The sequence below is a fragment of the Dendrobates tinctorius genome, unplaced genomic scaffold, assembly GCF_039654945.1.
Source record: "Dendrobates tinctorius isolate UK_male_01 unplaced genomic scaffold, ASM3965494v1 ptg000386l, whole genome shotgun sequence".
Lineage (NCBI taxonomy): Eukaryota > Metazoa > Chordata > Amphibia > Anura > Dendrobatidae > Dendrobates > Dendrobates tinctorius.
Window position 1 is genome coordinate 175,692 of NW_027362052.1, and position 1,153,433 is coordinate 1,329,124.

At 49.3% G+C, this 1,153,433-nt stretch overlaps 4 protein-coding genes and 1 pseudogene across 12 annotated transcripts; 4 read left to right on the forward strand and 1 right to left on the reverse strand.

Annotated features, from left to right (window-relative positions):
• Positions 1-609: 609 nt before the first annotated feature.
• Positions 610-137,059, forward strand: LOC141076072 (glutathione hydrolase 6-like; the record flags this gene model as incomplete). Its single annotated transcript, XM_073563310.1, is given in 4 exon segments — positions 610-727; positions 135,876-136,452; positions 136,454-136,776; positions 136,779-137,059. Coding segments are annotated over 4 exon segments (1,299 nt in total), but the record flags the coding sequence as incomplete, so codon positions are not given.
• A 132,994-nt stretch (positions 137,060-270,053) lies between these two features.
• Positions 270,054-478,171, reverse strand: TMEM8B (transmembrane protein 8B). Of its 4 annotated transcripts, none has more exons than XM_073563322.1 (13): positions 478,038-478,171; positions 399,634-399,823; positions 395,775-395,982; positions 344,976-345,109; positions 339,854-340,125; positions 339,445-339,785; positions 338,925-339,021; positions 330,778-330,901; positions 330,540-330,682; positions 329,399-329,577; positions 329,172-329,318; positions 279,736-279,852; positions 270,054-270,721 (listed from the first exon to the last, which is right to left on the reverse strand). In XM_073563322.1, exons 1-13 carry the CDS (start codon positions 478,045-478,047, stop codon positions 270,386-270,388), a joined length of 2,298 nt encoding a protein of 765 aa, XP_073419423.1. In that variant the 5' UTR covers positions 478,048-478,171; the 3' UTR covers positions 270,054-270,385. The 4 variants fall into 4 exon arrangements, 3 of the variants coding, with proteins under 3 accessions (XP_073419423.1, XP_073419422.1, XP_073419424.1); XM_073563321.1 differs by lacking the exon at positions 478,038-478,171 and adding an exon at positions 465,045-465,170; XR_012227403.1 differs by lacking the exons at positions 270,054-270,721; positions 478,038-478,171 and adding exons at positions 290,637-290,730; positions 465,045-465,170.
• Positions 477,957-842,535, forward strand: LOC141076078 (IgGFc-binding protein-like). 3 transcript variants are annotated; one of them, XR_012227404.1, is made up of 5 exons: positions 477,957-478,123; positions 627,134-628,342; positions 672,406-672,588; positions 840,926-841,802; positions 841,881-842,535. XR_012227404.1 is itself a non-coding variant. In XM_073563325.1 (4 exons), exons 1-4 carry the CDS (start codon positions 478,069-478,071, stop codon positions 840,946-840,948), a joined length of 1,470 nt encoding a protein of 489 aa, XP_073419426.1. In that variant the 5' UTR covers positions 477,957-478,068; the 3' UTR covers positions 840,949-842,535. The 3 variants fall into 3 exon arrangements, 2 of the variants coding, with proteins under 2 accessions (XP_073419426.1, XP_073419425.1); XM_073563325.1 differs by having other exon boundaries at positions 840,926-842,535; XM_073563324.1 differs by lacking the exons at positions 840,926-841,802; positions 841,881-842,535 and adding an exon at positions 690,766-691,144.
• LOC141076082 (U6 spliceosomal RNA) lies at positions 555,133-555,232 on the forward strand (annotated as a pseudogene).
• Positions 842,536-873,125: 30,590 nt separating the features above from the next.
• On the forward strand, positions 873,126-990,028 carry TAF1C (TATA-box binding protein associated factor, RNA polymerase I subunit C). 4 transcript variants are annotated; one of them, XM_073563317.1, is made up of 15 exons: positions 873,126-873,267; positions 877,120-877,254; positions 905,478-905,571; positions 948,656-948,765; positions 951,941-952,036; positions 952,971-953,041; positions 960,147-960,385; positions 960,618-960,737; positions 970,524-970,641; positions 970,740-970,811; positions 970,902-971,037; positions 971,114-971,242; positions 974,043-974,217; positions 974,298-974,435; positions 988,703-990,028. In XM_073563317.1, the coding sequence occupies exons 2-15, from the start codon at positions 877,120-877,122 to the stop codon at positions 989,737-989,739; spliced, it is 2,670 nt and encodes an 889-aa protein (XP_073419418.1). In that variant the 5' UTR covers positions 873,126-873,267; the 3' UTR covers positions 989,740-990,028. The 4 variants fall into 4 exon arrangements, with proteins under 4 accessions (XP_073419418.1, XP_073419419.1, XP_073419420.1 ...); XM_073563318.1 differs by having other exon boundaries at positions 873,170-873,305; XM_073563319.1 differs by lacking the exons at positions 873,126-873,267; positions 905,478-905,571 and having other exon boundaries at positions 877,117-877,254.
• Positions 990,029-1,153,433: the final 163,405 nt, after the last annotated feature.

The window sequence follows — 1,153,433 nt, forward strand, 5'->3', positions numbered from 1 at the left end:
GTCAGGACCCCTCCTCCTGTATCTATAGAGTGTAAGCTCCTGTGGTCAGGACTCCTCCTCCTCCTGTATCTATAGAGTGTAAGTTCCGGTGGTCAGGACTCCGGCTCCTCCTCTATCTATAGAGTGTAAGCTCCTGTGGTCTGGGCTCTTCCTGTATCAATAGAGTGTAAGCTCCTGTGGTCAGGACTCCTCCTCCTGTATCTATAGAGTGTAAGCTCCTGTGGTCAGGACTCCTCCTCCTCCTGTATCTATAGAGTGTAAGCTCCTGTGGTCAGGACTCCTCCTCCTCCTGTATCTATAGAGTGTAAGCTCCTGTGGTCAGGACTCCTCCTCCTCCTGTATCTATAGAGTGTAAGCTCCTGTGGTCAGGACTCCTCCTCCTCCTGTATCTATAGAGTGTAAGCTCCTGTGGTCAGGACTCCTCCTCCTCCTGTATCTATAGAGTGTAAGCTCCTGTGTTCAGGACTCCTCCTCCTCCTGTATCTATAGAGTGTAAGCTCCTGTGGTCAGGACTCCTCCTCCTCCTGTATCTATAGATCTTAAGCGCTAATAGTCAGGAATTTGATATAGCCTTGTATTGTATAGTGATATCTCCTCTTATGTTCCTTGGTCAGAGAGTCATGTTCCCGGGTGGCTCGAGATGTCTTAGAGTCTGGCTCATTGGTTGACGCTGGTGTTGCTGCCGTCCTGTGTCTTGCTCTTTTACATTCACACTCCGTAAGTTTAGGTAAGTTGTCTACAGAATCCCATTGTTAGATTACAGAAACCACAGTGCATGGTTACTATAAGTGTAAAGGATAGGTGTGTTCTGTGGAAATGTGATGGGTAGGTGTTGGTGACTGTACGGGCGGAGTCTAGAGGGCAGGGGAGATGACTGTGACATGATGAGCCAAGTCTAGAGGGCGGGTGTGTGTGTGTGGCATGATGGGCTGAGTCTAGAGGGCATGTAGATGACGGTGATGTGATGGGCCAAGTCTAGAGGGCGGGGGTGTGTGTGTGGCATGATGGGCTGAGTCTAGACGGCGTGTAGATGACTGTGATGTGATGAGCCAAGTCTAGAGGGCGTGTAGATGACTGTGATGTGATGGGCCAAGTCTAGAGGGCATGTAGATGACTGTGATGTGATGGGCCAAGTCTATAGAGCGGGGGGGGGTGTGACATGATAGGCAGAGTATAGAAGGCACTATGTGAAGGAACTGTCAAAGACTAATGCAACAGAGCCTTTAACGCACCTCCCCTCCGATGGGTCAGATAACAAGCTTGGACAACCACTTCCCACTAGAATTACCTGTTTCAAAAAACAAAATGGCAAAAGTAAAAAAAAAAATGGTGTATTTTAGAGAAGAGGCACAATGAGTGTGCATTCATTGGTTGCAGACCATTTACATGAGTCCAGGGAAAAATAGCGATATTTGTCCCTGATATCCTATTTTTTAAATAACAAACCAAAGGACAGTCATGGAAACAACAATTACGTCACTATAATGGGGGCCGTTTAATAGTAGATCTCGTCTGTTATTCCTGTACTGATGGTGATTGTGGTGAAATCTTAAAGTACTGATGGTGGTTTGTGTCCTGTATTCATGTACTATTGATGGTTCTGGTGATGAATACAGCACCAGAACCATCATAACTATGTGAATACATCACCAGAACCATCATCAGTACATGAATACATCACCAGAGCCAGCAACAGTACATAAAAACTATAAACGTGATAACGAATCACCGCGTTTAATCTCAGTATGGCGCGGTGATTCGTTATCACGTTTATAGTCCAAAACTTTTCACAGAAACTGGCACAGAGCCTGTCGTTTTCACCAGCTGCATCTGAGATCTATCAAACATCCATTTATGAGTGGTACGCGCCAGTGTGTATTACTTTATTTTAGTACATAAAAACTGCACCAGAGCCAGCATCTGTAAATTAATAGATCACTAGAACCACCAACAGTAGATAAATGTATCACCAGAACCTCTATCGATATCGCCTTTTTTTTTGGAAGTGCATTGAGCAGCAGGGTGGTGTGCTGGTAAAAGGGAAAAAAAGACAAAAAACTTTTAAATCTTGTGCCTGAGCGAGTGTGGACTGAGCGTAAGTGCGAACTGTGGTAAGTGTGTGACTTGTGATTCAGTGACTTTGGATTCAGGGAGTTTCCAAGGGAGGTATTACTGAATTGCTGTTATATTTTATTAATACTTTTTATTTATTTTTGCTTATCTTTTTGTCTGGTGCAATCCCCATTAGGATGTGCCCCACTATTCCCAATGCCATCCAGTGCACGTCTTGCCGCATGTATGAAATCCTTGAACAGCCGGTCGAGGGTGCATATTGCTGTGCGAGATGTGAGCACGTTGTGCATTTGGAAGCCCAGATACTGGATCTAAATGTGGAGCTGGCAACACTGAGATCCATAGACAATATGGAAAGGAGTCTTCTGCTCACTGAACAGACGCTCAATGGGATAAATGAGGAGGGGGATGCTAGGTTGGAGCTGCAGGACAGTGAAGCAGCTAGCTGGGTGACAGTTAGAAAGCGAGGTAGAGGGAAGAGCACCAGGGAGGCTAGTCCTGATCTGGCACACCTCAATAAGTTTGCTAAGTTGGCAGATGAGGGGAGTGTTAGTGCAGGAGTAGCACTGCTGCAGCAAGGCATGTCCTCTGAAAGCCGGAGGAGTGTCTGCTACAGTAAGGGGGGAAATAGGAGAGCAGGGCAGGCCAGACAGGTGCTGGTAGTGGGGGACTCAATTATTAGGGGAACAGATAGGGCAATCTGTCACAAAGACAGGGATACATCAGGATAAGACTTTGCCAACAAACACCAACCTTGTACGCCTTCAGAGTCCTCCTGGATGGAGAAAGAAAAATGTTGTGAAGAAGAAACGGAGAGTGGTGGTCATGGGGGATTCCCTGTTGAGAGGAACAGAGGCCGCAATCTGCAGACCGGATATAACTTCAAGAGAAATGTGCTGTCTTCCAGGTGCAAAAATTAAAGATGTGTCTGACAGGATATCAGGACTCTTCAGACCTACAGATGACTACCCATTCCTGCTACTACATGTGGGGACTAATGACACCGCAAGAAACGACCTGGAAACCATCTGCAGAGACTTTGAAGACTTAGGCAAGAAAGTGAAAGAACTGGGAGCGCAGGTGGTCTTCTCTTCCATCCTCCCAGTGGATGGCCATGGAACAAGGAGGTGGAATAAGATTCTGCAGGTGAACAACTGGCTACGTCGATGGTGCCGTCAGCAACGATTTGGATTTCTGGATCACGGAGTGAACTACTTATACGATGGACTACTTGCTAGAGATGGGGTGCACCTTACGAAGACTGGAAAGCATGTATTTGGAAGTCGCCTTGCTACACTTGTAAGGAGAGCTTTAAACTAGAACAACATGGGAAGGGAAGCAAAAGACCAGAAAAAGCCATACACCTGACAAATGCTATTGAGAACTCTGCTATTAGAAGTGGAAGGCAAGAACAAAGACAAAAGAATCTAATTAATAAAAATATTGGAGAAAGAGAAACCAATCACAATCTAAAATGTTTCTATACTAATGCACAAAACATGGGCAACAAACAAGGAGAATTGGAACTACTAACACAGGAAAAGAAATATGATGTCATTGGAATCACTGAAACTTGGTGGGACAATACACATGATTGGAATACAAGACTAGAAGGATACAACTTATTTGCAAAAAACAGACTTGATAAACGAGGAGGAGGTGTCACATTGTATGTTAGAAACGCGTATATCTGCACAGAGATTGAAGCTTCAGAGACTGGAAGTTCTGTGGAAACTGTTTGGGTAAGAATACAAGGACAGAACAATGGAAAGGACACCATTGTAGGCATTTACTACAGGCCGCCTGTGCAAGCTGAAGATATGGATGAACTCTTTATGCATCAAATGGCCAAGTTCTCCAAAAAATATGACATAGTTGTCATGGGAGATTTCAACTATCCAGACATTTGTTGGAAATCTCTCTCAGGCAAAACTAACAGGTCAAGGAAATTCTTATCCTCTCTTGCTGACAACTTTATCTTCCAAAAGGTAGGGGAGAAAACAAGGGGAACTGCTACCTTGGATCTAATCCTTATAAACAGGGAGGAAATGGTTGAGGAGGTAAAAGTGGCTGGGACCCTAGGAGGTAGCGACCATGCTATTTTAGAATTTTGGATAACTAGAGGCGGAAGACCTGTGAAGACTCAGACGTCAAGGTTAGATTTCAGAAAGGCAGATTTTAAGGGTTTCAGAAAGAGAATTGGAGGGATCCAATGGCTGGATATCCTTAAAGACAAAAATGTCCAGGAAGGATGGGAAATCTTGAAAAATGAAATTCTCAAAGCACAGTTGTTAACAATTCCAAAAAGAGGGAAGAATAGGAAGCATTTAAGGAAACCAGGATGGATGAACACAGAACTTAAGCACATGCTAAAAAGGAAGAAAAAATTTTTTATAAAATGGAAAGAGGGAGGCATATCTAAAGAAGAATATAATGCTGTTTGCAGAACTTGCAGGGCACAAATCAGATTAGCTAAAGCTGAAAATGAATTGAGGCTTGCAAGAGATGTCAAAAGCAATAATAAAGGATTTTGGGGATATGTCAAAAGTAAAAGAAAAGTCAAAGATGCTATAGGATTTTTACAGGATGAAAATGATGAAATGGTAAGACAGGATGTTGAGAAGGCTGAACTTTTAAATTCCTATTTTGCATCTGTTTTCTCTGAGAAAGGAAATGTAACATCAACTGTTATTCACTGTCCTATTAAGGGAATAGAAGAATCCAGGATATCTATAAACAGAAAGATAGTAAGGAAACACTTGGCTAACCTAAATGAATTCAGGTCTCCAGGACCAGATGAATTACACCCCAGAGTACTGAAGGAGATATCAGAAGAAATTTTTGAACCCCTCTCCATAATCTTTGAAAATTCTTGGAGAACAGGAGAAGTGCCAGAAGACTGGAGAAGAGCAAATGTTGTTCCTATCTTCAAAAAGGGGAAGAAGGTGGACCCAGGCAACTATAGGCCGGTGAGTCTGACTTCTATACCAGGAAGGATCTTTGAACAAATTATTAAACAACATGTATGTCAATACCTGGATAAGAATGAAGTGATTAAACAGAGTCAGCATGGGTTTGTAACTAATAAGTCATGTCAGACTAACTTAATTTCCTTTTATGACGGTATCACTGATTGGGTGGATCAAGGAAATGCTGTAGATATAGTATATCTTGACTTCAGCAAAGCATTTGACAAAGTCTCTCATAAAATCCTTATTGAAAAAATGACTAAGTATGGAATGGACAAGGCAACTGTTAGGTGGATTCATAACTGGCTTAGTGATCGGACCCAAAGAGTGGTCGTAAATGGCTGCACATCCAGTTGGAAGAATGTCTCAAGTGGGGTACCACAGGGCTCTGTCCTGGGCCCTGTATTGTTCAACATCTTTATCAACGATTTAGATGAAGGAATTGAGGGTAAACTGATTAAATTTGCTGATGACACAAAGCTAGGAGGGATAGCTAATACTAGAGAAGAGAGAGAGAGGATTCAAAAAGATTTAAATAAACTGGAGAAGTGGGCAGCAACTAACAGAATGATTTTTAACAGGGAGAAATGCAAAGTACTACATCTGGGCAATAAAAATGAAAAAAGCATATACAGAATGGGAGGAATAGGGCTAAGTGACAGCACATGTGAAAAAGACTTGGGTATACTAATAGATCACAGACTGAATATGAGTCAACAGTGTGATGCAGCAGCAAAAAAGGCAAATGCAATTCTAGGATGTATTAACAGAAGCATACAGTCTAGATCACGTGAAGTCATTATTTCCCTCTACTCCTCTTTGGTCAGACCTCATCTGGAATACTGTGTCCAGTTTTGGGCACCACATTTTAAAAAAGACATCAACAAACTGGAGCAAGTTCAGAAAAGAGCGACCAGAATGGTGACCGGTCTGCAAACCCTGTCTTATGAGGAAAGGTTGCAGGATTTGGGAATGTTTAGTTTGCAAAAGAGAAGACTGAGAGGAGACTTAATAGCTGTCTACAAATATCTAAAGGGCTGTCACATTGTAGAAGGATCAACTTTATTCTCATTTGCACAAGGAAAGACTAGAAGCAATGGGATGAAACTGAAGGGGAGGAGACACAGATTAGATATTAGAAAAAACTTTTTGACAGTTTGAGTGATCAATGAGTGGAACAGGCTGCCACGAGAAGTGGTGCGTTCTCCTTCAATGGAAGTCTTCAAACAGAGGCTGGACAGACATCTGACTGGGATGATTTAGCGAATCCTGCTTTGAGCAGGGGGTTGGACCAGATGGCCCAGGAGGTCCCTTCCAACTCTACGATTCTATGATTCTATGATTCTATGATTCTAACATGGGAAGGGAAGCAAAAGACCAGAAAAAGCCATACACCTGACAAATGCTGTTGAGAACTCTGCTATTAGAAGTGGAAAGGAAGAACAAAGACAAAAGAATCTAATTAATAAAAATATTGGAGAAAGAGAAACCAATCACAAACTAAAATGTTTCTATACTAATGCACAAAGCATGGGCAACAAACAAGGAGAATTGGAACTACTAACACAGGAAAAGAAATATGATGTCATTGGAATCACTGAAACTTGGTGGGACAATACACATGATTGGAATACAAGACTAGAAGGATACAACTTATTTGCAAGAAACAGACTTGATAAACGAGGAGGGGGTGTCGCATTGTATGTTAGAAACACGTATATCTGCACAGAGATTGAAGCTTCAGAGACTGGGAGTTCTGTGGAAACTGTTTGGGTAAGAATACAAGGACAGAACAATGGAAAGGACACCATTGTAGGCATTTACTACAGGCCGCCTGTGCAAGCTGAAGATATGGATGAACTCTTTATGCATCAAATGGCCAAGTTCTCCAAAAAATATGACATAGTTGTCATGGGAGATTTCAACTATCCAGACATTTGTTGGGAATCTCTCTCAGGCAAAACTAACAGGTCAAGGAGATTCTTATCCTCTCTTGCTGACAACTTTATCTTCCAAAAGGTAAGGGAGAAAACAAGGGGAACTGCTACCTTGGATCTAATCCTTATAAACAGGGAGGAAATGGTTGAGGAGGTAAAAGTGGCTGGGACCCTAGGAGGTAGCGACCATGCTATTTTAGAATTTTGGATAACTAGAGGCGGAAGACCTGTGAAGGCTCAGACGTCAAGGTTAGATTTCAGAAAGGCAGATTTTAAGGGATTCAGAAAGAGAATTGGAGGGATCCAATGGCTGGATATCCTTAAAGACAAAAATGTCCAGGAAGGATGGGAAATCTTGAAAAATAAAATTCTCAAAGCACAGTTGTTAACAATTCCGAAAAGAGGGAAGAATAGGAAGCATTTAAGGAAACCAGGATGGATGAACACAGAACTTAAGCACATGCTAAAAAGGAAGAAAAAAATGTTTATAAAATGGAAAGAGGGAGGCATATCTAAAGAAGAATATAATGCTGTCTGCAGAACCTGCAGGGCACAAATCAGATTAGCTAAAGCTGAAAATGAATTGAGGCTTGCAAGAGATGTCAAAAGCAATAATAAAGGATTTTGGGGATATGTCAAAAGTAAAAGAAAAGTCAAAGATGCTATAGGATTTTTACAGGATGAAAATGATGAAATGGTAAGACAGGATGTTGAGAAGGCTGAACTTTTAAATTCCTATTTTGCATCTGTTTTCTCTCAGAAAGGAAATGTAACATCAACTGTTCTTCACTGTCCTATTAAGGGAATAGAAGAATCCAGGATATCTATAAACAGAAAGATAGTGAGGAAACACTTAGCTAACCTAAATGAATTCAAGTCTCCAGGTCCAGATGAATTACACCCCAGAGTACTGAAGGAGATAGCAGAAGAAATTTTTGAACCCCTCTCCATAATCTTTGAAAATTCTTGGAGAACAGGAGAAGTCCCAGAAGACTGGAGAAGAGCAAATGTTGTTCCTATCTTCAAAAAGGGGAAGAAGGTGGACCCAGGCAACTATAGGCCAGTGAGTCTGACTTCTATACCAGGAAAGATCTTTGAACAAATTATTAAACAACATGTATGTCAATACCTGGATAAGAATGAAGTGATTAAACAGAGTCAGCATGGGTTTGTAACTAATAAGTCATGTCAGACTAACTTAATTTCCTTCTATGACGGTATCACTGATTGGGTGGATCAAGGAAATGCTGTAGATATAGTATATCTTGACTTCAGCAAAGCATTTGACAAAGTCTCTCATACAATCCTTATTGAAAAAATGACTAAGTATGGAATGGACAAGGCAACTGTTAGGTGGATTCATAACTGGCTTAGTGATCGGACCCAAAGAGTGGTCGTAAATGGCTGCACATCCAGTTGGAAGAATGTCTCAAGTGGGGTACCACAGGACTCTGTCCTGGGCCCTGTATTGTTCAACATCTTTATCAACGATTTAGATGAAGGAATTGAGGGTAAACTGATTAAATTTGCTGATGACACAAAGCTAGGAGGGATAGCTAATACTAGAGAAGAGAGAGAGAGGATTCAAAAAGATTTAAATAAACTGGAGAAGTGGGCAGCAACTAAGAGAATGGTTTTTAACAGGGAGAAATGCAAAGTACTACATCTGGGCAATAAAAATGAAAAAAGCATATATAGAATGGGAGGAATAGGGCTAAGTGACAGCACATGTGAAAAAGACTTGGGTATACTAATAGATCACAGACTGAATATGAGTCAACAGTGTGATGCAGCAGGAAAAAAAGACAAATGCAATTCTAGGATGTATTAACAGAAGCATACAGTCTAGATCACGTGAAGTCATTATTCCCTCTACTCCTCTTTGGTCAGACCTCATCTGGAATATTGTGTCCAGTTTTGGGCACCACATTTTAAAAAAGACATCAACAAACTGGAGCAAGTTCAGAAAAGAGCGACCAGAATGGTGACCAGTCTGCAAACCCTGTCTTATGAGGAAAGGTTGCAGGATTTGGGAATGTTTAGTTTGCAAAAGAGAAGACTGAGAGGAGACTTAATAGCTGTCTACAAATATCTAGAGGGCTGTCACATTGTAGAAGGATCAACTTTATTCTCATTTGCACAAGGGAAGACTAGAAGCAATGGGATGAAACTGAATGGGAGGAGACACAGATTAGATATTAGAAAAAACTTTTTGACAGTTAGAGTGATCAATGAGTGGAACAGGCTGCCACGAGAAGTGGTGAGTTCTCCTTCAATGGAAGTCTTCAAACAGAGGCTGGACAGACATCTGACTGGGATGATTTAGCGAATCCTGCTTTGAGCAGGGGGTTGGACCAGATGGCCCAGGAGGTCCCTTCCAACTCTACAATTCTATGATTCTATGATTCTATGATCATCGAACGGTGTGCTGCCTACCTGGCACTCGAGTCCGACACATCGCTGATCGGGTTGACAGATTACTGGGAGGGGCTGGTGAGGATCCAGCGGTCATGGTGCACATTGGCACAAATGACAAAGTTAGAGGTAGGTGGAAGGTCCTTAAAGATGATTTCAGGGAATTAGGCTGCAAGCTTAAAGCAAGGAACTCCAAGGTGGTATTTTCGGAAATACTTCCTGTACCACGTGCCACACCAGAGGCAACGGGAGATTAGGGAGGTTAATAAGTGGCTCAGGAATTGGTGTAGGAAGGAGGGTTTGGGTTCCTGCAGAACTGGGCCGACTTCTCTTGTGGCTACAGGTTCTACGCTAGGGACGGGCTGCACCTCAATGGGGAGGGTGCAAGCTGTACTGGGGGAGAAAATGGCTAGAAGGTTGGAGGAGTGTTTAAACTAGTGACGGGGGGAGGGTATTCCTTTTATAGGAGGGGAAGACAGTGCAGATGGAGACCTGGGCACAAATAATGACAGTGGGGGTGGCATGGAGGGTGGGGTTAGAGCAGTTAATAATTTCAGAAAGAATAGAGGTACAGAGAGATACATAAAGTGCATGTATACTAATGCCAGAAGCCTCGCCAACAACATGGAGGAATTGGAGTTAATTTTGTTGGAGCATAATTCTGCCATGGTGGGGATATCTGAGACATGGCTGGACGAGAGCCAGGACCGGGCGGATAATTTACAGGGCTATAGTCTGTTCAGAAATGACCGAACAAATAAGCAAGGGGGAGGCGTGTGTTTATATGTAAAATCATCCTTACAACCCATCCTGCGTGATAATACATATGAATCTAATGAGACTGTAGAGTGCCTGTGGGGGAAGATAAGGGGAGGGGGAAAAATAATAAATTACTGATAGGTGTTTGTTATAAGTCTCCAAAAATAATGGAAGCAACGGAGAATATCCTCATAAAGCAAATAGATGAAGCTACGACTCAAGGAGAAGTCATTATTATGGGGGACTTCAACTACCCTGAAATACATTGGGGAACTGAAACCTGCAGTTCAGCAAAGGTGATAGGTGTCTGACAACTATGTGAGACAGTTACCTTTCACAACTGGTTCAGGACCCAAAGAGAGGGGGCACTGCTAGACCTAATATTACCCAACAGGCCAGACCGCAGATCAGATATAAGGGTTGGGGGTCACTGGGGGAATAGTGGTCACAAGATAATAAGTTTTCAGGTGTCCTGTAATAAGATGTGTAGTAGAGGGGTTACAAGGACACGAAACTTCAAGAAAGCAAATTTCCAACGGATGAGAGATGATCTTGGTGCAATAACTGGGACGATATCCTGAGACATAAAAATACCCAAAGACAATGGGAGACGTTTATTATCCTCCTGAATAGGAGCTGTGCACAATATATACCGTATGGGAATAAACCTGCGAGAAATAGGAGGAGACCACTATGGCTAAATAGAGCTGTAAGGGGCGCAATAAGGGACAAAAAGAAAGCATGTAGAGAATTACAGCAAGTAGGTAGTGATGAGGCATTAAATAAATACAGAAGATTACATAAATTCTGTAAAAAGCAAATCAAGACGGCAAAGATTGAGACAGAGAGACTCATTGCCAGAGAAAGGAAAATAATCCCAAAATATTCTTTAACTACATAAATAGTAAGAAGTTAAGAAAATGATAGTGTTGGCCCCTTAATAATAGTCTGGGTGAAATGGTGGATGAGGAAAAAGCCAATAGGCTAAATGACTTTTTTTCAACAGTATTTACACAAGAAAATCCCATGACGGATAACATGATCAGGGATAAAAATTCTCCATTAAATGTCACCTGCTTAACCCAGCAGGAAGTACGGCGGCGTCTAAAAATCACTAAAGTGGACAAATCCCCGGGCCCGGATGGGATGCACCCCCGAGGAATTAAGCACAGTCATAGATAGACCATTATTCTTAATCTTTAAAGATTCCATAATAAAAGGGTCTGTACCACAGGACTGGCGTATAGCAAATGTGGGGCCAATATTCCAAAAGGGGACAAAAACTGAACTTGGAAATTATAGGCCAGTAAGTTTAACCTCCACTGTGGGTGAAATCCTGGAGGGTTTTCTAAGAGATGCTATACTGGAGTATCTGGAGAAGAATAACCTCATGACCCAATATCAACCTGGGTTTACGAGGGACCGTTCCTGTCAGACTAATCTGATAAGCTTTTATGAAGAGGTAAGTTCCGGACTGGACCAAGGGAATGCAGTGGACGTGGTGTACATGGACTTTTCAAAAGCTTTTGATACGGTGCCACACAAAAGGTTGATACATAAAATGAGAACAATGGGGATAGGGGAAAATATGTGTAGGTGGGTTAAGAGCTGGCTCAGGGATAGGAAACAAAGGGTGGTTATTAATGGAGCACACTCGTACTGGGTCACGGTTAGCAGTGGGGTACTGCAGGGGTCAGTTTTGGGCCCGCTTCTTTTTAACATATTAATTAATGACCTTGTAGGCGGCATAGAGAGTAGAATTTCAATATTTGCAAATGACACTAAACTCTGCAGGGTAATCAATACAGAGGAGGACAATTTTATATTACAGGAGGATTTATGTAAACTAGAAGTTTGGGCTGATAAATGGCAAATGTGCTTTAATGGGGATAAATGTAAGGTCATGCACTCCAGTGTATAAGAAAGACATAGCTGAACTGGAGCGGGTGCAGAGAAGAGCGACCAAGGTTATTAGGGAACTGGGAGGTCTGCAATACCAAGACAGGTTATTACACTTGGGGTTATTTAGTTTGGAGAATCGAAGGCTTAGGGGTGATCTTATTACAATGTATAAATATATGCGGGGACAGTACAAAGACCTTTCTAATGATCTTTTTACTCTTAGACCTGTGACGGGGACAAGGGGGCATCCTTTACGGCTGGAGGAAAGAAGGTTTAAGCATACTCACAGACGCGGATTCTTTAGTTTAAGAGTAGTGAGACTATGGAACTCTCTGCCATATGATGTTGTAATGAGTAGTGTTGAGCGATACCTTCCGATATCGGGAAATATCGGATCGGATTGGATCGGACTGATACCCCAAAAATATCGGGTATCGCCGATTCCGATACCGGAAACCCATGCAAGTCAATGGGACACAAATATCGGAATTAAAATAAACCCTTTCTTTCCATGCACATCCAGTTCGGGAGGGGGGAAGAGTGTGGGCAGTGCGTGGACGGAGACTGTGTGTGTGTGTGTGTGTGCGGGCGGGGTCTGTGTGGGCCTCTCGGGGGTCTGTGCGGGCCTGCCGGGGGTCTGTGCGGGCCTGCCGGGGGACTGTGCGGGCCTGCCGGGGGACTGTGCGGGCCTGCCGGGGGTCTGTGTGGGCTGCCGTGGGTCTGCCTGGGGTCTGTGCGGGCCTGCCGGGGGTCTGTGCGGGCCTGCCGGGGGACTGTGCGGGCCTGCCGGGGGACTGTGCGGGCCTGCCGGGGGTCTGTGTGGGCTGCCGCGGGTCTGCCTGGGGTCTGTGCGGGCTGCCGGGGGTCTGTGCGGGCCTGCCGGGGCTCTGTGCGGGCCTGCCGGGGGTCTGTGCGGGCTGCCGGGGGTCTGTGCGGGCCTGCCGGGGGTTGTGTGTGTGTGCAGGCATCGTCCGATGGGACTACAAGTCCCATTGGGCTATGCCTGCTACAATGACAGTGATTGACACATTAGCCAATGATGGGACAGTAGTAATCCCATCATCCGGCTAATGTGTTGAATGTAAAAAAGAAACAAAAAAAAAAACATGCATACTACATACATACTACATACATACTACATATATACAGCATTCATACAACATACATACTACATACATACTTCATATATACTACATTCATACAACATACATACATACGTACTACATACATACTATATATATACTACAAACATACATACATACTTCATAAATACTACATATATACTACATTCATACAACATACATACATACTGTACATACTACATATATACTACATTCATACAACATACATACATACTACATTCATACAACATACATACATACTACATATACACTATTCATACAACATACATACATACTACAGACTACATACTACATATATACTACATTCATACAACATACATACATACTACATATATACTACATTCATACAACATACATACATAGTACATACTACATATATACTACATACAACATACATAAAACATGCTACAGACATACAACATACATACTACATACATACTACATACTACACACAATGCATTCAAATAGACATACAGTACATATAACATAGAGTACATACTCACCATCACTTGTGACTTTGATCCCCGATGCCAGTGTCATCTGTAAAAAATATTAAAATAACAAACAACCAATATACTCCCTGATCCGCAGAAATCCCCGAGTGTCCCATGAGGATCTCCCATGGAGAACAGCAGCATCAGCTGATGCGACCGCTCTCTAGGGGCTTCAGGTATACAATGATGGGAGGTAGGTATCCTTCCGCACTGTATTCCTCTGCCACTGTAAAAAAATAGTCCCTAGTCTCACTTTTGGCATTGCTGTGTGAGAAAGTTCCCACGCAGGTTTTGTCATAAAGTGAGACCAGTGAACTATAGTAACCTCTCAGTGATGCACTGCAGGAGATCGTCGTGGGACACTCGTGGATTTCTGCGGATCAGGGAGTACATTGGTTGTTTGTTATTTTAACATTTTTTTACAGATGACACTGGCTTCGGGGATCAAAGTGACAAGTGATTATGTACTCTATGTTATATGTACTGTACGTCTATATGTATGTATTGTATGAATGTATTGTATGTAGTATGTATGTTGTATGTATGTTGTTTGTATGTAACATGTTGTATGTATGTTGTATGTATGTAGTAAGTATGTAGTATGTATTGTGGGGATGTGACTCACTCAGGTGCAGCAGGAGACAATCAGGAGACAGGTTCTTCCAAAGTTCATAAGGTTTATTTCTGTCATAAACCAAAAACCAGCGTGTCACCAAAAATAGCCTCTAGTTTAAGCAAACAAAACATAACCGTTCGTGGTTGCAGACTCAGACCGCGAGTCTCAGCACATGCTGGGAGGTGTAGTCCTCCCCACATACAGCTCCCTGGTTCAGGAGCAGGCCACATTTTAAGGCTGTAGCCACACCCACGAACTCAGCAGCTGACTGGTCACCTGACTGTGACCTCACCACAGGTCCTTCAAACAACAACAACAATAATATCTGGTACGCTTTACCTATGCCTTACATTATGGAGATAAGCCATTTATGAGACACATATCTCCCATCAATTACACGACCCTTAGCCCTGCCACATACCTCCCCCTTCTGCCTAAAGCCGTGGGGCTTGGCACTTTCACCTACCAGGCAAGGGATTCTGGAGAGGGCATCGGCATTCCCATGTAGCTTCCTGGCCCTATGCTCTACATGGAAGCTGAAGTCTTGTAGGGCTAAGAACCAGCGGGTGACCCTAGCATTCTTGCCCTTTGTTTCCCTCATCCACCTGAGTGGGGCATGGTCGGATATTAACCTAAACTTCCGTCCCACCAGGTAGTACCGTAATGTGTCCACTGCCCATTTTATGGCCAAACATTCCTTCTCTACAACTGAGTAATTTCTCTCACAAGAAGTCAACTTCCTACTCAAGTAGAGAACAGGATGCTCCTCCCCACGTATCTCTTGGGAGAGGACTGCTCCTACCCTGACATCTGAGGCATCTGTCTGGAGGGCAAATTCACGTTTAAAGTCTGGGGCCACCAAAACGGGTTGCTTACAAAGAGCTCTCTTCATTTCTTGGAAGGCTGACTCTGCTTCTTCGGACCAGCTGACCATCACTGACTTCGTCCCCTTAAGCAGATCAGTTAGAGGTGCAGCCATTGTGGCGAAGTTTGGGATGAACCTCCTGTAATATCCCACAATCCCCAGGAAAGCTTTAACTTGCTTCTTTGACAGAGGTCTCGGCCATGTCTGAATTGCTTCCACTTTATTGATTTGGGGTTTGATCTCGCCACGCCCCACTACATATCCAAGGTACTTGGCTTCTTCTCTCCCCAAGGCACACTTCTTCGGGTTTATTGTAAACCCCGCCTCTCTTAGAGCATCAAACACTGCTTGGACCTTCTCCAGGTGAGTCTCCCAGTCCGGGGTAAAGATGACGATATCATCTAGATATGCGGCAGCATATAGCTTATGAGGCGCAAGGATTCTATCCATCGGCCTCTGGAAGGTTGCTGGAGCTCCCTGTAGGCCAAACGGCATCCGGACATACTGGAAGCACCCGTCTGGTGTGGAGAATGCCGTCTTCTCCTTGGCTTCCTGTGCCATGGGAATCTGCCAATATCCCTTTGTCAGATCCAAAGTGGTTATGTATCTGGCCGGTCCAAGTCTCTCGATGAGCTCATCAACGTGTGGCATGGGATAAGCATCGAACTTGGAGACCTCATTCAGCTTTTGGTAATCGTTGCAGAACCTCCATTCACCATCAGGTTTTGGGACCAGGACAATCGGGCTCGACCAGCCGCTCTTGGATTCCTCAATGACCCCGAGCTTCAACATACGCTGCACCTCCTTGGAGATTACCTCTCGCCGGGCCTCAGGAATACGATAGGGTTTCACGTTCACCCGCACATGTGGCTTGGTCAGAATTTCGTGCTCCACCACCTTCGTGCACCCCGGCAACTCTGAGAACAGGTCGCGGTTTTTCTGGAGTAACTCCCGACACTGCTGTTTCTGGGCCTTCGACAGAGTCTCCGCTATGGTAACGGCTCCAACCTCCCCTTCTAGGTTGCCCAGCAAGCACGGAGTTACCGCTGGCTCTCTATCTTGCCATGGCTTGATAAGGTTAACATGGTAAACCTGGTATGGCTTCCGTCTTCCGGGTTGGTGGATCTTGTAGTTTACGTCTCCCAGCTTCTCCACCACCTCATATGGCCCTTGCCACTTGGCCAAGAACTTACTTTCCACCGTCGGGATTAGCACGAGAACTCGGTCACCCGGATTGAACTGCCTCACTCTGGCTGACCGGTTGTAGACCCTGGCCTGAGCCTCTTGTGCCTGGCGGAGATGTTCTTTAACAATGGGCATCACCTTCGCAACCCTCTGCTGCATCAGTGCCACATGCTCAATGACGCTTCTGTGGGGCATGACTTCGGCTTCCCAGGTTTCTTTGGCTATATCTAGGAGACCTCGCGGATGCCGGCCGTACAGAAGCTCGAAGGGGGAGAACCCCGTGGAGGCCTGGGGAACTTCACGGATAGAAAACAGTAAATACGGTAAGAGACAATCCCAGTCTCTACCATCTTCCTCTATGACTTTTCTCAGCATGCTCTTCAGTGTCTTGTTAAACCTCTCAACAAGGCCATCTGACTGCGGATGGTACACTGAAGTCCTTAACTGGGAAATTTGCAAGACTCTGCACAATTCTCTCATCACCTTGCTCATAAAAGGTGTCCCCTGGTCGGTCAGGATCTCCTTCGGCAAACCCGTCCGGGAAAACACATTGACCAGCTCGCGGGCTATACTCTTCGCGGAGGAGTTTCTCAGGGGAATGGCCTCAGGATAGCGTGTGTGGCATAGTCCAGGATGACTAATATATACTGATGGCCCCGAGCTGATTTAACTAAGGGACCGACCAAGTCCATGGCAATTCTCTCAAATGGCACCTCAATAATGGGCAGTGGCACAAGAGGGTTCCGAAAATAAGATGTGGGGGCAGTTAACTGACATGTCATGCAGGACCTGCAATAGTTTACTATTTCCCGGTGACACCCAGGCCAATAGAACCTCTGTACAATCCGTTCCTGGGTTTTTTCCACCCCCAGGTGTCCCCCCAAGATGTGTGAATGGGCCATGTCCAACACTTTTCGTCTATAGGGGGCTGGTACTATTAACTGCTCTGCCACCTCCTCCCTTATTTTCGTGACCCGGTACAACAATTCCCCACTCAACATAAAATGGGGAAACCTTGTGTCTGCTCCCGGCTCTTGTGCAACCCCATTAATGACGGTGACATTGTTAAAGGCTTCCCTTAGTGTGGGGTCCCTATGTTGGGCAGTCCCAAAATTCTCCCCGGCCACCCCTAACTCCAGGATGTCAGGTACAGGGGACCCTTCCTCTTCATCCCCAACAAGGACACATAAAGGAAACTCGTCTGCGTCTGGTGGTGGCGATACCTCAGTGGGGTGGACTGGTTCCTTGCTCTGGCTAGCATACTCAGAACCCACCCCCCACAGATCCCAAAACAGACAGAAATCCCGGCCAATAATTATAGGATGCAACAGGTCTCGAACAACGCCAACTTCATGCGACTCGGTGCCATTCGCCGTTTCAATATTCACCCTAGCCATAGGGTAGTCCTTGGCATCGCCATGTATGCACCGAACACCAATTTTTTTACCCGGGAGTATGTTTAGAGGAAAACTGGCCCTCACAAGGGTCACCAAGCTCCCGGAGTCCAGAAGCGCCATTACTGCTCGACCGTTCACCTTCACGGGACACGCTTGTGGCCCCTTGTTAGGTAGCGAGTTCACACTGCAGGCTGGATATGCGTAGTATGAACTACGGCGTCCCATGCTGCAGTCCATCTGCTCGGTGGTCTGGGAACAACAGGCCGCTATATGTCCTGGCTCATGACACTTCCAGCAAATAACACCCGAGGGGACCTTGGGCACCGCCTCCCCTGCCCCTTTTGACCTTGGACGCACCACCCCTTTTTGTGACTCCGCCCCCTGCTGGGACCCCCAATACGGAATGGGCTGCTTCCCCAAGGAACCTTCCATCCCCTGGTATCTCTCGACCAGCCCAACCAGTTCATCAGCATTTTGGGGATCACCCTGGGCAACCCAAGTCTGTAGAGGTCTCGGCAGAGAATGCACAAACCGATCCATCACAACTCGCTCTACCATCTGTGCCGGGGAAGCCGACTCTGGCTGCAGCCATTTCTGGACCAGGTGCAACAGGTCAAACATTTGGGAGCGCGGGGGTTTGTCCCGGTGATAGGCCCAACGATGCACTCTCTGTGCCCTGGTAGTCATTGTTACCCCCAAGCGGGCGAGAATTTCCGCTTTTAATTTGGGATACTCTCTGGCATCTTGTACCGTCAGGTCAAAGTACGCCTTCTGGGGCTCCCCCGTTAGGTATGGGGCCAGTACCTCCGCCCACCGCTCTGGCTGAAGTTTTTCCCTCTCAGCCACCCTTTCAAACACCATCAGGAAGGCCTCAACATCATCCTCAGGGGTCATTTTCTGTAATGCGCATCTTACCGCCTTCTTGACGTCTGTGGCATCAGCCCGACCTGGGGTTGGGGCGCTCGTCCTGCCCTCCTGGATGGCGGTTGCCAGAAGCTGCATCTGCTGCCGTTGTTCCTGCTGGCTCTGCTGGAACTGCCGCTGCTCCTGCTGGCCTTGCTGGATCTGCTGTAACAACAGCTTGTTGGTTTCCTGCTGCAGTGCCTGGGACTGGACCAGGTGTTTCAGCAGGTCCTCCATGATTCCCGGCAGTGCTTGTTGCCCCGCTGCAAACTTCACCCAGGACATGCAGCAACTGTCTCAAGTCTCTGCTGGGACCGCTGCCCGCATTCTCCACCAATTGTGGGGATGTGACTCACTCAGGTGCAGCGGGAGACAATCAGGAGACAGGTTCTTCCAAAGTTCATAAGGTTTATTTCTGTCATAAACCAAAAACCAATATACAAGGAGCTAAAGGAAAAAAGAAGGCGCAATAGGGTCTTATCCGGGTAGTACTGGGAGTAGAGGATAAGAAATTCACTCACCTTTTCCAGGGAAATAAAGGCACATAATCGACTGCCAGCTGCTGCACGCCCGAAGGTCCACTCCGTGACCGCCAGTGTAGATCCTTATGGATAAAATGTTTTTTTTCGGACTCACTGTGCGCTGCTAGACATAGTTCAGTCGTACAACATAAAGGGTAGTAACAATTTAATTCCCAACGCGTTTCGAAGTTTCTAATACTTCCTCAGGGGATGACATGAAGTCACTTCATGTCATCCCCTGAGGAAGAAGTATTAGAAACTTCGAAACGCGTTGGGAATTAAATTGTTAATACCCTTTATGTTGTACGACTGAACTATGTCTAGCAGCGCACAGTGAGTCCGAAAAAAAACATTTTATCCATAAGGACATAAACCAAAAACCATCGTGTCACCAAAAATAGCCTCTAGTTTAGGCAAACAAAACATAACCGTTCGTGGTTGCAGACTCAGACCGCGAGTCTCAGCACATGCTGGGAGGTGTAGTCCTCCCCACACACAGCTCCCTGGTTCAGGAGCAGGCCACATTATAAGGCTGTAGCCACACCCACGAACTCAGCAGCTAACTGGTCACCTGACTGTGACCTCACCACAGGTCCTTCAAACAACAACAACAATAATATCTGGTATGCTTTACCTATGCCTTACATTATGGAGATAAGCCATTTATGAGACACATATCTCCCATCAATTACACGACCCTTAGCCCTGCCACAGTATGTACAGTATGTATGTTGTATGTATGTAGTATGTATGTATGTTGTATGAATGTAGTATATATGTATGTATGTATGTATGTAGTATGTATGTAGTATGTATGTATGTTGTATGAATGTAGTATATATGTAGTATGTATGTATTATGTAGTATGTATGTATGTTGTATATATGTAGTATGTATGTAGTATGTATGTATTATGTAGTATGTATGTATTCTGCATGAATGTAGTATATATGTAGTATGTATGTATGTTGTATGAATGTAGTATATATGAAGTATGTATGTAGTATGTATGTATGTTGTATATATGTAGTATGTATGTAGCATGTATGTTTTTTTGTTTTTTTTTTTACATTCAACACATTAGCCGGATGATGGGACTACTACTGTCCCATCATTGGCTAATGTGTCAATCACTGTCATTGTAGCAGGCATAGCCCAATGGGACTTGTAGTCCCATCGGACGATGCCTGCACACACACACAACCCCCGGCAGGCCCGCACAGACCCCCGGTAGGCCCGTACAGACCCCCGGCAGGCCCGCACAGACCCCCGACAGCCCACACAGACCCCCGGCAGGCTCGTACAGACCTCCGCAGGCCCGCACAGACCCCCGGCAGCCCGCACAGACCCCCCGGCAGGCCCATACAGACCCCCGGCAGGCCCGTACAGACCGCGCATCCTGATGACAACATTTCAGCAGCCAATCACAGCCATGCCATTAGTTAACATGGCTAACACAACTGGCTCATTGCATTATGGGAACTTCCGATTCCGGTATTCGATATTGTAAAAATATCGGAACTCGGTATCGGAACTCCGATACAGCGAATATCGGCCGATACCTGATATTTGCAGTATCGGAATGCTCAACACTTGTAATGAGTGATTCCCTACTAAAATTTTAAGAAGGGACTAGATGCCTTTCTTGAAAAGTATAATATTACAAGGTATATACACTAGTTTCCTTATTATTGCGCTGATCCAGGGAGCTAGTCTGATTGCCGTATGTGGAGTCTGGAAGGAATTTTTTTTCCCAATGAGAAGCTTACTTGTGCGTGGTTACACCCCATTGTGAGGTCAGTCTGGTGCCTGGTTACACCCCATTGTGAGGACAGTCTGGTGCGTGGTTACAACCCATTGCGAGATCAGTCTGATGCGTGGTTACACCCCATTGTGAGGTCAGTCTGATGCGTGGTTACACCCCATTGCGTGGATCGTAATCCCAGCAAGCGCCTGAAGAGCGCACAATCACTCATTAGAGGAGGAAGACCTGTGAAGACTCAGACGTCAAGGTTAGATTTCAGAAAGGCAGATTTTTAGGGATTCAGAAAGAGAATTGGAGGGATCCAATGGCTGGATATCCTTAAAGACAAAAATGTCCAGGAAGGATGGGAAATCTTGAAAAATGAAATTCTCAAAGCACAATTATTAACAACTAGCTGAAGAGCCCGGCGCTGCCCGGGCATAGTAACTAACTGTGGTTAGTTATAACAAATCATAATTATCCTCCATCCCATAGTCCCGTGCCCATATACCCATCACACATCCTCCATCCCATAGGCCCGTGCCCATATACCCATCATACATCTCCTCCATCCCATAGTCGAGTGCCCATATACCCATCACACATCCTCCATCCCATAGTCCCATGCCCATATACCCATCACACATCCTCCATCCCATAGTCCCATGCCCATATACCCATCACACATCCTCCATCCCATAGTCCCATGCCCATATACCCATCACACATCCTCCATCCCATAGTCCCATGCCCATATACCCATCACACATCCTCCATCCCATAGTCCCATGCCCATATACCCATCATACATATTCACCATCCCATAGTCGAGTGCCAATATACCCATCACACATATCCGCCATCCCATACTCCCGTGACCATATACCCGTCATACATATCCTCCATCCCATAGTCCAGTGCCCATATACCCATCACACATCATCCATCCCATAGTCCCGTGCCCATATACCCGTCAAACATATCGTCCATCCCATAGTCCAGTGCCCATATACCCATCACACATCCTCCATCCCATAGTCCCGTGCCCATATACCCGTCATACATTATTAACAATTCCGAAAAGAGGGAAGAATAGGAAGCATTTAAGGAAGCCAGGATGGATGAACACAGAACTTAAGCACATGCTAAAAAGGAAGAAAAAAATGTTTATAAAATGGAAAGAGGGAGGCATATCTAAAGAAGAATATAATGCTGTCTGCAGAACCTGCAGGGCACAAATTAGATTATCTAAAGCTGAAAATGAATTGAGGCTTGCAAGAGATGTCAAAAGCAATAATAAAGGATTTTGGGGATATGTCAAAAGTAAAAGAAAAGTCAAAGATGCTATAGGATTTTTACAGGATGAAAATGATGAAATGGTAAGACAGGATGTTGAGAAGGCAGAACTTTTAATTTCCTATTTTGCATCTGTTTTCTCTCAGAATCAAATGTAACATCAACTGTTCTTCACTGTCCTATTAAGGGAATAGAAGAATCCAGGATATCTATAAACAGAAAGATAGTGAGGAAACACTTAACTAACCTAAATGAATTCAAGTCTCCAGGTCCAGATGAATTACACCCCAGAACACTGAAGGAGATAGCAGAATAAATTTTTGAACCCCTCTCCATAATCTTTGAAAATTCTTGGAGAACAGGAGAAGTCCCAGAAGACTGGAGAAGAACAATTGTTGTTCCTATCTTCAAAAAGGGGAAGAAGGTGGACCCAGGCAACTATAGGCCGGTGAGTCTGACTTCTATACCAGGAAAGATCTTTGAACAAATTATTAAACAACATGTATGTCAGTACCTGGATAAGAATGAAGTGATTAAACAGAGTCAGCATGGGTTTGTAACTAGTAAGTCATGTAAGACTAACTTAATTTCCTTCGATGATGGAATCACTTATTGGGTGGATCAAGGAAATGCTGTAGATATAGTATATCTTGACTTCAGAAAAGCATTTGACAAAGTCTCTCATACAATCCTTATTGAAAAAATGACTAAGTATGGAATGGACAAGGCAACTGTTAGGTGGATTCATAACTGGCTTAGTGAACGGACCCAAAGAGTGGTCGTAAATGGCTGCACATCCAGTTGGAAGAATGTCTCAAATGGGGTACCACAGGGCTCTGTCCTGGGCCCTGTATTGTTCAACATCTTTATCAACGATTTAGATGAAGGAATTGAGGGTAAACTGATTAAATTTGCTGATGACACAAAGCTAGGAGGGATAGCTAATACTAGAGAAGAGAGAGAGAGGATTCAAAAAGATATAAATAAACTGGAGAAGTGGGCAGCAACTAACAGAATGGTTTTTAACAGGGAAAAATGCAAAGTACTACATCTGGGCAATAAAAATGAAAAAAGCATATACAGAATGGGAGGAATAGGCCTAAGGCCTCTTTCACACTTCAGTTTTTTTGCATCAGTTATAATCCGGCAAAAAGGCGGACAAGCGGATCCGTTCTCAACTGATGTGAACGGATGGCACAGGATCCGTTTTCAGACGGATCCTGAAAATGAAGAAATTTAAAGGAATCGCTGGCCGGGAAGGGGGGAGAGAGAGAGAGAGAGAGAGAGAGAGAGAGAGAAAAAATTTGAGGATCCGTTTTTTTTCAAAACCTGGCGGATTGTGACTGATTGTAAAAAACGGAAGTGTGAAAGAGGCCTAAGCAACAGCACATGTGAAAAAGACTTGGGTATACTAATAGATCACAGACTGAATATGAGTCAACAGTGTGATGCAGCAGCAAAAAAGGCAAATGCAATTCTAGGATGTTGGACCATCTGGGGGTTGGACCAGATGGCCCAGGAGGTCCCTTCCAACTCTACGATTCTATGATTCTATGATTCTATTTGCCACATGGGTTTTTTACCTTTCTCTGGATCAACATGTTAGGGCAAGTTAGGATAGGATATGGGGTGAACTAGATGGATCTAAAGTCTTCCTTCAACCTTAATAACTATGTTACTATCATACATGAATATATCACAACCAGCACTGTCAGTAAAAAAAAACAACACTGTTACCATCATCAATACATGAATACGTGACCACAACCACGATCAGTACCTGAATCACCAATGCAGCAATTGTAATGTCCCTACCAGCATCACTGCATGGCTTACCATCTTCAAATTAGGCAGATACACAATCTTACTTACCACTCCGGGCCATGCTGTGAGTTCTGTCCCCTGCCTGCTCCATGCTGTGGGCCTCATGTCCTTGCTTGCTGCATACTTCCTGGCTGTATGCTTAGGGCGGCGGAACCGGTACTTCTTGAATCATAGAATCATAGAATCGTAGAGTTGGAAGGGACCTCCTGGGCCATCTGGTCCAACCCCCTGCTCAAAGCAGGATTCGCTAAATCATCCCAGTCAGATGTCTGTCCAGCCTCTGTTTGAAGACTTCCATTGAAGGAGAACTCACCACTTCTCGTGGCAGCCTGTTCCACTCATTGATCACTCTAACTGTCAAAAAGTTTTTTCTAATATCTAATCTGTGTCTCCTCCCATTCAGTTTCATCCCATTGCTTCTAGTCTTTCCTTGTGCAAATGAGAATAAAGTTGATCCTTCTACAATGTGACAGCCCTTTAGATATTTGTAGACAGCTATTAAGTCTCCTCTCAGTCTTCTCTTATGCAAACTAAACATTCCCAAATCCTGCAACCTTTCCTCATAAGACAGGGTTTGCAGACCGGTCACCATTCTGGTCGCTCTTTTCTGAACTTGCTCCAGTTTGTTGATGTCTTTTTTAAAATGTGGTGCCCAAAACTGGACACAATATTCCAGATGAGGTCTGACCAAAGAGGAGTAGAGGGAAATAATGACTTCACGTGATCTAGACTGTATGCTTCTGTTAATACATCCTAGAATTGCATTTGCCTTTTTTGCTGCTGCATCACACTGTTGACTCATATTCAGTCTGTGATCTATTAGTATACCCAAGTCTTTTTCACATGTGCTGTCACTTAGCCCTATTCCTCCCATTCTATATATGCTTTTTTCATTTTTATTGCCCAGATGTAGTACTTTGCATTTCTCCCTGTTAAAAACCATTCTGTTAGTTGCTGCCCACTTCTCCAGTTTATTTAAATCTTTTTGAATCCTCTCTCTCTCTTCTCTAGTATTAGCTATCCCTCCTAGCTTTGTGTCATCAGCAAATTTAATCAGTTTACCCTCAATTCCTTCATCTAAATCGTTGATAAAGATGTTGAACAATACAGGGCCCAGGACAGAGCCCTGTGGTACCCCACTTGAGACATTCTTCCAACTGGATGTGCAGCCATTTACGACCACTCTTTGGGTCCGATCACTAAGCCAGTTATGAATCCACCTAACAGTTGCCTTGTCCATTCCATACTTAGTCATTTTTTCAATAAGGATTGTATGAGAGACTTTGTCAAATGCTTTGCTGAAGTCAAGATATACTATATCTACAGCATTTCCTTGATCCACCCAATCAGTAATACCATCATAGAAGGAAATTAAATTAGTCTGACATGACTTATTAGTTACAAACCCATGCTGACTCTGTTTAATCACTTCATTCTTATCCAGGTATTGACATACATGTTGTTTAATAATTTGTTCAAAGATCTTTCCTGGTATAGAAGTCAGACTCACCGGCCTATAGTTGCCTGGGTCCACCTTCTTCCCCTTTTTGAAGATAGGAACAACATTTGCTCTTCTCCAGTCTTCTGGCACTTCTCCTGTTCTCCAAGAATTTTCAAAGATTATGGAGAGGGGTTCAAAAATTTCTTCTGCTATCTCCTTCAGTACTCTGGGGTGTAATTCATCTGGACCTGGAGACTTGAATTCATTTAGGTTAGCTAAGTGTTTCCTCACTATCTTTCTGTTTATAGATATCCTGGATTCTTCTATTCCCTTAATAGGACAGTGAATAACAGTTGATGTTACATTTCCTTTCTGAGAGAAAACAGATGCAAAATAGGAATTTAAAAGTTCAGCCTTCTCAACATCCTGTCTTACCATTTCATCATTTTCATCCTGTAAAAATCCTATAGCATCTTTGACTTTTCTTTTACTTTTGACATATCCCCAAAATCCTTTATTATTGCTTTTGACATCTCTTGCAAGCCTCAATTCATTTTCAGCTTTAGATAATCTGATTTGTGCCCTGCAGGTTCTGCAGACAGCATTATATTCTTCTTTAGATATGCCTCCCTCTTTCCATTTTATAAACATTTTTTTCTTCCTTTTTAGCATGTGCTTAAGTTCTGTGTTCATCCATCCTGGTTTCCTTAAATGCTTCCTATTCTTCCCTCTTTTCGGAATTGTTAACAACTGTGCTTTGAGAATTTCATTTTTCAAGATTTCCCATCCTTCCTGGACATTTTTGCTACCTCCTAGGGTCCCAGCCACTTTTACCTCCTCAACCATTTCCTCCCTGTTTATAAGAATTAGATCCAAGGTAGCAGTTCCCCTTGTTTTCACCCTTACCTTTTGGAAGATAAAGTTGTCAGCAAGAGAGGATAAGAATTTCCTTGACCTGTTAGTTTTGCCTGAGAGAGATTCCCAACAAATGTCTGGATAGTTGAAATCTCCCATGACAACTATGTCATATTTTTTGGAGAACTTGGCCATTTGATGCATAAAGAGTTCATCCATATCTTCAGCTTGCACAGGCGGCCTGTAGTAAATGCCTACAATGGTGTCCTTTCCATTGTTCTGTCCTTGTATTCTTACCCAAACAGTTTCCACAGAACTCCCAGTCTCTGAAGCTTCAATCTCTGTGCAGATATATGCGTTTCTAACATACAATGCGACACCCCCTCCTCGTTTATCAAGTCTGTTTCTTGCAAATAAGTTGTATCCTTCTAGTCTTGTATTCCAATCATGTGTATTGTCCCACCAAGTTTCAGTGATTCCAATGACATCATATTTCTTTTCCTGTGTTAGTAGTTCCAATTCTCCTTGTTTGTTGCCCATGCTTTTTGCATTAGTATAGAAACATTTTAGTTTGTGATTGGTTTCTCTTTCTCCAATATTTTTATTAATTAGATTCTTTCGTCTTTGTTCTTCCTTTCCACTTCTAATAGCAGAGTTCTCAATAGCATTTGTCAGGTGTATGGCTTTTTCTGGTCTTTTGCTTCCCTTCCCACGTTGTTCTAGTTTAAATCTCTCCTTACAAGTGTAGCAAGGCGACTTCCAAATACCTGCTTTCCAGTCTTCGTAAGGTGCACCCCATCTCTAGCAAGTAGTCCATCGTATAAGTAGTTCACTCCGTGATCCAGAAATCCAAATCGTTGCTGACGGCACCATCGACGTAGCCAGTTGTTCACCTGCAGAATCTTATTCCACCGCCTTGTTCCATGGCCATCCACTGGGAGGATGGAAGAGAAGACCACCTGCGCTCCCAGTTCTTTCACTTTCTTGCCTAAGTCTTCAAAGTCTCTGCAGATGGTTTCCAGGTCGTTTCTTGCGGTGTCATTTGTCCCCACATGTAGTAGCAGGAATGGGTAGTCATCTGTAGGTCTGAAGAGTCCTGATATCCTGTCAGACACATCTTTAATTTTTGCACCTGGAAGACAGCACATTTCTCTTGAAGTTATATCCGGTCTGCAGATAGCGGCCTCTGTTCCTCTCAACAGGGAATCCCCCATGACCACCACTCTCCGTTTCTTCTTCACAACATTTTTCTTTCTCCATCCAGGAGGACTCTGAAGGCATACAAGGTTGCTGTTTGTTGGCAAAGTCTTATCCTGATGTATTTCTTCATCGTTTTCCTGCGTGAGAGCCTGGTACTGGTTTCTGAGCAGTATGGGTGCTGACTGCCTCCTGATCCTCCTGCTTCTCTGGGTCACATGTCTCCATTCCTCTGTTTCTTCAGGTGCACTTCGAATTTCTTCTCTTTCTGTAACATGAAGAGATAATTCTGCTCTGTCCAAGAACTCTTCACCTTCCTTAATGATCTTCAATGTAGCTAACCTCTCTTCGAGATTTTGCAACTTTTCCTCCAACAGGGTCACAAGCTTGCATTTGTGGCATGTGAAGTTTGGCTTTTCCACTGGTAAATCTCTGAACATGTAGCAAGAAATGCAGCTCACCAAATGGCTCCTGGCCTCTTCCATCTTGAGATTTCTTAAAAACGATGAAAGATGAGCCAAAATCGGCGCGCGGTTTTTCCGATTTCCTCTTTTCAGCTGCAACGGCCAAAACCCAGTGATCGTTGAGCTCGCGGAGACTCTTCACTTATCCCAGAAGGCACTGGGAATATGCAAATGATCTCCTCAAGACTCTTCCCCTGGTTTTTGAGTCTTATAGAAACAGTGTGCGCGCTCCTAATTTGGCCCCAGCCTATTGCCAAGAGGTATCGGGTATCTCCACCCATAGGGAGATGCCTGAGCAACACACTCTGTCAGTCAGTACTTTACTGCTGAGTTGATAGGTCTTGTCCTGTTTTCCGCCTCTCTGGGGACTACATACCCAGACCCGTTTCTGTGCTCTATTTGTCTTGCGTTCCGCCTTCCTGAGGGCTGCATGCCCAGGCCTGAATCCTTTGTCCTTTGTCCTGTACTTGTCCCCGTGTACGTTCTTGTCTGTACTAAGTCCGTATCTTGTACCTGTTGGTGTCCTTGTCTGTTTCCTTCCCTACTCAGCTGTATGTAGCTCTGCTCTTCGCTCCGCATCCTGCGGCTCTGCTCTTCTCTCTGCCCCCTGCGGCTCTGCTCTTCGCTCTGCACCCTGCGGCTCTGCTCTTCGCTCCGCACCCTGAGGCTCTGCTCTTCGCTCCGCACCCTGCGGCTCTGCTCTTCGCTCCTCCCCCTGCGGCTCTGCTCTTCGCTCCTCCCCCTGCGGCTCTGCTCTTCTCCCGGCTTCGCACCTTGCGGTTCTGCTCTGTTCCTGTTCCACATTCTGCGGGTCCCTGTCCCTCCACTGGTTCCTAACAGTGAACAGGTAGCTGCTTAGTCACGCCCCTCCAGGGTAGTCTCATTTGTGGCACAGTGGGGCCACAGTCCTCGCTTGCGCCAACCAGTCAGGGAGCGAGCGTTACAGCAATCAATTGTAATGTTAAGTGAGGCCCATATACATGTCGTGACACATTTTGGAAACACAAGGAAATAGTGTGAGGACGAGTCACACACCGAGGGGAACACAAGTTTCCCATGTGGCAACCTCTCCCCGCAAGCCAGGCCTTTCATCTAACTTGTAGGTAACTGACTATATGTTCTGTTTATACCCTTTGTCCAACTGCCATTGTATTTGCATATGACCATTATATATGTATAACCATTGTGTGTGTATATAATGTATTGTCTAGTGTCCCCTTAAGGCGATTAAATACAGTGCTTTGCGAAAGTATTTGCCCCCCTGGAACTTTTCAACTTTTTCCCACATATCATGCTTCAAACATAAAGATACCAAATGTAAATTTTTGGTGAAGAATCAACAACAAGTGGGACACAATTGTGAAGTTGAACGAAATTTATTGGTTATTTTGAATTTTTGTGGAAATTCAAAAACTGAAAAGGGGGGCGTGCCCTTTAACTTAATACTTTGCTGCACCACCTTTTGCTGCAATTACAGCTGCAAGTCATTTGGGGTATGTCTCTATCAGTTTTGTACAACGAGAGACTGAAATTCTCGCCCATTCTTCCCTGGCAAACAACTCGAGCTCAGTGAGGTTTGATGAAGATCGTTTGGAAACAGCAGTTTTCAGCTCTTTCCACAGATTCTCGGTTGGATTCAGGTCTGGAGTTTGACTTGGCCATTCTAACACCTGGATACATTTATTTGTGAACCATTCCATTGTAGATTTGGCTTTATGTTTGGGATCATTGTCTTGTTGGAAGACAAATCTCTGTCCCAGTTGTAGGTCTTTTGCAGACTCCAACAGGTTTTCTTCAAGAATGGTCCTGTATTTGGCTCCATCATCTTCCCATCAATTTTAAACATCTTCCCTGTCCCTGCTGAAGAAAATCAGCCCCAAACAATGATGCTGCCACCACCATGTTTGACAGTGGAGATGGTGTGTTCAGGGTGATGAGCTGTGTTGCCTTTACGCCAAACATATCATTTGGCATTGTTGCCAAAAAGTTCGATTTTGGTTTCATCTGACCAGAGCACCTTCTTCCACATGTTTGGTGTGTTTCCCAGGTGGCTTGTTGCAAACTTTAAGCAACACTTTTTATGGATATCTTTGAGAAATGACTTTCTTCTTGCCACTCTTCCATAAAGGCCAGTGTTGTGAATTCGCTTTCTGGCCTACCTCTGGTTACTAGTGAAGGTAGTGGAGCTGTTTATATTGATAGAGGGGTCGCGAGTTCTCTTCCCAGGCTCCCTCTGGTGGTTACTGGAGGTGGATGCTTCTGAGATTGATGCAGGAGCCGTTTTGTCCCAAAAAGTCATAGAATCATAGAATCGTAGAGTTGGAAGGGACCTCCTGGGCCATCTGGTCCAACCCCCTGCTCAAAGCAGGATTCGATAAATCATCCCAGTCAGATGTCTGTCCAGCCTCTGTTTGAAGACATCCATTGAAGGAGAACTCACCACTTCTCGTGGCAGCTTGTTCCACTCATTGATCACTCTAACTGTCAAAAAGTTTTTTCTAATATCTAATCTGTGTCTCCTCCCATTCAGTTTCATCCCATTGCTTCTAGTCTTTCCTTGTGCAAATGAGAATAAAGTTGATCCTTCTACAATGTGACAGCCCTTTAGATATTTGTAGACAGCTATTAAGTCTCCTCTCAGTCTTCTCTTTTGCAAACTAAGCAATCCCAAATCCTGCAACCTTTCCTCATAAGACAGGGTTTTGCAGACTGGTCACCATTCTGGTTGCTCTTTTCTGAACTTGCTCCAGTTTGTTGATGTCTTTTTTAAAATGTGGTGCCCAAAACTGGACACAATAGTCCAGATGAGGTCTGACCAAAGAGGAGTAGAGGGAAATAATGACTTCAAGTGATCTAGACTGTATGCTTCTGTTAATACATCCTAGAATTGCATTTGCCTTTTTTGCTGCTGCATCACACTGTTGACTCATATTCAGTCTGTGATCTATTAGTATACCCAAGTCTTTTTCACATGTGCTGTTGCTTAGGCCTATTCCTCCCATTCTGTATATGCTTTTTTCATTTTTATTGCCCAGATGTAGTACTTTGCATTTTTCCCTGTTAAAAACCATCCTGTTAGTTGCTGCCCACTTCTCCAGTTTATTTATATCTTTTTGAATCCTCTCTCTCTTCTCTAGTATTAGCTATCCCTCCCAGCTTTGTGTCATCAGCAAATTTAATCAGTTTACCCTCAATTCCTTCATCTAAATAGTTGATAAAGATGTTGAACAATACAGGGCCCAGGACAGAGCCCTGTGGTACCCTACTTGAGACATTCTTCCAACTGGATGTGCAGCCATTTACGACCACTCTTTGGGTCCGATCACTAAGCCAGTTATGAATCCACCTAACAGTTGCCTTGTCCATTCCATACTTAGTCATTTTTTCAATAAGGATTGTATGAGATACTTTGTCAAATGCTTTGCTGAAGTCAAGATATACTATATCTACAGCATTTCCTTGATCCACCCAATCAGTGATTCCGTCATAGAAGGGAATTAAGTTAGTCTGACATGACTTACTAGTTACAAACCCATGCTGACTCTGTTTAATCACTTCATTCTTATCCAGGTACTGACATACATGTTGTTTAATAATTTGTTCAAATATCTTTCCTGGTATAGAAGACAGACTCACCGGCCTATAGTTGCCTGGGTCCACCTTCTTCCCCTTTTTGAAGATAGGAACAACATTTGCTTTTCTCCAGTCTTCTGGGACTTCTCCTGTTCTCCAAGAATTTTCAAAGATTATGGAGAGGGGTTCAAAAATTTCTTCTGCTATCTCCTTCAGTACTCTGGGGTGTAATTCATCTGGACCTGGAGACTTGAATTCATTTAGGTTGGCTAAGTGTTTCCTCACTATCTTTCTGTTTATAGATATCCTGGATTCTTCTATTCCCTTAATAGGACAGTGAAGAACAATTGATGTCACATTTCCTTTCTGAGAGAAAACAGATGCAAAATAGGAATTTAAAAGTTCAGCCTTCTCAACATCCTGTCTTACCTTTTCATCATTTTCATCCTGTAAAAATCCTATAGCATCTTTGACTTTTCTTTTACTTTTGACATATCCCCAAAATCCTTTATTATTGCTTTTGACATCTCTTGCAAGCCTCAATTCATTGTCAGCTTCAGCTAATCTGATTTGTGCCCTGCAGGTTCTGCAGACAGCATTATATTCTTCTATAGATATGCCTTCCTCTTTCCATTTTATAAACATTTTTTTCTTCCTTTTTAGCATGTGCTTAAGTTCTGTGTTCATCCATCCTGGCTTCCTTAAATGCTTCCTATTCTTCCCTCTTTTCGGAATTGTTAACAATTGTGCTTTGAGAATTTCATTTTTCAAGATTTCCCATCCTTCCTGGACATTTTTGTCTTTAAGGATATCCAGCCATTGGATCCCTCCAATTTCTTTCTGAATCCCTTAAAATCTGCCTTTCTGAAATCTAACCTTGACGTCTGAGTCTTCACAGGTCTTCCGCCTCTAGTTATCCAAAATTCTAAAATAGCATGGTCGCTACCTCCTAGGGTCCCAGCCACTTTTACCTCCTCAACCATTTCCTCCCTGTTTATAAGAATTAGATCCAAGGTAGCAGTTCCCCTTGTTTTCTCCCCTACCTTTTGGAAGATAAAGTTGTCAGCAAGAGAGGATAAGAATTTCCTTGACCTGTTAGTTTTGCCTGAGAGAGATTCCCAACAAATGTCTGGATAGTTGAAATCTCCCATGACAACTATATCATATTTTTGGGAGAACTTGGCCATTTGATGCATAAAGAGTTCATCCATATCTTCAGGTTGCACAGGCGGCCTGTAGTAAATGCCTACAATGGTGTCCTTTCCATTGTTCTGTCCTTGTATTCTTACCCAAACAGTTTCCACAGAACTCCCAGTCTCTGAAGCTTCAATCTCTGTGCAGATATACGCGTTTCTAACATACAATGCGACACCTCCTCCTCGTTTATCAAGTCTGTTTCTTGCAAATAAGTTGTATCCTTCTAGTCTTGTATTCCAATCATGTGTATTGTCCCACCAAGTTTCAGTGATTCCAATGACATCATATTTCTTTTCCTGTGTTAGTAGTTCCAATTCTCCTTGTTTGTTGCCCATGCTTTGTGCATTAGTATAGAAACATTTTAGTTTGTGATTGGTTTCTCTTTCTCCAATATTTTTATTAATTAGATTCTTCTGTCTTTGTTCTTCCTTTCCACTTCTAATAGCAGAGTTCTCAATAGCATTTGTTAGGTGTATGGCTTTTTCTGGTCTTTTGCTTCCCTTCCCATGTTGTTCTAGTTAAAAGCTCTCCTTACAAGTGTAGCAAGACGACTTCCAAATACATGTTTTCCAGTCTTCGTAAGGTGCACCCCATCTCTAGCAAGTAGTCCATCGTAAAGGTAACTCACTCCGTGATCCAGAAATCCAAATCGTTGCTGACGGCACCATCGACGTAGCCAGTTGTTCACCTGCAGAATCTTATTCCACCTCCTTGTTCCATGGCCATCCACTGGGAGGATGGAAGAGAAGACCGGTAACTTCTAAAATGAATCCATGTGCCTTCTTTTCTCGAAAATTCTCCCCATCTGAACGTAACTATGATGTGGGGAATCGGGAATTGTTGGCCATGAAATGGGCATTTGAAGAGTGGAGACATTGGTTGGAGGGAGCTAGACATCAAGTTGTGGTCCTCACCGACCACAAGAATTTGATTTATCTTGAATCAGCTAAACGCTTGAATCCTAGTCAGGCTAGGTGGGCATTGTTTTTCACGCGTTTTAATTTTGTGGTCTCTTTTCTTCCGGGCACTAAGAATGTTAAGGCGGATGCCCTTTCTAGGAGTTTCTTTGCGGATTCTCTTATTGTGACCGAGCCTACTACCATTCTAAATGGGGGTAGTTCTTTCCGCCATCTCACCTGATTTGAGACGTGCCCTGGAGGAATTTCAGGAGGACCAACCTGAACGTTGCCCTATGGGAAAATTGTATGTTCCGGATCAGTGGAGGAAGAGAGTAATGTCTGAAATTCATTGCTCCGCGATGGCTGGTCATCCAGGTATTTTTGGTACCAGAGATTTGGTGAGTCGGTCTTTTTGGTGGCCTGCCTTGTCTCGTGATGTCAGGAATTTTGTGCAGTCCTGTGGGACTTGTTCTCGGTCTAAACCCTGTTCTCGTTCTAGTGGGTTATTGATGCCCCTGCCAGTGCCCAAGAGGCCATGGACCCATATCTCAATATGTGATAGATTTTCTAAGATGATCCATCTTTTACCACTCCCAAAGTTGCCATCTTCTGCTGAGTTGGTGCCCTTGTTTTTACAACAGGTGGTTCGGTTGCATGGGATTCCTGAGAACATTGTGTCAGACAGAGGAGTCCAGTTTGTTTCCAGATTTTGGAGAACTTTTTGTTCCAAACTGGGAATTCAGTTATCTTTCTCCTCTGCGTTTCATCCTCAGACCAATGGGCAGACAGAGAAAAAACAGACTTTGGAGTCCTATTTGAGATGTTTTATATCTGCTGGGTCTCATTTTTGCCCTTGGCCAAATTTGCGCTAAACAATAAAGCTAGTTCTGCCACTTTGATGTCGCCCTTTTTCTGTAACTTTGGGTTTCATCCTCGATTTTCTTCAGGGCAAATGGAATCTTCGACCTGCCCAAGTGTGGACACTGTGGTAGAGAGAATGCAGCAGATTTGGGACCAAGTGGTGGATAAGTTGTCCCTCTCTCAGGAAAAAGCACACCGGTTTTCCAACCGGCATAGGACCATTGGTCCCCGGTTTAAAGTGGGTGATATGGTTTGGTTGTCGTCAAAGAATATTCCTATGAAGGTTGCGTCTCCAAAGTTCAAGCCAAGATTCAATGGACCTTATAAGATTTTGGAGATTGTTAATCCTGTTTCTTTTCGATTGGCTCTTCCAGTTACGTTTAATATCCATAATGTGTTTCATAAATCTCTGTTGAAGAGGTTTGTGAAGCCAGTAGTTACTATGGCGGCACCTCCTGACCCTGTATTGGTTAAAGGCAATGTGGAATATGAGGTAGAGAAAATATTGGATTCTTATTTGGCTAGACGGAGACTCCAGTACTTGGTCAAATGGAAGGGTTATTGCCAGGAGGATAATTATTGGGTCTCTGCTTCTGACATTCATGCCGATAGATTGGTTCGTGCTTTTCACCGGGCCCATCCTGATCGGCCTGGTGGCGTGGATGAGGGTTCAGTGACCCCTCCTCAAGGGGGGGGTACTGTTGTGAATTCGCTTTCTGTCCTACCTCTGGTTACTAGTGAAGGTGGTGGAGCTGGTTATATTGATAGAGGGGTCGCGAGTAGTGTTGAGCATTCCGATACCGCAAGTATCGGGTATCGGCCGATACTTGCTGTATCGGAATTCCGATACCGACTTCCGATATTTTTTCAATATCGGAATTCGGCATCGGAATCGGAAGTTCAGTTGATTGACGGCCTGACGTCATCATGATGCGCGGTGTGTGCGCATTATGATGCGCCGTCATTTCGGGCCTTCCGGGGGTCTCTGCCGGCCTGCCGGGGGGCTGTGCCGGCCTGCCGGGGGGCTGTGTGGACTGCCCGGGGTCTGTACCGGCCTGCCGGGGGGCTGTGCCAGCCTGCCGGTGGTCTGTGCACCCTGTGGGGGTCTGTACCGGCCTGCCGGGGGGCTGTGCCGGCCTGCCGGGGGGCTGTGCTGATGTCCGGGGGTCTGTGCAAGCATCGTCCGATGGGACTACAAGTCCCATCTGGCGATGCCTGCTACCATGACAGTGATTGACACATTAGCCAATGATGGGACAGTAGTAGTCCCATCATCCGGCTAATGTGTTAAATGTTAAAAAAAAAAAAAAAAAAAAAATACTACATACATACTACATGCATGCTACATACATACTACATGCTACATACATACTACATATATACTACATACATACTACATACATACTACATGCATGCTACATACATACTACATATATACTACATACATACTACATACATACTGCATGCTACATACATACTACATACATACTACATACATACTACATATATACTACATGCATGCTACATACATACTACATGCTACATACATACCACATACATACTACATACATGCTACATGCTACATACATACTACATATATACTACATGCATGCTACATACATACTGCATGCTACATACATACCACATACATACTACATACATACTACATGCTACATACATACCACATACATGCTACATATATACTACATGCATGCTACATACATACTACATATATACTACATGCATGCTACATACATACTGCATGCTACATGCATGCTACATACATACTACATACATACTACATGCTACATACATATCACATACATGCTACATATATACTACATGCATGCTACATACATACTACATATATACTACATGCATGCTACATACATACTGCATGCTACATGCATGCTACATACATACTACATACATACTACATGCTACATACATACCACATATATACTACATACATACAATACATACATAGACATACAGTACATATAACATAGAGTAACATACTTACCAATACTTGTCACATTGTTCCCCGAAGCCATTGTCGTCTACGGAATAAATATTAACATAACAAACCACAAAAATACTCACCCACGATCCGAAGCAGTCCACGAGTGTGTCCCACGACGATCTTGGGTAGAGAACTGCAGCATCAGATGATGCTGCCGTTCTCTACGGGCTGCAGGAATCCAATGACGGAAGGTAGGTATCCTTCCGCACTGTATTCCTCCGCCACTTAAAAAAAAAAAAGTCCCTAGTCTCACTTTATGCCATTGCTGCGTGGGAAATTCCCACACAGCAATTGCATAAAGTTGGACTAGGGACTTTTTTTTTTTAAGTGGCGGAGGAATACAGTGCGGAAGGATACCTACCTTCCGTCATTGGATTCCTGCAGCCCGTAGAGAACGGCAGCAACAGCTGATGCTGCAGTTCTCTACCCAAGATCGTCGTGGGACACACTCGTGGACTGCTTCGGATCGTGGGTGAGTATTTTTGTGGTTTGTTATGTTAATATTTATTCCGTAGACGACAATGGCTTCGGGGAACAATGTGACAAGTATTGGTAAGTATGTTACTCTATGTTATATGTACTGTATGTCTATGTATGTATTGTATGAATGTATTGTATGTATGTAGTATATATGTGGTATGTATGTAGCATGTAGTATGTATGTAGTATGTATGTAGCATGCATGTAGCATGCAGTATGTATGTAGCATGCATGTAGTATATATGTAGTATGTATGTAGCATGCATGTAGTATATATGTAGCATGTATGTGGTATGTATGTAGCATGTAGTATGTATGTAGTATGTATGTGGTATGTATGTAGCATGTAGTATGTATGTAGCATGCATGTAGTATATATGTAGTATGTATGTAGCATGTATGTAGTATGTAGTATGAATGTAGCATGTATGTAGTATGCATGTTGTATGTATGTAGCATGTAATTTTTTTTTTTTTTTTTTTTACATTTAACACATTAGCCGGATGATGGGACTACTACTGTCCCATCATTGGCTAATGTGTCAATCACTGTCATGGTAGCAGGCATCGCCCGATGGGACTTGTAGTCCCATCGGACGATGCCTGCACAGACCCCCGGAGCCTGCACAGACCACCGGCAGGCCGGCACAGCCCCCCGGCAGGCCGGCACAGCCCCCCGGAGCCTGCACAGCCCCCCGGCAGGCCGGCACAGCCCCCCGGCAGGCCGGCACAGCCCCCTGGCAGGCCGGCACAGCCCCCCGGCAGGCCGGCACAGCCCCCCGGAGCCTGCACAGACCACCGGCAGGCCGGCACAGACCACCGGAGCCTGCACAGAACCCCTGGCAGGCCGGCACAGCCCCCCGAAAGGCCCGTACAGACCCCAGAGAGGCTGTACAAGGGCAGGAATGGGTTTTTCTTATTCCGATACCGGAAGTCCCATAGACTTGAATGGGACTTCCGGTATCGGAATCGGCGATACCGATACTTTTTTTAAAGATCGGCCGATACCATCCGATACGATACTTTGAAGTATCGGACGGTATCGCTCAACTCTAGTCGCGAGTTCTCTTCCCGGGCTCCCTCTGGTGGTTACTGGAGGTAATGGAACTGATCTAATTAACAGAGGCCTGCCACCTGATAATGAGGAGGACGATTGGACATTGAAAGTTTCTGACTGGATTTAAGACAGCCGACTCCCTCTATCCCTGCTGGTGATATTTTCCTGCCTCCTGAGGTCTTAGTTTCCAGCTCAGTCGGTTATGAATGAGTCACCGAGGAGGAAAAAAACAAAAAGCAAGCTAAGCCCAGAAAACCGGAGAGGTTGGTAACTAGCGGATTGCAGACCCCTGATCCTATCCACAACAACTAGCAGTAGCCGTGGAGCGTGCCTACGGTGGTCCTAGACGCCTCGTCATGGCCGGAGAACTAAATAAGCCTAAAGAAAGGGAAAATCTAAACTGCCCCAGAGCAGACCCCAAAGCAATAGACAGCCCCCAACATGTATTGTCAGTGAAACAAGATGAAAACACAGACACAGGTAGAAAGATAGGCTGAGCAAACGATGGGGCCCTCGCTAACTAGAAAGGAAAGAAAAGCTGCTGTCTGCAATCATGCAAAAAACCCTGCCAAAAAGAACGTCCAACACGTCTGATAGAAAAAGGCCCTGAAGTCGCTAGACTTCAAATCACTATATCAGCACTCAGGTATATTCTGAAGACAGAGCAAAAGAGATCAACTGATCAGAGACAAAATGGGGATTCAGCCCAGTCCCAGCCAGGGCTGGCTGAACACAAAAACTAAGTAAACCAGACAAAAACTCATATGAACAATAGCAGAGAAAACTTAGCTGTAAGAAGGCAGGAACCAAACTGGAAACCAGAAGCCACAGTCAGGAAAAATCACCAGCAAGAAACTAGGGAGTCGGCTGCCTTAAATCCAATCAGAAACTCATGATGTCCAATTGCAGTCCTCTTCCTCAGGTGGCCGGTCTCTGCCATTTAGATCAGCTTCATTACCTCCCTTCACCAACAGAGGGAGTCCAGATAGAGAACTCACTACTCCTCTGTCAGCACAGTCAGCTCCATAACCCTCACCAGAAGCCAGAGGCAAACCCGAAAATAAGCTCACAACAGTACCCCCCACTTGAGGAGGGGTCACCGAACCCTCATCCACGCCACCGGGCCGATCAGGATGGGCCCGATGAAAATCACGAACCAATCTATCGGCATGAATATCAGAGGCAGAGACCCAAGAGCTGTCCTCCTGGCCATACAGTTGTGGCCAAAAGTATTGACACCCCTGCAATTCTGTCAGATAATACTCAGTTTCTTCCTGAAAATGATTGCAAACACAAATTCTTTGGTATTATTATTTTCATTTAATTTGTCTTAAATGAAAAAACACAAAAGAGAATGAATCAAAAAGCAAAACATTGATCATTTCAAACAAAACTCCAAAAATGGGCCAGACAAAAGTATTGGCAGCCTCAGCCTAATACTTGGTTGCACAACCTTTAGCCAAAATAACTGCGACCAACCGCTTCCGGTAACCATCAATGAGTTTCTTACAATGCTCTGCTGGAATTTTAGACCATTCTTCTTTGGCAAACTGCTCCAGGTCCCTGATATTTGAAGGGTGCCTTCTCCAAACTGCCATTTTTAGATCTCTCCACAGGTGTTCTATGGGATTCAGGTCTGGACTCATTGCTGGCCACCTTAGAAGTCTCCAGTGCTTTCTCTCAAGCCATTTTCTAGTGCTTTTTGAAGTGTGTTTTGGGTCATTGTCCTGCTGGAAGACCCATGACCTCTGAGGGAGACCCAGCTTTCTCACACTGGGCCCTACATTATGCTGCAAAATTTGTTGGTAGTCTTCTGACTTCATAATGCCATGCACACGGTCAAGCAGTCCAGTGCCAGAGGCAGCAAAGCAACCCCAAAACATCAGGGAACCTCCGCCATGTTTGACTGTAGGGACCATGTTCTTTTCTTTGAAAGCCTCTTTTTTTCTCCTGTAAATTCTATGTTGATGCCTTTTCCCAAAAAGCTCTACTTTTGTCTCATCTGACCAGAGAACATTCTTCCAAAACGTTTTAGGCTTTTTCAGGTAAGGTTTGACAAACTCCAGCCTGGCTTTTTTTTTATGTCTTGGGGTAAGAAGTGGGGTCTTCCTGGGTCTCCTACCATACAGTCCCTTTTCATTCAGATGCCGACGGATAGTACGGGTTGACACTGATGTACCCTCGGACTGCAGGGCAGCTTGAACTTGTTTGGATGTTAGTTGAGGTTCTTTATCCAACATCCGCACAATCTTGCGTTGAAATCTCTTGTCAATTTTTCTTTTCCGTCCACATCTAGGGAGGTTAGCCACAGTGCCATGGGCTTTAAACTTCTTGATGACACTGCGCACAGTAGACACAGGAACATTCAGGTCTTTGGAGATGGACTTGTAGCCTTGAGATTGCTCATGCTTCCTCACAATTTGGTTTCTCAAATCCTCAGACAGTTCTTTGGTCTTCTTTCATTTCTCCATGCTCAATGTGGTACACACAAGGACACAGGACAGAGGTTGAGTCAACTTTAATCCATGTCAACTGGCTGCAAGTGTGATTTAGTTATTGCCAACACCTGTTAGGTGCCACAGGTAAGTTACAGGTGCTGTTAATTACACAAATTAGAGAAGCATCACATGATTTTTTGAACAGTGCCAATACTTTTGTCCACCCTCTTTTTTATGTTTGGTGTGGAATTATATCCAATTTGGCTTTAGGACAATTCTTTTTGTGTTTTTTCATTTAAGACAAATTAAATGAAAATAATACCAAAGAATTTGTGTTTGCAATCATTTTCAGGAAGAAACTGAGTATTATCTGACAGAATTGCAGGGGTGTCAATACTTTTGGCCACAACTGTAACCCTTCCACTTGACCAAATACTGGAGTCTCTGTCTAGCCAGACAAGAATCCAGTATTTTCTCTACCTCATATTCCACATTACCTTCAACCAATACAGGGTCAGGAGGTGCAGCCATAGGAACTACTGGCTCAATATATCTCTTCAACAGCGACTTATGAAACACGTTATGGATCTTAAACGTAACAGGAAGAGCCAATCGAAAAGAAACCGGATTAAGAATCTCCAAAATCTTGTAAGGTCCAATAAATCTTGGCTTGAACGTTGGAGAAGCCACCTTCTTAGAGATATTCTTTGATGACAACCAAACCATATGACCGGCTGGGCCTTTTCCTGGGAGAGAGACAAAATGAAACCCAATCATCCTGATCAGCAGATATAAAACATCTCAAATAGGACTCCAAAGTCTGGTTTGTTCTTTCCGTCTGCCCATTGGTCTGAGGGTGAAACGCAGAGGAGGAGGACAACTGAATTCACAGCTTGGAACAAAAGGCTTTCCAGAATCTGGAAACAAACTGAACTCCTCTGTCCGATACAATGTTCTCAGGAATCCCATGCCACCAAACCACCTGTTGTAAAAACAAGGGTACCAACTCTGAGGAACATGGCAACTTTAGGAGTGGTACAAGATGGACCATCTTAGAGAATCTATCACAAATCACCCAGATAACAGTCATTCCCTGAGAGACAGGAAGATCAGAAATAAAATCCATTGAAATATGGGTCCATGGCCTCTTAGGCACCGGCAAGGGCATCAACAACCCACTAGAGCGAAAACAGGGTTTAGACCGGGAACAAGTCCCACAGGACTGCACAAAATTCCTGACATCACGAGATAAGGCGGGCCACCAAAAAGACTGACTCACCAAATCTCTGGTACCAAAAATACCTGGATGACCAGCCAATGCGGAGTAATGAACTTCAGACATCACTCTCTTCCTCCACTGGTCAAGAACATACAATTTTCCCATAGGACAACGCTCAGGTTTGTCCTCCTGGAATTCTTCCAGAGCACATCTCAAATCGGGCGAGATGGCAGAAAGAACTACCCCCTCACCTAGGATGGTAGTAGGCTTGGTCACAATAGGAGAATCAGCAAAGAAACTCCTAGAAAGAGCGTCTGCCTTAACCTTCTTAGTGCCTGGAAGAAAGGAGACCACAAAATCAAAACGTGTAAAAAACAAGGCCCACCTAGCATGTCTAGGATTCAAGCGTTTGGCCGACTCAAGGTAAATCAAATTCTTGTTGTCAGTGAGGACCACAACTTGATGTCTAGCTCCCTCCAACCAATGTCTCCACTCCTCAAATGCCCATTTCATGGCTAACAATCCCCGATTCCCCACATCATAGTTGCGTTCAGATGGGAAGAACTTTTGGGAAAAGAAGGCACAGGGATTCATTTTAGACGTCACTGGATCATTTTGGGACAAAGCAGCTCCTGCACCAATCTCTGAAGCGTCTACCTCCACCTGAAAAGGAAGTGAGACATCAGGTAGCCGCAAAACCGGAGCAGAAGTGAACCTCCGCTTCATCTCCTGAAAGGCTGAAACAGCCTCTGAAGACCAATTCAGCACATCAGCACCCTTCTTAGTTAAATCAGTCAGTGGTTTAGCAATACCAGAAAAATTAGCTATAAATTTACGATAAAAATTAGCAAAACCCAAAAACTTCTGGAGAGCCTTCAAAGAAGTGGGTTGAACCCAATCATAAATGGCCTGTACCTTGGCCGGGTCCATTTCAATAGTTGACGGAGACAAAATAAATCCCAAAAATGAAATCCTCTGTACACCAAAAAGGCACTTTGATCCCTTAACATACAAGGAATTCTCCCTCAAAATCCAGAGCACAGTCCGAACATGTTCCACATGAGAATCCCAATCCCTGGAAAAGATCAAAATATCATCCAGATAGATGATCAAAAACTTATCCACAAAGTCCCAGAAAATATGATTCATGAAGGATTGGAAGACAGAAGGGGCATTAGTGAGCCCAAAAGGCATCACCAGGTACTCAAAATGTCCCTCCGGAGTATTAAACGCCGTCTTCCATTCATCCCCATGCTTGATGAGAATAAGATTATACGCCCCCCTGAGGTCAAGCTTAGTAAACCAGCAAGCACCTTTAACTCTGGAGAATAAATCAGAAATCAGGGGTAACGGATACTGAAATTTAACCGTAATTTTGTTGAGGGAACGATAGTCAATACAAGGCCTTAATGAACCATCCTTCTTGGCCACGAAAAAAAACCCAGCACCTAAGGGCAAAGAGGATGGTCTAATATGACCATTCTCCAACGACTCATTAATATAAGATTGCATAGCCTCGTGTTCGGGTACAGATAAATTGAAAAGTCGACCCTTGGGAAATTTACACCCAGGTCTCAACTCAATTGCACAGTCATAACTCCTATGAGGAGGCAAAGACACAGACTTACGCTCACTAAATACATCATAAAAATCAGCCAAATAGTCAGGAACATCATGCGACTGGTGAGAGGTGGAGAAAACAGGAGTGTCAGCAAGAGCACACCAACAACCCCAACTCACCACAGACACAGATTTCCAATCCAAAACTGGATTATGGATTTGCAACCAGGGAAAACCCAGAACAATGGTATCATGTAGAGTATGCAACACCAAAAATCTGCAATTTTCTTGGTGGTCTGGGGCGACCCGCATTATCACCTGGGTCCAAAACTGAGGTTTATTCTTCGCCAAAGGAGTAGCATCAATACCCCTCAAAGGAATAGGTGTCCGCAGAGGTGTCATAGGAAAACCTCAATGTTTAGCAAAATCCAAGTCCATTAGATTCAAGGCCGCTCTTGAATCCACAAAAGCCTTCGCGGAAAATGTGGATAAGGAGCAGATCAGAGTAATTGCCAAAAGAAACTTAGGTTGTACACCACCCACAGCAAATGTGTGTGCAAAACGTTTCTCTCGTTTAGGGCAGACAGAAATAACATGCGAGGCATCTCCACAGAAAAAACACAGCTTATTACGCCTTCTAAACTCCTGATGTTGCGCCCTAGACAAAACTCCATCACATTGCATAGGTTCAGACATTTGTTCAAAATGTGGCAGCGCCTCCCGTGTAGTCTTGCGTTCACGTAGACGCCGATCAACTCGAATGGCTAATGACATAGAATCATCAAGACCAGAGGGAACAGGAAATCCCACCATAGTATCTTTTAAAGTCTCAGACAAACCCTTCCGAAAGAGAGCTGCCAATGCACTATCATTCCATGTAGTAAGGACCGCCCACTTTTGGAATTTCTGACAGTATAACTCTGCAGGATCCTGACCCTGGTTCAATGCCAATAGGGCTCTCTCAGCTTGATCAATAGCATTAGGTTCATCATATAACAACCCCAAGGCTTGAAAAAATGCATCCACATTAGTCAAAACAGGATCTTCAGGTGTCAAAGAAAATGCCCAATCCTGGGGATCGCCGCGCAGCAAGGAGATGACAATTTTAACCTGCTGCGCAGAGCTCCCTGATGAGTTAGGCTTCAAGGCAAGAAATAATTTACAATTATTCTTAAAATTCAAAAATTTAGACCGATCCCCAGAAAACACATCAGGAGCAGGGATCCTTGGTTCAACAGCATGTCAATGAGTGAGATAGGCGGAAATTCCCCGCACTTCAGCCGCAAGCTGCTCCACACGATCAGACAATTGCTTAATCTCCATCAAGGAGAAAAAGAAAAAAAAAGAATCCTCCTACGGCCCCAGAGAAAAAGAGGAGAAAATATACATATAAAATAAAAAAAATTGGACACTTTTTTTTTTCTACAATTCTCTCCTGCTTTTGCGTACCCTAGAATCTGCGGTATGGCTGGTGATTCTGTTATTAATGAGTCACCGAGGAGGAAAAAACAAAAAGCAAGCTAAGCCCAGAAAACCGGAGAGGTTGGTAACTAGCAGATTGCAGACCCCTGATCCTATCCACAACAACTAGCAGTAGCCGTGGAGCATGCCTACGGTGGTCCTTGACGCCTCGTCATGGCCGGAGAACTAAATAAGCCTAAAGAAAGAAAGGGAAAATCTAAACTGCCCCAGAGCAGACCCCAAAGCAATAGACAGCCCCCAACATGTATTGTCGGTGAAACAAGATGAAAACACAGACACAGGTAGAAAGATAGGCTGAGCAAACGATGGGGCCCTCGCTAACTAGAAAGGACAGGAAAGAAAAGCTGCTGTCTGCAATCATGCAAAAAACCCTGCCAAAAAGAACGTCCAACACGTCTGATAGATAAAGGCCCTGAAGTCGCTAGACTTCAAATCACTATATCAGCACTCAGGTATATTCTGAAGACAGAGCAAAAGAGATCAACTGATCAGAGACAAAATGGGGATTCAGTCCAGTCCCAGCCAGGGCTGGCTGAACACAAAAACTAAGTAAACCAGACAAAAACTCATATGAACAATAGCAGAGAAAACTTAGCTTTAGGAAGGCAGGAACCAAACTGGAAACCAGGAGCCACAGTCAGGAAAAATCACCAGCAAGAAACTAGAGGGAGTCGGCTGCCTTAAATCCAATCAGAAACTCCTGATGTCCAATCGCAGTCCTCTTCCTCAGGTGGCCGGTCTCTGCCATTTAGATCAGCTTCATTACCTCCCTTCACCAACAGAGGGAGTCCAGATAGAGAACTCACTACTCCTCTGTCAGCACAGCCAGCTCCATAACCCTCACCAGAAGCCAGAGGCAAACCCGAAAATGAGCTCACAACATCAGTCCCTGTATGCTCAAGCTGAGTGTTCTTTTGCTATTGTTCACATTTGATTTGGTTTTGTCTATTTCAGTTTTGTGTGGTCAGCCAGCCCCGGCTGGGGCTGTGCTGAATTTCCATCCTTATGTTACTGTTTGTGCCAGTTTGTTTTTGTCCCTTATTAGATCCGAAGTCTAGTGACGTCAGTATTTTTCTATCAGACGTGTTGGGCATTTTTTTGCAGGGTTTTTTGCGTGGTTGCAGACAGAGTCTTTCCTTTCCTGTCCTGTCTAGTTAGTGTGGGCCCCATCGTTTGCTCAGTCTATTTTCCTACCTGCATTTGTGTTTTCATCTTGTCTCACCGACAATATATGTTTGGGGGCTTCTGTTCCTTTGGGGTCTGCTCTGGGGCAGTTTAGATTTCCCCTTTCTTGCTTTAGGCTTATTTAGTTCTCCGGCTGTGTCGAGGCATCTAGGATCATCGTAGGTACGCTCCACGGCTACTGCTAGTTGTGTGGATAGGATCAGGGGTCTGCAATCCACTTAGCTACCAACCTCTCTGGTTTTCTGTGGCTTGCTTGGTCTTGCTTTCCTCCTCGGTGACCCAAGCATAACAGGCCAGATTTGTGCAGTATACAACTGATTGTTGTCCTATGGACAGACTGTCCCACCTCAGCTGTAGATCTCTGCAGTTCATCCAGAGTGATCATGGGCCTCTTGGCTGCATCTCTGATCAGTCTTCCCCTTGTTTGAGATGAAAGTTTAGAGCGACGGCCGGGTCTTGGTAGATTTGCAGTGGTATGATACGCCTTCCATTTCAATATGACCGCTTGCACAGTGCTCCTTGGGATGTTAAAAGTTTTGGAAATCATTTTGTATCCAAATCCGGCTTTAAACTTCTCCACATCTGTATCACGGACCTGCCTGTTGTGTTCCTTGGTCTTCATGATGCTCTCTGTGCTTCACACAGAACCCTGAGACTATAACAGAGCATGTGCATTTATATGGAGACTTGATTACACACAGGTGGATTATATCTATCATCATTAGTCATTTAGGACAACATTGGATCATTTAGAGATCCACAATGAACTTCTGGAGTGAGTTTGCTGCACTGAAAGTAAAGGGGCCGAATAATATTGCACGCCCCACTTTTCAGTTTTTAAATTTCCATAAAAATTTAAAATAACCAATAAATTTCGTTCAACTTCACAATTGTGTCCCACTTGTTGATTCTTCACCAAAAATTTACATTTGGTATCTTTATTTTTGAAGTATGATATGTGGGAAAAGGTTGAAAAGTTCCAGGGAGCCGAATACTTTCACAACGCACTGTATAAAATTTAACCTTGGGATGCTCTTTTATCTCGATCCACGAATCCACACGTCCGTTTCTCGGCCTAATCTCAAATGCTACTGGGGGCTGGTTCCTGGCCAGATATAACCCTGTTAGTGGATTAGACGTATATTGAACATGGAACTGGTGGCAGTCTTACCGGGCTGACAAGGGTCTGTTTCACTGTGGCTAGTGAAAAGAGCCTCTCAGCCTGTCAGTGATATGGGCGAGAGTGGTGCCATGTAAGTGACTGCAGGCCACCTCTCACTCTCCGTGCCTCCCTGGGAGCATGTGGACAGGGGGGCATCTGTGTAAAATTGTGCAAAGCTGACCTTACTTATCCCTAGGGGATGCGGAACGTCATGTTGGTACAAGTGGGGAGACCTTACCACGTGATCCCGCTGATGTAATATTGACTTCAGGTGAGGTGGCAAGGTGTTGCTCCAACACAAGTGGTGGCAGCATGGTGGGATTAAGATGATAGTGTGTGTGACCCATACTCCCAGAGGCTAAAGACTGCCAGCAGTAGCTTTTGCCTCTGGCGTCTTAAGGTCAGCTCAGCACTAGAAAGTCTGAGTGCAAATACTGTAAGGTGTGTGGGTGCATCAGGTTGCAGCTCTTTGTCAGTAACCAAAGTGTGCAAGGATGGCCAGTGGCACCAAGGTCAAAGCCAGGGAGATGGCCAATGCCAAGGACGGTTGGGAGGAGGTGGAAGTCGATGTTGCTCGAACAGAGGGGGAGTTCAGCCCAGGATCCCCAAGAAGCCTGTTGCCGAGGGTCGGTCCTGCAGTGGGCCACTCACCAACTGCCCATCCCCCCCGACAGGCAGGCTTGTATGACCTCCTGCAAGCAGCCCCGGCCGGTCTCCAGGCTGAAGACAAAGCCACCTATGATACTCGTGGCAGACTGTCAGCTGGAGTGTGAGCAGCAGCAACAAATGGTTCAGCTCCAACTCCAGCTGCAGGACCCCAGCCCGTCTCGAGTCCCCTGAGATCCGGATCCCGAAGCTACGGGCAAAGGACTTCACTCTGCTGGCAGTTCTTAACCCCTCGCCTCAGGGGTAAGGCACCTATAGCTATAAGGACATCAAGCGGCCTCTGGTCTGTCAGCACAATTGACCCCTGAGACGTACTGGAAAAAGCTCCGGAGTATGCAGCGGGGTCCTGTAGACAGCTGAGCCAATCACATGGGGGCCTTACTGAGAGCAGTTGACCAATGGACCATGGGGGCTGGAGTTCACCACCGTCCAGCAGCTGAAGGAGCTCATTACAACTGGGCAGTTTTTGTGGAACTGCCCGGAGGACCTCCAGTAGTACTTCCGTGACCAGAAGCCAAAGGAGGCCTCTGCAACAGTGACACATGCCGACAAGTACTCCAACAACAGGACTCCAGAGGCCAAGACACTTACTGGCTGGAGAAGGGAGTAAGATGAACACCGTGCCTGCTGTCCCTACCCCAAAATCCAAAGGGCCACCTGTCCATGCTTCCCTATCCACATCAGTGGGGGAACTTCGACTATGTCACCTCTGCAGACAGCCAGGACACTTCAAGGCTTGTTCCCAGTGCCAGAAGGGTCCATCCCCATCCCAGAAACTGTCCACTGTTTTGTGTGTGTATGGATGTGGGTTGTGGGAGGTCCCTTGACAACCTTCAGTCTGTCACCATAGGCCAGGCCATGGCCATGGGACTGCGAGACACCGGCACTGAGCTGTCTCTTGTGCGGCTTGAGCTGGTGTCCCTACAGAATTTGGTACCCGGGAAAACCCTTGTCTCCTGGTTTGGAGGCATTGAACAGGCGCTGCCCGTCCCCAAGGTTTATTTGGACTGGGCGCAGGGAGGACAATGCGGGAGGTGGGGGTAACCTGAAATATTCCCGCAAGTGTTTTGCTTAGGACAGATTTGGGGCGGCTAGTGTCCCATTATATGTGGCCACTGAACCCCCCCAAGGCCTGATCCTCCATACCAAAACGTAATGTCCACCCCTGTTGGTGTCAATTTGAATAATGTGCCTACCGATGGGGATGTGGGGGTGGGTGATGTACTGTGTCCCTCGCCCCTTGGGGGAGATTTATCAAGCCAGCTGTGATTATGCCTCTGAGTGTGGCCAGCAGGTTTCCTGGAACAGTTTATCCTGTGAGGTTGTCAGAGGTGACAAATGAGGCAGACAGCTGTGGAGGGGGAGCATGCAACTGAGGATGGGAGGTAGGGCTCCCAGGTAAGGCCTCATTTCAGGGTTCCTCCATGACCGGGATATCAGAGGGCCAGGTTAGTCAGACTGGACCAGCGATTTGGTTGGAAGAAGAGGGGGCCCTCAGGGTTCCGGCGGCTCCCTTCCCCCATTCCGATCAAGTGGCTGCTGGGTCAGATGTAAGCCAGGAGACAAGTCCTTGGGAACTGACCGAAGACGTGGCTGTCTCATCTATTCTGGTCACATCCAGTCAGGGGTTTCAGTTGCTGTTGGAAACCGACGACAGTCTAAAAGCTCTTAAGGAGCAAGTGGTACAGGCTTCCTTGGACTGAGACCTCTAATGGGTAGTGTGGGATGAAGGACCGTTGCATCGGGTAATGGTCCAGCGAGGTTCATCGGAGGTGTGGCCCAGGGACCAACAGTTGGTGGTGCCACCATCTGTTCAGGGCGGATTTGTTGCGGATGGCACATGATTCCAGTAGCCGGACACCTAGGGGGTCACCAATGTCAGGCTAGCTCATCATTTCTACTGGCCAAGGATGTGGGCCGACGTGGCTGCCTACTGCCGTTCGTGTGACACCTGTCAGAGTGTAGGGAAGGAGGGGCGGCACCTCAAAGCCCCACTGGTAACTCTGCCCATCATTGAAGAGCCTTTCAGAAAAGTAGCTTTAGATTTGGTTGGCCATTCTCAGCAGCACCGGGAAACGCTTCACACTGATGGTAGTAGACTATGCCACCTGGGACCTGGAAGCGGTAACCTTGTCGTCCATTCAGGCTGACAAGGTGGCCACTGCCTTACTGAAGATTTTCTCAAGCGGGTTTTCCCCAGGAAATGCTCACCGACCCAGTTCATGTTGCAGCTGATGGAGTCCCTATGTAAGCAGATACAGGTGCAACATCTGGTGACCAGCCTGTACCATCCACAGACCAATATGGATCTGAGCCGGGGAAATTAGCAGATTCCCCTGACCTAGAGCACACTCTGCCTTTATCACCCCATTTGGACTGTACGAGTACACAGTGGTAGGCGCCGAGATTTTTCTGCTGCATGGGATAGATCCCAGGCCTTGTGTGGTGCTGTGGTCTCCCATTCAGGCTCAGCCGCTGGGATGACTGCTCAGCACAGACTCCGGCCCCAGCGACTTGCCCAGGTTCATGCTACACGTGTAACGTGTAGTTGCTGCTGGCTCTCCAGCTAAGCCTATGGTGACTACTGGTTTACACACGCAGCGTTGTACTCTGGAGCCCAAGTCCAGATTTCATCCTACTGAGCATGTCCGAGTTGTGGCGCCTTCTCATTGGTGCTTGGACATCACCTGCTCTGGGAATGTGGCAGCTTCTGATTGGTCCACAGGCAAGTTCCTCTCTCTGACCTTGAGGTGTATGTATGAAAGGTCCTCTGGAGCTTACACCTGTGCGCTAGTATCATGTGTTTGGTGTGTTGGTGGCTACTGTACCACCCTGTGTGCACGTGTGCCGCTGGGATGACTGCTCAGCACAGACTCCGGCCCCAGCGACTTGCCCAGGTTCATGCTACACGTGTAACGTATAGTTACTGCTGGCTCTCCAGCTAAGCCTATGGTGACTACTGGTTTACACACGCAGCATTGTACTCTGGAGCCCAAGTCCAGATTTCATCCTACTGAGCATGTCCGAGTTGTGGCGCCTTCTCATTGGTGCTTGGACATCACCTGCTCTGGGAATGTGGCAGCTTCTGATTGGTCCACAGGTGAGTTCCTCTCTCTGACCTTGAGCTGTATGTATGAAAGGTCCTCTGGAGCTTACACCTGTGCGCTAGTATCATGTGTGTTTGGTGTGTTGGTGGCTACTGTACCACCCTGTGTGCACGTGTGCCGATAATAGTACTGCGAGTGTTGGTCTAGACAGGCAGTGTAGGGTGGAGACTCCCACTTGAACTTAGCATCTGCATCGGGCGTCCTCAGGCGCGCTTGCAGAAAGTACAACTGTGCAGGCTCAACCACCAGCTTAGTCTTCCCTGGGGGGTTAAGCTATAGGGACCACAATTAGTATTTTATTTTCTATAAGCCTGTGCAGTCTAACAGGGTATAGTCCTTTGTGCATTGCACATAGTACCGCTCTGTGGTGTAACACAGCTTGGTACTTTGCGCTCTGTGCACACTGACATTTAACTCCATGTGCTTAAAGTGTTTTCTCGCCGCCTTACTCTGCCATTGTGTTAGCTGCAGTTTCTCCATCACCGCACGGTGGAACCTGGGTTGTGAACACACCTTATTACTATTTCATATTTGGTGCGTTCCCCCAATCCTAACACGATGATGCCATTCGAGATGAAGAATGCCCCTGCCACTTTTCAGTGGATGGTCAACATGCTGCTAAAAGGACTTGAAGGGTACGCGGCCGCGTACCTGGGCGATAATGCCATCATCAGAGCCACCTTGGAGGATCACCTAGCGGGTATGGTGCTTGGGCAGATCCGCTGAGCAGACTTGACCATCAAGCTGGAGCAGTGCCAGCTGGGCATGAGTGAGATCTACAACCTGGGACACCGGACAGACGGGGGGCTCTAAAGCTGGAGCCTGGGAAGGTGGATGCTATCACAACCTGGCCCACCCCCAAGACCAAGAAACAGGTGATGTCCTTCTTGGGCACCGCTGGATTACTATAGGAGGTTCATCCCTCACTATAATAGCTTGGCAAAGTCCCTGACGGACCTCACAAAGAAGAAACTGCCCTCCATAGTTGATTGGACCAATGTCTGTGAGACGATCTTCCGAGAGCTGAAGACGGCACTTTCCAGCATCCCAGTAGCAGACTTCACATGGCCCATTTGTAGTACAGACAGCCTCAGTGCTGTGCTCAGCCAGGTCGACAATACGGGCCATGAACACCCCGTTTTGTACATGATCTGAAAGCTCCTTCTGAGGGAGGTGGCCTACTCCACGATGGAGACGGAATGTCTGGCAATTGTGTGGGCCCTGCAGACATACTTGTACGCAAGCCAATTCACAACCTCCTCAGCTGATTACACACCATATCCAGAACGAATGGGAGGTTGCTACGCCGGAGTTTTGCAATATCACTTCGCCATTCGCTAAAAGAAGGGCCATCGTATTGCCGACAGGTTATTCCACCGAGGATAGGCTGTGGATGGGGGCGACCTGAAAGTGCTGCCCCCTAGCGCCCTCTAAAGGAGAGAGGCATGAAATGAAGAATATTGGTGACATAATTCCATGTCAATCATCTGTATACTATTGGGCATGGAATTATATATATATAAAAAAAAAATTCTTCAACATATGCTGTGGCAACATGACACCTGGCCAGCTCAAGCAAAGGATTCACACCCCCACTAGCAGCTAGTGTGCAACCTTCAACAGGAAGACCCCTGTGGATCCAAGCCATGCAGCCTGATTCCTTTATTCAGCCAGCTAGGATTTCATTAAGGAGGTATGGAAATGCTATAGGTCCTAACTGTACATCGTATATATTTCCGAGATCCCCAGACCAGTGCAAGGTCCTGCCTGGATCTCGAGTCATTCTAGCATGCACTGGAAGGGAGATATATAGAACAGCCACTAGCAGCTAGGTAGCAAAATTGTGTTTAGTCTCTATGAGTAGCAGAGGCCCGGTCGGATTTGATGGCGTCAGAACTGCTGCTCCGCTCAGAAAAGTTATGATTTTTCATCGGTTTTGAGAGATTTATCTCCAAACCTCCAGGGGAGGAGATTTAGGTCCAGCACAGAGGGCAGGAGGGGAGTGACCCAGAGGGTTACATGCTTGTGTGCGGCTTTTTCTCTGGGAGATCGTGAGGACATAGTATGAGGACAAGTCGCACACTGATGGGAACACAAGCCTCCCATGTGGCAGCCCCTCCTCCGCAAGCCAGGCCTTTCATCTAACTGGTAACTGACCATATGTGCTGTTTATACCCTCTGTCATAATACCATTGTATTTGCATATCTGACCATTATATATATATATATAACCATTGTGCATATAGTGTATATAATTTAATCTTGCCTGCTCTGTTATTTCGATCCACGAATCGACAGATCAGTTTCTCGGCCTAATGTCGCATGCTCCTGGGGCTGGTCCCTTGCCTTGTATAACCCTGCTAATGGACCAGGCATATATCAAATGAGGAACTGGTGACATTCTTATCGGGTTGATAACGTTCTGTTTCACTGGGGCTAGTGAAAAGGGACTCTCAGCCTGTCAGGGTTGTGGGCGAGAGTGGTGTCACATCAGTGACTGCGTGGGCCACTTTCTCTCACTCCCTATGCCTCCCTGGGCCAATGTGGACAGGGGGATGTCTGTGTAAAACTTTGCTAAGCTGACCTTGTTCCTAAGGGGTGCGGAACGTCACGTTGAAACAAGTTGGTAGACCTTACCATGCGATCCCGCTGACGTAATATTGACGTCAGTCGGGGTGGCTCCTTTACATGTGTATATCGTAAACCTACAACTCCCAGCATCTCATTACTATTGTTATCGGTCTTGATCAGACTGTGGACAATACAGGAATCGTAGGACTGATGATTATGGGTGGACGACAAACTCACATTTAGTGTCCAGTGTCAGGCAGCTGCTGCAAAGGCAAATAAAACTAGATGGGCATTTCCTGAAGGAAATCCATGGTGCTTGAACAGCGCTGCCGGCTTTACAGCAGTGTATCAGGTGTCGACTGTAAGAATGTAAAGTTAGAATATGAATGCATTACACATCCCCGTTCTAGTGATTTGGGGCTGTTTTTAATTATTTTTTTTACACAGTCAGCCTTTGGGGGTGCCCTGATCCTAATGCACACACTTAAAATTAAATCTGTGACGAAAAAGTCACTCAGACCCCGTTTTTCGGGGTATTTTTTCATCGCAGTCGAATGTTCATGTGTACAGTAGCATCAGCTAAGGATTCCTCAGATTTTCCCGCAAAAAACGCATGCGGTTTTTAACCCCTTTCTGCCATGTGACATACTATCCCGTCCATGTGCCCTGGGACTTAATTCCCAGGGACGGGATAGTATGTCATGGCGATCAGCGGCGCTCACGTGGTGAGCGCCGCTGATCGCGGCCGGGTGTCAGCTGATTATCACAGCTGACACCCGGCACAATGTGTCAGGGGCGGTCACGGACCACCCCCGACACGTTAACCCCTTGTACACCGCGATCAAACACGATCGCGGTGTACCAGGGGTTAAAGGGAAGCATCGGCAGGGAGGGGGCTCCCTCCGTGCTTCCCTGAGCCCCCCCACGGCAGCGCAATGTGCAGCGTTGCTGCGGGGGGGCTCTTTCCCTACAGGCCCCCGGATCCAAGATGGCGACGGGGACCTTCGGGGGCCTGTAGGGAGCTGACTTCCTCACTGCCTGCAAAGCGCAGGCATGAGGAAGTCTGCAGAACTGCCTGTGACAGATTGCTGATCTGTTACAGTGATCTGTGATGTGACAGATCAGCGATCTGTCACAGGACAGTGATGTCCCACCTGGGACTATGTAATAAAGTTAAGAAAAAATAAAAAAAAGTTTAAAAATAATTTAAAAAAAATCGCTATATAAATTAGTAAAAAAAAAAAATAAATTCCCCAATAAGTTCATTTTTTGAAAATAAAAATAAAAACAATAAAAGTACACATATTTGGTATCACCGCGTCCGTAACGACCCTCCCTATAAAACTGTCCCATTAGTTAACCCCTTTAGCGAACCCCTTAAAAAATAAAAAACGAAGCAAAAAATAATGATTTATTATCATACCACCGAACAAAAAGTGCAATAACGCGCGATCAAAAAGACGCATATAAATATCCATGGTACCGCTGAAAACGTCAGCTTGTCCCGCAAAAAACGAGCCACCATACAGCATCATCCGCAAAAAAATAAAAAAGTTATAGCTCGCAGAATAAAGCGATGCAAAAATAATTAATTTTTATATAAAATAGTTTTCATTGCATAAAACAGACAAAACATAAAAAAAGACCTAAATGAGGTATCGCTGTAACCGTACTGACCCGTAGAATAAAACCGCTTTATCAATTTTACTGCACGCGGAACGGTGTAAACGCACCCCCCCCAAAAGAAATTCATGAAACGCTGGTTTTTGTTCATTTTGCATCCCAAAAATCGGAATAAAAAGCGATCAAAAAATGTCACATGCCCAAAAATGGTACCAATAAAAACGTCAACTCGTCCCGCAAAGAATAAGACCTCACATGACTCGGTGGGTCAAAATATGGAAAAATTATAGCTCTCAATATGTGGTGATGCAAAAACTATTTTTACAATAAAAAGCGTCTTTTAGCTTGTGACAGCCGCCAAACATAAAAACCGCCATAAATAGTAAATCAAACCCCCCCGTTATCACCCCCTTAGTTAGGGAAAAATAATAAAATAAAAAAAAGTATTTATTTCCATTTTCCCATTAGGGCTAGGGTTAGGGCTGAGATTAGGGTTAGGGCTAGGGTTAGGGTTAGGGCTAGGGTTAGGGCTGAGATTAGGGTTAGGGGTGTGTTGGGGTTCGGGTTGGAGTTAGAATCGGGGGTTTCCACTGTTTGGGCACATCAGGGGCTCTCCAAATGCAACATGGCGTCTCATCTCAATTCCAGCCAATTCTGCGTTGAAAAAGTCAAATGGTGAGCCTTCCCTTCCAAGCTCTGCCATGCGCCCAAACAGTGTTTTACCCCCACATATAGGGTGTCAGCCTACTCAGGACAAATTGCAAAACAAATTTTGGGGTCCAATTTCTCCTGTTACCCTTAGGAAAATAAAAAATTGGGGGCAAAAATATCATTTTTGTGGAAAAAAATGATTTTTTTATTTTCACGCCCAGGCGTTATAAACTTATGTGAAGCACTTGGGGGTTCAAAGTGCTCACCACACATCTAGATAAGTTCTGTGGGGGGTCTAGTTTCCAAAATGGGGTCACTTGTGGGGAGTTTCAATAGTTTAGGTACATCAGGGGCTCTCCAAATGCACATGACACCCGCAGACCAATCCATCAAAGTCTGCATTCCAAAACGTCACTACTTCCCTTCCGAGCCCCGACGTATCCCCATACAGTAGTTTTTTTCCCACATATGAGGTATCAGGGTACTCAGGACAAATTGGACAACAACTTTTGGGGTCCAATTTCTCCTGCTACCCTTGGGAAAATAAAAAAAATTGGAGACTAATTGATCATGCTTGTGGAAAAAATACGATTTTTTTATTTTCATGCCTGGGCATTATAAACTTCTGTGAAGCCCTTGGGGGTTCAAAGTGCTCACCACACATCTAGATAAGTTCCTTAGTGGGTCTAGTTTCCAAAATGGTGTCATTTGTGGGGGGGTTTCCACTATTTAGGTACATTAGGGGCTCTCCAAAGGCAACATGACACCCGCAGACCATTCCCTCAAAGTCTGCATTCCAAAACGTCACTACTTCCCTTCCGAGCCCCGACGTGTGTCCATACAGTAGTTTTCTCCCACATATGGGGCGTCAGCGTACTCAGGACAAATTGGACAACAACTTTTGGGGTCCAATTTCTCCTGTTACCCTTGGGAAAATAAAATAAATGGGGTCTAAAAGATGATGTTTGTTGAAAAAATACGATATTTTTATTTTCACGCCCGGGCGTTATAAACTTCTGTGAAGCACTGGGGGGTTCAAAGTGCTCACCACACATCTAGATAAGTTCCTTGGGGGGTCTAGTTTCCAAAATGGTGTCATTTGTGGGGGGTTTCTACTGTTTTGGTACATCAGGGGCTTTCAAAACGTGACATGGTGTCCGATCTCAATTCCAGCCAAAAACGTCAAATGGCGCTGCTTGCCTTCCGAGCTCTGCCATGCGCCCATATAGTCATTTACACCCACATGTGGGGTATCAGCGTACTCAGGATAAATTGCACAATAACTTTTAGGGTCCTGTTACCCTTGGAAAAATAAAAATTGGGGGTGAAAAGATCATTTTTGTGGAAAAAATATGATTTTTTAATTGTACCGCTGTACGTTATAAACATCTGTGAAGCCCTTGTGGGTTCAAAGTTCTCACCACATATCTAGATAAGTTCCTTGGGCGGTCTAGTTTCCAAAATGGGGTTACTTGTGGGGGGGTTTCCACTGTTTAGGTACATCAGGGCTCTCCAAACGCAACATGGCGTCCGATCTGAATTCCAGCCAATTTTGCATTGAAAAAGTCAAACGGCGCTCCTTCCCTTCTGAGGTCTGCCATGCGCCGAAACAGTGGTTCCCCCCACATATCAGATATCAGCGTACTCAGGACAAATTGCACAATAACTTTTCCAGTCCAATTTCTCCTGTTACCCTTGGTAAAATAAAAAAAAATTGAACCTGAAGTATTTTTTTTGTGAAAAAAAGTTAAATGTTCATTTTTTTAAAAATATTCAAAAAATTCCTTTGACGTACCTAAAGGGTTAATAAACTTCTTGAATGTGGTTTTGAGCACCTTAAGGGGTGCAGTTTTTAGAATGGTGTCACTTTTGGGTATTTTCTATCATATAGACCCCTCAAAGTGGCTTCAAATGTGATGTGGTCCGTAAAAATAAAATGGTGTTGCAAAAATGAGAAATCGCTGGTCAATATAACTTCCTAACTAAAAAAAAATTTTGGTTCCAAAATTGTGCTGATGTAAAGTAAACATGTGGGAAATGTTACTTATTAAGTTTTTTGTGTGCCGTATCTCTGTGATTTAAGGGCATAAAAATTCAAATTTGGAAAATTGCAAAATTTTCAACATTTTCGCCAAATTTCCGTTTTTTCACAAATAAACGCAAATTATATGAATGAAATTCTACCACTAACATGAAGTACAATATGTCACGAGAAAAAAAATGTCAGAATCACCGGGATCCATGGAAGCGTTTCAGCGTTATAACCTCATAAAGGGACAGTGGCCAGAATTGTAAAAATTGGCCCGGTCATGAACGTGCAAACCACCCTTGGGGTTTAAGGGGTTAAAAACCGCATATGCGTTTTTTGCGGGAAAATCTGAGGAATCCTTAGCTGATGCTACTGCACACATGAACATTGCACTGCGATGCCAAAATACCCTGAAAACCAGGGTCAGAGTGACCTTTTCTTCACAGATCGCCTCTGGCAACCTGCCCCAGGCACTTCCAGCCTCTGACAACCTGCCCCCAGCCTCTGACAACCTGCCCCAGGCTCTTCCAGCCTCTGGCAACCTGCCCCAGGCACTTCCAGCCTCTGACAACCTGCCCCCAGCCTCTGACAACCTGCACCAGGCTCTTCCAGCCTCTGGCAACCTGCCCCAGGTACTTCCAGCCTCTGTCAACCTGCCCCAGGCTCAGCAGCCTCTGACAACCTGCCCCCAGGCTCCGACAGCCTCTGACAACCTGCCCCCAGGCTCCGACAGCCTCTGACAACCTGCCTCCAGGCTCCGACAGCCTCTGACAACCTGCCCCCAGGCTCTTCCAGCCTCTGACAACCTGCCTCCAGGCTCTTCCAGCCTCTGACAACCTGCCTCCAGGCTCTGACAGCCTCTGACAACCTGCCTCCAGGCTCCGACAGCTTCTGACAACCTGCCGCCAGGCTCCGACAGCCTCTGACCACATGACCCAGGCACAGACAGCCTCTGACAACCTGCCCCAGGCGCTTCCAGCCTCTGGCAACCTGCCCCAGGCTCTTCCAGCCTCTGACAACCTGCCCCAGGCTCTTCCAGCCTCTGACAACCTGCCCCAGGCTCTTCCAGCCTCTGACAACCTGCCCCAGCTCTTCCAGCCTCTGACAACCTGCCCCAGGCTCTTCCAGCCTCTGAAAACCTGCCCCCAGGCTCTTCCAGCCTCTGAAAACCTGCCCCCAGGCTCTGACAACCTCCACCTAGGCTCCGAAAGCCTCTGACATCCTGTCACCAGGCTCCGACAGCCTCTGACAACCTGACTCCAGGCTCCGAAAGCCTCTGACAACCTGCCACCAGGCTCCGACAGCCTCTGACAACCTGACTCCAGGCTTCAACAGCCTATGACAATCTTCCCTCAGGCTCTTACAGCCTCTGACAACCTGACTCCAGGCTCCAACAGCCTCTGACAACCTGCCTCCAGCCTCTGACAGCCTCTGACAACCTGCCCCCAGCCTCTGACAACCTGCCCCAGGCTCCAACAGCCTCTGACAACCTGCCCCCAGGGTCTGACAACCTGCCCCCAGGCTCTTCCAGCCTCTGACAACCTGCCCAAGACTCCGACAGCCTCTGACAACCTGCCTCCAGCCTCTGACAACCTGCCCCCAGGCTCCGACAGCCTCTGACAACCTGCCCCAGACTCCGACAGACACTGACAACCTGCCCTAGGCTCTTCCAGCCTCTGACAACCTGCCCCCAGCCTCTGACAACCTGCCCCCAGACTCCAACAGCCTCTGACAACCTGCCCCAGGCTCCAACAGCCTGACAACCTGTCCCCAGCCTCTGACAACCTGCCCCCAGGCTCTTCCAGCCTCTGACAACCTGCCCCCAGCCTATGACAACCTGCCCCCAGGCTCCGACAGCCTCTGACATCCTGCCCCCAGGCTCTGACAGCCTCTGACAACCTGCCCCCAGGCTCCGACAGCCTCTGACAAACTGCCCCAGGCTCCGACATCCTCTAACAACCTGCCCCCAGCCTCTGACAACCTGCCCCCAGGCTCTTCCAGCCTCTGACAACCTGCCCCAGGTTCCGACAGCCTCTGACAATCTACCCCAGGCTCCGACAGCCTCTGACAACCTGCCCCAGGCTCTTCCAGCCTCTGACAACCTGCCCCAGGCTCCAGCAGCATCTGACAACCTGCCCCAGGCTCCGACAGCCTCTGACAACCTGCCCTCAGCCTTTGACAACCTGCCCCAGGCTCCAACAGCCTCTGACAACCTGCCCCCAGGCTCTTCCAGCCTCTGACAACCTGCCCCCAGGCTCCAGCAGCATCTGACAACCTGCCCCAGGCTCCGACAGCCTCTGACAACCTGCCCCAGGCACTTCCAGCCTCTGACAACCTGCCTCCAGGCTCTTCCAGCCTCTGACAACCTGCCTCCAGTCTCCGACAGCCTCTGACAACCTGCCTCCAGGCTCTGACAGCCTCTGACAACCTGCCGCCAGGCTCCGACAGCCTCTGACCACATGACCCAGGCACAGACAGCCTCTGACAACCTGCCTCCAGGCTCTGACAGCCTCTGACAACCTGCCGCCAGGCTCCGACAGCCTCTGACCACATGACCCAGGCACAGACAACCTCTGACAAACTGCCCCAGGCGCTTCCAGCCTCTGGCAACCTGCCCCAGGCTCTTCCAGCCTCTGGCAACCTGCCCCAGGCTCTTCCAGCCTCTGGCAACCTGCCCCAGGCTCTTCCAGCCTCTGGCAACCTGCCCCAGGCTCTTCCAGCCTCTGGCAACCTGCCCCAGGCTCTTCCAGCCTCTGGCAACCTGCCCCAGGCTCTTCCAGCCTCTGGCAACCTGCCCCAGGCTCTTCCAGCATCTGACAACCTGCCCCAGGCTCCGACAGCCTCTGACAACCTGCCCTCAGCCTCTGACAACCTGACTCCAGGCTTCAACAGCCTATGACAATCTTCCCTCAGGCTCTTACAGCCTCTGACAACCTGACTCCAGGCTCCAACAGCCTCTGACAACCTGCCTCCAGCCTCTGACAGCCTCTGACAACCTGCCCCCAGCCTCTGACAACCTGCCCCAGGCTCTGACAGCCTCTGACAACCTGCCTCCAGCCTCTGACAACCTGCCCCAGGCTCCAACAGCCTCTGACAACCTGTCCCCAGGCTCTTCCAGCCTCTGACAACCTGCCCCCAGCCTCTGACAACCTGCCCCAGGCTCCAACAGCCTCTGACAACCTGTCCCCAGGCTCTTTCAGCCTCTGACAACCTGCCCCCAGGCTCCGACAGTCTCTGACAACCTGTCTCCAACCTGTCAACCTGCCCCCAGGCTCTTCCAGCCTCTGACAACCTGCCCTAGGCTCTTCCAGCCTCTGACAACCTGCCCCCAGGTGCCAACAGCCTCTGACAACCTGCCCTAGGCTCTTCCAGCCTCTTGACAACCTGCCCCCAGCCTCTGACAACCTGCGCCAGGCTCCGACAGCCTCTGACAACCTGCCCCCAGGGTCTGTCAACCTGCCCCCAGGCTCTTCCAGCCTCTGAAAACCTGCCCCCGACTCCGACAGCCTCTGACAACCTGCCTCCAGCCTCTGACAACCTGCCCCCAGGTTCCGACAGCCTCTGACAACCTGTCCCAGGCTCTTCCAGCCTCTGACAACCTGCCCTAGGCTCTGACAACCTGTCCCCAGCCTCTGACAACCTGCCTCCAGCCTCTGACAACCTACCCCAGGCTCTTCCAGCCTCTGACAACCTGCCTCCAGCCTCTGACAACCTACCCCAGGCTCTTCCAGCCTCTGAAAACCTGCCCCCAGGCTCTGACAACCTGCACCTAGGCTCCGAAAGCCTCTGACATCCTGTCACCAGGCTCCGACAGCCTCTGACAACCTGACTCCAGGCTCCGAAAGCCTCTGACAACCTGCCACCAGGCTCCGACAGCCTCTGACAACCTGACTCCAGGCTTCAACAGCCTATGACAATCTTCCCTCAGGCTCTTACAGCCTCTGACAACCTGACTCCAGGCTCCAACAGCCTCTGACAACCTGCCTCCAGCCTCTGACAGCCTCTGACAACCTGCCCCCAGCCTCTGACAACCTGCCCCAGGCTCCAACAGCCTCTGACAACCTGCCCCCATGGTCTGACAACCTGCCCCCAGGCTCTTCCAGCCTCTGACAACCTGCCCAAGACTCCGACAGCCTCTGACAACCTGCCTCCAGCCTCTGACAACCTGCCCCCAGGCTCCGACAGCCTCTGACAACCTGCCCCAGACTCCGACAGACACTGACAACCTGCCCTAGGCTCTTCCAGCCTCTGACAACCTGCCCCCAGCCTCTGACAACCTGCCCCCAGACTCCAACAGCCTCTGACAACCTGCCCCAGGCTCCAACAGCCTGACAACCTGTCCCCAGCCTCTGACAACCTGCCCCCAGGCTCTTCCAGCCTCTGACAACCTGCCCCCAGCCTATGACAACCTGCCCCCAGGCTCCGACAGCCTCTGACATCCTGCCCCCAGGCTCTGACAGCCTCTGACAACCTGCCCCCAGGCTCCGACAGCCTCTGACATCCTGCCCCCAGGCTCTGACAGCCTCTGACAACCTGCCCCCAGGCTCCGACAGCCTCTGACAAACTGCCCCAGGCTCCGACATCCTCTAACAACCTGCCCCCAGCCTCTGACAACCTGCCCCCAGGCTCTTCCAGCCTCTGACAACCTGCCCCAGGTTCCGACAGCCTCTGACAATCTACCCCAGGCTCCGACAGCCTCTGACAACCTGCCCCAGGCTCTTCCAGCCTCTGACAACCTGCCCCAGGCTCCAGCAGCATCTGACAACCTGCCCCAGGCTCCGACAGCCTCTGACAACCTGCCCTCAGCCTTTGACAACCTGCCCCAGGCTCCAACAGCCTCTGACAACCTGCCCCAGGCTCTTCCAGCCTCTGACAACCTGCCCCCAGGCTCCAGCAGCATCTGACAACCTGCCCCAGGCTCCGACAGCCTCTGACAACCTGCCCCAGGCACTTCCAGCCTCTGACAACCTGCCTCCAGTCTCCGACAGCCTCTGACAACCTGCCTCCAGTCTCCGACAGCCTCTGACAACCTGCCTCCAGGCTCTGACAGCCTCTGACAACCTGCCGCCAGGCTCCGACAGCCTCTGACCACATGACCCAGGCACAGACAACCTCTGACAAACTGCCCCAGGCGCTTCCAGCCTCTGGCAACCTGCCCCAGGCTCTTCCAGCCTCTGGCAACCTGCCCCAGGCTCTTCCAGCCTCTGGCAACCTGCCCCAGGCTCTTCCAGCCTCTGGCAACCTGCCCCAGGCTCTTCCAGCCTCTGGCAACCTGCCCCAGGCTCTTCCAGCCTCTGGCAACCTGCCCCAGGCTCTTCCAGCATCTGACAACCTGCCCCAGGCTCCGACAGCCTCTGACAACCTGCCCTCAGCCTCTGACAACCTGACTCAAGGCTTCAACAGCCTATGACAATCTTCCCTCAGGCTCTTACAGCCTCTGACAACCTGACTCCAGGCTCCAACAGCCTCTGACAATCTGCCTCCAGCCTCTGACAGCCTCTGACAACCTGCCCCCAGCCTCTGACCTGACAACCTGCCCCAGGCTCCGACAGCCTCTGACAACCTGCCTCCAGCCTCTGACAACCTGCCCCAGGCTCCAACAGCCTCTGACAACCTGTCCCCAGGCTCTTCCAGCCTCTGACAACCTGCCCCCAGCCTCTGACAACCTGCCCCAGGCTCCAACAGCCTCTGACAACCTGTCCCCAGGCTCTTTCAGCCTCTGACAACCTGCCCACAGGCTCCGACAGTCTCTGACAACCTGTCTCCAACCTGTCAACCTGCCCCCAGGCTCTTCCAGCCTCTGACAACCTGCCCTAGGCTCTTCCAGCCTCTGACAACCTGCCCCCAGGTGCCAACAGCCTCTGACAACCTGCCCTAGGCTCTTCCAGCCTCTTGACAACCTGCCCCCAGCCTCTGACAACCTGCGCCAGGCTCCGACAGCCTCTGACAACCTGCCCCAGGGTCTGTCAACCTGTCCCCAGGCTCTTCCAGCTTCTGAAAACCTGCCCCCGACTCCGACAGCCTCTGACAACCTGCCTCCAGCCTCTGACAACCTGCCCCCAGGTTCCGACAGCCTCTGACAACCTGTCCCAGGCTCTTCCAGCCTCTGACAACATGCCCTAGGCTCTGACAACCTGTCCCCAGCCTCTGACAACCTGCCTCCAGCCTCTGACAACCTACCCCAGGCTCTTCCAGCCTCTGACAACCTGCCCCAGGCTCTTCCAGCCTCTGAGAACCTGCCCCAGGCTCCAGCAGCCTCTGACAACCTGCCCCAGGCTCCAGCAGCCTCTAACAACCTTCTCACAGGCTCCTCCTGCCTCTGACAACCTGCCCGAGGCTCCGACATCCTCTGACCACCTGCCTCCAGGCTCCAACAGCCTCTGACAACCTGCCCCCAGGGTCTGACAACCTGCCCCCAGGCTCTTCCACCCTCTGACAACCTGCCCCAGACACCGACAGCCTCTGACAACCTGCCTCCAGCGTCTGACAGCCTCTGAAACCTGTCCCAGACTCCGACAGCCTCTGACAACCTGCCCCAGACTCCGACAGCCTCTGACAACCTGCCCTAGGCTCTTCCAGCCTCTGACAACCTGCCCTAAGCTCTGACAACCTGCCCCCAGCCTCTGACAACCTGCCCCAGGCTCCGACAGCCTCTGACAACCTACCCCAGGCTCCGACAGCCTCTGACAACCTTCCCCAGGCTCTTCCAGGCGCCTCTGACAACCTGCCCCCAGGCTCTGACAGCCTCTGACAACCTGCCCCCAGGCTCTTCCAGCCTCTGACAACCTGCCCCCAGCCTCTGACAACCTGCCCCCAGGCTCCAACAGCCTCTGACAACCTGTCCTCAGCCTCTGACAACCTGCCCCAGGCTCCAACAGCCTCTGACAACCTGTCCCCAGCCTCTGACAACCTGCCCCCAGGCTCCGACAGCCTCTGACAACCTGCCCCCAGCCTATGACAACCTGCCCCCAGGCTCCGACAGCCTCTGACAACCTGCCCCCAGGCTCCGAGAGCCTCTGACAACCTGCCCCAGGCTCCGACAGCCTCTAACAACCTGCCCCCAGCCTCTGACAACCTGTCCCCAGGCTTTTCCAGCCTCTGACAACCTGCCCCAGGCTCCGACAGCCTCTGACAACCTGCCTCCAGCCTCTGACAACCTGCCCCAGGCTCCAACAGCCTCTGACAACCTGTCCCCAGGCTCTTTCAGCCTCTGACAACCTGCCCCCAGGCTACGACAGTCTCTGACAACCTGCCCCCAGGCTCTGACAGCCTCTGACAACCTACCCCAGGCTCCGACAGCCTCTGACAACCTTCCCCAGCCTCTGACAACCTGCCTCCAGCCTCTGACAACCTACCCCAGGCTCTTCCAGCCTCTGACAACCTGCCCCAGGCTCTTCCAGCCTCTGACAACCTGCCCCAGGCTCCAGCAGCCTCTGACAACCTGCCCCAGGCTCCAGCAGCCTCTAACAACCTTCTCACAGGCTCCTCCTGCCTCTGACAACCTGCCCGAGGCTCCGACATCCTCTGACAACCTGCCTCCAGGCTCCAACAGCCTCTGACAACCTGCCCCCAGGGTCTGACAACCTGCCCCCAGGCTCTTCCACCCTCTGACAACCTGCCCCAGACACCAACAGCCTCTGACAACCTGCCCCCAGGGTCTGACAACCTGCCCCCAGGCTCTTCCACCCTCTGACAACCTGCCCCAGGCTCCGACTGCCTCTGACAACCTGACTCCAGGCTCCGAAAGCCTCTGACAACCTGCCACCAGGCTCCGACAGCCTCTGACAACCTGACTCCAGGCTTCAACAGCCTATGACAATCTTCCCTCAGGCTCTTACAGCCTCTGACAACCTGACTCCAGGCTCCAACAGCCTCTGACAACCTGCCTCCAGCCTCTGACAGCCTCTGACAACCTGCCCCCAGCCTCTGACAACCTGCCCCAGGCTCCAACAGCCTCTGACAACCTGCCCCCAGGGTCTGACAACCTGCCCCCAGGCTCTTCCAGCCTCTGACAACCTGCCCAAGACTCCGACAGCCTCTGACAACCTGCCTCCAGCCTCTGACAACCTGCCCCCAGGCTCCGACAGCCTCTGACAACCTGCCCCAGACTCCGACAGACACTGACAACCTGCCCTAGGCTCTTCCAGCCTCTGACAACCTGCCCCCAGCCTCTGACAACCTGCCCCCAGACTCCAACAGCCTCTGACAACCTGCCCCAGGCTCCAACAGCCTGACAACCTGTCCCCAGCCTCTGACAACCTGCCCCCAGGCTCTTCCAGCCTCTGACAACCTGCCCCCAGCCTATGACAACCTGCCCCCAGGCTCCGACAGCCTCTGACATCCTGCCCCCAGGCTCTGACAGCCTCTGACAACCTGCCCCCAGGCTCCGACAGCCTCTGACAAACTGCCCCAGGCTCCGACATCCTCTAACAACCTGCCCCCAGCCTCTGACAACCTGCCCCCAGGCTCTTCCAGCCTCTGACAACCTGCCCCAGGTTCCGACAGCCTCTGACAATCTACCCCAGGCTCCGACAGCCTCTGACAACCTGCCCCAGGCTCTTCCAGCCTCTGACAACCTGCCCCAGGCTCCAGCAGCATCTGACAACCTGCCCCAGGCTCCGACAGCCTCTGACAACCTGCCCTCAGCCTTTGACAACCTGCCCCAGGCTCCAACAGCCTCTGACAACCTGCCCCAGGCTCTTCCAGCCTCTGACAACCTGCCCCCAGGCTCCAGCAGCATCTGACAACCTGCCCCAGGCTCCGACAGCCTCTGACAACCTGCCCCAGGCACTTCCAGCCTCTGACAACCTGCCTCCAGTCTCCGACAGCCTCTGACAACCTGCCTCCAGTCTCCGACAGCCTCTGACAACCTGCCTCCAGGCTCTGACAGCCTCTGACAACCTGCCGCCAGGCTCCGACAGCCTCTGACCACATGACCCAGGCACAGACAACCTCTGACAAACTGCCCCAGGCGCTTCCAGCCTCTGGCAACCTGCCCCAGGCTCTTCCAGCCTCTGGCAACCTGCCCCAGGCTCTTCCAGCCTCTGGCAACCTGCCCCAGGCTCTTCCAGCCTCTGGCAACCTGCCCCAGGCTCTTCCAGCCTCTGGCAACCTGCCCCAGGCTCTTCCAGCCTCTGGCAACCTGCCCCAGGCTCTTCCAGCATCTGACAACCTGCCCCAGGCTCCGACAGCCTCTGACAACCTGCCCTCAGCCTCTGACAACCTGACTCAAGGCTTCAACAGCCTATGACAATCTTCCCTCAGGCTCTTACAGCCTCTGACAACCTGACTCCAGGCTCCAACAGCCTCTGACAATCTGCCTCCAGCCTCTGACAGCCTCTGACAACCTGCCCCCAGCCTCTGACCTGACAACCTGCCCCAGGCTCCGACAGCCTCTGACAACCTGCCTCCAGCCTCTGACAACCTGCCCCAGGCTCCAACAGCCTCTGACAACCTGTCCCCAGGCTCTTCCAGCCTCTGACAACCTGCCCCCAGCCTCTGACAACCTGCCCCAGGCTCCAACAGCCTCTGACAACCTGTCCCCAGGCTCTTTCAGCCTCTGACAACCTGCCCACAGGCTCCGACAGTCTCTGACAACCTGTCTCCAACCTGTCAACCTGCCCCCAGGCTCTTCCAGCCTCTGACAACCTGCCCTAGGCTCTTCCAGCCTCTGACAACCTGCCCCCAGGTGCCAACAGCCTCTGACAACCTGCCCTAGGCTCTTCCAGCCTCTTGACAACCTGCCCCCAGCCTCTGACAACCTGCGCCAGGCTCCGACAGCCTCTGACAACCTGCCCCAGGGTCTGTCAACCTGTCCCCAGGCTCTTCCAGCTTCTGAAAACCTGCCCCCGACTCCGACAGCCTCTGACAACCTGCCTCCAGCCTCTGACAACCTGCCCCCAGGTTCCGACAGCCTCTGACAACCTGTCCCAGGCTCTTCCAGCCTCTGACAACATGCCCTAGGCTCTGACAACCTGTCCCCAGCCTCTGACAACCTGCCTCCAGCCTCTGACAACCTACCCCAGGCTCTTCCAGCCTCTGACAACCTGCCCCAGGCTCTTCCAGCCTCTGAGAACCTGCCCCAGGCTCCAGCAGCCTCTGACAACCTGCCCCAGGCTCCAGCAGCCTCTAACAACCTTCTCACAGGCTCCTCCTGCCTCTGACAACCTGCCCGAGGCTCCGACATCCTCTGACCACCTGCCTCCAGGCTCCAACAGCCTCTGACAACCTGCCCCCAGGGTCTGACAACCTGCCCCCAGGCTCTTCCACCCTCTGACAACCTGCCCCAGACACCGACAGCCTCTGACAACCTGCCTCCAGCGTCTGACAGCCTCTGAAACCTGTCCCAGACTCCGACAGCCTCTGACAACCTGCCCCAGACTCCGACAGCCTCTGACAACCTGCCCTAGGCTCTTCCAGCCTCTGACAACCTGCCCTAAGCTCTGACAACCTGCCCCCAGCCTCTGACAACCTGCCCCAGGCTCCGACAGCCTCTGACAACCTACCCCAGGCTCCGACAGCCTCTGACAACCTTCCCCAGGCTCTTCCAGGCGCCTCTGACAACCTGCCCCCAGGCTCTGACAGCCTCTGACAACCTGCCCCCAGGCTCTTCCAGCCTCTGACAACCTGCCCCCAGCCTCTGACAACCTGCCCCCAGGCTCCAACAGCCTCTGACAACCTGTCCTCAGCCTCTGACAACCTGCCCCAGGCTCCAACAGCCTCTGACAACCTGTCCCCAGCCTCTGACAACCTGCCCCCAGGCTCCGACAGCCTCTGACAACCTGCCCCCAGCCTATGACAACCTGCCCCCAGGCTCCGACAGCCTCTGACAACCTGCCCCCAGGCTCCGAGAGCCTCTGACAACCTGCCCCAGGCTCCGACAGCCTCTAACAACCTGCCCCCAGCCTCTGACAACCTGTCCCCAGGCTTTTCCAGCCTCTGACAACCTGCCCCAGGCTCCGACAGCCTCTGACAACCTGCCTCCAGCCTCTGACAACCTGCCCCAGGCTCCAACAGCCTCTGACAACCTGTCCCCAGGCTCTTTCAGCCTCTGACAACCTGCCCCCAGGCTCCGACAGTCTCTGACAACCTGCCCCCAGGCTCTGACAGCCTCTGACAACCTACCCCAGGCTCCGACAGCCTCTGACAACCTTCCCCAGCCTCTGACAACCTGCCTCCAGCCTCTGACAACCTACCCCAGGCTCTTCCAGCCTCTGACAACCTGCCCCAGGCTCTTCCAGCCTCTGACAACCTGCCCCAGGCTCCAGCAGCCTCTGACAACCTGCCCCAGGCTCCAGCAGCCTCTAACAACCTTCTCACAGGCTCCTCCTGCCTCTGACAACCTGCCCGAGGCTCCGACAGCCTCTGACAACCTGCCCCAGGCACTTCCAGCCTCTGACAACCTGCCTCCAGTCTCCGACAGCCTCTGACAACCTGCCTCCAGTCTCCGACAGCCTCTGACAACCTGCCTCCAGGCTCTGACAGCCTCTGACAACCTGCCGCCAGGCTCCGACAGCCTCTGACCACATGACCCAGGCACAGACAACCTCTGACAAACTGCCCCAGGCGCTTCCAGCCTCTGGCAACCTGCCCCAGGCTCTTCCAGCCTCTGGCAACCTGCCCCAGGCTCTTCCAGCCTCTGGCAACCTGCCCCAGGCTCTTCCAGCCTCTGGCAACCTGCCCCAGGCTCTTCCAGCCTCTGGCAACCTGCCCCAGGCTCTTCCAGCCTCTGGCAACCTGCCCCAGGCTCTTCCAGCATCTGACAACCTGCCCCAGGCTCCGACAGCCTCTGACAACCTGCCCTCAGCCTCTGACAACCTGACTCAAGGCTTCAACAGCCTATGACAATCTTCCCTCAGGCTCTTACAGCCTCTGACAACCTGACTCCAGGCTCCAACAGCCTCTGACAATCTGCCTCCAGCCTCTGACAGCCTCTGACAACCTGCCCCCAGCCTCTGACCTGACAACCTGCCCCAGGCTCCGACAGCCTCTGACAACCTGCCTCCAGCCTCTGACAACCTGCCCCAGGCTCCAACAGCCTCTGACAACCTGTCCCCAGGCTCTTCCAGCCTCTGACAACCTGCCCCCAGCCTCTGACAACCTGCCCCAGGCTCCAACAGCCTCTGACAACCTGTCCCCAGGCTCTTTCAGCCTCTGACAACCTGCCCACAGGCTCCGACAGTCTCTGACAACCTGTCTCCAACCTGTCAACCTGCCCCCAGGCTCTTCCAGCCTCTGACAACCTGCCCTAGGCTCTTCCAGCCTCTGACAACCTGCCCCCAGGTGCCAACAGCCTCTGACAACCTGCCCTAGGCTCTTCCAGCCTCTTGACAACCTGCCCCCAGCCTCTGACAACCTGCGCCAGGCTCCGACAGCCTCTGACAACCTGCCCCAGGGTCTGTCAACCTGTCCCCAGGCTCTTCCAGCTTCTGAAAACCTGCCCCCGACTCCGACAGCCTCTGACAACCTGCCTCCAGCCTCTGACAACCTGCCCCCAGGTTCCGACAGCCTCTGACAACCTGTCCCAGGCTCTTCCAGCCTCTGACAACATGCCCTAGGCTCTGACAACCTGTCCCCAGCCTCTGACAACCTGCCTCCAGCCTCTGACAACCTACCCCAGGCTCTTCCAGCCTCTGACAACCTGCCCCAGGCTCTTCCAGCCTCTGAGAACCTGCCCCAGGCTCCAGCAGCCTCTGACAACCTGCCCCAGGCTCCAGCAGCCTCTAACAACCTTCTCACAGGCTCCTCCTGCCTCTGACAACCTGCCCGAGGCTCCGACATCCTCTGACCACCTGCCTCCAGGCTCCAACAGCCTCTGACAACCTGCCCCCAGGGTCTGACAACCTGCCCCCAGGCTCTTCCACCCTCTGACAACCTGCCCCAGACACCGACAGCCTCTGACAACCTGCCTCCAGCGTCTGACAGCCTCTGAAACCTGTCCCAGACTCCGACAGCCTCTGACAACCTGCCCCAGACTCCGACAGCCTCTGACAACCTGCCCTAGGCTCTTCCAGCCTCTGACAACCTGCCCTAAGCTCTGACAACCTGCCCCCAGCCTCTGACAACCTGCCCCAGGCTCCGACAGCCTCTGACAACCTACCCCAGGCTCCGACAGCCTCTGACAACCTTCCCCAGGCTCTTCCAGGCGCCTCTGACAACCTGCCCCCAGGCTCTGACAGCCTCTGACAACCTGCCCCCAGGCTCTTCCAGCCTCTGACAACCTGCCCCCAGCCTCTGACAACCTGCCCCCAGGCTCCAACAGCCTCTGACAACCTGTCCTCAGCCTCTGACAACCTGCCCCAGGCTCCAACAGCCTCTGACAACCTGTCCCCAGCCTCTGACAACCTGCCCCCAGGCTCCGACAGCCTCTGACAACCTGCCCCCAGCCTATGACAACCTGCCCCCAGGCTCCGACAGCCTCTGACAACCTGCCCCCAGGCTCCGAGAGCCTCTGACAACCTGCCCCAGGCTCCGACAGCCTCTAACAACCTGCCCCCAGCCTCTGACAACCTGTCCCCAGGCTTTTCCAGCCTCTGACAACCTGCCCCAGGCTCCGACAGCCTCTGACAACCTGCCTCCAGCCTCTGACAACCTGCCCCAGGCTCCAACAGCCTCTGACAACCTGTCCCCAGGCTCTTTCAGCCTCTGACAACCTGCCCCCAGGCTCCGACAGTCTCTGACAACCTGCCCCCAGGCTCTGACAGCCTCTGACAACCTACCCCAGGCTCCGACAGCCTCTGACAACCTTCCCCAGCCTCTGACAACCTGCCTCCAGCCTCTGACAACCTACCCCAGGCTCTTCCAGCCTCTGACAACCTGCCCCAGGCTCCAGCAGCCTCTGACAACCTGCCCCAGGCTCCAGCAGCCTCTAACAACCTTCTCACAGGCTCCTCCTGCCTCTGACAACCTGCCCGAGGCTCCGACATCCTCTGACAACCTGCCTCCAGGCTCCAACAGCCTCTGACAACCTGCCCCCAGGGTCTGACAACCTGCCCCCAGGCTCTTCCACCCTCTGACAACCTGCCCCAGACACCGACAGCCTCTGACAACCTGCCTCCAGCGTCTGACAGCCTCTGAAACCTGTCCCAGACTCCGACAGCCTCTGACAACCTGCCCCAGACTCCGACAGCCTCTGACAACCTGCCCTAGGCTCTTCCAGCCTCTGACAACCTGCCCTAAGCTCTGACAACCTGCCCCCATCCTCTGACAACCTGCCCCAGGCTCCGACAGCCTCTGCCAACCTACCCCAGGCTCCGACAGCCTCTGACAACCTTCCCCAGGCTCTTCCAGGCGCCTCTGACAACCTGCCCCCAGGCTCTGACAGCCTCTGACAACCTGCCCCCAGGCTCTTCCAGCCTCTGACAACCTGCCCCCAGCCTCTGACAACCTGCCCCCAGGCTCCAACAGCCTCTGACAACCTGTCCTCAGCCTCTGACAACCTGCCCCAGGCTCCAACAGCCTCTGACAACCTGTCCCCAGCCTCTGACAACCTGCCCCCAGGCTCCGAGAGCCTCTGACAACCTGCCCCAGGCTCCGACAGCCTCTAACAACCTGCCCCCAGCCTCTGACAACCTGTCCCCAGGCTTTTCCAGCCTCTGACAACCTGCCCCAGGCTCCGACAGCCTCTGACAACCTGCCTCCAGCCTCTGACAACCTGCCCCAGGCTCCAACAGCCTCTGACAACCTGCCCCCAGGCTCTTCCAGCCTCTGACAACCTGCCCCCAGCCTCTGACAACCTGCCCCAGGCTCCAACAGCCTCTGACAACCTGTCCCCAGGCTCTTTCAGCCTCTGACAACCTGCCCCCAGGCTCCGACAGTCTCTGACAACCTGCCCCAGGCTCTGACAGCCTCTGACAACCTACCCCAGGCTCCGACAGCCTCTGACAACCTTCCCCAGGCTCTTCCAGGCGCCTCTGACAACCTGCCCCCAGGCTCTGACAGCCACCTGACAACCTGCCCCCAGGCTCTTCCAGCCTCTGATAACCTGCCCCCAGCCTCTGTCCTTGTGTGTACCACATTGAGCATGGAGAAAAGAAAGAAGACCAAAGAACTGTCTGAGGACTTGAGAAACCAAATTGTGAGGAAGCATGAGCAATCTCAAGGCTACTAGTCCATCTCCAAAGACCTGAATGTTCCTGTGTCTACCGTGTGCAGTGTCATCAACAAGTGTAAAGCCCATGGCACTGTGGCTAACCTCCCTAGATGTGGACGGAAAAGAAAAATTGTAAAGAGATTTCAACGCAAGATTGTGCGGATGTTGGATATAGAACCTCGACTAACATCCAAACAAGTTCAAGCTGCCCTGCAGTCCGAGGGTACAACAGTGTCAACCCGTACTATCCGTCAGCGTCTGAAGGAAAAGGGACTGTATGGTAGGAGACCCAGGAAGACCCCACTTCTTACCCCGAGACATAAAAAAGCCAGGCTGGAGTTTGCCAAAACTTACCTGAAAAAGCCTAAAACGTTTTGGAAGAATGTTCTCTGGTCAGAGGAGACAAAAGTAGAGCTTTTTGGGCAAAGGCATCAGCATAGAGTTTACAGGAGAAAAAAAGAGGCATTCAAAGAAAAAAACACGGTCCCTGAAGTCTGAATACTACCAACAAATTTTGCAGCATAATGTAGGGCCCAGTGTGAGAAAGTTGAGTCTCCCTCAGAGGTCATGGGTCTTCCAGCAGGGCAATGACCCAAAACACACTTCAAAAATCACTAGAAAATGGTTTGAGAGAAAGCACTGGAGACTTCTAAAGTGGCCAGCAATGAGAACACCTGTGGGGAGATCCAAAAATGGCAGTTTGGAGAAGGCACCCTTCAAATATGAGGGACCTGGAGCAGTTTGCCAAAGAACATAGTAACATAGTAACATAGTCATTAAGGTTGAAGGGAGACTTTAAGTCCATCTATTTCACCCCATATCCTGTCCTAACCTGCCCTAACATGTTGATCCAGTGGAAGGCAAAAAAAAACCATGTGGCCAACAGTAAGCTTCACATTGGGGAAAAAAAATTCCTTCCCGACTCCACATACGGCAATCAGACTAGCTCCCTGGATCAACGCAATATTAAGGAAACTAGTGTATATACCCTGTAATATTATACTTTTCAAGAAAGGCATCCAGTCCCTTCTTAAATTTTAGTAGGGAATCACTCATTACAACATCATATGGCAGAGAGTTCCATAGTCTCACTACTCTTACAGTAAAGAATCCGCGTCTGTGAGTATGCTTAAACCTTCTTTCCTCCAGACGTAGAGGATGCCCCCTTGTCTCCGTCACAGGTCTAAGAGTAAAAAGATCATTTGAAAGGTCTTTGTACTGTCCCCGCATATATTTATACATTGTAATAAGATCACCCCTAAGCCTTCGATTCTCCAAACTAAATAACCCCAAGTGTAATAACCTGTCTTGGTATTGCAGACCTCCTAGTTCCCTAATAACCTTGGTCGCTCTTCTCTGCACCCGCTCCAGTTCAGCTATGTCTTTCTTATACACTGGAGTGCATGACCTTACATTTATCCCCATTAAAGCACATTTGCCATTTATCAGCCCAAGCTTCTAGTTTACATAAATCCTCCTGTAATATTAAATTGTCCTCCTCTGTATTGATTACCCTGCAGAGTTTAGTGTCATCTGCAAATATTGAAATTCTACTCTCTATGCCCCCTACAAGGTCATTAATAAATATGTTAAAAAGAAGCGGGCCCAAAACTGACCCCTGCGGTACCCCACTGCTAACCGTGACCCAGTCCGAGTGTGCTCCATTAATAACCACCCTTTGTTTCCGATCCCTGAGCCAGGTCTTAACCCACTTACACATTTTCCCCTATCCCCATTGTTCTCATTTTATGTATCAACCTTTTGAGTGGCACCGTATCAAAAGCTTTTGAAAAGTCCATATACACCACGTCCATTGCATTCCCTTGGTCCAGTCCGGAACTTACCTCTTCATAAAAGCTTATCAGATTAGTCTGACAGGAACGGTCCCTTGTAAACCCAGGTTGATATTGGGTCATGAGGTTATTCTTCTCCAGATACTCCAGTATAGTATCTCTTAGAAAACCCTCCAGGATTTTACCCACAGTTGAGGTTAAACTTGCTGGCCTATAATTTCCAAGTTCAGTTTTTGTCCCTTTTTGAATATTGGCCCCACATTTGCTATACACCAGTCCCGTGGTACAGACCCTGTTATTATGGAATCTTTAAAGATTAAAAATAATGGTCTATCTATGACTGTGCTTAATTCTTGCAGTACTCGGGGGTGTATCCCATCCGGGCCCGGGGATTTGTCAATTTTAGTGATTTTTAGACGCTGCCGTACTTCCTGCTGGGTTAAGCAGGTGACATTTAAGCTGTGTGCCCACGTAGCGATTTTTAAGCGTTTTTGCCGCGATTTTCGGCGCGAAAACGCTGTGAAAACTTTTAAAAATCGTGTACAGAACGCCCCCCATGCATTCCTATGGCATTCCGCACATGCTGTGCTAATGCTGCGCTTTTTTCTGCGGCGGAATCGCATCGCTGAAAAAATCGCAGCATGCTCATTCTTTTGTGCGGAATCGCAAAGAATTGCCGCGATTCCGCACCCATAGGAATGCATGAGAATCGCTTACTTCCCGCATGTGGCTATGCCCACCATGCGGGAAGTTAAGCGTCTCATGTGCGGTTGGTACCCACGGTGTGGAGGAGAGGAGACTGTCCTCCAGGCCCTGGGTACCATACCCCTGTAAAAAAAGAATAAAAAATAAAAAATCGGGGTATATTTACCTTCCGGCGTCCCGCGCTGCATTCCCGGCCTAAGCGTTCCCAGTAATGCCTTGTGGCAAGGTCCTGTGAAGACGCAGTCTCGCGTGACTCTAGTGGTCTCGCGAGATCGCTATAGTAACGCGAGACCAACGTCATCACAGGTCTCGCAAGGAATTACTGGGAACGCTGAGGCCGGGAATGCAGCGCGTGACGCCGGAAGGTAAATATACCCCGATTTTTTTATTTTTTTCAGCATTTTAACATTCTATCTTTTACTATTGATGCCGCATAGGCCGCCTCAATAGTAGAAAGCTGGTCACACTTGTCAAACACTATGGCTGAGGCCGGGAATGCAGCGCGGGACGTCGGAAGGTAAATATACCCCGATTTTTTATTTTGTATTCTTTTTTTTTCAGGGGTATGGTACCCAGGGCCTGGAGGACAGTCTCCTCTCCTCCACACCGTGGGTACCAACCGCACATGAGACGCTTAACTTCCCGCATGGTAGGCATAGCCACATGCAGGAAGTAAGCGATTCTCATGCATTCCTATGGGTGCAGAATCGCGGCAATTCTTTGCAGTTCCGCACAAAAGAATGATCATGCTGCGATTTTTTCCGTGATGCGATTCCGCCGCGGAAAAAAGCGCAGCATTAGCACAGCATGTGCGGAATGCCATAGGAATGCATGGGGGGCGTTCTGTACATGATTTTTAAACGTTTTTGCACCGAAAATCACGGCAAAAACGCTTAAAAATCGCATTGTGGGCACACAGCCTAAGTGTCTGGAATAAAACGCTACGTGGGCACTTAGCCTTAATGGAGAATTTTTATCCCTGATCATGTTATCCGTCATGGGATTTTCTTGTGTAAATACTGTTGAAAAAAAGTCATTTAGCATATTGGCTTTTTCCTCAACCTCATCCATTTCACCCAGACTATTTTAAGGGGACCAACACTATAATTTTTTAGCTTCTTACTATTTATGTAGTTATAGAATATTTTGGGATTATTTTCCTTTCTCTGGCAATGAGTCTCTCTGTCTCAATCTTTGCTGTCTTGATTTGCTTCTTACAGAATGTATGTAATCTTCTGTATTTAGTTAATGCCTCATCACTACCTACTTGCTGTAAATCTCTGCTTTCTTTTTGTCCCTTATTTCGCCCCTTACAGCTCTATTTAGCCATAGTGGTCTCCTCCTATTTCTCGCATGTTTATTCCCATACGGTATATATTGTGCACAGCTCCTATTCAGGAGGATAATAAACGTCTCCCATTTTCTTTGTGTATTTTTATGTCTCAGGATATCGTCCCAGTTAATTGCACCAAGATCATCTCTCATCCATTAGAAATTTGCTTTCCTGAAGTTTAGTGTCCTTGTAACCCCTCTACTATACATCTTATTACAGGACACCTGAAAACTTATTAATTTGTGATCACTATTCCCCCAGTGACCCCCAACCCTTACATTTGATATGCGGTCTGGCCTGTGGGGTAATATTAGGTCTAGCAGTGCCCCCTCTTGTTGGGTCCTGAACCAGTTGTGAAAGGTAATTGTCTCTCATAGTGGTCAGGCACCTATCACCTTTGCTGGAGCTGCAGGTTTCAGTTCCCCAATGTATTTCAGGGTAGCTGAAGTCCCCCATAATAATGACTTCTCCTTGAGTCGCTGCTTCATCTATTTGCTTTATGAGGATAATCTCTGTTGCTTCCATTATTTTTGGAGACTTATAACAAACCCCTATCAGTAATTTATTATTTTTCCCCCTCCCCTTATCTCTACCCACAGGGACTCTACATTTTCAGAAGAAGAATGGTCTAAAATTCCAGCAGAGCATTGTAAGAAACTCATTGATGGTTACCGGAAGCGGTTGGTCGCAGTTATTTTGGCTAAAGGTTGTGCAACCAAGTATTAGGCTGAGGGTGCCAATACTTTTGTCTGGCCCATTTTTGGAGTTTTGTGTGAAATGATTAATGTTTTGCTTTTTGCCTCATTCTCTTTTGTGTTTTTTCATTTAAGACAAATTAAATGAAGATAATAATACCAAAGAATTTGTGATTGCAATCATTTTCAGGAAGAAACTGAGTATTATCTGACAGAATTGCAGGGGTGTCAATACTTTTGGCCACAACTGTAGATGTGTATTTCCTGAAGGAAGTACAGATAGTGCTTTGAAATGGTGCCCGGGCTGCTCCTTTAAGAGAGACTTGCCTGCTGCCCCTGCAAGACTTTCATCTCAGGATCCGTTTTAACTGTGGGTGCCTCTCTGGGGCCACTTTGGCCTGTGGGGCCCTCAGGTTCTGATTTGGTGGGTGGGGCTCCTCAGGATCCGATTCGGTGGCCTGGGATCCTCAGGGCTTGAATTGGTGGACGGGATCCCTTAGGGTTTGATTTTGTGGCCGGGACCCCTCAGGATCCGATTTTGTGAGTGGGGACCATTAGGGTCTGATTTTGTGGGCGGAGCCCCTCTGGGTCTAATTTGGTGGGCGGGGCCCCTCTGGGTCTGATTTGGTGGGCGGGGCCCCTCTGGGTCCGATTTGGTGGGTGGGGCCCCACAGAGTCCGATTTGGTGGGCGGGGCCCCACAGAGTCTGATTTGGTGGGCGGGGCCACTCTAGGTCCGATTTGTTGGGCAGGGCCCCCTAGTGTCCGATTTGGTGGGTGGGGCCACTCTGGGTCCGATTGGTGGACGGGGCCCCATAGGGTCCGATTTGGTGGGAGGAGGCCACTCTGGGTCCGAATTGGTGGGCGGGGCCACTCTGGGTCCGATGTGGTGGGGGGCTCCATAGGGTCCGATTTGTTGGGCGGGACAACTCTGGTTCCGATTTGTTGGGCGGGGCCACTCTGGGTCCGATTTGGTGGGCGGGGCCACTCTGGGTCCGATTTGGAGGCCAGGGTGGCTCAGCCTCCGATTTGGAGGCCGGGGTCAATCAGCCTCCGATTTGGAGCCTGGGGTCACTCAGCTTTTGATTTGGCGCGCCGGCCCTTTAAGACTCATTTTGGTGCGCCGGCTCTGGGCAGCACGGTGGCTCAGACATACTGATAGGGAATTCAGATTGTGAGCCCCATCGGGGACAGTGATGAAAATGTGTGCAAACTGTAAAGCGCTGCGGAATATGTTAGCACTATATAAAAATAAAGATTATTATTTATTATTTAAGAATTACTTTGGCGCGTTGGACCTTTAAGAGGCAGTTTGGCGCACTGGACTTCTAAATCCACTTTGGCGCACATTCCATCTCAGGGGCATGCGTCATGTGATGAAGCTAGATTTGCATTTGTGCTTTGGGTTTCGCTTTAAGAGCTGATATTATCTGGCAGAAACTGTGTCCTGCTGGGGTCTTGTAAAGTTCGTAGGCATTGGCATAGTAACTGGGTTTGCCTGCGCATATCAATGAGCTTAACTGCCATTTGAATCGCCTCATGTTTTCCCTATGGCAACATTTTCCCATTGAAAAGCATTGAGACAGTGCATTCCAATGACGGAAAACATTTTTTTCAAACGCAAATTGCGCAAAAACTACAAATCCGATCGACACGAAAAATACTTAGCACATCACTCGTGGACGCTGGCTTCGAAACGACGCCTCAACGGAGTCTGTGCGTGTAGCGGTTCGGGCCGCAAAATCAACTGAATAATAATAAGAAGAAGCAGAAGAACTAGATGTGTATTTCCTGAAGGAAGTACAGATAGTGCTTTGAAATGGTGCCCGGGCTGCCCCTTTAAGAGAGACTTGCCTGCTGCCCCTGCAAGACTTTCAACTCAGGATCCATTTTAACTGTGGGTGCCTCTAAGGGGCCACTTTGGCCTCAGGGTCTGATTTGGTGGGTGGAGCCCCTCAGGATCCGATTCGGTGGCCTGGGCTCCTCAGGGCTTGAATTGGTGGCCGGGATCCCTCAGGGTCCGATTTTGTGGGTGTGGCCCCTCAGGTTCCGATTTTGTGGGTGGGGCCCCACAGGGTCCGATTTTTTGGGTGGGCCCCTCAGGGTCCGATTTTGTGGGCGAGGCCAATCTGGGTCCAATTTGGTGGGCGGGGCCCCTCAGGGTCTGATTTGGTGGGTGGGGCCCCTCAGGTTCTGATTTGGTGGGCGGGGCCCCTCAGGGTCCGATTTGGTGGACGGGGCCCCTCAGGGTCCGATTTGGTGGGAGGGGCCCTTCTGGGTCCAATTTGGTGGGCGGGGCCCCTCTGGGCCCAATTTGGTGGGTGGGGCCCCTCTGGGTCTGATTTTGTGGGTGGGGCCCCTCAGGGTCCGATTTTGTGGGCGGAGCCCCTCTGGGTCCGATTTGGTGGGCGGGGCCACTCTGGGTCCGATTTGGTGGGCGGGGCCCCTCAGGGTCCGATTTGGTGGGCGGGGCCCCTCAGGGTCCGATTTGGTTGGCGGGGCCCCTAGGGTCCGATTTGGTGGGTGGGGCCCCTCAGGGTCTGATTTGGGGGCGGGGCCCCTTAGGGTCCGATTTGGTGGGCGGGGCCACTCTTGGTCCGATTTGGTGGGCGGAGCCACCCGGGGTCCGATTTGGTGGGCGGGGCCCCTCGGGGTCTGATTTGGTGGGCAAGGCCACTCTGGGTCCGATATGGTGGGCGGGGCCACTCTGGGTCCGATTTTGTGGGTGAGGCCCCTTAGGGTCCAATTTGGTGGGCGGGGCCACTCGGTCCGATTTGGTGGGCGGGGCCTCTCAGGGTCTGATTTGGTGGACGGGGCCCCTCAGGGTCTGATTTGGTGGGCGGGGAACCTCAGGGTCTGATTTGGTGGGCGGGGCCACTCTGGGTCCGAAATAAAAGGGCTAGGAGGAACAGGAGAACACCAATGTGGCTAAATAAGGATGTAAAAAGGGCAATAAATAACAAGAACAAGGCATTTAGGAAGCTAAAACAAGAAGGCAATGAAGCATTAAAAAGATATAGAGAAAAAAATAAAATGTGTAAAAAACAAATACATTTAGCAAAAGTGGAAACTGAGAGACTCATTGCTAAGGAAAGTAAAACAAACCCCAAACTATTCTTTAATTATATAAACAGTAAAATGATTAAAATTGATGGTGCCGGCCCTTTAAAGAACAATGAGGGTGAAATCATAGAGAGCGATGTGGGAAAAGCAAATGTTTTAAATACTTTTTTCTCCACAGTGTTCACACAGGAAAAGGATTTGCCAGGGGAAATGCAGAGTGATAATGTAAACTCCCCATTAAGTGTCACCTGCGTAACCCAGGAAGAAGTGCAGAACCGCCTTAGTAAGATGAAAACTGACAAATCACCAGGCCCTGATGGTATTCACTCTCGGGTATTAAGGGAGTTAAGTAATGTGATAGACAGGCCTCTATTCCTTATATTTAAAGACTATAGAAACAGGGTCTGTTCCTTTTGATTGGCGGCAAGCAAATGTGTACCAATATTCAAAAAGGGGTGTAAAAGGGAACCTGGAAACTATAGGCCGGTAAGCTTAACATCTGTTGTGGGTAAAATTTTTGAAGGGTTTCTAAGGGATACCATTATGGAATATCTCAATGCTAATAAATGTTTACCTCCATATCAACTTGGATTTATGAAGGATCGCTCCTGTCAGACTAACCTGATCAGCTTCTATGAGGATGTGAGATCTCAAATGGACCAAGGAGAATCATTGGATGTCATTTATCTCCACTTCTCTAAAGCATGTGACACTGTCCCACATAAAAGATTGGTAAGTAAGAGGAGAAAGCTTGGGCTAGGGGAAAATGTGTGTAGATGGTAGGTAGCTGGCTTAGTGATAGAAAGCAAAGAGTGGTTATTAATGGGGCATCCTCAGATTGGGCCAGGGTTACTAGTGGGGACCACAGGGGTCTGTATTGGGCCCCCTACTATGTAATATATTTATTAATGATCTAGTGGATGGCTTACACAGTAAAATATCAGTATTTGCAGATGATACAAAACTATGTAAGGTAGTTAACACAAAGGAGGACAGTTTGCAACTACAGACAGATTTGAGTAAATTGGAGAATTGGGCTGAAAAATGGCAAATGAGGTTTAACCCAGATAAGTGTAAGGTTATGCACATGGGAAGGAGAAACAGATGCTACAATTACTGACTAAATGGGAAACTGCTGGGGAAATCAGACATGGAAAAAGACTTAGGCATCTTAGGCTACTTTCACACATCAGGTTTTCGGCGTCAGGCGCGATCCGGCGTCGTGCCGGAACGCCGGATCCGGCAAATGTTTAGTAAAACCGGATGTGACGGATCCGGTTTTCTGCCGGATCCGTCTTGTTCTTGACAGACAAAACCGGATCCGTCTCATCCGGTTCATCCGTTTTTCTATCCGTTTTTCGACGGATTACGCCGGATCCGGTTTTTAAAATTGACCCTTGTGGCCTTCCGAACGGGATTGGCTACTGGAAAACTATATATAGCATGTTCCTACAGCCCTTCTTTGACAGGTTGTCGAGGAGAAAGTGCAGGTTGGAGAGAAGAGCAAGTTACTGGCGAAGATGGATGTTGTGATTGGAAATATTTTGAAGAATTTGGCGGATTTTATAGCGGAGGCGAATCGTTTGAGGGTGATTGTTCTGGAGAAGGAGAGAGCGAGACAGCAGCGCATCATTCATCGTAGACGACGTTTGTGGATCCACCCCATCACAGCCAAGAGAATGACGCGTGGGGTCTATTCTACACTCTGCATGGACCTTCGACGAAACCCGGATAAATTTTTTGGATATGTTCGGATGAAAATGGAGAATTTTGATTACTTGGTGGAGCGCATTGCACACCTCATAAGAAAAGCAGACACCTATTGCCGCTTCTCTGTTTCACCCGCAGAGCGTCTGATGGTGACTTTAAGGTAAGCCACATTTATTGGATGTGCTCGCATCAGAGCACACTTTCACTGCAATCTTGTTGGTGGTAGTTTGTATCTCCAAGTGTTATAGCTGAGTTTTGGTATGTAATGCTGTGATTTTAAACTAATTGATTGTTTTTTAATTCCCCACAGATTTCTTGCAACTGGAGAATCCCTTTCGTCACTGCATTTCCAGTACAGACTCGGGATTTCCACCATATCAGGAATAGTGAAGTACACATGCTGTGCACTGTGGGACTCCTTAGCTGAAGAGTTTTTACCAGAGCCCACAACAGAGAGGTGGATTGAAATTGCTGACAAGTTTCAACAGATATGTCAGTTTCCTAACTGCTTGGGCGCTGTGGACGGGAAACATATCCGCATTGTAAAGCCAGCCGGATCGGGATCGGAATATTTCAATTACAAGAAATATTTTTCAATTGTCCTCATGGCCATCGCTGACGCGGAATACAAATTTATTGCTGTGGATATTGGGGCCTATGGCCGCTTCAATGACTCTCAAGTTTTCAAACTGTCTGCCATGGGGCGTAAACTGTATGGAAACACCTTCCAGTTCCCACCCCCTAGACCGCTGCCGCAAACATCTGGTCCACCTATGCCATTTGTCTGTGTAGGGGATGAAGCCTTCCAGCTGTCAGAACACCTTTTGAAACCATACTCTAGCAGAGGATTGACAAGATCAAAACGCATTTTTAATTACCGCCTCACAAGAGCAAGAAGAATGGTTGAATGTACCTTTGGTATTCTGACAGCCAAATGGCGGGTCCTATTGACTGCGATCAACCTCAAGACAGAAACTGTTGACGAGGTGATCAAAGCTTGCGTGGTACTCCACAATTTTGTTATCTGCAAGGAACCCATTTCCATTGAGGACACCTCTGAAGAAACCACCTTGCAAGATTACCATGACATTACCACTAGAAGTTCTGTGACGGTTTCAGTAATGAGGGACAATTTTGCACTATACTTTATGTCACCTCAAGGCAGAGTACACTGGCAGGATGACAGAGTGTGAAAGATTTGTGCCCTAACCAAACTTGTGTACCTTCTGTACCAACAGTATATACCTTTGCCAACCAAAGTTGGCTATCTTGTCATGGTCTCTATTTTTAGCTTTAGGCCACAGGTGTGTACCTGGTTGTGTTTTATGCAAAGTATTTCACCTTTTAACAAAAGTTGTGTACATTGTTAGGAAATCACCAACAATAAACACAACTTTTCAGGTGAAATACTTTGCTTCAAACACAACCAGGAACACAACTGTGGCAAAAAGCTAAAATGTACCCACAGTTATATACCTGGTTTTGAATACCTTTTTACCTTTTAAATACCCTGTATTTAACCTTTTTTTTAAACATATTTCGCCGCAGAAAGAAATGACAGACAACCAGTGTAAACAATAATTTAACTTTTATTTAAAATATTTTTTTGTTTGTAAACTGTTTTTAAAGTTAAAAAAACTTTTTTAATAAAGGTTTGAAAAAAAAACTGGGCATTTTTATTACAAAACACATCATAAATCTGTGTAGTGTGGGGTGGAAATACTGCTGGAGGGGCTGCGGGACACTTCGACACTGGGAGTGTGGAGAGAGTATTGGGATCGTGGTGGGGAAGGAACAGTTAGAGGTGATGGTGTGGAAAAAGCTACAGAATGGGTGGACATGTGGGAGGCAGAAGAGGTGGTGGGCGGTGGAGTGGAGGGTTGGGCAGGGACTGTAGGAGCAGATGATGTTGATGGAAAGTTGTATGGGGAAGGAGTTTGGTACGGGGAAGGAGTTTGGTACGGGGAAGGAGTTTGGTACGGGGCAGGTTGCTGGAAGTGGGGAGATGTCTGGTACTGGGGAGGTTGCTGGTACTGGGGAGGTTGCTGGTATGTAATAGGAGGGGGAGGATGGAAAGTGGCTGGAGGGGGTGCAGATGTAATAGGAGGGGGAGGATGGAAAGTGGCTGGAGGGGATGCAGATGTAATAGGAGGGGGAGGATGGAAAGTGGCTAGAGGGGGTGCAGGTGGAGGAACTACAGTGGTGGGAGGTGGAGGTTGGGAGGTAACCTGCTGTAGAGCACCGTGGCACGAATGCATTACATGCATCTGCTGGGTAGGAGATAGTGTTGCCATGCGCTCCACAACAGACCTGAAAAAGGTGTGGTTTGGCGAAGATCTTGCTTCTGAATGCATGGTTTGCAGAAGTGTCTTCACCTCCAGAATGCTGGAGTTGATCTGCTGAAAGCCTGCGGAGATTTGCTCTGACAAGACTTTTAGACAGTTCTGGAAAGATGCATTCAGATGCAAGAACTCTGGCGCATAACTCTTTTCCTGACCCCTCTGCCGCTGCCGCCCAGTACCCGCAGGTGTACTAGAGGTGGCAGGGGCAGAAGGGTGGGGTAAAGGGAAAGCGATCTCCTCACCAGCAGCTTCATGTAATGTAGGCGGCCACAATGCTCCTGTGCTGGTGGATGGGACAGATGGGTCGAATGTGTGGGAAGGCTGGGAAGGTGCAGATGTACCGGGGCGGTCGAAGTGTCCCTCGGTGCCGGTCTCCTCAGGGATCGCCTCAGAAGGGTCCAATCGTGCAGGCTCCCGAGTGCTGCTCACCGTGCTGTGGAATAAAGAGAAAAAAAAAACAATTAAAATAGTGACATGGTATGGCCCTGGCTGAAAAAAAAAAGTTACATCTAAACATTTTTTTGTCACATGTGGTGTGTAATATTTACCTTCTGGTGAGCATTGTTTCCCGGAGGAACGACAGGGCTCGTGCGTACTTGTACTTGCTCCTGCGTCCTCCAGATCCACTCGGGGCCCGCATCTCTTTATTGAACTCCTTCTTGAAACGATCCCTCACAGACCGCCACCGCTTCACAATTCTCTCCCCTGAAACGAGAAAGGACAAAGTGGTTAGTATACAACATCAGTGTTTCCCAAACTCCAGTCCTCATGGTCCCCAGGGGTCATGTTTTCAGGATTTCCAAAGTAAATAGAAATCCTGAACACATGATCCGTGGGGACCACGAGGACTGGAGTTCGGGAAACACTGGTTTAAATCAAGCAACCGGTACTGTATATACTTACGCTCTTTAATCTGGGCCCGAGCATTGAGGTCCTCCCAGCGGTCCACAAGGAGCGAACAGATTTCCTCCCAGAGTCGTCGGGTAACGATCAGGTCAGCGTGGCGGCGGTCAGCCATATTCCAGAGCGGCTCCCTTTCTCTGACGAGATCGATGAGGTGGTCCACATCAATCCCTCCATCCTCACCGTCAGAGTCGGGAGCACGCTGTGAAGGCTGTTAAAGAAAAAGACAAAAATAACATAATTTGCCTCCACAAAAGAAATGAAATAAAAAGTGCAAAAAAAACAAAGCAAAAATATTTATACTTACACGCTGGTGACCGCCGCGTTGCTGTCGCCAACGACCCTGGGAGGCACTGCGAGGACCTCTTGGCCGAGCACCAGATTGGGAAGACTAGAGAAGAAAACAAAAAATGTTATGTCTTTGGATGTAGGCATTTGTTTGCTGTGTGTGGTCTGCAGAACATTGTTTTCTATGTGTTGTGTGTAGTGTGATGTTGTGTTTCTGCATTTGATGCAAAAAACTTACCAATTGTGAGCCCACTCCAAGTGTCTGTCCACCCCTTCCTTCTTCTTCTGGGAGCTCCTCTTCATCTTGTGATTCCTGTTTTGAAATAAAAGGCAATGAATAGACATATATTACAGAGATGATGGATTTTGGAAATAAAAACTTACCGTCAAACGCTGACGATGCGAGGGAGGCCTCCCAGAAGAAGATGTGCTGTCTTCCTCATGGCCAGACTCCATGGCTGTGGGTGGTGTTTCTGCTGCTGCCATTGCTGCTGCTGCTGCATCTATTGGGCGGCTGTTGAATAAAGAGAAACAAAGGGCCAATGAATATCTTGATATTCCATAGCCCTAGTTTGGAGGAATGGGGGATTTGATAATTACCGTCTCTCATCTGCTGCTGGACTCCCCTCCCGTTGTTCAGCATGCTGCTCCATTTGGGGTGGTGCTGATGGTGCTGCTGCTGCAGATGTCTGCTGCCTTCTCCTGCTCCTGGTTCTTGGCTTGGGTGGCATGTTGGGTGTGGCTGAGGGTCCCACTGTCTTGCTTTTATATATGTCTTGTGGGCAGAGCTACTGAGCATGCTCAGACCAAAGAAACCGGATCCGGCCGCCGGATCCGGCTGTCGCCGGATCAGGCGCATTGCGGCGCTCATAAGCTTTCATTGTATGAAAAAGCAGGACATGCCGGATCCGGCGTGTCCAGCTTTTTCGCCGGAGACAAAAAACGTTACAGTAGCCGTTTTTTCCAGACGCCGGATCGCGTCACATTGCCGGATCCGGCGAAAATCGGATGAAACGCATGGCCATCCGGCTCGATCCGGCTCTAATGCAAGTCAATGGGGGGGAAACCGGATCCGGCATTGCATTTCGCCGGATCCGGTTTTAGTCAAAAGCGCCGGATCGCGCCTGACGCCGAAAACCTGATGTGTGAAAGAGGCCTTAGTCAATAAGAAGCTAAATTAGAGTGCCCAGTGTCAGGCAGCTGCCACCAAAGCAAATAGGGTCATGGGATGCATTAGAAGAGGTCTGGGGACACGAGATGAAAACATAATTCTCCCTCTGTACAAATCACTCGTCAGACCACACTTGCAGGATTGTGTGCAATTATGGACGCCGGCGCTCAAGAAAGACATTACTGAACTTGAAAGGGTTCAAAGGCGGGCTACTAAAATGATAAATGGAGTTGGTTCACTACAATACCCAGAAAGGTTATCAAAATTAGGTCTATTTACTCTAGAAAAGAGAAGACTTAGGGGAGACCTAATATATATGTACAAGTATATCAGAGGGCAATACAGAGATCTCTCCAATGAACTGTTTGTATCAAGGACTGTGACAAGAACAAGGGGGCATTCTCTTCGTTTGGAGGAAAGACAATTTCTGCACCAGCATAGAAGAGGGTTCTTCACGGTAAGAGCAGTGAGGCTCTGGAATTCTCTTCCTGAGGAAGTGGTGATGGCCGACTCACTGAATGAATGTAAGAAAGGAATGGATGCTTTTCTTGTAACAGGATAGAAGGTTACGAATAAGAGAATATTATAGGTAGATGGTTGACCCAGCTTAGGGGAAGGAATTTTTTTCCCTATGGAGAAAATTGGCTTCCACTCTGTTTTTTTTGCCTTCCCCAGGATCAACAATGCAGAACAGCTGCACTAATAATAGGCTGAACTAGATGAACATAAGGTCTTCCTTCAGCCTTCAAAACTATGTTACTATGATTTGGTGGGCAGGGCCCCTCGGGGTCCAATTTGGTGGGCGGGGTCCAATTTGGTAGGCGGGGCCCCTTGGGGTCCGATTTGGTGGTCGGGGCCCCTCAGGGTCTGATTTGGTGGGCGGGACCCCTCAGGGTCCGATTTGGTGGGCGGGGCCACTCTGGGTCTAATTTGGTGGGCGGGGCCCTTCAGGGTCCGATTTGATGGGCGGGGCCACTGTGAGTCCAATTTGGTGGACAGGACCACTCTGGGTCCGATTTGGTGGGCGGAGCCACTCTGGGTCCGATTTGGTGGGCGGGTCCACGCTGGGTCCGATTTGGTGGGCAGGGCCACTCTGGGTCTGATTTGGTGGGCGGGGCCACTCTGGGTCCGATTTGGTGGGCGGGGCCACTCTGGGTCCGATTTTGTGGGCGGGGCCACTCTGGGTCTAATTTTGTGTGCGGGGCCCCTCTGGGTCCGATTTGGTGGGCGGAGCCCCTCTGCGTCCGATTTGGAGGCCAGGGTGGCTCAGCCTCCGATTTGTAGGCCAGGGTCAATCAGCCTCCGATTTGAAGGCAGGGTGGCTCAGCCTCCGATTTGGCGCACCAGCCCTTTAAGACGCATTTCGATGCACCGGACCTTTAAGAATCACTTTGGTGCGTCGGCCCTTTAAGAGCCAGTTTGGCTCACTGGGCTTCTAAATCCACTTTGGCGCACATTCTCTTGGGCATGCGACCTGTGATGAAGCTAGATTTGCATTAGTGCTGTGGGTTTCGCTTTAAGAGCTGATATTATCTGGCAGAAACTCTGTCCTGCTGGGGTCATGTAAAGTTTGTAGGCGATGGCATAGTAACTGGGTCTGCCTGCGCATATCAATGAGCTGCCCTTTGAATCGCCTCAGGGCATGTTTTCCCTGTGGCAACATTTTCCCATTAAAATGCATTGAGGAAAATGTTTTTTCAAACGCAAATTGCGCAAAAACTACAAATCCGATCGACATGAAAATTACTTAGCACACCACTCGTGGCCGCTGGCTTCGAAACAACACCTCAACGGAGTCTGTGCGTGTAGCGGTTCGGGCCGCATTAATTGTGGAAAATCAACTGAATAATAATAAGAAGAAGCAGAAGAACTAGATGTGTATTTCCTGAAGGAAGTACAGAACTATCTTGAAATGGTGCCCGGGCTGCCCTTTTAAGAGAGACTTGCCTGCTGCCCCTGCAAGACTTTCAACTAAGGATCTGTTTTAACTGTGGGTGCCTCTCAGGGGCCACTTTGGACTGTGGGGCCCCTCAGGGTTTGATTTGGTGTGTGGGGCTCCTCAGGGTCCGATTTTGTGGCCGGAGCCCCTCGGGGTCTGGTTTTGTGGGCGGGGCCGCTCAGAGTCCGATTTGGTGGGCGGGGCCCGACAGAGTCCGATTTGGTGGACGGGGCCACTCTAGGTCCGATTTGGTGGGCAGGGCCCCTTAGGGTCCGATTTGGTGGGCGGGGCCCCTCAGAGTCCGATTTGGTGGGGGGGCCCTCAGGGTCCGATTTGGTGGGCAGGGCCACTCTAGGTCCGATTTGGTGGGTGGGGCCCCTCAGGTTTTGATTTGGTGGGCGGGGCCCCTCAGGGTCCAATTTGGTGGGCGTGGCCCCTCAGAGTCCGATTTGGTGGGCGGGGCCACTCTGGGTCCGATTTGGTGGGCGGGGCCACTCTGGGTCCGATTTGGAGGCCAGGGTGGATCAGCCTCCGATTTGTAGGCCAGGGTCAATGAGCCTCCGATTTGGAGGCCGGGGCGGCTCAGCCTCCGGATTTGGAGCCTGGGGCCACTCAGCTTTCGTTTTGGCGCGCTGGCCCTTTAAGACTCATTTCGGTGCGCCAGCCCTTTAGGAATCACTTTGGCGCATCGGCCCTTTAAGAGCCAGTTTGGCTCACTGGGCTTCCAAATCCACTTTGGCGCACATTCTCTCTCAGGGGCATGCGTCATGTGATGAAGCTAGATTTGCATTTGTGCTGTGGGTTAGGGTTAGGGTTACGCAAATTGTGCAAAAATTACAAATTCGATCAACATGAAAATTACTCAGCACACCACTCGTGGACGCTGGCTTCGAAACGACACCTCAACGGAGTCTGTGCGTGTAGCGGTTCGGGACGCATTAATTGCGGAAATCAACTGAATAATAATAATAAGAAGTTAGGAGCGTTCGGATTACAATATAGTGCTTTTTTCAAAAGCACTATAAAAACACTTGATAAAAAACAATATAAACGAGATATGATAAAATGAATGATAAAATACATAAAATAAGGAAATTAACAATAAAAACTAGATGTGTATTTGCTGAAGGAAGTACAGATAGTGCTTTGAAATGGTGCCCGGGCTGCCCCTTTAAGAGAGACTTGCCTGCTGCCCCTGCAAGACTTTCAACTCAGGATCCATTTTAACTGTGGGTGCCTCTCAGGGGCCACTTTGGCCTCAGGATCCGATTCGGTGGCCTGGGCTCCTCAGGGCTTGAATTGGTGACCGGGATCCCTCAGGGTCTGATTTTGTGGGTGTGGCCCCTCAGGGTCCGATTTTGTGGGTGTGGCCCCTCAGGGTTCGATTTTGTGGGTGGGGCCCCTCAGGGTCAGATTTTGTGGGTGGGGCCACTCTGGGTCTGATTTGGAGGCCAGGGTGGCTCAGCCTCCGATTTGTAGGCCAGGGTCGATCAGCCTCCGATTTGGAGGCCGGGGTGGCTCAGCCTCCGATTTGGAGCCTGGGGTCACTCAGCTTTCGATTTGGCACGCCGACCCTTTAAGACTCTTTTCGGTGCGCCGGCCCTTTAAGAGCCATTTTGGCTCACTGGGTTTCTAAATCCACTTTGGCGCACACATTCTCTCTCAGGGGCATGCGTCATGTGATGAAGGTAGATTTGCATTTGTGCTGTGGGTTTCGCTTTAAGAGCTGATATTATGTGGCGGAAACTGTGTCCTGGTGGGGTCATGTAAAGTTCGTAGGCGTTGGCATAGTAACTGGGTCTGCCTGCGCATATCAATGAGCTTAAGGCTAAGTGCACACGTAGCAGAAAATTTCTGCTCAAAAACCTGACTCCCTTCCCAGAAACCGCGCCTTTTTTGTCATCGCGTTTTCCGCACGTTTTCGTCGCGGTTTTTGCGCGTTTTGATGCTTTTTTTCTGGCGCGTTTTCAAAACGCATTGAACAATCCAGAAACGCGGAAAAATCAGCAAAATTAATGAGCATGCTGCGTTTTTTACCGCGATACGTTTTTTTCATGGTAAAAAACGCATCAATATGCACAAAAAGTGCAAAATGCATAGAAATTAATGGGAAGCGGGGTGTGGCCTGTGCTCGGACGATGATGGACGTCTGAGCTGTGAGCTCCTGCAAAGACAACCACTAAGCGACTACAGAATACTTATAAAGAAGGCATTTATTATTAACTACTAATTCATTGACGACTGCCTCAGGATTTTTTTTTATAACCACCCAGGAAGAATTGGAGTCTTTGCTTCCCTGCGTGCCTGACCTGTGACCAGCGGTGAAAATGGCGGGAGCGGCTGGTAGAGTCCGGGAGTCCCTTCACTGAGCGGTGACATCACTGTGAAGAAGCGGGAACTGGACTGAATTGAAACCGCTGCTTCAGAAGTCCTGCTGCTTACTGTGGCTGCGGTGAGTTGAAAGACTGTGACACCAGTCTGCCTGGGGGAAAGCGAAGCCATAGCGCTGAGGTAGAAAAGCGGCGCGGGAAGCGGCTCTGAGGCGGCGCCATTGCAGCGCGCTGAAGAAAGAAGCACCAGCCTGACAAGCAAAGGGCGGGAAACAACCGCTGAAGACACAGCCGGAGGAATAGCCTAAGAAGGAGGTGGAGGAAGAGGCGCGACTAGCGGTGGGGAAGGGACATCATAGATGAAGACAAGCGCGGCATTATAGGTGAGCCGCTGAAGACAAAGGGGAGTCCAGTGCTCCTGAAGAGGATCCATTACAGAAAAAAAGGACTGGCTGCAAGAGCTGAAGATTGGAAAACGAACGAGAAGACAGAAGAAATCCTGAACTGTGGATTAGTAAAAGACGCTATTTTTCACCTGCAACAAAGCCCTATTAGGGCTAGGAAAAGCGAGAGTGCTTAAAACCTCTGTGCTGCGGGGAGTCTTTTCTTCTATCTACGGCCACTTTGAGGGGAGGTGTGTATGACTTCACTACAGTGGGTTTGGGGGATCTTTGAATGCCTTTTTCATATATTTCTTTTCTCTTAAGTCTCCATAGAAAAAATAACTGCCCAAAGCTCTAAAATTACTAACTAGGCCAGTGTGTGTGAATATCCTTATAAAGAGCAGGGTGCATTATTCTAGTATAGACAACACAGGTATTAGGAAGGTGGTATTACCAGACATTTACTGATAATTATTGTCGTATATTGCTTGAGCTGAGCAGATACCACATATATATCTCTCAAATTTTTAGCCATATAGTATTTCTACTGAACTCTTCTCTAATTACACAAACTTGATACAGCTATTGCTACAAGAATTGTTACCGTAACACTGAAGGGTGCAGATTTTGGCTCTCGCTGAGTATTTGGCAACGCAAAAGGCGCCATCTATCCCTGTTTGATAGCCCTATTGGGGCTGTGGATGCAGAAGGGCTTATAATTTTGTGCCGCTGGTATTATAATAAGTAGTAAAGCCGAATATCGTTTTATTTTACTTTAGACAACTAATTCTATATTACGCCTTTACAGTACTGGTATATTATTAAGTTAACAGGTGACTCTATTATCTTACTCTACCTTTCATTTAAACCCCTACGGTGACTTCATTATATAAAATATTAAGTCTCCAGCTATAGTATATACATACTATTATACCAGATCAGCGCTTAACAAACTGGTTACAGGGTCATATCCACAGCTCTGTATGTTAAAAACTCTTCTTTTCTTTTGAGCTGAATGCTATCAGCGGATTGGTAGACATAGCAATCCTGATAATATAGCATAACTTGACGTATATAGATTTAAGACTTTACTTGTTACCTTCATCTACATAGGAACTTGTTCACACATAACTGGTATTCTTCCTGTCAGACTACACACTAATTAACCTACCTAATTTTGTTAGCTAGAATGGCGTCTGGTAACCTGAGGTTTAAAGGGCAACCAAATAGCACCCAAAACAAATGGGGCACCACAAAAACGAGACAAAATAAAACTTCCTCTGATCCAATGAGTCCACACAAATCAAGATCCCCACGTGAGAGGTCTGAAGACAAATACAAATCCTCATTAAAAGACACAAAAACCTGTCACGGCAAATTAACACAAGAAAAAAAGTACTTACTCCCTGAGCTTCGTAACTTTATGAAACCTAGTGTGAATACTAAAACTGACGATCAATATGTTGAACCTATCAGTACATATGAAAACACTATGGACCTTTCTCAGTCTAACAAGCGTAAGAACATGGGAAAGGGAGACAAAGGCAGCGGTATTTCTGTCCTAGATTCAGACAGCACTTCAGAGGACCTTTCCCCTAATGGGAGTCCTAATAAACCTCTACAAAAAAAAGGGCGCCCGGTAGCCTCAACTCTGGAGGGACCCTCAATAGACATGATTAATTATGAAACCTTTTTTGCCTCAGAGAGACAAGTATCTGAAGGGGTCCTTGTCAACTTCTGTAAAGCTTTAAAAGACTCAATCACCCTGGGCTTCGAGGATCAGAGGAATCTCATACAAGAGGTTAGCGACAAGTTTACGCATAGGTTTGAGGTTAATGAAACCAAAATTACCAAGTTGGAAAATAAAATTGAGACATTAGTCCAAAAAAATCTGGACCTGGGAGAGGAAGTCAAATTCCTCCAGTCCAAAATGACGGATCTGGAAGACATAATCGAAATAATCTTAAACTTGGGGGTATACCAGAGACCATAATACAGGACGATCTCTCTAACTACGCTAAAACCCTGTTTAAAAAGGCACTTCCCTCATTGTCAGATATTCACTTGACAATTGATAGAATTCATAGGTTACCAAGACCAAAGGGCATACCTCCAGACAAGCCTAGGGATACCATTATGCGGTTACTATTTTTTGAGACCAAAGAAAAAATCTTAAAATTCTTAAGAGACAAATATACTTTCCCGGCCCCATATGATAAGATAAAAGTCTTTTCAGATTTTTCAAAAAACACTATGGACGCCAGAAGAGCATTTAGGGAAATTACTACCAAATTGAGAGATCTAGGCCTCACATATAGATGGGGATTTCCCACCAGGGTCCTAGTTTGGCATAACGGCAGGAATATCTCCCTGATTAATCCTGATGAAGGTCGAGATTTCTTAGCATATCTTCAAAAAGACCTTAAGGACAAAGGTTGAAGTGCAACATTAATAACTCTTGAGGTCCTTACTTCTGAAATACTACCATATTTAGGCTAAAAAAGTTCTTGTTATTATTGACTTTATAGTGGTTGGTCATGCGGGAACTTAGCCATCTTTTTTTCCCCGTTTTCAGGAGATAGCCACAATAGGTGGCTCCCTCCAGGAGATCTCCGTTAGGTTGTGTTTCAACTTTTCTAAAGTTTAGGGTTTACACTTTCTTTTGATATTTTTCTTTTCCTTTTCTAAGATACCAGACTCCAGGAGGCATCATTTTAAATGGATATTAAAATTCTATCTTATTATGTTAGAGGACTTAACAGCCCGTTTAAAAGACATGTGACATGGAAAGAAATTAAAAACTACCAGGCAGATGTAATTTGCTTACAAGAAGTAAGACTGGCCACAGACAACCCAACCACCCATTCTTTCAAAACAAAAACTACCCTAATATATTTAAGGCTCTAAAAATAAGCAAAAAAGCAGGAGTAATCACAATTATTAGTACTAAAATTTCTTTTAAATTACATTCAGAAGAGGTAGATCCGGAAGGAAGGTTCCACATCTTGGTATGCGATCTTAATGGCAGCACCTTCACGATAGTCAATATCTATGCCCCAAACAGTAAACAACTGACTTTTTTCAATAGACTAATCAAGAAAATTGAAAAAGCCAGAAGGGGAGAGCTGATGGTGGGAGACTTTCATTTGGTACCTAATAAAGACTTGGACGCATCTTCCCAAGCACGTAAATCACGCCCATCTTTAGACAACTGGCTATCCAGCAATGAATTATATGATGTTTTTCGCTGTCTTAATAAAACTTCCAGAGAGTATACTTATTTCTCTGAAGCCCACCAATCCTCCTCTAGAATAGATCTCTTCCTCACCAATGTCTTCTCTCTCTCTAAATTCAAAAAAGTTGAAATCCTTAATAAATCTTTCTCAGATCATTCACCAATAAGGGCAGAATTTGTCATAGGCCCTCCAACATCCAATACTTTTCTGTGGAGGACCAATCTTTCCTTACTTAAAATGCACAAATATAGGGAAATCATAGATAAGGCACTTAATAACTACTTTACAGATAATACCACAGAACAAATTGACCCATTCCTTTTATGGCAAGCTCACAAAGCTGTAATCAGAGGGTGCATCATGCAATTATCGGCTAGAAATAGGAGGGAAAAGAGGGAAAAAATCTCAAGCCTTCAATCACAAATTAAATTAAAAGAAGATCAGAAAAATAGTCTAGCAAGTCCATCACATACTACCCACATGGAAATATTAGACTTAAGGCAGCAATTGAAAGCATTACTTATTTCAGACTATGACGCAGCAATAAGAGCTTCTAGGGCCACTTATTATACCTCCACAAACAAACCCACATGTTATACGATGAGGAAAATGCCAAGAGATAGGATCACAAGATGGATTAACAAGATCCGAAACACAGCAGGACAATTGCAGGCACACCCGCAAGACATTGCTGATGTTTTTGTAAAGTTCTTTCAAAATCTACACAATTTGGATCAAGAACCTGGGTACCCTCTCCCTGACCAAACTACCATAAATACATTTTTGGCTGGTTTAAAACTTCCCCGTTTACATGAATCGGACCTAGATACACTGAACAAACCCATTTCCATAGAGGAAATTGAGAAAACAATCTCAAATCATTGAAATCACCAGGCCCAGATGGGTTTGCTAACGAGTATGACCAAATATTTGCCAAAACCCTTAGTCCCTTTTTAAAGGACCTTTACAATCAAGTAGCAATTATTGGTTCCTTTCCAAAAAGCATGTTGGAAGCCACAATAATTTTATTACCAAAAGAAAAGGGGGGAATTAGTGAATGTAAAAGATTTTAGGCCCATCTCCCTAATCAACGGGGATATTAAAATATTCTCCAAAATACTAGCTGAAAGGCTCAAGAATGTTCTCCCCAAGTTAATCAATATAGATCAGATGGGTTTTATTGTGGGTAGGCAAACAGCAGATGGCATGAGAAGAGTCATCAATCTACTCAATTTAATCAAGAAAACCAGTGTCCTATCCCTATTTTTAGCCTTAGAAGCTGAAAAGGCGTTTGACATAATCAATTGGCTATATCTTCAAAATGTCATGTCTAAATTTGGCTTCGACGATCACTTTGTTTCTAAAATATTCTCCCTTTACTCTAATCCAAATGCCAGAATCTATCTAAATAATTCGTTGTCTAAACCCTTCAACATAACAAATGGGACTAGACAAGTGTGCCCCCTCTCTCCCTTATTATTTGCAATGTCAATGGAACCACTAGCAGAAGCAATTAGGGCAAACCCATCATTTACCGGATACAATACTAAAAAACACACCCATAAATTAAGCCTATTTGCGGATGACCTATTTTTATCTCTGACTAATCCAATTAAATCAGTCAAAACCTTAATGGAAATATTAGAACAATTTTCCAGAATATCTTGTTTCAAAATTAATAAGGGGAAGTCTAAAGTAATGTCATTCAATATTCCGCAAGAAGAAATTAAAGAAGTTCTAGCTTTGACTAACTTTCAGTGGGAAAATCATACTGACATACCTAGGTATAAATGTTACTAAAAACATCGCATAAATTGTGTCTAACAACATTGAAGGCCTAATAAATACCCTTTCCAAAGACTTTAAACACTTTGAAAATCTGAACCTTACTCTTATGAGACATATACTGGTGGTAAAATCTATCATATTCCCTAAGATTCTTTATATTTTCCGCTCTATTCCTCTTAAAATTAATTTAAAACTCATAAATAAATTACAAGAATTAATTAAAATATTTGTTTGGGGCAATAAAAAACCAAGGGTAGCACATACTATCCTATTCAGAAGTAAGAAACATGGAGGCTTGGCTCTACCAAATATAGGGGCCTATTATCAGGCGACCTTAGTTAAAAATAGTCAGCAGTGGTTCAAGTCCGGAGAGCAACCGGCCTGGATGGATCTCGAATTAGCAAGTAGTAATTATAAACCTTTACACAGCATATTCTCTAGTCATATTTTAGAGCCTATAACTAGACGCCACTCTAATCTGATTTTACATGCCATATTGGATGCCTGGTCAAAATTTTCTAAATTAAAAAGGAAAGAGAATAGAATTAGCTTTCTAAAAAAATGTCCTCTTAAACTCTTGGATGTAATGTTCCAGTCACCTATACCTAGGATCTGGTTCGATTTAAAGGTTAGGAGAGTAGGAGATGTTTGGGAAGGTAGTAGGGTGTCTTCCTTTTCTGAGATCAAGGAGAAGTACCATATGCCATCTGGGGAGTTTCTCTCATATCAGATTCTGAAAGATAATCTCCTATGCCTGATACGCAGAAAATCTATAAACTTTGAGATTGTGGCTTCACTAGTCAATAATAGTAATTCTAAATTGAATTGGACCCTCAAAAACATATATAATCGCCTCAATGGTGACTACACTTTTACGAAACATGTATATATGGAAAGCTGGGAGACTGATTTAAGAAAGAATTTTAACCCAGAGCAATGGGAATTTGCCATAGAACACACCTGCAGGGCCATGGTCTCTATGTCTCTGCAGGAATCTTACTACAAGGTGACACCAACTAGACTAGCTCATATAGGTGACGGCATATCTCCCCTATGTTGGAGGGGTTGTTCTTTTCCAGGGAATCTATTTCATCTCTTTTGGAGCTGCCCCAAATTGCAAAATTTATGGGTAGAAACTAAAAAACATGTTAAATTGCTATCACCCAACTTGACCGAGATCTCTCCCAAGATGGTAATCCTATCCTCGGATATGGAGGGGGTAGATACCTCCATTAGATACGTAATGATTCACATATTTACTGTAATTAAGAACCAAATCGCTATGTGGTGGAAAAAGACAGAAGTACCATCATTTCCAATTATTCTTGACACTTTGCGTTCACATAGCTTGATAGAAGAGCGATTTGCATTCAATAACAATGTCTTACATAAGTACCATTTAAAAGGGGCTGTTTGGAACTCTATTTATATGTAAGTCAGTAGATTGTTGTATTATATATATGGAGTCTGGCTTGAAAGTTATGTACTCTGATTTCAATATTGAGTTCTCTATTTTTTAATTCTTCCCTTGTTTCCCCTGTTCTGTTATCCCCGCCTTCCCTACAATTTATGAAAAATTCAATAAATATATTTGAAAAAGAAATTAATGGGAAGCTTATTTTTAGCGATTTTATAGCGGTTTTACAGTCAAAACTGCTAAAAAAATGCTGTGTGTGAACACAGCCTAACTGCCATTTGAATCGCCTCAGGGCATATTTTCCCTGTGGCAAAATTTTCCCATTGAAATGCATTGAGACAGTGCATTCCAATGACGGGAAAAAAAAAATTTCAAATGCAAATTGTGCAAAAACTACAAATCCGATTGACACGAAAAATACTTAGCACACCACTCGTGGACGCTGGCTTCAAAACGACACCTCAACGTAGTCTGTGCGTGTAGCGGTTCGGGCCGCATTAATTGTGGAAATCAACTGAATAATAATAAGAAGAAGTTAGCAGTGTTCGGATTACAATATAGTGCTTTTCCAAGCACTATAATAATAATTAGCCCAAAACAATGCAGAACATAACAATTTTTATCCCAGTGGATCACAAAAGATCCCACTGGATCCCAGTGGATCCTATAAGTTAAAGTTTCCATGGAGATCCCAGTGGATCCCATAAGTTAAAGTATCAAGTGGATCCCATAAGTTAAAGTATCCCAGTGGATCCCATAAGTTAAATTTTCCCGGTGGATCCCAGAAGTTAACGTTTCCCTGGAGATCCCAGTGGATCCCATAAGTTAAAGTATCCCAGTGAATCCCATAACTTAGTTTCCCTGGAGATCCCAGTGGATCCCATAAGTTAATGTTTCCTGGGAGATCCCAGTGGATCCCATAAGTTAATGTTTCCCTGGAGATCCCAGTGGATCCCATAAGTTAGTTTCCCTGGAGATCCCAGTGGATCCCATAAGTTAAAGTATCCCAGTGGATCCCATAAGTTAAATTATCCCGGGGGATCCCAGTGGATCCCATAAGTTAAATTATCCCGTGGATCCCAGTGAATCCCATAAGTTAAAGTTTCCCTGGAGATCCCAGTGGATCCCATAAGTTAAAGTTTCCCTGGAGATCCCAGTGGATCCCATAAGTTACAGTTTCCCTGGAGATGCCAGTAGATCCCATAAGTTAAAGTATCCCAGTGGATCCCATAAGTTAAATTATCCTGGGGTATCCCAGTGGATCCCATAAGTTAGTTTCCATGGAGATCCCAGTGGATCCCATAAGTTAACGTTTCCATGGAGATCCCAGTGGATCCCAAGAGATCCCAGTGGATCCCTAACTCTTAACTAACCCTAACCCAAGAGATCCCAGTGGAACCCTAACCCTAAATGTGTATTTCCTGAAGGAAGTACAGATAGTGCTTTGAAATGGTGCCCGGGATGCCCCTTTAAGAGAGACTTGCTTGCTGCCCCTGCAAGACTTTCAACTCAGGATCCGTTTTAACTGTGGGTTCCACTCAGGGGCTGCTTTGGCCTGTGGGGCCCCTCAGGGTCTGATTTGGTGGGTGGGGCCCCTCAGGATCCGATTCGGTGGCCTGAGCTCCTCAGGGCTTGAATTGGTGGATGGGATCCCTCAGGGTCCAATTTTGTGGGCGGGGCCCTTCAGGGTCCAATTTTGTGGGCGGGGCCCCTCAGGATCCGATTTGGTGGGCGGGGCCCCTCAGGGTCCGATTTGGTGGGCGGGGCCCCTCAGGGTCTTATTTGTTGGGCGGGGCCCCTCAGGGTCCAATTTGGTGGGCGGGGCCCCTCAGGGTTCGATTTGTAGGCTGGGGTCAATCAGCCTCCGATTTGGAGTCTGGGGTCACTCAGCTTTCGATTTGTCGTGCCGGCCCTTTGACTCATTTCGGTGCGCCGGCCCTTTAAAAATCACTTTGGCACGTCGGCCCTTTAAGAGCCAGTTTGGCTCACTGGGCTTCTAATTCCACTTTGGCGGACATGCTCTCTCAGGGGCATGCGTCATGTGATGAAGATAGATTTGCATTTGTGCTGTGGGTTTCGCTTTAAGAGCTGATAATATCTGCCAGAATCTGTGTCTTGCGGCGTTGGCATAGTAACTGGGTCTGCCTGCGCATATCAATGAGCTTAACTGCCATTTGAATTGCCTCAGGGGATGTTTTCTCTGTGGCAACATTTCCCCATTGAAAAGCATTGAGACAATTCATTCCAATGGTGGGAAAATGTTTTTTCAAACGCAAATTGCGCAAAAACTACAAATCCGATCGACACGAAAAATACTTAGCACACCACTCGTGGACGCTGGCATCGAATGACACCTCAACGGAGTCTGTGCGTGTAGCGGTTCGGGCCGCATTAATTGCGGAAATCAACTGAATAATAAGAAGTAGTTAGCAGCGTTCGGATTACAATATGTTGCCTGAACCTAGAGGAGAAAGCACCATAGTAATGGGATGCATTAAAAGAGGCATAGATGCTCATGAGGAGAACATATTGTTACCTCTATACAAGTCACTAGTGCGACCACACTTAGAATACTGTGTACAGTTCTGGTCTCCGGTGTATAAGAAAGACACAGCTGAACTGGAGCGGGTGCAGAGAAGAGCGACCAAGGTTATTAGGGAACTGGGGGTTCCCTAAAACCAGGGTATTTTGTTGATACACGGGACATGCATAAAAAGCCATTTTGCCCAGCGAGCCCATACCGGGCAGCACCTTTCTGAACCCTGCTCATGAAGGTATTATTCACATGTTCAGGTTTTTAAATATATTAGATAGGACTGCTCCGAGAAGGGTATGCCTTGACGCGGCGGAGTGGCTTAGCGTACATTTTTTTGCAAAAAAAGTATCAACAAAATACCCTGGTTTTGTTAACATCTTTTACTAGCACTTGCTACTTAGTTACATATGTTTCACAGCAGAGTATTTATGCACGTTTGTCATACTGTGTTCTGTTTCTGTGTCTTAGTTCTTGGGTGGTGTGAACAGGGTCTTATTGACCCGTTCAGTTTTTGTGCATGTTTCATGTGTTCTGAATAAAATGTAAGAAGGGACTGGATGCCTTTCTTGAAAAGTATAATATTACAAGGTATATACACTAGTTTCCTTAATATTGCGTTGATCCAGGGAGCGAGTCTGATTGCCGTATGTGGAGTCGGGAAGGAATTTTTTCCCCAATGTGAAGCTTACTGTTTGCCACATGTTTTTTTTTGCCTTCCTCTGAATCAACATGTTAGGGCAGGTTAGGATAGGGTATGGGGTGAACTAGATGGACTTAAAGTCTCCCTTCACCCTTAAATACTGTCAGTATCAAGAAGCAAACATTACATTCAGGAACCTTGTATAGGTGACATCTTCTGTGAGTAGTTTCTTTCCTTTCGCCTCCATATTGTCTGGATGCTATGGATACGTTTCTCTTCCACAGATCTTCTCTGCAGACCTCCCTCTTGTCAGCTCTTCTGTAGTCCATCCTGACACAGTGCCCTTAAAAACAAGTGTTAAGATGCTTTCTGCATAAAATTCTCTGTCCATATTATGACCTAAATAAGCCTCCTATGGTATCCACACTATCCACCTTAATGAGGTATAATGGCCCCACTGTCTGCCATTATCAGTCACATCTGCCCCTATATGAGCATGGCCTATATATTGGTGTCCCCTCTCCACTGGTTTCCCTTAGGCTATGTGCACACGTAGCAGAAAATTTCTGCTCAAAAACCTGACTCCCTTCCCAGAAATCGCGCTTTTTTTCTGCGTTTTCCGTGCGGTTTTTGCGCGGTTTTGATGCATTTTTTTTCCACGCATTTTCTAAACGCATAGAAGTAGCCAAAAACGCGGAAAAAAACGCAAAATTAATGAGCATGCTGCGTTTTTTACCGCGATGCGTTTTTTTTCGCGGTAAAAAACGCATCAATATACACAAAAAGTGCAAAATGCATAGAATTGAATGGGAAGCTTATTTTTAGCGGTTTTATTGGAAAAAACACTAAAAATACCGCTAAAAAATGCTGTGTGTGAACACAGACTTACACTCTCTACAGTCATGGCCAAAAGTTTTGAGAATGACACAAATATTAATTTTTACAAGGTCTACTGCTTCATTTTTTCTAATGGCAATTTGCATATACTCCAGAATGTTATAAAGAGTGATCAGCTTAACAGCAATTACTTGCAAAGTCAATATTTGCCTAGAAAATTAACTTTATCCCCCAAAACACATTTCAACATCATTGCAGCCCTGCCTTAAAAGGACCAGCTAACATCGTTTCAGTGATTGCTCCATTAACACAGGTGTGGGTGTTGATGAGGACAGGGCTGGAGATCAATCTGTCATGATTAAGTAAGAATGACACCACTGGACACTTTAAAAGGAGGCTGGTGCTTGGCATCATTGTTTCTCTTCTGTTAACCATGGTTATCTCTAAAGAAACACGTGCAGTCATCATTGCACTGCACAAAAATGGCCTAACAGGGAAGAGTATCGCAGCTAGGAAGATTGCACCTCAGTCAACAATCTATCGCATCATCAAGAACTTCAAGGAGAGAGGTTCCCTTGTTGCCAAAAAGGCTTCAGGGCGCCCAAGAAAGACCAGCAAACACCAGGACCGTCTCTTAAAAGTGTTTCAGCTGCGGGATCGGGCTACCAGCAGTGCAGAGCTTGCTCAGGAATGGCAGCAGGCAGGTGTGAGTGCATTTGCACGCACTGTGAGGCGGAGACTCTTGGAGCAAGGCCTGGTCTCGAGGGCAGCAAAGAAGCCACTTCTCTCCAGAAAAAACATCATGGACAGACTGATATTCTGCAAGAGGTACAGGGAGTGGACTGCTGAGGACTGGGGTAAAGTCATTTTCTCTGATGAATCCCCTTTTCGATTGTTTGGGACATCTGGAAAACGGCTTATTCGGAGAAGACCAGGTGAGCGCTACCACCAGTCTTGTCTCTTGCCAACTGTCAAGCATCCTGAAACCATTCATGTGTGGGGTGGCTTCTCAGCCAAGGGAATGGGCTCTCTCTCAGTCTTGCCTAAAAACACAGCCATGAATAAAGAATGGTACCAGAATGTCCTCCGAGAGCAACTTCTCCCAACCGTCCAAGAGCAGTTTGGCGATCAACAATGCCTTTTTCAACATGATGGAGCACCTTGCCATAAAGCAAAGGTGATAACTAAATGGCTCAGGGAACAAAACATAGAGATTTTGGGACCATGGCCTGGAAATTCCCCAGATCTTAATCCCATTGAGAACTTGTGGTCAATCATCAAGAGACGGGTGGGCAAACAAAAACCGTCAAATTCAGACAAAATAAAAGCATTGATTTTGCAAGAATGGACTGCTATCAGTCAGGATTTGATCCAGAAGTTGATTGAGAGCATGCCAGGGAGAATTGCTGAGGTCCTGAAGAAGAAGGGTCAACACTGCGAATATTGACTTGCTGCATTAACTCATTCTGTCAATATAACCTTTTGTTACTCATAATATGATTGCAATTATATTTCTGTATGTGATAAAAACATCTGACAAACACACATAAAAACCAGAGGGCAGCAGATCATGTGAAAATATAATATTTGTGTCATTCTCTATACTTTTGGCCATGACTGTATAGCCACATTCTCCCCTGCCATGCTAACCTCTCTATACTGCGCCCCATTTCCCTCTGCCCTCTCTTCATATTGTGCCCCTATTTAAGGCTGTTCTCATCCTGCCCACCACGTTATCCTCTCCAAACTGTACCGCCTCCTCACACTGTCCTCCTACACAGTATGATAGTCACCACAGCCTCCCCCAATATACATGGGCTTCACCCTAAATGAGAATATCAGCAAAAAGTGAATTTATTTCAGTTCTTCAATGCAAAAAGTAAAACTCATATTCTATAGAGTCATTACACACAGAGTGATCTATGTCACGGGTTTATTTCTGGTAACGATGATGATTATGGCTTACAGCCAATGAGAACCCAAAAGTCATTATCTTAGTAAGTTAGAATAATTAACAATAAACTCCTGTACAGGCTCCTAAGCGTTTATAAAGGTCCCTTAGTCTGTTTCAGTAGCTCCACAATCATGGGGAAGACTGCTGACCTGACAGATGGCCAGATGGCAGTCACTGACACACTCCACAAGGAGGGGAAGCCACAAAAGGTCATTGCTAAAGAAGCCGGCTGTTCACAGAGTGCTGTATCCAAGAATATTAACCCCTTTCTGCCATGTGACGTACTATCCCGTCCATGTGCCCTGGGACTTAATTCCCAGGGACGGGATAGTACGTCACAGCGATCAGCGGCGCCCACGTGGTGAGCGCCGCTGATTGTGGCCGGGTGTCAGCTGATTATCACAGCTGACACCCGGCACAATGTGTCAGAGGCGGTCACGGACCGCCCCCGACACGTTGACCCCTTGCACACCACGATCAAACACGATCGCGGTGTACCGGGGGTTAAAGGGAAGCATCAGCAGGGAGGGGGCTCCCTCCGTGCTTCCCTGAGCCCCCCACAGCAGCGCAATGTGCAGCGCTGCTGCGGGGGGCTCCTTCCCTGCAGGTCCCCAGATCCAAGATGGCGACTGGGACCTTCGGGGGCCTGCAGGGAGCTGGCTTCCTCATGCCTGCAAAGCGCAAGCAAGGAGGAAGCCTCCAGCACTGCCTGTGACAGATTGCTAATCTGTCACAGCGATCTGTGATGTGACAGATCAGGCATCTGACACAGGACAGTGATGTCCCCCCTGGGACAACCTAATAAAGTTTAAAAAAAAAAAAAGTAAAAATAATTTAAAAAAAATAAATCGCTAAATAAATAAAAAAAAAAAATTCCCTAATAAGTTCATTTTTTGGAAATAAAAAGGCAAAAGTACACATATTTGGTATCGCCGCTTCCGTAACGACCTGCCCTATAAAACTGTACAATTAGTTAACCCCTTTAGCGAACCCCTTAAAAAATAAAAATAAAAAACGAAGCAAAAAATGTTTTATTATCATACCACCGAACAAAAAGTGCAATAACGTGCGATCAAAAAGACACATTTAAATATCCATGGTACCGATGAAAACGTCATCTTGTCCCGCAAAAAATGAGCCACCACACAGCATCATTAGAGAAAAAATAAAAAAGTTATAGCTCGCAGAATAAAGCGATGCAAAAATAATTATTTTTTATATAAAATTGTTTTTATTGCATAAAACCGACAAAACATAAAGAAAAGACCTAAATGAGGTATTGCTGTAACCATACTGACCCGAAGAATAAAACCGCTTTATCAATTTTAACGCACGCGGAATGGTGTAATCGCACCCCCCAAAAGAAATTCATGAAACGCTGGTTTTTGTTCATTCTGCGTCCAAAAAATCAGAATAAAAAGCAATCAAAAAATGTCACATGCCGAAAATGGTACCAATGAAAACGTCAACTCATCCCGCAAAAAATAAGACCTCAAATGACTCAGTGGGCCAAAATATGGAAAAATTATAGCTCTCAATATGTGGTGATGCAAAAACTATCTATTTTTACAATAAAAAGCGTCTTTTAGCGTGTGACAGCTGCCAAAAATAAAAACCGCCATAAATAGTAAATCAAACCCCCCGTTATCACCCCCTTAGTTAGGGAAAAATAATAAAATTAAAAAAATGTATTTATTTCCATTTTCCCATTAGGGTTAGGGCTAGGGTTAGGGCCAGGGCTAGGGCTGAGATTAGGGTTAGGGGTGTGTTGGGGTTAGGGTTGGAGTTAGAATTGGGGGTTTCCACTGTTTGGGCACATCAGGGGCTCTCCAAACGCAATATGGCGTCTGATCTCAATTCCAGCCAATTCTGCGTTGAAAATGTCAAACGGTGCTCCTTCCCTTCCAAGCTCTGCCATGCGCCCAAACAGTGGTTCCCCCCCACATATGGGGTATCAGCCTACTCAGGACAAATTGCAAAACAACTTTTGGGGTCCAATTTCTCCTGTTACCCTTAGGAAAATAAAAAATTGGGGGCAAAAATATCTTTTTTGTGGAAAAAAAATATGATTTTTTTATTTTCACGCCCAGGCGTTATAAACTTCTGTGAAGCACTGGAGGGGTCAAAGTGCTCACCACACATCTAGATAAGTTCCTTAGGGGGTCTAGTTTCCAAAATGGGGTCACTTGTGGGGGTTTTCCACTGTTTTGGTACATCAGGGGCTCTTCAAACGCGACATGGTGTCCGATCTCAATTCCAGACAAAAAAGTCAAATGGCGCTGCTTCCTTTCCGAGCTCTGCCATGCGCCCAAATAGTCGTTTACACCCACATATGGGGTATCAGCGTACTCAAGACAAATTGCACAATAACTTTGAGGGTCCTATTACCCTTGGGAAAATAAAAATTGGGGGTGAAAAGATCATTTTTGTGTAAAAAATATGATTTTTTAATTGTACCTCTGTACATTATAAACTTCTGTGAAGCCCTTGTTGGCTCAAAGTTCTCACCACATATCTAGATAAGTTCCTTGTGTGGTCTAGTTTCCAAAATGGGGTCACTTGTGGGGGGTTTCCACTGTTTAGGTACATCAGGGGCTCTCAAAACGTGACATGGCGTCCGATCTGAATTCCAGCCAATTTTGCATTGAAAAAGTCAAACGGCGCTCCTTCCCTTCTGAGCTCTGCCATGCGCCGAAACAGTGGTCCCCCCCACATATCAGGTATCAGCGTACTCAGGACAAATTGCACAATAATGTTTCCAGTCCAATTTCTCCTGTTACCCTTGGTAAAATAAAAAAAATTGAACCTGAAGTATTTTTTTTTGTGAAAAAAAAGTTAAATGTTCATTTTTTTTAAATATTCAAAAAATTCCTGTGAAGCACCTAAAGGGTTAATAAACCTCTTGAATGTGGTTTTGAGCATCTTAAGGGGTGCAGTTTTTAGAATGGTGTCACTTTTGGGTATTTTCTATCATATAGACCCCTCAAAGTGACTTCAAATGTGATGTGGTCTGTAAAAATAAAATGGTGCTGCAAAAATGAGAAATCGCTGGTCAATTTTTAACCCTTATAACTTCCTAACAAAAAAAACCTTTGGTTCTAAAATTGTGCCGATGTAAACATGTGGGAAATGTTACTTATTAAGTTTTTTGAGTGCCGTATCTCTGTGATTTAAGGGCATAAAAATTCAAAGTTGGAAAATTGCGACATTTTCAAAATTTTCGCCAAATTTCCGTTTTTTCACAAATAAACGCAAGTTATATGAATAAAATTTTACCACTAACATGAAGTACAATATGTCACAAGAAAACAACGTCAGAATCACCGGGATCCATGGAAGCGTTTCAGAGTTATTACCTCATAAAGGGACAGTGGTCAGAACTGTAAAAATTGGCCCGGGAGTTAACGTGCAAATCACCCTTGTGGGTTAAGGGGTTAATGGAAAGTGGAGTGGAAGGAAAAAGTGTGAAAGAAAAAGGTGCACAAGCCACCGGGATAACCGCAGCCTGGAAAGGATTGATAAGAAAAGACCATTCAGTAATATGGGGGAGATTCACAAGGAGTGAACTGCTGCTGGAGTCATTGCTTCACCCCACACACAGACGCATCCAGGAAATGGGCTACAAGTGTCACATTCCTTGTGTCACCTACTCATGAGCAATAGACAACGCCAGAAGCGTCTTACCTGGTTGTTGTGAATTCTCTCTCTGGCTTCCCTCTGGTGATTACTGAAGATAGTGGAGCTGGTCATATTGACAGAGGGGTTGCGAGTTCTCTTTCTGGGCTCCCACTGGTGGTTATTGGAGGTAGTGGAGCTGATCTGATTGACAGAGGCTTGCCACCTGATAATAAGGAAGACGATTGGAGATCTGGGGATTTAAGACAGCTGACTCCCTCTATCCCTGCTGGTGATTTTCTTCCTGTGCTTTCTGAGCTCTGATGTCTCCTGCTCTTTCCCTGCATGGTTCAGCTAAGTGGTTCATTTGCTATTCTGTTTGCATTTGATCTGGTTTTTGTCTATCTCTGATTTGTGCGGGTCCGCTAGCTCCGGCTGGGACTGTGCTGAATCACCGCCCATATGCTACTGCATGTGCCAGTTTGTTTTGTCCCATTATATTGGTCTCTTTTTGCTTTTCTTTCAGAATATACCAGAGTGGGGGCGAAGTCGTGCGACTTCATTGTTTTTGTGCATCAGACGTGTTGGACTTTTTGCAGGGTTTTTTGCGTGATTGCAGACAGTGTCTTACCTTTCCTTTCCTGTCCTGTCTAGTCAGTGTGGGCCCCATCGTTTGCTCAGTCTATTTTTCTGCCTGCGTTGGTGTTTTCATCTTGTCTCACCGACAATATATGTTTGGGGGCTATCTATTCCTTTAGGGTCTGCTCTGGGGTAGTTTAGATTTCCCCTTTCTCGCTTTAGGCTTAGTTAGCTCTCCGGCTGTGCCGAGGGGTCTAGGACCATCGTAGGAACGCTCCACGTCTACTGCTAGTTGTGTGGACAGGATCAGGGGTCTGCAATCCGCTTAGTTACCAACCTCTCTAGTTTTCTGTGGCTTAGCCTGGGCCTGCTATCCTCCTTGGTGACCCATTCATAACACCTGGGCCAAGGAGAAGACGACCTGGACTGTTGTTAGTGGTCCCAGAGTCTGGAGGAAGAGTGGAAAGGCCACAATCCAAGCTGCGGGAGGTCTAGTGTGAAGTCTCCACAATCAGTGATGGTTTGGGGAGCCATGTCATCTGCTGGTGTAGGTCCACTGTGTTTTATCGAGACAAAGTCAGCGCAGCCATCTACCAGGACATACAGTATAATGGCCCCCACACAGTATATCCACCACAGCACCCAAATGTATAGTATCTCTCACACAGCCCCTTTACAGTCTAGTTCCCACAGCCCACGATATAAGGTTAACAACAGCACCCAATACAGTACGGTCGCTCTCGTGTGTTCTTAGAGCCAGCCCTTTTTGTAATGTCCCCTCTTGTGATGTCCCTCCAGATCCTAGGAAAATGAATAAAAAGCTTATACGCACCTGACCCAAGCTCTGCGCAGCGCAGCTCCGTCTCCTCTTCCATCTGGTGCAGCAGTGGGCACTGGACGTCGCATTGACTTCACTGCATAGCAATGTCCAATATCCTCTGCATTTGTCAGAGCTCCCTCTGCTCCTGTCCAAGGCAAATACGAATGAGTGCAGGAAAGGAGACAGGGCGCAGGCAGAGACAGGGAAGAGGGGTGTCAGTGATGACACTGCTTCCCTGTGTGCCCATGTCTCGGCCATCACTGGACTGAATGCCTGCCGCCAGAGGAAGGTGACAGTCGGCCGCAGGCATCATTCAGCGATGTCAGGTTTGTTTTTCTTATCCAAAATGCCCCCTCCATGGGAAGCACCCTAAGCAATGCCTACCCCTCATCCTGGCCTTAGGGGGAGGTGATGGCGAAGAGATGGGTTGAGTTTATAGGGCGTTGGAGGTGATGGTGACGTGATGGGCCGAGTCCAGAGGGAGGTGACGTGATGGGCCGAGTCCAGAGGGAGGGGGAGTGGTGACGATGACGTGATGGGCAAAGTCCGGAGGGAAGGGGGAGGTGACGGTGACATCATGGGCAGAGTCCGGAGGGAGGTGACGATGACGTGATGGGCCGAGTCTGCAGGGAGGGGGAGGTGACGGTGATGTGATGGGCAGAGTCCGGAGGGAGGGGGGAGGTGACGGTGATGCGATGGGCAGAGTCCGGAGGGAGGTGACGGTGACGTGATGGGCAGAGTCCGGAGGGAGGTGACGATGATGTGATGGGCCGAGTCTGCAGGGAGGGGGAGGTGACGGTGATGTGATGGGCAGAGTCCGGAGGGAGGGGGGAGGTGACGGGGATGCGATGGGCAGAGTCCGGAGGGAGGGGGGAGGTGACGGTGACGTGATGGGCAGACTCCGGAGGGAGGGGGGAGGTAACGGTGATGTGATGGGCAGAGTCCGGAGGGAGGGGGGAGGTGACGGTGATGTGATGGGCAGACTACGGAGGGAGGGGGGAGGTGACGGGGATGCGATGGGCAGAGTCCGGAGGGAGGGGGGAGGTGACGGTGACGTGATGGGCAGAGTCCGGAGGGAAGAGGGAGGTGATGGTGAAGTGATGGGCAGAGTCATGAGGGAGGTGACGGTGATGTGATGGGCAGAGTCCGGAGGGAGGGGGGAGGTGACGGTGACGTGATGGGCAGAGTCCGGAGGGAAGAGGGAGGTGATGGTGAAGTGATGGGCAGAGTCATGAGGGAGGTGACGGTGATGTGATGGGCAGACTCCGGAGGGAGGGGGGAGGGGACGGTGACGTGATGGGCAGAGTCCGGAGGGAAGAGGGAGGTGATGGTGAAGTGATGGGCAGAGTCAAGAGGGAGGTGACAGTGATGTGATGGGCAGAGTCTGGAGGGAGGGGGGGAGGTGACAGTGATGTGATGGGCAGACTCTGGTGGGAAGGGAGAGGTGACGGTGACGTGATGGGCAGAGTCCGGAGGGAAGAGGGAATTGATGGTGAAGTGATGGGCAGGGTCATGAGGGAGGGGGGAGGTGATGGTGACGTGATGGGCAGACTCCGGAGGGAGGGGGGAGGTAACGGTGACGTGATGGGCAGAGTCTGGAGGGAAGAGGGAGGTGATGGTGAAGTGATGGGCAGAGTCTGGAGGGATGGGGAGTGGTGATGATGTGATGGGCAGAGTCCGGAGGGAAGGGGGAGGTGATGGTGAAGTGATGGGCAGAGTCATGAGGGAGGTGTCAGTGATGTGATGGGCAGAGTCCGGAGGGAGGGGGGAGGTGACGGTGACGTGATGGGCAGACTCCGGAGAGAGGAGGTGACGGTGATGTGATGATTGCCCTCCCCCGAATCATATGTAGGGGGGTCACATGGGAAAACAGACACTATTTTAACTTAGATTTCTAGCTATTTACTTCATATCCCCTTTTATCTTGATTTGGTTTATAAAAGGTTAATTTTCACTTTAAGCTGTGGGGTCACTCACGAGCTGTTGCTAGCCAGTTTTTCTTGTTTTATTGGTGCCTTTCTCCTCCCTTCTGATTGGAGGATTTCCTCCCCTTTATATTTCTTGTCGCAATGTATTATTTGAGGGGAAAGTTACCCAGGTGTCTGGGTGGACAGGTGGATTGGTGGTTCATATTTATTGGTACTGGGTATTTTTAAGTATTTGATTGGTATTTATTATGACCCTTTTATGTCACCCTAAATAAACATCGCGGCCATTATTAATCCATAATTCTGGTGTCTGAGTCATTTATTTATTTATCAATTAAAAATGTAATATTCATCGAATGTGTTTTGTTTTCCCGTGGGCAGACTCCGGAGGGAGGTGACGGTGATGCGATGGGCAGAGTCCGGAGGGAGGGGGGAGGTGATGGTGATGCGATGGGCAGAGTCCGGAGGGAGGTGACGGTGATGCGATGGGCAGACTCCAGAGGGAGGTGACGGTGATGTGATGGGCAGCGTCCAGAGGGAGGGGGGAGGTGACGGTGATGCGATGGGCAGAGTCCGGAGGGAGGGGGGAGGTGACGGTGATGCGATGGGCAGACTCTGGAGGGAGGTGATGGTGATGTGATGGGCAGAGTCCGGAGGGAGGTGACGGTGATGTAATGGGCAGAGTCCGGAGGGAGGTGACGGTGATGTGATGGGCAGACTCCTGAGGGAGGGGGGAGGTGATGGTGATGCGATGGGCAGAGTCCAGAGAGAGGTGACGGTGATGTGATGGGCAGACTCCGGAGGGAGGGGGGAGGTGACGGTGATGCGATGGGCAGAGTCCCGAGGGAGGTGACGGTGATGTGATGGGCAGACTCCGGAGGGAGGTGACGGTGATGTAATGGGCAGAGTCCGGAGGGAGGGGGAGGTGACGGTGATGCGAAGAGCAGAGTCCGGAGGGAGGGGGAGGTGACGGTGATGGGCAGAGTCCGGAGGGAGGGGGGAGGTGACGGTGATGCGATGGGCAGAGCCCGGAGGGAGGTGACGGTGATGTAATGGGCAGAGTCCGGAGGGAGGGGGAGGTGACGGTGATGCGAAGAGCAGAGTCCGGAGGGAGGGGGAGGTGACGGTGATGGGCAGAGTCCGGAGGGAGGGGGGAGGTGACGGTGATGTGATGGGCAGACTCCGGAGGGAGGTAACGGTGATGCGATGGGCAGAGTCCAGAGGGAGGTGACGGTGATGTAATGGGCAGACTCTGGAGGGAGGGGGGAGGTGACGGTGATGGGCAGAGTCTGGAGGGAGGGGGGAGGTGACGGTGATGTGATGGGCAGACTCCGGAGGGAGGGGGGAGGTGACGGTGATGCGATTGGCAGAGTCCTGAGGGAGGTGACGGTGATGTGATGGGCAGAGTCCGGAGGGAGGGGGAGGTGACGGTGATGGGCAGAGTCCGGAGGGAGGGGGAGGTGACGGTGATGTGCAGACTCCGGAGGGAGGGGGGAGGTGACGGTGATGCGATGGGCAGAGCCCGGAGGGAGGTGATGGTGATGTAATGGGCAGAGTCCGGAGGGAGGGGGAGGTGACGGTAATGTGATGTGCTGAGTCTGGTGATGTTTATATCATGTGGTGGAGTTGTAGAAATGTCTTTACAGCTTTCACCTCCAACTGCAGCACTTTTCTAAGGTAGTCAATGTAGATAGGATACTTTAAATATCAAGATGCGGTGGTTTACCGCTCACCTGACCAAGTTGTTGACAGTTAAGACCATTCCATTGAACACAGCTGGCGGCAGCTCCGACCCAGGGAATCCAGTCGTCACGTTTAACCCCGTAATGGCCAGAGATGTGGAACAGAGACTAAACTGAGGCCAATGGGCTCCACATCTGTTTACAGAGGAAGGTAATGAAGATGAAACTTATTAGGCGATGTGTTTCAGATGAGAAAAATGTGGTTATACAGAGAAAGTTCATATCCTAAAAAACTCATAATATAATAATAATAATATCGTTATTGGAAAGATATCCGCATCAAAGAAGTATTTGTATTAACCCCATAATGACGACCAATATGTCTTTTTACTGACCTGAGATGAGAGAATAGCTCCCCAGACGGGGGCGAATGCTGCAGCTGTCGGCTGTCTACTCTATCCGACACCTTGCTGCATCGGCCATGATGAGTGTTAGCACTGACCATGGCTGCTTAACCCCTTAGATTCTGCGGTCAGTAATGACTACGGCATTCATCAGCACCCTGAGATCATGACTGTCTGATCCTGATATAGTTATCATGGCAATTCCCGGCCAAATACCGGCCTTAGTCTGCCGGCCGCAGGGACCTGTTCAGAACTTAGCAACACTTAGGCGGTAAAAATAACATTTATCATTCCCTTTGCAATAATTCCTAAAAGCTCCTAAATGGTTAGTAAAATAGTCACATTGGGGGTTTTCCAGTATATAGGACCCCCATTGTTACTTCAAGGTGAAATGCTCCATAAAAAAATAAGTTTTGTAAATTTCCTTGAAAAAATGCTGCTACAATTTTCAAGCATTTGACATCCTAACAAAATGGAAAAGCGAAAGAGATGACCTTTTATATAAGTTGGTATACATGCAGAGTGTAGGCGCATGTTCACACTGGCAAATACACAGACAAAACCCAAGATAAAAACATAAGGCCAGGTTAGCGATGTGTTATGCTACACAGCTAGCGCTGATGATTCATCAGCGCTAGCGGTGACGGAGCCTCAGACGCTGCAGCCCGCGACCAAGGCTCCATCAGTGAATGACGGCACATCGCAAATGCGTGCAGCCACATAATGAGGGTCAATGGCAGCGTTAACGGACTGCAGTGTAACCCTGGCCTAATAAGCAATATCCTGCAGTAACTAAACCACAATAGTGCATGGAAATAATACAGGGGACTTAGTTAACAGAACTTATCCAAAAAATGTAAAAGCCATCCCACCATGTCATGGTGACTCTATTTAGGATGGTGTCACCTGCCTTTTTTTTGAGCTGGACATTCCATTCATTCATCTAGTTCCCTATGACTGTGTGTCCATTAGCAGAGTCTCAGTCCTGCTTGTCCCTTATTCACATGGACGTCACTTGACAAATAAGGTTTTAATACTTGAGATTAGGACCGCTCTGAGTAGGGTCACATTGATGTGGTGGGATGGCTTTTACATTTTTTCTATCATAATTGTGTTAACTAAGCCCCCTATGTTATTCTCATGCACTATTGCTGTTTATTTATTGCAGGGTATTGGCTTATTATGTTTTTCCAGATGGTGCTGATGTGAAGTCAACATGAGGGAAATGGGATTTATTAACTATTTTGTGTGGTCTGACTTTCTGGACTAAAGGGAAAATCATTCAAAGTAAAAAAAAAAAAGTGCTAATTTTTAGGAATAAATGCGAAACATATCAACCTAATACCATTAACATAAAATACAATGCGTCCTGAAACCTTCCCGAGTTATTGGTCATTATAATCTACGTTAATATGTGGAAGGTTCTATCATGTCACCATCCTGCTCTTCTGCTGGGTCCGACAAGTTACATCTTCAATCTCTAATACTTATTAGAGTGGATCACCGGATCAGTGTTCTGTGCAGTAAGGATCCAGCCACCAGATAGGATCATTCTGTCTCCATATTAACATCGGGATTCTGATCTAAACTCTATCACTCTAACAGCGAGGAGGTTTATGAAGATCGTTCCAGTACAAACCGAGGAGAGAGCGTCTCTGCCGGAAATCGCACCAATGTGATCTGATATAATGCATATTCCTTATGTCCCGACGCCTTCCCCCCTCCAAGAATCTCTGGGGTCATCCGAGGATTAATGAATAAAAAGAGAAGCGCTGTCCATAAGAATGTATTCTCCTATGGCTGCAAGGAGACAACGAAATGCTGCAGAAGTGATGTTCTTTCTGCAAGATCACCGAATGACAAATATACTTAATATGCTCTGGAACGGAGCGCGCGCTCCAAACAAGGTGCTCTGGAAAGCAGCACGCGCTCCAAACAAGGTGCTCTTGTGAACGAAGCGTGCGCTCCAAACAAGGTGCTCTGGAACGAAGCGTGCGCTCCAAACAAGGTGCTCTGGAATGAAGCGTGTGCTCCAAACAAGATGCTCTTGTGAACGTAGCGCGCACTCCCAACAAGGTGCTCTTGTGAACGAAGTGCGCGCACCAAACAAGGTGCTCTGGAACGCAGCGCACGCTCCAAACAAGGTGCTCTTGTGAACGCAGCACGTGCTCCAAACAAAGTGCTCTTGTGAACGAAGCTTGCGCTCCAAACAAGGTGCTCTTGTGAACGCAGCGCATGCTCCAAACAAGGTGCTCTTGTGAACGAAGTGCGCGCTCCAAACAAGGTGCTCTTGTGAATGCAGCGCACGCTCCAAACAAGGTGCTCTTGTGAACGCAGCGTGCGCTCCAAACAAGGTGCTCTTGTGAATGCAGCGCACGCTCCAAACAAGGTGCTCTTGTGAATGCAGCACGCGCTCCAAACAAGGTACTCTTGTGAACAAAGCGCAAACTCCAAACAAGGTGCTCTTGTGAATGCAGCGCGCTCTCCAAACAAGGTGCTCTTGTGAACGAAGCGCGCGCTCCAAACAAGGTACTCTTGTGAACGAAGCGCGCACTCCAAGCAAGGTGCTCTTGTGAACGAAGTGCGTGCTCCAAACAAGGTGCTCTTGTGAACACAGCGTGCGCTCCAAACAAGGTACTCTGGAACACAGCGCACGCTCCAAACAAGGTGCTCTTGTGAACGAAGTGTGCACTCCAAACAAGGTGCTCTGGAACGCAGCGCGCGCTCCAAACAAGGTGCTCTTGTGAACGAAGTATGCGCTCCAAACAAGGTGCTCTTGTGAACACAGTGCGCACTCCAAGCAAGGTGCTCTTGTGAACAAAGTGTGCGCTCCAAACAAAAGGTGCTCTCGTGAACGAAGCGTGCGCTCCAAACAAGGTGCTCTGGAACAAAGCGTGCGCTCCAAACAAGGTGCTCTGGAATGAAGCGTGCGCTCCAAACAAGGTGCTCTGGAACGCAGCACGCGCTCCAAACAAGGTGCTCTGGAACAAAGCGTGCGCTCCAAACAAGGTGCGCACTTGTCAGTATACACAGAACTACAATGAGAAGCATTTCCATATGTGTCAAATCGCTCAGATATTGGTTCAGACAGACAAAAAGAAAAAAAATGGTAAAAGGAGAATTCCATAGGTATAAGTATAAAACTGTGAATTGCAGGCGTCTCCAGTGTGAGCTCGCGAATAAGAGCTTACAATCCAGCAGCAAACAGTTACTGTATATACCACGTGCACAATCCAGATAGAATATAGGGAATTCCCCATATTCTAAGTACATCAAATATTAGATAAATCTACGCAGAAGAAAAATCCGACTAAACGTTGGACTATAGAAAACGACCTCAAAGAGGCCTGTACATAATGGCCAATCATCCATGAGAACAGGATGGTTCAGTCTATGGGAGACCCCAAAGGAGGCAACGTCCCCAAAGAGGAGAAAACTTGCAAAAATTTCTACATTTTTTTTTTTTCAATCAAGCTGGGGTGCAGAGTGTACAATAATGAGAAAAAATGAACTTTACTTCATTGCAGCCATTTATTGAATTTACCATTCAAAAAAGTGAAAAATTTAAAGGGGTCTGAATATTTTCCGTACCCACTGTATATATACACTGTGGAGAAACGGGGGGGTCGACAGCCGTCCATGCTAGCCAAAACCGCATGGACCAGGTATTGTCTCGCCTAATGCCTGCTCTCCCGTTAGACGTGGGCAATATACTACACAGACAACACAGGGTGAGGGTAAAACAGTGCGGCAATGCTTTATTGAACCACAACACCCTATAGCAAGCAGCACAATCCCAGCAATTACCCCCAAGATGGTGCACATTACAGGGTCTCACCCTTCCGCTGAATTGGCCGGGATAATGGTAGATGTTATGTCAGAGCTCCCAGGGTCGCCACCTGTGATACGCACACAGAGAGGAGGTAACGACAAGCGTAGGGAGAGAACTGAGAACAGTCCATAGAGTCCGTACAAGGTCCAAAGCCAGTTGACACGAAAGTCACCACCTGGCTTATCCGACCATCTCCATGGATCAGGCAACCAGCGGGTCCCATTCCTGGCTTTCTCCATACATATCCATGGTTCAGCGATGCTCAATGTATCAGATCTTTGTCCTTCCAACCGGAACCGAAAACCCCTAGGTTGTTTCCTATAGGATAATAGATCCATGTCCCTCGTGATGGTGCCATGATGAATTGGCTGCAGTCCTGTCTCTCGTCCTTTGGGTGTTTTGCAGAATGTCTGACTGGTAGCTCTCAGACATGAGATCTGCTCTTTGAGTCTTTTTATACCGGACCTCTCTGACCTTTCCCGGCGCTTGCGCACTGCAGTACTCTGCTCTGCCCTCAATAGGGCAGTTATAGTGTGCCTGCGTAGGAGCCACGGCAGAAATAAGGAGGAGGACTTCATCGCTAGAAGATGGGAGGCATCAGGCCGTGACACCCATCGGACCGGACCCCCGGGTGAGTATAATCTAACTCGTTTTTCTTATCTTTCAGGTTACATCGGGGGCTTATCTACAGCATTACAGAATGCATTACAGAATGCTGTAGATAAGCCCCTGATGGCGGTGGCTGCAGCTCATAGGGCAAAAATGAGGTGACAGATTCCCTTTATCCCCTTCCTGACATCCGACGTACTATCCCGTCCACGGTACCCAGGCCCGTATGACCGTGGACGGGATAGTACGTCGGGCCCTTTAATGCGATACCGCGACTTAAGTCGCGGTGATCGCATTAAAATTCCGACGCCATCTCACCTTACAGAAGATGGCGTCGGCATCCCGGGCTGCAATCCCGCCCCCCCGGCATCCGGAGCGCTGTGATTGGCTGTTCAATTCTGAACAGCCAATCGCAGCGTTTCTCATTGTTTCAGCCAATCAGCTTGGCTGAAACAATGATGTCCTAGGCTGGGATCGAGTACCGATGTACTCGATCCTAGAGCCGGTGCCTAGCAACGCCAGGCACCGGCAAAAAGCACCCGGATTGGCGCGATCGCCGATCTAATCGATCGCGCCAATCGCAGTGCACAGCGGCGCTATATCGCCACTGTGCCCTGCCAGTACCGGCCTGGATCGGTGCTTTATTAGCACCGATCCTAGGCTGGAGCCTGATGCAGGCCCAGCAGGAGATGGCTGGCGCGATCGATTAGATCGGCGATCGCGCCAACCACAGGGCACAGCTGCGGTCACCATGTGACCGCTCTGTACCCTGCTGGTGACCTGGGCATGACCTGCCTAGTAATCGGAGTTGTGCGCTCCGATTCTAGGCAGTTGCCATGGTCACCAGGCAGATCAGGGATTGGTGGATCGATGTAATCATTCGATCCCACCAATGACAGGTCACAGCAGCGATGTGACCGCTCTGACCTGCCCCTGACCTGCCTCTGACCTGTCTGACCTGTCTGCAGGGGTCCTCACTCTAGCTGAGGAGTCCTGCAGAGAGGTCGGACGCAGCAAGAGCTCCTGTGCTGGGTATTGTGGTGCCACAGCTTGTAGCGTCACAATCCCTGCAGAAAGAAGAAAAAAAAAGAATGAAAAACCGCCAACCGTAAGTGTTCCTGATTCCTGATCCCCTGCCCAATCTATCTTCATCCCCCATCTATCTTCATCCCCCCATCCCTTCAACCTAATCCCCCATCCCCCTATTTTTACCCCCCTCCACCCCACTTTTGCGCCACCTCCGTGCGCAGCTGCCGAGCATTGATTGGTGACGCAGTTCACCGATCAACACTCGAGCTCGCTTTTTTTTCCTTAGCCCCCTTTGCGCCACCTCCGTACACACATCCTGCAGCCGCAAAACTTGGATAAGTGACACACGTCACTTATCCAAGCTTGTGCCTGCCGTTTTTCATTTTTTTCACCCCCCTTTGTGCCACCTAACTACAACCCTAACTGATCCCTGCTCAATCTCTCTTCATCCACCCCAATCCCCACATCCCCCTTCCCCCTATTTTTACCCCCTCCACCCCACTTTTGCGTCACCTCCGTGCGCAGCCGCCGAGCGTTGATCAGTGACGCAGTTCACTTATCAGAGTTTGTGCCTGCCGTGTTCCTTTTTTTTTCCACACCCCCCCCTTTGCGCCACCCCGTGCGCACATCCAGCAGCCTAGTTTTGATAAGTGACACTTATCAGCTAGGGCCTGCTGTTTTAGACTTTTTTCCACAGCTTTTTCTTTACAGAAAGTTTACACCAATCACTCCCCCCCCCTCACGTACACATACAGTTTTCAATAAAGTGTACACCCAAGCACCATATTTACACAAAAATGTCATCAAATTCATCCCAACAGCGCTATTCAATGGAGGAGGCATATGCTATACTTGTCTCCGACACTGATAGCGATTTGGATGAGGATCCGCCTTTTCTTTATTTTTCGGATTCTTCATCCTCTTCTTCTTCCTCTTCCCCCTCCTCATCTTCCTCCTCGGGTCCTGCGGAACCGCCACGCAGACGCTCCAGGACAGAAGATGAGGCAGCGCCCACCATGCCCACAGCTGACCCAGTGCTCCGCGTATGGACCTCGCCCTCCAAAAATTATGAGCCACTGATTCCTGATTTTGTGGCAGAATCAGGAATCAAGTTTGACACCACCGGCCTCACAGAAATTGACTTTTTCAAAGTATTTTTCTCTGAGGATTTTGTTAACCTCATGGTGGAGCAAACTAATTTGTACGCTCGTCAATTTTTGGAGCAAAACCCGCGTTCTACATTTTCAAACTGGTCTCCTGTAAACGCAGTTGAAATGAAGAAGAAGCCGGAAATTCGGCAATATTGGAGTGTTGATATTTTATACAACACTCCAGTGTTCCGAATGGTCATGGCCCGGACGCATTTTGAGGCGATCCACATGTTTCTGCATTATACTGATAATGCACAGTGTCCCGCACGAGATGACCCCAACTTTGACCATCTTTTCAAAATTCGGCCGGTCATCGAACACTTCAACAAAAAGTTTGCTGAAGTCTACGTGCCCCAAAGGGACATCTGCGTGGATGAGTCCTTGGTTCACTTCAAGAGAAGACTGCGATTGTGTGAGAGTACCTCAGGGTACATCCACAAGTTTAGAGTTTACGAAGGGAAGGACACCCGGATTGAACCCCCTGAGTGTCCTCCTTTCCTGGGAGTGAGTGGGAAAATTGTGTGGGATTTGGTGCACCCACTGCTGGATAAAGGTTATCATCTCTACACTTATAACTTTTATACCAGCATCCCACTCTACAAATCCCTCTCTGAGCGACGTACCGCATTCTGCGGTACTGTCCGCAAAAATCAGAGAGACCTCCCGAAGAAGCTACTTGGGCAGATGCTCCGAAAAGGTGAGAGCAGAGCCCAATGTAGCGACCACCTGCTGGTGGTCAAGTACAAGGACAAGAGAGATGTCCATCTCTTGACCACCATACACGGTGATGGCAGTACCCTCTGCACTGTACGGGGTACCTCTACACAGGTCCGCAAACCGACATGTGTAGTGGGGTACAACAAAAACATGGGGGACGTTGATCTCTCCGATCAACTCCTCCAACCATACAATGCTTTGAGGAAGGCCAAGGTGTGGTATAAAAAGCTGGCCGTGCACATCGTCCAAATGGCAATGCTCAACGCATTCCTGCTGTCACAATGTGCATGCCCCAGCGATACGTCGTACCTTGAGTTCCAGGAGGTAGTGGTTAAGGCCCTGTTTGGCGCTCAGGAAGGAGCGGGCCCCAGTACTTCTGGAACTGAAGGTGCTCGAATTGTCCCAGGTCAGCATTTTCCGGGGGTGGTCCCGCCAACCCCAAGAAAAGGTAAGCCGCAAAAAAGGTGTCGAGTGTGTTACAAAAAAGGAATACGCAGGGGCACCACTTATCAATGCGACACCTGCCCCGAAAAACCTGGCCTGTGTATGAAGGATTGCTTCAAATTGTACCACACCTCCATGCACTACTAATTTACATTAGATAAGTTGGGGGCACATCTAGATTTGTTCTTTGGGGGTCTAGTATCCAAAATGATGTCACATGTGGGTTTTTTTTTTCCTGTTTAGGCACATCAGGGGCTCTGCAAACGGAACATGACGCCAGCAGACCATCAAAGTCTGCATTCCAAAACAACACTACTTCCCTTTCGAGCCCCGACGTGTGCCTAAACAGTTTTTTCCCACATGTGGGGTACCAGAGTACCCAGGACAAATTGGACAATGACTTTTGGGGTCCAATTTCTCCTGTTACTCTTGGGAAAATTAAAAATTGGGGACTAAATGATCATGTTTGTGGAAAAAATATGATTCTTTATTTTCACACCCGGGCATTATAAACTTCTGTGAAGCCCATGGGTGTTCAAAGTGCTCACCACACATCTAGATAAGTTCCTTAGGTGGTATAGTTTACAAAATGGGGTCACTTGTGGGGGGTTTCCACTGTTTAGGCACATCAGACGCTCGTCAAACGCGACATGGCGTCCGATCTCAATTCCAGCCAATTTTAGGTTGAAAAAGTCAAACGGGGCTCCTTCCCTTCTGAGCCCTGCCATGTGCCCAAACAGTGGTTCCCCCCACATATTGGGTATCAGCGTACTCAGGACAAATTTGACAACAACCTTTGGGGTCCAATTTCTCCTGTTACCCTTGGGAAAACAAAATATTGGGGACTAAATGATCATGTTTGTGGAAAAAATATGATTTTTTATTTTCACGCCCGAGTGTTATAAACTTCTGTGAAGTCCATGGGGGTTCAAAGTGCTCACCACACATCTAGATAAGTTCCTTAGGGGGTCTAGTTTCCAAAATGGGGTCACTTGTGGGGGGTTTCCACTGTTTAGGCACATCAGACGCTCGGCAAACGCGACATGGCGTCCGATCTCAATTCCAGCCAATTTTAGGTTGAAAAAGTCAAACGGGGCTCCTTCCCTTCTGAGCCCTGCCATGTGCCCAAACAGTGGTTCCCCCCACATATTGGGTATCAGCGTACTCAGGACAAATTTGACAACAACCTTTGGGGTCCAATTTCTCCTGTTACCCTTGGGAAAACAAAATATTGGGGACTAAATGATCATGTTTGTGGAAAAAATATGATTTTTTATTTTCACGCCCGGGCGTTATAAACTTCCGTGAAGCCCTTGGGGGTTCAAAGTGGTCACCACACATCTAGATAAGTTTCTTAGGGGTCTAGTTTCCAAAACGGGGTCACTTGTGGGGGGTTTCCACTGTTTTGGCACATCAGACGCTCGTCAAACGCGACATGGCGTCCGATCTCAATTCCAGCCAATTTTAGGTTGAAAAAGTCAAACGGGGCTCCTTCCCTTCTGAGCCCTGCCATGTGCCCAAACAGTGGTTCCCCCCACATATTGGGTATCAGCGTACTCAGGACAAATTTGACAACAACCTTTGGGGTCCAATTTCTCCTGTTACCCTTGGGAAAACAAAATATTGGGGACTAAATGATCATGTTTGTGGAAAAAATATGACTTTTTATTTTCACGCCCGGGCGTTATAAACTTCTGTGAAGCCCTTGGGGGTTCAAAGTGGTCACCACACATCTAGATAAGTTTCTTAGGGGTCTAGTTTCCAAAATGGGGTCACTTGTGGGGGGTTTCCACTGTTTTGGCACATCAGATGCTCGTCAAATGCGACATTGCGTCCGATCTCAATTCCAGCCAATTTTAGGTTGAAAAAGTCAAACGGGGCTCCTTCCCTTCTGAGCCCTGCCATGTGCCCAAACAGTGGTTCCCACCTACATATTGGGTATCAGCGTACTCAGGACAAATTTGACAACAACCTTTGGGGTCCAATTTCTCCTGTTACCCTTGGGAAAACAAAATATTGGGGACTAAATGATCATGTCTGTGGAAAAAATATGACTTTTTATTTTCACGCCCAGGCGTTATAAACTTCTGTAAAGCCCATGGGGGTTCAAAGTGCTCACCACACATCTAGATAAGTTCCTTAGGGGGTCTAGTTTCCAAAATGGGGTCACGTGTGGGGGGTTTCCACTGTTTAGGCACATCAGACGCTCGTCAAACGCGACATGGCGTCCGATCTCATTTCCAGCAAATTTTGGGTTGAAAAAGTCAAACGGGGCTCCTTCCCTTCTGAGCCCTGCCATGTGCCCAAACAGTGGTTACCCCCCACATATTGGGTATCAGCGTACTAAGGATAAATTGGACAACAACTTTTGGGGTCCAATTTCTCCTGTTACCCTTGGGAAAAAAAAAATTGTTGCTAAAATGTTTTTTTTGTGACTAAAAAGTTAAATGTTCATTTTTTCCTTCCACATTGCTTCTGCTCCTGTGAAGCACCTGAAGGGTTAATAATCTTCTTGAATGTAGTTTTGAGTAGCTTCAGGGGTGCAGTTTTTAGAATGGTGTCACTTTTGGGTATTTTCTGCCATTTAGACCCCTCAAAGTGACTTCAAATGTGAGGTGGTCCCTACAAAAAAAGGTTTTGTAAGTTTTGTTGTAAGGCTAAGTGCACACGTACCGGAACTCTCGCGGAAATTACCGCGAGAATTCCGGAATTCCATTCCGCGGGGAAAATCGCATTATAAATTCCCGCGATTTTTCAGCGGAAAAACTAGCATTTTGCAAATGTATTTAGCTTGCAAAATGCTAGCGTTTTCCAAGCGATCTGTAGCATCACTTGGAGAACTGATTGACAGGTTGGTCACACTCGTCAAACACAGTGTTTGACGAGTGTGACCAACTTTTTACTACTGAGGCCGCCTATGCAGCATCAGTAGTAAAAGATAGAATGTAAAAAAAAATAAAAAATAAAAAAATAGTGTTATTCTTACCTTCCGACGTCCCTCGCATCCGTTCCCAGTAATCCTTTGCGAAAATGCCTGCTATGACGTCCGTTCTTGCGGTCATTCGCGATGACGTCGCGCGAATGACCGCGAGACTTCGCGATCCCGCGAGAACGGACGCCATCGAGGGCATTTTCGCAAAGGATTACTGGGAACGGAAGCGTGGAGAGAGGCGGGAATGCTGCGCGGGACGCCGGAAGGTAAGAATAACAATATTTTTTATTTTAAATTCTATTTTTTACTGGGATATGGTACCCAAAGCCCGGAGGACAGTCTCCTCCCCTCCGGACCGTGGGTACCATCCGCAATTGTTCTGCTTACTTTCCGCATGGTGTGCACAGCCACATGCCGGAAGTAAGCGGAACAATGCATTCCTATGGGTGCGGGATCGCCGCGATTCCGCAAATTAATGAGCATGCTGCGTGTTATGATTGAGTCACCGTAGGAGGCAAAAACAAAAATGCTAGCTAAGTCCTGAAAACCAGAGAAGTTGGCAACTATCAGATTGCAGACCCCTGAACCTATCAACACAACTAGCAGTAGCCGTGGGGGGTTCCTACGATGACCTAGACCCCTCGATCACAGCCGGAGAGATACATAGGCCTAAAGAAGGAAAGGGGAAATCTAACTGCCCCAGAGCAGACCCCAAAGCAATAGGCAGCCCCCCACATATAATGACGGTGAAGCAAGATGAAAACACTTACACAGACAGAAAGACAGGCTGAGCAAAGACGGGGCCCAAAAACTACCTAGATAGGAACGGATAGGAAGGCTGCTGTCTGCAATCTGCAAAATCCCTATCAGAGACAAAAGCCAACAAGCTGATATAAAAATGGCCCTGAAGCAACTAAGCTTCAAAAACTAAATCAGCACTCAGGTACTTTCAGAAGACAGAGCTCAAGGAACACTGCACACTCCAGCAGGGAGTGGCAGAATCCAAAAAGCAAGAAAAGCAAAAAACAAATCTTAGATGCAAAAAGGCAAAACAGAAAACCCAGCTTTAGGAGAGCAGGAATCAGACTGGTGTCCAAGAGTCCACAGAGAAATCACCCGCAGGGCAGAAAGGGAGTAGGCTGCCTTAAATCCAGTCAGTGACTCCACTCAGCCAATCGTCTTCATTAGTCCCAGGTGCCTGATAATCAGGCTCACTACCTTCCTTCACTAGAATAGGGAGTTCACCAGGCCTCAGTGATAGAGGGGAAAATGAACTCACAACAGCTGCGTTTTTTTACCGCGAAGCGATTCCGCCGCGGTAAAAACTGCAGCATTAGCACAGCATTGCGGAATCCCATAGGAATGCATGGGATGCTTATTTTTTGCGTTTTCGTGGCAAAATCGCGCGGTTAAAACCGCCGCGGAAACGCAAAAATAAGCCACGTGTGAACTCAGCCTAAACATTAGAAATCGCTGGTCAACTTTTAACCCTTATAACTTCCTAACAAAAAAAAATGTTGTTTCCCAAATTGTGCTGATGTAAAGTAGACATGTGGGAAATGTTATTTAGTAACTATTTTGTGTCTCTGTTTAAAGAGCATAAAAATTCAAAGTTTGAAAATTGCCATATCTCTGTTTTTTCATAATTTAGCGCAAGTTATAGCGAAAAAATTTTACCATTAAAGTGAAGTACAATATGTCACGAGAAAACAATCTCAGAATCGCCTAGATCCGTTGAAGCGTTCCAGAGTTATAACCTCATAAAGGGACAGTGGTCAGAATTGTAAAAATTGGCTCGGTCATGAACGTGCAAACCACCCTTGGGGGTGAAGGGGTTAAATCCACAAGCCCATATACAGATAAAAAGTCAATTCTTCTTGGTTTGCCAAAAACATAGTCGTCTGGATAATTAAGATATACTTTGGTTTCTTCACATACACACTACTAAGAGATTATCTTCACACAGGCGTCTTCTAAGGCTGGGTTCACACGTAGCAGAACTCTCGCGGAAATTACCGCGAGAGTTCCGGAATTCCATTCCACGGGAAAATCGCATTTTAAATTCCCGCGATTTTCCCGTGGAAAAACTAGCATTTTGCAAGCGTAATTAGCTTGCAGAATTGCTAGCGTTTTCCAAGCGATCTGTAGCATGGCTTTGAGAACTGATTGACAGGTTGGTCACACTCATCAAACATAGTGTTTGACGAGTGTGACCAACTTTTTACTATTGAGGCCGCCTATGCGGCATCAATAGTAAAAGATAGAATGTAAATAATAATAATAAAAAAATATATTGTTATTCTCACCTTCCAACGTCCCGCCTCTCTCCGCGCTCCCGGTCCCAGTAATCCTTTGTGACAATTACCGCGATGACGTCCGTTCTCGCGGGATTGCGACGTCTCGCGGTCATTCGCGATGACGTCACGCAAATGAATGACCGCGAGATGTTGCGATCCCGCGAGAACAGACGTCATCGCTCGCAAAGGCTTACTGGGACCGGGAGCGTGGAGAGAGGCGGGAAGGCTGCGAGGGACGTCGGAAGGTGAGAATAACAATATTTTTTATTTAAATTCTATATTTTACAGAGATAGGATACCCAAACCCCAGAGGACAGTCTCCTCTCCTCCGGACCGTGGGTACCATCCGCAAATGTTCTGCTTACTTTTCGAATGGTGTGCACAGCCACATGCGGAAAGTAAGCAGAACAATGCATTCCTATGGGTGCGGGATCACTGCGATTCCGCGAAATTAATGAGCATGCTGCGTTTTTTACCGCGAAGCAATTCCGCCGCGGTAAAAACCGCAGCATTAGCACAGCATTGCGGAATCCCATAGGAATGTATGGGATGCCTATTTTTCGCGTTTTCGCGGCAAAATCGCGCGGTAAAAACCACCGCGGAAACGCGAAAAAAACCGCCACGTGTGAACCCAGCCTAAGTGTTGCAGTCCTCACAGGTAACTGGAGACTGTGATCATCCTGGAGCCGATCATTGGTAACGTGAGACTGTCTGTGATCTTCCTGGAGCCGATCATTGGCGGATCCTTTGCCATTCCAGCTATTCTTCCAGCCATTAGAATGGTCGTCTTCAGTTTTCTTCCACGTCTCCGGTTTGGCTTTCCATTATAAAGCATTGGAGATCATTTTAACTGAACAGCCCATCATTGTCTGCACTTCTTTATAAGTTTTACTCTCTCCAATAAACTTTTTAATCAAAGTCCGCTGTTCTTCTGAACAAGGTCTCGAAAGATGCCTATTTCTCAGGCTTTCAAGGAGAAATGCATGTACAGCATGTCCTGGCTTCACCCTTAGATAAGAACCACCGGATTCATACCTGTCTCTTCAAAGAATGACTGACCTCACTAATTGAGCTCCACACTGATATTATTGTGATCACCGCCTTACAATTAGTTATTCTAATACACAGACTCAGAAACCTGCAGATCATGAATGCGGAGTATGGGGGTTCCTTACAATCTACGGCACCGACTGATAAATTGTATGACACATGGTAATATAATTTATACCAAAAACGGGGATTAATCTGGTTAGTCATATTGAGCGGACAGCATTGAACACGACTGTATGTTGTGTGGAGGTTACATCCTGAATATTATCCTAAACCTCTACAGACGGACACTCTCTGCCCACTGGGAGATTCTAGACGGCCATTTTTCAAATTATATTTTGTCAAATCTCTATACATGTATTTGCTGATGTTTTTTCTATTTTACACTATTTGATGTTTTTTTTATCACTAGGGCAGTGGTTGATTAGGGAGAGTCTACATTTCAGGTGCCACCATAGCGTTATTTTTCGGGTGCTGCCATAGCGTTGCAATTGTTGGCACTGCCATATTGTCACATTTCCAGCACCGCCATATTGTTATATTTTCGGTGCCGCTATATTGTTACATTTCAGGTGCCACCATAGCGTTACATTTCTGGTGCCCCTAAATTGTTTAATTTCCAGTACCGCCATATTGTCACATTTCCAAAACCGCCATATTGTTACATTTCCAGCACAGCCATATTGTCACATTTCCGGCCCCCGCAATATTGTTACATTTCGGGTGCCGCCATAGCGTTACATTTTGGGTGCCAACCTTCACCACAAGGCAGGGCTAGACTCGTGATATGTAGGGGCTGTACATTCCCTTATCTTGGCCTATGACTTCCACTAGATACCTCTCGCGTTAGGGTCAATATACCCTTTTACTTGTTTTTTTTATATAGATTTGTAATGAAGTGAAGTTTACATGTTTAGACTCAGTAGGTAACAGAGTCCTCTCCTAGTTCTTGGCTTTCCCATACGTGCCCGTACAGTCTTCCCAGGGCGACCACTGTACGTCATCCACAGCGGCCATAAGTGGACTACACACTGCGATCCCACGTCCACAGCGGCCATAAGTGGACTACACACTGCGATCCCACGTCCACAGCGGCCATAAGTGGACTGCACACTGCGATCCGTCATCCACAGTGGCCATAAGTGGACTACACACTGCGATTGGACGTCCACAGCGGCCATAAGTGGACTGCACACTGCGATCCGTCGTCCACAGCGGCCATAAGTGGACTGCACACTGCGATCCGCCGTCCACAGCGGCCATAAGTGGACTACACACTGCGATCCGTCGTCCACAGCGGCCATAAGTGGACTGCACACTGCGATCCGTCGTCCACAGCGGCCATAAGTGGACTGCACACTGCGATCCGTCGTCCACAGCGGCCATAAGTGGACTGCACACTGCGATCTGTCGTCCACAGCGGCCATAAGTGGACTGCACACTGCGATCCGTCGTCCACAGCGGCCATAAGTGGACTGCACACTGCGATCCGCCGTCCACAGCGGCCATAAGTGGACTGCACACTGCGATCCGCCGTCCACAGCGGCCATAAGTGGACTGCACACTGCGATCCGCCGTCCACAGCGGCCATAAGTGGACTGCACACTGCGATCCGCCGTCCACAGCGGCCATAAGTGGACTACACACTGCGATCCGCCGTCCACAGCGGCCATAAGTGGACTACACACTGCGATCCGCCATTCACAGCGGCCATAAGTGGACTGCACACTGCGATTCGCCGTCCACAGCGGCCATAAGTGGACTACACACTGCGATCCGCCGTCCACAGCGGCCATAAGTGGACTACACACTGCGATCCGCCATCCACAGCGGCCATAAGTGGACTGCACACTGCGATCCGCCGTCCACAACGGCCATAAGTGGACTGCACACTTCGATCCGCCGTCCACAGTGGCCATAAGTGGACTACACACTGCGATCCGCCGTCCACAGCGGCCATAAGTGGACTACACACTGCGATCCGCCGTCCACAGCGGCCATAAGTGGACTACACACTGAGATCCGCCGTCCACAGCGGCCATAAGTGGATTGCACACTGCGATCCGCCGTCCACAGCGGCCATAAGTGGAGTACACACTGCGATCCGCCGTCCACAGCGGCCATAAGAGGACTACACACTGCGATCCGCCATCCACAGCGGCCATAAGTGGACTACACACTGCGATCCGCCATCCACAGCGGCCATAAGTGGACTGCACACTGCGATCCGTCGTCCACAGTGGCCATAAGTGGACTACACACTGCGTTCCGTCGTCCACAGCGGCCATAAGTGGACTACACACTGAGATCCGCCGTCCACAGCGGCCATAAGTGGATTGCACACTGAGATCTGTCGTCCACAGCGGCCATAAGTGGACTACACACTGCGTTCCGTCGTCCACAGCGGCCATAAGTGGACTACACACTGAGATCCGCCGTCCACAGCGGCCATAAGTGGACTACACACTGAGATCCGCCGTCCACAGCGGCCATAAGTGGATTGCACACTGCGATCCGCCGTCCACAGCGGCCATAAGTGGACTACACACTGCGATCCGCCGTCCACAGCGGCCATAAGTGGACTACACACTGCGATCCGCCATCCACAGCGGCCATAAGTGGACTGCACACTGCGATCCGTCGTCCACAGCGGCCATAAGTGGACTACACACTGCGTTCCGTCGTCCACAGCGGCCATAAGTGGACTGCACACTGCGATCCATCGTCCACAGCGGCCATAAGTGGACTGCACACTGCGATCCGTCGTCCACAGCGGCCATAAGTGGACTACACACTGCGATCCGTCGTCCACAGCGGCCATAAGTGGACTGCACACTGCGATCCGTCGTCCACAGCGGCCATAAGTGGACTGCACACTGCGATCCGTCGTCCACAGCGGCCATAAGTGGACTGCACACTGCGATCTGTCGTCCACAGCGGCCATAAGTGGACTGCACACTGCGATCCGTCGTCCACAGCGGCCATAAGTGGACTGCACACTGCGATCCGCCGTCCACAGCGGCCATAAGTGGACTGCACACTGCGATCCGCCGTCCACAGCGGCCATAAGTGGACTGCACACTGCGATCCGCCGTCCACAGCGGCCATAAGTGGACTGCACACTGCGATCCGCCGTCCACAGCGGCCATAAGTGGACTACACACTGCGATCCGCCGTCCACAGCAGCCATAAGTGGACTACACACTGCGATCCGCCATCCACAGCGGCCATAAGTGGACTGCACACTGCGATTCGCCGTCCACAGCGGCCATAAGTGGACTACACACTGCGATCCGCCGTCCACAGCGGCCATAAGTGGACTACACACTGCGATCCGCCATCCACAGCGGCCATAAGTGGACTGCACACTGCGATCCGCCGTCCACAACGGCCATAAGTGGACTGCACACTGCGATCCGCCGTCCACAGTGGCCATAAGTGGACTACACACTGCGATCCGCCGTCCACAGCGGCCATAAGTGGACTACACACTGCGATCCGCCATCCACAGCGGCCATAAGTGGACTGCACACTGCAATCCGCCGTCCACAGCGGCCATAAGTGGACTACACACTGCGATCCGTCGTCCACAGCGGCCATAAGTGGACTGCACACTGCGATCCGTCGTCCACAGCGGCCATAAGTGGACTACACACTGCGATCCGCCATCCACAGCGGCCATAAGTGGACTGCACACTGCAATCCGCCGTCCACAGTGGCCATAAGTGGACTACACACTGCGATCCGCCGTCCACAGCGGCCATAAGTGGACTACACACTGCGATCCGCCATCCACAGCGGCCATAAGTGGACTACACACTGCGATCCGCCGTCCACAGCGGCCATAAGTGGACTACACACTGAGATCCGCCGTCCACAGCGGCCATAAGTGGATTGCACACTGCGATCCGCCGTCCACAGCGGCCATAAGTGGACTACACACTGCGATCCGCCGTCCACAGCGGCCATAAGTGGACTACACACTGCGATCCGCCATCCACAGCGGCCATAAGTGGACTGCACACTGCAATCCGCCGTCCACAGCGGCCATAAGTGGACTACACACTGCGATCCGTCGTCCACAGCGGCCATAAGTGGACTGCACACTGCGATCCGTCGTCCACAGCGGCCATAAGTGGACTACACACTGAGATCCGCCGTCCACAGCGGCCATAAGTGGACTACACACTGAGATCCGCCGTCCACAGCGGCCATAAGTGGACTACACACTGCGATCCGCCGTCCACAGCGGCCATAAGTGGACTACACACTGCGATCCGCCGTCCACAGCGGCCATAAGTGGACTACACACTGAGATCCGCCGTCCACAGCGGCCATAAGTGGACTACACACTGAGATCCGCCGTCCACAGCGGCCATAAGTGGACTACACACTGCGATCCGCCGTCCACAGCGGCCATAAGTGGACTACACACTGCGATCCGCCGTCCACAGCGGCCATAAGTGGACTACACACTGCGATCCGCCATCCACAGCGGCCATAAGTGGACTGCACACTGCAATCCGCCATCCACAGCGGCCATAAGTGGACTACACACTGCGATCCGCCGTCCTTCTGGGGCTTCCAGGTCTATAATCTCGGTCAGGTTACCATCTACAGCCCATATTGGTGGCAGATGCTCTCGCAGCACTTACATTTCCCGAAATTACATCTAGAAGACCCTTTTCCTCGGTGTGAGATTATTTGGAAATCGCTTTAATCTCTGTAGCAGAAGAAAAAACCACAAAAAGAAAAAGGAATTTCACTTGTGCTGAGAAAAAAACAAATAAAAATGCTCCCTCAATGTTCAGATCTGCAGATAAAGCGGTGGAGTGATTGTTCTACAAGATCGGCGGGATTATCATATAACCATTACCGTATCTACCTTTCCAAAAGGGTCCGTCACATTTACATCAACATATATGATGATCCAGACAATGTGCATACTGCAGTATACTGACGGGGATCCGAGACCAGGATTCCTGCTAGGTCACTTATTGGACTTTTGTGGTGCAGATTTAACCCAATCCATTTTCTCTGCTATAGATGTAGCTGGTGTCCGAGTACTGAACTGTGTAAACCCCGCCCACACCCGTGATTGGCAGATTCCTGTGTACATTGTCTGCAAGCTGCCAATTGATGATGGGGGCGGGTTACACCGATTCCGTGGGCTGGTCTGCATGTAAGACCTGGTCCTCTAGTGATCATCTCTTGTTGATAATACAATGATTGTATTGAAACTACCACATGCAGCCTCTTAAGAGACTCATCCCTATATTATTCTGCCCTCAGATTACATAGCAAATATTGCTGACAGTTTCCCTTTAATAAGAATTAACTCAATCTAATATACAGTGGGGAAAAAAAGTATTTAGTCAGTCAGCAATAGTGCAAGTTCCACCACTTAAAAAGATGAGAGGCGTCTGTAATTTACATCATAGGTAGACCTCAACTATGGGAGACAAACTGAGAAAAAAAAATCCAGAAAATCACATTGTGTGTTTTTTTTTCATTTTATTTGCATATTATGGTGGAAAATAAGTATTTGGTCAGAAACAAAATTTCATCTCAATACTTTGTGATATATCCTTTGTTGGCAATGACAGAGGTCAAACGTTTTCTGTATGTCTTCACAAGGTTGCCACACACTGTTGTTGGTATGTTGGCCCATTCCTCCATGCAGATCTCCTCTAGAGCAGTGATGTTTTTGGCTTTTCGCTTGGCAACACGGACTTTCAACTCCCTCCAAAGGTTTTCTATAGGGTTGAGATCTGGAGACTGGCTAGGCCACTCCAGGACCTTGAAATGCTTCTTACGAAGCCACTCCTTCGTTGCCCTGGCGGTGTGCTTTGGATCATTGTCATGTTGAAAGACCCAGCCACGTTTCATCTTCAATGCCCTTGCTGATGGAAGGAGGTTTGCACTCAAAATCTCACGATACATGGCCCCATTCATTCTTTCATGTACCCGGATCAGTCGTCCTGGCCCCTTTGCAGAGAAACTGCCCCAAAGCATGATGTTTCCACCACCATGCTTTACAGTAGGTATGGTGTTTGATGGATGCAACTCAGTATTCTTTTTCCTCCAAACACGACAAGTTGTGTTTCTACCAAACAGTTCCAGTTTGGTTTCATCAGACCATAGGACATTCTCCCAAAACTCCTCTGGATCATCCAAATGCTCTCTAGCAAACTTCAGACGGGCCCGGACATGTACAGGCTTAAGCAGTGGGACACGTCTGGCACTGCAGGATCTGAGTCCATGGTGGCGTAGTGTGTTACTTATGGTAGGCCTTGTTACCTTGGTCCCAGCTCTCTGCAGTTCATTCACTAGGTCCCCCCGCGTGGTTCTGGGATTTTTGCTCACCGTTCTTGTGATCATTCTGACCCCACGGGGTGGGATTTTGCATGGAGCACCAGATCGAGGGAGATTATCAGTGGTCTTGTATGTCTTCCATTTTCTAATTATTGCTCCCACAGTTGATTTCTTCACTCCAAGCTGGTTGGCTATTGCAGATTCAGTCTTCCCAGCCTGGTGCAGGGCTACAATTTTGTTTCTGGTGTCCTTTGACAGCTCTTTGGTCTTCACCATAGTGGAGTTTGGAGTCAGACTGTTTGAGGGTGTGCACAGGTGTCTTTTTATACTGATAACAAGTTTAAACAGGTGCCATTACTACAGGTAATGAGTGGAGGAAAGAGGAGACTCTTAAAGAAGAAGTTACAGGTCTGTGAGAGCCAGAAATCTTGATAGCTTGTTTCTGACCAAATACTTATTTTCCACCATAATATGCAAATAAAATGAAAAAAAAACAGACAATGTGATTTTCTGGATTTTTTTTTCTCAGTTTGTCTCCCATAGTTGAGGTCTACCTATGATGTAAATTACAGACGCCTCTCATCTTTTTAAGTGGTGGAACTTGCACTATTGCTGACTGACTAAATACTTTTTTTCCCCACTGTATATCTTGGTCAGCAAATATTCCATGGTATCAAATCCTTTCTAAGACCCATTTAAAGGAGTTGGATGCAAACAGTGATAAGGAATTTACAAGTGCACATTATAAGCCTAGGATCAAGAATAAACTATTCCAGCAACTCCAGCAAGTCCGTAAGAATTCTTCCCGAGGGCAGGGTTTTGAAACTTGATTGAAAATCAAGGAATTAGATAAGGAGCAAAAGTGCCCTAAAAACTGGTAGGAGCCGATCATCAAGCCAAAGCATTATATGCATTTCATCTTAAGAGCCCACTTTCTTTACTGCTTGAGGGAAAGCTTCTAGACTAGGCATCTCACATCCAGGTAGTAGAATTCTTGGCCATCTAGCACTTTATATGGCCCGGTCTACGGGATGACTGGCTGGCAAAGAATACCTCTTATTGAGGATCAGTTTTTTATGGGCATTTTCTGAGACAATGTTTTCACCAAGTTCAGTGAGTCATACTATGGGCCACACCACCTCAGTTTAGGAGCTGGCGCTCGTCTCCTCGGACATATAACCTCTACTGGCTATTCAGCTGCTTTGTGTGTTTGTGGTTGGGTGGTGATAGGTTGGTTTTGCTTTCTGTAATATACTATTAACTGTCATCTCTGTAGCCCTCTATTGCAATAGGACTACTTCTATATATTTTTGTCAAATAAAAATATTGTTTCTATGGGTATTCAAGAGGGCTTATATCTGATATTCCCCTCTTTTTCTGAGATTATCTGTATCGTTTTTTCAAAACCTACCTTGTTCTAGGTGCTGTCAGTTATATATGTCTACATATATTCACTCTATTGTATCAAAAAAATTTTTTTTTTTTTAAAAAAGGCCTTGGGTTTTCTTTATGGTGGTTCAACTGAGAATACCCATATATTAGCTAATGCCTTAGGTGTTCTACCCACTGAGTGTAAACATGTCACGACTGATCACAATGAAGATTTTTCTAATATCACTGTAACTCCTATCGAGCAGATACAAGAACATGAGGCCATCACAACGCGATAAGATCCGAGAAGATTCTCCTCTTCTCAAGGTCTCATTCCCAATGGATTAAATGGTTGAGTCCGTTCATTGTTGGAGAAGGGACAGATTGTAACAGACCCATGGTCACAGTACTGCGACCTACGAGCGAGGGTCCAACCGATAGGTTCCAGATGAATCCATCCAAAAGGTGAAGTACTGTAGAGCCACATTCACATTGGTGTGATTTCTGGCTGAGATGGTCTCCACGGTTTGTACTGGAACGATGTTCATAAACCCCCTCGCTGTTTGAGTGATGAAGATTAAATCAGAATCCTGACGTTAATATGGACAAGTAACAGAATGATCCTATCTGGTGGCTGGATCCTTACTGCACAGAACACTGATCTATGGCAAATGTTGTGATCCACTTGGCTTATCCGAGTTTGAAAATGGAACCCATCTGTCCCAGTAGAATAGCAGCATGGTGACGGGACAGTTCAGCGGCAGACAAGCTTCTCTATATTAATAGAGATTTATTATATAAGGTATCTGATCGTCATCATTGGACAGATGAGTTTTTAGTGTCTTCACTTTCTGTAGGATCACATTTCCCTGTACAGATATGTGCATCGAATAGCTCTAGTTGTCGGTGGTCCACGGGTGTCCTCCACCCTAACCAGTCCTCTGAAATACGTTGCCCAATAAGTTTTATCTTCACTACCTTCCTTGGCAGCAAACCTCTCGTGCCGCCCAGAGGCATCAGTGTTTCTGATGTCTTTCAATCCTCCGGACTTTGGTTCTTAGACAGTGGCTCCTCATTAGATGAGGTTAGTACCTCGAATGTATATTAATGGTTTCACCACCTTCAAGTTTTTCTTTTGACTCCAAGTTTCTTCTTTTTCATTACAGGTGGTGTTTTCACCTCCATTTATTTTAATGGAAAAACCCAGAATGCATCAATATTGAATGCAATTCCCATTGATGCCTCCCCCATTCCATATGGGATTCCTACTGTGCTCCAGGGTTTGTGGTCGCTCCACCAGGCACATGGCAGGAAGCCGTGGTCCGAGCTGTTTAGTCCAGCAGTCCACCTGGCCAGTCAGGGATTTTTGATGGACAACAACCTACATGCAGCATTGGAGAAGAACCAGATGAAGACCATGTCATCCAAGGGTCTGCAGCATCTCTTCTATGATCATAATCGCCTCAAAAGTGTTGGTGCATCAGTAGCAAATGTTCAGCTGGGAAATGTACCTGAGATTGCCCGCACCATGGTTGATGGGGCCCTGCCTGACACACTCATCCAGAAATTACTGAGTGACATTGCTGCCGACAGAGAGACGTTCCGAGAGACTCTTTCCACGGTGCACCCGATGAGTTCAGATCCGATACGGCTTCATCTCGACGGGTTGACGCTATTCAGCTCCTCTGTGCCCACATCGGGGGGAATCCTCTCCAGTTCTGTCCAGGACGTGTACCAGACACAAGAATATGTCTTCTGCCACCATCTCCGAGATCCTCATCAGTACCTTGAAGACCATGTACAGGGTGGCCGGTGCGTGGCCTTCAGACACTACTGACAATGGCTCGGCGGGGATACGGAGGCAGCAGGACATGGCCCCTGTGGGAAGTAATGTCCTAGTAGCAGACTATAATGGAGACACGCTGGTGATTTCCCGCACATTGAACAGCACATTTGGTTCTGGATTTGTGTCTCCATCCACAGGAATCCTCCTCAGTGACTTTGTGCAGGGGGCGGCTTCTGTCGCGTCACCCACAGTCTCATTCTGGGGCTGTCCCACAGTGTTATTATTACGCGATATGAGGTGATGGGCCTGGCTGGGCGAGGGGGAAGTTCTCTGCCTTTCGCTTTGGCACAAGTCCTCTTAAGTCGGGTTCTGCTACAGACAGACCTTCCAAAATCCATCAACATGACAGTTCCGGTTGTTAACCCTGCGGAGTCTGACCCATGGCTGAGGTACTTTGGTCTGCAGGGTGGTGAACCCGAGGCACGTATGGCCATAGAGGTGCTGGCAGAGCATGTACACGTGGTGACAGCACCAAGCTGCTCCTGCCACTATGCTGGACTGTGAGAATGAGGGCTGGATGTGGCTGCTGACACAGAGGGCGTCTGGGTGCTGAACTCTACCACTCCCATCATCTCCTCAGGACTGAGAGAGGCTGTATGTGGCTGCTGGTACAGAGGGCATCTGGGTGCTGAACTGTACAAACACTCCCATCATCTCCTCAGGACTGTGAGAGGCTGTATGTAGCTGCTGGTACAGAGGGCATCTGGGTGCTGAACTCTACAACCACTCCCATCATCTCCTCAGGACAGTGAGAGGCTGTATGTGGCTGCTGGTACAGAGGGCGTCTGGGTGCTGAACTCTACAACCACTCCCATCATCTCTTCAGGACTGTGAGAGGCTGTATGTGGCTACTGGTACAGAGGGCGTCTGGGTGCTGAACTTTACAACCACTCCCATCATCTCTTCAGGACTGTGAGAGGCTGTATGTGGCTGCTGGTACAGAGGGCATCTGGGTGCTGAACTGTACAACCACTCCCATCATCTCCTCAGGACTGTGAGAGGCTGTATGTGGCTGCTGGTACAGAGGGCATCTGGGTGCTGAACTCTACAACCACTCCCATCATCTCCTCAGGACTGTGAGAGGCTGTATGTGGCTGCTGGTACAGAGGGCGTCTGGGTGCTGAACTCTACAACCACTCCCATCATCTCCTCAGGACTGTCAGAGGCTGTATGTGGCTGCTGGTACAGAGGGCATCTGGGTGCTGAACTCTACAACCTCTCCCATCATCTCCTCAGGACTGTGAGAGGCTGTATGTGGCTGCTGGTACAGAGGGCGTCTGGGTGCGGAACTCTACAACCACTCCCATCATCTCCTCAGGACTGTGAGAGGCTGTATGTGGCTGCTGACACAGAGGGAGTCTGGGTGCTGAACTCTACAACCACTCCCATCATCTCCTCAGGACTGTGAGAGGCAGTATGTGGCTGCTGGTACAGAGGGCGTCTGGGTGCTGAACTCTACAACCACTCCCATCATCTTCCCAGGACTGTGAGAGGCTGTATGTGGCTGCTGGTACAGAGGGCATCTGGGTGCTGAACTCTACAACCACTCCCATCATCTCCTCAGGACTGTGAGAGGCTGTATGTGGCTGCTGGTACAGAGGGTGTCTGGGTGCTGAACTCTACAACCACTCCCATCATCTCCTCAGGACTGTGAGAGGCTGTATGTGGCTGCTGGTACAGAGGGCATCTGGGTGCTGAACTGTACAACCACTCCCATCATCTCCTCAGGACTGTGAGAGGCTGTATGTGGCTGCCGACACAGAGGGCATCTGGGTGCTGAACTCTACAACCACTCCCATCATCTCCTCAGGACTGTGAGAGGCTGTATGTGGCTGCTGGTACAGTGGGCGTCGGGGAGCTGAACTCTACAACCACTCCCATCATCTCCTCAGGACTGTGAGAGGCTGTATGTGACTGCTGACACAGAGGGCATCTGGGTGCTGAACTCTACAACCACTCCCATCATCTCCTCAGGACTGTGAGAGGCTGTATGTGGCTGCTGGTACAGAGGGCATCTGGGTGCTGAACTCTACAACCACTCCAATCATCTCCTCAGGACTGTGAGAGGCTGTATGTGGCTGCAGACACAGAGGGCGTCTGGGTGCTGAACTCTACAACCACTCCCATCATCTCCTCAGGACTGTGAGAGGCTGTATGTGGCTGCTGGTACAGAGGGCATCTGGGTGCTGAACTCTACAACCACTCCCATCATCTCCTCAGGACTGTGAGAGGCTGTATGTGGCTGCTGGTACAGAGGGTGTCTGGGTGCTGAACTCTACAACCACTCCCATCATCTCCTCAGGACTGTGAGAGGCTGTATGTGGCTGCTGGTACAGAGGGCATCTGGGTGCTGAACTGTACAACCACTCCCATCATCTCCTCAGGACTGTGAGAGGCTGTATGTGGCTGCCGACACAGAGGGCATCTGGGTGCTGAACTCTACAACCACTCCCATCATCTCCTCAGGACTGTGAGAGGCTGTATGTGGCTGCTGGTACAGTGGGCGTCGGGGAGCTGAACTCTACAACCACTCCCATCATCTCCTCAGGACTGTGAGAGGCTGTATGTGACTGCTGGTAGAGGGCGTCTGGGTGCTGAACTCTACAACCACTCCCATCATCTCCTCAGGACTGTGAGAGGCTGTATGTGGCTGCTGGTACAGAGGGCATCTGGGTGCTGAACTCTACAACCACTCGCATCATCTCCTCAGGACTGTGAGAGGCTGTATGTGGCTGCTGGTACAGAGGGCATCTGGGTGCTGAACTCTACAACCACTCCCATCATCTCCTCAGGACTGTGAGAGGCTATATGCGGCTGCTGGTACAGAGGGCGTCTGGGTGCTGAACTCTACAACCACTCCCATCATCTCCTCAGGACTGTGAGAGGCTGTATGTGGCTAGTGGTACAGAGGGCGTCTGGGTGCTGAACTCTGCAACCACTCCCATCATCTCCTCAGTACTGTGAGAGGCTGTATGTGGCTGCTGGTACAGAGGGCATCTGGGTGATGAACTCTACAACCACTCCCATCATCTCCTCAGGACTGTGACAGGCTGTATGTGGCTGCTGGTACAGAGGGCGTCTGGGTGCTGAACTCTACAACCACTCCCATCATCTTCCCAGGACTGAGAGGCTGTATGTGGCTGCTGGTACAGAGGGCATCTGGGTGCTGAACTCTACAACCACTCCCATCATCTCCTCAGGACTGTGAGAGGCTGTATGTGGCTGCTGACACAGAGGGCGTCTGGGTGCTGAACTCTACAACCACTCCCATCATCTCCTCAGGACTGTGAGAGGCTGTATGTGGCTGCTGGTACAGAGGGCGTCTGGGTGCTGAACTCTACAACCACTCGCATCATCTCCTCAGGACTGTGAGAGGCTGTATGTGGCTGCTGGTACAGAGGGCATCTGGGTGCTGAACTCTACAACCACTCCCATCATCTCCTCAGGACTGTGAGAGGCTGTATGTGGCTGCTGGTACAGAGGGCGTCTGGGTGCTGAACTCTACAACCACTCCCATCATCTTCCCAGGACTGTGAGAGGCTGTATGTGGCTGCTGACACAGAAGGCATCTGGGTGCTGAACTCTACAACCACTCCCATCATCTCCTCAGGACTGTGAGAGGCTGTATGTGGCTGCTGGTACAGAGGGCGTCTGGGTGCTGAACTTTACAACCACTCCCATCATCTCTTCAGGACTGTGAGAGGCTGTATGTGGCTGCTGGTACAGAGGGCATCTGGGTGCTGAACTGTACAACCACTCCCATCATCTCCTCAGGACAGTGAGAGGCTGTATGTGGCTGCTGGTACAGAGGGCATCTGGGTGCTGAACTCTACAACCACTCCCATCATCTCCTCAGGACTGTGAGAGGCTGTATGTAGCTGCTGGTACAGAGGGCATCTGGGTGCTGAACTCTACAACCACTCCCATCATCTCCTCAGGACAGTGAGAGGCTGTATGTGGCTGCTGGTACAGAGGGCGTCTGGGTGCTGAACTCTACAACCACTCCCATCATCTCTTCAGGACTGTGAGAGGCTGTATGTGGCTGCTGGTACAGAGGGCATCTGGGTGCTGAACTTTACAACCACTCCCATCATCTCTTCAGGACTGTGAGAGGCTGTATGTGGCTGCTGGTACAGAGGGCATCTGGGTGCTGAACTGTACAACCACTCCCATCATCTCCTCAGGACTGTGAGAGGCTGTATGTGGCTGCTGGTACAGAGGGCATCTGGGTGCTGAACTCTACAACCACTCCCATCATCTCCTCAGGACTGTGAGAGGCTGTATGTGGCTGCTGGTACAGAGGGCGTCTGGGTGCTGAACTCTACAACCACTCCCATCATCTCCTCAGGACTGTCAGAGGCTGTATGTGGCTGCTGGTACAGAGGGCATCTGGGTGCTGAACTCTACAACCTCTCCCATCATCTCCTCAGGACTGTGAGAGGCTGTATGTGGCTGCTGGTACAGAGGGCGTCTGGGTGCGGAACTCTACAACCACTCCCATCATCTCCTCAGGACTGTGAGAGGCTGTATGTGGCTGCTGACACAGAGGGAGTCGGGTGCTGAACTCTACAACCACTCCCATCATCTCCTCAGGACTGTGAGAGGCAGTATGTGGCTGCTGGTACAGAGGGCGTCTGGGAGCTGAAATCTACAACCACTCCCATCATCTTCCCAGGACTGTGAGAGGCTGTATGTGGCTGCTGGTACAGAGGGCATCTGGGTGCTGAACTCTACAACCACTCCCATCATCTCCTCAGGACTGTGAGAGGCTGTATGTGGCTGCTGGTACAGAGGGTGTCTGGGTGCTGAACTCTACAACCACTCCCATCATCTCCTCAGGACTGTGAGAGGCTGTATGTGGCTGCTGGTACAGAGGGCATCTGGGTGCTGAACTGTACAACCACTCCCATCATCTCCTCAGGACTGTGAGAGGCTGTATGTGGCTGCCGACACAGAGGGCATCTGGGTGCTGAACTCTACAACCACTCCCATCATCTCCTCAGGACTGTGAGAGGCTGTATGTGGCTGCTGGTACAGTGGGCGTCGGGGAGCTGAACTCTACAACCACTCCCATCATCTCCTCAGGACTGTGAGAGGCTGTATGTGACTGCTGACACAGAGGGCATCTGGGTGCTGAACTCTACAACCACTCCCATCATCTCCTCAGGACTGTGAGAGGCTGTATGTGGCTGCTGGTACAGAGGGCATCTGGGTGCTGAACTCTACAACCACTCCCATCATCTCCTCAGGACTGTGAGAGGCTGTATGTGGCTGCAGACACAGAGGGCGTATGGGTGCTGAACTCTACAACCACTCCCATCATCTCCTCAGGACTGTGAGAGGCTATATGCGGCTGCTGGTACAGAGGGCGTCTGGGTGCTGAACTCTACAACCACTCCCATCATCTCCTCAGGACTGTGAGAGTCTGTATGTGGCTGCTGGTACAGAGGGCGTCTGGGTGCTGAACTCTGCAACCACTCCCATCATCTCCTCAGGACTGTGAGAGGCTGTATGTGGCTGCTGGTACAGAGGGCATCTGGGTGATGAACTCTACAACCACTCCCATCATCTCCTCAGGACTGTGACAGGCTGTATGTGACTGCTGGTACAGAGGGCATCTGGGTGCTGAACTCTACAACCACTCCCATCATCTCCTCAGGACTGTGAGAGGCTGTATGTGGCTGCTGGTACAGAGGGCGTCTGGGTGCTGAACTCTACAACCACTCCCATCATCTCCTCAGGACTGTGAGAGGCTGTATGTGGCTGCTGGTAGAGGGCGTCTGGGTGCTGAACTCTACAACCACTCCCATCATCTCCTCAGGACTGTGAGAGGCTGTATGTGGCTGCTGACACAGAGGGCGTCTGGGTGCTGAACTCTACAACCACTCGCATCATCTCCTCAGGACTGTGAGAGGCTGTATGTGGCTGCTGGTACAGAGGGCATCTGGGTGCTGAACTCTACAACCACTCCCATCATCTCCTCAGGACTGTGAGAGGCTGTATGTGGCTGCTGGTACAGAGGGCGTCTGGGTGCTGAACTCTACAACCACTCCCATCATCTTCCCAGGACTGTGAGAGGCTGTATGTGGCTGCTGACACAGAAGGCATCTGGGTGCTGAACTCTACAACCACTCCCATCATCTCCTCAGGACTGAGAGGCTGTATGTGGCTGCTGGTACAGAGGGCGTCTGGGTGCTGAACTCTACAACCACTCGCATCATCTCCTCAGGACTGTGAGAGGCTGTATGTGGCTGCTGGTACAGAGGGCATCTGGGTGCTGAACTCTACAACCACTCCCATCATCTCCTCAGGACTGTGAGAGGCTGTATGTGGCTGCTGGTACAGAGGGCGTCTGGGTGCTGAACTCTACAACCACTCCCATCATCTCCTCAGGACTGTGAGAGGCTGTATGTGGCTGCTGACACAGAGGGCGTCTGGGTGCTGAACTCTACAACCACTCCCATCATCTCCTCAGGACTGTGAGAGGCTGTATGTGGCTGCTGACACAGAGGGCGTCTGGGTGCTGAACTCTACAACCACTCCCATCATCTCAGGACTGTGAGAGGCTGTATGTGACTGCTGGTACAGAGGGCGTCTGGGTGCTGAACTCTACAACCACTCCCATCATCTCCTCAGGACTGTGAGAGGCTGTATGTGGCTGCTGGTACAGAGGGCGTCTGGGTGCTGAAATCTACAACCACTCCCATCATCTCCTCAGGACTGTGAGAGGCTGTATGTGGCTGCTGGTACAGAGGGCGTCTGGGTGCTGAACTCTACAACCACTCCCATCATCTCCTCAGGACTGTGAGAGGCTGTATGTGGCTGCTGGTACAGAGGGCGTCTGGGTGCTGAACTCTACAACCACTCCCATCATCTCTTCAGGACTGTGAGAGGCTGTATGTGGCTGCTGACACTGAGGGCGTCTGGGTGCTGAACTCTACAACCACTCCCATCATCTCCTCAGGACTGTGAGAGGCTGTATGTGGCTGCTGGTACAGAGGGCATCTGGGTGCTGAACCCTACAACCACTCGCATCATCTCCTCAGGACTGTGAGAGGCTGTATGTGGCTGCTGACACAGAGGGCATCTGGGTGCTGAACTCTACAACCACTCACATCATCTCCTCAGGACTGTGAGAGGCTGTATGTGGCTGCTGGTACAGAGGGCGTCTGGGTGCTGAACTCTACAACCACTCCCATCATCTCCTCAGGACTGTGAGAGGCTGTATGTGGCTGCTGACACAGAGGGCATCTGGGTGCTGAACTCTACAACCACTCCCATCATCTCCTCAGGACTGTGAGAGGCTGTATGTGGCTGCTGGTACAGAGGGCGTCTGGGTGCTGAACTATACAACCACTCCCATCATCTTCCCAGGACTGTGAGAGGCTGTATGTGGCTGCTGGTACAGAGGGCATCTGGGTGCTGAACTGTACAACCACTCCCATCATCTCCTCAGGACTGAGAGGCTGTATGTGACTGCTGGTACAGAGGGCGTCTGGGTGCTGAACTGTACAACCACTCCCATCATCTCCTCAGGACTGTGAGAGGCTGTATGTGGCTGCTGGTACAGAGGGCATCTGGGTGCTGAACTCTACAACCACTCCCTTCATCTTCCCAGGACTGTGAGAGGCTGTATGTGGCTGCTTTTACAGAGGGCATCTGGGTGCTGAACTCTACCACTCCCATCATCTCCTCAGGACTGAGAGGCTGTATGTGACTGCTGGTAAAGAGAGCGTCTGGGTGCTGAACTGTACAACCACTCCCATCATCTCCTCAGGACTGTGAGAGGCTGTATGTGGCTGCTGGTACAGAGGGCGTCTGGGTGCTGAACTCTACAACCACTCCCATCATCTCCTCAGGACTGTGAGAGGCTGTATGTGGCTGCTGGTACAGAGGGCGTCTGGGTGCTGAACTGTACAACCACTCCCATCATATCCTCAGGACTGTGAGAGGCTGTATGTGACTGCTGGTACAGAGGGCGTCTGGGTGATGAACTGTACAACCACTCCCATCATCTCCTCAGGACTGTGAGAGGCTGTATGTGGCTGCTGGTACAGAGGGCGTCTGGGTGCTGAACTCTACAACCACTCCCATCATTCTTCAGGACTGTGAGAGGCTGTATGTGACTGCTGGTACAGAGGGCGTCTGGGTGCTGAACTGTACAACCACTCCCATCATCTCCTCAGGACTGTGAGAGGCTGTATGTGGCTGCTGGTACAGAGGGCGTCTGGTTGCTGAACTCTACAACCACTCCCATCATCTTCCCAGGACTGTGAGAGGCTGTATGTGGCTGCTGGTACAGAGGGCATCTGGGTGCTGAACTCTACCTCTCCCATCATCTCCTCAGGACTGAGAGGCTGTATGTGACTGCTGGTACAGAGGGCGTCTGGGTGCTGAACTCTACAACCACTCCCATCATCTCCTCAGGACTGTGAGAGGCTGTATGTGGCTGCTGGTACAGAGGGCGTCTGGGTGCTGAACTGTACAACCACTCCCATCATCTCCTCAGGACTGTGAGAGGCTGTAAGTGACTGCTGGTACAGAGGGTGTCTGGGTGCTGAACTGTACAACCACTCCCATCATCTCCTCAGGACTGTGAGAGGCTGTATGTGGCTGGTGGTACAGAGGGCGTCTGGGTGCTGAACTCTACAACCACTCCCATCATCTCCTCAGGACTGTGAGAGGCTGTATGTGACTACTGGTACAGAGGGCATCTGGGTGCTGAACTGTACAACCACTCCCATCATCTCCTTAGGACTGTGAGAGGCTGTATGTGGCTGCTGGTACAGAGGGCATCTGGGTGCTGAACTCTACCACTCCCATCATCTCCTCAGGACTGTGAGAGACTGTATGTGACTGCTGGTACAGAGGGCGTCTGGGTGCTGAACTCTACAACCACTCCCATCATCTCCTCAGGACTGTGAGAGGCTGTATGTGGCTGCTGGTACAGAGGGCATCTGGGTGCTGAACTCTACAACCACTCCCATCATCTCCTCAGGACTGTGAGAGGCTGTATGTGGCTGCTGGTACAGAGGGCATCTGGGTGCTGAACTCTACAACCACTCCCATCATCTCCTCAGGACTGTGAGAGGCTGTATGTGGCTGCAGGTACAGAGGGCATCTGGGTGCTGAACTCTACCACTCCCATCATCTCCTCAGGACTGAGAGGCTGTATGTGACTGCTGGTACAGAGGGCGTCTGGGTGCTGAACTGTACAACCACTCCCATCATCTCCTCAGGACTGTGAGAGGCTGTATGTGGCTGCTGGTACAGAGGGCGTCTGGGTGCTGAACTGTACAACCACTCCCATCATCTCCTCAGGACTGTGAGAGGCTGTATGTGGCTGCTGGTACAGAGGGCGTCTGGGTGCTGAACTCTACAACCACTCCCATCATCTCCTCAGGACTGTGAGAGGCTGTATGTGACTGCTGGTACAGAGGGCATCTGGGTGCTGAACTGTACAACCACTCCCATCATCTCCTTAGGACTGTGAGAGGCTGTATGTGGCTGCTGGTACAGAGGGCATCTGGATGCTGAACTCTACCACTCCCATCATCTCCTCAGGACTGTGAGAGGCTGTATGTGGATGCTGGTACAGAGGGCATCTGGGTGCTGAACTCTACAACCACTCCCATCATCTCCTCAGGACTGTGAGAGGCTGTATGTGGCTGCTGGTACAGAGGGCATCTGGGTGCTGAACTCTACAACCACTCCCATCATCTCCTCAGGACTGTGAGAGGCTGTATGTGGCTGCAGGTACAGAGGGCGTCTGGGTGCTGAACTCTACAACCACTCCCATCATCTCCTTAGGACTGTGAGAGGCTGTATGTGGCTGCTGGTACAGAGGGCATCTGGGTGCTGAACTGTACAACCACTCCCATCATCTCCTTAGGACTGTGAGAGGCTGTATGTGGCTGCTGGTACAGAGGGCGTCTGGGTGCTGAACTCTACCACTCCCATCATCTCCTCAGGACTGTGAGAGTCTGTATGTGGCTGATGGTAGACAGGGCGTCTGGGTGCTGAACTCTACAACCACTCCCATCATCTCCTCAGGACTGTGAGAGGCTGTATGTGGCTGCTGGTACAGAGGGCATCTGGGTGCTGAACTCTACAACTACTCCCATCATCTCAGGACTGTGAGAGGCTGTGTGTGACTGCTGGTACAGAGGGCGTCTGGGTGCTGAACTCTACCACTCCCATCATCTCAGGACTGTGAGAGGCTGTATGTGACTGCTGGTACAGAGGGCGTCTGGGTGCTGAACTCTACCACTCCCATCATCTCCTCAGGACTGTGAGAGGCTGTATGTGGCTGCTGGTACAGAGGGCGTCTGGGTGCTGAACTGTACAACCACTCCCATCATCTCCTCAGGACTGTGAGAGTCTGTATGTGGCTGCAGGTACAGAGGGCGTCTGGGTGCTGAACTCTACCACTCCCATCATCTCCTCAGGACTGTGAGAGGCTGTATGTGGCTGCTGGTACAGAGGGCGTCTGGGTGCTGAACTCTACAACCACTCCCATCATCTCCTCAGGACTGTGAGAGGCTATATGTGGCTGCTGACACAGAGGGCGTCTGGGTGCTGAACTCTTCAACCACTCCCATCATCTCCTCAGGACTGTGAGAGGCTGTATGCGACTGCTGGTACAGAGGGCATCTGGGTGCTGAACTCTACAACCACTCCCATCATCTCCTCAGGACTGTGAGAGGCTGTATGTGGATGCTGGTACAGAGGGCATCTGGGTGCTGAACTCTACAACCACTCCCATCATCTCCTCAGGACTTTGAGAGGCTGTTTGCAGCTGCTGATAGAGAGGGCGTCTGGGTGCTGAACTCTACCACCACTCCCATCATCTCCTCAGGACTGAGAGGCTGTATGTGGCTGCTGGTACAGAGGGAATCTGGGTGCTGAACTCTACAACCACTCCCATCATCTCCTAAGGACTTTGAGAGGCTGTATGCGTCTGCTGGTACAGAGGGCATCTGGGTGCTGAACTCCACAACCACTCCCATCATCTCCTCAGGAATGAGAGGCTGTATGTGGCTGCTGGTACAGAGGGCATCTGGGTGCTGAACTCTACAACCACTCCCATCATCTCCTCAGGACTGTGAGAGGCTGTATGTGGCTGCTGGTACAGAGGGCGTCTGGGTGCTGAACTCTACAACCACTCCCATCATCTCCTCAGGACTGTCAGAGGCTGTATGTGGCTGCTGGTACAGAGGGCATCTGGGTGCTGAACTCTACAACCTCTCCCATCATCTCCTCAGGACTGTGAGAGGCTGTATGTGGCTGCTGGTACAGAGGGCGTCTGGGTGCTGAACTCTACAACCACTCCCATCATCTCCTCAGGACTGTGAGAGGCTGTATGTGGCTGCTGACACAGAGGGAGTCTGGGTGCTGAACTCTACAACCACTCCCATCATCTCCTCAGGACTGTGAGAGGCAGTATGTGGCTGCTGGTACAGAGGGCGTCTGGGTGCTGAACTCTACAACCACTCCCATCATCTTCCCAGGACTGTGAGAGGCTGTATGTGGCTGCTGGTACAGAGGGCATCTGGGTGCTGAACTCTACAACCACTCCCATCATCTCCTCAGGACTGTGAGAGGCTGTATGTGGCTGCTGGTACAGAGGGTGTCTGGGTGCTGAACTCTACAACCACTCCCATCATCTCCTCAGGACTGTGAGAGGCTGTATGTGGCTGCTGGTACAGAGGGCATCTGGGTGCTGAACTGTACAACCACTCCCATCATCTCCTCAGGACTGTGAGAGGCTGTATGTGGCTGCCGACACAGAGGGCATCTGGGTGCTGAACTCTACAACCACTCCCATCATCTCCTCAGGACTGTGAGAGGCTGTATGTGGCTGCTGGTACAGTGGGCGTCGGGGAGCTGAACTCTACAACCACTCCCATCATCTCCTCAGGACTGTGAGAGGCTGTATGTGACTGCTGACACAGAGGGCATCTGGGTGCTGAACTCTACAACCACTCCAATCATCTCCTCAGGACTGTGAGAGGCTGTATGTGGCTGCAGACACAGAGGGCGTCTGGGTGCTGAACTCTACAACCATTCCCATCATCTCCTCAGGACTGTGAGAGGCTATATGCAGCTGCTGGTACAGAGGGCGTCTGGGTGCTGAACTCTACAACCACTCCCATCATCTCCTCAGGACTGTGAGAGGCTGTATGTGACTGCTGGTACAGAGGGCATCTGGGTGATGAACTCTACAACCACTCCCATCATCTCCTCAGGACTGTAACAGGCTGTATGTGACTGCTGGTACAGAGGGCATCTGGGTGCTGAACTCTACAACCACTCCCATCATCTCCTCAGGACTGTGAGAGGCTGTATGTGGCTGCTGGTACAGAGGGCGTCTGGGTGCTGAACTCTACAACCACTCCCATCATCTCCTCAGGACTGTGAGAGGCTGTATGTGGCTGCTGGTAGAGGGCGTCTGGGTGCTGAACTCTACAACCACTCCCATCATCTCCTCAGGACTGTGAGAGGCTGTATGTGGCTGCTGACACAGAGGGCGTCTGGGTGCTGAACTCTACAACCACTCGCATTATCTCCTCAGGACTGTGAGAGGCTGTATGTGGCTGCTGGTACAGAGGGCATCTGGGTGCTGAACTCTACAACCACTCCCATCATCTCCTCAGGACTGTGAGAGGCTGTATGTGGCTGCTGGTACAGAGGGCGTCTGGGTGCTGAACTCTACAACCACTCCCATCATCTTCCCAGGACTGTGAGAGGCTGTATGTGGCTGCTGACACAGAAGGCATCTGGGTGCTGAACTCTACAACCACTCCCATCATCTCCTCAGGACTGAGAGGCTGTATGTGGCTGCTGGTACAGAGTGCATCTGGGTGCTGAACTCTACAACCACTCCCATCATCTCCTCAGGACTGTGAGAGGCTGTATGTGGCTGCTGGTACAGAGGGCATCTGGGTGCTGAACTCTACAACCACTCCCATCATCTCCTCAGGACAGTGAGAGGCTGTATGTGGCTGCTGGTACAGAGGGCGTCTGGGTGCTGAACTCTACAACCACTCCCATCATCTCTTCAGGACTGTGAGAGGCTGTATGTGGCTGCTGGTACAGAGGGCGTCTGGGTGCTGAACTTTACAACCACTCCCATCATCTCTTCAGGACTGTGAGAGGCTGTATGTGGCTGCTGGTACAGAGGGCATCTGGGTGCTGAACTGTACAACCACTCCCATCATCTCCTCAGGACTGTGAGAGGCTGTATGTGGCTGCTGGTACAGAGGGCATCTGGGTGCTGAACTCTACAACCACTCCCATCATCTCCTCAGGACTGTGAGAGGCTGTATGTGGCTGCTGGTACAGAGGGCGTCTGGGTGCTGAACTCTACAACCACTCCCATCATCTCCTCAGGACTGTCAGAGGCTGTATGTGGCTGCTGGTACAGAGGGCATCTGGGTTCTGTACTCTACAACCTCTCCCATCATCTCCTCAGGACTGTGAGAGGCTGTATGTGGCTGCTGGTACAGAGGGCGTCTGGGTGCTGAACTCTACAACCACTCCCATCATCTCCTCAGGACTGTGAGAGGCTGTATGTGGCTGCTGACACAGAGGGAGTCTGGGTGCTGAACTCTACAACCACTCCCATCATCTCCTCAGGACTGTGAGAGGCAGTATGTGGCTGCTGGTACAGAGGGCGTCTGGGTGCTGAACTCTACAACCACTCCCATCATCTTCCCAGGACTGTGAGAGGCTGTATGTGGCTGCTGGTACAGAGGGCATCTGGGTGCTGAACTCTACAACCACTCCCATCATCTCCTCAGGACTGTGAGAGGCTGTATGTGGCTGCTGGTACAGAGGGTGTCTGGGTGCTGAACTCTACAACCACTCCCATCATCTCCTCAGGACTGTGAGAGGCTGTATGTGGCTGCTGGTACAGAGGGCATCTGGGTGCTGAACTGTACAACCACTCCCATCATCTCCTCAGGACTGTGAGAGGCTGTATGTACCTGCTGGTACAGAGGGCATCTGGGTGCTGAACTCTACAACCACTCCCATCATCTCCTCAGGACTGTGAGAGGCTGTATGTGGCTGCTGGTACAGAGGGCGTCTGGGTGCTGAACTCTACAACCACTCCCATCATCTCCTCAGGACTGTCAGAGGCTGTATGTGGCTGCTGGTACAGAGGGCATCTGGGTTCTGTACTCTACAACCTCTCCCATCATCTCCTCAGGACTGTGAGAGGCTGTATGTGGCTGCTGGTACAGAGGGCGTCTGGGTGCTGAACTCTACAACCACTCCCATCATCTCCTCAGGACTGTGAGAGGCTGTATGTGGCTGCTGACACAGAGGGAGTCTGGGTGCTGAACTCTACAACCACTCCCATCATCTCCTCAGGACTGTGAGAGGCAGTATGTGGCTGCTGGTACAGAGGGCGTCTGGGTGCTGAACTCTACAACCACTCCCATCATCTTCCCAGGACTGTGAGAGGCTGTATGTGGCTGCTGGTACAGAGGGCATCTGGGTGCTGAACTCTACAACCACTCCCATCATCTCCTCAGGACTGTGAGAGGCTGTATGTGGCTGCTGGTACAGAGGGTGTCTGGGTGCTGAACTCTACAACCACTCCCATCATCTCCTCAGGACTGTGAGAGGCTGTATGTGGCTGCTGGTACAGAGGGCATCTGGGTGCTGAACTGTACAACCACTCCCATCATCTCCTCAGGACTGTGAGAGGCTGTATGTGGCTGCCGACACAGAGGGCATCTGGGTGCTGAACTCTACAACCACTCCCATCATCTCCTCAGGACTGTGAGAGGCTGTATGTGGCTGCTGGTACAGTGGGCGTCGGGGAGCTGAACTCTACAACCACTCCCATCATCTCCTCAGGACTGTGAGAGGCTGTATGTGACTGCTGACACAGAGGGCATCTGGGTGCTGAACTCTACAACCACTCCCATCATCTCCTCAGGACTGTGAGAGGCTGTATGTGGCTGCTGGTACAGAGGGCATCTGGGTGCTGAACTCTACAACCACTCCCATCATCTCCTCAGGACTGTGAGAGGCTGTATGTGGCTGCAGACACAGAGGGCGTCTGGGTGCTGAACTCTACAACCACTCCCATCATCTCCTCAGGACTGTGAGAGGCTATATGCGGCTGCTGGTACAGAGGGCGTCTGGGTGCTGAACTCTACAACCACTCCCATCATCTCCTCAGGACTGTGAGAGTCTGTATGTGGCTGCTGGTACAGAGGGCGTCTGGGTGCTGAACTCTGCAACCACTCCCATCATCTCCTCAGGACTGAGAGAGGCTGTATGTGGCTGCTGGTACAGAGGGCATCTGGGTGATGAACTCTACAACCACTCCCATCATCTCCTCAGGACTGTGACAGGCTGTATGTGACTGCTGGTACAGAGGGCATCTGGGTGCTGAACTCTACAACCACTCCCATCATCTCCTCAGGACTGTGAGAGGCTGTATGTGGCTGCTGGTACAGAGGGCGTCTGGGTGCTGAACTCTACAACCACTCCCATCATCTCCTCAGGACTGTGAGAGGCTGTATGTGGCTGCTGGTAGAGGGCGTCTGGGTGCTGAACTCTACAACCACTCCCATCATCTCCTCAGGACTGTGAGAGGCTGTATGTGGCTGCTGACACAGAGGGCGTCTGGGTGCTGAACTCTACAACCACTCGCATCATCTCCTCAGGACTGTGAGAGGCTGTATGTGGCTGCTGGTACAGAGGGCATCTGGGTGCTGAACTCTACAACCACTCCCATCATCTCCTCAGGACTGTGAGAGGCTGTATGTGGCTGCTGGTACAGAGGGCGTCTGGGTGCTGAACTCTACAACCACTCCCATCATCTTCCCAGGACTGTGAGAGGCTGTATGTGGCTGCTGACACAGAAGGCATCTGGGTGCTGAACTCTACAACCACTCCCATCATCTCCTCAGGACTGAGAGGCTGTATGTGGCTGCTGGTACAGAGTGCATCTGGGTGCTGAACTCTACAACCACTCCCATCATCTCCTCAGGACTGTGAGAGGCTGTATGTGGCTGCTGGTACAGAGGGCATCTGGGTGCTGAACTCTACAACCACTCCCATCATCTCCTCAGGACAGTGAGAGGCTGTATGTGGCTGCTGGTACAGAGGGCGTCTGGGTGCTGAACTCTACAACCACTCCCATCATCTCTTCAGGACTGTGAGAGGCTGTATGTGGCTGCTGGTACAGAGGGCGTCTGGGTGCTGAACTTTACAACCACTCCCATCATCTCTTCAGGACTGTGAGAGGCTGTATGTGGCTGCTGGTACAGAGGGCATCTGGGTGCTGAACTGTACAACCACTCCCATCATCTCCTCAGGACTGTGAGAGGCTGTATGTGGCTGCTGGTACAGAGGGCATCTGGGTGCTGAACTCTACAACCACTCCCATCATCTCCTCAGGACTGTGAGAGGCTGTATGTGGCTGCTGGTACAGAGGGCGTCTGGGTGCTGAACTCTACAACCACTCCCATCATCTCCTCAGGACTGTCAGAGGCTGTATGTGGCTGCTGGTACAGAGGGCATCTGGGTTCTGTACTCTACAACCTCTCCCATCATCTCCTCAGGACTGTGAGAGGCTGTATGTGGCTGCTGGTACAGAGGGCGTCTGGGTGCTGAACTCTACAACCACTCCCATCATCTCCTCAGGACTGTGAGAGGCTGTATGTGGCTGCTGACACAGAGGGAGTCTGGGTGCTGAACTCTACAACCACTCCCATCATCTCCTCAGGACTGTGAGAGGCAGTATGTGGCTGCTGGTACAGAGGGCGTCTGGGTGCTGAACTCTACAACCACTCCCATCATCTTCCCAGGACTGTGAGAGGCTGTATGTGGCTGCTGGTACAGAGGGCATCTGGGTGCTGAACTCTACAACCACTCCCATCATCTCCTCAGGACTGTGAGAGGCTGTATGTGGCTGCTGGTACAGAGGGTGTCTGGGTGCTGAACTCTACAACCACTCCCATCATCTCCTCATGACTGTGAGAGGCTGTATGTGGCTGCTGGTACAGAGGGCATCTGGGTGCTGAACTGTACAACCACTCCCATCATCTCCTCAGGACTGTGAGAGGCTGTATGTACCTGCTGGTACAGAGGGCATCTGGGTGCTGAACTCTACAACCACTCCCATCATCTCCTCAGGACTGTGAGAGGCTGTATGTGGCTGCTGGTACAGAGGGCGTCTGGGTGCTGAACTCTACAACCACTCCCATCATCTCCTCAGGACTGTCAGAGGCTGTATGTGGCTGCTGGTACAGAGGGCATCTGGGTTCTGTACTCTACAACCTCTCCCATCATCTCCTCAGGACTGTGAGAGGCTGTATGTGGCTGCTGGTACAGAGGGCGTCTGGGTGCTGAACTCTACAACCACTCCCATCATCTCCTCAGGACTGTGAGAGGCTGTATGTGGCTGCTGACACAGAGGGAGTCTGGGTGCTGAACTCTACAACCACTCCCATCATCTCCTCAGGACTGTGAGAGGCAGTATGTGGCTGCTGGTACAGAGGGCGTCTGGGTGCTGAACTCTACAACCACTCCCATCATCTTCCCAGGACTGTGAGAGGCTGTATGTGGCTGCTGGTACAGAGGGCATCTGGGTGCTGAACTCTACAACCACTCCCATCATCTCCTCAGGACTGTGAGAGGCTGTATGTGGCTGCTGGTACAGAGGGTGTCTGGGTGCTGAACTCTACAACCACTCCCATCATCTCCTCAGGACTGTGAGAGGCTGTATGTGGCTGCTGGTACAGAGGGCATCTGGGTGCTGAACTGTACAACCACTCCCATCATCTCCTCAGGACTGTGAGAGGCTGTATGTGGCTGCCGACACAGAGGGCATCTGGGTGCTGAACTCTACAACCACTCCCATCATCTCCTCAGGACTGTGAGAGGCTGTATGTGGCTGCTGGTACAGTGGGCGTCGGGGAGCTGAACTCTACAACCACTCCCATCATCTCCTCAGGACTGTGAGAGGCTGTATGTGACTGCTGACACAGAGGGCATCTGGGTGCTGAACTCTACAACCACTCCCATCATCTCCTCAGGACTGTGAGAGGCTGTATGTGGCTGCTGGTACAGAGGGCATCTGGGTGCTGAACTCTACAACCACTCCCATCATCTCCTCAGGACTGTGAGAGGCTGTATGTGGCTGCAGACACAGAGGGCGTCTGGGTGCTGAACTCTACAACCACTCCCATCATCTCCTCAGGACTGTGAGAGGCTATATGCGGCTGCTGGTACAGAGGGCGTCTGGGTGCTGAACTCTACAACCACTCCCATCATCTCCTCAGGACTGTGAGAGTCTGTATGTGGCTGCTGGTACAGAGGGCGTCTGGGTGCTGAACTCTGCAACCACTCCCATCATCTCCTCAGGACTGAGAGAGGCTGTATGTGGCTGCTGGTACAGAGGGCATCTGGGTGATGAACTCTACAACCACTCCCATCATCTCCTCAGGACTGTGACAGGCTGTATGTGACTGCTGGTACAGAGGGCATCTGGGTGCTGAACTCTACAACCACTCCCATCATCTCCTCAGGACTGTGAGAGGCTGTATGTGGCTGCTGGTACAGAGGGCGTCTGGGTGCTGAACTCTACAACCACTCCCATCATCTCCTCAGGACTGTGAGAGGCTGTATGTGGCTGCTGGTAGAGGGCGTCTGGGTGCTGAACTCTACAACCACTCCCATCATCTCCTCAGGACTGTGAGAGGCTGTATGTGGCTGCTGACACAGAGGGCGTCTGGGTGCTGAACTCTACAACCACTCGCATCATCTCCTCAGGACTGTGAGAGGCTGTATGTGGCTGCTGGTACAGAGGGCATCTGGGTGCTGAACTCTACAACCACTCCCATCATCTCCTCAGGACTGTGAGAGGCTGTATGTGGCTGCTGGTACAGAGGGCGTCTGGGTGCTGAACTCTACAACCACTCCCATCATCTTCCCAGGACTGTGAGAGGCTGTATGTGGCTGCTGACACAGAAGGCATCTGGGTGCTGAACTCTACAACCACTCCCATCATCTCCTCAGGACTGAGAGGCTGTATGTGGCTGCTGGTACAGAGGGCGTCTGGGTGCTGAACTCTACAACCACTCGCATCATCTCCTCAGGACTGTGAGAGGCTGTATGTGGCTGCTGGTACAGAGGGCATCTGGGTGCTGAACTCTACAACCACTCCCATCATCTCCTCAGGACTGTGAGAGGCTGTATGTGGCTGCTGGTACAGAGGGCGTCTGGGTGCTGAACTCTACAACCACTCCCATCATCTCCTCAGGACTGTGAGAGGCTGTATGTGGCTGCTGACACAGAGGGCGTCTGGGTGCTGAACTCTACAACCACTCCCATCATCTCCTCAGGACTGTGAGAGGCTGTATGTGGCTGCTGACACAGAGGGCGTCTGGGTGCTGAACTCTACAACCACTCCCATCATCTCAGGACTGTGAGAGGCTGTATGTGACTGCTGGTACAGAGGGCGTCTGGGTGCTGAACTCTACAACCACTCCCATCATCTCCTCAGGACTGTGAGAGGCTGTATGTGGCTGCTGGTACAGAGGGCGTCTGGGTGCTGAAATCTACAACCACTCCCATCATCTCCTCAGGACTGTGAGAGGCTGTATGTGGCTGCTGGTACAGAGGGCGTCTGGGTGCTGAACTCTACAACCACTCCCATCATCTCCTCAGGACTGTGAGAGGCTGTATGTGGCTGCTGGTACAGAGGGCGTCTGGGTGCTGAACTCTACAACCACTCCCATCATCTCTTCAGGACTGTGAGAGGCTGTATGTGGCTGCTGACACTGAGGGCGTCTGGGTGCTGAACTCTACAACCACTCCCATCATCTCCTCAGGACTGTGAGAAGCTGTATGTGGCTGCTGGTACAGAGGGCATCTGGGTGCTGAACTCTACAACCACTCGCATCATCTCCTCAGGACTGTGAGAGGCTGTATGTGGCTGCTGACACAGAGGGCATCTGGGTGCTGAACTCTACAACCACTCACATCATCTCCTCAGGACTGTGAGAGGCTGTATGTGGCTGCTGGTACAGAGGGCGTCTGGGTGCTGAACTCTACAACCACTCCCATCATCTCCTCAGGACTGTGAGAGGCTGTATGTGGCTGCTGACACAGAGGGCATCTGGGTGCTGAACTCTACAACCACTCCCATCATCTCCTCAGGACTGTGAGAGGCTGTATGTGGCTGCTGGTACAGAGGGCGTCTGGGTGCTGAACTCTACAACCACTCCCATCATCTTCCCAGGACTGTGAGAGGCTGTATGTGGCTGCTGGTACAGAGGGCATCTGGGTGCTGAACTGTACAACCACTCCCATCATCTCCTCAGGACTGAGAGGCTGTATGTGACTGCTGGTACAGAGGGCGTCTGGGTGCTGAACTGTACAACCACTCCCATCATCTCCTCAGGACTGTGAGAGGCTGTATGTGGCTGCTGGTACAGAGGGCATCTGGGTGCTGAACTCTACAACCACTCCCTTCATCTTCCCAGGACTGTGAGAGGCTGTATGTGGCTGCTGGTACAGAGGGCATCTGGGTGCTGAACTCTACCACTCCCATCATCTCCTCAGGACTGAGAGGCTGTATGTGACTGCTGGTAAAGAGAGCGTCTGGGTGCTGAACTGTACAACCACTCCCATCATCTCCTCAGGACTGTGAGAGGCTGTATGTGGCTGCTGGTACAGAGGGCGTCTGGGTGCTGAACTCTACAACCACTCCCATCATCTCCTCAGGACTGTCAGAGGCTGTATGTGGCTGCTGGTACAGAGGGCATCTGGGTTCTGAACTCTACAACCTCTCCCATCATCTCCTCAGGACTGTGAGAGGCTGTATGTGGCTGCTGGTACAGAGGGCGTCTGGGTGCTGAACTCTACAACCACTCCCATCATCTCCTCAGGACTGTGAGAGGCTGTATGTGGCTGCTGACACAGAGGGAGTCTGGGTGCTGAACTCTACAACCACTCCCATCATCTCCTCAGGACTGTGAGAGGCAGTATTTGGCTGCTGGTACAGAGGGCGTCTGGGTGCTGAACTCTACAACCACTCCCATCATCTTCCCAGGACTGTGAGAGGCTGTATGTGGCTGCTGGTACAGAGGGCATCTGGGTGCTGAACTCTACAACCACTCCCATCATCTCCTCAGGACTGTGAGAGGCTGTATGTGGCTGCTGGTACAGAGGGTGTCTGGGTGCTGAACTCTACAACCACTCCCATCATCTCCTCAGGACTGTGAGAGGCTGTATGTGGCTGCTGGTACAGAGGGCATCTGGGTGCTGAACTGTACAACCACTCCCATCATCTCCTCAGGACTGTGAGAGGCTGTATGTGGCTGCCGACACAGAGGGCATCTGGGTGCTGAACTCTACAACCACTCCCATCATCTCCTCAGGACTGTGAGAGGCTGTATGTGGCTGCTGGTACAGTGGGCGTCGGGGAGCTGAACTCTACAACCACTCCCATCATCTCCTCAGGACTGTGAGAGGCTGTATGTGACTGCTGACACAGAGGGCATCTGGGTGCTGAACTCTACAACCACTCCCATCATCTCCTCAGGACTGTGAGAGGCTGTATGTGGCTGCTGGTACAGAGGGCATCTGGGTGCTGAACTCTACAACCACTCCCATCATCTCCTCAGGACTGTGAGAGGCTGTATGTGGCTGCAGACACAGAGGGCGTCTGGGTGCTGAACTCTACAACCACTCCCATCATCTCCTCAGGACTGTGAGAGGCTATATGCGGCTGCTGGTACAGAGGGCGTCTGGGTGCTGAACTCTACAACCACTCCCATCATCTCCTCAGGACTGTGAGAGTCTGTATGTGGCTGCTGGTACAGAGGGCGTCTGGGTGCTGAACTCTGCAACCACTCCCATCATCTCCTCAGGACTGTGAGAGGCTGCATGTGGCTGCTGGTACAGAGGGCATCTGGGTGATGAACTCTACAACCACTCCCATCATCTCCTCAGGACTGTGACAGGCTGTATGTGACTGCTGGTACAGAGGGCATCTGGGTGCTGAACTCTACAACCACTCCCATCATCTCCTCAGGACTGTGAGAGGCTGTATGTGGCTGCTGGTACAGAGGGCATCTGGGTGCTGAACTCTACAACCACTCCCATCATCTCCTCAGGACTGTGAGAGGCTGTATGTGGCTGCAGACACAGAGGGCGTCTGGGTGCTGAACTCTACAACCACTCCCATCATCTCCTCAGGACTGTGAGAGGCTATATGCGGCTGCTGGTACAGAGGGCGTCTGGGTGCTGAACTCTACAACCACTCCCATCATCTCCTCAGGACTGTGAGAGTCTGTATGTGGCTGCTGGTACAGAGGGCGTCTGGGTGCTGAACTCTGCAACCACTCCCATCATCTCCTCAGGACTGAGAGAGGCTGTATGTGGCTGCTGGTACAGAGGGCATCTGGGTGATGAACTCTACAACCACTCCCATCATCTCCTCAGGACTGTGACAGGCTGTATGTGACTGCTGGTACAGAGGGCATCTGGGTGCTGAACTCTACAACCACTCCCATCATCTCCTCAGGACTGTGAGAGGCTGTATGTGGCTGCTGGTACAGAGGGCGTCTGGGTGCTGAACTCTACAACCACTCCCATCATCTCCTCAGGACTGTGAGAGGCTGTATGTGGCTGCTGGTAGAGGGCGTCTGGGTGCTGAACTCTACAACCACTCCCATCATCTCCTCAGGACTGTGAGAGGCTGTATGTGGCTGCTGACACAGAGGGCGTCTGGGTGCTGAACTCTACAACCACTCGCATCATCTCCTCAGGACTGTGAGAGGCTGTATGTGGCTGCTGGTACAGAGGGCATCTGGGTGCTGAACTCTACAACCACTCCCATCATCTCCTCAGGACTGTGAGAGGCTGTATGTGGCTGCTGGTACAGAGGGCGTCTGGGTGCTGAACTCTACAACCACTCCCATCATCTTCCCAGGACTGTGAGAGGCTGTATGTGGCTGCTGACACAGAAGGCATCTGGGTGCTGAACTCTACAACCACTCCCATCATCTCCTCAGGACTGAGAGGCTGTATGTGGCTGCTGGTACAGAGGGCGTCTGGGTGCTGAACTCTACAACCACTCGCATCATCTCCTCAGGACTGTGAGAGGCTGTATGTGGCTGCTGGTACAGAGGGCATCTGGGTGCTGAACTCTACAACCACTCCCATCATCTCCTCAGGACTGTGAGAGGCTGTATGTGGCTGCTGGTACAGAGGGCGTCTGGGTGCTGAACTCTACAACCACTCCCATCATCTCCTCAGGACTGTGAGAGGCTGTATGTGGCTGCTGACACAGAGGGCGTCTGGGTGCTGAACTCTACAACCACTCCCATCATCTCCTCAGGACTGTGAGAGGCTGTATGTGGCTGCTGACACAGAGGGCGTCTGGGTGCTGAACTCTACAACCACTCCCATCATCTCAGGACTGTGAGAGGCTGTATGTGACTGCTGGTACAGAGGGCGTCTGGGTGCTGAACTCTACAACCACTCCCATCATCTCCTCAGGACTGTGAGAGGCTGTATGTGGCTGCTGGTACAGAGGGCGTCTGGGTGCTGAAATCTACAACCACTCCCATCATCTCCTCAGGACTGTGAGAGGCTGTATGTGGCTGCTGGTACAGAGGGCGTCTGGGTGCTGAACTCTACAACCACTCCCATCATCTCCTCAGGACTGTGAGAGGCTGTATGTGGCTGCTGGTACAGAGGGCGTCTGGGTGCTGAACTCTACAACCACTCCCATCATCTCTTCAGGACTGTGAGAGGCTGTATGTGGCTGCTGACACTGAGGGCGTCTGGGTGCTGAACTCTACAACCACTCCCATCATCTCCTCAGGACTGTGAGAAGCTGTATGTGGCTGCTGGTACAGAGGGCGTCTGGGTGCTGAACTCTACAACCACTCCCATCATCTTCCCAGGACTGTGAGAGGCTGTATGTGGCTGCTGGTACAGAGGGCATCTGGGTGCTGAACTGTACAACCACTCCCATCATCTCCTCAGGACTGAGAGGCTGTATGTGACTGCTGGTACAGAGGGCGTCTGGGTGCTGAACTGTACAACCACTCCCATCATCTCCTCAGGACTGTGAGAGGCTGTATGTGGCTGCTGGTACAGAGGGCATCTGGGTGCTGAACTCTACAACCACTCCCTTCATCTTCCCAGGACTGTGAGAGGCTGTATGTGGCTGCTGGTACAGAGGGCATCTGGGTGCTGAACTCTACCACTCCCATCATCTCCTCAGGACTGAGAGGCTGTATGTGACTGCTGGTAAAGAGAGCGTCTGGGTGCTGAACTGTACAACCACTCCCATCATCTCCTCAGGACTGTGAGAGGCTGTATGTGGCTGCTGGTACAGAGGGCGTCTGGGTGCTGAACTCTACAACCACTCCCATCATCTCCTCAGGACTGTCAGAGGCTGTATGTGGCTGCTGGTACAGAGGGCATCTGGGTTCTGAACTCTACAACCTCTCCCATCATCTCCTCAGGACTGTGAGAGGCTGTATGTGGCTGCTGGTACAGAGGGCGTCTGGGTGCTGAACTCTACAACCACTCCCATCATCTCCTCAGGACTGTGAGAGGCTGTATGTGGCTGCTGACACAGAGGGAGTCTGGGTGCTGAACTCTACAACCACTCCCATCATCTCCTCAGGACTGTGAGAGGCAGTATTTGGCTGCTGGTACAGAGGGCGTCTGGGTGCTGAACTCTACAACCACTCCCATCATCTTCCCAGGACTGTGAGAGGCTGTATGTGGCTGCTGGTACAGAGGGCATCTGGGTGCTGAACTCTACAACCACTCCCATCATCTCCTCAGGACTGTGAGAGGCTGTATGTGGCTGCTGGTACAGAGGGTGTCTGGGTGCTGAACTCTACAACCACTCCCATCATCTCCTCAGGACTGTGAGAGGCTGTATGTGGCTGCTGGTACAGAGGGCATCTGGGTGCTGAACTGTACAACCACTCCCATCATCTCCTCAGGACTGTGAGAGGCTGTATGTGGCTGCCGACACAGAGGGCATCTGGGTGCTGAACTCTACAACCACTCCCATCATCTCCTCAGGACTGTGAGAGGCTGTATGTGGCTGCTGGTACAGTGGGCGTCGGGGAGCTGAACTCTACAACCACTCCCATCATCTCCTCAGGACTGTGAGAGGCTGTATGTGACTGCTGACACAGAGGGCATCTGGGTGCTGAACTCTACAACCACTCCCATCATCTCCTCAGGACTGTGAGAGGCTGTATGTGGCTGCTGGTACAGAGGGCATCTGGGTGCTGAACTCTACAACCACTCCCATCATCTCCTCAGGACTGTGAGAGGCTGTATGTGGCTGCAGACACAGAGGGCGTCTGGGTGCTGAACTCTACAACCACTCCCATCATCTCCTCAGGACTGTGAGAGGCTATATGCGGCTGCTGGTACAGAGGGCGTCTGGGTGCTGAACTCTACAACCACTCCCATCATCTCCTCAGGACTGTGAGAGTCTGTATGTGGCTGCTGGTACAGAGGGCGTCTGGGTGCTGAACTCTGCAACCACTCCCATCATCTCCTCAGGACTGTGAGAGGCTGCATGTGGCTGCTGGTACAGAGGGCATCTGGGTGATGAACTCTACAACCACTCCCATCATCTCCTCAGGACTGTGACAGGCTGTATGTGACTGCTGGTACAGAGGGCATCTGGGTGCTGAACTCTACAACCACTCCCATCATCTCCTCAGGACTGTGAGAGGCTGTATGTGGCTGCTGGTACAGAGGGCGTCTGGGTGCTGAACTCTACAACCACTCCCATCATCTCCTCAGGACTGTGAGAGGCTGTATGTGGCTGCTGGTAGAGGGCGTCTGGGTGCTGAACTCTACAACCACTCCCATCATCTCCTCAGGACTGTGAGAGGCTGTATGTGGCTGCTGACACAGAGGGCGTCTGGGTGCTGAACTCTACAACCACTCGCATCATCTCCTCAGGACTGTGAGAGGCTGTATGTGGCTGCTGGTACAGAGGGCATCTGGGTGCTGAACTCTACAACCACTCCCATCATCTCCTCAGGACTGTGAGAGGCTGTATGTGGCTGCTGGTACAGAGGGCGTCTGGGTGCTGAACTCTACAACCACTCCCATCATCTTCCCAGGACTGTGAGAGGCTGTATGTGGCTGCTGACACAGAAGGCATCTGGGTGCTGAACTCTACAACCACTCCCATCATCTCCTCAGGACTGAGAGGCTGTATGTGGCTGCTGGTACAGAGGGCGTCTGGGTGCTGAACTCTACAACCACTCGCATCATCTCCTCAGGACTGTGAGAGGCTGTATGTGGCTGCTGGTACAGAGGGCATCTGGGTGCTGAACTCTACAACCACTCCCATCATCTCCTCAGGACTGTGAGAGGCTGTATGTGGCTGCTGGTACAGAGGGCGTCTGGGTGCTGAACTCTACAACCACTCCCATCATCTCCTCAGGACTGTGAGAGGCTGTATGTGGCTGCTGACACAGAGGGCGTCTGGGTGCTGAACTCTACAACCACTCCCATCATCTCCTCAGGACTGTGAGAGGCTGTATGTGGCTGCTGACACAGAGGGCGTCTGAGTGCTGAACTCTACAACCACTCCCATCATCTCCTCAGGACTGTGAGAGGCTGTATGTGGCTGCTGGTACAGAGGGCGTCTGGGTGCTGAACTCTACAACCACTCCCATCATCTCCTCAGGACTGTGAGAGGCTGTATGTGACTGCTGGTACAGAGGGCGTCTGGGTGCTGAACTCTACAACCACTCCCATCATCTCCTCAGGACTGTGAGAGGCTGTATGTGGCTGCTGGTACAGAGGGCGTCTGGGTGCTGAAATCTACAACCACTCCCATCATCTCCTCAGGACTGTGAGAGGCTGTATGTGGCTGCTGGTACAGAGGGCGTCTGGGTGCTGAACTCTACAACCACTCCCATCATCTCCTCAGGACTGTGAGAGGCTGTATGTGGCTGCTGGTACAGAGGGCGTCTGGGTGCTGAACTCTACAACCACTCCCATCATGTCTTCAGGACTGTGAGAGGCTGTATGTGGCTGCTGACACTGAGGGCGTCTGGGTGCTGAACTCTACAACCACTCCCATCATCTCCTCAGGACTGTGAGAGGCTGTATGTGGCTGCTGGTACAGAGGGCATCTGGGTGCTGAACCCTACAACCACTCGCATCATCTCCTCAGGACTGTGAGAGGCTGTATGTGGCTGCTGACACAGAGGGCATCTGGGTGCTGAACTCTACAACCACTCCCATCATCTCCTCAGGACTGTGAGAGGCTGTATGTGGCTGCTGACACAGAGGGCATCTGGGTGCTGAACTCTACAACCACTCCCATCATCTCCTCAGGACTGTGAGAGGCTGTATGTGGCTGCTGGTACAGAGGGCGTCTGGGTGCTGAACTCTACAACCACTCCCATCATCTTCCCAGGACTGTGAGAGGCTGTATGTGGCTGCTGGTACAGAGGGCATCTGGGTGCTGAACTGTACAACCACTCCCATCATCTCCTCAGGACTGAGAGGCTGTATGTGACTGCTGGTACAGAGGGCGTCTGGGTGCTGAACTGTACAACCACTCCCATCATCTCCTCAGGACTGTGAGAGGCTGTATGTGGCTGCTGGTACAGAGGGCATCTGGGTGCTGAACTCTACAACCACTCCCTTCATCTTCCCAGGACTGTGAGAGGCTGTATGTGGCTGCTTTTACAGAGGGCATCTGGGTGCTGAACTCTACCACTCCCATCATCTCCTCAGGACTGAGAGGCTGTATGTGACTGCTGGTAAAGAGAGCGTCTGGGTGCTGAACTGTACAACCACTCCCATCATCTCCTCAGGACTGTGAGAGGCTGTATGTGGCTGCTGGTACAGAGGGCGTCTGGGTGCTGAACTCTACAACCACTCCCATCATCTCCTCAGGACTGTGAGAGGCTGTATGTGGCTGCTGGTACAGAGGGCGTCTGGGTGCTGAACTGTACAACCACTCCCATCACCTCCTCAGGACTGTGAGAGGCTGTATGTGACTGCTGGTACAGAGGGCGTCTGGGTGATGAACTGTACAACCACTCCCATCATCTCCTCAGGACTGTGAGAGGCTGTATGTGGCTGCTGGTACAGAGGGCGTCTGGGTGCTGAACTCTACAACCACACCCATCATTCTTCAGGACTGTGAGAGGCTGTATGTGACTGCTGGTACAGAGGGCGTCTGGGTGCTGAACTGTACAACCACTCCCATCATCTCCTCAGGACTGTGAGAGGCTGTATGTGGCTGCTGGTACAGAGGGCGTCTGGGTGCTGAACTCTACAACCACTCCCATCATCTTCCCAGGACTGTGAGAGGCTGTATGTGGCTGCTGGTACAGAGGGCATCTGGGTGCTGAACTCTACCTCTCCCATCATCTCCTCAGGACTGAGAGGCTGTATGTGACTGCTGGTACAGAGGGCGTCTGGGTGCTGAACTATACAACCACTCCCATCATCTCCTCAGGACTGTGAGAGGCTGTATGTGGCTGCTGGTACAGAGGGCGTCTGGGTGCTGAACTGTACAACCACTCCCATCATCTCCTCAGGACTGTGAGAGGCTGTATGTGACTGCTGGTACAGAGGGTGTCTGGGTGCTGAACTGTACAACCACTCCCATCATCTCCTCAGGACTGTGAGAGGCTGTATGTGGCTGGTGGTACAGAGGGCGTCTGGGTGCTGAACTCTACAACCACTCCCATCATCTCCTCAGGACTGTGAGAGGCTGTATGTGACTGCTGGTACAGAGGGCATCTGGGTGCTGAACTGTACAACCACTCCCATCATCTCCTTAGGACTGTGAGAGGCTGTATGTGGCTGCTGGTACAGAGGGCATCTGGGTGCTGAACTCTACCACTCCCATCATCTCCTCAGGACTGTGAGAGGCTGTATGTGGATGCTGGTACAGAGGGCATCTGGGTGCTGAACTCTACAACCACTCCCATCATCTCCTCAGGACTGTGAGAGGCTGTATGTGGCTGCTGGTACAGAGGGCATCTGGGTGCTGAACTCTACAACCACTCCCATCATCTCCTCAGGACTGTGAGAGGCTGTATGTGGCTGCTGGTACAGAGGGCGTCTGGGTGCTGAACTCTACAACCACTCCCATCATCTCCTTAGGACTGTGAGAGGCTGTATGTGGCTGCTGGTACAGAGGGCATCTGGGTGCTGAACTGTACAACCACTCCCATCATCTCCTTAGGACTGTGAGAGGCTGTATGTGGCTGCTGGTACAGAGGGCGTCTGGGTGCTGAACTCTACCACTCCCATCATCTCCTCAGGACTGTGAGAGTCTGTATGTGGCTGATGGTAGAGAGGGCGTCTGGGTGCTGAACTCTACAACCACTCCCATCATCTCCTCAGGACTGTGAGAGGCTGTATGTGGCTGCTGTTACAGAGGGCATCTGGGTGCTGAACTCTACAACTACTCCCATCATCTCAGGACTGTGAGAGGCTGTGTGTGACTGCTGGTACAGAGGGCGTCTGGGTGCTGAACTCTACCACTCCCATCATCTCAGGACTGTGAGAGGCTGTATGTGACTGCTGGTACAGAGGGCGTCTGGGTGCTGAACTCTACCACTCCCATCATCTCCTCAGGACTGTGAGAGGCTGTATGTGGCTGCTGGTACAGAGGGCGTCTGGGTGCTGAACTGTACAACCACTCCCATCATCTCCTCAGGACTGTGAGAGTCTGTATGTGGCTGCAGGTACAGAGGGCGTCTGGGTGCTGAACTCTACCACTCCCATCATCTCCTCAGGACTGTGAGAGGCTGTATGTGGCTGCTGGTACAGAGGGCGTCTGGGTGCTGAACTCTACAACCACTCCCATCATCTCCTCAGGACTGTGAGAGGCTATATGTGGCTGCTGACACAGAGGGCGTCTGGGTGCTGAACTCTACAACCACTCCCATCATCTCCTCAGGACTGTGAGAGGCTGTATGCGACTGCTGGTACAGAGGGCATCTGGGTGCTGAACTCTACAACCACTCCCATCATCTCCTCAGGACTGTGAGAGGCTGTATGTGGATGCTGGTACAGAGGGCATCTGGGTGCTGAACTCTACAACCACTCCCATCATCTCCTCAGGACTTTGAGAGGCTGTTTGCAGCTGCTGATAGAGAGGGCGTCTGGGTGCTGAACTCTACCACCACTCCCATCATCTACTCAGTACTGAGAGGCTGTATGTGGCTGCTGGTACAGAGGGAATCTGGGTGCTGAACTCTACAACCACTCCCATCATCTCCTAAGGACTTTGAGAGGCTGTATGCGTCTGCTGGTACAGAGGACATCTGGGTGCTGAACTCTACAACCACTCCCATCATCTCCTCAGGAATGAGAGGCTGTATGTGGCTGCTGGTACAGAGGGCATCTGGGTGCTGAACTCTACAACCACTCCCATCATCTCCTCAGGACTGTGAGAGGCTGTATGTGGCTGCTGGTACAGAGGGCGTCTGGGTGCTGAACTCTACAACCACTCCCATCATCTCCTCAGGACTGTCAGAGGCTGTATGTGGCTGCTGGTACAGAGGGCATCTGGGTGCTGAACTCTACAACCTCTCCCATCATCTCCTCAGGACTGTGAGAGGCTGTATGTGGCTGCTGGTACAGAGGGCGTCTGGGTGCTGAACTCTACAACCACTCCCATCATCTCCTCAGGACTGTGAGAGGCTGTATGTGGCTGATGACACAGAGGGAGTCTGGGTGCTGAACTCTACAACCACTCCCATCATCTCCTCAGGACTGTGAGAGGCAGTATGTGGCTGCTGGTACAGAGGGCGTCTGGGTGCTGAACTCTACAACCACTCCCATCATCTTCCCAGGACTGTGAGAGGCTGTATGTGGCTGCTGGTACAGAGGGCATCTGGGTGCTGAACTCAACAACCACTCCCATCATCTCCTCAGGACTGTGAGAGGCTGTATGTGGCTGCTGGTACAGAGGGTGTCTGGGTGCTGAACTCTACAACCACTCCCATCATCTCCTCAGGACTGTGAGAGGCTGTATGTGGCTGCTGGTACAGAGGGCATCTGGGTGCTGAACTGTACAACCACTCCCATCATCTCCTCAGGACTGTGAGAGGCTGTATGTGGCTGCCGACACAGAGGGCATCTGGGTGCTGAACTCTACAACCACTCCCATCATCTCCTCAGGACTGTGAGAGGCTGTATGTGGCTGCTGGTACAGTGGGCGTCGGGGAGCTGAACTCTACAACCACTCCCATCATCTCCTCAGGACTGTGAGAGGCTGTATGTGACTGCTGACACAGAGGGCATCTGGGTGCTGAACTCTACAACCACTCCCATCATCTCCTCAGGATTGTGAGAGGCTGTATGTGGCTGCTGGTACAGAGGGCATCTGGGTGCTGAACTCTACAACCACTCCAATCATCTCCTCAGGACTGTGAGAGGCTGTATGTGGCTGCAGACACAGAGGGCGTCTGGGTGCTGAACTCTACAACCACTCCCATCATCTCCTCAGGACTGTGAGAGGCTATATGCAGCTGCTGGTACAGAGGGCGTCTGGGTGCTGAACTCTACAACCACTCCCATCATCTCCTCAGGACTGTGAGAGGCTGTATGTGGCTGCTGGTACAGAGGGCGTCTGGGTGCTGAACTCTGCAACCACTCCCATCATCTCCTCAGGACTGTGAGAGGCTGTATGTGGCTGCTGGTACAGAGGGCATCTGGGTGATGAACTCTACAACCACTCCCATCATCTCCTCAGGACTGTGACAGGCTGTATGTGACTGCTGGTACAGAGGGCATCTGGGTGCTGAACTCTACAACCACTCCCATCATCTCCTCAGGACTGTGAGAGGCTGTATGTGGCTGCTGGTACAGAGGGCGTCTGGGTGCTGAACTCTACAACCACTCCCATCATCTCCTCAGGACTGTGAGAGGCTGTATGTGGCTGCTGGTAGAGGGCGTCTGGGTGCTGAACTCTACAACCACTCCCATCATCTCCTCAGGACTGTGAGAGGCTGTATGTGGCTGCTGACACAGAGGGCGTCTGGGTGCTGAACTCTACAACCACTCGCATCATCTCCTCAGGACTGTGAGAGGCTGTATGTGGCTGCTGGTACAGAGGGCATCTGGGTGCTGAACTCTACAACCACTCCCATCATCTCCTCAGGACTGTGAGAGGCTGTATGTGGCTGCTGGTACAGAGGGCGTCTGGGTGCTGAACTCTACAACCACTCCCATCGTCTTCCAAGGACTGTGAGAGGCTGTATGTGGCTGCTGACACAGAAGGCATCTGGTTGCTGAACTCTACAACCACTCCCATCATCTCCTCAGGACTGAGAGGCTGTATGTGGCTGCTGGTACAGAGGGCATCTGGGTGCTGAACTCTACAACCACTCCCATCATCTCCTCAGGACTGTGAGAGGCTGTATGTGGCTGCTGGTACAGAGGGCATCTGGGTGCTGAACTCTACAACCACTCCCATCATCTCCTCAGGACAGTGAGAGGCTGTATGTGGCTGCTGGTACAGAGGGCGTCTGGGTGCTGAACTCTACAACCACTCCCATCATCTCTTCAGGACTGTGAGAGGCTGTATGTGGCTGCTGGTACAGAGGGCGTCTGGGTGCTGAACTTTACAACCACTCCCATCATCTCTTCAGGACTGTGAGAGGCTGTATGTGGCTGCTGGTACAGAGGGCATCTGGGTGCTGAACTGTACAACCACTCCCATCATCTCCTCAGGACTGTGAGAGGCTGTATGTGGCTGCTGGTACAGAGGGCATCTGGGTGCTGAACTCTACAACCACTCCCATCATCTCCTCAGGACTGTGAGAGGCTGTATGTGGCTGCTGGTACAGAGGGCGTCTGGGTGCTGAACTCTACAACCACTCCCATCATCTCCTCAGGACTGTCAGAGGCTGTATGTGGCTGCTGGTACAGGGGGCATCTGGGTGCTGAACTCTACAACCTCTCCCATCATCTCCTCAGGACTGTGAGAGGCTGTATGTGGCTGCTGGTACAGAGGGCGTCTGGGTGCTGAACTCTACAACCACTCCCATCATCTCCTCAGGACTGTGAGAGGCTGTATGTGGCTGCTGACACAGAGGGAGTCTGGGTGCTGAACTCTACAACCACTCCCATCATCTCCTCAGGACTGTGAGAGGCAGTATGTGGCTGCTGGTACAAAGGGCGTCTGGGTGCAGAACTCTACAACCACTCCCATCATCTTCCCAGGACTGTGAGAGGCTGTATGTGGCTGCTGGTACAGAGGGCATCTGGGTGCTGAACTCTACAACCACTCCCATCATCTCCTCAGGACTGTGAGAGGCTGTATGTGGCTGCTGGTACAGAGGGTGTCTGGGTGCTGAACTCTACAACCACTCCCATCATCTCCTCAGGACTGTGAGAGGCTGTATGTGGCTGCTGGTACAGAGGGCATCTGGGTGCTGAACTGTGCAACCACTCCCATCATCTCCTCAGGACTGTGAGAGGCTGTATGTGGCTGCCGACACAGAGGGCATCTGGGTGCTGAACTCTACAACCACTCCCATCATCTCCTCAGGACTGTGAGAGACTGTATGTGGCTGCTGGTACAGTGGGCGTCGGGGAGCTGAACTCTACAACCACTCCCATCATCTCCTCAGGACTGTGAGAGGCTGTATGTGACTGCTGACACAGAGGGCATCTGGGTGCTGAACTCTACAACCGCTCCCATCATCTCCTCAGGACTGTGAGAGGCTGTATGTGGCTGCTGGTACAGAGGGCATCTGGGTGCTGAACTCTACAACCACTCCCATCATCTCCTCAGGACTGTGAGAGGCTGTATGTGGCTGCAGACACAGAGGGCGTCTGGGTGCTGAACTCTACAACCACTCCCATCATCTCCTCAGGACTGTGAGAGGCTATATGCGGCTGCTGGTACAGAGGGCGTCTGGGTGCTGAACTCTACAACCACTCCCATCATCTCCTCAGGACTGTGAGAGGCTGTATGTGGCTGCTGGTACAGAGGGCGTCTGGGTGCTGAACTCTGCAACCACTCCCATCATCTCCTCAGTACTGTGAGAGGCTGTATGTGGCTGCTGGTACAGAGGGCATCTGGGTGATGAACTCTACAACCACTCCCATCATCTCCTCAGGACTGTGACAGGCTGTATGTGACTGCTGGTACAGAGGGCATCTGGGTGCTGAACTCTACAACCACTCCCATCATCTCCTCAGGACTGTGAGAGGCTGTATGTGGCTGCTGGTACAGAGGGCGTCTGGGTGCTGAACTCTACAACCACTCCCATCATCTCCTCAGGACTGTGAGAGGCTGTATGTGGCTGCTGACACAGAGGGCGTCTGGGTGCTGAACTCTACAACCACTTGCATCATCTCCTCAGGACTGTGAGAGGCTGTATGTGGCTGCTGGTACAGAGGGCATCTGGGTGCTGAACTCTACAACCACTCCCATCATCTCCTCAGGACTGTGAGAGGCTGTATGTGGCTGCTGGTACAGAGGGCGTCTAGGTGCTGAACTCTACAACCACTCCCATCATCTTCCCAGGACTGTGAGAGGCTGTATGTGGCTGCTGACACAGAAGGCATCTGGGTGCTGAACTCTACAACCACTCCCATCATCTCCTCAGGACTGAGAGGCTGTATGTGGCTGCTGGTACAGAGGGCGTCTGGGTGCTGAACTCTACAACCACTCGCATCATGTCCTCAGGACTGTGAGAGGCTGTATGTGGCTGCTGGTACAGAGGGCGTCTGGGTGCTGAACTCTACAACCACTCCCATCATCTCCTCAGGACTGTGAGAGGCTGTATGTGGCTGCTGACACAGAGGGCGTCTGGGTGCTGAACTCTACAACCACTCCCATCATCTCCTCAGGACTGTGAGAGGCTGTATGTGGCTGCTGACACAGAGGGCGTCTGAGTGCTGAACTCTACAACCACTCCCATCATCTCAGGACTGTGAGAGGCTGTATGTGACTGCTGGTACAGAGGGCGTCTGGGTGCTGAACTCTACAACCACTCCCATCATCTCCTCAGGACTGTGAGAGGCTGTATGTGGCTGCTGGTACAGAGGGCGTCTGGGTGCTGAAATCTACAACCACTCCCATCATATCCTCAGGACTGTGAGAGGCTGTATGTGGCTGCTGGTACAGAGGGCGTCTGGGTGCTGAACTCTACAACCACTCCCATCATCTCCTCAGGACTGTGAGAGGCTGTATGTGGCTGCTGGTACAGAGGGCGTCTGGGTGCTGAACTCTACAACCACTCCCATCATCTCTTCAGGACTGTGAGAGGCTGTATGTGGCTGCTGACACTGAGGGCGTCTGGGTGCTGAACTCTACAACCACTCCCATCATCTCCTCAGGACTGTGAGAGGCTGTATGTGGCTGCTGGTACAGAGGGCATCTGGGTGCTGAACCCTACAACCACTCGCATCATCTCCTCAGGACTGTGAGAGGCTGTATGTGGCTGCTGACACAGAGGGCATCTGGGTGCTGAACTCTACAACCACTCACATCATCTCCTCAGGACTGTGAGAGGCTGTATGTGGCTGCTGGTACAGAGGGCGTCTGGGTGCTGAACTCTACAACCACTCCCATCATCTCCTCAGGACTGTGAGAGGCTGTATGTGGCTGCTGACACAGAGGGCATCTGGGTGCTGAACTCTACAACCACTCCCATCATCTCCTCAGGACTGTGAGAGGCTGTATGTGGCTGCTGGTACAGAGGGCGTCTGGGTGCTGAACTCTACAACCACTCCCATCATCTTCCCAGGACTGTGAGAGGCTGTATGTGGCTGCTGGTACAGAGGGCATCTGGGTGCTGAACTGTACAACCACTCCCATCATCTCCTCAGGACTGAGAGGCTGTATGTGACTGCTGGTACAGAGGGCGTCTGGGTGCTGAACTGTACAACCACTCCCATCATCTCCTCAGGACTGTGAGAGGCTGTATGTGGCTGCTGGTACAGAGGGCATCTGGGTGCTGAACTCTACAACCACTCCCTTCATCTTCCCAGGACTGTGAGAGGCTGTATGTGGCTGCTTTTACAGAGGGCATCTGGGTGCTGAACTCTACCACTCCCATCATCTCCTCAGGACTGAGAGGCTGTATGTGACTGCTGGTAAAGAGAGCGTCTGGGTGCTGAACTGTACAACCACTCCCATCATCTCCTCAGGACTGTGAGAGGCTGTATGTGGCTGCTGGTACAGAGGGCGTCTGGGTGCTGAACTCTACAACCACTCCCATCATCTCCTCAGGACTGTGAGAGGCTGTATGTGGCTGCTGGTACAGAGGGCGTCTGGGTGCTGAACTGTACAACCACTCCCATCACCTCCTCAGGACTGTGAGAGGCTGTATGTGACTGCTGGTACAGAGTGCGTCTGGGTGATGAACTGTACAACCACTCCCATCATCTCCTCAGGACTGTGAGAGGCTGTATGTGGCTGCTGGTACAGAGGGCGTCTGGGTGCTGAACTCTACAACCACTCCCATCATTCTTCAGGACTGTGAGAGGCTGTATGTGACTGCTGGTACAGAGGGCGTCTGGGTGCTGAACTGTACAACCACTCCCATCATCTCTTCAGGACTGTGAGAGGCTGTATGTGGCTGCTGGTACAGAGGGCGTCTGGGTGCTGAACTCTACAACCACTCCCATCATCTTCCCAGGACTGTGAGAGGCTGTATGTGGCTGCTGGCACAGAGGGCATCTGGGTGCTGAACTCTACCTCTCCCATCATCTCCTCAGGACTGAGAGGCTGTATGTGACTGCTGGTACAGAGGGCGTCTGGGTGCTGAACTATACAACCACTCCCATCATCTCCTCAGGACTGTGAGAGGCTGTATGTGGCTGCTGGTACAGAGGGCGTCTGGGTGCTGAACTGTACAACCACTCCCATCATCTCCTCAGGACTGTGAGAGGCTGTATGTGACTGCTGGTACAGAGGGTGTCTGGGTGCTGAACTGTACAACCACTCCCATCATCTCCTCAGGACTGTGAGAGGCTGTATGTGGCTGGTGGTACAGAGGGCGTCTGGGTGCTGAACTCTACAACCACTCCCATCATCTCCTCAGGACTGTGAGAGGCTGTATGTGACTGCTGGTACAGAGGGCATCTGGGTGCTGAACTGTACAACCACTCCCATCATCTCCATAGGACTGTGAGAGGCTGTATGTGGCTGCTGGTACAGAGGGCATCTGGGTGCTGAACTCTACCACTCCCATCATCTCCTCAGGACTGTGAGAGGCTGTATGTGGATGCTGGTACAGAGGGCATCTGGGTGCTGAACTCTACAACCACTCCCATCATCTCCTCAGGACTGTGAGAGGCTGTATGTGGCTGCTGGTACAGAGGGCATCTGGGTGCTTGACTCTACAACCACTCCCATCATCTCCTCAGGACTGTGAGAGGCTGTATGTGGCTGCTGGTACAGAGGGCGTCTGGGTGCTGAACTCTACAACCACTCCCATCATCTCCTTAGGACTGTGAGAGGCTGTATGTGGCTGCTGGTACAGAGGGCATCTGGGTGCTGAACTGTACAACCACTCCCATCATCTCCTTAGGACTGTGAGAGGCTGTATGTGGCTGCTGGTACAGAGGGCGTCTGGGTGCTGAACTCTACCACTCCCATCATCTCCTCAGGACTGTGAGAGTCTGTATGTGGCTGATGGTAGAGAGGGCGTCTGGGTGCTGAACTCTACAACCACTCCCATCATCTCCTCAGGACTGTGAGAGGCTGTATGTGGCTGCTGGTACAGAGGGCATCTGGGTGCTGAACTCTACAAATACTCCCATCATCTCAGGACTGTGAGAGGCTGTGTGTGACTGCTGGTACAGAGGGCGTCTGGGTGCTGAACTCTACCACTCCCATCATCTCAGGACTGTGAGAGGCTGTATGTGACTGCTGGTACAGAGGGCGTCTGGGTGCTGAACTCTACCACTCCCATCATCTCCTCAGGACTGTGAGAGGCTGTATGTGGCTGCTGGTACAGAGGGCGTCTGGGTGCTGAACTGTACAACCACTCCCATCATCTCCTCAGGACTGTGAGAGTCTGTATGTGGCTGCAGGTACAGAGGGCGTCTGGGTGCTGAACTCTACCACTCCCATCATCTCCTCAGGACTGTGAGAGGCTGTATGTGGCTGCTGGTACAGAGGGCGTCTGGGTGCTGAACTCTACAACCACTCCCATCATCTCCTCAGGACTGTGAGAGGCTATATGTGGCTGCTGACACAGAGGGCGTCTGGGTGCTGAACTCTACAACCACTCCCATCATCTCCTCAGGACTGTGAGAGGCTGTATGCGACTGCTGGTACAGAGGGCATCTGGGTGCTGAACTCTACAACCACTCCCATCATCTCCTCAGGACTGTGAGAGGCTGTATGTGGATGCTGGTACAGAGGGCATATGGGTGCTGAACTCTACAACCACTCCCATCATCTCCTCAGGACTTTGAGAGGCTGTTTGCAGCTGCTGATAGAGAGGGCGTCTGGGTGCTGAACTCTACCACCACTCCCATCATCTCCTCAGGACTGAGAGGCTGTATGTGGCTGCTGGTACAGAGGGAATCTGGGTGCTGAACTCTACAACCACTCCCATCATCTCCTAAGGACTTTGAGAGGCTGTATGCGTCTGCTGGTACAGAGGGCATCTGGGTGCTGAACTCTACAACCACTCCCATCATCTCCTCAGGAATGAGAGGCTGTATGTGGCTGCTGGTACAGAGGGCATCTGGGTGCTGAACTCTACAACCACTCCCATCATCTCCTCAGGACTGTGAGAGGCTGTATGTGGCTGCTGGTACAGAGGGCGTCTGGGTGCTGAACTCTACAACCACTCCCATCATCTCCTCAGGACTGTCAGAGGCTGTATGTGGCTGCTGGTACAGAGGGCATCTGGGTGCTGAACTCTACAACCTCTCCCATCATCTCCTCAGGAATGTGAGAGGCTGTATGTGGCTGCTGGTACAGAGGGCGTCTGGGTGCTGAACTCTACAACCACTCCCATCATCTCCTCAGGACTGTGAGAGGCTGTATGTGGCTGATGACACAGAGGGAGTCTGGGTGCTGAACTCTACAACCACTCCCATCATCTCCTCAGGACTGTGAGAGGCAGTATGTGGCTGCTGGTACAGAGGGCGTCTGGGTGCTGAACTCTACAACCACTCCCATCATCTTCCCAGGACTGTGAGAGGCTGTATGTGGCTGCTGGTACAGAGGGCATCTGGGTGCTGAACTCTACAACCACTCCCATCATCTCCTCAGGACTGTGAGAGGCTGTATGTGGCTGCTGGTACAGAGGGTGTCTGGGTGCTGAACTCTACAACCACTCCCATCATCTCCTCAGGACTGTGAGAGGCTGTATGTGGCTGCTGGTACAGAGGGCATCTGGGTGCTGAACTGTACAACCACTCCCATCATCTCCTCAGGACTGTGAGAGGCTGTATGTGACTGCTGACACAGAGGGCATCTGGGTGCTGAACTCTACAACCACTCCCATCATCTCCTCAGGATTGTGAGAGGTTGTATGTGGCTGCTGGTACAGAGGGCATCTGGGTGCTGAACTCTACAACCACTCCCATCATCTCCTCAGGATTGTGAGAGGCTGTATGTGGCTGCTGGTACAGAGGGCATCTGGGTGCTGAACTCTACAACCACTCCCATCATCTCCTCAGGACTGTGAGAGGCTGTATGTGGCTGCCGACACAGAGGGCATCTGGGTGCTGAACTCTACAACCACTCCCATCATCTCCTCAGGACTGTGAGAGGCTGTATGTGGCTGCTGGTACAGTGGGCGTCGGGGAGCTGAACTCTACAACCACTCCCATCATCTCCTCAGGACTGTGAGAGGCTGTATGTGACTGCTGACACAGAGGGCATCTGGGTGCTGAACTCTACAACCACTCCCATCATCTCCTCAGGATTGTGAGAGGCTGTATGTGGCTGCTGGTACAGAGGGCATCTGGGTGCTGAACTCTACAACCACTCCAATCATCTCCTCAGGACTGTGAGAGGCTGTATGTGGCTGCAGACACAGAGGGCGTCTGGGTGCTGAACTCTACAACCACTCCCATCATCTCCTCAGGACTGTGAGAGGCTATATGCAGCTGCTGGTACAGAGGGCGTCTGGGTGCTGAACTCTACAACCACTCCCATCATCTCCTCAGGACTGTGAGAGGCTGTATGTGGCTGCTGGTACAGAGGGCGTCTGGGTGCTGAACTCTGCAACCACTCCCATCATCTCCTCAGGACTGTGAGAGGCTGTATGTGGCTGCTGGTACAGAGGGCATCTGGGTGATGAACTCTACAACCACTCCCATCATCTCCTCAGGACTGTGACAGGCTGTATGTGACTGCTGGTACAGAGGGCATCTGGGTGCTGAACTCTACAACCACTCCCATCATCTCCTCAGGACTGTGAGAGGCTGTATGTGGCTGCTGGTACAGAGGGCGTCTGGGTGCTGAACTCTACAACCACTCCCATCATCTCCTCAGGACTGTGAGAGGCTGTATGTGGCTGCTGGTAGAGGGCGTCTGGGTGCTGAACTCTACAACCACTCCCATCATCTCCTCAGGACTGTGAGAGGCTGTATGTGGCTGCTGACACAGAGGGCGTCTGGGTGCTGAACTCTACAACCACTCGCATCATCTCCTCAGGACTGTGAGAGGCTGTATGTGGCTGCTGGTACAGAGGGCATCTGGGTGCTGAACTCTACAACCACTCCCATCATCTCCTCAGGACTGTGAGAGGCTGTATGTGGCTGCTGGTACAGAGGGCGTCTGGGTGCTGAACTCTACCACTCCCATCATCTCCTCAGGACTGTGAGAGGCTGTATGTGGCTGCTGGTACAGAGGGCGTCTGGGTGCTGAACTGTACAACCACTCCCATCATCTCCTCAGGACTGTGAGAGTCTGTATGTGGCTGCAGGTACAGAGGGCGTCTGGGTGCTGAACTCTACCACTCCCATCATCTCCTCAGGACTGTGAGAGGCTGTATGTGGCTGCTGGTACAGAGGGCGTCTGGGTGCTGAACTCTACAACCACTCCCATCATCTCCTCAGGACTGTGAGAGGCTATATGTGGCTGCTGACACAGAGGGCGTCTGGGTGCTGAACTCTACAACCACTCCCATCATCTCCTCAGGACTGTGAGAGGCTGTATGCGACTGCTGGTACAGAGGGCATCTGGGTGCTGAACTCTACAACCACTCCCATCATCTCCTCAGGACTGTGAGAGGCTGTATGTGGATGCTGGTACAGAGGGCATATGGGTGCTGAACTCTACAACCACTCCCATCATCTCCTCAGGACTTTGAGAGGCTGTTTGCAGCTGCTGATAGAGAGGGCGTCTGGGTGCTGAACTCTACCACCACTCCCATCATCTCCTCAGGACTGAGAGGCTGTATGTGGCTGCTGGTACAGAGGGAATCTGGGTGCTGAACTCTACAACCACTCCCATCATCTCCTAAGGACTTTGAGAGGCTGTATGCGTCTGCTGGTACAGAGGGCATCTGGGTGCTGAACTCTACAACCACTCCCATCATCTCCTCAGGAATGAGAGGCTGTATGTGGCTGCTGGTACAGAGGGCATCTGGGTGCTGAACTCTACAACCACTCCCATCATCTCCTCAGGACTGTGAGAGGCTGTATGTGGCTGCTGGTACAGAGGGCGTCTGGGTGCTGAACTCTACAACCACTCCCATCATCTCCTCAGGACTGTCAGAGGCTGTATGTGGCTGCTGGTACAGAGGGCATCTGGGTGCTGAACTCTACAACCTCTCCCATCATCTCCTCAGGACTGTGAGAGGCTGTATGTGGCTGCTGGTACAGAGGGCGTCTGGGTGCTGAACTCTACAACCACTCCCATCATCTCCTCAGGACTGTGAGAGGCTGTATGTGGCTGATGACACAGAGGGAGTCTGGGTGCTGAACTCTACAACCACTCCCATCATCTCCTCAGGACTGTGAGAGGCAGTATGTGGCTGCTGGTACAGAGGGCGTCTGGGTGCTGAACTCTACAACCACTCCCATCATCTTCCCAGGACTGTGAGAGGCTGTATGTGGCTGCTGGTACAGAGGGCATCTGGGTGCTGAACTCTACAACCACTCCCATCATCTCCTCAGGACTGTGAGAGGCTGTATGTGGCTGCTGGTACAGAGGGTGTCTGGGTGCTGAACTCTACAACCACTCCCATCATCTCCTCAGGACTGTGAGAGGCTGTATGTGGCTGCTGGTACAGAGGGCATCTGGGTGCTGAACTGTACAACCACTCCCATCATCTCCTCAGGACTGTGAGAGGCTGTATGTGACTGCTGACACAGAGGGCATCTGGGTGCTGAACTCTACAACCACTCCCATCATCTCCTCAGGATTGTGAGAGGCTGTATGTGGCTGCTGGTACAGAGGGCATCTGGGTGCTGAACTCTACAACCACTCCCATCATCTCCTCAGGATTGTGAGAGGCTGTATGTGGCTGCTGGTACAGAGGGCATCTGGGTGCTGAACTCTACAACCACTCCCATCATCTCCTCAGGACTGTGAGAGGCTGTATGTGGCTGCCGACACAGAGGGCATCTGGGTGCTGAACTCTACAACCACTCCCATCATCTCCTCAGGACTGTGAGAGGCTGTATGTGGCTGCTGGTACAGTGGGCGTCGGGGAGCTGAACTCTACAACCACTCCCATCATCTCCTCAGGACTGTGAGAGGCTGTATGTGACTGCTGACACAGAGGGCATCTGGGTGCTGAACTCTACAACCACTCCCATCATCTCCTCAGGATTGTGAGAGGCTGTATGTGGCTGCTGGTACAGAGGGCATCTGGGTGCTGAACTCTACAACCACTCCAATCATCTCCTCAGGACTGTGAGAGGCTGTATGTGGCTGCAGACACAGAGGGCGTCTGGGTGCTGAACTCTACAACCACTCCCATCATCTCCTCAGGACTGTGAGAGGCTATATGCAGCTGCTGGTACAGAGGGCGTCTGGGTGCTGAACTCTACAACCACTCCCATCATCTCCTCAGGACTGTGAGAGGCTGTATGTGGCTGCTGGTACAGAGGGCGTCTGGGTGCTGAACTCTGCAACCACTCCCATCATCTCCTCAGGACTGTGAGAGGCTGTATGTGGCTGCTGGTACAGAGGGCATCTGGGTGATGAACTCTACAACCACTCCCATCATCTCCTCAGGACTGTGACAGGCTGTATGTGACTGCTGGTACAGAGGGCATCTGGGTGCTGAACTCTACAACCACTCCCATCATCTCCTCAGGACTGTGAGAGGCTGTATGTGGCTGCTGGTACAGAGGGCGTCTGGGTGCTGAACTCTACAACCACTCCCATCATCTCCTCAGGACTGTGAGAGGCTGTATGTGGCTGCTGGTAGAGGGCGTCTGGGTGCTGAACTCTACAACCACTCCCATCATCTCCTCAGGACTGTGAGAGGCTGTATGTGGCTGCTGACACAGAGGGCGTCTGGGTGCTGAACTCTACAACCACTCGCATCATCTCCTCAGGACTGTGAGAGGCTGTATGTGGCTGCTGGTACAGAGGGAATCTGGGTGCTGAACTCTACAACCACTCCCATCATCTCCTCAGGACTGTGAGAGGCTGTATGTGGCTGCTGGTACAGAGGGCGTCTGGGTGCTGAACTCTACAACCACTCCCATCGTCTTCCAAGGACTGTGAGAGGCTGTATGTGGCTGCTGACACAGAAGGCATCTGGGTGCTGAACTCTACAACCACTCCCATCATCTCCTCAGGAATGAGAGGCTGTATGTGGCTGCTGGTACAGAGGGCATCTGGGTGCTGAACTCTACAACCACTCCCATCATCTCCTCAGGACTGTGAGAGGCTGTATGTGGCTGCTGGTACAGAGGGCGTCTGGGTGCTGAACTCTACAACCACTCCCATCATCTCCTCAGGACTGTCAGAGGCTGTATGTGGCTGCTGGTACAGAGGGCATCTGGGTGCTGAACTCTACAACCTCTCCCATCATCTCCTCAGGAATGTGAGAGGCTGTATGTGGCTGCTGGTACAGAGGGCGTCTGGGTGCTGAACTCTACAACCACTCCCATCATCTCCTCAGGACTGTGAGAGGCTGTATGTGGCTGATGACACAGAGGGAGTCTGGGTGCTGAACTCTACAACCACTCCCATCATCTCCTCAGGACTGTGAGAGGCAGTATGTGGCTGCTGGTACAGAGGGCGTCTGGGTGCTGAACTCTACAACCACTCCCATCATCTTCCCAGGACTGTGAGAGGCTGTATGTGGCTGCTGGTACAGAGGGCATCTGGGTGCTGAACTCTACAACCACTCCCATCATCTCCTCAGGACTGTGAGAGGCTGTATGTGGCTGCTGGTACAGAGGGTGTCTGGGTGCTGAACTCTACAACCACTCCCATCATCTCCTCAGGACTGTGAGAGGCTGTATGTGGCTGCTGGTACAGAGGGCATCTGGGTGCTGAACTGTACAACCACTCCCATCATCTCCTCAGGACTGTGAGAGGCTGTATGTGACTGCTGACACAGAGGGCATCTGGGTGCTGAACTCTACAACCACTCCCATCATCTCCTCAGGATTGTGAGAGGTTGTATGTGGCTGCTGGTACAGAGGGCATCTGGGTGCTGAACTCTACAACCACTCCCATCATCTCCTCAGGATTGTGAGAGGCTGTATGTGGCTGCTGGTACAGAGGGCATCTGGGTGCTGAACTCTACAACCACTCCCATCATCTCCTCAGGACTGTGAGAGGCTGTATGTGGCTGCCGACACAGAGGGCATCTGGGTGCTGAACTCTACAACCACTCCCATCATCTCCTCAGGACTGTGAGAGGCTGTATGTGGCTGCTGGTACAGTGGGCGTCGGGGAGCTGAACTCTACAACCACTCCCATCATCTCCTCAGGACTGTGAGAGGCTGTATGTGACTGCTGACACAGAGGGCATCTGGGTGCTGAACTCTACAACCACTCCCATCATCTCCTCAGGATTGTGAGAGGCTGTATGTGGCTGCTGGTACAGAGGGCATCTGGGTGCTGAACTCTACAACCACTCCAATCATCTCCTCAGGACTGTGAGAGGCTGTATGTGGCTGCAGACACAGAGGGCGTCTGGGTGCTGAACTCTACAACCACTCCCATCATCTCCTCAGGACTGTGAGAGGCTATATGCAGCTGCTGGTACAGAGGGCGTCTGGGTGCTGAACTCTACAACCACTCCCATCATCTCCTCAGGACTGTGAGAGGCTGTATGTGGCTGCTGGTACAGAGGGCGTCTGGGTGCTGAACTCTGCAACCACTCCCATCATCTCCTCAGGACTGTGAGAGGCTGTATGTGGCTGCTGGTACAGAGGGCATCTGGGTGATGAACTCTACAACCACTCCCATCATCTCCTCAGGACTGTGACAGGCTGTATGTGACTGCTGGTACAGAGGGCATCTGGGTGCTGAACTCTACAACCACTCCCATCATCTCCTCAGGACTGTGAGAGGCTGTATGTGGCTGCTGGTACAGAGGGCGTCTGGGTGCTGAACTCTACAACCACTCCCATCATCTCCTCAGGACTGTGAGAGGCTGTATGTGGCTGCTGGTAGAGGGCGTCTGGGTGCTGAACTCTACAACCACTCCCATCATCTCCTCAGGACTGTGAGAGGCTGTATGTGGCTGCTGACACAGAGGGCGTCTGGGTGCTGAACTCTACAACCACTCGCATCATCTCCTCAGGACTGTGAGAGGCTGTATGTGGCTGCTGGTACAGAGGGCATCTGGGTGCTGAACTCTACAACCACTCCCATCATCTCCTCAGGACTGTGAGAGGCTGTATGTGGCTGCTGGTACAGAGGGCGTCTGGGTGCTGAACTCTACCACTCCCATCATCTCCTCAGGACTGTGAGAGGCTGTATGTGGCTGCTGGTACAGAGGGCGTCTGGGTGCTGAACTGTACAACCACTCCCATCATCTCCTCAGGACTGTGAGAGTCTGTATGTGGCTGCAGGTACAGAGGGCGTCTGGGTGCTGAACTCTACCACTCCCATCATCTCCTCAGGACTGTGAGAGGCTGTATGTGGCTGCTGGTACAGAGGGCGTCTGGGTGCTGAACTCTACAACCACTCCCATCATCTCCTCAGGACTGTGAGAGGCTATATGTGGCTGCTGACACAGAGGGCGTCTGGGTGCTGAACTCTACAACCACTCCCATCATCTCCTCAGGACTGTGAGAGGCTGTATGCGACTGCTGGTACAGAGGGCATCTGGGTGCTGAACTCTACAACCACTCCCATCATCTCCTCAGGACTGTGAGAGGCTGTATGTGGATGCTGGTACAGAGGGCATATGGGTGCTGAACTCTACAACCACTCCCATCATCTCCTCAGGACTTTGAGAGGCTGTTTGCAGCTGCTGATAGAGAGGGCGTCTGGGTGCTGAACTCTACCACCACTCCCATCATCTCCTCAGGACTGAGAGGCTGTATGTGGCTGCTGGTACAGAGGGAATCTGGGTGCTGAACTCTACAACCACTCCCATCATCTCCTAAGGACTTTGAGAGGCTGTATGCGTCTGCTGGTACAGAGGGCATCTGGGTGCTGAACTCTACAACCACTCCCATCATCTCCTCAGGAATGAGAGGCTGTATGTGGCTGCTGGTACAGAGGGCATCTGGGTGCTGAACTCTACAACCACTCCCATCATCTCCTCAGGACTGTGAGAGGCTGTATGTGGCTGCTGGTACAGAGGGCGTCTGGGTGCTGAACTCTACAACCACTCCCATCATCTCCTCAGGACTGTCAGAGGCTGTATGTGGCTGCTGGTACAGAGGGCATCTGGGTGCTGAACTCTACAACCTCTCCCATCATCTCCTCAGGACTGTGAGAGGCTGTATGTGGCTGCTGGTACAGAGGGCGTCTGGGTGCTGAACTCTACAACCACTCCCATCATCTCCTCAGGACTGTGAGAGGCTGTATGTGGCTGATGACACAGAGGGAGTCTGGGTGCTGAACTCTACAACCACTCCCATCATCTCCTCAGGACTGTGAGAGGCAGTATGTGGCTGCTGGTACAGAGGGCGTCTGGGTGCTGAACTCTACAACCACTCCCATCATCTTCCCAGGACTGTGAGAGGCTGTATGTGGCTGCTGGTACAGAGGGCATCTGGGTGCTGAACTCTACAACCACTCCCATCATCTCCTCAGGACTGTGAGAGGCTGTATGTGGCTGCTGGTACAGAGGGTGTCTGGGTGCTGAACTCTACAACCACTCCCATCATCTCCTCAGGACTGTGAGAGGCTGTATGTGGCTGCTGGTACAGAGGGCATCTGGGTGCTGAACTGTACAACCACTCCCATCATCTCCTCAGGACTGTGAGAGGCTGTATGTGACTGCTGACACAGAGGGCATCTGGGTGCTGAACTCTACAACCACTCCCATCATCTCCTCAGGATTGTGAGAGGCTGTATGTGGCTGCTGGTACAGAGGGCATCTGGGTGCTGAACTCTACAACCACTCCCATCATCTCCTCAGGATTGTGAGAGGCTGTATGTGGCTGCTGGTACAGAGGGCATCTGGGTGCTGAACTCTACAACCACTCCCATCATCTCCTCAGGACTGTGAGAGGCTGTATGTGGCTGCCGACACAGAGGGCATCTGGGTGCTGAACTCTACAACCACTCCCATCATCTCCTCAGGACTGTGAGAGGCTGTATGTGGCTGCTGGTACAGTGGGCGTCGGGGAGCTGAACTCTACAACCACTCCCATCATCTCCTCAGGACTGTGAGAGGCTGTATGTGACTGCTGACACAGAGGGCATCTGGGTGCTGAACTCTACAACCACTCCCATCATCTCCTCAGGATTGTGAGAGGCTGTATGTGGCTGCTGGTACAGAGGGCATCTGGGTGCTGAACTCTACAACCACTCCAATCATCTCCTCAGGACTGTGAGAGGCTGTATGTGGCTGCAGACACAGAGGGCGTCTGGGTGCTGAACTCTACAACCACTCCCATCATCTCCTCAGGACTGTGAGAGGCTATATGCAGCTGCTGGTACAGAGGGCGTCTGGGTGCTGAACTCTACAACCACTCCCATCATCTCCTCAGGACTGTGAGAGGCTGTATGTGGCTGCTGGTACAGAGGGCGTCTGGGTGCTGAACTCTGCAACCACTCCCATCATCTCCTCAGGACTGTGAGAGGCTGTATGTGGCTGCTGGTACAGAGGGCATCTGGGTGATGAACTCTACAACCACTCCCATCATCTCCTCAGGACTGTGACAGGCTGTATGTGACTGCTGGTACAGAGGGCATCTGGGTGCTGAACTCTACAACCACTCCCATCATCTCCTCAGGACTGTGAGAGGCTGTATGTGGCTGCTGGTACAGAGGGCGTCTGGGTGCTGAACTCTACAACCACTCCCATCATCTCCTCAGGACTGTGAGAGGCTGTATGTGGCTGCTGGTAGAGGGCGTCTGGGTGCTGAACTCTACAACCACTCCCATCATCTCCTCAGGACTGTGAGAGGCTGTATGTGGCTGCTGACACAGAGGGCGTCTGGGTGCTGAACTCTACAACCACTCGCATCATCTCCTCAGGACTGTGAGAGGCTGTATGTGGCTGCTGGTACAGAGGGAATCTGGGTGCTGAACTCTACAACCACTCCCATCATCTCCTCAGGACTGTGAGAGGCTGTATGTGGCTGCTGGTACAGAGGGCGTCTGGGTGCTGAACTCTACAACCACTCCCATCGTCTTCCAAGGACTGTGAGAGGCTGTATGTGGCTGCTGACACAGAAGGCATCTGGGTGCTGAACTCTACAACCACTCCCATCATCTCCTCAGGACTGAGAGGCTGTATGTGGCTGCTGGTACAGAGGGCATCTGGGTGCTGAACTCTACAACCACTCCCATCATCTCCTCAGGACTGTGAGAGGCTGTATGTGGCTGCTGGTACAGAGGGCATCTGGGTGCTGAACTCTACAACCACTCCCATCATCTCCTCAGGACAGTGAGAGGCTGTATGTGGCTGCTGGTACAGAGGGCGTCTGGGTGCTGAACTCTACAACCACTCCCATCATCTCTTCAGGACTGTGAGAGGCTGTATGTGGCTGCTGGTACAGAGGGCGTCTGGGTGCTGAACTTTACAACCACTCCCATCATCTCTTCAGGACTGTGAGAGGCTGTATGTGGCTGCTGGTACAGAGGGCATCTGGGTGCTGAACTGTACAACCACTCCCATCATCTCCTCAGGACTGTGAGAGGCTGTATGTGGCTGCTGGTACAGAGGGCATCTGGGTGCTGAACTCTACAACCACTCCCATCATCTCCTCAGGACTGTGAGAGGCTGTATGTGGCTGCTGGTACAGAGGGCGTCTGGGTGCTGAACTCTACAACCACTCCCATCATCTCCTCAGGACTGTCAGAGGCTGTATGTGGCTGCTGGTACAGGGGGCATCTGGGTGCTGAACTCTACAACCTCTCCCATCATCTCCTCAGGACTGTGAGAGGCTGTATGTGGCTGCTGGTACAGAGGGCGTCTGGGTGCTGAACTCTACAACTACTCCCATCATCTCCTCAGGACTGTGAGAGGCTGTATGTGGCTGCTGACACAGAGGGAGTCTGGGTCCTGAACTCTACAACCACTCCCATCATCTCCTCAGGACTGTGAGAGGCAGTATGTGGCTGCTGGTACAGAGGGCGTCTGGGTGCAGAACTCTACAACCACTCCCATCATCTTCCCAGGACTGTGAGAGGCTGTATGTGGCTGCTGGTACAGAGGGCATCTGGGTGCTGAACTCTACAACCACTCCCATCATCTCCTCAGGACTGTGAGAGGCTGTATGTGGCTGCTGGTACAGAGGGTGTCTGGGTGCTGAACTCTACAACCACTCCCATCATCTCCTCAGGACTGTGAGAGGCTGTATGTGGCTGCTGGTACAGAGGGCATCTGGGTGCTGAACTGTGCAACCACTCCCATCATCTCCTCAGGACTGTGAGAGGCTGTATGTGGCTGCCGACACAGAGGGCATCTGGGTGCTGAACTCTACAACCACTCCCATCATCTCCTCAGGACTGTGAGAGGCTGTATGTGGCTGCTGGTACAGTGGGCGTCGGGGAGCTGAACTCTACAACCACTCCCATCATCTCCTCAGGACTGTGAGAGGCTGTATGTGACTGCTGACACAGAGGGCATCTGGGTGCTGAACTCTACAACCGCTCCCATCATCTCCTCAGGACTGTGAGAGGCTGTATGTGGCTGCTGGTACAGAGGGCATCTGGGTGCTGAACTCTACAACCACTCCCATCATCTCCTCAGGACTGTGAGAGGCTGTATGTGGCTGCAGACACAGAGGGCGTCTGGGTGCTGAACTCTACAACCACTCCCATCATCTCCTCAGGACTGTGAGAGGCTATATGCGGCTGCTGGTACAGAGAGCGTCTGGGTGCTGAACTCTACAACCACTCCCATCATCTCCTCAGGACTGTGAGAGGCTGTATGTGGCTGCTGGTACAGAGGGCGTCTGGGTGCTGAACTCTGCAACCACTCCCATCATCTCCTCAGTACTGTGAGAGGCTGTATGTGGCTGCTGGTACAGAGGGCATCTGGGTGATGAACTCTACAACCACTCCCATCATCTCCTCAGGACTGTGACAGGCTGTATGTGACTGCTGGTACAGAGGGCATCTGGGTGCTGAACTCTACAACCACTCCCATCATCTCCTCAGGACTGTGAGAGGCTGTATGTGGCTGCTGGTACAGAGGGCGTCTGGGTGCTGAACTCTACAACCACTCCCATCATCTCCTCAGGACTGTGAGAGGCTGTATGTGGCTGCTGGTAGAGGGCGTCTGGGTGCTGAACTCTACAACCACTCCCATCATCTCCTCAGGACTGTGAGAGGCTGTATGTGGCTGCTGACACAGAGGGCGTCTGGGTGCTGAACTCTACAACCACTCGCATCATCTCCTCAGGACTGTGAGAGGCTGTATGTGGCTGCTGGTACAGAGGGCATCTGGGTGCTGAACTCTACAACCACTCCCATCATCTCCTCAGGACTGTGAGAGGCTGTATGTGGCTGCTGGTACAGAGGGCGTCTGGGTGCTGAACTCTACAACCACTCCCATCATCTTCCCAGGACTGTGAGAGGCTGTATGTGGCTGCTGACACAGAAGGCATCTGGGTGCTGAACTCTACAACCACTCCCATCATCTCCTCAGGACTGAGAGGCTGTATGTGGCTGCTGGTACAGAGGGCATCTGGGTGCTGAACTCTACAACCACTCCCATCATCTCCTCAGGACTGTGAGAGGCTGTATGTGGCTGCTGGTACAGAGGGCATCTGGGTGCTGAACTCTACAACCACTCCCATCATCTCCTCAGGACAGTGAGAGGCTGTATGTGGCTGCTGGTACAGAGGGCGTCTGGCTGCTGAACTCTACAACCACTCCCATCATCTCTTCAGGACTGTGAGAGGCTGTATGTGGCTGCTGGTACAGAGGGCGTCTGGGTGCTGAACTTTACAACCACTCCCATCATCTCTTCAGGACTGTGAGAGGCTGTATGTGGCTGCTGGTACAGAGGGCATCTGGGTGCTGAACTGTACAACCACTCCCATCATCTCCTCAGGACTGTGAGAGGCTGTATGTGGCTGCTGGTACAGAGGGCATCTGGGTGCTGAACTCTACAACCACTCCCATCATCTCCTCAGGACTGTGAGAGGCTGTATGTGGCTGCTGGTACAGAGGGCGTCTGGGTGCTGAACTCTACAACCACTCCCATCATCTCCTCAGGACTGTCAGAGGCTGTATGTGGCTGCTGGTACAGAGGGCATCTGGGTTCTGAACTCTACAACCTCTCCCATCATCTCCTCAGGACTGTGAGAGGCTGTATGTGGCTGCTGGTACAGAGGGCGTCTGGGTGCTGAACTCTACAACCACTCCCATCATCTCCTCAGGACTGTGAGAGGCTGTATGTGGCTGCTGACACAGAGGGAGTCTGGGTGCTGAACTCTACAACCACTCCCATCATCTCCTCAGGACTGTGAGAGGCAGTATGTGGCTGCTGGTACAGAGGGCGTCTGGGTGCTGAACTCTACAACCACTCCCATCATCTTCCCAGGACTGTGAGAGGCTGTATGTGGCTGCTGGTACAGAGGGCATCTGGGTGCTGAACTCTACAACCACTCCCATCATCTCCTCAGGACTGTGAGAGGCTGTATGTGGCTGCTGGTACAGAGGGTGTCTGGGTGCTGAACTCTGCAACCACTCCCATCATCTCCTCAGGACTGTGAGAGGCTGTATGTGGCTGCTGGTACAGAGGGCATCTGGGTGCTGAACTGTACAACCACTCCCATCATCTACTCAGGACTGTGAGAGGCTGTATGTGGCTGCCGACACAGAGGGCATCTGGGTGATGAACTCTACAACCACTCCCATCATCTCCTCAGGACTGTGAGAGGCTGTATGTGACTGCTGGTACAGAGGGTGTCTGGGTGCTGAACTGTACAACCACTCCCATCATCTCCTCAGGACTGTGAGAGGCTGTATGTGGCTGGTGGTACAGAGGGCGTCTGGGTGCTGAACTCTACAACCACTCCCATCATCTCCTCAGGACTGTGAGAGGCTGTATGTGACTGCTGGTACAGAGGGCATCTGGGTGCTGAACTGTACAACCACTCCCATCATCTCCATAGGACTGTGAGAGGCTGTATGTGGCTGCTGGTACAGAGGGCATCTGGGTGCTGAACTCTACCACTCCCATCATCTCCTCAGGACTGTGAGAGGCTGTATGTGGATGCTGGTACAGAGGGCATCTGGGTGTTGAACTCTACAACCACTCCCATCATCTCCTCAGGACTGTGAGAGGCTGTATGTGGCTGCTGGTACAGAGGGCATCTGGGTGCTGAACTCTACAACCACTCCCATCATCTCCTCAGGACTGTGAGAGGCTGTATGTGGCTGCTGGTACAGAGGGCGTCTGGGTGCTGAACTCTACAACCACTCCCATCATCTCCTTAGGACTGTGAGAGGCTGTATGTGGCTGCTGGTACAGAGGGCATCTGGGTGCTGAACTGTACAACCACTCCCATCATCTCCTTAGGACTGTGAGAGGCTGTATGTGGCTGCTGGTACAGAGGGCGTCTGGGTGCTGAACTCTACCACTCCCATCATCTCCTCAGGACTGTGAGAGTCTGTATGTGGCTGATGGTAGAGAGGGCGTCTGGGTGCTGAACTCTACAACCACTCCCATCATCTCCTCAGGACTGTGAGAGGCTGTATGTGGCTGCTGGTACAGAGGGCATCTGGGTGCTGAACTCTACAAATACTCCCATCATCTCAGGACTGTGAGAGGCTGTGTGTGACTGCTGGTACAGAGGGCGTCTGGGTGCTGAACTCTACCACTCCCATCATCTCAGGACTGTGAGAGGCTGTATGTGACTGCTGGTACAGAGGGCGTCTGGGTGCTGAACTCTACCACTCCCATCATCTCCTCAGGACTGTGAGAGGCTGTATGTGGCTGCTGGTACAGAGGGCGTCTGGGTGCTGAACTGTACAACCACTCCCATCATCTCCTCAGGACTGTGAGAGTCTGTATGTGGCTGCAGGTACAGAGGGCGTCTGGGTGCTGAACTCTACCACTCCCATCATCTCCTCAGGACTGTGAGAGGCTGTATGTGGCTGCTGGTACAGAGGGCGTCTGGGTGCTGAACTCTACAACCACTCCCATCATCTCCTCAGGACTGTGAGAGGCTATATGTGGCTGCTGACACAGAGGGCGTCTGGGTGCTGAACTCTACAACCACTCCCATCATCTCCTCAGGACTGTGAGAGGCTGTATGCGACTGCTGGTACAGAGGGCATCTGGGTGCTGAACTCTACAACCACTCCCATCATCTCCTCAGGACTGTGAGAGGCTGTATGTGGATGCTGGTACAGAGGGCATATGGGTGCTGAACTCTACAACCACTCCCATCATCTCCTCAGGACTTTGAGAGGCTGTTTGCAGCTGCTGATAGAGAGGGCGTCTGGGTGCTGAACTCTACCACCACTCCCATCATCTCCTCAGGACTGAGAGGCTGTATGTGGCTGCTGGTACAGAGGGAATCTGGGTGCTGAACTCTACAACCACTCCCATCATCTCCTAAGGACTTTGAGAGGCTGTATGCGTCTGCTGGTACAGAGGGCATCTGGGTGCTGAACTCTACAACCACTCCCATCATCTCCTCAGGAATGAGAGGCTGTATGTGGCTGCTGGTACAGAGGGCATCTGGGTGCTGAACTCTACAACCACTCCCATCATCTCCTCAGGACTGTGAGAGGCTGTATGTGGCTGCTGGTACAGAGGGCGTCTGGGTGCTGAACTCTACAACCACTCCCATCATCTCCTCAGGACTGTCAGAGGCTGTATGTGGCTGCTGGTACAGAGGGCATCTGGGTGCTGAACTCTACAACCTCTCCCATCATCTCCTCAGGACTGTGAGAGGCTGTATGTGGCTGCTGGTACAGAGGGCGTCTGGGTGCTGAACTCTACAACCACTCCCATCATCTCCTCAGGACTGTGAGAGGCTGTATGTGGCTGATGACACAGAGGGAGTCTGGGTGCTGAACTCTACAACCACTCCCATCATCTCCTCAGGACTGTGAGAGGCAGTATGTGGCTGCTGGTACAGAGGGCGTCTGGGTGCTGAACTCTACAACCACTCCCATCATCTTCCCAGGACTGTGAGAGGCTGTATGTGGCTGCTGGTACAGAGGGCATCTGGGTGCTGAACTCTACAACCACTCCCATCATCTCCTCAGGACTGTGAGAGGCTGTATGTGGCTGCTGGTACAGAGGGTGTCTGGGTGCTGAACTCTACAACCACTCCCATCATCTCCTCAGGACTGTGAGAGGCTGTATGTGGCTGCTGGTACAGAGGGCATCTGGGTGCTGAACTGTACAACCACTCCCATCATCTCCTCAGGACTGTGAGAGGCTGTATGTGACTGCTGACACAGAGGGCATCTGGGTGCTGAACTCTACAACCACTCCCATCATCTCCTCAGGATTGTGAGAGGTTGTATGTGGCTGCTGGTACAGAGGGCATCTGGGTGCTGAACTCTACAACCACTCCCATCATCTCCTCAGGATTGTGAGAGGCTGTATGTGGCTGCTGGTACAGAGGGCATCTGGGTGCTGAACTCTACAACCACTCCCATCATCTCCTCAGGACTGTGAGAGGCTGTATGTGGCTGCCGACACAGAGGGCATCTGGGTGCTGAACTCTACAACCACTCCCATCATCTCCTCAGGACTGTGAGAGGCTGTATGTGGCTGCTGGTACAGTGGGCGTCGGGGAGCTGAACTCTACAACCACTCCCATCATCTCCTCAGGACTGTGAGAGGCTGTATGTGACTGCTGACACAGAGGGCATCTGGGTGCTGAACTCTACAACCACTCCCATCATCTCCTCAGGATTGTGAGAGGCTGTATGTGGCTGCTGGTACAGAGGGCATCTGGGTGCTGAACTCTACAACCACTCCAATCATCTCCTCAGGACTGTGAGAGGCTGTATGTGGCTGCAGACACAGAGGGCGTCTGGGTGCTGAACTCTACAACCACTCCCATCATCTCCTCAGGACTGTGAGAGGCTATATGCAGCTGCTGGTACAGAGGGCGTCTGGGTGCTGAACTCTACAACCACTCCCATCATCTCCTCAGGACTGTGAGAGGCTGTATGTGGCTGCTGGTACAGAGGGCGTCTGGGTGCTGAACTCTGCAACCACTCCCATCATCTCCTCAGGACTGTGAGAGGCTGTATGTGGCTGCTGGTACAGAGGGCATCTGGGTGATGAACTCTACAACCACTCCCATCATCTCCTCAGGACTGTGACAGGCTGTATGTGACTGCTGGTACAGAGGGCATCTGGGTGCTGAACTCTACAACCACTCCCATCATCTCCTCAGGACTGTGAGAGGCTGTATGTGGCTGCTGGTACAGAGGGCGTCTGGGTGCTGAACTCTACAACCACTCCCATCATCTCCTCAGGACTGTGAGAGGCTGTATGTGGCTGCTGGTAGAGGGCGTCTGGGTGCTGAACTCTACAACCACTCCCATCATCTCCTCAGGACTGTGAGAGGCTGTATGTGGCTGCTGACACAGAGGGCGTCTGGGTGCTGAACTCTACAACCACTCGCATCATCTCCTCAGGACTGTGAGAGGCTGTATGTGGCTGCTGGTACAGAGGGCATCTGGGTGCTGAACTCTACAACCACTCCCATCATCTCCTCAGGACTGTGAGAGGCTGTATGTGGCTGCTGGTACAGAGGGCGTCTGGGTGCTGAACTCTACCACTCCCATCATCTCCTCAGGACTGTGAGAGGCTGTATGTGGCTGCTGGTACAGAGGGCGTCTGGGTGCTGAACTGTACAACCACTCCCATCATCTCCTCAGGACTGTGAGAGTCTGTATGTGGCTGCAGGTACAGAGGGCGTCTGGGTGCTGAACTCTACCACTCCCATCATCTCCTCAGGACTGTGAGAGGCTGTATGTGGCTGCTGGTACAGAGGGCGTCTGGGTGCTGAACTCTACAACCACTCCCATCATCTCCTCAGGACTGTGAGAGGCTATATGTGGCTGCTGACACAGAGGGCGTCTGGGTGCTGAACTCTACAACCACTCCCATCATCTCCTCAGGACTGTGAGAGGCTGTATGCGACTGCTGGTACAGAGGGCATCTGGGTGCTGAACTCTACAACCACTCCCATCATCTCCTCAGGACTGTGAGAGGCTGTATGTGGATGCTGGTACAGAGGGCATATGGGTGCTGAACTCTACAACCACTCCCATCATCTCCTCAGGACTTTGAGAGGCTGTTTGCAGCTGCTGATAGAGAGGGCGTCTGGGTGCTGAACTCTACCACCACTCCCATCATCTCCTCAGGACTGAGAGGCTGTATGTGGCTGCTGGTACAGAGGGAATCTGGGTGCTGAACTCTACAACCACTCCCATCATCTCCTAAGGACTTTGAGAGGCTGTATGCGTCTGCTGGTACAGAGGGCATCTGGGTGCTGAACTCTACAACCACTCCCATCATCTCCTCAGGAATGAGAGGCTGTATGTGGCTGCTGGTACAGAGGGCATCTGGGTGCTGAACTCTACAACCACTCCCATCATCTCCTCAGGACTGTGAGAGGCTGTATGTGGCTGCTGGTACAGAGGGCGTCTGGGTGCTGAACTCTACAACCACTCCCATCATCTCCTCAGGACTGTCAGAGGCTGTATGTGGCTGCTGGTACAGAGGGCATCTGGGTGCTGAACTCTACAACCTCTCCCATCATCTCCTCAGGACTGTGAGAGGCTGTATGTGGCTGCTGGTACAGAGGGCGTCTGGGTGCTGAACTCTACAACCACTCCCATCATCTCCTCAGGACTGTGAGAGGCTGTATGTGGCTGATGACACAGAGGGAGTCTGGGTGCTGAACTCTACAACCACTCCCATCATCTCCTCAGGACTGTGAGAGGCAGTATGTGGCTGCTGGTACAGAGGGCGTCTGGGTGCTGAACTCTACAACCACTCCCATCATCTTCCCAGGACTGTGAGAGGCTGTATGTGGCTGCTGGTACAGAGGGCATCTGGGTGCTGAACTCTACAACCACTCCCATCATCTCCTCAGGACTGTGAGAGGCTGTATGTGGCTGCTGGTACAGAGGGTGTCTGGGTGCTGAACTCTACAACCACTCCCATCATCTCCTCAGGACTGTGAGAGGCTGTATGTGGCTGCTGGTACAGAGGGCATCTGGGTGCTGAACTGTACAACCACTCCCATCATCTCCTCAGGACTGTGAGAGGCTGTATGTGACTGCTGACACAGAGGGCATCTGGGTGCTGAACTCTACAACCACTCCCATCATCTCCTCAGGATTGTGAGAGGCTGTATGTGGCTGCTGGTACAGAGGGCATCTGGGTGCTGAACTCTACAACCACTCCCATCATCTCCTCAGGATTGTGAGAGGCTGTATGTGGCTGCTGGTACAGAGGGCATCTGGGTGCTGAACTCTACAACCACTCCCATCATCTCCTCAGGACTGTGAGAGGCTGTATGTGGCTGCCGACACAGAGGGCATCTGGGTGCTGAACTCTACAACCACTCCCATCATCTCCTCAGGACTGTGAGAGGCTGTATGTGGCTGCTGGTACAGTGGGCGTCGGGGAGCTGAACTCTACAACCACTCCCATCATCTCCTCAGGACTGTGAGAGGCTGTATGTGACTGCTGACACAGAGGGCATCTGGGTGCTGAACTCTACAACCACTCCCATCATCTCCTCAGGATTGTGAGAGGCTGTATGTGGCTGCTGGTACAGAGGGCATCTGGGTGCTGAACTCTACAACCACTCCAATCATCTCCTCAGGACTGTGAGAGGCTGTATGTGGCTGCAGACACAGAGGGCGTCTGGGTGCTGAACTCTACAACCACTCCCATCATCTCCTCAGGACTGTGAGAGGCTATATGCAGCTGCTGGTACAGAGGGCGTCTGGGTGCTGAACTCTACAACCACTCCCATCATCTCCTCAGGACTGTGAGAGGCTGTATGTGGCTGCTGGTACAGAGGGCGTCTGGGTGCTGAACTCTGCAACCACTCCCATCATCTCCTCAGGACTGTGAGAGGCTGTATGTGGCTGCTGGTACAGAGGGCATCTGGGTGATGAACTCTACAACCACTCCCATCATCTCCTCAGGACTGTGACAGGCTGTATGTGACTGCTGGTACAGAGGGCATCTGGGTGCTGAACTCTACAACCACTCCCATCATCTCCTCAGGACTGTGAGAGGCTGTATGTGGCTGCTGGTACAGAGGGCGTCTGGGTGCTGAACTCTACAACCACTCCCATCATCTCCTCAGGACTGTGAGAGGCTGTATGTGGCTGCTGGTAGAGGGCGTCTGGGTGCTGAACTCTACAACCACTCCCATCATCTCCTCAGGACTGTGAGAGGCTGTATGTGGCTGCTGACACAGAGGGCGTCTGGGTGCTGAACTCTACAACCACTCGCATCATCTCCTCAGGACTGTGAGAGGCTGTATGTGGCTGCTGGTACAGAGGGAATCTGGGTGCTGAACTCTACAACCACTCCCATCATCTCCTCAGGACTGTGAGAGGCTGTATGTGGCTGCTGGTACAGAGGGCGTCTGGGTGCTGAACTCTACAACCACTCCCATCGTCTTCCAAGGACTGTGAGAGGCTGTATGTGGCTGCTGACACAGAAGGCATCTGGGTGCTGAACTCTACAACCACTCCCATCATCTCCTCAGGACTGAGAGGCTGTATGTGGCTGCTGGTACAGAGGGCATCTGGGTGCTGAACTCTACAACCACTCCCATCATCTCCTCAGGACTGTGAGAGGCTGTATGTGGCTGCTGGTACAGAGGGCATCTGGGTGCTGAACTCTACAACCACTCCCATCATCTCCTCAGGACAGTGAGAGGCTGTATGTGGCTGCTGGTACAGAGGGCGTCTGGGTGCTGAACTCTACAACCACTCCCATCATCTCTTCAGGACTGTGAGAGGCTGTATGTGGCTGCTGGTACAGAGGGCGTCTGGGTGCTGAACTTTACAACCACTCCCATCATCTCTTCAGGACTGTGAGAGGCTGTATGTGGCTGCTGGTACAGAGGGCATCTGGGTGCTGAACTGTACAACCACTCCCATCATCTCCTCAGGACTGTGAGAGGCTGTATGTGGCTGCTGGTACAGAGGGCATCTGGGTGCTGAACTCTACAACCACTCCCATCATCTCCTCAGGACTGTGAGAGGCTGTATGTGGCTGCTGGTACAGAGGGCGTCTGGGTGCTGAACTCTACAACCACTCCCATCATCTCCTCAGGACTGTCAGAGGCTGTATGTGGCTGCTGGTACAGGGGGCATCTGGGTGCTGAACTCTACAACCTCTCCCATCATCTCCTCAGGACTGTGAGAGGCTGTATGTGGCTGCTGGTACAGAGGGCGTCTGGGTGCTGAACTCTACAACTACTCCCATCATCTCCTCAGGATTATGAGAGGCTGTATGTGGCTGCTGACACAGAGGGAGTCTGGGTCCTGAACTCTACAACCACTCCCATCATCTCCTCAGGACTGTGAGAGGCAGTATGTGGCTGCTGGTACAGAGGGCGTCTGGGTGCAGAACTCTACAACCACTCCCATCATCTTCCCAGGACTGTGAGAGGCTGTATGTGGCTGCTGGTACAGAGGGCATCTGGGTGCTGAACTCTACAACCACTCCCATCATCTCCTCAGGACTGTGAGAGGCTGTATGTGGCTGCTGGTACAGAGGGTGTCTGGGTGCTGAACTCTACAACCACTCCCATCATCTCCTCAGGACTGTGAGAGGCTGTATGTGGCTGCTGGTACAGAGGGCATCTGGGTGCTGAACTGTGCAACCACTCCCATCATCTCCTCAGGACTGTGAGAGGCTGTATGTGGCTGCCGACACAGAGGGCATCTGGGTGCTGAACTCTACAACCACTCCCATCATCTCCTCAGGACTGTGAGAGGCTGTATGTGGCTGCTGGTACAGTGGGCGTCGGGGAGCTGAACTCTACAACCACTCCCATCATCTCCTCAGGACTGTGAGAGGCTGTATGTGACTGCTGACACAGAGGGCATCTGGGTGCTGAACTCTACAACCGCTCCCATCATCTCCTCAGGACTGTGAGAGGCTGTATGTGGCTGCTGGTACAGAGGGCATCTGGGTGCTGAACTCTACAACCACTCCCATCATCTCCTCAGGACTGTGAGAGGCTGTATGTGGCTGCAGACACAGAGGGCGTCTGGGTGCTGAACTCTACAACCACTCCCATCATCTCCTCAGGACTGTGAGAGGCTATATGCGGCTGCTGGTACAGAGGGCGTCTGGGTGCTGAACTCTACAACCACTCCCATCATCTCCTCAGGACTGTGAGAGGCTGTATGTGGCTGCTGGTACAGAGGGCGTCTGGGTGCTGAACTCTGCAACCACTCCCATCATCTCCTCAGTACTGTGAGAGGCTGTATGTGGCTGCTGGTACAGAGGGCATCTGGGTGATGAACTCTACAACCACTCCCATCATCTCCTCAGGACTGTGACAGGCTGTATGTGACTGCTGGTACAGAGGGCATCTGGGTGCTGAACTCTACAACCACTCCCATCATCTCCTCAGGACTGTGAGAGGCTGTATGTGTCTGCTGGTACAGAGGGCGTCTGGGTGCTGAACTCTACAACCACTCCCATCATCTCCTCAGGACTGTGAGAGGCTGTATGTGGCTGCTGGTAGAGGGCGTCTGGGTGCTGAACTCTACAACCACTCCCATCATCTCCTCAGGACTGTGAGAGGCTGTATGTGGCTGCTGACACAGAGGGCGTCTGGGTGCTGAACTCTACAACCACTCGCATCATCTCCTCAGGACTGTGAGAGGCTGTATGTGGCTGCTGGTACAGAGGGCATCTGGGTGCTGAACTCTACAACCACTCCCATCATCTCCTCAGGACTGTGAGAGGCTGTATGTGGCTGCTGGTACAGAGGGCGTCTGGGTGCTGAACTCTACAACCACTCCCATCATCTTCCCAGGACTGTGAGAGGCTGTATGTGGCTGCTGACACAGAAGGCATCTGGGTGCTGAACTCTACAACCACTCCCATCATCTCCTCAGGACTGAGAGGCTGTATGTGGCTGCTGGTACAGAGGGCATCTGGGTGCTGAACTCTACAACCACTCCCATCATCTCCTCAGGACTGTGAGAGGCTGTATGTGGCTGCTGGTACAGAGGGCATCTGGGTGCTGAACTCTACAACCACTCCCATCATCTCCTCAGGACAGTGAGAGGCTGTATGTGGCTGCTGGTACAGAGGGCGTCTGGGTGCTGAACTCTACAACCACTCCCATCATCTCTTCAGGACTGTGAGAGGCTGTATGTGGCTGCTGGTACAGAGGGCGTCTGGGTGCTGAACTTTACAACCACTCCCATCATCTCTTCAGGACTGTGAGAGGCTGTATGTGGCTGCTGGTACAGAGGGCATCTGGGTGCTGAACTGTACAACCACTCCCATCATCTCCTCAGGACTGTGAGAGGCTGTATGTGGCTGCTGGTACAGAGGGCATCTGGGTGCTGAACTCTACAACCACTCCCATCATCTCCTCAGGACTGTGAGAGGCTGTATGTGGCTGCTGGTACAGAGGGCGTCTGGGTGCTGAACTCTACAACCACTCCCATCATCTCCTCAGGACTGTCAGAGGCTGTATGTGGCTGCTGGTACAGAGGGCATCTGGGTTCTGAACTCTACAACCTCTCCCATCATCTCCTCAGGACTGTGAGAGGCTGTATGTGGCTGCTGGTACAGAGGGCGTCTGGGTGCTGAACTCTACAACCACTCCCATCATCTCCTCAGGACTGTGAGAGGCTGTATGTGGCTGCTGACACAGAGGGAGTCTGGGTGCTGAACTCTACAACCACTCCCATCATCTCCTCAGGACTGTGAGAGGCAGTATGTGGCTGCTGGTACAGAGGGCGTCTGGGTGCTGAACTCTACAACCACTCCCATCATCTTCCCAGGACTGTGAGAGGCTGTATGTGGCTGCTGGTACAGAGGGCATCTGGGTGCTGAACTCTACAACCACTCCCATCATCTCCTCAGGACTGTGAGAGGCTGTATGTGGCTGCTGGTACAGAGGGTGTCTGGGTGCTGAACTCTGCAACCACTCCCATCATCTCCTCAGGACTGTGAGAGGCTGTATGTGGCTGCTGGTACAGAGGGCATCTGGGTGCTGAACTGTACAACCACTCCCATCATCTCCTCAGGACTGTGAGAGGCTGTATGTGGCTGCCGACACAGAGGGCATCTGGGTGATGAACTCTACAACCACTCCCATCATCTCCTCAGGACTGTGAGAGGCTGTATGTGGCTGCTGGTACAGTGGGCGTCGGGGAGCTGAACTCTACAACCACTCCCATCATCTCCTCAGGACTGTGAGAGGCTGTATGTGACTGCTGACACAGAGGGCATCTGGGTGCTGAACTCTACAACCACTCCCATCATCTCCTCAGGACTGTGAGAGGCTGTATGTGGCTGCTGGTACAGAGGGCATCTGGGTGCTGAACTCTACAACCACTCCCATCATCTCCTCAGGACTGTGAGAGGCTGTATGTGGCTGCAGACACAGAGGGCGTCTGGGTGCTGAACTCTACAACCACTCCCATCATCTCCTCAGGACTGTGAGAGGCTATATGCGGCTGCTGGTACAGAGGGCGTCTGGGTGCTGAACTCTACAACCACTCCCATCATCTCCTCAGGACTGTGAGAGTCTGTATGTGGCTGCTGGTACAGAGGGCATCTGGGTGCTGAACTCTGCAACCACTCCCATCATCTCCTCAGGACTGTGAGAGGCTGTATGTGGCTGCTGGTACAGAGGGCATCTGGGTGATGAACTCTACAACCACTCCCATCATCTCCTCAGGACTGTGACAGGCTGTATGTGACTGCTGGTACAGAGGGCATCTGGGTGCTGAACTCTACAACCACTCCCATCATCTCCTCAGGACTGTGAGAGGCTGTATGTGGCTGCTGGTACAGAGGGCGTCTGGGTGCTGAACTCTACAACCACTCCCATCATCTCCTCAGGACTGTGAGAGGCTGTATGTGGCTGCTGGTAGAGGGCGTCTGGGTGCTGAACTCTACAACCACTCCCATCATCTCCTCAGGACTGTGAGAGGCTGTATGTGGATGCTGACACAGAGGGCGTCTGGGTGCTGAACTCTACAACCACTCGCATCATCTCCTCAGGACTGTGAGAGGCTGTATGTGGCTGCTGGTACAGAGGGCATCTGGGTGCTGAACTCTACAACCACTCCCATCATCTCCTCAGGACTGTGAGAGGCTGTATGTGGCTGCTGGTACAGAGGGCGTCTGGGTGCTGAACTCTACAACCACTCCCATCATCTTCCCAGGACTGTGAGAGGCTGTATGTGGCTGCTGACACAGAAGGCATCTGGGTGCTGAACTCTACAACCACTCCCATCATCTCCTCAGGACTGAGAGGCTGTATGTGGCTGCTGGTACAGAGGGCGTCTGGGTGCTGAACTCTACAACCACTCGCATCATCTCCTCAGGACTGTGAGAGGCTGTATGTGGCTGCTGGTACAGAGGGCATCTGGGTGCTGAACTCTACAACCACTCCCATCATCTCCTCAGGACTGTGAGAGGCTGTATGTGGCTGCTGGTACAGAGGGCGTCTGGGTGCTGAACTCTACAACCACTCCCATCATCTCCTCAGGACTGTGAGAGGCTGTATGTGGCTGCTGACACAGAGGGCGTCTGGGTGCTGAACTCTACAACCACTCCCATCATCTCCTCAGGACTGTGAGAGGCTGTATGTGGCTGCTGACACAGAGGGCGTCTGGGTGCTGAACTCTACAACCACTCCCATCATGTCAGGACTGTGAGAGGCTGTATGTGACTGCTGGTACAGAGGGCGTCTGGGTGCTGAACTCTACAACCACTCCCATCATCTCCTCAGGACTGTGAGAGGCTGTATGTGGCTGCTGGTACAGAGGGCGTCTGGGTGCTGAAATCTACAACCACTCCCATCATCTCCTCAGGACTGTGAGAGGCTGTATGTGGCTGCTGGTACAGAGGGCGTCTGGGTGCTGAACTCTACAACCACTCCCATCATCTCCTCAGGACTGTGAGAGGCTGTATGTGGCTGCTGGTACAGAGGGCGTCTGGGTGCTGAACTCTACAACCACTCCCATCATCTCTTCAGGACTGTGAGAGGCTGTATGTGGCTGCTGACACTGAGGGCGTCTGGGTGCTGAACTCTACAACCACTCCCATCATCTCCTCAGGACTGTGAGAGGCTGTATGTGGCTGCTGGTACAGAGGGCATCTGGGTGCTGAACTCTACAACCACTCGCATCATCTCCTCAGGACTGTGAGAGGCTGTATGTGGCTGCTGACACAGAGGGCATCTGGGTGCTGAACTCTACAACCACTCACATCATCTCCTCAGGACTGTGAGAGGCTGTATGTGGCTGCTGGTACAGAGGGCGTCTGGGTGCTGAACTCTACAACCACTCCCATCATCTCCTCAGGACTGTGAGAGGCTGTATGTGGCTGCTGACACAGAGGGCATCTGGGTGCTGAACTCTACAACCACTCCCATCATCTCCTCAGGACTGTGAGAGGCTGTATGTGGCTGCTGGTACAGAGGGCGTCTGGGTGCTGAACTCTACAACCACTCCCATCATCTTCCCAGGACTGTGAGAGGCTGTATGTGGCTGCTGGTACAGAGGGCATCTGGGTGCTGAACTGTACAACCACTCCCATCATCTCCTCAGGACTGAGAGGCTGTATGTGACTGCTGGTACAGAGGGCGTCTGGGTGCTGAACTGTACAACCACTCCCATCATCTCCTCAGGACTGTGAGAGGCTGTATGTGGCTGCTGGTACAGAGGGCATCTGGGTGCTGAACTCTACAACCACTCCCTTCATCTTCCCAGGACTGTGAGAGGCTGTATGTGGCTGCTGGTACAGAGGGCATCTGGGTGCTGAACTCTACCACTCCCATCATCTCCTCAGGACTGAGAGGCTGTATGTGACTGCTGGTAAAGAGAGCGTCTGGGTGCTGAACTGTACAACCACTCCCATCATCTCCTCAGGACTGTGAGAGGCTGTATGTGGCTGCTGGTACAGAGGGCGTCTGGGTGCTGAACTCTACAACCACTCCCATCATCTCCTCAGGACTGTGAGAGGCTGTATGTGGCTGCTGGTACAGAGGGCGTCTGGGTGCTGAACTGTACAACCACTCCCATCACCTCCTCAGGACTGTGAGAGGCTGTATGTGACTGCTGGTACAGAGGGCGTCTGGGTGATGAACTGTACAACCACTCCCATCATCTCCTCAGGACTGTGAGAGGTTGTATGTGGCTGCTGGTACAGAGGGCATCTGGGTGCTGAACTCTACAACCACTCCCATCATTCTTCAGGACTGTGAGAGGCTGTATGTGACTGCTGGTACAGAGGGCGTCTGGGTGCTGAACTGTACAACCACTCCCATCATCTCCTCAGGACTGTGAGAGGCTGTATGTGGCTGCTGGTACAGAGGGCGTCTGGGTGCTGAACTCTACAACCACTCCCATCATCTTCCCAGGACTGTGAGAGGCTGTATGTGGCTGCTGGTACAGAGGGCATCTGGGTGCTGAACTCTACCTCTCCCATCATCTCCTCAGGACTGAGAGGCTGTATATGACTGCTGGTACAGAGGGCGTCTGGGTGCTGAACTATACAACCACTCCCATCATCTCCTCAGGACTGTGAGAGGCTGTATGTGGCTGCTGGTACAGAGGGCGTCTGGGTGCTGAACTGTACAACCACTCCCATCATCTCCTCAGGACTGTGAGAGGCTGTATGTGACTGCTGGTACAGAGGGTGTCTGGGTGCTGAACTGTACTACCACTCCCATCATCTCCTCAGGACTGTGAGAGGCTGTATGTGGCTGGTGGTACAGAGGGCGTCTGGGTGCTGAACTCTACAACCACTCCCATCATCTCCTCCGGACTGTGAGAGGCTGTATGTGACTACTGGTACAGAGGGCATCTGGGTGCTGAACTGTACAACCACTCCCATCATCTCCTTAGGACTGTGAGAGGCTGTATGTGGCTGCTGGTACAGAGGGCATCTGGGTGCTGAACTCTACCACTCCCATCATCTCCTCAGGACTGTGAGAGGCTGTATGTGACTGCTGGTACAGAGGGCGTCTGGGTGCTGAACTCTACAACCACTCCCATCATCTCCTCAGGACTGTGAGAGGCTGTATGTGGCTGCTGGTACAGAGGGCATCTGGGTGCTGAACTCTACAACCACTCCCATCATCTCCTCAGGACTGTGAGAGGCTGTATGTGGCTGCTGGTACAGAGGGCATCTGGGTGCTGAACTCTACAACCACTCCCATCATCTCCTCAGGACTGTGAGAGGCTGTATGTGGCTGCAGGTACAGAGGGCATCTGGGTGCTGAACTCTACCACTCCCATCATCTCCTCAGGACTGAGAGGCTGTATGTGACTGCTGGTACAGAGGGCGTCTGGGTGCTGAACTGTACAACCACTCCCATCATCTCCTCAGGACTGTGAGAGGCTGTATGTGGCTGCTGGTACAGAGGGCGTCTGGGTGCTGAACTGTACAACCACTCCCATCATCTCCTCAGGACTGTGAGAGGCTGTATGTGGCTGCTGGTACAGAGGGCGTCTGGGTGCTGAACTCTACAACCACTCCCATCATCTCCTCAGGACTGTGAGAGGCTGTATGTGACTGCTGGTACAGAGGGCATCTGGGTGCTGAACTGTACAACCACTCCCATCATCTCCTTAGGACTGTGAGAGGCTGTATGTGGCTGCTGGTACAGAGGGCATCTGGGTGCTGAACTCTACCACTCCCATCATCTCCTCAGGACTGTGAGAGGCTGTATGTGGATGCTGGTACAGAGGGCATCTGGGTGCTGAACTCTACAACCACTCCCATCATCTCCTCAGGACTGTGAGAGGCTGTATGTGGCTGCTGGTACAGAGGGCATCTGGGTGCTGAACTCTACAACCACTCCCATCATCTCCTCAGGACTGTGAGAGGCTGTATGTGGCTGCTGGTACAGAGGGCGTCTGGGTGCTGAACTCTACAACCACTCCCATCATCTCCTTAGGACTGTGAGAGGCTGTATGTGGCTGCTGGTACAGAGGGCATCTGGGTGCTGAACTGTACAACCACTCCCATCATCTCCTTAGGACTGTGAGAGGCTGTATGTGGCTGCTGGTACAGAGGGCGTCTGGGTGCTGAACTCTACCACTCCCATCATCTCCTCAGGACTGTGAGAGTCTGTATGTGGCTGATGGTAGAGAGGGCGTCTGGGTGCTGAACTCTACAACCACTCCCATCATCTCCTCAGGACTGTGAGAGGCTGTATGTGGCTGCTGGTACAGAGGGCATCTGGGTGCTGAACTCTACAACTACTCCCATCATCTCAGGACTGTGAGAGGCTGTGTGTGACTGCTGGTACAGAGGGCGTCTGGGTGCTGAACTCTACCACTCCCATCATCTCAGGACTGTGAGAGGCTGTATGTGACTGCTGGTACAGAGGGCGTCTGGGTGCTGAACTCTACCACTCCCATCATCTCCTCAGGACTGTGAGAGGCTGTATGTGGCTGCTGGTACAGAGGGCGTCTGGGTGCTGAACTGTACAACCACTCCCATCATCTCCTCAGGACTGTGAGAGGCTGTATGTGGCTGCAGGTACAGAGGGCGTCTGGGTGCTGAACTCTACCACTCCCATCATCTCCTCAGGACTGTGAGAGGCTGTATGTGGCTGCTGGTACAGAGGGCGTCTGGGTGCTGAACTCTACAACCACTCCCATCATCTCCTCAGGACTGTGAGAGGCTGTATGTGGCTGCTGACACAGAGGGCGTCTGGGTGCTGAACTCTACAACCACTCCCATCATCTCCTCAGGACTGTGAGAGGCTGTATGCGACTGCTGGTACAGAGGGCATCTGGGTGCTGAACTCTACAACCACTCCCATCATCTCCTCAGGACTGTGAGAGGCTGTATGTGGATGCTGGTACAGAGGGCATCTGGGTGCTGAACTCTACAACCACTCCCATCATCTCCTCAGGACTTTGAGAGGCTGTTTGCAGCTGCTGATAGAGAGGGCGTCTGGGTGCTGAACTCTACCACCACTCCCATCATCTCCTCAGGACTGAGAGGCTGTATGTGGCTGCTGGTACAGAGGGAATCTGGGTGCTGAACTCTACAACCACTCCCATCATCTCCTAAGGACTTTGAGAGGCTGTATGCGTCTGCTGGTACAGAGGGCATCTGGGTGCTGAACTCTACAACCACTCCCATCATCTCCTCAGGAATGAGATGCTGTATGTGGCTGCTGGTACAGAGGGCATCTGGGTGCTGAACTCTACAACCACTCCCATCATCTCCTCAGGACTGTGAGAGGCTGTATGTGGCTGCTGGTACAGAGGGCGTCTGGGTGCTGAACTCTACAACCACTCCCTTCATCTCCTCAGGACTGTGAGAGGCTGTATGTGGCTGCTGGTACAGAGGGCGTCTGGGTGCTGAACTGTACAACCACTCCGATTATCTCCTCAGGACTGTGAGAGGCTGTATGTGGCTGCAGGTACAGAGGGCGTCTGGGTGCTGAACTCTACCACTCCCATCATCTCCTCAGGACTGTGAGAGGCTGTATGCGGCTGCTGGTACAGAGGGCGTCTGGGTGCTGAACTCTACAACCACTCCCATCATCTCCTCAGGACTGTGAGAGGCTGTATTTGGCTGCTGACACAGAGGGCGTCTGGGTGCTGAACTATACAACCACTCCCATCATCTCCTCAGGACTGTGAGAGGCTGTATGTGACTGCTGGTACAGAGGGCATCTGGGTGCTGAACTCTACAACCACTCCCATCATCTCCTCAGGACTGTGAGAGGCTGTATGTGGATGCTGGTACAGAGGGCATCTGGGTGCTGAACTCTACAACCACTCCCATCATCTCCTCAGGACTGTGAGAGGCTGTTTGCAGCTGCTGGTACAGAGGGCGTCTGGGTGCTGAACTCTACCACCACTCCCATCATCTCCTCAGGACTGAGAGGCTGTATGTGGCTGCTGGTACAGAGGGCATCTGGGTGCTGAACTCTACAACCACTCCCATCATCTCCTAAGGACTTTGAGAGGCTGTATGCGTCTGCTGGTACAGAGGGCATCTGGGTGCTGAACTCTACAACCACTCCCATCATCTCCTCAGGACTGAGAGGCTGTATGTGGCTGCTGGTACAGAGGGCATCTGGGTGCTGAACTCTACAACCATTCCCATCATCTCCTCAGGACTGTGAGAGGCTGCATGTGGCTGCTGGTACAGAGGGCGTCTGGGTGCTGAACTCTACAACCACTCCCATCATCTCCTCAGGACTGTGAGAGGCTGTATGTGGCTGCTGGTACAGAGGGCGTCTGGGTGCTGAACTCTACAACCACTCCCATGATCTCCTCAGGACTGTGTGAGGCTGTATGTGACTGCTGGTACAGAGGGCATCTGGGTGCTGAACTCTACAACCACTCCCATCATTTCCTCAGGACTGCGAGAGGCTGTATGCGGCTGCTGGTACAGAGGGCGTCTGGGTGCTGAAATCTACAACCACTCCCATCATCTCCTCAGGACTGAGAGGCTGTATGTGGCTGCTGGTACAGAGGGCGTCTGGGTGCTGAACTCTACAATCACTCCCATCATCTCCTCAGGACTGTGAGAGGCTGTATGCGTCTGCTGGTACAGAGGGCATCTGGGTGATGAACTCTACAACCACTCCCATCATCTCCTCAGGACTGAGAGGCTGTATGTGGCTGCTGGCACAAAGGGCATCTGGGTGCTGAACTCTACAACCACTCCCATCATCTCCTCAGGACTGTGAGAGGCTGTATGCGGCTGCTGGTACAGAGGGCGTCTGGGTGCTGAACTCTACAACCACTCCCATCATCTCCTCAAGACTGTGAGAGGCTGTATGTGGCTGCTGGTACAGAGGGCGTCTGGGTGCTGAACTCTACAACCACTCCCATCATCTCCTCAGGACTGTGAGAGGCTGTATGCGGCTGCTGACACAGAGGGCGTATGGGTGCTGAACTCTACAACCACTCCCATCATCTCCTCAGGACTGTGAGAGGCTGTATGTGGCTGCTGGTACAGAGGGCGTCTGGGTGCTGAACTCTACAACCACTCCCATCATCTCCTCAGGACTTTGAGAGGCTGTATGCGGCTGCTGGTACAGAGGGCGTCTGGGTGCTGAAATCTACAACCACTCCCATCATCTCCTCAGGACTGAGAGGCTGTATGTGGCTGCTGGTACAGAGGGCATCTGGGTGCTGAACTCTACAACCACTCCCATCATCTCCTCAGGACTGTGAGAGGCTGTATGCGTCTGCTGGTACAGAGGGCATCTGGTTGCTGAACTCTACAACCACTCCCATCATCTCCTCAGGACTGAGAGGCTGTATGTGGCTGCTGGTACAAAGGGCATCTGGGTGCTGAACTCTACAACCACTCCCATCATCTCCTCAGGACTGTGAGAGGCTGTATGCGGCTGGTGGTACAGAGGGCGTCTGGGTGCTGAACTCTACAACCACTCCCATCATCTCCTCAGGACTGTGAGAGGCTGTATGTGGCTGCTGGTACAGAGGGCGTCTGGGTGCTGAACTCTACAACCACTCCCATCATCTCCTCAGGACTGTGAGAGGCTGTATGCGGCTGCTGACACAGAGGGCGTCTGGGAGCTGAACTCTACAACCACTCCCATCATCTCCTCAGGACTGTGAGAGGCTGTATGTGTCTGCTGGTACAGAGGGCGTCTGGGTGCTGAACTCTACAAACACTCCCATCATCTCCTCAGGACTGTGAGAGGCTGTATGCGGCTGCTGGTACAGAGGGCGTCTGGGTGCTGAACTCTACAACCACTCCCATCATCTCCTCAGGACTGTGAGAGGCTGTATGCGGCTGCTGGTACAGAGGGCGTCTGGGTGCTGAACTCTACAACCACTCCCATCATCTCCTCAGGACTGTGAGAGGCTGTATGCGGCTGCTGGTACAGAGGGCATCTGGGTGCTGAACTCTACAACCACTCCCATCATCTCCTTAGGACTGTGAGAGGCTGTATGTGGCTGCTGGTACAGAGGGCATCTGGGTGCTGAACTCTTCAACCACTCCCATCATCTCATTAGGACTGTGAGAGGCTGTATGTGGCTGCTGGTACAGAGGGCATCTGGGTGCTGAACTCTACAACCACTCCCATCATCTCCTTAGGACTGTGAGAGGCTGTATGTGGCTGCTGGTACAGAAGGCATCTGGTTGCTGAACTCTACAACCACTCCCATCATCTCCTTAGGACTGTGAGAGGCTGTATGTGGATGCTGGTACAGAGGGCATCTGGGTGCTGAACTCTACAACCACTCCCATCATCTCCTTAGGACTGTGAGAGGCTGTATGTGGCTGCTGGTACAGAGGGCCTCTGGGTGCTGAACTCTACAACCACTCCCATCATCTCCTAAGGACTGTGAGAGGCTGTATGTGGCTGCTGGTACAGAGGGCGTCTGGGTGCTGACCTCTACAACCACTCCCATCATCTCCTCAGGTCTGAGAGGCTGTATGTGGCTGCTGGTAGAGGGCATCTGGGTGCTGAACTCTACCACTCCCATCATCTCCTTAGGACTGTGAGAGGCTGTATGTGGCTGCTGGTACAGAGGGCCTCTGGGTGCTGAACTCTACAACCACTCCCATCATCTCCTTAGGACTGTGAGAGGCTGTATGTGGCTGCTGGTACAGAGGGCGTCTGGGTGCTGAACTCTACAACCACTCCCATCATCTCCTCAGGACTGAGAGGCTGTATGTGGCTGCTGGTACAGAGGGCGTCTGGGTGCTGAACTCTACAACTACTCCCATCATCTCCTCAGGACTGAGAGGCTGTATGTGGCTGCTGGTACAGAGGGCGTCTGGGTGCTGAACTCTACAACCACTCCCATCATCTCCTCAGGACTGTGAGAGGCTGTATGTGGCTGCTGACACAAGATGGCGTCTGGGTGCTGAACTCTACAACCACTCCCATCATCTCCTCAGGACTGTGAGAGGCTGCATGTGACTGCTGGTACAGAGGGCATCTGGGTGCTGAACTCTACAACCACTCCCATCATCTCCTCAGGACTGTGAGAGGCTGTATGTGGCTGCTGACACAGAGGGCGTCTGGGTGCTGAACTCTACAACCGCTCCCATCATCTCCTCAGGACTGTGAGAGGCTGTATGTGGCTGCTGGTACAGAGGGCATCTGGGTGCTGAATTCTACAACCACTCCCATCATCTCCTCAGGACTGTGAGAGCCTGTATGTGGCTGCTGACACAGAGGGCGTCTGGGTGCTGAACTCTACAACCGCTCCCATCATCTCCTCAGGACTGTGAGAGGCTATATGTGGCTGCTGGTACATAGGGTATCTGGGTGCTGAACTCTACAACCACTCCCATCATCTCCTCAGGACTGTGAGAGGCTGTATGTGGTTGCTGGTACAGAGGGCGTCTGGGTGCTGAACTCTACAACCACTCCCATCATCTCCTCAGGACTGTGAGAGGCTGTATGCGGCTGCTGGTACAGAGGGCGTCTGGGTGCTGAACTCTACCACCACTCCCATCATCTCCTCATGACTGAGAGGCTGTATGTGGCTGCTGGTACAGAGGGCATCTGGGTGCTGAACTCTACAACCACTCCCATCATCTCCTCAGGACTGTGAGAGGCTGTATGTGTCTGCTGGTACAGAGGGCATCTCGGTGCTGAACTCTACAACCACTCCCATCATCTCCTCAGGACTGAGAGGCTGTATGTGGCTGCTGGTACAGAGGGCATCTGGGTGCTGAACTCTACAACCACTCCCATCTTCTCCTCAGGACTGTGAGAGGCTGTATGTGGCTGCTGGTACAGAGGGCGTCTGGGTGCTGAACTCTACAACCACTCCCATCATCTCCTCAGGACTGTGAGAGGCTGTATGTGGCTGCTGGTACAGAGGGCGTCTGGCTGCTGAACTCTACAACCACTCCCATCATCTCCTCAGGACTGTGTGAGGCTGTATGTGACTGCTGGTACAGAGGGCACCTGGGTGCTGAACTCTACAACCACTCCCATCATCTCCTCAGGACTGTGAGAGGCTGTATGCGGCTGCTGGTACAGAGGGCGTCTGGGTGCAGAAATCTACAACCACTCCCATCATCTACTCAGGTCTGAGAGGCTGTATGTGGCTGCTGGTACAGAGGGCATCTCGGTGCTGAACTCTACAACCGCTCCCATCATCTCCTCAGGACTGTGAGAGGCTGTATGCGTCTGCTGGTACAGAGGGCATCTGGGTGCTGAACTCTACAACCCCTCCCATCATCTCCTCAGGACTGAGAGGCTGTATGTGGCTGCTGGCACAAAGGGCATCTGGGTGCTGAACTCTACAGCCACTCCCATCATCTCCTCAGGACTGTGAGAGGCTGTATGCGGCTGCTGGTACAGAGGGCGTCTGGGTGCTGAACTCTACAACCACTCCCATCATCTCCTCAGGACTGTGAGAGGCTGTATGTGACTGCTGGTACAGAGGGCGTCTGGGTGCTGAACTCTACAACCACTCCCATCATCTCCTCAGGACTGTGAGAGGCTGTATGCGTCTGCTGGTACAGAGGGCATCTGGGTGCTGAACTCTACAACCACTCCCATCATCTCCTCAGGACTGAGAGGCTGTATGTGGCTGCTGGTACAGAGGGCATCTGGGTGCTGAACTCTACAACCATTCCCATCATCTCCTCAGGACTGTGAGAGGCTGTATGTGGCTGCTGGTACAGAGGGCGTCTGGGTGCTGAACTCTACAACCACTCCCATCATCTCCTCAGGACCGTGAGAGGCTGTATGTGGCTGCTGGTACAGAGGGCGTCTGGGTGCTGACCTCTACAACCACTCACATGATCTCCTCAGGACTGTGTGAGGCTGTATGTGACTGCTGGTACAGAGGGCATCTGGGTGCTGAACTCTACAACCACTCCCATCATCTCCTCAGGACTGCGAGAGGCTGTATGCGGCTGCTGGTACAGAGGGCGTCTGGGTGCTGAAATCTACAACCACTCCCATCATCTCCTCAGGACTGAGAGGCTGTATGTGGCTGCTGGTACAGAGGGCGTCTGGGTGCTGAACTCTACAATCACTCCCATCATCTCCTCAGGACTGTGAGAGGCTGTATGCGTCTGCTGGTACAGAGGGCATCTGGGTGCTGAACTCTACAACCACTCCCATCATCTCCTCAGGACTGAGAGGCTGTATGTGGCTGCTGGCACAAAGGGCATCTGGGTGCTGAACTCTACAACCACTCCCATCATCTCCTCAGGACTGTGAGAGGCTGTATGCGGCTGCTGGTACAGAGGGCGTCTGGGTGCTGAACTCTACAACCACTCCCATCATCTCCTCAGGACTGTGAGAGGCTGTATGTGGCTGCTGGTACAGAGGGCGTCTGGGTGCTGAACTCTACAACCACTCCCATCATCTCCTCAGGACTGTGAGAGGCTGTATGCGGCTGCTGACACAGAGGGCGTCTGGGTGCTGAACTCTACAACCACTCCCATCATCTCCTCAGGACTGTGAGAGGCTGTATGTGGCTGCTGGTACAGAGGGCGTCTGGGTGCTGAACTCTACAACCACTCCCATCATCTCCTCAGGACTTTGAGAGGCTGTATGCGGCTGCTGGTACAGAGGGCGTCTGGGTGCTGAAATCTACAACCACTCCCATCATCTCCTCAGGACTGAGAGGCTGTATGTGGCTGCTGGTACAGAGGGCATCTGGGTGCTGAACTCTACAACCACTCCCATCATCTCCTCAGGACTGTGAGAGGCTGTATGCGTCTGCTGGTACAGAGGGCATCTGGTTGCTGAACTCTACAACCACTCCCATCATCTCCTCAGGACTGAGAGGCTGTATGTGGCTGCTGGTACAAAGGGCATCTGGGTGCTGAACTCTACAACCACTCCCATCATCTCCTCAGGACTGTGAGAGGCTGTATGCGGCTGGTGGTACAGAGGGCGTCTGGGTGCTGAACTCTACAACCACTCCCATCATCTCCTCAGGACTGTGAGAGGCTGTATGCGGCTGCTGGTACAGAGGGCGTTTGGGTGCTGAACTCTACAACCACTCCCATCATCTCCTCAGGACTGTGAGAGGCTGTATGTGGCTGCTGGTACAGAGGGCGTCTGGGTGCTGAACTCTACAACCACTCCCATCATCTCCTCAGGACTGTGAGAGGCTGTATGCGGCTGCTGACACAGAGGGCGTCTGGGTGCTGAACTCTACAACCACTCCCATCATCTCCTCAGGACTGTGAGAGGCTGTATGTGGCTGCTGGTACAGAGGGCGTCTGGGTGCTGAACTCTACAACCACTCCCATCATCTCCTCAGGACTGTGAGAGGCTGTATGTGGCTGCTGGTACAGAGGGCATCTGGGTGCTGAACTCTACAACCACTCCCATCATCTCCTCAGGACTGTGAGAGGCTGTATGTGGCTGCTGGTACAGAGGGCGTCTGGGTGCTGAACTCTACAACCACTCCCATCATCTCCTCAGGACTGTCAGAGGCTGTATGTGGCTGCTGGTACAGAGGGCATCTGGGTGCTGAACTCTACAACCTCTCCCATCATCTCCTCAGGACTGTGAGAGGCTGTATGTGGCTGCTGGTACAGAGGGCGTCTGGGTGCTGAACTCTACAACCACTCCCATCATCTCCTCAGGACTGTGAGAGGCTGTATGTGGCTGCTGACACAGAGGGAGTCTGGGTGCTGAACTCTACAACCACTCCCATCATCTCCTCAGGACTGTGAGAGGCAGTATGTGGCTGCTGGTACAGAGGGCGTCTGGGTGCTGAACTCTACAACCACTCCCATCATCTTCCCAGGACTGTGAGAGGCTGTATGTGGCTGCTGGTACAGAGGGCATCTGGGTGCTGAACTTTACAAACACTCCCATCATCTCCTCAGGACTGTGAGAGGCTGTATGTGGCTGCTGGTACAGAGAGTGTCTGGGTGCTGAACTCTACAACCACTCCCATCATCTCCTCAGGACTGTGAGAGGCTGTATGTGGCTGCTGGTACAGAGGGCATCTGGGTGCTGAACTGTACAACCACTCCCATCATCTCCTCAGGAATGTGAGAGGCTGTATGTGGCTGCCGACACAGAGGGCATCTGGGTGCTGAACTCTACAACCACTCCCATCATCTCCTCAGGACTGTGAGAGGCTGTATGTGGCTGCTGGTACAGTGGGCGTCGGGGAGCTGAACTCTACAACCACTCCCATCATCTCCTCAGGACTGTGAGAGGCTGTATGTGACTGCTGACACAGAGGGCATCTGGGTGCTGAACTCTACAACCACTCCCATCATCTCCTCAGGACTGTGAGAGGCTGTATGTGGCTGCTGGTACAGAGGGCATCTGGGTGCTGAACTCTACAACCACTCCCATCATCTCCTCAGGACTGTGAGAGGCTGTATGTGGCTGCAGACACAGAGGGCGTCTGGGTGCTGAACTCTACAACCACTCCCATCATCTCCTCAGGACTGTGAGAGGCTATATGCGGCTGCTGGTACAGAGGGCGTCTGGGTGCTGAACTCTACAACCACTCCCATCATCTCCTCAGGACTGTGAGAGTCTGTATGTGGCTGCTGGTACAGAGGGCGTCTGGGTGCTGAACTCTGCAACCACTCCCATCATCTCCTCAGGACTGTGAGAGGCTGTATGTGGCTGCTGGTACAGAGGGCATCTGGGTGATGAACTCTACAACCACTCCCATCATCTCCTCAGGACTGTGACAGGCTGTATGTGACTGCTGGTACAGAGGGCATCTGGGTGCTGAACTCTACAACCACTCCCATCATCTCCTCAGGACTGTGAGAGGCTGTATGTGGCTGCTGGTACAGAGGGCGTCTGGGTGCTGAACTCTACAACCACTCCCATCATCTCCTCAGGACTGTGAGAGGCTGTATGTGGCTGCTGGTAGAGGGCGTCTGGGTGCAGAACTCTACAACCACTCATATCATCTCCTCAGGACTGTGAGAGGCTGTATGTGGCTGCTGACACAGAGGGCGTCTGGGTGCTGAACTCTACAACCACTCGCATCATCTCCTCAGGACTGTGAGAGGCTGTATGTGGCTGCTGGTACAGAGGGCATCTGGGTGCTGAACTCTACAACCACTCCCATCATCTCCTCAGGACTGTGAGAGGCTGTATGTGGCTGCTGGTACAGAGGGCGTCTGGGTGCTGAACTCTACAACCACTCCCATCATCTTCCCAGGACTGTGAGAGGCTGTATGTGGCTGCTGACACAGAAGGCATCTGGGTGCTGAACTCTACAACCACTCCCATCATCTCCTCAGGACTGAGAGGCTGTATGTGGCTGCTGGTACAGAGGGCGTCTGGGTGCTGAACTCTACAACCACTCGCATCATCTCCTCAGGACTGTGAGAGGCTGTATGTGGCTGCTGGTACAGAGGGCATCTGGGTGCTGAACTCTACAACCACTCCCATCATCTCCTCAGGACTGTGAGAGGCTGTATGTGGCTGCTGGTACAGAGGGCGTCTGGGTGCTGAACTCTACAACCACTCCCATCATCTCCTCAGGACTGTGAGAGGCTGTATGTGGCTGCTGACACAGAGGGCGTCTGGGTGCTGAACTCTACAACCACTCCCATCATCTCCTCAGGACTGTGAGAGGCTGTATGTGGCTGCTGACACAGAGGGCGTCTGGGTGCTGAACTCTACAACCACTCCCATCATCTCAGGACTGTGAGAGGCTGTATGTGACTGCTGGTACAGAGGGCGTCTGAGTGCTGAACTCTACAACCACTCCCATCATCTCCTCAGGACTGTGAGAGGCTGTATGTGGCTGCTGGTACAGAGGGTGTCTGGGTGCTGAAATCTACAACCACTCCCATCATCTCCTCAGGACTGTGAGAGGCTGTATGTGGCTGCTGGTACAGAGGGCGTCTGGGTGCTGAACTCTACAACCACTCCCATCATCTCCTCAGGACTGTGAGAGGCTGTATGTGGCTGCTGGTACAGAGGGCGTCTGGGTGCTGAACTCTACAACCACTCCCATCATCTCTTCAGGACTGTGAGAGGCTGTATGTGGCTGCTGACACTGAGGGCGTCTGGGTGCTGAACTCTACAACCACTCCCATCATCTCCTCAGGACTGTGAGAGGCTGTATGTGGCTGCTGGTACAGAGGGCATCTGGGTGCTGAACTCTACAACCACTCGCATCATCTCCTCAGGACTGTGAGAGGCTGTATGTGGCTGCTGACACAGAGGGCATCTGGGTGCTGAACTCTACAACCACTCCCATCATCTCCTCAGGACTGTGAGAGGCTGTATGTGGCTGCTGGTACAGAGGGCGTCTGGGTGCTGAACTCTACAACCACTCCCATCATCTCCTCAGGACTGTGAGAGGCTGTATGTGGCTGCTGACACAGAGGGCATCTGGGTGCTGAACTCTACAACCACTCCCATCATCTCCTCAGGACTGTGAGAGGCTGTATGTGGCTGCTGGTACAGAGGGCGTCTGGGTGCTGAACTCTACAACCACTCCCATCATCTTCCCAGGACTGTGAGAGGCTGTATGTGGCTGCTGGTACAGAGGGCATCTGGGTGCTGAACTGTACAACCACTCCCATCATCTCCTCAGGACTGAGAGGCTGTATGTGACTGCTGGTACAGAGGGCGTCTGGGTGCTGAACTGTACAACCACTCCCATCATCTCCTCAGGACTGTGAGAGGCTGTATGTGGCTGCTGGTACAGAGGGCATCTGGGTGCTGAACTCTACAACCACTCCCTTCATCTTCCCAGGACTGTGAGAGGCTGTATGTGGCTGCTGGTACTGAGGGCATCTGGGTGCTGAACTCTACCACTCCCATCATCTCCTCAGGACTGAGAGGCTGTATGTGACTGCTGGTAAAGAGAGCGTCTGGGTGCTGAACTGTACAACCACTCCCATCATCTCCTCAGGACTGTGAGAGGCTGTATGTGGCTGCTGGTACAGAGGGCGTCTGGGTGCTGAACTCTACAACCACTCCCATCATCTCCTCAGGACTGTGAGAGGCTGTATGTGGCTGCTGGTACAGAGGGCGTCTGGGTGCTGAACTGTACAACCACTCCCATCACCTCCTCAGGACTGTGAGAGGCTGTATGTGACTGCTGGTACAGAGGGCGTCTGGGTGATGAACTGTACAACCACTCCCATCATCTCCTCAGGACTGTGAGAGGCTGTATGTGGCTGCTGGTACAGAGGGCGTCTGGGTGCTGAACTCTACAACCACTCCCATCATTCTTCAGGACTGTGAGAGGCTGTATGTGACTGCTGGTACAGAGGGCGTCTGGGTGCTGAACTGTACAACCACTCCCATCATCTCCTCAGGACTGTGAGAGGCTGTATGTGGCTGCTGGTACAGAGGGCGTCTGGGTGCTGAACTCTACAACCACTCCCATCATCTTCCCCGGACTGTGAGAGGCTGTATGTGGCTGCTGGTACAGAGGGCATCTGGGTGCTGAACTCTACCTCTCCCATCATCTCCTCAGGACTGAGAGGCTGTATGTGACTGCTGGTACAGAGGGCGTCTGGGTGCTGAACTATACAACCACTCCCATCATCTCCTCAGGACTGTGAGAGGCTGTATGTGGCTGCTGGTACAGAGGGCGTCTGGGTGCTGAACTGTACAACCACTCCCATCATCTCCTCAGGACTGTGAGAGGCTGTATGTGACTGCTGGTACAGAGGGTGTCTGGGTGCTGAACTGTACAACCACTCCCATCATCTCCTCAGGACTGTGAGAGGCTGTATGTGGCTGGTGGTACAGAGGGCGTCTGGGTGCTGAACTCTACAACCACTCCCATCATCTCCTCAGGACTGTGAGAGGCTGTATGTGACTACTGGTACAGAGGGCATCTGGGTGCTGAACTGTACAACCACTCCCATCATCTCCTTAGGACTGTGAGAGGCTGTATGTGGCTCCTGGTACAGAGGGCATCTGGGTGCTGAACTCTACCACTCCCATCATCTCCTCAGGACTGTGAGAGGCTGTATGTGACTGCTGGTACAGAGGGCGTCTGGGTGCTGAACTCTACAACCACTCCCATCATCTCCTCAGGACTGTGAGAGGCTGTATGTGGCTGCTGGTACAGAGGGCATCTGGGTGCTGAACTCTACAACCACTCCCATCATCTCCTCAGGACTGTGAGAGGCTGTATGTGGCTGCTGGTACAGAGGGCATCTGGGTGCTGAACTCTACAACCACTCCCATCATCTCCTCAGGACTGTGAGAGGCTGTATGTGGCTGCAGGTACAGAGGGCATCTGGGTGCTGAACTCTACCACTCCCATCATCTCCTCAGGACTGAGAGGCTGTATGTGACTGCTGGTACAGAGGGCGTCTGGGTGCTGAACTGTACAACCACTCCCATCATCTCCTCAGGACTGTGAGAGGCTGTATGTGGCTGCTGGTACAGAGGGCGTCTGGGTGCTGAACTGTACAACCACTCCCATCATCTCCTCAGGACTGTGAGAGGCTGTATGTGGCTGCTGGTACAGAGGGCGTCTGGGTGCTGAACTCTACAACCACTCCCATCATCTCCTCAGGACTGTGAGAGGCTGTATGTGACTGCTGGTACAGAGGGCATCTGGGTGCTGAACTGTACAACCACTCCCATCATCTCCTTAGGACTGTGAGAGGCTGTATGTGGCTGCTGGTGCAGAGGGCATCTGGGTGCTGAACTCTACCACTCCCATCATCTCCTCAGGACTGTGAGAGGCTGTATGTGGATGCTGGTACAGAGGGCATCTGGGTGCTGAACTCTACAACCACTCCCATCATCTCCTCAGGACTGTGAGAGGCTGTATATGGCTGCTGGTACAGAGGGCATCTGGGTGCTGAACTCTACAACCACTCCCATCATCTCCTCAGGACTGTGAGAGGCTGTATGTGGCTGCTGGTACAGAGGGCGTCTGGGTGCTGAACTCTACAACCACTCCCATCATCTCCTTAGGACTGTGAGAGGCTGTATGTGGCTGCTGGTACAGAGGGCATCTGGGTGCTGAACTGTACAACCACTCCCATCCTCTCCTTAGGACTGTGAGAGGCTGTATGTGGCTGCTGGTACAGAGGGCATCTGGGTGCTGAACTCTACCACTCCCATCATCTCCTCAGGACTGTGAGAGGCTGTATGTGGCTGCTGGTACAGAGGGCATCTGGGTGCTGAACTCTACAACTACTCCCATCATCTCAGGACTGTGAGAGGCTGTGTGTGACTGCTGGTACAGAGGGCGTCTGGGTGCTGAACTCTACCACTCCCATCATCTCAGGACTGTGAGAGGCTGTATGTGACTGCTGGTACAGAGGGCGTCTGGGTGCTGAACTCTACCACTCCCATCATCTCCTCAGGACTGTGAGAGGCTGTATGTGGCTGCTGGTACAGAGGGCGTCTGGGTGCTGAACTGTACAACCACTCCCATCATCTCCTCAGGACTGTGAGAGGCTGTATGTGGCTGCAGGTACAGAGGGCGTCTGGGTGCTGAACTCTACCACTCCCATCATCTCCTCAGGACTGTGAGAGGCTGTATGTGGCTGCTGGTACAGAGGGCGTCTGGGTGCTGAACTCTACAACCACTCCCATCATCTCCTCAGGACTGTGAGAGGCTGTATGTGGCTGCTGACACAGAGGGCGTCTGGGTGCTGAACTCTACAACCACTCCCATCATCTCCTCAGGACTGTGAGAGGCTGTATGCGACTGCTGGTACAGAGGGCATCTGGGTGCTGAACTCTACAACCACTCCCATCATCTCCTCAGGACTGTGAGAGGCTGTATGTGGATGCTGGTACAGAGGGCATCTGGGTGCTGAACTCTACAACCACTCCCATCATCTCCTCAGGACTTTGAGAGGCTGTTTGCAGCTGCTGATAGAGAGGGCGTCTGGGTGCTGAACTCTACCACCACTCCCATCATCTCCTCAGGACTGAGAGGCTGTATGTGGCTGCTGGTACAGAGGGAATCTGGGTGCTGAACTCTACAACCACTCCCATCATCTCCTAAGGACTTTGAGAGGCTGTATGCGTCTGCTGGTACAGAGGGCATCTGGGTGCTGAACTCTACAACCACTCCCATCATCTCCTCAGGACTGTGAGAGGCTGTATGTGGCTGCTGGTACAGAGGGCATCTGGGTGCTGAACTCTACAACCACTCCCATCATCTCCTCAGGACTGTGAGAGGCTGTATGTGGCTGCTGGTACAGAGGGCATCTGGGTGCTGAACTCTACAACCACTCCCATCATCTCCTCAGGACTGTGAGAGGCTGTATGTGGCTGCTGGTACAGAGGGCGTCTGGGTGCTGAACTGTACAACCACTCCCATCATCTCCTCAGGACTGTGAGAGGTTGTATGTGGCTGCAGGTACAGAGGGCGTCTGGGTGCTGAACTCTACCACTCCCATCATCTCCTCAGGACTGTGAGAGGCTGTATGCGGCTGCTGGTACAGAGGGCGTCTGGGTGCTGAACTCTACCACCACTCCCATCATCTCCTCAGGACTGAGAGGCTGTATGTGGCTGCTGGTACAGAGGGCATCTGGGTGCTGAACTCTACAACCACTCCCATCATCTCCTAAGGACTTTGAGAGGCTGTATGCATCTGCTGGTACAGAGGGCATCTGGGTGCTGAACTCTACAACCACTCCCATCATCTCCTCAGGACTGAGAGGCTGTATGTGGCTGCTGGTACAGAGGGCATCTGGGTGCTGAACTCTACAACCATTCCCATCATCTCCTCAGGACTGTGAGAGGCTGTATGTGGCTGCTGGTACAGAGGGCGTCTGGGTGCTGAACTCTACAACCACTCCCATCATCTCCTCAGGACTGTGAGAGGCTGTATGTGGCTGCTGGTACAGAGGGCGTCTGGGTGCTGAACTCTACAACCACTCCCATGATCTCCTCAGGACTGTGTGAGGCTGTATGTGACTGCTGGTACAGAGGGCATCTGGGTGCTGAACTCTACAACCACTCCCATCATCTCCTCAGGACTGCGAGAGGCTGTATGCGGCTGCTGGTACAGAGGGCGTCTGGGTGCTGAAATCTACAACCACTCCCATCATCTCCTCAGGACTGAGAGGCTGTATGTGGCTGCTGGTACAGAGGGCGTCTGGGTGCTGAACTCTACAATCACTCCCATCATCTCCTCAGGACTGTGAGAGGCTGTATGCGTCTGCTGGTACAGAGGGCATCTGGGTGCTGAACTCTACAACCACTCCCATCATCTCCTCAGGACTGAGAGGCTGTATGTGGCTGCTGGCACAAAGGGCATCTGGGTGCTGAACTCTACAACCACTCCCATCATCTCCTCAGGACTGTGAGAGGCTGTATGCGGCTGCTGGTACAGAGGGCGTCTGGGTGCTGAACTCTACAACCACTCCCATCATCTCCTCAGGACTGTGAGAGGCTGTATGTGGCTGCTGGTACAGAGGGCGTCTGGGTGCTGAACTCTACAACCACTCCCATCATCTCCTCAGGACTGTGAGAGGCTGTATGCGGCTGCTGACACAGAGGGCGTATGGGTGCTGAACTCTACAACCACTCCCATCATCTCCTCAGGACTGTGAGAGGCTGTATGTGGCTGCTGGTACAGAGGGCGTCTGGGTGCTGAACTCTACAACCACTCCCATCATCTCCTCAGGACTTTGAGAGGCTGTATGCGGCTGCTGGTACAGAGGGCGTCTGGGTGCTGAAATCTACAACCACTCCCATCATCTCCTCAGGACTGAGAGGCTGTATGTGGCTGCTGGTACAGAGGGCATCTGGGTGCTGAACTCTACAACCACTCCCATCATCTCCTCAGGACTGTGAGAGGCTGTATGCGTCTGCTGGTACAGAGGGCATCTGGTTGCTGAACTCTACAACCACTCCCATCATCTCCTCAGGACTGAGAGGCTGTATGTGGCTGCTGGTACAAAGGGCATCTGGGTGCTGAACTCTACAACCACTCCCATCATCTCCTCAGGACTGTGAGAGGCTGTATGCGGCTGGTGGTACAGAGGGCGTCTGGGTGCTGAACTCTACAACCACTCCCATCATCTCCTCAGGACTGTGAGAGGCTGTATGTGGCTGCTGGTACAGAGGGCGTCTGGGTGCTGAACTCTACAACCACTCCCATCATCTCCTCAGGACTGTGAGAGGCTGTATGTGTCTGCTGGTACAGAGGGCGTCTGGGTGCTGAACTCTACAACCACTCCCATCATCTCCTCAGGACTGTGAGAGGCTGTATGCGGCTGCTGGTACAGAGGGCGTCTGGGTGCTGAACTCTACAACCACTCCCATCATCTCCTCAGGACTGTGAGAGGCTGTATGCGGCTGCTGGTACAGAGGGCGTCTGGGTGCTGAACTCTACAACCACTCCCATCATCTCCTCAGGACTGTGAGAGGCTGTATGCGGCTGCTGGTACAGAGGGCGTCTGGGTGCTGAACTCTACAACCACTCCCATCATCTCCTTAGGACTGTGAGAGGCTGTATGTGGCTGCTGGTACAGAGGGCGTCTGGGTGCTGAACTCTACAACCACTCCCATCATCTCTTCAGGACTGTGAGAGGCTGTATGTGGCTGCTGACACAGAGGGCGTCTGGGTGCTGAACTCTAAAACCACTCCCATCATCTCCTCAGGACTGTGAGAGGCTGTATGTGGCTGCTTGTACAGAGGGCATCTGGGTGCTGAACTCTACAACCACTCGCATCATCTCCTCAGGACTGTGAGAGGCTGTATGTGGCTGCTGACACAGAGGACATCTGGGTGCTGAACTCTACAACCACTCCCATCATCTCCTCAGGACTGTGAGAGGCTGTATGTGGCTGCTGGTACAGAAGGCGTCTGGGTGCTGAACTCTACAACCACTCCCATCATCTCCTCAGGACTGTGAGAGGCTGTATGTGGCTGCTGACACAGAGGGCATCTGGGTGCTGAACTCTACAACCACTCCCATCATCTCCTCAGGACTGTGAGAGGCTGTATGTGGCTGCTGGTACAGAGGGCGTCTGGGTGCTGAACTCTACAACCACTCCCATCATCTTCCCAGGACTGTGAGAGGCTGTATGTGGCTGCTGGTACAGAGGGCATCTGGGTGCTGAACTCTACCACTCCCATCATCTCCTCAGGACTGAGAGGCTGTATGTGACTGCTGGTACAGAGGGCGTCTGGGTGCTGAACTGTACAACCACTCCCATCATCTCCTCAGGACTGTGAGAGGCTGTATTTGGCTGCTGGTACAGAGGGCGTCTGGGTGCTGAACTCTACAACCACTCCCATCATATTCCCAGGACTGTGAGAGGCTGTATGTGGCTGCTGGTACAGAGGGCATCTGGGTGCTGAACTCTACCACTCCCATCATCTCCTCAGGACTGAGAGGCTGTATGTGACTGCTGGTAAAGAGGGCATCTGGGTGCTGAACTGTACAACCACTCCCATCATCTCCTCAGGACTGTGAGAGGCTGTATGTGGCTGCTGGTACAGAGGGTGTCTGGGTGCTGAACTGTACAACCACTCCCATCATCTCCTCAGGACTGTGAGAGGCTGTATGTGACTGCTGGTACAGAGGGTGTCTGGGTGCTGAACTGTACAACCACTCCCATCATCTCCTCAGGACTGTGAGAGGCTGTATGTGACTGCTGGTACAGAGGGTGTCTGGGTGCTGAACTGTACAACCACTCCCATTGTGACGAACAGCCCACGGCCGTTCGTCCACTTACGGGCGACGACTAACGGGGGTCCCGCTGCCACCAAAATGCGACGGACAGCGGACCCTGTGTCACCACTATGTCATGATCCCACCACTGACACCGGTGTATCAGCGGACGGAGGGACGTGACACAATGCCGGCACACGGCTATCACAGGCGCAGTGGGACTTATCTTAGTTATCCCACCACTGGCACCATGTGACAAAAATATCCAGCAAGCTAATCTCGCTCTACAATTTGCCGCAGGGGGAGTTTAATTTGGATGCCCCACCACTGCTATCAATCTTCCAAGTTCTGCGGGGATTTGTGTATATCCCACTTTCTCAGTTCCACTTTGGAACTCGCAGCTCTCCGGCGCCCCCCTTACCCTCAGGTCAGTCAGGGAACTGCACCTAGGATAATTAGTCGCCGGACGGGCTGCCTGTTGTGAACCGGCAATTAGGCTTCTGCAGTAAGGGAATTATCAATGCTGTGGCTGAAGCCCCTTACTCAGCAATATAAGACCCTTCTAGACTGCCAGCCAGCCGTAATAGCCATACACAACGCGCTGCCACCAGTCACGGTTACTTAATTCACAGTGTTAAATTAAGAGGGTCCGTGGCAAACCCCTTGAATTAGTAGCGATTATCTATCAAAGGCGTATAGTTCGATTCTTAGAGCATGGAGACAGATCTAAATAATTTCATTTATTTTCCGAAAGAGGACAGTGATTACAGATAAAAGTTGCTATAAAATTGAGACATAAAATATGTACAGTACAGGTATAAAATAAAAGTGGAGAAAACAAAGAGATTACACTCACAGTTCCATATTGTTCCTTAGGCAGACCATGCGGCTTTAAGGGGGGAGGAGCCACACGTCTCCATTCATCTGGAGTTCTTGTCAGCACGGACTCTGCAGCTGTTCTGAGCTGGTTTGCCCAGGAAATGCCTTATAGACTTTCCTATGTGACATCACGGAGAGGTGCATTCTGGGTTGATCCCACCTCTCTTATCCAAGTTATGTTTTGGCTACAAAACTTAGATTAGCTATAACTTTATGGGAGAAGCTGGTATGGACTCATCAGTGGTATCATGTTTCCCAGCGTAATGAGCCCATCAAGAAAACATCAAACATCTATGCGATATGACCGTCCATTTGGGCGCAAATCATATCTCATGTTCTGGGCAGGGTGGAACTTCGAAAGAGACACGGTATCGAAGCTGGGACCGCTCAGGTTACAAAAATATGATTTTCATATCTCTACTGGGTATGGTTTTCGTAATATGACTTTTATGTTTCCCATATACCGGCATACAGCCTGTGTTTTTCCGAACAAAGGGATCCCTTCCCCCTGCTCTTCGAGAGGAAGTTGGTTTAAGGTTTCAGAGCTAGCCCAGGCAGGGGGGCACTGGTCAGTGTGTGAGTGAGCCATGGGCGAAAAGAGGAGGGGGGGAAGGTGCTGCCTGAGCTGACAGCCTGCATTGGCATAGAGGGCTGGATTTTTCTGGAAAGTTACAACAGAAAACATCATATTTTGTAGACAAAACCCCCATACCTCACAGACATTGTACATCACACCTCCCCCCTTAAGAGGGCGCTAAGGAGGCATTACCTCTCGGTAATCGGCCATGCGCACCTCAGCGGGTTCGCCCCGGCGGGACAACCCATCGGCATTGCCGTTTTCGCTGCCCTTCCTGTGTTTTACAGTGAAGTCGTACTGTTGAAGGGCAAGGCTCCAGCGGAGCAACCTTCCATTGGTTCCGGACACTGTGTGCAACCAGCTCAGAGGGTTGTGGTCGGTTACCACCGTGAAGGCGCGCCCATACAGGTAGGGCTGCAAACGCTGCAGTGCCCACACCATGGCCAGACACTCCTTCTCGATGGTCGAGTATGCCACTTCCCTCGGCAAAAGTTTCCGGCTCAGGTACAACACGGGGTGCTCTTGGTCCCCCGAGTCGACCTGGCTAAGCACAGCACCGAGGCCAAACTCGCTGGCGTCGGTCTGTACCAGAAACGGGCGACTGCTGTCGACTGCTCTCAACACTGGAGAGTTGCACAGGGCTGCTTTCAAAGCTTGGAAAGCCGCCTCACAGTCATCTGTCCAGTTGACTGTTTGGGGTAGCCTCTGCTTGGTGAGGTCAGTCAAGGGTTTGGCAAGGGCGCTATAGTCCTGTACGAACCGCCTATAGTACCCTGCAGTGCCCAAGAAGGACTTCACCTGTTTCTTGGTCCTGGGGGTGGGCCAGGACACGATTGCATCCACTTTTTCTGGCTCCGGACTCATGGAACCCCCGCCTACCCGGTGCCCCAGGTAGTGGACCTCGCGCATGCCTATCTGGCACTTCCCCGGCTTGATGGTCAGGCCTGCCCGGTGATGACGCTTGAGCACCTCCTGGAGGTGCTGAAGGTGTTCCTCCCAGGTGGAACTGAAGACGGCAATATCGTCTAAGTACGCCACTGCGTACTCCTCCAGTCCCCGAAGCAGGTGGTTGACCATCCGCTGGAAAGTGGCAGGGGCATTCTTCATGCCGAAGGGCATGACCGTGGACTCGTACAGTCCAAAGGGGGTGATAAAGGCGGATTTCTCCTGCGCCTCAGGGCTCAGGGGAATCTGCCAGTATCCCCGACTCAAATCCATGATGGATATGTAGTTGGCGTTTGTCAACCGCTCGAGCAGATCCTCGATGCGCGGCATTGGGTGGGCATCAGAGGTTGTGATGGCGTTGAGCCCCCTGTAGTCCACGCAGAACCGGGTGGTTCGATCCTTTTTAGGAACGAGGACTACAGGTGAAGCCCACGCACCTTTTGACCGTCGAATCACTCCCAGCCTTAACATCTCATCGACCTCTCGGCGCATGACTTGTTGCACCGTTTCAGAGATCCGATAAGGTGTTCGCCGTAATGGGGCATGATTCCCGGTGTCCACCTCATGAACCGCTAACTCCGTCCTCCCAGGACGGTTGGTGAACACGGGCCGGAAGAGTTCCAGGGTGGCCATCAACTGCAACCGCTGGGACACGGTGAGCGAACCACTTATCTCCATGTCCTCAATGGACCCATTGGCCTTGGCCTGGGCCAGCATGTCCAGGAGGGAATCTTCCTCCCCATCCTCTGGCAGATTGCAGACCGGTAGGACGCAAGCTTCACGTTCGTAGTGCGCCTTCAGCATGTTGACGTGAAAGGCCTTGCGCCTACCCCGAGCATGGTCAAGCGTGACCACGTAGGTGACCGGGTTGAGCTGTTGGTGGACGACGTATGGGCCTTCCCAGGCTGCCTGAAGCTTATCCGTTGGTACCGGGACCAACACCCACACCTTTTGACCCACCTGGTAGGTCCGCTCCCGGGCGTTCTGGTCGTACCAGCGCTTCTGGTCAGCCTGAGCCTGCGTCATGTTGTCATGCACCAACTGTGTCAAGGTCTGCATCTTGTCACGGAAGCGCATGACATAATCCACGATGGACACTTCTGTGGGGTTTGGCTCATCTTCCCAGGATTCTCTTATCAACCCAAGGGGTCCCCGGACTCGCCTGCCATACAGGAGCTCGAAGGGGGAGAACCCGGTCGAAGCCTGCGGAACTTCTCTGTAAGCGAACAGCAGGTGTGGGAGGTACCGCTCCCAGTCGCGCCCTTGGGTCTCAACCAGTATGCGGAGCATCTGTTTGAGGGTACCGTTGAAGCGTTCACACAAACCATTAGTCTGTGGGTGATACGGACTCGATACCAGGTGCGTCACCTGCATTTTCTCACAGAGAGCCTCCATTAGGCGAGACATGAATTGGGGCCCTTGATCGGTAAGCATCTCCCTGGGAAATCCTACCCTTGAAAAGATGGTCACCAGTGCGTCAGCCACCTTATCTGCCCTGGTTGAAGACAGAGCTACTGCCTCTGGGTACCGGGTAGCGTAGTCTACCACGGTGAGAATGTATCGCTTTCCGGAGCTGCTGGGGACGGACAGCGGTCCTACAAGGTCCACCGCGATTCTCTGGAAAGGCTCCTCTATCACCGGCAAAGGAATAAGGGGAGCCTTAAGAGCAGGCCCCGCCTTACCCACTTTTTGACAGGTGGCACAGGAGCGGCAGTAGTGTGTTACATCTGTCCCCATCTTGGGCCAATAGAAGTGTTGAGACAGCCGTGCCTTTGTTTTGCTGATCCCCAAGTGTCCAGCGAGTGGAATCTCATGGGCAATCCGCAACAACTCAGTTCTGAACTGATAGGGGACGACCAGCTGTCTTTCCCTCAACCACTCCTTTTTAGGATCTCCGGGTACTGTCTCCCGGTACAACCTTCCTCGTTCCCAGAACACCCTCTCCTTATCAGACTTGGAGGTGGGCGTCTCGGCGAGACCTCTCAATTTCTCCAGGCTGGCATCTGAGTGCAGAGCAGCCTGGAACTCCATGCTGGAGGCTGCCAGAAGTGACGTCAGGGTCCCCTCTTTACTGGGACCCTCTGGAACCGGCTCTGGGTTCACCTCTGGTTCAGTCTCTCCTGTAGCAGCAGAGGGTCCAGAAGACAGTGCGTTACCTGCGATCTGGGCACTCTGACTGCGTGTGACAGCTGCTATGTATGCTGTCTCCCTGGGGATTTCTGCAGACCCACCAGCTGGTGCTGCCCTGGGCTCTACCTCCCCATCCACCCCCAACACTTCAGGAGCAGTGCTACTTATGGGCCAGTTACCTTCCTCGGTGGCACTGGTCAGCTGCATGGCATTACCTTCCTCATGGTCCCCATGCACCCCCCCATTTCCTTGAGCACCGTTGCTTGCTCCTGCCAGGGGTTCCTCAGCCGTCTCACTCCGCAGAGTGACGGGGCTGAGCACCTCGGTACCTGTGGACACATCTACCGTTTCAAAGAAAGGGTTAACGGGTTCAGTCGGCACAGATACATCATCATTCCTAGGAAAAGAATGGTTATCAGTTTGCTTTGGTACATTCACATCAGCATCAGCATCGTACCTGGGGAAAGAATGGTTGTTAGTTGCATCATTACTCATCAAGGCATTAGCAGGTAACACATTCAGTTTCCCATCATCAACATCATCAGGGTTAACGTTACCCTTATTATCAGTTTGGGGAAGGGTGTCAGGGACATAGTATGCAACCATCCTCCCCAAGTCCGTCCCCAATAAAACATCAGTGGGCAAATTTTCAGACACTCCCACCTCCCTCAACCCGCTCCCGGCACCCCAATCAAGAAAAACTTGTGCCACTGGCAAGGGACAACGGGTGCCTCCAATCCCGGTGACAGTCAGGGTTTTCCCCTCAACAAACTCTTCAGGGGCCGCCAGTCCAGGACGGATGAGGGTTCGTTCAGCCCCGGTGTCCTTGAGGCCTGTAGCAAGACGGGCCCCCACCTGAACAGGTTGAACGTTTTCGTCAGCCCTCCCAACCACACCTCCCACCAAAAGAACAGAGGCGTTGGGCCCGGGGGCCTTGGCTGGGGGGTTCTTCGGCCTATCCGGACAGGTGTAAGAGAAGTGACCAGGCCGCTTGCAGTGGTGACACAGGCGACTGTCAGTAGCCGGCCTGTTGTTGGCAACAGGGACAGGGCCTCCGGAGGGACGGCTAGCTGGGGCATTGGGGTTGGTTGCTGGCTTACCCCCTTTCCAGCTGGTGGCGACTGGCCTCCGCGTCTCGGGCTTCCGGTTGGCCTCGTGGTTGTCGGCGATCTGCGCCGCTTTGTCCGCGTTCGTTGGTTCGCGGTCCAGGATGAACTGTCGGACCTCAGCTGGGCAGAGATGCAGGAACTGGTCTTTGATCATCAGGTCCCGTAGCTGCTCAAAGGTTTCAACGGACAGTCCATGGATCCACTGGTCAAAGTGGGTCCTGAGTCCTTGCACCACATCACTGTAGCTATCGTGTGGGCCACGTTGGAGGTGTCGGAACTTCTTTCGGTATACCTCAGGTGTCAGCCGGTATTTGGCGATCAGCGCCTGCTTTATGGCGTCATAGTCGTCATCGGCTTCTGGCGGAAGAGAAGCAAATGCCTCCAGGGCTTTGCCTTTTAGCCCTGGGGTCAAGTACCTTGCCCATTGGTCTCTAGGCAGCTGGTACTGTCTGCAGGCTTTCTCAAAGGCTCGCAGAAATGTGTCCAAGTCCCCATCCTTTTCCATCACGGGAAAATGCTCTGGCCGGGGTTTAGGAGTCTGGACGCTGCTGGGCTCACTGCTTCGGGCTGTGGGGGCATTCCCACCCCGCTGGAGTACCTCCAGTTCATGGGCCCTCTGCGCCTGGCGCTCGGCTCTCTCAGCCTCAGCTTGGCGCTCACGTTCGGCTTGGGCCTCCTGCCGATATTGCTGGATCAGCCTCACCCGCCCATCCCTGTCTTCGGCGGGGAGTTCGTCCAAGGCCATTTGCAGATAGGGGTCCACCCCGTTCTGGTTGTATGTGGGGCCAGCGCTCAGGAGTGGAGCCTCTGCTGCAGCCCCATGGCAACTTGGGCCAACTTCTGCGCTCGCTGGATTTTGGTCGTTGTCCAGCTGCACTAGAGCCGCGATCATTTGATCTTTGGTTCCGCCTGCGGCGTCTATGCCTCGGTACGTGCATAACCCAGCAAGGGTGTCCTTTTTCTGCTTCTGATACCACTCCACTGTCATCGCCGCCATGGTTGCCAAATAAAAGATAGAAAAAGAAAAACGAAGAAACGGGAGGGGGATACTTGCAAGTACACACTAATGACTCAGGACTAGTAACCACTGAGTCTGTTCTCCAAAACCTATGATGCAGGATTCCCGCAGGAACCGTGCAGGTCTTTAGTGAGAGGAATGATTGCTCAAACCAAATCACTAATGCTCTAGGATTATCCCACCGCTGCCACCAATATGTGACGAACAGCCCACGGCCGTTCGTCCACTTACGGGCGACGACTAACGGGGGTCCCGCTGCCACCAAAACGCGACGGACAGCGGACCCTGTGTCACCACTATGTCACGATCCCACCACTGACACCGGTGTATCAGCGGACGGAGGGACGTGACACAATGCCGGCACACGGCTATCACAGGCGCAGTGGGACTTATCTTAGTTATCCCACCACTGGCACCATGTGACAAAAATATCCAGCAAGCTAATCTCGCTCTACAATTTGCCGCAGGGGGAGTTTAATTTGGATGCCCCACCACTGCTATCAATCTTCCAAGTTCTGCGGGGATTTGTGTATATCCCACTTTCTCAGTTCCACTTTGGAACTCGCAGCTCTCCGGCGCCCCCCTTACCCTCAGGTCAGTCAGGGAACTGCACCTAGGATAATTAGTCGCCGGACGGGCTGCCTGTTGTGAACCGGCAATTAGGCTTCTGCAGTAAGGGAATTATCAATGCTGTGGCTGAAGCCCCTTACTCAGCAATATAAGACCCTTCTAGACTGCCAGCCAGCCGTAATAGCCATACACAACGTGCTGCCACCAGTCACGGTTACTTAATTCACAGTGTTAAATTAAGAGGGTCCGTGGCAAACCCCTTGAATTAGTAGCGATTATCTATCAAAGGCGTATAGTTCGATTCTTAGAGCATGGAGACAGATCTAAATAATTTCATTTATTTTCCGAAAGAGGACAGTGATTACAGATAAAAGTTGCTATAAAATTGAGACATAAAATATGTACAGTACAGGTATAAAATAAAAGTGGAGAAAACAAAGAGATTACACTCACAGTTCCATATTGTTCCTTAGGCAGACCATGCGGCTTTAAGGGGGGAGGAGCCACACGTCTCCATTCATCTGGAGTTCTTGTCAGCACGGACTCTGCAGCTGTTCTGAGCTGGTTTGCCCAGGAAATGCCTTATAGACTTTCCTATGTGACATCACGGAGAGGTGCATTCTGGGTTGATCCCACCTCTCTTATCCAAGTTATGTTTTGGCTACAAAACTTAGATTAGCTATAACTTTATGGGAGAAGCTGGTATGGACTCATCAGTGGTATCATGTTTCCCAGCGTAATGAGCCCATCAAGAAAACATCAAACATCTATGCGATATGACCGTCCATTTGGGCGCAAATCATATCTCATGTTCTGGGCAGGGTGGAACTTCGAAAGAGACACGGTATCGAAGCTGGGACCGCTCAGGTTACAAAAATATGATTTTCATATCTCTACTGGGTATGGTTTTCGTAATATGACTTTTATGTTTCCCATATACCGGCATACAGCCTGTGTTTTTCCGAACAAAGGGATCCCTTCCCCCTGCTCTTCGAGAGGAAGTTGGTTTAAGGTTTCAGAGCTAGCCCAGGCAGGGGGGCACTGGTCAGTGTGTGAGTGAGCCATGGGCGAAAAGAGGAGGGGGGGAAGGTGCTGCCTGAGCTGACAGCCTGCATTGGCATAGAGGGCTGGATTTTTCTGGAAAGTTACAACAGAAAACATCATATTTTGTAGACAAAACCCCCATACCTCACAGACATTGTACATCACACCCATCATCTCCTCAGGACTGTGAGAGGCTGTATGTGGCTGCTGGTACAGAGGGCGTCTGGGTGCTGAACTCTACAACCACTCCCATTATCTCCTCAGGACTGTGAGAGGCTGTATGTGACTGCTGGTACAGAGTGCATCTGGATGCTGAACTGTACAACCACTCCCATCATCTCCTTAGGACTGTGAGAGGCTGTATGTGGCTGCTGGTACAGAGGGCATCTGGGTGCTGAACTCTTCAACCACTCCCATCATCTCCTTAGGACTGTGAGAGGCTGTATGTGGCTGCTGGTACAGAGGGCATCTGGGTGCTGAACTCTACAACCACTCCCATCATCTCCTCAGGACTGAGAGGCAGTATGTGGCTGCTGGTACAGAGGGCATCTGGGTGCTGACCTCTACAACCACTCCCATCATCTCCTTAGGACTGTGAGAGGTTATATGTGGCTGCTGGTACAGAGGGCATCTGGTTGCTGAACTCTACAACCACTCCCATCATCTCCTTAGGACTTTGAGAGGCTGTATGTGGCTGCTGGTATAGAGGGCATCTGGGTGCTGAACTCTACCTCTCCCATCATCTCCTCAGGACTGAGAGGCTGTATGTGACTGCTGGTACAGAGGGCGTCTGGGTGCTGAACTGTACAACCACTCCCATCATCTCCTCAGGACTGTGAGAGGCTGTATGTGGCTGCTGGTACAGAGGGCGTCTGGGTGCTGAACTGTACAACCACTCCCATCATCTCCTCAGGACTGTGAGAGGCTGTATGTGACTGCTGGTACAGAGGGTGTCTGGGTGCTGAACTGTACAACCACTCCCATCATCTCCTCAGGACTGTGAGAGGCTGTATGTGGCTGCTGGTACAGAGGGCGTCTGGGTGCTGAACTCTACAACCACTCCCATCATCTCCTCAGGACTGTGAGAGGCTTTATGTGACTGCTGGTACAGAGGGCATCTGGGTGCTGAACTGTACAACCACTCCCATCATCTCCTTAGGACTGTGAGAGGCTGTATGTGGCTGCTGGTACAGAGGGCATCTGGGTGCTGAACTCTAGCACTCCCATCATCTCCTCAGGACTGTGAGAGGCTGTATGTGACTGCTGGTACAGAGGGCGTCTGGGTGCTGAACTCTACAACCACTCCCATCATCTCCTCAGGACTGTGAGAGGCTGTATGTGGCTGCTGGTACAGAGGGCATCTGGGTGCTGAACTCTACAACCACTCCCATCATCTCCTCAGGACTGTGAGAGGCTGTATGTAGCAGCTGGTACAGAGGGCATCTGGGTGCTGAACTCTACAACCACTCCCATCATCTCCTCAGGACTGTGAGAGGCTGTATGTGGCTGCTGGTACAGAGGGCATCTGGGTGCTGAACTCTTCCACTCCCATGATCTCCTCAGGACTGAGAGGCTGTATGTGACTGCTGGTACAGAGGGCGTCTGGGTGCTGAACTGTACAACCAATCCCATCATCTCCTCAGGACTGTGAGAGGCTGTATGTGGCTGCTGGTACAGAGGGCGTCTGGGTGCTGAACTGTACAACCACTCCCATCATCTCCTCAGGACTGTGAGAGGCTGTATGTGGCTCCTGGTACAGAGGGCGTCTGGGTGCTGAACTCTACAACCACTCCCATCATCTCCTCAGGACTGTGAGAGGCTGTATGTGACTGCTGGAACAGAGGGCATCTGGGTCCTGAACTGTACAACCACTCCCATCATCTCCTTAGGACTGTGAGAGGCTGTATGTGGCTGCTGGTACAGAGGGCATCTGGGTGCTGAACTCTGCCACTCCCATCATCTCCTCAGGACTGTGAGAGGCTGTATGTGGCTGCTGGTACAGAGGGCATCTGGGTGCTGAACTCTACAACCACTCCCATCATCTCCTCAGGACTGTGAGATGCTGTATGTGTCTGCTGGTACAGAGGGCATCTGGGTGCTGAACTCTACAACCACTACCATCATCTCCTCAGGACTGTGAGAGGCTGTATGTGGCTGCTGGTACAGAGGGTGTCTGGGTGCTGAACTCTACAACCACTCCCATCATCTCCTTAGGACTGTGAGAGGCTGTATGTGGCTGCTGGTACAGAGGGCATCTGGGTGCTGAACTGTACAACCACTCCCATCATCTCCTTAGGACTGTGAGAGGCTGTATGTGGCTGCTGGTACAGAGGGCGTCTGGGTGCTGAACTTTACCACTCCCATCATCTCCTCAGGACTGTGAGAGGCTGTATGTGGCTGATGGTAGAGAGGGCGTCTGGGTGCTGAACTCTACAACCACTCCCATCATCTCCTCAGGACTGTGAGAGGCTGTATGTGGCTGCTGGTACAGAGGGCATCTGGGTGCTGAAATCTACAACTACTCCCATAATCTCAGGACTGTGAGAGGCTGTGTGTGACTGCTGGTACAGAGGGCGTCTGGGTGCTGAACTCTACCACTCCCATCATCTCAGGACTGTGAGAGGCTGTATGTGACTGCTGGTACAGAGGGCGTCTGGGTGCTGAACTCTACCACTCCCATCATCTCCTCAGGACTGTGAGAGGCTGTATGAGGCTGCTGGTACAGAGGGCGTCTGGGTGCTGAACTGTACAACCACTACCATCATCTCCTCAGGACTGTGAGAGGCTGTATGTGGCTGCTGGTACAGAGGGCGTCTGGGTGCTGAACTCTACCACTCCCATCATCTCCTCAGGACTGTGAGAGGCTGTATGCGGCTGCTGGTACAGAGGGCGTCTGGGTGCAGAACTCTACAACCACTCCCATCATCTCCTCAGGAATGTGAGAGGCTGTATGTGGCTGCTGACACAGAGGGCGTCTGGGTGCTGAACTCTGCAACCACTCCCATCATCTCCTCAGGACTGTGAGAGGCTGTATGTGACTGCTGGTACAGAGGGCATCTGGGTGCTGAACTCTACAACCACTCCCATCATCTCCTCAGGACTGTGAGAGGCTGTATGTGGCTGCTGGTACAGAGGGCGTCTGGGTGCTGAACTCTACAACCACTCCCATCATATTCCCAGGACTGTGAGAGGCTGTATGTGGCTGCTGGTACAGAGGGCATCTGGGTGCTGAACTCTACCACTCCCATCATCTCCTCAGGACTGAGAGGCTGTATGTGACTGCTGGTAAAGAGGGCGTCTGGGTGCTGAACTGTACAACCACTCCCATCATCTCCTCAGGACTGTGAGAGGCTGTATGTGGCTGCTGGTACAGAGGGTGTCTGGGTGCTGAACTGTACAATCACTCCCATCATCTCCTCAGGACTGTGAGAGGCTGTATGTGACTGCTGGTACAGAGGGTGTCTGGGTGCTGAACTCTACAACCACTCCCATCATCTCCTCAGGACTGTGAGAGGCTGTATGTGGCTGCTGGTATAGAGGGCATCTGGGTGCTGAACTCTACCTCTCCCATCATCTCCTCAGGACTGAGAGGCTGTATGTGACTGCTGGTACAGAGGGCGTCTGGGTGCTGAACTCTACAACCACTCCCATCATCTCCTCAGGACTGTGAGAGGCTGTATGTGGCTGCTGGTACAGAGGGCATCTGGGTGCTGAACTCTACAACCACTCCCATCATCTCCTCATGACTGTGAGAGGCTGTATGTAGCAGCTGGTACAGAGGGCATCTGGGTGCTGAACTCTACAACCACTCCCATCATCTCCTCAGGACTGTGAGAGGCTGTATGTGGCTGCTGGTACAGAGGGCATCTGGGTGCTGAACTCTACCACTCCCATGATCTCCTCAGGACTGAGAGGCTGTATGTGACTGCTGGTACAGAGGGCGTCTGGGTGCTGAACTGTACAACCAATCCCATCATCTCCTCAGGACTGTGAGAGGCTGTATGTGGCTGCTGGTACAGAGGGCGTCTGGGTGCTGAACTGTACAACCACTCCCATCATCTCCTCAGGACTGTGAGAGGCTGTCTGTGGCTCCTGGTACAGAGGGCGTCTGGGTGCTGAACTCTACAACCACTCCCATCATCTCCTCAGGACTGTGAGAGGCTGTATGTGACTGCTGGAACAGAGGGCATCTGGGTACTGAACTGTACAACCACTCCCATCATCTCCTTAGGACTGTGAGAGGCTGTATGTGGCTGCTGGTACAGAGGGCATCTGGGTGCTGAACTCTGCCACTCCCATCATCTCCTCAGGACTGTGAGAGGCTGTATGTGGCTGCTGGTACAGAGGGCATCTGGGTGCTGAACTCTACAACCACTCCCATCATCTCCTCAGGACTGTGAGAGGCTGTATGTGGCTGCTGGTACAGAGGGCATCTGGGTGCTGAACTCTACAACCACTACCATCATCTCCTCAGGACTGTGAGAGGCTGTATGTGGCTGCTGGTACAGAGGGTGTCTGGGTGCTGAACTCTACAACCACTCCCATCATCTCCTTAGGACTGTGAGAGGCTGTATGTGGCTGCTGGTACAGAGGGCATCTGGGTGCTGAACTGTACAACCACTCCCATCATCTCCTTAGGACTGTGAGAGGCTGTATGTGGCTGCTGGTACAGAGGGCGCCTGGGTGCTGAACTTTACCACTCCCATCATCTCCTCAGGACTGTGAGAGGCTGTATGTGGCTGATGGTAGAGAGGGCGTCTGGGAGCTGAACTCTACAACCACTCCCATCATCTCCTCAGGACTGTGAGAGGCTGTATGTGGCTGCTGGTACAGAGGGCATCTGGGTGCTGAAATCTACAACTACTCCCATAATCTCAGGACTGTGAGAGGCTGTGTGTGACTGCTGGTACAGAGGGCGTCTGGGTGCTGAACTCTACCACTCCCATCATCTCAGGACTGTGAGAGGCTGTATGTGGCTGCTGGTACAGAGGGCGTCTGGGAGCTGAACTCTACAACCACTCCCATCATCTCCTCAGGACTGTGAGAGGCTGTATGTGGCTGCTGGTACAGAGGGCGTCTGGCTGCTGAACTCTACAACCACTCCCATCATCTCCTCAGGACTGTGTGAGGCTGTATGTGACTGCTGGTACAGAGGGCATCTGTGTGCTGAACTCTACAACCACTCCCATCATCTCCTCAGGACTGTGAGAGGCTGTATGCGGCTGCTGGTACAGAGGGCGTCTGGGTGCAGAAATCTACAACCACTCCCATCATCTCCTCAGGACTGAGAGGCTGTATGTGGCTGCTGGTACAGAGGGCATCTGGGTGCTGAACTCTACAACCCCTCCCATCATCTCCTCAGGACTGAGAGGCTGTATGTGGCTGCTGGCACAAAGGGCCTCTGGGTGCTGAACTCTACAACCACTCCCATCATCTCCTCAGGACTGTGAGAGGCTGTATGCGGCTGCTGGTACAGAAGGCGTCTGGGTGCTGAACTCTACAACCTCTCCCATCATCTCCTCAGGACTGTGAGAGGCTGTATGCATCTGCTGGTACAGAGGGCATCTGGGTGCTGAACTCTACAACCCCTCTCATCATCTCCTCAGGACTGAGAGGCTGTATGTGGCTGCTGGCACAAAGGGCATCTGGGTGCTGAACTCTACAACCACTCCCATCATCTCCTCAGGACTGTGAGAGGCTGTATGCGGCTGCTGGTACAGAGGGCGTCTGGGTGCTGAACTCTACAACCACTCCCATCATCTCCTCAGGACTGTGAGAGGCTGTATGTGGCTGCTGGTACAGAGGGCGTCTGGGTGCTGAACTCTACAACCACTCCCATCATCTCCTCAGGACTGTGAGAGGCTGTATGTGGCTGCTGGTACAGAGGGCGTCTGGGTGCTGAACTCTACAACCACTCCCATCATCTCCTTAGGACTGTGAGAGGCTGTATGTGGCTGCTGGTACAGAGGGCGTCTGGGTGCTGAACTCTACAACCACTCCCATCATCTCCTCAGGACTGAGAGGCTGTATGTGGCTGCTTGCACAGAGGGCATCTGGGTGCTGAACTCTACAACCACTCCCATCATCTCCTCAGGACTGTGAGAGGCTGTATGCGGCTGCTGGTACAGAGGGCGTCTGGGTGCTGAACTCTACAACCTCTCCCATCATCTCCTCAGGACTGTGAGAGGCTGTATGTGTCTGCTGGTACAGAGTGCATCTGGGTGCTGAACTCTACAACCCCTCCCATCATCTCCTCCGGACTGAGAGGCTGTATGTGGCTGCTGGCACAAAGGGCATCTGGGTGCTGAACTCTACAACCACTCCCATCATCTCCTCAGGACTGTGAGAGGCTGTATGCGGCTGCTGGTACAGAGGGCGTCTGGGTGCTGAACTCTACAACCACTCCCATCATCTCCTCAGGACTGTGAGAGGCTGTATGTGGCTGCTGGTACAGAGGGCGTCTGGGTGCTGAACTCTACAACCACTCCCATCATCTCCTCAGGACTGTGAGAGGCTGTATGCGGCTGCTGACACAGAGGGCGTCTGGGTGCTGAACTCTACAACCACTCCCATCATCTCCTCAGGACTGTGAGAGGCTGTATGTGGCTGCTGGTACAGAGGGCGTCTGGGTGCTGAACTCTACAACCACTCCCATCATCTCCTCAGGACTGTGAGAGGCTGTATGCGGCTGCTGGTACAGAGGGCGTCTGGGTGCTGAAATCTACAAGCACTCCCATCATCTCCTCAGGACTGAGAGGCTGTATGTGGCTGCTGGTACAGAGGGCATCTGGGTGCTGAACTCTACAACCACTCTCATCATCTCCTCAGGACTGTGAGAGGCTGTATGCGTCTGCTGGTACAGAGGGCATCTGGTTGTTGAACTCTACAACCACTCCCATCATCTCCTCAGGACTGAGAGGCTGTATGTGGCTGCTGGTACAAAGGGCATCTGGGTGCTGAACTCTACAACCACTCCCATCATCTCCTCAGGACTGTGAGAGGCTGTATGCGGCTGCTGGTACAGAGGGCGTCTGGGTGCTGAACTCCACAACCACTCCCATCATCTCCTCAGGACTGTGAGAGGCTGTATGTGGCTGCTGGTACAGAGGGCGTCTGGGTGCTGAACTCTACAACCACTCCCATCATCTCCTCAGGACTGTGAGAGGCTGTATGCGGCTGCTGACACAGAGGGCGTCTGGGAGCTGAACTTTACAACCACTCCCATCATCTCCTCAGGACTGTGAGAGGCTGTATGTGGCTGCTGGTACAGAGGGCGTCTGGGTGCTGAACTCTACAACCACTCCCATCATCTCCTCAGGACTGTGAGAGGCTGTATGCGGCTGCTGGTACAGAGGGCGTCTGGGTGCTGAACTCTACAACCACTCCCATCATCTCCTCAGGACTGTGAGAGGCTGTATGCGGCTGCTGGTACAGAGGGCGTCTGGGTGCTGAACTCTACAACCACTCCCATCATCTCCTCAGGACTGTGAGAGGCTGTATGCGGCTACTGGTACAGAGGGCGTCTGGGTGCTGAACTCTACAACCACTCCCATCATCTCCTTAGGACTGTGAGAGGCTGTATGTGGCTGCTGGTACAGGGGGCATCTGGGTGCTGAACTCTTCAACCACTCCCATCATCTCCTTAGGACTGTGAGAGGCTGTATGTGGCTGCTGGTACAGAGGGCATCTGGGTGCTGAACTCTACAACCACTCCCATCATCTCCTCAGGACTGAGAGGCTGTATGTGGCTGCTGGTACAGAGGGCATCTGGGTGCTGACCTCTACAACCACTCCCATCATCTCCTTAGGACTGTGAGAGGCTATATGTGGCTGCTGGTACAGAGGGCATCTGGTTGCTGAACTCTACAACCACTCCCATCATCTCCTTAGGACTGTGAGAGGCTGTATGTGGCTGCTGGTACAGAGGGCATCTGGGTGCTGAACTCTACAACCACTCCCATCATCTCCTTAGGACTGTGAGAGGCTGTATGTGGCTGCTGGTACAGAGGGCATCTGGGTGCTGAACTCTACAACCACTCCCATCATCTCCTTAGGACTGTGAGAGGCTGTATGTGGCTGCTGGTACAGAGGGCATCTGTGTGCTGAACTCTACAACCACTTCCATCATCTCCTTAGGACTGTGAGAGGCTGTATGTGGCTGCTGGTACAGAGGGCCTCTGGGTGCTGAACTCTACAACCACTCCCATCATCTCCTAAGGACTGTGAGAGGCTGTATGTGGCTGTTGGTACAGAGGGCGTCTGGGTGCTGAACTCTACAACCACTCCCATCATCTCCTCAGGACTGAGAGGCTGTATGTGGCTGCTGGTAGAGGGCATCTGGGTGCTGAACTCTACCACTCCCATCATCTCCTTAGGCCTGTGAGAGGCTGTATGTGGCTGCTGGTACAGAGGGCCTCTGGGTGCTGAACTCTACAACCACTCCCATCATCTCCTTAGGACTGTGAGAGGCTGTATGTGGCTGCTGGTACAGAGGGCGTCTGGGTGCTGAACTCTACAACCACTCCCATCATCTCCTCAGGACTGAGAGGCTGTATGTGGCTGCTGGTACAGAGGGCGTCTGGGTGCTGAACTCTACAACCACTCCCATCATCTCCTCAGGACTGAGAGGCTGTATGTGGCTGCTGGTACAGAGGGCGTCTGGGTGCTGAACTCTACAACCACTCCCATCATCTCTTCAGGACTGTGAAAGGCTGTATGTGGCTGCTGACACAAGAGGGCGTCTGGGTGCTGAACACTACAACCACTCCCATCATCTCCTCAGGACTGTGAGAGGCTGTATGTGACTGCTGGTACAGAGGGCATCTGGGTGCTGAACTCTACAACCACTCCCATCATCTCCTCAGGACTGTGAGAGGCTGTATGTGGCTGCTGACACAGAGGGCTTCTGGGTGCTGAACTCTACAACCGCTCCCATCATCTCCTCAGGACTGTGAGAGGCTGTATGTGGCTGCTGGTACAGAGGGCATCTGGGTGCTGAACTCTACAACCACTCCCATCATCTCCTCAGGACTGTGAGAGGCTGTATGCGGCTGCTGGTACAGAGGGCGTCTGGGTGCTAGAACTCTACAACCACTCCCATCATCTCCTCAGGACTGTGAGAGGCTGTATGTGGCTGCTGGTACAGAGGGCATCTGCGTGCTGAACTCTACAACCGTTCCCATCATCTCCTCAGGACTGAGAGAGGCTGTATGTGGCTGCTGGTACAGAGGGCATTTGGGTGCTGAACTCTACAACCACTCCCATCATCTCCTCAGGACTGTGACAGGCTGTATGTGGCTGCTGGTACAGAGGGCGTCTGGGTGCTGAACTCTACAACCACTCCCATCATCTCCTCAGGACTGTGAGAGGCTGTATGCGGCTGCTGGTACAGAGGGCGTCTGGGTGCTGAACTCTACAACCACTCCCATCTTCTCCTCAGGACTGTGAGAGGCTGTATGCGGCTGCTGGTACAGAGGGCGTCTGGGTGCTGAACTCTACAACCACTCCCATCATCTCCTTAGGACTGTAAGAGGCTGTATGTGGCTGCTGGTACAGAGGGCATCTGGGTGCTGAACTCTTCAACCACTCCCATCATCTCCTTAGGACTGTGAGAGGCTGTATGTGGCTGCTGGTACAGAGGGCATCTGGGTGCTGAACTCTACAACCACTCCCATCATCTCCTCAGGACTGAGAGGCTGTATGTGGCTGCTGGTACAGAGGGCATCTGGGTGCTGACCTCTACACCCACTCCCATTATCTCCTTAGGACTGTGAGAGGCTATATGTGGCTGCTGGTACAGAGGGCATCTGGGTGCTGAACTCTACAACCACTCCCATCATCTCCTTAGGACTGTGAGAGGCTGTATGTGGCTGCTGGTACAGAGGGCATCTGGGTGCTGGACTCTACAACCACTCCCATCATCTCCTCAGGACTGAGAGGCTGTATGTGGCTGCTGGTACAGAGGGCATCTGGGTGCTGACCTCTACAACCACTCCCATCATCTCCTTAGGACTGTGAGAGGCTATATGTGGCTGCTGGTACAGAGGGCATCTGGTTGCTGAACTCTACAACCACTCCCATCATCTCCTTAGAACTGTGAGAGGCTGTATGTGGCTGCTGGTACAGAGGGCATCTGGGTGCTGAACTCTACAACCACTCCCATCATCTCCTTAGGACTGTGAGAGGCTGTATGTGGCTGCTGGTACAGAGGGCATCTGGGTGCTGAACTCTACAACCACTCCCATCATCTCCTTAGGACTGTGAGAGGCTGTATGTGGCTGCTGGTACAGAGGGCATCTGGGTGCTGAACTCTACAACCACTCCCATCATCTCCTAAGGACTGTGAGAGGCTGTATGTGGCTGTTGGTACAGAGGGCGTCTGGGTGCTGAACTCTACAACCACTCCCATCATCTCCTCAGGACTGAGAGGCTGTATGTGGCTGCTGGTAGAGGGCATCTGGGTGCTGAACTCTACCACTCCCATCATCTCCTTAGGCCTGTGAGAGGCTGTATGTGGCTGCTGGTACAGAGGGCCTCTGGGTGCTGAACTCTACAACCACTCCCATCATCTCCTTAGGACTGTGAGAGGCTGTATGTGGCTGCTGGTAAAGAGGGCGTCTGGGTGCTGAACTCTACAACCACTCCCATCATCTCCTCAGGACTGAGAGGCTGTATGTGGCTGCTGGTACAGAGGGCGTCTGGGTGCTGAACTCTACAACCACTCCCATCATCTCCTCAGGACTGAGAGGCTGTATGTGGCTGCTGGTACAGAGGGCGTCTGGGTGCTGATCTCTACAACCACTCCCATCATCTCTTCAGGACTGTGAAAGGCTGTATGTGGCTGCTGACACAAGAGGGCGTCTGGGTGCTGAACACTACAACCACTCCCATCATCTCCTCAGGACTGTGAGAGGCTGTATGTGACTGCTGGTACAGAGGGCATCTGGGTGCTGAACTCTACAACCACTCCCATCATCTCCTCAGGACTGTGAGAGGCTGTATGTGGCTGCTGACACAGAGGGCTTCTGGGTGCTGAACTCTACAACCGCTCCCATCATCTCCTCAGGACTGTGAGAGGCTGTATGTGGCTGCTGGTACAGAGGGCATCTGGGTGCTGAACTCTACAACCACTCCCATCATCTCCTCAGGACTGTGAGAGGCTGTATGCGGCTGCTGGTACAGAGGGCGTCTGGGTGCTAGAACTCTACAACCACTCCCATCATCTCCTCAGGACTGTGAGAGGCTGTATGTGGCTGCTGGTACAGAGGGCATCTGCGTGCTGAACTCTACAACCGTTCCCATCATCTCCTCAGGACTGAGAGAGGCTGTATGTGGCTGCTGGTACAGAGGGCATCTGGGTACTGAACTCTACCACTCCCATCATCTCCTTAGGACTGAGAGGCTGTATGTGGCTGCTGGTACAGAGGGCCTCTGGGTGCTGAACTCTAGAACCACTCCCATCATCTCCTTAGGACTGTGAGAGGCTGTATGTGGCTGCTGGTACAGAGGGAGTCTGGGTGCTGAACTCTACAACCACTCCCATCATCTCCTCAGGACTGAGAGGCTGTATGTGGCTGCATGTACAGAGGGCATCTGGGTGCTGAACTCTACAACCACTCCCATCATCTCCTCAGGACTGTGAGAGGCTGTATGTGGCTGCTGACACAGAGGGCGTCTGGGTGCTGAACTCTACAACCACTCCCATCATCTCCTCAGGACTGTGACAGGCTGTATGTGGCTGCTGGTACAGAGGGCGTCTGGGTGCTGAACTCTACAACCACTCCCATCATCTCCTCAGGACTGTGAGAGGCTGTATGCGGCTGCTGGTACAGAGGGCGTCTGGGTGCTGAACTCTACAACCACTCCCATCTTCTCCTCAGGACTGTGAGAAACTGTATGCGGCTGCTGGTACAGAGGGCGTCTGTGTGCTGAACTCTACAACCACTCCCATCATCTCCTTAGGACTGTAAGAGGCTGTATGTGGCTGCTGGTACAGAGGGCATCTGGGTGCTGAACTCTTCAACCACTCCCATCATCTCCTTAGGACTGTAAGAGGCTGTATGTGGCTGCTGGTACAGAGGGCATCTGGGTGCTGAACTCTACAACCACTCCCATCATCTCCTCAGGACTGAGAGGCTGTATGTGGCTGCTGGTACAGAGGGCATCTGGGTGCTGACCTCTACACCCACTCCCATTATCTCCTTAGGACTGTGAGAGGCTATATGTGTCTGCTGGTACAGAGGGCATCTGGGTGCTGAACTCTACAACCACTCCCATCATCTCCTTAGGACTGTGAGAGGCTGTATGTGGCTGCTGGTACAGAGGGCATCTGGGTGCTGAACTCTACAACCACTCCCATCATCTCCTTAGGACTGTGAGAGGCTGTATGTGGCTACTGGTACAGAGGGCTTCTGGGTGCTGAACTCTACAACCACTCCCATCATCTCCTTAGGACTGTGAGAGGCTGTATGTGGCTGCTGGTACAGAGGGCCTCTGGGTGCTGAACTCTACAACCACTCTCATCATCTCCTAAGGACTGTGAGAGGCTGTATGTGGATGCTAGTACAGAGGGCATCTGGGTGCTGAACTCTACAACTACTCCCATCATCTCCTCAGGACTGAGAGGCTGTATGTGGCTGCTGGTACAGAGGGCATCTGGGTGCTGACCTCTACACCCACTCCCATTATCTCCTTAGGACTGTGAGAGGCTATATGTGGCTGCTGGTACAGAGGGCATCTGGGTGCTGAACTCTACACCCACTCCCATTATCTCCTTAGGACTGTGAGAGGCTATATGTGGCTGCTGGTACAGAGGGCATCTGGGTGCTGAACTCTACAACCACTCCCATCATCTCCTTAGGACTGTGAGAGGCTGTATGTGGCTGCTGGTACAGAGGGCATCTGGGTGCTGAACTCTACAACCACTCCCATCATCTCCTTAGGACTGTGAGAGGCTGTATGTGGCTACTGGTACAGAGGGCATCTGGGTGCTGAACTCTACAACCACTCCCATCATCTCCTTAGGACTGTGAGAGGCTGTATGTGGCTGCTGGTACAGAGGGCCTCTGGGTGCTGAACTCTACAACCACTCTCATCATCTCCTAAGGACTGTGAGAGGCTGTATGTGGATGCTAGTACAGAGGGCATCTGGGTGCTGAACTCTACCACTACTCCCATCATCTCCTCAGGACTGAGAGGCTGTATGTGGCTGCTGGTACAGAGGGCATCTGGGTACTGAACTCTACCACTCCCATCATCTCCTTAGGACTGAGAGGCTGTATGTGGCTGCTGGTACAGAGGGCCTCTGGGTGCTGAACTCTAGAACCACTCCCATCATCTCCTTAGGACTGTGAGAGGCTGTATGTGGCTGCTGGTACAGAGGGCGTCTGGGTGCTGAACTCTACAACCACTCCCATCATCTCCTCAGGACTGAGAGGCTGTATGTGGCTGCTTGTACAGAGGGCATCTGGGTGCTGAACTCTACAACCACTCCCATCATCTCCTCAGGACTGAGAGGCTGTATGTGGCTGCTGGTACAGAGGGCGTCTGGGTGCTGAACTCTACAACCACTCCCATCATCTCCTCAGGACTGTGAGAGGCTGTATGTGGCTGCTGACACAAGAGGGCGTCTGGGTGCTGAACTCTACAACCACTCCCATCATCTCCTCAGGACTGTGAGAGGCTGTATGTGACTGCTGGTACAGAGGGCATCTGGGTGCTGAACTGTACAACCACTCCCATCATCTCCTCAGGACTGTGAGAGGCTGTATGTGGCTGCTGGAACAGAGGGCGTCTGGGTGCTGAACTCTACAACCACTCCCATCATCTCCTCAGGACTGTGAGAGGCTGTATGTGACTGCTGGTACAGAGGGCATCTGGGTGCTGAACTGTACAACCACTCCCATCATCTCCTTAGGACTGTGAGAGGCTGTATGTGGCTGCTGGTACAGAGGGCATCTGGGTGCTGAACTCTACCACTCCCATCATCTCCTCAGGACTGTGAGAGGCTGTATGTGGATGCTGGTACAGAGGGCATCTGGGTGCTGAACTCTACAACCACTCCCATCATCTCCTCAGGACTGTGAGAGGCTGTATGTGGCTGCTGGTACAGAGGGCATCTGGGTGCTGAACTCTACAACCACTCCCATCATCTCCTCAGGACTGTGAGAGGCTGTATGTGGCTGCTGGTACAGAGGGCGTCTGGGTGCTGAACTCTACAACCACTCCCATCATCTCCTTAGGACTGTGAGAGGCTGTATGTGGCTGCTGGTACAGAGGGCATCTGGGTGCTGAACTCTACAACCTCTCCCATCATCTCCTTAGGACTGTGAGAGGCTGTATGTGGCTGCTGGTACAGATGGCATCTGGGTGCTGAACTCTACCACTCCCATCATCTCCTCAGAACTGTGAGAGGCTGTATGTGGCTGATGTTAGAGAGGGCGTCTGGGTGCTGAACTCTACAACCACTCCCATCATCTCCTCAGGACTGTGAGAGGCTGTATGTGGCTGCTGGTACAGATGGCATCTGGGTGCTGAACTCTACAACTACTCCCATCATCTCAGGACTGTGAGAGGCTGTGTGTGACTGCTGGTAAAGAGGGCGTCTGGGTGCTGAACTCTACCACTCCCATCATCTCAGGACTGTGAGAGGCTGTATGTGACTGCTGGTACAGAGGGTGTCTGGGTGCTAAACTCTACCACTCCCATCATCTCCTCAGGACTGTGAGAGGCTGTATGTGGCTGCTGGTACAGAGGGCGTCTGGGTGCTGAACTCTACAACCACTCCCATCATCTCCTCAGGACTGTGAGAGGCTGTATGTGGCTGCTGGTACAGAGGGCGTCTGGGTGCTGAACTCTACCACTCCCATCATCTCCTCAGGACTGTGAGAGGCTGTATGCGGCTGCTGGTACAGAGGGCGTCTGGGTGCTGAACTCTACAACCACTCCCATCATCTCCTCAGGACTGTGAGAGGCTGTATGTGACTGCTGGTACAGAGGGCATCTGGGTGCTGAACTCTACAACCACTCCCATCATCTCCTCAGGACTGTGAGAGGCTGTATGTGACTGCTAGTACAGAGGGCATCTGGGTGCTGAACTCTACAACCACTCCCATCATCTCCTCAGGACTGTGAGAGGCTGAATGTGGATGCTGGTACAGAGGGCATCTGGGTGCTGAACTCTACAACCACTCCCATCATCTCCTCAGGACTGTGAGAGGCTGTTTGCAGCTGCTGGTACAGAGGGCGTCTGGGTGCTGAACTCTACCACCACTCCCATCATCTCCTCAGGACTGAGAGGCTGTATGTGGCTACTGGTACAAAGGGCATCTGGGTGCTGAACTCTACAACCACTCCCATCATCTCCTCAGGACTGTGAGAGGCTGTATGCGTCTGCTGGTACAGAGGGCATCTGGGTGCTGAACTCTACAACCACTCCCATCATCTCCTAAGGACTGAGAGGCTGTATGTGGCTGCTGGGACAAAGGGCATCTGGTTGCTGAACTCTACAACCACTCCCATCATCTCCTCAGGACTGTGAGAGGCTGTATGCGGCTGCTGGTACAGAGGGCGTCTGGGTGCTGAACTCTACAACCACTCCCATCATCTCCTCAGGACTGTGAGAGGCTGTATGCGGCTGCTGGTACAGAGGGCGTCTGGGTGCTGAACTCTACAACCACTCCCATCATCTCCTCAGGACTGTGAGAGGCTGTTTGCGGCTGCTGGCACAGAGGGCGTCTGGGTGCTGAACTCTACAACCACTCCCATCATCTCCTCAGGACTGTGAGAGGCTGTATGCGGCTGCTGGTACAGAGGGCGTCTGGGTGCTGAACTCTACAACCACTCCCATCATCTCCTTAGGACTGTGAGAGGCTGTATGTGGCTGCTGGTACAGAGGGCATCTGGGTGCTGAACTCTTCAACCACTCCCATCATCTCCTTAGGACTGTGAGAGGCTGTATGTGGCTGCTGGTACAGAGGGCATCTGGGTGCTGAACTCTACAAAAACTCCCATCATCTCCTCAGGACTGTGAGAGGCTGAATGTGGATGCTGGTACAGAGGGCATCTGGGTGCTGAACTCTACAACCACTCCCATCATCTCCTCAGGACTGTGAGAGGCTGTTTGCAGCTGCTGGTACAGAGGGCGTCTGGGTGCTGAACTCTACCACCACTCCCATCATCTCCTCAGGACTGAGAGGCTGTATGTGGCTACTGGTACAGAGGGCATCTGGGTGCTGAACTCTACAACCACTCCCATCATCTCCTCAGGACTGTGAGAGGCTGTATGCGTCTGCTGGTACAGAGGGCATCTGGGTGCTGAACTCTACAACCACTCCCATCATCTCCTAAGGACTGAGAGGCTGTATGTGGCTGCTGGGACAAAGGGCATCTGGTTGCTGAACTCTACAACCACTCCCATCATCTCCTCAGGACTGTGAGAGGCTGTATGCGGCTGCTGGTACAGAGGGCGTCTGGGTGCTGAACTCTACAACCACTCCCATCATCTCCTCAGGACTGTGAGAGGCTGTATGCGGCTGCTGGTACAGAGGGCGTCTGGGTGCTGAACTCTACAACCACTCCCATCATCTCCTCAGGACTGTGAGAGGCTGTTTGCGGCTGCTGGCACAGAGGGCGTCTGGGTGCTGAACTCTACAACCACTCCCATCATCTCCTCAGGACTGTGAGAGGCTGTATGCGGCTGCTGGTACAGAGGGCGTCTGGGTGCTGAACTCTACAACCACTCCCATCATCTCCTTAGGACTGTGAGAGGCTGTATGTGGCTGCTGGTACAGAGGGCATCTGGGTGCTGAACTCTTCAACCACTCCCATCATCTCCTTAGGACTGTGAGAGGCTGTATGTGGCTGCTGGTACAGAGGGCATCTGGGTGCTGAACTCTACAAAAACTCCCATCATCTCCTCAGGACTGAGAGGCTGTATGTGGCTGCTGGTACAGAGGGCATCTGGGTGCTGACCTCTACAACCACTCCCATCATCTCCTTAGGACTGTGAGAGGCTATATGTGGCTGCTGGTACAGAGGGCATCTGGGTGCTGAACTCTACAACCACTCCCATCATCTCCTTAGGACTGTGAGAGGCTGTATGTGGCTGCTGGTACAGAGGGCATCTGGGTGCTGAACTCTACAACCACTCCCATCATCTCCTTAGGACTGTGAGAGGCTATATGTGGCTGCTGGTACAGAGGGCATCTGGGTGCTGAACTCTACAACCACTCCCATCATCTCCTTAGGACTGTGAGAGGCTGTATGTGGATGCTGGTAAAGAGGGCATCTGGGTGCTGAACTCTACAACCACTCCCATAATCTCCTTAGGACTGTGAGAGGCTGTATGTGGCTGCTTGTACAGAGGGCCTCTGGGTGCTGAACTCTACAACCACTCCCACCATCTCCTTAGGACTGTGAGAGGCTGTATGTGGCTGCTGGTACAGAGGGCTTCTGGGTGCTGAACTCTACAACCACTCCCATCATCTCCTCAGGACTGAGAGGCTGTATGTGGCTGCTGGTAGAGGGCATCTGGGTGCTGAACTCTACCACTCCCATCATCTCCTTAGGACTGTGAGAGGCTCTATGTGGCTACTGGTACAGTGGGCCTCTGGGTGCTGAACTCTACAACCACTCCCATCATCTCCTTAGGACTGTGAGAGGCTGTATGTGGCTGCTGGTACAGAGGGCGTCTGGGTGCTGAACTCTACAACCACTCCCATCATCTCCTCAGGACTGAGAGGCTATATGTGGCTGCTGGTACAGAGGGCGTCTGGGTGCTGAACTCTACAACCGCTCCCATCATCTCCTCAGGACTGAGAGGCTGTATGTGGCTGCTGGTACAGAGGGCGTCTGGGTGCTGAACTCTACAACCACTCCCATCATCTCCTCAGGACTGTGAGAGGCTGTATGTGGCTGCTGACACAAGAGGGCATCTGGGTGCTGAACTCTACAACCACTCCCATCATCTCCTCAGGACTGTGAGAAGCTGTATGTGACTGCTGGTACAGAGGGCATCTGGGTGCTGAACTCTACAACCACTCCCATCATCTCCTCAGGACTGTGAGAGGCTGTATGTGGCTGCTGACACAGAGGGCGTCTGGGTGCTGAACTCTACAACCGCTCCCATCATCTCCTCAGGACTGTGAGAGGCTGTATGTGGCTGCTGGTACAGAGGGCATCTGGGTGCTGAACTCTACAACCACTCCCATCATCTCCTCAGGACTGTGAGAGGCTGTATGTGGCTGCTGGTACAGAGGGCGTCTGGGTCCTGAACTCTACAACCACTCCCATCATCTTCTCAGGACTGTGAGAGGCTGTATGCGGCTGCTGGTACAGAGGGCGTCTGGGTGCTGAACTCTACAACCACTCCCATCATCTCCTCAGGACTGTGAGAGGCTGTATGTGGCTGCTGGTACAGAGGGCATCTGGGTGCTGAACTCTACAACCGCTCCCATCATCTCCTCAGGACTGAGAGGCTGTATGTGGCTGCTGGGACAAAGGGCATCTGGGTGCTGAACTCTACAACCACTCCCATCATCTCCTCAGGACTGTGAGAGGCTGTATGCGGCTGCTGGTACAGAGGGCGTCTGGGTGCTGAACTCTACAACCACTCCCATCATCTCCTCAGGACTGTGAGAGGCTGTATGCGGCTGCTGGTACAGAGGGCGTCTGGGTGCTGAACTCTACAACCACTCCCATCATCTCCTCAGGACTGTGAGAGGCTGTATGTGGCTGCTGGTACAGAGGGCGTCTGGGTGCTGAACTCTACAACCACTCCCATCATCTCCTCAGGACTGTGAGAGGCTGTATGCGGCTGCTGACACAGAGGGCGTCTGGGGGCTGAACTCTACAACCACTCCCATCATCTCCTCAGGACTGTGAGAGGCTGTATGCGGCTGCTGGTACAGAGGGCGTCTGGGTGCTGAACTCTACAACCACTCCCATAATCTCCTCTGGACTGTGAGAGGCTGTATGCGGCTGCTGGTACAGAGGGCGTCTGAGTGCTGAACTCTACAACCACTCCCATCATCTCCTCAGGACTGTGAGAGGCTGTATGCGGCTGCTGGTACAGAGGCCGTCTGGGTGCTGAACTCTACAACCACTCACATCATCTCCTCAGGACTGTGAGAGGCTGTATGCGGCTGCTGGTACAGAGGGCGTCTGGGTGCTGAACTCTACAACCACTCCCATCATCTCCTTAGGACTGTGAGAGGCTGTATGTGGCTGCTGGTACAGAGGGCATCTGGGTGCTGAACTCTTCAACCACTCCCATCATCTCCTTAGGACTGTGAGAGGCTGTATGTGGCTGCTGGTACAGAGGGCATCTGGGTGCTGAACTCTACAACCACTCCCATCATCTCCTCAGGACTGTGAGAGGCTGTTTGCAGCTGCTGGTACAGAGGGCGTCTGGGTGCTGAACTCTACCACCACTCCCATCATCTCCTCAGGACTGAGAGGCTGTATGTGGCTGCTGGTACAGAGGGCATCTGGGTGCTGACCTCTACAACCACTCCCATCATCTCCTTAGGACTGTGAGAGGCTATATGTGGCTGCTGGTACAGAGGGCATCTGGGTGCTGAACTCTACAACCACTCCCATCATCTCCTTAGGACTGTGAGAGGCTGTATGTGGCTGCTGGTACAGAGGGCATCTGGGTGCTGAACTCTACAACCACTCCCATCATCTCCTTAGGACTGTGAGAGGCTATATGTGGCTGCTGGTACAGAGGGCATCTGGGTGCTGAACTCTACAACCACTCCCATCATCTCCTTAGGACTGTGAGAGGCTGTATGTGGATGCTGGTAAAGAGGGCATCTGGGTGCTGAACTCTACAACCACTCCCATAATCTCCTTAGGACTGTGAGAGGCTGTATGTGGCTGCTTGTACAGAGGGCCTCTGGGTGCTGAACTCTACAACCACTCCCACCATCTCCTTAGGACTGTGAGAGGCTGTATGTGGCTGCTGGTACAGAGGGCTTCTGGGTGCTGAACTCTACAACCACTCCCATCATCTCCTCAGGACTGAGAGGCTGTATGTGGCTGCTGGTAGAGGGCATCTGGGTGCTGAACTCTACCACTCCCATCATCTCCTTAGGACTGTGAGAGGCTCTATGTGGCTACTGGTACAGTGGGCCTCTGGGTGCTGAACTCTACAACCACTCCCATCATCTCCTTAGGACTGTGAGAGGCTGTATGTGGCTGCTGGTACAGAGGGCGTCTGGGTGCTGAACTCTACAACCACTCCCATCATCTCCTCAGGACTGAGAGGCTATATGTGGCTGCTGGTACAGAGGGCGTCTGGGTGCTGAACTCTACAACCGCTCCCATCATCTCCTCAGGACTGAGAGGCTGTATGTGGCTGCTGGTACAGAGGGCGTCTGGGTGCTGAACTCTACAACCACTCCCATCATCTCCTCAGGACTGTGAGAGGCTGTATGTGGCTGCTGACACAAGAGGGCATCTGGGTGCTGAACTCTACAACCACTCCCATCATCTCCTCAGGACTGTGAGAAGCTGTATGTGACTGCTGGTACAGAGGGCATCTGGGTGCTGAACTCTACAACCACTCCCATCATCTCCTCAGGACTGTGAGAGGCTGTATGTGGCTGCTGACACAGAGGGCGTCTGGGTGCTGAACTCTACAACCGCTCCCATCATCTCCTCAGGACTGTGAGAGGCTGTATGTGGCTGCTGGTACAGAGGGCATCTGGGTGCTGAACTCTACAACCACTCCCATCATCTCCTCAGGACTGTGAGAGGCTGTATGTGGCTGCTGGTACAGAGGGCGTCTGGGTCCTGAACTCTACAACCACTCCCATCATCTTCTCAGGACTGTGAGAGGCTGTATGCGGCTGCTGGTACAGAGGGCGTCTGGGTGCTGAACTCTACAACCACTCCCATCATCTCCTCAGGACTGTGAGAGGCTGTATGTGGCTGCTGGTACAGAGGGCATCTGGGTGCTGAACTCTACAACCGCTCCCATCATCTCCTCAGGACTGAGAGGCTGTATGTGGCTGCTGGGACAAAGGGCATCTGGGTGCTGAACTCTACAACCACTCCCATCATCTCCTCAGGACTGTGAGAGGCTGTATGCGGCTGCTGGTACAGAGGGCGTCTGGGTGCTGAACTCTACAACCACTCCCATCATCTCCTCAGGACTGTGAGAGGCTGTATGCGGCTGCTGGTACAGAGGGCGTCTGGGTGCTGAACTCTACAACCACTCCCATCATCTCCTCAGGACTGTGAGAGGCTGTATGTGGCTGCTGGTACAGAGGGCGTCTGGGTGCTGAACTCTACAACCACTCCCATCATCTCCTCAGGACTGTGAGAGGCTGTATGCGGCTGCTGACACAGAGGGCGTCTGGGGGCTGAACTCTACAACCACTCCCATCATCTCCTCAGGACTGTGAGAGGCTGTATGCGGCTGCTGGTACAGAGGGCGTCTGGGTGCTGAACTCTACAACCACTCCCATAATCTCCTCTGGACTGTGAGAGGCTGTATGCGGCTGCTGGTACAGAGGGCGTCTGAGTGCTGAACTCTACAACCACTCCCATCATCTCCTCAGGACTGTGAGAGGCTGTATGCGGCTGCTGGTACAGAGGCCGTCTGGGTGCTGAACTCTACAACCACTCACATCATCTCCTCAGGACTGTGAGAGGCTGTATGCGGCTGCTGGTACAGAGGGCGTCTGGGTGCTGAACTCTACAACCACTCCCATCATCTCCTTAGGACTGTGAGAGGCTGTATGTGGCTGCTGGTACAGAGGGCATCTGGGTGCTGAACTCTTCAACCACTCCCATCATCTCCTTAGGACTGTGAGAGGCTGTATGTGGCTGCTGGTACAGAGGGCATCTGGGTGCTGAACTCTACAACCACTCCCATCATCTCCTCAGGACTGTGAGAGGCTGTTTGCAGCTGCTGGTACAGAGGGCGTCTGGGTGCTGAACTCTACCACCACTCCCATCATCTCCTCAGGACTGAGAGGCTGTATGTGGCTGCTGGTACAGAGGGCATCTGGGTGCTGAACTCTACAACCACTCCCATCATCTCCTCAGGACTGTGAGAGGCTGTATGCATCTGCTGGAACAGAGGGCATCTGGGTGCTGAACTCTACAACCACTCCCATCATCTCCTCAGGACTGAGAGGCTGTATGTGGCTGCTGGTACAGAGGGCATCTGGGTGCTGAACTCTACAACCACTCCCATCATCTACTCAGGACTGTGAGAGGCTGTATGTGGCTGCTGGTACAGAGGGCGTCTGGGTGCTGAACTCTACAACCACTCCCATCATCTCCTCAGGACTGTGAGAGGCTGTATGTGGCTGCTGGTACAGAGGGCGTCTGGGTGCTGAACTCTACAACCACTCCCATCATCTCCTCAGGACTGTGTGAGGCCGTATGTGACTGCTGGTACAGAGGGCATCTGGGTGCTGAACTCTACAACCACTCCCATCATCTCCTCAGGACTGTGAGAGGCTGTATGCCGCTGCTGGTACAGAGGGCGTCTGGGTGCTGAAATCTACAACCACTCCCATCATCTCCTCAGGACTGAGAGGCTGTATGTGGCTGCTGGTACAGAGGGCATCTGGGTGCTGAACTCTACAACCACTCCCATCATCTCATCAGGACTGTGAGAGACTGTATGCGTCTGCTGGTACAGAGGGCATCTGGGTGCTGAACTCTACAACCACTCCCATCATCTCCTCAGGACTGAGAGGCTGTATGTGGCTGCTGGGACAAAGGGCATCTGGGTGCTGAACTCTACAACCACTCCCATCATCTCCTCAGGACTGTGAGAGGCTGTATGCGGCTGCTGGTACAGAGGGCGTCTGGGTGCTGAACTCTACAACCACTCCCATCATCTCCTCAGGACTGTGAGAGGCTGTATGTGGCTGCTGGTACAGAGGGTGTCTGGGTGCTGAACTCTACAACCACTCCCATCATCTCCTCAGGTCTGTGAGAGGCTGTATGCGGCTGCTGACACAGAGGGCGTCTGGGAGCTGAACTCTACAACCACTCCCATCATCTCCTCAGGACTGTGAGAGGCTGTATGTGGCTGCTGGTACAGAGGGCGTCTGGGTGCTGAACTCTACAACCACTCCCATCATCTCCTCAGGACTGTGAGAGGCTGTATGCGGCTGCTGGTACAGAGGGCGTCTGGGTGCTGAACTCTACAACCACTCCCATCATCTCCTCAGGACTGTGAGAGGCTGTTTGCGGCTGCTGGTACAGAGGGCGTCTGGGTGCTGAACTCTACAACCACTCCCATCATCTCCTCAGGACTGTGAGAGGCTGTATGCGGCTGCTGGTACAGAGGGCGTCTGGGTGCTGAACTCTACAACCACTCCCATCATCTCCTTAGGACTGTGAGAGGCTGTATGTGGCTGCTGGTACAGAGGGCATCTGGGTGCTGAACTCTTCAACCACTCCCATCATCTCCTTAGGACTGTGAGAGGCTGTATGTGGCTGCTGGTACAGAGGGCATCTGGGTGCTGAACTCTACAACCACTCCCATCATCTCCTCAGGACTGAGAGGCTGTATGTGGCTGCTGGTACAGAGGGCATCTGGGTGCAGACCTCTACAACCACTCCCATCATCTCCTTAGGACTGTGAGAGGCTATATGTGGCTGCTGGTACAGAGGGCATCTGGGTGCTGAACTCTACAACCACTCCCATCATCTCCTTAGGACTGTGAGAGGCTGTTTGTGGCTGCTGGTACAGAGGGCATCTGGGTGCTGAACTCTGCAACCACTCCCATCATCTCCTTAGGACTGTGAGAGGCTATATGTGGTTGCTGGTACAGAGGGCATCTGGGTGCTGAACTCTACAACCACTCCCATCATCTCCTTAGGACTGTGAGAGGCTGTATGTGGATGCTGGTAAAGAGGGCATCTGGGTGCTGAACTCTACAACCACTCCCATCATCTCCTTAGGACTGTGAGAGGCTGTATGTGGCTGCTTGTACAGAGGGCCTCTGGGTGCTGAACTCTACAACCACTCCCATCATCTCCTAAGGACTGTGAGAGGCTGTATGTGGCTGCTGGAACAGAGGGCGTCTGGGTGCTGAACTCTACAACCACTCCCATCATCTCCTCAGGACTGAGAGGCTGTATGTGGCTGCTGGTAGAGGGCATCTGGGTGCTGAACTCTACCACTCCCATCATCTCCTTAGGACTGTGAGAGGCTCTATGTGGCTACTGGTACAGAGGGCCTCTGGGTGCTGAACTCTACAACCACTCCCATCATCTCCTCAGGACTGAGAGTCTGTATGTGGCTGCTGGTACAGAGGGCGTCTGGGTGCTGAACTCTACAACCACTCCCATCATCTCCTCAGGACTGAGAGGCTGTATGTGGCTGCTGGTACAGAGGGCGTCTGGGTGCTGAATTCTACAACCACTCCCATCATCTCCTCAGGACTGTGAGAGGCAGTATGTGGCTGCTGTCACAAGAGGGCGTCTGGGTGCTGAACTCTACAACCACTCCCATCATCTCCTCAGGACTGTGAGAGGCTGTATGTGACTGCTGGTACAGAGAGCATCTGGGTGCTGAACTCTACAACCACTCCCATCATCTCCTCAGGACTGTGAGAGGCTGTATGTGGCTGCTGACACAGAGGGCGTCTGGGTGCTGAACTCTACAACCGCTCCCATCATCTCCTCAGGACTGTGATAGGCTGTATGTGGCTGCTGGTACAGAGGGCGTCTGGGTGCTGAACTCTACAACCACTCCCATCATCTCCTCAGGACTGTGAGAGGCTGTATGCGGCTGCTGGTACAGAGGGCGTCTGGGTGCTGAACTCTACAACCACTCCCATCATCTCCTCAGGACTGTGAGAGGCTGTATGTGGCTGCTGGTACAGAGGGCATCTGGGTGCTGAACTCTACAACCGCTCCCATCATCTCCTCAGGACTGAGAGAGGCTGTATGTGGCTGCTTGTACAGAGGGCGTCTGGGTGCTGAACTCTACAACCACTCCCATCATCTCCTCAGGACTGTGAGAGGCTGTATGTGGCTGCTGGTACAGAGGGCATCTGGGTGCTGAACTCTACAACCACACCCATCATCTCCTCAGGACTGTGAGAGGCTGTATGTGGCTGCTGGTACAGAGGGCGTCTAGGTGCTGAACTCTACAACCACTCCCATCATCTCCTCAGGACTGTGAGAGGCTGTATGCGGCTGCTGGTACAGAGGGCGTCTGGGTGCTGAACTCTACAACCACTCCCATCATCTCCTCAGGACTGTGAGAGGCTGTATGCGGCTGCTGGTGCAGAGGGCGTCTGGGTGCTGAACTCTACAACCACTCCCATCATCTCCTCAGGACTGAGAGGCTGTATGTGGCTGCTGGTACAGAGGGCGTCTGGGTGCTGAACTCTACAACCACTCGCATCATCTCCTCAGGACTGTGAGAGGCTGTATGTGGCTGCTGGTACAGAGGGCATCTGGGTGCTGAACTCTACAACCACTCCCATCATCTCAGGACTGTGAGAGGCTGTATGTGACTGCTGGTACAGAGGGCGTCTGGGTGCTGAACTCTACAACCACTCCCATCATCTCCTCAGGACTGTGAGAGGCTGTATGTGGCTGCTGGTACAGAGGGCGTCTGGTTGCTGAACTCTACAACCACTCCCATCATCTCCTCAGGACTGTGAGAGGCTGTATGTGGCTGCTGGTACAGAGGGCGTCTGGGTGCTGAACTCTACAACCGCTCCCATCATCTCCTCAGGACTATGAGAGGCTGCATGTGGCTGCTGGTACAGAGGGCGTCTGGGTGCTGAACTCTACAACCACTCCCATCATCTCTTCAGGACTGTGAGAGGCTGTATGTGGCTGCTAACACAGAGGGCGTCTGGGTGCTGAACTCTACAACCACTCCCATCATCTCCTCAGGACTGTGAGAGGCTGTATGTGGCTGCTTGTACAGAGGGCATCTGGGTGCTGAACTCTACAACCACTCGCATCATCTCCTCAGGACTGTGAGAGGCTGTATGTGGCTGCTGACACAGAGGGCATCTGGGTGCTGAACTCTACAACCACTCCCATCATCTCCTCAGGACTGTGAGAGGCTGTATGTGGCTGCTGGTACATAGGGCGTCTGGGTGCTGAACTCTACAACCACTCCCATCATCTCCTCAGGACTGTGAGAGGCTGTATGTGGCTGCTGACACAGAGGGCATCTGGGTGCTGAACTCTACAACCACTCCCATCATCTCCTCAGGACTGTGAGAGGCTGTATGTGGCTGCTGGTACAGAGGGCGTCTGGGTGCTGAACTCTACAACCACTCCCATCATCTTCCCAGGACTGTGAGAGGCTGTATGTGGCTGCTGGTACAGAGGGCATCTGGGTGCTGAACTCTACCACTCCCATCATCTCCTCAGGACTGAGAGGCTGTATGTGACTGCTGGTACAGAGGGCTTCTGGGTGCTGAACTGTACAACCACTCCCATCATCTCCTCAGGACTGTGAGAGGCTGTATGTGGCTGCTGGTACAGAGGGCGTCTGGGTGCTGAACTCTACAACCACTCCCATCATCTTCCCAGGACTGTGAGAGGCTGTATGTGGCTGCTGGTGCAGAGGGCATCTGGGTGCTGAACTCTACCACTCCCATCATCTCCTCAGGACTGAGAGGCTGTATGTGACTGCTGGTAAAGAGGGCGTCTGGGTGCTGAACTGTACAACCACTCCCATCATCTCCTCAGGACTGTGAGAGGCTGTATGTGGCTGCTGGTACAGAGGGCGTCTGGGTGCTGAACTCTACAACCACTCCCATCATCTCCTCAGGACTGTGAGAGGCTGTATGTGGCTGCTGGTTCAGAGGGCGTCTGGGTGCTGAACTGTACAACCACTCCCATCATCTCCTCAGGACTGTGAGAGGCTGTATGTGACTGCTGGTACAGAGGGCGTCTGGGTGCTGAACTGTACAACCACTCCCATCATCTCCTCAGGACTGTGAGAGGCTGTATGTGGCTGCTGGTACAGAGGGCGTCTGGGTGCTGAACTCTACAACCACTCCCATCATTCTTCAGGACTGTGAGAGGCTGTATGTGACTGCTGGTACAGAGGGCGTCTGGGTGCTGAACTGTACAACCACTCCCATCATCTCCTCAGGACTGTGAGAGGCTGTATGTGGCTGCTGGTACAGAGGGCGTCTGGGTGCTGAACTCTACAACCACTCCCATCATCTTCCTAGGACTGTGAGAGGCTGTATGTGGCTGCTGGTACAGAGGGCATCTGGGTGCTGAACTCTACCTCTCCCATCATCTCCTCAGGACTGAGAGGCTGTATGTGACTGTTGGTACAGAGGGCGTCTGGGTGCTGAACTGTACAACCACTCCCATCATCTCCTCAGGACTGTGAGAGGCTGTATGTGGCTGCTGGTACAGAGGGCGTCTGGGTGCTGAACTGTACAACCACTCCCATCATCTCCTCAGGACTGTGAGAGGCTGTATGTGACTGCTGGTACAGAGGGTGTCTGGGTGCTGAACTGTACAACCACTCTCATCATCTCCTCAGGACTGTGAGAGGCTGTATGTGGCTGCTGGTACAGAGGGTGTCTGGGTGCTGAACTCTACAACCACTCCCATTATCTCCTCAGGACTGTGAGAGGCTGTATGTGACTGCTGGTACAGAGGGCATCTGGGTGCTGAACTGTACAACCACTCCCATCATCTCCTTAGGACTGTGAGAGGCTGTGTGTGGCTGCTGGTACAGAGGGCATCTGGGTGCTGAACTCTACCACTCCCATCATCTCCTTAGGACTGTGAGAGGCTGTATGTGACTGCTGGTACAGAGGGCGTCTGGGTGCTGAACTCTACAACCACTCCCATCATCTCCTCAGGACTGTGAGAGGCTGTATGTGGCTGCTGGTACAGAGGGCATCTGGGTGCTGAACTCTACCACAATTCCCATCATCTCCTCAGGACTGTGAGAGGCTGTATGTGGCTGCTGGTACAGAGGGTATCTGGGTGCTGAACTCTACAACCACTCCCATCATCTCCTCAGGACTGTGAGAGGCTGTATGTGGCTGCTGGTACAGAGGGCATCTGGGTGCTGAACTCTACCACTCCCATCATCTCCTCAGGACTGAGAGGCTGTATGTGACTGCTGGTACAGAGGGCGTCTGGGTGCTGAACTGTACAACCACTCCCATCATCTCCTCAGGACTGTGAGTGGCTGTATGTGGCTGCTGGTACAGAGGGCGTCTGGGTGCTGAACTGTACAACCACTCCCATCATGTCCTCAGGACTGTGAGAGGCTGTATGTGGCTGCTGGTACAGAGGGCGTCTGGGTGCTGAACTCTACAACCACTCCCATCATCTCCTCAGGACTGTGAGAGGCTGTATGTGACTGCTGGTACAGAGGGCATCTGGGTGCTGAACTGTACAACCACTCCCATCATCTCCTTAGGACTGTGAGAGGCTGTATGTGGCTGCTGGTACAGAGGGCATCTGGGTGCTGAACTCTACCACTCCCATCATCTCCTCAGGACTGTGAGAGGCTGTATGTGGCTGCTGGTACAGAGGGCATCTGGGTGCTGAACTCTACAACCACTCCCATCATCTCCTCAGGACTGTGAGAGGCTGTATGTGGCTGCTGGTACAGAGGGCATCTGGGTGCTGAACTCTACAACCATTCCCATCATCTCCTCAGGACTGTGAGAGGCTGTATGTGGCTGCTGGTACATAGGGCGTCTGGGTGCTTAACTCTACAACCACTCCCATCATCTCCTCAGGACTGTGAGAGGCTGTATGTGGCTGCTGGTACAGAGGGCGTCTGGGTGCTGAACTCTACAACCACTCCCATCATCTCCTCAGGACTGTGTGAGGCTGTATGTGACTGCTGGTACAGAGGGCATCTGGGTGCTGAACTCTACAACCACTCCCATCATCTTCTCAGGACTGTGAGAGGCTGTATGCAGCTGCTGGAAGAGAGGGCGTCTGGGTGCTGAAATCTACAACAACTCCCATCATCTCCTCAGGACTGAGAGGCTGTATGTGGCTGCTGGTACAGAGGGCATCTGGGTGCTGAACTCTACAACCACTCCCATCATCTCCTCAGGACTGAGAGGCTGTATGTGGCTGCTGGCACAAAGGGCATCTGGGTGCTGAACTCTACAACCACTCCCATCATCTCCTCAGGACTGAGAGGCTGTATGTGGCTGCTGGCACAAAGGGCATCTGGGTGCTGAACTCTACAACCACTCCCATCAACTCCTCAGGACTGTGAGAGGCTGTATGTGGCTGCTGGTACAGAGGGCGTCTGGGTGCTGAACTCTACAACCACTCCCATCATCTCCTCAGGACTGTGAGAGGCTGTATGCGGCTGCTGACACAGAGGGCGTCTGGGTGCTGAACTCTACAACCACTCCCATCATCTCCTCAGGACTGTGAGAGGCTGTATGTGGCTGCTGGTACAGAGGGCGTCTGGGTGCTGAACTCTACAACCACTCCCATCATCTCCTCAGGACTGTGAGAGGCTGTATGCGGCTGCTGGTACAGAGGGCGTCTGGGTGCTGAATCTACAACCACTCCCATCATCTCCTCAGGACTGAGAGGCTGTATGTGGCTGCTGGTACAGAGGGCATCTGGGTGCTGAACTCTACAACCACTCCCATCATCTCCTCAGGACTGTGAGAGGCTGTATGCGTCTGCTGGTACAGAGGGCATCTGGTTGCTGAACTCTACAACCACTCCCATCATCTCCTCAGGACTGAGAGGCTGTATGTGGCTGCTGGTACAAAGGGCATCTGGGTGCTGAACTCTACAACCACTCCCATCATCTCCTCAGGACTGTGAGAGGCTGTATGCGGCTGCTGGTACAGAGGGCGTCTGGGTGCTGAACTCTACAACCACTCCCATCATCTCCTCAGGACTGTGAGAGGCTGTATGTGGCTGCTGGTACAGAGGGCGTCTGGGTGCTGAACTCTACAACCACTCCCATCATCTCCTCAGGACTGTGAGAGGCTGTATGCGGCTGCTGACACAGAGGGTGTCTGGGTGCTGAACTCTACAACCACTCCCATCATCTCCTCAGGACTGTGAGAGGCTGTATGCGGCTGCTGGTACAGAGGGCGTCTGGGTGCTGAACTCTACAACCACTCCCATCATCTCCTCAGGACTGTGAGAGGCTGTATGCGGCTGCTGGTACAGAGGGCGTCTGGGTGCTGAACTCTACAACCACTCCCATCATCTCCTCAGGACTGTGAGAGGCTGTATGCGGCTGCTGGTACAGAGGGCGTCTGGGTGCTGAACTCTACAACCACTCCCATCATCTCCTCAGGACTGTGAGAGGCTGTATGCGGCTGCTGGTACAGAGGGCGTCTGGGTGCTGAACTCTACAACCACTCCCATCATCTCCTTAGGACTGTGAGAGGCTGTATGTGGCTGCTGGTAAAGAGGGCATCTGGGTGCTGAACTCTTCAACCACTCCCATCATCTCCTTAGGACTGTGAGAGGCTGTATGTGGCTGCTGGTACAGAGGGCATCTGGGTGCTGAACTCTACAACCACTCCCATCATCTCCTCAGGACTGAGAGGCTGTATGTGGCTGCTGGTACAGAGGGCATCTGGGTGCTGACCTCTACAACCACTCCCATCATCTCCTTAGGACTGTGAGAGGCTATATGTGGCTGCTGGTACAGAGGGCATCTGGTTGCTGAACTCTACAACCACTCCCATCATCTCCTTAGGACTGTGAGAGGCTGTATGTGGCTGCTGGTACAGAGGGCATCTGGGTGCTGAACTCTACAACCACTCCCATCATCTCCTTAGGACTGTGAGAGGCTGTATGTGGCTGCTGGTACAGAGGGCATCTGGGTGCTGAACTCTACAACCACTCCCATCATCTCCTTAGGACTGTGAGAGGCTGTATGTGGCTGCTGGTACAGAGGGCATCTGGGTGCTGAACTCTACAACCACTCCCATCATCTCCTTAGGACTGTGAGAGGCTGTATGTGGCTGCTGGTACAGAGGGCCTCTGGGTGCTGAACTCTACAACCACTCCCATCATCTCCTAAGGACTGTGAGAGGCTGTATGTGGCTGCTGGTACAGAGGGCGTCTGGGTGCTGAACTCTACAACCACTCCCATCATCTCCTCAGGACTGAGAGGCTGTATGTGGCTGCTGGTAGAGGGCATCTGGGTGCTGAACTCTACCACTCCCATCATCTCCTTAGGACTGTGAGAGGCTGTATGTGGCTGCTGGTACAGAGGGCCTCTGGGTGCTGAACTCTACAACCACTCCCATCATCTCCTTAGGACTGTGAGAGGCTGTATGTGGCTGCTGGTACAGAGGGCGTCTGGGTGCTGAACTCTACAACCACTCCCATCATCTCCTCAGGACTGAGAGGCTGTATGTGGCTGCTGGTACAGAGGGCGTCTGGGTGCTGAACTCTACAACCACTCCCATCATCTCCTCAGGACTGAGAGGCTGTATGTGGCTGCTGGTACAGAGGGCATCTGGGTGCTGAACTCTACAACCACTCCCATCATCTCCTCAGGACTGTGAGAGGCTGTATGTGGCTGCTGACACAAGAGGGCGTCTGGGTGCTGAACTCTACAACCACTCCCATCATCTCCTCAGGACTGTGAGAGGCTGTATGTGACTGCTGGTACAGAGGGCATCTGGGTGCTGAACTCTACAACCACTCCCATCATCTCCTCAGGACTGTGAGAGGCTGTATGTGGCTGCTGACACAGAGGGCGTCTGGGTGCTGAACTCTACAACCGCTCCCATCATCTCCTCAGGACTGTGAGAGGCTGTATGTGGCTGCTGGTACAGAGGGTGTCTGGGTGCTGAACTCTACAACCACTCCCATCATCTCCTCAGGACTGTGAGAGGCTGTATGCGGCTGCTGGTACAGAGGGCGTCTGGGTGCTGAACTCTACAACCACTCCCATCATCTCCTCAGGACTGTGAGAGGCTGTATGTGGCTGCTGGTACAGAGGGCATCTGGGTGCTGAACTCTACAACCGCTCCCATCATCTCCTCAGGACTGAGTGAGGCTGTATGTGGCTGCTGGTACAGAGGGCGTCTGGGTGCTGAACTCTACAACCACTCCCATCATCTCCTCAGGACTGTGAGAGGCTGTATGTGGCTGCTGGTACAGAGGGCATCTGGTGCTGAACTCTACAACCACTCCCATCATCTCCTCAGGACTGTGAGAGGCTGTATGTGGCTGCTGGTACAGAGGGCGTCTGGGTGCTGAACTCTACAACCACTCCCATCATCTCCTCAGGACTGTGAGAGGCTGTATGCGGCTGCTGGTACAGAGGGCGTCTGGGTGCTGAACTCTACAACCACTCCCATCATCTCCTCAGGACTGTGAGAGGCTGTATGTGGCTGCTGGTACAGAGGGCATCTGGGTGCTGAACTCTACAACCACTCCCATCATCTCCTCAGGACTGAGAGAGGCTGTATGTGGCTGCTGGTACAGAGGGCGTCTGGGTGCTGAACTCTACAACCACTCCCATCATCTCCTTAGGACTGTGAGAGGCTGTATGTGGCTGCTGGTACAGAGGGCGTCTGGGTGCTGAACTCTACAACCACTCCCATCATCTCCTCAGGACTGAGAGGCTGTATGTGGCTGCTGGTACAGAGGGCATCTGGGTGCTGACCTCTACAACCACTCCCATCATCTCCTTAGGACTGTGAGAGGCTATATGTGGCTGCTGGTACAGAGGGCATCTGGTTGCTTAACTCTACAACCACTCCCATCATCTCCTTAGGACTGTGAGAGGCTGTATGTGGCTGCTGGTACAGAGGGCATCTGGGTGCTGAACTCTACAACCACTCCCATCATCTCCTTAGGACTGTGAGAGGCTGTATGTGGCTGCTGGTACAGAGGGCATCTGGGTGCTGAACTCTACAACCACTCCCATCATCTCCTTAGGACTGTGAGAGGCTGTATGTGGCTGCTGGTACAGAGGGCATCTGGGTGCTGAACTCTACAACCACTCCCATCATCTCCTTAGGACTGTGAGAGGCTGTATGTGGCTGCTGGTACAGAGGGCCTCTGGGTGCTGAACTCTACAACCACTCCCATCATCTCCTAAGGACTGTGAGAGGCTGTATGTGGCTGCTGGTACAGAGGGCGTCTGGGTGCTGAACTCTACAACCACTCCCATCATCTCCTCAGGACTGAGAGGCTGTATGTGGCTGCTGGTAGAGGGCATCTGGGTGCTGAACTCTACCACTCCGATCATCTCCTTAGGACTGTGAGAGGCTGTATGTGGCTGCTGGTACAGAGGGCCTCTGGGTGCTGAACTCTACAACCACTCCCATCATCTCCTTAGGACTGTGAGAGGCTGTATGTGGCTGCTGGTACAGAGGGCGTCTGGGTGCTGAACTCTACAACCACTCCCATCATCTCCTCAGGACTGAGAGGCTGTATGTGGCTGCTGGTACAGAGGGCGTCTGGGTGCTGAACTCTACAACCACTCCCATCATCTCCTCAGGACTGAGAGGCTGTATGTGGCTGCTGGTACAGAGGGCATCTGGGTGCTGAACTCTACAACCACTCCCATCATCTCCTCAGGACTGTGAGAGGCTGTATGTGGCTGCTGACACAAGAGGGCGTCTGGGTGCTGAACTCTACAACCACTCCCATCATCTCCTCAGGACTGTGAGAGGCTGTATGTGACTGCTGGTACAGAGGGCATCTGGGTGCTGAACTCTACAACCACTCCCATCATCTCCTCAGGACTGTGAGAGGCTGTATGTGGCTGCTGACACAGAGGGCGTCTGGGTGCTGAACTCTACAACCGCTCCCATCATCTCCTCAGGACTGTGAGAGGCTGTATGTGGCTGCTGGTACAGAGGGTGTCTGGGTGCTGAACTCTACAACCACTCCCATCATCTCCTCAGGACTGTGAGAGGCTGTATGCGGCTGCTGGTACAGAGGGCGTCTGGGTGCTGAACTCTACAACCACTCCCATCATCTCCTCAGGACTGTGAGAGGCTGTATGTGGCTGCTGGTACAGAGGGCATCTGGGTGCTGAACTCTACAACCGCTCCCATCATCTCCTCAGGACTGAGAGAGGCTGTATGTGGCTGCTGGTACAGAGGGCGTCTGGGTGCTGAACTCTACAACCACTCCCATCATCTCCTCAGGACTGTGAGAGGCTGTATGTGGCTGCTGGTACAGAGGGCATCTGGTGCTGAACTCTACAACCACTCCCATCATCTCCTCAGGACTGTGAGAGGCTGTATGTGGCTGCTGACACAAGAGGGCGTCTGGGTGCTAAACTCTACAACCACTCCCATCATCTCCTCAGGACTGTGAGAGGCTGTATGTGACTGCTGGTACAGAGGGCATCTGGGTGCTGAACTCTACAACCACTCCCATCATCTCCTCAGGACTGTGAGAGGCTGTATGTGGCTGCTGACACAGAGGGCGTCTGGGTGCTGAACTCTACAACCGCTCCCATCATCTCCTCAGGACTGTGAGAGGCTGTATGTGGCTGCTGGTACAGAGGGTGTCTGGGTGCTGAACTCTACAACCACTCCCATCATCTCCTCAGGACTGTGAGAGGCTGTATGCGGCTGCTGGTACAGAGGGCGTCTGGGTGCTGAACTCTACAACCACTCCCATCATCTCCTCAGGACTGTGAGAGGCTGTATGCGGCTGCTGGTACAGAGGGCGTCTGGGTGCTGAACTCTACAACCACTCCCATCATCTCCTCAGGACTGTGAGAGGCTGTATGTGGCTGCTGGTACAGAGGGCATCTGGGTGCTGAACTCTACAACCACTCCCATCATCTCCTTAGGACTGTGAGAGGCTGTATGTGGCTGCTGGTACAGAGGGCATCTGGGTGCTGAACTCTACAACCACTCCCATCATCTCCTTAGGACTGTGAGAGGCTGTATGTGGCTGCTGGTACAGAGGGCATCTGGGTGCTGAACTCTACAACCACTCCCATCATCTCCTTAGGACTGTGAGAGGCTGTATGTGGCTGCTGGTACAGAGGGCCTCTGGGTGCTGAACTCTACAACCACTCCCATCATCTCCTAAGGACTGTGAGAGGCTGTATGTGGCTGCTGGTACAGAGGGCGTCTGGGTGCTGAACTCTACAACCACTCCCATCATCTCCTCAGGACTGAGAGGCTGTATGTGGCTGCTGGTAGAGGGCATCTGGGTGCTGAACTCTACCACTCCGATCATCTCCTTAGGACTGTGAGAGGCTGTATGTGGCTGCTGGTACAGAGGGCCTCTGGGTGCTGAACTCTACAACCACTCCCATCATCTCCTTAGGACTGTGAGAGGCTGTATGTGGCTGCTGGTACAGAGGGCGTCTGGGTGCTGAACTCTACAACCACTCCCATCATCTCCTCAGGACTGAGAGGCTGTATGTGGCTGCTGGTACAGAGGGCGTCTGGGTGCTGAACTCTACAACCACTCCCATCATCTCCTCAGGACTGAGAGGCTGTATGTGGCTGCTGGTACAGAGGGCATCTGGGTGCTGAACTCTACAACCACTCCCATCATCTCCTCAGGACTGTGAGAGGCTGTATGTGGCTGCTGACACAAGAGGGCGTCTGGGTGCTGAACTCTACAACCACTCCCATCATCTCCTCAGGACTGTGAGAGGCTGTATGTGACTGCTGGTACAGAGGGCATCTGGGTGCTGAACTCTACAACCACTCCCATCATCTCCTCAGGACTGTGAGAGGCTGTATGTGGCTGCTGACACAGAGGGCGTCTGGGTGCTGAACTCTACAACCGCTCCCATCATCTCCTCAGGACTGTGAGAGGCTGTATGTGGCTGCTGGTACAGAGGGTGTCTGGGTGCTGAACTCTACAACCACTCCCATCATCTCCTCAGGACTGTGAGAGGCTGTATGCGGCTGCTGGTACAGAGGGCGTCTGGGTGCTGAACTCTACAACCACTCCCATCATCTCCTCAGGACTGTGAGAGGCTGTATGTGGCTGCTGGTACAGAGGGCATCTGGGTGCTGAACTCTACAACCGCTCCCATCATCTCCTCAGGACTGAGAGAGGCTGTATGTGGCTGCTGGTACAGAGGGCGTCTGGGTGCTGAACTCTACAACCACTCCCATCATCTCCTCAGGACTGTGAGAGGCTGTATGTGGCTGCTGGTACAGAGGGCATCTGGTGCTGAACTCTACAACCACTCCCATCATCTCCTCAGGACTGTGAGAGGCTGTATGTGGCTGCTGGTACAGAGGGCGTCTGGGTGCTGAACTCTACAACCACTCCCATCATCTCCTCAGGACTGTGAGAGGCTGTATGCGGCTGCTGGTACAGAGGGCGTCTGGGTGCTGAACTCTACAACCACTCCCATCATCTCCTCAGGACTGTGAGAGGCTGTATGCGGCTGCTGGTACAGAGGGCATCTGGGTGCTGAACTCTACAACCACTCCCATCATCTCCTTAGGACTGTGAGAGGCTGTATGTGGCTGCTGGTACAGAGGGCATCTGGGTGCTGAACTCTTCAACCACTCCCATCATCTCCTTAGGACTGCGAGAGGCTGTATGTGGCTGCTGGTACAGAGGGCATCTGGGTGCTGAACTCTACAACCACTCCCATCATCTCCTCAGGACTGAGAGGCTGTATGTGGCTGCTGGTACAGAGGGCATCTGGGTGCTGACCTCTACAACCACTCCCATCAACTCCTTAGGACTGTGAGAGGCTATATGTGGCTGCTGGTACAGAGGGCATCTGGGTGCTGAACTCTACAACCACTCCCATCATCTCCTCAGGACTGTGAGAGGCTGTATGTGGCTGCTGGTACAGAGGGCATCTGGGTGCTGAACTCTACAACCACTCCCATCATCTCCTTAGGACTGTGAGAGGCTGTATGTGGCTGCTGGTACAGAGTGCATCTGGGTGCTGAACTCTACAACCACTCCCATCATCTCCTTAGGACTGTGAGAGGCTGTATGTGGCTGCTGGTACAGAGGGCATCTGGGTGCTGAACTCTACAACCACTCCCATCATCTCCTTAGGACTGTGAGAGGCTGTATGTGGCTGCTGGTACAGAGGGCCTCTGGGTGCTGAACTCTACAACCACTCCCATCATCTCCTAAGGACTGTGAGAGGCTGTATGTGGCTGCTGGTACAGAGGGCGTCTGGGTGCTGAACTCTACAACCACTCCCATCATCTCCTCAGGACTGAGAGGCTGTATGTGGCTGCTGGTACAGAGGGCATCTGGGTGCTGAACTCTACAACCACTCCCATCATCTCCTTAGGACTGTGAGAGGCTGTATGTGGCTGCTGGTACAGAGGGCATCTGGGTGCTGAACTCTACAACCAATCCCATCATCTCCTTAGGACTGTGAGAGGCTGTATGTGGCTGCTGGTACAGAGGGCGTCTGGGTGCTGAACTCTACAACCACTCCCATCATCTCCTCAGGACTGAGAGGCTGTATGTGGCTGCTGGTACAGAGGGCGTCTGGGTGCTGAACTCTACAACCACTCCCATCATCTCCTCAGGACTGAGAGGCTGTATGTGGCTGCTGGTACAGAGGGCGTCTGGGTGCTGAACTCTACAACCACTCCCATCATGTCCTCAGGACTGTGAGAGGCTGTATGTGGCTGCTGACACAAGAGGGCGTCTGGGTGCTGAACTCTACAACCACTCCCATCATCTCCTCAGGACTGAGAGGCTGTATGTGACTGCTGGTACAGAGGGCATCTGGGTGCTGAACTCTACAACCACTCCCTTCATCTCCTCAGGACTGTGAGAGGCTGTATGTGGCTGCTGACACAGAGGGCGTCTGGGTGCTGAACTCTACAACCGCTCCCATCATCTCCTCAGGACTGTGAGAGGCTGTATGTGGCTGCTGGTACAGAGGGCGTCTGGGTGCTGAACTCTACAACCACTCCCATCATCTCCTCAGGACTGTGAGAGGCTGTATGCGGCTGCTGGTACAGAGGGCGTCTGGGTGCTGAACTCTACAACCACTCCCATCATCTCCTTTGGACTGTGAGAGGCTGTATGTGGCTGCTGGTACAGAGGGCATCTGGGTGCTGAACTCTACAACCGCTCCCATCATCTCCTCAGGACTGAGAGAGGCTGTATGTGGCTGCTGGTACAGAGGGCGTCTGGGTGCTGAACTCTACAACCACTCCCATCATCTCCTCAGGACTGTGAGAGGCTGTATGTGGCTGCTGGTACAGAGGGCATCTGGGTGCTGAACTCTACAACCACTCCCATCATCTCCTCAGGACTGTGAGAGGCTGTATGTGGCTGCTGGTACAGAGGGCGTCTGGGTGCTGAACTCTACAACCACTCCCATCATCTCCTCAGGACTGTGAGAGGCTGTATGCGGCTGCCGGTATAGAGGGCATCTGGGTTCTGAACTCTACAACCACTCCCATCATCTCCTTAGGGCTGAAAGAGCAGAGATAAAAGACCATGACTCATTTATATGGTCACAAAAGTGCATAATAATACTAATCCCACCTGTGAGACTGCTGTCCCCCCTCTTCAGAGGTCAGCCACCGCCAGGTTTATTCACCTCCCCTCGCTGTTGTCAGCCACCTCCCGCCAGTCTCCTCCAAGGTTTATTCACCCTCTGCTCGCAGTTGTCAGCCACCTCCCTCCAGTCTCTACTCGATGGTGTCACCTACCCCCTTTTGCCCGACAACAAAGTCCCCCATTACTTAGCCTGCCCGACAGCACAGTCCCCCATTATTTACCCTGCCTGACAGCACAGTCCCCCATTACTTACCCTGCCCGACAGCACAGTCCCCCATTACTCACCCTGCCTGACAGCACAGTCCCCCATTACTCACCCTGACCGACAGCACAGTCCCCAATTACTCACCCTGCCTGACAGCACAGTCCCCCATTACTCACCCTGCCCGACAGCAGTCCTCCATTACTTACCCTGCCCGACAACACAATCCCCCATTTCTTACCCTGCAGTTGCTCTCCCCCTAGTGATGCCACAACGGGTGTGTACAGATGTGAGCAGAACACAATTAAAGGCGCTACCGCCATTTATTACACTGTCTGGTTTTATTGTAAAATGTAAACATTTGCCCCAACATGCGGCTCGTCCGAGTGTCCCATAAGACCATGTCTGGCACCGGGGGACCCCGACCACCAGCCGTGTGCAGGATATGAAGACCTGGAGTCCATGGCGCCTTCTATTCAAGTAAATGTGGAAGAGATGAAGCGATCAGGTCTGTCCCAGGAGCGGCGCATGCTCCGAGTGTCCTCCACCAGGCACAGCCGGAATGAGGTAATACTGATAGCGGAGCGCCACCTGTGGCACCAACATCACACATGTCCTCACTCAGCTCACGTCAGCTGGTGCAGATGCTGTTGATAGAGACGGTGCCGGGGTCCACCAGTCCCAGCTCCTCCTGCTCATTGACACACAGCTGGTACCCACAGCCCTTCCTGCGAGCCAAGGGGGCCACCCTCCCATCAGGCTTGGCCCGTGGGGGCAGAAGGAAGCCCACGCTGCCTGCGATCAGCATGTGCCAGATGCTGTGGATGTAGAAATAGTTCTCCTCCGTCTCCACAAAGGCATAGAGCGCAACAGCGGAGCTTGCAATGAGGGTCCCTGGGCACAGGTAGAAGAGCCAACGCTTCCAGGTGGGTGGGTAGCAGTGCCGTCTCCGGATGGTGCGGAAAGTCTGAAAGAGAAGAGCGTTAGTGGTCCCCGCTGCCTACTGACATGGCAATGAGACCCCCTCCCCCCCCCCCCCCCCGAGCTCTAAATGAAGGGTTAGGCTCATTATACTGCTGAGTGCGGGGATCTCGGCTCAGGAATCTACATCCCGGATTACACCCCCTTCTTAAGCTACGTATTCCCCACAGTAAATGATTAAAGAGCAGGTGCCCACTCCTCTGACATTGGGTGCAGGGGCTCCCAACACTGCAGACGATCAGCCACCTCTAACGGTCGGCAGCTCTCGCGCTGCACTGTTCACGTGTTATATCAATGTCACAGAATGCCAGGAAAGCCAGAGCCAACTTTCCTGGAGCAGCAATAATGGGGAGATGAGCACTCGCTTTTTAATGTTTGTCCACACACTGGAGAACCCCTTAGACAACTTTCTAGATTGTCTTCATTAAAAATGTTCTACTGTTTTGTGGATACAGTTTTGAAGTTGAATGCTAATCTGTCACAGCTCCTGCCCAGTCCTGACTGCTCTCTGTGATGAGATAGCGGAGAGGGGAGAAAGTATTGCAAGATGGATGAACCAAATTAGCAGTGGACAAGGAGAAAAGCACAGAAGGTAGGTACAGCGTAGAAGGTGTAGTGTTACATAAACTAACAAGGACAACAGTGCCCTGGATTTACACACCGTTTACATGACAGAAACGCAGGCCTCACCTCCATCATGTATTACCGCGAGATACGCGGGCCTCACATCCATCATGCATTACCAGAAGATACGCGGGCCTCACATCCATCCTGTATTACCGTGAGATACGCGGGTCTCTCATCCATCATGTATTAACGGGAGATACACAGGTCTCACATCCATCATGTATTAACGGGAGATACGCGGGTCTCACATCCATCCTGTATTATTACCGAGAGATACGTGGGCCTCACATCTATCATGAATTACCGTGACATATAAAGCACCATGGAATAAATGGCGCTATAACAATAAATAATAATAATAAAATATAGTGGCCTCACATCCATCTTGTATTACCGGGAGATACGCAGGCCTCACATCCATCATGTACTATTACTGGGGCATACACGCGCCTCACATCCATCATGTATCATCAGGAGATACATAGGCCTTACATCCATCATGTATTATCGGGAGATACGCGGGCCTCACATCCATCATGTATTACCGGGAGATCCAGTGGCCTCACATCCATCTTGTATTACCACGAGATATGCGGACCTCGCATCCATCATGCTTTACCGTGAGATACACAGGCCCCGCGTTTAACCTGTATTACTGGGAGATACGAGGACTTCACATTCATCATGTATTACTGCGAGATACGTGGGCCTCACATCCATAATGTATTACTGCTAGATTCGCGGGCCTCACATCCATCATGTAGTACCATGAGATACACGGGCCTCACATCCATCCTGTATTATCGGGAGATATGAGGTCCTCTCATCCATCATGATTTACCGGGGATACGCGGGCCTCACATCCATCATGTATTATCAGAGAGGCGCGGGCCTCACATCCATCCTGAATTATTAACGCAAGATACGTTGGCCTCACATCCATCCTTTATTATTAACACAAGATACGTGGGCCTCACATCCATCATGTATTACCGTGAGATCCAGTGGCCTCACATCCATCTTGTATTACCACGAGATATGCGGACCTCGCATCCATCATGCTTTACCATGAGATACACAGGCCCCGCATCCATCCTGTATAACTGGGAGATACAAGGACTTCACATTCATCATGTATTACTTCGAGATAAGTGGGCCTCACGTCCATCCTGTATTACCGAGAGATACATGGGTCTCACATCCATCATATATTATCGCGAGATACGCAGGTCTCACATCCATCCTGTATTACCACAAGATACGCGGGCCTCACATCCATCATGTATTACCGGGAGATATGCGGGCCTCACATCCATCATGTATTACTGCGAGATACGTGGGCCTCACATCCATCATGTATTACTGAGAGATACGTGGGCCTCACATCCATCCTATATTACCGCAAGATATGGGGGCCTAGTATCCATTATGTATTATCGGGAGATAAGCGGGTCTCACATCCATAATGTATTACTGCAAGATACACGGGCCTCACATCCATCATGTATTACCGAGCGATACGCGGGCCTCACATCCATCATGTATTACCACAAGATATGCGGGCCTCATATCCATAATGTATTACCGCGACATATGCGGGCCTTTTATTAGTCATGTATTACTGCGAGATACGCATGCCTCACATCCATCCTATACTGTATTACCGCAAGATTTGCGGGCCTAGCATCCATCCAGTGTTACCGGGAGATATGAGGTCTTCCCATCCATCATGATTTACCGAGAGATATGCGGTCCTTGCATCCATCATGTATTGCCACGAGATACGTTGGCCTCACATCCATCCTGTATTATTAACACAAGATACGTGGGCCTCACATCCATCATGTATTATCGGGAGATACGTGGGTCTCAAATCCATCATGTATTACAAGATACGCGGGCCTCACATCCATCCTTGCCTCTGCACCTAGCATTCACATGGTATGTTCATCCACCCAGCTCTCCTGCTCTCCTGCTGTCTGTCTATGAAGGGCACACAGTGCATCACCCAGCTTTGCACATAGACTTGCCTCTGCACCTAGCATTCACATGGTATGCCTTTCAGCTAAACCCAGCTTACCCCAGTGGTATTTATGACCTTGTTTACTCTGGCTTGATTGTATGCATCTGGTCCACCCTTACTTCTCTGACCAAGATGAGCAGAGACCACTCCTCTCTGCTTCACACCTGACTGCACTTAGTTGTACATATATTGCAGAGCACAAGTCTGCATAGACTTCAGTCTGCAGTGTGATTCCTTTAAGTGTGTTCTAGAAGTGTGAAGATTAATTTAAGAATTAAAACCAGAATTGAACCAGAAGGGAACTGAAGGTAACTGTACACAGTCACTGTAAACAATGTTTCTGTTTGTTTTCACTTTCACCCCTATAATCCTTCACTTTCTGCTAATTCCCCTAATCCATACTCCTAGTAAGGAACTGTTCATCTCTTCTTCAATCCTCCCCATCCACCTCACCTCCGTCTCAAAACTGTTCCTTACCATACAATCCTCTGTCTCCAAACACAGACAGCCCCCTCATTCCCTCTCCTGCTCCCACCTGCTAACACTTTCTCTGCTCCTTCTCACTGCTGGTGATATCTCTCCAAATCCTGGTCCTCCTCACCACATTCCCACAGTCATTTCTACCTCCCATCCACGCTCTATCACAACCTTCCGTAACCACTCCAACCTTATACCCATTCACCCAGCCCCCGCTTCCCCAGTCCCACTAACAGGATCTCTGTGGAACGCTCGCTCTGTCTGCAACAAGCTTTCCTACATCCACGATCTTTTTGTTACTACCAACCTTTCCTTCCTCGCCATCACCGAAACCTGGCTCACCCCTTCTGACACAGCCTCTCCTGCTGCACTTTCGTATGGCGGCTTCCACCTTTCTCACACCCCCCGCCCCAGCAGCAAACATGGCGGAGGAGTTGGTTTTCTCCTGTCAGATACCTGCTCCTTCACCCCAATCCCACTGCCACCCTCTGTTACCCTCCCTTCCTTTGAGGTGCGCTCTGTGCGCATCTACTCCCCCTCCAACATCCAACTGGCTGTCATCTACCACCCCCCAGGGCCAGCCACCACCTTCTTTGACCACTTCACCACCTGGTTACTTCATTTCCTTTCCGCGGACATCCCTACTGTCATCATGGGCGACTTCAACATCCCCATTGACACTTCCCTCTCAGCTGCCACTAAACTCCTATCTCTCACTTCCTCCTTCGGCCTCACTCAATGGTCTTCTACAGCCACCCACAAAGATGGCCACACACTGGACCTCATCTTCACCCGCTTCTGCTCCCTATCTAACCTCTCTAACTCACCTCTTCCTCTCTCTGACCATAACCTTCTCACATTCTCTTCCCTCTTCACTCCATGTCTACAATCCCCACCCCACAAACTTTCACACCCTCGCAGGAATCTTAAACACCTTGACCTACACTAATTCTCTGAATCCCTCCTCCCTCTTACAGATACAAGTTCCTTACACAATGCAGATGATGCTGCCGCTCTATATAACACCACAATAGCTGTAGCTTTGGAATCCGCTGCCCCACTTACACATACCAAAACTCGCAAAATCAACAGACAGCCCTGGCACACCAGCCTGACCAAAGAGCTGAGGCGAGCTTCCCGGGCTGCTGAGCGCAGATGGAAAAGATTCCACTCCAACGAGCACTTCATCGCATTCAAACAGTCCCTCACTACTTTCAAGACCACACTCGCCACAGCTAAACAAACCTACTTCTCATCTCTCATATCCTCCCTGTCTCACAACCCTAAACAGTTATTCAACACCTTCAATTCTCTCCTCCGCCCCCCAGCACCTCCTCCCTCCCCACTCATCTCAGCTGAAGACTTTGCCTCATTTTTCAAGCAGAGGATTGATAACATCAGAGACAGTTTTGGTCAACAACCCCCAGAGCCCTTCCTCCCGACTTCCCAGCCCTCCACCTCCAAAACCAACTTCTCCACCATCACAGAAGATCGACTCTCCACTCTACTCTCAAGATCACATCTCACCACCTGTGCACTTGACCCGATCCCATCCCACTTCATACCAAACCTCACCACAGTCTTCATCCCAACCCTAACCCATCTCTTCAACCTATCACTAACAACTGGTGTTTTCCCCTCAAGCTTTAAACAAGCCTCCATCACACCTATCCTCAAAAAGCCCTCTCTTGACCCATCCTCTGTATCTAGCTATCGCCCTATATCACTTCTCCCCTACGCCTCCAAGCTCCTGGAACAACACGTCTACCTTGAACTGTCCTCCCATCTCTCTTCTTGCTCCCTCTTCGACCGCTTACAATCTGGCTTCCGGTCACACCACTCCACTGAAACTGCCCTTACTAAGGTCACCAATGACCTCTTAACTGCCAAGAGCAAGCGACACTACTCTGTCCTCCTCCTCCTGGACCTGTCGGCTGCCTTTGACACAGTGGACCATTCCCTATTATTACAGACTCTCTCATCCCTCGGAATCACAGACTTGGCCCTATCCTGGATCTCATCATACCTAACAGACCGGACATTCGGCGTCTCCCACTCACACACCACCTCCTCACCTCGCCCCCTATCTGTCGGAGTCCCACAAGGTTCAGTCCTTGGGCCCCTGCTGTTCTCTATTTACACCTTTGGCCTGGGACAGCTCATAGAATCTCATGGCTTTCAGTATCATCTCTACGCTGATGACACACAGTTCTACATCTCTGGACCAGATATCACCTCCCTACTAACCAGAATCCCTCAATGTCTGTCCACTATTTCATCCTTCTTCTCCGCTAGATTTCCGAAACTCAACATGGACAAAACAGAATTCATCATCTTTCCCCCATCTCACGTGACCCCCCCTGCGAACCTATCAATTACAGTAAATGACTGCCCACTCTCCCCAGTCCCACAAGCTCGCTGCCTCGGAGTAATCCTTGACGCTGATCTCTCCTTCAAACCACATATCCAAGCCCTTTCCACTTCCTGCCGACTTCAACTCAAAAATATTTCACGAATCCGTTCATTCCTCACCCAAGAATCTGCAAAAACCCTAGTCCATGCCCTCATTATCTCTCGCCTTGACTACTGCAACCTCCTGCTCTGTGGCCTCCCCTCAAACACTCTCACACCCCTCCAATCTATTCTAAAATCTGCTGCCCGACTAATCCACCTGTCCCCCTGCTATTCCCCAGCTTCTCCCCTCTGTGAATCCCTTCACTGGCTCCCCATTGCCCAGAGACTCCATTACAAAACCCTAACCATGACATACAAAGCCATCCACAACCTGTCTCCTCCATACATCTGTGACCTCGTCTCCCGGTACTTTCCCGCACGCAACCTCCGATCCTCACAAGATCTCCTTCTCTACTCCCCTCTTATCTCCTCTTCCCACAATCGCATACAAGATTTCTCTCGCGCATCACCCCTACTCTGGAACTCTCTACCACAACATATCAGACTCTCACCTACCATTGAAACCTTCAAAAAGAGCCTGAAGACCCACCTCTTCCGACAAGCATATAACCTGCAGTAACCACCGATCGACCAAACCGCTGCACGACTAGCTCTACCCTCGCCTACTGTATTATCACCCATCCCTTGTAGATTGTGAGCCCTCGCGGGCAGGGTCCTCTCTCCTCCTGTACCAGTTATGACTTGTATTGTTTAAGATTATTATACTTGTTTTTATTATGTATACCCCTCCTTACATGTAAAGCGCCATGGAATAAATGGCGCTATAACAATAAATAATAATAATAATCCTGTATTACTGAGAGATATGAGGAATTCACATTCATCATGTATTACCGTGAGATATGGGGGCCTCACATCCATCATGTATTACCGGGAGATACGGGGGCATCACATCCTTCATGTATTACCGTGAGATGCGCGGGCCTCACATCCATCATGTATTACTGCAAGATACGCGGGCCTCGCATCCATCCTGTATTACTGCGAGATATGAGGACTTCACATTCATCATGCATTACCGTGAGATATGGGGGCCTCACATCCATAATGTATTACAGAGAGATACGCGGGCCTCACATCCATCATGTATTACCACAAGGATTGTGGGCCTAGTATCCATTATGTATTATCGGGAGATACACGGGTCTCACATCCATCATGTATTACCGCGAGATATGGTGGCCTCAAATCCATCATGTATTACAGGGAGATACACGGGTCTCACATCCATCATGTATTATCGTGAGATACGCGGGCCTCACATCCATCATGTATTACAGGGAGATACGAGGGCCTCACATCCATCTGTCAGCAGTCAGTCTTTTTAGGTCGGGAATTTATCATCGCGGCACATCTAGAATTGGTGATTTTCGCCGGCTCCTCCTTGCAGTAGCTCCACGTGTCAGATTACAGAGGCATCTGCCGTTTACAGCGCATTCTTCAGGTCACCACAGATTGTCTCATAAGTTCAGGCCCGGGCTTGGGCAGGGCCGTTCCAGAACTTCCATCTTCTTCTAGAGAACCCATTCTTTTGGTGATTTGGAGGTTGCTTTGGGTCATTGTTGCGCTGAAAGGTGAAATTCCTCCTCATCTTCAGCTTTCAGCATATGCCGGAAGGGTAAATTTGATATTTATTCAGTTCATAATTGCCACCCCCTTATACAATTCCCCAGTTCAAGCTGCTGAAAAACATCCACAGAGCACAATGGTGCCCCCACCATGCCTCACTGTGGGGATTGTGACCTTATGGTGATGCACAGTGTTGGCTTTGCACCTTTTGAAATTATGGCCAAATACAGCTCTGGCAAAAATTAAGAGACCACCACATCAAAACTCTGTCATGGGCAGCCCATTCTCCAGACCTGAACCCCATTGAAGACCTCTGGAATGTAATCAAGAGGAAGATGGATCGTCACAAGCCATCAAACAAAGAAGAACTGCTTAATTTGTTGCGTCAGAAGCAGTGTGAGAGACCGGTGGGAAGCAGCCAAGACACACGAAGCTGTGACTAAAAATCAGGGTTATTCCACACAATATTGATTTCTGATCTCTTCCTGAGGTAAAACATTAGTATTTTTGTTCCTAAATGATTATGAACCTGTTTTCTAAGCATTATTTGAGCTCTGAAAGCACTGTTGTTGTTTTTTTTTTTCAATTTTGACCATTTGTCCTTTTCAGAAAAAAAAATACAAAATTATTGCTTGGAAATTCGGAGACATGTTGTCAGTAGTTTATAGAATATAAGAGCAATTTACATTTTACTCAAAAATATAAAGAGAAAAATCAGACAAACTGAAAATTTGGAAGTGGTCTCTTAATGTTTGCCAGAGATGTAGTTCCTCCTCGGTCTCATCAAACACAACATGTTTCCCCAGATGCTTCCGGACGACTTTATGGAGGTTTTGGTAAAAGATTGTTGGGCTTGGATGTTTTTCCTTGTAAGTTAAGGCTTTTGTCTTGCCGCCCTGACCCCACAGACCGGACATTTGAATACGGGAGATTGTTGTCATATGTAGTCAGTAACTGACAGATATTCCTACAGTTCCTTTCATGTTGCCGTGACCTCTTGACAGCCTCTCGGACCAATTGTTTAGGGGTGTTTGGTTCTAGGTAATGTCGCTGTCGTACCAGATTTCAACCCCTTCTTGATAACCTCAGTGTCCATGGTAGATTTGATGTTTTTGTACCTGCTCCTGATAACTTTGCACAATGAGATCCTTTGCTGTGTTGTCAGCTGTTTATGGACCAGAAACTGTCAGGAAAATCCTCCTAGAGCAACGATACTTTCTCAGAATGGCTGTAAATGACGGCGGACGAGCACTGACTACCATGTACCCTGAGGGGAAATGTTATTGACTGATTCTGAACACAACCACATTTTCAATTATAAGAGGGTATTAAAACTTATGAAACCACATTATTGTAGTATTACCTTCCCCTTCCTCCCAAAATGATTTCAGTTTATCTCCCAATGGATTTGTACACAAGTTGGGCAACATTAATGGGAGAAAAAGTTGTGAAATGAGTCTTCTTGTAGGATTATACTTTACGTGACAAAATCCTGGAATTTTACCTGGGGCGTGTAGACTTTTTTTTATATCTACTGTGTATACTAATGAGCTCCAGTCTCACCTCTTTAACTAGCAGAAACACACAGGCCTCACATCCAACCTAAATTACTCGGACGAACTCTGCCGCAAGAGAGAAATCTTAAACTTGGGTCCGGTGCGATGACAATGAAGGAATAAAACCTGCTGGTTCCTACAGTTGTGGTGCACACTTTGTCATGATTCTGCCACGAACCAATGTGGATCCCTTCAATCATTCCAACTACAGGTAATCCCAGGAGACCCCCCTCACTCGCCCCAATGTCTGACCAGGAAAAGTGTTTCACTTACCCAAGCAATGGCCATGATGCCCACAGCAAACAAACTGGGCCCCAGGAGGTTCCACAAGCCATGTCGATCCAACTGGAGAGCCATGGACAACAACATGGCCCCAAGGAGGTAAAGAACCTGGAACACAAAGAGATGAGCGATCGGAATGTTATCAGAAATTGAGCGACAAATCACCAAACCAATCAACTGTCCAAAAACGACAAAGATGAGAACTCCCACACTGGCATCCGGTCACACAACTGCATGGCTCCTCCTGTACAACCACAGTGCCCCCACCCATAAACAATAAAAACCACAGTGCCCCCACCCATAGACATTGTGAACCACAGTGCCCCCACCCATAAACAATAACAACCAGTGTCCCCACCCATAAACAATAACAACCACAGTGCCCCCATCCATAAACATTGTGAACCACAGTACCCCCCATCCATAAACAATAACAACCACAGTACCCACCACCCATAAACAATAACAGTGCCCCCCACCCATAAACAATAACAACCACAGTGCCCCCACTCATAAACAATAACAACCACAGTGCCTCCACCCATAAACAATAACAACCACAGTGCCCCCACCCATAAACAATAACAACCACAGTGCCCCCACCCATAAACAATAACAACCACAGTGCCCCCACCCATAAACAATAACAACCACAGTGCCCCCACCCATAAACAACAACCACAGTGCCCCCTCCCATAAACAACCACAGTGCCCCCACCCATAAACAATAACAACCACAGTGCCTCCACCCATAAACAATAACAACCACAGTGCCTCCACCCATAAACAATATCAACCACAGTGCCTCCACTCATAAACAACAACTACAGTGCCCCCCTCCCATAAACAATAACAGTGCCCCCCACCCATAAACAATAACAACCACAGTGCCCCCACTCATAAACAATAACAACCACAGTGCCTCCACTCTTAAAAAATAACAACCACAGTGCCCACCACCCATAAACAATAACAGTGCCCCCCACCCATAAACAATAACAACCACAGTGCCCCCACTCATAAACAATAACAACCACAGTGCCTCCACCCATAAACAATAACAACCACAGTGCCCCCACCCATAAACAATAACAACCACAGTGCCCCCACCCATAAACAATAACAACCACAGTGCCCCCACCCATAAACAATAACAACCACAGTGCCCCCTCCCATAAACAACCACAGTGCCCCCACCCATAAACAATAACAACCACAGTGCCCCCACCCATAAACAATAACAACCACAGTGCCTCCACCCATAAACAATAACAACCACAGTGCCTCCACCCATAAACAATATCAACCACAGTGCCTCCACTCATAAAAAATAACAACCACAGTGCCTCCACTCATAAAAAATAACAACCACAGTGCCCCCACCCAAAACAATAACAACCACAGTGCCCCCCACCCATAAACAGTAACAACCACAGTGCCCCCACCCATAAACAATAACAACCACAGTGCCCCCCTCCAATAAACAACAACCACAGTGCCCCCCTCCAATAAACAATAACAACCACAGTGCCCCATCCATAAACAACAACAACCACAGTGCCCCCACCCATAAACAATAACAACCACAGTGCCTCCACCCATAAACAATAACAACCACAGTGCCCCCACCCATAAACAATAACAACCACAGTGCCTCCACCCATAAACAGTCACAACCACAGTGCCCCCTCCATTAATCAACAACCACAGTGCCCCATCCATAAACAATAACAACCACAGTGCCCCATCCATAAACAATAACAACCACAGTGCCTCCACCCGTAAACAATAACAACCACAGTGCCTCCACCCATAAACAATAACAACCACAGTGCCTCCACCCATAAACAACAACAACCACAGTGCCCCCCTCCCATAAACAACCACAGCGCCCCCACCCATAAAAAACAACAACCACAGTGCCCCCACCAATAAACAATAACAACCACAGTGCGCCCACCCATAAACAATAACAACCACAGTGCACTCCACCCATAAAAAATAACAACCACAGTGCCTCCCAGCCATAAACAATCACAACCACAGTGCCCCCCACCAATAAACATTGTGAACCACAGTGCCCCCTTCCATAAACAACAACAACCACAGTGCCCCCACACATAAACAATAACAACCACAGTGCCCCCACCCATAAACAATAACCACAGTGCACCCACCCATAAACAATAACAACCACAGTGCCTCCTCCCATAAACAATAACAACCACAGAGCCCCCACACATAAACAATAACAACCACAGTGCCTCCACCCATAAACAATAACAACCACAGTGCCTCCACCCATAAACAACAACCACAGTGCCCCCCTCCCATAAACAACAACCACAGTGCCCCCACCCATAAACAATAACAACCACAGTGCCCCCACCAATAAACAATAACAACCACAGTGCGCCCACCCATAAACAATAACAACCACAGTGCACTCCACCCATAAAAAATAACAACCACAGTGCCCCCTCCCATAAACAACAACCACAGTGCCTCCCAACCATAAACAATCACAACCACAGTGCCCCCTACCAATAAACATTGTGAACCACAGTGCCCCCCACCCATAAACAATAACAACCACAGTGCCCCCACCCATAAACAATGCCCCACCCATAAACAATAACAACCACAGTGCCCCCACCAATAAACAATAACAACCACAGTGCCCCCCCACCCATAAACAACTACAGTGCCCCCACCCATAAAAAACAACCACAGTGCCCCCACCCATAAACAACTACAGTGCCCTCACCCATAAACAATAACAACCACAGTGCCCCCACCCATAAACAATAACAAGCACAGTGCCCCCACCCATAAACAATGCCCCACCCATAAACAATAACAACCACAGTGCCCCCACCCATAAACAATAACAACCACAGAGCCCCCACCCATAAACAACAACCACAGTGCCCCCACCCATAAACAATAACAACCATAGTGCCTCCACCCATAAACAACAACTACAGTGCCCCCCACCCATAAACAACAACTACAGTGCCCCCACCCATAAACAACCACAGTGCCCCCACCCATAAACAATAGCAACCACAGTGCCCCCACCCAAAAACAATAACAACCACAGTGCGCCCACCCATAAACAATAACAACCACAGTGCACTCCACCCATAAAAAATAACAACCAGTGCCCCCTCCCATAAACAACAACCACAGTGCCTCCCAACCATAAACAATCACAACCACAGTGCCCCCTACCAATAAACATTGTGAACCACAGTGCCCCCCACCCATAAACAATAACAACCACAGTGCCCCCACCCATAAACAATAACAACCACAGTGCCCCCCCACCCATAAACAACTACAGTGCCCCACCCATAAAAAACAACCACAGTGCCCCCACCCATAAACAACTACAGTGCCCTCACCCATAAACAATAACAACCACAGTGCCCCCACCCATAAACAATAACAAGCACAGTGCCCCCACCCATAAACAATGCCCCACCCATAAACAATAACAACCACAGTGCCCCCACCCATAAACAATAACAACAGAGCCCCCACCCATAAACAACAACCACAGTGCCCCCACACATAAACAATAACAACCACAGTGCCTCCACCCATAAACAATAACAACCACAGTGCCCCCACCCATAAACAATAACAACCACAGTGCCCCCACCCATAAACAATAACAACCACAGTGCCCCCACCCATAAACAACTACAGTGCCCCCCACCCATAAACAACAACTACAGTGCCCCCACCCATAAACAGCCACAGTGCCCCAACCCATAAACAATAGCAACCACAGTGCCCCCACCCAAAAACAATAACAACCACAGTGCGCCCACCCATAAACAATAACAACCACAGTGCACTCCACCCATAAAAAATAACAACCACAGTGCCCCCTCCCATAAACAACAACCACAGTGCCTCCCAACCATAAACAATCACAACCACAGTGCCCCCTACCAATAAACATTGTGAACCACAGTGCCCCCCACCCATAAACAATAACAGCCACAGTGCCCCCACCCATAAACAATAACAACCACAGTGCCCCCACCCATAAACAATAACAACCACAGTGCCCCCCCACCCATAAACAACTACAGTGCCCCCACCCATAAAAAAACAACCACAGTGCCCCCACCCATAAACAACAACTACAGTGCCCTCACCCATAAACAATAACAACCACAGTGCCCCCACCCATAAACAATAACAAGCACAGTGCCCCCACCCATAAACAATGCCCCACCCATAAACAATAACAACCACAGTGCCCCCACCCATAAACAATAACAACCACAGAGCCCCCACCCATAAACAACAACCAGTGCCCCCACCCATAAACAATAACAACCACAGTGCCTCCACCCATAAACAATAACAACCACAGTGCCCCCACCCATAAACAATAACAACCACAGTGCCCCCACCCAAAACAATAACAACCACAGTGCCCCCCACCCATAAACAGTAACAACCACAGTGCCCCCACCCATAAACAATAACAACCACAGTGCCCCCCTCCAATAAACAACAACCACAGTGCCCCCCTCCAATAAACAATAACAACCACAGTGCCCCATCCATAAACAACAACAACCACAGTGCCCCCACCCATAAACAATAACAACCACAGTGCCTCCACCCATAAACAATAACAACCACAGTGCCCCCACCCATAAACAATAACAACCACAGTGCCTCCACCCATAAACAGTCACAACCACAGTGCCCCCTCCATTAATCAACAACCACAGTGCCCCATCCATAAACAATAACAACCACAGTGCCCCATCCATAAACAATAACAACCACAGTGCCTCCACCCGTAAACAATAACAACCACAGTGCCTCCACCCATAAACAATAACAACCACAGTGCCTCCACCCATAAACAACAACAACCACAGTGCCCCCCTCCCATAAACAACCACAGCGCCCCCACCCATAAAAAACAACAACCACAGTGCCCCCACCAATAAACAATAACAACCACAGTGCGCCCACCCATAAACAATAACAACCACAGTGCACTCCACCCATAAAAAATAACAACCACAGTGCCTCCCAGCCATAAACAATCACAACCACAGTGCCCCCCACCAATAAACATTGTGAACCACAGTGCCCCCTTCCATAAACAACAACAACCACAGTGCCCCCACACATAAACAATAACAACCACAGTGCCCCCACCCATAAACAATAACCACAGTGCACCCACCCATAAACAATAACAACCACAGTGCCTCCTCCCATAAACAATAACAACCACAGAGCCCCCACACATAAACAATAACAACCACAGTGCCTCCACCCATAAACAATAACAACCACAGTGCCTCCACCCATAAACAACAACCACAGTGCCCCCCTCCCATAAACAACAACCACAGTGCCCCCCACCCATAAACAATAACAACCACAGTGCCCCCACCAATAAACAATAACAACCACAGTGCGCCCACCCATAAACAATAACAACCACAGTGCACTCCACCCATAAAAAATAACAACCACAGTGCCCCCTCCCATAAACAACAACCACAGTGCCTCCCAACCATAAACAATCACAACCACAGTGCCCCCTACCAATAAACATTGTGAACCACAGTGCCCCCACCCATAAACAATAACAACCACAGTGCCCCCACCCATAAACAATGCCCCACCCATAAACAATAACAACCACAGTGCCCCCACCAATAAACAATAACAACCACAGTGCCCCCCCACCCATAAACAACTACAGTGCCCCCACCCATAAAAAACAACCACAGTGCCCCCACCCATAAACAACTACAGTGCCCTCACCCATAAACAATAACAACCACAGTGCCCCCACCCATAAACAATAACAAGCACAGTGCCCCCACCCATAAACAATGCCCCACCCATAAACAATAACAACCACAGTGCCCCCACCCATAAACAATAACAACCACAGAGCCCCCACCCATAAACAACAACCACAGTGCCCCCACCCATAAACAATAACAACCATAGTGCCTCCACCCATAAACAACAACTACAGTGCCCCCCACCCATAAACAACAACTACAGTGCCCCCACCCATAAACAACCACAGTGCCCCCACCCATAAACAATAGCAACCACAGTGCCCCCACCCAAAAACAATAACAAACACAGTGCGCCCACCCATAAACAATAACAACCACAGTGCACTCCACCCATAAAAAATAACAACCACAGTGCCCCCTCCCATAAACAACAACCACAGTGCCTCCCAACCATAAACAATCACAACCACAGTGCCCCCTACCAATAAACATTGTGAACCACAGTGCCCCCCACCCATAAACAATAACAACCACAGTGCCCCCACCCATAAACAATAACAACCACAGTGCCCCCCCACCCATAAACAACTACAGTGCCCCACCCATAAAAAACAACCACAGTGCCCCCACCCATAAACAACTACAGTGCCCTCACCCATAAACAATAACAACCACAGTGCCCCCACCCATAAACAATAACAAGCACAGTGCCCCCACCCATAAACAATGCCCCACCCATAAACAATAACAACCACAGTGCCCCCACCCATAAACAATAACAACAGAGCCCCCACCCATAAACAACAACCACAGTGCCCCCACACATAAACAATAACAACCACAGTGCCTCCACCCATAAACAATAACAACCACAGTGCCCCCACCCATAAACAATAACAACCACAGTGCCCCCACCCATAAACAATAACAACCACAGTGCCCCCACCCATAAACAACTACAGTGCCCCCCACCCATAAACAACAACTACAGTGCCCCCACCCATAAACAGCCACAGTGCCCCAACCCATAAACAATAGCAACCACAGTGCCCCCACCCAAAAACAATAACAACCACAGTGCGCCCACCCATAAACAATAACAACCACAGTGCACTCCACCCATAAAAAATAACAACCACAGTGCCCCCTCCCATAAACAACAACCACAGTGCCTCCCAACCATAAACAATCACAACCACAGTGCCCCCTACCAATAAACATTGTGAACCACAGTGCCCCCCACCCATAAACAATAACAGCCACAGTGCCCCCACCCATAAACAATAACAACCACAGTGCCCCCACCCATAAACAATAACAACCACAGTGCCCCCCCACCCATAAACAACTACAGTGCCCCCACCCATAAAAAAACAACCACAGTGCCCCCACCCATAAACAACAACTACAGTGCCCTCACCCATAAACAATAACAACCACAGTGCCCCCACCCATAAACAATAACAAGCACAGTGCCCCCACCCATAAACAATGCCCCACCCATAAACAATAACAACCACAGTGCCCCCACCCATAAACAATAACAACCACAGAGCCCCCACCCATAAACAACAACCAGTGCCCCCACCCATAAACAATAACAACCACAGTGCCTCCACCCATAAACAATAACAACCACAGTGCCCCCACCCATAAACAATAACAACCACAGTGCCCCCACCCATAAACAATAACAACCACAGTGCCCCCACCCATAAACAATAACAACCACAGTGCCCCCACCCATAAACAATAACAACCACAGTGCCCCCACCCATAAACAATAACAACCACAGTGCCCCCACCCATAAACAATAACAACCACAGTGCCCCCGCCCATAAACAATAACAACCACAGTGCACCCACCCATAAACAATAACAACCATAGTGCCCCCATCCATAAACAATAACAACCACAGTGCCCCCACCCATAAACAATAACAACCACAGTGCACCCACCCATAAACAATAACAACCATAGTGCCCCCATCCATAAACAATAACAACCACAGTGCCCCCACCCATAAACAATAACAACCACAGTGCCCCCCCACCCATAAACAACTACAGTGCCACCACCCATAAAAAAACAACCACAGTGCCCCCACCCATAAACAACAACTACAGTGCCCTCACCCATAAACAATAACAACCACAGTGCCCCCACCCATAAACAATAACAAGCACAGTGCCCCCACCCATAAACAATGCCCCACCCATAAACAATAACAACCACAGTGCCCCCACCCATAAACAATAACAACCACAGAGCCCCCACCCATAAACAACAACCACAGTGCCCCCACCCATAAACAATAACAAGCACAGTGCCCCCACCCATAAACAATGCCCCACCCATAAACAATAACAACCACAGTGCCCCCACCCATAAACAATAACAACCACAGAGCCCCCACCCATAAACAACAACCAGTGCCCCCACCCATAAACAATAACAACCACAGTGCCTCCACCCATAAACAATAACAACCACAGTGCCCCCACCCATAAACAATAACAACCACAGTGCCCCCACCCATAAACAATAACAACCACAGTGCCCCCACCCATAAACAATAACAACCACAGTGCCCCCACCCATAAACAATAACAACCACAGTGCCCCCACCCATAAACAATAACAACCACAGTGCCCCCACCCATAAACAATAACAACCACAGTGCCCCCGCCCATAAACAATAACAACCACAGTGCACCCACCCATAAACAATAACAACCATAGTGCCCCCATCCATAAACAATAACAACCACAGTGCCCCCACCCATAAACAATAACAACCACAGTGCACCCACCCATAAACAATAACAACCATAGTGCCCCCATCCATAAACAATAACAACCACAGTGCCCCCACCCATAAACAATAACAACCACAGTGCCCCCCCACCCATAAACAACTACAGTGCCCCCACCCATAAAAAAACAACCACAGTGCCCCCACCCATAAACAACAACTACAGTGCCCTCACCCATAAACAATAACAACCACAGTGCCCCCACCCATAAACAATAACAAGCACAGTGCCCCCACCCATAAACAATAACAACCACAGTGCCCCCACCCATAAACAATAACAACCACAGAGCCCCCACCCATAAACAACAACCACAGTGCCCCCACCCATAAACAATAACAACCACAGTGCCTCCACCCATAAACAATAACAACCACAGTGCCCCCACCCATAAACAATAACAACCACAGTGCCCCCACCCATAAACAATAACAACCACAGTGCCCCCACCCATAAACAATAACAACCACAGTGCCCCCACCCATAAACAATAACAACCACAGTGCCCCCACCCATAAACAATAACAACCACAGTGCCCCCACCCATAAACAATAACAACCACAGTGCCCCCACCCATAAACAATAACAACCACAGTGCACCCACCCATAAACAATAACAACCATAGTGCCCCCATCCATAAACAATAACAACCACAGTGCCCCCACCCATAAACAATAACAAGCACAGTGCCCCCACCCATAAACAATGCCCCACCCATAAACAATAACAACCACAGTGCCCCCACCCATAAACAATAACAACCACAGAGCCCCCACCCATAAACAACCACAGTGCCCCCACCCATAAACAATAACAACCACAGTGCCTCCACCCATAAACAATAACAACCACAGTGCCCCCACCCATAAACAATAACAACCACAGTGCCCCCACCCATAAACAATAACAACCACAGTGCCCCCACCCATAAACAATAACAACCACAGTGCCCCCACCCATAAACAATAACAACCACAGTGCCCCACCCATAAACAATAACAACCACAGTGCCCCCACCCATAAACAATAACAACCACAGTGCCCCCACCCATAAACAATAACAACCACAGTGCCCCCGCCCATAAACAATAACAACCACAGTGCACCCACCCATAAACAATAACAACCATAGTGCCCCCATCCATAAACAATAACAACCACAGTGCCCCCACCCATAAACAATAACAACCACAGTGCACCCACCCATAAACAATAACAACCATAGTGCCCCCATCCATAAACAATAACAACCACAGTGCCCCCACCCATAAACAATAACAACCACAGTGCCCCCCCACCCATAAACAACTACAGTGCCCCCACCCATAAAAAAACAACCACAGTGCCCCCACCCATAAACAACAACTACAGTGCCCTCACCCATAAACAATAACAACCACAGTGCCCCCACCCATAAACAATAACAAGCACAGTGCCCCCACCCATAAACAATGCCCCACCCATAAACAATAACAACCACAGTGCCCCCACCCATAAACAATAACAACCACAGAGCCCCCACCCATAAACAACAACCACAGTGCCCCCACCCATAAACAATAACAACCACAGTGCCTCCACCCATAAACAATAACAACCACAGTGCCCCCACCCATAAACAATAACAACCACAGTGCCCCCACCCATAAACAATAACAACCACAGTGCCCCCACCCATAAACAATAACAACCACAGTGCCCCCACCCATAAACAATAACAACCACAGTGCCCCCACCCATAAACAATAACAACCACAGTGCCCCCACCCATAAACAATAACAACCACAGTGCCCCCACCCATAAACAATAACAACCACAGTGCCCCCACCCATAAACAATAACAACCACAGTGCCCCCACCCATAAACAATAACAACCACAGTGCACCCACCCATAAACAATAACAACCACAGTGCCCCCACCCATAAACAATAACAACCACAGTGCCCCCACCCATAAACAATAACAACCACAGTGCCCCCACCCATAAACAATAACAACCACAGTGCCCCCACCCATAAACAATAACAACCACAGTGCCCCCACCCATAAACAATAACAACCACAGTGCCCCCATCCATAAACAATAACAACCACAGTGCCCCCCTCCCATAAACATTGTGAACCATAGTGCCCTCCCTGCTCTAATTTAACCTGGAAAGTGTTCAGTCTCTGGTATCCATGTTTCTGTTCAGTGACAGTAAGCAGAGGAAGACGTGCAAGCTGGATCTTATTTACACACAAAATAAAGCTAACAACAAGCATACCATTACTCTTGATCGTTTCTCAGAGGCCTCAACTGAGCCACTGGTTCATATGAGACGGTACGTTGACTCTTGTTGTATGTTAATTTGTGAATGCCTGCGTATACAATAACGGGTTGTAAAGCTTATTGAGACAGGACTAATTATTTGGATTTTACAGAATTAATCACCTCTTCACTTTTACCTTTAATGGAAAATCACCTGATGGATAATAAATGATCTCACTTGTAATAGACAGCTGAGATGCGCATAACTGGATGCTTCACTGTAATAAACAATTCCGCTTACTTGCAACAACATGTATTCACATGTGCATAGAACAGAGATTACATAACGTATACGCCCACTCAGAAGAGTATATAACAGCCCATCTGATTGAATAAACTTTATGGCTCTTGATATAGAGACTTGTGTCTGTGTCAATCCATCACTTGCTCGGGCAGTCCTAAGACTGCAGAGACCCGTGTGGCATAAGCAGTGCCTTCCCGCCTCCCACCAATCCCGTAATAACAAAAACACAGACAGGCCTGGATGGGTTGAACAGGTCGGTCACAGTTTATTAAATTTATAAGCAGAGAGAGGCAAGAACAATTTGCAACGGACTCATCGCTGAAAGCCCCGTCACTGACCATTGGGCAAGCAAGCAGATGAGAGGTTACGAACCTTTGCCCCCTTCTACACTACCGCCACGGAGGATCGTGTGTATGACCTACACAGGACTCCGACCCCCGCCAAGGAAGCCTGCGGCCTTGGCAGATCTACAGTTGGTCTGCGGCCTAGGAGGAGATGGAGTCCCGGAGGATGTAAATATAGGGGAGGCCTGCGGTAAAGTTAGGGGGTCATGAGAGGGCACAGGGAGGTGAGCACTCAGGCCGGACACAAGGGATTGAAAATATTGCTCACCTTCCTGTGCTGCTCTCTGCCGCAGGGCCTCGATCATGGCTTCGGACCTGGCTGAAGAGGAGACACAAAAGCTTTCAAGGGTCAGCCGGGGAGAAAGAGGAAGTCTCCGACCATAGCACGTGATTTTAACCCCTGAGGATGTGGCCGGACTCCCCTTCCTCTTTCTTCCCGTTGGTCAGTTGGGCGTCCTAATTATGGCATCACCTGAGGGAGTAATGGGCGGGGGAGGCACTGCACAGAGTTCCTTTCTACCTTATTATATATATATTCTACCCACCAAGTGAATGTCTTATGCAATGTGTTGTGATACAGACAAGGCGTGCACTCTGTGGATATGAGGTAGGTGCAAGCTGAACCTGACCACAGACGGCGCTTGCTGCCCCACGCTTCCAGCTCATCTTAGGACCTCTGCCTGGTCCCTGCCAAACCAGACTTCTACATATGGCACTTTAGCCCCTCCTGCACATTCATACTGCCGTGATTGCTTCTTTTTCTCTTGTGATTTAAGTGAGGTTTGAAAAAGACCCGACATAGGGTCAAAACGTTACATCAACGTACTATTCCCCTGTGTTGTCTTCAATAAAAAAATTTTTTTGCATTGAAAATCAAAATTTCCCAGAGTGCAGCTGTTATGCAATGTGTTGGCTTGTCAGTCTCCCAAATCTTCCTTTCAGGTGTGACTACATACCTCTTTAGTAATGCTATGCGAATGGTAGAGTAACATCTCTGATCCCCAGAAGACAAGTTATCAAAAGATTCTCTTGCTTTTCGGGTCAGGCCAACGCTGAAAAATCAGAACCAGCCAAAGACTGACATGTCATGCAGCAGGCAAAGGTTCTCAAGTAACCAGAGATGGTTTTCAATATCTCAGGTGTCTTCATTGAACTGTGGTATGTCCTGATAAATTAAAAGATGCGGGCCCCTCTCTCCTGTTATCCACTGTCATCTGTGCTGGGGCGGATGGGGGTACTGCTACATACACACCCAGATATTTGCTTACCACTGCCGTCTGCTCTATCTCCGTGGCCCACTCTCCTAGCGCGGCCAGCATCCGCCTCAACTGAGTTGGTCTATCCTCTGCCATCTGGATGACAGCTCCGGGGCTATTGGCCCTCCATGGAGCTGCCCTCCTCCACATCTAAACTAACCTATTCCTGTGGGTGTTTTCGGTTCCACTCGGCTAAGTGTTGAATTTAGGACAACCGGTTGACCTCCAGCAACCACTCTAGCTCTGTCCCAGAACAAATGGCTCTCAGCTCCACTTTCTTGAGCCTCTTGCAGATGGAGTCCGATATCTCTTCTGCCAAGTCACCACTCAGTAACTTTCTCCGGTAATCTGTCCAGAGATAGGTGATCCCACTGTTGCCACTGCTTGTGAAGATCTCAGGTTCTCTGTTGTATTAATCGGCTAGACAGGTTAATGATGCAATTAGTTTTATTTCTTCCGTACACAGTATTACAGTAACTCTGGGTAGATGGCCACAATTAGATACCCCCAGTCCACAAGATCCCATCCCTGAGGCCAGTAGTCCCAATGCCCCCGTACCAGGTGATACCCACTGTCATAGCCTATGCTCCTCCAAAGGATGCCACAACCGTAGCGTGTGTGTCCATCTCCAGCCTGCAACAACATATATATTACAGTCCCAACCGGGGTTCCCCAATCGTCTTCGTGGGGTCAGTGATGGGCAGTGGAGCAGATCTGCATTCCACCAGTTGGAGCGATTGTGACGGAGTATGCGACAGAGCAGGAAGAGACACCAGACCGATAAACAATCCAACGAGATTTATTGGAACAGGTAACTGGGCAGCACAAATGAAGGTAATTCCGCAGTGTCCGAAACAAGTCCACAATGAGTCCACAATGAGTCTACAATGAATCCACAATGAGTCCACACAAAGGGAGCAGATCCAGGGGTGCCACCCGGTAATCCGACGCCAGGGAAATATAGAAATAGTCCTTGGATAAGTTCAGTGGATCCAGCAGATGAGGGACACAACACAGTCCCACATGACAACTTCTAACAAGACACACGGTCATGGGGATCTCGCCTCAGCATAAGATCCCAGCCTTTTGCAGGTCACCACAAAAGTGACTCGGCCAAACACAAGTCTATTGTCCTGGGATCAGCCCATCGATGGAGGAGGTTCACACCAACTTTTAACATGTGGCTACATTGAGAAGCTTCCAGAAGCTACTGACTCCATTCTGTCTTACAGGTTTGTGTATTGGATAAATCCCATGCTGAGAAGAACAAAGACAGAATCCCCCACTAGATGCAGCACAAGCCAGATGGACCTAGGCCTGATTACATAACAGGCCGGGGGAGGGACACGCTATTACAGCGGTGATCTCTTGGGCTCATCCTGTAGAATATCTCTGGAGAGGATGTCAGACACAATTTTAAACCCACAGTTCCAATTCAAGGCATTCTTCCACAGGAATGGGGGCAGGTGGGAAGGAGGTAATCCCTCATTGTTCAATTAACTTGCATAATTGTCCTAAATTGTGCAGACTAGTAAACTACAGAGGCTGATATAATATGTAAATATGCAGGCATTCCACGAATTAACATACAGGCCAATATGAAACGATGGCTCATGTCCCTGGACCTACTGAACAAAAGAACAATACCTCTGACATAATGAAGAACGATTCCCCCATGCCAGAGGTCAGAATGACGATGTGTTGTTACACCCCCACCCATAATCGATAAGACCCACAGTACCCTCTGCCCATACACAGTGACTAGAAGAGTCAGTCATTGGATGTCTGAAGACAAACTCTTATAGTCACTTGATCTCACAGGTGTCAGCAGTTCTGTTTACATCCAGATAGTGCGAACAGAATCTATGAAGCCAGCGCCGACCTCCAGAGCAGAAGACTAGGCCACAGATTACTGCATTAAACACAATCCAAACAATGTACTCACTGTCGGGCAGGGTGGCAGCCACCACACGTTGTAGAACGCCTGTTACTCATTACTGGACAGTTGTCTCCTCCTCTGCATACAATGAGGCTGATACAAGCCAAAAGGTAGCCAAAAATAGACCGTGCACAAAACTCAACAGAGCGAAAAAAAATCTTAGTAAATATGCAATCCAACTACTAGGAAAACATGGGATAGTAGAAATCAAGAACATGAGACCACCAATCAATATTCTGCAACCACAAAATGGCAAAATACTAGCTCTACACAGCACAGAGGATTATAGGACGTGATACTCCTCCGACAGGTGTAGTAACATTACAGAAGAGAAAAGTCCTCCTACCGGTGTACTGACAAATTACATGATCAGACACTCCCTCTACAGGGGTAATGACATAATACAAGACAGGACACTCCCCATACAGGTGTACTGACACATTACAGGACAGGACATTCCCCATACAGGTGTACTGACAGATTACAGGACAGGACACTCCCCATACAGGTGTACTGACACATCACAGGACAGGACACTGCCCATACAGGTGTACTGACACATCACAGGACAGGACACTCCCCATACAGGTGTACTGACACATTACAGGACAGGACACTCCCCATACAGGTGTACTGACATCACAGGACAGGACACTCCCCATAGAGGTGTAATGACACATCACAGGACAGGACACTCCCCATACAGGTGTACTGACACATCACAGGACAGGACACTCCCCATACAGGTGTACTGACAGATTACAGGACAGGACACTCCCCATACAGGTGTACTGACACATCACAGGACAGGACACTGCCCATACAGGTGTACTGACAGATTACAGGACAGGACACTCCCCATACAGGTGTACTGACACATCACAGGACAGGACACTGCCCATACAGGTGTACTGACACATCACAGGACAGGACACTCCCCATACAGGTGTACTGACACATTACAGGACAGGACACTCCCCATACAGGTGTACTGACATCACAGGACAGGACACTCCCCATAGAGGTGTAATGACACATCACAGGACAGGACACTCCCCATACAGGTGTACTGACACATTACAGGACAGGACACTCCCCATACAGGTGTACTGACATCACAGGACAGGACACTCCCCATAGAGGTGTAATGACACATCACAGGACAGGACACTCCCCATACAGGTGTACTGACACATTACAGGACAGGACACTCCCCATACAGGTGTACTGACATCACAGGACAGGACACTCCCCATAGAGGTGTAATGACACATCACAGGACAGGACACTCCCCATACAGGTGTACTGACACATTACAGGACAGGACACTCCCCATACAGGTGTACTGACATCACAGGACAGGACACTCCCCATAGAGGTGTAATGACACATCACAGGACAGGACACTCCCCATACAGGTGTACTGACACATTACAGGACAGGACACTCCCCATACAGGTGTACTGACATCACAGGACAGGACACTCCCCATAGAGGTGTAATGACACATCACAGGACAGGACACTCCCCATACAGGTGTACTGACACATTACAGGACAGGACACTCCCCATACAGGTGTACTGACATCACAGGACAGGACACTCCCCATAGAGGTGTAATGACACATCACAGGACAGGACACTCCCCATACAGGTGTACTGACACATTACAGGACAGGACACTCCCCATACAGGTGTACTGACATCACAGGACAGGACACTCCCCATAGAGGTGTAATGACACATCACAGGACAGGACACTCCCCATACAGGTGTACTGACACATTACAGGACAGGACACTCCCCATACAGGTGTACTGACATCACAGGACAGGACACTCCCCATAGAGGTGTAATGACATATCACAGGACAGGACACTCCCCATACAGGTGTACTGACACATTACAGGACAGGACACTCCCCATACAGGTGTACTGACATCACAGGACAGGACACTCCCCATAGAGGTGTAATGACACATCACAGGACAGGACACTCCCCATACAGGTGTACTGACACATTACAGGACAGGACACTCCCCATACAGGTGTACTGACATCACAGGACAGGACACTCCCCATAGAGGTGTAATGACACATCACAGGACAGGACACTCCCCATACAGGTGTACTGACACATTACAGGACAGGACACTCCCCATACAGGTGTACTGACATCACAGGACAGGACACTCCCCATAGAGGTGTAATGACACATCACAGGACAGGACACTCCCCATACAGGTGTACTGACACATTACAGGACAGTGCGAACAGAATCTATGAAGCCAGCGCCGACCTCCAGAGCAGAAGACTAGGCCACAGATTACTGCATTAAACACAATCCAAACAATGTACTCACTGTCGGGCAGGGTGGCAGCCACCACACATTGTAGAACGCCTGTTACTCATTACTGGACAGTTGTCTCCTCCTCTGCATACAATGAGGCTGATACAAGCCAAAAGGTAGCCAAAAATAGACCGTGCACAAAACTCAACAGAGCGAAAAAAAATCTTAGTAAATATGCAATCCAACTACTAGGAAAACATGGGATAGTAGAAATCAAGAACATGAGACCACCAATCAATATTCTGCAACCACAAAATGGCAAAATACTAGCTCTACACAGCACAGAGGATTATAGGACGTGATACTCCTCCGACAGGTGTAGTAACATTACAGAAGAGAAAAGTCCTCCTATCGGTGTACTGACAAATTACATGATCAGACACTCCCTCTACAGGGGTAATGACATAATACAAGACAGGACACTCCCCATACAGGTGTACTGACACATTACAGGACAGGACATTCCCCATACAGGTGTACTGACACATTACAGGACAGGACACTCCCCATACAGGTGTACTGACACATGACAGGACACTCCCCATACAGATGTACTGACACATTACAGGACAGGACACTCCCCATACAGGTGTACTGACACATTACAGGACAGGACACTCCCCATACAGGTGTACTGACACATTACAGGACAGGACACTCCCCATACAGGTGTACTGACACATTACAGGACAGGACACTCCTCATACAGGTGTACTGACACATTACAGGACAGGACACTCCCCATACAGGTGTACTGACACATCACAGGACAGGACACTCCCCATACAGGTGTACTGACACATTACAGGACAGGACACTCCCCATACAGGTGTACTGACACATTACAGGACAGGACACTCCTCATACAGGTGTACTGACACATCACAGGACAGGACACTCCCCATACAGGTGTACTGACACATGACAGGACAGGACACTCCCCATACAGATGTACTGACACATTACAGGACAGGACACTCCCCATACAGGTGTACTGACACATTACAGGACAGGACACTCCTCATACAGGTGTACTGACACATCACAGGACAGGACACTCCCCATACAGGTGTACTGACACATTACAGGACAGGACACTCCCCATACAGGTGTACTGACACATTACAGGACAGGACACTCCTCATACAGGTGTACTGACACATGAAAGGACAGGACACTCCCCATACAGGGGTAATGACACATCACAGGAAAGGACACTCCCCATACAGGTGTACTGACACATTACAGGACAGGACACTCCCCATACAGGTGTACTGACACATCACAGAAGACACTCCTCATACAGGTGTACTGACACATTACAGGACAGGACACTCCTCATACAGGTGTACTGACACATTACAGGACAGGACACTCCCCATACAGGTGTACTGACAGATTACAGGACAGGACACTCCCCATACAGGTGTACTGACACATTACAGGACAGGACATTCCCCATACAGGTGTACTGACACATGACAGGACAGGACATTCCCCATACAGGTGTACTGACACATTACAGGACAGGACACTCCCCATACAGGTGTACTGACACATGACAGGACAGGACACTCCCCATACAGATGTACTGACACATTACAGGACAGGACACTCCCCATACAGGTGTACTGACACATTACAGGACAGGACACTCCCCATACAGGTGTACTGACACATTACAGGACAGGACACTCCCCATACAGGTGTACTGACACATTACAGGACAGGACATTCCCCATACAGGTGTACTGACACATGACAGGACAGGACACTCCCCATACAGGTGTACTGACACATGACAGGACAGGACATTCCCCATACAGGTGTACTGACACATGACAGGACAGGACACTCCCCATACAGGTGTACTGACACATGACAGGACAGGACACTCCCCATACAGATGTACTGACACATTACAGGACAGGACACTCCCCATACAGGTGTACTGACACATTACAGGACAGGACACTCCCCATACAGGTGTACTGACACATTACAGGACAGGACACTCCCCATACAGGTGTACTGACACATTACAGGACAGGACATTCCCCATACAGGTGTACTGACACATGACAGGACAGGACACTCCCCATACAGGTGTACTGACACATTACAGGACAGGACACTCCCCATACAGGTGTACTGACACATGACAGGACAGGACATTCCCCATACAGGTGTACTGACACATTACAGGACAGGACACTCCCCATACAGGTGTACTGACACATGACAGGACAGGACACTCCCCATACAGATGTACTGACACATTACAGGACAGGACACTCCCCATACAGGTGTACTGACACATTACAGGACAGGACACTCCCCATACAGGTGTACTGACAGATTACAGGACAGGACACTCCCCATACAGGTGTACTGACACATTACAGGACAGGACATTCCCCATACAGGTGTACTGACACATGACAGGACAGGACACTCCCCATACAGGTGTACTGACACATGACAGGACAGGACACTCCCCATACAGATGTACTGACACATTACAGGACAGGACACTCCCCATACAGGTGTACTGACACATTACAGGACAGGACACTCCTCATACAGGTGTACTGACACATCACAGGACAGGACACTCCCCATACAGGTGTACTGACACATTACAGGACAGGACACTCCCCATACAGGTGTACTGACACATTACAGGACAGGACACTCCTCATACAGGTGTACTGACACATGACAGGACAGGACACTCCCCATACAGGGGTAATGACACATCACAGGAAAGGACACTCCCCATACAGGTGTACTGACACATTACAGGACAGGACACTCCCCATACAGGTGTACTGACACATCACAGGAGAAGACACTCCTCATACAGGTGTACTGACACATTACAGGACAGGACACTCCTCATACAGGTGTACTGACACATTACAGGACAGGACACTCCCCATACAGGTGTACTGACAGATTACAGGACAGGACACTCCCCATACAGGTGTACTGACACATGACAGGACAGGACACTCCCCATACAGGGGTAATGACACATCACAGGAAAGGACACTCCCCATACAGGTGTACTGACACATTACAGGACAGGACACTCCCCATACAGGTGTACTGACACATCACAGGAGAAGACACTCCTCATACAGGTGTACTGACACATTACAGGACAGGACACTCCTCATACAGGTGTACTGACACATTACAGGACAGGACACTCCCCATACAGGTGTACTGACAGATTACAGGACAGGACACTCCCCATACAGGTGTACTGACACATGACAGGACAGGACACTCCCCATACAGATGTACTGACACATGACAGGACAGGACACTCCTCATACAGGTGTACTGACACATCACAGGACAGGACACTCCCCATACAGGTGTACTGACACATCACAGGACAGGACACTCCCCATACAGGTGTACTGACAGATTACAGGACAGGACACTCCCCATACAGGTGTACTGACACATCACAGGACAGGACACTGCCCATACAGGTGTACTGACACATCACAGGACAGGACACTCCCCATACAGGTGTACTGACACATTACAGGACAGGACACTCCCCATACAGGTGTACTGACACATCACAGGACAGGACACTCCTCATACAGATGTACTGACATCACAGGTGGACACACTATGCACGTTCCATCATATGGGTGCAAACACTATGCACATTCCCTACATACAGGTGCACACACTATGCACGTTCCATACATACAGGTGGACACACTATGCACATTCCCTACATACAGGTGGACACACTATGCACATTCCCTACATACAGGTGCACACACTATGCACGTTCCATACATACAGGTGCACACACTATGCACATTCCCTACATACAGGTGGACACACTATGCACATTCCCTACATACAGGTGGACACACTATGCACATTCCCTACATACAGGTGGACACACTATGCACATTCCCTACATACAGGTGGACACACTATGCACATTCCCTACATACAGGTGGACACACTATGCACCTTCCCTACATACAGGTGCACACACTGTGCACATCCCCTACATACACTGTGAGGCAGTGAGGGGAATTATATGCGAGGGTCGATATGTGTCCCCCAGGATGTGCAGAGAAGCGTATAAAGGCATTGCAGTCCCAGTCATAGCTGTGGTTGTAGTGCAGAATAAAAGTTTGGTCTTCGACAAGCTATTTGCCAAAGGCAGATTTTAGAAAACTCGGCATTGGCTTTTATTTTTGAGGTGAACTGGATTATGATAGTGGGGCGGTCCACTCCCCCCAGCCGGGTCCCATTTAAAAACCCTGCAGTAAAGGGTTGGGTGTGGCAGTGTTGGTTTGCAAATGGCAGAGCAGGTGGTTCTATGCACGTTCCTGGCACCCCTCAGCGTGACACGGTGGTGCAGTCGCCCAGGACAACCGGTCTCGGATACGGACTGTTTTGAAGCCCCGGCTGCCATCCAAAGGATACCGTTTGCTTTTCATTTAAGAGTTTTTGGACATTAAAGACATTTTGCTTTGAACTTTACTACCGCCGCACTACATATGGTTGGAAAATGCAGGCAGTGTGAACTGAGGCATACCTAAAGCCTGCTGCATGTCGGTTATTAGGCCTCCAACGCTGCAGCTCAAGCCTGCCGACAAAATAGAGGAAATTCTGAAACAGTTGGTCCTCACTCCGCGGCAGCAGCAGGAGCAGCAACATCAGCACAATCAGCAGCAGCAGAAGGCTAATGAGCTCATTCTGTAACAAACTGCGGCCCTGGGGGAGACATCCTCACCAGCGGCCCCAAGCCGTTCAGAGGCCCGGTATAAAGTTCGGTCAGCCTTGAGGAAGATGGGTCCTGAGGACGATATGGAGGCTTTCCTCACCGTGTTTGAACGCACAGCAGAGCAGAAGATCTTGCCAATGTCCCAGTGGGCTGAAGTGGTGTCCCCCTTCCTGATGGGAGATACCCAGAAGGCCTACTTGGACCTCAGTCAGGATGATACCCTAGACTAAGAGAAACGCAGGAGGTGAGATCCTTGCCCAACTGGGGGGTAATACATATGCTCGGGGCCAACGGGCGTTTCAGTGGTCCTTTGTGGAGTCTCGTCCCACCAGGTCTCAGGCATATCATTTGCTACAGCTGGTGAAAAAATGACTTCAGCATGAGACTTTAACCCCTTACCAGATGGTAGAGAGGGTGGTGGTCGATCGGCTAGTAAGAACTCTGCCAGCCGCTATTCAGCGTTGAGTGGAGCAAGGGATCCCAGCACCCTAGACCAGCTGGTCAGCATGATTGAACGGTATACGGCCACTCAGGAATTTATATGGGTCTCTGCTCCACTATGGTCATCACGTCGGGCCCAAGCAGCCCAGGAAAGTTCCATGACCCTCTGCTGGGTCCAATCAAGACCCAAGCCCGTACTGAGGGGGTACCCTGAAGTGAGAGTGACAAGAGACCTGTTTCCCCTAAACTGGTCCCGGGGTCCAGCCGTGCCACAGCTAAAAGGTGTTGGCGGTGCCAAGGGCCAGGACATGTGGCCGCCAACTGCCCCCTGACAGCTGAACCTATGTACTGTGGGTTTACTAGGCGTGTGTTGATGTACGCCCAGGCCGATTTCGCCTTGGAGCCGTTCATCTCAGTGGGTGAACCACATCTGTGCCAGGTGTGCGTAAGTGGTCACTTGGCCAAGGCCCACCTGGACTCAGGAAACCTAGTGACACTAGTACATGGGTCGTTAACCCTTCCATAAGGGATTGTGTTGGGAAAAGACTTGCCCCTGTTCTGGCCCCAGTGGGAGAACAGGTTTAACCCTCCCAGGGTAAATGTGATACTGGGGCAGAACCCGAAGATACCGAATCAGGGATAACTGGCCGTAGGGGTCTCCAACCTAAGGACAGAGTGTAACCCCAATAGGTTTCCCCTAGAGGTATTGGCAGGAGAAGTCGAGGAGACCCAGACGATCTCTGAGATGGAAGTATCCCCTGGTATGGTACGTTTGGGACAGCTTAGATCCAGGATCTCACCCTGGCCCGGGCACGAGAAAGGGTGATAGAAATAAATGGGGTAGCTCAGCAACTCGGTGCAGAGGCAGTCTTTCTCATATGCTGTCAACCAGGAGTTGTTATACAAGGTTGATAAAATCACGGATGAAGTAGTGGAACAGCTGGTAATGCCTCAGTCGGGCAGTGCTAGAGATGGCACACATCCACCTCCTGGGAGGACACTTAGGGGTAAAGAAAACCCAAGATTGTATACTACAGCTGTTCTTTTGGCCCGGGGTTTATGCTAAGTTGCAGAGGTATTGTGAGCCATGTCTCGAGTGTCAACTCACCACACCCACTGCGAATTTCCTGAGTGAGTGGGCTGGCCCCATTATACTGATTTCGAAGCCAGACAAGTCATTAAGTTCTTGTAATGACTCTTAGAAATTGAATGAGGTGTCAAAATTTTGCCTGTATTCAATGTCCCGGGTGGACAATCTAATTGAGAGACTGGGGGAGGACCAGAACTTCACCACGCTCCATCTTACCAAAGGTTACTGGCAGGTCCCACTGACAGAATTGGCAAAAGAAAAGACCACTTTTATAACACCAGGGGCTCTCTATCAATATGTCGTCTTGCCTTTTGGTTTACACGGGGCTCCTGCTACATTCCAGAGGATGATGGACATAGTGTTAGAGCCTCATCAGAAGAACGCGTCAGCATATTTAGACAACATAGTCTTCTTTAGTACCGACTGGAATACCCACCTAAACCAGGCACAAGCAGTGCTGAATTCTCTCAGAATCGTGGGTTTAACAGCAAAAATGTGTGATAGGACTCACAGAAGCCCGGTACTTAGGTCACGTGATCGGCCGCGGGGTTATCAAACCCCAAAGAAATAAGATTGAGGACATCCAAACCTGGCCCAGGCCTGTAAGTACAACACAGGTGAGGGCATTCCCCGGCATCATTGGGCACTACCGCCGGTTTATACCTAATTTTGCTGGGAGATCAGCACCCTTAACCGATCTGTTAAAAGGTAAGAAGTTGGTTATGGTCCGGTGGAATCCTCAAGCGGAGGAAGCATTCCAGTCCATGAAGTTGGAGTTGTGTTGTCAGCTGGTCCTCATCAGACCCAACTTCACTAAAACCTTTATCGCACAGACAAAAGCCTCAGAGGTAGGCCTAGGAGCGGTGTTGTCACAAGAGGTGAATGGAAATGAGCATCTTGTCACGTACTTGAACAGGAAACTGAACCCGGCCGAGAAAAATTATAGTGTAGTGGAGAAGGAGTGCTTGGTGATTAAGTGGGCCTTGGAATCCCTATGCTACTATTTGCTCGGGCCACAGTTATGTTTGGTAACAAACTATTCACCCCTTATCTGGATGAGAAATGTGAAGGACAGAAATGCTCGAGTCACCAGATGGTTCCTGGCGCTACAAAATTTTAGTTTTTCAATGGAACATCGGGCGGGGAAGTCGCAGGGAAATGAGAATGCCCTGCCACTGGCCCCCTATACGGTGACAAACGTTCATCCCCACAAGTTTGAATAGAGGGGGAGGATATGTGAGGCATTGAGGGAAATCATATTGCATGTAAGGGATGGTATGTATCTGCTAGGATGCGCATGGAAGCATATTAAGGCCTCTGGAGAGCATTGCACAGGCATAGCTGCGGTTAAAGTGCAAAACATGGATTTTTGTGAATCATAGAGTACTCACCATAAAATCCTTTTCTCCGAGACGCTCATTTGAGGACACAGATACTGTGGGTGTATGCTTCTGCCGCTTGGAGGCTGACACTAAGTGAAAAAAAGAGGTTAGTTCCTCCTCCGTAGTATACACCCTCGCCCCTATTGCGGGCGGAAATCAGTTTGGTGCCAAAGCAGTAGGAGGACAACAAATCAGCCTTAATACAGGTACAACATGTCAAAAAGCACCACCCTTATCTTAAACTAGTAAATGTACCTAAATTTTAACAAAACAAGAGCCAACTGGCTATTCGGGTGCGTGCTGTGTCCCCCAATGAGCGTCTCGGAGAAAAGGATTTTACGGTGAGTACTCACAAAAATCCATGTTTCTCCTTTGCCTCATTGGGGGACACAGATACTGTGGGACGTCCTAAAGCTGTCCCTGGGTGAGAGATTGACTCACCGGTCCAAGCTACATGCCTCTTTTGTTTAAAGGTGCGCCACCGCTGCTTGGAGAATCCTTCTACCCAGGCTCGCATCCGCCGAAGCCTGTGTATGACTATTATATTACAATGTCTGGCAAATGTGTGCAGGCTGGACCAGGTTGCTGCTTGCAAGCCTGTTCTGTCGAAGCCTGATGCCGAAGCGCCCAAGAGGCGCACACTGCCCAAGTAGAATACGCTCTGATCCCTGCTGGAATCGGCGTGCCTCTAATGCGGTAGGACTCCTAAAAAGTCAAACAAAAACATCTGGCTATGGTCGAATTTGAGGCAGCGAGTCCCCTTCCTGCGCCCTTCGGGGAGCACGAACAGCGTGTTCATCTGATGAAAGGGAGCCGTCCTCGACCCGTACCCCCGGAGGGCTCTTACCAGGTCTACTGTGAGACGAGCCTCTTCCACACGGTGCACCGGTGCTGGACAAAATGAAGGCAAGACAACATCTTCATTAACGTGAAAAGAGGACACAACCTTCGGCAGAAAAGGAGGGGTTGGTCTGAGCACTCCTTATCCTTATGGAAAGCGAGGAATGGAAGTCGGCCGGATAGTGCCGTCAGCTCTGAAAAAACCCGCCTGACAAAATTAATGGCCACTAGGAACGCCACTTTCCAGGAAGGGAACCTCAAAGAAACCTTCTGAAGCGGTCCCAAAAAGGAGCTTCCTGCAGAACCCTTAGGACCAGGTCAAGGTCCCAGGCATCCATAGGCGCCTTATAGAGAGGTACCAAGTGGGAGAGACCCTGGATGAAAGTCTTTACCTGTAACCTGGTAGCCATTCCGCACTGGACCAGGACGGATAAAGCTGATTGGTCTCCTGTGTGAACTTGGGCCAGGCCCAAGTCAAGGTTCGACTGGAGAAAAAACAAGATGTTGGGGATCGAGAATCTCAGCGGAGAAACACCGCATCCTTGATGCCAGGCGTGGTGGTAAATTCGTGCCGAGGTTGACTTCCGGGCGCTAACTATTGTAGCGAACACCTTGCTCCCAATCCCTGCCTTGGTTAGAATCCAAGATTAACTGGTCATGCCGTCAAACACAGGGCCACTGAGTGGCAAATCGGCCCTTGAAAAAGTAGCTCTGGGCGTTCTGGCAGTCGCCAAGGAACGTCGGCAAGCAGGAGCATTAGAACTGCGTACCACCCTCAATAGGACCAGTCTGGGGCCAGCCAAATCGCCGGAGCCCTTTCCCTCTTGATCTTTTTGATGACTCTCGGCAGTAGCGACAGCGGGGGAAATAGATATGGGCGGCGACACTGGTTCCATAACAGAACCAATCCGTCTACCGATTGCCTGCGGATCCCAGGCTCGAGCGACGCATGTGGGCACCTTGGCATTCACTCTGGAAGCCAACAGATCCACATCTGGTGTTCCCCGCAGCTAAAAAATCTGCTGGAAGACTTCGGGATGTAGAGATCACTCTCCCCCTGAGAAAGTCTGCCGCCCAATTTTCCACGCCCGGGATGAGAGCTGCCGAGATCACCGAGTGGTTTGTTTGACCCACTGAAGAACGTGCCCATGGTTGCTCTGCTGCGGGTGCACCCTTGATGATCTATATAGACCACCGCCGTAGCTTTGTCCGATTGAATTCGGACAAGGCGGCCTGCAGAAAGTGATGAAACTGTTGCAGAGCCAGCCGAATTGCCCGTATCTCCACTAGCTCGGTCAGGAGGAGAGTCTCCAGCGGGGACCACCACCCTTGGGTCGTGTGGTGGCGAAAACTCTGCTCCCCAGTCGAGGAGCCTGGCTTTGGTTGTCATCACCAACCAATGGTCTGGCAAAAAGGGCTTCCCCTGGGACAGAGAGGGACTGGTTATCCACCATTCGAGTGACTCCCTGACTTGACAGGATCACCGGCCCCACTGAACGAACGAGAACGGAATTCTTGTCCCAGGCTGACAAGAGGGCGCGCTGCAGGGGGCGAAGAAGGAACTGGCGAACGGTAACGCTTCTATTGCCGCCACCATTTCTCTTAGAATCCACATCCCGAACCAGCTGGAATGAGGGACTGGATGGCGAAGTGTCCAGACTCCCTCCGAAGAGTAAGCGCCTCTTCCTGAGGAGAATTACCAGCCCTCGGCAAGTGTCGAGGATCCTTCCTAAGAAGGAAAAACCTCTGAGCTGGCACAAGAGATGACTACCTCGCGCTGACCAACCACCCTAAGCGGCCAAGAGTAACCAGCGTGATGTCGACATTTTCCTCGCATGCCCGTGCTGAAGGGCCCTTAACTAAGAGGTCGTCCAAGTAAGGCAAAAATGACTATGCCTCAAGAATGTAGCATGACCATGACAACTGTCATAACCTTTGTGAACACTCTGGGAGCCTTGGCTAGCACGAAGGGTAGTGTTATGAACTGAAAAATGTCGACCATTGATGTCGAAGCGCAGAAACCTCTAATGAGCAGGAAAAATTGGGCTCGCCACCTGATGAATGCACTCATGCTCAGCCTAGAATGGCCGGTGGCCATGTGCAGATATGCGTTCTGGATATCTATTGAGGCCAAGTATTCTCCCCGCTCCATGGCCGATATAACTGATCGGAGAGACTCCATCCGAAAATGTCTGATGCTGACGAACCTGTTCAGAAGCCTCAGGTCCAAGACAGGTCTGACAGATACGTTCCCTTTTTGTGAACCGCAAACAGCCTGGAATCGCAACCCTGAGCTCTTTCGTGTTCTGGCACGGAAACGATGACTCCGTTGTACAGGAGCGATTCGATGGCCCCTAATAGAGCCCTTGCCTAGGTATCCACTCTGGGAAGACGAGAAAAGGAAAAACCGTCTTGGAGGGCATCTGACAAAATCTATTTTGCAAACCTGAGGCCACCAACTCCCTAAGGCTGGTTTCACATTTGCGTTTTTTAGCGCTGGAAAAAAACGCATATGTGCGCATGCGTTTTTTCCCCTATATTTAACATGGGTGCGCATACCTGCGTGCTTGTAAGCGCATGTATGCGATTTTCATGCGCTGCGTTTTTTTGGGGTGTGCGTTTGTATTTTCCAGACGCAGCATGTTGCATTTTTTGGCCCTGCAAAAAAGCGCATGCGCACATATGCGCACGTTTTGCGCTAAAAATGGCCATTATAGCCTATGGATGCGCATATGTGCGCACTGGCATGCTCATGTATGCGTTTTTTTGCATATGCGTTTTTTTTTTTTAACCATGGAATTTAGGGGTTTGGGTTAGAGTTAGGGTTAGTTAAGGGGGTTTAGGGTTAGGGTTAGGGTCAGGGTTAGGGTTGGGGTTTGGGTCAGGGTTAGGGTTAAGTATGGTTTGGTTAAGGGTTAGGGTCAGGGTTAGGGTCAGGATTAGGGTTAAGTATGGTTTGGTTAAGGGTTAGGGTCAGGGTTAGGGTTAGGGTCAGGGTTAGGGTTAGGGTCAGGGTTAGGGTTAGGGTTAGGGTCAGGGTTAGGGTTAAGTATGGTTTTGTTAAGGGTTAGGGTCAGGGTTAGGGTCAGGATTAGGGTTAAGTATGGTTTGGTTAAGGGTTAGGGTTAGGGTCAGGGTTAGGGTTAAGTATGGTTTTGTTAAGGGTTAGGGTCAGGGTTAGGGTCAGGATTAGGGTTAAGTATGGTTTGGTTAAGGGTTAGGGTTAGGGTCAGGGTTAGGGTTAAGTATGGTTTTGTTAAGGGTTAGGGTCAGGGTTAGGGTCAGGATTAGGGTTAAGTATGGTTTGGTTAAGGGTTAAGGTCAGGGTTAGGGTTAGGGTTATGGTCAGGGTTAGGGTTAGGGTTAAGTATGGTTTTGTTAAGGGTTAGGGTCAGGGTTAGGGTTAGGGTCAGGGTTAGGGTCAGGGTTAGTTAGGGTTTAAGGTTTGGGTTAGGGTTAAGTATGATTTGGTTAAGGGTTAGGGTCAGGGTTAGGGTTAGGGTCAGGGTTAGGGTTAGGGTCAGGGTTAGGGATAGTAAAGTCATGGTTTGGGTTAGTGTGAGGGGCCACCTAATGTTGGAAAAAAATGCAAACGCGGTAAAAACGCACTAAAAACGCATACAAACGCATAAAAACGCTGCGTTTTTTTCATGCATGCTCATAAAAATGCTTGAAAAAAACGCAGCAGTTGTATGCTTTTGTATGCGTTTTTTCAATGCGTTTTTTTGCGGGAAAAACGCGCTGCAAAAAAAAGCAAGTGTGAAACTAGCCTTACCCACGTGTCGCGTGCAACACTGAACCAGACGTGGCGGAATCAGAGTAGACGGCCGCCCACCTTGCCGGTGTCGTCTGGAAAACGCCTCGAGTCATTTCATAGAATCATAAGTTGGAAGGAACCTCCTGGGCCATCTGGTCCAACCCCCTGCTCAAAGCAGGATTCGCTAAATCATCCAAGTCAGATGTCTGTCCAGCCTCTGATTGAAGACTTCCATTGAAGGAGAACTCACCACTTCTCGTGGCAGCTTGTTCCACTCATTGATCACTCTAACTGTCAAAAAGTTTTTTCTAATATCTAATCTGTGTCTCCTCCCATTCAGTTTCATCCCATTGCTTCTAGTCTTTCCTTGTGCAAATGAGAATAAAGTTGATCCTTCTACAATGTGACAGCCCTTTAGATATTTGTAGACAGCTATTAAGTCTCCTCTCAGTCTTCTCTTTTGCAAACTAAACAATCCCAAATCCTGCAACCTTTCCTCATAAGACAGGGTTTGCAGACCGGTCACCATTCTGGTTGCTCTTTTCTGAACTTGCTCCAGTTTGTTGATGTCTTTTTTAAAATGTGGTGCCCAAAACTGGACACAATATTCCAGATGAGGTCTGAGTAGAGGGAAACAATGACTTCACGTGATCTAGACTGTATGCTTCTGTTAATAGATCCTAGAATTGCATTTGCCTTTTTTGCTGCTGCATCACACTGTTGACTCATATTCAGAATATGACTATCTTTGGGATCTGGATCCCATTGACCTGGGCTGCTGAGTTCGCATTCTCCCCAATGGGTTGGATCTATATGAGATCTGCCAGTCCCTATCCTGGTTGGGGCGCCTGAAGCGGCGGAATTGGCCGCTGTGGTCCACCCGGGGTTGCGAAAAAGATCGAAAACGTGCCTGAAAAGGGTGCGAAAAAGGCGGCTTGATCCTTTGTTGAGGGAGGAAAAAATGCTCTTTCCTCCTGTGGAGTCAGAGATAAGTCTATCCAACCTCTCTCCAATAAACGGACGCACTGATCATAAGGCAGAGAAGTCAAGGACTTCTTGAAAGCAGAATCTGCCCGCCATCCATAGAGCTCTTCTGGTAGAAATTGCGTTAGCGGCAGCAAGTGCCGAGCAATTAGCCGCATGCAAAGACGCATTGATTACATAGTCCCAGGTCCATCGCCATCTGCCTCGCGATCTCCGATATCTCGGCAGGTAGCTCTGCTTCTGCGCGACCCTGTTTAACGATTCTGACCATGAATTCATGGCCTTGGCTGCCCAAGTCGCTGCGATCGAGGGAAAGAGCGCTGATCCTGACACCTCACTTACTGAGCAAGAAGCTCTTTATGAGGCGATCCGTGGAATCCTTAATAGAGGAACCACTAGAAACGAAACAACAGGGTTTCAGTGGCTAGACGCGACACTGGTGGATCCACCATCGGAGATTTCATCCGTTTCTTACGGATGTCCGGCAAATGGATACCTTACTTCAAGTGCCTTTTGACCCGAGAAACCCCCGTCTGGTTGTTCCCTGAGTTGCTGCAATATGTCCTTATACTCAGGATAAGAGGAACCAATTCCGTGCGGCCGCTTCACTCGCTTAAATGCCACCTTATGGCCTAAAAGCCGCGGTGGAACCATCCTCAATCCTCAAGGTCTGACCGACAGCTTCTATGAGCCTATCCACTATTTCACATGACCCCGGAGCATCCAGGTCAAGGTGTCTGTCTGAGTCGACCTGAGGTCTGCTCGCAATCAACCCTGGTGACAGGGAGCGAGAAGCAGGACTTATGGATGCCACAGCACCGGATGGACTGGGCGACACCGCGAGGATTCCTTTCACCGGGTCTGCCTGAAGTAAGAGCGGCCCATGCAGGCCGAAGGCTCTAGTGAGGTGGAGGTCCCTCTAAGGCCGACCAGCCACTGTCCCTGCCCCTATCTGGGCCGTGACGGAATTCGATTGCCCACGTACTGTGACAGTGATATGGCCCACTGCGGGGGGCTTGCACATTGGTCGCCTCGCAGGGGAGGGCTCCTGGGCGCGATCGGGCTCGCAGGCTTCGCATAATTTTTGGCTCTGGCATGTGGCAAAAAATTAACTCCTCCAGAAATGCATGCGGCATAAGGGAACGCGATCTACTTTTCTCAATCATATTGCAGCCAGGTCTAATTCATATGAGGGTTGAAGGGAAGGGAGGAGGGGAAAAAAAAATGCCACCTTTAATCGCAGCGAGCCTCCAAGATCGGAGTCACACTTACTGTGTCCTGTGACCCACGTGCTCCTGCCGCTGCCTCTGCGCTGCCCCGCGCACCTGTCCTCCGGGTAGGGCGGGCCGTTCCTCTCCCGAAGCCGCGGACTAAATTTTGCCTGCACGCCCTCCCGCCGCGGGAGGGGGGGAGCGGACCGGCGGCCCGCAGGCCGAAGGCTCCAGTCCCTGCCGCCGAAACCCAGCGCCCACGCCTGGCGGAAGGAGGGAGGAGAGAGGAGTGGGAAGGAGGATTACTCTACACTTCCTAAGATGCCTGGAGCTTCCCGGAACGCTGCCGCAGGCCCTCCCCAGCCCTTCATACCTGACTCCGGCTCTAACCTGTTGCCACCAGGTAGAGGGGATGGGGTTAGTTTCTGGACGGTGCAGGCACCCTTGCTCCATCTAACCCCTTCAGGGGGTGAGGAGAGGGACCGTCCGCCGCCTTGCAGCACTGCCGTCTAGCATTGGTGGAGCAGTGGGGGCCGCACAGACTAGTCTTGTGCCTCTGTGCAAGTCCATGGTTTCAATACCTAGGGGTGGACAGGGCTAAGTCCGGTATCGTGTCCCACGTCGCGGGAGATGATACGTGGAGGGACACTCGCACGTGTTCGCCCGTTGTTGGTTTGGGGAAATCGGACCCTTTCAATAGGATCCGTTGCCCCTGTCTCTTCTTCATAAAATAACAAACAAAAATAGATGTCTGGGGAAAAAAACCCAGATATGCCCCTCGGTGCTGGAAAGGATACGTGGAGAAGATACTCAACACGTGCTCGCCTGTTGTTGGTTTGGGGAGATCGGACCCTTTCAATAGGATCCGTCGCCCCTGTCTTATCTTCATGGAAAAAAAGAGAGAAAAAATAAAAAGAAGTCTGGAGAAAACCAGACACGTGTGCCTCCAAAGACACTAAGCAAAAAACTGATTTCCGCCCGCAATAGGGGCGAGGGTGTATACTACGGCAGAGGAGCTAACCTCTTTTTTTCCACTTAGTGTCAGCCTCCAAGCGGCAGAAGCATACACCCACAGTATCTGTGTCCCCCAATGAGGCGAAGGAGAAATAAAAGTAAGTGTGGACCTGGTCAAGTTATTTGGCCAAGGCAATGTTTAGGAAAACCTGCAAAGGGCTTTTATTTTTGGAGTGAACTACAGGATGGTAGTGGGGTGGTTCACTCTCTTCAGCCAGGTCTTACAAGTGGTCCATAACCACAGATTCCATTTAAAAACCCTGCAGCAAGGTTTGGGTGTGTCAGTGTTGGTTTGCAAACTACAGAGCAAGTATCCCTCTTGTGAGAGGTAACACAGAGCCAAGAGAAGGGAACGCGTGGTGCCCCCCTCAGCATGACACAGTGATGCAGTCGCCCATTGTCAGGAAATATGATGTAAGTCTTATGGTTCAGTCACGCATACAGAGCTTTGCTACATCTCCTTGGTTTTATAAATGACAACACCTCCCCCCTCACAAGCTGCGGGCCCCCTCCTTCTCTGTCTGCCAGCACTGTGTAGTTCTGTCTCCCTCTTTCTTACCCCTCTCTCGGGAATGTGTTGTGAGCAGCTCACTCAGTCGTGTGCAAAAGCTCATGGCTCTTTGTGTAGCCCCATGTTCATTTAACAATCAAATATAATAGCACCGATTATTCATATATACAAGAAGCCTATATTTTTTAAATCTACTTCATTAGAGCGATTCACCACAGCGTTTTTGGATCTCCTCGCTCACTAGGAACTGAAAAACGGGTTAATTAACGGCGCTGTGGAAAAAGTGTATAGCGCCCCCCAGAGTCAGATTTTCTCCGGGGTCTCGAACCCAGAGAACATGATTCGGGTCGGTTTTTACCGACCCCGCTTTTGCGATCGCCGTTATTAACCGTATAGTGGTGACCGCAAAAAATAAGGCTGATGTGCCATTTAATTTCTCTCTCCTCTGATGTGATCGCTGTTATGATTGGGTCACCGAGGAGGAGAGCGAGACCAAGCTAAGCCACAGAAAACCCGAGAGGTTGGTAACTAAGCGGACTGCAAACCCCTGATCCTATCCACACAACTACCAGTAGCCGTGGAGCGTAACTACGATGATCCTAGACGCCTCGGCACAGCCAAAGAGCTAACTAAGCCTAATGCAAGGAAGGGGAAATATAAACTGCCCCAGAGCAGACCCCAAAGGAATAGATAGCCCCCAAACATATATTGTCGGTGAGACAAGATGAAAACACAAACGCAGGTAGGAAAATAGACTGAGCAAATGATAGGGCCCACAGTGACTAGACAGGTCTGAAAAGCAAAGACACTGTCTGCAATCACGCAAAAATCCTTGCAAAAAGTCCAACACGTCTGATACACAAAAACACTGAAGTCACATGACTTCGCCCACTATATCAGCACTCTGGTATATTCTAAAAGCAAAGCAAAAAGAGGCCAATCTAATAAGGGACAAAAACAAACTGGCACAAGCAGTAACATATGGACGGTGATTTAGCACAGCCGAAGCCGGAGCTGGCTGACCCGCACAAAACTGAGATAGACAAAACCAGATCAAATGCAAACAGAATAGCAAATGAACACTTAGCTGAACATGCAGGGACAAAGCTGGAAACATCAGACCTCAGGAGGCAAGAAGAAAATCACCAGCAGGGATAGAGGGAGTCGGCTGTCTTAAATCCCAATCTGAAACCCCAGATCTCCAATCGTCGTCCTCATTATCAGGTGGCAAGCCTCTGTTAATCAGATCAGCTCCATTACCTCCAGTAACCACTAGAGGGAGCCCAGAAAGAGAACTCGTAACCCCTGTGTCAATCTGACCAGCTTCCACCACCTTCAGTAATAACCAAAGGGAGGCCAGAAAGCAAATTCACAACAGTACCCCCCCTTGAGGAGGGGTCACCGAACCCTCATCCTCGCCACCAGGCCGATCAGGATGGGCCCGGTGAAAAGCATGAACCAATCTTTCGGCATGAATGTCAGAAGCAGAGACCCAAGAATTATCCTCCTGGCCATAACCCTTCCATTTGACCAAGTACTGGAGTCTCCGTCTAGCCAAACAAGAATCCAATATTTTCTCTACCTCATATTTCAAATTCCCTTTAACCAATACAGGGTCAGGAGGCACCACCATAGGAACTACTGGCTGCACAAACCTCTTCAACAAAGATTTATGAAACATGTTATGACTCTTAAACGTAACAGGAAGAGCCAATCGGAAAGAAACAGGATTAAGGATCTCCAAAATCTTATAAAGTCCAATGAATCTTGGCTTGAATTTTGGAGATGCAACCTTCATAGGAATATTCTTTGAAGACAACCAGGAGAAAGATAACTGAATTCCCAGTTTGGAACAAAAAGTTCTCCAAAATCTGGAAACAAACTGGACTCCTCTGTCCGACACAATGTTCTCAGTAATCCCGTGCAACCGAACCACCTGTTGTAAAAACAAGGGCACCAACTCAGAAGAAGATGGCAACTTTGGGAGTGGTACAAGATAGATCATCTTAGAAAATCTATCACAAATCACCCAGTTAACAGTCATTCTCTGAGAGACAGGAAGATCGGAAATAAAATCCATTGAGATATGGGTCCATGGCCTCCTGGGCACCGGCAAGGGCATCAACAACCCACTAGTACGAGAACAGGGCTTGGACCGAGAACAAGTCCCACAGGACTGCACAAAATTCCTGACATCACAAGATAAGGCAGACCACCAAAAAGACCGACTCACCAAATCTCTGGTACCAAAAATACCTGGATGACCAGCCAACGCGGAGCAATGAATTTCAGACATTACTCTCTTCCTCCACTGGTCAGGGACATATAATTTTCCCATAGGGCAACGTTTAGGTTTGTCCTCCTGAAATTCCTCCAGGGCACGTCTCAAATCAGGTGAGATGGCGGAAAGAACTACACCCTCATTTAGAATGGTAGTAGGCTCGGTCACATTAAGAGAATCCGCAAAGAAACTCCTAGAAAGGGCGTCCGCCTTAACATTCTTAGTGCCCGGAAGAAAAGAGACCACAAAATTAAAACGCGTGAAAAACAAGGCCCACCTAACCTGTCTAGGATTCAAGCGTTTGGCTGATTAAAGATAAATCAAATTCTTGTGGTCGGTGAGGACCACAACTAGATGTCTAGCTCCCTCCAACCAATGTCTCCACTCTTCAAATGCCCATTTCATGGCCAACAATTCCCGATTCCCCACGTCATAGTTACATTCAGATGGGGAGAATTTTCGAGAAAAGAAGGCACAGGGATTCATCTTAGAAGTCACCGGATCTTTTGGGGACAAAACGGATCCTGCACCAATCTCAGAGGCATTTACCTCCACCTGAAATGGGAGTGAGACATCAGGTTGCCGTAGAACCGGAGGAGAAGTGAATCTCCATCCCTGAAATGCCGAGACTGCCTCTGGAGACCAATTCACCACATCAGCGCCCTTTTTGGTCAGATCAGTCAGTGGTTTAACAATACAAGAAAAATTACTTATAAATTTACAGTAGAAATTAGCAAAACCCAAAAACTTCTGGAGAGCCTTTAAAGAAGTGGGCTGAACCCAATCGTATATGGCCTGTATCTTGGCCGGGTCCATTTCAATAGCAGACGGGGACAAAATGAATCCCAAAAATGAAAAATCATCTGTACACCAAAGAGGCACTTCGATCCTTTAACATACAGAGAATTTTCCCTCAAAGTCCGGAACACTGTCCGGACATGTTCCTCATGAGAATCTCAACCACTGGAAAAGATCAAAATATCATCCAGATAAATGATCAAAAACTTATCCACAATGTCCCGGAAAATATTGTTCATAAAAGATTGGAAGACAGAAGGGGCATTAGCGAGCCCAAAAGGCATCACCAGGTACTCAAAATGTCCCTCCGGGGTATTAAACGCCGTCTTCCATTCATCCTCGTGCTTGATGCGAATAAGATTATACGCCCCCCTGAGGTCAAGTTTGGTAAACCAACAGGCACTTTTATCTCTGGAAAATAAATCAGAAATCAGGGATAACAGGTACTGATATTTAACAGTGATTTTGTTAAGGGAGCGATAGTCAATACATGGCCTTAATGAGCCATCTTTCTTGGCCACAAAAAAAAAAAAAAAACAGCACCTAAAGGTGAAGAGGATGGTCTAATATGACCCTTCTCCAACGACTCCTTGATATAAGATCGCATAGCATCATGTTCGGGTACCAATAAGTTGAAAAGCCGACCCTTGGGAAATTTACACCCCGGCATTAACTCAATTGCACAGTCATAACTCCTATGAGGAGGCAAAGACGCAGACTTACTCTCACTAAATACATCAGAAAAATCAGCCAAATAATCAGGAATATCATGAGACTGAGGAGAGGTGGAGAAAACAGGAGTGTCACTAAGAACACACTGACAACCCCAACTCACCACAGACACAGATTTCCAATCCAAAACAGGATTATGAGTCTGCAACCAAGGAAAACCAATAACAATAATATCATGCAAATGGTGCAACACCAAAAATTTACAATTCTCTTGGTGGTCCAGGGCGACCAGCATTATCACCTGGGTCCAAAACTGGGGTTTATTCTCCGCCAAAGGAGTAGCATGAATACCCCTCAAAGGGATCGGAGTCCGCAGGGGTATCATGGGAAAACCACAACGTTTAGCAAGGTCAAAATCCATCAGATTCAAAGCTGCTCCTGAATCTACAAAAGCCTTAGCGGAAAATGTAGACAAGGAGCAGATCAGAGTAATTGCCAAAAGGAACTTAGGCTGTACACTGCCACGGCAAATGTGTGAGCAAAACACTTTTCTCGTTTAGGGCAGACAGAAATAGTATGAGAGGCGTCCCCACAGAAAAAACACAGCTTATTACGCCTTCTAAATTCCTGACGTTGCGCCCTAGACAAAACCCTATCGCATTGCATGGGTTCAGACGTTTGTTCAAAAGGCAGCAACACCTCTTGTGTAGTTTTACATTCACGTAAACGCCGATCAACTTGAATGGCCAATGACATAGAATCGTCAAGACCAGAGGAAACAGGAAATCCCACCATGACATCTTTTACGGTTTCTGCCAAACCCTTCCGAAAGAGAGCTGCTAGGGCATCATCATTCCATTTAGTAAGGACCGCCCACTTTCGGAATTTTTGACAATATAATTCTGCAGAATCCTGACCCTGGTTCAATGCCAATAAGGTTTTCTCAGCTTGATCAATAGCATTAGGTTCATGATACAACAACCCCAAGGCTTGAAAAAACACATCCACATTAGCCAGAATAGGATCTCCGGGTGTCAGAGAAAAAGCCCAATCCTGGGAATCGCCGCGCAGCAGGTAGATGACAATTTTAACCTGCTGCACAGAGCTCCCCGATGAGTTAGGCTTCAAAGCAAAAAATAGTTTACAATTATTCTTAAAATTCAAAAATTTAGACCGATCCCCAAAAAACAAATAAGGAGTAGGGATTTTTGGTTCAACAACAGATGATTGAGCGAGATAGGCAGAAATTCCCCGCACTTCAGCAGCGAGCTGCTCAACACGATCAGACAATTGCTTAGTCTCCATTTAGAAAAAAAAAAAATCTCCTCCTGCAGCCCCAGAAAAAAAAGAGGAAAAAATATACAAGAAAAAAAAAATTCTGACTTTTTTTTCCCCCTTTTTTTTTTTAAATTCTTTCCTAATTTAGAGTACTCTAGAGTCTACAGTAAGGCTGGTGTTATGATTGGGTCACCGAGGAGGAGAGCGAGACCAAGCTAAGCCACAGAAAACCAGAGAGGTTGGTAACTAACCGGATTGCAGACCCCTGATCCTATCCACACAACTAGCAGTAGCCGTGGAGCATACCTATGATATCCTAGACGCCTCGTCACAGCAGGAGAGCAAACTAAGCCTAAAGCAAGAAAGGGGAAATCTAAACTGCCCCGGAGCAGACCCCAAAGGAATAGATAGACCTCAAACATATATTGTCGGTGAGACAAGAAGAAAACACAAACGCAGGCAGGAAAATAGACTGAGCAAATGATGGGGCCCACACTGACTAGACAGGACAAGAAAGGAAAGACGCTGTCTGCAATCACGCAAAAAAACCTGCAAAAAGTCCAACACGTCTGATGCAAAAAACACTGAAGTCGCACGACTTTGCCCCCACTATATCAGTACTCTGGTATATTCTGAAAGCAGAGCAAAAAGAGGCCATTCTAATAAGGGACAAAAACAAACTGGCACAAGCAGTAACATATGGACGGTGATTCAGCACAGCCCCAGCCGGAGCTGGCTGACCCGCACAAAACTGAGATAGACAAAACCAGATCAAATGCAAACAGAATAGCAAATGAACACTTAGCTGAACATGCAGGGACAGAGCTGTTAACATCAGACCTCAGGTGGCAAAAAGAAAATCAACAGCAGGGATAGAGGGAGTCGGCTGTCTTAAATCCCAAACTGAAACCCCAGATCTCCATTCATCGTCCTCATTATCAGGTGGCAAGCCTCTGTTAATCAGATCAGCTCCATTACCTCCAGTAACCACCAGAGGGAGCCCAGAAAGAGAACTCGCTACCCCCTGTCAATCTGACCAGCTCCACCACCTTCAGTAATAACCAGAGGGAGGCCAGAAAGCGAATTCACAACAGATCGAACATCAGAGGAGAGAAAAATATGGTCCCCAATCCCCCCACAGTACCTCCCGGTGGTCCTCAGCCCACGTGCTTCCTCTCCATGGGCTCCGTCATCTTCTTCCGGGAAGAAAATGGCGGGCACATGCGCAGTGCGCCCGCCGAGATCTGCCAGCCAGCAGATTTCATTCATTCATTCATTCATTCAACGTACATTTTGATCATTGAGATAAACCCTATCACAGTGATAAAAAAATGTAAATAACTCCCTCCTTTAATCACCCCCTTAGTTAGAGAAATATAATTAAATAAAAAATATATATTTATTTTCATTTTTCCGTTAGGGTTAGGGTTAAGGTTAGAGTTGGAATTAGGGTTTAGGATTAGGGTTGGGATTAGGGTTAGGAGTATGTTGGCATTAGGATTGGAGCTAGAATTGAGGGGTTTCCACTATTTAGGCACATCAGGGGGTCTCCAAACGGGACATGGCACCACCATTGATTCCAGCCAATTTTGCTTTCAAAAAGTCAAACGGTTCTCCCTCCCTTCTGAGCCCCGATGTGTGCCCAAACAGTGGTTTACCCCACCACTTATATAAACTTCTGTGAAGCACTTGGGGGTTCAAAGTGCTCACCACACATCTAGATAAGCTCCTTGGGGGGGTCTAGTTTCTAAAATGGTGTCACTTGTTGGGGGTTTCTACTGTTTAGGCACATCAGGGCCTCTGTAAATGCAACATGATGCCCGCAGAACATTCCATCAAAGTCTACATTCCAAAATGGCACTCCTTTCCTTCCGAACGCTCCCATGTGCCCAAACAGTGGTTCTCCCCCACATATGGGGTATCACCGTACTCAGGACAAATTGCCCAACAACTTTTGTGGTCCAATTTCTCCTGTTACCCTTGGGAAAATAAAAAATAGCGGGCTATAAAATTATTTTTGAGGAAAAAAATGATTTTTTATTTTCATGGCTCTGCGTTTTAAACTTCTGTGAAACACTTAAGGGTTCAAAGTGCTCACCACACATCTAGATAAGCTCCTTGGGGGGGTCTAGTTTCTAAAATGGTGTCACTTGTTGAGGGTTTCTACTGTTTAGGCATAACAGGGACTCTGCAAACACAACATGGAGTCCGATCTCAATTTCAGCCAATTCTGCATTGAAAAAGTCAAACGGCGCTCCTTCCCTTCCAAGCCCTGCAGTGCGCCCAAACAGTGGTTTACCTCCACATATGGGGTGTCAGCGCACTCAGGAGAAATTGCACAACAAATTTTGTGGTTCATTTTCTCTTTTTACACTTGTGAAAATAAAAAAAAATTGATTCTGAAGTAAAATGTTTGTAAAAAAACATGGATTTTTGTGATAACTCACCGTAAAATCCTTTTCTCCGAGACGCTCATTGGGGGACACAGATACTGTGGGTGTATGCTTCTGCCGCTAGGAGGCTGACACTAAGTGAAAAAAAGAGGTTAGCTCCTCCTCCGTCGTATACACCCTCGCCCCTATTGCGGGCGGAACTCAGTTTGGTGCCAAAGCAGTAGGAGGACAACAAAATCAGCCTTAATACAGGTACATGTCCAGAAAAGGACCACCCTTATATCACATAAATAAATGCGTATTAACTAAACAAAAACAGAGCCAACTGGCTAATAGGGTGGGTGCTGTGTCCCCCAATGAGCGTCTCGGAGAAAAGGATTTTACGGTGAGTTATCACAAAAATCCATGTTTCTCCTTCGCCTCATTGGGGGACACAGATACTGTGGGACGTCCTAAAGCAGTCCCTGGGTGGGAGAAATGACTCACCGATCCAAGCTACATGCACCTCTTGTTAAAAAGGTGCGCCACCGCTGCTTGGAGAATCCTTCACCCAGGCTCGCATCCGCCGAGGCCTGAGCATGGATATTATAATGTTTGGCAAATGTGTGCAGGCTGGACCAGGTTGCTGCCTTGCAAACCTCTTCCGTTGAAGCCAGGTGCCGAAGCGCCCAAGAGGCGCCCACTGCCCGGGTAGAGTGTGCTCTGATCCCTGCTGGAATCGGCGTGCCTCTAATGCGGTAGGACTCCTGAATAGTTAAACGAATCCATCTGGCTATGGTCGAATTTGAGGCAGCGAGTCCCTTCCTGCGCCCTTCGGGGAGCACAAACAGCGTGTCCATCTGACGAAAGGGTGCCGTCCGCGACACGTACCTCCGGAGGGCTCTTACCAGGTCTAACGTGTGAAGAGCCTTTTCCACACGGTGCACCGGTGCTGGACAAAATGAAGGCAAAACAACATCTTCATTAATGTGAAAAGAGGACACGACTTTTGGCAGAAAAGGAGGGGCTGGTCTGAGGACCACCTTATCCTTATGGAAAGTGAGGAACGGAGCTCGGCAGGATAGGGCCGCCCGCTCTGAAGCCCGCCTGATGGAAGTGATGGCCACTAGGAACACCACTTTCCAGGAAAGGTACCTCAAAGAGATATCCTGAAGCGATTCAAATGGAGCTTCCTGCAGAACACTTAGGACCATGTTAAGGTTCCAGGCGTCCATAGGCGCCTTATAGGGAGGTGCCAAGTGGGAGACTCCCTGAATGAAAAGTCTTCACCTGCAAATTGGCAGCAATTCTGCGCTGGAACAGGACGGATAAGGCCGGTATTTGTCTCCTGAGGGAACTTGGGGCAAAGCCCGAGTCTAATGCTCTACCGACTGAGCTATCCGGGCTCTCTAACGCGTCCACCGCGAATGTCTGCGGGTCCCTGGCCTGAGCGACATATGTGAGCACCTTGGCATTCACTCTGGAAGCCATCAGGTCCACATCCGGAGCTCCCCACAGTTGACAAATCTGCTGAAAAACTTCGGGATGTAGAGACCACTCTCCGGATGCAAGACCCTGCCGGATGAGAAAGTCTGCCGCCCAATTTTCCACGACCTGGAATGTGGACAGCCGAAATCACCGAGTGGTTTGCTTCGGCCCACTGAAGAACGAGCCCCACCTTGCGCATGGTTGCTCTGCTGCGGGTGCCCCCTTGATGATTTATATAAGCCACCGCCATGGCGTTGTCCGATTGAATCCGGATGGGGTGGCCTGCTAGAAAGTGATGAAACTTCAGCAGAGCCAGCCGAATTGCTCGTATCTCCAATAAGTTGATCGGGAGGTGTGCCTCCTGTGGTGCCCACCGTTCCTGGGTTGTGTGGTGGCGAAACACTGTTCCGCCACCGAGGAGACTGGCATCGGTTGTCATTACCAGCCAAAGATCTGGGGGGAAAGGTTTCCCCTGGGCCAGAGAGGAACTGGTTATCCACCATCCGAGCGACTGCCTGACTTGAGAGTACAGTCGGCACCGCCGATCGAGCGTGAAAGGATTCTTGTCCCAGGCTGACAAGAGGGCATGCTGCAGGGGGAGAAGGTGGAACTGGGCGACAGGTATCGCTTCCATTGCTGCCACCATTTTCCCTAGAATCCTCATCCCGGATCGGATGGTATGAGGGACTGGTGGGCGAAGTGTCCGGACACCCTGCCGGAGAGCTAGCGCCTTTTCCTGAGGGAGAATTACCAACCCTCGGCAAGTGTCGAAGATCATTCCTATGAAGGCGATCCTCTGAGCTGGCACAAGGGATGACTTCTTTGCATTGCCAACCATCCTAAGCGGGCAAGAGTACCTAGCATGATGCTGACCTTTTCCTCGCATGCCCTTATTGACGGGCCCTTGACCAAGAGGTCGTCCAGATAAGGCAATATGACTATGCCTCGACAATGCAGTGTGGCCATGACAACTGCCATAACCTTTGTGAACTGTTATGAACGAGTCACCGTAGGAGGCAAAAACAGAAATACTAGCTAAGTCCAGAAAACCAGAGAAGTTGGCAGCTATCGGATTGCAGACCCCTGAACCTATCAACAACAACTAGCAGTAGCCGTGGGGGGTTCCTACGGTGCCCTAGACCCCTCGATCACAGCCGGAGAACTAAATAGCCTAAAGACAGAAAGGGAAATCTAAACTGCCCCAGAGCAAACCCCAAAGCAATAGGCAGCCCCCAACATATAATGACAGTGAAGCAAGATGAAAAAACACTCACACAGATAGAAAGATAGGCTGAGCAAATGATGGGGCCCAAGCTAACTAAATAGGACAGGATAGAAAAGCTGCTGTCTGCAATCCGCCAAAACCCTATCAAAACAAGAGCCAACAGACTGATAGGGAAAAAAGCCCTGAAGACGCTAGGCTTCAAAAAGACTATATCAGTACTCAGGTATTTTCTGAAGACAGAGCAAAAAGGAATTCAGCTCACCCCAGCAGGGAATGTCAGAAATCCAGAAAAACAAGGCAAAACAAAACCAAAACACAAATGCAAAAAGCAGAGCAGAAAACTAAGCTTTTGAGGAGCAGGAATCAGACTGGTCTCCTAGAATCCCTCTGAGAAATCACCAGCAAGGCAGAAAGGCGTCGGCTGCCTTATATCCAGTCAGCAATTCCAGTCACCCAGTCATCATCATCCTGCTCAGGTGCTTGGTAATCAGCCTCACTACCTTACTTCATCAGAAGAGCGAGTTCATCAGACCTCAATGGTGAAGGGGAAAATGAACTCACAACAGTGAACACTCTGGGAGCCATGGCTAGCCCGAAGGGTAGCGCTACGAACTGAAAATGTTGATCGCCGATAGTGAAGTGTAGAAACCTCTGATGAGGAGGAAAAATGGGAATATGCAGATATGCGTCCTGGATGTCTATTGAGGCCAAGTATTCTCACTGCTCCATGGCCGATATGATGGAACGGAGAGACTCCATCTGGAAATGTCTGATCTTGATTAATTTGTTCAGAAGCTTCAGGTCCAAAGCAGGCCTGACAGACCCGTCCTTTTTGGGAACCGCAAAAAGGTTGGAATAGAACCCCTGAGCTCTTTCGTGTTCCAGCACTGGAACAATGACTCCGTTGTGCTGGAGCGATTTGATGGCTCCCAATAGAGCCCTTGCCTGAGTATCCACCCTGGGAAGCCGGGAAAGAAAAATCCATCTTGGAGGATATCTGACAAATTCTATTTTGTAACCTAAGGCCACCAATTCCTTTCCCCATGCGTCGTGAGCGATATTGACCCAGACATGGTGAAACCAGAGTAGGCGGCCGCCCACCTTGCCGGTGTCGTCTGGTAAAGGCCTCGAATCATTTGGCCAACGATCTTTGGGATCTGGATCCCCTCGATCTGAGCTGCTGAGTATGCATTCTTCCCAATGGGTTAGCTCTATATGAGACCTTTCGCTCCCTATCCTGGTTGGGGCGGCCTGAGGCGGTGGAATTGGCCGCTGTAGTCCACCCGGGGTTGTGAAAGGCCCGATGTCATGTTTTGTAGTTTTGCCCTGTCCTGTATTTTGTATAATATGTCATTTAACTTTTCTCTGGTTGTATTTGCTGTAAATTAACCATGTCTCCTTCCCCCAATACTTTGCAATGTCTTGTGATGTACCTGAACCATAATCTAATTTAGGCTTGTGTCAACAGCTAGTGGTACTTTGGCTATTGTTTTCCTAAGCAGAAGATAGTCTACAGGATGTTTATTGTAGGTTAAGTGGAGCCCTTACATTTCTAGAATCTTCTGATGGACCAAACCATTGAATAGTAGGTGTGACCCCTACCCCCCTTCAGATGGGCTGATCCCAGGAGCCCTGACAATAGATTCTTGTTTTAAGATCAGTTGTGATTGGAGTGCGGACGTGGAAGGAGTCACGAACTGAGTTGAGGCCAGCTCGTGATGTCCGTGGGATTGTGTGGAATCCTGTGGACTATTGCAAGGATTATTGTTATCGTATCTGGCACAAGGACTATCGTGAGGTGCCCGGATTTGTTTCCATTGTGTGGACTTATTGTGGACTTCTCATGGACTCCAAGGATATTTTGGATATTTGATGTTGTATGCTCCCTGCCTTAATAAAACTCGTTGGATCGTCCCTCGGCCTGTTGTCCCTTCTTGCTCTGTCGTATACCCCATCACACCCGAAAACGGGTGACAAAAAAGCGTTTTGACCTTTTCTTGAGGGAGAAACCCGCTCTTTCCTCCTGTGGAGTCGGAGATAAGTTGATCCAACTTCTCCCCAAAAAGGTGGCCGCACTGATAAGGCAGGGAAGTCAAGGACTTCTTAGAAGTAGAATCTGCTCGCCATGTCCTTAACCATAGGGCTCTTCTGATAGAAATTGCATTAGCGGCAGCAAGTGCCGAGTCATTGTCCGCATCCAAAGACGCATTGATTACATAGTCTCCGGCCATCGCCATCTGACCTGCGACCTCTGAAATCTCTGCAGGTAGATCCTGCTCCTGCGCGACCTTGTTTAACGTTTCTGACCATGATATCCTAGCCTTGGCTACCCAAGTTTCTGCGAATGAGGGAGCAAGCGCTGACCCTGACGCCTCATATACTGAGCGAACTAAGATCTCTATAAGGTGATCCATGGGATCCTTAATTGAGGAAACACTAGGGGCGGATAGCAGGGTCTTAGTGGCTAGGTGCGAAACTGGAGGATCCACCATCGGGGATTCCATCCATTTTTCACGGAGGTCCGGAGCAAACGGATACCTTGTTTCAAGTGCCTTTTGACCCGAGAAACGCCTGTCTGGACGTTCTCTGTGCTTCTGCACTATGTCCTCAAACACCGGGTGAGAGGAAAAAATTCTGTGCGGGCGCTTCACTTGCTTACATGCCACTTCATGCCCCGTAGCCACTGCGAGATCATCCTCAATCCCCAAGGTCTGATTGACGGCTTCTATAAGGCTGTCCACTGTTTCACGTGACGCTGGAGTATCCAGGTCAAGGGGCTCGTCTGAGTCGAATTCTGAGGTCTGCTCGCTATCAACCACTGGTGACGGGGAGCGAGAATCAGAACTTACGGATGCCAAGGCACCGGATGGACTGGGCGACATCGTGTGGATTCGTTTCCCTCGGGTCTGCCTGAAGTGAGAGCGGCCCCTGCAGGCGAGAGGCTCTTGTGAGGTGGAGGTCCCCTCTAAGGCCGGCGAGCCACTGTCCCTGCCCCCATCTGAGGCCTGAAGGGACTCATTTGCATGAACTGTGACAGTGATAGGGCCCACTCTGGGGGGCTTGGCACATTGGTTGCGGTCGCAGGGGAGGACGGACACTGAGGTTCTGTTAGGCGTCGGGTTCCGGGCGCTGCACAGCGGGAATCCCGAGCCTTGTCCTCTGCGGTTTGCCCACACCAGCATTGTGGGTTCGGTCGCAGGGGAGAGCTCCTGGGCACGTTTGGAGCCGCCGGCTTTGCATAATCGCTTGCTCTGCGCCCGCGGAAACGCAGCCGGACAAGAGATGCATGCTGCTTCTTCGGACATGCTGTATCTGTCCACTGCTGGGGATAGGGGGAAGGAGGTAGCACCTTGTTTTCCCTGTGGTCTCCCGGGCAGCACTTACCCCAGTCCTGTGGCCCCCGTTCCTGGATGCCTCCGCACAAAAATCGCATGCCACCAGCTGTGGGGCGGACCGCCAGCATATAAACCGGTCCAGGGGCGGTACTTCCAGGTCTGCGGCTTAGCCGCGCTCCGAAGCCGGGGACTAAATTTATCCCCCGCCGCCCAGGCCTGGGGAGACGGGCCGCCGGAAGTGACGCGCAGCCTGGAGGCGGAACTTCCGGTCGCGGCCTAGCTTCGGCTAAAGCTGCGGCCTCAATTTATCGCCTGCCGGCGACGGGGGGCGACTCCATGGTGCCACAAAAAAATGGTGCTACTTACTGGCGCGGGCTTCTCCGCACCGCTCTGCAGCCACTGGCCGGTGGCATCTGACAGCTAAGGGCTCCAGCCCTGGATCTTCGCCGCAGGAGCCCTCCCAGGCCCTCTCCTCACTGACGATCCTCTTCAGCTTCCCAGCTCAGGTATGTGAGGGGGCCTTGACAAAATAGGATGGTGCAGGCACCCTAGCTCCATCTAACCCCTTCAGGGGGTGAGGAGAGGGACTGTCTGCCGCCTTTCAGCACCGCAGTCTAAGCATTGGTGGAGCAGTGGGGGCCGCACGGACTAGTCTTGTGCCTCTGTACAGCCCATGGTTTCAATACCTAGGGGTGGTCAGGGCTAAGTCCGGCATTGTGTCCCATGTCGCGGGAGAGGAAACATGGAGGGACACTCGCACGTGCTCGCCCGTTGATGGTTTGGGGAAATCGGACCCTTTCAATAGGATCCGTTGCCCCTGTCTCATCTTCATAGACGGTAAAAATAAAATAAAAAAGGTCTGGGGAAAACGGCCCAGATATGTCCCACGGTGCGGGAGAGGATACGTGGAGACGATACTCAACACGTGCTCGCCCGTTGATGGTTTGGGGAGATCGGACCCTTTCAATAGGGTCCGTTGCCCCTGTCTCATCTTCATGGGTAAAGATAAAAGAAAAAGTGTGGAGCAAAACCAGACGTGTGTGCCTCCATGGACACTAAGCAAAAAACTGAGTTCCGTGTTATGAATGAGTCACCGAAGGAGGAAAAAAACAAAAATACAAGCTAAGTCCAGAAAACCGGAGAGGTTGGTAGCTATCGGATTGCAGACCTCTGATACTATCCACAACAACTAACAGTAGCCGTGGGGGGTTCCTACGATGCCCTAGACCCCTCGATCACAGCCGGAGAACTAAATAGGCCTAAAGAAAGGAAGGGGAAATCTAAACTGCCCCAGAGCAGACCCCAAAGCAATAGGCAGCCCCCAACATATAATGACGTTGAAGCAAGATGAAAACACTAACACAGATAGAAAGATAGGTTGAGCAAACGATGGGGCCCAAGCTAACTAAAAAGGACAGGATAGAAAAGCTGCTGTCTGCAATCCGCAAAAAACCCTACCAAAAAATGTCCCAACCGTCTGATAGGAAAAACAGGCCCTGAAGTCGCTAGGACTTCAAAATGACTATATCAGCACTCAGGTAAATTCTGAAGACAGAGCAAAGAAACAAACTGATCAGAGACAAAAATGGAACTCAGCACACCCCCGACCGGGGATGGCTGAACTCCAAAAAACAAGGTAAACAAAACAAAACTAATAAGTTCAATAGAAGAGCAAAAACTTATCTTTGGGAAGCAGGGATCTGGTCTCCAAGAATCCAGCAGAGAAATCACCAGCGACTCAGAAGGGCATCGGCTGCCTTATATTCAGTCAGAAGTTCCTGTTACCCAGTCATCATCTACCAGATCAGGTGTTTGGTAATCAGCCTCACTCCCTTCCTTCACCAGAAGAGGGAGTTCATCAGACATCGACGGTGAAGGGGAAAATGAACTCACAACAGTTCCGCCCGCAATAGAGGCGAGGGTGTATACGACGGAGGAGGAGCTAACCTCTTTTTTTCACTTAGTATCTGTGTCCCCCATTGAGGCGAAGGAGAAAGTTAAATGTTAATTTTTTCCTTCCACATTGCTTCAGTTCCTGTGAAGCACATAAAGGGTTAATTAGCTTTTTGAATGGTGTCACTTTTGGGTATTTTCTGTCATATTGACATCTCACAGTGACTTCAAATATGATGTGGTCCCTAAAAAAATGGTTTTGCAAATTTTGTCTTTGTAACATCTTTTGTACTTTTGTAAACACTGCCTATTCTTTTTGGAGTAAAATCTATAAAACGTTACTAGTTTTGTTCTCCCTGCTCTAAACATACCCCCCACGACCTCCGTGCTAAAACTACGTTACTGGTGGGCTGGCTCCTGACCCGACATTAATTCTAATATCAGAACTAGGAGCTGATGGCAGAAAAGTCTGTTCTGGGGTATTTGGTAGATTCTGGCAGGGACGGAACAGAAGGTTTTACATGTGTATTTCCCGCCTGGGACTGGGAATATACACACCGCCCTCACTGCAGAGTGCCAATAGCCAGTACACAGAAAGGCAGCCTTTCTGGTGAATCCTTATCCTAGGTATAGTTCCCTGACTGACCTGAGGGCAAGGGGGCACCAGAGAGCTGCAAATTCCAAACCGAACTGGAAAGTGGGATATAATAAATCTCCTGACGAACTGGGGGCAACCAAACACCCCCGGTTCATGACATATTGGTGGCAGTGGCGGGATATATCAATATATCCCCCGAGTAATTTTCGACACCCATGGCAACCAGTCTCAGATACGAACTGTTTTGACGCCCTGGCTGCAATACGGAATATATCGTTTGCTTTCCATTTGTGAGTTTTTGGACACTAAAGACATTTTGCTTTCAAATATACTGGGTCACTGCCTCATTACCGAGTGAACACCACAGTACTAAAACACACATACGGGTGCACACACATATACACAGCTCATTACCTGTTTGATGACTGGTTGTAGCCGCGCCATGCTGATGACCGTCACCCACACAGACATGAGGGAGCCGAGGAAATCACAGAACTGCAGCACGTCGTACTCCATTATACAGAAGACAACGATGCCCGGCTGGTCACAAGCGTGATAGAACTGCAAGAGAGGAGGAGGATGATGGCGGTGACCCTACTGCTCAGGGGACACTGGAGATGTTGCTGTTGTCTAATACCCACTGTGGAAAAGAACATGGTGAAAATGTAGACAGAGGCCTCCAGAAGGTAACGACCACGCAGGGCGATGAGAACGGGCGGGAGGAACATCAGGTTACTGAGGCAGAGGAGCAACGTGGACAGAAGCTGGAAGCCATAAGTGAAGGCTTGAGCGTTATCCGTGCAACCCCAGCCACTCCAACCTGCGATACAAAATAAGGGAGTCACTGCTTGCACCCCCAATCCCTGCCCCCAGACCGCCTGCGTCCACCAGCCCCCAGACCGCCCACTTGCTCCCCTGAGCCCAGCCCACAGACTTACTGTGCCTGCGGTTCCACTGGACCCACAGGCTGCCCGCGGTCCCGAGGACCCACAGACTGCCTGTGGTCCCCCGGACTCACAGACTGCCCACAGTTACCCGGAACCCATAGACTGCCCGCGGTCCCCACAGACTGCTCGCGATTCCCTGGATCCACAGACTGCCCACAGTTCCCCGGACCCACAGGCCGCCCGCAGTCCCCCAGACCCAAAGACCGTCCGCAGTCCCCAGACCGCCCTCGTTCCCCCGGACCCACAGACCGCCTGCGTTCCCCTGGACCCACAGACTGCATGTGGTCCCCCGAACCCACAGAGCGCATGAGGTCCCCCAGACCGCATGCTATTCCCGGACCCACAGACCGCATGCGTTCCCTGGCGCACAGACCGCCTACGGTCCAAACAGACAGCTCGCGGTCCCCTGGACTCACAGACCAAACTCGGACCCACATACAGCCTGCGGTTCCCACAGACCGCCTGCAGACCCACATACCACCCGCGGTCCCTTGGACGCACAGACCACCCGTGGCCCCCCGGACCCACAGACCACCCACGGTCCCCCGGACCCACAGACCGCCCGCGGTCCCCCTGGACCCACAGACCGCCTGCGGTACCCCCGGACTCACAGGCCACCCGTGGTCACCCGGACCCACAGACCACCTGCGGTTCCCCTGCCCGCCTTCGTTCCCGGCCCACAGACCTCATGCGTTCCCCGGCCCACAGACCGCCCGAGTTCGCTGGCCTCCAGACAATGCGTTCCACAGAGTGCCTGCATCTCGCAACCCCACACACTAGTCTTGAAATCATTACTTCTCTGTGACATTAACCTTCTGGTTTAACCAAGTGTTACCTGCTCGACACTCGCAGGCAGCGTACAGGTAGTTGTTGGTGCGTAGCAGTTTGCACTGTCCGTAGGGGCCACATTCACTAATACACGGAGACAGGAAGGTGCGAAGGCTGAGCTCAGCACTGATGTTACCACACTGTCGCCACCTACCGACACAGGAAAGGTCCACAATGAGAGTTAGGATAACACAGGGGAGAAGTCCATGATGAGCGTTATAGTCATGAATGTCCGGAATCCTCACCCATGATCGGAGCTGCAGAGGGAGTGCAGGCTCAGGTACCAAGTGCCGGTCTGGGGGTACGGGATTCGCAAGCGGCTGATGCCATTTGTTGTATTTACAGACAAGGAAAAACCAGAGAGTGAAGCTGAAAAGAAAAATCACATGGACATGAGAGCAGCTCCTAGCACGAGCACAGTAGAAGGGCGAGGACCCGAGAACAAAGGGTGAGATCCAGCAGGGAACCGAGGAGAAGGGCGGGAACCAGCGAAGCGAAGAGAAGGAGGGTGAAAGCCAGCAGAGCTCTCATCAGGAGAGCTTTAAACTAGAACAATGTGGGAAGGGAAGCAAAAGGCAAGAAAAAGCCATACACCTGACAAATGCTATTGAGAACTCTGCTATTAGAAGTGGGAGGAAAGAACAAAGACAAAAAAAATCTAAATAAAAATATTGGAGGAAGAGAAACCAATCACAAACTAAAATGTTTCTATACTAATGCACAAAGCATGGGCAACAAACAAGGAGAATTGGAACTACTAACGCAGGAAAATAAATATGTCATTGGAATCACTGAAACTTGGTGGGACGATACACATGATTGGAATACAAGGCTAGAAGGATACAACTTATTTGCTAGAAACAGACTTGATAAACGAGGAGGAAGTCTCGCATTGTATGTTAGAAACGCGTATATCTGCACAGAGATCCAAGCTTCAGAGACTGGGAGTTCTGTGGAAACTGTTTGGGTAAGAATACAAGGAGAGAACAATGGAAAGGACACCATTGTATGCATCTACTACAGGCCACCTGTGCAAGCTGAAGATATGGATGAACTCTTTATGCATCAAATGGCCAAGTTCTCCAAGAAATATGACATAGTTGTCATGGGAGATTTCAACTATCCAGACATTTGTTGGGAATCTATCTCAGGCAAAACTAACAGGTCAAGGAAATTCTTATCCTCTCCTGCTGACAACTTTATCTTTCAAAAGGTAGGGGAGAAACCAAGGGGATCTGCTACCTTGGATCTAATGCTTATAAACAGGGAGGAAATGGTTGAGGAGGTAAGAGTCGCTGGGACCCTAGGAGGTAGCAACCTTGCTATTTTAGAATCTTGGATAACTAGAGGAGGAAGACCTGTGAAGACTCAGACGTCAAGGTTAGATTTCAGAAAGGCAGATTCTAAGGGACTCAGAAAGAGAATTGGAGGAATCCAATGGCTGGATATCCTTAAGGACAAAAATGTCCAGGAAGGATGGGAAATCTTGAAAAATGAAATTCTCAAAGCAGAGTTGTTAACAATTCCGAAAAGAGTGAAGAATAGGAAGCATTTAAGGAAACCAGGATGGATGAACACAGAACTTAAGCACATGCTAAAAAGAAAGAAAGAAATGTTTATAAAATGGAAAGAGGGAGGCATATCTAAAGAAGAATATAATGCTGTCTGCAGAACCTGCAGGGCACAAATCAGATTATCTAAAGCGGACAATGAATTGAGGCTTACAAGAGACGTCAAAAGCAATAATAAAGGATTTTGGGGATATGTCAAAAGTAAAAAAAAAAGTCAAAGATCCTATCGGATTTTTACAGGATGAAAATGATGAAATGGTATGACAGGATGTTGAGAAGGCAGAACTTTTAAATTCCTATTTTGAATCTGCTTTCTCTCAGAAAGGAAATGTAACATCAACTATTCTTCACTGTCCTATTAAGGGAATAGAAGAATCCAAGATATCTATATACAGAAAGATAGTGAGGAAACATTTAGCTGTTGCGTACTCCCTTGCTCGGATTTCTAAGCCGAAGCTCCCTCTGGTGGTTACTGAGAGTAGTGGAGCTGGCCAGGTGGATGGAGGTTCTCCACCTGATGATGATAATTGGGAATCTGGGATTGCTGGCTGGGAGCATACAATGGAGCAGGCTGTTCTTGAAGGTTGCTGGTGATTTTTTTCTGTGTGCTTTTGTCCCCTGCCTGCTCTGCGTGTTCAGCTAAGTGATTTTTTTGCTAATCCTCTGCATCTAATCTGGTTGTGTCTTTTTTTGCTTTCTGTTTTGCTGCCAGGGTTCAGCGTGCTCCCTGCCGGGGGCAGCACTGGGTGTTATGAATGGGAAACCGAGGAGGAAAAACAAGACAACAAGCTAAGTCTCAGAAAACCAGAGAAGTTGGTAACTATGCAGATTGCAGATCCCTGATCTTAACCGCACAACTAGAAGCAGTCGTGGAGCATTCCTACGTTTGTCGTAGACGCCTCGTCACAACCGGAGAACTACATAAGCCTAAAGCAGGAAAAGAGGAAAACTAACTGCCCCAGAGCAGACCCCAAAGGAAAGACAGCCCCCCACATGTATTGACGGTGAAGCAAGATGAAAATACAAACAAAGGCAGGAAAATAGGCTGAGCAAACGATGGGGCCCGGCTAACTAAAAAGGACAGAAAAGGAAAGACACTGTCTGCAATCTGCCAAAAACAACCTACAAAAATATTGTCCAACACTTCTGATAGCAAAATTAACCCTGAAGTCACTAGACTTCTAAACCTATATCAGCACTCTGAAATATTCTGAGACAGAGCAAAAAAGAGGCCAATCTAATAAGGGACAAAAAGCAGATTGGCAAATACTGATTAATAGGAGTGGAATTTCAGCATAGCCCCAGCAGGGGCAGGCTGATTACACAACAAACTGAAATGACCAACAAGCGCAAGTGTGAACATTAGCAAAAAACACACTTAACTTGAGAAGACTGGAAGAGAGCTGAAGTCAAGGACCTGAGAAGCAGACTGAATCACCAGCACCCGGATAGGGCGTTGGCTGTCTTATATCCAGTCTGATACTCCAGAGATCCAATTGTTATCTTCCTCATCAGGTGGCAGATCACTACCACTTAAACCAACAGCACTACCTCCTGTCACCACCAGAGGGAGAACGGAAGGGCAACTCTCAACTGGTGGAGCAGAAAATGAGTTCATGGCAGCTGGGCCCTGCTTCATATGTTGCAGTTTGTTCAGTCCCGTTATGTTAGTATTTTTTGCTTGCTGACAGTTTATACCAGAGTGCTGATCTAGCAGGGGTGAGATCGTGTGATCTCAGGTTTTTTTGTATATCAGAAGTGTTGGACTTTATCAGGGTTTTGTGCGTGATTGCAGACAGTATCTTTTTCTATCCTGTCCTGTCTAGACAGCTTGGGCTGTTGTGAGTTCATTCTCTGGTTCACCAGTTGAGAGTTCTCCTTCCTGACTCCCTCTGGTGGTAACAGGAGGAGATTTGATCGTTGGAGATCTGCCACCTGAGAATGAGGATGACGATTGGACCTCAGGAGTCTCAGATTGGATTTAACACAGCCGACGCCCTATTCAGTTGCTGGTGATTCCTTCTGGCTTGTCAGCTCTTGGTTTCCAGTCTTCTAAAGCTAAGTTTTTCTGCTAATGTTCACACTTGATTTTGTTGGTCTATTCAGTTTTTTGTGTGGTCAGCCAGCCCCGGCTGGGGGCTGTGCTGAATTTCCACTCTTATTTATCAGTATTTTGCCAATTTGCTTTTTGTCCCTTATTAGTTTGGTGTCTTTTTGCTCTGCCTCAGAATATTTCAGAGTGCTGATATAGTGGGAGAGGTCTAGTGACTTCAGGGTTAATTTTGCTATCAGAAGTGTTGGACATTATTTTTGTAGGGTTTTTTTTGCAGGTTGCAGACAGTGTCTTTCCTTTCCTTTCCTGTCTAGTTAGTTTGGGCCCCATCGTTTGCTCAGCCTATTTTCCTGCCTGTGTTTGTGCCTTCATCTTGTTTCACCATCAATACATGTGTGGGGGCTATCTATTCCTTTGGGGTCTGCTCTGGGGCAGTTAGTTTTCCCCTTTTTATGCTTCAGGCTTTGTTATGAATGAGTCACCGAGGAGGAAAAAACAAAAAGCAAGCTAAGCCCAGAAAACCGGAGAGGTTGGTAACTAGCAGATTGCAGACCCCTGATCCTATACACACAACTAGCAGTAGCCGTGGAACGTGCCTACGGTGGTCCTAGACGCCTCGTCAAGGTCGGAGAACTAAATAAGCCTAAAGAAAGAAAGGGAAAATCTAAACTGCCCCAGAGCAGACCCCAAAGCAATAAATAGACAGCCCCCAACATGTATTGTCGGTGAAACAAGATGAAAACACAAACACAGATAGAAAGATAGGCTGAGCAAACGATGGGGCCCTCACTAACTAGAAAGGACAGGAAAGAAAATCTGCTGTCTGCAATCACGCAAAAAACCCTGCCAAAAAATGTCCAACACGTCTGATAGAAAAAGGCCCTGAAGTCGCTAGACTTCAATACCCTATATCAGCACTCAGGTATATTCTCAAGACAGAGCAAAAGAGATCAACTGATCAGAGACAAAATGGGGATTCAGCCCAGTCCCAACCAGGGCTGGCTGAACACAAAAACTAAGTAAACCAGACAAAAACTCATATGAACAAAAGCAGAGAAAACTTAGCTTTAAGAAGGCAGGAACCAAAATGGAAACCAGAAGCCACAGTCGGGAGAAATCACCAGCAAGAAACTAGGGAGTCGGCTGCCTTAAATCCAACCAGAAATTCCTGATATCCAATCACAGTCCTCTTCCTCAGGTGGCCGGTCTCTGCCATTTAGATCAGCTTCATTGCCTCACTTCACCAACAGAGGGAGTCCAGATAGAGAACTCACTACTCCTCTGTCAGCACAGCCAGCTCCATAACCCTCACCAGAAGCCAGAGGCAAACCTGAAAATGAGCTCACAACAGGCTTATTTAGTCCTCAGGCTGTGACGGAACGTCTAGGAACATCGTAGGTACGCTCCACGGCTGCTGCTAGTTGTGTGGTAGGATCAGGGATCTGCAATCTGCATAGTTACCAACCTCTCTGGTTTTCTGTGACTTAGCTTGTTTTGCTTTTTTCTCCTCGGTGACCCATTCATAACATTGGGCCCACCGTTTGCTCAGTCTGTTCTCTGCCTGTGTTTATGTCTCATCTTTGGGGGCTATCTATTCCTTTGGGGATATGCTCCAGGGCAGTTTAGATTTCATCTTTCTGTCTTTACGCTTAGTTAGTCCTCCGGCTGTGACGAAGCGTCTAGGGCATCGTAGGAACGCTCCACGGCTACTGATAGTTGTGCGGATAGGATAAGGGGTCTGCAATCCGCTTAGTTACCAACCTCTCTGGTCTTCTGGTAGCTTAGCCTGTTCTTGCCATCCTCCTTGGCGACCCATTCATAAAACTTAGCTAACCTAAATGAATTCAAGTCTCCAGGTCCAGATGAATTACACCCCAGAGTACTGAAGGAGATAGCAGAAGAAATTTTTGAACCCCTCTCCATAATCTTTGAAAATTCTTGGAGAACAGGAGAAGTCCCAGAAGACTGGAGAAGAGCAAATGTTGTTCCTATCTTCAAAAAGGGGAAGAATGTAGACCCAGGCAACTATAGGCCGGTGAGTCTGACTTCTATACCAGGAAAGATCTTTGAACAAATTATTAAACAACATGTATGTCAGTACCTGGATAAGAATGAAGTGATTAAACAGAGTCAGCATTGGTTTGTAACTAATAAGTCATGTCAGACTAACTTAATTTCCTTCTATGACAGAATCACTGATTGAGTGGATCAGGGAAATGCTGTAGATATAGTATATCTTGACTTCAGCAAAGCATTTGACAAAGTATCTCACACAATCCTAATTGAAAAAATGGCTAAGTATGGAATGGACAAAGCAACTGTTAGGTGGATTCATAACTGGCTTAGTGATCGGACCCAAAGAGTGGTTGTAAATGGCTGCACATCCAGTTGGAGGAATGTCTCAAGTGGGGTACCACAGGGCTCTGTCCTGGGCCCTGTATTGTTCAACATCTTTATCAACGATTTAGATGAAGGAATTGAGGGTAAACTGACTAAATTTGCTGATGACACAAAGCTAGGAGGGATAGCTAATACTAGAGAAGAGAGAGAGAGGATTTATAAAGATATAAATAAACTGGAGCAGTGGGCAGCAACTAACAGAATGGTTTTTAACAGGGAAAAATGCAAAGTACTACATCTGGGCAATAAAAATGAAAAAAGCATATACAGAAATGGAAGAATAGGGCTAAGCAACAGCACATGTGAAAAGACTTGGGTATACTAATAGATCACAGACTGAATATGAGTCAACAGTGTGATGCAGCAGCAAAAAAGGCAAATACAATTCTAGGATGTATTAACAGAAGCATACAGTCTAGATCACAAGAAGCCATTATTGCCCTCTACTCCTCTTTGGTCAGACCTCATCTGGAATACTGTGTCCAGTTTTGGACACCATATTTTAAAAAAAGATATCAACACACTGGAGCAAGTTCAGAAAAGAGCGACCAGAATGGTGACCGGTCTGCAAACCATGTCTTATGAGGAAAGGTTGCAGGATTTGGGAATGTTTAGCTTGCAGAAGAGAAGACTGAGAGGAGACTTAATAGCTGTCTACAAATATCTCAAGGGCTGTCATATTGTAGAAGGATCATGTTTATTCTCATTTGCACAAGGAAAGACAAGAAGCAATGGGATGAAACTGAATGGGAGGAGACACATTAGATATTAGAAAAAACTTTTTGACAGTTAGAGTGATCAATGAGTGGAACAGGCTGCCATGAGTTCTCCTTCAATAGAAGTCTTCAAACAGAGGCTGGACAGACATCTGTCTGGGATGATTTAGCGAATTCTGCTTTGAGCAGGGGGTTGGACCAGATGGCCAAGGAGGTCCCTTCCAACTCTACGACTCTATGAAAGCCAGAGGAGCCTTATGTGAAAGGTGGGATCCCAATGAGGAAAGTAGGAACCCTATAACGAGGGTGAGTATCAAAGAGAACAGAGGAGGCAGTGAAAGCCAGTGGAGAGCAGAGGAGGGTGAAAGCCAATGGAGCACAGAGGAGGGGTGCTGAATCAGGGACCATAGGGAAAGGACATGAACAAGAGGAGGAGGAAGGGAACTAGCAGGGACGAAAGGAGGAGCAGGAAGGGAACCATTGGGTAAGAAGGGAACCAGCGGGGATGAAAGGTGGAGGAAGGGAACAGCAGGGACCAGAGGAGGAGAAAAGGAACCAGAGAAGGAGGATGTAGGGAACCAGCAGGGACCAGAGGAGGAGGAGGAAGAAGGGAACCAGTGGGGATGAAGGAAGGAAACCAGGGGAGGAAGAGGAAGGGAACAAGCGGAGACCAGAAGAGGAGGAGGAAGGGAACTAGAGGAAGAGGAGGAAGGGAACCAGTGGGGACCAGAGGAGGATGAGAGACAGCGCGGACCTGAGGTGAAAGATGGGAACCAGTAGGGGACCCCTGGAAGAAGATCAGAATCCCAGGAAGTGTAGGAACCAGCAGGGAACTGATCAGAGTATGGGAACCAGCAGGAACCTCAAGTAAAAAACCCCAGGAAGAGGGCAGGAATGAGCAGGAAACCCTGAAGGAAGAAAGGAACAAGTAGGGAATCCAAGATGAGAATGGGAAGTGGCGGGGACCAGAAAGGGAGGGCGGGAAACAGGAGGAAACCAATTAGAAGGGCAGAAAGCAGCAAAGAGCCAAGGTGGAGGGCAGAAACAAGAGGGGACCACAGAAGGAAGGTGGGAACAAGCAGAAACCAAGGAGGAGGGCAGGAACCAGCGGGGACGAAGAGTAGGACGAGAACCAGGAGAGATCTGAGAAGGAGGGCGGGAAACAGCGTGGACCGGGAAGGATGACAGGAACCAGCAGGGACAGAGGGCAGGAACCTTAAGTGAAAGGTGGTATCCCAATGAGGAAAGTAGGAACCCGATAACGATGGCAGGTATCAGAGAGAACAGAGGAAGCGAGTGAGAGCCAGTAGAGGGCAGAAACCACCGGGCTGAGAGCTGAGAGCTCTGGAAGAGGTCACAAACCAGAAGAGGGGCAGGTACTAGCGGAGACCCGAGGTGGGCAAGAACCAAAGGTGACAAGAAGAGGGGGGAGGGAACCCGAGTTGAAGGGTGAGAACCAGTGGAATACCCAGGAGGAGTACGGATACCATCAAAGACCCCAAGAGGAGGGCAGGAACTAGAGAATGAAAGCGGGAACCAGCATTAACGCTTGGGACAGCAGGAATCAGCAGTACAAACTTAGGGTTCCTATTTTAATTCCTCCTGTGGTCTTGATACTAGATAGAGGCTGTCTAGCCATTGTGGGGACTGACCTGATTGGCAGTTGATAGACAAGTAATCTCCAGAAATCAGTGGGACTCCATGGTTCAGACACCCAAAAATGGTCATATTCTCACCTTGAGCCGACGTCTACAAGACAAGAGAGTCAGAATCCACTAAACACAACAACCTTAAACAACCAGAGAAGAACCCCATAATCTCATCAATCCAGGCTCCATGTTCCCGCTATTCCCAGTCACAGTATGGCCCATTTATTTCCTCGCCCCGTCCATTCTCATGTCTCCCACATTCCCTCCATCTCCCCTCGCCTATAACTTTCATTGCCCCTTCCCCATTACTCGTCCCTCACCCATAACTACACCTACCCCTGTCTCTTCCCTATTTCTTTTCTCATCCCTCCCTTATTCCTTACACAAAACCCTATTCCTCTCCTCAGTATTTCTGTGCCCCTTCTGCATTCTGTTGGCTTCCTTTTTTTTTGTTGCCCTTCTCCCATTCTCACCCCATCTTGCCCCATTCCATACCCCTGCCCCTTTCCCATCCCTTACTCACGACATTGAGCCGCAGTTCCATATTCAGCACCCCACCACTGTCCAGTACCGGCAGAAGATTAATGCTAAACACTGCTGGCCGATCGGGTGGAACAGCCACATTAGGCCCAAAAAAGATGTAGAAGTGAACGGAGAAGGTGTCCAGCTCATTCCTCAAGGTGGGGCGCACTGGCCAGCAGGAGGGCAGAGGGACGGGGTCAGCCCATGACATGTTCACTGCAGAGAGAGAGAAGCCAGGGGCAGGGATGCCATCTAGTGAAGACAGCCCACCCACAGCACCAAAGGACTGCGGCATGTTCAGAGAAGAGCCGGAGGAACGAGACAGCCCGGGCCGAGAGCAGTCTAGAAAGAGACAACATGAATGTGAGACAGCCCAACACAACCCACATCATGCAGAATGCCGCACCCACCTTGTAACTGTGCAGTCAGTTGGAAGTAAACAGCAGCAGCAGAGAGAGCCGTCCGCTCCACCAGCACGTAATACCAGTGCTGCCACAAGGGCAAAGCCACCAGCAATTGACATGGCGCGAGGGCAGAGCACTCCTGGCTGGAGGAGTTATGCAAAGGGGGAGCCTTGGCGCGGAGTTTCAAGAGAAGGGGGCAGCTCTCATCAGATCGCTGACCAATGCGACAACCGAGAAGTTGGACCCGCAGCCCAGATGTAAACTGAGGAACGAAGACCCTGGAAAAAAAGCCACATAATATTACCCCACCATATAAATACTATATGTGCATGTTTGTATATATACAGCTCTGGCAAAAATTAAGAGACCATCACATCAAAACTCTGCCATGGCCAGCCCAATCTCCAGACCTGAACCCCACTGAAAACCTCTGGAATGTAATCAAGAGGGAGATGGATAGTCACAAGCCATCAAACAAAGAACTGCTTACATTTGTGTCCCAGGAGCGGCATAAGGTCACCCAAAAGCCGTGTGAGAAACTGGAGGAAAGCAGCCAAGACGCAGGAAAGCTGGGATTAACAATCATGGGGATTCCACAGAATATTGATTTCTGAACTCTTCCTGAGGTAAAACATTAGTATTGTTGTTTCTAAATGATTATGGACTTGTTTTCTTTGCATTAAGTGAGGTGTGAAAGCACAGTTTTCCTTTGTTTTTTTAATTTTGACCATTTCTCCTTTCCAGAAAAGAAAAATTTATTGCTTGGAAATTCGGAGACATGTTTATAGAATAAAAGAGCAATTTACATTTTACTCAAAAATATAAAGAGAAAAATCAGACAAACTGAAGATCTAGAAGTGGTCTCTTGATTTTTGCCAGAGCTAGAAAATATATATATATATATATATATATATATATAAATATATATATATATATATATACAGAGAGAGAGAGAGGAAGAGAGAGAGAGAGAAAGAGAGACAAAGAGAGGGCGAGAAAGAGAGAGACAGAAAGAGAGAGAGAGAAAGAGAGACGGAAAGAGAGGGAGGGGGAAGAGAGGGAGGGGAAAGAGAGGGAGGAGGAAAAGAGGGAGGGGAAGAGGGGGAGGGGGAAGAGAGGGAGGGGAAGAGAGGGAGGGGAAGAGGGGGAGGGGGAAGAGAGGGAGGGGGAAGAGAGGAAGAGAGGGAGGGGGAAAGGGAAAGGGAGGAAGAGAGGGAGGGGGAAAGGGAGGAAGAGAGGGAGGGGAAAAGGGAGGAAGAGAGGGAGGAGGAAAGGGAGGAAGAGAGGGAGTTGGAAGGGAGAAAGAGAGGGAGGAGGAAGGGAAGAAGAGAGGAAGGGGAAGGAGGAAGAGAGGGAGGGGGAAGAGAAAGAGGAGTAGGGAAGAGAAAGAGAAGCGGAGAAAGAGGGAGGAGAGATGGAAGAGGGAAATAGGAGAGAGGGAGGGAGGGAGGAAGAGGAGAGAGGGAGGGAGGAAGAGGAGAGAGGGAGGGAGGAAGAGGAGAGAGGGAGGGAGGAAGAGGAGAGAGGGAGGGAGGAAGAGGAGAGAGGGAGGGAGGAAGGAAGGAAGAAGAGAGAGGGGGAAGAGAAAGAGAAGGGGAGAAAGAGGGAGGAGAGAGGGAGGGAAATAGGAGAGAGGGAGGGAGGAAGAGGAGAGAGGGAGGGAGGAAGGGAGGAAGAGGAGAGAGGGAGGGAGGGAGGGAGGAAGAGGAGAGAGGGAGGGAGGAAGAGGAGAGAGGGAGGGAGGAAGAGGAGAGAGGGAGGGAGGGAGGAAGAGGAGAGAGGGAGGGAGGAAGAGGAGAGAGGGAGGGAGGAAGAGGAGAGAGAGAGGGAGGAAGGAAGGAAGAAGAGAGAGGGAGGGAGGAAGAAGAGAGAGGGAGGAAGGAAGGAAGAAGAGAGAGGGAGGGAGGAAGAAGAGAGGAGACAGGGAGAGGGATGAGAGGAGAGAGGAGATAAGTAGGGAGAAGGAGGGAAGGAGGAAGAAGGGAGGAAATAAGGAGGGAGTAAGTAAGGAAGAAGGGAGTAGGAAAAGGTTCCAAATAAGGAAGTTATTATATATTTAATCAATTAACAAAATTATTTAATTAAAAAGAAATGTACCTGATGACCACCTGTCGCCTCCATCACTTCTTCTTTGTACTTGTACATAAATTATGAAGAACCTCAGCAGGGAGGTTGTTCCAAATATCTTGGAGAACTAACTCCAGATCTTCTGTGTATGAGGTTTGTGCAGATCCTTCTGTTTCTTCATCCAGTCTGTCAGGGATGGTATGAAAAAACAGAAGGACCTATAGAAGCCTCGTACACAGAAGATAAGGGGTCAAGATTTTTGGAGCAACCTCCTGTTGGTGAACATTATGGGCGGTCACCAGATACTGATGATGGAGGCGACGGGCGGTGACCAGATACTGATGATGGAGGCGATGGGTGGTCACCAGATATTGATGATGGAGGCGATGCGCGGTCATCAGATACTGATGATTGAGGCAACAGGCGGTCACCAGATACTGATGATGGATGGTGGCGATGGGTGGTCATCAGATACTGATGATGAAGGCGACGGCGGTGACCAGATACTGATGATGGAGGCGACGGGCGGTGACCAGATACTGATGATGAAGGCGACGGGCAGTCACCAGATACTTCAGTCAGATGGAGATGTCAGATGGAGGAGACAATTTTTTTCCTGATCTTTACACAGTAAAGAGGCCACAAACACCTGTCACACACATCCATTATATATAAGGCCACCACATTGATCACACACCCATCACTGACCCTGACCCATCAAACACCCATCACTGACCCTGACCCATCAAACACCTTCACCACACCTATCACTGACCTTGACCCGACACACACCCATCACTGACCTTAACCCATCACACACCCATCACTGACCCTGACCCATCAAACACCTTCACCACACCTATCACTGACCTTGACCCATCACTGACCCATCATACACCTTCACCACATCCATCGCTGACCCTGACTTGTCACACACCCTTCCCACAGCCATTACGGACCTCTCTCACACACTTCCCACACCCATCACTGACCCTGACCCATAACACATCTGTCATTGACCCATCACACGCCCAACACAAACTCTTGCTACACCCTTCACTGACCCTAACCCATCACACACCTTTCCCATACCCATCACTGACCCTGACCCGTCACTGACTCTTTCCACACCCATAATTGACTCTGACCCATCACACACCCATCATTGACCCTGACCTGTCACACACCCACCACTGACCCTGACTCATCACACACATATCAATGACCCTATCTCGACACACACCCATTAATGACCCTAACCCTCACCACTGACTCTGAACTGTCACACACCCACCACTGACCCTTACCTGTCACAGACCCACAACTGACCAAGACCTGTCACACACCCACCACTGACTCTGACCTGTCACACACCCATCGCTGACACTGACATGTCATACACCCATCGCTGACCCTGACATGTCACACACCCATCGCTGACCCTGACCTGTCACACACCCATCACTGATCCTGACCTGTCACACACCCATCACTGATCCTGACCTGTCACACACCCATCACTGATCCTGACCTGTCACACACTCACCACTGACCATGACCTGTTACACACCCACCACTGACCCGGACTCATCACACACACAAATCAATGACCCTAACTTGTCACATACCCATCAATGACCCTGACCCGTCACACAACCATCACTAACCCAGTCCTGTCACACACCCACCATTGACCCTGGCCAGTCACACACCCACCATTGACCCAGTCCGGTCACACACCCATCAATGACCCTGACTCGTCCACACCCATCAATGACCCTGACCAGTTACACAACCATCAATGACCCTGACTCGTCACACACCCATCAATAACCCTGACTGGTCGCACACCAATCACTGACCCTGACCCGTCACACACCCATCAATGACCCAGACTCGTCACACACCCATCAATGACCGTGACCCGTCACACACCCATCAATGACCCTGACTGGTCACACACCCATCACTGCCCCTGACCTGTCACACACTCACCACTGACCCTGACCCGTCACACACCCATCACTGACCCTGACATGTCACACATTCACCACTGAATCTGACCTGTCACACACCCCATTACTGAACATGATCTGTCCTACACCCATCAATGACCTTGACCTGTCACAGATACACCACTGACACTAATCTGTCACACATTCACCACTGAATCTGACTTGTCACACACCCCCTTACTGAACATGATCCGTCCTACACCCATCAATAACCTTGACTCGTCACACACCCATCAATGACCCTGAGATTTTACACACTCATCACTTACCCTGACCCATCACACACCCACAAGTGACCCTGGCTTGTCACAAACCCAACCCTTACGCTGACCTGTCACGCACCCATCACTGACCCTGGCCCATCACACACCCATCACTGACCCTGAGCTATCACACACCCATAGTGACCCTGACCTATCACACACCCATCACTGATCTTGAACTTTCACACACTCACCACTGACCCATCACACATCCATTACTGACTCTGACCCGTCCTACACCCATCAATGACCCTAAGGCCTGTTTCACACTTACGTATTTTGACGTCAGTTGCAATCTGTGGAAAGTCAGAATTTTAAAGGAACCGCAGCAGAGAGAGAAAGAGACAGAGAGAGAGATTCAAAATAGCGGACCGCCAACCAAAAAAAACGTTGCAGAGACCGTCTCATCCGTCCGGGAGACGGTAAAATATTGGCGGATACGTCAAAAAACGGATGTGACGGACGACTGTCAGTCAAGATTCGCCACTAATGTTAGTCTATAGGGGGAAAAAACGGATCCGCCCCTTTTTTGGCGGATCCGTTTTTTCCGAAAATTGGCGGATATTGACTGACGTCAAAAAACTGAAGTGTGAAACAGGCCTTACTTATCACAAACCCATTACTGGCCCTGACCCGTCCTACACCCATCAATGACCCTAGCTCATCACACATCCATCACTGAAACTGACCCATGCCGCACCCATGTGATGCCTGCCACACATGCCATCACTCACCTGTTACACCCAAGCAGCGGTTCCCAGAGCCAAGCAACGTAGCACTTACTTGTAGAGCGCTGAGCGGTTGTGCGGTGGCAGCACCTGCTCGGTGACATATCCCGGGTACAGGACGGGCACCGCCACAGCCCGCTGCACAATGAGCTGCGGCTGGAAGAGATACTGACACTCATCGTGGAGCCCCTGAAAGAGAAGCACTGGTTGCTAGGGAACTGCCCCCACACTTGTGTCCATAGCAACGAGACTGTCAGACAGGATTCAACATAATAGGGAAGGCCAGGGGGTCTGACCGCCCAGCAGCACACACTGGGGGGGAGCAGCCATTACATGTAAGAGGGGTCTGACCACCCAGCACCTTCACAGGACAGCCACACACACTGGGGGGGAGCAGCCATTACATGTAAGAGGGGCCTGACCACCCAGCACCTTCACAGGACGGCCGCACACACTGGGGGGAGCAGCCATTACATGTAAGAGGGGTCTGACCACCCAGCACCTTCACAGGACAGCCACACACACTGGGGGGGAGCAGCCATTACATGTAAGAGGGGTCTGACCACCCAGCACCTTCACAGGACGGCCACACACACTGGAGGGAGCAGCCATTACATGTAAGAGGGGTCTGACCACCCAGCACCTTCACAGGACGGCCACACACACTGGAGGGGAGCAGCCATTACATGTAAGAGGGGTCTGACCACCCAGCACCTTCACAGGACAGCCACACACACTGGGGGGGAGCAGCCATTACATGTAAGAGGGGTCTGACCACCCAGCACCTTCACAGGACGGCCACACACACTGGGGGGGAGCAGCCATTACATGCAAGAGGGGTCTGACCACCCAGCACCTTCACAGGACGGCCACACACACTGGGGGGGAGCAGCCATTACATGCAAGAGGGGTCTGACCACCCAGCACCTTCACAGGACGGCCGCACACACTGGGGGGAGCAGCCATTACATGTAAGAGGGATCTGACCGCCCAGCACCTTCACAGGACGGCCGCACACACTGGGGGGAGCAGCCATTACATGTAAGAGGGATCTGACCGCCCAGCACCTTCACAGGACGGCCGCACACACTGCGGGGAGCAGCCATTACATGTAAGAGGGGTCTGACCACCCAGCACCTTCACAGGACAGCCACACACACTGGGGGGGAGCAGCCATTACATGTAAGAGGGGCCTGACCACCCAGCACCTTCACAGGACGGCCGCACACACTGGGGGGAGCAGCCATTACATGTAAGAGGGGTCTGACCACCCAGCACCTTCACAGGACAGCCACACACACTGGGGGGGAGCAGCCATTACATGTAAGAGGGGTCTGACCACCCAGCACCTTCACAGGACGGCCGCACACACTGGGGGGAGCAGCCATTACATGTAAGAGGGGTCTGACCACCCAGCACCTTCACAGGACGGCCACACACACTGGGGGGGAGCAGCCATTACATGCAAGAGGGGTCTGACCACCCAGCACCTTCACAGGACGGCCGCACACACTGGGGGGAGCAGCCATTACATGTAAGAGGGGTCTGACCACCCAGCACCTTCACAGGACGGCCACACACACTGGGGGGGAGCAGCCATTACATGCAAGAGGGGTCTGACCACCCAGCACCTTCACAGGACGGCCACACACACTGGGGGGAGCAGCCATTACATGTAAGAGGGATCTGACCGCCCAGCACCTTCACAGGACGGCCGCACACACTGGGGGGGAGCAGCCATTACATGTAAGAGGGATCTGACCGCCCAGCACCTTCACAGGACGGCCACACACACTGGGGGGAGCAGCCATTACATGTAAGAGGGGTCTGACCACCCAGCACCTTCACAGGACGGCCACACACACTGGGGGGAGCAGCCATTACATGTAAGAGGGATCTGACCGCCCAGCACCTTCACAGGACAGCCACACACACTGGGGGGAGCAGCCATTACATGTAAGAGGGGTCTGACCACCCAGCACCTTCACAGGACGGCCACACACACTGGGGGGAGCAGCCATTACATGTAAGAGGGGTCTGACCACCCAGCACCTTCACAGGACAGCCACACACACTGGGGGGAGCAGCCATTACATGTAAGAGGGATCTGACCGCCCAGCACCTTCACAGGACGGCCGCACACACTGGGGGGAGCAGCCATTACATGTAAGAGGGGTCTGACCACCCAGCACCTTCACAGGACGGCCGCACACACTGGGGGGAGCAGCCATTACATGTAAGAGGGGTCTGACCACCCAGCACCTTCACAGGACGGCCACACACACTGGGGGGGAGCAGGCATTACATGTAAGAGGGATCTGACCGCCCAGCACCTTCACAGGACGGCCACACACACTGGGGGGAGCAGCCATTACATGTAAGAGGGGTCTGACCGCCCAGCACCTTCACAGGACGGCCACACACACTGGGGGGAGCAGCCATTACATGTAAGAGGGGTCTGACCACCCAGCACCTTCACAGGACGGCCGCACACACTGGGGGGAGCAGCCATTACATGTAAGAGGGGTCTGACCACCCAGCACCTTCACAGGACGGCCACACACACTGGGGGGAGCAGCCATTACATGTAAGAGGGGTCTGACCGCCCAGCACCTTCACAGGACAGCCACACACACTGGGGGGAGCAGCCATTACATGTAAGAGGGATCTGACCGCCCAGCACCTTCACAGGACGGCCGCACACACTGGGGGGAGCAGCCATTACATGTAAGAGGGGTCTGACCACCCAGCACCTTCACAGGACGGCCGCACACACTGGGGGGAGCAGCCATTACATGTAAGAGGGGTCTGACCACCCAGCACCTTCACAGGACGGCCGCACACACTGGGGGGAGCAGCCATTACAAGTAAGAGGGGTCTGACCACCCAGCACCTTCACAGGACGGCCGCACACACTGGGGGGAGCAGCCATTACATGTAAGAGGGGTCTGACCACCCAGCACCTTCACAGGACGGCCGCACACACTGGGGGGAGCAGACATTACATGTAAGAGGGGTCTGACCACCCAGCACCTTCACAGGACGGCCGCACACACTGGGGGGAGCAGCCATTACATGTAAGAGGGGTCTGACCACCCAGCACCTTCACAGGACGGCCACACACACTGGAGGGAGCAGCCATTACATGTAAGAGGGGTCTGACCACCCAGCACCTTCACAGGACGGCCACACACACTGGAGGGGAGCAGCCATTACATGTAAGAGGGGTCTGACCACCCAGCACCTTCACAGGACGGCCGCACACACTGGGGGGAGCAGCCATTACATGTAAGAGGGGTCTGACCACCCAGCACCTTCACAGGACGGCCGCACACACTGGGGGGAGCAGCCATTACATGTAAGAGGGGTCTGACCACCCAGCACCTTCACAGGACGGCCACACACACTGGGGGGGAGCAGCCATTACATGCAAGAGGGGTCTGACCACCCAGCACCTTCACAGGATGGCCGCACACACTGGGGGGAGCAGCCATTACATGTAAGAGGGGTCTGACCGCCCAGCACCTTCACAGGACGGCCACACACACTGGGGGGAGCAGCCATTACATGTAAGAGGGATCTGACCGCCCAGCACCTTCACAGGACGGCCGCACACACTGGGGGGGAGCAGCCATTACATGTAAGAGGGATCTGACCGCCCAGCACCTTCACAGGACGGCCACACACACTGGGGGGAGCAGCCATTACATGTAAGAGGGGTCTGACCACCCAGCACCTTCACAGGACGGCCACACACACTGGGGGGAGCAGCCATTACATGTAAGAGGGATCTGACCGCCCAGCACCTTCACAGGACGGCCACACACACTGGGGGGAGCAGCCATTACATGTAAGAGGGATCTGACCGCCCAGCACCTTCACAGGACGGCCGCACACACTGGGGGGAGCAGCCATTACATGTAAGAGGGATCTGACCGCCCAGCACCTTCACAGGACGGCCACACACACTGGGGGGGAGCAGCCATTACATGTAAGAGGGATCTGACCGCCCAGCACCTTCACAGGACGGCCACACACACTGGGGGGAGCAGCCATTACATGTAAGAGGGATCTGACCGCCCAGCACCTTCACAGGACGGCCACACACACTGGGGGGAGCAGCCATTACATGTAAGAGGGATCTGACCGCCCAGCACCTTCACAGGACGGCCGCACACACTGGGGGGGAGCAGCCATTACATGTAAGAGGGATCTGACCGCCCAGCACCTTCACAGGACGGCCACACACACTGGGGGGAGCAGCCATTACATGTAAGAGGGATCTGACCGCCCAGCACCTTCACAGGACGGCCACACACACTGGGGGGAGCAGCCATTACATGTAAGAGGGATCTGACCGCCCAGCACCTTCACAGGACGGCCGCACACACTGGGGGGAGCAGCCATTACATGTAAGAGGGATCTGACCGCCCAGCACCTTCACAGGACGGCCACACACACTGGGGGGAGCAGCCATTACATGTAAGAGGGGTCTGACCACCCAGCACCTTCACAGGACGGCCACACACACTGGGGGGGAGCAGCCATTACATGCAAGAGGGGTCTGACCACCCAGCACCTTCACAGGACGGCCACACACACTGGGGGGAGCAGCCATTACATGTAAGAGGGATCTGACCGCCCAGCACCTTCACAGGACGGCCGCACACACTGGGGGGGAGCAGCCATTACATGTAAGAGGGATCTGACTGCCCAGCACCTTCACAGGACGGCCACACACACTGGGGGGAGCAGCCATTACATGTAAGAGGGGTCTGACCACCCAGCACCTTCACAGGACGGCCACACACACTGGGGGGAGCAGCCATTACATGTAAGAGGGATCTGACCGCCCAGCACCTTCACAGGACGGCCACACACACTGGGGGGAGCAGCCATTACATGTAAGAGGGATCTGACCGCCCAGCACCTTCACAGGACGGCCGCACACACTGGGGGGAGCAGCCATTACATGTAAGAGGGATCTGACCGCCCAGCACCTTCACAGGACGGCCACACACACTGGGGGGGAGCAGCCATTACATGTAAGAGGGATCTGACCGCCCAGCACCTTCAAAGGACGGCCACACACACTGGGGGGAGCAGCCATTACATGTAAGAGGGATCTGACCGCCCAGCACCTTCACAGGACGGCCACACACACTGGGGGGAGCAGCCATTACATGTAAGAGGGATCTGACCACCCAGCACCTTCACAGGACGGCCACACACACTGGGGGGAGCAGCCATTACATGTAAGAGGGATCTGACCGCCCAGCACCTTCACAGGACAGCCACACACACTGGGGGGAGCAGCCATTACATGTAAGAGGGGTCTGACCGCCCAGCACCTTCACAGGACGGCCACACACACTGGGGGGAGCAGCCATTACATGTAAGAGGGATCTGACCACCCAGCACCTTCACAGGACGGCCACACACACTGGGGGGAGCAGCCATTACATGTAAGAGGGATCTGACCGCCCAGCACCTTCACAGGACGGCCACACACACTGGGGGGAGCAGCCATTACATGTAAGAGGGATCTGACCGCCCAGCACCTTCACAGGACGGCCGCACACACTGGGGGGAGCAGCCATTACATGTAAGAGGGATCTGACCGCCCAGCACCTTCACAGGACGGCCACACACACTGGGGGGGAGCAGCCATTACATGTAAGAGGGGTCTGACCACCCAGCACCTTCACAGGACGGCCACACACACTGGGGGGAGCAGCCATTACATGCAAGAGGGGTCTGACCACCCAGCACCTTCACAGGACAGCCACACACACTGGGGGGAGCAGCCATTACATGTAAGAGGGGTCTGACCGCCCAGCACCTTCACAGGACGGCCGCACACACTGGGGGGAGCAGCCAATACATGTAAGAGGGATCTGACCGCCCAGCACCTTCACAGGACGGCCGCACACACTGGGGGGAGCAGCCATTACATGTAAGAGGGATCTGACCGCCCAGCACCTTCACAGGACGGCCACACACACTGGGGGGAGCAGCCATTACATGTAAGAGGGATCTGACCGCCCAGCACCTTCACAGGACGGCCACACACACTGGGGGGAGCAGCCATTACATGTAAGAGGGATCTGACCGCCCAGCACCTTCACAGGACGGCCGCACACACTGGGGGTGAGCAGCCATTACATGTAAGAGGGGTCTGACTGCCCAGCACCTTCACAGGACGGCCACACACACTGGGGGGAGCAGCCATTACATGTAAGAGGGATCTGACCACCCAGCACCTTCACAGGACGGCCGCACACACTGGGGGTGAGCAGCCATTACATGTAAGAGGGGTCTGACCGCCCAGCACCTTCACAGGACGGCCGCACACACTGGGGGGAGCAGCCATTACATGTAAGAGGGATCTGACCGCCCAGCACCTTCACAGGATGGCCACACACACTGGGGGGAGCAGCCATTACATGTAAGAGGGATCTGACCACCCAGCACCTTCACAGGACGGCCGCACACACTGGGGGTGAGCAGCCATTACATGTAAGAGGGGTCTGACCGCCCAGCACCTTCACAGGACGGCCGCACACACTGGGGGGAGCAGCCATTACATGTAAGAGGGATCTGACCGCCCAGCACCTTCACAGGACGGCCACACACACTGGGGGGAGCAGCCATTACATGTAAGAGGGATCTGACCGCCCAGCACCTTCACAGGACGGCCACACACACTGGAGGGAGCAGCCATTACATGTAAGAGGGATCTGACCGCCCAGCACCTTCACAGGACGGCCACACACACTGGAGGGAGCAGCCATTACATGTAAGAGGGATCTGACCGCCCAGCACCTTCACAGGACGGCCGCACACACTGGGGGGAGCAGCCATTACATGTAAGAGGGATCTGACCGCCCAGCACCTTCACAGGACAGCCACACACACTGGGGGGAGCAGCCATTACATGTAAGAGGGATCTGACCGCCCAGCACCTTCACAGGACGGCCGCACACACTGGGGGGAGCAGCCATTACATGTAAGAGGGATCTGACCGCCCAGCACCTTCACAGGACGGCCACACACACTGGGGGGAGCAGCCATTACATGTAAGAGGGGTCTGACCGCCCAGCACCTTCACAGGACAGCCACACACACTGGGGGGAGCAGCCATTACATGTAAGAGGGATCTGACCACCCAGCACCTTCACAGGACGGCCACACACACTGGGGGGAGCAGCCATTACATGTAAGAGGGATCTGACCGCCCAGCACCTTCACAGGACGGCCACACACACTGGGGGTGAGCAGCCATTACATGTAAGAGGGGTCTGACCGCCCAGCACCTTCACAGGACGGCCACACACACTGGGGGTGAGCAGCCATTACATGTAAGAGGGGTCTGACCGCCCAGCACCTTCACAGGACAGCCACACACACTGGGGGGAGCAGCCATTACATGTAAGAGGGATCTGACCACCCAGCACCTTCTCAGGACGGCCGCACACACTGGGGGGAGCAGCCATTACATGTAAGAGGGATCTGACCGCCCAGCACCTTCACAGGACGGCCACACACACTGGGGGTGAGCAGCCATTACATGTAAGAGGGGTCTGACCGCCCAGCACCTTCACAGGACGGCCACACACACTGGGGGGAGCAGCCATTACATGTAAGAGGGATCTGACCACCCAGCACCTTCACAGGACAGCCACACACACTGGGGGGAGCAGCCATTACATGTAAGAGGGGTCTGACCACCCAGCACCTTCACAGGACAGCCACACACACTGGGGGGAGCAGCCATTACATGTAAGAGGGGTCTGACCACCCAGCACCTTCACAGGACAGCCACACACACTGGGGGTGAGCAGCCATTACATGTAAGAGGGGTCTGACCACCCAGCACCTTCACAGGACAGCCACACACACTGGGGGGAGCAGCCATTACATGTAAGAGGGGTCTGACCACCCAGCACCTTCTCAGGACGGCCACACACACTGGGGGTGAGCAGCCATTACATGTAAGAGGGGTCTGACCACCCAGCACCTTCACAGGACAGCCACACACACTGGGGGGAGCAGCCATTACAAGTAAGAGGGGTCTGACCGCCCAGCACCTTCACAGGACGGCCACACACACTGGGGGTGAGCAGCCATTACATGTAAGAGGGGTCTGACCGCCCAGCACCTTCACAGGACGGCCACACACACTGGGGGTGAGCAGCCATTACATGTAAGAGGGGTCTGACCGCCCAGCACCTTCACAGGACAGCCACACACACTGGGGGGAGCAGCCATTACATGTAAGAGGGATCTGACCACCCAGCACCTTCTCAGGACGGCCGCACACACTGGGGGGAGCAGCCATTACATGTAAGAGGGATCTGACCGCCCAGCACCTTCACAGGACGGCCGCACACACTGGGGGGAGCAGCCATTACATGTAAGAGGGATCTGACCGCCCAGCACCTTCACAGGACGGCCACACACACTGGGGGTGAGCAGCCATTACATGTAAGAGGGGTCTGACCGCCCAGCACCTTCACAGGACGGCCACACACACTGGGGGGAGCAGCCATTACATGTAAGAGGGATCTGACCACCCAGCACCTTCACAGGACAGCCACACACACTGGGGGGAGCAGCCATTACATGTAAGAGGGGTCTGACCACCCAGCACCTTCACAGGACAGCCACACACACTGGGGGGAGCAGCCATTACATGTAAGAGGGGTCTGACCACCCAGCACCTTCTCAGGACGGCCACACACACTGGGGGTGAGCAGCCATTACATGTAAGAGGGGTCTGACCACCCAGCACCTTCACAGGACAGCCACACACACTGGGGGGAGCAGCCATTACATGTAAGAGGGGTCTGACCACCCAGCACCTTCACAGGACAGCCACACACACTGGGGGGAGCAGCCATTACATGTAAGAGGGATCTGACCGCCCAGCACCTTCACAGGACAGCCACACACACTGGGGGGAGCAGCCATTACATGTAAGAGGGGTCTGACCGCCCAGCACCTTCACAGGACGGCCACACACACTGGGGGTGAGCAGCCATTACATGTAAGAGGGGTCTGACCGCCCAGCACCTTCACAGGACAGCCACACACACTGGGGGGAGCAGCCATTACATGTAAGAGGGATCTGACCACCCAGCACCTTCTCAGGACGGCCGCACACACTGGGGGGAGCAGCCATTACATGTAAGAGGGATCTGACCGCCCAGCACCTTCACAGGACGGCCGCACACACTGGGGGGAGCAGCCATTACATGTAAGAGGGATCTGACCGCCCAGCACCTTCACAGGACGGCCACACACACTGGGGGTGAGCAGCCATTACATGTAAGAGGGGTCTGACCGCCCAGCACCTTCACAGGACGGCCACACACACTGGGGGGAGCAGCCATTACATGTAAGAGGGATCTGACCACCCAGCACCTTCTCAGGACGGCCGAACACACTGGGGGGAGCAGCCATTACATGTAAGAGGGATCTGACCACCCAGCACCTTCACAGGACAGCCACACACACTGGGGGGAGCAGCCATTACATGTAAGAGGGGTCTGACCACCCAGCACCTTCACAGGACAGCCACACACACTGGGGGGAGCAGCCATTACATGTAAGAGGGGTCTGACCACCCAGCACCTTCTCAGGACGGCCACACACACTGGGGGTGAGCAGCCATTACATGTAAGAGGGGTCTGACCACCCAGCACCTTCACAGGACAGCCACACACACTGGGGGGAGCAGCCATTACATGTAAGAGGGGTCTGACCACCCAGCACCTTCACAGGACAGCCACACACACTGGGGGGAGCAGCCATTACATGTAAGAGGGATCTGACCGCCCAGCACCTTCACAGGACAGCCACACACACTGGGGGGAGCAGCCATTACATGTAAGAGGGATCTGACCGCCCAGCACCTTCACAGGACGGCCGCACACACTGGGGGGAGCAGCCATTACATGTAAGAGGGGTCTGACCACCCAGCACCTTCACAGGACGGCCGCACACACAGGGGGGGAGCAGCCATTACATGTAAGAGGGGTCTGACCACCCAGCACCTTCACAGGACGGCCGCACACACTGGGGGGGAGCAGCCATTACATGTAAGAGGGGTCTGACCACCCAGCACCTTCACAGGACGGCCACACACACTGGGGGGAGCAGCCATTACATGTAAGAGGGGTCTGACCGCCCAGCACCTTCACAGAACGGCCACACACACTGGGGGGAGCAGCCATTACATGTAAGAGGGATCTGACCACCCAGCACCTTCACAGGACGGCCACACACACTGGGGGGAGCAGCCATTACATGTAAGAGGGGTCTGACCGCCCAGCACCTTCACAGGACGGCCACACACACTGGAGGGAGCAGCCATTACATGTAAGAGGGGTCTGACCACCCAGCACCTTCACAGGACAGCCACACACACTGGGGGGAGCAGCCATTACATGTAAGAGGGATCTGACCGCCCAGCACCTTCACAGGACGGCCACACACACTGGGGGGAGCAGCCATTACATGTAAGAGGGGTCTGACCGCCCAGCACCTTCACAGGACGGCCGCACACACTGGGGGGAGCAGCCATTACATGTAAGAGGGGTCTGACCGCCCAGCACCTTCACAGGACGGCCGCACACACTGGGGGGAGCAGCCATTACATGTAATAGGGGTCTGACCGCCCAGCACCTTCACAGGACAGCCACACACACTGGAGGGAGCAGCCATTACATGTAAGAGGGATCTGACCGCCCAGCACCTTCACAGGACGGCCGCACACACTGGGGGGAGCAGCCATTACATGTAAGAGGGGTCTGACCGCCCAGCACCTTCACAGGACGGCCACACACACTGGGGGGAGCAGCCATTACATGTAAGAGGGGTCTGACCACCCAGCACCTTCACAGGATGGCCACACACACTGGGGGGAGCAGCCATTACATGTAAGAGGGATCTGACCACCCAGCACCTTCACAGGACGGCCGCACACACTGGGGGGAGCAGCCATTACATGTAAGAGGGGGTATGACCACCCAGCACCTTCACAGGACGGCCGCACACACTGGAGGGAGCAGCCATTACATGTAAGAGGGGTCTGACCACCCAGCACCTTCACAGGACGGCCGCACACACTGGGGGGAGCAGCCATTACATGTAAGAGTGGTCTGACCACCCAGCACCTTCACAGGACAGCCACACACACTGGGGGGAGCAGCCATTACATGTAAGAGGGGTCTGACCACCCAGCACCTTCACAGGACGGCCGCACACACTGGGGGGAGCAGCCATTACATGTAAGAGGGGTCTGACCACCCAGCACCTTCACAGGACAGCCACACACACTGGGGGGAGCAGCCATTACATGTAAGAGGGGTCTGACCACCCAGCACCTTCACAGGACGGCCACACACACTGGGGGGAGCAGCCATTACATGTAAGAGGGGTCTGACCACCCAGCACCTTCACAGGACGGGCCGCACACACTGGGGGGGAGCAGCCATTACATGTAAGAGGGGTCTGACCACCCAGCACCTTCACAGGACGGCCGCACACACTGGGGGGAGCAGCCATTACATGTAAGAGGGGTCTGACCACCCAGCACCTTCACAGGACAGCCGCACACACTGGAGGGAGCAGCCATTACATGTAAGAGGGGTCTGACCACCCAGCACCTTCACAGGACAGCCACACACACTGGGGGGGAGCAGCCATTACATGTAAGAGGGATCTGACCACCCAGCACCTTCACAGGACGGCCGCACACACTGGGGGGAGCAGCCATTACATGTAAGAGGGGTCTGACTGCCCAGCACCTTCACAGGACAGCCACACACACTGGGGGGAGCAGCCATTACATGTAAGAGGGATCTGACCACCCAGCACCTTCACAGGACGGCCGCACACACTGGGGGGAGCAGCCATTACATGTAAGAGGGATCTGACCACCCAGCACCTTCAAAGGACAGCCACACACACTGGGGGGAGCAGCCATTACATGTAAAAGGGGTCTGACCACCCAGCACCTTCACAGGACAGCCACACACACTGGGGGGAGCAGCCATTACATGCAAGAGGGGTCTGACCACCCAGCACCTTCACAGGACAGAAACACACACTGGGGGGGGAGCAGCCATTACATGTAAGAGGGGTCTGACCACCCAGCACCTTCACAGGACAGCCACACACACTGGGGGGGAGCAGCCATTACATGTAAGAGGGGTCTGACCACCCAGCACCTTCACAGGACGGCCACACACACTGGGGGGGAGCAGCCATTACATGTAAGAGGGGTCTGACCACCCAGCACCTTCACAGGACGGCCACACACACTGGGGGGGAGCAGCCATTACATGTATGAGGGGTCTGACCACCCAGCACCTTCACAGGACAGCCACACACACTGGGGGGGAGCAGCCATTACATGTAAGAGGGGTCTGACTGCCCAGCACCTTCACAGGACAGCCACACACACTGGGGGGAGCAGCCATTACATGTAAGAGGGATCTGACCACCCAGCACCTTCACAGGACAGCCACACACACTGGGGGGAGCAGCCATTACATGTAAAAGGGGTCTGACCACCCAGCACCTTCACAGGACAGCCACACACACTGGGGGGAGCAGCCATTACATGCAAGAGGGGTCTGACCACCCAGCACCTTCACAGGACAGAAACACACACTGGGGGGGGAGCAGCCATTACATGTAAGAGGGGTCTGACCACCCAGCACCTTCACAGGACAGCCACACACACTGGGGGGGAGCAGCCATTACATGTAAGAGGGGTCTGACCACCCAGCACCTTCACAGGACGGCCACACACACTGGGGGGGAGCAGCCATTACATGTATGAGGGGTCTGACCACCCAGCACCTTCACAGGACAGCCACACACACTGGGGGGGAGCAGCCATTACATGTAAGAGGGGTCTGACCACCCAGCACCTTCACAGGACAGCCACACACACTGGGGGGGAGCAGCCATTACATGTAAGAGGGGACTGACCGCCCAGCACCTTCACAGGACGGCCGCACACACTGGGGGGAGCAGCCATTACATGTAAGAGGGGTCTGACCACCCAGCACCTTCACAGGACAGCCACACACACTGGGGGGGAGCAGCCATTACATGTAAGAGGGGTCTGACCACCCAGCACCTTCACAGGACGGCCACACACACTGGGGGGGAGCAGCCATTACATGTAAGAGGGGTCTGACCGCCCAGCACCTTCACAGGACGGCCACACACACTGGGGGGGAGCAGCCATTACATGTAAGAGGGGTCTGACCGCCCAGCACCTTCACAGGACGGCCACACACACTGGGGGGGAGCAGCCATTACATGTAAGAGGGGTCTGACCACCCAGCACCTTCACAGGACAGCCACACACACTGGGGGGGAGCAGCCATTACATGTAAGAGGGGTCTGACCACCCAGCACCTTCACAGGACAGCCACACACACTGGGGGGGAGCAGCCATTACATGTAAGAGGGGACTGACCGCCCAGCACCTTCACAGGACGGCCGCACACACTGGGGGGAGCAGCCATTACATGTAAGAGGGGTCTGACCACCCAGCACCTTCACAGGACGGCCGCACACACTGGGGGGAGCAGCCATTACATGTAAGAGGGGTCTGACCGCCCAGCACCTTCACAGGACAGCCGCACACACTGGGGGGAGCAGCCATTACATGTAAGAGGGGTCTGACCGCCCAGCACCTTCACAGGACAGCCGCACACACTGGGGGGAGCAGCCATTACATGTAAGAGGGGTCTGACCGCCCAGCACCTTCACAGGACAGCCACACACACTGGGGGGGAGCAGCCATTACATGTAAGAGGGATCTGACCACCCAGCACCTTCACAGGACGGCCGCACACACTGGGGGGAGCAGCCATTACATGTAAGAGGGGTCTGACCGCCCAGCACCATTACAGGACGGCCACACACACTGGGGGGAGCAGCCATTACATGTAAGAGGGGTCTGACCACCCAGCACCTTCACGGGACGGCCACACACACTGGGGGGAGCAGTCATTACATGTAAGAGGGGTCTGACCGCCCAGCACCTTCACAGGACGGCCACACACACTGGGGGGAGCAGCCATTACATGTAAGAGGGATCTGACCGCCCAGCACCTTCACAGGACGGCCACACACACTGGAGGGAGCAGCCATTACATGTAAGAGGGGTCTGACCGCCCAGCACCTTCACAGGACGGCCGCGCACACTAGGGGGAGCAGCCATTACATGTAAGAGGGGTCTGACAGCCCAGCACCTTCGTAGGACGGCCACACACACTGGAGGGAGCAGCCATTACATGTAAGAGGGGTCTGACCACCCAGCACCTTCACAGGATGGCCACACACACTGGGGGGAGCAGCCATTACATGTAAGAGGGATCTGACCGCCCAGCACCTTCACAGGACGGCCACACACACTGGAGGGAGCAGCCATTACATGTAAGAGGGGTCTGACCGCCCAGCACCTTCACAGGACGGCCGCACAAACTGGAGGGAGCAGCCATTACATGTAAGAGGGGTCTGACAGCCCAGCACCTTCACAGGACGGCCACACACACTGGGGGGAGCAGCCATTACATGTAAGAGGGGTCTGACCGCCCAGCACCTTCACAGGACGGCCGCACACACTGGGGGGAGCAGCCATTACATGTAAGAGGGGTCTGACTGCCCAGCACCTTCACAGGACGGCCACACACACTGGGGGGAGCAGCCATTACATGTAAGAGGGATCTGACCGCCCAGCACCTTCACAGGACGGCCGCACACACTGGGGGGAGCAGCCATTACATGTAAGAGGGGTCTGACCGCCCAGCACCTTCACAGGACGGCCGCACACACTGGGGGGAGCAGCCATTACATGTAAGAGGGGTCTGACCGCCCAGCACCTTCACAGGACGGCCGCACACACTGGGGGGAGCAGCCATTACATGTAAGAGGGGTCTGACCGCCCAGCACCTTCACAGGACGGCCGCACACACTGGGGGGAGCAGCCATTACATGTAAGAGGGGTCTGACCGCCCAGCACCTTCACAGGACGGCCGCACACACTGGGGGGAGCAGCCATTACATGTAAGAGGGGTCTGACCGCCCAGCACCTTCACAGGACGGCCGCACACACTGGGGGGAGCAGCCATTACATGTAAGAGGGGTCTGACTGCCCAGCACCTTCACAGGACGGCCACACACACTGGGGGGAGCAGCCATTACATGTAAGAGGGGTCTGACCGCCCAGCACCTTCACAGGACGGCCGCACACACTGGGGGGAGCAGCCATTACATGTAAGAGGGGGTCTGACCGCCCAGCACCTTCACAGGACGGCCGCACACACTGGGGGGAGCAGCCATTACATGTAAGAGGGGTCTGACCGCCCAGCACCTTCACAGGACGGCCACACACACTGGGGGGAGCAGCCATTACATGTAAGAGGGATCTGACCACCCAGCACCTTCACAGGACGGCCACACACACTGGGGGGAGCAGCCATTACATGTAAGAGGGATCTGACCGCCCAGCACCTTCACAGGACGGCCACACACACTGGGGGGAGCAGCCATTACATGTAAGAGGGGTCTGACCGCCCAGCACCTTCACAGGACGGCCACACACACTGGGGGGAGCAGCCATTACATGTAAGAGGGATCTGACCACCCAGCACCTTCACAGGACGGCCACACACACTGGGGGGAGCAGCCATTACATGTAAGAGGGATCTGACCGCCCAGCACCTTCACAGGACGGCCACACACACTGGGGGGAGCAGCCATTACATGTAAGAGGGATCTGACCGCCCAGCACCTTCACAGGACGGCCGCACACACTGGGGGGAGCAGCCATTACATGTAAGAGGGATCTGACCGCCCAGCACCTTCACAGGACGGCCACACACACTGGGGGGGAGCAGCCATTACATGTAAGAGGGGTCTGACCACCCAGCACCTTCACAGGACGGCCACACACACTGGGGGGAGCAGCCATTACATGCAAGAGGGGTCTGACCACCCAGCACCTTCACAGGACAGCCACACACACTGGGGGGAGCAGCCATTACATGTAAGAGGGGTCTGACCGCCCAGCACCTTCACAGGACGGCCGCACACACTGGGGGGAGCAGCCAATACATGTAAGAGGGATCTGACCGCCCAGCACCTTCACAGGACGGCCGCACACACTGGGGGGAGCAGCCATTACATGTAAGAGGGATCTGACCGCCCAGCACCTTCACAGGACGGCCACACACACTGGGGGGAGCAGCCATTACATGTAAGAGGGATCTGACCGCCCAGCACCTTCACAGGACGGCCACACACACTGGGGGGAGCAGCCATTACATGTAAGAGGGATCTGACCGCCCAGCACCTTCACAGGACGGCCGCACACACTGGGGGTGAGCAGCCATTACATGTAAGAGGGGTCTGACCGCCCAGCACCTTCACAGGACGGCCACACACACTGGGGGGAGCAGCCATTACATGTAAGAGGGATCTGACCACCCAGCACCTTCACAGGACGGCCGCACACACTGGGGGTGAGCAGCCATTACATGTAAGAGGGGTCTGACCGCCCAGCACCTTCACAGGACGGCCGCACACACTGGGGGGAGCAGCCATTACATGTAAGAGGGATCTGACCGCCCAGCACCTTCACAGGATGGCCACACACACTGGGGGGAGCAGCCATTACATGTAAGAGGGATCTGACCACCCAGCACCTTCACAGGACGGCCGCACACACTGGGGGTGAGCAGCCATTACATGTAAGAGGGGTCTGACCGCCCAGCACCTTCACAGGACGGCCGCACACACTGGGGGGAGCAGCCATTACATGTAAGAGGGATCTGACCGCCCAGCACCTTCACAGGACGGCCACACACACTGGGGGGAGCAGCCATTACATGTAAGAGGGATCTGACCGCCCAGCACCTTCACAGGACGGCCACACACACTGGAGGGAGCAGCCATTACATGTAAGAGGGATCTGACCGCCCAGCACCTTCACAGGACGGCCACACACACTGGAGGGAGCAGCCATTACATGTAAGAGGGATCTGACCGCCCAGCACCTTCACAGGACGGCCGCACACACTGGGGGGAGCAGCCATTACATGTAAGAGGGATCTGACCGCCCAGCACCTTCACAGGACAGCCACACACACTGGGGGGAGCAGCCATTACATGTAAGAGGGATCTGACCGCCCAGCACCTTCACAGGACGGCCGCACACACTGGGGGGAGCAGCCATTACATGTAAGAGGGATCTGACCGCCCAGCACCTTCACAGGACGGCCACACACACTGGGGGGAGCAGCCATTACATGTAAGAGGGGTCTGACCGCCCAGCACCTTCACAGGACAGCCACACACACTGGGGGGAGCAGCCATTACATGTAAGAGGGATCTGACCACCCAGCACCTTCACAGGACGGCCACACACACTGGGGGGAGCAGCCATTACATGTAAGAGGGATCTGACCGCCCAGCACCTTCACAGGACGGCCACACACACTGGGGGTGAGCAGCCATTACATGTAAGAGGGGTCTGACCGCCCAGCACCTTCACAGGACGGCCACACACACTGGGGGTGAGCAGCCATTACATGTAAGAGGGGTCTGACCGCCCAGCACCTTCACAGGACAGCCACACACACTGGGGGGAGCAGCCATTACATGTAAGAGGGATCTGACCACCCAGCACCTTCTCAGGACGGCCGCACACACTGGGGGGAGCAGCCATTACATGTAAGAGGGATCTGACCGCCCAGCACCTTCACAGGACGGCCACACACACTGGGGGTGAGCAGCCATTACATGTAAGAGGGGTCTGACCGCCCAGCACCTTCACAGGACGGCCACACACACTGGGGGGAGCAGCCATTACATGTAAGAGGGGTCTGACCGCCCAGCACCTTCACAGGACGGCCGCACACACTGGGGGGAGCAGCCATTACATGTAAGAGGGATCTGACCACCCAGCACCTTCACAGGACAGCCACACACACTGGGGGGAGCAGCCATTACATGTAAGAGGGGTCTGACCACCCAGCACCTTCACAGGACAGCCACACACACTGGGGGGAGCAGCCATTACATGTAAGAGGGGTCTGACCACCCAGCACCTTCACAGGACAGCCACACACACTGGGGGTGAGCAGCCATTACATGTAAGAGGGGTCTGACCACCCAGCACCTTCACAGGACAGCCACACACACTGGGGGGAGCAGCCATTACATGTAAGAGGGGTCTGACCACCCAGCACCTTCACAGGATAGCCACACACACTGGGGGGAGCAGCCATTACATGTAAGAGGGGTCTGACCACCCAGCACCTTCTCAGGACGGCCACACACACTGGGGGTGAGCAGCCATTACATGTAAGAGGGGTCTGACCACCCAGCACCTTCACAGGACAGCCACACACACTGGGGGGAGCAGCCATTACAAGTAAGAGGGGTCTGACCGCCCAGCACCTTCACAGGACGGCCACACACACTGGGGGTGAGCAGCCATTACATGTAAGAGGGGTCTGACCGCCCAGCACCTTCACAGGACAGCCACACACACTGGGGGGAGCAGCCATTACATGTAAGAGGGATCTGACCACCCAGCACCTTCTCAGGACGGCCGCACACACTGGGGGGAGCAGCCATTACATGTAAGAGGGATCTGACCGCCCAGCACCTTCACAGGACGGCCGCACACACTGGGGGGAGCAGCCATTACATGTAAGAGGGATCTGACCGCCCAGCACCTTCACAGGACGGCCACACACACTGGGGGTGAGCAGCCATTACATGTAAGAGGGGTCTGACCGCCCAGCACCTTCACAGGACGGCCACACACACTGGGGGGAGCAGCCATTACATGTAAGAGGGATCTGACCACCCAGCACCTTCTCAGGACGGCCGCACACACTGGGGGGAGCAGCCATTACATGTAAGAGGGATCTGACCACCCAGCACCTTCACAGGACAGCCACACACACTGGGGGGAGCAGCCATTACATGTAAGAGGGGTCTGACCACCCAGCACCTTCACAGGACAGCCACACACACTGGGGGGAGCAGCCATTACATGTAAGAGGGGTCTGACCACCCAGCACCTTCTCAGGACGGCCACACACACTGGGGGTGAGCAGCCATTACATGTAAGAGGGGTCTGACCACCCAGCACCTTCACAGGACAGCCACACACACTGGGGGGAGCAGCCATTACATGTAAGAGGGGTCTGACCACCCAGCACCTTCACAGGACAGCCACACACACTGGGGGGAGCAGCCATTACATGTAAGAGGGATCTGACCGCCCAGCACCTTCACAGGACAGCCACACACACTGGGGGGAGCAGCCATTACATGTAAGAGGGGTCTGACCGCCCAGCACCTTCACAGGACGGCCACACACACTGGGGGTGAGCAGCCATTACATGTAAGAGGGGTCTGACCGCCCAGCACCTTCACAGGACAGCCACACACACTGGGGGGAGCAGCCATTACATGTAAGAGGGATCTGACCACCCAGCACCTTCTCAGGACGGCCGCACACACTGGGGGGAGCAGCCATTACATGTAAGAGGGATCTGACCGCCCAGCACCTTCACAGGACGGCCGCACACACTGGGGGGAGCAGCCATTACATGTAAGAGGGATCTGACCGCCCAGCACCTTCACAGGACGGCCACACACACTGGGGGTGAGCAGCCATTACATGTAAGAGGGGTCTGACCGCCCAGCACCTTCACAGGACGGCCACACACACTGGGGGGAGCAGCCATTACATGTAAGAGGGATCTGACCACCCAGCACCTTCTCAGGACGGCCGCACACACTGGGGGGAGCAGCCATTACATGTAAGAGGGATCTGACCACCCAGCACCTTCACAGGACAGCCACACACACTGGGGGGAGCAGCCATTACATGTAAGAGGGGTCTGACCACCCAGCACCTTCACAGGACAGCCACACACACTGGGGGGAGCAGCCATTACATGTAAGAGGGGTCTGACCACCCAGCACCTTCTCAGGACGGCCACACACACTGGGGGTGAGCAGCCATTACATGTAAGAGGGGTCTGACCACCCAGCACCTTCACAGGACAGCCACACACACTGGGGGGAGCAGCCATTACATGTAAGAGGGGTCTGACCACCCAGCACCTTCACAGGACAGCCACACACACTGGGGGGAGCAGCCATTACATGTAAGAGGGATCTGACCGCCCAGCACCTTCACAGGACAGCCACACACACTGGGGGGAGCAGCCATTACATGTAAGAGGGATCTGACCGCCCAGCACCTTCACAGGACGGCCGCACACACTGGGGGGAGCAGCCATTACATGTAAGAGGGGTCTGACCACCCAGCACCTTCACAGGACGGCCGCACACACAGGGGGGGAGCAGCCATTACATGTAAGAGGGGTCTGACCACCCAGCACCTTCACAGGACGGCCGCACACACTGGGGGGGAGCAGCCATTACATGTAAGAGGGGTCTGACCGCCCAGCACCTTCACAGGACGGCCACACACACTGGGGGGAGCAGCCATTACATGTAAGAGGGATCTGACCGCCCAGCACCTTCACAGGACGGCCGCACACACTGGGGGGAGCAGCCATTACATGTAAGAGGGGTCTGACCACCCAGCACCTTCACAGGACGGCCGCACACACTGGGGGGAGCAGCCATTACATGTAAGAGGGGTCTGACCACCCAGCACCTTCACAGGACGGCCGCACACACAGGGGGGGAGCAGCCATTACATGTAAGAGGGGTCTGACCACCCAGCACCTTCACAGGACGGCCGCACACACTGGGGGGGAGCAGCCATTACATGTAAGAGGGGTCTGACCGCCCAGCACCTTCACAGGACGGCCACACACACTGGGGGGAGCAGCCATTACATGTAAGAGGGATCTGACCGCCCAGCACCTTCACAGGACGGCCGCACACACTGGGGGGAGCAGCCATTACATGTAAGAGGGATCTGACCGCCCAGCACCTTCACAGGACAGCCACACACACTGGGGGGAGCAGCCATTACATGTAAGAGGGATCTGACCGCCCAGCACCTTCACAGGACGGCCGCACACACTGGGGGGAGCAGCCATTACATGTAAGAGGGGTCTGACCACCCAGCACCTTCACAGGACGGCCGCACACACAGGGGGGGAGCAGCCATTACATGTAAGAGGGGTCTGACCACCCAGCACCTTCACAGGACGGCCACACACACTGGGGGGAGCAGCCATTACATGTAAGAGGGGTCTGACCGCCCAGCACCTTCACAGGACGGCCACACACACTGGGGGGAGCAGCCATTACATGTAAGAGGGATCTGACCACCCAGCACCTTCACAGGACGGCCACACACACTGGGGGGAGCAGCCATTACATGTAAGAGGGGTCTGACCGCCCAGCACCTTCACAGGACGGCCACACACACTGGAGGGAGCAGCCATTACATGTAAGAGGGGTCTGACCACCCAGCACCTTCACAGGACAGCCACACACACTGGGGGGAGCAGCCATTACATGTAAGAGGGATCTGACCGCCCAGCACCTTCACAGGACGGCCACACACACTGGGGGGAGCAGCCATTACATGTAAGAGGGGTCTGACCGCCCAGCACCTTCACAGGACGGCCGCACACACTGGGGGGAGCAGCCATTACATGTAAGAGGGGTCTGACCGCCCAGCACCTTCACAGGACGGCCGCACACACTGGGGGGAGCAGCCATTACATGTAATAGGGGTCTGACCGCCCAGCACCTTCACAGGACAGCCACACACACTGGAGGGAGCAGCCATTACATGTAAGAGGGATCTGACCGCCCAGCACCTTCACAGGACGGCCGCACACACTGGGGGGAGCAGCCATTACATGTAAGAGGGGTCTGACCGCCCAGCACCTTCACAGGACGGCCACACACACTGGGGGGAGCAGCCATTACATGTAAGAGGGGTCTGACCGCCCAGCACCTTCACAGGACGGCCGCACACACTGGGGGGAGCAGCCATTACATGTAAGAGGGGTCTGACCGCCCAGCACCTTCACAGGATGGCCGCACACACTGGAGGGAGCAGCCATTACATGTAAGAGGGGTCTGACCGCCCAGCACCTTCACAGGACGGCCACACACACTGGGGGGAGCAGCCATTACATGTAAGAGGGGTCTGACCACCCAGCACCTTCACAGGATGGCCACACACACTGGGGGGAGCAGCCATTACATGTAAGAGGGATCTGACCACCCAGCACCTTCACAGGACGGCCGCACACACTGGGGGGAGCAGCCATTACATGTAAGAGGGGGTATGACCACCCAGCACCTTCACAGGACGGCCGCACACACTGGAGGGAGCAGCCATTACATGTAAGAGGGGTCTGACCACCCAGCACCTTCACAGGACGGCCGCACACACTGGGGGGAGCAGCCATTACATGTAAGAGTGGTCTGACCACCCAGCACCTTCACAGGACAGCCACACACACTGGGGGGAGCAGCCATTACATGTAAGAGGGGTCTGACCACCCAGCACCTTCACAGGACGGCCGCACACACTGGGGGGAGCAGCCATTACATGTAAGAGGGGTCTGACCACCCAGCACCTTCACAGGACAGCCACACACACTGGGGGGAGCAGCCATTACATGTAAGAGGGGTCTGACCACCCAGCACCTTCACAGGACGGCCACACACACTGGGGGGAGCAGCCATTACATGTAAGAGGGGTCTGACCACCCAGCACCTTCACAGGACGGGCCGCACACACTGGGGGGGAGCAGCCATTACATGTAAGAGGGGTCTGACCACCCAGCACCTTCACAGGACGGCCGCACACACAGGGGGGAGCAGCCATTACATGTAAGAGGGGTCTGACCACCCAGCACCTTCACAGGACGGCCGCACACACTGGAGGGAGCAGCCATTACATGTAAGAGGGGTCTGACCACCCAGCACCTTCACAGGACAGCCACACACACTGGGGGGGAGCAGCCATTACATGTAAGAGGGATCTGACCACCCAGCACCTTCACAGGACGGCCGCACACACTGGGGGGAGCAGCCATTACATGTAAGAGGGGTCTGACTGCCCAGCACCTTCACAGGACAGCCACACACACTGGGGGGAGCAGCCATTACATGTAAGAGGGATCTGACCACCCAGCACCTTCACAGGACGGCCGCACACACTGGGGGGAGCAGCCATTACATGTAAGAGGGATCTGACCACCCAGCACCTTCACAGGACGGCCACACACACTGGGGGGAGCAGCCATTACATGTAAAAGGGGTCTGACCACCCAGCACCTTCACAGGACAGCCACACACACTGGGGGGAGCAGCCATTACATGCAAGAGGGGTCTGACCACCCAGCACCTTCACAGGACAGAAACACACACTGGGGGGGGAGCAGCCATTACATGTAAGAGGGGTCTGACCACCCAGCACCTTCACAGGACAGCCACACACACTGGGGGGGAGCAGCCATTACATGTAAGAGGGGTCTGACCACCCAGCACCTTCACAGGACGGCCACACACACTGGGGGGGAGCAGCCATTACATGTAAGAGGGGTCTGACCACCCAGCACCTTCACAGGACGGCCACACACACTGGGGGGGAGCAGCCATTACATGTATGAGGGGTCTGACCACCCAGCACCTTCACAGGACAGCCACACACACTGGGGGGGAGCAGCCATTACATGTAAGAGGGGTCTGACTGCCCAGCACCTTCACAGGACAGCCACACACACTGGGGGGAGCAGCCATTACATGTAAGAGGGATCTGACCACCCAGCACCTTCACAGGACAGCCACACACACTGGGGGGAGCAGCCATTACATGTAAAAGGGGTCTGACCACCCAGCACCTTCACAGGACAGCCACACACACTGGGGGGAGCAGCCATTACATGCAAGAGGGGTCTGACCACCCAGCACCTTCACAGGACAGAAACACACACTGGGGGGGGAGCAGCCATTACATGTAAGAGGGGTCTGACCACCCAGCACCTTCACAGGACAGCCACACACACTGGGGGGGAGCAGCCATTACATGTAAGAGGGGTCTGACCACCCAGCACCTTCACAGGACGGCCACACACACTGGGGGGGAGCAGCCATTACATGTATGAGGGGTCTGACCACCCAGCACCTTCACAGGACAGCCACACACACTGGGGGGGAGCAGCCATTACATGTAAGAGGGGTCTGACCACCCAGCACCTTCACAGGACAGCCACACACACTGGGGGGGAGCAGCCATTACATGTAAGAGGGGACTGACCGCCCAGCACCTTCACAGGACGGCCGCACACACTGGGGGGAGCAGCCATTACATGTAAGAGGGGTCTGACCACCCAGCACCTTCACAGGACAGCCACACACACTGGGGGGGAGCAGCCATTACATGTAAGAGGGGTCTGACCACCCAGCACCTTCACAGGACGGCCACACACACTGGGGGGGAGCAGCCATTACATGTAAGAGGGGTCTGACCGCCCAGCACCTTCACAGGACGGCCACACACACTGGGGGGGAGCAGCCATTACATGTAAGAGGGGTCTGACCGCCCAGCACCTTCACAGGACGGCCACACACACTGGGGGGGAGCAGCCATTACATGTAAGAGGGGTCTGACCACCCAGCACCTTCACAGGACAGCCACACACACTGGGGGGAGCAGCCATTACATGTAAGAGGGGTCTGACCGCCCAGCACCTTCACAGGACAGCCACACACACTGGGGGGGAGCAGCCATTACATGTAAGAGGGGACTGACCGCCCAGCACCTTCACAGGACGGCCACACACACTGGGGGGGAGCAGCCATTACATGTAAGAGGGGTCTGACCGCCCAGCACCTTCACAGGACGGCCACACACACTGGGGGGGAGCAGCCATTACATGTAAGAGGGGTCTGACCACCCAGCACCTTCACAGGACGGCCACACACACTGGGGGGAGCAGCCATTACATGTAAGAGGGGTCTGACCGCCCAGCACCTTCACAGGACGGCCACACACACTGGGGGGGAGCAGCCATTACATGTAAGAGGGGTCTGACCGCCCAGCACCTTCACAGGACGGCCACACACACTGGGGGGGAGCAGCCATTACATGTAAGAGGGGTCTGACCACCCAGCACCTTCACAGGACAGCCACACACACTGGGGGGAGCAGCCATTACATGTAAGAGGGGTCTGACCGCCCAGCACCTTCACAGGACAGCCACACACACTGGGGGGGATCAGCCATTACATGTAAGAGGGGACTGACCGCCCAGCACCTTCACAGGACGGCCACACACACTGGGGGGGAGCAGCCATTACATGTAAGAGGGGTCTGACCGCCCAGCACCTTCACAGGACGGCCACACACACTGGGGGGGAGCAGCCATTACATGTAAGAGGGGTCTGACCACCCAGCACCTTCACAGGACGGCCACACACACTGGGGGGGAGCAGCCATTACATGTAAGAGGGGTCTGACCGCCCAGCACCTTCACAGGACGGCCACACACACTGGGGGGGAGCAGCCATTACATGTAAGAGGGGTCTGACCGCCCAGCACCTTCACAGGACGGCCACACACACTGGGGGGGAGCAGCCATTACATGTAAGAGGGGTCTGACCACCCAGCACCTTCACAGGACAGCCACACACACTGGGGGGGAGCAGCCATTACATGTAAGAGGGGTCTGACCACCCAGCACCTTCACAGGACAGCCACACACACTGGGGGGGAGCAGCCATTACATGTAAGAGGGGACTGACCGCCCAGCACCTTCACAGGACGGCCGCACACACTGGGGGGAGCAGCCATTACATGTAAGAGGGGTCTGACCACCCAGCACCTTCACAGGACGGCCGCACACACTGGGGGGAGCAGCCATTACATGTAAGAGGGGTCTGACCGCCCAGCACCTTCACAGGACAGCCGCACACACTGGGGGGAGCAGCCATTACATGTAAGAGGGGTCTGACCGCCCAGCACCTTCACAGGACAGCCGCACACACTGGGGGGAGCAGCCATTACATGTAAGAGGGGTCTGACCGCCCAGCACCTTCACAGGACAGCCACACACACTGGGGGGGAGCAGCCATTACATGTAAGAGGGATCTGACCACCCAGCACCTTCACAGGACGGCCGCACACACTGGGGGGAGCAGCCATTACATGTAAGAGGGGTCTGACCGCCCAGCACCATTACAGGACGGCCACACACACTGGGGGGAGCAGCCATTACATGTAAGAGGGGTCTGACCACCCAGCACCTTCACGGGACGGCCACACACACTGGGGGGAGCAGTCATTACATGTAAGAGGGGTCTGACCGCCCAGCACCTTCACAGGACGGCCACACACACTGGGGGGAGCAGCCATTACATGTAAGAGGGATCTGACCGCCCAGCACCTTCACAGGACGGCCACACACACTGGAGGGAGCAGCCATTACATGTAAGAGGGGTCTGACCGCCCAGCACCTTCACAGGACGGCCGCGCACACTAGGGGGAGCAGCCATTACATGTAAGAGGGGTCTGACAGCCCAGCACCTTCGTAGGACGGCCACACACACTGGAGGGAGCAGCCATTACATGTAAGAGGGGTCTGACCACCCAGCACCTTCACAGGATGGCCACACACACTGGGGGGAGCAGCCATTACATGTAAGAGGGATCTGACCGCCCAGCACCTTCACAGGACGGCCACACACACTGGAGGGAGCAGCCATTACATGTAAGAGGGGTCTGACCGCCCAGCACCTTCACAGGACGGCCGCACAAACTGGAGGGAGCAGCCATTACATGTAAGAGGGGTCTGACAGCCCAGCACCTTCACAGGACGGCCACACACACTGGGGGGAGCAGCCATTACATGTAAGAGGGGTCTGACCGCCCAGCACCTTCACAGGACGGCCGCACACACTGGGGGGAGCAGCCATTACATGTAAGAGGGGTCTGACTGCCCAGCACCTTCACAGGACGGCCACACACACTGGGGGGAGCAGCCATTACATGTAAGAGGGATCTGACCGCCCAGCACCTTCACAGGACGGCCGCACACACTGGGGGGAGCAGCCATTACATGTAAGAGGGGTCTGACCGCCCAGCACCTTCACAGGACGGCCGCACACACTGGGGGGAGCAGCCATTACATGTAAGAGGGGTCTGACCGCCCAGCACCTTCACAGGACGGCCGCACACACTGGGGGGAGCAGCCATTACATGTAAGAGGGGTCTGACCGCCCAGCACCTTCACAGGACGGCCGCACACACTGGGGGGAGCAGCCATTACATGTAAGAGGGGTCTGACCGCCCAGCACCTTCACAGGACGGCCGCACACACTGGGGGGAGCAGCCATTACATGTAAGAGGGGTCTGACCGCCCAGCACCTTCACAGGACGGCCGCACACACTGGGGGGAGCAGCCATTACATGTAAGAGGGGTCTGACTGCCCAGCACCTTCACAGGACGGCCACACACACTGGGGGGAGCAGCCATTACATGTAAGAGGGGTCTGACCGCCCAGCACCTTCACAGGACGGCCGCACACACTGGGGGGAGCAGCCATTACATGTAAGAGGGGGTCTGACCGCCCAGCACCTTCACAGGACGGCCGCACACACTGGGGGGAGCAGCCATTACATGTAAGAGGGGTCTGACCGCCCAGCACCTTCACAGGACGGCCGCACACACTGGGGGGAGCAGCCATTACATGTAAGAGGGGTCTGACAGCCCAGCACCTTCACAGGACGGCCACACACACTGGGGGGAGCAGCCATTACATGTAAGAGGGATCTGACCGCCCAGCACCTTCACAGGACAGCCACACACACTGGGGGGGAGCAGCCATTACATGCAAGAGGGGTCTGACCACCCAGCACCTTCACAGGACGGCCGCACACACTGGGGGGAGCAGCCATTACAAGTAAGAGGGGACTGACCACCCAGCACCTTCACAGGACAGCCACACACACTGGGGGGGAGCAGCCATTACATGTAAGAGGGATCTGACCGCCCAGCACCTTCACAGGACAGCCACAGACACTGGGGGGGAGCAGCCATTACATGTAAGAGGGGTCTGACCGCCCAGCACCTTCACAGGACGGCCACACACACTGGGGGGAGCAGCCATTACAAGTAAGAGGGGTCTGACCGCCCAGCACCTTCACAGGACAGCCACAGACACTGGGGGGGAGCAGCCATTACATGTAAGAGGGGTCTGACCGCCCAGCACCTTCACAGGACGGCCGCACACACTAGGGGGAGCAGCCATTACATGTAAGAGGGGACTGACCACCCAGCACCTTCACAGGACGGCCGCACACACTGGGGGGAGCAGCCATTACATGTAAGAGGGGACTGACCACCCAGCACCTTCACAGGACGGCCGCACACACTGGGGGGAGCAGCCATTACATGTAAGAGGGGTCTGACCACCCAGCACCTTCACAGGACGGCCGCACACACTGGGGGGAGCAGCCATTACATGTAAGAGGGGTCTGACCACCCAGCACCTTCACAGGACAGCCACACACACTGGGGGGAGCAGCCATTACATGTAAGAGGGATCTGACCGCCCAGCACCTTCACAGGACAGCCACACACACTGGGGGGGAGCAGCCATTACATGTAAGAGGGGTCTGACCACCCAGCACCTTCACAGGACGGCCGCACACACTGGGGGGAGCAGCCATTACAAGTAAGAGGGGTCTGACCGCCCAGCACCTTCACAGGACGGCCACACACACTGGGAGGAGCAGCCATTACATGTAAGAGGGGTCTGACCGCCCAGCACCTTCACAGGACGGCCACACACACTGGGGGGAGCAGCCATTACATGTAAGAGGGGTCTGACCGCCCAGCACCTTCACAGGACAGCCACACACACTGGGGGGAGCAGCCATTACATGTAAGAGGGGTCTGACCACCCAGCACCTTCACAGGACAGCCACACACACTGGGGGGAGCAGCCATTACATGTAAGAGGGATCTGACCGCCCAGCACCTTCACAGGACGGCCACACACACTGGGGGGAGCAGCCATTACATGTAAGAGGGGTCTGACCGCCCAGCACCTTCACAGGACAGCCACACACACTGGGGGGAGCAGCCATTACATGTAAGAGGGGTCTGACCACCCAGCACCTTCACAGGACAGCCACACACACTGGGGGGAGCAGCCATTACATGTAAGAGGGATCTGACCGCCCAGCACCTTCACAGGACGGCCACACACACTGGGGGGAGCAGCCATTACATGTAAGAGGGGTCTGACCGCCCAGCACCTTCACAGGACAGCCACACACACTGGGGGGAGCAGCCATTACATGTAAGAGGGATCTGACCGCCCAGCACCTTCACAGGACAGCCACACACACTGGGGGGAGCAGCCATTACATGTAAGAGGGGTCTGACCACCCAGCACCTTCACAGGACGGCCACACACACTGGGGGGAGCAGCCATTACAAGTATGAGGGGTCTGACCGCCCAGCACCTTCACAGGACGGCCACACACACTGGGGGGAGCAGCCATTACATGTAAGAGGGGTCTGACCACCCAGCACCTTCACAGGACGGCCACACACACTGGGGGGAGCAGCCATTACATGTAAGAGGGGTCTGACCGCCCAGCACCTTCACAGGTCGGCCGCACACACTGGGGGGAGTAGCCATTACATGTAAGAGGGGTCTGACCGCCCAGCACCTTCACAGGACGGCCGCACACACTGGGGGGAGTAGCCATTACATGTAAGAGGGATCTGACCACCCAGCACCTTCACAGGACGGCCGCACACACTGGGGGGAGCAGCCATTACATGTAAGAGGGGGTCTGACCGCCCAGCACCTTCACAGGACGGCCACACACACTGGGGGGGAGCAGCCATTACATGTAAGAAGGGGTCTGACCGCCCAGCACCTTCACAGGACGGCCACACACACTGGAGGGAGCAGCCATTACATGTAAGAGGGGACTGACCGCCCAGCACCTTCACAGGACGGCCGCACACACTGGGGGGAGCAGCCATTACATGTAAGAGGGGTCTGACCACCCAGCACCTTCACAGGACGGCCACACACACTGGGGGGAGCAGCCATTACATGTAAGAGGGGGTCTGACCGCCCAGCACCTTCACAGGACGGCCACACACACTGGGGGGAGCAGCCATTACATGTAAGAGGGGGTCTGCCCGCCCAGCACCTTCACAGGACGGCCACACACACTGGAGGGAGCAGCCATTACATGTAAGAGGGGACTGACCGCCCAGCACCTTCACAGGACGGCCGCACACACTGGAGGGAGCAGCCATTACATGTAAGAGGGGACTGACCGCCCAGCACCTTCACAGGACGGCCGCACACACTGGGGGGAGCAGCCATTACATGTAAGAGGGGAATGACGGCCCAGCACCTTCACAGGACGGCCGCACACACTGGAGGGAGCAGCCATTACATGTAAGAGGGGTCTGACCACCCAGCACCTTCACAGGACGGCCGCACACACTGGGAGGAGCAGCCATTACATGTAAGAGGGGACTGACCGCCCAGCACCTTCACAGGACGGCCGCACACACTGGGGGGAGCAGCCATTACATGTAAGAGGGGTCTGACCGCCCAGCACCTTCACAGGACGGCCGCACACACTGGGGGGAGTAGCCATTACATGTAAGAGGGATCTGACCACCCAGCACCTTCACAGGACGGCCGCACACACTGGGGGGAGCAGCCATTACATGTAAGAGGGGGTCTGACCGCCCAGCACCTTCACAGGACGGCCGCACACACTGGAGGGAGCAGCCATTACATGTAAGAGGGGACTGACCGCCCAGCACCTTCACAGGACGGCCGCACACACTGGGGGGAGAAGCCATTACATGTAAGAGGGGAATGACGGCCCAGCACCTTCACAGGACGGCCGCACACACTGGAGGGAGCATCCATTACATGTAAGAGGGATCTGACCACCCAGCACCTTCACAGGACGGCCGCACACACTGGGGGGAGTAGCCATTACATGTAAGAGGGGACTGACCGCCCAGCACCTTCACAGGACGGCCGCACACACTGGGGGGAGCAGCCATTACATGTAAGAGGGGTCTGACCGCCCAGCACCTTCACAGGACGGCCACACACACTGGGGGGGAGCAGCCATTACATGTAAGAGGGGTCTGACCACCCAGCACCTTCACAGGACAGCCACACACACTGGGGGGAGCAGCCATTACATGTAAGAGGGGACTGACCGCCCAGCACCTTCACAGGACGGCCGCACACACTGGGGGGGAGCAGCCATTACATGTAAGAGGGGTCTGACCGCCCAGCACCTTCACAGGACAGCCACACACACTGGGGGGGAGCAGCCATTACATGTAAGAGGGGACTGACCGCCCAGCACCTTCACAGGACGGCCGCAAACACTGGGGGGAGCAGCCATTATATGTAAGAGGGGACTTACCGCCCAGCACCTTCACAGGACGGCCGCACACACTGGGGGGAGCAGCCATTACATGTAAGAGGGGTCTGACCACCCAGCACCTTCACAGGACGGCCGCACACACTGGGGGGAGCAGCCATTACATGTAAGAGGGGACTGACCGCCCAGCACCTTCACAGGACGGCCGCACACACTGGGGGGAGCAGCCATTACATGTAAGAGGGGTCTGACCACCCAGCACCTTCACAGGACGGCCGCACACACTGGGGGGAGCAGCCATTACATGTAAGAGGGGTCTGACCGCCCAGCACCTTCACAGGACGGCCGCACACACTGGGGGGAGCAGCCATTACATGTAAGAGGGGTCTGACCACCCAGCACCTTCACAGGACGGCCACATACACTGGGGGGAGCAGCCATTACATGTAAGAGGGGTCTGACCACCCAGCACCTTCACAGGACGGCCACACACACTGGGGGGAGCAGCCATTACATGTAAGAGGGGTCTGACCGCCCAGAATCTTCACAGGACGGCCACACACACTGGGGGGAGCAGCCATTACATGTAAGAGGGGTCTGACCACCCAGCACCTTCACAGGACGGCCGCACACACTGGGGGGAGCAGCCATTACATGTAAGAGGGGTCTGACGGCCCAGAATCTTCACAGGACGGCCGCACACACTGGGGGGAGCAGCCATTACATGTACGAGGGGTCTGACCACCCAGCACCTTCACAGGACAGCCACACACACTGGAGGGAGCAGCCATTACATGTAAGAGGGGTCTGACGGCCCAGAATCTTCACAGGACGGCCGCACACACTGGGGGGAGCAGCCATTACATGTAAGAGGGGTCTGACCACCCAGCACCTTCACAGGACGGCCACACACACTGGGGGGAGCAGCCATTACATGTAAGAGGGGTCTGACCGCCCAGCACCTTCACAGGACGGCCACACACACTGGGGGGAGCAGCCATTACATGTAAGAGGGGTCTGACCGCCCAGCACCTTCACAGGACGGCCACACACACTGGAGGGAGCAGCCATTACATGTAAGAGGGGTCTGACCGCCCAGCACCTTCACAGGACGGCCACACACACTGGAGGGAGCAGCCATTACATGTAAGAGGGGTCTGACCACCCAGCACCTTCACAGGACGGCTGCACACACTGGGGGGAGCAGCCATTACATGTAAGAGGGGTCTGACCACCCAGCACCTTCACAGGACGGCCACACACACTGGGGGGAGCAGCCATTACATGTAAGAGGGGTCTGACCACCCAGCACCTTCACAGGACGGCCACACACACTGGAGGGAGCAGCCATTACATGTAAGAGGGGTCTGACCACCCAGCACCTTCACAGGACAGCTGCACACACTGGGGGGAGCAGCCATTACATGTAAGAGGGGTCTGACCACCCAGCACCTTCACAGGACGGCCGCACACACTGGAGGGAGCAGCCATTACATGTAAGAGGGGTCTGACCACCCAGCACCTTCACAGGACGGCTGCACACACTGGGGGGAGCAGCCATTACATGTAAGAGGGGTCTGACCGCCCAGCACCTTCACAGGACAGCCACACACACTGGGGGGAGCAGCCATTACATGTAAGAGGGATCTGACCGCCCAGCACCTTCACAGGACAGCCACACACACTGGGGGTGAGCAGCCATTACATGTAAGAGGGGACTGACCGCCCAGCACCTTCACAGGACGGCCACACACACTGGAGGGAGCAGCCATTACATGTAAGAGGGGTCTGACCGCCCAGCACCTTCACAGGACAGCCACACACACTGGGGGGGAGCAGCCATTACATGTAAGAGGGGTCTGACCGCCCAGCACCTTCACAGGACAGCCACACACACTGGGGGTGAGCAGCCATTATATGTAAGAGGGGACTGACCGCCCAGCACCTTCACAGGACAGCCACACACACTGGGGGGGAGCAGCCATTACATCTAAGAGGGGTCTGACCGCCCAGCACCTTCACAGGACAGCCACACACACTGGGGGGAGCAGCCATTACATGTAAGAGGGGTCTGACCGCCCAGCACCTTCACAGGACAGCCACACACACTGGGGGTGAGCAGCCATTATATGTAAGAGGGGACTGACCGCCCAGCACCTTCACAGGACAGCCACACACACTGGGGGGGAGCAGCCATTACATGTAAGAGGGGTCTGACCGCCCAGCACCTTCACAGGACAGCCACACACACTGGAGGGAGCAGCCATTACATGTAAGAGGGGACTGACCGCCCAGCACCTTCACAGGACAGCCACACACACTGGAGGGAGCAGCCATTACATGTAAGAGGGGTCTGACCGCCCAGCACCTTCACAGGACGGCCGCACACACTGGAGGGAGCAGCCATTACATGTAAGAGGGGTCTGACCACCCAGCACCTTCACAGGACAGCCACACACACTGGGGGGGAGCAGCCATTACATGTAAGAGGGGTCTGCCCGCCCAGCACCTTCACAGGACGGCCGCACACACTGGGGGGAGCAGCCATTACATGTAAGAGGGATCTGACCGCCCAGCACCTTCACAGGACGGCCGCACACACTGGGGGGAGCAGCCATTACATGTAAGAGGGGTCTGACCGCCTAGCACCTTCACAGGACGGCCACACACACTGGAGGGAGCAGCCATTACATGTAAGAGGGGTCTGACCACCCAGCACCTTCACAGGACAGCCACACACACTGGGGGGGAGCAGCCATTACATGTAAGAGGGATCTGACCGCCCAGCACCTTCACAGGACGGCCGCACACACTGGGGGGGAGCAGCCATTACATGTAAGAGGGGTCTGACTGCCCAGCACCTTCACAGGACGGCCACACACACTGGGGGGGAGCAGCCATTACATGTAAGAGGGGTCTGACCGCCCAGCACCTTCACAGGACGGCCACACACACTGGGGGGAGCAGCCATTACATGCAAGAGGGGTCTGACAGCCCAGCACCTTCACAGGACGGCCACACACACTGGGGGGAGCAGCCATTACATGTAAGAGGGGTCTGACCGCCCAGCACCTTCACAGGACAGCCACACACACTGGGGGAGCAGCCATTACATGTAAGAGGGGTCTGACCGCCCAGCACCTTCACAGGACGGCCACACACACTGGGGGGAGCAGCCATTACATGCAAGAGGGGTCTGACCGCCCAGCACCTTCACAGGACGGCCACACACACTGGGGGGAGCAGCCATTACATGTAAGAGGGGTCTGACCGCCCAGCACCTTCACAGGACGGCCACACACACTGGAGGGAGCAGCCATTACATGCAAGAGGGGTCTGACCGCCCAGCACCTTCACAGGACGGCCACACACACTGGGGGGAGCAGCCATTACATGTAAGAGGGGTCTGACCGCCCAGCACCTTCACAGGACAGCCACACACACTGGGGGGGAGCAGCCATTACATGTAAGAGGGGTCTGACCGCCCAGCACCTTCACAGGACGGCCACACACACTGGGGGGAGCAGCCATTACATGCAAGAGGGGTCTGACCGCCCAGCACCTTCACAGGACGGCCACACACACTGGGGGGAGCAGCCATTACATGTAAGAGGGGTCTGACTGCCCAGCACCTTCACAGGACAGCTACACACACTGGGGGGAGCAGCCATTACATGCAAGAGGGGTCTGACCGCCCAGCACCTTCACAGGACAGCCACACACACTGGGGGGAGCAGCCATTACATGTAAGAGGGGTCTGACCGCCCAGCACCTTCACAGGACGGCCACACACACTGGGGGGAGCAGCCATTACAAGTAAGAGGGGTCTGACCGCCCAGCACCTTCACAGGACGGCCACACACACTGGGGGGAGCAGCCATTACATGTAAGAGGGGTCTGACCACCCAGCACCTTCACAGGACGGCCACACACACTGGGGGGAGCAGCCATTACAAGTAAGAGGGGTCTGACCGCCCAGCACCTTCACAGGACGGCCACACACACTGCGGGGAGAAGCCATTACATGTAAGAGGGGTCTGACCGCCCAGCACCTTCACAGGACGGCCGCACACACTGGGGGGAGCAGCCATTACATGTAAGAGGGGTCTGACCACCCAGCACCTTCACAGGACGGCCACACACACTGGGGGGAGCAGCCATTACATGCAAGAGGGGTCTGACCGCCCAGCACCTTCACAGGACAGCCACACACACTGGGGGGAGCAGCCATTACATGTAAGAGGGGTCTGACCACCCAGCACCTTCACAGGACGGCCACACACACTGGGGGGAGCAGCCATTACAAGTAAGAGGGGTCTGACCGCCCAGCACCTTCACAGGACGGCCACACACACTGGGGGGAGCAGCCATTACATGTAAGAGGGGTCTGACCACCCAGCACCTTCACAGGACGGCCACACACACTGGGGGGAGCAGCCATTACATGTAAGAGGGGTCTGACCGCCCAGCACCTTCACAGGACGGCCACACACACTGGGGGGGAGCAGCCATTACATGTAAGAGAGGTCTGACCGCCCAGCACCTTCACAGGACGGCCACACACACTGGGGGGAGCAGCCATTACATGTAAGAGGGGTCTGACCACCCAGCACCTTCACAGGACGGCCACACACACTGGGGGGAGCAGCCATTACATGTAAGAGGGGTCTGACCGCCCAGCACCTTCACAGGACGGCCGCACACACTGGGGGGAGCAGCCATTACATGATAGAGGGGTCTGACCGCCCAGCACCATCACAGGACGGCCACACACACTGGGGGGAGCAGCCATTACATGTAAGAGGGGGTCTGACCGCCCAGCACCTTCACAGGACGGCCGCGCACACTAGGGGGAGCAGCGATTACATGTAAGAGGGGTCTGACCGCCCAGCACCTTCACAGGACGGCCACGCACACTGGGGGGAGCAGCCATTACATGTAAGAGGGGTCTGACCACCCAGCACCTTCACAGGACGGCCGCACACACTGGGGGGAGCAGCCATTACAAGTAAGAGGGGTCTGACCGCCCAGCACCTTCACAGGACGGCCACACACACTGGGGGGGAGCAGCCATTACATGTAAGAGGGGTCTGACCACCCAGCACCTTCACAGGACGGCCACACACACTGGGGGGAGCAGCCATTACATGTAAGAGGGGTCTGACCACCCAGCACCTTCACAGGACGGCCGCACACACTGGGGGGGAGCAGCCATTACAAGTAAGAGGGGTCTGACCGCCCAGCACCTTCACAGGACGGCCACACACACTGGGGGGGAGCAGCCATTACATGTAAGAGGGGTCTGACCACCCAGCACCTTCACAGGACAGCCACACACACTGGGGGGGAGCAGCCATTACATGTAAGAGGGGTCTGACCACCCAGCACCTTCACAGGACGGCCACACACACTGGGGGGAGCAGCCATTACATGTAAGAGGGGTCTGACCACCCAGCACCTTCACAGGACGGCCGCACACACTGGAGGGAGCAGCCATTACATGTAAGAGGGGTCTGACCGCCCAGCACCTTCACAGGACGGCCACACACACTGGGAGGAGCAGCCATTACAAGTAAGAGGGGTCTGACCGCCCAGCACCTTCACAGGACGGCCACACACACTGGGGGGAGCAGCCATTACATGCAAGAGGGGTCTGACCGCCCAGCACCTTCACAGGACAGCCACACACACTGGGGGGAGCAGCCATTACATGTAAGAGGGGTCTGACCACCCAGCACCTTCACAGGACGGCCACACACACTGGGGGGAGCAGCCATTACAAGTAAGAGGGGTCTGACCGCCCAGCACCTTCACAGGACGGCCACACACACTGGGGGGAGCAGCCATTACATGTAAGAGGGGTCTGACCGCCCAGCACCTTCACAGGACGGCCACACACACTGGGGGGAGCAGCCATTACATGTAAGAGGGGTCTGACCACCCAGCACCTTCACAGGACGGCCACACACACTGGGGGGAGCAGCCATTACATGTAAGAGGGGTCTGACCGCCCAGCACCTTCACAGGACGGCCACACACACTGGGGGGAGCAGTCATTACATGTAAGAGGGGTCTGACCACCCAGCACCTTCACAGGACGGCCACACACACTGGGGGGAGCAGCCATTACATGTAAGAGGGATCTGACCACCCAGCACCTTCACAGGACGGCCACACACACTGGGGGGAGCAGCCATTACATGTAAGAGGGGTCTGACCACCCAGCACCTTCACAGGACGGCCACACACACTGGGGGGAGCAGCCATTACATGTAAGAGGGGTCTGACCGCCCAGCACCTTCACAGGACGGCCGCACACACTGGGGGGAGCAGCCATTACATGCAAGAGGGGTCTGACCGCCCAGCACCATCACAGGACGGCCACACACACTGGGGGGAGCAGCCATTACATGTAAGAGGGGTCTGACCGCCCAGCACCTTCACAGGACGGCCGCGCACACTGGGGGGAGCAGCCATTACATGTAAGAGGGGTCTGACCACCCAGCACCTTCACAGGATGGCCGCACACACTGGGGGGAGCAGCCATTACATGTAAGAGGGGTCTGACCGCCCAACACCTTCACAGGACGGCCACGCACACTGGGGGGAGCAGCCATTACATGTAAGAGGGGTCTGACCACCCAGCACCTTCATAGGACGGCCGCACACACTGGGGGGAGCAGCCATTACATGTAAGAGGGATCTGACCGCCCAGCACCTTCACAGGACGGCCACGCACACTGGGGGGAGCAGCGATTACATGTAAGAGGGGTCTGACCGCCCAACACCTTCACAGGACGGCCACACACACTGGGGGGAGTAGCCATTACATGTAAGAGGGGTCTGACCGCCCAACACCTTCACAGGACGGCCACGCACACTGGGGGGAGCAGCGATTACATGTAAGAGGGGTCTGACCGCCCAACACCTTCACAGGACGGCCACGCACACTGGGGGGAGCAGCCATTACATGTAAGAGGGGTCTGACCACCCAGCACCTTCACAGGATGGCCGCACACACTGGGGGGAGCAGCCATTACAAGTAAGAGGGGTCTGACCGCCCAGCACCTTCACAGGACGGCCACACACACTGGGGGGGAGCAGCCATTACATGTAAGAGGGGTCTGACCACCCAGCACCTTCACAGGACGGCCACACACACTGGGGGGAGCAGCCATTACATGTAAGAGGGGTCTGACCACCCAGCACCTTCACAGGACGGCCACACACACTGGGGGGAGCAGCCATTACATGTAAGAGGGATCTGACCGCCCAGCACCTTCACAGGACGGCCGCACACACTGGGGGGGAGCAGCCATTACAAGTAAGAGGGGTCTGACCGCCCAGCACCTTCACAGGACGGCCACACACACTGGGGGGGATCAGCCATTACATGTAAGAGGGGTCTGACCACCCAGCACCTTCACAGGACAGCCACACACACTGGGGGGGAGCAGCCATTACATGTAAGAGGGGTCTGACCACCCAGCACCTTCACAGGACGGCCACACACACTGGGGGGAGCAGCCATTACATGTAAGAGGGGTCTGACCACCCAGCACCTTCACAGGACGGCCGCACACACTGGAGGGAGCAGCCATTACATGTAAGAGGGGTCTGACCGCCCAGCACCTTCACAGGACGGCCGCACACACTGGAGGGAGCAGCCATTACATGTAAGAGGGGTCTGACCAACCAGCACCTTCACAGGACGGCCACACACACTGGGGGGAGCAGCCATTACAAGTAAGAGGGGTCTGACCGCCCAGCACCTTCACAGGACGGCCACACACACTGGGGGGGAGCAGCCATTACATGTAAGAGGGGTCTGACCACCCAGCACCTTCACAGGACAGCCACACACACTGGGGGGAGCAGCCATTACATGTAAGAGGGGTCTGACCGCCCAGCACCTTCACAGGACGGCCACACACACTGGGGGGAGCAGCCATTACATGTAAGAGGGGTCTGACCACCCAGCACCTTCACAGGACGGCCGCACACACTGGGGGGAGCAGCCATTACATGCAAGAGGGGTCTGACCGCCTAGCACCTTCACAGGACGGCCGCACACACTGGGGGGAGCAGCCATTACATGTAAGAGGGGTCTGACCGCCCAGCACCTTCACAGGACGGCCGCACACACTGGGGGGAGCAGCCATTACATGCAAGAGGGGTCTGACCGCCTAGCACCTTCACAGGACGGCCACGCACACTAGGGGGAGCAGCGATTACATGTAAGAGGGGTCTGACTGCCCAGCACCTTCACAGGACGGCCGCACACACTGGAGGGAGCAGCCATTACATGCAAGAGGGGTCTGACCGCCCAGCACCTTCACAGGACGGCTGCGCACACTGGGGGGAGCAGCCATTACATGTAAGAGGGGTCTGACCGCCCAGCACCTTCACAGGATGGCCACACACACTGGGGGATCAGCGATTACATGTAAGAGGGGTCTGACCGCCCAGCACCTTCACAGGACGGCCGCACACACTAGGGGGAGCAGCGATTACATGTAAGAGGGGTCTGACCGCCCAGCACCTTCACAGGACCGCCACACACACTGGAGGGAGCAGCCATTACATGCAAGAGGGGTCTGACCGCCCAGCACCTTCACAGGACGGCTGCGCACACTGGGGGGAGCAGCCATTACATGTAAGAGGGGTCTGACCACCCAGCACCTTCACAGGACGGCCGCACACACTGGGGGGAGCAGCCATTACATGTAAGAGGGGGTCTGACCGCCCAGCACCTTCACAGGACGGCTGCGCACACTGGGGGGAGCAGCCATTACATGTAAGAGGGGTCTGACCGCCCAGCACCTTCACAGGACGGCCGCACACACTGGGGGGGAGCAGCCATTACATGTAAGAGGGGTCTGACCGCCCAGCACCTTCACAGGATGGCCGCGCACACTGGGGGGAGCAGCCATTACATGCAAGAGGGGTCTGACCACCCAGCACCTTCACAGGATGGCCACACACACTGGGGGGAGCAGCCATTACATGTAAGAGGGGACTGACCGCCCAGCACCTTCACAGGACGGCCACACACACTGGGGGGAGCAGCCATTACATGTAAGAGGGGTCTGACCGCCCAGCACCTTCACAGGACGGCTGCGCACACTGGGGGGAGCAGCCATTACATGTAAGAGGGGTCTGACTGCCCAGCACCTTCACAGGACGGCTGCGCACACTGGGGGGAGCAGCCATTACATGTAAGAGGGGACTGACCGCCCAGCACCTTCACAGGACGGCCGCGCACACTGGGGGGAGCAGCCATTACATGTAAGAGGGGTCTGACCACCCAGCACCTTCACAGGACAGCCACACACACTGGGGGGAGCAGCCATTACATGTAAGAGGGGACTGACCGCCCAGCACCTTCACAGGACGGCCGCACACACTGGAGGGAGCAGACATTACATGTAAGAGGGATCTGACAGCCCAGCACCTTCACAGGACGGCCGCACACTGGGGGGAGCAGCCATTACATGTAAGAGGGGTCTGACTGCCCAGCACCTTCACAGGACGGCCGCGCACACTGGGGGGAGCAGCCATTACATGTAAGAGGGGTCTGACCGCCCAGCACCTTCACAGGACGGCCGCGCACACTGGGGGGAGCAGCCATTACATGTAAGAGGGGTCTGACTGCCCAGCACCTTCACAGGATGGCCGCACACACTGGAGGGAGCAGCCATTACATGTAAGAGGGGACTGACCGCCCAGCACCTTCACAGGACGGCCGCACACACTGGAGGGAGCAGACATTACATGTAAGAGGGATCTGACAGCCCAGCACCTTCACAGGACGGCCGCACACACTGGGGGGAGCAGCCATTACATGTAAGAGGGGTCTGACTGCCCAGCACCTTCACAGGACGGCCGCGCACACTGGGGGGAGCAGCCATTACATGTAAGAGGGGTCTGACTGCCCAGCACCTTCACAGGACGGCCGCGCACACTGGGGGGAGCAGCCATTACATGTAAGAGGGGTCTGACCGCCCAGCACCTTCACAGGACGGCCGCGCACACTGGGGGGAGCAGCCATTACATGTAAGAGGGGTCTGACTGCCCAGCACCTTCACAGGACGGCCGCACACACTGGGGGTGAGCAGCCATTACATGTAAGAGGGGTCTGACCGCCCAGCACCTTCAGAGGACGGCCGCACACACTGGGGGGAGCAGCCATTACATGTAAGAGGGGTCTGACCGCCCAGCACCTTCACAGGACGGCCGCGCACACAGGGGGGAGCAGCCATTACATGTAAGAGGGGTCTGACTGCCCAGCACCTTCAAAGGACGGCCGCACACACTGGGGGGAGCAGCCATTACATGTAAGAGGGGTCTGACTGCCCAGCACCTTCACAGGATGGCTGCACACACTGGAGGGAGCAGCCATTACTTGTAAGGGGGGGTGTTATGAATGAGTCACCGTAGGAGGCAAAAACAGAAATACTAGCTAAGTCCAGAAAACCAGAGAAGTTGGCAGCTATCGGATTGCAGACTCCCGAACCTAACAACAACTAGCAGTAGCCGTGGGGGGTTCCTACGGTGCCCTAGACCCCTCGATCACAGCCGGAGAACTAAATAGCCTAAAGACAGAAAGGGAAATCTAAACTGCCCCAGAGCAGACCCCAAAGCAATAGGCAGCACCCAACATATAATGATGGTGAAGCAAGATGAAAAAACACTCACACAGATAGAAAGATAGGCTGAGCAAATGATGGAGCCAAAGCTAACTAAATAGGACAGGATAGAAAAGCTGCTGTCTGCAATCCGCCAAAACCCTATCAAAACAAGAGCCAACAGACTGATAGGGAAAAAAGCCCTGAAGACGCTAGGCTTCAAAAAAGACTATATCAGTACTCAGGTATTTTCTGAAGACAGAGCAAAAAGGAATTCAGCTCACCCCAGCAGGGAATGGCAGAAATCCAGAAAAACAAGGCAAAACAAAACCAAAACACAAATGCAAAAAGTAGAGCAGAAAACTTAGCTTTTGAGGAGCAGGAATCAGACTGGTCTCCTAGAATCCCTCAGGGAAATCACCAGCAAGGCAGAAGGGCGTTGGCTGCCTTATATCCAGTCAGCAATTCCAGTCACCCAGTCATCATCATCCAGCTCAGGTGCTTGGTAATCAGCCTCACTACCTTCCTTCACCAGAAGAGGGAGTTCATCAGACCTCAATGGTGAAGGGGAAAATGAACTCACAACAGTACCTCCCCCTTGAGGAGGGGTCACCGAACCCTCATCCACGCCACCAGGGCGATCAGGGTGAGCCCGATGAAAGGCACGCACCAATCTTTTGGCATGAATATCAGAGGCAGAGACCCAAGGAATTATCCTCCTCACCATAACCCTTCCACTTAACCAAATACTGGAGTCTCCGTCTAGCCAGACGGGAATCCAGTATCTTCTCTACCTCATATTCCATGTTACCTTCAACCAATACAGGGTCCGGAGGTGCCACCCCAGGAACCACTGGTTCAACAAACCTCTTCAACAAGGACTTATGAAACACATTATGGATTTTAAATGTGACAGGAAGAGCCAAACGAAAAGAGACCGGATTAATAATCTCCAAAATCTTGTAAGGTCCAATAAATCTAGGCTTAAACTTAGGAGAAGCCACCTTCATAGCGATATTTTTTGATGATAACCAAACCATATCACCAACCTTAAACTGGGGACCAATGGTCCTATGTCGGTTGGAAAACCACTGGGCCTTTTCCTGGGAGAGAGATAACTTATCCACCACTTGGTCCCAGATCTGGTGCATTCTCTCCACCACAGTGTCAACACCTGGGCAGGCAGAAGGCTCCACCTGCCCTGAAGAAAATCGAGGATGAAACCCAAAGTTACAAAAAAAAGGTGACATCAAAGTGGCAGAACTAGCTCTGTTATTTAAAGCAAATTCGGCCAAGGGCAAAAATGAAACCCAATCATCCTGATCAGCGGAAATAAAACATCTCAAATACGACTCCAAGGTCTGGTTTGTTCTCTCCGTCTGCCCATTGGTCTGAGGGTGAAAAGCAGAGGAGAAGGACAACTGAATTCCCAGCTTGGAACAGAAAGTCCTCCAAAATCTAGACACAAACTGAACTCCTCTGTCAGATACAATGTTCTCAGGAATCACGTGCAAGCGAACCACCTGTTGCAAAAACAGGGGCACCAACTCAGCTGAAGATGGCAACTTAGGGAGTGGTACAAGATGAACCATCTTAGAGAACCTAATCACCCAAATAACAGTCATTCTCTGAGAGACAGGCATATCAGAGATGAAATCCATTGAAATATGGGTCCATGGCCTCCTGGGGACCGGCAAAGGCATCAACAACCCACTAGAGCGAGAACAAGGTTTAAACCGGGAGCAAGTCCCACAGGACTGCACAAAATTCCTGACATCACGAGACAAGGCGGGCCACCAAAAAGACTAACTCACCAGATCTCTAGTACCAAAAATACCTGGATGACCAGCCAATGCAGAGCAATGAACTTCAGACATCACTCTCTTCTTCCACTGGTCAGGAACATACAACTTTCCACTGGGACAATGCTCAGGTTTGTCCTCCTGGAACTCTTCCAGAGCACGTCTCAAATCGGGCGAGATGGCAGAAAGAACTACCCCTTCGCCTAAGATGGTAGCAGGCTTGGTCACCACAGGAGAATCAGCAAAGAAGCTCCTAGAGAGAGCGTCAGCCTTGACATTCTTAGTGCCAGGAAGAAAAGAGACCACAAAATCAAAACGTGTAAAAAACAAGGCCCACCTAGCCTGTCTAGGGTTCAAGCGTTTGGCCGACTCCAGGTAAATCAAATTCTTGTGGTCAGTGAGGACCACGCCTTGATGTTTAGCTCCCTCCAACCAATGTCTCCACTCCTCAAATGCCCATTTCATGGCTAAACAGTTCCCGATTCCCCACATCATAGTTACGTTCAGATGGAGAGAACTTTCGGGAAAAGAAAGCACAGGGATTCATTTTAGATGTTACATGATCCTTTTGGGACAAAACAGCTCCTGCACCAATCTCAGAAGCGTCCACCTCTACCTGGAACGGGAGTGAGACATCAGGTTCCCGCAAAACCGGGGCAGAAGAGAATCTTCGCTTCAGCTCCTGAAAGGAAGAAACAGCCTCCGGAGACCAATTCAACACATCAGCACCCTTCTTAGTCAGATCAGTCAATGGCTTGGCAATACTAGAAAATTTTGCTATAAATTTCCGATAAAAATTAGCAAATCCCAAAAACTTCTGGAGGGCCTTCAAAGAAGTGGGCTGAACCCAATCATAAATGGCCTGTACCTTGGCCGGGTCCATTTCAATAGTTGACGGAGACAAAATAAATCCCAAAAATGAAATCCTCTGTCCCCCAAAAAGGCGTTTCGATCCCTTGACATACAGGGAATTCTCACGCAAAATCCGGAACACAGTCCGAACATGTTCCACATGAGAATCCCAATCCTTGGAGAAGATCAAAATATCATCCAGATAGATAATGAAAAATGTATCCACAAAGTCTCGGAAAATGTCGTTCATGAAGCATTGGAAGACAGAAGGGGCATTAGTGAGCCCAAAAGGCATCACCAGGTACTCAAAATGTCCCTCCGGAGTATTAAACGCCGTCTTCCATTCATGCCCATGCTTAATGCGGATAAGATTATACGCCCCCCTGAGGTCAAGCTTGGTAAACCAGCAAGCACCTTCAACTCTAGAAAATAGGTCAGAAATCAGGGGTAACGGATACTGATATTTAACAGTAATTTTGTTGAGGGCACGATAATCAATACAAGGTCTTAATGAACCATCCTTTTTGGCCACGAAAAAAAAAACGGCACCTAAGGGTGAAGAGGATGGTCTAATATGACCCTTCTCCAACGCCTCCTTAATATAGGATCGCATAGCCTCGTGCTCGGGTACAGATAAATTGAAGAGCCGACCCTTAGGAAATTTACACCCTGGGCTCAGTTCAATTGCAGTCATAACTCCTATGAGGAGGCAAAGACGCAGACTCATTCTCACTAAATACATCATAAAAGTCCGCCAAATAGTCAGGAACATCATGCGACTGAGGAGAGGTGGAAAAAACCGGAGCCTCACTAAGGGCACACCGACAACCCCAACTCACCACAGACACCGATTTCCAATCCAAAACTGGATTATGAATTTGCAACCAGGGAAACCCCAGAACAATGGTATCATGCAAATCATGTAACACCAAAAATCTGCAATTTTCTTGATGGTCTGGGGCGACCCGCATTACCACCTGGGTCCAAAACTGAGGTTTATTTTTCGCCAAAGGAGTAGCATCAATCCCCCTCAAAGGGATAGGCGTCCGCAGAGGTGTCATCGGAAATCCACAACGTTTAGCAAAATCCAAGTCCATTAGGTTCAGGGCTGCTCCCGAATCCACAAAAGCCTTGGTGGAAAACGTGGACAGGGAGCAGATCAGAGTAATTGCCAGAAGAAACTTAGGTTGAACACCACCCACAGAAAACGTGTGTGCAAAACGTTTCTCTCCTTTAGGACAGACAGAAATAATATGCGAGGCATCTCCACAAAAAAAAACACAAAAACACAGCTTATTACGCCTTCTGAACTCCTGACGTTGCTCCCTGGACAAAACTCTATCACATTGCATAGGTTCAGACACTTGTTCAACAGGTGGCAACACCTCTCGTGCAGTCCTGCGTTCACGTAAACGCCGATCAACCTGAATGGCTATTGACATAGAATCGTCAAGACCAGAGGGAACAGGAAATCCCACCATAGTATCTTTTACGGCTTCTGACAAACCCTTCCGAAAGAGAGCTGCCAAGGCATTATCATTCCAGGTAGTAAGGACCGACCACTTTCGGAATTTTTGACAGTACAATTCTGCAGAATCTCGACCCTGGCTCAATGCCAACAGGGTCTTTTCAGCCTGATCAATAGCATTAGGTTCGTCATACAACAACCCCAAGGCTTGAAAAAATGCGTTCACATTAGTCAGAACAGGATCATTTGGTTTCAAAGAAAACGCCCAATCCTGGGGATCGCCACGCAGCAAAGAGATGACAATTTTAACCTGCTGCGCGGAGCTCCCTGACGTGTTAGGCTTCAAGGCAAAAAATAATTTACAATTATTTTTGAAATTCAAAAATTTAGACCGATCCCCAAAAAACACATCAGGAGTAGGGATCTTTGGTTCAGCAGCACGTGAATGAGCAAGGTAGGCAGAAATTCCCCGCACTTCCGCAGCGAGCTGCTCCACACGATCAGACAATTGCTTTATATCCATTGAGAGAAAAAAAAATTCCCCCTACGGCCTTCAGAGATATAGAGGAAAAAATATACACACTTTTTTTTTATTTATTTTTTTTTTTACAATTCTTTCCTGCTATTGAGTACCCTAGGATCGGCGGTATGGCTGGTGATTCTGTTATGAATGAGTCACCGTAGGAGGCAAAAACAGAAATACTAGCTAAGTCCAGAAAACCAGAGAAGTTGGCAGCTATCGGATTGCAGACTCCCGAACCTAACAACAACAACTAGCAGTAGCCGTGGGGGGTTCCTACGGTGCCCTAGACCCCTCGATCACAGCCGGAGAACTAAATAGCCTAAAGACAGAAAGGGAAATCTAAACTGCCCCAGAGCAGACCCCAAAGCAATAGGCAGCCCCCAACATATAATGATGGTGAAGCAAGATGAAAAAACACTCACACAGATAGAAAGATAGGCTGAGCAAATGATGGAGCCAAAGCTAACTAAATAGGACAGGATAGAAAAGCTGCTGTCTGCAATCCGCCAAAACCCTATCAAAACAAGAGCCAACAGACTGATAGGGAAAAAAGCCCTGAAGACGCTAGGCTTCAAAACAGACTATATCAGTATTCAGGTATTTTCTGAAGACAGAGCAAAAAGGAATTCAGCTCACCCCAGCAGGGAATGGCAGAAATCCAGAAAAACAAGGCAAAACAAAACCAAAACACAAATGCAAAAAGCAGAGCAGAAAACTTAGCTTTCGAGGAGCAGGAATCAGACTGGTCTCCTAGAATCCCTCAGGGAAATCACCAGCAAGGCAGAAGGGCGTTGGCTGCCTTATATCCAGTCAGCAATTCCAGTCACCCAGTCATCATCATCCAGCTCAGGTGCTTGGTAATCAGCCTCACTACCTTCCTTCACCAGAAGAGGGAGTTCATCAGACCTCAATGGTGAAGGGGAAAATGAACTCACAACAGGGGGGTCTGACTGCCCAGCACCTTCACAGGACGGCCGCTCACACTGGGAATAGCAGCCATTACATGTAAGAGGGGTCTGACTGACCAGCACCTTCACAGGACGGCCGCGCACACTGGGGGGGAGCAGCCATTACATGTAAGAGGGGTCTGACCGCCCAGCACCTTCACAGGACGGCCGCACACACTGGGAATAGCAGCCATTACATTTAAGAAGGATCTGAATGTCCAGCACCTTCACAGGACGGCCACACACAATGGAGGGAGCAGCCATTACAGGTAAGAGGGGTCTGACCACCCAGCACCTTCACAGGACGGCAACACACAATGGGGGGAGCAGCCATTACAGGTAAGAGGGGTCTGACCACCCAGCACCTTCACAGGACGGCCACACACAATGGGGGGAGCAGCCATTACATGTAAGAGGGGTCTTACCGCCCAGCACCTTCACAGGACGGCCGCGTACACTGGGGGGAGCAGCCATTACATGTAAGAGGGGGTCTGACCGCCCAGCACATTCGCAGGATGGCCACACGCAATGGAGGGAGCAGCCATTACATGTAAGAGGGGTCTGACTGCCCAGCACATTCACAGGACGGCCACACGCAATGGAGGGAGCAGCCATTACATGGAAGAGGGGTCTGACTGCCCAGCACCTTCACAGGACGGCCACACGCAATGGAGGGAGCAGCCACTACATGTAAGAAGGGGTCTGACCGCCCAGCACCTTCACAGGACGGGCCGCATAGAATCATAGAATCATACACTGGGGGGATCATCCTTTACATGTAAGAGGGGTCTGACCGCCGAGCGCCTTCACAGAACGGCCGCACACACTGGAGGGAGCAGCCATTACATGTAAGAAGGGTCTGACTGCCCAGCACCTTCACAGGACGGGCCGCACACACTGGGGGGAGCATCCTTTACAAGTAAGAAGGGGTCTGACCGCCCAGCTCCTTCACAGGACGGGCCACACACACTGGAGGGAGCAGCCTTTACATATAAGGGGGGGTCTGACCACCCAGCTCCTTCACAGGATGGGCCACACACATTACGGGGGCAGCCATTACATGTAAGAAGGGGTCTGACCGCCCAGCTCCTTCACAGGACGGCCACACACACTGGGGGGAGCAGCCATTACATGTAAGAGGGGTCTGACCGCCCAGCACCTTCACAGGACGGCCGCACACACTGGGGGGAGCAGCCATTGCATATAAGAGGGGTCTGACAGCCCAGAATCTTCACAGGACGGGCGCACACACTGGGGGGAGCAGCCTTTACATGTAAGAGGGGTCTAACCACCCAGAGCCTTCACAGGACGGCCACACACACTGGGGGGGGAGCAGCCATTACATGTAAGAGGGGTCTGACCACCCAGCACCTTCACAGGACGGCCGCACACACTGGGGGGAGCAGCCATTACATGTAAGAGGGGACTGACCGCCCAGCACCTTCACAGGACGGCCACACACACTGGGGGGAGCAGCCATTACATGTAAGAGGGGTCTGACCGCCCAGCACCTTCACAGGACGGCCGCACACACTGGGGGGAGCAGCCATTACATGTAAGAGGGGTCTGACGGCCCAGAATCTTCACAGGACAGGCGCACACACTGGGGGGGAGCAGCCATTACATGTAAGAGGGGTCTAACCACCCAGAGCCTTCACAGGACGGTCCGCGGTCAGTAAAACCTAATATTCTAGGTATCCATACAGAGCTCCTGCTGCCCTACCCCCATTTAGTTTGTGCGGTGTAACACAGAGCTTCACATGCAGCCACACAGCAGTGATCCCCCTTGCAGGTGCAGCCCCCCTGTCTCTGCCTCTGTGAAACACTATCCACTACCCTCTCCCTTCAGCAGATGGTCACTTTTATTACCCCTGGCCAGTTAAGTGCAGGTTTTTGCCGTCAAGATTTCCTCTGTCCATTCCATGTCGAATTTAATAATACACAATAATCCTAGAATTTAATAATACACAATAATCTTAGAGACAGGAAAAATAGATTTCCAGAATCAGTATGATTAAGGCTACGCCCGGCAATGTTTTGCAGCCGGTACGGCCATCAGAAACCGAGGAAACAGTTTCTGCCGCTCCAGTAAGACTCAGACGTGTCATGTTTGGTCTCAAAAGAATGGTCACGTCACAGGGGAAAGGCTAATGCCCCTGTCATCACCCTATGAGCCCCCCCACCCAATGATATGGAAAGAAAGGAGTTTTAATAACTTTTCAAAAGGGGCGTAAGTCCTCGTAACACAGCCCACCAAAAGAGGTCAGCAGGGGAGGAGTCCCTTGATTTTTGGGACAAAGCATAAAACTGAAACACTCAATTGGGAAGGTGTCAGATCCCCATATCTTTTGTATTTTTGTAAACACTACCTATATTTTCTGGAGTAAACTATTACTTTTTGCTCTATGAAGGAACCGACATGTACTCGGTGCCCAAATACGCTTTGTGGGTTCCTGACCCGATATAGGCTTTAGTATCAAACGAGGATCTGGTGACAGCATAGTGTCCTGGTGGTAATGGGGAACCTGACAGTGACGGATTGGAGGTTTATGGGTGTATTCCCTGCCTGAGTCTGGTGATATACATACCACCCTCACTGCAGAGTGCCTGATAACCAGTACGAAACAAGGCAGCCTTTCCGGCAACTACTTATCCTAGGTGCAGTTGGCTGACTGACCTGAGGATAAGGGGAACGCCAAAGAGCTAAAAGTTCCTGACTGGACTGGAGAATGGAAACAAAAGCCATGGGGTTATCCATCCCATGATATCGTCACATTTAAAATTTGTGACAGCCGCACACACTGATGGGGGGGAGACAGCCTTTACAGGTAAAAGGGGTCTGACCACCCAGCGCCTTCACAGGATGGGCTGCACACACTAGGGGGAAGCCATTATATGTAAGAGGGGTCTGACCCCCCCAGCACCTTCACAAGACGGGTTACACCCTCTGGGAGAGGCAGACTTTACATGCAAGAGGGGTCTGACCGCCCAGCGCCTTCACAGGACGGGTCGCACACACTGGGGGGGCAGCCTTTACATGTAAGAGGGGTCTGACCGCCCAGCAACTTCACAGGACGGGTTGCACACACTGGCGATTAGCTTAGGAGGCAAACACACAAATATATGGAACCCCTATGACATCATTGCTGTTGTGTATAGCCACCACCATGGCTAGAGAACGCACCTTGATTGTGATTTTCCCCTCATCCTTTGGCAGGTGGGCAGCCAGGAACCAGTCTCCGGGAAGGGGGCTGGTGATGTTAAAGACTCCGGTAGTTCGGTTGGGAAGAGTCCAGGTGAGCGTCAGCGTGAAAGACCCCGGAACGGCAGTGTCACGAGGGAAGTGGGCACCCAGGGGGTTAATCACAGGGGGCGCTCCGGGTCTGAAGTATCTACAAGAGGAGAAGAAAGAGATGGAACGGTTCATGTAAAAAAAAACATTCAGAAATGACAGAGCAGAGACATGCGCCAGGTATCCACGCCACAATGGCTGCCGGCGACCTAGTCTCCATCACTTCGATGACGACAAACGTGTCTGCACACCTACTCCCAACACAGTCGTATGGGTCCGCACCCTGGCAACGCTGCGCACTCACTTCCACAGAAACTACCGCATGGGTCCGTTCTTCCCGGGCACCATCATATGAGTCTGCGCAAACTACCCCAGAAACTATCACATGGGTCTATCCTTCTCGGGCATCATCATACGCGTCCGCGCACTCACTCCCCCAGAAACTACTGCATGGGTCCATCCTTCCAGGGCACCATCATACGATTCCGTGCATACTCCCCCAGAAACTTCCGCATAGGTCAGCCCTTCCCGGGCACCATCATACGAGAGTGGGCACCAAAAAATATTGCATGGGTCCATCCTTCCCGGGCTCCATTATACGAGTTCACGCACTCACTCCCCCAGAAACTACCACATGGCTCCGTCCTTCCCGGGCACCATCATGTGAGTCCATTCACACACCACCAGGAACTACCGCAGAGGTCCATCCTTCTCGGGCACCATCATACAAGTCCACGCACACTCCCCCAGAAACTACCGCATGGGTCCATATTTCCCAGGCACCATCACACAAGCCCACGCAAACTACTCCAGAAACTACCGCATGGGTCCATCCTTCTCGGGCACCATTATACGAGTCTGCACACTCACTACTCCAGAAACTACTGCATGGGTTAGTCCTTTCCGGGCACCATTATACGAGTCCGTGAACTCACTACTCCAGAAACTACCGCATGGGTCCGTCCTTTCTGGGCACCATCATGAGTCCGTGCACTTAGTCCCCCAGAAACTACAGCATGGGTACGTCCTTCCAGGGCACCATCATATGAATCTGAGCACACGACCCCAGAAAATAATGCATGAGTCAGTCCTACCTGGGCACCATCATACTAGTCCGCGCACTCACTCCACTAGAAACTACCGCATGGGTCCGGCCATCCGGGCCACTGTAATGATAAGTAAGATATGTCTGTAAGGTATGACTTCTGGAACCTTCCAGAATCTTCCATTCTCTGAGACGTTGCCTGTCACATAGCTGAAAAAAAAACCCTTCCTCACCCACAGCTCTGTGAAATCTGAGACTCTAGTGAGGATTCTTCTCCCTTCCCCCCTAGCCAGGAAAAGATCTCTTTTGTTTAAGCACCTTGCGGCTGAATAAAACTATGGGTGATATTGAAGAGACTGGATCGCGAAAACGATACGCGACAGAGATATAAAAATCACATCTCTGCGTAGGGCATGAAACCATTCTGGCCCATAATTTTCACGGTTCTAGCACCCCCGGAAACTGAGAAATGGATTCCTTCTAAACGGTGTGTCATAACTACTGCATGTTTGGTTTTGAATTATTGTATTCAACAAACTACAAAGAATGATACCATGTGCGAGTTTATACGAGGTGCCCTCTACGAGATAGAGTTATTATAAGGTTTGTAGTTAGATTATAACTCCAAGAGTAGGGGGCTGACCCGCTCCAGACTGCCCCTTTCGTGAGGTCACACAGCCAAAGCTTTAAGGCATCCCCTGCCAAAAATCATTCAGACGAGCTGGAGGTTTTCATGCCTAAAGGACACCCAGATGTAGGGCGACGTGTGGCTGCTGCCCCTCCCCCTCCCCACATGGTAGCCTACAGACCATCTAAGCAACTGTAAGTTTAATTTCTGCCGTTATCTAATGTCTCAACTTTGTAACAACTTTTATTTGTGTAATCACTGCCCCCCTTTTGGGGAATAAATCATAAACTTATTAGCTCTGTCTCCATGCTCTAAGAAACGAACTTATGCGCCTTTAAGATAATTGCTACTAATTTGGGGGTTTGCTACGGACCCTATTAATTAACTCACTGATTAAGTGAATCATAGCTGGTGGCAGCGAAATGTGATTTGGGCCCCAGGTATTGCTGTCGTGAGACCTCATGTTTTTGGCATATCAGAAGTTTTGGACTTTTTTAGGGTTTTGTGCGTGATTGCAGACAGTAACTTTTCTGTCCTGTCTAGACAGCTTTGGCCCCACCGTTTGCTCAGTCTGTTCTCTGCCTGTGTTTGTGTCTCATCTTGTCTCACCGAAAATATATGTTTGGGGGCTGTCTATTCCTTTGGGGATCTGCTCCGGGGCAGTTTAGATTTCACTTTTCTGTCTTTAGGCTTAAGGCCCTTTTACATTTAGCGATCGACCGGCGATCCGACCCGGTCAGGATCGCTGGTGCATTGCTAAATGGTCGCTAGTGAGCTTTCACACAGAAAGACCTCACAGCGATGCAGCAGCGACGCAGCGCACGATACTCACCTTTCACACACAGCGATCCTGACGTCCTCCCACCCGCATCCAGCGTCGCTCGTCTCACACAGCAGGAAGCCCAGCAGGAAGCAGACGACGAGAAATGGAGCCGCCCGATCTCGCGCGATCAGCGATGGACAGCGGGGGAGCCGGTCGGAGGTAAGTATTACACATAGCGATATCGCCAGCGATATCGCTAGAATGTCACAAAACCAGTGACGTTTTAGCGATATTGCTAGCGATATCGCTATGTGTAAAACCCCCTTTAGTTAGTTCTCTGGCTGTGAAGAAGCGTCTAGGGCATCTCCAGGAAAGCTCCACTGCTACTGCTAGTTGTGTTGATAGGACCAGGGGTCTGCAATCCGCTTAGTTACCAGCCTCTCTGGTCTTCTGGTGGCTTAGCCTGTTCCTGCCATCCTCCTCGGTGACCCATTCAAAACACACTCCCCCAAAAATTAATGCATGGCTCCATCCTTCTTGAGCACAATCATACGAGTCCGCACACTGACTCCCCCAGAAACTACCGCATATGTCAGTCCTTCCCGGGCACCATCATACGAGTCCACGTTCACTCCCCCAGAAAATAACACGTGGGTTTTTCCTTCGGGGGCACCATCATATGAGGCCGCACACACACTTCCCCAGAAACTACCGCATAGGTCCGTCATTTCCGGGTACCATCATACGAGTTCGCACACACTCCTCCAAAAACTACTGCATGGGTCCATCCTTCCCGGGCACCATCATACGAGTCCGCGCAAACTACCCCAGAAACTACCGCAAGGGTCCATCATTCCTGGGCACCATCATACAAGTCCACAGACTCACTACCTTAGAAACTACCGTATGGGTCCGTCCTTCCCGGGCACCATCATATGAGTCCGAGCACACTCCCCCAGAAACTATCGCATAGGTCTGTCCTTCCCGGGCACCATCATACGAGTCCGCTCAAACTACCACAGAAACTACCGCATGGGTCTGTCCTTCCCGGGCACCATCATACGAGTCCACGCACAATGCCCCAGAAACTACTACGAATCCACCCTTCAATAGACACCTTCTCACCCTCAGTATTTCTACTGGTAATGGTTGGCCGGGGCACACATCACAGACACAGAGCAGTTTATCTCCAACAACAAAAAGTCTGCAAAACTGACAGAGCTGACAACCTTGAGAGTTTTCGGTCTCTCTAAGGAAGCCATGGCTCTTAATGCCTCTTCCTGACACCATCCCTTCGTCCACTCCTGCCACTTACACCATCACGCTGCGGTCAGGACAGTGGTCACCAAATGTTCCTCCCTGCTCCTTGAAGGTAATGAGGTTCCACACAGCAATGACTGTGTCTTCCGGGATGTGGAAGTGAAAAAGTTCAACACTGCCCACGGAACGGAAAGGGTTCAGCTTCCGAGGAGTCCGAGTAAAGTAATCTGTGACAAACAGCCCATCTGCGGAGAAAGAGAGATGGACATTGATTCCTAGTGAAAAAGAAGATCTGACAACCCGACAACCAATGCAACAAGCTACAATTAGTGATGAGCGAGCATGTTCACCACTATTCGGTACTCGCACGAGTATCGCTATACTCGTGGTACTCGGTGAGCACCGAGCATTTCCAGGATTATTCAGCGGGAGCTCGGGTCTCCGCCCTGCAAGTTTGGCGCTCTTTCGAGCACCAATCAACATGCAGGGATTGTCTGCCATGCACTGAAATGCTGCAGCTATCTTTGCTGTGGTATTACAGTGATTGGCTGGCCGCACAGCATCATCGGGTCTATAAGAGACCTGCCGCCGCCCTGCTCGTCACAGTTACGTCCAGAATCAGACAAAGTAGGGAGAGCTGCTGCTGAGATAGGGAGAGATTTGTGCTTTTATTAGTTAGTGTGGATATACCATCGCTGACTCCACATATCCAGCTAAACCAACAGTCCTTCTAAGGACTAATTACGGGGTACATAGATTGCAGTGCTAGGTAGGCAGGGAGTGTATGTGGCTCTATACATATCAGTGCAAGGGATGCAGGCACTGTATGTGGGTATATAGATATCATTACATACATCAAAAGGGTCCATTCCATTACTGTCTGCTGCTGCTGTCTATTACATATATACGGTATATACTCGTGTATAAGCCGACCCGTGTAAAAGCCGACCCCCCCTAAGTTTGCCTCAAAAAACCTGGGAAAACTTATTGACTCGTGTATAAGCCGAGGGTGGAATCCATAAACTATGCCCCCATATGTTGCTCCATAGTTTATGCCCCCATATGCTGCTCCATAGACTATGCCCCCATATGCTGCCCCATAGACTATGCCCCCATATGCTGCTCCATAGTTTATGCCCCCATATGATGCTCCATAGAATATGCCCCCATATGCTGCTCCATAGAATATGTCCCCATATGCTGCTCCATAGATTATGCCCCCATATGCTGCCCCATAGACTATGCCCCCATATGCTGCCCCATAGAATATGCCCCATATGCTGCCCCATATACTATGCACCCATATGCTGCTCCATAGAATATGCACCATATGCTGCTCCATAGACTATGCCCCCATTTGCTGCCCCATAGACTATGCCCCTATATACTGCTCCATAGACTATGCCCCCATATGCTGCTCCATAGAATATGCCCCCATATGCTGCTCCATAGAATATGCCCCCATATGCTGCCCCATAGACTATGCCCTCATATGCTGCCCCATAGACTATGCCCCCATATGCTGCTCCATAGACTATGCCCCCATATGCTGCCCCATAGAATATGCCCCATATGCTGCTCCATAGACTAAGCCCCCATATGCTGCCCCATAGACTATGCCCCTATATACTGCTCCATAGACTATGCCCCCATATGCTGCTCCATAGAATATGCCCCCATATGCTGCCCCATAGACTATGTCCCTATATACTGCTCCATAGACTATGCCCCCATATGCTACCCCAAAGAATATGCCCTCATATGCTGCTCCATGGAATATGCCCCCATATGCTGCAAAAAAAATGCCATACTCTCCTCTCCTGTGTCCATCGCCGCTGTCTGCCGCTTCTTGTGTCAGTGACTGTTCAGCCAGCAGAGGGACGGCGCGCGCTAATCACGTCACCGCGCCCCCTGCTGCCTAAACATCACTGACACAGGATGCAGCAGAGACAGCGGTGAGCAGCGATGGACCGGGGGACAGGTGAATATCGCTATACTTACCTGTCCTGCGGCGTCTCTGCAGCCTCGCTTCTCCACTGTCTCCCTTCCCTTCCTGTCTTCAGCGGTCACGTGGTATCGCTCATTACACTCATGAATATGCGCATATTCATGAGCGGTAATGAGCGGCACCACGTGACCGCTGAAGACAGGAAGGGAGACAGTGGAGAAGCGATGCTGCAGAGAACGCGCCAGGACAGGTAAGTATGATCTCTGACACCCCCGCTCCCCCTTCCCCGCCGAACCCCAGGTATATGACCTGTGTATAAGCCGAGAGGGGGACTTTCAGCCCAAAAAAATGGGCTGAAAATCTCGGCTTATACACGAGTATATACGGTACCTAGTTACAGGTATAATTGGCTAGGAATAGCTTTTTTTTGCACCTTAAATCTGATTATTTTACTCCAAAGCCATCCAGAGCCCCTTTTTCTTTCTGCATTTGCTTGTTGACACTGCAGACTACAGCCAGATCCTTTTTGTACTACAGCATGAAAATCCAGCAATTTTAAACGGCTTTGCCCGTCCCAGCCATCACATCTGTGTGCACAGATAATTCTGGCATTTTTTGTGGTACTGTAGTATTTTTTGGAGTGTCTTATTAAATTTTTAACACCATTTAGCTGCCAAAAAATATTTAGCTACAGTTCATATATTTACCACTGTGTTTTGTCGGCCACACGCATCGCATATCATTGTGCTAAATATTTTACAATTTTAGTCCTCAACATTATTTTTTTTGCCGTGTCAAAGCCTACTAATTGACAAAATTTTGGTGAAAAAAAAAATACAGGGCACATATTTAACAGTGCGGTATCTCTGTCAAACGCCTGATCTACGCCTGGGCTACAAATGTGGGCATTTCAGGCTTACATTCACCTTTTTTTGCAGTGTCTTACTGTAAATCTATTCAGTATTTTTCTATAAAAATCCAACATACAGGCCACATATTGAACAGTGTGGTATCTCCGTCAGACACCTCATCTATCTGTGGGCTACAAAGTGTGGCATTTCAGGCCTCCATTCAATTTTTTTGCTGTGTTACCCTATTTCTATACACTATTTTTCTTCAAAAATTATACTTACAGGCCACATATTTGACAGTGCGGTATCTTTGTGACACGCCTCATGTATCTGTGGGCTACAAATTGTGGCATTTGAAGGCTCCACTGAACTGTTTTTGCTGTGTGTAACCCTAGTTCTAAACACTATTTTACAGTAAAAAACAAAAATACAGGCCACTAATTATCAGTTTAGTATCTCTGTAAAAATACTTCTGTTTCAAATTATTATGGCTGCTTCATGACTTTGTCTTAAATGCACCAACTACTACCACCATCATCATGTTATGCCTAGAGGCAGTTACTGTGCAGATAGAAAGTCTGATGAGCAGAGGGTAAACGCTTGGGCGGTGTTGTACTCTGTCTCTAGATTACGAAGGCAAAATCTTCTAGGTTAAATCATGACTGGAAGAGCCAGAGCAAGGGCACGTGGAAGAGCATGGGGCCAGGACTCGCAACTACCATAGCCTGGTGTTCCTAGGCTGGATTCTGACAATCCATCACCTAATACTGAACTGGTTGGATGAGGATGTCAAAAAGGAGCCCCTGCAGTTTCTACAACAGAAACTAGAGATTTTGACATTTCGGCTGGATTTAAAGATGTGTCAGTTGGAGAGCGTGGTGGTCGTAGATGTGACTTCTATGATATGGGTGTTTCCACTAGACAATCCATCCAACATGTTATTGAATGAAAATCTGTTTTTTCTAGCAACTGTATTCAGCTGTGCACAAACTATGTCAAATTGATAGCTAGACCCCAGTGGGTCTTGTCACAGTGCCATGTTGACTACAGGTCACAGATGTTATCTAGATCCCTAATCTCACCTCTACTTTACCAGCAATGATGAATTAATAGGAAAAGCATTGTTGTGAACTCATTTTCTGGTTTACCTCTGGCTTCTGGTGAGGGTGGTGGAGCTGGCTGTGTTGACAGAGGAGTCGTGAGTTCTCCATCCGGGCTCCTTCTGGTGGTGACAGTAGGTAATGAAGCTGATCTAAATGGCAGAGACCTGCCACCTGAGGAGGACTGTGAGTGGACATCAGGAGTCTCTGACTGGATTTAAGACAGCCAACTCCCTAATTTTGTGCTGGTGATTTTTTTCTGCCCTGAGGTTCTGGTGTTATGATTGAGTCACCGAGGAGGAAAAAAACAAAACACAAGCTCAGCCCAGAAAATCAGAGAGGTTGGAAACTAGCAAATTGCAGACCCCTAATCCTATCACACAACTAGCAGTAGCCGTAGAGTGTTCCTACGGTGATCCTAGACACCTCGTCACAGCCGGAGATCTAAATAAGCCTAAAGAGAGAAAAGAGAAAAACTGACTGCCCCAGAGCAGACCCCAAAGCAATAGGCAGCCCCCAACATATAATGCCGGTGAAACAAGATGAAAACACTAACACAGATAGAAAGATAGGTTGAGCAAACGAAGGGGCCCACGCTAACTAAAAAGGACAGGACAGAAAAGCTGCTGTCTGCAATCCGAGAAAACCCTGCTAAAAATATTACCAACACAACTGATAAGCAAAAAGGACCCTGAAGTCACTAGACTTCAAACCCTATATCAGCACTCAGAATATTCTGAAAGCAGAGCAAAAGAGAACACTGATCAAGGAATAAGAATCCAGCACCCCTCCGGCCGGGGATGGCTGAACTCAAAAAAACAAGGTAAACAAAACCAAAACTAATAAGTTCAATAGCAGAGCAAAAACTTATCTTTTGGAAGCAGGAATCAGACTGGTCTCCAAGAATCCAGCAGAGAACTCACCAGCCACTCAGAAGGGCGTCGGCTGCCTTATATCCAGTCTGAAGTTCCTGCTACCCAGTCACAATCCACCTGATCAGGTGTTTGGTTTCTTTCATCCAAATCAGCCTCACTACCTTCCTTCACCAGAAGAGGGAGATCCTCGGACACAAAAGGTGAATGAACAGATGAGCTCACAACAGTACCTCCCCCTTGAGGAGGGGTCACCAAACCCTCATCCAAGCCACCAGGCCTATCAGGATGAGCCCGATGAAAAGCACGCACCAATCTTTCGGCATGAATATCAGAGGCAGTGACCCAGGAATTATCCTCCTGACCATAACCCTTCCACTTAACCAAATACTGGAGTCTCCGTCTAGCCAGACGGGAATCCAGTATCTTCTCTACCTCATATTCCATGTTACCTTCAACCAACACAGGGTCAGGAGGTGCCACCATAGGAACCACTGGTTCAACAAACCTCTTCAACAAGGACTTATGAAACACATTATGAATCTTAAATGTGACAGGAAGAGCCACCACAGTGTCAACCCCTGGACAGGCAGAAGACTCCATCTGCCCTGAAGAAAATCGAGGATGATACCCAAAGTTACAGAAAAAGTGGCAGAATTAGCTCTATTATTTAAAGCAAATTCGGCCAAGGGTAAAAATGAGACCCAATCATCCTGATCAGCAGATATAAAACATCTCAAATAAGCCTACAAAGTCTGGTTTGTTCTCTCCGTCTGCCCATTGGTCTGAGGGTGAAATGCAGAGGAGAAGGACAACTGAATTCCCAACTTGGAACAAAAGGTCCTCCAGAATCTAGAGACAAACTGAACTCCTCTGTCCGATACAATGTTCTCAGGAATCCCGTGCAAGCGAACCACCTGTTGCAAAAACAAGGGCACCAACTCTGAGGAAGGTGGCAACTTAGGGAGTGGTACAAGATGGACCATCTTAGAGAATCTATCACAAATCACCCAGATAACAGTCATCCTCTGAGAGACAGGCAGATCAGAAATAAAATCCATTGAAATATGGGTCCATGGCCTCCTGGGCACCGGCAAAGGCATCAACAACCAACAACCCACTAGAACGAGAACAAGGCTTAGATCGGGAGCAAGTCCCACAGGACTGCACAAAATTTCTGACATCACGAGACAAGGCAGGCCACCAAAAAGACCGACTCACCAAATCTCTAGTACCAAAAATACCTGGATGACAAGCCAACGCAGAGCAATGAACCTCAGACATCACTTTCCTCCTCCACTGGTCAGGAACATACAACCTACCACTGGGACAACGCTCAGGCTTATCCTCCTGAAACTTGTCCAGAGCACGTCTCAAATCAGGCGAGATGGCAGAAAGAAACACCCCCTCACCTAAGATGGTAGCAGGCTTGGTCACAATAGGAGAATCAGCCAAAAAACTCAGAGAGAGGGCATCAGCCTTAACGTTCTTAGTGCCCAGGAGAAAGGAGACCACAAAATCAAAACATGTGAAAAACAAGGCCCACCTGGCCTGTCTCGGATTCAAGCTTTTAGCCGACTCAAGGTAGATCAAATTCTTGTGGTCAGTGAGGACCACAACTTGATGTCTAGCTCCCTCCAACCAATGTCTCCACTCCTCAAATGCCCACTTCATGGCCAACAGTTCTCGGATTCCCCACATCATAGTTGCGTTCCGAAGGAGAGAACTTTCGGGAAAAGGCACAGGGGTTCATTTTAGATGTTACAGGATCTTTTTGGGACAAAACAGCTCCTGCACCAGTCTCTGAAGCATCCACCTCCACCTGAAATGGAAGTGAGACATCGGGTTGTCGCAAAACCGGAGAAGTGAACCTCCGCTTCAGCTCCTGAAAAGAAGAAACAGCCTCTGGAGACGAATTCAGCAAATCAGCGCCCTTCTTAGTCAAATCAGTCAATGGTTTGGCAATAACAGAAAAATTGGCTATAAACTTCCTATAAAAATTAGCATAACCCAAAAACTTCTGGAGAGCCTTTAAAGAAGTGGGCTGCACCCAATCATAAATGGCTTGTACCTTGGCCGGGTCCATTTCAATAGTTGACGGAGACAAAATAAATCCCAAAAATGAAATCCACTGTACACCAAAAAGACATTTCAATCCCTTAACATACAGGGAGTTTACCCTCAAAATCCGGAACACAGTCCGAACATTTTCCACATTTGAGTCCCAATCCCTGGAAAAGATCAAAATATCATCCAAATAGATGATCAGAAACTTATCCACAAAGTCCCGGAAAATATTATTCATGAAGCACTGGAAGACAGAAGGGGCGTTAGTGAGCCCAAAGGGCATCACCAGGTACTCAAAATGTCCCTCCGGAGTATTAAACTCTGTCTTCCATTCATCCCCATGCTTAATGCAAATAAACAAATTATTAAACAACATGTATGTCAATACCTGGATAAGAATGAAGTGATTAAGCAGAGTCAGCATGGGTTTCTAACTAATAAGTCATGTCAGACTAACTTAATTTCCTTCTATGACGGTATCACTGATTGGGTGGATCAAGGAAATGCTGTAGATATAGTATATCTTGACTTCAGCAAAGCATTTGACAAAGTCTCTCATACAATCCCTATTGAAAAAATGACTAAGTATGGAATGGACAAGGCAACTGTTAGGTGGATTCATAACTGGCTTAGTGATCGGACCCAAAGAGTGGTCGTAAATGGCTGCACATCCAGTTGGAAGAATGTCTCAAGTGGGGTACCACAGGGCTCTGTCCTGGGCCCTGTATTGTTCAACATCTTTATCAACGATTTAGATGAAGGAATTGAGGGCAAACTGATTAAATTTGCTGATGACACAAAGCTAGGAGGGATAGCTAATACTAGAGAAGAGAGAGAGAGGATTCAAAAAGATTTAAATAAACTGGAGAAGTGGGCAGCAACTAACAGAATGGTTTTTAACAGGGAGAAATGCAAAGTACTACATCTGGGCAATAAAAATGAAAAAAGCATATATAGAATGGGAGGAATAGGGCTAAGTGACAGCACATGTGAAAAAGACTTGGGTATACTAATAGATCACAGACTGAATATGAGTCAACAGTGTGATGCAGCAGCAAAAAAGGCAAATGCAATTCTAGGATGTATTAACAGAAGCATACAGTCTAGATCACGTGAAGTCATTATTTCCCTCTACTCCTCTTTGGTCAGACCTCATCTGGAATATTGTGTCCAGTTTTGGGCACCACATTTTAAAAAAGACATCAACAAACTGGAGCAAGTTCAGAAAAGAGCGACCAGAATGGTGACCGGTCTGCAAACCCTGTCTTATGAGGAAAGGTTGCAGGATTTGGGAATGTTTAGTTTGCAAAAGAGAAGACTGAGAGGAGACTTAATAGCTGTCTACAAATATCTAAAGGGCTGTCACATTGTAGAAGGATCAACTTTATTCTCATTTGCACAAGGAAAGACTAGAAGCAATGGGATGAAACTGAATGGGAAGAGACACAGATTAGATATTAGAAAAAACTTTTTGACAGTTAGAGTGATCAATGAGTGGAACAGGCTGCCACGAGAAGTGGTGAGTTCTCCTTCAATGGAAGTCTTCAAACAGAGGCTGGACAGACATCTGACTGGGATGATTTAGCGAATCCTGCTTTGAGCAGGGGGTTGGACCAGATGGCCCAGGAGGTCCCTTCCAACTCTACGATTCTATGATTCTAAGATTATACGCCCCCCTGAGGTCAAGCTTGGTAAACCAGCAAGCACCTTCAACTCTAGAAAATAGGTCAGAAATCAGGGGTAACGGATACTGATATTTAACAGTAATTTTGTTAAGGGAGCGATAGTCAATACAGGGCCTTAATGAACCATCCTTCTTAGCCACAAAAAAAAACCCAGCACCCAAGGGTGAAGAGGATGGTCTAATATGACCCTTCTCCAACGACTCCTTAATTTAAGAACGCATAGCCTCATGTTCGGGTACAGATAAATTAAAAAGTTGACCCTTGGGAAATTTACACCCCGGACTCTGCTCAATTGCACAGTCATAACTCCGATGCGGAGGCAAAGACGCAGACTTACTCTCACTAAACACATCATAAAAATCAGCCAAATAGTCAGGAACCTCACGCGACTTGGGAGAGGTGGAGAAAACAGGTGTGTCACTAAGAGCACACCGGCAACCCCAACTGACCACAGACACAGATTTCCAATCCAAAACTGGATTATGGATTTGCAACCAGGGGAACCCCAGCACAATGGTATCATGCAAATTATGCAACACCAAAAATCTACAATTTTCTTGATGGTCTGAGGCGACCCGCATTACCACCTGGGTCCAAAACTGAGGTTTATTCTTCGCCAAAGGAGTAGCATCAATACCCCTCAAAGGAATAGGCGTCCGCAGGGGTGTCATAGGGAAACCACAACGTTTAGCAAAATACAAATCCATTAGGTTCAAGGCCGTTCCTGAATCCACAAAGGCTTTAGCAGAAAATGTGGACAGGGAGCAGATCAGAGTAATTGCCAGAAGAAACTTAGGTTGTACACCACCTACAGCAAATGTGTGTGCAAAACGTTTCTCTCGTTTAGGGCAGACAGAAATAATATGAGAGGTATCTCCACAGAAAAAACACAGCTTATTACGCCTTCTAAACTCCTGACGTTCCGCCCTAGACAAAACTCTATCACATTGCATAGGTTCAGACATTTGTTCAACAGGTGGCAGCATTTCCCGTGTAATTTTACGTTCACGTAAACGCCGATCAACCTGAATGGCTAATGACATAGAATCGTCAAGACCAGAGGGAACAGGAAATCCCACCATAGTATCTTTTACGGTTTCTGACAAACCCTTCCGAAAGAGAGCTGCCAAGGCACCATCATTCCAAGTGGTGAGGACCGCCCACTTCCGGAATTTTTGACAGTACAGTTCTGCAGAATCTTGACCCTGGCTCAATGCCAATAGGGTCTTTTCAGCTTGATCAATCGCATTAGGTTCATCATACAACAACCCCAAGGCCTGAAAAAATTCGTCCACATTAGTTAGAATAGGATCATCTGGTACTAAAGAAAACGCCCAATCCTGGGGATCGACGCACAGCAAGGAGATGACAATTTTTACCTGCTGCGCAGAGCTCCCCGATGAGTTAGGCTTCAAGGCAAGAAATAATTTACAATTATTCTTAAAATTCAAAAACATAGACCGATCCCCAAAAAACACATCAGGAGTGGGGATTTTTGGTTCAGCAGCGTGTGAATGAGCAAGATAGGCGGAAATTCCTCGCACTTCAGCAGCAAGCTGCTCCACACGATCAGACAATTGCTTAAACTCCATCAGAAAAAAAATATATATATTCCTCCTACGGCCTCAGAGAAAAAGAGGAAAAAATATACACGAAAAAAAAAATTCTGACACTTTTTTTTTTTTTTTAACAATTCCTTCCTGCTTTTGAGCACCCTAGAATCTGTGGTTTGGCTGGTGATTCTGTTATGATTGAGTCACTGAGGAGGAAAAAACAAAACACAAGCTCAGCCCAGAAAATCAGAGAGGTTGGAAACTAGCGGATTGCAGACCCCTAATCCTATCACACAACTAGCAGTAGCCGTGGAGTGTTCCTACGGTGATCCTACACACCTCGTCACAGCCGGAGATCTAAATAAGCCTAAAGAGAGAAAAGAGAAAAACTGACTGCCCCAGAGCAGACCCCAAAGCAATAGGCAGCCCCCAACATATAATGCCGGTGAAACAAGATGAAAACACTAACACAGATAGAAAGATAGGATGAGCAAACGATGGGGCCCAAGCTAACTAAAAAGGACAGGACAGAAAAGCTGCTGTCTGCAATACAAGAAAACCCTGCTAAAAATATTACCAACACAACTGATAAGCAAAAAGGACCCTGAAGTCACTAGACTTCAAACCCTATATCAGCACTCAGAATATTCTGAAAGCAGAGCAAACGAGAACACTGATCAAGGAATAAGAATCCAGCACACCCCCGGCCGGGGATGGCTGAACTCAAAAAAACAAGGTAAACAAAACCAAAACTAATAAGTTCAATAGCAGAGCAAAAACTTATCTTTGGGAAGCAGGAATCAGACTGGTCTCCAAAAATCCAGCAGAGAACTCACCAGCCACTCAGAAGGGCGTCGGCTGCCTTATATCCAGTCTGAAGTTCCTGTTACCCAGTCACAATCCACCTGATCAGGTGTTTGGTTTCTTTCATCCAAATCAGCCTCACTACCTTCCTTCACCAGAAGAGGGAGATCCTCGGACACAAAAGGTGAATGAACAGATGAGCTCACAACATTCTGGTTTCCAGTTCTGTTCCTGCCCTCTCAAGCTAAGTTTGCTTTGCTATTTTTTCACATGAGATTTGGTCTAGTTTACTCAGTTTTTGTGGTCAGCCAGCCCCTGCTGGGGCTGTGCTGAATTTCCATTCTTATGTCTCTGTTTATGCCAGTTTGCTTTTTGTCCCTGATCAGATTGGTCTCTTTTTGCTCTATCTTCAGAATATACAAGAGTGCTGATATAGGGAATTGAAGTCTAGCGACTTCTGGGTTTTTATTATCAGAAAGTGTTGGACATTTTTTGGCAGGGTTTTGTGCGTGATTGCAGACAGCATCTTTCCTTTCCGGTCCTTTCTAGTTAGTGTGGGCCCATCGTTTGCTCAGCCTATTTTTCTATCTGTGTTTGTGTTTTCATCTTGTCTCACCGACAATACATGTTTGGGGGCTGTCTATTGCTTTGGGGTTTGCTCTGGGGCAGTTTAGATTTCCCCTTTTCTTGCTTTAGGCTTATTTAGTTCTCCGGCTGTGACGAGGCATCTAGGATCATCGTAGTTGCGCTCCACGGCTACTGCTAGTTGTGTGGATAGGATCAGGGGTCTGCAATGCGCTTAGTTACCAACCTCTCTGGTTTTCTGGGGCTTAGCTTGTTTTTGTTTTTCCTCCTCGGTGACTCATTCATAACAAGCACGTTGTAAGGTAGCGCTGAGTGTATTGGGGGACACTCACTTGGTCGCAGATAAACCAGGTCCGGCACAGGCTTTTCCACAAAAACGTCCATATGGTTTATTATACACGGCATAAACCAATGCAGCATGAAGACACGATCACAGTCTTATAGCAGACCAACCGAATATTCACAATGGAGCGCCGCTCCCTTAGCCCTGTGTTCACACAGGCGGTGCTTAGTCCAGCAAGCAGGCTCTACAGTCTCTGGGTTAATTCCCCCTGTCCGGGTTACCTCTTGGTTGTTTCTCGCTGCGGACATCCATTCCCTGCTGGGGACTGTCCGATACACACAGGCCATTACACACAGCCCACACACGGTCAGCGGCCTCGGCATGTGCGCTTCAGGAAGGCACCAGACCTTCTAGCACGTTTGGCCTTCCGGGACCTTCCAAACAGACCAATCAGATCCAGGCACTCCCTCCATGTGACCTACCCTGGTCACCTTATATGGTCCGTAGCCATGCCCACTGGATCACATGGCTATGACCTCAATGCAGGTCCTATCTCAGACACCCAGCCATACACACACATATACATGCTTACTATGGGCGTTTAGCCACACGCCCCTGGGTGGGTTTGTAGGTAACTGGTCCCACCAATCTCACCAGCCACCTGGAAGCTCTCCCTAATACAGAGTAACAAACCCTCAGCTGAATATCTGCTGATTAATAGCAATTCCAGCTTCCATCACAAGGCCACCCACCTTGTGATACATAACGGCCATTTACCATCCTTTCTCCATTCGTCCTATTTACATTAACACAATGTACATGCCTGTATGCCTGTCCTGGGACACCCACACAGCGCTCCCTTACAGACACAGTGGTCACTGCACCACAACATGGTTTTGATGGAGCTCTTCTTTTCTTGCCAAAGAAATGAAATAAGATCAATGAGGTGGTTAGCCACACACGCAATGCAGAAATAGTAAAGATTACAATTACTTTAACCAATGAGTTACCACACACTTAACCAACTTCCTTTCACTTTTACATTATATTCCTAAGCATTGAAGATGAATATATTATGAAGCTAATAGCAATGAAAAATTATCATCCAAATGATGTTGCATAAGTCAGAACATACACAACCTGTATTTATCACCGAAATTTTGAAGTACGAGACTAGTGTCATCTTGTGGATTGATGTGAGCCACAAAGTCCTTCACAGTGAAACTGTTCTGGATGTAATGTACAATTTGCTCTAGGAAATTACAACACGCCTTCTATGACACTTGCATTAAAGAACTGAATGGCCAGATATGTACGGAGTCAGGATGACCGGGCTGCAGGTACCTGTGCTGCGCCGGGTCCAGAACTGTCAAAGCTGCGTCCCGTTTCCCTTGGGAAGGAATAGAGGAACGGACAGGCCCCATTACACAGGAAGAGGAGGCGAGTTTAGACAGGGAACCTGGCCGGAAGCTGAGGGAAAAAACACGCAAAGCAGGAGTGATTCCCCCGCTGTCAGCATGTGAGCAGCAAGGGGGGTAGTGCACTACACACCCGAAGCACTAGCGCTGTGACGGACTGCAGCACAGTCACAGACCCGGTGACCTAGAGGGGTGGGGGCAAGCCTAAGAGAAAGCACGCACGACAGCAGAGTTTTTTGGCGGGGACAAGCAGCGCGAAGGAGGCTGAGCAGCGTGCTTCGTCCTTAAAGCACTGGCGCCGTGTGAAGGACTGTTCCCGTCGGCTCCCGCCGCTAAAAGCGGTACTGCCAGAGAGCGAGACGCCATGTGCCCAGTGACCGCCAGAGAGCAAGGCACCGTGCGCTCCGTGAGCGTGAGTACAGCGCACGTGCGCAGTAGAGAGCCAGTTCATGCCACGTGTTCAGCATGGATAAGCAATAATTATAAGGCACAGAGGAATCACGGAGGACGTTGGTACGTCAGCAAGGTACTCCCTCAGCATCTTCCCAAACTTTGCACTCCTTATGAGAGTCCCCATGACCAGAACGATGGGAGGGTCTGAGAAAACTCTCCCAGAACTTTGCCGGTGTTGCCTCTGCTGGATTGGAGTTGTGTCTCTCTCGCCTGTACTCCTTGCTTGGCCAATGAACTGTGACCTCTGCTGCCAGCGTTTTCAGATGGGGATTTTTTTAATAATTCGGCAACAAGAGCCTTCTGGTACTGCAATATTTTAGTACACCTGTCTGCCTCTGGAAGAAGAGATATCAAGTTCTCCTATTAGCGTGGGTCTAGAAGTGTCACCAATCAGTACTGCCTGGCTGTCAGCCAAAATTTGGAGAAGAGAGAGAAACAGCCGCACTCAAAATAAGTCTCGTTTGGTCTTACAGATAGTGCTAGAGTTTATTCCAAATTCACCACAGGGTAATACAAATAGAGTGATAATAAGAGCGGCCTATCACGTTCACTATTCAACGTCATTTTATGTATACGTGTGTAGGCCACTCACTATCTCCATCAATCCCTCACTCCCTTCAAGATGGCTGGACCATCATTGTAAATACACACCTGTACTTTGTATCTCCCCACCTCATTGTAGATTGTAAGCTCTCACCAGCAGGGTCATCTTATTTCGTCTTATTTGGCTTTAATTATTGTATTGTTAATGTTGTTACTTATATGACTTGTGTTTTGGAACTGTTAAACTGTAAAGCGCTGCGGAATATGTTGGCGCTATATAAATAAAGATTATTATTATTAATAAGTGTGATAAAACACTCAGGGATCGGCTTTGCTGGGGTCAAAGGTCACGTGCGTTCAGCATGAAACTCAGGCGCAAAGCTGGGATTCGGGTGTAACTGACCCTGGGTCAGGTTTATTAATGGTGAAAGCAATGCAAAAGGAAATAAAACATAAAACAAATCCTTGCCTGTCCGGCACTAACTAAACAATGGACAACCTAACTACCAACTGGCGGGCTTCTCCCGTCCAGCCAAACCACAGTTGCAGTGGGCACTGCTTTCACTCACGTGTGTCTCTCACACAGACAGGCTCTCTGTGTTCCCAGGCTGAGACACTCACACAACCACCTGGCATCCTTTTATATCCACCTCCCATTATTCATTAGCAAGCAGGTGCGATACTGACCAGACTAGGCCACATAGGAAAGGTATCTGGGCGAGATATACCTGCCCTCATCCACTATTCCCACATGATTCTCACATATCCCCCCCCTCTGCTCAGACCACTCCGGTCGAGCAATGACACCCGCCAAACAGTGCACTCGGGACAGGGCATCTGCATTTCCCATCTGTACCCCTGGGCGGTGCTCCACCGTAAAAGTGTAGGCCTGCAGGGCAAGGAACCACCGGGTCACTCGGCTATTCCGTTCCTTGTTCAAGTGCATCCACTTGAGAGGGGCATGGTCAGTGATCAGCCTGAACTTTCGGCCCACCAGGTAATATTTGAGGGCCTCTAGAGCCCACTTAATGGCGAGGCATTCTTTTTCTACGACTGCATACCTTTGCTCGTGTTTATTCAGCTTCCTGCTGAGATAGAGGACTGGGTGTTCCACTCCGTCCCTCACTTGTGACACTACGGCCCCGATACCTGTATCAGAGGCATCCGTTTGTACCACAAACTCGCTGCGGAAGTCCGGAGTCACCAGTACGGGCTGAGAGCAAAGTGCCCGTTTTAGGCTATGGAAGGCTTCTTCAGCCGCTAAACTCCATTTAATCATGACGGAGTCTTTCCCTTTTGTAAGATCCGTCAGGGGGGTAGCGATGGCTACAAAATTGGGTACGAACCAGCGATAATAACCGGCGATCCCCAGGAAGGCTTGCACCTGCTTCTTGTTGACAGGTTGTGGCCAGTCCTGAACCGCCTGAATCTTATCAACCTGGGGTTTAACAACACCCCTCCCAATTACATACCCCAAATACCGGGCTTCTTCTAGCCCGATGTGACATTTCTTGGGGTTCGCGGTTAGACCTGCCTCCCACAGGTCGTCAATCACAGCTTGTACTTTCTGGAGATGAGTCTCCCAGTCCAAGCTGTAAATGACAATGTCGTCCAAATAGGCCGAAGCGTACTGCCTATGTGGCCTCAGGACTCGATCCATCAGTCTTTGGAAGGTCGCCGGTGCTCCGTGCAGTCCAAACGGCATATACACATACTGAAATAGACCTTCTGGGGTAGCAAATGCCGTCTTTTCTCTGGCAGCCTCTACCAGAGGGATCTGCCAATACCCCTTTGTTAGGTCTAGGGTCGTAATATACTGGGCTTTTCCTAACCGATCTATTAACCCGTCAACCCGGGGCATAGGGTAGGCATCAAATTTTGAGACCGCATTCAGTTTCCTGAAGTCATTGCAGAACCGGATGGTGCCGTCCGGTTTAGGAATTAGCACAATCGGGCTGGGCCAAGCACTGTGCGATTCCTCAATGACACCTAACTCTAACATTGCCTTCACTTCTCGGGAAACGGCTTCACGGCGCGCTACCGGGATTCGGTAGGGCTTTACGTGAACTGTGACACCAGGTTCCGTTACGATGTCATGTTTCATTAGCGTAGTCTGCCCGGGTTTTTCTGAGAAAAACTTTTGGTTGTGAAGTAGAAACTGCCTGACCTCAGTCTTTTGCCGCTCCGAGAGAATCTCTGCAACCCGTACCTCCGGTACGGTATGCGCGCAGACGGGACGGGCCAGCTCCGCTGACAAGGCAGACCAATCTTTCCAGGGTTTTATCAGATTTACATGATAAATCTGTTCAGGTTTCCGTTACCTGCCTGGTATACTTTGTAGTTTACTTCACCAACTCTTTCCTTAATCTCAAAGGGGCCCTGCCACTTTGCCAGGAACTTACTGTCCACCGTGGGGACCATGATCAACACCCTATCTCCAGGTGCAAACGTACGGATCTTGGCGCCCCTATCATAGATTCTATTTTGGGCTCCTTGAGCCTGTATCATGTGTTCTTTGACGATAGGCATAACAGCCGCATTACGGTCCTGCATTTGTGTGACGTGATCTATCACTGTTTTAAACGGAGTGACCTGACCCTACCAGGTTTCTTTTGCAACGTCTAACAGTCCGCGAGGACGTCGGGCGTACAATAACTCGAAAGGTGAGAATCCCATGGAAGACTGGGGTACTTCCCTGATGGCAAAAAGCAAATACGGAAGTAAATAGTCCCAGTTCTTCCCATCCTTGTCTATCACCTTTCTCAGCATCTGCTTCAGAGTTTTATTGAACCGTTCGACCAACCCGTCTGTTTGAGGGTGATACACGGATATGCGTAACGGTTCGATTTGTAACAATCGGCAGAGCTCCTTCATTACCCTGAACATAAAGGGGGTCCCCTGGTCGATGAGTATCTGTTTTGGTATACCGACCCGACTAAACACATGCACCAGATCCTTGGCAATCGTGTTGGTGGCTGTGTTACGCAAAGGGATGGCCTCCGGGTAACGAGTGACATAATCCAAGATGACCAGGATATGTTGGTGTCCACGTGCAGACCGTGGAAGGGGCCCAACTAAATCCATCCCAATCCTCTCAAACGGGACTTCAATAATAGGTAGGGGTACCAAAGGGCTACAGAACCGGGGCTTAGGTGCAGAGGCTTGGCAGTCAGGACTAGACTCACAATATACACGAATATCGTGATGCATGCCTGGCCAAACAAAACAGTGAAATATCCTTTCGGTGGTTTTCTGGACTCCCAGGTGACCTCCCATCACATGTCCATGGGCCAGGTCCAGCACCTGCCGCCGGTAGGGTTTTGGCACGACTAATAGTTGCACCGTACCTTCCCCCTTTTTCTCTATCTGATAGAGTAAATCATTCTCCAGAACCATGTAAGGATATGCCAGCCTAGAGCCAGGTTCTAAGGGTACCCCATTTATCACTTTTACATTTGTCCTAGCCTGAGAAAGGGTAGGATCCTTTATTTGCTCGCTTTGGAAGTCATCTTTCTGAACTTCTAAATCCGGCAAACGGGGAGGTGGACGGCTATGGCCTCCTCCTCTTCCCCGGTCTCCTCCGTATCACCCAACATGACTGAAAACGGGAACTGCAGGTTATTTCCCGCAGACTCTTCCAGGGGTTCGGGACCCACATACGCCCTGGGAGAAGAATCATGTACACTATTACCCGAGGGAATCAACTGATTCTCCCACAATTGCCAGAAGTGGGGAAAATCCCGGCCCAGGATAACATCATGCAATAACGCCGGGACGAGTCCCACTTTATGTTGCACAGACCCATAGGAAGTAGTAATGCATATGACCGTGGTGAGGTACGAACAGGTGTCTCCATGCACACACGTTACAGAAAATTTGTCTGATGGTCCAGTCGGGGCTGACACCAGACTGGCCTTCACCAGAGTCACCACACTTCCCGAGTCTAACAATGCCACCACATTTTTGCCATCAACAGTTAAATCACACAAGTGTTTTTCCACATCCTTTTGACCGGCATTCACACTCACTACCCGTGCAACCATAGACATGCGTTTTTTAGAGTCTGTGACGTCGCACTGCATGGGTTCAGTAGTGACCGGACAGTTCGCAGCAATATGTCCCATCTCTTGGCAGTGGAAACACCTAACGGGCCCCTTGCTTAGACCATAGTTCGTTACTCTCGGCCTCGCAGTGCGGGCAGTCCCGTTTTCCTCCCCCACTGTCTTAGGGATTTTTTCATCTCCCCTACTCCCTGGAACAGTCTTACCGGTTCCACGTGGAGATGATGAAGAACGAGGTGGGGTAGCGTCGTCTCGGAGTCCTTCCGCCACGGAGTAACGTTCAACCAGATCCACAAGTTGATCTGCCGTCGTAGGATTTCCATGGCTTACCCACTTCCTCAGGGCTGGCGGTAGAGCTCTCAGGTACTTGTCCATGACGACTCTCTGGATTATCTCTGGCGCTGTCAACACCTCGGGTTGTAGCCACTTCTTCGTCACGTGGATCAGGTCGAACATCTGTGACCGCGGTGGTTTATCCGGCTGATAAGTCCATTGATGCACTCTCTGTGCACGGACAGCGGTCGTCACTCCCAGCCGGGCCAAGATCTCGGCTTTCAGTTTGTCAAAGTCAGGCTCTAAGTCATAATATGCCTTTTGGGCCTCACCGGAAAGAAACGGGGCAATCAGGCCGGCCCATCGTGCCTTCGGCCATTTTTCTCGCACCGCCGTCCGTTCAAACGTGGTCAGGTATGCCTCGACGTCATCTTCGGTCGTCATCTTCTGCCAGTACTGACTCACGTGAATCACTCTCGACTCGACTTCCAGGTTAAGCTCAGGTAAGCTTGCCAAGCGCTGCGCCACCTGCTGGAGAAGCGAACGATCGGTAACTGTCATGTCCACCAACTCCTTCAGCTGGGCCATCATCACCCGATTAGCTTCTTGCTGGACGGCGGTGGACTGTACCAGCGCTTTCACCACGTCCTCCATGCTCATGCTTGCAACGTGATGCCCGCGTTCTCCACCACAATGTGATAAAACACTCAGGGATCGCTTTGCTGGGGTCAAAGGTCACGTGCGTTCAGCATGAAACTCAGGCGCAGAGCTGGGATTCGGGTGTAACTGACCCTGGGTCAGGTTTATTAATGGTGAAAGCAATGCAAAAGGAAATAAAACATAAAACAAATCCTTGCCTGTCCGGCACTAACTAAACAATGGACAACCTAACTACCAACTGGCGGGCTTCTCCCGTCCAGCCAAACCACAGTTGCAGTGGGCACTGCTTTCACTCACGTGTGTCTCTCACACAGACAGGCTCTCTGTGTTCCCAAGCTGAGACACTCACACAACCACCTGGCATCCTTTTATATCCACCTCCCATTATTCATTAGCAAGCAGGTGCGATACTGACCAGACTAGGCCACATAGGAAAGGAATCTGGGCGAGATATACCTGCCCTCATCCACTATTCCCACATGATTCTCACATAAGGTACGAGGTGTGAGGTGCCAAGGGGAGAGGTACTAGAAAACAGGTATATTTCTCCCCGTTTCATTTCATATGTCTCCCTGTACTGATGATGAAGCCAGTTTATTTCACTGTAATCCAGTCCTGGTTTCCTTAGTGATCAGCATGGAAAGGACTGGTAGTTCCCCCTCCACTTATTCAATCCAGGTTTTGTTTCCTGACTGGTCCAGCTGATATAATCAGGAGGAGCTGGGATCTCTCAGTCTATCTCGTCTGCTGAGCTGGGAGCTGACACAGTAAGATTACATGGACTTGTTTGCTGTTATATAGGTTTATTTTGTAGTTAGCCTGCTACTGTTAGTTAGTGGCCAGACGGCCTTAGATGTTTTATTTCATGTTTGGCATGTGTAACATTGAATAACAAGTGTGCACAATAAATATGCCGTGTCCATATTTATGTGGAAATTGCTAGTCTGCTGTAGTGACTTCATAGCCACACGCTTGTGCCAAAGCAAAGATCCCAGCTGAGCTATCTATCCCCACAAATGGTGTTTTGAATGCGGGCACTTGTGGCTGCTGGACTGTGACTGCAGAGAAAACGCTGTGTATGTCCTGGCTGAAAGCTTCTGCACTTTTGAAGAGCCAAGAGTCCAGTAATATGGAGGAACTAGTGAAGCAGTTATTGCAAGCAAATGTGCAACAACAGCAGACTAATACTTGCTTCCAGAAGGCTCTGGAGCAGCAACACCAGATGCAGCAAGAGCAGTTGGAGGCAATAAAACAGGCCTTGGTTCGGCAACCCCGAGATGAGGGAGACCGTGCACAAAGCGCTGCTAGTGCGCAGAAAGCCATACAGAAGACTTTGCTTAAAATGACCGCAGACGATGATGTGGAAGCATACCTCACCGTGTTTGAACGTATTGCAGAACGTGAACACTTACCACTGGACAGATGGGCTGAGGTAGTTTCTCCATTTCTAAGCGGAGATCCACAAAAGGCCTATTACGATCTGAGTGGAGCGGATGCTATGGACTATATCAAACTCAAAGGCGAAATCCTGGCAAGGCTGGGAGTAAACACGTATGTACGCGCACAGAGGGTGCATTTATGGAATTTTGTGGAGCATCAGCCAGCCCGCTCACAAATGCATGATCTCATCCATCTAGTAAAAAAATGGCTGCAACCAGAGGCTTTGACGTCCGCGCAGATGGTGGAGCGTGTTGTTCTAGACAAGTACCTGCGGTCCTTACCCGCTAAGATCCAGAGGTGGATTGGACAGGGTGACCCAACTACCGCTGACCAGTTGGTGAATATGGTCGAACGCTACAATGCTTCTGAAAGCCTACTCCAAGGGACGTTAGCACCCCACTGGCTCCCCAAGAAATCGCTGGAGAGTCCTGCGAAACCTACTTCATCTTCAAAAGAAGAGAACGTCACAATGAAGGGTAGCAGACCTACAAAGGACTATGGAGGTGGTACGGGCTCACATCAAGCCAGCAGACCTCGTCTGGGATCTCCCTCGAGGAGACAAGGGCCTATACAATGTTGGCGATGTCGCAGGCTTGGCCATGTAGCAGCTAACTGCCCAATGACTACAGAGCCAATGGACTGTAACGCTACGAGGCGTCTTTCGTTATATGTGCAGTCAGTCTGTGTGGCGGAGACCCTCACGGGAAATGAACAACACGTGTGCCACGTCGAAGTTGACGGTTATAGTGTGAATGCCGTCTTGGATTCCGGAAGTCAAGTAACTTTGGTACATGCCAGTTTGGTGGACTCTAGCGCCCTAACGAACTTAACCGTGGGCATTAGTTGCATCCATGGGGATACTAAGAACTACCCCACTGCCTGGGTTACTCTTGCCACGCCAGTAGGGACCAAAAGACATCAGGCGGCAGTCATAAAGTCTATGGGACACAGTGTAATCCTGGGGAGAGACTTTACCTTATTTTGGGACTTGTGGAACTTCAAAAGTGGCATGAACCCTCTAGTTGAAGACGGTACTCCGGAGCTAGCCCCTGAACCATTGCAGCAAGACGACGGAGAACCCATCTCAGAGGAAGTACTAGAATCTGCGGACTCTCCTCTGGCTGTGTATGCAGGCGAGGCAGACCAGCTAGAGGATGTTTTAGAAATGCCTGATCTTGAGGTGGCCCGTGGTAAGTTCGGGACCGCTCAGCACCAGGATCCTACTCTAGCAAGGGCGTGGGAAAACATAAAGGTCTCCGAGGGAAGACAATTGTACCCAGGGGCTCAAAACGAGTTCCCACACGTGGCGGTGCAGCAGGATATGTTGTATCACATAGACAAGGTGCGAGGGGTGGTGGTAGAACAACTAGTGGTACCTAAGTCCTTTCGCCAGGTAGTTTTGGAGTTGGCACATAAACATCCCTTGGGAGGCCACCTGGCGGTAGAAAAGACAAAACACCGTATTCTGCAACGTTTCTTTTGGCTGGGTCTAGTGGGAGACGTGACCCAGTACTGTCGGTCATGTCCTACGTGTCAATTGACCGCACCTATGTCACATTTTAGAAGCCCCTTAGTGCCCTTACCAATAATAGAGGTGCCCTTCGAGAGGATAGCAATGGATATAGTCGGTCCATTAGTTAAATCTGCCAGGGGTCATCAGTACATTTTGGTAGTATTGGATTACGCCACGCGTTATCCCGAAGCAGTGCCCTTGCGGAATGCCAATGCGAAATCAATTTCAAAAGAGCTGGTTAATATGTTTTCCCGCACCGGCATTCCGAAAGAGATACTTACGGATCAAGGGACCCCCTTTATGTCTCGTATACTTAAGGATTTATGTAAACTACTAAAAATCTCCCATTTGCGTACCTCAGTATATCACCCTCAGACTGACGGTTTGGTGGAGCGCTTTAACAAAACCTTAAAGGGAATGTTGATAAGGGTGGTGGATAAGGACGGGAGAGATTGGGATGCCCTACTACCATACCTCCTGTTCGCTATACGTGAGGTACCCCAATCCTCCACAGGCTTTTCACCTTTTGAGTTGGTTTATGGGCGGTGTCCTAGAGGCCTGTTAGATATTGCCAAGGAGACTTGGGAAAAAGAGGTGACTCCTTATCGCAGTGTAATTGAACACATAACACTTATGCAGGACCGAATTGCAGCAGTTATGCCAATAGTTAAAGAGTGTTTAGAGCGCGCACAACATGCCCAAAGCACGGTATACAACCGAGCAGCAAAAACACGAGTCTTTCAACCCGGAGACAGGGTGTTGGTATTGGTGCCTACCGTAGAGAATAAATTTCTTGCGAAATGGCAGGGACCATACGAAGTGCTGGAACGAATAGGTGAAGTAAATTATAAAATACACCAACCAGACAAGAGAAAGCCCGAACAAATATACCACATAAACTTGCTTAAGGCCTGGCGGGACAGGGAGAGTCTGGTGGCAGGAGCTGCCCTTGAGGATGGGCCTCGAGGGGCACCAACTTCTAAGGTGAAGGACCCCCAGGTAGCTCCGCCAGAAGTGGGTATTGCAGACACGCTATCCGAAAGCCAGAAATGAGAGACCAGGGAGTTCATACAGAGCAACGCAGATATTTTCTCGGAACTTCCAGGCCGGACTCACCTAATTAAACATGACATTGTTACTGATCCACAGGCGCGGGTACGGCTAAAACCATATCGAATTCCGGAGGCTCGGAGACAAGCCATTGCCCGGGAAGTGAAGAAGATGTTAGAGCTCGGGGTCATTGAGGAGTCCCGGAGTGATTGGGCTAGCCCTATCGTACTGGTGCCCAAACCCGATGGGACTATCCGATTTTGTAACGATTTTCGGAAAGTAAATGAAGTATCGAAATTCGATGCCTACCCGATGCCAAGAGTCGATTAACTAATAGAGAGAATGGGTTCGGCCAGGTACATATCCACTATTGACTTAACAAAAGGTTATTGGCAGATTCCCCTCACGGAATTAGCCAAAGAGAAAACTGCCTTTCTTACGCCCCAGGGATTATTCCAGTACCGAGATATGCCATTTGGGTTGCATGGTGCCGCAGCCACCTTCCAACATCTAATGGATATTGTCCTAAAACCCCATGGCCAGTATGCATCCGCGTACTTGGACGACATCATTATCTTTAGCGATGACTGGGACACGCATTTGTCAAAAGTACAAGCCGTCTTAGACTCCCTAAAAACAGCTGGGTTGACTGCCAATCCCAAGAAATGTACGTTGGGATTGGAAGAGGCTCGCTATCTGGGATATAGCATAGGGAGAGGCGTCGTGAAGCCTCAAGCCAATAAAGTGGACGCTATTCAAAATTGGCCACGACCGGTAACCAAAAAACAGGTTGGAGCTTTTTTAGGGATCGTTGGTTATTATAGGCGGTTCATCAAACATTTTGCGACCATCGCAGCTCCTCTCACAGATCTTACTAAGGGGTCGAAATCTGTCACAATAAAGTGGAACACAGAAGCAGAGGAGGCCTTTCAGCGATTGAAAACAGTCCTCTGTGACCAACCAGTGTTGGTTGCACCAGACTTTAAACGGGAGTTTATTGTCCAAACGGACGCCTCTGGGGTGGGCCTCGGCGCGGTTTTGTCTCAAGAAGTAAATGGCGAGGAACACCCAGTGGCCTATCTAAGCAGAAAGCTTACGAGAGCAGAAAAAAACTACAGTGTAGTTGAGCGGGAAGCCCTGGCTGTGAAATGGGCCCTGTGCACCTTGCGCTATTATTTACTAGGTCGCCAGTTTAGACTAGTGACGGACCATTCGCCCCTAACGTGGATGTCCCGGGCAAAAGAAGGCAATGCGCGGGTGACACGCTGGTTCTTAGCATTACAAGGGTTTAAATTTTCCGTTGAGCACAGGGCGGGCACAGCGCACAGAAATGCAGATGCGTTGTCTAGAACGCACTGCTTGGTAACTCGTCGTGTCCGACCCCACGGGCTCGAACAGAGGAGGGGGGTGTGTGAGGTGCCAAGGGGAGAGGTACTAGAAAACAGGTATATTTCTCCCCGTTTCATTTCATATATCTCCCTGTACTGATGATGAAGCCAGTTTATTTCACTGTAATCCAGTCCTGGTTTCCTTAGTGATCAGCATGGAAAGGACTGGTAGTTCCCCCTCCACTTATTCAATCCAGGTTTTGTTTCCTGACTGGTCCAGCTGATATAATCAGGAGGAGCTGGGATCTCTCAGTCTATCTCGTCTGCTGAGCTGGGAGCTGACACAGTAAGATTACATGGACTTGTTTGCTGTTATATAGGTTTATTTTGTAGTTAGCCTGCTACTGTTAGTTAGTGGCCAGACGGCCTTAGATGTTTTATTTCATGTTTGGCATGTGTAACATTGAATAACAAGTGTGCACAATAAATATGCCGTGTCCATGTTCATGTGGAAATTGCTAGTCTGCTGTAGTGACTTCATAGCCACACGCTTGTGCCAAAGCAAAGATCCTAGCTGAGCTATCTATCCCCACAGAGGTAACATTTCGACCCTGTTCCGAGTCTTTATCAAGCCTCACTTAAATGGTAGTGTCACGGGGTCCTTCTCCGGTATTACACAATCAACAGAGCGAGGGAAGTGTGAACAATCCCAAGACCTTTATTATAGGCAAAACTAAAAGGTCCATAAGCAATCCACCACACTGAAGATACAATAGTCTAGAACACAAATGCAGTTCAGTAACAGGAGGAATGTCCAAGGAGATGAGAGTCCAAAAATCCAGCAGATAGAGGATAAAATGGGTCCATATGCTTCCCCTTCTCTCTGACGTGCCGTCTTCACCCGATCATCACCACACAGGGGCTGACTTGAGCAGCTCCTGTCCTCCCCAGCCCCCTCCCCATGTCCAGGGGCAGCCAGACAGGCTGGGGCGGTTTTCAGGCCTCCCAGACCTAACAAAGATGCCTTGGGGTTTGAGGCACTAGAGGGGGTTCATCAAGAGGCATAGATACAGTCAGGCAGCAGACAGGCAGCAGACAGTAAGTGAGCTAATTCAATTATCAGACTTTTGGAAGGCAACTGAGACTCTAGACAATATGGCAGGCACGATACTGCATAAGGAACGTGCATCTGACTGTAGAGCCCCCATGGACTTAATTTAGAAGGGAACTCTGTGCAGTGTCTCCCCTCCCACTACTCCCCCCCAGGTGATGCCATAATTAGGACGCCCAACTGACCAACGGGAAGGAGGAAGGGGCGTCCGGCCACACCCTCAGGAGTTAAATTCAGGTGCTGGGGTGGGGGACTTCCTCTTCCTCTCCAGCTGATACCAAGAAGCTTTTGAGTACAGGACTTCCAGGAATCCCCTGCAGCCATGTCCGAGGCATTGATTGCGGCCCTGCGGCAGAGAGCAGCACAGGTGGGTGATCCATGTATTATAGACCTTTTATCTAAACTGGATGCTCACCCACCTGTGCCCTCTCCTGATCCCCTATTGCCTGCTGGCCTCCTCTTTATCTCCCGGGGCCCAATCCTCCCCCGGGCCCCAGGCTTCTCTGTCACCCCCTGCTCCAGTTCTGCCCTCTCTGCATGCCGCCTCCTCATCCCTCCATGCCCCGACCTCACCTGTCCTCCTCTGGCCCTTCGATGTCACCCCCCGTGCCGTCCTCTTCACAGCAGCCACCCGGCTTATCTGGGACTGCTCCGGCCTCCTCTGCAGACCCGGTGGCAATATCTGTCAGGGGCTCTTTACATTCATCGCGCCCACCAGATCGTCTTCATGTGGGAGGGGGCTCTGCCTTTTCTCACCGCCGCCCCCGGACTGATGCCGCTGCTGCTCCGGTCCCGGTACGTTCCACGCACGCCGCCCCTCGTAGGCTGCAGGCCCGGACGCCATTATTAGGCCTCGGGTGATTAACCAGGTCCGAAGCCTCGCCCACTTCCGCCGCGCGTCACATCACATCCAGCGCTCCGCCCATTGTCCCACCCACTCCCATTACAAAGCCTGCCTCATCACTGCAGGCGCAAGAGATGCGCAATCAGTCCCCAGCTCCTGCAGCAGGCATCACTGCAGGACATTTAAATAATACAACCGCCAATCATCGCCCATCAGTCCCGTTAGCCTCAGGTGTCCCAGACATCCGACCAGCCTCTAGGTCTCGGAACCGGGAGTCTCAGAACAGGCCCTCTGGACACACCCTCCCATCTCACCAGCAAAACCTGGTCACCAACATCTCCCCTGCGGGCACAGCATTGACGCCCGTGCGGGATGACGTGAGATCAGGACTCAGAAGAAACAATGCTGCTGCCGAGCGCGCTGTCCGGACCAACCCGACCGTTCAGCGCGCTCTGCTGCAAAACCAATGTGAAGCACGTAGAACAAGCACTGCACATTATACATCGCTAATCCCCCCAATCACTCTCGACGCACCCCACTTCATTGGTGGATATAACGCCACAACACCCGCTAAACACTACACAGACAGTAATAGCCCATAGCCCTCAAAATAACCCACTAATTCCAGAAACTACCCAACGGCAGACACCAAGCCAGCATAGAAGTGCTTACCATCGCGGTCGTAATTCCATACGCCGCAGATCTTTAACCCCCTCCTTGGGAGATTCCCACCGCCATTCTTGCTGTCCCTCTGTCTGCCGCTGTTCCCGCTACAGTCAAAGGCGCAGCTCCAACAGGAGCTGCCACAGGTCGCGGTCCTCCAGATGTCGGTCACCTTCCACTTCGGGACGGTCCGATGCATTCGAGGATCGTTGCAGCAGGTGTTCTTGAGCATCCAGAAGACGGCGCATGAGATCTCCATCCCAGTCTGCCAGCCGGAGGGTCACCTCAACACCACTTGGGACCTCCAGCCAGATCATCATTGGAGCCGGTGTGCCGCTACCATCATCAGCATATCCACCTTGGGCACACGACAGCCATCGGCTGCCACATGCCCCATCATTGACCACAAGCCGAGGAGAACCATCACATCGACCCAGTTCCTTCACAGAAACAGGAGTTTTGCAGCGTTCCACGGGTCAGGGGATCTCAGAGCCATCACAGGCCGCCAGCCATGAACGGGACATCGCCACCGCGGGAGCCGGGGCACCTCCATCACCAGGAGACACTCGATCAGCGACGGACAGCGGTGAGTTTTGTGTAACCAGCAACCTTAACAATGCACACAACGCAGAGGAAAGCAAACTGGCATCTGCCATCAGGGCGCTAGTCGACCACTTATATCAGCCTGGAGGTCAAACCGTCACCAGGAATATACCTCAATCAGCTAGCCTACACAAAGATGCTTTTTTCTGCGGGATTACACATAGACCTAGAAACAAAAGAAAACATTTGGAATAATGATTACTGTATGTAGACATATGGTCGCTGTTATCAGCAGACCAACAGTCAGTGGATAAGGAAAGGACTGGCGAATGGTCATATGATAGAAATAGAGGTAAAATAGCGCATACAATGAACAACTGGCTGCAGGCCTTCGCAGTCCTCGGCTGTATTATGGGTCAAAAACACCCAGAACACTGCTCTGAGTTATTCATATACCAGGATTTAATATACAACTCATATAAATCTCATGGCGGTTTAGCATGGAGGCGCTATGACGAGGAGTTCCGCAGGAGGCCAGCCCAGCAACCAGATCTAGGATGGGGAGTAAAAGCGACAGATGTTTGGCTATGACTAATGCTTACACAAAAACATCCTCCCTTTTCATCAACGGCCATTAGTTTGTCAGCAGCCGCAGGCCAGAACTCAGTGGTCGTACGGAGACCAGGGGCCTGCCTGTTATATAATGACGGAAACTGACGCTTCCAGGCGGCATGCAGATACAGACACGACTGCTTAGCTTGTGGAGGTGGACACCCCGCTTCCAGGTGAACCCGCCATGTAAGCGGAGTTGCTACGAGGCAAAACCCCATGAACGTAACCGCCATGGGCCCTTGGCTAGCCTTTATCCCAATAAAGTTGTTGCCCGGCAATTATATGACGGTTTTAAATACGGCTTTTTTATCCCCTTCAAATTTAACCGAATACCAACATCAGCAAAAAAACTAAAATCAGCTCGAGAGTTCCCAGAGATTTTACAGCAAAAAATCATAAAAGAGGTCGAAGTAGGCAGGAAGGCGGGCCCATTTCAATCATTACCATTCAAAAATTTCAGAATCTCGCCTTTAGGTATTGTGCCCAAAAAAGAACCCGGTAAATATCGGCTAATACATCACCTTTTCTACCCAAAAGGCGATTCGGTCAACGACGCAATACCCCCAGAAGACTCGTCTGTAACCTACGCTTCGTTTGACAGAGCAGTGGAACTCGTAACGGGAACAGCGACAGACAGAGGGGCACGGCGCCCTACTGGCAAAAATCGACATTGAGTCTGCTTTCCGTCTTTTACCGGTGCACCCTGAATGCTACCATTTGTTGGGTTGTAAGGTGGGCCAGCTTTTTTATTTCGACATGTGCTTACCAATGGGCTGCTCCATTTCATGTCACTATTTCGAGCTTTTCAGTACTTTCTTAGACTGGGTAGTGCGTCACGAAACAGGCAGCAATTCAACAATCCAATACCTCGATGATTTTTTGTTCATCGGACCTAGGGAAACTAAACTCTGTTCCTTCCTTCTTCAGAAGTTTAAATTTATTTCTAAGCGTTTCGGTGTTCCATTATCGCCGGAAAAAACAATCGGTCCGTGTAATGTGCTCCCTTTCCTCGGTATTGAAATAGACACAAATGAGATTATTTTTCGTTTACAGGCGGATAAATTAGAAAAAACACTCCAAATGGTTAAGAGTTTCCTTGTTGAAAAGAAAGTCACCCTTCAACAAATGCAGTCCTTACTAGGTTTACTCAACTTTGGTTGTCGAGTTATGCCAGTTGGCAGGGCTTTCTCATGCAGATTATCATTAGCAACAAAAGGCATCGCCCAGTTGAGCCACAGAATCAGACTTAATCGCTCAATGAAAGCGGATTTGGCTGTCTTGGAATCCTACAATGGGCAAACATGTGTCGTGTCTCAGGAAACGCTAAACAATGCCCTAGGTCTACTGGTGGGTGCAGATCTCACAAATGGTTTTATCGCAATCTACAAGAACCAATGGTGCAAAAGCAGCTGGCCGGACCTATGGACCTAAGCCACATGGGGCCGCAACCCCGTTTTATTGGAGATATTTGCTTTAGTTACATCAGTCGAACTTTGGGGTGACAAACTGAAAAATACAAACATCAGATTCTTAATCAAAAACCCGGGAAGCGCCAAGTGCTTGAACAGTATGTCTTCATCACCACCGATTCTTGCACTATTATGCCTTAGACACAACATCTGGTGCCGAGCCAGAGTGACGTCTACGGTGGGTGATAAGATGGTTAACTCTCTGTTGTCTTCCGATTGGCAGGCCTTCAAAGTATTCCTTCCCAGCGCAGAACCAGCGGGCCTACTGTGTCCTCCCTCCCTCTGGGACACGGTGGCCAATCACTGATGCCCTTGATCCGTGCCTCAGTGACACCAGCTACCTGGAAGGTTTATGGTAAGGCATAGGAAGAGTGGTGCTCGCTCGTTAAAGGGAGGCCAGTCGATACGTGTGATTGGGCGATATGAGATGTGGTGGTAGAAATCCTGAATCAGCTCAACAGTGGAGGCGCGTCGGGTACATTAGCACAGCGTCATTTATTGGGAATAGCCTTTTTCTTTCAGCTAGTGGGATGGGACGATGTAACTAAATATTTTTTCATTAAGCAAGCCGTAAAAGGCTGGAAAAGGCTTCAACCTAGTCAGGAATGTCATCGCCCCGTTTCTTTAAGTCTGTTACACGATATTATCACAATCTCTAAAACGTTATGCAGGTCACAATATGAGTCAACTCTAATTTCTACAGCGTTTGTTATCGCATTGTGCGGGGCGCTACGAATCAGCGAACTGGTGCTGCAGTCAAAAACAGCATCAATAGGCGGGTTAATTGAGGACCTTGTAATAAGTAGTGACGCTTTACGCATTAGAGTGCGGAAATCCAAATGTGACCCCACAGGTAGAGGGTCGTGGGTCCTGGTCAAGTCTTTAGACGGCCCTATATGCCCTGTCAAAATAGTCAGACACTACGCGGATATAAGACACGAAAGTAGATTTTTCTCTCTCACACCGACGGGTCCCCGCTTACTAAATATCAATTTCACACAATTTTTAAGCAATGTCTACAAGCTGTCGGTGTAGACCCTAAAGAATACGGAACGCATTCTTTTAGAATCGGAGCGGCCAATGAAGCAGCTAGGGCCGGTGTAGCTGAAGCTGAAGTACAGAGATTGGGTCGTTGGAAATCCACATGCTTTGCAAGATAAATAAGACCAGACCTGCTCTAACACATCTTGTTTCTTACAGGAGGTCATAAGCCCACAGTATGGGTTTTGGGACATTCTTTTACTTACTGGGTGTGCAAAAGAGCCAGAATACGCCATGGTGGAAAAAATGTTTACTTCCCACGAATACAGGTCAACTGGAGAGGCATCAGAGGGCTCCTGTGGGATTAAATCTTCCCGGAGGTGGTAAAAATTTCTAAAATGGCCAAAGGGCCGCTGATATTGGTTTTACATACTGGTGGTAGTGATCTGTGCAAGCAAACAAGACAATGAAAACGGACATAAAGCGGTTTGTTTGTTTTATACCAGATATGGTGGTGGTATGGTCCGATATAATATCACGAGGGGTATGGCACGAAGCTAAAGACTAGAGTTGAGCGAAACAGGTCGGTCAGATTCAAAAGTCGCCGACTTTCGCCAAAGTCGGTTTCATGAAACGAAACCCGACCACAGTGTGAAGTCTGCCATGCAGTCGGCGACCAAAGTGTCAAAGTGACTTTTTTCCGCCAATGAGAGAAGTGGAGCGTAGCATAGCTGGAGTGGGAGTGTGAGAGAGAGAGAAGAGAGATTTCGCCGCCTCTAGGGTTAAAATTCATGCCAGGTGTGTTTACAGTCCTCCACTCACTGCCGACTTTTCTCCCCATTGACTTGCATTGGGTTTCGTGTTTCACGACTTTTCCCTATAGTCGGCCGATTTCGTTCGACTCGACTTTTGAGAAAGTCGGGTTTCATGAAACCCGACTCGACCCTAAAAAAGGCAAAGTCGCTCATCTCTACTAAAGACCCTAAAGCCATCGACAAATCAAGGAGAAAGAAACTCGAAGATGGCAAAGTTTGTCAAGGAGAACTACGGCATAGTGGTTCACCACCACTATCTGGAAAAAGACATCTCACGTTTCCTGAGACCGGACGGCGTTCATCTAACAGATATCGGGCTAGATATAATTTTAACTAATTTGCAGGACGGGGTTGAACAGGCCTTAATGATGTTGTGTGGGGGTCGGAGTCCTTTGTAGGTCATACACATGATCCTCCGTGGCGGTAGTGTAGAGGGGGCAAGGTTCGTAATCTCTTATCAGCTTCCTTGCCTATCGGTCAGTGACGGGGCTTCCAGCTGTGAGACCGTTTATCTTGACATTGAGGATCAAAGGTTGGGTTTTTTTTTTCCTGAAGGCACAGACTCTGGTGTTTATCATGCTCGATGTGTTAAGGCCATGAACTTTTATGGACCTTGGAGTGATGTGTTAATATGGGCCATGGCCATTTATGGACCTGAGGTGTGGGTGGTGGGAGTAATAAAAAAAAAAAAAAAAATTTCAAAAAAAAAAATTTTTGGTAATGGTGTTAAGTTGGTATAGGGGTCTTGCCAAAGATATGGCTAGGTTTTGTTAAAGGCAGAATGGGCCAAGAATATTATTATTTGTCATTTCCTTGTATATATGTATTTAGGTATGGGTGGAAGTGGGAATGGGGAGTGAAAGGGAGTGAATGGGGTGAAAGATTAAGTTGTTCTCATTTTCTTTTTCTTCCCTGTCTAGTGAAAAGTTAGAGGAAAATCTGCTGGAAAGTTCCTGCTGGGGGTTCCCTGAGCAGGAAAGCTTGGGGACTTTACCAAAGTTGCGGCATTTGCACAAGTTTTCTGTAATATCTTTGTAGATATTTTCAGTTTGTGTATGTCGGATTATTTTCTGGAATGTTTTTTGATACAATACAATAAAATAGTGTTCCAGCTGTGAGACCATTGCGGATTGTACTTGCCTCTCTCTGCTTATTAATAAACTGTGACCGACCTGTTCAACCCATCCAGGCCTGTCTGTGTTTTTGTTATTAGGGGATTGGTGGGAGGCAGGAAGGCACTGCTTACGACACACAGGTCTCTGCAGTCTGGCAGGCACGGTACTGCATAAGGAACGTGCATCTGACTGTAAAGCCCCCATGGATTTAATTTAGAAGGGAACTCTGTGCAGTGCCTCCCCTCCCACTACTCCACCCCCCCCCCCAGGTGATGCCAAAATTAGGACGCCCCACTGACCAACGGGAAGAAAGAGGAAGGGGCATCCGGCCACACCCTTAGGGGTTAAATTCCGGTGCTGGGGTGGGGATCTTCCTCTCCGGCTGATACCTAGAAGCTTTTGACCCACCCTCCCTCCCTTATAGATTAGCGGATGTGCGGTGCGACTGTTGTTTAAAATAATATATATATTTGTTTTGTGCAAATTTATTATTCACGTTATCTTGATAATATGTCACAGCGGTAGTGTAGAGGGGAGCAAGGTTTGTAACCTCTCATCAACTTCCTTGCCCGGCGGTCAGTGATGGGACTTCCAGCTATGAGACCGTTGCAAATTGTACTTGCCTCTCTCAGCTTATTAAAAAACTGTGACCAACCTGTTCAACCCATTCATGCCTGTCAGTGTTTTTCGTTATTACGGGATTGGTGGGAGGTGGGAAGGCACTGCTTACGACACACAGGTCTCTGCAGTCTGGGGAATACACGGAATGATACAGGGCAACAAGAGAACACTATGGAAATACGTAAAATATAAATAGACACAATGATACCCACATAACGTATCACAGCATCATAACCTCTCCCCCTCATAATAAGTGAGCACGCTATGAGGTCTACACAGACTTCTGGCCTGCTCACTTTAGTCCACATTGCTCAACCATTTATAGTTCCTTGTACAGTGGCAGGGGTAGATCGGCCTGGGGAGCCTATGGTTCTTCTTGTTGAGACAGACCATCGGCGTTCTGGTGTTGGCTTCCCCGCTTGTATTGGATGGAGAAGCTGTAGGGTTGTGAGGACAAGCTCCACCGCAGCAATCTTCCATTGTCTCCTGATACGCGGTTCAGCCATGTGAGGGGGTTGTGGTCTGTAACAATTGTAAAGTCTCTGCCATAAAAGTATGGCTGCAATTTTTTTAGCACCCATACGATGGCAAGGCACTCCTTTTCAATAGTGGCATAGGCAACTTCCCAATCCAGTAGTTTCCGACCGACAAAAGCAACAGGATGTTCTTCTCCGGCGCCGTTCACTTGGCTAAGTTCTGCCCCAATCCCAAAGGTGGATGCATCTGTCTGCACGAGGAACCTGCACTTATAATCAGGGGCAGCCAAGACAGGAGCAGTGATGAGGGCGGTCTTTAATGCTGAAAAGGCATCCTCGCATGCTGTCGTCCACGTCATATTCCTAGGCATGTTCTTGTGGGTCAGGTCAGTTAGGGGCTTGGCCAAGGTGCTGAAATTAGCAACGAATTTTCGATAGTAACCCGCAGTTCCTAAAAATGCAAGTACCTGCTTTTTAGTCTGGGGTCTACACCAGTTGCTAATGGCTTTCACCTTGGCAGGCTCAGGCCTTAGGGTCCCACCCCCTACTCTATGCCCGAGGTACAGCACCTCAGCCATCCCTTTTTGGCATTCATCAGGGTGAATGGTCAGTCCTGCAGTAAGGATACAGTCTAGCACTATGCCCAAGTGTTTAAGATGTTCCTCCCAGGTGGTGCTAAAAATGGCAATGTCATCCAAGTAAGCACAGGCAAAGTCCTGACATTGTTGTAACAGTCGATCCACCAGTCTCTGGAAAGTAGCGGGGGCAGTTTTCATCCCAAAGGGCATTCCCAGGAATTCAAAAAGCCCAAACGGAGTAATGAAGGCCGAGCGCTCCCGAGCGTCCTCAGTTAGGGGTATCTGCCAGTACCCCTTGCTCAAGTCCAACGTGGTCACAAATTGGGCACTGGCCAGACGATCCAATAGGTCATCTATCCTGGGCATGGGGTAAGCATCACTCTTGGTGGCATCATTTAATCGTCTGTAATCAACACGGAATCATGTTGTACCATCCTTCTTGGGGACAGGACAACAGGAGAGGCCCAAGAACTGTGAGATGGCTGAACAACTCCCAGTCGTTTCATCTCCTCCAGTTCGATCTTTAACATACCTTGAACAGCGTCTGGAACCCGGTAGGCAGCCTGCTGGATGGGGTGTTGTACGGGGGTTTCCACATGGTGGCTGGTGAGAGTAGTCTTCCCCGGCTTTGTGGAGAAAGCAGCAGCCCTCGGCCTTAGTACGGCGAAAATATCGAACTTTTGTAAATCCGATAAATGGGAGCCCAGGGGCACTTGTTCCAGTGATCCTCCCGCTTGGGCAACCTGGAGGAGATCGGAGAGATACTCGTTGTCGTCGGTATCACTAGGGGGGTGGCTGGCAGCTAGAACAGGCAGAGATCGGTCGTGGCAGTCTTTCAGCATGTTAGCGTGGACGATTTTCTGTCGTCGACCACTAAAGTCAAGGGCAATAACATAGTGTCATTAATTTTCTTGACAAACTGATAAGGGCCTTCCCACAGTGCTTGAAGCTTGTTGGCAGGGGAAGCAGTAATCATGAGCACTTGTTGTCCTTCCATATATTACCGGGTCCTGGCATTACGGTCATGCCAGGTTTTTTTGACTGGACTGGGCCATTCGCTGATGTTCTTTAGCCAAGGTAGCTAGCTGGGTAAGACGGTCTCTAAGCTCTAGAATATAGGGAACAATGGGCATTCCGGTATCTGAGATGTCTCCCTCCAAATGTTCTTTCAGAAGAGTGAGAGGCCCACGGACCTTCCGGCTAAACAGCAATTCGAAGGGAAAGAACCCTGTGGACTCTTTGGGAACCTCCCAATAGGCAAAGAGGAAATGTGGCAGGTACTCTTTCCAGTCTTTTTTCAACAACAAAAGCCCTCAGCATATTTTTTAGGGTTCCATTAAAGCGTTCACATAATCCGTTGGTCAGCGGGTCGTATGGGGTGGTGCGAATGGCTCGAACACCACAGGTATGCCATAGGGACTGGACCAGATCTGACATGAACTGAGTGCCTTGATCCGATAATATTTCACTAGGAAACCATACCCATGTAAAGATGGTAACAAGGGCCTCAGCTACCTTTACTGCTGTAATACTGGACTGGGCCACAGCTTCAGGATATCGAGTGGCATAGACCACCACGATCAGGATATATTTTTTCCCCGACCGGCTGGGGTGGGCAAGAGGACCTATGATGTCGACAGCTATATGTTGAAATGGTTCTTCTATTATGGGCAGGGATACCTTATGTCGAGCTCCTGGATGCCGCATTCGCTGGCACACATCGCAAGTACGGCAATAATGAGCTACCGACTGCGAGACGCCAGGCCAGTAAAAACTTTGGGTGAGTCTCTTTTCAGTCCTTTTTCTTCCTTGATGCCCAGCCAAGGGGATGTCATGGGCCAGTTGGAGTAGCTGTGCCCTGTACTTCTGAGGGACAATGAGTTGCCTGATCGTTGCGTCAGGGTTGCCCTGGCCACTGACCTTTGTTACACGATAATACCGTCCGTTTTCTCGAGTGAAGCCATCCCCATTATCTCCCATGTGCCCAGTTTCTGCCTTTCGCCTAAGGGCTGCTAAGGTAGTGTCACCCTCTATTTCCCTCCTAAACTCTTCTCTGTCCCAAGACTCTCCCAATGTAGTAGCAACGACCGTATCGCTTACCGACTCTGATGCGGTTCGTGGTGGTTGCTCCCCGGTGAGGTCCGGATGACGTAGTGCTTGAAGGGCCTGTAGTCGGGTGACTGCTCCAACAAATTGGCACTATAACTCCCCAAAGTCGTTCCCAAGGAGGATATATGCAGGAAGTCCTCCCATAACTCCAATCCAACACAGTTTTTCTCCACAACCATAATCCAAACGCACAGAAGCTCGCTGTATATATTTGCAGGCACCCCCCACCAGGACAATGGGAATTCCCGGACCCTGGTAAATTGCCTTGGGTCGAACCACACGGGGGTCAGCGATAGTCAGGAATGCCCCCGTGTCTCTAAATCCTGACACTTTGTATCCATCAATTAAGACATCCTGCAGGTGGTGTTGCCGTTGCTCTGGATAGCTAAAGTACAAAGGCGGAATTCCGTACTCTCCAGGAGGGGTATCTATGGTGCCGTGGTCGGTGGTCCACTTTTGTGGGGGTGGTGATAGCTCTTCCTCAGGTGGGATGGAGTGTACAAGATGCACTGGACGAGGTGGGGCTGTGTGGGGCTCCCTCCGAATCCTGGAGGGACAGCCAGACTGCAAATGTCCAGGTTGCCCACACCCATAACATCTCCTCTCTGTGATACCCCCAGATCGTGGTCGGAACTGTTGGGGCCCAGGATTGTGAGGCGTGATTGTCATCGGCTTTCGACTAGGTGGAAGGGTAAATATAATCGGAGGGGGATGGGGCGCGGGAGCAGGCCGTGGTTCATTGTCCAGAAGCCTCCTTCATTACGGTCGGATAGTAAGGGCTTCATCTGCCAGGGCTGCAGCTCTATCCACGGTACACAGCGTGCGCTCCCGGACCCATTCCCGTACCTCTGCGGGGCATTTGGTAAGAAATTCTTCTATAAGGAACGCCTGTATAACATCTTTCACAGTAAAGGTGTTTTCTGCTTCCAGCCAGCTCCAACATGTCTGGGACATCTTATGTGCATACATCCTAAACGTTCCCCCCGTGGTGCATGGGAGGTCTCGGAACTTGGCCCTATATGAGTGTGGGGTGATAGCATGGTAATCCAGGATAGTCCGCTTTACAATGTTATAATCCTAATTCCACTGTGCGTCAATGGTTCGGTAAGCCTCCACCATGCTTCCGTTCAGGAGTCCCACTAACAAACGCATCCATCACAGCACACTGCTGCTCAAAGTTCTTGAAGAACCCCTCCACATCTCCGGAAGCCTCATCAAATGGCTTAAACGCTGTCTGGGTGATCCGTACAGGTTCCCGGATCGTTGGGGTTACACTCCACATTGGATTACTTCCTCTTTCAAGCTCCATTGCTTCTTGTCTCCGCTGTGCCAGGCGGGGAGCCTCCTCCTCGTACTCCTGAGAGATGCCTGGGACCAGAACCGCCATCTCTTCTTCGCACCACACCAACCACTGGCTTTTTTGGATGGGGATCCCTGACTCCAGTGCTCGTCCTTCAGACATCAGGGAGGAGGTGGCCGGTCTAGCACCCATCAGAAGGTCAATTAAGGCTTCTTTAGTCAGTCCCTGGTAGTTCAGGCCCAGGTCTCTGGCTCTCTCCTGTAAATTGGATACAGTCCACTTTCTGTACTCACTCTGTGGGTGGTTCTTCATTGGGTTACACTCTGTTGATCCCACTGCTGCCACCAGTTGTCACGGGGTCCTTCTCCGATACCACACAATCAACAGAGTGAGGGAAGTGTGAACAATCCCAAGACCTTTATTATAGACAAAACTAAAAGGTCCGTAAACAATCCACCACACTGAGGATATAATAGTCCAGAGCACGAATGCAGTTCAGTAACAGGATGAATGTCCAAGGAGATGAGAGTCTAATAATCCAGCAGCTAGAGGATAAAATGGGTCCATATGCTTCCACTCCTCTCTGACATGCTGTCTTCACATGATCATCACCACACAGGGTCTGGCTTGTCCAGCTCCTGTCTTCCCCAGCCCCCTCCTTATGTCCAGGGGTAGTGTGATGGTGTGGTGATATGCTATGTGGATATCATTTTGTGTATATTTATATTTCACTGATTTTCATAGTGTTTTTCTTGTTGCCTTGTATGCCTATAGCATGACTGTATCTGTCTGTTGATGACCCCCTGTGGTTCCTTAATCCCCAAGGCTCCATTGTCTCCTCAACCTGTCTGACTACCCCTGGACATAAGGAGGGGGCTGGGGAGGACAAAAGCTGTACACAAGGAAGGGGGTGGGGAGGAGAGGAGGTGGACAAGTCAGTTCCTGTGTGGAGAGCTTGGTGAAGACTACACCCCAGAGGGAAGGACCCATTTTATCCTCTGGTGCTAGAGTTTTGGAATCTCGTCTCCCTGGACATTTTATCCTGTTACTGGACTGCATTCTTGTTCTGGACTATTGCATCCTCAGTGTGGTGGATTGTTTATGGACCTTCTAGTTTTGCCTGTAATAAAGGTATTGGCATTGTTCAAACTTACCTCGCTCTGTTGATTGTGTGGTATCGGAGAAGGACCCCGTGACAACTGGTGGCAGCGGTGGGATCAACAGAGCGTAACCCAACGGAGAACCACCCACAGAGTGAGTACAGAAATTGGACTGTATCCAGTTTACAGGAGAGAGCCAGAGACCTGGGCCTGAACTACCAGGGACTGACTAAAGAGGCCCTAATCGATCTACTGGTGGGCGCTAGCCTGGCCACGTCCTCCCAGATGTCTGTAGGATGAGCACTGGAGACAGGGATCCCCATCCAGAAAAGACAGTGGATGGAGTGGTACGAAGAAGAGATGGCGGTTCTGGGCCCCGGCGTCTCTCAGGAGTACAAGGAGGAGGCTGCCCGCCGGGCAAAGCGGAGACAGGAAGCAATGGAGCTTGAAAGAGAGAGTAACGCAATCTGGAGGGTAACCCCAACGATCTGGGAGCCTGTATGGATCACCCAGACAGAGTTTAATCCATTTGATGAGGCTTCCGGAGATGTAGAGGGGTTCTTCAAGGACTTTGAGCAGCAGTGTGCTGTGATGGAGGTGCCCCACTCTAGCTGGATGCGTTTGTTAGTGGGGCTCCTGAACGGAAGTATGGCGGAGGCTTACCGAACCATTGACGCACCGCGGAATCGGGATTATAACATTGTAAAGCGGATTGTCCGGGATTACCATGCTATCACCCGACACTCATATAGGGCCAAGTTCCGAGACCTCCCATGCACCAAGGGGGATCGTTTAGGATGTATGCACATAAGATGTCCCAGGCATGTCGGAGATGGCTGGAAGCAGAAAACACCTTTACTGTGGAAGATGTTATACAGGCGTCCTTATAGAACAATTTCTTGCCAAGTGCCCTGCAGAGATACAGGACTGGGTCCGGGAGCGCACGCTGTGTACCGTGGAGAGAGCTGAAGCCCTGGTCGATGAAGCCCTTACTATCCGGCTGCAATGGAGGAGGCTTCTGGACAATGAACCACGGCCTACTCACGCGCCCCGTCCCCCTCCAATTATATCTGCCCTTCCACCTAGTCACAAGCAAGTGACAATCACGCCTCACAATCCTAGGCCCCAACAGTTACGACCACGACCTGGGGGTATCTGTTGTGAGCTCATTTTCAGGTTTGCCTCTGGCTTCTGGTGAGGGTTATGGAGCTGGCTGTGCTGACAGAGGAGTAGTGAGTTCTCTATCTGGCCTCCCTCTGTTGGTGAAGGGAGGTAATGAAGCTGATCTAAATGGCAGAGACCGGCCACCTGAGGAAGAGGACTGCGATTGGACATCAGGAGTTTCTGATTGGATTTAAGGCAGCCGACTCCCTAGTTTCTTGCTGGTGATTTTTCCTGACTGTGGCTTCTGGTTTCCAGTTTGGTTCCTGCCTTCCCAAAGCTAAGTTTTCTCTGCTATTGTTCATATGAGATTTGTCTGGTTTACTTAGTTTTTGTGTTCAGTCAGCCCTGGCTGGGACTGGGCTGAATCCCCATTTTGTCTCTGATCAGTTGATCTCTTTTGCTCTGTCTTCAGAATATACATGAGTGCTGATACAGTGATTTGAAGTCTAGTGACTTCAGGGCCTTTTTCTATCAGACGTGCTGGACATTTTTTTTGGCAGGGTTTTTTGCGTGATTGCAGACAGCAGCTTTTCTTTTCTGTCCTTTCTAGTTAGTGAGGGCCCCATCGTTTGCTCAGCCTATCTTTCTGTGTTTTCATCTTGTTTCACCGACAATATATATTGGGGGGCTGTCTATTGCTTTGGGGTCTGCTCTGGGGCAGTTTAGATTTTCCCTTTCTTTCTTTAGGCTTATTTAGTTCTCCGGCCGTGACGAAGCATCTAGGACCACTGTAGGCACGCTCCACGGCTACTGCTAGTTGTTGTGGATAGGATCAGGGGTCTGCAATCTGCTAGTTACCAACCTCTCCGGTTTTCTGGGTTTAGCTTGCTTTTTGTTTTTTCCTCCTCGGTGACTCATTCATAACAGGTATCACACAGAGGAGGTGTTATGGGTTTGGGCAACCTGGATATTTGCAGTCTGGCTGTCCCTCCAGGATTCGGAGGGAGACCCACGCAGCCCCACCTCGTCCAGTGCATCTTGTGCGCTCCACCCCGCCTGAGGAAGAGCTACCACCACCCCCACCAGAGTGGACCACCGACCACGGCACCATAGATACTCCTCCTGGAGTGTACGGACTCCGGCCTCTGTCCTATAGCTACTCAGAACAACGGCAACGCCACCTGCAGGATGTCTTAATTGATGGATACAAAGTGTCAGGATTTAGAGACACGGGGGCATTCTTGACTATCGCTGACCCCCGTATGGGTCGACCCGAGGCAATTTACCAGGGTCTGGGAATTTCCATTGTCCTGGCGGGGGGTGCCCGCAAATATATACAGCGAGCTTCTGTGCGTTTGGATTATGGTTGAGGAGAAAAACTGTGTTGGATTGGCGTTATGGGAGGACTTCCTGCAGATATCCTCCTTGGGAACGACACTGGGGAGTTACAGTGCCAATCTGTGGGAGCAGTCACCTGACTACAGGCCCTTCAAGCACTACGTCATCCGGACCTCACCGGGGAGCAACCACCACGAACCGCATCAGAGTCGGTAAACAATATGTTCGCTGCTACTACATTGGGAGAGTCTTGGGACAGAGAGGAGTTTAGGAGAGAAATAGAGGGTGACACTACCTTAGCAGCCCTTAGGCGAAAGGCAGAAACTGGGCACATGGGAGATAATGGGGATGGCTTCACTCGAGAAAACGGACAGTATTATTGTGTAACAAAGGGCAGTGACCAGGGCAACCCTGACGCAACGACCAGGCAACTCATTGTCCCTCAGAAGTACAGGGCACAGCTACTTCAACTGGCCCATGACATCCCCTTGGCTGGGCATCAAGGGAGAAAAAGGACTGAAAAGAGACTCACCCAAAGTTTTTACTGGCCGGGCGTCTCGCAGTCGGTAGCCCATTATTGCCGCACCTGCGATGTGTGCCAGCGAATGCGGCATCCAGGAGCTCGACATAAGGTACCCCTGCAATCCCTGCCCATAATTAAGGAACCATTTCAACGTGTAACTGTCGACATCATATGTCCTCTGGCCCACCCCAGCCGGTCGGGGAAAAAATATATCCTGACTGTGGTGGACTATGCCACTAGGTATCCTGAAGCTGTGGCCCTGTCCAGTATTACAGCAGTAAAGGTAGCCGAGGCCCTTGTTACCATCTTTACGTGGGTATGGTTTCCTAGTGAAATATTATCGGATCAAAGCACTCAGTTCATGTCAGATCTGGTCCAGTCCCTATGGCATACCTGTGGTGTTCGAGCCATTTGCACCACCCCATACGACCCGCAGACCAACGGACTATGTGAACGCTTTAATGGAACCCTAAAAAATATGCTGAGGGCTTTTGTTGATGTTGAAAAAGACTGGGAAAAGTACCTGCCACATCTCCTCTTCGCCTATCGGGAGGTTCCCCAAGAGTCCACAGGGTTCTTTCCCTTCGAACTACTGTTCAGCCGGAAGGTCCGTGGGCCTCTCACTCTTCTGAAAGAACATTTGGAGGGAGACATCTCAGATACCGGAATGCCCATCCTTCCCTATATTCTAGAGGTCAGAGACCGTCTCGCCCAGCTAGCTACCTTCGCTAAAGAACATCAGAGAATGGCCCAGTCCAGACAAAAAACCTGGTATGACCGTAATGCCAGGAACCGGGAATTTATGGAAGGACAAGTGCTAATGATTACTGCTTCCCCTGTCAACAAGCTTCAAGCAGTGTGGGAAGGCCCTTATCAGGTTGTCAAGAAAATTAATGACCCTATGTTATTGCCCTGGACTCTAGTGGTCGACGACAGAAAACCATCCACATTAACATGCTGAAAGACTACCACGATTGATCTCTGCCTGTTCTAGCTGTCTGCCACCCCCCTAGTGATACCGCCAATGACGAGTATCTCGCCTAAGGTTGCCCAAGCGGGAGGATCACAGGAACAAGTGCCCCTGGGCTCCCATTTATCTGATATACATTCTTGTTCTGGAATATTGTATCCTCAGTGTGGTGGATTGTTTATGGACCTTTTAATTTTGCTTGTAATAAAGGTCTTGGGATTGTTCACCCTTCCCTCGCTCTGTTGATTGTGTGGTATCGGAGAAGGACCCCGTAACAGGTAGTTAGATAGGTTGGGGACATATCAAACCATCACAGTGATTATAGAAAGAGTAGTCCTGTGTGATGTTATTATACAGAGGATATTACCCCCTATAATATACAGGGATGACCCCCAGCAGACCCCTATAGTGATGATGGGGGGAGTAGTCCTGTGTGATGTTATTATACAGAGGATATTACCCCCTATAATATACAGGGATGATCCCCAGAAGACCTCTATAGTGATGATGGGGGGAGTAGTCCTATGTGATGTTATTACACAGAGGATATTACCCTCTATAATATACAGTGATGACCCCCAACAGACCTCTATAGTGATGATGGGGGGAGTAGTCCTGTGTGATGTTATTATACAGAGGATATTACCCCCTATAATATACAGTGATGACCCCCAACAGACCTCTATAGTGATGATGGGGGGAGTAGTCCTGTGTGATGTTATTATACAGAGGATATTACCCCTATAATATACAGTGATGACCCCCAGCAGACCCCAATAGTGATGATGGGAGGAGTAGTCCTGTGTGATGTTATTATACAGAGGATATTACCCCCTATAATATACAGGGATGACCCCCAGCAGACCCCTATAGTGATGATGGGAGGAGTAGTCCTGTGTGATGTTAGTATACAGAGGATATTACCCCTATAATATACAGTGATGACCCCCAGCAGACCCCTATAGTGATGATGGGGGGAGTAGTCCTGTGTGATGTTATTATACAGAGGATATTACCCCCTATAATATACAGGGATAACCCCCAGCAGACCTCTATAGTGATGATGGGGGGAGTAGTCCTGTGTGATGTTATTATACAGAGGATATTACCCCCTATAATATACAGGGATGACCCCCAGCAGACCTCTATAGTGATGATGGGAGGAGTCGTCCTGTGTGATGTTATTATACAGAGGACATTACCCCTATAATATACACTGATGACCCCCAGCAGACCTCTATAGTGATGATGGGAGGAGTCGTCCTGGGTGATATTATTATACAGAGGACATTACCCCTATAATATACAGGGATGACCCCCAGCAGACCCCTATAGTGATGATGGGAGGAGTAGTCCTGTGTGATGTTATTATACAGAGGATATTACCACTATAATATACAGGGATGACCCCCAGCAGACCTCTATAGTGATGATGGGAGGAGTCGTCCTGGGTGATGTTAGTATACTGAGGATATTACCCCTATAATATACACTGATGACCCCCAGCAGACCTCTATAGTGATGATGGGAGTAGTCCTGTGTGATGTTATTATACAGAGGATATTACCCCTATAATATACACTGATGACCCCCAGCAGACCTCTATAGTGATGATGGGAGGAGTCGTCCTGGGTGATGTTAGTATACAGAGGATATTACCCCCTATAATATACAGGGATGACCCCCAGTAGACCCCTATAGTGATGATGGGGGGAGTCGTCCTGGGTGATGTTAGTATACAGAGGATATTACCCCCTATAATATACAGGGATGACCCCCAGCAGACCTCTATAGTGATGATGGGGGGAGTAGTCCTGTGTGATGTTATTATACAGAGGATATTACCCCTATAATATACAGGGATGACCCCAAGCAGACCCCTATAGTGATGATGGGGGGAGTAGTCCTGTGTGATGTTATTATACAGAGGATATTACCTCCTATAATATACAGGGATGACCCCCAGCAGACCCCTATAGTGATGATGGGGGGAGTAGTCCTGTGTGATGTTATTATACAGAGGATATTACCCCCTATAATATACAGGGATGACCCCCAGCAGACCCCTATAGTGATGATGGGGGGAGTAGTCCTGTGTGATGTTATTATACAGAGGATATTACCCCCTATAATATACAGGGATGACCCCCAGCAGACCTCTATAGTGATGATGGGGGGAGTAGTCCTGTGTGATGTTATTATACAGAGGATATTACCCCCTATAATATACAGGGATGACCCCCAGCAGACCCCTATAGTGATGATGGGGGGAGTAGTCCTGTGTGATGTTATTATACAGAGGACATTACCCCTATAATATACAGGGATGACCCCCAGCAGACCTCTATAGTGATGATGGGGGGAGTAGTCCTGTGTGATGTTATTATACAGAGGATATTACCCCTATAATATACAGGGATGATCCCCAGCAGACCTCTATAGTGATGATGGGGGGAGTAGTCCTGTGTGATGTTATTATACAGAGGATATTACCCCCTATAATATACAGGGATGACCCCCAGCAGACCCCTATAGTGATGATGGGGGGAGTAGTCCTGTGTGATGTTATTATACAGAGGACATTACCCCTATAATATACAGGGATGACCCCCAGCAGACCCCTATAGTGATGATGGGGGGAGTAGTCCTGTGTGATGTTATTATACAGAGGATATTACCCCCTATAATATACAGGGATGACCCCCAACAGACCTCTATAGTGATGATGGGGGGAGTAGTCCTGTGTGATGTTATTATACAGAGGATATTACTACTATAATATACAGGGATGACCCCCAGCAGACCCCTATAGTGATGATGGGAGGAGTAGTCCTGTGTGATGTTATTATACAGAGGATATTACCCCCTATAATATACAGGGATGACCCCCAGCAGACCCCTATAGTGATGATGGGGGGAGTAGTCCTGTGTGATGTTATTATACAGAGGACATTACCCCTATAATATACAGGGATGACCCCCAGCAGACCCCTATAGTGATGATGGGGGGAGTAGTCCTTTGTGATGTTATTATACAGAGGATATTACCCCCTATAATATACAGGGATGACCCCCAGCAGACCCCTATAGTGATGATGGGGGGAGTAGTCCTGTGTGATGTTATTATACAGAGGATATTACCCCCTATAATATACAGGGATGACCCCCAGCAGACCTCTATAGTGATGATGGGGGGAGTAGTCCTGTGTGATGTTATTATACAGAGGATATTACTACTATAATATACAGGGATGACCCCCAGCAGACCCCTATAGTGATGATGGGGGGAGTAGTCCTGTGTGATGTTATTATACAGAGGATATTACCCCCTATAATATACAGGGATGACCCCCAACAGACCCCTATAGTGATGATGGGGGGAGTAGTCCTGTGTGATGTTATTATACAGAGGATATTACCCCCTATAATATACAGGGATGACCCCCAGCAGACCTCTATAGTGATGATGGGGGGAGTAGTCCTGTGTGATGTTATTATACAGAGGATATTACTACTATAATATACAGGGATGACCCCCAGCAGACCCCTATAGTGATGATGGGAGGAGTAGTCCTGTGTGATGTTATTATACAGAGGACATTACCCCTATAATATACAGGGATGACCCCCAGCAGACCCCTATAGTGATGATGGGAGGAGTAGTCCTGTGTGATGTTATTATACAGAGGATATTACCCCCTATAATATACAGGGATGACCCCCAGCAGACCCCTATAGTGATGATGGGACGAGTAGTCCTGTGTGATGTTATTATACAGAGGATATTACCCCCTATAATATACAGGGATGACCCCCAGCAGACCCCTATAGTGATGATGGGAGGAGTAGTCCTGTGTGATGTTATTATACAGAGAATATTACTACAATAATATACAGGGATGACCCCAAGCAGACCTCTATAGTGATGATGGGAGGAGTAGTCCTGTGTGATGTTATTATACAGAGGATATTACCCCCTATAATATACAGGGATGACCCCCAGCATACCCCTATAGTGATGATGGGGGGAGTAGTCCTGTGTGATGTTATTATACAGAGGATATTACCCCTATAATATACAGGGATGACCCCCAGCAGACCTCTATAGTGATGATGGGGGGAGTAGTCCTGTGTGATGTTATTATACAGAGGATATTACTACTATAATATACAGGGATGACCCCAAGCAGACCTCTATAGTGATGATGGGAGGAGTAGTCCTGTGTGATGTTATTATACAGAGGATATTACCCCCTATAATATACAGTGATGACCCACAACAGACCTCTATAGTGATGATGGGGGGAGTAGTCCTGTGTGATGTTATTATACAGAGGATATTACCCCCTATAATATACAGTGATGACCCCCAACAGACCTCTATAGTGATGATGGGGGGAGTAGTCCAGTGTGATGTTATTATACAGAGGATATTACCCCCTATAATATACAGGGATGACCCCCAGCAGACCCCTATAGTGATGATGGGGGGAGTAGTCCTGTGTGATGTTATTATACAGAGGATATTACCCCTATAATATACAGTGATGACCCCCAACAGACCTCTATAGTGATGATGGGGGGAGTAGTCCTGTGTGATGTTATTATACAGAGGATATTACTCCTATATTATACAGGGATGACCCCCAACAGACCTCTATAGTGATGATGGGGGGAGTAGTCCTTTGTGATGTTATTATACAGAGGATATTACCCCCTATAATATACAGGGATGACCCCCAGCAGACCTCTATAGTGATGATGGGGGGAGTAGTCCTGTGTGATGTTATTATACAGAGGATATTACCCCCTATAATATACAGTGATGACCCCCAACAGACCTCTATAGTGATGATGGGGGGAGTAGTCCTGTGTGATGTTATTATACAGAGGATATTACCCCTATAATATACAGGGATGACCCCCAACAGACCTCTATAGTGATGATGGGGGGAGTAGTCCAGTGTGATGTTATTATACAGAGGATATTACCCCCTATAATATACAGTGATGACCCCCAACAGACCTCTATAGTGATGATGGGAGGAGTAGTCCTGTGTGATGTTATTATACAGAGGATATTACCCCTATAATATACAGTGATGACCCCCAACAGACCTCTATAGTGATGATGGGAGGAGTAGTCCTGTGTGATGTTATTATACAGAGGATATTACCCCCTATAATATACAGTGATGACCCCCAACAGACCTCTATAGTGATGATGGGAGGAGTAGTCCTCTGTGATGTTATTATACAGAGGATATTACCCCCTATAATATACAGTGATGACCCCCAACAGACCTCTATAGTGATGATGGGGGGAGTAGTCCAGTGTGATGTTATTATACAGAGGATATTACCCCCTATAATATACAGTGATGACCCCCAACAGACCTCTATAGTGATGATGGGAGGAGTAGTCCTGTGTGATGTTATTATACAGAGGATATTACCCCCTATAATATACAGGGATGACCCCCCAACAGACCTCTATAGTGATGATGGGAGGAGTAGTCCTGTGTGATGTTATTATACAGAGGATATTACCCCCTATAATATACAGTGATGACCCCCAACAGACCTCTATAGTGATGATGGGTGGAGTAGTCCTGTGTGATGTTATTATACAGAGGATATTACCCCCTATAATATACAGGGATGACCCCCAACAGACCTCTATAGTGATGATGGGGGGAGTAGTCCTGTGTGATGTTATTATACAGAGGATATTACCCCCTATAATATACAGTGATGACCCCCAACAGACCTCTATAGTGATGATGGGGGGAGTAGTCCTGTGTGATGTTATTATACAGAGGATATTACCCCCTATAATATACAGTGATGACCCCCAACAGACCCCTATAGTGATGATGGGGGGAGTAGTCCTGTGTGATGTTATTATACAGAGGATATTACCCCCTATAATATACAGTGATGACCCCCAACAGACCTCTATAGTGATGATGGGGGGAGTAGTCCTGTGTGATGTTATTATACAGAGGATATTACCCCCTATAATATACAGTGATGACCCCCAACAGACCTCTATAGTGATGATGGGTGGAGTAGTCCTGTGTGATGTTATTATACAGAGGATATTACCCCCTATAATATACAGTGATGACCACCAACAGACCCCTATAGTGATGATGGGGGGAGTAGTCCTGTGTGATGTTATTATACAGAGGATATTACCCCCTATAATATACAGTGATGACCCCAAACAGACCTCTATAGTGATGATGGGGGGAGTAGTCCTGTGTGATGTTATTATACAGAGGATATTACCCCCTATAATATACAGTGATGACCCCCAACAGACCTCTATAGTGAAGATGGGGGGAGTAGTCCAGTGTGATGTTATTATACAGAGGATATTACTCCTATAATATACAGGGATGACCCCCAGCAGACCTCTATAGTGATGATGGGGGGAGTAGTCCTGTGTGATGTTATTATACAGAGGATATTACCCCCTATAATATACAGTGATGACCCCCAGCAGACCTCTATAGTGATGATGGGAGGAGTAGTCCTGTGTGATGTTATTATACAGAGGATATTACTCCTATAATATACAGGGATGATCCCCAGCAGACCTCTATAGTGATGATGGGAGGAGTACTCCTGTGTGATGTTATTATACAGAGGATATTACTCTTATAATATACAGGGATGACCCCCAGCAGACCTCTATAGTGATGATGGGGGGAGTAGTCCTGTGTGATGTTATTACACAGAGGATATTACCCCCTATAATATACAGTGATGACCCCCAGCAGACCCCTATAGTGATGATGGGGGGAGTAGTCCAGTGTGAGGTTATTATACAGAGGATATTACTCCTATAATATACAGGGATGACCCCCAGCAGACCTCTATAGTGATGATGGGGGGAGTAGTCCTGTGTGATGTTATTACACAGAGGATATTACCCCCTATAATATACAGTGATGACCCCCAACAGACCTCTATAGTGATGATGGGGGGAGTAGTCCAGTGTGATGTTATTATACAGAGTATATTACTCCTATAATATACAGGGATGATCCCCAGCAGACCTCTATAGTGATGATGGGGGGAGTAGTCCTGTGTGATGTTATTATACAGAGGATATTACCCCTATAATATACAGGGATGATCCCCAGCAGACCTCTATAGTGATGATGGGGGGAGTAGTCCTGTGTGATGTTATTATACAGAGGATATTACCACTATAATAAACAGGGATAACCCTCAGCAGACCTCTATAGTGATGATGGGGGGAGTAGTCCTGTGTGATGTTAATATACAGAGGATATTACCCCCTATAATATACAGTGATGACCCCCAGCAGACCCATATAGTGATGATGGGAGGAGTAGTCCTGTGTGATGTTATTATACAGAGGATATTACCCCCTATAATATACAGTGATGACCCCCAGCAGACCCCTATAGTGATGATGGGGGGAGTAGTCCTGTGTGATGTTATTACACAGAGGATATTACCCCCTATAATATACAGTGATGACCCCCAGCAGACCCCTATAGTGATGATGGGGGGAGTAGTCCTGTGTGATGTTATTACACAGAGGATATTACCCCATATAATATACAGGGATGACCCCCAGCAGACCACTATAGTGATGATGGGAGGAGTAGTCCTGTGTGATGTTATTACACAGAGGATATTACCCCCTATAATATACAGTGATGACCCCCAGCAGACCCCTATAGTGATGATGGGGGGAGTAGTCCTGTGTGATGTTATTACACAGAGGATATTACCCCCTATAATATACAGGGATGACCCCCTGCAGACCTCTATAGTGATGATGGGGGGAGTAGTCCTGTGTGATGTTATTATACAAAGGATATTACCCCTATAATATACAGGGATGACCCCCAGCAGACCCCTATAGTGATGATGGGGGGAGTAGTCCTGTGTGATGTTATTATACAGAGGATATTACTCCCTATAATATACAGGGATGACCCCCAGCAGACCCCTATAGTGATGATGGGAGTAGTAGTCCTGTGTGATGTTATTATACAGAGGATATTACCCCCTATAATATACAGGGATGACCCCCAGCAGACCTCTATAGTGATGATGGGGAGAGTAGTCCTGTGTGATGTTATTATACAGAGGATATTACCCCCTATAATATACAGTGATGACCCCCAGCAGACCTCTATAGTGATGATGGGGGGAGTAGTCCTGTGTGATGTTATTATACAGAGGATATTACCCCCTATAATATACAGTGATGACCCCCAGCAGACCTCTATAGTGATGATGGGAGGAGTAGTCCTGTGTGATGTTATTATACAGAGGATATTACCCCCTATAATATACAGTGATGACCCCCAACAGACCTCTATAGTGATGATGGGGGAAGTAGTCCAGTGTGATGTTATTATACAGAGGATATTACTCCTATAATATACAGGGATGACCCCCAACAGACCCCTATAGTGATGATGGGGGGAGTAGTCCTGTGTGATGTTATTATACAGAGGATATTACTCCTATAATATACAGGGATGACCCCCAGCAGACCCCTATAGTGATGATGGGGGGAGTAGTCCTGTGTGATGTTATTATACAGAGGATATTACTCCTATAATATACAGGGATGACCCCCAGCAGACCCCTATAGTGATGATGGGGGGAGTAGTCCTGTGTGATGTTATTATACAGAGGATATTACTCCTATACTATACAGGGATGATCCCCAGCAGACCCCTATAGTGATGATGGGAGGAGTAGTCCTGTGTGATGTTATTATACAGAGGATATTACTCCTATAATATACAGGGATGATCCCCAGCAGACCTCTATAGTGATGATGGGAGGAGTAGTCCTGTGTGATGTTATTATACAGAGGATATTACTCCTATAATATACAGGGATGATCCCCAGCAGACCTCTATAGTGATGATGGGGGGAGTAGTCCTGTGTGATGTTATTATACAGAGGACATTACCCCTATAATATACAGGGATGACCCCCAGCAGACCCCTATACTGATGATGGGAGGAGTAGTCCTGTGTGCTGTTATTATACAGAGGATATTACCCCTATAATATACAGGGATGACCCCCAGCAGACCCCTATAGTGATGATGGGGGGAGTAGTCCTGTGTGATGTTATTATACAGAGGATATTACCCCTATAATATACAGGGATGACCCCCAGCAGACCCCTATAGTGATGATGGGAGGAGTAGTCCTGTGTGATGTTATTATACAGAGGATATTACTCCTATAATATACAGGGATGATCCCCAGCAGACCTCTATAGTGATGATGGGAGGAGTCGTCCTGTGTGATGTTATTATACAGAGGATATTACCCCCTATAATATACAGGGATGACCCCCAGCAGACCCCTATAGTGATGATGGGGGGAGTAGTCCTGTGTGATGTTATTATACAGAGGATATTACCCCCTATAATATACAGGGATGATCCCCAGCAGACCCCTATAGTGATGATGGGGGGAGTAGTCCTGTGTGATGTTATTATACAGAGGATATTACCCCCTATAATATACAGGGATGACCCCCAGCAGACCCCTATAGTGATGATGGGGGGAGTAGTCCTGTGTGATGTTATTATACAGAGGATATTACCCCCTATAATATACAGGGATGACCCCCAGCAGACCCCTATAGTGATGATGGGGGGAGTAGTCCTGTGTGATGTTATTATACAGAGGACATTACCCCTATAATATACAGGGATGACCCCCAGCAGACCCCTATAGTGATGATGGGAGGAGTAGTCCTGTGTGATGTTATTATACAGAGGATATTACCCCTATAATATACAGGGATGACCCCCAGCAGACCCCTATACTGATGATGGGAGGAGTAGTCCTGTGTGATGTTATTATACAGAGGATATTACTCCTATAATATACAGGGATGATCCCCAGCAGACCCCTATAGTGATGATGGGAGGAGTAGTCCTGTGTGATGTTATTATACAGAGGATATTACCCCTATAATATACAGGGATGACCCCCAGCAGACCCCTATAGTGATGATGGGAGGAGTAGTCCTGTGTGATGTTATTATACAGAGGATATTACCCCTATAATATACAGGGATGATCCCCAGCAGACCTCTATAGTGATGATGGGAGGAGTAGTCCAGTGTGATGTTATTATACAGAGGATATTACCCCCTATAATATACAGGGATGATCCCCAGCAGACCTCTATAGTGATGATGGGAGGAGTAGTCCAGTGTGATGTTATTATACAGAGGATATTACCCCCTATAATATACAGGGATGATCCCCAGCAGACCTCTATAGTGATGATGGGGGGAGTAGTCCTGTGTGATGTTATTATACAGAGGATATTACCCCTATAATATACAGGGATGATCCCCAGCAGACCTCTATAGTGATGATGGGAGGAGTAGTCCAGTGTGATGTTATTATACAGAGGATATTACCCCTATAATATACAGGGATGATCCCCAGCAGACCTCTATAGTGATGATGGGAGGAGTAGTCCAGTGTGATGTTATTATACAGAGGATATTACCCCCTATAATATACAGGGATGATCCCCAGCAGACCTCTATAGTGATGATGGGGGGAGTAGTCCTGTCTGATGTTATTATACAGAGGATATTACCCCTATAATATACAGGGATGATCCTCAGCAGACCTCTATAGTGATGATGGGAGGAGTAGTCCAGTGTGATGTTATTATACAGAGGATATTACCCCCTATAATATACAGGGATGATCCCCAGCAGACCTCTATAGTGATGATGGGGGGAGTAGTCCTGTGTGATGTTATTATACAGAGGACATTACCCCTATAATATACAGGGATGATCCCCAGCAGACCTCTATAGTGATGATGGGGGAGTAGTCCTGTGTGATGTTATTATACAGAGGATATTACCCCTATAATATACAGGGATGACCCCCAGCAGACCTCTATAGTGATGATGGGGGGAGTAGTCCAGTGTGATGTTATTATACAGAGGATATTACCCCCTATAATATACAGGGATGACCCCCAGCAGACCTCTATAGTGATGATGGGGGGAGTAGTCCTGTGTGATATTATTATACAGAGGATATTACCCCTATAATATACAGGGATGATCCCCAGCAGACCTCTATAGTGATGATGGGAGGAGTAGTCCTGTGTGATATTATTATACAGAGGATATTACCCCTATAATATACAGGGATGACCCCCAGCAGACCTCTATAGTGATGATGGGAGGAGTAGTCCTGTGTGATATTATTATACAGAGGATATTACCCCTATAATATACAGGGATGATCCCCAGCAGACCTCTATAGTGATGATGGGAGGAGTAGTCCTGTGTGATATTATTATACAGAGGATATTACCCCTATAATATACAGGGATGATCCCCAGCAGACCCCTATACTGATGATGGGAGGAGTAGTCCTGTGTGCTGTTATTATACAGAGGATATTACCCCTATAATATACAGTGATGACCCCCAGCAGACCCCTATAGTGATGATGGGGGGAGTAGTCCTGTGTGATGTTATTATACAGAGGATATTACCCCGTATAATATACAGTGATGACCCCCAGCAGACCCCTATAGTGATGATGGGGGGAGTAGTCCTGTGTGATGTTATTATACAGAGGATATTACCCCTATAATATACAGTGATGACCCCCAGCAGACCTCTATAGTGATGATGGGAGGAGTAGTCCTGTGTGATGTTATTATACAGAGGATATTACCCCCTATAATATACAGTGATGACCCCCAGCAGACCCCTATAGTGATGATGGGGGGAGTAGTCCTGTGTGATGTTATTATACAGAGGATATTACTCCTATAATATACAGGGATGATCCCCAGCAGACCCCTATACTGATGATGGGAGGAGTAGTCCTGTGTGATGTTATTATACAGAGGATATTACTCCTATAATATACAGGGATGATCCCCAGCAGACCCCTATAGTGATGATGGGGGGAGTAGTCCTGTGTGATGTTATTATACAGAGGATATTACCCCTATAATATACAGGGATGATCCCCAGCAGACCTCTATAGTGATGATGGGGGGAGTAGTCCTGTGTGATGTTATTATACAGAGGACATTACCCCTATAATATACAGGGATGATCCCCAGCAGACCTCTATAGTGATGATGGGGGGAGTAGTCCTGTGTGATGTTATTATACAGAGGATATTACTCCTATAATATACAGGGATGATCCCCAGCAGACCCCTATAGTGATGATGGGAGGAGTCGTCCTGTGTGATGTTATTATACAGAGGATATTACCCCCCATAATATACAGGGATGACCCCCAGCAGACCCCTATAGTGATGATGGGGGGAGTAGTCCTGTGTGATGTTATTATACAGAGGATATTACCCCCCATAATATACAGGGATGACCCCCAGCAGACCCCTATAGTGATGATGGGGGGAGTAGTCCTGTGTGATGTTATTATACAGAGGATATTCCCCCTATAATATACAGGGATGACCCCCAGCAGACCCCTATAGTGATGATGGGAGGAGTAGTCCTGTGTGATGTTATTATACAGAGGATATTACTCCTATAATATACAGGGATGACCCCCAGCAGACCCCTATAGTGATGATGGGAGGAGTAGTCCTGTGTGATGTTATTATACAGAGGATATTACCCCCTATAATATACAGGGATGACCCCCAGCAGACCCCTATAGCGATGATGGGAGGAGTAGTCCTGTGTGATGTTATTATACAGAGGATATTACTCCTATAATATACAGGGATGACCCCCAGCAGACCTCTATAGTGATGATGGGAGGAGTAGTCCTGTGTGATGTTATTATACAGAGGATATTACTCCTATAATATACAGGGATGACCCCCAGCAGACCCCTATAGTGATGATGGGAGGAGTAGTCCTGTGTGATGTTATTATACAGAGGATATTACCCCCTATAATATACAGGGATGACCCCCAGCAGACCCCTATAGCGATGATGGGAGGAGTAGTCCTGTGTGATGTTATTATACAGAGGATATTACTCCTATAATATACAGTGATGACCCCCAGCAGACCCCTATAGTGATGATGGGGGGAGTAGTCCTGTGTGATGTTATTATACAGAGGATATTACTCCTATAATATACAGTGATGACCCCCAGCAGACCTCTATAGTGATGATGGGAGGAGTAGTCCTGTGTGATGTTATTATACAGAGGATATTACTCCTATAATATACAGTGATGACCCCCAGCAGACCTCTATAGTGATGATGGGGGGAGTAGTCCTGTGTGATGTTATTATACAGAGGATATTACCCCTATAATATACAGTGATGATCCCCAGCAGATCCCTATAGTGATGATGGGAGGAGTAGTCCTGTGTGATGTTATTATACAGAGGATATTACTCCTATAATATACAGGGATGACCCCCAGCAGACCCCTATAGTGATGATGGGGGGAGTAGACCTGTGTGATGTTATTATACAGAGGATATTACCCCCTATAATATACAGGGATGACCCCCAGCAGACCCCTATAGTGATGATGGGAGGAGTAGTCCTGTGTGATGTTATTATACAGAGGATATTACTCCTATAATATACAGGGATGACCCCCAGCAGACCCCTATAGTGATGATGGGGGGAGTAGTCCTGTGTGATGTTATTATACAGAGGATATTACCCCTATAATATACAGGGATGACCCCCAGCAGACCCCTATAGTGATGATGGGGGAGTAGTCCTGTGTGATGTTATTATACAGAGGATATTACCCCCTATAATATACAGGGATGACCCCCAGCAGACCCCTATAGTGATGATGGGGGGATTAGTCCTGTGTGATGTTATTATACAGAGGATATTACCCCTATAATATACAGGGATGACCCCCAGCAGACCCCTATAGTGATGATGGGGGGAGTAGTCCTGTGTGATGTTATTATACAGAGGATATTACCCCCTATAATATACAGGGATGACCCCCAGCAGACCTCTATAGTGATGATGGGGGGAGTAGTCCTGTGTGATGTTATTATACAGAGGATATTACCCCCTATAATATACAGGGATGATCCCCAGCAGACCACTATAGTGATGATGGGGGGAGTAGTCCTGTGTGATGTTATTATACAGAGGATATTACTCCTATAATATACAGGGATGACCCCCAGCAGACCCCTATAGTGATGATGGGGGGAGTAGTCCTGTGTGATGTTATTATACAGAGGATATTACTCCTATAATATACAGGGATGACCCCCAGCAGACCCCTATAGTGATGATGGGAGGAGTAGTCCTGTGTGATGTTATTATACAGAGGATATTACTCCTATAATATACAGGGATGACCCCCAGCAGACCCCTATAGTGATGATGGGAGGAGTAGTCCAGTGTGATGTTATTATACAGAGGATATTACTCCTATAATATACAGGGATGACCTCCAGCAGACCCCTATAGTGATGATGGGAGGAGTAGTCCTGTGTGATGTTATTATACAGAGGATATTCCCCCTATAATATACAGGGATGACCCCCAGCAGACCCCTATAGTGATGATGGGAGGAGTAGTCCAGTGTGATGTTATTATACAGAGGATATTACCCCTATAATATACAGGGATGACCCCCAGCAGACCCCTATACTGATGATGGGAGGAGTAGTCCTGTGTGATGTTATTATACAGAGGATATTATTCCTATAATATACAGGGATGATCCCCAGCAGACCCCTATAGTGATGATGGGAGGAGTAGTCCTGTGTGATGTTATTATACAGAGGATATTACCCCTATAATATACAGGGATGATCCCCAGCAGACCTCTATAGTGATGATGGGAGGAGTAGTCCAGTGTGATGTTATTATACAGAGGATATTACCCCCTATAATATACAGGGATGATCCCCAGCAGACCTCTATAGTGATGATGGGGGGAGTAGTCCTGTGTGATGTTATTATACAGAGGACATTACCCCTATAATATACAGGGATGACCCCCAGCAGACCCCTATAGTGATGATGGGAGGAGTAGTCCTGTGTGATGTTATTATACAGAGGATATTACTCCCTATAATATACAGGGATGACCCCCAGCAGACCTCTATAGTGATGATGGGGGGAGTAGTCCTGTGTGATGTTATTATACAGAGGATATTACCCCCTATAATATACAGGGATGACCCCCAGCAGACCTCTATAGTGATGATGGGGGGAGTAGTCCTGTGTGATATTATTATACAGAGGATATTACCCCTATAATATACAGGGATGATCCCCAGCAGACCTCTATAGTGATGATGGGAGGAGTAGTCCTGTGTGATATTATTATACAGAGGATATTACCCCTATAATATACAGGGATGATCCCCAGCAGACCTCTATAGTGATGATGGGAGGAGTAGTCCTGTGTGATATTATTATACAGAGGATATTACCCCTATAATATACAGGGATGATCCCCAGCAGACCCTATAGTGATGATGGGAGGAGTAGTCCTGTGTGATGTTATTATACAGAGGATATTACTCCTATAATATACAGGGATGATCCCCAGCAGACCCCTATAGTGATGATGGGAGGAGTAGTCCTGTGTGATATTATTATACAGAGGATATTACCCCTATAATATACAGGGATGATCCCCAGCAGACCTCTATAGTGATGATGGGAGGAGTAGTCCTGTGTGATATTATTATACAGAGGATATTACCCCTATAATATAAAGGGATGAACCCCAGCAGACCCCTATAGTGATGATGGGAGGAGTAGTCCTGTGTGATATTATTATACAGAGGATATTACCCCTATAATATACAGGGATGATCCCCAGCAGACCCCTATAGTGATGATGGGAGGAGTAGTCCTGTGTGATATTATTATACAGAGGATATTACCCCTATAATATACAGGGATGATCCCCAGCAGACCCCTATAGTGATGATGGGAGGAGTAGTCCTCTGTGATATTATTATACAGAGGATATTACCCCTATAATATACAGGGATGATCCCCAGCAGACCTCTATAGTGATGATGGGGGGAGTAGTCCTGTGTGATGTTATTATACAGAGGATATTACTCATATAATATACAGGGATGATCCCCAGCAGACCCCTATAGTGATGATGGGAGGAGTAGTCCTGTGTGATGTTATTATACAGAGGATATTACCCCTATAATATACAGGGATGACCCCCAGCAGACCACTATAGTGATGATGGGAGGAGTAGTCCTGTGTGATGTTATTATACAGAGGATATTACTCCTATAATATACAGGGATGATCCCCAGCAGACCCCTATAGTGATGATGGGGGGAGTAGTCCTGTGTGATGTTATTATACAGAGGATATTACTCCTATAATATACAGGGATGACCCCCAGCAGACCCCTATAGTGATGATGGGGGGAGTAGTCCTGTGTGATGTTATTATACAGAGGATATTCCCCCTATAATATACAGGGATGACCCCCAGCAGACCCCTATAGTGATGATGGGGGGAGTAGTCCTGTGTGATGTTATTATACAGAGGATATTACTCCTATAATATACAGGGATGACCCCCAGCAGACCTCTATAGTGATGATGGGAGGAGTAGTCCTGTGTGATGTTATTATACAGAGGATATTACTCCTATAATATACAGGGATGACCCCCAGCAGACCCCTATAGTGATGATGGGAGGAGTAGTCCTGTGTGATGTTATTATACAGAGGATATTACCCCCTATAATATACAGGGATGACCCCCAGCAGACCACTATAGTGATGATGGGAGGAGTAGTCCTGTGTGATGTTATTATACAGAGGATATTACTCCTATAATATACAGTGATGACCCCCAGCAGACCCCTATAGTGATGATGGGGGGAGTAGTCCTGTGTGATGTTATTATACAGAGGATATTACTCCTATAATATACAGTGATGACCCCCAGCAGACCCCTATAGTGATGATGGGAGGAGTAGTCCTGTGTGATGTTATTATACAGAGGATATTACTCCTATAATATACAGGGATGACCCCCAGCAGACCCCTATAGTGATGATGGGGGGAGTAGACCTGTGTGATGTTATTATACAGAGGATATTACCCCCTATAATATACAGGGATGACCCCCAGCAGACCCCTATAGTGATGATGGGAGGAGTAGTCCTGTGTGATGTTATTATACAGAGGATATTACTCCTATAATATACAGGGATGACCCCCAGCAGACCCCTATAGTGATGATGGGGGGAGTAGTCCTGTGTGATGTTATTATACAGAGGATATTACCCCTATAATATACAGGGATGACCCCCAGCAGACCCCTATAGTGATGATGGGGGGAGTAGTCCTGTGTGATGTTATTATACAGAGGATATTACCCCCTATAATATACAGGGATGACCCCCAGCAGACCCCTATAGTGATGATGGGGGGAGTAGTCCTGTGTGATGTTATTATACAGAGGATATTACCCCTATAATATACAGGGATGACCCCCAGCAGACCCCTATAGTGATGATGGGGGGAGTAGTCCTGTGTGATGTTATTATACAGAGGATATTACCCCCTATAATATACAGGGATGACCCCCAGCAGACCTCTATAGTGATGATGGAGGGAGTAGTCCTGTGTGATGTTATTATACAGAGGATATTACCCCCTATAATATACAGGGATGATCCCCAGCAGACCACTATAGTGATGATGGGGGGAGTAGTCCTGTGTGATGTTATTATACAGAGGATATTACTCCTATAATATACAGGGATGACCCCCAGCAGACCTCTATAGTGATGATGGGGGGAGTAGTCCTGTGTGATGTTATTATACAGAGGATATTACCCCTATAATATACAGGGATGACCCCCAGCAGACCCCTATAGTGATGATGGGGGGAGTAGTCCTGTGTGATGTTATTATACAGAGGATATTACCCCTATAATATACAGGGATGACCCCCAGCAGACCCCTATAGTGATGATGGGGGGAGTAGTCCTTTGTGATGTTATTATACAGAGGATATTACCCCTATAATATACAGGGATGACCCCCAGCAGACCCCTATAGTGATGATGGGGGGAGTAGTCCTGTGTGATGTTATTATACAGAGGATATTACTCCTATAATATACAGGGATGATCCCCAGCAGACCCCTATAGTGATGATGGGGGGAGTAGTCCTGTGTGATGTTATTATACAGAGGATAATACTACTATAATATACAGGGATGACCCCCAGCAGACCCCTATAGTGATGATGGGGGGAGTAGTCCTGTGTGATGTTATTATACAGAGGATATTACCCCTATAATATACAGGGATGACCCCCAGAAGACCTCTATAGTGATGATGGGGGGAGTAGTCCTGTGTGATGTTATTATACAGAGGATATTACTACTATAATATACAGGGATGACCCCCAGCAGACCCCTATAGTGATGATGAGGGGAGTAGTCCTGTGTGATGTTATTATACAGAGGATATTACCCCCTATAATATACAGGGATGATCCCCAGCAGACCTCTATAGTGATGATGAGGGGAGTAGTCCTGTGTGATGTTATTATACAGAGGATATTACCCCTATAATATACAGGGATGACTCCCAGCAGACCCCTATAGTGATGATGGGAGGAGTAGTCCTGTGTGATGTTATTATACAGAGGATATTACCCCTATAATATACAGGGATGATCCCCAGCAGACCTCTATAGTGATGATGGGGGGAGTAGTCCTGTGTGATGTTATTATACAGAGGATATTACCCCTATAATATACAGGGATGACTCCCAGCAGACCCCTATAGTGATGATGGGAGGAGTAGTCCTGTGTGATGTTATTATACAGAGGATATTACCCCTATAATATACAGGGATGACCCCCAGCAGACCTCTATAGTGATGATGGGGGGAGTAGTCCTGTGTGATGTTATTATACAGAGGATATTACCCCTATAATATACAGGGATGATCCCCAGCAGACCCCTATAGTGATGATGGGGGGAGTAGTCCTGTGTGATGTTATTATACAGAGGATATTACCCCTATAATATACAGGGATGATCCCCAGCAGACCCCTATAGTGATGATGGGGGGAGTAGTCCTGTGTGATGTTATTATACAGAGGACATTACCCCTATAATATACAGGGATGACCCCCAGCAGACCACTATAGTGATGATGGGAGGAGTAGTCCTGTGTGATGTTATTATACAGAGGATATTACTCCCTATAATATACAGGGATGACCCCCAGCAGACCCCTATACTGATGATGGGAGGAGTAGTCCTGTGTGATGTTATTATACAGAGGATATTACCCCTATAATATACAGGGATGATCCCCAGCAGACCCCTATAGTGATGATGGGGGGAGTAGTCCTGTGTGATGTTATTATACAGAGGATATTACCCCTATAATATACAGGGATGATCCCCAGCAGACCCCTATAGTGATGATGGGGGGAGTAGTCCTGTGTGATGTTATTATACAGAGGATATTACCCCTATAATATACAGGGATGATCCCCAGCAGACCCCTATAGTGATGATGGGGGGAGTAGTCCTGTGTGATGTTATTATACAGAGGACATTACCCCTATAATATACAGGGATGACCCCCAGCAGACCACTATAGTGATGATGGGAGGAGTAGTCCTGTGTGATGTTATTATACAGAGGATATTACTCCCTATAATATACAGGGATGACCCCCAGCAGACCACTATAGTGATGATGGGGGGAGTAGTCCAGTGTGATGTTATTATACAGAGGATATTACTCCCTATAATATACAGGGATGACCCCCAGCAGACCTCTATAGTGATGATGGGAGGAGTAGTCCTGTGTGATGTTATTATACAGAGGATAATACCCCTATAATATACAGGGATGACCCCCAGCAGACCCCTATAGTGATGATGGGGGGGGAGTAGTCCTGTGTGATGTTATTATACAGAGGATATTACCCCCTATAATATACAGGTATGACCCCCAGCAGACCCCTATAGTGATGATGGGAGGAGTAGTCCTGTGTGATGTTATTATACAGAGGATATTACTCCCTATAATATACAGGGATGACCCCCAGCAGACCTCTATAGTGATGATGGGAGGAGTAGTCCTGTGTGATGTTATTATACAGAGGATATTACCCCTATAATATACAGGGATGACCCCCAGCAGACCTCTATAGTGATGATGGGAGGAGTAGTCCTGTGTGATGTTATTATACAGAGGATAATACCCCTATAATATACAGGGATGACCCCCAGCAGACCCCTATAGTGATCATGGGGGGAGTAGTCCTGTGTGATGTTATTATACAGAGGATATTACCCCTATAATATACAGGGATGACCCCCAGCAGACCCCTATAGTGATGATGGGAGGAGTAGTCCTGTGTGATGTTATTATACAGAGGATATTACCCCTATATTATACAGGGATGACCCCCAGCAGACCCCAATAGTGATGATGGGAGGAGTAGTCCTGTGTGATGTTATTATACAGAGGATATTACCCCCTATAATATACAGGGATGACCCCCAGCAGACCCCAATAGTGATGATGGGGGGAGTAGTCCTGTGTGATGTTATTATACAGAGGATATTACCCCCTATAATATACAGGGATGACCCCCAGCAGACCCCTATAGTGATGATGGGAGGAGTAGTCCTGTGTGATGTTATTATACAGAGGATATTACCCCCTATAATATACAGGGATGACCCCCAGCAGACCCCTATAGTGATCATGGGGGGAGTAGTCCTGTGTGATGTTATTATACAGAGGATATTACCCCCTATAATATACAGGGATGACCCCCAGCAGACCTCTATAGTGATGATGGGAGGAGTAGTCCTGTGTGATGTTATTATACAGAGGATATTACCCCTATAATATACAGGGATGACCCCCAGCAGACCCCTATAGTGATGATGGGAGGAGTAGTCCTGTGTGATGTTATTATACAGAGGATATTACCCCCTATAATATACAGGGATGACCCCCAGCAGACCTCTATAGTGATGATGGGAGGAGTAGTCCTGTGTGATGTTATTATACAGAGGATATTACCCCCTATAATATACAGGGATGACCCCCAGCAGACCCCTATAGTGATGATGGGAGGAGTAGTCCTGTGTGATGTTATTATACAGAGGATATTACCCCCTATAATATACAGGGATGACCCCCAGCAGACCCCTATAGTGATGATGGGGGGAGTAGTCCTGTGTGATGTTATTATACAGAGGATATTACCCCCTATAATATACAGGGATGACCCCCAGCAGACCTCTATAGTGATGATGGGAGGAGTAGTCCTGTGTGATGTTATTATACAGAGGATATTACCCCTATAATATACAGGGATGACCCCCAGCAGACCCCTATAGTGATGATGGGAGGAGTAGTCCTGTGTGATGTTATTATACAGAGGATATTACCCCCTATAATATACAGGGATGACCCCCAGCAGACCTCTATAGTGATGATGGGAGGAGTCCTGTGTGATGTTATTATACAGAGGATATTACCCCTATAATATACAGGGATGACCCCCAGCAGACCCCTATAGTGATGATGGGAGGAGTAGTCCTGTGTGATGTTATTATACAGAGGATATTACCCCCTATAATATACAGGGATGACCCCCAGCAGACCCCAATAGTGATGATGGGAGGAGTAGTCCTGTGTGATGTTATTATACAGAGGATATTACCCCCTATAATATACAGGGATGACCCCCAGCAGACCCCTATAGTGATGATGGGGGGAGTAGTCCTGTGTGATGTTATTATACAGAGGATATTACCCCTATAATATACAGGGATGACCCCCAGCAGACCCCTATAGTGATGATGGGAGGAGTAGTCCTGTGTGATGTTATTATACAGAGGATATTACCCCCTATAATATACAGGGATGACCCCCAGCAGACCTCTATAGTGATGATGGGAGGAGTCCTGTGTGATGTTATTATACAGAGGATATTACCCCTATAATATACAGGGATGACCCCCAGCAGACCCCTATAGTGATGATGGGAGGAGTAGTCCTGTGTGATGTTATTATACAGAGGATATTACCCCCTATAATATACAGGGATGACCCCCAGCAGACCCCTATAGTGATGATGGGAGGAGTAGTCCTGTGTGATGTTATTATACAGAGGATATTACCCCCTATAATATACAGGGATGACCCCCAGCAGACCTCTATAGTGATGATGGGAGGAGTAGTCCTGTGTGATGTTATTATACAGAGGATATTACCCCTATAATATACAGGGATGACCCCCAGCAGACCCCTATAGTGATGATGGGAGGAGTAGTCCTGTGTGATGTTATTATACAGAGGATATTACCCCTATAATATACAGGGATGACCCCCAGCAGACCCCTATAGTGATGATGGGAGGAGTAGTCCTGTGTGATGTTATTATACAGAGGATATTACCCCCTATAATATACAGGGATGACCCCCAGCAGACCCCTATAGTGATGATGGGAGGAGTAGTCCTGTGTGATGTTATTATACAGAGGATATTACCCCCTATAATATACAGGGATGACCCCCAGCAGACCCCTATAGTGATGATGGGGGGAGTAGTCCTGTGTGATGTTATTATACAGAGGATATTACCCCTCCTCCCTATAATAATCTGTTGCTCCGCCCACATGTCAGTATATAGCTGTATACATGCAGGCACATGACCTGTTGCAGCCAGGCAGGCGGCGGTGATGATCGGTAGTAGCGGTGACCGGAGACCGCAGCTTCTTCCTCCCGGCGGCCTCATTGTTCTACCGGGAGCACCGGAGCCCCGCCCACCTCTGCAGCCGAGTGACGTCACCGACGGGACAGCGTCTGATTGGCTGTGTATATAACACTGGGGGGCTGTGTATATAACACTGGGAGCTGTGTATATAACACTGGGGGGGTCTGTGTATATAACACTGGGGGGGCTGTGTATATATAACACTGGGGGGGTCTGTGTATATAACACTGGGGGGGCTGTGTATATAACACTGGGGGGGCTGTGTATATAACACTGGGGGCTGTGTATATAACACTGGGGGGCTGTGTATATTACACTGGGGGGCTGTGTATATAACACTGGGGGGGCTGTGTATATAACACTGGGGGGGTCTGTGTATATAACACTGGGGGGCTGTGTATATTACACTGGAGGGGGCTGTGTGTATAACACTGGGGGGGCTGTGTATATAACACTGGGGGGGGCTGTGTATATAACACTGGGGGGGCTGTGTATATAACACTGAGGGGGGCTGTGTATATAACACTGGGGGGGCTGTGTATATAACACTGGAGGGGGCTGTGTGTATAACACTGGGGGGGCTGTGTATATAACACTGGGGGGCTGTGTATATAACACTGGGGGGGCTGTGTATATAACACTGGGGGGGGCTGTGTATATAACACTGGGGGGGCTGTGTATATAACACTGGAGGGGGCTGTGTGTATAACACTGGGGGGGCTGTGTATATAACACTGGGGGGGCTGTGTATATAACACTGGGGGCTGTGTATATAACACTGGGGGGCTGTGTATATTACACTGGGGGGCTGTGTATATAACACTGGGGGGGCTGTGTATATAACACTGGGGGGGGCTGTGTATATAACACTGGGGGGGCTGTGTATATAACACTGGAGGGGGCTGTGTGTATAACACTGGGGGGGCTGTGTATATAACACTGGAGGGGGCTGTGTATATAACACTGGGGGGGTCTGTGTATATAACACTGGGGGGGCTGTGTATATAACACTGGGGGGGCTGTGTATATAACACTGGGGGGGCTGTGTATATAACACTGGGGGGGTCTGTGTATATAACACTGGGGGGGTCTGTGTATATAACACTGGGGGGGCTGTGTATATAACACTGGGGGGGTCTGTGTATATAACACTGGGGGGGTCTGTGTATATAACACTGTGGGGGCTGTGTATATAACACTGGAGGGGCTGTGTATATAACACTGGGGGGGCTGTGTATATAACACTAGGGGGTCTGTGTATATAACACTGGGGAGCTGTGTATATTACACTGGGGGGGCTGTGTATATTACACTGGGGGGGCTGTGTATATAACACTGGGGGGTCTGTGTATATAACACTGGTGGGGCTGTGTATATAACACTGGGGGGCTGTGTATATAACACTGGGGGGCTGTGTATATAACACTGGGGGGGGCTGTGTATATAACACTGAGGGGGCTGTGTATATAATATTGGGGGGCTGTGTATATAATATTGGGGGGCTGTGTATATAACACTGAGGGGGGCTGTGTATATAACACTGGGGGGGCTGTGTATATAACACTGGGGGGGCTGTGTATATAACACTGGGGAGCTGTGTATATAACACAGGGGGGGGCTGTGTATATAACACTGGGGGGTCTGTGTATATAACACTGGGGGGCTGTGTATATAACACTGGGGGGGTCTGTGTATATAACACTGGGGGGGTCTGTGTATATAACACTGTGGGGGCTGTGTATATAACACTGGAGGGGCTGTGTATATAACACTGGGGGGGCTGTGTATATAACACTAGGGGGTCTGTGTATATAACACTGGGGAGCTGTGTATATTACACTGGGGGGGCTGTGTATATTACACTGGGGGGGCTGTGTATATAACACTGGGGGGTCTGTGTATATAACACTGGTGGGGCTGTGTATATAACACTGGGGGGCTGTGTATATAACACTGGGGGGCTGTGTATATAACACTGGGGGGGGCTGTGTATATAACACTGAGGGGGCTGTGTATATAATATTGGGGGGCTGTGTATATAATATTGGGGGGCTGTGTATATAACACTGAGGGGGGCTGTGTATATAACACTGGGGGGGCTGTGTATATAACACTGGGGGGGCTGTGTATATAACACTGAGGGGGGCTGTGTATATAACACTGGGGGGTTGTGTATATAACACTGAGGGGGGCTGTGTATATAACACTGGGAGGCTGTGTATATAACACTGGGGGGTCTGTGTATATAACACTGGGGGGCTGTGTATATAACACTGGGGGGGCTGTGTATATAACACTGGGGGGGTCTGTGTATATAACACTGGGGGGCTGTGTATATAACACTGGGGGGCTGTGTATATAACACTGGGGGGGCTGCGTATATATCACTAGGGGGGCTGCGTATATAACACTAGGGGGGCTGCGTATATAACACTGGGGGGGCTGCGTATATAACACTGGGGGCTGCGTATATAACACTGGGGGGCTGCGTGTATAACACTGGGGGGCTGCGTATATAACACTGGGGGGGCTGTGTATATTACACGGGGGGCCTGTGTATATTACACGGGGGGGCCTGTGTATATAACACTGGGGGGGCTGTGTATATAACATTGGGGGGCTGTGTATATAACACTGGGGGGGTCTGTGTTTATAACACTGGGGGGGCTGTGTATATAACACGGGGGGCTGTGTATATAACACTAGGGGGGCTGTGTATATAACACTGGGGGGGCTGCGGGGGGGCTGTGTATATAACACTGGGGGGGTCTGTGTATATAGCACTGGGGGGCTGTGTATATAACACGGGGGGCTGTGTATATAACACTGAGGGGGCTGTGTATATAACACTGGGGGGTCTGTGTATATAACACTGGGGGGGCTGTGTATATAACTCTTGGGGGGGCTGTGTATATAACACTGGGGGGGCTGTGTATATATCACTGGGGGGGCTGTGTATATAACACTGGGGGGGCTGTGTATATAACACGGGGGGCTGTGTATATAACACTGGGGGGGCTGTGTTTATAACACTGGGGGGTGCTGTGTTTATAACACTGGGGGGCTGTGTATATAACACTGGGGGGGGGGCGTGTATATAACACTGGGGGGGCTGTGTATATAACTCCTGAGGGGGGCTGTGTATATAACACTGGAGGGAGCTGTGTATATAACACTGGGGGGCTGTTTATATAACTCTTGGGGGGGGGGCTGTGTATATAACACTGGGGGGGCTGTGTATATAACATTCGGGGGCTGTGTATATAACACTGGGGGGCTGTGTATATATCACTGGGGGAGCTGTGTATATAACACTGGGGGGGCTGTGTATATAACACTGGGGCGGCTGTGTATATAGCACTAGGGGGGCTGTGTATATAACTCTTGGGGGGCTGTGTATATAACGGGGGGGCTGCGTAAATAACACTGGGGGGGCTGCGTATATAACACTGGCGGGGCTGTGTATATAACACTAGGGCTGTGTATATAACTCTGGGGGGGCTGTGTATGTAACTGGGGGGGCTGTGTATGTAACAATGGGGGGTCTGTGTATATAACACTAGGGGGGCTGTGTATATTACACTGGGGGGGCTGTGTATATAACACTGGGGGGGCTGTGTATATAACACTGGGGGGGGCTGTGTATATAACACTGGGGGGGCTGTGTATATAACACTGGGGGGGTCTGTGTATATAACACTGGGGGGTCTGTGTATATAACACTGGGGGGGCTGTGTATATAACACGGGGGGCTGTGTATATAACACTGGGGGGGCTGCGTATATAACACTGGGGAGGCTGCGTATATAACACTGGGGAGGCTGCGTATATAACACTGGGGGGCTGCGTATATTACACTGGGGGGGCTGTGTATATAACACTGGGGGGGCTGTGTACATAACACTGGGGGGGCTGTGTATACAACACTGGGGGGGCTGTGTATATAACACTAGGGGGTCTGTGTATATAACACTGGGGGGTCTGTGTATATAGCACTGGGAGGCTGTGTATATAACACGGGGGGGCTGTGTATATAACACTAGGGGGGCTGTGTATATAACACTGGGGGGGCTGTGGGGGGGCTGTGTATATAACACTGGGGGGGCTGTGTATATAACACTGGGGGGACTGCGTATATAACACTGGGGGGGCTGCGTATATAACACTGGGGGGGCTGCGTATATAACACTGGGGGGCTGCGTATATAACATGGGGGGCTGTGTATATAACACTAGGGGGGCTGTGTATATAACACTGGGGGGGTCTGTGTATATAACACTGGGGGGCTGTGTATATAACACTGGGGGGCTGTGTATATAACACTGGGGGGTCTGTGTATATAACACTGGGGGGGCTGTGTATATAACACGGGGGGCTGTGTATATAACACTGAGGGGGCTGTGTTTATAACACTGGGGGTTCTGTGTATATAACACTGGGGGGGCTGTGTATATAACTCTTGGGGGGACTGTGTATATAACACTGGGGGGGCTGTGTATATAACTCTTGGGGGGGCTGTGTATATAACACTGGGGGGGCTGTGTATATAAAACTGGGGGGACTGTGTATATAACACGGGGGGCTGTGTATATAACACTGTGGGGGGCTGTGGATATAACACTGGGGGGGGCTGTGTATATAACACTGTGGCTGCTGTGTTTATAACACTGGGGGGGGCTGTGTATATAACACTGGGGGGCTGTGTATATAACACTGGAGGGGCTGTGTATATAACTCTTGGGGGAGCTGTGTATGTAACACTGGGGTGGGCTGTGTATATAACACTGGGGGGGCTGTGTATATAACATTCGGGGGCTGTGTATATAACACTGGGGGGGCTGTGTATATAACACTGGGGGGGCTGTGTATATAACACTGGGGGGGCTGTGTATATAACACTGGAGGGGGCTGTGTATATAACACTCGGGGGGGCTGTGTATATAACACTGGGGGGGCTGTGTATATAACACTGGGTGGGCTGTGTATATAACACTGGGTGGGCTGTGTATATAACACTGGGGGGCTGTGTATATAACACTGGGGGGCTGCGTATATAACACGGGGGGCTGCGTATATAACACTGAGGGGGCTGCGTATATAACACTGGGGGGGCTGCGTATATAACACTGGGGGGGCTGCGTATATAACACAGGGGGGTTGTGTATATAACACTGGGGGGGCCAGCGTATATTATACTAGGGGGGCTGCGTATATAACACTGGGGGGGCTGTGTATATTACATTGGGGGGGCTGTGTATATAACACTGGGGGGGCTGTGTATATAACACTGGGGGGGCCTGTGTATATAACACTGGGGGGGCTGTGTATATAACACTAGGGGGGCTGTGTATATAACACTGGGGGGGCTGTGTATATAACACTGGGGGGGTCTGTGTATATAACACTGGGGGGGCTGTGTATATAACACGGGGGGCTGTGTATTTAACACGGGGGGCTGTGTATATAACACTAGGGGGGCTGTGTATATAACACTGGGGGGGCTGCGGGGGGCTGTGTATATAACACTGGGGGGGTCTGTGTATATAACACTGGGGGGCTGTGTATATAACACGGGGGGCTGTGTATATAACACTGGGGGGGTCTGTGTATATAACACTGTGGGGGCTGCGTATGTAACACTGTGGGGGCTGCGTATATAACACTGGGGGGGCTGTGTATATAACACTGGGGGGGTCTGTGTGTATAAAACTGGGGGGGCTGTGTATATAACTCTTGGGGGGGCTGTGTATATAGCACTGGGGTGGCTGTTTATATAACACAGGGGGGGGCTGTGTATATAACACTGGAGGGGCTGTGTATATAACACTGGAGGGGCTGTGTATATAACACTGGGGGGGCTGTGTATATAACACTGGGGGGGCTGTGTATATAACACTAGTGGGGGCTGTGTATATAACTCCTGAGGGGGCTGTGTATATAACACTGGGTGAGCTATTTATATAACACTGGGGGGCTGTGTATATAACACTGGGGGGGCTGTGTATATAACACTGGGGGAGCTGTGTATATTACACTGGGGGGCTGTGTGTATAACTCTTTGGGGGACTGTGTATATAACACTGGGGGGGCTGCGTATATAACACTGGGGGGCTGCGTATGTAACACTGTGGGGGCTGCGTATGTAACACTGTGGGGGCTGCGTATATAACACTGTGGGGGCTGCGTATATAACACTGGGGGGGCTGTGTATATAACACTGGGGGGGTCTGTGTGTATAAAACTGGGGGGGCTGTGTATACAACTCTTTGGGGGGCTGTGTATATAACTCTTGGGGGGGCTGTGTATATAACACTGGGGTGGCTGTTTATATAACACAGGGGGGGCTGTGTATATAACACAGGGGGGGCTGTGTATATAACACTGGGGGGGCTGTGTATATAACACTGGGGGGGCTGTGTATATAACACTAGTGGGGGCTGTGTATATAACTCCTGAGGGGGCTGTGTATATAACACTGGGTGAGCTGTTTATATAACACTGGGGGGGCTGTGTATTTAACACTGGGGGGGCTGTGTATATAACACTGGGGGAGCTGTGTATATTACACTGGGGGGGCTGTGTGTATAACTCTTTGGGGGACTGTGTGTATAACACTGGGGGGGATGTGTATATAACACTAGGGGGGGCTGTGTATATAACTCTTGGGGGGGCTGTGTATATAACCGTAGGGGGGGATGTGTATATAACTCTTGGGGGGCTGTGTATGTAAAACTGGGGGGTCTGTGTATATAAAACTGGGGGGGCTGTGTATATAACACGGGGGGCTGTGTATATAAAACTGGGGAGAGCTGTGTAAATAACACTGGGGGGCTGTGTATATAACTCTTGGGGGGCTGTGTATATAACATTGGGGGGGCTGTGTATATAACACTAGGGGGGGCTGTGCATATAACTCTTGGGGGGGCTGTGTATATAACTCTTGGGGGGCTGTGTATATAACACGGGGGGCTGTGTATATAACACTGGGGGGGCTGTGTATATTACACTGGGGGGGCTGTGTATATAACACTGGGGGGCTGTGTATATAACACGGGGGCTGCGTATATAACACTGGGGGCTGTGTATATAACGGGGGGGCTGCGTATATAACACTTGGGGGGGCTGTGTATATATCAATAGGGGGGCTGTGTATATAACACTGGGGGTCTGTGTATATAACACTAGGGGGGCTGTGTATATAACTCTGGGGGGCTGTGTATATAACACTGGGGAGCTGTGTATATAACACTGGGGGGCTGTGTATATAACGCTAGGGGGGCTGTGTTTATAACTCTGGGGGGGCTGTGTATGTAACACTGGGGGGGCTCTGTATGTAACACTGGGGGGTCTGTGTATATAAAACGGGGGGCTGTGTATATAAAACTGGGGGGCTGTGTATGTAACACGGGGGCTGTGTATATAACATTGGGGGGGCTGTGCATATAACTCTTGGGGGGGCTGTGTATATAACACTGGGGGGGACTTTGTATATAACACTAGGGGGGCTGTGTATATAACACTTGGGGGGTGCTGTGTATGTAACACTGGGGGGGTCTGTGTATATAAAACTGGGGGGCTGTGTATGTAACACGGGGCTGTGTATATAAAACTGGGGGGAGCTGTATATATAACATTGGGGGGCTGTGTATATAACACTGGGGAGCTGTGTATATAACACTGGGGGGGTCTGTGTATATAACACTGGGGGGCTGTGTATATAACACTGGGGGGCTGTGTATATAACACTAGGGGGCTGTGTATATAACACTGGGGGGGCTGTGTATATAACACTGGGGGGCTGTGTATATAACACCTGGGGGGGCTGTGTATATAATATTGGGGGGCTGTGTATATAACACTGAGGGGGGGCTGTGTATATAACACTGGGGGGGCTGTGTATATAACACTGGGGGGCTGTGTATATAACACTGGGGGGGCTGTGTATATAACACTGGGGGGGTCTGTGTGTATAAAACTGGGGGGGCTGTGTATATAACTCTTGGGGGGGCTGTGTATATAGCACTGGGGTGGCTGTTTATATAACACAGGGGGGGGCTGTGTATATAACACTGGAGGGGCTGTGTATATAACACTGGAGGGGCTGTGTATATAACACTGGGGGGGCTGTGTATATAACACTGGGGGGGCTGTGTATATAACACTAGTGGGGGCTGTGTATATAACTCCTGAGGGGGCTGTGTATATAACACTGGGTGAGCTATTTATATAACACTGGGGGGCTGTGTATATAACACTGGGGGGGCTGTGTATATAACACTGGGGGAGCTGTGTATATTACACTGGGGGGCTGTGTGTATAACTCTTTGGGGGACTGTGTATATAACACTGGGGGGGCTGCGTATGTAACACTGTGGGGGCTGCGTATGTAACACTGTGGGGGCTGCGTATGTAACACTGTGGGGGCTGCGTATATAACACTGTGGGGGCTGCGTATATAACACTGGGGGGGCTGTGTATATAACACTGGGGGGGTCTGTGTGTATAAAACTGGGGGGGCTGTGTATACAACTCTTTGGGGGGCTGTGTATATAACTCTTGGGGGGGCTGTGTATATAACACTGGGGTGGCTGTTTATATAACACAGGGGGGGCTGTGTATATAACACAGGGGGGGCTGTGTATATAACACTGGGGGGGCTGTGTATATAACACTGGGGGGGCTGTGTATATAACACTAGTGGGGGCTGTGTATATAACTCCTGAGGGGGCTGTGTATATAACACTGGGTGAGCTGTTTATATAACACTGGGGGGGCTGTGTATTTAACACTGGGGGGGCTGTGTATATAACACTGGGGGAGCTGTGTATATTACACTGGGGGGGCTGTGTGTATAACTCTTTGGGGGACTGTGTGTATAACACTGGGGGGATGTGTATATAACACTAGGGGGGGCTGTGTATATAACTCTTGGGGGGGCTGTGTATATAACCGTAGGGGGGGATGTGTATATAACTCTTGGGGGGCTGTGTATGTAACACTGGGGGGTCTGTGTATATAAAACTGGGGGGGCTGTGTATATAACACGGGGGGCTGTGTATATAAAACTGGGGAGAGCTGTGTAAATAACACTGGGGGGCTGTGTATATAACTCTTGGGGGGCTGTGTATATAACATTGGGGGGGCTGTGTATATAACACTAGGGGGGGCTGTGCATATAACTCTTGGGGGGGCTGTGTATATAACTCTTGGGGGGCTGTGTATATAACACGGGGGGCTGTGTATATAACACTGGGGGGGCTGTGTATATTACACTGGGGGGGCTGTGTATATAACACTGGGGGGCTGTGTATATAACACGGGGGGCTGCGTATATAACACTGGGGGCTGTGTATATAACGGGGGGGCTGCGTATATAACACTTGGGGGGGCTGTGTATATATCAATAGGGGGGCTGTGTATATAACACTGGGGGTCTGTGTATATAACACTAGGGGGGCTGTGTATATAACTCTGGGGGGCTGTGTATATAACACTGGGGAGCTGTGTATATAACACTGGGGGGCTGTGTATATAACGCTAGGGGGGCTGTGTTTATAACTCTGGGGGGGCTGTGTATGTAACACTGGGGGGGCTCTGTATGTAACACTGGGGGGTCTGTGTATATAAAACGGGGGGCTGTGTATATAAAACTGGGGGGCTGTGTATGTAACACGGGGGCTGTGTATATAACATTGGGGGGGCTGTGCATATAACTCTTGGGGGGGCTGTGTATATAACACTGGGGGGGACTTTGTATATAACACTAGGGGGGCTGTGTATATAACACTTGGGGGGTGCTGTGTATGTAACACTGGGGGGGTCTGTGTATATAAAACTGGGGGGCTGTGTATGTAACACGGGGCTGTGTATATAAAACTGGGGGGAGCTGTATATATAACATTGGGGGGCTGTGTATATAACTCTTGGGGGGCTGTGTATATAACACTGGGGAGGCTGTGTATATAACACTAGGGGGGCTGTGTATATAACACTGGGGGGGCTGTGTATATAACACTGGGGGGCTGTGTATATAACACTGGGGGGGGCTGTGTATATAAAACTGGGGGGCTGTGTATATAACACGGGGGGCTGTGTATATAACACGTGGGGCTGTGTATATAACACGGGGGGCTGTGTATATAACACTGGGGGGGCTGTGTATATAACACTGCGGGGGCTGTGTACATAACACGGGGGGGCTGTGTACATAACACTGGGGGGGGCTGTGTACATAACACTGGCGGGGCTGTGTATATAACACTGGGGGGCTGTGTATATAACACTGGGGGGCTGTGTATATAACACTGGGGGGCTGTATATATAACACGTGGGGCTGTGTATATAACACCGGGGGGGGCTGTGTATATAACACTGGGGGACTGTGTATATAACTCTTGGGGGGGGCTGTGTATATATCATTGGGGGGGACTTTGTATATAACACTGGGGGTCTGTATATATAACACGTGGGGCTGTGTATATAACACGGGGGGCTGTGTATATAACACTGGGGGGGCTGTGTATATAACACTGGGGGGGGCTGTGTACATAACACTGGGGGGGCTGTGTACATAACTCTGGGGGGCTGTGTATATAACACTGGGGGGCTGTGTATATAACACTGGGGGTCTGTGTATATAACATTGGGGGGCTGTGTATATAACACTGGGGGGCTGTGTATATAACACCTGGGGGGCTGTGTATATAACACTGGGGGGGCTGTGTATATAACACTGGGGAGCTGTGTATATAACTCTTGAGGGGGCTGTGTATATAACACTGGGGGGGCTGTGTATATAACACTGGGTCGCTGTGTATATAACATTTGGGGGCTGTGTATATAACACCTGGGGGCTGTGTATATAACACCTGGGGGCTGTGTATATAACACTGGGGGGCTGTGTATATAACACCTGGGGGGGCTGTGTATATAATATTGGGGGGCTGTGTATATAACACTGAGGGGGGGCTGTGTATATAACACTGGGGGGGCTGTGTATATAACACTGGGGGGCTGTGTATATAACACTGGGGGGCTGTGTATATAACACTGGGGGGGTCTGTGTATATAACACTGGGAGTCTGTGTATATAACACTGGGGGGCTGTGTATATAACACTGGGGGGCTGTGTATATAACACTGGGGGGGCTGTGTATATAACACTGGGGGGGCTGTGTATATAACACTGGGGAGCTGTGTATATAACACTGGGGGGGTCTGTGTATATAACACTGGGGGGCTGTGTATATAACACTGGGGGGCTGTGTATATAACACTGGGGGGCTGTGTATATAACACTGGGGGGGCTGTGTATATAACACTGGGGGGGCTGTGTATATAACACTGGGGAGCTGTGTATATAACACTGGGGGGGTCTGTGTATATAACACTGGGGGGGCTGTGTATATAACACTGGGGGGGGCTGTGTACATAACACTGGGGGGGCTGTGTACATAACTCTGGGGGGCTGTGTATATAACACTGGGGGGCTGTGTATATAACACTGGGGGTCTGTGTATATAACACTGGGGGGCTGTGTATATAACACTGGGGGGCTGTGTATATAACACCTGGGGGGCTGTGTATATAACACTGGGGGGGCTGTGTATATAACACTGGGGGGCTGTGTATATAACACTGGGGAGCTGTGTATATAACTCTTGGGGGGGCTGTGTATATAACACTGGGGGGGCTGTGTATATAACACTGGGGGGGCTGTGTATATAATATTGGGGGGCTGTGTATATAACACTGAGGGGGGGCTGTGTATATAACACTGGGGGGGCTGTGTATATAACACCTGGGGGGGCTGTGTATATAATATTGGGGGGCTGTGTATATAACACTGAGGGGGGGCTGTGTATATAACACTGGGGGGGCTGTGTATATAACACTGGGGGGCTGTGTATATAACACTGGGGGGTCTGTGTATATAACACTGGGGGGGTCTGTGTATATAACACTGGGAGTCTGTGTATATAACACTGGGGGGCTGTGTATATAACACTGGGGGGCTGTGTATATAACACTGGGGGGGCTGTGTATATAACACTGGGGGGGCTGTGTATATAACACTGGGGAGCTGTGTATATAACACTGGGGGGGTCTGTGTATATAACACTGGGGGGCTGTGTATATAACACTGGGGGGCTGTGTATATAACACTAGGGGGCTGTGTATATAACACTGGGGGGGCTGTGTATATAACACTGGGGGGGCTGTGTATATAACACTGGAGGGCTGTGTATATTACACTGGGGAGCTGTGTATATAACACTGGGGGGGTCTGTGTATATAACACTGGGGGGGTCTGTGTATATAACACTGGGAGTCTGTGTATATAACACTGGGGGGCTGTGTATATAACACTGGGAGTCTGTGTATATAACACTGGGGGGCTGTGTATATAACACTGGGGGGCTGTGTATATAACACTGGGGGGGCTGTGTATATAACACTGGGGGGTCTGTGTATATAACACTGGGGAGCTGTGTATATAACACTGGGGGGCTGTGTATATAACACTGGGGGGCTGTGTATATAACACTGGGGGGCTGTGTATATAATATTGGGGGGCTGTGTATATAACACTGAGGGGGGCTGTGTATATAACACTGGGGGGCTGTGTATATAACACTGGGGGGCTGTGTATATAACACCTGGGGGGGCTGTGTATATAATATTGGGGGGCTGTGTATATTACACTGGGGGGGCTGTGTATATAACACTGGGAGCTGTGTATATAACACTGGGGGGGTCTGTGTATATAACACTGGGGGCTGTGTATATAACACTGGGGGGGCTGTGTATATAACACTGGGGGGCTGTGTATATAACATTTGGGGGCTGTGTATATAACACCTGGGGGCCGGCTCTGCAGGTGCGTGTCCCGTGCTGTGTACACACTGGGTGATTTGCTTGTAGTTTCGCACCTGTCTCCATTCTCTTCAGGACTCCAACACCATGAAGACCCTTATCCTGCTTCTGCTGCAGAGTCTGCTGAGCCCGACTCACCAAGGTACTAGCTGCAGAGCGTCGCCCTCCCCTCCCCACGAGGGTCTGCAGAGTGTCGCCCTCCCCTCAGCACGGGGGGGGGGCTGCAGAGCGTCGCCCTCCCTCCGCACTGGCGCTGCAGAGCATCGCCCTCCCCTCCGCACGGGGGGTCTGCAGAGCGTCGCCCTCCCGTCGGCACGGGGGGCTGCAGAGCGTCGCCCTCCCGTCGGCACGGGGGGCTGCAGAGCGTCGCCCTCCCGTCGTCACAGGGGGTGCAGAGCGTCGCCCTCCCGTCCGCACGAGGGTCTGCAGAGCGTCGCCCTCCCCTCCGCACATTGAAAAATGTGCAATTAAAAGAAGGTTGATTGTTCCCAGTAAAGAAAAAAAAAACTTGTAGATGAGAATGTTAAGGGTGTGTGCACACGCTGCGGAATCCGCTGCGGATTAATCTGCACGGATTTTGCAAAAACCGCAGATAATCCGCAGGTCAAAAGACCTGCGGATTATCTGCGGTTTTGCCTGCGGTTTGGTCCTGCGGATTCACTATCTCCACAATGGTGGAGATAGGAACCCGCTGCGGATTCCGCAGAAAGAATTGACATGCAATTCTTTCTGCGGATTCCAAACCGCAGCAAATCCGCGCGGATTTTTCCGCAGCGTCGGCACAGCAGTTTTTTTTTCCCATTCATTTGAATGGTACTGTACACCGCAGCTAAAGCTGCTGCGGGTCCGCAGCGGCCGAAACCGCTGCGGAAACTCAGCGGAATCCGCAGCGTGTGCACGTACCCTAAAGATCCACAGTGCGTGGGTCATATAGATTCCACCGCTGTCACCAGTCGTCAGAGAGCATACCCCCTGTGACGACGAAAGCGCTCACCCCGTGCAACCAAAACGTCACGATTCCACCACTGACACGGGTATGTCAGCGGACAGAGGGACGCGACACACTGCCGGCACACGGCTATCACAGGCACAGTGGGGGCTTATCTTAGTTATCCCACCACTGGCACCATGTGACAAACATATACAGCAAGCTAATCTCGCTCTAACAATTTATCGCAGGGGGTTATTTTGGATGCCCCACCACTGCTAACAACCTTCCAAGAACTGCGGGGATTTATGTATATCCCACTTTCTCCGTTCCACTTTGGAACTCGCAGCTCTCCGGCGCCCCCCTTACTCTCAGGTCAGTCAGGGAACTGCACTTAGGATAATTAGTTGCCGGATGGGCTGCTTGTTGTGCACGGGCAGTTAGACTATTGCAGTAAGGGAATTATCAATGCGTTGGCCTCAGCCCCTCATTCAGCAATATAAGACCCTTCCGGACTGCCAACTAGCCTAACCAACCGAACACACCATGCTGCCACCAGCTACAATTCACTTAATCAAAGAGTTAATTAAGAGGGTCCGTGGCAAACCCCCAAATTAGTAGCGATTATTTAAAAAAGGCGCAAAGTTCGTTTCTTAGAGCATGAAGGCAGACTGATAATTTTATCATTTATTCCCAAAAAAGGTGGGCAGTGATTACATAGATAAAGTTGCTATAAATTGAGACATTATTGAATCATTGAATCGTAGAGTTGGAAGGGACCTCCTGGGCCATCTGGTCCAACCCCCTGCTCAAAGCAGGATTCGCTAAATCATCTCAGTCAGATGATTAAATGATGATTAAATATGTACAATGCAAGTATAAAATAACATTTGTGAAAAGACAGAAATTACACTTATACTTGCTTATGCTTCTTTAGGCATCCCATGTGGCTCGGGGGATGGGCAGCAAACCGCACATCCCCGGACATCTGCAGATCTTTCTAGCATGGAATCTGCAGCTCAACTGAGGAGTCTTAAGGGAGGGGTACTTTATAGCCTAGGGTCGGTTACATCCAAAAGGGGCAGTCTGCAGAAATTCAGCCCCCCTTTCTCCAAGTTGCCATTTAACTAAAAACTTATAATAACCATATCTTAACGAGGGAAGCTCGTATAGTCACACCGAGGGTCTCATTGGTTGTAGTTTATCGAATACAATAAAAAAACATCAAACATGCCATAATTAAGACACTCCGTTTGGGAGCAATCCATATCTCAGTTTCGGGAGGGGTTAGAGCCGTGAAATTTAAAGGTTAGAAATCTGGTTTCGTGCCCTTCGCAGAAATGTAGTTATTATATCTCTGGCACGAGCGAAGTGCACGTTACAGCTTCTTTTAATATTTCCTATACCTTTATCCAGCCTCATGGCCAGGACAAAGGAATCCTTTCCCTTAACTAATTAACATTCCTTTCTCAACAGGAAATGGATGGTGTCCTTTTACCCAAATGCAGGCAGAGAGCTGTAAGTGAATAAGGAGGGAGAAACAAAAGGAGGGGGGCTGCAGCTGTATGGCAAGCAGTTTTATCATAGCCTGGATGATTCTGGAAGGTCCCAACAAAATCATGCCTTACAGTACATTACACCTTCCCCTTTTAGAGGGTGCTACGGAGGCATTACCTGACGGTAATCAGCCATGCGCACCTCAGCGGGTTCGCCCCGGTGGGACAACCCATCGGCATTACCATGTTCGCTGCCCTTTTTGTGTTGTACAGTAAAGTCATACTGTTGAAGGGCAAGGCTCCAGCGGAGCAACCTTCCATTGGTTCCGGACACTGTGTGCAACCAGCTCAGAGGGTTGTGGCCGGTTACCACCGTGAAGGTGCGCCCGTACAGGTAGGACTGTAAACGTTGCAGTGCCCACACCATGGCCAGACATTCCTTCTCGATGGTGGAGTATGTCACTTCCCTCGGCAAAAGGTTCTGGCTCAGGTACAACACGGGGTGCGCCTGGTTCCCCGAGTCAACCTGGCTGAGCACAGCACCGAGGCCAAACTCGCTGGCGTCGGTCTGTACCAGGAACGGGCGACTGCTGTCGACTGCTTTCAACACTGGAGAGTCGCACAGGGCTGTTTTCAAAGCTTGGAAGGCCGCCTCACCGTCATCTGTCCAGTTGACTGTTTGGGGTAGCCTCTGCCTGGTGAGGTCGGTCAAGGGTTTTGCAAGGGCGCTATAGTCCTGTACGAACCGCCTATAGTACCCTGCAGTGCCCAAGAAGGAATTCACCTGTTTCTTGGTCCTGGGGGTGGGCCAGGACATGATTGTGTCCACCTTTTCTGGCTCCGGACTCATGGAACCCCCGCCTACCCGGTGCCCCAGGTAGTGGACCTCGCTCATGCCCATCTAGCACTTTCCTGACTTGATAGTCAGGCCTGCCTGGTGAAGACGCTTGAGCACCTCCTTGAGATGCTGAAGGTGTTCCTCCCAGGTGGAACTGAAGATGGCGATGTCGTCCAAGTACGCCACCGCGTACTCCTCCAGTCCCCGGAGCAGGTGGTTGACCATCCGCTGGAAAGTGGGAGGGGCATTTTTCATGCCGAAGGGCATGACTGTGGACTTGTACAGGCCAAAGGGAGTGATAAAGGCGGATTTCTCCTGCGCCTCAGGGCTCAGGGGAATCTGCCAGTATCCCCAACTCAAATCCATGATGGATATGTACCGTGCTTTCGCCAATCGCTCAAGCAGATCCTCGATGCGCAGCATCGGGTGGGCATCAGAGGTTGTGATGGCGTTGAGCCCCCTGTAGTCCACGCAGAAACGAGTGGTTCGATCCTTTTTAGGCATGAGGACTAAAGGTGAGGACCACGCACTTTTTGACCGTCGAATCACCCCCAGCCTTAACATCTCATCGATCTGTTGGCGCATGACCTGTTGCACCTCCTCAGAGATCCAATAAAGTGGTCGCCGTAGTGGGGCGTGATTCCCGGTGTCCACCTCATGAACCGCTAACTCTGTCCTCCCAGGTCGCTTGGTGAACATGGCCCAGAAGGGTTCCAGGGTGGCCACCATGTCCAGGAGGGGATCTTCCTCCCCATCCTCGGGCAGGTTGCAGACCGGTAGGACGTAAGCTTCGTAGTGCGCCTTCAGCATGTTGACGTGAAAGGCCTTGCGCCTACCGCCGAGCATGGTGAAGCATGACTACGTAGGTGACCGGGTTGAGCTGTTGGTGGACGACGTATGGGCCTTCCCAGGATGCCTGAAGCTTATCCGTTGGTACAGGAACCAGCACCCACACCTTTTGACCCACCTGGTAGGTTTGCTCCTCGGCGTTCTGGTCGTACCAGTGCTTCTGGTCAGCCTGAGTCTGCGTCATGTTGTCATGCACCAACTGCATCAAGGTCTGCATCTTGTCATGGAAGCACATGACATAATCCGCGATGGACACTTCTGTGGGGTTTGGCTCATCTTCCCAGGATTCTCTTATCAACCCAAGAGGTCCCCGGACTCGCCTGCCATACTGGAGCTCGAAGGGGGAGAGCTGTTATGAATGGGAAACCGAGGAGGAAAAACAAGACAACAAGCTAAGTCTCAGAAAACCAGAGAAGTTGGTAACTATGCAGATTACAGATCCCTGATCTTAACCGCACAACTAGAAGCAGTCGTGGAGCGTTCCTACGTTGGTCCTAGACACCTCGTCACAACCGGAGAACTACATAAGCCTAAAGCAGGAAAAGAGGAAAAATAACTGCCCCAGAGCAGACCCCAAAGGAAAGACAGCCCCCCACATGTATTGATGGTGAAGCAAGATGAAAATACAAACAAAGGCAGGAAAATAGGCTGAGCAAACGATGGGGCCCGGCTAACTAAAAAGGACAGAAAAGGAAAGACACTGTCGGCAATCTGCCAAAAACAACCTACAAAAATATTGTCTAACACTTCTGATAGCAAAATTAACCCTGAAGTCACTAGACTTCTAAACCTATATCAGCACTCTGAAATATTCTGAGACAGAGTAAAAAAAGAGCCCAATCCAATAAGGGACAAAGAGCAGATTGGCAAATACTGATTAATAGGAATGGAATTTCAGCATAGCCCCAGCAGGGCAGGCTGATCACACAACAAACTGAATTGACCAACAAGCGCAAGTGTGAACATTAGCAAAAAACAAACTTAACTTGAGAAGACTGGAAGAGAGCAGAAGTCCAGGACCTGAGAAACAGACTGAATCACCAGCACCCGGATAGGGCGTCGGCTGTCTTATATCCAGTCTGATACTGCAGAGATCCAATCGTTATCTTCCTCATCAGGTGGCAGATCACTACCACTTAAACCAACCGCACTACCTCCTGTCACCACCAGAGGGAGAACGGAAGGGGAACTCTCAACTGGTGGAGCAGAAAATGAGTTCATGACAGTACCCCCCCCTTGAGGAGGGGTCACCGAACCCTCATCCATGCCACCAGGCCGATCAGGATGGGCCCGGTGAAAAGCACAAACCAATTTATTGGCATGAATATCAGAGGCAGAGACCCAAGAATTATCCTCCTGGCCATAACCCTTCCATTTGACCAAATACTGGAGTCTCCGTCTAACCAAACGAGAATCCAATATTTTCTCTACCTCATATTCCACATTGCCTTTAACCAATACAGGATCAGGAGGTGCTGCCACAGGAACTACTGGCTCAACAAACCTCTTCAACAGTGACTTGTGAAATACGTTATGGATTTTGAACGTAACTGGAAGAGCCAATCAAAAAGAAACAGGATTAAGAATCTCCAAAATCTTATAAGGTCCAATAAATCTTGGCTTAAATTTTGGAGATGCAGCCTTCATAGGAATATTCTTAGACGACAGCCAAACCATATCACCCACTTTAAACCGGGGACCAATGGTCCTACGCCAGTTGGAAAAACGCTGGGCCTTTTCCTGAGAGAGTGACAACTTATCCACCACTTGGTCCCATATCTGCTGCATTCTCACAACCACAGTGTCCACACCTGGGCAGGACGAAGATTCCACTTGCCCTGAAGAGAATCGAGGATGAAACCCAAAATTACAGAAAAAGGGTGACATCAGAGTGGCAGAACTAGCTCTATTGTTCAGCGCAAATTCGGCCAAGGGCGAAAATGAGACCCAATCATCTTGATCAGCAGATATAAAACATCTTAAATAAGACTCCAGGGTCTGGTTTGTTCTCTGTCTGCCCATTGGTCTGGGGATGAAACGCGGAAAAGGATAACTGAATTCCCAGATTGGAATAAAAGGCTTTCCAAAATCTGGAAACAAACTGGACACTCTATCGGACACAATGTTCTCAGGAATCCCGTGTAACCGAACCACCTGTTGTAAAAACAAGGGCACCAACTCAGCGGAAGATGGCAACTTTGGGAGTGGTACAAGATGGACCATCTTCGAAAATCTATCACAAATCACCCAGATAACAGTCATTCTCTGAGAGACCGGAAGATCAGAAATAAAATCCATTGAGATATGGGTCCATGGCCTCTTGGGCACCAGCAGGGGCATCAGCAACCCACTAGAACGAGAACAGGGTTTAGACAGAGAACAAGTCCCACAGGACTGTACAAAATTCCTGACATCACGAGATAAGGCAGGCCACCAAAACGACCGACTCACCAAATCTCTGGTACCAAAAATACCCGGATGACCAGCCAATGTGGAGCAATGGACTTCAGACATCACTCTCTTTCTCCACTGGTCAGGAACATACAATCTTCCCATAGGGCAACGCTCAGGTTTATCCTCCTGAAATTCCTCCAAGGCTCTTCTCAAATCGGGCGAAATGGCAGAAAGAACTACTCCCTCACCTAGGATAGTAGTAGGCTCGGTCACATTAAGAGAATCAGCAAAGAAACTCCTAGAAAGGGCGTCTGCCTTAACATTCTTAGTGCCCGGAAGAAAAGAGACCACAAAATTAAAACGCGTGAAAAACAAGGCCCATCTAGTCTGTCTAGGATTCAAGCGTTTGGCCGACTCCAGATAAATCGGATTCTTGTGATCGGTGAGGACCACAACTTGATGTCTAGCTCCCTCCAACCAATGTCTCCACTCCTCAAATGCCCATTTCATGGCCAACAATTCCCGATTCCCTACGTCATAGTTGCGTTCAGATGGGGAAAACTTTCAAGAAAAGAAGTCACAGGGATTCATCTTAAGGGCCTGTCACACTAAGAGATATCGCTGTGTCTGATACTTACCTACAACCCGCTCCCCCGCTGATTATCGCTGATCGCGCGAGAACAGGCTGGACTGTTTCTCGTCGTTAGCTACCTGCTGTGACAACGAGCGACGCATGGAGCCGAGCGGGTGGACGCAGGATCACCTGGTGTGACAGGTAAGTAGCGACCCCCGTCCCTGGCGATGTCGCTGGTGAGATCTGTCTGTGTGGCAGCTCACTAGCGACCACTTAGCGAAGTATCAGCGATCCTGACCGTGTCATATCGCTGGTCGGGATCGCTGGTGCATCGCTAAGTGTGACAGTACCTTTAGAAGTCACAGGGTCTTTTTGGGACAACACAGCTCCTGCACCAATCTCAGAAGCGTCCACCTCCACTTGAAATGGAAGTGAGACATCAGGTTGCCGTAAAACTGAAGCTGAAGTAAATCTCCGCTTAAGCTCCTGAAATGCTGAGACAGCCTCAGGAGACCAATTCAGCACATCAGCGCCCTTCTTGGTCAGATCAGTCAGTGGTTTGACAATACTAGAAAAATTACCTATAAATGTACGATAGAAATTAGAAAAACCCAAAAACTTCTGGAGAGCCTTCAAAGAAGTAGGCTGAACCCAATCATAAATGGCCTGTACCTTGGCCGGGTCCATTTCAATAGTCGATGGAGACAAGATAAATCCCAAAAATGAAATCCTCTGTACACCAAAGAGGCACTTCGATCCCTTAACAAACAGGGAATTCTCCCTCAAATTCCGGAACACAGTCCGGACATGTTCCACATGGGAATCCCAATCACTAGAAAAGATCAAAATATCATCCAGATAGATGATCAAAAACTTATCCACAAAGTCTCAGAAAATATAATTCATAAAGGATTGGAAGACAGAAGGGGCATTAGAGAGCCCAAAAGGCATCACCAAGTACTCAAAATGTCCCTCCGGAGTATTAAACGTCGTCTTCCATTCATCCTCGTGCTTGATGCGAATAAGATTATACGCCCCCCTGAGGTCAAGCTTAGTAAACCAGCAGGCACTCTTAACTCTGGAGAATAAATCAGACATCAGAGGTAACGGGTACTGATATTTAACCGTCATCTTGTTAAGGGAACGATAATCAATACACGGTCTTAATGAACCATCTTTCTTGGCCACAAAAAAAAACCCAGCGCCTAACGGTGACGAGGATGGTCTAATATGACCCTTCTCCAACGACTCCTTAATATAGGATCGCATAGCATCATGTTCGGGTACAGATAAGTTGAAAAGCCGACCCTTGGGAAATTTACACCCAGGCATCAACTCAATTGCACAGTCATAACTCCTATGAGGAGGCAAAGACGCAGACTTACTCTCACTAAAAACATCAGAGAAATCAGCCAGATAATCAGGAATATCATGAGACTGAGGAGAGGTGGAGAAAACAGGAGCATCCCTAAGAACACACCGACAACCCCAACTCACCACAGACACAGATTTCCAATCCAAAACTGGGTTATGAGTTTGCAACCAGGGGAACCCCAGAACAATAGTATAATGCAAATTATGCAGCACCAAAAATTTACAATTTTCTTGGTGGTCTGGGGCAACTCGCAATATCACCTAGGTCCAAAACTGAGGTTTATTCTCCGCCAAAGGAGTGGCATCATTACCCCTCAAAGGAATGGGCGTCTGCAGAGGCGTCATGGACAAACCGCAACGTTTAGCAAAGTCCAAATCCATCAGATTCAGAGCTGCTCCTGAATCCACGAAAAGAGTAATTGCCAAAAGGAACTTAGGTTGTATACTGCCCACAGCGTGTGTTCAAAATGTTTCTCTCGTTTAGGGCAGACAGAAATAGTATGAGAGGCGTCTCCACAGAAAAAACACAGCTTATTACGCCTTCTAAACTCCCGACATTGCGCCCTAGAAAAAACCCCATCACATTGCATAGGTTTAGACATTTGTTCAAAATGTGGCAGCGCCTCCCATGTAGTTTTACGTTCACGTAAACGCCGATCAACTTGAATGGCTAATGACATAGAGCCATCCAGACCAGAGGGAACAGGAAATCCCACCATAACATCTTTTACGGTCTCTGACAAACCTTTCCGAAAGAGAGCTGCCAATGCACTATCATTCCATGTAGTAAGGACCGCCCACTTTCGGAATTTTTGACAGTACAACTCTGCAGGATCCTGACCCTGGTTTAATGCCAACAGGGTTCTCTCAGCTTGATCAACAGCATTAGGTTCATCATACAACAACCCCAAGGCCTGAAAAAATGCATCCACATTAGTCAGAATAGGATTTTCAGGTGTCAGAGAAAAAGCCCAATCTTGGGGATCGCTGCGCAGCAAGGAGATGACAATTTAAAGCTGCTCCACAGAGCTCCCCGATGAGTTAGGCTTCAAAGCAAGAAATTATTTACAATTATTCTTAAAATTCAGAAATTTAGACCTATCCCCAGAAAACACATCAGGAGTAGGAATCTTGGGTTCAGCAGCATGTGACTGAATAAGGTAGGTGGAAATTCCCTGTACTTCAGCAGCAAGCTGCTCCACACGATCAGACAGTTGCTTAATCTCCATTAGGAAAAGAAAATCCTCCTACGGCCCCAGAAAAAAAAAAGAGGAAAAAATACATTTAAAAAAAAAATTCTGACACTTTTTTTTTTTTTTCCTAACAATTCCCTCCTGCTTTTGAGTACCCTAGAATCTGTGGTATGGCTGGTGATTCTGTTATGAATGGGAAACCGAGGAGGAAAAACAAGACAACAAGCTAAGTCTCAGAAAACCAGAGAAGTTGGTAACTATGCAGATTACAGATCCCTGATCTTAACCGCACAACTAGAAGCAGTCGTGGAGCGTTCCTACGTTGGTCCTAGACACCTCGTCACAACCGGAGAACTACATGAGCCTAAAGCAGGAAAAGAGGAAAAATAACTGCCCCAGAGCAGACCCCAAAGGAAAGACAGCCCCCCACATGTATTGACGGTGAAGCAAGATGAAAATACAATCAAAGGCAGGAAAATAGGCTGAGCAAACGATGGGGCCCGGTTAACTAAAAAGGACAGAAAAGGAAAGACACTGTCTGCAATCTGCCAAAAACAACCTACAAAAATATTGTCTAACACTTCTGATAGCAAAATTAACCCTGAAGTCACTAGACTTCTAAACCTATATCAGCACAAAAGAGGCCAATCCAATAAGGGACAAAAAGCAGATTGGCAAATACTGATTAATAGGAATGGAATTTCAGCATAGCCCCAGCAGGGGCAGGCTGATTACACAACAAACTGAATTGACCAACAAGCGCAAGTGTGAACATTAGCAAAAAAAAAACTAAACTTGAGAAGACTGGAAGAGAGCAGAAGTCCAGGACCTGAGATGCAGACTGAATCACCAGCACCTGGATAGGGCGTTGACTGTCTTATAGCCAGTCTGATACTCCAGAGATCTAATCGTTATCTTCCTCATCAGGTGGCAGATCACTACCACTTAAACCAACCGCACTACCTCCTGTCACCACCAGAGGGAGAACGGAAGGGGAACTCTCAACTGGTGGAGCAGAAAATGAGTTCATGAAAGAGAACCCGGTCGAGGCCTGCGGAACTTCTCTGTAAGCGAACAGCAGGTGTGGGAGGTACAGCTCCCAGTCACGCCCTTGGGACTCAACCAGCATGCGGAGCATCTGTTTGAGGGTACCGTTCACACAAACCATTAGTCTGTGGGTGATACGCACTCGATACCAGGTGCTTCACCTGAATTTTCTCACAGACAGCCTCCATTAGGCGAGACATGAATTGGGATCCTTGATCGGTAAGCATCTTCCTGGGAAATCCTACCCTTGAAAAGATGGTCACCAGTGCGTCAGCCACCTTATCTGCCCTGGTTGAAGACAGAGCTACTGCCTCTGGGCATCGGGTAGCGTAGTCTACCACGGTGAGAATGTATCGCTTTCCAGAGCTGCTGGGGACGGCCAGCGGGCCTACAATGTCCACCGCGATTCTCTAGAAATGCTCCTCTATCACCGGCAAAGGAATAAGGGGAGCCTTAAGAGCAGGCCCCGCCTTACCCACTTTTTGACAGGTGTTACAGGAGCAGCAGTATTAGGTTACATCTGTCCCCATCTTGAGCCAATAGAAGTGTTGAGACAGCCGTGCCTTTGTTGATTCTCAAGTGTCCAGCGAGTGGAATCTCATGGGCAATCCGCAACAACTCAGTTCTGAACTGGAGGGGGACGACCAGCTGTCTTTCCCTCAACCACTCCTTTTGGGAATCTCCGGGTACTGTCTCCCGGTACAACCTTCCTCGTTCCCAGAACACCTTCTCCTTATCAGACTGGGAGGTGGGCGTCTTGGCGAGATCTCTCAATTTCTCCAGGCTCGCATCTTAGTGCAGAGCAGCCTGGAACTCCTTGCTGGAGGCTTCCAGAAGTGACGTCAGGGTTCCTTCCTTTCTGGGACCCTCTGGAACCGGCTCTGGGGTCACCTCTGGTTCAGTCTCTCCTGTAGCCGAAGAGGGTCCAGAAGACAGGGCGCTACCTGCGATCTGGGCACTCTGACTGCGTGTGACAGCTGCTACGTATGCTACGTATGCGGTCTCCCTGGGGGTTTCTACAGACCCACCAGTCGGTGCTGCTATGGGCCCTACCTCCCCTTCCACCCCTAACACTTCAGAAGCAGTGCTACTTATGGGCCAGTTACCTTCCTCGGTGGCACTGGTCAGTTGCATGGCATTACCTTCCTCATGGTTCCCATGCACCTCCCCATTTCCTCGAGCACCGTTGGTTGCTCCTGCCAGGGGTTCCTCAGTCGTCTCACTCCGTAGAGTGAAGGGACTGAGCACTTCGGTACCTGTGGACACATCTACCGTTTCTTTTCCAAAGATTTTATTCTTTTAAACAATGGGGAGAGGGGAAGACAGGGGGGGGAGGGATGGGAATGGGAAGAGAAGGAAAGATAAGGGGAAGTAGGGAAATTACAAGTTGACATCATGTACAGAAAATGCAAAACATGCATTAATGATGTCATTTTACAAACGTATCTTGCCAACGCCTAAATACGTAGAATACAAGATTGTACAATAGAATGATAATAGCAATAAAGAACATAAAAACACACAAATGAGCATAATGAGTGTCATTACAGATCTAACCCTATGTCAAATAGTAGATACAAGATCAGTTATGTCAGAGGCAAAACTAAAACAGCTTTTCTTATATCGAGATTACTAAGTGTTAAAGGATTCATTCAAGTAATAGGAGTAGGGAAAGTTTGGTCCCATTTAGACCATTTCCTGTAGAAGTTACTGAATTGGTCATTAGCCAATGCGAAATGCAACTCATGGGATCTATGTTGTGCGATCAACTGTAAGATATCATCAACTTTGGGAAGGAAACGGTTCTTCCAATGGAATGCAATGGAATTTTTTACCACAAGACAAACATGGATGACTATATCTTTTAAGGCAGGGTCCAATTCCTCTAGATTAAGGGAAAGTAGGGCCGAGTGAGGTGTGAGGGTTGTGGTTTTGCCTGTAAGTTTGCTAATGATGCGGGAGGAGATCTGCGACCACAAGATATTAACCGTTGGGCAACTCCAGAAAACATGTAGGATGTCTCCCTTCTGACCGCAGTCCCTCCAGCATAGAGGCGAGTTCATAGTCCCAATATGGGCAAGTCTATTGGGGGTATAGTACCAACGTGATACAACCTTAAAATGGGTCTCCTGCAATGACATGGAGAGTACGGAGTGATATGATAAAGCGAGAGAGTCCTCCCAGTCTTCTACAGTGAAGGAAGAGTTTAAGACTTTCTCCCAACTCAGCATTAAAGGGCTTTTTGTCAAGGCCGTATCTTGGTTGTAGTTATCATAAACAAAGCCATGATATCCAGAAAATACGATGACCACAATTATTTAGTATTTTTATGGATGACTCAGTGAAGTTTAGTTTCTTGTCGAGAAATATTTTTAAATTATCCTTAAGAGTAAGGTATTCGAGAAATAGGGACGAGGAGATATTATATTTCGTTTTTAGTGTTTGAAAGGATAAAAATTCCGTCCCGTTAAAAATGTCTTCTAAGTTTGATATTTTTAAATCTGCCCAGATGGGGGATAATGAATGGTTAGTCATAGAGTAAATGAGTGTTAGGGGGAGTTTCTTAAGGCTGTGTGCACACGCTGCAGATTAGGTGCGGATTCATCCGCGCAGATTTTGTAAAATCCGCAGGTGAAACCGCAGGTTAAAAGACCTGCGGTTTTACCTGCGGATTGCTCTGCGGTTTTGCCCTGCGGTTTTTCATCTCCTCAATGGAGGAGATGGCAAACCGCAGGAGAATCCGCAGAAAGAATTGACATGTCAATTCTTTCTGCGGATTGAAAACCGCAGATAATCCGCGCGGAAAATTCCGCACCGTCTGCATTGCGGTTTTTTATTCCCATAGGGAATCATTGTACTGTACACCGCAGCAGAAACTGCTGCAGGTCCGCAGCGGCCAAAACCGCTGCGGAACCGCAGCAAAATCCGCAGCGTGTGCACACAGCCTTAGGATGGTCGTTTTATGGGATCCTCTCTTTGGTTTAGAGATCTTAAACCAGGTGAGTGCAACAGCTTGAAAGATTGGATGGACAACAGAGTTTGGAAGGTTGTTAGCTATGGCATTATAGATTATGGATCTAGGGTGCTTATTGTTATTAAGTGTAGACTCTAAGGCTAGTTTCACACTTGCTTTTTTTTGCAGCGCGTTTTTCCCGCAAAAAAACGCATTGAAAAAACGCATACAAAAGCATACAACTGCTGCGTTTTTTTCAAGCATTTTTATGAGCATGCATGAAAAAAACGCAGCGTTTTTATGCGTTTGTATGCGTTTTTAGTGCGTTTTTACCGCGTTTGCGTTTTTTTCCAACATTTTTAGGTGGCCCCTCACACTACCCAAACCATGACTTTACTAACCCTAACCCTGACCCTAACCCTAACCCTGACCCTAACCCTAACCCTAACCCTGACCCTAACCCTTAACCAAATCATACTTAACCCTAACCCAAACCCTAAACCCTAACTAACCCTAACCCTGACCCTAACCCTAACCCTAACCCTAACCCTGACCCTAACCCTAACCCTGACCCTAACCCTTAACCAAACCATACTTAACCCTAATCCTGACCCTAACCCTGACCCTAATCCTTAACAAAACCATACTTAACCCTAACCCTGACCCTAACCCTAACCCTGACCCTAACCCTAACCCTAACCCTGACCCTAACCCTTAACCAAACCATACTTAACCCTAATCCTGACCCTAACCCTGACCCTAATCCTTAACAAAACCATACTTAACCCTAACCCTGACCCTAACCCTAACCCTGACCCTAACCCTAACCCTGACCCTAACCCTAACCCTGACCCTAACCCTTAACAAAACCATACTTAACCCTAATCCTGACCCTAACCCTGACCCTAACCCTTAACCAAACCATACTTAACCCTAACCCTGACCCAAACCCCAACCCTAACCCTGACCCTAACCCTAACCCTAAACCCCCTTAACTAACCCTAACTCTAACCCAAACCCCTAAATTCCATGGTTAAAAAAAAAACGCATATGCAAAAAAACGCATACATGAGCATGCCAGTGCGCACATATGCGCATCCATAGGCTATAATGGCCATTTTTAGCGCAAAACGTGCGCATATGTGCGCATGCGCTTTTTTGTAGGGCCAAGGCTGGTTTCACATTTGCGTTTTTTAGCGCTGGAAAAAAACGCATATGTGCGCATGCGTTTTTTCCCCTATATTTAACATGGGTGCGCATACCTGCGCGCTTGTAAGCGCATGTATGCGATTTTCATGCGCTGCGTTTTTTTGGGGTGTGCGTTTGTATTTTCCAGACGCAGCATGTTGCATTTTTTGGCCCTGCAAAAAAGCGCATGCGCACATATGCGCACGTTTTGCGCTAAAAATGGCCATTATAGCCTATGGATGCGCATATGTGCGCACTGGCATGCTCATGTATGCGTTTTTTTGCATATGCGTTTTTTTTTTTAACCATGGAATTTAGGGGTTTGGGTTAGAGTTAGGGTTAGTTAAGGGGGTTTAGGGTTAGGGTTAGGGTCAGGGTCAGGGTTAGGGTTGGGGTTTGGGTCAGGGTTAGGGTTAAGTATGGTTTGGTTAAGGGTTAGGGTCAGGGTTAGGGTCAGGATTAGGGTTAAGTATGGTTTTGTTAAGGGTTAGGGTCAGCGTCCCCTTACCTGCGTCCCCCAGTCCAGCCCCTCAGCGCCGCCCACCGCTGGTGAGAGAGAGCGTGAGGGGGCGTGCGCGTGGAAGGGGGCGGGTGCCAGGAGCCGCAGTGAGGGCGAACGTGCGACGGGCGCGCGCCCGGACGGGGGCGCGCAGGTAAGGGGACGCTGCAGCGCGCGCTGCCGCTGGAGGGGCATCGGCGGGCATAGCCGCCGATGTCACAGGTAGCCTATGGGCTCTGTCGATGATAAGGTCAGATGGTGTTAGATCAGGGATGGCCTGCTTAAAGATATCCTGAATATGGCCCGAAAGTTCATCTTGGGAAATGCTCTCCGGGATTCCTCTAATCTTTACATTATTTCTGCGACCTCTATCTTCGAGATCCGCCATCTTGGTCCTGAGCTTATGTATTTCCGAAGATAGGTATTCCAGGTCCACTGAGTATTCTGACGATCTCTGCTCGAGCTTATGTATCCTCTCCTCCTGGTTTACTAATTTTTTCTCCACCGTCTCGCAGAATTCTTGAAACTGCAGGTCAAGTCTTTGACTTTGAATGTTGAGTTTTTTGTCAAGTAGGGCACTTATTGAATAGGACCTCCATGTTATCCGAGGTTTGTGATTTCGGAGGAGGAATGTCGAGATCCAAATTAGACCCAAGTGTTTCCATCTTGGACCTGCTTTTGGCTGGAGTTGTGTTTGGGGAGTAGTCACTAGATTCCTCCTCAGACTCAGATATCCCTGCTGTATTTGAGTATTTTTCACCATAGGTTCCCGGCATTCTCCGCTTGGCATTTATGGAGGAGTCCATGCATTCTTTTAATTGGACTTCTGGTACAAATGTAACTTTTCTACCACGATCCGCTTGGTGATAGAGGTCTCTCGGAGGAGATCTAGATCTAATGGGGCTCCAAGCATTGACTTGGTCCCTTGAATGATGTCGGTTGTTAAATGATTTGTTAGGTTTCAGAGGGTTTTGAGCTTTATTTAAGGGCGAGGTTAAATTTTTCCCCCTGGTTTTAATGCCGCTCATGATGCTGTAAGAGGATCCACTTAGATGCTGAACCGCAAAAACTTCACCAGCCATCTCAGAGGGATAATAAAGTTGGTCGAGATCTCTGTTGTGACTCCAAACGAGGATGCGCAGAGGGGTCGCAGTGGGCGATGTTATTATTTATCTCAGGATGCGTTCTGCCGGGATCACAGCTGCGATCCTAATGGAAGACGCTCAGGAGACGTCACAGGTGTGGTGGAATTGGAGACTGAGATGCGTTCTGAGACTTTGCAGCGTCACCGCTTATAACGCAGCTGCGATCTTGCGTCTCTGCTGATAAAGAGCGCCGACTCTAGGCAGAGTTATGGCTCTCCAGAAAGTCTATATAAGCTAAGGGGAGGAGGTCGGAGCGATCTGTCGTGTAATACTCACAGCCCCTACGATCTCCCGTGGTGAGCTTCTTTTTGCAGGCTGCAGCGTCTGGACCGGGGTCTCAAGGGAGACGCAGCTGCGTCCCTGATTATGGAACCAGAGGGGAAGGCTGGGTAAGCCTTACAATAAAATGCTGATTCCCACTTGCAGGTTGAGGGTCCTGACTAGCGTCGCTAGTGTGGGTGAGCTGGGAGCAGGTCCTGAAGGGTTGTGGAGTGTTGATTGAGGCTCTGGAAGCAGGAAGACTGCAGCCCTGGAAATCTGGGTGGCTGCACAGTGGTAATTTAGTCCGAGGCTTTGCGGCCCAGTGGTGTGGAAGGCCTCAGATGGTTTCTATGCTCCAGGAGGTCCAAAAACGTCGGTTTTGGTGTCAAAATGTTCCTTATAGGGTCAGGGGTCCTTCCATCCAGGCAGAATGGCATGAAATAGTTGAGTTGAGAGTCGGGTTGGGAGGTTTTTCTCAGGAGCTCCCTATTCCTAAGTCTCACATGCTAGTGAGCTAGGCCACGCCCCCACATCTACCGTTTCAAAGAAATGGTTAACAGGTTCAGTCGGCACAGATACATCATCATCATTCCTAGGAAAAGAATGGTTATCAGATTTCTTTGGTACATTTACATCACCATCAGCATCATTCCTGGGGAGAGAATGGTTATTAGTTGCATCATTGCTCATCAAGGCATTAGCAGGTAACACATTCAGTTTCCCATCATCATCATCATCATCAGAGTTAACGTTACCCTTGTTATCAGATTGGGGAGGGCTGTCAGGGACATAGTATGCAACCATCCTCCCTAAGTCAGTCTCCAATAAAACATCAGTGGGCAGGTTTTCAGACACTCCCACTTCCCTCACCCCGCTCCCAGCACCCCAATCAAGGAATACCCAGGCCACTGGCAAGGGACAGCAGGTACCCCCGATCCCTGTGACAGTCAGGGTTTTCCCCTCAACAAACTCTTCAGGGGCCGCCAGTCCAGGTCGGATGAGGGTTTGTTCAGCCCCGGTGTCCTTGAGGCCTGTAGCAAGACGGGCCCCCACCTGGATGGGTTGAACGTTGTCGTCAATCCTCTCAACCACACCTCCCACCAACAGAACAGAGGCGTTGGGCCCAGAGGCCTTGGCTGGGGGGTCTTCGGCTTTTCTGGACAGGTGAAACGGAGGTGACCAGTCCGATCACAGTTGTAACACTTGCGACTGTCAGTAGTAGGCCTGGTGTTGGCAACTGGGACAGGGCCTCTGGAGGGATGGCTAGCTGGGGCACTGGGGTTGGTTGCAGGCTTACCCCCTCTCCAGCAGGTGGTGACTGGCCTCCGCATCTCTGGCTTCCGGTTGGCCTCATAGTTGTCGGCGATCTGCGCCCCTTTGTCCACATTCGTTCGTTCGCGGTCCAGAATGAACTGTCGGACCTCAGCTGGGCAGAGATGCAGGAACTGGTCTTTGATCATCAGGTCCCGTAGCAGCTCAAAGGAATCAACGGACAGTCCATGGATCCATTGGTCAAAGTGGGTCCTGAGTCCTTGCACCACATCGCTATAGCTATCGTGTGGGGCACGTTGGAGGTTCCGGAACTTCTTTCGGTATACCTCAGGTGTCAGCCGGTATTTGGCGATCAGGGCCTGCTTTATGGCATCATAGTCGTCATCATCTTCTGGCGGAAGAGAAGCAAACGCCTCCAGAGCTTTGCCCTTTAGCCCTGGGGTCAAGTACCTGGCCCATTGGTTCTTATCCAGCTCGTACTGTCTGCAGGCTTTCTCAAAGGCTCGCAGAAACGTGTCCAAGTCCCCGTCCTTTTCCATTACGGGAAAATGCTCTGGCCGGGGTTTAGGCCTCTGGATGCTGCTGGGCTCACTGATTCGGGCTATGGAGGATGTTCCACCTTGTTGGAGCATCTCCAGCTCATGGACCCTCTGCGCTTGTCGCTCGGCTCTCTGGGCCTCCCGCTCGGCTTGGGCCTCCTGCCGGTATAGCTGGATCAGCCTCACCCGCCCTTCACTGTCTTCAGCGGGGAGTTCGTCCAAGTCCGCTTGCAATTAGGGGTCCAATCTGTCCGGATTGTATGTAGAACCAGCGCTCAGGAGTGGAGCCTCTGCTGCAGCACTATTGTTATTTGAGCCCGCTTCTGCGTTCGCTGGGCTCTGGTCGTTTTCCCGTTGCACCAGAGCCGTGATCACTTGGGCTTTTGTTTTTGTTCTTGGTGTCGATCCGCCACACCCCGCAGAGGGCAATAAGAGCATCTTTCCTTTGCTGCTTATACCACTCTGCTCCCATCCTAGCCATGGTTGCCAAATAAAAGATAGAAAAGAAAAACAAAGAGAGGGGAGGGGATACTCGCAAGTACACAAAATTGTCTCAAGGCTAGTAACCACTGAGTCTGTTCTCCAAAACCTATGATGCAGGATTCCCGCAGGAACCGTTCAGGTCTTTAGTGAGAGGAATGATTGCTCAAACCAAATCACTAATGCTCTATGATTATCCCACCGCTCTGCCACCAAATTGTGACGAAAGCATGCGCTCACCCCGTGCCACCAATACGTCACGATCCCACCACTGACACGGGTATGTCAGCGGACAGAGGGACGCGATGCAGTGCCGGCACACGGCTGTCACAGGCACAGTGGGGGCTTATTTTAGTTATCCCGCCACTGGTACTATGTGACAAAAATATACAGCAAGCTAATCTCGCTCTAACAACATACCACAGGAGGGTTATTTTGGATGCCCCACCACTGCTAACAACCTTCCAAGAACTGTGGGGATTTATGGATATCCCACTTTCTCAGTTCCACTTTGGAACTCACAGCTCTCCAGCACCCCCCTTACCCTCAGGTCAGTCAGGGAACTGCACCTAGGATAATTAGTCGCCGGATGGGCTGCTTGTTGTGCACGGGCAGTTAGACTACTGCAGTAAGGGAATTATCAATGCGTTGGCCTCAGCCCCTCATTCAGCAATATAAGACCCTTCCGGACTGCCAACTAACCAACCGAACACACCACACTGCCACCAGCCACACTTCACTTAATCAAAGAGTTAATTAAGAGGGTCTGTGGCAAGCCCCCCAAATTAGTAGCGATTATCTAAAAAAGGCGCATAGTTCGTTTCTTAGAGCATGAAGGCAGACTGATAATTTTATCATTTATTCCCAAAAAGGTGGGCAGTGATTACATAGATAAAGTTGCTATAAATTGAGACATTAAATATGTACAATGTGAGTATAAAATAACATGGATGAAAAGACAGAAATTACACCTACACTTGCTTATGGTTCTTTAGGCATCCCATGTGGCTCGGGGGATGGGCCGCCAACCACACATCCCCGGACATCTGCAGATCTTTCTAGCATGGCATCTGCAGCTCAACTGTGAAGTCTTAAGGGAGGGGTACCTTATAGCCTAGGGTCGGTTACATCACGAAAGGGGCAGTCTGCAGAAGTTCAGCCCCCCTTTCGCCAAGTTGCCATTTAACTAAAAACTTATAATAACCATATCTTAACGAGGGAAGCTCGTATAGACACACCGAGGGTCTCATTGGTTGTAGTTTATTGAATACAATAAAACAACATCAAACATGCCATAATTAAGACTCCATTTGGGAGCAATCCATATCTGAGTTTCGGGAGGGGTTAGAGCCGTGAAAGTTAGAGGTTAGAAAGCTGGTTTCGTGCCCTTTGCAGAAATGTAGTTATTATATCTCTGGCATGAGCGAAGTGCACATTAGAGCTTCTTTTAATATTTCCTATACCTGAATCCAGCCTCATGGCCAGGACAAAGGAATCCTTTCCCTTAACTTATCAACATTCCTTTCTCAACAGGAAATGGACGGTGTCCTGTTACGCAAATGCAGGCAGAGAGCTGTAAGTGAATAAGGAGGGAGAAACAAAAGGAGGGGGGCTGCAGCTGTATGGCAAGCAGTTTTCTCATAGCCTGGATGATTCTGGAAGGTTCCAACAAAATCATGCCTTACAGTACATTACACCCCTGCTGCCACCAATCGTCAGGGAGCATAACCCCCACTGCTACCAGTTATCAGGGAGCATAACCCCCGCTGCCACCAATCAACAGGATGAGTGATGGACGAGGGGGTAGGATATTTAGATTGTGAACCCCACTTGGGACTGTGCCTATCATGTCTGTGTAGCGATGACACAGGAAAGATATATATCTTTGTACTGTGTTATCCAGTAGATAAATATTGAGAATTGAGAGTCCTCAGTAGTTGATACCTATTAATGGCTAACTGAAAAGATGGTGACACATTGCAGCTTTTGAGACTGCTCAGGTCTCTTCATCAGGCACTGACTAATACAAAATCTGAAAAATCACATATTTATACAAAAGACAACACAGAAATAACCCAATAGATAAGACAAGTGATGTGAAGCAGAACTATCATTATGGGGAGTGATAGACAGTTATGGCCATAAATATTGGAACAGTTCATAGATAAGGAGTGTGAAAGTTTTATTGTCCTCTGATTGGGATCTGGTTCTGTGTTGTGTGATGACCCCACAACGTCTGAGGAGCAAATTCCTTAATTGATGTAAAAAGGCATAAATCCATGCGACACATTCATTCCTGCACTGAGAGTGTCACGGGTTGTCATAAGTTTATACTCCCAGACTTTTCTGAGATGTGAAGTTACCTTTCAATGCCAGTAATCTCATGTCCATGGTGCTGTGATCGGGCATACAAAAATGTTTGACCACAGGTAGATCCATTCTTTTTTCTCTTATTGTGTGACGATGAGAATTCATCCTTGTTCTCTGTTTTTGCCCGGTCTCCCCCACATACAGACCCCCAGTTGGACATTTAGTACAAATAATTAAGTACACCCCATTAGATGTGATGTCGCTGAAATTACCTGAGATCTTGTAGTCCTGATGTGAGTTGGGGATCTTATCTTGTCCGTGGTCATTATAACTGGACAGGTTTTACATTTTTTCTGGTTGCAAGGAAAGGTTCCTGCAGCTGTTGGGGAGGACAGGGGGCTTCTGACAATGATGCTTCTCAGATTTGGGGGCTGCCTAAAGCACAGCAGTGGGGGTCTGGAAATATGGATTGTAATCGTGCATCTTTTTGTAGTAAAGGTTGTAATTTCCGTGCAGCTCCCCTTAGCGCCTCCAGATTTGAGTTGTAGGTGACCACTAGAGGCACACTGTATTGTCTACATCCAAGCCATCAGATACAGTCGTACATGTTCCAACCCCATGGATAGAGATGATAGAGATGAACGCCTTGGTTGCTTCAGAAATACCTTTCTTGGAATCTGCGGGTCGGTGCTCCAGGGGTTAATACCTGGAGCCTCTCGTTGGCTCTGGGAGGGCTGTATATGACTGCTGTCTGGCTCCCCTCCTTGTTAGTTATACTTCTGCCCTTGGCTGAGTTAGTTGACCCCTGAGTGCCTGCTTTGTTGTCTGATCCCCTGCTTTTGACCCGGTTCGTTTACCGTTGTGCTCTTGTCTTCTGATTTGGTACTGTGTATGTGTTCTCCTGGTTTCCGACTTCAGCTACGTCCCTGACTAATCTCCTGTCTACACCCCTTGTGCTTTGATTGCTCGCACGGTTTTGACTCTTGGCCTGACTTTGACTTCCCTCCTGTTTAGCGCTCATCGGCGCCCCTAACCACCTTGCCTTCCGGCTTGTCCCCGCCGCGCTCAGCACTCCCTCCAGGAGTGTAGTGGCTGTCCCCGCCTCGGGTCCACCTCCGTCAGTGACATGCTGCAGGTCCTGCTGGCCGGCGGTCGCGTCTACCCTACAGCTCCCTGTAGGGTAGACGCTGTAGACCCACAGGGCATCAAGAAAAACACTATGAAAACAAGTGACATAGAAATATACACAAAATGACATCCACATAGCATATCATACCATCACAACCTCTCAACCCCCCCCATAATAAGTGAGCACGCCATGAGGTCTACACAGACCTCTGGCCTGCTCACTTTAGTCCACATTGCTCAGTTATTTATAATTCCTTGTACAATGGCAGGGGTAGGTCGGCCTGGGGAGCCTATGGTTCTTCTTGTTGAGATAGACCATCGGCGTTCTGGTGTTGGCTTCCCTGCTTGTATTGGATGGAGAAGCTGTAGGGTTCTAAGGACAAGCTCCACCGCAGCAATCTTCCATTGTCCCCTGATACGCGGTTTAACCATGTGAGGGGCTTGTGGTCTAGTCTCTGCCATACAAGTATGGCTGCAATTTTTTTAGCGCCCATACGATGGCAAGGCACTCCTTTTCAATAGTGGCATAGGCAACTTCCCGATCCAGTAGTTTCCGACTGGCAAAAGCAACAGGATGTTCTTCTCCGGCGGCGTTCACTTGGCTAAGTTCTGCCCCAATCCCAAAGGTGGATGCATCCGTCTGCACGAGGAACCTGCGCTTATAATTAGGAGCAGCCAAGACAGGAGCAGTGATGAGGGCGGTCTTTAATGCTGAAAAGGCATCCTCGCATGCAGGAATCCACGTCACATTCCTAGGCATGTTCTTGCGGGTCAGGTCGGTTAGGGGCTTGGCCAAGGTGCTGAAGTTAGAAACAAGTTTGCGATAGTATCCAGCAGTTCCTAAAAATGCAAGTACCTCCTTTTTAGTCTGGGGTCTACACCAGTTGCTAATGGCTTCTACATTGGCAGGCTCAGGCCTTAGGGTCCCACCCCCTACTCTATGCCCGAGGTACTGCACCTCAGCCATCCCTATTTGGCACTTATCAGGGCAAATGGTCAGTCCTGCAGTAAGGATACAGTCTAGCACTATGCCCAAGTGTTTAAGATGTTCCTCCCAGGTTGTGCTAAAAATGGCAATGTCGTCTAAGTAAGCACAGGCAAAGTCCTGACATTGTTGTAACAGTCGATCCACCAGTCTTTGGAAAGTAGTGGGGGCAGTTTTCATCCCAAAGGGCATTCCCAGGAACTCAAAAAGCCCAAATGGAGTAATGAAGGCCGAGCGCTCCCGAGCGTCCTCCATTAGAGGTATCTGCCAGTACCCCTTGCTCAAGTCTAACTTGGTCACAAATTGGGCACTGGCCACACGATCTAATAGCTCATCAATCCTGGGCATGGGATAAGCATCACTCTTGGTGGCATCATTTAATCATCTGTAATCAACGCAGAATTGTGTTGTACCATTTTTCTTGGGGACCAGGGCGACAGGAGAGGCCCAAGAACTGTGAGATGGCTGAATAACTCCCAGTCGTTTCATCTCCTCCAGTTCGTTCTTTATCATGCCTTGAACAGCCTCTGGAACCCGGTAGGCAGCCTGCTGGATGGGGCGCTGTCCGGGGGTTTCCACATGGTGGCTGGTGAGAGTAGTCTTCCCCGTCTTTGAGGAGAAAGCAGCAGCACTCGGCCTTAGTACTGCGACAACATTGTCCTTTTTGTATATCCGATAAATGGGAGCCCAGGGGCACTTGTTCCAGTAATCCTCCCACTTGGGCAACCTGGAGGAGATTGGGGAGATACTCGTCGGTGGTATCACTAGGGGGGTGGCAGACAGCTAGAACAGGCAGAGATCGGTCGTGGTAGTCTTTCAGCATGTTAATGTGGACGGTTTTCTGTCATCGACCATTAGAGTCCAGGGCAATAACATAGTTAGTGTCATTCATTTTCTTGACAACCTGACAAGGGCCTTCCCACACTGCTTGAAGCTTGTTGGCAGGGGAAGCAGTAATCATGAGCACTTGCTGTCCTTCCATAAATTCCCGGTGTTACGTGTTACAGAACCACTTAGCACCCAGAATATGTTGTACAGTTATATGTATGTATAATAGGTTCTATGTGAGATGCATGTCCCTAATGCATCAGCCCACAGGCTGCGCCCCTGGGCAGAGGGGACACGATATTCTCCTTTTGTCCGCCCTCCCCCCACCTTTGTAATTCCCACAGTAAACATCGGCAGGCTCCGGCCACCTCCGGCTTTTGTAATGCCTGTCTGGCCTGCCGCTTTTCTATTGGCCTGCCCTCTGTATCTGTGTGATATATTCTGTGTCCTGTGAGTAAAGTGTTGTCAGACTGGAAATACGTGGAGAAGCAGTGATCTTTTATATGCGCCCATGTAACCAAGGAATTCCAGGCAGCGTCATTCATTCAGACTCCAGCCAACGCAGAGCGGACCTCCGAAAACACAGGGTGGTACTGAAAGAGGTACCCCAGCCTGGGTAGACCACGTTACACCCGGTTCCTGGCATTACGGTCATACCACGTTTTTTGTCTGGACTGGGCCATTCACTGATGTTCTTTAGCGAAGATAGCTAGCTGGGCGAGACGGTCTCTGAGCTCTAGAACATAGGGAACGATGGGCATTCCTGTATCTGAGATGTCTCCCTCCAAATGTTCTTTCAGAAGAGTGAGAGGCCCACGGACCTTCCGGCTATACAGTAGTTCGAAGGGAGAGAACCCTGTGGACTCTTGGGGAACCTCCCGATAGGCGAAGAGGAGATGTGGCAGGTCCTTTTCCCAGTCTTTTTCAACGTCAACAAAAGCCCTCAGCATATTTTTTAGGGTTCCATTAAAGCATTCACATAGTCCGTTGGTCTGCGTGTCGTATGGGGTGGTGCGAATGGCTCGAACACCACAGGTATGCCATAGGGACTGGACCAGATCTGACATGAACTGAGTGCCTTGTTCCGATAATATTTCACTAGGAAACCATACCCACGTAAAGATGGTAACAAGGGCCTCGGCTACCTTTACTGCTGTAATACTGGACAGGGCCACAGCTTCAGGATACCTAGTGGCATAGTCCACCACGGTCAGAATATATTTTTTTCCCGACCGGCTGGGGTGGGCCAGAGGACCTATGATGTTGACAGCTACACGTTGAAATGGTTCCTCAATTATGGGCAGGGATTGCAGGGGTACCTTATGTCGAGCTCCTGGATGCCGCATTCGCTGGCACACATCGCAGGTGCGGCAATAATGGGCTACCGACTGCGAGACGCCCGGCCAGTAAAATTTTTGGGTGATTATCTTTTCAGTCCTTTTTCTCCCTTGATGCCCAGCCAAGGGGATGTCATGGGCCAGTTGGAGTAGCTGTGCCCTGTACTTATGAGGGACAATGAGTTGCCTGGTCATTGCGTCAGGGTTGCCCTGGTCACTGCCCTTTGTTACACGATAATACAGTCCGTTTTCTCGAGTGAAGCCATCATTATCTCCCATGTGCCCGGTTTCTGCCTTTCGCCTAAGGGCTGCTAAGCTAGTGTCACCCTTTATTTCTCTCCTAAACTCCTCTCTGTCCCAAGACTCTCCCAATGTAGTAGCAGCGAACGTATTGCTTACCACCTCTGATGCGGTTCGTGGTGGTTGCTCCCCGGTGAGGTCCGGATGATGTAGTGCTTGAAGGGCCTGTAGTCGGGTGACTGCTCCCACAGATTTGCACTGTAACTCCCCAATGTCGTTACCAAGGAGTATATCTTCAGGAAGTCCTCCCATAACTCCAATCCAACACAGTTTTTCTCCACAACCATAATCCAAACGCACAGAAGCTCACTGTATATATTTGCTGGCACCCCCCGCCAGGACAATGGGAATTCCCGGACCCTGGTAAATTGCCTCGGGTCGACTCACACGGGGGTCAAGAGATAGTCAAGAATGCCCCCGTGTCTCTAAATCCTGAAACTTTGTATCCATCAATTAAGACATCCTGCAGGTGGCGTTGTCGTTGCTCTGAGTAGCTAAAGGACAGAGGCCGGAGTCCGTACACTCCAGGAGGAGTATCTATGGTGCCGTGGTCGGTGGTCCACTCTGGTGGGGGTGGTGGTAGCTCTTCCTCAGGCGTGGTGGAGTGCACAAGATGCACTGGACGAGGTGGGGCTGCGTGGGGCTCCCTCCGAATCCTGGAGGGACAGCCAGACTGCAAATGTCCAGGTTGCCCACACCCATAACACCTCCTCTCTGCGATACCCCCAGGTCGTGGTCGGAACTGTTGGGGTCTAGGATTGTGAGGCGTGATTGTCATCAGCTTGCGACTAGGTGGAAGGGCAGATATAACTAGAGGGGGATGGGGCGCGGGAGCAGGCCTTGGTTCATTGTCCAGAAGTCTCCTCCATTGCGGCCGGATAGTAAGAGCTTCATTGGCCAGAGCTACAGCTCTATCCACGGTACACGGCGTGCGCTCCCGGACCCATTCCCGTACCTCTGCTGGGCACTTGGCAAGAAATTGTTCTGTAAGGAATGCCTGTATAACATCTTCCACAGTAAAGGCGTTTTCTGCTTCCAGCCATCTCCGACATGCTTGGGACATCTTATGTGCATACAGCCTAAACGATCCACCCATGGTGCATGGGAGGTCTCGGAACTTGGCCCTATATGAGTCTGGGGTGATAGCATGTTAATCCAGAATAGTCCGCTTTACAATGTTATAATCCCGATTCCGAGGTGCATCAGTGGTTCGGTAAGCCTCCGCCATGCTTCCGTTCAGGAACCCCACTAACAAACGCATCCAGCTAGAGTGGGGCACCTCCATCACAGCACACTGCTGCTCAAAGTCTTTGAAGAACCCCTCCACATCTCCGGAAGCCTCATCAAATGGCTTAAACTCTGTCCGGGTGAGCCGTACAGGCTCCCGGATCGTTGGGGTTACACTCCACATTGCGTTACTCCCTCTTTCAAGCTCCATTGCTTCTTGTCTCCGCTGTGCCCGGCGGGCAGCCTCCTCCTTGTACTCCTGAGAGACGCCGGGGTCCAGAACCGCCATCTCTTCTTCGTACCACACCAACCACTGGCTTTTCTGGATGGGGATCCCTGTCTCCAGTGCTCTCCCTTCAGACATCTGGAAGGAGGTGGCCGGGCTAGCGCCCACCAGTGGTTCAATTAAGGCCTCTTTAGTCAGTCCCTGGTAGTTCGGGCCCAGGTCTCTGGCTCTCTCCTGTAAACTGGATACAGTCAAATTTCTGTACTCACTCTGTGGGTGGTTCTCCATTGGGTTACACTCTGTTGATACCACTGCTGCCACCAGTTGTCACGGGGTCCATCTCCGATACCACACAATCAACAGAGCGAGGGAAGGGTGAACAATCCCAAGACCTTTATTACAGGCAAAATTAGAAGGTCCATAAAAAATCCACCACACTGAGGATACAATAGTCGAGAACAAGAATGTAGTCCAGTAACAGGATAAAATGTCCAGGGAGACGAGATTCCAAAACTAGCACCAGAGGATAAAAATGGGTCCTTCTCTCTGAAGTGGAGTCTTTACACAATCCACTCCAAACAGGAACTGACCTGACCAGCTCCTGTTCTCCCCACCCCCTTTCTTGTGTCCAGGGGTAGTCAAACAGGTTGGGGCGGTTTCCAGGCCTCCCAGAGCAGAACAAAGGAGCCTTGGGGATTAATGCACTACAGGGGGTCATCAAGAGACTGACACAGTCAGGCTGTAGACCCACAGGGCATCAAGAAAAACACTATGAAAACAAGTGAAAAAGAAATACACACAAAATGACATCCACATAGCATATCATACCATCACACACGTAATATCCCTTTTCTTATTTAACCCTTGCGGTGCTCCAGTATAAATCCCCGAGCTCCTCTCCTTCTGGGTGTTGGTTCAGTTTCTCCTCCTCTCAGAGGTTTGTATATTTTTTTCTATTACATAGATTTTTAGTGACTCCAAATGACTGTGATGATGATTTATAAAATGGGGTGACATTTGCGATGTATTCTCATCCACTTTTTGTGTCATTTATGCTCTCTGATCCTTGTTTCTAGTTGACGCTTGGTACTTCCGCCATGCTTCAGGTGACACGCTGTGCATTCCATCATGTAAACTACTTTATTTGAAGTATGTATTGTGATCACAAGAATCAGTAAAGTTCGAACATTTTTGAGAAAATGTTCAGGTTTTGCACCTAATTTCTATAATGGTATCTTGTATTCTATCTGATCTTGTTCCACCATGTTTTATATTATCTATTTAGCCAAAGTATTTGTTTGTAACCTCTTTGTTTTTCCCATGTTTTCACTTTGCTCAGTTAATTAGTCCCTGCACTGGTGTGTGTAAAGGCCCCGTCTCACGCAGCGAGATCGTTAGTGAGATAACTGAAGACTCACCGATTTTGTGACGCAACAGCGACCTCCCCAGCGATCTTGCTACATGTGACACATAGCGGCGACCATGCCCCGCTGCGATCTCACTGATCGTGCTCGAATGTCCTGAGCCATTTTTTGATCGCCGGGGTCCCGCTGGCCAGCACGCATCGCTGTGTTTGATGCTGACAAGCGATCTCGTTGGTGACTCAGAACTCGGGGATGCAGGTGTGAGTTGTCAGAATCGCTGCTGTGTGACAAGGTCCCAACGACCGCCGAGGTCGTTATACGGATCGCCGTATTGTTGCTGCGTCGTTGAGTAGATCTGTCTGACCGCTTACTAGCGACCATGTAGCGGCGCACCAGTGATCCTTACCGGGTCGTATCGTTGTCGGGATCGCTGCAGCGTCGCTATGTGTAACGGGACCCTAACCAGATCGGAGTATATAAGTGACATGGAGTTAGATGTTTCAATATCATGATTAAGGGTGCTTGTTCACCAGAAACGCCTCGATATTGCCTTTCTATTTAGTTGCTTACGCTGATGGTTTTACTCCTCTACTGAACGCCTTTTCGAGTGAATAAAAGATAAGTTTTTCACTACTTCGTTGAGCTGGATTTCCATGGTTAAATATCGGGCCCATTGGTTCTCAGGCATCCACATCTGATTATATGGAACAATCCAAAATTTTGGTTTCCCAATTTAACGACAAAAGATATCCTCCTTCCCTAATAAAAACAAAAAGCTTATCAGAAATATCTGGCCCTTTCACAAAGTGAGTATAAAAAGTCTACTACCAAAACCAATACAGCAGGGCAGACAAGGAAATGGAAATGTAGTTTTATCACAACCTACAACAGGAGTAACCAAGCTGTCCGGGGTAACCAAGTATTGGTAGCTCCTCAAAAAAGACCCAATATTAGACGAGTGTGTTCCCCCACAACCTACGATTGTGTTCCGAAGAGGTAAAAAAATTAAAATAATCTAGCTCCTAGGTTTGTATGAACCTCAGAGGAATTGGTAGAAATAAAAATAGAGAAAACAAGGAAAGACACTATAACAGGTGTGTACAGGTGTGGAAACAAGCGATGCTCATGCTGTAAGATCTTACACTGCGGGATGAAACAAGTTCTTACAAAAACCTCTACAACTTTGTTCACCCATATGCAAGAATTATCCGGAAACTCTGATTTAGTTGTGTATGTGGTCACTTGTGTATTCGAAATCCAATATGTTGGTCGTATGACACAAACATTGCGGAGCCGCCTGAATGGCCACAGACACAACGCTAAAAAAGGTTTTCTGAAACAAACTTTATCAAAACATCTTTCTATTGAGCATAATAGAAATGTCAATGTCATTACAGCGACCCCTTCAGAACAAATACCTATTACAGCAAGAAACAGAGAATCCACCCTAAGGCCGGGATCACACATGTGAGGAATACGGCCGAGTCTCGCATGTTAATACCCGGCACTGCCGCCGGCACTCAGGAGCGGAACCTGCGGCTCCAAGTATTACTATGCGGCCTCATACTCCGATCCGAGTGCCGGTGGCAGTGCCTTGTATTAACATGCGAGACTCGGCCATATTCCTCGCACGTGTGATCCCGGCCTAACAGTAAGGAGACCTTTTGGCCATACATGCTTGGTACCCTCCTTCCAGACGGATTGACTGAAACAATTGAAATGGTCTAATCTGAGCTTCACTCCCTTTGTATCTTTATTACTGACAATCCAAAATACTAATATAACCCACAAAGAGGATTCCAATGAAAAAGAACTACTCCACAGGAATGGGAAGCAAAGCTTAAACTGCCTGACCTTGAGGTCTCCTTACTGTGGGGTCTATTGGACGCCGTTTGTAATCTGCTCGGCGTCTGAGGACAGCTATGCAGTTGGACGAGGGCATTCCTCCCTTGTGGAGCGCGGAAAGTGAACAAGAGTGATTTATCTCCAAGTAGAAGTTTTAGGATAATGATCACAATTGCATGTGTTGAGTGTTTCACCCCAACAGCGCTCCTGCTACTGTTCATAGACCACAACATCGCTCATGCAGGGTCAACTTTGCAAGTAGAACAATGCACAAAATATTAACAGAAGGGAAAAGAGGAAAAACGAAAAAAAGGGAACTAAAAAACAAAATTTTTTTTTATTTATTTTTTTTTTTTTAGCAAAAACAATAAACCTAAAATTAACAACATAAAACCAGAAGAGACCGTTTGGAATTTATCATATTTTCAGATTATAAGACGCACTTTTTTCCCCCAAAATTTTGGGGGAAAATGGAGATGCGTCTTATAATGAGACGGGATCTCGGCACCCGAGATCTCAATCTGAGCGTGTGCTGCCCCGGGGGCCATTATCTCGGAAACCCCCACACATTCATTACTCAGATGCGTGGCCTCTGGGAAAATGGCCGCCGGGAGAAGGCGCATGCGCAGATGGGGTTCTCGGCACCAAGATCTCGGGTGCCGACATTTTGGGACGAGATCTTGTTGCCGAGTTCTAAATGTGAGCATGCGCTGCCCTGGCGGCCATTTTCCCAGAGGCCACGCATCTGAGTAATGGATGTGCGGGGGGCTTTCACAAAATGCTGGTGGAGCCACCCACACCACAGAGCACCGCAGTCTTTTTCACCCGCAGAGGCGCACATCGGAACACCCCCTCATCCCAGCCTGCAGCAATGCGCCACTCTTGCTTCCTCCTCCAGCAGCGACCCTGAGACCCCGCTTCACCGCAGCCACGACCCACGGTAAGCAATAAGAAGCATGCATTATAAGAGGCACCACCATTTTATTAAAAATGTTTTTTCCTATTTTTCTCCTCAAAATTTGGTGTGCGTCTTATAATCCACAATACGGTCTGTGAAGTAATGGATTTGTACATGGCGGGAGATCACCTTCTCTCTTTTTCCCATAGGTTGAATGTGAATATTTGAGCAGAAATGAATTCTCTTAGAATGCTACAGTGTAAATATATTGCTCTCTCTACATCTATTCATAACCAGTACAGGAAAGACGAGCGCTTTCAGGAATGTCACCGCTCCCGCATCTGACGGGGTTCTGTATAAAGCTCCCCATATGCCGTATTACTTCATATACCTGAGGAAGGCTCATTCACAGCAGAAACGTGTTGGGATTTTTTAAAAAGTTTTTTTAATTTCAAAATGTTTTTATTGAAATGTTTATAAATCAATAGAACAGAATATTGGAAAACATATTCCCTCGTAGGGGAAATTTAACTTGTCATGCCACACATATAATCTATGAGGGAAAGACAAGACGATTACAACAAGAGGGTAACGCAACAGGGAAAAGAGGCATTGGGTCCACAGTGTATATTACACCATCATCAGTACCCTCCTGATAGCCCAGTGTCATTGATCACTCCAGTCCCATCTCTTCTGTATTTCTGCCCTAGAGCAAATATACCGTAATTACATACTGCATTTCCAGGTCCAAAACTCGGCCCCCCCACAGTCCAGAGGCGTTATGGAGATATGTGCAAGATCTGTATATTTGATTCCACCTCCATCCATGGCCCCCAAATCTTAAAGAACTGATCCCACTTGTCGTTTCTGGCAGCCTCAATGCGTTCACAAAGCATAATATTTTTCATCCTTTCTTTAACAAGTAATAATGACAATGTTGGGGATTTCCATTGTGCTGCTATATGAATTTTGGTGGCCATGAAAAGATAATTTACCAATCTGTGCAGGTCTCTAAGGAGGGATGGGTGTCTCGCCCCAAGGAGGAAAACTGAAGGATCCAGAGGGATTTTCCTGCCTGTTAATTTGTCCCACCCTGTGCCAAAGGTCTGAGAGCCCTGGGCATGTCCACCAGATGTGTCTCATGTCCCCCAGTTGGCCACAACCCCTGTAACACATAGCTGATACATTTGGGTATATACTGTGGAGTTTGGGACCAGGTAGGTTCTGTGGAGAACCTTCAACAAAGTCTCCACAAGGGATGACTGGTGGCTCCCCCTGGACAACGTGTCACAGCAGAACCTCCAATCTTTCAGTGGTAAATCAAATCCCATCTCCTCTTCCCATTGTATCATAAATTTCAATTTTTTTTTCATCGTGAGGAGGGTAAATAATTGAGTATATTAGAGATATTGCTTCTCTGCCCATTGGATCATTAATACATTTTTGCTCAAAACTAGACATATGCAAGGGTTGTTTATTTGGGAGAAGACTATTGGCAAAGTGAAGGACCCGGTTAATATGCATGGTCTCTCTGACCGGGGGTTCATATTTTCGAATAAATTCCGGTCTATCTAATAAAATATTAGATGTAGAGCACAAAAGCTTCTGTTAGGAGTCAGATTTCTGCCTCTCCTTTGCTGAAATCTAGATCCTCACTTTCTGCAATCTCCTGCACTTTCCCTGCTGCAGAGGAGATTGCAGAGGAGATTGCCCTGCGGCAACTCTCTCCAGAGGCTGTCATTTGTTCCCTCATCTGAGCATGCTCATGGGACGAACTCCCATTGGAGTTCGGGAGTCAGGTGCTCAGGTCCTGTGTCGAATCCTATTGGCTCTTCCTGGAGCCTTGGAGATTTCCGGAAGGTCCCGTTCGGTATAAATAGCGTGCATGGCTGTTCCGCCATGCGCTAGTATATTCATACTTGCTGCTGTATGTTTGTTGATGGATGCTTGGACTGGTGAATGACTCATTTGAAACCCCCATTCCTCTGATACTACGTCTGTGTGAGTGTTTGAGTTCTGCCAGTAGCAGCGCTAGCGCCAGCGTGCATTTGCTCTATCTACCTCAGCAGCTTAGCGTCTGACATCGCGCCTGCGTTACCAGCGGTGTCACTAGGCGACACTATCCACGCCGCACTGCAGTAGCAGCTTAATAGTGCATTTGCGGTTGCAACGCTGTGCACACTTGTCTCCACGGTAGGTCTCTGCGGGTGTAGTGATGTCATATTTTAACTACACCAGTGACCATTTACCGTCTGTGTGCTGCTGAATTCCTGTGCACCTAACAGGTTCAGCATACTTATATTTATTATTTGTCTGTACGACTCTGTGAGTTCAACAGAGTCTGTGCTGTGCACTTTGGGTGTAGTTTAACCCCGTGCACACTACCGCCAGATTGCTGCGGTTTTCCATCCTCCGCACGGTGAACCCCGAGTGGCGAAGGCACTTTATTTATATTTTTATTTAGTGCCTTCTGCCACTCCTAACAGCTTCAATGTAATGATCCCCCGTAGGGTCCACCATGTGAACATGTTTTGGCTGAGACCCGGTAAGAACATTGGGTTGCATATAATGGAGGCCAGAGGGGAAGGTTCAGATTGTAGCTTGTATTCGAATCTAGCTTTCCTCCACAGGATAAGAGAATGGGCTGTAAAGGGAGCCGTTAATATTATACCCTTTGGAATTTTTTCCATGGTCCACATCAGCCCAGGTAGTGAGAATGGTTTAACGAGGTGGGACTCTAGGTGGACCCATCTTGGTTTATTATTTTGGGAACAGACATTAGTCAATTGTGCTATTTAGGTGGACCTAAAATAAAGTGCAAAATTTGGAAGTGATATACCGCCTAGTTTTCTATGGAAAAACATTATTTTCTGTGAAATTCTAGCTTTCTTTCCTTGCCATATGAATCTGGTAATAGCAGCATGAATTTTGGAAAATGTCCTGGCCGGAATAGCTATCCGTAGTGACCGCTAAAGGTATAAGAATCTTGACAAAGATACCATTTTTATTGTGTGTATTCTGCCCAGCCGAGATAAGTTTAATGAGGACCACCTAGTCAGGTCGGCTTGAATGCTCTGCATAAGTGGCGCATAATTCCACTTAAAGAGGGTCCACCTATTTATTGTTAAATTAACACCTTCTTTTCTTGTAAATTTGAAGTGGGAAGTAATATCCTCCTGTGTGCCTTTTGGGGTGTTTATAAAAAGAGCTTTGGATTTGTCAATGTTGATTTTAAGTCCCGAAATACTTTCAAATTCTTGGAGCAATGAGAATAGATTAGGGAGGGTGGTGTGGGGGTTGGTGTATACTATGAGTTATTTTTATATGGTTTCAATCAGTTTAATATAATATACACTGAGATGAGTAAGCAAAAGGTCACTGAAACTTACTTAAGATAAAGGAATGTAAATTACTGGTCATTTGTTTATCCATCAACAAAGGACCATTGATATTCAAGGCAACTACCCTAATTAGATTGGGTGTGTTAACTTTCCCCATGGATGTTATCATGTGCTCCTAAGCTCCAGCTTGCTGTATTTCTGCCATGTGGCACACATGAGGCCCCCTCCTCCAGCTTCCTGTATTATATACTGGTTAAAACAGGTATTGAGGGGATGTGTTTATAGCCAATGGACAATAGACTGGTGACATCATTCCCCATATGGTGGGGCTGGACACACCTTTTAGCTGGACATTTTAAAAGAACTAGGACACATGTTCTCTCGCTCTCTTGGCTCTTGGAGGATGACTGTTCGACATCTATCTGAATAATGTATCGTATGAATAATGCTTGTTTCTGATTAAATGCATATGTATTTATAGTTTTATACTGTTTATTATTTGATCTTATCACTTATTAAGTAAATCAGTTTAGTAAATTCAATTCTTGTGTGAGCATTTTCTTATTCATCACAATCCATTGGAACCCATACAATACAGTTGGTGATAGTCAAAAGTAGGTCGTCCGCCAAGAGACTAACTTTGTATTGGTCACCTAAATTTGCCAATCCCGTTATATTTGGATTAGTCCTAATGGCTTCAGCCAAGGGCTCCATAGCTAAAGCAAAGAGAGCCGGGGAGAGCGGGCAGCCCTGCCCGGTGCCACGTTGGATAATTATAGGTGTGGGACATGTTTTACGGAGTTTTAGATATGCTGTAGGACGATCATATAGCAATTTAGGACATGAAATGAGTTCAGGGGAGAAACCAGATTTGGAAAGGACTGTAAATAGATATGTCCATGATAACGAGTCGAAGGCCTTTTCAATGTCAAAGGCTAGGAGTAGTAGTTGCTCTTTACATAAGTTTGCTGTGTGAATGACATTCAGGTTACGTCGGATGTTGTCTGGGGCCTGTCTCGTAGGTATGAATCCCACCTGGTCTCAGTGGATAAGGGCAGGTAATAGATTAATTGGCTAGTGAGAATTTTTAAGTCTATGTTTAATAGGGAGATGGGCCTGTAATTTTTGGAGAGCAGATGATCTTTTTTGGGTTTGGGAGTGAGAGAAACATGGGTGACAAAAAATTCCAGGGGCATTTGTGAACCATGTAGAAAAGCATCACAAAATCTCTTGACATGAGGAGTGAGGATCTCATTACATTTTTTGTAATATGCAGCTGTGAGACCATCAGGTCTGAGGCCTTTTCCATTTTTTAGATTTTTAATAGCTAAAGTTATTTCCTCTACAGAGACATCCGAGTGTAATTATTGAGCCATTGATTCTGAAAGTTTGGATATTCTAAGATCATCCAAAAATCATGCAAATGGTGAGGTGGGGGAGACTGCGGTGTAGAGTATAAGTTCTGGTAGTATTCATGAAAAATGTTATAAATGGTTTCCGGATGTGCCGATACCTTGCCGGTAGAATCTTTTATGGAAAAAATTGTACGAAATGACTCTCTTGCGTGTAATTTATGTGTTACCATTCTGCTGGGTTTGTTGGCGTATTTATAAAAAGTGGCTTTAGTCCAGGTTAGAGCTCTCTCCGTCCTGGCAGTAAGTATAGCATCTAGTTGGAGCTTTGTTTCCTGGATTTGTTTGGTGAGATATAGAGAGGTGGACATTTGATTCGCTAATTGAAGTTTTGCTAGTTTATTCTCATGAGTGAATTGGCTCATGTTAACTGGAGATCAATTCTAGAACATGTTTTATGAGCTGGGGAAAAATATGTATATCCCCTGGTGTTCGCATTTATTTCCCTCCATATATCTACTAGGCGGTGCTCTTTTAGTAACTGGAGAATCTTTTTCCTCTCAGTTTTAGTGATGTCGGAGCGTCTTAAGCCCCCGTTACACACTGCGATATCGCTAGCAATATCGCTGTAAAGTCACCGATTTTGTGACGTTGCAGCGATATTGCTAGCGATATCGCTACATGTGATACTTACCTCCGACCGGCTCCCCCGCTGGTTATCGCTGATCGCGCGAGAAGCTGCTGGACCATTCCTCGTCGGTCACTTCCTGCGGCGCTTCCTGCTGTGACGACGAGCGACGCGTGGAGCCGGGCGGGAGGACGCAGGATCACCGCGTCTGACAGGTAAGTAGTGATCCCCGTCCTCGCTGGTGAGATCTGCCTGTGTGGCAGCTCACTAGCGACCACCCAGCGATTCACCAGCGATCCTGACCGCGTCATATCGCTGGTCGGGATCTCTGGTGAGTCACTAGGTGTAACGGTACCCTTAGAGCGCTGCTATCTAGTGTTGGGTTTATGGTAAAATTAATGTCTCCACACCAGAGTAAGTAGTGGAATGTGAGTAGATCAAGCTTAGATAGTATCAGCTTAAAAGTCAAGAACTGTGATGAGGCAGGGAGGTAGCTGTTTACTACACAAATGGTTTGCCCTGTAAGGAACCCGGTAAAATTATAAATCGTCCCCCTTCATCTATAATGGAGTTGGTAATTTGAAGTGGGAAGCCGTTCTTAAGGAAAATAGCCACCCCTTTCATTTTGTTCATCCCCGAAGATGTGAAAGCTCATGAGTAGGTAAAGTCGAAATATTTTGGGCATGAGGATTTAGAAAAGTGAGTCTCCTGGAGACAAATAATGTCTGGATTTTGTTTTTTAGAGTCTAAAAAGGCCTTTTTTTGTGTTTGATAGGGGATTTGAGATAGAACCTTACACATGAGGAGACCGGTTCCTTCAGGTATAACATGGCTCATCCTCAAATCTCCTCCTACAGGTACAAGCCACAAGAAATAGCCCGATAGGAGGCCCCAGACTATGGTCGGTAGAGATGGAAAAGATGTGTACTTTCCTGTGGGAAAGAGGGAGGGAGGGTAGACAAAGACAATTGACAGAACACATATAATTACATTCAAACGGGCAAACAACCCGGTAAACATAGTGAACTGGAGACCCTTATTAGAGGGGTGGTCCAGTAGTCACTATAGTTAGGCCACATAAATGAACCCTGAGAGCCAAACCCTATGCCAATAAGGGTGACCCTGAGATTTGTGACCAAATTAAACTATCATTTATAATATTTAAACATCATGGATAATTATATACTGACCGCGCTTGCGGAACTATGACTTAAATGTTCTGAAACTATAACTAGAACGCCCCGTAAACCTCCCCCTCCCAACACACCCATTCACTGTAGTGTGGATCTATATCGAATTTTGCATGTAGAATGGACCAGAGAAGGAAAATAGTCGAGTCCTCAAGTCCGACTCGGTTATCTAAGCCATCAGACGTAGGAGTTCTAAAACAATCAAATAGAATTTTCAGCCAGAAAACTGGACTCATTCAGGTGACATTCATGCGCTGGCTCCTTGTTCTGGGGACTTGTTTCCATTCACTGACTGGTCTCGACTTTCGTGGTGGTAACGTTTGAGCTGTGTCCAAGAATGGGATGCCCGCTAGTTCAAGGACATGTTTTCCTTCCTCCAGGGAGCGGCACAAATAAGATTTGTTGTTATAGGAAAAAGACAGAGAGAACGGGAAGCCCCATCGATATTTTATTTGTGTGGCTTGTAGGGCTGAAGTAGTTGGTCTGAGAGCCCTCCTTCTGTTGAGTGTAGCAGGGGCAATATCTGCATAGAGGTGAACTGAGTCGAGCAAACCGGGGAGAACTAGAAAGTCCCATGCCACAGCCAATATTAAGTCTCTGGACTCTTCATAGTGTAGCTTCAGCACCACATGCCTGGGGGCATCTCCCGGTCTCGGCCCTCCCAGAGCTCTGTGAATTCTGGTTATATGTAGCATAGCTGGATCGATTTGCGGGAGCAGAGCCTTAAATAGAACATGTGCTGTGTCTTTCAGTGCTAGAATGGTTTTGGGGAGACCACGGATACGCAGGTTACCTCTGCGTGATCTGTTTTCATAGTCTTCACATTTCAGCTCCAAATTATTAATGCGTTCCATATGTTGTTTTATGGTTTCCTGATCATCCTCCAAGGTCTCAGCTACAGAGTCCATTTTTTCCTCCAATGAGGTACGTTGCATGATATCTTGTAGCTGTGCTATGACATTTGTCAAGGCAGAGGAGAGTTCTGATCTAAAGGTTTCCTGAAGTGTTTTAATGAGCGTAGCAGTAGGTACTACAGTGTCCGACTCCCCCTGAAGTGAAATATCACCGCTATCCGCAGCAGTATTGCACTACACAGCAGAAGGGGAGATGGTAGAGGTTGTTGTAGTGGCAGCCATTTTGGAGTTGGTGCTATCAGTGAGGAGGTCAGCAATGGAGCAGGTTACAGGTTGAGCAGAGCTTCCTCTTTTTCGGCATTATGTAACGTAAAAGCTTCAGGAGGGTGGGGGAGTCACCTGTGTCAGTTGTAGTGCGGTCAGCGTGCTAGAAAGGGATACTGTAGTGAATTCTCTTCTGAGTCGGGGCTCCCTCTGGTGGTTACTGTGGGTAGTGGAGCTGGCCGGATTGACAGAGGTCTGCCACCTGATGATGATGATTGGAGATCTGGGGTTACTGACTGGGAGTGTTTAAGTGAGCAGGCTTCCCTCAATTGTTCCTGGTAATTAGTTCTTCATGTGCAACTTGAGGTCTGCTGTCTCCTGCCTGATCCTGCATTTTTCAGCTAAGTTGTTCATTTGCTAATCCTTTGCTTCTGATCTGGTTTTGCCTCTTTCTGCTTTGCTTTGTGGGTTCAGTGTCCTTCCTGCTGGGAATGTGCTGGACCCTGCTCCATATGTTACAGCTTGTGTCAGTTTGTTCAGTCCCCTGTTATATTAATCTCTTTTGCGTTGCTGCCAGTTTACACCAGAATACTGATATAGTGGGGGAGAGATTGTGAGACCTCAGTGTTTTTTCTACATCAGACGTGTTGGATTTTTTAGGATTTTGCGTGATTGCAGACATTGTCTTTCCTTTCCTATCCTATCTATACAGTTTGAGCCCCATCATTTGTTCAGTCTATTTTCTGTCTGCGTTTGTGTCTCATGTTGTCTCACCGACAATATATGTTTGGGGTTCTACTCCTGGGCAGTTTAGATTTCACCTTTCTTGCTTTAGGCTGAGGTAGTTCTCTGGCTGTGCCGAGGCATCTAGGGCATCGTAGGAACGCTCCACGGCTGCTGTTAGTTGTGTTGTTAGGATCAGGGGTCTGTGTTATGATTGAGTCACCGTAGGAGGCAAAAACATAAATGCTAGCTAAGTCCAGAAAACCAGAGAAGTTGGCAACTATCAGATTGCAGACCCCTGAACCTATCAACACAACTAGCAGTAGCCGTGGGGGGTTCCTACGATGACCTAGACCCCTCGATCACAGCCGGAGAGATGCATAGGCCTAAAGAAGGAAAGGGGAAATCTAACTGCCCCAGAGCAGACCCCAAAGCAATAGGCAGCCCCCCACATATAATGACGGTGAAGCAAGATGAAAACACTTACACAGACAGAAAGACAGGCTGAGCAAAGACGGGGCCCAAAAACTACCTAGATAGGAACGGATAGGAAGGCTGCTGTCTGCAATCTGCCAAAACCCTATCAGAGACAAAAGCCAACAAGCTGAAATAAAAATGGCCCTGAAGCAACTAAGCTTCAAAAACTAAATCAGCACTCAGGTACTTTCAGAAGACAGAGCTCACGGAACACTGCACACTCCAGCAGGGAGTGGCAGAATCCAAAAAGCAAGAAAAACAAAAACAAATCTTAAATGCAAAAAGGCAAAACAGAAAACTTAGCTTTAGGAGAGCAGGAATCAGACTGGTGTCCAAGAGTCCACAGAGAAATCACCCGCAGGGCAGAAAGGGCGTAGGCTGCCTTAAATCCAGTCAGTGACTCCACTCAGCCAATCGTCTTCATTAGTCCCAGGTGCCTGATAATCAGGCTCACTACCTTCCTTCACTAGAATAGGGAGTTCACCAGGCCTCAGAGACGGAGGGGAAAATGAACTCACAACAGGTCTGCAATCCGCTAAGTTACCAACCTTTTCTGGTTTCCTGGTGGCTTAGCCTATTCCTGCCATCCTCCTCGGTGACCTGTTCAGAACAGAATCACCAGCCATACTGTAGACTCTAAAGAAGGAAAGAATTGTGTAAATAAAGAAAAAAAGGTCAGAACTTTTTTACATATTTTTTTTCTCTGGGGCCGTAGGAGGATTTTTTCTTTAATGGAGACTAAGCAATTGTCTGATCGTGTGGAGCAGCTCACTGCTGAAGTGCGGGGAGTTTCTGCCTATCTCACTCAATCATCTGCTGTTGAACCAAAAATCCCTACTCCTGATGTGTTTTCTGGGGATGAGCTAAATTTTTGAATTTTAATAATAATTGTAAACTATTTCTTGCTTTGAAATCTAACTCATCGGGGAGCTCTGTGCAGCAGATTAAAATTGTCATTTCCCTGCTGCGCGGCAATCCCCAGGATTGGGCTTTTTCTCTGACACCTGGAGATCCTATTCTGGCTAATGTGGACGCATTTTTTCAGGCCCTGGGCTTGTTGTATTATGAACCTAATGCTATTGATCAAGCTGAGAAAACCTTATTGGCATTGAACCAGGGTCAGGATTCTGCAGAGTTATATTGTTAAAAATTCCAAAAGTGGGCGGTCCTTACTACATGGAATGACGATGCCCTAGCAGCTCTCTTTCAGAAGGGTTTGTCAGAAACCGTAAAAGATGTTATGGTGGGATTTCCTGTTCCCTCTGGTCTTGACGATTCTGTCATTAGCCATTCAAATTGATCGGCGTTTACGTTAGCGTAAAACTATATGAGAGGATTTGCTGCCTTTCAAACGAACGTCTGAACCCATGCAGTGCGATAGAGTTTTGTCTAGGGCGCAACGTCAGGAGTTTAGAAGGCGTAATAAGTTGTGTTTTTTCTGTGGGGACGCCTCTCATACTATTTCTGTCTGCCCTAAACAAGAAAAGCGTTTTGCTCACGCATTTGCGGTGGGCAGAGTACAGCCTAAGTTCCTTTTGGCAATTACCTTGATCTGCTCCTTGTCTACATTTTCCGCTAAGGCTTTTGTAGATTCAGGAGCAGCTCTGAATCTGATGGATTTGGACCTTGCTAAACGTTGTGGTTTTCCCACGATACCCCTGCGGACTGCTATCCCTTTGAGGGGTATGACGCTACTCCTTTGGCGGAGAATAAACCCCAGTTTTGGACCCAGATGATAATGCGGGTCGCCCCGGACCACCAAGAGAATTGTACATTTTTGGTGTTGCACAATTTGCATGATACTGTTGTTCTGGGTTTTCCTTGGTTGCAAACTCATAATTCAGTTTTGGATTGGAAATCTGTGTCTGTGGTGAGTTGGGGTTGTCAGTGTGTTCTTAGTGACACTCCTGTTTTCTCCACCTCTCCTCAGTCTCATGATATTCCTGATTATTTGGCTGATTTTTCTGATGTATTTAGTGAGAGTAAGTCTGCGTCTTTGCCTCCTCATAGGAGTTATGACTGTGCAATTGAGTTAATGCCCAGGTGTAAATTTCCCAATGGTCGGCTTTTCAACTTATCGGTACCCGAACGTTTTGCTATGCGATCTTATATCAAGGAGTCGTTGGAGAAGGGTCATATTAGACCATCCTCTTCACACTTAGGTGCTGTTTTTTTTTTTTGTGGCCAAGAAAGATGGTTCATTAAGGCCATGTATTGCCTATCGTTCCCTTAACAAAATCACTGTTAAATATCAGTACCCGTTACCCCTGATGTCTGATTTATTTTCCAGAGTTAAAAGTGCCTGCTGGTTTACTAAGCTTGACCTCAGGGGGGGGCGTATAATCTTATTCGCTTCAAGCACGGGGATGAATGGAAGACGGCGTTTAATACTCCGGAGTGACATTTTGAGTACCTGGTGATGCCTTTTGGGCTCACTAATGCCCCTTCTGTCTTCCAATCTTTTATGAACGATATTTTCCGGGACTTTGTGGATAAGTTTTTGATCATCTATCTGGATGATATTTTGATCTTTTCCAGTGATTGGGATTCTCATGTGGAACATGTCCGGACTGTGTTCTAGATTTTGAGGGAAAATACTCTGTATGTTAAGGGATCGAAGTGCCTCTTTGGTGTAGAGAGGATTTCATTTTTGTGATTCATTTTGTCCCCGTCTGCTATTGAAATGGACCCGGTCAAGGTACAGGCCATTTATGATTGGGTTCAGCCCACTTCTTTGAAGGCTCTCCAGAAGTTTTTGGGTTTTGCTAATTTCTAACATAAATTTATAAGCAATTTTTCTGTTATTGTTAAACCATTGAATGATTTGACCAAAAAGGGCGATGATGTGGGGAATTCGTCTCCAGAGGCAGCCTCGGCATTTCAGGAGCTCAAGCGGAGATTCACTTCTGTTCCAGTTCTACGGCAACCTGATGTCTTACTCCCATTTCAGGTGGAGGTAAATGCTTCTGAGATTGGTGCAGGAGCCGTTTTGTCTCAAAGAGATTCGGTGACCTCTAAGGCCTGTTTCACACATCAGTTTTTTTGGTCAGTCAAAATCCGCCAGAATGGCAGATAATGGATCCGTTCCTGTACTGACTACGTTTGTCACCGGACCGTTATTTTAACGGATCCGTCAAAGGAAGAATTTTAAAGGAACTGCTGCCTGGGGAAGGAGAGGGAGAGAGAGATTTTTCAGCCGCCAGAACAGAGTTTAGGGTTAAATTTGCGGCTGAGTGAAGTCTATCGGGCATGCGTAGTGAGAAATGCGGATCCGGCCGCCCGAAAAAACGTTGCATGGTCTGTTCGGGCATGTCGGCGGACGTCAAAATTTTGGCGGATCCGCAAAAAACGGATCCAACGGATGGCCTCCGTCAAGATCCGCCGGTAATGCAACTCAATGGGAAAAAAAACCGATCCGCCACGAAAAATGGCGGATCCGTTTTTTTTTTGTAAAACGGCGGATTTTGACTGATGGACACAAACGGATGTGTGAAACAGGCCTAAGGTGAATCCCTGTGCCTTCTTTTCTCAAAAATTTTCCCCATCTGAACTTAACTATGACGTGAGGAATCGGGAATTGTTGGCCATGAAGTGGGCATTTGAAGAGTGGAGACATTGGTTGGAGGAAGCTAGTCATCAAGTTGTGGTCCTCACCGACCACAAGAATTTGATTTATCTTGAATCAGCTAAACGCATGAATCCCAGACAGGCTGTCACCCTGGATACACCGCCTCCAGTTGGGCGAATTTAAATAATAAGACGTGCAGCTGGATACACCGCCTCCAACTGGCGAATTTAGGTATTACGAGTATTTATACAATAGTCTGGAAACCCCGCCTCCAGTAAGGCGAATGTAAATAATAAAGGGGAACCTGGGTAACATTAACAATGGTGGGCCCTGCGATAGGGAATAGGGACGTGGAGACCTCCTGCACTCCCCTGAGCCAGAGTCCCTGCACTCCTAACGTTCCCTATGCCCGTTCCGCACCGGGCGACGCACAGGAACCTTAAAACCCTGACTCGCCCTGACCCTAAACCCTCACTAGGGAATTGGTCGGTGCGGAAACTAATCCCAACACTGCACTAAATACACACAAGGGAAAATGACAATACAGCGGGAACCCCACTTAGCTTTGCTCTGTTGCGTACGCTCCTAGCAACAGAGCCCACCACCTGCGTGCATCTTCTCCTCCACCCGGATCCATCACCATAACCGGATCCATCACCATAGTGCAGCCTTGGAGCAGAGTCCACCACCAGTTGCAGCTGCCCAGTAAGCAGAGTCCCAAAGATAAGTCCAGCTTCTGCCAAAAAGTCCAGCATGCTTGAGTCCAGTTTTCAGCAACCCAGTCGAGCATGCTGAGTGCAACTCTCACCATCGTCACCACTCCACCAAGCCATGCAAGCACCTCCTGCTGACACCATAAACTGCGACTCCACCATGCCATGCCAGCCCTCCATGCAGACTCCATAGCTGACTCAACCCCTCTGGCTGGGCTGCCCAGGACTCTCATTCAGCTCCTTCTTTCACCCAGGCTACCTTGAGAATGACTAACTCACAATATCACTAACAGTGATTGAACACACCTGACTCCCCCATAGAGCCCCACACCTGATTTATAACTACGTGCACATTAAACCAAAGAAACCAAAGTGCACCACCGCCCACCACTACCGGGGCAACTTAGAATGAACGACACCACGTGTAATAATTCTAATGGCCACTGGGGGCAATCAACCCACTTTGGCACCAAGCCAAAGGAAAAAAAGTTCACTTTGTCCATTTACACTTTGGATCATGACACAGGCTAGGTGGGCCTTGTTTTTCACGCGTTTTAATTTTGTGGTCTCTTTTCTTCCGGGCACTAAGAATGTTAAGGCGGATGCCCTTTCTTGGAGTTTCTTTGCGGATTCTCTTGATGAGACCGAGCCTACTACCATTCTAAATGAGGGTGTAGTTCTTTCTGCCATCTCACCCGATTTGAGACGTGCCCTGGAGGAATTTCAGGAGGACAAACCTGAACGTCTATGGGAAAATTGTATGTCCCTGACCAGTGGAGGAAAGAGTAATGTCTGAAGTTAATTGCTCCACGATGGCTGGTCATCCAGGTATTTTTGGTACCAGAGATTTGGTGAGTCGGTCTTTTTGGTGGACTGCCTTATCTTGTAATGTCAGGAATTTTGTGCAGTTCTGTGGAACTTGTTCTCTGTCCAAGCCCTGTTCTCGTTCTAGTGATTTGTTGATGCCCCTGCCGGTGCCCAGGAGGCCATGGACCCATATCTCAATGGATTTTATTTCTGATCTTCCTGTCTCTCAGAGAATGACTGTTATCTGGGTGATCTGTGATAGATTTTCTAAGATGGTCCATCTTGTACCACTCCCAAAGTTGCCATCTTCTTCTGAGTTGGTGCCCTTGTTTTTACAACAGGTGGTTCGTTTGTACGGGATTCCTGAGAACACTGTGTCAGACAGAGCAGTCCAGTTTGTTTCCAGATTTTGGAGAGCTGTTTGTTCCAAACTGGGAATTCAGTTGTCTTTCTCCTCTGCATTTCATTCTCAGACCAAAGGGCAGACTGAGAGAACAAACCAGCCTTTGGAGTCCTATTTGAGATGTTTCATATCTGCTGATCTGTATGACTGGGTCTCATTTTTGCCCTTGGCCGAATTCGTGCTAAACAATAGGGATAGTTGGAAATCCTTAACCCCGTTTCTTTCCGTTTGGCTCTTCCAGTTACGTTTAAGATTCATAATGTTTTTCATAAATGTTTGTTGAAGAGGTTTATTGAGCCGCCTCCTGACCCTGTATTGGTTCAAGGTAATTTGGAGTATGAGGTAGAGAAGATATTGGATTCTCCTTTGGCTAGACGGAGACTCCAGTACTTGGTCAAGTGGAAGGGTTATGGCCAGGAGGGTAATTCTTGGGTCTCTGGAGGTAGTGAAGCTGGTCAGATTGACAGAGGCTTGCCACCTGTTAATGATGATGACGATTGGAGATCTGGGGTTTCTGACTGGTGTATTTAAGACAGCTGACTTCCTTTAATCCCTGCTGGTGATTTTCTTCCTGTGCCTTATGAGGTCTGATGTCTCCTGCTCTGTTCCTGCATGGTTCAGCTAAGTGGCTCATTTGCTAATCTTTTTGCATTTGATCTGGTTTTGTCTATCTCTGCTTTGTGCGGGTCAGCCAGCTCCTGCTGGGGCTGTGCTGGATCACCGCCCATATGTTGCTGCTTGTGTCAGTTTGTTTTGTCCCTTGTTATATATTGGTCTCTTTTGCCTTGCTTTCAGTATATACCAGAGTGCTGATATAGTGGGGGCGAAGTCGTGCGACTTCAGTGTTTTTTGTGCATCAGACGTGTTGGATTTTTCAGGGGTTTTTGCGTGATTGCAGACAGTGTCTTTCCTTTCCTGTCCTGTCTAGTCAGTTTGGGCCCCATCATTTGCTCAGTCTATTTTCCTGCCTGTGTTTGTGATTTCCTCTGGTCTCACCAACAATATATGTTTGAGGGCTGTCTATTCCTTTGGGGTCTGCTCTGGGGCAGATTAGATTTCACCTTTCTTACTTTAGGCTGAGTTAGTTCTCCGGCTGTGCCGAGGTGTCTAGGGCATCGTAAGTATGCTTCACGGCTACTGCTAGTTGTGTGGATAGGATCAGGGGTCTGCAATCCGCTTAGTTTCCAAACTCTCTGGTTTTCTGTGGCTTGGCCTGGTCCTGTTATCCTCCTCGGTGACCCGTTCATAACAGGCCTAGTTAGTTCTCCAGCTGTGTCAAGGCATCTAGGGCATCGTAGGAACGCTCCACGGCTACAGTTAGTTGTGTTGTTAGGATTAGGGGTCTGCAATACGCTAAGTTACCAACCTTTCTGGTTTCCTGGTGGCCTAGCCTATTGCTGCCATCCTCCTCGGTGACCTGTTCATAACAGGTTACTTTTAGCTCATTAGGGAGTGGAATTCAATGTCGCCCGACTGCCATCATCAGGTCCTTCGCCCGAGCCCCTTGTGTATAATGAAGTATAGTTAGGCGGAGGGTCAGAGCTTGTTAATGTCCCAAAAAATCTCCCCACCTCTCAGAAATAAGGGATATTGGTGCCACAGTGCCAAACACACCGCTGTGCTGAAGCCAGCAGGCACAGACAGTGAGACGGATACTATAACCCGCTCCCCACGTAGGTAAGATGTCGGGCTCATTTAATTTGATGGCGAGGGGAGGCAGGAAGCAGGGACGACAGGCCAGGCACACCGTCACAGGAATCGCCCTCCCTTCCCCGTCGGCCGGCAGCAGACGCTGCACATGGAGATGAATGAGGCTGCTGCTTCAGGAGCCACAGCAGCAGGCTAAGACCCCGGCGTACCTGGGGTTCCGGGTAAGGCTCCTCCGCCTCTGCAGGAGCAGGAGGCAAATGTTCCAGCTTAATAGCCGCACACGGGGGCCTGCTAGTATACCCGGCAGGAGCTGCTGGTCCCGGCGCCGACCACGGCGCCCCCCGCAGGGGTCCACCAGTCCTCGGTCTATCAGGGGCAGGTAGGTTATTTAGGCCGGAGTCACACTAGTGATTAAATCGGACGAATGCAATGCGATAAAAAATCGCATTGCATTCGTCCCAATGTTATTCTATGGTGCTGCTCCCATCATCCGGCTTTTGATTGGATCCGTTCCTCGGACCGAGACAATCACAGCATGCTGCGATTGTCACCGATTTTCGGATCGGAATCGCCAATGCAAGTCTATGGATGCGATTAAAAATCGCATTGAAAATGGACCACATATGTGACTTGCGATTAAATCGCAAGACTTCTCCTGGTCAACAGGAAAGAGCATCAGGCATTGGCATTGGATGTCAATTTGATGCTTAGTTGCGAATAAAATCGGTTCATCGCCGGAAAATGGGATGACAGACAGATCTCTGGACAAGAAACCTTTGTGCGATTTCGTACCGTTAAAATCGGACCGATTTTTAAAACGTGTGTGACTCCAGCCTTAAGCGTTCTTCCGGAGTGTGCAATGGGCACCGGTCTCTGATCTGACGGAGGTCGGGTGGTTACTGCCTAATAGCCGCTGACGCGGTGGGGGTGCCAGGAGGCAGGATGGCCTCAGCTTGCGGCCTTGTTGGACTCACGGATTTCGAGTGAGGATAACTCCTTGTAGAGGGGTCAGTCTAGTTGCTTCTTGTGGTCAAAATGAGTGCAGGGGAGGCCTCTAAGCCGTAGTGATGAAGAAAAAAGGCGATGCCTTAAATTTATAAGTTTTCTGTAAAGATAGTATTCTCTATATCAGGACCTCCTGGAATCTGCGTCCTTGCACATGTAGAGCTCAGGCCATGCCCCCTTTAAAAGTTTTTTTATAAAGTTTTTTTTTATGTTGCCAGTGCATGAGGAAAAAAATATATTTTTAGAATAAATTTTATTGTAAACGCAAGTGAAATATTGTTACTATGGAACACCATACGGAGGTTGCTCCAGAATCAAGGTATTTTTGGGAATCCAGCTACTAGAGGAAAACCTCCTCCGAAAAAGCTTTTTCCACAAGATCTACACACGGATATAACACATATGTAATGGTGATATCTACAGTTGTGCTCAAAAGTTTACATACCCAGGCAGAATTTTTGCTTTCTTGGCCTTTTTTCAGAGAACATGAATGATAGCACCAAAACTTTTTCTCCACTCATGGTTAGTGGTTGGGTGGAAGCCATTTCCTGTCAAACTACTGTGTTTTCTCTTTTTAAATCATATTGACAACCCAAAACATCCAAATAACTCTAATCAAAAGTTTACATACCCCATTTCTTAATACCATGTATTGCCCCCTCTAACATCCATGTCAGCTTGAATTCTTTTGTGGTAGTTGTGGATGAGGTTTTTTATTTTCTCAGATGGTAAAGCTGCCCACTCTTCTTGGCAGAAGCCTCCAGTTTCTTTAAATTCCTGGCCTGTCTAGCATGAACTGCGCACTTGAGATCTCCCCAGAGTGGCTCAATGATATTGCGGTCAGGAGACTGAGATCGCCACTCCAGAACCTTCACTTTGTTCTGCTGTAGCCAATGACAAGTCGACTTGGCCTTGTGTTTTGGATCGGTGTCATGTTGAAACGTCCATGTACGTCCCATGCGCAGCTTTTGGGATGAAATGACATAGTTGTCATGGGAGATTTCAACTATCCAGACATTTGTTGGGAATCTCTCTCAGGCAAAACTAACAGGTCAAGCAAATTCTCTCTTGCTGACAACTTTATCTTCCAAAAGGTAGTGGAGAAAACAAGTCGATCTGCTACCTTGGATCTAATCCTTATAAACAGGGATTAAATGGTTGAGGAGGTAAAAGTGGCTGGGACCCTAGGAGGTAGCGACCATGCTATTTTATAATTTTGGATAACTAGAGGAGGAAGACCTGTGAAGACTCAGACGTCAAGGTTAGATTTCAGAAAGGCAGATTTTAGGGGATTCAGAAAGAGAATTGGAGGGATCCAATGGCTGGATATCCTTAAGGACAAAAATGTCCAGGAGGGATGGGAAATCTTGAAAAATGAGATTCTCAAAGCACAATCATTAACAATTCCCAAAAGGGGGAAGAATAGGAAGCATTTAAGGAAACCAGGATGAATGAACACAGTGCTTAAATGCATACTAAAAAGGAAGAAAGAAATGTTTATCAAATGGAAAGAAATATATAAAGTGAGAGAAATAAAATAGGAATATTGTGGGTATGATACCTTTTAATCAATACCTTTAATTAATTAATACCTTTTTACCAAACCACTTTTTTCGTTTTATCAAATGGAAAGAGGGAGGTATACCTAAAGAAGAATATAATGCTGTCTGCAGAACCTGCAGGGCACAAATCAGATTATTAAAGCTGACAATGAATTGAGGCTTGCAAGAGATGTCAAAAGCAAAACTAGAGCAGTGGGCAGCAACTAACAGAATGGTTTTTAACCGGGAAAAATGCAAAGTGCTACATCTGGGCAATAAAAATGAAAAAGCATATACAGAATGGGAGAAATAGAGCTAAGCAACAGCACATGTGAAAAAGACTTAGGTATGCTAATTGATCACAGACTGAACATGTGTCAACAGTGTGATGCAGCAGCAAAAAAGGCAAATGCAATTCTAGGATGTATTAACAGAAGCATACAGTCTAGATCACGTGAAATCATTATTTCCCTCTACTCCTCTTTGGTCAGACCTCATCTGAAAGACTGTGTCCAGTTTTGAGCACCACATTTTAAAAAAGAGATCCACAAACTGGATCAAGTTCAGAAAAGGAAGGTGACTGGTCTGCAAACCATGTCCTATGAGGAACGGTTGCAGGATATGAGAATGTTTAGCTTGCAGAAGAGACGACTGAGAGGAGACTTAATAGCTGTCTACAAATATCTCAAGGGCTGTTACATTGTAGAAGGATCATCTTTATTCTCATTTGCACAAGGAAAGACTAGAAGCAATGGGATGAAACTGAATGGGAGGAGACACAGATTAGATATTAGAAAAAACTTTTTGACAGTTAGAGTGATCAATGAGTGGAACAGGCTGCCACGAGAAGTGGTGAGTTCTCCTTCAATGGAAGTCTTCAAACAGAGGCTGGACAGACATCAGTCTGGGATGATTTAGTGAATCCTGCTTTGATCAGGGGGTTGGACCAGATGACCGAGGAGGTCCCTTCCAACTCTACCATTCTATGATTCTATGATTGCAAATTTGCCTCCAGTATTTGCTGATAACGTGCTGCATTCATCTTTCCTTCAATTTTGACCAAGTTTTCTGTGCCTTTGCAGCTCCCACATCCCCAAAACATCAGCAATCCTCCTCCGTGCTTTATAATAGGAATGATGTTCCTTTCATCATAGGCCTTGTTGGCCTCTCTCCAAATGTAATGTTTATGGTTGTGGCCAAAAAGTTCAGTTTTGATCTCATCACTTCAAATTACCTTGTTCCAGAAGTTTTGAGGCTTGTCTCTGTGCTGTTTTACGTATTGTAGGCTAGATACTTTGTGGCATTTGCACAGTAATGTCTTTCTTTTGGCGACTCAACCATGCAGCCCATTTTTCTTCAAGTGCCTCCTTGTTGTGCATCTTGAAACAGCCACACTGCTAGTTTTCAGAGAGTCCAGTATTTGTTTTTTTGTGGATTTATCTTCGCATCCCAATTTTCCTGGCAGTTGTGAACAAAATTTTTGTTGGTCTACCTGACTGTGGTTTTGTTTTTACAGAGCCCCTGATTTTCCATTTGTTAATCACAGTTTGAACGCTGTGGACAGGCATTATCAATTCCTTTGATATCTTTTTGTACCATTTCCTGTTTTATACAGTTCAAATACCTTTTCCCATAGATCTGTTGACAATTCTTTTGCTTTCCCCATGACTCGCAATCCAGAAATATCAGTGGCTGGATGAAAGATGCAAGAGTCTATCTGGATCCTAGAAACTTACTCAGCTTTTATGCACACACTGATTACAAACAGACAGGTCACAGGTGAGGATGTTACCTTTAATAGCCATTCAAACCCATTTGTGTCAACTTCTGTGCATGTTATCAGGCCAAAATCACCAGGGTATGGAAAATTTTGATAAGGGTCATTAGGATATTTTGGGTTGACAATATGATTTAAAAAGAGAAAACACAGTAGTCTGACAATAAATGGCTTCACCCAACCACTAACCATGAGTGGAGAAAAAGGTTTGGTGTTGGCATTCATGTTGTCTGAAAAAAGAAAGCAAAAATTCTGCTGGGGTATGTAAACTTTTGAGCAAAACTGTACACACGGATATAACCTGTTTGAGACGGTGATATCTACTCACGGTTATAACACGTGATGGTGATCTCTACACACGGATGTAACATGTATATGTCTATGACGTGATATCTACACACGGACATAACACGTATGTGATGGTAATATCTACAGACTGACATAACACGTATGTGATAGTGATATCTACACACTGTAAGGAGGATAATGGACGCATAATCAATGGAAGGTATGTATCACAGGGATGGCTGCCCTCTGTGATGTAACCCGGAGTATTTTCTTTAGTGCACGCAAGTACTGAGATTTCGTTTGGTGCACCTGGGTTCGGGTTGCGGGTAGCTATGAGAGATGGGTGGGTCTGGCTACCCACATAACACATCTGGGTGTGGTTACAGCAGCCTATGTAATGGAGGCTGTTGTTTGTCACATGGTCTGTGTGTTGGGAGGGAGAAGGCCTCTTGTGCGTGTGTGACTCCAGGCCATAGTAACATAGTTAGCAAGGCCGAAAAAAGACATAGGTCCATCCAGTTCAGCCTATATTTTGTATATTCTATGTCCTGCATGCTGTACATCACCCAGCCTGTGTGCCCACAGGCCTTGCGGAGCAGAGCCCTGCTATGGACACTGATGCTTTGTTTGTCTGCTCTAAAGGCTGTTTACCTTTTGGTGCTTCCGGGTTTATGAAGCAAATAAACCCACATGAACTTTGAAAGGAACGTGCCTCCTGTTTTCCTCCTGTCGCACCTGAGTAAGTACAACCCTTACAGTTGGTGGAGAATGTGTGCATTGGTGCAGGAGGTACCTGGGAGGATTACAGCAGGTGACTGCTGTGGATTGACGGGTCCACGAAATCTACAGATTGGAGGCTTTTAGAGCCGTGCATAGAGGTGCGGAGCCTCGCTGTGGAGAGCCATGCAGAGCTGTCGGGAGGTATGCAGAGATATCTGAAGGTTCCCAGGAGCTGATGGGGTGTCCACGGAAAGATGCTCAAAAGGGGGCAGAGTCCCTAAAAGGCGGTATCCCAAAAGAGGGTAGTTGCCCAAAAGGGGGCGGTATCCCAAAAAAGGGTAGTTGCTGAAAAGGGGGTGGTATCCCTAAAGGGGATAATGATCCAATAGGGGGCAGAGTTCCATAAAGTGGGAGGTGTCAAAAAGGGGGCGGAGCATTTCAGATTAAAAGGGGTGGCACAGACAGACTGTTGCCGGGGACAACTGTTCTATTTGTGTCCAGTCTGCCAGATGAACTACCCACCTAGCCAGGGGCTACGTGAGTGTCCCCTGCCCCTGCAAATGGATGCAGAGAGCGTGTGCGGACTGGTTGACTGATAGCTCGGTCACCCTGGTTAAGGCTGTGCCCGAGGTCTTTGAGATACCAAAAAGGAAGATCGGGGTCATCTGCATCCATGGGGGCACAAAAGACTACCTTAGAGTAGTCCTCTAGGGTGATCCTTGAGACGGCCAGTGACATCTCGAGTCATGTGCAACAGTAACAGTTCCCACACCTGATGGTACAGATATAGGGTTGACCAGTGGAAGGTGTTACAGAACCCCCCAGCACACCAAATAGGAGATGTATGCCCTTAATGCAGCAACCAATCGGCTGCAACCCCCTGGGTAGAGATAAACGAGACATCCCACTTCTGACCTCCCCCCACCTTTGTAAATCCCACGGCTATTGTAACGTACGTCTGGCATCTGAATTGGAGCCTTGTTGTGAACTCATTTTCTGGTCTGCCTCTGGTTTCTGGTGAGGGAGCTGGTTGTGCTGACAGAGGAGTTGTGAGTTCTTTTTCCGGGCTCCCTCTGGTGGTGGCAGGAGGTAGTGAAGCTGATCTAATTAACAGAGACCTGCCACCTGATAATGAAGAGGATTGGACATCTGGAGTCTCAGACTGGATTTAAGACAGCCGACTCCCTATTCCCATGCTGGTGATTTTTTCCTGTCTCCTGAAGTCTTAGTTTTCAGCTCAGTTCCTGCCTTCTCAAGCTAAGTTGTCTTTGATAATGTTCACATTTGATTTGATTTGGTCTATTCAGTTTTTTGTGTGGTCAGCCAGCCCCGACTAGGACTGTGCTGAATTTCCACTCTTATGTCACTGTATGTGCCAGTTTGCTTTTTGTCCCTTATTAGATTGGCCTCTTTTTGCTCTGTTCTCAGAATATGCCAGAGCGCTGTTACAATGGGCGAAGTCTAGTGACTTCAGGGTATTTTTTACTATCAGAAGTGTTGGACATTTTTGCAGGGTTTTGTGGCGTGATTGTAGACAGTATCTTTCCTTTCCTGTCCTTTCTAGCTAGTGTGGGCCCCATCATTTGCTCAGGCTATTTTCCTACCTGTGTTCGTGTTTTCATCTTGTCTCACTGTCAACACATGTGGGGGCTGTCTTTTCCTTTGAGGTCTGCTCTGGGGCAGTTTTAGTTTTCTCCTTTTCTTGCTTTAGGCTTATTTAGTCCTCCGGCTGTGACGAGGCGTCTAGAATCATCGTAGGCACGCTCCACGGCTGCTGTTAGTTGTGTGGTTAGGATCAGGGGTCTGCAATCCGCATAGTTACCAACCTCTCTGGTTTTCTGTGACTTGGCTTGGTCTTGTTTTCCTCCTCGGTGACCCATTCATAACAGAGCCTGTTATCTACTGGCACAACACACATTGATTGTCCTGCCCTCTGTATGTATATATTCTGAGACCGATGAGTAAAATGTTGTTACACTGGAAATACACTGTGTGCAGAATTATTAGGCAAGTTGTATTTGAGAGGATTCTTTTTATTATTGAACAACAACTATGTTCTCAATCAACCCAAAAGACTCATAAATATCCAAGCTTAATATTTTTGGAAGTTGGAGCATTTTTTTTTTAGATTTGGCTATCTTAGGAGGATATCTGTTTTTTCAGGTAACTATTACTGTGCAGAATTATTAGGTAACTTAATAAAAACCAAATATATACCCATCTCACTTGTTTATTTTCACCAGGTAAACCAATATAACATAAAATTTAGAAATAAACAGTTCTGACATTCAAGAAAAAAAAAAATCAGTGACCAATATAGCCACCTTTCGTTACGATGACACTCAAAAGCCTTCCATCCATAGATTTTGTCAGTTGCTTGATCTCTTTACGATCAAAATTGCATGCAGCAGCCACCACAGCCTCCCAGACACTGTTCCGAGAGGTGTAATGTTTTCCCTCCCTGTAGATCTCACATTTTATGAGGGACCACAGGTTCTCTATGGGGTTCAGATCAGGTGAACAAGGGGGCCATGTCATTATTTTTTCTTCTTTTAGACCTTTACTGGGCAGCCATGCTGTGGAGTATTTGGATGCATGTGATGGTGCATTGTCCTGCATGAAAATCATGTTTTTCTTGAATGATACCGACTTCTTCCTGTGCCACTGCTTGTAGAAGGTGTCTTCCAGAAACTGGCAGTAGGTCTGGGAGTTGAGCTTCAATCCATCAACCTGAAAAGGTCCCACAAGTTCATCTTTGATGATACCAGCCCATACCAGTACCCCACCTCCACCTTGCTGGTGTCTGAGTCGGAGTGGAGCTCTCTGACCTTTACTGATCCAGCCTCGGGCCCATCCATCTGGCCCATCAAGAGTCACTCTCATTACATCAGTCCATAAAACCTTAGAAAAATCAGTCTTAAGATATTTCTTGGTCCAGTCTTGACGTTTTATCTTATGTTTCTTGTTCAAAGGTGGCCATTTTTCAGCCTTCCTTACCTTGGCCATGTCCCTGAGTGTGGCACACCTTGTGCTTTTTGATACTCCAGTAACATTGCAGTTCTGAAATATGGCAAAACTGGTGGCAAATGGCATCTTGGCAGCTTGACGCTTGATTTTCCTCAATTCATGGGCAGTTATTTTGCGCCTTTTTTTAATCAACACGCTTCTTGCGACCTTGTTGGCTATTTGCCATGAGCTGAGTTTAAAAGGGAGGTACTTGATCACACTTCAAAAGTTTGGCAATTTCAAGACTGCTGCATCCCTCTGCAAGACATCTCACAATTTATAACTTTTCAGAGTCCGTCAAATCTTTCTTCTGACCCATTTTGCCAAAGGAAAGGAAGATGCCTAATATTTAAGCACACCTTATATAGGGTGTTGATGTCATTAGACCACACCCCTCCTAATTACAGAGATGTAAATCACCTGATTTACGTAATTGGCATTTGGCTTTCAAGCCTATACAGCTTGCTGTAGGACAACATGTGTAAAAAGGATGATGTGATCAAAATACTCATTTGCCTAATAATTCTGCACACAGTGTACATGGAGTAGCAGTGATCTTATACATGTTCCCATGTTACAAAGCCTTTCGAGCCAGCACCCTTCATTCAGAAGTGATGAAAAGCAGAGTGAACCTCCTGAGAAATAGGGTGGTAATGTAAGAGGTATTACAGAACAGAAGACCCCGTTACACTGGCGCCAGACAGCGGGATATGATACCCCGTCTATAGGAGTAAAGGACTGAATGGAAAACAACTACCAGAAGTTAAAGAGGAATACATTAAAAGACCTGGTGGAAGCTCGAGGATTAATCGCCAGCAACAAAACAAAAGCGGATTTGATAGCAGCCATCATGGAACACTAAAGTGCAGCGCCTCCCAATGTGAACATGGAAGAGACTGAATTCCAGAGGGAGATAAAGAACAGACTGGTGTTCTATGGCCCAAACCCTGCAGTAGAGATCGTACGAGAGGTGATGGCTGATGTGCGTACTGATCTGAAGGAAAAGATGGCAGAGCGGACCAGGATAGAGCTAGCCAAGATGGAGATGGCCGAGTGGACCAGGATAGCGCTAGCCAAGATGGAGATGGCAGAGCGGAGAGAGGAGTCAGCGAGCAGGGGGAGCTCTGGCCTTCGCCCAGGTACCGTCAGCAGTAAGCCACAAAAAAATCCAGTATAATGCCTTCTCACAGTTGGGGGAGGCAGAGGAAGACATTGATGGCTTTCTGCAGGATTTTGAGTGGCAGTGTGCCCCTCATCAAGTGAAGCCGGAGGATTGCGTTCAGGTTCTGGCCAGCAAGCTGACAGGCCGGGCAGTGGACGCCTATCGCACGGTAGCTGATGAGAACTGTGTGGACAATGAGAGGGTCAAAGAAGTGATCTTGGTCCGGTATGCGCTGACACCAGAGGCATACCGCCAAAAGTTCCGCGGACTTATAAAACAGGTAACAGATACCCACGCTGAATGGGCCTGTAAACTACGGCAGTCACTGCTACAGTGGGTACAAGGGAGCCAAGCAACCACTAAGGAGGACGTCCTCCAACTTCTCTTGTTAGAGTGATTCTTTACTGGACTAAACCCCGAGACAAAAGAATGGCTTTGGGACAGACGCAAATGACTCTTGAGGAGGCCGCTCGTCTGGCCGATGAACATCATGATACCAGGAGGTCTTAGTTATCAGGATCAAAGACTGTCACTAGGGGCCCTCCCATGGGTCTGGAGGCCTCTAAACCACAGAAGATTGTCGGGGGACCAGCTAAAACCCTGGCTTACCAGAGTCCCCCTGGGGTGCGATGCCACACCTGCCATTACCTGGGCCACCTGCAAAGACAAAGTCCCAACCGGACTCAGCGTACCCAGTGGCCAAAGGCGGCAACTGCTACCGTCAACCGGGCCACTGTGCACTACTACCAGGGCGAAACTGACCCGGCATTGGGGGCTATGACTAATCCAGGGATGAAAGAGATGGAGGAAGTGCTGCATGAAGTAGACCCCGTGTAGGCAGCCCAGGCAGATAATCGACAACAGCATCGACAGGCGGTGTGGGTTAATGGGAAATGTATGCAGGGACTAAGAGATTCTGGAGCAACTTTGACCCTTGTGAAGCCTCATCTCGTCCAGGACCAAGAGTGGCCGTCCGTGTAGCAGGGGGAGCCATATATCAACTGCCCACTGCCAGGATTCACCTGAACTGGGGATGGCCTTGTTGAGGTCGGCCTGATGGAGGATTTGCTTGCGGACGTCTTGCTGGGAAATGACTTGGGGCCCATGTTGTCTGCATTCTCGGTCGCCCCTCTGGCTGAGACCTATCCTGTGACCACCCGGAGACAAGCTCGAGCTGCGGAGGCGGAATCACACTCAGAGGAGGCCCAGGTAAGACATCCCAGCCCTACACGTGTCCCCATAGCCAGTCACATTTCTTGGGCCACCCCAGCTGAGTTTAAAAGGGAGGTACTTGAGGATCCCTCATTACAGGGGTATCGTGGGAAGGCACAGGAGGGGAGAGGAGTACTGGAAGGGGAACAGTTTGTTTGGCATCAGGGAGTCCTCTACCGGGTTACAGAGCAGCGCCACACAGGGACAAGAGCCCCACTATAAAACGACAGCTGGTAGTTCCCAAGAAGTATAGGCAGGAGCTACTGCGAATCTCTCATGACAAACTCTTGGCCTGGCACCTCTGTGTCAGTCGCACCAGGCATCGTCTGACACAAAACTTCTTTTGGCTGGGGGTAACCTATGATGTTCGTCAGTACTGCCAGACCTGTGACAGTTGCCAGTGCATTGGCAAGGGGGGAGATCACTGCAAGGCCAAACTACACCCCCTCCCCATTGTGGAGGAGCCATTTAGCCAAGTAGCGGTCGATCTGATATGGCCGTTAGCCAAACCCAGTCCGTCAGGAAAAAAGTATATATTGACAGTGGTAGATTATGCCACACGGTATCCAGAGGCGGTTGCATTACCTAAAGTATTGGCAGAGACAGTGGCGGCTGACCTGCTCCAGGTTTTCTCATGGGTTGGATTTCCCAGGGAGTTTATCTCGGACCAGGGTACCCAGTTTACAGCAGAGGTGACCAACCAACTGTGGAAGCTGTGCGGCATAAAGTCCATTAGAAGCGCCCCTTACCACCCGCAAACCAATGGGTTGTGGGAACGTTTTAACAGAACATTAAAACAACTCATTGGGACTTTTACCAGGACCTACAGGGACTGGGAGAAATTCTTGCCACACCTCCTGTTTGCCTATCGGAAGGTGCCCGAAGAATCCATGGGGTTCTCCCCGTTCTAACTGTTATACGGGAGGTGGGTAAGGGGACCCCTAGACTTAGTGCGAGAACACTGGGAAGGGGAGGGAACCATAGAAGGGATACCTATTGTGCCCTATGTGCTGGAATTCCGGGACCGCCTACAGGAGCTGACTCAGGCTGTACGTGGGAACATGCAAGCTACCCAACGGTGACAGCGCGTATGGTACGATCGGAGAGCCAGAGAACGCACCTTTGAGATAGGACAGAAGGTCCTGGTGTTAGAACCAACTAGGCAGAACAAGTTCAAAGCTGCATGGCAGGGGCCTTACCAGGTAGTGGGGAAAATAGCCGACACCACCTACAATGTCTCCGATTGTGACGACCCCAGGGTTATCCGTATGTTCCACGTGAATATGCTGAAGCCCTACCGGGAGCACCCTGTATAGGTAGTGGCCATCTGTGCACCCGAAGCAGAGGATTTAGCAGGACTCCTCTTGCCTGATGTCTTAGGGGAGAGGACTCAGTCTAAAACATGGGACCAGGTACACTTGGGAGAAAACCTAGGGCCCCGGGAGAGACAGCAGGCGGAGGCGTTGTTGAGGCTGCGACAGAGGATGTTTTCAGAGAGACCGGGGTACACCCGCCTGGCACAACACAAGGTTGAGACCCAGGATCAGACAACTCCCCTTCCGCGTCCCTGAGTCTGTACGAGAGGGATGCGACAAGAGATGTTGTGTTTAGGGGTCATTGAAGAGTCAGATAGTCCCTGGGCATCGCCCGGTGTTAGTGGCCAAGAAGGATGGGACTACCCGGTTTTGTGTAGACTATCGCAAGCTAAATGAGAAAACGGTGACGGATGTGTATCCCATGCCGCATGTGGATGAATTGTTAGACCGGCTGGCGGGGGCAAATTATTTGACCACCATCGATCTATGCAAAGGCTATTGGCAGATCCCCCTAACCCTAAGTCCTGACGCTATTCCCAAGTCGGCATTTGTCACCTCGTTCGGCTTATTCCAGTTTCGAGTTATGCAATTCGGAATGAAGAATGCCCCTGCGACCTTCCAGAGGCTGGCTGACCGGCTTCTGGATGGTGTCCAGGACTATGCTTGTGCCTGCCTGGACAACATCGCCATCTACAGCGCGACATGGGATGAGCAGCTAAATCACCTAGAGACAGTATTGGACAGGATCCACAAGGCCGGAATCACCTTGAACCCAAACAAGTGTCACGTGGGCAAAGCAAAGGTTCAGTATTTAGGACATTGGGTGGGAGGTGGGAAACAGCGACCAGAACCAGCCAAGATTGAGGCCATAGCCAAATGGCTCACCCCACGCACTAAAACCCAGGTCATGGAGTTTCTAGGGACAGCAGGGTATTATAGGAAATTTGTCCCCAATTACACCAGCGTAGCCAAGCCCGTCACTGATCTGACCCATAAGAACCTCCCCTGCCAGGTAACCTGGACCCCCGAGTGTGAGGAAGCCTTCTGCCAGCTAAAGGACGCCCTCACAAATACCCCGGTATTGGCCGCACCCGATCCAACTAAACATTTCCTTATTCACACAGACGCTTCTATGTTTGGATTGGGGGCAGTGCTGAGCCAAGTCGGGCCGGACAGTCAAGACCACCCGGTAGCTTACCTGAGTCGGAAACTATTGCCCCGTGAAGTAAGCTATGCGGCCATCGAGAAGGAGTGCCTAGCAGTGGTATGGGCACTCAAGAAGTTACAACCATATTTGTATGGACGACAGTTTTCCATCCTAACGGACCATAATCCCCTAGTGTGGTTTAATCAGGTCTCTGAAGACAACGCCATATTATTGCGGTGGAGTTTAGCCCTACAACCTCTAGTCTTCACCATCCACTACAGACCCGGCAAACAAAATGGTAATGCCGATGGACTAAGTCAACAAACGGAACTTGTACTAACCTCATAGACTTCTGTCATCCCCAAGCCCATCCATTAAGGATCAGACTGTGTATGCCGATCGCGTCGCTGAAAAGGGGGAGCCGTGTTACAGAACCCCCCAGCACACCGAATAGGAGATGTATGCCCTTAATGCAGCAACCGACCGGCTGCGACCCCCTGGGCAGAGGTAAACGAGATATCCCACTTCTGACCTCCCCCCACCTTTGTAAATCCCACGGCTATTGTAATGTACGTCTGGCGTCTTAATTGGAGCCTGTTATCTAACGGCGCGACACACATTGATTGTCCTGCCCTCTGTATGTATATATATTCTGAGACTGATGAGTAAAATGTTGTTACACTGGAAATACATGGAGTAGCAGTGATCTTTTATATGTTCCCATGTTACAAAGCCTTTCGAACCAGCATCCTTCATTCAGATGTGAGGAGAAGCAGAGTGAACCTCCTGAGAAACGGGGTGGTAATGTAAGAGGTATTACAGCACAGAAGACCCCGTTACAGAAGGTATGCGTCCGCCCAATGTACTGACCTGAAGTAAACCACAGGATGACTGGGAGTGATGCGTGAGTTGACACCAGTTTAGAAAGCACATTGAGGGGTCACCTTACTGTGGGGTGTGACACATACTCTAGGGGTGACTGTAACTCTACGGACCAAAGGGGGTCCAGTAAGTGAGGGCTCAACAAGGTTGGCACATCTTCCCATCACCGAAGGAGCGAGGGCAACCCAGAAGTGCTCCAAGTGACGCTTGCTGATAATGGGCGGTCAGATGATAACACTATGGGAGAAGAAATCCTGGGAAGTCCTGGTTTAGCAGGAGTCCGTGATACTCAGGAGTAGCAGACCAAGGGTGGATCCACCAATAGTTAGGCTGGAGACCAGAACAGCGCCCTGGGTGAAGAAGGAAACTGTGATAAGGCGTGTGAACCCATGACAGTGGAGAGTCAGGACTCCAGAGAAGCCAAGGCTGGGGAGATAGTGTGTGGGAACGAGAACATGAAACATTCAGAGAACCCAGCAGAGATCCTGGCAGCAGTAAAAGACCATGTCGAGCAAGAAAAGGTCTTGAGACAAGCAACATAGAGTGAATGAGCTGGAGAAAGAAGTCTCTGAACTCGGATCACCTGTCAGCATGTCAAACAGTGAACAAGGCCATATTGGAAGATATGGAGGTGCTCAAAGAAGTACTAAGGGGACTTCTACAAGAGAAGCAGATGTTAGTTGCAGATTTACAGCGGCAGTTCCAGAGTGGTAAAGGGGCTGAGCTACAAATGCCCATCTTGGCGAGGTGTCTTGAAGATTGTGAAGCTCAGGGAGACATTGCGCTAAAGGCTGAACAAGACGATCACCCGGCGGTGGCAGATGACTTGATGGAAACTTCCCAGGCAAAGCAGGAACTGTCCGTCCCTGAAGAGATAGTCTTCGCTCTTCAAGTGTGTAGTGGAAGTACCCGAGGACTTGAGAAAAGCTTGTACCAGTGATTCTGTGCATGAAGTTTTTAGGAAGTTGGTGGAAGCATATAGTGTGAACTGGGCGCCAGAGACTAAGCAGTTGGTTATACTGTCAACTAGGGAAATCACAGTGAAGCGGGTGGCTATCCTGAGTGACATGCACCTACACTGTCTTTGCACGAAATGGATGATCCTGTTGAGGAATGAGGAAGCCGCTTGACGTCTGGAAGCTCAAATTCGGTTGGGATTTGTGGAAGACAACATTCAAGTGCCCAGGAATATGGTGAGGAAAGTTACTGGGAGACTTGGAAAAGTAATACAGGAAATTGTGAATAAGTCCGGTGTGGCAAGGGTTAGGATTCTGGCTGATGATGAAGCCCAGGTAGCTGGTGAAGATGGGATGGTTCCATTTGTTGTTGTCAGGTCAATGGAAAGTCTTAGAAATATCCGAATACTCCTTGAATATTGGATGGTGTACCTAAGAGAGGTAGAGCAGCTAAGACTTGACAGACTGGAGATTAATAAACAGCAACAGGAAATGGAAAGAAGATGGTGACCACCTTCAACCTGAGGTATAGAGAGGAGTTCTCTAAAGACTGGAAGTACTCAATCTGAAGCTAAAAGGGGAAGTAGAGATAAGTGGAATGACTGGTCTCTAGTTAATAAGGACAATAGGAGAAATTGCCAACAGAGAGACAACTGAAGGTGGCCTAATGGAAGAGGACACGGAAGGGTTAGAAGTAGGGACTTCTCTGTTAACTTCGTGCTGAGTAGCCTAGGTAGGAGACCCTGTAGCGGACGTGGTGACAAAGAGTCAGACCAGACAGTAGGTATGGAGGCAAGGAAATCGCAATACCGTACTGACCGCCGGGGATGGGGGTGATCTGGAAAAAGGGCAACTCTATCAGAGGAGGTGATGAGTCAGATGATATATTGTTTCAAAAGGGTTCAGTGACAGGGCCCGATATTGACAGATGGGTTTACTTTCAAAGGCGACCGAGAAGGGTCTCTGGTCGGGTAATGGAAGGTGCCAAGCCCCACAGCTTTAGGCAGAGGGGGAAGTATGTAAGGAGGCTAATGGCCGCGTAATCAATTGGAGGTATGTGTCACAGGAATGGCTGGTCTCTGATGTAACACGGAGTGTTTTCTTTAGTGCACGTAAGCACTGAGATGTCGTTTGTTGCACATGGGTCCGGCTTGTGGGTAGCTACCAGAGATGGGTGGGTCTGGCTACCCACATACCTTACACCTGGGTGTGGTTACACCCTTTGTAATGGAGGCTGTTGTTTGTCACATGGTCTGTGTGTTGGGAGAGTGAAGGCCTCCTGTGTGTGAGTGGCTCCAGACCTATCCTGCGTGCTGGACATCACCCAGCCTGTGTGCCCACAGCCCTGGCGGAGCAGAGCCCTGCTATGGACATTGATGCTTTGTTGTCTGCTCTAAAGGCTGTTTACTGTTATGAGCTCATTTTCTGCTCCACCAGTTGAGAGTTCCCCTTCCGTTCTCCCTCTGGTGGTGACAGGAGGTAGAGAGGTTGGTTTAAGTGGTAGTGATCTGCCACCTGGTGAGGAAGATAACAATTGGATCTCTGGAGTATCAGAATGGATATAAGACAGCCGACGCCCTATCCTAGTGCTGGTGATTCAGTCTGCTTCTCAGGTCTAGGACTCAGCTCTGTTCCAGTCTTCTCAAGATAAGTCTGTTTTTTGCTAATGTTCACACTTGCTCTTGTTGGTCATTTCAGTTTTTTGTGTGGTCAGCCAGCCCGGCTGGGCTGTGCTGAATTTCCACACTTATTTGTCAAATTATCTTTTTTTTGCCCCTTATTAGATTGGTCTCTTTTTGCTCTGTCTCAGAATATTTCAGAGTGCTGATATAGTGGGAGAAGTCTAGTGACTTCAGGGTTAATTTTGCTATCAGATGAGTTGGACATTTTTGTAGGGTTTTTTGGCAGATTGCAGACAGTTTCTTTCCTTTCCTGTCCTTTCTAGATAGTTTGGCCCCATCGTTTGCTCAGCCTATTTTCCTGCCTTTGTTTGTGTTTTCATCTGTTTTAACCGTCAATACATGTGGGGGGCTGTCTCTCCTTTGGGGTCTGCTCTGGGGCAGTTAGTTTTCCTCTTTTCCTGCTTTAGGCTTATTTAGTTCTCCGGTTGTGGCGAGGCGTCTAGGACCACCGTAGGAACGTTCCACGACTGCTGCTAGTTGCGTGTTAGGATCAGGGGTCTGCAGTCTGCATAGTTACCAACCTCTATAGCTTTCTGAGACTTAGCTTGTTTGTTTTTTATTTCCTCCTCGGCTACCCATTCATAACAGAATCACCAGCCATACCGCAGATTCTAGGGTACTCAAAAGCAGGAGAGAAGAGAAAAAAAAGTGTAAGAATTTTTTTTTTTATATGCATTTTTTCCTCTTTTTCTCTGGGGCCGTAGGAGGATTTTTTTTTTTCTTAATGGAGATTAAGCAATTGTCTGAAAGGTTTATCAGAGACCGTAAAAGATGTTATGGTGGGATTTCCTGTTCCCTCTGGTCTGGATGGCTCTATGGCATTAGCCATTCAAGTTGATCGGCGTTTATGTGAACGTAAAAATACACAGGAGGCGCTGCCACCTTTTGAACAAATGTCTGAACCTATGCAATGTGATGGGGTTTTGTCTAGGGCGCAACGTCGGGAGTTTAGAAGGCGTAATAAGCTGTGCTTTTTCTGTAGAGACGCCTCTCATACTATTTCTGTCTGCCCTAAACGAGAGAAACGTTTTGCACACACATTTGCTGTGGGCAGTATACAACCTAAGTTCCTTTTGGCAATTACTCTGATCTGCTCCTTGTCCACATTTTCCACTAAGGCTTTTGTGGATTCAGGAGCAGCTCTGAATCTGATGGATTTGGACTTTGCTAAACATTGTGGTTTGTCCATGACGCCTCTGCGGACGCCTATTCCTTTGAGGGGTAATGATGCCCCTACTTTGGCGGAGAATAAACCTCAGTTTTGGACCCAGGTAATATTGCAAGTTGCCCCAGACCACCAGGAAAATTGTAAATTTTTGGTGCTGCATAATTTGCATGATACTATTGTTCTGGGGTTCCCCTGGTTGCAAACTCATAACCCAGTTTTGGATTGGAAATCTGTGTCTGTGGTGAGTTGGGGTTGTCAGTGTGTTCTTAGGGACGCTCCTGTTTTCTCCACCTCTCCTCAGTCTCATGATATTCCTGATTATCTGGCTGAATTCTCTGATGTTTTTAGTGAGAGTAAGTCTGCGTCTTTGCCTCCTCATAGAAGTTATGACTGTGCAATTGAGTTGATGCCTGGGTGTAAATTTCCCAAGGGTCGGCTTTTTAACTTATCTGTACCCGAACATGATGCTATGCGATCCTATATTAGGGAGTCGTTGGAGAAGGATCATATTAGACCATCCTCGTCACTTTTAGGCTGTGTGCACACGATGCAGATTTGCTGCGGTTCCGCAGCGGATTTTACCGCGCAGAAACGTTGCATATCTGCATTGTGATGTACAGTAGCCTTAAAATCAATGGAAAAAAAACGCTGTGCAGACGCTGCGGATTTTTCCGCACGGTTTTCCCACGGTACAAAATCCGCAGCATGTTACTTCTTTTGTGCGGTTTTCCATCTCCCCTGTCACCAAATTCGCAGGGGGAAAATCACAGTGGAAAACCGCTAGAAAACCGCATGAAAAATGGAAGAAATCCGCAGGAAAAATGCAGGTCATTTGACCTGCGGATTACTTCCATTCTGCGCGGAAAAATCCGCAGGGCCAAAAGTACGTGTGCACTCAGCCTTAGGTGCTGGGTTTTTTTTTTGTGGCCAAGAAAGATGGTTCATTAAGACCGTGTATTGATTATCGTTCCCTTAACAAGATGACGGTTAAATATCAGTACCCGTTACCTCTGATGTCTGATTTATTCTCCAGAGGTAAGAGTGCCTGCTGGTTCACTAAGCTTGACCTCAGGGGGGCGTATAATCTTATTCGCATCAAGCACGGGGATGAATGGAAGACGGCGTTTAATACTCCGGAGGGACATTTTGAGTACCTGGTGATGCCTTTTGGGCTCTCTAATGCCCCTTCTGTCTTCCAGTCCTTTATGAATGATATTTTCCGAGACTTTGTGGATAAGTTTTTGATCATCTATCTGGATGATATTTTGATTTTTTCTAGTAATTGGGATTCCCATGTGGAGCATGTCCGGACTGTGGTTCGGATTTTGAGGGAGAATTCCCTGTTTGTTAACCCCTTCCTGACATCCGACGTACTATCCCGTCCACGGTACCCGGGCCCGTATGACCGTGGACAGGATAGTACGTCTACCGCGATCAACGTGGTGAGCGCCGCTGATCGCGGCCGGGTGTCAGCTGATTATCACAGCTGACACCTGGCACAATGTGTCAGGGGCGGTCACGGACCGCCCCCGACAGGTTAACCCCTTGCACACCGCGATCAAACATGATCGCGGTGTACCGGGGGTTAAAGGGAAGCATCGGCAGGGAGGGGGCTCCCTCCGTGCTTCCCTGAGCCCCCCACGGCAGCGCAATGTGCAGCGCTGCTGCAGGGGGCTCCTTTCCTCCAGGCCCCCGAATCCAAGATGGCGACGGGGGCCTTCGGGGGCTTCCTCAGTGCCTGCAAAGCCCAGGCATGAGGAAGCCTTTTGCAGTGCCTGTGTCAGATCGCTGATCTGTCACAGTGATCTGTGATGTGACAGATCAGCGATCTGTCACAGGACAGTGATGTCCCACCTGGGACTATTTAATAAAGTAAAAGAAAATAAAAAAAAGTGTTAAAATAATTAAAAAAAAATCGCCAAATAAATTAGGAAAAAAAAAAAAAATATTCCCCCAATAAATCCATATTTGGAAATAATTAAAAAAAAAAAACAATAAAAGTACACATATTAGGTATCGCCGCATCCGTAGCGACCCGCCCTATAAAACTGTCCCATTAGTTAACCCCTTTAGCGAACCCCTTAAAAAATAAAAATAAAAAACGAAGCAAAAAATAATGATTTATTATCATACCGCCAAACAAAAAGTGTAATAACGCGCGATCAAAAAGACGCATATAAATATCCATGGTACCGCTGAAAACGTCATCTTGTCCCGCAAAAAACGAGCTGCCACACAGCATCATCAGCGAAAAAATAAAAAAGTTATAGCTCGCAGAATAAAGCGATGCAAAAATAATTATTTTTTATATAAAATAGTTTTCATTGCATAAAACCGACAAAAACATAAAAAACGACCTAAATGAGGTATCGCTGTAACCGTACTGACCCGAAGAATAAAACCGCTTTATCAATTTTACCGCACGCGGAACGGTGTAAACGCACCCCCCCAAAAGAAATTCATGAAACGCTGGTTTTTGTTCATTCTGCGTCCCAAAAATAGGAATAAAAAGCGATCAAAAAATGTCACATGCCCGAAAATGGTACCAATAAAAACGTCAACTCGTCCCGCAAAAAATAAGATCTCACATGACTCGGTGGGTCAAATACGGAAAAATTATAGCTCTCAATATGTGGTGATGCAAAAACTATTTTTACAATAAAAAGCGTCTTTTAGCGTGTGACAGCCGCCAAACATAAAAACCGCCATAAATAGTAAATCAAACCCCCCGATATCACCCCCTTAGGTAGGGAAAAATAATAAAACTAAAAAAAAAGTATTTATCTCCATTTTCCCGTTAGGGTAAGGCTGTGTGCACACGCTGCGGATTAGGTGCGGATTCATCCGCGCGGATTTTGTAAAATCCGCAGGTGAAACCGCAGGTCAAAAGACCTGCGGTTTTACCTGCGGATTGCTCTGCGGTTTTGCCCTGCGGTTTTTCATCTCCTCAATAGAGGAGATGGCAAACCGCAGGAGAATCCACAGAAAGAATTGACATGTCAATTCTTTCTGCGGATTGAAAACCGCAGATAATCCGCGCGGAATATTCCGCACCGTCTGCACTGCGGTTTTTGATTCCCATAGGGAATCATGGTACTGTACACCGCAGCAGAAACTGCTGCGGGTCCGCAGCAGCCAAAACCGCTGCGGAACTGCAGCAAAATCCGCAGCGTGTGCACACAGCCTTAGGGCTAGGGCTAGGGTTAGGGCTAGGGTTAGGGTTAGGGTTAGGGCTAGGGTTAGGGTTAGGGCTAGGTTTAGGGCTAGGGCTAGGGTTAGGGCTCAGATTAGGGTTAGGGGTGTGTTGGGGTTAGGATTGGAGTTATTATTGGGGGTTTCCACTGTTTGGGCACATCAGGGGCTCTCCAAATGCAACATGGCGTCTGATCTCAATTCCAGCCAATTCTGAGTTGAAAAAGTCAAATGGTGCTCCTTCCCTTCCAAGCTCTGCCATGCGCCCAAACAGTGTTTTACCCCCACATGTAGGGTATCAGCCTACTCAGGACAAATTGCAAAACAATTTTTGGGGTCCAATTTCTCCTGTTACCCTTAGGAAAATAAAAAATTGGGGGCAAAAATATCATTTTTGTGGAAAAAAAATGATTTTTTTATTTTCACATCCGAGTGTTATAAACTTCTGTGAAGCACTTGGGGGTTCAAAGTGCTCACCACACATCTAGATAAGTTCCGTGGGGGGTCTAGTGTCCAAAATGGGGTCACTTGTGGGGAGTTTCAATAGTTTAGGTACATCAGGGGCTCTCCAAACGCACATGACACCCGCAGACCATTCCATCAAAGTCTGCATTCCAAAACGTCACTGCTTCCCTTCCGAGCCCCGACATGTGTCCATACAGTAGTTTTCTCCCACATATGGGGTGTCAGCGTACTCAGGCCAAATTGGACAACAACTTTTGGGGGTCCAATTTCTCCTGTTACCCTTGGGAAAATGAAAAAATTGGGGACTAATTGATCATGTTTCTGGAAAAAATACGATTTTTTTATTTTCATGCCCTGGCATTATAAACTTCAGTGAAGCCCTTGGGGGTTCAAAGTGCTCACCTCACATCTAGATAAGTTCCTTAGTGGGTCTAGTTTTCAAAATGGGGTCATTTGTGGGGGGTTTCCACTGTTTAGGTACATTAGGGGCTCTCCAAAGGCAACATGACCGGCAGACCATTCCATCAAAGTCTGCATTCCAAAACGTCACTACTTCCCTTCCGAGCCCCGACGTGTGCCCATACAGTAGTTTTCTCCCACATATGGGGTGTCAGCGTACTCAGGACAAATTTGACAACAACTTTTGGGGTTCAATTTCTCCTGTTACCCTTGGGAAAATAAAAAAATGGGGACTAAAAGATGATGTTTGTGGAAAAAATACGATTTTTTTATTTTCACGCCCGGACGTCATAAACTTCAGTGAAGCACTGGGGGGTTCAAAGTGCTCACTACACATCTAGATAAGTTCCTTGGGGGGTCTAGTTTCCAAAATGGGGTCATTTGTGGGGGGTTTCTACTGTTTTGGTACATCAGGGGCTTTCCTAACGCGACATGGTGTCCGATCTCAATTCCAGCCAAAAACGTCAAATGGCGCTGCTTCCCTTCCGAGCTCTGCCATGCGCCCAAATAGATGTTTACACCCACATGTGGGGTATCAGCGTACTCAGGATAAATTGCACAATATCTTTTAGGGTCCTGTTACTTTCAGAAAAATAAGAATTGAGGGTGAAAAGATCATTTTTGTGGAAAAAATATGATTTTTTAATTGTACCGCTGTACGTTATAAACTTCTGTAAAGCCCTTGTGGGTTCAAAGTTCTCACCACATATCTAGATAAGTTCCTTGGGGGGTCTAGTTTCCAAAATGGGTCACTTGTAGGGGGTTTCCACTGTTTAGGTACATCAGGGACTCTCCAAACGTGACATGGCGTCCAATCTGAATTCCAGCCAATTTTGCATTGAAAAAGTCAAACGGCGCTCCTTCCGTTCTGAGCTCTGCCATGCACCGAAACAGTGGTTCTCCCCCACATATCAGGTATCTGCGTACTCAGGACAAATTGCACAATAACTTTTGCAGTCCAATTTCTCCTGTTACCCTTGGTAAAATAAAAAAAATTGAACCTGAAGTATTTTTTTTATGAAAAAAAGTTAGATGTTCATTTTTTTTTAAATATTCAAAAAAATTCCTGTGACGCACCTAAAGGGTTAATAAACTTCTTGAATGTGGTTTTGAGCACTTTAAGGGGTGCAGTTTTTAGAGTGGTGTCACTTTTGGGTATTTTCTATCATATAGACCCCTCAAAGTGGCTTCAAATGTGATGTGGTCCTAAAAATAAAATGGTGTTGTAAAAATGAGAAATCGCTGGTCAACTTTTAACCCTTATAACTTCCTAACAAAAAAAATTTTTCGTTCCAAAATTGTGCTGATGTAAAGTAAACATGTGGGAAATGTTAGATATCAAATTTTTTGTGTGCCGTATCTCTGTGATTTAAGGGCATAAAAATTCAAAGTTGGAAAATTGCAACATTTTCAAAGTTTTCACCAAATTTCCGTTTTTCTCACAAATAAACGCAAGTTATTTGAATGAAATTTTACCACTAACATGAAGTACAATATGTCACGAGAAAACAACGTCAGAATCACCGGGATCCATGGAAGCGTTCCAGAGTTATCACCTCATAAAGGGACAGTGGTCAGAATTGTAAAAATTGGCCCGGTCATGAACGTGCAAACCACCCTTGGGGGTGAAGGGGTTAAGGGATCGAAATGCCTCTTTGGTGTACAGAGGATTTCATTTTTGGGATTTATCTTATCTCCATCGACTATTGAAATGGACCCATCCAAGGTACAGGCCATTTATGATTGGGTTCAGCCTACTTCTTTGAAGGCTCTTCAGAAGTTTTGGGGTTTTGCTAATTTCTATCGTAAATTTATAGGTAATTTTTCTAGTATTGTCAAACCACTGACTGATCTGACCAAGAAGGGCGCTGATGTGCTGAATTGGTCTCCTGAGGCTGTCTCAGCATTTCAGGAGCTTAAGCGGAGGTTTACTTCAGCTCCAGTTTTACGGCAACCTGATGTCTCACTTCCATTTCAAGTGGAGGTAGATGCTTCTGAGATTGGTGCAGGAGCTGTTTTGTCCCAAAAAGACCCTGTGACTTCTAAGATGAATCCCTGTGCCTTCTTTTCTCGAAAGTTCTCCCCATCTGAACGCAACTATGACGTGGGGAATCGGGAATTGTTGGCCATGAAATGGGCATTTGAGGAGTGGAGACATTGGTTGGAGGGAGCTAGACATCAATTTGTGGTCCTGACTGATCACAAGAATCTGACTTATCTGGAGTCGGCCAAACGCTTGAATCCTAGACAGGCTAGATGGGCCTTGTTTTTCACGCGTTTTAATTTTGTGGTCTCTTTTCTTCCAGGCACTAAGAATGTTAAGGCAGATGCCCTTTCTAGGAGTTTCTTTGCTGATTCTCTTAATGTGACCAAGCCTACTATTATCCTAGGTGAGGGGGTAGTTCTTTCTGCCATTTCGCCCAATTTGAGATGCGCCCTGGAGGAATTTCAGGAGGATAATCCTGAGCGTTGCCCTATGGGAAGATTGTATGTTCCGGACCAGTGGAGAAAGAGAGTGATGTCTGAAGTCCATTGCTCCGCATTGGCTGGTCATCCAGGTATTTTTGGTACCAGAGATTTGGTGAGTCGGTCGTTTTGGTGGCCTTCCTTATCTCGTGATGTCAGGAATTTTGTACCGTCCTGTGGGACTTGTTCTCGGTCTAAACCCTGTTCTCGTTCTAGTGGGTTGCTGATGCCCCTGCCGGTGCCCAAGAGGCCATGGACCCATATCTCAATGGATTTTATTTCTGATCTTCCTGTCTCTCAGAGAATGACTGTTATCTGCGTAATTTGTGAAACATTTTCGAAGATGATCCATCTTGTACCACTCCCAAAGTTGCCATCTTCCACTTAGTTGGTACCCTTGTGTTTACAACAGGTGGTTCGGTTATACGGGATTCCTGAGAACATTGTGTCCGATAGAGGGGTCCAGTTTGTTTCCAGATTTTGGAAAGCCTTTTGTTCCAATCTGGAAATTCAGTTATCCTTCTCCTCTGCGTTTCATCCCCAGACCAATGGGCAGACAGAGAACAAACCAGACCCTGGAGTCTTATTTAAGATGTTTTATATCTGCTGATCAAGATGATTGGGTCTCATTTTTGCCCTTGGCCGAATTTGTGCTGAACAATAGAGCTAGTTCTGCCACCTTGATGTCACCCTTTTTCTGTAATTTTGGGTTTCATCCCCGATTCTCTTCATGGCAAGTGGAATCTTCATCCTGCCCAGGTGTGGACACTGTGGTTGTTAGAATGCAGCAGATATGGGACCAAGTGGTGGATAAATTGTCACTCTCTCAGGAAAAGGCCCAGTGTTTTTCCAACCGGCATAGGACCATTGGTCCCCGATTTAAAGTGGGTGATATGGTTTGGTTGTCGTCTAAGAATATTCCTATGAAGGTTGCATCTCCAAAATTTAAGCCAAGATTTATTGGACCTTATAGGATTTTGGAGATTCTTAATCCTGTTTCTTTTCGACTGGCTCTTCCAGTTACGTTCAAAATCCATAACGTATTTCACAAATCACTGTTGAAGAGGTTTGTTGAGCCAGTAGTTCCTGTGGCGGCACCTCCTGACCCTGTGTTGGTTAAAGGCAATATGGAATATGAGAGAGAGAAAATATTGGATTCTCGTTTGGTTAGACGGAGACTCCAGTATTTGATCAAATGGAAGGGTTATGGCCAGGAGGATAATTCTTGGGTCTCTGCCTCTGATATTCATGCCAATAAATTGGTTCGTGCTTTTCACCGGGCCCATCCTGATCGGCCTGGTGGCATGGATGAGGATTCGGTGACCCCTCCTCAAGGGGGGGGTATTGTTATGAGCTCATTTTCTGCTCCACCAGTTGAGAGTTCCCCTTCCGTTCTCCCTCTGGTGGTGACAGGAGATAGAGAGGTTGGTTTAAGTGGTAGTGATCTGCCACCTGGTGAGGAAGATAACGATTGGATCTCTGGAGTATCAGAATGGATATAAGACAGCCGATGCCCTATCCTAGTGCTGGTGATTCAGTCTGCTTCTCAGGTCTAGGACTCAGCTCTGTTCCAGTCTTCTCAAGATAAGTTTGTTTTTTGCTAATGTTCACACTTGCTCTTGTTGGTCATTTCAGTTTTTTGTGTGGTCAGCCAGATGCCAATTTGTCTTCTTTTGCCCCTTATTAGATTGGTCTCTTTTTGCTCTGTCTCAGAATAATTCAGAGTGCTGATTGTGGTTAGTCTAGTGACTTCAGGGTTAATTTTGCTATCAGTTGTATTTGACATTTTTGTAGGTTTTTTTGACAGATTGCAGACAGTTCCTTTCCTTTCCTGTCCTTTCTAGTTAGTTTGGCCCCATCGTTTGCTCAGCCTATTTTCCTGCCTTTGTTTGTGTTTTCATCTGGTTTAACCGTCAATACATGTGGGGGGATGTCTCTCCTTTGGGGTCTGCTCTGGGGCAGTTAATTTTCCTCTTTTCCTGCTTTAGGCTTATTTAGTTCTCCGGTTGTGACGAGGCGTCTAGGACCACCGTAGGAACGCTCCACGACTGCTGCTAGTTGCGTGTTAGGATCAGGGGCTGCAGTCTGCATAGTTACCAACCTCTTTGGTTTTCTGAGACTTAGCTTGTTTGTTTTTTATTTCCTCCTCGGCTACTCATTCATAACAGTTTACGTTTTGTTGCTGCTTCTGGGATTATGAAGCAAATAAACCCACATGAACTTTGAAAGGAACGTGCCTCCTGTTTTCCTTCTGTCGCACCTGAGAGTACAATCCTTACAACACGAATATAACACGTATGTGACGGAGCAAGTTCAGAAAAGAGCAACCAGAATGGTGACCGGTCTGCAAACCCTGTCTTATGAGGAAAGGTTGCAGGATTTGGGAATGTTTAGTTTGCAAAACAGAAGTCTGAGAGGAGACTTAATAGCTGTCTACAAATATCTAAATGGCTGTCACATTGTAGAAGGATCATCTTTATTCTCATTTGCACAAGGAAAGACTAGAAGCAATGGGATGAAACTGAATGGGAGGAGACACAGATTAGATATTAGAAAAAACTTTTTGACAGTTAGAGTGATCAATGAGTGGAACAGGCTGCCACGAGAAGTGGTGAGTTCTCCTTCAATGGAAGTCTTCAAACAGAGGCTGGACAGACATCTGACTGGGATGATTTAGCGAATCCTGCTTTGAGCAGGGGGTTCGACCAGATGGCCCAGGAGGTCCCTTCCAACTCTACGATTCTATGATTCTATGATTCTATGATATAACACGTATGTAACAGAGATGCTGTGTAGTGGTCCACTAAAGGCCCCGTCTCACTAAGCGATCTCGGTAGCGAGATCGCTGCTGAGTCACAACTTTTGTGACGTAACAGCGATCTCACCAGCGAGATTGCTGTGTGTGACAGCGATCAGCGAGCGGCCCCCCTGCCGGTATCACTGATCACTGGAAGAAACCTCTGGACATTTCTTTGGTCGCTGGTCTCCCGCTGGCCAGCACGCATCGCTGTGTGTGACAGGCGGGAGACCAGCGATCAGGTGTAAAAAATAATAAAAAAAATAAAAAATATTGTTATTCTCACCTTCCGACGTCCCGTTCAGCCATCCTGCCTCTATCCACGCTCCGCGAGACTTTGTTATCCCTTGAGACCGTGACATCTTGCGGTCATTCGTGCAAAGGATTACTGGGACCGGAGCGTGGAGAGAGGCGGGATGGCTGAACGCGACGTCGGAAGGTGAGAATAACTATATTTTTTATTTTGATTCTATTTTTTACAGCGATGGCCAGCGATGAAGGGCACTCGGCATCGCTGTGCTGATCGCTGGTGAAGCTGTCTGTGTGACAGCTCACCAGCGATCACATAGCGACTTACTAGCGATACTGACACATTGATATCGGTGTCGGGATCGCTGGTAAGTCGCTTAGTGTGATGGGGCCTTTACACCTCAGAAGTGTTTGCATATTGATACATGGTTATGTAAACTATATGTCTGGCCCCTCATGCAATCGACCTACGCTCTTTACCCATCATTATGGTGTCATTAGCGATTCCTTATCATTTCCATAATGATGTTTTCTCTCCTGTCTCTTATCACCACTGAAAATTTGCATCAAATACTATAAATATTATCTGCAGAGATGAGGAGATGAGTGAGCCATATTGTACGTAACTGATGTCATACAGACCCCCATGGGAAGGCAGTAACATTATCCAGACCCTCGTAATTTGTAGAGTGATGGGTTGGCACTCTCCAGATCATTGGCACTGCAAAATGCATAGATTGCCTGTACGCATGCCACCACTGCATATGATGTGACTCCTATCTATTGCATCATACGTGTGGAGCCCATCTCTTGTCCTGATGTTCTATTCTGCTGCCAGGTACAGGTCGTAGGCTTTCCTTATAATGGTTGTCAAGTTTTGCCTGTGATGCAAAAATGACTTTGCATATTTAGTGAAGACTATGCACTTGCAAGAACGAGGCATATCTGAAAACCTATATAAACCTGTCAATATGCTAAGAAACTATACTAAGTCCTAAGGTTACACAGAGAGCATTTCTAACAGTAGGTGATGGCACTGTAGTTAGGATGACGTCATCGGGGCTGATGGGCGCTGTTTGGTCGCCCTAAGATGATAGAAGACTGAAGGCTCAGTTGACTAAATAGAGGATGTAATAGGCGAGCCACTGATAGCAATGTGATAACGAGGAGGAAATAATAAAGACACAATTATTCTATAAGCAGCATGAAAGGTGTCACAAGTGATGTGGAAACCTGTATGAGAAGTTTTAGGAGAAACTCAGAGAGTCGACCGATCAGCGATAACGGTGCGCAGCAGGTGGCTGTCAGTGTACGGGGCTCGTCTGATCTCAGATGCCCAGTCACAAGTTTTATTACAACCACAAAGATGAGAAAATAGGAATTGCTACATTACCTAAGAGAGAAGTCATGAATGATGAATTCTGCACAAGTCCTTCACTAGATCTGTCCAATAACTAAACTCTCAAAACCAGTGAAAGAAAGCGCACCACCCAGACAGCTCTATATCAGGGACAACACCTGTGTTATTGCTTTTATGGCTAACACTTAGAAAGCGAAGGATAAAATACTGAATTATCAGAGATATAGAGGGAGAGATAATTGCCTAATAATTAGTATAAATATTTCCCATATTAATTCCTCCTTTTTATTATTACACACATTTTTCCGTCACATACTTCCCCATGCTATGAGAGCCTGGAGAGGATGAATCCCATTCACTGACGGACATCTTGTCCGTAAATCTCGTCATATATGATTACTGGAAGAGCCCGGTGATATTCTGCAGATGTGATAACTGACGGTATATGATGTCTGATCTTACGTCTCTTTACATAGCGTTGTCATAACACATATACTATACACTAGTAATACCAACAATTATGTAATGAAAGGGTAAATGAGTATACTCTCATTCCTGGTCCCCATTTCCACTAAATGAGGTCCACAATTCGGTCTGGGGTGATTGTCTGCAGCTCGTTTATAAAGGGAATGTTATGGGACAGCATTTATATCTACAGGTGCTTCTCACAAAATTAGAATATCATCAAAAAGTGAATTTATTTCAGTTCTTCAATACAAAAAGTAAAACTCATTATATAGAGTCATTACACACAGAGTGATCTATGTCACGGGTTTATTTCTGGTAATTATGATGATTATGGCTTACAGTCAATGAAAACCCAAAAGTCATGATCTCAGCAAATAAGAATACTATATAACACCAACATATACTAAAATTGGAACGATACAGAGAAGATTAGCATGGCCCTGCGCAAGGATGACACACAAATTCGTGAAGCATTCCATATTCCTTCCTCAGCGGATTCCCTCCACCACCATTCTCGCTGTCCCTCTGTTTGTCGCTGTTCCCCTTACAGGCGAAGGCGTAGCTCCAACAGGAGCCACCACAGGTCACGCTCCTCCAGATGGAGGTCACCTTCCACATCTGGACGGTCCGATGCCTCCGAGGGGCACCGCAGCAGGCGTTCTTGGACAACCAGCAGAAGACGTCGCACGAAATCTCCACCCCACACCAGTAGCCGGAGGTGCATCGATGAACATCTTGCGACCTCCAGCCAGACCGTCATTCAGGAGGGAGTGCTGCCACGAGCTCACGACAGCCATCGGCTGCGACGTGCTCCATCGTCGTCATCAATCCGAGGAGATCCATCTGTATTTCAGGAGGGAGCGCTGCCACGAGCTCACGACAGCCATCGGCTGCGACGTGCTCCATCGTCGTCATCAATCCGAGGAGATCCATCTGTATTTCAGGAGGGAGCGCTGCCACGAGCTCACGACAGCCATCGGCTGCGACGTGCTCCATCGTCGTCATCAATCCGAGAAGATCCATCTGTATCCACCATGGCCACACATTATCAAAGTTCTATCACCGAGCAATATCGGGCCGCCAGCTGGGAGCAGGATATCTCCAGGGTACCTCCTTCAACTGGAGACACTCGATCGGCGACAGACAGCGGTGAGTCATGTATAAACAACACGCATAACAAAATACACAACACAGAAGAGAGCGACCTGGCATCTCACATCAGGGTGCTAGTCAACCACTTGAATCAGCCTGGAGGTCATCTCGTCACCGGGCGCATACCTCAATCAGCTAGTCTACACAAAGATGCCTTTTTCTGCGGAATTAGTCCGCTAGGTACGCACATAGACCTAGAGAAGAAAGAGAAGATCTGGAATAATGACTATGTAGACATATGGTCACTCTTATCAGCGGACCAACAGTCAGTGGATAAGGAGAGGAGGACAGGCGAGTGGTCATACGATAGAAATAGAGGTAAAATAGCGCATACAATGAACAACTGGCTGCAGGCCTTCTTCGCAGTCCTCGGCTGAATAATGGGACAAAAACATCCAGAACGCTGCTCTGAGTTATTCATATACCAGGATTTGATATATAACTCCTATAAGTCTCATGGCGGTGTTGCTTGGAAGCGCTATGACGAGGAGTTCCGCAGGAGGCTAGCCCTGCAACCAGATCTAGGATGGGGTGTAAAAGCGACAGATGTTTGGCTACGACTAATGCTTACACAAAATAAACCCCCCCCTTTTCATCAACGGCCACTAGTTTCTCAGCAGCCGCAGGCCAGAACTCAGTGGTCGTACAGAGACCAGGGCCTGCTTGTTATACGATAATGGAAACTGTCGCTTCCATGCGGCATGCAGATATAGACACGACTGCTCAGCCTGCGGTGGCGGACACCCTGCATCAAGGTGTACACGCCTCGCAAGCGGAACTGCTACAAGGCAAAGCCCCGGTGAGCGTAGCCGCAATGGGCCCCTGGCTAAGCCTTTATCCCAATAAAGAAGCTGCTCAGCAATTATACGACGGTTTTAAGTACGGTTTCTTCATCCCCTTTAAAGTTAACCGAACACCAACATCGGCAAAAAATCTAAAATCAGCTTGGGAATTTCCAGAGATTTTAAAGCAAAAAATCATAAAAGAGGTCGAACTCGGCAGGATGGCGGGCCCATTTCAATCATTACCATTTAAAAATTTCAGAATCTCGCCATTAGGTATTGTACCAAAAAAAGAACCCGGTAAATATCGGCTAATACATCACCTTTCCTACCCAAAAGGCGATTCGGTCAATGATGCAATTCCCCCAGAAGACTCGTCGGTGACCTACGCTTCGTTTGACAGAGCAGTTGAGCTTGTGTGGTGGCGGGGCCCGGCGCCCTACTGGCAAAAACCGACATAGAGTCAGCTTTCCGTCTTTTACCGGTGCACCCTGAATGCTTTCACTTGCTGGGTTGTAAGGTGGACCAGCTTTTTTATTTTGACATGTGCCTACCGATGGGCTGCTCCATTTCCTGTCACTATTTAGAGCTTTTCAGCACCTTCTTAGACTGGGTAGTGCGTCACGAAACAGGCAGCAATTCAACAATCCACTACATCGATGACTTTTTGTTCGTCTGACCTAGGGAATCTAAACTCTGTTCTTTTCTTCTTCAAAAGTTTAAATTTATTTCTAGGCGTTTCGGTGTCCCACTATCGCCGGAGAAAACGCTCGGTCCGTGTAATGTGCTCCCTTTCCTCGGTATTGAAATAGACACAAATGAGATGATTTTTCGGTTACCTGCAGATAAATTGGAAAAAACACTCCAAATGGTTAAAAATTTCCTCATTGTAAAGAAAGTCACCCTCCTGCAAATGCAGTCCTTACTAGGTTTACTCAACTTTGCCTGTCGCGTTATGCCAGTTGGCAGAGCTTTCTCACGCAGGTTATCATTAGCTACAAAGGGCATCGCCCAACTGGGCCACCGAATCAGAATTAATCGCTCAATGAAAGCGGATTTGTTCCTCTGGAGGACATTCTTGGAATCCTACAATGGCCATACATGTGTCATGTCTCAGGAAACGCTAAACAATGCCCTAGGTCTACTGGTGGGTGCAGATCTCACAAATGGTTTTATCGCAATCTACAAGAACCAATGGTGCAAAAGCAGCTGGCCGGACCTATGGACCTAAGCCACATGGGGCCGCAACCCCGTTTTGTGGGAGTTATTTGCCATAGTTACATCAGTCGAACTATGGGGTGACAAACTTAAAAATGCAAATATCAGATTTCTAATCAAAAACCCAGGAAGTACAAAATGTTTAAACAGCATGTCTTCCTTATCACCACCGATTCTTGCGCTGTTGCGCCGCCTTGCACTATTATGCCTTAGACACAACATCTGGTGCCGAGCCAGAGTGACGTCTACTGTGGACGATGAGATGGTTAACTCTCTGTTGTCTTCCGATTGGCAGGCCTTCAAAGTCTTCCTTCCCAGCGCAGAACCAGCGGGCCTACTGTGTCCTCCCTCCCTCTGGGACACAGTGGCCAATCACTGATGCCCTTGATCCGCGCCTCAGTGACACCGGCTACCTGGCAGGTTTATGGTAAGGCATAGGAAGAGTGGTGCTCGCTAATTAAAGGGAGGCCAGTCGATACATGTGATCAGGCGAGATGCGACGTGGTGGTAGAACTCCTGAATCAGCTCAAGAGTAGAGGCGCGTCGGGCACATTAGCCCAGCGTTATTTATCAGGAGTAGCCTTTTTCTTTCAGCTAGTGGGATGGGCTGATGTAACTAAATATTTTTTCATAAAACAAGCCGTTAAAGGCTGGAAAAGGCTTCAACTTAGTCAGGAATGTCGTCGCCCCGTTTCTTTAAGTCTGTTGCATGATATGATAACAATATCTAAAACGGTATGCAAGCCACAATACGAATCAGCCCTAATATCTGCAGCGTTTGCAATCGCATTCTTCGGGGCGCTGCGAATTAGTGAACTAGTGCCGCATTCTAAAACAGCATCGATAGGCGGGTTAATTAATGAGGATCTCGCAATATGCAGCGACGCTCTACGCATTAGAGTGCGGAAATCAAAATGTGACCCCACCGGTAGAGGGCCGTGGGTCCTGGTCAAGGCTCTAGACGGCCCCATATGCCCGGTCAAAATAGTCAGACACTACGCAGCTATTAGGCACGAAAGTAGATTTTTCCTTTCTCACACCGACGGGTCCCCGCTTACTAAATATCAATTTCACACAATTTTTAAGCAATGTCTACAAGCTGTCAGTGTAGACCCTAAAGGAACGCATTCTTTTAGAATCGGAGCGGCCACTGAAGCAGCTAGGGCCGGTGTAGCAGAAGCTGAAGTACAGAGATTGGGCCGTTGGAAATCCGCATGCTTAGCAAGATACATAAGACCAGACCTGCTATAACACATCTTGTTTCTTACAGGAGGTCATAAGTCCACAGTTTGGGTATTGGGACATTCTTTTATTTAATGGGCGTGCAAAAGAGCAGAGATACGCCTTGGTGGAATGAAATTTTACTTCCCACAAATAGAGGTCAACTGGCAAAAATGGCAAAAGGGCCGCTGATATTGGTGTTACATGCTGGTGGTAATGATTTGTGCAAGACAACAGGTGCGGAGCTCTTCACGACAATGAGAACTGACATCAAGCGGGCTGTTTGCTTGATACCAGATATGGTGGTGGTGTGGTCCGATATAATATCACGAACGGTCTGGCACAGACCTAAAGACCTTAAGGCCATCGACAAGTCAAGGAGAAGGATAAACGCAAAGATGGCAATGTTTGTCAAAGAGAACTACGGCATCGTGGTTCACCACCACAACCTGGAAGAAGACATCTCATCCCTCCTGAGACCCGACGGCGTTCATCTAACAGATATCGGGCTAGATATGTTTTTAACTAATTTGCAGGACGGGGTTGAACAGGCCTTAATGATGTTGTGTGGGGGTCGGAGTCCTGTGTAGGTCATACACATGATCCTCCATAGCAGAAGCGTAGAGGGGGGCAAGGTTCGTAATCTCTCATCAGCCGATGTGCCCAGCGGTCACAGGCTTACAGCTTTGAGTCCGTTGCGAATTGTACTTGCCTCTCTCTGCTTATTAATAAACTGTGAAAGACCTGTTCAACCCATCCATGCTTGTCGGTGTTTTGTTATTATGGGATTGATGGGAGGCGGGAAGGCACTGCTTACGACACACAGGTCTCTGCAGTCTGGCAGGCACTGTCCTGAATAAGGATAGTGCCTCTGACTGTAGAGCCCCCATGGATTTGATGATAAGCGAACTCATGCAGTGCCTCCCCCTTCCCACTACTCCCCCCAGGTGATGCCATAATTAGGACGCCCCACTGACCAACGGAAAGAGAGGAAGGGGCATCTGGCCACACCCTCAGGGGTTAAATTCAGGTGCTGGGGTGGGGTTCTTTCTATTTCCTCTCCGGCTGATATCTAGGAGCTTTTGTCCCACCCTCCCTCCCTTATAGAGTAGCAGATGTGCGGCGCTAATGTTGTTTAAAATTTATATATATAAAAAAAAAAAATTGTATATATTTGATTTTATGCAAATTCATTATTCATGTTATCTTTTTATTCTGTCACAGCGGTAGTGTATAGGGGGGCAAGGTTCGTAACCTCTCAGTTCTTGAGTCCGTTGCGAATTGTTCTTGCCTCTCTCTGCTTATTAATAAACTGTGACCGACCTGTTCAACCCATCCATGCTTGTCGGTGTTTTGTTATTATGGGATTGGTGGGAGGCGGGAAGGCACTGCTTACGACACACAGGTCTTTGCAGTCATTACACACAGAGTGATCTATGTCACGGGTTTATTTCTGGTAATTATGATGATTATGGCTTACAGTCAATGAAAACCCAAAAGTCATGATCTCAGTAAATTAGAATACTATATAACACCAACTTGAAAAATGATTGTAAAATCTGAAATGTCGTCCTCCTGCAATGTCTGATCAGTAAAAGCACTCAATACTTGGTGTCACGGGGTCCTTCTCTGGTATCACACAATCAACAGAGCAAGAGAAGAGTGAACAATTCCAAGACCTTTATTCAGGCAAAAATACGAAAAGGTCCATATTCAGTCCACCACACGAAGGATGAGATAGTCCAGAATAAGAATGCAGTCCAGTAACAGGATAAAATGTCCAGGGAAACGAGATTCCAAAACTCTAGCACCAGAGGATAAAATGGGTCCTTCTCTCTGAAATGCAGTCTTTACACGATCCTGTCCACACCGGAACTGACTTGCCCAGCTCCTGTTCTCTCTCCACCCCCTTCCTTGTCCAGGGAAAGTCAAACAAGTTGGGGCGGTTTCCAGGCCCCCCAGAGGAGAACAAAGGGCCTTAGGGATTAATGCACTACAGGGGGGTCATCAAGAGACAGATACAGTGAGGCTGTAGACTTACAATGTAATAAGAAAAACACTGTGAAAATAACTGAAATAGAAAAATAGGAATATACAAAAAATGACATCCACATATCATATCACACCATCCCAACCTCTCCCCCCCCATAATAAGTGAGCACGCCATGAGGTCTACACAGACCTCTGGCCTGCTCACTTTAGTCCACATTGCTCAGTAATTTATAGTTCCTTGTACAGTGGCAGGGGTAGGTCGGCCTGGGGAGCCTATGGTTCTTCCTGTCGAGACAGTCCATCGGCGTTCTGGTGTTGGCTTCCCCGCTTGTATTGGATGGAGAAGCTGTAGGGTTGTAAGGACAAGCTCCACCGCAGCAATCTTCCATTGTCCCCTGATACGCGATTCAGCCATGTGAGGGGGTTGTGGTCTGTAACGATTGTAAAGTCTCTGCCATACAAGTATGGCTGCAATTTTTGTAGCGCCCATACAATGGCAAGGCACTCCTTTTCAATAGTGGCATAGGCAACTTCCCGATCCAGTAGTTTCCGACTGGCAAAGGCAACAGGATGTTCTTCTCCGGCTAAGTACTGCCCCAATCCCAAAGGTGGATGCATCTGCCTGCACGAGGAACCTGCGTTTGTAATCCGGGGCAGACAAAACAGGAGCAGTGACGAGGGCGGTCTTTAACGCTGAAAAGGCATCCTCGCATGCCGTCGTCCACGTCAAATTCCTAGGCATGTTCTTGCGGGTCAGGTCGGTTAGGGGCTTGGCTAGGGTGCTGAAGTTAGAAACAAATTTGCGATAGTATCCAGCAGTTCCTAAAAATGCAAGTACCTGCTTTTTAGTCTGGGGTCTACACCAGTTGCTAATGGCTTCCACCTCGGCAGGCATAGGCCTTAGTGTCCCACCCCCTACTCTATGCCCGAGGTACTGCACCTCAGCCATCCCTATTTGGCACTTATCAGGGCAAATGGTCAGTCCTGCAGTAAGGATACAGTCCAGCACTATGCCCAAGTGTTTAAGATGTTCCTCCCAGGTTGTGCTAAAAATGGCAATGTCGTCTAAGTAAGCACAGGCAAAGTCCTGACATTGTTGTAACAGTCGATCCACCAGTCTCTGGAAAGTAGCGGGGGCAGTTTTCATCCCATAGGGCATTCCCAGGAACTCATAAAGCCCAAATGGAGTAATGAAGGCTGAGCGCTCCCGAGCGTCCTCCGTTAGGGGTATCTGCCAGTACCCTTTGCTCAAGTCTAACGTGGTCACAAATTGGGCACTGGCCAGATGATCCAATAGATCATCAATCCTGAGAATTGGATAAGCATCACTCTTGGTGGCATCATTTAGTCATCTGTAGTCAACGCATAATCGTGTTGTACCATCCTTCTTGGGGACCAGGATGACAGGAGAGGCCCAAGAACTGTGAGATGGCTGAATAACTCCCAGTTGTTTCATCTCCTCCAGTTCATTCTTTATCATGCCTTGAACAGCCTCTGGAACCCGGTAGGCAGCCTGCTGGATGGGGCGTTGTCCGGGGGTTTCCACATGGTGACTGGTGAGAGTAGTCTTCCCCGGCTTTGAGGAGAATGCAGCAGCCCTCGGCCTTAGTACGGCAACAATATCGTCCTTTTGTATATCCGATAAATGGGAGCCCAGGGGCACTTGTTCCAGTGATCCTCCCGCTTGGGCAACCTGGAGGAGATCTGGGAGATACTCGACGGCGGCGGTATCACTAGGGGGGTGGCAGGCAGCTAGAACAGGCAGAGATCGGTCATGGTAGTCTTTCAGCATGTTAATGTGGACGGTTTTCTGTCGTCGACCACTAGAGTCCAGGGCAATAACATAGTTAGTGTCATTAATTTTCTTGACAACCTGAAAAGGGGCTTCCTACACTGCTTGAAGCTTGTTGGCAGGGGAAGCAGTAATCATGAGCACTTGCTGTCCTTCCATAAATTCCCGGTTCCTGGCACTACGGTCATACCAGGTTTTTTGTCTGGACTGGGCCATTCGCTGATGTTCTTTAGCGAAGGTAGCTAGCTAGGCGAGACGGTCTCTGAGCTCTAGAACATAGGGAACGATGGGCATTCCGGTATCTGAGATGTCTCCCTCCAAATGTTATTTCAGAAGAGTGAGAGGCCCACGGACCTTCCGGCTAAACAGTAGTTCGAAGGGAGAGAACCCTGTGGACTCTTGGGGAACCTTCCGATAGGAGAAGAGGAGATGTGGCAGGTACTTTTCCCAGTCTTTCTCAACGTCAACAAAAGCCCTCAGCATATTTTTTAGGGTTCCATTAAAGCGTTCACATAGTCCGTTGGTCTGCGGGTGGTATGGGGTGGTGCGAATGGCTCGAACACCACAGGTATGCCATAGGGACTGGACCAGATCCGACATGAACTGAGTGCCTTGATCCGACAATATTTCACTAGGAAACCCTACCCGGGTAAAGATGGTAACAAGGGCCTTGGCTAACTTTACTGCTGTAATACTGACAGGGCCACAGCTTCAGGATACCTAGTGGTATAGTCCACCACGGTCAGGATATATTTTTTCCCTGACCTGCTGGGGTGGGCCAGAGGACCTATGATGTCGACGGCTACACTTTGAAATGGTTCCTCAATTATGGGCAGGGATTGCAGGGGTACCTTATGTCGAGCTCCTGGATGCCGCATTCGCTGGCACACATCGCAGGTGCGGCAATAATGGGCTACCGACTGCGAGACGCCCGGCCAGTAAAAACTTTGGGTGAGTCTCTTTTCAGTCCTTTTACTCCCTTGATGCCCAGCCAAGGGGATGTCATGGGCCAGTTGAATTAGCTGTGCCCTGTACTTCTGAGGGACAATGAGTTGCCTGGTCGATGCGTCAGGGTTGCCCTGGTCACTGCCCTTTGTTACACGATAATACAGTCCGTTTTCTCGAGTGAAGCCATCCCCATTATCTCCCAAGAGCCCAGTTTCTGCCTTTCGCCTAAGGGCTGCTAAGGTAGTGTCCCCCTCTATTTCTCTCCTAAACTCCTCTCTGTCCCAAGACTCTCCCAATGTAGTAGCAGCGAAAGTATTGCATACCGACTCTGATGCGGTTCGTGGTGGTTGCTCCCCGGTGTGGTCCGGATGACGTAGTGCTTGAAGGGCCTGTAGTCGGGTGACTGCTCCCACAAATTGGCACTGTAACTCCCCAATGTCGTTCCCAAGGAGGATATCTGCAGGAAGTCCTCCCATAACTCCAATCCAACACAGTTTTTCTCCACAACCATAATCCAAACGCACAGAAGCTCGCTGTATATATTTGCGGGCACCCCCCGCCAGGACAATGGGAATTCCCGGACCCTGGTAAATTGCCTCGGGTCGAACCACACGGGGGGTCAGCGATAGTCAAGAATGCCCCCGTGTCTCTAAATCCTGACACTTTGTATCCATCAATAAAGACATCCTGCAGGTGGCGTTGCTGTTGCTCTAAGTAGCTAAAGGACAGAGGCCGGAGTCCGTACACTCCAGGAGGAGTATCTATGGTGCCGTGGTCGGTGGTCCACTCTGGTGGGGGTGGTGGTACCTCTTCCTCAGGTGTGGTTTAGTGTACAAGATGCACTGGACGAGGTGGGGCTGCGTGGGGCTCCCTCCGAATCCTGGAGGGACAGCCAGACTGCAAATGTCCAGGTTGCCCACACCCATAACACCTCCTCTCTGTGATACCCCCAGGTCGTGGTCGGAACTGTTGGGGCCTAGGATTGTGAGGCGTGACTGTCATCGGCTTGCGACTAGGTGGAAGGGCAGATATAATTGGAGGGGGACGGGGAACGGGAGTAGGCCGTGGTTCATTGTCCAGAAGCCTCCTCCATTGCGGCCGGATAGTAAGGGCTTCATCGGCCAGGGCTGCAGCTCTATCCACGGTACACGGCGTGCGCTCCCGGACCCATTCCCGTACCTCTGCAGTGCACTTGGCAAGAAATTGTTCTATAAGGAATGCCTGTATAACATCTTCCACAGTAAAGGCGTTTTCTGCTTCCAGCCATCTCCGACATGCCTTGGACATCTTATGTGCATACATCCTAAATGATCACCCCGTGGTGCATGGGAGGTCTCGGAACTTGGCCGTATATGAGTGTGGGGTGATAGCATGGTAATCCAGGATAGTCCGCTTTACAATGTTATAATCCCGATTCCGCAGTGCATCAATGGTTCGGTAAGCCTCCGCCATGCTTCCGTTCAGGAGTCCCACTAACAAATGCATCCAGCTAGAGTGGGGCACCTCCATCACAGCACACTGCTGCTCAAAGTCCTTGAAGAACCCCTCCACATCTCCGGAAGCCTCATCAAATGGCTTAAACTCTGTCCGGGTGATCCGTACAGGCTCCCGGATTGTTGGGGTTACACTCCACATTGCGTTACTCCCTTTATCAAGCTCCATTGCTTCCTGTCTCCGCTGTGCCCGGCGGGCAGCCTCCTCCTTGTACTCCTGAGAGACACCGGGGCCCAGAACTGCCATCTCTTCTTTGTACCATACCAACCACTGGCTTTTCTGGAAGGGGATCCCTGTCTCCAGTGCTCGTCCTTCAGACATCTGGGAGGAGGTGACCGGGCTAGCGCCCACCAGTAGATCGATTAAGACCTCTTTAGTCAGTCCCTGGTAGTTCAGGCCCAGGTCTCTGGCTCTCTCCTGTAAACTGCATACAGTCCAATTTCTGTACTCACTCTGTGGGTGGTTCTCCATTGGGTTACGCTCTGTTGATCCCACCGCTGCCACCAGTTGTCACGGGGTCCTTCTCTTTTATCACACAATCAACAGAGCAAGAGAAGAGTGAACAATTCCAAGACCTTTATTCAGGCAAAAATACGAAAAGGTCCATATACAGTCCACCACACAAAGGATAAGATAGTCCAGAATAAGAATGCAGTCCAGTAACAGGATAAAATGTCCAGGGAAATGAGATTCCAAAACTCTAGCACCAGAGGATAAAATGGGTCCTTCTCTCTGAAATGCAGTCTTTGCACGATCCTGTCCACACCGGAACTGACTTGCCCAGCTCCTGTTCTCTCTCCACCCCCTTCCTTGTCCAGGGAAAGTCAAACAAGTTGGGTGGTTTCCAGGTCCCCCAGAGGAGAACAAAGGGCCTTAGGGATTAATGCACTACAGGGGGGTCATCAAGAGACAGATACAGTGAGGCTGTAGACTTACAATGTAATAAGAAAAACACTGTGAAAATAACTGAAATAGAAAAATAGGAATATACAAAAAATAACATCCACCATCACACTTGGTCGGGCTCCTTCTGCATCATTTACTGCATCAATGTGGCGTGGCATGGAGGCAATCAGCCTGTGGAACTGCTGAGGGGTTATGGAAGCCCAGGTTGCTTTGATAGCAGCCTTCAGCTTGTCTGCATTGTTGGGTCTGGTGTCTCTCATCTTCCTCCTGACAATACTCCATAGATTCTCTATGGGGTTAAGGTCAGGCGAGTTTGCTGCCAATCAAGCCCAGTGACACTGTTGTGTGTACACCGAGTATTGGTACTTTTGGCAGTGTGGACAGGGGCCAAGTCCTGCTGGAGAATGACATTTCCATCCCCATAAAGCTTGTCGGCAGAGGGAAGCATGAAGAGCTCTAACATGTCCTGGTAGACGGCTGTGCTGACTTTGGTCTTGATAAAACACTGTGGACCTACACCAGCATATGACATGGCTCCCCAAACCATCACTGATTGTGGAAACTTCACACTAGACCTCCAGCAGCTTGGATTGTGGCCTCTCCACTCATTCTCCAGACTCTGGAACCACTGACCACAGTCCAGGTCTTCTTCTCCTTGCCCCAGGTAAGACACTTCTGGCGTTGTCTATTGGTCATGAGTGGCTGACACAAGGATTGCGACACTTAAAGCCCATGTCCTGGACACTTCTGTGTGTGGTGTGAAGCAATGACTCCAGCAGCAGTCCACTCCTTGTGAATCTCCCCCACATTACTGAATGGTCTTTTCTTATCAATCCTTTCCAGGCTGCGGTTATCCCGGTGGCTTGTGCACCTTTTTCTACCACACTTTTTCCTTCCACTCCACTTTCCATTAATATTCTTGGATACAGCACTGTGTGAACAGCCGGCTTCTTTAGCAATGACCTTTTGTGGCTTCCCCTCCTTGTGGAGTGTGTCAGTGACTGCCTTCTGGACATCTGTCAGGTCAGCAGTCTTCCCCATGATTGTGGAGCTACTGACACAGACTAAGGGACCTTTATAAACACTTAGAAGCCTTTGCAGGTGTTTATTGTTAATTATTCTAATTTACTGAGATAATGACTTTTGGGTTTTCATTGGCTGTAAGCCATAATCATCAACATTAACAGAATCATAGAATCATAGAATCATAGAATTGTAGAGTTGGAAGGGACCTCCTGGGCCATCTGGTCCAACCCCCTGCTCAAAGCAGGATTCGCTAAATCATCCCAGTCAGATGTCTGTCCAGCCTCTGTTTGAAGACTTCCATTGAAGGAGAACTCACCACTTCTCGTGGCAGCTTGTTCCACTCATTGATCACTCTAACTGTCAAAAAGTTTTTTCTAATATCTAATCTGTGTCTCCTCCCATTCAGTTTCATCCCATTGCTTCTAGTCTTTCCTTGTGCAAATGAGAATAAAGTTGATCCTTCTACAATGTGACAGCCCTTTAGATATTTGTAGACAGCTATTAAGTCTCCTCTCAGTCTTCTCTTTTGCAAACTAAACATTCCCAAATCCTGCAACCTTTCCTCATAAGACAGGGTTTGCAGACCGGTCACCATTCTGGTCGCTCTTTTCTGAACTTGCTCCAGTTTGTTGATGTCTTTTTTAAAATGTGGTGCCCAAAATTGGACACAATATTCCAGATGAGGTCTGACCAAAGAGGAGTAGAGGGAAATAATGACTTCACGTGATCTAGACTGTATGCTTCTGTTAATACATCCTAGAATTGCATTTGCCTTTTTTGCTGCTGCATCACACTGTTGACTCATATTCAGTCTGTGATCTATTAGTATACCCAAGTCTTTTTCACATGTGCTGTCACTTAGCCCTATTCCTCCCATTCTATATATGCTTTTTCCATTTTTATTGCCCAGATGTAGTACTTTGCATTTCTCCCTGTTAAAAACCATTCTGTTAGTTGCTGCCCACTTCTCCAGTTTATTTAAATCTTTTTGAATCCTCTCTCTCTCTTCTCTAGTATTAGCTATCCCTCCTAGCTTTGTGTCATCAGCAAATTTAATCAGTTTACCCTTAATTCCTTCATCTAAATCGTTGATAAAGATGTTGAACAATACAGGGCCCAGGACAGAGCCCTGTGGTACCCCACTTGAGACATTCTTCCAACTGGATGTGCAGCCATTTACGACCACTCTTTGGGTCCGATCACTAAGCCAGTTATGAATCCACTTAACAGTTGCCTTGTCCATTCCATACTTAATCATTTTTTCAATAAGGATTGTATGAGAGACTTTGTCAAATGCTTTGCTGAAGTCAAGATATACTATATCTACAGCATTTCCTTGATCCACCCAATCAGTGATACCATCATAGAAGGAAATTAAGTTAGTCTGACATGACTTATTAGTTACAAACCCATGCTGACTCTGTTTAATCACTTCATTCTTATCCAGGTATTGACATACATGTTGTTTAATAATTTGTTCAAAGATCTTTCCTGGTATAGAAGTCAGACTCACCGGCCTATAGTTACCTGGGTCCACCTTCTTCCCCTTTTTGAAGATAGGAACAACATTTGCTCTTCTCCAGTCTTCTGGCACTTCTCCTGTTCTCCAAGAATTTTCAAAGATTATAGAGAGGGGTTCAAAAATTTCTTCTGCTATCTCCTTCAGTACTCTGGGGTGTAATTCATCTGGACCTGGAGACTTGAATTCATTTAGGCTAGCTAAGTGTTTCCTCACTATCTTTCTGTTTATAGATATCCTGGATTCTTCTATTCCCTTAATAGGACAGTGAATAACAGTTGATGTTACATTTCCTTTCTGAGAGAAAACAGATGCAAAATAGGAATTTAAAAGTTCAGCCTTCTCAACATCCTGTCTTACCATTTCATCATTTTCATCCTGTAAAAATCCTATAGCATCTTTGACTTTTCTTTTACTTTTGACATATCCCCAAAATCCTTTATTATTGCTTTTCACATCTCTTGCAAGCCTCAATTCATTTTCAGCTTTAGCTAATCTGATTTGTGCCCTGCAGGTTCTGCAGACAGCATTATATTCTTCTTTAGATATGCCTCCCTCTTTCCATTTTATAAACATTTTTTTCTTCCTTTTTAGCATGTGCTTAAGTTCTGTGTTCATCCATCCTGGTTTCCTTAACTGCTTCCTATTCTTCCCTCTTTTCGGAATTGTTAACAACTGTGCTTTGAGAATTTCATTTTTCAAGATTTCCCATCCTTCCTGGACATTTTTGTCTTTAAGGATATCCAGCCATTGGATCCCTCCAATTCTCTTTCTGAATCCCTTAAAATCTGCCTTTCTGAAATCTAACCTTGACGTCTGAGTCTTCACAGGTCTTCCGCCTCTAGTTATCCAAAATTCTAAAATAGCATGGTCGCTACCTCCTAGGGTCCCAGCCACTTTTACCTCCTCAACCATTTCCTCCCTGTTTATAAGGATTAGATCCAAGGTAGCAGTTCCCCTTGTTTTCTCCCTTACCTTTTGGAAGATAAAGTTGTCAGCAAGAGAGGATAAGAATTTCCTTGACCTGTTAGTTTTGCCTGAGAGAGATTCCCAACAAATGTCTGGATAGTTGAAATCTCCCATGACAACTATGTCATATTTTTTGGAGAACTTGGCCATTTGATGCATAAAGAGTTCATCCATATCTTCAGCTTGCACAGGCGGCCTGTAGTAAATGCCTACAATGGTGTCCTTTCCATTGTTCTGTCCTTGTATTCTTACCCAAACAGTTTCCACAGAACTCCCAGTCTCTGAAGCTTCAATCTCTGTGCAGATATACGCGTTTCTAACATACAATGCGACACCCCCTCCTCGTTTATCAAGTCTGTTTCTTGCAAATAAGTTGTATCCTTCTAGTCTTGTATTCCAATCATGTGTATCGTCCCACCAAGTTTCAGTGATTCCAATGACATCATATTTCTTTTCCTGTGTTAGTAGTTCCAATTCTCCTTGTTTGTTGCCCATGCTTTGTGCATTAGTATAGAAACATTTTAGTTTGTGATTGGTTTCTCTTTCTCCAATATTTTTATTAACTAGATTCTTTCGTCTTTGTTCTTCCTTTCCACTTCTAATAGCAGAGTTCTCAATAGCATTTGTCAGGTGTATGGCTTTTTCTGGTCTTTTGCTTCCCTTCCCATGTTGTTCTAGTTTAAAGCTCTCCTTACAAGTATAGCAAGGCGACTTCCAAATACATGCTTTCCAGTCTTCGTAAGGTGCACCCCATCTCTAGCAAGTAGTCCATCGTATAAGTAGTTCACTCCGTGATCCAGAAATCCAAATCGTTGCTGATGGCACCATCGACGTAGCCAGGTGTTCACCTGCAGAATCTTATTCCACCTCCTTGTTCCATGGCCATCCACTGGGAGGATGGAAGAGAAGACCACCTGCGCTCCCAGTTCTTTCACTTTCTTGCCTAAGTCTTCAAAGTCTCTGCAGATGGTTTCCAGGTCGTTTCTTGCGGTGTCATTTGTCCCCACATGTAGTAGCAGGAATGGGTAGTCATTAGTGTTGAGCTTTCCGATACCGCAAGTATCGGGTATCGGCCGATATTTGCCGTATCGGAATTCCGATACCGAGTACCGATACTTTTTTCGTATCGGATACCGGAATCGGAAGTCCAAAATGCAATGAGCCACTTTTGTGGCTCTGATTGTCTGCCGAAATGACGTCATCATGATGCGCTGTCTGTGCGCATCATGATGCGCCGTCAGTTTGGGCCTTCGGGGGGGCTGTGCCGACTGTCCGGGGGTGTGTACCGGCCTGCCGGTGGTCTGTGCAGGCTCCGGTGGTCTGTGCCGGCCTGCCGGGGGGCTGTGCCGGCCTGCCGGTGGTCTGTGCAGGCTCCGGTGGTCTGTGCCGGCCTGCCGGGGGGCTGTGCCGGCCTGCCGGTGGTCTGTGCAGGCTCCGGTGGTCTGTGCCGGCCTGCCGGGGGGCTGTGCCGGCCTGCCGGTGGTCTGTGCAGGCTCCGGTGGTCTGTGCCGGCCTGCCGGGGGGCTGTGCCGGCCTGCCGGGGGGCTGTGCCGGCCTGCCGGTGGTCTGTGCAGGCTCCGGGGGGCTGTGCTGGCCTGCCGGGGGGCTGTGCCGGCCTGCCGGTGGTCTGTTCAGGCTCCGGTAGTCTGTGCAGGCATCGTCCGATGGGACTACAAGTCCCATCGGGCGATGCCTGCTACCATGACAGTGATTGACACATTAGCCAATGATGGGACAGTAGTAGTCCCATCATCCGGCTAATGTGTTGAATGTAAAAAAAAAAAAAAATTTACATGCTACATACATGCTACATACATACAACATGCATACTACATATATACTACATGTAACATACATACTACATACATGTTACATACTACATGCATGCTACATACTACATACATGCTACATACATACTACATACATAATACATATATACTACATGCATGCAACATACATACAACATATATACTACATGCATGCAACATGCATACTACATATATACTATATATACTACATGTAACATACATACTACATATATACTACATGCATACTACACACATACTACATACATGCTACATACATACTACATACATACACTACATGCATGCAACATACATACTACATATATACCACATGCATGCAACATGCATACTACATATATACTACATGCATGCAACATACATATATACTACATACAATACATACATATTGACATACAGTACATGTAACATAGAGTACATACTCACCGTCACTTGTCACTTTGATCCCCAAAGCCATTGTCGCCTGAGGAATAAATATCAAAATAAAAAAACACCAATATACTTACCCCGATCCGCAGAAGTCCACGAGGGTCCCACGTCCATCTTGCGTGGAGAACAGCAGCATCAGCTGATGCTACCGTTCTCTACCAGCTCCAGGAATACAATGACGGAAGGTAGGTATCCTTCCGCACTGTATTCCTCCACCACTTTAAAAAAAAAAAGTCCCTAGTCTCACTTTATGCCATTGCTGCATGGGAAATTCCCACGCAGCAATGGCATAAAGTGAGACTAGGGACTTTTTTTTTACAGTGGTGGAGGAATACAGTGCGGAAGGATACCTACCTTCCGTCATTGTATTCCTGGAGCTGGTAGAGAACGGTAGCATCAGCTGATGCTGCTGTTCTCCACGCAAGATGGACGTGGGACCCTCGTGGACTTCTGCGGATCGCGGTAAGTATATTGGTGTTTTTTTATTTTGATATTTATTCCTCAGGCGACAATGGCTTCGGGGATCAAAGTGACAAGTGACAGAGTACATACTCACCATGTTATATGTACTGTATGTCTATATGTATGTATTGTATGTAGTATATATGTATGTTGCATGCATGTAGTATATATGCAGTATATATGTAGTATGCATGTTGCATGCATGTGGTATATATGTAGTATGTATGTTGCATGCATGTAGTGTATGTATGTAGTATGTATGTAGCATGTATGTAGTATGTATGTAGTATGCATGTAGTATATATGTAGTATGTATGTTACATGTAGTATATATAGTATATATGTAGTATGCATGTTGCATGCATGTAGTATATATGTTGTATGTATGTTGCATGCATGTAGTATATATGTATTATGTATGTAGTATGTATGTAGCATGTATGTAGTATGCATGTTGTATATATGTAGTATGTATGTTACATGTAGTATATATAGTATATATATAGAATGCATGTTGCATGCATGTAGTATATATGCTGTATGTATGTTGCATGCATGTAGTATATATGTACTATGTATGTAGTATTTATGTAGCATGCATGTAGTATGTAGCATGTATGTAGTATGTTACATGTAGTATATATGTAGTATGCATGTTGTATGTATGTAGCATGTATGTAGCATGTATGTAGTATGTTGCATGTATGTTACATGTAGTATATATAGTATATATGTAGTATGCATGTTGCATGCATGTAGTATATATGTTGTATGTATGTTGCATGCATGTAGTATATATGTATTATGTATGTAGTATGTATGTAGCATGTATGTAGTATGCATGTTGCATGTAGTATATATGTAGTATGTATGTTACATGTAGTATATATAGTATATATATAGTATGCATGTTGCATGCATGTAGTATATATGTAGTATGTATGTTACATGTAGTATATATAGTATATATGTAGTATGCATGTTGCATGCATGTAGTATATACACTCACTGGCCACTTTATTAGGTACACCATGCTAGTAAGGGGTTGGACCCCCTTTTGCCTTCAGAACTGCCTCAATTCTTCGTGGCAGAGATTCAACAAGGTGCTGGAAGCATTCCTCAGAGATTTTGGACCATATTGACATGATGGCATCACACAGTTGGCGCAGATTTGTCGGCTGCACATCCCTGATGCGAATCTCCCGTTCCACCACATCCCAAAGATGCTCTATTGGATTGAGATCTGGTGACTGAGGAGGCCATTTGAGTACAGTAAACTCATTGTCATGTTCAAGAAACCAATCTGAGATGATTCGAGCTTTATGACATGGCGCATTATCCTGCTGAAAGTAGCCATCAGATGTTGGGTACATTGTGGTCATAAAGGGATGGACATGGTCAGCAACAATACTCAGGTAGGCTGTGGCGTTGCAACGATGCTCAATTGGTACCAAGGGGCCCAAAGAGTGCCCAGAAAAAATTCCCCACACCATGACACCACCACCACCAGCCTGAACCGTTGATACAAGGCAGGATGGATCCATGCTTTCATGTTGTTTACGCCAAATTCTGACCCTACCATCCGAATGTCGCAGCAGAAATCGAGACTCATCAGACCAGGCAACGTTTTTCCAATCTTCTACTGTCCAATTTCGATGAGCTTGTGCAAATTGTAGCCTCAGTTTCCTGTTCTTAGCTGAGAGGAGTGGTACCCAGTGTGGTCTTCTGCTGCTGTAGCCCATCTGCCTCAAAGTTCGACGCACTGTGCGTTCAGAGATGCTCTTCTGCCTACCTTGGTTGTAACGGGTGGCAATTTGAGTCACTGTTGCCTTTCTATCAGCTCGAACCAGTATGCCCATTCTCCTCTGACCTCTGGCATCAACAAGGCATTTCCGGCCACAGAACTGCCGCTCACTGGATTTTTTTTCTTTTTCGGACCATTCTCTGTAAACCCTAGAGATGGTTGTGCGTGAAAATCCCAGTAGATCAGCAGTTTCTGAAATTCTCAGACCAGCCCTTCTGGCACCAACAATCATGCCACGTTCAAAGGCACTCAAATCACCTTTCTTCCCCATACTGATGCTCGGTTTGAACTGCAGGAGATTGTCTTGACCATGTCTACATGCCTAAATGCACTGAGTTGCCGCCATGTGATTGGCTGATTAGAAATTAAGTCTTAACACACAGTTGGACAGGTGTACCTAATAAAGTGGCCAGTGAGTGTATGTTGCATGCATGTAGTATATATGTATTATGTATGTATGTAGCATGTATGTAGTATGTAGCATGCATGTAGTATGTAGCATGTATGTAGTATGTATGTTACATGTAGCATATATGTAGTATGCATGTTGTATGTATGTAGCATGTATGTAGCATGTAAATTTTTTTTTTTTTTTACATTCAACACATTAGCCGGATGATGGGACTACTACTGTCCCATCATTGGCTAATGTGTCAATCACTGTCATGGTAGCAGGCATCGCCCGATGGGACTTGTAGTCCCATCGGACGATGCCTGCACAGACTACCGGAGCCTGCACAGACCACCGGCAGGCCGGCACAGCCCCCCGGCAGGCCAGCACAGCCCCCCGGAGCCTGCACAGACCACCGGCAGGCCGGCACAGCCCCCCGGCAGGCCGGCACAGACCACCGGCAGGCCGGCACAGCCCCCCGGCAGGCCGGCACAGACCACCGGAGCCTGCACAGACCCCCCGGCAGGCCGGCACAGCCCCACGGCAGGCCGGCACAGACCACCGGAGCCTGCACAGACCACCGGCAGGCCGGCACAGCCCCCCGGCAGGCCGGCACAGACCACCGGAGCCTGCACAGACCCCCTGGCTGGCCGGCACAGCCCCCCGAAAGGCCCGTACAGACCCCAGAGAGGCTGTACAAGGCAAAAATAGGGTTTTTCTTATTCCGATACCGGAAGTCCCATAGACTTGAATGGGACTTCCGGTATCGGAATCGGCGATACCCGATATTTTTTTAGATCGGCCGATACCATCCGATCCGATACTTTTAAGTATCGGACGGTATCGCTCAACACTAGTAGTCATCTGTAGGTCTGAAGAGTCCTGATATCCTGTCAGACACATCTTTAATTTTTGCACCTGGAAGACAGCACATTTCTCTTGAGGTTATATCCGGTCTGCAGATAGCGGCCTCAGTTCCTCTCAACAGGGAATCCCCCATGACCACCACTCTCCGTTTCTTCTTCACAACATTTTTCTTTCTCCATCCAGGAGGACTCTGAGGGCGTACAAGGCTGCTGTTTGTTGGCAAAGTCTTATCCTGATGTATTTCTTCATCGTTTTCCTGCGTGAGAGCCTGGTACTGGTTCCTGAGCAGTATGGGTGCTGACTGCCTCCTGATCCTCCTGCTTCTCTGGGTCACATGTCTCCATTCCTCTGTTTCTTCAGGTGCACTTCGAATTTCTTCTCTTTCTGTAACATGAAGAGATAATTCTGCTCTGTCTAAGAACTCTTCACCTTCCTTAATGATCTTCAATGTAGCTAACCTCTCTTCGAGATTTTGCAACTTTTCCTCCAACAGGGACACAAGCTTGCATTTGTGGCATGTGAAGTTTGGCTTTTCCATTGGTAAATCTGTGAACATGTAGCAAGAAATGCAGCTCACCAAATGGCTCCTGGCCTCTTCCATCTTGAGATTTCTTAAAAACGATGAAAGATGAGCCACGATGAGCCGCGATAGGCGCGCGGTTTTCCGATTTCCTCTTTTCAGCCGCAACGGCCAAAACCCAGTGATCGTTGAGCTTGCGGAGACTCTTCACTTATCCCAGAAGGCACTGGGAATATGCAAATGATCTCCTCAAGACTCTTCCCCTGGTTTTCCGATTTCCTCTTTTCTGCTGCAACGGCCAAAACCCTGTGATCGTTGAGCTTGCGGAGACTCTTCACTTATCCCAGAAGGCACTGGGAATATGCAAATTATCTCCTCAAGACTCTTCCCCTGGGTCAAGTTGTTCACAAGTCTGGGCAGAATCTGTACAACCAATCTCAGTATATATACACAAGGGTCTGAAATATAATCATAAACATTTATCCCCTAAAATGATACTTTATTTAGTTAAAAAGACCAAACAATTGGTCATACACCAAAATACCAAAGTGACTTTGGTATTTTGGTGTGTGACCAATTGCAGAATCTGTACACCACAACTCAATTTTGTCCAAATATCCATGGTTATTTCCTAAAAATATCATCATGGATCACCCCCCCAGGGCAGGTGTGGGGATCACTCGGTACCGGGATGTGTCACAGTGGCGGTGACCTGGTCCGTGGCCCTGGGTGTCCATGTAAAATAGGTGGAATGAAGCTGAATAAAGTTTATAGGTAGATGTTTCGTGACGCCACCTGTGGTGTTCGGCAATGAAGGTGTTAAGCCAACGCTGTGGTGCAGATCTTCTGGGACAGATGGTATAAGGCAGAAAAAAGTTAGGCGTTGGGTTCTTGCAACTGTAGAGTAGGAATCCAGAGCCTTGCATTCAGCGGTCTCCCATTCTCCGCCGACCGCTCAGGAGCCTGCACAGCAATCCCGGCGTGCCAGACGCCCTGCGGGTCTGGCTGTTGCTGCCACCTCTGGGCCCGCAATAGCAACGCAGGCTGCTCTGCAGCAAGCCATTCCAGAGGCTAAGTCCCTCTGTCACTACACTGAGCATGCTTACAAGATGATTTCCCATTGGAGATCGGGAGTCACATGCTCAGGTCCTTCTCCAGATCTGATTGGTCCATCTCAGAGATCTGGAAGATTCCGGCTATAAAAGGTTCGCATGGCCGCTCGGCCATGTGCTAGTATAGCCTCTAGTTGCCTACTGTGTGAATGATGATGGATGCATGTGCCTGTGAATGAATCATAGAATCATAGAATCATAGAATCGTAGAGTTGGAAGGGACCTCCTGGGTCATCTGGTCCAACCCCCTGCTCAAAGCAGGATTCGCTAAATCATCCCAGTCAGATGTCTGTCCAGCCTCTGTTTGAAGACTTCCATTGAAGGAGAACTCACCACTTCTCGTGGCAGCCTGTTCCACTCATTGATCACTCTAACTGTCAAAAAGTTTTTTCTAATATCTAATCTGTGTCTCCTCCCATGACTCATTAAGATCCCCTCCCTCTGATATTATGTGTGTGGATAGGGACTTAGTCATAGAGTCAGCGGCACGCTACAGGCCACACTGCATATCATCACCTAACTAGCATCCTACAGTGCGACCTTCCTGTGCACTGTCGCATAGCGGCTGTGTCAGTCGCCGTGCTGCAGTCTGCAACACTTGTGGGCGTCCGCGGTAGCGACGCCGCACGCACGGTAGGTCTAGACAGACTCTGACCCTCTGCCTTGGGCCCAGCTCCTGTGACCATACACCGTGCGTGCATTTCTCTGAGACCTGTGAGTCCAACAGGCTCAGCACTTATGTTTATGCCTTAGGCGACTCTGTGAAGCTAACAGAGTACTCCCAGTGCACACCAGGTGACGTTCATATATACTGCCATATTGTGCATCTGCCATTATATAGCAGCAGTTTAACACCTCTGCACGGTGGACCCCGGGCAGCGAACGCACTTTCTATTATTTTATATTTAGTGCGTTCTGCCATCCCTAACACAAAGAAGGAATAGCTCTCCAAAAATAGAGCTGTAGTCCCAGGGCAGAAATAGTAGGTGTTGAGGTAGATGGTGTAGTGTTAGGCACAGAGATGTAGCAGTGCTGAGTGAGTTGACACAGGAAGAAGGCAATGACACAACTGAGTGCAGTTCCAATTCTTTTACTCTCATTTCTGGCACAGACAGGTGCCCGCTTCAGTGCTGCAGCCTCCAGGTCAGGGACTCAGCCAACTCCTAGGCAGAAGGAATTAACCCTTCCAGCACTCCCTTTCATGTGCCTTTTCTGAACATCTCCTTTCTAGCACTAATCTGAAGTACTGTAGTTCTGAATTACACTCAATTTCCTCCTTCTTGATGTTACTTATAACTCCACTTATATGACAGGCAGCTGTAGCCTGCTTCAGGGACTCCATACAATCATGTCCCTGTTCACACATGTTGCTGCTGCGTCTTAGGTGGGAATAAAGTGGTCACCACTTCTATTCCTCCGGTTTCTGCTGCAGGATCTGTTAGGTATTGGATTTCTGTCGCTGCACAGCGAGAATCTCGAGCCTTACTTACAGACTGAATATGAGTCAACAGTGTGATGCAGCAGCAAAAAAGGCAAATGCAATTCTAGGATGTATTAACAGAAGCATACAGTCTAGATCACGTGAAGTAATTATTTCCCTCTACTCCTCTTTGGTCAGACCTCATCTGGAATATTGTGTCCAATTTTGGGCACCACATTTTAAAAAAGACATCAACAAACTGGAGCAAGTTCAGAAAAGAGCGACCAGAATGGTGACCGGTCTGCAAACCCTGTCTTATGAGGAAAGGTTGCAGGATTTGGGAATGTTTAGTTTGCAAAAGAGAAGACTGAGAGGAGACTTAATAGCTGTCTACAAATATCTAAAGGGCTGTCACATTGTAGAAGGATCAACTTTATTCTCATTTGCACAAGGAAAGACTAGAAGCAATGGGATGAAGCTGAATGGGAGGAGACACAGATTAGATATTAGAAAAAACTTTTTGACAGTTAGAGTGATCAATGAGTGGAACAGGCTGCCACGAGAAGTGGTGAGTTCTCCTTCAATGGAAGTCTTCAAACAGAGGCTGGACAGACATCTGACTGGGATGATTTAGCGAATCCTGCTTTGAGCAGGGGGTTGGACCAGATGGCCCAGGAGGTCCCTTCCAACTCTACGATTCTATGATTCTACTTCCGGCGCTCTCCCATTCCTCTCCAGCCGCAGAGGAAGGTTGCTCAGTAAACTCGTCGGTCCAGGCGCTCTGCCCAGACCAGATCCATGGGTTTGCTTGCTGCTGCTCTGGCACAGCTATGACAATACATGCTGCTCAGCAGCGAGATTCTCCAGGGACTAAGTCCCCATGTCGGGCCACTGAGCATGCCCGTGGAGTGATCTCCCATTGGAGATCGAAGGTCACGTGCTCAGGTCCTGCTCCTGTTCAGATTGGCCTATCCGAGAAGCCAGGAAGGTCCCGGACGCTCGCGGCTATAAAAGGTTCGCATGGCCGCTCAGCCATGCGCTAGGATAAGACTGTATTTACAGACTATGTGGAGTGAGTGATGTATGCACGCATGAATGTCTCTGGTGAATGACTCATTAAGAAACCCCTACCCTTGGTACGCATGTGTTGTGCAGCCTAGCCTGCTAGCGCCCAGGCTTAGGCGTAGGTAGGACAGAGGTTGAGTCAGGCATCAGTCCTCACCAGGGACTCTGCACGCCTCAGTGCACGTGCTCCATAGCCAGCGTCTATAGCGGCGTTCGCGGCAGCGACACCACGAGTTCAGTGGGCCTAGAAGGACTCTAACCCCGTGTCCTTGGGGTAGAGTTCTGTGGCCGTACACTGTGCGCTCTTTTGGCTGGGCTCTGTGAGCTTAACAGGCTCCGGCATCTACGTTCAGCGGTCGCGCGACTGTGCATTAACAGAGTTCGCCCCTGTTCACATTAGGTGACGTAACCCACGTGTGACTGGTTTCACACCGCTTAATTCTTCCGCCATTACTTAGCAGCAGTGTACCACCTCTGCACGGTGGACACCGGGCTGCGAACGCACCTACTATTATTTTATAATTTGGTGCGTTCCGCCAGCCCTAAGATTATCCTAGCGCCAGGGTCTGGCTAGTAATGGCAGATGAACAGCGACTGCTGCAGTACATCCGGCAGCTGCAGGGCATGTTGGAGGCTGTCTCCCGTGTGTCCACAGCCATCCCTGCCCCGACTTTGTCCTGCCTCCCGCTGCCCGAGAAGTTCTCGGGTTATAGTGTTTCTTGTAGGGGTTTCGTAAGCCAGTGCTCTATACAACTGGAGCTGCTGGTCGCACGAATCCCCTCTGAGCAGTCTAAAGTGGGATATATTATTTCCCTCTTCTCGGGCAGGGCTTTGGAGTGGGCCACACTGTTGTGGGAGCGTGGTGATCATGTGGTGCAGAGTGTCTCGTGGTTCTTGGACTCTCTGAAGCAGGTCTTCCTGGGACCATGAGTCACCCATGACACCGCGCTCCGGCTGCTGGCATTGTCACAGGGCTCATCCATGGTCAGCCACTTTGCCATCCAGTTCCGGACGCTGTCCTCAGAGTTAGAGTGGCCAGATAAGGTCCTCATTCCGGCATTCTGGAGAGGTTTGGCTGGCCATGTGAAGGACGTTCTGGCCACCAGGGAGATTCCCGCTACACTGGAGGAGCTTATCACTGTCTCCACCCGTATAGATCTTCGCTTCGCCGAGCGAAGGTTGAAGTGGGACCAGTGTAGGCAGAGGTTTAGGATGGCACCTAGTTTTACTAAACCTCTGGAATCTTCCGATCAGGCGTCCGAGCGTCAGGGGACTTCCCGTGAGGGACCCCGGTCCCGGTCTGCTCGAGCTCCTGTGAGCTGTCATGTTTGCCGGCAGTCCGGTCACCTTGCCAACCGGTGCCCACAGCAGCTGGGAGAACGCTTGCGCCTAGTGGCCGTAGGAGGCGGCGCACTAGAATCAGCGATGTTTTCCTCCAAGCTGTCCTTTAAGGGGACACTTGAGTTTGATTCTTCCACTCTGGGGGTGGAGGTTTGCATGGATTCTGAGGCAGAGGGCAATTTTATGTTGTCAACCTTCGCTCAACGGCACGCTATACCCCTGGTTATGATGTCTACAGCAAGTCAACGTCAGAGTGGTGAACGGCGCCACTCTCCCCTCACAGATAACCCACCAGACCGTCCCCTTGTTACTCTCAGTGGCTCCATCTCATCAGGAGACGATATCCCTCCTCGTCATGCCCGAGAGTATTGACCAGGTACTTCTAGGGGTCCCCTGGCTGAGGTACCACTCCCCCATATAGAGTGGTCCTCAGGGAGGATTATTGGGTGGAGTAAATGTAGATGTCTGAGGGAGTGCGTTCAGGTTGCCTCCACCGAGGTTCCCGCTGATTTCTCCTTGCTCCCCAAACACTATCGACAGTATGCGGACGTGTTCTCCAAAAAGGCGGCAGAGACCCTTCCACCGCATCATCCCTATGACTGTCCTATTGACCTCTTGCCTGGTGCTGAGCCTCCCCGGGGTCGAGTCTATCCCCTATCTCTCCCGGAGACAGAGGCCATGTCTCAACACATCAGGGAGAATCTGGCAAGAGGATTCATTAGGAAGTCAGTGTCACCAGCGGGGGCGGGATTCTTCTTCGTCCAGAAGAAGAGTGGGGAACTACGTCCTTGCATTGATTACAGGGGTCTTAACGCCATCACCGTTAAGAATAAGTATCCTCTACCCCTGATATTAGAGCTGTTTGATAGGCTACGGGGAGCAAGGGTGTTTTCCAAACTTGATCTGCGGGGGGCTTACAACCTGATTCGCATCCGTGATGGGGACGAATGGAAGATGGCATTTAACACCAGGGATGGGCACTATGAATACTGTGGCGAGCGTCAGCTTACGCTGAGTCATTTTTCTTGAATGAGTGGACCCTCTGGGCCGTGGCACCCACCCACCTAGGGCGAGCTAACCTAGTGAGAAGCCACCCCCTATACAGGGAGTGTCAGGGGCAGGTCCAAGGGGGAGAGCCACCACGGTAGCTGGACCAGACGGCCGGCTCAGGGAAACAAGACAAGGCGAGACAAGACGTTAGTTCAAAGTAACTTCATTAAGGAACACTTCAGGGTCAAACAGGAACCAAACATAAACACACTGGAAACACATAGCAAGGTGCATGCAAGGGCACGCCAAAGCCCAAGGCATGGTTTGAGCAAGATCATAGGCAGAGGCACGATGACGTCAGACTCCGGACAGCAAGCGAAGATCAACCGGGGCATCAGGTTCTGATGGTCGATCATCAGGATCCGGGCATCCGGTAATCAGACCAGGGTTCCATGCAAGGAGACAAGACAAAGTTAGAGACATGATGCATGTCAAGGAAAACGCCAGGGTCAGGTTCAAGGCAGCGTCCTGCGCATGCAGAGAGGCATGCCAGGGTCAGGTACAAGAACGGAGGCCTGCACGTGCAGAGGACAAGCCAGGGGCAGGTACAGGAACGGAGGCCTGCGCATACAGAGGGACACGCCAGGGACAGGTATGGAGGCCTGCGCGTGTAGAGGGACACGCCAGGGACAGGTACAGGGACGGAGGCCTGCGCGTGTAGAGGGACACGCCAGGGACAGGTACAGAGGCCTGCGTGTGTAGAGGGACACGCCAGGAACAGGTACAAGGACGGAGGCCTGCGCGGGCAGAGGACACGCCAGGAACAGGTACAGGGACGGAGGCCTGCGCACATAGAGGGACAAGCCAGGGACAGGTACAGGGACGGAGGCCTGCACGTGCAAAGGACACGCCAGGGACAGGTACAGGAACAGAGGCCTGCACGTGTAGAGGGACACGCCAGGAACAGGTACAGGGACAGAGGCCTGCGCGTGCAGAGGACACGCCAGGGACAGGTACAGGGATGGAGTCCTGCGCGTGCAGAGGACATGCCAGGGACAGGTACAGGGATGGAGGCCTGTGCGTGCAGAGGACACGCCAGGTACAGGGACGGAGGCCTGTGCGTGTAGAGGGACACACCAGGGACAGGTACAGGGACGGAGGCCTGCGCGTGTAAGGGGACACGCCAGGGACAGGTACAGGGACGAAGGCCTGCGCGTGTAAAGGGACACGCCAGGGGGAGGTACAGGGACGGAGGCCTGCATGTGTAGAGGACAAGCCAGGGAAAAGGATAGGACCTGTGTGTGCAGAGGGCACGACAGGTTACATGGCAAAACCTGCACGTACTATTATAGAAGCACGGGGAGGTATGCCTATGCCAAGGGGCAGGCGAGGACCTGCGCATGCTTTAGAGAGCTCAGTGCAGACACAGCGTGAGGTGCGAGGAAGCACAGAGAGCACGGCTGGGGCACTGGCTAGCTGATCGGGCTGCGACACTGACAGACGGGCAAGTCTCCAGCGAACCCGGCTGAGGCATGGCAGGCGACACAGCTGTCACTGACCGACGAGCACGGCTGAGGCACAAGCAGGCGGGCATGGCTAGGGCGGGCACGGCTGAGGCACAAACAGGAGGCTAGGAAGGCCAGGCGCATGCAAAGGGCACACGAAGCAACAAGGCAAGGCAAGACAAGAAACAAGGCAGAGCTTAAGCAGAGTACGGAACCAGGAACAGAAGCATAGACAGAAACACAGAACGGAATCAGAGCAAGGAAGGACTACAAGGTAAAGCAGAGCAGAGACAAAATATGGCATGAAGGACAAACACTAGACAAGGCACGGGACAAGAGACGGAGTACAAGCACAGAGCGTGTGCAGAGACGCACAACAGAGCAGAGTGCAGGGGCACAGAATAGAGGGAGCGACCAAGCAGCCATGCAGGGAAGCAACACAATACTCAGGCGCTGAGCATAGGGAGGGGCGGTCTGATATAGGGCATTAGCACCTCCACTTCCGGGTCAGGACCAGGGGAGAACTTCCAGTTCAGTCCTCCAGGATCACAGAGACCAGTCACATGACCAGGGATTCCAGACATGCAGAGATGATTGCAGAACCAGACAGTATGCACACTGCTCCAGGGGTCATGAGGCAAAACAGACATGGCGGACATAACAGACATGGCGAGCATGACAAATACCTGGTGATGCCCTTCAGCCTCTGTAATGCCCCGGCCGTCTTCCAAGACTTTGTGAACGATATCTTCCGGGATATGCTTACCACCTTGGTTGTAGTCTATCTGGATGATATTCTCATCTACTCACCAGATATTGACTCCCACCGGAGAGATGTTTGCAGAGTTTTCGATCGCCTGCGGGCAAACTCCCTCTATGCCAAGTTGGAGAAGTGTGTGTTTGAGCAGGAGTCCTTGCCTTTCCTGGGCTATATCATCTCCGCCCGGGGATTGGCCATGGATCCTGCCAAGCTACAGGCGGTGATGGATTGGCAGGAACCTCATTCTCTCAAAAAGGTGCAGTGCTTTATGGGGTTCATAAATTATTATCGCCAATTCATCCCCCACTTCTCGACTTTGGTAGCACCCTTGGTAGCCCTCACCAAGAAGGGTGCAAATCCCAAGTTGTGATCAGAACCGGTCTCCAAGGCTTTCTCCTCCATTAAGTCCCATTTCACTAGCGCTCCCATTCTACATCGCCCCTATGTAGATAAGCCCTTCATTCTGGAAGTGGATGCCTCTTCTGTCGGTGCTGGAGCGGTCCTGTTTCAGAAGGACACGCAAGGTCGGAAGCACCCATGCTTCTTTTTCTCCAACACCTTCACACCGGCGGAGAGGAATTATGCCATTGGGGACAGGGAGTTGCTAGCGATGAAGTTGGCCTTCTCGGAGTGGAGACAACTCATGGAGGGGGCTCGCCACCCTTTCCAGGTGTTCACCGACCACAAAAACTTGGTCTATTTGCAAACAGCCCAGCGGCTAAACTCTCGCCAGGCCAGATGGTCTTTGTTCTTTTCCCGGTTCCACTTCACCCTCCATTTTCCCTCTGGGGAGAAGAACGTCCAGACCGATGCTCTCTCCCGCTCCGTGGTGTCATTGAAGGAAGAGGTGGAGCCTCGGCTGATCGTCCCATCCGAGAGCCTGAGAACTGTGGCTCCGGTTGCCCTTGAGTCAGCACCTCCGGGCAAGACATTTGTCCCAGCCCGTCTATGATTGGAGATCCTCTCTTGGGCTCATTCGTCCAGGGTGGGTGGACATTTCGGGACAAAACGGACCTCTGAGCTTTTGGTGAGGACGTACTGGTGGCCGCATATGGCCTGTGACGTCAGGGATTATATTCAGGCGTGCGTCTCTTGCGCCCAGAATAGGTCCTCTCGGCAGCGGCCCGCTGGGCTTATTTTTCCTCTGCCGGTAGCGGTCAGGCCCTGGGAGATGGTCGGTATGGACTTTGTGGTGGGGCTACCCAAGTCCAGTGGCAGCACGGTCATTTGGGTTGTCACCGACCATTTCTCTAAGATGGTGCACTTGGTACCTCTCTCCCGGTTACCTTCTGCACGGGGCCTGGCAGTGTTGTTCATTAAGCATGTTTTCCGCCTGCATGGCATGCCGGACAAGATTGTCAGTGACCGGGGTCCTCAGTTTGTGTCCCGGTTTTGGAGAGAGCTTTGTTCCCTGCTCAGCATTGAGCTGAATCTCTCCTCGGCCTATCATCCCGAGACGAATGGGTTGGTAGAGAGAACCAACCAGACCTTGATCACATATCTTCGACATTTTGTCTTGGCCAGGCAGGACGACTGGGCATCCTTGCTGCCGTGGGCAGAGTTCGCTTTGAACAATGCTGTGGCCGACTCCACCGGTCAGACCCCATTCCTCCTAAATTACGGTCAGCATCCGCGCGTCCCTGTGCCCATGCCCGTGTCATCCACCGACTCCAGGGTGGCAGACTGGGCGGTGGAGGCACGTGACATTTGGGATCACACCCAGGATGCTATCCGGGCTTCCAAGGAGAGAATGAGGACATCCGCTGACGCACACCGGCGCCCTGCTCCGACTTTTGCCCCTGGCGACTTGGTGTGGCTCTCCACCCGAAACATCAGGCTGCGGGTAGAGTCCACTAAGTTCGCACCGCGCTACATTGGCCCCTTCAAGGCCCTCGAGCAGATCAGCTCTGTGGTCTACCATCTGGCCCTTCCACCACACTTGGCTATCTCTGATACATTCCACGTGTCCCTCCTTAAGCCTGTTCACTTGTCCCGGTTCTCCGAGTCATCTGCCGGGACATCAGACTTGTCTTCGGACGAGTTTGTGGTCAATGCCATCGTGGAATGCAAGGTGATGCGGGGCAAAAAGTTTTATTTGGTGGATTGGAAGGGTCATGGTCCAGAGGCTCGGACCTGGGAGCCAGTGGAGAACATCCACGCTCCTCTTCTCATTGCAGAGTTTGAGCGCAGCGAGGCTCAGAGGGGAGCGGGCCCTAGGAGGGGTGGTGATGTTAGGCGTCGGATTTCTGTCGCTGCACAGTGAGAATCCCGAGCTTTACGTCCAGCGGTCTCCCAATCCTCTACAGCCGCAGAGGAGGTTGCTTAGCAAACTCGTCAGTCCAGGCGCTTTGCCCAGACTAGCTCCGTGGGTTTGCTTGCTGCTGCCACCTCTGGCACAGCTATGACAATACATGCTGCTCAGCAGCGAGATTCTCCAGGGACTAAGTCCCCATGTCGGGCCACTGAGCATGCCCGTGGAGTGATCTCCCATTGGAGATCGAAGGTCATGTGCTCAGGTCCTGCTCCTGTTTGGATTGGCCCATCCGAGAAGCCAGGAAGGTCCCGGACGCTTGCGGCTATAAAAGGTTCGCATGGCCGCTTGGCCATGCGCTAGGATAAGACTGTATTTACAGACTATGTGGTGTGAGTGATGTATGCACGCATGAATGTCTCTGGTGAATGACTCATTAAGAAACCCCTACCCTTGGTACGCATGTGTTGTGCAGCCTAGCCTGCAAGCGCCCAGGCTTAGGCATAGGTAGGACCGAGGTTGAGTCAGGCATCAGTCCTCACCAGGGACTCGGCATGCCTCAGTGCATGTGCTCCATAGCCAGCGTCTATAGCGGCGTTCGCGGCAGCGACGCCGCGCGTTCAGTGGGCCTAGAAGGACTCTAACCCGGTGTCCTTGGGTTTAAAAACATATGTGACATGCACAAGTGTGAACAAGTCGGTCAGACAATGCTCACACCACCCAATGGCTGAAACACAACAAGAAAACACAAAATGACAAAATTGCAAAAATACTCTGCAGTAAAAAACATGACAGTAATCAGCAAGTGCTGTATAACAAATACAGCGTATTTAGTCGATACGTTTTTTGCAAAAAATGTATACCAAGCTGCTTCACCATGTCACGGTAACCCTTCACGAAGCAGTCCCTATCTAATGTATTTAAAACCTGGTTTGGGAGACCCCACCCCTCTCCTGTGTGATATGCACATAAATGAGCTGTCTTACACCACAAGCCCATATGCTAGGAGGCGCCTGTCTGTATCCTGTTCATTTTGACACTGTTCACATGTTCAGGTTTTAAATACATTAGATAGGGACTGCTTCGTGAAGGGTTTCCGTGACATAGTGAAGCGGCTTGGTATACATTTTTTCGACTAAATACCCTGGATTTGTTATATAGCACTTGCTGATTACTGTAATGTTTTTTACTGCAGAGTATTTTTGCAAATATGTCATTTTGTGTTTTCTTGTTGTGTTTCAGCCATTGGGTGGTGTGAGCATTGTCTGACCGACTTGTTCACACTTGTGCATGTCACATGTTTTTAAATCCGTTTTTTCCTTGCTCAGCATGGTTTGGGAGACCTCACCCCTCTCCTGTGTGACATGCACATAAATGAGCTGTCTTACACCACAAGCCCATATGCTAGGAGGCGCCTGTCTGTATCCTGTTCATTTAGACACTGTTCACATGTTCAGGTTTTAAATACATTAGATAGGGACTGCTTCGTGAAGGGTTGCCGTGACATGGTGAAGCGGCTTGGTATACATTTTTTGCAAAAAACGTATCGACTAAATACCCTGTATTATACAGCACTTGATGAATACTGTCATGTTTTTTACTGCAGCGTATTTGTGCAAATTTGTAATTTTGTGTTTTCTTGTTGTGTTTCACCCGTGTCCTTGGGGTAGAGTTCTGTGGCCGTACACTGTGCGCTCTTTTGGCCGGGCTCTGTGAGCTTAACAGGCTCCGGCATTTACGTTCAGCGGTTGTGCGGCTCTGTGCATTAACAGAGTTTGCCCCTGTTCACATTGGGTGACGTAACCCATGTGTGACTGGTTTCACACCGCTTAATTCTTCCGCCATTACTTAGCAGCAGTGTACCACCTCTGCACGGTGGACCCCGGGCTGTGAACGCACCTACTATTATTTTATAATTTGGTGCGTTCTGCCAGCCCTAACAGGATCATTAGTATCACACACAGCCTCGGATACCGGCGCCCGGCCTTTGCGCATTAAACTTAGGAAAGGGCTCCGCCCTAGTCTCCAGTCTCTCGCCTCACGTTCCGTTCTTATCTATCTTCGTTCTGAACAACTGATCCTTCTTTCTTTCTCTTTCCTTGCAAACAGCTCCAGCTCACAGGAGGCTGCTGCACTCGCGTCCTTTCCCTCCTTCCCCCGTAGGGGAGTCTCCGACTGCAGAGAGGTCTTCTCCCTGCTTCCCCCTGGGGGAACTTCTGACTAACTTCCTGTCAGCTTTCCTCTCTAGTGATTCTAAGCTACACCCACCACCCAGCACCCTTCATGAACCAAAGCAGCTGCCATAAAGGGTGTTCTGCTGTTCTAAGGTGTCTGTGCTGGATGTAGGTGTTGGAGGCTGGCCAGGTGTTACCATCTTACCTGGGAAGTGGGATACTACACCTCAGGAGGAGGTGCAGTACTTCTGTGGCGACTGAACCCTCAGGGGCGACACAATCACATCATAGACGTTGTGAAGACACAGCATTGTATCTTAATTACACAGACGACTATTTTTAGCAAACCAAGAATAATAGACTGTTATCTGTATGTTGGCGTTCAAATTTAAATGTTGATTTCTGGTTGGTCAAGAAAACAGACTTTCGTTTGTGTAAGCCATTAATATTGACTTGTACTGTGTGCTTTTCTTTGACTAGTGATATTTGCTGATATGCTATTTATGAATTGTATTATGGAGTCAGTTTATTGACTTCGAAAGCAGCGAGGGAAAAGCTATGCAAGCAGATTATATAATCAAGTAATGCTCCTTGATCTCATCACCATTCTTACCTTTTATGTAAATACTGAATGAGAGACACTTGTTGAATCTGCCTCTGTATAAAGAGACTGAGAGAGAGAGAAAGAGATTCTCAGAGAAGTCTCTTTGTGGAAACAGTTATACCTGAGAGGCTCATATGGGGTTACGGTCAATGCAAGATATTGCATAGTATTAGAGGATATTGGGCTATGGGTGCATATCCAGCAGTTCTTAGGATGGCCTTTAGAGTCCATGTCTCATAGTAGGACTTAGTGATACTTATCAGTTTGTTGTCCCAGTCCTCCTTTTGTACGTCGTTGAGAGCAAGGTCAAGGGATGCAATTGCCATCAGCATAGTACAGTGGGGCAGGGTCATCATCTTTGCTGCTGTCTTCAGCACCTTTTTCCGTGGCCGGCATGGATCCAAGTGTCTTTGCCTTGGAGCTTGACAGAGGTGGCAGTGGTCAGTAATATGTGAAATGTCTCTCTATATCTGGGTTTCAGTGGTCTCCTTATGTGACTCTTCGCCACGACCAGGTCTCCTGGTGCCACTGTCTGTGTGCCGCTTTTGCAGTTGAGGTCTGGGATGAAGGAAATGAAGGAAAGAACATGGTTATGCGTAACAGTCAGATGTTTGTGCAACTCTAAGACATATTCAATGAGGGAACTGTAGGAGACCTGCAGGTGCTGCGGGAAATACAACCCTGTCTTATGGACACTACCAACCAGTATGTCATATGGGGACAGCGTCTCTCTACCCCTCAGGGAGGTCCGTGCTTAATACAATGGCAAGCAATCTACCCAGCACCAGTGAGTTTACTTCATGCCCTTCTGGATTTTATTTCAGAGTACCATTAAGTTGTCCCACCTTCTCACTACTCTGTGGGCAATAGAGAACATGGAAAGCCAGCTCTATCCCTAGTGTTTTCCTGATTTATTTCTCCAGTAAAGTGGCTGCCTCTGTCACTCTCTATAGTTTGAACACCTCGTATCTACAACCACCTCACAGATCAATTTATTTATGAACTTTAATCACGGCCCAAGCTTGTCTTGGGAAGAGATCAATGCATAATAGGACATGAACATGTACCCACCTTATATCGCTGTATGCAGTACACCTGCAGTCTCTGAAATGGGTAATTTGGTTTTGGTGTGCATTTATTTGGGACTCGAATAGGTCTACCAGGGTTGTGTTCCGCACAAACGAGACATACTTTGTAGCCGCCTTTGGGAACCCTGGGGTGCACCAGTTTTGTAGCACCACTGCACTCATCACACGCTTTGAGTTGTGCATCAGGGAGATGTGCTAGGGCAGACGTCATGGGGAACAGGCAGCATGGGAGGCAAATCCTGGTGTTTACCTGCCATACCCCTGACAATTACCATACGGCACCCCCTTTAGACCCATGTGCTATGTCCGTGTGAGGTGCCTGGGTCTGAAAAATGTGCAGTAGGTCAGGATCAACAGCCACTGGGGTCAGCGCGGTGACAGTCTTCTCTGTCAAAAGGGAGCTTCCCACACTCTCATTCACAGCGTCCCCTGTGGAAGCCACGTCTGCTGTGGTCAGTATTCCAGTCAGAGATAGTCGTGCTGCTTCCTTAGCAACCAGGTCGGCCAAGGCAATCACTACTGCAAGGAGAGTTTGTTCCGGTGTGTGCCGATAGCTGCCCTTTCATGGAAGCTGTGACGAGTCAGCTTCAGCTGAGTCGACTTTTTCTTTAGAGTGGACCCTCTAGGTCGTGGCACCCACCCACCGAGGGCGAGCTGACCTTGTGAGGAACCACCCCCTATACAGGGAGTGTCAGGGGCAAGACCAAGGGGGTGAGCCACCATGACTGCTGGAACCAGACAGCTGGCTCAAGGAAGACACAATATGACGTGCAGGAAACAAGACAAGACGTGAGTTCAAGGTATCTTCATTAAGGCAAACTCAGGGTAGCATCAGGTGCAAGACATGATAACACAGGGAAACCACAGCAAGGTGCGTGCGAGGGCACGCCAAGGTCCATGGCATGGTACGTGCTAGATGGTGTTACACCGCTCCGACATGCTTACCCGGCCTCCGATCCCACACAGTCTCTGGATACTCACCCGGCCTCCGATCCCACGCCACAGCCTCTCGCCACCCGACGGCCACGGCGGTCACCTCTGACAGGCTCGCGGCCAACGCCATCTCTGCATGCAATGCGCATGCGCCATAGGCCGCGGACGTGCCTCCCTTCTGCTTCTTGTGCTCCGGCTGTGCCCTGACCCGGAAGCACCTTTGGACCAATGGCAGACCAGACGGGGCCATATTAGGCCGCTTCCCCCTGAGGGAGGCGCCTGATCATTGTGTTACCTTGCACACTGGGCCCTGCTTCCTCCTGTGATCTCTGCTGCCTCTCTGTTCCGTCCTCGGTGTTTCCTGCAGCAGTCTCGCAGCCCTGTCACCTGTGTTTCCTGCAGTCTTCTCCATTCTTCTCCAGTGTTCCTGTTCCCTCCTGCTCCTGCTCTGCTCCAGCATTCCTACAGTCCTACTCCAGTCCTGTTCCTGTGTTCCTGTTCCATCCTACTCCAGTCCTGCCTCCGGTGTTCCTGCTCCATCCAGCTATCCACATTCCTACAGTCCTACTCCAGTCCTGTTACTGTGTTCCTGTTCCATCCTACTACAGTCCTGCCTCTGGTGTTCCTGCTCCATCCAGCTATCCACACTCCTACAGTCCTACTCCAGTCCTGTCCCTGTGTTCCTGTTCCATCCTACTCCAGTCCTGCCTCCAGTGTTCCGCTCCAGCCATCTGTCCACGTTCCAGCCTTACAGTCTACACTTCAGTCCCGCACTCCTACTCCAGTCCATCCTGAGCCGCCCCTCTCGGTACCGGCTACCGTGGTACTTGAACCCCTGGGCCTGCTCCTAACGGTCCCTGTATAGGGGTCCGTTCCACCTGTCAGCTCGCCCGGGGCCCCTCGGTGCCACGGTCCAGAGGGGCACTCCTGGAGATTCTGGCTCCTGACCACCCACACTAACAGTACGATCAGGCCATGGACTCCGCCGGTACTACTGCTGTTACTCAGAAAGAGTTGCTCTTCCTGCGGGAGAATCAGGGACACATTATGTCGGTCATGAAGTCTATGGACACCCGTTTGTCGGCCCTGCAGGTGGCCGATTCTGGAAATGCCACTCAACTGGCCAGTCTCCAACAGGAGCTGGGTGAGCAACAAGATACTCAAGCCCACATTTTGTCTTACATGGCCTCCTTTGACAGTCGCTTGTCGGCCATCCAGGCTGCCACCGCAGCCCCGACTCCTCCCTTCGCGTCCACAGCTCTCCCAACGCCCCACCTTGCCAAACCGCCTCACTTCACCGGGGATGCCAAGCTCTGTAGGGGGTTCTTAAATCAGTGTAGCCTCCACTTTGAATGGTTGCCGCAGCAATATCCCTCTGACCGGGCCAATGTGGTCTTCATCATGTCTCATCTGGAGGGGTAGGCCCTGTCTTGGTTGAATCATCTCTGGGAACGTGACGACCCTATAGTCTCGAGTCTCCCAGTTTTCCTGGATACTTTTTGCAGTCTTCGATGAGCCGGGCCAGTTAGCCTCTCTCACTGAGTCACTCTTTAACTTTCATCAGGGTTCTCTCACGCTCGGACAGTACGCTATTCGCTTTCGCACTATCTCCTCCGAGCTCGGCTGGAATAACGTGGCTTTGGTAGGGGCATTCTGGCGCGGTCTTTCAGGCAGAATAAAAGATGAACTCGCAGGTCGAGATACCCCGCCAACCTTAGAGGACCTTATCTCACTGGCTACCCGCATTGACCTACGCTTACAGGAGCGCACTCGGGAGTCAGCGAGAGACAGGAGGTCCACCAGGCCAGTTCCCCTTTTCACCTGTTCTGCCAGTCCCCGCTCGGCCGGGTCCTCTTCTCCCTCCTCGGTCGAATTCATGCAGATAGATTGCGTAAAGTTGGCCGAGTTGCGTCAAAGAGAGAGGCGGGCACAAGGTCTGTGGCTCTATTGCGGTGATTCGTCACACTACGTCCGCACCTGTCCTAAGAGAAAGGGAAACTTCTCCACCTAGGTCAGGTAAGAGAGGCCTAACTAGGTGATGATGATCCCTCTCAACCTCTTATGATTTCTGTGCTTTTGGTTTCAGGGGAGAGACGTGGTTCCGAGGTGGCCTACGTGGATTCGGGCTTGGCAGGTAACTTCATTCGAACTGAAGAGGTGGACAAATACCAAATTCCCGTGGTTACTCTATCTAACCCTATCCAGATTGCCACAGTGGATGGCAAACCGCTACAGGTGACCGTCACCTTGGTCACTGAAGAGGTGGAGTTGCAAGTCGGAGCCTTACACCGAGAGAAGATAGCCTTTTACGTTTTGCCTAAGCTCTCTCACGCCATTCTACTCGGTCTTCCATGGTTAAGGACTCATCAGCCTGTTCTCGACTGGTCTTCTGGGGAGATACTCCGCTGGGGGCACCCGTGCCAAGCTCGCTGTCTGACTCCTGTCCGCCTGGCGGCCGCTCCTCGGTTGCCTCCAGGCCTTCCGGGTCTTCCTCCAGCCTACAGCTCCTATGCCGGTGTTTTTGATAAGAAGGAAGCGGAGGTCCTTCCTCCACACCGGCCGTTTGACTGCCCAATTGAACTTGTTCCTGGTTCAACCCCTCCAAGGGGAAGAATCTACCCCCTGTCTCCCGCAGAGACCACCGCCATGTCCGAGTACGTCCAAGAGAACCTCGCCAAAGGCTTTATATGGAAATCCTCTTCGCCCACGGGAGCCGGGTTCTTCTTCATCAAAAAAAAGGATGGAACTCTACGGCTGTGCATTGACTATAGGGGCTTGAATGAGATTACCATCAAGAACAGGTATCCTCTTCCACTCATTCTGGAGCTGTTTGACCGTTTCAGAGGGGCTCGGGTCTTCTCCAAGCTGGACCTCAGAGGAGCCTATAATCTAGTCCGTATCCGTGCAGGTGACGAGTGGAAGACCGCTTTCAACACTCGAGACGGCCATTACAAGTACCTGGTCATGCCCTTCGGCCTCTGCAATGCTCCTGCGGTGTTTGAAGAGTTCGTCAATGAGATCTTCTGGGATCTCTTTTACTCCTGTGTGGTCATGTACTTAGACGACATCCTCGTCTTCTCGCCGGACCTCTCGTCCCACAGAAAGAGTGTCCGCCTGGTGCTACAGTGTCTTCGGGAGAACCGCCTGTATGCAAAGATAGAGAAATGTCTCTTCGAACAGACCTCTCTGCCATTTCTGGGATACATTATCTCCGACGCTGGACTAAGGATGGATCCCGAGAAGATGTCTGCCATTCTCAAATGGCCTCGCCCCGTCTGAGTAAGGGCGATACAACGCTTTCTCGGATTCGCCAATTATTACCGTCAATTCGTCTCCCACTTCTCCGCGATCACAAGACCTATTTCTGCTCTCATCCGTAAAGGGACTACCCCCAAAGATTGGACTCCAGAGGCGGAAGAGGCCTTTCTGTCCCTTAAACAGGCTTTCTCCACGGCTCCGGTCCTGCATCGCCCTGAGAGCAATCGACCTTTTGTACTCGAGGTGGACGCTTCCTCGACAGGTGTCGGGGCAGTATTGTCTCAGAGATCCGCCTCCGGTCACCTGCACCCTTGTGGCTTCTTCTCAAAGGCCTTTTCTCCATCCGAGTGTAACTACTCGATCGGCGACCGGGAACTCCTGGCCATCAAGTTGGCCCTGGAGGAATGGCGTCACCTCCTGGAAGGAGCTGTCCATCCCTTTGTCATCTTCTCGGACCACAAGAATCTGGCCAATCTCCAGTCTGCCCAGAGACTCAACCCTCGTCAGGCCAGATGGTCCTTATTTTTCGCCCGATTTGACTTCGAGCTCCGTTTCCGTCCTGGCAACAAGAATACCAAAGCTGATGCCCTGTCGACTTACTCCCCTGAGCAGAGTTCGTTTATAACAACCATGCTGGCGAGTCCTCGGCCAAGTCCCCGTTCTTCATTGTCTTTGGCAGACATCCTGGTGTTCCTCTTCCGATAACCCCTGCCTCCGAGGTAACCGCAGCCAACGCCTTGTCCTCTGAATTTTCCAAGATTTGGGCCGAGACCAATACGTCACTCAAGAGGTCCGCTGATCAGACGAAGAATTATGCCGACAAAAGGAGATTGGATCCTCCACCGTATTGTGTCGGGGACAAAATCTGGCTCTCCTCCAAATTCATCCGGTTGAAACTGCCCTCCTACAAGTTGGGACCACGCTACATCGGCCCGTTTGAAATTCTTGGACGTATCAACGAGGTCGCCTACAAATTGAGGTTGCCTGCTTTGCTACGGGTCCTGAACACCTTCCACGTCTCTCTCCTGAAACCTGTGGTGCTGAATCGCTTCCATTCTTTGCCTGATCCTGGTCCTCAGCCGGTGGGTGCCGATGATGTCTTTGAAGTGCAGGACATTCTCGCTATGAAGAGGGTTAGAGGTAGGACATTCTTTCTTGTTGATTGGAAGGGCTTTGGTCCTGAGGAGAGATCCTGGGAACCTCGGCAGAATATCAATGCTCCCCGTATCGTCAAGAGCTTTCTTGCTAATCTCCGGGGAGGGCGGCTTAGGGGAGGGGTTACTGTTACACCGCTCCGACATACTCACCCGGCCTCCGATCCCACGCCATCTCTGCATACTCACTCGGCCTCCGATCCCACGCCACAGCCTCTCGCCACCCGATGGCCACGGCGGTCACGTCTGACAGGCTCGCGGCCGACGCCATCTCTGCATGCAATGTGCCATAGGCCGCGGCCGCGCCTCCCTTCTGCTTCTTTTGCTCCAGCTGTGCCCTGACCCAGAAGCACCTTCGGACCAATGGCAGACCAGACGGGGCCATATCAGGCAGCTTCCCCCTGAGGGAGGCGCCTGATCGTTGTGTTACCTTGCACACTGAGCCCTGCTTCCTCCTGTGCTCTCTGCAGCCTCTCAGTTCCATCTTCGGTGTTTCCTGCAGTCTTCTCCATCCTGCTCCAGCCCTGCTCCAGTGTTCATGTTCCCTCCTGCTTCTGCTCTGCTCCAGTGTTCCTACAGTCCTACTCCAGTCCTGTTCCTGTGTTCCTGTTCCATCCTACTCCAGTCCTGCCTCCGGTGTTCCTGCTCCATCCAGCTATCCACACTCCTACAGTCCTACTCCAGTCCTGTCCCTGTGTTCCTGTTCCTGTTCCTGTTCCATCCTACTCCAGTCCTGCCTCCGGTGTTCCGCTCCAGCCATCTCTCCACGTTCCAGCCTTACAGTCTACATTTCAGTCCCGCACTCCTACTTCAGTCCATCCTGAGCCGCCCCTCTCGGTACCGGCTACCGTGGTACTTGAACCCCTGGGCCTGCTCCTAACGGTCCCTGTATAGGGGTCGGTTCCACCCGGCAGCTCGCCCAGGGCCCCTCGGTGCCACGGTCCAGAGGTACCACTCCTGGAGATTCCGGCTCCTGACCACCCATGCTAACAGATGGCATGCCTGGGTACAGACAAGGGCATGATGATGTCGGACTGAGGACAGCAGGCAACAATCAACAGGGTCATCAGGCTGCGGACATCAGCTCCAGACATCAGGCCGCAGTCGTCATGCTTATGATCTCTGGCAGCGATCGGCAGGTTCCGGGCATCCGGCAGGCAAACCAGGGTTCAGGCAAGGAGGCACGACAGTGTTCAAAACATGGTGTAGGGAACACGCCAGGGTCCAAGGCAAAGTTCAAGGCAGGGTGTGTGCTAGGGACACGCCAGGGTCCAAGACAAGGTGCAAGGCAGGGTTCAACACACTAGACATGGAGCGTGTATAGGGGACACGCCAGGGTTCAAGGTCCAAGGTCCTGGGCACGCTAAGGAAGCCGCCAGGATTCAAGATTCAAGGTCCTGCGCATGCTAGGAGCACGCCAGGGGCACGGTACAAAGAATGGTCCTGGCCGTGCTAGGGGGCATGCCAGGGTACATGATTAACGGCAGGTCCCACATGTTGGGCTTTGAAGTTCAGGACAGATGTCCTGCGCGTGCAGAGGGGTACGCTAGGGTCAGGGTTCAAGACAAAAAGCAGAGCACAGAGCAAGGAAGCAAAAACCAGGGGAAGAGTCTTGAGGAGATCATTTGCATATTCCCAGTGCCTTCTGGGATAAGTGAAGAGTCTCCGCGAGAATTTTGGCTCATCTTTCAACGTTTTTAAGAAATCTCAAGATGGAAGAGGCCAGGAGCCATTTGGTGAGCTGCATTTCTTACTACATGTTCACAGATTTACCAGTGGAAAAGCCAAACTTCACATGTCACAAATGCAAGCTTGTGTCCCTGTTGGAGGAAAAGTTGCAAAATCTCGAAGAGAGGTTAGCTACGTTGAAGATCATTAAGGAAGGTGAAGAGTTCTTAGAGCAGAATTATCTCTTCATGTTACAGAAAGAGAAGAAATTCGAAGTGCACCTGAAGAAACAGAGGAATGGAGACATGTGACCCAGAGAAGCAGGAGGATCGGGAGGCAGTCAGCACCCATACTGCTCAGAAACCAGTACCAGGCTTTCACGCAGGAAAACGATGAAGAAATACATCAGGATAAGACTTTGCCAACAAACAGCAACCTTGTACGCCTTCAGAGTCCTCCTGGATGGAGAAAGAAAAATGTTGTGAAGAAGAAACGGAGAGTGGTGGTCATGGGGGATTCCCTGTTGAGAGGAACAGAGGCCGCTATCTGCAGACCGGATATAACTTCAAGAGAAATGTGCTGTCTTCCAGGTGCAAAAATTAAAGATGTGTCTGACAGGATATCAGGACTCTTCAGACCTACAGATGACTACCCATTCCTGCTACTACATGTGGGGACGAATGACACCGCAAGAAACGACCTGGAAACCATCTGCAGAGACTTTGAAGACTTAGGCAAGAAAGTGAAAGAACTGGGAGCGCAGGTGGTCTTCTCTTCCATCCTCCCAGTGGATGGCCATGGAACAAGGAGGTGGAATAAGATTCTGCAGGTGAACAACTGGCTACGTCGATGGTGCCGTCAGCAACGATTTGGATTTCTGGATCACGGAGTGAACTACTTATACGATGGACTACTTGCTAGAGATGGGGTGCACCTTTCAAAGGCTGGAAAGCATGTATTTGGAAGTCGCCTTGCTACACTTGTAAGGAGAGCTTTAAACTAGAACAACATGGGAAGGGAAGCAAAAGAGCAGAAAAAGCCATACACCTGACAAGTGCTATTGAGAACTCTGCTATTAGAATTGGAAAGGAAGAAAAAAGACGAAAGAATCTAATTAATAAAAATATTGGAGAAAGAGAAACCAATCACAAACTAAAATGTTTCTATACTAATGCACAAAGCATGGGCAACAAACAAGGAGAATTGGAACTACTAACACAGGAAAAGAAATATGATGTCATTGGAATCACTGAAACTTGGTGGGACAATACACATGATTGGAATACAAGACTAGAAGGATACAACTTATTTGCAAGAAACAGACTTGAGAAACGAGGGGGAGGTGTCGCATTGTATGTTAGAAATGCGTATATCTGCACAGAGATTGAAGCTTCAGAGACTGGGAGTTCTGTGGAAACTGTTTAGGTAAGAATACAAGGACAGAACAATGGAAAGGACACCATTGTTGGCATTTACTACAGGCCGCCTGTGCAAGCTGAAGATATGGATGAACTCTTTATGCATCAAATGGCCAAGTTCTCCAAAAAATATGACATAGTTGTCATGGGAGATTTCAACTATCCAGACATTTGTTGGGAATCTCTCTCAGGCAAAACTAACAGGTCAAGGAAATTCTTATCCTCTCTTGCTGACAACTTTATTTTCCAAAAGGTAAGGGAGAAAACAAGGGGAACTGCTACCTTGGATCTAATCCTTATAAACAGGGAAGAAATGGTTGAGGAGGTAAAAGTGGCTGGGACCCTAGGAGGTAGCGACCATGCTATTTTAGAATTTTGGATAACTAGAGGCGGAAGACCTGTGAAGACTCAGACGTCAAGGTTAGATTTCAGAAAGGCAGATTTTAAGGGATTCAGAAAGATAATTGGAGGGATCCAATGGCTGGATATCCTTAAAGACAAAAATGTCCAGGGAGGATGGGAAATCTTGAAAAATGAAATTCTCAAAGCACAGTTGTTAACAATTCCGAAAAGAGGGAAGAATAGGAAGCATTTAAGGAAACCAGGATGGATGAACACAGAACTTAAGCACATGCTAAAAAGGAAGAAAAAAATGTTTATAAAATGGAAAGAGGGAGGCATATCTAAAGAAGAATAAAATGTTGTCTGCAGAACCTGCAGGGCACAAATCAGATTACCTAAAGCTGAAAATGAATTGAGGCTTGCAAGAGATGTCAAAAGAAATAATAAAGGATTTTGGGGATATGTCAAAAGTAAAAGAAAAGTCAAAGATGCTATAGGATTTTTACAGGATGAAAATGATGAAATGGTAAGACAGGATGTTGAGAAGGCTGAACTTTTAAATTCCTATTTTGCATCTGTTTTCTCTCAGAAAGGAAATGTAACATCAACTGTTATTCACTGTCCTATTAAGGGAATAAAAGAATCCAGGATATCTATAAACAGAAAGATAGTGAGGAAACACTTAGCTAACCTAAATGAATTCAAGTCTCCAGGTCCAGATGAATTACACCCCAGAGTACTGAAGGAGATAGCAGAAGAAATTTTTGAACCCCTCTCCATAATCTTTGAAAATTCTTGGAGAACAGGAGAAGTGCCAGAAGACTGGAGAAGAGCAAATGTTGTTCCTATCTTCAAAAAGGGGAAGAAGGTGGACCCAGGCAACTATAGGCCGGTGAGTCTGACTTCTATACCAGGAAAGATCTTTGAACAAATTATTAAACAACATGTATGTCAATACCTGGATAAGAATGAAGTGATTAAACAGAGTCAGCATGGGTTTGTAACTAATAAGTCATGTCAGACTAACTTAATTTCCTTCTATGATGGTATCACTGATTGGGTGGATCAAGGAAATGCTGTAGATATAGTATATCTTGACTTCAGCAAAGCATTTGACAAAGTCTCTCATACAATCCTTATTGAAAAAATGACTAAGTATGGAATGGACAAGGCAACTGTTAGGTGGATTCATAACTGGCTTAGTGATCGGACCCAAAGAGTGGTCGTAAATGGCTGCACATCCAGTTGGAAGAATGTCTCAAGTGGGGTACCACAGGGCTCTGTCCTGGGCCCTGTATTGTTCAACATCTTTATCAACGATTTAGATGAAGGAATTGAGGGTAACTGATTAAATTTGCTGATGACACAAAGCTAGGAGGGATAGCTAATACTAGAGAAGAGAGAGAGAGGATTCAAAAAGATTTAAATAAACTGGAGAAGTGGGCAGCAACTAACAGAATGGTTTTTAACAGGGAGAAATGCAAAGTACTACATCTGGGCAATAAAAATGAAAAAAGCATATATAGAATGGGAGGAATAGGGCTAAGTGACAGCACATGTGAAAAAGACTTGGGTATACTAATAGATCACAGACTGAATATGAGTCAACAGTGTGATGCAGCAGCAAAAAAGGCAAATGCAATTCTAGGATGTATTAACAGAAGCATACAGTCTAGATCACGTGAAGTCATTATTTCCCTCTACTCCTCTTTGGTCAGACCTCATCTGGAATATTGTGTCCAGTTTTGGGCACCACATTTTAAAAAAGACATCAACAAACTGGAGCAAGTTCAGAAAAGAGCGACCAGAATGGTGACCGGTCTGCAAACCCTGTCTTATGAGGAAAGGTTGCAGGATTTGGGAATGTTTAGTTTGCAAAAGAGAAGACTGAGAGGAGACTTAATAGCTGTCTACAAATATCTAAAGGGCTGTCACATTGTAGAAGGATCAACTTTATTCTCATTTGCACAAGGAAAGACTAGAAGCAATGGGATGAAACTGAATGGGAGGAGACACAGATTAGATATTAGAAAAAACTTTTTGACAGTTAGAGTGATCAATGAGTGGAACAGGCTGCCACGAGAAGTGGTGAGTTCTCCTTCAATGGAAGTCTTCAAACAGAGGCTGGACAGACATCTGACTGGGATGATTTAGCAAATCCTGCTTTGAGCAGGGGGTTGGACCAGATGGCCCAGGAGGTCCCTTCCAACTCTACGATTCTATGATTCTATGATTCTAAGGTACAAGCAAGACAAAGATTCAAGACAGGTCATGGAACTCAGAACACGACAGAGAGACAAGGTTCAGAACAGAGCAAGGAAAGCGAAAGACTTGTGCAAGAGTAGAACGAAAACGCACAGTGCGAGAAACAGCGTGAGTGCAAGGGAGCATGGAAACCATGACTGGGGCACCGGCTGGAGGCACAGGCAGGCGGGCACGACTAGAGGCGGCACGGCTGAGGCACAGACAGGCGGAAACCACTATAGCACTGTCCGGCGAGCACGGCTGAGGCACAGGCAGGCGGGCACGACTAGAGGCGGCACGGCTGGGGCACAAACAGGCGAGCACGGGGCGACCAGGCGCGTGCAAGAGGGCACGCAGCCACAAGGCAGGGCTAGGCAAAGGTACAGGACAGAGACGCGTGCGACACAGCACGGCAAAGCCTGGTACGAAAGGTGCAGGAGCGTACGAAAAATGGAGACTAGACACAGAGTTCAAGACATGGTCCTGCGCATGCAGAGGGCATGCCAGGGACAGAGTTCAAGGCAAGGTCCTGCGCATGCAGAGGGTACGCCAGGGTCAGGGTTCAAGACAGAGAGCGGAACATAGGCAGTAGCACAGAGCTGGGTACAAGAGAAGAGAAGCGGAGCATATGCTAGAGCCCAGAGCCGGGTACAGAGACAGAACTAGCAGCGGAGCGTAGGCCGAAGCCCAGAGCCGGGTCAAGGCAGAGCCTTGAGACTAGTCAGGGAGTGTGCTAGAGAGCACCATAGCAGAGATATAGAACAGAGTACGGAGCTAGCAGCGAAGCGTAGGCCGAAGCCCAGAGCCGGGTCAAGGCAGACTAGACACAGAACATAGAACGAACAACAAGGCAAAGAAGAGCTTAGGCAAGACATGGCGAAATAGGCTAAGGCAGAGAACAGAGGAAGGACTACAAGTACAAGCATAACAAGGACAAACACAGCACGAAAGACAACACAAGACATGGCACGGAACAAGAGACAGAGTACAAGCACAGAGCGTGTGCAGAGAGGCACAACAGCGCAGAGTGCATGGGCACAGAATACAGGGAGCGACCAAGCAGACCAAGCAGCCATGCAGGGAAGCAACACGATACTCAGACCCCGACCATAGGAAGGGGCGGTCTGATATAGGGCATTAGCACCTGAACTTCCGGGTCAGGACCAGGAGAGGACTTCCGGTTCTGTCCTCCAGGATCATAGAGAGGGCCACATGGTCGAGTCCTCCAAGACCATAGAGAGGATTGCTGGATGAGACTGTGTTGGAACATAGGAAAGGTCACATGATCAGGGTCTCAAGGATCACAGAGAGGACAGCTGGATCAGACAGTGCTGGAACATAGGAAAGGTCACATCATCAGGGTCTCCAGGAACACAGAGAGGAATGCTGCAGGCAGAGTAGAGATGGTTGGTCACACAGCAACGGCTTGTAACCATAAGGTAAAACACACATGCGCACTGGCAATGGCAGGCAGCCGTGAGGCGAGCATGCACACTGCTCCAGGCATCTTGCAGCACAACAGTCACGAGGTGCATGTGCACACAGCTTCCAGGGATCTTGCAGCATAAGACATAACGTGCATGATAGTTCAGTGCACGTGCACACTGCTCCAGGAGTCATGCGGCATAACAGACATGGCGGGCATGATAGTTAAGTGCGTGTGCACACTGCTCCTGGGATCTTGCAGCATAACGGTCATGAGGTGCGTGTGCACACTGCTCTGGGGATCTTGCGGCATAACAGTCATGAGGTGCGCCTGTGCACACAAGCGAGACCCGCGGGGCGCCCGCAGGGACCCGGACCTGGGGACAATGAGGCATGACAGGCATGACAATGGGGATCATGCAGCGCAAGCAGCATGGCCGGCATGACGGACATGACAGAAGCTTTCGTGAATGGCAACGAAGGAGTGGTTTTGTAAGAAGCATATGAAGGTCCTGGAGTGGCCTAGACAGTCTCCATATCACAACCCCATAGAAAACCTTTGGAGGGAGTTGAAAGTCCGTGTTACCCAGCAACAGGCCCAAAACATCACTGCTCTAGAGAAGATCTGCATGGAGGAATGGGCCAACATACCACCAACAGTGTGTGCCAACCTTGTGAAGACTGTGACAGGGTCACTGGTGTCGTACATGAGGGGAGATATGTGTCACAAAGATTGCTTTCCTGTGTGATGTGAAAGCCATAATTGTTTTCTCCAGCATGATAATTGCTGAGATCAGTCCAGTTGCTATATGGGCCTGGCTTTCATGGTGGGTAGGTCAGAGATGGGAGGAACGCCTACCCACCATATCTCTACCTCCAGGATGTGGCTGGAGGGGAAGTAAGTGTCCAGTTTATTTTCTGTCGTCTGTGTTTTGTAAAGGTGAGCAAGCCTGAGGCTGACGCTCCAGAGAGTCCTGCCATATATGTTGGCCCAGAAGTGCTGGGCAGGATTGCTTGTGAACTGTTTGATTCCTTTTGAGCCAGAAAGACTGTTTTTCCATTACCATTTTGTGGTTTATGACACAATAAATGACACAAAGACTTTAACCCATGTGTGCCTGTGTCTACCTCGAGGAGCAGCTAAGTGAGCCGACCTGCCACAAGTGGTGGAGAATGCGGGCAAATGTTCCAGGAACACGTGTAGCAGCGGCGGACAAATTGTGTGTTCTGGGTTAAGGCAGCTCCAGAGATGGAGCAGCAGTCGGACAAAATGAATGAGCTACTCAAGCACCTGATACTGAGCCAGCAGCAACAGCACCAGGTACAGCAAGAGACAATTAAGCTCGTAATGCAACAGATACAGCAGCAGCAAAGTCAGATAGAACTCCTGATGGGAGAGGTCTGCAGCAGAGAAACTGCCCCTCCCCCACATTAAGGTGATGAATCGTGTCCGGAAAGCTGTAAGACGAGCCATGCAAAAGATGACCCCAGGGGATGATAGAGAGGCGTTCTTGACTGTTTTTGAGCGGGTTGCAGAGCGGGAGAGGCTGCCCCCAGAGCAGTGGGCGGAGGTGCTGGCCCCCTATCTGACAGGTGAACCCCAGAAGGATGCCCGGGAATATGCCAAGTTGAAAATGGAGATGTGAAGAATCACCGGGAATATGCCAAGTTGAAAATGGAGATGTGATGGTGTGATATGTTATGTGGGTATCATTTTGTGTCTATTTATATTTTACGGATTTCCATAGTGTTCTCTTGTTGCCCTGTATCATTCCGTGTATTCCTCATATTGTCTAGAGTCTCAGTTACCTTCCAAAAGTCTGATAATTGAATTAGCTCACTTATTGTCTGCAGCCTGACTGTATCTATGCCTCTTGATGAACCGCCTCTAGTGCCTTAATCCCTAAGGCACCTGTTAGGAATGAGTCACCGGAGGAGGAAAAAACAAAAAGGCAAGCTAAGTCCAGAAAACCGGAGAGGTTGGTAACTAGCAGATTGCAGACCCCTAATCCTATTCACAACAACTAGCAGTAGCCGTGGAGCGTGCCTATGATGGTCCTAGACGCCTCGTCACAGCCGGAGAGCTAAATAAGCCTAAAGAAAGAAAGGGGAAATCTAAACTTCCCCAGAGCAGACCCCAAAGCAATAGACAGCCCCCAACATGTATTGTCAGTGAAAAAAGATGAAAACACAAACACAGGCAGAAAGACAGGCATAGCAAACGATGGGGTCCAACTAACTAGACAAGACAGAACAGAAAAGATGCTGGCTGCAATCCGCAAAAACCCTGCCAAAAATGTCCCAACACGTCTGATAGGAAAAATGGCCCTGAAGTCACTAGACTTCAAAATCCCTATATCAGCACTCCGATATATTCTGAGGACAGAGCAAAAGAGATTAAACCGATCAGGGGCAAAAATGGAAATTCAGCACAGCCCCAGCCGGGACTGGCTGAACACAAAACTAAGTAAATCGGACAAAATCTCATGGAACAATAGCAGAGCAAAACTTAGCTTTAGAAGACAGGAACTGAACTGGAGGCCAGACCTCAGAGCAGAGAAATCACCAGCAACCCAACAGGGCGTCGGCTGTCTTATATCCACTCAGAAACTCCTGATGTCCAATCACAGTCCTCTTCCTCAGGTGGCCGGTCTCTGCCATCTAGATCAGCCTTATTACCTCCCTTCACGAACAGAGGGAGTCCAGATAGAGAACTCACTACTCCTCTGTCAGCACAGCCAGCTCCATAACCCTCACCAGAAGCCAGAGGCAAACCCGAAAATGAGCTCACAACAGCACCTTTGTCAGGTCGGGGAGGCCTGAAAAACACCCAAACCTGTCTGACTACCCCTGGACATAAGGAGGGGCTGGGGAAGACAGGAGCTGTACATGTCAGACCCTGTGTGGTGATTATCGTGTGAAGACAGCACATCAGAGAGAAGGCGAAGTGTTGTGAACTCATTTTCTGGTCTGCCTCTGGTTTCTGGTGAGGGAGCTGGTTGTGCTGACAGAGGAGTTGTGAGTTCTCTTTCCGGGCTCCCTCTGGTGGTGGCAGGAGGTAATGAAGGTGATCTAATTAACAGAGACCTGCCACCTGATAATGAGGATGAGGATTGGACATCTGGAGTCTCAGACTGGATTTAAGACAGCCGACTCCCTATTCCCATGCTGGTGATATTTTTCCTGCCTCCTGAGGTCTTTGTTTCCAGCTCAGTTCCTGTCTTCACAAGCTAAGTGTTCTCTGCTAATGTTCACATTTGTTTTTGGTTTGGTCTATTCAGTTTTTTGTGTGGTCAGCCAGCCCCGGCTGGGGCTGTGCTGAATTTCCATTCTTATGTCACTGTATGTGCCAGTTTGTTTTTTGTCCCTTATTAGATTGGCCTCTTTTTGCTCTGTTATCAGAATATGCCAGAGTGCTGATATAGTGGGAGAAGTCTAGTGACTTCAGGGGTTTTTGCTATCAGAAGTGTTGGACATTTTTGCAGGGTTTTTTTTGGCGTGATTGCAGACAGTATCTTTCCTTTCCTGTCCTTTCTAGTTATTGTGGGCCCCATCGTTTGCTCAGCCTATTTTCCTACCTGTGTTTGTGCTTTCATCTTATCTCACCGTCAATACATGTGTGGGGGCTATCTATTCCTTTGGGGTCTGCTCTGGGGCAGTTTAGATTTCCCCTTTTCTTGCTTTAGGCATATTTAGTCCTCCGGCTGTGACGAGGCGTCTAGAATCACCGTAGGTACGCTCCACGGCTGCTGTTAGTTGTGTGGCTAGGATCAGGGGTCTGCAATCCGCGTAGTTACCAACCTCCCCGGTTTTCTGTGACTTAGCTTGGTCTTGTTTTCCTCCTCGGTGACCCAGTCATAACAGGGAAGCATATGGACCCATTTTATCCTCTGTCTGCTGGATTATTGGACTCTCATCTCCTTGGACATTCATCCTGTTACGGAACTGCATTTGTGTTCTGGACTATTGTATCCTCAGTGTGGTGGATTGTTTATGAAACTTTTAGTTTTGCCTATAATAAAGGTCTTGGGATTGTTCACACTTCCCTCGCTCTGTTGATGGTGTGATATCGGAGAAGGACCCTGTGACAGGAGATATTGGCACACTCAGGACTGCTTATGAACTTTTTGTTTCCTTTTGAGCCAGAAAGGCTGTTTTTCCCTTTACCTTACCATTTTGTGGTTTAAAAGTCATTAAAAAAGTAATTACTCTGGAAAGGATGTTCATTAACTTATTTCCCTGGAAAATCCATTTTGGTTTAGTTTTTGCATGTTTTAGTGTGTGCCTGTAAAGGCGGCGTCACACTCTGGCATCATTGGTCACAACAATGATCTGGGAGTCAGAAATGCTTCCAGAGGTCTTCACCATGATGTTCACATGTCATTTGTGCACTGTTTCCATCATTTTCAGATGTTTTTAGACCTGAAAAGGACCCCCGAGGGAGTTGCGGTAAAAATACTCGGTTTTCCCATAGACTTACATTGGGCTTGTTGCTTGGGTCAAGTACCCGAGTATTACAATTTGCTAGACCCGAGCAATGAGCACCCGAGCATTTTAGTGCTCACCCATCACTATTAATTTGTTTTATAACCTCGAAGGGACCAATGAAGCGAAGTCCCAATTTGTAGGATGGCATCTTCATTTGGATGTACTTGGAAGAGAGCCACACTTTATCCCCAGGCCGAAAGGTCGGAGCATCCAGGCGTCTCTAGTCGGTTCATCTCTTCATACGCTGCGATGTTCTCTCTAGAGCGGTCTTGGTGTCTCTCCATTCTTTGGAGAATTCCTCAGTAAGGGTGTCAACAGCTGGAATGATCAACCCCCAAATCAAAATAATACAATAATATCAAAAGATACTAAGAAAACAATAATGGTAAATTTTATTAGCATATGAAAAAACACATTTTCAGGTGACAAATTCAATAAAAAGCCAAAAAGATGACCATGAAAGACACTCCAAAGGCAAAAAGATCCCATAATGGGGATCTATTGCTCACCTCCTCAAAAATGCTGGGCAAAAGTGACACAAAAAATATATATATAGAACTATATCATACAATACGTAAATACATGTAAACAGTAGGACCTAAATGAAACATGTGATGAACAAGATGTCACTTAGTATCATAACAAGGCATTATACACACATTAAGGGAATGCAATGAAATGAGCTTAGTATAAATAAACATGAGGCCTTAGGCCTTTGTGATAATACATGAAAAGTGGACCAGATGGTAGATACCACACAATAGTTCTCAATAAAGATTATATTGACAAGCTATGATAGCGAATAAGCTTGTTAACAAATATATGATAAAATATCATGATAAGTGAAAAACATCCCCCTATATACGGTATAGAAAGAATATAGCCCCTCAAAGGCAAAAGCACTTCAGATTGTAATGCAACCAGGAGTATAGCAAATTCCTATAAGCGCACCATTAGGGCAGCAGATAACAAGACAGAAAGTCTCCAGTAACTGGAGCAGAAAATGCCTGAATAACAAAACCCAATCTGGGCAAAGAGGTCCTAGCAAGGTCCTAATACCCGCATAGTGTATCGGGGGGGGGGGGGGGGGGGGTGGAAACCCCACGCGTATCGCCACCATAGCATAGCGTGGCTTCCTCAGGGGAAAATGGAGGTGAATCTAGATCACAGTAATGTGCCTTTTATATGCTACCAAATCCATGATGATTACTCACATGTGAAACTGGTTCAGCATAAAGCGGACCGGCGTCCGGAAGTGATGATGGCGCTTGTGTCGCAAAGCACTCAGTATAGGCTGGTAGTAGAAGTCAATCAAAGATCTCGCACATGCGCTGATTCAACATGCAGCGGACCGGCATCAAGATTGCATGCAGCGGACCGGCATCAAGATTGCTCAAATATCGAGCTGATTGAACATACAGCAGATCGGCATCCAGACTTGATGGCGGCACTTACGTCAAAAACACTCAATATAAGCTGATAACAGGGGTAGTCAGGGAGGCCTCGCGCATGCGCTGACTCGACATACATCGGACCAGTGTCTGGAAATAATAGCGGCGCCTACCTTACCAGACATTTAATATATGACCATCAAGGACCATCTGGCCTGGCATGGATTCAGCCAATGTGCAGACTGGTGGTAGGCTAGATTCTTATGGTCGGTGAATATAACGACCTGGTGGAATGCTCCCTCGAGATGACGCCACTCTTGCAGAGCCAACTTGATTGCCAGCAATTCCCGATCCCCAATAGAATAATTTCTCTCTGAAGTGGAAAAAATCTTCAAGAAGAAGCCGCAAGGGACCATTCGCCCGGTGGAAGACTTTTGGGTAAGAACCGCCCTTGAGCCTATGGAGGAGGCATCCACCTCGAGGAAGAATTGTTTATCCGTGACAGGTCAATGGAGCACCGGCGCAGAAGAGAAGGCTTTTCGAGTCAGAGCCGAGATGGGAGCTACTCGAGATGAGAAGTATGGAATAAATTGACGATAATAGTTAGCGAACCCCATGAACCATTGTATCGCCTTAACCCCGGTCGGGCAAGGCCATTTAAGGATAAAGGCTAGCTTTTCATGATCCATCATCGGTCCACTGGATGAGACAATATAGCCAAGGAAGGACAGAGAGGGTTGCTCAAAGACACACTTCTCAAACTTAGCATACAACCTGTTCTCCCTAAGTCTCTGCAGGACCTGGCGAACACTCCTATGATGTGTGGCCAAGTCTGGGGAGTAGGCCAAGATGTCATCCAGGTAGACAACAACATAAGAATAAAGGAGATCCCTATAAATGTCATTCATGAACTTTTGAAAGACTGCAGGAGCATTACTGAGCCCGAACGGCATCACATGGTATTCATAGTAGCCATCTCGGGTATTGAAGACCGTCTTCCACTCGTCTCCTTGGCGTATGCGGATCAGGTTGTAGGCCCCTCTGAGATCCAGCTTGGTAAAGATCTTGGCTCCCCTGAGACAGTCAAACAACTCCGAAATAAGTGGCAACGGATATTTGTTTTTTATAGTGATCTGGTTTAGACCCCTATAATCAATACAGGGCCATAGAGATCCATCTTTCTTCTTGACAGAAAAGAATCCCCCGCCCGCCGGAGAAGATGACTTCTGGATGAATCCTCTAGCTAGGTTTTCCTTGATGTCCTCCGACATAGCTTGGGTCTCTGCCTAGGATAGAGGATAGATACAACCCCGAGGAAGAGACGTCCCTAGGAGCAGATCAATCGGACAGTCATACGACCTGTGGGGAGGTAGCATCTCTGCCTTTTTCTTCACGTCAGAAAATGACCAGTAGGAGGGTGGTAAACCCAGCAGGGTAGATGGCACCATTGGAAGGCGAACAGGATGGATGGGAGCGAGACATCTGTTGAAACAGGAGTTTCCTCAGCGCAGGACTTCCCCAGTCCTCCAATTTAGCACAGGCTCGTGTGCTTGAAACCAGGGTAGACCTAAGAGCAAAGTGTGAGACAAACCAGGCAACACATGAAAACGGATACTCTATGAGTGTGTCAGACCTACCTGAAGTTCCATTGTCACAGTCTGGAAGTGAACGGGCTCGGTTAGGGCTCTGCCATCCATTGAGGTTACCAGTACAGGGTTCTGGAGGTGCTGGACAGGAATCCGGTAACGGTCCACTACGACTTGCTGAATGAAGTTCCCGGCAGAACCGCAGTCCAAGTAGCCTGACTCGGAAAAACTGACAGTCTCGAAGGACAACAACACGGTCATAAGCAGAGGAGAGGATCAGTCCTCACCTAGGGAAGCCTTTCCTACAGACCCTAGGCTCTGGAGTTTCCCAACCTCTCAGGACAAGAGCGGATCAAATGTTCGAAACTGCCACAGTAGAAACACTTCCCCTCCGAGCGGTGCATCTCTAGGTGCTGCTTTGCCAGGCTCATTTCGGTCGACATGCATAGGCTCAGGAGAAGAAGCAGAGTTCTGAGAAACAGTCGGCCCCTGGAAACTGGGAGCCAAGCAATAAGGTCTCTTCTCCCGCTTAGTCTCCTTGGAACGTTCATTAAATCGGAGATCAATCCGGGTCTCCAGGGATATCAGGTCATCTAGAGACGTAGGAACGTCCTGGTCCACCAGTTTGTCCTTTATTCTACCATACAGACCCTCCCAAAAGGTGGCCACCAACGCCTCATCATTCCAGGACGACTCAGAGGAAAGGGTGCAGAACCGAACAGCATACTGAGCCACTATGAGATCCTCCTGACTGTCATGGTTTTGAACAGGGTTCATGCCTTGTCCTCTCAGGGTTAATTTTATGTGGCCCCCTTTTGGTTCTGGGAGGGGTACATATACCCACACTGGACTAGGATTCTCTGTCAGTTATACTTTCGTTGTGTGTATGACTCCTGGTGTGCATGTGCATAATGCGTTGATTGTTTTCTGGTTTTGACCCTCTGGCCCGTCTGTCTTGACTCTGCTACTTCTCATCCCTTTTGGACATCACCGCTACGTTTGGCTTTCTGACCTCTGGCTTCTACTTGACTACTCTTTTGTCTCATTCCACGGTACCTCGTTTGACCTCCCAGTTTAGACCTTGGAACATTTAGACTTCTCTCCAACGCCTCACGCCGCCCTCGGCCATTCTCCCTGGGTCACGTGGGTTAGGTCCTGCTCTCAGCCTGGTGAGTTCTCCTCTGTACTCAGGCACCTCACGCCACCCTCGGCAACTCCCCCTGGGTCTCGTGGGTTAGGTCCTGCTTGTAGCCTAGTGAGTTCCCCGCTGCTCTGTGTTCACCTCCCTCGCAGCTGCGTGCAGCCTTCCCTGCAGCGGTCAGCACCGAGGGTCATGACATTATAACTGACCAGTCTTTTTCCCTGTGGTCGGGTGGTGACGGGTGTTAGTTTATTATGGACACAGTACAGGCACTTTTGGATCATGTGAAGGAGCTCACTCAGTTAATGCAGAAACTGTCCATGGAGTAGCAAGTTCTGGCTCACTCGTATGTACAGGTGCAAAGAGATGTGGTGGATACCCTACAGGGTTCTGTTCTGTCGGAGACTCGGGATGGGGGCCCCACTGATGTGACCTTAGTGGATCTGGAACCACCGGTAAAGCTACCTGACAATTTTTCCAGGTATAAAAAATTGTTTAGGGTTTTTAAAAAGGGATGCAAGTTGTTCTTTGAGTTATGTCCCCGCACTTCTGGGAATGAAAGGCAGAAGGTAGAGATCATTATATCTTTGTTAAGAGGGGCTCCACAGGCATGGGCTTTCTCTCTTTCACCCTCTGCACCTGAACGTATGTCTGTGGATTTGTTCTTTGAGGCCCTTGGGCACATTTATGACGAGCGTGTCTGGCTGAGGATATGGTGATAAGTGTGCGGCAGGGTAAGCACTCAGCAGAATGGTTTTGTTCAGAGTTTAGACACTGGGCCACTGAGGTTTCATGGAATAACGCTGCCCTGAGAGGATTGTTCCGCAAAGGCCTGTCCAACCATCTTCAGGATGCTCTGGCGTTACATCCTCCTCCCGATACTTTGGAGTACGCCTGACTCAGGCAGTTCGTATACATTGGAAAAAGGACTGTCCCGCTTGCCCTACTGTGACGAAGTGTCAGCTTACGCTGAGTCGTTCTTCTTAGAAAGAGTGGACCCTCTGGGCCGTGGCACCCACCCACCTAGGGCGAGCTGACCTAGTGAGAACCACCCCCTATACAGGGAGTGTCAGGGGCAAGACCAAGGGGGTGAGCCACCACGGCAGCTGGACCAGACGGCCGGCTCAGGGAAACAAGACAAGGCAAGACGAGTCATTAATTCAAAGAAACTTCATTAAGGAAGACTTCAGGTACAACAGGTGCAAAACGTGAACACACAGAACATAAGACAAGGTGCGTGCAAGAGCACGCCGGGGTCCAAGACTTGTGGAACTCTTCAGGGTGCAACAGGAGCAAACGTGAACACACAGAGTTCATGAAACAGGGTGCGTGCAATGGCACGCCGAGGTCCAGGCATGGAACGTGCAGATGGTACACGGACATCGGACTCCGGACAACAGTCCACGATCATCCAGGGCATCAGGGTCTGTAGCTCAGAGGGTGATCGGCAGGATCCAGACATCCAGAAGTTAGCCAGGGTTCCATGCAAGGAAACAAGAGAGTTAGTGACATGGTGCGTGTCAACGGACACGCCAGGATCAGGTTCACAGGACAGAGACCTGCACATGCCGAGGGGCATACCTGGGATGGGTCAGATTCACAGGACGGTGGCCTGCGCATGCCAAGGGGTATGCCAGGGAGAGGCACAGAGTACGGTGGCATCGGAATCCAAATGCTGGCATCGACCGACAGGGTCCAGGTATCTGGCTACGGACATCAGCTCCAGACATCAGGCCGCAGTCATCTAGGTCCGGACCTCTGGCAGCGGTCAGCAGGTTATGGAATCCGGCAGGCAAACTAGAGGTACAGAGAAGAGCAAAAGAGACAAAGGCTTTGTGCAAGAGTAGCACGAAAAGGCACAGTGCGAGAATCAGCGTGAGTGCAAGGAAGCACAGAGACCACGGCTGGGGGTCACCGGCAGGTGGTACTGACGATGGCAGTATGGCAGTTGCAAGCCGGCACGACTAGAGGCGGCACTGCTGCGGGGCCACGCAGCCAAACCACTATAGCACTGGACGGGGCACGGCTGGGGCACACAGGCGAGCACAGCTAGAGGCGGCACAGCTAAGGCACACCAGGTAGGCACAGGCGACCAGGCACGTGCACAGAGGCACGGAGCCACAAGGCAGGGCTAGGCAAAGGATACAGGACAGAGCCACATGCGAGACAGCATGGCAAAGCCTAGTACGAAATGTGCAAGGCGCACAAAACATCAGGGACAATACAAAGAACTAGGCAGACAGGTTCAGAGCGGAGGCCTGCACGTGTAGAGACACGCCAGGGACAGGTTCAGAGCGGAGGCCTGCACGTGTAGAGACACGCCAGAGACAGGTTCAGAGCGGAGGCCTGCACATGTAGAAACACGCCAGGGACAGGTTCAGAGCGGAGGCCTGCACGTGTAGGGACACGCCAGGGACAGGTTCAGAGCGGAGGCCTGCACATGTAGAAACACGCCAGGGACAGGTTCAGAGCGGAGGCCTACACGTGTAGAGACACGCCAGGGACAGGTTCAGAGCGGAGGCCTGCACGTGTAGAGACACGCCAGAGACAGGTTCAGAGCGGAGGCCTGCACATGTAGAAACACGCCAGAGACAGGTTCAGAGCGGAGGCCTGCACGTGTAGAGACACGCCAGAGACAGGTTCAGAGCGGAGGCCTGCACGTGTAGAAACACGCCAGGGACAGGTTCAGAGCGGAGGCCTGCACGTGTAGAGACACGCCAGGGACAGGTTCAGAGCGGAGGCCTGCACGTGTAGGGACACTCCAGAGACAGGTTCAGAGCGGAGGCCTGCACATGTAGAAACACGCCAGGGACAGGTTCAGAGCAGAGGCCTGCACGTGTAGAAACACGCCAGGGACAGGTTCAGAGCGGAGGCCTGCACATGTAGAAACACGCCAGGGACAGGTTCAGAGCGGAGGCCTGCATGTGTAGAGACACGCCAGAGACAGGTTCAGAGCGGAGGCCTGCACATGTAGAAACACGCCAGAGACAGGTTCAGAGCGGAGGCCTGCACATGTAGAAACACGCCAGGGAAAGGTTCAGAGCGGAGGCCTGCACGTGTAGAAACACGCCAGGGACAGGTTCAGAGCGGAGGCCTGCACATGTAGAAACACGCCAGGGACAGGTTCAGAGCGGAGGCCTGCATGTGTAGAGACACGCCAGAGACAGGTTCAGAGCGGAGGCCTGCACATGTAGAAACACGCCAGGGACAGGTTCAGAGCGGAGGCCTGCATGTGTAGAGACACGCCAGGGACAGGTTCAGAGCGAGGCCTGCACATGTAGAAACACGCCAGGGAAAGGTTCAGAGCGGAGGCCTGCACATGTAGAAACACGCCAGGGACAGGTTCAGAGCGGAGGCCTGCACATGTAGAAACACGCCAGGGACAGGTTCAGAGCGGAGGCCTGCACATGTAGAAACACGCCAGGGACAGGTTCAGAGCGGAGGCCTGCACGTGTAGAAACACGCCAGGGACAGGTTCAGAGCGGAGGCCTGCACATGTAGAAACACGCCAGGGACAGGTTCAGAGCGGAGGCCTGCATGTGTAGAGACACGCCAGAGACAGGTTCAGAGCGGAGGCCTGCACATGTAGAAACACGCCAGGGAAAGGTTCAGAGCGGAGGCCTGCACGTGTAGAGACACGCCAGAGACAGGTTCAGAGCGGAGGCCTGCATGTGTAGAGACACGCCAGGGACAGGTTCAGAGCGAGGCCTGCACTGGTAGAGACACGCCAGGGACAGGTTCAGAGCGGAGGCCTGCACATGTAGAAACACGCCAGGGACAGGTTCAGAGCGGAGGCCTGCATGTGTAGAGACACGCCAGAGACAGGTTCAGAGCGGAGGCCTGCACATGTAGAAACACGCCAGGGAAAGGTTCAGAGCGGAGGCCTGCACGTGTAGAGACACGCCAGAGACAGGTTCAGAGTGGAGGCCTGCATGTGTAGAGACACGCCAGGGACAGGTTCAGAGCGAGGCCTGCACTGGTAGAGACACGCCAGGGAGAGGTTCAGAGCGGAGGCCTACACGTGTAGAGACACGCCAGGGACAGAGACAGAGGCAGGGTACCTGAAACCACAAAGCAGAGCGAGACATGACACGAGGACAGAAACACGGAACAGAAACAGAGCAAACAAGGACTACAAGGCAAAGCAGAGCAGGGACAAAACATGGCATGAAGGACAAACACTAGACGAGACGGAATACGAGCACGGAGCGTGTGCAGAGACGCACGACTGAGCAGAGTGCAAGAGCACAGAATAAAGGGAGCGCCCCACAGACCAAGCAGCCATGCAGGGACACCACACAATACTCAGGCCCTGAGCATAGGAAGGGTTAGCCTGATATAGGGCATGGCACCTCCTCTTCCAGGTCAGGACCAGGGGAGCACTTCCGGGTTCAGATCCACAGGATAACAGAGCGTAGTCACATGATCAGAGTTCCAGACATGACGAGACGACTGCAGATCCAATGCTGAAACCTAGACAGGTCACATGATCATAGTTCTAGACATGACAAGATGATTACCAAACCAGACAGTGCAGGATCCCAGGAAAGGTCACATGATCAGCATTCCAGACATGATGAGATGATTGCAGAACCAGACAGTGCAGGATCCAGACAGGGACACCTGATCAGAGATTCTAGACATGACGAGAAGATCACAGAAGACAGAGCAGAAACGCAGGCATCCCGCAGCTCAGACACGAGGTGAGTGTGCACACCGCTCCAGGGAACGAGCAGGACAGCAGACAAGATATGTGCATGCACATAGCTCCAGGAATTCCTGAGAGAAAACAGACAGGGCAGACATGACAGACATGGCGGACATGACACCTACATCAGCAAAGACGTCGGGAAATGCCTAAGTCTGGGTAGTGATCGAGCAGGTTGCCCAGACTATCAGGTACATTTTTTCCTCTCTTGCTAAAATTCTTCTCAAAGTGGTCCCATTGTGACCACCGCGTTTGACTGTGGTACTACCATTAGCTTGATTGACGCTCGGGTGGTGACACTTAATAAGACATGGACAGTCAGGCTCAAATCCCAGTGAAAAACACGTGCCCTCTTCCCCTTATCCAGGATCTTTGCAACCAACTCACCGGGTCCAAATGGTTCTCCAAGCTCGACTTACGAGAGGTTTATAACCTCTGTTTTTGTTGCGGGACACTCACTTGGCACGGGATTAATGTAGACATGCACGGTTTTTCATATAAAACAGTCTGAGGTTTATTTTACACAGCATAAATTACACGGTAGGCCCTGTTGCACGTCACAAGCCTACCACCATCCATATTATTTCAACATATGGCTTTAACTTGCAGTCCCTAAGCCCGCTGGACCTCCCTGTCCAGTTACCAGGGTGACTGCACGCCAAACAGTTCCTTAACGTTCATGGAACCATACAAGCACCAACAGTCTGTGGAGGTACTGTACCTTACACGAGCTCCTACTCCAGATGCCGACTCCTTTCAGTTCTCTCTCTCCCCCAACGCAGGGCCGTCACAGACTCTGCTTACACATGGCTTCAGTGGTTTCTATTCAGGATGTCCGTCCCCTCCTGGGATCATCCAACACACAGGCCTCACCGGGTGCTATTCAGGGATTCGATCCAATGGCCAGAACCTCCCAACACACCGCCCTCTAGGTCCAAGGCCTCACCATGTGCTCTTCAGGAAGTTAGCAGCTCCCAACACACAGGCCTTCCAGGACCTTGCACTCTGACCACTCAGGTTCAAAACACACACCATGTGACCAGACCTCAGTCACATTATATATCCCAAGCCACCCCAATATGTGGGCGGTGTATGTGTGTCTAGTCGATCCCACCCAACTCTCTGACTAGCTCTATAAGCCCCCATAGGTCCCAGCACAGCATCATCATTTTTGGGCTTACAGCGTAGAGGACCTCTGCGGCACATACCGGCCATTTACAATCATGCCGGTCACTGTTTCACCATCACAATCATGGAAACGCCCACATGCATATCCTGAGGAGCACATACAATGCTGTTGTGAACACTCTTGACCTGACTTCTGAGTTTGGACTCCCTCTGGTGGTTGCTGCGGGTAGTGGAGCTGGTCGGGTTGACAGAGGTCAATCACCTGAAGACGATGATTGGAGGTCAGCTGTTACAGACTGGGAAGATTTAAGTGAGCAAGCTTCCCTCAGTTGCTGCTGGTGATTTGGTTTTCTTCCTTTGCATCTTGAAGGCCCCTGCTTGGTCCTGCATCGTTCAGATAAGTTATTTGTTTGCTGGAACCTTTTTGCATTTGATCCAGTTTTGCCTTTCTCTGCTTTCTGCTTTGCTGTGTGGGTTCAGCATTGTTCCCTGCTGGGACCGCTGCTGGACCCCATTCCATATGCCACAGCTTATGTCAGTCTGTCCAGTATTGCTAGTCCTCTGTTGTATCAGTATCTTTTGATTTGCTTCCAGTTCACACCAGAATGCTCATCTAGTGGGGGAGAGGTTGTGTGGCCTCAGTGTTTTTGCAGATTAGACGGGTTAGATTTTTTAGGGTTTTTTGCGTGATTGCAGACAGTATCTTTTCTGTCCTGTTCTATCTAGACAGTTTAGGCCCCATCATTTGCTCAGTCTATTTTCTGCCTGTGTTTGTGCCTCATCTTGTCTCACCAGCAATATATGTTTGGGGGCTCTGTCTATTCCTTTGGGGTTCTGCTCCGGGGCAGTTTAGCTTTCCCCTTTCTTGCTTTAGGCTTAGTTAACTCTTTGGCTGTGCCGAGGCGTCTAGGGCATCGTAGGCACGTCCCATGGCTAATTCTAGTTCTGTTGTTAGGTTTAGGGGTCTGCACTCCGCTAAGTTACAAACCTTTCTGGTTTTCTGGTTGCCTAGCTTATTTCCCGGCTATCCTCCTCGGTGACCTAATCATAACACAAGGCCTCCTAGCTGTAACTTGGGTCACTGCATCACACCTCATAAGGGTTCGGGAAGGGGATGAGCGGAAAACAGCGTTTCTTACGACTGAGCGGCTGTTTGAAAACCTAGTTATGCCTTTGGTCTCACTAACGTTCCTGCTGTTTTTCAGATTTTCATTAATGTCATTTTTGCTGATCTCATTGGGCGTTATGTGGTCTTCTACCTGGATGACATTCTAGTGTACTCCTTGTCAAGCTCACTTGCATCATCTGCTTATGGTTCTTATGAGACTCAGGGAAAATCATTTGTATGCCAAATTAGAGAAATGTTCATTTTTTGTGCAATATCCAAGAAGTATCATTTCTCCTTGCGGAGAATGACATGCTAAGCATGTTGAGATGAGGAGACTTAAAACCGCAATGCTCCTCTGGGAAATATGCTAATTATGCAAATTGTCTCTTCAGAGAGGAAGAGGACTAGAACTCTAGTGCCACCTATTGGAAGTAGCAATCCTAAAAGTCAATGTCGACCCTTTAACGAGCCTTGTTACATGACTTAGGATAAAAGCCAAGCCAGAATCTCAATTTGCAGACACTGTGTTTCGGGGTACTGCCCCTCGTCAGTGCAAAGTGTGCAAGAATTGTTCTTTCTGGATTTGATTGTGTCAAGGGAGGGATTCCGCATGGATCCTAAGAAGGTCAAGGCCATTACGGAATGGGTGCAGCCTCATGATTTGAAGGGGTTTAAGCGATTTTTGGGTTTTGCTAACTTTTACAGAAAGTTCATTAAGGGTTTTATGCAGGTGGTTAAGCCCTTGACAGATCTCACACTCAAGGGGGCTGATGTGAAGAATTGGTCGGTAGCTGCGAAAAATTCTTTCCTGACCTTGAAAAAATGTTTTTCTTCTGCCCCAGTGTTGGTCCAGCCAGACCTGTCAAGACCTTTTATCATGGAGGTCGACGCTTCTGAAGTGGAGGGTGGGGGCAGTTTTGTCTCAGGGTCCATCTACCCTTACTATCTTAAACCTTGCTCCTTCTTTTCCAGAAAATGTTCATCTGCTGAGAGAAATTATGACGTTGGCAATACTGAACTGGTGGTGAAGTTGGCCTTTGAAGAATGGAAGCATTTTTTGGAGGGGGCTGTTCATCCTATTACCGTAATCACTGATCACAAAAATTTAGTCTATATCGAGTCGGCCAAGAGATTGATCCCCAGACAGGCTCGGTGGGCGCAATTTTTTTCCTCGTTTTCATTTTACCATCATTTTCCTTCAGGATCTAAAAATGTTAAGGCTGATGCTTTATCCCAAAGTTTTGATTCTGTGTCCCTTCCAGAACCCCCTTCCTCCATTCTTCAGCCAGGGGTAGTGGTGGCCGAAATCTCATCTGACTTACAGAGAGAGATTTTTGAGGCACAAGCCCGGGCTCCCAGTAATAAACCCCCGGGAAATTGTTTGTACTGAAACATTTCTGTCTCAGACTCCTGCAGGAGTTTCATGATTCTGCGTTAAGTGCTCGCTCATCCTGGAATTGCGGCCACTCGGGGGGGGGGGGGGGGGCAGTCGCTATGGGTTTCTGGTGGTCCTCTATGGTAGCAGATATTAAAAAGTTTGTATCTGCGTGTGGGGTTTGCTCCCGTTCTAAGAGTCCTCATTGCCAGCTGGGGAATTGGTGCCTTTGCCAATTCCGGATAGACCATGGACACATTTGTCCATGGGCTTTATCATGAACCTTCCTTCTTCCAGGGGCAACTCTGTGGTATGGGTGGTGGTGGATAGGTTCTCCAAACAAGCACACTTTGTATCTCTGCCCGCCTTACCGTCTGCTGAAACCTTGGCCTGCTTATTTATACAGCATGTTGTTCGGTTGCATGGTGTGCCTGTGAATGTGGTGTCGGACAGAGGGTTACAGTTTGTGGCCAGGTTCTGGAGGGCTTTCTGTAAGAAGCTGGGGATTACATTAGCCTTTTCCTCTGCTTATCACCGGAAGTCTAAAGGACAGACTGAAAGCATGAACCAATCTTTGGAGCAAATTCTGAGATGTCTGGCCTCTTCTAGAGGACTAGTGTCAGGTATTGCCCGTGGCAGAATTTGCGTTCAACGGTCATGTTAGTCAATCTACGGGGAAGTCTCCCTTTCAGGTCAACTATGGGTTTAACCCACATTTTGGGGAGTTTTCTTGTATGGATTCAGGTTGTCCTGGAGCCGGATGTGTGGTACAATGTTTGAGAACTCTTTGGAGGGGGGCTCAGGGGAACATCGCCAAGGCGCAGAAAAGGTACAAACGGTTTGCAGACAAGAGGAGGGGGCCAGGTCCGGCATTTGTAGTAGGGGAGAAAGTGTGGCTATCCACTCGCAATATCAAGCTTAATATACCCTCTATGAAGATGGGCCCCAAGTTTATAGGTCCATACAAAGTTGTGGCGGTAGTCAATCCGGTGGCCTACAGACTTCAGCTGCCCACCTTAAAGCCGTTGGGGACAGTGGAGGAAGGTCCCTCGTCCGATACTCCGCCAGTATTGGTAGACGGGCAGCTAGAGTACGAGGTGGGGCACATCACTGACTCCTGGTGGGAGCGCCAGAAGCTCCAGTATTTGATACATTAGAAGGTATATTCTCTTGAGGATCGTTCATGGGTCCCGGACAGTTCGGTGCATGCCGATCGGCTGGTTTGAGCCTTTCATGCCAGACAACCAGAGAAGCTTGGGGGTCCAGTGGCCCTCCGCTAAGAGGGGGGTACTGTCATGGTTTTGGTTCATGCCCTGTCCTCTCAGGGTTAATGTTATGTGGCCTCTTTTTGGTTCTGGGAGGGGTACATATACCCAGGTTGGACTAGGATTCTCTGTCAGTTATACTTTCGTTCTGTGTGTCTGACCCCTGGTGTGCATACTGCGTTGTTTGATTGTTTTCTGGTTTTAACCCTCTGGCCCATCTGTCTTGACTCTGCTACTTCTCGTCCCTTTTGTACCTCACCACTACATTTGACTTTCTGACCTCTGGCTTCTACTTGATTACTCTTTCATCTCTTTCCACGGTACCTCAGTTGACCTCTCGGTTTAGACCTCGGAATGTTTAGATGTCTCTCCGGCGCCTCACGCTGCCCTCGGCCACTCCCCCTGAGTTACGTGGGTTAGGTCCTGCTCGTAGCCTATTGAGTTCTCCGCTGCTCTGTATTCACCTCCCTCGCAGCTGCGTGCAGCCTTCCCTGCAGAGGTCAGCACCGAGGGCCATGACACTGATGTTAGCAAAGAAGAGAGGAAGCTATCAAAGTAGTATGGCCTGGCTCGTTAAAGGTCCTGCGGAAAGCCCCAAGGAAAGACTGAAGGTCATTGACTAGTGGATTCTCTTTCTCCTACAACGGATTCAGCAAAGCGTGAGCTTATCCAGCGAGATGAGACATAATGAATGCTACCTTAGCCCGATCAGAAGCAAACAGATGACCCAGAAGTTCAAAGTGCAGCATGCACTGATTAATGAACCCTCGACATTGGGCGGGATCTCCGTCGATCCGGGTGGGAGACGCCAGACGAGATCCTTTACCTGACGCACAGCTGGGGCCCTGGAGACCAGCAGCGGAGGTAATTGCAGTCTGGACCGTAGCGAATGAAGCCGTAGATGACACCAAATCCACGGGAGCCGACAAGTTCCGTAGATAAGTCGTGATCTTCTCCTGCTGGTCCCTCAAACAGGTGACTTCCTGATATAACTCTGTGGCCGGAGGTGGTTGGGAGCCAGTGGGTTCCATGACCTCAGCAATCTGTAATGAATGGAAACAGAGGCACAGATGTTGTAGTGTACATTCGTTTATTGGAATTTTCGTGGAACCATGGGACCACTGCCCAGGGGGCTCCAAAAGGGGCGTAACTATGCGACCAAGACCCTCACCTTCTGTGAGGGTCTTGGTGATGTCACTCCTGTATGGAATTAGTTTGCGTCACCCAACCACTAACCATGAGTGGAGACAAAGGTTTCGTGTTATCATTCATATTCTCTGAAAAAAAAGGCCAGGAAAGCAAAACTTCTGCAGGGGTATGTAAACTTTTGAGCACCACTGTATGAGGGTCTGTTTGCATCACTGACCTTCTGTGAGGATCTGGCTGACGTCACAGTCATCATGTGATGAACTGGCTGACATCACTGACATCCTGTGAAGGTCGGTGTGACATCACTGACCTTCTAAAAATGAAGAAGACACAAAGCGCAATAGTGTCTTATCCAAGGGAGGTAAATAATGTTAGGTGAAAGAGGGAACAGCTCACCTGTCCGGGTTGTAATAGCGCACAACAAAGAGTCGAGCTGAATCAGCTGCTGCAGCACCCACATAATGGGATTGCCATTGTAATGAAATAGTGGTGGGAGAATGAGGGTGGTAGACCGTGCTGCAGATGTAAATGTCAAGAAACCAGTAAATGTGGTTTACGTTTTTATTCTGTACCTGTTTTGAAACTGTTTATGTGTACTGTGGTTTTCCTGAGGAAGAAGTAGTTCCAACTTCAAAACACGTACAGAATAAGAATGTAAACTTCATGAACTCATTTTGTTGTTTCCTGCCTTCTTGGCATCCATATCGGCAGCATGGTTTACCACCATCATTCTCCCACCACTAGGTCACTGACTTTCTGTGAGAGTCCGTGTGTCATCACTGTCCACCTGTGAGGATCTGGTTATTGTCACTTGTAAAAGATCATAGCCAGGGGGCCATGATAAACCCACCACGCTGTCACCTATTTGTCTTGACAATTACACAATTGACCGACTTTTAACGGAGGAGACTGCAGCTATTACCACTAATAGGCTGGTTATTGGAGAACTAATAGCGAGCATATTGTATATTCACCTCGATTCCAAGGCATGGAATATATGTATATACCCCTGGTACAGTCACTGCCAGCTCTGCAATAACAACACTAACTACTCGCTGCTCCGCCAATTGTTTACAGGCCAATTGGACACCTTGTTTCAGGTAGCATATGTCTTTTAGGACTGTGGTTTACAGAACAAAAGGAACAAAACTATTCAATTTTATATTTAATCCAGAAAAATAGGCAATTCTTATAAAAAAAAAATGTACCAAAGATTTTATTAAGGGGACAAAACAATACAGGATATACAATCACAGAAAATAAAAGGATAAACAAAAGAAAATGACTAAACCTGACGTCACTGCAATGGCTTCAGAGCAATCCAACTAGTCTGGTTAACATGGATGAAGCCTACATGGCAATGTATCTTCCGACATTAAACACAGATCATAAATTGCCTTGTCTTTTTATCAGCTCCTAAATTGCACCCACACATCTCCCCTTGATGACTTATACCAGGGCTAATTGAGGGATTTGACTTTAGTTTCAGAAAATTCCCAACATTCACTGTATCTTCACTCCTGAAACTCTCAAGACCTCGATATCGACGTCATTTTTTTTCTATTGTGATTTTACCTTTTCATAGATAGGAAACACGGCATGTCTGATGTCAGCGATCTAGCCACTATCGATTTGGGGCTGATTTGCATGTATTATGGTTATGAAAAAATATGCAAATTCCTCCCCTATTAGTCCTGAAATTGAAAATGTATGACATACAAATATCTGAACAATACTAACCCCACTATTCGTAACTGTACATTGGAGTCAAAAAGTCTGGGGAAGTTCTGTGATCACAGCAGTTCAACCTGGCGAAGAGCCTACTTCCCCGCCTTTGATCCATCAAACTCTAGACTTCAGGTCTCTTCCTATATACCAGTCCTAATTACCTGTCCACACCATGGAGTCTGGACTTCAAAGGGAATTTTAATTAGTTTTGTCACTTCTTACCACTAATTTTCTTTCCCTCATATTAAACATGTGGTTCTACTTCAATGATGGTTTTAGATTGTAAACTTCTTCTTCTTGGGATTTTGTGCCAGAGAGGAGGTGGTTAGTGCCCCATCCCTGGAGTGGCATTAGAGGACTTTAATTTTTCTATGACATCACTGACCCCCTTGGGACTGGCTGACGTCATTTTCCTCCTGTGAGGAATTAGCTGCTGTCACTGACATCTTGTCTGTGTATCTCACTGTCCTCCTATGAGGGTCTAGATCAGGAGTGTCAAGCTCAAATACACAAAATTAAAAACTTAGACAAACCGGCCAACTATGATATTTATTTAAAAAACTGTCTACAATTGAGGAAGTTTTGCCTTACCACTAAAAATAACCGTGAACTTTTCATATGGAAACAAAATTAAAGGTGTTGTTCCACGAACAAAGTCCATTGAAATGAAAAGATCTGAGAATAAAATATTGGAATAATACAATGTTTTTGTTGAAGCAGTAATAACCATATTGCCCATTGGACTAATATAAATATGTGATAATAAAGTATAAAAACTTGAATAATAAAGTATGATGTAAACAAAAGTGCCCCCAAACACAGTATGATAGCCCACAGTGAATTCCTCCAAAGTACCCCCACATTCACGATATGATGACGATGACCCTACTGTATCTCCCTCACTTAATCCCCCCAACAAAGAATGGTGACCCCATCACAGTATGCTGACACTCCCTCCTCCATCATTGCTTTCACCTGTATCGCTATATAATATGCTGATATAGTTGAAAGTGCAATGCAGAGCGGGAGGCTTGCCCGGCGTCGTTGGCCAAATATACTCGGGGAACCCGCTTTGGATCACGGGCAAAATATACTGCTGCCCAGAGTTTGACATATGTGGTCTAGATGATGTCACTGACCTTTCGTGAGGATCTGACTGCAGCAAAGGTCTGAATAGCGTCACTGTCCTTATGTGAGAGTCTGGGTTGCATTACTGACCTTTTTGGGGATGGTTATATGAGAATCTGGCTGACATCACTGACCTCCTGTAAGGGTCTAAGTAACGTCACTGACTTCCATTTAGTGTCAAGGTAGAGTTACTGACTTCCTGTGAGTGCTGGGTGACATCATTGACCTTCTAGGTGAGGATCTGGCTGATGTGACTGACCTCCTGTGAGTGCTGGGTGACATCATTGACCTTCTAGGTGAGGATGTGGCTGATGTGACTGACCTCCAGGGAGTCCTGAGTGACATCATTGACCTTCTAGGTGAGGATCTGGCTGATGTGACTGACCTCCAGGGAATGCTGGGTGACATCATTGACCTTCTAGGTGAGGATCTGGCTGATGTGACTGACCTCCAGGGAGTGCTGGGTGACATCGTTGACCTTCTAGGTGAGGATCTGGCTGATGTGACTGACCTCCAGGGAGTGCTGGGTGGCATCATTGACCTTCTAGGTGAGGATCTGGCTGATGTGACTGACCTCCTGTGAGTGCTGGGTGACATCATAGACCTTCTAGGTGAGGATCTGGCTGATGTGACTGACCTCCAGGGAGTGCTGGGTGACATCATTGACCTTCTAGGTGAGGATCTGGCTGATGTGACTGACCTCCAGTGAGTGTCTTGCTGGCATCACTGACATCCTGTGAGTGTTTGAGTGGGTTCATTGTCCTCCTTTGAGAGTCTGGGTGATGTCACTGACCTGTGAGAGTCTAGTGAGGTAAATTCACAGCACAATCTTCTGTCAAATGCAATGCATTTTTATTTCAAAATTCAAATGCAGGTAGACATAGGCTCAGATTCAGCATAAAAAGCAAATTATGAATGCGACAAAACATTTTGACCAGGTCCCGAGTTTTGTTCACAAAGTCGCTCTTGGTGTGCTGAGCTTGTCCAAAGATGCTGTTAGTCTCTGGATGGGTAAAGAAGAGAGGTTTCTCCTTGGTTAATCAATGGTGCTCTAGAAATGATAATAGGTCGGGTCGGGCCGGCCCCTGCACGTTCTGGTATGTTACCCCTTCTCATGTACAGACAATGGAATCAATGGTGCTCTATAAATAATAATAATAATATTAATAAAGTGACTGATCTCCTGTGAGGATGTGGCTGATGTTATTGACCTCCTGTGAGGATATGGCTGATGTTATTGACCGCCTGTGAGTATATGGATGATGCTACTGATCTCCTGTGAGGATATGGATGATGTTATTGACCTCCTGTGAAGATATGGCTGATGTTATTGACCTCCTGTGAGGATATGGCTGATGTTATTGACCTCCTGTGAGGATATGGATGATGCTACTGATCTCCTGTGAAGATATGTCTGATGTTATTGACCTCCTGTGAGGATATGGATGATGTTATTGACCTCCTGTGAGGATGTGGCTGATGTTATTGACCTCCTGTGAGGATGTGGCTGATGTTATTGACCTCCTGTGAGGATATGGCAGATGTTATTGACCTCCTGTGAGGATATGGCTGATGTTATTGACCTCCTGTGAAGATATTGCTGATGTTATTGACCTCCTGTGAGGATATGGCTGATGTTATTGACCTCCTGTGAGGATATGGATGATGCTACTGATCTCCTGTGAAGATATGGCTGATGTTATTGACCTCCTGTGAGGATATGGATGATGTTATTGACCTCCTGTGAGGATATGGATGATGCTACTGATCTCCTGTGAGGATATGGCTGATGTTATTGACCTCCTGTGAGGATATAGCTGATGTTATTGACCTCCTCTGAGGATGTGGCTGATGTTATTAACCTCCTGTTAGGATATTGCTGATGTTATTGACCTCCTGTTAGGATATGGCTGATGTTATTGACCTCCATGTCACTGTTCTCCTTTGAGGGTCTGAATAATGGTGATTAGTGCGATTGATAGGGGTCCCAGGGTTAGGTTCTCACTGCATAATGACAGTTACATTAATGATCAATGTGGTGATAGCAGATTCAATGAGGATTTGCTGGTGCTGATGATGATGGCATCCAGTTCACAGTTGTGTCTTTCTGCTTTCCCTTTTCAGATTCATCTTCATTCTTCATGGGGGAGCAGTTTGTTACCAGTTTCCTGGAAGTCCTACCAGCAGGAACCTACCACACCCAGTTTGATCTTGTCCTCCACAGTCTCAGTTGCTGTACATTGGTGCACATCACAGTGAAGGGCACCAGCTTCTACCAAAACTACACCCTCCAGCAGGGTGAGATGATGAATGTCACGCTGCCTAGCTCTGCCATGCTGGCTGGCAGTGATATTTCCCCATCTGGGATTGTTCTTATCTCTGCAAATGACAGTATTTGTGTTATCAGCGAGGTGTGGGCCACCAGTGGCTATGACTACTCCTACCTGTACCCAGTGGAGCTTCTAGATCTGCAGTACTATGTCATCACCCCTGATTCTGCGCTTCCCGGTAACTCCCAATTTGCCATATTGAGCCTGAACACAGAAACCTCGGTGACTGTCACTTTACAAGGTGGGCCAGTAACGTTCGCAGGACTGTCCCTGTCCTCTGGCAGCTCCATGACCTTAAAACTCCCAGCATTCCAGGCTGCTCAGTTCCAGATGTATGGGGGTGACCTTACAGGATCCTTCATCCAGGCCGACAAACCTATTGTGGTTTTAAGTGGACACCAAATATATCAGCGTTATCCCCGGTATAACTACGGCTACATATACGAGCAGCTGCTTCCAGTCTCCAGCTGGGATAAGTCCTATCTTGTTCCTCCACCCTCTGTTCCACTCCGAAAAGATGATATCATCTATGTGATCGCTGGTCAATCCACTAGTGTGAAGGTTTATAACAAGTCTGGTGTAGTGGCCAGCAAGAGCCTAGGACAGGGAGAGGTATTAATGCAGCCGATTAGCACCTCTGCTCTCTACATAGACAGTGACCATGACGTGATGGTTGTCATGATCTGTTCTGGAAGTGATAATTATGGAGGAACATTCCTTAAACCCTTCATGTCCATTGTGATGCCGACTTCCATGTTCCAATCAAGCCAGCTGGTGCACGCTCCTTCAGGTTTGACCACCTTGGTGCAGGTACTTTCTGTGTCTGGTCAAACACCCGGAGTGACAATGGACGGACTTTTATTCCCATCAAATGCCACCTGGGATGACACCACGTTCAAACCCTGGAAATATTCCTGGGTGCAAGTGACAGTTTCCATGGGATCTCACTACATCCAGCAGCTCTCGAAAAAAGAGGTTTGGGCGATGTCATACAGCTTTAGTGGTGAGCCTTGCTCTATCTTTCCACATTCAGTATACATCTAGGATCCATAATACACCCGTAGGGTCTACCATAGATTCTAGCAATCTCAGATTATCACTCTTAAAGGGATTCTGCTATTTAGGCTGATGGTAGCATAATATAGGGCAAGGGACCATGATTCCCCCAGGGTTGTGTCACTTAGTTTCCTGGAGGCAGCAGTTGTGATAATAGGTTGAAGCAGAGCTCAAAAGCTGCCCTCACCCGCACCACAGTTTACCCCGTCCACACCAAGCTCTGTATGTACATTGTCTGTAGATTGTGAGCTGTCCATCACAAGTGGTGACAGAGTCAGACTTAGGCTGGGATCACACTACCGTGTGTGATGTGAGAAACTCGCACAAGTCTCTCAGTCTACACCGGGCACTGCTGCCGGCACTCAGGACCGGAGCTGCGGCTGCATGTATTTCTAGGCATGTATTTTTATGCAGCTGCAGCTCTGGTCCTGAGTGCCGGCGGCAGTGCCCGGTGTAGATTGAGAAACTCGTGTGAGTGTCTCGCATCACACACGGTAGTGTGATCCCGGCCTAAGTCTTATGAACTGCTGCAGTCCAAGCAGTGATAAGGTCCTGGTGATAAAACCTTCACTGTTAGCAAATAACAGCACACAGCTTGATAAGTGACACATCGCTGAATTCAGTGTTTTATCACCTAGCTCATGCTGACCTCAGATCACACCAAAGACAGAAACATAATAATTAAATACCTTGCAGTAAGTAAACAGCATAAAAACATGTTAATTAAGTACCATATATTATTTTCATGCACAATGCTGTATATTTATTTACAGTGGCCAGCGTAATGCTGCTCATGCAAATCTCACGCACGTGCTCCTCTGCGTCACTGCGTCTCTGAAGCCGGGTGCATGCTTTCCTGCTTCAAAAGTGAGCACTGCACATGACTGCTGCATCTTGTAAACTTCCGGTCATGCGCAGTGCGCACCTCTGAAGCTAGGAATCGTACACCTGATGCTGCCGGAGTTAGTGGTGCACGAGCATGAAATTTCCATGAGCGGCTATAATGCCGCTGATGAAAATTGGGTTATCACACCTACAAGGGCGTGGTGACATGGAAAGAGGGATGACTAGTCTGGGGCAATTATCGTTGCATTGACTAGTCAAAGCCCTCAATAGCAAAGGAAAAGGGAACAATATACCATAAACGCTTTTTCAAAATCTAATTTGTACAGAAAAACATTATACAGGGCCGGTTAGGGAGGGAATTTACTGATAAATAAGTGAATGCTGCTGGGTTGGAGAAAATGGGGGACTTGACAGCTTCCCTTGATATTACATTTAAAGATGACAGTTGTATCATCTCAAAAGAAGGTCACACACTAGAATAAAGAAAAATCAAAGATGAGTTGTACTAGGTAAAATGCAAGAAAAGTGTGAACATTGCACAACATGAACAGCACCAGAATTGTATCCATGTGCGGCACAGGCATCTTATAGAGACCCAGAAGCGGGTAGTGCATTCCAAAAATTTGGCGCAGCATGTGGGAAGTCTTGGAGACGGGAGTGGGAGGTTCTGATTATTGAGGATGCTAATCTCAGGTCATTAACAGAACAGAGGGCACAGGTAGGGTGGTAGACTGAGATGAGGGAGGAGATGTCGGGTGGTTCCAAACTGTGTAGTGCTTTGTGGGTGAGGGTGATAAGTTTATATTGAATTCTGGAGTGGATGGGTAGCCATTGCAATGACTGGCACAAAGTACAGGCGTCAGTGTAGTGATTGGCGAGGAATACGATCCTAGCTGCAGCATTCAGGACAGATTGGAGAGGGGAAAGTTTGGTAAGAGGGAGACCGATTAGAAGAATCATAGAATCATAGAATCATAGAATCGTAGAGTTGGAAGGGACCTCCTGGGCCATCTGGTCCAACCCCCTGCTCAAAGCAGGATTCGCTAAATCATCCCAGTCAGATGTCTGTCCAGCCTCTGTTTGAAGACTTCCATTGAAGGAGAACTCACCACTTCTCGTGGCAGCTTGTTCCACTCATTGATCACTCTAACTGTCAAAAAGTTTTTTCTAATATCTAATCTGTGTCTCCTCCCATTCAGTTTCATCCCATTGCATCTAGTCTTTCCTTGTGCAAATGAGAATAAAGATGATCCTTCTACAATGTGACAGCCCTTGAGATATTTGTAGACAGCTATTAAGTCTCCTCTCAGTCTTCTCTTTTGCAAACTAAACAATCCCAAATCCTGCAACCTTTCCTCATAAGACAGGGTTTGCAGACCGGTCACCATTCTGGTTGCTCTTTTCTGAACTTGCTCCAGTTTGTTGATGTCTTTTTTAAAATGTGGTGCCCAAAACTGGACACAATATTCCAGATGAGGTCTGACCAAAGAGGAGTAGAGGGAAATAATTACTTCACGTGATCTAGACTGTATGCTTCTGTTAATACATCCTAGAATTGCATTTGCTTTTTTTGCTGCTGCATCACACTGTTGACTCATATTCAGTTTGTGATCTATTAGTATACCCAAGTCTTTTTCACATGTGCTGTTGCTTAGGCCTATTCCTCCCATTCTGTATATGCTTTTTTCATTTTTATTGCCCAGATGTAGTACTTTGCATTTGTCCCTGTTAAAAACCATTCTGTTAGTTGCTGCCCACTTCTCCAGTTTATTTATATCTTTTTGAATCCTCTCTCTCTCTTCTCTAGTATTAGCTATCCCTCCTAGCTTTGTGTCATCAGCAAATTTAATCAGTTTACCCTCAATTCCTTCATCTAAATCATTGATAAAGATGTTGAACAATACAGGGCCCAGGACAGAGCCCTGTGGTACCCCACTTGAGACATTCTTCCAACTGGATGTGCAGCCATTTACGGCCACTCTTTGGGTCCGATCACTAAGCCAGTTATGAATCCACCTAACAGTTGCCTTGTCCATTCCATACTTAGTCATTTTTTCAATAAGGATTGTATGAGATATTTTGTCAAATGCTTTGCTGAAGTCAAGATATACTATATCTACAGCATTTCCTTGATCCACCCAATCAGTGATTCCGTCATAGAAGGAAATTAAGTTAGTCTGACATGACTTATTAGTTACAAACCCATGCTGACTCTGTTTAATCAATTCATTCTTATCCAGGTACTGACATACATGTTGTTTAATAATTTGTTCAAAGATCTTTCCTGGTATAGAAGTCAGACTCACCGGCCTATAGTTGCCTGGGTCCACCTTCTTCCCCTTTTTGAAGATAGGAACAATATTTGCTCTTCTCCAGTCTTCTGGGACTTCTCCTGTTCTCCAAGAATTTTCAAATATTATGGAGAGGGGTTCAAAAATTTCTTCTGCTATCTCCTTCAGTACTCTGGGGTGTAATTCATCTGGACCTGGAGACTTGAATTCATTTAGGTTAGCTAAGTGTTTCCTCACTATCTTTCTGTTTATAGATATCCTGGATTCTTCTATACCCTTAATAGGACAGTGAAGAACAGTTGATGTCACATTTCCTTTCTGAGAGAAAACAGATGCAAAATAGGAATTTAAAAGTTCGGCCTTCTCAACATCCTGTCTTACCATTTCATCATTTTCATCCTGTAAAAATCCTATAGCATCTTTGACTTTTCTTTTACTTTTGACATATCCCCAAAATCCTTTATTATTGCTTTTGACATCTCTTGCAAGCCTCAATTCATTGTCAGCTTTAGATAATCTGATTTGTGCCCTGCAGGTTCTACAGACAGCATTATATTCTTCTTTAGATATGCCTCCCTCTTTCCATTTTATAAACATTTTTTTCTTCCTTTTTAGCATGTGCTTAAGTTCTGTGTTCATCCATCCTGGCTTCCTGAAATGCTTCCTATTCTTCCCTCTTTTCGGAATTGTTAACAATTGTGCTTTGAGAATTTCATTTTTCAAGATTTCCCATCCTTCCTGGACATTTTTGTCTTTAAGGATATCCAGCCATTGGATCCCTCCAATTCTCTTTCTGAATCCCTTAAAATCTGCCTTTCTGAAATCTAACCTTGACGTCTGAGTCTTCACAGGTCTTCCTCCTCTAGTTATCCAAAATTCTAAAATAGCATGGTCGCTACCTCCTAGGGTCCCAGCCACTTTTACCTCCTCAACCATTTCCTCCCTGTTTATAAGGATTAGATCCAAGGTAGCAGTTCCCCTTGTTTTCTCCTTTACCTTTTGGAAGATAAAGTTGTCAGCAAGAGAGGATAAGAATTTCCTTGACCTGTTAGTTTTGCCTGAGAGAGATTCCCAACAAATGTCTGGATAGTTGAAATCTCCCATGACAACTATGTCATATTTTTGGGAGAACTTGGCCATTTGATGCATAAAGAGTTCATCCATATCTTCAGCTTGCACAGGCGGCCTGTAGTAAATGCCTACAATGGTGTCCTTTCCATTGTTCTGTCCTTGTATTCTTACCCAGTTTCCACAGAACTCCCAGTCTCTGAAGCTTCAATCTCTGTGCAGATATACGCGTTTCTATCATACAGTGCGACACCTCCTCCTCGTTTCTCAAGTCTGTTTCTTGCAAATAAGTTGTATCCTTCTAGTCTTGTATTCCAATCATGTGTATCGTCCCACCAAGTTTCAGTGATTCCAATGACATCATATTTCTTTTCCTGTGTTAGTAGTTCCAATTCTCCTTGTTTGTTGCCCATGCTTTGTGCATTAGTATAGAAACATTTTAGTTTGTGATTGGTTTCTCTTTCTCCAATATTTTTATTAATTTGATTCTTTTGTCTTTGTTCTTCCTTTCCACTTCTAATAGCAGAGTTCTCAATAGCATTTGTCAGGTGTATGGCTTTTTCTGGTCTTTTGCTTCCCTTCCCACGTTGTTCTAGTTTAAAGCTCTTCTTACAAGTGTAGCAAGACGACTTCCAAATACCTGCTTTCCAGTCTTCGTAAGGTGCACCCCATCTCTAGCAAGTAGTCCATCGTAAAGGTACCTCACTCCGTGATCCAGAAAGAGAGAGTTACAATAATCCAGACGAGAATGAATAAAAGAAACAGTAAGGCTGTGTTCACACACAGCGTTTTTTTAGCGGTTTTTACCGCGGTTTTCACTATAAAACCGCTATAAAACCGCTAAAAATAAGGTGCACAGTCATTTCTATGCATTTTGCACTTTTTGTGCACATTGATGCGTTTTTTACCGCGAAAAAAACGCATCGCGGTAAAAACCGCAGCATGCACATTAATTTTGCATTTTTTTCCGCGGTTTAGGCTTCTCCCATGCTTTTAGAAACCGCTGCGGTAAAAAACGCATCAAAATCGCATCAAAACCGCGCAAAAAATGCGCAAAAACCGCCGCGGAAAAATAGGTGCGGTTTCTGGGAAGGGATTCAGGTTTTTGTGCAGAAATTTTCTGCAACGTGTGCACATACCCTACGAGTTTCTGCAGAATCGAATGTAAGAAAAGGTCGAATTCTAGAAATAGTACAATGTTTAGTACAATGTTAAAGTTAAAAAGTAAATGAAAGGCGTCCGTATATCATAGAGATACGTCGTCCTTTACCTGTCTGGTGTGGGGTCGCCAAGAGAGAGAGGGGAGGAGCGGTCCCTGGTGCTTCTGTGGTGAGCCGCATGTTTACGGTCTTTATGTGACCTGAAGAAAGTGAAAAAAATATTGTTTCCAGTGTTGTGCCAGCCGGCTCAGAGAAAACTGGTCTGCGCATGCGCGAGACGGAAATACCCGAAGGTGTATGAAAATGCCTGAGTGCGGGGTCGCGACTTTGCCTGCTCTGTGCAGGGGAATGACGCATGCGTCCTAAAGAAAAAGATGGATTAGAAGAGAAGATGATAATTGAGTTTATTGCCAGACTTACCACCTAATGCTATGACAAAGCCATTTCCTAGAGACAAATCTGAAGAATTCACAACCATTATGGGACTAACAGGCTAAGTAGTTGTTGAGTGGGGGTGTTGGAATAATGCTTATTATTGTATATATTGCATCAACTAGTATTTACTACTGGTTAGTAGTGCATGGGTTTCTGTCTCCAGCAATGCAGTTACACTGGCAGTAGCGCACTGATAAAAAAAGAAGAAGCTAGGAACTTCCTGCTCACTGTGTGTAGCTGGAGAACATTGCACTTTCACTTTGCACACTGGCAGACCAAATGCCAAGATCCTAAGCTATTAGAAATACCAGTTGTAAGCTGCGTCATCTTTGTTCCTTAATAAACATATGTTCACTGTAGAATGACTGGACAGTACAACAGTCTGTGTAGGACATGTGAGCGGAGATGAACATATGAGGTAGAGGAGCAGGAGATGATGTGTAGGGCAGGTAAGAGGTGATGAGGATAAAAAGGATAGGTAAGAGGAGGCGATGAGAATTTGCAGAAGGATAAGAGAAGGCGATTATGTCGAAGACAGTTAAAACAACTGAGACAAAAAAAATATAGGAAAAAAATGTGGGCAATGTCAGGATGAAGACAAGGATGAGAAGATGAAGAAAAACAACGAATAGTAAAAGACAGCAGCTCATTTCAGTATCGATGTGATTCCCTGTATCACGGCGACCGCTAAAGGTTGTTTTATATACTTCTTTGTATGAGGCGTGAGGAAGAAATTAGAACGATTCTGAAATCCGTTGCTGTCTTTTAATAAATATTTGCTGTTTTTATGCAACTTCTCATCCTTGTTTTCATTGTGACAATAACAACACAATTGGTTTCCTTACTTTCTGCCTCGTAATTCTTTGGTTGAGCAGCTCCATCGGCTTAAACAGGTGGAACAGCAGTCTGGATGAGTAATAACACCTCACTACTCTCATCAGAGTTGTACCTGACATGTACAACTCCACCACGTGAACATATTCAATGGAAGCTTCCAAGATTCATATCCCCAGGGCTTCACCATAGAGCTCTCCTACTTTGTCTTGTCGGACAGGTAAATTGCAGCAATTGGAATGTGTAGAACGTGTAAAAAGAAGAGATGAAAATGTGTAGGACAGGTAAGAGGAGGAGATGAAAATGTGTAGGACGGGTAAGAGGAAGAGATGAAAATGTGTAGGACGGGTAAGAGGAGGAGATGAAAATGTGTAGGACGGGTAAGAGGAAGAGATGAAAATGTGTAGGACAGGTAAGAGGAAGAGATGAAAATGTGTAGGACAGGTAAGAGGAGGAGATGAAAATGTGTAGGACAGGTAAGAGGAGGAGATGAAAATGTGTAGGACAGGTAAGAGGAGGAGATGAAAATGTGTAGGACAGGTAAGAGGAGGAGATAAAAATTTGTAGGACGGGTAAGAGGAGGAGATGAAAATGTGTAGGACAGGTAAGAGGAGGAGATAAAAATGTGTAGGACAGGTAAGAGGAAGAGATGAAAATGTGTAGGACGTGCAAGAGGAGGAGATGAAAATGTGTAGGACGGGTAAGAGGAGGAGATGAAAATGTGTAGGACGGGTAAGAGGAAGAGATGAAAATGTGTAGGACATGTAAGAGGAGGAGATGAAAATGTGTAGGACGGGTAAGAGGAGGAGATGAAAATGTGTAGGACATGTAAGAGGAGGAGATGAAAATGTGTAGGACATGTAAGAGGAGGAGATGAAAATGTGTAGGACGGGTAAGAGGAGGAGATGAAAATGTGTAGGACATGTAAGAGGAGGAGATAAAAATGTGTAGGACTTGTAAAAGGAGGAGATGAAAATGTGTAGGACGGGTAAGAGGAAGAGATGAAAATGTGTAGGACATGTAAGAGGAGGAGATAAAAATGTGTAGGACGGGTAAGAGGAGGAGATGAAAATGTGTAGGACATGTAAGAGGAGGAGATGAAAATGTGTAGGACATGTAAGAGGAGGAGATGAAAATGTGTAGGACGGGTAAGAGGAGGAGATGAAAATGTGTAGGACATGTAAGAGGAGGAGATAAAAATGTGTAGGACTTGTAAAAGGAGGAGATGAAAATGTGTAGGACGGGTAAGAGGAAGAGATGAAAATGTGTAGGACATGTAAGAGGAGGAGATAAAAATGTGTAGGACAGGTAAGAGGAGGAGATGAAAATGTGTAGGACATGTAAGAGGAGGAGATGAAAATGTGTAGGACATGTAAGAGGAGGAGATGAAAATGTGTATGACGGGTAAGAGGAGGAGATGAAAATGTGTAGGACGGGTAAGTGGAGGAGATGAAAATGTGTAGGACGGGTAAGAGGAAGAGATGAAAATGTGTAGGACGGATAAGAGGAGGAGATGAAAATGTGTAGGATGTGTAAGAGGAGGAGATGAAAATGTGTAGGACGTGTAAGAGGAGGAGATGAAAATGTGCAGGACGGGTAAGAGGAGGAGATGAAAATGTGCAGGACGGGTAAGAGGAGGAGATGAAAATTTGTAGGACGGGTAAGAGGAGGAGATGAAAATGTGTAGGACGGGTAAGAGGAGGAGATGAAAATGTGTAGGACAGGTAAGAGGAGGAGATAAAAATGTGTAGGACAGGAAAGAGGAAGAGATGAAAATGTGTAGGACATGTAAGAGGGGGAGATGAAAATGTGTAGGACATGTAAGAGGAGGAGATGAAAATGTGTAAGACGGGTAAGAGGAAGAGATGAAAATGTGTAGGATGGGTAAGAGGAAGAGATGAAAATGTGTAGGACGGGTAAGAGGAAGAGATGAAAATGTGTAAGACGGGTAAGAGGAAGAGATGAAAATGTTTAGGACGGGTAAGAAGAAGAGATGAAAATGTGTAGGATGGGTAAGAGGAGGAGATGAAAATGTGTAGGACGGGTAAGAGGAGGAGATGAAAATGTGTAGGACGGGTAAGAGGAGGAGATAAAAATGTGTAGGACGGGTAAGAGGAGGAGATGAAAATGTGTAGGACGTGTAAGAGGAGGACATGAAATTGTGTAGGACGGGTAAGAGGAGGACATGAAATTGTGTAGGACGTGTAAGAGGAGGACATGAAATTGTGTAGGACGGGTAAGAGGAGGACATGAAAATGTGTAGGACGTGTAAGAGGAGGACATGAAATTGTGTAGGACGTGTAAGAGGAGGAGATTAAAAAGTGTAGGACGGGTAAGAGGAGGAGATGAAAATGTACTGGACGGGTAAGAGGAAGAGATGAAAATGTGTAGGACGGGTAAGAGGAGGAGATGAAAATGTGTAGGACGGGTAAGAGGAAGAGATGAAAATGTGTAGGACGTGTAAGAGGAGGAGATGAAAATGTGTAGGACAGGTAAGAGGAGGAGATGAAAATGTGTAGGACAGGTAAGAGGAAGAGATGAAAATGTGTAGGACGGGTAAGAGGAGGAGATGAAAATGTGTAGGACGTGTAAGAGGAGGAGATGAAAATGTGTAGGACGGGTAAGAGGAGGAGATGAAAATGTGTAGGACAGGTAAGAGGAGGAGATGAAAATGTGTAGGACAGGTAAGAGGAGGAGATAAATATGTGTAGGACGGGTAAGAGGAGGACATGAAATTGTGTAGGACAGGTAAGAGGAGGAGATGAAAATGTGTAGGACGTGTAAGAGGAGGAGATGAAAATGTGTAGGACGGGTAAGAAGAAGAGATGAAAATGTGTAGGACGGGTAAGAGGAGGAGATGAAAATGTGTAGGACAGGTAAGAGGAGGAGATGAAAATGTGTAGGACATGTAAGAGGGGGATATGAAAATGTGTAGGACGGGTAAGAGGAGGAGATGAAAATGTGTAGGACAGGTAAGAGGAAGATATGAAAATGTGTAGGACATGTAAGAGGGGGAGATGAAAATGTGTAGGACGGGTAAGAGGAGGAGATGAAAATGTGTAGGACGTGTAAGAGGAGGAGATGAAAATGTGTAGGACGGGTAAGAAGAAGAGATGAAAATGTGTAGGACGGGTAAGAGGAGGAGATGAAAATGTGTAGGACAGGTAAGAGGAGGAGATGAAAATGTGTAGGACATGTAAGAAGGGGAGATGAAAATGTGTAGGACGGGTAAGAGGAGGGGATGAAAATGTGTAGGACGGGTAAGAGGGGGAGATGAAAATGTGTAGGACGGGTAAGAGGAGGAGAAGAAAATTTGTAGGACATGTAAGAGGAGGAGATGAAAATTTGTAGGACGGGTAAGAGGAAGAGATGAAAATGTGTAGGACGGGTAAGAGGAAGAGATGAAGATGTGTAGGACATGTAAGAGGAGGAGATGAAAATGTGTAGGACGGGTAAGAGGAGGAGATGAAAATGTGTAGGACGGGTAAGAGGAAGAGATGAAAATGTGTAGGACATGTAAGAGGAGGAGATGAAAATTTGTAGGACGGGTAAGAGGAAGATATGAAAATGTGTAGGACATGTAAGAGGGGGAGATGAAAATGTGTAGGACGGGTAAGAGGAGGAGATGAAAATCTGTAGGACATGTAAGAGGAGGAGATGAAAATTTGTAGGACGGGTAAGAGGAAGAGATGAAAATGTGTAGGACGGGTAAGAGGAAGAGATGAAAATGTGTAGGACATGTAAGAGGAGGAGATGAAAATGTGTAGGACGGGTAAGAGGAGGAGATGAAAATGTGTAGGACGGGTAAGAGGAAGAGATGAAAATGTGTAGGACATGTAAGAGGAGGAGATGAAAATTTGTAGGATGGGTAAGAGGAAGAGATGAAAATGTGTAGGACATGTAAGAGGAGGAGATGAAAATGTGTAGGATGGGTAAGAGGAGGAGATGAAAATGTGTAGGACATGTAAGAGGAGGAGATGAAAATGTGTAGGACGGGTAAGAGGAGGAGATGAAAATGTGTAGGACGTGTAAGAGGAGGACATGAAAATGTGTAGGACGGGTAAGAGGAGGAGATGAAAATGTGTAGGACGGGTAAGAGGAAGAGAAGTAAATGTGTAGGACGGATAAGAGGAGGAGATGAAAATGTGTAGGACAGGTAAGAGGAGGAGATGAAAATGTGTAGGACGAGTAAGAGGAGGATATAAAAATGTGTAGGACGGGTAAAAGGAGGAGTTGAAAATGTGTAGGATGGGTAAGAGGAGGAGATGAAAATGTGTAGGACGTGTAAGAGGGGGATATGAAAATGTGTAGGACGTGTAAGAGGAGGAGATGAAAATGTGCAGGACGGGTAAGAGGAGGAGGTGAAAATGTGTAGGACGGGTAAAAGGAGGAGATGAAAATGTGTAGGACATGTAAGAGGAGGAGATGAAAATGTGTAGGATGGCTAAGAGGAGAAGATGAAAATGTATAGGACGGGTAAGAGGAGGAGGTGAAAATGTGTAGGACGAGTAAGAGGAGGAGATGAAAATGTGTAGGACGGGTAAGAGGAAGAGATGAAAATGAGTAGGACAGGTAAGAGGTGGAGATGAAAATGTGTAGGATGGGTAAGAGGAGGAGATGAAAATGTGTAGGACGTGTAAGAGGAAGAGATGAAAATGTGTAGGACAGGTAAGAGGAGGAGATGAAAATGTGTAGGACATGTAAGAGGAGGAGATGAAAATGTGTATGACAGGTAAGAGGAGGAGATGAAAATGTGTAGGACATGTAAGAGGAGGAGATGAAAATGTGTATGACAGGTAAGAGGAGGAGATGAAAATGTGTGGACGGGTAAGAGGAGGAGATGAAAATGTGTAGGACGGGTAAGAGGAAGAGATAAAAATGTGTAGGACGGGTAAGAGGAGGAGATGAAAATGTGTAGGACGTGTAAGAGGAGGAGATGAAAATGTGTGGGACGGGTAAGAGGAGGAGATGAAAATGTGCAGGACGGGTAAGAGGAGGAGATGAAAATTTGTAGGACGGGTAAGAGGAGGAGATGAAAATGTGTAGGACGGGAAAGAGGAGGAGATGAAAATGTGTAGGACAGGTAAGAGGAGGAGATGAAAAGTGTAGGACAGGAAAGAGGAAGTGATGAAAATGTGTAGGACATGTAAGAGGGGGAGATGAAAATGTGTAGGACGGGTAAGAGGAGGAGATGAAAATGTGTAAGACGGGTAAGAGGAAGAGATGAAAATGTGTAGGATGGGTAAGAGGAAGAGATGAAAATGTGTAGGACGGGTAAGAGGAAGAGATGACAATGTGTAAGACGGGTAAGAGGAAGAGATGAAAATGTGTAGGACGGGTAAGAGGAGGAGATGAAAATGTGTAGGACATGTAAGAGGAGGAGATGAAAATGTGTAGGACGGGTAAGAGGAGGAGATGAAAATGTGTAGGACGGGTAAGAGGAGGAGATAAAAATGTGCAGGACGGGTAAGAGAAGGAGATGAAAATGTGTAGGACGTGTAAGAGGAGGACATGAAATTGTGTAGGACGGGTAAGAGGAGGACATGAAATTGTGTAGGACGTGTAAGAGGAGGAGATTAAAATGTGTAGGACAGGTAAGAGGAGGAGATGAAAATGTGCAGGACGGGTAAGAGGAAGAGATGAAAATGTGTAGGACGGTTAAGAGGAGGAGATGAAAATGTGTAGGACGGGTAAGAGGAAGAGATGAAAATGTGTAGGACGTGTAAGAGGAGGAGATGAAAATGTGTAGGACAGGTAAGAGGAGGAGATGAAAATGTGTAGGAAAGGTAAGAGGAGGAGATGAAAATGTGTAGGAAGGGTAAGAGGAGGAGATGAAAATATGTAGGACGGGTAAGAAGAAGAGATGAAAATGTGTAGGACGGTTAAGAGGAGGCGATGAAAATTTGTAGGACGGGTAAGAGGAAGAGATGAAAATGTGTAGGACAGGTAAGAGGAAGAGATGAAAATGTGTAGGACGTTCAAGAGGAGGAGATGAAAATGTGTAGGACGGGTAAGAGGAAGAGCTGAAAATGTGTAAGACGGGTAAGAGGAGGAGATGAAAATGTGTAGGACGGGTAAGAGGAAGAGCTGAAAATGTGTAAGACGGGTAAGAGGAGGAGATGAAAATGTGTAGGACGGGTAAGAGGAAGAGATGAAAATGTGTAGGACGTGAAAGAGGAGGAGATGAAAATGTGTAGGACAGGTAAGAGGAGGAGATGAAAATGTGTAGGACAGGTAAGAGGAGATGAAAATGTGTAGGAAGGGTAAGAGGAGGAGATTAAAATGTGTAGGACAGGTAAGAGGAGGAGATAAAAATGTGTAGGACAGGTAAGAGGAAGAGATGAAAATGTGTAGGACGTGTAAGAGGAGGAGATGAAAATGTGTAGGATGGGTAAGAAGAAGAGATGAAAATGTGTAGGACGGGCAAGAGGAGGAGATGAAAATATGTAGGACGGGTAAGAGGAGGAGATGAAAATGTGTAGGACAGGTAAGAGGAGGAGATAAAAATGTGTAGGACAGGTAAGAGGAAGAGATGAAAATGTGTAGGACGTGCAAGAGGAGGAGATGAAAATGTGTAGGACGGGTAAGGGGAGGAGATGAAAATGTGTAGGACGGGTAAGAGGAAGAGATGAAAATGTGTAGGACGTGCAAGAGGAGGAGATGAAAATGTGTAGGACGGGTAAGAGGAGGAGATAAAAATGTGTAGGACAGGTAAGAGGAAGAGATGAAAATGTGTAGGACGTGCAAGAGGAAGAGATGAAAATGTGTAGGACATGTAAGAGGAGGAGATGAAAATGTGTAGGACGGGTAAGAGGAAGAGATGAAAATGTGTAGGACGGGTAAGAGGAAGAGATGAAAATGTGTAGGACGGGTAAGAGGAGGAGATGAAAATTTGTAGGACGGGTAAGAGGAGGAGATGAAAATGTGTAGGACGGGTAAGAGGAGGAGATGAAAATGTGTAGGACAGGTAAGATTAGGAGATAAATATGTGTAGGACAGGTAAGAGGAAGAGATGAAAATGTGTAGGATGGGTAAGAGAAGGAGATGAAAATGTGTAGGACGGGTAAGAGGAGGAGATTAAAATGTGTAGGACGGGTAAGAGGAGGAGATGAAAATGTGTAGGACGTGTAAGAGGACATGAAATTGTGTAGGACGGGTAAGAGGAGGAGATAAAAATGTTTAGGACGGGTAAGAGGAGAAGATGAAAATGTGTAGGACGTGTAAGAGGACATGAAATTTTGTAGGACGGGTAAGAGGAGGAGATAAAAATGTGTAGGACGGGAAAGAGGAGGAGATGAAAATGTGTAGGATGTGTAAGAGGAGGACATGAAATTGTGTAGGACGGGTAAGAGGAGGAGATGAAAATGTGTAGGACGGGTAAGAGGAAGAGATGAAAATGTGTAGGACAGGTAAGAGGAGGAGATGAAAATGTGTAGGACAGGTAAGAGGAGATGAAAATGTGTAGGAAGGGTAAGAGGAGGAGATGAAAATGTGTAGGACGGGTAAGAGGAGGAGATAAAAATGTGTAGGACAGGTAAGAGGAAGAGATGAAAATGTGTAGGATGTGTAAGAGGAGGAGATGAAAATGTGTAGGACGGGTATGAAGAAGAGATGAAAATGTGTAGGACGGGTAAGAGGAGGAGGTGAAAATATGTAGGACGGGTAAGAGGAGGAGATGAAAATGTGTAGGACAGGTAAGAGGAGGAGATGAAAATGTGTAGGACGGGTAAGAAGAAGAGATGAAAATGTGTAGGACGGGTAAGAGGAGGAGGTGAAAATATGTAGGACGGGTAAGAGGAATAGATGAAAATGTGTAGGACAGGTAAGAGGAAGAGATGAAAATGTGTAGGATGTGCAAGAGGAGGAGATGAAAATGTGTAGGACGGGTAAGTGGAGGAGATGAAAATGTGTAGGACGGGTAAGAGGAATAGATGAAAATGTGTAGGACGGGTAAGAAGAAGAGATGAAAATGTGTAGGATGTGTAAGAGGAGGAGATGAAAATGTGTAGGACGGGTATGAAGAAGAGATGAAAATGTGTAGGACGGGTAAGAGGAGGAGGTGAAAATATGTAGGACGGGTAAGAGGAGGAGATGAAAATGTGTAGGACAGGTAAGAGGAAGAGATGAAAATGTGTAGGACGTGCAAGAGGAGGAGATGAAAATGTGTAGGACGGGTAAGTGGAGGAGATGAAAATGTGTAGGACGGGTAAGAGGAATAGATGAAAATGTGTAGGACGGGTAAGAGGAGGAAATGAAAATGTGTAGGACGGATAAGAGGAGGAGATGAAAATGTGTAGGACTGGTAAGAGGAGGAGATGAAAATGTGTAGGACAGGTAAGAGGAGGAGATAAAAATGTGTAGGACAGGTAAGAGGAAGAAATGAAAATGTGTAGGACGGGTAAGAGGAAGAGATGAGAATGAGTAGGACATGTAAGAGGAGGAGATGAAAATAAATAATAAAGGATTTTGGGTATATTTCAAAAGTGAGGAAACACTTAGCTAACCTAAATGAATTCAAGTCTCCAGGTCCAGATGAATTACACCCCAGAGTACTGAAGGAGATAGCAGAAGAAATTTTTGAACCCCTCTCCATAATCTCTGAAAATTCTTGGAGAACAGGAGAAGTCCCAGAAGACTGGAGAAGAGCAAATGTTGTTCCTATCTTCAAAAAGGGGAAGAAGGTGGACCCAGGCAACTATAGGCCGGTGAGTCTGACTTTTATACCAGGAAAGATCTTTGAACAAATTATTAAAAAACATGTATGTCAGTACCTGGAGAAGAATGAAGTGATTAAACACAGTCAGCATGGGTTTGTAACTAATAAGTCATGTCAGACTAACTTAATTTCCTTCTATGATGGAATCACTGATTGGGTGGATAAAGGAAATGCTGTAGATATAGTATATCTTGACTTCAGCAAAGCATTTGACAAAGTGTCTCATACAATCCTTATTGAAAAAATGACTAAGTATGGAATGGACAAGGCAACTGTTAGGTGGATTCATAACTGGCTTAGTGATCGGACCCAAAGAGTGGTCGTAAATGGCTGCACATCCAGTTGGAAGAATGTCTCAAGTGGGGTACCACAGGGCTCTGTCCTGGGCCCTGTATTGTTCAACATCTTTATCAACAATTTAGATGAAGGTATTGAGGGTAAACTGATTAAATTTGCTGATGACACAAAGCTAGGAGGGATAGCTAATACTAGAGAAGAGAGAGAGAGGATTCAAAAAGATATAAATAAACTGGAGAAGTGGGCAGCAACTAACAGAATGGTTTTTAACAGGGAAAAATGCAAAGTACTACATCTGGGCAATAAAAATGAAAAAAGCATATACAGAATGGGAGGAATAGGCCTAAGCAACAGCAGATGTGAAAAAGACTTGGGTATACTAATAGATCACAGACTGAATATGAGTCAAGAGTGTGATGCAGCAGCAAAAAAGGCAAATGCAATTCTAGGATGCATTAACAGAAGCATACAGTCTAGATCACGTGAAGTCATTATTTCCCTCTACTCCTCTTTGGTCAGACCTCATCTGGAATATTGTGTCCAGTTTTGGGCACCACATTTTAAAAAAGACATCAACAAACTGGAGCAAGTTCAGAAAAGAGCGACCAGAATGGTGACCGGTCTGCAAACCCTGTCTTATGAGGAAAGGTTACAGGATTTGGGAATGTTTAGCTTGCAGAAGAGAAGACTGAGAAGAGACTTAATAGCTGTCTACAAATATCTAAAGGGCTGTCACATTGTAGAAGGATCAACTTTATTCTCATTTGCACAAGGAAAGACTCAAAGCAATGGGATGAAACTGAATGGGAGGAGACACAGATTAGATATTAGAAAAAAACTTTTTGACATTTAGAGTGATCAATGAGTGGAACAAGCTGCCACGAGAAGTGGTGAGTTCTCCTTCCATGGAAGTCTTCAAACAGAGGCTGGACAGACATCTGACTGGGATGATTTAGCGAATCCTGCTTTGAGCAGGGAACTGGACCAGATGACCCAGGAGGTCCCTTCCAACTCTACAATTCTATGAAAATGTGTAGGACAGGTAAGAGGAGGACATGAAAATGTGTAGGACAGGTAAGAGGAGGAGATGAAAATGTGTAGGACGGGTAAGAGGAGGAGAAGAAAATGTGTAGGATGGGTAAGAGGAGGAGAAGAAAATGTGTAGGACATGTACTGTAAGAGGAGGAGATGAAAATGTGTAGGACGGGTAAGAGGAGGAGTTGAAAATGTGCAGGATGGGTAAGAGGAGGAGATGAAAATTTGTAGGACGGGTAAGAGGAGGAGATGAAAATGTGTAGGACGGGTAAGAGGAGGAGATAAAATGTGTAGGACAGGTAAGAGGAGGAGATAAATATGTGTAGGACAGGTAAGAGGAAGAGATGAAAATGTGTAGGACATGTAAGAGGAGGAGATGAAAATGTGTAGGACAGGTAAGAGGAGGAGATGAAAATGTGTAGGACGGGTAAGAGGAGGAGTTGAAAATGTGCAGGATGGGTAAGAGGAGGAGATGGAAATTTGTAGGACGGGTAAGAGGAGGAGATGAAAATGTGTAGGACGGGTAAGAGGAGGAGATGAAAATGTGTAGGACGGGTTAGAGGAGATGAAAATGTGTAGGAAGGGTAAGAGGAGGAGATTAAAATGTGTAGGACAGGTAAGAGGAGGAGATAAAAATGTGTAGGACGTGCAAGAGGAGGAGATGAAAATGTGTAGGACGGGTAAGAAGAAGAGATGAAAATGTGTAGGACGGGTAAGAAGAAGAGATGAAAATGTGTAGGACAGGTAAGAAGAAGAGATGAAAATGTGTAGGACAGGTAAGAAGAGATGAAAATGTGTAGGACGTGCAAGAGGAGGAGATGAAAATGTGTAGGACGGGTAAGAGGAGGAGATGAAAATGTGTAGGACGGGTAAGAGGAAGAGATGAAAATGTGTAGGACGGGTAAGAGGAGGAGATGAAAATGTGTAGGACGGGTAAGAGGAAGAGATGAAAATGTGTAGGACGGGTAAGAGGAGGAGATGAAAATGTGTAGGACGGGTAAGAGGAGGAGATGAAAATGTGTAGGACGGGTAAGAAGAAGAGATGAAAATGTGTAGGACAGGTAAGAAGAAGAGATGAAAATGTGTAGGACGTGCAAGAGGAGGAGATGAAAATGTGTAGGACGGGTAAGAGGAGATGAAAATGTGTAGGACGGGTAAGAGGAAGAGATGAAAATGTGTAGGACGGGTAAGAGGAGGAGATGAAAATGTGTAGGACGGGTAAGAGGAAGAGATGAAAATGTGTAGGACGGGTAAGAGGAAGAGATGAAAATGTGTAGGACGGGTAAGAGGAGGAGATGAAAATGTGTAGGACGGGCAAGAGGAGGAGATGAAAATGTTTAGGACGGGTAAGAAGAAGAGATGAAAATGTGTAGGACGGGTAAGAGGAGGAGATGAAAATGTGTAGGACGGGTAAGAGGAAGAGATGAAAATGTGTAGGACGGGTAAGAGGAGGAGATGAAATGTGTAGGACAGGTAAGAGGAGGAGATAAAAATGTGTAGGACAGGTAAGAAGAAGAGATGAAAATGTGTAGGACGTGCAAGAGGAGGAGATGAAAATGTGTAGGACGGGTAAGAGGAGGAGTTGAAAATGTGTAGGACGGGTAAGAGGAAGAGATGAAAATGTGTAGGACGTGCAAGAGGAGGAGATGAAAATGTGTAGGACGGGTAAGAAGAAGAGATGAAAATGTGTAGGACGGGCAAGAGGAGGAGATGAAATGTGTAGGACAGGTAAGAGGAGGAGATAAAAATGTGTAGGACAGGTAAGAAGAAGAGATGAAAATGTGTAGGACGTGCAAGAGGAGGAGATGAAAATGTGTAGGACGGGTAAGAGGAGGAGATGAAAATGTGTAGGACGGGTAAGAGGAAGAGATGAAAATGTGTAGGACGGGTAAGAGGAGGAGATGAAAATGTGTAGGACGGGTAAGAGGAAGAGATGAAAATGTGTAGGACGGGTAAGAGGAAGAGATGAAAATGTGTAGGACGGGTAAGAGGAGGAGATGAAAATGTGTAGGACGGGTAAGAGGAAGAGATGAAAATGTGTAGGACGGGTAAGAGGAGGAGATGAAAATGTGTAGGACGGGTAAGAGGAAGAGATGAAAATGTGTAGGACATGTAAGAGGAGGAGATGAAAATGTGTAGGACAGGTAAGAAGAGGAGATGAAAATGTGTAGGACAGGTAAGAGGAGGAGATGAAAACGTGTAGGACAGGTAAGAGGAGGAGATAAATATGTGTAGGACGGGTAAGAGGAGGACATGAAATTGTGTAGGACGGGTAAGAGGAAGAGATGAAAATGTGTAGGACGTGTAAGAGGAGGAGATGAAAATGTGTAGGACGGGTAAGAGGAGGAGATGAAAATGTGTAGGACGGGTAAGAGGAGGAGATGAAAATGTGTAGGACGGGTAAGAGGAAGAGCTGAAAATGTGTAGGACGGGTAAGAGAAGGAGATGAAAATGTGTAGGACGGGTAAGAGGAAGAGCTGAAAATGTGTAGGACGGGTAAGAGAAGGAGATGAAAATGTGTAGGACGGGTAAGAGGAAGAGCTGAAAATGTGTAGGACAGGTAAGAGGAAGAGATGAAAATGTGTAGGACGTGCAAGAGGAGGAGATGAAAATGTGTAGGACGGGTAAGAGGAGGAGATGAAAATGTGTAGGACGTGCAAGAGGAAGAGCTGAAAATGTGTAAGACGGGTAAGAGGAGGAGATGAAAATGTGTAGGACGGGTAAGAGGAAGAGATGAAAATGTGTAGGACGTGTAAGAGGAGGAGATGAAAATGTGTAGGACAGGTAAGAGGAGGAGATGAAAATGTGTAGGACAGGTAAGAGGAGATGAAAATGTGTAGGACGTGTAAGAGGAGGAGATTAAAATGTGTAGGACAGGTAAGAGGAGGAGATAAAAATGTGTAGGACAGGTAAGAGGAAGAGATGAAAATGTGTAGGACGTGTAAGAGGAGGAGATGAAAATGTGTAGGACGGGTAAGAAGAAGAGATGAAAATGTGTAGGACGGGCAAGAGGAGGAGATGAAAATATGTAGGACGGGTAAGAGGAGGAGATGAAAATGTGTAGGACAGGTAAGAGGAGGAGATAAAAATGTGTAGGACAGGTAAGAGGAAGAGATGAAAATGTGTAGGACGTGCAAGAGGAGGAGATGAAAATGTGTAGGACGGGTAAGAGGAGGAGATGAAAATGTGTAGGGCGGGTAAGAGGAAGAGATGAAAATGTGTAGGACATGTAAGAGGAGGAGATGAAAATGTGTAGGACGGGTAAGAGGAAGAGATGAAAATGTGTGGGACGGGTAAGAGGAAGAGATGAAAATGTGTAGGACGGGTAAGAGGAGGAGATGAAAATGTGTAGGACGGGTAAGAGAAAGAGATGAAAATGTGTAGGACATGTAAGAGGAGATGAAAATGTGTAGGACAGGTAAGAGGAGGAGATGAAAATGTGTAGGACAGGTAAGAGGAGAAGATGAAAATGTGTAGGACAGGTAAAAGGAGGAGATGAAAATGTGTAGGACGGGTAAGAGGAGGAGTTGAAAATGTGCAGGACGGGTAAGAGGAGGAGATGAAAATGTGTAGGACAGGGAAGAGGAGGAGATAAATATGTGTAGGACGGGTAAGAGGAGGACATGAAATTGTGTAGGACGGGTAAGAGGAGGAGATGAAAATGTGTAGGACGTGTAAGAGGAGGAGATGAAAATGTGTAGGACGGGTAAGAGGAGGAGATGAAAATGTGTAGGACGTGTAAGAGGAGGAGATTAAAATGTGTAGGACAGGTAAGAGGAGGAGATAAAAATGTGTAGGACAGGTAAGAGGAAGAGATGAAAATGTGTAGGACGTGTAAGAGGAGGAGATGAAAATGTGTAGGACGGGTAAGAAGAAGAGATGAAAATGTGTAGGACGGGTAAGAGGAAGAGATGAAAATGTGTAGGACGTGTAAGAGGAGGAGATGAAAATGTGTAGGACGGGTAAGAGGAGGAGATGAAAATGTGTAGGACGGGTAAGAGGAAGAGATGAAAATGTGTAGGACGTGTAAGAGGAGGAGATGAAAATGTGTAGGACGGGTAAGAGGAGGACATGAAATTGTGTAGGACGTGTAAGAGGAGGAGATTAAAATGTGTAGGACGGGTAAGAGGAGGAGATGAAAATGTGCAGGACGGGTAAGAGGAAGAGATGAAAATGTGTAGGACGGGTAAGAGGAGGAGATGAAAATGTGTAGGACGGGTAAGAGGAAGAGATGAAAATGTGTAGGACGTGTAAGAGGAGGAGATGAAAATGTGTAGGACAGGTAAGAGGAGGAGATGAAAATGTGTAGGAAAGGTAAGAGGAGGAGATGAAAATGTGTAGGAATGGTAAGAGGAGGAGATGAAAATGTGTAGGACGGTTAAGAGGAGGCGATGAAAATATGTAGGACGGGTAAGAGGAAGAGATGAAAATGTGTAGGACAGGTAAGAGGAAGAGCTGAAAATGTGTAAGACGGGTAAGAGGAGGAGATGAAAATGTGTAGGACGGGTAAGAAGAAGAGATGAAAATGTGTAGGACGTGTAAGAGGAGGAGATGAAAATGTGTAGGACAGGTAAGAGGAGGAGATGAAAATGTGTAGGACAGGTAAGAGGAGATGAAAATGTGTAGGAAGGGTAAGAGGAGGAGATTAAAATGTGTAGGACAGGTAAGAGGAGGAGATAAAAATGTGTAGGACGTGTAAGAGGAGGACATGAAAATGTGTAGGACGGGTAAGAAGAAGAGATGAAAATGTGTAGGACGGGCAAGAGGAGGAGATGAAAATATGTAGGACGGGTAAGAGGAGGAGATGAAAATGTGTAGGACAGGTAAGAGGAGGAGATAAAAATGTGTAGGACGGGTAAGAGGAAGAGATGAAAATGTGTAGGACGGGCAAGAGGAGGAGATGAAAATATGTAGGACGGGTAAGAGGAGGAGATGAAAATGTGTAGGACAGGTAAGAGGAGGAGATAAAAATGTGTAGGACAGGTAAGAGGAAGAGATGAAAATGTGTAGGACGTGCAAGAGGAGGAGATGAAAATGTGTAGGATGGGTAAGAGGAGGAGATGAAAATGTGTAGGACGGGTAAGAGGAAGAGATGAAAATGTGTAGGACATGTAAGAGGAGGAGATGAAAATGTGTAGGACAGGTAAGAGGAGGAGATGAAAATGTGTAGGACGGGTAAGAGGAGGAGTTGAAAATGTGCACGATGGGTAAGAGGAGGAGATGAAAATTTGTAGGACGGGTAAGAGGAGGAGATGAAAATGTGTAGGACGGGTAAGAGGAGGAGATGAAAATTTGTAGGACGGGTAAGAGGAGGAGATGAAAATGTGTAGGACGGGTAAGAGGAGGACATGAAAATGTGTACGACGGGTAAGAGGAGGAGATAAAAATGTTTAGGACGGGTAAGAGGAGGAGATGAAAATGTGTATGACATGTAAGAGGAGGAGATGAAAATGTGTTGGATGGGTAAGAGGAGGAGATGAATATGTTTAGGACAGGTAAGAGGAGGAGATGAAAATGTGTAGGACATGTAAGAGGAGGAGATGAAAATGTGTAGGACGGGTAAGAGAAGGAGATGAAAATGTGTAGGACGGGTAAGAGGAGGAGATAAAAATGTGTAGGACTGGTAAGAGGAATAGATGAAAATGTGTAGGACGGGTAAGAGGAGGAAATGAAAATGTGTAGGACGGGTAAGAGGAAGACATGAAAATGTGTAGGACATGTAAGAGGAGGAGATGAAAATGTGTAGGACTGGTAAGAGGAGGAGATGAAAATGTGTAGGACAGATAAGAGGAGGAGATAAAAATGTGTAGGACATGTAAGAGGAGGAGATGAAAATGTGTAGGACTGGTAAGAGGAAGAGATGAGAATGAGTAGGACATGTAAGAGGAGGAGATGAAAATAAATAATAATGGATTTTGGGTATATTTCAAAAGTGAGGAAACACTTAGCTAACCTAAATGAATTCAAGTCTCCAGGTCCAGATCAATTACACCCCAGAGTACTGAAGGAGATAGCAGAAGAAATTTTTGAACCCCGCTCCATAATCTCTGAAAATTCTTGGAGAACAGGAGAAGTCCCAGAAGACTGGAGAAGAGCAAATGTTGTTCCTATCTTCAAAAAGGGGAAGAAGGTGGACCCAGGCAACTATAGGCCGGTGAGTCTGACTTTTATACCAGGAAAGATCTTTGAACAAATTATTAAAAAACATGTATGTCAGTACCTGGAGAAGAATGAAGTGATTAAACAGAGTCAGCATGGGTTTGTAACTAATAAGTCATGTCAGACTAACTTAATTTCCTTCTATGATGGAATCACTGATTGGGTGGATCAAGGAAATGCTGTAGATATAGTATATCTTGACTTCAGCAAAGCATTTGACAAAGTATCTCATACAATCCTTATTGAAAAAATGACCAAGTATGGAATGGACAAGGCAACTGTTAGGTGGATTCATAACTGGCTTAGTGATCGGACCCAAAGAGTGGTCGTAAATGGCTGCACATCCAGTTGGAAGAATGTCTCAAGTGGGGTACCACAGGGCTCTGTCCTGGGCCCTGTATTGTTCAACATCTTTATCAACAATTTAGATGAAGGTATTGAGGTTAAACTGATTAAATTTGCTGATGACACAAAGCTAGGAGGGATAGCTAATACTAGAGAAGAGAGAGAGAGGATTCAAAAAGATATAAATAAACTGGATAAGTGGGCAGCAACTAACAGAAAGGTTTTTAACAGGGAAAAATGCAAAGTACTACATCTGGGCAATAAAAATGAAAAAAGCATATACAGAATGGGAGGAATAGGGCTAAGCAACAGCAGATGTGAAAAAGACTTGGGTATACTAATAGATCACAGACTGAATATGAGTCAAGAGTGTGATGCAGCAGCAAAAAAGGCAAATGCAATTCTAGGATGCATTAACAGAAGCATACAGTCTAGATCACGTGAAGTCATTATTTCCCTCTACTCCTCTTTGGTCAGACCTCATCTGGAATATTGTGTCCAGTTTTGGGCACCACATTTTAACAAAGACATCAACAAACTGGAGCAAGTTCAGAAAAGAGCGACCAGAATGGTGACCGGTCTGCAAACCCTGTCTTATGAGGAAAGGTTACAGGATTTGGGAATGTTTAGCTTGCAGAAGAGAAGACTGAGAGGAGACTTAATAGCTGTCTACAAATATCTAAAGGGCTGTCACATTGTAGAAGGATCAACTTTATTCTCATTTGCACAAGGAAAGACTCAAAGCAATGGGATGAAACTGAATGGGAGGAGACACAGATTAGATATTAGAAAAAACTTTTTGACATTTAGAGTGATCAATGACTGGAACAAGCTGCCACGAGAAGTGGTGAGTTCTCCTTCCATGGAAGTCTTCAAACAGAGGCTGGACAGACATCTGACTGGGATGATTTAGCGAATTCTGCTTTGAGCAGGGAATTGGACCAGATGACCCAGGAGGTCCCTTCCAACTCTACAATTCTATGAAAATGTGTAGGACAGGTAAGAGGAGGACATGAAAATGTGTAGGACAGGTAAGAGGAGGAGATGAAAATGTGTAGGACGGGTAAGAGGAGGAGAAGAAAATGTGTAGGACATGTAAGAGGAGGAGATGAAAATGTGTAGTACAGGTATGAGGAAGAGATGAAAATTTGTAGGACAATTAAGAGGAGGGGATGAAAATGTGTTGGACCGGTAAGAGGAGGAGATGAAAATGTGTAGGACATGTAAGAGGAGGAGATGAAAATGTGTAGGACGGGTAAGAGGAGGACATGAAAATGTGTAGGACAGGTAAGAGGAGGAGATGAAAATGTGTAGGACATGTAAGAGGAGGAGATGAAAATGTGTAGGACGGGTAAGAGTAGGACATGAAAATGTGTAGTACAGGTAAGAGGAGGAGGTGAAAATGTGTAGGACATGTAAGAGGAGGAGATGAAAATGTGTAGGACGGGTAAGAGTAGGACATGAAAATGTGTAGGACAGGTAAAAAGAAGAGATGAAAATGTGTAGGACATGTAAGAGGAAGAGATGAAAATGTGTAGGACAGGTAAGAAGAAGAGATGAAAATGTGTAGGACGGGTAAGAGGAGGAGATGAAAATGTGTATGACAGATAAGAGGAGGAGATGAAAATGTGTAGGACAGATAAGAGGAGGAGATGAAAATGTGTAGGACAGATAAGAGGAGGAGATGAAAATGTGTTGGATGGGTAAGAGGAGGAGAAGAAAATGAAAATGCGCGGCCAGCCAATCATTGTAATACCACAACCAAAAAGGCTGTGGCAATACAGTGTGTGGCAGACAATCCCTGCATGCAGGGCGGAGACACGAGCTCCTGCTGAATAATGCCGGAAATGCTGAGCACTCGTGGAGTACCGCAAGTACAGCGATGCTGGGGTGAGTACCGAGCATTACCAAGTATGCTCGCTCATCACTAGTGACTTGATCTTTTTCCAATCACCATCCCTGTTGGTGACTAGATCTTTTTCCTATCACCACCCCTGTTGGTGACTAGATCCTTTTCCTATCACCACCCCTGTTGGAGACTAGATCTTTTTCTATTCACCTCCCCTGTTGGTAAGTAGATGTTTTTCCAATCACCACCTCTGTTGGTGACTATATCTTTTTTAAATCACCACCCCTGTTGGTGACTAGATCCTTTTCCAATCCACACTCCTGTTGGTGACTAGATCTTTTTCCAATCACCATCCCTGTTGGTGACTAGATCTTTTTCCAATCACCACTCCTGTTAGTGACTAGATCTTTTTCCAATCACCACTCCTGTTAGTGACTAGATCTTTTTCCAATCACCACTCCAGTTGGTGACTAGATCTTTTTCCAATCCCCACTCCTGTTGGTGACTAGATCTTTTCCCAATCACCACTCCTGTTGGTGAGTAGATCTTTTTCCAATCACCACTCCTGTTAGTGACTAGATCTTTTTCCAATCACCATCCCTGTTGGTGACTAGATCTTTTTCCAATCACCACTCCTGTTGGTGACTAGATCTTTTTCCAATCAACACTTCTGTTGGTGACTAGATCTTTTTCCAATCACCACTCCTGTTAGTGACTAGATCTTTTTCCAATCACCATCCCTGTTGGTGACTAGATCTTTTTCCAATCATCACTCCTGTTAGTGACTAGATGTTTTGCAATCACCACTCCTGTTGGTGACTAGATCTTTTTCCAATCACCACTCCTGTTAGTGACTAGATCTTTTTCCAATCATCACCCCTTTTGGTGACTACATATTTTTCCAATCACCATCCCTGTTGGTGGATAGATCTTTTTCCAATCACCACTCCTGTTGGTGACTAGATCTTTTTCCAATCATCACTCCTGTTAGTGACTAGATGTTTTGCAATCACCACTCCTGTTGGTGACTAGATCATTTTCCAATCACCACTCATGTTGGTGACTAGATCTTTTTCCAATCACCACTTCTGTTGGTGACTAGATCTTTTTCCAATCACCACTCCTGTTAGTGACTAGATCTTTTTCCAATCACCATCCCTGTTGGTGACTAGATCTTTTTCCAATCATCACTCCTGTTAGTGACTAGATGTTTTGCAATCACCACTCCTGTTGGTGACTAGATCTTTTTCCAATCACCACTCCTGTTGGTGTCTAGATCTTTTTCCAATCACCACTCCTGTTAGTGACTAGATCTTTTTCCAATCATCACCCCTTTTGGTGACTACATATTTTTCCAATCACCATCCCTGTTGGTGATTAGTTCTTTTTCCAATCACCATCCCTGTTGGTGACTATATCTTTTTCCAATCCCCACTCCTGTTAGTGACTAGATCTTTTTCCAATCATCACCCCTTTTGGTGACTACATATTTTTCCAATCACCATGCCTGTTGGTGATTAGTTCTTTTTCCAATCACCATCCCTGTTGGTAACTAGATCTTTTTCCAATCCCCACTCCTGTTGGTGACTAGATCTTTTTCCAATCACCACTCCTGTTGGTGAGTAGATCTTTTTCCAATCACCACTCCTGTTGGTGACTAGATCTTTTTCCAATCACCACCCCTGTTGGAGACTCGATTTTTTTTCCAGTCACCATCCCTGTTGGTAGCTAGGTGCTGGGTTGGAAATCCTGATGGCCCTCCTTATGTTTCTTTTGTTGTCTTGTGGAATAATCATGAAAGAATTCCATTCTTTCCATAGTGCTCATACTTGATGAAAGTGAAGATAATGACGTTGTTCTCTGTAGACCTTTCTCTTTGCCATTTTGGATTCGCCATCTATATACCCTTTTCATTTGAAAGTTTTCAACTTAAGCTTGGTTTTATCATTTTCACCAACTGCCCATTTTAACCTTGTTGCAGAGTCATGAATTACAAGGGGGATATATTTCTATTATCCCACCGCTGCCACCAATATGTCATGAACCGGGGGTATTTGGTTGCCCCCAGTTTGGCAGGGATTTATTATATCCCACTTTCCAGTTCCGGTTTGAGCCGGTTTACCATTCGCTGGAATGTGGCAGGGGCATTCTACATGCCAAAGGGCATGACCGTGGACTCGTGTAGTCCGAAGGGGGTGATAAAGGCGGACTTCTCCTGCGCCTCGGGGCTCAGGGGAATCTGCCAATATACCCGACTCAGATCCATAATGGATAGATAATGCGCGCCAGCTAACCGCTCAAGCAGCTCCTGAATTCATAGCATCAGAGGCTGTGATGGCCTTGAGCCCCCTGTAGTCCACGCAGAACCAGGTGGTCCGATCCTTCTTTGGCACCAGGACTACAGGTGAGGCCCCCGAGCTCTTGGACCGTATCTTCCCTCACGTAATCTTCGATCCTCCCAAGACCTCCTACTCTCCTCCACACTTATTCGTTCCTCACACAACTGCCTCCAAGACTTCTCCCGAATATCCCCTATCCTCTGGAACTCCATGCCTCAACACATCCGGTTACCTACCACCCTCGGATCCTTCAAACGGAACCTGAAAACCCATCTTTTCAGGAAAGCTTACAGCCTGCAACAACCATTCTGCCGCCTCACCACCGCCTGACCTGCCGCCTCATTACCACCAGAGCTGCTGCACCCCCGACTTTCTGTCTCTTCCCAACTATCCCATAGAATGTAAGTCCACAGCGATCCTCTGGAAAGGCTCCTCTCTCACTGGCAAAGAGATCAGGGAAGCCTTGGGAACAGTCCCTGACTTCCCCACTCTTTGACAGGTGGTACAGGAGCAGCAGTAGTTGGTAACAACTGTCCCCATCCTGGGCCAATAGAAGTGTTGAGACAGCCGGGCCTTAGTTTTGCTGATCCCCAAGTGTCCAGCGAGTGAGATCTCATGGGCATTCCGCCACAACTCACCCCTAAATTGGTAGGGGATGACCAACTGTCTTTCCCTCAACCACTCCTTTTGGGACTTACTGGGAATTGTCTCCCGGTAAAACCTCCCTCGTTCCCAGAACACCCTCTCCTTATCAGTCTCGGAGGTGGGCTCCTGGGCATGGTGTCTCAAGGTCTCCAGGCTTGCATCTGAGTGCAGAGCAGCCTGGAACTCCTGGCTGGAGGCAGCCAAAAGTGACGTCAAGGTCCCTTCCTCATGGTAACCCTCTGGGACCTGCTCTGGGTCCATTTCTGGTTCAGTCAACCCTCTGACTGAGGATGGTCCAGAAGGCAGGGCGTTACCTACATTTTGGGCACTCTGACTGCGGGTGACATCGGCTACGTAGGCTGTCTCCCTGAGGATTTCCACACACCCATCAGCCAGCGTTGCTATGGGTACTACCTCCACATCCACACCCAATACCTCAGGAGCAGTGCTATATATGGGGTAGTTACCTTCCTCTGTGATATTGGTCAGTTGCACGGCATCACCTTCCTCATGGGTCCCATGCATCACCCCATTTCCCTTAGCACTGTCGCTTGCTCCTGTTAGGGGTTCCTCAGCGATTTCACTTGGCAGCGTGACGTGGCTGAGTAATCCTGCACCTTGTAGCGTTGCGCCTACTGTGTGTGTTGGGGAACACTGGCTTGGCAGCGGATTAAAGTAGACAGGCACGATTTTTCACACAAAACAGTCCATACGGTTAATTTAAAACATCATAAACCGCACCGTAAGCCATGTTGCACATCGCTGGCTTACAAATAGTCCATTACTTCATCACGTATGGCTTTACTATGCATTCATTAGTCACGCCTGACTCTCTCCAGTCACCGGGTGATCACACAGTTTAGTAACTGACCTTTGTCAGTGCACATAGTTCCTTCCCATACCCGGGGTTACCTCTCAGGAGCTCCTGCTCCACAGGCTGACTCCTCGACAGTCCAAGGTCCTCAACAGGATGGCAGCTTCCTCAATGCAGGGCTGTCCCAGGCTCTGCACACATGTAGCCTGTCCGGGTGCTATTCAGGACATTCGTCCAACACCCAGGCCACCAGGTCCAAGGTCTCACCACGTGCTACAGGAATCCGATCCTACTCCCAGGATCTTCCAACACAGACCTTCCAGGACCTTGCACCCTGAACCATTCAGGTACACAAACTCTCTGACCATGTGACCAGACCTCAGTCACATTATATGGTTGTAACCACCCCCATGGAAGGGCGGTGCATGTGTGGTTAGTCAATTCCCGCCCAACTCTTTGACTAACCCTATAAGCCCGTCTTATAAATAAACACAACAAACATGTGGAACTATTAATCCCAGCATAACCATATCATTCTGGACTTACAGCGCAGAGGACCTCTGCGACACATACCCGCTATTTACAATAATGCCAGTCCCTAATTCACCATGATAATTATGCCTCCAAGCGCATCCTGAAGCGCATACACAGCGTCCCCTAGCTGTAACAGGGGTTATTGCATCACAACCTGTATACACATCATCATCACCAGATAAATCGTTATCAGGTAAATCATTGTCAGGTAAAGTATGCATATTCACATCATTGTCATTAGCATTTTCCTCATTATCAGATTGGGGTGTCAGGTACATAATATGCGACCATCCTCCCCAAATCAGTCCCCAACAAAATGTCGGTGGGCAGGTTTTCGGACAACTTCACTTCCTTCTGGCACCCCAATCTATAAAAATCCGGGCCATCAGCAAGGGACAGAGGACACCCCCAATCCCAGTGACAGTCAGGGTTTTCCCCGTAATAATCTTTTTAGGGGCCGCCAGATTGGGTCGGATGAGGGTTCGTTCAGCCCCAGTGTCCTTGAGGCCTGTAGCAACACGACTCCCCACAGGAATGTGCTGGAAATTTTCACAGACCCTCCCAACCGTCCCACCCACAAAAAGAACTGCATTAGGCCCAGAGGCCTTGGCTGGTGGGGTTCTTCGTCTGCTTCTCTGGACAAGTGGTGCTGAAATGTCCAGTCCGATTACAGGTATAGCACTTGTGAGGGTCGGATGTAGGACTGGCATTGGCAAAGGGCACAGGGCATCCTGTGAGTCAGCTGGCAGGGGTACCAGGGTTCATTGATGGCTTGCTCCCTCTCCACCTGGCGGTGACTGGCTTCCGCGCCTCCAGTTTACATTTGGCCTCTTAGGTTTCAGCGATCTGCGCTGCTTTATCCACGCCTTTTGGCTCTCAGTCCATCATGAACTGTCGCACCTTAGCTGGGCAATGATGTAGGAACTGGTCTTTTATCATCAGGTCCTGCAGCATCTCAAAGGTTTCTACTGACAGTCCTTGGATCCACTGGTCAAAGTGAATTCTGAGTACATGCACCACATCGCTGTAACTGTCGTTTGGGTCACATTGGAGGTTCCGGAACTTTTTACGGTAAAGTCTCCAGGGCTTTTCCTTTGAGCCCTGGGGTTATATGGCGGGCCCATTGGGTCACAGGCAGCTGGTACAGTCTGCATGTTTTTTCAAATAATACATACATATTTTTCCAATCACCATCCCTGTTGGTGATTAGTTCTTTTTCCAATCACCATCCCTGTTGGTGACTAGATCTTTTTCCAATCCCCACTCCTGTTAGTGACTAGATCTTTTTCCAATCATCACCCCTTTTGGTGACTACATATTTTTCCAGTCACCATCCCTGTTGGTGATTAGTTCTTTTTCCAATAACCATCCCTGTTGGTGACTAGATCTTTTTCCAATCCTCACTCCTGTTAGTGACTAGATCTTTTTCCAATCATCACCCCTTTTGGTGACTACATATTTTTCCAGTCACCATCCCTGTTGGTGATTAGTTCTTTTTCCAATAACCATCCCTGTTGGTGACTAGATCTTTTTCCAATCACCACTCCTGTTGGTGAGTAGATCTTTTTCCAATCACCACTCCTGTTGGTGACTAGATCTTTTTCCAATCATCACTCCTGTTAGTGACTAGATCTTTTGCAATCACCACTCCTGTTGGTGACTAGATCTTTTTCCAATCACCATCCCTGTTGGTGAGTAGATCTTCTTCCAATCACCACACCTGTTAGTGACTAGATCTATTTCCAACCACCATCCCTGTTGATGACTAGATCTTTTTCCGAATATCCCCTATCCTCTGGAACTCCATGCCTCAACACGTCCGGTAATCTACCACCCTCGGATCCTTCAAACGGAACCTGAAAACCCATCTTTTCAGGAAAGCTAACAGCCTGCAATAACCATTCTGCCGCCTCACCACCGCCTGACCTGCCGCCTCATCACCACCAGAGCTGCTGCACCCCCGACTTTCTGTCTCTTCCCAACTATCCCATAGAATGTAAGTCCACAGCGATCCTCTGGAAAGGCTCCTCTCTCACTGGCAAAGAGATCAGGGAAGCCTTGGGAACAGTCCCTGACTTCCCCACTCTTTGACAGGTGGTACAGGAGCAGCAGTAGTTGGTTACAACTGTCCCCATCCTGGGCCAATAGAAGTGTTGAGACAGCCGGGCCTTAATTTTGCTGATCCCCAAGTGTCCGGTGAGTGAGATCTCATGGGCAGTCCATCACAACTCACCCCTAAATTGATAGGGGATGACCAACTGTCTTTCCCTCAACCACTCCTTTTGGGATTTACCGGGAATTGTCTCCCGGTAAAACCTCCCTCGTTCCCAGAACACCCTCTCCTTATCAGTCTCAGAGGTGGGCTCCTGGGCATGGTGTCTCAAGGTCTCCAGGCTTGCATCTGAGTGCAGAGCAGCCTGGAACTCCTGGCTGGAGGCAGCCAAAAGTGACGTCAAGGTCCCTTCCTCATGGTAACCCTCTGGGACCTGCTCTGGGTCCATTTCTGGTTCAGTCAACCCTCTGACTGAGGATTGTCCAGAAAGCAGGGCGTTACCTACATTTTGGGCACTCTGACTGCGGGTGACATCGGCTACGTAGGCTGTCTCCCTGAGGATTTCCACACACCCATCAGCCAGCGCTGCTATGGGTACTACCTCCACATCCACACCCAATACCTCAGGAGCAGTGCTATATATGGGGCATACATATATACACTCACTGGCCACTTTATTAGGTACACCTGTCCAACTGTGTGTTAAGACTTAATTTCTAATCAGCCAATCACATGGCGGCAACTCAGTGCATTTAGGCATGTAGACATGGTCAAGACAATCTCCTGCAGTTCAAACCGAGCATCAGTATGGGGAAGAAAGGTGATTTGAGTGCCTTTGAACGTGGCATGATTGTTGGTGCCAGAAGGGCTGGTCTGAGAATTTCAGAAACTGCTGATCTACTGGGATTTTCACGCACAACCATCTCTAGGGTTTACAGAGAATGGTCCGAAAAAGAAAAAAAATCCAGTGAGCGGCAGTTCTGTGGCCGGAAATGCCATGTTGATGCCAGAGGTCAGAGGAGAATGGGCAGACTGGTTCGAGCTGATAGAAAGGCAACAGTGACTCAAATTGCCACCCGTTACAACCAAGGTAGGCAGAAGAGCATCTCTGAACGCACAGTGCGTCGAACTTTGAGGCAGATGGGCTACAGCAGCAGAAGACCACACTGGGTACCACTCCTCTCAGCTAAGAACAGGAAACTGAGGCTACAATTTGCACAAGCTCATCGAAATTGGACAGTAGAAGATTGGAAAAACGTTGCCTGGTCTGATGAGTCTCGATTTCTGCTGCGACATTCGGATGGTAGGGTCAGAATTTGGCGTAAACAACATGAAAGCATGGATCCATCCTGCCTTGTATCAACGGTTCAGGCTGGTGGTGGTGGTGTCATGGTGTGGGGAATTTTTTCTGGGCACTCTTTGGGCCCCTTGGTACCAATTGAGCATCGTTGCAACGCCACAGCCTACCTGAGTATTGTTGCTGACCATGTCCATCCCTTTATGACCACAATGTACCCAACATCTGATGGCTACTTTCAGCAGGATAATGCGCCATGTCATAAAGCTCGAATCATCTCAGATTGGTTTCTTGAACATGACAATGAGTTCACTGTACTCAAATGGCCTCCTCAGTCACCAGATCTCAATCCAATAGAGCATCTTTGGGATGTGGTGGAACGGGAGATTCGCATCAGGGATGTGCAGCCGACAAATCTGCGCCAACTGTGAGATGCCATCATGTCAATATGGTCCAAAATCTCTGAGGAATGCTTCCAGCACCTTGTTGAATCTCTGCCACGAAGAATTGAGGCAGTTCTGAAGGCAAAAGGGGGTCCAACCCCTTACTAGCATGGTGTACCTAATAAAGTGGCCAGTGAGTGTATATACACATGTAAATATATGCTGGACTCATTGCTCCGCGTGCTAGATGGCACTGCTCTGAGTTGGGCCAACAGCAGTTCATGGTTCCTCTGAGCTTGGGCCACAGCTACAATAAACAAACTAACAATGACAGACTGATATACAGGGGAGAGAGGACCCTGCCCTTTTAAGCTTACATGCTACAGGATGGTGGGGAAGGAGACAGTAGGTTGGTGGGTTGCAGCAGTTTCGGTGTGGGTTGAGGTGATATCACCGGTAGTGGTGAGAGAGAAGGAGGTAGCGGGGTCATTGCAGGCTGTAGGCTTTCTTGAAATGGTGGGTTTTCTAAACATCAAACTAACAAGTAGCTATAATCAGTACAACATGTATTTCCTTTACCTAGAAGAACAGCGCTCCATCCAGGTGTAGTAGTAAAAAAAAGACTTTATTCCACCATAATGATAACGACGTTTCGACCATCAATAGGTCTTTGTCAAGTATACAAAACAGTATAAAGGGCCTGCTTAAATAGTGTGGATCCACAACATGCATCAATCACTATCAAGCCACAGCCCACATACAAAATACTCACAATAAATAGCAAATAACAGGCATCAGATGTGTAAAAAATCTAAATCATTCACAATACACATGATCATAATACATCTTAAAAACACTGCAAACAACATAAATCATTATCATTTTTATCCCAGTAATAAATGAAATTAATGCATCTTCATTCCCATGGAAACCTTCACGCAATCACTGGGGTCATATATTGATTATTCAAAAATGTCATGAAAATAGCCCAATCGGATCTGTTAAAAAGAAGCCGCCAAAAAGGAAAGACCATCAGCCAGTGACACCAATTGTCCACCATCCCACCGAGTCACCTAGGAAACGCCCTTAAACCACGCAGGTGCACCTCAGTCATCAAAAACACCCAGCCAAAACACAGGCGCCTGACAAAACCAAAAGGAGACCACTCCTCTATGTAATATCCGCCGTCTATACTCATAATAGCTGAGGTGTATAAGAAGAAAAGGCTATCAACATTCATCCTCAACTGAAATCCACAGTAAATAGAGAGCAGCCATGCTTCTTATTCTTTATTAATGAATTCTAAGTGCCATAAAGAATCAAAAAATGCAAACAATATCAAAAAACAAAAAAGGGGAAAAAACAAAATCATTGACAGTCGGGACAAGAGGAGGGAAAGAGAATAACATATATGTATATCTATGCGGTAATCCTCCATATAGTCCTCCAGTATCTCACTCCCCATGTCCACCCGACAGCCACAATAAGATCCTAAAAAAATAAAGAGAAAACAGAAAAAAGTCAATGTCTGAAAAAAATGACCATAAAACCAAAAAGAGAGTGGTAGATTAATTCATGAAATAGAAGCATGTAAATTGAATTCTATATTCAGACCCCTGGGTTGAAAAGAACCCAGCATATGAATCCATCTCAATTCCTTCTTTTTTAATATCTTTAACCTATTCCCACCACTCCTCTGTACCGGAACACTGACAATGACCCTAACTCTTACTTGATTTACCGTATGTCTGTTCTCTGTAAAATGTTTCAGCACTGGTAATTCTGTAAGCCCTGTTCTGATCGTACTCTTATGCTTACTGATTCGGGCCCTCATCTCCATGGTAGTCTCATAGCTGGACGCACAAGTATATCTTTCTTTTAAAAGAGTCTTTTTACTGGTATGAGGATGATAAGAAAATCCACCCTTCAGCATATTAATGCAACAAGCACAACCCAGACAAGGGACATTCCCATGTCGGGGTGTGCTCAAAGTCCGTTGAATAGAGATTCTTGACGTACTAAAGTCAGATTTAACCAATTTATCTCTAAAATTGTGTCCCCTTCTAAAAGACATCATAGGTTGAGATGCAAATTCAGGAACAGATGGTAAACCACGACGTAATAAAGCCCAATGTTTCCTTAGCATCATACCGATCTGATTACTAGCTGGGTTATATGTGGACACAAATGGAATACGTTTACACATCTGTTTCGTAACATATCATATTAGGGGTACTTTCACGTGAAAGTTTCAAAGCCCTCTCCTTATACCTGAATACTTCCTTCTTAGGAATGTGTCAGTATACATCTATATGGCGGTATTTGAGGACAGGATTGTGTACAATTCCATCTTCTGGCGCCATGTCAGAGCCTGATGGCGCTATATTGATGATATTTTTCTTATATGGGATGGTAACCCTGAAGAACTGTGTGAGTGGTTTTCAGTTGGAATTAAATAAGATATATCCTCAACTACAGTTTACTTTGACACATTCGTTGACCCAGATACAATTCTTAGATACTTTAGTGTACAAAGATGGTGGGAGATTGAAAACTTATTTGTATGTAAAGGGCACAGATAGAAACAGCTTATTGTTGTTTAACAGTAATCATCCAAGGAAAATGGTGAGCTCACTACCATGGAGCCAGCTGTTAAGGGTTCGGAGGATAGTGTCCGATGAAGATACTGTTGATCGAAGGTTAGATGAGATGTGTCTCAAATTTGTAGCTAGAGGCTATCCTAAGAAGGACGTATTCAGATATAAGGAGAGGGCTTTGAATCTATAGCCACCAATGTCATTGGTTTATTTGACAGAATTTGACATGTGCTCTTCAGACTTCACTTGTGAATAGCTCCAGCCATGTAGAATCCCTCCACTTCACCCTGGAACTATTCCCCATGTATTACCGCCATGTCCGCCCGCGCTCCCCGTGCTCCGGTCTCCCGACGGGCTGCTGGGACTGGGGCATGCAGCACTGTCACTGTGCCCCCAGCCTTGCAGCCTCCCAAGGTTCCTCGCTGTCCGCGCATGCACACTTTTAGGTCTCGGTCGCGTGCTTGCCGGGTGCACTAGGCTTCTGCCAGTCCTGACCCAGAAGTGATCCAGTCATTTTCCAGTTTAGCCATGAAGAGGTAAGCGTACTGGGGTGCCATTTTACTTCCCATAGCGGTTCCGGTGACATGGAGCAATACTTCAGGAGACTTAGACTGAAGGAATTCTTCTCTGTCAAAGAGGACTTGGGACTTCTGGGCAGCCAAACTCAAATCAGACTAGAGAATAAGAAAAACTCTAACTGGACACCGGCCTCTGGCCGCAACACCATTTTGGACCAATATATTGACTCATTTAGACATTCAATGCAGTCCACAATATTGGATAAAAAAGCAAAGGAAACATCTAATATCAGTTTGCAGGAGAAAAAGGCGATTCACGGCCTTAAGAACAACAGGGAGATCACTATTAAGCCTCCGGATAAAGGTGGTGCCATAGTTCTCCTTAATACAACCAACTACATCAAAGAGGCACACAGACAACTGATGGATATACAGTACTACACCAAACTGGATGATGACCCAACTCCAAAATATCTGAGGGAGTTGAAAAGAGTCATCAAATGTCTAAGTACAGACCCCATAAACCTTCTGGACTTAATACCCGAGAATCCAAGGATGGGAACTTTCTATATGCTTCCCAAGATTCATAAGCCAGGCAACCCAGGGAGGCCAGTCATCTCAGGGATGGGAACACTCACTGAGTAAATCTCAGGGTGGGTAGAAAACATCCTCAAGCCGCTGGTAAGGAAGACAGCCAGCTATATACAGGACACCTCAGACGTGCTGAATAAGCTATCCACGATAGGTCCCCTCCCCGAAAGCACCATCTTAGCCACCATGGATGTCGAATCCTTATATTCCAACATCCAACACGAAGATGGACTAGCCACCTGCCAAATGTTTCTTGAGGCCAATGGGATCCCCTCTGAGTCTGTAATAACACTTACCAGATTCATCCTCACACACAACTTTTTCTCTTTCGGTGTGGAGCTATACCTACAACGCACTGGCACCGCTATAGGAAGTAAAATGGCACCCCAGTACGCTAACCTCTTCATGGCTAAACTGGAAAATAACTTTTTAACATCCTGCTCCATCAAACCCTTTGCCTATTTACGTTACATCAATGACATCTTAATAATCTGGACTGAGCCTGAACAAGAATTTCTATATTTCCATTACAAATTCAACAAACTTCATCCAACAATAAACTTGACATTGGACCAATCAAAAACAAAAATCAACTTCCTAGACACCACCATAAAAATAAAAAATGGTTCATTCCAAACATCAGTATATCGGAAACCTATTGACCGTCCCACATACCTCAAATGTGACAGCTTCCATCCTAAACACATTAAAAAGTCTATTGTCTACAGCCAGGCCCTCAGATATAACCGTATCTGTTCTAGTCCCAAGGACAGGGATGAACACCTAACCCAGCTTAAAATGTCATTTTTAAATCAAGGTTACCATCCCACCTTCATTGATGATCAGATCTTTAGGGCCACAAGGATACCTAGAAGTCAAGTACTTCAATACAGAAAAAAAGAGGAAAATCATTGTGTACCTTTGGTAGTGACCTACAACTCACAGCTTGAAATACTGAGAAAATGGATAAGAAACTTCACCATATCCTACCCAAGGATGACCGGTTAAAAACACTATTCAGACCCCTCCTTGCTATGTTACAGGCAACCTCTCAATCTAAGAAACATCATTATCCGAAGTTCAATGCCCTCAGATTTACCAAGAGGAACATATCCTTGCAATGGGAGAAGATGCAAAACATGCATTCATATAGAGACCAAAGACAAAATCCAAATCCCCAACACACAGCAGGGCTATAACATCCCCGGGACATTCCCATGTTCCTCTTCCAATGTGGTGTATTTAATTCTATGCAATCTATGTCCTGTGGGTGGCCTCTATGTTGGAGAAACAGGACAGAGACTGAGAGCAAGGATGAGGTCTCACCATCATACAATTACAGACAAAAAAAAAATCTACCTGTGGCCAAACATTTCTGTGGTCCAGTACAGCACATAGACAATATGAAAGTTGTCATTTTAAAAGGCAATTTCAAATCACAGAAGCATCGCAGAGTTTGGGAATACAAATTCATTACAATCTTTGGTTTTATTCACACAGTACTCAATTTGTCAGGAGGATTTATGGTCCATTACCATATCTGAGCTATTTCCTCCAAATGGCCCTTTGATCTCACAGAACTTTCACACCACCTATCTAATCATACCTAATTAAGGATTCTCTCTTCAAGCTCAGTATTTGTTTATTGAAATGTCCATTTATCACAACAGGCATGTGCTCTCCACTGTATATAAATAAGGTTTCTTCAAATATTTTGTCATATCAGCCTGATGAAGGGACGTAAGCATTCTGGAAAGCTTGCTTTGTAACATATGTGGTGTAGTTACCACTATGTCAGCTAGGGGGCGCTGTGTGGGTGTCCCAGGACAGGTGTACAGGCACATTCAGTGTGGTAACAGGAGCAGGGTCCTAAATGACCATTATGGGTCTCAAGGTGGGTGGCCTTGGGATGCAGGCTCCAGGGTGTATTGATCAGCAGAGGTACTGCTGATCTTTCTGTTACACTGTGTCAGGGAAGCCTGTGTGTGTCTATACAACCTTTAGTGATGTCATAGCCATGTGATCCCCTTTGGGTGTGGTTACAGGGCTATGTAATTGAGGTGTTTGGCACATGTGAGAGAGTGTGAGGGAGTCTGTCTGAGTGTGGACAGACTTCCATGTGTCCAGGTGGGACACTACAGAGAGTGTATATGGGGAGGACTACAGCTCCCAGCATGTGCTGAGACTCTCAGTCTGAGTCTGAAGCCACGGACATTTCTGTTCCTTTGCCTGAAGTGAAGGTTACATTTCAGTGTTATGCTGTCTATGGTTTATGGAGTAATAAACCTGGTGAAATTTTAAAGGAACGTGCCTCATGTTTGTCTCCCGCTGCACCTAAGCGAGTCGAATCCCTACACATCATTCACTATATTTTGTTAGCCATTAAAAGGTATCACACCCACAAGATTCCTAGTTTGCTTCTCTCACTGAGAGCACTTTATATATTTTTTTCTACTACTACTATATTTCCGGAATCTGCATAATTAGAGCTATTCACAGCTGTGTTTTGTAGCTTGTGCGGATGACAGAAACAAAAAAACGGATTTCTGCCTGTCTGCACCACCCAGACACGTCATGTCTGGTCTTGAATGAAACATAATGTCATAATAAGAAAAATGATACCCCTGTCATCTCTTTCCGAGGTTTCTACCCAGAGTTATGACAAATAGAAGTTTTTAAGAACTTTTTAAAAAGGGTCGTTTCTCCTCTAGCTCAGCCCCCCCAGTGAGGTCAGCAAGGGAAAGGTATAAATCTAGGATGCTCGATTAGGAAGTGGTCTTTTCTCTGTAGGATCAGCTGCAGGAAGCTGTGCATTTGTTCCCCTTTGTTCTGGGAAGTTTCTCCTCCCCCCTCTTCCACACGGCATACCAATGATTGAGATGTGTAAGTTCTTATTTTAATCCCTTTTATTTCTAACTGTCTGTATATACTGTATTTTGTCTGTTTTGTAACATCTTTTGTATTTTTATAAACACTGCATATATTTTCTGGAGTAAACTTATAAAATTTACTAGTTTCGTTTTTCTTGCTCTATGAACGAACCGCCATGTCCTCCACACTAAACTACGCTACCTTGTGGATGGGCTCCTGACCCGATATTGGTTTTCATATCAAGCGAGGAGCTGGTGGCAGCAAAGTGTTCTGGGGGATTTGGGTGACACTGGCAGTGACGGAACGGAGGTTTATGTGTGTATTTTCTGCCTGAGACTGGGGATATACATATCGCCCTCACAGCAGAGTGCCCAATGGCCAGTACACAGCAAGGCAACCTTTCTAGCGACTACTTATCCTAGATGTAGTTACCTGACTGACCTGAGGATAAGGGGGCCACCAGAGAGCTGAAAGTTCCTAACTGGTGGACATCTGGCCTGGATGGTGGACATCTGGCCTGGAATCACCTCCCTGTTGTTACCGTAACCCTGGTAAGCCCGATTTTGTTTATTTGCGGTGGGGATTCCCCGTGTAGTTATGTGTGGTCATACTATGGGCTTTTCCTGGGTTTTACTGGTTGTGGGACTATTAATTGTCCTCTATACCTGACACTTATACCGTGTGGAGGTGTTTCCATCCTGCCTATATTGTCTGGGACTATTTTGATTACTGTGACTTGTGTGATTTTATATTAACTTCTCTATTGAATAAGGTTTGTACCGCTTCTTATACATATATCATCTGTGACTCCCCTTTTTTCTCTCGTTCTCCCAAGTTCCTAACTGGACCTGGAAAGTGGGATAGACAAAGTAAATCTCTGACATGAATATAAATACCATCAGGGAGGGTTTGGACCCTTTCACATTTTGGTCTTCCAAAATGGATGAGTGGCCTGAGCTTGCCTCACACGCCTTGGAAGTTTATCGGCAGCCAGCGTTCTCTCAGAACTTGTCTTCAGCACTGCTGGTGGTGTCCTGATGGATAAGCACAGCCGGCTGTCCCCTCAAAGTGTACACCGCCTAAGTGTTATCAAGATGAACAAGTCATGGATCTCCAGGGACTTTTGCAACTCAATCGCAGTCTGTACAGACTAGGTGATATTGCATTTTTAGTGTGATGCATTAATGTCACGTAGCTGCACGCTGTGATATCTTTAGCGTCGCTTCTGTGCCTGCTGTGGAAATGTGAACAGTCATGGTTGGTCTACAACTGCTGGGCTACCTGTAGTGGAAGATGTCTTGGTCCCAATTATACTATTTCTAATCTCGTGACAGTTATTCCACTTCGGTGGTGTCAGGACCTCAGTTTTTAAAATGTGAACACTCCTGGTTGGGTGTCCATCTGCTGGAATGGGTTTAGGGGAAGACCTATTGGTCCTTATTGCACTGTTTCTACTCTCGTGAAATTGATGCCACTTCTGTGTTGTAAGGCCCTCATTTGTTTAAAAGTGAACACTCCTGTTTGGGTGTCCATCTGCTGGATTGGGTGTAGTGGAAGACCTGTCGGTGCCTATTATACTATTTCTACTATGGTGAAATTGAAGCCACTTTGGTAGTGTCGCCCAATAATTTTTGGAAATGTGAACACTCCTGGTTGTGTTGCCTGTAGCAGTAGGCCTCCGAGACCGTCAGGCCTCCACTTCCTTAGAGTCAACTACCTGTGTCAATATCCTTACATTTTTCTGACAATGGTAGTCTAGAAAACTGATATGTGTGCCACCTGAGTGTGGCTCAGCCTGAAAGCAGGTAGAGGTGTTGCATGTGGTATCAGGGCTCCCAGCACAGGGGGCCTACACCGATCCCTCATCCACCTCATCTTACTGTGACGTTCAATTGAAAGCTGCAAATGCTCTCCCAGACCCCGATGCCTCATGCCTGGCTGATTGCTGCAGTGCCATGCTACAATCTGTACTGAAGGTGAATTGAGGCCACTTTCCTGGGGTCTGCCCCTCATTTGATATGTTTTGGCAGCATTTGGGGCCGCAACAAGGTGTTGTGCATGCGTTTGTTTTTGCCTCCCTTTGAGCTGAATGGCGTTCAGTTAGGTTTGAAAATTGCAAATTCAGCGATCATAATCCGAACTGAACATTGAAATATTCGCTAGTTAGAAGAACGTGTAGGACAGGTAAGAGGAGGTTAGAAGAAAGTGTAGGACAGTTAAGAGGAGGTTAGAGGAAAGTGTAGGACAGTTAAGAGGAGGTTAGAAGAACGTGTAAGACAGGTAAGAGGAGGTTAGAAGAACGTGTAGGACAGGTAAGAGGAGGTTAGAACGTGTAGGACAGGTAAGAGGAGGTTAGAAGAAAGTGTAGGACAGGTAAGAGGAGGTTAGAAGAACGTGTAGGACAGGTAAGAGGAGGTTAGAACGTGTAGGACAGGTAAGAGGAGGTTAGAAGAAAGTGTAGGACAGGTAAGAGGAGGTTAGAAGAAAGTGTAGGACAGTTAAGAGGAGGTTAGAAGAAAGTGTAGGACAGTTAAGAGGAGGTTAGAAGAACGTGTAGGACAGTTAAGAGGAGGTTAGAAGAAAGTGTAGGACAGTTAAGAGGAGGTTAGAAGAACGTGTAAGACAGGTAAGAGGAGGTTAGAAGAAAGTGTAGGACAGGTAAGAGGAGGTTAGAAGAACGTGTAGGACAGGTAAGAGGAGGTTAGTACGTGTAGGACAGGTAAGAGGAGGTTAGAAGAACGTGTAGGACAGGTAAGAGGAGGTTAGAACAACATGTAGGACAGGTAGGAGGAGGTTAGAAGAAAGTGTAGGACAGGTAAGAGGAGGTTAGAAGAACGTGTAGGACAGGTAAGAGGAGGTTAGAAGAACGTGTAGGACAGGTAAGAGGAGGTTAGAAGAACGTGTAGGACAGGTAAGAGGAGGTTAGAAGAACATGTAGGACAGGTAAGAGGAGGTTAGAAGAACGTGTAAGACAGGTAGGAGGAGGTTAGAAGAAAGTGTAGGACAGGTAAGAGGAGGTTAGAAGAACCTGTAGGACAGGTAAGAGGAGGTTAGAAGAATGTGTAGGACAGGTAAGAGGAGGTTAGAAGAAAGTGTAGGATAGGTAAGAGGAGGTTAGAAGAACGTGTAGGACAGGTAAGAGGAGGTTAGAAGATCGTGTAAGACAGGTAGGAGGAGGTTAGAAGAAAGTGTAAGACAGGTAAGAGGAGGTTAGAAGAAAATGTAAGACAGGTAGGAGGAGGTTAGAAGAAAGTGTAAGACAGGTAAGAGGAGGTTTCAAGGATGTGTAGGACAGGTAAGAGGAGGTTAGAAGAACGTGTAGTACAGGTAGGAGGAGGTTAGAAGAAAGTGTAGTACAGGTAGGAGGAGGTTAGATGTAGAACAGGTCAGCGGAAGGCATGTAGCACACAACTCATACCTTTTTCATCCCTTTTTTCAGTTTTGAGGCTATTTTTTCATCATCTCAGGTATGTGAATGTTTTTTAACACTTTCCATATATCTACAAGTTTTTACTTTTGTGCCAGGAAATGCTCCTGTAACATTTGGTCAGTGCTCTGGTTTTTAGTTGTAGGTTGGTATAATTCATTTTGACTTACAGGCTATTAATTCTGCAGAGATTGTTGCAGCCCCTTCTTAGGGTGTGTGCACACGCTGCGGATTCTGCTGTAGATCCGCAGCGGATTTGGCCCTGAGGATCCGCAGCAGTTTTTGCTGCGGTGTACAGTACCATTATTTTCAATGAACAACAAAAAAACGCAGTGCACATGCTGCGGATTTTTCCGTGCGGATTTGCAGCGGTTTCAAAACCGCAGCATGTCACTTCTTTGTGCGGAATCCGCAGCAGTTTTACACCTACTCCATTGTAGAGGTGTCAAACCGCATGGCAAAACCGCAGGCTGATCCGCAGATAAACCGCAGGTCTTTTGACCTGAGAAAACAAAAAGCAAAAAGCACAAATATCCTGAAATGAAAAGTAAAAAATAAACTGCAAATAATGCATAAAGGTAATAATAATAATAAGGGTATTTAGTAAACATAATTTTGATTAAAATAATGTACAAGCCATCCCGCCACGTCACAGCAACCCTTGTGGGACAGTCCTACTCTAGTATTTAAAACCTTTTCAATTGCCAAGTGACGTGAATGTGAACAAGGATCGAGGGACTGACCCACTTTTGCAAAATCCGCAGCAGAATCCGCAGCATGTGCACACACCCTTATGACTTCATCTGATTGCCACAATCCAGCCATGGCGTATGGCGATGCCCGATGATGGGATCATTCTCATACATGCTTGCCAGGACTAATGATAGTGTTCCTTTGTTTCTTTAGGTAATATTACTGTGACTGACACCACGGCTGGGAACACATCTGACTTCTTTAACTTCTATGGACCAAATGTGGCCTGTTTCTGTGAAGTCTCATTATCAATGAGCAGCACCCCCCCTGTGACCACCACTGTGACTCCCACTGTGATCCCCACATATACAATCCCAACCAGCAGACGCTGCCAAGGTAAAGAGTGCTCCAACGTGCCACCCACTGTCCTACCGTACCTGATGCGAATGCTTCTGGTTGTATTCTGGCTTTACCCATTTGATTCACTTTTTGGACCATGGCTGCCATTACAGCCGTCACTAGAAAGGCACATAAATGTTAATTAGTTAAGTAATAAGATGTAAGTGGAGTCTCCATCATGTATCTCCTGTGGGAGCTGTGATGACTTGTTACGTCTCACCCAGAATCACCAAATACTCGCCTACCACCTCCTGACTATATACAAAGCGGGGTGTTATGATTGAGTCACCGAGGAGGAAAAAACAAAACACAAGCTCAGCCCAGAAAATCAGAGAGGTAGGAAATTAGAGGATTGTAGACCCCTAATCCTATCACACAACTAGCAGTAGCCGTGAAGTGTTCCTATGGTGATCCTAGACACCTCGTCACAGCTGGAGATCTAAATAAGCCTAAAGAGAGAAAAGAGAAAAACTGACTGCCTCAGAGCAGACCCCAAAGCAATAGGCAGCCCCCAACATATAATGACGGTGAAACAAGATGAAAACACTAACACAGATAGAAAGATAGGTTGAGCAAACGATGGGGCCCAAGCTAACTAAAAAGGACAGGACAGAAAAGCTGCTGTCTGCAATCCGAGAAAACCCTGCTAAAAATATTACCAACACAACTGATAAGCAAAAAGGACCCTGAAGTCACTAGACTTCAAACCCTATATCAGCACTCAGAATATTCTGAAAGCAGAGCAAAAGAGAACACTGATCAAGAAATAAGAATCCAGCACACCCCTGGCCGGGGATGGCTGAACTCAAAAAAACAAGGTAAACAAAACCAAAACTAATAAGTTCAATAGCAGAGCAAAAACTTATCTTTGGGAAGCAGGAATCAGACTGGTCTCCAAGAATCCAGCAGAGAAATCACCAGCAACTCAGAAGGGCGTCGGCTGCCTTATATCCAGTCTGAAGTTCCCGTTACCCAGTCACCATCCACCTGATCAGGTGTTTGGTTTCTTTCATCCAAATCAGCCTCACTACCTTCCTTCACCAGAAGATGGAGATCCTTGGACACAAAAGGTGAATGAACAGATGAGCTCACAACAGCGGGGGTAGACTAATAAATACCAGCGCTGCAGCTTTTCATTATAAGATTGAAATATTCCTTATTTCCCAATGTCCTTCATTATCCGCGCATGAAGCTCATGGTGTATGTGGGCTTTCAGGATGGTTTGTGCTTGCTTACACCATACCCTTAGCAGCGGCTACGACAACAAACCCAACTGCTCCCTTCTTAGTTATGTTTGGAAGACTCTGTCTCCCGCTAGACCCTTTGTATTCTGTCCAGATGCCTCTTTCTTCCATCAGACTCTTATGCTCTGATTTATCTCCGTACAGCTCTGCTCATCTTCAGGCTCCTTTGACCTCCTCTTAACCAACATGTGCCTTATGTGTACTTTACAGTCTTCTTTGTCCCTTACAAACCTCTTTTATTCTATTCAGATCCCCTTGATCCATTTAGAATACCAATACTGTCTGCAGGTGCCCCTGTTCTCCTGTACAACCAGTTATATGTGGGGGTAAACCACTGTTTCCGTGCATGGCAGAGCTCAGAAGGGAAGGAGCGCCGTTTGACTTTTCAATGTAAAATTGACTGGAACCCAGATCGGACGCCATGTCACGTTTGGAGAGCCCCTGATGTGCCTAAACAGTGGAAACACCCCACAAGTGACCCCATTTTGGAAAGTAGACCCCCTAAGGAACTTATCTAGATGTGTGGTGAACACTTTGAACCCCAAAGTGCTTCACAGAAATTTATAATGTAGAGCCGTAAAAATAAAAAATCTTATTTTTTTTCACAAAAATGAATTTTTGCCCCCAATTTTTTTTCACCAAGGGTAACAGGAGAAATTGGACCCCAAAAGTTGTTGTGCAATTTGTCCTGAGTATGTTGATGCCCCCCACAGAGATCACAGGATATCACATGGGGAAACAGCTGGGGACACATAGATCACAGGGGGCATATAGCTGGAAGGCACAGAGATCACAGGGGGGCACATAGCTGGAGGGCACAGAGATCACAGAGGGGCACATAGCTGGAGGGCACAGATCACATGGGGAAACATAGCTGGAGGGCACAGATCACATGGGGAAACATAGTGGAGGCACATAGCTGCATAGCTTGGGGGTACATAGCTGAGGGGCACAGATCACCAGTAGAAAAGCACTATGTTGCCGGCACAGAGATCCCTGGGGAAGCACAGAGCTGCCAGAACAGAGATCGCTCTGGATTCTCTAGCAGCAGCTCCTTATCCAGGACAGGAGGACAGGAGAGCATTGGGCGCTAACCCGCCCACCCAGATGACGTCATCATTCATGTGCAGGGCAGACTGTGTTCTGTAATGAACGCTGCGTGCCGTGCACTTCGGGATTAAAGGCCCGGCAGCCAGCAGGATACGGCTGCCACCCGCGCATTGGGGACTACAGGGACCTGCAGGCTGCATGAAAAGTCCCCCACCCCTGGTATAGACCCTGACTACTTCAGACATTGCTGAGCTAGCACTGGACGGTCAAACAAACTGCTATCATCCATAGCAACCACTGATACTTGTGGTTAACAGCACAAGCCTGTGCATTGTCTGGCTTGTCTCTCTTCAACTTTAAGACACATACAGTCTGCTCAGTCACCCCAGCTTTCATGGGTATTTCAGGTGTTCAAAAAAGGGGGAAAGCAGCCGACAGCACATCAACGTGTGGATGCACTGTCCAATTCCAGTGAACCCATTTGGAAACAAAATCCTCCAAACAAGTCAAAAAGAAGCAGAATCCAATCCGGGTGAAAAAATAGAAGAAAACCTTTATTCCGCCGTTGTACAATGTTTTGACCAGTATTGGTCTTTATCAAGTATGTCAAATGTAAGAAATGGCAGCCTTACATAGTGTGGAGGCACATGCACACCAATCACTAACAAGATACCGCCCACCTTAAATATATACAAAATTCATATAATATCTCACATAGACCATATAACCACCATGTACAGCATAAATAGTTTACAGGGAGCAGGCACAAGCAAAGTCAGGTCACAAGCAAAGGGTCTGAGTCCGGGAAGAGAATGACGTCAAGCTGGGTCAGGCACAGAGGGATCAATGTTCCACAGGCAACAGCAAGTGTACGATTGACACTGGGGGGAGGAACTAGCATGATGAAGTAGAAGCCTGATTAAGGGAAATGATTGCAGCACAGACTGACAGACCAGACACAAAGTAACAAAAAGACAGAAACAGTGGAAATCGTGACACTACCCTTATTCACAAATTTACCTAAATCACTATATAATAATAAACTAGGTTAGTGAATGATGAGATGCTGCTTACTCTGTACAGAGTGAATCAAGTGAATTACGCCAAGTACTGGTCCATAAATAACTTTTGGGGTCCAATTTCTCCTGTTACCCTTGGTAAAATAAAACAAGTTGGATCTGAAGTAAAATTTTTGTGAAAAAAAGTTAAATGTTCATTTTTTTTAAACATTCCAAAAATTCCTGTGAAGCACCTGAAGCGTTAATAAACTTCTTGAATGTGGTGTTGAGCACCTTGAGGGGTGCAGTTTTTAGAATGGTGTCACTTTTGGGTATTTTCTATCATATAGACCCCTCAAAGTGACTTCAAATGTGAGGTGGTCCGTAAAAATAAAATAGTGTTGCAAAAATGAGAAATCAGATTACCGCATGTAGTAATAGGGCTTACCGCGCTATACTGAGCTGATGTATATAGGCATGAATGAAATGAGATATTGTTGGTACTTACTTTGACTGTAGGAATTGATAGAGTATTCTATGTAGTCACAAGTTTCTAACTGGTGGATACTTCGCCCCTAATTATGTAGGGATGGTATTCTTGTAGTAGCTGGTGATACTGATGAAGTAAAATTTGAAATTAGAGTACCAATAATATTAATTACCCATGTTGCAACTCATGAATATACTATACTCACTAGTAAATTTCTATCCGTTTCTATTTCGTTAGTACAGAGTTAATTGCTCATGGATCAATACCATGGTGCTGTACAGAAAAAAAGGGGTTGAAATAGTAAATGATAATGGTCATAAGTTGGACACCAAAGTCCCAAAAGGAACACGTCTGCACTTACTGCTTTTAAATGATGAAAAGTTGGAGTAGGCAGGAACACTAATCAGTGCAGCGGGACTTTGTCTGTAGAGGAGAATTATATGCACTATGTGGATGACGGAACCTGCCAAGTGGGCAGTGAAATCTAATGGGAAGCTTGTGATGGTTTCTACCAGCTAATCCGGCGCAGGATAACAAGGCACTAGATGAAAAATGATTAACTTATTACAGCGGAATGGCAATGAGCATTTAGTGCTGGTGGCACTATTATAGACTTACTTATACCGCTTGTGGAGTACCGCAAACTATCGAAGCAATGGCTGCTGACAAGGAGGATGAGCAGTGCCGCGTGTGGTGAGAGAGCGGGAGGACGCCAGCACCTCGTGTACTCCGGCCGGAAGTAGCAGCGAGGACGCGGCGGTGTCGGGGGGCAGAACTGCTGTGACGTCACAAACAGAGCAGAGGACGGGTGCGCGAGAGGCGCAAACCAACGCGTTTCGAGGGGGGGCTCCCCTCTTCGTCAGGGCTGTGTCAGATGCCTGACAACCCATCCTTATATATTCGCTCACCCAGCTGCAGCCAATAATAATAATAATAATAATAAATTTTATTTTTATAGCGCCGACATATTCCGCAGCACTTTACATTTCAGAGGGGATTTGTACAGACAATAGACATTACAGCATAACAATAATCACATACAGTAGATTATAACAAATACCAAGAGGAATGAGGGCCCTGCTCGCAAGCTTACAGTCTATGAGGAAAGAGGGAGACACGAAAGGTGGGTGGTAACAGTTGCCCTGATTGTATGGACCAGCCATAATGTTAAGTGTGTAACAGTACAGACACAGAGGGCTAATGGATGCATAAAGCATGTGGGAACATGATGCGGGGAACCTGGTTATGGTAAAACTTTTGGCTCTGCCACACAGGGATAGGTTAGGTTAATGTGTTGAGGCGATAGGCCAGTCTGAATAAATGCGTTTTCAGGACACGCTTAAAATTGTGGGGATTGGGGACTAATCGTATTGACCTGGGAAGTGCATTCCAAAGAATTGGCGTGGCACGTGTAAAGTCTTGGAGACGGGAGTGGGAGGTTCTGACTATTGAGGATACTAACCTCAGGTCATCAGCAGAACGGAGGGCGCGGGTAGGGTGGTATACTGAAACAAGGGAGGAGATGTAGGGTGGTGCTGAGCCATGGAGTGCTTTGTGGGTGAGGGTAATAAGTTTATACTGATTTCTGGAGTGGATGGGTAGCCAGTGTAATGACTGGCACAAGGTAGAGGCATCGGTGTAACGATTGGTGAGGAATATGATCCTGGCTGCAGCATTCAAGACAGATTGGAGAGGGGAGAGTTTGGTAAGAGGGAGACCGATTAGAAGAGAGTTACAATAGTCGAGACGAGAATGAATAAGAGAAACAGTAAGAGTTTTTGCAGAGTCAAAAGTAAGAAAAGGTCGAATACTTCTAATCAGATCGCAGTAGTAGTAAAACAGGTTTATTAGTGTCTTACAATGTGCCTTATTTGTAAGGTATTGACACAGTCCTGTTCTCTTACCAGCTGCATCTGAGTTTTTAGTTCCAATCAGGTAGCGCCCGTGTAAACGTTATTCCATTATAAAAATGAGAAATCGCTGGTCAACTTTTAACCCTTATAACTTCCCAAATTGTGCTGATGTAAAGTAAACATGTGGGAAATGTTACTTATTAAGTTTTTTGTGTGCCGTATCTCTGTGATTTAAGAGCATAAAAATTCAAAGTTGGAAAATTGCGGAATTTTCAAAATTTTCGCCAAATTTCTATTTTTTTCAAATAAACGCAAGTTATATGAATGAAATGTTACCACTAACATGAAGTCCAATATGTCAGGAGAAAACAATGTCAGAATCACCGGGATCTATGGAAGCTCCAGAGTTATTACCTCATAAAGGCACAGTGGTCAGAATTGTAAAAATTGGCCCGGTCATTAACATGCAAACCACCCTTGGGGGTAAAGGGTTAAGGCCTAATGCCTACCATAGCAAGTGAAACCCTACAATTGGTGGATGAAATGCGGGAGTCAAGTCTCAGAGAGCAGAGGCGATTGCAGTGTAAAGATTAAATGTCATGGTTAAATGCAGCTACAGCAAAATAAATACTTTTTTTATTTTATTATTTTTCCCTAACTAAGGGGGTGATAAAGAGGGGTTTGATGTACTATTTATAGCAGGTTTTTTGCAAATTCAGATACTGTATGCACCTATTTAATTTTTTGTGTGGTGTCAGGCATTGCAAATACAGTCTGAAAGCATGGAGGAAATTGTTAAGCAACTAGTTCAGTTGCAAAAATAGGAACACCAGCAGCAGCAGACACAACAGGAAACCAGCAGCAGCAGACACAACAGGAAACCAACAGCAGCAGCAGGAGTCAAAGCAGCAGCTAGTGCAGTAGCAGAGGTTACAGCAGGTTCAGCAGCATCAGCGAATGTAACCAGGTGAGACAAACGGTATCAGATTCCACAGAAACTCATTTTGTTCAACATGGAGAAGGTAATTACCCATATGGTGGGCTGCAACGTGCACTATAATGTTTACAGACTTGCCATAGGAAAAGTCAAACTTTACGTGCCAGAAATGCAAGCTGGTGACTCTGTCAGAGGAAACAAAATCCAACACGTTGCGCTTGGCGCAGGTCACTGCACCGTCAAATGACGCATGCAGAGGCATCCGCATACATCGGCACGGCCTGCGTACCCAATGCTAAAGATAGGGTACACAGGCCGTATGCCAACGGAGGTGGAGCTGAACGGAGGAGGTGCGGCAGTGGGCAGAGGTTCACGGAGGGCATCCGCATCCCTACGCAGCTCCTCCTTACGCTAGTGTGAAACTAGCCTAAATGAGATTCTCACTGCACAATTGGTAACAATTCCAAAAAGAAGGAAAAATTGGAAGCATTTAAAGAGACCAGGATGGATGAACACAGAACTTATCACTTGTACAAAAGGAAAAAGAAATGTATATTAAATGGAAAGAGGGGGACATATCTAAAGAAGAATATAATGCTGTTTGCAGGGAATGCAGGGCAAGAGTTAGAAGAGCTAAAGCCAGTAATGAAGTGACGCTTGCAAAGGAGACCAAAAGCTGCAAAAAATTATTTTGGGGGTATGTCAAAAGCAAAAGAAAAGTCAAAGATGCTATAGGAGTTTTACAAGATGAAAAGGGTGAAGTGGTAAAAATCTTCAAGGTGTCATCGAAGGAATAAAATAATCTACTTCATCCATAAACAGAAAGATGGTGAGGGAACACTTAGCTAATTTACATAAATTTACATCTCCTGGTCCAGATGAATTACATCCTAGGGTATTAAAAGGAGAGATACAGGGCGCATCCACTGTGTGAAATCCGTATAAAACAATTAAAATTGTGGAACAGTAGGGAAGGTGCTCACCTATTGGGGTTGTGAGGAAGTCACAACACCCAAGAACGCTTGAGAAGCAGCAGCAAGTCTGCACAGGGTCCTAGGACAGAATTGCAGAAATGACGTGGAAGTGCAATAAGGACTGCGCTTGCTTCTGGTAGAGTAAAGGGTTCTTTATTCAGCCAACGCGTTTCCTGAGCCTGCTGGCTCACTTTATCAGGGTAGATTACATTGGAAGACAGTGAAACATACTTATAGAGAAAAAATGCGCCAATACAGGGTCAAACAGAATCAGCAAAGGTCAAAGAAAAAAAAACAAAAAAAAACCAAACAATGAAACTTTATTACAAGCATAAAAAAACACAACAATAAAAGTATATATAGAAAAAGAAAAAATAAAAATATGTAAAAGTACAAAAAATTAAAATATAAAACAGAGTGCTATGGATCACGGGGTTAAAACATGGCTGTAGTTAAAAAAGGTGAGTCCTCAAGGGGTATTAGAACCTGGCTCATAAAATGCAAATGGAAGGTATTAGTCCACTAGACCATTAAGCTTGACTGTGTTGGTGTGAAGAATAAATTGAGGGGTTGTTTGTCACTTTATTTAGAAAAAAAAAAAAAATATAAGTAAAGGTCAAAAATGGTAAAAGAATAAAAACAATGAGATTTAATGACAAACATAGAAAACACAACAATAAGAGTCTATATAGAAAAGAAAAAATAAAATTATGTAAAAGTACAAAAAATATGAAACAGAGTGCTAAGGATCACGAGGTTGAAACATGGCTATAGTTAAAAAAGGTGAGTCCTCAAGGGGTATTAGAACCTGGCTCATGAAGTGCAAGTGCAGACTATGAAGTGCAAATGTAAGGTATTAGTCCAGTAGACCATTAAGCTTGACTGTGGTGGTGTGAAGAATAAACCCTTTCCCCCTCTTCTATCAGATAAAAGCATCATTGATAATATTGAGGCCATAGGGACCAATTGTCTTTAATTTATAAATCCAATAGACCTCTTTTCTATTCAGTGCTTGGGTTCTATTGGAAACGTGTTCAGGGATGTGTTCTATAGCAGGGTTCCCCAACTCCAGTCCTCAAGGCCCACCAACAGATCATGTTTTCAGGATTTCCTTAGTATTGCTCATGTGATAATTGCTTCACCTGTGCAATACAAAGGAAATCCTGAAAACATGATCTGTTGGTGGGCCTTGAGGACTGGAGTTGGGGAACCCTGTTCTATAGGAAAAATGATGGCTTTAGAAAAATCTCTTTGGTGAAATAAATCAAAGTGAGGTGACAAACCGTGTTTTTGATACCCAGTTTTAGTGTTGTGTCTATGAGAGTTCATTCTACAGTGAAGGGGTTGTGTGGTTCTGCCAACATACAATTTAGGACAAGGACAAAGGATGACATAGATGACAAAGGAAGACACACAGGACAGGTGGTTAGTGATGGTGAATTTTTCTGAGGTGAATGGATGTGAAAAGATGAATGTATTATGAGCAATATTACTGCATAGGCTGCACCTGGGTTTCAGGCATCTGAAAATGCCTGGTGTCAAGTCAGTGCAGTTATCAGGAGTACACTGGGTCAATCTGCTAGGGGCCAGATGGTTTTTTAGTGATCTGGCCTTCCTTGCTCAAAAATACCCCTCCCAATTGGTTCATTCTACTTTTAATAATGTTTTTAAAAATTTTAATCAGCAAACTCTTTTAAGTGAGAGATCTAAAGAAAAGGATGCACATGATAACTATCAGGCCAACTTTATCACTACTTATAACTCCCAACATAAATAGATAAAAAATATGTTAGGTGACCTCTGGTATATTATCAAAAAAGATCCAATACTCAATAAAGTTCTGCCTGATAGACCTACTGTCACTTTTAGGAAGGCCAGATCACTAAAAAACCATCTGGCCCCTAGCAGATTGACCCAGTGTACTCCTGATAACTGCACTGACTTGACACCAGGCATTTTCAGATGCCTGAAACCCAGGTGCAGCCTATGCAGTAATATTGCTCATAATACCTTCATCTTTTCACATCCATTCACCTCAGAAAAATTCACCATCACTAACCACCTGTCCTGTGTGTCTTCCTTTGTCATCTATGTCATCCTTTGTCCTTGTCCTAAATTGTATGTTGGCAGAACCACACAACCCCTTCACTGTAGAATGAACTCTCATAGACACAACACTAAAACTGGGTATCAAAAACACGGTTTGTCACCTCACTTTGATTTATTTCACCAAAGAGATTTTTCTAAAGCTATCATTTTTCCTATAGAACAGGGTTCCCCAACTCCAGTCCTCAAGGCCCACCAACAGATCATGTTTTCAGGATTTCCTTTGTATTGCACAGGTGAAGCAATTATCACATGAGCAATACTAAGGAAATCCTGAAAACATGATCTGTTGGTGGGCCTTGAGGACTGGAGTTGGGGAACCCTGCTATAGAACACATCCCTGAACACGTTTCCAATAGAACCCAAGCACTGAATAGAAAAGAGGTCTATTGGATTTATAAATTAAAGACAATTGGTCCCTATGGCCTCAATATTATCAATGATGCTTTTATCTGATAGAAGAGGGGGAAAGGATTTATTCTTCACACCACCACAGTCAAGCTTAATGGTCTACTGGACTAATACCTTACATTTGCACTTCATAGTCTGCACTTGCACTTCATGAGCCAGGTTCTAATACCCCTTGAGGACTCACCTTTTTTAACTATATCCATGTTTCAACCTCGTGATCCTTAGCACTCTGTTTCATATTTTTTGTACTTTTACATAATTTTATTTTTTCTTTTCTATATAGACTCTTATTTTTGTGTTTTCTATGTTTGTGATTAAATCTCATTGTTTTTATTCTTTTACCATTTTTGACCTTTACTTATATATTTTTTTTTTTTTTTTTTCTAAATAAAGTGACAAACAACCCCTCAATTTATTCTTCACACCAACACAGTCAAGCTTAATGGTCTAGTGGACTAATACCTTCCATTTGCATTTTATGAGCCAGGTTCTAATACCCCTTGAGGACTCACCTTTTTTAACTACAGCCATGTTTTAACCCCGTGATCCATAGCACTCTGTTTTATATTTTAATTTTTTGTACTTCTACATATTTTTATTTTTTATTTTTCTATATATACTTTTATTGTTGTGTTTTTTTATGCTTGTAATAAAGTTTCATTGTTTGTTTTTTTTTTGTTTTTTTTTCTTTGACCTTTGCTGATTCTGTTTGACCCTGTATTGGCGCCTTTTTTCTCTATAAGTATGTTTCATTGTCTTCCAATGTAATCTGCCCTGATGAAGTGAGCCAGCAGGCTCAGGAAACGCGTTGGCTGAATAAAGAACCCTTTACTCTACCAGAAGCAAGCGCATTCCTTATTGCACTTCCACGTCATTTCTGCAATCCTAGGGTATTGAAAGAGATAGAGGAAATTGCAGGACCACTAGCCATACTATTTAAAAAATCCCAGAGAACTGGAGAAGTACCAGAAGATTGAAGAAGGACAAATGTCCCTAGCTTCAAAAAATGAAAGAAGACAGAGCCAGGAAATTTCCAACCAGTGCGCTTTACTTCTATACCAGGAAAGGTCTATAAACAAATTATTAAACAGCATGTATGTAAGTACTTGGATAAGAATACAGTAATTAACCAGAGCCAGCATGGGTTTGTAGCAAAGAAATCATGCCAGACTAATCTAATTTCCTTCTATAATGGAATCACTGACAGGGTGGATCAGGGAAATATGGTAGATATAGTATATCGCGACTTCAGCAAAGTATTTGATAAAGTATCTCATACTATCTTTATTGAAAAAATGACCAAGTATGAGATTGACAAGGCTACAGTTAGGTGGGTTCATAAGTGGCTCATTGATCATACTCACAGAGTGGTAATAAATGGTTACACATCCAATTGGAAGAGTGTTTCAAGTGGGGTATCACACAGCTCTGCCTGGCCCCAGTGTTGTTCAACATTTTTATAAATGATCTAGATAAGGGAACTGAAGGTAAACAAATCAAATTTGCAGATGATGCAAAGCTAGGAGGGATAGCTAACACTAGAAAAGATCAAGAAAAGATTCATAAGATTCGAGATAAGCTTGAACAATGAGCAGTGACTAATAGAATGGAATTTTACAGGGAGAAATGCAATATTCCATGTCTGGGCAATAAAAATGAAAATTACATCTACAGAATGGGAGGAATAGGACTAAGCAACAGCACTTGTGAAAAGAACTTGGGTATACTAATAGATTACAGACTGCACATGAGTCAACAGTGTGATGCAGCAGCATAAAAGGCAAACACAGTACTAGGATGTATTAAGACAAGCAGTGAGTCTAGATCACATGAAGTAATTATCCCTCTCTACTCCTCCTTGGTCATGCCTCCTCTGGAATACTGTGTCCTGTTCTGGGCACCACATTTTAAAAAAGACATCCACAAACTGGAGCAAGTTCAGAGAAGAGCGACCAGAATGGTGACCGGTCTGCAAACCATGTCATATGAGGAATGGTTACAGAATTTGGGTGTCATGATCCAGACTGGGTTTGTCCTGCTGTGATCCCTGACTTGCCCTGCGTCTGTTTATTCCCTCTGTCTGTCCTGACTCATTGTTTCCCTGCAAGTTTGTGGACTACCTGATTTTGACGTGGCTTGTATTCGGAACTGCTTCTGTCTTTGTCTTATCTGCTTCCGACCGTTGCTGATCCTCTGGCTTGTTTCTGACCACGTGTACCGCTGTGACCTCTGTTACTTCATTCCCTCTCTGTTGCTGTCTCGGTGATCAATGAGTGGAACAGGCTGCCCCGAGAGGTGGTGAGTTCTCCTTCCATGGAAGTCTTCAAGCAGTTACTGGACAGACATCTGTCTGGGATGATTTAGTGAATCCTGCTTTGAGCAGGGGGTTGGACCAGATGACCCAGGAGGTCCCTTCCAACTCTACCATTCTATGATTCCTCCCTCTCCTAGTCTCCATAGTCTCTCTCTCTCCCAGTCTCCACAGTCCTTCTCTCCCCCCAAGGCTCCTATGTCCTTTCCACGTCCAGGCTCTCCCTCTCCCAGTCTCTACAGTCCCTTTCTCCTCACAATTCCTCATTCCTTCCCTCATCCTGTCTCCTCCCTCTCCCAGTCTCCACAGTCTCCCCTCTCCCAGTCTCCACAGTCCCTCTCTCCCCAAGGCTCCTATGTTCTTTCCTCCTCCAGGCTCTCACTCTCCCAGTCTCGACAGTCCCTTTCTTCACACAGCTCCTCATTACATCCCTCATCTAGGCTCCTCCATCTACTCCCTCTCACAGACTCTCCCTCTCCAAGTCTCCAAAGTCCCTGTCTCCCCAAGGCTCCTATGTCTTTTCCCCCTCCAGGTTCTCACTCTCCCAGTCTCTATGGTCCCTTTCTCACCACATCTCCTCATTCTTTCCCTCATCCAGGATCCTCCATCTCCAACCTTTCCCTGTCTCCTCAGAGTTTTCCACAGCCAGTCTCCACAGTTACTCTCTCCTGTCTTCACTGTCCCTCTCTCCTCAACACTCCTCTCTCCCTTCCTTTATTTCCATTGTGACAGAGTCACTGGCTTTATAGAGGAAAGGAGGTACGCGTCACTGCGCATGAAGCAATCAGTGATGTGAAACCGGAGTGTTTTTGTGTTTTCAGCACACTAAGTGCTGAGAGGCTATGTACAGAGTTCAATGGGTCGGTTTCATGTAAGCACCCGCAGTGCAGGAGGGAGGGTGCTCACCATACCCCTTTTTGTGTTCAGGTGTTTGAGGACATGCAGTGAGGTCATGATCACGTGACCAGAACATGTGATATCTACTGGACCTGAGGATCAGTCTGTGTGGTGTGTTGGGAGAGGGGTGGAACTCCCAGGTGGCTCCCATAGGAGGTAATGATGCTGTGTGCATTGCCTGCAGTGAAGTCTGCAGGTCAAGGACTCTGAGAGACTTTATCTTTGTTTTACCATTATGCCAGAAAGGCCCTGTTTATTTTTTGTGAGAGTACCGCTCCTAAGCCAGCCTCTGAAGCATCGGTCTGTAACACGAACTCCTTCTTAAAGGCTGGTGCGACATGGACCAGATGCCTACACAGAACCCGCTTGAGTTCCTGAAATGCCCGCTCTGTGTCAGGAGCCCATTTTACCACAGTTGGCCTGGTTCCACTGAGGAGGTCCGTTAACAGTGTGGCAATCGTGGCGAAGTTTGGGATAAACCGACAGTAATACCCCACAATTCCAAGAAATGCCCTCACTTGCTTCTTGGACAGCGGTAGCGGTCACTCCAGAATTGCCTCTACCTTATTCCATTGGAGCCTGATTACTCCACGCCAGATCATGTAGCCCAAGTACCTGGCCTCCTTTCCGATTGCACATTTCTTTGGGTTTATTGTAAACCCCGCTTTCCTCAAGACATCGAGGACCGCCTGTTCTTTTCTGAGATGCGAACTCCAGTCATGGCTGAAGATGAGGATGTGAACCAAGTAAGAGGCGGCATACTTCCTATGTGGTGCCAAGGTCCAATTCATCAACCTCTGGAAGGTAGCGGGGGCCCCTTGCAGACCGAATGGCATTCTGGTGTAATGGAAGCAGCCATCCGGCGTTGAGAACGCCATATTCTCTTTGGCGCTCTGTGACATGGGAATCTGCCAGTATCTCTTTGTTAGGTCGAGCGTTGTGATTTACCTTGCGGGCCCCAGTCGCTCAATAAGTTCATCCATGTGGGGCATCAGGTATGCGTCAAAACTGGACACCTCATTGAGCTTGCGGCAATTGTTGCAAAACTGCCACTCGCCACTGGGCTTCAGTACGAGGACGATGGGACTGGACCAGCCACTTTTTGATTCTTCTATTACCCTGAGGTCCAGCAGCCTCTTCACCTATTGTGAGATTATCTGCCGGCGTGCTTCCGGGATTTTGTAGGGTTTTAGGTTCACCCACACCTGCGGCTCCGTTAGTATGTCATGTTCAAAGACTTGTATGCACCCTGGCAATTCCGAGAATAGATCTCGGTTCTGCTGCAGCAGCTCAACATTGCTGCTTCGGGGCTGGCATTAACATCTCTGCAATCACGACCTCCTCAACCTTGGCTTCTGAACGGGCCCCCAGGCAAGGAGCTTCCAGCAGTTCTCGGTCCCCCCAGGGTTTGAGCAGGTTCACATAGTACACCTGAAACGGCTTCCTGCGACTGGGCTGGTTTGCCTTATAATTCACATCCCCAAGTTTCTCCACGAATTCATGCGGGCCTTGCCACTTGGCCAGGAACTTGCTCTCCACCGTTGGTAAGAACACTAGCTTGCGGTCGCTGGGCTGGAACTGCCTCAGCCTTGCTGATCGGTTATACACCCTGGCTTGGGCCTGCTGTGCCTTGAGAAGATGTTCCATTACGAGAGCCATCCTGTCCTGGAGCTGGGTGACATGCTCTATCACGCTTCAGTGTGGCTTCCCAGGTTTCCTTGGCTATGTCCAGTAGCCCTCATGGATGTTGGCTGTACAGGAGCTCAAACGGCGAGAACCCCGTGGATGCCTGTGGAACTTCTCTAATTGAGAAAAGCAAGAACGGGAGCATATCGTCCCATTCTCAACTGTCATTCTCAACGACCCTCTTGAGCATGGCCTTCAAGGTCTTGTTGAAGCGCTCCGCCAGGCCATCAGTCTGCAGATGGTACATGGAGGTTTGCAGCTGAGTGATCTGGAGGACTCTGCAAAGCTCCCGCGTTACTTTGCTCATAAACGACGTTCCCTGATCCATCAAAGTTTCTTTGGGCAAACCGGTCCTGGCAAAGATGTGTATCTGCTCCCAGGCGATACTCTTAGCTGACGAGTTCCTGAGTGGCACTGCTTCGGGGTATCGTGTCGCATAATCCATAGCCACCAAGATATATTGATGGCCTCATGCCACTTAACAAGTGGACCCACCAAGTCCATAGCGATTCTCTTGGCAATGGGGCTAAGGGGCTTCTGAAGTGAAACACAGGGGCAGTTATCTGGCAGATAGGGCAAGACCTACAGTAATCTAGAATCTCACGGTAACAACTTGGCTAATAAAATCTCTGCAGTACTCTCTTCCTGGTTTTCTCTACCCCTAGATAACCACCCAGTATATGTGCATGGGCCATATCTAGAACCCTCCGCCAATACAAAGTCAGAACTAACAGCTGTACTACAATTTCTCCACCCCTCAGTTTAGTCACCCAATACAGTAGCTCACTAGTCACAGCAAAATGAGGGAACCTGGCGTCAGCCCCCGGCTCTTGAGCAACCCCATTACATACAGTGACAATTTCAAAAGCATATTTCAATGTGAGGTCTGAAGCTGAGCAGTCCCAAAGTTCTCTCTGAGCACGTCTAAGTCAGGGAAGCTGGGCTTCTCCTGCACAGTCTCGTTCACCTCTCCAGCAAGGACACAAAGGGGAAATTCCATCACCTCTGCTCCCGATGGAGTTACCTTCTGAGGGGCCTGGCTCTGAACTGGGATACCCGGTACAGTCCTCTTCTGCCTCAAGTCCCAAAATAGAGGAAAGTCACGACCCAGTATGACGGGATGGATCAAGTCTCTTACTACCCCAACCTCATAGGTCTTATCACCACAGTCCATCCCCATGCTTACCCTGGCGACAGGGTATTCCTTGGCATCTCTGTGTATGCAACGTACCCCCACCAACTTATTGTGGATTAACTGGTGGGGTAGTGCAGCGCTGATTAGTGTCACCAGACTTCCAGAGTCCTGCAACCCAAGGACCCTCACCCCAATGACGGAGACGTCCCACGACTGGGGATCGTCGCTGGGTTTTCAGTCCACACCGCAGACAGAGTAAGCATAATATGAGCACCGTCTACCGAGACTGCACTCCTTAGGTTCAGGGGGCATATTGCAATGGGCGGCTACATGCCTAGGATTGTGACACTGCCAACAGACCGCGTCTTTCATCCCAGTCTTAGAGGTCCCCTCAGCAGGATTGGGTCATCCCCCACTTGTGAGCCTAGCCACCCTCTTTGGTGATCCCGTCCCCTTTTGGGTATCGAAGTACAGGGAAGTAGTAACAACTGGTCTAATTAGGGATTTCTCCTCAGGGATTTTTACACCACCTGGTTCTTCTCAACCAGTCCAACCAAATTGTCTGCATTCTGGGGGTCGACCTGGGCAACCCAGATCTGTATTGGCCTGGGTAAGGAATGAATGAATCGGTCCATCAACTCCTGCTCGACCATCTGGGCCGTAGTGGACGAGTCTGGCTGCAGCCACTTTTGGACCAGGTGTAGCACGTCGAACATCTGTGAGCGGGGTGGTTTATCACCAGCATATGACCAACAGTGGACTCGTTGAACCCTTACAGATATTGTCACTCCCAGGCATGCCAGTATCTCAGTTTTTAACTTCTCATATTTCTTGGCATTCTGGATGGCTAAGTCGCAATATACCTTCTGGGGCTCCCCAGTCAGGTATGGCGCCAGTACCTCTGCACACTGCTCCAGCAGAAGTCTGTCCCACTCAGCCACCTGCTCAAAAACTGTCAAGAAGGCATCTACATCATCCCTGGAGTCATTTTCTGCATAGCTCGCCTTACTGTATTTCAGGCGTATATATCACTTTCCAGAGATGAGGAGGAGACCGCCGGCCTTACCTGAACGCCTCTGTGAGGAGCTCCATTTGTTGCGTTAGCGCCTCCTGCTGCTATCGCAGCTGCTGTTGAGATTGTTGAAGCTGCTGTGCCTGCTGACTAGCCATCTGGTGTTGTTGCTGCGCCTGCACAAGATGTTTCACCAGCTCCTCCATGTTGACGGACGTCTTGTGCTGGATGGTGGATTTCACCCAGGACATGTAATCGTCCGCAGCCTCTATCCGGGTTCCTGGATCGCTGCATGCACTCGAATCACCACGTGTGAGGGGCTGACTCACTCGGCTGCTTCACAAGGTAGTCACAGGAACAGTTCTGGTAGTAATTCAGCTGCTGGTTTATCGTAGACAGCATAAATCTTAGCCGAGCTCAGAAAAATAAACAGAGCCTTTCTGGCATAACGGTAAAACAAAGATAAAGTCTCTCAGAGTCTGTGTCCTGCAGACTTCACTGCAAGCAACGCAAACAGCGTCCTTAGCTCCTATGAGTGACATGTGGGAGTTCCACCTCTCTCCCAATACACCACCCAGACTCAACCACAGGTCCAGGTAGATCTCACACGTACTGGTGACCATGACCTCACTGCAGGTCCTCAAACACCTGCAGGTCCTGCAGAGAAAAAAGGGGTACGGTGAGCACCGTCCCACCCGCACTGCGGGGGCTCACATAAACCCCCCAATTAAACTCTGTACCAGCCTCGAGAGCACCTAGTGTGCTAGAAACACAAAACCACTCCGGTTTCACCTCACTGACCGCTGTGTGCACAGTGAAACATATCTCCCTTCCTCTACAAAGCCACTGACTCTGTCACATCATTCTACAACGTATTTACTCTTCTTCAACTATTTTTGATTAACTTTAGATCTGTCCTGACACATTTACACAAAGTGCGTATGAAATAGTGGATGCTTAGATAATTGCATCTCCAAAATGTGTGCCTTGAATACCAGTTTGATTTGTTGCCATGACACTCTGTTGGATATCCATGTCAGGCTCCGATTCTTACATGTTATCTTTGACAGGTGACACAGGCGACATTTACTTGGTGATGATGTCTCTGGCCTGGTGGGATGCCCTGCGCTACTGTCGCCATTACTACACAGATTTATTCAGCGTCCCAAACAACCACACCCAGCGCATGGTGGCCAGTGCACTAGACAACATAAATGGACAAACTGCTGGCCTGTGGATCGGACTCCGCCGGCACCGAATTTGGGGCCACTTGTATTGGACAGACAGGGAACCAACAGGCTACATGAACTGGGGAGAGGAAGAGCCAGATGATCCCTGGACCAATATGTGCACTGCCATAGCCCCAAATAAGAATTTCACCTGGAATGATCAGTGCTGCGATTTAAAACTAAACTTCATTTGTTACTGACCCTCTCCTTAAATAATAAAGTACTGTGATGTCAGAGCACAGGACTGACCTCTCTCCTTACATCATCACTGTGATGTCACAGAGCACAGGACTGACCCCTCTCCTTACATCACTGTGATGTCACAGAGCACAGGACTGACCCCTCTCCTTACATCATCACTGTGATGTCAGAGCACAGGACTGACCTCTCTCCTTACATCATCACTGTGATGTCACAGAGCACAGGACTGACCCCTCTCCTTACATCACTGTGATGTCACAGAGCACAGGACTGACCCCTCTCCTTACATCATCACTGTGATGTCACAGAGCACAGGACTGACCCCTCTCCTTACATCATCACTGTGATGTCACAGAGCACAGGACTGACCCCTCTGCTTACATCATCACTGTGATGTCACAGAGCACAGGACGGACCCCTCTCCTTACATCACTGTGATGTCATAGAGCAAAGGACTGACCCCTCTCCTTACATCATCACTGTGATGTCAGAGCACAGGACTGACCCCTCTCCTTACATCATCACTGTGATGTCACAGAGCACAGGACTGACCCCTCTCCTTACATCATCACTGTGATGTCACAGAGCACAGGACTGACCCCTCTCCTTACATCATCACTGTGATGTCACAGAGCACAGGACTGACCCCTCTCCTTACATCATCACTGTGATGTCACAGAGCACAGGACTGACCTCTCTCCTTACATCATCACTGTGATGTCACAGAGCACAGGACTGACCTCTCTCCTTACATCATCACTGTGATGTCACAGAGCACAGGACTGACCTCTCTCCTTACATCATCACTGTGATGTCAGAGCACAGGACTGACCCCTCTCCTTACATCATCACTGTGATGTCACAGAGCACAGGACTGACCCCTCTCCTTACATCATCACTGTGATGTCACAGAGCACAGGACTGACCCCTCTCCTTACATCATCACTGTGATGTCACAGAGCACAGGACTGACCCCTCTCCTTACATCATCACTGTGATGTCACAGAGCACAGGACTGACCTCTCTCCTTACATCATCACTGTGATGTCACAGAGCACAGGACTGACCTCTCTCCTTACATCATCACTGTGATGTCACAGAGCACAGGACTGACCTCTATTCTTACATCATCACTGTGATGTCACAGAGCACAGGACTGACCCCTCTCCTTACATCATCACTGTGATGTCAGAGCACAGGACTGACCTCTCTCCTTACATCATCACTGTGATGTCACAGAGCACAGGACTGACCCCTCTCCTTACATCACTGTGATGTCACAGAGCACAGGACTGACCCCTCTCCTTACATCATCACTGTGATGTCACAGAGCACAGGACTGACCCCTCTCCTTACATCATCACTGTGATGTCACAGAGCACAGGACTGACCCCTCTCCTTACATCATCACTGTGATGTCACAGAGCACAGGACTGACCCCTCTCCTTACATCATCACTGTGATGTCACAGAGCACAGGACGGACCCCTCTCCTTACATCACTGTGATGTCATAGAGCAAAGGACTGACGCCTCTCCTTACATCATCACTGTGATGTCACAGAGCACAGGACTGACCCCTCTCCTTACATCATCACTGTGATGTCACAGAGCACAGGACTGACCCCTCTCCTTACATCATCACTGTGATGTCACAGAGCACAGGACTGACCCCTCTCCTTACATCATCACTGTGATGTCACAGAGCACAGGACTGTCCCCTCTCCTTACATCATCACTGTGATGTCACAGAGCACAGGACGGACCCCTCTCCTTACATCATCACTGTGATGTCACAGAGCACAGGACTGACCCCTCTCCTTACATCATCACTGTGATGTCACAGAGCACAGGACTGACCCCTCTCCTTACATCACTGTGATGTCACAGAGCACAGGACTGACCCCTCTCCTTACATCATCACTGTGATGTCACAGAGCACAGGACTGACCCCTCTCCTTACATCATCACTGTGATGTCACAGAGCACAGGACTGACCCCTCTCCTTACATCACTGTGATGTCATAGAGCACAGGACTGACCCCTCTCGTTACATCACTGTGATGTCATAGAGCACAGGACTGACCCCTCTCCTTACATCACTGTGATGTCATAGAGCACAGGACTGACCCCTCTCCTTACATCACTGTGATGTCATAGAGCACAGGACTGACCCCTCTCCTTACATCATCACTGTGATGTCACAGAGCACAGGACGGACCCCTCTCCTTACATCACTGTGATGTCATAGAGCAAAGGACTGACGCCTCTCCTTACATCATCACTGTGATGTCACAGAGCACAGGACTGACCCCTCTCCTTACATCATCACTGTGATGTCACAGAGCACAGGACTGTCCCCTCTCCTTACATCATCACTGTGATGTCACAGAGCACAGGACGGACCCCTCTCCTTACATCATCACTGTGATGTCACAGAGCACAGGACTGACCCCTCTCCTTACATCATCACTGTGATGTCACAGAGCACAGGACTGACCCCTCTCCTTACATCACTGTGATGTCACAGAGCACAGGACTGACCCCTCTCCTTACATCATCACTGTGATGTCACAGAGCACAGGACTGACCCCTCTCCTTACATCATCACTGTGATGTCACAGAGCACAGGACTGACCCCTCTCCTTACATCACTGTGATGTCATAGAGCACAGGACTGACCCCTCTCGTTACATCACTGTGATGTCATAGAGCACAGGACTGACCCCTCTCCTTACATCACTGTGATGTCATAGAGCACAGGACTGACCCCTCTCCTTACATCACTGTGATGTCATAGAGCACAGGACTGACCCCTCTCCTTACATCATCACTGTGATGTCACAGAGCACAGGACGGACCCCTCTCCTTACATCACTGTGATGTCATAGAGCAAAGGACTGACGCCTCTCCTTACATCATCACTGTGATGTCACAGAGCACAGGACTGACCCCTCTCCTTACATCATCACTGTGATGTCACAGAGCAAAGGACTGACCCCTCTCCTTACATCATCACTGTGATGTCACAGAGCACAGCACTGACCCCTCTCCTTACATCATCACTGTGATGTCACAGAGCACAGCACTGACCCCTCTCCTTACATCATCACTGTGATGTCACAGAGCACAGGACTGACCCCTCTCCTTACATCATCACTGTGATGTCATAGAGCAAAGGACTGACCCCTCTCCTTACATCATCACTGTGATGTCACAGAGCACAGCACTGACCCCTCTCCTTACATCATCACTGTGATGTCACAGAGCACAGCACTGACCCCTCTCCTTACATCATCACTGTGATGTCACAGAGCACAGGACTGACCCCTCTCCTTACATCATCACTGTGATGTCATAGAGCAAAGGACTGACCCCTCTCCTTACATCATCACTGTGATGTCACAGAGCACAGCACTGACCCCTCTCCTTACATCATCACTGTGATGTCACAGAGCACAGCACTGACCCCTCTCCTTACATCATCACTGTGATGTCACAGAGCACAGCACTGACCCCTCTCCTTACATCATCACTGTGATGTCACAGAGCACAGGACTGACCCCTCTCCTTACATCATCACTGTGATGTCATAGAGCAAAGGACTGACCCCTCTCCTTACATCATCACTGTGATGTCACAGAGCACAGCACTGACCCCTCTCCTTACATCATCACTGTGATGTCACAGAGCACAGGACTGACCCCTCTCCTTACATCATCACTGTGATGTCACAGAGCACAGGACTGACCCCTCTCCTTACATCATCACTGTGATGTCACAGAGCACAGGACTGACCCCTCTCCTTACATCATCACTGTGATGTCACAGAGCAAAGGACTGACCCCTCTCCTTACATCATCACTGTGATGTCACAGAGCACAGCACTGACCCCTCTCCTTACATCATCACTGTGATGTCACAGAGCACAGCACTGACCCCTCTCCTTACATCATCACTGTGATGTCACAGAGCACAGGACTGACCCCTCTCCTTACATCATCACTGTGATGTCACAGAGCACAGGACTGACCTCTCTCCTTACATCACTGTGATGTCACAGAGCACAGGACTGACCCCTCTCCTTACATCATCACTGTGATGTCATAGAGCAAAGGACTGACCCCTCTCCTTACATCATCACTGTGATGTCACAGAGCACAGCACTGACCCCTCTCCTTACATCATCACTGTGATGTCACAGAGCACAGGACTGACCCCTCTCCTTACATCATCACTGTGATGTCACAGAGCACAGGACTGACCCCTCTCCTTACATCATCACTGTGATGTCACAGAGCACAGGACTGACCCCTCTCCTTACATCATCACTGTGATGTCACAGAGCAAAGGACTGACCCCTCTCCTTACATCATCACTGTGATGTCACAGAGCACAGGACTGACCTCTCTCCTTACATCACTGTGATGTCACAGAGCACAGGACTGACGCCTCTCCTTACATCATCACTGTGATGTCACAGAGCACAGGACTGACCCCTCTCCTTACATTATCACTGTGATGTCACAGAGCACAGGACTGACCCCTCTCCTTACATCATCACTGTGATGTCACAGAGCACAGGCTGACCCCTCTCCTTACATCATCACTGTGATGTCACAGAGCACAGGACTGACCTCTCTTCTTACATCATCACTGTGATGTCACAGAGCACAGGACTGCCCCCTGTCCTTACATCATCACTGTGATGTCACAGAGCACAGGACTGACCCCTCTCCTTACATCATCACTGTGATGTCACAGAGCACAGGACTGACCCTCTCCTTACATCATCACTGTGATGTCACAGAGCACAGGACTGACCCCTCTCCTTACATCATCACTGTGATGTCACAGAGCACAGGACTGACCCCTCTCCTTACATCATCACTGTGATGTCACAGAGCACAGGACTGACCCCTTTCCTTACATCATCACTGTGATGTCACAGAGCACAGGACTGACCCCTTTCCTTACATCATCACTGTGATGTCACAGAGCACAGGACTGACCCCTCTCCTTACATCATCACTGTGATGTCACAGAGCACAGGACTGTCCTCTCTCCTTACATCATCACTGTGATGTCACAGAGCACAGGATTGACCTCTCTCCTTACATCATCACTGTGATGTCACAGAGCACAGGACTGACCCCTCTGCTTACATCATCACTGTGATGTCACAGAGCACAGGACTGACCCCTCTCCTTACATCATCACTGTGATGTCACAGAGCACAGGACTGACCCCTCTCCTTACATCATCACTGTGATGTCACAGAGCACAGGACTGACCCCACTCCTTACATCATCACTGTGATGTCACAGAGCACAGGACTGACCCCTTTCCTTACATCATCACTGTGATGTCACAGAGCACAGGACTGACCCCTCTCCTTACATCATCACTGTGATGTCACAGAGCACAGGACTGTCCTCTCTCCTTACATCATCACTGTGATGTCACAGAGCACAGGACTGACCTCTCTCCTTACATCATCACTGTTGTAACAACCCTGCTGGCATCACTGCATGGCCTCCCATCCCCCGCACACCAACTTGCTTTCTGCTTCAAGCCATGCTGTGAATTCTGTCTGTTGCCAGCTCTGTGCCTCTGCTCTCCATGTTTCCAGACTGTGTGTATAGGGGGGCGGCGCCTGAACTCTCTGGTTCTTATGCAGTCAGGGTGCACCTGTGTAATCTGTTCCTTACCAATCACCTAGAGCCCTTGACTATTTAGTTTCGCCACACCCACAGACCTTTGCCTGTGCAATTTCTATACTCAGTTAGTATCTTGCTGCTGAGGAAGCCAGGCCCTGTTCTGTGTATCTCCTTCTCTGTAGGAAAACTCTTTGTCTCACTTTGTACCTTGTCTGCCTGCCAGGAGGCAGAATATCCTGGCCCTTGTGTCTTGTTCCCAGTGCCTTGTCTGTTCTCTGTCCGCCTGCCAGGAGGCAGAATATCCTGGTCCCTGTGTCTTTGTCCCAGTGTCTCTGTCTGAACTCAGTCTTACCTCTGTCTGTCTGTCTCCTTGTTTTTGGTTCCTTCTCTGCCGTGTCTTTCCTTGTGTCCCCCCTGTCTGTGCATCTGCACCCTCGCAGCTTTATCTGTGCATCTGCACCCTCGCAGCTTTATCTGTGCATCTGCACCCTCGCAGCTTTATCTGTGCATCTGCACCCTCGCAGCTTTATCTGTGCATCTGCACCCTAGCCGCTCTGTCTGCACGGCTCCCTAGCCGCTCTGTCTGCACGGCTCCGCACTCCTGCGGCTCTGCCTGCTCCGCACTCCTGCGGCTCTGCCTACCTGCACCTCCTGTGTGAACAGGTCCAAACCTGTTCTCTCATACACCACTCCCTCTTGCCTACACCTGCTGTGTGAACAGGTCCCTACCTGCCCCTTCTCTTACCACGCCCGCCTGTCCTGTGTCTCCAAGCCGTGCCCGCCTGCCCTGTGTCTCCAAGCTGTGCCTGCCTGTCCTGTGTCTCCAAGCCGTGCCCGCCTGTCCTGTCTCCAAGCCGTGCCCGCCTGTCCTGTGTCTCCAAGCCGTGCCCGCCTGCCCTGTGTCTCAGCCGTGCCTGTTGTGTCTACCTGCCTGCCTGTCTAGCCTCTGTCAAAGTGACTTGTCCCCGAGTGGGACCAGCAGCCACAGCCAGACACCACACTGGAGTGGCACCCGACAGCTATCTGCCGCACAAGCCTGACCTCACCATCAGAGGCTCCAGTGAAGACCGAGGTAGCTGTCGTAGTCACGCCCCTTCCAGGGTAGTCTGGTTTGTGGCAGAGTGGGGCCACAACCCCCCGGTTTGCGCCATTCAGCCAAGGCGCGAGCGTGACAGTTTGCACAGGCCATGGTCCCCGCTGAGTCCCATGTCCTTTCGCCCTCGGAGCAAGATGAACTTTTTTGCCAGTATGGGCAACCAAATAAATTTACCTGGTCTGAAGCCCAATCCTTCACTGCTCCACCCACCATTGTGGTCTCCAATAGACTGTTTGCTCAACTAGAGGCTGGCATACCTAAAGTTGAACCTCCCTCGGACCCGCCAAGATATGATGGGGACCCCAAGCAGTGTCGTGCCTTTAAGGAGCAGTGCCTACGCTATTTTCAATGGCATGCTCCCTACTTCGCCAGCGATCGGGTAAAGGTAGGATTACTAATGTCCTACCTAACAGGAGATGCGTTGCAGTGGCTTAACCCCCTTTGGGAAGCAGGGGATCCCATCACCTCGAGCTTACCGGCCTTCCTGGTGGCCTTCTGCAAAGCCTTTGACAAGCCCAATGCAGTGTCTCCTGAAGAGTCTTCCCCTCCAAGCTTCCAGGAACGGATCGGACGAAAGAAACCTGTTGTTATAACTTTATATACTCTGTGTAATGGAGGTCAGTGACGTGGATCAGAAAAGAGGCCTGAGTTCATAGGTTTTCAGTTCTGTAGTATTTATCAGAATCAAGCAGGTTTACAGATAACACACAGCAGGGTAAAAGCAGATGAAGATAATAACGCAGTGAGCAAACGTACAGACCGTGGAGACGTATGAAGTCCAAGTTGCCAGATCCAGAGACCTGGAGAGCAGGCCAGGCTTACTAGCAGGAAACAGTCCTTGAGGTGGAGGTGGGTGCAGAGCTGATCCTGAAGAAACAAGTCTTTACAATGAGACCAAGATTCACAGTCAGGCGGGGTATCCCAAGGTAATGAGACGAGCTAGGTAGCAGTCCTTCCAGCTTGATAACAAGTCCAAGAACAAGTATACTCAAGCAATGAGTATTCATACAGAGCATCCTTATACAGAGCAGACAGGAACAAGAGAGATTAACACAGGAAATAAGATGGCCCCCGTTGAGGCTCGTGACTCCATCTTGGATGAGGGCAAAAATGAACTAAACTAAGGGCAAAGCAGAAACTGAGCGACAGACATAAGGCAAGGATTTCAGAGAAACGGATATGCAGGCCAAGTCCTTACATTACTCTCCCCTTAAAAGACGTTCTCTGGACGATCTTAAGTCCGGCTTATTGGGATATCTGCTGTGGAACGGTCTGATTAAGTGAGGAGCATGGACGTTCTCCACTGGTTCCCAGGAATTCTCTTCAGCCGAATATGCTTGCCATTTTACCAAGTATTGGAGACGTCTCCTATCAACCCGTGAATCCAAGATCCTTTCCACGATGAATTCCTCTTGCCCGTCAACGAGAACTGGGTCAGGAGGAGCAGAGGTCCGTCCGGGAAAAGGGTTAGGCACTGCCGGCTTTAACAAAGAGACATGAAAGACAGGATGAATTTTCAATGAGTTAGGCAACTTGAGTCGACAGGCTACAGAATTCACTATACTGCTGATCTTATATGGGCCGACATATTTTTGCCCCAGCTTAGACGTTGGGATCCTGAGCTTCAAGTTCTTAGTTGAGAGCCAAACCATGTCTCCTACCTTGTACATTGGAGCTGGCTTACGGAATTTGTCTGCTGCCTTCTTGTATCTTTCCTGTGCTGAACCTAAAGTGTCTTTAAGAACTTCCAAATTGCGTTGCAAGGATGAAATGCGGTCAGCTACCGCAGGCACATACATGTCTATTGGAAGTCGAGGAAGAATACTGGGGTGGTATCCCTTGTTGGCAAAGAATGGAGACAATTTGGTGGAAGCATTCTGAGAATTATTATATGTGAATTCAGCCAACGGAAGCAAACTCACCCAATCGTCCTGTAGGTGGCACACATAGCAATGCAGATATTGTTCCAAGGTCTGATTGGTCCGTTCAGTTTGGCCGTTAGACTGTGGATGAAAAGCAGATGACAATTTTACTTTGATGTCCAGAGCAGCACAGAAGCTTTGCCAAAACAGTGAAGTAAATTGAACCCCACGATCCGATATTACTTCATCCGGAGCTCCGTGCAAACTAAAAACATTTTGTACAACAAGATCTGCTGTTTGTTTAGCCGTTGGTACACCAGCACAGGGAATGAAATGAGCAGCTTTAGTCAGCCGGTCAACTACTACTAGAATTGTGTTTTTCCCTTGTGACAGAGGCAACTCAACAATAAAGTCCATTGAAATAGACCCCCAAGGACGAGATGGAACAGGCAGAGGTTGCAAGAGTCCTGTCGGTGAGGAGCGAGGAACTTTTGACCTGGCACATACCTCACATGACGACTAGTGTTGAGCATTCCGATACCGCAAGTATCGGGTATCGGCCGATACTTGCTGTATCGGAATTCCGATACAGACTTCCGATATTTTTTCAATATCGGAAGTCGGCATCGGAATCGGAAGTTCAAAGTTGATTGACAGCCTGACGTCATCATGATGCGCGGTGTGTGCGCATCATGATGCGCCGTCATTTCGGGCCTTCCGGGGGTCTCTGCCGGCCTGCCGGGGGGATGTGTGGACTGCCCGGGGTCTGTACCGGCCTGCCGGGGGGCTGTGCCGGCCTGCCGGGGGGCTGTGTGGACTGCCCGGGGTCTGTACCGGCCTGCTGGGGGGCTGTGCCGGCCTGTCGGTGGTCTGTGCACCCTGTGGGGGTCTGTACCGGCCTGCCGGGGGGCTGTGCCGGCCTGCCGGGGGGCTGTGCTGATGTCCGGGGGTCTGTGCAAGCATAGTCCGATGGGACTATAAGTCCCATCTGGCGATGCCTGCTACCATGACAGTGATTGACACATTAGCCAATGATGGGACAGTAGTAGTCCCATCATCCGGCTAATGTGTTAAATGTTAAAAAAAAAAAAAAAAAATACTACATACATACTACATACATACTACATGCATGCTACATACATACTACATGCTACATACATACTACATATATACTACATACATACTGCATGCTACATACATACTACATACATACCACATATATACTACATACATACTACATGCTACATACATACCACATACATACTACATGCATGCTACATACATAACATATATACTACATGCATGCTACATACATACTACATGCTACATACATACTACATGCTACATACATACTACATACATGCTACATACATACTACATACATACTACATGCATGCTACATACATACTACATGCTACATACATACTACATATATACTACATACATACTGCATGCTACATACATACTACATACATACCACATATATACTACATACATACTACATGCTACATACATACTACATACATACTACATGCATGCTACATACATAACATATATACTACATGCATGCTACATACATACTACATGCTACATACATACTACATACATGCTACATACATACTACATACATACTACATACATACTACATACATACTACATACATACTACATGCATGCTACATACATACTACATGCATGCTACATACATACTACATACATACTACATATATACTACATGCATGCTACATACGTACTGCATGCTACATACATACTACATACATACCACATATATACTACATACATACTACATGCATACTACATACATACTACATGCATGCTACATACATAACACATATACTACATGCATGCTACATACATACATACTACATACATACTACATACATACTACATACATACTACATATATACTACATGCATGCTACATACATACTACATGCTACATACATACTACATACATACTACATGCATGCTACATACATACTACATACATACTACATACATACTACATGCATGCTACATACATACTACATGCTACATACATGATACATATATACTACATGCATGCTACATACATACTACATGCTACATATATACTACATGCTACATACATACTACATGCATGCTACATACATACTACATACATACTACATGCATGCTACATACATACTACATACATACTACATGCATGCTACATACATACTACATGCTACATACATACCACATACATACTACATATATACTACATGCATGCTACATACATACTGCATGCTACATGCATGCTACATACATACTACATACATACTACATGCTACATACATACCACATATATACTACATACATACTACATACAATACATTCATACAATACATACATAGACATACAGTACATATAACATAGAGTAACATACTTACCAATACTTGTCACATTGTTCCCCGAAGCCATTGTCTTTTAAAGGAATAAATATTAACATAACAAACCACAAAAACACTCACCCACGATCCGAAGCAGTCCACGAGTGTGTCCCACGACGATCTTGGGTAGAGAACTGCAGCATCAGCTGTTGCTGCCGTTCTCTACGGGCTGCAGGAATCCAATGACGGAAGGTAGGTATCCTTCCACACTGTATTCCTCCGCCACTTAAAAAAAAAAAGTCCCTAGTCTCACTTTATGCCATTGCTGTGTGGGAAGTTGCATGCATGTAGTATATATGTAGTATGCATGTTGCATGCATGTAGTATATATGTAGTATGTATGTTGCATGTAGTATATATGTAGTATGAATGTAGCATGTATGTAGTATGAATGTAGCATGTATGTAGCATGTAATTTTTTTTTTTTTTTACATTCAACACATTAGCCGGATGATGGGACTACTACTGTCCCATCATTGGCTAATGTGTCAATCACTGTCATGGTAGCAGGCATCGCCCGATGGGACTTGTAGTCCCATCGGACGATGCCTGCACAGACCCCCGAAGCCTGCACAGCCCCCCGGCAGGCCGGCACAGCCCCCCGGCAGGCCGGCACAGCCCACTGGAGCCTGCACAGACCACCGGCAGGCCGGCACAGACCACCGGCAGGCCGGCACAGCCCCCCGGCAGGCCGGCACAGCCCACCGGAGCCTGCACAGCCCCCCCGGCAGGCCGGCACAGCCCCCCGGCAGGCCGGCACAGACCACCGGAGCCTGCACAGACCCCCTGGCAGGCCGGCACAGCCCCCCGAAAGGCCCGTACAGACCCCAGAGAGGCTGTACAAGGGAAAAACAGGGTTTTTCTTATTCCGATACCGGAAGTCCCATAGACTTGAATGGGACTTCCGGTATCGGAATCGGCGATAACAATACTTTTTTTTAAGATCGGCCGATCCATTCCGATCCGATACTTTGAAGTATCGGACGGTATCGCTCAACTCTAATGACGACACATACTGAAGCACATCTTTCCGAAAGGTTGGCCACCAAAAAAAACGAGACAGAAATTCCTGAGTCTTCTGAACTCCCCTATGGCCGGCAAACTTTGAGTCATGCATTAGTTTTAAGATACTCAGTTTTACTGTTTCTGGAACATGCAAACGCTGTCCTTGAAACCAAAGTCCATTCTTGAAAGTTAGATTTACCTGGGTGGGGGGTAACCCCAAAAGCGAATCTGCAGCATAAGCCTCCTTAATCTCCGTTAAAAGATCTTGATTATGTAGGACACTTACAAAGTTCTTCTCAGATAGAATGGTCCTTGGAGGCGAAGCCGGAGTTGCTTCATCTGAATGAATCCTGGACAGTGCATCAGCCTTTCCATTGCGAGAGCCCGGCCTATAGGAGATGACAAAATCAAACTGGTTAAGGAAAAGATTCCACCGAGCCTGTCTGGGTTTTAGACATCTTGCCGACCTCATAAATTCGAGATTCCGGTCATCCGTGAGTATAACAATCTGTTGGGATGCTCCTTGTAACAGATGTCTCCATTCTTTAAATGCGGTTATAATGGCTAACAGTTCTTTGTTGCCATCGTCGTAATTCCTTTCGGCAGGTGATAACTTTTGAGAGAGAAAGGCACACGGATGCAAGAGATCTTTCTCACCTGTCCTTTGCGAGAGTATGGCCCCTACCGCACAGTCCGAGGCGTCCACTTCCACTATGAAGGCCTTGTCTGGGTCAGGATGTACGAGAACGGGAGCTGTCGTAAATTTAGACTTTAATGTGGAAAATGCTGTTTGAGCTTGAGGTGACCAGACAAATGGCGTCTTCTTCCGGGTTAAATGAGTGATGGGTGCAACGATTGCTGAAAAATTTTTAATGAATCGTCTGTAGAAATTAGCAAATCCGATGAATCGCTGTACCTCCTTCACTAATTTGGGAGTTGGCCACTCCTGAATGGCTTGCGTCTTGCTTACATCCATGCTGAGACCCTGGGGAGAAATAACATATCCCAAAAATTGAATTTCTGTTTTGTGAAACTCACATTTCTCCAGTTTAATGTATAAATGATTTTGTTGTAGACGATCCAAAACCATTTTCACGTGTCGCTGATGATCCTCGATATTGCTGGAAAAAATTAAAATGTCATCCAAGTAAATCACAACAAAAATATCAAGTATGTCTCTGAAAACATCATTTGCCAAGTGCTGGAACGTAGCTGGTGCATTACGGAGGCCAAAAGACATAACTAGGTACTCAAAATGTCCATAACGTGATCGAAATGCCGTTTTCCACTCGTCGCCAGGACGAATCCATACTAAATTGTATGCTCCACGAAGATCTAATTTAGTGAAGATTTTGGCGTGTCGAACTCTCTCAAGTAACTCGGGAATTAGTGGAAGTGGGTAAGAGTTCCTGATTGTGATTTTGTTGAGCTCCCGGTAGTCAATGCATGGACGAAGTGAACCATCTTTCTTTTTGACAAAGAAGATTGGGGCACCCGCTGGGGAGGAAGATGGTCGTATAAACCCTTTAGCTAAATTTTTGTGAATATACTCTTTAAGAGCTTTTAATTCCGGACCAGACAGTGGATAAATACTCCCGAATGGAATTGCGGCACCAGGCAATAATTCCACGAGGCAATCATATGGCCGATGTGGCGGTAATTTATCCGCATTTTTCTTGTCACACACATCACTAAAATCCCAATACTCTACGGGTAGTGTCGAGTCGACCGCGGCTGCTGTTTTCACTGGAGCCAGCTCTCTGGACGCTGCTGATTCATTTGGAAATTTTAACTCCTTTGTTGTCCAATTGATCGTAGGATTACGCAGCCGTAACCAAGGCAGACCTAAAATAGGAAAATTAGGAGAGGAAATCAGTAAAAAAGACATTTTTTCTGAATGATCTGCCCCCATATGGATCTTTAGTGGGACTGTTTCGAGTTTCACAGGCCCAGATATCAATGGAGACCCATCCACGGTCTCCATAAACACCAGAGAGTCCCTCTTTCGTGAAAGAATGCCATGTTTCTCAGCAAAGGAAGTGTCCATGAGATTGCTGCAAGCTCCAGAGTCTATCATGGCGGAGCACGTGATCCAGCGGGAATGTACCCAGATCTTGATAGAAATGCAACAGAGCGAATCTCTCCTGGCTGTGGTAGAACTTGTAGAAAGTAAGGCGATATCCACAGGTGATGAGGCCGCCGATGAATCATCAGGGAAATCAAAATTTGCAGCCGTTATTTCCTGACTGTGTGAATGAGAACCTACTGAAGAAATATCTGAAAAGTCAAGTTCGGTCACTGCAGCTGCGGACTTGCGATTTTTCCCAGGGCACTCCGATATATAATGACCCGACTTTCCGCAATAGAAACACAAGTTCTCCTTGAAACGATGTTCCTTACGTGTATCAATGACTTTTCTCCGTACTGCGTCGACCTGCATAGGTTCAGACTCTGTCTGGGATAAAGACTTGCTCAACGCCTCCCTGGTGGAGGAAGGGAAAGACATGAGGTTATTACGATTAGCCTCAGCCCATTTTTCCTGTCGACGTTCAGTGAGACGAATGTCAATCCGAATACAATGATGTATAAAGTCAGCTAGATTAGTAGGCGATTCTCCTCGAGCCAGTTCGTCCTTAATTGAAGCAGACAAACCTCTCCTGAACACTGCATACTTTGAAGAATCGCACCATGTCGTATCCAGCACCCACCTCCGGAACTCCATTGCATATTCCACCACCGGACGCTTCCCTTGACGAAGTGTCAGTAATGCGGTTGCTGCTGTTAAACTTCGGTTGGGGTCATCAAACATTTGAGACATTGCGGCAGTAAAGTCATTCAAAGAATTCAGGCATACATCATTAGTCTCAATTAATGGATTAGCCCAGGCTAACGCTTTGTTTGTTAGCTACATAATCATAGTCAATACTTTATCTCGATCAGTTAAAAACTGGGCCGCACGTGCAGAGAAATACAGCTGACATTGATTCAAAAATCCCCGAAATTTCTCTCTTTCACCACCAAACCTGAATGGTGGGAGTTTAGGAAAACCCGGACCCGGAGCTGGAATTGGAGCCGGGGCAGCAACCACAGCTGCAGTCTCTACATTTGAAAGTCGAGACGCTAAGGCCTGAATAGACGTATCAGCCACATTCACGTTATGATTGGTTTGCGATTCTAAGGTCCCCAGCTTTGTTTTAATAGCCTGCAGCTCCCCATGAAGTCCAGAAACAAATGAGCAAAGTTTCTTCATTCGTACCTCCATAGAATCTGACCCAGAGATCTCCATATTTGATGGCTTGAGTATTCTGTTATAACTTTATATACTCTGTGTAATGGAGGTCAGTGACGTGGATCAGAAAAGAGGCCTGAGCTCATAGGTTTTCAGTTCTGTAGTATTTATCAGAATCAAGCAGGTTTACAGATAACACACAGCAGGGTAAAAGCAGATGAAGATAATAACGCAGTGAGCAAACGTACAGACCGTGGAGACGTATGAAGTCCAAGTTGCCAGATCCAGAGACCTGGAGAGCAGGCCAGGCTTGCTAGCAGGAAACAGTCCTTGAAGTGGAGGTGGGTGAGGAGCTGATCCTGAAGAAACAAGTCTTTACAATGAGACCAAGATTCACAGGCAGGCGGGGTATCCCAAGGTAATGAAGAGACGAGCTAGGTAGCAGTCCTTCCAGCTTGATAACAAGTCCAAGAACAAGTATACTCAAGCAATGAGTATTCATACAGAGCATCCTTATATACAGAGCAGACAGGAACAAGAGAGGTCAACACAGGAAATAAGATGGCCCCCGTTGAGGCTCATGACTCCATCTTGGATGAGGGCAAAAATGAACTAAACTAAGGGCAAAGCAGAAACTGAGCGACAGACATAAGGCAAGGATTTCAGAGAAACGGATATGCAGGCCAAGTCCTTACACCTGTGGCCAATTCATCTTCTCCGTCTGTGACCGTCCATGACCCATCGGTTCCTCAGCCTGCCAAAGCAGCCTCCCATGCAAGATCCAAGAGGTCTTAAAAGAAGAAGCGGGCAAAGTTGCAGCCGGAATCTGGTCTCTGTCCTGTGAAGCCAATGACTGTTTCTCTACCTTCAGGGAGCTTTGGTGTGTATAAACCGCCAGCCATACGGAGTCAGTGTGTGGTCTCTGTCGTACAGCTCCCGAAGCCTGCGTGGGCATTGTCTCGTGGTGGCTGAGCCCTACTTGAGAACAGTCTAGTCCTGCAAGGACAACTACAGCTCCAGGACGGAGCTTGGTATACAAAGAAGTTTGTCTTCCATTGGCTGTCTGGTATGCACATGGGTCATTCTGAACCAGAGATCCTGGTGCCCATATATGTTTGGAGACCCAGCAAGGTACCGCGCCTGAGACAACCAAGTGACAAGAGGTGTCTGGTTCCCTTGCGTCAGATTCAGTCAGCCAAGTCGTCGTCTTTATCCAGTCTGCTGGTCGTCGAGTCTAGGGGTGATGACGCCTCCGAAGAGGGTGAAGTGGAGGTCTCCTCGTCACACGTCTCCAGCAATGATGCCAGTGATCTGCTCCCTAGAGCATCCCTGCCTCCTGATTGTCTTCCCCAGGATAAAGGGCTGAAGATGGATCCTGAGTCGATGCCCTCGGCTCCTCTATGGCCAGTGGGTGAAGGTCCCAAGATGGAGCATTACTCATCTTCTAACCTGAAAAAGGGGGCCCAGTTTTTTCTGAGTAACAGGTTGAAATGGCTCCCTGTATGTATGCCTCCAGCTTCCATATGGCAGGTGGATGCAGAGGTGGGAACTGTGGCCTATGTATCTCCGTTGTTCACTCACCTGGAGGAGATCCAATTTTCTTTGGATAATGGGCTAAAAAGGGACTCTGTGCAGGTGTCTTCAGTTTTTAGCTGGCCGGCTGATGTAGGAGCGATGTCGGAAGCTGCCAGGGCCCCGCTTTTTGCCAATCTGGAGGAAGAAGTCTTTGTACCCTCTGTGTTGGAAGATGACTCCATCAGGCACCAAGAAGCTTGGCACTCTGGGATTCCTGATGGCACACATATTCCACCCTACCTGAAGGATGTCGTGTCAACCTGGACTGTGTGTGGTCCCGTACTCCTTCTTCATCATTCTTCGAAACCAGGGGAAGAGTCTTGAGGAGATCATTTGCATATTCCCAGTGCCTTCTGGGATAAGTGAAGAGTCTCCGCGAGCTCAACGATCACTGGGTTTTGGCCATTGCAGCTGAAAAGAGGAAATCGGAGAAACCAGGGGAAGAGTCTTGAGGAGATCATTTGCATATTCCCAGTGCCTTCTGGGATAAGTGAAGAGTCTCCGCGAGCTCAACGATCACTGGGTTTTGGCCATTGCAGCTGAAAAGAGGAAATCGGAGAAACCAGGGGAAGAGTCTTGAGGAGATCATTTGCATATTCCCAGTGCCTTCTGGGATAAGTGAAGAGTCTCCGCGAGCTCAACGATCACTGGGTTTTGGCCGTTGCAGCTGAAAAGAGGAAATTTTGGCTCATCTTTCATCTTTTTAAGAAATCTCAAGATGGAAGAGGCCAGGAGCCATTTGGTGAGCTGCATTTCTTGCTACATGTTCACAGATTTACCAGTGGAAAAGCCAAACTTCACATGCCACAAATGCAAGCTTGTGACCCTGTTGGAGGAAAAGTTGCAAAATCTCGAAGAGAGGTTAGCTACGTTGAAGATCATTAAGGAAGGTGAAGAGTTCTTGGACAGAGCAGAATTATCTCTTCATGTTACAGAAAGAGAAGAAATTCGAAGTGCACCTGAAGAAACAGAGGATTGGAGACATGTGACCCAGAGAAGCAGGAGGATCAGGAGGCAGTCAGCACCCATACTGCTCAGAAACCAGTACCAGGCTCTCACGCAGGAAAACGATGAAGAAATACATCAGGATAAGACTTTGCCAACAAACAGCAACCTTGTACGCCTTCAGAGTCCTCCTGGATGGAGAAAGAAAAATGTTGTGAAGAAGAAACGGAGAGTGGTGGTCATGGGGGATTCCCTGTTGAGAGGAACAGAGGCCGCTATCTGCAGACCGGATATAACTTCAAGAGAAATGTGCTGTCTTCCAGGTGCAAAAATTAAAGATGTGTCTGACAGGATATCAGGACTCTTCAGACCTACAGATGACTACCCATTCCTGCTACTACATGTGGGGACAAATGACACCGCAAGAAACGACCTGGAAACCATCTGCAGAGACTTTGAAGACTTAGGCAAGAAAGTGAAAGAACTGGGAGCGCAGGTGGTCTTCTCTTCCATCCTCCCAGTGGATGGTCATGGAACAAGGAGGTGGAATAAGATTCTGCAGGTGAACAGCTGGCTACATCGATGGTGCCGTCAGCAACGATTTGGATTTCTGGATCACGGAGTGAACTACTTATACGATGGACTACTTGCTAGAGATGGGGTGCACCTTACGAAGACTGGAAAGAAGGTATTTGGAAGTCGCCTTGCTACACTTGTAAGGAGAGCTTTAAACTAGAACAACATGGGAAGGGAAGCAAAAGACCAGAAAAAGCCATACACCTGACAAATGCTACTGAGAACTCTGCTATTAGAAGTGGAAAGGAAGAACAAAGACGAAAGAATCTAATTAAAAAAAATATTGGAGAAAGAGAAACCAATCACAAACTAAAATGTTTCTATACTAATGCACAAAGCATGGGCAACAAACAAGGAGAATTGGAACTACTAACACAGGAAAAGAAATATGATGTCATTGGAATCACTGAAACTTGGTGGGACAATACACATGATTGGAATACAAGACTAGAAGGATACAACTTATTTGCAAGAAACAGACTTGATAAACGAGGAGGGGGTGTCGCATTGTATGTTAGAAATGCGTATATCTGCACAGAGATTGAAGCTTCAGAGACTGGGAGTTCTGTGGAAACTGTTTGGGTAAGAATACAAGGACAGAACAATGGAAAGGACACCATTGTAGGCATTTACTACAGGCCGCCTGTGCAGGCTGAAGATATGGATGAACTCTTTATGCATCAAATGGCCAAGTTCTCCAAAAAATATGACATAGTTGTCATGGGAGATTTCAACTATCCAGACATTTGTTGGGAATCTCTCTCAGGCAAAACTAACAGGTCAAGGAAATTCTTATCCTCTCTTGCTGACAACTTTATCTTCCAAAAGGTAAAGGAGAAAACAAGGGGAACTGCTACCTTGGATCTAATCCTTATAAACAGGGAGGAAATGGTTGAGGAGGTAAAAGTGGCTGGGACCCTAGGAGGTAGCGACCATGCTATTTTAGAATTTTGGATAACTAGAGGCGGAAGACCTGTGAAGACTCAGACGTCAAGGTTAGATTTCAGAAAGGCAGATTTTAAGGGATTCAGAAAGAGAATTGGAGGGATCCAATGGCTGGATATCCTTAAAGACAAAAATGTCCAGGAAGGATGGGAAATCTTGAAAAATGAAATTCTCAAAGCACAGTTGTTAACAATTCCGAAAAGAGGGAAGAATAGGAAGCATTTAAGGAAACCAGGATGGATGAACACAGAGCTTAAGCACATGCTAAAAAGGAAGCAAAAAATGTTTATAAAATGGAAAGAAGGAGGCATATCTAAAGAAGAATATAATGCTGTCTGCAGAACCTGCAAGGCACAAATCAGATTATCTAAAGCTGAAAATGAATTGAGGCTTGCAAGAGATGTCAAAAGCAATAATAAAGGATTTTGGGGATATGTCAAAAGTAAAAGAAAAGTCAAAGATGCTATAGGATTTTTACAGGATGAAAATGATGAAATGGTAAGACAGGATGTTGAGAAGGCTGAACTTTTAAATTCCTATTTTGCATCTGTTTTCTCTCAGAAAGGAAATGTAACATCAACTGTTATTCACTGTCCTATTAAGGGAATAGAAGAATCCAGGATATCTATAAACAGAAAGATAGTGAGGAAACACTTAGCTAACCTAAATGTATTCAAGTCTCCAGGTCCAGATGAATTACACCCCAGAGTACTGAAGGAGATAGCAGAAGAAATTTTTGAACCCCTCTCCATAATCTTTGAAAATTCTTGGAGAACAGGAGAAGTGCCAGAAGACTGGAGAAGAGCAAATGTTGTTCCTATCTTCAAAAAGGGGAAGAAGGTGGACCCAGGCAACTATAGGCCGGTGAGTCTGACTTCTATACCAGGAAAGATCTTTGAACAAATTATTAAACAACATGTATGTCAATACCTGGATAAGAATGAAGTGATTAAACAGAGTCAGCATGGGTTTGTAACTAATAAGTCATGTCAGACTAATTTAATTTCCTTCTATGATGGTATTACTGATTGGGTGGATCAAGGAAATGCTGTAGATATAGTATATCTTGACTTCAGCAAAGCATTTGACAAAGTCTCTCATACAATCCTTATTGAAAAAATGACTAAGTATGGAATGGACAAGGCAACTGTTAGGTGGATTCATAACTGGCTTAGTGATCGGACCCAAAGAGTGGTCGTAAATGGCTGCACATCCAGTTGGAAGAATGTCTCAAGTGGGGTACCACAGGGCTCTGTCCTGGGCCCTGTATTGTTCAACATCTTTATCAACGATTTAGATGAAGGAATTGAGGGTAAACTGATTAAATTTGCTGATGACACAAAGCTAGGAGGGATAGCTAATACTAGAGAAGAGAGAGAGAGGATTCAAAAAGATTTAAATAAACTGGAGAAGTGGGCAGCAACTAACAGAATGGTTTTTAACAGGGAGAAATGCAAAGTACTACATCTGGGCAATAAAAATGAAAAAAGCATATATAGAATGGGAGGAATAGGGCTAAGTGACAGCACATGTGAAAAAGACTTGGGTATACTAATAGATCACAGACTGAATATGAGTCAACAGTGTGATGCAGCAGCAAAAAAGGCAAATGCAATTCTAGGATGTATTAACAGAAGCATACAGTCTAGATCACGTGAAGTAATTATTTCCCTCTACTCCTCTTTGGTCAGACCTCATCTGGAATATTGTGTCCAATTTTGGGCACCACATTTTAAAAAAGACATCAACAAACTGGAGCAAGTTCAGAAAAGAGCGACCAGAATGGTGACCGGTCTGCAAACCCTGTCTTATGAGGAAAGGTTGCAGGATTTGGGAATGTTTAGTTTGCAAAAGAGAAGACTGAGAGGAGACTTAATAGCTGTCTACAAATATCTAAAGGGCTGTCACATTGTAGAAGGATCAACTTTATTCTCATTTGCACAAGGAAAGACTAGAAGCAATGGGATGAAGCTGAATGGGAGGAGACACAGATTAGATATTAGAAAAAACTTTTTGACAGTTAGAGTGATCAATGAGTGGAACAGGCTGCCACGAGAAGTGGTGAGTTCTCCTTCAATGGAAGTCTTCAAACAGAGGCTGGACAGACATCTAACTGGGATGATTTAGCGAATCCTGCTTTGAGCAGGGGGTTGGACCAGATGGCCCAGGAGGTCCCTTCCAACTCTACGATTCTATGATTCTATGATTCTATGATTCTGGTCATTCTGGCAGGCTTGAGGAAGAGGGGCCGTAAAGGGGGGGGTACTGTAACAACCCTGCTGGCATCACTGCATGGCCTCCCATCCCCCGCACACCAACTTACTTTCTGCTTCAAGCCATGCTGTGAATTCTGTCTGTTGCCAGCTCTGTGCCTCTGCTCTCCATGTTTCCAGACTGTGTGTATAGGGGGGCGGCGCCTGAACTCTCTGGTTCTTATGCAGTCAGGGTGCACCTGTGTAATCTGTTCCTTACCAATCACCTAGAGCCCTTGACTATTTAGTTTCGCCACACCCACTGACCTTTGCCTGTGCAATGTCTATACTCAGTTACTATCTTGCTGCTGAGGAAGCCAGGCCCTGTTCTGTGTATCTCCTTCTCTGTAGGAATACTCTTTGTCTCGTAGGAATACTCTTTGTCTTTGTATCTTGTCTGCCTGCCAGGAGGCAGAATATCCTGGCCCTTGTGTCTTGTTCCCAGTGCCTTGTCTGTTCTCTGTCCGCCTGCCAGGAGGCAGAATATCCTGGTCCCTGTGTCTTTGTCCCGGTGTCTCTGTCTGAACTCAGTCTTACCTCTGTCTGTCTCCTTGTTTGTGGTTCCTTCTCTGCCGTGTCTTTCCTTGTGTCCCCCCTGTCTGTGCATCTGCACCCTTGCAGCTTTATCTGTGCATCTGCACCCTCGCAGCTTTATCTGTGCATATGCACCCTCACAGCTTTATCTGTGCATCTGCACCCTCGCAGCTTTATCTGTGCATCTGCACCCTCGCAGCTTTATCTGTGCATCTGTACCCTAGCCGCTCTGTCTGCACGGCTCCCTAGCCGCTCTGTCTGCACGCCTCCCTAGCCGCTCAGTCTGCACGGCTCCGCACTCCTGCGGCTCTGCCTGCTCCGCACTCCTGCGGCTCTGCCTGCTCCGCACTCCTGCGGCTCTGCCTACCTGCACCTCCTGTGTGAACAGGTCCAAACCTGTTCTCTCATACACCACTTCCTCCTGCCTACACCTGCTGTGTGAACAGGTCCCTACCTGCCCCTTCTCTTACCATGCCCGCCTGTCCTGTGTCTCCAAGCCGTGCCCGCCTGTCCTGTGTCTTCAAGCCGTGCCTGCCTGTCCTGTGTCTCCAATCCGTGCCCGCCTGTCCTGTGTCTCCAAGCCGTGCCCGCCTGTCCTGTGTCTCCAAGCCGTGCCCGCCTGCCCTGTGTCTCAGCCGTGCCTGTTGTGTCTACCTGCCTGCCTGTCTAGCCTCTGTCAAAGTGACTTGTCCCCGAGTGGGACCAGCAGCCACAGCCAGACACCACACTGGAGTGGCACCCGACAGCTATCTGCCGCACAAGCCTGACCTCACCATCAGAGGCTCCAGTGAAGACCGAGGTAGCTGTCGTAGTCACGCCCCTTCCAGGGTAGTCTGGTTTGTGACACAGTGGGGCCACAACCCCCCGGTTTGCGCCATTCAGCCAAGGCGCGAGCGTGACAACTGTGATGTCACAGAGCACAGGACTGACTGTTCTCCTCTCATCCTAACATGTTGTGACATCATAGATACCTGATTTGAATTCTTTTAACATAATTATGTACTGTGACATCGTAGATTACAGGACTGACCTTTCCTACATCACTAGGGTTTATCTCTGATTCAATCAATGATCTGTTTTGCTTATCTCAGTTTGTTTCTCTGTATTTCCTTGTGATGTGATTTCCATTATAAAACTTTCCACAAAGACTGAACTGTTGTAATGGCTTACCAATTGCTATGTACATTATATGGGGGGCTTTAGTCAAACACTTCTTTGGTGGATATCTATGTCCAATAATTATGACATTGACCCTCTAATGATATATTGACAAGTCGGATAAATTAAAAGATCACTACATTTACATTGCAACAGTATCTGAACAACCATTAGTACATGTTGCCCTTATACTATCACTCCTCCCACATACTGCCCCATACTGTGCTCTCACAATGTCCTTCCTTCCACATTATGCCCCCATATTGTGCCCTCACACTATCACTCCTTCCACATACCGCCTCTTACTGTGCCCTCACTCTATCACTCCTCCCTCATAGTGCCCCCATATTGTGGCCTAACACTATCAATCTTTCCACATGCTGCCCCATACTCTGCCATCATAATATCACTCATTCACATACTGCTCTGTACTGTGCCTTCACACTATCACTCTTTCCATATTATGCCCCATACTGTGCCCTTACTCTATCACTCTTTCCACCTAGTGGCCCCCAAACTGTGCCCTAACACTATCCCTCTGTCACGTGGACCCGTCCTGTGTGACGCGACCAGCAGGTCGGTAACTAGAACAACAGGACGCGGCACGTGATACTGTCCTGTGTGACACGGCTCGCAGGCCAGTAACTAAAACAACATGACAAAGGGAAGGGAAACAGTTACAACGGTGGGCCCTGCGATAGGGAAAGTGGACATGGAGACCTCCTGAACTCCCCTGAGCCAGTGTCCCTAACACTCCTAACATTCCCTATGCCGGTTCCGCACAGGGCACAGATCAGGAACCTGTCGCCCTAGCACACACTACACCTATCCCTTGCTAGGGAACTGGGTGGCGCAGGCACTGGCCCCACCACTGTACTAATACACATTAAGGAAAAACACAAACAGGGACACACCACTTAACTTTACTCTGTTGCACTTGCTCCTGGCAACAGAGTCCACCACCAGCATGCAGCTCTCCCCCTGAATCGCTGCCACCAAGCTCTGTCAGAGCTGCAAGGAAATCCCATATGACTCCTTTCACACCAGGCTAAGGCAGTGCTGCAAGGCACTCTCTCCAGCTCCTTCTTCCACCAAGGATGGTTGAAATGAACACTATCACCAACACTGATTGCAACACCTGTGACTCTTTTATAGCAGAGCCAGCAATCACACCTGAATAATAATCATGTGCACTTAACTAAAGAAACTATGGAGCAATGACGTTCACCACCACAGGGGCAAACTTAGAACAAACGACACCACAGTGCAATAATCCTAATTGCCACCGGGGGCAAAAACCAATCTTAAGCACAGCTTAGGAAAAAAAAAGGTTAGCTGTGCTTTTTATATGTCCTGATCCAGCATGGATCATGACAGTACCCTCCCCTTAATGAGGGGCCTCTGGACCTTCAAAACCGCTCCCCATCAGGGAAACACCTACAGCGGGGACGCCCAGACCCAGAGTTCACCCCAGCAACTACCTGCATGTCAGGTTGATGAGAAACGAGCCCGCTGGTATTGGCAACGTATTTTCTGGAGGCAACACACATCTCCGAAGTTCTGACCTGGGGAACGGGTTGTGTATGTGTTTGTTTGGTATGAGCTGGTTAGACTCCACAACACACTTCCACTGGATGTTCTTTGGTGGCCACCCATACACGCTCGTTCACACACAGGTCCGGACCTGAACGTTTATTGCCACTCGTTCGTTTGTCACCACTTGGAGAACTCTTTCTGGGATTGACCACAGAGGCGTCCCCCTGTGTCACCACACTCACACCCCCGCACCTCACCAAGGGGTACACCACCCTCCGACCCCTTCCACTACGAGGTCTGCGCCTCCCAAGGTTGGCCAATGGCGAGGGTTGAGACTTGCCCCCACTCTCCTGCAGCACATCTGCTGCCCTCATTGGAGAGGAAGGGGTCCATTGAAGAGAGACGGCAGAGACAGTAGTTCCTAGGCAGCAGTCCTCACACGAGTGCCCTCAGCTGACCACTTCCCTCGCCCGCCAATCTATTACCGGGTTGGGTCTCTTCAGCCAAGGGAAACCTAAAACAATAGGTACTGGCAATCCCTCCAAGACGTAGCATGACAAGGACTCCTCATGATGTCCTATACGCAGATGGATATTCTCTACGTCCTTGGTCAAGCTCCTCTGGCTCAGTGGAACAGAGTTTATGGCCCAGACGCTTATAGGCTGAGCTAGCGTCCTACACCTCAGACCATGAGCCTGGACAAAGCGAGCATCCACCAGACTGACTCCTGCTCCGCTGTCCACAAACACCGGTATCACCTCCGGTACCCCGCCAGCCAAGGCCTCTGCTGACATGGTACTTTGGGAGTGCAAAATGGAGGAAATGAATACTCCCTGGTCGCCTCCTTCCAAGCGACCAGGGGAATGCAACTTCTCAGATGGCACAGATAGTTTGGCGCGCAATGGGCAAGCCTTCAGGACATGACCAGTCTGCCCACAGTACAAACATGCCGACACCACTCCCCGAACCGTAGGCAGCTCCGTACACAAACCAGCTCCTCCTACTTGCATAGGTTCGTCTGGAGACTTGGCATGAACTGGGCAGGCTCTCATAAAATGGCCAGGCTTCCCACAGGAAAAGCATACCCCCCACCACGAAGAGCCGCAAACTCCCCCTTTTTTGTATCAACAACACCGGGCTGTCTGGGTTCCTCCGTCCGCACTGGTGGGTCCTCCTCCCTAGCGAGGACATCAGGGGGCACTTTTTGTATATGTCTTTCCCTAAGGCGTCTATCCACCCGGATGGCAAGGGACATGGCGGCTTCCAGCGACCTGGGAGTGGCGTACTGCACCAGAGTATCCTGCAACTTTGGAGACAAACCCTGCACAAATTGACTTCTAAGTGCAGGGTCATTCCACTGAGTATTAGTGGCCCATCTCCTAAACTATGAGCAGTACTCCTCAGCGACCCGGGCTCCCTGTTTACACCTACGGATTCGAGATTCCGCCAGGGCGACGCCATCAGGATCCCCATACACAAGCGCCAAAGCCGTAAAGAACTCGTCCATGGACTCTAAAGATGGAGAATCGTCCGGTAGGGAGAAGGCCCAGGTTTGGGGATCCCCCTTAAGAAGGGACATAATGATTCCCACCCTTTGCTCTTCACTCCCTGATGAACGAGGGCGCAGCCTGAAATACAATTTACAGGCTTGTTGAAACACCAAGAAATGATCTCTCCCTCGAGAAAATCTGTCAGGGAGGGATATCTTGGGTTCTGGCTGAGCCTGTCTCTGAACCAAGCCGCCAAAGCCCACCAACTGCTGCAGTTGCTGCACCAACTCACCGTGCAGCCCCCTAATCTCATCAGTAAGGGTCTGCAGCATTTGGGCAAAGGTGTGAACTGGGTCCATGGCCCAGCAGAAAAAAAGTTGTGGTTGGTGATAATGTCACGTGGACCCGTCCTGTGTGATGCGACCAGCAGGCCGGTAACTAGAACAACAGGATGCGGCACGTGATACTGTCCTGTGTGACACGGCTCGCAGGCCAGTAACTAAAACAACAACACAAAGGGAAGGGAAACAGTTACAACGGTGGGACCTGAGATAGGGAAAGGGGACGTGGAGACCTCCTGCACTCCCCTGAGTCAGTGTCCCTAACACTCCTAATGTTCCCTATGCCGGTTCCGCAACGGGCGCCGATCAGGAATCTGTCGCCCTAGCACACCCTACGCCTATGCCTTGCTAGGGAAATGGGTGGCGCAGGCACTGGCCCCACCGCTGTACTAATACACACTAAGGAAAAACACAAACAGGGAGACACCACTTAGCTTTACTCTGTTGCACTTGCTCCTGGCAACAGAGTCCACCACCAGCATGCAGCTCTCCTCCTGAATCGCTGCCACCAAGCTCTGTCAGAGCTACAAGGAAATCCTATATGACTCCTTTCACACCAGGCTAAGAAAGTGCTGCAAGGAACGCTCTCCAGCTCCTTCTTCCACCAAGGATGGTTGAAATGAACACTATCACCAACACTGATTGCAACACCTGTGACTCTCTTATAGCAGAGCCAGCAATCACACCTGCATAATAATCATGTGTGTCAGGAGCACCGCACTGCACTTGCTCACTGAGCCAGTGCGGGTGTCCTGAGTACAAAGACAGTGCTCAAAGATACCTGTGGAGAAGGGCAGCAGCGGTGACGATGCATGCTTCAGAGTATCAGGACCTGAAGCACATGACTGCTGTGGGCGTGGCCTAAGCGCCACAGCTCTAGGAGCTGCAGGGAAACTCCTAGAAAGGTAACTACAGGACAATGTTACCAAGGGGCATAAACAGAGACAGAAACCAGATGAAGCCAGGGTCAAAGCACAAGATAGCAGTACAGTACCAAAGGGTTAGACAGAATGGATAGTCAGGACGTAGCAATAGGTCAGAAAACCAGAACGGGCAATAGACGGTACAATAGGGACAAACTGTAATGGAGTAACGATAGTCAAACCAAGAGGTCAGAACCGGAGAAGACAATAGTACCAAAGCGAGAGACAGAGTACAGAGTGAGGGAACAGGCCGGGTCATACACGGGAAGCAAACAAGCAACGCAGAATACACGCACACCAGGGGTCAGACACACCAGAACAACAGTATAGCTGACAGAGAACCCTGGTAAAGAGTGAGTATAAATACCCCTCCCAGATCCAGAAAGAGGCCACGAACACTTAACCCTGTGAGTGCAGGGCAAGAACCCTGTTCAAACCATGACAGTACCCCCCTCTTAACGGGGGGCCACTGGACCCCCAGGCTTGTCTGGGTATCTGGTGTGGAAAGCCCGCACCAGACGATCGGCATGCACCGAACTGGCCGGAACCCATGACCGATCCTCCAGAGAGTACCCCTTCCAGTGTATCAGATACTGGAGTCTCCGGCGCACCCACCGGGAGTCAACAATGCGCCCTACTTCATACTCCAGATGCCCCTCTACCAGCACTGGCGGAGAATTTGATGAGGGATCCTCTCTCACCGTCCCCACAGGATTTAACAGGGACCTGTGGAAGACATCAGAAATTTTAAAGGAGGTGGGCAGCTGCAGTCAGGCTACTGGGTTAACAACCTCCAAACTTTGTATGGGCCAATAAACTTCCTCCTTCTATCAGCAAACCGCTTATAGTTTTCCTGGGCCTTGGAAATATTCCTCCGAACCTCCCTCCAAAGAATTCTAAGACGTTATGTCACATCCTCAGCACCAGGACAACCTGAATCCATGCGGGAAAACTCTCCAAAATGTGGGTTAAACCCATAGTTGACCTGAAAGGGAGATTTCCCAGTAGATTGACTCACACGACCGTTGAATGCAAACTCTGCCATGGGCAATACCTCACACCAGTCCTCCTGCCTGGAAGAGGCCAAGCATCTCAGAATCTGCCCAAAGATTGGTTCGTGCGCTCCGTCTGTCCATTAGACTCTGGGTGGTAGGCAGAAGAGAAGGACAACGAAATCCCCAGCTTTTTGCAAAAAGCGCTCTAGAAACTGGCTACAAACTGTACCCCTCTGTCTGACACCACATTCATAGGCACTCCATGGAACCTAATTATATGCTGCATAAATAAGCGGGCCAGGGTTTCAGCAGATGGTAACGCGGGGAGAGGTACAAAGTGAGCTTGTTTTGAAAACCTATCCTCCACCACCCATATCACTGAGTTGCCCCTGGAAGGAGGAAGATTTGTGATAAAATCCATGGACAAATGTGTCCATGGTCTATCCGGAATTGGCAAAGGCACCAATTCCCCGGCCGGCCGGACCTGAGAACTTTTAGAACGAGCGCACACCCCACATGCAGTCACAAACTTTTTATTATCTGTTACCATAGAAGGCCACCAGAAATCCCTCGCAATTTCCCCCCGGGTAGCTACAATCCCAGGATGAGCACTCAACACAGAATCGTGAAATTCCTGCATAAGTCCGAGACGGAAACGTTCCGGTACAAACAATTTACCCTGGGGTTTACCACCAGGAGCCCAAGCCTGGGCCTCCAAAATTCCTCTCTGTAACTCAGATGAGATTTCGGCCACCACTACTCCTGGCTGAAGAATGGAGGAGGGAGGTTCTGGAGGGGACACCGAATCAAAGCTTCAGGTTAAGGCTTCAGCGTTGATGCTTTTAGATCCCGGGCGGAATGTGATGGTAAACTGAAATCGAGAAAAAAAAGCACCCACCGAGCCTGTCTGGGGGTCAGTCTCTTGGCAGACTCGATATAGTCCAAATTTTTGTGATCATTGATGACTGTAATGGGATGAACAGCCCCCTCCAGGAAATGCCTCCATTCTTCAAAAGCCATCTTTACCGCCAACAACTCTATTGCCGACATCGTAATTTCTCTCGGCAGAGGAAAATTTTTTAGAGAAGGCGCAAGGCCTCAGATTAGTAAGGGTAGGAGGGCCCTGAGACAAAACTGCCCCCACCCCTACTTCCGAGGCGTCAACCTCCACGACAAAAGGTCTTGACGGGTCGGGTTGTACCAATACAGGGGCTGAAGAAAAGGACTTTTTTAATGTCATGAAAGAATTTTTTGCAGCTACAAACCAATTTTTTACATCAGCTCCCTTGAGAGTGAGGTCCGTTAGAGGCTTTACCACCTGCGAGAAGCCCTTAATAAATTTCCTAAAAAAGTTGGCAAAGCCCAAAAATCGCTGAAACCCTTTCAAGTCATGAGGCTGCACCCACTCCGTAACAGCCTGGACCTTCTTAGGATCCATGCGGAACCCCTCCCCTGACACAATCAACCCCAGAAAGGATACTTCTTGCATGAAAAATGAGCATTTTTCCAACTTGGCATGCAAATGATTCTCCCTCAGTCTCATGAGAACCATCCGCAAATGGTGCAAGTGAGATTGACTGTCCACCGATTACACCAGAATGTCATCCAAATAGATAGCCACAAAACGACCAATTAAATCAGAGAAAATTGCATTAATAAAATTCTGAAAAACAGCAGGAGCGTTGGTGAGACCAAAGGGCATAACCAAGTTTTCGAACAGCCCTTCAGTCATCAGGAATGCTGTTTTCCATTCGTCCCCTTCCCGGACTCTTATAAGGTTATATGCCAAACGTAAATCCAGTTTAGAGAACCACTTCGCCCCGGTGAGTTGGTTACATAGATTAGGAATTAGGGGGAGAGGGTATGTATTTTTCACAGTAATTTTGTTTAATTCCCGAAAGTCGAGGCACGGCCGCAAACCACCATCTTTTTTCTTAACAAAAAAGAAGCACGCTGCCACAGGTGAAACAGAAGGCCTAATATGCCCTTTGCGGAGACTCTCGGTAATGTACTCCTTCATGGCTAGACGTTCGGGCCCGGACAAATTGAACAGGCGAGCCTTGGGTAACTTGGCTCCAGGGACTAGATTAATGGCACAATCAAAGGGTCTATGTGGTGGTAGCGCCTCAGCCTCACTTTCAGAAAATACGTCTTCAAAATCTTTCAGGTACTCCGGAATACCTTCCAGATCGACAGACGACACTGACACAGATTTTACTGGGGTGACAAGAGTTGTCAAGTTACAATATAGACCGTTAGCCATACAACCCCACTGAATGATCTCCCCCGTGACCCAGTCAATAGTAGGATTGTGACGTTGAAGCCAAGGCATACCCAGTACCAGTCCAGCCGGCAGATTATTTATAACAAAACACCTTAATTTTTCCACGTGAGTGGAACCCACTTTCAGAGAAAAGGTATCAGTCATGAAACAAATTCCCTCCTGGGTGATAGGAGAAGAATCAATTGCCACGATTTTAACAAGATCTTTTAACCTGACTGTCCCTATCTTATGAAAAGTCACATCTTTGGCATCGATCAGATTAATAGAAGAACCACAGTCAACAAAGGCGGTAGTCCCAACTGGACCGCCTGTAAGTTCCAGTTCCACCGGAAGCAGAATTTTAGTAAGTGAGGAAGAGGGTACCTGGGAGTCTGGGCAACCTCCTCGATTGTTACCCAGACTCAGTCGTTTTCCTGACGGCTTCACTGAAGAATGGCAAGAAGAACAGTTCCTTCTCCAATGTCCAGCGGATCCACAGTAAAAGCACAATTGGTTGTTTCTTCAGTGTCTCCTCTCTTTTTCCTCCAGTGACGTGGCACCAACCTCCATGGGCTCAGGACTAGATGCAGAGTCTCTCAGATTGGAGAATAAAGGGGTCTCCTGCAGCATGACCCCTCTTGCCCGCAGCCTACGGTCCATGCGGACAGCCTGGATCATAGCGTCCTCTAATGAATCCGGTGGAGGATAAAGGGCTAGGGCATCTTTCAAACGTTCGGACAGGCCTCTATAGAACAAACCCCGGAGGGCAGCATCAACCCAGGAGACCTCCACTGCCCAGCATCTGAACTCAGAGCAGAACCATTCAGCAAAGTTCCTCCCTTGTGTCACACTCATCACCATATCGTCAGCCAGACGCACTCTATCAGGCTCATCATAAATGTGCCCCAGAGCCTCAAAGAACAAAATCACAGACATACGTTCAGGAGCAGAGGAAGAGAGAGAGAGAAAGCCCATGCCTGTGGAGCCCCCCAAAGTAGGGAAATGACGACCCCCACCCTGTGGAACTCATCCCCGGAGGAGCGGGGCCTCAGAGGAAAAAAAAAAAATGCATCCTTCTCTGAATGACCTGAACTCCCTTTTATCCCGAGAAAGGGTCTGGCAATTTGACCGGAGATTCGGGGAATGCCAATGACACATCTCTATCCCCAGCACTAGGAGCCCCTGTAGCGACAACCCCCTGCACAGTATCCACCAACTGTTGCTGGGTATGGGCCATCGTGTGCTGTTCCATATTAAGTTTGTGGAACATTTGGGTCAGGTGCTGACCTGACCAGCCAAAGCTTGTATGGGATCAATGAGGATAACACTTTTTTTTTTTTTCTTCAGAGGAAAAAAAACTGAAATGGTCAGCTATAATGTCAGGAGCTCCGCACTGCACTTGCTCACTGAGCCAGTGCGGGTGTCCTGAGTACAAAGACAGTGCTCAAAGATACATGTGGAACAGGGCAGCAGCGGTGACGATGCGTGCTTCAGACTATCAGTACCTGAAGCACATGACTGCTGGGGGCGTGGCCTAAGCTCCATAGATCTAGGAGCTGCAGGGAAACTCCTAGAAAGGTAACTACAGGACAATGTTACCAAGGGGCATAGACAGAGCCAGAAACCAGATGAAGCCAGGGTCAAAGCACAAGATAGCAATACAGTACCAAAGGGTTAGACAGAATGGATAGTCAGGACGTAGCACTAGATCAGAAAACCAGAACGGGCAATAGACGGTACAATAGGGACAAACTGTAACAGAGTAACGATAGCCAAGCCAGGAGGTCAGAACCGGAGAAGACAATAGTGCCAAAGCGAAAGCCGGAGTACAGAGTGAGGGAACAGGCCGGGTCATACATGGGAAGCAAACAAGCAACGCAGAGTACACGCACACCAGGGGTCAGACACACCAGAACAACAGTATAGCTGACAGAGAACCCTGGTAAAGAGTGAGTATAAATACCCCTCCCAGTTCCAGAAAGAGGCCACGAACATTTAACCCTGTGAGTGCAGGGCAAGAACCCTGTTCAAACCATGACAATGTGCACTTAACTAAAGAAACAAGAGTGCAATGAAGCTCATCACCACCGGGGCAAACTTAGAACAAACGACACCACAGTGCAATAATCCTAATGGCCACCGGGGACAAAAAACAACCTTAAGCACAGCTTAGGAAAAAAAAAAGGTTACCTGTGCTTTTTATATGTCCTGATCCAGCATGGATCATGACACCCTCCTTCCATTTACTGCCCTCATACTGTGCCCTCATACTATCACTCCTTCCACATAATGCCCCATATTGTGCCCTCACACTATTCCTCCTATATGGTTCTTCCATATTGTACCCTCACATTATGCCTCCTTCCATATACTGCCCCTATACTGTGTCCTTGCACTATCACTCCTTCCACATACTGGCCCATATTGTGCTCTCACACTATTGCTCCTATACGCTGCCCCCATATTGTGCTCTCACACTATCACTCCTCCTACATAATGGCCCCATATGTGGCCTCATACTAACACTCCTTCCACATAGTGCCCTCATACTGTGCTCTCTCACTCTCCTTAATTCCATGAAATGCCCCATACTGTGCCATCACACTATCGCTCCTATACGCTGCCCCATACTGTGCCCTCACACTATCACTCCTTCCACATATGGCCCTCATGCTGTGCCGTCACACTATCAATCTTTCCGGGGACCCTGAATTGTCTCCTCTCTCCTATACACTGAGCCCATGCGACCACCCAATGGTTTCCTTATGTTTAAGTGTATTAATGTGTGATGTTTCCTATTTATCTTGTAGTATGTAAAGTGTAATGTTTTATATATATGTTTTATATATACAGTCATATGTAAAAGTTTGGGCACCCCTATTAATGTTAACCTTTTTTCTTAATAGCAATTTTGGTTTTTGCAACAGGTATTTCAGTTTCATACATCTAATAACTGATGGACTCAGTTATATTTCTGGATTCAAATGAGGTTTATTGTACTAACAGAAAATGTGCAATCTGCATTTAAACAAAATTTGACCGGTGCAAAAGTATGGGCACCCTTATCATTTTCTTGATTTGAACACTCCTAACTACTTTTTACTGACTTCCTGAAGCACTAAATTGGTTTTGTAACCTCATTGAGCTTTGAACTTCATAGCCAGGTGTATCAAATCATGAGAAAAGGTATTTAAAGTGGCCACTTGCAAGTAGTTCTCCTATTTGATTCTCCTATGAAGAGTGGCATCATGGGCTCCTCAAAACAACTCTCAAATGATCTGAAAACAAAGATTATTCAACATAGCTTTTCAGGGGAAGGATACAAAAAGTTGTCTCAGAGATTTAACCTGTCAGTTTCCACTGTGAGGAACATAGTAAGGAAATGGAAGAACACAGGTACAGTTCTTGTTAAGCCCAGAAGTGGCAGGCCAAGAAAAATATCAGAAAGGCAGAGAAGAAGAATGGTGAGAACAGTCGAGGACAATCCACAGACCACCTCCACAGACCTGCAGCATCATCTTGGTGCAGATGGTGTCACTGTGCATCGGTCAACAATACAGCGCACTTTGCACAAGGAGAAGCTGTATGGGAGAGTGATGCGAAAGAAGCCGTTTCTGCAAGCACGCCACAAACAGAGTCACCTGAGGTATGCAAAAGCACATTAGAACAAGCCAGTTACATTTTGGAAGAAGGTCCTGTGGGTGGGGCCCCTCAGAGTCCGATTTGGTTGGCGGGAGCCCTCAGGGTCCGATTTTGTGGTTGGGGCCCCTCAGGGTCTGATTTTGTGGCCGGGTCTACTCAGGGTCCGATTTTGTGGGTGGGGCCCCTTAGGGTCTGATTTTGTGGGTGGAGCACCCTGGGTCCATTTTGGTGGGCGGGGCCACTCTGGGTTCGATTTGGTGGGCAGGGCCCCTCAGGGTCTGATTTGGTGGGCGGGGTCCCTCGGGGTCTGATTTGGTGGGCGGGGCTCCTCAGGGTCCGATTTGGTGGGCGTGGCCTCTCTCGGTCCGATTTAGTGGGCAGTGCCCCTCAGGGTCCGATTTGGTGGGCGGGGCCCCTCAGGGTCCGATTTTGTTGGTTGGGCCCCTCAGGATCCGATTTCGTGGTTGGGGCCCCTCAGGGTCCGATTTTGTGGGTGGGGCCCCTCAGGGTCCGATTTTGTGGCCGGGGCCCCTCAGGGTCTGATTTTGTGGCCGGGTCTACTCAGGGTTAGATTTTGTGGGTGGGGCCCCTTAGGGTCTGATTTTGTGGGTGGAGCCCCCTGGGTCCATTTTGGTGGGCGGGGCCACTCTGGGTCCGATTTTGTTGGTTGGGCCGCTCAGGGTCCGATTTTGTTGGTTGGGCCCCTCAGGATCCGATTTCGTGGCCGGGGCCCCTCAGGGTCCGATTTTGTGGCTGGGGCCCCTCAGGGTCCGATTTTGTGGCCGGGGCCCCTCAGGGTCCGATTTTGTGGTTGGGCCGCTCAGGGTCCGATTTTGTGGCCGGGGCCCCTCAGGGTCCGATATTGTGGCTGGAGCCCCTCAGGGTCCGATTTTGTGGCTGGGGCCCCTCAGGGTCCGATTTTGTTGTTTGGGCCCCTCAGGATCCGATTTTGAGGGTGGGGCCCCTCAGGGTCCGATTTTGTGGTTGGGGCCCCTCAGGGTCCGATTTTGTGATTGGGGGCCCTCAGGGTCTGATTTTGTGGCCGGGTCTACTCAGGGTCCAATTTGTTTGGCGGGGCCCCTCAGGGTCTGATTTGGTGGCCGGGGCCTCTCAGGGTCCGATTTTGAGGGCGGGGCCCCTCAGGGTCCGATTTTGTGGCCGGGGCCCCTCAGGGTCCAATTTTGTGGGTGGAGCCCCTCTGGGTTCGATTTTGTGGCCGGGCCCCTCAGGGTCCGATTTTGTGGGTGGGGCCCCTCATGGTCTGATTTTGTGGGTGGGGCCCCTCAGGGTACGATTTTGTGGACGGGGCCCCTCAGGGTCCGATTTTATGGCCGGGGCCCCTCAGGGTCTGATCTTATGGCCGGGGCCCCTCAGGGTCTGATTTTGTGGGTGGGGCCCCTCAGTGTCTGATTTTGTGGCCAGGACCCCTCAGGGTCCGATTTTGTGGCCGGGGCCCCTCAGGGTCCGATTTTGTGGGTGGGGCCCCTCAGGGTCCGATTTTGTGGCCGGGGCCCCTCAGGGTCCGATTTTGTGGCCAGGGCCCCCTATTTTGTGGCTGGGGCCCCTCAGGGTCCGATTTTGTTGGTTGGGCCCCTCAGGGTCTGATTTTGTGGGTGGGGCCCCTCAGGGTACGATTTTGTGGGTGGGGCCCCTCAGAGTCCGATTTGGTTGGCGGGGCCCCTCAGGGTCTGATTTGGTGGGCGGGGCCCCTCAGGGTCCGATTTTGAGGGCGGGGCCCCTCAGGGTCCGATTTTGTGGGCGGGGACCCTCACGGTCCGATTTGGTGGTTGGGGGCCCTCAGGGTCCGATTTTGAGGTTGGGGCCCTCAGGATCAGATTTTGAGGGTGGGGCCCCTCAGGGTCCGATTTTGTGGGTGGGGCCCCTCATGGTCTGATTTTGTGGGTGGGGCCCCTCAGGGTATGATTTTGTGGCCGGGGCCCCTCAGGGTCCGATTTTATGGCCGGGGCCCCTCAGGGTCTGATCATATGGCCCGGGCCCCTCAGGGCCCGATTTTGTGGGTGGGGCCCCTCAGGGTCTGATTTTGTGGGTGGGGCCCCTCAGGGTCTGATTTTGTGGCCAGGACCCCTCAGGGTCTGATTTGGTGGGCGGGGCCCCTCAGGGTCCGATTTTGAGGGCGGGGCCCCTCTGGGTTCGATTTTGTGGCCGGGGTCTCTCAGGGTCCGATTTTGTGGCCGGGGTCCCTCAGGGTCCGATTTTGTTGGTTGCGGCCCCTCAGGCTCCGATTTTGAGGTTGGGGCCCTCAGGATCCGATTTTGAGGGTGGGGCCCCTCAGGGTCCGATTTTGTGGCCGGGGTCCCTCAGGGTCCGATTTTGTGGTTGGGGCCCCTCAGGGTCTGATTTTGTGGCCGGGTCTACTCAGGGTACGATTTTGAGGGCGGGGCCCCTTAGGGTCCTATTTTGTGGTTGGGGGCCCTCAGGGTCCGATTTTGTGGGTGGGGCCCCTCAGAGTCCGATTTGGTTGGCGGGGCCCCTCAGGGTCTGATTTGGTGGGCGGGGCCTCTCAGGGTCCGATTTTGTGTCCGGGGCCCCCGAGGGTCCGATTTGGTGGGCGGGGCCCCTCTGGATTCGATTTTGTGGCCGGGGTCTCTCAGGGTCCGATTTTGTGGGCGGGGTCGCTCAGGGTCCGATTTTGTGGGTGGGGCCCCTCTGGGTTCGATTTTGTGGCCGGGGTCTCTCAGGGTCCGATTTTGTGGCCGGGGCCCCTCAGGGTCCGATTTTGTGGTTGGGGCCCCTCAGGGTCCGATTTTGTGGTTGGGGCCCCTCAGGGTCTGATTTTGTGGGTGGGGCCCCTCTGGGTTCGATTTTGTGGCCGGGGTCTCTCAGGGTCCGATTTTGTGGCCGGGGCCCCTCAGGGTCCGATTTTGTGGTTGGGGCCCCTCAGGGTCCGATTTTGTGGTTGGGGCCCCTCAGGGTCCGATTTTGTGGTGGGGCCGCTCAGGGTCCGATTTTGTGGGTGGGGCCCCTCTGGGTTCGATTTTGTGGCCGGGGTCTCTCAGGGTCCGATTTTGTGGTTGGGGCCCCTCAGGGTCCGATTTTGTGGTTGGGGCCCCTCAGGGTCCAATTTTGTGGTTGGGGCCCCTCAGGGTCCGATTTTGTGGTGGGGCCACTCAGGGTCCGATATTGTGGCCGGCGCCCCTCAGGGTCCGATTTCGTGGCCGAGGCCCCTCAGGGTCCGATTTTGTGGCCGGGGCCGCTCAGCGTCCGATTTTGTGGCTGGGGCCCCTCAGGGTCCGATTTTGTGGCTGGGGCCCCTCAGGGTCCGATTTTGTTGGTTGGGCCCCTCAGGATCCGATTTCGTGGTTGGGGCCCCTCAGGGTCCGATTTTGTGGGTGGGGCCCCTCAGGGTCCGATTTTGTGGCCGGAGCCCCTCAGGGTCCGATTTTGTGGTTGGGGCCCCTCAGGGTCTGATTTTGTGGCCGGGTCTACTCAGGGTCCGATTTTGTGGGTGGGGCCCCTTAGGGTCTGATTTTGTGGGTGGAGCCCCCTGGGTCCATTTTGGTGAGCGGGGCCACTCAGGGTCCGATTTTGTTGGTTGGGCCCCTCAGGATCCGATTTCGTGGTTGGGGCCCCTCAGGGTCCGATTTTGTGGGTGGGGCCCCTCAGGGTCCGATTTTGTGGCTGGAGCCCCTCAGGGTCCGATTTTGTGGCTGGGGCCCCTCAGGGTCCGATTTTGTGGCTGGGGCCCCTCAGGGTCCGATTTTGTGGCCGGGGCCCCTCAGGGTCCGATTTTGTGGTTGGGCCCCTCAGGGTCCGATTTTGTGGCCGGGGCCCCTCAGGGTCCGATTTTGTGGCTGGGGCCCCTCAGGGTCCGATTTTGTGGCTGGGGCCCCTCAGGGTCCGATTTTGTTGGTTGGGCCCCTCAAGATCTGATTTTGAGGGTGGGGCCCCTCAGGGTCCGATTTTGTGGGTGGGGCCCCTCAGGGTCCGATTTTGTGGCCGGGGCCACTCAGGGTCCGATTTGGTGGCCGGGGCCCCTCAGGGTCCGATTTGGTGGCCGGGGCCCCTCAGGGTCTGATTTGGTGGCCGGGGCCCCTCAGGGTCTGATTTGGTGGGTGGGGCCCCTCAAGGTCCGATTTTGTGGCTGGGGCCCCTCAGGGTCCGATTTTGTGGCCGGGGCCACTCAGGATCCGATTTTTGTGGCCGGAACCCCTCAGGGTCCAATTTGGTGGGCGGGGCCCCACAGGGTCCGATTTTGTGGGCGGGGCCCCTCAGGGTCCGATTTGGTGGGCAGGGCCTCTCTGGGTCTGATTTGGTGGATGGGGCCACTCTGGGTAAGATTTGGAGGCTGGGGTCGCTCAGCCTCCAATTTGGAGGCCGAGGTCAAAGAGCCTCCGATTTGGAGGCAGGGGTCGATGAGCTTCCGATTTGGAGGCCGGGGTCGATGAGCCTCCGATTTGGAGGCCGGGGTGGCTCAGCCTCCGATTTGGAGGTCGGGGTGGCTCAGCCTCCGATTTGGAGGCCGGGGTTGGTCAGCCTCCGATTTGGAGGCCGGGGTTGGTCAGCCTCCGATTTGGAGGCCGGGGTGGCTCAGCCTCCGATTTGGAGGCCGGGGTGGCTCAGCCTCCGATTTGGAGGCCGGGGTCGCTCAGCCTCCGATTTGGAGGCCGGGGTGGCTCAGCCTCCGATTTGGAGGCCGGGGTGGCTCAGCCTCCGATTTGGAGGCCGGGGTGGCTCAGCCTCCGATTTGGAGGCCGTGGTTGATCAGCCTCCGATTTGGAGGCCGGGGTGGCTCAGCCTCCAATTTGGAGGCCGGGGTGGCTCAGCCTCCGATTTGGAGGCCGGGGTGGCTCAGCCTCCGATTTGGAGGCCGGGGTGGCTCAGCCTCCGATTTGGAGGCCGGGGTGGCTCAGCGTCCGATTTGGAGGCCGGGGTGGCTCAGCGTCCGATTTGGAGGCCGGGGTGGCTCAGACTCCGATTTTGATGACGGGTTCAATCAGCCTCCGATTTGGAGCCTGGGGACACTCAGCTTTCGATTTGGCGCACCGACCCTTTAAGAATCACTTTGGCGCGTCAGGCCTTTAAGAGCCAGTTTGGCTCACTGGGCTTCTAAATGCACTTTGGTGCACATTCTCTCTCAGGGGCATGCGTCATGTGATGAAGCTGCCCCATGTCTTAATATGGCAAAATTGTCCCATTGAAATGCATTGAGACAATGCATTCCAATGACGATAAAAAAGTGTTTCAGTTGCAAATTGCTCAAAAGCTACAAATCCGATTGACACGAAAAATACTTAGCACACCTCTAGTGGACGGTGGCTTCGAAACGACACCTCAACGGAGTCTGTGCGTGTAGCAGTTCGGGCCGCATTAATTGCGGAAATCAACTGAATAAAGATAACAAAATTAACACTAGATATGTATTTCCTGAAGGAAGTACAGATAGTGGTTTGAAATGGTGCCCGGGCTGCCCCTTTAAGAGAGACTTGCCTGCTTCCCCTGCAAGACTTTCAACTCAGGATCCGTTTTAACTGTGGGTGCCTCTCAGGGGCCACTTTGGCCTCAGTGTCTGATTTTGTGGGTGGGGCCCCTTAGGGGCCGATTTTGTGGGTGGGGCCTCTCTGGGTCCGATTTTGTGGCCGGGGCCCCTCAGGGTCCGATTTGGTGGTTGGGGCCCCTCAGGGTCCGATTTTGTGGACGGGGCCCATCAGGGTCCGATTTGGTGGCCGGGGCCCCTCAGGGTTTGATTTGATGGGTGGGGCCCCTCAGGGTCCGATTTTGTGGCCGGGGCCCCTCAGGGTCCGATTTGGTGGTTGGGGCCCCTCAGGGTCCGATTTTGTGGCCGAGGCCCATCAGGGTCCGATTTTGTGGCTGGAACCCCTCAGGGTCCGATTTTGTGGGTGGGGCCCCTCAGGGTCCAATTTTGTGGTTGGGGCCCCTCTGTGTCCGATTTGGTGGCTGGGGCACCTCAGGGTCCGATTTTGTGGGTGGGGTCCCCTGGGTCCGATTTGGTGGGCGGGGCTGATCAGGGTCCAATTTGGTGGGTGGGGGTCCTCAGTGTCCGACTTTGTGGTTGGGGCCCCTCAGGGTCTGATTTTGTGTCCGGGGCCCCTCTGGGTCCGATTTTGTGGTTGGGGCCGTTCAGAATCCGATTTGGTGTGCGGGGCCCCTCAGGGTCCGATTTGGTGGGCAGGGCCACTCAGGGACCGATTTGGTGGGCGGGCCCCTCAGGGTCCAATTTGGTGAGCGGGGCCCTCAGGGTTCATAGAATCATAGAATCGTAGAGTTGGAAGGGACCTCCTGGGCCATCTGGTCCAACCCCCTGCTCAAAGCAGGATTCGCTAAATCATCCCAGTCAGATGTCTGTCCAGCCTCTGTTTGAAGACTTCCATTGAAGGAGAACTCACCACTTCTCGTGGCAGCCTGTTCCACTCATTGATCACTCTAACTGTCAAAAAGTTTTTTCTAATATCTAATCTGTGTCTCCTCCCATTCAGTTTCATCCCATTGCTTCTAGTCTTTCCTTGTGCAAATGAGAATAAAGTTGATCCTTCTACAATGTGACAGCCCTTTAGATATTTGTAGACAGCTATTAAGTCTCCTCTCAGTCTTCTCTTTTGCAAACTAAACATTCCCAAATCCTGCAACCTTTCCTCATAAGACAGGGTTTGCAGACCGGTCACCATTCTGGTCGCTCTTTTCTGAACTTGCTCCAGTTTGTTGATGTCTTTTTTAAAATGTGGTGCCCAAAACTGGACACAATATTCCAGATGAGGTCTGACCAAAGAGGAGTAGAGGGAATAATGACTTCACGTGATCTAGACTGTATGCTTCTGTTAATACATCCTAGAATTGCATTTGCCTTTTTTGCTGCTGCATCACACTGTTGACTCATATTCAGTCTGTGATCTATTAGTATACCCAAGTCTTTTTCACATGTGCTGTTGCTTAGCTCTATTCCTCCCATTCTGTATATGCTTTTTTCATTTTTATTGCCCAGATGTAGTACTTTGCATTTCTCCCTGTTAAAAACCATTCTGTTAGTTGCTGCCCACTTCTCCAGTTTATTTAAATCTTTTTGAATCCTCTCTCTCTCTTCTCTAGTATTAGCTATCCCTCCTAGCTTTGTGTCATCAGCAAATTTAATCAGTTTACCCTCAATTCCTTCATCTAAATCGTTGATAAAGATGTTGAACAATACAGGGCCCAGGACAGAGCCCTGTGGTACCCCACTTGAGACATTCTTCCAACTGGATGTGCAGCCATTTACGACCACTCTTTGGGTCCGATTACTAAGCCAGTTATGAATCCACCTAACAGTTGCCTTGTCCATTCCATACTTAGTCATTTTTTCAATAAGGATTGTATGAGACACTTTGTCAAATGCTTTGCTGAAGTCAAGATATACTATATCTACAGCATTTCCTTGATCCACCCAATCAGTGATACCGTCATAGAAGGAAATTAAGTTAGTCTGACATGACTTATTAGTTACAAACCCATGCTGACTCTGTTTAATCACTTCATTCTTATCCAGGTATTGACATACATGTTGTTTAATAATTTGTTCAAAGATCTTTCCTGGTATAGAAGTCAGACTCACCGGCCTATAGTTGCCTGGGTCCACCTTCTTCCCCTTTTTGAAGATAGGAACAACATTTGCTGTTCTCCAGTCTTCTGGCACTTCTCCTGTTCTCCAAGAATTTTCAAAGATTATGGAGAGGGGTTCAAAAATTTCTTCTGCTATCTCCTTCAGTACTCTGGGGTGTAATTCATCTGGACCTGGAGACTTGAATTCATTTAGGTTAGCTAAGTGTTTCCTCACTATCTTTCTGTTTATAGATATCCTGGATTCTTCTATTCCCTTAATAGGACAGTGGATAACAGTTGATGTTGCATTTCCTTTCTGAGAGAAAACAGATGCAAAATAGGAATTTAAAAGTTCAGCCTTCTCAACATCCTGTCTTACCTGGCCCCTCAGGGTTCGATTTGGTCAGTGGGGACCCTCAGGGTCCGATTTGGTGGGTGGGGCCCCTCAGGGTCTGATTTGTTGGGCGGGGCTCCTCAGGGTCCGATTTGGTGGGCGGGGCCACTTAGGGTCCGATTTGGTGAGCGGGGCCCCTCAGGGGCTGATTTGGTGGGCGGGATCTCTGAGTATGATTTGGTGGGTGGGGCCCCTCAGGGTCCGATTTGGCGGGCGGGGCCCCTCAGGGTCCAATTTGGTGGGCGGGGCCCCTCAGGGTCCGATTTGGTGGGCGGGATCACTCAGGGTCCAATTTGGTGGGCGGGGCCCGTCAGGGTCCAATTTGGTGGGCGGGGCACCTCAGGGTCCAATTTGGTGGGCGGGGCACCTCAGGGTCCGATTTGGTGGGCGGGGTCCCTCAGGGTCCGATTTGGTGGGCAGGGGGCACACTTTGGTGCACATTCTCTCTCAGGGGCATGCTTCATGTGATGAAGCTAGATTTGCATTTGTGCTGTGGGTTTCGCTTTAAGAGCTGATATTATGTGGCAGAAGCTCTGTCCTGGGGGCGTCATGTGACGTTCATAGGCGTTGGCATAGTAACTGGGTGTGCCTGCGCATATCAATGAGCTTTACTGCCATTTCAATCGCCTCAGGACACGTTTTAAGTTTCCCATTGAAAAGCATTGAGACAGTGCATTCCAATGACGGGAAAAAAAAATTTCAAACGCAAATTGCACAGAAACTACAAATTCGATCGACACGAAAAATACTTAGCACACCTCTAGTGGACACTGGCTTCGAAACGACACCTCAACGGAGTCTGTGCGTGTAGCGGTTCGGGCCGCATTAATTGCGGAAATCAACTGAATAACTTGTGATTGGCGCATTATAATTGTAATACTAGATGTGTATTTCCTGAAGGAAGTACAGATAGTGGTTTGAAATGGTGCCCGGGCTGCCCCTTTGACCTCAGGGTTCGATTTTGTGGGTGGGGCCCCACAGGGTTCGATTTTGTGGCCGGGGCCCCTCAGGGTCTGATTTGGTGGCTGGGGCCCCTCAGGGTCCGATTTGGTGGGTGGGGCCCCTCAGGGTCCAATTTTGTGGCCGGGGCCCCTCAGGGTCCGATTTGGTGGGTGGGGCCCCTCAGGGTCCGATTTTGTGGCCGGGGCCCCTCAGGGTCCGATTTTGTGGCCGGAACCCCTCAGAGTCTGATTTTGTGGGTGGGCCCCTCAGGGTCCAATTTTGTGGCCAGGGCCCCTCAGGGTCCGATTTGGTGGGTGGGGCCTCTCAGGGTCCGATTTGGTGGGCGGGGCCCCTCAGGGTCCAATTTGGTGGGCAGGGCCCCTCAGGGTCCGATTTTGTGGACTGGGCCCCTCAGGGTCCGATTTTGTGGCCGGGGCCCCTCAGGGTCCGATTTTGTGTCAGGGGCCCCTCAGGGTCCGATTTTGTGGTTGGGTCCCCTCAGGGTCCGATTTTGTGGTTGGGGCCCCTCTGGGTCCAATTTTGTGGGTGGGGCCTCTCTGGGTCCAATTTGGTGGGCGGGACCACTCTGGGTCCAATTTGGTGGGCGGGGCCTCTCAGGGTCCGATTTTGTGGTTGGGTCCCCTCAGGGTCCGATTTTGTGGTTGGGGCCCCTCAGGGTCCGATTTTGTGGCCGGGGCCTATCAGGGTCCAATTTTGTGACCGGGGCCCATCAGGGTCCGATTTTGTGGCCGCGGCCCCTCAGGGTCTGATTTTGTGGGCGGAGCCCCACTGGGTCCAATTTGGTGGGCGGGACCACTCTGGGTCCAATTTGGTGGGCGGGACCACTCTGGGTCCAATTTGGTGGGCGGGGCCTCTCAGGGTCCGATTTGGTGGGCGGGGCCCCACAGGGTCCGATTTGGTGGGCGGGGCCCCTCAGGGACCGATTTGGTGGGCAGGGCCTCTCTGGGTCTGATTTGGTGGGTGGGGCCACTCTGGGTAAGATTTGGAGGCTGGGGTCGCTCAGACTCCAATTTGGAGGCCGGGGTCGTTGAGCTTCCGATTTGGAGGCCGAGGTCAAAGAGCCTCCAATTTGGAGGCCGGGGTGGCTCAGCCTCCGATTTGGAGGCCGGGGTGGCTCAGCCTCCGATTTGGAGGCCGGGGTGGCTCAGCCTCCGATTTGGAGGCCGTGGTGGCTCAGCCTCCGATTTGGAGGCCGGGGTGGATCAGCCTCCGATTTGGAGGCTGGGGTGGCTCAGCCTCCGATTTGGAGGCCGGGGTGGATCAGCCTCCGATTTGGAGGCCGGGGTGGATCAGCCTCCGATTTGGAGGCCGGGGTCGCTCAGCCTCCGATTTGGAGGCCGGGGTCGCTCAGCCTCCGATTTGGAGGCCGGGGTCGCTCAGCCTCCGATTTGGAGGCCGGGGTGGCTCAGCCTCCGATTTGGAGGCCGGGGTGGCTCAGCCTCCGATTTGGAGGCCGGGGTGGCTCAGCCTCCGATTTGGAGGCCGGGGTGGCTCAGCCTCCGATTTGGAGGCCGGGGTGGCTCAGCCTCCGATTTGGAGGCCGGGGTGGCTCAGCCTCCGATTATGAAGCCGGGGTGGCTCAGCGTCCAATTTGGAGGCCGGGGTGGCTCAGCCTCCGATTTAGAGGCCGGGGTGGCTCAGCCTCCGATTTGGAGGCCGGGGTGGCTCAGTCTCCGATTTGGTGTGTCGGCCCTTTAAGACTCATTTGGGTGCGCTGGGCCTTTAACAATCACTTTGGCGCATTGGCCCTTTAAGAGCTAGTTTGGCTCACTGGGCTTCTTTTTAATCCACTTTGGCGCACACATTCTCTCTCAGGGGCATGTGTCATGTGATGAAGCTAGATTTGCATTTGTGCTGTGAGTTTCGCTTTAAGAGCTGATATTATGTGGCAGAGGTTCTGTGCTGGGGTTCAAGTGAAGTTCGTAGGCGTTGGCATAGTAACTGGGTCTGCCTGCGCATATCAATGAGCTCAACTGTCATTTCAATCGCCTCAGGGCACGTTTTGCCATTTCCTATTGAAAAGCATTGGAGACAGTGCATTCCAATGACGGGAAAAAAAATTTTCAAACGCAAATTGCGCAAAAACTACAAATCCGATCAACACGAAAAATACTTAGCACACCTCTCGTGGACGCTGGCTTCGAAACGACACCTCAACGGAGTCTGTGCGTGTAGCGGTTCGGGCTGTATTAATTGCGGAAATCAACTTAATAATAATAAGAAGAAGAAGAATAAGTTAGCAGCGTTCGGATTACAATATAGTGGTTTTTTCAAACCACTATAACTAGATGTGTATTTCCTGAAGGAAGTACAGATAGTGGTTTGAAATGCTGCCCAGGCTGCCCCTTTAAGAGAGACTTGCCTGCTGCACCTGCAAGACTTTCAACTCAGGATCCGTTTTAACTGTGGGTGCCTCTCAGGGGCCACTTTGGCCTCAGGGTCCGATTTTGTGGGTGGGGCCCTCAGGGCCCGATTTTGTGGGTGGGGCACCTCAGGGTCAGATTTGGTGGGTGGGGCCCCTCAGGGTCCGATTTGGTGGCCGGGTCCCCTCAGGGGCTGATTTGGTGGGTGGGGCCCCTAAGGGTCCGATTTTGTGGCCGGGGCCCCTCAGGGTCTGATTTGGTGGTTGGAGCCCCTCAGGGTCCAATCTTGTGGCCGGGGCCCCTCATGGTCCAATTTTGTGGGTGGGGCCCCTCAGGGTCCGATTTTGTGGCCGGGGCCCCTCAGGGTCCGATTTGGTGGGTGGGGCCCCTCAGGGTCCGATTTGGTGAGCGGGGCCCCTCAGGGTCCGATTTGGTGGGCGGGGCCCCTCAGGGTCCAATTTGGTGGGCGGGGCCCCTCGGGGTCCGATTTTGTGGTTGGGGCCTTTCAGAATCCGATTTTGTGGCCGGGGCCCCTCAGGGTCCGATTTGGTGGGTGGGGCCCCTCAGGGTCCGATTTGGCGAGCGGGGCCCCTCAGGGTCCGATTTGGTGGGCAGGGCCCCTCAGGGTCCAATTTGGTGGGCGGGGCCCCTCAGGGTCCGATTTTGTGGTTGGGGCCTTTCAGAATCCGATTTAGTGGGCGGGGCCCCTCAGGGTCCGAATTGGTGGGCGGGGCCCATCAGGGTCCGATTTTGTGGCCGGGTCCCCTCAGGGTCTGGATTTGTGGGTGGGGCCCCTCAGGGTCCGATTTTGTGGGTGGGGCCCCTCAGAGTCCGATTTTGTGGCTGGGGCCCCTCAGGGTCTGATCTTGTGGCTGGGGCCCCTCAGGGTCCGATTTTGAGGGTGGGGCCCCTCAGGGTCTAATTTGGTGGGCGGGTCCCCTCAGGGTCTGATTTTGTGGGGTGGGCCCCTCAGGGTCTGATTTTGTGGCCGGGGCCCCTCAGGGTCCAATTTTGTGTCCGGGGCCCCTCAGGGTCCGATTTTGTGGCCGGTGCCTCACAGGGTCCGATTTTGTGGTTGGGGCCCCTCAGGGTCCGATTTTGCGGCCGGAGCCTCTCAGGGTCCGATTTTGTGGTTGGGGCCCCTCAGGATCTGATTTTGTGGCCGGGGTCCCTCAGGGTCCGATTTTGTGGCCGGGGCCCCTGAGGGTCCAATTTTGTAGGTGGGGCCCCTCAGGGTCCGATTTTGTGGGTGGGGCCCCTCAGGATCCGATTTTGTGGTAGGGGCCCCTCAGGGTTCAATTTTGTAGGTGGGGTCCCTCAGGGTCCGATTTTGTGGCCGGGGCCCCTCAGGGACCGATTTTATGGCTGGGGCCCGTCAGGGTCCGATTTTGTGGTTGGGGCCCCTCAGGGTCCGATTTGGTGGCCGGGGTGGCTCAGTCTCCGATTTGGTGTGTCGGCCCTTTAAGACTCATTTGGGTGCGCAGGCCCTTTAACAATCACTTTGGCGCGTTGGCCCTTTAAGAGCTAGTTTGGCTCACTGGGCTTCTTCTAAATCAAATTTGGTGGACATTCTCTCTCAGGGGCATGTGTCATGTGATGAAGCTAGATTTGCATTTGTGCTGTGGGTTTCGCTTTAAGAGCTGATATTATGTGGCAGAGGCTCTGTGCTGGGGTTCAAGTGAAGTTCGTAGGCGTTGGCATAGTAACTGGGTCTGCCTGCACATATCAATGAGCTCAACTGTCATTTCAATCGCCTCAGGGCACGTTTTGCCATTTCCTATTGAAAAGCATTGGAGATAGTGCATTCCAATGACGGGAAAAAAAATTTTCAAACGCAAATTGCGCAAAAACTACAAATCCGATCGACACGAAAAATACTTAGCACACCTCTTATGGACGCTGGCTTCGAAACGACACCTCAACGGAGTCTGTGCGCATTAATTGCGGAAATCAACTTAATAATAATAATAAGAAGAAGAAGAAGAAGAAGTTAGCAGCGTTCGGATTACAATATAGTGTTTTTTCAAACCACTATAATAAATACAGAGGTAAAAAAACACCTGCCAGTAATAGATTATCAGGACAAGCTCAAGCCAACAATTAACACCAAAGAGTTTATACCCAGCAAAAATGGCTAAGCCTTATTAGCGGTATAACTGCTTTAGCAATAACAAGAAAGCTAACGCATACTTAGTAGTTCAATAGCCCAAAATGATTATGAAAACTTTACCTGGATCCTAGCAGCAGAAAAATCAGTAAAGGAGCCCCTTCCCTCTGCCCCGACGCGCACGTTTCCCCCAGCTTCATAGCACAGTGCAGACCAGACCTGACAAGCTCAAGTGATCCAACAGTCCAAGCCTCCCAAAGTAGCTAGGATTAGAGGTGTGTGCACGCCCCCCGAAGAAACAAGGGCTGAGGATGGCCTCCTATCGGGAGAAAGGACCACCTCGGGAGGCTCAGCGTTTTGAGTGGCCAACTGCAAAGGTCGCGGCTTCTGCAGCTAGGCAGGAGGAAGCGGCTCCTGGACAAAGTGTGGCGGCCACAGGTGATTCACCAAAGCAGGCTGCGCTGGGAGCCATTAAGCCACCGCAGGAGGGGGTGCGGAGCAGCAGAAGTAGCGGAGACTCCTCCTCCAGCGGATCCATTGACTGATGCGGTCCAACAAAAATTTTTGCTGGTTGCACTGAGATAAAGTGACTGAAGAGACTGTTCCAAGCCTCTCAAGGGAAGGGAGCCTTTTACTGCCCCAGGACTAGGTGTCAGTGGTGGCCGTCGCGGTCAGAGGAAAAAAAGACTGTTTTTTTCCCCCTCCTCCAAGTTTAGTTGCGGACAGTTGCACATCCCCTGCTGGATTATGGGGATAAAACAATACTGTCACAGTCCAATTCTTGGATCTGTGTGAGATTCTGGATTCCCTCATTTAAACCTTTTTTTTTTTCCTTTCAGGCCTTTGGGGCCTTAATATGGGTTTTTGCCCCCTGGTGGCCACAGGTGTTATTACATGTCTGATAGTTTTCTTTACTTTACCTTTTGCCCCCGGTGGTCACTGGGGTTATTACATGTTTTGGGTTTCTCTGCTGATGGTGACCACTCCTCCTTTGCTATTTAAGGTCACCTGGTGTATCAGCTGGGGTTAGTTATAGCAGGTACTTTGTGGATTCCAACCATGGTGAAGTTAGCAGCTGGCTCTGAGGTGTTTAGCCACTGCTGAAAGCTGATCTGGTGCTGATCTCTGCTGCCCAGTGTCTGCAGCAGAGAAAGATGTGAAGATAGCAGCTGGCTCTGAGGTGTTGAGCCACTGCTGAAAGCTAATGTGGTAATGAACTCTGCTGTCTGGTGACTGCAGCAGAGAAAGATAAGTGTTGTTTTCCCTGATTGGTGTATTTTCCTTTGTGTGTATTAGTGCAGCGGTGGGACCAGAGTCCGCACTAACCAGTTCCCTAGTAAGGGATAAGTGCAGGGCTAGTGAGGGATTCAAGTTTCCTGGTCGGCAACAGTTGAACAGCCTGTATAGGGAACGTTAGGAGTGTTCAGGGACACTGCCTCAGGAGAGTGCAGGAGGTCTCCACGTCCCTGTTCCCTATTGCAGGGACCACCGTTGTAACTGTTTCCCCGGTGTTCCCCTTTTGTCTTGTTGTTTCAGTTACCGACCTGCGGGTCATGTCACACAGGACAGGTACACGTGACAGTTTTGTTGTTTCAGTTACCGACCTGCGGGTCGTGTCACACAGGACAGGTACACGTGACAGTTTTGTTGTTTCAGTTACCGACCTGCGGGTCGTGTCACACAGGACAGGTACACGTGACAGTTTTGTTGTTTCAGTTACCGACCTGCGGGTCGTGTCACACAGGACAGGTACACGTGACAGTTTTGTTGTTTCAGTTACCGACCTGCGGGTCGTGTCACACAGGACAGGTACACGTGACAGTTTTGTTGTTCCAGTTACCGACCTGCGGGTCGTGTCACACAGGACAGGTACACGTGACAGTTTTGTTGTTTCAGTTACCGACCTGCGGGTCGTGTCACACAGGACAGGTACACGTGACAGTTTTGTTGTTTCAGTTACCGACCTGCGGGTCGTGTCACACAGGACAGGTACACGTGACAGTTTTGTTGTTTCAGTTACCGACCTGCGGGTCGTGTCACACAGGACAGGTACACGTGACAGTTTTGTTGTTTCAGTTACCGACCTGCGGGTCGTATCACACAGGACAGGTACACGTGACAGTTTTGTTGTTTCAGTTACCGACCTGCGTGTCGTGTCACACAGGACAGGTACACGTGACAGTTTTGTTGTTTCAGTTACCGACCTGCGTGTCGTGTCACACAGGACAGGTACACGTGACAGTTTTGTTGTTTCAGTTACCGACCTGCGGGTCGTATCACACAGGACAGGTACACGTGACAGTTTTGTTGTTTCAGTTACCGACCTGCGGGTCGTATCACACAGGACAGGTACACGTGACAGTTTTGTTGTTTCAGTTACCGACCTGCGGGTCGTGTCACACAGGACAGGTACACGTGACAGTTTTGTTGTTTCAGTTACCGACCTGCGGGTCGTGTCACACAGGACAGGTACACGTGACAGTTTTGTTGTTTCAGTTACCGACCTGCGGGTCGTGTCACACAGGACAGGTACACGTGACAGTTTTGTTGTTTCAGTTACCGACCTGCGGGTCGTGTCACACAGGACAGGTACACGTGACAGTTTTGTTGTTTCAGTTACCGACCTGCGGGTCGTGTCACACAGGACAGGTACACGTGACAGTTTTGTTGTTTCAGTTACCGACCTGCGGGTCGTATCACACAGGACAGGTACACGTGACAGTTTTGTTGTTTCAGTTACCAACCTGCGGGTCGTATCACACAGGACAGGTACACGTGACAGTTTTGTTGTTTCAGTTACCAACCTGCGGGTCGTATCACACAGGACAGGTACACGTGACAGTTTTGTTGTTTCAGTTACCAACCTGCGGGTCGTGTCACACAGGACAGGTACACGTGACAGTTTTGTTGTTTCAGTTACCGACCTGCGGGTCGTATCACACAGGACAGGTACACGTGACAGTTTTGTTGTTTCAGTTACCAACCTGCGGGTCGTATCACACAGGACAGGTACACGTGACAGTTTTGTTGTTTCAGTTACCGACCTGCGGGTCGTGTCACACAGGACAGGTACACGTGACAGTTTTGTTGTTTCAGTTACCGACCTGCGGGTCGTGTCACACAGGACAGGTACACGTGACAGTTTTGTTGTTTCAGTTACCGACCTGCGGGTCGTGTCACACAGGACAGGTACACGTGACAGTTTTGTTGTTTCAGTTACCGACCTGCGGGTCGTGTCACACAGGACAGGTACACGTGACAGTTTTGTTGTTTCAGTTACCGACCTGCGGGTCGTGTCACACAGGACAGGTACACGTGACAGTTTTGTTGTTTCAGTTACCGACCTGCGGGTCGTGTCACACAGGACAGGTACACGTGACAGTTTTGTTGTTTCAGTTACCGACCTGCGGGTCGTGTCACACAGGACAGGTACACGTGACAGTTTTGTTGTTTCAGTTACCGACCTGCGGGTTGTGTCACACAGGACAGGTACACGTGACAGTTTTGTTGTTTCAGTTACCGACCTGCGGGTCGTGTCACACAGGACAGGTACACGTGACAGTTTTGTTGTTTCAGTTACCGACCTGCGGGTCGTGTCACACAGGACAGGTACACGTGACAGTTTTGTTGTTTCAGTTACCGACCTGCGGGTCGTGTCACACAGGACAGGTACACGTGACAGTTTTGTTGTTTCAGTTACCGACCTGCGGGTCGTGTCACACAGGACAGGTACACGTGACAGTTTTGTTGTTTCAGTTACCGACCTGCGGGTCGTGTCACACAGGACAGGTACACGTGACAGTTTTGTTGTTTCAGTTACCGACCTGCGGGTCGTATCACACAGGACAGGTACACGTGACAGTTTTGTTGTTTCAGTTACCGACCTGCGGGTCGTGTCACACAGGACAGGTACACGTGACAGTTTTGTTGTTTCAGTTACCGACCTGCGGGTCGTGTCACACAGGACAGGTACACGTGACAGTTTTGTTGTTTCAGTTACCGACCTGCGGGTCGTTTCACACAGGACAGGTACACGTGACAGTTTTGTTGTTTCAGTTACCGACCTGCGGGTCGTATCACACAGGACAGGTACACGTGACAGTTTTGTTGTTTCAGTTACCGACCTGCGGGTCGTATCACACAGGACAGGTACACGTGACAGTTTTGTTGTTTCAGTTACCGACCTGCGGGTCGTATCACACAGGACAGGTACATGTGACAGTTTTGTTGTTTCAGTTACCGACCTGCGGGTCGTTTCACACAGGACAGGTACACGTGACAGTTTTGTTGTTTCAGTTACCGACCTGCGGGTCGTATCACACAGGACAGGTACACGTGACAGTTTTGTTGTTTCAGTTACCGACCTGCGGGTCGTGTCACACAGGACAGGTACACGTGACAGTTTTGTTGTTTCAATTACCGACCTGCGGGTCGTGTCACACAGGACAGGTACACGTGACAGTTTTGTTGTTTCAGTTACCGACCTGCGGGTCGTGTCACACAGGACAGGTACACGTGACAGTTTTGTTGTTTCAGTTACCGACCTGCGGGTCGTGTCACACAGGACAGGTACACGTGACAGTTTTGTTGTTTCAGTTACCGACCTGCGGGTCGTATCACACAGGACAGGTACACGTGACAGTTTTGTTGTTTCAGTTACCGACCTGCGGGTCGTATCACACAGGACAGGTACACGTGACAGTTTTGTTGTTTCAGTTACCGACCTGCGGGTCGTGTCACACAGGACAGGTACACGTGACAGTTTTGTTGTTTCAGTTACCGACCTGCGGGTCGTGTCACACAGGACAGGTACACGTGACAGTTTTGTTTCAGTTACCGACCTGCGGGTCGTGTCACACAGGACAGGTACACGTGACAGTTTTGTTGTTTCAGTTACCGACCTGCGGGTCGTATCACACAGGACAGGTACACGTGACAGTTTTGCTGTTTCAGTTACCGACCTGCGGGTCGTGTCACACAGGACAGGTACACGTGACAGTTTTGTTTCAGTTACCGACCTGCGGGTCGTGTCACACAGGACAGGTACACGTGACAGTTTTGCTGTTTCAGTTACCGACCTGCGGGTCGTGTCACACAGGACAGGTACACGTGACAGTTTTGTTGTTTCAGTTACCGACCTGCGGGTCGTGTCACACAGGACAGGTACACGTGACAGTTTTGTTGTTTCAGTTACCGACCTGCGGGTCGTGTCACACAGGACAGGTACACGTGACAGTTTTGTTGTTTCAGTTACCGACCTGCGGGTCGTGTCACACAGGACAGGTACACGTGACAGTTTTGTTGTTTCAGTTACCGACCTGCGGGTCGTATCACACAGGACAGGTACACGTGACAGTTTTGTTGTTTCAGTTACCGACCTGCGGGTCGTGTCACACAGGACAGGTACACGTGACAGTTTTGTTGTTTCAGTTACCGACCTGCGGGTCGTATCACACAGGACAGGTACACGTGACAGTTTTGTTGTTTCAGTTACCGACCTGCGGGTCGTGTCACACAGGACAGGTACACGTGACAGTTTTGTTGTTTCAGTTACCGACCTGCGGGTTGTGTCACACAGGACAGGTACACGTGACAGTTTTGTTGTTTCAGTTACCGACCTGCGGGTTGTGTCACACAGGACAGGTACACGTGACAGTTTTGTTGTTTCAGTTACCGACCTGCGGGTCGTGTCACACAGGACAGGTACACGTGACAGTTTTGTTGTTTCAGTTACCGACCTGCGGGTCGTGTCACACAGGACAGGTACACGTGACAGTTTTGTTGTTTCAGTTACCGACCTGCGGGTCGTATCACACAGGACAGGTACACGTGACAGTTTTGTTGTTTCAGTTACCGACCTGCGGGTCGTGTCACACAGGACAGGTACACGTGACAGTTTTGTTGTTTCAGTTACCGACCTGCGGGTCGTGTCACACAGGACAGGTACACGTGACAGTTTTGTTGTTTCAGTTACCGACCTGCGTGTCGTGTCACACAGGACAGGTACACGTGACAGTTTTGTTGTTTCAGTTACCGACCTGCGGGTCGTGTCACACAGGACAGGTACACGTGACAGTTTTGTTGTTTCAGTTACCGACCTGCGGGTCGTATCACACAGGACAGGTACACGTGACAGTTTTGTTGTTTCAGTTACCGACCTGCGGGTCGTGTCACACAGGACAGGTACACGTGACAGTTTTGTTGTTTCAGTTACCGACCTGCGGGTTGTGTCACACAGGACAGGTACACGTGACAGTTTTGTTGTTTCAGTTACCGACCTGCGGGTTGTGTCACACAGGACAGGTACACGTGACAGTTTTGTTGTTTCAGTTACCGACCTGCGGGTCGTGTCACACAGGACAGGTACACGTGACAAATACGAGGGTTGGTTATTATGGACTGTGCGTGCAGCTGCTGTAAAGAATGAACTCTTTTAACCTGGAACTTTACCTGATTTTAACCCTAGACTATCCCCTGTTAACTGCAGTGCACCAATGTGTTAATGGGCCCATAATCTGGTAAAAGAAGAGAGGGGGAGAAGCTGTGCAGGAGGACCCGAGGAGAGAGCCGTGTGAGGACTATATGAACTATTGCTAAGTGGTGATCACGGCAGAATGTTTGAATGGGTCCCAGGAGCCAAGGGACCAGGGTCAGTCGGACCCATTGTAAGAGAAACTGAGACTCTTTTGTTCCTGTGGTTTTAATCCAGCCAAGGTCACGTTCGATCCGTCGGCAGCATCAGATACTGCGTATGTTTTGATGAAAGGTGTTGTTTTTCTTTTTCAGGAGCCCTTATGATCGGGAACAACCTAAATTTAGGAGGGAGGGGTGTAAGGAGGTGGCGGGGACCCTTAATTGCCTCTTCTCTCCTATACACTGAGCCCATGTGACCCCCCCAATGGTTCCCTTATGTTCAAGTGTATTAATGTGTCATGTTTACTATGTACCGTGTATTACGCAATGTGTAATGTTTTATAACTGGCTCTATAAGCAGCCTTTGTTCAGCTAGGCTGGAGAGAAGATTCTCCAGGGGTTTGGTGTCCTGAAGAGCGTCTGAACCTGTATTGCTCCAGAGCGGGATGTTACCCGCATGCGTATTTACTGTGTTGCAGTGTTTTTTTGTTATTTTCTGTTTTAGTCAGAAAGACTGTATTTATTTTCCCTTCTTGTTGGTTTATGCTGCATAACTATAAACCAAACGAAGATTTAAAGAGACGGTGGTCTGATTTTTTTCTACCTTAAGTTGAACTACCACACCTCACTCTATTACTCCTACCACATACTGTGCCCTCACACTATCCCTGTCATGATACCAGTGCTGGGTGACCGGCACTGCTGGGGTTAATGTTCTGACCTCAGTGCAGACTCTCACCTGCACACCTGGGGCTATGATTGTGGCCTCTCATTGGTTCTGGGGAGGCTTCTTATAGCCTCAGGACGCTCCCATCCCTGTCAGCTATACTTTCGCCCTTGGCATTGTGTGGTGACCCCTGAGTGTGTTAGTGCTGTGTTCTGGTTGCTTGATTCTCTGTGTATGACTCGGCCTGTTCTCTGGATTTTGCTTTGGATTCTGCTTGGTACCTTCTACGTCTGTTTGGTTTTAATCTCTGCTTGGCCCTGACTATCCATTCTGTCTCATCCCTGGTACTTTACTGATATCTTGTGTATGACCTTTGGCTTCGTCTGACTTACCGTCTGTTTATCCCTCCTGTACCTCACTTGCCTGTACTGTACATGACCCCCGCTTTGCCCGACTTTGAGTTTTCTATCTTCTTTGAAAGCAGGACACTAAGCCCCGCCCCCTTGCAGTCACATGACCATTCACATGACCGTAGGTCCTGTGCTGGCTTGCTAAACTTCTACATTCAGGTCCTGTGCATCTTTATTTTCCGGCTGTTCTTGTCCCCAGGGGTCCCTGTGGTGCGGGTGAGTCCCTGCTTAGCGGAGGCTATACGCCGGCGCTGTCAGGACCCTGACATTATAACTGACCATTAAGTTTTTTGGGGGGTTTATGCAGAGAGTTATGGATCCCATACAGTCTCTGGCTGACCAGATGAAAAGTCTGAGTCAGATGTTTCAGGGTTTATCTCTGTAGCAGCAAGCTCTGGCTCTTTCTCAGCAGCAGGTTTCTGAGACAGTGCGGGGAGCTCTAGCTGCTGGGTCTCTGGGGCGAGTGATGTTGTTTTGGTGTCCCCAGAACCACCTGTTAAACTGCCTGACTTTTTTTCTGGAAACAGAAAGGAGTTCAGGGTCTTCATGGAGGGGTGCATACTTTTTTTTAGTTTGAGACCACGTTCCTCTGGGGACGAAAGTCAGAAGGTTGGGGTCATTATGTCTCTGTTAAGAGGGTCCCCACAAGCTTGGGCTTTCTCCCTTCCTCCCACTGCCCCTGAGAGCGTGTCTGTGAATGCATTCTTTGAGGCCCTCGGGCACATTTATGATGAGACTGACCGAGTGCGATTGGCAGAGGACATGGTGATGAGCGTCTGTCAGGGGAAACACTCAGCTGAGTGGTTTTGTACTGAATTCCACCGCTGGGCTGCAGAGGTCTCTTGGAATGACGCCGCACTCCGAGGACTCTTTCGCAGAGGCTTGTCCGAGCGGCTGCAGGATGTCTTGGCGTTACATCCCCCACCTAAGGCCTCTTTCACACTTCAGTTTTTTGCATCAGTTATAATCCGCCAAAAAGGCGGACAAGCGGATCCGTTCTAAACTGATGTGAACGGATGGCACAGGATCCGTTTTCAGACGGATCCTGAAAATGAAGAAATTTAAAGGAATCGCTGGCTGGGAAGGAGAGAGAGAGAGAGAGAGAGAGAATTTTTTTTTTTTTTTTGTCCGGCACCCAGAAAGAAATTCGGGTTAAATCAGTGTTTGCAGGATCCGCCAGAGAAAAAAACGTTACAAGCTCCGTTTTGAAATTTTTGAGGATGGTGACGGACAGCAACTTTTGGCGGATCCTCACAAAAACGGATGCAACGGACAGCAATCCGTCACAATCCGCCATTAATGCAAGTCAATGGGAAAAAAACGGATCCTCAAAAAAAAATTGAGGATCCGTTTTTATTCAAAACCTGGCGGATTGTGACTGATTGTAAAAAACGGAAGTGTGAAAGAGGCCTTACTCTCTCGAGGACGCCATGACCCAGGCCATCCGGATGGACCGCAGGCTGCGGGCCAGAGGGGTGATACAGGTGGAAACTCCATTGTTCCCCAGTGGAAAAGAGACTGCCCCTGAGCTCATGGATGTAGGCGCCCTCTCCCTGAAGGATACGGAGAGGAAACTCTGGAAGGACAAGCAGTTATGCTTTTACTGCGGTAAAACGGGACATTGGAAAAGGGAGTGTCCTGATTGCCCGTCTTCAACCTGGTCGGCGGGAAACGACTAGGTCTGGGTAGTCAACGGGGAGACTACTCAGACCCTCAGGTACCCTTTTCCTCGTTTTCTAAAGTGTTACTGCCTGTGGAACTGTTTGTGGACGGCTGTTCTTTTCCCTCTACAGCCTTCGTGGACTGCGGATCTTCGATTAACCTCATTGACTCCCAATTGGTCACACACTGTAAGATAGGGACAGTTAGGCTCAAGGCTCCGATCAAGGTGATAGCCATTGACTCCTCTCCCCTCACTAAGGAGGGAATTCTCTGACTTGTTTTCACTCAGAGTGGGCGCTACTCATGTGGAAAACCTAAGTTGTTTTGTTCTGGACAATCTACCTGCAGGGTTGGTGTTGGGCATGCCCTGGTTACATCGTCATTACCCAGTTATTAACTGGAAAACGGGGGAGATTGTCCAATAGGGATTTAATGATTTTATGTTATGTGATAAATCTGCACTGCTGGTTGAACCTGTTAAATCTGTGTCTGTTTCATCTGTCGAGCTGGAAGGTATTCCGGAATGCCTGAAGGACTTCGAAGATGTATTCTCCGAAAGTGAGGCCGAGACGTTACCGCCACATAGACCCTTTGACTGCGCTATTGAGCTGGTCCCGGGGACTAAATTACCTAAAGCCCGTCTGTTTAATTTGTCCGGTCCTGAGCGCTTGGCTATGAAGGAGTACACTGCTGAAAGTCTGCGCAAAGGACACATACGTCCTTCAGTCTCACCTGTGGCGGCAGGTTTCTTTTTTGTAAAGAAAAAAGATGGCGGGTTACGTCCCTGTCTCGATTTTCGGGAGCTTAATCAGATTACGGTACGGAATACGTACCCCCTTCCGTTGATTCCCGATTTGTGTAACCAACTATCAGGGGCAAAGTGGTTTTCTAAACTGGATCTTTGGGGGGCATATAATTTGATAAGGGTCCGAGAGGGGAATGAATGGAAAACCACGTTCCTCACGACTGTTTGAAAATTTAGTCATGCAGTTTGGTCTTACCAACGCCCCCGCCATATTTCAGAATTTCATCAACGTGGTATTCTCGGATCTCATTGGTCGTTTTGTCATTATCTACTTAGATGATCTTTTGATATACTCCTCCGACATGCATTCTCATCTGGAACATGTACGAACTGTTCTCCAAAGACTGAGAGAAAATCATCTGTATGCCAAATTGGAGAAATGTGTATTCTGTGTACAAGAATTGTCTTTTTTGGGATTAATTGTATCCGGTGAGGGTTTTCGCATGGACCCCAAGAAGGTGCAGGCCATTGCGGATTGGGTGCAACCCCAAGATCTTAAGGGTCTTCAGCGCTTCTTGGGGTTCGCCAATTATTACCGCAAATTTATCCGGGGGTTTTCGCAAGTGGTCAAACCTCTCACGGATCTAACATGCAAAGGTGCGGATGTGAGAAATTGGTCCTCACTCGCAAAAGAGGCCTTTGCGACGCTGAAAAACTGTTTTATGTCTGCTCCTGTCTTGGTACAGCCAGATCCTTCCAAACCATTTGTGGTGGAGGTGGATGCCTCCGAGGTGGGGGTGGGGGCAGTGTTATCCCAAGAGTCTGCCACTCTAACCAACCTCACGCCATGTGCTTTCTTTTCCAGAAAGTTCTCTGCTGCTGAAAGAAATTATGATGTAGGCAATAGAGAGCTTCTTGCGGTCAAGTTGGCGTTTGAGGAATGGAGGCACTTTTTGGAGGGGGTCAGTCACCCGGTTACTGTGATCACTGATCTCAAAAATTTGTCACACATTGAGTCTGCTAAAAGATTAACGCTCAGACAGGCCCGTTGGTCACTTTTTTTTCTCGTTTCCAGTTTACTATTACATTCCGTCCAGGGTCAAAGAATATCAAGGCTGACGCCTTATCTTGTAGTTTTCACCCTGTGTCTGCCCCTGAGCCACCGTCCTCCATCCTGCACCCTGGGGTTGTGTTAGCAGGGATCTCGTCTGAATTGGAACGGCAAATTGAGGGGGCCCAGTCGCTGGCTCCTGTGGCCAAGCCAGGGGGAAAGTTGTTTGTCCCCGAGCAATTTCGCCTTAAACTCTTGCAAGAGTTCCACGAATCCAAGTTGTGTGCTCACCCTGGTATATCAGCCATGCGACTGGCGGTGGCTAGGATCTTCTGGTGGCCTACTCTTGGTTCTGATATAAAGAAGTTCATTTCTGGTTGTGGGGTCTACGCTCGTTCTAAAAGCTCCCATAGCCGGCCGGCGGGGTAACTGATGCCCTTGGAAGTTCCCGAAAGACCGTGGACCCATCTGTCCATTGATTTTATTACCAATCTTCCCTCTTCCAGAGGTAATACGGTGGTATGGGTAGTGGTGGACAGATTTTCAAAGCAGGCTCATATTGTACCCCTGTCCGCATTACCTTCTGCTGAGACCTTATCCAGATTGTTTGTGCAGCATGTGGTCCGCTTGCATGGGGTACCCCTGAATGTGGTGTCTGATCGTGGTGTGCCGTTTGTGGCTAAGTTTTGGCGTGCTTTCTGCAAAAAATTAGGGATATCTCTGTCCTTTTCGTCTGCATACCATCCTGAGAGTAATGGTCAGACGGAACGCACTAATCAGTCTCTGGAACAGATCCTCAGATGTCTGACTTCTGCTAGACAGAATGACTGGTGTGATATACTGCCGTTGGCTGAATTTGCCTTCAATAGTCGGGTGAGTCAATCCACTGGTATGTCCCCTTTCTTGATCAACTATGGGTTCAGTCCTCATTTTGGTGAGTTTTCTCGTCTGGATACGGGGTGCCCCGGGGCTGAGGACTCTGTTCAGCAGTTAAAAGATACATGGGCAGAAGTCCAGCGGCGTATATCTAGGTCTCAAGGCAGGTATAAGTTTTTCGCGGACAGGAAACGAACACCTGGTCCCATGTTTCAGGTTGGAGAGAAAGTTTGGCTCTCCACTCGAAACATTAAGTTAAAGATTCCGTCAGCCAAGTTGGGCCCCAAGTTCATTGGCCCATACAAGATTGTGGAAAAAATCAACCCAGTAGCATACAGGCTATGCCTTCCACCCTCTTTCAAGATCCCTAACGTCTTCCATAGATCTCTACTGAAACCGTTTGAAGCAGTCAGGGGAGAATCCGAGTCCGCTGCTCCTCCAGTTTCGGTTGAGGGACATGTGGAATATGAGATTGGTCACATCGTAGATTCTAGGTTGGTATGGCGGTCAGTACAGTACCTAGTTCATTGGAAGGGGTATGGGCCGGAGGACAGGTCCTGGGTGCCGGCCCGGTTGATGCATGCGGATCGTCTGGTTCGGACTTTTCATGCTAGATACCCGGGCAAGCCTGGGGGTCCAGAGGCCCCCCGTTGAGAGGGGGGTACTGTCATGATACCAGTGCTGGGTGACCGGCACTGCTGGGGTTAATGTTCTGACCTCAGTGCAGACTCTCACCTGCACACCTGGGACCTATTATGGTGGCCTCTCATTGGTTCTGGGGAGGCTTCTTATAGCCTCAGGAAGCTCCCATCCCCCGTCAGTTATACTTTCGCCCTTGGCATTGTGTGGTGATCCCTGAGTGTGTTAGTGCTGTGTTCTGGTTGCTTGATTCTCTGTGTACGACTCGGTATGTTCTCTGGATTTTGCTTTGGATTCTGCTTGGTACCTTCTACGTCTGTTTGGTTTTAATCTCTGCTTGGCCCTGACTATCCGTTCTGTCTCATCCCTGGTACTTTACTGATATCTTGTGTATGACCTTTGGCTTTGTCTGACTTCCCGTCTGTTTATCCCTCCTGTACCTCGCTTGCCTGTACTGTGCATGACCCCCGCTTTGCCCAACGTTGAGTTTTCTATCTTCTTTGAAAACAGGACGCTAAGCCCCGCCCCCTTGCAGTCACATGACCGTTCACATGACTGTAGGTCCTGTGCCGGCTTGCTAAGCTGCTACACTCAGGTCCTGTGCATCTTTATTTTCCGGCTGTTCTTGTCCCCAGGGGTCTCTACGGTGCGGGTGAGTCCCTGCTTAGCGGAGGCTGTACGCCAGTGCTGTCAGGACCCTGACAATCCCCCTTCCATATATTGCCCCTATACTGTGCTCTCACACTATCACTTCTTCCACATACTGCCCCCATATTGTGCCCTCATATTATTGCTCCTATATGCTTCCTCTATATTGTATACTCATACTATCCCTTCCATATACTGCCCCTATACTGTGCCCTTGTAAGGTTATACACATGGGAAGAAGGAATCAATATCACCATTACACACTGAATGGGAAACCACTGGGTAAATTTGACATGAAGAAGGACTTGGGGATTCTAGTTAATGATAAACTTACCTGGAGCAGCCAGTGCCAGGCAGCGGCTAATAAGGCAAACAGGATCATGGGGGGCATTAAAAGAGGTCTGGATACACATGATGAGAGCATTATACTGCCTCTGTACAAATCCCTGGTTACACCGCACATGGAGGACTGTGTACAGTTTTGGGCACCGGTGCTCAGGAAGGATATAATGGAACTAGAGTGGGTACAAAGGAGGGCAACAAAATTAATAAAGTGGATGGGGGGACTACAATACCCAGAGAGATTAGCAAAATTAGGATTACTTAGTCTAGAAAAAAGGTGACTGAGGGGCGATCTAATAACCATGTATAAGTATATAAGGGGACAATACAAATATCTCTCCGAGGATCTGTTTATACCAAGGAAGGTGACAGTCACAAGGGGGCATTCTCTGCATCTGGAGGAGAGGTTTCTCCACCAACATAGAAGAGGATTCTTTACTGTTAGGGCAGTGAGAATCTGGAATTCCTTGCCTGAGGAGGTGGTGATGGCGTACTCAGTCGAGGGGTTCATGAGAGGCCTGGATGTCTTCCTGGAGCGTAACAATATTGTATCTTACAGTTATTAGGTTCTTTAGAAGGACATAGATCTGGGGATTTATTCTAACGGCACGTCCCCGGCTGTTCCCCTGCTCCTATGACAGCGCTTGCGGTCTCCCGGGCGCGCGCTCCCCGCAGGTCTCGCCGGGCACGCGCACTTCCTCCTTTGTGAGCCGGTCGCTCCTCCTGGTCCTCTCTATGGTATGGAGGACCCTGACCCGGAAGCTCCTCCCCACTCTCCTATATCAGGCCGTCGCTCCCTAGTGACGCTGCCTGATCGTCACGTGTACTTCCTGGTGATTCTGGCCCCACACTTGCTGGCGTCCTCTCCTGCTTCCTCTGCGCTACCGCTGCTAGACTTGTACTCCCATCGGAGTTACCTGTTCTCTCCTGTTTCAGGTTCCTGCCATTCTACCCTGGTCCAGTCTCATGTGTTCCTGCTGTTCTACCCCGGTCCAGTCTCCTTGTTCCTGCTGTTCTACCCTGGTCCAGTCCCCTGTGTTCCTGCCATTCTACCCCGGTCCAGTCTCCTGTGTTCCTGCCATGCTACCCTGGTCCAGTCTCATGTGTTCCTGCCCTTCTACCCTGGTCCATTCTCCTGTGTTCCAGCCGTTCTACCCTGGTCCAGTCTCTGTGCCAGCCTGTACCTCCGCATTTCCTGATCTTGCTCTCACCGCTCTTCCGGCTACCTTACCAACCACCCGCCTGCGCTCCCCCGGCTGTCTGGGTATCAGCTGCCGCGGTAATAGTTTTCCCTGGGCCTGTCCCTAACACTCCCTGTATATGGGGAGGTCCACCAGGTCCGCTCGCCCAGGGGAGGTTCGTTGCCGTGGTCCAGTGGGTTCACCCTCGGGGATCCTAACAGTAACAGTACGATCAGGCCATGAATCCCGCTGGTACCTCAGCAACCACCCAGAAGGAACTGGCGATTCTACGAGACAACCAGGCCCGGATCATGACTTTCCTAAAGTCTATGGAATCCCGGTTATCGGCACTCCAGCCCTCTGATCCCGGAAGTGCATCCCAGCTGGTCAGTCTCCAGCAGGAGCTCGCCCAGCAATGAGATACGCAGGGTCATATTTTAAATTATATGACTTCGGTGGATAACCGACTCCTTGCTCTCCAGTCTGCTGTGGCTGCCCCTGCTCAGGCGCCGCTTCCACATCCACCGCCCCGTTTAGCTAAACCTCGGCGGTATGGCGAGACCCCCGATTATGCAGGGGGTTCCTTACTCAGTGCCAATTGCACTTTCAGTTTCGCACCCTGTCCTCGGAGCTCGGGTGGAACAACGAGGCTTTGGTGGGAGCTTTTTGGCGGGGTTTGTCTGCTCGTATCAAGGACGAGCTGGCGGGTCGGGACACTCCCACGTCCCTGGAGGATCTCATTTCCCTGGCGACTCGCATTGACTTGCACTTCCAGGAGCGCTCCCGCGAGTCTGCCAGGGAGAGAAGACTTCCCCGGGTTTCCCCAGCAACGTGCAGTCCTTCCAGTCCGCGGTTTGGCTCTACCTCCGCTGCCCCGGCTTCAGAACCCATGCAGGTAGATCGCCTCAAACCGGCAGAGCAGCGCCGCCAGGAGAGGTTCGACAAGGGTCTCTGTATTTACTGCGGCAGTTCTTCCCATCTTCTGCGCTCAAGTCCAGTGAGGCCGGGAAACGCATCCGCCTAGGACAGGTAAGAGAGGCCTCCCTAGGTGTTAGTGATACCTCTCCACCGTTGATCCTATCTGTCCTACTCAATCTTGGTGCCTCCCGCATTTCTGAGCTGGCCTATATTGATTCTGGAGCTGCCGGGAACTTCATCCAGCTCGAGGCGGTCAAAAAGTTGCGGATCTGTCAGATCCTTGGAGTCTCCTCAGCGGCTAGATTCTGTCGACGGCGCTCCCCTGCGGGAGGTCGTTACTTTGGTCACCGAAGAAGTGGAATTATAAGTTGGAGCTCTACATCGGGAGAGGATAGCCTTCCTGGTATTGCCCTCGCTATCTCACACGCTCCTCTTAGGCCTTCCGTGGTTAAGGACCCATGAACCCGTTCTTGATTGGTGATCTGGGGACATTCTTCGGTGGGGTCAGTCGTGCCACTCTTTGTGCCTTCTTCCCGTTCTGCCCATCAAGTCACCTAGAACTACAGCGGCGCCCGTGGGCTTGCCTTCAGCCTATTGGTCCTTTGCGGACGTTTTCAACAAGAAGGATGCAGAATACCTACCTCCCCATCACCCTTATGACTGCTCCATCGATCTCATTCCAGGCTCTACTCCACCCCGGGACCGAATTTATCCTTTGAATCCTCTTGAATCTCAAGCCATGTCTGAGTACGTCCAGGAAAGTCTGGCTAGAGGCTTTATTCGGAAGTCTACTTCACCCGCAGGTGCGGGCTTCTTTTTCGTGAAGAAGGATGGGGCTCTTCGTCCTTGCATCAACTACCGGGGCCTCAATGATATCACTATCAAGAACAAGTATCCGCTTCCTCTCATTCCGGAGCTGTTTGATCAGTTGCGGGGGGGGCACGAATTTTCACCAAACTGGACCTTCGTGGGGCCTACAATCTCATCCGCATTCACCCTGGTGACGAATGGAAGATCGCGTTCAACACCAGGGATGGCCACTGTGAATATTTGGTCATGCCCTTCGGCCTCTGCAATGCCCCCGCAGTATTCCAAAAATTCGTGAATGACATTTTCCGAGACCTCCTGTACTCTTGTGTGGTGGTGTATCTGGACGATATTCTTGTCTTTTCCTCGGATCTGGCTGCCCATAGGAAGAGTGTTCATCTAGTCCTCTCACGCCTGAGGGAGAATCGCCTATATGCGAAACTGGAGAAATGCTCCTTTGAACAAACCTCTCTTCCGTTCCTGGGGTACATTGTTTCTGATTCTGGCTTAAGCATGGATCCAGAGAAGGTGTCAGCCGTACTCAACTGGCCACAACCTCATGGAGTCAAGGCAATTCAATGATTCCTGGGTTTTGCCAATTACTACCGGCAATTCATTCCTCATTTTTCTTCCTTAACCGCTCCCATCACCTCTCTGATTCGAAAGGGGGCCAACCCGCACATTTAGTCTTCAGAGGCCGAAGAATCCTTCCTTGCCCTGAAGCGAGCCTTTGCTTCTGCTCCAGTCCTTCACCGCCCAGAGACTAACAAACCTTTCATTTTGGAGGTGGATGCCTCTGCCATCGGGGCCAGAGCCGTACTCTCTCAGAGATCCCCATCCGGGTGTCTAGTCACCTGTGGCTTCTTCTCGAAAACGTTCTCCGCTCCGGAACGGAACTACTCCATTGGTGACAGGGAGCTTTTGGCCATCAAGATGGCGTTGCAGGAATGGCGGTACCTTTTGGAAGGAACGAGCATCCTTTTAAAATCTACACGGACCATAAAAATTTGGCTTACATTCGATCGGCACAGAGACTTAACCCACGACAAGCAAGATGGTCTTTATTTTTCGCCTGTTTCGATTTCGAATTGCACTTTTGCCCGGGTAGGAAGAACCTCAAGGCTGATGCGTTGTCCAGATCCTTTCTTGCTGTCGATTCCAAGGAGGACCCAGCGCACATCCTGGATCCCTCCAAGATCATCACGGTGGCACCTCTCAGTCTGTCTACCCTACCACCGGGTAAGACCTTCGTCCCAGTAACCAACAGGAAACGAGTCTTGCATTGGGGTCATTCTTCCAAGATTGCAGGCCATGTGGGATTGAAAAAGACCCTTCTTCTGGTCTCACGCTTCTATTGGTGGCCTACTCTTCCTTAAGATGTCCGTAGCTTTTTAGCCTCATGTCCATCCTGTGCCAAAAACAAGGTTCACAGGCAATTACCTTCTGGACTCTTGCACCCGCTTCCAGTTCCTTTGGCTCCCTGGCAGCACATTGCTATGGACTTTGTCACTGACCTACCTCGTTCTTCTGGATGTACGGTCATCTTAGTCGGTGTGGATAGATTCTCCAAGATGGCTCATTTCATCCCTCTGTCTGGATTACCCTCGGCTCCTGAATTGGCAAAGATTTTTATCCACCATATTTTTTGTGTCCATGGCTTTCCTCAACGTATTGTCTCTGATAGAGGAGTCCAGTTCACCTCCCGATTTTGGAGAGCGATCTGCAAGTTTATGGACGTCACACTGGATTTCTCCTCTGCATATCACCCTCAGACTAACGGTCAAGCAGAGCGTACCAACCAAATTTTGGTTAATTACCTCCATCATTTTTCCAACGCTCACCAGAACGACTGGTCTGACTTGCGCCCATGGGCCGAATTTGCGTATAAAAATCACGCCAACGAATCTTCTGCCAAGTCTCCCTTCTTTATCGTCTATGGACTACATCCAGGCATGCCTCTACCGATTCCTCCTGTTTCGGGTGTGCCGGCTGCTGATCTTCTATCTGGGGAGATCTCCAGGATCTGGCAGGAGATCAAAACCACCCTCGAACAAGCGCAGGATAAGATGAAGAGACACGCAGACAAGAGGCGCTTGGACCCACCTCTCTACCATCCTGGTGACAGAGTGTGGCTATCCTCCAAGTTCATCCGCCTTAGGATCCCTTCGCACAAATTGGGCCCTCGGTATATTGGACCCTTCGAGGTCTTGTCTCGCATCAACGATGTCTCTTACAAGTTAAAGCTCCCTGCCTCGCTTCGCATTCCCAATTCATTTCATGTTTCTCTTCTGAAACCTGTGGTCCTCAACCAATTCCATGCCACTACCACCCGCACTCCCCAGCCTGTTTCCGCCGATGATGTCTTTGACATTCTTGCCTTGAAAAAGCTAAGGGGAAAGACCGTTTTTTTGGTCGATTGGAAGGGTTTTGGCCCTGAGGAGAGATCTTGGGAGCCTCGGGAGAACATTCAAGCTCTCCGGATTTTGGCAAGATTTCTTTCCAGCCTTGGGAGGGGGGCACGTAAGGAGGGGGGTACTGTCACGTCGCCGCCGCCTCCTGCGTCCCATCAGACTCACCGGACCGCAGCTTCCCGGCGCGTCCCCGGCTGTTCCCCTGCTCCAATGAAATCGCTTGCGGTCTCCCGGGCGCGCGCTCCCCACAGGTCTCGCCGGGCACGCGCACTTCCTCCTTTGTGAGCCGGTCGCTCCTCCTGGTCCTCTCTATGGTAGGGAGGACCCTGACCCGGAAGCTCCTCCCCACTCTCCTATATCAAGCCATCGCTCCCTAGTGATGCTGCCTGATCGTCACTTGTACTTCCTGGTGATTCCGGCCCCACACTTGCTGGCGTCCTCTCCTGCTTCCTCTGCGCTACCACTGCTAGACTTGTACTCCCATCGGTGTTACCTGTTCTCTCCTGTGTTTCAGGTTCCTGCCATTCTACCCTGGTCCAGTCTCATGTGTTCCTGCCGTTCTACCCCGGTCCAGTCTCCTTGTTCCTGCCGTTCTACCCTGGTCCAGTCCCCTGTGTTCCTGCCGTTCTACTCCGGTCCAGTCTCCTGTGTTCCTGCCGTGCTACCCTGGTCCAGTCTCCTGTGTTCCTGCCATTCTACCCTGGTCCAGTCTCCTGAGTTCCAGCCGTTCTACCCTGGTCCAGTCTCCGTGCCAGCCTGTACCTCCGCATTTCCTGATCTTGCTCTCACCGCTCTTCCGGCTACCTTGCCGACCACCCGCCTGCGCTCCCCCTGCTGTCTGGGTATCAGCTGCCGCGGTAATAGTCTTCCCTGGGCCTGTCCCTAACACTCCCTGTATAGGGGGTGGTCCACCAGGTCCGCTCGCCCAGGGGAGGTTCGTTGCCGTGGTCCAGTGGGTTCACCCTCGGGGATCCTAACAGTAACAAAATGGATGGACAAATGTCTTTTTTCGGCCTTGCTAACAGACCCCCGTTTCAAAGACGGGCCTCTGGACCCTCAACACCAGACTTCACCGGAAATGATGTCTCCAACCACTAGGAGTCACCTCCGCAGACACCTGATCCTCAAAGTTAAGGCAAACGTAGACCGATTGAGATGGCAATAACCTAGGCTCCAGAGGTGCAACAAATCTCCAAAGCGCCGACCTGTGGCATATGTTGTGTACCTGCATTACAGAGGGTAACTCCGACTGGAAAGTCCCCGGGCTAAGAAAGGCTGATACCCAATACGGTCAGATCACCCTAGAACTCCAAGTCTCAGATGTGTACATCCACCTGATGTTTTTGTTGCACATCCACACGTATTTATTCACACGCAGGTCCGGACCTGAACGTTTATTTCCATGCACGTGTTTGCCAAAAGATGGTTATCTCTTTGACGAACAGACAACAGAGGAGTCCCCCTGTGTCACCAAACTCATACCCTCTCTATATACAGAGGGAACCACTACCTGCCCTGAAACGTCCTCCTGAGGGGACTCAGAGACTCGGGGTTTACTTATGAGGGTTGAGTCTTGCCCTAATCCCTGGTAGCAGCTTATCTGTCCCCACCTGAGAAGAAGGGGTAGGTTTGAGAAGGACGGTAGAGATCGTAGCTCCCAGGCAACAGTTATTACAAGACTGTTCACCAACTAACTACTTCCCTGAACTGCCAATTTATGACCGGATTGTGATTCTTCAGTCAGAGAAGGCCTAAGATGATAAGAGTTAGCATTCCCTCCAAGACGTAGCACGACAGGGACTCTTCATGAAGAGTCCCTATATGCAGGTTAATATTATCTACAGCTTGGGTCACACTCCCCTGGCTGAGAGGAACAAAGGCAATTGACTGAACGGTAATTGGTCTCGCCAGCGTCCTACCAATCAGACCATGGATCTGAACGAAGCGAGAATCTACCAAATTGACTCCAGCTCCACTATCCACAAGAATTGGTATAGTCTCAGTTTCCCCACCAACCACCACTTCAGCAGAAATAGAAAACTGAGATGTGAAGGTGGAGGAAATGTACACACCCTGGTCGCCTCACTCCACACGACCAGGGCAACACGCTTTTGAGATGAGTACATACTTTGGTGTGAGCTGGACAGACAGTGATGTAATGGTCAGTCAGACCACAGAAAAAAAAATACAGGCAATCTAGTTTGAGAGGAGGTTCCTCCCATCTGCATGGGTTCGTCCATCTGCACCAGTGTGTCCTCCTCCCTAGAAAAAACAACATCTGAGGTGTCTATCCACCCAGATAGCAAGGGCCATGGCGGCCTTCAACGACCCAGGAGTTAGATACTGCACCAGAGTATCATGAAGCGTTGCTGACAGACCCTGACAGAAATGGCCCCTAAGAGCAGGATCATTCCACTGCATGTCAGTTGCCCATCTCTGAAACTCCGAGTTGTACTCCTCAGCCAGCGCTCCCCCGCTAGATTTTATGGAGTCTAGACTTAGGCAGGGAGACCCCTCAGTTTGAGCCATGGGTTTGGCGGAAAAAAGTAAGAGTCGGTGATAATGTCACAACCGACACAGTTAGGTTCAGTGGACGACACAACAAATACCATATCCTAACCCTAAGGGCCAAATAACAAGATGGAATGGGTTAAGGTAGGCCCTAGTCTCACCACCGCCAATGGTGAACAACACAGGGACAGGGAAAACAACAAGACAGACAGAAAAAGAGAAAATAGTGCTTAACACTTTCCTTGCACCACAGAGCAAAGGAAACGAGGACCACGAACTCCACGAAAACAGCAGATTCACCACAGAAACCAGAGAGCTCTTTACTCCAGGCTTGCTCAGCATAGATTACTCTATCACCGACAGTCAGCTGATGAGTCCTGTGACTATGTAAAGGATGGTGGAAGTGGTCACATGTGGGTACATCAGCTGACTAGCACCAAAGCAGCTGCCAGCAAGGAAACTGACATTAACCCATACTGGCCCAAAAGGAATAAAGCAACATTTAAATTATAGCTCACCCAGAGCTGCCACAAATCCAAAAATGTATCGTGATACCACCTTACAAGGTGAGCGTAACCATGAGCCTCACTATCGATAACACCTGAGCCTCTCCATTCTGTCGCTCACTGCTCTGCCACGTTCATTACAGCGCTCAGGCACTAGACAAGACGATTGCTGACGAGACCAATGAGACTTACAGAAAATGTTTATTAACAAGAAAATACCAGAATTCTTTACAGAAAAAAGGAAATCATGAACCGTGGGTGGAGTCCTGACAACTTCGTCCAGACAACTGTGCCCTTGGCAGTTACCTTCAGTCAGTTAACTGGAAACCCTGCTTCTACGGCCAGCATTACACCAAACCATCAGCATTCGTAACTCCGAAGCAACTACCGGCCACATGGTTGTATCACTCCAGGAGCGGTGGTCCAGAAGAAGCCTTCACCATGTTGTGTGTTGTATCCTGGGAGCCGTGACTGTCCGGTGGTACATGGTATGACTGGTGCGTCCTCTGCACAGCAGCAGAGCACATGTAACCCATCTGGAAGGAAAGCTGTTCCTGCACCATAGACACGCGCTCAAGACGCTCCATCACCTCCATGAGCTGCTGAGAAGTATCGTGAAGCATCCTCTCCAGCCTCTGAATGGTCGTGCTACTGATTATTACATCTCCTGGAATACCTGGAGGATGAAAAACATAAGACACCATCCTGAGGAGCCTCAGCACTGGTCACACGAAGATACCTATTCATAACACAAATCTGACATCAAGCAGAAGTCACAAATGGTCCTAACGTCTTCATTATGGACACGTCATCGCTCCAAGAGGAAACACAACATATATTCACACTACTGCCGGCACATTCACCAACTGTGACCATAGAGCCTATTGGGAGTGTCCCCAAGTGGAGATGCTGCCTCTAAATGAGAATGCAGGCACTCCACACAGAGACAGGTTGTGCTCCATGCACAGACGGGCCATGCTCCACACACAGACGGGCGGCGCTCCACACACAGACGGGCGGTGCTCCACACACAGACAGGCCACGCTCCACTCACAGACGGGCCGCGCTCCACACACAGACGGGCCGCGCTCCACACACAGACGGGCCGCGCTCCACACACAGACGGGCCGCGCTCCACACACAGACGGGCCGCGCTCCACACACAGACGGGCCGCGCTCCACACACAGACGGGCCATGCTCCACACACAGACGGGCCGTGCTCCGCACATAGATGGGCTGCGCCCCACTCACAGGTGGTACACACTCCACAAACAGGCGGGACGCACTCCGCACACAGGCGGCCCACGGGCCATGCTACACGTACAGGTGGTCCACGCTCCACGCACAGGCGGGCCGTGCTCCGCACACAGGTGGGCCGCTCAACACACAGGCAGGCCACTTTCCAAACACAGATGGGCCGCATTGCCACCCAGCTTTGGTGAGGCACAAGGTTCACTCTACTATTACAAACCTCTCAAAGGAGCTCCACAGATTCCAGAGTCATGAATGGAGGATGATGGGAAATCCTGTGTTTCCACGCCTTAAACCAGAGAGAGGGGAAGTGAGTGCAGAAGTCATTACCTGCCATACATCACATGCCACTTCCCTGATCACCGACGATACTCACCAGAGCTGTCTGCCTCCCTCATACAGCTTCTGCGATTGCCCACAGGAGTCAGTAACTGCTCCATGTCTTCATAAAACGGAAAATCGACAGAAACTCCGGGGACTCTCACCAGTCCCAGAACCAGCAAATGCTTCAAAGCCATGAACTTCATCTTCAGGTCTTGCCAGTGGGACTTCACCTCCGCCGAGCTGAGGAGGCAGAAACCCGAAATGTGAGGAAGCAACAGAGAAGATCTCTGCAGTCAGTGCTGGATGGCATCTAGCTGTATACAGGCCTGCAATGGACCCCAACAATACACACCCCCTACTGCTCACCCCACATTGACCCTCAACAGCACACTGACCAACTGTACACATCCAACACTGACCCCCAACTGTACACATCCAACAATGACCCCCAACTGTACACACGACACAATGACCTCTAAAGGTACACAACACACTGACCACCAACTGTGCACCCCGAACTGACCCCCAACTGTATACCCCACACTGACCCCAATCTGTACACACCTCACACTGACCCCCAACTGTACACACCTCACACTGACCCCCAACTGCACACACCCAGCACTGACCCCCAACTGTACACACGACACAATGATCTCCAAAGGTACACAACACACTGACCACCAACTGTGCACCCCGAACTGATTACTAGGAAAGATAAATTTCAGCTCACCTTTAGTAAGTTCATAAGAACTGATAGAAAGCTCTGAGCACAGACACGTCTCTGCCAAGACGTATATGGAAGTCCAAAAGAGAAAAGAAAAGTCCAGCTCCAGGAGATAAAATCCAGAAACTTTGATTGAATCATAAATAAAAACAGATTCATGGCTGCTTGTGATCAAATATCGGCAAACAGAGTTACCGCATGGGGATATTCTCCAGGTCTCTGTACGCGTTTCGAGCACAAGTGCTCTTAGACTCAGAGTAGCTGTGGAATATCAGCTGAACCACATATAAAACTCTGTCTCAGGTGATAAAAATCGTCTAATCAAAAGTGCACAGAAAAGACTGCATCAGAAAAAAGAAAAAACAAACACATTAATACCATAAAACATAAAGAATAAACATATAATTTCAATAGTGCAACATACATTCCTTTCTCAGATTTAATCCCAAAGGAACGTGTGTATCAAGCATATAAATCCAATATGCCTCTCGGTTTCTTAGAAATTTTTCTCTGTCTCCACCTCGTACATTCTTTCTAATCCTTTCCACCGCATAAATCTTCATGCCAGCTAAATCCCTGTTATGGACGGAGATAAAGTGCTTTGAAAGATTAGAAACCTTTCTGGTAGACGTTTGCCCGACATCATGTTCACGTATTCTCTCTTTTAGTTTACGGATCGTTGATCCCACATATTTTCAATCACATTTAGTGCATTCAGCAATATAGATAACGGAGTTAGAGTTGCAATTCAAAAACTCTTTAATTCTATACACCTTATTGTTAGCAGAATTAGAGAAAGATAAAGTTTTAGATGAAAACCGCCATGTTTTACATGGTGATTGGCCACACGTGTGATGTCCAAATGTGGAGAACCAGACTGTTGCTAACGTTAGTGCCCTTCTGGAAACTATTTTCATTCCATTTTTTAATAATTCAACTCATAGCATCATTTTTACGTAAGATATGTAAATTATTATTAATAATCTTACGAATGTGATTGACGTAGGGACTGAAAGTGAGAATTAAAGTCGGGCAATCACTATTTTTATTTTTATGAATAACGGAATTGGATTTAATAAGCGTATCCCTTGATTGAATATCCCCATGCGGTAACTCTATTTGTTTGCCGATATTTGATCACAAGCAGCCATGAATCTGTTTTTATTTATGATTCAATAAAAGTTTCTGGATTTTATCTCCTGGAGGTGGACTTTTCTTTTTTGCACCCCGAACTGACCCCCAACTGTATACCCCACACTGACCCCAATCTGTACACACCTCACACTGACCCCCAACTGCAAACACCCAGCACTGACCCCCAATTGTACACCCCATGCTGACCCCCAACTGTACACACCCCACACTGACCGCCAAATCTACACACCCAGCAAAGACCGTGAACTGTACACACTCAGCACTGACCCTTAACTGTACACACCCCACATTGGACCCTGACTACACACGCCCAGCACTGACCCCCAATTGTACACACCCAACACTGACTCCCAACTGTACACACCGAAAGACCCTCAACTATACACACCCCACAGTGGACCCTGACTGCACACACCACACACTGACGCAAACTGTACACATCAAGCACTGACCACCAACTATACACCCCACAGTGACCACTAACTGTACACATGGCCTGCAATGGACCCCAACTACTATACACCCCTCACTGCCCCCTAACTGTACACACCCCACACTAACCACCAACTGTACACACCCCACATTGGACCCTGACTACACACGCCAAGCACTGACCCCCAATTGTACACACCCACCACTGACCCCCAACTGTACACACACCCAACACTGACCTCCAACTGTACACACCCAAAGACCCTCAACTATACACACCCAGCCCTGACCCTCAACTGTACACACCCCACATTGGACCCTGACTACACACACCCAGAAATGACCCCCAACTGTACACACCTAACACTGACCCGCAACTGTACACACCCAACACTGACCCCTCCAAATGTACACACCCCACACTGATCCCCAAATGTACATACCCCACACTGACCCCCAACTTTATACACCCCACACTGACCCCCAAATGTACACACACACACCACTGCCCCCCAACTGTACACACCCAACATTGGACCCTAACTACACATACCACACACTGACCCCCAACTGTACACACCTCACACTGACCAGCAACTGTACACCCCAAATTGACCCCCAACTGTACTCATCCCACACTGACCCCCAACTGTACACACCCAGCACAAACTTCCAACTGTACACACTCCACATTTACCCCCAACTGTACACACCCCACAGTGGACCCTGACTACACACACCACACACTGACCCAAACTGTACACATCAAGCACTGACCACCAACTATACACCCCACAGTGACCCCCAACTGTACACATGGCCTGCAATGGACCCCAACTACTATACACCCCTCACTGCCCCCTAACTGTACTCACCCCACACTAACCACCAACTGTACACACCCCACAGTGACCCCCAACTGTACACACCCCACAGTGGACCCCGACTACACACACCACACACTGACCCAAACTGTACACATCAAGCACTGACCACCAACGATACAGCCCACAGTGACCCCCAACTGTACACATGGCCTGCAATGGACCCCAACTACTATACACCCCAAACTGCCTCCTAACTGTACACACCCCACACTAACCACCAACTGTACACACCCCACAGTGACCCCCAACTGAACAGATGGCCTGCAATGGACCCCAACAATACACACACACACAACTGTACTCCCCACACTGACTCCCAACTGTACAAACCCCACAATAACAGTGAGGAATTTAGTCAAGAACTTGCAGCTCTCTAGCGCCCCCTTACCCTGCTGACCAATAAGGGTATTGACAGGATAAGAAAATGAGTGCAGCTGCCCTAATTTTTAAATTTATGCCGAATATTGTGGCACGTGAAGTGATGGGATGTATGTATAGCACCGGTTCATGATAGGAAAATACGGTATATATACCTCAATCCTGTCACCATCAACTGCCCAACACCACATGAATACAAAAACTATGCTGCCACCACAGACCTCTTATAGGTGGATCAGACACCCGTTTGGTAAAGTGAATTTGCACGGAGTACGTGGTGGATCGCTCATAGAACAAGAAGAAAGAAGCTAGCAAATTTATAATTTTACTCCGGAAGATTTGCCACTGTTTACAAAAGATAAAAATAATAATTACAAAAGAGACAAAATGCAAATATGTATAAACAGTTCTGAAATAAAACGGGATAAAAATACGAAAACTACTGAATCTCAGTCACAGGTATGACGTGTCGATAAAGGGGAGGAGAGATCCCAAAGAAATGATCCAGTACCACATCTGTCTCTCCTGGCTCTGAATGAATGCCAAAGATGGACCTTCCTGTTTTATGCTTTGGCCATAAAACTAAGTGTTCTGTCTCCGACATTTAATTCATGATCTTTGACTGTCTGCTTGTTTATATTTACAGTGGTTTACGGGAGACTATATAGAATGTTCAGTTTTCCAGAGATTCTATTGTTTTCATTGTTTCTGGCTCCCTCTAGTGACAAGAGTCATAACCGCAGTGTTATTTTACTTTCACTTTTGATGCTCCTACTTTTCCCTCCGTTGCAGTGCATTCTGGTAAGCTTTTGCAGTGCATTCTGGTAAGGTTGCAATGCATCCTGGTAGCCTTTTGCAAAGGATTATGGTTAGTTCAGCCTCCATTTCCCTCCAGATCTCCATTTTCCTTCAGCCTGCATTCAGGAAGCATCTCATTTCTCTTCTCCCCTTGTGATAGCATCGCTGGTACGTATTTATGCTTCCTGTATCTAATTCCTGTCCCATATTAGCATGGTTAGTCAGTCCTTCCACTGGTTAGCTATTAGTGCAGATGTTGATTTATAATGTATTATGTATAATATGTACTTCTGATGTACCCTGTACTGACTGAGTGTATATATATATTTGCTTGTAGTTTCACTGCGTATCAATATACCAACACTTTCAATAAAGCACAGATTCAACTACAGTCTCCTTATTGGACCTGGTATAGCGGTTTAGCTGCCTGTATAAGCTGCAATGACGTCTGTCTCATTCAGTGAGGACAGAACAGTGAAACAGCAGCCATCCAGCTAGTGGAATTCAGGGAAAAGACAGCCTTATATCCAGCTTGCAGGAACTAATGAAACTGCAGCCACCCACCTAGTGAGATTCAAGTCACCGGCTAACCAGAGACTAATTGTGACAAGCGTCAGCTTACGCTGAGTCGTTTTTCTTGAATGAGTGGACCCTCTGGGCGGTGGCGCCCACCCACCTAGGGCGAGCTGACCTAGTGAGAACCCACCCCCTGTACAGGGAGTGTTAGGGGCAAGACCAAGGGGGTGAGCCACCACGGCAGCTGGACCAGACGGCCGGCTCAAGGAGACACTATTGAGTGTCTGGCAACAGGACAGACAGGATACCAAACATAAAGCAAAGTCAGAGTTTCTTCAGCAAAGGTGGTTTCACACTTTATTCAAGTGCAAGGCATAAACAGGGAATCAGGTGCAGGGCCCAAACAGTGAAGCACGGCAAGATGCGTGCATGGACACGCCAAATGTTCCAGGCATAACACATGCACGAAAACATACCAGGGTCCAGGGCAGGGTACGTGTTAGGGATCACACAAGAGTTCCTAGAAGGGATGCGTGCTAGAACACGCCAGAGTCCAAGACAAGGTGCGCGCCGAGAGACACGCCAGAGTCCAAGGCAGGGTGCGTGCAAGGACACGCCAGGATCCAAGTCGGGGTGCGATGGCATCGGATTCCGGACTACTGGCAACGACCGACAGGGTCCAGGCATCAGGCTGCGGACATCAGCTCCGGACATCAGGCCGCAGTCATCTGGTTCCAGACCTCTGGCAGCGGTCGGCAGGTTTTGGGAATCCAGCAGGCACGCCAGGGTTCAAAGCAGGGTGCGTGCTTGGAGCCACGCCAGGGTTCAAGGCAGGGTGCGTGCTTGGAGACATGCCAGGATCAGGTTCACAGGACGGAGGCCTGCACATACTGAGGGGCATGCCAGGGTCCACGGCAGGGTGCGTGCTTGGAGCCACGCCAGGGTTCAAGGGAGGATGCGTGCTTGGAGACACCAGGATCAGGTTCACAAGACGGAGGCCTGGGCATGCCAGGGACAGGTACAAGGACGGTGGCCTGCGCGTGCGAGGGCACGCCAGGGACAGGTACAAGGACTGGGTGGGCATACATAGATAGCCGGCGGGTATACCTGCAGTCCATGGGTCCTGTTAGGGGGCAGTTGGCAACCACATGTCTCAGCCCTTGGCATTGCCAATACTTAACAACTGTGGCACGAGGAAACCTTGGGGAAAATTTAGGGGACACGGGTCTATTGTAAAACTCCTTCCGAGATACCCTTCAGTACGGGCTCGGTCCAGTTTTGCCCCAGTGGAGAGTTGTGGACCTTTCTCAGGCTCCTGAGCTGGCGGAGCCTTACGTAACAGCCGAAGCGGAGCAGTGTCCCATATAAAGTCATGAGTGGCTGTATAGTGCTCTATCAGTCCCACCCAGCGCTATATGGCTGCTGGCAGAGCTCTCACCACCTGGTCGACCACCACCCTCTCTACCATCTGGAATGGGGTTAATGTCTCAGGCTGGAGCCATTTTTTAACCACTTGCAGCAAGTCATAGGCCTGAGATCGGGCCGGGCGAGCCTCGGAAAAGGACCACTGAAACACCCGTTGGGCCCGCACAAATGTATTAAACCCCAGACTGGCAAGGATCTCACCTTTCAGCTTCCCATAGTCCGGGGCATCGTCCCGACTGAGGTCCAGGTAGGCTTTCTGTGTATCTCCCGTCAAGAATTTGGATACCACTTTAGCCCACTGAGTCACCGGCAAGCTCTCTCGCTCAGCAGTGCATTTGAAGTTGGTGAGGAAGGCTTCAATGTCTTCAGGTGTCATCATCCTCAGCGGTGACTGGACTTTGTACCGAGCCTCAGACAGGAATGCTGTCGCTGGTGGACCTGCCTCTCAGATAGCTGCTATCTGCTGCTTCAACAATTCAGTTGTCTGCTGCTGTTGCTGATTTTGTAGCTCCTGCTGCCGTTGTTGCTGCTCCAGCTGTTGCCGCTGCAACTGCAGCGCCTCCTGCTGCTGTGCTTGAGACACGGCCAAATGTCTTAGTATTTCCTCCATCTTTCCCGAATTCTCCACCATATGTAGTGCAGCAGTGTCCAGGCTGTGCAGTGATGAGACAGTGACCCAAGCAGTTCAAAACAAAACGTGTTTAGTGTCCAAAAATTCACACAATACACAGCATGCTGTATCCTCCGGATCGCAGCAGGCAAAACAAAAGACAGTCTGGGACCGGTTGCTGTGAGCGATCGCTCTGCCGTTTATGCAGGGGTGCCAAACCCTTTGGCTCCGCTTGTCCCTGTGTTGCCTCACATAGGGAGAGCTCTGCAGACTAACTGCTCTGTCTGCTTGAAAGACCAAAACTGACACACCCCAAACTCTTCCTGTAGGCTTTTTTTCCTTCACTCCCATCTGTGGCCATAGGCCACTTATAAGATCTCGGCTGGAGGAAACAGACCGGAACCCACCACCTTCATACAGTCCGTTTCAAAAATAAAAGCCCATACCAGGTTTTCCTGAACAAGCTCCTTGGTCAAAAATAACTTGACATATAATAAAGTACTTGACCAGGTTCAAACTTACTTTTATTCTGCCTTGTGCCTCACAGGCACTCTACTGGGACCACAAGGCACTCCAGCGGATCTAATACGCTTCTGAGCGCATCCTGGGGGACACATAGCGACCCTCACATATGACTCCCGTCACTGCCTCACACCCAGCAAAGACCCTCAACTGTACACACCCCACACTGATCCCCAAATGTATGCACCCTACACTGACCCTCAACTTCATACACCCCACACTGGATGCCAACTGTACAGACCTTACACTGGACCACAACTGTACACACGCCACACTGACGACCTCCTACTGTACATACCCTACACTGACCCCCAACTGTACACACCCCACATTGACACCCAACTGTACACACCCAGCACTGACCCCCATCTGTACACATCCCACACTGACCCCCAACTGTACATGGCCCACGCTGAACCTCAACTGTACACACCCTACACTGGACCTCAACTGTACACACACCCAACTGTACAACCCACACTGATCCCCAACTGCACACACCCAGCACTGACCCCCAACTGCACACACCCAGCACTGACCCCCAATTGTACACCCCACACTGACCCCCAACTGTATACACCCCACGCTGACCCCCAACTGTACACACCTCACACAAACCTCCAACTGTCTGCGGCCAGGACTGACTCCCAACTGTACACACCAAGCATTGATCCCAACTGTACACACCCCACACTGACCCCCAACTGTACACACCCCACACTGACCCCCAACTGTACACACCCCACACTGACCCCCAACTGTACACACCCCACACTGACCCCCAACTGTACACACCCCACACTGACCCCCAACTGTACACACCCCACACTGACCCCCAACTGTACACACCCCACACTGACCCCCAACTGTACACACCCCACACTGACCCCCAACTGTACACACCCCACACTGACCCCCAACTGTACACACCCCACACTGACCAACTGTACACACCCCACACTGACCGCCAACTGTACACACCCAGCACTGACCGCCAACTGTACACACCCAGCACTGACCACCAACTGTACACACCCAGCACTGACCACCAACTGTACACACCCAGCACTGACTCCCAACTTATACACCCAGCCCTGCCCATTATTTTTTCCCTTGCAATTTTACCGTTTTTTAGTCCACACACGGTATGTCTGTGATTTGCTGGTGGGCAGAAATTCATTTTCTAGGTTTCTGAGAGCCCTAAATGCTGCAAAATGCTGCCATGCGTAACCCCAAGTGCCCAGATCCTGGAAATCTAACTTTCATGTTTCTGGGATTAATGTGTATTATTGTTATTGAATTTGACTTTTGAGGGTTTTGCTTAGAAGACAAAGAGTTTCCTGGAGAGAAAACACATTCAACTCCGCTGGTCCTGGCAGGCAATAAAACGCAGCATTCCAGCTGACCATTTGCTTGAAGGGAGGGAGGTGGAAATCCACAAGGAGAGAGAGGGGATGTATGTAGGATTTGGTCCTACAGAAACCAATGGTGGGAGGAGTAGTAGGCCAGCTCTGGTTGTGTCCCCAGAACAATGGAAGATAATTCATATTTTCCTGACAAAATCCCCCCAACTATACACACCTAGCACTGAACTCCAACTGTACACCCTGAACTGACCCCCAACTGTACATACCACACTGATGCCCCACTGAACACACCCCACATAGACCCCCAACTGTACACACCCCACACTGACCACTCACAGTACACACCCAGCACTGACCCCCAACTGTACACAGCTGACATTGATCCCCAACTGTACACACCCTACACTGACCCCCAACTGCAGACACCACACACTGGACCCCAACTGTAGACACCACACACTGGTGTCATGATCCAGGCTGGAGTGCAGGAAGTCTCCACATCCCCTTTCCCTATTGCAGGGCCCTCCATTGTAACGGTTTCCCCGGTGTTTCCCTTAACTCTGTTTAAATTCGCCCTGCTGGAGGCGATGTATCCAGGTTCACGGGTGTTATAGAAATTCGCCCTGCTGAAGGCGGTGTATCCAGTCACACGTGACATTACATTATCACCCACCCTAACATTTTTCTCTGGTGAGCCATGGACCAAGTTCAGACCGGTGAACACTTGCTGCTGGTCCTCACTGAGATGAGTGAGGAGCTGAATGATGTGTTTAAGCAGCACCTGCAGCAGAATTATGGGTCTGGGGCCTACCCTCCGGCTCCACTAGAGGGCCCATTTTCCGGTTTTGGGGAAGATGCACCTTGGAGTCCCTGCTGGGGAGCAGGACTTGCTTATACTTGCGGACGTACCCAGGCAGGTGGAAGGAGTTGGTGTCCCCATGGTGCTGCCTGGTGTTCCCCTAGGTGAAGAGGTACGTCCCTGTAGTGAGCAGACTAATGATTTAGTCCTTGGCGCTCACATCGAAACTTCTGTACTATCAGAGAACATGTGTCCCCCTGGTCGTGTGGAGGAAGACGACCTGGGAGTGCATATTTCCTCCTCGCCCTCAGGAGGTACTATGTCAGCAGAGGTGATGGTTGGCGAGGTACCTGAGGGCATACCGGTGCTTGTTAACAGTGGAGCAGAAGTCAGTCTGCTGGATGCTCAGTTTGTCCAGCCTCATGGTCTGAGGTGTGAGACGCCGGACAAACCCATAAGCGTCCAAGCCATTGACTCTGTCCCACTAAGCCAGGGGGGGGGTTAAACCAAGTCGTAGAAGACATTGTGCTGCATAGTGGACATCATGATGAGTCCCAGTCATACTACGTCTTGGAGGGAAATCCAGCACCTATCGTTGTGGGCCCCCCTTGGTCTAAAAATCTCAACCCGGTCTTAGATAGGCGGACTAGAGAAGTAGTCAGCTGGGAGCAGTCGGGTGAGGGCTGCTGCCAAGGGGCTACTGTCTCTGCCGTCTCTCTACAATCGTCCCCTTCCTCTCCAGTGGTAGCAGCTGAGGTGCTGCAGGAGAGTAGGGGCAAGGCTCAACCCTTGCCATTAGCCAACCCTGAGAGGCGCAGACCTCGTAGTGGGAGGGGTTGGAGGGTGGTGTATCCCTTGGTGATTTGCAGGGGTGTGAGTGTGGTGACACAGGGAGACGCCTCTGTTGTCAGTTCCAGAAAGAGTTCACCGTATTGTGACAAACGAATGTGTGGCAATAAACGTTCAGGTCCAGACCTGTGTGCGAATGAGCATGTTTGGGTGGCCACCAAAAACATCCAGTGGAAGGATGTTGCGGGGGTCTGCAATTCTCAGGTGATTGGGCCGTATTTGGTGTCGGCCATCATCGGGCCGGAGACATACCAGCTGGAGATACCCACAAACTTGCCCATACACCACTCGTTCCCCAGATCGGCGATTTGGAGATGGGTGGTGCCTCCAGAACATACAATGCCAATACCAGCGGTGCTCGTTTGTCATAAACCTGAAGTTCAGGTAGTTGTTGGGGTGAACTCTGGATCTGGGCGTCACCACTGTAGGTGTTTTTTTTTGGTGAAGAGCGGTCTTGAGGGTCCAGAGGCCCCTCATTGAGGGAGGGTACTGTCATGATCCAGGTTGGATTATGACAGACTTTGCACAAGTAACCTTTTTTTTTTTTATTTAAGTTGTTTGCTTAGAGGTAGTTTTGCCCCCGGTGGCCATTAGGGTCAGTACACTGTGGTTGTTTTAGTTCTAATTTGGCCCCCGGCGTCTGTTAAGGTCATTACACTCTGGTTACTTTAGTTTAGTTGCCCCCGGTGGCTGCTAGTGTTATTGCCCGTGATTATGAAGCAGGTATGATTCCCTGGCTCCTACCTATAAAGGAGTTGCAGGTGGTCTCACTTGCTGTTGGTGATATTGCTCATTTCCAACCAAGTCTGGTGAAGGAAGGAACTACAGAGAGGAGTTCCTGGCTGCTCAGGGGAGCTCTGGTGTAATAGCTTCAGGCGGAAGCTGAATTCAGGTGTTGAGCTTCAGGGGTGAAGCTGAACTTTGGTATTGTACTCTGTTGCTGGGAGCAATAGCAACAGAGCAAAGCTAAGTGGTGTTTTTTCCTGTTTGTGACTTTCCTTGTGTGTGTATTAGTGCAGTGGTGGAATTAGTTTCTGCACCGTCCAGTTCACTAGAAAGGGATAGGTGCAGGGCGAGCTAGGGATTTGAGGTATCCAGCTCGTCGCCAGGTGCGGAACCTGCCTAGGGATCGTCAGGAGTGTAGGGACGTTGACTCAGGGGAGTGCAGGAGGTCTCCACGTCCCCGTTCCCTATTGCATGGCCCTCCATTGCAACGGTTTCCCCGGTGTTTCCCTTAACTCTGTTTAAATTCGTATCCAGGTTCACGGGTGTTATAGAAATTCACCCTGCTGGAGGCGGTGTATCCAGTCACACGTGACATTACAACTGGACCACAATTGTACACACTCCACAATGACCCCCAACTGTACACACTCCGCAATGACCCCCAACTGTACACATCACACACTGGACCCCAACTTACACACCACAAACTGGACCCCAACTGTACATACCCCACACTGGACCCCAACTGTACATACCCAACACTAACCCCCAACTATAGAAACCCTATACTGGAGTCGAACTGTATACACAGAAAACCCCCTGAAGTAGATATGCAATATAAAACTTTTAATGTGACTGATTAAAATGACAAAAATAACAACAAACACCATACAGATATAAAAGTGCTCTTTGAGTGCACTCTATGATGGGCAGGTGCAGAGATGAGGGAATCTATCATAGAGTGTAGTCAGAGAGCACTTTTATATCTGTACTAGCTGAAGAGCCCGGCGTTGCCCGGGCATAGCAACTAACTGTGGTTAATTATAGCAAATTATAATTATCCTCCATCCCATAGTCCCGTGCCCATATACCCATCATACATATCCACGATCCCATAGGCCCGTGCCCATATACCCATCATACATATCCTCCATCCCATAGTCGGGTGCCCATATACCCATCACACATCCTCCATCCCATAGTCCCGTGCCCATATACCCATCATACATATCCGCCATCCCATAGTCCAGTGCCCATATACCCATCACACATCCTTCATCTCATAGTCCCATGCCCATATACCCATCATACATATCCTCCATCCCATAGTCGGGTGCCCATATACCCATCACACATCCTCCATCCCATAGTCCCGTGCCCATATACCCATCATACATATCCGCCATTCCATAGTCCCGTGCCCATATACCCATCACACATCCTTCATCTCATAGTCCCATGCCCATATACCCATCATACATATCCTCCATCCCATAGTCCCGTGCCCATATACCGATCATACATATCCGCCATCCCATAGTCCAGTTCCCATATACCCATCACACATCCTCCATCCCATAGTCAACCATTATGACATCTGTTACGGTGTTAAGAGAAAAAATAAAGATGTACCTGAAAGTGGACCCTCTGGGTCACGGCTCCAGAGCCCCCGGGGGCGAGTGCCCAGGTGAGGACCACCCCCTATACAGGGAATGTTAGGGATAGACCTCCAGGGGATAGAGCCGCAACAGCCGGAACCAAAGGGACGACTGAGGCAAAAGAGGGTAAGAAGGCACAGATGTGTCCGATAAGCAGAGCACCGGACAACGCAGAGACCAAGTGGGTTACTGGACCGGAGAGCCGGGGGAGCACAGAACTGGAGGCTGTAAAGGCAAAGAAGCACGATGATGTACAAGGCGTAGGAAGGCAGACAACAGAGATGGAGAGGGGAGAGCAGGAGGCAGGACAGAGGAGGGAAAGCACTAGGGAGACTGGGAGTGCAGAGTACAGGAGAGGCTGGCCGAGACGAAACAGGCAGCAGACAAGGGAGAACCAGAGGAACTAAACACAGCACGGACAGAGGATGGGAGGGGGCCTGAGAACACAGTGGACGCCGCACCAGACAGCGTCACCGCATATGATAACCAGGCGTCTTACCTGAGCAGGTGCCGAGCATATGTAGCAGTGGGCGCCGTCATGTTGGGGGCGGGGCCAGTGCGTCACACTACCCAGGAGGCCGCGCGCTGTGTGCACGTACCTGACGCCGAGGGAGCCGGAGCCCGGGCACGGGGACGCGCCAAGAAGCAGGAGCGCGCTGGGCAGAGCGCGCAGAGAGGTGAGCAGGAGCCGTGACAGTACCCCCCTCTTTACGCCCCCTCCTCCTAACGTTGGAGGAGAAACCGTCTCATGATGTGGGGAGCATCAATATTCTCCTGGGGTTCCCATGATCTCTCCTCGGGACGAAAGCCCTTCTAATCAATCAAAAACAGAGTCTTTCCATTAACAGTCTTCATAGCCAAAATATCTCTTACCTCAAAGGTGTTATCCGAGCTACATGGTTGGGAGGTTTGAGAAGGTGCAGAATGAAAATGGTTAAACACGGCTGGTTTAAGGAGAGATACATGGAAGGTGTTGGGAATCTTTAGTGAGGCGGGTAATCTCAACTTGTAGGCCACGTCGTTGATGCGGCTTAAGACCTCAAAGGGACCAATGTAACGTGGACCTAACTTGTAGGAGGGAATTTTCATCCTGATATGTCGGGAAGCTAACCAAACCTTATCCCCAGGGCAATACAGGGGAACGTCTAGCCATCTCTTGTCGGCATACCGCTTCATTCTGAGGCTGGCACTCTCAAGAGCCACTTTGGTCTCCCTCCAAATCAGAGAAGTCCACAGACAAGGAATCTGCTGCCGGAACACCGGAGGTGGGGGACACGGGAAGAGGAATGCCGGGGTGTTGACCAAAAACCACAAAAAAGGGAGATTTGGAGGAGGCTTCACTTGGATGATTGTTGTAGGCGAAGGCTTCACTTGGATGATTGTTGTAGGCGAATTCCGCCCAAGGAAGGAGAGAGACCCAGTCGTCTTGATGAGCATTGGAAAAATGCCGAAAGTAAGATGTTAACACTTGGTTGACTCGCTCGACTTGACCATTCGACTGAGGGTGATAGGCTGAGGAGAAATCCAATGTTATCTTCAGTAATCCGCAGAGAGCTCGCCAAAAATGGGAGGTAAACTGGACTCCTTGATCTGAGACAATATGCTGAGGGAAACCATGGAGGCGAAAAATGTGAAGCAAAAAGATCTTTGCCAACTCGGGAGCGGTAGGTAGACCAGGCAGAGCGATGAAGTGGGCCATTTTGGAAAATCGATCCACGACCACCAATATCACAGTACATCTAGACGAAGGAGGCAAGTCAGTGACGAAATCCATGGCAATATGAGTCCATGGGTTTGCAGGTATAGGTAACGGATGCAGGAGTCCCGCAGGAGCATGCTGGGGAACCTTGTTCCGGGCGCAAGAAGGACAGGAGACGATGAAGTCTTGGACATCTTTGCGAAGCGAAGGCCACCAGTAATGGCGGGAGACAAGCGAGAGAGTCTTGCTAACTCCGGCTTGTCCAGAGAATCTTGATGAGTGACTCCAGCGTAGAACCTTTAATCTATCTCCACTCCGAACAAAGGTCTTACCAGATGGTGGGGAGACCAGGCTTACTTAAGCCACGGTAAGGATCTTGGCAGGGTCAATGAGATGGATTGCACCCTCCTCCTTGTCAATAGACAGGAAGGACCGTGAAAGAGCATCCGCCTTGATGGTCCTCTCCCGGGTCGGAAGTGGAATTCGAAGTCAAATGTTTCGAAAAACGGTGACCATCTGGCCTGTCGAGGGTTGAGCCTCTGGGCGGACTGAAGATAGGCCAAATTCTTGTGATCCGTGAAAATGATGAACGGATGGAGAGCACCCTCGAGAAGATGGCGCCATTCCTCAAGAGCCATCTTTATGGCCAAGAGTTCTCTATCTCCAACGGCATAATTACGTTCGGGAGCAGAGAAAGCCTTAGAAAAGAATCCGCAGGTAAGAGTGCGGCCCGAGGAGGATTTCTGCAGGAGAACTGCTCCAGCTCCCACCAAGGATGCACCCACCTCGAGGATGAATGGCCTGCTGGCATCCGGGCGATGAAGTACAGGAGACTTAGTGAATTCTTTCTTCAGGGCCTCGAAGGCAGCCTCTGCTTCAGAGGGCCAATGATTGGGATCGGCCCCTTTGCGGACAAGAGCTGAGATGGGTTTAGACAAAGAAGAGAAATGAGGGATAAATTGCCTATAATAATTGGCAAAACTCAAAAACCGCTGAATTGCCTTGACTCCGAGGGGACGTGGCCAATTGAGAACTGCCGAGACTTTCTCAGTATCCATCTCTAATCCCGAGTTCTAAACGATGAAACCAAGAAAAGGCAATGAAGTTTGCTCAAAGAGGCATTTCTCCAACTTGGCAAAAAGGTGGTTCTCTCTGAGACGCAGAAGGACTTGGCGGACGTCTCGGCGATGTGTGGCCAGATCAGGAGAGAAGACCAAGATGTCGTCTATGTAGACTACGACACAGGAGTAGAGGAGATCTCGAAAGACATCATTAACAAGTTCTTGGAATACTGCAGGTGCGTTGCAAAGCCCAAAGGGCATAACCAAATACTCGTAATGTCCATCTTGCGTGTTAAACGCAGTCTTCCACTCGTCCCCGGAGCGTATGCGAACCAGATTGTAGGCCCCTTGTAGATCAAGCTTAGTGAACATACGCGCCCCCTTCAAGCGATCAAAAAGCTCAGAGATGAGTGGTAGTGGATATTTATTCTTCACCGTGATACGATTTAAGCCACGATAATCGATGCACGGGCGCAGGGACCCATCTTTCTTTTTTACGAAAAAGAAGCCTGCTCCTGCAGGGGACGAAGACTTCCGAATGAAGCCTCTGGCCAAGTTGTCCTGGATGTATTCAGACATGGCTTGGGTCTCTTCCGGGGAGAGAGGATAAATCCTACCACGAGGCGGAATGGTACCAGGAACGAGATCGATGGGGCAGTCGTAGGGACGGTGCGGAGGAAGAGTCTCAGCCTCTTTCCTGTCAAAAACATCCAAAAAATCATGGTACACCGATGGCAATCCATGGGGAACAAGAGAAGGATGAAGGATACCTACGGGATGCACCGACAGCAGACACTGAGCCTGACAAGACTCCCCCCAGCGCAAGACGTTGCCACTATGCCAATGTAAGGTGGGCTCGTGGAGCCGCAGCCAAGGAAGACCAAGCAGGATAGGGTGAGAAATACCTGCTAAGACATAAAACGTAATTTTCTCCTTGTGCAGCGCCCCCACCTGCAACTCCACTTCATGAGTAACTAAAGTAACAGTCTCTAGCAGGGGTCGACCATCTATGGAGGCGAGAACTTGCGGTTTTTGCAAGGCCCTCACAGGAACAGAAAGCTTACTAACCTCCTCTAGCCTAATAAAATTCCCGGTGGCACCTGAGTCCACATAGGCCACCAGAGAAGCCCGCTTTCCACCAACATGCAAGAGGACAAAGTGAGAGGGAGAGAGGTATCATATACACCTAGGGAGGCCTCTCTTACCTGGCCTAGGCGGAGAAGTTTTCCGGACGTTCCGGACAAGTTTGGATGAGATGGGAACCGCTACCGCAGTAGAAACACTGACCGTGCAGGCTCCTCTCCCTACGAAGCTGGTCAGAGAGCTTCAGGCGATCCACCTGCATAGGTTCGGGTGCCGGAGGTGAAGGGAGACTCCTAGGTCGAGGACTGGGTGGTCTGCGGACAGAAGAAAATGGACGAGAGACCCTTCTCTCCCTGGCACGCTCTTGACAGCGGAGATCAATTCGGGTTGCTAAAGAGATCAAATCCTCGAGAGCTGTTGGGGTGTCACGACCAGTGAGCTCATCCTTTATACGACTTGAGAGGCCTCGCCAGAAAGCGCCCACCAAGGCCTCATTATTCCAACCGAAGTCTGAGGAGAGAGTCCTAAACTGGATAGCATACTGGCCCACAGTTAAAGAACCCTGACATAAGTTAAACAAAGCCTCAGTGGTGGAGGCTAAACGGCCCGGTTCGTCAAAAACTCGATGAAAAGAATCCAGAAAAACGGAAAGCTGAGTAACTACTGTGTCATCACATTCCCAGAGCGGGTTGACCCAAGCCAAAGCGCCCCCCTCTAGATGAGAAATGATGAAGGCTACATTGGCTCGGTCTGTGGGGTACTGCTGGGGCAGCAGTTAAAAATGGAGACGGCACTGATTTAAAAAACCCCGGCATAATTTGGCATCTCCGCTATATCGGGGTGGCTTGGCTAATCGCTGAGGAGGATGGGAACTCGTGGCTGGAGGAGCAGATGCGGCCGAGTGCAAAGCGAGCAACCGACCGTCCACCGAAGCCATGTAGCTGAGAATATCCGACTGGGTGTCTCGCTGCTGAGCCAATTCCTGTTGCAAGCCAGCCAACTTGGCGGCGTTTCCAGAGTCAGAGGACTGGAGGGCGGAAAGACACGAGTCCATAGTTTTCATGAAGGACATCATGCGTGTCTGGTTCTCCCGAAGGAAAACTAACTCTTTCTGAGCGGCCGTGGCTCCAGCGGGGTCCATGGCCTGGTTATGCTGTTACGGTGTTAAGAGGAAAAATAAAGATGTACCTGAAAGTGGACCCTCTGGATCATGGCTCCAGAGCCCCCTAGGGGCGAATGCCCAGGTGAAGACCACCCCCTATACAGGGAGTGTTAGGGACAGACCTCCAGGGGATAGAGCCGCAACAGCCGGAACCAAAGGGACGACTGAGGCAATAGAGCGTAGGAGGCACAGACGTGTCCGATAAGCAGAGCACCGGGCAACGCAGAGACCATGTGGGTTACTGGACCGGAGAGCCGGGGGAGCACAGAACTGGAGGCTGTAAAGGCAAAGAAGCACGATGATGTACAAGGCGTAGGAAGGCAGACAACAGAGACGGAGATGGGAGAGCAGGAGGCAGGACAGAGGAGGGAAAGCACTAGGAAGACTGGGAGTGTAGAGTACAGGAGAGGCTGGCCGAGACGAAGCAGGCAGCGGACAAGGGAGAACCAGAGGAACTAAACACAGCATGGACAGAGGACGGGAGGGGACCTGAGAACACAGTGGACGCCGCACCAGACAGCGTCACCGCATATGATAACCAGGCGTCTTGCCTAAGCAGGCGCCGAGCATATGTAGCGGTGGGCGCCGCCATGTTGGGGGCGGGGCCAGCGTGTCACACTACCCAGGAGGCCGCGCGCTGTGTGAACGTACCCGACGCCGAGGGAGCCGGAGGCCGGGCGCAGGGACACGCCGAGAATCAGGAGCGTGCCGGGCAGAGCGCGCAGAGAGGTGAGCAGGAGCCGTGACATCATAATGAGCGGCGGGGCTTGCAACCTATGATGACATCAGCGTCGCCATGGCAACCATTATGACATCATAATGAGGGGTGGGGCTTGATACACACACACTTTTCCCCCATTATGTAGATAGGGGCAAAATTGTTTGGTGAATTGGAACGCGCGGGGTTAAAATTTCGCCTCACAACATAGCCTATGATGCTCTCGCAGTCCAGACGTGTGACTGTGCCAAATTTTGTGGCTGTAGCTGCGATGGTGCGGATGCCAATCCCGGACATACATACATACATACATACATACATACATACATACATACATACATACATACATACACACACACACTTGAGCTTTATATACTAGATGGTTTTTGTTGTTATTTTTGTCATTTTAATCAATCACATTAAAAGTTATATTTTATGTTGCATATCTATTCCAGGTGTTTTCGGTGTTAGCCACTACTTGATTTGAAACCTCCATAGACCAACTTTTCTCAAGATTTCCCAACTGTACACATCCCACACTGACCCCCAACTGTACACACCCCACACTGGACCACAACTGTCCACACTACACACTGACCCTCAAATGTACACATCCCACACTGACCCCTAACTGTACACATCCCACACTGTCCCTCAACTGTACACATCCCACACTGACCCCCAACTGTACACACCCCACACTGGACCCTGTAATGTAAAATGTTAAGTAAAGTATGATGTTTCTGGAACATTCTAGAATCTCCCATTTCACTCTGAGGAGAAAATCGCCTTGTCACACAGCTGTAACCCCCATCCTTTTGTTTCTCCCTCCTTAGCAGCTGTGTGTGTGTGCTCTGGTCTGCCTGCATCTGAAACAGGACACCGTCCATTTCCTGGGGAGCTAGGAATGTTAATTAAGCTGAGTGGAGAGCGTGTCTTTTGTTCTTAAAACTAGGGGCTTGAATTCAGCTATGGGATGTATTAAAACAAGTCATATTGCAAAAACCATACACCGCAGAGATATAATAATCACATTTCTGCGAAAGGCATGAAACCAGCTTTTATACCCCTAGTTTTCACGGCTCTAACCCCCTCCAGAAACTGAGATATGGATTGCTCCCAAATGGAGTGTCTTAAGTATGGTATTCTTGATGTTGTTTTATTGGGTTCGATAAACTACAACCAATTAGACCCTCGGTGAGTTTGTACGAGCTTTTCTCGTCTCGATATAGTTAGTATAAGTTTTTAGTTAAATTGCAACCTAGAGAGTAGGGGGGCAGACCCTCTCCAGAGTGCCCCTTTCATGAGGTCACAGACCCAAAGGGATAAGGTACTCCCTCCCAAAATTCATTCAGTTGTAGCTGGAGATTTGATGCTGACAAGACGTGCAGATGTCTTGGGATGTCTGGTTGCTGCCCATCCCCCAGCCACATGGTCTGCCTAATACCAACTAAGCACATGTAAGTGTTAATCTTTGTTTTAATCCTTGTTATTTTTTATATATTTGCATTGTACATATTTAATGTCTCAACTTTATAACAACTTTTATCTCTGTAATCACTGCCCGCAATTTGAGAATAAATGATAAAATTATCAGTCTGCCTCCATGCTCTAAGAAACGAACTATGCGCCTTTGTTAGATAATCGCTACTAATTTGGGGGTTTGCCACGGACCCTCTTAATTAACTCTTTGATCAAGTGAATCGTGGCTGGTAGCAGCGTGGTGTGTGCGGTTGGTTAGGCTAGTGTCATGATCTGAAGTGATCTGACAGTTTTAAATTGCACTGGGTGAACTTTTTTTACTTTGGAAAGTTCCAAGGTGTCTTGACTGTCCCCGGTGGTGGTTAGTGGTATTGCACTTTAGGTTTTTGTGCACTTAATTATGGATCAGGTGTGACACCCTATAAAGGTGTGCTAGGGGTGTGCAATCACTGCCTGTGAGATTGTGAGTTTGTTTTCACTTTGAGTTTGAGAGCCTGGAGGAAGGATGGAGCTGGTGAGGAGTCCTGCGCAGCTTAGCCAGGGGGGACGTGTTTCAGCTATGGTGTCTGGACGAAGGGCTGGCATGGCGTGGTGGAGTCGCAGTGATGGTGTCAGCGGGAAGTGTCTGCATGGTCTGGTGGAGTGGCTACTATGGAGAGTGGCACTCACCATGTGGGACTTGGCTGCTGAGCTGGGCTCAAGCATGCTTGACTTCGTGGCAGAAGCTGATCTCATCCTTGGGACTCTGTTATTAAGCTGCAGCAACTGGTGGTGGACTCTGCTCCTAGGCAGCACTATTGTGCAGGATCCTGTTATGGTGATGGATCCGGGTGGAGGAGAAGACGCACGCAGGTGGTGGGCTCTGTTGCTAGGAGCGCACGCAACAGAGCAAAGCTAAGTGGTGTTTCCCCTGTATTGTCTCTTTCCTCATGTGTGTTATTAGTGCAGTGGTGGGATTAGTCTCCGCACCGACCTATTCCCTAGTGAGGGTTTAGGTTCAGGGTGAGCAAGGGCTTTGAGGTACGCGTGCGGCGCCCGGTGCGAAACCGGCATAGGGAATGTTAGGAGTGCAGGGACACTGGCTCAGGGGAGCTCAGGAGGTCTCCATGTCCCCATTCCCTATCGCAGGGCCCACCACTGTTAAAGTTACCCAGGTTCCCCCTTTATTATCTGATTATTGTATAACGTGTAATACCTAAATTCGCCAGGTGGAGGCGGCGTATCCACCTGCACGTTTTATTATTTAAATGCGCCCCACTGGAGGCGGTGTATCCAGGGTCACGTGTGTTATGGGTCCGCCTTACGGAAACATCTGCTCCCTGACACACGTGACCATGACAGCTAGTTGGCAGTACGGAAGGGTCTTATATTGCTGAATAAGTGTCATGCTAAGGCCAAAGCATTGATAATTCCCTTACTGCAGTAGTCTAAATGCCCGTGCACAACAAGCAGCCCATCCGGCGACTAATTATCCTAGGTGCAGTTCCCTGACTGGCCTGAGGGTAAGGGGGGCGCCGGAGAGCTGCGAGTTCCAAAGTGGAACTGAGAAAGTGGGATATACATAAATCCCCGCAGTTCTTGGAAGGTTGTTAGCAGTGGTGGGGCATCCAAAATAACCCCCCTGCGGTAAATTGTTAGAGCAAGATTAGCTTGCTGTATATTTTTGTCACATGGTACCAGTGGCGGGATAACTAAGATAAGCCCCCACTGTGCCTGTGATAGCTGTGTGCCGGCAGTGCGTCGCATCCCTATGTCCGCTGACATACTGGTGTCAGTGGTGGGATCATGACATATTGGTGGCACTGGGCGTGCTTTGCGCTGCTTTCGTCACATATTGGTGGCAGAGCAGTGAGATTATCATAGAGCATTAGTGATTTGGTTTGAGCAATCATTCCTCTCACTAGAGACCTGCACGGTTCCTGTGGGAATCCTGCATCATAGGTTTTGGAGAACAGACTCAGTGGTTATTAGTCCTGAGACATTTTTGTGTATGTGCGAGTATTCCCTCCCCCTCTTTGTTTTTCTTTTCTATCTTTTATTTGGCCACCATGGCTACGATGGGAGCAGATTGGTATAAGCAGCAAAGGAAAGACGCTCTTATTGCCCTCTGCGGGGTGTGGCAGATCGACACCACGAACAAAAACAAAGCCCAACTGATCGCGGCTCTGGTGCAATGGGAAAACGACCAGAGCCCAGCGAATGCAGAAGATGGCACAAGTGACAATGGTGCTGCAACAGAGGCTCCACTCCTGAGCGCTGGCTCCACATACAATCCGGACAGACTGGACCCTTACCTGCAAGCGGCCTTGGACGAACTCCCTGCCGAAGATAGTGAAGGGCTGGTGAGGCTGATCCAGCTATACCAGCAGGAGGCCCAAGCAGAGCGGGAGGCCCAGAGAGTCGAAAGAGAGGCTGAGAGCCAAGCGCAGAGGGCCCATGAACTAGAGGTGCTCCAGCGGGGGGGGGAATGCCCCCACAGCCCGAAGCAGTGAGCCCAGCAGCGTCCAGACTCCTAAACCCCGGCCAGAGCATTTTCCCGTGATGGAAAAGGATGGGGACTTGGACACGTTTCTGCGAGCCTTTGAGAAAGCCTGCAGACAGTACCAGTTGGATAAGGTCCAATGGGCCCGGTACTTGACCCCAGGGCTAAAAGGCAAAGCTCTGGAGGCGTTTGCTTCTCTTCCGCCAGAAGACGATGAAGACTATGATGCCATAAAGCAGGCCCTGATCGCCAAATGCCGGCTGACACCTGAGGTATACCGAAAGAAGTTCCGGAACCTCCAACGTGGCCCACACGATAGCTATAGCGATGTGGTGCAAGGACTCAGGACCCACTTTGACCAGTGGATCCATGGACAGGCCGTTGATTCCTTTGAGCTGCTACGGTACCTGATGATCAAAGACCAGTTCCTGCATCTTGCCCAGCTGAGGTCCAACAGTTCATCCTGGACCGCGAACCAACGAATGCGGACAAAGCGGCGCAGATCGCCGACAACTATGAGGCCAACAGGAAGCTGGAGACGCGGAGGCCAGTCACCACCAGCTGGAGAGGGGGTAAGCCGGCAACCAACCCAAGTGCCCCAGCTAGCCGTCACTCCGGAGGCCCTGGCCCTGTTGCCAATGCCAGGCCTACTACTGACAGTCGCAAGTGTTACAACTGCAATCGGACTGGTCACCTCCGTTTCACCTGTCCGGAAAAGCCGAAGAACCCCCCAGCCAAGGCCTCTGGGCCCAACACCTCTGTTCTGTTGGTGGGAGGTGTGGTTGGGAGGATTGACGACAACGTTCAACCAGTCCAGGTGGGGGCCCGTCTTGCTACAGGCCTCAAGGATGCCAGGGCTGAACAAACCCTCATCCGTCCTGGACTGGCGGCCCCTGAAGAGTTTGTTGAGGGGGAAAACCCTGACTGTCACCGGGATCGGGGGTACCCGCTGTCCCTTGCCAGTGGCACGGGTATTCCTTGATTGGGGTGCTGGGAGCGGGGTGAGGAAAGTGGGAGTGTCTGAAAACCTGCCCACTGATGTTTTATTGGGGACTGACTTGGGGAGGATGGTTGCACACTATGTCCCTGACACCCCTCCCCAATTTGATAATAAGGGTAACGTTAACCCTGATGATGATGATGATGATGATGACGGGAAACTGAATGTGTTACCTGCTAATGACTTGATGAGTAATGATGCAACTAACAACCATTCTTTCCCCAGGAATGATGCTGATGGTGATGTAAATGTACCAAAGAAACCTGATAACCATTCTTTTCTTAGGAATGATGATGTATCTGTGCCGACTGAAACTGTTAACCATTTCTTTGAAACGGTAGATGTGTCCACAGGTACCGAAGTGCTCAGCCCCGTCACTCTGCGGAGTGAGACGGCTGAGGAACCCCTGGCAGGAGCAAGCAACGGTGCTCAAGGAAATGGGGAGGTGCATGGGAACCATGAGGAAGGTAATGCCTTGCAACTGACCAGTGCCACCAAGGAAGGTAACTGGCCCATAAGTAGCACTACTCCGGAAGTGTTGGGGGTGGATGGAGAGGTAGAGCCCATAGCCACGCCGACTGGTGGGTCTGTAGAAACCCCCAGGGAGACAGCATACGTAGCAGCTGTCACACGCAGTCAGAGTGCCCAGATCGCAGGTAGCGCCCTGTCTTCTGGACCTTCTTCTGCTACAGGAGAGACTGAACCAGAGGTGAACCCAGAGCAGGTTCCAGAGGGTCCCAGTAAGGAAGGGACCCTGACGTCACTTCTGGCAGCCTCCAGCATGGAGTTCCAGGCTGCTCTGCACTCAGATGTGAGCCTGGAGAAATTGAGAGATCCCGCCGAGACGCCCACCTCCAAGTCTGATAAGGAGAGGGTGTTCTGGGAATGAGGAAGGTTGTACCGGGAGACAGTACACGGAGATTTTTAAAAGGAGTGGTTGAGGGAAAGACAGCTGGTCGTCCCCCTCCAGTTCAGAACTGAGTTGTTGCGGATTGCCCATGAGATTCCACTCGCTGGACACTTAGGGATCAGCAAAACAAAGGCACGGCTGTCTCAAACTTCTATTGGTCCAAGATGGGGACAGATGTAACGCAATACTGCCGCTCCTGTAACACCTGTCAAAAAGTGGGTAAGGCGTGGCCTGCTCTTAAGGCTCCCCTTATTCCTTTGCCGGTGATAGAGGAGCCTTTCCAGAGAATCGCGGTGGACATTGTAGGCCCACTGGCCATCCCCAGCAGCTCTGGAAAGCGATACATTCTCACCGTGGTAGACTATGCTACCCGGTACCCAGAGGCAGTAGCTCTGTCTTCAACCAGGGCAGATAAGGTGGCTGATGCACTGGTGACTATCTTTTCTAGGGTAGGATTACCTAGGGAGATGCTTACCGATCAAGGGACCCAATTCATGTCTCGCCTAATGGAGGCTCTCTGTGAGAAAATGCAGGTGAAGCACCTGGTATCGAGTGCGTATCACCCACAGACTAATGGTTTGTGTGAACGCTTCAACGGTACCCTCAAACAGATGCTCCGCATGCTGGTTGAGACCCAAGGGAGCGTCTGGGAGCGGTACCTCCCACACCTGCTGTTTGCTTACAGAGAAGTTCTGCAGGCCTCAACCGGGTTCTCCCCCTTCGAGCTCCTGTATGGCAGGCAAGTCCGGGGACCCCTTGGGTTGATAAGAGAATCCTGGGAAGATGAGCCAAACCCCACAGAAGTGTCCATCGTGGATTATGTCATGCGCTTCCGTGACAAGATGCAGACCTTGACGCAGTTGGTGCATGACAACATGACGCAGGCTCAGTCTGACCAGAAGCACTGGTGCGACCAGAACGCCCGGAAGCGGACCTACCAGGTGGGTCAAAAGGTGTGGGTGCTGGTCCCCGTACCAACGGATAAGCTTCAGGCAGCCTTGGAAGGCCCATACGTCGTCCACCAACAGCTCAACCCGGTCACTTACATGGTCACGCTTGACCATGCTCGGGGTAGGTGCAAGGCCTTTCACGTCAACATGCTGAAGGCTCACTACGAACGTGAAGCTTGCGTCCTACCAGTCTGCAACCTGCCCGAGGATGGGGAGGAAGGTCCCCTCCTGGACATGCTGGCCCAAGCCAAGGCCAATGGGTCCATTGAGGACATGGAGATAAGTGGTTTGCTAACCGTATCCCAGCGGTCGCAGTTGGTGGAAACCCTGGAACCCTTCCGGGTCGTGTTCACCAACCGACCTGGGAGGACGGAGTGAGTGGTTCATGATGTGGACACCGGGAATCACGCCCCACTATGGTGAACACCTTATCGGATCTCTGAGGAGGTGCAACAGATCATGCGCCAAGAGATCGATGAGATGTTAAGGCTGGGGGTGATTCGACGGTCAAAAAGCGTGTGGGCCTCACCTGTAGTCCTCGTGCCTAAAAAGGATCGAACCACCCGGTTCTGCGTGGACTACAGGGGGATCAACGCCATCACAACCTCTGATGCCCACCCGATGCCGCGCATCGAGGATCTGCTTGAGCGGTTGGCGAAAGCAAGGTACATATCCATCGTGAATTTGAGTCGGGGATACTGGCAGATTCCCCTGAGCCCTGAGGCGCAGGAGAAATCCGCCTTTATCACCCCCTTTGGGCTGTACGAGTCCACAGTCATGCCCTTCAGCATGAAAAATGCCCCTGCCACTTTCCAGAGGATGGTCAACCACCTGCTCCGGGGACTGGAGGAGTACGCGGTGGCGTACTTGGACGACATCGCCATCTTCAGTTCCACCTGGGAGGAACACCTTCAGCATGTCCAGGAGGTGCTCAAGCGTCTTCACCAGGCAGGCCTATCAAGCCGGGAAAGTGCCAAATGGGCATGAGCGAGGTCCACTACCTGGGGCACCGGGTAGGCGGGGGTTCCATGAGTCCGGAGCCAGAAAAGGTGGATGCAATCATGTCTTGGCCCACCCCCAGGACCAAGAAACAGGTGAAGTCCTTCTTGGGCAGTGCAGGGTACTATAGGCGGTTCGTACAGGACTATAGCACCCTTGAAAAACCCTTAACCGACCTCACCAAGCAGAGGCTACCCCAGTCAACTGGACAGATGACTGTGAGGCGGCCTTCCAAGCTTTGAAAACAGCCCTGTGCAACTCTCCTGTGTTGAAAGCAGTCAACAGCAGTCGCCCGTTTCTGGTACGGACCGACGCCAGCGAGTTTGGCCTCGGTGCTGTGCTCAGCCAGGTCGACTCGGGGAACCAGGAGCACCCCGTGTTGTACCTGAGCCGGAAACTTTTGCTGAGGGAAGTGGCATACTCCACCATCGAGAAGGAGTGTCTGGCCATGGTGTGGGCACTGCAATGTTTGCAGCCCTACCTGTACGGGCGCACCTTCACGGTGATAACCGACCACAACCCTCTGAGCTGGTTGTACACAGTGTCCGGTACCAATGGAAGGTTGCTCCACTGGAGCCTTGCCCTTCAACAGTACAACTTTATTGTACAACACAAAAAGGGCAGCGAACATGGTAATGCTGATGGGTTGTCCCGCCGAGGCGAACCCGCTGAGGTGCGCATGGCTGATTACACCTCCCCCTTTTAGAGGGCACTACGGAGGCATTACCTGACGGTAATGTAAAATGTTAAGTAAAGTGTGATGTTTCTGGAACATTCTAGAATCTCCCATTTCACTCTGAGGAGAAAATCGCCTTGTCACACAGCTGCAGCCCCCATCCTTTTGTTTCTCCCTCCTTAGCAGCTGTGTGTGCTGGTCTGCCTGCATCTGAAACAGGACACCGTCCATTTCCTGGGGAGCTAGGAATGTTAATTAAGCTGAGTGGAGAGCGTGTCTTTTGTTCTTAAAACTAGGGGCTTGAATTCAGCTATGGGAAGTATTAAAACAAGTCATATTGCAAAAACCATACACCGCAGAGATATAATAATCACATTTCTGCGAAAGGCACGAAACCAGCTTTTATACCCCTAGTTTTCACGGCTCTAACCCCTCCAGAAACTGAGATATGGATTGCTCCCAAATGGAGTGTCTTAAGTATGGCATGCTTGATGTTGTTTTATTGGGTTCGATAAACTACAACCAATTAGACATTTGGTGAGTTTATACGAGCTTTTCTCGTCTAGATATAGTTAGTATATGTTTTTAGTTAAATTGCAACCTAGAGAGTAGGGGGGCAGACCCTCTCCAGACCGCCCCTTTCGTGAGGTCACAGACCCAAAGGGATAAGGTACTCCCTCCCAAAATTCATTCAGTTGTAGCTGGAGATTTGATGCTGACAAGACATGCAGATGTCTTGGGATGTCTGGTTGTTGCCCTTCCCCCAGCCACATGGTCTGCCTAATACCAACTAAGCACATGTAAGTGTTACTCTTTGTATTAATCCTTGTTATTTTTTATATATTTGCATTGTACATATTTAATGTCTCAACTTTATAACAACTTTTATCTCTGTAATCACTGCCCGCATTTTGGGAACAAATGATAAAATTATCAGTTTGCCTCCATGCTCTAAGAAAGGAACTATTCGCCTTTGTTAGATAATCGCTACTAATTTGGGGGTTTGCCACGGACCCTCTTAATTAACTCTTTGATTAAGTGAATTGTGACTGGTGGCAGTGTGGTGTGTGCAGTTGGTTAGGATAGTTGGCAGTACGGAAGGGTCTTATATTGCTGAATAAGTCATGCTGAGGCCAAAGCATTGATAATTCCCTTACTGCAGTAGTCTAATTGCCCGTGCACAACAAGCAGCCCATCCGGCGACTAATTATCATAGGTGCAGTTCCCTGACTGGCCTGAGGGTAAGGGGGAGCGCTGGAGAGCTGCGAGTTCCAAAGTGGAACTGAGAAAGTGGGATATACATAAATCCCCGCAGTTCTTGGAAGGTTGTTAGCAGTGGTGGGGCATCCAAAATAACCCCCTGCGGTAAATTGTTAGAGCAAGATTAGCTTGCTGTATATTTTTGTCACATGGTACCAGTGGCGGGATAAATAAGATAAGCCCCCACTGTGCCTGTGATAGCCGTGTGCTGGCAGTGCGTCGCATCCCTACGTCCGCTGACATACTGGTGTCAGTGGTGGTATCGTGACATATTGGTGGCACAGGTCGTGCTTTGCGCTGCTTTCGTCACAGACCCCAACTGTACACATCCCCCACTGGACCCCAACTGTACACACCCCACTCTGGACACCAACTGTGCACATCCCACACTGACCCCCAACTGTACACACCCCACACTGGACCCCAACTGTCCACACTACACACTAGACCTCAACTGTACACACCCCACACTGGACCCCAACTGTACACATCCCACACTGGACCCCAACTGTACACATCCCACACTGGACCCCAACTGTACACACCCCACACTGGACCCCAAATGTACACATCCCACACTGGACCGCAACTGTACACATCCCACACTGACCCCACACTGACCCACAACTGTACACATCCCACACTGGACCCCAACTGTACACACCCCACACTGGACCCCAACTGTACACATCCCACACTGACCCCCAACTGTACATACCCCACACTGGACCCCAACTGTCCACACTACACATTAGACCCCAACTGTACACACACCACACTGACACCCAACTGTACACACCCCACACTGGACCCCAACTGTACATACCCCACACTGGAACCCAAATGTACACATCCCACACTGGACCCTAACTGTACACACACCACACTGGAACTCAACTGTACACACCCCACACTGACCCCCAACTGTACACACGCAGCACTGGACTCTAACTGTTCACACAACACACTGGATCCAACTGCACACATCCCACACTGACCCCCAACTGTACATACCCCACACTGGACTCCAACTGTACACACCCCACACTGACCCCCAACTGTACACATCCCACACTGGACCCCAACTGTACACACCCCACACTGTACCTCAAATGTTAACACCCCACACTGGACCCCAACTGTACACACCCCACACTGGACCCCAACTGTACACACTACACACTGGACCCCAACTATAAACACTCCACACTGACCCCCAACTGTACACACCCTACACTGGACTCCAACTGTACACACCTCACACTTGACCCTAACTGTACTCACCCCACACTGACCCGTAACTAGACAACTGTACCCACCCTACAATATCAACTGTACACACCCCACACTGACCTTTAACTGTACACACCCCACACTAGACCACAACTGTATCCACCCTACACTGACTATCAACTGTACACACCCGAACCCGACACTGACCCCTAACTGTACACACCCCACACTGACCCTTATCTGTACACACCCCACACTTACCCCCAATTGTACACACCTCACACTGAACCCAATTGTACACAGCCCACACTGAACCCCAACTGTACACACTACACACTGGACCCAAACTGTATACACCCCACTTAGTATCTGACTGTATACATCACTCACCTCACTTGGATGTTACAGCGCCCCAGTAGCACACTTAGCCGGTCAAATACTTCCAAATTCTGGGAGCCTTTTCGGGTCAGAACCTGGATGACGCCCATATCTCGGACGAGGTCCAAGAGGGTGTGAGTCTCAGTCAGTGTCCACAGCCGAGCAGCTTGTGTCTGAGGGTCCATCGCACAACTGAGGGGACAGCAGGAGACCACCATGGCAAACCGAGAAACATAGGAACATAGATTGTGAGTTCCAGGGTTAGGGATGATGGGAGTAGTGATACATTGTGTGATGAGAGATTAGATTGTGAGCTCTAGTTCATATCTTCAGCCTGTCCAGGTGGCCTATACTAAACACCTACAATAGCGTTTTTTTCTGTTCTCTCCATGTATTCTTACCCAAAATGCTGCACTAATCTCAGCTCTGCTGTACTAATCTCAGCTCTGCTGTACTGATCTCAGCTCTGCTGTACTGATCTCAGCTCTGCTGTACTGATCTCAGCTCTGCTGTACTGGGCTCAGCTCTCCTGTACTGTTCTCAACTCTGGTGTATTGTTCTCAACTCTGGTATACTGTTCTCAACCCTGGTGTACTGTTCTCAGCTCTAATGTACTGTTCTCAGCACTGTTGTACTATGTTATGCTCTACTCTACTGTACTGTTCTCAGCACTGCTGTATTGAGCTCAGCTCTGCTGTACTGTTCTAAGTTCTGCTGTACTGTGCTCAGATTTGGTGTAGTGTTCTCAGCTTCACTATACTGTCTTGAGCTCTGCTATACTAATCTCAGTGCTGATGTATTATTGTCAGCTCTGCTGTACTATGTACTATGCACAGCACTGCTGTACTGATCTTAGTTCTGCTGTACTAATGTCAGCTCTGCTAAACTGTGATTTGCTCTGAAATACTGTTTTAATCTCTGGTGTAGTGTTCTCAGCTCTGGTGTACTGTGCTCAGCTCTGCTGTACTGACCTCAGCAATGCTGTACTGACCTCAGCACTGCATTAGTGTTCTCAGTTCTACTGTACTGTTCTCAGCTCTGCTGTGCTTAGCTCTGCTGTACTGATCTCTGCTTTGCCGTACTGATCTCAGCTCTGCTGTACTATTCTGCTGTATTATTCTCAGCTCTGCTGTATTGTTCTCAGTTCTGCAATACTATTTCTCTGCTCTGCTGTACTGTGGTCAGCTCTGGTGTAATGTTCCCAGCTTCGCTGTACTGTCTTTGGCTCTTCTGTACTGTGCTTAGTTCTGCTCAGCTCTGCTGTACTGTGCCCAGCTTTACTGTACTGTGCTTAGACCTGGTGTACTGATCTAGGATCTGCTGTAATGTTCTGAGCTACTAATTTCAGCTCAGTTGTACTGCGCTTCAGCTCGGCTGTAATGTGCTCAGCTCAGCTGTACTGTCCTGTGCTTAGAGCTGCTATACTGTCCTCAGCTTGGCTGTACTGGCCTGAGCTCGGCTGTACTGTCTTCAGCTTGGATGTACTGCTCAGCTTGGATGTGCTGTTCTCAGCTAAGCTGTACTGTGCTTAGCTCGGCTGCATCCATCACAAATATATGGCACATCATAAGGATAATTTGTGATTTGACTCAGTCTGTTCTTCTGTGTTCTCACAGCTTCTCTACAAAAATCTTGCTGATTTTATCTTCCAAATCCACATCAGTATAGCTGCATGTGTTTTTACATCACTATTGTTAGCTGGTTTTCAGCAGAGATCAACATTGCTGCACCACAGACCAGGAATAACAATTTGTCTTCTGAAAGATTAATGAGGCAAATGTGCAAATTTAACTTTCTTGATGTGTATAGCACATGATTACTGTTACAGAACCCCCCAGCACCCCGAATAGGAGATGTATGCCCTTAATGCAGCAACCAACCGGCTGCGACCCCCTGGGCAGAGGTAAACGAGATATCCCACTTCGAACCTCCCCCCACCTTTGTAAATCCCATGGCTATTGTAATGTATGTCTGGCGAATGTATGTCTGGTGTCTTAATTGGAGCCTGTTATCTACTGGCACGACACACATTGATTGTCCTGCCCTCTGTATGTATATATATTCTGAGACTGATGAGTAAAATGTTGTAACACTGGAAATACATGGAGTAGCAGTGATCTTTTCCCATGTTACAAAGCCTTTCAAACCAGCGTCCTTCATTCAGAAGTGAGGAAAAGCAGAGTAAACCTCCTGAGAAACGGGGTGGTAATGTAAGAGGTATTACAGCACAGAACACCCCGTTACAATTACCTTGTGATATATATATCAGCAGAAGGTAATTTGCAATATTATATCAGTGATCTATGAGCAGCAGACATCAAACACAATTAAACCCTGCTTGTGTCAGTTCTGCTGTGCTATGATGTGCAGGCAAAACAGAGCTAAGGATGCATGATCATGGCTGGAAGCAAGAATACTGTACCTGCCTGCATGGTTTTAAATAATTGTATTGCCCTTTCAGCTGCTGTGGATGGCAGAGTACTGTTCAGAACCACACACATAGTCGGTGCTGGGGGCAAGGCACAGCCATGCTGGAAGTGGAAGCAGAGATACTGCCCCGTGTCTGCAAGGTGAACTGGAATGATAGTAGGAAAGAGTCAAAGGCTCCTGGAGGTTGAATCTAACCTGAGTGGACACCAATGACTACAGGGGGTGAATACAGACCGGAGGGGAACCAATGACTACAGGAGGGTGAATACAGCCCAGAGGGGCACCAATGACTACAGGGGGTTGAACACAGCCCGGAGGGGCACCAATGACTACAGGAGGGTGAATACAGCCCGGGGGGGCACCAATGACTACAGGGGGTTGAACACAGCCCGGAGGGGCACCAATGACTACAGGGGGTGAATACAGCCCGGAGGGGCACCAATGACTACAGGGGGTGAATACAACCCGGAGGGTCACCAATGACTACAGGGGGGTGAATACAGGCCGAAATGGCACCAATGACTACAGAGGGGTGAATACAGACCGAAGGAGCACTAATGACTACAGGGGGTGAATACAGCCCGGAGGGGCACAAATGACTACAAATTTCCCCATTGAAAAGCATTGAGACAATTCATTCCAATGACGGGAAAATGTTTTTTCAAACGCAAATTGCGCAAAAACTACAAATCCAATCGACATGAAAAATACTTAGCACACCACTCATGAACGCTGGCTTCGAAACGACACCTCAATGGAGTCTGTGCATGTAGCGGTTCGGGCCGCATTAATTGTGGAAATCAACTGAATAATAAGTTAGCAGCGTTCGGATTACAATATAGTGGTTTTTTTCAAACCACTATAATAAACAATAGTAACATAGTTTTGAAGGCTGAAGGAAGACCTTATGTCCATAATAATAATAATAATAAATTTTATTTTTATAGCGCCGACATATTCCGCAGCACTTTACATTTCAGAGGGGATTTGTACAGACAATAGACATTACAGCATAACAATAATCACATACAGTAGATTATAACAAATACCAAGAGGAGTGAGGGCCCTGCTCACAAGCTTACAGTCTATGAGGAAAGAGGGAAACACGAAAGGTGGGTGGTAACAGTTGCCCTGATTGTATGGACCAGCCATAATGTTAAGTGTGTAACAGTACAGACACAGAGGACTAATGGAGGCATAAAGCATGTGGGAACATGATGCTGGGAACCTGGTTATGGTAAAACTTTTGGCTCTGCCACACAGGGATAGGTTAGGTTAATGTGTTGAGGCGATAGGCCAGTCTGAATAAATGCGTTTTCAGGACACGCTTAAAATTGTGGGGATTGGGGACTAATCGTATTGACCTGGGAAGTGCATTCCAAAGAATTGGCGAGGCACGTGTAAAGTCTTGGAGACGGGAGTGGGAGGTTCTGACTATTGAGGATACTAACCTCAGGTCATCAGCAGAACGGAGGGCGCGGATAGGGTGGTATACTGAAACAAGGGAGGAGATGTAGGGTGGTGCTGAGCCATGGAGGGCTTTGTGAGTGAGGGTAATAAGTTTATACTGAATTCTGGAGTGGATGGGTAGCCAGTGTAATGACTGGCACAAGGTAGAGGCATCGGTGTAACGATTGGTGAGGAATATGATCCTGGCTGCAGCATTCAAGACAGATTGGAGAGGGGAGAGTTTTGTAAGAGGGAGACCGATTAGAAGAGAGTTACAATAGTCGAGACGAGAATGAATAAGAGAAACAGTAAGAGTTTTTGCAGAGTCAAAAGTAAGAAAAGGTCGAATTCTAGAAATGTTTTTGAGGTGCAGATGACAAGAGCGAGCCAGTGATCGAATGTGGGGGGCAAAGGAAAGCTCGGAATCAAGTATGACCCCAAGACAGCGGGCATGTTGCTGGGGAGTAATAGTGGAACCACAGACGGAAATGGCAATGTCGGGTGTAGGTACATTAGTAGCGGGAGGAAACACAAGGAGTTCAGTCTTTGACAGGTTCAGTTTCAGATATAGTGAGGACATGATGTTAGACACAGCATTTAGACAATCGCCGGTGTTTTCTAGAAAGGCTGGCGTGATGTCAGGAGAAGAAGCATATAATTGGGTGTCATCAGCATAGAGATGGTACTGGAAACCAAATCTACTGATTGTTTGACCAATAGGGGCAGTGTACAAGGAGAAGAGGAGGGGGCCTAGAACCGATCCTTGAGGAACCCCAACAGTAAGGGGAAGGTGAGAGAAGGAGGAACCGGCAAAAGAAACAGTAAAGGAGCGGTCGGAGAGATAGGAGGAGAACCAGGAGAGAACGGTGTCCTTGAGGCCAATGGAACGGAGCATAGTGAGGAGGAGCTGATGATCCACAGTGTCGAATGCTGCAGAGAGATCCAAGAGAATTAGCATGGAGTAGTGACCATTAGATTTAGCTGTTAGTAGATCATTAGAGACTTTAGTGAGGGCAGTTTCAGTGGAGTGTAAAGAGCGGAAACCGGATTGGAGAGGGTCGAGAACAGAGTTTTCTGAGAGATAGCGGATAAGACGGGAGTGGACCAGGCGTTCCAGGAGTTTAGAGATGAAGGGAAGATTAGAGACAGGTCTATCTAGTTCAGCCTATTTTTAGTGCAGCTGTTCTGCATTGTTGATCCTGGGGAAGGCAAAAAACCCACAGAGTAGTAGCCAATTTTCTCCATAGGGAAAAAAATTCCTTCCCCTAAGCTGGGTCACCCATCTACCTATAATATTATGTTATTCGTAACCTTCTATACTGTTACTCACAAGAAAAACATCCATTCCTTTCTTAAATTCATTCAGTGAGTTGGCCATCACCACTTCCTCAGGAAGAGAATTCCAGAGCCTCACTGCTCTTACCGTGAAGAACCCTCTTCTATGCTGGTGCAGAAATTGTCTTTCCTCCAAACGAAGAGAATGCCCCCTTGTTCTTGTCACAGTCCTTGGTACAAACAGTTCATTGGAGAGATCTCTGTATTGCCCTCTGATATACTTGTTCATATATATTAGGTCTCCCCTAAGTCTTCTCTTTTCTAGAGTAAATAGACCTAATTTTGATAACCTTTCTGGGTATTGTAGTGAACCAACTCCATTTATCATTTTAGTAGCCCGCCTTTGAACCCTTTCAAGTTCAGTAATGTCTTTCTTGAGCGCCGGCGTCCAAAATTGCACACAATACTCCAAGTGTGGTCTGACGAGTGATTTATACAGAGGGAGAATTATGTTTTCATCTCGTGTCCCCAGACCTCTTCTAATGCATCCCATGACCCTATTTGCTTTGGTGGCAGCTGCCTGACACTGGGCACTCCAATTGAGCTTCTTACTGACTAAGATGCCTAAGTCTTTTTCCATGTCTGATTTCCCCAGCAGTTTCCCATTTAGTCAGTAATTGTAGCATCTGTTTCTCCTTCCCATGTGCATAACCTTACACTTATTTGGGTTAAACCTCATTTGCCATTTTTCAGCCCAATTCTCCAATTTACTCAAATCTGTCTGTAGTTGCAAACTGTCCTCCTTTGTGTTAACTACCTTACATAGTTTTGTATCATCTGCAAATACTGATATTTTACCGTGTAAGCCATCCACTAGATCATTAATAAATATATTACATAGTAGGGGGCCCAATACAGAACCCTGACCACAGTATACCATGACCAAGTTAGAGCTATGACATAATAAGTCCAGTTAGATATCATCCTTGAGGTGCGCCGGCTTTCTGATAATTCTGCCAGCTCTAGTAACATAAGATGTGTCACTGCCTACATCTGGTAGATCTTCTGATCCTGGTAATATGCCTTCTGATATTGCCTGTCTCTGGCCAGAATCCTCACCCTGATGGTCAGCTGTCACTGTTGGTACTTGACTTGTACTTGCTGCCTCCTTGACTTGGGTGTCAGGATACTGCTCATAAGGCCATGAATCATCTCTTTCTTGTGATTTCCTCAGATATCTCCGATTTCTCCTTAGTCTTCTTCCTTCCTCTGTTAGAATTTCGTAGGACCGAGGTCCTAGTTTCTGGACAACTTTTGCCTTTTGCCAGTGTTTGTCAAACGTGTTGCTTGGCTGCAGCCGGATGTTGTCATTTCTCCGGAGCTCCGGCAGATCCTTTGCAGATTTATTGTAATAGAAGGCTTGCCTATCCTGATTCTCCTGTAATTTAGCTTTGATGTTTCCCAGCAGCTGTGGCTTTAAAAGATGACTAGCAGTTGGTAAGAGTATCTTTGTGCGCCTACTCATGAGCCTCTGTGCCGCTGTCTAGGCCTTGGGTGGGTGTGTTTCTATGATCCAGTATAGACAGATATACATCAGTACCTGCTTGTTTTGCTTCTGCATGAGTCTTTTGACTGTTTTTACTGATGACTCTGCTTTCCCATTACTCTGAGGATATCTGGGAGACGACGTCTGGTGTTCAAATTCCCATTTCTTGCTGAAGGTTTTGAACTCTTCCGAAGTAAACTGCGCCGCATTGTCCGAGAAAACGACATCTGGAATGCCATACCTGGCAAAATGGGCCTTGAGTTTTTTAATCACTGTTCCCGCCCTTGGGTCCTGCAACAAATCAACCTCCCAGAAGTTAGAGAAATAGTCCACTGTAATCAGGTAGTCTTTGTCATTCCATGTGAACAAGTCCGTTCCTATTTTTGACCATGGCCTATGTGGAATTTCATGTGGTTGCAATGTCTCCTTTGATTGCTTATCACTGCAGGATGCACATATTTCACATTGTGCTATATCATTTTAATGTGGTCATTCATACCTGGCCAATAAACAGATTCTCGCGCTCGACGTAGACATCCTTCCATGCCTAAGTGAGAAGAATGCAATGTTTTCAGTGTGTCTCTTCTGAGAACTTCTGGTATCACCGCCCTGTCTCCTTTAAAGATGATTCCTTGCTGCACTGACAATTCATCTCTTATGTGGAAGAATGGTGACACTTCCTTTGGAGCATGTTGCTTGTATTTTGGCCAGCCCTGCAAGATGACAGTTGTCACGGGGTCCTTCTCTGGTATCACACAATCAAAGAGCAAGCGAAGAGTGAACAATTCCAAGACCTTTCTTCAGGCAAAAATACGAAAAGGTCCATATTCAGTCCACCCCACAAAGGATAAAATGTCCAGGGAAACGAGATTCCACAACTCTAGCACCAGAGGATAACAAATGGGTCCTTCTCTCTGAAATGCAGCCTTTTCACCATCTTGTCTCTACCGGAACTGACTTATCCAGCTGCCGTTCTTCCCCCCACCCCCTTCCTTGTCCAGGGGTAGTCAAACAAGTTGCCTCCCAGAAGAGAACAAAGGGCCTTAGGGATTAATGCACTACAGGGGGTCATCAAGAGACAGATACAGTGAGGCTGTAGACTTACAATGTAATAAGAAAAACACTATGAAAATAACTGGAATTGTTAAAAATAGGAATATACAAAAAATGACATCCACATAACATATCACACCATCACAACCTCTCCCCCCCCATAATAAGTGAGCACGCCATGAGGTCTACACAGACCTCTGGCCTGCTCATTTTAGTCCACATTGCTCAGTTATTTATAATTCCTTGTACAGTGGCAGGGGTAGGTCGGCCTGGGGAGCCTATGGTTCTTCTTGTCGAGACAGTCCATCGGCGTTCTGGTGTTGGCTTCCTCGCTTGTATTGGATGGAGAAGCTGTAGGGTTGTAAGGACAAGCTCCACCGCAGCAATCTTCCATTGTCCCCTGATACGCGATTCAACCATGTGAGGGGGTTGTGGTCTGTAACAATTGTAAAGTCTCTGCCATACAAGTAGGGCTGCAATTTTTTTAGCGCCCATACGATGGCAAGGCACTCCTTTTCAATAGTGGCATAGGCAACTTCCCGATTCAGCAGTTTCCGACTGACAAAAGCAACAGGATGTTCTTCTCCGGCGGCGTTCACTTCGCTAAGTACTGCCCCAATCCCAAAGGTGGATGCATCTGTCTGCACGAGGAACCTGCGTTTATAATCCGGGGCAGCCAAGACAGGAGCAGTGACGAGGGCAGTCTTTAACGCTGAAAAGGCATCCTCGCATGCCGTCGTCCACGTCACATTCCTAGGCATGTTCTTGCGGGTCAGGTCGGTTAGGGGCTTGGCCAAGGTGCTGAAATTAGAAACAAATTTGCGATAGTAACCCGCAGTTCCTAAAAACGCAAGTACCTGGTTTTTAGTCTGGGGTCTACACCAGTTGCTAATGGCTTCCACCTTGGCAGGCTCAGGCCTTAGTGTCCCATCCCCTACTCTATGCCCGAGGTACTGAACCTCAGTCATCCCTATTTGGCACTTATCAGGGAGAATGGTCAGTCCTGCAGTAAGGATACAGTCCAGCACTATGCCCAAGTGTTTAAGATGTTCCTCCCAGGTTGTGCTAAAAATGGCGATGTCGTCTAAGTAAGCACAGGCAAAGTCCTGACATTGTTGTAACAGTCGATCCACCAGTCTCTGGAAAGTAGCGGGGGGCAGTTTTCATCCCAAAGGGCATTCCCAGGAACTCATAAAGCCCAAATGGAGTAATGAAGGCTGAGCGCTCCCGAGCGTCCTCCGTTAGGGGTATCTGCCAGTACCCCTTGCTCAAGTCTAACGTGGTCACAAATTGGGCACTGGCCAGACGATCCAATAGGTCATCAATCCTGGGCATGGGATAAGCATCACTCTTGGTGGCATCATTTAGTCGTCTGTAATCAACGCAGAATCGTGTTGTACCATCCTTCTTGGGGACCAGGACGACAGGAGAGGCCCAAGAACTGTGAGATGGCTGAATAACTCCCAGTTGTTTCATCTCCTCCAGTTCGTTCTTTATCATGCCTTGAACAGCCTCTGGAACCCGGTAGGCAGCCTGCTGGATGGGGCGTTGTCCGGGGGTTTCCACATGGTGACTGGTGAGAGTAGTCTTCCCCGGCTTTGAGGAGAAAGCAGCAGCCCTCGGCCTTAGTACGGCGACAATATCGTCCTTTTGTATATCCGATAAATGGGAGCCCAGGGGCACTTGTTCCAGTGATCCTCCCGCTTGGGCAACCTGGAGGAGATCTGGGAGATACTCGTCGGCGGCGGTATCACTAGGGGGGTGGCAGACAGCTAGAACAGGCAGAGATCGGTCGTGGTAGTCTTTCAGCATGTTAATGTGGACGGTTTTCTGTCGTCGACCACTAGAGTCCAGGGCAATAACATAGTGTCATTAATTTTCTTGACAACCTGATAAGGGCCTTCCCATACTGCTTGAAGCTTGTTGGCAGGGGAAGCAGTAATCATGAGCACTTGCTGTCCTTCCATAAATTCCCGGTTCCTGGCATTACGGTCATACCAGGTTTTTTGTCTGGACTGGGCCATTCGCTGATATTCTTTAGCGAAGGTAGCTAGCTGGGCGAGACGGTCTCTGAGCTCTAGAACATAGGGAACGATGGGCATTCCGGTATCTGAGATGTCTCCCTCCAAATGTTCTTTCAGAAGAGTGAGAGGCCCACGGACCTTCCGGCTAAACAGTAGTTCGAAGGGAGAGAACCCTGTGGACTCTTGGGGAACCTCCCGATAGGCGAAGAGGAGATGTGGCAGGTACTTTTCCCAGTCTTTTTCAACGTCAACAAAAGCCCTCAGCATATTTTTTAGGGTTCCATTAAAGCGTTCACGTAGTCCGTTGGTCTGCGGGTGGTATGGGGTGGTGCGAATGGCTCGAACACCACAGGTATGCCATAGGGACTGGACCAGATCTGACATGAACTGAGTGCCTTGATCCGACAATATTTCACTAGGAAACCCTACCCAGGTAAAAATGGTAACAAGGGCCTCTGCTACCTTTACTGCTGTAATACTGGACAGGGCCACAGCTTCAGGATACCTAGTGGCATAGTCCACCACGGTCAGGATATATCTTTTCCCCGACCTGCTGGGGTGGGCCAGAGGACCTATGATGTCGACGGCTACACGTTGAAATGGTTCCTCAATTATGGGCAGAGATTGCAGGGGTACCTTATGTCGAGCTCCTGGATGCCGCATTCACTGGCACACATCACAGGTGCGGCAATAATGGGCTACCAACTGTGAGACGCCCGGCCAGTAAAAACTTTGGGTGAGTCTCTTTTCAGTCCTTTTTCTCCCTTGATGCCCAGCCAAGGGGATATCATGGGCCAGTTGAAGTAGCTGTGCCCTGTACTTCTGAGGGACAATGAGTTGCCTGGTCGTTGCGTCAGGGTTGCCCTGGTCACTGCCCTTTGTTACACGATAATACAGTCCGTTTTCTCGAGTGAAGCCATCCCCATTATCTCTCATGTGCCCAGTTTCTGCCTTTCGCCTAGGGGCTGCTAAGGTAGTGTCACCCTCTATTTCTCTCCTAAACTCCTCTCTGTCCCAAGACTCTCCCAATGTAGTAGCAGCGAACGTATTGCATACCGACTCTGATGCGGTTCGTGGTGGTTGCTCCCCGGTGGGGTCCGGATGACGTAGTGCTTGAAGGGCCTGTAGTCGGGTGACTGCTCCCACAAATTGGCACTGTAACTCCCCAATGTCGTTCCCAAGGAGGATATCTGCAGGAAGTCCTCCCATAACTCCAATTCAACACAGTTTTTCTCCACAACCATAATCCAAACGCACAGAAGCTCGCTGTATATATTTGCGGGCACCGCCCGCCAGGACAATGGGAATTCCCGGACCCTGGTAAATTGCCTCGGGTTGGACCACACGGGGGTCAGCGATAGTCAAGAATGCCCCCGTGTCTCTAAATCCTGACACTTTGTATCCATCAATAAAGACATCCTGCAGGTGGCGTTGCCGTTGCTCTGAGTAGCTAAAGGACAGAGGCCGGAGTCCGTACACTCCAGGAGGGGTATCTATGGTGCCGTGGTCGGTGGTCCTCTCTGGTGGGGGTGGTGGTAGCTCTTCCTCAGGTGTGGTTGAATGTACAAGATGCACTGGACGAGGTGGGGCTGCGTGGGGCTCCCTCCGAATCTTGGAGGGACAGCCAGACTGCAAATGTCCAGGTTGCCCACACCCATAACACCTCCTCTCTGTGATACCCCCAGGTCGTGGTCGGAACTGTTGGGGCCTAGGATTGTGAGGCGTGATTGTCATCGGCTTGCGACTAGGTGGAAGGGCAGATATAATTGGAGAGGGACGGGGCGCGGGAGCAGGCTGTGGTTCTTTGTCCAGAAGCCTCCTCCATTGCGGCCGGATAGTAAGGGCTTCATCAGCCAGGGCTGCAGCTCTATCCACGGTACACGGCGTGCGCTCCCGGACCCATTCCCGTACCTCTGCAGGGCACTTGGCAAGAAATTGTTCTATAAGGAACGCCTGTATAACATCTTCCACAGTAAAGGTGTTTTCTGCTTCCAGCCATCTCCGACATGCCTCGGACATCTTATGTGCATACATCCTAAACAATCCCCCCGTGGTGCATGGGAGGTCTCGGAACTTGGCCCTATATGAGTCTGGGGTGATAGCATGATAATCCAGGATAGTCCGCTTTACAATGTTATAATCCCGATTCCGCAGTGCATCAATGGTTCGGTAAGCCTCCGCCAAGCTTCCGTTCAGGAGCCCCACTAACAAACGCATCTAGCTAGAGTGGGGCACCTCCATCACAGCACACTGCTGCTCAAAGTCTTTGAAGAACCCCTCCACATCTCCAGAAGCCTCATCAAATGGCTTAAACTCTGTCCGGGTGATCCGTACAGGCTCCCGGATTGTTGGGGTTACACTCCACATTGCGTTACTCCCTTTTTCAAGCTCCATTGCTTCCTGTCTCCGCTGTGCCCGGCGGGCAGCCTCCTCCTTGTACTCCTGAGAGACACCGGGGCCCAGAACTGCCATCTCTTCTTTGTACTATACCAACCACTGGCTTTTCTGGAAGGGGATCCCTGTCTCCAGTGCTTGTCCTTCAGACATCTGGGAGGAGGTGACCGGGCTAGCGCCCACCAGTAGATCGATTAAGGCCTCTTTAGTCAGTCCCTGGTAGTTCAGGTCCAGATCTCTGGCTCTCTCCTGCAAACTGCATACAGTCCAATTTCTGTACTCACTCTGTGGGTGGTTCTCCATTGGGTGACGCTCTGTTGATCCCACTGCTGCCACCAGTTGTCACGGGGTCCTTCTCTGGTATCACACAATCAACAGAGCAAGCGAAGAGTGAACAATTCCAAGACCTTTATTCAGGCAAAAATACGAAAAGGTCCATATTCAGTCCACCCCACAAAGGATAAGATAGTCCAGAATAAGAATGCAGTCCAGTATCAGGATAAAATGTCCAGGGAAACGAGATTCCACAACTCTAGCACCAGAGGATAAAAATGGGTCCTTCTCTCTGAAATGCAGCCTTTTCACCATCTTGTCTCTACCGGAACTGACTTGTCCAGCTGCCGTTCTTCCCCCCACCCCCTTCCTTGTCCGGGGTAGTCAAACAAGTTGCCTCCCAGAAGAGAACAAAGGGCCTTAGGGATTAATGCACTACAGGGGGTCATCAAGAGACAGATACAGTGAGGCTGTAGACTTACAATGTAATAAGAAAAACACTATGAAAATAACTGGAATTGTTAAAAATAGCAATATACAAAAAATGACATACACATAACATATCACACCATCACAACAGTCTTTAAACTCTGGAGACTTTTATCCTTCTCTGGGAAATTCTGGATTTGCTTCAACTTTTCTTTTGACACTGCCAGATAGTTGCACATATTGATGGTTTCAGTGTCTTTCTCCTCATCCTTTGTGATAGGAAGGTAAGCTCTGTGATGTACAATGTCTGTGAGGTATGGGGTTTTGTCCACAAAATATGATGTTTTCTGTTGGAATGTGGTAGAAATATCCCCTTCCCTTCTGAGTTACATGGCACACTGAAGCTAGAGCAGTGCCTACCCTCCCCCAAGTGTTATCACCTCTCCAGCTAGCAATAGGATACTTCCTGCTATCACCATTTGGCTCCTCTTCAGAGCGGGAAAAACTTCTTTGTTTGAAACGAATAAAACTATGAGAGACTATACCATAAGAACCAAATACCCTAGAGATATGAAAATCACATTTTTGTAATCCGGGCGGTCACAGCGTCGCTGCCGTGGTTCTTGCGAAGCCTAATCCTTTCAGAACCTGAGATATGTGTTCCAGCTAAACGGTGTATCAGAACTACTGCATATTTGGTCTTGAATTATTGTACTCAACAAATCACAACCAATGATGCCCTATATATGTCTGTGCGGGCTGCCCCCACGGAGTTATGATTAGTATAAGTTTTCTAGTGTAATTCTAAATCCAAAAGGGAGAGGTGGGATTAACCCAGCATGCATCTCTCCGTGATGTCACATAGCAAGTCTATAAAGCATTTCCTGGACAAAACCAGGGCAGAACAGCTCAAGTCGTCGTGCTAGAAAGACCCAGATGAGCGGAGAAGTGCAGCTCCGCCTCCACCCACCTTAGCCGCATGGTCTGCCTAAGGAACAATATGGAACTGTGAGTGTACTCTTTGTTTTCTCCACTTTTATTTTATACCTGTACTGTACATATTTTATGTCTCAATTTTATAGCGACTTTTATCTGTAATCACTGTCCTCTTTCGGAAAATAAATGAAATAATTATTTAGATCTGTCTCTATGCTCTAAGACTCGAACTATACGCCTTTGTTAGATAATCGCTACTAATTCAAGGGGATGGCCACGGACCCTCTTAATTTAACACTGTGAATTAAGTAACCGCGACTGGTGGCAGCGCGTTGTGTACGGCTATTGCGGCTTGCTGGCAGTCTAGAAGGGTCTTATATAGCTGAATAAGGGTCTGCGGCACCAGAATTCATAATTCCCTTACTGCAGAAGCCTAATTGCCGGTTCACAACAGGCAGCCGATCCGGCGACCAATTATCCTAGGTGCAGTTCCCTGACTGACCTGAGGGTAAGGGGGGCGCCGGAGAGCTGCAAGTTCCAAAGTGGAACTGGGAAAGTGGGATATACATAAATCCCCGCAGTACTTGGAAGATTGATAGCAGTGGTGGGGCATCCAAATTAAACTCCCCCTGCGGCAAATTGTAGAGCGAGATTAGCTTGCTGGATATTTTTGGTCACATGGTGCCAGTGTTGGGATAACTAAGATAAGCCCCAACGGTGCCTGTGATAGCCGTGTGCCGGCAGTGTGTCTCGTCCCTCCGTCCGCTGATACACCCGTGTCAGTGGTGAGACTGTGACATAGTGGTGACACAGGGTCCGCTGTCCGTCACGTTTTGGTGGCAGCGGGACTCCCGTTAGTGTCGCCCGTAAGTAGATGAACGGCGGTTTGGGCCGTTCGTCACATATTGGTGGCAGAGCGGTGGGATAATCCTAGAGCATTAGTGATTTGGTTTGAGCAATCATTCCTCTCACTAAAGACCTGCACGGTTCCTGCGGGAATCCTGCATCATAGGTTTTGGAGAACAGACTCAGTGGTTACTAGTCCTGAGACATTAGTGTGTACTTGCAAGTATCCCCCTCCCGTTTCTTCGTTTTTCTTTTTCTATCTTTTATTTGGCAACCATGGCGGCGATGACAGTGGAGTGGAATCAGAAGCAGAAAAAGGACACCCTTGTTGGGTTATGCACGTACCGAGGCATAGACGCCGCAGGCGGAACCAAAGATCAAATGATCGCAGCTCTAGTGCAGCTGGACAACGACCAGAATCCAGCGAGCGCAGAAGTTGGCCCAAGTGGCAATGGGGCTGCAGCAGAGGCTCCACTCCTGAGCGCTGGCCCCACATTCAACCAGAACGGGGTGGACCCCTATCTGAAAATGGCCTTGGACGAACTCCCCGCCGAAGACAGTGATGGGCGGGTGAGGCTGATCCAGCAATATCGGCAGGAGGCCCAAGCCGAACGTGAGCGCCAAAGAGAGGCTGAGAGAGCCGAGCGCCAGGCGCAGAGGGCCCATGAACTGGAGGTACTCCAGCGGGGTGGGAATGCCCCCACAGCCCGAAGCCGTGAGCCCAGCAGCGTCCAGACTCCTAAACCCCGGCCAGAGCATTTTCCCGTGATGGAAAAGGACGGGGACTTGGACACGTTTCTGCGAGCCTTTGAGAAAGCCTGCAGACAGTACCAGCTGCCTAGAGACCAATGGGCAAGGTACTTGACCCCAGGGCTAAAAGGCAAAGCCCTGGAGGCATTTGCTTCTCTTCCGCCAGAAGCCGATGACGACTATGACGCCATAAAGCAGGCGCTGATCGCCAAATACCGGCTGACACCTGAGGTATACCGAAAGAAGTTCCGGCACCTCCAACGTGGCCCACACGATAGCTACAGTGATGTGGTGCAAGGACTCAGGACCCACTTTGACCAGTGGATCCATGGACTGTCCGTTGAATCCTTTGAGCAGCTACGGGACCTGATGATCAAAGACCAGTTCCTGCATCTCTGCCCAGCTGAGGTCCGACAGTTCATCCTGGACCGCGAACCAACGAACGCGGACAAAGCGGCGCAGATCGCCGACAACTACGAGGCCAACCGGAAGCCCGAGACGCGGAGGCCAGTTGCCACCAGCTGGAAAGGGGGTAAGCCAGCAACCAACCCCAGTGCCCCAGCTAGCCGTCCCTCCGGAGGCCCTGTCCCTGTTGCCAACAACAGGCTGGCTACTGACAGTCGCCTGTGTCACCACTGCCAGCGGCCTGGTCACTTCTTTTACACCTGTCCGAATAGGCCGAAGAACCCCCCAGCCAAGGCCCCCGGTCCCAACGCCTCTGTTCTTTTGGTGGGAGGTGTGGTTGGGAGGGCTGACGACAACGTTCAACCTGTTCAGGTGGGGGCCCGTCTTGCTACAGGCCTCAAGGACACCGGGGCTGAACGAACCCTCATCCGTCCTGGACTGGCGGCCCCTGAAGAGTTTGTTGAGGGGAAAACCCTGACTGTCACCGGGATTGGAGGCACCCGTTGTCCCTTGCCAGTGGCACGAGTTTATCTCGATTGGGGTGCCGGGAGCGGGTTGAGGGAGGTGGGAGTGTCTGAAAACCTGCCCACTGATGTTTTATTGGGGACTGACTTAGGGCGGATGGTTGCATACTACGTCCCTGACACCCTTCCCCAAACTGATAATAAGGGTAACGTCAACCCTGATGATGATGATGATGACGGGAAACTGAATGTGTTACCTGCTAATGCCTTGATGAGTAATGATGCAACTAACAACCATTCTTTCCCCAGGTATGATGCTGATGCTGATGTATCTGTGCTGACTGAACCCGTTAACCCTTTCTTTGAAGCGGTAGATGTGTCCACAGGTACCGAAGTGCTCAGCCCCGTCACTCTGCGGAGTGAGGCGGCTGAGGAACCCCTGGCAGGAGTAAGCAACGGTGCTCAAGGAAATGGGGAGGTGCATGGGGACCATGAGGAAGGTAATGCCATGCAGCTGACCAGTGCCACCGAGGAAGGTAACTGGCCCATAAGTAGCACTGCTCCTGAAGTGTTGGGGTGGATGGGGAGGTAGAGCCCAAGCCAGCACCGGCTGGTGGGTCTGTAGAAATCCCCAGGGAGACAGCATACATAGCAGCTGTCACACGCAGTCAGAGTGCCCAGATCGCAGGTAACGCACTGTCTTCTGGACCCTCTGCTGCTACAGGAGAGACTGAACCAAAGGTGAACCCAGAGCCGGTTCCAGAGGGTCCCAGTAAAGAGGGGACCCTGACGTCACTTCTGGCAGCCTCCAGCATGGAGTTCCAGGCTGCTCTGCACTCAGATGCCAGCCTGGAGAAATTGAGAGGTCTCGCCGAGACGCCCACCTCCAAGTCTGATAAGGAGAGGGTGTTCTGGGAACGAGGAAGGTTGTACCGGGAGACAGTACCCGGAGATCCTAAAAAGGAGTGGTTGAGGGAAAGACAGCTGGTCGTCCCCTATCAGTTCAGAACTGAGTTGTTTCGGATTGCCCATGAGATTCCACTCGCTGGACACTTGGGGATCAGCAAAACAAAGGCACGGCTGTCTCAACACTTCTATTGGCCCAAGATGGGGACAGATGTAACACACTACTGCCGCTCCTGTGCCACCTGTCAAAAAGTGGGTAAGGCGGGGCCTGCTCTTAAGGCTCCCCTTATTCCTTTGCCGGTGATAGAGGAGCCTTTCCAGAGAATCGCGGTGGACATTGTAGGACCGCTGTCCGTCCCCAGCAGCTCCGGAAAGCGATACATTCTCACCGTGGTAGACTACGCTACCCGGTACCCAGAGGCAGTAGCTCTGTCTTCAACCAGGGCAGATAAGGTGGCTGACGCACTGGTGACCATCTTTTCAAGGGTAGGATTTCCCAGGGAGATGCTTACCGATCAAGGGCCCCAATTCATGTCTCGCCTAATGGAGGCTCTCTGTGAGAGAATGCAGGTGACGCACCTGGTATCGAGTCCGTATCACCCACAGACTAATGGTTTGTGTGAACGCTTCAACGGTACCCTCAAACAGATGTTCCGCATACTGGTTGAGACCCAAGGGCGCGACTGGGAGCGGTACCTCCCACACCTGCTGTTCGCTTACAGAGAAGTTCCGCAGGCCTCGACCGGGTTCTCCCCCTTCGAGCTCCTGTATGGCAGGCGAGTCCGGGGACCCCTTGGGTTGATAAGAGAATCCTGGGAAGATGAGCCAAACCCCACAGAAGTGTCCATCGTGGATTATGTCATGCGTTTCCGTGACAAGATGCAGACCTTGACGCAGTTGGTGCATGAAAACATGACGCAGGCTCAGGCTGACCAGAAGCGCTGGTATGACCAGAACGCCCGGGAGCGGACCTACCAGGTGGGTCAAAAGGTGTGGGTGCTGGTCCCTGTACCAACGGATAAGCTTCAGGCAGCCTGGGAAGGCCCGTACGTCGTCCACCAACAGCTCAACCCGGTCAACTACGTGGTCACGCTTGACCATGCTCGGGGTAGGCGCAAGGCCTTTCACGTCAACATGCTGAAGGCGCACTACGAACGTGAAGCTTGCGTCCTACCGGTCTGCAATCTGCCAGAGGATGGGGAGGAAGATACTCTCCTGGACATGCTGGCCCAGGCCAAGGCCGATGGGTCCATTGAGGACAGGGAGATAAGTGGTTCGCTAACCATATCCCAGCGGTTGCAGTTGATGGCCACCCTGGAACCCTTCCGGCCCGTGTTCACCAACCATCCTGGGAGGACGGAGTTAGCGGTTCATGAGGTGGACACCGGGAATCACGCCCCATTACGGCGAACACCTTATCGGATCTCTGAAACGGTGCAACAAGTCATGCGCCAACAGATCGATGAGATGTTAAGGCTGGGGGTGATTCGACGGTCAAAAAGCGCGTGGGCTTCACCTGTAGTCCTCGTGCCTAAAAAGGATCGAACCACCCGGTTCTGCGTGGACTACAGGGGGCTCAACGCCATCACAACCTCTGATGCCCACCCAATGCCGCGCATCGAGGATCTGCTCGAGCGGTTGACAAACGCCAACTACATATCCATCATGGATTTGAGTCGGGGATACTGGCAGATTCCCCTGAGCCCTGAGGCGCAGGAGAAATCCGCCTTTATCACCCCCTTTGGACTGTACGAGTCCACGGTCATGCCCTTCGGCATGAAGAATGCCCCTGCCACTTTCCAGCGGATGGTCAACCACCTGCTTCGGGGACTGGAGGAGTACACGGTGGCGTACTTAGACGATATTGCCGTCTTCAGTTCCACCTGGGAGGAACACCTTCAGCACCTCCAGGAGGTGCTCAAGCGTCTTCACCAGGCAGGCCTGACCATCAAGCCGGGGAAGTGCCAGATAGGCATGCGCGAGGTCCACTACCTGGGGCACCGGGTAGGCGGGGGTTCCATGAGTCCGGAGCCAGAAAAAGTGGACGCAATCGTGTCCTGGCCCACCCCCAGGACCAAGAAACAGGTGAAGTCCTTCTTGGGCACTGCAGGGTACTATAGGCGGTGCGTACAGGACTATAGCGCCCTTGCCAAACCCTTGACTGACCTCACCAAGCAGAGGCTACCCCAAACAGTCAACTGGACAGATGACTGTGAGGCGGCTTTCCAAGCTTTGAAAGCAGCCCTGTGCAACTCTCCAGTGTTGAGAGCAGTCGACAGCAGTCGCCCGTTTCTGGTACAGACCGACGCCAGCGAGTTCGGCCTCGGTGCTGTGCTTAGCCAGGTCGACTCGGGGGACCAAGAACACCCCGTGTTGTACCTGAGCCGGAAACTTTTGCCGATGGAAGTGGCATACTCGACCATCGAGAAGGAGTGTCTGGCCATGGTGTGGGCACTGCAACGTTTGCAGCCCTACCTGTACGGGCGCGCCTTCACGGTGGTAACTGACCACAACCCTCTGAGCTGGTTGCACACAGTGTCCGGAACCAATGGAAGGTTGCTCCGCTGGAGCCTTGCCCTTCAACAGTACGACTTCTCTGTAAAACACAGGAAGGGCAGTGAAAACGGCAATGCCGATGGGTTGTCCCGCCGGGGCGAACCCGCTGAGGTGCGCATGGCCGATTACCGAGAGGTAATGCCTCCTTAGCGCCCTCTTAAGGGGGGAGGTGTGATGTACAATGTCTGTGAGGTATGGGGTTTTGTCCACAAAATATGATGTTTTCTGTTGGAATGTGGTAGAAATCTCCCCTTCCCTTCTGAGTTACATGTCACACTGAAGCTAGAGCAGTGCCTACCCTCCCCCAAGTGTTATCACCTCTCCAGCTAGCAATAGGATACTTCCTGCTATCACCATTTGGCTCCTCTTCAGAGCGGGAAAAACTTCTTTGTTTGAAACGAATAAAACTATGAGAGACTATACCATAAGAACCAAATACCCTAGAGATATGAAAATCACATTTTTGTAATCCGGGCGGTCACAGCGTCGCTGCCGTGGTTCTTGCGAAGCCTAATCCTTTCAGAACCTAAGATATGTGTTCCAGCTAAACGGTGTATCAGAACTACTGCATATTTGGTCTTGAATTATTGTACTCAACAAATCACAACCAATGATGCCCTATATATGTCTGTGCGGGCTGCCTCCACGGAGTTATGATTAGTATAAGTTTTCTAGTGTAATTCTAAATCCAAAAGGGAGAGGTGGGATTAACCCAGCATGCATCTCTCCGTGATGTCACATAGCAAGTCTATAAAGCATTTCCTGGACAAAACCAGGGCAGAACAGCTCAAGTCGTCGTGCTAGAAAGACCCAGATGAGCGGAGAAGTGCAGCTCTGCCTCCACCCACCTTAGCCGCATGGTCTGCCTAAGGAACAATATGGAACTGTGAGTGTACTCTCTTTGTTTTCTCCACTTTTATTTTATACCTGTACTGTACATATTTTATGTCTCAATTTTATAGCAACTTTTATCTGTAATCACTGTCCTCTTTCGGAAAATAAATGAAATAATTATTTAGATCTGTCTCTATGCTCTAAGACTCGAACTATACGCCTTTGTTAGATAATCGCTACTAATTCAAGGGGATGGCCACGGACCCTCTTAATTTAACACCGTGAATTAAGTAACCGTGACTGGTGGCAACGTGTTGTGTACGGCTATTGCGGCTTGCTGGCAGTCTAGAAGGGTCTTATATAGCTGAATAAGGGTCTGCGGCACCAGCATTCATAATTCCCTTACTGCAGAAGCCTAATTGCCGGTTCACAACAGGCAGCCCGTCCGGCGACCAATTATCCTAGGTGCAGTTCCCTGACTGACCTGAGGGTAAGGAGGGCGCCGGAGAGCTGCAAGTTCCAAAGTGGAACTGGGAAAGTGGGATATACATAAATCCCCGCAGTACTTGGAAGATTGATAGCAGTGGTGGGGCATCCAAATTAAACTCCCCCTGCGGCAAATTGTAGAGCGAGATTAGCTTGCTGGATATTTTTGGTCACATGGTGCCAGTGTTGGGATAACTAAGATAAGCCCCAACGGTGCCTGTGATAGCCGTGTGCCGGCAGTGTGTCACGTCCCTCCGTCCGCTGATACACCCGTGTCAGTGGTGGGACTGTGACATAGTGGTGACACAGGGTCCGCTGTCCATCACGTTTTGGTGGCAGCGGGACTCCCGTTAGTGTCGCCCGTAAGTAGACGAACGGCGGTTTGGGCCGTTCGTCACAAGCTCTGCTTGGCGTATCTGCAATCAGTAAGTCTTTTCCTGGACAGTACCCGATGTCACAATCATATTTCTGAAGTTGTAACAGAATGCGCTGTAGTCTCTTTGGGGCAGTCAGTAGTGTTTTCTTTGTAATGCTCTCCAAAGGTTTGTGATCTGACTGTACTCTTACCCGTCGACCATAGGTGTATTGGTGAAACTTCTCCAACCCAAATACCACAGCCAGTAGTTCCTTCTCAATCTGAACATATCCCTGCTCTTTTGTTGTAAGGGCTCTGCTTGCAGATGTGAGTGGCTGTTTGTTCTGCATTAATGTAGCTCCAAGGCCTTTTTCTGAAGCATCACATTATACCACTACTTCTTGATCTGGATCGAAATACTTTAGGGTTGCTGCATCTGCAATAGCTTTCTTTACTGATTGGAAAGAAGTCTCCTGGCTTTCCGTCCATTCCCAGAGCTCATCTCTGTGGGTTAGCTGTCTCAGTGGCTCACACATGCCTGACAGATGACTGCAAAATTTGGAGAGATAATTTACCATGCCCAAAAATCGTACTCCACAAACATCAGTAGGGGTAGGCAAATCTTGTATTGCTCTCACCTTTTCAGGATCCACTTTTACACCGTTTGAAGTCAGACGATGTCCAATATAGTGCAGGAGAGAAGAGTGCAGGAGCTTCCACGGGATCCAGAATGAAACCACATAGGTGATGTCCAATAGCGGCCGCTTCTGTCATTTTCAGTTTGAATTTGTCCACGTTCAGCTTTATGTGTTTTGCTCTGCATCTGTCCAAAAATTGTATCCTCTTCTGATCGTGACCCTTGATTGCAGATTCCATATCTTCACCTTCTCCCACTATTAGTATATCATCTGCTATTGTCTTCACTCCAGGACGTCCTTCCAAAGCCTGCATTACCGTCTGCTGGACACCTCGGGAGCAGGCTATAGTCCCATGGGCATTCTCCGCCATTTAAAGTGTCCAAATGGTGAAGAAAATGTCAGTAAACTTGATTCTTCAGTCAGTGCCACATGCCAAAATCCATTTTTCATATCACATACAGAAAATATTTTAGCTTGTGATAGATCTGGTAGAACATCATCTCATGTCGGCATGGGGTAATGATTTCTTTTCAGCGCCTTGTCGAGTGGCTTAGGATCAATGCATATTCTTACCTTGCCCGATGGTTTCTGCACTATGACCAAACTGCTGATCCCATCTGGGCTCTTGTGGACTGGTGCCATCAGGCCTCTTCTCTGTAAATCTTGCAGTTCTACTTTCAGCGTTTGCATTAAAGCTACAGGCACTCTCCTTGTAAGTAATCCGGTAGGCTGCATGGTGTCAATTTCTAGCCAATATTTGCCTGCAAAGCACCCATCACCTTCACATAAATCCGCATACTTCGCTTTTATTTTCTGAATATCCAAGTCGTGCCCTGCATTTTGTTTGGGATTTGGTTTATCCTGGGAAACGTCAACAGACATAATATTCTGAGACTGTACTTTTATTAAGTCCATTGCCTGAACAGCTTTTAGGCTAAGTGCACACGTACTTTTTAGCCCTGTGGATTTTTCCACGCAGAATTGAAGAAATCCGCAGGTCAAATGACCTGCATTTTTCCTGCGGATTTCTTCCTTTTTTTTTGCGGTTTTCCCCTGCGGATTTCCCCCTGCGGATTTGGAGAATGGAGCAGGTGGAAAACCGCACAAAAGAAGTGACATGCTGCATATTTTGAACCACAAGAAAACTGCGCGGAAAAATCCGCAGCGTCTGCACAGCGTTTTTTTTTCTATTGATTAACATGCTACTGTACATCACAATGCGGATATGCAGCGTTTCTGCGCGGTAAAATCTGCTGCGGATCCGCTGGAAATCTGCATCGTGTGCACATGGCCTTACTCCCAATAATGGTACATGGTTACCACCACGCAACTGTGGCGCCCCTGAGGCTCAGTCGCCACAGAGGTACTGCACCTTCTCCTAAGGTGTAGTGCCCCACCATCCAGGTAAGGTGGGAAATCCTTTCCACGCTCCAACACTCGCACCCCACACTACAGGGTAGTTCTGCACAACCACATTGCGGCTCAGTGCTTGGAGAGTAGCAGAGCACCTCTGGTGGTTCCCTGCATGGAACACTGGATGTGCTGGGAGGTGGGTGGAGTTGAGATATATAAAAGAGTTGGAAAGTGTAGGATTACGGGTTCAGTCTGACTGAAGGTCAGTGAGGAAGGAAGCCACTCGGGAGGAGTGGGGATCCCTGGAAGAAAGGATGGAGGAAGGAGTGCTGCAGCTGCCTCAGTGATCTGAGCCAGCTGGCACGGGAAAGGGAAAGGAGAAAGACGTAGAACTGCAACTTAAGCTTCCATAAGAGAGAGAAAGATCAGTATGGAATGAAGGAGTAGGAGAACAGAGAGGACATGGGTTGGAAGAGGAACCCTGCCTATAGGTTCTCAGCGCAAGGCCGGGGCCCGGTCCCCGAGGTTGTATGGACACTTATGGTTCTGCAGCAGACACCGGTGGAGTAGTAGGCTGTAAATGCACTACTCCCATCTAAGACTTGGGGCACAACAGCAACACGGATAGAGAGCCGGGACTCAGGAGAAGGGAGTCCCCGAAGCAGGCTACAGCTGTCTGCCATACGAGTAGAGTTCTTGCGAACATCTGACAGGAGGAACTCCAGAGTACCACGGTACTGGATATCTTCACACTTTAAGGCGCAATAGAGGAGTCGTTCAGGAAAGGTACATGTTGGCGAGTGTTGGAGAGGAGCTTTCCATCTGGCCTGGAGGTTGGCTGAGTCTCTGACCCGGAGGACACGGCCCGGAGGCAGGCACCCTTGTGTACCGCAGACTGTGAGTAAAGCTTTGGAACTGCAAGCCTCGGTGTCCTCCATTCATTCTTGCGCCAACCTGCTCAGCACCGCTACATCTGGGTACCATTCTTTACACTGCCTGCGCCTTTCCACAGCCATTACAACTATACTGCCCTGGGACATCAGCCCTGCCTGTGGAGGGCTATACCATCACTGCTGCATCATACCATCTGTCCCAGAGGCTCTGTCTGCAGCGTCGGCTTAACACCTCCCTTGCCGAGCACCACAGGTGGCGTCACAAACTATTCCATTCCATTAACTACATTCCCCCTTTACTTGGGAGCCCAGGGCCACGGACCGGGTCACCGCCGCTGTGACACATTCCCCTGACACCGGCCTGGTACCGAGTACCCCACAGCCCTGGGAGGGCGACCCAACTTGGCGTCACAAACAGGATGACTAGACCCGATGCCATCGGGTTCTGTGTGCCTGAGATTTGTTGGACTTTATACTTTTCAAAATGTGCAGAAGACCTGATTTGATGGACTGTAAAATGGACATTAGAAATGGGCGCTGGCGCGGAGAAGAAGGGCGTGAATAGATGGGCGGTCCTAAGAAAAGACCGCGAAGAGTCTTGGGCCTCCCCTGCCTGAATTACTACGTGACAGCTACATGGCCCACCCCCCGAGGGGTTCGTATACTGGCTTGGTATGGAGGCGCTGGAAGACGCCGCCCCTGGAAGGAGGGGCAGAAGAAGCCAGTGGCGGGAAAGGGGCCGAGGCAGGAAGAACACCAGAACGCATTTGGAAGAGTGAGGGAAGGAGGCCTGTAGAGCGCGCGGAGGTTAAGATGGATCTCCCTGGCGCCATCGCTGACGGCTCCGACCCCGTCTCTGAGATGAGCTGCCAACAACTAGAAGACGAAATTGCCCAGCTGACGTGCCGCCTGCAACTGAGGCAGGAAGCATTATGGACATTGAATCTGCAGCGCGCCCAGGAGGGGCCTACACCTGCGGTACCCGCGACACCAGTACCAGCCGCTGCTGCACCGGACCTTTTCCCGGCAGACCCTGTGGAGCCTGGAGCCGCTGCCATGCCACCGGCAGCGTACGCTGATCCCTCTTTGCCGCTAATACCGGAGGAGTTGTACACAGCCCAGGGAGCTGAAGTGGAGAAAGAGAAGCTCCTGCCCGGACCTGACGCGGCTGCGCAGGTCCCGCCAGCGACCCCCGTGGAGCCAGAGCTGCCATTGGCTCCACCGCCGTCCCCGGTGTCTCACCGGGCAGCGCCCGTTGCCATCATGCCTGCGCCAGAGCAGAGGCCACACCGCCAGGAGGCACCAGGTATATACCCCGGCCCTCCTAATGGGTTGACCTCCGAATTCACGTTGTCTGAGGTGGGTTTGTGGCAACTCGAAATGGGGCATTTGGAAGAGTCCGCTGGGGGCGCTAGTTAGTCGGAGATGGGGCAGTGGAAGAGGTCCCTACTAAGGAGGGTACGGCTGGAACAGGCGTGCACGATTCGACATCTCCGGGGAATAGATGCGTCTCAGGCACTTTGGGAAAGTGACCTCGGGATCCCTTCACTGCCGAACCCTCGTATAGTGGCTTATCAGCGCTGACAAGCTGCGGAATCCCTCAGTGCTAGGCCTTGTACCAGAGCAGCGGAATCACCTATTGAGGAGGAACAGTTGATGGGCATTGAGATGCATCATGGATTCCCGTTGCCACAGCTTCAGTGCCCTATAACAAGAAACCAGAATCAAGATGAAGATACCACATCTGGTAGCGGTTCCCCATCAGCTTCCAGAACCCCAGGAGGGGACCACAAATAGTCAATAAGAAAATAATCTCATTACCCAGGAGTGTTTGTTGCACCAGTTGTGCCTTATTTTTGTTTATCATGCTTTTTCCAGTTGTTGCCTAGTTTTTTGATTGGCAGCGTCCTCCCATTTGAACTACAGTGATCATGAACTTGGAGTGCATCACAAACTCTCCTATAAATAGTTTGCGCCTCTTTAGGCGCCCTCTCTTGGTTTTGCATAAAGACACTTTACGAAGATGATGTCAAGATTTTACATAAGGACTAGTGTTGAGCATTCCGAACAGCATTCGCTGTATCAGAATTCCGATACCGAGTACCGATATTTTTTCAATATCGGATATCGGAATCGGAAGTTCCCATTATGCAAAGAGCCACTGCTGTGGCTCTGATTGGCTGCCGAAATGACATCATCATGATGCGCGGTCTGTGCGTATCATGATGCGCCGTCAGTTCGGGCCTTCCGGGGGGGTCTGTGCCGACTGCCCGGGGGTCTGTACCGGCCTGCCCGGGGGTCTGTACCGGCCTGCCGGGGGTCTGTGCCGACTGCCCGGGGGTCTGTGCGGACTGCCAGGGGTCTGTACCGGCCTGCCGGGGGGCTGTGCCGGCCTGCCGGTGGTCTGTACCGACTGTCCAGGGGTCTGTGCAGGCTGCGGGGGTCTGTACCGGCCTGCCGGGGGGCTGTGCCGGCCTGCCGGTGGTCTGTACCGACTGTCCGGAGGTCTGAGCGGACTGCCGGGGGTCTGTACCGGCCTGCCGGGGGGCTGTGCCGCCTGCCGGTAGTCTGTGCCGACTGTCCGGGGGTCTATGCAGGCTGCGGGGGTCTGTGCAGGCATCGTCCGATGGGACTACAAGTCCCATCGGGCGATGCCTGCTACCATGACGGTGATTGACACATTAGCCAATGATGGGACAGTAATAGTTCCATCATCAGGCCTATGTGTTGAATGTAAAAAAAATAAATAAAAAAAAATACATGCTACATACATACTACATACATGCAACATACATACATAATACATATATACCACATGCATGCAACATGCATACTACATATATACTACATGCATGCAACATACATATATACTACATGCAACATGCATACTACATATATACTACATGAATGCAACATACATACTACATATATACCACATGCACGCAACATGCATACTACATACATACTACATATATACCACATATATACTACATGCATGCAACATACATATATACTAAATGCAACATGCATGCTACATATATACCACATGCATGCAACATGCATACTACATATATACCACATATATACTACATGCATGCAACATACATATATACTAAATGCAACATGCATGCTACATATATACCACATGCATGCAACATGCATACTACATATATACCACATATATACTACATGCATGCAACATACATATATACTACATATATACTACATGCAACATACATACTACATATATACTACATGCATGCAACATACATACTACATGCATGCAACATACATACTACATATATACTACATGCATGCAACATACATACAACATATATACTACATGCATGCAACATGCATACTACATATATACTACATGCATGCAACATACATATATACTACATGCAACATGCATACTACATATATACTACATGCATGCAACATATATACTACACATATACCACATGCATGCAACATGCATACTACATATATACCACATATATACTACATGCATTCAACATACATATATACTACATGCAACATACATACTACATATATACTACATGCATGCAACATACATACTACATATATACTACATGCATGCAAAATGCATACTGCATATATACCACATATATACTACATGAATGCAACATACATACAACATATATACTACATGGATGCAACATACATATATACTACATATATACCACATGCATGCAACATACATATATACTATATACTACATGCAACATACATACTACATATATACTACATGCATGCAACATACATACATACAACATATATACTACATGCATGCAACATGCATACTACATATATATTACATGCATGCAACATACATATCTACTACATGCAACATGCATACTACATATATACTACATGCATGCAACATACATACTACATATATACCACATGCATGCAACATGCATACTACATATATACCATATATACTACATGCATGCAACATGCATATATACTACATGCAACATACATACTACATATATACTACATGCATGCAACATACATACTACATATATACCACATGCATGCAACATGCATACTACATATATACCACATATATACTACATGCATGCAACATACAACATAAATACTACATGCATGCAACATACAACATAAATACTACATGCATGCAGCATACATATATACTACATACAACATACATACTACATATATACTACATGCATGCAACATACATACTACATATATACCACATGCATGCAACATGCATACTACATATATACCACATATATACTACATGCATGCAACATACAACATAAATACTACATGCATGCAACATACTACATATATACTACATGCATGCAACATACTACATATATACTACATGCATGCAGCATACATATATACTACATACAACATTCGTACTACATATATAATACATGCAACAAACATACATACCACATATATACTACATGCATGCAACATACATACATACAACATATATACTACATGCATGCAACATGCATACTACATATACACAACATATATACTACATGCATGCAACATACATATATACAACATATATACTACATGCAACATACATACTACATATATACTACATGCATGCAACATACATACTATATATACCACATGCATGCAACATGCATACTACATATATACCACATATATACTACATTCATACAACATACATATATACTACATACAATACATTCATACAATACATACATATAGACATACAGTACATATAACATAGAGTACATACTCACCATCACTTGTCACTTTGATCCCCAAAGTCATTGTCATATGTGGAATAAATATTAAAATAACAAACCACCAATATACTGATGCTGCTGTTCTCCACGCAAGATCGTCGTGGCACACTCGTGGACTTCTGCGGATCAGGGGTAAGTATATTGGTGGTTTGTTATTTTAATATTTATTCCATAGATGACAATGGCTTCGGGGATCAAAGTGACAAGTGATGGTGAGTATGTACTCTATTTTATATGTTCTGTATGTCGTATGTCTATATGTATGTATTATATGAATGTATTGTATGTAGTATATATGTATGTTGCATGCATGTAGTATATATGTAGTAGGCATGTTGCATGTAGTATATATGTATGTTGCATGCATGTAGTATATATGTAGTATATATGTAGTATGCATGTTGCATGCATGTGGTATATATGTAGTATGTATGTTGCATGTAGTATATATGTATTATATATATATGTTGCATGCATGTAGTATATATGTAGTATATATGCATGTAGTATATATGTGGTATATATGTAGCATGCATGTAGTATATGTTGCATGCATGTAGTATATATGTTGTATATATGTATGTTGCATGCATGTGGTATATATGTAGTATGCATGTAGTATATATGTGGTATATATGTAGTATATATGTGGTATATATGTAGTATGTATGTATGTTGCAAGCATGTAGTATATATGTAGTATGCATGTAGTGTATATGTAGTATGTATGTTGCATGTGGTATATATGTAGTATATATGTATGTTGCATGCATGTAGTATATATGTGGCATATATGTAGTATGCATGTTGCATGCATGTAGTATATATGTGGTATATATGTAGTATGCATGTTGCATGCATGTAGTATATATGTTGTATATATGTATGTTGCATGCATGTGGTATATATGTAGTATGCATGTAGTATGTATGTATGTTTCATGCATGTAGTATATATGTATGTTGCATGTAGTATATATGTTGTATATATGTAGTATGCATGTTGCATGCATGTAGTATATATGTTGTATGTATGTTGCATGCATGTAGTATATATGTAGTATGCATGTATGTTGTATGTATGTTGCATGCATGTAGTATATATGTAGTATGCATGTATGTGGTATATATGTTGCATGCATGTAGTATATATGTTCTATATATGTATGTTGCATGCATGTGGTATATATGTAGTATGCATGTAGTATATATGTAGCATGTATGTTGCATGCATATAGTATATACACTCACTGGCCACTTTATTAGGTACACCTGTCCAACTGTGTGTTAAGACTTAATTTCTAATCTGCCAATCACATGGCGGCAACTCAGTGCATTTAGGCATGTAGACATGGTCAAGACAATCTCCTGCAGTTCAAACCGAGCATCAGTATGGGGAAGAAAGGTGATTTGAGTGCCTTTGAACGTGGCATGATTGTTGGTGCCAGAAGGGCTGGTCTGAGTATTTCAGAAACTGCTGATCTACTGGGATTTTCACGCACAACCATCTCTAGGGTTTACAGAGAATGGTCCGAAAAAGAAAAAAAATCCAGTGAGCGGCAGTTCTGTGGCCGGAAATGCCATGTTGATGCCAGAGGTCAGAGGAGAATGGGCAGACTGGTTCGAGCTGATAGAAAGGCAACAGTGACTCAAATTGCCACCCGTTACAACCAAGGTAGGCAGAAGAGCATCTCTGAACGCACAGTGCGTCGAACTTTGAGGCAGATGGGCTACAGCAGCAGAAGACCACACTGGGTACCACTCCTCTCAGCTAAGAACAGGAAACTGAGGCTACAATTTGCACAAGCTCATCGAAATTGGACAGTAGAAGATTGGAAAAACGTTGCCTGGTCTGATGAGTCTCGATTTCTGCTGCGACATTCGGATGGTAGGGTCAGAATTTGGCGTAAACAACATGAAAGCATGGATCCATCCTGCCTTGTATCAACGGTTCAGGCTGGTGGTGGTGGTGTCATGGTGTGGGGAATTTTTTCTGGGCACTCTTTGGGCCCCTTGGTACAAATTGAGCATCGTTGCAACGCCACAGCCTACCTGAGTATTGTTGCTGACCATGTCCATCCCTTTATGACCACAATGTACCCAACATCTGATGGCTACTTTCAGCAGGATAATGCGCCATGTCATAAAGCTCGAATCATCTCAGATTGGTTTCTTGAACATGACAATGAGTTCACTGTACTCAAATGGCCTCCTCAGTCACCAGATCTCAATCCAATAGAGCATCTTTGGGATGTGGTGGAACGGGAGATTCGCATCAGGGATGTGCAGCCGACAAATCTGCGCCAACTGTGTGATGCCATCATGTCAATATGGTCCAAAATCTCTGAGGAATGCTTCCAGCACCTTGTTGAATCTCTGCCACGAAGAATTGAGGCAGTTCTGAAGGCAAAAGGGGGTCCAACCCCTTACTAGCATGGTGTACCTAATAAAGTGGCCAGTGAGTGTATGTAGTATGTATGTTGCATGTAATATATATGTAGTATATATATGTTGCATGCATGTAGTATATATGTGGTATACATGTAGTATGTATGTATGTTGCATGCATGTAGTATATATGTAGTATGCATGTTGTATGTAGTATATATGTAGTATATATTTAGTATATGTATGTTGCATGCATGTAGTATATATGTTGCATATATGTATGTTGCATGCATGTGGTATATATGTAGTATATATGTGGTATATATCTAGTATGTATGTTGCATGCATGTAGTATATATGTAGTATGTATGTTGCATGTAATATATATGTAGTATATATTTGTTGCATGCATGTAGTATATATGTGGTATATACGTAGTATGTATGTTGCATGCATGTAGTATATACAGTATGTAGTATGCATGTTGCATGTAGTATATATGTAGTATATATGTATGTTGCATGCATGTAGTATATATGTTTTATATATGTATGTTGCATGCATGTGGTATATATGTAGTATGCATGTAGTATATATGTGGTATATATCTAGTATGTATGTTGCATGCATGTAGTATATATGTAGAATGCATGTTGCATGCATGTAGTATATATGTAGAATGCATGTTGCATGCATGTGGTATATATGTAGTATGTATGTATGTATGTTGCATGCATGTAGTATATATGTTGTATGTATGTTGCATGTAGTATGCATGTTGCTTGCATGTGGTATATATGTAATATGTATGTAGTATGTATATATGTATGCTGCATGCATGTCGTATATATGTAGTATGTATGTTGCATGTAGTATATATGTAGTATGCATGTTGCATGCATGTGGTATATATGTAGTATGCATGTAGTATATATGTAGTATGTATGTTGCATGCATGTAGTATATATGCAGTATGTATGTTGCATGTAGTATATATGTAGTATATATGTATGTTGAATGCATGTAGTATATACAGTATGTGGTATATATGTAGTATGCATGTTCATGCATGTGGTATATATGTAGTATGTATGTTGCATGCATGTGGTATATCTGTAGTATGCATGTAGTATATATGTGGTATATATGTAGTATGTATGTTGCATGTAGTATATGTGTGGTATATATGTAGTATTTATGTTGCATGTGGTATATATGTATGTTGGATGCATGTAGTATATATGTGGTATATATGTAGTATGCATGTTGCATGCATGTAGTATATATGTTCTATATATGTATGTTGCATGCATGTGGTATATATGTAGTATGCATGTAGTATATATGTAGCATGTATGTTGCATGCATATAGTATATATGTAGTATGTATGTTGCATGTAATATATATGTAGTATATATATGTTGCATGCATGTAGTATATATGTGGTATATATGTAGTATGTATGTATGTTGCATGCATGTAGTATATATGTAGTATGCATGTTGTATGTAGTATATATTTAGTATATATGTATGTTGCATGCATGTAGTATATATGTTGCATATATGTATGTTGCATGCATGTGGTATATATGTAGTATATATGTGGTATATATCTAGTATGTATGTTGCATGCATGTAGTATATATGTAGTATGTATGTTGCATGTAATATATATGTAGTATATATTTGTTGCATGCATGTAGTATGTATGTGGTATATACGTAGTATGTATGTTGCATGTAGTATATACAGTATGTAGTATGCATGTTGCATGTAGTATATATGTATGTTGCATGCATGTAGTATATATGTTTTATATATGTATGTTGCATGCATGTGGTATATATGTAGTATATATCTAGTATGTATGTTGCATGCATGTAGTATATATGTGGTATATATCTAGTATGTATGTTGCATGCATGTAGTATATATGTAGAATGCATGTTGCATGCATGTAGTATATAGGTAGAATGCATGTTGCATGCATGTGGTATATATGTAGTATGTATGTATGTTGCATGCATGTAGTATATATGTTGTATGTATGTTGCATGTAGTATATATGTATTTTGCATGTATGTAGTATATATGTAGTATGTATGTTGCTTGCATGTCGTATATATGTAGTATGTATGTTGCATGTAGTATATATGTAGTATATATGTAGTATGCATGTTGCATGCATGTGGTATATATGTAGTATGCATGTAGTACATATGTTGTATATATGTAGTATGCATGTTGCATGCATGTAGTATATATGCAGTATGTATGTTGCATGTAGTATATATGTAGTATATATGTATGTTGAATGCATGTAGTATATACAGTATGTGGTATATATGTAGTATGCATGTTCATGCATGTGGTATATATGTAGTATGCATGTAGAATATATGTGGTATATATGTAGTATGTATGTTGCATGCATGTAGTATATGTGTGGTATATATGTAGTATTTATGTTGCATGTGGTATATATGTAGTATATATGTATGTTGGATGCATGTAGTATATATGTGGTATATATGTAGTATGCATGTTGCATGCATGTAGTATATATGTTGTATGTATGTAGAATGCATGTAGTATATATGTTGTATATATGTAGTATGCATGTTGCATGCATGTGGTATATATGTAGTATGTATGTTGCATGCATGTAGTATATATGTAGTATGTATGTAGCATGTAGTATATATGTAGTATATATGTATGTTGCATGCATGTAGTATATATGTGGTATATATGTAGTATGCATGTTGCATGCATGGAGTATACTGTATATGTTGTATATATGTATGTTGCATGCATGTGGTATATATGTAGTATGCATGTAGTATATATGTAGTATGTATGTTGCAAGCATGTAGTATATATGTAGTATGCATGTTGCATGCATGTAGTATATATGTAGTATATATGTATGTTGCATGCATGTAGTATATATGTGGTATATATGTAGTATGCATGTTGCATGCATGTGGTATATATGTAGTATGTATGTATGTTGCATGCATGTAGTATATATGTAGTATGTATGTTGCATGTAGTATATATTTAGTATGTATGTATGTTGCATGCATGTGGTATATATGTAGTATGCATGTAGTATATATGTTGTATATATGTAGTATGCATGTTGCATGCATGTAGTTTATATGTAGTATATATGCATGTTGCATGCATGTAGTATATATGTGGTATATATGTAGTGTGCATGTAGTATATATGTATGTTGCATGCATGTAGTATATATGTAGTATGTATGTTGCATGTAGTATATATGTAGTATGTATGTAGTTTATATGTAGTATATATGCATGTTGCATGCATGTAGTATATATGTGGTATATATGTAGTGTGCATGTAGTATATATGTATGTTGCATGCATGTGGTATATATGTAGTATGTATGTTGCATGTAGTATATATGTATTATATATGTATGTTGCATGCATGTAGTATATATGTGGTATATATGTAGTATGCATGTTGCATGCATGTGGTATATATGTAGTATGCATGTAGTATATATGTAGTATGTATGTTGCAAGCATGTAGTATATATGTAGTATGAATGTAGTATATATGTAGTATGTATGTTGCATGTGGTATACAGTGGGGCAAAAAAGTATTTAGTCAGTCAGCAATAGTGCAAGTTCCACCACTTAAAAAGATGAGAGGCGTCTGTAATTTACATCATAGGTAGACCTCAACTATGGGAGACAAACTGAGAAAAAAAAATCCAGAAAATCACATTGTCTGTTTTTATTTCATTTTATTTGCATATTATGGTGGAAAATAAGTATTTGGTCAGAAACAAAATTTCATCTCAATACTTTGTGATATATCCTTTGTTGGCAATGACAGAGGTCAAACGTTTTCTGTAAGTCTTCACAAGGTTGCCACACACTGTTGTTGGTATGTTGGCCCATTCCTCCATGCAGATCTCCTCTAGAGCAGTGATGTTTTTGGCTTTTCGCTTGGCAACACGGACTTTCAACTCCCTCCAAAGGTTTTCTATAGGGTTGAGATCTGGAGACTGGCTAGGCCACTCCAGGACCTTGAAATGCTTCTTACGAAGCCACTCCTTCGTTGCCCTGGCGGTGTGCTTTGGATCATTGTCATGTTGAAAGACCCAGCCACGTTTCATCTTCAATGCCCTTGCTGATGGAAGGAGGTTTGCACTCAAAATCTCACGATACATGGCCCCATTCATTCTTTCATGTACCCGGATCAGTCGTCCTGGCCCATTTGCAGAGAAACAGCCCCAAAGCATGATGTTTCCACCACCATGCTTTACAGTAGGTATGGTGTTTGATGGATGCAACTCAGTATTCGTTTTCCTCCAAACACGACAAGTTGTGTTTCTACCAAACAGTTCCAGTTTGGTTTCATCAGACCATAGGACATTCTCCCAAAACTCCTCTGGATCATCCAAATGCTCTCTAGCAAACTTCAGACGGGCCCGGACATGTACAGGCTTAAGCAGTGGGACACGTCTGGCACTGCAGGATCTGAGTCCATGGTGGACTAGTGTGTTACTTATGGTAGGCCTTGTTACATTGGTCCCAGCTCTCTGCAGTTCATTCACTAGGTCCCCCCGCGTGGTTCTGGGATTTTTGCTCACCGTTCTTGTGATCATTCTGACCCCACGGGGTGGGATTTTGCGTGGAGCACCAGATCGAGGGAGATTATCAGTGGTCTTGTATGTCTTCCATTTTCTAATTATTGCTCCCACAGTTGATTTCTTCACTCCAAGCTGGTTGGCTATTGCAGATTCAGTCTTCCCAGCCTGGTGCAGGGCTACAATTTTGTTTCTGGTGTCCTTTGACAGCTCTTTGGTCTTCACCATAGTGGAGTTTGGAGTCAGACTGTTTGAGGGTGTGCACAGGTGTCTTTTTATACTGATAACAAGTTTAAACAGGTGCCATTACTACAGGTAATGAGTGGAGGAAAGAGGAGACTCTTAAAGAAGAAGTTACAGGTCTGTGAGAGCCAGAAATCTTGATTGCTTGTTTCTGACCAAATACTTATTTTCCACCATAATATGCAAATAAAAGGGAAAAAAAAACAGACAATGTGATTTTCTGGATTTTTTTTTCTCAGTTTGTCTCCCATAGTTGAGGTCTACCTATGATGTAAATTACAGACGCCTCTCATCTTTTTAAGTGATGGAACTTGCACTATTGCTGACTGACTAAATACTTTTTTGCCCCACTGTATATGTAGTATATATGTATGTTGCATGCATGTAGTATATATGTAGTATATATGTAGTATGTATGTTTCATGCATGTAGTATATATGTAGTATGTATGTTGCATGTAATATATATGTAGTATGTATGTTGCATGTAGTATATATGTAGTATATATGTGGTATATACGTAGTATGTATGTTGCATGCATGTAGTATATATGTAGTATGCATGTTGCATGTAGTATATATGTAGTATGTATGTTGCATGCATGTAGTATATATGTAGTATGTATGTTGCATGTAATATATATGTAGTATATATATGTTGCATGCATGTAGTATATATGTGGTATATACGTAGTATGTATGTTGCATGCATGTAGTATATATGTAGTATGTATGTTGCATGTAGTATATATGTAGTACATATGTAGTATGTATGTTGCATGTAGTATATATGTAGTATGTATGTTGCATGTAGTATATATGTAGTATGTATGTTGCATGCATGTAGTATATATGTAGTAGGCATGTTGCATGTAGTATATATGTATGTTGCATGCATGTAGTATATATGTGGTATATATGTATGTTGCATGCATGTGGTATATATGTAGTATATATAGTATGTATGTTGCATGTATGTAGTTTGTATGTAGTATGTATGTAGTATGTATTGTTTTTTTTTGTACATTCAACACATAGGCCGGATGATGGGACTACTACTGTCCCATCATTTGCTAATGTGTCAATCACCGTCATGGTAGCAGGCATCGCCCGATGGGACTTGTAGTCCCATCGGACAATCCTGCACAGACCCCCGCAGCCTGCACAGACCCCCGGACAGTCGGTATAGACCACCGGCAGGCCGGCACAGCCCCCCGGCAGGCCGGTACAGACCCCTGGACAGTCGGTACAGACCACCGGCAGGCCGGCACAGACCCCCGCAGCCTGCAAAGACTCCCGGACAGTCGGTACAGACCACCGGCAGACCGGCACAGCCCCCCGCAGCCTGCACAGACCCCCGGACAGTCGTTACAGACCACCGGCAGGCCGGCACAGCCCCCCGGCAGGCCGGTGCGGACCCCCGGCAGTCCGCACAGACCCCCGGGCAGTCGGCACAGACCCCCAGAAGGTCCGTACACCCCCCCGAGGGGCTGTACAAGGACAGAAAAGGGTTTTTCTTATTCCGATACCGGAAGTCCCATAGACTTGAATGGGACTTCCGGTATCGGAATCGGCGATACCATCCGATCCGATATTTTAGGGTATCGGATGGTATCGCTCAACACTAATAAGGACACTTTGCGAAGATGATGTCTACCTCAAAGGACACTGCAAGAAATCCCGGCTGGGAGTGGTGTCCAGCACTTACGAGAATCTTTGAATGTTTTACTGTAAAGTATTTGATAATGTGTTTTATAAGAGTATTAGTAATTGAGAAATGGCTTTTACAGAGAATTAGGAATGTTTTGATAGAGAATTAAGAATAAAGGTTTGAACATGACAGGTGACGGACCAGGTACTTGCGGTCAGCGTCTTGAAGAGAGAAAAATGATAAAGAAATGTGTTACAGAGTACAGCACTTCTGAATTAAGGAAAATTTGCACTGTTTAATTTAGAATTTAGATAGAATTGTTTGTAACGTTCAAGAAACAATGCCTCCTATATTAGGAAGTTCCACATTGCGGCTCAGTGCTTGGAGAGTAGCAGAGCACCTCTGGTGGTTCCCTGCTTGGAACACTGGATGTGCTGGGAGGTGGGTGGAGTTGAGATATATAAAAGAGTGGGAAAGTGTAGGATTACAGGTCAGTCTGACAGAAGGTCAGTGAGGAAGGAAGCCACTCGGGAGGAGTGGGGATCCCTGGAAGAAGGGATGGAGGAAGGAGTGCTGCAGCTGCTTCAGTGATCTGAGCCAGCTGGCACGGGAAAGAAGGAGGCACGACAGCAACACGGATAGAGAGCTGGGACTCTAAGAAGGGAGTCCCCGAAGCAGGCTACAGCTGTCTGCCATACGAGCAGAGTTCTTGGGAACATCTGACAGGAGGAACTCCAGAGTACCACGGTACTGGAGCTCTTCACACTTTAAGGCGCAATAGAGGAGTCGTTCAGGAAAGATACATGTTGGCGGAGTGTTCGAGAAGAGCTTTCCATCTGGCCTGGAGGTTGGCTGAATCTCTGAGGATACCGCCCGGAGGCCTTGTGTACCGAAGACTGTGAGTAAAGCTTTGGAACTGCAAGCCTCGGTGTCCTCCATTCATTCTTGCGCCAACCTGCTCAGCACCGCTACATCTGGGTACCATTCTTTACACTGCCTGCGCCTTTCCACAACCATTACAACTATACTGCCCTGGGACATCATCCCTGCCTGTGGAGGGCTATACCATCACTGCTGCATCATACCATCTGTCCCAGAGGCTCTGTCTGCAGCTTCGGCTTAATACCTCCCTTGCCGAGCACCACAGGTGGCGTCACAAACTATTCCATTCCATTAACTACATTCCCCCATTACTTGGGCGCCCAGGGCCACGGACCGGGTCACCACTACTGTGACACATTCCCCTGACACCGGCCCGGTACCGAGTACCCCACAGCCCTGGGAGGGTGACCCACAACACGGTAAATTCAGCTCTATAACTCTTTCTGTTACATGGGTTCCGTATCATGAGCTTACATGTCCCCATCGGTTTCAGAACACTTTTGTTGTACATCACCAGGACCTTGTCAGTTGGCTCAATAGAAACCTGTTTGTTCAGCAGAGCAGATGGAATTACATTGCAGCTTGCTCCACAATCCAGCTGAAATCTAATGGGCTTCTCATCCAACAAGAATGTTGCATAAAGCTGCTTGGCATCCTTGCCTACTGACTGCCTGACTACATTGACATTCTCTGCTGCAGTTGTAGCCATGTAATGTCCTCTGCACTGTCAGTGTCGGGGGTCACAGTGTCGAGCTGTCTGTACTGTTTGCCTGTTCCTTGCCTGCAGACAGCTGAGAAATGATTCTTCTTTCCACATAATCTACAGGTTTCACCATATGCTGAACACTTGAGTTTGCCTCTCTCTTGTCTTTTCCCACAATACTTGCAGTGGACAGTGCTTATAGGGGAGCTTGGTCTTGTCTTTCCTTTCATAGATACTGCATGTACCTTATCATTTTCACTGGTGCCTGCCATCATCTTCAGGCTGTGTTTTGTCGGTTCAGCAGCCCTGCAGATTTGCATGCATTTCTCTAAAGTCATGTCTTCCTCTCTCAGTAATCTTTCTTTGAGATGACTGTCTCTTATGCCACACACCATTCTGTCTTTGATTAGACTGTCCCTGATCTCTCCACATGTTGTTGCCAGCCTCCTCAGCTCTGTCAGATATCTGTCCACATTTTCACCATCCTCCTGATGTCTTGTGAAAAAGTTATATCTTTCCACTGTCTCATTCTTCTTTGGGTCACAGTGTTTATCAAATGCCTGCACAATATGTGCTAGAAGGAGGTTGTCTGTGTGTGGGAGTAAGGCGTGGGCTAATTCTCTGCCATTTTCCCCAATAAGGTCATAAAACAGCTTCACTTTCCGTTTGTCATCACTGGGGGCCACTGTGAGATCCACATACAGTGTACACCCTTCCTTCCAACGTCTCCAAGTCTGAGCAGATTACATGAAGTCACATCCAGTCCCTGAGTTGGCTTCAGACCAGTCTCCATGTTGCAGTAATGTCAGGGAGTCTGTCCTCACAGGTGCTGTGATCCTCTGTCTAGTCCCAGCCTCACACAAGCTCTGAGGATTTGCAGGTTCTGTGCCCAGCTGCCACCATGTTCTGTTATGTATTTCCGATCAAGGATCACACTCCTTGGAGATCTCCAGGCTTGTTTATTACATGAGACTTGTGATACATTCCTCCATTACAAGATGTCTGCTAACAACAACTGACCAACAAGTTCTTACACTCTATATTACACACATCAAAGTAGTGAGACCCCTAGAGGCCACATTAACATATAACATATTGCTACAGTGTGATTGACAGTCAGAACGCCACCGTGAGGAAACAGATTCGTACGTCCAAGTCCTGGGAAATAATCAGAAATGGCCCCTGGAAAAGGGGGAGGGAAAAACACAGTGCAAAGATAAAGGATGACGTCATAGAAAAAAGTGACTACAGGGGGGTGAATACAGCACGGAGGGGCAACAATGACTACAGGGGGTGAATACAGCCCGGAGGGGCACCAATGACTACAGGGGGGTGAATCCAACCTGAATGGACACCAATGACTACAGGGGGGTGAATACAGCCCGGAAGGGCACCAATGACTACAGGAGGGTGAATACAGCCCGGAGGGGCGCCAATGACTACACGGGAGTGAATGCAGCCTGGAGGGACACCAATGACTACAGGGGGTGAATACAGCCCGGAGGGGCACCAATGACTATAGGGGGGTGAATACATCCCGGAGGGGCACCAATGACTACAGGGAGGTGAATCCAACCTGAATGGACACCAATGACTATGTCATGCCCTCAGCCGCAGGCACGGTCTCTGCTGTGCAGGGAGACCGGCGCCTATCTCGCAGCTCCACTGCTACTACTTACCCTGTCCGTGGCTCCAGACAATCAGTGGCTCCTTTCTCTGCTAAGAACTTGCATCCTCTTGGCAGGTCTCCTGGTTATGCTCTTAGGAGGCGCGCCCCGCTTCCTGCACATTATTAAAACAGCAGGGCACCTGTTGTCTATTAGGGCTGGCTGTGCTTCGACAGAGTCAGGATCAGCTAGTGGCCTTTATGCAAACTTTGGATACCCATATGTCTACTCTACAGGCTGCCGAGCCCACCAACGCCACCCAGCTAGCAGAGCTCCATCTGGAACTCACTCACCAACTAGAGATGCAGACCCGCTTGTTGGACTACATAACCTCTGTGGAGGACCAGTTAACTAAAGTACTGCTGGTTGCTGCATCCCCAGTCCTTCAGCCTCCAGTGCTGCATCCTATGGTTGCGCCCTCTACAGGACCCAGTCCTCGTCTCTGCAAACCTCCTCGTTACAATGGTGACCCCAAGTTGTGCAGAGGATTTCTCAACCAATGCTTGCTGCATTTTTGTTTTTCGCCTCAGCATTAATAATAATAATAATAATAATAATCTTTATTTATATAGCGCCAACATATTCCGCAGCGCTTTACAGTTGAACAGTCATAAGTAACAACTGATATGGCCAAGGTGACTTTCCTAGCTTCACACCTGGAGGGAGAGGCTTTAGCCTGGTTCAACCCCCTAATGGAGCGGAATGATCCCATCGTGTCTGATCTGCAGGTATTCCTGGATACCTTCCGCAAGATATTCAATGAGCTTTGTCGTGCCACATCTGCTATGGAGTCTCTCTTCAATTTGCAACAGGGCTCTCTCTCTGTTGGTCAGTATGCCATCCGTTTCCGTACCCTGGCTTCGCAGCTCCAGTGGACCAATGAGCCTTTGGTCGGAGCCTTTCGGTGAGGATTATCCGGAAGAATCAAGGATGAATTGGCAGTCAGGGACCTACCTGAGACCCTGGATGATCTCATATCCCTCGCCATTCGAATTGACCTGCGTCTCCAGGAGCGCTGCAGGGAGAGGATTCTCGAGAAGCGATTTCATCGTCCTTCATCTTCTTCACCGAAACCTCGGTTTCCGTCTTGTCCTGCTCCGGTTTCTAGGAATGAACTCATGGAGCTTGATCGCGTTAAGGTGAAGAGGAAAGGGCAGGAGAAAATGTCCGCTAGGAATCCGCATCGCTTTGGTGGACGCCCTGCTCCCGGTCCATGCAGTGGAATGGAGAGGCCGGAGAAACTCTTCCACCTGGGACAGGTAAGAGAGGCTTCCCTAGGTGAGAATGATTCCTCACCTCCACTAACTATATCCATACAGGTGATCTTCGGAAAGGTGCGGTTCTCTGAGATGGCCTATCTGGACTCTGGATCTGGTGGAAACTTCATCCAGCAAGCCGTGGCCAGGCAGTTCGGGATCCCTATCACTCCTCTGCAGCCGTCCCGGCACATCATCTCCGTAGATGGAAAACCCCTGAAAGATCCCATTCTTGGTATCACCGATGAGGTGGAGCTTCAAATCGGAGCACTCCACAAGAAGAGAATTGCCTTCTTTGTGTTACCGAATCTTTCTCCACTGTTTCTACTAGGTCTTCCGTGGCTGCGCCATCATGAACCCGTCCTGGATTGGCAGTCAGGAGATGTCCTTCGATGGGGTCAGTCTTGTCACAATCACTGCCTCGTACCCGTACTGCCTGGTTCAAGCCCGCGTCCTCCTGCAACCTTACCCGGGTTACCCGCTGCCTACTGGTCCTTCGCGGATGTATTCGTCAAGAAGGAGGCCGAAGATACCCTCTTCCTTTAATTCCAGAGCTCTTTGATCGTCTTCGAGGTCCCAGGATTTTTACCAAGTTGGATCTCCGTGGGGCTTACAACCTCATCAGGATACGATCAGGGGATGAGTGGAAAACCGCCTTCAACACGCGAGATGGTCACTATGAATATCTGGTGATGCCCTTTGGACTAAGCAATGCGCCCGCCGTCTTCCAGGAGTTTGTCAATGACATATTCCGTGACCTGCTCTATGTTTGTGTGGTGGTCTATCTGGACGACATCCTGGTATTTTCTCCCGACTTACCATCTCACAGGAGGAATGTTCGTCTTGTTCTTCAACGTTTGAGAGAGAATCGCCTCTACGTGAAGTTTGAGAAATGTCTGTTTGAACAGAGATCGTTACCCTTTCTTGGCTTTATCATTTCTGATACAGGTCTCGAGATGGATCCAGAGAAGGTCTCCACCGTGCTTAAGTGGCCCCGACCTGAGGGAATCAAGGCCATACAGCGGTTTCTGGGATTTGCCAATTACTATCAGCAATTTATCCCTCACTTCTCCTCCCTGGTAAGACCACTCACCGCTTTGACTTGTAAAGGTGCCAAACCAAGGGATTGGACTCCTGAGGCCGAGTCGGCTTTCACTTCCCTTAAACAAGCCTTCTCTACTGCCCCGGCTCTTCACAGACCAATGATCAGCAAGCAGTTTTTCCTGGAGGTGGACGCTTCGTCATCTGGAGCCGGAGCGGTCCTCACTCAGAAACTGTCTACCGGTAAGATGGTGACCTGTGGATTCTTTTCCAAGGCATTCTCGCCCTGCGAACGTAACTACTCAATTGGGGATAGAGAGTTACTGGCAATTAAGTTAGCCTTAGAAGAGTGGCGATATCTGCTTGAAGGCGCAGTTCATCCAGTCATCATTTACACAGATCATAAAAACCTGTCCTACCTCCAGTCAGCTCAAAGACTCAACCCTCGCCAGGCTCGTTGGTCTTTATTTTTTGCTCGTTTCAATTTCTCTCTCCATTTCTGCCCTGCAGAGAAGAATATCAAAGCTGATGCGCTTTCCAGGTCATTCCTGTCAAACGACCTTGAAGAGGAGCCTCAGCATATCATTGAACCATCCAAGATGATCACGGTAGCTCCAGTCAGTCTGTCGCAGATCCCGCCCGGTAAGACTCTTGTAATTGAAAGAGACAAGAGGAGAGTTCTCCGCTGGGGTCATTCTTCTAAGCTGGCCGGACACGCCGGTCAAAAGAAGACGTTACAACTAATATCTAAATACTACTGGTGGTCCACCTTGCGCCAAGATGTTCTGGACTTCGTTGCAGGCTGTCCCGCCTGTGCTCGTAACAAAACGCCCAAGAAACTGCCAGTTGGTCGCCTCCTTCCGCTCCCGATTCCGTCTGCTACCTGGCAACACATTGCCATGGACTTCATCACAGATCTGCCAGCATCATCCGGTTGTGGAGTAATCTGGGTTGTTGTTGACCGGTTCTCCAAGATGGGACACTTCACTCCACTCTCCTGTCTTCCTTCCGCTCCTAAACTCACAGAGCTCTTCATTCAGCATGTCCTTTGGCTTCACGGACTTCCACTCCATATTGTCTCTGACAGGGGAGTTCAGTTCATTTCCTGCTTCTGGCGGTCCCTCTGTAAGTTGTTGGATGTCACCCTGGACTTCTCCTCGGCCTATCACCCACAATCTAATGGCCAAGTGGAGAGAGTGAATCAAGTCCTCACAAACTATCTGCGACACTTTGTGAATGGTAACCACAGCGACTGGGCCAACCTGCTACCATGGGCGGAGTTTTCATACAACAATCATGTCGGTGACTCCTCCTCTAACTCCCCGTTTTTCATTGTTTATGGACAGCATCCTAGGATCCCGACTCCACTGCCTCTTGCTTCCGGCAATCCTGCAGCTGAGTCCCTGGCAAAGGACTTCTCAAAGGTCTGGACAGAGACCAGGACCTCATTGGAGCAGGCATCGGTTCGGACCAAGGAGCATGCGGATAAGAGACATCTGGATCCGCCACCTTACCAACCCGGAGATAAGGTATGGCTGTCTTCCAGGCACATCCGTCTTAAGGTCCCTTCTTATAAACTGGCTCGTTTCATTGGTCCCTTTGAAGTGCTCCACCGGATCAACGATGTGTGCTATCGTTTGAAGTTGCCAGCCTCCTTACGGATCCATAACTCCTTCCATGTCTCCCTGCTGAAGCCAGTTGTTCTCAGTCGCTTCACCCAGGATCCAGGTAAATTTCTTTCTCCTGTCAGTTCCGAGGATGTCTATGAAGTGAAGGACATCCTGGCCATGAAGAGAAGAGGGGGCAGGTCGCTCTTTCTGGTTGACTGGAAGGGATATGGTCCTGAGGAGAGATCCTGGGAGCCTGAGGAGAACATTAATGCCCTGATGCTTCTTAGAAAGTTCCTGGCAGGTTTGAAGAAGGGGGGCGTAAGGTGGAGGGTACTGTCATGCCCTCAGCCGCAGGCACGGTCTCTGCTGCGCAGGGAGACCGGCGCCTATCTCGCAGCTCCACTGCTACTACTTACCCTGTCCGTGGCTCCAGACAATCAGCGGCTCCTTTCTCTGCTAAGAACTTGCATCCTCTTGGCAGGTCTCCTGGTTATGCTCTTAGGAGGCGCGCCCCGCTTCCTGCACATTATTAAAACAGCAGGGCACCTGATGTCTATTAGGGCTGTCTGTGCTGTGATGCTCGGTGCATAAAAGGCATCCTCCCTCAAGAGGGAGTTGCCTGAACAATGTGTTCATTCTGTGGGATCGCTGCCTCCCACTCAGGCCACACTCTGCTTTGCTCTGCGTTCTAAAGGCTATTGCAATATTCTAATATCTCTGTCTCCTCAGAATCCTCTGCTGGCAGTTCCCGCTCCTGGATCCCTCTGGACACTCCGGTTCCTACCCCAGTCTGACCAAGGCTCTCCTCTTGGAATCAACCAGTTACCATCGCAGGCTAGATCAGCCTTTCTGTGTTTACTCAGACCTTCCAGGTCTCACACCACCTCCTCTATACGGTCTGTATGGGTCGTCCCTCTGGTCCGGGCATTGCGGCATTAAGGTCATCTGGTGTTGCGACGGGGGAGCCCCTGTATAGGGGTAGACCTTGCCCGGTGCTCCACTACGTGGTTCTGTGTCGTGGTTTATTTAATATAAAATAGATATGACAGGCTCAAACCCCAAAATCTCGGACTCAAGATCCCGAGCACGTTTCAACCACCTCGCCTCTATCATCCTGTCGAGACGTATATTTCACTTGTTAATGCTTCTGTGGATAAGTATATAGATGAAATCAAACATGGTAAATACCACCTTAAGCATAACCTTAATAGAGAAGAATCATTAGCACTGAAAAGTCTTAAAAACAACAAGGACATTGTCATAAAGCCTGCTGATAAAGGTGGCTCCATTGTAGTACTGGATAAGAAATACTATCTGTCTGAAATCCAGAGACAACTCTCTGACGTCACGACATACAGACCCATCCCCACGAATCCTATCTACTCCATAGAGAGAAAGATAGACAATTTGATCAACTTCCACTTAAATTTGGGTACAATTGATTCTAAACTGGCAGAGTATTTGCACAAAGTCCCATAACTCCAGTCATTTATATACTCCCCAAAATACATAAAAATTTGGAAAAGCCCCCCGGTAGACCCATAGTGGCATCTACCGACTCTATCCTCTCACCCCTGTCAATAACCTTGGAAAAGATCCTCACTCCACTAGTACCAAAAATTCCATCTTATCTCAAAGACACCGGTGATTTTCTGAACCACGTTAGAACCCTCCATGACATTCCTTCCTTTTGTTTATTAGCCAGCCTAGACGTCAACAGCCTATATACTAGTATAGATCATGATCTTGGCATCGAGGCTGTCAGATGGTTCCTAGATTTACAATCCTCTCTTAGCGAACCCCAGAAATTGTTCTGTACCGATACACTCAAATTGGTCCTCAACAACAACTATTTCCTCTTTGAGGACCAATTCTACCTTCAGGCACGGGGTACCGCGATGGGGGCGAATGTAGCCCCCCCCGTACGCTAACATCTTCATGTGTAAATTTGAGGCTGACTTTGTCTACACACATCATCTATATAGAAAACATGCTCTTACCTGGCTCAGATACATAGACGACATCTTTTGTGTATGGACAGGTGACACCAATAGCCTCACAGATTTTGTACATGACCTCAACCAGAGTATACCGAACCTAACCTTTACCTCACATTCCAACACACAGTCTGTCAGTTTCCTTGACACCATGATCTCTAAAACTGACTCTGGCACCCTTACAAGTGACCTTTACGTCAAACCTACAGACCGTAATAGTCTACTACACTGGTCCAGTTGTCACCCAAGACACGTGAAGATAGCTCTACCTAAATCCCAACATGACAGAATTGACCGCATAGTCTCAACACCTGATATCAGGCAAATGAGACATGACGAGATGACTGAAAAGTTTCAAACAAGAGGATACCCCAAAATTAACGCTGAACAACAAACCAGAATTACCCAACGTGACTGTGGTGTAGAGAATAGGGTTAAGTTCATCAACACCTATCACCCGTTCTCTCCTCTGATCAAAAAAGCAGTCCTTGAACACTGGCCCCTACTAGAAAAGGCTTACCCGGGGATTGAAAATTTCCAAAATCCTCCTCTCATCTGCCATAAGCGGGTTCAGAACCTAAAAAACACTTTGGTTAGAGCCGACGTGGGCTCCCACTTCAAGACATTCAGGCAGAAGACATTTAGCACGGTGCGCAACGGAACCTTCCCTTGTTTGGGTTGCGCACAATGCACGAATGTTAGTAAAGGCGATACATTCACCCATCCGAGGTCCGGCAAACGGTACAAGATCAATGGCTATTTTACCTGCAACTCAAATTTTGTCGTCTATTTAATCAAATGCCCATGCGGCCTAGGATACGTTGGGGAAACCACCCAGCATGTGAAAGACCGCATCTCCAAACATAAATCAACCATCCGGTGTGAGAAAACACTTTTACCAATTCCTGCCCATTTTGTGGAGAATAGACACTCTGTAAGCCAACTGAAATTTCAGGTTATCGAACAAATCCCTGTACCCAGACGAGGGGGTAATAGAATCCAAACGCTCAAAGAGCGTGAAGCGTATTGGATGTATCACCTAAATACCCTCCATCCACACGGTCTCAATAGAGAATCTGAAATGTATTATTAATCCCTTCTAAATTCCACTTCATAGTGAATTAGTTTTGTTTTTCATCAGGAGTTTAAAATCACTACCAAATAAGTTCTTTTCCTACACAAGGTTTTTTGGTTTATAGGAGATATTTCTGACATAAGTGTGTTAATATGAACGCCATTTTACTCTTTGTATGTAAACCTTGCTCTAATTACCTTTCTTTGTTTTTAGGCAGGAAAAGGAAGTTTCTCTGAAACCTGATAGGCACAACCAGCACTGAAATTATCACCGTGCATGAATTCAGCACAGTCCCACCGTTAAAATGGCCGCCTGTATGCATGTGACATTTCCTCACAACCCTCCCTTTTTTACTTCACTTCCTGGATGGCTCGCACCTGCTCAGTACATTCATTCTGACATTTTTTGACCTCACCAAGATGGCGACTGCCACCATCACTTCATGTCAAGTCAAAACATGCTCATTCTCTATCCCCGCCCTGCACATGCTCAGTACATTCATTCTGACATTTTTTGACCTCACCAAGATGGCGACTGCCAACATCACTTCCTGTCAAGTCAAAACATGCTCATTCTCTATCCCCGCCCTGCACATGCTCAGTACATTCATTCTGACATTTTTTGACCTCACCAAGATGGCGACTGCCAACATCACTTCCTGTCAAGTCAAAACATGTTCATTCTCTATCCCCGCCCTGCACATGCTCAGTACATTCATTCTGACATTTTTGACCTCACCAAGATGGCGACTGCCACCATCACTTCCTGTCAAGTCAAAACATGCTCATTCTCTATCCCCGCCCTGCACATGCTCAGTACATTCATTCTGACATTTTTGACCTCACCAAGATGGCGACTGCCAACATCACTTCCTGTCAAGTCAAAACATGCTCATTCTCTATCCCCGCCCTGCACATGCTCAGTACATTCATTCTGACATTTTTGACCTCACTAAGATGGCGATGGCCCTTCCCCCCATTCCCGCCCCTTCCCCACCCAATCAGGAAGTGCTTGACAGTATTTAACATCACTGCACTAAGCCACATGCACTTCCGGCCTCCTCCACACCTGACTAGATTTAGGACACAAGGTAATGGTGCCCTACAGTCTTCATAGACTGGGTTTCCTTTCTCCATCTCAGCTTATTGACCTGCTTTTTTGTCCTTAGGACGGGAGTCACGTGCTGACCCTACACATCGGTATGTGACCCCTAAAACTGTCTTTTATATCTTTTCTTTCTATATACCTTGCTATTCCTTAACCTATACCCTTTCTCAGTGGTTACTATAGGTACCGTTCCAGCAGCTGGACTACAAAGGCAAACCTATACCACTTATACACACACCTCAAAACCAAGGATCTAGGTATTTATACCTTATGCCTTAACATTTCCAAGAGCACCCCTTACACACTGCCTCCTTAGATGACCTCACCTTTATTCCCACTCCACTTCACTGTCCCCTAATGCCCTTTCTCAACACTACCTACACATTCATGCTTTTCAACTCCTTACACCTTCACTCTATTCCTCTGTTCAACCTCTCACATGTTCACCGTATCACACCACAATACATACTCACTGGCCTCACATCATTATAGATCCATACACACCTTCACAAAGGATGTTTGACACTGTCCCCACCTTATGTATCACCTATCACTAGATTTTTGGTTTTGTAATACTTTATAAAGTTTATTGATTTTTGTTCTTTTATTGTATATATTGTAGTCATATCCCTGATGAAAGCTCGAGAAGTAGAGCTGAAACGTTGGATTGTAACACCACCCTTTTTTTCACAATCAATAAAATCACAACAATTAAAGACTGTCGTTGAGAAGACTTTACTTTCATGTTATTAGTGTGCCGGGGTTACTCCTATACTGTGGTTTATTTAATAAACATCCTTACTTTATTTGAAGCTCTTCTCCTGTCTCTTGTGTATAGGGTATACAGCTACCACTGCACCATCAGTGGTCTAGTGGGTCCACTATACATCTTCACGCCCTGTGGGCGTAACAGACAACAAGGGAGTAAATACAGCCCAGAAGGGCACCAATGACAACAGGAGGGTGAATACAGCCCGGAAGGGCACCAATGACAACAGGAGGGTGAATACAGCCCGGAAGGGCACCAATGACAACAGGAGGGTGAATACAGCCCGGAAGGGCACCAATGACAACAGGAGGGTGAATACAGCCTGGAGGGGCACCAATGACTACACAGGAGTGAATACAGCCTGGAGGGACACCAATGACTACAGGGGGTGAATACAGCCCGGAGGGACACCAATGACTACTGGGGGGTGAATACAGCCCGGAGGGGCACCAAAGACTACTGGGGGGTGAATACAGCCCGGAGGGGCACCAAAGACTACTGGGGGGTGAATACAGCCCGGAGGGGCACCAAAGACTACTGGGGGGTGAATACAGCCCGGAGGGGCACCAAAGACTACTGGGGGGTGAATACAGCCCGGAGGGGCACCAAAGACTACTGGGGGGTGAATACAGCCTGGAGGGACACCAATGACTACAGGGGGGTGAATACAGCCCGGAGGGGAACCAATGACTACAGGGGGTGAATACAGCCCGGAGAGGCACCAGTGACTACAGGGGGGTGAATACAGACTGGAGGGGCACGAATGACTACAGGGGGTGAATACAGCCCGGAGGGACACCAATGACTACAGGGGGTGAATACAGCCCGGAGGGGCACCAATGACTACAGAGGGGTGAATCCAACTTGAATGGACACCAATGACTACAGTGGGGTGAATACAGCCCAGAGGGGCAGCAATGACTACAGGGGGGTGAATACAGCCTGGAGGGGCACCAATGACTACAGGGGAGTGAATACAGCCCGGAAGGGCACCAATGACTTCAGGGGGGTGAATACAGCCCGAAGGGGCACCAATGACTACAGGGGGGTGAATACAGCCCGGAGGGGCACCAATGACTACCGGGGGTGAATACAGCCCGAAGGGGCATCATTGACTACAGGAGGGTGAATACAGGCCGGAGAGGCACCAGTGACTACAGGGGGGTGAATACAGACTGGAGGGGCACGAATGACTACAGGGGGTGAATACAGCCCGGAGGGACACCAATGACTACAGGGGGTGAATACAGCCCGGAGGGGCACCAATGACTACAGTGGGGTGAATCCAACTTGAATGGACACCAATGACTACAGTGGGGTGAATACAGCCCAGAGGGGCAGCACTGACTACAGGGGGGTGAATACAGCCTGGAGGGGCACCAATGACTACAGGGGAGTGAATACAGCCCGGAAGGGCACCAATGACTTCAGGGGGGTGAATACAGCCCGAAGGGGCACCAATGACTACAGGGGGGTGAATACAGCCCGGAGGGGCACCAATGACTACAGGGGAGTGAATACAGCCCGGAAGGGCACCAATGACTTCAGGGGGGTGAATACAGCCCGAAGGGGCACCAATGACTACAGGGGGGTGAATACAGCCCGGAGGGGCACCAATGACTACCGGGGGTGAATACAGCCCGAAGGGGCATCATTGACTACAGGAGGGTGAATACAGGCCGGAGAGGCACCAGTGACTACAGGGGGGTGAATACAGACTGGAGGGGCACCAATGACTACAGGGGGTGAATACAGCCCGGAGGGGCTCCAATGACTACAGGGGGGTGAATACAGCCAATGACTACAGGGGGGTGAATACAGCCAGAAGGGGCACCAATGACTACAGGGGGTGAATACAGTTCGGAGGGACACCAATGACTACAGGGGGGTGAATACAGCCCGGAAGGGCATCAATGACTACAGGGGGGTGAATACAGACCAGAGGGACACCAATGACTACAGGGGGGGTGAATACAGCCCGGAGGGGCACCAATGACTACAGGGGGGTGAATACAGCCCGGAGGGACACCAATGACTACAGGGGGGTGAATACAGCCCGGAGGAGCACCAATGACTACAGGGGGGTGAATCCAACTTGAATGGACACCAATGACTACAGGGGGGTGAATACAGCCCACAGGGGCAGCAATGACTACAGGGGGGGGTGAATACAGCCTGGAGGGGCACCAATGACTACAGGGGAGTGAATACAGCCCGGAAGGGCACCAATGACTACAGGGGGGGGTGAATACAGCCTGAAGGGGCACCAATGACTACAGGGGGGTGAATACAGCCCAGAGGGGCACCAATGACTACAGGGGGTGAATACAGGCCGGATGGGCACTAATGACTACAGGAGTGTGAATACAGACGGGAATGGCACCAATGACTACAGGAGGGTGAATACAGGCCGGATGGGAACTAATGACTACAGGACTGTGAATACAGACAGGAATGGCACCAATGACTACAGGAGGGTAAATACAGACTGGAGGGACACCAATGAGTACAGGAGGGTGAATACAGCTCGGAGGGGCACCAATGACTACAGGGGGGTGAATACAGACAGGAGGGGCACCAATAACATCAGTAGGTTGAATACATCACAGGGGGCACCAATGACTACAGGGGGTGGAATACAGACCAGAGAGGCACCAGTGACTACAGGGGGGTGAATACAGACCGGAGAGGCACCAATGACTACAGGAAGGTGAACACAGACCAAAGGGACACCAATGACTACAAGAGGGTGAATACAGTCCAGAGGCGCATCAATGACTAAAGGAGGGTGAATACAGCCCGGAGGGGCACCAATGACTACAGGGAGTTGAATACAGCCCGGAGGGGCACCAATGACTACAGGAGGGTGAATACAGCCCGGAGGGGCACCAATGACTACAGGGGGGTGAATACAGCCCGGAGGGACACCAATGACTACAGGTGAGTTAATACAGCCGGAAGAGGCACCAATGACTACAGGGGGGAGAATACAGACCGGAGGGGCACCAATGACCACAGGAGGGTGACTAGAGACCGGAGGGACACCAATGAGTACAGGAGGGTGAATACAGCTCGGAGGGGCACCAATGACGACAGGAAGGTGAACACAGACCAAAGGGGCACCAATGACTACAGGAGGGTGAATACAGACCGAAGGGGAACCAATGACTACAGGGGGGTGAATACAGACCGGAGGGGCATCAATGACTACAGGAGGGTGAATACAAACCGGAGAGGAACCAATGACATCAGTAGGTTGAATACATCACAGGGGCACCAATGACTACATGGGGTTGAATACAGACCGGAGAGGCACCAGTGACTACAGGGGGGGTGAATACAGCCCGGAGGGGCACCAATGACTACGGGGGGGTGAATACAGCCCGGAGGGGCACCAATGGCTACAGGGGGGTGAATAAAGACCGGAGGGGCACCAATGACTACAGGGGGGTGAATACAGACCGGAGGGGCACCAATGACTACAGGAGGGTGAATACAGACCGGAGGGGCACCAATGAATACAGGGGGTGAATACAGATCGGAGGGGCACCAATGACTACAGGAGGGTGAATACAGACCGGAGGGGAACCAATGACTACAGGGGGGTGAATACATCCCGGAGGGGCACCAATGACTACAGGGAGGAGAATACAGACCGGAGGGGCACCAATGACTACAGGGGGGTGAACACAGCCCGGAGGGGCACCAATGACCACAGGAGGGAGAATACAGACCGGAGAGGAACCAATGAATACAGGGGGTGAATAAAGACCCGAGGGGCAGCAATGACTACAGGGGGTGAATACAGACCGGAGGGGAACCAATGACTACAGGGGGTGAATACAGCCCGGAGAGGCACCAGTGACTACAGGGGGGTGAATACAGCCTGGAGGGGCACCAATGACTACAGGGGAGTGAATACAGCCCGGAAGGGCACCAATGACTACAGGGGGGTGAATACAGCCTGGAGGGGCACCAATGACTACAGGGGAGTGAATACAGCCCGGAAGGGCACCAATGACTACAGGGGGGGTGAATACAGCCCGAAGGGGCACCAATGACTACAGGGGGGTGAATACAGCCCGGAGGGGCACCAATGACTACAGGGGGTGAATACAGCCCGGAGGGGCATCATTGACTACAGGAGGGTGAATACAGGCCGGAGAGGCACCAGTGACTACAGGGGGGTGAATACAGACTGGAGGGGCACCAATGACTACAGGGGGTGAATACAGCCCGGAGGGGCTCCAATGACTACAGGGGGGTGAATACAGCCAGAAGGGGCACCAATGACTACAGGGGGTGAATACAGTTCGGAGGGACACCAATGACTACAGGGGGGTGAATACAGCCCGGAAGGGCACCAATGACTACAGGGGGGTAAATACAGCCCGAAGAGCCACCAATGACTACAGGGGGGTGAATACAGACCAGAGGGACACCAATGACTACAGGGGGGGTGAATACAGCCCGGAGGGGCACCAATGACTACAGGGGGGTGAATACAGCCCGGAGGGACAACAATGACTACAGGGGGGTGAATACAGCCCGGAGGAGCACCAATGACTACAGGGGGGTGAATCCAACTTGAATGGACACCAATGACTACAGGGGGGTGAATACAGCCCACAGGGGCAGCAATGACTACAGGGGGGGTGAATACAGCCTGGAGGGGCACCAATGACTACAGGGGAGTGAATACAGCCCGGAAGGGCACCAATGACTACAGGGGTGGTGAATACAGCCTGAAGGGGCACCAATGACTACAGGGGGGTGAATACAGCCCGGAGGGGCACCAATGACTACAGGGGGTGAATACAGCCCGGAAGGGCATCATTGACTACAGGGAAGTGAATACAGAACAGAGGGGCACCAATGACTATAGGGGGGGGGTGAATACAGCTCGGAGAGGCACCAATGACTACAGGGGGGTGAATACAGACCGGAGGGGCACCAATGACCACAGGAGGGTGAATACAGGCCGGATGGGCACTAATGACTACAGGAGTGTGAATACAGACGGGAATGGCACTAATGACTACAGGACTGTGAATACAGACTGGAGGGACACCAATGAGTACAGGAGGATGAATACAGCTCGGAGGGGCACCAATGACTACAGGGGGGTGAATACAGACAGGAGGGGCACCAATAACATCAGTAGGTTGAATACATCACAGGGGGCACCAATGACTACAGGGGGTGGAATACAGACCGGAGAGGCACCAGTGACTACAGGGGGGTGAATACAGACCGGAGAGGCACCAATGACTACAGGAAGGTGAACACAGACCAAAGGGACATCAATGACTACAGGGGGTTGAATACAGAACGGAGAGGCACCAGTGACCACAGGGGGGTGAATACAGACCGGAGAGGCACCAGTGACTACAGGAGGTTGAATACAGACCGGAGGGGCACCAATGACTACAAGAGGGTGAATACAGTCCAGAGGCGCATCAATGACTACAGGAGGGTGAATACAGCCCGGAGGGGCACCAATGACTACAGGGAGTTGAATACAGCCCGGAGGGGCACCAATGACTACAGTGGGTGAATACAGCCTGGAGGGGCACCAATGACTACAGGAGGGTGAATACAGCCCGGAGGGGCACCAATGACTACAGGGGGGTGAATACAGCCCGGAGGGACACCAATGACTACAGGTGAGTGAATACAGCCCGGAGAGGCACCAATGACTACAGGGGGGAGAATACAGACCGGAGGGGCACCAATGACCACAGGAGGGTGACTAGAGACCGGAGGGACACCAATGAGTACAGGAGGGTGAATACAGCTCGGAGGGGCACCAATGACGACAGGAAGGTGAACACAGACCAAAGGGGCACCAATGACTACAGGAGGGTGAATACAGACCGAAGGGGAACCAATGACTACAGTGGGGTGAATACAGACCGGAGGGGCACAAATGACTACAGGGGGGTGAATACAGACCGGAGGGGCATCAATGACTACAGGAGGGTGAATACAAACCGGAGAGGAACCAATGACATCAGTAGGTTGAATACATCACAGGGGCACCAATGACTACATGGGGTTGAATACAGACCGGAGAGGCACCAGTCACTACAGGGGGGGTGAATACAGTCCGGAGGGGCACCAATGACTATGGGGGGGTGAATACAGCCCGGAGGGGCACCAATGGCTACAGGGGGGTGAATAAAGACCGGAGGGGCACCAATGACTACAGGGGGGTGAATACAGACCGGAGGGGCACCAATGACTACAGGAGGGTGAATACAGACCGGAGGGGCACCAATGAATACAGGGGGTGAATACAGATCGGAGGGGCACCAATGACTACAGGAGGGTGAATACAGACCGGAGGGGAACCAATGACTACAGGGGGGTGAATACATCCCGGAGGGGCACCAATGACTACAGGGGGGTGAATACAGACCAGAGGGGCACCAATGACTACAGGGGGGTGAACACAGCCCGGAGGGGCACCAATGACCACAGGAGGGAGAATACAGACCGGAGAGGAACCAATGAATACAGGGGGTGAATAAAGACCCGAGGGGCAGCAATGACTACAGGGGGTGAATACAGACCGGAGGGGAACCAATGAATACATGGGGTGAATAAAGACCGGAGGGGCACCAATGACTACAGGGGGGTGAATACAGCCCGGAGGGGCACCAATGACTACAGGAGGGTGAATACAGACCAGAGGGGCACCAATGAATACAGGAGGTGAATAAAGACCAGAGGGGAACCAATGACTACAGTGGGGTGAATACAGACCGGAGGGGCACAAATGACTACAGGGGGGTGAATACAGACCGGAGGGGCATCAATGAATACAGGAGGGTGAATACAGCCCGGAGGGGCACCAATGACTACAGGAGGGTGAATACAGCCCGGAGAGGCACCAATGACCACAGGATGGTGAATACAGACCGGAGGGGAACCAATGACTACAGGAGGGTGAATACAGCCCGGAGGGGCACCAATGACTACAGGAAGGTGAACACAGACCAAAGGGGCACCAATGACTACAGGGGGTTGAATACAGACCGGAGAGGCACCAGTGACCACAGGGGGGTGAATACAGACCGGAGAGGCACCAGTGACTACAGGAGGTTGAATACAGACCGGAGGGGCACCAATGACTACAAGAGGGTGAATACAGTCCAGAGGCGCATCAATGACTACAGGAGGGTGAATACAGCCCGGAGGGGCACCAATGACTACAGGGAGTTGAATACAGCCCGGAGGGGCACCAATGACTACAGGGGGTGAATACAGCCTGGAGGGGCACCAATGACTACAGGAGGGTGAATACAGCCCGGAGGGGCACCAATGACTACAGGGGGGTGAATACAGCCCGGAGGGACACCAATGACTACAGGTGAGTGAATACAGCCCGGAGAGGCACCAATGACTACAGGGGGGGTGAATACAGACCGGAGGGGCACCAATGACCACAGGAGGGTGACTAGAGACCGGAGGGACACCAATGAGTACAGGAGGGTGAATACAGCTCGGAGGGGCACCAATGACGACAGGAAGGTGAACACAGACCAAAGGGGCACCAATGACTACAGGAGGGTGAATACAGACCGAAGGGGAACCAATGACTACAGTGGGGTGAATACAGACCGGAGGGGCACAAATGACTACAGGGGGGTGAATACAAACCGGAGAGGAACCAATGACATCAGTAGGTTGAATACATCACAGGGGCACCAATGACTACATGGGGTTGAATACAGACCGGAGAGGCACCAGTGACTACAGGGGGGGTGAATACAGCCCGGAGGGGCACCAATGACTACAGGGGGGGTGAATACAGCCCGGAGGGGCACCAATGGCTACAGGGGGGTGAATAAAGACCGGAGGGGCACCAATGACTACAGGAGGGTGAATACAGACCGGAGGGGCACCAATGACTACAGGAGGGTGAATACAGACCGGAGGGGCACCAATGACTACAGGAGGGTGAATACAGACCGGAGGGGAACCAATGACTACAGGGGGGTGAATACATCCCGGAGGGGCACCAATGACTACAGGGGGGTGAATACAGACCGGAGGGGCACGAATGACTACAGGGGGGTGAACACAGCCCGGAGGGGCACCAATGACCACAGGAGGGACAATACAGACCTGAGAGGAACCAATGAATACAGGGGGTGAATAAAGACCGGAGGGGCAGCAATGACTACAGGGGGTGAATACAGACCGGAGGGGAACCAATGAATACAGGGGGTGAATAAAGACCGGAGGGGCACCAATGACTACAGGGGGGTGAATACAGCCAGGAGGGGCACCAATGACTACAGGAGGGTGAATACAGACCAGAGGGGCACCAATGAATACAGGGGGTGAATAAAGACCGGAGGGGAACCAATGACTAAAGTGGGGTGAATACAGACCGGAGGGGCACAAATGACTACAGGGGGGTAAATACAGACCGGAGGGGCATCAATGAATACAGGAGGGTGCATACAGCCCGGAGGGGCACCAATGACTACAGGAGGGTGAATACAGCCCGGAGAGGCACCAATGACCACAGGATGGTGAATACAGACCGGAGGGGAACCAATGACTACAGGAGGGTGAATGCAGCCCGGAGGGGCACCAATGACTACAGGATGGTGAATACAGACCGGAGGGGAACCAATGACTAAAGGAGAGTGAATACAGACCAGAGGGGCACCAATGACTACAGGGGGTTGAATAAAGACCAGAGGGGCGCCAATAACTACAGGGGGTAAATACAGCCCGGAGGGGCACCAATGAATACAGTGGGGTGAATAAAGACCGGAAGGGCACCAATGACTACAAGAGGGTGAATACAGCCCGGAGAGGCACATATGAATACAGGTGGGTGAATACAGACCGGAGAGGCACCAATGACTACAGGGGGGTGAATACAGCCCGGAGGGGCACCAATGACTACAGGGGGGTGAATACAGCCCGGAGGGGCACCAATGACTACAGGGGGGTGAATACAGCCCGGAGGGGCACCAATGACTACAGGGGGGTGAATACAGCCCGGAGGGGCACCAATGACTACAGGGGGGTGAATACAGCCCGGAGGGACTCCAATGACTACAGGGGGTGAATACAGCCCGGAGAGGCACCAATGACCACAGGAGGGAAAATACAGACCGGAGAGGCACCAATGATTTCAGGGGGGTGAATACAGCCCAGAGGGGCACCAATGACTACAGGGGGGTGAATACAGCCCGGAGGGGCACCAATGACTACAGGGGGTGAATACAGCCCGGAGAGGCACCAATGACCACAGGAGGGAAAATACAGACCGGAGAAGCACCAATGACTACAGGGTGGTGAACACAGCCCGGAGAGGCACCAATGACTACAGGGTGGTGAACACTGCCCGGAGAGGCACCAATGACTACAGGGGGGTGAACACAGCCCGGAGAGGCACCAATGACTACAGGGGGTGAATACAGTCCGGAGGGGCACCAATGAATACAGGGGGTAAATAAAGACTGGAGAGGCACCAATGACTACAGGGGGTGAATACAGCCCGGAGGGGCACCAATGAATACAGGGGGTGAATAAAGACCGGAGGGGCACCAATGACTACGGGGGGGTGAATACAGACCGGAGAGGCACCAATGACTACAGGAGGGTGAATACAGCCCGGAGGGGCACCAATGACTACAGGGTGGTGAATACAGCCCGCAGGGGCACCAGTGACTACAGGGGGGTGAATACAGCCCGGAGGGCACCAATGACTACAGGGGGGTGAATACAGCCCGGAGGGACACCAATGACTACAGGGGGGTGAATACAGCCCGGAGGGGCACCAATGACTACAGGGGGTGAATACAGCCCGGAGGGACTCCAATGACTACAGGGGGTGAATACAGCCCGGAGAGGCACCAATGACCACAGGACGGAAAATACAGACCGGAGAGGCACCAATGACTACAGGGGGGTGAATACAGCCCGGAGGGGCACCAATGACTACAGGGGGGTGAATACAGCCCGGAGGGGCACCAATGACTACAGGGGGGTGAATACAGCCCGGAGGGGCACCAATGACTACAGGGGGTGAATACAGCCCGGAGAGGCACCAATGACTACAGGAGGGAAAATACAGACCGGAGAGGCACCAATGACTACAGGAGGGTGAATACAGCCCGTAGGGGCACCAATGACTACAGGGGGGTGAATACAGCCCGGATGGGCACCAATGACTACAGGGGGTGAATACAGCCCGGAGAGGCACCAATGACCACAGGACGGAAAATACAGACCGGAGAGGCACCAATGACTACAGGGGGGTGAATACAGCCCGGAGGGGCACCAATGACTACAGGGGGGTGAATACAGCCCGGAGGGGCACTAATGACTACAGGGGGGTGAATACAGCCCGGAGGGGCAACAATGACTACAGGGGGTGAATACAGCCCGGAGAGGCACCAATGACTACAGGAGGGAAAATACAGACCGGAGAGGCATCAATGACTACAGGAGGGTAAAAACAGCCCGGAGGGGCACCAATGACTACAGGGGGGTGAATACAGCCCGGAGGGGCACCAATGACTACAGGGGGTGAATACAGCCCGGAGAGGCACCAATGACCACAGGAGGGAATATACAGACCGGAGAGGCACCAATGACTACAGGGGGGTGAATACAGCCCGGAGGGGCACCAATGACTACAGGGGGGTGAATACAGCCCGGAGGGGCACCAATGACTACAGGGGGTGAATACAGCCCGGAGGGGCACCAATGACTACAGGGGGGGTGAATACAGCCCGGAGGGGCACCAATCACTACAGGGGGTGAATCCAACTTGAATGGACACCAATGACTACAGGGGGGTGAATACAGCCCGGAGGGGCAGCAATGACTACAGGGGGGTGAATACAGTCCGGAGGGACACCAATGACTACAGGGGGGTGAATACAGCCCGGAAGGGCACCAATGACTACAGGGGGTGAATACAGCCCGAAGAGCCACCAATGACTACATGGGGGTGAATACAGACCGGAGGGACACCAATGACTACAGGGGGGTGAATACAGTCCGGAGGGACACCAATGACTACAGGGGGGTGAATACAGCCCGGAAGGGCACCAATGACTACAGGGGGGTGAATACAGCCCGGAGGGGCACAAATGACTAGAGGAGGGTGAATACAGTCCGGAGGGGCACCAATGACTACAGGGGGTGAATACAGCCCGGAGAGGCACCAGTGACTACAGGGGGGTCAATACAGACTGGAGGGGCACCAATGACTACAGGGGGTGAATACAGCCTGGAGGGGCACCAATGACTACAGGGGGGTGAATACAGCCCAGAGGGTACCAATGACTACAGGGGGGTGAATACAGACCGGAGGGACACCAATGACTACAGGGGGGTGCATACAGACCGGAGGGACACCAATGACTACAGGGGGGTGAATACAGCCCGGAGGGGCACCAGTGACTACAGGGGGTGAATACAGCCCGGAGGGGCACCAATGACTACAGGAGGGTGAATACAGCCCGGAGGGGCACCAATGACTACAGGGGGTGAATACAGCCCGGAGAGGCTCCAATGACCACAGGAGGGAAAATACAGACCGGAGAGGCACCAATGACTACAGGGGGTTAAATACAGCCCAGAGGGGCACCGATGACTACTGGGGGGTGAATACAGCCCGGAGGGGCACCGATGATTACAGAGGGTGAATACAGTCCGGAGTGGCACCAATGACTACAGGGGGTGAATACAGCACGGAGAGGCACCAGTGACTACAGGGGGGTGAATACAGAATGGAGGGGCACCAATGACTACAGGGGGTGAATACAGCCCGGAGGGGCACCAATGACTACAGGAGGGAGAATACAGCCCAGTGGGGCACCGATGACTACTGGGGGGTGAATACAGCTCGGAGGGACACCAATGACTACAGGGGGGTGAATACAGCCCGGAGGGGCACCAATGACTACAGGGGGTGAATACAGCCCGGAGGGGCACCAATGACTACAGGGGGTGAATACAGCCCGGAGGGGCACAAATGACTACAGGAGGGTGAATACAGCCCAGAGGGGCACCGATGACTACAGGGGGTGAATACAGTCCGGAGGGGCACCAATGACTACAGGGGGTGAATACAGCCCGGAGAGGCACCAGTGACTACAGGGGGGTGAATACAGACTGGAGGGGCACCAATGACTACAGGGGGTGAATACAGCCTGGAGGGGCACCAATGACTACAGGGGGGTGAATACAGCCCAGAGGGTACCAATGACTACAGGGGGGTGAATACAGACCGGAGGGACACCAATGACTACAGGGGGGTGAATACAGCCCGGAGGGGCACCGATGACTACAAGAGGGTGAATACAGCCCGGAGGGACACCAATGACAACAGGGGGGGTGAATACAGCCCGGAGGGGCACCAATCACTACAGGGGGTGAATCCAACTTGAATGGACACCAATGACTACAGGGGGGTGAATACAGCCCGGAGGGGCAGCAATGACTACAGGGGGGTGAATACAGTCCGGAGGGACACCAATGACTACAGGGGGGTGAATACAGCCCGGAAGGGCACCAATGACTACAGGGGGTGAATACAGACCGGAGGGACACCAATGACTACAGGGGGGTGAATACAGTCCGGAGGGACACCAATGACTACAGGGGGGTGAATACAGCCCGGAGGGGCACAAATGACTAGAGGAGGGTGAATACAGCCCAGAGGGGCACCGATGACTACAGGGGGTAAATACAGTCCGGAGGGGCACCAATGACTACAGGGGGGTGAATACAGCCCGGAGGGGCACAAATGACTAGAGGAGGGTGAATACAGCCCAGAGGGGCACCGATGACTAAAGGGGGTAAATACAGTCCGGAGGGGCACCAATGACTACAGGGGGTGAATACAGCCCGGAGAGGCACCAGTGACTACAGGGGGGTCAATACAGACTGGAGGGGCACCAATGACTACAGGGGGTGAATACAGCCTGGAGGGGCACCAATGACTACAGGGGGGTGAATACAGCCCAGAGGGTACCAATGACTACAGGGGGGTGAATACAGACCGGAGGGACACCAATGACTACAGGGGGGTGAATACAGACCGGAGGGACACCAATGACTACAGGGGGGTGAATACAGCCCGGAGGGGCACCAATGACTACAGGGGGTGAATACAGCCCGGAGGGGCACCAATGACTACAGGAGGGTGAATACAGCCCGGAGGGGCACCAAAGACTACAGGGGGTGAATACAGCCCGGAGAGGCACCAATGACCACAGGAGGGAAAATACAGACCGGAGAGGCACCAATGACTACAGGGGGGTAAATACAGCACAGAGGGGCACCGATGACTACTGGGGGGTGAATACAGCCCGGAGGGGAACCGATGATTACAGAGGGTGAATACAGTCCGGAGGGGCACCAATGACTACAGGGGGTGAATACAGCACGGAGAGGCACCAGTGACTACAGGGGGGTGAATACAGAATGGAGGGGCACCAATGACTACAGGGGGTGAATACAGCCCGGAGGGGCACCAATGACTACAGGAGGGTGAATACAGCCCAGTGGGGCACCGATGACTACTGGGGGTGAATACAGCCCGGAGGGACACCAATGACTACAGGGGGGTGAATACAGCCCGGAGGGGCACCAATGACTACAGGGGGTGAATACAGCCCGGAGGGGCACAAATGACTACAGGAGGGTGAATACAGCCCAGAGGGGCACCGATGACTACAGGGGGTGAATACAGTCCGGAGGGGCACCAATGACTACAGGGGGTGAATACAGCCCGGAGAGGCACCAGTGACTACAGGGGGGTGAATACAGACTGGAGGGGCACCAATGACTACAAGGGGTGAATACAGCCTGGAGGGGCACCAATGACTACAGGGGGGTGAATACAGCCCAGAGGGTACCAATGACTACAGGGGGTTGAATACAGACCGGAGGGACACCAATGACTACAGGGGGGTGAATACAGCCCGGAGGGGCACCAATGACTACAAGAGGGTGAATACAGCCCGGAGGGACACCAATGACAACAGGGGGGGTGAATACAGCCCGGAGGGGCACCAATCACTACAGGGGGTGAATCCAACTTGAATGGACACCAATGACTACAGGGGGGTGAATACAGCCCGGAGGGGCAGCAATGACTACAGGGGGGTGAATACAGTCCGGAGGGACACCAATGACTACAGGGGGGTGAATACAGCCCGGAAGGGCACCAATGACTACAGGGGGTGAATACAGCCCGAAGAGCCACCAATGACTACATGGGGGTGAATACAGACCGGAGGGACACCAATGACTACAGGGGGGTGAATACAGTCCGGAGGGACACCAATGACTACAGGGGGGTGAATACAGCCCGGAGGGGCACAAATGACTAGAGGAGGGTGAATACAGCCCAGAGGGGCACCGATGACTACAGGGGGTAAATACAGTCCGGAGGGGCACCAATGACTACAGGGGGTGAATACAGCCCGGAGAGGCACCAGTGACTACAGGGGGGTCAATACAGACTGGAGGGGCACCAATGACTACAGGGGGTGAATACAGCCTGGAGGGGCACCAATGACTACAGGGGGGTGAATACAGCCCAGAGGGTACCAATGACTACAGGGGGGTGAATACAGACCGGAGGGACACCAATGACTACAGGGGGGTGAATACAGCCCGGAGGGGCACCAATGACTACAGGAGGGTGTATACAGCCCGGAGGGACACCAATGACTACAGGGGGGTGAATACAGCCCGGAGGGGCACCAATCACTACAGGGGGTGAATCCAACTTGAATGGACACCAATGACTACAGGGGGGTGAATACAGCCCGGAGGGGCAGCGATGGCTACAGGGGGGGTGAATACAGTCCGGAGGGACACCAATGACTACAGGGGGTGAATACAGAACGGAGGGACACCAATGACTACAGGGGGGTGAATACAGCCCGAAGAGCCACCAATGACTACAGGGGGGTGAATACAGACCGGAGGGACACCAATGACTACAGGGGGGTGAATACAGCCCGGAAAGGCACCAATGACTACAGGGGGGTGAATAAAGCCCGGAGGGGCACCAATGACTACAGGGGTTGAATACAGTCCGGAGGGGCACCAATGACTACAGGGGAGTGAATACAGCCCGGAAGGGCACCAATGACTACAGGGGGGTGAATACAGCCCGAAGAGCCACCAATGACTACAGGGGGGTGAATACAGACCGGAGGGACACCAATGACTACAGGGGGGTGAATACAGCCCGGAGGGGCACCAATGACTACAGGGGGGTGAATACAGCCCGGAGGGACACCAATGACTACAGGGGGGTGAATACAGCCCGGAGGGGCACCAATGACTACAGGGGGGTGAATCCAACTTGAATGGACACCAATGACTACAGGGGGGTGAATACAGCCCAGAGGGGCAGCAATGACTACAGGGGGGTGAATACAGTCCGGAGGGACACCAATGACTACAGGGGGGTGAATACAGCCCGGAAGGGCACCAATGACTACAGGGGGTGAATACAGCCCGAAGAGCCACCAATGACTACAGGGGGGTGAATACAGACCGGAGGGACACCAATGACTACAGAGGGGTGAATACAGTCCGGAGGGACACCAATGACTACAGGGGGGTGAATACAGCCCGGAAGGGCACCAATGACTACAGGGGGGTGAATACAGCCCGAAGAGCCACCAATGACTACAGGGGGGTGAATACAGACCGGAGGGACACCAATGACTACAGGGGGGTGAATACAGCCCGGAGGGGCACCAATGACTACAGGGGGGTGAATACAGCCCGGAGGGACATCAATGACTACAGGAGGGTGAATACAGCCCGGAGGGGCACCAATGACTACAGGGGGTGAATCCAACTTGAATGGATACCAATGACTACAGGGGGGTGAATACAGCCCAGAGGGGCAGCAATAACTACAGGGGGGTGAATACAGCCTGGAGGGGCACCAATGACTACAGGGGAGTGAATACAGCCCGGAAAGGCACCAATGACTACAGGGGGGATGAATACAGCCCGAAGGGGCACCAATGACTACAGGGGGGTGAATACAGCCCGGAGGGGCACCAATGACTACAGGGGTTGAATACAGTCCGGAGGGACACCAATAACTACAGGGGGGTGAATACAGCCCGGAAGGGCACCAATGACTACAGGGGGGTGAATACAGCCCGAAGAGCCACCAATGACTACAGGGGGGTGAATACAGACCGGAGGGACACCAATGACTACAGGGGGGTGATTACAGCCCGGAGGGGCACCAATGACTACAGGGGGGTGAATACAGCCCGGAGGGACACCAATGACTACGGGGGGGTGAATACAGCCCGGAGGGGCACCAATGACTACAGGGGGGTGAATACAACTTGAATGGACACCAATGACTACAGGGGGGTGAATACAGCCCAGAGGGGCAGCAATGACTACAGGGGGGTGAATACAGCCTGGAGGGGCACCAATGACTACAGGGGAGTGAATACAGCCCGGAAGGGCACCAATGACTACAGAGGGGTGAATACAGCCTGAAGAGCCACCAATGACTACAGGGGGGGTGAATACAGACCAGAGGGACACCAATGACTACAGGGGGATGAATACAGCCCGGAGGGGCACCAATGACTACAGGGGAGTGAATACAGCCCGGAAGGGCACCAATGACTACAGGGGGGGTGAATACATCCCGAAGGGGCACCAATGACTACAGGGGGGGTGAATACAGCCCGAAGGGGCACCAATGACTACAGGGGGGTGAATACAGCCCGGAGGGGCACCAATGACTCTGCTATTAGAAGTGGAAAGGAAGAACAAAGACGAAAGAATATAATGAATAAAAATATTGGAGAAAGAGAAACCAATCACAAACTAAAATGTTTCTATACTAATGCACAAAGCATGGGCAACAAACAAGGAGAATTGGAACTACTAACACAGGAACAGAAATATGATGTCATTGGAATCACTGAAACTTGGTGGGACAATACACATGATTGGAATACAAGACTAGAAGGATACAACTTATTTGCAAGAAACAGACTTGATAAACGAGGAGGGGGTGTTGCATTGTATGTTCGAAACGTGTATATCTGCACAGAGATTGAATCTTCAGAGACTGGGAGTTCTGTGGAAACTGTTTGGGTAAGAATACAAGGACAGAACAATGGAAAGGACACCATTGTAGGCATTTACTACAGGCCGCCTGTGCAAGCAGAAGATATGGAAGAACTCTTTATGCATCAAATGGCCAAGTTCTCCAAAAAATATGACATAGTTGTCATGGGAGATTTCAACTATCCAGACATTTGTTGGGAATCTCTCTCAGGCAAAACTAACAGGTCACGGAAATTCTTATCCTCTCTTGCTGACAACTTTATCTTCCAAAAGGTAAGGGAGAAAACAAGGGGAACTGCTACCTTGGATCTAATCCTTATAAACAGGGAGGAAATGGTTGAGGAGGTAAAAGTGGCTGGGACCCTAGGAGGTAGCGACCATGCTATTTTAGAATTTTGGATAACTAGAGGCGGAAGACCTGTGAAGACTCAGACGTCAAGGTTAGATTTCAGAAAGGCAGATTTTAAGGGATTCAGAAAGAGAATTGGAGGGATCCAATGGCTGGATATCCTTAAAGACAAAAATGTCCAGGAAGGATGGGAAATCTTGAAAAATGAAATTCTCAAAGCACAGTTGTTAACAATTCCGAAAAGAGGGAAGAATAGGAAGCATTTAAGGAAACCAGGATGGATGAACACAGAACTTAAGCACATGCTAAAAAGGAAGAAAAAAATGTTTATAAAATGGAAAGAGGGAGGCATATCTAAAGAAGAATATAATGCTGTCTGCAGAACCTGCAGGGCACAAATCAGATTATCTAAAGCTGAAAATGAACTGAGGCTTGCAAGAGATGTCAAAAGCAATAATAAAGGATTTTGGGGATATGTCAAAAGTAAAAGAAAAGTCAAAGATGCTATAGGATTTTTACAGGATGAAAATGATGAAATGGTAAGACAGGATGTTGAGAAGGCTGAACTTTTAAATTCCTATTTTGCATCTGTTTTCTCTCAGAAAGGAAATGCAACATCAACTGTTATTCACTGTCCTATTAAGGGAATAGAAGAATCCAGGATATCTATAAACAGAAAGATAGTGAGGAAACACTTAGCTAACCTAAATGAATTCAAGTCTCCAGGTCCAGATGAATTACACCCCAGAGTACTGAAGGAGATAGCAGAAGAAATTTTTGAACCCCTCTCCATAATCTTTGAAAATTCTTGGAGAACAGGAGAAGTGCCAGAAGACTGGAGAAGAGCAAATGTTGTTCCTATCTTCAAAAAGGGGAAGAAGGTGGACCCAGGCAACTATAGGCCGGTGACTCTGACTTCTATACCAGGAAAGATTTTTGAACAAATTATTAAACAACATGTATGTCAATACCTGGATAAGAATGAAGTGATTAAACAGAGTCAGCATGGGTTTGTAACTAATAAGTCATGTCAGACTAACTTAATTTCCTTCTATGACGGTATCACTGATTGGGTGGATCAAGGAAATGCTGTAGATATAGTATATCTTGACTTCAGCAAAGCATTTGACAAAGTGTCTCATACAATCCTTATTGAAAAAATGACTAAGTATGGAATGGACAAGGCAACTGTTAGGTGGATTCATAACTGGCTTAGTGATCGGACCCAAAGAGTGGTCGTAAATGGCTGCACATCCAGTTGGAAGAATGTCTCAAGTGGGGTACCACAGGGCTCTGTCCTGGGCCCTGTATTGTTCAACATCTTTATCAACGATTTAGATGAAGGAATTGAGGGTAAACTGATTAAATTTGCTGATGACACAAAGCTAGGAGGGATAGCTAATACTAGAGAAGAGAGAGAGAGAGGATTCAAAAAGATTTAAATAAACTGGAGAAGTGGGCAGCAACTAACAGAATGGTTTTTAACAGGGAGAAATGCAAAGTACTACATCTGGGCAATAAAAATGAAAAAAGCATATATAGAATGGGAGGAATAGGGCTAAGTGACAGCACATGTGAAAAAGACTTGGGTATACTAATAGATCACAGACTGAATATGAGTCAACAGTGTGATGCAGCAGCAAAAAAGGCAAATGCAATTCTAGGATGTATTAACAGAAGCATACAGTCTAGATCACGTGAAGTCATTATTTCCCTCTACTCCTCTTTGGTCAGACCTCATCTGGAATATTGTGTCCAGTTTTGGGCACCACATTTTAAAAAAGACATCAACAAACTGGAGCAAGTTCAGAAAAGAGCGACCAGAATGGTGACCGGTCTGCAAACCCTGTCTTATGAGGAAAGGTTGCAGGATTTGGGAATGTTTAGTTTGCAAAAGAGAAGACTGAGAGGAGACTCAATAGCTGTCTACAAATATCTAAAGGGCTGTCACATTGTAGAAGGATCAACTTTATTCTCATTTGCACAAGGAAAGACTAGAAGCAATGGGATGAAACTGAATGGGAGGAGACACAGATTAGATATTAGAAAAAACTTTTTGACAGTTAGAGTGATCAATGAGTGGAACAGGCTGCCACGAGAAGTGGTGAGTTCTCCTTCAATGGAAGTCTTCAAACAGAGGCTGGACAGACATCTGACTGGGATGATTTAGCGAATCCTGCTTTGAGCAGGGGGTTGGACCAGATGGCCCAGGAGGTCCCTTCCAACTCTACGATTCTATGATTCTATGATTCAATGACTACAGGGGGTGAATACAGCCCGGAGGGGCATCATTGACTACAAGAGGGTGAATACAGGCTGGAGAGGCACCAGTGACTACAGGGGGGTGAATACAGACTGGAGGGGCACCAATGACTACAGGGGGTGAATACAGCCCGGAGGGGCTCCAATGACTACAGGGGGGTGAATACAGCCCAGAGGGTACCAATGTGTCTGACAGGATATCAGGACTCTTCAGACCTACAGATGACTACCCATTCCTGCTACTACATGTGGGGACAAATGACACTGCAAGAAACGACCTGGAAACCATCTGCAGAGACTTTGAAGACTTAGGCAAGAAAGTGAAAGAACTGGGAGCGCAGGTGGTCTTCTCTTCCATCCTCCCAGTGGATGGCCATGGAACAAGGAGGTGGAATAAGATTCTGCAGGTGAACAACTGGCTACGTCGATGGTGCCGTCAGCAACGATTTGGATTTCTGGATCACGGAGTGAACTACTTATACGATGGACTACTTGCTAGAGATGGGGTGCACCTTACGAAGACTGGAAAGCAGGTATTTGGAAGTCGTCTTGCTACACTTGTAAGGAGAGCTTTAAACTAGAACAACATGGGAAGGGAAGCAAAAGACCAGAAAAAGCCATACACCTGACAAATGCTATTGAGAACTCTGCTATTAGAAGTGGAAAGGAAGAACAAAGACGAAAGAATCTAATTAATAAAAATATTGGAGAAAGAGAAACCAATCACAAACTAAAATGTTTCTATACTAATGCACAAAGCATGGGCAACAAACAAGGAGAATTGGAACTACTAACACAGGAAAAGAAATATGATGTCATTGGAATCACTGAAACTTGGTGGGACAATACACATGATTGGAATACAAGACTAGAAGGATACAACTTATTTGCAAGAAACAGACTTGATAAACGAGGAGGGGGTGTCGCATTGTATGTTAGAAACGCGTATATCTGCACAGAGATTGAAGCTTCAGAGACTGGGAGTTCTGTGGAAACTGTTTGGGTAAGAATACAAGGACAGAACAATGGAAAGGACACCATTGTAGGCATTTACTACAGGCCGCCTGTGCAAGCTGAAGCTATGGATGAACTCTTTATGCATCAAATGGCCAAGTTCTCCAAAAAATATGACATAGTTGTCATGGGAGATTTCAACTATCCAGACATTTGTTGGGAATCTCTCTCAGGCAAAACTAACAGGTCAAGGAAATTCTTATCCTCTCTTGCTGACAACTTTATCTTCCAAAAGGTAAGGGAGAAAACAAGGGGAACTGCTACCTTGGATCTAATCCTTATAAACAGGGAGGAAATGGTTGAGGAGGTAAAAGTGGCTGGGACCCTAGGAGGTAGCGACCATGCTATTTTAGAATTTTGGATAACCAGAGGCGGAAGACCTGTGAAGACTCAGACGTCAAGGTTAGATTTCAGAAAGGCAGATTTTAAGGGATTCAGAAAGAGAATTGGAGGGATCAAATGGCTGGATATCCTTAACGACAAAAATGTCCAGGAAGGATGGGAAATCTTGAAAAATGAAATTCTCAAAGCACAGTGGTTAACAATTCCGAAAAGAGGGAAGAATAGGAAGCAGTTAAGGAAACCAGGATGGATGAACACAGAACTTAAGCACATGCTAAAAAGGAAGAAAAAAATGTTTATAAAATGGAAAGAGGGAGGCATATCTAAAGAAGAATATAATGCTGTCTGCAGAACCTGCAGGGCACAAATCAGATTATCTAAAGCTGAAAATGAATTGAGGCTTGCAAGAGATGTCAAAAGCAATAATAAAGGATTTTGGGGATATGTCAAAAGTAAAAGAAAAGTCAAAGATGCTATAGGATTTTTACAGGATGAAAATGATGAAATGGTAAGACAGGATGTTGAGAAGGCTGAACTTTTAAATTCCTATTTTGCATCTGTTTTCTCTCAGAAAGGAAATGTAACATCAACTGTTATTCACTGTCCTATTAAGGGAATAGAAGAATCCAGGATATCTATAAACAGAAAGATAGTGAGGAAACACTTAGCTAGCCTAAATGAATTCAAGTCTCCAGGTCCAGATGAATTACACCCCAGAGTACTGAAGGAGATAGCAGAAGAAATTTTTGAACCCCTCTCTATAATCTTTGAAAATTCTTGGAGAACAGGAGAAGTGCCAGAAGACTGGAGAAGAGCAAATGTTGTTCCTATCTTCAAAAAGGGGAAGAAGGTGGACCCAGGTAACTATAGGCCGGTGAGTCTGACTTCTATACCAGGAAAGATCTTTGAACAAATTATTAAACAACATGTATGTCAATACCTGGATAAGAATGAAGTGATTAAACAGAGTCAGCATGGGTTTGTAACTAATAAGTCATGTCAGACTAACTTAATTTCCTTCTATGACGGAATCACTGATTGGGTGGATCAAGGAAATGCTGTAGATATAGTATATCTTGACTTCAGCAAAGCATTTGACAAAGTCTCTCATACAATCCTTATTGAAAAAATGATTAAGTATGGAATGGACAAGGCAACTGTTAGGTGGATTCATAACTGGCTTAGTGATCGGACCCAAAGAGTGGTCGTAAATGGCTGCACATCCAGTTGGAAGAATGTCTCAAGTGGGGTACCACAGGGCTCTGTCCTGGGCCCTGTATTGTTCAACATCTTTATCAACGATTTAGATGAAGGAATTGAGGGTAAACTGATTAAATTTGCTGATGACACAAAGCTAGGAGGGATAGCTAATACTAGAGAAGAGAGAGAGAGGATTCAAAAAGATTTAAATAAACTGGAGAAGTGGGCAGCAACTAACAGAATGGTTTTTAACAGGGAGAAATGCAAAGTACTACATCTGGGCAATAAAAATGGAAAAAGCATATATAGAATGGGAGGAATAGGGCTAAGTGACAGCACATGTGAAAAAGACTTGGGTATACTAATAGATCACAGACTGAATATGAGTCAACAGTGTGATGCAGCAGCAAAAAAGACAAATGCAATTCTAGGATGTATTAAAAGAAGCATACAGTCTAGATCACGTGAAGTCATTATTTCCCTCTACTCCTCTTTGGTCAGACCTCATCTGGAATATTGTGTCCAGTTTTGGGCACCACATTTTAAAAAAGACATCAACAAACTGGAGCAAGTTCAGAAAAGAGCGACCAGAATGGTGACCGGTCTGCAAACCCTGTCTTATGAGGAAAGGTTGCAGGATTTGGGAATGTTTAGTTTGCAAAAGAGAAGACTGAGAGGAGACTTAATAGCTGTCTACAAATATCTAAAGGGCTGTCACATTGTAGAAGGATCAACTTTATTCTCATTTGCACAAGGAAAGACTAGAAGCAATGGGATGAAACTGAATGGGAGGAGACACAGATTAGATATTAGAAAAAACTTTTTGACAGTTAGAGTGATCAATGAGTGGAACAGGCTGCCACGAGAAGTGGTGAGTTCTCCTTCAATGGAAGTCTTCAAACAGAGGCTGGACAGACATCTGACTGGGATGATTTAGCGAATCCTGCTTTGAGCAGGGGGTTGGACCAGATGGCCCAGGAGGTCCCTTCCAACTCTACGATTCTATGATTCTATGATTCTATGACTAAAGGGGGGTGAATACAGCCCGAAGGGGCACCATTGACTACAGGGGATGAATACAGTCCGGAGGGACACCAATGACTACAGGGGGGTGAATACAGCCCGGAAAGGCACCAATGACTACAGGGGGGTGAATACAGCCCGGAGGGGCACAAATGACTACAGGAGGGTGAATACAGCCCAGAGGGGCACCGATGACTACAGGGGGTGAATACAGTCCGGAGGGGCACCAATGACTACAGGGGGTGAATACAACCCGGAGGGGCACCAATGACTACAGGGGGTGAATACAACCCGGAGGGGCACCAATGACTACAGGGGGGTGAATACAGCCCAGAGGGTACCAATGACTACAGCTGGGTGAATACAGACCGGAGGGACACCAATGACTACAGGGGGGTGAATACAGCCCGGAGGGGCACCAATGACTACAGGAGGGTGTATACAGCCCGGAGGGACACCAATGACTACAGGGGGGTGAATACAGCCCGGAGGGGCACCAATCACTACATGGGGTGAATCCAACTTGAATGGACACCAATGACTACAGGGGGGTGAATACAGCCCGGAGGGGCAGCGATGGCTACAGGGGGGTGAATACAGTCCGGAGGGACACCAATGACTACAGGGGGGCGGAATACAGCCCGGAAGGGCACCAATGACTACAGGGGGTGAATACAGCCCGAAGAGCCACCAATGACTACAGGGGGGTGAATACAGAACGGAGGGACACCAATGACTACAGGGGGGTGAATACAGCCCGGAAGGGCACCAATGACTACAGGGGGGTGAATACAGTCCGGAGGGACACCAATGACTACAGGGGGGTGAATACAGCCCGGAAGGGCACCAATGACTACAGGGGGATGAATACAGCCCGAAGAGCCACCAATGACTACAGGGGGGTGAATACAGACCGGAGGGACACCAATGACTACAGGGGGGTGAATACAGCCCGGAGGGGCACCAATGACCACAGGGGGTGAATCCAACTTGAATGGATACCAATGACTACAGGGGGGTGAATACAGCCCAGAGGGGCAGCAATGACTACAGGGGGGTGAATACAGCCTGGAGGGGCACCAATGACTATAGGGGAGTGAATACAGCCCGGAAAGGCACCAATGACTACAGGGGGGATGAATACAGCCCGAAGGGGCACCAATTCAAGGAAATGCTGTAGATATAGTATATCTTGACTTCAGCAAAGCATTTGACAAAGTCTCTCATACAATCCTTATTGAAAAAATGACTAAGTATGGAATGGACAAGGCAACTGTTAGGTGGATTCATAACTGGCTTAGTGATCGGACCCAAAGAGTGGTCGTAAATGGCTGCACATCCAGTTGGAAGAATGTCTCAAGTGGGGTACCACAGGGCTCTGTCCTGGGCCCTGTATTGTTCAACATCTTTATCAACGATTTAGATGAAGGAATTGAGGGTAAACTGATTAAATTTGCTGATGACACAAAGCTAGGAGGGATAGCTAATACTAGAGAAGAGAGAGAGAGGATTCAAAAAGATTTAAATAAACTGGAGAAGTGGGCAGCAACTAACAGAATGGTTTTTAACAGGGAGAAATGCAAAGTACTACATCTGGGCAATAAAAATGAAAAAAGCATATATAGAATGGGAGGAATAGGGCTAAGTGACAGCACATGTGAAAAAGACTTGGGTATACTAATAGATCACAGACTGAATATGAGTCAACAGTGTGATGCAGCAGCAAAAAAGGCAAATGCAATTCTAGGATGTATTAACAGAAGCATACAGTCTAGATCACGTGAAGTCATTATTTCCCTCTACTCCTCTTTGGTCAGACCTCATCTGGAATATTGTGTCCAGTTTTGGGCACCACATTTTAAAAAAGACATCAACAAACTGGAGCAAGTTCAGAAAAGAGCGACCAGAATGGTGACCGGTCTGCAAACCCTGTCTTATGAGGAAAGGTTGCAGGATTTGGGAATGTTTAGTTTGCAAAAGAGAAGACTGAGAGGAGACTTAATAGCTGTCTACAAATATCTAAAGGGCTGTCACATTGTAGAAGGATCAACTTTATTCTCATTTGCACAAGGAAAGACTAGAAGCAATGGGATGAAACTGAATGGGAAGAGACACAGATTAGATATTAGAAAAAACTTTTTGACAGTTAGAGTGATCAATGAGTGGAACAGGCTGCCACGAGAAGTGGTGAGTTCTCCTTCAATGGAAGTCTTCAAACAGAGGCTGGACAGACATCTGACTGGGATGATTTAGCGAATCCTGCTTTGAGCAGGGGGTTGGACCAGATGGCCCAGGAGGTCCCTTCCAACTCTACGATTCTATGATTCTATGATTCAATGACTACAGGGGGGTGAATAAAGCCCGGAGGGGCACCAATGACTACAGGGGTTGAATACAGTCCGGAGGGACACCAATAACTACAGGGGGGTGAATACAGCCCGGAAGGGCACCAATGACTACAGGGGGGTGAATACAGCCCGAAGAGCCACCAATGACTACAGGGGGGTGAATACAGACCGGAGGGACACCAATGACTACAGGGGGGTGAATACAGCCCGGAGGGGCACCAATGACTACAGGGAGGTGAATACAGCCCGGAGGGACACCAATGACTACAGGGGGGTGAATACAGCCCGGAGGGGCACCAATGACTACAGGGGGGTGAATCCAACTTGAATGGACACCAATGACTACAGGGGGGTGAATACAGCCCAGAGGGGCAGCAATGACTACAGGGGGGTGAATACAGTCCGGAGGGACACCAATGACTACAGGGGGGTGAATACAGCCCGGAAGGGCACCAATGACTACAGGGGGTGAATACAGCCCGAAGAGCCACCAATGACTACAGGGGGGTGAATACAGACCGGAGGGACACCAATGACTACAGAGGGGTGAATACAGTCCGGAGGGACACCAATGACTACAGGGGGGTGAATACAGCCCGGAAGGGCACCAATGACTACAGGGGGGTGAATACAGCCCGAAGAGCCACCAATGACTACAGGGGGGTGAATACAGCCCGGAAGGGCACCAATGACTACAGGGGGGTGAATACCGCCCGAAGAGCCACCAATGACTACAGGGGGGTGAATACAGACCGGAGGGACACCAATGACTACAGGGGGGTGAATACAGCCCGGAGGGGCACCAATGACTACAGGGGGGTGAATACAGCCCGGAGGGACACCAATGACTACAGGGGGTGAATCCAACTTGAATGGATACCAATGACTACAGGGGGGTGAATACAGCCCGGAGGGGCACCAATGACTACAGGGGGGTGAATACAGCCCGGAGGGACATCAATGACTACAGGGGGGTGAATACAGCCCGGAGGGGCACCAATGACTACAGGGGGTGAATCCAACTTGAATGGATACCAATGACTACAGGGGGGTGAATACAGCCCAGAGGGGCAGCAATGACTACAGGGGGGTGAATACAGCCTGGAGGGGCACCAATGACTATAGGGGAGTGAATACAGCCCAGAGGGGCAGCAATGACTACAGGGGGGTGAATACAGCCTGGAGGGGCACCAATGACTATAGGGGAGTGAATACAGCCCGGAAAGGCACCAATGACTACAGGGGGGATGAATACAGCCCGAAGGGGCACCAATGACTACAGGGGGGGAATAAAGCCCGGAGGGGCACCAATGACTACAGGGGTTGAATACAGTCCGGAGGGACACCAATAACTACAGGGGGGTGAATACAGCCCGGAAGGGCACCAATGACTACAGGGGGGTGAATACAGCCCGAAGAGCCACCAATGACTACAGGGGGGTGAATACAGACTGGAGGGACACCAATGACTACAGGGGGGTGAATACAGCCCGGAGGGGCACCAATGACTACAGGGGGGTGAATACAGCCCGGAGGGACATCAATGACTACAGGGGGGTGAATACAGCCCGGAGGGACACCAATGACTACAGGGGGTGAATCCAACTTGAATGGATACCAATGACTACAGGGGGGTGAATACAGCCCGGAGGGGCACCAATGACTACAGGGGGGTGAATACAGCCCGGAGGGACATCAATGACTACAGGGGGGTGAATACAGCCCGGAGGGGCACCAATGACTACAGGGGGTGAATCCAACTTGAATGGATACCAATGACTACAGGGGGGTGAATACAGCCCAGAGGGGCAGCAATGACTACAGGGGGGTGAATACAGCCTGGAGGGGCACCAATGACTATAGGGGAGTGAATACAGCCCGGAAAGGCACCAATGACTACAGGGGGGATGAATACAGCCCGAAGGGGCACCAATGACTACAGGGGGGTGAATAAAGCCCGGAGGGGCACCAATGACTACAGGGGTTGAATACAGTCCGGAAGGGCACCAATAACTACAGGGGGGTGAATACAGCCCGGAAGGGCACCAATGACTACAGGGGGGTGAATACAGCCCGAAGAGCCACCAACGACTACAGGGGGGTGAATACAGACCGGAGAGACACCAATGACTACAGGGGGGTGAATACAGCCCGGAGGGGCACCAATGACTACAGGGGGGTGAATACAGCCCGGAGGGACACCAATGACTACAGGGGGGTGAATACAGCCCGGAGGGGCACCAATGACTACAGGGGGGTGAATCCAACTTGAATGGACACCAATGACTACAGGGGGGTGAATACAGCCCAGAGGGGCAGCAATGACTACAGGGGGGTGAATACAGTCCGGAGGGACACCAATGACTACAGGGGGTGAATACAGCCCGGAAGGGCACCAATGACTACAGGGGGTGAATACAGCCCGAAGAGCCACCAATGACTACAGGGGGGTGAATACAGACCGGAGGGACACCAATGACTACAGAGGGGTGAATACAGTCCGGAGGGACACCAATGACTACAGGGGGGTGAATACAGCCCGGAAGGGCACCAATGACTACAGGGGGGTGAATACAGCCCGAAGAGCCACCAATGACTACAGGGGGGTGAATACAGACCGTAGGGACACCAATGACTACAGGGGGGGTGAATACAGCCCGGAGGGGCACCAATGACTACAGGGGGGTGAATACAGCCCGGAGGGACATCAATGACTACAGGGGGGTGAATACAGCCCGGAGGGGCACCAGTGACTACAGGGGGTGAATCCAACTTGAATGGATACCAATGACTACAGGGGGGTGAATACAGCCCAGAGGGGCAGCAATAACTAAAGGGGGGTGAATACAGCCTGGAGGGGCACCAATGACTACAGGGGAGTGAATACAGCCCGGAAAGGCACCAATGACTACAGGGGGGATGAATACAGCCCGAAGGGGCACTAATGACTACAGGGGGGTGAATACAGCCCAGAGGGGCACTAATGACTACAGGAGGGTGAATACAGCCCAGAGGGGCACCAATGACTACAGGAGGGTGAATACAGCCCAGAGGGGCACCAATGACTACAGGAGGTGAAAACAGCCCAGAGGGGCACTAATGACTACAGGGGGTGAATACAGCCCGGAGGGGCACCAATGACTACAGGGGGGTGAATACAGACCGGAGGGGCACCAATGACTACAGGGGGGTGAATACAGGCCGGAGGGACTCCAATGACTACAGGGGGTGAATACAGCCCGGAGGGGCACCAATGACTACAGGGGGGTGAATACAGCCCAGAGGGGCACCAATCACTACAGGGGGGTGAATGACTACAGGAGGGTGAATACAGCCCGGAGGGGCATCAATGACTACAGGGGGGTGAATACAGCCCGGAGGGGCACCAATGACTACAGGGGGGTGAATACAGGCCAGAGGGACTCCAATGACTACAGGGGGTGAATACAGCCCGGAGGGGCACCAATGACTACAGGGGGGTGAATACAGCCCAGAGGGGCACCAATCACTACAGGGGGGTGAATGACTACAGGAGGGTGAATACAGCCCAGAGGGGCATCAATCACTACAGGGGGGTGAATACAGCCCATAGGGGCACCAATCACTACAGGGGGGTGAATGACTACAGGGGGTGAATACAGCCCGGAGGGGCACCAATGACTACAGGGGGGTGAATACAGCCCAGAGGGGCACCAATCACTACAGGGGGGTGAATACAGACCGGAGGGACACCAATGACTACAGGGGGGTGAATACAGGCCGGAGAGGCACCAATGACTACAGGGGGGTGAATACAGCCCAGAGGGGCACCAATCACTACAGGGGGGTGAATACAGCCCAGAGGGGCACCAATCACTACAGGGGGGTGAATACAGACCGGAGGGACACCAATGACTACAGGGGGGTGAATACAGGCCGGAGAGGCACCAATGACTACAGGGGGGTGAATACAGCCCAGAGGGGCACCAATCACTACAGGGGGGTGAATACAGCCCAGAGGGGCACCAATGACTACAGGGGGGTGAATACAGCCCGAAGGGCACCAATGACTACAAGGGGGTGAATACAGCCCGGAGGGGCACCAATGACTACAGGGGGGTGAATACAGCCCGGAGGGGCACCAATGACTACAGGGGGGTGAATACAGCCCGGAGGGGCACCAATGACTACAGGGGGGTGAATACATCCCGGAGAGGCACCAATGACCACAGGAGGGTGAATAAAGACCAGAGGGACAACCCTAGGGGTGCTATGTCCACTCGGCACATGTTCCTATGTTATAGGGGCACAGCCGAGTTCTGACATTGAGGTTAGACCTCCGGTGTCGCACGGTTGTGGTCCGTGTCCTTCCTGTGGAGGACACATCAGGATGGCACAGCGCCCTCGATGGTTATGGCTGAGGACCACCTTTCTCCATGGCACGGTCACCTCGGTAACAGCCGCAGATCTAATCACTGTGAATGTGGCACCGCCATCACCGTGACGACACAGAGAATAACGTGAGCGCCTCGGTGCTTAGGGCGCTGCCGAGGTTCAGGTTATTTTTCTATTTCTCTTATTTAAAATCTTGATTTTTTTTTCCATCTTTTCAGTAACACATCAGTGGTGTCATTGACAGTCAGAACGCCACAGTGAGGAAACAGACTCGTACGTCCAAGTCCTGGGAAACAATCAGAAATGGCCCCTGGAAGAGGGGGAGGGAAAAACACAGTGCAAAGATAAAGGATGACATCATAGAAAAAAGTATGAGGTAAAATATCCCAGTAAACAAACCACAGCGATGACGTCACAAAGCATGTGACTGCCGCCATCTTACCGCTCTCAGAAGCTTTCGTCCGATTAAGGCTTTTGGGTGTACAAAAATGGCGGATCGCAGGTCATGTGACGGTGCGAGTCACGTGTATTAGCGCCAGAGCATTTAATTGGCTGATTTCTACGCTGTGGTCACATGGGACATGGAGCTGGTTCGCGATTGGCTGAGGCAGTGTTGTGCCGGAAGTAGAGACGAGACTGGTAACACGTGCGTGTCTGAGTGCGGCTGAGGCGACCGGAGACCGGGTAGGACGGGCGAGAGACCGAGAAGAGGGAGCAGAGGAGGAAAGGAGTGGACGGAGGGTAGAGACCGAGGAGAGGACGGGCGAGGGGAGACCGGAGGGTAGGGAGCAGAGAAGGAAAGGAGTGGACGGGCGCGGCGAGGGGAGAGACCGAGGAGAGGACAGGCGAGGGGAGAGGAGACCGGAGAGAGGACGGGCGAGGGGAGGGGAGAGACCGGAGAGAGGACGGGCGAGGGGAGAGGAGAGACCGGAGAGAGGACGGGCGAGGGGAGGGGAGAGACCGGAGAGAGGACGGGCGAGGGGAGAGACCGAGGAGAGGACAGGCGAGGGGAGAGGAGACCGGAGAGAGGACGGGCGAGGGGAGGGGAGAGACCGGAGAGAGGACGGGCGAGGGGAGGGGAGAGACCGGAGAGAGGACGGGCGAGGGGAGGGGAGAGACCGGAGAGAGGACGGGCGAGGGGAGGGGAGAGACCGGAGAGAGGACGGGCGAGGGGAGGGGAGAGACCGGAGAGAGGCCGGGCGAGGGGAGGGGAGAGACCGGAGAGAGGACGGGCGAGGGGAGGGGAGAGACCGGAGAGAGGCCGGGCGAGGGGAGGGGAGAGACCGGAGAGAGGCCGGGCGAGGGGAGGGGAGAGGACCGGAGAGAGGCCGGGCGAGGGGAGGGGAGAGGACCGGAGAGAGGCCGGGCGAGGGGAGGGGAGAGGACCGGAGAGAGGCCGGGCGAGGGGAGGGGAGAGGACCGGAGAGAGGCCGGGCGAGGGGAGGGGAGAGGACCGGAGAGAGGCCGGGCGAGGGGAGGGGAGAGGACCGGAGAGAGGCCGGGCGAGGGGAGGGGAGAGGACCGGAGAGAGGCCGGGCGAGGGGAGGGGAGAGGACCGGAGAGAGGCCGGGCGAGGGGAGGGGAGAGGACCGGAGAGAGGCCGGGCGAGGGGAGGGGAGAGGACCGGAGAGAGGCCGGGCGAGGGGAGGGGAGAGGACCGGAGAGAGGCCGGGCGAGGGGAGGGGAGAGGACCGGAGAGAGGCCGGGCGAGGGGAGGGGAGAGGACCGGAGAGAGGCCGGGCGAGGGGAGGGGAGAGGACCGGAGAGAGGCCGGGCGAGGGGAGGGGAGAGGACCGGAGAGAGGCCGGGCGAGGGGAGGGGAGAGGACCGGAGAGAGGCCGGGCGAGGGGAGGGGAGAGGACCGGAGAGAGGCCGGGCGAGGGGAGGGGAGAGGACCGGAGAGAGGCCGGGCGAGGGGAGGGGAGAGGACCGGAGAGAGGCCGGGCGAGGGGAGGGGAGAGGACCGGAGAGAGGCCGGGCGAGGGGAGGGGAGAGGACCGGAGAGAGGCCGGGCGAGGGGAGGGGAGAGGACCGGAGAGAGGCCGGGCGAGGGGAGGGGAGAGGACCGGAGAGAGGCCGGGCGAGGGGAGGGGAGAGGACCGGAGAGAGGCCGGGCGAGGGGAGGGGAGAGGACCGGAGAGAGGCCGGGCGAGGGGAGGGGAGAGGACCGGAGAGAGGCCGGGCGAGGGGAGGGGAGAGGACCGGAGAGAGGCCGGGCGAGGGGAGGGGAGAGGACCGGAGAGAGGCCGGGCGAGGGGAGGGGAGAGGACCGGAGAGAGGCCGGGCGAGGGGAGGGGAGAGGACCGGAGAGAGGCCGGGCGAGGGGAGGGGAGAGGACCGGAGAGAGGCCGGGCGAGGGGAGGGGAGAGGACCGGAGAGAGGCCGGGCGAGGGGAGGGGAGAGGACCGGAGAGAGGCCGGGCGAGGGGAGGGGAGAGGACCGGAGAGAGGCCGGGCGAGGGGAGGGGAGAGGACCGGAGAGAGGCCGGGCGAGGGGAGGGGAGAGGACCGGAGAGAGGCCGGGCGAGGGGAGGGGAGAGGACCGGAGAGAGGCCGGGCGAGGGGAGGGGAGAGGACCGGAGAGAGGCCGGGCGAGGGGAGGGGAGAGGACCGGAGAGAGGCCGGGCGAGGGGAGGGGAGAGGACCGGAGAGAGGCCGGGCGAGGGGAGGGGAGAGGACCGGAGAGAGGCCGGGCGAGGGGAGGGGAGAGGACCGGAGAGAGGCCGGGCGAGGGGAGGGGAGAGGACCGGAGAGAGGCCGGGCGAGGGGAGGGGAGAGGACCGGAGAGAGGCCGGGCGAGGGGAGGGGAGAGGACCGGAGAGAGGCCGGGCGAGGGGAGGGGAGAGGACCGGAGAGAGGCCGGGCGAGGGGAGGGGAGAGGACCGGAGAGAGGCCGGGCGAGGGGAGGGGAGAGGACCGGAGAGAGGCCGGGCGAGGGGAGGGGAGAGGACCGGAGAGAGGCCGGGCGAGGGGAGGGGAGAGGACCGGAGAGAGGCCGGGCGAGGGGAGGGGAGAGGACCGGAGAGAGGCCGGGCGAGGGGAGGGGAGAGGACCGGAGAGAGGCCGGGCGAGGGGAGGGGAGAGGACCGGAGAGAGGCCGGGCGAGGGGAGGGGAGAGGACCGGAGAGAGGCCGGGCGAGGGGAGGGGAGAGGACCGGAGAGAGGCCGGGCGAGGGGAGGGGAGAGGACCGGAGAGAGGCCGGGCGAGGGGAGGGGAGAGGACCGGAGAGAGGCCGGGCGAGGGGAGGGGAGAGGACCGGAGAGAGGCCGGGCGAGGGGAGGGGAGAGGACCGGAGAGAGGCCGGGCGAGGGGAGGGGAGAGGACCGGAGAGAGGCCGGGCGAGGGGAGGGGAGAGGACCGGAGAGAGGCCGGGCGAGGGGAGGGGAGAGGACCGGAGAGAGGCCGGGCGAGGGGAGGGGAGAGGACCGGAGAGAGGCCGGGCGAGGGGAGGGGAGAGGACCGGAGAGAGGCCGGGCGAGGGGAGGGGAGAGGACCGGAGAGAGGCCGGGCGAGGGGAGGGGAGAGGACCGGAGAGAGGCCGGGCGAGGGGAGGGGAGAGGACCGGAGAGAGGCCGGGCGAGGGGAGGGGAGAGGACCGGAGAGAGGCCGGGCGAGGGGAGGGGAGAGGACCGGAGAGAGGCCGGGCGAGGGGAGGGGAGAGGACCGGAGAGAGGCCGGGCGAGGGGAGGGGAGAGGACCGGAGAGAGGCCGGGCGAGGGGAGGGGAGAGGACCGGAGAGAGGCCGGGCGAGGGGAGGGGAGAGGACCGGAGAGAGGCCGGGCGAGGGGAGGGGAGAGGACCGGAGAGAGGCCGGGCGAGGGGAGGGGAGAGGACCGGAGAGAGGCCGGGCGAGGGGAGGGGAGAGGACCGGAGAGAGGCCGGGCGAGGGGAGGGGAGAGGACCGGAGAGAGGCCGGGCGAGGGGAGGGGAGAGGACCGGAGAGAGGCCGGGCGAGGGGAGGGGAGAGGACCGGAGAGAGGCCGGGCGAGGGGAGGGGAGAGGACCGGAGAGAGGCCGGGCGAGGGGAGGGGAGAGGACCGGAGAGAGGCCGGGCGAGGGGAGGGGAGAGGACCGGAGAGAGGCCGGGCGAGGGGAGAGACCGGAGAGAGGACGGGCGAGGGGAGGGGAGAGACCGAGGAGAGGCCGGGCGAGGGGAGAGGAGACCGGAGAGAGGACGGGCGTGGAGATGTGGGTAAGAAAGGGGAGGAGGGGAATGGCAGTGAGGGGATGGCAGGATAGGAAAGTATAGCGTAGGCGAGGGCAGAGGATGGGGCGGGGTGGGAGAGCTCAGTTGTGTCGGAGGCGAGTACTCCGTTACTTCCTTGTGTGTAATATGGAGAGTGGTTGTGATGTGGAGCACACAGGGGCCTCTGGCGCTGAGCTCACCGGCCTCATTGCCTCGCGCAGACCTGTGACTGCAGCCTACAGCACCGTTACCCTCTCCATGCAGGAGGCCGTGTCTCACTAACTGTCTTGTCTTCCCGTCCCTTCTACACAGATGGCGTTCCCATCTCCGCTGTTTCCAGGCTTCTTTGAAGAGGGTTCCACTAATCGAGAGGCTGCAGACGTCTCGTCTGTCCTGGGATGGGGGGAATGTGGCCGAGTGTTGGAAAGTGTCAGAGTGCCCGATAAGGTGAGTGCATGTAGAGTGTCTGCAGGTTTCAGTGCTATGAGGGAAATGTGATCCAGCAGACTGGTTCCTAGTGACTTCCAAACATTCAACATAGTTTCTACTGCGCTCTACAACTGCCACCAGGCGGCGCTCCGTTTGAGCACTGAACCTGGGCGGCAATCTATTTGGGATTTGTGACTGGGCGGCGCCCTGGTTAGAGATGGCCGCGGGGCTCGTCCTTTCTCCTCATGGTAAGCCGTTCTGATGTGAGAAACTAGCTTTTTGCCCTCACTGAGTGAAGTTTGTGCGTTACTCTCAGGGCTGTGGAGTCGGTAAGCCACAGTTGCGACTCCGACTCCTGGATTTTATCAGGCTCCGACTCCTTCATAAATGGCCAATTCATAACAACAAATTTACTGTTGTAAAATATTAAACATCGTGCTTATTCAGTTTCTCACCATCATATAAGTAATCAGACCACTTAGAGCAAAAACTACATTTATTAGAATACAATTAGAATATAGCAAATAACTTTTATAAACTTTTCTAAACTGTAAGTAAATATGCAATAAACACTTTTATGCAGTTAATAAGAAGAAATCTATAAATTTGTCCTCAGAAAAAGTATTGCCTCTGTCAGATCCTCCTTCATGGATGCCCTCAAATCTGATCTAATTATTTTGAGAGCAGAGAACAACCTCTCTACACTAACTTGTGTTGGTGGCAAAGCAGTAACCACTCGGGCAACATCTCTGACAATGTCAGGATACAGAGGAATCGCTTGTTGCACTGTTATTTTTGATGAACGGTCAAATTTCTCAATTTCTTTTAGTGCACATGAAAAATTCTGCTGAAATGTCCTGGCTGTGTTCCTTGATGGGGATGACTCTTCTTGTATGCGGGAACGCTTTGCACGGTCCTTGTGATCCAAATATTTTTCGAAATTAAATTCTTCATCAGTTGATGATGAGGGTGAAGATGTGGCAGGACGACCAAATTCTTCTTGTTCCTCCTGACTGTGCTGCAACCCTTTCATCCTTACTGCTATTTCAAACAGAGCTTCTTTTCCTTTACTTAGCTGTTGATCATCTAGAAGAATCCGATGCATTGGGTCTACATAAACAGCTGCCAAAAGAATGTTATTTTGTAACAGTAGCTCCTCTCTCCATTTCATTGATGTAGCAATGCCACTTGCAATTAACCCTCCTCTTTGGGACAGGCGAAACATCAGGTTCTTCCACTCCTTTAAGAAAATACCTGGAGTTAAGTCCTCTGCTTGTAATTTTTTAGTCACTGTAAATGGGTGCTCTAGCAATTTTTCCAGCTCAGTCACCTGATTCCACTGACTTTCATTTAGCGTCAGTTGAGGGTTAGCCATGTCTACAAGAAAGGTTTTCAGTTCAACCAAGCGCTGAATCATTAAGTACTGCCCCATCGTGTGGCTTGATCAATAATTGCCCCTTTTCCAGCACGTCTCTTCAAAATTGAGTCAACTTTAGGGGTTCTGGCAACAGTAGCCAATTTTCTCACCTTGCCAATCAGTGCAGCAGCATGTCCTTCTTGCAGACTGTCTGTTATAGCCAGCTGTAGCGTATGCACAACACAGCGCATGTGATGAATGAAAGAACATATTTACACAGTTTCAACAAGATCATCTAAACTATCATGTTGCTGTTCATCTGAAGCAACTTCAGTTTGCTCCTCAGTTACAATACTGTGTTCCTCTATTTCAAACATTTCTGTGTCTGTGGACCCAGAATGTTCTTCTAGCTGCTGGTCACCATCATTACTCTCATTCATTAGCTTAATAGGACTTATCATATTTGAAGCATTGTCAGTTACGACAGAAAGAACTTGCTCTTTTTTAAGTTCATAGTCTTGCAGAACCTTTTCCACCAAGACCTGGAGAAACTCACTGGTGTGATGAGCTTTGGTGTCTTTTACTGCCAATGTCTTGGTAACTATTTCATTTTTGTCACAAACAAATCGGACATTGATGGCAAAATAGTTCACTCTGTGACGTGTGCAGGCATCCATTTTAAGAAACAGAAAGCGTCCCTTGAGAGTTTTTTTTAAGTTCTTCCTTTTGTTTAAAAGCTTCTTCAATTACTAATTTTCTAATACTCTCTCTCTCCAGAGAAACACCAAGCTTGCGGGCCATTTCCCCATTCAGACACCTAAAAGCTGGTCGTGAAAATAATGAAATAGGCACACTATCCTTTACAACAAGCTCTATGATCTGTTTTTTAAATGTATCTACTGTCATTGTCACAGTAACTTTGTCACTGACAAAATATCTTGCAACTGATGGCTGCAAAGTTCTCTGCTCCTTTGTTTGGCTGGAAGAGCTGGGCACTGGTTCATTGGTTTGGATGCAGTCTTTCTCATCCACTGCTTTCAGTACTTCTGGATGAAAGCGCTGTAAATGTCTCTTTAGATTAGAAGCTCTAGTAGGAGCATTTTTATCTTTGCCTGAATATGCACTCATCTTGGCTTCACAGCATTTGTTTTCGTCTGGATCATTTGTCATACACTGACAGACATAATGTTTTCTATCTTGAGTGATGGTGAAATGTTCAAATACAGCTGATTTAATGTGATGCTTCTTTGACATTCTCAGGTTTTTAATTCTGCATTCACAATCAAAATGACAATTGTTTTTCCTAAAAACAATTGTACAAAATTATTGCCAGGTCGTACAACTGATATAGTGGTCAGTAACACTGTTATTATTCCTCATGTACTCACAGTTAACTGATGCAAAGTTTGTTGAATGGATAATACTTCTTACAGTCTTCCTCTTCTGAGTAGCAGGCAGCTGTGAGATGCTTGGAAGACGCACATCTAGTATGATCTAGTCTAGAGGAGGAGCTTTACTACTAAGAATTTGCAACACATTTTCACTTTCAGTTTCATACATTGTAAGTAGGGGGGTTGGGGCAGCATGAGGTTAACCAAGTATAAGATTAGATAAGGGCAGTGGAGAACAGTGACACACAAGAAGTAAGAAATGTCTCTATCTCCAGCAGAACTGCTTATCACTGTTGTTCATAGTTTGATAGAACATATATATTTGAGTAACATTTATAAAATTCATATGAAAGTTCAATTATGAAATATTAATACCTTTTTTTTTTTTTTAAAGCTGGAGTCGGTACATTTCTTCCGACTCCAACCAAAACTGACTCCGACTCCGACTCCACAGCCCTGGTTACTCTGGTCCCTCAGTTAGTAATAAGCAGGTGTTCTTATGGGAGATGAAGTTCCTCTGTCCTTGTGGCATCTCTACCACCTGCTCCTCTAGCGACCATTTTCTTTGTCTTGTGGAGACACGGGTCAGCGGGTGCGCTAGCGCAAAAGTGCACGGGCCTGGCCTCATCCCACCAAATGCCCTCTCTCCTTTTACTGGGGGCATAGTACTACTCAGACAACACAGGATGAGGGTAAAACAGTGTGGCAATATTTTATTGAACCACAAAACAGGCAGATAACACCTAGAACAGTCCCAGCAAATTACCCAAGATGGTGTAGATTAGAGTCTCACCCTACCGCTGACTTGCTGGGATAAGAACGGTTGTGACTTCAGAGCTTCCAGGGCTGACTCTGCCACCTGTGGCTCTCACAGAGAGGAGATAACAAGCTTAGGAAGCTGACAGTCTATTGCGGCCCAAGGCCAGTTGACCTGAGGGTCACAACCTGACTAATCCGAACATGTCCATGGAGCCAAGCGACAGGCGAGTCTCATTCCTGACTTTCCTAACTGTAGCCATGTGGCTCAGGTGACCGGTGGGTCCAAATCGTGGGATTGAGTTCACTGATGCTCAATGAAGCAGATCTGTGTTCTTTCAGCCCAGACCGTGGTCCCCTAAGCTGGCATCCTGTAGAATGACACATGTTTGTCCCTCTTGATGGAGCGAAGATCTGGCAGCTGTCCTATAGAGTGTTCATGGCTGTGGTGTCTTGGATGAATTGTTACAGAGGCATATTCCCTTTGGATAGGTCACAATTGTTAATTTACACTTTCATTTTATTTCTCTAGCACCGACGTATTCGGCAGCACTTTACATTTTAGAGGGGACATGTACAGACAATAAGTCATAGAATAATAATAATCACATAAATCGCCAGATACAGGAGGAATGAGGGCCCTGATCGCAAGCTTCCGATCTATGAGGAAACAGGGGAGACACGAAAGGTGGGTGGTGACAATTGCTTTCATTGTTCTGACCAGCCATAGTGTAAGAATCGGGTGTTCGTGTAATGCTACATGAACCGGTCACCAGCCAGTGTGTGTAAGAGTACAGACGTAGAGGGCTTTTAAGTGCAATAACGTGTGTAAGAACAGATGACATGAGGCCCTGGTTGTAATGAAAATTATGAATGGGCAACACAGGGATATTTGGATAAGTAGGTTAAGGCGGCAGACCAATCTGAGGAAATACGTTTTTAGGGCACCATTATACTGTGGGTATTGGGGATTAATTGAATTGTGCTGGGTAGTGCACTCCAAAGAATTGATGCAGAACGTGAGAAGTCCTGGAGACAGGAGAGGGAGGCTCGGATTATTGAGGATGATTTTACATTCATCTCTGGAGTGGATGGGTAACCAGTGTAATGACTGGCACAAGGTAGAGGCATCGGTGTAACGATTGATGAGGAATATGATCCTGGCTGCAGCATTCAGGACAGATTGGAGAGGGGAGAGTTTGGTAAGAGGGAGACCGATTAGAAGACAGTTACAATAGTCCAGACGAGTATGAATAACAGCAACATAAGAGTTTTTGCAGAGTTGAAAAGTTAAAAAAAAAAAAGTTGAATTCTAGAAATGTTTTTGAGGTGCAGATGACAAGAGCGAGCCAGTGATCGGATGTGGGGGGCGAATGAAAGCTCGGAATCAAGTATGACCCCAAGACAGCGGGCATGTTGCTGGGGAGTAATAGTGGAACCACATACAGAAATGGAAATGTCGGGCGTAGGTACATTAGTAGCGGGAGGAAACACAAGGAGTTTGGTTTTTGACAGGTTCAGTTTCAGAAAAAGGGATGACATGATGTTGATGACAGTGGTAAAATAATCACTGGTGTTTTGTACAGGAAAGATATATCTGTTTGTACCGTGTTAGCCAGTAGATAGAAGAATATTCAGAATTGAGAGTCCTCAGTGGTTGATGCCTTTTAATGGCGAACTGAAAAGATGGTGACACATTGCAGCTTTCCAGACGCAGGAAGAGCCCTACGTAGTCTCGAAAGCTTGCAATGTGTCACCATCTTTTCAGTTCGCCATTAATAGGCATCAACCGCTGAGGACTCTCAATCCTGAATATTCCGGTGTTTTCTAGAAAGGCTGGAGCGATGTCAGGAGTAGAAGTATATAATTGGGGTCATCAGCATAGAGATGGTACTGGAACCCAAATCTACTGATTGTATACTGCCCATATTGGACACACAAGGAGAAGAGGAGGGGGCCTAGAACCGATCCTTGAGGAACCCCAACAGTAAGGGGAAGGTGAGAGGAGGAGGAACCGGCAAAAGATACAGTAAAGGAGCGGTCAGAGAGATAGGAGGAGAACCAGGAGAGAACGGTGTCCCTGAGGGCCCGATGGAGCATAGTGAGGAGGAGCTGATGATCCACAGTGTCGAATGCTGCAGAGATAGAAGAGAATTAGCATGGAGTAGTGACCATTAGATTTAGCTGTTAGCAGATCATTAGAGACTTTAGTGAGGGCAGTTTCAGTGGAGTGTAAAGAGCGGAAACCGGATTGGAGAGGGTCGAGAAGAGAGATAGCGGATCAGACGGGAGTGGACCAGGCGTTCCAGGAGTTTAGAGATACATATTACTGTATGTGTGTGTGTGTGTGTATATATATATATATTATATGTATGTGCATCAAGCCACGCCCACTCCACATTACTCTGTCCGCTCTGCATAGCTCCACTCGCTCCACACGCAAAGCCCCATATAAGCACTGGACTATGAGATGAAGGATATGTATGACGGATATATAGGCACGGGACTATGGGAGGGAGGATGTACAGTTGTGGCCAAATGTATTGACACCCCTGCAATTCTGTCAGATAATACTCAGTTTCTTCCTGAAAATGATTGCAAACACAAATTCTTTGGTATTATCTTCATTTAATTTGTCTTAAATGAAAAAACACAAAAGAGAATGAAGCAAAAAGCAAAACATTAATCATTTCACACACAACTCCAAAAATGGGCCAGACAAAAGTATTGGCACCCTCAGCCTAATACTTGGTTGCACAACCTTTAGCCAAAATAACTGCGACCAACCGCTTCCGGTAACCATCAATGAGTTTCTTACAATGCTCTGCTGGAATTTTAGACCATTCTTCTTTGGCAAACTGCTCCAGGTCCCTGATATTAGAGGGTGCCTTCTCCAAACTGCCATTTTTAGATCTCTCCACAGGTGTTCTATGGGATTCAGGTCTGGACTCATTGCTGGCCACCTTAGAAGTCTCCAGTGCTTTCTCTCAAACCATTTTCTAGTGCTTTTTGAAGTGTGTTATGGGTCATTGTCCTGCTGGAAGACCCATGACCTCTGAGGGAGACCCAGCTTTCTCACACTGGGCCCTACATTATGCTGCAAAATTTGTTGGTAGTCTTCAGACTTCATAATGCCATGCACACGGTCAAGCAGTCCAGTGCCAGAGGCAGCAAAGCAACCCCAAAACATCAGGGAACCTCCGCCATGTTTGACTGTAGGGACCGTGTTCTTTTCTTTGAATGCCTCTATTTCTCCTGTAAACTCTTATGTTGATGCCTTTGCCCAGAAAGCTCTACTTGTGTCTCATCTGACCAGAGAACATTCTTCCAAAACGTTTTAGGCATTTTCAGGTAAGTTTTGGCAAACTCCAGCCTGGCTTTTTTATGTCTCGGGGTAAGAAGTGGGGTCTTCCTGGGTCTCCTACCATACAGTCCCTTTTCATTCAGACGCCGACGGATAGTACGGGTTGACACTGTTGTACCCTCGGACTGCAGGGCAGCTTGAACTTGTTTGGATGTTAGTTGAGGTTCTTTATCCAACATCCGCACAATCTTGCCTTGAAATCTCTTGTCAATTTTTCTTTTCCGTCCACATCTAGGGAGGTTAGCCACAGTGCCATGGGCTTTACACTTCTTGATGACACTGCGCACGGTAGACACAGGAACATTCAGGTCTTTGGAGATGGACTTGTAGCCTTGAGATTGCTCATGCTTCCTCACAATTTGGTTTCTCAAGTCCTCAGACAGTTCTTTGGTCTTCTTTCTTTTCTCCATGCTCAATGTGGTACACACAAGGACACAGGACAGAGGTTGAGTCAACTTTAATCCATGTCACCTGGCTGCAAGTGTGATTTAGTTATTGCCAACACCTGTTAGGTGCCACAGGTAAGTTACAGGTGCTGTTAATTGCACAAATTAGAGAAGCATCACATGATTTTTCGAACAGTGCCAATACTTTTGTCCACCCTCTTTTTTATGTTTGGTGTGGAATTATATCCAGTTTGGCTTTAGGACAATTCTTTTTGTGTTTTTTCATTTAAGACAAATTAAATGAAGATAATAATAACAAAGAATTTGTGTTTGTAATCATTTTCAGGAAGAAACTGAGTATTATCTGACAGAATTGCAGGGGTGTCAATACTTTTGGCCACAACTGTATGATGGGTATATGGGCACTGGACTATGGGATGGAGGATATGTATGATGGGTATATGGGCACGGGACTATGGGATGGAGGATGTGTATGATGGATATATGGGCACGGGACTATGGGATGAAGGATGTGTATGATGGGTATATGGGCACTGGACTATGGGATGGAGGATGTGTGATGGGTATATGGGCACTGGACTATGGGATGGAGGATGTGTATGATGGGTATATGGGCATGGGACTATGGGATGAAGGATGTGTATGATGGGTATATGGGCACTGGACTATGGGATGGAGGATATGTATGATGGGTATATGGGCACGGGACTATGGGATGGAGGATATGTATGATGGGTATATGGGCACGGGACTATGGGATGGAGGATGTGTATGATGGTTATATGGGCACGGGACTATGGGATGGAGGATATGTATGATGGGTATATGGGCACGGGACTATGGGATGGAGGATGTGTATGATGGGTATATGGGCACGGGACTATGGGATGGAGGATGTGTATGATGGGTATATGGGCACGGGACTATGGGATGGAGGATGTGTATGATGGGTATATGGGCACGGGACTATGGGATGGAGGATGTGTATGATGGGTATATGGGCACTGGACTATGGGATGGAGGATATGTATGATGGGTATATGGGCACGGGACTATGGGATGGAGGATGTGTATGATGGGTATATGGGCACGGGACTATGGGATGGAGGATGTATGATGGTTATATGGGCACTGGACTATGGGATAGAGGATATGTATGATGGGTATATGGGATGGCAGATATGTATGGTGGGTATATGGGCACGGGACTATGGGATGGAGGATATGTATGATGGGTATATGGGCACGGGACTATGGGATGGCAGATATGTATGACGGGTATATGGGCACGAGACTATGGGATGGAGGATGTATGACGGGTATATGGGCACGAGACTATGGGATGGAGGATGTGTATGATGGTTATATGGGCACTGGACTATGGGATAGAGGATATGTATGATGGGTATATGGGCACGGGACTATGGGATGGAGGATGTGTATGATGGGTATATGGGCACGGGACTATGGGATGGAGGATGTGTATGATGGGTATATGGGCACGGGACTATGGGATGGAGGATGTGTATGATGGGTATATGGGCACGGGACTATGGGATGGAGGATGTGTATGATGGGTATATGGGCACTGGACTATGGGATGGAGGATATGTATGATGGGTATATGGGCACGGGACTATGGGATGGAGGATGTGTATGATGGGTATATGGGCACGGGACTATGGGATGGAGGATGTATGATGGTTATATGGGCACTGGACTATGGGATAGAGGATATGTATGATGGGTATATGGGATGGCAGATATGTATGGTGGGTATATGGGCACGGGACTATGGGATGGAGGATATGTATGATGGGTATATGGGCACGGGACTATGGGATGGCAGATATGTATGACGGGTATATGGGCACGAGACTATGGGATGGAGGATGTATGACGGGTATATGGGCACGAGACTATGGGATGGAGGATATGTATGATGGTTATATGGGCACTGGACTATGGGATGGAGGATATGTATGATGGGTATATGGGCGCTGGACTATGGGATGGCGGATATGTATGATGGGTATATGGGCACGGGACTATGGGATGGCAGATATGTATGACGGGTATATGGGCACGGGACTATGGGATGGCGAATATGTATGATGGGTATATGGTCACGGGACTATGGGATGGCGAATATGTATGATGGGTATATGGGGACGGGACTATGGGATGAAGGATGTGTGATGGGTATATGGGCACGGGACTATGGGATGGAGGATATGTATGATGGGTATATGGGCATGGGACTATGGGATGTAGGATATGTATGATGGGTATATGGGCACGGGACTATGGGATGGAGGATATGTATGATGGGTATATGGGCACGGGACTATGGGATGGAGGATATGTATGATGGGTATATGGGCACGGGACTATGGGATGGCAGATATGTATGACGGGTATATGGGCACGGGACTATGGGATGGCGAATATGTATGATGGGTATATGGGCACGGGACTATGGGATGGAGAATATGTATGATGGGTATATGGGCATTGGACTATGGGATGGAGGATATGTATGACGGGTATATGAACACGGGACTATGGGATGGAGGATATGTATGATGGGTATATGGGCACGGGACTATGGGATGGAGGATATGTATGATGGGTATATGGGCACGGGACTATGGGATGGCGAATATGTATGATGGGTATATGGGCACGGGACTATGGGATGGAGAATATGTATGACGGGTATATGGGCATTGGACTATGGGATGGAGGATATGTATGACGGGTATATGGGCACGGGACTATGGGATGGAGGATGTGTATGATGGGTATATGGGCACGGGACTATGGGATGGAGGATGTGTATGATGGGTATATGGGCACGGGACTATGGGATGGAGGATGTGTATGACGGGTATATGAACACGGGACTATGGGATGTAGGATATGTATGATGGGTATATGGGCACGGGACTATGGGATGTAGGATATGTATGATGGGTATATGGGCATTGGACTATGGGATGGAGGATATGTATGATGGGTATATGGGCACGGGACTATGGGATGGAGAATATGTATGACGGGTGTATGGGCACGGGACTATGGGATGTAGGATATGTATGATGGGTATATGGGCATTGGACTATGGGATGTAGGATGTGTATGATGGGTATATGGGCACGGGACTATGGGATGGCGAATATGTATGATGGGTATATGGGCACGGGACTATGGGATGGAGAATATGTATGACGGGTATATGGGCATTGGACTATGGGATGGAGGATATGTATGACGGGTATATGGGCACGGGACTATGGGATGGAGGATGTGTATGATGGGTATATGGGCACGGGACTATGGGATGGAGGATGTGTATGATGGGTATATGGGCACGGGACTATGGGATGGAGGATGTGTATGATGGGTATATGGGCACGGGACTATGGGATGGAGGATGTGTATGATGGGTATATGGGCACGGGACTATGGGATGGAGGATGTGTATGATTGGTATATGGGCACGGGACTATGGGATGGAGGATGTGTATGATGGGTATATGGGCACGGGACTATGGGATGGAGGATGTGTATGATGGGTATATGGGCACGGGACTATGGGATGGAGGATGTGTATGATGGGTATATGGGCACGGGACTATGGGATGGAGGATGTGTATGATGGGTATATGGGCACGGGACTATGGGATGGAGGATGTGTATGATGGGTATATGGGCACGGGACTATGGGATGGAGGATGTGTATGATGGGTATATGGGCACGGGACTATGGGATGGAGGATGTGTATGATGGGTATATGGGCACGGGACTATGGGATGGAGGATGTGTATGATGGGTATATGGGCACGGGACTATGGGATGGAGGATGTGTATGATGGGTATATGGGCACGGGACTATGGGATGGAGGATGTGTATGATGGGTATATGGGCACGGGACTATGGGATGGAGGATGTGTATGATGGGTATATGGGCACGGGACTATGGGATGGAGGATGTGTATGATGGGTATATGGGCACGGGACTATGGGATGGAGGATGGGTATATGGGCACGGGACTATGGGATGGAGGATGTGTATGATGGGTATATGGGCACGGGACTATGGGATGAAGGATGTGTGATGGGTATATGGGCACGGGACTATTGGATGGCAGATATGTATGGTGGGTATATGGGCACGGGACTATGGGATGGAGGATGTATGATGGTTATATGGGCACTGGACTATGGGATAGAGGATATGTATGATGGGTATATGGGATGGCAGATATGTATGGTGGGTATATGGGCACGGGACTATGGGATGGAGGATATGTATGATGGGTATATGGGCACGGGACTATGGGATGGCAGATATGTATGACGGGTATATGGGCACGGGACTATGGGATGGCAGATATGTATGACGGGTATATGGGCACGGGACTATGGGATGGAGGATGTGTGATGGGTATATGGGCACGGGACTATTGGATGGAGGATATGTATGACGGGTATATGGGCACGAGACTATGGGATGGAGGATGTATGACGGGTATATGGGCACGAGACTATGGGATGGAGGATATGTATGATGGGTATATGGGCACTGGACTATGGGATGGAGGATATGTATGATGGGTATATGGGCACTGGACTATGGGATGGCGGATATGTATGGTGGGTATATGGGCACGGGACTATGGGATGGAGGATATGTATGGGTATATGGGCACGGGACTATGGGATGGCAGATATGTATGACTGGTATATGGGCACGGGACTATGGGATGGCGAATATGTATGATGGGTATATGGTCACGGGACTATGGGATGGCGAATATGTATGATGGGTATATGGGGACGGGACTATGGGATGAAGGATGTGTGATGGGTATATGGGCATGGGACTATGGGATGGAGGATATGTATGATGGGTATATGGGCACTGGACTATGGGATGGCAGATATGTATGACGGGTATATGGGCACGGGACTATGGGATGGCGAATATGTATGATGGGTATATGGGCACGGGACTATGGGATGGAGAATATGTATGATGGGTATATGGGCATTGGACTATGGGATGGAGGATATGTATGATGGGTATATGGGCACGGGACTATGGGATGGCGAATATGTATGATGGGTATATGGGCATTGGACTATGGGATGGAGGATATGTATGACGGGTATATGGGCATTGGACTATGGGATGGAGGATATGTATGATGGGTATATGGGCATTGGACTATGGGATGGAGGATATGTATGACGGGTATATGGGCATTGGACTATGGGATGGAGGATGTGTATGATGGGTATATGGGCATTGGACTATGGGATGGAGGATATGTATGATGGGTATATGGGCATTGGACTATGGGATGGAGGATGTGTATGATGGGTATATGGGCATTGGACTATGGGATGGAGTATATGTATGATGGGTATATGGGCATTGGACTATGGGATGGAGGATATGTATGATGGGTATATGGGCACGGGACTATGGGATGGAGGATATGTATGATGGGTATATGGGCACGGGACTATGGGATGGCGAATATGTATGATGGGTGTATGAACACGGGACTATGGGATGGCAGATATGTATGATGGGTATATGGGCACGGGACTATGGGATGGAGGATATGTGTGATGGGTATATGAACGCGGGACTATGGGATGGCAGATATGTATGATGGGTATATGGGCACTGGACTATGGGATGGAGCATAATCATTATAATTTGTTATAACCACAGTTAGTCTCTATGCCCGGGCAACGCAGGGTGCTTCAGCTAGTCAAAATAAAATGCAGAAAATCACATTGTATAAATTATATACCGTATTTTGTCTGACCATAAGACGCCCTTTTTTTCCTCCAAATTTGGGAGGAAAGTGTGGGTGCGTCTTATGGTCGGAATGTAGCATATGGGGAGGGGGCAGCGGTGGAGTGAGACCGCTCTGGGATCGCAGGAAAATGTTGCCTGCTGCAGGAATCCAGCCGCTGGTGAAACCACTGGTCCCGATACTTAAAGTGAAGTGAATATTCATGAGCCACTTCCCCGCTGTCCTGTCAGCTGAGCGGGGAGCAGCGAAGGACAGACCCACATGGTTTCCCCAGCACCGATTCCTGCAGCAGCTGGGGAGATGTGTGTCCGGTGGTGGAGGGGGCAGGAGCATAGTGCCGCAGGAGGGATCGCCACCTACCTGACAGGCAGCACAGCCAGGGCTGTGCTGATGCGGAATGCTCCTGTGGCGGACCTGTGGTGAGGTCATGAAGAGGGCGGGCTGGAGCATCACCTGACCGCACAAAGCCCTGCCTCTTCATGATGTCATCACAGGTCCTGCAGAGACCGCACTACAAACAGCGCAGCTTCCTCTTACATGAGCTGTGGTGAGGACATAAGACGGCTCAGTGCGGCCATGGGATGCTGCATTACCTCCCCGCAGCGTGGCTGGCTGCAGGACCTGCACTGAGCACAGTGAGCAGCAGCCTGCACAAGAAGGAATTGGAAGGTTAGTAACTGCAGCACATAAAAATCACTGACATCCTGTGGTGAACTATAACTCCCAGCATGCCATAGGATCTGCAGGACATGCTGGGAGTTATAGTTCTCCCATGGGATCTTAAAGCAGCACTCAAGTGTTATTTTTCAGTGCTAGAGTGGTGCTTTAACCCCTTCATGACCAGGGGTATTTTTGGTTTTGCATTTTCTTTCCTCTTCTTTCCAAAGCCATAACTTTATTTTTCCGTCTATATGGCCATGTGACGGCTTATTTTTTGCGGGACGAGTTGTACTTTTAAATGACACCATTGGTTTACCATGTCGTGTACTCTAAAACGGGGGGAAAAAATTCCAAGTGCGGTACAACTGCCAAAAATGTGCAATCCCACACTTGTTTTTTGCTTGGCTTTTTTGCTAGGTTCACTAGATGCTAAATCTGAGCTGCCATTATGATTCTCCAGGTCATTACGAGTTCATAGACACCGTCATTGTCTATGTCCTCTTTTATCTAAGTGGTGCAAAAAAATTCCAAAGTTTGCTATAAAAAAAAAAAAAATTGCGCAATTTTCCGAGACCCTGTAGCGTCTCCATTTTTCATGATCTGGGGTCGGGTGAGGGCTTATTTTTTCTGTGCCAGGCTGACGTTTTTAATACCACTTTTTTGCAGATACGTTCTTTTGATCGCCCATTATTGCATTTTAATACAATGTCTTGGCGACCAAAAAAAACGTAATTCTGGCGTTTTGAATTTTTTTCCCGCTACGCCGTTTAGCGATCGGGTTAATGCTTTTTTTTATTGATTGGGCGATTCTGAACGCGGTGATACCTAATGTTTGTGGGATTTTTTTTTTTTACTGTTTTATTTTGATTGGGGCGAAAGGGGGGTGATTTGAACTTTTAGGTTTTTTTTTTTTTATTTTTAAACAATTTTTTTTTACTTTTGGCATGCTTCAATAGCCTCCATAGGAGGCTAGAAGCATGTGCAACCCGATCGGCTCTGCTACATATGGGCGATGAGCAGATCACCCATATGTAGCAGATGTACTGCTGTGCTTTCAGCGCCGACCAATGGGTGGCGCTGAAAGCCATATACCTGGAACAACCATAGAGATCTCAGAGACCTCTGGTTGTCCAGGCAACATGGCGTTGACCCCCGATCACGTGACGGGGGTCGGCGATGACATCATTTCTGGCCTGGTGTCCGGAAATGCTATTTAAATGCCCGCTGTCAGCTTTGACAGGGGGATTTAACTAGTTAATAGGCGCGGGCGGACGGCGATTCCGCTCGAGCCTATTGCGGGCACATGTCAGCTGTTCATAACAGCTGACATGTCCCGGCTTTGATGCGGGCTCAGCGGCGGAGCCCTCATCAAAGCCGGTGAGATGTCTGATGACGGACTGTGTCCGTGATTGGATAGTAAGGGGTTAAATATAAGCCCTGTGCCCCCATTCTTATACTCACCCTCCAGCGTCTTCATACAGTACAGACACCAGACTGGTCCCGCAGCACCATCTTCTACCTGTAGCTCCCAACATAATAACGTACTAAAATATATATCACCACATATAATATGTTATTAAATATTTTACCACTTTTTTTAGTTCAAACATATTTTTCCCCTATTTTCCACCTCTAAAACCTGGGTGCGTCTTATAGTCCGAAAAATTGGTCTCTATGGAGCATAGGCATTGTAGTAATGCACACAGGACCTTTCTATTAGAACATGAGATAGAAGGTGATATCGTCATTGGTCTCTATGGAGCATAGACATTGTAGTAATGCTCACAGGACCTTTCTATTAGAACATGAGATAGAAGGTGATATCGTCATTGGTCTCTATGGAGTATAGACATTGTAGTAATGCACACAGGACCTTTCTATTAGAACATGGGATAGAAGGTGATATCGTCATTGGTCTCTATGGAGTATAGACATTGTAGTAATGCACACAGGACCTTTCTATTAGAACATGGGATAGAAGGTGATATCGTCATTGGTCTCTATGGAGCATAGACATTGTAGTAATGCACACAGGACCTTTCTATTAGAACATGGGATAGAAGGTGATATCGTCATTGGTCTCTATGGAGTATAGACATTGTAGTAATGCACACAGGACCTTTCTATTAGAACATGGGATAGAAGGTGATATCGTCATTGGTCTCTATGGAGCATAGGCATTGTAGTAATGCACACAGGACCTTTCTATTAGAACATGAGATAGAAGGTGATATCGTCATTGGTCTCTATGGAGCATAGACATTGTAGTAATGCACACAGGACCTTTCTATTAGAACATGAGATAGAAGGTGATATCGTCATTGGTCTCTATGGAGCATAGGCATTGTAGTAATGCACACAGGACCTTTCTATTAGAACATGAGATAGAAGGTGATATCGTCATTGGTCTCTATGGAGCATAGGCATTGTAGTAATGCACACAGGACCTTTCTATTAGAACATGGGATAGAAGGTGATAGCGTCATTGGTCTCTATGGAGCATAGACATTGTAGTAATGCACACAGGACCTTTCTATTAGAACATGGGATAGAAGGTGATATCGTCATTGGTCTCTATGGAGCATAGACATTGTAGTAATGCTCACAGGACCTTTCTATTAGAACATGGGATAGAAGGTGATATCGTCATTGGTCTCTATGGAGCATAGGCATTGTAGTAATGCACACAGGACCTTTCTATTAGAACATGGGATAGAAGGTGATATCGTCATTGGTCTCTATGGAGCATAGGCATTGTAGTAATGCTCACAGGACCTTTCTATTAGAACATGGGATGGAAGGTGAAATCGTCATTGGTCTCTATGGAGCATAGGCATTGTAGTAATGCACACAGGACCTTTCTGTTACAACATGGGATAGAAGGTGATATCGTCATTGGTCTCTATGGAGCATAGACATTGTAGTAATGCTCACAGGACCTTTCTATTAGAACATGGGATAGAAGGTGATATCGTCATTGGTCTCTATGGAGCATAGACATTGTAGTAATGCTCACAGGACCTTTCTATTAGAACATGGGATAGAAGGTGATATCGTCATTGGTCTCTATGGAGCATAGGCATTGTAGTAATGCACACAGGACCTTTCTATTAGAACATGGGATAGAAGGTGATATCGTCATTGGTCTCTATGGAGCATAGGCATTGTAGTAATGCTCACAGGACCTTTCTATTAGAACATGGGATGGAAGGTGAAATCGTCATTGGTCTCTATGGAGCATAGGCATTGTAGTAATGCACACAGGACCTTTCTGTTACAACATGGGATAGAAGGTGATATCGTCATTGGTCTCTATGGAGCATAGACATTGTAGTAATGCTCACAGGACCTTTCTATTAGAACATGGGATAGAAGGTGATATCGTCATTGGTCTCTATGGAGCATAGACATTGTAGTAATGCTCACAGGACCTTTCTATTAGAACATGGGATAGAAGGTGATAGCGTCATTGGTCTCTATGGAGCATAGGCATTGTAGTAATGCACACAGGACCTTTCTATTAGAACATGGGATAGAAGGTGATATCGTCATTGGTCTCTATGGAGCATAGACATTGTAGTAATGCTCACAGGACCTTTCTATTAGAACATGGGATAGAAGGTGATATCGTCATTGGTCTCTATGGAGCATAGGCATTGTAGTAATGCACACAGGACCTTTCTATTAGAACATGGGATAGAAGGTGATATCGTCATTGGTCTCTATGGAGCATAGGCATTGTAGTAATGCACACAGGACCTTTCTATTAGAACATGGGATAGAAGGTGATATCGTCATTGGTCTCTATGGAGCATAGGCATTGTAGTAATGCACACAGGACCTTTCTATTAGAACATGGGATAGAAGGTGATATCGTCATTGGTCTCTATGGAGCATAGACATTGTAGTAATGCACACAGGACCTTTCTATTAGAACATGGGATAGAAGGTGATAGCGTCATTGGTCTCTATGGAGCATAGGCATTGTAGTAATGCACACAGGACCTTTCTATTAGAACATGAGATAGAAGGTGATATCGTCAGTGGTCTCTATGGAGCATAGACATTGTAGTAATGCACACAGGACCTTTCTATTAGAACATGGGATAGAAGGTGATATCGTCATTGGTCTCTATGGAGCATAGACATTGTAGTAATGCTCACAGGACCTTTCTACTAGAACATGGGATAGAAGGTGATATCGTCATTGGTCTCTATGGAGCATAGGCATTGTAGTAATGCTCACAGGACCTTTCTATTAGAACATGAGATAGAAGGTGATATCGTCATTGGTCTCTATGGAGCATAGGCATTGTAGTAATGCTCACAGGACCTTTCTATTAGAACACGGGATAGAAGGTGATATCGTCATTGGTCTCTATGGAGCATAGACATTGTAGTAATGCTCACAGGACCTTTCTATTAGAACACGGGATAGAAGGTGATATCGTCATTGGTCTCTATGGAGCATAGACATTGTAGTAATGCACACAGGACCTTTCTATTAGAACATGGGATAGAAGGTGATATCGTCATTGGTCTCTATGGAGCATAGGCATTGTAGTAATGCACACAGGACCTTTCTATTAGAACATGGGATAGAAGGTGATATCGTCATTGGTCTCTATGGAGCATAGGCATTGTAGTAATGCACACAGGACCTTTCTATTAGAACATGGGATAGAAGGTGATATCGTCATTGGTCTCTATGGAGCATAGGCATTGTAGTAATGCACACAGGACCTTTCTATTAGAACATGAGATAGAAGGTGATATCGTCATTGGTCTCTATGGAGTATAGACATTGTAGTAATGCTCACAGGACCTTTCTATTAGAACATGGGATAGAAGGTGATATCGTCATTGGTCTCTATGGAGCATAGACATTGTAGTAATGCACACAGGACCTTTCTATTAGAACATGGGATAGAAGGTGATATCGTCATTGCTCTCTATGGAGCATAGACATTGTAGTAATGCTCACAGGACCTTTCTATTAGAACATGGGATAGAAGGTGATATCGTCATTGCTCTCTATGGAGCATGGACATTGTAGTAATGCTCACAGGACCTTTCTATTAGAACATGGGATAGAAGGTGATATCGTCATTGGTCTCTATGGAGCATAGACATTGTAGTAATGCTCACAGGACCTTTCTATTAGAACATGGGATAGAAGGTGATATCGTCATTGGTCTCTATGGAGCATAGGCATTGTAGTAATGCACACAGGACCTTTCTATTAGAACATGGGATAGAAGGTGATATCGTCATTGGTCTCTATGGAGCATAGGCATTGTAGTAATGCTCACAGGACCTTTCTATTAGAACATGGGATAGAAGGTGATATCGTCATTGGTCTCTATGGAGCATAGGCATTGTAGTAATGCACACAGGACCTTTCTATTAGAACATGGGATAGAAGGTGATATCGTCATTGGTCTCTATGGAGCATAGGCATTGTAGTAATGCACACAGGACCTTTCTATTAGAACATGGGATAGAAGGTGATATCGTCATTGGTCTCTATGGAGCATAGACATTGTAGTAATGCTCACAGGACCTTTCTATTAGAACATGGGATAGAAGGTGATATCGTCATTGGTCTCTATGGAGCATAGACATTGTAGTAATGCTCACAGGACCTTTCTATTAGAACATGGGATAGAAGGTGATATCGTCATTGCTCTCTATGGAGCATAGACATTGTAGTAATGCTCACAGGACCTTTCTATTAGAACATGGGATAGAAGGTGATATCGTCATTGGTCTCTATGGAGCATAGACATTGTAGTAATGCTCACAGGACCTTTCTATTAGAACATGGGATAGAAGGTGATATCGTCATTGGTCTCTATGGAGCATAGGCATTGTAGTAATGCACACAGGACCTTTCTATTAGAACATGGGATAGAAGGTGATATCGTCATTGCTCTCTATGGAGCATAGACATTGTAGTAATGCTCACAGGACCTTTCTATTAGAACATGGGATAGAAGGTGATATCGTCATTGGTCTCTATGGAGCATAGGCATTGTAGTAATGCACACAGGACCTTTCTATTAGAACATGGGATAGAAGGTGATATCGTCATTGGTCTCTATGGAGCATAGGCATTGTAGTAATGCTCACAGGACCTTTCTATTAGAACATGGGATAGAAGGTGATATCGTCATTGGTCTCTATGGAGCATAGGCATTGTAGTAATGCACACAGGACCTTTCTATTAGAACATGGGATAGAAGGTGATATCGTCATTGGTCTCTATGGAGCATAGACATTGTAGTAATGCTCACAGGACCTTTCTATTAGAACATGGGATAGAAGGTGATATCGTCATTGGTCTCTATGGAGCATAGGCATTGTAGTAATGCACACAGGACCTTTCTATTAGAACATGGGATAGAAGGTGATATCGTCATTGGTCTCTATGGAGCATAGACATTGTAGTAATGCTCACAGGACCTTTCTATTAGAACATGGGATAGAAGGTGATATCGTCATTGGTCTCTATGGAGCATAGGCATTGTAGTAATGCACACAGGACCTTTCTATTAGAACATGGGATAGAAGGTGATATCGTCATTGGTCTCTATGGAGCATAGGCATTGTAGTAATGCTCACAGGACCTTTCTATTAGAACATGGGATAGAAGGTGATATCGTCATTGGTCTCTATGGAGCATAGGCATTGTAGTAATGCACACAGGACCTTTCTATTAGAACATGAGATAGAAGGTGATATCGTCATTGGTCTCTATGGAGCATAGGCATTGTAGTAATGCACACAGGACCTTTCTATTAGAACATGGGATAGAAGGTGATATCGTCTTTGGTCTCTATGGAGCATAGGCATTGTAGTAATGCACACAGGACCTTTCTATTAGAACATGAGATAGAAGGTGATATCGTCATTGGTCTCTATGGAGCATAGGCATTGTAGTAATGCACACAGGACCTTTCTATTAGAACATGAGATAGAAGGTGATATCGTCATTGGTCTCTATGGAGCATAGGCATTGTAGTAATGCACACAGGACCTTTCTATTAGAACATGGGATAGAAGGTGATAGCGTCATTGGTCTCTATGGAGCATAGACATTGTAGTAATGCACACAGGACCTTTCTATTAGAACATGGGATACAAGGTGATATCGTCATTGGTCTCTATGGAGCATAGGCATTGTAGTAATGCACACAGGACCTTTCTATTAGAACATGGGATAGAAGGTGATATCGTCATTGGTCTCTATGGAGCATAGACATTGTAGTAATGCACACAGGACCTTTCTATTAGAACATGGGATAGAAGGTGATATCGTCATTGGTCTCTATGGAGCATAGACATTGTAGTAATGCACACAGGACCTTTCTATTAGAACATGGGATAGAAGGTGATATCGTCATTGGTCTCTATGGAGCATAGGCATTGTAGTAATGCACACAGGACCTTTCTATTAGAACATGGGATAGAAGGTTATATCGTCATTGGTCTCTATGGAGCATAGGCATTGTAGTAATGCACACAGGACCTTTCTATTAGAACATGGGATAGAAGGTGATATCGTCATTGGTGTCTATGGAGCATAGGCATTGTAGTAATGCACACAGGACCTTTCTATTAGAACATGGGATAGAAGGTGATATCGTCATTGGTCTCTATGGAGCATAGACATTGTAGTAATGCTGACAGGACCTTTCTATTAGAACATGGGATAGAAGGTGATATCGTCATTGGTGTCTATGGAGCATAGGCATTGTAGTAATGCACACAGGACCTTTCTATTAGAACATGGGATAGAAGGAGATATCGTCATTGGTCTCTATGGAGCATAGACATTGTATTAATGCACACCGGACCTTTCTATTAGAACATGGGATAGAAGGTGATATCGTCATTGGTCTCTATGGAGCATAGACATTGTAGTAATGCTGACAGGACCTTTCTATTAGAACATGGGATAGAAGGTGATATCGTCATTGGTCTCTATGGAGCATAGACATTGTAGTAATGCACACAGGACCTTTCTATTAGAACATGGGATAGAAGGTGATATCGTCATTGGTCTCTATGGAGCATAGGCATTGTAGTAATGCTCACAGGACCTTTCTATTAGAACATGGGATAGAAGGTGATATCGTCATTGGTCTCTATGGAGCATAGGCATTGTAGTAATGCACACAGGACCTTTCTATTAGAACATGGGATAGAAGGTGATAGCGTCATTGGTCTCTATGGAGCATAGGCATTGTAGTAATGCTCACAGGACCTTTCTATTAGAACATGGGATAGAAGGTGATATCGTCATTGGTCTCTATGGAGCATAGACATTGTAGTAATGCACACAGGACCTTTCTATTAGAACATGGGATAGAAGGTGATATCGTCATTGGTCTCTATGGAGCATAGGCATTGTAGTAATGCACACAGGACCTTTCTATTAGAACATGAGATAGAAGGTGATATCGTCATTGGTCTCTATGGAGCATAGGCATTGTAGTAATGCACACAGGACCTTTCTATTAGAACATGGGATAGAAGGTGATATCGTCATTGGTCTCTATGGAGCATAGGCATTGTAGTAATGCACACAGGACCTTTCTATTAGAACATGGGATAGAAGGTGATATCGTCATTGGTCTCTATGGAGCATAGGCATTGTAGTAATGCACACAGGACCTTTCTATTAGAACATGGGATAGAAGGTGATATTGTCATTGGTCTCTATGGAGCATAGGCATTGTAGTAATGCACACAGGACCTTTCTATTAGAACATGGGATAGAAGGTGATATCGTCATTGGTCTCTATGGAGCATAGACATTGTAGTAATGCTGACAGGACCTTTCTATTAGAACATGGGATAGAAGGTGATATCGTCATTGGTCTCTATGGAGCATAGGCATTGTAGTAATGCACACAGGACCTTTCTATTAGAACATGGGATAGAAGGTGATATCGTCATTGGTGTCTATGGAGCATAGGCATTGTAGTAATGCACACCGGACCTTTCTATTAGAACATGGGATAGAAGGTGATATCGTCATTGGTCTCTATGGAGCATAGACATTGTAGTAATGCACACAGGACCTTTCTATTAGAACATGGGATAGAAGGTGATATCGTCATTGGTCTCTATGGAGCATAGGCATTGTAGTAATGCACACCGGACCTTTCTATTAGAACATGGGATAGAAGGTGATATCGTCATTGGTCTCTATGGAGCATAGGCATTGTAGTAATGCACACAGGACCTTTCTCTTAGAACATGGGATAGAAGGTGATATCGTCATTGGTCTCTATGGAGCATAGGCATTGTAGTAATGCTCACAGGACCTTTCTATTAGAACATTCGATAGAAGGTGATATCGTCATTGGTCTCTATGGAGCATAGGCATTGTAGTAATGCACACAGGACCTTTCTATTAGAACATGGGATAGAAGGTGATATCGTCATTGGTCTCTATGGAGCATAGGCATTGTAGTAATGCTCACAGGACCTTTCTATTAGAACATGGGATAGAAGGTGATATCGTCATTGGTCTCTATGGAGCATAGGCATTGTAGTAATGCTGACAGGACCTTTCTATTAGAACATGGGATAGAAGGTGATATCGTCATTGGTCTCTATGGAGCATAGGCATTGTAGTAATGCTCACAGGACCTTTCTATTAGAACATGGGATAGAAGGTGATATCGTCATTGGTCTCTATGGAGCATAGGCATTGTAGTAATGCTGACAGGACCTTTCTATTAGAACATGGGATAGAAGGTGATATCGTCATTGGTCTCTATGGAGCATAGGCATTGTAGTAATGCTCACAGGACCTTTCTATTAGAACACGGGATAGAAGGTGATATCGTCATTGGTCTCTATGGAGCATAGGCATTGTAGTAATGCACACAGGACCTTTCTATTAGAACACGGGATAGAAGGTGATATCGTCATTGGTCTCTATGGAGCATAGGCATTGTAGTAATGCTCACAGGACCTTTCTATTAGAACACGGGATAGAAGGTGATATCGTCATTGGTCTCTATGGAGCATAGACATTGTAGTAATGCACACAGGACCTTTCTATTAGAACATGGGATAGAAGGTGATATCGTCATTGGTCTCTATGGAGCATAGACATTGTAGTAATGCTCACAGGACCTTTCTATTAGAACACGGGATAGAAGGTGATATCGTCATTGGTCTCTATGGAGCATAGGCATTGTAGTAATGCACACAGGACCTTTCTATTAGAACATGGGATAGAAGGTGATAGCGTCATTGGTCTCTATGGAGCATAGGCATTGTAGTAATGCACACAGGACCTTTCTATTAGAACATGGGATAGAAGGTGATATCGTCATTGGTCTCTATGGAGCATAGGCATTGTAGTAATGCACACCGGACCTTTCTATTAGAACATGGGATAGAAGGTGATATCGTCATTGGTCTCTATGGAGCATAGACATTGTAGTAATGCTGACAGGACCTTTCTCTTAGAACATGAGATAGAAGGTGATATCGTCATTGGTCTCTATGGAGCATAGACATTGTAGTAATGCTCACAGGACCTTTCTATTAGAACATGAGATAGAAGGTGATAGCGTCATTGGTCTCTATGGAGCATAGGCATTGTAGTAATGCACACAGGACCTTTCTATTAGAACATGGGATAGAAGGTGATATCGTCATTGGTCTCTATGGAGCATAGGCATTGTAGTAATGCACACAGGACCTTTCTATTAGAACATGAGATAGAAGGTGATATCGTCATTGGTCTCTATGGAGCATAGGCATTGTAGTAATGCACACAGGACCTTTCTATTAGAACATGAGATAGAAGGTGATAGCGTCATTGGTCTTTATGGAGCATAGGCATTGTAGTAATGCACACAGGACCTTTCTATTAGAACATGGGATAGAAGGTGATATCGTCATTGGTCTCTATGGAGCATAGGCATTGTAGTAATGCACACAGGACCTTTCTATTAGAACATGAGATAGAAGGTGATATCGTCATTGGTCTCTATGGAGCATAGACATTGTAGTAATGCTCACAGGACCTTTCTATTAGAACATGAGATAGAAGGTGATATCGTCATTGGTCTCTATGGAGCATAGACATTGTAGTAATGCTCACAGGACCTTTCTATTAGAACACGGGATAGAAGGTGATATCGTCATTGGTCTCTATGGAACATAGGCATTGTAGTAATGTACACAGGACCTTTCTATTAGAACACGAGATAGAAGGTGATATCGTCATTGGTCTCTATGGAGCATAGACATTGTAGTAATGCTCACAGGACCTTTCTATTAGAACATGAGATAGAAGGTGATATCGTCATTGGTCTCTATGGAGCATAGACATTGTAGTAATGCTCACAGGACCTTTCTATTAGAACACGGGATAGAAGGTGATATCGTCATTGGTCTCTATGGAGCATAGGCATTGTAGTAATGCACACAGGACCTTTCTATTAGAACACGGGATAGAAGGTGATATCGTCATTGGTCTCTATGGAGCATAGGCATTGTAGTAATGCACACAGGACCTTTCTATTAGAACACGGGATAGAAGGTGATAACGTCATTGGTCTCTATGGAGCATAGGCATTGTAGTAATGCACACAGGACCTTTCTATTAGAACACGGGATAGAAGGTGATATCGTCATTGGTCTCTATGGAGCATAGGCATTGTAGTAATGCTCACAGGACCTTTGGCTTGTTCATGTGACTTACATTGCAGTTCTCATTGGTCAGCACTAAGTATAAGGTTTGCATTATGTTAGTAATTTGCAGCTGTGATAAAGACCCATGTAGGGTCGAAACGCGTAGTTGTTGTCTCAGTGCCTCATAGCACATCCATCCACTCTTGAGGAGTTAGCCGCTTTACTATTTTAATTTTTTCAATAAAGCAAGAAATTTTATCAGCTGGAACGCCCCTCATGTTTTTGTCTATCAACTATCGTTGGGTCCAGACGAGGTTCCGTGCTGTGGCTTTGGTTGGTGGGCTGGCTAGGGCTTTCTTAGCCTATTTTGTTTTTTCTTCTATGTGGTAAATGAGGGACACCAGCGTGTTTAACAAAGGTAATCCTCTCACCTGATGTGGTTGTGAAGGGTCACAACCACCTAAGGAAGTTTTGGCTGCTGCAGATCACGGGATGCAGATAAAAAAGTAGAGAAGAGAAAAGCCGGGGTTCGTCTGCGCTAGACCACAAGGAATCAACCGAACATGCAAGCAAACCTTTATTCACATTCAAGCCAACGCGTTTCATGGCCTCCTGGCCACTTCATCAGGTCAGCCCTGATGAACATGTGATGGGAGACGCAGCGCCGGTGTGATGGACATGTGATGGGAGACGCAGCGCCGCTGTGGTAGACGTGGGATGGGAGACGCAGTGCCGCTGTGGTAGACGTGGGATGGGAGATGCAGCGCCGCGGTGGTAGACGTGGGATGGGAGACGCAGCGCCGCGGTGGTAGACGTGGGATGAGAGACGCAGCGCCGCGGTGGTAGACGTGGGATGGGAGACGCAGCGCCGCGGTGGTAGACGTGGGATGGGAGACGCAGCGCCGCGGTGGTAGACGTGGGATGGGAGACGCAGCGCCGCGGTGGTAGACGTGGGATGGGAGACGCAGCGCCGCGGTGGTAGACGTGGGATGGGAGACGCAGCGCCGCGGTGGTAGACGTGGGATGGGAGACGCAGCGCCGCGGTGGTAGACGTGGGATGGGAGACGCAGCGCCGCGGTGGTAGACGTGGGATGGGGGACGCAGCGCCGCGGTGGTAGACGTGGGATGGGGGACGCAGCGCCGCGGTGGTAGACGTGGGATGGGGGACGCAGCGCCGCGGTGGTAGACGTGGGATGGGGGACGCAGCGCCGCGGTGGTAGACGTGGGATGGGGGACGCAGCGCCGCGGTGGTAGACGTGGGATGGGGGACGCAGCGCCGCGGTGGTAGACGTGGGATGGGGGACGCAGCGCCGCGGTGGTAGACGTGGGATGGGGGACGCAGCGCCGCTGTGATGGGAGAGGGGAATTTCTTAGAATGCAGAGACTTTAGGGGAGGAAAGTGTTCACCCCTGGGCAATACCTCCTTCTTCACCTCGGATCTGATGTTAGGGTTTGGCCTTCAGTTTGGAACATTTTGTGCTATTATACCGTTCATCACAATCCACAGTTCTTCAGTAAGGTGACGGGATTTTTCAGCCGGAGATTATCTGTTCTGACCGATCTCAATGGGTTCTGGTTCAGCCATTCTGGGTTGTGATTTCTAAGACCTTTCAGTTTGTGACACTTAGGAATCAAGCGTTTTTTCCTTAGACTGTTCTGTACATACATACCCACTCCAGTGGCCAGAGGAATCAAGTTATTGAGCGAGGACACGAAATCTCTACCAAGCGAGTTCATCTATGATAAGCCGATGTATAAGACAGTCAGGGGAGTGTCATTGTTCCACTCCAAAGCATCGCCAGACTGCAAAGAAAACATGTAGGCCACTTTAGACAAATCAGAAAAACTGCTGGTGATACAGCTCGGTGTACAGTGCATTGGTTCACAAAACCCGGCAGGCCTTAATGTCTCCATCCTATCAGGCAGGAGGTAGCAGAGTGGTGCAGGTGTGACGAGCTGGTGGAGAAGCTCCAGGTATCTGGTACAGAGCATCCACACAAGCTGTGAGACTCCCACACTGCCTGCTCAAGCTGCCATTGAACCACCAGTCCGAGCACATCGTCTGTTTCCAAAGGCATTGGTGTTGTGCCTGCTGCTTGGTCTGCGGATTCTGTCCCAGCTCTCCAGGTGAGGTGGAGCGCACCTAACATAGGACTAGGTCAATCCCAAGACACAGGTGAGTCCAACTGCCTAAAATAGGTCAGAGGGAGATAGTGGGATTAATCCATATTGGGCAATTTGCAAAACCTGACATGGATCACCACAGAGGGCAGTGGAGAGGGGAGCAGAGCCCGGGATACTTGGGACCGGAGTGTGACAGGTTCCTTGTAATGTGCATATATCGGAGTGCGGCACCTTAGTTTTTGCCTGTGCATCTGGTCTATTTAGCTTTCCTTTTTCAGAGGAGAAACGGTCAGGTCTGGATCCTGCTCTGTGGCCAGCTGACATACAGCGAGGGGTGATACTAGAGATCGGACCATCCTGATGGGTGCACCTTGTTGCCGTGGGATGGCTTTTACACTTTTTGATCAGAGTAGTGTCACAAAACCCCTGTGTTACGTATGTGTACTATTACTATTTCCTTACTGCAGGGGATTTGCAAGATGGTTTTGTCCCCTGTATTTTGCCCGAAGCTCATCATCTTCTGAACAGTCCGGGAGAGGACAAGCTTTACTATGTGTTACTGTGTCATGCAGGGCCTGCATTGGCCTGGGATGGCGCTATTCCTCATATGCATCCATAGCTTATTCCGAGACCTCTCCTAAAATGAGGACTGAACCTGTGTATCATTTCTTTGCAGGATTATGGGCCGTTCATCCCCTTGTACAGCAGGGAGCACGAGCAATGGACTCCAGCAGAGATTGTCCCCTCCCCACTATTGCCCCCCAACACTGGTAAGACCATCAAAATGTAATCTTGCTGCATGTCATAGAAAACACTAAAAATTCATGGAAATCGCTCATATCCCCACTCCCTCCATTTTTCTTGAATCTCCCATTTGCAATAACAAAGCAAGGTAGCACACAAAGCTGCCGTTATGACTAATGGCCGTGCACAAAGACTCGTCAACCAGCTTAATGACCATGCCAGAGCCTCTTGTAGGACGGAGGCCATGAGGATGTACATTGTACATAGAGCTATACGAAAGACCGGTCATTGAGGCAGAAGACCTACTCTCTGAAGGCCATGAGGATGTATATTGTACATAGAGCTACACGATAGACCGGTCATTGAGGCAGGAGAAGACCTACTCTCTGAAGGCCATGAGGATGTATATTGTATATAGAGCTACACGATAGACCGGTCACTGAGGCAGGAGAAGACTTACTCTCTGAAGGCCATGAGGATGTATATTGTACATAGAGCTATACGAAAGACCGGTCATTGAGGCAGAAGACCTACTCTCTGAAGGCCATGAGGATGTATATTGTACATAGAGCTATACGAAAGACCGGTCATTGAGGCAGAAGACCTACTCTCTGAAGGCCATGAGGATGTATATTGTACATAGAGCTATACGAAAGACCGGTCATTGAGGCAGAAGACCTACTCTCTGAAGGCCATGAGGATGTATATTGTATATAGAGCTACACGATAGACCGGTCACTGAGGCAGGAGAAGACTTACTCTCTGAAGGCCATGAGGATGTACATTGTACATAGAGCTATACGAAAGACCGGTCATTGAGGGAGGAGAATACTTACTCTCTGAAGGCCATGAGGATGTACATTGTACATAGAGCTATACGAAAGACCGGTCATTGAGGCAGAAGACCTACTCTCTGAAGGCCATGAGGATGTATATTGTATATAGAGCTACACGATAGACCGGTCACTGAGGCAGGAGAAGACTTACTCTCTGAAGGCCATGAGGATGTACATTGTACATAGAGCTATACGAAAGACCGGGCATTGAGGCAGAAGACCTACTCTCTGAAGGCCATGAGGATGTATATTGTACATAGAGCTACACGATAGACCGGTCAATGAGGCAGGAGAAGACCTACTTTCTGAAGGCCATGAGGATGTATATTGTATATAGAGCTACACGATAGAGCGGTCACTGAGGCAGGAGAAGACCTACTCTCTGAAGGCCATGAGGATGTACAGTATATTGTACATAGACATAGAACTATACGATAGACCGGTCATTGAGGCAGGAGAATACTTACTCTCTGAAGGCCATGAGGATGTACATTGTACATAGAGCTATACGAAAGACCGGTCATTGAGGCAGAAGACCTACTCTGAAGGCCATGAGGATGTATATTGTATATAGAGCTACACGATAAACTGGTCATTGAGGCAGAAGACCTACTCTCTGAAGGCCATGAGGATGTATATTGTATATAGAGCTACGTGATAAACTGGTCATTGAGGCAGAAGACGACCTACTCTCTGAAGGCCATGAGGATGTATATTGTATATAGAGCTACGCGATAAACTGGTCATTGAGGCAGAAGAAGACCTACTCTCTGAAGGCCATGAGGATGTATATTGTACATGGACATAGAGCTATACGATAGACCGGTCATTGAGGCAGGAGAAGACCTACTCTCTGAAGGCCATGAGGATGTATATTGTACATGGACATAGAGCTATACGATAGACCGGTCATTGAGGCAGGAGAAGACCTCTTCAGAGAGTTGGACAACAAAGTGGAGGAAACCTTTTGTCCTTGTGAAACACACTGTCCGCTCCAGGGAAATATTTTACATGTACACTAGAGATTTTTACCTCCCAGAGAAGTTGCACCTGCAACAGAAATATGACTCCGAAAGAAAACCTAGAATATTGAATTTCTATACATCTGATGTTAATGAAGCCCACCTTTCTGGCACTGGGGTTAACCAGGGAAACAGATATATATTTTCTCATAATTATAAACCCAACAAATGGTCCCAAAGACATAGGGGCCATATAACCGAAAGCAGCTAGGCCATGTTTAGCCTCCTAAGTAGAGTTGGGCGAAACGGGTCGGGAGAGTTTGCTTCTGCTTGTTCTCAATAGGGAGAGTGTTTAGGCAGGAAAGAAAAAAAAAAATCTGTGCTTCTGCTGATAGCGATTGTCACTGTACAGTTAGAGTGCAGTGACGGGAGGATTTTTGTTGTGTGCAGCAGCGCTGGTGGTTATTAGGCTGCCTTTATAAGGCTCCCTGATAGCTGCATTGCTGTGTGCAGACTGCTTTTTTCAAAGCAAAAATACTTTTATTCCTTTTTTCTGCACAGTTACCGAGCGTTCATTTTTTTTCACACACCGTATAGAGGTGTACGCTCCTCACCCACTACCGTGTACTGGCTGGTATCACGGACAAATACATGCTAAATGTGTGTGACTCCGTAAAAAAATACACGGACTTTTACATTTTTCCATACATACACCGTATAGAGGTGTCCGCTTCTCAAACCTTATTGTATATCTGCTGTTTGGATTATGGTCACATCTATACAGAGACAGCGTGTGTGACTCCGGAAAAAAATAGACGGAGATTTAAAATTTCCCATACATACACCGTATAGAGGTGTCCGCTTCTCAAACAGTATCTTACATCTGCTGTTTGGATTACTGTCACATCTATACAGAGACTGTGTGTGTGAGACTCCGGAAATACATATACGGACATTTCCATTTTTCCATACACCGTATAGAGCTGTACACTTCTGATACAGTACCGTATATCTGCTGGTTGGATTACGGTCAAATACATACTGGGAGAGCGTCTGTGACTAAGGAAATATATATGGAGATTTAAATTTTTCCCTACACCTTATACAGCTGTACCATGTCTCTGCTGGTATTTTTGGTACATTTTCCCAAACATGAGGAAGTATGGTGGAAGAGGCCGCGTACGTGGGCGGGGGAGGGCGCAGCTGATACTGGTGGTGGTGGTGGTGGTGCATCTGCTGGTTATGGCAAAAGCACAATAGCAGCTAAGGCAGGAGGTGTTGATCCTGCGTCATCGTCTGGCACAAGAAGGCCTTTAAGGTTCCCTTTTCTGGGAGTAGGTAAACTGCTTTTAAAGCCGGAGCATCATGAACAGGTTTTGGCTTACATTGCCGAAACAGCCTCCAGCTCTATCGCCTCCTCTTCTGAAGTTTCAAAAACTTCAAGCACTGAGTCGTCAGTGCAGGCTTCTGGTCAGGAACAACACCTTTCCTTGTGTCCTTCACCCACACCAAAAGTGAAGGATGCGGCAGGCCACACTTCAGATTACTCCATGGAGCTCTATTCACATACCATGCCTGGGTTATCAAGTCAAATCCTGAATTCCCCAGTCCAAGATGAATCTGACATGGAGTGCACTGATGCACAGCCACTGCTAGATGATTCTGCTGGTACATTGACCCAGAGCAATACATTTCCCTTGCAGTCAAGTGAGCCAGAATCAGAACCTGCTGAAACTCGGGTGCCCCTTCCCGCATACTATACCACCTTACACGGTGACACAGAGGAAGGTGCAGATGAAATTGTAGAGGAGGTGATGGATGACCCAGTTGTTGTCCCGGATTGGCATCCATTGGGGGAAGAGGGTGCCGCTGGCAATAGCTCAGAAGAGAAGGATCCACAGCAGGCATCGACATCGCAGCAGCAGTTATCTGGCAGGCTTGTAGCTGTACCAAAACTTTGTAAAAAAAACAAAAGAGTTGCAGGACAGCTTGACCAGACGGTCAAATTAGCACAGCGTGCAAGCCCTGAAAATTTATAACATAGTATGAAGAGTGCAGTGTGGCACTTTTTTTTTTACCAAAATCCTACATTTAACCACCATGCACTTGCAAGCGTGGACGGACTACAAAACCTCAGGTAGCACATGTGCACCTGCTCTAACTGATGGTAGCCAGCAACGCTCCATCGCTTCCCCCCACTGAAAGCCCACCGGTAAGCACACCACCAGCAAGAAATGTTGAGGTGTCGTCGCAAGGCCAAAGCAGTCAGGGAATAACAATGTTTTTGCAACGAAAGACTGAATCTAGGCCATCACCACCATCACCAACCCCCTCTCAGTCTGTCAGGTCCACCGCTAGTTCCCCCATATGCAGCTCTCAAGTCCAGCTCACCCTACCGGACACTGAGTAGGACAAGAAAGTACTCATCCTCTCATCCGCGTACACTGGCTTTGAACGCCTACATTGCCAAACTGATCTCATTAGAGATGATGCCCTTCTGTGTGGTTGAAAGCGAAGCGTTCCGAGAGCTCATGGCCTACGCTGTACCATGCTATCACCTACCCAGTCGGCAATTCTTTTCCCGAAAAGCCATCCCTGCCCTCCACCTGCATGTGAAAGACCGCATTGTCCATGCACTCAAACAATCAATGAGTGGAAAGGTGCACCTCACAACAGATGCATGGGCCAGTAGGCATGGCCAGGGCCGTTACGTGTCCATCACTGCGCATTGGGTTAATGTGGTGGATGCAGGCTCCACAGGGGACAGCGGCGGTGGAACAGTGCTTCCTAGCCCACGGTATAGGAAACAGTTCGCTTTAGGCGTTCGACCCTCCTCCAGAAGCAAAAGCTCGTCGACAGAGCGCAGTCACACGAGCACTCCATCCGCAGCTGCCAGTGTTGCACACGAGGTGTCCCACTATTGAACAGCTAGTGGTAAGCGGCAGCAGGCTGTTTTAAAGATTGTCTTTGGGCGACAACAGACACCGTGGAGGTACTGGCCGACTACTTGCAGCGACAAACTGAGTCATGGCTGGGCAGTCTACATCTTGAGCCAGGCAAGGTAGTGAGTGTTAACGGCCGAAATTTTGTGGCAGCCATAGCCCTTGCAAAACTCGGACACATACCTTGCCTGGCTCACACCTTGAACCTGGTGGTGCAGTGCTTCCTAAATAATTATCCGGAGATAACAGCCCTGCTCCATAAGGTGCGAAGACTGTGCTCGCACATCCGTCGCTCGCCTGTACACTCCAGGCGATCGCTCCACCTCCCCAAGCACCGCCTACGTTGCAACAAGGTGGAACTCCACCATGCACATGGTTGAGAGGCTGTGCGAACAGAGGCAGGCTGTAATGCATTTGTGGGAGGATACACGGGCAGGCAGTTTGAGGGCAAACATGGAGTTGTCGGGTGTGCAGTGGTCAAAGCTGAAAGACCTCTGTAAAGTCCTTCAGTGTTGTGAGGAATGTACACGGCTGGTAAGCGCAGACGACGCCATCATAAGCATGAGCATACCACTTATGCGTCTGGTCATGCAAACTTTGACGCACATTAAGGATCAGGCGTCTGCAGCAGAGGAGGAGGGAAGCCTTGATGACTGTCAGCCATTGTCAGCGAGGGCAACTGACCTGGACAAGGTGGAGGAAGAAGGGGAGGAGGATGCTTCTCAGGGGGCAAGAGAAAATGTTGGCTTGCCAAGGTCAGGTACAGGGTTTGTGCGTGACTGGAGGGATGTGGATTTGCCAGAAAGTGCTCCTCCACCCACCACTGGCAGTGCAGCATTGACACCTGGAACATTGGTCCACATGTGTGATTATGCCTCGCGGATCCTTAAAAGGGACACCCGCATTGCCAAAATGATGAAGGATGACGACTACTGGTTGGCCAGCATCCTCGATCCACGCTATAAAGGCAAATTACAGAACATCATGCCACAGGAGAACCTAAAGATAATATTGGCTAACAAGCAAGCAACTCTGGTAAACCGTCTGTTGAAGGCATTCCCAGCACATAGCAGCGGTGCTGGTTCTCCCACGAGCCGTAGAGGGCAACATGGAAGAGGTGTTCGTGGTGCACAAAGCCAAAGTGGCGTTGGTGACAGGGGTTTCATGACCATGTTGTGGACTGATTTCTCAAGTACCGCTCACACGACTGGTAATACTGCATCGATTGCAAGTGACAGGAAACAGCAGTTGTCAACTATGGTTACAAACTACTTCTCCCATATCAATGTTCTCCCTCACAGGTCATTCCCCTTTGACTTTTGGGCCTGTAAACTGGACACCGGGCCTGAATTGGCACAATATGCCTTACAGGAGCTCGCTTGCCCTACTGGTAGTGTGCTATCTGAAAGAGTCTTCAGTGCTGCTGGATCAATCCTGACAGAAAACCCTTCTGTCGACTCAAAATGTTGATGATCTAACCTTCATTAAATGAACCATGCATGGGGTTTCAAAGGATTTTGTCCCACCTTCCCCTGATGACACATAAGTGGCAATAAAAATGGCTCGCTTTTGTCCTCCTCTTCCTCGGACTTCTCCACTTCCTCCATTTGCAGCTGCTGAATGTCCAGCCTACACATCAACATATGCCATTTTTTTTTTTTCAACCTCCCTAACTGGGCTGCACCCCCTCCCAGGGCCGGGGTCACCAAGTGCCGTTGCCCTGAACAGATGGGTGGGCCTACTCTTCGGCGATGGCACAGGGCCCCTCATAGTACAATAAATTGTCTGACGGTGGGGGGACCCACTCGCCGTCACACACCGGCGTACTATGAGGGACCCTGTGCCAGTGCTGCCGCCCACGAGTGGGCCCCCCCTGCTTGCTCAGGGCCCCAGCACTTGCAATACTTGCCTCTCCCTGCTCCACCGCTGTGTAGTCTGGGCAGTTAAATCCTTCACAGGGTCGGGCACTACAAATTTGGTGAACTGATCGATGATGGTGGTGCTTTATGATCAGCTTTCACAGTTTTCCTAGTCAGATGTGTGACATTCCTGCCACCATTTTTCAATGTCTCCTCTCATGACAATCCAATAGAATTGCCTACGGCTTGTGGCTTCTGTCTTTTGCACTCCAAAGTGAACAGACAGATCATGATAGGCAGTGAGGGCCATGTCTACATCTCTCCCTGTGATCACAATTGGATGGAGACGAGTAACGGTGATGGGATCCACGGTGCTGCAATACAGCAACCTGTTCTTCACAAAGAACCGTTTTCTCAGTCTCCACAGGCAAAGTAATTGAGGGTTAGCATCGTCTCTGCGAATTCTTCCAGGAGGTTTTCCCATGATTAGTAATTTCAAAAATTTCTGCAGTCGCTCCACTTTCCGTCTGTACTTGTATCCATCTAGTTTCCTGTAGCGGAGAGTCTGGACTGGCTTACTGACACTGAAATATATACCAATATTTAAAAGTACCCCAACACTGTATACTGTTGTACGCTTCGAATACATTTCCCTTTTTAATTTTTATGTTCTGGTGTAATCCATACTGAGCCTGTGAGAGTTTGTGTCTGACTCTGGTAAACTATAAGGAGATTTAAAATGACACCAACACTGTGTGCAGCTGTACGCTTGTAATACATTACCCTTTTCTGACTTTTTATATTCTTGTCTAATCCATACTGAGCCTGTGAGTGTCTCTGACTCCGGAAATATAGACGGAGATTTACAATTACCCCTAGACTGGATACACCTGGTATCTGCTGATACAGTACCTTTCCAACATTTTTGATTACGGTTAAATCCATATTGACTGGATGAGTGTCTGAGGGTGACTCCTGAAATCCAGTGGTTGGACAAAATGGGAACACCTGGAAACATCAACTAAAGTTAGTTTAATATGGTGTATGTCCACCTTTAGCGGCGATTACAACCTCAGTTCTCCGAGGTATGGATTCATACAAAGTGTGAATTGTTTCCAAAGGAATTGTAGCCCATTCTTTTAAAACACAATCCGGTTCTTTGACGATGGCGGCGGAAATCGACGTCTAACTTGAATCTCTCAAATCGGCCATAAATGCTCAATAATGTTGAGGTCTGGGGATTGTGGGGGCCAGATGAGATGCTCAACTTAATTACAATGTTCCTCGTGCCATGCTTTAATAATTCTAGCTGTATGAATTGGTGCATTATCATCCTGAAAGATGGCGTTCCCCTCCGGGAACAGTGCTTGAACCATAGGATGCAAATTGCCTCTTCAGAAAGAAAGAGGACTTTTACTCTACAGCGCCACCTATTGGTAGTAGCGATCCTACAAGTCACAATCAACCCTTTAACGAGTCTTGTAGTATGACTTAGGATACAAGCCAAATCAGAATCTCAATTTGCAGACACGGTGTTTCGAGCTGAACCATAGGATGCACTTGGTTGGCCAAAATGCCTAAATCGCGGTTGTTAATTCTTCCATGAAGGGATATCATTGGCCCGGCGGCTCTCCACGAAATAGCACCCCAGATCATCACAGAACCTCGGCCATGTTTTACGGTAGGGAGAAGGCAGTCTGGATGGAATGCCTCTTTCGGCTGTCTCCAAACGTATACTCGGCCGGAGGTCGGAAATGGGGTAAACGATGATTCGTCTGAGAATATCACGTTTCCACTGCTCGAGGGACCAATTCTGGAGGTTTCTACATCACTCTAAACGCTTGGAAACATTTGTCATTGAGAGCAGCGGTTTTCTAATTGCAGCTCTTCTGTGGAATCCAGATTTGAGCAGCTCCTGACGAACATTTTTCGTGGAAACTGGGTTCTGTAGGTGTTAATTGAGCTCAGCATTGATTTTGAGACCCGTGGTCTTGCGATCCTCTCTCACAATTCGCTTTAGAGTCCGACTGTCTCTCTCAGTCAACTTTGACTTTCGGCCGGACCTGTGCTTTGCTGTGGACGTTTTTCCTTCTTTTTCCAACAAAGTTATTACTTTGGAGCCAGTACCTCTTGGCACGCCAAGCATACGGGCACTTTCTGTTACACTAGCGCCTGCCATACGAGCACCAACAATTTGGCCTCTTTGAAAATCCGAGAGGCCTACCATTGGTATCAGGTTCTCATCAATGTTCTTACAATTCTGCAAAACAAACAGTTAATTTACATACACATATCACATGACACAAATAATCAACGACAAAACATTACCATATGTCACGGTTTGCTTGTGTATAACATGTTCGAAGATTATGATGCCAAAACGTTGTGTTTCCATTATTTTGTCCATCCCCTGTATATACGGAGTGTGTCTAGAAGCCCTCACCGCCGACCGCCATTTTTCTTCTGCCCACCTTTACAGCAGAGAGAGGTTGCTGACGCTGTTTATGATTTGGGAGGCATTTAGGCCTGTAAGCAGAATTTCTTATGTGCTTGTGCTGAACGCAGTTGTTGTGTACAGTTAGTGTGCAGTGACAGGGGAGGATTATCTTGAGTGCAGCAGCGCTGAGTATTTGCCTGCCTTCCAGCAGTATTGCTGTGTGCACACTGCTGTGCAGACTGCTTTTTACACAGCACTCCTACTTTTATTCTGTCTTTCTGCACAGTGAATGAGCGTTCATTATTTCACACACCGTATAGAGCTGTACGCTCCTCACACACTACCATGTACCAGCTGGTATCACGGAGAAATACATGCTGTCTATCTGTGTGTGACTCCAGAAATATATAGGGGGATTTATATTTTCACTTATACTATATACACCTGGTATCTGCTGATACAGTACCTTAGTTCTAAATTTTTTTATTACGGTATAATCCATACTGAGTGAGCGTGTGTGGTTTACTCCTTCAATATATACGGAGATAAAGCTTTTACCCTATACTCTATACACCTCCTATCTTGTGACCCAGTACCTTTGTTAGACATTTTGTATTACGGTCAAATCCACACTGAGTGAGCGTCTGAGGGTGACTCCGGAAATATATAACGAGATTTAACCCCTTTCCTTCATCGGATGTACTATCCCGTCCATGTGCCCTGGGCCCTAATTACCATGGACGGAATATTACGTAACAGCGATAAGCGGCGCCCACGTGGTGAGCGCCGCTTATCGCGCCCGGGTGTCAGCTGATTATCACAGCTGACACCCGGCACAATGTGTCAGGGGCGGTCACGGACCGCCCCCGACACGTTAACCCCTTGTACACCGCGATCAAACACGATCGCGGTGTACTGGGGGTTAAAGGGAAGCATCGGCAGGGAGGGGGCTCCCTCCGTGCTTCCCTGAGCCCCCCATGGCAGCGCAATGTGCAGCGCTGCTGCGGGGGGCTCTCTCCCTACAGGCCCCCGGATCCAAGATGGCGACGGGGACCTTCAGGGGCCTGCAGGAAGCTGGCTTCCTCACTGCCCGCAGAGCGCAGGCATGAGGAAGTCTGCAGCACTGCCTGTGTCAGATCGCTGATCTGTCACAGTGATCTGTGATGTGACAGATCAGCGATCTGTCACATGACAGTTATGTCCCCTCTGGGACATTGTAATAAAGTAAAAAAAAAATAAAAATGTAAAAATAACTTTAAAAAAATCGCTAAATAAATTAAAAAAAATAAAAATATTCCTCAATTCATTTTTTGGAAATAAAAAAAAAATAAAAATAAAAGTACACACATATTTGGTATCGCCGCGTCCGTAACGACCTGCCCTATAAAACTGTCTCATTAGTGAACCCCTTAAAAAATAAAAATAAAAAGCGAAGCAAAAAATAATGATTTATTATACCGCCGAACAAAAAGTGCAATAACGCGCAATCAAAAAGACGCATATAAATATCCATGGTACCGCTGAAAACGTCAGCTTGTCCCGCAAAAAATGAGCCACCATACAGCATCATCAGCGAAAAAATAAAAGTTATAGCTCGCAGAATAAAGCGATGCAAAAATAATTATTTTTTATATAAAATTGTTTTCATTGCATAAAAGCGCCAAAACATAAGCGACATAAATGAGGTATCGCTGTAACCGTACTGACCCGAAGAATAAAACCGCTTTATCAATTTTATCGCACGCGGAACGGCGTAAACGCACCCCCCCAAAAGAAATTCATGAAACGCTGGTTTTTGTAAATTCTGCATCCCAAAAACAAAATAAAAAGCGATCAAAAAATGTCACATGCCCAAACATGGTACCAATAAAAAGTCAACTCGTCCCGCAAAAAATAAGACCTCACATGACTCGGTGGGCCAAAATACGGAAAAATTATAGCTCTCAATATGTGGTGATGCAAAAACTATTTTTACAATAAAAAGCGTCTTTTAGCGTGTGACAGCCGCCAAACATAAAAACCGCCATAAATAGTAAATCATACCCCCCCGTTATCACCCCCTTAGTTAGGGAAATATAATAAAATTAAAAAAAAATGTATTTCTATTTTCCCATTAGGGTTAGGGCTGAGATTAGGGTTAGGGGTGTGTTGGGGGTTAGGGTTGGAGTTAGAATTGGGGGTTTCCACTATTTGCGCACATCAGGTGCTCTCCAAACACAACATGGCGTCTGATCTCAATTCCAGCCAATTCTGCGTTGAAAAAGTCAAATGGTGCTCCTTCCCTTCCAAGCTCTGCCATGCACCCAAACAGTGTTTTACCCCCTCATATGGGGTATCAGCATACTCAGGACAAATTGCAAAACAACTTTTGAGGTCCTATTTCTCCTGTTGCCTTTAGGAAAATAAAAAATTGGGGGCAAAAATATCATTTTTGTGGAAACAAATATGATTTTTTTATTTTCATGCCCGGGCGTTATAAACTTCTGTGAAGCACTTGGGGGTTCAAAGTTCTCACCACACATCTAGATAAGTTTCTTGAGGGGTCTAGTTTCCAAAATGGTGTAATTTGTGGGGGGATTCCACGGTTTTGGTACATCAGGAGCTTTCCAAACGCGACATGGTGTCCGATCTCAATTCCAGCCAAAAAAGTCAAATGGCGCTGCTTCCCTTACGAGCTCTGCCATGCGCCCAAATAGTGGTTTACCCCCACATATGGGGTATCAGCGCACTCAGGACAAATTGCACAATAACTTTTAGGGTCCTGTTACCCTTGGGAAAATAAAAATTGGGGGTGAAAAGATCATTTTGTGGAAAAATATGATTTTTTAATTGTACGGCTGTACGTTTTTTAAATATTCAAAAAATTCCTGTGAAGCACCTGAAGGGTTAATAAACTCCTTGAATGTGGTTTTGAGCACCTTAGGGGGTGCAGTTTTTAGAATGGTGTCACTTTTGGGTCACTTTTGGGTATTTTCTATCATATAGACCATTCAAAGTGACTTAAAATGTGATGTGGTCCGTAAAAATAAAATGGTGTTGCAAAAATGAGAAATCGCTGGTCAACTTTTAACCCTTATAACTTCCTAACAAAAAAAAATTTTGGTTCCAAAATTGCGCTGATGTAAAGTAAACATGTGGGAAATGTTATTTATTAAGTTTTTTGTGTGCCATATCTCTGTGATTTAAGGGCATAAAAATTCAAAGTTTGAAAATTGTGAAATTTTCGCCAAATTTCCGTTTTTTTCACAAATAAATGCAAGTTATTTGAATGAAATTTTACCTCTAACATGAAGAACAATGTCACGAGAAAACAGTGTCAGAATCACCGGGATCCATGGAAGCGTTCCAGAGTTAAGGCCTCATAAAAGGACAGTGGTCAGAATTGTAAAAATTGGCCCGGGAGTTAACGTGCAAACCACCCTTGGTAGTGAAGGGGTTAAATTTAGCCCAACACTGTAAACATCTGTACACTTCTGATATAGTACCCTTTTTTGCTATTTAGATTCTGGTGTAATCCAGACTCAGCCTGTGAACGTCTGTCTGTTACTCCGGAAATATATTTGGAGATTAAGGATTACCACCACACTGTATACAGCTGTACGCTTGTGATACATTAAACATTTTTTACTTCTTTGTATATTCTGGTCTAATGCATACAGCGCCAATGAGTCTGTTTCTGACTCTTGAAATATATACGGAGATTTACAATGACCCCTACACTGTATACAGCTGTACGCTTCTGATCCATTACCCTTTTACTGCTTTTTATATTGTGGTGTAATCTGTACTGAGCCTGAGAGCGTCTGTGTCTGCTTCCTGAAATATATACGGAGATTTAGAATGTTTAAACTATACTATATATACCTTGTATCTGGTGATACTGTACCCTTTTTCAAATTTTTATAGTAGTGTCTAATTCATACTGAGCCTGTGAGCGTCTGTCTGACTCATGACATATATACAGAGATTTACAATTATCCCTAGACTGTATACAGCTGTATGCTTTTGATACAGTACCATATATCTGCTGGTATTTTGGGTCCATTTTCACAAAAATTAGGAGTTATGGTGGAAGAGGCCGCGGACGTGGGTGTGGGGGGCCAGCTGGTACTGATGGTGGTGCATCTGCTGGTAGTGCCAAAAGCACAATAGCAGCTAAGGCAGGAGGTGTTGAGACTGCGGCTTGTTTTGGCTCCGGAAGGCCTGGAAGGCTCCCTTTTCTGGGAGTAGGTAAAGGGCTTTTAAAGCCGGAGCATCAGGAACTGGTTTTGGCTTACATTGCCAAAACAGCCTCCAGCTCTATCGCCTCCTCTTCTGAAGTTGCAAAAAATGCAAGCACTGAGTCGTCAGTGCAGGCTTCTGGTCAGGAACAACCCCTTTCCTTGTGTCCTTCACCCCCACCAAAAGTGAAGGATGCGGCAGCCCTCACTTCACATTACTCCATGGAGCTCTTTTTCACATACCATACCTGGGTTATCAAGTCAAATCCTGAATTCTCCAGTCCAACATGAATCAGAGATGGAGTGCACTGATGCACAGACACTGCTAGATGATTCTGCTGGTACATTCCCCTCTACAGAGCCAGAATCTGACCCTGATGAAACTCGGGTGCCCCTTCCCGCATACTATACCACCTTACACAGTGACACAGAGGAAGGTGCAGATGAAAGTGCCGATTCCCTGAGCTGGTGGGGGGGATACTCGTGGGCGACGGCACTGGCACAGGGCCCCTCATAGTACGCAAGTGTTTCTGCCGGTGGGAGGGCCCACTCGCCGTCAGACACACCGGCATACTTGAGGGGCCCTGTGCCAGTGCCGTCGCCCACGAGTGGGCCCCCCTTGCTTACTCAGGGCCACAGCACTTGCAATATTTGCCTCTCCCTGGTCCACCGCCATGACGTCTTCCGCGTTTCCTGACAGTGACATTCAGGTCAGAGAGCGTGATGACATCACGTCGGTATGCCCTCTGCCTAAACAAGTCCAAGTGCAGAGAGCTGAAAGATGGTGACGCTGAGGAGTCCAGAATAGAGCAGTGCCCAGCAAGGAGAGGTATTTAATATTTTTAAAGGTTGGGAGCAATTTTTGGGGAGCACTATACACAGGAGAATGATATGGGGCCCATCATATACTGGAGCTTTCTAAATGGGGCAGATTATATATGGAGCATTATTTGGGCCCAACATACACTGGAGCATCATCCATGAGGCCCATCATGTACTGGAGCATTCCAAATGGGTGACATCAGACACAGAGCAGCATTTACGGGGCCCATTACACACTGGAGGATTAGAAATGGGGCCCATTATATATGGAGCATTATTTGGGCCCATAACACAATGGACCATCATCCATGGGGCCCATCATATACTGGAGCATTCTAAATGGGGTAGATTATATATGGAGCATTATTTGGGCCCATCATACACTGGAGCATCATCCATGAGGCCCATCATATACTGGAGCATTCCAAATGGGGGACATCAGTCACTGGAGCAGCATTTACGGGGCCCATTACACACTCGAGCATTAGAAATGGGGCTCTATATATATTATAATTTATAATATAATTTGGGCCCATAACACACTGGAGCATCATTCATGAGGCCCAGCATATACTGGAGCATTGTAATAGGGCAGATTATATACACTTGTGGCCAAAAGTATTGACACTCCTGCAATTCTGTCAGATAACTCAGTTTCTTCCTGAAAATGATTGCAAACACAAATTCTTTGGTATTATCTTCATTTAATTTGTCTTAAATGAAAAAACACAAAAGAGAATGATGGAAAAAGCAAAACATTGATTATTTCACACAAAACTCCAAAAATGGGCCAGACAAAAGTATTGGCACCCTCAGCCTAATACTTGGTTGCACAACCTTTAGCCAAAATAACTGCGACCAACCGCTTCCGGTAACCATCAATGAGTTTCTTGCAATGCTCTGCTGGAATTTTAGACCATTCTTCTTTGGCAAACTGCTCCAGGTCCCTGATATTTGAAGGGTGCCTTCTCCAAACTGCCATTTTTAGATCTCTCCACAGGTGTTCTATGGGATTCAGGTCTAGACTCATTGCTGGCCATCTTAGAAGTCTCCAGTGCTTTCTCTCAAACCATTTTCTAGTGCTTTTTGAAGTGTGTTTTGGGTCATTGTCCTGCTGGAAGACCCATGACCTCTGAGGGAGACCCTCCTTTCTCACACTGGGCCCTACATTATGCTGCAAAATTTGTTGGTAGTCTTCTGACTTCATAATGCCATGCACACGGTCAAGCAGTCCAGTGCCAGAGGCAGCAAAGCAACCCCAAAACATCAGGGAACCTCCGCCATGTTTGACTGTAGGGACCGTGTTCTTTTCTTTGAATGCCTCTTTTTTTCTCCTGTAAACTCTTATGTTGATGCCTTTTCCCAAAAAGCTCTACTTTTGTCTCATCTGACCAGAGAACGTTCTTCCAAAACGTTTTAGGCTTTTTCAGGTAAGTTTTGGCAAACTCCAGCCTGGCTTTTTTATGTCTCGGGGTGAGAAGTGGGGTCTTCCTGGGTCTCCTACCATACTGTCCCTTTTCATTCAGGCGCTGACGGATAGTACAGGTTGACACTGTTATACCCTCCGACTGCAGGGCAGCTTGAACTTGTTTGGATGTTAGTCGAGGTTCTTTATCCAACATCCGCATAATCTTGCGTTGAAATCTCTTGTCAATTTTTCTTTTCCGTCCACATCTAGGGAGGTTAGCCACAGTGCCACGGGCTTTACACTTCTTGATGACACTGCGCACGGTAGACACAGGAACATTCAGGTCTTTGGAGATGGACTTGTAGCCTTGAGATTGCTCATGCTTCCTCACAATTTGGTTTCTCAAGTCCTCAGACAGTTCTTTGGTCTTCTTTCTTTTCTCCATGCTCAATGTGGTACACACAAGGACACAGGACAGAGGTTGAGTCAACTTTAATCCATGTCAACTGGCTGCAAGTGTGATTTAGTTATTGCCAACACCTGTTAGGTGCCACAGGTAAGTTACAGGTGCTGTTAATTACACAAATTGGAGAAGCATCACGGGATTTTTTGAACAGTGCCAATACTTTTGTCCACCCTCTTTTTGTTATGTTTGGTGTGCAATTATATCCAATTTGGCTTTAGGACAATTCTTTTTGTGTTTTTTCATTTAAGACAAATTAAATGAAGATAATAATAACAAAGAATTTGTGTTTGCAATCATTTTCAGGAAGAAACAGTATTATCTGACAGAATTGCAGGGGTGTCAATACTTTTGGCCACAACTGTATGGAGCATTATTTGGGCCCATCATATACTGGAGCATCATCCATGGGGCCCATCATATACTGGAGCAGCATTTACGGGGCCCATTATACACTGGAGTATTAGAAATGGGGCCCATTATATATGGAGCATTATTTGGGCCCATAAGACAGTGGCGCTTCATCCATGGGGACTAACATATACTGTAGCATTATGTGGAGCTCATCATATACTGTATGGAACATTATATGGGACCAATGATTCTGTATGGAGAAATATATGGGCCTCATTACTCTGTATAGCGCACTATGCGGTGGCCATAATACTGTACGGAGTAATATACTGTCCGGTTTTTGAGCTATTGGAGAATTTAAAATAGATATCAGTCATGAGATGAAAAAAGTGAAGTATTTTTCATTGCACTATACCGCTATTTCTCTGCCATATCGGAGCATCATGAATTGTGTCATGTGTTAAAGGGGCCCACTGACACTCTTTGGCCCAGGGCCCACGAAAACCTGGAGCCAGCCCCCCCCCCCACAACTTTAGCCAAATAACCCCCAGTTTTCAATGCGTAACTATTATTATAAAGTAAATTAAGGTTGACAAGCTTCAGTAATAAGAATTGAGGTTGTTGGCATTGAAATGGGCACTGTAGGTGTGTTCCTGGCCTCCACTCCCTGACGACTTTGCTTCCCCATTGACTTGCATTGGGTTTTGTGTTTCATTTGGACCTTCGACTTTTCCCGATAGCTGGCCGATTTCGTTCGACTCGACTTTTGAGAAAGTCGGGTTTCATGAAACCCGACTCGACCCTAAAAAAGGCAAAGTCGCTCATCTCTACTCTTAAGTGTAGATGAAATCCTGATCCAAATCGTGGCATCAACCTCGAACTTCTGTGGTCGTTGGAGAGGAGCTGTTGTAGAAGTTGGGATTTCCCACAATCATGAAGGGCTGAGAGTCATAGAAAATATTAAAAATCCTTCATGTCCCTCGTGTCTCCCCTCTTTTGCTTTTTCCTTTGATGTATCATGTGTCTTGAGGAGACAGTGGTGGGTGCCTTCATGTAAAGTGGTCGTGACAGAGATGTGAAGCAGATTAACCCCTTTACCCCCAAGGGTGGTTTGCACATTCATGACCGGGCCAAGTTTTACAATTCTGACCTCTGTCCCTTTATGAGGTAATAACTCTGGATCTTCCATGGATCCCGGTGATTCTGATAATGTTTGCTCGTGACATATTGTACTTCATGTTAGTGGTAAAATTCCTTTGATATAACCTGCGTTTATTTGTGGAAAAAAAAAGGAAATTTTGCGAAAAATTTGAAAATTTTGCAATTTTCCATCTTTGAATTTTTATGCCCTTAAATCACAGAGATACGGCACACAAAATAATTAATAAATAATATTTCCTGTATGTTCACTTTACATCAGCACAATTTTGGAACCAACATTTTTTTTTTGTTAGGAAGTTATAAGGGTTAAAAGTTGACCAGCGATTTCTCATTTTTACACCATTTTATTTTTACGGACCACATCACATTTGAAGTCACTTTGAGGGGCCTATATGATAGAAAATACCCAAAAGTGACACCATTCTAAAAACTGCACTCCCTAAGGTGCTCAAAACCACATTCAAGAAGTTTATTAACCCTTCAGGTGCTTCACAGGAATTTTTGGAATGTTTAAAAAAAAATGAGCATTTAACTTTTTTTTCACAAAAAAATTACTTCAGGTTCAATTTTTTTTATTTTATTTTACCAAGGGTAACAGGAGAAATTGGACTGCAAAAGTTGTTTTGCAATTTGTCCTGAGTACGCTGATACCCCATATGTGGGGGTAAACCACTGTTTGGGCGCATGGCAGAGCACGGAAGGGAAGGCGCACCGTTTGACTTTTTCAATGCAAAATTGGTTGGAATTGAGATCGGACGCCATATCGCTTTTGGAGAGCCCCTGATGTACCTAAACAGTGGAAACCCCCCACAAGTGACCCCATTTTCGAAACTAGTCCCCCCAAGGAACTTATCTAGATGTGTGATGAGCAATTTGAACTCCAAAGTGCATCACAGAAGTTTATAATGTAGAGCCGTAAAAATAAAACATCTTATTTTTTCACAAAAATTATCTTTTTGCCCCCAATTTTTTTTTTCCCAAGGGTAACAGAAGAAATTGGACCCTAAGAATTGTTAAGCAATTTGTCCTGAGTACGCTGATGCCCCATATGTGGGGTAAACCACTGTTTGGGTGCATGGCAGGGCTCAGAAGAAAAGGAGCGCCAGATTTTACTGTGATGGTTTTCAGGTGCCATGACCCACTGGGAGAGCCCATGAGGTGCCAGAACAGCAGAGCCCCCCATAAGTGACCCCATTTTACAAACTGCACCTCACAATGAATTCATCTAGGGGTGCAGTGATCATATTGACACCATGGGGGTGTCACAGAATCTTATACCATTGGGCAGTGAGAACAAAATAACTACATTTTTACCACCAAAATTTTGTTTTTGCGAATGATTTTACATTTTCGCACAAGAAGTGGTTAAAAATGGCACCAAAATTTGTCCTACAATTTCTACTGAGCGTGGCCATACCCCATATGTTGCTGTACAGTGCTGCTTAGCCAATCGGAGAGACTCGGGAGGAGTGGAGCGCTATTTGCCTATTCAAGTGAATGGCTCTGTGCACGTGTCACTGTTTCCATGGACCTTGTGTCCGTGGGCAAAACACGCTGACATGTCCATTTGTTACTGTCAGCACGGACCACAAAACATCCAGCACACGTGTATACACATAACACACACGGATGTCACCCATGTGACACGCATCGGAGCCGGGGAAGAAGCGTTACAGTAAGCGCTGTTGCCCGGCTCTGGACCCGGCGCTCCTCATTCTCCCCTGCTCTGCTGGTGATCGGCGCGAGCAGGGGAGAATAATGAAAGCTACACACCTGGTCAAAATTGTTGGTGCCCCTCGTTTAATGACAGAAAAACTCTCAATGGTCACAGAAATCACTTGACTTTGACAAAAGTAATAATCTATGAAAATGAACAAATGAAAGTCAGACATTGCTTTTCAGCTATGCGTCCACAGAATTTTTAACCCCTTAATGACCGGAACTTTTTTCGGTTTTCCCTCTCTTATTCCCAGAGCCGTAACTTTTTTATTTTTCCGTCAATATGGCCATGTGAGGGCTTATTTTTTGCGGGATAAGTTGTACTTTTGAATGATACCATTGGTTTAACCATGTCGTGTACTATAAAATGGGAAAAAATTGCAAGTGCGGTGAAATTGCAAAATAAAGTGCAATCCCACACTTGTTTTTTATGTTTTGGCTTTTTTGCTAGATTCACTAGTTGCTAATGCTGCCCTGCCATTATGATTCCCCAGGTCATTACGAGTTCATAGACACCAAACATCTCTAGTGGTGCAAAAAATTCCAAAGTTTGCTAAAAAAGATTTGTGCCATTTTCCGAGACCTGTTAAGTCTCCATTTTTCGTGATCTCGGGTTGGGTGAGGGCTCATTTTTTGCGCACCGAGCTCATGTTTTAATGATACCTGTTTTGTGCAGATACGATCCTTTGATCGCCTGTTACTGCATTTTCATGCAATGTCACAGTGACCAAAAAAACGTAATTCTGGCGTTTCAATTTCTTTTCCCCGCTATGCCGTTTAGTGATCGGATTAATAATTTTTTTTTTTTTTTTTGATCAGGCGATTCTGAATGCGGCGATACCTAATAATGTGTGTAATTTTTTTTATTATTATTTTAGATGGGGGGGGGGGGAAGGAGGTGATGTAAACTTTTATATAATATTATTATTATTATTATTATTATATTTTTTTTTTTTTTCTTTTTTTTTTCATATTTTTTGAAGGCTTCCTAAATTTTGTCATGCTTCAATAGTCTCCATGGGAGACTAGAAGCTGCCATAGCCTGATCGGCTCTGCTACATCTAGGCGATGAGCAGATCACCTCTATGTAGCTGAATTACAGCATTCCTATGAGCGCCGACCACAGGGTGGCGCTCATAGCAATCCGGCATCAACAACCATAGAGGTCTCCAGAAGACCTCTGGTTGTAATGGCAACACCGCTGACCCCCAATCACGTGACCGAGTCGGCGATGTGCGTATTTCTGGCCGCGCAGCCAGAAGTGCTTATTAAATGCCACTTTCCGTGTTTGACAGCGGCATTTAACTAGTTAATAGGTGCGGGTGGATTGCGATTCCACCTGCGCCTATTGCGGGCACATGCCTGTTCTAAACAGCTGACATGTCCTGGCTTTGATGCGGGCTCACCGCCGGAGCCCTCATCAAAGCGGGGGATCTGACCGTAGATGTACTATTGCAGCCAAGGTCAGAAAGGGACCTCATGAACTAGGCCTGGACAGAAATGATGGCACCCGTGAAACTAATGTGACTGTAGGGACATGTGACATCGCGGTGTGTCCACTGATTATCATCCCAGGGGTCTACAGTCCTGGAGTCAGTGAGTGGCCTGTTTAGAGGGGGCTACAGACCCTCACTGTGCTGTGTGGTGACACGGTGCGTATCACACTCAGCATGGACCGAAGGGAAGAGGTGTCTCAGGAGATTAGAGAGAAAATTACAGACAGACATGTCACAGGTAAAAGTTACAAGACCAAACTTGTGTTAGTAGATACAAGCATAGCATTGACCATTAATGTTATTCTGCGCCAATAATACAAAAGCCCTTACATGTTAGGCCTGTTTCACACTTCAGTTTTTTGTGTTAGTCAAAATCAGCCAAAATGGCGGAAAGCGGATCCGTTGCTAAACTGATGTGAACGGATGCCACCGGACCGTTTTTTTGACGGATCCGATGAATGAAGAATTTTAAAGGAATCGTAGCAGAGAGAGAGAATTTTTTCCGTCCGCCAGAAATGATTTCAGGGTTAAATTTCCGGCTGACATCCTTCCTCCGGGCATGCGCACTCTAAAATGCGGATCCTGCAGCAAAAAAAAACGTTGCATGGTCCGTCCAGGCATGTTGGCGGATGCAAAAAATTTGGCGGATCCGCAGAAAAACGGAGCCAACGGATAGCCATCCGTCAAGATCCGCCGGTAGTGCATCTCAATAGGGAAAAAAACGGATCCGCCAAAAAAAAATGGCGGATCCGTTTTTTTGAAAAACGGCGGATTTTGACTGATGGTCAAAAACGGAAGTGTGAAACAGGCCTTATCGGCGCAGGCGCTCAGACTGTTTCTCATCACGATTGGCACAGCTTTCTGCCTCTTTCGCTTCGACACACGTTTTTCGCAAGTCTCTTTGGGTATTAATTTCTTGAAAAGCATCTCTTATGTAATTTTTCAAATCATTGACACATTTTGGTTTTAGACTATAGATTTTGTCCTTGAGTACTCCCCAAAAGAAAAAATCCATTGGGGTCAAGTCTGGTGAACGTGCCGGCCAATCAAGTGGGCCTCTTCGGCCAATCCATTTATTAGGAAATGTTTCATCCAGATCCTCGCGGATGACTCCTGAATAATGTGGAGGGGCCCCGTCTTGTTGAAAATAAAGGTCATTGGAATTAGGCTGTTCCTGTAACTGGGGAACAACTTGATTCATTAGAATTTCGAGATACTTATCTCCTGTGACTGTTCCATAAAAAAAAAAAAAAAATGGTCCAAAACTTGAAATCCCACCCCAACCATTGACCCCAGGCTCATTAGTTGTTGCTCTAATGTTACATGCACGTTCTCATTCTACCAGTAAATACAATTCTGTCTGGTAATATGGCCAGATCATGTGACGGAAGCTTCATCACTCCACAGAATGTGATCTACAATTACTGGATTTCCTTCAGTTTCGTTAGGCATAATCTCACTAAATTGCAGCCGCCTGTCTGGATCATCCTCCAATAAACCATGAATCAGACGTGGACGATAAGCTTTCCACCCGATAGATTTCAGGATTCGCAGGATGGAAGCTCGTGAGATTCCCAATTCTAGAGAGACTCTTCTGGGGGACTTTTTTGGACTCTGAACAAATGTTTCAGCAACAAGTTTTCTTATTTTCTGTGCAGGCTGCTTTGGGTCGACCAGTCTTTGGAGCATTAAGGATTGAGCCAGTGGCATCGAATTTGTCACGAATGCAGTAAATGGTTGGTCTCTTTGGGGCTTGAGGACCAAATATTTCAACCCAAATTACTCTGTTTCAGCATTTTGAGATTTCAAATACTCTTTTAAAATCCATTTTCTTTCATCTGTATTTAAATTATTTGCCATTATGGGTTATTTGAATTATCTGAAAACCGATATTGGGGAGATTTATCTGTGAAAACTGGATCTGTGAAACTGACTCAGTTGCCCTTAACAACCAATCAGATTCCACCTTTCATTTTCCAAAGAGTCTGTGAAGAATGAAAAGTGGAATCTGATTGGCTGCTAAGGGCAACTGAGTCCGTTTCACTTTACACCATGTTTGATAAATCTCCTCCTTCAAAACCCTATTACACATACTGTCCACCTACTTTTCGACCACCCTGTATTATTCAGAAATGTACGCTCCATGGGACTGTGGACTACCTCCCTGGACGTGGCCGCAGGAGGAAAACTGATGACAAATCAAAGAGACGGATCATACGAATGGTAACAAGAGAGATCAGAAAAACTAACAGATTAAAGGTGAACTTCAAGCTCAAGGAACATCCGTGTCAGATCGTACCATCCGTCATTGTATGAGCCAAAGTGGACTTAATGGGAGACGACCAAGGAGGATACCATTGCAGAAAAAAAAAATCATAAAATAGCCAGACTGGAATTTGCCAAACTACATGTTGACAAGCCACAAAGCTTCTGGGAGAATGTCCTATGGACAGATGAGACAAAATGAAACTTTTTGGCAAGCCACATCAGCTCTATGTTCACAGATGGAAAAATGAAGCATATCAAGAAAAGAACACTGTCCCTACAGTGAAACATGGAGGAGGCTCTGTTATGTTCTGGGGCTCCTTTGCTGCATCTGGCACAGGGTGTCTAGAATCTGTGCAGGGTACAATGAAATCTCAAGACTATCAAAGGATTCTAGAGAGAAATGTGCTGCTCAGTGTCAAAGCTTGCTCTCAGTTGCAGGTCATGGGTCTTGCAACAGGATAATGACCAAAAACACACAGCTAAAAACACCCAAGGATGGCTAAGGGGAGAACATTGGACTCTTCTGAAGTGGCCTTCTATGAGCCCTGACCTAAATCCTATGGAGCATCTTTGGAAAGAGCTGACACATGCTGTCTGGAAAAGGCAACTTTCACCCACGAGACAACTGGAGCAGTTTGCTCTTGAGGAGTGGCCAAAATACCTGTCGAGAGGCGCAGAAGTTGTTTGATTGCAGTGATTGCCTCAAAAGGTTGTGCAACAAAATATTAAGTTAAGGAACCATCATTTCTGTCCAGGCCTATCTCATGAGGTTTATTTTTTTTCTAAATTCTGTGGAAGCATGGCTGAAAAGCAATGTCTGACTTTCATCTGTTCATTTTCATACATTTTTGATTTATTATCTCTTTTGTCAGATTCAAGTTATTTTTGTCACAATTGTGGGTTTTTCTGTCATTAAATGAGGGGTACCAACAAATTTTGTCTACATGTGTACGTAAAAAAAAAAAAAAAAAAAAACAGCAGGTGGCGGCTGATGGAACTATTACTCCCATCAGTCAACCCCTGCTGCTGCTAACTTAGGTAATTTAAAAAAAAAAAAAAAACACGGCGTGGGTTCACCTCTATTTTTGATAATCAGCCAGACTTGGCTACTGTGGCGCTTGAGGTCTGTATTGGGATGCTCTATACATGGTCTTATATGTACTCTCTCCAACATGTCTCGCGCCTTTCTCTTGGGCCTAACCATTACTAATCTTATAGTTGTATTGTAAATAAAGACACAGAATAAAGTCCTTCATTTGAAAAGACACAGACTCCTTTATTCTCAATTAAGCCATACTTACTGCACTGCCGAATCCCAGCGAAGCCCTCAATCTCATCTAATCTATAAAGCTCAAGTGTGTGTCCGGGATTGGCATCCGCACCGTCGCAGCTACAGCCACAAAATTTGGCACAGTCACACGTCTGGACCCCGAGAGCGTCCTAAGCTATGTTGTGAGGCGAAATTTTAACCCCGCGCGTTCCAATTCACCAAACAATATTGCCCCTGTCTACATAATGGGGAAACGGTGTGTGCGCTTCAAGCCCCGCCCCTCATTATGATGTCATAATGGTTGCCATGGCGGCACTGATGACGTCATAGGTTGCAAACCCCGCCGCTCATTATGATGTCATAATGGTTGACTATGGGATGGAGGATATGTGATGGGTATATGAACACGGGACTGTGGGATGGAGGATGGGTATATGGGCACGGGACTATGGGATGGAGGATATGTATGATGGGTATATGGGCACTGGACTATGGGATGGAGGATATGATGGGTATATGGGCACGGGACTATGGGATGGAGGATATGTATGATGGGTATATGGGCACGGGACTATGGGATGGAGGATATGTATGATGGGTATATGGGCACGGGACTATGGGATGGAGGATATGTATGATGGGTATATGGGCACTGGACTATGGGATGGAGGATATGTATGATGGGTATATGGGCACGGGACTATGGGATGGAGGATGTGTATGATGGGTATATGGGCACTGGACTATGGGATGGAGAATATGTATGATGGGTATATGGGCACGGGCCTATGGGATGGAGGATAATTATAATTTACTATAACCACAGTTAGTTACTATGCTCGGGCAGCGCCGGGCTCTTCAGCTAGTTTAATATGTAAAGCTCAAAGTGTGTATATGTCCGGGATAGGCATCCGCACCGTTGCAGCTACAGCCACAAAATTTGGCACAGTCACACGTCTGGACCCCGAGAGCGTCCCAAGCTTTGTTGTGAGGCGAAATTTTAACCCCGCGCGTTCCAATTCACCAAACAATTTTGACCCTATCTACATACTGAGGAAAAAGTGTGCGTGCGTCAAGCCCCGCCCCTCATTATGATGTCATAATGCCCCTATCTACATAATGGGGAAACAGTGTGTGCATTTCAAGGCTGGCCCCTCATTATGATGTCACAATGGTTGCCATGGTGACGCTGATGTCATCAAGCCCCGCCACTCATTATGATGTCATAATGGTTGACTATGGGATGGAGGATATGTGTGACGGGTATATGGGCACGGGACTATGGGATGGAGGATATGTGTGATGGGTATATGGGCACTGGACTATGGGATGGAGGATATGTATGATGGGTATATGGGCACGGGACTATGGGATGGAGAATATGTGTGATGGGTATATGGGCACTGGACTATGGGATGGAGGATATGTATGACGGGTATATGGGCACGGGACTATGGGATGGTGGATATGTATGACGGGTATATGGGCACGGGACTATGGGATGGAGGATGTGTGATGGGTATATGGGCACTGGACTATGGGATGGAGGATGTGTGATGGGTATATGGGCACTGGACTATGGGATGGAGGATGTGTGTGATGGGTATATGGGCACTGGACTATGGGATGGAGGATATGTATGACGGGCATATGGGCACTGGACTATGGGATGGTGGATATGTATGACGGGTATATGGGCACGGGACTATGGGATGGAGGATGTATGATGGTTATATGGGCACTGGACTATGGGATGGAGGATATGTATGATGGGTATTTGGGCACGGGACTATGGGATGGAGAATATGTATGATGGGTATATGGGCACGGGACTATGGGATGGAGGCTATGTATTACGGGTATATGGGCACGGGACTATGGGATGGCAGATATGTATGACTGGTATATGGGCACGGAACTATGGAATGGAGGATGTGTGATGGGTATATGGGCACGGTACTATGGGATGGCGGATATGTATGATGGGTATATGGGCACGGGACTAGAATGGAGGATGTGTGATGGGTATATGGGCACGGGCCTATGGGATGGAGGATGTGTGTGATGGGTATATGGGCACGGGCCTATGGGATGGAGGATGTGTGTGATGGGTATATGGGCACGGGCCTATGGGATTGTGGATATGTATGATGGGTATATGGGCACGGGACTATGGGATGGAGGATAATTATAATTTGTTATATCTAACCACAGTTAGTTACTATGCCCGGGCAGCGCCGGGCTCTTCAGCTAGTAAATAATAAAAATGAAATAATAAACCAACAATATACCATACCTATCCGTCGTTCTATCCCACAAAGTAATCCATGTCTGGGAGATAATTAGTTTTTAACCTTGACGGTGCCAAGATGCGACCGTCCTGGCTGAAAACCCACTGGTGAATGAGTTTCTGGGAGAGCAATGGGGGAGGGGGGGATGATGTTATAGAGGTCACCTCCGTTCCCAGCCGGGCTGAGCTGCGATCAGATCTTGTGAGATCCCCACAGCAGTATTGACTGTTTTACTTAGTTTTCTATCATCTGCAAATATCGATATTTTACTGTGCAAACCTTCTACCTGATTGTTAATAAATATGTTGAAGAGAAGAGGTCCCAACATCGACCCCTGCGGTCCCCACTGGTCACAGCGACCCAGGTGCCATTTATAACCACCCTCTACTTTCTATCACTAAGCCAGTTACTGTGACGAGCGTCAGCTTACGCTGAGTCGTTTTTCTTTGAATGAGTGGACCCTCTGGGCCGTGGCACCCACCCACCTAGGGCGAGCTGACCTAGTGAGCAACCACCCACTATACAGGGACTGGCAGGGGCATGACCAAGGGGGTGAGCCACCATGGCTGCTGGACCAGACGGCCGGCTCAGGAAGCAAGACGAGACAAGGCATTAGTTCAAGTAAACTTCATTCAGGAACACTTCCGGGTACAACAAGTGCAAAGGTGAACACACAAAGAACACAAAGCAAGATGCGTGCAAGGGCACGCCGAGGTCCAAGGCATGAGGAACTCTTCAAGGTAAAACAGGTGCAAAACATGAACACACACAATCCATATAACAAGGTGCGTGCCAGGGCACGCCAAAGTCCAAGGCAGGGTGCGAGGAATCGGACTCCGGAAGGCTGGCAAGGGCTGACAGGGTCCAGGCATCCGAGTGTAGACATCTGGCTCCAGACCTCCGGCAGAAGTCAGCTGGCTTCAGGAATCCGGCAGACAAACTAGGAGATAAAACAGGGTGCGTGCAAGGAGACACGCCAGGATCAGATTCACAGAACGGAGACCTGCGCATGCCGGGGGGAATGCCAGGGACGGGTACAAGGACGGAGGCCTGCACGTGCGAGGGCACGCCAGGGAGGAGCACAAGGACGGTGGCCTGCGCGTGCGAGGGCACGACAGGGAACGCCAGGCACTGGTTCAATGGCATCGGAATCCGGGGTGCTGGCATCGAACGACAGGGTCCAGGAATCAGACTACGGACATCAGCTCCGGACATCAGGCCACAGTCATCTAGGTCCGGATCTCTGGCAGCGTTCGGCAGGTTACGGAATCCGGCAGGCAAACTAGGGTTCAGAGCAGATCAAAAGAGGCAAAAGGCTTTGTGCAAGAGTAGCATGAAAAGGCACAGTGCGAGAACCAGCGTGCGTACAAGGGAGCACGGAAACCACGGCTGGGGCACCGGCAGGTGGAACCGACGGTGGCATAAGCAGGCGGGCATGACTAGAGGCGGCACCGCTGCGGCTCACGCAGCCGGTAACCACTATAGCACTGGACAGGGGTACGGCTGAGGCACACAGACGAGCACTGCTAGAGGAGGCACGGCTGAGGCACGTGCACGGAGCCACAAGGCAGGGCTAGGCAAAGATACAGGACAGAGACGCGTGCAGACACCACGGCAAAGCCTAGTACGAAAAGTGCAAGAGCGCACGAAGTATCAGAGACAAGGCATAGAGAAGTAGACAGGACCCTGCACATGCAAAGGACATGCCAGGGGCAAAGTACAAGGCGAGGCCTGCGCGTACCGAGGTTCACGCCAGGGACAGAGCACAGAACGGAGGCCTGCACGTGTAGACAGACACGTCAGGGACAGAGTCTAGCAGCGGAGCGTAGGCCGAAGCCCAGAGCCGGGCCAAGGGAGAACCTTGGGACTAGACAGGGTACAGAGCGGAGGAAGACACGCCAGGGACGGTACAGAACGGACATAACAAGAAGACATAGCGAGGACAAACGGATGACAACACGAGACAAAGCACAAGACAAGAGATGGAATACGAGCACGGAGCGTGTGCAGAGACGCACGACAGAGCAGAGTGCAAGGGCACAGAATAGAGGGAGCAACCCCTCAGACCAAGCAGCCATGCAGAGAGGCAACACAATACTCAGGCCCTGATCATAGGAAGGGGCGGTCTGATATAGGGCATAGCACCACCACTTCCGGGTCAGACCTTGGAAGAGCTTCCAGTTCAAATCCTCTAGGATCACAGAGCGCAGTCACATGATCAGGATTCCAGACATGCAGGGATGATTGCAAAACCGGACAGTGCAGGATCCTAGGAAAGGTCACATGATCAGGGTTTCAGACATGCAGAAACGATTGCAGAACCGGACAGTGCAGGATCCTAGGAAAGGTCACATGATCAGGGTTTCAGACATGCAGAGACGAATGCAGAACCAGCCTATGCTGGAACATAGGAAGAACACATGATCAGGGATTCTAGACATGACGAGATGGTCACAGAAGGCAGAGCTGAAACGCAGGCATCCCGCAGCTCAATAGACATGAGGTGAGTGTGCACACTGCTCTAGGGAACATGCAGGATAGCAGACATGAGATGCGTGTGCACACTGCTCCAGGGGTTCTTGAGGCAAAACAGACATGGCGGACATGACAGACATGGCAAGCATGACAGTTACTTACCCATTTACACACATTTTCCCCCAGACCCGGCATTCTCATTTTGTGTACCAACCTCTTGTGTGGCGCAGTGTCAAACGCTTTGGAAAAATCAGGATATACCACGTCCAATGACTCACCTTGGTCCAGTCTATAGCTTACCTCTTCATAAAAGCTGATTAGATTGGACAGACAGGAGCGATTCCTCATAAACCCATGCTGATATGGCGTTACACAGTTATTCTCAGTGAGATCATCCAGAATAACATCCCTCAGAAACCCCTCACATATCTCCCCAACAATAGAGCTTAGACTTACTGGCCTATAATTTCCAGGGTCACTTTTAGAGCCTTTTTGAATATTGGTACCACATTTGCTATGCGCCAGTCCTGTGGAACAGACCCTGTCGCTATAGAGTCCCTAAATATAAGATTAATGGTTTGTCTATTCCATTACTTAGTTCTCTTAGTACTCGTGGGTGTATGCCATCCGGACCCGGAGATTTATCTATTGTAATCTTATTCAGCCGGTTTCGCCCCTCTTCTTGGTTTAGATTGGTGACCCTTAATATCGGGTTTTCTTTGTCTCTCGGCATTTCATTTTCCACCGTGAATACCGTGGAGAAGGTGTGTAATATATTGGCTTTTTCCTCATCATCTACAACCATTCTTTCCTCTCAATTTTTTAATGGGCCTACACGGTCACTTATGATTCTTTTACTATTGATATAGGTGAAGAACAGCTTGGGATTAGTGTTACTCTCCTTGGCAATGTGCTTCTCTGTTTCCTTTTTGGCAGCTTTAATTAGTTTTTTTAGATAAAGTATCTTTCTCCCTGTAGTTTTTAAATCTTCAGCGGGGCCATCCTGCTTTAGTTGTGTAAATGCTTTCTTGTTACTGGTAATCTCCCCTCTTACTTTTTTGTTTAGCCACATTGGGTTTTTCCTATTTCTTCTCCTTTTATTCCCACAAGGTATAAACCGCTTACAGCGCCTATTAAGGATGTTCTTACACATTTCCCATTTATTATCTGTATTCTTATTTCTGAGGACATTGTCCCAGTCACCAGATTAAGGGCATCTCTCAGCTAGTCACACTTTGCCTTCCTAAAGTTCAGTGTTTTTGTGACTCCCTGACAAGTCCCCCTAGCGAAAGACAAGTGACACTGTACAATATTGTGGTTGCTATTTCCTAGTTGCTGTCATGGTTTGAACAGGGTTCTTGCCCTGCATTCACAGGGTTAAGTGTTCGTGGCCTCTTTCTGGATCTGGGAGGGGTATTTATACTCACTCTTTACCAGGGTTCTCTGTCAGCTATACTGTTGTTCTGGTGTGTCTGACCCCTGGTGTGCGCGTACTCTGCGTTGCTTGTTTGCTTCCCGTGTATGACCCGGTCTGTTCCCTCACTCTACTCCGTCTCTCGTTTTGGTACTATTGTCTTTTCTGGTTCTGACCTCCTGGTTTGGCTGTCGTTACTCCGTTACAGTTTGTCCCTATTGTACCGTTCATTGCCCGTTCTGGTTTTCTGATCTATTGCTACGTCCTGACTATCCATTCTGTCTAACCCTTTGGTACTGTATTGCTATCTTGTGCTTTGACCCCGGCTTCATCTGGTTTCTGTCTCTGTCTATGCCCCTTGGTAACATTGTCCTGTAGTTACCTTTCTAGGAGTTTCCCTGCAGCTCCTAGCTCTGTGGAGCTTATGCCACGCCCCCAGCAGTCACGTGTTTCAGGTCCTGATACTCTGAAGCACGCATCGTCACCGCTGCTGCCCTGCTCCACAGGTATCTTTGAGCACTGTTTTTGTACTCAGGACACACGCACTGGCTCAGTGAGCCAGTGCAGTGCGGGGTTCCTGGCAGTTACCCGACGACCTGCAGATCTGTTATTCTGTCCGGTCTATTAGATAGTATTAGGTGTAAAGTGCTGCTCCTCTGGTTGGATTCTGCACCAATAGTGAGAGATAATTATTCTTGGTTATTAGCAGTAACTGCCCGGTCATAGCTTTCATCTCACCATGTCTCGGTTATTCCCACTGTGTCATAGTTACCTGTAGATATTTCTGCTTGGTAGATTTTACCCCACTTGCCACCGCTACAGGGCAAGTGGGAAGAGCCGGGCAAAGCGCCAGAATTGGCGCATCTGATGTGAATTTTCTGGGCAGCTGCGGGCTGCTATTTTTGGGCTGGGGGGCTCAATATCCATGGCCTCTTACCAGCCTGCAGGGGTAGGCTGATGGGAGTAATGGTCCCATCAGCCACCTCCTGCTGTCTCTTATTACTTAAATATAACTCATCATTCTCCCCTGCTTGTGCCGATCGCTGGCAGAGCAGGTGAGAATGATGAGCGCCGTGTTCAGCACCCGGCGCCGGGGAACAGCGCTTACTGTAACGCTTCTTCCCTGGCGCCCGTCCTTCTGGTACTGATGCGGCACACAATGCCACGTGTGCCGCGAGTATTACACAGACACTGATATCTCGGGTACCGGAAATATCAGGATGTGTGGAAGACGCGTTATAGCGGGTTTTTACATTTGGCAGCTGTCACATGGTAAAAGACGCTTTTTATTGTAAAAATAACTTTTGCATCACCACATTTTGAGAGCTACAATTTTTCCATATTTTGGCCCACCGAGTCATGTGAGGTATTATTTTTTGCTGGACGAGGTGACTGTTTTATTGGCACCATTTTCGGGCACGTGACATTTTTTGATCGCTTTTTATTCCGATTTTTGGGACGCAGAATGAACAAAAACCAGCATTTCATGAATTTCTTTTGGGGGGTGCATTTACACCATTCCGCGTGCGGTAAATTTGATAAAGCGGCTTTATTCTTCGGGTCAGTACGATTACAGCGCTACCTCATTTATGTCGTTTTTTTATGTTTTTGCGCTTTTATACAATAAAAAGAATTTTATATAAAAAATTATTTTTGCATCACTTTATTCTGCGAGCTATAACTTTTTTATTTTTCCGGTGATGCAGCTGTATCACAGCTCGTTTTTTGCGGGACAAGATGACGTTTTCAGTGGTACCATGGTTATTTATATCCGTCTTTTCGATCGCGTGTTATTTCACATTTTGTTCGGCGGTATGATGATAAAGCATTGTTTTTTGCCCTTTTTTTATGGTTTTAACTAAAGGGGTTAACTAGTGGGACAGTTTTATAGGGCGGGTCATTGCGGACGTGGTGATACCAAATATGTGTACTTTTATTGTTTAGATTTTTTTTTCATTCAAATATTTAGTGATGGAGTAAATATTGATTTATTTATTTATTTTTTTTTTAAATTTTACAATTTAATTTTTTTTTTTATATACTTTTTCCTAACTTTTACACTTTGTCCCCCTATGGGACAACCATTTTTTTTGCAGGCTGATCGCTTCTACAGTATGTTGATGAAGCATCATCTGCATGCCATAGAAGCTGTCAGCGCTGCACTGCGCATGATAAACAAGTTTCCTAGCTCTGGTGACCCGGATGTCGTGATGACGACATCGGGTCAACATGGCAACGATCGAGACACAGCGTCACGCCGCAGGGTCTCCGATCCAAAGGCAGGGGGGCTGTCAGCTATATGCCGGCTTCCGGAATGCTGCAATCGTGTTCAGTGACAGCATTTCGGGGGTTAAAGTGCCAGGAGCGGTCTGTGACACCTAGTGCCGGATGTCCGCTGTGAGAATTAGCTGGCACACGGCGGCGATCGCTCACTCACCCCCTGTGAGCGCGGCCGGATTGCGATGACGTAATGCAGGGTTTCCCAACTCCAGTCCTCAAGGCACACCAACAGATCATGTTTTCAGGATTTCCTTTGTATTGCACAGGTGAAGCAATTATCACCTGAGAAATACTAAGGAAATCCTGAAAACATGATCTGTTGGTGTGCCTTGAGGACTGGAGTTGGGAAACCCTGACGTAATGATCCGTCCATGGTCAACAGGCCCAGGTCACATGGACGGATCATTACGTCAGAAAGAGGTTAAAATACTGAAGAGGATGTCTATTGTCCATCGAGAGACAGGAAAGGTCTTATGGTCTGAAATGGATCAAAGACCATCTGACACCCTTCACAACTAGCTATGGTAACTGCAGTACAATGAGACAGCAGACAGTACGGCTCCGGGAGAAAATATGGATATTGGATTTTCTATGCATCCAATATAAATGAGACGTACATTGTTGGCACCGGGATAACTAGGCCAAAAATACACATATTTTCTCATAATTATAATCCCCACCAAAAGGCCCCAAAGCCATAGGGGCCATATACCCGCCAGCAGCTAGGCCATGTTTGATCTCTAAGCGTAAGTTACATGTCATGTATGTAGGGACCCTGTAGGGACCAGTCAGCGCTCTCCTTCATCTGAACTGAATCATCTCTGTGATCGGTGCAGTCAGTTCTCCTGATAATCCCTTTTATTTTATGTACCTGTTTATGCTGTATTGTTTTGTCCCCTTGTAGAATCTTTTGTATATTTTTCATACACACTGCCTCCCTTTGGAATAAATATAAAATTTAATAGTTCTGTTCCTTCTGTTCTGTAAACCGCGCCTCGAAGTAATAGCTGCCGTACGGTGTCTAATCCACCGAAACAGAATAGTGGAGGCAGTGAGTAGTCTGGGGGTGTCAGTCAGTGGTGACCGTCTGGGCTGTGTACACAGACTCCATGTGTTGGAATCCAGAGGTGTATACGCTGTACGCTCAGCCGATAGCTGGCCTAGTGGTGTGAACAGGCTGCAGCCTTCTCCGTAGAGGGCAGCAGAGAGCTGTTTGCTCCAAAGATCACAGCGGGTGGTACTTGTGACCTTCCCGGCCTGTGATATCAGGGATTTATAGGATTAAGAAAGTCCTGATATGTTCAAGAATTTCAGAGCATCAGTGTGCATTGTGTCCTGTGGAGATTGCATATAGGTAACCCATCCTAGCGCATGCCTAAAAGACTGATGATGGCCCTGGGGGTGTACACGGTGCGGGGAGGAAGCTGTGCACCCTATATACAGGTTGTTGGGGGATGGACTCTGCTTCTTGGGGTGTGCGGGGAGCAGGTTGTGCAACCTATATACAGTATGTCGGGGGCTGAACCCTTCTTGGGGATGTGCGCGGAGTAGGTTATGCACCCTATCAACAGAATGTCGGGGGATGGACCCTTGGGGTGCACAGGGTGCGGGGAGCAGGTTGTGCAACCTATATACTGCATGTCGTGGGATGGACTCTGCTTCTTGGGGTGCACAGGGTGCGGGGAGCAGGTTGTGCAACCTATATACAGCATGTCGGGGAATGGACCCTTCTTCTTGGGGTGTACAGGGTGCGGGGAGGATGCTGTGCACCCTATATACAGCGTGTCTGGGGATGGACCATTCTTGGGGTGTACAGGTTGCGGGGAGGAGGCTGTGCACCATATATACAGCGTGTTGGGGGATGGACCCTTCTTGGGGTGTACAGGGTGCGGGGAGGAGGCTGTGCACCCTTTATACAGCATGTTGGGGGATGGACCCTTCTTCTTGGGGTGTACAGGGTGCGGGGAGGAGGCTGTGCACCCTTTATACAGCATGTTGGGGGATGGACCCTTCTTGGGGTGTACAAGGTCTTGGGAGGAGGCTGTGCACCCTATATACAGCGTGTCGGGGGATGGACCCTTCTTGGGGTGTACAGGGTGCGGGGAGGAGGCTGTGCACCATTTATACAGCATGACGGGGGATGGACCCTTCTTCTTGGGGTGTATAGGGTGCGGGGAGGAGTCTGGTGACTGTATACAGCGTGTCGGGGGATGGACCCTTCTTGGGGTGTACAGGGTCTGAGGAGGAGGCTGTGCACCCTTTATACAGCATGTTGGGGGATGGATCCTTCTTCTTGGGCTGTACAGGGTCTTAGGAGGAGGCTGTGCACCCTATATACAGCGTGTTGGGGGATGGACCCTTCTTCTTGGGGCGTACAGGGTGCGGGGAGGAGGCTGTGCACCATTTATACAGCATGTCAGAGGATGGACCCTTCTTGGGGTGTACAGGATTCAGGGAGTAGGCTGTGCACCCTTTTATATAGCGTGTTGGGGGATGGACCCTTCTTATTGGGGTGTACAGGGTGCGGGGAGGAGGCTGTGCACCATTTATACAGTGTGTTGGGGGATGGACCCTTCTTGGGATGTACAGGGTGCGGAGAGGAGGCTGTGCACCATTTATACAGCGTGTTGGGGGATGGACCCTTTTTGGGGTGTACAAGGTGCGGGAGTAGGCTGTGCATCCTTTATACTGCGTGTTGCGGGATGGTCCCTTCTTATTGGGGTGTACAGGGTGCGGTGAGGAGGCTGTGCACCATTTATACAGCGTGTTGGGGATGGACCCTTCTTATTGGGGTGTACAGGGTGCGGAGAGGAGGCTGTGCACCATTTATACAGCGTGTTGAAGATGGACCCTTCTTATTGGGGTGTACAGGGTGCGGGGAGGAGACTGCACCATTTATACAGCGTGTTGGGGGGATGGACCCTTCCTATTGGGGTGTGCAGGGAGGAGGCTGTGCACCATGGATGGACCCTTCTTGGGGTGTACAAGGTGCGGGGAGTAGGCTGTGCACCATTTATACAGCGTGTCGAGGGATGGACCCTTCTAATTGGGGTGTACAGGGTGCGGGGAAGAGGCTGTGCACCATTTATACAGAGTGTTGGGGGATGGATCCTTCTTGGGATGTACAGGGTGCGGGGTGGAGGCTGTGCACCCTTTATACAGCGTGTTGGGGGATGGACCCTTCTTGGGGTGTACAGTGTGCGGGGAGGAGGCTGTGCACCATTTATACAGCGTTTTGGTGGATGGACCCTTCTTGGCGTGTACAGTGGGCGGGGAGGGGGCTGTGCACCATTTATACAGCGTTTTGGGGATGGACCCTTCATATTGGGGTGTACAGGGGGTGGGGAGGAGGCTGTTCACCCTTTATACAGCATGTCGAGGGATGGACCCTTTTTGGGGTGTACAGGGGGGGGGAGGAGGCTGTTCACCCTTTATACAGCGTATTGGGGGATGGACCCTTCTTATTGGGGTGTACAGGGGGCGGGGAGGAGGCTGTGCACCCTTTATACAGAGTGTCGGGGGATGGACCCTTCTTTTTGGGGTGTACAGGGTGCGGGGAGGAGGTTGTGCACCCTTTATACAGCGTGTTGGGGATGGACCCTTATTGGGGTGTACAGGGTGCGGGGAGGAGGCTGTGCACCCTTTATACAGTGTGTTGGGGATGGACCCTTCTTATTGGGGTGTACAGGGGGCGGGGAGGAGGCTATTCACCCTTTATACAGCATGTTGGTGGATGGACCCTTCTTATTGGGGTGTACAGGGGGCGGGGAGGAGGCTGTGCACCCTTTATACAGTGTGTTGGGGATGGACCCTTCATATTGGGGTGTACAGGGGGCGGGGAGGAGGCTATTCACCCTTTATACAGCATGTTGGTGGATGGACCCTTCTTATTGGGGTGTACAGGGGGCGGGGAGGAGGCTGTGCACCCTTTATACAGCGTATTTGGGGATGGACCCTTCTTGGGGTGTACAGGGTGCGGGGAGGAGGCTGTGCACCCTTTATACAGCGTGTTGGGGATGGAGCCTTCTTATTGGGGTGTACAGGGGAGGGGAGGAGGCTGTGCACCCTTTATACAGCGTATTTGGGGATGGACCCTTCTTGGGGTGTACAGGGTGCAGGTAGGAGGCTGTGCACCCTTTATACAGTGTGTTGGGGGATGGACCCTTCTTCTTGGGGTGTACACGGTCTGGGGAGATGGCTGTTCACCCTTTATACAGCGTGTCGGGGGATGGACCCTTCTAATTGGGGTGTACAGGGTCTTGGGAGGAGGCTGTGCACCCTATATACAGCGTGTCGGGGGATGGACCCTTCTTGGGGTGTACAGGGTGCGGGGAGGAGGCTGTGCACCATTTATACAGCCTGACGGGGGATGGAACCTTCTTCTTGGGGTGTATAGGGTGCGGGGAGGAGGCTTGTGACTCTTTATACAGCGTGTCGGGGGATGGACCCTTCTTCTTGGGGTGTACACGGTCTGGGGAGACGGCTGTTCACCCTTTATACAGCGTGTCGGGGGATGGACCCTTCTAATTGGGGTGTACAGGGTGCGGGGAGGAGGCTGTGCACCCTTTATACAGCGTGTTGGGGATGGACCCTTATTGGGGTGTACAGGGTGCGGGGAGGAGGCTGTGCACCCTTTATACAGCGTGTTAGGGATGGACCCTTCTAATTGGGGTGTACAGGGGAGGGGAGGAGGCTGTGCACCATTTATACAGTGTGTTGGGGGATGGACCCTTCTTATTGGGGTGTACAGGGTGCGGGGAGGAGGCTGTGCACCATTTATACAGCGTATTGGGGATGGACCCTTCTTATTGGAGTGTACAGGGGCGGGGAGGAGGCTATTCACCCTTTATACAGCATGTTGGGGGATGGACCCTTCTTATTGGGGTGTACAGGGGGCGGGGAGGAGGCTGTGCACCCTTTATACAGCGTATTTGGGGATGGACCCTTCTTGGGGTGTACAGGGTGCGGGGAGGAGGCTGTGCACCCTTTATACAGCGTGTTGGGGATGGAGCCTTCTTATTGGGGTTTACAGGGGAGGGGAGGAGGCTGTGCACCCTTTATACAGTGTGTCGGGGGATGGACCCTTCTTCTTGGGGTGTACACGGTCTGGGGAGACGGCTGTTCACCCTTTATACAGCGTGTCGGGGGATGGACCCTTCTAATTGGGGTGTACAGGGTGCGGGGAGGAGGCTGTGCTCCCTTTATACAGCATGTTGGGGATGGACCCTTCTTGGGGTGTACAGGGTCTTGGGAGGAGGCTGTGCACCCTATATACAGCGTGTCCGGGGATGGACCCTTCTTGGGGTGTACAGGGAGCGGGGAGGAGGCTGTGCACCATTTATACAGCATGACTGGGGATGGAACCTTCTTCTTGGGGTGTATAGGGTGCGGGGAGGAGGCTGGTGACTCTTTATACAGCGTGTCGGGGGATGGACCCTTCTTCTTGGGGGTGTACACGGTCTGGGGAGACGGCTGTTCACCCTTTATACAGCGTGTCGGGGGATGGACCCTTCTAATTGGGGTGTACAGGGTGCGGGGAGGAGGCTGTGCACCCTTTATACAGCGTATTTGGGGATGGACCCTTCTTGGGGTGTACAGGGTGCGGGGAGGAGGCTGTGCACCCTTTATACAGCGTGTTGGGGATGGAGCCTTCTTATTGGGGTTTACAGGGGAGGGGAGGAGGCTGTGCACCCTTTATACAGTGTGTCGGGGGATGGACCCTTCTTCTTGGGGTGTACACGGTCTGGGGAGACGGCTGTTCACCCTTTATACAGCGTGTCGGGGGATGGACCCTTCTAATTGGGGTGTACAGGGTGCGGGGAGGAGGCTGTGCTCCCTTTATACAGCATGTTGGGGATGGACCCTTCTTGGGGTGTACAGGGTCTTGGGAGGAGGCTGTGCACCCTATATACAGCGTGTCCGGGGATGGACCCTTCTTGGGGTGTACAGGGAGCGGGGAGGAGGCTGTGCACCATTTATACAGCATGACTGGGGATGGAACCTTCTTCTTGGGGTGTATAGGGTGCGGGGAGGAGGCTGGTGACTCTTTATACAGCGTGTCGGGGGATGGACCCTTCTTCTTGGGGGTGTACACGGTCTGGGGAGACGGCTGTTCACCCTTTATACAGCGTGTCGGGGGATGGACCCTTCTAATTGGGGTGTACAGGGTGCGGGGAGGAGGCTGTGCACCCTTTATACAGCGTGTTGGGGATGGACCCTTATTGGGGTGTACAGGGTGCGGGGAGGAGGCTGTGCACCCTTTATACAGCGTGTTAGGGATGGACCCTTCTAATTGGGGTGTACAGGGGAGGGGAGGAGGCTGTGCACCCTTTATACAGAGTGTTGGGGATGGACCCTTCTTATTGGGGTGTACAGGGGGCGGGGAGGCAGCTGTGCACCATTTATACAGCGTATTGGGGGATGGACCCTTCTTATTGGAGTGTACAGGGTGCGGGGAGGAGGCTGTGCACCCTTTATACAGCGTGTTGGGGATGGACCCTTATTGGGGTGTACAGGGGGCAGGGAAGAGGCTGTGCACCATTTATACAGCGTGTTGGGGATGGACCCTTCTTGGGGTGTACAGGGTGCGGGGAGGAGACTGCACCATTTATACAGTGTGTTGGGGGATGGACCCTTCTTATTGGAGTGTACAGGGGGAGGGGAGGAGGCTGTGCACCCTTTATACAGTGTGTTGGGGATGGACCCTTCTTATTGGAGTGTACAGGGGAGGGGAGGAGGCTGTGCACCATTTATACAGTGTGTTGGGGGATGGACCCTTCTTGGGGTGTACAGGGGGCGGGGAGGCAGCTGTGCACCATTTATACAGTGTGTTGGGGGATGGACCCTTCTTATTGGGGTGTACAGGGGGAGGGGAGGAGGCTGTGCACCATTTATACAGTGTGTTGGGGGATGGACCCTTCTTATTGGGGTGTACAGGGGGCGGGGAGGAGGCTGTGCACCATTTATACAGTGTGTTGGGGGATGGACCCTTCTTATTGGGGTGTACAGGGGGCGGGGAGGAGGCTGTGCACCATTTATACAGTGTGTTGGGGGATGGACCCTTCTTATTGGGGTGTACAGGGGGCGGGGAAGAGGCTGTGCACCATTTATACAGTGTGTTGGGGGATGGACCCTTCTTATTGGGGTGTACAGGGGGCGGGGAAGAGGCTGTGCACCATTTATACAGTGTGTTGGGGATGGACCCTTCTTGGGGTGTACAGGGGGCGGGGAGGAGGCTGTGCACCATTTATACAGCGTATTGGGGGATGGACCCTTCTTGGGGTGTGCGGGGAGTAGGCTGTGCACCATTTATACAGCGTGTTAGGAGATGGACCCTTCTTATTGGGGTGTACAGTGTGCGGGGAGGAGGCTGTGCACCATTTATACAGTGTGTTGGGGGATGGACCCTTCTTATTGGGGTGTACAGGGGTGGGGAGGAGGCTGTGCACCATTTATACAGTGTGTTGGGGGATGGACCCTTCTTATTGGGGTGTACAGGGGGCGGGGAGGAGGCTGTGCACCATTTATACAGTGTGTTGGGGGATGGACCCTTCTTATTGGGGTGTACAGGGGGCGGGGAAGAGGCTGTACACCATTTATACAGTGTGTTGGGGGATGGACCCTTCTTATTGAATCATAGAATCGTAGAGTTGGAAGGGACCTCCTGGGCCATCTGGTCCAACCCCCTGCTCAAAGCAGGATTCGCTAAATTATCCCAGTCAGATGTTTGTCCAGCCTCTGTTTGAAGACTTCCATTGAAGGAGAACTCACCACTTCTCGTGGCAGCCTGTTCCACTCATTGATCACTCTAACTGTCAAAAAGTTTTTTCTAATATCTAATCTGTGTCTCCTCCCATTCAGTTTCATCCCATTGCTTCTAGTCTTTCCTTGTGCAAATGAGAATAAAGTTGATCCTTCTACAATGTGACAGCCCTTAAGATATTTGTAGACAGCTATTAAGTCTCCTCTCAGTCTTCTCTTTTGCAAACTAAACATTCCCAAATCCTGCAACCTTTCCTCATAAGACAGGGTTTGCAGACCGGTCACCATTCTGGTCGCTCTTTTCTGAACTTGCTCCAGTTTGTTGATGTCTTTTTTAAAATGTGGTGCCCAAAACTGGACACAATATTCCAGATGAGGTCTGACCAAAGAGGAGTAGAGGGAAATAATGACTTCACGTGATCTAGACTGTATGCTTCTGTTAATACATCCTAGAATTGCATTTGCCTTTTTTGCTGCTGCATCACACTGTTGACTCATATTCAGTCTGTGATCTATTAGTATACCCAAGTCTTTTTCACATGTGCTGTCACTTAGCCCTATTCCTCCCATTCTATATATGGTTTTTTCATTTTTATTGCCCAGATGTAGTACTTTGCATTTCTCCCTGTTAAAAACCATTCTGTTAGTTGCTGCTCACTTCTCCAGTTTATTTAAATCTTTTTGAATCCTCTCTCTTCTCTAGTATTAGCTATCCCTCCTAGCTTTGTGTCATCAGCAAATTTAATCAGTTTACCCTCAATTCCTTCATCTAAATCGTTGATAAAGATGTTGAACAATACAGGGCCCAGGACAGAGCCCTGTGGTACCCCACTTGAGACATTCTTCCAACTGGATGTGCAGCCATTTACGACCAATCTTTGGGTCCGATCACTAAGCCAGTTATGAATCCACCTAACAGTTGCCTTGTCCATTCCATACTTAGTCATTTTTTCAATAAGGATTGTATGAGAGACTTTGTCAAATGCTTTGCTGAAGTCAAGATATACTATATTTACAGCATTTCCTTGATCCACCCAATCAGTGATACCGTCATAGAAGGAAATTAAGTTAGTCTGACATGACTTATTAGTTACAAACCCATGCTGACTCTGTTTAATCACTTCATTCTTATCCAGGTATTGACATACATGTTGTTTAATAATTTGTTCAAAGATCTTTCCTGGTATAGAAGTCAGACTCACCGGCCTATAGTTGCCTGGGTCCACCTTCTTCCCCTTTTTGAAGATAGAAACAACATTTGCTCTTCTCCAGTCTTCTGGTACTTCTCCTGTTCTCCAAGAATTTTCAAAGATTATGGAGAGGGGTTCAAAAATTTCTTCTGCTATCTCCTTCAGTGCTCTGGGGTGTAATTCATCTGGACCTGGAGACTTGAATTCATTTAGGTTAGCTAAGTGTTTCCTCACTATCTTTCTGTTTATAGATATCCTGGATTCTTCTATTCCCTTAATAGGACAGTGAAGAACAGTTGATGTTACATTTCCTTTCTGAGAGAAAACAGATGCAAAATAGGAATTTAAAAGTTCAGCCTTCTCAACATCCTGTCTTACCATTTCATCATTTTCATCCTGTAAAAATCCTATAGCATCTTTGACTTTTCTTTTACTTTTGACATATCCCCAAAATCCTTTATTATTGCTTTTGACATCTCTTGCAAGCCTCAATTCATTTTCAGCTTTAGCTAATCTGATTTGTGCCCTGCAGGTTCTGCAGACAGCATTATATTCTTCTTTAGATATGCCTCCCTCTTTCCCTCTTATTGGGGTGTACAGGGGGCGGGGAAGAGGCTGTGCACCATTTATACAGTGTGTTGGGGGATGGACCCTTCTTGGGGTGTACAGGGGGCGGGGAGGAGGCTGTGCACCATTTATACAGCGTATTGGGGGATGGACCCTTCTTGGGGTGTGCGGGGAGTAGGCTGTGCACCATTTATACAGCGTGTTAGTAGATGGACCCTTCTTATTGGGGTGTACAGGGTGCGGGGAGGAGGCTGTGCACCATTTATACAGCGTGTTAGGGGATGGACCCTTCTTATTGGGGAGTACAGGGGGCGGGGAGGAGGCTGTGCACCATTTATACAGTGTGTTTGGGGATGGACCCTTCTTATTGGGGTGTACAGTGTGTGGGGAGGAGGCTGTGCACCCTTTATACGGCGTGTTAGGGGATGGACCCTTCTTATTGGGTTGTACAGTGTGCGGGGAGGAGGCTGTGCACCATTTATACGGCGTGTTAGGAGATGGACCCTTCTTATTGGGGTGTACAGGGGGCGGGGAGAAGGCTGTGCACCATTTATACAGTGTGTTAGGGGATGGACCCTTCTTATTGGGGTGTACAGTGTGCGGGGAGGAGGCTGTGCACCATTTATACAGTGTGTTAGGGGATGGACCCTTCTTATTGGGGTGTACAGGGGGCGGGGAGGAGGCTGTGCACCCTTTATACAGCGTGTCGGGGGATGGACCCTTCTTGATGTTTTCCATGGAGCTCTGAGAGTTTGTAAGCGCTGAGGCTGGTGTGTGTGTGTGTGTATATACTGTACTTGTGTGTGCGTATATGTATTTGCAGATGTGAGTGGGGTTGATTGCGTGCTCTGCACCATTATTGGGGGAAGCGTGCCCGCACACTCGGGGTTCTGACTCTTTCCTTTATATTTGCAGTCTGTGATTTTCCACCGGTCACTGAATTTGATCTGGTTTATAGGAAGACGAAGTCTGTGCGTCACACGAAGCCGGATGTGGCTGGGGTGTCACTCGCCTTCAGCAAACAGGTCAGTAACCTACTGATTCTAGTGGTGGGATCCTCAGCGAGCCTCTCCGTGGCTGCAGGGAAGGGGGTAGATATAATGTAGCTGTTCCATCATAGGACTATAGAGCAGCTGGACCCAATGTCTCCAGGTGAGTGATGTGACCGACCAGTGAGCTGCTACATGCCACCAATGTCCATTCTCACCCTTTGCTCCATTAGCTAAGATTAATGGGACATGGCGGATCTCGGTGGGGTGATTTCAGGCGGCTCTCTGTAATAGAGCAAGAAACAGTCAAACCCATAAAAGGAAGCAACATTGGAAAGGAAAGAGTTTGCCATTGCCCTTATACTGAGCTGTGGCATTTGGTCTGGAGTCTCCTTTGCACACAGATGCAATTTTAATTGTTTTTATACTATATGTGTTTCGTTCTGTCTCTGTATGTATTTTTTTTGTGAATAATAAATATTCAAATTTTGTATTACACATATATTTGGTATATATATATTTCTTATGCAATTGAGGTGCTCCCTTTTATGGGTTTGACTTTTTCATGCTCTATTACATGTCTACTTGCATACCCTGGTGAGACCTCTTGCTCTTACATATAAATATAATTTTTTCTGGTGGTGCCCTCCATTTACTGTGTATACTAGGCGGCTCTCTGTGATGCGGCTCTTGGTGGCATGACCGTGGTGGTGCTGCATCAGTTGTCTCTTGGTGGGGCAGCCTTTGGTGTGATGGCCTCAGGCGGCTCTCAGTGTGCCGGGTCTCGGTGACACAGCCTTGGTTGGGCGGCCTCCGGAGGCTCTTGGTGGCCCAGCTTTGGTGGGGCTGCTCTCGGTGGGGAGGCTCTCGGTGGGGAGGTTTCCGGCAGCTAGCTCATAGTAGCGCGACCTTGGTGAGGCGGCTCTCGGTGGCACGGTATCAGCTGGAACTTAGAATTTTGGTAGAGAGGAGGTTAACCCCTTTACAACATAGTGCTGTAAATGGACTTCATGATTGGAAAAGGTTCCTGCACATTGATTCACAGTTACGTCCTGGCGATCACAGTGTTTAGAAGGCTCGGAGGTGTAAGGAGCTCCCTCTTCCACCTGAATGTAATCGCTGGCTGCCAGTGCTATGGTGTCCTGTTAGACCATTCATAGCAGGACAGCTGGAGTGCATCATAACGCTGATCAGAGGCATGAAAGGCCCATAGAAGAGCTAAGGAAAGAAGTAAAAGAAAAACTGTGAACAAAAAAGGAAAATAAATACATATATTTATGTAAGAACAAAATGAGAAAAGCGCACATATTGGTATTGCTGCAACCAGATCCACTTAATCTAAAATACTGCCTCATTAACCCCTTCCGTGAACAACATAATGTAAAAAGTAGCAGGAACAAACTTATTTTTTTTCATGATGCAGCCAGGCAAAACGTGCAATAAAATGCGATCACAATCGTATTGTATCCTAATCCTATTGTAAATAATGGTATGGCTGAAAATATCATCTTGTCCCACGTAAAACAAGCCGCCATACAGCTCCATCAATGGAAGAATAAAAAAGCTCTCAGAGTAAAGCAATGCAAAAATAATATATTTTTGTTTCTAGAAAATTTATTGTGTAAAAGGGTCAAAATATAAATCTGGTGTCGCTGTAATCGCACTGACCCGAAGAATAAATTCGCCTAATCACTTATACTGCACTGGAATGACGTAAAAAATACAACCAATTCTTCACCTGCTGTTTTGTTCATTTTGCCTCCCAAAGATATTAGTAAGGATCAACACACATTTATCCTGCGCTCTGCGCTGAGCGCTTACACCGGGGTTTCCGTATAATTCTCTGAAATACATGATTCAAACAGAATGTCTGGTGGAAGATTCCCTATAATGAGGCAGATGGAGGCACCCAACAATATGTGAGGCCCTACAGTTTTTGGGGTCCCACAGTCTGCTGGGCCCTACAATGTGCTGGGCCTCTTCTGCTTGTTTCTGAAAATTATCCACAAAGTCAAAATTGTCCCTACACCCATAGATATATCCCAGATGCATTTAAATTGCACATGGGGTTACTTGATTGAGGGGTTCTGCTCTTCTAGCAATTAGGGGCTCTGTATATGATGTCCACAAACTATTTTAGGAAAATCTGCCCTCCAGGAGGCAAATAGCGCTCTGTCGCTCCCGATTCTCTCCATAAGGCTAAGTAGTACTGTACAGCCGCTTATGGGCTATTGCCACGTTCTGTGGAAATTGTGGGACAAATTTTGGTGCTATTTTTACCAATTTCCCAGTGTGAAAATGTAAAATCTGGGGCTAAAACAAAATGTTATTAGTAAAATGTAATTTATATTTTCTTCACTGCCCAATTTTATAAAATTCTGTGACACAGCTGTGGTGTCTATGTGATCACTGAACCACTAGATGATTTCATTGAGAGGTGTAGTTTGTAAATGGGGTCACTTATGGGGGGTTCTGCTGTTGTCACCTCATGGGCTCTCCCATCGGGTCATTGTACCCTCAAACCATAACCGTAAAATCAACACTATTATTTGGAGCTCCTGCCCTTCTAAGCTTTGCACTGTGCCTCAAAAGTAGTTTCCGATCATCTGTAGGATATGTGTACTCAGGAGAAATTATGCAACAAATTATAGGGTCCATTTTTACATATTGGCCCTTTTGAAAATTAGAAACTTGGGGCTAAAACAACATTTTAGTGGAAAAACTGGTAATTTTCCATGTCCATATCTTTCTATGACCTGATTCTGTAGAAGAGGCTTCTAGGTAATATTAAGTTCCTTAATTCTACTTGGGGATGATGATGATGGTGGTTGTTGTGGGGATGATGATTATGGTGGCAGTTTTGGGGATAGTGGTTGTGATGGTGGTTGTGCGCATGGTTGTGTTGATGGTGGTGGTTGTGTTGATGGTGGTTGTGCAAATGATGGTGTTGATGGCGGGGGTTGTGTGGGGACGGTGGTTGTGCAAATGATGTTGGTGGTGGTTGTGGGGATAGTGGTTGTGGGGATCTTGGTGGTTATGGTTGTGGGGATCTTGGTGGTTGTGGGGATAGTGGTTGTGGGGATCTTGGTGGATGTGGGGGTGGTGGTTGTGAGGATTATGTTGGTGGGAATGATGATTGTGGGGGTTTGGTGGTTGTGGGGATGGTGGTGTTGGTTGTGGGGATGGTAATGTTTTGTTTTCTTCTCCATAGATGAGTCGTTTCTGTTGGGATCATAGCAGCATTGCCTTTCAGTGTATGGGCCGAGTCCTGGAGCCGCACTGCTACGTGGGAGATGCCTTGTTAACGGTGACACTCCCAAGAATGTCACACTACACTGGGGACAGGGGAGAGAGTGTCGCGTTACACACAGGGGGAGAGAGTGTTGCTTTACATACGGGGGGGAGAGTGCTGCGTTACACACGGGGATGAGTGTGTCACGTTACACACAGGGGGTTGAGAGTGTCACTTTAGACACGGGGGGTTGAGAGTGTCGCGTTACACACGAGGGGTGAGCGTGTCGTGTTACACACTGGGGGGTGAGCGTGTCGTGTTACACACTGGGGGGGTGAGAGTGTCGTGTTACACACCGGGGGGTTGAGAGTGTCGTGTTACACACTGGGGGGATGAGTGTGTCGTGTTACACATGGGGGGTGAGTGTCGTGTTACGGGGGTGAGTGTGTCGTGTTACACACTGGGGGGGGTGAGAGTGTCGTGTTACATACTGGGGGGGTGAGTGTGTCGTGTTACACACGGGGGTGAGTGTGTCGTGTTACACACGGGGGTGAGTGTGTCGTGTTACACACGGGGGTGAGTGTGTCGTGTTACACACGGGGGTGAGTGTGTCGTGTTACACACGGGGGTAAGTGTGTCGTATTACACATGGGGGGGTGAGTGTGTCGTATTACACATGGGGGGTGAGTGTGTCGTATTACACATGGGGGGGTGAGTGTGTCGTATTACACATGGGGGGGTGAGTGTGTCGTGTTACACACTGGGGGGGTGAGTGTGTCGTGTTACACACTGGGGGGGTGAGTGTCGTGTTACACACTGGGGGGGTGAGAGTGTCGTGTTACACACTGGGGATGAGAGACTGTCGCATCACACATGGGAGCACAGGAACATTGGTCTGAGCGCTCACGTGTACAGGGTGGTCGGGGAGAGTGCTGGTGTAGATGGAGCTTGTTACGAGGGAGCTACACACATTGACGATTTTTCTCACTTGTATTTTGTGTCTTTACAGGGGAAGATCAGAGAACGCGTCCATCGCATGACCGGCCTAATGGAGACCCTGCAAACTGCTCCCCTCCAAGAGTGAGAGCCGCCTTCTCTGCTCCACATCTTTGTAATGTTTCATCACACCCCGCCAGGGCTCCAGCTGCTCCTGGTGTCTCCTCTCCTCTTTTTCCATCTTCTCCACTTTAGTCTGTTCTCAGTGTCTCTCATCAGATCTAAAGTGCGTTGAAAAAGTCTTCATTGTCCTTGAACTTTTCCACATTTTTTCACGTTACAGTCACAAATTTAAATGGATTTTATGTGATCCCAGTGCAAAGTATTTGTGACGGGCAAAGGAAATGTTACAAAGTTTTCTAATTGTAAAAATATAAATCTGAATATTGTGCTGTGCATTTATAATCAGCTCCTGTAGTCTGATCCCCCCCCCCCCACTCAAATAAAATCCTGAGCGACCAATCGTCTCCTGAAGTCACATAATTAGTACTTTGAATCCACCTCTCAGAGGTTTGTGTGACAACATTAAAGATCAAACTGCATCATGGAAGCCGATGAACCCATCAGACAGGTCAGGGATAAAGTTGTGGAAAAGAGTAGAGCAGGGTTAGGTTATAAAATGTAGCCTAATCTTTCAACATCTCATGGAATACTGATCAATCCATCATCCAAAACTGAGAGGAGGATGGCACAGCTGCAAACGTACCAAGACATGGCCATATGACATCCCAAGCAAGGAGACCACTAATTAGAGAAGCAGTCAAGCGGCTGTGACAGGGTCACTGTAGGTGAGGGGAGATATGTGTCACAGAGATTGCTTTCCTCTGTGATCTAGAACCCATAAGTTTCTTTTCAGCATGCTATGTTATGGGCGGGTTTGTAGGTGGGTAGGTCCGAGGTGGGCGGGACATCTACTCACCATATCTCCACCTCCAGGGTGTGGCTGTTGAAATAATGTCCATCCAGTTTTTTTTCTTCTCTGTGTGTGGCGGAGGGAAGCCTCCTGACTGCTCACTCCTGCGAGAGCTGCCATATGGGTTGTCCCAGAGGCGCTGGGCAGGACTGTTCATGAACCTCTTTATTTTCATTTGTTGGCTGTTTTTCTGTTACCAGTTTGGGCTGTTGGTTTATGATGCATTACACCACCCAGAAACTCTAACTCCATGTGTGCCTGTGTCTGCCAGCTAAGTGAGCCGACCTTCCACAAGGCCCACGGTCACTGTGAGCTTCAGGTAGCCATAGCTCAGGGGACAGAATCTTTCCCCAGACAATTATTAGTCGTGGACTTCACAACATGACCTTCGAGGGATAGTGGCAAAAAGTAGCCATTTTGGAAAGCAATATGAGATCACATTTGCAGTATGCAAAAAGCCATGTAGGGGACACAAGAAGCATGTGGGAGAAGGTTTTCTGTCCAGATGAGACCAAAGAAGAACTTTCTGGGCTAAATGTAAAACGATATATGTGGCAGCAGGAAATTACCACTGCACATCACCCTGAAAACATCGCGCCCACTGTCACGGTGGTGGTTAGCATCATGCGGTAATGAGGGTTTTCTTCAGCGGGGCAGGGAAGATGGACAGGACCATCCTGGAGGAAAACCGTATAGAGGCTGCAAAAGACTGAGACGGGGTCATAGGTTCACCTTCCACCAGGTCAGCGACCCTAAACATCCTGCCAGAGCTGCATTTGTATTTATAAAATAATTAGAAAACCTCGTATCATTTCCGTTACACATCACAAATACTGTTTACTTTGTGTTGTATCAAATAAAATCCAAATAAAATACATTTAAACTTGTGGGTGTAATATGAAAAAATGTGTTCTCAATTACTTCCTGGTGTTTTGCCTCTCCTCTCTCTCCGTCTTCTCCTCAGTCACTTCTCTGTGTTTAGCTTCTCCTCTCTCTAAATCTTCTCAGTCTCTTCACTGTGTTTCTCCTCTCCTCTTTCTCTGTCTTCTCAGTCACGTCCTGGTGTTTCACCTCTCCTCTCTCCACGTCTTCTCCTCACTCACTTCCAACGGTTTCACCTCTCTTCCGTGTTCTCAGTTACTTCCCGGTGTTTAGCATTTCCTCTCTCCCCGTCTTTTCCGCAGTCACTTCCCGGTGTTTTGTATTTCCTCCGTCTTTTCCGCAGTCATTTTCCTGTGTTTTACCTTTCCTTTCACCATCTTCTCCTCAGTCACTTCGCAGTTTTTCGCCTCTCCTTTTTCATAGTCTTCAAGTCACTTCCCGGTGTTTCTCCTCTTTCTCTTATCGTCTCCTCAGTCACTTCCCATGGTTTCACCTCTCCTCTCTGTATTCACAGTTTCTTCCCAGTGTTTCGCATTTCCTCTCTCCCCGTCTTCTCAGTCACTTCCCAGGGTTTCAGCTCTCCTCTCTTGACTTCTCAATTACTTCTTGGTGTTTCACCTATCCTCTCTGTCTTCCCCTCAGTCACTTCCCAGTGTTTCGCTTCTCCTCTCTGTCTTCCCCTCAGTCACTTCCCAGTGTTTCGCTTCTCTCTCTCCGCCTTCCCCTCAGTCACTTCCCAGTGTTTCGCTTCTCTTCTCTTTCCGCCTTGCCCTCAGTCACTTCCCTGTGTTTCGCCTCTCCTTTCTCACAGTCCTCTCTGTCACTTCCCAGTGTTTTGCTTCTCCTCTCTCTCCGCCTTCCCCTCAGTCACTTCCCAGTGTTTCGCTTCTCCTCTCTCTCCGCCTTCCCCTCAGTCACTTCCCTGTGTTTCACCTCTCCTTTCTCACAGTCCTCTCTGTCACTTCCCGGTGTTTCTCCTCTCTCTTCCTGTCTTTTCCTCAGTCACTTCCCGGTGTTTCACCTCTCCTCCATATTTTAGTTACTTCCCGGTGTTTTGCATTTCCTCTCTCCCCGTCTTCTCCTCAGTCACTTCCCAGGGTTTCGCTTCTCTTCTCTTTCCGCCTTGCCCTCAGTCACTTCCCTGTGTTTCGCCTCTCCTTTCTCACAGTCCTCTCTGTCACTTCCCAGTGTTTTGCTTCTCCTCTCTCTCCGCCTTCCCCTCAGTCACTTCCCAGTGTTTCGCTTCTCCTCTCTCTCCGCCTTCCCCTCAGTCACTTCCCTGTGTTTCACCTCTCCTTTCTCACAGTCCTCTCTGTCACTTCCCGGTGTTTCTCCTCTCTCTTCCTGTCTTTTCCTCAGTCACTTCCCGGTGTTTCACCTCTCCTCCATATTTTAGTTACTTCCCGGTGTTTTGCATTTCCTCTCTCCCCGTCTTCTCCTCAGTCACTTCCCAGGGTTTCACCTGTCCTCTCTCTCTGTCTTCTCAATCAGTTCCCGGTGTTTCTCCTCTTACTCTTCCAGGCTTCTCAGTCACTTCCCAGTTTTTCGCCTCTCTCCGTCTTCTCAGTCAGTTCCCGTTATTTCTCCTCTTTCTCCGCCCATCTCCACAGTCACTTCCCACGCTTTCAGCTCTCCTCTCTGTATTCTCCGTTACTTCCCGGCGTTTCGCATTTCCTCTCTCCCCTTCTTCTCAGTCACTTCCCAGTGTTTCGCCTTTCTACTCTCCATCTTCTCAGTCACTTCCAGGTGTTTCGCCTCTCCTTTCTCACAGTCTTCGCAGGCACTTACCAGTGTTTCTCCTCTTTCTCTTCCCGTATTATCCTCAGTCACTTCCCAGGGTTTCACCTCTTCTTTCTCAGTCTTCTCAGTTACTTCCCCTTGTTTCACATTTCCTCTCTCCGTCTCCTCTTCAATCACTTCCCAGTGTTTCCCTCTCCTCTCTCATCGTTTTCTCTCTCACTTCCCGGTGTTTTTCCTCTCCTCAGTCACTGGTGTTTCTCCTCTCTCGCTCCCCATCTTCTCAGTCACTTCCCAGTGTTTCACCTCTTCTTTCTCTGTCTTCTCATACTTCCCCTTTTTTCTCATTTCCTCTCTCTCCATCTCCTCCTCAGTCACTTCCCTGTGTTTTGCCTCTCCTTTCTCAGTCTTCTCTGTCACTTCCCAGTGTTTCGCCTCTCCTTTCTCACAGTCTTCTTGGTCACTTCCCGGTGTTTCTCCTCTCTCTCTTTTTTCTCCTCCTCACTCACTTCCCGGTGTTTCGCCTCTCCTTTCTCACAGTTTTCGCAGGCACTTCCCAGTGTTTCTTCTTTCTCTTCCCGTATTCTCCTCAGTCACTTACCGGCATTTCTCCTCTTCTTTCTCTGTCTTCTTATACTTCCCCTTGTTTCCTCTCTCTCTGTCTCCTCCTCAGTCATTTCCCAGTATTTCTCTCTCATCGTTTTCTCACTCACTTCTTGGTGTTTCGCCTCTCCTCAGTCACTTTTCTGTGTTTCGCCTCTCCTCACTCCTCGGTGTTTCACCTCTCCTCAGTCACTTCTCGGTGTTTCGCCTTAGTCACTTCTCGGTGTTTCGCCTCAGTCACTTCTCGGTGTTTCGCCTCAGTCACTTCTCGGTGTTTCGCCTCAGTCACTTCTCGGTGTTTCGCCTCAGTCACTTCTCGGTGTTTCGCCTCAGTCACTTCTCGGTGTTTCGCCTCAGTCACTTCTCGGTGTTTCGCCTCAGTCACTTCTCTGTGTTTCGCCTCAGTCACTTCTCTGTGTTTCGCCTCAGTCACTTCTCGGTGTTTCGCCTCAGTCACTTCTCGGTGTTTCGCCTCAGTCACTTCTCGGTGTTTCTCCTCCCCTCAGTCACTTCTCGGTGTTTGGCCTCCCCTCACTCACTTCTCGGTGTTTGGCCTCCCCTCACTCACTTCTCGGTGTTTGGCCTCTCCTCACTCACTCACTTCTCGGTGTTTGGCCTCTCCTCGCTCACTCCTCGGTGTTTGGCCTCAGTCACTCCTCGGTGTTTGGCCTCAGTCACTCCTCGGTGTTTGGCCTCAGTCACTCCTCGGTATTTGGCCTCAGTCACTCCTCGGTATTTGGCCTCAGTCACTCCTCGGTGTTTGGCCTCAGTCACTCCTCGGTGTTTGGCCTCAGTCACTCCTCGGTGTTTGGCCTCAGTCACTCCTCGGTGTTTGGCCTCAGTCACTCCTCGGTGTTTGGCCTCAGTCACTCCTCGGTGTTTGGCCTCAGTCACTCCTCGGTGTTTGGCCTCAGTCACTCCTCGGTGTTTGGCCTCAGTCACTCCTCGGTGTTTGGCCTCAGTCACTCCTCGGTGTTTGGCCTCTCCTCGCTCACTCCTCGGTGTTTGGCCTCAGTCATTCCTCGGTGTTTGGCCTCTCCTCAGTCACTTCTCGGTGTTTGGCCTCAGTCACTTCTCGGTGTTTGGCCTCAGTCACTTCTCGGTGTTTGGCCTCAGTCACTTCTCGGTGTTTGGCCTCAGTCACTTCTCGGTGTTTGGCCTCAGTCACTTCTCGGTGTTTGGCCTCAGTCACTTCTCGGTGTTTGGCCTCAGTCACTTCTCGGTGTTTGGCCTCAGTCACTTCTCGGTGTTTGGCCTCAGTCACTTCTCGGTGTTTGGCCTCAGTCACTTCTCGGTGTTTGGCCTCAGTCACTTCTCGGTGTTTGGCCTCAGTCACTTCTCGGTGTTTCGCCTCAGTCACTTCTCGGTGTTTCGCCTCAGTCACTTCTCGGTGTTTCGCCTCAGTCACTTCTCGGTGTTTCGCCTCAGTCACTTCTCGGTGTTTCGCCTCAGTCACTTCTCGGTGTTTCGCCTCAGTCACTTCTCGGTGTTTCGCCTCAGTCACTTCTCGGTGTTTCGCCTCAGTCACTTCTCGGTGTTTGGCCTCAGTCACTTCTCGGTGTTTGGCCTCAGTCACTTCTCGGTGTTTGGCCTCAGTCACTTCTCGGTGTTTGGCCTCAGTCACTTCTCGGTGTTTGGCCTCAGTCACTTCTCGGTGTTTGGCCTCAGTCACTTCTCGGTGTTTGGCCTCAGTCACTTCTCGGTGTTTGGCCTCAGTCACTTCTCGGTGTTTGGCCTCAGTCACTTCTCGGTGTTTGGCCTCAGTCACTTCTCGGTGTTTGGCCTCAGTCACTTCTCGGTGTTTCGCCTCAGTCACTTCTCGGTGTTTCGCCTCAGTCACTTCTCGGTGTTTCGCCTCAGTCACTTCTCGGTGTTTCGCCTCAGTCACTTCTCGGTGTTTCGCCTCAGTCACTTCTCGGTGTTTCGCCTCAGTCACTTCTCGGTGTTTCGCCTCAGTCACTTCTCGGTGTTTCTCCTCCCCTCAGTCACTTCTCGGTGTTTGGCCTCCCCTCACTCACTTCTCGGTGTTTGGCCTCTCCTCACTCACTCACTTCTCGGTGTTTGGCCTCTCCTCGCTCACTCCTCGGTGTTTGGCCTCAGTCACTCCTCGGTGTTTGGCCTCAGTCACTCCTCGGTGTTTGGCCTCTCCTCGCTCACTCCTCGGTGTTTGGCCTCTCCTCGCTCACTTCTCGGTGTTTGGCCTCAGTCACTCCTCGGTGTTTGGCCTCTCCTCGCTCACTCCTCGGTGTTTGGCCTCAGTCACTCCTCGGTGTTTGGCCTCAGTCACTCCTCGGTGTTTGGCCTCTCCTCGCTCACTCCTCGGTGTTTGGCCTCTCCTCGCTCACTCCTCGGTGTTTGGCCTCAGTCACTCCTCGGTGTTTGGCCTCAGTCACTCCTCGGTGTTTGGCCTCTCCTCGCTCACTCCTCGGTGTTTGGCCTCAGTCACTCCTCGGTGTTTGGCCTCAGTCACTCCTCGGTGTTTGGCCTCTCCTCGCTCACTCCTCGGTGTTTGGCCTCTCCTCGCTCACTCCTCGGTGTTTGGCCTCTCCTCGCTCACTCCTCGGTGTTTGGCCTCTCCTCGCTCACTCCTCGGTGTTTGGCCTCTCCTCGCTCACTCCTCGGTGTTTGGCCTCTCCTCGCTCACTCCTCGGTGTTTGGCCTCTCCTCGCTCACTCCTCGGTGTTTGGCCTCTCCTCGCTCACTCCTCGGTGTTTGGCCTCAGTCACTCCTCGGTGTTTGGCCTCAGTCACTCCTCGGTGTTTGGCCTCAGTCACTCCTCGGTGTTTGGCCTCAGTCACTCCTCGGTGTTTGGCCTCAGTCACTCCTCGGTGTTTGGCCTCTCCTCGCTCACTTCTCGGTGTTTGGCCTCTCCTCGCTCACTCCTCGGTGTTTGGCCTCTCCTCACTCACTTCTCGGTGTTTGGCCTCTCCTCACTCACTCCTCGGTGTTTCGCCTCCTGCCCTGCTTTTGGTTTCTTTGTATTTTTCCCTCCTTTTTACAATTATATATTTTTTGTCTGGTTTTTCATGTAATACCCGTTTTCTCTCGCTGCAGTTGTCCATTTTCTCACAACTCCTATCTCGCTCGCTCCTTTTCCTATTTCACCGGCGGTTGGCTTCAGGACGTGCCTCCAGGATTACTGGCAGAGTTGGTGAATGAGGGAATGGCCGAGGACTGGAGGAAGTTGCAGTTTCAGGGTTCTCTCACAGGGGGCGCTTTGTCCTGGACGTCATACCATGGCACGTCCTATGGCTGCCTGATCTATCCAAGAGGAGCAGCTATGAATCAGCTTCGTATCCAACTAAAGTAGTGATAACACGTTGGTCCTGTCGTCTCACCGCTCTCCTCCAGGCTTCCTCCTTCTCGCTGGTCTCTGCTGTGTGCGGGGTCACCTGTACTGCCCATCTTTGCCATATGGGGGTGGTCTCCTGTGTACCTTCTTTGTTGTATGTTGTGGTTTCCTTTCTCCCCGTCCTCCTCTCTGAGGTGTCTGGAGGTGTTTTTGGCTTCCTTATCCTGGGTCAGATTTCCAGCAGTGTCTCGTGGATGAATGTCATGAACCGGGAGTGAAATTACTCGGAGATCCGGCTGTCTATGAGCTAAAAGAGCGAATCCAGCAAGTGAGCACTGGCCACCACGAGCAAAGTAAGCTGGGGGTGTATGGGACTGACGGCTGAGTAGACTATAGTGTATGTGAATAATGGGTGAGAAGCGTGGTGGAGGTAATGCTGCTATATAATGAGTGCAATACAATGTATGGCTGCCTGTATAAGCGACCCCCGAATGTAGGCGCACCTGGCTCCGGTGACTGTAGACGCACCTGAATAAGGGACCAATGACTGTGGGCACATGTGAATAAGTGACCGCTGAATGTAGGCGCACCTGGCTCCGGTGACTGTGGACGCACCTGAATAAGGGACCGCTGAATCACACCTGGCTCCGGTGACTGTAGGCACACCTGAATAAGTGACCGCTGAATGTAGGCACACCTGGCTCCGGTGACTGTGGACGCACCTGAATAAGGGACCGCTGAATCACACCTGGCTCCGGTGACTGTAGGCACACCTGAATAAGTGACCGCTGAATGTAGGCACACCTGGCTCCGGTGACTGTGGACGCACCTGAATAAGTGACCGCTGAATCACACCTGGCTCCGGTGACTGTGGACGCACCTGAATAAGTGACCGCTGAATGTAGGCGCACCTGGCTCCGGTGACTGTGGACGCACCTGAATAAGGGACCGCTGAATCACACCTGGCTCCGGTGACTGTAGGCACACCTGAATAAGTGACCGCTGAATGTAGGCACACCTGGCTCCGGTGACTGTGGACGCACCTGAATAAGGGACCGCTGAATCACACCTGGCTCCGGTGACTGTAGGCACACCTGAATAAGTGACCGCTGAATGTAGGCACACCTGGCTCCGGTGACTGTGGACGCACCTGAATAAGTGACCGCTGAATCACACCTGGCTCCGGTGACTGTGGACGCACCTGAATAAGTGACCGCTGAATGTAGGCACACCTGGCTCCGGTGACTGTGGACGCACCTGAATAAGTGACCGCTGAATCACACCTGGCTCCGGTGACTGTGGACGCACCTGAAGAAGGGACCGCTGAATGTATGCACACCTGGCTCCGGTGACTGTGGACACACCTCAAGAAGGGACCGCTGAATGTAGGCACACCTGGCTCCGGTGACTGTGGACGCACCTGAATAAGTGACCGCTGAATCACACCTGGCTCCGGTGACTGTGGACGCACCTGAAGAAGGGACCGCTGAATGTAGGCACACCTGGCTCCGGTGACTGTGGACACACCTGAAGAAGTGACCGCTGAATGTAGGCACACCTGGCTCCGGTGACTGTGGACGCACCTGAAGAAGGGACCGCTGAATGTAGGCACACCTGGCTCCGGTGACTGTGGACACACCTGAATAAGGGACCAATGACTGTAGGCACACCTGAATAAGGGACCGCTGAATCACACCTGGCTCCGGTGACTGTGGACGCACCTGAATAAGTGACCGCTGAATGTAGACACACCTGGCTCCGGTGACTGTGGACACACCTGAAGAAGGGACCGCTGAATCACACCTGGCTCCGGTGACTGTGGACGCACCTGAATAAGTGACCGCTGAATCACACCTGGCTCCGGTGACTGTGGACGCCCTGAATAAGTGACCGCTGAATCACACCTGGCTCCGGTGACTGTGGACGCACCTGAAGAAGGGACCGCTGAATGTAGGCACACCTGGCTCCGGTGACTGTGGACACACCTGAATAAGGGACCAATGACTGTAGGCACACCTGAATAAGGGACCGCTGAATCACACCTGGCTCCGGTGACTGTGGACACACCTGAATAAGGGACCAATGACTGTAGGCGCACCTGAATAAGGGACCGCTGAATCACACCTGGCTCCGGTGACTGTGGACGCACCTGAAGAAGGGACCGCTGAATGTAGGCACACCTGGCTCCGGTGACTGTGGACACACCTGAAGAAGTGACCGCTGAATGTAGGCACACCTGGCTCCGGTGACTGTGGACGCACCTGAATAAGTGACCGCTGAATCACACCTGGCTCCGGTGACTGTGGACGCACCTGAAGAAGGGACCGCTGAATGTAGGCACACCTGGCTCCGGTGACTGTGGACACACCTGAAGAAGTGACCGCTGAATGTAGGCACACCTGGCTCCGGTGACTGTGGACGCACCTGAAGAAGGGACCGCTGAATGTAGGCACACCTGGCTCCGGTGACTGTGGACACACCTGAATAAGGGACCAATGACTGTAGGCACACCTGAATAAGGGACCGCTGAATCACACCTGGCTCCGGTGACTGTGGACGCACCTGAATAAGTGACCGCTGAATGTAGACACACCTGGCTCCGGTGACTGTGGACACACCTGAAGAAGGGACCGCTGAATCACACCTGGCTCCGGTGACTGTGGACGCACCTGAATAAGTGACCGCTGAATCACACCTGGCTCCGGTGACTGTGGACGCCCTGAATAAGTGACCGCTGAATCACACCTGGCTCCGGTGACTGTGGACGCACCTGAAGAAGGGACCGCTGAATGTAGGCACACCTGGCTCCGGTGACTGTGGACACACCTGAATAAGGGACCAATGACTGTAGGCACACCTGAATAAGGGACCGCTGAATCACACCTGGCTCCGGTGACTGTGGACACACCTGAATAAGGGACCAATGACTGTAGGCGCACCTGAATAAGGGACCGCTGAATCACACCTGGCTCCGGTGACTGTGGACGCACCTGAATAAGTGACCGCTGAATGTAGGCACACCTGGCTTCGGTGACTGTGGACGCACCTGAATAAGGGACCAATGACTGTAGGCGCACCTGAATAAGTGACCGCTGAATCACACCTGGCTCCGGTGACTGTGGACGCACCTGAATAAGTGACCGCTGAATGTAGGCACACCTGAATAAGGGAGCAATGACTGTAGGCGCACCTGAATAAGTGACCGCTGAATGTAGGCACACCTGGCTCCGGTGACTGTGGACGCACCTGAATAAGTGACCGCTGAATGTAGGCACACCTGGCTCCGGTGACTGTGGACGCACCTGAATAAGTGACCGCTGAATGTAGGCACACCTGGCTCCGGTGACTCTGGACGCACCTGAATAAGGGAACAATGACTGTAGGCACACCTGAATAAAGGACAGCTGAATGTAGGCACACCTGGCTCCGGTGACTGTGGACGTACCTGAATAAGGAACCAATGACTGTAGGCACACCTGGCTCCGGTGACTGTGGACACACCTGAATAAGGGACCAATGACTGTAGGCACACCTGAATAAGTGACCGCTGAATCACACCTGGCTCCGGTGACTGTGGACGCACCTGAATAAGGGACCGCTGAATGTAGGCACACCTGGCTCCGGTGACTATGGACGCACCTGAATAAGCCACCAGTGACTGTAGGCACACCAGAATAAGGGACTGGTGACTGTAGGCATGACTGACTCTAGTGGCAGTGGGTGTGCTTGGTTTATGGATCGGTGACTGTAGACATGCCTGGTTGCAGTGACTGGGCGCGCTTGTATAAGGGACCGATGACTGTAGGTGCACCTGAATAAGCCACCAGTGACTGTAAACACAGGACTCCTAAAGTTCCCACGGTCATTTGTTCAAGCCATAATATGAGTGCAAATGCCCATCATACCGTGAATGTACTATTCACCATGGAGTACTCGGCCATCATATCGTACGTGAAGGAGATTGGGCCTTGACTTAGAGGCAATGTACTTGTACTTGTGAAGTTCTGAGGTTGTGAGTTGTAATAATCATCTAGGCAGTTAACAATGCTACTATTTTTTTTATGCCTTACGTCCATAGTTTTACAACAAATCTAGGTAGTTGGGCAAAATACAATGTCTTCAGTCCAAAAGATCCTTTCCCCGAGGCTGCTAGTCCCACTGCCTCTGTACCCGGCGATACACACTGTCTCCCAACTTTTGGTTGGCCCACGAAATCTCATCAGTATAGTCTGTCACAGTCCATGCCCCTCCCATTGTGATTACACATCCGATGCCCATGTATCAAGGAGCAATAGTCCTTCAGAAAGTTCATGAAATCCAGACGAGAGATCCCTCAGCCATAGCAGGAGGATCCAGCCCAGCCAGCAACCGATCTCTAAGGCTGTGTGCAAACACTGCGGATTTTGCTGCGGTTCCGCAGCGGTTTTTGCTGCGGTGTACAGTAGCATGATTCCCTATGGGAATCAAAAACCGCAGTGCAGATGGTGCGGAATTTTCCGGGCGGATTATCTGCGGTTTTCAATCCGCAGAAAGAATTGACATGTCAATTCTTTCTGCGGATTCCCCTGCGGTTTGCCATCTCCTCCATTGAGGAGATGAAAAACCGCAGGGCAAAACCGCAGAGCAATCCGCAGGTAAAACCGCAGGTATTTTGACCTGCGGTTTCACCTGCGGATTTTACAAAATCCGCGCGGATGAATCCGCACCTAATCCGCAGCGTGTGCACACAGCCTAAAACTCCATAGGCCATTCATCCATGGCTCCAGGACCTCAGCCTAGCTCCTCTACCCTCAACGTCACTCCCAACAACTGCTTGATGTGGCTTCTTTTCCTCCCTCCCTCTTAAACATTGGCCTTTATCTAAAAGAATAAAGAATATTCTAGAAGCTGATCACCTGGGATTGTATGTAAGAGCACCTGTAGTGACGGCTCCATTGGGTCTGCAATCCCATTCCACACAATGGGATTAATGGCTGCAAGAACAATGAAATGGTAGCGTTCATTGATTACCAATCTTGGGTCTGGCCTTAAGGGGGTTTTACACATAGCGATATCGCTAAAGCATCACCGATTTTGTGACACAGCAGCGATATTGCTAGCGATACCACTATGTGTGATATTTGCCTCCGACCAGCTCCCCCACTGTCTGTCGCTGATCGCGTGAGGTCGTGCAGCTCCATTTCTCGTCGGGCGCTTCCTGCTGGGTTTCCTGCTGGCGCCGACGAGTGACGCGTGGACGCGGGCGGGAGGACGTCAGGGTCGCCGCGTCTGAAAGGTAAGTAACGACCACTGCTGTGTCGCTGCATCGCTGTGAGATCTGCCTGTGTGGCAGCTCACTAGCGACCATTTGGCGATGCACCAGCGATCCTGACCAGGTCGTATCGTGGTCGGGATCACTGGTGCATCGCTAAATGTAAAGGGGCCTTTAGGTTTACATATGATCCTGCCTGTATGTATTCCACTGCTTACTGTCACTGAATGGAAACATTGATTCCTGAGGCTGAACTGATGAGCAAGAAAATCACTATTAAAACGCAGCAAGCAAATATCTAATAATACGCAATAATATCGACAACTGGTGCTGGAGAAAATCTGTATCCCTTAGAGCCGTGGATTCCACTCTGCATTCATTCATCCAGTACTCTCTAGTAAGTGGCTAGCTCCCCACAGTACTAATCATTGAGTACCCGGTCTGCATACTGTTCAGGAAGGAGATGGGTCCTGTATCTAGAGGTGGGCCATCATACCGTTCAGGAAGGAGACGGGTCCTGTATATAGAGGTGATCGTACTAATCACCATGGAGCACACGGCCATCATACCGTTCAGGAAGGAGACGGGTCCTGTATATAGAGGTGATCGTACTAATCACCATGGAGCACACGGCCATCATACCGTTCAGGAAGGAGACGGGTCCTGTATATAGAGGTGATCGTACTAATCACCATGGAGCACGCGGCCATCATACCGTTCAGGAAGGAGACGGGTCCTGTATATAGAGGTGATCGTACTAATCACCATGGAGCACCCGGCCATCATACCATTCAGGAAGGAGATGGGTCCTGTATCTTGAGGTGATCGTACTAATCACCACAAAGCACGCGGCCATCATACCGTTCAGGAAGGAGACGGGTCCTGTATCTAGAGGTGATCGTACTAATCACCATGGAGCACGTGGCCATCATACCGTTCAGGAAGGAGATGGGTCCTGTATTTTGAGGTGATTGTACTAATCACCACAAAGCACGCGGCCATCATACCGTTCAGGAAGGAGATGGGTCCTGTATTTTGAGGTGATCGTACTAATCACCACAAAGCACGCGGCCATCATACTGTTCAGGAAGGAGACGTGTCCTGTATCTAGAGGTGTTCGTACTAATCACCATGGAGCACGTGGCCATCATACCGTTCAGGAAGGAGACGGGTCCTGTATCTAGAGGTGATCGTACTAATCGCCTTGGAGCATGCGGCCATCATACCGTTCAGGAAGGAGACGGGTCCTGTATCTAGAGGTGATCGTACTAATCACCATGGAGCACACGGCCATCATACCGTTCAGGAAGGAGATGGGTCCTGTATCTAGAGGTGATCGTACTATTCACCATGGAGCATGCGGCCATCATACCTTTCAGGAAGGAGACGTGTCCTGTATCTAGAGGTGATCATACTAATCACCATGGAGCACGTGGCCATCATACAGTTTAGGAAGGAGACGGGTCCTGTATCTAGAGGTGATCGTACTAATCACCATGGAGCACGTGGCCATCATACCGTTCAGGTAGGAGACGCGTCCTGTATCTAGAGGTGATCGTATTAATCACCATGGAGCACGTGGCCATACCGTTCAGGAAGGAGATGGGTCCTGTATCTAGAGGTGATCGTACTAATCACCATGGAGCACGCGGCCATCATACCGTTCAGGAAGGAGACGTGTCCTGTATCTAGAGGTGATCGTACTAATCACCATGGAGCACGCGGCAATCATACCGTTCAGGAAAGAGACATGCCCTGTATCTAGAGGTGATCGTACTAATCACCATGGAGCACGCGGCAATCATACCGTTCAGGAAAGAGACATGCCCTGTATCTAGAGGTGATCGTACTAATCACCATGGAGCACGCGGCCATCATACCATTCAGGAAGGAGACGGGTCCTGTATCTAGAGGTGATCGTACTAATCACCATGGAGCATGCTGCCATCATACCGTTCAGGAAGGAGACGGGTCCTGTATCTTGAGGTGATCGTACTAATCACCACGGAGCACACGGCCATCATACCGTTCAGGAAGGAGACATGCCCTGTATCTAGAGGTGATCGTACTAATCACCATGGATCACGAGGCCATCAATACCGTTCAGGAAGGAGACGTGTCCTGTATCTAGAGGTGATCGTACTAATCACCATGGAGCATGCGGCCATCATACCGTTCAGGAAGGAGACGGGTCCTGTATCTAGAGGTGATCGTACTAATCACCACGGAGCACACGGCCATCATACCGTTCAGGAAGGAGACATGCCCTGTATCTAGAGGTGATCGTACTAATAACCATGGAGCACGCGGCCATCATACTGTTCAGGAAGGAGGCGGGTCCTGTATCTAGAGGTGATCATACTAATCACCATGGAGCACGTGGCCATCATACTGTTCAGGAAGGAGACGTGTCCTGTATCTAGAGATGATCGTACTAATCACCATGGAGCATGCGGCCATCATACCGTTCAGGAAGGAGACGGGTCCTGTATCTAGAGATGATCATACTAATCACCACGGAGCACACGGCCATCATACCGTTCAGGAAGGAGACATGCCCTGTATCTAGAGGTGATCGTACTAATCACCATGGAGCATGCGGCCATCATACCGTTCAGGAAGGAGACGGGTCCTGTATCTAGAGGTGATCGTACTAATCACCATGGAGCATGCAGCCATCATACTGTTCAGGAAGGAGGCGGGTCCTGTATCTAGAGGTGATCATGCTAATCACCATGGAGCACGTGGCCATCTTACTGTTCAGGAAGGAGGCGGGTCCTGTATCTAGAGGTGATCGTACTAATCACCATGGAGCACGCGGCCATCATACTGTTCAGGAAGGAGACGGGTCCTGTATCTAGAGGTGATCATGCTAATCACCATGGAGCACGCGGCCATCATACTGTTCAGGAAGGAGGCGGGTCCTGTATCTAGAGGTGATCGTACTAATCACCATTGAGCACGCGGCCATCATACTGTTCAGGAAGGAGGCGGGTCCTGTATCTAGAGGTGATCGTACTAATCACCATGGAGCATGCGGCCATCATACTGTTCAGGAAGGAGGCGGGTCCTGTATCTAGAGGTGATCATGCTAATCACCATGGAGCACGCGGCCATCATACCGTTCAGGAAGGAGACGGGTCCTGTATCTAGAGGTGATCATGCTAATCACCATGGAGCACGCGGCCATCATACTGTTCAGGAAGGAGGCGGGTCCTGTATCTAGAGGTGATCATGCTAATCACCATGGAGCACGCTGCCATCATACCGTTCAGGAAGGAGACGGGTCCTGTATCTAGAGGTGATCATGCTAATCACCATGGAGCATGTGGCCATCATACCGTTCATGAAGGAGACGGGTCCTGTATCTAGAGGTGATCGTACTAATCACCACGGAGCACACGGCCATCATTCTGTTCAGGAAGGAGGCGGGTCCTGTATCTAGAGGTGATCGTACTAATCACCATGGAGCACGCGGCCATCATACCGTTCAGGAAGGAGACATGCCCTGTATCTAGAGGTGATCGTACTAATCACCATGGAACACGTGGCCATCATACTGTTCAGGAAGGAGGCGGGTCCTGTATCTAGAGGTGATCGTACTAATCACCATGGAGCACGCGGCCATCATACCGTTCAGGAAGGAGACATGCCCTGTATCTAGAGGTGATCGTACTAATCACCATGGACCACACGGCCATCATACCGTTCAGGAAGGAGACGGGTCCTGTATCTAGAGGTGATCATGCTAATCACCATGGAGCATGTGGCCATCATACCGTTCAGGAAGGAGACGGGTCCTGTATCTAGAGGTGATCGTACTAATCACCACGGAGCACACGGCCATCATACTGTTCAGGAAGGAGGCGGGTCCTGTATCTAGAGGTGATCGTACTAATCACCATGGAGCACGCGGCCATCATACCGTTCAGGAAGGAGACATGCCCTGTATCTAGAGGTGATCGTACTAATCACCATGGAACACGCGGCCATCATACTGTTCAGGAAGGAGGCGGGTCCTGTATCTAGAGGTGATCGTACTAATCACCATGGAGCATGCGGCCATCATACCGTTCAGGAAGGAGACATGCCCTGTATCTAGAGGTGATCGTACTAATCACCATGGAGCACGCGGCCATCATACCGTTCAGGAAGGAGACATGCCCTGTATCTAGAGGTGATCGTACTAATCACCATGGAACACACGGCCATCATACTGTTCAGGAAGGAGGCGGGTCCTGTATCTAAAGGTGATCGTACTAATCACCATGGAGCATGCAGCCATCATACCGTTCATGAAGGAGACATGCCCTGTATCTAGAGGTGATCGTACTAATCACCATGGAGCACGCGGCCATCATACCGTTCAGGAAGGAGACATGCCCTGTATCTAGAGGTGATCGTACTAATCACCGTTGAACACACGGCCATCATACTGTTCAGGATGGAGACGTGTCCTGTATCTAAAGGTGATCGTACTAATCACCATGGAACAGCGGCCATCATACCGTTCAGGGAGGAGATGGGTCCTGTATCTAGAGGGGATTGTACTAATCGCCATGGAGCACGCTGGATTTGTTTGGCTGCAGTGACACTGAACCCAGGAGAATATCAATGCCGGTAGACTAGGTCAATCTTGGTAGTCTTTGATTGGTGGGTATTGTCGTGGGTGACTTGAGCCATCATAGGATACAGTGGAGTTGGGTGGAGGTGCCTGGACGCGTGAGGGTGGAGTCAGGTAGAGGCGCCTGGACACGGGGGTGGAGTCGGGTGGAGGCGCCTGGACAAGGGGGGGTGGAGTCGGGTGGAGGCGCCTGGACGCGGGCCCACGGCTGTAAATAAGATGTCAGAAGTCGGAGGTGCTGGACTTTCTCTTATGTCTCCACAGTGATCGTAGGTGCTCGTTCTGCTTTTCATTTGGCCTCCTGGAGTTTCTCTGCTCAGGATCCCCCCAATCCTCTCTGTGCTGTAAAAACGACGACCTCGAGCACCTGCATCAATGCCAGGTAACGCCTGGGGGAGCGACGCTCTGCATCCGTGCCGGATTATGTCCAGTCTCCGCCTCTCTACGCATTGTTCATCCCTGACTCCCCTCTTCTTGCAGCCCCCACATCCCGGGTGAGTTTTGTGTGTGCACTGACAGTGGGACCCTTTACCTGTGGAGTGTAGAGACCGGGTATGTATAGACTGGGAGCCCCCTCCCTCCCTCCTTCCTGTGACCCCTATTGGCCTCCTTTCTGTGAATTAACCCCTATATTTCCCCCAGGTTGCGGCGAGTACGGCAGGATCCTGATTCCATGTTTTTCCGTGACGACCCGCGCTGGAGGTGGAGTGACTTCACGTCTCACCCTCGTGTGCTGACGTTTGCAGACAGGACGGGGGTTCAGATTGCAGATATCAGAGTGAGTGTCATTATCGCGAGAAGTTTCCTCCTCAGTGACCAGAATAAGGCGGCTCAATGACTTCTTCTCTCCTCAGGTCCCAAATTCTCAGGGTGCAGCACTTTTTCGCATTGGGCAGGAGTCTTCATGTCAGAAAGGAGAGCGAGTAATACTGCCTCGCTGTTTGCGGGAGATAAACCCAGCATGCTACCTGGTGGGCACTCAGGTACCAACCTACTCAATATCCAACCAGCGTCCTGCCTGGGGCAGCTCACTATACACCCGCCTGCTGCCTGGGGCAGCTCAGTATATACATGTCATCCTGCCTGGGGCAGCTCTGTATATACATGTCGTCCTACCTGGTGCAGCTCACTATACACCCGGCGTCCTACCTGGTGCAGCTCTGTATATACCCAACATCCTGCTTGGTGAGTGCTCTGTATATACCCAACATCCTGCCTGGTGAGAGCTCACTATACACCCGTGTCCTGCCTGGCTGCCTGGTGCAGTTCATGATACACCCAGCATCCGACCTGGTGCAGCTCTGTATATACCCAGCATCCTGCCTGGTGAGTGCTAAGTATATACCCAGTGTCCTGCCTGGTGGGTGCTCAGTATATAACCGGCGTCCTGCCTGGTGAGTGGTCCGTATATACACGGCGTCCTGCTTGGTGCAGCTCAATATACACCCAGCATCCTTCCTGGTGCAGCTGCGTATATGCCCAGCATCCTGCCTTGTGAGTTCTCAGTATATACTCAGTGTCCTGCCTGGTGAGTGATCAGTATATACCCAGCATCCTGCCTTGTGAGTGCCCAGTATATACCCAGCATCCTGCCTGGTGAGTGCTCAATATATACCCAGTGTCCTGCCTGGTGCAGCTCAGTATATACTCGGCGTCCTGCCTGGTGCAGCTCAGTATATACTCGGCGTCCTGCCTGGTGCAGCTCAGTATATACTCGGCGTCCTGCCTGGTGCAGCTCAGTATATACTCGGCGTCCTGCCTGGTGCAGCTCAGTATATACTCGGCGTCCTGCCTGGTGCAGCTCAGTATATACTCGGCGTCCTGCCTGGTGCAGCTCAGTATATACTCGGCGTCCTGCCTGTTGCAGCTCAGTATATACTCGGCGTCCTGCCTGGTGCAGCTCAGTATATACTCGGCGTCCTGCCTGGTGCAGCTCAGTATATACTCGGCGTCCTGCCTGGTGCAGCTCAGTATATACTCGGCGTCCTGCCTGGTGCAGCTCAGTATATACTCGGCGTCCTGCCTGGTGCAGCTCAGTATATACTCGGCGTCCTGCCTGGTGCAGCTCAGTATATACTCGGCGTCCTGCCTGGTGCAGCTCAGTATATACTCGGCGTCCTGCCTGGTGCAGCTCAGTATATACTCGGCGTCCTGCCTGGTGCAGCTCAGTATATACTCGGCGTCCTGCCTGGTGCAGCTCAGTATATACTCGGCGTCCTGCCTGGTGCAGCTCAGTATATACTCGGCGTCCTGCCTGGTGCAGCTCAGTATATACTCGGCGTCCTGCCTGGTGCAGCTCAGTATATACTCGGCGTCCTGCCTGGTGCAGCTCAGTATATACTCGGCGTCCTGCCTGGTGCAGCTCAGTATATACTCGGCGTCCTGCCTGGTGCAGCTCAGTATATACTCGGCGTCCTGCCTGGTGCAGCTCAGTATATACTCAGCGTCCTGCCTGGTGCAGCTCAGTATATACCCGGCGTCCTGCCTGGTGCAGCTCAGTATATACTCGGCGTCCTGCCTGGTGCAGCTCAGTATATACCCGGCGTCCTGCCTGGTGCAGCTCAGTATATACTCGGCCTTCCTGGTGCAGCTCAGTATATACTCGGCGTCCTGCCTGGTGCAGCTCAGTATATACTCGGCGTCCTGCCTGGTGCAGCTCAGTATATACTCGGCGTCCTGCCTGGTGCAGCTCAGTATATACTCGGCGTCCTGCCTGGTGCAGCTCAGTATATACCCGGCGTCCTGCCTGGTGCAGCTCAGTATATACTCGGCGTCCTGCCTGGTGCAGCTCAGTATATACCCGGCGTCCTGCCTGGTGCAGCTCAGTATATACTCGGCCTTCCTGGTGCAGCTCAGTATATACTCGGCGTCCTGCCTGGTGCAGCTCAGTATATACTCGGCGTCCTGCCTGGTGCAGCTCAGTATATACTCGGCGTCCTGCCTGGTGCAGCTCAGTATATACTCGGCGTCCTGCCTGGTGCAGCTCAGTATATTCTCGGCGTCCTGCCTGGTGCAGCTCAGTATATACTCGGCCTTCCTGGTGCAGCTCAGTATATACCCGGCGTCCTGCCTGGTGCAGCTCAGTATATACTCGGCGTCCGGCCTGGTGCAGCTCAGTATATACCCGGCGACCTGAAAGTTAAGAAAAATAAGTTTTATTATACTCACCCGGGGACGGGCGATCCGGTCCGATGAGCGTCACAGGTGCGGGTCCGACGCCTCCCATCTTCATGCAATGTCATCCTCCTGCTTGCTTCTTGTCGCTCTCCTGTGCAGGCGTGATTGTCTGCCCTGTTGAGGGCAGAGCAAAGTACTGCAGTGCGTAGGCGCCGGGAAAGGTCAGAGAGGCCCAGCGCCTGCGCACTGCAGTACTCTGCTCTACCCTCCACAAGGAAGATCAGTACGCCTGTGCAGGAGCGCGACAAGAAGCAAGGAGGAGGACGACATTGCATGAAGATGGGAGGCACTGGACCCGGACCTGCGACACCCGTCGGACCGGTCCGCCCCCCGGGTGAGTATAATAAAACATATTTTTCTCATCTTGCTGGTCGGACCCATTATGGAATGCTGTAGATAAGACCTGAAAGGTGGTGGCTGCATCTTATAGCGGAAAAAAGAGGTGACCGGTGCACTTAAACATTTCTGCTGAAATCCTTGTTGTTTTCAGAAATAGGTGGTGACATTATGGCAGTGTATTGTGCGCGTGTCTAGAGACGTCTGCCTGTAATATCAGCGTGTTCCTCCTCCGCTCCTGATGCCGCTGTAATCCTCATGTCTCCCCAGTTTTCCCTGTATATCATGGATGAGCGATTTCCTTTGGTACCACTGGCCAAATGGGACCACATGCTGGAGGGACCCCCACCGTACATCAGCGTCAGTGGTGGGACATCTGTCCGCGCCAACACTGTCCTGCTGGGGACTCAGCACAGTCAGGAGACGCTGCTGGTGCAGTTCTCAGGTACTTCTCATAGGCTTCTGCCTGCTTCTAGGCCCATGGTGCCGTCTGCTGCCCGACTACTGACGGTCCCTGTGTTCTAGGTGGCCACTCCTGCTCTTGGCAGCTGCACTTACCAGGAACACGTCTGCCACAGATTTCACAATCTCTCCATCATTTTTCGCCATTGCTACCTCATCACCGTGACCTATCACTCCAGAGGCTGCAGTCTCCGCTGGCAGGTCAGTACTCCTGATGTTCATCAGTATTGAGCTGCACTAGCTCATTATCTTTGGGTACACTTTCACTGCCGTGTGGTGCTTGTGCTGAGCGCCCCGTATGTTCTCTGTTCCCTGTGGTGGTTGTACTGTGTGCCCCGTATATGCTCTGTGTCTTGTGGTGGTTGTACTGTGCGCCCCGTATATGCTCTGTGCCCTGTGGTGGTTGTACTGTGTGCCTTGTATATGCTCTGTGCCCTGTGGTGGTTGTACTGTGTGCCCCGTATGTGTCTTGTGGTGGTTGTACTGTGTGCCCCGTATATGCTCTGTGCCCTGTGGTGGTTGTACTGTGTTCCCCGTATATGCTCTGTGCCCTGTGGTGGTTGTACTGTGTGCCCCATATATGCTCTGTGCCCTGTGGTGGTTGTACTGTGTGCCTCGTATATGCTCTGTGCCCTGTGGTGGTTGTACTGTGTTCCCCGTATATGCTCTGTGTCTTGTGGTGGTTGTACTGTGTTCCCCTTATATGCTCTGTGTCTTGTGGTGGTTGTACTGTGTGCCCCGTATATGCTCTGTGCCCTGTAGTGGTTGTACTGTGTTCCCCGTATATGCTCTGTGCGCTGTGGTGGTTGTACTGTGCGCCCAGTATATGCTCTGTGCCCTGTGGTGGTTGTACTGTGCTCCCCGTATATGCTCTGTGCCGTGTCGTGGTTGTACTGTGCTCCCCGTATATGCTCTGTGCCCTGTGATGGTTGTACTGTGCTCCCCGTATATGCTCTGTGCTCTGTGGTGGTTGTACTGTGCTCCCCGTATATGCTCTGTGCCCTGTGGTGGTCGTACTGTGCTCCCTGTATATGCTCTGTGCCGTGTCGTGGTTGTACTGTGCTCCCCGTATATGCTCTGTGCCCTGTGATGGTTGTACTGTTCTCCCCGTATATGCTCTGTGCCCTATGGTGGCTGTACTGTGCTCCCCGTATGTGCTCTGTGGTGTTTGTACTGTGCGTCTCGTAAATGCTCTGTCCTCTGTGGTGTTTGTACTGTGCGCCCAGTATATGCTCTGTCCCCTGTGGTGGTTGTACTATGCTCCCCGTATATGCTCTGTTCCCTGTGGTGGTTGTACTGTGCTCCCCGTATGTGCTCTGTGGTGTTTGTACTGTGCGTCTCGTAAATGCTCTGTCCTCTGTGGTGGTTGTACTTTGCTCCCTGTATATGCTCTGTCCCCTGTGGTGGTTGTACTATGCTCCCCGTATATGCTCTGTTCCCTGTGGTGGTTGTACTGTGCTCCCTGTATATGCTCTGTGCCCTATGGTGGCTGTACTGTGCTCCCCGTATATGCTCTGTGCCGTGTGGTAGTTGTACTGTGCTCCCCGTATATGCTCTGTGTCTTGTGGTGGTTGTACTGTGCTCCCCGTATATGCTCTGTGCCGTGTGGTGGTTGTACTGTGCTCCCCGTATATGCTCTGTCCCCTGTGGTGGTACTGTGCTCCCCATATATGCTCTGTCCCCTGTGGTGTTTGTACTGTGCTCGCCGTATATGCTCTATGCCGTGTGGTGGTTGTACTGTGCTCCCCGTATATGCTCTGTGCCCTATGGTGGCTGTACTGTGCTCCCCGTATATGCTCTGTCCCCTGTGGTGGTACTGTGCTCCCCATATATGCTCTGTCCCCTGTGGTGTTTGTACTGTGCTCGCCGTATATGCTCTGTGCCGTGTGGTGGTTGTACTGTGCTCCCCATATATGCTCTGTCCCCTGTTGTGTTTGTACTGTGCTCGCCGTATATGCTCTGTGCCGTGTGGTAGTTGTACTGTGCTCCCCGTATATGCTCAGTCCCCTGTGGTAGTTGTACTGTGCTCCCCGTATATGCTCTGTGCCCTGTGGTGGTTGTACTTTGCTCCCTGTATATGCTCTGTGCCCTATGGTGGCTGTACTGTGTTCCCCGTATATGCTCTGTGTCTTGTGGTGGTTGTACTGTGTCCCCCGTATATGCTCTGTGCCCTGTGGTGGTTGTACTTTGTGCCCCGTACATGCTCTGTGCCCTGTGGTGGTTGTACTGTGTTCCCCGTTTATGCTCTGTGCCCTATGGTGATTGTACTGTGCTCCTCGTATATGCTCTGTGGTGTTTGTACTGTGTGCCCTATATAAGCTCTGTGCCCTGTGGTGGTTGTACTGTGTGCCCCGTATATGCTCTGTGCCCTATGGTGATTGTACTGTACGCCCCGTATATGCCCTGTGCGCTATGGTGGCTGTACTGTGCTCCCCGTATATGCTCTGTCCCCTGAGGTGTTTGTACTGTGCGTCTCGTATATGCTCCGTTCCCTGTGGTGGTGGTTGTACTGTGCTCCCCGTATATGCTCTGTGTCGTGTGGTGGTTGTACTGTGCTCCCCGTATATGCTCTTTGCCCTGTGGTTGTTGTACTGTACGCCCATATTTGATCTGTGCCGTGAGGTGGTTGTACTGTTCTCCCCGTATATGCATTGTGTTGTGTGGTGTTGTACTGTGTGCTCCGTATAAGCTCTGTGCGCTGTGGTGGTTGTACTGTGCGCCCAGTATATGCTCTGTGCCCTGTGGTGCTTGTACTGTGCGCCCCGAATATGCTCTGTGCCCTGTGGTGGTTGTACTGTGCTCTCCGTATATGCTCTGTGCCCTGTGGTTCTTGTATTGTACGCTCATATTTGATCTGTGCCGTGAGGTGATTGTACTGTGCTCCCCGTATATGCTCTGTGTCGTGTGGTGGTTGTACTGTTCTCCCCGTATATGCTCTGTGCCCTGTAGTTGTTGTACTGTACGCCCATATTTGATCTGTGCCGTGAGGTGGTTGTACTGTGCTCCCTGTATATGCTCTGTGCCGTGTGGTGGCTGTATTGTGCGCCCCGTATATGCTCTGTGCCCTGTGGTGGCTGTACTGTGCGCCCCGTATAAGCTCTGTGCCCTGTGGTGGTTGTACTGTGCATCTCGTATATGCTCTGTGCCCTGTGGTGGTGGTTGTACTGTGCTCCCCGTATATGCTCTGTGTCGTGTGGTGGTTGTACTGTGTGCTCCGTATAAGCTCTGTGCGCTGTGGTGGTTGTACTGTGCGCCCAGTATATGCTCTGTGCCCTGTGGTGGTTGTACTGTGCGCCCCGTATAAGCTCTGTGCCCTGTGGTTGTTGTACTGTACGCCCATATTTGATCTGTGCCGTGAGGTGGTTGTACTGTGCTCCCTGTATATGCTCTGTGCCCTGTGGTGATTGTACTGTGCGCCCCGTATAAGCTCTGTGCGCTGTGGTGTTTGTACTGTGCGCCCAGTATATGCTCTGTGCCCTGTGGTGGTTGTACTGTGCGCCCCGTATAAGCTCTGTGCCCTGTGGTTGTTGTACTGTACGCCCATATTTGATCTGTGCCGTGAGGTGGTTGTACTGTGCTCCCTGTATATGCTCTGTGCCCTGTGGTGGTTGTACTGTGCGCCCCATATAAGCTCTGTGCGCTGTGGTGTTTGTACTGTGCGCCCAGTATATGCTCTGGGCCCTGTGATGGTTGTACTGTGCACCCCGTATGTGCTCTGCCCTGTGGGTAGGCAGTGGTTACTAAAATACAAAAGATATGACAAAAGGAGACAAAATACAATATGTACAGACTGTCATGGTCACGCGCGACTAGACACACCGCCTCCAGCAGGGCGAATTTATATGACATGTGTGACCCTGGATACACCGCCTCCAGCAGGGCGAATTTAAATAATAACACGTGCAGCCAGATACACCGCCTCCAGCAGGCGAATCAGTGGTACACGTATGTCTGGATACACCGCCTCCAGGAGGGCGGATTTCAGACTAAAGGGGAAAACCAGGGAAACAATTATAATGGTGGCCCTGCGATAGGGAACGGGGACGTGGAGACCTCCTGCACTCCCCTGAGTCAGTGTCTCTACACTCCTAACGATCCCTAGGCCGGTTCCGCACCAGGCGCCGATCAGGATGCTTAATATATCCCTAGCTCGCCCTGCACCTCGCCCTTTCTAGTGAAGTGGAGGGTGCAGAAACTAATCCCACCACTGCATTAACAAACACACAAGGAAAAGTGACAAACAGGGAAACACCACTTAGCTTTGCTCTGTTGCTAATGCTCCCAGCAACAGAGTCCAACACCTGTGTGCATCTTCCTCCGACCGTGTCCAACACCTGAGTGCAGCTTTACAGCAACAGCCTCCAGCACCCGAGTGCAGCTGTCCAGCAACAGAGTCCAGCACCTGAGTGCAACTGTCCAGCACCTGAGTGCAGCTTTCCAGCAACTGAGTGCAGCTCAACACCATAGCTGCCACTCCACCAAGCTTTGCAGGAACTCCTCACTGACACCATAGCTGCCACTCCACCAAGCTATGCAAGACCTCCTCACTGACACCATAGCTGCCACTCCAGGACTCTGAGCTGCCCGGGACTCTCCTCCAGCTCCTTCCTTCACCAAGGATGGTTGGAAAAGACCAATAATATCACCCAACAGTGAGTGAGCACAACTGGCACACCTTTATTAAGCAATAACACCTGATAGTGATTCCCGTGCAAAAACACTAACCACCACCGGGGGCAAACTAAAACTGAAACCACCACAGTGCAATGACCCTAATGGCCACTGGGGGCAAAAACCAACCTTAAGCACACAGCTTAAGGAAAAAAAAAAAGGTTACTTTGTACATTTATCTGTCAGATCCAACCTGGATCATGACACAGACAGTCAGAAATAAAATTGATTAAAATAGAAAACTTACTACACCTCAGTCACTGGTATGACGTGTGGATGAGGCAAGGTGAGTTCCCAAAGATAAAGATTCAGTCCACAGCATGGATATTAGCTGTCATGCCCAGATTCTGAACACCCTCAAAATGGTTGTTCCTGTTTATAGTTTGCCCATAAACATAGGGACCCTTGCTGACCTCACTTGGTGGGATGTGTTAGAGGACATACGCCCCTTTTGAAAAGTTATTAAAAACTTCTACTTGCCATATCTCTGGCTGGGGGCGCTCACAGAGTGACGACAGGGGCATTATATTTTCTCTTACGAAATTATCTTTCTTGTGAGACCAAAATATGCCATATCTGTGGGCTACTGGGGCACAGAAACTATTTTTCCGGTTTCTCAGGCCGCAAAACACTGCCGTGCGTAGCTTTAGTCATACGGATTCTGTAAATGTATTTTTCCTGTCCCTAGGATTATTGTGAGTTATCAAATTCGACATGGAATAGACAAAGGAAATTGTGGAGGGAAAAACCGCATTTAACTGGCCAGGGTAATAAAAGTGACCATACTGCTGAAGGGAGGGGGGAGTGGACAGATTTAACAGAGGCAGAGAGAGGGGGGCTGCAGCTGCGAGGGGGAATCGCTGGTGAAGCTTGCTCTTTACAAACCAGTGGAGGGAAGGGCAGTAATTCAGCTGGATGTGTACCTGGGATAATAGGAAATAACTCATGTTTTCCTGACACCTCCCTCTTGTGGACTGCGCTACGGAGGCAATACCTCTCGGTACTTCTCCATGTGCACCTCTGCGGCCTCACCCCGCCAGGATAACCCGTTTGCATTGCCATGCTTGCTGTCCTTTTTGTGTTTCACGGTAAAGCCGTACTGCTGGAAGGTCAGGCTCCAGCATAGCAACCTTCCATTGGTACAAGACACGGTGTGCATCGAACTCAGGGGGTTGTGGTCGGTCAAGATGATGAAGGTGCGCCCGTACAAGTAGGGCTGCAAACGTTGCATGACCCAAACCATGGCCAGACACTTCTTCGCTATTGTGGAGTAGACCACTTCCCTCAGCAGGAGCTTCCAGCTCAGGTACAACACTGGGTGCTCTTGGTTCCCCAAGTCGACCTGGCTGAGCACAGCACTGAGGTCAAACTCGCTGGCGTCGGTCTGTACTAAGAATGGCCGACTGCTGTCAGCTGCTCTTAGCAAAGGAGAGCTGCTGTTTTCAAAGCCCAAAAGGCCACCTCACAGTCGTTTGTCCAATCGATATGGTGTAGCTTTTTCTTGGTGAGATCCGTCAAGGGCTTCGCAAGGCTTCTATACTTTTGTACAAAGCGCCTATAGTATCCTGCGGTGCTCAAGAAGGACATCACTTGTGTCAGAAACGCCGCACTGAACTTGCTCAGTGAGCCAGTGCTCGTGTCCTGAGTAAAGCGAACTGAGTTCAAAGATACCTGTGGAGCGGGCAGCAGCCGAGTAGATGCGTACTTCAGAGCCGCAGGACCTGAACCACGTGACTGCTAGGGGCGTGGCCTAAACTCCAGAGAGCTAAGAGCTGCAAGAGAACTCCTAGCAGGGTAACTGCGAGACAAAGTTACCAAGGGGCATAGACAGGGAGGATAGTCAGGACGTAGCCAATGAGTCATACACAGAGATAGCAGCGAGGTACAAGAGGAGCGAGCAGAGTAGTCAGACACAGGCAATGAGTCATACACAGAGAGGATAGCACAGTACAGAATCAACTGGCAAACTCACAACGGGAAACAGAACCGGGTCAGAACCATATTAACAAGCTATAACAACGAACAGGCACACAGAGGTCAGCACACTCGGCCAAAGGCAAAAGTATAACTGGTAGGGATTGGAGCTTCCCAGGGGTTTAAGAAGCTCTCCCAGAACCAGAAAGAGGCCACAATCATTAACCCCAGGTGTGCAGGTCAAAACCTGCACTGAGCTCCAGACATTAACCCCTGACGTGCAGCTCAAAAGCCTGCACTGGGATCATGACAACTTGCTTCTCAGTCCTGGGGGTGGGCCAGAGCACGATAGCTTCCACTTTCCAAGGCTCTGGCCTCATAGAACCCCCACCTACCCGGTTCCCCAGATAGTGGACCTCGCTTATGCCCATCTGGCACTTTCCCGGCTTGATGGTCAGGCCTGCTTGGTGGATGCGCCCGAGCACCTCCTGAAGATGCTCGAGGTGATCTTCCCAGGTGAAATGACGACGGCAATGTCATCCAGGTACGCGTCCGCGCACCTCTCCAGTCCCTGAAGCAGGTGGTTGACCATCCGCTGGAAGGTGGCAGGGGCATTCTTCATGCCAAAAGGCATGTCTGTTGATTCGTACAGTCCGAAGGGGGTGATAAAGGTGGACTTCTCCTGTGCCTCGGGGCTCAGGGGAATCTGCCAATATCCCCGGCTCAGATCCATAATGAATAGATAGCGCGTGCCAGCTAATCGTTCAAGTAGCTCCTCGATACATGGCATTGGGTGCGCATCGCAGGCAGTTATGGTGTTGAGCCCCCCCTGTAGTCCACACAGAACCGGGTGGTCCGATCCTTCTTTGGCACCAGGACTACAGGTGAGGCCCACGTGCTCTTGGACCGCTTAATCACCCCCAGCTGTAACATCTTATCGATCTCCTGGCGCATGACGTGCTGCACCTCATCCGAGATCCAATAGGATGTCCGCCGAAGTGGGGCATGATTTCCCGATGTCCACTTTGTGGACTGCTACCTCAGTCCTTCCAGGTTTGTGGTAAACACGGCCCGGAAGGATTCCACCGTGGCTTGCATCTGCGGATAGCAAGGCGCTTATCTCCACATCCTCTATGGACCCGCCAGCCTTCGCTTGGACCAACATTCCAGGATGGGGTCTTCCTCCCCATCCTCAGGCAGGTTGCAGACCTGTAGGATGCAGGCTCCATGTTCTTGATGATCTTTCATCATACTGACGTGGAAGGCCTTCCGCCTACCCCGAGCGTGGTCAAGTGTGACCACGTAGGTGACTGGGTTGAGCTGTTGGTGTATGACGTAGGGGCCTTCCCAGACCGCCTGAAGTTTGTTTTGGTACGGAGACCAGCACCCACACCTTCTGACCCACCTGGTAGATTCGCTCCTGGGAGTTCTGGTTGTACCAGTGCTTCTGGTCAGCCTGGGCCTTCGCCATGTTGTCGTGCACCTACTGAGTCAAGATAATAAAAATAATAATCTTTATTTTTATATAGCACTAACCTATTCCGCAGCGCTTTACAGTTTGCACACATTTTCATCAATGTCCCCGATGGGGCTCACAATCTAAATTCCCTATCAGTATGTCTTTGGATCTGCATCTTGTCACGGAAGCACATGACATACTCCACGATGGACACTTCTGAAGGTCTCGGCTCTTCTTCCCAGGATTCCCTTACCAACCCAAGGGGTCCCCGGTCTCGCCTGCCGTACAGGAGCTTGAGGCCTGCGGAACCTCTCGGTAAGCAAATAGCAGGTGTGGGAGGTACAGCTCCCAGTCGCGTTCCTGGGTCTCAACCAGCATTCTTAGCATGTGTTTGAGGGTACCTTTAAAGCACTCACTCAAACCATAGGTTTGGGGGTTATACGCGCTCGATGCCAGATGCTTCACCTGAATTTTCTTACAGAGAGCTTCCATTAGGCGAGACATGAATTGAGTCCCATGGTCAGTAAGCATCTCCCTGGGAAATCATACTCGTGAAGAGATGGCCATTAGGGCATCCGCCATCTTATCCGCCCTAGTTGAGGACAGATCCACTGCCTCCAGGTACTGGGTAGCATAGTCTACCACAGTAAAGATGTAACGCTTTCCAGAGCTGCTGGGTATGGCCAGTGGTCCCACAATGTCCACAGCAAACCTCTGGAAAGGCTCCTCTATCACTGGCAAAGAGATCAGGGGAGCTTTGGGAGCAGGCCCCGACTTTCCCACTCTATGACATGTGATACAGGAGCGGCAGTAGTTTGTTACATCTGTCCCTGCTGACATTTCCAGTCCGACTGCAGACATAACACTTGCAAGGATCAGATGTAGGCCTGTCGTTGGCAAAGGGGACGAGGCCTCCGGTCAGTCGGCTGGCAGGGGCACTGGGGTTGGATGATGGCTTACCCCCTTTCCAGCTGGCGGTGACCAGCTTCCGCACCTCCGGTTTACGGTTGGCCTTGTAGGTGTCGTGATCTGCGCTTCTTCGTCTGTGTCTTTTGGCTTCCGGTCCATCACGAACTGTCGCACCTCATCCGTACAATAATGAAGTAACTGGTCTTTTACCATCAGGTCTTTCAGCTGCTTAAAGGTGATCATTGACATTCCTTGATCAAAATGGGTTCTGAGTCCATGCACCACATCACTGTAGCTGTCGTGTGGGCCACGTTGGAGGTTCCGGAATTTTTTACAGTAGACCTCAGGAGTCAGGTGGTACTTTTTTATCAGGGCCTGCTTGAAGGTCTCATAGTTTTTTTTCCTCCAATGAGCACATTTTTCAGTGAATAAAAGAAAGACTTTTTTACTACTTCATTGAGCTGGAGCTTCTATTTTTCTGATTGCTACATGCTCTGACACAGCGTTTTCGTGCTCCGAACTCTCCAGGATGTCTGCTACAGTGAGCTGGACTTTGTTTTATTTCACCTGCTTGATGGTTTCATAGTCTCCCTCTTGGAATCGAGGAAGAGAAGCAAACACCTCCTGAGCTATTCCTTTTCCATCACAATAAAGTGCTCTGGCCGGGGTTTTTAGGAGATCAGCGGTGCTGGACTCGCTGCTGGGCTGGGAAGACCTCTGCCCCTGGATTCGGGCTAACTCCAGCTGGTGCTCCTGCTTGGCCTGGGCTTGGGCCTGCCTCTCGGCTCTCTCGGCCTCTTGGTATTGCTGGATCAGCTTCAGATGTCCCCCTTGATCTTCTGCAGGTCATTGTTGTAGAGCCATTTGCAGATTGCAGTCCATGCTACCCTGGTAGCGAGTATGGCCGGCCTGCATCGGTTGGACTTTTGGATCAGTATCGTGCATACTTTGGCTGACCCCTGTATCCGCTGAGCCCTGGGAACGGTCTTGATCTGCTTCAAGTTGCACCAGTTCCGCGACCGTTGTTTGGTCTTTGTTTTTGCCCTGGTTGTCATTGCCTCTGTACATACTATGTACAGCAAGAGTGTCCTTTTTCTGCTGAGTGTACCAGAGCTCTCCCCTCGTTGCCATAATTGCCAAATAAAAGATAGGACAGAAAAAACAAGAGAAGGGTAGGGGTTAACTGCTATACACAGTATTGTTTCAGGACTATTAAACACTGAGTTCGATCTCCAAAACTTTTTGCTCAGGGTCCTCGCAAGAACCGTGCAAGTTTTCAGTGGGAGGAATGATTGCTAAAACCAGATCACTAATGCTCTAACATCCCACTGCTGCCACCAATTTTCACAAATTTCTTTGTTGTCGTTACTTATTATTATTATTATTTATTGTTATAGCGCCATTTATTCCATGGCGCTTTACATGTAGGGAGGGGTATACATAAAAACAAGTACAATAATGTTGAACAATACAAGTCATAACTGGTACAGGAGGAGAGAGGACCCTGCCCGCGAGGGCTCACAATCTACAAGGGATGGGTGAGAATACAGTAGGCGAGGGTAGAACTGGTCGTGCAGAGGTTGGGTCGATCGGTGGTTACTGCAGGTTATAGGCTTGTCGGAAGAGGTGGGTCTTCAGGCTCTTTTTGAAGGTTTCGATGGTAGGTGAGAGTCTGATATGTTGTGGTAGAGAGTTCCAGAGTAGGGGTGATGCGCGAGAGAAATCTTGTATGCGATTGTGGGAAGAGCAGATAAGAGGGGAGTAGAGAAGGAGATCTTGTGAGGATCGGAGGTTGCGTGCAGGAAAGTACCGGGAGACGAGGTCACAGATGTATGGAGGAGACAGGTTGTGGATGGCTTTGTATGTCATGGTTAGGGTTTTGTACTGGAGTCTCTGGGCATTGGGGAGCCAGTGAAGGGATTGACAGAGGGGAGATGCTGGGGAATAGCGGGGGGACAGGTGGATTTGTCAGGCAGCAGAGTTTAGAATAGATTGGAGGGGTGCGAGAGTGTTCGAGGGGAGGCCACTGAGCAGGAGGTTGCAGTAGTCAAGGCGAGAGATGATGAGGGCATGGACTAGGGTTTTTGCAGATTCTTGGTTGAGGAATGAACGGATTCGTGAAATATTTTTGAGTTGAAGTCGGCAGGAAGTGGAAAGGGCTTGGATATGTGGTTTGAAGGAGAGATCAGCATCAAGGATTACCCCGAGGCAGCGAGCTTGTGGGACTGGGGAGAGTGGGCAGCCATTTACTGTAATGGATAGGTTCGTTGGGGGGGTCACGTGAGATGGGGGGAAAGATGATGAATTCTGTTTTGTCCATGTTAAGTTTCAGAAATCTGGTAGAGAAGAAGGATGAAATAGTGGACAGACATTGAGGGATTCTGGTTAGCAGGGAGGTGATATCTGGTCCAGAGATGTAGATCTGTGTGTCATCAGCATAGAGATGATACTGGAAGCCATGAGATTCTATGAGCTGTCCGAGGCCAAAGGTGTAAATGGAGAAGAGCAGGGGTCCTAGGACTGAACCTTGTGGGACTCCGACAGACTCCGACTTCATGAGGTATAACTACCTTAAGACTTTTTGCTTCCACTTTCAGTTCCGGTTTGTAACTTGCAGCTCTCTGGCACCCCCTTTATCCTCAGGTCAGTCAGGGAACTGCACCTAGGATGAGAAGTCGTCGGAAAGGCTGCCTTGCCATGTACTGGTTATTGGGCAGTCTGCAGTGAGGGCGGTATGTATATCGCCAGTCCCGGGCAGGGAATATACACTGTGTTCCAAATTATTATGCGAAAAATATTTCCTCCTATTTTCTGTAAATTACCCATATGAATTGCAGTCATTGTTATTTTCCGGTCATCTAATATTCTAGTATAATTGCAATGTATTTGAACAAACGGCCTATGAAAACAGTTTATTTTTTAAAATAAGAAACACTCAAAATGCATGTTCCAAGTTATTATGCACAGCAGAGTTTTCATCCTTTTTATTTCTATTTTGAACAAAACAATGGTGAATTGTGAAGTTATCAGCATTATCAGCTTATTACAGGATGAAATCAAACAGTTTTCAGGTCAGACCTTTCTTCTCGGTGATGTCACATTTGCACATAGGACCCTTGTTGGAAAGAAGCTTCTGAACTCTCTCGTCCATTGGATTTGTCAGTTTTTGGATGGTTTGTGCTTCAGTTTTGCCTGTGGACAGAATCCCCTCCCAGAGCTGTTGCTTAGAGGTGAACTGCCTCCCGCCATCATAGACGCTCCTTCTGATGATGCTCCAGAGGTTCTCAGTGGGGTTGAGGTCAGGGGAAGATGGTGGCCACCCCATAAGTTTCTCCTCCCATAGCAGCCAGAGATGCAGATGTGTTATTTGCAGCAGGAGACGGAGCATTATCAGGCATGACAATGATCTTGCTACGGAAAGCACGGTTCTTCCTCTTGAACCATGGCAGGAAGTGCTGTTTTAGAAACTCCACATAGATTATGGAGTTCATCTTTACCCCTTCAGGGATCCTAAAGGGGCCGACAATCTCTCTCCCCATGATTCCAGCCCAAAACATTACTCCACCTCCTCCTTGTTGGCGCCTTAGCCGTGTTTTCATGGGGTGTCCATCAACCAGCCATCCTCCACTCCATCCATCTGGACCATCGAGCGTTGCACGGCACTCATCAGTCTTCATGTCTCGTTTGGCCACTGGAGCCGTTTCTGCTTGTGTGCAGTGGATAGAGGTGGTCGACAGGATGGCTTACGCACAGCTGCAAACCTATGAAGGACCCTGCATCTTGTTGTTCGGGGGACGTTGGAGGCACCAGCAGCTTCAAAAACTTGTCTGCTGCTATGACGAGGCATTTTTGCAGCTGCTCTTTTAACCTGACGCAATTGCGTGTTGGAAAGAGTCCTCCATATTTCCTTATCAGCCGCACACGTGTGTGCTGGGAATCAGCGACTTCTTGATTGTGCGATGATCACGATGAAGTGTCTTGGCAATGTTGATTGTAGTCATGCCTTGACCTAAATACTCCACAATTTGTTGCTTCTCAGCAGCCGTATGCTGTATGTATGCTGCTTAATAATGTGGAGCAGCCTTCTTCAGTAGTCTTGCCTTTATTTGGACACACCGGCCAAACTAATGTGCACAGGTATCTGCAATTGCTTTCAGTGATATAAAGAGCCCTGACACACATCACCATCAATGAGTGTAAATGACAAAAAAATTCTAACCTTATCACTCCGAAACTCTTTTTGCATAATAATTTGGAACACAGTTTACACATAAACCTCCCATCCGTCACTGCCAGGTTCCCCAATACCACCTGGATGCTATGCTGACATCAGTTCCTCATTTGATACTCAAGACTATATCGGGTCAGGAACCAACCCGCAGGTAGCATACTTTGGCGCGGAGTATGTGTCGGTTCGATCATAGAGCCAAAAGAACAAAACTAGTAAATTTATAAGTTTACTTCACAAAATGTAGGCAGTGTTTAAAAAAAAATACAAAAGGAGACAAAATACAGTAAGTACAGACAGTTACAAATGAAAAGGGATTAAAATAAGACTTTCTGTATCTCAGTCACAGGTATGACGTGTAGAGAAAGGGGAGGAGAACATTCCCAAGGAAAATGGTTCATCAACAGCGTCGTGTTAGCTGGTTCTCCTGGCATCTGACACCTCCCCCATTGAGCGTCTCAGCTTTATGCTTTTCCCCAAAACCAAGGGACACCTCCCTTGCTGACCTCATTTTGTGGGCTGTGTTAGACAACGTACACCCCTTTTGAAACGTTATTACAAATTTCTGTGTGCCATATCTCTGGCTGGGGGGCTCACAGAGTGACAGCAGGAGCATTATATTTTCTCTTAGGAAATTATCTTTCTTTTGAGACCAAATATGACACGTCTGAGGGCTACTGGGGCGCAGAAACTATTTCTCCGGTTTCTGAGGGCCCTGGAAGCTGCAAAAAGCTGCCATGCGTAGCTTTAATTATGCTGATTCTGGAAATATATTTTTCCTGTCCCTAGATTATTGTGGGTTATTAAATTCTACGTGGAATAGACAAAATCAAGAGCGGGAAAAAACGCATTTAACTGGCCAGATGCAGTAAAAGTGACCAGCTGCTGAAGGGAGGGGGTATAGTGGATAGTGTTTTGCAGAGAGAGGGAGGAGCTGCAGCTGCGAGGGGGAGGGATCTCTTGTGAGCTTGTCTTTCACAAACTAATGGGGAAGGGCACAGGCAGTGCTTGATGTGTACTTAGGATAATAGGAAATAACTCATATTTTCCTGCCATACTCTAAATTCAGTATCTGCTGTCTCTTCCTAATGGTATCTCCAGGAGTGATTGTACTCTACATTCAGTATGTCTACATTCAGTATCTGCTGTATCTCTCGCTCTCTCTCGGTGTTTCCAGGTGTTGTTGTACTTTCCATTCAGTGTCTGTTGTGTCACTGCCTCTCGCTCTCGGTGTCTCCAGGCTTCATTGTACTCTAAATTCAGTATCTGCTTACTCTTTCCTGACAGGTTTGGCAGCTGCTTCCCCTGAATCATCTGGTGATCGGATTATAGTTTTCCAGTTAACAATGGCAGGTGATCTTTTCATCCAGAGACTCTCGCGGAAGGTGGCCGAACTGCCAGTGCGTATGAATGTCATTGGATTACAGCCCTCAGTGTCTGACTCCGCCCATGAGGAGCTAGCTGCTGATCATCACAGTCAGTCAGCCCCTGAGGATGAGCTGGTAACCTTTTCTGCAGGGTCTGATCAGCAGGGAGCTGGGGCTCAGTCTTTCCTCAAATGGCTCAATGACTTCTACGGAGCTTGTTCTTGGAAACGAGTCTCCTCTCGTCCTCGATGCCAGATCCACAAGATCTTCACTACTGAGAAGCTGAGTGTGAGCTCTCCAGAAGTTGCCGGGCTGCGGGAACGTCTGCGGAACAGTATGAAGGTGGGAGCCCTCATCCCATCTTTTTCTGCACCCACCTCACACAAGTTGGAGAGCGTCCATAAAGAGAGCTGGAAAGACACCTTAAGTCAAAGGCTGACGGCCTCCTGGGAGGGGAGACTGGGAAGATGGTGGGTGGACTATCTTGGAGCCAACAAAGAGAGCAAAATCCAGACACTGAGAGAGAAACGACGAAGGCAGAAACTGCGGAGATCCTGGAGCCAGAGCTCGCTGTCCGGGAGCTTCACCTCCTCAGTTACCTCAGAGTTTTATGATAGACACCCTTGTTCTCCATGGTCCTGTGATGGCGCCCTAGAGGATGCCACCTCTGCAGACCACCCTCCAGTGCTGTGCATGAGTCTGGAGAGTGCAGCAGATGCCTCCCAGGAGTTTGCCACCTCGAGTCTTTCCCACAACTCTTCTGCCGTCTCCTCACAGTCTCTCCGGGCCAAAGGCATCCCGCATGAAAGGCGGCAGACGCTGCGAGACTTCCTCTCAGTCTTAGGAGACTGTCCCAGCGCTGTGCCTCAGCCTGAGCTCTCGGTCACAGACTCCCAGCCACCGACTGTCTCCAAGCGTTCCCAGCATCCCAGTAAGAGATCTCGGATGGGATTTTAGCCAGCATTGTGCAGCAGACCTTCCATCCTGCTGCCTCACTGGCTGATGATCTTCTCACCACCCGTACTGCAAACTGCTTTGGGAGCAAATAGTGACTACAGCTCTGGATGTGACTGGAGTCTTGGAGCAGGACAGAAAAGCAGCAGCGGGTCGGATTAGTATTTATATAGGCCCAGGTCAATGTCGTACAGTTTACAGTCCTTTCTGTAGTGTCTATGGCCGGTAACAATAAAGAGAATCGTTCCAGCCCTGGCCAAAATGGCAAGAGTGAGAGCGTCCCGGAAATGTGCAGTGTGTCGAGGATGTGTGATGCGTTGGAGCGTCGGTGTACCTACATACAGTTATTTTACTATCAGTGGTTAACATGAAGATGCCGACTTTCCACACCCCATGTGCCATGGTCGCATCCCTCTGTAGAGAGCTGTTTGTGGCTTGTGCCATGGATACCCAAGGATGTTTCGCATGGGATTCCCACGGATTACATGAGATGACTGATTGTACAGGAATATTCAAGTGTTTAGGAATATGTGGGAAAATGATGAGCAGTAAGAACAAGAAAGTGGTCAAAACTAGAAGGGTTAAAGTGAATTGTCATCAGGATTGTGCTCAGTGACTACAGGCAGTGTCATGTCGGCACCATTATACTGATTACACTTATAGCTGGTGATGAAATCCGTCTTGTGGTTGTTGTTTAATCTGGATTTTCAGTTAATAATATGCTCGTGCTCGGTGGGGGTGCTGTGGGCGGCCTGTGGGGGGGCCTGTTAGTGTGGTTGTGAGCGGGGCTGTGGTCGGCCTATGGGGGGCTGTTGATGGGCCTGTGGTCGGCCTGTATAGGGGGGCTGTTGGGACTTGGAACAGAGCTGTGGGGCGGTCTGTGGGTGGGACTGATGGCAGAGCTGTGGCGGGTCGTCATGTGATGCTCTGCTTAGCTATTCATCTGTATGGCTTCTGACAGGTCACTGATCCCTCACTGCCCCGCCTCCTAGTTTTCATAATGAATATATATATATATATATATATATATATATATATATATATACCTTGTGGACAAAAAAATCCCCTTCTGCAGTCAGGGGCCAGCAGCTCCATCTTGAAAGAGGCAATTTTTTTTTCATCAAGATGGCGCAGCTTGCACAGTAGCAGCTATTGGATCACCGATCACTTCTACTGCACAGGCGTGTCCGGCGCCATTTTCAAACTGATTTTTCCAGGTCGCCCCTCCTGACAGCACCAGGGAGGACGTCCTCCATCTCCTTGCAGGGACAGGAAGAGCACGCAAGAGGTTAAAAGGCCCTCCCCACCCTCATTCCCTCAGTGTTTTTCCTGTCCCTCCATGGAGGGACACACAAGGGGATTCATCTTACCGGAGGGGCCCAGGGGGATGGGGCGGCTCGTCCAAACCTTCCTCCTGTGCTGAAACCCTCCGAGGTGGGGGTCCCTCAGCCGCAGAGTCCAGGGGTGGGACGAGGTCCCTGGGTACAGCCGCTTCCTCCCGCAGTGGAGGCTCTCGGCTCAGACGCCGGCCACATGCAGACGCGAAAACCGGAAGTCGTGTGAAGAGGAGATGTCAGAGCGCCGGAAGTAAGAGGAAAGCGTGCGCTCCTGGGAAGGAGCACGGTAACATCAAGACAGGCAGCAGCCACCTTCCTGAGCTGTTTTCAAACTGATTTTGTTTATATGGATACCATAAAAGAAAAGGATTACATACACATTATGGATGTGATCATGGTGCAGTGCAGGCGCCGCCGGGGCGTGCCTGCAGAAGGGGATATCTTTTACAATATATATAATATTCTGTACAGTGCAGGTGCTGCCGGGGCGTGCCTGCAGAAGGGGATATCTTTTACAATATATATATAATATTCTTTGCAGTGCAGGCGCCGCCGGGGCGTGCCTGCAGAAGGGGATATCTTTTACAATATATATAATATTCTTTGCAGTGCAGGTGCCTCCGGGGCGTGCCTGCAGAAGGGGATATCTTTTACAATATATATAATATTCTGTACAGTGCAGGTGCTGCCAGGGCATGCCTGCAGAAGGGGATATCTTTTACAATATATATAATATTCTTTGCAGTGCAGGTGCCTCCGGGGCGTGCCTGCAGAAGGGGATATTTTTTACAATATATATAATATTCTTTGCAGTGCAGGTGCTGCCGGGGCGTGCCTGCAGAAGGGGATATTTTTTACAATATATATAATATTCTTTGCAGTGCAGGTGCCTCCGGGGCGTGCCTGTAGAAGGGGATATCTTTTACAATATATATAATATTCTTTGCAGTGCAGGTGCCTCCGGGGCATGCCTGCAGAAGGGGATATCTTTTACAATATATATAATATTCTTTGCAGTGCAGGCGCCGCCGGGGCGTGCCTGCAGAAGGGGATATCTTTTACAATATATAATCTTTGCAGTGCAGGTGCTGCCGGGGCGTGCCTTCAGAAGGGGATATCTTTTACAATATATATAATATTCTTTGCAGTGCAGGTGCCTCCGGGGCGTGCCTGCAGAAGGGGATATCTTTTACAATATATATAATATTCTTTGCAGTGCAGGTGCCTCCGGGGCGTGCCTGCAGAAGGGGATATCTTTTACAATATATATAATATTCTTTGCAGTGCAGGTGCCTCCGGGGCGTGCCTGCAGAAGGGGATATCTTTTACAATATATATAATATTCTTTGCAGTGCAGGCACTGCCGGGGCGTGCCTGCAGAAGGGGATATCTTTTACAATATATATAATATTCTTTGCAGTGCAGGTGCCTCCGGGGCGTGCCTGCAGAAGGGGATATCTTTTACAATATATATAATATTCTGTACAGTGCAGGTGCTGCCGGGGCGTGCCTGCAGAAGGGGATATCTTTTACAATATATAATCTTTGCAGTGCAGGTGCTGCCGGGGCGTGCCTGCAGAAGGGGATATCTTTTACAATATATATAATATTCTTTGCAGTGCAGGTGCCTCCGGGGCGTGCCTGCAGAAGGGGATATCTTTTACAATATATATAATATTCTTTGCAGTGCAGGTGCCTCCGGGGCGTGCCTGCAGAAGGGGATATCTTTTACAATATATATAATATTCTTTGCAGTGCAGGCACTGCCGGGGCGTGCCTGCAGAAGGGGATATCTTTTACAATATATATAATATTCTTTGCAGTGCAGGCACTGCCGGGGCGTGCCTGCAGAAGGGGATATCTTTTACAATATATATAATATTCTTTGCAGTGCAGGCACTGCCGGGGCGTGCCTGCAGAAGGGGATATCTTTTACAATATATATAATATTCTTTGCAGTGCAGGCACTGCCGGGGCGTGCCTGCAGAAGGGGATATCTTTTACAATATATATAATATTCTTTGCAGTGCAGGCACTGCCGGGGCGTGCCTGCAGAAGGGGATATCTTTTACAATATATATAATATTCTTTGCAGTGCAGGCACTGCCGGGGCGTGCCTGCAGAAGGGGATATCTTTTACAATATACATAATATTCTTTGCAGTGCAGGTGCTGCCGGGGCGTGCCTGCAGAAGGGGATATCTTTTACAATATATATAATATTCTGTACAGTGCAGGTGCTGCCGGGGCGTGCCTGCAGAAGGGGATATCTTTTACAATATATATAATATTCTTTGCAGTGCAGGCACTGCCGGGGCGTGCCTGCAGAAGGGGATATCTTTTACAATATATATAATATTCTTTGCAGTGCAGGCACTGCCGGGGCGTGCCTGCAGAAGGGGATATCTTTTACAATATATATAATATTCTTTGCAGTGCAGGCGCCGCCGGGGACGTGCCTGCAGAAGGGGATATTTTTTACAATATATATAATATTCTTTGCAGTGCAGGCACTGCCGGGGCGTGCCTGCAGAAGGGGATATCTTTTACAATATATATAATATTCTTTGCAGTGCAGGCACTGCCGGGGCGTGCCTGCAGAAGGGGATATCTTTTACAATATATATAATATTCTTTGCAGTGCAGGCACTGCCGGGGCGTGCCTGCAGAAGGAGATATCTTTTACAATATATATAATATTCTTTGCAGTGCAGGCACTGCCGGGGCGTGCCTGCAGAAGGGGATATCTTTTACAATATATATAATATTCTTTGCAGTGCAGGCGCCGCCGGGGACGTGCCTGCAGAAGGGGATATCTTTTACAATATATATAATATTCTTTGCAGTGCAGGCACTGCCGGGGCGTGCCTGCAGAAGGGGATATCTTTTACAATATATATAATATTCTTTGCAGTGCAGGCACTGCCGGGGCGTGCCTGCAGAAGGGGATATCTTTTACAATATATATAATATTCTTTGCAGTGCAGGCACTGCCGGGGCGTGCCTGCAGAAGGGGATATCTTTTACAATATATATAATATTCTTTGCAGTGCAGGTGCTGCCGGGGCGTGCCTGCAGAAGGGGATATCTTTTACAATATATATAATATTCTGTACAGTGCAGGTGCTGCCAGGGCATGCCTGCAGAAGGGGATATCTTTTACAATATATAATCTTTGCAGTGCAGGTGCTGCCGGGGCGTGCCTGCAGAAGGGGATATCTTTTACAATATATATAATATTCTGTACAGTGCAGGCGCCGCCGGGGACGTGCCTGCAGAAGGGGATATCTTTTACAATATATATAATATTCTTTGCAGTGCAGGTGCCGCCGGGGCGTGCCTGCAGAAGGGGATATCTTTTACAATATATATAATATTCTTTGCAGTGCAGGTGCTGCCGGGGCGTACCTGCAGAAGGGGATATCTTTTACAATATATATAATATTCTGTACAGTGCAGGCGCCGCCGGGGCGTGCCTGCAGAAGGGGATATCTTTTACAATATATGTAATATTCTGTACAGTGCAGGCGCCGCCGGGGCGTGCCTGCAGAAGGGGATATCTTTTACAATATATATAATATTCTTTGCAGTGCAGGTGCTGCCGGGGCGTACCTGCAGAAGGGGATATCTTTTACAATATATATAATATTCTTTGCAGTGCAGGTGCCGCCGGGGCGTGCCTGCAGAAGGGGATATCTTTTACAATATATGTAATATTCTGTACAGTGCAGGCGCCGCCGGGGCGTGCCTGCAGAAGGGGATATCTTTTACAATATATATAATATTCTTTGCAGTGCAGGTGCCGCCGGGGCGTGCCTGCAGAAGGGGATATCTTTTACAATATATGTAATATTCTGTACAGTGCAGGCGCCGCCGGGGCGTGCCTGCAGAAGGGGATATCTTTTACAATATATATAATATTCTTTGCAGTGCAGGCGCCGCCGGGACGTGCCTGCAGAAGGGGATATCTTTTACAATATATGTAATATTCTGTACAGTGCAGGCGCCGCCGGGGCGTGCCTGCAGAAGGGGATATCTTTTACAATATATATAATATTCTTTGCAGTGCAGGCGCCGCCGGGGCGTGCCTGCAGAAGGGGATATCTTTTACAATATATGTAATATTCTGTACAGTGCAGGCGCCGCCGGGGCGTGCCTGCAGAAGGGGATATCTTTTACAATGTATATAATATTCTTTGCAGTGCAGGTGCCGCCGGGGCGTGCCTGCAGAAGGGGATATCTTTTACAATATATATAATATTCTTTGCAGTGCAGGTGCCGCCGGGGCGTGCCTGCAGAAGGGGATATCTTTTACAATATATATAATATTCTTTGCAGTGCAGGTGCTGCCGGGGCATGCCTGCAGAAGGGGATATCTTTTACTATATATAATCTTTGCAGTGCAGGTGCTGCCGGGGCGTGCCTGCAGAAGGGGATATCTTTTACAATATATATAATATTCTTTGCAGTGCAGGTGCTGCCGGGGCGTGCCTGCAGAAGGGGATATCTTTTACAATATATATAATATTCTTTGCAGTGCAGGCGCTTCCGGGGCGTGCCTGCAGAAGGGGATATTTTTTACAATATATATAATATTCTTTGCTGTGCAGGTGCTGCCGGGGCGTGCCTGCAGAAGGGGATATCTTTTACAATATATATAATATTCTTTGCAGTGCAGGTGCTGCCGGGACGTTTTTGCAGAAGGGGATATCTTTTACAATATATATAATAATCTTTGCAGTGCAGGCGCTGCTGGGGCGTGCCTGCAGAAGGGGATATCTTTTACAATATATATAATATTCTTTGCAGTGCAGGTGCTGCCGGGGCGTGCCTGCAGAAGGGGATATCTTTTACAATATATATAATAATCTTTGCAGTGCAGATGCTGCCGGGGCGTGCCTGCAGAAGGGGATATTTTTTACAATATATATAATATTCTATGCAATGCAGGTGCTGCCGGGGCGTGCCTGCAGAAGGGGATATCTTTTACAATATATATAATATTCTTTGCAGTGCAGGTGCCGCCGGGGCGTGCCTGCAGAAGGGGATATCTTTTACAATATATATAATATTCTGTACAGTGCAGGTGCCGCCGGGGCGTGCCTGCAGAAGGGGATATCGTTTACAATATATATAATATTCTGTACAGTGCAGGCGCCGCCGGGGCGTGCCTGCAGAAGGGGATATTTTTTACAATATATATAATATTCTTCGCAGTGCATGCGCTGCCGGGGCGTGCCTGCAGAAGGGGATATTTTTTACAATATATATAATATTCTATATATAATATTCTTTGCAGTGCAGGCACTGCCGGGGCGTGCCTGCAGAAGGGGATATTTTTTACAATATATATAATATTCTGTACAGTGCAGGTGCTGCCGGGGCGTGCCTGCAGAAGGGGATATCTTTTACAATATATATAATATTCTTTGCAGTGCAGGTGCCGCCGGGGCGTGCCTGCAGGAGGGGATATTTTTTACAATATATATAATATTCTTTGCAGTGCAGGCGCTGCCGGGGCGTGCATGCAGAAGGGGATATCTTTTACAATATATAATATTCTTTCAGTGCATGTGCTGCCGGGGCGTGCCTGCAGAAGGGGATATCTTTTACAATATATATAATATTCTTTGCCGTGCAGGTGCTGCCGGGGCGTGCCTGCAGAAGGGGATATCTTTTACAATATATATAATATTCTTTGCAGTGCAGGTGCTGCCGGGGCGTGCCTGCAGAAGGGGATATCTTTTACAATATATATAATATTCTTTGCAGTGCAGGTGCTGCCGGGGCGTGCCTGCAGAAGGGGATATCTTTTACAATATATATAATATTCTTTGCAGTGCAGGTGCTGCCGGGGACGTGCCTGCAGAAGGGGATATCTTTTACAATATATATAATATTCTTTGCAGTGCAGGTGCCGCCGGGGCGTGCCTGCAGAAGGGGATATTTTTTACAATATATATAATATTCTTTGCAGTGCAGGCGCTGCCGGGGCGTGCCTGCAGAAGAGGATATTTTTTACAATATATATAATATTCTTTGCAGTGCAGGTGCTGCCGGGGCGTGCCTGCAGAAGGGGATATCTTTTACAATATATATAATATTCTTTGCAGTGCAGGTGCCGCCGGGGCGTGCCTGCAGAAGGGGATATCTTTTACAATATATATAATAATCTTTGCAGTGCAGGCGCTGCCGGGGCGTGCCTGCAGAAGGGGATATCTTTTACAATATATATAATATTCTTTGCAGTGCAGGTGCTGCCGGGGCGTGCCTGCAGAAGGGGATATCTTTTACAATATATATAATCTTTGCAGTGCAGGTGCTGCCGGGACGTGCCTGCAGAAGGGGATATCTTTTACAATATATATAATAATCTTTGCAGTGCAGGCGCTGCTGGGGCGTGCCTGCAGAAGGGGATATCTTTTACAATATATATAATATTGTGTACAGTGCAGGCGCCGCCGGGGACGTGCCTGCAGAAGGGGATATTTTTTACAATATATATAATATTCTTTGCAGTGCAGGTGCTGCCGGGGCGTGCCTGCAGAAGGGGATATCTTTTACAATATATATAATATTCTTTGCAATGCAGGTGCCGCCGGGGCGTGCCTGCAGAAGGGGATATTTTTTACAATATATATAATATTCTTTGCAGTGCAGGTGCTGCTGGGGCGTGCCTGCAGAAGGGGATATTTTTTACAATATATATAATATTCTTTGCAGTGCAGATGCTGCCGGGGCGTGCCTGTAGAAGGGGATATCTTTTACAATATATATAATATTCTTTGCAGTGCAGGCGCCGCCGGGACGTGCCTGCAGAAGGGGATATCTTTTACAATATATATAATATTCTTTGCAGTGCAGGCACTGCCGGGGCGTGCCTGCAGAAGGGGATATCTTTTACAATATATATAATATTCTTTGCAGTGCAGGTGCTGCCGGGGCGTGCCTGCAGAAGGGGATATCTTTTACAATATATATAATATTCTTTGCAGTGCAGGCGCCGCCGGGACGTGCCTGCAGAAGGGGATATCTTTTACAATATATATAATATTCTTTGCAGTGCAGGCGCTGCCGGGGCGTGCCTGCAGAAGGGGATATCTTTTACAATATATATAATATTCTTTGCAGTGCAGGTGCTGCCGGGGCATGCCTGCAGAAGGGGATATCTTTTACAATATATATAATATTCTTTGCAGTGCAGGTGCTGCCGTGGCGTGCCTGCAGAAGGGGATATCTTTTACAATATATATAATATTCTTTGCAGTGCAGGTGCCGCCGTGGCGTGCCTGCAGAAGGGGATATCTTTTACAATATATATAATATTCTTTGCAGTGCAGGTGCTGCCGGGGCGTGCCTGCAGAAGGGGATATCTTTTACAATATATATAATATTCTTTGCAGTGCAGGTGCCGCCGGGGCGTGCCTGCAGAAGGGGATATCTTTTACAATATATATAATATTCTGTACAGTGCAGGCGCCGCCGGGGACGTGCCTGCAGAAGGGGATATTTTTTACAATATATATAATATTCTTTGCAGTGCAGATGCTGCCGGGGCGTGCCTGCAGAAGGGGATATCTTTTACAATATATAATCTTTGCAGTGCAGGTGCCGCCGGGGCGTGCCTGCAGAAGGGGATATCTTTTACAATATATATAATATTCTTTGCAGTGCAGGTGCCGCCGGGGACGTGCCTGCAGAAGGGGATATTTTTTACAATATATATAATATTCTTTGCAGTGCAGATGCTGCCGGGGCGTGCCTGCAGAAGGGGATATCTTTTACAATATATATAATATTCTTTGCAGTGCAGGTGCTGCCGGGGCGTGCCTGCAGAAGGGGATATTTTTTACAATATATATAATATTCTTTGCAGTGCAGATGCTGCCGGGGCGTGCCTGCAGAAGGGGATATCTTTTACAATATATATAATATTCTTTGCAGTGCAGGTGCTGCCGGGGCGTGCCTGCAGAAGGGGATATTTTTTACAATATATATAATATTCTTTGCAGTGCAGATGCTGCCGGGGCGTGCCTGCAGAAGGGGATATTTTTTACAATATATATAATATTCTTTGCAGTGCAGATGCTGCCGGGGCGTGCCTGCAGAAGGGGATATCTTTTACAATATATATAATATTCTTTGCAGTGCAGGTGCTGCCGGGGCGTGCCTGCAGAAGGGGATATCTTTTACAATATATGTAATATTCTGTACAGTGCAGGCGCCGCCGGGGACGTGCCTGCAGAAGGGGATATTTTTTACAATATATATAATATTCTTTGCAGTGCAGATGCTGCCGGGGCGTGCCTGCAGAAGGGGATATCTTTTACAATATATAATCTTTGCAGTGCAGGTGCCGCCGGGACGTGCCTGCAGAAGGGGATATCTTTTACAATATATATAATATTCTTTGCAGTGCAGGTGCTGCCGGGGCGTGCCTGCAGAAGGGGATATCTTTTACAATATATATAATATTCTTTGCAGTGCAGGCGCTTCCGGGGCGTGCCTGCAGAAGGGGATATTTTTTACAATATATATAATATTCTTTGCTGTGCAGGCGCTGCCGGGGCATGCCTGCAGAAGGGGATATTTTTTACTAAATATAATAATCTTTGCAGTGCAGGTGCTGCCGGACCGTGCCTGCAGAAGGGGATATTTTTTACAGTATATATAATATTCTTTGCAGTGCAGGTGCTGCCGGGGCGTGCCTGCAGAAGGGGATATTTTTTACTATATATAATATTTTTTGCAGTGCAGGTGCTGCCGGGGCGTGCCTGCAGAAGGGAATACTTTTTACAATATATATAATATTCTTTGCAGTGCAGATGCTGCCGGGGCGTGCCTGCAGAAGGGGATACTTTTTACAATATATATATAATATTCTTTGCAGTGCAGGTGCTGCCGGGGCGTGCCTGCAGAAGGGGATACTTTTTACAATATATATAATATTCTTTGCAGTGCAGGTGCTGCCGGGGCGTGCCTGCAGGAGGGGATACTTTTTACAATATATATAATATTCTTTGCAGTGCAGGTGCCTCCGGGGCGTGCCTGCAGAAGGGGATATTTTTTACAATATATATAATACTCTTTGCAGTGCAGGCGCCACCGGGGCGTGCCTGCAGAAGGGGATATTTTTTACAATATTTATAATCTTTGCAGTGCAGGTGCTGCCGGGGCGTGCCTGCAGAAGGGGATATTTTTTACAATATATATAATATTCTTTGCAGTGCAGGTGCTGCCGGGGCGTGCCTGCAGAAGAGGATATTTTTTACAATATATATAATAATCTTTGCAGTGCAGGTGCTGCCGGGGCGTGCCTGCAGAAGGGGATATTTTTTACAATATATATAATATTCTGTACAGTGCAGGTGCTGCCGGAGCGTGCCTGCAGAAGGGGATATTTTTTACAATATATATAATATTCTTTGCAGTGCAGGCGCTGCCGGGGCGTGCCTGCAGAAGGGGATATTTTTTACAATATATATAATATTCTTTGCAGTGCAGGCGCTGCCGGAGCGTGCCTGCAGAAGGGGATATTTTTTACAATATATATAATATTCTGTACAGTGCAGGTGCTGCCGGGGCGTGCCTGCAGAAGGGGATATTTTTTACAATATATATAATATTCTTTGCAGTGCAGGCGCTGCCGGAGCGTGCCTGCAGAAGGGGATATTTTTTACAATATATATAATATTCTCTACAGTGCAGGTGCCTCCGGGGCGTGCCTGCAGAAGGGGATATCTTTTACAATATATATAATATTCTTTGCAGTGCAGGTGCCGCCGGGGCGTGCCTGCAGAAGGGGATATTTTTTACAATATATATAATATTCTTTGCAGTGCAGGCGCTGCCGGGGCGTGCCTGCAGAAGGGGATATCTTTTACAATATATAATATTCTTTCAGTGCATGTGCTGCCGGGGCGTGCCTGCAGAAGGGGATATCTTTTACAATATATATAATATTCTTTGCCGTGCAGGTGCTGCCGGGGCGTGCCTGCAGAAGGGGATATCTTTTACAATATATATAATATTCTTTGCAGTGCAGGTGCTGCCGGGGCGTGCCTGCAGAAGGGGATATCTTTTACAATATATATAATCTGTACAGTGCAGGCGCCGCCGGGGACGTGCCTGCAGAAGGGGATATTTTTTACAATATATATAATATTCTTTGCAGTGCAGGTGCTGCCGGGGCGTGCCTGCAGAAGGGGATATCTTTTACAATATATATAATATTCTTTGCAGTGCAGGTGCTGCCGGGGACGTGCCTGCAGAAGGGGATATCTTTTACAATATATATAATATTCTTTGCAGTGCAGGTGCCGCCGGGGCGTGCCTGCAGAAGGGGATATTTTTTACAATATATATAATATTCTTTGCAGTGCAGGCGCTGCCGGGGCGTGCCTGCAGAAGGGGATATCTTTTACAATATATATAATAATCTTTGCAGTGCAGGCGCTGCCGGGGCGTGCCTGCAGAAGGGGATATCTTTTACAATATATATAATATTCTTTGCAGTGCAGGTGCTGCCGGGGCGTGCCTGCAGAAGGGGATATCTTTTACAATATATATAATCTTTGCAGTGCAGGTGCTGCCGGGACGTGCCTGCAGAAGGGGATATCTTTTACAATATATATAATAATCTTTGCAGTGCAGGCGCTGCTGGGGCGTGCCTGCAGAAGGGGATATCTTTTACAATATATATAATATTGTGTACAGTGCAGGCGCCGCCTGGGACGTGCCTGCAGAAGGGGATATTTTTTACAATATATATAATATTCTTTGCAGTGCAGGTGCTGCCGGGGCGTGCCTGCAGAAGGGGATATCTTTTACAATATATATAATATTCTTTGCAATGCAGGTGCCGCCGGGGCGTGCCTGCAGAAGGGGATATTTTTTACAATATATATAATATTCTTTGCAGTGCAGGTGCTGCTGGGGCGTGCCTGCAGAAGGGGATATTTTTTACAATATATATAATATTCTTTGCAGTGCAGATGCTGCCGGGGCGTGCCTGTAGAAGGGGATATCTTTTACAATATATATAATATTCTTTACAGTGCAGGTGCTGCCGGGGCGTGCCTGCAGAAGGGGATATCTTTTACAATATATATAATATTCTTTGCAGTGCAGGCGCCGCCGGGACGTGCCTGCAGAAGGGGATATCGTTTACAATATATATAATATTCTTTGCAGTGCAGGTGCCTCCGGGGCGTGCCTGCAGAAGGGGATATCTTTTACAATATATATAATATTCTTTGCAGTGCAGGCACTGCCGGGGCGTGCCTGCAGAAGGGGATATCTTTTACAATATATATAATATTCTTTGCAGTGCAGGTGCTGCCGGGGCATGCCTGCAGAAGGGGATATCTTTTACAATATATATAATATTCTTTGCAGTGCAGGTGCTGCCGTGGCGTGCCTGCAGAAGGGGATATCTTTTACAATATATATAATATTCTTTGCAGTGCAGGTGCTGCCGGGGCATGCCTGCAGAAGGGGATATCTTTTACAATATATATAATATTCTTTGCAGTGCAGGTGCCGCCGGGGCGTGCCTGCAGAAGGGTATATCTTTTACAATATATATAATATTCTTTGCAGTGCAGGTGCCGCCGTGGCGTGCCTGCAGAAGGGGATATCTTTTACAATATATATAATATTCTTTGCAGTGCAGGTGCTGCCGGGGCGTGCCTGCAGAAGGGGATATCTTTTACAATATATATAATATTCTTTGCAGTGCAGGTGCCGCCGGGGCCTGCCTGCAGAAGGGGATATCTTTTACAATATATATAATATTCTGTACAGTGCAGGCGCCGCCGGGGACGTGCCTGCAGAAGGGGATATTTTTTACAATATATATAATATTCTTTGCAGTGCAGGTGCCGCCGGGGCGTGCCTGCAGAAGGGGATATCTTTTACAATATATATAATATTCTTTGCAGTGCAGGTGCTGCCGGGGCATGCCTGCAGAAGGGGATATCTTTTACAATATATAATCTTTGCAGTGCAGGTGCCGCCGGGGGGTGCCTGCAGAAGGGGATATCTTTTACAATATATATAATAATCTTTGCAGTGCAGGTGCTGCCGGGGCGTGCCTGCAGAAGGGGATATCTTTTACAATATATATAATATTCTTTGCAGTGCAGGCGCTTCCGGGGCGTGCCTGCAGAAGGGGATATTTTTTACAATATATATAATATTCTTTGCTGTGCAGGCGCTGCCGGGGCATGCCTGCAGAAGGGGATATTTTTTACTATATATAATAATCTTTGCAGTGCAGGTGCTGCCGGGGCGTGCCTGCAGAAGGGGATATTTTTTACAGTATATATAATATTCTTTGCAGTGCAGGTGCTGCCGGGGCGTGCCTGCAGAAGGGGATATTTTTTACTATATATAATATTTTTTGCAGTGCAGGTGCTGCCGGGGCGTGCCTGCAGAAGGGGATACTTTTTACAATATATATAATATTCTTTGCAGTGCAGATGCTGCCGGGGCGTGCCTGCAGAAGGGGATACTTTTTACAATATATATATAATATTCTTTGCAGTGCAGGTGCTGCCGGGGCGTGCCTGCAGAAGGGGATACTTTTTACAATATATATAATATTCTTTGCAGTGCAGGCGCTGCCGGGGCGTGCCTGCAGAAGGGGATACTTTTTACAGTATATATAATATTCTTTGCAGTGCAGGTGCTGCCGGGGCGTGCCTGCAGAAGGGGATATTTTTTACAATATATATAATATTCTTTGCTGTGCAGGTGCTGCCGGGGCGTGCCTGCAGAAGGGGATACTTTTTACAATATATATAATATTCTTTGCAGTGCAGGTGCTGCCGGGGCGTGCCTGCAGGAGGGGATACTTTTTACAATATATATAATATTCTTTGCAGTGCAGGTGCCTCCGGGGCGTGCCTGCAGAAGGGGATATTTTTTACAATATATATAATATTCTTTGCAGTGCAGGCGCCACCGGGGCGTGCCTGCAGAAGGGGATATCTTTTACAATATATATAATATTCTTTGCAGTGCAGGTGCTGCCGGGGCGTGCCTGCAGAAGGGGATATTTTTTACAATATTTATAATCTTTGCAGTGCAGGTGCTGCCGGGGCGTGCCTGCAGAAGGGGATATTTTTTACAATATATATAATATTCTTTGCAGTGCAGGTGCTGCCGGGGCGTGCCTGCAGAAGAGGATATTTTTTACAATATATATAATAATCTTTGCAGTGCAGGTGCTGCCGGGGCGTGCCTGCAGAAGGGGATATTTTTTACAATATATATAATATTCTGTACAGTGCAGGTGCTGCCGGAGCGTGCCTGCAGAAGGGGATATTTTTTACAATATATATAATATTCTTTGCAGTGCAGGCGCTGCCGGAGCGTGCCTGCAGAAGGGGATATTTTTTACAATATATATAATATTCTTTGCAGTGCAGGTGCTGCCGGGGCGTGCCTGCAGAAGAGGATATTTTTTACAATATATATAATAATCTTTGCAGTGCAGGTGCTGCCGGGGCGTGCCTGCAGAAGGGGATATTTTTTACAATATATATAATATTCTGTACAGTGCAGGTGCTGCCGGGACGTGCCTGCAGAAGGGGATACTTTTTACAATATATATAATATTCTTTGCAGTGCAGGCGCTGCCGGGGCGTGCCTGCAGAAGGGGATATTTTTTACAATATATATAATAATCTTTGCAGTGCAGGCGCTACCGGGGCGTGCCTGCAGAAGGGGATATTTTTTACAATATATATAATATTCTTTGCAGTGCAGGTGCTGCCGGGACGTGCCTGCAGAAGGGGATATCTTTTTACAATATATATAATATTCTTTGCTGTGCAGGTGCTGCCGGGGCGTGCCTGGAGAAGGGGATATTTTTTACTATATATAATATTCTTTGCAGTGCAGGCGCCGCCGGGGACGTGCCTGCAGAAGGGGATATTTTTTACTATATATAATAATCTTTGCAGTGCAGGCGCCACCGGGGCGTGCCTGCAGAAGAGGATATTTTTTACAATATATATAATATTCTTTGCAGTGCAGGCGCTTCCGGGGCGTGCCTGCAGAAGGGGATATTTTTTACTATATATAATATTGTTTGCAGTGCAGGCGCCACCGGAGCGTGCCTGCAGAAGGGGATATTTTTTACAATATTTATAATCTTTGCAGTGCAGGCGCTTCCGGGGCGTGCCTGCAGAAGGGGATATTTTTTACAATATATATAATATTCTTTGCTGTGCAGGCGCTGCCGGGGCATGCCTGCAGAAGGGGATATTTTTTACAATATATATAATATTCTTTACAGTGCAGGTGCTGCCGGGGCGTGCTTGCAGAAGGGGATATTTTTTACAATATATATAATATTCTTTACAGTGCAGGTGCTGCCGGGGCGTGCCTGCAGAAGGGGATATTTTTTACAATATTTATAATCTTTGCAGTGCAGGCGCTGCCGGGGCGTGCCTGCGGAAGGGGATATTTTTTACAATATATATAATATTCTTTGCAGTGCAGGCGCCGTCGGGGCGTGCCTGCAGAAGGGGATATTTTTTACAATATATATAATATTCTTTGCAGTGCAGGCGCTGCCGGGGCGTGCCTGCAGAAGGGGATATCTTTTACAATATATATAATAATCTTTGCAGTGCAGGCGCTGCCGGGGCGTGCCTGCAGAAGGGGATATCTTTTACAATATATATAATATTCTTTGCAGTGCAGGTGCTGCCGGGGCGTGCCTGCAGAAGGGGATATCTTTTACAATATATATAATCTTTGCAGTGCAGGTGCTGCCGGGACGTGCCTGCAGAAGGGGATATCTTTTACAATATATATAATAATCTTTGCAGTGCAGGCGCTGCTGGGGCGTGCCTGCAGAAGGGGATATCTTTTACAATATATATAATATTGTGTACAGTGCAGGCGCCGCCGGGGACGTGCCTGCAGAAGGGGATATTTTTTACAATATATATAATATTCTATGCAGTGCAGGTGCTGCCGGGGCGTGCCTGCAGAAGGGGATATCTTTTACAATATATATAATATTCTTTGCAATGCAGGTGCCGCCGGGGCGTGCCTGCAGAAGGGGATATTTTTTACAATATATATAATATTCTTTGCAGTGCAGGTGCTGCTGGGGCGTGCCTGCAGAAGGGGATATTTTTTACAATATATATAATATTCTTTGCAGTGCAGATGCTGCCGGGGCGTGCCTGTAGAAGGGGATATCTTTTACAATATATATAATATTCTTTGCAGTGCAGGTGCTGCCGGGGCGTGCCTGCAGAAGGGGATATCTTTTACAATATATATAATATTCTTTGCAGTGCAGGCGCCGCCGGGACGTGCCTGCAGAAGGGGATATCTTTTACAATATATATAATATTCTTTGCAGTGCAGGCACTGCCGGGGCGTGCCTGCAGAAGGGGATATCTTTTACAATATATATAATATTCTTTGCAGTGCAGGTGCTGCCGGGGCATGCCTGCAGAAGGGGATATCTTTTACAATATATATAATATTCTTTGCAGTGCAGGTGCTGCCGTGGCGTGCCTGCAGAAGGGGATATCTTTTACAATATATATAATATTCTTTGCAGTGCAGGTGCCGCCGTGGCGTGCCTGCAGAAGGGGATATCTTTTACAATATATATAATATTCTTTGCAGTGCAGGTGCTGCCGGGGCGTGCCTGCAGAAGGGGATATCTTTTACAATATATATAATATTCTTTGCAGTGCAGGTGCCGCCGGGGCGTGCCTGCAGAAGGGGATATCTTTTACAATATATATAATATTCTGTACAGTGCAGGCGCCGCCGGGGACGTGCCTGCAGAAGGGGATATTTTTTACAATATATATAATATTCTTTGCAGTGCAGATGCTGCCGGGGCGTGCCTGCAGAAGGGGATATCTTTTACAATATATAATCTTTGCAGTGCAGGTGCCGCCGGGGCGTGCCTGCAGAAGGGGATATCTTTTACAATATATATAATATTCTTTGCAGTGCAGGTGCCGCCGGGGACGTGCATGCAGAAGGGGATATTTTTTACAATATATATAATATTCTTTGCAGTGCAGATGCTGCCGTGGCGTGCCTGCAGAAGGGGATATCTTTTACAATATATATAATATTCTTTGCAGTGCAGGTGCTGCCGGGGACGTGCATGCAGAAGGGGATATTTTTTACAATATATATAATATTCTTTGCAGTGCAGATGCTGCCGGGGCGTGCCTGCAGAAGGGGATATCTTTTACAATATATATAATATTCTTTGCAGTGCAGGTGCTGCCGGGGCGTGCCTGCAGAAGGGGATATCTTTTACAATATATATAATATTCTGTACAGTGCAGGCGCCGCCGGGGACGTGCCTGCAGAAGGGGATATTTTTTACAATATATATAATATTCTTTGTATTGCAGATGCTGCCGGGGCGTGCCTGCAGAAGGGGATATCTTTTACAATATATATAATATTCTTTGCAGTGCAGGTGCTGCCGGGGCGTGCCTGCAGAAGGGGATATCTTTTACAATATATATAATATTCTTTGCAGTGCAGGCGCTTCCGGGGCGTGCCTGCAGAAGGGGATATTTTTTACAATATATATAATATTCTTTGCTGTGCAGGCGCTGCCGGGGCATGCCTGCAGAAGGGGATATTTTTTACTATATATAATAATCTTTGCAGTGCAGGTGCTGCCGGGGCGTGCCTGCAGAAGGGGATATTTTTTACAGTATATATAATATTCTTTGCAGTGCAGGTGCTGCCGGGGCGTGCCTGCAGAAGGGGATATTTTTTACTATATATAATATTTTTTGCAGTGCAGGTGCTGCCGGGGCGTGCCTGCAGAAGGGGATACTTTTTACAATATATATAATATTCTTTGCAGTGCAGATGCTGCCGGGGCGTGCCTGCAGAAGGGGATACTTTTTACAATATATATATAATATTCTTTGCAGTGCAGGTGCTGCCGGGGCGTGCCTGCAGAAGGGGATACTTTTTACAATATATATAATATTCTTTGCAGTGCAGGCGCTGCCGGGGCGTGCCTGCAGAAGGGGATACTTTTTACAATATATATAATATTCTTTGCAGTGCAGGTGCTGCCGGGGCGTGCCTGCAGGAGGGGATACTTTTTACAATATATATAATATTCTTTGCAGTGCAGGTGCCTCCGGGGCGTGCCTGCAGAAGGGGATATTTTTTACAATATATATAATACTCTTTGCAGTGCAGGCGCCACCGGGGCGTGCCTGCAGAAGGGGATATTTTTTACAATATTTATAATCTTTGCAGTGCAGGTGCTGCCGGGGCGTGCCTGCAGAAGGGGATATTTTTTACAATATATATAATATTCTTTGCAGTGCAGGTGCTGCCGGGGCGTGCCTGCAGAAGAGGATATTTTTTACAATATATATAATAATCTTTGCAGTGCAGGTGCTGCCGGGGCGTGCCTGCAGAAGGGGATATTTTTTACAATATATATAATATTCTGTACAGTGCAGGTGCTGCCGGAGCGTGCCTGCAGAAGGGGATATTTTTTACAATATATATAATATTCTTTGCAGTGCAGGCGCTGCCGGGGCGTGCCTGCAGAAGGGGATATTTTTTACAATATATATAATATTCTGTACAGTGCAGGTGCTGCCGGAGCGTGCCTGCAGAAGGGGATATTTTTTACAATATATATAATATTCTTTGCAGTGCAGGCGCTGCCGGAGCGTGCCTGCAGAAGGGGATATTTTTTACAATATATATAATATTCTTTGCAGTGCAGGCACTGCCGGGGCGTGCCTGCAGAAGGGGATATTTTTTACAATATATATAATATTCTGTACAGTGCAGGTGCTGCCGGGGCGTGCCTGCAGAAGGGGATATCTTTTACAATATATATAATATTCTTTGCAGTGCAGGTGCCGCCGGGGCGTGCCTGCAGAAGGGGATATTTTTTACAATATATATAATATTCTTTGCAGTGCAGGCGCTGCCGGGGCGTGCATGCAGAAGGGGATATCTTTTACAATATATAATATTCTTTCAGTGCATGTGCTGCCGGGGCGTGCCTGCAGAAGGGGATATCTTTTACAATATATATATAATATTCTTTGCCGTGCAGGTGCTGCCGGGGCGTGCCTGCAGAAGGGGATATCTTTTACAATATATATAATATTCTTTGCAGTGCAGGTGCTGCCGGGGCGTGCCTGCAGAAGGGGATATCTTTTACAATATATATAATATTCTGTACAGTGCAGGCGCCGCCGGGGACGTGCCTGCAGAAGGGGATATTTTTTACAATATATATAATATTCTTTGCAGTGCAGGTGCTGCCGGGGCGTGCCTGCAGAAGGGGATATCTTTTACAATATATATAATATTCTTTGCAGTGCAGGTGCTGCCGGGGACGTGCCTGCAGAAGGGGATATCTTTTACAATATATATAATATTCTTTGCAGTGCAGGTGCCGCCGGGGCGTGCCTGCAGAAGGGGATATTTTTTACAATATATATAATATTCTTTGCAGTGCAGGCGCTGCCGGGGCGTGCCTGCAGAAGGGGATATCTTTTACAATATATATAATAATCTTTGCAGTGCAGGCGCTGCCGGGGAGTGCCTGCAGAAGGGGATATCTTTTACAATATATATAATAATCTTTGCAGTGCAGGCGCTGCCGGGGAGTGCCTGCAGAAGGGGATATCTTTTACAATATATATAATAATCTTTGCAGTGCAGGCGCTGCTGGGGCGTGCCTGCAGAAGGGGATATCTTTTACAATATATATAATATTGTGTACAGTGCAGGCGCCGCCTGGGACGTGCCTGCAGAAGGGGATATTTTTTACAATATATATAATATTCTTTGCAGTGCAGGTGCCGCCGGGGCGTGCCTGCAGAAGGGGATATCTTTTACAATATATATAATAATCTTTGCAGTGCAGGTGCTGCCGGGGCGTGCCTGCAGAAGGGGATATCTTTTACAATATATATAATATTCTTTGCAATGCAGGTGCCGCCGGGGCGTGCCTGCAGAAGGGGATATTTTTTACAATATATATAATATTCTTTGCAGTGCAGGTGCTGCTGGGGCGTGCCTGCAGAAGGGGATATTTTTTACAATATATATAATATTCTTTGCAGTGCAGATGCTGCCGGAGCGTGCCTGTAGAAGGGGATATCTTTTACAATATATATAATATTCTTTGCAGTGCAGGTGCTGCCGGGGCGTGCCTGCAGAAGGGGATATCTTTTACAATATATATAATATTCTTTGCAGTGCAGGCGCCGCCGGGACGTGCCTGCAGAAGGGGATATCGTTTACAATATATATAATATTCTTTGCAGTGCAGGTGCCTCCGGGGCGTGCCTGCAGAAGGGGATATCTTTTACAATATATATAATATTCTTTGCAGTGCAGGCACTGCCGGGGCGTGCCTGCAGAAGGGGATATCTTTTACAATATATATAATATTCTTTGCAGTGCAGGTGCTGCCGTGGCGTGCCTGCAGAAGGGTATATCTTTTACAATATATATAATATTCTTTGCAGTGCAGGTGCCGCCGTGGCGTGCCTGCAGAAGGGGATATCTTTTACAATATATATAATATTCTTTGCAGTGCAGGTGCTGCCGGGGCGTGCCTGCAGAAGGGGATATCTTTTACAATATATATAATCTTTGCAGTGCAGGTGCTGCCGGGACGTGCCTGCAGAAGGGGATATCTTTTACAATATATATAATAATCTTTGCAGTGCAGGCGCTGCTGGGGCGTGCCTGCAGAAGGGGATATCTTTTACAATATATATAATATTGTGTACAGTGCAGGCGCCGCCTGGGACGTGCCTGCAGAAGGGGATATTTTTTACAATATATATAATATTCTTTGCAGTGCAGGTGCCGCCGGGGCGTGCCTGCAGAAGGGGATATCTTTTACAATATATATAATAATCTTTGCAGTGCAGGTGCCGCCGGGGCGTGCCTGCAGAAGGGGATATCGTTTACAATATATATAATATTCTTTGCAGTGCAGGTGCCTCCGGGGCGTGCCTGCAGAAGGGGATATCTTTTACAATATATATAATCTTTGCAGTGCAGGTGCTGCCGGGACGTGCCTGCAGAAGGGGATATCTTTTACAATATATATAATAATCTTTGCAGTGCAGGCGCTGCTGGGGCGTGCCTGCAGAAGGGGATATCTTTTACAATATATATAATATTGTGTACAGTGCAGGCGCCGCCTGGGACGTGCCTGCAGAAGGGGATATTTTTTACAATATATATAATATTCTTTGCAGTGCAGGTGCTGCCGGGGCGTGCCTGCAGAAGGGGATATCTTTTACAATATATATAATATTCTTTGCAATGCAGGTGCCGCCGGGGCGTGCCTGCAGAAGGGGATATCTTTTACAATATATATAATATTGTGTACAGTGCAGGTGCCGCCGGGGCGTGCCTGCAGAAGGGGATATCTTTTACAATATATATAATAATCTTTGCAGTGCAGGTGCTGCCGGGGCGTGCCTGCAGAAGGGGATATCTTTTACAATATATATAATATTCTTTGCAATGCAGGTGCCGCCGGGGCGTGCCTGCAGAAGGGGATATTTTTTACAATATATATAATATTCTTTGCAGTGCAGGTGCTGCTGGGGCGTGCCTGCAGAAGGGGATATTTTTTACAATATATATAATATTCTTTGCAGTGCAGATGCTGCCGGAGCGTGCCTGTAGAAGGGGATATCTTTTACAATATATATAATATTCTTTGCAGTGCAGGTGCTGCCGGGGCGTGCCTGCAGAAGGGGATATCTTTTACAATATATATAATATTCTTTGCAGTGCAGGCGCCGCCGGGACGTGCCTGCAGAAGGGGATATCGTTTACAATATATATAATATTCTTTGCAGTGCAGGTGCCTCCGGGGCGTGCCTGCAGAAGGGGATATCTTTTACAATATATATAATATTCTTTGCAGTGCAGGCACTGCCGGGGCGTGCCTGCAGAAGGGGATATCTTTTACAATATATATAATATTCTTTGCAGTGCAGGTGCTGCCGAGGCATGCCTGCAGAAGGGGATATCTTTTACAATATATATAATATTCTTTGCAGTGCAGGTGCTGCCGTGGCGTGCCTGCAGAAGGGTATATCTTTTACAATATATATAATATTCTTTGCAGTGCAGGTGCCGCCGTGGCGTGCCTGCAGAAGGGGATATCTTTTACAATATATATAATATTCTTTGCAGTGCAGGTGCTGCCGGGGCGTGCCTGCAGAAGGGGATATCTTTTACAATATATATAATATTCTTTGCAGTGCAGGTGCCGCCGGGGCGTGCCTGCAGAAGGGGATATCTTTTACAATATATATAATATTCTGTACAGTGCAGGCGCCGCCGGGGACGTGCCTGCAGAAGGGGATATTTTTTACAATATATATAATATTCTTTGCAGTGCAGATGCTGCCGGGGCGTGCCTGCAGAAGGGGATATCTTTTACAATATATAATCTTTGCAGTGCAGGTGCCGCCGGGGCGTGCCTGCAGAAGGGGATATCTTTTACAATATATATAATATTCTTTGCAGTGCAGGTGCTGCCGGGGCGTGCCTGCAGAAGGGGATATCTTTTACAATATATAATCTTTGCAGTGCAGGTGCCGCCGGGGCGTGCCTGCAGAAGGGGATATCTTTTACAATATATATAATATTCTTTGCAGTGCAGATGCTGCCGGGGCGTGCCTGCAGAAGGGGATATCTTTTACAATATATAATCTTTGCAGTGCAGGTGCCGCCGGGGCGTGCCTGCAGAAGGGGATATCTTTTACAATATATATAATATTCTTTGCAGTGCAGGTGCTGCCGGGGCGTGCCTGCAGAAGGGGATATCTTTTACAATATATATAATATTCTTTGCAGTGCAGGCGCTTCCGGGGCGTGCCTGCAGAAGGGGATATTTTTTACAATATATATAATATTCTTTGCTGTGCAGGCGCTGCCGGGGCATGCCTGCAGAAGGGGATATTTTTTACTATATATAATAATCTTTGCAGTGCAGGTGCTGCCGGGGCGTGCCTGCAGAAGGGGATATTTTTTACAGTATATATAATATTCTTTGCAGTGCAGGTGCTGCCGGGGCGTGCCTGCAGAAGGGGATATTTTTTACTATATATAATATTTTTTGCAGTGCAGGTGCTGCCGGGGCGTGCCTGCAGAAGGGGATACTTTTTACAATATATATAATATTCTTTGCAGTGCAGATGCTGCCGGGGCGTGCCTGCAGAAGGGGATACTTTTTACAATATATATATAATATTCTTTGCAGTGCAGGTGCTGCCGGGGCGTGCCTGCAGAAGGGGATACTTTTTACAATATATATAATATTCTTTGCAGTGCAGGCGCTGCCGGGGCGTGCCTGCAGAAGGGGATATTTTTTACAATATATATAATATTCTTTGCTGTGCAGGTGCTGCCGGGGCGTGCCTGCAGAAGGGGATACTTTTTACAATATATATAATATTCTTTGCAGTGCAGGTGCTGCCGGGGCGTGCCTGCAGGAGGGGATACTTTTTACAATATATATAATATTCTTTGCAGTGCAGGTGCCTCCGGGGCGTGCCTGCAGAAGGGGATATTTTTTACAATATATATAATATTCTTTGCAGTGCAGGCGCCACCGGGGCGTGCCTGCAGAAGGGGATATCTTTTACAATATATATAATATTCTTTGCAGTGCAGGTGCTGCCGGGGCGTGCCTGCAGAAGGGGATATTTTTTACAATATTTATAATCTTTGCAGTGCAGGTGCTGCCGGGGCGTGCCTGCAGAAGGGGATATTTTTTACAATATATATAATATTCTTTGCAGTGCAGGTGCTGCCGGGGCGTGCCTGCAGAAGAGGATATTTTTTACAATATATATAATAATCTTTGCAGTGCAGGTGCTGCCGGGGCGTGCCTGCAGAAGGGGATATTTTTTACAATATATATAATATTCTGTACAGTGCAGGTGCTGCCGGAGCGTGCCTGCAGAAGGGGATATTTTTTACAATATATATAATATTCTTTGCAGTGCAGGCGCTGCCGGGGCGTGCCTGCAGAAGGGGATATTTTTTACAATATATATAATATTCTGTACAGTGCAGGTGCTGCCGGAGCGTGCCTGCAGAAGGGGATATTTTTTACAATATATATAATATTCTTTGCAGTGCAGGCGCTGCCGGAGCGTGCCTGCAGAAGGGGATATTTTTTACAATATATATAATATTCTTTGCAGTGCAGGTGCTGCCGGGGCGTGCCTGCAGAAGAGGATATTTTTTACAATATATATAATAATCTTTGCAGTGCAGGTGCTGCCGGGGCGTGCCTGCAGAAGGGGATATTTTTTACAATATATATAATATTCTGTACAGTGCAGGTGCTGCCGGGACGTGCCTGCAGAAGGGGATACTTTTTACAATATATATAATATTCTTTGCAGTGCAGGCGCTGCCGGGGCGTGCCTGCAGAAGGGGATATTTTTTACAATATATATAATAATCTTTGCAGTGCAGGCGCTGCCGGGGCGTGCCTGCAGAAGGGGATATTTTTTACAATATATATAATATTCTTTGCAGTGCAGGTGCTGCCGGGACGTGCCTGCAGAAGGGGATATCTTTTACAATATATATAATATTCTTTGCAGTGCAGGTGCTGCCGGGACGTGCCTGCAGAAGGGGATATCTTTTACAATATATATAATATTCTTTGCTGTGCAGGTGCTGCCGGGGCGTGCCTGCAGAAGGGGATATTTTTTACTATATATAATATTCTTTGCAGTGCAGGCGCCGCCGGGGACGTGCCTGCAGAAGGGGATATTTTTTACTATATATAATATTCTTTGCAGTGCAGGCGCCACCGGGGCGTGCCTGCAGAAGAGGATATTTTTTACAATATATATAATATTCTTTGCAGTGCAGGCGCTGCCGGGGCGTGCCTGCAGAAGGGGATATTTTTTACTATATATAATATTGTTTGCAGTGCAGGCGCCACCGGAGCGTGCCTGCAGAAGGGGATATTTTTTACAATATTTATAATCTTTGCAGTGCAGGCGCTTCCGGGGCGTGCCTGCAGAAGGGGATATTTTTTACAATATATATAATATTCTTTGCTGTGCAGGCGCTGCCGGGGCATGCCTGCAGAAGGGGATATTTTTTACAATATATATAATATTCTTTACAGTGCAGGTGCTGCCGGGGCGTGCTTGCAGAAGGGGATATTTTTTACAATATATATAATATTCTTTACAGTGCAGGTGCTGCCGGGGCGTGCCTGCAGAAGGGGATATTTTTTACAATATTTATAATCTTTGCAGTGCAGGCGCTGCCGGGGCGTGCCTGCGGAAGGGGATATTTTTTACAATATATATAATATTCTTTGCAGTGCAGGCGCCGTCGGGGCGTGCCTGCAGAAGGGGATATTTTTTACAATATATATAATATTCTTTGCAGTGCAGGCGCTGCCGGGGCATGCCTGCAGAAGGGGATATTTTTTACAATATATATAATATTCTTTGCTGTGCAGGCGCTGCCGGGGCGTGCCTGCAGAAGGGGATATTTTTTACAATATATATAATATTCTGTACAGTGCAGGTGCTGCCGGGGCGTGCCTGCAGAAGGGGATATTTTTTACAATATATATAATATTCTTTGCTGTGCAGGCGCTGCCGGGGCGTGCCTGCAGAAGGGGATATCTTTTACAATATATATAATATTCTTTGCTGTGCAGGCGCTGCCGGGACGTGCCTGCAGAAGGGGATACTTTTTACAATATATATAATCTTTGCGGTGCAGGCGCTGCCGGGGCGTGCCTGCAGAAGGGGATATTTTTTACAATATATATATAATATTCTTTACAGTGCAGGTGCTGCCGGGGCGTGCCTGCAGAAGGGGATATTTTTTACAATATTTATAATCTTTGCAGTGCAGGCGCTGCCGGGGCGTGCCTGCGGAAGGGGATATTTTTTACAATATATATAATATTCTTTGCAGTGCAGGCGCCGTCGGGGCGTGCCTGCAGAAGGGGATATTTTTTACAATATATATAATATTCTTTGCAGTGCAGGCGCTGCCGGGGCATGCCTGCAGAAGGGGATATTTTTTACAATATATATAATATTCTTTGCTGTGCAGGCGCTGCCGGGGCGTGCCTGCAGAAGGGGATATTTTTTACAATATATATAATATTCTTTACAGTGCAGGTGCTGCCGGGGCGTGCCTGCAGAAGGGGATATTTTTTACAATATATATAATATTCTTTGCTGTGCAGGCGCTGCCGGGGCGTGCCTGCAGAAGGGGATATCTTTTACAATATATATAATATTCTTTGCTGTGCAGGCGCTGCCGGGACGTGCCTGCAGAAGGGGATACTTTTTACAATATATATAATCTTTGCGGTGCAGGCGCTGCCGGGGCGTGCCTGCAGAAGAGGATATTTTTTACAATATATTCTTTGTGTAAAATAGGGGGCGGGACAGTGATGTATCACTGACCTGTCAGAAGCCATACAGATGATTAGCTAAGCAGAGCATCACATGAACACCCACCCACAGACTGCTTATAGCCCCCCTCACAGGCCACCCCGAAGCACGAGCATATCATTAACTTAAAACTGAAAATAAAGATTCCACAACAACCACAAGTTGGATTTCATCACCAGGTATCATTGTAATCAGTATAATGGCGCCGACCTGACACTGTAGTCACCGAGCACAATCCTGCCGACAGTGGCACTTTAATCTGTATAATGAAGAGGATTGTGGAGCCAGAGTCGGTATACAATGGACCAACTCCTAAAATATATAATAAATTGGGTACAGTAGTTCAATGCCTTTTGTGGGGAATATTTTTTTCATAAGAATTTGGGAAAGTTATGAAATGTCCTATAAATGTCTGTCCTATTCCTGACCTAAGATGTAGACTTCTAGCAGAGCTGAATCTGTGCTGCAGTTTATGCTCATGATAAGTAGTGAAACTCCCACTGTACAGATAAGGGGAAAAATAACAAACACACAGGGAAGGAATGCCTGCATCATCTCAGAACTTCTCTGGAGTGAACAGGAAAGCAGGATTAAGGTAAGTACTTCTTAAAGCTTATCTAAACTTTCAATAAACTGCATAACTCAATAGTCCAGTATATGTTGCCTCTGTATGCTTGATGTTTTAGTTTGTTTTTCCTCTTAGCTCATGTTTGGAGAAATTAGCTGCTGTGATGACTTATATACACTATACATCGAATATAAGGGGAAAAATGTTTTCTAACATCTCAAATTCAGAAATACAGTAACAGGATCGATGAGGACATATATATTTGTGTGTGTGTTCTGGAATACGATTCAGCACAAACATGCTCCCTCCCTCCTCCCCTCTTCATAGACTGTGAAGAAATATGATGTGAAGCATTTAGTGAGCTGTACCCTGAGACAAGCCTGACAATGAAGGTACAGAGTAAAGCTACCTAACAACTTATTTTACAAACTTTATACTTAATTTCATGGTCCTTGTTTCTTAAAGGCAAGGGGTCACTTCAGTACTATTTTAAGCATATTTTGTGGTGGTAGGTACCATACGAAAAATGAAGTGAAAGAGGTCAGAAAGTAAATTTAAAATTTATATCTATTGATTAGAAATTAAACAATTAAAAGGACAGGGTGCTTGGCCTCCAAAATAGGAGGGGGATGTTCCGTGACAACATATAACTTATTTTTTACAAATGCAATGAAGTTGCTTACCAGAAATATATACAAAAGATTTTTTCCACAATTGTAGGACCAGCTGGCCACAAATAAATAAAGGCTACTTAGTAAGGACAATAAGATGTAATTGTTTTCTACTACCAAGTTGGTGAAAGCAATATAGTTACTGGTAATGCAAGTACTCATCCAGGTGTATTTGCAAATATCCGCAGGTATAAATACCATAAAAAGAAAGATACTCCAAAAATGCCACAGAGTGTTCCCAGGAATTACATATTGTGACAATTACATATTGTTTTTCCCATTTTAAATTTACTTTCTGACCTCTTTCACTTCATTTTTCATATGGTACCTACCACCACGAAATATGTTTAAAAACTTTATAATTATCATCTGTCCTATTAATTTGTGCAAAGATTGTTTTATTTCTATCCTAAACTATACAGTGTATGATTCCCTATTCTTGCAAGAACTACAATATAATTTTTATACAGGACAAAATTAATTTGAGAGCGAATTGATGTAATTACAAAATGTCTAAGAAGCATCTTATGACGTCAACTGTATTTGCGTATTTCACAGTGACTCCAGATAAAAAAAACATTTTATGTGTCAGTGTATAAGTGACACCAATGAAAACAAATGCTGTGATGCCAAAATCCGTGCATACTCAGGCAGTGATAAAAATACTCCTTCAAGAGCTTCCAATCTAAAAAGACATTTACAACGCTGCCACCGAGAAGTTTACAAAGCCGTTATTGAAAAAGGTCACAGCAGCACCAAGAAACCAGAGCCCAGCACTTCCCGCCAAGCAAAGGAGAAGGAAAGAGGGTCTCAAATATCAGTTACGGAATGTAGGAGAAAAAGAACTGTGCATGACAAGCACACACCCAAAATACTAGAGCAATTGTATTTATATATAGATGTGCAAAAATTTATTAGTAGACAAAAGAACACAATGAAAACATTTTTTTAAAACTCTTTATTGAAAGATTCGACAAAATAATATAACAAGCATGTGACATTGCAGTGTAAAGAAAACAGAGTAATCCATCTAATCATCATCCACAACATCAGTTATAAAAGCATACTTTCAATAATAAAGTAGACAAACAACAATGAAATAGAACTTTAGCCCCTTCATCACCCACCCTATTTTGACCTTAATGACCTGGCCATTTTTTGCAATTCTGACCAGTGTCCCTTTATGAGGTAATAACTCAGGAACGCTTCAACGCATCCTAGCGATTCTGAGAATGTTTTTTCGGGACATATTGGGCTTCAGGTTAGTGGTAAATTTAGGTCGATAATTTTTGCATTTATTTGCTTAAAAAAAACGGAAATTTGGCGAAAAGTTTAAAAATTTTGCAATTTTCAAATTTTGAATTTTTATTCTGTTAAACCAGATAGTTATATGACACAAAATAGTTAATAAATAACTTCCCACATGTCTACTTTACATCAGCACAATTTTGGAAACAACATTTTTTTTTTGTTAGGAAGCTATAAGGGTTAAAAGTTGACCAGCGATTTCTCATTTTTACAACAAAATTTACAAAACCATTTTTTTTAGGGACCACCTCATATTTGAAGTCACTTTGAGGGGTCTATATGGCAGAAAAAACCCAAAAGTGAGACCATTCTAAAAACTGCACCCCTCAAGCCACTCAAAACTACATTCAAGAAGATTATTAACCCTTCAGGTGCTTCACTGGAACTAAAGCAACGTGGAAGGAAAAAATGGACATTTTAATTTTTCCAACAAAAATTTTATTTTAGCATCAATTTTTTCATTTTTACATGAGGAGCAGGATAAAATGGATCCTAAAATTTGCTGGGCAATTTCTCCTGAGTACACCGATAACTCATATGTGGTCATAAACCACTGTTTGGGCGCACGGCAGGGCTCAGAAAAAAAGGAGCGCCATTTGACTTTTTGAATGGAAAATATGCTGAAATATTTAGAGGACACCATGTCGCGTTTGGAGAGCCCCTGTATGCCTAAACTTTGGAGCTCCCCCACAAGTGACCCCATTTTGGAAACGACCCCAGAAGGAACTTATCTAGATGTGTGGTGAGCACTTTGAACCCCCAGGTGCTTCACAGAAGATTATAACGCAGAGCAGAGAAACTAAAAAATCATTTTTCCTCAAAAATTATATTTTAGCCCGCTATTTTTTATTTTCACAAGTGTAGCAGGAGAAATTGGACCCCAAAAGTTGTTGTCCAGTTTGTCCTGAGTACGCTGGTACCTCATATGTGGGGGGAACCACTGTTTGGACGCACGGCAGGGCTCAGAAGGGAATGAGCGCCATTTGACTTTTTGAATGGAAAATTAGCTCCAATCGTTAGCGGACACCATGTCGTGTTTGGAGACCCCCTGTGTGCCTAAACTTTGGAGCTCCCCTACAAATGACCCCATTTTGGAAACTAGACCCCCTAAGGAACTTATCTAGATGCATATTGAACACTTTGGACCCCCAGGTACTTCACAGAAGTTTGTAACGCAGAGCCGTGAAAATATAAAAAATTTACCTCAAAAAATGATTTTTTAGCCCACTAATTTTTATTTTCACAATGGTAACAGGAGAAATTGGACCCCTAAAGTTGTCCAGGTTCTGAGTAAGCTGGTGCCCCATATGTGGGGGGGAACCACTGCTTGGGCACACATCGAGGCTAGGAAGGGAAGAAGTGACATTTTGAAATGCCGACTTGATGGAATGGTCTGCGGGCATCGTTAAGTTTGCAGAGCCCCTGTGTGCCTAAACAGTAGAAACCCCCACAAGTGACCCCATTTTGGAAAATAGACCCCCTAAGGAACTTATCTAGATGCATAGTGAGCACTTTGAACCCCCAAGTGCTTCACAGAAGTTTATAATGCAGAGCCGTGAAAATAATTTTTTTCTTCAAAAAATTATTTTTTAGCCCGGAATTTTTTATTTTCACAAGGGTAACAGGAGAAATTGGACTCCAAAAGTTGTTGTACAGTTTGTCCTGAGTATGTTGATACCCCATATGTGGGGGGAACCACTGTTTGGGCACAAGTCGGGGCTCAGAAGGGAAGTAGTGACGTTTTGAAATGCTGACTTGATGGAATGGTCTGCGGGTGTCATGTTACATTTGCAGAGCCCCTGATGCACCTAAACAGTGGAAACCACCCACAAGTGACCCCATTTTGGAACCTAGACCACCCAAGGAACTAATCTAGATGTGTGGTGAGCACTTTGAACCCCCAAGTTCTTCACAGTAGTTTATAACGCAGAGCCGTGAAAATAAAAAATAATTTTTTTTCCTCAAAAAATGATTTTTTAGCCCACAATTTTTTATTTTCACTAGGGTAACAGGAGAAATTGGACCCCAAAAGTTGTCCAATTTGTCCTGAGTACGTTGGTACCCCATATGTGGGGGTAAACCACTGTTTGGGCACACGTTGGGGCTCGGAAGGGGCGTAGTGACGTTTTGAAATGCTGACTTGATGGAATGGTCTGTGGGTGTCATGTTAAGTTTGCAGAGCCCCTGATGTGCCTAAACAGTGGAAACCCCCCACAAGTGACCCCACTTTGGAAACTAGACCCACCCAAGGAGATTATCTAGATGTGTGGTGAGAACTTTGAACCCCCAAGTGCTTCACAGAAGCATCATCAAGAACTAGAGCCATGAAAATAAAAAATCATTTTTTTTCCACAAAAATTATTTCAGCCCCCAATTTTTCCCAAGGGTAACAGGAGAAATTAGACCCCAAAAGTTGTTGTGCAATTTTTACTGGGTGCGGTGATGCCACATATGTGGGGGTAAACCACTGTTTGGGCACACGTCGGGGCTCGGAATGGAGGGAGCACTGTATGACTTTGAACGCAAAATTGGCTGGAATAAATGGTGGTGCCATGTCGCATTTGGAGACCCCTGATGTGCCTAAACAGTGGAAACCCCTCAATTCTAACTCCAACCCTAACCCCAACACACCCCTAACCCTAATACCAACCCTAATCTTAACCCTAACCACAACCCTAACCCCAACACACTCCTAATCCCAACTCTAACCCTAACCACAAGCCTAACCGTAATCCCAACCCCAACCTAACCCTAATCTTAACCCTAATTCCAACCCTAACCCTATTTCTAACCCTAATTCCAACCCTAACCCTAACCGAAAAATAAAAATATTTTCTTTATTTTATTAGTTGTCCCTACCTTTGGGGGTGATAAGCGGGGGGTTTATTTACATTTTTTTATTTTGATCACTGTGAGTTTATCACAGTGATCAAAATAAATGAATGAATCTGCCGGCCGGGTTAGGGTTGGAGTTAGAATTGAGGGGTTTCCACTGTTTAGGCACATCAGGGGTCTCCAAATGCGACATGGCGCCACCATTTATTCCAGCCAATTTTGCGTTCAAAGTCATACAGTGCTCCCTCCATTCCGAGCACCGACGTGTGCCCAAACAGTGGTTTACCCCCACATATGTGTCAGCTATTTTCCAACATGGCGGCTCCCATGATGCGGGACACCGGGATGGCCAGAGGGACAGGAGGTACCGGGGTGGGTGAGGGGGGGAGCGGAAGGCTGGGGGGAGCGGAGGGAAGGGGGAGGGGAGCCAATGTTGACTGGCAACCGATCGCTGCCGTCAGTCGGCGGCAGCTGATCGGTGTCGTCAATCAGTAGGGGGGTCTCTAAGGGTGTCTGCAGTCATGGCCGATTCTATTGCAGCATCGGCCATGGCTTGATTGTAATATTTCACCAAATTTCATTGGTGAAATATTACAATCGCACTGCGCATGTGCCCGCCATTTTCCAAGATGGCGGCGCCCATGAGCCGGGACGGAGGGAGACAGGGGGACTCTGAGGCACCGTGGAAGGTGAGGGGGGTGATCGGACTGCGGGGGGAGCGGAGGAAAGGGGAGGGGGAGCAAATTGTGACGGCAGCAGCCAATCGCTGCCGTCAGTCTGGCGGGGGCCGATCGCCCCCGCCAGCTGGTGCTGGGGTCAGATTAGGGTCTCCAGCCATGTCCGATGCTACTGCAGCATCGGCCATGGCTGGATTGTAATATCTCATCAATTTTCATTGATGAAATATTACTATCGCTCTGATTGGCTGTTTCACTTCTAACAGCCAATCAGAGCGATCGTAGCCACATGGGGGCTAAGCCACCTCCCCTGAGGTGAAGTACAAAGTCCCCTGTATCTGCAGGTCAGGTGACCTTTCAGTGACCCCGATCACCCGACCCGCAGGGGGGCTTTGAAGTCATGACACAAATCAAAAAGGTCATTACTCCATGCTAATTCTCTTGGATCTCTCTGCAGCAGACACTGTGGATCATCAGCTCCTCCTCACTATGCTCCGTTACATTGGCCTCAAGGACACCGTTCTCTCCTGGTTCTCCTATCTCGCTGACCGCTCCTTTACTGTATCTTTTGCCGGTTCCTCCTCCTCTCACCTTCCCCTTACTGTTGGGGTTCCTCAAGGATCAGTCCTAGGCCCCCTCCTCTTTTTGTTTGACCTATAGGGGCAGTATACAATCAGTAGATTTGGTGTCCAGTACCATCTCTATGCTGATGACACCCAATTATACGCTTCTCCTGACATCACGCCAGCCTTTCTAGAAAACACCGGCAATTGTCTAAACGCTGTGTCTAACATCATGTCCTCACTATATCTGAAAGTGAACCTGTCAAAGACAACTCCTTGTGTTTCCTCCCGCTACTAATGTACCTATACCCAACATTGCCATTTCCGTGTGTGGTTCTACTATTACTCCCCAGCAACATGCCCGCTGTCTTGGGGTCATACTTGACTCCGAGCTTTCCTTTGTCCCCCACACATCCGATCACTGTCTCGCTCTTGTTAGCTGCACCTCAAAAACATTTCTAGAATTCGACCTTTTCTTACTTTTGACTCTGCAAAAACTCTTACTGTTTCTCTTATTCATTCTCGTCTCGACTATTGTAACTCTCTTCTAATCGGTCTCCCTCTTACCAAACTCTCCCCCCTCCAATCTGTCTTGAATGCTGCAGCCAGGATCATATTCCTCACCAATCGTTACACCGATGCCTCTACCTTGTGCCAGTCATTACACTGGCTACCCATCCACTCCAGAATCCAGTACAAACTTATTACCCTTACTCACAAAGCTCTTCATGGCTCAGCAACACCCTACATCTCCTCCCTTGTTTCAGTATACCAATCTACCCGTGCCCTCCGTTCTGCTGATGACCTGAGGTTAGCATCCTCAATAATCAGAACCTCCCACTCCCGTCTTCAAGACTATACACGTGCTGCGCCAATTCTTTGGAATGCACTTCCCAGGTCAATACGATTAGTCCCCAATCCCCACAATTTTAAACGTGCCCTGAAAACTCATTTATTCAGACTTGCCTACGGCCTCAACACATTAACCTAATCTATCCCTATGTGGCACAGCCAAAAGTTTTTTACCATAACCAGGTTTCCCGCATCATGTTCCCACATGCTTTATGCATCCATTAGCCCTCTGCATCTGTACTGTTACACACTTAACATCATGGCTGTGTTTTTAGGCAAGACTGAGAGAGAGCCCATTCCCTTGGCTGAGAAGCCACCCCACACATGAATGGTTTCAGGATGCTTGACAGTTGGCATGAGACAAGACTGGAGGTAGCGCTCACCTGGTCTTCTCCGAATAAGCCGTTTTCCAGATGTCCCAAACAATCGAAAAGGGGATTCATCAGAGACAATGACTTTACCCCAGTCCTCAGCAGTCCACTCCCTGTACCTCTTGCAGAATATCAGTCTGTCCATGATGTTTTTTCTGGAGAGAAGTGGCTTCTTTGCTGCCCTCCTTGAGACCAGGCCTTTCTCCAAGAGTCTCCGCCTCACAGTGCGTGCAGATGCACTCACACCTGCCTACTGCCATTCCTGAGCAAGCTCTGCACTGCTGGTAGCCCGATCCCACAGCTGAAACACTTTTAAGAGACTGTCCTGGCGCTTGCTCGTCTTTCTTGGGCGCCCTGGAGCCTTTTTGGCAACAAGGGAACCTCTCCTTGAAGTTCTTGATGATGCGATAGATTGTTGACTGAGGTGCAATCTTTCTAGCTGCGATACTCTTCCCTGTTAGGCCATTTTTGTGCAGTGCAATGATGACTGCACGTGTTTCTTTAGAGATAACCATGGTTAACAGAAGAGAAACAATGATGCCAAGCACTAGCCTCCTTTTAAAGTGTCCAGTGGTGTCATTCTTACTTAATCATGACAGATTGATCTCCAGCCCTGTCCTCATCAACACCCACACCTGTGTTAATGGAGCAATCACTGAAATGATGTTAGCTGGTCCTTTTAAGGCAGGGCTGCAATGATGTTGAAATGTGTTTTGGGGGATAAAGTTAATTTTCTAGGCAAATATTGACTTTGCAAGTAATTGCTGTTAAGCTGATCACTCTTTATAACATTCTGGAGTATATGCAAATTGCCATTAGAAAAAATGAAGCAGTAGACTTTGTAAAAATTAATATTTGTGTCATTCTCTAAACTTTTGGCCATGACTGTACAGTCTTATCCTAGCGCATGGCCGAGCGGCCATGCGAACCTTTTATAGCCGCGAGCGTCCGGGACCTGCCTGGCTTCTCAGGTGGGCCAAACCGAACAGGAGCAGGACCTGAGCACGTGACCTTCGATCTCCAATGGGAGATCACTCCACGGGCATGCTCAGTGGCCCGACATGGGGACTTAGTCCCTGGAGAATCTTGCTGCTGAGCAGCATGTATTGCCATAGCTGTGCCAGAGGTGGCAGCAGAAAGTAAACCCACGGAGCTGGTCTGGGCAGAGCGCCTGGACCGACGAGTTTGCTGAGCAACCTCCTCTGCGGCTGGAGAGGAATGGGAGACCGCCGGAAGTAAGGCTCGGGATTCTCGATGTGCAGCGACAGAAATCTGACACCTAACATTACCACCCCTCCTAGGGCCCCCCTCTCTGAGCCTCACTCCGCTCAAACTCCGCAATGAGAAGAGGAGCGTGGATGTTCTCCACCGGCTCCCAGGTCCGAGCCTCTGGACCATGACCCTTCCAATCCTCCAAGTAAAACTTTTTGCCCCGCATCACCTTGCATCCCACGATGGCATTGACCTCAAACTCGTCAGACGACAGGTCTGATGTCCCGGCAGATGGCTCAGAAAACCGGGACATGTGAACCGGCTTAAGGAGAGACACATGAAACGTGTCTGAGATAGCAAAGTGTGGTGGAAGGGCCAGACGGTAGACCACAGGGTTAATCTGCTCGAGGACCTTGAAAGGGCCAATATAGCGTGGTGCGAACTTAGCGGATTCCGCCCGCAGCCTGATGTTTCGAGAGGAGAGCCACACTAAGTCACCAGGGGCGAAGGTCAGAGCAGGGCGCCGACGAGTATCAGCAGAGGACCTCATTCTCTCCTTGGAGGCCTGGATAGCATCCTGCGTGCGATCCCAAATGTCACGTGCCTCCACCGCCCAGTCTGCCCCCCTAGAGTCGGACGACACGGGCATGGGCACGGGGACGCGCGGATGCTGACCGTAATTTAGGAGGAATGGGGTCTGACCGGTGGAGTCGGCCACAGCGTTGTTCAAGGTGAACTCCGCCCACGGCAGCAAAGATGCCCAATCATCCTGCCTGGCCGAGACAAAATGTTGCAGGTATGTCACCAGAGTCTGGTTGGTTCTCTCAACCAACCCATTTGTCTCGGGATGATAGGCCGAGGAGAGATTTAGCTCAATGCTGAGCAGAGAACAGAGCTCTCTCCAGAACCGAGACGCAAACTGAAGACCCCGGTCACTGACAATCTTGTCCGGCATGCCGTGTAGGCGGAAAACATGTTTAATAAACAACGCTGCCAGGCCCCGTGCCGAAGGCAGCCGAGAGAGTGGTCCCAGATGTACCATCTTGGAGAAATGATCGGTGACCACACAAATGACGGTGCTGCCACTGGACTTGGGCAGACCCACCACAAAGTCCATACCGACCATCTCCCAGAGCCTGTCCACAACCGGCAGGGGATAGAGTAACCCAGCGGGCCGCTGCCAAGAGGACCGATTCTGGGCGCAAGAGACACACGCCTGAATATAGTCCCTGATGTCATGAGCCACATGCGGCCACCAGTACGTCCTCACCAGGAGATCAGAGGTTTGTTTGGTCACAAAATGTCCCCCCACCCTCGACGAATGAGCCCAAGAGAGGACCTCCGGTCGCAGATGGGCAGGGAAAAGTCTTGCACGGAGGTACCGACTCGAGAGCAACCGGAGCCACGGTCCTCAGACTCTCCGATGGAACTATCAGCCGAGGCTCCTCCTCCTCTGATGACACCATGGAGCGAGAAAGAGCGTCGGCCCGGACATTCTCCCCGGAGAGAAAATGCAGAGTGAAATGGAATCGGGAGAAGAACAAGGACCATCTGGCCTGGCGAGAATTCAGCCGCTGGGCAGTCTGTAGATAGACCAAATTTTTGTGGTCGGTGAACACCTGGAAAGGATGGCGAGCCCCTTCCAGGAGGTGTCTCCACTCTGAGAAGGCCAGCTTCATTGCTAGCAACTTCCTGTCCCCGATGGAATAATTCCTCTCTGCCGGTGAGAAGGTCTTAGAGAAGAAGCATGGGTGCTTCCGACCTTGCGAGTCCTTCTGGAACAGGACCGCTCCAGCACCGACAGAAGAGGCATCCACCTCCAGAATGAAGGGCTTATCTACATCGGGGCGATGTAGAATGGGAGCGCTAGCGAAGTGGGATTTAATGGCGGCGAAGGCCTTGGAGACAGTTTACGACCACAGTTTGGGGTTTGCACCCTTCTTGGAGAGGGCTACCAAGGGCGCTACCAAAGTTGAGAAATGGGGGATGAATTGGCGATAGTAATTTATGAACCCCATAAAGCGCTGCACCGCTTTGAGAGAATGAGGCTCCTGCCAATCCATCACCGCCTGTAGTTTGGCAGGATCCATGGCCAACCCCTGGGCCGAGATGATATAGCCCAGGAAAGGTAAGGACTCCTGCTCAAACACATTTCTACAACTTGGCATAAAGGGAGTTTGCCCGCAGGAGATCGAAAACTTTGCTAACATCTCTCCGGTGGGAGCCGATATCTGGAGAGTAAATGAGAATATCGTCCTAATGGACTACTACCGAGGTGGTAAGCATATCCCAGAAGATATCGTTCACAAAGTCTTGGAAGATGGCTGGCGCATTACATAGCCCAAAGGGCATCACCAGGTATTCAGAGTGCCTATCTCTGGCGTTAAATGCCGTCTTCCATTCGTCTCCCTCACGGATGCGAATCAGGTTATAGGCTCCTTGCAGATCAAGCTTAGTAAACACTCTCGCTCCCCGTAGCCTATCGAACAGTTCCGATATCCGGGGTAGAGAATACTTGTTCTTAACGGTTATGGCGTTAAGACCCCTGTAATCAATGCACGGACGTAATTCACCATTCTTCTTTTGGACAAAGAAGAATCCCGCTTCCGCCAGAGACACCGACTTCCTAATGAATCCTCTTGCCAGATTCTCCCTGATATCCTGAGACATGGCTTCTGTCTCTGGGAGAGATAGGGGGTAGACTCGATCCCGGGGAGGCTCAGCACCGGGCAAGAGGTCAATAGGACAGTCGCAAGGGCGGTGCGGCGGAAGTGTCTCCGCCGCCTTCTTGGAGAAAACGTCTGCATACTGCTGGTAAGGCTTGGGAAGCGAGGAGAGATCTACGGGAACCTCAGAGGTAGCGACCTGTATGCAGTCCCTCAAACACCTACCCTCGCAGGACTTGCTCCAACCGAGGATTTTTCCCGAGGACCACTCTATGTGAGAAGAGTGAGCTCACAACCAGGGAACTCCTAGGAGGACCTGGTCGATACCTTCGGGCATGACCAGAAGAGACAGCATCTCCTGATGGGAAGGAGATGGTGAGAGTCACAGTGGAGCTGTCTGGTGGGTGATTTGGGATGGGAGAGTCGCACCATTCAACACTCTGATAGTGACTGGCTGAGGTAACAGGACCAGGGGGATTGCGTGTTGTAGGGCGAAGGCAGATGACATGAAATTGCCCTCCGCTCCAGAGTCCACACAAACCACCACCAGAGTGGAAGAATTAAATTCTAATGCCCCTTTAAACAGGAGCTTGGAGGAGAAAGTCGGTGTCTAGTAGGCCCCCTCCGATCACCACTACACGGGAGCGTTTCCCGGACGCTGTGGGCACTGATTAGCTAGGTGCCCAGTTTGCCGACAACGGAAGCAGACTGAAGGTACCCGCGTGGACTGGGCCCTGGACCCCGTGCGAGACACCTCCATGGCCTCTGGAGGCTCAGGCGGCTGACTGAGGGGTTCCAGCGGCCTAACAAAGTTTGGAGCCAATCTAAATTGTTGGCGGGACTTAGTGCGCTCCAGCCCTCGCCCAGTGAAGCGAATGTTTATCCTGGTGGAGACCATAATGAGCTCCTCCAAGGTGGTAGGCACCTCCTTGGTGGCCAGGGCGTCTTTGACATTGTCAGCCAGGCCTCTCCAGAAAATAGGTATGAGAACCTTGTCTGGCCACTCCAGCTCTGAGGCCAGAGTCCTGAAGAGGATGGCATACTGACTGACCAGAAACGAACCCCAGGTTAGGGCCAGCAACTGCAGTGCGGTGTCGTGCATGACCCGAGGCCCCAGGCACACCTGCTTCAAAGTGACCAGAAAATGGGTGGCACTCTGTACCAGGGGATCCCCACGCTCCCACAGCGGGGTGGCCCACTCAAAGGCCCTGCCCGACAGAAGGGAGAAGATAAATCCCACCATGGCCCGCTCAGAGGGAAATCGTGTGGCCAGCAACTCCAGGTGAATGGAGCACTGACTCACGAAACCCCTGCATGAAGCACTATCACCTGCGAACTTTTCGGGCAGTGGGAGGCGAGACAAGGACGGGGCAGGACAAGCCGTGGAGACACGGGCGACCGGCTCTGTAGCTGTTTGAACGGCTACCAAAGTAACATCCGCAGCTGAGGTGGAACGCTCTAGCGCTGCCAACCTACCCTCCAGCTGCTGGATGTATCGATGCAGTCGTTCGTCCACCATTATTAGCCAGACCCTGGCGCTAGGATAATGTTAGGGCTGGCGGAACGCACCAAATTATAAAAAATAGGTGCGTTCGCAGCCCAGGGTCCACCGTGCAGAGGTGGTACACTGCTGCTAAATAATGGGAGAATCTAGCGGTGTGAAACCAGTCACACGTGGGTTACGTCACGCAATGTGAACAGGGGCGAACTCTGTTAATGCACAGAGCCGCACAACCGCTGAACATACAGTACCTTGCAAAAGTATTCAGCCCCTCGGAACTTTTCAACCTTTTCCCACATATCATGCTTCAAACATAAAGATACCAAATGTAAATTTTTGGTGAAGAATCAACAACAGGTGGAACACAATTGTGAAGTTGAATGAAATTTATTGGTTATTTTACATTTTTGTGGAAATTCAAAAAACTGAAAAGTGGGGCGTGCAATATTATTCGGCCCCTTTACTTTCAGTGCAGCAAACTCACTCCAGAAGTTCATTGTGGATCTTTGAATGATCCAATGTTGTCCTAAATGACTAATGATGATAAATATCCACCTGTGTGTAATCAAGTCTCCGTATAAATGCACCTGCTCTGTGATAGTCTCAGGGTTCTGTTTGAAGCACAGAGAGCATCATGAAGACCAAGAAACACAACAGCCAGGTCCGTGATACTGTTGTGGAGAAGTTTAAAGCCGGATTTGAATACAAAATTATTTCCCAAACTTTAAACATCCCAAGGAGCACTGTGCAAGCAATCATATTGAAATGGAAGGAGTATCGTACCACTACAAATCTACCAAGACCCGGCCGTCCCTCTAAACTTTCATTTCAAACAAGGAGAAGACTGATCAGAGATGCAGCCAAGAGGCCCATGATCACTCTGGATGAACTGCAGAGATCTACAGCTGAGGTGGGACAGTCTGTCCATAGGATAACAATCATTCGTACACTACAAATCTGGCCTTTATGGAAGAGTGGCAAGAAGAAAGCCATTTCTCAAAGATATCCATAAAAAGTGTTGTTTAAAGTTTGCAACAAGCCACCTGGGAGACGCACCAAACATATGGAAGAAGTTGCTCTGGTCAGATGAAACCAAAATCAAACTTTTTGGCCACAATGCCAAACGAAATGTTTGGCGTAAAGGCAATACAGCTCATCTCCCTGAACACACCATTCCCACTGTCAAACATGGTGGTGGCAGCATCATAGTTTGGGCCTGCTTTTCTTCAGCAGGGACAGGGAAGATGGTTAAAATTGATGGGAAGATGGATGGAGCCAAATACAGGACCATTCTTGAACAAAACCTGTTGGAGTCTGCAAAAGACCTGAGAGTGGGGCGGAGATTTGTCTTCCAACAAGACAATGATTTCAAATATAAAGCAAAATCTACAATCGAATGGTTCACAAATAAACGTATGCAGGTATTAGAATGGCCAAGTCAAAGTCCAGACCTGAATCCAATCGAGAATCTGTGGAAAGAGCTGAAAGCTGATGTTCACAAACGATCTCCATCAAACCTCACTGAGCTCGAGCTGTTTGCCAAGGAAGAATGGGCAAGAATTTCAGACTCTCGATGTACAAAACTGATAGAGACATACCCCAAGTGACTTGCGGCTGTAATCACAGCAAAAGTTAGCTGCCGCGAACGCCGCTATAGACACTGGCTATGGAGCACGCGCACTGAGGCATGCCGAGTCCCTGGTGAGGACAGATGCCTGACTCAACCTCTGACCTACCTACCCCTAAGCCTGGGTGCTAGCAGGCTAGGCTGCACAACACATGCGTACCAAGGGTAGGGGTTTCTTCATGAGTCATTCACCAGAGACAAATCATACGTGCATACATCATTCACTCCACATAGTCTGTAAATTCAGTCTTATCCTAGCGCATGGCCGAGCGTCCGGGACCTGCCTGGCTTCTCGGATGGGCCAATCCGAACAGGAGCAGGACTTGAGCAAGTGACCTTCGATCTCCAATAGGAGATCACTCCACGGGCATGCTCAGTGGCCCGACATGGGGACTTAGTCCATGGAGAATCTCGCTGTTGAGCAGCATGTATTGCCATAGCTGTGCCAGAGGTGGCAGCAGCAAGCAAACCCACGGAGCTGGTCTGGGCAGAGTGCCTGGACCGATGAGTTTGCTGAGCAACCTCTGCGGCTGGAGAGGAATGGGAGACCGCTGGAAGTAAGGCTCGGGATTCTCGCTGTGCAGCGACAGAAATCCGACGCCTAACAGAAAATGTTATTGCTCCGCAGGTCACGGAGACTGAGATCTGCAATGAAGGAGAGGAACATTCTCTACCTAGGGTGGCCTCTCCTACCAAGCCTAAGCACAGGAGTTTTCCGACTTCTTTGGACAGGAGCGGATCAGGTGTTCGGAACTACCACAGTACAGACAGCTTCCGTTTTTGCGATGCACCTCCTGGCAGCGGCTGGCCAGACTTACTCGATCTACCTCCTTAGCTTTGGAAGAAGAGGATGAGGTAGACGTCTTGAAAGAACTAGAGTCCAGGTGGTAGGACCTCCTGTCACGTTTAATCTCCATGGAACGCTCCTGAAAAGCAGGTCAATCCGGGTCGCCAAGGAAATCAGGTCATCCAAGATGGTAGGCCTGTCCCGTCCCGCCAGCTCATCATTAATTTTTCCAGATAGGCCCTCCCAGAAGGTAGCCAGCAAGGCCTCATTGTTCCAAGATAACTTAGACGAGAGGGTGCAGAACTGAACAGCATACTGAGCCACCGTGAGGGTTCCTTGGCGTAATCGAAGCAGGGCAGAAGCGGTCGACGTGACCCGACCAGGTTCATCAAAGGTCCTGTGAAAAGTTTCTAGGAAAAATTGAAGATCATTAACCAGCGGTTCTCCTCTCTCCCATAACGGATTCAGCCAGACGAGAGCCTCTCCTGCTAGATGTGACATAATGAAGCCCACTTTGGCACGGTCAGAAGCAAACATATGCCCCAAATTTTTTGAAGTGTAGAGTACACTGATTGAGAAAACCCCGAAACTGAGTGGGATCACCATGGAAGCGGGTAGGAGCCTCTAGGCGGGGGCCCTTGCTTGTCATGACAGCAGGTACCTGGGTGTTGCTAGGTGAATCAGGAGCAGCCAGGTTCTGCAGAGAATCCATGCGGGTGGACAGGTTACGTAGATACGTCATGATCTTATCCTGTTGATCTCTTAAACGGGTCACCTCTTGGCACAACTCCAACGTCGGAGGCCTCTGGGGTCCAGCGGATTCCATGGCCGGAGCAATCTAATGAATGGAAGCGGAGGCAGAGATGGTGAAGTTCACATTTGTTTTTATTTTTTAAGTGGTACCTCGGGACCACGGTCCGGGGGGCGTGACTAGTGAGCCCCGGGCACCCGTAGTAAAGCCACTCAGGCAGGGCCAGAATGGAATACCCGGAGGACACAGGTGCTACCTTCAGTAAGACCCCGAACACATGGCAGCTGTCCTAGCAGGACCAAAAGGGATAACAAAAGTTACAGCAGAGTCCGTAATGTGCTGGGTCCTGGATCCGGTTAGTTGGTAAGGAGGTCGGTTCCAGTGACCTTCACTCAGTCCTTGGACTTGGATGGCTGTAGGCGGAACGGGATGTCTTAGGCCCAGATGGTTACTGATATAACCAGGTAACACAGGATACTGATATGCTGTGGAAACAGAGATCATTGGACAATGCACAGAGCCTGCAGATGCAGTGCAGACAGGTTAGCATTAGAACCGGATGTAGCAGTGATAGATACTCATTGCTCCAGCGCTCTCCCTATGGCGGAGAGGCCAGAAATAGCAGCCAGTGTGCTGCCATTGGTTGATTGCATTTTTTGAATAATGCACGCCGCCCCTTTAAGAAGGCAAGAGAGCGGGCAGGCGGGCCCTAATAGCCTTAGTTACAGATCTCACAGGACCCCAGGAGGCAGGACAGAAAACTGAGCAGCAGCATGAGAGGCTCGAGGTGAGTGCCCAGAACGGAGAGCAGTGGCAGGCCTGGACGCAGCGCCAGGACGGGTGCCAGGTGTAACAGCAGCAGATCTGGGCGCAGTGCCAGGATGGGGACCGGGTGTAACACATAATGAGTCCACATTACTTTGTCCACCACACCCAGTACACACATCTCTGGACTACATTCAGTTGGTATCCCGATTATCCTTTCTAGAGTAAAATTATGTCCTTCCAATATCTTCTTACAATTCTACAATCCGAAATGAGATGCCAAAAATCCGCTCCACCTCCCGCATCTATGACATTCATCATTTAGTCTTCTGCCAAATTTATGTAGTCTACTCGGGGTTAGATAGGATTGGTGGAGCATATATAATTGAATTAGTTATTTGCCACTGGAGACTCCGTCGTATGCGCCTTCAGTGCGTCATTCCACTGGTCATCGGTGATAGAGGGGATTAGGTGCCTCCATTTACCTTCCACAGCCAGTTGGGTTGAAGCAATCTTGGAACAGAAAGGTGTATACACTGCTTGCAGAATTATTAGGCAAGTTGTATTTGAGAGGATTCTTTTTATTATTGAAAAACAACTATGTTCTCAATCATCCGAAAAGACTCATAGATATCAAAGCTTAATATTTTTTGAAGTTGGAGTGGGTTTTTTTTAGATTTGGGTATCTTAGGAGGATATCTGTTTTTTCAGTTTACTATTACTGTGCAGAATTATTAGGCAACTTAATAAAAACCAAATATATACCCATCTCACTTGTTTATTTTCACGAGGTAAACCAATATAACAACACAAAATTTAGAAATAAAAATTTCTGACATTCAAAAACAAAAAACAAATCAGTGACCAATATAGCCACCTTTCTTTACGATGACACTCAAAAGCCTTCCATCCATAGATTCTGTCAGTTGCTTGATCTGTTTACGATCAACATTGCGTGCAGCAGCCACCACAGCCTCCCAGACACTGTTAGGAGAGGTGTACTGTTTTCCCTCCCTGTAGATCTCACATTTTATGAGGGACCACAGGTTCTCTATGGGGTTCAGATCAGGTGAACAATGGAGCCATGTCATTATTTTTTCTTCTTTTAGACCTTTACTCGGCAGCCACGCTGTGGAGTATTTGGATGTATGTGATGGAGCATTGTCCTACATGAAAATCATGTTTTTCTTGAACGATACCGACTTCTTCCTGTATCACTGCTTGAAGAAGGTGTCTTCCAGAAACTGCCAGTAGGTATGGGAGTTGAACTTCTCTCTATCCTCAACCCGAAAAGGTCCCACAAGTTCATCTTTGATGATACCAGCCCATACCAGTACCCCACCTCCACCTTGCTGGCGTCTGAGTCAGAGTGGAGCTCTCTGCCCTTTACTGATCCAGCTTCGGGCCCATCCATCTGGCCAATCAAGAGTCGCTCTCATTTCATCAGTCAATAAAACCTTAGAAAAATCAGTCTGAAGATATTTCTTAGCCCAGTCTTGGCGTTTTATCTTATGTTTCTTGTTGAAAGGTGGCCATTTTTCAGCCTTCCTTACCTTGGCCATGTCCCTGAGTGTGGCACACCTTGTGCTTTTTGATACTTCAGTAACATTGCAGTTCTGAAATATGGCAAAACTGGTGGCAAATGGCATCTTGGCAGCTTCACGCTTGATTTTCCTCAATTCATGGGCAGTTATCTTGCGCCTTTTTTTTATCAACATGCTTCTTGCGACCCTGTTGGATATTTGCCATGAAACGCTTGATTGTTCGGTGATCACGCTTCAAAAGTTTGGCAATTTCAAGACTGCTGCATCCCTCTGCAAGACATCTCACAATTTTTGACTTTTCAGAGTCCGTCAAATCTTTCTTCTGACCCATTTTGCCAAAGGAAAAGTTGCCTAATAATTAAGCACACCTTATATAGGGTGTTGATGTCATTAGACCACACCCCTCCTAATTACAGAGATGCAAATCACCTGATTTACATAATTGGCAGTTGGCTTTCAAGCCTATACAGCTTGCAGTAGGACAACATGTGTAAAAAGCATGATGTGATCAAAATACTCATTTGCCTAATAATTCTGCACCCAGTGTAGAGAGGAAATCACCCCCGTAGGTCCCTGAGTGGATAATATTCCTACTAGTGGGTATCTAGATATTTGCATCCTGGGAAGTGGGAACTGAGATGTTACGGCATGCCTCAGCTGCAGATATCTATAAAACTCTATGAGAGATTCCAAATTTTATATGAAATTGTTCAAATGATAATAAAATTTGATTTTCAAAAATCTGATTGAGTGTGGTCATTTTGCTTCCAGAAACCTGGATCCTGCAACTTTTGGAGATGGGAAAATTCAGGATTATCCCATATCTGAATCTCCCCAATCTGATCAGGAAACTTTAAAGTATGTTTACCTTCCTGCCAAACCTGCATTGCCACAATAACAACATTTTAAGGCTGTGCGCCCACGTTGCGTTTTTGCAAGCATTTCCGCAGCATTTGTGCCGGATCAGACACTGCAGAAACGCTTACAAGATGCTTCCAATTAATTTGCATGCATTTTTGGCTTCTTGTGCCAATGCATGCGTTTTTAACCGCTCAGTAATCGCTTAGCGGCTAAAAATGCAGCATGCTCATTAATTTCCGCATAGCTGAGCGTTTTTAGCATTCCCCCAATGTTCCCAGAATACGCGTGTCAAAAAACGCGTCAAAACGCGCGATTTTTTGGCAAAAACCGCGCAAGAATCGCGCTGAAAAAGACGTACGTTTTCTGGGAAAGGGGATTTGATTCCTGAGCGTTTAAAAATGCTAGCATGGGCACATAGCCTAAAAGCCAAAATACATCACAAGAGTCCCCTAATTCTATCAAGTGCCATAATGCAATAACACATGCAGAGAATGTACACAATAAGGTTTTATCCCTAAGGCTAGTTTCACACTAGCATTTTTTTGCGCAGTGCAAACGCATACAATGCATCATGCATTTTGTATGCGTTTGCTGCTTTTTGCGCATGTGTTTTAACCATTTTTTAGCCATTTTTACTCTTAAAACGCATGCATTTTTAAACGCAGACGTGCGCATATCCATGCGCGCATCTGTGTTCCCATAGACTGTAATGTGCTTTTTTGCGCATTCCTTACGCATGCTTTTTTTGAGACAGGTCGGACGGACCAAAAATGCAACAGGTTGCGTCCGGCGCGCTTGGACGCACACTACAAAAAACGCATGCGCACGTAAAACACGTACTAACGCGTGCAAACGCTAGACCATGTGAATGCGCATGTATGTGCAAAAACGCAGTGCAAAAAAACGCTAATGTGAAACCAGCCTAACATATACAGTGCAGACCAAAAGTTTGGACACACCTCATTCAAAGAGTTTCCTTTATTTTCATGACTATGAAAGTTGTAGATTCACTCTGAAGGCATCAAAACTATGAATTATCACATGTGGAATTATATAATTAACAAAAAAGTGTGAAACAACTGAAAATATGTCTTATATTCTAGGTCCTTCAAAGGAGCCACCTTTTGCTTTGATTACTGCTTTGCACACTCTTGGCATTCTCTTGATGATGATGTGTGTATGATGATGGATGCATGTGTCTGGTGACTGACTCCTTATGATTCCCTGCCTTTGGTTGTGCATGTTATAGGGTTATCAGAGTAAGGCCGGGGTCACACTAACCGACGCAAAATACGGTCAGTATTTTACATGCGTAATACGGATGAATGACCCCTAAACAGGGCTCCGTATGTCATCCGTAAGCAAGGTGTGGCCGCGTATTTTGCGCATGTAAGCATCCGTATGTAATCCGTATGTAATCCGTATGTAATCCGTATGGCGAGATTTTCTCGCCGGCTTGCAAAATGGACATATAATGGAGCCCTATGACAGGGTTTATAACAGAAACCAAAGAATAGATATAGACACATAGAATGCATATATATATATATATATATATATATAGATATGTGTGTGTGTGTGTATATATATTATATATATATATATATGTATTCTATGTGTATATATCTATTCTTTCTTTCTTTATTAAACCTGTCAGTGTGAGTTTACTGTACAGCGCACTGAATTGCCGGCTTTGCCAAAAGACACCGGGTGCGTATTTCTCACAAGTCACATGTGTGGTCCATGTGTAATCCGTATTTTTTGCGCACCCATAGACTTGCATTGGCGTACTACGGGCGTAGTACACTGACAGTCCCAGCATGCTGCACTTGACACGGAGCGTAGAATACGGATGAGAATTATACGGCTGGTGCGAGGGACCCCATAGAGAATCATTGGTCCGTGTCTAATGCCTGCTTTTAGCGCCTCTCACTCGGCCGTAATCCTCGCCAGTGTGACCCCGGCCTTAGAGTAAGCACCTAGTGGTGGCATTGCCTATGTGCCACAGTGCACCCAGTTCTCTACAAACGTTAGCGCCAGATTGTGCCATCCAGCACAAGGCACGACTATACCGCATTCACTGCAGCGTCCATCAGTGGCGCCATGCACAATTATGGCGCTTTCCATTCCTAAGCTTAGGCTGGTTAGTGGCGTCTGCCAGAGCGGCGCTGCATGCACTTCGTGTGGTTAAACTTTCAATTGATTTTTCTGCATCGCGGTTGTGACGCCGAACTTTAGTGGTTCTAGAGGGACTCTATCCCCGTGTCCTTGGGGCTGGGCCCTGTGACCAATACACTAGTGCTCTCCCTATGGTACTGCGGCCCTGTGAAGCAACAGGGTTCACCTTTTACACACTGGGTTAGGTTAACTGGCGTGTGTTTGTTATACCGCCATCTTGTTTCAGCCATTACCTGGCAGCAGGTAACATCTCTGCACGGTGGACCCCGGGCTGCGAACGCACCTTGTCTTTACTATAATATTATTTGGTGCGTTCCGCAAGCCCATAACAGGAGGTCTGAAATGCCCAAATTTGTAGCTCACAGATAGATGAGGCATGTGACGGAGATACCGCACTGTTGAATATGTGGCCTTTATTTATTTATTTTTTTACTGCAAAATAGTGTATAAGAATAGGGTAGCACACAGCAAAAAAAAAGGTGAATGGAGGCCTCAAATGCCACAATTTCTAGCCCACAGATAGATGGGGCGTGTGACGGAGATAGCCCACTTTCAAATATCTGGCCTGTATATTTTTTTTGGCCAGCAAAATTGTGTAAATAAGGACAAAGACACAAAAAATTCCATGGAGGCCTGAAATGGTACAATTTAGAGCGCAATGATATGCGATCCGTGTGGTGGACAAAACCCAGTGTAAAATATCTGCCCTGTAGCTAAATATTTTTTGGGCAGCAAAATGGTGTCAAGAAATTGTATAAGACACCCCAAAAAAATTCTACAGTACCACAAAAAATGGCAGAATTTTCTGCACACAGATGTGATGGCTTGGACGGGCAAACCCATTTAAAATTGCTGGATTTTCACACTGTGTATGAAAAGGATCTGGCTATAGTCTGCTTTGTCAACAAGCAAATGGAGAAAAAAAAGGGGGCTTTGGATTGCTTTGGAATAAAATAATCAGGATTAAGATGCAGAAAAAATTATTCCTGGCCACTGATACCTGGGGCTAGGTATATACGGTCAATATATGTAATAGGCAGCAGCAGACAGTAATGGAATGGATCCTCTTGATGTATGCAATGATATTGTCACAATCCATTTTTTGATCCGTGGCAGACCTGGATTCTCACATGAAAACTTTTTTCCTCTCAGGCCATCGGGGCTTAAAGTCTGTTTTTTCCCCCAGTGGCCGCTGGTGTAATTACATTGCTGCTGAGTTTGCTGATGCAGGTGGTGACCATTCCCACCTTCCTTCAAAAGGTCACCTGATGCATCAGCTAACCGTTGGTGTTAGAGGTCATTCTGCAGTGGCCAAGCTGGGAAAAGGAGCTTGCTAGGAGCAGTTGTTTGTCAGCTGAGTCCAGTGTATCTGGTGTTTCATTACTGCTGTGCAGTGCTTTGCAGCAGAGAGCTGTGTTGTTTTCCTTTACTTTGTCATACCTTCCCTTTGTGTTGTATTAGTGCAGCGGCGGGACCAGTGTCTTCACTTGCCAATTCCCTACTTAGGGATAGGTGCAAGGCAAGTGAAGGTTTAGGTATCCTGATCGGCGACGGGTTAAAACCCCCCGTATAGGGACGGTAATAAAAGCAGGGCACGTTCTCAGGTGAGTGCAGGTGGTGTCCACTCCCCCGTTCCCTATCGCAGGGCCCACCATTGTAATTTTGTCCCCGGTGTTCCTTTGTTTGTTGTTCTGTTGGTGTCCGACCTACTGTTGGGTCGTTTCACATCGGGTCAGTCATTTATGTATATACCCACATACAGTGCCTGCAGGTCTTGCACTGATGTGTATATACCCACATACACTCCCCTGCCTACCTACTACTGCAATCCATATACTCAGTAATTAGTCCTTAGAAGGACTGTTGGTTTAGCTGGATTTGTGGATTCTTTGATGGTAGACCTACACTAACTAATAAATCCTCAAATCTGACCCCATCTCGGTGGCATCTCTCACTACACTGTCTGAATCCAGAGCTGAATGTGACGAGCAGGGCGGCGTCCAGTCTCTTATAGACCTTATGACGCTGTGCGGCCAGCCAATCACTGTAATGACACAACCATGATGCAATAAGTAAAGAATTTTATTTGCAGTCACACATACAGTTGTGGCCAAAAGTATTGACACCCCTGCAATTCTGTCAGTTAATACTCAGTTTCTTCCTGAAAATTATTGCAAACACAAATTCTTTGGTATTATTATCTTCATTTAATTTGTCTTAAATGAAAAAGCACAAAAAGAATTGTCCTAAAGCCAAATTGGATATAATTCCACACCAAACATAAAAAAGAGGGTGGACAAAAGTATTGGCACTGTTGGAAAAATCATGTGATGCTTCTGTAATTTGTGTAATTCACAGCACCTGTAACTTACCTGTGGCACCTAACAGGTGTTGGCAATAACTAAATCACACTTGCAGCCAGTTGACATGGATTAAAGTTGACTCAACCTCTGTCCTGTGTCCTTGTGTGTACCACATTGAGCATGGAGAAAAGAAAGAAGACCAAAGAACTGTCTGAGGACTTGAGAAACCAAATTGTGAGGAAGCATGAGCAATCTCAAGGCTACAAGTCCATCTCCAAAGACCTGAATGTTCCCGTGTCCACCGTGCGCAGTGTCATCAAGAAGTGTAAAGCCCATGGCACTGTGGCTAACCTCCCTAGATGTGGACGGAAAAGAAAAATTGACAAGAGATTTCAAGGCAAGATTGTGCGGATGTTGGATAAAGAACCTCAACTAACATCCAAACAAGTTCAAGCTGCCCTGCAGTCCCGAGGTTACAACAGTGTCAACCCGTACTATCCGTCGGCGTCTGAATAAAAAGGGACTGTATGGTAGGAGACCCAGGAAGACCCCACTTCTTACCCCGAGACATAAAAAAGCCAGGCTGGAGTTTGCCAAAACTTACCTGAAAAAGCCTAAAACGTTTTGGAAGAATGTTCTCTGGTCAGATGAGACATTCAAAGAAAAGAACACGGTCCCTACAGTCAAACATGGCGGAGGTTCCCTGATGTTTTGGGGTTGCTTTGCTGCCTCTGGCACTGGACTGCTTGACCGTGTGCATGGCATTATGAAGTCTGAAGACTACCAACAAATTTTGCAGCATAATGTAGGGCCCAGTGTGAGAAAGCTGGGTCTCCCTCAGAGGTCATGGGTCTTCCAGCAGGACAATGACCCAAAACACACTTCAAAAAGCACTAGAAAATGGTTTGAGAGAAAGCACTGGAGACTTCTAAGGTGGCCAGCAATGAGTCCAGACCTGAATCCCATAGAATACCTGTGGAGAGATCTAAAAATGGCAGTTTGGAGAAGGCATCTTTCTAATATCAGGGACCTGGAGCAGTTTGCCAAAGAAGAATGGTCTAAAATTCCAGCAGAACATTGTAAGAAACTCACTGATGGTTACCGGAAGCGGTTGGTCGCAGTTATTTTGACTAAAGGTTGTGCAACCAAGTTTTAGGCTGAGGGTGCCAATATTTTTGTCTGGCCCATTTTTGGAGTTTTGTGTGAAATGATCAATGTTTTGCTTTTTGCTTCATTCTCTTTTGTGTTTTTTTCATTTAAGACAAATTAAATGAAGATAATACCAAAGAATTTGTGTTTGCAATAATTTTCAGGAAGAAACTGAGTATTATCTGACAGAATTGCAGGGGTGTCAATACTTTTGGCCACAACTGTATATATAGACGTTTCGGCTGAGACAGTTAGCCTTCATCAGTACACTGCAAAGTCAGAGGAATCATACATCAATCAAAAATAGATGCCACAGACAACTGAAATACATTATAAGAACAAAGAAAAAACTCAAAAATGGTGCACAAGTGATCGGGAGGCAGGGACGGGAAAATGCAAGGTCGGGTTAGGAAGGAGGAGGACTCAGAGCAAAAGAGGTGAGTCAAGCACGTACCGAGACTGCTTATGTTTAGTCCATGAATGAATACCTACAAATATGACAAAAAAGTCCAATAATGAGCTAGTCTAATATGAAGAGGTAGCACACCCCATTATAAATTGATAGTGAGTACTTACTAAGGAAATAGCCACAAATGTATAGAAGGGCAATGTGTCATCCAAAATCAAATATGACGGCCATGTGACCTAAATAAATGAAATATGTGGGTATATATTAAAATGAAAATTATGGACCCAGAAAACGGATGAATAAAATAAATGGTGTGAGTTCCAGACCTGAGATGTGGTGGAAGAAAACGGAACGGTATTTGAGTATTATTGGTGACAATATTCTTTATCTCAAGAAAGGTCTGAAAGGATGAAATAGAAAATGTTTAGGGTCCGGGCACACCAGTAACTAGTATGTAAGGTGCTGTGTAACATGAAACTTACCACCTAATATCAATACATTAGAATGGCATTATTCTGCCTTCAGGCACGCTGACAAGATGTGCAATCCAGCATACAGCATAAACCACAGCTCTGTCTTCCAAAATAAGCAGACTGTTCTCTGTAGTTTAACTTGTGAAGAGTATAGAACATGTGCGGTAAAACTGTAAAGAATACAATGACATACATAAGTATTGGGCAGAGGATCACACAGTTAACACAGGTACAGCAAGCATTTAATGTGATGCAATCTACATAGAAAAAACACATGTGTCTAATTACATCTAAATGCAGCTAACAAAACTCTGCACACACACTGCATTGTAGGAAAGATTGAGCTTACCAGATATGGCCTTTACCCGGTTAACGAATTCAAGTTGGAGAATTAAGATGGAGGACAGGTAAACACGTGCATCCTATGATATACACAGAAGCAAAATGGCCCTTTGTAACGGGGTCTTCCAAGCTGGGGTACCTCTTTCAGTACCACCCCATATTTTCAGAGGTCCGCTCTGCGTTGGCTGGAGTCTGAATGAAGGACGCTGGATGGAATTCCTCTGAGTGCATGGGCGCATATAAAAGATCACTGCTTCTCCATGTATTTCCAGTCTGACAACACTTTACTCACAGGACACAGAATATATCACACAGATACAGAGGGCAGGCCAATAGACAAGCGTCAGGCCAGACATGCATTACAAAAGCCGCAGGTGGCCGGAGCCTGTGTATGTTTACTGTTTGAATTACAAATGTGGGGGGAGGGCGGACACTGCTGATACATTAGGGACATGCATCTCTCATGGAACCTATTATACATACATATAACTGCACAACATATTCTGGGTGCTGAGTGGTTCTGTAACACCGGCTCCCCTTTTCAACGACGCGATCGGCATACACAGTCTGATCCTCAACGGATCGGTTTGGGGATGACCGAAGTTTATGGGGTTGGTACAAGTTCCGTTTGTTGACGTTACCATTTTGTTTGCCGGGTCTGTAGTGAATGGTGAAGTCCAGAGGTTGTAGGGCTAAACTCCACCGCAGCAATCTGGCGTTGTCTCCAGAGACCCGATTAAGCCAGACTAGGGGATTATGGTCCGTTAGGAGGGAAAACTGTCGTCCATACAATTATGGTTGCAGCTTCTTGAGTGCCCATACTACCGCCAGGCACTCCTTCTCGATGGCCGCATAGCTTACTTCACGGGGCAGTAGTTTCCGACTCAGGTAAGCTACCGGGTGTTCTTGGCCGTCCGGCCCGACTTGGCTCAGTACTGCCCCCAATCCAAACATAGAAGCGAACAAGGAAATATATGAACAAGGAAACGTGTAGTTGGATCGGGTGCGGCCAATACAGGGGTATTGGTGAGGGCGTCCTTTAGTTGGCGGAAGGCTTCCTGGCGGGGTTGGTTCTTACGAGTCAAATCAGTGAGGGGCTTGGCTACGCTGCTGCAATTGGGAACGAATTTCCTGTAATACCCCGCTGTCCCTAGAAACGCCATGACCTGGGTTTTAGTGCGCGGCATGGGCCATTTGGCTATGGCCTCAATCTTGGCTGGTTCTGGTCGCTGTTTCCCACTTCCCACCCAATGCCCTAAATACTGAACCTCTGCTTTGCCCACGTGACACTTGTTTGGGTTCAGGGTGATTCCGGCCTGGTGGATCCTGTCCAATACTGTCTCTAGGTGATTTAGATGCTCTTCCCATGTCGCACTGTAGATGGTGATGTCGTCCAGGTAGGCACAAGCATAGTCCTGGAGACCATCCAGAAGCCGGTCAGCCAGCCTTTGGAAGGTCGCCGAGGCATTCTTCATCCCGAATGGCATAACTCGAAACTGGAATAAGCCGAACGGGGTGACAAATGCCGACTTGGGAATAGCGTCAGGACTAAGGGGAATCTGCCAGTAGTCTTTGCATAGATCGATGGTGGTCAAATACTTTGCCCCCGCCAGCCAGTCTAACAACTCATCCACATGCGGCATGGGGTATGCATCCGTCACTGTTTTCTCATTGAGCTTACGATAGTCTACACAAAACCGTGTAGTCTCATCCTTCTTGGGCACTAACACTACGGGGGATGCCCAGGGACTATCTGACTCTTCAATGACCCCTAAACGCAACATCTCTTGTATCTCTTGTCGCATCCCCTCTCGTACAGACTCAGGAATGCGGAAGGGGTTTTGTCGCAGGGGGGTCTGATCCTGGGTCTCAACCTTGTGTTGTGCCAGGTGAGTGTACCCCGGTCTCTCTGAAAACATCTTCTGTCGCAGCCTCAACAACGCCTCCGCCTGCTGTCTCTCCCGGGGGCCTAGGTCTTCACCCAAGTGTACCTGGTCCCATGTTTTAGACTGAGTCCTTTCCCCTAAGACATCCGGCAAGGGAAGTTCGGCTAAATCCTCTGCTTCAGGTGCACAGATGGCCACTACCTCTTCAGGGCGCTCCCGGTAGGGCTTCAGCATATTCACGTGGAACATGCGGATAACCCTGGGGTCGTCACAATCGGCGACATTATAGGTTGTGTCGGCTATTTTCCCCACTACCTGGTAGGGCCCCTGCTATGCAGCTTGAAACTTATTCTGCTTAGTGGGCTCTAACACCAGGACCTTCTGTCCTATTACCAAGGTGCGCTCTCTGGCCCTCCAATCGTACCATATGCGCTGGCGCCGCTGGGTCGCCTGCATGTTCTCACGTACAGCCTGAGTCAGCTCCTGTAGGCGGTCCCGGAATTCCAGCACATAGGGTACAATAGGTACCCCTTCTATGAGGCCCTCCCCTTCCCAGTGTTCCAGCACTAAGTCTAGGGGTCCCCTTACCTGTCTCCCGTATACCAGCTCGAGCGGGGAGAACCCCGTGGATTCTTGGGGCACCTCCCGATAGGCAAACAGGAGGTGTGGCAAGAATTTTTCTCAGTCCCTGTAGGTCCTGGTAAAAGTCCCAATGAGCTGTTTTAATGTCCCGTTAAAGCGTTCACACAACCCATTGGTTTGCGGGTGGTACGGGGCGCTTCTAAAGAACTTTACGCCGCACAGCTTCCACAGTTGGTTGGTCACCTCTGCTGTAAACTGGGTACCCTGGTCCGAGATAATCTCCCGGGGAAATCCAACCCGTGAGAAAACCTGGAGTAGGGCGGCCGCCACCGTCTCTGCCAGTATGTTAGGTAACGCAACCGCCTCTGGATACCGTGTGGCATAATCTACCACTGTCAATATATACTTTTTCCCGGACGGACTGGGTTTGGCTAACAGCCCTATCAAATCGACCGCTACTCGGCTAAATGGTTCCTCCACAATGGGGAGGGGGCGTAATTTGGCCTTGCATCGATCCCCCCTCTTGCCAATGCACTGACAACTGTCACAGGTCTGGCAGTACAGACGAACATCATAGGTTACCCCCGGCCAAAAGAAGTTTTGTGTCAGACGATGCCTGGGGCGACTGACGCCGAAGTGCACGGCCAAGGGTATATCATGAGAGATTCGCAGTAGCTCCTGCCTATACTTCTTGGGAACTACCAGATGTTGTTTTATAGTGGGGCTCGTCCCTGTGTGGTGCTGCTCTGTGATCCGGTAGAGGAGTCCCTGCTTCCATACAAACTGTTCCCCTTCTAGTACTCCTCTCCCCTCCTGTGCCTTCCCACGATATCCCTCCAATGAAGGATCCTCAAGTAACTCCCTCTTAAATTCATCTGGGGTGGCCCAGGAAATGTCTGGCTATGGGAATACGTGCAGGGCTGGGATGTCTTACCTGGGCCTCCTCTGAGTGTGATTCCACCTCTGCAACTCGAGCTTGTCTCCGGGTGGTCACAGGATAGGTCTCAGCCAGAGGGGCCACCGAGAATGCAGACAACATGGGCCCCAAGTCATTTCCCAGCAAGACGTCTGCAGGCAAATCCTCCATCAAGCCGACCTCAACAAGGCCATCCCCAACTCCCCAGTTCAGGTGAATCCTGGCAGTGGGTAGTCGATTTATGGCTCCCCCTACTACACGGACTGCCACTGTCCGTTCCGTCTTCTCTTGGTCCCAGACGAGATGAGGCTTCACAAGGGTCAAAGTTGCTCCGGAATCTCTTAGTCCCTGCATACCTTTCCCATTAACCCACACGACCTGTTGATGCTGTTGTCGATTATCTGCCCGGGCTGCCTGCACGGGGTCTACTTCATGCAGCACTTCCTCCATCTCTTCCACCCCTTGGTTAGTCGTAGCCCCCAATGCTGGGTCAGCTTCGCATTGGTAGCAGTGTACAGCAGCCCTGCTGAAGGTAGCTGTTCCCGCCTTTGGCCACTGGGTATGCTGAGTCCAGTTGGGGCATTGTCTTTGCAGGTGGCCCAGCTGACGGCAAGTGTGGCATCGTGCCCCAGGGGGACTGTGGTAGGCCGGGTTTCTAGCTGATCCCCCTACAATCTTCGGTGGTTTGGGGCCCTCCAGGTCCATGGGCGGGCCCCTAGTGACCACCTTTGATCCGGAGAACTGCGGCCTCCTGGCATCATGATGTTCATTGGCCAGATGAGCGGCTTCCTCAAGAGTCGTTGGCCGCCTGTCCCGAAGCCATTCCTGTGTCTCGGGGTTAAGTCCATTAAAGAATCGTTCTAACAGGAAGAGCTGGAGGACGTCCTCCTTAGTGGTTGCTTGGCTCCCTTGTACCCACTGTAGCAGTGACCGCCGTAATTTACAGGCCCATTCAGCGTGGGTATCGGTTACGCATTTTATAAGTCAGCGGAACTTTTGGCGATAGGCCTCTGGTGTCAGCGCATACCGGGCCAAGATCACTTCTTTGATCCGCTCATAGTCCATACAGTCCTCATCAGGTACCGTGCGATAGGCGTCCGCTGCCCGGCCTGTCAGCTTGCTGGCCAGAATCTGAACCCGTTCCTCCGGCTTTACTTGATGAAGGGCACACTGCCGCTCAAAGTCCTGCAGAAAGCCATCAATGTCTTCCTCTGCCTCCCCCAACTGTCGGAAGGCATTGTACTGGATCTTTTTGTGGCTTACTGTTGAAGGTACCTGGTCGAAGGCCAGAGCTCCCCCTGCTCGTTGACTCTCCTCTTCCAAGCTTCCAAGCTGGGGTACCTCTTTCAGTACCACCCTGTATTTTCGGAGGTCCGCTCTGCGTTGGCTGGAGTCTGAATGAAGGACGCTGGCTGGAATTCCTCTGAGTGCATGGGCGCATATAAAAGATCACTGCTTCTCCATGTATTTCCAGTCTGACAACACTTTACTTACAGGACACAGAATATATCACACAGATACAGAGGGCCGGCCAATAGACAAGCATCAGGCCAGACATGCATTACAAAAGCCGCAGGTGGCCGGAGCCTGTGTATGTTTACTGTTTGAATTACAAATGTGGGGGGAGGGCAAACACTGCTGATACATTAGGGACATGCATCTCACATGGAACTTATTATACATACATATAACTGCACAACATATTCTGGGTGCAGAGTGGTTCTGTAACACCCTTCTTCATCCCAAAATACATTGCTTCCTTCTCAGAAAGCACTGACTCAATCCCATAGTGCATTGCTTCTGTTAAAGGCACAGACTTCCACACTTTGACCTTGACCACCATCTCATCTTTGCTTGGGAACACCTTGGTGATGAGGCCCAGAGGCCACTCATTTCGATGTGACTGACTGTCCTTCGTGAGCACAATATCACCGGGTTTGATGTTCGGCTTGTCGATCTGCCACTTCTTCCTAGGCTGTAAGGTGGAGAGGTATTGCTTTCTCCATCTGTCCCAGAAAGTATTGGAGAGACTTTGAACTTGTCTGCATTGAAGTCTGTAGAGGTCCTTGTTGCTGAATTATCCCAGTGGAGCGCTAGGAGTGTCGGTTTTCTGAGTGAGTAGCATGGCGGGAGTGAGAATGGTTGGATCTTCAGCATCACTGGAGAGTACATTCAATGGTCTGGCATTTATGATGGCCGAAACTTCTGCCAAGAATGTAGTCAAACCTTCGTGTGTGAGTCTTGTGCTACCTTCTTGCAAGAAGATAGAGTCTAAGATTCTGCGTGCTATTCCTATCCTCTCCCTAGTACCCCCCATGTGAGAAGAGTGTGGTAAATTGAAGGTCGAGGTACATCCCTGTTCACTCAGGTATCTTTCCACACTGGTAATGTTTAGATTGGAAGGAATTTGGATTTCTTTCACTGCTCCTACGAAATTTGTGCATCTGTCAGAGCGAATGTGTTTCACGGTGCCACTGATGGCAATGAAGCGTCGGAGTGCATTTATGAAACTTGATGTGTCCATGGATTCAATTACTTCGATGTGGACCGCTCTGATGGACATGCAGGTAAACATAACTGCCCAGCGTTTTGCATTGGCTTGGACTCTTCTAGTGTGCCGTGCAACCACAGACCACGGCCCAAATACATCCAGTCCAAGGTTGGTAAAGGCAGGATCCATACTAAGTCTGTCTGATGGGAGATTGGCCATCTTTGGGCTTTGAGTTGCACCGCGGAGTTTGCGACAAGTCACACAGTTGAAGATGAGTTTACTCACACATCTCTTTGCTCCGACTATCCATAGTCCAGCAGTTCATAGTTTCCCTTCGGTAAACAATCGGCCCTGATGTTTCACCAAAACATGATGGTGCTGTACGAGCAGAGTAGTCACATGATGATGGTCAGGAATTATTACAGGGTGTTTTTCCATGAATTCTACCTTGGCTTCCTGAAGATGACCTCCAATTCTTATCAGCCCATTTTGGTCAACTATTGGATCAAGCTTTTTCAAGACACTGTCTCTAGAAATGGGTTGACCTTTGTTAAGGTTGTCTATTTCTTTGGCGTAACACGCGTTGTATGGTACGAATTATCATGTTTTTGGCATTTTCCAGGTTTGGAGTGGTAAATGCGTGTTTGCAATTGTGCCAACCCTTACAAGACTTCTGACTGGTGGGTGATATTGTCCTGTAAGACTGAGCCACATGAATTAAACAAGCAATTGCACGAACAAGCGAGGTCCAGGTTGAAAACCTGCTGAAATGGTGGGATATGAGGTGATTGTCTGAAGTCACCGTACTTAGAGCGGATACCTGAGGTCAGATTTCTTCATCTGCATCTGGATCTACAAGATCAAAGGTGTCTGATTAATCACTGTGAGGTATTGAACGGCATAATGCAGGGCCCGTAAACCAGGTTGTGTCCTTAAGGTGTCCAGATTCAACAGATCTAGTTGCGTGGTCCGCAGGGTTGTGGTGTGTGGACACATAGTGCCACTGTTTAGGGCAAGTGGATCTCCTGATCCTTAGCACCCGATTGCTTACATAAATGTGGGGAAGGTGACTTGACGGACAGACGTGACTGGTAGAAGGAGGGGACGGTTTGTGCACTAGTGACAGAGATCGACAGGTTAGAATGGTAACAGCAGGGAAAGACAGAGAAGGGAGTGCAGTACCGTGAAATGACCACAAGATGGCAGGGGAGAGTAGTATAGGACTTAACATCAGCTTAGGGCTTAGGAATCCGCTTAGTCATGGGGGGCGGGGAGATAGGAGCCCGGGTGGGAAATTCCCCTGTGAGAGAGGGGATAAATAGAAGAAGGTGGGGCTCCAGGAGAGTTTAGTCCCGGGAGGAGCTCAGAAGAAGATGGAGAAAGTGAGAAGAGCTCGGCCAGGGGGACGGACAAAGGAGAGACAGTCAGGGGGGTGGCCCTACCATATTTGGTGTAGTAGGCAGGAACGCCGCTGCTAATACGACACCTTCCGCGGCAGGCCTGCGTTTGAAGAACCCATAAGGACTTGGACTGTTCGTCTGTGGATTACAAGTGCCTGTGGATTACAAACACCTGTGGATTACAAATCGCTGACCTGTGGATTATAATTTGGAGACTGTGTTCCGGACCCTTGCTTGTCATCGGAGGATCTGGGGTGGTACGAACGCCAGACAACGGGCGGAGAGGAGGAGCGACTGCGGGCCCGCGGGAGCGGCCGCTGAAGACATCTCCAGGGAGCCTCCCCGCGGGATCCCCCAGCCTGGAGGCTAGCCCCGCCGGACGGCGGGGTGAAGAACGAAGGCTGCGGGAGGAGCCGCGGGATGACATGTCGGAGGCCGCAGCGCTGGGGAAGGTGAGCGTTCCCCCGGCTTGGCCGGCGGCCCCACAGGCCGGTCCAGTTCCCACACCCCATGCTCCCGAAGACTCGACGGCCTCCGCCGGGCTGATCGATGCCCCTGCTCCCGTCCCCGAACCACCCCACCCGGCAGCGCCACGTCCGGTGTCGCCGGTGCGGAGCCAGCCCACGGCCGACGCTGCTGCGTTCCCCCTTTCAGCAGCGGCCCCGTCCATGAAGCCGGCCGCTACTCCGGCCCCGTCTGCAACTCCGGTTGCGGCCTGCTCCGCGGCCGCCCCTGGTTCGATCGCGGCACTGGCCACGGCCTATCCGGCGGCACCCGCGGCCGCCTCTGCCTTGCTTATGGTTACAGCTGCGGCCTGCTCACCGATGCCTGGGGCCGCCTCTGCTGCACTCCATACCGCGGCTGCGGCCTGCCCATCAAGGTCCGTGGCTGCTCCGGATTGCGGCTTCGGCCGGGTCGTCGGGCTCTGCCGCCTCTGCGGAGCCGTCTGCTAATCACGCTAGCAGGCCCCAGTTTCGCCGCTCCGCTTCTCAGCGGTCAACGACCCCAGTCCCTCACCTGCGGTTGGAGCTGCCGGAGCTGGGGGCCGGACGGAGCGAAGCCACCACGTCGACAGAAATGAGAGCGTCCACGCCACCACCGGTGGTGGGCTGCTGGTTCCCAAGCGGAGAACTGGCGCGGAACGCGCGCCGTGGAACCACTTTCGGCCCCTTCTACCCCTTTTGACTTATCTCTCAGGAAGGAGATCACCACTGAGCCCTGGGCAAAAAGAATAGTCGGGGCTCAGGAACAGTCGAGACATCCCGGGAGCTCCATGGCTGTGGGGCCCCCTGCTACCGGCTATCAGGAGGTGGCCCGGACTGTCAGGACTTCGCTGCACCGCTGTGCAGACCACGAGGACAGTTTGCGTCCAGGTTAAAGGAAAAATGTTTTTTTTATAATTGTTGAATTTGGTTTTGCCTGACATAGCGGGGATGTGGGAAAAAGTGCTAATGTTAAAGGGAGGGGGAGTAGTTCCATTTTATGTTTGAAAATAATGTGTTTAATGAAGGAGTCAAAGAAAAAAACAGAAAAAGAGAGAAAGAGAAAAGGGGGTTGCTCCGGTTGAGTAACTCCTATTGTTAATAGAATAGTGGTAATCATATATACGGTATATTAAAGTTGATTTAATAAGTAGTGTGTTTAACAAAAAATGTATGTAACAGGTTCCGGATACGAGGTAGTTGTGACGAAGACGCCGACCATGACTCTTTTAATGAAGGATGAGGAGATGAGAGATATCGAACCAGACAGTGGTCCCAAGTCAGATCCCCGACACCACGGACACCCCAAAACGGAAGAAATGGTTGAAGGCAGTGGAAGGGGAGAGCAGTGGGAGATACACGCTGTAGAGTAGTCCGGGTGGACCTCGCCAACCCGAAAGAAGTTATCACGTGGCATGCGCACTGGCGGGTAGCAGTAGGCTGCTCGGAGCATTGTGCTCCTGGTTTAGTTCGGTCCCCGTGGCGGGTGTGGCCCAACGACCGGTCCGACAACAGACTGTGGACAAGCTTCAGAACGACGTAGGTAGGGAGTACGATTGTCTGGACGACAATGGACAAAGGGTGGAGGAGTGTGGGGAAGGTGACTTGACAGACAGACGTGACTGGTAGAAGGAGGGGACGGTTTGTGCACTATTGACAGAGATTGACAGGTTAGAATGGTAACAGCAGGGAAAGACAGAAAAGGGAGTGCAGTACCGTGAAATGACCACAAGATGGCAGGGGAGAGTAGTATAGGACTTAACATCAGCTTAGGGCTTAGGAATCCGCTTAGTCATGGGGGGCGGGGAGATAGGAGCCCGGGTGGGAAATTCCCCTGTGAGAGAGGGGATAAATAGAAGAAGGTGGGGCTCCAGGAGAGTTTAGTCCCGGGAGGAGCTCAGAAGAAGACGGAGAAAGTGAGAAGAGCTCGGCCAGGGGGACGGACAAAGGAGAGACAGTCAGGGGGGGTGGCCCTGACCCGACGGACCGCAGGACAGGCAAGGAGAAGAGACAGTCAGGGGGAGGCCCTGACTTAACGGACCGCAGAACAGACGAGGCCCCGGGGGTACCGATTGGAAGACGACCTCGGGCAGGTGAAGCGCTGGGGGTAGATTGGTCTAGGACACAGCCCCCAGTGAAAGATCCGTGAGGTGCGTTACTGCGACTGGAGCTGAAGAATAGGTACCCGGGCCTGCGATACAGTGGTGTAAAGAAGCTGCGGTGCGTGTTTGGTGGTCGTCAGGAGGACGACAAATAAATCCGGAACTGTTACAAGTGGAAGCAGTCTCCGTCTCATCTTTGCCTCGTCTGGTAAGCAGTGGTCCACCCCCTTAGCCTGGCCCCCTACCACATAAACATAAAAGTGTCGAGTCTCTTTGCAAATGTACCCAAGCACTACCTTGCTGTCTGAGTAGAACTCAGCATCCTTGATTTCCAGGTCAATTTCTGTCGAGGTAAGTTCAGCTAACTCTACTGCTAGCACAGCCGCACAGAGTTCCAGTCTAGGTATTGTGTGTTCCTGGACTGGCGCTAGTTTTGTCCGACTCATAACAAGCCTTACATGGCATTTATCCCTGATGTCAGTAGTTTTTAGATATGCTACTGCTGCAATCGCTTTCATTGAGGCACCGCAGAAGATACAGAGCTTTCGAGTCTTGACTTCTGTTGATGGCACTGAAGCGTATGGTCGTGCCACGTAAAGATCCGACAAGGCTTCTAAAGATTTCTTCCATCTTACCCACAGATCTCTCTTCTCCATGGGAAGCAGATCATCCCATTCAGACATCTCTTGGGTGAAGCCTCTCAACATCATTTTACCTTGGATACTTACAGGGGTTACAAATCCTAGAGGATCGTACAGGCTGTTTATCACGGATAGGATGCCTCTACGTGTGAAAGGCTTTTCCTCTTCATTGATCCGAAAGGTAAATGCATCTCTCTTCAAATGCCAGAGCAAACCAAGGCTCCGTTGCATGGGAAGGGAGTCCGTATCCAAATCCAAGTCTTTTAGATCAGTTGAGTAATCTTGAGAAGGAAAAGCTGCCATCATTCCTTGGCTGTTGGAAGCAATTTTGTGCAGCCTCAAGTTGGACAAAGCAAGCATTTCTTGTGTCCTCTTGAGGAGACTAACTGCTGATTCATCTGTGGGTGTGGATTTCAAACAGTCGTCCACGTTTCTGCCAAGGAATGATGGCAGCTTTTCCTTCTCAAGATTACTCAACTGATCTAAAAGACTTGGATTTGGATACGGACTCCCTTCCCATGCAACGGAGCCTTGGTTTGCTCTGGCATTTGAAGAGAGATGCATTTACCTTTTGTCCTTCTCTACAAACGATCTAACATCTGACCCGTACTTTGCTTCACCCTCTCTGGCTGAATGTCTAAGACCGTAGATTGCGACAGCAGGGGAAGGGCTGTTCCCGAAGATGTGTACTCTCATCCGATACTCCACAATGTCTTTGTAGGGGTCATTATCGCGGTACCAGAAAACATTAATGAAACATCTGTTGTATGTCAGCCATGAATGCCACTGCATCTTTGCAGAAGCGAAGAAGTACTCCTAGAAGTCTGTTGTTGAGGTCTGGGCAAGAGAAAAAGACATCGTTTAGTGAGACACCTTCATATCTGGCGCTTGAGTCAAATACTACTCTTATCTGACCAGGTTTCTTAGGATGATATACGCCAAAAATGGGTAGATACCAACATTCCTCGGAATCTTGAAGTACAGGTGCAATTTCTGCATGGCCATTCTGAAGTATTTTCACCATGAAGGCAAAGAAATGCTCTCTCATTTCAGGTTCCTTTTGAAATTTGCGTTTGAGGGAGACAAATCGACCGTAGACAGGTTCTCTGTTGTTGGGTAAGCATTGCCTCTGGGGTTTAAATGGTAGAGGGGCCATTCAACTCTTTGACTCATCTCTTACCATCTCTCAATCCATGATGTCCAAAAACAATCAGTCTTCTAGGGATATTGCTACCTTGTTGTCCTCTTTTCCTCTGTGGAAAACTGTGCACCCTATGTGATCTTCGTCACCGTCACATGAGTGGTCTTCACAGGAAGGATCAGCTAATGGACAAGGTAGAGGAGCATTGTGTGGCAACTCTTTTACCAGGAAGCTACTCTTACACGGCTGGAAGAGAGACGGACATCCATTTTCAAGAGTATTGGTAAGCATGCTGTCGACTAAGACTGGCTTGTGTGCTCCTCCTAGGCAGACGTCTCCTATGATGACCCATCCAAGGTCAAGCCTCTGTGCGTACAGAGCGTTCCTGGAGCTGTTTATACATTCTCTAGCCTTGTTGACTTGTAGAATATCTCTCCCCAGAAGTAAAGCTATTGGGGTTCCTGGTTCAGGTATCAGGTGGGCTATATGCTTTAGATGGGGTGATATGTCACCACCTCCCGTGAAGGTATTTCTGACCTGTTGTCAGGAATCTGGTTGCACTCCAGGATGGTCGGTAATGATAGGCAGGTCTGACTATCTATGGACTCCGCTTTGTATCCGGTTGCTTTTCTCCTAGAGGGGGTCCACACTAATATCAGGGGGGCTATGTGGTTGATGAGCTTCTTCGACGGGAAGCCAGATGGATTTTTCAATTGGGCAGCCTTTCACCAGATGGACTTATTGAGGAGCTGCTGTACACTGAATTCTTCAGGAGGTCCTAATTTGGGAGTCCTCCTGTTGGATCAGTGTATGACAGTACCCATTATTGTTCCTTGCCTCCTTACAGATGTTTTCCCCATTTTTTGCAGATATCTAGGACTGGAAACTGTAGAGAATCGGTGGCTTGTCTGTATTAGCTGCATTGATAAGAAGTCTCATTTCTGCAATCAAAAGGCGTCTCTGGACCATCTTCTTTGATCTATTTCATGCTTAATGGACAGCCTTTGTGTTGAATGACTATTCCTGTATAATGTTTTTTTTTTTATACATATACCCCATTTTTGGGCTTTGGTTATTGCTCCCTACGGTTCTATTTTTGTGGGTATGCTGCGGTTATATGACAAAAAGCTTCTTTTTGTGGTTGGCCTATTTTTGGGTGAACCGAGCTATTTGATGGAGTGTCATCATCTACATCTGTGTTTTCTGTGTGTATCTATGTTTATCTGTCTGAGCCTGTATCATAAACGTTCCCATTTGGGCATCTTGAGTGCCCATTATTAGATCTTCTCTTGAGCTTCAAGGGAGTATTCAGCATCTACAAGGAGCGCCGAGAGATGGCTGCTCTGGCATGAGGCTCCTGAGTTTTTTAGTTTTTTACCCCGTTTAATTGTTAATTCTCCCTTTGGTTCACTCACCATTGCGTAGCTACAGGATTCGGCAGAGCTGGGAGTAGTGTGGAGACTGCGATCAGCTGGGACCGGTGTCTTTCTGTCCTCGTGGAGCTCCGTGCCTGGATTCAGCTGGGAGAGAGTGAAGCTGCTGGCTGCCTGCCTTGTACCCATTTCCAGCATGCAGATGATCCCAGGATAGGAAACCTGGTGGAGTGTGCGGTGCTGGAGTTGTTCTGGAGATCTTGTGGTCCACATGGAGCTGTAGGGCTACAGGATTCGGCAGAGCTGGGAGTAGTGTGGAGACTGCGACCAGCTGGGACCGGTGTCTTTCTGTCCTCGTGGAGCTCCGTGCCTGGTTTCAGCTGGGAGAGAGTGAAGCTGCTTGCTACCTGCCTTGTACCCATTTCCAGCATGCAGATGATCCCGGGATAGGAAAGCTGGTGGAGTGTGCGGTGCTGGAGATGTTCTGGAGATCTTGTGATCCAGGTGGAGCTGAAAGGGTGAGCTGGGCAGGTTTGGACTGACTGTTGGCGTGTCCCCTGATGTCCCTGTCTTGTTGCACCCATGCCCTCCCCCCCAGCAGTGCTGGGAGCACCCTTTATGGAAAGTTGTACATTTAACTCTGCTAGGCTGTGACTGTTCAGTCTTTATAGCTACAAGCTGAGTGTAGTCATGGCCACTGCACTCTGTAAACCTTCTCTTATGATTTCAAGGGACGATTTATTATTCTGGAATCATCCGCAATTTCTCATGGACTCCCCTTCTTGGAGCATGATTGCTAATTCAACAATTGAGTACATAAAATCCATTACTTCTGTGAAACCTGTGGAGGTGTACTGCAAGAGAGGTAGGAGAGGAGGAGTCCTGGCACGCCTTCGGAGGAGAGGGTTCAGAACAGCTCTTCCTTCACTCCACTTGGCTAATGTCCGTTCCTTATCTAACAAAATGGAGGATCTGAGCTTACTTTGTAACATGAGACCTGATATGGCCAATTCAGCTGCTCTTTGTTTTACTGAGACCTGGTTGAATGAGACCATCCCTGATTGTAGTCTGGATCTACCTGGTTTTGTTATCTACAGAGCTGACCGTGATTGTGTAGCTTCAGGTAAACAAAGGGGGGTGGGGTATGTCTCTACATCAATACTAGCTGGTGCTGTGATGTTAACATACTGGGAAAAGGTTGCTCTCCAGATCTAGAGTACCTTGCACTCAATTGTAGACCATTTTACTCTCCAAGAGAGTTTTCATCTATGGTTCTGGTTGCAGTATATATTCCCCCTCAAGCATCTGTTAAAGCTGCTATTGGTGAATTAGCTTGCAAAATATCAGAATGGGAGAAAGGATCTCCAGAAGCATTTGTGATCGTAATGGGGGACTTTAACAAAGGAAAACTCAACCTGGATCTCCCCAAATTTACTCAACATATAAACTGCTTCACGAGAGAGAACAATACGCTTGATCACTGCTATACAGTCATAAAAGGGGCCTACAGGGCAGTGAGGAGAGCAGCAGTGGGCTTTTCAGATCATTGTCTAATTCATTTAATTCCAGCCTACAGGCAAAGGTTGAAAACATCCAAACCTACAGTTTATACAAAGAAGACATGGTCTGAGGAGGCAAAATTGCAACTGCAAGCATGCTTTGAATGCACGGACTGGGAGGTATTCCAGGAAACATGCTCGGGTCTGGATGAATGGGTTGATGCAGTGTCCTCATATATCCGTTTTTGTGAAGACACGTTTATTCCATCCAAATCTGTCCACTTTCGGGGAAACAACAAGCCGTGGTTTACAAATAAAGTCAGGTTGATCCGTAAGAGGAAAGAGGAGGCTTATAAAGCAGGCGATATTACTGAATTCAAGAAACTTAGGAACTCGCTATCTAAAGAGATCAAGTTAGCCAAACACAAGTATGCAAAGATTCTGGAGGAAAGGTTCTCATCAAAAGATACTAGATCTGCATGGAGAGGATTAAGAGAGGTCACCAATTATAAAAGCCACCCCACTATAGTGAACCCCAGCAGAAGTCTGGCAGCAGAGTTAAATGAATTCTACTGCAGATTTGAGGCAAGCTCTACACACAGTGGCTATTCATCTCTAAGCTCCTCAGTCTGTTCATATAAAGATCATTCATTGTGCAACACCCAAGTAGTGATCTCCGAGGCAGAGGTGCTACGCATCCTGAAGGGACTTAAGGTCAAAAAGGCACCTGGCCCTGATGGTGTATCTCCAATGTGTCTGAAAGTATGTGCTACCCAGCTTGCCCCTATACTGACAAATATATACAATGTGTCACTGAAAGAGTGCATTGTACCTCAGTGTTGGAGAAATTCCACAATTATCCCTGTCCCCAAGAAAGTGGGATCCTCTGAGTTGAACGACTATAGACCAGTAGCACTCACATCTGTAGCTATGAAAGTCTTCGAAAGAATTATGATGTCCCACCTGATAAAATTCACGCAGAAGCTATGGGACCCGCTTCAGTTTGCCTATAAGGAGAATCGTTCGGCAAACGACACTGTCAATCTGGCACTGAAGTACATTTTGGATCATACAGATGAACTGCACTCATATGTCCGGATTCTTTTCATGGACTTTAGCTCAGCGTTCAATACCATTGATCAGAATTTACTTCATAAGAAAATGGTAGCTCTTGGAGTCCCTCTCAACTTATGCTTGTGGATTTATAACTTCCTGACAGCCAGGATACATAGTGTAAAAGTTGGACCATTCACTTCGGACACCTTGGTCACAAACATTGGGGCACCTCAGGGGTGTGTTTTGTCCCCGTTACTGTTTTCTCTCTATACGAATGATTGCATCTCTTCAGCAGACTCAGTAAAAATCTTGAAATTTGCCGATGATATGACACTGATTGGTCTCATCAGGGGAAATGCTGAAGACTTGTATCGGAGTGAGGTGGAAAGAATATGTGACTGGTGTAAAGCCAATAATCTTGTACTCAACACTAAAAAAACTGCTGAGATGGTTGTGGATTTTAGGAAAGATCAACATGAGATACTTCCAATCTACATCCATGACAAAGTGGTTCTTAGGGTCACAGAGACCAAATTCCTTGGTGTTATCATCTCTCATGATCTTAAATGGGGGAAAAACGTGGATGCTGTTATAAGAAAAGCACAACAGAGGATGTTCTTCCTGCGTCAGCTGAAAAGATATGGTTTGTCTAAGAATCTGCTGATCTTATTCTTTAATGCTGTCATCAGATCTGTGATTTGTTCCTCTCTGATAGTCTGGTATGGGGGAGCCACTGCGCATGACAAACTCCGCTTACAGAGGACTTTCAGAACAGCAGAGAGAATTATAGGCTCCCCCCTGCCTAAAATCCAGGATCTTTATGATAAGAGTATTCGATCCCATGCATTGAAAATTTCATCCGATCCCTCTCACCCGGGACACTCCTCATTCCAACTACTCCCTTCAGGACGTCGCTTCAGAGTCCCCAAATGCAGCACCAACCGCCATATGAACAGCTTCTATCCACTCTCTGTTCAACAATTAAATCGTCATGTGTAGACTATATACTGTATCTGTCTTGTTAGATGTTACTTGTTGTATCTGTTGTTATATATTATGTTGCCTCTTTGCCACAAAGAATTCCTTGTATATATGTAATATGTACTTGGCGATAATAAATTTGATTGATTGATTGATAAATGTATGTGCATATAACACTCTTTTCTGTTATGAGCTTTAATAGGGGGTCTATCCTATTTGGGTGCCTTATTGATTTGATATCTGGATTTTTTAATTGTACAGTATGTCTCTTTGTTTTGATGGAAAAAGAGAGAGAAAAAGAAAAAACTCTCCAGACCACTGTATGTTTGGGCTTGTCAGATCCTGGGGTAGCGTCAAGCACATACCGATTATCCTGCTGGCTAAACTCCTTAGACTATTTCTAAGCATTGAAATATCTCTTGCTGGCTGTTGCACTTTGGTCTTGTATGCTCCAGAAAATAACTTCTATATGTTTGTTATTTGTATGTACAATGTCTGGTACATTATATTGATTAATATCTATTCAGCAACTAGATCTATGCAGCAATAATATTCAGCAACAATAGTTATGTATATTGGGCATGTGCATTGGTTCAAATTTTAGGCTCCAAAACGACTTTTATATGTATTATGTCTGAAATCCTGTATTGATCTATTTTTGTCGACATGCACACCTGTGTAATTGGTGATAACGCTTGGAGCTTGTTTGGCTCTCTACTGCCTAAGCGTTCAGTATGGGTATGGCCGCCCTTGTGAGACATTTATCTTACACAGCCATATTCTGTACTTGGCCGTGGAAAGCGCCTCGCATCTAATTTGATACACTGGCTGCGCAGGCGCATAATGCACTGTGCGTTGCTATGCCGATCATCGTCGCTTTCTGTGCTGAGAAGTTACTAGTCTCGCATTTACCATGATACGCTGGCTGCGCAGGCGCACAACACATTGCTCGTTGCTATGCCGCCCTTCGCCGTATCTTGTACTGAGAATTTACCAGCGCGCAGGCGCTCTGTGCTTCTTGACCTGGCCCGGGTGAGCACTTCCGGGTTGCTCAGCGCGTGTGATGATGCCGCCTCTTGTCGCCCTCTGTGCCGACAGATACTAGCGCAGGCGCTGTGTTCTCTATGACCCTGCCCAGGTGAACTCTTCCGGGCTGCTCACCGCGCGCCATTATGCCGCTCCTTGCCGCTCTCCTTGCTGACAGCTACCAGCTGGTAATGAATTACTTCTTATGATACTTGTATAAATAGTTGGGGTTAACAGAATTGGTTACACTCACCCTGGAGAAGACACCTTAAGTGTCGGAACGCCTGGGTCCTTTCATGCCACTTTGCCTGCCTGCCTGTTTGACTGCTGAACATGGGTGACGGGGCGACCATGACCTCTTATTGACTGGATTAAGTTGCGGTGATGTATTTTTCCACTGACCGTTTACAGAGTGAGGACTACTGTTGTACGCCATGCTACGTACTGCTATGTCTTAGAAACAATGAGTCTACTACAAACCACTAGGTCCTGTCTCTTTGGCTGTTCATTATTTAGCCTTATTATTTATATACATTTGTGACTTTGGGGGCCGATATTAGCAGTATATTAACATCATATCATAGTTCTATCTCTTGGTATAAAAAAGTGTGGCATTCCACTTTTGATTGGTCCTTTTTTTAGGAGCTTTTTTGTATATCTTGTTACATACCACCTTATTCTAGCACCCATGGGCTCATTATTATAGGCTAGGCCCTGATCTAATAATTTCTTTGGTTGTACACTATTTGGCTAAACCTACATTTGAGAACCTAGGGGGCTTATATCAGCAGCATAGTAACCTTATTGTAAACACATTTTTGTGTGTTATCTATTTATCAAGCGGCTAGTGGTTATACTATTATCACGATCTTCTTTGATTATGGGGCTACACCTGTTATAGCCCCTTTAATTGGTTTTAAGTGTTTTTAATTGTGTGCAGTGTTTCTGTGTTTCTGTAAACAATAAACTATTTTGTTATATTGATTGACGCTTCTGTGTGGTGATCCTAAAAATTTCCTGCACGTCTTTTTTTGCTTACTGATTTGGATGTCTTACATGCAGTTTTTGTGATCCCAGTGGGGTCTATTTCCCCTATTATTAAACCAATGGTGCCCGCTTAAGTAAATTTTATATCGGCTTCCGTCTGTCTCACTGCCTGCAACTGTACGGTTTTGGCTTCATGATCTGCTTGTCTCAGCTTCAGATGCATCTCTCGTTCAGCGAAGGAGGATCTCGCTTTGGCTGCTTCGGCCTCAGCGCGAGCGACAGCAGCTAGCTCTGCTAAGGACGACCTGCTGGAGCTTGCTCATGACCTTGTTTTGAGTGAGGATGTACTTTTCCGAGACATTGTGCGTTTAGCTGAGTACTGCTGAGTGTATTAGAGGGAAACAGTCTATGTATGGCAGCTTCCGCATGGCGGGGAATATGTAGCACTTCTTGGCGGGCTGCGGTAGCGTTCTGCGGCTATATGGCAGCTGCTGTGTTACCCGTATGCGGAGCAGTCTGGGTGATAGTGGTCCCGTACAGTCTATGCAATCACCGCATGTGACCGGCGGTCCTTTGCTGAGCCCTGGGCTTGTCTCCTGTGGCTGTATGGCGGCTGCTGTAGTATCCATGTGCGGAGCGGTCTGGGTGATAGCGGTCCCTTACAGCTTGAATTCACTGTCGCAGGCATCTGGCGATCTGTTTTACTAGTCCCTGGACTTGTCTCCTGTAGCTGTATGGTGGCTGCTGTAGTACCCGTATGCAGAGCAGTCTGGGTGATAGCGGTCCCTTACAGCCTGAATTAACTGTCGCAGGCGTCTAGCATCTGTTTTATTATTCTGCCTTCAGGCACGCTGACAAGATGCGCAATCCAGCATACAGTATAAACCACAGCTCTGTCTTCCCAAATAAGCAGACTGTTCTCTGTAGTCTAACTTGTTTATTTGTGAAGAGTATAGAACATGCGCGGTAAAACTGTAAAGAATACAATGACATACATAAGTATTGGGCAGATGATCACACAGTTAACACAGATACAGGAAGCATTTAGTGTGATGCAATCTACATAGAAAAAACACATGTGTCTATTTACATCTACTGAATGCAGCTATCAAAACTCTGCACACACACTGCATTGTAGGAAAGATTGAGCTTGCCATATATGCTATTTACCCGGATAACGAATTCAAGTTGGAGAATTAAGATGGAGGACAGGTAAACACGTGCATCCTATGATATACACAGAAGCAAAATGGCCCTTCTCCATCCCAGAATACATTGCTTCCTTCCCACAAAGCACTGCTTCAATCCCATGTGCATTGCTTCTGTTAAAGCACAGACTATATAATGCTATCAAAGAACACTGCCATAAATTCAGCCACCACTAGATGGTGCTATAATTAACCCAGCAGAAAATAAACATATTGCTTTATTAAGAGCACATAACACAAGACAGACTGCCCTATATCAGAGGGAAGAACAGGCATAGAAAACATTTTTTGTATGGATCTTCAGAACGCTGAATCAGAGGGGCACCCTTAGAAGTATGTAGCTAAACAAGAACATATGGGCAATAAGTTCAAATTGTGAGAATAAAACCCAAAAGGGTTAAGTATGTATGTTCTAGGGTATTGCCTTACCGTTGGAGGGTGGTGGCGCCGTGTGTCCTATGTAAAATGCGGTATCCGCTGCTTGTATTGCAGGACAGTACTGTGTGTCGCCGGGGTTTAAGTGAGCGGGGGGCGGGACAAACGCCCGTGGTGACCAGAACCGCGTCACCGGAAGTCATTGCTTTGTTGTCTGATGACTCGTAACCAGGAAGTGTTGCTGCCTGTGACGTGGGCAGGAGTAAAGTGGGCAGGCACCTCACACTATGCCTACAGATTATAAGTGTAGGGAATCTGGCGATTAACCCGCTGTTATATATAGGGACGCACAGTGTAGAACCACTATAGAAAAAAAGGGGGGGAAATACAAAGGATAAGGGAAGGAGGATATTTACAATAAAGGGACACAGGAGGGAAGAGTCCGAGGGGTAGGAGGACCAGGACGGTGACATTGGCGTGACGTGCAATAAAGACGGCTCTGTGAAAACAAGACAATATATTAATATCATTATATTTGATAATACAGAGATCACTGACAAAATACTGGCCCACAATAAATATACGACCCTAAAGGCAAATATTAGGTTAATCATAATGCATTGCAAAAAGAAACTCCTCTATCCCCAATGTATAATATAATCCGGATGCATATCACCTAATATGATACCGACTTATTAAATGAAGGGTAATAAATCATCGTCTGGTTGTAAAGTCTGTAATTCACGTATCCAAAAGGCTTCTGTTTTTTTGAGAAGTTGAATGCGATTCCCACCTCTTGGAGGGAGGGGGACATGCTCGATGACTTCAGTTGTGGGATCGTGTGTCCTGCTGTGATGAAATGGTAAAGGTAGGAGTGTATTTCTGCATCTTATCGTAGATTCGGGCTTGCTGACGCGGTCCTTTATCGGTTGTGTGGTCTCACCTGTGTAAAGTAGACCACAAGGGCATTTAAGCTGAAATATCACATGTGGTGAAGTCTTTGATCATATATCGTTTGCCCGAGTGTGGGTGGTAGAAATGGTCGCCTTTTACTACGCCACCACACTGATTGCAGTGTCAGCATGGATAAGTGCCCGTCTTAGGAGTGGAGAGAAATCTTTGTATGGAAGGTCTAGTACCCGAACCGATGTCAGCCTTAACCAGTGTGTCACATGGTAGAAAGATCTGTCGAAATGCAGTGATTTCAGGATGAGCCTCTCTCAGTAAGCCCCAATGTTTCCTGATAGCACGATGAAGAATATGTGCACATGGGTGAAACGTATGGACAAAAGGTATTCGTCCTATTACTGAAGAATAGTGTTGAGCGATACCGTTCGATACCCAAACATATCGTATCGGATGGTATCGCCCGATACGAAAAAAATATCAGGTATCGCCGATTCCGATACCGGAAGTCCCATTCAAGTCAATGGGACTTCCGGTATCGGAATTAAAAAAAGCCCTTTATTTCCTTGTTGGCTAATTCTACATAATTGGAAACAAATAAGAATCATGTAGAATGTATTGTGGGAGGTGGAGGAGACATTAAAAGCATAGTGGTTTATTCAAATCACATGGCATAGCATTAATTCCAATTTTTTTTTTCAAGACGTTCGGAGTTAAAAAGATATTGACTATGTTAACTTTTTTACATTTTGTCAGATATGAATGTTTCACTACTTCCATGCTCTTCACCTTCTTTTGTACTTCTCCCACACTTTCTCCTTCATGATCCGCAGCAGTAGCATTTTTTTCATCAACTTTTTCTTCACCTTATTCATCTTCTTCTTCTTCACCTTCTTCCCATAATTTTTTTTTTCCATTCTTCATATTCTTCTTATTCAGCTATTATTAATTTTCATATGCTATTTCTTCATCTTCTTCCTATTCTTCATTTTCTTATGGTGACAGGCATTCCTGTAGTACTTATCTATAAAAGTTATAAGATTACACCTTACGTTCTGCCTGTCACTAAAGATTTACAACAGGATTTGTCCGCGTTCAGTTTGGCCTGCAGCAGCAGGCATTTTCCAGGGGCACCACGAGGAGGAACGGACTCACCCCCATTTACTGCTTAGTCTTCTTCTGCTTATAATTCTTGATATCTTCTATGCTGATTTTTAGTCTTATGCTTAATGTTCTTCTGCTTTCTGTTCTTCTGCTATTGCTTCTTCTGCTTCTTGTTCTTCTGTCTTTTGTTCTGTATCTTGGTGGTTGTCTTCATGTTCTTTGTCCTCTTGGTCTTATTATTTTGGGTCATATTTCTGGTCTTCTTTGGTGTGGTCTTCATGGTCGTCGTCATCAGGGTCGTCGTCATGGAGATCAATAAGGATTACCAAAGACAATTTCAAAAAGCTTGATCTTGGAAATGTAGCAGAAGGTACAAGAAGGCTGAGAAACTGGCGAGAACCAGCTGACAGTATTGAAACCCGTAGTGGCAGCAGAAGGAACAAGAGCCAATGGCACAACCGAGGACCAACTGACGGTGCTGGACCACGGTTACTAAGCAGAAGGTACCTGTGCTAAAAAGCACTACCAAGGACCAGCAGACGTTGCTGGACCTCGGATACCTAGATGGAGGCACCTAGGCCAAAGGCTCTGGCGAGAACCACCTGACAGTGCTGGAACCCGGATGGGTAGCAGAAGGAACAATAGCCAATGGCACTACCGAGGACCAACTGACGGTGCTGGACCACGGTTACTAAGCAGAAGGTACCTGTGCTAAAAAGCACTACCAAGGACCAGCTGACGTTGCTGGACCTCGGATACCGAGATGGAGGCACCTAGGCCAAAGGCTCTGGCGAGAACCAGCTGACAGTGCTGGAACCCGGATGGGTAGCAGAAGGAACAAGAGCCAATGGCACTACCGAGGACCAACTGACGGTGCTGGACCACAGTTACTAAGCAGAAGGTACCTGTGCTAAAAAGCACTACCAAGGACCAGCTGACGTTGCTGGACCTCGGATACCGAGATGGAGACACCTAGGCCAAAGGCTCTGGCGAGAACCAGCTGACAGTGCTGGAACCCGGGTGGGTAGCAGAAGGTACCCATCCAAAGCAAAGTAGCCAGGCCGCAAGCCGGCCGCAGTTAACGAAACCCACAGTCCTACAGGGGGTCCATGTCCGATTGGCACTACGGATCCAGCCTTCAGTGCCAGTTCCCGCAGCCCACATAGGAGTTACCTAAACTGCAGGCACCGTAGAGTCAGCTAACCCGGCCGCAAGACGACAGGACAACGGATTGGTGGCATAGTGACCTTGACACTACCCGGAAACAGCAGGCGTGCTGAAAACAGGCTGGGCAACAGGGAGTACCCGTGCCAAAGACACTGCTGAGAACCAGATGACGGTGCTGGAACCCAGATGGGTAGCAAAAGCTACAAGAGCCAATGGCACTACCGAGGAACAGCTGACGGTGCTGGACCACGGTTACTAGGCAGGAGGTACCTGTGCTAGAAAGCACTACCAAGGACCAGCTGATGGTGCTGGACCTTCGGATACCGAGATGGAGGCACCTAGGCCAAAGGCTCTGGCGAGAACCAGCTGACAGTGCTGAAACCCGGGTGGGTAGCAGAAGGTACCCATCCAAAGCAAAGTAGCCAGGCCGCAAACCAGCCACAGTTACCGAAACCCACAGTCCTACAGGGGTTCCATGTCCGATTGGCACTACGGATCCTGCCTTCAGTGCCAGTTCCCGCAACCCACATAGGAGTCACCTAAACTACAGGCACCGTAGAGTCAGCTAACACGGCCGCAAGACGACAGGACAACGGATTGGTGGCAAAGTGAAATTGACACTACCTGGAAACAGCTGGTGTGCTGGAACCAGGCTGGGCAACAGGGAGTACCCATGCCAAAGACACTGCCGAGAACCAGCTGACGGTGCTGGAGTCCAGGGACCATCATGGTGTAGGCCGAGGCCTACTTGGTGGCAGTTTTATATCGGTTCTGGACTACAACTGACTGTCAACGTGCTCCAATTAGTCATCTGTCTCCACTCTGTTTCCAGGATTTAACCTGACCACCAACACCGCTAGTTTATGCGCACAGTAGCCGTCAGCCCAATCCACACGTGTTCCTGTGTAAAGCCCCCATTACACACTGCGATATCGCTAGCAATATCGCTGTAAAGTCACCGATTTTGTGACGTTGCAGCGATATTACTAGCGATATCGCTGCATGTGATACTTACCTCTGACCGGCTCCCCGCTTATTATCGCTGATCGCGCGAGAAGCTGCTGGACCATTTCTCGTCGTCAGCTTCCTGCGGCGCTTCCTGCTGTGACGACGAGCGACGCGTGGAGCCGGGTGGGAGGACGCAGGATCGCCGCGTCTGACAGGAAAGTAGCGATCCCCGTCCCCAGCGATGTCGCTGGTGAGATCTGCCTGAGTGGCAGCTCACTAGCGACCACCCAGCGATTCACCAGCGATCCTGACAGCGTCATATCGCTGGTCGGGATCGCTGGTGAGTCGCTAGGTGTAACGGTACCCTTACTGGGGTTCTGTAATGTCAGCAGATCCCCTGATGTGTGTCTGGCAATGACTCCTGCTCTGTCCACTTTCCCACCACTTGTAGTGGGAAGGTGGACAGCGCAGGAGACAGTGCCGGACCCACATTGGGGGATCAGCTCACGTAACAGAACACCAGGAACACAGGAACAAGTGTGGAATGTGTGGACGGCAACTGTGAGCAGGAACTGGCGGTGTAGGAGGTCAGGGGAAATACTCTAAACAGAGTGGAGACAGAGGCCAAATCAGAGAATGTTTAAATCAGAAGTAGTTAGAATTTGGAGGCAGCAGCAGTTTGCCGTCCACACAGCAGGGGATCAGCTGACGTTACCGAACCCCACTTACACATGAACAAGTGTTTTTTCTGTGTGGACAGCACTTCCGAGCACTAACTGGCGCTGTTGGAGCCCAGGGACAATCATGGAGTAGGCTATGGCCTACTAGGAGCTAGGTGTAAATCGGAGGTAGTTTGACTTTGGAGGGAGCAGGACACTTTGCCATACACACAGCAGGGGATCAGCTGACGTTACCGAACCCCACTTACACATGAACAAGTGTTTTTTCTGTGTGGACAGCACTTCCGAGCACCAACTGGCGCTGTTGGAGCCCAGGGACAATCATGGAGTAGGCTATGGCCTACTAGGAGCTAGGTGTAAATCGGAGGTAGTTTGACTATGGAGGGAGCAGGACACTTTGCCATACACACAGCAGGGGATCAGCTGACGTTACCGAACCCCACTTACACATGAACAAGTGTTTTTTCTGTGTGGACAGCACTTCCGAGCACTAACTGGTGCTGTTGGAGCCCAGGGACAATCATGGAGTAGGCTATGGCCTACTAGGAGCTAGGTGTAAATCGGAGGTAGTTTGACTTTGGAGGGAGCAGGACACTTTGCCATACACACAGCAGGGGATCAGCTGACGTTACCGAACCCCACTTACACATGAACAAGTGTTTTTTCTGTGTGGACAGCACTTCCAAGCACCAACTGGCGCTGTTGGAGCCCAGGGACAATCATGGAGTAGGCTATGGCCTACTAGGAGCTAGGTGTAAATCGGAGGTAGTTTGACTTTGGAGGGAGCAGGACACTTTGCCATACACACAGCAGGGGATCAGCTGACATTACCGAACCCCACTTACACATGAACAAGTGTTTTTTCTGTGCGGACAGCACTTCCGAGCACCAACTGGCGTTGTTGGAGCCCAGGGACAATCATGGAGAAGGCTGAGGCCTACTAGGAGCCAGGTGTAAATCGAAGGTAGTTTGACTTTGGAGGGAGCAGGACACTTTGCCATACACACAGCAGGGGATCAGCTGACATTACCGAACCCCACTTACACATGAACAAGTGTTTTTTCTGTGTGGACAGCACTTCCGAGCACCAACTGGCGTTGTTGGAGCCCAGGGACCATCATGGTGTATGCCGAGGACTACTTAGTGGCAGTTTTATATCGGTTCTGGACTACAACTGACTGTCAACGTGCTCCAATTAGGCATCTGTCTCCACTCTGTTTCCAGGATTTAACCTGACCACCAACACCGCTAGTTTATGCGCACAGTAGCCGTCAGCCCAATCCACACGTGTTCCTGTGTTACTGGGGTTCTGTAATGTCAGCAGATCCCCTGATGTGTGTCTGGCAATGTGTCTTGCTCTGTCCACATTCCCACCACTTGTAGTGGGAAGGTGGACAGCGCAGGAGACAGTGCCGGACACACATTGGGGGATCAGCTCACGTAACAGAACACCAGGAACACAGGAACAAGTGTGGAATGTGTGGACGGCAACTGTGAGCAGAAACTGGCTGTGTAGGAGGTCAGAGGAAATACTCTAAACAGAGTGGAGACAGAGGCCAAATCAGAGAATGTTTAAATCAGAAGTAGTTAGGATTTGGAGGCAGCAGCAGTTTGCCGTCCACACAGCAGGGGATCAGCTGACGTTCCCGAACCCCACTTACACATGAACAAGTGTTTTTTCTGTGTGGACAGCACTTCCGAGCACCAACTGGCGTTGTTGGAGCCCAGGGACAATCATGGAGTAGGCTGAGGCCTACTAGGAGCCAGGTGTAAATCGGAGGTAGTTTGACTTTGGCGGGAGCAGGACACTTTGCCATACACACAGCAGGGGATCAGCTGATGTTACCAAACCCCACTTACACATGAGCGAGTGTTTTTTCTGTGCGTACAGCCCTTCTGAGCACCAACTGGTGTTGTCGGAGCCCAGGGAAAATCAGGTAGTAGGTTGAGGCCTACTTGGAGCCAGGTGTAAATCTGAGGTACTTAGAGTTTGAAGGGAGCAGTAAACTTTGCCATACACACAGCAGGGGATCAGCTGACGTTACCAAACCCCACTTACACATGAGCGAGTGTTTTTTCTGTGCGTACAACACTTCTGAGCACCAACTAGCGTTGTCGGAGCCCAGGAAAAATCAGGTAGTAGGCCGAGGCCTACTTGGTGGCAGTTTTAGATTGTTTCTAGACTACTACTAACTGTCAACCTTCTCCAATTAGGCCTCTGTCTTCACTCTGTTTCGAGTATTTCCTCTGGCTTCCAAACACGACAGTTGCTGCTCTGAAATGCCGTCTGCACAACCAACACTTGTTCCTGTGTTACTGGGGTTCTGTAACAGCAGCTTCTCCATAGAGGTGAGTCAGGCAATGTCTCCTGCTCTGTCCACTTTCCCACTACAAGTAGTGGGAATGTAGACAAAGCAGGAGACATTGCCTGACTCACCTCTGGAGATCAGCTGATGTTACAGGACCATGGTAACACAGGAACAAGTGTTGATTGTGCAGACGACACTTGAGAGCAGAAACAGGCGGTGTTGGAGGCCTGAGGAAATACTAAAAACAGAGTGGAGACAGAGGGCAAATCAGAGAACATATTAAATCAGAGGTAGTCAGAAGTTGTAGGCAGCAGGAGAGTTTGACGTACACACAGCAGGGGATCAGCTGATGTTGCCGAACCCCACTTACACATGAGCGAGTGTTTTTTCTGTGCGTACAGCACTTCTGAGCACCAACTGGCGTTGTCGGAGCCCAGGAAAAATCAGGTAGTAGGTTGAGGCCTACTTGGAGCCAGGTGTAAATCTGAGGTACTTAGAGTTTGGAGGGAGCAGGACACTTTGTCATACACACAGCAGAGGATCAGCTGACGTTACCGAACCCCACTTACACATGAGCGAGTGTTTTGTCTGTGTGGACAGCACTTCTGAGCAACAACGGGCGTTGTTGTAGCCCAGGAATTACAGTTCAGGTCATTGAAACATGAACACAACAGGAGACCTGGATCCTGTTGCCAGCCAATTATTTATTCTGGAAGAGGACTGGCAAATTCAGGTGAGATCCAGGCCTTGTTCATTTTCACAAAAGTAAGCCGGTCAACATTATCGGTGGATAGTCGTGTGCGACGGTCTGTTACCACACCACCTGCAGCACTAAAGACGCGTTCCGATAATACACTGGCAGCAGGGCAAGCCAGCACCTCCAATGCATACTGGCTAAGCTCTGGCCATGTATCCAGCTTAGAGACCCAAAACTTGAATGGGGAAGAGCCGTCTGGGAGTACACTAACAGGGCAAGACAAGTAGTCTGTCACCATCTGACGGAAACGTTGCCTCCTGCTGACTGGAGCCGTCTGTGATGGTGTAGCCGTTTGTGGCAGTCCCACAAAACTTTTCCACATTTGGGCCATACTGGCCTTGCCTTGTCCCGCGGAACTGTCTCTGCTACCTCTTTGTGCAGAGCTTCCTCCACTGCCTCTACCCACATGGCTGGTTTGAAAAGCACTACCAGCAACACTCGCGGGGGGAATGGAGAACATGATGGCCTGCCCAAGTGTTTCTTGGTACTCCCGCATTTTACGCTCCCGGTTCAACTGTGGTATGAGGCTTTGTAAGTTGTCCCGGTAGCGAGGATCTAGGAGGGTGTACACCCAATAATCAGCCGTGTGGAGAATGTTGGCGATGCGGCGGTCATTTAACAAGCACTGCAGCATGAAATCAACCATGTGCTGCAGACTGCCAACTGGACCGGAAACGCTGTCCCCAGCTTGAGGCAGCATCTCAGCCTGCTCAGCATCACCCCACTCTCGCTGTACACACTGACTACTAGAGCCTTGTGTACCTCCCTCCTCTGGAGAGATGTGTTCCTCCTCCTCCATTGACTCCTCGTCATCCTCCTCACTAAATGTCCCCTTCCTAGGCCTTTGTGTGGAACCACATTGCGCAGACTTGCCAGAAGCAGATGGCATTTCTGACAAATCATCCTCGACCTCTTCAAAAACCTCCTCACTTAGTGCTTGTAAGGTTTTTTGAAGCAGACAGATAAGGGGGACAGTCATGCTGACTAGTGCATCATCTGCACTGGCCATCCGCGTGGATTAATAATAATAATAATAATAATAATACTTTATTTTTATAATAATAATAATAATACTTTATTTTAATAATACTTTATTTTTATATAGCGCTAACATATTCCGCAGCGCTTTACAGTTTGCACATATTTTCATCACTGTCCCTGATGGGGCTCACAATCTAAATTCCCTATCAGTATGTTTTTTTGGAGTGTGGGAGGAAACCGGAGTGCCCGGAGGAAACCCACGCAAACACGGGGAGAACATACAAACTCCTTGCAGATGTTGTCCTTGGTGGGACTCGAACCCAGGACTCCAGCGCTGCAAGGCTGCAGCGCTAACCACTGAGCCACCGTGCTGTGGATTCATCGAAGGCACGCAAAACTTGGCAGATGTCCCTCATAGTGGCCCACTCAGTGGTGGCGAAGTGTGACCGGCGCACAGTGCGACTTGTTTGCGCCTGATGCAGCTGGTACTCCATTACTGCTGCCTGCTGCTCACACAAACGCTCCAACATATGTAATGTTGAATTCCACCTGGTGGGGAGGTCACATATGATGCGATGTTCTGGCAGGCGGAATCGGCGTTGCAGAGATGCAATGCGCGATCTTGCCATGCTGGAACGCCGCAAGTGAGCACACTCTAGGCGAACCTTGTGCAGCAGTTCATCAAGATCCGGATAGTCCCTCAGAAAGCTCTGCACGACCAAATTGAGCACGTGTGCCAGACATGGTATGTGAGTGAGGTTGCCTAGGCCCAGAGCTGCCACTAGATTTCAGCCATTGTCACTCACTACCAAACCTGGCTGGAGATTCGCAGGCACAAACCACACATCGCTCTCCTGCTTGATGGCATTCCAGAGCTCCTGTGCTGTGTGGCTCCGATTCCCCAAAGAAATTAATTTAAGGACGGCCTGTTGACGTTTGGCCACACCTGTGCTCATATCTGGCCTAACAGGCTCACACAGTGCTGATTCCGAGGAACTAGAGTAGGAGGAGGACTCAATATGTACAGACTGCATTCCTGCAATCCTTGGAGTTGGCAGAATACGTACAGAGCCACTCTCCAGATCTGTACCCGGCTCCACAACATTGACCCAATGGGCAGTGAGGGAAAGGTATCGTCCCTGTCCATGGCTACTGGTCCACGCATCGGTGGTCAGGTGGACCTTGCTACTGACGGCGTTTAGTAGCGCACTTTTAATTTTTCCCTCCACATGCTTTTGCAGGGCAGGGACGGCTTGCCTGCTGAAATAAAAGCGGCTGGGCACATTGTATTGTGGAACTGCCAATGACATAAAGTTCCTGAAGGTGTCAGTCTCCACCAGCCTGAATGACAGCATCTCAAGGGCCAGTAGTTTGGCAATGCCGGCATTCAGAGCCAGTGCTCGGGGATGGTTTGCAGAGTATGGCCGCTTTTTCTCCCATGCCTGTGCTACCGATTGCTGGTGAGTGGCCTGGGAGTGTGATGATGACTGAGAACGTGGTTCAGTGGGTGGAATTTCACTGGGTCTCTGAACAACAGTGCCAGAGGTTCTTCCATGGCGTTCCAGTGAGGAAGCCGAACCAGCTGTGTGTGAGCTGGAGGAAGAGGCCCCAACACGAGCTGAAGAGGTGGTAGGTGCTGCTGAAAGTTGGCCTACATCTTCAGTGTGTCTGTGTAACTCCACCTCGTGCTTGGTACGCACATGTTTCCACATATTTGTGGTATTGAGGTTGCTCACATTTTTCCCTCGTTTCACTTTCTGATGACACAGCTTGCATTTGACAAAGCAAATGTCATCTGCAACTGTGTCAAAAAAAGACCACGCACTGCAAGTCCGGGGAGCGCCCGTTTTGTGTTTTGGAAGAGGATTGCTCCTCACGGGTGCCAAAGTGGAGGCTACAGGCAACCAAGTCTGCCCCCTCCCTCTCCCTCCTGTTTTGGCCGTTCGGGGAATCTCTTCCTCAGAGCTGCTCCCACCACTTTCCTGTGGCTGACGCCATGATGGGTCAAGGACCTCATCATATACACTCCCCTCTTCAAGCACCAGCTGGTCCTGGGTTGTCTCGCCAGCACCGTACGCACCAGAAATTGGCAACTGAGTCTCATCATCATCAGATGAGCACTGAGGTGTGCTGACCATAGGCACTGGCCCACCCGCCTCTTCAGATTCAGAGGGGCAAAGCAGTTGCGCATCACTGCATACTCCCTCTTCTTCACGCTCTAGAATGCTGCTTGGCTGGCCACCTCTTTCCAAGACAATAAATTCTGAGAACAGAAGTAAAGATTGAGATGGCTCCTGTCCAGGGCTCTCAGACTGCCTGGGCAATTTGGCATCAGGTGAAGAGACGGTTGCTCTTCAGTGCTCTGTCCCTGAGAGGATGCGGAAGTCATTGAAGTGGATGCGTTAGCTGCCATCCATCCGACAACGGCTTCAATTTGTTCGTCACGCAGCAGTGGGGTACGGCGAGGTCCTACAAAGCTGCGCATGAAGGACTGTTGCCTGGTAAAAGTGGGGGATGCCGGGTCACTGGTGGCCGCAGCAGACACCGAATCCCCACGTCCTCTCCCTGCTGAATCCCCCCGTCCTCTCCCTGCTGAAACTCCACGGCCACGACCATGTGCCTTACTCCCTGCCTTCTTCATCTTGGTAGACTGATAAAGATAGGCAGAAAAGTAAAAAAGGGGTGGCTTAGTGTTCTTATTCCTGAACACCTGCTAACCAGTATAAGAAACACTAATTTGGCTAAGAGTATGTGTACTACACTTTAATATGATCTAATGTGGCCTAGACAACTGTAAAGTGGAGTGTTTGGTGAACTTTACTTCCTTTTTTTTTTTTTTGGGAAAAATAAAAGGATGTGACCAAAGTTTGAAAGCTATAGTATCACAAACTTTTTGGAGCGATTACAATGCAGGAAGCTAACCTACAATGCAATTGATGAGGCTCCAAAAAATAGGGTGATACTAGTCTCGCTGGCCCTGAAGGGCACAAGCCAGCAAAAAGGCTCCTCTATCTAATCCTATATAGTGTTTGCAACCAACCAATGACAATGGATGCGGATGGAAGCACACTAATATAGGAGCAAAAATCTGGACAAATTTGCTGCAATAAATAAAAAAAAAGGACTATGTATGAGGCAGTGACGCACACTGAGCGGACTACAACCAGCGGTGGCTGTAGAACACACTGCAACATGAGCTGCACTCACACACAGAGAGACCTATCAGACAGCCAAAAACAGTGCAGAGAAATGGGCTATAGCACTGAAAGGCTGCCGAAAGGCTCCGCTGTCCACTCCTTTAGTGTTTGCAACCAACGTATATGGATACGTATGGAAGCACACTATACAGGAGAAAAAAAAAGCAGCAATAAAAGAAAAATCCTCTTTGGTCAGACCTCATCTGAAATATTGTGTCCAGTTTTGGGCACCACATTTTAAAAAAGACATCAACAAACTGGAGCAAGTTCAGAAAAGAGCAACCAGAATGGTGACCGGTCTGCAAAACCCTGTCTTATGAGGAAAGGTTGCAGGATTTGGGAATGTTTAGTTTGCAAAAGAGAAGACTGAGAGGAGACTTAATAGCTGTCTACAAATATCTAAAGGGCTGTCACATTGTAGAAGGATCAATTTATTCTCATTTGCACAAGGAAAGACTAGAAGCAATGGGATGAAACTGAATGGGAGGAGACACAGATTAGATATTAGAAAAAACTTTTTGACAGTCAGAGTGATCAATGAGTGGAACAAGCTGCCACGAGAAGTGGTGAGTTCTCCTTCAATGGAAGTCTTCAAACAGAGGCTGGACAGACATCTGACTGGGATGATTTAGCGAATCCTGCTTTGAGCAGGGGGTTGGACCAGATGGCCCAGGAGGTCCCTTCCAACTCTACGATTCTATGATTCTATGATTCTATGAGGCAGAGACACACGCTGGGTGGCCTACAAGCAGACGTGCCTGCAGGACACACTACACAGCGTGGGTCTGCACTCACACAGCCCTTGCAGACAGCTATTAAAACAGTGCTGCTGGGCTACAAAAATGCTACAGTGGTGGATTATGTAGCCTTGGTAGAGCAATAGATATTTTGGATGATCGCTATTTCTAACTGTCCCTCACAGTCTTCAACAGCAGCCTGTCCCTAACTGAATTCACAGCAGAGTGACTAGAAATGCCGGCTGCAGCGCTTTTTATAGCGCATCATGACATCATTTCAGCAGCCAATCACAGCCATGCCAGTAGTTAACATGCCTACATGCCTAACAGGATGTACCCACACTTCTGAGGATCCCCATTGGCTGAATCAAATTGAGCGGGCTCCTAGCATTATGGGAACTTCCGATTCCGGTATTCGATATGAAAAAAGTATCGGAACTAAGTATCGGAATTCCGATACAGATAATATCGGCCGATACCCGACACTTGCGGTATCGGAATGCTCAACACTAATTATGGGCACCACATAGTCCTCCATACAGTATTATGCAAGTAGATAGCCACAATTTGTCCCCTACTACAAATGCCGGACCTGGCTCCCTCCTCCTGTCTGCAAACCGTTTATACCTTTTCTGGACCTTGGAGATGTTTCTCTGAACCTCCCTCCAAAGACTTCTCAAACGTTGCACCACGCATTCGGCTCCAAAGCAACCTGAATCCATACTGGAAAATTCCCCAAAATGTAGGTTAAACCCATAGTTGACCTGAAAGGGAAACTTTCCTGTAGAGTGACTCACACGACCGTTGAACGCAAATTCTGCCATGGGCAATACCTCACACCAGTCCTCCTGACTGGAAGAGGCCAAACATCTCAGAATTTGCTCCAAAGATTGGTTCGTGCGTTCGGTCTGTCCATTAGACTTCCGGTGACAAGCAGAGGAAAAGGCTAACGTAATCCCCAGCTTCTCATAAAAAACCCTCCAAAACCTGTCTACAAACTGTACATATCTGTCCGACACCACATTCACAGGCACACCATGCTTCTGAACCACATGCTGTATAACTAAGCGGGTCAAGGTTTCAGCAGACGGTAACGCGGCCAGAGGTACAAAGTGTGCCTGCTTGGAGAACCTATCCACCACCACCCTTACCACAGAGTTGCCCCTGGAAGGAGGAAGATTCGTGATAAAGTCAATGGGCAAATGTGTCCATGGTCTATCCGGAATTGGCAAAGGCACCAAATCCCCGGCCGGGATGAGAACTCTTCAAAAGGTGCAAACCCCACACGCAGATACAAACTTTTTAATATCTGCTACCATAGAGGGCCACCAGAAACCCCTAGCGACTGCCCCCCCCGCAATCCCAGGATGAGCACTTAGAATCATAGAATCGTAGAGTTGGAAGGGACCTCCTGGGCCATCTGGTCCAACCCCCTGCTCAAAGCAGGATTCGCTAAATCATCCCAGTCAGATGTCTGTCCAGCCTCTGTTTGAAGACTTCCATTGAAGGAGAACTCACCACTTCTCGTGGCAGCCTGTTCCACTCATTGATCACTCTAACTGTCAAAAAGTTTTTTCTAATATCTAATCTGTGTCTCCTCCCATTCAGTTTCATCCCATTGCTTCTAGTCTTTCCTTGTGCAAATGAGAATAAATTTGATCCTTCTACAATGTGACAGCCTTTTAGATATTTGTAGACAGCTATTAAGTCTCCTCTCAGTCTTCTCTTTTGCAAACTATAAATCCAAAGGGAGTTCGTAGCTATATTCCGCGCTGCCGCTTTAGACAAATTCCAGGAGAATGCTGTATGATTGCAGTGGTTTTATTCTACGCGTTTCAGGGGTCTCATGCCCCCTTCATCAGGAAATACCACAAAATACATACAGGTATCACAGACATAAATATATTTGGAAGGACGCGGCAAAGTGAATGAGTGACTTCATTAAAGATAAGATCGCAGGCAGCTTTTGTGTTCAACGCGTGACACATAAGTCTTTCCACTGCACAGGAGAGGCAGTAACATTCTTGTACTTTTGCAAACTAAACATTCCCAAATCCTGTAACCTTTCCTCATAAGACAGGGTTTGCAGACTGGTCACCATTCTGGTCGCTCTTTTCTGAACTTGCTCCAGTTTGTTGATGTCTTTTTTAAAATGTGGCGCCCAAAACTGGACACAGTATTCCAGATGAGGTCTGACCAAAGAGGAGTAGAGGGAAATAATGACTTCACGTGATCTAGACTGTATGCTTCTGTTAATACATCCTAGAATTGCATTTGCCTTTTTTGCTGCTGCATCACACTGTTGACTCATATTCAGTCTGTTAGTATACCCAAGTCTTTTTCACATGTGCTGTCACTTAGCCCTATTCCTCCCATTCTGTATATGCTTTTTTCATTTTTATTGCCCAGATGTAGTACTTTGCATTTTTCCCTGTTAAAAACCATTCTGTTAGTTGCTGCCCACTTCTCCAGTTTATTTATATCTTTTTGAATCCTCTCCCTCTCTTCTCTAGTATTAGCTATCCCTCCTAGCTTTGTGTCATCAGCAAATTTAATCAGTTTACCCTCAATTCCTTCATCTAAATCGTTGATAAAGATGTTGAACAATACAGGGCCCAGGACAGAGCCCTGTGGTACCCCACTTAATGCACAGACTCTCATCCTGCCTCATTATTGTACTGTGCATATCCAGCACTCACACATGTGACATCCCACCTGTGACATTAGACTGGGGGGATTCACAGTGACAGTATTCTGGGCACCACACAGTCCTCCATACAGTATATGGGCACCACATAGTCCTCCATACAGTATTATGGGCACCACACAGTCCTCCATACAGTATTATAGGCACCACACAGACCTCCATAGAGTATTATGGGCACCACACAGTCCTCCATATAGTATTATGGTCACCACATAGTCCTCCATACAGTATATGGGCACCACATAGTCCTCCATACAGTATTATGGGCACCACACAGTCCTCCATACAGTGTTATGGGCACCACACAGACCTCCACACAGTATTATGAGCACCACACAGTCCTCCATACAGTATATGAGTGTTAAGGGTTGGTGGAAAGCACCAAATAATGAAGATGGTATATGGTGCGTTCGCAGTCCGAGGTCTACCGATGCAATGTTGAAGGTATGTGACCAGGGTCTGATTGGCTCTCTCAACCAATCCGTTCGTCTCTGGTGACAGGCCGAGGAGAGATTTAGCTCAATGCTGAGCAGACTACAGAGCTCCCTCCAGAACCGAGACGCAAACTGGGGACCCTGGTCACTGACTAACTTGTCTGGCATACCATGCAAGTGAAAGACGTGTTTTATGAACAACGCTGGCAGACCCCGTGCAGAAGGTAGCCGTGAGAGTGGCACCAGGTGCACCATTTTAGAAAAACGATTGGTGACCATCTCCCAAGGCCTGTCTGCCACTGGCAGGGGATAAAGTAGCCCGGCAGGCCTCTGAATGGAAGGCCTGTTTTGGGCGCAAGAGACGCATGCCCGAATGTAATCTCCCACATCCCGAGCCATATGCGGCCACCAATATGTCCTCGCCAGGAGTTCGGTGGTCCGCTTCGTCCCAAAGTGACCTTCCACCCTGGATGCGTGGGCCCAAGAGAGAACCTCTGGTCGCAGACGGGCAGGGACAAAGGTCTTGCCCCGGGGCACCGATTCAAGAGCGACTGGAGCCACAGTCCTCAAGCTCTCGGATGGGATGATTAGCCAAGGCTCAGTCTCCTCCTCCTCCGACACCACGGAGCGAGAGAGAGCATCGGCCCGGACATTCCTCTCACCAGACAGTGAAGGGTGAAACGGAAGCGGGAGAAAAACAGCGACCATCTGGCCTGACGAGAATTCAGCCGCTGGGCCGTTTGCAGATATACCAGGTTTTTATGGTCAGTGTACACCTAGAAGGGGAACCGCGCTCCCTCCAGGAGGTGTCTCCACTCAGAAAAGGCCAACTTCATTGCCAGCAACTCCCTGTCCCCGATGGAATAGTTCCTGTCACGATCCATTTTTGGATCTGTGTCAGAGTCTGGACTCTCTTATATAAACCTTTTTTCAACTGTAGTTGGTCGGCTGCTGGGTTCCCCCCCCCGGTGGCCGCTGCTGTTACTACAACTGTAGTTGGTCTGCTGATGGGTATTTCCCCCCAGCGGCTGCTGGTGTTTCTGCATGGTGATTAATTATCTATGCAGGTGGGTAACTACTCCCACTTCCCTTTATAAGGCCACCTGATGCTGCTGATCACTGTTGGTAATACTGGTCATTTGCTAACCAACCTTGGTGAAGACTGGACCTACCTGGTGGAGAGGAGGTTCAGCTGCTGCTGGATGCTGATCGGGTGCCTTTCTCTGCTGCTTGGAGCATTGGCGGCAGATAAAGCTAAGTTTGGGTTTTTAGATGCTTTAACCCCATGGTGTCTGTTTAATTTTCCCTTGTGTGTTATTGGGTGCAGTTCACTTTATTCCCTGTCTTACCTCCTGGGGAGGGGGTTGTGGGTTTAGCTCAGGGCTAAACAGGAGATAGGGACAAGTTGGGGACTTGGGCCTCACTACCTTCAAGTGTACTCCCAAGTTAAGGAAAGTCGGGGCACCTCCTTAGCCTGAGGGGCAGTCCAGGGGCCCAGGTTCCACGTCTCCTGCTTTTTCCCTACTGCCCCGTGACAGTTCCTCTCCGCCGCTGAATAGGTCTTAGAGAAGAAGAAGCAGGGGTGCTTCCGACCTTGAGCGTCCTTCTGATAAAGGACTGATCCGGCACGGACAGACGAGGCATCTACCTCCAGGATAAATGGTTTATCCACATCGGGATGGTGGAGGATGGGAGCGCCAGCAAAATGGGTCTTGATGGAGGAAAAGGCCTCGGAGACCTGTTCCGACCATACCTTAGGATTGGCTCCCTTTTTGGTGAGGGCAACCAAAGGAGCCAACAAGGTGGAGAAGTAGGGAAGGAACTGGCGATAGTAGTTAACAAACCCCAAAAAGCGCTGCACCGCCTTAAGGGAGTGGGGTTCTTGCCAGTCCATTACCGCGTGCAATTTGGCAGGATCCATAGCCAAACCCTGGGATGAGATGATATAGCTCAGGAAAGGCAAGGACTCCTGCTCAAACTGGCACTTTTACAATTTGTCGTAGAGGGAGTTCACTCGCAAGCGTTCGAAGACCTTGCAATCGTCTCTCCGGTGGGAGTCCAAATCTGGAGAGAAGACAAGGATGTCGTCCAGATAGACCACCACCGAGGTGGATAGCATATCTCGGAAGACATCATTTAAAAAGTCTTGGAAGACGACTGGGGCATTACAGAGGCCAAAGGGCATGACCAGATACTCATAGTGGCCATCCCTGGTGTTAAAGGCCATCTTCCATTCGTCCCCCACACGAATACATATCAGGTTATAGGCCCCTCATAGATCTAACTTGGAGAAAATCCTCGCTCCACGCAACCTATCGAACAGCTCAGATATCAGGGGCAGAGGGTATTTGTTCTTAACGGTTATGGCGTTAAGACCCCTGTAATCAATACAAGGACGAAGTTCTCCACTCTTCTTCTGCACAAAGAAGAATCTCGCCCCCGCTGGTGACACCAACTTTCTAATAAACCCTCTTGCCAGATTCTCCCTGATATATTGTGACATGGCCTCCGTCTCCGGGAGAGACAGGGGATACACGCGATCCAGAAGAGGCTCTGCACCAGGCAAGAGGTCTATAGGACAGTCATAGGGGTGATGCGGCGGAAGGGTCTCCACCGCCTTCTTGGAGAATACGTCCACGTACTGCTGATAGTGTTTAGGGAGCAAGGAAAGATCCGCGGGGACCTCAGTGGAAGCTACCTGTACACACTCCCTCATGCATCTACCCTCACAGGACTTTTTCCAGCCTAGAATTCTCCCCGAGGACCACTCTATGTGAGAAGAGTGGCAGCGCAACCAGGGAACTCCTAAGAGAACCTGATCGATGCCCTCTGGCATAATCAGGTGAGACAAGGTCTCGTGGTGGGAAGGGGCCAGCGAGAGCCTAAGGGGGGGCAGTCTGATGTGTAATTTGTGAGGGTAGTGTCGAGCCATTCACCACCCTGATGGTAACTGGGTGACGTAGCAGAACCAAGGGGATTGCGTGCCATTGGGCGAAGGCCGAAGACATAAAATTGTCTTCTGCCCTGGAGTCCACGCAAACCTCTACCACCAAGGTAGAAAGACCAAACTCTAGCATCCCTTTAAAGGACAGCTTGGAGGAGAAAGTTCCAGTGTCTAGTTGGCATCCTTTGATTACCACTAGATGCGGGCGTTTCCCGACCGCTGTGGGCACCTGTTAGCCAGGTGATCAGGCTGTCGACACTGGAAACAGAGTATGGAGGTGCGCACCGAGCGGAGCCCGTGTGAGACACCTCCATGGCCTCAGGAGGCTCGATCACCCGATCGGGAGGTTCCAGAGGTTTAGAGAAGGTGGGAACCAACCTAAACCTCGATCTGGACTGGGAGTGCTTCAACCCGCGCTCTGTGAAAAGGAGATCTATTCGTGTGGAGATGGTAATAAGCTCCTCCAAAGTAACGGGAACCTCCCTGGTGGCCAGAGCGTCCTTGATGTGCTCCGCCAAACCCCTCCAGAACACTGGTATAAGCACCTTCTCTGGCCATTCCAACTTGGAAGCCAGTGTCCAGAACCGGACGGCATAATGGCTGACCGAGAAGGATCCCTGTACCAGTGCCAACAATAGAAGCGCGGTATCATGTGTGACCCGTGGCCCCAGAAAGACCTGTTTCAGAGAGACCAGGAGCTGGGAGGCACTCTGTACCACGGGGTCATCATGCTCCCACAGTGGGGTGGCCCATTCCAGAGCCCTGCCCGACGGGAGGGAGATAATGAATCCCACCTTAGCCCGTTCTGAGGGAAATCGCATAGCCAGCAGTTCAAGCGGAATAGAGCACTGGCTCACGAAACCCCTGCAGGAGGCGCTGTCACCCGAGAACTTATCGTGCAGCGGGAGATGGGACAACGTCGGGACAGGAATGGAGGTGGAGGCGCGGGAGACAGCTTCTGCAGCTGCCTGTACAGCTACTGCAGTAACATCCGCAGCTGAGGCTGACCGCTCAAGAGCTGACAACCTGCCCTCCAGCTGCTGGACATATCTCTGCAGACGCTGATCGCCCGTCATGCTAGCCAGACCCTGGCGCTATGATAATGTTAGGGGCTGGCGGAACGCACCAAATAATAAAGATGGTATAAGGTATATGGTGCGTTCGCAGCCTGAGGTCCACCGTGCAGAGATGCAAACTGCAGCTAGGCAATGACGAATGGGATATAGCAGGAGATAGCTGGACACCGGCGGGAAACCTCTGACCCGTTGCGTGCAAGGGCAGACTCTGTTACTCCACAGAGTCCATACTAGCCGGCGTATAAGCGTGACCTGTTAAGCGTCACAGGTCACGACTCAAGGTAAACTACCGCTGAGAGCGGGTACTATGTCTACCCTGGTGGTCGCCACTAACCAGCATAAGAACAGTGCTGGAAAGCACACGTATCTGCGCACGGCGCCGCTCTGACACTGCGGTATCAGCGGTATGTGAAGCCTGTAGTGACCGACGCCCACAGGCGCTACAGGAAGGAGAGCTGACTACACTGCGGCCCTAAGCAGTGCTAGTGCTAGGTGCTAACTCTGACTCTAGGACCCTAACTCATGCGTATCAAAGGGAGGGAGTCTTAATGAGTCAGTCACCAGTCTCATACATACGTCATCACACACACCACTAAACAATATAGGATCAATGCCTATCATAGCGCATGGCGGGGCGGCCATGCGAACCTTTTATAGCAGCGTCCTTCTGGGACCTTCCTGATGGTCCAATCCGAGCTGGAGAAGGACCTGACCATGTGACCTCCGATCTCCAATGAGAGATCGTCCCACGGGTATGCTCAGAGGACCGAAAGGAGGACTTAGTCCCTGGAGTAGCTCACTGCTGACCAGCAAGCACTGCAATAGTTGGACCAGAGGTGGCAGCAGCAACCAAACCCACAAAGCTAGGGAGACCACCGAAGGCAAGGCTCGGGATTCCTGCTGTGCAGCGACAGAAATCTGACTCCTAACAATGGGCACCGCATAGTCCTCCATACAGTATAATGGGCACCGCATAGTCCTCCATACAGTATTATGGGCACCACATAGCCCTCCATACAGTATTATGAGCACCACATAGCCCTCCATACAGTATTATGAGCACCACATAGTCCTCTGTTATGAATGGGTCACCGAGGAGGATAGCAAGCCAAGGCTAAGCCACAGAAAACCACAGAGGTTGGTAACTAAGCAGATTGCAGACCCCTGATCCTATCCACTCAACTAGCAGTAGTGGTGGAGCGTACCTACGATGATCCTAGACACCTCTGCACAGCCGGAGAGCTAACTAAGCCTAAAGCAAGAAAGGGGAAATCTAAACTGCCCCGGAGCAGACCCCAAAGGAATAGATAGCCCCCAAACATATATTGTCGGTGAGACAAGATGAAAACACAAACGCAGGCAGGAAAATAAACTGAGCAAATGATGGGGCCCACACTGACTGGACAGGACAGGAAAGGAAAGACACTGTCTGCAATCACGCAAAAAAACCTGCAAAAGTCCAACATGTCTGATGCCCAAAAACACTGAAGTTGCACGACTTCGCCCCCACTATATCAGCACTCTGGTATATTCTGAAAGCAAAGCAAAAAAAAGACCAATATAACAGGGGACAAAACAAACTGGCACAAGCAGTAACATATGGGCGGTGATTCAGCACAGCCCCAGCCGGAGCTGGCTGACCTGTACAAAGCAGAGATAGACAAAACCAGATCAAATGCAAACAGAATAGCAAATGAACCACTTAGCTGAACATGCAGGGACAGAGCAAGAGACATCAGAACTGAGGAGGCACAGGAAGAAAATCACTAGCATGGAAAGAGGGAGTCGGCTGTCTTAAATCCCAATCTGAAACCCCAGATCTCCAATCGTCATCCTCATTACCAGGTGGCCAGCCTCTGTCAATCAGATCAGCTCCACTACCTCCAGTAACCACCAGAGGGAGCCCAGAAAGAGAACTCACAACCCCTCTGTCAATCTGACCAGCTCCACTACCTTCAGTAATAACCAGAGCGAGGCCAGAAAGAGAATTCACAACAGTACCCCCCATTGGGGAGGGATCACCGAACCCTCATCCAAGCCACCAGGCCGGTCAGGATGGGCCCGGTGAAAGGAACGAACCAATCTTTCAGCATGAATGTCAGAAGCAGAGACCCAAGAATTATCCTCCTGGGCATAACCCTTCCATTTGACCAAATAAAGGAGTCTCCTTCTAGCCAAACGAGAATCCAATATTTTCTCTACCTCATACTCCAAATTACCTTTGACCAATACAGGGTCAGGAGGTGCCACAATGAGAACTACTGGCTCTTCAAACCTCTTCAACAAAGATTTATGAAACACGTTATGAATCTTAAGCGTAACTGGAAAAGCCAATTGGAAAGAAACGGGATTAAGGACTTCCAAAATCTTATAGGGTCCAATAAATCTTGGCTTGAATTTTGGAGACGCAACCTTCATAGGAATATTCTTTGAAGACAACCAAACCATATCACCCACTTTAAACAGGGGACCAATGGTCCTATGCCGGTTGGAAAACCATTGGGCCTTTTCCTGAGATTGGGACAACTTATCCACCACTTGGTCCCAAAATCTGCTGCATTCTCTCTACCACAGAATCCACACTTGGGCAGGCCGAAGCTTCCACCTGCCCTGAAGAAAATCGAGGATGAAACCCAAAGTTACAGAAAAAGGGCGACATCAAAGTGGCAGAACTAGCCCTATTGTTTAGCGCAAATTCGGCCAAGGGCAAAAATGAGACCCAGTCATCCTGATCAGCAGACATAAAACATCTCAAATAGGACTCCAAAGTCTGGTTTGCTCTCTCAGTCTGCCCATTGGTCTGAGGATGAAATGCAGAGGAGAAAGATAACTGAATTCCCAGTTTGGAACAAAAAGCTCTCCAAAATCTAGAAACAAACTGGACTCCTCTGTCCGACACAATGTTCTCAGGAATCCCGTGCAACCAAACACCTGTAGTAAAAACAAGGGCACCAAGTCAGAAGAAGATGGCAACTTTGGGAGTGGTACAAGATGGACCATCTTAGAAAATCTATAACAGATCACCCAGATACCAGTCATTCTCTGAGAGACAGGAAGATCAGAAATAAAATCCATTGAAATATGGGTCCATGGCCTCCTGGGCACCGGCAAGGGCATCAACAACCCACTAGAACGAGAACAGGGCTTGGACCAAGAACAAGTCCCACAGGACTGCACAGGACTTGCATTTCAGGAGCATTTCAGGAGCTTAAGCGGAGATTCACTTCTGCTCCGGTTCTACGGCAACCTGATGTTTCACTCCCATTTCAGGTGGAGGTAGATGCTTCTGAGATTGGTGCAGGAGCCGTTTTGTCCCAAAGAGATCCGGTGACTTCTAAAATGAATCCCTGTGCCTTCTTTTCTCGAAAATTCTCCCCATCTGAACGTAACTATGACGTGGGGAATCGGGAATTGTTGGCCATGAAATAGGCATTTGAAGAGTGGAGACATTGGTTGGAGGGAGCTAGACATCAAGTTGTGGTCCTCACCGACCACAAGAATTTGATTTATCTTGAATCAGCCAAGCGCTTGAATCCTAGACAGGCTAGATGGGCCTTGTTTTTCAAGCGTTTTAATTTTGTGGTCTCTTTTCTTCTGGGCACTAGGAATGTTAAGGCGGCCGCCCTTTCTAGGAGTTTCTTTGCGGATTCTCTTGATGTGACCGAGCCTACTACCATTCTAAATGAGGGTGTTCTTCTTTCCGCCATGTCACCCAATTTGAGACATGCCCTGGAGGAATTTCAGGAGGACAAACCTATGGGAAAATTGCATGTCCCTGACTAGTGAAGGAAAAGAGTAATGTCTGAAATTCATTGCTCCGCGTTGACTGGTCATCCAGGTATTTTTGGTACCAGAGATTTGGTGAGTCGGTCTTTTTGGTGGCCTGCCTTATCTCATGATGTCAGGAATTTTGTGCAGTCCTGTGGGACTCTGTTCTCAGTCTAAGCCCTGTTCTCGTGCTAGTGGTTTGTTGATGCCCTTGCCGGTGCCCAGAAGGCCGTGGACCCATATCTCAATGGATTTTATCTCTGATCTCCCTGTCTCACAGAGAATGACTGTTATTTGGCTGATCTGTGATAGATTTTCTAAGATGGTCCATCTTGTACCACTCCCAAAGTTGCCATCTTCTTCTGAGTTGGTGCCCTTGTTTTTACAACAAGTGGTTCGTTTGCACGGGATTCTTGAGAACATTGTGTCGGACAGAGGGGTCCAATTTGTTTCCAGATTTTGGAGAGATTTTTGTTCCAAACTGGGAATTCAGTTATCTTTCTCCTCTGCATTTCATCCTCAGACCAATGGGCAGACTGAGAACAAACCAGACTTTGGAGTCCTATTTGAGATGTTTCATATCTGCTGATCAGGTTGATTGGGTCTCATTTTTGCCCTTGGCCGAATTCGAGCTAAACAATAGGGATAGTTCTGCCACTTTGATGTCCCCTTTCTTTTGTAACTTTGGGTTTTGATAGGGAAACCATGATTCTATGGGGTCCCTTCATACCCTCATACTCATACACCATATTTTCATATTCCTATAAAATTAGCTGACTGCAGGAATCAACTCTCACCTTAATCTTGTCATTCTGTGCTCTTACCTCTATAACACTTATGATTCATGTAGCTTAAGGATTTATCAATGTTGCACGTACCTCTAATGGGTACAGAGTCTTAGAACTACAGATAAAGGGGCTATGAACCCTTAGTAAGACAGGTTACTGAGGCTAATGAGGGTAATATTAGAGTATTGTATAACAACCAACCTGTATTAACCTTTTTCTGGATATGAATATGATTGGTTGAAACCATTTATGCTTACTGTTGAATAATCAATTGTCCAATGGAATACAATGATGTAATGTAACCGCCTACTCAAATGAGCATATAAGCTACCCATTAAATGGACTTTGGGTGTGTGACATCCTACAGATACATACCCTGTCTCTGTGTGTGTTTGTTCACCACTACTCGAGTAGGCCGCAAACCAAAATCTGGCAACCCTCCAGCATATCGATCTCCCATTGAGAGATAAAGATCAAATCACAGACTCTTCAGTTGGCGTCCCATTGGGGTGGCCTGGTCACAACAGAAGACCCCAGTATCCTGAGATCCGGCACCCGCAGACTGAGGCCTAGAGGACACACAGACCAAAATCACCGGTGAAGGTAAGAGCCATTGTTTCTTACAAAATTCTGTGTCTCCCCTTTGCTACATGTTCTGAAGCCGGCTCTTGGGTACAGTATAGTCCGTCTTCTTACATACCAGCGCTAAGAACCATAGAATATCCTTGTGATACACAAAACGTATACTGGAGGGAGAAACCTAATAGCTGCTACGTATGATTGCAACATGAATGAATGACCCAACCTTGAGGGTACCAAGAATTCTTTACTGTGTTTTTGCCCCTTGGGAGCGTCCCTCCATGATAACTGGCTTGCCAGGATTCATGTGAAGACACGTCTCTGGCGGCATATGCATAAAGAAGGCTGCGTACGTCCTCTTGGGGAGTGCTAGAGGTTCTATTACGGTGTTACTACGCCTGTTGAGACAGGATAGGTCTATCTACCTTCTATCCTGTCTGACGCACAAACTGCCCCCTAATGGTGCTAAAGAATTTTGAGGTAGTGAGGATTACATTAGCCTGCATATTAATGATAGCTCTAGTCTATGGTTGATAAATAAGATCTCTGAGTATACAAGGTCAAGCTGAGGGGAAAGATTCTTACTGGGCTAATGAGAAAATTTGGGTCATATTAGTCTGCCTATAGTTAATTGGATTTTGCTCTCTGGTTGATATATAGTTTTATTGAAGATACTAGGAATAACTGTAGAGAAGTGCCATCTCATACTGAGCACGTAGAGATTTAGTGTGTTAAATGACCGGGTGGGTCAGGTTGGCCAGACCACTAAATAATTAAACCTTCCTTATCAGGATTCCTATGGGTCTGATGCCTAGCAACTGATGACGTCAGTTTTAGGACGTAAGTTCGGACACTGAGCAGGAACCCCTTATAACAACGGCTCGCAGCCTTTGCATCGAATTAGCGAAGTGCAGTCGGCATAGGTCAAGAAATTGCTAGCAAAGTGATAAAGAAGTAGGAAGTAGGGAGGTGGGCACAAAATAACAGCGCGTATTAAGAGAATAGTGAATAGCAACCAGAGAAAGAGGCAAAGAGGAAAAAAAGATAGAGAGATACGGTCTAGGTGCGGCCTGTACATTGAGTTAGCGAAGTGCAGTCAGTACGGGTCCGCAAGCCACAGACATTTAGGCATTTTAGGAAAGGCCAGGAGAATCTTTAGCCCCCAATACAGTCAAGTATCAACCAGAAAACAAAGATAGGATTTTAAGCAAGCACCAGGAGATAGAAAGTAGGGGCTGCAGTGATTAGAAGCAGAAGACAGAGATAACAAGCTTAATGAGTTAACAGTTTACTGAATCTGTGGGAAAGAATGTGAATGACCTTTGAGACTCTCTGCTGATAAAGTGAAAGTGCATGATCTCATGTGAAAAGGAATTCTGTGTGAATGAGAGGCCACTGCAGGTTCTGTCTGCAGACTGCGATTTTCAAAAGAAAATCTGATGCGAATCATGTTTTGTATGACAGATGGATATTTGCTGGGACACTCCCAGGCACGAATGTGAAGAAAGTCCACTATATACAGCGAGGAGATGATTGGTGGGCGCTGTTAGCATTAAACGCGCATATCCCTTTAAGTAATGCGTTGAAAGGTCACACTTTACAAGACCTGAGGTTTGGCGAACAGTTTATATTGCAAAGCCCAGACAGACAAGTTTTCCACTATAGACGTTTCCGTGTCAGGAATAGAGGCCCCCGTTGAGTGGAGTATATTGTGGGTTGCATTGTATAGGAAAGTTCTGTTTTGTGGTCTGAGCTTGCCTTGTGTGTGTGCCAAGTATTCCATGAGAAAATGCCGTGCCCTAATTGCACATTTGGGTTAATGTTGATTATATCTCCTGAAGGTTGGAGAACTGTCAAAATTATACCAGGAGGGTATATCCAACAGCTCACTGGTTTTGGATTTCTGTCAGACAGATTTCCAGAGTACAAAGTATTCCGGCTTAATGTACATGGAATTCCTGCAATTCCCTTGTGACATCGGCGGCTATGCCCGCCGATGCCCCTCCAACGGCAGCGCACGTCGCAGCGTCCTCTTACCTGCGCGCCCCCGTCCAGGCACGCGCCCGTCCTACGTTCTCCCTCACAGCTGCTCCTGGCACCCGCTCCCTGCCGCGCGCACACCCCCTCCCGCTCTCTCCCTCCAGCGGTGGGTGGCGCTGAGGGGCAGGACAGGTGGACGCACTTCCGGGGGTTAGTATACTTCAGGTGTCCTCGCTGTTAGGAGGACGCCTGATGATTGTGTAGCTTACTGCACCCTCTGGCCGCTACAGTACACCTGTAGTCCTCCCGTTCTCTGCCTTGATCTCCTCCAGCCCCTCCAGGCTCTCCCTCCCTGCCGTCCTCGGTCTCGTTTCCCCCTCTCTCCAGCCTGTCCAGGTGCTGTTCCCCTGCTATCCTCTGTGTTCCTCTCCCTCTGTCTCCAGTCAGCCCAGGCCAGTCCTCTTGCCGTACCCCCGTATTGTGTTTCCTCTGTGCCTCCGGTCCCTGGCCGTAGCTAAGCCCACCGTCTTCCGAGCCCCCTTATGTCCGTGGAGCCGTCCCTCTTGGTTCCGGCTGTCGCACCTCCGTCCTCTGTGGTCCTGCCCCAAACGATCCCTGTATAGGGGTCGGTCTTCACCTGGCGTGCTCGGCCCAGGGGCTCCGGATCCGCGATCCAGAGGGTCCACTCTCTGACGTAGTTTTTACCTAAAAACGTTACAGTATCATCAGGCCATGGACCCCGCCGGTGCCGCGGCTGCCACTCAGAAAGAACTGCTTTTCTTAAGGGAGAATCAGACCCGAATTATGTCATTCATGAAGTCCATGGACACCCGGCTCTCCGCCCTGCAAACCGCTGACCCAGCGCATGCTCCTCTCTTAGCCAGCCTCCAGCAGGAGCTCGTGCAGCAGCGCGATGCGCAATCTCACATTTTGGGGTAAATGGCGTCCGTGGATGATCGGCTGCTTGCTCTGCAGTCCTCCGCGGTCGCTTCTACCCAAGCCCAGGACGCTGTCTCATCCCCACCTCCCCGTCTTGGAAAGCCGCCCAGGTACTGTGGGGACCCAAAGTTGTGTAGGGGTTTTTTAAACCAGTGCAGACTGCACTTTTAGCTTCTGCCCCAACAATACCCCACGGACCGTGCTAAGGTGGCCTTTATAGTGTCCCATCTAGAGGGAGAGGCGTTGGCTTGGGTGAATCCGTTGTGGGAGAGGGATGACCCGGTGGTTACTAATATCCTGAGTTTTTTGGAAACATTTCGTAAGGTGTTTGATGAACCCGGGCGCCTTGCTTCCTCTACGGAGGCCCTTTTTAACCTCCGCCAGGGGTCCCTTACGGTAGGGCAATACGCCATCCGTTTTCGGACCTTGTCCTCGGAGCTGGGGTGGAATAATGAAGCCCATGAGCCAGTTGTCGACTGGCGCTCCGGGGAGATCTTGCGCTGGGGGCATGCCTGCCATGCAAGCTGTTTGCGTACCCTTGTTCGTTCCCATTCTCTGCCTAGGCCAACAGATCTCCCGGGCCTTCCTGTTCCATACCACGCCTACGCTGATGTTTTCTGCAAGAAGGAAGCGGATTCCCTGCCTCCACATCGGTCCTATGACTGCCCTATCGACCTGATTCCCAGAGCTGTCCCTCCCAGAGGAAGAACGTACCGTCTTTCTCCAGCCGAGACCTCTGCCATGACGGAATATATTCATGAAAACCTGTCCAAGGGGTTTATCCGGAAGTCCTCTTCTCCTGCGGGCGCAGGTTTTTTCTTCGTCCGGAAGAAAGACGGATCTCTGTGGTCTTGTATAGATTACCGGGGCCTAAACAATATCACCGTTAAAAATCGATACCTCCTTCCGTTGATTCCGGAGCTCTTTGACCGGCTGAGAGGAGCTCGGATCTTCACGAAGTTAGATCTGCGGGGAGCCTACAATTTGGTCCGGATCCGCGCAGGGGATGAGTGTAAAACGGCCTTCAATACCCGTGACGGGCATTATGAATACTTAGTCATGCCATTCGGCCTTTGCAATGCCCCAGCTGTGTTTCAAGAATTTATCAACGAGGTGTTCCGGGATCTGCTCTATTCCTGTGTGGTCGTGTATCTAGACGACATTCTCGTTTTCTCGCCCGATCTGCCCTCCCATCGCAAGAGCGTACGCTTGGTCTTGCATCGGCTTCGAGAGAATCAACTCTACGCCAAGATTGAGAAATGCCTTTTTGAGCAGACGTCATTGCCCTTCTTGGGATATATATCGTCACCGATTCCGGTCTGAAGATGGATCCCGAAAAACTCAGTGCGGTACTCAAGTGGCCCCGTCCAGTGGGGATAAAGGCCATCCAGCGGTTCCTTGGGTTCGCAAACTATTACCGTCAATTCGTGCCTCATTTTTCTACGGTTACTAAACCCATCACGGCCTTGACCCGTAAGGGAACGAAGCCCAACAGCTGGTCCCCCGAAGCTGAAAACGCCTTCCTGGCTCTGAAACGTTCTTTTGCATCGGCACCCATCTTGCATCGGCCAGTGACCAGCAGGCCCTTCGTCCTAGAGGTGGATGCCTCCTCCACTGGAGCGGGGGCGGTCCTGTCCCAGCAGGCTTCATCCGGACGGCTGGCCCCTTGCGGCTTCTTTTCTAAAGCCTTTTCGCCTGCGGAGTGCAACTACTCCATTGGAGACCGGGAATTACTTGCCATTAAGATGGCCTTGGCTGAATGGCGGTATTTACTCGAGGGGGCTGTACATCCCTTCACCATCCTCACGGACCACAAGAATCTGGCTTACCTGCAGTCTGCCCAAAGACTCAATGCCCGGCAAGCCAGGTGGGCCCTGTATTTCTCCCACTTTGACTTTCAACTTCACTTTCGACCTGGTAATAGGAACATCAAGGCCGATGCCCTTTCCAGGTCGTTACAGTCACCGGAGAGGGATGAAGACCCATCCTATATTATCGAGCCTACTAAGATGATCACCGTGGCTCCTGTGAATTTTTCTACTCCTCCGCCTGGTAAAACTTTCGTCCCTCAAGGCAGACGTTCAGAGGTGTTGCGCTGGGGGCATTCCTCCAAAGTTGCTGGACACGTTGGGACTAAGAAGACTCTCTTGCTGCTTTCCCGGTATTACTGGTGGCCCACGCTTCGCCAGGATGTGATGGACTATGTAGCTTCGTGCACAACCTGTGCCCAGAACAAGGTGGCTAGGGCTTTGCCCGCCGGTAGAGTTGAGCGAAACGGGTCGAAAAATTTCAAAAGTCGCAGACTTTTGGCAAAGTCGGGATTCATGAAACGAAACCCGACCCTAGGATGAGGTCGGCCACGAGGTCGGCGACTTATGCGCCAAAGTCGCGTTTCAAAAGTTTGTTTTGCGCTCTTTTTCAGCCAATCAGGATCCACGGACACTGTGGGCAACGTGATGACATAGGCAGAGGTCACCACCATCTTTCAGAAGGGCATGCAAGTGATTGGCTTGCTTTGGTGGGCGTCACAGGGGGTATAAAAGGGCGTGCACGCCGACCGCCATCTTACTTCTGCCGATCTTAGCATAGGGAGAGGTTGCTGCTGATTCTGTAGGGAGAGCGTTAGGCAGGGAAGAAGACAAAAAAACTGCTTCTGCTGCTAGCGATTTTGCCTGTGCAACACACCAGTCACTGTGTGTGCAGTGCAAGGGGAGGCTATATTGTGGTGTATCAGTGGTGTTGGTTGTTGGGCTGCCTTCTAAGGCTTCCTGACAGCTGCATTGCTGTTTACCCACTGCTCTGCAAAACTGCTTTTTTAATATACTAATAGATCACAGACTGAATATGAGTCAACAGTGTGATGCAGCAGCAAAAAAGGCAAATGCAATTCTAGGATGTATTAACAGAAGCATACAGTCTAGATCACGTGAAGTAATTATTTCCCTCTACTCCTCTTTGGTCAGACCTCATCTGGAATATTGTGTCCAATTTTGGGCACCACAATTTAAAAAAGACATCAACAAACTGGAGCAAGTTCAGAAAAGAGCGACCAGAATGGTGACCGGTCTGCAAACCCTGTCTTATGAGGAAAGGTTGCAGGATTTGGGAATGTTTAGTTTGCAAAAGAGAAGACTGAGAGGAGACTTAATAGCTGTCTACAAATATCTAAAGGGCTGTCACATTGTAGAAGGATCAACTTTATTCTCATTTGCACAAGGAAAGACTAGAAGCAATGGGATGAAGCTGAATGGGAGGAGACACAGATTAGATATTAGAAAAAACTTTTTGACAGTTAGAGTGATCAATGAGTGGAACAGGCTGCCACGAGAAGTGGTGAGTTCTCCTTCAATGGAAGTCTTCAAACAGAGGCTGGACAGACATCTAACTGGGATGATTTAGCGTATCCTGCTTTGAGCAGGGGGTTGGACCAGATGGCCCAGGAGGTCCCTTCCAACTCTACGATTCTATGATTCTATGATTCTATGATAAGCAATCCCAATTTTTTTTTTTTGTCCTGCTGAGGTACTGAGCGTGCATTTTTTCACACCATACAGCGGTGTACGCTCCTCACACGGTACCGTGTGGCTGTTATCACAGCCACAGTGAAGCTATCTGTGTCACTCTGTGAGAATAAGTCGAGGACATGTTCCGTTCTTACAGACCTGCACTCTGGGGAGATTCCTATTCTGCCCAATTCTACATACACCTTGTAGTTTGTGATACACTAGCCAATTTCTGCCTGTGACATAGCGCTGTGATATTCAGTGGGCCTCACACAATCCAAAAGTGTCCAGTGTCCACAAGTGTCTGCAGAAATTCAAAATCTCCCTTATCCTCTAGTCACTTTTGTCACAGCTGTGCCATCGAGCCTGTGACATAGCGCTCAGATATTCAGTGGGCCTCACACAATCCAAAAGTGTCCAGTGTCCACAAGTGTCTGCAGAAATTCAAAATCTCCCTTATCCTCTAGTCACTTTAGTCACAGCTGTGCCATCGAGCCTGTCACATAGCGCTCAGATATTCATTGGGCCTCACACAATCCAAAAGTGTCCAGTGTCCACAAGTGTCTGCAGAAATTCAAAATCTCCCTTATCCTCTAGTCACTTTGGTCACAGCTGTGCCATCGAGCCTGTGACATAGCGCTCAGATTTTCAGTGGGCCTCACACAATCCAAAAGTGTCCATTGTCCACTAGTGTGAGCAGAAATTCGAAATCTCCCTTAACCTCTAGTCACTTTGGTCACAGCTGTGCCATCGAGCCTGTGACATAGCATTCAGATATTCAGTGGGCCTCACACAATCCAAAAGTGTCCAGTGTCCACTAGTGTGAGCAGAAATTCAAAATCTCCCTTATCCTCTAGTCACTTTGGTCACAGCTGTGCCATCGAGCCTGTGACATAGCGCTCAGATTTTCAGTGGGCCTCACACAATCCAAAATTGTCCATTGTCCACTAGTGTGAGCAGAAATTCAAAATCTCCCTTATCCTCTAGTCACTTTGGTCACAGCTGTGCCATCGATCCTGTGACATAGCGCTCAGATATTCAGTGGGCCTCACACAATCCAAAAGTGTCCAGTGTCCACAAGTGTCTGCAGAAATTCAAAATCTCCCTTATTCTCTAGTCACTTTGGTCACAGCTGTGCCATCGAGCCTGTGACATAGCGCTCAGATTTTCAGTGGGCCTCACACAATCCAAAAGTGTCCATTGTCCACTAGTGTGAGCAGAAATTCAAAATCTCCCTTATCCTCTAGTCACTTTGGTCACAGCTGTGCCATCGATCCTGTGACATAGCGCTCAGATATTCATTGGGCCTCACACAATCCAAAAGTGTCCATTGTCCACTAGTGTGAGCTGAAATTCAAAATCTCCCTTATCCTCTAGTCACTTTTGTCACAGCTGTGCCATCGAGCCTGTGACATAGCGCTCAGATATTCAGTGGGCCTCACACAATCCAAAAGTGTCCATTGTCCACTAGTGTGAGCTGAAATTCAAAATCTCCCTTATCCTCTAGTCACTTTTGTCACAGCTGTGCCATCGAGCCTGTGACATAGCGCTCAGATATTCAGTGGGCCTCACACAATCCAAAAGTGTCCAGTGTCTGCAGAAATTCAAAATCTCCCTTATCCTCTAGTGACTTTGGTCACAGCTGTGCCATCGAGCCTGTGACATAGCGCTCAGATTTTCAGTGGGCCTCACACAATCCAAAAGTGTCCATTGTCCACTAGTGTGAGCAGAAATTCAAAATCTCACTTATCCTCTAGTCACTTTTGTCACAGCTGTGCCATCGAGCCTGTGACATAGCGCTCAGATTTTCAGTGGGCCTCACACAATCCAAAAGTGTCCATTGTCCACTAGTGTGAGCTGAAATTCAAAATCTCTCTTATCCTCTAGTCACTTTTGTCACAGCTGTGCCATCGAGCCTGTAACATAGCGCTCAGATATTCAGTGGGCCTCACACAATCCAAAAGTGTCCATTGTCCACTAGTGTGAGCTGAAATTCAAAATCTCCCTTATCCTCTAGTCACTTTTGTCACAGCTGTGCCATCGAGCCTGTGACATAGCGCTCAGATATTCAGTGGGCCTCACACAATCCAAAAGTGTCCAGTGTCCACAAGTGTCTACAGAAATTCAAAATCTCCCTTATCCTCTAGTCACTTTGGTCACAGCTGTGCCATCGAGCCTGTGACATAGCGCTCAGATTTTCAGTGGGCCTCACACAATCCAAAAGTGTCCATTGTCCACTAGTGTGAGCAGAAATTCAAAATCTCCCTTATCCTCTAGTCACTTTTGTCACAGCTGTGCCATCGAGCCTGTGACATAGCGTTCAGATATTCATTGGGGCTCACACAATCCAAAAGTGTCCATTGTCCACTAGTGTGAGCAGAAATTCAAAATCTCCCTTATCCTCTAGTCACTTTGGTCACAGCTGTGCCATCGAGCCTGTGACATAGCGCTCAGATTTTCAGTGGGCCTCACACAATCCAAAAGTGTCCATTGTCCACTAGTGTGAGCAGAAATTCAAAATCTCCCTTATCCTCTAGTCACTTTGGTCACAGCTGTGCCATCGAGCCTGTGACATAGCGCTCAGATTTTCAGTGGGCCTCACACAATCCAAAAGTGTCCATTGTCCACTAGTGTGAGCAGAAATTCAAAATCTCCCTTATCCTCTAGTCACTTTGGTCACAGCTGTGCCATCGAGCCTGTGACATAGCGCTCAGATTTTCAGTGGGCCTCACACAATCCAAAAGTGTCCATTGTCCACTAGTGTGAGCAGAAATTCAAAATCTCCCTTATCCTCTAGTCACTTTGGTCACAGCTGTGCCATCGAGCCTGTGACATAGCGCTCAGATTTTCAGTGGGCCTCACACAATCCAAAAGTGTCCATTGTCCACTAGTGTGAGCAGAAATTCAAAATCTCCCTTATCCTCTAGTCACTTTGGTCACAGCTGTGCCATCGATCCTGTGACATAGCGCTCAGATATTCAGTGGGCCTCACACAATCCAAAAGTGTCCATTGTCCACTAGTGTGAGCAGAAATTCAAAATCTCCCTTATCCTCTAGTCACTTTGGTCACAGCTGTGCCATCGAGCCTGTGACATAGTGCTCAGATATTCAGTGGGCCTCACACAATCCAAAAGTGTCCAGTGTCCACAAGTGTCTGCAGAAATTCAAAATCTCCCTTATCCTCTAGTCACTTTGGTCACAGCTGTGCCATCGAGCATGTGACATAGCATTCAGATATTCAGTGGGCCTCACACAATCCAAAAGTGTCCAGTGTCCACTAGTGTGAGCAGAAATTCAAAATCTCCCTTATCCTCTAGTCACTTTGGTCACAGCTGTGCCATCGAGCCTGTGACATAGCGCTCAGATTTTCAGTGGGCCTCACACAATCCAAAAGTGTCCATTGTCCACTAGTGTGAGCAGAAATTCAAAATCTCCCTTATCCTCTAGTCACTTTGGTCACAGCTGTGCCATCGATCCTGTGACATAGCGCTCAGATATTCAGTGGGCCTCACACAATCCAAAAGTGTCCAGTGTCCACAAGTGTCTGCAGAAATTCAAAATCTCCCTTATCCTCTAGTCACTTTGGTCACAGCTGTGCCATCGAGCCTGTGACATAGCGCTCAGATTTTCAGTGGGCCTCACACAATCCAAAAGTGTCCATTGTCCACTAGTGTGAGCAGAAATTCAAAATCTCACTTATCCTCTAGTCACTTTGGTCACAGCTGTGCCATCGATCCTGTGACATAGCGCTCAGATATTCAGTGGGCCTCACACAATCCAAAAGTGTCCAGTGTCCACAAGTGTCTGCAGAAATTCAAAATCTCCCTTATCCTCTAGTCACTTTGGTCACAGCTGTGCCATCGAGCCTGTGACATAGCGCTCAGATATTCAGTGGGCCTCACACAATCCAAAAGTGTCCATTGTCCACTAGTGTGAGCAGAAATTCAAAATCTCCCTTATCCTCTAGTCACTTTTGTCACAGCTGTGCCATCGAGCCTGTGACATAGCGCTCAGATATTCAGTGGGCCTCACACAATCCAAAAGTGTCCATTGTCCACTAGTGTGAGCAGAAATTCAAAATCTCCCTTATCCTCTAGACACTTTGGTCACAGCTGTGCCATCGAGCCTGTGACATAGCGCTCAGATATTCAGTGGGCCTCACACAATCCAAAAGTGTCCAGTGTCCACAAGTGTCTGCAGAAATTCAAAATCTCCCCTGTCCTATAGACACCTTGTACCTTGTTTTACATTACTATATAGTTTGTTGGATTTTGTCTACATTTCTACCAAAAATGAGGAAGGCTGGTGGAAGAGGCCGTGGAATTGGGCGGGGGTTGGCAGCTGGTAATGATGGTGTTGGTGGTGGATCTGATGGTAGTGGCAAGAGCAAAATAGGACCGAATGCAGGAGGTGTTGAGCCTGCGGCATCGTCTGGCTCCATAAGGCTTCGAAGGCTTAGTTTTCTAGGAGTTGGCAAACCGCTTTTAAAGCCAGAGCATCAGGAAAAAGTTTTGTCTTACATTGCTGACTCAGCCTCCAGCTCTATCGCCTCCTCTTCTTCAGTTGTAAAAAGTAAAAGCACTGAGTCGTCATTGGAGGCTCATGTTCATGAACCACACCTTTCCTTGTGTCCTTCACCCCATCCAAGATTGAAGGATGACGCAGGCCATACTACTGATTACTCCATGGAGCTGTTTTCACATACCATGCCTGGATTATCAAGTGAAATGGTGAATTACCCAGGCCAAGATGAATCTGACATGGAGTGCACTGATGCACAGCCGCTGATGGATGATTCTGCTGGTACATTCACTCAGAGCACTACATTGTCCTCGCAGTGTACAGAGCCAGATTCTGACCCTGATGAGACGCAGGTGCCCCTTCCCGCACACTATACCACCATACACGGTGACACAGAGGAAGGTGCACATGACATTGAAGAGGAGGTGATGGATGACCCAGTTGTTGACCCAGATTGGCATCCATTGGGGGAAGAGGGTGCTGCTTCCAATAGCTCAGATGAGGAGCATCCACAGCAGACATCGACATCGCAACAGCTGTTATCTGGCAGGCCCGGAGCACTCCAAAGACAGGTTCCAAAAATCAAAAGAGTTGCAGGACAGCTTGTCCAGAGGGTCAAAAGATCACAGCGTGCTAGGCCGCAAAATGTCTGCCAAAGTAGGAAGAGTTCAGTGTGGCACTTTTTTGAACAAAATCCTCATGATCAGGCCAAGGTTATCTGTAAGAAGTGCGCAAAGACCTTAAGCCTTGGGAAAAATCTGAAAAATTTGAATACCAGTTGCATGCTTAGACATTTAACCACCATGCACTTGCAAGCATGGACACAACACCAAACCTCAAGTGCCACATGTGCAACTGATCACAACGAAGGTAGTCAGCAACGCTACATTGTTTCCCCCACTGTAAGCCCACCGGTTAGCACAGCAGCAAATGTTGAGGTGTCGTTGCAAGGCCACAGCAGTCAGGGAATCCCACTGTTATATCAACGAAAGACTGATTCTAGGCCATCAGAAAGAACACCAACTCCATCACCATCATCAACCCTCTCTCAGTCCGCCCTGTCCACCGCTACTTCCACCATATGCAGCTCTCAAGTCCAGCTCACCCTCCCAGACACTATGAGTAGGTCAAGAAAGTACTCAGTCTCTCATCCGCGTACACTGGGTTTGAACGCCCACATTGCCAAACTAATCTCGTTTGAGATTATGCCCTTTCGGTTGGTGGAAAGCGCAGCTTTCCGCGAACTCATGGCCTATGCAGTACCACGCTATGACCTACCCAGTCGCCACTTCTTCTCTCGCAAAGCCATCCCAGCCCTCCTCCATCATGTGAAAGACCGCATTGTCTATGCACTCAAGCAGTCAGTGAGCGGAAAGGTGCACCTCACAACTGATGCATGGTCCAGTCGGCATGGCCAGGGCCGTTACGAGTCCATCACTGCGCACTGGGTTAATGTGGTGGATGCAGGGTCCACAGGGGACAGCGGTGGTGGGACAGTGCTGCCTAGCCCACGGTATAGGAAACAGTTGGCTGTAGGCGTTCGACCCTCCTCCTCCTCCTCCTCCTCCAGAAGCGAAAGCTCGTCCACAGAGCGCAGTCGTACGAGCACTCCATCTGCAGCTGCCACTGTTGCACACGAGGTGTCCCCCTATCGAGCAGCTAGTGGAAAGCGTCAGCAGGCTGTGTTGCAGATGATGTGTTTGGGCGACAGACACACCGCCGAGGTGCTGGCCGAGTACTTGAAGCGACAAACTGAGTCATGGCTGGGCAGTGTACATCTTGAGGCAGGCAAGGTAGTTAGTGATAACGGCCGTAATTTTGTGGCAGCCATAGCCCTTTCAAAACTCAGCCACATACCTTGCTTGGCTCACACCTTGAACCTGGTGGTGCAGTGCTTCCTCAAAAATTATCCGGAGTTAACAGCCCTGCTCCAGAAGGTGCGAAGACTGTGCGCGCACATCCGCCGGTCGCCTGTACACTCCTTTCGTATGCAGAAGCTGCAGCGATTGCTCCACCTTCCCAACCACCGCCTCATTATCGACATTGCAACAAGGTGGAACTCCACCCTGCACATGGTGGAGCGGCTGTGCGAGCAGAGGCAGGCCATAATGCATTTGTGGGAGGATACACGGCCAGGCACTTTGAGAGCAGACATGGAGTTGACAGGTGTGCAGTGGTCGAAGCTGAAAGACCTCTGTAAAGTCCTTCAGTGTTTTGAGGAATGCACACGGCTGGTAAGCGCAGACGACGCCATCCTAAGCATGAGCATCCCACTTATGCGTCTGCTCATGCAAACTTTGACGCACCTTAAGGAGCAGGCGTCTGCAGCCAATGTTGATGAGGAGGAAGAGGAGGAGGGAATCCTTGATGACATTCAGCCATTGTCTGCTCAGGGACCTCTCCTGGACGTGGTGGAGGAAGAAGAGGAGGAGGAGGAGGAGGATGATGGGAATGATTACTTAGGGGAGGAGGATGCATCTCGTGGGGCAAGTGAAAATGTTGGCGTGGCAAGGTCTGGTACAGGGTTTGTGCGTGACTGGAGGGATGTGGATTTGCCAGAAAGTGCTCCTCCAACCAGCACTCGCAGTGCATCATTGACACCGGGAACATTGGCCCACATGTCAGATTATGCCTTGCAGATCCTAAAAAGGGACCCCCGCGTTGCCAAAATGATGAACGATGACGACTACTGGTTGGCCAGCATCCTGGATCCACGCTATAAAGGCAAATTACAAAACATCATGCCACAGGAGAACCTTGACCTAATATTGGCTATTAAACAAGCAACTCTGGTAAATCGGTTGCTTGAGGCATTCCCAGCACACAGCAGCGGTGATGGTTCTCACACGAGCCGTACGGGCCGGGGGCAGCTTGGCAGAGGTGTTCGTGGTGCACACAGCAGAAGTGGCGTTGGAGACAGGGGTTTCATGACAATGTTGTGGACTGATTTTTCAAGTACCGCTCACACAACTGGTAATACTTAGAGTTGAGCGAAACGGGTCGAAAAATTTCAAAAGTCGCCGACTTTTGGCAAAGTCGGGTTTCATGAAACGAAACCCGACCCTAGGATAAGGTCGGCCACGAGGTCGGCGACTTACGCGCCAAAGTCGCGTTTCAAAAGTTTGTTTTGCGCTCTTTTTCAGCCAATCAGGATCCACGGACACTGTGGGCAACGTGATGACATAGGCAGGGGTCACCACCATCTTTCAGAAGGGCATGCAAGTGATTGGCTTGCTTTGGTAGGCGTCACAGGGGGTATAAAAGGGCGTGCACGCCGACCGCCATCTTACTTCTGCCGATCTCAGTATAGGGAGAGGTTGCTGCTGATTCTGTAGGGAGAGCGTTAGGCAGGGAAGAAGACAAAAAAACTGCTTCTGCTGCTAGCGATTTGGCCTGCACAACACACCAGTCACTGTGTGTGCAGTGCAAGGGGAGGCTATATAGTGGTGTATCAGTGGTGTTGGTTGTTGGGCTGCCTTCTAAGGCTTCCTGACATTCCTGCATTGCTGTTTACCCACTGCTCCGCAAACTGCTTTTTTAAAAGCAATCCCAATTTTTTTTTTTTGTCCTGAGAAGAAAAAAAAACTGCTTCTGCTGCTAGCAATTTGGCCTGCACAACACACCAGTCACTGTGTGTGCAGTGCAAGGGGAGGCTATATTGTGGTGTATCAGTGGTGTTGGTTGTTGGGCTGCCTTTTAAGGCTTCCTGACAGGCTGGCATTGCTGTTTACCCACTGCTCCGCAAACTGCTTTTTTTAAAAGCAATCCAATCTCCCTTATCCTCTAGTCCCTTTTGTCACAGCTGTGCCATCGAGCCTGTGACATAGCGCTCAGATATCAGTGGGCCTCACACAATCCAAAACTGTCCACAAGTGTCTGCAGAAATTCAAAATCTCCCTTATCCTCTCGTCACTTTTGTCACAGCTGTGCCATCGAGCCTGTCACATAGCGCTCAGATATCAGTGGGCCTCACACAATCCAAAACTGTCCACAAGTGTCTGCAGAAATTCAAAATCTCCCTTATCCTCTAGTCACTTTGGTCACAGCTGTGCCATCGAGCCTGTGACATAGCGCTCAGATATCAGTGGGCCTCACACAATCCAAAACTGTCCACAAGTGTCTGCAGAAATTCAAAATCTCCCTTATCCTCTCGTCACTTTTGTCACAGCTGTGCCATCGAGCCTGTGACATAGCGCTCAGATATCAGTGGGCCTCACACAATCCAAAACTGTCCACAAGTGTCTGCAGAAATTCAAAATCTCCCTTATCCTCTCGTCACTTTTGTCACAGCTGTGCCATCGAGCCTGTCACATAGCGCTCAGATATCAGTGGGCCTCACACAATACAAAACTGTCCACAAGTGTCTGCAGAAATTCAAAATCTCCCTTATCCTCTCGTCACTTTTGTCACAGCTGTGCCATCGAGCCTGTGACATAGCGCTCAGATATCAGTGGGCCTCACACAATCCAAAACTGTCCACAAGTGTCTGCAGAAATTCAAAATCTCCCTTATCCTCTCGTCACTTTTGTCACAGCTGTGCCATCGAGTCTGTCACATAGCGCTCAGATATCAGTGGGCCTCACACAATACAAAACTGTCCACAAGTGTCTGCAGAAATTCAAAATCTCCCTTATCCTCTCGTCAGTTTTGTCACAGCTGTGCCATCGAGCCTGTGACATAGCGCTCAGATATCAGTGGGCCTCACACATTCCAAAACTGTCCACAAGTGTCTGCAGAAATTCAAAATCTCCCTTATCCTCTCGTCACTTTTGTCACAGCTGTGCCATCGAGCCTGTGACATAGCGCTCAGATATCAGTGGGCCTCACACAATCCAAAACTGTCCACAAGTGTCTGCAGAAATTCAAAATCTCCCTTATCCTCTCGTCACTTTTGTCACAGCTGTGCCATCGAGCCTGTCACATAGCGCTCAGATATCAGTGGGCCTCACACAATCCAAAACTGTCCACAAGTGTCTGCAGAAATTCAAAATCTCCTTTATCCTCTCGTCACTTTTGTCACAGCTGTGCCATCGAGCCTGTGACATAGCGCTCAGATATCAGTGGGCCTTACACAATCCAAAACTGTCGACAAGTGTCTGCAGAAATTCAAAATCTCCCTTATCCTCTCGTCACTTTTGTCACAGCTGTGCCATCGAGCCTGTGACATAGCGCTCAGATATCAGTGGGCCTCACACAATCCAAAACTGTCCACAAGTGTCTGCAGAAATTCAAAATCTCCCTTATCCTCTCGTCACTTTTGTCACAGCTGTGCCAACGAGCCTGTCACATAGCACTCAGATATCAGTGGGCCTCACACAATCCAAAACTGTCCACAAGTGTCTGCAGAAATTCAAAATCTCCCTTATCCTCTCGTCACTTTTGTCACAGCTGTGCCATCGAGCCTGTCACATAGCGCTCAGATATCAGTGGGCCTCACACAATCCAAAACTGTCCACAAGTGTCTGCAGAAATTCAAAATCTCCCTTATCCTCTCGTCACTTTTGTCACAGCTGTGCCATCGAGCCTGTCACATAGCGCTCAGATATCAGTGGGCCTCACACAATCCAAAACTGTCCACAAGTGTCTGCAGAAATTCAAAATCTCCCTTATCCTCTCGTCACTTTTGTCACAGCTGTGCCATCGAGCCTGTCACATAGCGCTCAGATATCAGTGGGCCTCACACAATCCAAAACTGTCCACAAGTGTCTGCAGAAATTCAAAATCTCCCTTATCCTCTCGTCACTTTTGTCACAGCTGTGCCATCGAGCCTGTGACATAGCGCTCAGATATCAGTGGGCCTCACACAATCCAAAACTGTCCACAAGAGTCTGCAGAAATTCAAAATCTCCCTTATCCTCTCGTCACTTTTGTCACAGCTGTGCCATCGAGCCTGTGACATAGCGCTCAGATATCAGTGGGCCTCACACAATCCAAAACTGTCCACAAGTGTCTGCAGAAATTCAAAATCTCCCTTATCCTCTCGTCACTTTTGTCACAGCTGTGCCATCGAGCCTGTGACATAGCGCTCAGATATCAGTGGGCCTCACACAATCCAAAACTGTCCACAAGTGTCTGCAGAAATTCAAAATCTCCCTTATCCTCTCGTCACTTTTGTCACAGCTGTGCCATCGAGCCTGTCACATAGCGCTCAGATATCAGTGGGCCTCACACAATACAAAACTGTCCACAAGTGTCTGCAGAAATTCAAAATCTCCCTTATCCTCTCGTCACTTTTGTCACAGCTATGCCATCGAGCCTGTGACATAGCGCTCAGATATCAGTGGGCCTCACACAATCCAAAACTGTCCACAAGTGTCTGCAGAAATTCAAAATCTCCCTTATCCTCTCGTCACTTTTGTCACAGCTGTGCCATCGAGTCTGTCACATAGCGCTCAGATATCAGTGGGCCTCACACAATACAAAACTGTCCACAAGTGTCTGCAGAAATTCAAAATCTCCCTTATCCTCTCGTCAGTTTTGTCACAGCTGTGCCATCGAGCCTGTGACATAGCGCTCAGATATCAGTGGGCCTCACACATTCCAAAACTGTCCACAAGTGTCTGCAGAAATTCAAAATCTCCCTTATCCTCTCGTCACTTTTGTCACAGCTGTGCCATCGAGCCTGTGACATAGCGCTCAGATATCAGTGGGCCTCACACAATCCAAAACTGTCCACAAGTGTCTGCAGAAATTCAAAATCTCCCTTATCCTCTCGTCACTTTTGTCACAGCTGTGCCATCGAGCCTGTCACATAGCGCTCAGATATCAGTGGGCCTCACACAATCCAAAACTGTCCACAAGTGTCTGCAGAAATTCAAAATCTCCTTTATCCTCTCGTCACTTTTGTCACAGCTGTGCCATCGAGCCTGTGACATAGCGCTCAGATATCAGTGGGCCTTACACAATCCAAAACTGTCGACAAGTGTCTGCAGAAATTCAAAATCTCCCTTATCCTCTCGTCACTTTTGTCACAGCTGTGCCATCGAGCCTGTGACATAGCGCTCAGATATCAGTGGGCCTCACACAATCCAAAACTGTCCACAAGTGTCTGCAGAAATTCAAAATCTCCCTTATCCTCTCGTCACTTTTGTCACAGCTGTGCCAACGAGCCTGTCACATAGCACTCAGATATCAGTGGGCCTCACACAATCCAAAACTGTCCACAAGTGTCTGCAGAAATTCAAAATCTCCCTTATCCTCTCGTCACTTTTGTCACAGCTGTGCCATCGAGCCTGTCACATAGCGCTCAGATATCAGTGGGCCTCACACAATCCAAAACTGTCCACAAGTGTCTGCAGAAATTCAAAATCTCCCTTATCCTCTCGTCACTTTTGTCACAGCTGTGCCATCGAGCCTGTCACATAGCGCTCAGATATCAGTGGGCCTCACACAATCCAAAACTGTCCACAAGTGTCTGCAGAAATTCAAAATCTCCCTTATCCTCTCGTCACTTTTGTCACAGCTGTGCCATCGAGCCTGTGACATAGCGCTCAGATATCAGTGGGCCTCACACAATCCAAAACTGTCCACAAGTGTCTGCAGAAATTCAAAATCTCCCTTATCCTCTCGTCACTTTTGTCACAGCTGTGCCATCGAGCCTGTGACATAGCGCTCAGATATCAGTGGGCCTCACACAATCCAAAACTGTCCACAAGTGTCTGCAGAAATTCAAAATCTCCCTTATCCTCTCGTCACTTTTGTCACAGCTGTGCCATCGAGCCTGTGACATAGCGCTCAGATATCAGTGGGCCTCACACAATCCAAAACTGTCCACAAGTGTCTGCAGAAATTCAAAATCTCCCCTGTCCTATAGACACCTTGTACCTTGTTTTACATTACTATATAGTTTGTTGGATTTTGTCTACATTTCTACCAAAAATGAGGAAGGCTGGTGGAAGAGGCCGTGGAATTGGGCGGGGGTTGGCAGCTGGTAATCATGGTGTTGGTGGTGGATCTGATGGTAGTGGCAAGAGCAAAATAGGACCGAATGCAGGAGGTGTTGAGCCTGCTTCATCGTCTGGCTACATAAGGCCTCGAACGCTTAGTTTTCTAGGAGTTGGCAAACCACTTTTAAAGCCAGAGCATCAGGAAAAAGTTTTGTCTTACATTGCTGACTCAGCCTCCAGCTCTATCGCCTCCTTTTCTTCAGTTGTAAAAAGTAAAAGCACTGAGTCGTCATTGGAGGCTCATGTTCATGAACCACACCTTTCCTTGTGTCCTTCACCCCACCCAAGATTGAAGGATGACGCAGGCCATACTACTGATTACTCCATGGAGCTGTTTTCACATACCATGCCTGGATTATCAAGTGAAATGGTGAATTACCCAGGCCAAGATGAATCTGACATGGAGTGCACTGATGCACAGCCGCTGATGGATGATTCTGCTGGTACATTCACTCAGAGCACTACATTGTCCTCACAGTGTACAGAGCCAGTGTCACGGTCCCCGATCCCCCTGTCATGCTCCCAGCCCTGCGCCCCCGTGCGCGCAGCGATACTCACCTCGTCCGGCAGCCGCGCTCCCTCCAGCAGCCTCGCTTCCTCCAGCCCCGGCGTCGGCCTCTCCCTTCCTCCGGACCACGGCTGGTGACGTCACCGCGGGTCCCGCGCATGCGCAGTAGGTCGCGGCCGGTCCTCCGCCGCTAAGCTGGGTTCCGGCGGTGCCCTGCCCCAATTGCACCGCCGGACCAATGGGGGCTCAGCGGCAGCCATATCAGGCCGCCCTCCCTTAGTGGAGGCGCCTGACCGTGGTTGTTTCCTTCTGCGCCTCAGGCCCTGTGTACTCCGCTGGAATCCGGCTCGCTGCCTAACCTCTGTGCTTGCTTCCAGCCCTGCTCCAGTCCTGTGTCCGTGCCCGTACCTGTCCTGTGTCCGTGCCTGTTCCAGTCCTGTCTCCGCGCCTGTTCCAGTCCTGTCTCCGAGCCTGTTCCAGTCCAGTGTCCGTGCCAGCTCCAGTCCTGTGTCCGTGCCTGCTCCAGTCCGGTAACCGTGCCTGTTCAAGTCCTGTGTCTGTTCCTGTTCACGCCCTGTGCACCATTCCGAGCCGCCCCTCTTGGTTCCGGCTGCCGTGGCATTCGAGTCTCTGGTCTTGCGCCTAACGATCCCTGTATAGGTGTCGGTCACACCAGGTTGCTCGTCCGGGGACCCTCGGTGCCACGGTCCAGAGGGTCCACTCCAGGGTATTCCTCCTCACAGTCTGTGGCGCTAACAGCCAGATTCTGACCCTGATGAGACTCAGGTGCCCCTTCCCGCACACTATACCACCATACACGGTGACACAGAGGAAGGTGCACATGACATAGAAGAGGAGGTGATGGATGACCCAGTTGTTGACCCAGATTGGCATCCATTGGGGGAAGAGGGTGCTGCTTCCAATAGCTCAGATGAGGAGCATCCACAGCAGACATCGACATCGCAACAGCTGTTATCTGGCAGGCCCGGAGCACTCCAAAGACAGGTTCCAAACATCAAAAGAGTTGCAGGACAGCTTGTCCAGAGGGTCAAAAGATCACAGCGTGCTAGGCCGCAAAATGTCTGCCAAAGTAGGAAGAGTGCAGTGTGGCACTTTTTTGACCAAAATCCTCATGATCAGGCCAAGGTTATCTGTAAGAAGTGCGCAAAGACCTTTAGCCGAGGGAAAAATCTGAAAAATTTGAATACCATTTGCATGCTTAGACATTTAACCACCATGCACTTGCAAGCGTGGACACAACACCAAACCTCAAGTGCCACATGTGCAACTGATCACAACGAAGGTAGTCAGCAACGCTACATTGTTTCCCCCACTGTAAGCCCACCGGTTAGCACAGCAGCAAATGTTGAGGTGTCGTTGCAAGGCCACAGCAGTCAGGGAATCCCACTGTTATATCAACGAAAGACTGATTCTAGGCCATCAGAAAGAACACCAACTCCATCACCATCATCAACCCTCTCTCAGTCCGCCCTGTCCACCGCTACTTACACCATATGCAGCTCTCAAGTCCAGCTCACCCTCCCAGACACTATGAGTAGGTCAAGAAAGTACTCAGTCTCTCATCCGCGTACACTGGGTTTGAACGCCCACATTGCCAAACTAATCTCGTTTGAGATGATGCCCTTTCGGTTGGTGGAAAGCACAGCTTTCCGCGAACTCATGGCCTATGCAGTACCACGCTATGACCTACCCAGTCGCCACTTCTTCTCTCGCAAAGCCATCCCAGCCCTCCACCATCATGTGAAAGACCGCATTGTCCATGCACTCAAGCAGTCAGTGAGCGGAAAGGTGCACCTCACAACTGATGCATGGTCCAGTCGGCATGGCCAGGGCCGTTACGAGTCCATCACTGCGCACTGGGTTAATGTGGTGGATGCAGGGTCCACAGGGGACAGCGGTGGTGGGACAGTGCTGCCTAGCCCACGGTATAGGAAACAGTTGGCTGTAGGCGTTCGACCCTCCTCCTCCTCCTCCTCCTCCTCCTCCAGAAGCGAAAGCTCGTCCACAGAGCGCAGTCGTACGAGCACTCCATCTGCAGCTGCCACTGTTGCACACGATGTGTCCCCCTATCGAGCAGCTAGTGGAAAGCGTCAGCAGGCTGTGTTGCAGATGATGTGTTTGGGCGACAGACACACCGCGGAGGTGCTGGCCGAGTACTTGAAGCGACAAACTGAGTCATGGCTGGGCAGTGTACATCTTGAGGCAGGCAAGGTAGTTAGTGATAACGGCCGTAATTTTGTGGCAGCCATAGCCCTTTCAAAACTCAGCCACATACCTTGCTTGGCTCACACCTTGAACCTGGTGGTGCAGTGCTTCCTCAAAAATTATCCGGAGTTAACAGCCCTGCTCCAGAAGGTGCGAAGACTGTGCGCGCACATCCGCCGGTCGCCTGTACACTCCGTTCGTATGCAGAAGCTGCAGCGATTGCTCCACCTTCCCAACCACCGCCTCATTATCGACATTGCAACAAGGTAGAACTCCACCCTGCACATGGTGGAGCGGCTGTGCGAGCAGAGGCAGGCCATAATGCATTTGTGGGAGGATACACGGCCAGGCACTTTGAGAGCAGACATGGAGTTGACAGGTGTGCAGTGGTCGAAGCTGAAAGACCTCTGTAAAGTCCTTCAGTGTTTTGAGGAATGCACACGGCTGGTAAGCGCAGACGACGCCATCCTAAGCATGAGCATCCCAGTTATGCGTCTGCTCATGCAAACTTTGACGCACCTTAAGGAGCAGGCGTCTGCAGCCAATGTTGATGAGGAGGAAGAGGAGGAGGGAATCCTTGATGACATTCAGCCATTGTCTGCTCAGGGACCTCTCCTGGACGAGGTGGAGGAAGAAGAGGAGGAGGAGGAGGATGATGATGGGGATGATTACTTAGGGGAGGAGGATGCATCTCGTGGGGAAAGTGAAAATGTTAATCATAGAATCATAGAATGGTAGAGTTGGAAGGGACCTCCTGGGCCATCTGGTCCAACCCCCTGCTCAAAGCAGGATTCGCTAAATCATCCCAGTCAGATGCCTGTCCAGCCTCTGTTTGAAGACTTCCATTGAAGGAGAACTCACCACTTCTCGTGGCAGCCTGTTCCACTCATTGATCACTCTAACTGTCAAAAAGTTTTTTCTAATATCTAATCTGTGTCTCATCCCATTCAGTTTCATCCCATTGCTTCTAGTCTTTCCTTGTGCAAATGAGAATAAAGTTGATCCTTCTACAATGTGACAGCCCTTGAGATATTTGTAGACAGCTATTAAGTCTCCTCTCAGTCTTCTCTTTTGCAAACTAAACATTCCCAAATCCTGCAACCTTTCCTCATAAGACAGGGTTTGCAGACCGGTCACCATTCTGGTCGCTCTTTTCTGAACTTGCTCCAGTTTGTTGATGTCTTTTTTAAAATGTGGTGCCCAAAACTGGACATAATATTCCAGATGAGGTCTGACCAAAGAGGAGTAGAGGGAAATAATGACTTCACGTGATCTAGACTGTATGCTTCTGTTAATACATATGTTGGCGTGGCAAGGTCTGGTACAGGGTTTGTGCGTGACTGGAGGGATGTGGATTTGCCAGAAAGTGCTCCTCCACCCAGCACTCACAGTGCATCATTGACACCGGGAATATTGGCCCACATGTCAGATTATGCCTTGCGGATCCTAAAAAGGGACCCCCGCATTGCCAAAATGATGAACGATGACGACTACTGGTTGGCCAGCATCCTGGATCCACGCTATAGAGGCAAATTACAAAACATCATGCCACAGGAGAACCTTGACCTAATATTGGCTATTAAACAAGCAACTCTGGTAAATCGGTTGCTTGAGGCATTCCCAGCACACAGCAGCGGTGATGGTTCTCACACGAGCCGTACGGGCCGGGGGCAGCTTGGCAGAGGTGTTGGTGGTGCACACAGCAGAAGTGGCGTTGGAGACAGGGGTTTCATGACAATGTTGTGGACTGATTTTTCAAGTACCGCTCACACAACTGGTAATACTGCATCGATGGAAAGTGACAGGAGACAGCAGTTGTCAACTATGGTTACAAACTACTTTTCCTCCCATATCGATGTTCTCCCACACAGGTCATTCCCCTTTGACTATTGGGCCGCTAAACTGGACACCTGGCCTGAATTGGCCCAATATGCCTTACAGGAGCTCGCTTGCCCAGCTGCAAGTGTGCTATCGGAAAGAGTCTTCAGTGCTGCTGGATCAATCCTGACAGAAAAAAGGACCCGTCTGTCAACCCAAAATGTGGATGATCTAACCTTCATTAAAATGAACCACGCATGGGTTTCCAAGGATTTTGTCCCACCTTCCCCTGATGACACATAGGGTGACAGAAAAATGGCTTGCTTTGGTCCACCTCTTCCTGGGACTTCACCTATTTCGCCTTTTGCATCAGCTGAATGTCCAACATCAACATATGCCACTTTCTAAAACTCCCTAACTGTGCTGCCTCCCCCCCCCCATGGCCGGGGTCACCACCTACCGCACGACACCGTACGAGTGCCGTTGCCCTGGACAGGTGGGTAGGCCGACTCTTGGGCGCGGGCACTGGCACAGGGTCCCTCATAGTGCAATCAAGTGTCTCTGACGGTGGTGGTGCACACCCGCCGTCAGACACACCGCTGTACTATGAGGGGACCAGTGCCAGTACCGACGCCCACGAGTGGGCCCCCCTTGCTTGGGCAGGGCCCCAGCATTTGCAATCTTTACCTCTCCCTGCTCCTCCGCTGTGTAATCTGGGCCGTCAAATCCATACTGTGCCTGACACCGTCTGAGCCTGCCTCCTGAGACATATATTTTGAATGTGTACGCTATCCATGCATGTTATCTGGGGAAACGGTACCCTTTCTAACCTTTGTGCAATCACGTGCAATCCATACTGGGCCTAACACCGTCTGAGCCTGCCTCCTGAGACATATATTTTGAATGTGTACGCTATCCATACATGTTATCCGGGGATACGGTACCCTTTCTAACCTTTGTGCAATCAAGTGCAATCCATACTGGGCCTAACACCATCTGAGCCTGCCTCCTGAGACATATATTTTGAATGTGTACGCTATCCATACATGTTATCCGGGGATACGGTACCCTTTCTAACCTTTGTGCAATCACGTGCAATCCATACTGGGCCTAACACCGTCTGAGCCTGCCTCCTGAGACATATATTTTGAATGTGTACGCTATCCATACATGTTATCCGGGGATACGGTACCCTTTTTAACCTTTGTGCAATCACGTGCAATCCATACTGGGCCTAACACCATCTGAGCCTGCCTCCTGAGACATATATTTTGAATGTGTACGCTATCCATACATGTTATCTGGGGATACGATACCCTTTCTAACCTTTGTGCAATCACGTGCAATCCATACTGGGCCTAACACCGTCTGAGCCTGCCTCCTGAGACATATATTTTGAATGTGTACGCTATCCATACATGTTATCCGGGGAAACGGTACCCTTTCTAACCTTTGTGCAATCACGTGCAATCCATACTGGGCCTAACACCGTCTGAGCCTGCCTCCTGAGACATATATTTTGAATGTGTACGCTATCCATACATGTTATCCGGGGATACGGTACCCTTTCTAACCTTTGTGCAATCACGTGCAATCCATACTGGGCCTAACACCATCTGAGCCTGCCTCCTGAGACATATATTTTGAATGTGTACGCTATCCATACATGTTATCCGGGGAAAGGGTAACCCTTTCTAACCTTTGTGCAATCACGTGCAATCCATACTGGGCCTAACACCGTCTGAGCCTGCCTCCTGAGACATATATTTTGAATGTGTACGCTATCCATACATGTTATCTGGGGATACGGTACCCTTTCTAACCTTTGTGCAATCACGTGCAATCCATACTGGGCCTAACACCGTCTGAGCCTGCCTCCTGAGACATATATTTTGAATGTGTACGCTATCCATACATGTTATCCGGGGATACGGTACCCTTTCTAACCTTTGTGCAATCACGTGCAATCCATACTGGGCCTAACACCGTCTGAGCCTGCCTCCTGAGACATATATTTTGAATGTGTACGCTATCCATACATGTTATCCGGGGATACGGTACCCTTTCTAACCTTTGTGCAATCACGTGCAATCCATACTGGGCCTAACACCATCTGAGCCTGCCTCCTGAGACATATATTTTGAATGTGTACGCTATCCATACATGTTATCTGGGGATACGGTACCCTTTCTAACCTTTGTGCAATCACGTGCAATCCATACTGGGCCTAACACCGTCTGAGCCTGCCTCCTGAGACATATATTTTGAATGTGTACGCTATCCATACATGTTATCTGGGGATACGGTACCCTTTCTAACCTTTGTGCAATCACGTGCAATCCATACTGGGCCTAACACCGTCTGAGCCTGCCTCCTGAGACATATATTTTGAATGTGTACGCTATCCATACATGTTATCCGGGGATACGGTACCCTTTCTAACCTTTGTGCAATCACGTGCAATCCATACTGGGCCTAACACCGTCTGAGCCTGCCTCCTGAGACATATATTTTGAATGTGTACGCTATCCATACATGTTATCCGGGGATACGGTACCCTTTCTAACCTTTGTGCAATCACGTGCAATCCATACTGGGCCTAACACCATCTGAGCCTGCCTCCTGAGACATATATTTTGAATGTGTACGCTATCCATACATGTTATCCGGGGATACGGTACCCTTTCTAACCTTTGTGCAATCACGTGCAATCCATACTGGGCCTAACACCGTCTGAGCCTGCCTCCTGAGACATATATTTTGAATGTGTACGCTATCCATACATGTTATCCGGGGATACGGTACCCTTTTTAACCTTTGTGCAATCACGTGCAATCCATACTGGGCCTAACACCGTCTGAGCCTGCCTCCTGAGACATATATTTTGAATGTGTACGCTATCCATACATGTTATCTGGGGATACGGTACCCTTTCTAACCTTTGTGCAATCACGTGCAATCCATACTGGGCCTAACACCGTCTGAGCCTGCCTCCTGAGACATATATTTTGAATGTGTACGCTATCCATACATGTTATCCGGGGATACGGTACCCTTTCTAACCTTTGTGCAATCACGTGCAATCCATACTGGGCCTAACACCATCTGAGCCTGCCTCCTGAGACATATATTTTGAATGTGTACGCTATCCATACATGTTATCCGGGGAAAGGGTAACCCTTTCTAACCTTTGTGCAATCACGTGCAATCCATACTGGGCCTAACACCGTCTGAGCCTGCCTCCTGAGACATATATTTTGAATGTGTACGCTATCCATACATGTTATCTGGGGATACGGTACCCTTTCTAACCTTTGTGCAATCACGTGCAATCCATACTGGGCCTAACACCGTCTGAGAATGATAGATGGGGCCCACCATACACTGGAACATTCCAAAGGTGGACATCAGACACTGGAGCAGCATTTACAGGGCCCATTATACACTAGAGCATTAGAAATGGGGCCCATTATGTTTGGAGCATTATTTGGGCCCATAAGACAGTAGAGCTTCATCCATGGGGACCAACATATACTGTAGCATTATGTGGAGCTCATCATATACTGTTTCAAACATTATATGGGACCAATGATTCTGTATGGAGAAATAGATGGGCCTCGTCATGAGATGTAAAAAGTGAGGTATTTTTCATTGTACTATACCGCTATTTCTCTGCCGTATCGGAGCATGATGAGTTGTGGTATGTGTTAAAGGGGCGCTCTTTCGCCCAGGGCACATGAAAACCTGGAGCCAGCCCTCCCCCCCCACAGTCTGTAGCCAAATAACCCCCATTTTTCAGTGCGTAACTTGTATTATGAAGTTAATTAAGGTTGACAAGCTTAAGAAAGAAGAATTGATGCTTTTGGCATTCAAATGGGCACTGTAGGTGTGTTTCCTGTCCTCCTCTCACTGCCGACTTTTATTCCCCATTGACTTACATTGGGTTTCGTGTTTCGGGACGACCCCGACTTTTCCCTATAATCGGACGATCTTGCTCGACCCGACTTTTGGAAAAGTCGGGTTTCACGAAACGAAACGCGACCCTAAAAAACCAAAAGTCGCTCAACTCTAGTAATACTGCATCGATGGAAAGTGACAGGAGACAGCAGTTGTCAACTATGGTTACAAACTACTTTTCCTCCCATATCGATGTTCTCCCACACAGGTCATTCCCCTTTGACTATTGGGCTGCTAAACTGGACACCTGGCCTGAATTGGCACAATATGCCTTACAGGACCTCGCTTGCCCAGCTGCAAGTGTGCTATCGGAAAGAGTCTTCAGTGCAGCTGGATCAATCCTGACAGAAAAAAGGACCCGTCTGTCAACCCAAAATGTAGATGATCTAACCTTCATTAAAATGAACCACGCATGGGTTTCCAAGGATTTTGTCCCACCTTCCCCTGATGACACATAGGGTGACAGAAAAATGGCTTGCTTTGGTCCACCTCTTCCTGGGACTTGACCTATTTCGCCTTTTGCATCAGCTGAATGTCAAACATCAACATATGCCACTTTCTAAAGCTCCCTAACTGTGCTGCCCCCCCCCCCATGGCCGGGGTCACCACCTAGCGCACGACATCGTGCGAGTGCCATTGCCCTGGACAGGTGGGTAGGCCGACTCTTGGGCGCGGGCACTGGCACAGGGTCCCTCATAGTGCAATCAAGTGTCTCTGACGGTGGTGGTGCACACCCGCCATCAGACACACCGCCGTACTATGAGGGGCCCAGTGCCAGTACCGATGCCCACGAGTGGGCCCCCCTTGCTTGGGCAGGGCCCCAGCATTTGCAATCTTTACCTCTCCCTGCTCCTCCGCTGTGTAGTCTGGGCCGTCAAATCCATACTGGGCCTGACACCGTCTGAGCCTGCCTCCTGATGTATAGACATATATTTTGAATGTGTACGCTATCCATACATGTTATCCGGGGATACGGTACCCTTTCTAACCTTTGTGCAATCACGTGCAATCCATACTGGGCCTGACACCGTCTGAGCCTGCCTCCTGATGTATAGACATATATTTTGAATGTGTACGCTATCCATATATGTTATCCGGGGATACGGTACCCTTTCTCACCTTTGTGCAATCACGTGCAATCCATACTGGGCCTAACACCGTCTGAGCCTGCCTCCTGATGTATAGACATATATTTTGAATGTGTATGCTATCCATACATGTTATCCGGGGATACGGTACCCTTTCTAACCTTTGTGCAATCACGTGCAATCCATACTGGGCCTAACACCGTCTGAGCCTGCCTCCTGATGTATAGACATATATTTTGAATGTGTACGCTATCCATACATGTTATCCGGGGATACAGTACCCTTTCTCATCTTTGTGCAATCACGTGCAAGCCATACTGGGCCTAACACCGTCTGAGCCTGCCTCCTGATGTATAGACATATATTTTGAATGTGTACGCTATCCATACATGTTATCCGGGGATACGGTACCCTTTCTAACCTTTGTGCAATCACGTGCAATCCATACTGGGCCTAACACCGTCTGAGCCTGCCTCCTGATGTATAGACATATATTTTGAATGTGTACGCTATCCATACATGTTATCCGGGGATACGGTACCCTTTCTCACCTTTGTGCAATCACGTGTAATCCATACTGGGCGTGAGAACGGCTGCCGAGCTGTTAAGCAAGCTACAGCACCTGTGGTTTGCATACGTAAGTTTTTCATTTTTTCAGGAACGACGGTTAGGCCTAATTCCGGAACTGCGGTTGACCTGCACTTATTGGGAAATCATCGTTCGCGGGTAATAATTGTAATCAGTGATCCCCATCACTAACGTTGTTCAGCGGGTTATCTGCACCTGTAAGCGACAAACGCTGGCCTTTTCAGTGTAGCGTACATGCAGCCACGGACATGTAAGGGCATGACACACCAGTTATTGGCCAATCTCATGTGCCAGAGCCTCACGTGTCCCTCTAGTAAGCCGGACTCGGACCGCGAGGCATGACGGAGTCTCGTTCGTTAACGGAATTAAGCTTGCAATGTGTGCATCTGTTCTGTAGCTGGCATGGTTGAGGTTTCCCAAGTGGAGTCGAATTTAACCGTAGGCTCCACTCCTGGTGGTGCCCTTCTGGACATTCCTTTAAGGTTCAGCTTTGCAACCATACTGCCCACGTAAAACAAACACTTTTCCTTCATGAACGCTGTTTGGAGGGTCATGACTCGTGGGAATAACGCCGCCCAATCAGTTAACCTGCTAGAGAGATCCTTCGTTGCTCCCAAGCATGACATCACACTCCCTAGGAGGAAGGTAATGCCACTGTGGCGACCGTACTCCTGGGGGCGACACAAGTGCACTGATGCCCAGCCACTGCTCGATGAATCTGCTGGTACATTGACCCAGACCACTACATTCCCCTCGCACGCTACACGGCCTGAATCTGACCCTGATGAAACTCAGGTTACCCTTCCCATATACAGTTCCATCTTACACGGTGACAAAGAGGAAGCTGCAGATGAAAGTGCAGGTTCGGCCCACCCGCCATCAGACACACCACCGTACTATCAGGGGCCCTGTGCCAGTGCCGTCGCCAACGAGTGGGCCCCCCCTGCTTGCTCAGGATCACAGCACTTGCAAGGTTGAAATACTGTGCAGTGAGATGGAAGATGGGGACGACGAGGAGTCCAGACTAGTACAGGGATTCCCTAGCGAGGAGACTTATTTGATTGTTTTCAATGTTGGGACAGCAATTTTTGGGGAGCACTATACTCTGGAGAATGATAGATGGGGCCCACCATACACTGGAACATTCCAAAGGTGGACATCAGACACTGGAGCAGCATTTACAGGGCCCATTATACACTAGAGCATTAGAAATGGGGCCCATTATGTTTGGAGTATTATTTGGGCCCATAAGACAGTGGAGCTTCATCCATGGGGACCAACATATACTGTAGCATTATGTGGAGCTCATCATATACTGTTTCAAACATTATATGGGACCAATGATTCTGTATGGAGAAATAGATGGGCCTCGTCATGAGATGTAAAAAGTGAAGTATTTTTCATTGTACTATACCGCTATTTCTCTGCCGTATCGGAGCATGATGAGTTGTGGTATGTGTTAAAGGGGCGCTCTTTCGCCCAGGGCACATGAAAACCTGGAGCCAGCCCTCCCCCCCACAACTGTAGCCAAATAACCCCCATTTTTCAGTGCGTAACTTGTATTATGAAGTTAATTAAGGTTGACAAGCTTAAGTAAGAAGAATTGATGCTTTTGGCATTCAAATGGGCACTGTAGGTGTGTTTCCTGTCCTCCTCTCACTGCCGACTTTTATTCCCCATTGACTTACATTGGGTTTCGTGTTTCGGGACGACCCCGACTTTTCCCTATAATCGGACGATCTTGCTCGACCCGACTTTTGGAAAAGTCGGGTTTCACGAAACGAAACGCGACCCTAAAAAACCAAAAGTCGCTCAACTCTACCTGCCGGTCTTCTTCACCCATTACCAGTTCCTGAGGCTCCCTGGCAGCAAATCGCCATGGATTTTGTGACTGATTTACCCCGCTCAGCTGGATGTACCACCATCTTAGTCGTAGCAGATCGTTTTTCCAAGATGGCCCACTTTGTTCCCTTACCGGGACTGCCGTCCGCCCCGAAGTTGGCCGAGATCTTCATCCACCAGATCTTCAGGCTACATGGTCTTCCTCAGCGGATTGTGTCGGATCGGGGGGTCCAGTTCACCTCTCGCTTCTGGAGGGCTCTCTGCCGGCTTATGGGTACATCTCTCGACTTCTCCTCTGCATACCATCCTCAGACCAACGGGCAAGTGGAGCGAATTAATCAGGTGTTAACCACCTTCCTACGTCACTTCTCCAACGCCCATCAGGACAATTGGGTCGCGCTCCTACCTTGGGCTGAATTCTCGCACAATAACCATCCCAGCGAATCTACCGCCAAGTCACCATTCTTTGTGGTAACCGGTCAAAATCCAGGTATTCCGTTACCTTTTTCCACGTCTACGGGAGTGCCCGCAGCTGATTCTCTCGCAATGGAATTCTCGCAGATTTGGAGAGAGACCAGGGAAGCGCTCAAGAGTGCCAACAACCGAATCAAGAAACATGCAGACAAAAGACGAAAGGACGTGCCTCCGTACCATCCAGGTGACTAAGTCTGGCTTTCTACTCGACATATCCGTCTGAGAGTTCCCTTACAAGTTGAGTCCTCGGTACATTGGGCCGTTTGAAGTGATTGGACGCATTAATGAAGTGGCTTATAAGATGAGGTTGCCTGCTTCGCTCCGGTTCCCAACGCTTTCCATGTCTCGCTCTTGAAACCCGTAGTCCTGAATCGGTTCCAACCAGTTTCCATCGCCCCTCCTTCACCTGTTGTCTCGGACAACGTCTTTGAGGTCAAGGACATCTTGGCTATGAAAAGAGTCAGGGGAAAGACCCTTTTTCTTATCGATTGGAAAGGTTTTGGTCCCGAGGAAAGGTCCTGGGAGCCTTGAGAAAATATCAACGCTCCCCGGATTCTGAAAAAGTTTTTGGCCAATCTCAGTGGGGGAGGACGTAAGGAGAGGGGTACTGTGACATCGGCGGCTATGCCCGCCGATGCCCCTCCAACGGCAGCGCACGCCGCAGCGTCCTCTTACCTGCGCGCCCCCGTCCAGGCGCGCGCCCGTCCTACGTTCTCCCTCACAGCGGCTCCTGGCACCCGCTCCCTGCCGCGCGCACGCCCCCTCCCGCTCTCTCCCTCCAGCGGTGGGCGGTGCTGAGGGGCAGGACAGGTGGACGCACTTCCGGGGGTTAGTATACTTCAGGCGTCCTCGCTGTTAGGAGGACGCCTGATGATTGTGTAGCTTACTGCACCCTCTGGCCCCTACAGTACACCTGTAGTCCTCCCGTTCTCTGCCTTGATCTCCTCCAGCCCCTCCAGGCTCTCCCTCCCTGCCGTCCTCGGTCTCGTTTCCCCCTCTCTCCAGCCTGTCCAGGCGCTGTTCCCCTGTTATCCTCTGTGTTCCTCTCCCTCTGTCTCCAGTCAGTCCAGGCCAGTCCTCTTGCCGTACCCCCGTATTGTGTTTCCTCTGTGCCTCCGGTCCCTGGCCGTATCTAAGCCCACCGTCTTCCGAGCCCCCTTATGTCCGTGGAGCCGTCCCTCTTGGTTCCGGCTGTCGCGCCTCCGTCCTCTGTGGTCCTGCCCCAAACGATCCCTGTATAGGGGTCGGTCTTCACCTGGCGTGCTCGGCCCAGGGGCTCCGGATCCGCGATCCAGAGGGTCCACTCTCTGACGTAGTTTTTACCTAAAAACGTTACATCCCTGGGTCGATGGAATTTTGCTAAGTGACATAGGGAATTATAATCTTGTCAGATGTCCATTAAATAATGGAGAGCCAGAATCTTACCTGGTGGAAGCGCAGCTCTCCTCACTGGGTTCGCACTGTAGCATAATACGTATTTGTAAAAGGTATACAGCTAGTTCTGTCACAATGTTAGGTTAAGTGTTTGGAGTGTGTAATGCATGTTGATAAGGAAGGTAGAGGCAGATGGTTCAAAGTACAACTTTGCCTTTGACTTGAAGCAGTGTCAGATATCCATGCGAAGGCAATTGTCAGGTAGTAAAGATAAGGAATGCTTTAGTATGTTTGAAAAAAAAAAAAATCCCGTTATATGTGTAATGGAAATCCACCACTCTGCCCCCTATTCGGTACTAGCATGGTGATTTCCAAAGGGGGGGAGAAGAGAGGAGAATCCGCTATTTTTAAAATGTATGCTAATCCATAAGGGTATCTCTCACTAATCTGGATGTTGAGTTTTTCTTTCCGGAAGGTCCAAGAACCTGGTTGTATGGCGATCACACAGCATGAGATAGTAGAAAGCAGAACCACTCCTCCCTCATAACTCTACAGGGGAGGTGGAGTTTACGGCACTCATTGAGGCGTTTAGGGGGCCTTAAGGTAAGCAAGACACTACATGTACAAGTCATTGTTTTCAGGTGAACCCACAACTACAGCCCCATGTGGGGAGGAAAGGTCTTTTCTTACACCAACAGGCCCTGAAAGAGGTTGCCATAATGGAAGGGTACATATGAAAAAGAACCCATGGAGCATGAAGCAAACAAAGTGGCTGGGAATCAGCCAGAAGACCAAGGTACTGGAAGACCCCTGAGGCGCCTCCACTGGTCATGGTGAGCATTACAAATAACCAGTTAGACTTAAGTATCTTACAGGCTCTGACTCGGCCACCAACCGGGGAAGAGACTGAAGTCTGGTCGGAAGCTGGAGCTCAGAACCGTGGATGGCGGGACAGTGGGTATGTTTGCCAAAATCCTTGCACCATGTGATGGCTCATGACTCAACGCACGTGAGTGAAGACAAAAACTATGTGCTCTGAAGAAAGATGCTGGGTCCACCTGCTTAGCTTTAAATTAACATAGTTTAGATGCGCACAACACAGATAGACTAGAAAGATGCCATAAACACACACGTGCGCCTGGGCCCTCCTATCCGTTTCAATGACAGCAGATTGACTTCATTCAGGCTGCCCAAGGTAAGATGTATGAAGTATGTGCTCGTGTGTGTTGATCTCTTTTCAGGGGACTGGAAGCCTTCCTGATGTCAGAAACTACCACAACTGAGGTACTCTTTTGTCCACACAGATATTGTAATTATTTGACAACCCCTGCAGCAGGTCCGGAGTCCAAAAGGGACTCCCATTTGTGTATAAATAAGTTTTTGATTCTATTCTAGTTAATCCAGACACTGGTTGCTGACCAAAAGACACGAAGACCACTGGAGCCACTGGTTGATGGTCCCTGCTAAGCTACGTCCGTAGAGCTAAAAGGAAGACCGGTCCATACAAGCTACTATGAGGTCCTGGAGCGGAAGAATGAGGGTCCTGTCCCTGATGATGTTGGCAGCCTTACTGCAAGAAGGACAAATGGACGAGACACTTCAGAATAACACATCAGTAACCTTGTGGTTTGACACCAAGGCAGCAACAGCTACATTTAGGGTGGACTTGTGTCAGATAGTGAAGTGTCAATGGAATCTTAAATTCGGGAAAAAGAGTAGTAACCCCAATTATAAATATCTAACAGGAGCTGAAGGGGCGGTGGTATATATCTGTGTAACTAGACCTGGAAATGAGAACTGTAATTCTTGGTCAGATGCAGCTTGGAACACGGGAACTTCATGGGGGTATAAGCCAGAGGAAGCCATGACTCGTGTTAGTTCATCAAGAAAGTCTCTCCTCAAAAGGATGAACATTGCTGTACCCATTCCAAAATGGGGTTGTGATCCAGAGGTTTTGGACTGGAGATTCTCTTGCAATCCTCTCCTTATAACCCTGGATGAACCCTCTCTTGGAGATGAAGGTCTCTATGTATTGGGACTGTATATCCCAGGTAGACAGGTTCAGCAGGGAATATTTTGGTTAAAAGCTGTTCCTGCACAGGACAAGGAACAAGAGGAGGACAAACCCCAAAGGTCAGGAGAAATGTTGGATGTTGATGGAATTGGGGAATTAGGCTATGAGGAGAAGTTAGCCATAGAAAGTATACTACAGAGCAAAATAACAAAACTGATTGTATTGCATGTGCAACCGCTAGGCCCCATTTAGGGACTATTCCCCTCAGATATTCAGAACAGGACCAAGTAGATCTACAGTGTATTTGTCACGTCACCGCCAGACTCAGGGCCTGCTGTCCCTGCCTCGGCCAGTAGGAGGCGCCGGACTATCATATCACCGTCAGACTCAGGGCCTGCTGTCCCGGCCTCGACCACTAGGAGGCGCCGGACTGTCCTATCACCGTCTGACCCGTGGCCTGCAGTCCCGGCCTTGGTCTCTGGGAGGCGCTGTGCTTCAACCCCGAGTGATGGCGGCGATAGTCATGAGGCTCCTGCGCAGGCGTCCGCTGGACGCAGGCTTCGCTCCTCGGTCAGTCATGAAGGGGCTGGTGCATTACCATGCAGCCTGGTCCTGGGGGCGGTCCGGATGACATCATCAGCCCACGGGCCTGTGAGGGATGACCTGATCCCTCAAATACCTTGGGACTGCTCTTGCAGGCCGCCGGATATATTCTTGGTTCCCCTGCGTGTTACTGTGTGAATTACTGTTGACTGACTCTGACTTTTGCCTGGACTTTTGACCCTTCTTCTGCCTAACGATTCTGTACCTCTGCTGCTCTCCTGGTTTATGACACTGACTTCGGCCTGGATTCTGACTCTGCTTCTGCCTAACGATTCTGTACCTCTGTTGAGGTAGGGCTAAATTAACCCTTCACGGTTGAGCCAGTGATTTCCAAATTAATTTACAGGGCGTTGCTAGCAACTGGGAATGACCACACGGAGACGGGGGTCTCTGTACGGGAGGATCGAGGCAGATCACTGAGCCCCTTTACTGAATCTCACATTACATAGCATTCTGCTTAATTATGCAAAGTATACAGCTACCAATAGAATCGTAATACATTTAAGCCAATAGTATTGTAAGAAAATCAGAATATGTCCCCAGCTGCATGACGTAGAATATAGAACAATAGCACATTCTTTTAGGGTCTCATCTCATATCTCATATCTTGTACAAGCTAGAACAGTCTGGTTTCATAACAGCCGTGAACTTTCATCTAGTTAAGTTACAAAATTTAACTCGTAAACAACAAAATGGCGTTGCAAGCACAAAAATGGATCCCGAAGAACAAGATGTCCCGTACATCTGAATACTGTACTTCACAATTCCCCCCTAGATAAATTTTGTTAACACATATGCAGCATCAGAGGTGCTATCCCAAGCTAACAGCTTGAGGGCTACTGGTCTTCACATGACTGATGCCGTGTTACCAGTCATGGCTGTCGCGGCGCACCCGTCCCCCCTGTATATTGCAGTTCACGAAAAACAATTTTTGATAATGGTGGTGGAGATCTTTTGTAGGTAGCCATGTGCTTGGCTTCAACATCTTCATCAAGTAGACTTTTGAGATTGGTGCAGAGAAGAGCAGGGGCAACGACGCCTTTGGTATCATCATTAGCTGTCTTAGTGTAGAATTTCCTAATACATACAGAAATACACCAAAGAACAAGTTTTAGTATCACATATACAACAAGGATACAGGCAGCAACGTGTAACAAGCTCTGTAAGATCCCAGCTATCCAGCCCCCAATTCCCTTAAACCAATTGGCTGGATTGAGAAAGGAGAAGGTGTCTGACCACCAACTGTCCTTATTACAATCGTTGTCTTTATCATATTGCTCTCTGAGTCTTTGAATATCTTCTAACTTTTAACTTCATAGTACTGTTAGGCAGGGCCGGCGTTATGGCCAGGCAGACCAGGCAGCTGCCTAGGGCCCCCGCTCCTCCAGGGGCCCCCAGCCAGCGGCACATCACACAGCCGCTATGGGGCCCCTGTAAGGCAGGGGGGCCCGCATGCCCCCAGCGCCGACTCCCGCTGCCGCCGCACTGAAGGAGGCAGTGATGGAGGAGAGAGCGTCAGCTGACACTCCCTCTTCCATCATTCCCCACTCTGCCTCTGACACAGCGGGGGCGCGATGACGTAATCGCGCTGTCAATGTGTGCCAGACAGAGCAGGAGGAGACAGGAGCAGCCAGCAGCGCAGGCACGAGAAAAAGGTGAGAATTTTTTTTTTTTTTTTTTTTTTAAATCATTGTGAGTACTGGACTGTGGGGCCACACTGGGGGAGATATATACCATGCTGGGCTGTATCATACCATGCTTGGGGGACTATATACCATGCTGGGCTGTATCATACCATTCTAGGGGGCCATATACCATGCTGGGCTGTATTACACCAATCTGGGGGGGCTATATACCATGCTGGGCTTTATTATACCGTGCTGGGCTGTATTATACCATTCTGGGGGGGTATATACCATGCTGGGCTGTATTATACCATTCTGGGGGGCCATATACCATGCTGGGCTGTATTATACCATGCTGGGCTGCATTATACCATGCTGGGCTGTATTATACCATTCTGGGGGGGCTATATACCATGCTGGGCTGTATTACACCATTCTGGGGGGCTATATACCATGCTGGGCTGTATTATACTGTGCTGGGCTGGCTGTATTATACCATTCTGGGGGGCTATATACCATGCTGGGGGGCTATATACCATGCTGGGCTGTATTATACCATGCTGGGCTGTATTATGCCATTCTGGGGGGGCTATATACCATGCTGGGCTGCATTATACCATGCTGGGCTGTATTAAAACAATCTGGGGGGCTATATACCATGCTGGGCTGTATTATACCATTCTGGGGGGGCTATATACCATGCTGGGCTGTATTATACCTTGCTGGGCCGTATTATACCATTCTGGGGGGCTATATACCATGCTGGGCGGTATTATACCATGCTGTGCTGTATTATACCATTCTGGGGGGGCTATATACCATGTTGGGCTGTATTATACCATCCTGGGCTGTATTATACCATTCTGGGGGGGCTATATACCATGCTGGGCTGTATTATACCATCCTGGGCTGTATTATACCATTCTGGGGGGGCTAAATACCATGCTGGGCTGTATTATACCATGCTGGGCTGTATTATACCACTCTGGGAGGGCTATATACCATGCTGGGCTGTATTATACCGTGCTGGGCTGTATTATACAATGCTGGGCTGTATTATGCCATTCTGGGGGGCTATATACCATGCTGGACTGTATTATACCATGCTGGGCTGTATTATACCACTCTGGGAGGGCTATATACCATGCCGGGCTGTATTATACCATGCTGGGCTGTATTATTCCATTCTGGGGGGGCTATATACCATGCTGGGCGGTATTATACCATGCTGTGCTGTATTATACCATTCTGGGGGGGCAAAATACCATCCTGGGCTGTATTATACCATTCTGGGGGGGCTAAATACCATGCTGGGCTGTATTATACCATGCTGGGCTGTATTATGCCATTCTGGGGGGGCTATATACCATGCTGGACTGTATTATACCATGCTGTGCTGTATTATACCATTCTGGGGGGGCTATATACCATGTTGGGCTGTATTATACCATCCTGGGCTGTATTATACCATTCTGGGGGGCTATATACCATGCTGGGCGGTATAATACCATGCTGTGCTGTATTATACCATTCTGGGGGGGCAAAATACCATGCTGGGCTGTAGTATACCATGCTGGGCTGTATTATACCATTCTGGGGGGGCTATATACCATGCTGGGCTGTATTATACCATCCTGGGCTGTATTATACCATTCTGGGGGGGCTAAATACCATGATGGGCTGTATTATACCATGCTGGGCTGTATTATGCCATTCTGGGGGGCTATATACCATGCTGGACTGTATTATACCATGCTGGGCTGTATTATACCACTCTGGGAGGGCTAAATACCATGCTGGGCTGTATTATACCATGCTGGGCTGTATTATGCCACTCTGGGAGGGATATATATCATGCTGGGCTGTATTATACCATGCTGGGCTGTATTATACCATTCTGGGGGGGCTATATACCATGCTGGGCTGTATTATACCATGCTGGGCTGTATTATACCATTCTGGGGGGCTATATACCATGCTGGGCTGTATTATACCATGCTGGGCTGTATTATACCACTCTGGGAGGGCTATATACCATGCTGGGCTGTATTATACCATTCTGGGGGGCTATATACCATGCTGGGCTGTATTATACCATGCTGGGCTGTATTATACCATTCTGGGGGGGCTATATACCATGCTAGGCTGTATTATACCATGCTGGGCTGTATTATTCCATTCTGGGGGGTATATACCATGCTGGGCTGTATTATACCGTGCTGGGCTGTATTATACCATTCTGGGGGGGCTATATACCATGCTGGGCTGTATTATACCTTGCTGGGCTGTATTATTCCATTCTGGGGGGGCTATATACCATGCTGGGCTGTATTATTCCATTCTGGGGGGGTATATACCATGCTGGGCTGTATTATACCATGCTGGGCTGTATTATACCACTCTGGGAGGGCTATATACCATGCTGGGCTGTATTATACCATGCTGGGCTGTATTATACCATTCTGGGGGGCTATATACCATGCTGGGCTGTATTATACCATGCTGGGCTGTATTATACCATTCTGGGGGGGCTATATACCATGCTAGGCTGTATTATACCATGCTGGGCTGTATTATTCCATTCTGGGGGGGTATATACCATGCTGGGCTGTATTATACCGTGCTGGGCTGTATTATACCATTCTGGGGGGGCTATATACCATGCTGGGCTGTATTATACCTTGCTGGGCTGTATTATACCATTCTGGGGGGGCTATATACCATGCTGGGCTGTATTATACCATGCTAGCCTGTATTACACCATTCTTGGGGGGCTATATACCATGCTGGGCTGTATTATACCATGCTGGGGGGCTATATACCATACTGGTCTGTATTATTCCATTTTTGGGTGCTATATACCATGCTGGGCTGTATTATACCATCCTGGGCTTTATTATACAATTCTGGGGGGGCTATATACCATGCTTGGCTGTATTATACCATGCTGGGCTGTATTCCATTCTGGGGGGCTATATACCATACTGGGCTGTATTATACCATTCTGGGGGGGCTATATACCATGTTGGGCTGTATTAGACCATGCTGGGCTGTATTATACCATTCTGGGGCGGCTATATACCATGCTGGGCTGTATTATACCATGGTGGGCTGTATACGATGCTGGGCTGTATTATACAGCCCAGCATGGAATACAGCCTGTATACCATGGTGGGCTGTATTATACCATGGTGGGCTATATACCATGCTGTGCTGTATACCATGGTGGGCTGGGCTGTATACCATGTGGTGCTGGGCTATATACCATGTGGTCCTGGGCTATATACTATGCGGTTGTGTTATATAACCTTATCCAAAAGACCTTAATGACTATAGACCTGTAGCATTGACATCACACCTGATGAAGGTATTAGAGAGATTGATTCTCACACGTCTCCGTCCTGTAGTGAGCTCGGATATGGACCCTCTCCAGTTTGCCTACAGGCCGGGCATTGGTGTGGATGATGCCATTATCCACCTTCTAGATAGGACTCTCTCTCACCTGGAGAAACCTGGGAACACTGAGAATAATGTTCTTCGATTTCTCTAGTGCTTTTAACACCATACAGCCAGGTCTACTGAGAGACAAGCTGGGCCTTGTTGGTGTGGACCTCCAACTCTCCACCTGGATCCTTAACTACCTCACGAACCGACCTCAGTTTGTAAAGGTTCGGGACAGTGTGTCAGACACAGTGATCTGCAATACAGGGGCACCTCAAGGTACAGTTCTTGCCCCTTTTCTCTTCACACTGTACACTGCGGATTTTAGGTGCAACTCATCTAGCTGCTACTTGCAGAAGTATTCTGATGATTCTGCAATAGTAGGCCTCATCACAGGAGGAGATGAAAGAGAGTACAGATATACTAACCAAGCTTTTGTGGAGTGGTGTCAGAGGAACCACCTTAGGATTAATTCCGGGAAGACCAAGGAATTGGTGGTGGACTTTCGCAAGGGCAAAAATCCACCAGTAGTGGTGAACATTCAGGGAAATGACATTGAGATAGTCGACACCTATAAGTACCTTGGTGTGATCCTCAATAATAAGCTTGACTGGGCCCATCACTTGGATGCAGCGTACAGGAAGGGCCACAGTAGGCTTTATCTGCTCAGAAGGCTGAGAGCCTTCGGAGTTAGAGGGGCACTCCTTGCATCCTTCTTCAACTCTGTTGTGGCATCAGTCATCTTCTTTGGTGTGGCGTGCTGGGGTAGTGGCATATCAACCAGGGACAGGAATAGGCTGGACAAACTGATTAGAAGGGCCAGCTCTGTCCTGGGATGCCCCCTTGACCCAGTTCAGGAAGTAGGCGACAGGAGGATACTGGCCAAGGTGAGCTACATGGTGCAGAATGATTCCCATCCCATGCATGAGACCGTGACAAAGATGTGCAGTACTGTCAGTGACCGGCTACTTCATCCTAAATGTGAGAGGGAGCGCTATCGAAAGTCCTTCCTTCCTGCTGCCGTTAGGCTGTATAACCAGCACTGTCCAAAACGGAGAACGACCCAAACAGAGAACTGATAGATCCAAAGTTGTGACAGTCCGGTTACATTTTTTTTTTCTTCATATATGTGCCTACCTACTGTCAATGTAATGCCTTTATGCATCTGTATGTGTACTTGTTCCTGCCTTGCTGCTGTAATGCTCTGAATTTCCCCATGGTGGGACAATTAAAGTATTATCTTATCTTATATACCATGGGGGGTACATTTTACATTATATTCTATAGGGGAGGCTGTGTTATATAATATGGGGGGCTACATTATATTCTATGGGGAGGTGGGCTGTATTATATTCTATTTGGGGCTACATTATATTCTATGGGGGGCTGTATTATATTATATTCGATGGGGGCTGCATTATACTATATGAGGAGGGCTACATTGTATTCTATGGAGGGGTTACATTATACTATATAAGGGGCTGCATTATATCCTAGGAGGGGGTTGCCATATATTCTATGGAGGGGCTGCATTATACTATATAGGGGGTGAGGCTGCATTATATTCTATGGGGTGTTACATTATATTCTGTGGAGTGGCTGCATTATACTCTGGGGTAGCTGCATTATTCTCTAAGGGGTGGCTGCATTATACTATAAGAGGGGGGCTGCATTATATTCTATGGGGGTTACATTATATTGTATGGCAGGGCTGCATTATACTCTGGGGTGGCTGCATTATGCTCTATTGGGTGGCTACATTATACTATATGTGGACTGCATTATACTGTATCGAGGACTATGGGGAATACATTATATGAAGAACTATGGGGTGCATTATGCTATGTGAAGTGAATTGTACTACATGGGTGACTATGGCGGTGCATTATACTATATGGAGAACTATGAGGAGTGTATTATACTATATAGAGGACTGAGCAGTATATTTTAATATATGGAGGGCTATGAGGAGTGTATTATACTATATGGAGGACTGAGGAGTGTATTATACTATATGGAGGACTATGGGGAGTGTATTATACTATATGGAGGACTGAGCAGTGTATTTTAATATATGGAGGGCTATAAGGAGTGTATTATACTAAATGGAGGACTGAGGAGTGTATTATACTATATGGAGGACTATGGGGCAGATTATATTATATGGAGGACTATGGGGTGTAAACTGTAGATGCTGCTGATAACATGATACTGTATGGTGATCTGTTAGGGTGCGTGCACATGTTGCGGATTAGTCTGCGGCTTATTCTGCAGAGAATCCATATCTCTTGGCAGAAACCGCAGGGTAAAACACATGCATTTTTCCTGCGGATTCCTAGCATGTGTACAGCGGATTTGATGCAGGTTTTAGTGAGGTTTGGCAGTGCGGATGAGAGAGATTGATTGATTTGTATGTCCCGGAACGTACACTGCAGCTGCGGTTCCGCAAAAAAGAAGTAACATGCTGCGGAAAATAAACCGCAGCAAATCTGCCCGGAATTTTCCGCAGCATGTGCACGGTGGATTTGGTTTTCCATAGGATTACATGGTACTGTAAACCGCATGGAAACTGCTGCGGATCCGTAGAACCAAATCCGCTGCAGATCCACAGGATCAAATCCGCTGCGGATCCGCAGGACCAAATCCGCTGTGGATCCACAGCAAAAACCGCAATGTGTGCACACATCCTTAGTGATCCATTAGTGATCGTTCTGTCCCCATCATTCTTTCTCAGATGGTGGAAAGAGGCTGGGAAACAAGTATTGAACGACTTCTTCAATTTTGTCGATCATTTAGCGGCCTGAACTCAGCGCATGTAAATACAATCAAAATGCTAATGTGTGATGTGCAATATGTTAGCATTTGGGGCCCCATTTTAAACTTTGCCTAGGGCCCCACTTTGCCTAAAACCGGCCCTGCTGTTAGGATCTATATAATGACAGCAAGCGGGTCCAATGACCTGACACATACCACCTTGTGCTGCTGTTAAGTAGTCCAGCACTATAGGATGTTGATTAGTGACTATAATAAGTTGATTTTGGACAGCAACAGTAGTGTTAAGTATATCCAATATATCCCAAATGTGATCATCTAGATAGTCTGTGGCCCTAACTAATTTATCCAACATTTGTGTAATCATTGGGTAAATGAAAATAGAACTGACAACTTTATTGGCCACACTCATCTGCACTATATGTGGTCTCCCTGAAGGGCGGGGTGAATTGTCCGCAGCTCTTTTGTATAATGTATGTTTGGGTATAGCCTGTGTATCCAACTGTTTGTTTAGAATAACAAAGGTGGCCGGGGTCAAGCGACCCAGAGTACAAGTACCTCTTACCCCTACTGGCAACCATTTATAAGCATTGTCTCCACATACCCAGAACATGTCATCAGGTAAATCCCATAGGGCTGAATGTTGCAGTACCAATCTATGCACTAAGTCTATGAACGCAGATGCATTCTGAAGCATGCACCAAGCTGGGGATTGTCCTAAAGGACTACAATCACCTACATGGGGATTTCCACAAGTGGGGGTTCCTGGCACATAGTCAGAGGACTCATTACAAGATATATTGCCAGGAATACTGGCACAGGTTTCGTTAGAACCCTGGGGAAACAAATTAGAATATTCCCATGACGTGTTATGTAACCTTCTTTCTAGCAACATTGGTTTGAAAGCATCAGTAGAGTGTGAAGTTACATTAAAACTGACTTGTAGACCATACGTTGGAACTTGCCCCAGATTGATTAAACTAGTCTTATTCTTAGGGACCCAAGCCCCTCCTTTCTAGGCCAAATATTGAAGTTGGGTATTACTTCCTGAAAAGTTACCTTGCCACCAGGGGTATCCCACCCATCCCACAATAGGTATACCAACAGGTAAATTCCATAACTTAGCATTATCTGTGGCATTATTAGCGAGTGTGTCAGAACAGTCAGTCCAAGCAAATAACTCCTCGGGTGGAACATGGATAGCCAAAAAGGGGATGTTTGTGGCTGACACTGGTGAATACCTGCAGATCCAACAGTCTGCCAGAGACTGGGAATTGTCCAACAAATCTCTCAGTAATTTTTCATGATGTTGTATAAACTTATTATTCCAGGACGTTGGGGAATTTAGGCTGTCCCATGCGGTTACCAATAATGTGAAAAATGCGAAAAACCAAAACATTATGTCACTTCCGGCCTCCTCCACACCTGACTAGATTTAGGACACAAGGACGGGAGTCACGTGCTGACCCTACACATCGTGGTTACTATAGGTACCGTTCCAGCAGCTGGATTACAAAGGCAAACCTATACCACTTATACACACACCTCAAAACCAAGGATCTAGTCATATCCCTGATGAAAGCTCGAGATGTAGAGCTGAAACGTTGGCTTGTAACACCACCCTTTTTTGGATTGTAACACCACCCTTTTTTTTCACAATCAATAAAATCACAACAATTAAAGACTGTCGTTGAGAAGACTTTACTTTCATGTTATTAGTGTGCCGGGGTTACTCCTATACTTTACATTATATTGTATGGCAGGGCTGCATTATACTCTGGGGTGGCTGCATTATGCTCTATTGGGTGGCTACATTATACTATATGTGGACTGCATTATACTGTATCGAGGACTATGGGGAATACATTATATGAAGAACTATGGGGTGCATTATGCTATGTGAAGTGAATTGTACTACATGGGTGACTATGGCGGTGCATTATACTATATGGAGAACTATGAGGAGTGTATTATACTATATAGAGGACTGAGCAGTATATTTTAATATATGGAGGGCTATGAGGAGTGTATTATACTATATGGAGGACTGAGGAGTGTATTATACTATATGGAGGACTATGGGGAGTGTATTATACTATATGGAGGACTGAGCAGTGTATTTTAATATATGGAGGGTCCGCAGGACCAAATCCGCTGTGGATCCACAGCAAAAACCGCAATGTGTGCACACATCCTTAGTGATCCATTAGTGATCGTTCTGTCCCCATCATTCTTTCTCAGATGGTGGAAAGAGGCTGGGAAACAAGTATTGAACGACTTCTTCAATTTTGTCGATCATTTAGCGGCCTGAACTCAGCGCATGTAAATACAATCAAAATGCTAATGTGTGATGTGCAATATGTTAGCATTTGGGGCCCCATTTTAAACTTTGCCTAGGGCCCCACTTTGCCTAAAACCGGCCCTGCTGTTAGGATCTATATAATGACAGCAAGCGGGTCCAATGACCTGACACATACCACCTTGTGCTGCTGTTAAGTAGTCCAGCACTATAGGATGTTGATTAGTGACTATAATAAGTTGATTTTGGACAGCAACAGTAGTGTTAAGTATATCCAATATATCCCAAATGTGATCATCTAGATAGTCTGTGGCCCTAACTAATTTATCCAACATTTGTGTAATCATTGGGTAAATGAAAATAGAACTGACAACTTTATTGGCCACACTCATCTGCACTATATGTGGTCTCCCTGAAGGGCGGGGTGAATTGTCCGCAGCTCTTTTGTATAATGTATGTTTGGGTATAGCCTGTGTATCCAACTGTTTGTTTAGAATAACAAAGGTGGCCGGGGTCAAGCGACCCAGAGTACAAGTACCTCTTACCCCTACTGGCAACCATTTATAAGCATTGTCTCCACATACCCAGAACATGTCATCAGGTAAATCCCATAGGGCTGAATGTTGCAGTACCAATCTATGCACTAAGTCTATGAACGCAGATGCATTCTGAAGCATGCACCAAGCTGGGGATTGTCCTAAAGGACTACAATCACCTACATGGGGATTTCCACAAGTGGGGGTTCCTGGCACATAGTCAGAGGACTCATTACAAGATATATTGCCAGGAATACTGGCACAGGTTTCGTTAGAACCCTGGGGAAACAAATTAGAATATTCCCATGACGTGTTATGTAACCTTCTTTCTAGCAACATTGGTTTGAAAGCATCAGTAGAGTGTGAAGTTACATTGAAACTGACTTGTAGACCATACGTTGGAACTTGCCCCAGATTGATTAAACTAGTCTTATTCTTAGGGACCCATGCCCCTCCTTTCTAGGCCAAATATTGAAGTTGGGTATTACTTCCTGAAAAGTTACCTTGCCACCAGGGGTATCCCACCCATCCCACAATAGGTATACCAACAGGTAAATTCCATAACTTAGCATTATCTGTGGCATTATTAGCGAGTGTGTCAGAACAGTCAGTCCAAGCAAATAACTCCTCTGGTGGAACAGGGATAGCCAAAAAGGGGATGTTTGTGGCTGACACTGGTGAATACGTGCAGATCCAACAGTCTGCCAGAGACTGGGAATTGTCCAACAAATCTCTCAGTAATTTTTCATGATGTTGTATAAACTTATTATTCCAGGACGTTGGGGAATTTAGGCTGTCCCATGCAGTTACCAATAATGTGAAAAATGCGAAAAACCAAAACATTATGTCCCTTCATTTGCTATTGGCTTGTTGGGTGATGAGGAGGACTTCATAGGGACCGTCATACAAGGGTTCTAGTCCGTGCTTCCTGACATGCCTTTTCACGACTACCAAATCACCAGGCTTCAGGTTATGACAGGTGTCGGTTTCTGCTGAATCTGGAAAAGAAGAGGAAACTAGAACATGGGTGTTAGCAAGATTTTTACTAAGCAGAATAACATATTGAACAGCACGGTCAGTCTCTTCTGATAACTGCTGAGGCTGGAAATTCGTAACTGGGGGCCTAGCACCAAACAATATCTCATATGGGGACAGGCCATGCTTTGTAATAGGGGTAGTACGAATGTGGTAGAGTACAATGGGTAGGAGCTCTGGCCATGGAGCCGTAGTCTCCTGCATCATTTTGGTCAGTTGTCCCTTCAGTGTGCCGTTCAGCCTCTCAACTTTCCCACTGGATTGTGGGTGATACGGAGTATGGAGGGCTACAGTGGATCCAAGCTTTGTCAGAACTTCTTGGTACACATGAGAAGAAAAGGCCGGACCTTGATATCAACAACTTCTGGAACCCCATATCTGCATATAACTTCCATCACCAGTTTCTTCGCTGTGGTTTTTGCAGTCATATTGGTAACAGGGAATGCTTCCGGCCAACTGGAGAACCGGGGCCCAGTAGAATTTTTGCACCAGTGCAAGGGCCTGATTCTTTCCTCGATGTGTAGGTCCATGTGCCCATGTGGCAATAGCAGGGTACATCCGCTTAGGGAGACACACAAGTTGGTCCTTTTTACAGAGACCATTATCCATTCGTGCCCCATCAGTCTTCCATTGCTTCACCTCTTCCTTTGGAGACATTCTCTGCATCGTCATTAAGCGGTCTCGCAGGGTCCGACAGAAAACTTCAGTCTGTTGTAGATCATCAGGTTCTTGTAGGGTCAATGCTTCTTGTAACTGTTTACGCTGAGAGCGTGTGGTCACCATAGTTGGTATGGTTGGTTCAACGGATAAGAGAGCAGCGGCTTTTGCTTGCATATCCGCAAATGCGTTGCCAACAGTCTGTGGACTGGTCCTAGGACCGTGCGCCTTAATTTTGATAATGGCCACCTGAGTAGGTAATTTGATCAAGTCCATGAGGGTTTTAACAGCTTCAGCATTTTTCACTGGGGTTCCGGCAGTAGTAATAAACCCTCGATTGGCCCATAGAGCACCAAAATCGTGAGCAATACCATATGCATACCGGGAGTCCGTGTATATATTAGCCCATCTGTTCTTGGCCAAAGTACATGCAGTAGACAGAGCCTGGAGTTCTGCTTCTTGTGCTGACTGTGAGGGCGGGAGTGCAGCTGCGTGCACTACAGTGTCCTCTGTGGTAACAGCGTATCCCGTGTGGAATCTACCAAACTCGTCAGCATATCTTGAACCATCCGTGTATAACACCAGATCGGGATTTGGGAGTGGATTCTCACTGACATTTGGTGGAGTAGCTGTTTCTTCAGTCAGAAGTTGGGAACAATCATATTGGAGGTAATCCTCATCACTGCCATCTTTCCTTATAATTCATTATGCCGTCTTTCAAGGCGTTGTAAAGGGGTTGCATTATGCGGGATGCATCCGGTATCCACTGACAAAAATAAGTGCACTGTCCAAGAAAACGCTGGAGTTCAGTTTCATCTTTTGGGAAAGGAAGGGAGCTGACAGCTATTTCTCTTTCTTCTGCGAGGTGTCTGGCACCCTGAAGGAGACAGTGACCCAAGAACATCACTTGACCAAGGCAGAACTGAAGTCTCGAGGCCGAAACCCGACAGTTCAGTGCTGCCGGATACTTAAGGAGGCTAACAATGGCAGAAATGGCTAAAGACACCTGCTCATATTTTTTTTTTTTTGCAAACTGGTTGGGACTGTTTTGGGCCCCTTGTGACATAACTGTCCACGTTAACTGTCGTCCCTGCTAAGTGAATGCAAATAGAAACTGGCAGTCATTGTGTAACGGAATGCTAAAGAAGGCATTGGTAAGATCAATAACTGTAAACCAAGCAGCATCCTGGGGTATTTGGGACAAAAGAGTATGAGGATTAGGCACCAGGTTTTAGAAACACTTTTACTGGTTCTAAAGGCATTTTCCCTATATCATTTGGCCATCATCTTGGAATTGTATTCTGGAGCGGAACTGTGATAATTAATCTGCCCCTAGTAAATTTACTGGACATGTGGGAGAGATTACGAACTGAACAGTAACCTTGGGAAAAGGTCCCACAGAAATAGGGTTTATGAAAGAATATTAATTGGGTCTACCATCTACTCCGATTAAAATATCAGGGGAATGACAATCTCTGAAAATTTTTGAGTCTGGCACAGCGCCATAATTAGCAGGGAGGGGCTGAGGAGTAAGGTTCTCAGTAGCTGAAGACAGGGAGGGGGACAGAGTTTGCTGTGTGGGCTGAAGGGCACACTGTGTGCTCGCAGCTGCGGTGGGGGCTGGAGGCTGCTGTTTGCTTTTGTTTTTTGTTTTTTTTTCTCTGTACGCTGAACAGACGGGTTAAATTCTTCTGAAAACTTTATTTTTATTTTTTTTTTTTTTAGCGGGGACTGAGGCTGGCAGCGGTGGCTCATAAGAGATACTGTGAGCGTTTGACAAAGAAAAGGTGGGGGCTGCGACTCTCGGTCTCCTTGTACAATTGTCATCTAGCAGGGAGACCTCTTCTTTCAAATCATCACTTTTAACTATTCGTCTGCCTGACACATTAGTATCATCAATCTCAGTTCCTTCTTTTAATCAATCACTTCTCACACCACAGTCACTTGCTTGAACCACAAACAATCCCGTCTTTGCCATAATAATAGACAATTTTTCCTTCTTCAACATAGCAGTAACAGAAACAATCAGAATTCACTTTCTCTGTTCTTCCTAACACCTTCGTCACACAATTCATGTGCCAAGCCACAAAATTCTTCTTTTCCTTCCACAGATTCTCTCATTTAGAGCTAAATATCCTTATTTCAGTTGTGCACAATACTGGAGCGGCCGTCTCAGTCTGTTCCACAGGGTCAATAATCCCCCTCTGGGATTGCCCAAAATTCGCGGTACTCAGTGAAAGGAGGAGGGCGTCTCAGACTATCGCTCCGGACACCTCTGGTTATATATATATCTATATCTATATATACCTGAGTTACGTATCCTACCCATCTTCGATCACTGACCACGCCTGATTGCTAACAGTGAATTCAGGATTTCAGGATATTTTGATTATAAAGAGAGTCACAATCACTGGTCAATCTGGGGTGTCCGTCACTTATGAGGTACGGTTCGAGCACTGGGCCCCCAACGGGACTACACCTCTATATGATTCCACCCATGAATCACCCCACCACGGGGACAAACCTCAGATCCTCTTTGCAGCAACAAGCACAGGAAAACCACACCAAACGGTCAGTCTGAACAGTATAACTGCCAACTTACCGCGGCTGTGGGGGGTGATCAGTCCCAATTTTCCAACACCTGTGTCCGCTCCGAGGGTCCTTTGTCTTGTTGTCCTCCGGGGGCAGAGGCGTCCCTACTCGGGGGGCCCCATGTTTGGGCGCCAAGACTGTTGAGGTAGGGCTAAATTAACCCTTCACGGTTGAGCCAGTGATTTCCAAATTAATTTACAGGGCGTTGCTAGCAACTGGGAATGACCACACGGAGACGGGGGTCTCTGTACGGGAGGATCGAGGCAGATCACTGAGACCCTTTACTGAATCTCACATTACATAGCATTCTGCTTAATTATGCAAAGTATACAGCTACCAATAGAATCGCAATACATGTAAGCCAATAGTATTGTAAGAAAATCGGAATATGTCCCTAGCTGCATGACGTAGAATATAGAACAATAGCACATTCTTTTAGGGTCTCATCTCATATCTCATATCTTGTACAAGCTAGAACAGTCTGGTTTCATAACAGCCGTGAACTTTCATCTAGTTAAGTTACAAAATTTAACTCGTAAACAACAAAATGGCGTGCAAGCACAAAAATGGATCCCGAAGAACAAGATGTCCCGTACATCTGAATACTGTACTTCACACCTCTGCGACTCTCCTGGTTTATGACACTGACTTTGGCCTGGATTCTGACTCTGCTTCTGCCTAACGATTCTGTACCTCTGCGACTCTCCTGGTTTATGACTCTGGCTTCGACCTGGTATCTGTCTTTGCTGCTGTCTACCGTTTTTATACCTTTTCTGCCTGACTGGTTTAGTCTCGGATATCATTGCCTTTGTGTCCTGTATTGGAACACCTTTCTGGCGACCGTCCTGCTCTGGTCATTGCTCCTATTCAGACAGCGCCTCCTGGGCTCTGCTATAAATCCAGATCCCTGTATAGGGGTAAAGGGTATCAGTGTTTCTCGGGGTGTTGTCTGGCTGCAGCCCAGACCGCAGGCAGATGTCACAGTATTCTAGCTTTGTATAACGCCACCTATGACCCTAGTGATAATGTTTTGTGTCAATCTCTATCAGTCCGGTATCCAATAGCAAAAATTGATCAAGTGCCACCTAGAGTTTATGCATATCCAGGTGACTACACTTGTTTCCTGAGGACAGGTCCAGGGAGATGGGTAGGAAATCTAACTTCAGAGTTTTGTCACATCACCATCCCCATAAATACAGATACAGGAGGCTTTAAAGCCAGTTGGTTTCAGAACCAAACTATAGCAAGGAGTGACATATGGTGGTTATGTGGAGATATGAAATTAAGGCCTAGGTTGCCACCAAGCTGGGTTGGCAGCTGTGCTCTAGTTCAGGTGCTCATGCCATTTAAAATAATTTCATCAGAAGAGATTAAAGGAGGTGGAATGAATGTTGAAACCCTGCACAGAAATAGAAGATCAGTACCTGCTGGGTCCTTTGATCCTAGAGTTTATATAGACAATATAGGAGTACCCAGAGGGGTACCTGATGAGTACAAGGCCAGAAACCAGATAGCAGCAGGTTTTGAATCAATCTTCTTCTGGTGGGTGACAGTTAACAAAAATGTGGATTGGATAAATTATATTTATTATAATCAGCAAAGGTTTATAAATTATACAAGGGATGCAGTAAAAGGGATAGCTGAACAATTAGGCCCAACTTTAATGACACACCAGAATAGGATGGCTTTGGATATGTTGCTAGCGGAAAAAGGGGGCGTGTGCAAGATGTTTGGAACGTTTTGCTGTACGTTTATCCCCAATAATACTTCACCAGATGGCAGTATCACAAAGGCGTTGGAGGGTCTTACATCCCTGTCCGAAGAACTGGCGGAAAATTCTGGTACCAACAATCCCTTCATTGCCTGGTTGGAATCCTGGTTCGGTAGATGGAGTCATCTTGTGTCCAGCCTTCTCATCTCTCTCGCAGTAGTAGCAGCAGTACTTGTGACCTGTGGATGCTGCTGCATACCGTGTATCAGAGGACTACTTCAAAGATTGATTGATGCGTCTATTACAAAAACTATGTATATTACATTAAAACCCAATAGTGATGAATATGAGCAAATGGTATAAGGTTGAGAATTAGATATGATCTCCCTTTCCATATGGGGAATTCGGCAGAAGAAGGGTTAGGAAGTCCGACACTGGCATTAGGCCTTTGAATGTACCTATATGTGAGTGGTAGAATCATATCTGTTCTCAAAAGGGGGGATTGATAGGGAAACCATGATTCTATGGGGTCCCTTCATACCCTCAGACTGAGAACAAACCAGACGTTGCAATCCTATTTGAGATGTTTCATATCTGCTGATCAGGTTGATTGGGTCTCATTTTCGCCCTTGGCCGAATTCGAGCTAAACAATAGGGCTAGTTCTGCCACTTTGATGTCCCCTTTCTTTTGTAACTTTGGGTTTTGATTCTATGGGGTCCCTTCATACCCTCATACTCATACACCATATTTTCATATTCCTATAAAATTAGCTGACTGCAGGAATCAACTCTCACCTTAATCTTGTCATTCTGTGCTCTTACCTCTATAACACTTATGATTCATGTAGCTTAAGGATTTATCAATGTTGCACGTACCTCTAATGGGTACAGAGTCTTAGAACTACCGATAAAGGGGCTATGAACCCTTAGTAAGACAGGTTACTGAGGGTAATATTAGAGTATTGTATAACAACCAACCTGTATTAACCTTTTTCTGGAAATTCCCGAAATGTATCTAAAAATTAACGGCCGCATACAATCTGATTGGTTAACGAATATGAATATGATTGGTTGAAACCATTTATGCTTACTGTTGAATAATCAATTGTCCAATGGAATACAATGATGTAATGTAACCGCCTACTCAAATGAGCATATAAGCTACCCATTAAATGGACTTTGGGTGTGACATCCTACAGATACATACCCTGTCTCTGTGTGTGTTTGTTCACCACTACTCGAGTAGGCCGCAAACCAAAATCTGGCAACCCTCCAGCATATCGATCTCCCATTGAGAGATAAAGATCAAATCACAGACTCTTCAGTTTCATCCTCGATTTTCTTTGGGGCAGGTGGAAGCTTCTGCCTGCCCAGGTTGGATTCTGTGGTAGAGAGAATGCAGCAGATTTGGGACCAAGTAGTGGATAAGTTGTCCCACTCTCAAGGCCCAACGGTTTTCCAACCGGCATAGGACCATGGGTCCCCGGGATAAAGTGGGTGAGATGGTTTGGTTGTCCTCAAAAAATATTCCCATGAAGGTTGCATCTCCAAAATTCAAGCCAAGGTTTATTGGACCTTATAAGATTGTGGAAATCCTTAATCCTGTTTCTTTCCGTTTGGCTCTTCCAGCTACGTTTAAGATTCATAACGTTTTTCATAAATCTTTGTTGAAAAGGTTTGTGGAGCCAGTGGTTCCCATGGCGGCGCCCCCTGACCCTGTACTGGTTGAGGGTAATTTGGAGTATGCGGTAGAGAAGATATTGGATTCTTGTCTGGCTAGACAGTGACTTCAGTACTGGGTTATGGCCAGGAGGATAATTCTTGGGTCTCTGCTATTGACATCCATGCCAAGAAATTGACTTGTGCCTTTCACCGGGCCCAACCTGATCGGCCTGATGGCGTGGATGAGGGTTCGGTGACCCCTCCTCAAGGGGGGGTAGTGTTGTGAATTCCCTTGCTCGGATCTCTGAGCCGAAGCTCTCTCTGGTGGTTACTGAGAGTAGTGGAGCTGGCCAGATTGATGGAAGTTCCCCACCTGACGATGATAATTGGGAACCTGGGATTAATGGCTGGGAGCATATAATTGAGCTGGCTGCTCTTGAAGGTTGCTGGTGATTTTCCTCCTTGTACATTTGGAGTTCTTTTGTCCCCTGCCTGATCTGCATGGTTCAGTTAAGTGATTCTTTTGCTAATCCTTTGCATCTAATTTGGTTGTGCCTTTTTTTTTGCTTTCTGCTTTGCTGCTAGAGTTCAGCGTACTCATTGCTGGGGGCTGCGCTGGGACCTGCTCTATATGTTACAGCTTGTGTCAGTTTGTTCAGTCCCCTGTTATGTTAGTATCTTTTGCTTTGCTTCCAGTTTATACCAGAGTACTGATCTAGCGGGGGTGAGGTCGTGTGGCCTCAGGTTTTTTGTACATCAGCAGTGTTGGACTTTTTTATGGTTTTGTGCATGATTGCAGACAGTATCTTTTCTGTCCTGTCTAGACAGCTTGGGCCCCACCGTTTGCTCAGTCTGTTCTCTGCCTGTGTTTGTGTCTCATCTTGTCTCACCAACAATATATGTTTGGGGGCTATCTATTCCTTTGGGGATCTGCTCTGGGGCAGTTTAGATTTCCCCTTTTCTTGCTTTAGGCTTATTTAGTTCTCCGTCTGTGACGAAGCGTCTAGGGCATCGTAGGAACGCTCCACGGCTACTACTAGTTGTGTGGATAGGATCAGGGGTCTGCAATCCGCTTAGTTACCAACCTCTCTAGTCTTCTGGTGGCTTAGCCTGTTCCTGCCATCCTCCCCGGTGACCCATTCATAACACCGGGGTCCACCGTGCAGAGGTGTAAACTGCAGCTAGGCAATGACGAATGGGATATAACAGGAGGTAGCCAGATTCCAGCGGGAAACTTCTGACCCGCTGCATGCAAGGGCAGACTCTGTTACTCCACAGAGTCCATACTAGCCGGCGTATAAGCGCGACCTGTTAAGCGTCACAGATCACGATTCAGTGCAAACTACCGCTGAGAGCGGGTACTATGTCTACCCTGGTGGTCGCCACTAACCAGCATATGAACAGTGCTGGAAAGTGCACGTATCTGCTCACGGCGCCACTCTAACACTGCGGTATCAGCGGTATGTGAAGCCTGCAGAGACCGACGCCCACAGGCGCTACAGGAAGGAGACTTGACTACACTGCGGCGCTAAGCAGTGCTAGTGCTAGGTGATAACTCTGACTCTCGGTCTCTAACTCATGCGTATCAAAGGGAGGGAGTCAATGTCTATCATAGCGCATCGTGGGGCGGCCATGCGAACCTTTTATAGCAGCGTCCTTCCGGGACCTTCCTGATGGTCCAATCCGAGCTGGAGAAGGACCTGAGCATGTGACCTCCGATCTCCAATGAGAGATCATCCCACGGGTATGCTCAGAGGACCGAAAGGAGGACTTAGTCCCCGGAGTAGCTCGCTGCTGACCAGCATGCATTGCAATAGCCAGAGGTGGCAGCAGCAACCAAACCCACAAAGCTAGGAAGACCGGCGAAGGCAGGGCTCGGGATTCCTGCTGTGCAGCGACAAACGCAATGCCTAACAATGGGCACCACCTAGCCCTCCATACAGTATTATGGGCACCACACAGTCCTCCATACAGTATATGGGCACCACACAGTCCTCTGTACAGTATTATGAGCACCACATAGTCCTCCATACAGTATTATGGGCACTATACAGTCCTCCATACAGTATTACGGACACCACATAGTCCTCCATCCACTATTATGGGCATCACATAGTCCTTCATACAGTATATGGGCACCACACAGTCCTCCATCCACTATCATGGATACCACATAGTCCCCCATACAGTATTATGGGCACCACATAGTCCTCCGTACACTATTATGGGCACCACATAGTCCTCCTTACACTATTATGGACACCACATAGTCCTCCATACAGTTTTATGGGCACCACACAGTCCTCCATACAGTATTATGGGCACCACACAGACCTCCATAGAGTATTATGGGCACCACACAGTCCTCCATACAGTATTATGGGCACCACACAGTCCTCCATACAGTATATGGGCACCACATAGTCCTCCATACACTATTATGGGCACCACATAGTCCTCCATGCACTATTATGGACACCACATAGTCCTCCATACACTATTATGGACACCACATAGTCCTCCATACACTATTATGGGCAACACGTAGTCCTCCATTCACGATTATGGGCACCACATAGTCCTCCATACACTATTATGGGCAACACATAGTCCTCCATACACTATTATGGGCACCACATAGTCCTCCATACACTATTATGGACACCACATAGTTCTCCATACACTATTATGGGCAACACATAGCTGTTGTGAGTTCATTTTCCCCTCCGTCACTGAGGCCTGGTGAACTCCCTATTCTAGTGAAGGAAGGTAGTGAGCCTGATTATCAGGCACCTGGGACTAATGAAGACGATTGGCTGAGTGGAGTCACTGACTGGATTTAAGGCAGCCTACGCCCTTTCTGCCCTGCGGGTGATTTCTCTGTGGACTCTTGGACACCAGTCTGATTCCTGCTCTCCTAAAGCTAAGTTTTCTGTTTTGCCTTTTGCATCTAAGATTTGTTTTTGTTTTTCTTGCTTTTTGGATTCTGCCACTCCCTGCTGGAGTGTGCAGTGTTCCGTGAGCTCTGTCTTCTGAATGTACCTGAGTGCTGATTTAGTTTTTGAAGCTTAGTTGCTTCAGGGCCATTTTTATATCAGCTTGTTGGCTTTTGTCTCTGATAGGGTTTTGGCAGATTGCAGACAGCAGCCTTCCTATCCGTTCCTATCTAGGTAGTTTTTGGGCCCCGTCTTTGCTCAGCCTGTCTTTCTGTCTGTGTAAGTGTTTTCATCTTGCTTCACCGTCATTATAAGTTGGGGGCTGCCTCTTGCTTTGGGGTCTGCTCTGGGGCAGTTAGATTTCCCCTTTCCTTCTATCGGCCTATGTATCTCTCCGGCTGTGATCGAGGGGTCTAGGTCATCGTAGGAACCCCCCACGGCTACTGCTAGTTGTGTTGATAGGTTCAGGGGTCTGCAATCTGATAGTTGCCAACTTCTCTGGTTTTCAGGACTTAGCTAGCATTTCTGTTTTTGCCTCCTACGGTGACTCAATCATAACACATAGCCCTCCATACACTATTATGGGCAACACAGTCCTCCATCCACTATTATGGGCACCACATAGTCCTCCATACACTACTATGGGCACCACATAGTCCTCCATACACTATTATGGGCATCACATAGTCCTCCATACACTATTATGGGCAACACATAGTCCTCCATCCACTATTATGGGCACCACATAGTCCTCCATACACTATTATGGACACCACATAGTTCTCCATACACTATTATGGGCAACACATAGCCATCCATACACTATTATGGGCAACACAGTCCTCCATCCTCTATTATGGGCACCACATAGTCCTCCATACACTATTATGGGCACCAAATAGTCCTACATACACTATTATGGGCACCACATAGTCCTACATACACTATTATGGGCATCACATAGTCCTCCATACACTATTATGGACACCGCATAGTCCTCCTTACACTATTATGGGAACCACATAGTCCTCCATACACTATTATGGACACCACATAGTACTCCATACACTATTATGGGCAACACATAGTCCTCCATTCACGATTATGGGCACCACATAGTCCTCCATACACTATTATGGGCAACACATAGTCCTCCATCCACTATTATGGGCACCACATAGTCCTCCATACACTATTATGGGCAATACATAATCCTCCATACACTATTATGGGCACCACATAGTCCTCCATACACTATTATGGGCAACACATAGTCCTCCATCCACTATTATGGGCACCACATAGTCCTCCATACACTATTATGGACACCACATAGTTCTCCATACACTATTATGGGCAACACATAGCCCTCCATAAACTATTATGGGCAACACAGTCCTACATACACTATTATGGGCATCACATAGTCCTCCATACACTATTATGGACACCACATAGTCCTCCTTACACTATTATGGGAACCACATAGTCCTCCATACACTATTATGGACACCACATAGTACTCCATACACTATTATGGGCACCACATAGTCCGCAATACACTATTATGGGCAACACATAGTCCTCCATCCACAATTATGGGCACCACATAGTCCTCTATACACTATTATGGGCAACACATAGTCCTCTATCCACTATTATGGGCACCACATAGTCCTCCATACACTATTATGGGCAACAAATAATTCTCCATCCACTATTATGGGCACCACATAGTCCTCCATACACTATTATGGGCAACACATAGTCCTCCATCCACTATTATGGGCATCACATAGTCCTTCATACAGTATATGGGCACCACACAGTCCTCCATCCACTATCATGGATACCACATAGTCCCCCATACAGTATTATGGGCACCACATAGTCCTCCGTACACTATTATGGGCACCACATAGTCCTCCTTACACTATTATGGACACCACATAGTCCTTCATACAGTTTTATGGGCACCACACAGTCCTCCATACAGTATTATGGGCACCACACAGACCTCCATAGAGTATTATGGGCACCACACAGTCCTCCATACAGTATTATGGACACCACACAGTCCTCCCTACAGTATATGGGCACCAAATAGTCCTCCATACACTATTATGGGCACCACATAGTCCTCCATGCACTATTATGGGCATCACATAGTCCCCCATACACTATTATGGACACCACATAGTCCTCCATACACTATTATGGGCAACACATCGTCCTCCATTCACGATTATGGGCACCACATAGTCCTCCATACACTATTATGGGCAACACATAGTCCTCCATCCACTATTATGGGCACCACATAGTTTTCCATACACTATTATGGGCAACACATAGCCCTCCATACACTATTATGGGCAACACAGTCCTCCATCCACTATTATGGGCACCACATAGTCCTCCATGCACTACTATGGGCACCACATAGTCCTACATACACTATTATGGGCATCACATAGTCCTCCATACACTATTATGGACACCACATAGTCCTCCTTACACTATTATGGGAACCACATAGTCCTCCATACACTATTATGGACACCACATAGTACTCCATACACTATTATGGGCAACACATAGTCCTCCATTCACGATTATGGGCACCACATAGTCCTCCATACACTATTATGGGCAACACATAGTCCTCCATCCACTATTATGGGCAACACATAGTCCTCCATCCACTATTATGGGCAATATATAATCCTCCATACACTATTATGGGCACCACATAGTCCTCCATACACTATTATGGGCAACACATAGTCCTCCATCCACTATTATGGGCACCACATAGTCCTCCATACACTATTATGGACACCACATAGTTCTCCATACACTATTATGGGCAACACATAGCCCTCCATACACTATTATGGGCAACACAGTCCTCCATCCTCTATTATGGGCACCACATAGTCCTCCATCCACTATTATGGGCACCACATAGTCCTCCATGCACTACTATGGGCACCACATAGTCCTACATACACTATTATGGGCATCACATAGTCCTCCATACACTATTATGGACACCACATAGTCCTCCTTACACTATTATGGGAACCACATAGTCCTCCATACACTATTATGGACACCACATAGTACTCCATACACTATTATGGGAACCACATAGTCCGCAATACACTATTATGGGCAACACATAGTCCTCCATCCACACTTATGGGCACCACATAGTCCTCTATACACTATTATGGGCAACACATAGTCCTCCATCCACTATTATGGGCACCACATAGTCCTCCATACACTATTATGGGCAACACATAATTCTCCATCCACTATTATGGGCACCACATAGTCCTCCATACACTATTATGGGCAACACATAGTCCTCCATCCACTATTATGGGCATCACATAGTCCTTCATACAGTATTATGGGCACCACACAGTCCTCCATACAGTATATGGGCACCACACAGTCCTCTGTACAGTATTATGAGCACCACATAGTCCTCCATACAGTATTATGGGCACTATACAGTCCTCCATACAGTATTACGGACACCACATAGTCCTCCATCCACTATTATGGGCATCACATAGTCCTTCATACAGTATATGGGCACCACACAGTCCTCCATCCACTATCATGGATACCACATAGTCCCCCATACAGTATTATGGGCACCACATAGTCCTCCATACACTATTATGGGCACCACATAGTCCTCCTTACACTATTATGGACACCACATAGTCCTCCATACAGTTTTATGGGCACCACACAGTCCTCCATACAGTATTATGGGCACCACACAGACCTCCATAGAGTATTATGGGCACCACACAGTCCTCCATACAGTATTATGGGCACCACACAGTCCTCCATACAGTATATGGGCACCACATAGTCCTCCATACACTATTATGGGCACCACATAGTCCTCCATGCACTATTATGGACACCACATAGTCCTCCATACACTATTATGGACACCACATAGTCCTCCATACACTATTATGGGCAACACGTAGTCCTCCATTCACGATTATGGGCACCACATAGTCCTCCATACACTATTATGGGCAACACATAGTCCTCCATACACTATTATGGGCACCACATAGTCCTCCATACACTATTATGGACACCACATAGTTCTCCATACACTATTATGGGCAACACATAGCTGTTGTGAGTTCATTTTCCCCTCCGTCACTGAGGCCTGGTGAACTCCCTATTCTAGTGAAGGAAGGTAGTGAGCCTGATTATCAGGCACCTGGGACTAATGAAGACGATTGGCTGAGTGGAGTCACTGACTGGATTTAAGGCAGCCTACGCCCTTTCTGCCCTGCGGGTGATTTCTCTGTGGACTCTTGGACACCAGTCTGATTCCTGCTCTCCTAAAGCTAAGTTTTCTGTTTTGCCTTTTGCATCTAAGATTTGTTTTTGTTTTTCTTGCTTTTTGGATTCTGCCACTCCCTGCTGGAGTGTGCAGTGTTCCGTGAGCTCTGTCTTCTGAATGTACCTGAGTGCTGATTTAGTTTTTGAAGCTTAGTTGCTTCAGGGCCATTTTTATATCAGCTTGTTGGCTTTTGTCTCTGATAGGGTTTTGGCAGATTGCAGACAGCAGCCTTCCTATCCGTTCCTATCTAGGTAGTTTTTGGGCCCCGTCTTTGCTCAGCCTGTCTTTCTGTCTGTGTAAGTGTTTTCATCTTGCTTCACCGTCATTATAAGTTGGGGGCTGCCTCTTGCTTTGGGGTCTGCTCTGGGGCAGTTAGATTTCCCCTTTCCTTCTATCGGCCTATGTATCTCTCCGGCTGTGATCGAGGGGTCTAGGTCATCGTAGGAACCCCCCACGGCTACTGCTAGTTGTGTTGATAGGTTCAGGGGTCTGCAATCTGATAGTTGCCAACTTCTCTGGTTTTCAGGACTTAGCTAGCATTTCTGTTTTTGCCTCCTACGGTGACTCAATCATAACACATAGCCCTCCATACACTATTATGGGCAACACAGTCCTCCATCCACTATTATGGGCACCACATAGTCCTCCATACACTACTATGGGCACCACATAGTCCTCCATACACTATTATGGGCATCACATAGTCCTCCATACACTATTATGGGCAACACATAGTCCTCCATCCACTATTATGGGCACCACATAGTCCTCCATACACTATTATGGACACCACATAGTTCTCCATACACTATTATGGGCAACACATAGCCCTCCATACACTATTATGGGCAACACAGTCCTCCATCCTCTATTATGGGCACCACATAGTCCTCCATACACTATTATGGGCACCAAATAGTCCTACATACACTATTATGGGCACCACATAGTCCTACATACACTATTATGGGCATCACATAGTCCTCCATACACTATTATGGACACCGCATAGTCCTCCTTACACTATTATGGGAACCACATAGTCCTCCATACACTATTATGGACACCACATAGTACTCCATACACTATTATGGGCAACACATAGTCCTCCATTCATGATTATGGGCACCACATAGTCCTCCATACACTATTATGGGCAACACATAGTCCTCCATCCACTATTATGGGCACCACATAGTCCTCCATACACTATTATGGGCAATACATAATCCTCCATACACTATTATGGGCACCACATAGTCCTCCATACACTATTATGGGCAACACATAGTCCTCCATCCACTATTATGGGCACCACATAGTCCTCCATACACTATTATGGACACCACATAGTTCTCCATACACTATTATGGGCAACACATAGCCCTCCATAAACTATTATGGGCAACACAGTCCTACATACACTATTATGGGCATCACATAGTCCTCCATACACTATTATGGACACCACATAGTCCTCCTTACACTATTATGGGAACCACATAGTCCTCCATACACTATTATGGACACCACATAGTACTCCATACACTATTATGGGCACCACATAGTCCGCAATACACTATTATGGGCAACACATAGTCCTCCATCCACAATTATGGGCACCACATAGTCCTCTATACACTATTATGGGCAACACATAGTCCTCTATCCACTATTATGGGCACCACATAGTCCTCCATACACTATTATGGGCAACACATAATTCTCCATCCACTATTATGGGCACCACATAGTCCTCCATACACTATTATGGGCAACACATAGTCCTCCATCCACTATTATGGGCATCACATAGTCCTTCATACAGTATATGGGCACCACACAGTCCTCCATCCACTATCATGGATACCACATAGTCCCCCATACAGTATTATGGGCACCACATAGTCCTCCGTACACTATTATGGGCACCACATAGTCCTCCTTACACTATTATGGACACCACATAGTCCTTCATACAGTTTTATGGGCACCACACAGTCCTCCATACAGTATTATGGGCACCACACAGACCTCCATAGAGTATTATGGGCACCACACAGTCCTCCATACAGTATTATGGGCACCACACAGTCCTCCCTACAGTATATGGGCACCAAATAGTCCTCCATACACTATTATGGGCACCACATAGTCCTCCATGCACTATTATGGGCATCACATAGTCCCCCATACACTATTATGGACACCACATAGTCCTCCATACACTATTATGGGCAACACATCGTCCTCCATTCACGATTATGGGCACCACATAGTCCTCCATACACTATTATGGGCAACACATAGTCCTCCATCCACTATTATGGGCACCACATAGTTTTCCATACACTATTATGGGCAACACATAGCCCTCCATACACTATTATGGGCAACACAGTCCTCCATCCACTATTATGGGCACCACATAGTCCTCCATGCACTACTATGGGCACCACATAGTCCTACATACACTATTATGGGCATCACATAGTCCTCCATACACTATTATGGACACCACATAGTCCTCCTTACACTATTATGGGAACCACATAGTCCTCCATACACTATTATGGACACCACATAGTACTCCATACACTATTATGGGCAACACATAGTCCTCCATTCACGATTATGGGCACCACATAGTCCTCCATACACTATTATGGGCAACACATAGTCCTCCATCCACTATTATGGGCACCACATAGTCCTCCATACACTATTATGGGCAATATATAATCCTCCATACACTATTATGGGCACCACATAGTCCTCCATACACTATTATGGGCAACACATAGTCCTCCATCCACTATTTTGGGCACCACATAGTCCTCCATACACTATTATGGACACCACATAGTTCTCCATACACTATTATGGGCAACACATAGCCCTCCATACACTATTATGGGCAACACAGTCCTCCATCCTCTATTATGGGCACCACATAGTCCTCCATCCACTATTATGGGCACCACATAGTCCTCCATGCACTACTATGGGCACCACATAGTCCTACATACACTATTATGGGCATCACATAGTCCTCCATACACTATTATGGACACCACATAGTCCTCCTTACACTATTATGGGAACCACATAGTCCTCCATACACTATTATGGACACCACATAGTACTCCATACACTATTATGGGAACCACATAGTCCGCAATACACTATTATGGGCAACACATAGTCCTCCATCCACACTTATGGGCACCACATAGTCCTCTATACACTATTATGGGCAACACATAGTCCTTCATCCACTATTATGGGCACCACATAGTCCTCCATACACTATTATGGGCAACACATAATTCTCCATCCACTATTATGGGCACAACATAGTCCTCCATACACTATTATGGGCAACACATAGTCCTCCATCCACTATTATGGGCATCACATAGTCCTTCATACAGTATATGGGCACCACACAGTCCTCCATCCACTATCATGGATACCACATAGTCCCCCATACAGTATTATGGGCACCACATAGTCCTCCGTACACTATTATGGGCACCACATAGTCCTCCGTACACTATTATGGGCACCACATAGTCCTTCATACAGTTTTATGGGCACCACACAGTCCTCCATACAGTATTATGGGCACCACACAGACCTCCATAGAGTATTATGGGCACCACACAGTCCTCCATACAGTATTATGGGCACCACACAGTCCTCCCTACAGTATATGGGCACCAAATAGTCCTCCATACACTATTATGGGCACCACATAGTCCTCCATGCACTATTATGGGCATCACATAGTCCTCCATACACTATTATGGACACCACATAGTCCTCCATACACTATTATGGGCAACACATCGTCCTCCATTCACAATTATGGGCACCACATAGTCCTCCATACACTATTATGGGCAACACATAGTCCTCCATCCACTATTATGGGCACCACATAGTCCTCCATACACTATTATGGACACCACATAGTTTTCCATACACTATTATGGGCAACACATAGCCCTCCATACACTATTATGGGCAACACAGTCCTCCATCCACTATTATGGGCACCACATAGTCCTCCATGCACTACTATGGGCACCACATAGTCCTACATACACTATTATGGGCATCACATAGTCCTCCATACACTATTATGGACACCACATAGTCCTCCTTACACTATTATGGGAACCACA

What these genes read in the sequence shown, in the direction of transcription:
- TMEM8B (XM_073563321.1), bottom strand. Translation starts at nt 465,126, where the DNA reads ATGAGGCCGCCGGGAGGAAGAAGCTGCGGTCTCCGGTCACCGCTACTA. An exon ending in TGGAACTGCGGCTCAATGTC is followed by an intron (nt 339,022 to 339,444) that starts GTGAGTAAGGGA and finishes CTTGTCTTGTAG; the next exon opens with ACGTCGGCTCAAGGTGAGAA. An exon ending in GTCTATCAACTGCCAATCAG is followed by an intron (nt 330,902 to 338,924) that starts GTCAGTCCCCAC and finishes TTTTCTTTTCAG; the next exon opens with CTTCACTCTCTGGTTTTTCC.
- LOC141076078 (XM_073563324.1), top strand. Translation starts at nt 478,069, where the DNA reads ATGAAGACCCTTATCCTGCTTCTGCTGCAGAGTCTGCTGAGCCCGACT. An exon ending in GCTGAGCCCGACTCACCAAG is followed by an intron (nt 478,124 to 627,133) that starts GTACTAGCTGCA and finishes TTCCCTTTTCAG; the next exon opens with ATTCATCTTCATTCTTCATG. An exon ending in GATGTCATACAGCTTTAGTG is followed by an intron (nt 628,343 to 672,405) that starts GTGAGCCTTGCT and finishes TTGTTTCTTTAG; the next exon opens with GTAATATTACTGTGACTGAC.
- TAF1C (XM_073563317.1), top strand. Translation starts at nt 877,120, where the DNA reads ATGGCGTTCCCATCTCCGCTGTTTCCAGGCTTCTTTGAAGAGGGTTCC. An exon ending in TGGGAGATGCCTTGTTAACG is followed by an intron (nt 952,037 to 952,970) that starts GTGACACTCCCA and finishes GTGTCTTTACAG; the next exon opens with GGGAAGATCAGAGAACGCGT. An exon ending in GCTACCTGGTGGGCACTCAG is followed by an intron (nt 971,243 to 974,042) that starts GTACCAACCTAC and finishes ATGTCTCCCCAG; the next exon opens with TTTTCCCTGTATATCATGGA.